Genomic DNA, 975,721 nt, shown 5'->3' with positions numbered 1-975,721 from the left:
TGACTGCGAACTGGGGGGCTGAAAACAACAGAAATGTGTGCTCTCCAAGTTCTGGAGTCCAGAAATCCAAAATCCAGCAAGGCCATGCCCCCTCCAGCAGCTCTGAGGCAATCTCTCCTGGCTGCTGGTGGCTGCTGGCAGTCTGTGGCAGCCTTTGTGTCTCTGATCTGCCTTTACATCCCCCACCTCTGTGTGTCTCCCCTCAGTTTATCTCTCATAAAGACACTTGTCATTGGATTCAGGGCTCACTTAGATCATCCAGAACGAACTCCTCAAAATCTTAATATTCTTGACTGAAACACACCTACAGAGGCCCTTTTACAAAATAAGATACCATGTATAGGTTCCAGGATTTGATATGGGCATATCTTTTTGGGGGGTGGAGAGGTTGGGGGGAGTGCTATTCAACCCACTACTTAGGACATTTGGACTTCAACTGTTTCTGATCCAGTGTAAGTTAGTAGACTGAATATGATTAAATCACATCTCATTTCAAATGTTCTTACGTTTTTGTCCACACCCTCTTTACTGATAATGACGGGTGATGCCTTCTTGAGACTGGGAAGCTCTCTGGTTCCCGAATCTAGTCTGAGATGCTTCTTTCTTAGCTGAACAGGGCTTGCTCAGAAGACAAAATGCCAGTGCGGGAGGATGGCAAGTACTGGTACCTTCGCCTTGCTTGAGGGTTGCTGATTTGTGAACCAGGTCAAACATGATCCCATCTCAGTTTTAATAGCAAATGTCACCAGAATGCCTGGCCCCTGCCTCAGGGGCTAATTCCAGATGTTACTCATTGGCTTTCAATCAAAGAAGTAAATAAACAGTCCCTGAGGATATAGTGAGTTGAGTCATACTGCAAGCCTACTGCAATTTTATTTACATTTTGTCTATACAATGAAAACCCTACAGGAGCCTCATTTCTGCCTGTGCACCCATCACTTTCTTCATTTCAGTCTCTTCCTATCACTCTACCACGATTTGGGGCTGTGGGTACAGAAGGCCAGCCCTGAAACTCTACTCCATGACAGCGCCAGGAGCCCATGCTTAGCGGGAAGGCATGATGACTCAACAAGGACAGTTTACGGCTCCTTTTAGAAGATGTAAGAACTAACAAAGCCTCCTGATACCGATATGGGAAAAACCAACTATTACTCCTTTTGCTAAAGTGGGTCTGGCCTGCACTGAGAAAATACAAAAGGCAATGAAGAACAGTGTGGAAGTCAGAACAATGTCCCTAGCAATCGCCTTCTTTTTCTTTCTGATTTCTTCTTGAGCAGAAATACCTACTGGGTTGTTTCTGTTTGGCTCGAGAGCTAGAGAGTTGCTAATTTTGGGGTAAACAATAAATAACCGGATGTATGTATGGGAGTCCATTTCCACTGTTGTGCTTCTCACACAAAAACAGCACAGGGGTCCCTCTCTCAATTGACAACATTCTCAAGGAAGATGTCTTCTATTTATCTTTGTCTGCTTCCTTTTCAAACTCTAGGCCCATCCCTTACCTTTATTGTTCCACCCACAATCAAAGTACAAAAGGTAGAGGAAAATGATATTCTATTTTTGGCAAGGAGCTTGAAGGAATCTTTTCCCGTGGTTATCATCATCACAGTTGACCCAAAGTTATAGAACAATACTTCTCAAGCCCCTTCAATTCTTTCAGATGGTGAGAAGAATTGAGTGTGTCTCATTGAGTAGAAACCTCTGCCATCAATCCAAACTTGAAACTAAGGTCTGGACCTACTTCTTCTACTGGTCTGCTTCTTTTGAGTATACCCGCCCAACATGCTGACAAAAGAAGGAAATGAACTTTTGTTGTATATTTATTTTAGGTACATTTGCAAATGTTATTAAATCCATACAAGATCCCTATATAATACGTATGGAAATTTAGGCTCAGAAAAGTTAGACAACTAGCTCAAGGTCACAAAGTTGGTAACAGTTGAGTTTGGGATCAACTCAAGTAAGATTCCCAAAACCTGCTGTCTTCGGAGAAGAATTGATAACCAACGATTCTCAGCAAATTTAATAAATACCTTTCCCAATTTCTCTCCTGAACTGTCTATTGAGCTAGCAAGTTGGTTGTTTGTACTGATTTTCAAAAGGAAAGCGGGAGAGATAGTTAAGGAAAGGCAAGGAATATCCAAACATTCTCAAGGTGAAAGCATCCCTTAAATCATGTAAATGAAGGCAACTAATGGCATTCCTGTAACTTAATAACAAATGGGAAGCTTATTACTAAAACTGCTTACTGTGACTGTGAGGCAAATGGGCTATCTAAAAGGTTAACGATTACCTATCCTAGAAATAAAATAACATAAAATAATTAACATGTAATTACTTAATTATAGCATTGAAAATGGGTGAATCCTACTGGGAACAACCAACAACAACAACCCTCAAGCACACACTTACACACTTGCCGTTCATTTCAGTTCTGAAAGCATCTTAAATCTCCTACTATGCATAGAACCAGAAGGCTATGAGCTTGGCAGCCAAAAGTAAGGCGGTCCCAGCTGGGAAAGTGGAATAACTGGACTGCAGAGGGAAGGGGGACAGGAAAAGCAGTGTTGGTATCAGCAAGAATATACACCCTACTCTAGGCACCTACGAGGCTTTTTTCTGAATCCATTATTAATTAATATCATTCTCCTCTTTCTTCTTCTCCTCTTCATCATGACAGATACTACTTATGGAATATCTATGTACCAGACATTATGCCAGGCATTTTCAAAGCATTGTTTCATAAAGCCTCACAAAAAAGCAACCAATTTTCCTTCTTTTCTTTCTCTCTTCCCTTTCCTAATATTTACTTAATAAGTATTTAGCAAATATGTACTCAACACCTATTGAGTGCCAAGTATCGTGTGTACTAGGTGCCGGTGCTACAATGCTGAACAAAAATAGCTGGACGTAACTAGTATCCTCTTTCTGTAGATGAGGAAACGGAACTTGGGAGAGTTTGTAACTTGCTTACGGTCACACACTATTACTGTCTGTGTACGAAAGCCAGGGGCTCTCTCCCCTAAGCCAAGCCATCTCTCAGAAGGCAGGACAAGAGACAACAGTAGATGCCCTATGGGTTAACTCTTGGTTTTCTTTACAGACTGAGCCCAATAAACACACCTACTCTCGCCAGATCAAATTCAGCTGAGAAAACTCAATCTAGGCCTCGAAGGTTCAATGTTTGTCAATTCAATGAGGATTTACTAAGTACCCTCTGTGTGTACATCCTGGGAGACGGGGCGGGCTGTCTGAGAACGATTATGGTTTCCTGTACTCTGTATTTCACCGAGCAAATGCCCCACTGTCCTCTCACTTTTCAACAACAGAGAGGCATTTTGGTCCCTCTCTGAGCATTCAGGCTCATCACCCTGGTGCACGTGTTCCTCTCCCATGTTCTTCTCAAGGAAGGATCTGGAATAATGCCCCCAGATTCCAAAGGAGTCCCATACTGCTGGTCACAGCCGCACTTCAGCAAACAGACTTCCCACCCAGCTCGCTCGGGCCTCATCACCACCTTCATGATTTTCTTTCCCATCCCTCCCCTTTTTCCTCCTTTCTGCTTTTTCTTCTCTCTACCTGAAGGCAGGCTCACAAAAACAAGTCTATGACCTTGAGAGACAGCCTAAAGCAGTGGTGCCCCAGCAGTACCACCAGAAGGGCTTGTTAAAACTCATTGCAAGGCCCCACCTCCAGTTTCTGATTCAGTACACCCAGAGTGGGACCTGACACGTTCCCAGACAACGCTGATATGGGACCTACACTTGAAAACCAAGGCCTAAAGGGATGCTTTTTGTTTGGTTTTTTTTTCCCTACAAGGGAAAAGAACGTGTTCTCCATGCAGCATACAGCTTGTTTTTCAGGCCTTACAAGTAACATATCTTAGTCTACAGGTAATGAACTGCAAGTTAATTCCAATCGGGCCACTCAAGCATCTCCAGTAGATTTTTAGAGTTATTTAACACTGAAGACGACTTCTTGCCGGGGCTAATTAAGTGATTACTTTAGATCGATCGCAGATGAACAAAGGAAAAGTAGGACAGCTACAGCTCACTACCAACTTAATAAAATGGTGCTAACTTCAGCCAAGAGAAGAAACATGGGTTTAAAATTGGGCTTAGCTGCCAAAGATCTGTATTTTTTTCTTCTTATTTTTTTTAAATATTGAGATATAATTGACATACAATATTATATTAGTTTTGGGTGTATGACATAATGATTCAATATTTGTATATATTGTGAAATATATTACAATAAGTCTAGTTAATATCCATCACCATACATAGTTACAAGATTTTTTTTCTTGTGATAAGAATTTTTAAGATTTACTGTTGTAGCAACTTTCCAATATGCAATACAGTGTCACTAACTATAGTCACCATGCTGTGCATTGTATTTCCATGACTTATTTATAACTGGAAGTTTGTACCTTTTGACCTCCTTCACCCATTTGTTCATCCCTACGCCCCCCACCTCCTGCAATGACCAATCTGTTCTCTATATCTATGAGCTTGGTTTTGTTTTGTTTTTAGATACCACATGTAAGTGAGATCGGATGGTACTTAAGACTTCACTGTTTCTATTTTGAGGGAAATGGAGCTTGCCCCTGCTATAGCTGCAAATCATTTAAAATGCATTCAAATTTAAGTAATGTACAAAAACCATATACCTATAGCTTTGGAAATTTGTATCAGCTTTCAGGGTCACATTTTCAGGAGAAGGGGATGGCAGGGAGCATGCACTGATTGTTGTCTGTCAGCCACGTACCAGTGACCTTTTGGTGAAGCTTGTACTCTCCTGATTTTACAAATAAGGAAAACGAGGCTCACAGAAGATGTCACCCAAGGTGGTGGTGATGATAATGAGGACACTAATAATAGCACCTAACATTTATGGAGCACCTACTGTGAGATTATGCCCTAGGCAGTTTTTCTCAGTACTGCAAGCTCAACCAATCTTCACAACAACTCTATGAGTAAGGTCTATTATTATCCCACTTTACAGATAGGAAAATTGCAGCATAAGGATGTACAACTTGCCTCTAGTTATCCAGTTAACAAGTGTCAGAGGTGGATTTGAACCCAGATGATGTAAATCCAGAATCTATGATGACACTTTCTTGGCTGAGATGCAAACTCAAGCTGACCAAACTCTGAAGCCCACGGCCCTGCCATCCCGACCTTTCTTTCTCCTGGGGAAACAGCCTGCTGGGGCTCTTTCACTCCTAACCAAAGACTTACAAGCTAAAATATCCCCACCATCATCTCTCTATCTCTCTGCAGAGTTTGGCTTTGTGTATTCATGAAGACTCTCAGAAACAAATATATCGAGCCATCTGGATTCATTAGAAGGTGGCTCCTCCCTAGAAGTAAGGGAAGACATGTCACTTGCCTGAGTACTTTCCTCAAACTTAGTTCTTCCCAGCCTTCAACACTTTCGCCATCTCTACATAATGCCTGTTATTTACTCGATATATATTTCATTTACCAAACTCTCATTTTATATTTATTCACGGAAATGTAAAACTACTATAGCAAATGGAAAAGCAGTATCCCTTGCCATCGGTGGAAGCCAACCATAAGGATGAACCCAAAGGTACTGAACTCTAGCTGCATCCTATTTACCGACTGCTGAAAGCCAGCCTTCTCACTTTATTATAAGGGGACATTAGTGTAGAGAGGTGTTAAAATACACTAGAACCAGACAGACGCTCCTGTTCCTTGAGGATTGAAAGAGAAGTGGAAAGGGAATAACTTGTCACCTTGTGATCTGTTGGTTTTTTGGATGTTTTGCCCACAGACCTCCGAAACTCCTCTCCTGCCCCCGCAGTGCTATGCCACCCGCCTGCGGGCAATGCAGACCCAGCTGTGTGGGGCCTGGACATACATGTCTTACAAGGCTCCCCTGCTGCTTTCCATGCATCAGGTAAATCTCGAAAAGGGGAAAACGATCTGAGGTTCCGGTGCCTCAGGCAAAAATCAAGAGGGAAAAATGATTACACTGCCCAAGAAGTAGAAAGAACTTCCAGCAGAAATAGGGATCATCCAGTTTTTCCTTTGAACAGCAATGCCTTTGATAGTACCTTCCTCTGTTCTCCTGTTACTCTGTTGCAAGAATGAATAAGTAGGAAGAAACAAACGGGCACTTTGGTGTTTTACCAGCATCTGTCATAGAAGAAAAGTGATGGCCCAACTTCAACGGGGGAATTCTCTGTATCTCCATCTCTATATCCGCCTAAAGAGAAAGGGAAGGGGAGGAAGGAAAGGGGAGAAAGAGAAGGAAGTCCAGCCAAGAGGGTTTGTAAAGTAACACTCAGTCCCAGCTCCAAGGATCCTAGGCATTCACAGTCTTCAGTAACCTGAGAAAGTCACTCTACCCGCCCCTCCCACTTTTCTAACCCACGCTTCTCTTCTCTGGCTTGGTAGAACCCTTTTGGGGATGTAAATATAGGGTAAGTGTTAAAAGCTTATTGCATAGCCATTTTAAATACGAAAGAAAGGCAAACTCAACAAAACTGTCTTTCCATAAAAATACATGGAGCACATGGACCCCCTTTTGACAAGGGTCTTTGTAGGGCTGGTGGCAGAGCACTTTGCATGGAGCAAAGACCATGCCGGGTGCTTTCCCTCCAACAACCAATTAGTCCTCATAACAACCCAGAAAGATGAATCCTATTATTCTTCTCTTTGGATAGAGAAGGAAATGGAAGCTGGAGAAGTTCAATAACCTGCCCGAGGTCACTGAGTTAGTACACGGCAGAACCAGGCTCACACCTACGTCTGTTATACACCAAAGATTTTGGTCTTAACTACCAAGCTCCATTGATTCATCGATGGAAATGAACTAAATATCCATGATCATGTCTACTAATTATATATAATTAATTGTATCTGATTAAGGCCGACAGAAATAAGGCTAATAGAAATCAAATGTTTCCCCAAGGCTCTACTGACCCACTGTTATTTTGCAAAACATGTAGGAGGCTGATATCTTCCTCATATTAAAATCTCATTTCTCCTCTCTGTGCACATCACAGATCAAATACTAATAAGAATCATCAAATCATAGTAGTTGAGGTTTATTGGCACTTATTAGGTGCCAGACATGCTAAATAACCCCGATGCATTCTCCCCTTAATCTGCACCCACCATCTTATGAGATAGGTGTTGCCTGTGAGAGAACTGGTGCTCAGAGAATGTTAACTAACTTGTTCAATGTCACTCAGCCTGTCAGGGGCAGAGCAGCGATGGTGAACCCAGCCATCTCTCTGTGGACGGGAGAGTCCATACTAGAATAGAGTAGAGTAGGAATGAAGGGACACACAAGTTAGGGATTCTGTGCTTTCCTTTTCCAAAACTGCAATGAAGGAGGTAAAAATCTCATGGAAACTTCTGGAGGATTTACTATCCACTAGGCCTTTTTCTAGGCAAGTCGTCCAGAGCCAAGGCTAGCTAGAGACGGGCTCTGCACAAGATTTCCATGCTTTCTGCACTGTTGCATGAAAAAGAGAATGCGTCTTCTTTGAGGGCCCCAGAGAGGCTGTCTGCCCACAGCTGAATTCACCTGTAAGTCAGAATGGTGTATGTATGTTACTCAGGAAGTGTGGAAAGTGGGAGGACCCAAAAGCTTTCCCGAGTTAGTGCTCCAGAAACTCCTTAAACCCTACATGTTTTATATTTCCTGGTCTAGTTTCAGGGTGCAAACTTGAATTCCCTTTTATTGTTTAATGTGCAGAATGAGAGGCTGCTATACCTAAGCCTGTTCCAAACTGGAATATGCATAAGATCCAGGGGGAACTTGCTAAAGAAATGCATAGTCCTGGGCCTTTCCCTGGGATCTCCTTTTGTTCGTCTGTGGTGCCGCCCAGGAAGCTGCATCATGGCAACTAGTCCCAGGAGACTGTTCTATAGGTGTTCAGAGAGCACAGGGGGAAAAAAACAAAAACAAAAACAAACTGCTTTAGACTTCTCTCCTTGGGGGTTATTACCCCAAACTCAGACATTTCCTTCTTCATCATGTCTTTGTTGACCACCCTTACCTGACTCTATACCTCAGTTCTGAGATTCTCCTGCCTCTGGGAACTTATACTTTTTAAACTCCATTTCACAAATAAGCAAGTGAGAGACAAGAACAGAAAGGGGTAGGGGACAGAGGAAAGACACAAAGACATACACACACACACACAGGAGAGGGAGGGAGGGAAAGACAAAGTTCTGTTGACATGGTTTGAGCTTCTGAGATACACCTATACCTGAAGCCACCAACCCACGCACTTTGTAGTTACATGAGCTAACGAGTGCTTTTCTGGGTTTACTAAGCAGGTGACAGGAGAACGGAATGAATCACTCTTTGTTTCCCCCTAGTAAAGGAAAACAGATAAATGTGCATAATACTATTGTTAAATAAAATGACCCAACCCCACTTATCCTGCCTGTATGAGGTAGAGCCAGTCTGGCCCTCTGCGTTCTCATCACCACCATTAATATTGTGTCAATCTAATTTTGTGGTTTAATTTCCCAGAGTTCTGTGCCCCAGGGAGCCATAAGTAAATAGTTGATAGTTGTGGTTCCTCTAGGATGATCATATCAGAAGTAAATTCTGTTTTATATATTAAAACAGAAATTGTGTTAACTCACCATCTTTATGTTTCCAATATCAGCTGCTGATTGACAGAAAAAGCACTGTTGAAGCAAATTCTAAAGTGTCTCACTGGTTTGAGTTTTCATGCCAGAGGCTATGGGGAAAAAAGGAAGCGAGTCAATGGAACCAGTTGCCTTGTTGTAGCTGTGTAGCTTTTTATGGCAGATTAGAACTGGGAATCCAGCAGGGGTCTCTTACAAATGTAAAACAGTGAGGGGCTCTTTGTGTGTCTTACTCTCTCCAAAAAGCTTTTTCAAAATGTCTTGCTTTCTTCCTTTGTGCTTTAGTATTGGATCCTATGTTCCCTGGGATCTCAGTGGCCTGAATTTCCATTATAAGCTTCTGGTTTTTGTTCTTGGATACCAAATTGGTTTTTTTTGGAGACAGAAATGGGATTGAAAGCTGGTCCATAGACCCAGAACTTTCCCTGCCTGGTTTAGGGCTGTTCACTCCTTTTTCATAGAGTCTGGAATAGGCTCAGCAGAGCATCAACCAAGCTTCCTGAGGCCACAATTCAACAGCTATCCCAGTGCCAAGCTCTGTGTTCAGTGCTTCACAGCCATCTTCTCCTCTGATTTTCACAACCAGCCTCTTAGGTTGTCCTTCAGCCCATTTATCAGATGAAGAAGACCAAGCTCTCAGAGGCTAATTTTTCCAATGTAACAGAGTGAGCAAGTGGCAGAGATTGGATGTGAGGCCAGCTCTATGGATCTCCAAAGCCTGAGAGCTTTGCCAACAAGCCCGGAGGAGCAAAAATGAGCCAGCATTTAAGAACAGAGGGTGGCAAACCATAGCCTGGAGGCTGAACCTGACCACACGTGTCATTCACAGATCACCATGGTCCATTCCTTCTGCAACAAAAGAAGTGAGTTGTGACAAAGAATGTATGGCCAACAGGGTTAATAGAGCCAAAAATGTGTCCTATGTGCCCTTAAAAGGAAAATTTTAGCAACCTTTGGTTTAGAACATTGAATTAGGGAATCAGTGTGACTTAAAAGTTATGTCCCCTTGCTAGCTGTGTGCCCTCAGTTTTTCTCATGGACATCTTGGGGATCCTAGGACCACTGGCCACAGTCTGGCTGGTGAAGATCAAGTGAAATAATTGTGTTTCAGCCATGCACCTGGCACAGTGGTCAGCACCTCAATGAAAACTAAGCTCCCGTTTGCCCCATGAAACTATAGAATATGCAATGCAGCAGGAGCCTGTACTAATTTCCACTGGCAGAAAAAGGGGCCTGACTGAAGCCTTGGTTAAGGAATTAGGTGAAGGACAACCTCAGCTATCAAACCGGCCCTTCTGGAAGGCTTGAGGCTCTGGAGCTAGGTCTCAGAGCCGTTTAATCCCTCCCCTGCCAGACCCTCCTGGGTGTCCAGTCTCTGGAGGTGGGTTCTGAAGAATACTTAAGAATCAAGTTGAATCTAAGTTGTTCGTTAAAAAAGACATTGGGGTTTTTGTTTGTTTATTTTTGTTCTTTTCCCCTTCTTTTAGCCCAATAAGAAAGGTGGCTATTGAAAAATTAAATGGGTCAACCAGGAATCTATTATTTCATTGATACGATAGGAATTCACATGAATAGCTTCTCTTAACACCAATGAAAGCAAAGCAAATAGATGGTTTTCCTTATTGCAAAGGTCAAAAGCAAGTTTTTTTTGTTTTTTTTTATCCTCTGTATTTTAAAGTTATCAGCGATGATTACAATTAGGTATGAACTGAGTGGAATATGCTGAATGCATTTTCATGCCAGCGTCCTTTTCTGCTTCTTCAAACATGAAGGCTGTCTCTAAAAATACCGCAGAGCTCCAGTTGAGCTCACTGGAGGCCACACAGGGGCTCTTTGTGATAATGCTAATAAGAAATCACAACGATACTTCTCTCTTAACACAGCCCAGGGTGGTATCCCACTGAAAATTATCTCACATGAATACTGTGTCAGCTCCATGCGACATCGGAGACAGCCCAGAGTTACAGGAAAGAAACTCACTATGTGAATGTGTTGTCCTCCCAACACCATCACCCTCAGTTTTCCACACCAACTTGTTCAAGCCAAGAGGAGAAATTGTGAGCTCAGTGATATATTGAATGCTTAACTCAACTTCATTAACTAGAGCTAAATGCTAACACACACTGTACCAGCTTCCAGCACAAATTAGCATCCATAATAAAGCATATAATTAGCCACATACCTTAATACGCTCCATGATGAATAAGCCCCTAAGAGCCCCAGGATTGCTCTTTGATTTTCCCACAAGCCTCTCGTCTATCAGCCAAATGAGTATCTGAATTGACAAGGTTCTGGACAAATTCATCCAAAGTCAATAATGGAAGGACAAGTTGCGTTATCTGTTTCCCTGCCCTCGGAAGGCCCACAGGCATTGAAGCACGAAGTCAGGGGCGAGGTGGAAACAAATGCAAAGTTTTCCTGGCTACCTGCCCTCAAGCCCTGGTTCGTGAGCACCAAGAGCCTTGGGTACAATCAATGTGGGCACTGGCATCTCCAGAAATGTCCATCTTCATCAGGACCCTGGCATCTGGCTGGCTGGACACTTACAAAGGACTGGCAAATCTGCCAACCCCACCAATCCTCACTGAGAGAGGTTAAAGGATCGCCCCTGAAGGGTAGCAGATGTGCCACCCCAAAACGTACCACACTGACATGTGAAATCAAGGTCCAGCAGACTCAGGAAAAGCTTCTCCCCTCTCCCGTTAACTGCCTAAAAGAACCCACAAATGGAGCCTGTGCCAGGAAGACAGCTCTTACCAGACAGAAACTTTTTGAACCAGAGACTTCCCTGAATGATAGGGTAACCTTTCTTTACCAAACATCTCTTTTCACCTTCCCGTGAACTGCTTTCTCCCCTTTGACGTCCCCAGACCCCGACCCCTTCTTTTAAGCTCCAGATGGTTATATAAGCTGCCTCAATTTTCTGGCTGCCTTTGAGTCTCCTATCTTTGTGGGGTTCCTGTAGGTACATTCATGATTAAATTTGGTTTTCTCCCGCTAAACTATCTTTTTATTACAGGGGGGTTTCCAGCCAAGAACCTAGAGGAGTAGAGGGAATATTATTTTTGCCCCATATACACAGTCCAAAGGTGTATACGGGGCAATGCTTGAATATGAGCCTAAAATGTCAAATGCAGTTTCTTTCAGATCAGCCCTCTCTGAGCACCTACTCTGTGCTATCATCCGCTGTGCTAACGTTTGGGCTCCCTCCCACACATGCCGGCAATGCATTTTCCGACTGTGAGTCTGTACCTTTGTCTCTCCACCTGTTTCTCTGTTCTTGCTCCTCACTCACCACCCTAGGCCAAACCACTGTCACCTCTGGCCTGATTTCAGTGACAGACTCCTAGCCCCTTCTCCCAGATTCCATGCTTGTTCTCTTATAATTTATCCTCCACATTTTAGCCAGATTCTCACTAAAATGAATTCATCAGCCAGAGCCCATCATTTCTCACTTAAAACCACTGAATGGTCATCTGCTGTACACAGAATAAAACCCAAATATAACTTTCTCTAGGGTCTCGCCCCTGCCATCCTCTCTAACCCGTGCTCTCTCTTTCCTCACCAACTTCCCCCTTTCCTAGATGGCTTTTCCTTTTTGTAATCTCAAATACACCAAGCTTTCTCCTTCCTCAGTGCCTTTTCATTTTCTACTTTCCTCTGCCTGGAATGTTCTTTTCTCGATCCTAGCCATAGGTGGTTTTCTCTCAAGGCTCTAGTCTCCGCTGAAACACTGCCTCCCTCCGAAGGCCCTCACTGTTCACAGTTTAACATGAGTTTCGTTGGTGCCATCCTCTTGTTTCTTCCCTCCCTCTTGTCACATTCAGAAAACATCATGTCTACGTGCACACACCTTCTGCCTCACTAGAACGCAAGCTTCGTGAGGGCAAAGAATTGACTGTTATTTATTCTATATCCATAGCACCTGGCAAAGGGGCACGTAGTAAACTATGAAGAAGAACATACTGATTGGATAAATAAGTGAGGAACTCCCAGTATGACACCAGTACAGCATCCCCTGTATTCTAATAGCAGTACAGTATCCTCCTTTATCCCACGGCTGCCGCCACACATTAACTGGGATACAGACTTCTTCTAAAGGACAGAGACACTGCATGACTGAACTAAACAAATGTCCTCAAAATAACAAGCATTCCCATGTCTTTTCTCCAGGACTGAAAAGCCACAGCAATGCATCCAGACTAAGTGGTGTATTTATAAAGTGGACAAGCTCCTGTGCTTGTCATGGGTGACATTGTAGCAACCACTCTTCATTTGCTAAGAAAGCCTCAAGGATCCCTAATACAATGGACAGACCAAGGGAAGAGGCTGACAACGGAATATGTGAGGGTATAAAAAGACCTGATCTTTATGGTAAAGGCAGTTCTAAAATCTTTTCATGGGCTTATCCAAAGGACAAACCATGTGTGAATATCCAATTCCATTTCAGAGAATGTCCCAAGAGGTCCCATTTGTGGACTCTTTGCTGAATGAAATCCTTTCTGGGCTAAAAGGAACTTGCAGAAAAGGCTCTTTTTAATTGTTCTGCTCTGGCTGCATAGCCTTTTCTTCAGCTAAGTGCACAGGCTTGGAAAGCTTATCCTTCCAGGCTCTGGGCCCAGGTAGCTGAAAATCCTTCACCCTATGACACAAAGCCAAACCCAGAGCTTCGCTTCTGGCCTTCCATTGGCGCCACATTCATCGATCGAGTGCATTTTGTCCAACTGAGAGGCCAACCCCAAGCTCCCTCCCTTACCCCTTTGCACCACTAGGGCCAGTTTGGTGGAAATCACTTTGAAGTCCCACCCCCACATCCCAGGTAGGAAGTCTTATTCAGTGTTTTCTCTGGCCACACCTCCCTACACTTTTGACAAGCTCTCAATGGGCAGAAATTTTACTGAAGACTCCTTAGAGGGGCCCTGGCTGACTCACAATCTGTGTGACAAGCTAGAAAAAGGAGAATTTTGGCAAAAATAGTTTATTGCTCTAATAGCAAGTGCAGTGACTCTGATAGGAGAGTTCTGTGGCTTCCAGAAGAGTTTCTACATGATACAGTTATTGAATCAGGTATGTGTATGTGTGATGTGGTGTGGGCTTTTAATAACTATTTGTTTTGAGCCTGCTTCCCTTTCCATTACAAATTAATACATAAAACAAGACTGTGAGCAGCAGGAGGGCTCCATCAACAATGAGGCATTGATTTCTCCGTGTAGGAATGTTCCCCAGACCAAGGCCAAGAAACTAACCTCTGCTTAACTGGAGATTTGAATAGAGCCTTCTGGACAGCCCTGAAGGCAAGAAAGTAAGATTTTTTTCTTTTTCCCAAAAAATTATTTAGCTACTGTGCAATAAAAAGTGTTTTAAAGCTCCCATACCTCCCCTTGTAGCGAACTTATTTTCCATGGGTAGTTGGTCTCATGTGTATATGATAAGTAGGTCTAAGGAAACTGCTGAATATATTAATTTAAAATAGTCTCTCTGCAGTGATGGCTGAGAAATTTCCACGGGGCTGTTGCACTAGAATGCTCTGCATAATTGAACACTGTGTCTGCAAATAAGACTAATAACCATAGCTGTTCAAATGATTACCATATCATAGATCTTAATAGTCTACCGGAAATGCTTCTGATGGTAATGCTCTTTCCATAATCAGCCAACCCTGCACCAACAGTTGTCCATGCAATTGAAATTTCCACCCACTTTTCTCTTGGCCATTTGCCTACTAACCTTCTGTTCTTGGCCAAATTTTTCTACCTACACAACAGGGAAATTGGACTAGATCTCTGAGGTTCTTGAAAGATCTGACATTCTTTCTGGTTTGGAAGAATGAAAATATCCTCATTTAGATACTCAATGTATATTGAAGGTGGGGTGATCTGCCATGATTACCTACCTTGTAGAAGGTGGGACTGAATTTTGATTGTCTCTAAATCCCTTAGTCCTAACCAGCGTGCTTCTTTGGACAAAGGAAAAGTAGAGAGTGGAGCCACTCACTGGGTGACCTGGGAGAGCCATCCAAAAGGTGTAAAGAAATACATGCATTTTCCACTGTTAACTGGGCAAGTACTATCCTATTCTTGGTAGAGCTGAATGTGAAGGTCAGGAAAGCAATGTCACAGGTTTGGCTCTTACATTAGTGATGGAATTCTCTGTATAGGTTACTTGTACAATCTTCTGACTACCCATCTGTTAAATAAAGATGGGTTTGCTGAAGCCCCAGAATTTGGGGAGACAGAGCCAATAGCTTGGTATAATTCCCTCACTAATACAACCAAACATGCCTGCATGTGAGCACAGGCATGTGGCTGATGGCAGCAGCTCAGTACAGTACATACAGGGAGAGACTTATAGTTAGTGAACTTAGTAAACAGATCTTCACGAAATGCCCAATGCGCACAAGTGAAATATTTCAACTGCTCACCATGGCTCTGAAGCAAGTCTCCAGTCACCAAAGCTATTATAACAGCCTCACGGTCCACACCTCTTCCTCATGGCCAGGGACCCTAGAGGAGGCCTGACTGAGAGCTCTGCAGGCAGAACACGCCGACTAGAAGGTGGGCGTGGGACTGCTCCCAGAGCACGGCCAGCACTCTGGCTTCCACCAGACCACAGCCTCTGCAGCTTTGCTCCTGCTGCCCTGGCTGCTTGGCAGGGGCAAAGCTGAGAGATGCCAGACCTCAAGCTCTGGTGTGTGGGCACAAATCACGGCTTCTCCACTTCCTTTGCGCTGGGGAGGCACTTGACCTGTCTGAGCCTCACTTTCTTCCTTTACTGAATGAGTATAAATAATGGCTTCAGCCTCAGTCAAAGGGCAGTTGTGAAGGTGAATGGAGATGAGGCAGAACGTAACGGTCTAATTCTGTCCTGGGCCAATAATACACGTTGTAGGAGTTTCCGATGGCTGCTGTAACAAATTGCCATGAATTCTGTGGCTTAAAACAACACGCATTTTACTGTCTTACAGTTCTAGGTGGTCAGAATGCTGAAATCCATTTCACTGGGCTAAAATCATGGTGTTGGCAGGCCAACATTCCTTCTGGAGGTTCCAGAGGGAAATCCTGTTTTTTCCTCCTAGAGTCCGCCTGTATTCCTGGCCTTGCGGCCCCTTCTTCTGTCTTCAGAGCACATCACTCTGACCTTTGCTTCTGCCCCCCCCCCCATCTCCTCCTTCTGCCTTTTTACTCTTCTGCCTCCCTTTTGTAATGACCTTGTGATCACATGGGGCCGACTTGAATAATCCCAGGTACTCTCCCCACTTAGAGATGCTCAATTCCAGCACAATCTGCCAAGTCTTTCTTGCCAGGTAAGGTAACTTATGCATGGGCTCCAGAGACTCGGGTGCAGACGTCTTTCAGGGGTATAATTCAGCTACCCACATGTATGCATGTAAGTGTGATTTTTACTCTAATAGTATTCCTTTCTCTTCTTTTTTCCTTCCATCAGGTAAAATGCACATAGACTAAAACGACAAATCTTAAATGTTCAGTTTATGAATGTTTAACTATGTGCACTCACTCCTGTAACCACGTCTTAAGTCAAGATGAGGGCATTTACAGTCCCCTCCCCGCCCCTGAGGCTCCCCGGTGCCCCTCCCAGTCAGGACCCACCCCACCCTGAGGCGATCACTTGTCTTATGTTTATCACCATTGGAACAGAATCATATTGTATGAATTTTTCTGGATCTGGCTTCTTTCACTCAGTGTAACATCTGGGAGATTCCATCAGGTTGTGACATGCTGCTGTTTGGTCTTTTGCAGGTCATATAATTGATATTTTGCCTATTCTTAACCTGTGCTCTCTACGCATCTGGTCTCAGACCATAAACATCCTACTAGTTTTTCAAGGAGCATGTCGAACATCACGTCTTTAAAGCATTCCCTGGTACCGTGTTTCCCCGAAAATAAGACTTAACTGGAAAATAAGCCCTAGCATGATTTTTCAGGATGACATTCCCCTGAACATAACCCCTAATGCATCTTTTGGAGCAAAAATTGATGTAAGTCCCGGTCTTATTTTTGGGGAAACATGGTTGCAATATGAACTCTCAGTCAGAAATAACATCACTGATCACCCCCTGCACCACTTGTATAAAACCTTGAGGACCCACTCACAGTTCACGTCTTATGAGCCATTCACTGTCCTCATGCACTAACTCACAGGCTCCTGTGAGCAAGAACACAATGCTTCATTCATTTCTGCATTAACGTCAACCCTAGTCCCATGCCTGGAGTGTAGCCACCCGAGCTCAGTGATATCTATTGCATTATCTCCATGATAACTATCATCCTCTGAGAAAACATAACTTGGTTGTTGCTTATTCCTTGAAACGTGCCTGTGCAAAGCATGCCTGTTTCCTGTGTGTATCATAAGACCCGCTAACGGGAGGTAGCTTAGAGAAATTCCAAACTGTTCATTTTCAACACTGATCAGGAAGACACGCTGGGGCATAAGGCTTTTTTCGGTAGGCAGGATTTTGAGCCCTTGATGTCTACGGGTTTTCTCCCAAAAATGCAGTAAGACAGTAAAATCACGACGCTGAGTCCATTTTTCAGGTTTGACTGCTAATAGCATTCAAGCCCCATCCTCCCCCTGTACAACTTGCCCCACACCTGGGCAAGTCCATGAGGAAGCTGGGGCACTTTCTCTCTAACCCTGGCAGGGAAGTCTGAGGCACTCAGACCTTGGCCATTTTGTGGAACCCTCACCCCACCCGAGCCTCTAAGCGCTATAAAAACTGGAAGCTACCTGATCCTCCCTCCGCCTTCTTCTTGCTCCGCTATGAACAGTACCTGAGACCTCCTCAGGGACTATGTTGGCTGCTTACTATGTGCTTAATAAACTTTATTTCACATCCACTGGTACCTGTGAGTCACCAGTCCCAACATCTATCAACTGCTGGACAAGCCTGCCCAGTATCCAGCAGGAGATGCTTGGCACCCAAATAAGACAGAAGACATAAATAAGAAAATACATTCTCTCAAGTAGAAATTAAAAAAACCCTCACCTGAGAGCAGACATTGGTTATGTTTGGTACACTGTATCCATTGCCCCCTTTTCTGCAAACACCATCTTGATTTTCCTTGAGAACCATTTAGCCATGTATTTGATGTAGAACTAACACCTCCTCCAGTTTCTAGGGCTCCAGGGTGACCTTGACCTTAGCCTGGCCAATCATTGCACTGTGTTTCCTGGCCAGACTTTTTGGTTCAAGGCTGGGCCCATGACTTACGCTGAGCCAGGGAAACTCAATCCTAGGACTTTGGCCTGGATTTCGGAGAGGAAACGCTCTCTTGGCATTGTTAAGCTTGCTAGCTGCAAGGCTACTTGTAAACCTAGAGTTGCCAGGACACAATGTACTGAGAGGTCCATCCCTGGAGGTCAAGGCAGCTGAAAACAAAGCACAGAGCTGGGGGAGAGAGAGAGACTGCTCATCCTTAGGACATTGTAGAATCCCTGGATCTAGCCAAGCTCCGAGGCAGATCCCCTCCAATACTTTGTAGTTGCATGAAACAATAAATTCCCATTTCAGTTTAAGGCTCTTTTAGTTGGGCTTCTACAATTTGTTCTGCAAAGACACTTTCAAAAGATACAATCACTATGCTTTCTGCTCTTAGCTTTTTGTTTCTGTGCACACATTGAGGCCAAATATGCAGTGGATACTACACAACCTTGGTTCCCACATAAACACAGAGAACTTTTCTAAAAGTAAAAGCAGCCAAACTGTTAGAAATGGCATGAAAAATCTTGGCTTGAATTACCAGTCTACCAAGACCAGAAAACCCCTACATAAACAATACCAGGTCTACAATTTGCCGGAAATATCAGCTGAGTCAGTCTGCTGAAACTTCAACTTATTAGAACATCACATTCTGTGTACCAAGAGTCCTATGTCAGCAGAAGCATGTGCTGTATTGGGGGCAGTAAAGATGAACTACAGAATGAACATGATTCCCCAGTTTCTTCTCAGTGAAATTTAATTCTACGGTAATTTCCATTCCAGTTAGTAGAGTAAGCTAAGCGGGTGCAAAAGTTCTATTCAGCACAACAGTTAACATTAACTGAACATTGTGGTAGGCAGCATAATTCCCTCCCCACAACATGTCCACATACTAAAGCCAAGGCCTGTGAATAAATGTGTTATGGTACATGGCAAGGAAGAATTACATTTGCAAATGTCAACTGAGGCTGTGAATCAGGTGACCTTAAGATAGGGACAGGGGGCATAATGTAATCCAAAGTTCCTTAAAAGTGAAAGAGGGAGACAGGAGAGAGAACACTGATAGATGAATTTGACCCACTATTGCTGGCGTTGAAGGTGGAACAAGGGGCCACAAGCCAAGGAATGCAAGCAGACTGTGGAAGTGGAAAAAGCAAGGAAAGAATTTCTCCCCTAGAGATGCTGCATTTGTTTGCGAAGGCTGCCATAATAAAAGCCCACAGGCTGGGTGGCGTACACAACAGATGTTTATTCGCTCACAGTTCTAAAGGCTAGAAGTCCAGTATCAAGGCACCAGCAGGTTTGGTTTCTCCTGAGGCCTCTCTCCTCGGCTTGCAGCTAGTAACTTCTTGTTGTGTCCTCACATGGTCGTCCTTCTGTGCGCTTGCATTCCTGATGTCTCTCTGTCCAAATTTCCTCTTCTTACAAGGACACCAGTCAGACTGAATCAGGATCTACCCAAATGGCCTTCTTTTAACTTAATCATCTCTTTAATTCAGCCCATAAGAGCTTCCAAAAGGGAAGAAGACAGTCTTCCTGACACCTTGATTCTAGCTAGCCCCATGAGACCTACAGAACTTCGAAGCTACAGAACTGTAAGAGAGTAAATGCGTGTTGTCTTCAACCTCCAAGTTTGAGGCAATTCAGTCCTAGGAAACGAATGCAAGCATTTCCTAGGTGCCAGGCACTGTGCTTAGCGCGATGTCTTTATTAATTTCATTTCATCTTCACTTCAGCCTTATAAAAAACATGCTCATGAGCTCTACTTTACATATGAGGAAGTGGAGGCACGGGGACGCTAGCCATCTGTCCACAGCCATATCGCTAAAAGTAGTGATGCCAGAATGTGAACTCAACTGTGATTGGCTCTCGTGCCGTGCTGCTCCACCACCACTCACCCCACCTTAAAACATTGAGGACCTGGAAAATTTACTTTGCAAGCAGGATAAATAAAGAGTAGTACAGAGAGTCACCAAATGAGCAGGAACCCCTCATCCCAGTCTCTCATTTTGAAAATGGAGAAAACAAAGTCCAGAGAGACGAAATGGACCCCAATACCCAGAGGGAGTTCTCTGCGGCCAAAGCAGAGTCTAGGCCTCTTGGATCCCAGCACACCAGCCACTCTTTCTCCTCTAACAACGGGAATAGTTGCCTCATGTTCCCATGAAATCTCACTGAATTATCTTATGCAAGAGGACGCTGAGACCCAAAGTCACAAAGTTAGGAAGCGGCAAAGCTTGGTCTCAACCCCATGGCCAGTGCCAAGCCCTTCTCTTCACCGTACCTCTGACAGAAATATCCCATTGTGAGAACACATTTTTAAACCTCTTGATATTCCTTGGTAGGGACTTGGGGGCCAGGCTATAGCCTCTCAGCTCTTTTAAAATCAGACTTAAGGCAACTTCAGAAACAGTAAGAGCCTTTGACATCTTGATCAGAATCCAAAACTTTAGCCAGGAGTCTGGACAAAAAAGAGTGCAAAGCGGCTTAATTTCTATTAACTTAGCCATTTAAGTCAATAGTAGCAGACAGACCAGTGAGCAACAGGTTGTGACTCTGCCACAGGAATGTCAGACCAAGATTTTCTAGGTCACATCACAAAGGTTCATGCGGTTCATGGTTTCTTTGAAATATCCCAGGAGCCAGCTCTTATTTCCCTCCTCAAACATCTTTCATTTCCATTTGTGCAAAGGACTGGCCGCACGGCTGATAAAACTGGGACTGGATAATTTCCTTACACAACTGGGTGTTGAAAAGCTGTAAATACTCCTAGCCAATCACAGAATTTTATTAATATGATCTCCACCAATCATCATCATTCCATCCTGGTCAAAATGGAGAAGAACTGCTGTCACTTGCACATTTGCCACTCCAGGAAATAGTCATGATTTCAAGCTGGTAAGCCTAAGAGGCCCATGGGCCTTTCTCATCACTGAATTTCAGCACCACTGCCTCCCTTTATGATCTGGGGAATCTCTAGAGGGGAATTTGCAGGGGATGGCAGTGGGCTAACAGTGAATATTTTTGTGTTATATGTCGGTTGCTCAAACACTAAGAGTGAATATCCCAGAAAGGTCAACTAACTTTATACACACATAGCAAAGTTCTCGTATGAATCGTTCTGGCTGAAATTTAAAGGATATTATTTTGAGACTTTAAACATCAATGTAAATGGTGAAAACTGCCATGTTTGATTTGCTTTATGTTAACATCCTTGAGTTTCCACTGCCCACTTAAAGTGACTAAACTAGCAAATGAGAACATCCACAATGTTGCATGAAACCAAATTTCATTAACTCTAAATGAGACCACACTCTCGGCAAGGTGATGGAGTTTTGCATTTACTTAAATTTTTAAGTGGGATTTTAGTTGCAACAGATTGAAGAATACAGAAGGCATCGGACTGTGGTGATTATTAGTGATGGAACGGTAGTCAAATACAACAAGGAAACTAATTTTAAATTAAAAAGGATAATGGACACGACAGTGTTTGGAACATTAATGTGATAATTTATTGCCTTTTTAAAGGGCTCTTACTTTTTTTTCTTCTTCTCTGGAATATGCTTCATTTGGTTTTAATGTTCCCTCACTGGGGCAAAAGGGGAAGGGGAGATTAGGAAAGGAAAAGAGCCAAGGGTAATTAAACAGTCTACTTAAAATGTTGCAATCACAAGCATCGATCTATAAGGAGTCCTAGCATCACAGTCACGTCCCATGGGCTCAACGCTACTCTAGATCTGCTCATGACACTCATGTGAAGCTGAAGGCAGCTCACTGTAATTTATTGTGCTGTTGAACACTGTCAAGGGATTCTTTACCTGGTCCAACTCTCGTTGCTTACACACACACACACACACACACACACACACACACACTTCATAAAAGTTTTCGACATGAGTCCCAAAGCCCTCATTTGTGAAAAATTCCTTTTGGTTTAATTACACTTTTCATTAGGCTATAAAGGCACACATATGTCATCGTCTGTCATAGTTTTGGTCGGTCAAATAATAGAATAATCAGTCATCTCATTCTTAAGAGAATGGTGTGATCAAAGGTATTATAGAAGCAATTGGATTGATTCTCAGAAAGTGGCGGAACAATTACAATGATTGTCAATTGTTAACTGCTTCTGCTAAGTATGTAATGACCCTAAGGTTTACCTAACAATGCAGAAATTAAAATCATCTCTTACTTGAGTCCCCTCTACTAAACAGGATGGGACCTGTAGAAGACTAGCTTGGGCTTCAATTGCTTTCTTCAGATACAGCAAAATAAAATTAAGTCCAAACCTGGAAAATACGGGCTTAATTAAAGAAATCCAGCAGCTCATATATTATATACCAGCTACCCGACTATAACAATACACTAGATGTAGGTATTAAAATTACAGTTGATTCCAAAGGTCAGGGCACTTCTGTTTAGTTTCAAAGAAGAGAAGAAAACAGGGAATTTGTTATTTATATTTTCATTGTGCTTCCACAGCTGGAATGATTTCAGCCTGACGTTGTGAGAACTTGTAATTCCTAGTGAATTGAAGGGATTTCCTTTGGCACCTCCTCTGGGGAAAGGGCCCAGTCTATGCGTCAGGGGCCACAGACAGGGGGGCCAAGTCATCAGGCGTCTCTATGCGGTGTATCACCCCCTTTTGTTCTCCTAGCTTCTTAAAAAAGACATCAAGATGACTGCCTGTATTTTAGCAAACCCTCAAAAATATTCCTCAGGACACAACTCCTAACTTTCCTCTTGGATTGTTAGGACTTCTGGGAGGGAGATTATGTTTTATTTATTTCTGCATCCCCAGTATTCGGTATGATGTCTGTCAAGTAATAGGTGAATAAATGAATGGATGAAGGAAAGATATCCGATCTCCACAGCTCTTTATTCTCAACTTAATCTCTTCTTTTGTACCTCCTTACTCTTCTGTTTTGCAGTATTTGCTAGAATCTCTGAAGAATTCTTGAAATTTGATTTTCAGGTACATACGGCGCTTACCCTGATAGCTGCTTTGTCCCTCCTAGGTTTTCTCGATGGCCTGTCATTTGATGAAACACATCCATGGCGACTATTGTTCTTGGATATTGACCAGGTTTTCTCTTACAGATATGTCATATTCAACAGTTTGTAAAGAATTTTCTGGAACACTCATTCCCTCCTCCTTCCTGTGAGGCAGTACAGAAAATGACCATTCCCATTTCACAGACCAGAAAATTGAGACTCAGGAGAGGGCGGGCCTTCTGGTTATAAATAGGGGAGGTTTCCTCTCTATCCCATCCTGCCCTATTGATCATGTTTTATAAGGTGTTTTTCACTCAACAACCGAAGAGATTGAGGTTAGATAAAAATTAACAACAGCAAGATGTAAGTCTTGCTGGGCTTGTGGGTGTGATTGTGGAATATTCAGGAATTGCGTAGATCTTCCTTTTGAACAAAGCTCTTGACAGACTATTTGGAACGTGCATGTCAGGCCCATGGACCTTCTCTACGTTCTGTGGGGATGACAACACTGAATAGGGTTCCTCGTGTCCCTGCTGACCTAATCTGGAGAGTATGGGAGTGGCTCCAGAGACTCAGAAGGAAGGCTGCTTGCTGCCCTTTCAGTGGGCACCATTGCCTTTTCTGATCAGCCTCTTTGGTGACAGTACTTAGATTCCCTGTGGAATTCCCTGTGGAATCAATTCACTTTCCACTGGGCTTGGGGCCACGTTGAGTCAATGAGTCTCTCTCGGGAAAATGTGGATCACGTGCCGTGTGGGGCAAATACATCGTAATGGTGTCCCTTCAGCTAACTCAGTCTCCTGACTGTTCAGCTGGTCCCTTCTGAGGCCTGGTTGTTCATCCTAAGTTCTGTGAGCTGCCCTTCTCTTCCAGTCGATGCTTCTCTTTTGCATAGTAGGTCAGCCAGACTTTGGCTCTGCTGTTTACAACCAAATTCAAACACTTAACTGATACTGAAACGATACAAAGGAAGAGACTTCCTATGAGTTTAATGGGCCCGGTACCTGTCACCTGAGGATGGACATGTCCAGGGTCTATGTGTACTCCATGTCCGCTCACGCTTCTGCTATGACCTCACTGCTGGGAAACAGTCCTTGTCACTTCCCATTGTGGTATCCTGGGAGCAAGGTGCTGCTGTCAGAGACTGGACCAGAAAATGGACAAGGGAGAATCCTTTCATGTCATCAGTTAAGTCTGAGGAGAGAGAGCACCCTGATAGGCCAGCAAGAGGCTCAGGCCTTGGGTCTGGTTTGTGTCTATTTTTCAGAACTAAAAGTTAATGGCGAGAGGTGACATTATTTCCTGTCAAGCATGCAGGCACTGAACTACGAAAGGAATCTCTGAAGTCATAGGATAGGGGCAAAGGTTCTGTCACTGACAAGTGACAGAACACATGAGGTGGGGCCAGTCCTGGGGTCAAGGGGGTGTTTTTTATTTGAGATGTGGTGGGGGCAACTCTGCTCAATTCTCCCCCAAACTCTGCTAAACATCTTTCAAGGATGAGAGAAGAAACCGCTGGGGGAAGGAAGGGGGACTTGACCTTGAATCTCTTTCTGGACTGGGTGGACTCGAGAGTATTGGCTTTCTCTGTCCTCAGGGATTTAGATAATGAGGGAGGAATAAAACCCTTAACTTTGTTACTTCATCCTCTAGAAATTCACTCTCCCCTCCAGGCAAATCCCATCAGATAAAATGACAACAGCAACAACTTCCATTAATTAGACACTTAACATATTCCAGAGACTGTGCTAAATGCTTTATATTCATGGTTTCATTTAATTTTCACACCAACCCATGGAGTTGGTGTAGGGTTTCTGCTGGGTTTCAGATCCATCTAAAGAGACACCACACACACACACACACACACACACACACACCCTGAGCACAGGGGGAGCTGGACTCCTCACGGGACATGTAGCTGCTAATAACACAGTTGAGGCAAGATGGAGACTTGCTGTGTCCCAGAAGCTCGTTCTTTGCGATGCTACAGCCCTTTTAACTTGGTACATGTCTGTCACATTTCAGAAAGCATATAACAATCTCTGCACTTTGTTTGCAGACAGAAATGTGTATAAACATCGGGCTCCACTGGCTCTTGAACCAAAGTCAGTCTCAGTGCAGCCTCGCCCTCATCCTGAGTGGTATCTCTGCTTCAAGCTTTCTTCAAAATGCTGAAAAGCTCACTGCCCCACCATAGCTGCACACTGTTACTTACATCTCAATGTGATGGAGCCAGGAAGCAGCAGAGCCAGAATTAAAACCTCTATCAGAGATCTGCCAAGCCATTGCCGAGAGCCTTCTGGAGAGTGACCCTGTCATGGTGGTACTCAAGTGACCAGACCCTGAAAGCCTGGCTGCCTTTGCTGCTGTGACACAGTCGGAGCTCAATGGCCCTCTCAGGTATAGTTAGCTACAGAGTCCCTGGCTGAGGTCCCTCTTGGCATGTGACCAGGCCTCTTCTTCAAAGCAGGAAGAAAGGAGTTATCCTGGGGAGACATTCCCATAAGACGCCCGGGAGCTACTCACCCAGGGTTTGGACTAGATTCTTACAGGCTCTCCCATACTGCCTCTCCCTCTCCCTGATTCCCTGCTCTCTGGGGCTAGGACAGAAATCAAACCTCTATAGGTTCTTAAGGGCAGTGTTCACATCTTATCTACCTTTTCCATTTCTGTTCTTTAGGCTGCTGACGGTCTCCCCGCCACCCCCACCCCCGGCTCCTCCTGCATCAGGGTTTTCAAAGCACTATCCAGGTCACTCTCCCTCCAAGATGCAGATCTGGGGTGCAGCGCAGATGTTTCAAAAATATCTGTGTTACTTACTATCTGCCCCTAGGCCATTCCAGCAACGAACATTCCTATGAGACAGCCTGCCAGGTGGTTTTAGGAATATGACCTAATTTGATTTTCAGTATCTTACTCTAAAATAGCCATTATTGTCATCTTTATTTTCTGGGTAGGGAAGAAACAATAGAAAGAAACTGGTTGCTGTTTTCTTTTTATTATGAGACCCCATGCTATTGAGAGGTTATGGTCTAAAGTTAGAGAAAAATTGTACATGGGCAAAATACTATTAAAAATCCCTTAAATACCTATGAAGTAGAAAATGTATATTTTATATCATTGACAATAGACAGCAAACCCTATACTAACTACAGCTTGAGGACCACCAACCAGAGTAAAGATAGGAACAAAATCAAGTCTACAAGCAGATGCGGGAGTTTTCAAAGGATTCCACCATTAAGATAACTATCAATTCTCCAGAGGTGGATGAAGGATGAACAGAAACTTCTGGCGTTCCTGCTTGCTGCCATTTGCTGCATCCTGTTTTCATATTAATCCTCAATGATTAGGATGCATGTTAGAGATCTGCTTATTACAAGGAGTAACTTAGATAGTGGACACGTATCTAATAACGGGAGTCTAAGGTGCGTGGTGTTCTAAGACCGTTCGCAAGGGAAATGTCGGATGCCATGTCTTTAATACACAATTGAAGCTCAGAGGGGACGGGACCTGCCAAGGCCCTGTAGGGGTCAGATAGAGCACTTTTCCTTCAACCTCCAGGCTGGGTCTCCTGCTGTAGTATATCCATCCCATTATACAAATCATCGAGTCGACATGGTTCAGACTGTAACAGAATGGGACGGTACAGAAGTGACTGGGGACATCACTGAACCACATTTTTTCACAGGAATGCTTTGCTCCATGAGTATGCTCCTGGGGACTATTTCAATGACACTTTTCTCTTGTGTTAGGGAGTCGGAGAACCATCCCCATGCCTGTCTTGTGTTTGTGGCATATTTGTCTTCTGTGACGCACCAGCGACTACAACTTTAAACTATAAGAGGGACTCTTCAATCAAATGTTAAGGTTCATGGGAACCACAGGTATGATAACTGGGCCCTTTGTCAAGTGCTTTATGTACATGATCATGTTTAATCCTTACTAATGAAATCTGAATCTTTTCCAGCCCATTTTAGAGCGGTAGAAACGGAAATGTCAACTGACATGCTCAAGGTCACTCAGCTAGAACACAGCAGAGCCTGGATTCAAGTCCAGATTTGTCTTGCTCCAGCTAAACGTGTCTAGTACATGAAATACTCATTGTCTGGCCCGTGCTCTCGGTGTGAAGAGATTACACCACAGGATGAGCAGGACAGAATGGAGAGTCACGTTCCAGTCCTTGAGGGCAGTCACGGTGAGTATTCTTTCCACCTCAGCATGCTCCATGCACAGGGACTGGGGCAAAACAGTGGTCGAATGTGTTGCCTTCATGTAAATGCAGCTTCGAACTTGGCCATGGCCACAGCCCCACAGCCCCCATCGCTTAGGGCCCCGCTTCCTTTGTCTCAGCCCTCTGTTGCTAGGCCACAGTTCATTTTTGATTGCTTATTTAGTCTACAGTATGCCAACATGTCAGATGGGATCCAGAGAAGTGACAGTGTACCGCCATGCACTAAAGTGAATATTTCTGGCCAACTCAAATTATTTATGGTCGAACAGTTAACCAGTCACTCAAGTTGAGGATTTTGGTGCCGTAGGGCTGTTTTATTACCCTCAACATAAAGATGCCTGTACATAAACACCATTTACTGTGACAGTTTGCTAGCAGGCTCGTTAAAACCATGTTGTGTCAGGCTGGGATTGTTACAACTGAAGCAGAAGGTGCCTTACTGTAAAGTGTTCACCTCTATAGGAGCACACCTAGCTCACAGAAATTACTCACATAGTTTGGTTCACACATTCACCCAACGTTTATTTACTGAGTGTCTACTATGTGCCAGGCTCTTCTTTATGCATTGGGGACACAAAAGAAAAACAAGAGTCCCTATTATTAGGAGGCTTACAGTCTGATTGGGGGAGACAGACGATTAGACAGATGTCAGTGCTTTGAAGAAAAATAAAGCAGAGCAAGGAGGACTGAGATGGATGGGCGGTGGTGCTGTGGTCTAGGACAGCTGCTCATGTCGGGTAACGTGAGCAGATGTAACAAAGAGAGTGACTGGGAGTAGAGAATGCCAGGAAGAACCAACAGTAAGAGCAAAGGCGCTGGGGTGAAAGCATACTCAGTGTGTTTAAGGAACAGCAAGGAGGCCAGTGAGGCTGAAGTGGATGAGTACAAAGGGAGAAAGGTGGGCGGTGAGGGGAGAGAGCTCGCAGGAAGATTGGGGGGTGGCAGCTGATTGTACAGGGCACTGCAGCCATGGGAAGAAGGTCTTTGGATATTTATTCAATGAATGAATGAATGAACAGGTGAATTAGCGAATGAAAAGTGCTAGTCCTGTGCTATGTGTTAGGACTGATCGAAGCATCTGCTTGTGGCTCCAGGACAAATCAGGGCGGCTCTCATTTACCGAAACCCTATGATGTGCCAATCTCTCTGCTAGCATTTGACAGACAGGATCTAATTTAATCCTCCTGACGATTCCAGCCAGGACATATGACCCTCTTCTACAGAGGAGGAAATAGAAGCACAGAGTGTTTAAGCAACCTGCACACAGTCAGAGTGGTAAGAGGTGAAACCAGGCTATAGACCAGCCTCTCTCTGAATGCAAGGCCAGTGCTGCAAACCATTTCAGCTACTGAGGCCCTGACCAGGATGATCTGACGACCTAAGGAAGAATTTCTAGCAGAGTAGAGCTAGTGGAACATGGAATAGGCCATCTGGAGAAGGGAGGAGCTCCCCAGGACGGAAAGCATCTCAGTAGATATTGGGTACGGAAGCAGGGCTTTCACCATCACATCAGATGTAGGGTGGGGTGATCTCTTAGCCCCCCACTAAATCTGAAAGTTCTTTAGAGCCTTGATTTCTTCATTTGGGCTTTTCTTTCTGATGGCCAGGAAAGAAATACCAGGGAAACTGTAATATTTTCCATTTTTAAATGTTTTTAAAGAGACTCACAAGGAAATACTGGCCATTAAAAGTGTCTGCAGCTTATAAACGATCATTGTGAAACGTATAAATTAGAGTTACTATTTACATAGCCACTATTTGGAGTAATCTTTTTTCCCTTAAATTACAAAAATACATACTCACCAAATGAATTCAAAGAGTATAGAAATATATACCAAAAAAATGAATATTCTTTCTCTTCCTCCCACCACTAGGTAGGCTTTCTTCCATTCTTTTCTCCATGCACACATAAACAGATGCAAATGTGTATGCATGGCCTGGCCTACTACTAACAATATGTAGCCATATATCCCACTTGAGCAGGAATAAGAGTTAAATCCGTTCTAACTATTGGACTTTCTAACATACCAGTGGTGAAGGCCAAGACTCTGAAAGTTGTTTTTTGTTGTTGTTGTTAACTTAACAATATTAACATGGATACCTTTCCACATCAATTATATGTGTTTCTAACACATTCTTCTAAATAGTTGCTTAATATCCCAAGGTCTAGATATATAATGACTTATTTAACTGCTCATCAAGTGATGGACATTCCTTTTTATTGTATTATCAACAATGTTACAATAAAAATTTTTGTGAAGTACACTTATATTCTTATGCTTGGAATAGATTTATAAGAATAGACTTGCTAGATGAACAGCATGCCCATTTTAATTTTTGTAGATCCTATGAGATTATTCTCCAAGCATGTGTTGACATGTCACAATCCAGTCAGCAGAGCTTGATTTTGCCCTTTCCCCACATCATCAAAAACAGTTGTTTTTGGTTTTGTTTTTTTTAATTTTTGTCAAAGTGATGGGCAAGAAGTGGTGTTTCTTTCTCCTTTTTTTGTGTTCCCCTCACTACAAATTAAACATCTTTTTAAATGTTTATTGGTCATTTACATTTCACCTCCTAAAAACTGCATATCTGTATCATTTTACAATTTTTCTCGAGGCTTATCCTTTTTCTTATAGGTTAGAACGTTTTTTGATGAGCAGTCATATTATACCATTTTATATCTCCTGGCAGTCTCTTCTGGTATACTGTTCATCTTTTTATATTGGTTATGGTCTCTTTTGCTATAAAAATATTTTTAATTTACACAGAAATTGGTTATTTTTTGCTTGATGGCTTTGAGCTCTATGCCTCACTTAAGAAGGCACATCTTATCCCAAGATTATATAAACATTACTCTAATATTTTTGCTAATATCCTTAAACTTTTAAATATTAAGGTGAAATACTCGTAACATAAAATTAACCATAGTACATTTTGGTGGCATTCAGGCCATTCACAATAGTGCACAACCATCACTTCTGTCTAGCTCCAAAACACTTTCATCATTCCAAAGGAGACCCCATGCGCATGGGCGGTCACTCTCCATTCCCTCCTTAACCCCGCCCCCAGCAACCAGTGATCTGCTTTCTGTCTCTATGGATTTGCCTATTCTGGATATTCCATGTAAAAGGACTCAGACGATATGTGTGACTTTGGGGTCTGGTTTCTTTTATTAGCATAATGTTTTCAAGATTTGTTTAAGTTGTAGCATGTATTAATTCCTTTCCGTGGCTCATTAATATTCCATTGTATCAATAATATCCTTAAACTTTTATTTTGCTTTGTTTTACCACTGGAATCTATTTTTGTATATGGTGTGAGGTAGGGGTCTAACTTTATAAGACCATAGATACTAAAAGGTCATTTTATTTTTGTTGGAGACACCAATATCCATGAGGAAATAAAAATGGATTACAATTCTCCAAATGCATTTATGTTTCATTACCCACATTAAACAGAGACCTAAGTACTTTCAACACATTCTGCAGTGACACCTGCCAGAGATGAAGCAAAACAACAAATTACCTATCTTTACCTTAGCGGTCTAAACAATCACTCTGATTCATGGGCCTTCTAATGGGTCCCTTCTGACTTGGACATCAGCAGATTTATGGAGTGACATTTATTTAATTAATGTCTAAGCATTGTATGGCTCATCTTAAAAGACACTTAAAAGGTACAGCACTCTATTTCAAACCCATGTGAGCTGGGAGTTCAAAAATAGCATTGGTATTCTGGTTAATTTATTTTCTAAATGTTCATTCTGGAGTAGTGGAAACTTTTGACCTTGATGCTGATTATGATTAGCATAGCAATCACTCTTCTATAATTAAAAGGCAGACGAGAATTTCTTTGGTGCTTGTTTATTAATTCCCTTGTGATTTTTTTTCCAGCAATGAGGGAAAAATGTTTTGTGTTAGTCACAAGGGGATATGGGTGTAGTTCACACAAAAATAGAGGCCCTGACGTCCCTTAGAGAATAGCCACTGCCTCCTGGGTGGCCCTGAAAGCAGTCTGTGGCCCCTCTGCTCTCCCCTTTCTCCCTTCCCTTGGCCTAACAATAATATACAGCCACACAGCCCATAGCAGTTACATTCATTTTAGCTGCTGATCTTTTGACGGCTCAGAAAAGGAAGTCAAGATTCTTTTGCAGGAGAGACAATGGTCAGAAACCATGGGATGACCTTTCCCAAATCTCACTTTGTGTAAGTCTGACTTCACAGGCCCCTGGGCCCCTGTTCTGCCTCTCCACTCGGAGCTCAAGGTACAGCTGGAAATAATGTTTTGGGTCTCAATTTTAATACAACTCTTATTTATGGATTACTTGATATATTCAGGCACCGTGCTAAGTGCTTCTCATGCTTCCTATCATTTAATCATCTCGATAGTGTGAAGCAGGTATGATTAGCATTCTCATTTTTCAGATGAGGAAAATGTGGCCTCGAGCAATAAATAACTTGCCCAAGGTCATCCAGAGAGTAAGTGTGAGAAGTGGGATTGGGGCACAGCTCTACCTGACTTCAAGGTCCCTAATCTGAACCTGTTCTGTCTCCCCAAGTCTTCCCCTCACCACTTGCCACTTCTAGAACTAAAGCTTCATCTGAAGATGTGCCCATTCTGATGATGATGCAATGACGACAATAATGGTGAAAGCAAACACATGTGCCAGGCTCTCATCTACACATTTTTTCATATCTGTAATCCACCAGTAATCCTATGAAGTGGATCTATTATGATTCCCATTTATAATATGAGAAACTGAGGCACAGAGGAATCTCACAGCAGAGAAGCAGCAGAGACAACATTGGAGATGGAACAGTGTGTGATCTTTGCTGTCATAGTCGAGATACAGGAAGGCATCTTGGAAGCACTGATGCTGCTGTGCAGCTCTGCAGGGGCTCCACGGTCCAATTACCGAACTGGGTTTGTAGTTCACTCCCAGGCAAGATGCAGGAATTCCTCTTTCCTGACATCCTTCGCTGCTACTTCTCTGCAATTTTTCATCTACCACTTCTGTCAAGATCCTATTTAAAGCTTCCCACTCCGGGATAATTTTTTCTAATAATGCTCTCAATGTTGGGGGCTCATTTTGGTGGTCCCCTCAATACTCAGTGTTCTCTCTGGGCTTTTGAGTCCTGCCCTGCTCCCGCAAAGCCCTGCCAGCTCCCTGCTGCCTAATATGGAATCTCCAGCTCTAACCTGAATAAGCTCCCTGTGGGTTATTGTCCAAATCTCTCTGACACCATTTCCCATTAACCTGGCTACCTTGACTTGGGTAATTAATGAACTTTTAAGAAGAGATGTCAGAAATAATGTCTTCAGTGTAGGATGTTGAATTTTATGATAATCTTTTTGATACAGTCCCAAGATGACCTCAAATAGCAACTGAAAAAATGTGCACACTTGTGTCTTGCTATAAAATGGCTACATATCTAATAATAGTAATAATGATAAAATTATAAAACAATATTTATTGAGACCTTTTTAATATGACTGACACTATTGTAAGAGCCTGCAGTGTATTAACTCTTTAATTCTTGGGAAGACAGTGCTAGTCTTTTCCTCACTCATAAGTTATCTGGCTGTAAGAGGCCGAGCCAGGAGTCAATCTCTGCCAGCTGGTTGCACAAACCATACCCTTATACTGTGTGGGCTATTTCAACCAAGGACTTCCAGAGACAGCATCGACTGCTATAATAATGAAAATCCTCTAACTCACAACTGCTACCATCTATTTATTTGTGTCCTCCTGGTGACGGGCTTTTGCACATACCATCTCAGTTAGTCCTTACAACCATGATCTGAGGAAACTATTATCCCACTTGAAAGATGTGGAAACTGAAGCTTAGAGCCATGACAACATTTCCAAGGTCAAATAGATGGTGAGTAGCAGGGTCGGCACTTGAACCCGAGTCCTATTTGACTCCAGATCTAGTTTTTTAAGGAGACATTATCCTGTGCTCTTTCACAGTATAGTGTAGGAAGAAGAGATGGTTAATTTTTTAATTAAAAAATGAGTAGCTTATTAAGAATCTAGATTGATGACTTTCCCTTCTATTTTGTGAATGTTGATGTAACTTCACAGAAAAGTTAATGAATAACCATAGCATTGACCTTGAGGGCCTATTCAGCTTTTCATTCCTATGCAATAACTTTATTAATAATAAATCTAAAAATCTTATAGTTATTCCGTTTTGCCGTCTTACTTTTCAACATATTTTTTGTCCTTGGACCACTCTTCTTTCTAAGTCTCAGCATCGAATCTATTCCAGCTTCAATTGTCTTACTCACATTGATTATTCCTGATCTCTAGACCAATCCAGATCTCTCTCCCATGCTCCAGACCTCATTTTTACCTGTCCCCCTGCGCACTGCTGATGTCCCACAACAGAGATCCATCATGTCTAAACCCTGACAAATGAGGACTTTCTCCTGATCTCCCAATTTCTGATTGTGAGACACCTATCCTTGGTCACTCAGGCCTGAAACTCTGGTACTTCTGTCTCCTCCAAATCTCACTCCATTCTTTTATTCACTTATTTACTATTTGTGAAGGAGGTAGAGCACAAGTAATATCCATCCATTCTTTCATCCACTCAGCAAGTATCACACATCTACTACCAATCCGTGGATCCAAAGCCAGACCAGACAAAAGCCAACAATTAGAGGGCTTTTCGTATTAATGTATAATAGAAGGTAGACAAGGAGAACTGCACAAATGAGGTAGGTATGTGTGGGTTTTCATAAGAGGGAGAGATTGCTCTTAGCTGAAGAGCAGTTACAGACCATAGTTACATCACATACACCCCTTGCCCACCCACAATCATCACCAGATCCCAAGCACAGAGATGTAAAGCAAACTTCAGTGCTGCACTCTAAAATCAAGGCTATAAGTCAATGACTTACAAAATTCTGCCCCATCTACCCCAAGCCCATCTCAGATTGAAATTCCAGTCTATATTCAGCAGGAAGCTTTCAGAGAGTTTTAATCCGAGAAGAGCATCATCATCTAATTTAGGGATTTTAAACATTTGCTCTGGATACTGTGCAGATAATGGATTGTAGGGGAGTAAGAGTGAAAGCCGGAAGGCTAGTGAGGGGCCTACTGGGATAGTCCAGGTAAGAGACTACCATTTTTTTCCATGATCTAGACTAGGGGTTGGCAAACTGTGGCCCATGAATCAAACTTGGCCCATTGGCTGCGTGTTTTTGTAAACAAAGTTTTATTGGAACACAACCATCCTTGTTTGTTTACATATCGTCTATGATTACTTTCAAGCTACAAAAGCAGAGTTGAGTATTTGCAACAGAAACCATCTGGCTTGCAAAGCCTAAAATATTTCCCATTTTACCCTCTGCAGAAAAGTTGGCCGACCCCCTACCCTGGATACACTGCCTTCTTTCAAATCTTACAACATGCAAAGTGTTTTCCCACCTCAGGGAACAGCACATGCTGTTCCATCTGCCTGGAACACTCTTGCCTTATTTTTGGCCTTGCATCTTTGTTAGGTTTTAGGGCTCAGATTAAATGACAAAGAAGTCTTTGGAACTGAAAAGAGTTCCTTCTATTCTATCCCTCTAGCCTATTTGAATCTTGCATGGCACTTCTGTAATTGGCCATAGCTTTTAGTTGTTACATATGTATTTGTTTAGTGTCTGTCTCTCCCATTAAATTCATATGGGTGGATACCAAGCCTGTTTTATTGTATTATGCACCTAATAACTAGCACTGTCTTTGTAAAGATAGGGTGCTAAATAAATGTTCTCTTCCAAGAATGGATAATTAATGAAATGACATGATTGTAGGAAGATGTTTAATGGATTCCATATTTAAAAATAAACATTAAAACTAAAAAAAAAGAAAAAAAATGCCCATGAATAAAATAAGAATAGTTGACCACTCCCTATATACCAATAAGAAAAAGATAGAAATCCAAATGAAAAATAAGCAAAATATTTGAATAAGTAAGGTCCATAAAAGAGGATGTTCAAAAGGCCAAAATATGCAAATTGTTTCAACTTCATTACTCATCATGAAAATGTAAATTAAAAACAAATGCAAAATGCAAATTAAAAGCATGCACATCCACTACAATGGCTAGAATTACAGAGGCTGAAACACCAAATATTAGCAAACATATGGAAAAAAGAAAACTGTCTTACACAGCTCATGGGGATGGAAACTGGTACAATCGCTTTGGAAAACTTTTGGCAGTGCCTACTGAAGCTGTACTGGCGCATTCTCTGTGACCAAAAGAACTGCATATATGTGCTCACACAAAGACCAATATAAAATGTTAACAGCAGCACCTTTTGGAATAGTTCCAGACTGGAAACCACTATGAGTAGAATGGATAGATTGTGATACATTTGTACACACATGAACACACACACATACACATACACACACACACACACACACACACACACACACACACAATGGAATACTATGCAGCAATAGAAATGCACCATCTGTAGCTCTACACAGCAAAATGGATACATCTTTCAAATGCAATGTTGAAAGAAAGACATCAGACACAAAATGAGTTCATTTAGAAGGATTAAAGAAATAAATGAGGCGGCAGGCCCTGTGGCTCAGGTGGTTGGAGCTCCATGCTCCTAACACCAAAGGCTGCCGGCTGCCGGTTCGATTCCCACATGGGCCAGATGGCTCAGTTGGTTGGAGCACGGGCTCTCAACCACAAGGTTGCCAGTTTGACTCCTGCAAGCTAAGGTGGGCTGCGCCCCCTGCAACTAACAACGGGCAATTAGACCTAGAGCTGAGCTGTGCCCTCCACAACTAAGATTGAAAGGACAACAAATTGACTTGGAAAAAGTCCTGGAAGTATACACTGTTCCCCAATAAAGTCCTGTTCACCTTCCCCAAAATAAAATAAAAAATAACAATAATAAAAAACAAATAAATGAAACATTTGTGCTGTTAGAAGTCAGGTGGAGGTTATCTTGGAGAGTTTGTAACTGAAAAGGGGCCACAAGGTGTGCTTCTGGAGAACTGTTAACATTCTCTTTCTTGACCTGGGTGCTGGCTTATACAGATGTGTTTAGTTGTGAAAACACATCAAACATGTAGTTTGATTATGTGCACTTTTCTGTATGTTATACTACAATAGAAAATTAAAAAGGAAACTAAAATGGTTGGTTACTTTTGCAGTCACTAGTGTGTTTGGGGCATAAGAAAGATAAAATATGCTTCCTGGAATATATACCTTTGGAAGAAGGGTATCCTTAAAAAATCTATAAGCCTGCTGGTCATCATAAAAAAAGACAGACCTTCATTGATCTGCACAATTGTATTATAAATGAACAAGCATATTTTGTATCAGGAGCCATTAGTGGTTTACAGAACACATTAAGAGCAATATCCTTGAGTATGAAGTGAAATAAAAATAAAATAGCAATGATACCATTTTATACTTTTTAAAAAATACTTGGAAGCAGTTCCATTTCCACTTCCATACAAGAGCCTCAGTACAAGCTTCTCTGAGCAGGACAGTTTATCCTCATAGGATAGGTGAGGAAACTGAGGCCCAAAGAACACTGAGTCACCAGAAAGGGGCTCCTAACCCTCATTCAGGTGGTCTTTCAATGTTTCAATATTCTAGGACTTCCTAATTTGAAGGTCCTCTTTCAGAGATGAAAGTATTCTGAAAACTCTGAGCAGGATAATACGTGAAATTTCATGTACATTAAGAATATAGGTAATGATCAAAACCCACTGTGAATTCAGAAACATTTGAAAGTGAATTTATATTTTACTGACCATAGCTATACATGTTGAATAAGTGGTCATGCAAACAAGTCATGATATGCTCGTATGTATTAATTCTGAAGATGATGTTGAATGTCTATATGGATTCAGGATAGACAAATATAATCTACTGTTCAAATAGTCATCATTTGATCAGGCATCGAAGAGCACAGTTTGGGAAACTTGGCAGAGCCTGTGGTTTCTAGTCTTTCTTCAGCTTTCCTGCGGAGGTTCTCAGAGGTTAGGTGTCATGCTCCAGCATTCCATGGAGAGTGCCAGCTCACTACTCATTAGCTATCCATCCTGGGGCCACAGAGAGCTGGGACTTCTGTCTACCTTCTGCTCAAGCCCCTTTTGCAAATAGCAGCATGTGTCAATTGGAGAAACCCCCTCCCTACTATCAGTTCCCATCATATCTTGGGGCTGACTTCCCCCCACCCAGGTCCTGCCAGCCGGAGTGTCCCCTTCCCTGGGCACAGGGACAGCTGCAGGGCTGGATATAAGAACCAGACTAGGCAAAATAATAGTCAGTCTTGGGAATTCGGGTAAAATAATTGGGACATAGGAGCTGTCTTTCAGCTGGGGTTGCTAAGCAGCTAAGACATAGCCCGGAGCTGCAGTGGCCACTCCACACTGCATGGGAACAATCTGCTGGGAACGAAGCTCACAGAGAAAATGACCCACAAGTGGAGGCTGTTTGACAAGTCTCTCTCTGCATCTGATTTCTGTGCTGGCAGCTAACACTACCCTTGGACTTCGAGTTACATGAGTTAATAAATTCTCTTTTTTTGCTTAAGCAAGGTGTATTTGTGCTTCTGGATTTGCAACAAAAGTGTATTAGTCTCGACTAATACACTTAGTAGGTAACTTAACCTCTATATGCTTCAGTTTCCTCACCTAGAAAACGGCAGTAATTGTATTACTCAGAGAGTGATTATAAGGATGGGATGAAGTGATGAGTGCAAAAGTACCTGGTGAATTATAAACTGGTAAAAAAAAAAAAAAAAAAAAAAAAAAAGCTTCTAAATGATTGTTGTTGCCCTTAATTATGAACTCACAAAAGAGGACATTAGAGAGGAACAACAGCTACAGAAGAAAAACCTCTTCTTTCTTGTGGCATAAGGAGATTCTGGCTAAGCCAACAAGGGGGCTGAACATATGACTCTTCATGTAATTCCTTTTCTAATTCAGATCTGAAATCCTAAAAGTTCAGTGGATCATGTGAAGGAAAGATTATATTAAGCTCCAGGCTACAAAGTGAGTCACTGATGTAAGAAGCAGTAGGTGGCTCTTGAAAGGGCTTTCCTCATCCCACCTGCATGTTGAAGATACTGAAATCTAGATTTTGGCAACTGTGAAGGAATTACTACAGAATGAGGGTTTATTTAGACCACAAGAAGCAGCATGGCACTTATCAGACAAGAAATGCATATGCTAAAACTTGTGATCAAATGACCATAACATAAGGCCTTCTTTTAAACTTGGATTAGTCTAAAAAAACTAGAGGAATGAAACCATCACGCCCAGCTCCTACGTCTCGCTTCTCAGGAATCTGCTGCGTATAACTCCCACCCCAAGTGAAGTCCACAGGAGGGGATTGTTTCCACATTTCCTGGGGAAAAGCCTGATCACCCTGTGGAGGTGGCTATTACATAGGGAATTCTAAAGGCACCGCTGGACTCCAGACTCAGTATAACAAAGACAGTTTCCAGTGGACCCGCTCAGGGAGACCTGGTGCCAAATGTGGCCAAAGTGAGCACGCGCTTTTTCTTTTTAAAATGGAAATAGTCTCTGTTGTTCTGATTCTAAAAATAGTATGTGCTTGTTAAAAGGAAAGTACACATTAGGTTGGTGCACAATTAATTGTGGTTTTTGCAATTTTTAACCTTTTAAACCGCAATTACTTTTGCACCAACCTAATACGTCTCAAAAAGTATAGAGAAGAAAAAAGGTACTCGTATATCTATATATTTATATCAAAATCTATATCTACGGATAGTGAGTTCTATTTTTTTTTCAGTGAAATGCTATTACATTCAAATACAGTTTTGCAACCTGCTTTGGTCATCTAGCAATATAACATGTACATTTTTTTCTCAATGTCAGTAAACAACCAACATTTTAGTTTTTGATATACCTTAATTTATGATAGTCCATATTAATAAATACTTAGGAGTTTCCTCTCCAATTTTTAAATTTTTAAACAATGGGGCCCAGTCTGTTTATATGGTTAAGATAAAGGATTTATTTAAGAGACATTCCCAGAAGTGTCATCACCATGTCAGAGCGTATTTAAGACATTGGCTAAATTACCCTCACTCGGGTGCTGGCAGTTTTATTCCCATTGACGTTATAGGGGAGGACATGTTTTCCTATATCCTGAACGATACTGTCATTCTTTTTAATATTTTTTGCACCCCCTTGACCTTGAGCACTATCACAGGAGTGACCAGATTGGAAAGGAAATCACGGGAAGTAGAAAAGTTGGGGTAGGAAGAACCAGAAGAGAGGGGACACAGTGTACATAGTGGAGGATGAAAGAGTCCAGCCCACGTGGACTTCTCTGTCTTGCAGTCTCGATGTGACTGAACCCTCTACTACATATACACAGATTACCAATGAAACAGATAGTCAAAACCATGAAGATGATCCAAAGTTTTTAATTTATCTAATACTAATATTCTGATGAATCCTGAGGCCCTTCAAAGATGTCTCAAAGAAATGGTCCTCTTGCAAATGAATGGACAGGAGACATTTTAATTTGGTCCAGTTCCTATGGGAAGCTTCCCCAGACTGTCACTGTTGGCCACTGTAAACTCGAGCGTACTTGCCTTCCAGAAGAATGGGAAATCAATAAGGGCAAGGACTCTACGAACTGAGTTTGACACATGTTGCCACGGAGGATCTTGAACCGACTCTCTTAAGCAACAACCCCAACAACCATGGTGTCCATTAGCCTCATTTGGTACGGCCTGCCCTCGGGCAGTTGCTAAGTATCAGGAAGGCCCAAGGTTTCAGAACACTTGCCTTTCTGGAAGCACACCCGTGCTGGATTAGCCTTGGCACTTGCTTTCTCCTCTGCCAATTCCTACTTGTCCTTCAGTGTCTGACATAAATGCAGCCTCTTCCGTGAAGCCTTTCTCAATCTCCCCTAGTATAATCTCCACAGTACTACAACTTCCTTTTAGGATCCAGTACCTACCTTGAGCTCAATCACTGTGTTGCACTCGGCTCACTGTATTGCTGCTATGAGTGTGTGCATCAGTCTTCCCACTGGTCTGAGAGGGAGGGCAATATCTACGCCCTACTTATTTCTATATCCCTCCCACCGGGCTTCATGCCAGCCACAGATGAACTGCAAAGTAAGGGTGTATAAAACTGAACAGAAAGACGATAGCTATTAATAAATGTTGAGTAAATATTCACTGAATATTTCTTTACCTCTATTTTATTTCTTTCCATAGAACATTCAAAGCATAACAAATAAGTAAATGCCAAACAAACCCATAAGTTCTCATTATTGTCCCCATTTTATGATAGAGAAATAATGGATGAAAAAAATAGGTATCAGTTAGAGTATGCCACTTTCCCAAGGTCACACCAGTAAGGAACAAATATTTGTACTTGGGTCTGCCGGAGTCCAAAAGACTGTGCTTTTAACCGTGACATTATCCACTCTGTGAGGAGACCAAAGCTTTAAGACACGATGCAATATAGGGATGCTGTATTATAGAAATGTACACTTGAAACCTATATAAGTTTACTAACCAATGTCACCCCAATAAATTTAATAAAAATTAATTTTAAAAATCTGGAATCTATTCCGAAAGGCACTTCAAACTGAGTATGGTAGAAAAAGCTCACAGCAAACGCATCCATTTTTATAAGCTTCCCACTGTAAATGGATTCTCTTTGATGGCTTATAGAAAAGAAAGAAAGAGAGAGAGAGAGAGAGGGCGAGGAAAGCAATCAGAGAAATTTTAAATGAGATGAACCATCCATCCCAATACGCCATATCTCTTTACACTCTAAGGAGGTCTTGCTGGAGAGGGGTCGGAATAATAGTTTTAAACGGATGACAAATATGCCATGCTTTGAACGGGGGAAAAAAAGCATCACAAAACCCTTTGTTCACCAAGTCAGCACACATGAAATTAAAATTAATCAGACTTGGAAACGATAAAGTTAGGATTATACAAATGCTAACTAAATTAATAATGACAGTGTTCTAGGCTAAAGTCAAACAGAAGCTGGCCCTGCTCCCTGGCAGAAGGTAAGGCCAACTTGAGCAGACTGACATTTCGGATGGGGACAGAGCCTGTGGGTAACATGTGCTAAGACTGCCAAGTAGGCACAGATTGCTGTGGTACCCTTGCTGTGGAGGAAGGGCAACCACATCTGCCCTCATCCAAAAGTCGGTGTTCTCACAGCCCCCTGCCATGTCTACAGAGACTTTCTGGGCCATAATCCCATGTATTGCCCAGTGTCAGACCTGAATTGATGTCCTCCTTTTTGTTATACTTCCTGTCCTTCCTATCTCACCTCCCAGGGCTTCATTTGTTCCTGTGGACCATAGTTCTATCATTCATTTATTACATAAGTGATGGATCGCCAATGATGGGTCAAACTCTGTTGTAGGTACTGGGGATACATCTGTTTTGTTAAAAGTCCTGGTCGTCATCTGGGGTACATTCAAGTGGATGAGAAAAAGAAGGAACAAAGAAAGAAATGTAGACTACAAAGTCAGGTAGAGTTGAATGACATGAAGAAAAATCGAGTCAGGGAGCATAAAAGTGTGAGAGCTACTAGTTTATATAAGGAAGTCAAGAAAGACTTCTGTGATGAGATTACATGAGCAGGAACCAGAATGAAGTGTGGAAATGAGCCATGAAAATGTCTGGGGAAAGTGTGTCCCAGGTAGAGGCCAGAATACATGTAAAAACCCTGAGGCAGAAAGAGTTGTGTATGGTCAAGAAACAAAATGGAAGCTGGTGGTCTGGAGCTGAGGGTAAAAAAGGGGTTCAGAGAGTTAGCTAGTGGGCAGATGGAGTCATTGTGGGGATGGACGCAAGAGATTAAACAGGAAATACAGAGGGAACCAAAAAACTGTGTACACATTTTAAGAAAGGAAAAAACTGTATTAAAATTATAATATATATACCAATAACAAAAGATGCTTACAAGCCATGTGTATACATTTTTTTGCCACTCCCGGTACAGGTGAGAACTGATGTTGGCTCTGACTAGATGGTGGGGTAGAGGGGGTAGAGGTACTGAGTGCTCAGATTTGAAGTATCATTTTTAAATAGAACCCACAGGATTTGCTGATCCATTGGATGTAGGGAGTAAGAGAAAGAGAGGTGTGTAAGATAATCCAAAAACAGTCTGAGTTGCCGTGAGATTTCTCCATGCTAAGGAAGAGTTCCATCCAGGATTTTTATGCTACTATTGGTCTTTGGAGAATCCAAAGAGGTCCGTTCTAAGGGCCCAAGGAAGAGCGGCCCATTTATTCATCCGCCCATTTATTTACTCTGCCATTTCCTTCTTGCTTCATACAAGAGCCTATGGTAGGGATTAGAAAGATAAATAAGATAAGTTTTAGTAACCAGTATTTTAACAAATATCAACATAAAGCTGTCGATAAAGAAAAATGACATCTAGGGGAACAGACACTGAAAGGGATTAAGTCTCTGAGAAGTACTTCAGAGACCAGGAATGCTGGTTCCTAAGGATTCATCTTAACATCTACTAAAGTCATTGGACAGAGTTTCCCTTGGCAATATTGACCTTGGGTCCAATAATTCTTTGTTGCATGGTGATGTCCTGTGTATTGTTGAATGCTTAACAGCATCCCTGACTGCAGCACCCACTAGCTGCCAGTAGAAATACCTGACCCCACCCTCAGTTGTGACAACTAAAATAGTCTTCTGATCTTGCCAAAATATCTCCTGGGAGAAAATTGTCCTCATTGAGAACTGCTGCTTTATGGACTGTGGAATTGCTCAGCGTATCAAAATCCAATGTACTAGGGTCAATATACCTGAGTCTCATGTAGTAGCTTTACATGTGGGCAGAGTTTCTCTTTTGCGCAATCAAGGCCCCTGTCAATGTCCCCTTCTGCAGGGGTATTTCACAGGCCCATCCAGCTGGAAGAGAATGCTCCCTCTTCTGAATCCCGAAGCATTCAGCATTTTCTACCCCATGTTGCTTTCAATACATCTGTATCTGCTCAGCTGCTGCTTATTAGCTAAGTGCCCACAAACCACTAGATGCTTTCCTAATTATCATCCTTGGTTAATGCCTATTTCGTCATTTGGATCTCAGCTCAGCTATATTCCTTGGGGAAGCTTCCTGTGACCTCTAGGATTGGGCTAAATGCCTCCTTGAAGCTCCAATCCTATCTTGTTCCCCTTTTCTCTTAACACCTTCTTCATTTGCAATTTTATCTCTATTTGAAGAATCATGTGATTGTCAGTTTCCTACACAGGAATGCAACTTCCATGAAAGTGGAACTGCGGCTATTTTTGCACAATATTAAATCCCAGCCATTAGTACAGTGCTTGAGATATAATAGACTCAAATCTTGTTGAATGAATAGGTGATTAGATTAATTAGGAGAATGTTTGTGAGGTACCCCGCAAAATGTCACCATAAACACTCAATAAATGGTGGTTGTAATATTATTTTACTATCATTATTATTTTTAGTGGAGACAGGGAGACACATGCTCAGGGATTATAAATTCATGTGCACTGATTAATTTCCTTCCTTGTCTCTTTATCCTTTTTCCTTTTTACATTTTTTTTTTTTTTGTCTACAATAGCCTCAAGGTAAACAAAACAAGCTCTCTGTATTCAAATTTTGTAAGATAGTAAATCTAAAAGTCTCATAGAAACTCAAGGAGCTATTAAATACAATGAGACACTTGTGTATTTCTCCAGGTGCAACTGAGATATCTCCAGCTACACCAGGGTTAAGTTCCAAAGGCAGCTCTACATACTAGGACATTTGGACCCCCAAACCAGCCTTCCTCTCTCAGTCTCTCATCAGGCTTTTCCCCATGGGGCTCTTTGTGGGCTGAGTGAAGAAGGCCAAGATGGATGTTGCAGACCTGAGAAGGACAGGGAGGGCACCCTATCAGAGGCTAGGTTCCTTTTCAGGGACAGTCACATGTCATGGGCAATTGGATTGGGTGCTCAGAACTAGAAGTACAATTAAATCAACTGAGGACACAGAACCCAACTGAGTTTTCTCTTGGCTCCAAGAAAAGCTTCATCATCCCAGGAGGAGTGACCCAGAACCCCCACTTTATCTTTAGTCTTCTTGGATCATCCCCTTTTCTCTGGGACACTTGCTATCTGAGACGAGCAAATATGTATTTAGTTTCATTTCCCAGCACTTGGGATGGTTAACGTTGCTTAAATTTTATTAGCTGGCATGGGAAGCACATTTCACATGGGCAGGAACAAGCAGTGGAGTCGGTCCAACCCTGATTCAGAGTATGGACGATCATGGCACGACACCTCCTTGCTCACGATAAGGTCCACTGGATGGATACAGATGGGGGAGCAGCTGCCATATGAAACCCAAGCCCCCAAACCACTTTAGAATGCATAAAACTCTGGTGCATCCAGAAAGTCTTCCCTTCCTCCCCATCTGGAAACACCTAGAAACACCTGTAAACTTCAGAAGGTCTATCATGACCAGGAAGTAAGAGTAAACAGTCTCCTGCTCTGTACCTGTATTCAGTGTAAGCAATAAAGACAGATAAGCCTTCCCCAAACACAAATAATTCACAGGGAGAAGGTTCCCACTGACTTGACAACTTGATCTGAAGCAAAGACTAATTGTCTTCAATCTACTGTTTGAGCCTCAGGGTCACCTCCTTCCACACTTTCACGCTGGAGCTGAATGTTGTGCTGGATGTAAAGTTTGAGCTGTCCTGACCCCTGATGCTCCTCTTTGTAATGTGAAGGGGGCCTCAAAGGCCAGTTTGAAAACCATTGCACTATTCAAGAATCTACATGTCTATACAACCAAAGACCTTGAGAAAGAGGTTTGTTCTCACTGGAGCATGTGAGCCCTCAGGCCCTGTCCTCATAGAGTTCTACTGGGCCACTGATGGGCTCAGGGCAGGTGCCCCTGGACAGGACACCCGCTGAAAGTAGGTTAGGGGCTGAAGTCCCACCCTTCCTCTGTACCCCAAACGATGCATCTTGGCACAGGGCTTCCTGTACCTAGAGGCAGGAACACATTTTCCAAACTTGTACAAAGGCACACAGAAATAGCCCCAGTTCCTACATTGAGCTTTTTTGGCTATATTCTGGAAGACACCCCTTGCTTAAGAATGAGAAAGCTCAAACACAGCAAAAAGAAGTGATGGTGGGAGAAACACACAGGCAAAGCATTAAATGGAGGGCTGAAGTCAGATTTGGAACAAAGATTGTTTCAAATCTTAGAAACCTTCTCAATGGAAATGTGAGCTGTGCTCATTGTTGATTTCTAAACAAATATTTGATAGGCCTATTTTGTGCAGTAGCTAGGTTTATATAAGTGCATGGAGAAATGAATTGATCTGAGTTAAAAGATAGGTTCATTTGAGGAGACTGGCCTGGCATGAGATGCAATTTCTTTCTCTGATGCCTGTCACCTCCCCGCTCACCATGAGGGCCTGTGAGGACCTGACTAAAGGAGGATGTGTTATCACTGGACAAACTCTGTCCACCCAGCTGACCTCACCATCTCCCCAACCTTGCTCTCCCCAATGCTGTTCAAACTCCAACACTGCTTAGTGAAATTAACAGGCAGAGGAGCAAAACTGACTCACAGTATTTATTTTAATTATTCTTTAATTATGCTCCAGGTCATTAATGCAGCAAGAACTCTTACAAGGCCTGCCTGGCTACCAAGGGGAAGATTAGAGGGGAAATGACAGTTCTCTCCGGATTCTGCTTGCTCCTGCATTCCAGGTTTGCAGTTTCCTCATCAATCTAGTTGGGCATCAAAAGACTGGAGAATATCCTTCCCTCAAAGCCCATTGGAGTGGAGGCAGCTGTCATCATTGGACAGGAGGGACAGTTTTTAACAATTGACAGGTTGGTTCATCCTGTGCATGGGCTTGTTCTGTGCCAGAGAAGGTAAGCCATCAGGAACGTCCCATGAAGGAATGAGGGGATGGGGATGCAAAAACAGTATACTTATACTGATAGTCAGAAACATCAATAATAATGCATATGTTGAAGCCTATTTTTGAATACTATTTTGACACCAGCATAATATATGTCAATATATGCAGTATCTTTTAGTATTAAAGAATCAAAAGTTTGGTAGAATCATTGCAAACTAATCTTGTTCTAAAAAAGAACCAAAAAAGAAATATATAAAATACAAAGGTTAAAGATTTCTATATGGGAAAATATATCAACAAAAAGAAAGAAAACAGACTAGTAAAAATTTGGCAAGGACAGCATTAATATTCAAATATGTATAGTGCTTGAGTGCATCAATGAGGAATGGACATATAACTTCTTAGAAACATGAGAATATGAGCAGACATCTCCCCCACCCACCCCAAAAAAAAATCCAACAAATTTTTGAAGAGATCCCAATCTCTCCAGGAGTTGGGAGATATAAATTAAAACAATAAGATTAACAAATTTTTTTAAAAGATCGATACTAGCATGTTGGTTATCATCTGGAGAAATAGGCCTTTTTAACATACTGTTGGTGAGAGTATACATGGGTGAAGCTTTCATAGAAGGTAATTTAGCAATAATCAAAATTAAAAATGGACAGACCTTTATATTCAGCAATCCCATTTTTTGGACTATCTATAGAAATTCTTACATGTGTGCATGAAAATGTGATCCCAGAGGTATACACAGCAACGTCGTAACAGTGAAAAATTGAAGCAAGCTAAATACTCATCGTTTAGGAGAATATTTAAATAAATTAGGGTACATTATTTCTATGGAAACTGTTCAAAAGAATGAGCATCCTGAACCTACGTCATCCCCTGAACTGAGTTTTTGTGTTTTGTTTAACTGTTCCTTTACTCATATCAGGAGCTAAAGCTCCACATATTTTGTTACACACACATTCAGATGCCCACACCCACCAACATGATTCACTGGGAATCGCAGAGTCACAAAATGTTAGAAACCCCAGAGACCTTGGAGGTGATCTCCTTTAATTCTCTTGTTTTAGAGTGAAGGCACCTGTGATGGTCAATCTTGTGTGCTAATTCGACGAGGCTATGGATGCCCAGATATCTGGCTAAACACTCTTTCTGGGTGTGCTGCAAAGACCCTGAGTTTTCCCCACCTCTCTCAGCCTTTGTTCTTAAAAATGCTCTTGCACCATCAGCAAGGGGTTTATTGGCAGTGCTCTATAATTGCCAAACCTGGATTAACATATACTAAGTTATATACTAAGTTAAATAAAATATATTAAAATAAATGTTCCCTGTTTCCTTTTACTTGTTCTAATTTGGCTAGTAGAATATTTAGTTTGATATGTGACTTGCATCATTGTTGGACAGCATTGGTCTAAATAGTTTTATAACCTTCAATTGTTTTCAAGTCATTTTTCTTAAGGGGAAATCTATCTATTCTCAGAACCTAACTATAACTTTGCAGTTTTCAGTAAAAGTTGGGCTTTTATAGGCACTATTTAATTTAACATTTGATCAATTGTTTATTTAATATATTCAGGATGCAGTGCCCTGTGGATTGACTCTTGACCCGAAGGAGTTCACAGTAAAGAAGATGGATTAGGATGTCATGCATATGATTAACTAAAAATGCCAGCCTTTTCCACTATCCCCAAATCTCAAAAGAAACACAATAATTCAAATGTCTAAAAACCTCTTCTAGGTAGAAAGATACCCCAACTTCAGGTTGAGACTACAAGTGTCTATGTGTGATCTAAAACATACCCAGGATTACTGTGGAATTTATAGCCCCTCAAATAAAAATCATAATGAAGTCATAAAACATTATTTTAAAATTATATTTTCATGACTTTTTTTTTGGTAAGAGATGAAGAAATCCCCTTTTACTGATATGTGAGTTATATGGGGCTAAAGGCAGGTTGGCCCAATAATCTCTCACTTCACCAAGTCCATACCAAAGATTGTGTGTAATTACATAGAATTCAAGCATGCATTCATGAAGGCCTAGAGACGTTAATCTGACTTGCTATAGGCTGACAAGTTTTGAAAAGTGTGGTACCCAATTTCTGCCCCTTTCTAGCTAAAGGCTGAAGTAGGATAATATTACACACACACACACACACACACACACACACACACACACACACTCCCCAGCTTGGGTCCCTGGAAGCCAGGTTTATTCTATGACCGCTCTGCTGGACCCCAGTTGATTGACATGAGCTGAACCAATCAGATGATCTCTTGTAAAATATTTAGCATTGGATCGATCGATCATAACCTCAACCTGACCTCTTTGCAGGGGGGAGGGGAAGCGAACTCAAGATTGGAGGGAGAGCAAAGGAAGCCACAGGGAATAAACAGAGATGAGAGTGCATATGGTCTTACAGAAAGAGAGGTCAGCCTTGACTTCAGAGGCCTTCTCAGACCTTAAATCTAATCCTGAGTGATACCTAACTGACCTCTGAGTCCTTAGGTTCCCACAGAGATATCCTGTTTTCTTAGGTTAAGTTGCACTTTTTGTCTACATTATTCTGAAGTGCTTTCAAACTACAGTCTTAACCAAGGTAGGCAGGATATGGAATGAGCACTGGATTTTGTACATACGTGCGTAGAATATGAGGAAGCTATTCACGATGCTCAGGCCGATTCTCAGAGTGACGGACATGTAGGTGGATGTTCCAACATCAGCTGTCTATCCTCCCAGCAGACGGTGACTTCCAAAAGCAGAAGGGCTCAGATGACGGGACATGAGCCATACATCACTCACAATGGATGTCTTGTACAACTTGGCACTGATAAGTTACACTGTCCTTGATTCACTCTGTAATCCTTTGTCAGAAAGCACAGCCCTCAAGGGCATGTGAGAAGGTGCATCCTAGCCAAGGAGGCCCTGAGCACAGGAGCTGATTAACATGCTTAAATTCCCACAGTCTTTCCTTTGTGCCTATCCTCTACACCTTACCTGGAAGTTATTTACAGAGTGGCTACAGAGTTGGGAAACCTTTGTTTTTACATGTTAAAGGGCTTTGATGGCCTGATGTATTCTTACTTGTTTCCAAGTTTATGGAACCCTGTGTGTGTGTCTTTCTTCCTCACCAGATTGTGAGCTTCTCAACGGAAGATTGCACGTTTTACTCATTTTCTGTCTTCCCCCCACGTACTCCAAAACTACTCCAACACCTGTTAGCTACTCAATAAATGTTCATTGCTTGTTGCACTGAAAAATAATTCCCCCAAAGACAGATTATTCTATGCTCATCCTTCTAAAAACTAGCCTTTCTCCTACACTTGCCAGAGTCTATTTTTCAGCTCTTTAGAGAAGAACTCTGTTTTGCAAACTTTTTGGCAAACTGTTTCTGTAAAGGGCCAGAAAGTACATATTTTCTTGCTTCACTGGTCTCTGTCACAACTACTTAACTGTGGCAGAGTATGAAAGCAGCCACAGACAATACTTAAATAAGTGGGCATGGCTGTTTTCTGATAGAAGTTTATTTTCAGAAACGAGAGGGAGACTGGATTTGGCCAATTGGATGGAACTTGCCAACTTCTCTTTAAGAAATAGAACAATTACATTTAAAAAAATTTATCTTTCTTCCTTTCCAGAGCCAGTCATTAAAGATAATCATTGCAAACAGTTTCATATATATGTGTGTATATATATACATACATACATATATATATATATATATATATATATATATATATATATATATGTATGTATATATATACACACACACACATACATATATGGAAATACACATACATACACATATACAAGTGCCTGCGTATATATTCATATGCCCATTTTAGTCACCATGGTATACTCTATACAATAGCGTATATCTTAAATTACTCACTTAATAATAATATGCCCTGGAGAGCTTTCCATATTGTGATATAAAAAGCTACCTCACTCTTTTATATGTATACATGAACTTTCACTGGATGGATATATTATACTTTATTTAATCAGCTCCCTATTAATAGATGTTTAAGTTCTTTACAGACGTTTTTCAATATAAATAGCACTGCAATGGACACACTTGAGTACATGTACAAATACATTAGAGAAATTTCTGGAATGGGAACTTTGAAGTAAATGGTACGTGTGTTTTAAATTTTGACATATACTCCCAAATTGCCCACCTGAGAGGGCTTACAATTTATATTCTCACCAATAGTGTATGTAAGAATAAAGGAACTTTATTTAAGGTGTAATGTATCTGTGTCAGATAAAGAGGTAGTTTTATATAGAGTATAAATAACGTATAGAAAAATCAATGCAAGGCTACATTAAATAAAAAAGCAGCTGAATTTAGTGTAACTGTTTCAGTCATTTCTTAAATTTTAAAACAAGGGATTTAAAATTATACAGTAAATACCATTAAAAATAAATACCTTTTTATTTCAGGGAAGATGTAAAATTGTTAAGAACGAAGAGAAGAAAAAGTTAGCAAAATTCAGAAAAAGCACCTGCAGTGAAAGAAGGTCAGAGAAAAAGGAAAGACACACAGAAAGATGACACACAATGAGACGGGCACAGAGAGAAAGAGAATGTCAGAGACCCAGCGAAAATGGAGGAGATGGGGCTTTCCTACCAGCACACTCCCATTTTGTGCCCGTTTTTGATAATGCATTGGTGCTATTTTGTATCCTTGGGTGTGGTGGATTGCGTTATTGGTGCTAATTCTTTGGCTTTCCATCATCCATATGTTTGCCACAATCTCATCATGGTCAGAGTGTACCTTCCCGTCCCTTGACTTTGGGTATGGCCTGGTTTAGCTAATGGCATATTTGCAGATGCGCCAGTGGGCCCATCTGAGCCTGGCTTTAAGAAATCATGCATGTTTCTGCTGGCTGTCTTGTGCCTCTGCCATTGCATTGAGAAAAACATGTCCCAACTAGCCTGCTGGCCCACAGAGGATGGGAGGCTTGTACAGCAGACCTAGACCCTGAGACCTACAGCGCCAAGCAGAGCCACACCATCTGAGCCCAGCCTCAGTCAGCCAACCCTAGCTGACCAGCAGGTGTGTGAGCTAGTCCAGCCAAGACCGGCACAGCTGCCCTGGCAGAGCCCCATCTCCGCCAGCCAACTCTCACTCAACCTGCAGACTGCATGAATAATGATAAACGATCGTTATTTTAAGCCTGAGTTTTCAGGTGGTTCGTTGCATAAAAATAGCTTAATAATTAACACACTGGGGAATCAAAGAGGACCGATCTGGCTGAAGTCCTCAAGGTCCTCCCTTTATGCAACAACTATTTATTAAGTACCCACCATGTACCAGGCACTAAGCAAGGTTCTGAGGATACAGGAAACAGTGAAGAACAAGACAGACCTGGGCCCTGCTCTTAAGGATCTTTATCTAGTCAAGGGAAGACAAGGAGTCAAGAGATACACAATGAAAATAACCAACAAATGCTAAAAAATCATGATATGATATATAAAAATGGCTGACTGGCTGCTTCACTTGGATAGTGAAAGTCTCTTTCAGGTGACATTTCAGTCCTGTATTGGTAGACAAGGAGAAGCCAGTTTTAAGTGCCAGGATAAGAATGCTCCAGGCAGAGGGAACAGCTGGTGCAAAAGTCCTGAGTAGGAAAGAACTTAGTGCCTCAGGAAACAGAGAGGAGGCCTGTGTGGCTGAAGACATCCTGCTCCTTTCAGATAGTTAATGTCTCTCTGAAATTGGAAAAATGCACCCACCTAAGTTGGCAAGAGGCCCGTGTCAATGGTAATTTCACTGTTCCAAAGACCTAATTATTTTCAATAAACTTGGCTTGGGCTTCAAATAAAAATGAAAACCCAACCTCACTCCGTGCTCATTTAAAATAGACGTCTGCCGCTGACTCCAATCTTCCCTAATAAACAAGCACAAATGAAGTAAAGTGACGGACAGTGAGCTAATGGCCCAGGGGGATACAGGCCAGGGCTCCATCACCAGGTTCAGTGCTGAGGGAAGTAACACGGTAACAACACCTTTTCGGGTTTGTCAGCTCCATAGTTTTGATCTTTTAAAATGACTTTTAATTTGATGGAAAAGTTGAGTCTAAATGAAGTACAGCTTCTGAGGCGTACCAGGTCTAAGTGGTTCTAAGAGGAAACAATATTCCAGGTTGCACTGGAGTTGAAGGGCTGTAATGAATGTGGCTGCCTTTACAAGACAGCATGGTTTTCCCCCCGGAATTAGCTTCCTATTTAGATATTGGAAAAGGGGACAGCTCATCTGGTGGCACTGCACTTACTCTGCTACTTTGTTTGGATTGTTTCACACTGTGAGCTTCAGATTTACTTATGGAATGAAGAGTAATAACAGCCACAGGTTGCGATGAGGGTGAAATAAAATAATATGGTTCTAAATCTTGTATAAACCATGATGGACCATGTAATTGTGAGGTATCCGGATTATTAAAGAGGTCACTCTCCTGAAAGGCAAGATTGCTCTCTATCCCCACCAAGCAGAAAACCTGCAGTATAGTATTTTAATACATAAACATAACACTTTGAAATCCACATGCCATGTGCTATTATTGTCCAAGTAATAATCAACACACCATTTTATAACTACTAGTAAATCCTCCAGTGACTCCAATGGGAACTTTATCAACTTGTGCTTCTCATGGTTTTTCTGCAGGCCTGAATGGAAACATAGCAAAGGGGTTTCTTCCCTAAATATCCCTGTATAGAAATCCTGATTACATTGCATTGTATATCAATGTTGAGAAATCTAAAATAAGTACAGTACAGCATTTATCTTTGGACTATATTTATATTTTGTATATGTGATGGTCTGCCCTATGAACCCAAAATAAATATTTGAGAAATCTCCTCCATGTCTCAAAATCTCTTAATTGAATTTTTCCCTGCTAGTCGAATGCTTCAGTATTAAACTTTTAACACCTGAATTATAATTAGCAACACACACATGCACGCACACGCACACACGCACACGCACGCACGCACACACACACTCACGCATGCACGCACGCACACACATGCACACACACACACACACACACATACTGCCCTCCTTACAAGCAGAGGCAATTCACTTGCATAAATGCCTATGTTTAGTCCCAGAAGCACCGACACACCATCCTGGCTGCTGCTGGTATTTGGAAGTTGTGAGCTCCTGCTGCTGGTGACACCAAATCACATCCCCTAGCCTTTGGCGTCAGCATTTATCAAACTACAATGAACCATATCCATTTCCTTTACTAGCTTCCTCTAAGAAACTAATACCACTGTTGCCGACCAAGTTAAAGAGGCATGACATAAATGTCAAAACCCCATTCTGAACGATTTTTTCCTCGTAGAAATATGTTTTCCTATGCTTGGCATAGTATAGCTAACCATCTGGCTAAATGTGTGTCTCAGCACACCTAGGGTGAGAAGAGAGAACTGGATCCAATATTTAGATTCATCAGTAAATAAATGTAAGACCGATGGTGTTTCACATTATGTCAGGATTTTCTACTTCACCAGAAGATCCGTCATAGCATTCCTGTAGTGAGCTTTCCTGGACCATTTGAAATATGATCCAATTTATGAAAAATCAATTGACAGGTAACTTTTTGGGAATGTATTTATTGCATATGAGATTGGGCCTCAGAAATGGTGCCTCCTGAATTTTTTCAAACGAGTTTTGTCTGTTTGGAGTGTGTCACTGAAGGAGTTTGAGGATGTTGTATTGTACACTCAGTAAATATGTGATAAATACATGTTGAATGAATGAAGAAAACAAGTGGATGGTTAGATGCACAGGTGAGTAACTCTTGCTGATTCTTCTGCCCAGAGTGATCTCCATATTCCTTTCCTTTCTAGTGAATCTATTCTTTCTCTGAGATCTGAAATTAATAGTTCCCTATCCCAATGCCTTCTAGGAATCCTCTTCCCATCCTCCAGGATCTCCCTTCTACTGGGTTTCCACCTCTGTGCATCAGGAGAACAATTACAGGGTGGATGGGAGCTGTAACAGGAGTAATAAAACGGGGAGGAAGAGAAGCAGATAGACGTATGAGCATTTACTATTTATAGACACTGCGCTACTTCCTTCATGCTCATTTTATTGAATCCTTACAAGGGCAGTTATTATCACTTTATGGATGATGAGCCTGAGGCATTGACAGGCTATTTAAATTACTTGGAATCACCCAGCTAGGAAGTGGTGGGAGGTGAGATTTGAACCCTAGGCCTAACCTCGGTATGGAGCTAAATGCAAAACCATCATCGTGCTGCCACATCAGACTTCATTAGGTTTGCCAGCGTCCCCATCTTCCCTACTGCCATCTTGAGGGCGGCAGTATCCCTGTAGTTCTAACGCGTGGCTGGTACTGGGTACTCAGTGCGTGTTTATTAAGTGAGTAAAAGAAAGTGGCATGTTTCCTGAGTGAGAATGGGCTTACACTGATCTCAGCTGGGTCTTCATGGACAATTTTGGAGGTGGCCAATGGAAACTAGGTTAAGCTCTGACCTAACTAGACCTGCCAATCCCAATATAGGGATGGAAATCAGACCAGGATCATTTTAGTGTGAAATCTGACTAGTTCCGGGAACAAGAGGCCCTTCCTCCCTGGGCATTTCACAATTTCTTGGCAATACGTCCAGTTGCCTGATGTATTTAGTCGGATGTTTATGTAACAGAGTTTACTCTAGTAGAGAAAGAGTGAGTGTGCCCTTTCCGTGGCAAGCAGGTGAGTTTATTGAGACTGACACCTGTCAGAAGTGATCTTAGTGGCTCTTTCATCTGGTGGCACCTTGCGAAGCCTTATTTACTCAAGATGAACCCTGGCTTTCAGCTGCTGTCGAAGCACATCCTCCAATTAATTCTCAATGAACACTGAGGACAGCACATCCTCACGCACACTCCTGTCATCCTTCTCTACTTGTCCTCGTCAAAGCCAGCTCAAGACTGCCACCACCATCTAGTCATTGCTTTCATCAGTCCATACACTCCCGCAGATCTTCCTCTCTCCTAATAGTCAAGACATGTATACACACTGGTCAGGCCACACTGTATATAAGAGTGACCCCAATAAGTAACAACAGTGTGCATTTGTATTGTGCCTTATGACTTAGCAAATGTCTATTTGGTTAATTGCACTTTCCTCATATGACTATAACCACATTTTCTCTTGGAGAAAAACTCTGAAGTCAACCTAATCTTCCAGATTTAGAGGGTGAGACGCATGCTGGGTGTCATCAAAATCTTTCACTTTATTTGTAACAGAAGCTACTTAGCGACAACTAAGTACCTGTTATTGGGCTATAGAGATGCCAGAGCCAGTATCCCTGCTCCCAGGGTCTGCTGCTTCATAGGAGAATCACAAAAATAAACAACTGCAAGTGCTGAAGAAAGTGATGTTTAGAGAGGATAATACCTAAAGCTGTGGTAAGTGGGATTTGAACACTTCACTGCTAGGGCTGACCAAGAGCTGGAGAGTCATGCAGGTGTTTTCCAGATGAGCATACCAGGAAGGGGTTCTTCCTCAGCACAGCAAAGACATAGAATGCCTACCATATTCCAGGCACAGGGAATACAACAGAAGTCCCTGTCTTTCAGGAGCTTATAGTCTAGTGGATAGAACGACGAGCAAACAGGCCACTACACTTCTATCCAGTAGGAGCTGCAAAAAGCTGTGATCCTTTGAGACTTGTGCCATTGAATTATAACACCCTCCTACAGTACCCCCACCTTGCCACTGTTACTCATTTGTCTTCTGGTCATTCCTGCTCGTCCATCAGAGATTTGGGTATCGGACTCACAAACTTCCACTCCGTCCTAACACCTGCCTCTGATGTGGCGACTCGTCCACACCCCCACCTCTCAGGTTCTAACATTCTCATCTCCTTCTATTTTCCATTTGTCTGTCACCTACTTACAGGTCATACCTTGGACCCTGTGAGCAAAAAAGTATATATTCTGCTTCTCAACAGCTCCAGAGCAAATTGCTGCCATTTCCTGCCAAACTACTTAATATAGTAGGTACACAGTAGAAATCCATCCATTCTTAGTAGGCATTTATTGAGCACTACAAAATGTCTGGCATAGTGGTAGACCAGATGGGCAGAGCTGCTGGCGCTCCAATCTTACAGCCTGCATGTGACCAAACGTTCAGATGTCCATTATCTGGAGGTCATCTCTGAAAACACTCATTCATAAGAAAAATTCTTGTTTGTGAGTTAAATACACTTGCTTTCTGCCCAGTTTCTCCAGGTTCCAGAGAGAGAGGACTATCATAGTCCATCCTATTATGATTCTGCATTTGTTTGATTCCTTTCCCCTGGGATGAACTAGCTGAGAAATATCTTTGCAGATACCATCTACTTTAGCGGGCCTTTCTTTCTCCGCTTACGTAAGTTTTCTATACTTGATACTTTGCACAAAACTCCTCAAAGTCCCATTAGAATTAAAGGGCTTATCCCACCTCCGGGGGATGGGGGGAGCATTCAAATAATAAAGAAAGCCAAATATATTTCTAAAGTTAAGCCAGGAAAACCCAGCAGCTTCGAAAGCATAAGCGCATGGTCTTTACAGTGACTGGGTAATATTGGGGCACGAAATCATTATTCCGAAGAGGAAAAATAGTTCACGTTATGTAGTTCTTTAGAAGAGGATCACTGATTTAAAAATTGGCCTGAGTGTGTGTATGAACCCCTGTTGTCAGGATAGTACAGCAGACACTCTGGTCTGTTAAAGATTTCAATGAGGCTACACCTCACCCCTATTCAAAGCCCACAGCACTTCCCCTGCCTTCAGGATTAAGTCCCAGCTCTTGAACAGGGTCACGTAGTCCCTACGTGATCCAGCCGTCTCCAGCCTCCCTCTGGTTCACTACACATCGGCCACAAAGGTAGTCTCCTGGTGTCTCTCACAGGGCCAAGTAGCTCATGTTTGTGTTTGGTGCCTTTGAATTTGCTCTCCCCCTGCTCAGAACCCTCTTTTCTGACATCCTTCTATTCCTGGCTCCTTTCTGCCATGTAGCTCCCATCACCCGATGTAGTTGCTCTTAGCCTCAGTAATTCCCCATTGTGTTGTCCAGTTTCTTTAATTGCTTGGCACATACCACAACTGAAATTATCTTTTGGTTTATTTACTTCAGTTAATTCATTATCTCCCTCCCCCCTTAAAGTGTAAGCTCCCCTTGAGAGCAGAGATCTGGCTTGTCTTGCTCATCACTGAGGAATCAGAGCCTAGAATAGTCCCTGTGACATAACATAGCTCACACTTCACACATATTTCTGTGATAAGTGAGTTTGGAAAAGCTGAGTAATTTCTCCATCAAAATGCCTTCCTATGCCACAGCATTTAATCCATACATAAATGCAGCTTATGGAGCAATTAATCATGAACTTTGCTTATCATGCACCACCAATGGCAGGCCAATATGGAACACTCAGAACACTAATGAACATTAGTCTTCCAAGGCACCATCCAGACACTCTTTTGGCCCAGGTGATTCTGAGGTGCAATTAGTCAGCGAGAATACCACCAGCTACTCTGCAGTCTCTAATCCTGGACAAGTGCAGTGCTGGCGCGGTTCCTGGGAGGTCAGAGACTGGTGGTGCCCCTCCTCTCTGGGCTGCGCAGAGATCATTAGAAAATTGGGTAAATTAGGCTGTTCTTGTGGAAAACAGAGACGGTGGTAAAGAACAGTAGAAAATAGTTCCACTGATAATAGGCTGAACTGTTGATGTTGGCAGAAGGAGAACAACGCCTTTTCATAGTGGCCCACAGTTTGAAATACCCAGTCTGTAGCCAAATGTTCAGGCAGATCATAATTAAACGTACTTAGCTGTGGAACAATAGAGGGAAAAGAGTCATATGAAGACATACCATGTTTCTCCGAAAATAAGACCTAGCCGGACAATCAGTTCTAATGCATCTTTTGGAGCAAAAATTAATATAAGACCCAGTCTTATTTTACTATAAGACCAGGTATAATATAATATAATATAATGTAATATAATATAATATAATATAATATAATATAATATAATATAATATAATATAATACAAATACAACATAATAAATATAATAATATAATATAATATAATACCGGGTCTTATATTAATTTTTGCTCCAAAAGACACATTAGAGCTGATTGTCTGGCTAGGTCTTATTTTCGGGGAAACACGATGTGGTATGTGTGGAAGTCAATGGTGCCCTGAGGGTACCACGCACATGTACCTGTGTGGCTGGGTTTTCCTCTGTGTGCCCCATGTGCCTGCAGACACCCCCGCCTGCCTCTCTAAGGTACTGTGCACCTTCTACCTCTTTTTCAATAGCAATGTAAACATACCTTAAGGGATCACAAAGCTTGGATTAGCATCAGCCAAGCTATCCTGAGCACGTATACACGTAACTGGCTCTGTTGATTACATTTCCACTTAGAACCTGACACATTAAACGAGACCAGGACTCAGAAGGGTAACGTAGTTTTTTGTCCCTAGGAGTTGGTTATAGTGTCTGAAAAATAATATCTGAATCAAAAAATAATAATTTCTGGCATTTATGGAGGACTTACCATGCATCAGGCGTTTTGGGTACATGATCTTGTTTTAGTTTCACGATGACCCCGGAAAGTGTCTGATCAAGGAAGACACAGTCACGGCATGGGTTTTACCCCAAATCACACAGCTAGTGAGGCTGGAGCTGACTGTAGCATAGGCTCTTAGTTACTTCCTCCCACTCCCTCCTCAAATCCTAGACACCCCTTTGTCACCTGCAGGTTAACAAGTACCTGTGTATCCTACTGTATCACCAGTGCCTGGTTCTTCACGCCAAAGCAACACCATTGTTAATACCTGTCTTTTCCAAAAATCCAAATGGATTCAAGCTTAGTCCCGTGATAATGTAATTTTTATTCTTAGACAGGAAGGTGGGAGTCCAGTTCAAGGGAATTGTGCATTTCTCCATTCATTTACTCACTGACGCACCCATTCCACAAATGTGTGTAATGTACTAAAAGCTGAAATGTAATAGTAAGAAGCAACTTTACGTTCTAACATCTAATATGTGCTAATCCATTGATAAATTAAAATATTAAACTGTGATAAGTGGGATAAAGGGAAATGCATGGTACATAGGGGTTCCTGAATATTGTCCAGGGGACTTATGGAAAAGCTCCCTGAGAGTGACATGGAAGCTGAGAGCTGAAGGCAAAGGTAGAGCTGAGAGTTAGGGAACAGGTGCTGCTGGCAGAGGGAACAGTCAAGAAAAGTTCACCAGTCAGGAGAAAGTACAACCCGTTCCAAGACTAAAGGAAGGCAGGAGTGGTCAGAGCGCAGGGGGAGAGGTCAAGAAAAGTAGATTTTGCCCATGGTCACACAACCAGTCAATGGCGGATCCAAACTCAGACACCCTGGCTCTGTATCTTCACTACTAATTATTTGGCTACACTGCCATGACATAAGGAAATCAAGGCACAGAGAAGTTAAGTAACTTGCCCAAAGTCACACTGCAACACAATAGTAGAGCCAGTCAAACTTAGGCACTCCATCTCTGGAGCATGGACCACCACCCATGGTCCTGTGCTGCCTGTGGCTAATTCTAGATGTGAGCTCTAAGGACCTGTGCTCTTCACAGTGCAGGGGATGTACCAACTTTGTTAAGCAAACACGGCCTTCACCAGGGCTGGGAAGACACCCTATTGACAAGGCCTGGAGAAAGATTGACTTCAGAGGTCTTTAAATGTCCCACCCACCCTCTGACCCCAACACACAGCGATGCTGGAGGAAGATCAGGCCCGAGTAGAAGGACTGCTTCTTTCCCTGGGCCTCAGCATGTTTCCCCTGGTGCATGGAATGGTTTTTATTATCCCAGTTTTTCTGGTAGGAAGAGCAGCATTGCAAACGTCTTTCAATCAGAAACCCACAGAACAGAAAGATTTTCCCAGAGACAATAAAAACAATATGACTCAGCTTGAGATTTTTGTCCCCCCAGAGTATACATTTTTGCGATGTCTGTTTTTCCTCTGTGGTCTGCCAACATTGCTTGTGTAACAAGGGAACCGGGTCCCGACTTACAGCCCCGACCCCTGAGATGGCAGTGATTTCTGCCAACCACCTTCTCAGAGATATTCTATTAGTCTCGGTTGTTCATGGGCTAGGGGAGACCTCCCTTCATGGTTATCTGGCAAGGTAGAGAGGTGAAAAAAAACCACAGTGGATCATGCTGCTCCTGCTGCTGCCTGGCACTCAGAGCGCACCATACAACCTGGCATCACATTTGGGCAAAGAGACTGGCATCCCATCAACCAAGGGACTGGGAGCCAATGCTTCATTACCATCTCATCTCCTCTCTCTCTCTCTCTCTCTCTCTCTCTCTCTCTCTCTCTCTCTCTCTCTCTCTCTCTCTCTCTCTGTGCCCCTCCCTCTCTCCCGCTATCAGTAGACCACCAAATGGGCTCTCAGGCTAATGCTTAAATTTCTTCTTTTGTTTCTGCAGATACCAAATACATTTTTCTCCTGCAAGTGGCCTCTAGCCCTTTCTGGCAGGAAGCTTTTTCAGCTACAGACACCTCAGAACACCAGTCCGGGATCCCATGCTACGCGGAGCCTCCTTTTTAGCACTTAGTGCAGAAAGCTTTGATTTTGCCTCTAGGATTTTGGCTGTCCAGCTGCCCTTGGTGTGGTGCAGGAAGCTCCATGGTGAGATGTTTGTCTTTTCCTTTGCATCACCAGACCCTGCCTGTCTAAAACGGTGCCTAGTCACAGCCTTTCTCCCCGCTACATGTTAGAGCAGGAGATCGTGCCCTTCCTCTCACACGAGCTGTTACTGGGGAGCCCGAAGACTCAGCTTCACGCTTCTCCTGCTCACAGGACTGATCATGCACAGAAGTGTTTTGCTCTCCACTTTGCCAGGAAGACTGCCCCCTCTCAAGGCTGATAGAGTTGAATTGTTTTTTTAATTCCTTACTTGTTTTTCTCCTCGTCCTTGTCCTCGTCCTCATCCTCGTCCTCCTCCTCCTCTTCGTCCTCGTCCTCGTCCTCTTCCTCATCCTCTTCCTCTTCCTCCTCCCAGGTTTGGCTATTTCCTCTCTAGATACAAAAGGGTTGAGTGGGGATGAGGGAGGCAGGCAGGGACAGAGCCCCTCCTGCCCTTGTCCCCCTTCCCTCCCAGCCATCTGAGCCCCTGCTGTGCTCCCTCAGAAATGTCCCAGAGAAGGTGAGCCCATTGCATCTGACCAGAGTAAATGGGGGCGAACTCCTCCTTTATGGTTGACTCATAGATTATCAAAGTCATAGGAGATGCTCCCTTCGGATTGTGAAGTACGTATTCAATTAAACATCAAGCTCTGCCCAAATGCAGTCCATCTTTTGGGTCAGAATAAAGCGCCCACCCCTGCAGTCCAGTTATTTGGATTTCATCCTTGTCAAAATAACTTAGGTCATTTCACCCCCTCTCTTTGGTGCTGAACCCAGGGTGTTGAGCAGAGCTCAGAAGACATTTTATGGGTCTGTGGTGCTGTTTGCTGTTGTGCTTGATCAGAACTTCAGGCTGATACTTAGTGTATCAAAATAATTCGAGTGCGTCTTGCTCCTGAGTGCAGAAGTGTGTCCCACCAAGTCATACGCTTCTTGTTCAGGGAAATTTCTTGTCATTTAATCATAAGAGACAGACATTACATTGGAGCGTACAGGTAAACCATTATGAGGCTGATTTTGGCAGTTGAACTGTAGAATTACACTCATAATTTTAAGTCACACTCATATATATATATATATATATATATATATATATATATGTATACATATATATATATATATACATATATATCTTTGTAAGTTAATTATTTTTTTCATTTACAGTTGACATTAAATATTACATTAGTTTCAGGTGTATAGCATAGTGGTTAGACATTTATATAATTTATGAAGTGATCCCCCTGATAAGTCTAGTATCCACCTGACTTATAACTTTTAATTCAAAATGAGGCTAAGTAAAGTGAAAAGACAACCCAAAGAATGGGAGAAAATATTTGCAAGTCATATGTCTGCTAAGAGTTTAAAAATCACAATATATAAAGAACTCCTACAACTCAACAACAAAAAAGACAACCCAACTTAAAAATGGGCAGAAAAGACTTGAATAGACATTTCTCCAAAGAGGACATACAAATGGCCAAAAAACACATGAAAAGATGCTCAACATTAGGGAAATGCAAATCAAAACCATAGTGAGATATTTCATAGCCACTAGGACGGCAAAAAATTAAAAACAGACGATAAGTAGCTTTGACTAGCATGTGGGGAAATTGAAACCCCTCACCCCTACAGTGTAGATTGCTGGTGAGAACATGAAATGGTACAGCCACTATAGTAAACCGGCAATTTCTCAAAAAGCTGAACATAGAATAACCATGTGATCCAGGAATTTACCCTTAGGATGTATCCAAAATAACTGAAAGGAGGGATTCAAACAGATACTTGTATGCTGCCAGTGTTCATTGCGGCATTATTCACAATAGCCAAAGGGTACACACAAGAGTGCCCGTTAACAGACAACTAGATGAACAAAATGTGGTCTATTCATAAAATGCAATATCATTCAGCATAGAAAGCAATGAAGTTCTGCAACATGCTACAACATGGATGAAACTTGAAAACATTATGCAAAATAAAGTAAGCCAAATTTATGGGGTAAGTACAGTAAGGGGCAAATACAAAGGGAGGAATAGTATATGATTCCATTTAGATGAAATATGTAGAATAGGTAAATTCACAAAGACAGAAAGTAGAACAGGGGTTACCAGGGAATAAGGAGAGGGGAAATTGTAGAGTTATTGCCTAACAGATATAGAGTTTGTTTTTTGGGGTGATGAAAAAATTTCAGAAACAGATAGTGGTGAAAATTGTACAACACTGTGAATGTACTTAATGTTCCTAAATTATATACTTAAAAATGCCTAAAATGACAAATTTTATGTTACGTATATTTTCTCACCATAAACAAATCATGAGGAAAAAACATAAGAACACAACAAAGCTAAATAAACGTTTTTACAATCAAATTTCTTCTGCAGTTCTCTCAGCTCCCTCTCAGAGTCAGAACTAGGAACCAGATCTTCTGACTTTCGGTGCAGGGCTTAACCCATTACAACACTGAGACTGATTTCTCAGTGTCTCTAAATTACATATTCACTGATTCATTCAAATCATCTTTCTATCCTTTAGATAGTGATAGCATGCCTGTAAAGTGCTTGGTGATCAAAACCTGGTGGTGAGGGGCTGATGGAAGAAACAGATTTCAGTATGTGGACTGTGTCAGGGTGCAGCTTGGAGGCCTTTTATGTGGGTCCCCGTTAATCCTCCCATCCGTGTTCTGAGTCAGCATCATCCTTATTCTGTGGCTGAGGACATGAGGCCGAGGAAGCTCAGGTGAACTTGCCAGTAGCAAGTAGCAAGGTTGGGGTTGGAACCTAGACCTACCAGATTCAAAGTTCTCCATGCTTCATGCCGTTTATTTTCATGCACATTCATTCATTCGTTTTCTCTCTCTCTCTCTGTCTCTCTTTCGCCCCTTCTCTCACTCCCACCCACCCTCACTTTCACTGTCTCCAAATTTCCACTGGATTCTTGGCTCTCCCCATTGTTCTCAGGAACCAGGGGTAGCTTTTGAAAGCGAAGCAAAGCCCCTTAACAGTGGCTCTAAATTCAGGGTGCTTCAAGGTTGCTCACGTCCCAGGCGGAAGCAAGGATCAGATTTTGCAGTAAGTGCTCTACAGCTGGAAGAAGGGCTACCCCAGGGGTCTGTCTGCAAGTATGGCAGCTTGATGGTGCCAGGCGCAGCAAATAAAAACACAGCTGTTACAGGTGAGGCAAGCCAGCAGGCCCCCAAGGCCAGGATACAGGCAAACAGCAAGTGTGCCCTCTGCTTTCCACAGGTCGCCAGGCGGGGACAAGGGTGGATTCTGCCAAAGGTTGAGCTCCATACGTTTTGTTAGTAGCGCATTCCTGAGTCTCTGCAAGCTCTTTCCGGGCTGGAAAATGATCAAGGGGCCACAAGAGGGGCCCTCGAGGCTGGGCCCAGCCAATCATACTTTGCTACAATGAGCAGGTAGAGCAAGGACAGCAGGGAGCAGACAGGATAAAGCAAAGTGGAGGCAATTCAGACTCCTGCCATGGGCTGGGGCGAGCCTTCCCTTGGCTTCTGCCCAGCTGCGCTGCCCCGGGTTCCATTTCTCTGCTGCTGCTTTGGAGACTGAGTTGCAGCATTCCTGTTTTCCCCTGCAATCATACAACGCTTGCTCCTGCATTCATAAGAGCTTTATGATCTCTGCATTGTGGGAACCGGTGCCATTCTGAGTCAGCAAAGGCGGCTGGGCAACTCAGGAAATGAGTAGTTCTTTCCCCCTCCATGTACCAGTGGATTTTCAGGGCATTACAAAACAGTCCGCTCTGCCTTCATTTACTCCATCACGTGAGGTCTTAACGTGCCTCACAGACTACTGCTCATTAATAGTGCTAGGAGCATTTACAGAGTATTTAAAATTGGCCAGCTCTCCCTTTCTCTCTGCTCATCCCCCGTGGTGCAGTCCAGTTTCTGGGATGGAGCTCGATCAATAAACACACTCTTTCTGTCTGTTGAGACTTTCTGTCTTCCAATTAGAAGAGAGGCGCAAAACATGCTGCTTTATTATATGGAGACAGCAGTCAATTTTGGCTCGATGCTGAGTGGGAAATGCTGATTTTTCAGATGTTTGTATAACAGAAACAACAAAGCATCCACTTGGAAAGCAACGGGATTTTTCTCAGCCAAACTACACACAAATGGGCTCTTTCAGCAGCCCAAGGAAGGAGGAAAAGAGCAAGAATGTGCGCCCCAGAGGATGACAGCGGCCACTGTCCAGGCTTGGTGTGATGATCCAAAGTGAAGTGGCAGCACAGAAACCTGGGAGAGGGCCTCCAAGTCTCTGGGTTACTAAAACCCTGCTTGGCCCAGGCACGTTACCGAGTCCCCATGTGGTCTGGAGCTTTGCCTGCGGGAGGTAAAGTGCCCAGATGCATGCACCACCATCTGGACTGCTACCCTGCAGCCTTTCCACTGAAAACTGAAAATGTAAGTCCTCTTGAGTCTTCACATTTTTAAACACCATGCACAAGACTTCTCGTGTCCCAGAAGACATTGCTTTGGACTCTTGGGACAAAAAACTTTCAACTAAAAGCGTGTAGGAAGGTTAGGGAATGCCTCATACTTGTGCTGTACTACTAACATTAATGCACTGAGAGCGAGAATTGGGAAGAGAGAGGGGAGGATGAAAGGGAGAAAAGAGAAAGAAGGAAGGCAATAAAGAATGGCAAGGATAGAAAGAGGGAAGGAAAAAGCACACTGGCCTGAGAGGAAACAGGTTTTACTTACAGTTTGCCAATTATTAACTCAATGACACGAGGGCAAGACTTACTCTCTCCTTGTTTGGGTGGGAAACAATTTAAAACTAAAACCGGATGAGTTTTTATCACAGATGTGTGATATGAAGGTCACATTGGAAGATGAGTATAAAGGCACTTAACCACCAACATAACCCAAATAAAACTGGGCCACGGTGAGGCCAGTCTCAGGACAAAGTTATTAAACACACCACACACACACACACATACTCACACACCACACACATACACACAAATAATCTTGAAAAGCGATGTGTATTTGTATTGAATGACACTTAAAGAGATGGCAAGGAGGATTTATACCACACAATATGGCAAAATCCTCATAAAGAGCTCCTTGGACGTCTCTCTCTTCCCAACATCCGTTTCTCCACTGTACCTACTCAATTATCTCTCCTGTCTTCAAACAGTTCACCCCAAACTGGCTACATCTGCCACTTTCCCCTTCTCCCTCACCCCTTGCTTCAGTTTTCTAGGTAATTTTCACCGCAACAGATTGCGCCGTATGTTCACTTGTATACGGAAACCTGCTTCTCTTCCTTTTAGCTTCTCCAGCTCAGCCTCGCTAACCATTACCCTGATGTGAGCAGCAAAGACCCAATATCTCAGTGGTGTCAACATGGTATTCTTAAAAGCCGGAAGCACGAAAAAATTGTAGTCACATACTTCTTGTTGTTGCTCCGTTATACTTTTAATACAAGATTGTTCTCCACCAAAATCTGATGACATATGTCACAATAGCATGAAGTCAGTGACATTGCGATCTGAGTCGGCTTGATCACTGGTTGAGAATCTATCTCTGTAAGACTGGTGTTACAGTCTTAGAGGTACAGACCTCTCGCTATGCCATTGAAAACCTAAATTAAAGGTGTTAACATAGCCCCTCAAAAATAGATACTCCTTTAGGGTTCCCAGGAAACTTGGCCTTACATGTTGCTATGGGCCCACAATCCCATTCATAACACACAGCAGGTAAGGAAATGAGGCCCAAGAAGGGTAGTGAATTTACCCATATCCTTAGCAAGTGGCAAAGCTGAGAGTTAAATCTACAGGTCAGATTGCAAAGCCTTTGAAACCTCACTGGTGTTTAAATTATAGCCTCTATGTCTTGTCTCTGTCTCTCTGTCTGTCCCCCTTCCAGAGAGTCCTGCATCTAGCTCCATATCCACTTCAAGGTGACCCTTACATACAGATGGATTTGGTTTACGGCATATAATTGGATGAGTGCCCTAGCCACAGTTTACCTCCTTGTGACTCACCAAAGCCCCTGAAATTGCCATAACTTGTGTCTTTCCTTTGGATGAGTCAGAGCCACAAAATACACAGAACTCTGGCCCCAGCTTCTCACATGGGTCTCTCCAACTGATGGTAGCAGCTTTCCTGACAACCAGGACGCACCAGAATACATCTCATCAAAGGACTCTAGGGAGACAATACAAACTGTATGAGATGGCAGGTGTGAGGAAAGTTATCAGCCTGGAACTAAGATACCTACTCACCAGTGAAAACACATCTAAGTTACCTGTCAAGAACTTATTTTGATACAGTTGATGGCTCCCTCTTTAGAAAAAGTTTTCTTCTCTTGGCTTCCGAGACATCATACTCTCCTTGTTTCCCTCTCACTATGTTGGCCATTCTGCCTCAGTTTCCCTCACCGGCATCTCCTCATCATCCTAACCTCTCTGTGTTAGTACTTCAAGGTCCTGCTTTGGGCTCCCTATACCTCTTTAGCTACACATTCTCCGCATGCAATCACCAAGTCCCATAGTTTAGATACTGAAGTGTCAGTGGATCCCAAATCTAGATCTCCCATCCAGATTTATCCCCAATCCCAGATTTAGAATTCCATAGACGTCTCACAATTAATATGGTGAAGGGACGGCCTCTTGATTTCCTTTCCAACTTGCTCTGTCTCCATCTCAGCAAAAAGCATCATTATCTTTCCAATGGTTCAAGCCAAATCGTCTCTCATTTTCCCTCACCACCATGTCTAATCCAGAAACAATTCCCATTGATTTTATTCCATGACCTATTCCAAATCCATTACTTTTTTCTATCTTCTCAACCACTACTTTAGTCCAAGACAGAAACACCTTCTACCTAGCCCCTGAAATAGCATCCTAACTAGCCCCCCTGCTAGAACTCTTGCCCCCTCAGTCTAATCTCCATACAGCAGCCAGAGCGATCTTTTAAAAATGTAATATGGGCACACCAACCTCTTCTGTAAAATCTGCAATGGAGCTCATTTGCACTTAAAATAAAATTTAAACTCCTTGCCCTGGCTTTTTGAAACTTCATATAATTGGTTTACTTCCTGCACCTCCAGATTTACCTCCTGTATGTGTCCCCCTTTCACATTACAGTTCGTTCTATCTCTTGGAAAAGCCTGGCTGTTCCTGCCTCAGGGCCTTTGCACTGTCTGGTCCCTCCGGTAAAGGGTTTTCTCCCAGATCTTCCTAGGAAGGATCCTTTTTGTCATTCATATATCAGCTTATGTGTTTCCTCTTCTGAGAAGATTTCCTGACCACTCAATGTATAGTAGCCATGTGTATTAGTTCCCTGGTGCTGATGGAACAGATTGCCACAAAGGGGGTGGCTTAAAACAACAGAAATGTATTCTCTCAAAGTTCTGAAGGCCAGAACTCAAATATCAAGCTATCAGCAGGGCGGTGTTTTCTATAAGGATTTTAGGGAAGAATCCTTGTCTCAGCGTCAGGCGGGTCCAGGTGTCCTTGGTTCCTGGAGGCATCATTCTCTGCCTCTGTGGTCCCACCGTATCCTCTTCTTCTGAATCAACATTCCCTCTGCTTTTCTGCTATAAGGATACACGTGACTGCATTTAGAGATCACCTGATCATCCTAGATAAGCTCCTTCTCTCAAGATTCTTAACTTAATTGCATCTTCTGTCATATAAAGTAATATTCACAGGTTCCAGGAATTAGAACTCAGACTTATAGTTTTGGAGCCTACCATTCAGCTATACCAGGCAAGACACATTGCCTGATTTTAACTCTCTGTTTCACACTTACTGTTACTGTCCTCGTTTACTTCTATATCATTTCTCTGGTAGTTTAATTCCTGTCTCTTGGCCAGAACATAAGCACCACGAGACGAGGGACTAGCCTGCCTTTAACCCCTGATGTTGAAAACAGTGCGGAGCACAGAGTGGGCACCCAAACATATTTTTAAATGACTGCATTGAGGATTAAACTAAGTCAATAGTTTTCAGACTTATTCATTTTACTTATGTGCTTCAGAAAATCCTTCGTTGAAATGTAGAAACCAAACAGGTAGACTGAGATGAGTTGGAAGCTGAGCTCTTGTGTTTGAAGGAGGGGTGGGAAGCTAGGAGCTTGGGGCCTAAGCTCTCAGTTCCTTCTGACTGACAATGCACACTGAAGACTGGAGGACTTGTCTGAAAAAACACTTTAATATCTTGGTTCAAATTAGTAGTGCAGAGAACTAGAGCATAGAGGAACTTGCAGGAAATGGGCCACTGAGCAGACACGTTTTGATAGGTGAGCTGGTGCAGGTAATAGAGACATGTGGTGGGGGTGCCAGGTCCAATGCGGGGAGCACGTGGTCACTGCAGGGGTGCTATACAGGTTAGAAGACTAAACAGTTAACTTTTACTCTCAATTCAGCCATGGACACTCAATATTACACAGTCTATCTTGACCAAAATATATCCTTGTGCTCTGAGAAGAGTGAGGCTGAGCGTAGGGTTTTCTGTGACCCTCAATGGGAAATGGGAAAGGTTGGAGATGGTAGGGTTTAAAACACAGGCCCTGCTGTCAGATGGCCCAGGGACCAATCCGGGATCAGAGGGTTTCTTGGCCATATGATCTCAGGTGCGCTGCTTAACATCTCCAAACCTTACTTTGCCCATCTGTAAATGGGGCTAACAATAGTGCCCACCTCACACATATAGAGCATTGTGAGATCATTCACATTAAGCATTAGTGCACCATCGGTACCGAGGCATAGTTCGCAATAAGTTGCAATAATTACCACTTATTAAGTAGTATTACTTGAGTATTTGGGTTTTTTAGATGTGAAGTTCAGGCTGCTCTTGGGCAGTTTGTTTTGGTTTCCTGACCCTCTAACCAAATGACATTTGAATCAGGCCAGGGAGGGATCCTCTCATTCGTTCACTTACTCCATCAGGAAATATTTTTCATAACCATACAGAAACTGTTCTAAGTGCAAAGGATGAAGGAGTACATAAGACAACCTTCCTTTTCTGACAGAGCTTGCCTTTTGGTGGTGGAGGCAGATACTGAACAAGTAAGCTCTTGGGGAAACCCTAGAATCGTCCATTCCCTTGCTGTGTTTATTCTTTATCTTTGGTTCATTTTCCTGGTATAATGTTTACCTTAGGAGCTTCACTTGAGCTCTGCTCTGCTGTCTCTGAGCCGACACCACAGAGGTGCCCTCCTGCCCTGCCCCCTCCCCCTAGAAGCCTGCAGCTACTTCCTAAGGGGATCTCAGGGGCCCATTCCCATGCAGTCTTGGATGATAAAGGTGGTGATGGTACTGTTCGAAGAAACCTCCATTTGTAGAGTCCCTGCTAAGTGGTAGGCACCATATAGGCTATTTTATATAGATCGCCTTGTTTAAATCTTCCCATGAACGTATGAGCTAAGTTTTGCTATGATTCCCATTTTAGAGATGAATAAAATGAAAATCAGAGAGGTTAAGAAACATGAGCCAACATGTTGCTTCTGAGAGGCCCAGCTGGCATTTGATTTGATTCCAGAGCTCTGAGCTTCAATCCCATGCTCTGTCCCCTGATCCATAGACTCGCATGAGGACACAATGGGTCCATGCGACACTTCTGGCTGAGGTTGCCAGGGGAGCTGTGGTGTGTGAGCAGCCAGGCTGGTCGGCCCACAGCTGGCTGGTGCCCACATGACAGGACTCATGCCCCAGACCTGGTGCTGCTCTGCCCAGGCTGACTGCTGGCTTTGCTTGCATGAGACCTGCCTGTGTGTCCTTGGGATTCTCTGTGAGAATGAGAATGTGCCACTTGCCATCCAGGCTGTATAGCTGAGAGAGAGAGAGAGGAAACGGTCCCACGACTGACTGGTTGGGAGACCTTGGACAAGTCATTTAGTTTCTCTGAGCCTCACATTCCTTAGCCGTAAAAGGGAACTAAAAAGAAAACCTACCTCACGGGTAGTTGGCAGGATTCACGGAGATAACGCAGGAGAGGACTTAGCACACTGACTAACATGTAAAGAGGAACGGAACGCTAGGGAGGACGGGGCTGAAAAATGGAGTTTAAATCCAAGCTGACTATCACCTATCCTTGGTGAAGCTCCTTCTCTCTGTGTCTCAGTGTGTCCATTGGCTAAATGTGTGAACTTCTGAAAAGTACTGATCTCTCAAGTCCTTTAGAAATGTCTGGGTCTCTGTGGAACAAAAAGACCCCTTTAAACAAGCAGAGATGGGTCCCTCTGTGCCATTGCTAAGTGAGTGCCTCAAACGATAAGTCTGGGATGGTTTCTGAATGAAAAACACCTCCAGGAAATTCAGCCTTTCTTTTGAAAACTTAATAATATCTGTGTGTGTGTGTGTGTGTGTGTGTGTGTGTGTGTGTGTGTGCATGCATGTATGTGTGTGTGTGTGTGTGTGTGTGTGTGTGTATGTATGTGTGAGACACCGTTTGTTTTTCTGTTCAACCTTGGACGGAAACTTGGGTCGCTTCTACATTTTAACTACTGTGAATTTTTTTTGGCTACCTTTCCTTTCCTTTTATTGTATAAAATATGAGTCTAGTCCCATTATATTTTATGTGTGTGGGTCTCTGTAAGTGGTGAGGTGTTCCTAGGTGTTTCAGTCCTGTGGGGTGCTAGTGGGCAGCCCCGTGGGGTTGGAAAGCTTGTAGCCTCGCTCAGGCACGAGGTCAGCTCTCAGGAATCCATCAGGGAGGAGGCTGGCCTTCTTTTGTTTCCTTATATACTAGGTGCCCTTCTGCCTGCCCCAGAAACCTCTGTTTCAGACTCTTTTCCCTTTTCTCTTCATTGAATTAGCCCCTTCTTACCTTCGCATCGCTGGGCAATTGCACACGCCCCAGAAGATGTCCCTGGCCTCCTTGACTGGGTCAGTGCCCCCCACCCATGATACATGATCCTAATACAGTGAACTTGTCTTCCTAACAGTTCACAGTCCCCCAGACCTAGCAGCATTTGGCCCATAGCAGGTAGCACTCAGAAGATATTTTTATAACGAATGAATGTTATGAATGAATGAGAACTCAGGAAAATTAAAGATGATCCTAATTCTCCAAGTGGGGTCCTGGCGTTGGCCCAGGCAGCCAGCGCAGGTCCTCGTCTCTCCCCCGCACTCCTCAGTCTCTATGCCACACCTCACCTTCTGCACTCCCGTCCTGGCATCCTCTCAGGCCCTCAATCTTCCAAGCAGGGCCTGCAGCGAAAGCAGGAGGGAAGAAACTACAAGCCTAGCTGGGGTTTAAAGACACGCTCACCTGAAATTGCACAATTCATCCCGCGGGCTCAGCGGGAATGCGGCATTTGGAAAAATTATACCTCTGAGCTGCCAGGATATTTTCAAACAGCCAAAAACAGAAGTTGGCCCAATTGGGACACATCCAGAGAGCAGCAAATATGCACAGTGAGCTCGCAGGCAAAGCACTTTCATTTCCCAGGGGACTGTCTGCCTACCTGGGGGCCCTTTCTTCTCCTTGGTTCTAGGGTAATTCTTATTTCCAAAACCAGTACTGGGGATGGGAGAGAGGAGAGGAGCTGCACATGTAAATGGCTGCCAGAGCTTTGGGCTTATCATAATAGTGCAACTGTGCCTAGCCGGTCTGAGGAGGTAAAGGTGAGAAGAGCATGAGCTCTGGGATTTGCATTCCAGGGTTCAAATCCTGGCTGTGACACTGTAGTATAACCTTGGGCAAACTTCCTCCCCAATCTGTGCGTCCGTTTCCTCATCTGTGAAGAGGAGATGACAGTATAATACCCTTCTTTACAGGATTAGTTTCAAGATTTAATAAGATAATGCATGTAAGCACTTAGATGAATGCCTCACATGTAGTAAGTGCTCAACAAATACAAGCGTCTCTTATCATTTAGGATACAATTGACAGAACATTTGACTAGGGATGTGGTTCGTGGATGTTTCAATTTCATAGTCTCATAAAATTAAAACATTTCTTCTCCCTTATTTTCCATTTTTATTTTGCATATAGGTATTAAAATGATCAACTATATCATCTTATTCTATAAAATAAAGCAAATTTTAAAGCCTGAAATGAAGAACAGACATAAACTTTGAAATAATAAATATTCAGCTTTATAAAAACGAAAAACAAACTAAATATATTGCTGTTCATTGAAGCCATACGGACTTATGAGCTAGATGAATTAGGCTGTCTGGAAGGGTCCACCTCCTGGGTGTTCCCTCCTTCGTATTCCCTTCTCCCATAGCCCCCCAACCGTCCCAGCACAGGTTACCTTGTAATGTTACTGCCTCTTTACTTCCCTGTCTCACTCCCCCACCTCCCACCAGCAGCCCAACTCCTAACCTCCCAGAGGGCGGGGACTCTGGCTATCATAGTTCTATCTTGCACATGATAGGTGCTCAAAGTATTTGTGGAAAGAAAGCATAACGCTTCGTCCTCATAGCCAGCTGGAAACCAGTACATAACATGCTGCTCACAGATAGCGTCTCATACCTTCCCAGGTGCTATTGCCCTCCTCCTTAAGCTCTGCCCCAGGTGATTCCTCAATTCATTCTGGTTTCACTTATCACCTCCACAGGGAGGCATCTCCTGAGCATCCTAGTATGGAAACCACATCCTCCTGCCACCCTTGGTCAGTTTCTCTCCTTACCCCACACTTGACCCCACACTCGTCACCCATTACAGTCATTCTCTGTGTTTACTTGCTCACTTGTGTATTTTCAGTCCCCTCCACTGAGACGAAAGCTTCATGAGGGCAGAGACTCTGACTAACTTTTTCTCTGGTATTAGGTCGGTGCAAAAGTAATTGCAGTTTAAAAGGTTAAAAATAATTGCAAAAAACACAATTTCTTTTGCAACAACCTAAGACATTCCTAGCCCCTGACAGTCATGCAGACAAGGGTAGATGGCTAAGCAGGCTACACGGAACTGGGGATGGAGCAGGATTCAGTGGGAAGAAATGATGGAGAGGGCAGCTGCAGCAGGTGTGTGGATCCCCAGTGGCCCTGGCATTCTGGAGCAGCACATGAGCAACAGGCATGTGAGAGGTCAGATTCTAGGAGAAGGACCATGACCTTCCTGCTGTGTGGTCTCTTAGGCCGCAGTTAGGGAAGCACCCGCCCCTCTCCTAGCAGGACCTGCAGCCAGGATACAGTAGCACTGTAGCATGGCAGAATCTCAGGTCAGGTCTATCCTAGCAGCTCACTGTTCATGGCTGTGGACCCGTGATATGGAGGCAGAACTCCAAGTTCTACCGTTGTAGCTCTGGAATGGGAAAAGCTTGAGACAGAATTTGGTGCTTTAGAGCTCTTAGTTGAAGAAGTGCCTTTTAGCTGGCAAAATGAGGTGGCGGTGAGGGTTGGAGTCTGAGACTTGGGATGCAGCCGAATTAGTTCCTAACGGGCTTGGAAGTGGCTAGCTTCCACAGAGTACTGAAGGAGTCTTCGGAGAGGCCACCTGTGAGGACTGGCCCTTGACAAGCTAACGCTTACCTGTCACTGGCACATAACGAGTACTCAATCAATATGTGTTAAAGGAATGAATGAATGAATGAATGAATGAGTAGCTTTTGCCCTTTAACTGTGAGACTGAATACTCATTAGAAAAAAAATCATTGACTTGCCCTAAGTGAGCACGAGCTAACGAGAAATCCTGTTCTGTCTCTTCTTTCTCTGCGCACACCACACTTGCTCTTGCCACCTGTCTCCTTCTATTCCTCTTCTTTCCTGTCCCAGTAGGAAAGTCACTCAGCCAACGTCTCACAACCATGGCAACTTCCTGAATATTGATCACTACTCGGCTCTTGTTATTGGTGCTCTGTTCAATGGCCAAAGCTGTTTAAGGGCCATTAACTAACACAATTGCCCAGATTCATAGGACAGAAAGAACAGAAATGCTTGCGCGCTTCTGCCCCTGGGCCACCACCACCACTGTGAAGATTCTCAGAACCTGCAAGATAGAGGTGCCCTGTTCAAATAGCAGGAAAGTCAGGAGCAGACTCAGGTCTCTACCTCCGAATCCCTAAGAAAATTAGAGCCTCTTGAAGTAGTTGCACATTAACAATGCACAGCTGTATTTTGTTTAATGTGCCTAGTCTTGGTCTCCAGTTACTATTTTTTTTTTTTTCCCCAGAGACTCCGTTGCCCCCTCTAGTGGGACCATGTACATTCCAATTTACCGCAGCCTACTCCACTCCCCATCTCCTCTCACAATGGCCTGCTTTACTCCTTCATATCACTTGCATCTGAGCTTTTAACCTTGACCTTGAAAATTCAATCAGCACAAGACTGGTCCCTGTGAGGTGCTTCCCAGTTACAGAGCTGGCCTCCTTCAAAACTCTGGAGAAACGGGCCATTGCCTGGTGCTTAAGGCAATCGATCTAGTAATCCCCAGGCCTGAGCCCCTTCTTCACGCCTTCCTAGTCATGCTGGCTTTTAAACTAATTGTTCCCGTGTAATAACCTTATTTTCTCCAGCAGATTCTAGCGTGCTGGGATGGACTTTCACCTCCTTGCATTTTGCACATCACCTGACTTAATAAGGATCACACTTCTGCACCTTCAGAACCCACTGGAGAGCTTGCTGAAAGACAGTGTCACGTGACGCTCAGAGGGGTGGAGGCAAGCGTTTTAGGACCCTGAAATGGGGTTTCTAAAACTGGATCTCCATCTGAAAAACAAACAACCAGGAGAACCCTGCAAACTCAGCCAAAGCCAAGCACGAGGTCATTCGGGAGCACTTGGCTCTCTGCACCAGAGAACACAGAAATGGGGTGGGTAGGTGGCTAACGGGGAATCAAACTATATGCAGCTTAAACATTTGAACGCAAGTTTTATATCTGGTTTTCAGCCCCCGTCACCCTGCTCCGCACGAGAACTGTAAGAAGTAAGACATACAGAGCAGGGTTTCTCAGCCTTGGCCCTGGGGACAGTGGGGATGGTAATTACTGGTTGTGGGGGGCAGGCTGTTCAGCATCATCCCTCACCTTGAGCCACTAGATGCAAGCAGCAGTCCCCCACCCCAAGTTGTGACAATTAAAAGTGTTTCCAGACATGGCTGCATGTCCCAGGCAGGCAGAATTGCCCCTGGTTAAGAACCACTGGTCTCTAGTGGAATGCAGGGAGTCAAATCCCAGCTCTCACACGTACTAGCTGTGAGGACTTGTGCATGTTCTGTAGCTCTCAGACATCAGTTTTCTCATCTGCGAAACAATGTCATAGGACCATGTTTCCCCGAAAATAAGACCTAGCCAGACAATCAGCTCTAATGCAGCTTTTGGAGCAAAAATTAATATAAGACTCGGTCTTATTTTACTATAAGACCTGGTCTTTACTATAAGACCTTATTAATTTTGGCTCCAAAAGCTGCATTAGAGCTGATTGTCCGGCTAGGTCTTATTTTTGGGGAAACACATGGTAATAATAATAATACTGCTATTACCTCCCAAGGCCATTCGGAGGATTAGATGAAGTAATGCATGCTCTCAGAACAGTGCCTGGCACAGAATAAGAGCTAAGCGGTGTCTGCTCTGAGTATTACCTGCTCAGACCCCTTTCCTATCATTGTCACCAAGTTTGATGCAGACCCATCACTCAAACTGCAAACCTTGTGGGGCTAGTTTGCCAAATTTTACAAATCTTGACATTTAAACCCCTTAGTCCTTTCTTTTTATTATCTGAGAGATAGGAAAGTGAAAGGCATAGGAAATTATTTCCCCTCAAGTTCAAAAGAAACAGTGAGAAAGAAAGTAGAGAAGAGTGTGAATTGAATCCCCAGAGTCCATATGTGAGAGGTTCTTTTATGCCTAAGGATTTTATATTCAGTTTCTCCTGGAAAGGTGGACAGATCAGCTCTCACAGCACAAGCTGAAGCCCCACTGGCTCCTTCCACTCCCCACCCCCTGTGGTCTCTCTCTCTCTCTCTCTCTCTCTCTCTCTCTCCCTTCCCTGTCTGACTTTCTGTTTCTCTGTCTTTCTGTCTCTGCCTCTGTGTGTGTTACTTACACACACACACACACACACACACACACACACACACACACACACATATACACTCAGGAGAAGCAGAAAAAGAAGATTTAGACATTTATTTGGCTAGTCAAATCTGCCGTTGATCTAAGAAGTCAAAGACTTTTGTTGGCTTTAGAAACCCATGTGGGAAAAGGCATCCTAACTCATTTATTTGTTCTTCATGAATTATTTTTCTTCTGTTTTTAGGCAGTCAGGGACAGCCAGCATGCGGCACTGCTTTATGGGGCAGCTTTGTATCTAGGCTACTTTCATGGTGTCAACACCTTCTCTCATTTCTCAACCTAGAAGGAGCAACTTCTGTGCTCCTATGAGGAGCCCAAATTCCAGGCCATTCCACAAACCCCGTGGGGGGAGGAGCATGCTGGGCTTAGTGCACTGTGACATCCACTGCAGCTCAGTGCAGGGATCAGGGGTGAGAAATGAAATTGCAAAAGCTCCTCTGGCAGCATTTCCATCAGAGTCAGTTAGGGAAGGCCTAAGGGATCTCAAGGGAGACTGGGAAAATCCACACAATGCCTGGGCATGTTTTCTACATGGGCAGAATAAAAAGAAAAAGAAAAAAAGGTTTAAGAAAGATAATGACCCAAGAAATGGTATCAGCACAATAAACAAGAGATTGCCAAGCAGCAATTGCAGGTTGGAGGTTAGGCAAATTCTTATACATAACAAACAAGCAATTTAAATGACTCCTGGACAATCTCCCAGGCATCATTTGAAGCACCACCTTGAATTTATTTTGCAGCAGTTGCCATGCCAACAGGAAGCCTGTATTCCAAAGAGTAAATGGACACTCCCCGCCCAAGCTGCCTTGCACCTGATGCTTCAACTACACTGGGTTTCTCACTGCTCCCCAGGCTTGCCATGACCGCTCCCGTCCCCACGACACCCTCAAAAGCTGTCTCTGACGTGAAGTCTTCCATACACTGAATCCCTCCCTTTCCTATGCACTCAGAACACTATTCGCACTCTTGCATGCTGTATGCTGACTCTGGGGCTAGACCATGAGCCCCTTATCCAAGCATGACAGGGAGTGCCCTGAGCCTAACCCAGTGCTGGCAACAGAGCAGGTGGTGTGAAAAGCTGGATTGGTGAATACCAAGAAGATTCCTCAGAAACCATGTCTTACAGCACAGTGTGGCTTTCAGGTTGTGTGTGTGTGTGTGTGACCGAAGAAAATGTCTCACAAGAGTGGATGACTAATAAATAGTCTCCTGGTTGAAGGCTTCAGGACTCTATTCCAGCATGGCCCAAGACAACTCTCCAAACAAGACAGCAAGGACTTATTGATGGAGCCACACCAAATTCACACAAGACGAGTTGAAAATCCTTAACAAAGCATGTAATCAAAAACTTTACCCAGGTTATGTTACCAAACAAAAGCTTGCTTTAGAAATCAACACTGAAGAGTCTAGAATCCAGATTTGGATAGAATCGAAGAGCTAGGCACCGAGTTCAGAAAAGGTCAGAACCTGAGGAGGACTTAGAAGCAAGCCAAGACCAAGATCTCCCTGAAGAGATGATTCATGGTAGAGAAGATAAATGGTGTCGTACCAGCTACACTTCCTCCCAGTTACACACCGTCATCACAGCATTTACGAACAATGCTTATCCTGGGATTTATTCCAGAGAGCAACTTGGGCAGAATAAAACAGCGCTACCAAGGGAGCCTGGCTCCACAGTTCAGCAGACGTCAAGGAAAATGAAAATAAATGTATTCATGTCATTTAAAAAGGAAATTGGGGTTCCAGAGTCAAGAGTCCAAATTTGGTTTCAAAATTGAAGATCTACCATGTTTCCCCGAAAATAAGACCTAGCCAGACCATCATGTCTAATGTGCCTTCTGGAGCAAAAATTAATATATGACCTGGTCTTATTTTACTATAAGATCTGGTGCTATTTTAATATAAGACTGGGTCTTACATAAGACCGTGTGTAATATAATATAATATAATATAATATAATATAATATAATATAATATAATATAATATAATGTAATATAATATAATACTGGGTCTTATATTAATTTTTGCTTCAAACGACGCAGTAGAGCTGATAGTCAGGCTAGGTCTTATTTTCTGGGAAACACGGTAGATTCCATGTGCAGAGGACAAGAGAACGTGAAAAGCCCTTAGAACAGAAACAAGACCAGGAATGAGATCTCTGAGACGAGGGAGATCAAGGTACAGAAACTACACCAAATGGCATCAATCTCACTAGCAACTGTCTTATTTGTCTGAAGCCAGAACAGGATGGACCAAGAGAGAAATTCAGTGTATTTGATTTCATCAGCCCGGGCTCCAAACCTTCCTCATCCAGGGAACATACCCTTCTAACATATCTTCTGCTTCTCGAGAAGATGAGCCTTCTGGAGACGGTAAACAGAACTCCAGGAGGCAGACAGACACAAGGCCTCACACAGCCCTACCTACGGAGCCTGGCTCCACAGTTCATCAGATGTCAAGGAAAATGAAAATAAACTTATTCATGTCATTTAAAAAAAAAGAGTCAACGCCTAATAAACATTTGTTGATTGATGAACAAATGAATGAATGTCAGAGAAATTGGGTTTCATGATTAATTTTCCCTTTCCTCACCTCCAACATTTACTTGTTGAAGACTAGGCATCATTTCCCAACAGAATTAATCACACCAATCATAGTCCCCAAGGACTGAGTGTCAGCTACTTGCCAGGTCCTATTTTAAGCTCTCCACCGGCATTCTTCCCCATTGCCACAATACCCTGTAAGGTTGTTTCCATTTGCGGTGGAGGAAACTGAGGCTCAGAAAAGGAAAGTAAGTCCCATCTTCTACCGCTAACCTCCATTAAGATAGGAAGCGGCAGAGGTGGGCTTTGGATCCAGGTCTGTGGGGCCCAGGTCCTGTCCCCAGCCCCAGCACAGAGGCTAAGCGCCCAGGCTCAAAACCTAGCCTCTCCCTAAAAAAGCGAACAAATAGCTTAAGTTCTCTCAGCCTCTGGCTCCTTGATAATCACCCCGCTCCTCATCGTGCTGATGGGATAGGAAGCACTCACTCTGTGGCTGCCACAGAGAAGACTTGGTGATAGCAAAACAGTGGCGACTGGTGATATTACGAGCACTTGCACAAAGCAGCATGCCTTTTACAATTTTGGACATACAGGCCGTAGACCACTCAAGGAGAAGGATCAGTTCTATATTTATAGGATTCCACACACAGGGCCCACCAATGTGGACATTTAGACAGTGGGTTCTCCTGTCTGCAAATGCCCCTCCCTCTCTTTTTCTCTTGAGAAAAAAAGAATAAATGCCATCATATGTGGACATGCTTCAACATTTATATAAATATCAATATAGATACTTATTTATACTTGGTTTATTTATACTGTTCTTAATGTTTTAGAGTCTTTATTTTTAATCATTGGGGAACAGAAGGATCTCTTTTCTATCTTTAGCAGACCTCGTTTCTGTCTTGCTTCATCGGAGCTTCTGTTTACATCACAGATGCTTATCAACATTATTTCTGACTTCTCTCCCAATTAGTGGCCTAGTTTGAAAGCAGAAGGCAAGAAAAATATCTTGGTAAGTGGAGCTAGGGAGAAAGAGGAAACAGGAAAGAATGAGAATCCTCAGACCACCAACCCATTCCTGTAGACTGTGCGTGAGGTATTTGTACACTTGGGCTCAACTTGAAAAGTTGGAGAGAGAGGACTTTTAGAACCATCCAGTGCTGAAAGTTCTATCCAGTGTATCTCAGATTCCCAGCCTCCAATTGTCAAATGCTCTCGTACTGATCCACTCGGGAAAGGAGAGTGCTCAGCAGCTCTTGAAATTCTCATTTTGGACACACCTCAGGTGGAGCAGCTGAGAGCACGCCATTCTGATTGCAGCCTCTTCTTAGAGGCCCTGAAACTAAAGATAATTGTACCACCACAAAGACCCCCTGGCTGGAGGTACCTACTGCCTGATTTCTTCAGCATCATCCAACTGCCTTAAAAAGCTCTGGGAGGTAGGAGAAGCAAGTGAATTCTTCAAGGGAGATTTAGGAGACGAGTACAAGAGACTTCAGAAGAAGTAAGCATCTTGTCCCTGGAGCAAATGAACCCAAACGGGAATTAGCTGTGAAGAGGAAATGGCTTGTTTTGGGAAGTGAATCGTCAGATTGTAAAATCCGGAGGAGCCGGTGAGGAACCTCAGACACTTGAGCACATAAGTGCTGGTGACCAGAATGAGCACCTGGGCGTCAGAGGCCACTTCTCATGTGGACTTTCTGGGACTCAGCACAGCACGAGGGACACAGGAGGTGATCTGTAACTATTGCCAAAAATATTATATTCTTTTTGAAGTAGAAGCTTTTGTCTTCATGTAAATGTGTGGAGGCGACATAGTAGAGAAGGCATCAGAATCAAGAGGTTGGAAAGAATCAGAAAGGTCTGCATTCAGTCCTCTCCCTCACTAGTTACTAATTATACCACCTTAGGCGAATAAGGCCACTTTGGTCTTCCCGTGTATAAAATGCGGATACCACTAGGACCTACCTTGCAGAGGTGAGTGAGGATTGAAATGTGAATGAATCACACTGCACAGTGCCTGGTACATAACAGGGTTCAAAATATGCTAGCTGTTGCTGGTGACACAAGAACAAAAAACTTAGATGTAGCAATTGCTATGGTTTGCCTGGAAAAAAAAAACATGTCAGTGTTAGGTAGAGGAAGTGTCCCATTTCCCATTTTCACTGGAGACCAAGGCATGTGTCTTTCAAAAACACAGGTGTAGGGTGGATATAATAATAAACAGGTGTTACATAATAATAAACATGTGTTATTCTATCAGAGAAGATTATGGTCAGCTACCTGCTGGTAAATATCCTTCAGCTGATTCTCCAAAACTATGCATATATAAAAATACAAATTTATTATAAATTTTATAGGCACAAAGAATATGTAGCAGACAATTTACAAATAATAATAAAACAGACAATATTCTTTATGTTAGATTCCAACTGATTGTCAGAGAAGGCTGCTTTGATTTTTGCTGCCGTCTTGTATATATAGCTATTCAACCTTGATTTAACGTATACTTCTAGTATAACAGCTACTGATGTAACTCACTTATAAGTGTAATCTGCATTATTAACATTTTTCCATCAGCTTCTTAGATCCAGACAATCAACATGACAACAAATCCAGCCCCAGTTTGTAGCCTTAGCTACTTTTCTTGTGCATATCCAACTGCATATCCATGGCCAGTCTCTAGCTACTAATAGGATTCTGGTGAATGTAGAGTTGAGTTGTGCAGTGGCATACTGTTATATAGTATTTTACTAACCGTATACCGTAGATTTAAATCACCTCCAAGGCAGAGATAATGTTAAATACAGTAAAAATAATTAGGAAGTGAAATGTATTAAATCTTTAGAGTCTTTGCTTTCAATGCAATTTATTTAATTGTAGGTTTTTATTTAATTTTAAATGATGGTGTATTTAACACCTGGCTCTTAAAATTCCTGGGAAGTTAAGAGTTGGCTCTCCCAGCACGAGCTGATTACTGGACACTACCCAGAGAGAGCATCTGTCTGCCCCACAGACCTTCTGCTTCTATACCGGAAGGAGCTTTGAAATTGGTTGTATCCTCTTTCAAAATCTCACCTCACACATTTGATTCCTTCCATCCTCTGTCCTCTCATTGTTTAATGAAGTTCCCCAGCCCCCATCTCTGTCCTCTCTCTTGACTCCTGTTGTGACCTCCCTAGTCCATGCCTTTGCCACTTCACATTGGGACCAGTGCAGAACCCTCCAGTTTCCTGCCTCTGCATCATTCTAGATGCTCTTCCCAGATGCAATTTTCCCACAGGCCCCCTTAGGCCAGTTTCCTGCTCCAAAACCTTCAATGGTCCTTTCAAGCTTGCAGGGGAGAGTTCAAACCCTTTAGGAGTTCTGGAGATGGCTGGAGAACATAGTGAATGCACTTAACGTCATAGAACTATACACTTAAAAAATAGCTAAAATGGTAAATTTTATGTTACATATGGTTTGCCACAATACGGGGGGAAGAAAAGTCCTCAGAAAAACAACCAAGGCCCCAAACAATCTCCTTTGTCTAGAGCTTAGTAAACGTATCCTTCATTTCTATGATTGCGGCTACCAGCTTAGGCTCACTAATCCCATGTGTGGCACCGTGGTGAGCAGCCTACACGAATCCTCAGCATAACCCTATAAAGTGAGCACTGTTATTGCCACCATTTTGCAGTTGAGAAAACTGAAGGTTAAACACCTTGAAGAAAATCCCCTCCCAGACTGTTGGTTTAATGCTCCTGTCACTAGCCATGCAAATGTAACAGCTCCAACATCACCATTTCTCTGGGGTATCTTTCCATGTAAGGGCTAAGACCAGGGTGACATAAGTGAGGCACTCCCCTTGGGCCTACAATTTCAGGGGATGAGGAAGATAAATATTTTAAGACAATATTTTAAAAAATCGAAATTAATGCAAAAATCCCATGATGATCAAAGTATCAACATTTTAAATATGGAGAGTATTTGACTTAGACACTTAGGCAATTCTTTCTTAGTCACCTCACGCCAATCCTGGCCTTGATTGCCATCAAACCATATTTACTGAAGCAGGTGATGGCCCAGGGCTCACAGTTTGCCAATTTGATTGTTTTAAACACTGAATTAAAATACCATTTATCTTAGTTACTGAGAGTCTGGGAGTCACCACTAAACTGTGTACCTGAGGCAAGACCTCACTTGCTTTGCTTAGTCCTGGCCCTGTGGTCTTGTCAGTTGAATGAAAAGCCCTATCTTTCCTCCCCTACTCCTACCCCCTCCCACCCTCTGTTCTCTTCAGTACTAGTTGTTGACCTTCCTGCTGATTCTACCACAGGAAACTGTGGTTATTTCAGGCCATAGATATTTTTTAGAAGAAAGAAGAAAAGTCTGTAAGAACTACTGCAATGCCTGGGTATCACCATGTCAATAAGAAAAGGAGTTAGCCTTTTTAGCCAAAGTTTTCATGAGAATGTTATAACGTATGTACCACTTGGACATTCTTTGAAAACATTAGCCTAGCAGTGGGGTTTATTTATTGCCAAAAACACAAACACTGGCTTGACATGCGAGGCAAATAACAAAATGCCTTCATTTAATCTTTTAGATTTTGAGATAATCTGGAGCTGGTTTGGAGAAAGGAATGTTTTCTAGTTTATTCTTTAGGTAAGGAGGCATCCTCATGAGAAATCGCTCTTTGTATTTTTAAATGACTAAATACCCAGGCTTTTACACACACACACACACACACACACACACACACGAATTCAAGACAACTAATTAAATAAAATGGATGGCATAACTCTGTTGCAGCTTAACCAAAAGGTCCAGTGTTGTAATAAAGCATTGAATTCGTTCTGGGCTCGATGCTTTGAGTGGGCACTTTTCATGAGTTCAAGCCAGGCAGGCCTGAGCTGTGTCTCAGGAAAACATGCTGGGGCATCCAGAGCACCAAACGGACAGAGGGGGACATTACTGTTAAACACTCAAAGCACAGGAAGACAAAACATAAAAAGAACAAAACAAATAAGTATGTACGTATTAGAATTTGCAAGCAAGACATAATCTCCAGGTGTTCAGAAACAAAGAGGGCTACAAAATCTGAATAAACCCGATCCACGGTGACTTTTTAGACAATATGAGGTTGGCAGCTGGGCTGGATCCCACAACAAAAATGCCGGAGCCTTTAAACATTTTTCTTTCTATGAGAGGAGGACTAGAAAAATTCCTTTGTTTCCCTAGAGTTGCAGCGTATAAAACTGCAATCTGCCTGGAGTTACAGGTGAGAGAAATAGTTATACACACAGACATCAAAACCCATAGCCTACATCGCATGATGATCAGGTAGAAGATCACACTGACATGTGGCAAGGAAACCCCCAGTTGAGAAATGAACACAAAAACAAGTATAGGAGAATCGAATGTTGAATTGTTCCATGGGGACATTTCTAGAATTCAGGACATAAAGGACTTTCAAAGAAGTCCCTACTCCATCTCATCCCCAACAGCAGTAAGTCCAATGATTGAAAAAATAATAAGATGACCTGCACAGGAAAACTATGTACCATTAGTGAGAATCAGTTGATACAGCAAATAGGAGAATTAGCATCTTAGGATCTGAAGATAGTAATTGATAGAAACTTTAAAATGAATGAGTTCAAAATCATCAAAAATAGAGAAGACATAGAAAATCTAGTGAAAGAACATTATCTTTAAAAGATCATGAAGATTTTCAAGAGAACTAAATAAAATATTGGCAACAGAACATATAGTCATACATTTAAGACCTCACTCAGCCAGTTGAACAACATATTAGAGACACATGAAAAAGGAATTGGTGGACGAGTTGAGGAAACCACTCAGAATACAGCGCAGATAAAGAGATAGCATATCTTGAATTTACTAATTTATTTCTGCTCATTTTTATTTCTACTGTCTCACTTTGTTGTCTTCCCTCCTAAGCAATATTCCCCCTCCACACAATAATTTTCATTATATCGTAAGAATAATACGTATTAAAACTAGTATCTTATTAGAATAACTACAATTTATTGAGTACTTCCTTTGTGTCTGGCACAATGCTAAATGGTTTCTATGCCTTCCTTATACTATCTAGTCTTCCTAACAGTCATGTGAGGAGAGTCCCATTACTGTCTCCAATCAACAGAAAACTCATGTTTAGAAAAAACACTTTCCTAGCTTCTGACTCCCAGACCAGAGCTCTTAAACAATACTACACTGCTGATAGCAACCATCGGTCCAGTGTTGTGCTTCCTTTTTTCCAACAAAAGCATTATATCAAATGTACATGTTGTGGACTGCATGTTTGTGTTCCCCTACAATTCCTATGTTGAAACCCTAAGCCCCAGTGAGATGGTATTTGGACATGGGGCCTGTGGGAGGTAATTAAATCAAAAGGGTGGGGCTCTCATGTTGAGGTTAGTGCCCTTCTAAAAAGAGACAGGAGAGAGCTCGCTTCCCCCATCTCTGCTCTCAACCATGTGAGGGCACAGCAAGAAGACGACCACCTACAAACTAGGCAGAGGGCTCTCACCATGAACCTAGTCAGTCAGCACCTTGATCTTGGACTCCCAAGACTCCAGAACTATGTGTGTGTGTGTGTGTGAGAGAGAGAGAGAGAGAGAGAGAGAGAGAGAGAGAGAGAGAGAGAGAGAGAGCATAAAGCAGCTAGAAAAAAACAGGGACAGATTCCAAATTGAAGTTTCATAGACGCTCCAGAAGAATGTAGGGGAGGGCAATTTTCAAAGAGATATGGCTAAGAATTTTCTAGAATTGAGAGACACTAATATTCAATTTGAGAATGTACTTCAAGTCCAAGCTGGACTTAAAAAAAAAATTGGTTGAGCAGATTGTTTTTTCAATTATTAGGAGAAAACCTTCTTTGCAGTTGAGTCCCTAAAACTCAAGCCGAAGCCAGTATCTGTAGCAGCAGCAGCAGCCGTGTTTCTTCAGGACATTATGATAAACCAGCAGGTCAGGGCCCTAAAGGAAACAGGCTCAGTTGCAGTCAACCTATTTTGGAATGGGCTCCGAGGTTAAGTCCATATAAATCATCGGTAGTATTAAAACCACACTCAAAGAGAAATATTAATGTGGACACTAAATTGCTTTTCAAATGCTGTCCAAGATAGCACCTTTGTAAAACGCAAAGCTAGTTTGAACTGCCTATAATGTTATATAATCATTGGTTTCGCAACTGGTACTTATGAATATGCCCAGCGTGCGCTAAGCACTATATAAGCATTTTCTTATTTAACCCTCCCAATAACTTTTTTAATATGTGTATGCGTGTGCATATGTAAACATAAATTTAATATAAATATACATAATAGATATATAATATTATATATATATATATATATATATATACACATACATATATATATAGATATATATAATATTTAAATGTGGAGTTTAAATACTATAGGTGAGTAAACTGAGACTTAGAGGATTATCCTGTCCAGGGTCTCAGCGAACACTAGAGTTGGGACTCATCTCAGATGCGCTTGATGCCAGCTGCTTTATGAGTGTAACTATTATTCAATGTGCAAAAACACAGAGGAAGTAGATTATGACTACTAAACTACTAAACAAGACTGTCCTTTAGGAACATGTAAACTGGAAGAACTTTCGTGGGTTAAGTGTGAAGTAGTGCTGCCCTAAATCCAACAGGTCACCTGGAGAAGGTCAATCTTCCTGATGGCCAGTGACACCTGCACCTGGGTGGTCAGGATGGAACTCTGAGGGGCGGGGCTGGAGTTTTAATGGACAGAACTAAGCAGTTACACAGCCATGCCTGGGGTACTGATGCCTGGAAAATACATTAGCAATCTTATCCTGGGGGTTCATAAATATTGTTCGGTGGGGAAATGTAAAGACAGCCTGTTTATTTTGAGTATGGAGTATGTTAGATTCATGTTTTTAAATGTCAGGCATATGCACATAAGATGCGTCTGTTTTCCAGCAATATGCTTTTCCATAGAACAATGAATTAAAAATAAGTTGCTAATGGAAACACAAGTGAATGAATCAGAAAGAGTCACAGGGAAATACCAACAGTGTCTCTAGCTGAGCACATCTCTCATGGTTTTTCCAGAAGATTCCGTCAGCTTAATGCAAGCCCAAGGCGGCTTCTCGGCACAGGCAGCAGTAGACACTGTTTTTTCAATATGCTCTCCCCAAATGTACAATAAGCAAGATTTTGAAGTCGGTGCTTTTAGCAAGCCTTCTATTTTTCACTGCAAAGAAATCCAATTTATTCTTTGTTCAAAGTAAAAGTGGGATCACAGCCATCTCTGCAGGAACTGATGAAAACATTGGCAAAACTTTCAGATAAAAGAAATCAAATTGTTTACCACCTCATAAGAAAAAAGTATATAAACATATATTCCGTTTTATTTTCTCTCACAACCATTTTGAAAGCAGGGAGAAGATTGGGGAAGGGGTGGCTCTGACATTCTTCTAGTGGAAAAACCTTTTTAAAAAGCAATTCAGCATTTTAATCATTACACCAGGTCATCTGAAAAAAATATTTAACTTTCACTTTGATTTTCATTTCTTTCCTTGCTCCGTGATGGTTTTTCCTGTGCTGACAGAAACAGATTTCTGGCCCTCCAAAGAAACCTCACACACACAAGGCCAGCTTCCTGCTTGCTCTTGCATGGGGTGACATAATCAATTTTTATTTTTTTAAAGTTCTTTCTCTTTGTCTGAGGTACCCATATGCTTGGGTGAAGATTATAGGTTAAACTCCACTGAAAGTAATTGAATTAGTTTGCCCTTGCATTTCTGGTCAATACCCCTGTCTGTGGAATCAGGCTTTCTACCGAAAATTCTGCTTTCCTAATACTACTTCCAGACTCAGCTGTGTGCTCGAATGTACAAGCAATAAATTGCTGGGTTGGCGGTAAATGGGAGCAGAGAAAAATTTAAATGTTACTCGTTCATTTTTCAACTTTAATTTCTGAATAAATGTCAAGGCCAACCCCAGTTACATGATCCAATTTCTCTCAGTTCGGCGTGATCTCTGGGAAGGTTTTTGTACACAGTGCTTGGAACTTTTTATTGCCGGTGTCTGCTTGTAATAAAAAATCATAAGCTAGTGAGTGTGGCAGAAAGGAGATGGAAAATTTCCTTCAGTGCCCAGAGCTATTTTAGTTCTGCTGTTCTTCTCTAAAGGTATTTATTCGACCAGACAGGGACAGACATGAAGAAAGTGGAGTTCAGACCATGAGGACAACCAGCCTAAATTCACATGAAAGCCACCAAGATTTGACTGGTCACATGGCACATGTAACTTAATTCCCAATCACATACACATGGCAGACATTATTAATCAACCACTCCACTATTCTCCAGTAAGTACAGATGGGGCCTCATGATCCTTCTCTGTTGAGCTCTCCTGGCAATTCCTACCAATAGGATTTACCACTTTCCAGATGATCCTGATTTAATCACCTTTTCCTAGAATCTTCAGGTAGATGACCTGTTCACCTTACATGGGGACAAAACATAGTAGTAAACACTTAGAACAGCAAGATAGAAGGACCAGGTCCATGTCTCCACTCTGCCACTAGCAAGTCCTTTGCCCTTGGCCAGAGCATTTGCCCTCTTTAAACTTCAGTTTTCCTAATCTAGAATGAGTAGTTTGGGTTTGATCAGATGTCAATCATGGCTCAAGCACCTCTGGGAGGGGCATGATAATTTCAAGAGGGCCTTGAATTCATGACACTTTAAGCCGTGTTTAAATGTTAAATGAATAAAATAACTAATTTTACAAAATAAACATGTTGTTGCAATGAATTAAGTACAAATTTACCTAAAATAACTGTTGAATTTATAGCAGTTTTGTCACTATGTATTTCCTTAATCAATAGATACACAAAATAAAATGGTTATTTCCACATCTGTTAATAGAATAACATAAAAAATGAAGTCTATCTTACAGGATTTTGGGGAAGATCAAGTGCTCGTACAGGGCCTGCCTGGCTCACAGAAATGCTCTGTAAGGCACAGAGGAGAAGATGGGCTTTCCGGGATACAGGATGAGGATGATGTTACTCAACCTGGGCATGCACTCAGCCTTCCCCCTGGATGACAACGCTAAGTGTGAGCCAAGAAGTAGAAGAGTCTGGTTTCTTTAGACACTTTCTTAAGTTTAAGTGCTCAGATAGTTCTGGGACATAGTTAGAAGGTTGGTTATATAAGTGCTGGAGGGCAATGGTATTACACAAATCCCACTCTTTTCCTAACGGAATTTTAAGAATTATAACTGTCTGTCCTGTAAGTAGGTCACATGATTTTCAATACGTTTCCATATTCTTGGATAGTTAAATTGAAAGTTTAGTCTATAGAGACTGTGTGTTTGGCATCTTTCTACCAGCCTTTCTCCCACTGAAAGGAAGCAGACAGCATTATTAACATCAATCAGGGATCCATAATTTACTGTTATAGAGGGGTTCCACATTTTTAAAGGTCAGGAACCAACGAGAAAATGATGTGGAATTTTCCTTCTAGTTCTACGACATGATACGTTTTAGAGTTAAATGCAGCCATGATATAAAAGGCACTTTCAAGAGATAGGTCCAGGAACAGAAATGCGTCAGTGCTAAATGAGATGGTCACATTCACCACTGTTATCACCCAACCTTCCATGATCAGGAAAAACGTGTGGCTATGCAGAGCAATACAGAGTTAGAGTGGAGAGAGATATCTGTCTCATTCCCAATATTGCTGATGATGCCAACGTCTACCAGTGTCTCGGTCCAGAAACCTAGGAATGAGCTTTGATTCCTCAGTTTCCCTAAACCATTTCTCAAACCCATCACCTCCCTTCACGTCCATCCTCATATCCAAGACTACAACATCACCACTCGCCTTTCATTTGTTACCATCGTAGCCTCCTCATTGGTTCCCCCACTCTCCCTCTCCCGCCCTCCCACGTCTCTCTCCACTTTGCAGTCAGATTAAACTTTTACATTATACATACTTAGTTGACGTCATTCTCCTGCTTGAAATTCTCCTAAAAGTTCCTATGTACTTCAGTGTATAGAGCCCTGTATGTGTTGATTCCAGCCCTATATCACCAACCTGATCTTAACCCTCTCTCCTCTTCACTCACCATGTCCAGCCACACTGGCCTTCACTTAGTTCTTCAAATGCATCAAGCTCTTTCTCCAACCTTGGGGTTTCTTTGGGGTACTCCCTCTGGCTGGAAAAATCTTTCCCTTCTACTTTTCTTCTAACTAAAGCCTGCACCCCATCTCTCAATAAGACCTGCCCTGATCTCTCTGTCTAAAGCAGCTCAGTATCTATCTCACCATTTTGTGTGCTCCTTGAAAACACTGATTATTATTTGTAACCATTCACTTATTTGCTTCTTACTTTTTTGTTTTGTTTCTACCCATTAGATGATGAACTCCTTGAGATCAGGGGCCTTGCCAGCATATTTTGTTGTTGTTTGTTTGCTCTTTATTGAGGTATCTCCAGAGTCTACAGCAGGACCCAGTACTCTGAAAGCCCACAATAAATGTTTGTTGAATAGACAGAGGCGATTACCATAATGATTATTTCTAGTGATAACTTTCACTTGTTGTGTTGTATACAAATACACTTCAATGTGGATTATCAAATGGCTGTGGAATCTTCCCCACTTAAGGGCCTCTAGTGTTGTTCAATATGGTAGCGACTTGTGACACAAATCTTCTATATTATAGGGCATTTCCACCACCACAGAAAGTTCCATTAGACAGTGCCACTCTAGGCATTGGGTTGACTTGGGTCAACCTCTTCTAAAGGAACTAACATGATGAACGGACTCCAGGTGCTTCCTACGTCTAAGAAGAACGAGTAATCACCTGAGGTCTTACATGGTTATTCTCTAATATGAAACTATTTCATTTATAATCCTCAGTCAGCTTGGTTTACTAGGTATGAAAAATGTGATTGACAATTGAGAGCGAGCCTCTCACTGAGAAGTATGAAAATCAGGAGGAACTCCTGCAACTCTATTCAAAAGGTTTCTTTTCACTCCAGCTACAAAAGCCCTGTGGAAGATGCTAGTCTTTTATTACCAGACTATTGTTTAATATTTATCCAGCACCACAAACCATGCTGAGAACATGAGTTGGAGCTCACGCTGGTCTGTCTGCCTTTTGGGACTTACCATTTAATTAGACAGATGGGGAAAAAATATCCAGGTGTGGTTTCCCAGTCACATTTATGAATAATCAGCTGGATTGTTGCTTCTGGGAGGATGTCACACTGACAGGAGGACGCAGCATGTGGCGTCTCTTCTTGTGCTGTGCAATGAGTCCCTGCCACCTCTGCCCCGAGCTGCTACCAGGACTCCAGTGCTGCTTGTAATACAACTGCCTCTGGCTTGCACTCAATTTGGGCTTTCGACTCTTGCGGAAACTTTCTTGTCTTGGGACTGTGCCACTCCTGATTCAGTTTTTCTTTCTTCTTGGTGCTATTAATGCCTCCCCTGCCCACCCTGGGAGAACTGGTCTGATCCAGATTGAGTTAGCTCATCCTCCCTTGAGCTAGGGCATCTGTCTCAATGCATAAAGTGACACACGTCTACATACCAGCTGGGCAACCTGGAAAACTGGTCACATCTTTCCCATGGGGATATGTGATGCTGCTGTAGCCAAGAGGAACAGAGTCCATGGTTCATTCTGCCAAGCCCCCTGCCCCACTTTATCATCCTTCCGGGAGGCTTCAAACCTTCTGCCCCTACCTTGTCTTTGCAAAGGTCTTGCAGTAGTATCTAGCAAGTCATATTATACTTAATTTTTTGCATTTTAATAGCTTTGTTGAGATATGATTTACATACCATAACATTCATCCATGTTAAGTGCACAATTTAACAAGGTTTTATTAAATTCACAGAGTTGTGCAGCCATCACCACAATCTGATTTTAGAATATTTCTCCCCCAGATTGAAACCTCAATACCCATTAGCGGTCACTCCTCATTCCCACCCCCACCCTGAGGCAATCACTACTCTACTTTCTGTTGCTCTGGATTTGCCTATTCTGGACATTCTATATACCTGGGATCATACAATATATGTTCTTTTGTGTCTGGCTTCTTTCACGTAGCATGCTTCTGAAATTTATCCACGTTGTAGCAGGTATGCCTACTGTGTTCCCCTTTGACAAGAGACACTCTTCCATTATATGGGTGCACCATATTTTGTACATCTATTCATACTCACAATTTTATACCAAAATATAAATAACATCAGGGCCTTCATTAAAAAACATATTGCCTTTTTATCTATTTTTATAAAACTCAGAAAATGATTTCCTTTATAATTATTTTCCTCAAGTTTCTACACCCTACAAGATAAGCCCTTCCCTTAATATATGCACATAGTTGTACATGTTTCAGAATCACTTAAGAGTAGACATATCCATAATTCTCCAGAGTTTGCCAGTAGATGGAAATGATTTTCTTGGGAAAGGTTATCAGGCCAATTGCTGACAGGAATGATCACTGCTGATAAAACTAAGTATAGCTGGACCCTCAACAGCACAGGTTTAAACTGCACAGGTCCACTTAGATGCTGATTTTTTTCAATAAATACTATAAACGTATTTTCTGTTCCTTATGAATTTCTTAACTTTTTTTTCCCTGTGGCTTACTTTACTTTAAGAATATAATATATATATACTACATACAACATACAAAATTTGTGTTCCTCAACTATTTCTGCTATCAGTAAGGCTTCCAGTCAACAGTAGGCTATTCATAATTAAGATTAGGGCAAGTCAAAAGTTATATGCAAATTTTCAATGGTGCAGGGTGGGGAGGGCTTTGGCCCCTAACCCCCATGTTTTTCAAGGGTCAATTGTACTGTCAATCTCAATAAATGACTCATTGTTGCTGAAGGCAACGGCAAAATTAGTAACAATAACGTATTTAGATTTACAGTGAGGTATAAATATGGCACTGTCTCTGTATGCAGCCACATACAATATTCATGATAGTATGGGTTATTTATATTGAATAGGCTGTGTGTTCCCCACGTCTTCTGTTTCCAGCAGCAGCAGATGGATGCTGCTTGGTGCCCATGTCTGGTGCCCACAGCGCCAGCACTCACGACTCTCACTTCATGGGGATCATGTTCTGAAGCACATGCTGGATGCTTGGATACCTGCAGAGACTCGTTTCTACAGGTATCTGCTATACAGGTTTCTACAGGTGGCTGCTGACTCTCAGATGGCCTCCACATGGCGGTCTTCGTTCTCCTCTGCTCTTCTGCTGCCCCACCCAGCTGTTGGCATCCTTCTTCCTCTTCAATTCCCATTTCCCATAGTTGGAGGTATCCATTTTGTCTCCTCAGTCTCATTGATTTACTGTACTTTCCTTTCTATATTCCCAGTTTGGCTGAAAAACACATACCCACACTCAGCTCTTCTTGGTGGCCCAGAATCTCTTACTTTCTCTCTTCCTTTTGTGTAACTGATTAACTTGCAAATAGTTGGGAGATACGTAATGCCATTTGCTTCTAACACACTGCTCTAGAGAATTTTACACAGTGCAGACTTACGCAGTTGTGACGTCATTTTAAATGCCATAAGATACAATCTATAACTGTAGGTTCTCATCCTATTTCAGCTCATCAGTGGATAATGATCCCAACTTCTAGCTGGTTTTCACTACTAGTAACACAGATTGAAAGATAGAATTAACTGAATGGCAACTCTGCCAGATGTTTTACCAAGTGCTTTATACACACCTTCTCTTAACCTTACAAAGATGGCATTGTTCTCCACACATTACAGATGTGGAAACTGAGGCTCAGAGGCTGAGCAACTACTTCAAGTACACAGACTTAGTAAACAGTGGAGCTGGGCTTTGAGTCCAGGTTTACTCTGATTCCAAAGGCCATGCTCTTCCCACAGCTGCCTCCTAGTTTTCAGGTCCCTTGACATTCAGTTATGTCATGTATTTAGAATTAGAGTTCAACATATTTTGCTAACAGCCAAGAGAGTCACCTGGGTTCAGCCATATTGGCTGCGTGAACTGGGCAAGTCACTCAAATTTCAATGTGCATCTTAGTGTTGTAAAAATGGTCATGGAATGGAAAACACAAGAGGCTCAAAAGGAAAACACCCCACTGTTTATGTAATCTCAGAACCAGCTCAAAATGGTCCTAACCTGTTTAACAAGTTATTAAGTAGCCTTTCAGAGATAACAGACCAAAAACACAAGTCATGCAGCTGAGTATGCACAGAGGAGAGAACTTTGACCTCTAGCTGTGTCTGGAACCAAAGTCCTGCCCCCACAATGCAACTGAAGGACGAGGACATAACTGGAAGTTGAACACTGGAACCCTTTCAGAAGCAGAAGGTCCACTGTCCAGGAAGACCCTGTGTTGATGCCCCTCACTAGAAACGGCCAAGCTCCAAAGTCTTCCAATTAAAACTCGCCCTGCCAGCACTTCCACATACCCATTCTTCCGATACCCTTAAAAACCTGCCTGGAGCCCTGGATCAGGGAGTTGGGCTTTTAATCATTAACTTCCCGTTATCCTGGATGGTGCCATTCATGATAAAATAGCCAATCTTTCTCCACTGCAATCCTCAGTGTTTAGTGTTTGGCTCTGCTAGCACTGGATGGATAAACTTTCTGTTCTGTAATATTTTCAGAGGTCAGTGTTCTGTTTCTGCAGCTGTTCCTAGATGAGGAGAACATTTCCTTCACTGTCCACCAGCATGGTATTCATTGCCCTGTAACGTTCGTGAGCAGAAGGAGCCAAAGCGCCGCCCTCCTCTCAGCTGTCCCTAGGGTCTGAGCTTCTCCCAAAGATCCACACGGGATTCTAAACCTTGGTGATGAAGGAATTCTATTTCCTTTGCCTCCCTTGGGTGCTCCATGAAGCCACCCATGTTCTTTGTGTCTGCTGCATATTAGAACAGCCAGGCACACAGCCTGCTGACCAGTGGTGTGCTAATGAACTCTTTTATGTCCTGGTGAGTCTGAGAGGTGCAGCTGCTCTTAAAACAGTCTCCAGAATTTACTGTCTTTTGTCCCTTTTGCGTTAGACATCCTTGGGGTCAGGCCCTCTAATGACCGTCACACTGAGTTGGCTCACCCAGGGTTACCTGACTCCTAAAGACACACTTGATATGACATGATGTCACCACTGATATTTAATATTCATCAAGGGCACTTGGCACGCTTGGCACCACTCAGACAGTCAACGTCCCCCGCCTTTCCTCCTTCCTTTCTTGCCACAAAGAATATGACCCTGTGGGACTTAACTTACTCAGAGATTCTGTCCTTGCTGATTTCCTTAACCTTGGAGCTATGTCCCCTGCAGGTGTCCAGGGACTATCTGGGTGGCATCAGGCTTCTGACACTATCGTGATCATGAATATGACCTCAAGCACAGACCTCCCGCCACCCTCAATTGGCCTGAACAGGCACCAACCAGCCTTGTGGGAATGTCACAGACCCTGGTTTTCTTTTCCTGCTTCTGCCCGTGGCATTTGCAGTCTAAGCTCAGGAGTCCAGCTTCCTGCCATTTGTGAGAAGTCACACATCCAGCGCCAGCCTCTATACCCAGTTGCCTTCACACTCTCAGGTTCTTTCAAGTATTTTTTTCTTTAAAGCTCCAGGCGTGTGTCACCAGGGTATCTTTTAAAAGTTTGTTTGGCCAACTGGCTTGACACTCCACCAAAGTGACCTTCTGCCTCTAACTCCTAAGGTGGACTCTGCTGCAATCACCTTCTCGGCTGCTCAGCTGCCTCCCTGCTTACAGCAGTTTCTTGCTTCTAACAGCTTGTTTAAGATCCCTGGAACAAGCTGTCAGCCTCCAAGGAGGGATGGTGCTAGGAACAGTGTGGGGAGCTAAAAATAAACACCTTCTGCAGATAGGGACAGACACGCTGCACAAAGAGACTACCTGGCACCCTCCAGACCCAACTGCGTCAGAGGCCGAGTTGCTTCCCGTTCGGAGACAGTATGATGTGTGCATAGGGGGCTCTGCATTGCACAGTTGCTAGAACCATTTTTCAATTGCCCATCAGCGGGGTAGTGACAGGCAGAAATCTATTGTTTGTAGAATGGGTACATGCTGTCCAAATGGGCTCCTTCCAATTTAGCCACCACCAAGGACAAGACATCCTATTCTTAAAATAAGGACTAGAGTGTGAGTTAAAAAAAATTTATGAGGGTTCTGAATTTTTATTTTAAGTATTTATTTTTGCCTATGCAAAAGCTAAGAGGCTTTGGATTCGGCAACTGCAGTTGCCTGGGAATACTAATAGAGCTATTAGGTAAATAGAATGGTCTTTATATTATCTCTAGGACAAAGTTTATCAAAATAGCAGTTGTAATAATAACAGCACATATAATAAGCACTCTCTGTTGCATACCACTATTCATTCATTATTGCAGCAAGGGCAAGCCTACTGACCTCCATCTTTGGGGTACAGACTGGATCCTAAGACTCTTTTACTCGTATCTCTTAGTTCCGTTTCTCACAAGAGTCCCACAAAGTCGTTTTTACAGTGAAGAAAGTATATGTTTGAGTTATTAAGTGACTTGTCCCAGCCCGGTAGCAGAGTGGTGCAGCCTGTACAAAAAAGACTATTTACAGAAGGTCAGCTTTGTGCCGAGGGTCGTGCTAAGGGCCGTCGTGTGTATGGAAAGACAGAGCAAGGAGCCGCTGTAGACCTGAGCTCTGCCATCTTTGGAGCATTCTCACTGCTGCTTTCTCTGTCAGCCAGTGCTGGCTGTGGGCAGGGGGACGGGTGACCACCCATGCCTGGGCAGTGGAGGGGCAGAGGTCCGAGTCAGAGTAGGTACTGAATAAGGTCTCTGTGGCTTGATCGAGCCACACACTCTGCTATTTTCCTATGAAAGTCACCGCATACAGAACTGTGACAGGGAACCAGGTTAGAATCTTGACCCCAACAACGGCTCATAAATAGATTTTGCTGTCATTACAAAAAGTCACTTTGCAGGAGAGAAGATTCTGAGTGATGTAGTGCTAACCAGTAGCAGGGAAGATGGTGACTAGCATCCCACCTGCGAGAAAAACGGGCTGGCTTTTCCTCCTGTGCCTGATTTTAAACCTTCACTGCAATTTCCACCATGAAAATGGATTAACTCTGAGGTGCCTTCAGTTCTGATTAAACATTTTCTTTCCGTGGTGGTGTCAAGATTGTAAAATACCTAATACAGCAGTTAATTTAATGCCATGAACTGCTTTAACCTTTATAATTATTTGTGTTTTCAGAGGCAGACCCCCTCCCAGCTCTCACTTACAGGTTAGTGAGGCTCAGAGCAGGGTAGCAGATGGACTGACCAGCAAATAAAACTGGGCAAGACTGAAGAGGTCAGAGACCAGAGTAATCTCTAGAGTACGGTGAAGTACAACCTGCCTGAAGTACTCTTGTTTTAATGACTGATTGCAGCTACTAAACGCTTCTGCCTGGTGTCAGCTCATGCTGAAAAAGAACAAAAGATTTCTAAAATCTGAAAGGTACCTATAGCAGAGGTCTCATCAGAGCTTGAAAAATAAAAAGGTGAATTTCCCCTTTCCCGACATTGCGTTTCCTACTTTGTCCATGTTGTTTTCATATGCAAACAACATCTGTGACTAAAGCTACCTACCAGGTACTGTGCCAAAGGACTTGCTAGAGGTCATCTCCCTGAGACCTCACAAGTCTCTGAATGAAGCTGGCACTAGCATACCCATTGTACAGAAGAGGAACTGAGGCTCAAAAGGGCTTAAAGAGACTTGTCTATAGTCATAGTGTGAAGTGGACTCTAAACTGAAGATCTTCTGACTCCATAGCTTGTGTTCTTAACCAAAACTTCGGGGGTGGAATGAACGAGTTTACTTACTACCAAAGGCTCCATCAAGAGTCTCTGAAATAAACCTTTGCTAGTATCTGACCTATAAGCATTTGCTAGTATCTGACCTCATGCAACAACACACCTGGAGGGATTCCTGCCTGCAGTAATGAGCCAGGATATCTGTCTACCCTTCCTTATCATCTCCCATTAACTACAAGAGCAGAGCCTTAAAATAACACCAGACCCTCTGCGGCCATTATCGGCAAAGAGGAAAAGCTCCCTCTGGAGTGGTAGATTAAGGCCACCAAGGTGCTTCCCAAACAGGTCCGTTGTGTCATTTTCTCCACTAGAGAGCTTTGATTAGATGCCGATAGCATGGTCAGGGAGGGGTTGGGTGGGGTCCCTGGAGAATTAAGTAGAAAAAGAACAAGCAAGGAGTCAACCTTAGAAAGACCACATCGAGCCTGGTTAATGAATAGTAATCAGGATGGCAACGACCACAGTCAAAATTTCTCCAGTACTTATGAAACGCCAAGCACCTCCGTGCATGCTTTATGTATATTATCTCATTTCATCCTCTGCAAAGGATATGATTAGGCACTGATAGTAGTATTCCCATTTTATAGACAAGGAAACTGAAGTTAGGTGCCAAAAATCAGCCAAGTGGCAGCAGAGAACAGTCAGTGGCTGTGCTGGTAGAAGTTTGACTGGCTGGCTGGGGAGAAGGGGTAGAGAAGGAGCAGCAGTAGCAGCCCTGCTTCATAAAACTTGCCAATTCCTGAAGTATAAATACTCCCATTATGGCCAATTGCAAGCTGCAGCTCAGCACTGTCAGGGCAAAGCCAACCCCAAGGATGGTTGGAGCAGGTAGAGGGCAGGCATCACTGGGCCGCAGGGATTCCTGGAACAGATTTTCTGTGAAGTATAAATGGATCAATTCTCTTTATCCTGCTGGTTTCATAAAGGGTTCAGCACTAATGAGGTGGTGAGAGAGACCCCACCGGTCAGATGCCACCCCTCCAAACAAAAGGCTTTGAACCTGATCCCATATTGCTTGTGGCCTATTTTGGAACACCCAGGTTCTGCAAAAACAAAACAAAACAAAAAAAACAACAGACCAAATGAATTCTGCCAAGGCTTGTTGCTTTAAGAATTTTGCAAATCACTGGTCGAAGTTTCTTTCCTCTATTCTATCCTGCTTTTACAATCGCTGGATAAAAAAAGTCTGTCCATTTTATGCATGCCTCAGGTAAATGTATCAGTAAGTAGTCTAACTGGATATAGTGAGATGATACTACTAACATTTTTTTCCCAATGTGGCAGGTTACACAAGCTTTTTTTTTTCTTTCTTTTTTTCAGTATTATTTGAGGAGGAAATACGCCTCAGAAATGACATTTTCTAACTTGGTCTGTACTTAACCTTTTTTTTTTTCTTTTTTTCCCTTTGAGGCCATCTTGCCCCGGCTGACTGGAGGGAACAGGAGAGCTAGCGTCACAGAATGGCATATTAGCAGTTATGACACTTTTGTTCATCCCTCTCATAGGTAGCTGAGAACCGGATGCTAATTAATAAAAAATACCTTTAAATAAAATTTAATCCGGGAAGGCAGTCGGGTCCAGAGGTGAATTCACAGACTTTGGTGTCAGCTGACCTAGGTTTGAGTCCTCGCTCTGGTACTTGGCATCCATGTAACCTCAGACCAGCTCCTCAATTTCTCTTGATCTGTAAACGGGGGATAAAAATAACACCCAGAGCACTGGGTTATTGTGAGTATTAAATGATTGATTATAATTGAGTTTAATATTGTGTCTCCTGTCATGTAATACTATTAATTACTATTAAAATTAGTAAGCAAGACATATTTACTTTTTAACTGTTAAGATAATACTTGGTGGGCACAACTATTTGTGAACCCCAATAACTCCCAGATCTTCCATGACTTGGGTATCGCTGAGGGAAAGTGGGTATCACCACCACACCCCGGTCTTAAACAACCTCCCATACACTACACTTTTAGCCAAGGGACATTTATATTTGAGTTTCAACTAGTATTTGGTTGGCTGGTGTTTTTAGAGAGCATCTTTAAAATTGTAAATAGAACCCACCCTTCTCCATGACAAGAAAATGCATATTTTAAAGGTCCTGTCTGAAATAATAAATCAGAAGATCAAACTTATTTCTTATTAGATGTGAGTATCTTCAGGTAGTGGTTGAAATGAAGAATTTGCATTTAAATGGAAAGATTAATGACTAATACAGTAAGCTCATATTTAATCACCATTTCCTTTGCACAAATAATTCATATTTTTATACAGATCATTCACCTTAAGTCAGCAATCGAAAATGATAGGTGTAGTATTTTATAAAACAATTTCTGTGCCACCAATCATGCATCTCAGTTATAAATACTTCTGAGGCTTCTGGTTTCACACTGTTACTTGCAAATGATCTAAATGTTGGTACAGTAATTTGGGTGTAAATATATTTGAGAATGTGTGACTCTCACCTTACAGAAATATCTTAAGCAGAAAGGAAAAAAAATGCTTGGAGATGACTTACTCTGCATGGTCTGTTCGTTTGCTCTTTCCCCTTAAATCTGGGCTAAGCATGATTTGCTCCCTCAACACAAATTGTAGACAATTGTTACGAAAATAATCTTACTCCCCTCTTCTGGAATGTCTAGTAGTGAAAACACAAAAGGGATATGTTTTCCTCCAAACTAAGATATGAAAGAACGTTCTGAAAAGCTGAATGTTCCTCCTTTAGCCCCAGAGCCCCGTCAAGAACCATCTTGGTTATTCTAAGATGTTCTCCTTCATAATTAAACACCATCACTGCCACCACCATTTATTGCATGTCCAGGGCACATCATATGAATAACACGGAGGAAGTTTAATGGATCTGGAACCTCTTTCCTAACACCTAACCAGAAGAATAGCAAAATTGGACAACCTTTGTCCTGGGAAAGGAACCCGATGGAGGGAGGAGAAACTACCTGAGGCATTGAACCATATTTGTTCTCTGTCTGTGGCTTTAGACTCAATGTTGAGCAAATGTTAAAATGTGACCTATATTAGTGAGAGAATTGGAATGAAATGACCAATTTGCATTAAGTAATTCTTCTCAGTGGGGACTAGCCAATAAGATTGTCAGCAAAGCAGACACTGCCAGACAATTTAAAGTTACTAGTTGGTATGTCATCCTCTGGGCCCTTATCATTTATGGAGTGTTTCCAATTATGCCCTTCTCTCCCTCCCTCCCACTTCATGCTTGTTTTTCCTTCCTTCCTACCACCTGTCCCCTCTGAAAGCAGCAAGAACAAATCACACTTAGTAAACAGGACAATGATAACTTAATGGAAACATGAAAGAATAAAGTTATTAAATCTCTTTTGCCCATTCTTTGCTCTTAATATCTCAATGTAATTCTGGAGTTTGGTGTGGTGTTTAAAAACATCTCCCCTACAAATTGGCACCGTTGTTCTATATCAATCTCTTTCAATTGCTTACCAGTAAAATTAGCACCATTTCCTTTGCCATTACAAAGACAGGGTGAAATACAAGGGAAAATATAAGCACTTTACTCAGAAAAGCATGCCAGAGCCATCCTACTGGGTGTGGGATTTTTTCAGTTTCCAGGATCCCTGATTTGTACCAATAACGAATGTACCAGCAAAGGTGGATGGATTTTGTGGGTGGTGGTGAAGGGGTGGGTGTTCCCTCTGCCAGGAGTTTGAGCCCCATCCCTGAACAGAAGACCTTGCTTATGTTAGAGAAGTCTAGTTAAAAAACCTCTAACTCATACCAGGTCATCTCTGAAGGGGAAATCTAGCCACATGATACTCATTGTGTCAGAGCTGACTTACATGAAAGGAAGCTGGTACCCAGTTAAGGTTAATTGAAAATACATAGAATGACTCTCATTGCTGAAAGATGTGACTTGACTTTGTGGGAGAGAAAGAACGTGTAGGAAACGGTACCTAATGGGTACCTTGCAGGCTCAGCCAGTGGCTGTATTCTCTACGGTAATGATCCCTGGTGTGTGATAAGAAGAGATGTGGTCCAGTGGCTAATGAAACCAGAACATAAACTTTAATTTATGGCCCCTCTGTTGCATTCAGATTGTTATCCAAAAGACCGTTTAATTAGAGTGTTCTCATGTGGGGATTTGTTTGCCTTTTCAGTAATACACGGATAATAGGAAAAAGGCAAACACTAATCATCTTCCCCAAATTCAGCTCAGGCTTTCACCCAAGTTCATTTCATCTTCATCGGCATTGCCATTTTCTATCTCAATTTCAAAGAGCAATTGGAAAACAGATATTTAATCAGAAAAGTTTGGGATTCAGTTCTTGGACACCCCATCTGTCTTTGGAGGCTTCGAGACAGGCAATATTGCTGTTGATTATAAAAACAACAAAATCTGTGTCCTTGAGAAATGCTGCAGCCCAATGTAAAAATCATGGGCTTTAGAGGTGGCCAGATCTGGTTCAAATCCAAGCTTCACCACTTATTTGATGTTAGATCTTGAATAATTTGCCTAACGCTCCAGAGGCTCAGTTTTCTCATCTGCAAAATGGAGGTAACTCTCTTAACTTGCATGAGGACCAATGCATATTTGTGGTCCTGCACTGGTCCTGCTCTATGCACTGGTCCTAATACAAATGAAAAAAAAAAAAAAAAACTAATTGGAATTAACCTAGGCAAAAGGGGGCTTTCTTACAAGAATTAAATTGAAGTACCCTAGAAATAGGGTATCTGTGCACTTTGTTGTTTAAACCCGTGAAAGGGAGAACTGTTATAATTGAACTGGATAAACTAGATTGTCTTGTCAGCTTTCATGGACACCAAGACCAGGAATGCAACCAGGCCTCAGGAAAGGCTGGCACTGGGCACAGGATGCTGCCAGGAACTCACACAGTGCTTTCTCCCCCCCCCCCCCCCATTTCTTGTCTCAGTTTCTCTCTGTGAATCTGCATCATTCCTCCCTCTCCCCATAGGCTGTCTCGTTTTGCTCTGGGCTACACGGCAGAAGACAGTTTCACCGGAGTTCCTGAGGATAGCTGCTACATGTGTATCCACATGTAGACAGTCTCCCTGGTTTCTTTTGATCTCAGTTCCAAACTTAGAAGGAAGGGGTTCTGATCGGTCCAGGTTAGGTCAGCTGGTACCCAAGCTTGGTCTAAGCTGATGCCGTTGGGGCATAGGGTCACATTGTATAGGATGCTGCTAGGGAAGGAGATCCATTGCCTTTAGTAGTGAGGTCGGTTAAAGGAGGACCGGTGACCTGGGAAGGTGCCCAAAAGTATTCACTAGCAGAGTAAGAAAATACATCAGGAGCTAATACAGTGGCAGGCAGGGAGTAGGCATTGAGTAAAAGATAAATAGAATGTCCCAGAAAATTCGAGTATTTTAGGATATGGATTAAAATTGGCCTTCCAGTTTTTATCCATATGAACCACTTGTATTATGAATGAGATAACACAGTTGGCAATTTTAATGCCAAAATGTTCTCCTCTGAGGTGCTGACACTCATAAAGAAAGTATTCAGTAGCCAAACAGGAAGAGTTACAGTGTGGACTTCTGCAATGCTCTCCAGCCCGGGCACAGCAGGGGCTGCTCGGCCAGTCCTGGACAGTGGACCATGGCTTCGCGTCACTGCCCTGGGTGAGAGTGGGGGCTTTGTGGCCTGCTCTGGGAACACATTGCACTTATCCTGGGAGACATCTTATTTCCAACACAAGATGCCTCAGCTTTGGCTAGATGCTTTTGGATTAGGGGCCCCCAGATGTGATGGGAAAACCAGAAACCCAGAAGCAAAACTACATTGCTTCCTAGTTGCAGATTTGATTGCCAGGCCTGGCATAAGGCTTCTGCTCTTTAATGAGTTGGTTTAAAATGTATGACAAACAGTCATTTCCGGATGGAGGGAGCTAATTGTCTGTCTGACCACTAAGGCATCCTAAGTGAGGTTGTATTCTCACAAACCTGAAGGTTCTTCCATACACTGTATGTTCTCCAGAACCACCAGACTGCTTCTCTGAAATCATATTAGTTGCTCTGGGCTGGACACTAGCAGTCTTCCTGGGCCTATTCCTTTGATGAATCATGGAATAGGCCCACTTGTTGAGAAGTTGGGTCATTGCTTTCCAACCAAAGCAATGACCCAACATCTCAACAAGTGTTTCTCAAATGTTCCACTGAATGTCCACTTTGTGATGACTTCTCCCTTCTCCATTTTAATTCTCTTCCTCCTTCAGGCTCTTTCTAACTTCTGCCCTATTTTCCCACAAATATTCATTTTTCATAAGCAAGGGGCATGGAGAACATCCTTTTCTTTTTTTCTTTTTTTGCCTGGTTTTCCCTAACATGTAGCAATATGCTTACAAGTCTACATAGCAGAATGTTACATTAAAAGTTTTGATTGAGACACCACCATATGAGAAAAGGGCAGGTCCCAAAGAGGTGATATAGGCAAAATATCTAAAAGATACTTGTACACTAGCTTCCTGACTTTTGATTCCCTTACCTCTGATGAGACTATAAAAGGCCTGGATAGTCAGGCAATACAGAGAGGGTGTTTTGTGAGAGACCCATCGGTGTGCTTTGCATCCCCACCCCACTCCACCCTCTGAGGCTCAAGCCTAGAAGAAGGGATTCAATGGGGAGCCCAATGCGTACCCTTCACAGCTAAGGGCCCAGGACACTGGTATGTGACTCCTGCCTGAGAAATTGAGTAGGTGGGAGTTAAGCAGAGATGGCTGCAATGGGATTGGCCTCCATTCCCAGAATACATCAAGGCAGGAGAAGCATGTCAGAGAAGGTAAGAAATGAAAATCCTTCTGTCTCCTTGCCCAGACTGCCTTGAATGGAGTAGTAAGTTGTCCACACAAGACTGAAACATTTCAATTAAATAAATCAGGTAATTTGTGCAATTTTAAAGTGACCCCAGAGCTTAGAATGATCAGAAAGTTTTGAGTGGCTGAGCTTTCAGTTAGGAACACTGGGAGAACTTCTTCCCCTGAATGAATTTTAGGTGGACTGTGCACGACAAAAATAAAGTTGTTCCATTGATTACGTCCCAGGACTCCTGCTTGTTCAACTTTCTGATTGCCTCTCTCCAGATATTGTCATGGAAAGGAAAATTTACAGAAGCATCCATAGGTCAAAGAGAATGCTACTGATTCTTCTGGTGAGCTGAGGTAGTAATACCAAAATGAAGATACTTCTTATGTTTAATTTCTTGGGGTTTCTTGACTCACAGGGTTAAAAAAAAAAAAAAGAAAAAGAAAAAAAAGTTCCTGAAACAGGCAAACACTTGTGAAATCAAGTTAGTCTGACTGACCAGTGGTTGTGAACTCAAATCAACAACTTAGATCTTTGGAAAATTCAAATCAAAATGTGACTTTCCCTGGTTCAAATGCTTCTGCCACTCTCCAATTCTTTCAGGTTGAAAGCCCTTTAGCAGTCTCTCTACTGCATCTGTCTCTTGTAGCACTGAGGCCCCACTTCCTAACCTTGGGTCTTTGTACAGGCGCCACCATCATCCTTGAACATCATCCATCCACCTACCTTTTACCCAACTCAATCCATCTCAGCTTTCAGGCCTCAGAATAGAAGCTGCTGCTTCTAGGAAGCCCTTCTGGACATTCTATGCCTCTGATGGGGCATCTTCCAATGTGCTCAGACAGCCCACTGTGGCTGTCACACTCTATAGTTGTCACACTCTATAGTGGGGCTGCTTGTTTCCCTCTTTATCTCTTTCAAAGACTATCAACCCAACAAAGGCAGAGACCTATCCCAGCTCTTACTCCAGGGCTTACATACATGTCCTAGAATGACTGTCAAGACCAGAAATGGCTGAGTTCAGAGTATTGGTATGTCAAGAAAGTGGTTAAGAAATTTTGGAAGGACATTTTCAAAAGGTGACAGGAGGTCAGAAGTTCAAATGGGTGAAGGCACAGGTAAAGTAGCCAGGGGTTACCAATCCAGGTGAGGCTATGGTGTGAAAGCCCAGGTGTGAAATGAAGGGCAGTATTAAGAGTGGCCAGCTTTACCACCACAAAGGAGTCCTGCTGGAAATTTCTGCTTTTAAATCCACATTTGTCATCATAGCTCTGAGCTGTCTTGCTTTGTGTTGGTGTGTCATTCTGTCTGTCCATCTTTCTCCCTAGATGCACGGTTTCTCATCTTTGCTTCTCTCCTGAAAATTTGCTGTTCTCTCCTCCCGCTCTGTAGTCTGACCCCCTCTTCCTCTGTCTAAATGGCACAAAGATACTCTACTCTCTCCAAGTTCTGTGGCACATGCCAGCCACATGCAAAGACTGAGGAGCAGATTCTAAATTTCAATTCCAAATTCACAGAAGAAAGAAGCTGATTGGCTCTACTTGGAACAGATGCTCAAACATGGCTGTAGGCGATGCCTCAACGAGTGTCCAAGAAGGGAAAGGGGCAGTAATCATGACCAAGGCAGATCCTCTAAGATGTATGCTATAGTTAGGTATCTCCTAAAAGCATATTGAATGGAATAAAAATCAGTGAATTGGGATATATAATTTATATTTAATCGTAAATTGTACTTTCTTCTTGATGGCATCTAAATTTAAGAAATGGAATGATTATAACAGCATTTTCATAAATTAAGTAGTATTAGGCTTAACCTGAGTCACGGCTGGGTGCCCAGCACAGCAGGGATTTAATAAAGACTTGTTAACTATCTAGAATTCTGTTGAATTTAATTTAGCTTGATTTAGCATTTCCTTTATGAAAAGTACTTGACAACAAATTGCATTTCCGGATATTTGCAGTCTTCCTGGTAACATGAAATGCTATTTCTCTATTTGATAAATTAGGAGATAATGTTGCCCAGAGAGACTCTTTTATTTGGGGGAGGGATGAATTGGTCCCAATAATGGTTAAGGACACCACATTAGGTCCAGATTTTAGTTCCTCCATCTTGATCTTGATCAAGATACATAATCTCTTTGAGCTTTACTTTCCTATCTCTTAAACTGATATAATAGAATTGACCATACCTAAGTTTTATGAGGATTAATTGAGAACTTGGGACATAGAAAGTGCTTAATGTGTTAGCTTTTAGTAATTGTAATGTTATTGTTGTACAAAATTTTACAGTGTATTAGGAAACATCCCCTTTACTAAAGAGGAGTTCCAGGAATGTCATGACAGAAATAGCTAAGGAGCTCATGATGCTCTTTGCCTGATTGCTCCATGTAAGTGGGACTCTCTGGTCTTAGGTTCAAGTCCATGTGCTTTTTCCCTGAGCCACAGAGTTCACCCATTTTCTTGGGTTTACCCTGTTGGATACTCCTCTTTAAGGGACAGGCCAAGCTCTAGAATACTGACTTGAAGGGCTAGAGGAGTCATTATCTGAGGTAATCACCTTCCTGTTCTTACCAGAAGAGCCGTAATGCTAAGGTCAGTTATGGAAAAGCCACACAAGTTGTCAAGGTAAAGTATGGGAATATTGTGTGAGCACTTGGAACAGGTCCAAAACAAGGCTGAGCAAGGAGGGAGAGCCCAGTGTCTAGAATGTCACTGGGGTGCCCACAGAATGGTGTGTACATGCCTCCCTTCAGGGAGTAGCCAGAGGTGAGGACCAAGGAGCTGGGCAGGGGAGGTGGGCTGGGGATGAGGCCATTATGCAAATGTGCCATTGGTCTCAACGGTGACCAGGAAGCCATACACATGTTAAGTATTATAATAATCATATGTTAATTATTATAATAGTGCTTGTGTGTTGATTGGCTCTCTTACCACCAATTGGAAGAACCCAAAGCTTCGTCCTACTCATGTGGCTCATGGTACAATCTTCAGAGCAAATAAGTTAAAGCGGACCACAGTTAGGTACATCCATGTTGGGTAAAATCTTCGCCTTTGTCATTAACCATGGGTGCAGAGCCATGTTTAATTCATCTGAATTCCATTTATTCATTCATCTATCACTTCATTTATTTCACCAACATTGTTGAGCAGACCCCAAGACCCAAATCATTATGGCCTTAAAGTCTGAGGGAGAAATAGCCGAGTGCATTGTGTATACACATAGTGGATGTTTTATGCAGCCTTAACTTGCCTCTCACTAATTTGGGAAGTGAAAAGAGTAAAAAATACAGGAAAAAGTGCAAAAAATACAGGAAACTTGGTAGATACAACCACATCTCTTTTATCTATGCTGCCAGTGCTAAAAACTCTTGGGTGAGGTACAGAAGGTCAACATATGGCCAAAGCATCAACTGGAGAAGCAAGTTCAGCTTGAATTCAGTGTTAGGATTCTAGGTCAGTCTTCAGGGAGGAAGCCTGAGTCCACACGTCAGTGGAAACACACAGGGGTTGACGTGTACACCCTTCAACTTCAGGCCTGATGGCTCCTATTGTTGAGACTGGCAACATGGAAGGAAGGGCAATGGTGTACCTTCAGCCTGGAGATTATACAAAAGCAGCCTATGGTTACAGTCCCAAGTCGGAGGGAAACAAATATGTTCTACAAGGGCCTGGTGTTCATAGGAAATGGCCGTCTTGGGACACACTTCCCAAGCTGAGGTTCTCAAATCTGGCAGAGTTTACATAGCTAAATCCTGGATGAGAATTCATGGTCATAGGCATGCTTTATTGTGCAAAACCATCTTCTAGGGGATTAACAGCACTGGACAGTGGCCTTGTGATTTCCTGTCCTAGAATAAGTGATAATTGAAGCAAAACACTGCTGTTCTAAAAGTTCTCTATTCATTCATCCAACCTCAGCGACCTACCATACATGGGACCGCTAAGAAGCGATGAATTACAACAATGCAATGTAATGCCCCTCTTAAACCGAAGAGAAACTGGTCAGCAAGAATATAGCACAGGAGATCCATTCAGTGTACCATGTTCCAAAGTATAAAGCTGTATAGTCTGGGTACTATGTGGAGTGAGGAGTTTTCCCTGACAGATTTTTATTGAGAGAATGGATAAACAAAGATGCCTTTAAAATTAGGCAATGGAAAAACGATATTATGAGGAATCAACCAGTACTTTATCATTCTTCTCTATTCTGGGAGAAAGCCTCACAATTTTAGACCATGCTATTAGAAGGAATTCCCAGGTACTACTCATTTCTTATTTAGCACCATTGCCAATAAAATCCTATATGTTGCTAATCACCAAAACACACAGAAGCTTCCATATTTGCCTCTCTGGGCACAGTACATAGCACCTGATCTGCAAGCACTCCATGAAGCATACCACATCCCTCCCCTCCATCCAGACCTCAAAGAGACTTGTTCAATATTCCAAATCCTCAGGAAAGATTAAAGAGGAATAAAATGTAGAATAAACAAATAAATCAGCCCCAGTTTGCTGCATAGAAAGAATGAGGACTTAGTAGTTTGCACATTGGTGTTGCTTTTCACCTGGTGAAAGGATACGTCATTCTCTGTTAATTAATTATGGACCATTTAAAACACACTGTCAATAAAATAAAGAGATGTATACTAGCGGGAAAGGAAATGAGATGAAAAAATATGCCTGTCCCATTATTCATTTGTATTGATCTACATGTACAACCTTATGTATCACAATTTGACAAAAGGTTAAATATTAACAGAAGAATCATTAATCTAACAACACAAATTAACACAACAATAGCTCTCCTGGTTGGCTTTACAGATACCACGGGGGCTCTAGATGGACTGAGAGACCCTTCAAAATAGTGTTCAGTACCACTTTACAGGTCAGGCAACGAACTGGACTGGATCAGAAGATAAGCAGTAAGAGGCTGTTAGTTGCAAAAGCCTTATTATAAAGATGGAGGCCTCTCACTCTGAAGTATCCAGAGGATTCTTACACATGAAAACATATGAAACATCTAGCATGGGGCTTGGCATGAATAAATTTTTAAAAATATTTTAGGTGCTATAGTGTTTTGGGGAGGGAAGAAACATGTCAATGAATTTTTAGCAGTTCCTCCAGTTTTATTTCAGTACATTTCTCTTCTGTAGAATTCATTTTATTCTTATGAAAGCATTTTATTACGTGTGTCCTTCTAACCATCCTTCCTGCCATCCTTTAATCCATCAATCCATCCATGCTCCCAGCCACGCATTCATCTATGCACCCAACCATGTGTATCTGTGCTCTCATCCATACACCCATCTATATACCCATCCATGCAGCTATCCACACACCCAAATTTGCATCTGTCCACATCTGTTCATGCTCCCACCCATACATCAGCTTATGCACCCACTTATCTGCTTATCTATCCATTTGGCTTTGGGGAGACTAATTTTTAAGTGGAAGATGTGTTGGATTTTGGACCAATGTGGAGGCTAAAGACTGAGAATGTTAAGTGACTCACCCAAGTCATTCAACCAATGTTTGGTCTAAACTTAAAGTAAATATCTGATTAGATCTTTCAGGAGTTCCTGTTTGTTTGTTTGTTTTAACTTATTGCTGGTAAATAAATGAACCAGTAAGATTATGAATATTGACTGAAGATCACAAGATTTTGATAAAATACTAAGCAAATTGTTAAGTTCTCTCTAAGAACTTAAAAAGAAATGAAAATCAGAATTTCAAATAAAATGTGATAAGTGAGACCTGACCACTATAAAAAATATAGTCTGGGAGTTTATAGTAGAAGAGAATATGATAATTTTTCATAAAAATCTTTCATTGCGATAACTAAACTCACTTGTCTGAAGAGAAGAGAGATGATACTTCCCTTTTACTAAGTCATGCAAACCAGCCCTAATCAATCCCAAAGACACTTCACTGTGAAATGTATTACCTTTTTCATTGATCCAATGGATCTTATTTTATATGGTCCTTAACATTATTGCGCATATCAACCAAAATTGGATAATCTACACATAAAAACACAAATACACACACCAACATTCAGAAGAGGAGATTAGATTAGCTACAGAGTCAATGGGTAATCAAATTGAAACTTCTAACTTGATTTGGCTGTGTATTTTTGTAGTACTCTTCTCAAAATATCTAAGTTGTTTGTAGCTATTTTTATTCACCAGTACCAACCCTTGTGAAGTTAGTAGGCTGCCATTCATCACTTAAAATCCCCTTCCTCCACAAAATTTTCTAAGGGGTAGAGGACGTTTTTCTCTGGCTTCATCTTTCCTGCATCTGAAACAAATGTACCCATGGCTAACTTATTTTCTCTGTACCCTTAAACATGCACTGGCCTTCAGTGTGAAAATGTGAAAAGCTGCTTAGTGGCCCTTCACATTCTGGACAGGTGTCGATGTCATTTATACCAATGCTCTAGAACCCGGAAGCCTCCAGGACAGGAACTAAATCAACAACATGTAGATGATGGGGCAACATGGAATTCTGGTAAATCTGTAATGTAGCAAACGTTATCATCTTTATTTTTAAATCGAAAATAAAGACACTAAGGTTGTGTGCGCAACGAATGCCCAAGGAGCCACAAACCACTACAAAGGAGATTTTGTAATTCTTTGAAGGATTTCAGAGGAGAAAACCAGTCCAATTTTCAAGCCCTGTATATTGGAGGGGAAATTTCTGTCAGAATCTAGGTGTTCTAATAGGTACTTTTCAATTTCTAATCTATAGAGGCCCATTTTTGCTTGCCTTTTTACTCTATGCAGCCCTAGCCAACTTCAAAGATTGATGAAATCTGAAAGTGGTATTAGATTTAACACCAGTTCAAGATGGGCTTTAAGCTGAGTGAGAATGAGTTGGACAGAAAAGGAAATAGAAAGGAAGGGAAAGGCTCTGCTGATGAAACTCTTGGCCTTACAGCAAATTGAAATATTATTATTGTAATCTCCTCCAGAAATTTCTATGGAGGTCCATGAAGCTCTAAGATCATGCTGCTTCCCATGGTGGCATCTTAATCAAGATATTATGGGGTGAAATGCATTATAAATTTACGTGCCAACCAAACAGAAGGAGAAATTCCCTAAAATCAGTGCCATTGAAGAGACTGCTCCCTGTTTACCATGCCTGAAATATGTGGGCTGTGCTAAGCAGAGAACTCACTAACATTGGGTCAGCATGTCAGCAGTTATTTTCTTCAAAAGGCTTAGCTCCATAGTACAGGGAACCATTTATAGAATCCTGATAACAGTTTAATGATTTCTCACTTTGACTTCAGGGTGTCATCAACATCTTCTCATTCTGATTCTATCAGGAACCGAGATTCTAAGTAAGTAGCTAAACTACATTCTCCATAAAATGAGAGATGCTAAATTAGACTGAAAGTGATAAAATGTTTGGAAGCAGTGGTTGACAATCCTCAAAGCAGAGTAAGAGTTAAAAACTATGACATCTCTAGTGAGACAAAACTTAATGTTCGGTGTAAATTCTCTCTGATATGCTGATGATTTAATGCCAATACCACTTGGTTAATACCAAAGTAGTAATCCCACACCATTGTTTTTTGCTTTATGCCTGGACAGCAACAAAAGACTTATTAACACAATAGCCTTTATAAGTTCCTAAATTATAGCACTAAGGATACAATGTAGGCTTCTTAATAGACATTTCAAATAAATGTTTTACATGATGTAGTCAAAAATTATGGGCTGTGGGGTTCATAGTTCTGGGTTAACACATAGACTCAGCTATATATTAGTAAAGCATTTTGTGCAATTTATTTATTTAACCTGTCAGTGCCTCTATTTCCTCAACTCTAAAATGGGGATAATACTCACTATTTTAGAGTCATTGTGAAGATTAGAGATAATACATATAAGGTTGTTATTACAGCACATGATGGTCTTTTCTTAAACAATAGCTATTTCTATCATTGTCATGAGTTGGATCCTCAAATTTTTCCTGAATTTTCTTATCATGAAACCAAGGTTTTAAATAATTTCAGAAGTTTTAAAGCAATTCTTATTTTTTTCCTACTATTTTTCCAATATACAAGCAGGATGGAAAAGGTCTCTTAGTTGAGATGTTCACCTCCTCCTTCCCCATGCATTTCTTTCCCTTAGTATGTATTTGTGCCATTTGACCAACGGAGTTTCCCACTGTCTGGGTTTTGTTGGTTTCACACTGACAGGAAATTCAACATGTTCCTCTCTCCTGGGTATTTCCACAAGTCGACAGCCAAACCCAGAGGTATGGTCAAATCATCTTTGATCCCTTACCAAGACTAACCGTAATAGTATGTTGTTTCACCTGGAGACACATCATATTCTACTTTTGCTCTTTTTGTGATATTAGTATTCATTGATGCTCAAAGCCTAAACATCTCATGAATTTAAAATGATATTTTTAATTCAAATTTGGGACTACAGGAATTTTACTTCATTCTTCCAGATTATATCTGTATACACACATGAGTTTCAGAATAAGAATACTAATACCAATTATTATTCCTGAAAATAATTAAAACATTTCTTTTACATATGTCCTCCAATTTCCCCCATCTTTTGATTGCACTATGTCTGCATTACTAGATCATATATTATAATTTTCCTGTTTTCAGTCATAGATATCTAAGTTATAATACATTTAATGTCTACTGCCAGTTTTATATTGATACCTCTAGTCATTTAGGTCATCTGAAGCTGATTCTCTAGCAAATTCCTTAAAAAAAAAAAAAAAAAAGCCTATGGCATGATATTTCCTGCATGTTTACGTTATAATTGTCTGTGCTCTTTATACTGGAAGATCCATTTTGGTAAACATAAACTCTTTCCTCACGTCTTTTTTCTTCCATTTTCTTCTGGATTAAACTGTTGCTGTCAAAAAGCCTGATGAAATCTAATATTCTTTCCCTTTCCCTTGTAAATCATATGTTCCTTTTGCCTAGATGCCCAAAGTTTTTTTTGTTTTGTTTTGTTTTTTTTAATTTCAAACATTCTACTGGAATATAGTTTGCTGCTGGTTGATATTGAAAAGTGTGCTTTTTACATATGTACTTTCAATTTCTTTTAACTCTGGAAATTTTTTCTTAATTATACTTTTAGTATTTGTTTTGTTCCCTGGCTTCCATTTGCTTTTTTCAGGAACTCCTATTATTCGCATATTGGATCGTCTTTGCCTATCATCAATATTTGTCAATTTCATGCAAATCCTTTTTATTTCTTCATTTCTTTTTTAGTTTTAAAATTATCTTAAGGCATTATTTATTATGTTTATTTACTCTGTTGTTTTCCCTAGTTTGGCCACTATTTCTACCATATTTTTCTTTTATTTCTAATTCTTCCTTGAGCTCTGTCATCTAATTTGCATTTCTATGATTTTTACTACTGTTGTTTTTTTCATGTCTTGTATAATTTTCTTAATGTCTTTTAGATTGTTTTGATATGGAATGTCATAATTTTGATCTGTTTTTGAGCATCTATTTCTGGCAATATACCCTATAAGGGCATATTCTACTACTTATTCTCTTTTTTACTTATAACACCTTTCATAAGATTTAACCTGGATACTTTTATTTTGCTAATTTCTCTGTAAAATTAGTTTCCTTGTACTTTTAGAAGAAAGCTTGATTTAGGGAAGGCTTTGTTGTTGTTTATTAACTTCACATTTATACTGTGAAGCTCAACTGCACTACCTCTTAATATGGTATTAAGTATTTTCAGCTACTATTGAATATAGCATTAAAATATGGTGGCCTGATTTTTTTGAGATTTCCTGTCTTTGTTCCTCACTCACATTTTTATCTGGGCCTTCTCCTTCTTTTGTATCTATGGACTCTGTCCTGTTCAATTTTGATTCCACTCCAAGAAGTTTCTCCTTGGTACAGAGCCCTGACCTATAAGGACTCTGGGGATCCATTCTGAGAGTTCATATATAAAAGACTGCTACGCAACTGCCTCATACATGGCAGGTACTCCCTTGTTAGGGGATGTAGCTAAACCACTCCCAGTTTTAGCTGCCACTTTACAATTGACCTGTCATGCATTCCAACTAGTATATGTTGGCTCTTTAGGGGGTCTTTTTCTTTTGTTCTCATGTTTGTCAGATCCCCCATTGCTTTCATCTTTTTCCCACACAGATGCTGACACCTGCTTGTCTTCTGAGTATTGTGGTATACCTTGTCACCTCCTTCTTTCAAATATTTTTTTGATTTGCTAACTAGTTTCTCTGATTTTATGTGAAGATTTGGAAAGATCCACACATTTGGCTGCTAATGTCCATCTTCCAAAAATCTACTGATTCAAGTTTTAATAAGCAGAAATTATTATTTCATTTACCATAAATTATGTTTTTGAAAGGAAGAAAGAAAATCTGAAAGAGTGAATTTGGATTTTTTCTGCATACTTTACATTTATTTTTCAGGAAGACAATGCCAGTCTCTGTTTTAATGTTATCAAAACTATATTGGCAACCACAGGTGTGGAATCAATAAAAAAAGTAAGGAAATATTTTTCATTATGCAGTGATATTTGCAATTGATCCCCTAGGCCTCAGTGTTGTCTCTATTCTATTTTTCCACCTTAAGCCTCAGTGGATGGAATGTTCTAATGCACTTAGAATATTGAGCCTGATCCCTGATGATCTGATTCTAAATGGACCATAGCCAGGGAATTACCAACCCAGGGCATATCCTGTTGGCAGTGTTTGTGTTCTGGGCACTCTGCTCATGTTTTCAACTAGAAGCAGAGGCTTTCTGAAATACAGATCTTTCTGTAATTCTGCATTAACTTACAAAGCACAGGTAGGGTGAATTAAGTTATCAGAGAAAAAGATTAACTTAGGAGAAAAATTCTATACAGATATTTCCGTTCATTCCATTGGAGGGCAACATCAGGCAAGCATGTCAAGGGCAGTCCTGAGATAAAAGCATCTTACTTATTTGAAAGCAACAGTTTTTAAATATAAGCTATTATTCTCAGTGCTCCCAAATGAAACATTTACGGTATCCAGAGTAATTAGTATCAACTAATGAAGATACTGTCACTTTTCAACAGCTCTATATGGCCAAATAACATGAGTCCATTCTAGCATATCTTTGAAGCTGGACATCAGCTTCCAGGATTCAACATCTTCTCCGTTTCATCTGAGATTCTCCATGCCAGACCACTGTGAAGGTGAAGGTACGTGGTCTGTCTCATTTGCATGTGCGTGACTACAAGTCCTGCCTGACTATCTAGCCATGATTTGAATGTTGTCCAACAAGGAGCTGATATATATGTATACATACATATATACATACATCATATAATTATATATATAATTATACATTCATTTAATTTTAATTTTAATTATTTTAATAATTATTCTTCAATTACAGTTGATATATAATATCATATTAGTTTCAGGTGTACCACATAGTAATTAGACATTTATATAATTTATGAAGTGATCACCCTGATAAATCTAGTACCCATCAGACACCATACAGTTATTACAATATTATTGACCAGATTCCTTATGCTGTACTTTACATCCCTATAAAATGTGAAGGGATAAAAAAGTACAAATCGATAGTTACAAAATTGTCAAGGAACTGAGTTTGACAAAACCAAATTCTGCCTCATTTCTTTAAAGAATAAATTCTATCATGATAATAACTAAATCCTAATACTTTGGGATGATAATAATTTCCATTGTAATGGTTGGGTACTTAAGCCTCCTTGGATAGAAAGCAAAGATATATATATATATATATATATATATATATATATATATATATATATACACACACACACACACACACACACACACACACACATACATATATAATATATGTATATAGAAAGAGACAGACATCTAGATGTAAACATCTATACCTAAATCTTTACTTACAGCAAACTATTTCTCATAGCTTACAGTGTGTCATTTACTGAGAATCAGTCATCATCTGAAGTTGTACCAAAAGTTTTCAAAGAGAAAATAATTCTAAAATCATCTCTCTTGAGACCACCTCCTATGAGAAACCTTTTAACATAAAGCACTTAGAAGGACCTGGAGGAAGAAACTCGTCTCTTTCCCACCACCTTGCTTTGGTTAGAGCACAATAGATTGGAACGTATTGGAATGAAAGTGACCAAACCATACCAAATATGAGATGATAAAATCTATCCAAACAGGTTTCTGTCTTCATGTTATCCTCTAGATGATTCTACTTGAGCTCATTGAGACATTTAAACAAGACCCTGAAAACTACCATATTTCAACTTCCGCAAAAGTCACTAAACCTACCTTCATCTCCCCCTCAACATCTGCTTTGCTGCCATTTCCACTTCTTTCCCCCCGACAAGTAAATGAGGCATGCCAAGGAACCGTGATGGAGAGGTCACTTAATTTTCGTTTGTAAAGCCAGGTCTCCTGTGCTCTCCATAATTACCAATCAATTTTACATAAATAGCAAAATTAAGCCCCATTATTCTCATTTACCACAAAATTAGAGGAATTAATTAAACATGGAAAAAGTGCCGATGCCTGCCAAATCACTATTTCCAGTAGATAGAAATGAAATCAGGAATTATGTGCAGGCAGGAGGAAAAACCTTCGTGGCATCCAGAAACACTGTGAAGTGATACACTTGAAAGAATTCTGTAAGTAGTACGAGCCTGGAAGCACCAATGTGCTCCTGAGATCCCCCCTGGAATTAGGACAAGGAAAACACGCTCTCCTTTACAGAGGTGGAATCTGGCATCTCATAATGCCAGGTGTGGCTTCTTTTTTGGTTGTTATTTTGGGAAGCTGTGGTCTGTGTTTGGTTTGAGTTTGAACAAACACAAAAAAGAAGGCAAATTTAAGATGTGCTTTCAAATCTGGATTTGTCTCAGGAATTCCACTCACGTGACTGTTGTTAATAATCTCAGCTAAACTCCGGAAACCACACAACTGGAGCATCAATACTTCTACGTGAAAGGTCAAGTCGTGTTGAAGATCAAATTCTTGGAATAAATGAGAAACAGAAAGGAGTAGGGGGTAAGGGTAGTATTAGGACTTTCACAATTTTTGACACTGGTCTCAACAACGTACAGGTGTTAGAAAGCTTAGAAATTGTGAGGCTGAGAATGTTGGAGTAGTTTCATAAAGTGGAAAAGAAAGATCCAAAAATTCAAGTGTTCTTTAAGGGTTGTCTAAGAGTCCCTTGCAGTTGCCTCCATTATGAAACGATGAAACATAGACTATTCCTTAAATAAACCCACCAAAACGATACCCCTTTCCACTGTTGGGCTATAGTAAAAAGATCTTCATGTCTTCCTTAATGAGATTTTTATTGCTTGTGTAAATTTGTCTTGTGATGAGTTTTTGTCTTGGGAGCCCTGAATTATGCTACCTTGAGTTGTTTCTGGTAAGCATGCAAGCATCCACCCAGTTTTTGCTGTGAAAATGGCTCCTTCTGGCAAAGAGAAAGCAATTGGAGCTCAGTTTAATGAGCTGCCTTCTGTAAATACGCCATCATTTTTCGAGTTCCTTGCTGGAGTTATACTTACAAAGGGAACAGATAGCAATAATTATTTGGCGTTGCAGTCAGTCAGTAGTTAGTATTAGTTAATGCCTGAGCATAATTAAGACGAAATTAAGACAAGTGTAGATTACGGGCAAAAACCAGAAGATAAATGAGGGTCTATCAGAACAGAAATTTTACCCGTTTTTTTAGGCATGGAATGGGAACTCAACTGCACAAAAAAGCAACAAGTTTCTCATCTGAGACGTATTTAGCAAGGAGCACATGCAATCTACATCATGCACTTCTGAATAATCACACGATAGGTTTTCTGTTAGAGATGTTCACTCCCCAGCCTACTTTTCTTGGCGACTCAACATGTATTTGAGCCACTCATGTTTCCTTGGACTCAGTGGAACCCAGGAAAGGCAAACTCAGTTTCATATTAGCTAGAGCCAACAAAATGCAGGAAGAGAGGCTGCTGGTCCCCAAATACTCAATGTATTCCTAGATCAAATATAAAATGAATGAATTAGGTGTTCTGCTGGCTTCTATTAGATTTTTAAGAGTTGACTAGTTTTTAAAACTTCATCCTTAAGATTTGCAACGCCATCACTAGTAGAGGTAATTATGAACTCAGACAGGTTGCATGATGTCTTCTGGTGGGTACGCTAGACATGGTGGTAGGTCATGTGGTGCAGCCTTCCCCAGAGCCCAGAAGCTGGAAGATGGCACCTCCTCCCTCTCACCAATTCTGCAGTTTAGTGGAGGGGAGCAAAATCCTAAAGAAGGTTAAGGACACAGGCTTTGGGGTCAGACACCTCTGGATAGTTGTTCGGGTCCCAGTATGTGCTGTGACATCCTCCCTGTGTTCTCATCTGAAACGCGGGGCTAATACTAGAACTAGATGGTTGCAAGGACTGGATGAGATCGGTCACACAAAGCTCTCAGCACTGGGCCAAATTCTAAAAGGGGGGTCACTTTGTTGGGATGACTGCAACTTCTGGTGTTATCTCTACTCTCCCACAATCTCCCGGGAGCTGTTTAAAAGCACTGTTCAAATACACAGAGCAAGTTTTTGTGTTCTGTCTGGAGGCAAAGTAAAGTTTGGGCTGGGAAAAACCTGAGGAGATTAACTAGAAAGTGCTGGGTTTCTCCCAAACTGGCATAATGGGCTGATTTTGAGATTGTACAGTCAGAGGAATGACGGACAATACCCTTGTGCCTTTTGTGTGTATTTTATTTGTATTTACTTGGGTACTCATTGTTTTACTTGTGAGGCATGGCAAAATTCTACCTCAAAGCAGAATCACAATTCCTGAGATAAATGGAAAGGCTTCAGGCATGAGCCAGGTGGCCAAATGGCAGAATAGGACAGGTTTTGGGAAGAGAGGCTCTTTTAACCATTGCATGGGGCCCGCCACACCGTGGCAACCCTGAGAGCCTTAGGAGGCCATCAGCCCTGCTGGGCTTCTCTAATGGTAGACCCTGATGGCTGGACATTGCCACCCAGAGGTTTGGCACTAATCGATATGGAGAGCTGGAATTGGGGAGGCAGACAGGGCACAGCAGCTCAGCAATCTGTCTAGGGGCAGATTTGGGGGGAATATCTGGGTGGGATAATTTCTTATTATGGGGGCACAGATGATCACAGAATTTGATCAATTACACTTTGATGTGATAACCATAGAGTCAGGAGATCCATGAATGCTAGGATGGAATTCACATGCTTTGTACTAAGGTTAGCATTCATAAAAGCATGTACAACTCTCCAGGTGAGGTAAAAGGAAAGAAGCAGTTGTGCTGTGCGTCCTTGCTCTCTTTCTCCTCTACTTTCAGTCCCAATTCCAACCATCCGGCCTTCCTCTCCTCTGAAAGTTGTCCAGGAAGGACACGCTAAGCCCTTCCATCGTGATCCTGCTGAGGACGCCGGGCTTATCGTCCAGCCCCAGAGAGTGGCCTCATGGGGCACTGGGGCTCCTGGTCTGGGGGACAAGAGGCAAACAGGCAACTCAGTTTCTGCAGGTTCTTGGTCTGGGTGGTGTATCTTTGTTTGTTTTACATCTCAGAGGTGAATCTTATCTCTCGTTACCCTCTTAGACAGTATCTTGAAATAATTTCACACTTACTGAAAAATGCAACAAAAAATATGGAGAACTCATATGATCTTCACCCAATTCACCAATTTTTAACATGTATTTCTTGTACGTACATATTAGTGCAGGTTGAATACTCATGCCCCTGAACCCCTTAATACTGCAGCGTGTAGTCCTCAGACTGCTAGGCCCATGAAATAGTCTGGCAAAGAGATGCCTTGGCCTACAAAATGTGGAAAGCCCTCCAAGTTATGGCCCGTTTTAGAATTAAAAGAGGGAAAGGGAGAGGGAGAAGGGAGAGGGGAAAGAGGAGAGGGAGGGGGAGAGGGGACAGGGGAGACATGGAGGGGGAGGGGAGAGGGAGAGAGAACATGCACAAGTGTACAGAAGTGTGCATGTGACATCCAATGACATTACATGAATTAACTCGGGAGAATGTTCCTCTTGCAACACTAAAAAGCAGGCCTCCTGCATTTCCTGCCTCTTCAGGCATCTCTTTGCTCCAGGATATGCTCTGCTGCTTCCCACTTGGAGGGCAACCCTGAAACAGGACATCTTCCTCGGTTTCTGGGTATGGGAATTTTTACTCTAGCAGATGGGAGGAAGGAAGTGGTTAACCTGCACCTTAGGAATCGGGTGGAGCCACTGATGAAGGTTGACTGAGGGCAAAAGGGATGCCAGCAACAGCCTCATTTGCAGAGCACCAGGATTTCTAAGCATGAATTAGGCACTGTTCATTGAATTATTAAGAGACAGCTGTCTTCTCCAGATAGAAATTTTCACTAGGCCCCAAAATAAGCCCTTCTGACAAAAATCCATCCTATATACCAATGAGAAGCTTTCAAAATCCACATGCTAATGAAACAACATTCAGTGGCACATGAGCTGAAATGCACACCTACCCAGTCTCTTCTCATCCAAATGCAGTGCCTAAATGTGTGTCTGGAAATGAAGTTACAAGTGATGAAGGAACGTGGAGCAGAAAAAAAGGGGAGAAAAGGAGAGAAGGGAGAGAAAACAAGAGTCCAAGTTAAGGCAGCAGAACGTTGTTCTCTCAGCCCAGGGCTGACTGAAACCAGAGAGCTCTTTGCTTTGGACACTGAGAAGAGAGACACTCAAGACAGACAGAAAATAACTGTGCCGAGGCGAACATCTTACTTGGCCATTTGCTTTGCCAAACAGTCAAATACTTTTAATTCAGAAGTACGGGGTTATCCTGGAATGTTGAGTGTCTCCCTAACATCAATCTGGACTAATCAACTGGGACTGTATTTTTGGATTATTAGCTGCACATTTGTAAGCGCAGAAGCAAAACACACCTCGAAAAATTCGACAGAAGCAGAGAACAGAGCATTGAAGAAATTTTACTCTTACAAGAGAAATCTCAGGCTAATGAAGAAGCTACTGTGAAACCAAGAAAAAAAAAACAACAACAAAAAAAAAACAGGCAAATTCCCTTAGCAATTAAGATCTGAGGGCAGCAGCTGATGTAGAAGTGCCTGTTCTGGAGTTAAATGTCACTTGCTAGCTGTGTGGCTTTAGAAGCATTACTAAACCTCTCTGGGCCTCATGTGTCTCATCAGTGAAGTGGTAATTAAGAAGAGTTCCTATCTGGTAATGTTGTCTTTGGGTTTTCAAGATTCCCTAAGAGTAAGCCATGGTGCAAGTAAGGACTGAATAACTGATAGCTGTTATTATTATTATTACTATATAATCTGCCCTGTATTACATTGTCCTCTATCAACTAACCCAAACATGGGGAATTGCTGCCTAAGCAAAGGGGCCAGTTGCCATGTTTCTTTGTGAGAGGCTGAGCTTTGCTGCGAGTTAACTCTTGTCTGGCGATTCTGGTTACTTCTGAAACAATGAGCACAAATCTATTGACATATTATCAAGATCTGACAGTACAATCACCATGTGATTCCTGCCTCATGGTGGTCTTTTATGGATTAAACTAGATAATGCATGTAAAATGCTTATTCTAGTGGCATTTAGTAAATAGTAGCCATTATATCTGTTATTCTCATTATAAATATCATTACAGCTATAATATTGCCATATAATCTAGGGTGGAATGATTCCATTTAAAATCTTATAATCGAATGCAGAAGAAGGAAGGACTCAGACGCCTCCTTCCTATTTTACAAACGGGGGTTAAAATCTACTTTGATCTTTTTCTTTTTCTCTTTTTTGTTTTTTTGTTTTTTGTTTTTTGGTGAGACAATCAATGTAAAAGTGTTTTCTAAACTCTAACGTATATTTCATCTTGTAAATTCTAATATATGTTTTATCTTGTGTCTGTAATTTTTTTTTCAAAAGTAATTAAAGTTATTCCAACCCGCGGCTTCCAATGTATTTTGCCTGCTACATTTTATATTCAGAATGTTACTGGTATTTATTATGCCCAGTCCTCCGCAGTGAAAACTGCCTGTTGAGAATCTCTGACTGGATCACAGGCGAAACTGCGCCATCTGCTGGCTGCTTTTGAGAACTACGTGGGGGAAGCTACCCACAGCCAGGGAACTGCTCCCGGTGGAAAAGCTGCAGTGGGGCTCAGCGCCATCTGCCCAATGCTTTGAGGTCCAAGGGGCATGTAGGGTTCAGTCATCACTGAGTGTCTCTGAACGTTCACAATTTGAATCTCACTGCTGTACTGCTGGCCACGTGGCATCCGGTCCTGGCCGGTCTCTCAGGACAACACCTGCCTTTGCAATTCCCAAAGCAGATGACGATTCAGCAGGGAGGAGGCCTGATGTACTACTCATGCTGCTCCTTGGCATTCTGTCCTATTCCTGGCCTGGTGGTTCCTCAGAGCCTGTTGCTTCCTGGCCTTGGCTTGGGCTCAAGCCACCACAGGCCCTATTCTTCTCTGATGTTTTCTTTCCTCTCCCAAGGGCCTTGGCCACGTGTCAGGCAACATGGCCATCAGGAAGAAAGGCATCATGGCCAGTGCTCTGCCCCACCGAGCTGGGTGGAGACAGATGCCGACCATCCCAAGGGTCACTGCTCTCCTCCACAGGGAGCAGCTCGTGCCAATTCCCCGTTTAAACAAACCCCTGCAATTACACAGATAGCCTCGCACACAGCAAAAGGCTCCCAGCACCAGGCAAGAGGACTCTTTGGGAGGCTGTTCCTGAGCCAAATGCACAAATACATGAATGATAAAGAAACTGACCTGTATTTAGCACCTACTGTATGCCAGGAACTGTCATAAGTGCTTGCACGTATTATTGTATTTAGTCCTCACAACTCTATGAAGAAGATATTACTACTATCCTTATTTTACAGGTGAGAAAACAGGAACAGAAAGGTCAAGCAACTTGCACAAGGACCCACAGCTAGTTAATGGTGGAGCTGGGATTCAAACCCAGGCTGCCTGGCTCCAGAAGTCATACTTCTAATCTCTAAGTTTGGTTTAAATATTTAACCTTGAAAGACCAAATGATGTAATCACATGGAGAGGTCATAGACATGATGGAGTCTGAGGTCACATGTGGAGGAGACCCAGATAACTGTCTCCCTGTACTGATAACAGGGACTCAACTTGAGAGGTCATAGATCAGTGATGGCTGGAAGTAAAAGAAGAGGGATTCTGGAGAATGGGAAGAGTGCAGAGCCCAGGGAGAATGAGAGACCACTAGATGCAGTAAAGGACAGGAAAAAGAAAATAATAGGAAAACAGAGATGAGGGGACAAAAGACAAAGTTCTTCACATGCAAAAATCTTAAAACTGAATAAGCTTGGTGCAACCATGGCCCGCAGTGGACAGAGGGAGCTGAGCATGTTACTGCTGAGGTAAAGCATGCAGGTTTAACTGCCAGCCCAGTCGGTGGCGAACCACTGCCGACATGGTGTGGTAATGCACCATCCTGCACGCCCTTGGGTCTTGTGCCAGCTCACCGACATCCGTCCCTGTCACTCGCTGACTTACAGGGTCTGCTGGAGGCTGGGCTCCAGGGATACTGGGGTGACGAGCACTACATGTACCCCAGTGGAGTTTGCATTTAGTGGGAGATAGAGACAGAATGCAAACAGGTATACATTAAATAAGATAGTTACAAAAAGGAAAACGTGCTCCAAAGGAAATAAGCAGGGTCCTGTGCTGAGGGACACTGAAGAAGACAAAGACCTGTTGGCCCCAGGGAAGGAGATCAGGGGGCATTTGGCCAGGCCCTTCATTTCAAAGGGCCTCACGTGTCCACCACTGATGGCACCTCTGGGTGGGGATCCCCAGGAAGGCACAGAGCGAAACTCACAGGACTGAGTGGTGATCTCATCTTACAATTCTAATCGAGTGCCCACGCCAGGACCCACCACCAAACCACAGGACTCATTATGCTATGTTCTTTTCACTAACTAGATTCTCCATCATCTTTTGAGTAAGTGAATTTCAGTTTCGTTGTATTTTACATTGTTATGTGTAAATAATACAATTGAAAATATTTTAAATGTCCTGAAATCTGGGCACTTGATTCAGTGTTTCCTTTGGGGGTGGGTGTTAGCTGGGAGCCTCAAAAACAAGCATGCCCAGCTCGTCCTACTGAACAAAGGCCCCTGGGGTGGGGGCAGGACTCAGAGGCTGAGACTTCAGGCAAAGGAAGGAGGAGACTGCCAGCTGTATAATAAAGCTGTTGCCCATTTGGAGGACAAAGGCATCTCTCCAGGACTTACGTTAAAAAGTAAATGTAAATGCCATTACAAAATAAAAGATCCTGGTAATTCCCCGTAGGTATCGAGTTCAGCCCACAAAAAAATAGATTCTAATTTAGCCAAAAGTGGGGAGAACAAAGACCTCCTATATGGCTTCATGCTCCTCTTAAGCTTGGTTCCTTGAGGCTCCCCAGGAGAAATTTTGAAATGAATCACTGAATTATGAAAAGCTTGGTCAACTAGCAGATTGTGCGTCTCAGATTCGCCCTGCGCCTGAAAATAGGCATTAAATGGCAACAACCTGGCGAAAAATACAAGTCGAGGCAGAATTTCAAATGACAAGTAGCGCGACACGCCTTGTGGTGAGAGATTCCTGGTGGCTGACCAAGGGCTGAGCCCTGTGTCTATTGGCGGCTTCTGCCCTCAGCGATTTCCTCAGGAGTTTCCATGGACAGCATGAGACAATAAAGACTCCCGCTGAGACTGGGGCTGAGTGTGTTAAATGTGTTAGTGGGTCCATTACAGCTGGACCTTGAGGGCAAGGAACCCAGGATTGACTCAGGATAGGTGGTTCTGTTTGGACCAAAGCAAAAACCAGCGTATTTGGGGGGGGGGGGGGGAACTCGTCTGCCACTAGAGGAAGGTGTCTATGTGTTGAGAAAATAAAATTACAGCAAATATGCCCTTTGTTTACCACCCCTTCCTCACACAAAGCAGGAGTTGAACTTTCAGCAACCCACTGTTCAATTTCTCAAGTTAACAAGTGTTTTTCTGGTTAAAACCTTCCTCACATTCTATCTCTTCCCCCTAGGAAGCTTCCCAAAGGAAGCTCTGTATCAATCTCCTTCCCAGGCTCCGAGGCCATTGTCTAAAACATCACCAGGCCTCACTAAGTAGTTATTCAATGACTGAATTATCAGATTATCGAAATCTGTGTCTAGTAGAATTCTCTCTGGCAGGTATTGAAAGATTGGTTTCGCTTAGTTCAGCCAACAGTCATTGGGAATCAACCATTATTTGAATAATACATTTATTTCACCACCATATATCCATTGGAGACTTTCTAGGTGTCAGGCACTTTATAAGGTTTTCCAGATATAATAGTGACTAAAACAGGCAAGATTCTGGCTCTCAGGGAACTGACAGGGGGCAAGGCCAAGGGCCAAGGAACTTTCCACAAAGAGCCAGAGAGTAAACCTCTGAGGCGTGGTAGGCCACATGTGGTCGCTGTAGCATATTTTTCTTTGCCTATTTTTACCAATCCTTAAAACTGTAAAAATTATTCTTATTTGAAGTGTCTTTCAAAATAGGCCAGGGGCCACATTTAGCCCATTGGCCACAGTTCGTTAACCCCTGTGTAAGACATGAAACAAATAAGAACCTTGATAATATCCTGTTTCCCCGAAAATAAGACCTAGCCAGCCAATCAGCTCTAATGCATCTTTTGGAGCAAAAATTAATATAAGACCCGGTATTACACTATATTATATTAGACCTGGTCTTATATTTTAGTAAAATAAGACTGGGTCTTATATTAATTTTTGCTCCAAAAGACGCATTAGAGCTCATTGTCTGGCTAGGTTTTATTTTCAGGGAAACACAGTAAGTACAAATGTGAGAAGCAGAGGAGAGGGAAAGAGACAAACTGCTTTGGGGGAGATTTTGGAGGGATAAAGGAAGGCCTCTTGGAGGAAGAAATATGTAAGGCATAGTTTGGTGAGGAAGGCAGGCAAAACCCAGGCAGAGGCTGGGGGAGCATGGGGTGGGGTGGGACAGGGAGAACCTTCAGCAAGGGGGACCACAGGTAAAAGCTTCAGGCAGCAGAGCTGGACGGGACCCTGACCACACAGGCCCTCGTCTGCCTCAGGGAGCCCGGATTTTACCTTAGGCCCCGTGAGAGCCTTTCAGGGGCGCCAGGTTCTGATCAAATTGGAAGAACCCTTCTGGCTGCTGTTCAGATTCTCCTCAGGGATCTGAGAGGTACAGGTGGGAAGGCCAGTCAGCTGGAGCCTCATGCTACGGTGGAAGTCGTCTCTCCTCTGCCCCCGGAAGTGTGTTGAAGTCCTAAGCCCCAGTCCGCTAGAATGCAGCCTTATTTGAAAATAGTGTCATGTGTGGAGGTGGAGGTGTGAGTGTGAGCATGAGTGTAGGCTGAGGATAGACTAAGGTTTCGGTTTGGGGCATGAGGTTGACAAAGAAGGCAGGGAGGGTATGAGACAGTGGGGCATTTGCCTTGCTGCAAAGGCTCTGCATGAGTTCTAACCAACAGAGAGCCAAGGGATATGGCCAAGGAATGTAGTGATAACTGGGGGAGGCAGAGCCCTGGCTGAAAAGCAGAGTTTCCTAAAGCAGTGCCTTGTCAGCAGGAGCTCTGGTTTGGTCTGTGTAGTGGGGCGCGGGGGGTGGGGGGGGTCTTTCAAAGCAGTGTGTTAGCTTCGGGCACCTTCTTTAGTTTCTTTAGAACATGGAAGAAATAAAAAGGTTGAATGTTATTGTAATTGAATTTGTTTTCAATTTATTTTCAGCTGTCTAGGGAAAAACCTTTCACAATCACATCATTTGATTCCTTTTTACTTCGTGTCCATTATCCTCATAATGAGCTTTTAACGCATTAATGCAGCCCATCTTGCTGAACGGTGATTCACATTGGGCAAATCAATAAATAGCAAAAGCATAAAAATATGCCAAACTGAGACACTGAACCAGAATATAAATGGAAAACTTGGGTTCCCAGTTCCTTAAAAGTGGACTATATTCCTATACTCTTCCCCACAGTATCAGGGTGAGGATCACAAAAATTGCTATTTTCCAAATTTCAATTCTCAAGTACTCATGGAACCAAGAGTGGTAAACTTTGGAACCAACAGGAAGTTTCTCCACCTGCCATTGTCATTTAATCTCAGGCTCTCCCTCTGCATTCCTTTTTAGCAACATGCTGTGTTTGAAACTGTAGCATTTCCTAAATGTATTAACGAAGAAAAGGGACAAATCAAAATGTAAGCTTCCGGGAAATGTTTTTTAAGCTTCTAAGGAGGCTAAGAAGAGTGAGGACTTTTGCCATCCACACCAACAGTTCCTGCGGCTAACATCTGAATAGATGGCATCCATGGTCCATTTTGTAGTGCCTCCTTGGGCTTAGAGTAAATAAAACAGCTTTTCAATTTGTAACATAGGAGCTCCTTCTGAGGGCTTAGCATGCTTCTTGATTCCAAAAAGGAGGATTTTCTCTGGCATTTACCCCACAATGGTGGCAGAGAGAGGAACATGCCTTGGGATCCAATTAATGAAGATTTAATTAACCCGGTGCTTTTCCCTCACCCACCTCTGCCAGGATCTGAACCTAAACCAATTGAGAAGTTCTTAATAATCCAGTGTGGGAGCTCTCCAACTATGTTCCAAGGAACACTGGTTCTCTGAAATGTAAATAAACACTGCAAGAAAAACACATTCTTTGGTTAAGGAACTCTGGATATCCCTGAGTACTCACTTACTCTCTTTGATACTCCAAAGTGCAGTAGCCGTATAGACTCTGAGAAGTCCTGCAGCATACTTCTCGTATGTAACTTGGCGTTCCCCATACTTGTTTGACCAAGAAAACTTTAAAATTGTTTTAGAAATATTTTAATTAAAACACCAATTCACACTGGAGCACAAGGAAAATACTTACAACCTGAACTGGTTTTTCATATTTTTACAAATGTTTTCACATTCCATGAAACACCTACCACCCTCCTAAGCAAACTGAGTCACCATTGCCTCTTTCTCTCTCCCCCATGGAGCATGAAGTTCTTTAGGGCAAACTTTGGGCATTATTCATCCATGGTGTAGGCATTCAGTAATTGGGTGTGAAAGAAAGGAAAACGCTTTAGGACTCATTTCATTGCAAATGACACACACCTAGATCAAAATAGCTTAAGAAAATGAGTATTTATTGAAAAGACACTGAAGGAAACTTACAGCTCTGGACACGCTAAATAGCCAGGTCTCAAAAAGGCAAGAATCAGGGAAATGACAATGACGGGGGCAGGGGTGGCAAAGGTATTTCAGGGTCTCAAATATCCTCTGAACCCTGGCCCCCTCCTTTTCTTGCTGTTTCTTCCTTCTTTTCCTTTCTGCTTGTTGCTTTTTTTCTCCAATATGGCCGATCCTCACAGCTTTACAACTAGAAAAGAAAGGTGACCACCCCCTTAGAAAAATCCCAAGGAAGAATTCTGGTTGACTTGACTCCTGGTCTGAGTCTACTGTGATATTGGTTTTACTGGGTCTTCTGCCCACTCCTGAGTCTGGGTCCTGTGATTAGCAGCGCTTATTAGAAACACATAGTTGATTCCAATGCTTGAAATGGCTCCCTGAAGAGAAATAGGAGCTGGATTCCAAAGAAGGGGAAGGTGTGTGGGGCGGACATGCCATACATGTCCACTGTAGGTGGACAGGAAGGATACCTGGTTCTGGGGAAAGAACCATATCCACCCCTTCCCTCACCTTCTTTGAAATTAGCCAAACTGCAGATAAGTTGTGGACAAATCTTTCTGGTTAGCTGAGGTGCTGCCCTTGTATTCTGTATGTAACCTGGGTCTGCTTCTCCAAGGAAGAAAGCACATGGGGCTAATTGCTTTAGGTGATTCTGTACTTAATCTGCTCATTATGCTACTTACGTCTTTTTATAAATGGAAATACATTGTGTTATCACAGAAGAAATGAGTTGTCTTGTTTCCTGAGAAATTATCTTATGCCTGGACTAAGGGGTTTTATGTTTGTCGACCTCCCCTTTGTGATACCCCATTCTAAATGATGTATTGATCACATTTTGATTATGCAAATCAATTGAAGATGTTTTAAAGTTTAGATTAAATAAATTAGATCTTTGGATAACTTCATATTTATTGGGGTTTACTATGTTGACTTTTAATAAATCACAAATAAGTGTCATGAAGATATTTTCATAGTTGTGCTCCTCATAAAGTCTTTTTGTATCTATCCATATATCTCCCTACACAGTTCCATCCATCCATCCATCTGTCTATCTGTCAATCAATTTGTCTGTTGTCTACCTACTTACCTACCTACTTACCTACCTACTGACAAAGTCTTTATGTCTGGTGTCTGTGCCTAAGTGATTCCTATAATCAGTACACGTGATGACTCAGAGTTAGGAGACGGAAACTGCCTCTTATGGTTCTCCTACTTGAGGAAAGTAGGTGGATCCCGGTTCAGGGTTCCCAAGCTACCTTACATTCTGGACACTACAAGTGGGGACACTCTCAGGGCAGGAATAGACCCACAAACCAAAAACACATCGATGTGCCCTGTGAACGATTCCATTAGAATCACCTATATAAAGACCATAACCCAATATGAGTTTCTCTGCCCAGTAAATCGACCACAACCACCGAGAAGCACTCATCAACCCCAAGGGGTGCAGGAAGCTTCAGCACCCCAGTTTTCCTCACCAACTCCACTGATCCTTATCTGTTAACATCTCTTCCAAGTCAGTTTCCTGAATCGGGTTGTGTTTGCAACACAGAACAAAGAGGGAAAGGTTGCATCCCCTGGTGAACTGTCTCTTGTGGAAGTATATTTTAAAATAAAACAAGTTCTCATACACAAAACTCTCCATTGAATCCACCTGGACCCACAGAACCAAGCATGTTCTTATTCATCCCGTCTCTTCCCCATCCTGCACTCCTAGCCAAAATCTCCCAGCATGCATGGTTACTTTTTAGTTTGTTTTTAAATATTTATGTCTTGAAAATTTTGTGATTTTTTTTTTTTTTTGCACACTCAAAACAGACAGAGCTATGACCCATATTTTACAATATATGTAGCTTATTCCGGATATTTTTGAAAGTTCTAGTTCTTCACAGTTTTATCTTTCCCCCAGATGAAATATAAATACTTGGTACCCAAAAGGGCCTATTTTCAAGATAAGGTCTTTTAGTCTAGGATGTGGGAATTATTTTCCTTTGCTTTCAGGATGAAAAACCAATATGCAGTAACTAATGTTCAAATGGTATTTACTATGTGCCAGATACTGCTTTGCAAAGTGTTAAGGACCTGACAGTGAATATAGTCTACTGAGGAAAAGTCACATGTCAGATGACTAAAATGTAGTGTCATGAAAAGCAGTGACCAGGGAGGTACAGGGTGCTGTGAACCACAGGACTCACGCTCAACTCAAGCTTCAGTGATCAGGGAAGGCTTCTCAGAGGAGGTGACTCCAAGGTAAGTTTCAAAGAGTAAATAGGAATTAGTCAAGTAAATGGGGACAGGGTGTCCCAGAAAGGAGAGGTATGAGGATGAGTGGTGGCTGGGTGGTGCAGGTGGGAGGTCGGGCTTCCAAGCAGAAAGATGGTCTTGTAAATTTAAATAAATAAATTAATTAATTAATTAAAAAATAAAAAGTGAGAGAGAAATAAATTGGACAAGAGTGAAGGGGGGGGGGTCCTAGTAGGAACACAGTGAGAGATAAATGGGACAATTTCTAAAAGGATTTTGTAGGAAATATTAAATCTTCTCTTGCAACAACCTTTTAACAATCTTTCCAGTGGGATTTGCTCCCTCTGGCTGCTTGTGGAGAATGGATTGGAGGAGCATGGCCAAGAGCAGGGCAAAGGAGCCAGCTTGGCAGCTGGGCACAATGAGCAGCCTGTACAAGGGCCAAGGTATTGGGGATGGGGGGGGTGTTAGGCTTAGGAAACGGAAATTCAGTACTTGTGACTGGTTGGGAGACGGAGGAGGAAGGGGAGGCAAGGATGACCCCAGGTTCACAGAGGTGGTGACACACATAGAGAAGGCGACCTGGAGAAACACCATACACCTGGGAGACGTGAGCCACACATGTATATGAGGTATGTAGCCCAAACACCATCTTGAGCCAGGCAGGATGGGCTAGATCATGCTGTGGTGACAACCTGAACACCCCCAAAAACCAAGGTGGCTCACCTTGCCTGTGTCACCAGATGGCTATGGCTTTGCCCCACATCGTCTTCGCTTTGAGATCCAGGATGACATGGAAGCCTTTGCCTGGAATGTTGCCTAACTCACAGCAGAGAAAAAGACATGGCGAACCTTGAGCTGGCTCTTAAGTGACACATTTCACTTTTACTCACATTGCATTAGCCAAACTAGTCACATGGATTACTAGAGTGCAATAGGGTACAGATGTGTAAGTCACTCGCTGGGATGGTCACTGGGAGAGACGATGGGACAGTTACACAAAACCATGACACCTAGGAGAAGTGGCTAGAGACCCACTCCCAACACCAAAAACAAGACAAAACAAAATAAAAACTGCTTTCTCTCATTCCAAGTTGGTGAAGCTTTTTAGGGGCCACTATTGGGGATGCTTGCTTCAGAAGGGCAAATGAAAGGGTGAAAACAACATAAAACACCCAGGTCTGGCCTACACCTTGTAGCCTGTGCAAGTCCATTGCCTTAAAAGTTCCTTCCAGGTCGAGGGTACAATGTTTCTGACCCCTACTCTACCCTTCTGAGCTGAGCATCTGATTCTCAGGGTTTTTACCTTTGCAGCTTCAAAGACAAGGACCTCTCTCATTGCAGGAGTCAAGATTCAAAAAGAGGCCCCAGACCTCTGTGATCCTGGAGATGCACGTCCCTAGTTTATCACTGCCCTGAGAAGCTCTGCCTTCTCTGCCTGGTCCTGCCTGCTGCATCACATAAGGAACCAATCCATTATGCTTGACCTACTTTGTAACCCTTCCTGTGGGAAGGACCTATGGTGCCTTGGCTATGTGCATAGGTACCTTGTTACTATATGCATTCACGAGGTGGCCAGAGGATGGGTACATGATTCTCCCCCTCCAATCCCAGGTCGTCATCTTGGCTTATTTAAGAGCCATGGCTGCCATCATTCCCCCTTATGCTTTAATTTCTGTCCCTTGATGCTCACCTAGTGAGCAATGACACATTCCAATTTCCAGGTGCCTAAGGCTGCAAATCCTTTCAAGATATAATCAGCTGAATGTAAGGATTTTTGTATCTGAGGCTGAGGCCAACATGACTACACACCTGTTACCAAAACTATATATTTAAAAACGAACATTTTACACACACACACACACACACACACACACACACACACACTCATTATCCTCATCCTCTTCCTCTTGATGCAGAAAAAAATGAGATGAAAAATTCAAGGAGGCACTGAATAGAAAGACAATAGCAGAGCAAATGAAGATGGCAGAGAGGAGATGAGACTTCCCCCTAAGAATTACACTAAGTTAGTCTTATTACTTAAAGCCCATGCTACAGAATGCAATTCAGTTTACTGGTTAATCTGTTTAATTAAGGCGATGGCATTATACTAGACTCCCTGTGCCTGGATTTATGGTCCAAATAAATGTAGAAGTACTTTCAACAGCAGCCACTCAAGGTGTAGTACAAAACTTCCCTCTGATGGAAGGTACTGTGCACTGTTTCACTCCCAAGCATTGGGATGAGGCTGCAGAACTCAGACTCTAAGATGGTCCCACTCACCCCTGCGTACTGGTGTTCCTGTACTTGTGTGATCCCCTTCCCACTGAGTCCTGGACAGGACTTGTTTCTAATCAATAGAACAGAGCAAAGGCAATGGGATGTCACTTCCATAATCATCACTTAAGATTGTAACTACTGTATTCCTAGTAGACTCTCTTGTTGCTTTCATTGATAAAGTAAGCTGCCAACTGTGAGCTGCCCTATGGAGACAGCCACATGTCAGAGGACAGCCTCTGACTGAAAGTCAGCAAGGAACTGAGGCCAACCGTCAAACAGTGAGTGTGAATTCTGCCAATAACCTGAATGAGCTTGAAAGTGGATCCTTCCCCAGTTGACTTTTCAGATGAGACTCAAGCCCTGGCCGACACCTTGATTGTAGCCTGAGAGAGACCCTGAAGCCCCAGCTAAGCTATGCCAGATTTCTGACCTGTAGAACTGTGAGGTATGTGTGTTGTTGTAAGTTTGTGGTAATTTGTTATGCAGCAGTAGGAAACTAATACAGATCCTACAGTGGGTTTGCAAAACCTGAAAGTGTGCTGGTAAAAGGCTTTTCATGTACAATGAAGTACAATTTTTTTGCATTTATCTAGTAGCTGCATTCCTGGAAAAAGTGTATTTTAAAACCTTGGGGGAAATATTTTATACTTTATAAGTAAATTAAAATTCAAGGCTTGGGCAAATATGAATGGTGTTTGCACATGCATGAAATTCTGAGGGCTACCTGAAAGTCTTACAGGAACTGAGAATTTTTAGTGCATGAGACTGTCCAGGGCATTCAGGAAATTTAGCATGCCTAATCCTCACCTACTACCTGCAAGTCACTATACCCTCCATCACTGCAACAACCAATAACAGCCACACAGGTTTCCAACATGGCCTCTTGGGAGCAATACAACTTCTCTGAGGAATCCTAAATGAACACATCATTCTGGGAGAGAACAAAGTCATCCTTTCTGAAAGGGTCCAAGTACAGGTAACTGGAATGCACAGGCAGGAGGCAGCTCAGGTAAGGACATGTGAGCAAGGATCGCAAACATGCAGTTGCCTTCCCAGAGTTCTGATCCCCAGTGCCACAGACTCTGGAGTCAGACAGACCTGTGCATGACCCTGTCCTTGTATCTTGTGCATGGTGGGGAAATGTGCAAGAGCTACGTAAGCCTCACCAAGCTTTAGATTCTTCATCTGTAGGACAAGGGTTTCCACACTTACCTGACAGGGTTGTTGGAGGTAGGTGTGCTACAGACCGAGCACAGTGATGTGCAGGAAGTACGGGCTTCAATCCATCACCCTGTCTTTATTTCTGTGGTTCAAGGTCCTGTCTGAGGAGCCCAGAAAATCCATGCTCTTTCCAAACATGCCCACATGACTCCTGGTCTCAGTACTTGTCCATATGGAAAAGACAAACCAAACTTGACTTGAACTCTTAACTTTTCTGTGTCATTACAAGGTTCAAATGGTCCCATATCCAACATTTGGTCCTTCTATGATGCTCACAGAGCTGCCATCTCCTTTCTCTTTTCCTCTAGGGAGGCAGGCTAATGGTTAGAACACAAGCAATAAAGTCTGACTCTTAGGTTGAAATCCAGCTCAGTCACCTAATACCTCTTACATGAGCAAATCTCTTAACTTCTCTGATCTTCACTTTCCTCTTCTGAAAAATGGGGATGATAATAGCATTTATCTCATAGGACTATTTCGAGAATAAAAATGATATTCCATGAAAATGCTTAGTACGGTATCTCAATATCTGGTTCATAGTAAGAACGCAATAAGCAACGGCTGATACTCCTGTTACTATTGTTACTTCCTCTATACTGCCACTACTCTGAGCTCATCGTACTACTATTCACATCCCATAGTGGAGAGGCTATAGGGCATGGTGATGAAAAGTGTCAGCTCTGGAGTCAGTTCCTGGTTTTGCCACTTATTAGCTGTGTGCTCTTGGGGCAAATGTAACTGCCTAGTGTGAATTTCCTCTCCTACCCCTCTACCTTACCCCTCAAATCTGGCATGTTCTGGACATTCCAATCATTGGGAAATGTCACTTTGAAAGATACCAAGTAACTGCTTTCACTAGTTGTTAAAATGATTAAGTCTTTATAACTAAGATAATTGTGGGCAAACTAAATATTTGGATACTAATCATAAAAATGCACAGTAGCTCTGGCACGCAGTGGCGTGTAAGAATGTGAGGAGAGAGAGACCTCCTTCATGGGAAAGTGGATTGGATCTCAGGGTACCTAGACACTGTTACCAGTGGGAAGGCTTGATTTTTGTCCTTGCCTGGTCTCATGGACCTTGCACAAGTCCAAGAAGATACTGTTTTAATCTGGATTATTTTCTTAGCCACACTCCTTATTTGACTTTTGGTAAAGCAGGATTCAAGAGATCCTTTCTGTGGGGAGTAAATGCACTAACGATTAAGTTTGGGTAGAAATTGCTATTTTTTTCATAACATTTGCTGAAAATTAACATGGTTTTCCATTTGCAGCATACAGTTTCCTCACGATCTGGTTTCCTAGGGAAAATAGCTAATATTTTTCAGCAGCTATTGAAAGGAAGAACCAGACTGGTATAAAATGTGCGTGTTTCTGCATTCCTGTTTCCCTTTGCACAAAAAAGCACAGCATCAATTGGATGAAATAATAGCTATTCAGTTGGTCATTCCCTTATGACTACAAGCTGTTTGGAACTCAGTCACACTTATGAAAGCCGATATTGACTATGTGTAGAAATATCTGGAATGAGATGCTTCGCCACTGACTTCTTTTATGCATAATTACTGCAAAGTCTGTCTGCCCAGGCCTAGTCAATGGCCAGTCGATATTCCCATTATAAGCTGGAGCAGGGTGAATGGCTAGGACAGAAACACAGAGCAGACATATACTCAATGGGGCTCATGAGCCCAGACATCAGAGTTGGCCAGAGAGAGTCTCAGGAACCTCTGAGCTCAGGTGGCTGGGCAGGTACAATGTAATGGTTTTCTGCAGTCTGTGTCCCATGGGGCTGGACATTAAGTCTCTTCACAATGATACAACGTACGTGACACCCTCTGTAAAGTGTGAACTTCTATACAGAAGTGAATTGTTCTTATCTGAAAAGATGTGATGCCAAGCTTACTGCCATTACTTTTGCATTGGGGCGGCACTGCCTACCTAGTCATAGGAGGACACATTTTAAATGGCTGTGGATAATGTGGTTACACTCAGTCAATAAACAATTCAATTTAGAAAGTGTGTACAAGGAGTGCTCACTGCAAAAAAAGGTCTTCCAACTTTGGTCTTTGTGCTGAAACCGGGCTGTGTCATGAGAGGTGCTGATGATGGCGCATAGTCATGAGATGGCTTGGAATGTTAGAGAATGACGTGGCTTTCCATGCGTGGCTGGTACAGGATTTGCTTGCATTGCAACCCAATTTGGCGATGTCCATTTTGTCAGCATGAGACCATTCTGAGCTTTCATTTTGAATTTCCCCACAAACCCGATAAGCCAGCCAATGTTAGGTGTTGTGAACTTGGCACAAGATACTGAGGGGAATATTCTTTTAAATCACCGGTTTTAAAGACTCATCCATTGCAAGTAACTAAAGGATGCCAGAGTTTTGGGGTTTATGGGTATCCCTATTCCCAGTGTGCCACAGAGAATCCTTTTCGACCCCATTACTCTTGGTCATGATGACTATCATTACCGGAATCTAATTTAGGTAATTTTCCTGCCACTCTATTGTACTAGCACAGAATGAGGATTAATTCACTGCTAATTTAGTGGGCTAACCCTTCATGACAAACAAGCCTTATTTGAAATAGCTTATACTGAAAGCTCAGCAAACTTTGATCCAAAATAAAGCCACCATTCCACGCATGTCTACGCCCATGCATGCAGGCGTGTACACACACACGTTTTGGAAATACACTACATGGATATTTGCTTTAAATACATTAGTATATAACTTAAATGGCACCATAATAGTGCAGTTTATCTAAGATGCCAACAGATTTGGAAATGAACAGCTGGCTGGACAGATCCTCAGAAAAAGCCCACAGAGCTTCTCAGGTTCAGGGAGACTAGGAGGAGCGCCGAGTGAAAATGTATTTCTCTAACGATGGAGCCAGTGGAGTGTTCTATGAAACACATCCTCTTGTTTAATCCTCATGATGGCCTCTAAAGGTGGTCTCTATCAATCCTCTTCATTGCTGAGGAATCTAGGTTCATCCATCCATCCATCCATCCGTCCATCCAAGAAGTATCTGAGTGCCTCCTGTAGGAAAGCCCTCTCCTAGGGGATCAGGACATAGCAGTGGCGAAACTGACAAAGCTCCTGCCCTCATAGGAGTTTACAATCTAGAGATTAAATGACTTGCCAAAAGTTACACACTAGAGAAGCAACATGGCCAGAATTCTGAGTCATGACTGCTGGGTTCCTGAGCCTTGTTCTTAACCAATGCATCACGCTGCCTTCTCTGACAGGAAATGCTTTAGGAGGAGCTAAAAATTCTTGCCTAGCATTTAATGTTTGCTTTCTCCTAAAGAGACCCTAGGTTTTCCCATGCCATGCTTAGCTCCTCTATTCAATCAGGCCATACTATATGTTCTCTCTCTCTCTCTCTCTCTCTCTCTCTCTCTCTCTCTCTCTCTCTCTCTCTCTCTCTCTCTCTCTCTCTCTCTCTCTCTCTCTCTCTCTCTCTCTCTCTCTCTCCCCCCCCATCACTAAAGCCCTACAGCCATAAACATATGGGGGTGGGGGGAAGGCAGCCAGTAATTCTTGATGCCAGACTATTGCAGACACTGCTGCTTTCCTATTCATTATCTATTATCTTTCTTTCCTTATTAGCAGAACCACAACTTTGCTTTGGCAGCAAATGTTCCTAACTAAAAAAGACCGTGTCCCAGGCTCCTATGTACCATTGACACTCATGTGACTGAGTTCTAGCCAATGAGGTACATGAGGAAGTCCACTGGATAGAGCTTCTAGAAAAGCTTTGTTTTCCTGATTTGAAAAAAGGCCAGGGCGGGGTGGGGGGGGAAGATTCAGCTGGCCCTCATCTTCTGCCATTTGCCTTTTCTCTTCTTTCTGTGGGCGCATGGGCATGACTCCTGAAGGGGCAGGGAAGCTTGCAACTGTGAAGATTAGAGTCACGTGCTAAGGGTGGCAGAACAGGAAGTTGGGAAGAGTGTTTGAGGATTTACTTCACTGGCCGTACAAGCCCTGCAATGTCCCTCTTTGCAGATGAGAAAACTACAACACAATTTGGTTAAGTCATTGAAGTTGGGCGCTTGTACATGCAACTGACTACAATGCCATCATTACACAAACACAAAACATACTACTATAAATTCAAAGTTGAGTAATCACCACCTGTACACCACCTCCACATTTCCTGAGTACTTCATACTGTTTAAGGCACTATAGTAAGTTTTATTCTATTGCATCACTTATTCCTCATAGGAAACCTATGAGGGATGTAAAATTGCCTCGTTTTATAGATGAGGAGACTGCGGCTCAGTGTGACTAGGAAATCTTTCCAAGGTCACTCAGCTAGAATACACTGGAGCTCATATTCAAACCTGGCTCCAAAGCCTAACCCTTTAGCACCTGATTTGCTCATGTGTCGAGCTTTATGAAACCACATAAAGTAACCATTGCTGGTATTTGAAAAATACTACTGTCTTGATGTTTAGTACGATAATGATCCCAAGAGCAAAAATTAAGATGAATCTGTATCTTTAGTATTTTCAGAGTCACTGTTTCAATAAAACATTCTTCCTGACATTCTTCAAGCTTCATACTTTTCAATTCCTTTCTTTTCTGCTTGTAATCTCAAACAGTATGATAAAGTGTGAAAAACACACCTCCAAGCTCCGTGCATCTCCAGAATAAAAATAAAGGCTATTTGCCTATCATCCTTGTATCTAACATTTACAGTGGGGCCTAGTCGTGCAGCTCTCTCTCCTCTGAACTTATTTTGATCATATCAGGATGGCGACTGGAGATGGGAAACATCATAAAGGATCAGGTCTTTAGAAGCATGAAGTTCAGGGAAGGACATCAGTGTAGTTGTCAGGTGAGAAAGACTCAGAGTGGATGCCACCCAGCTGATTCTTCCTGCCGCCGCCCATCTTCCTCTCTGCCCAGACGTCCTTCTTCAGAGAAGCAAACATGGACCCCACACCCACTATGCTCAGAGTCAAGCTTCAGAGCGTAATTCTCTGTTACCATTTGGGAAGAATGTTTTTTCTTTGAAGCCATTTGATATTTAATCAGAGAGGATTTGATTATTTGTTCACCTTGTTCATGATTAAATCCATATTTTACACACACTTTCTTAGCTATGTCCCGCTTAGCCTTTACTCTGTGCACGTCATGCCTGGTTCAGCTTTCAGGCCTTGTATGAGTATCTGGATTACCTGTCTGGCACAAAGGCCCTGTTTTCTTTGTTTTGTTCACTAGGAGATGTGAGGCCTGGTTTAAATATTTAACTGTCCAAAGCATGGGAAGGATTGTGGTACTCACTCCTCCACCCCCCCTCCTCCTCACATGTAGTTCTACATAAAATCAATATCAAAGTATAAAGTAAGCATAAGTCCAAATCTGATTTTTCTAATTGTGATTACTTTCATTCTATTATTTCAAATATCACAGTTAAATGTGTGTGTGTGTGTGTGTGTGTGTGTGTGTGTGTGTGTGTGTGTGTACCGGGGGAACCAAAAAGATGTATACAAATAGACACTTTGGTCAACATTGCTTAAGCAGCAGTTCGCCATAATCAGAAGTGTCCGGATGCTGATGGTAACCACTTTGAGCACCTCTTGTAATTGCACAAGTCAAACATGACTTGTATTCATCTTTTGTTATCGGTATGCGTGGATTATTAAATTTTAATAGTTTTTCCTTTCTTAAAATATGTATACATTTTTTTGGCAAATATATATATACACACACATACATACACACATATATACACACATACATAATGTGTTTCCCTGAAAATAAGACTGAGCTGGACAATCAACTCTAATGTGTCTATTGGAGCAAAAATTAATATAAGACCCGGTATTATATTATATTATATTATATTATATTATATTATATTATATTATATTAGACCAGGTCTTATATTATAGTGAAATAAGACTGGGTCTTATATAAATTTTTGCTCCAAAAGATGCATTAGAGCTGATTGTCTGGCTAGGTCTTACTTTCAGGGAAACGGTACACACATACATGTGCATATTATGCGTATGTCTGTCTGTTTATCTACCTACCTACCTATCTACTTTCTTTGGGCACACCAAGTCCATATTCAACCTGTCAATCTGCCAGGTGCTCAAACCCAGCCCTGGGTGCTCAAATTCTTCCATTGGGACATATGTACTTCGTACATGAGGGAAAAGCTTGATTTTCAAGTTTTTGGGTCCCAAACAGAACAATACAAAAACTAGAATGAAAGAAATAGTCCCATATTTAATAATATGAAGGGAATAGGAATTGGCTGCCTGAAATATTGTTCAACCCAATCAAAAAACACCATTACTATTGGTCTGTATATGACAGCAGTATTTCACTTTTGATATACATGTTGGCTTCTTTTAAAAGCCTGTCTATATTTTCTATCCATATTATTAGACACTGGGTCTAAATAATCTTTCCCAATCCATACTCATTAGGTACTTAAACACATGAGTGTTAATTGATTGATGATGTGCATAAAGAATCAATGCTCATGTTTTCAACCTTTGATTTCAAATATTAAGACCAAACTTGAACAATTTAAATGATATGTCACCCATAATCAAGATAAATAATAGTTTCTAACTAGACTATTTTGTTGTTCTTGTAAATTATAAAATTATAGAAAAGTATAAAGAAAGGAGTGGCATTCATCCATGCTTCTATGACTCAATATTTATCATTTTAAACTTGATACACCTGCTCTTTTGTATATATAGTGTTAAAACAATTATAGAGATACACAGACCAATGGAATAGAATTGAGAACCCAGAAATAAACCCACATAACTATGAACAGATAATTTTTGACAAAGAAGCCAAAAACATACAATGGAGAAAAGACAGCCTCTTCAATAAATGGTGCTGGGAGAACTGGAAAGCCACATGCAAAAGAATGAAACTGGACTGCTATCTGTCACCATGTACCAAAATTAATTCAAAATGGATCAAAGACCTAAACATAAGACCTGAAACAATAAACTGCATAGAACAAAACATAGGTACTAAGCTTATGGACATTGCGTTCAAAGAACATTTTATGAATTTGACTCCAAAGGCAAGGGAAGTAAAAGCTGAAATAAATGAATGGAAAAACAAATGAAAAAAAGAGATATAAACATGTTCCCTATTAAAAGAAATATTAGAACATAACAGATAACGCTAATGGCTCTTTTTCTACCATCCCCAGTCCTATCTCTACCCATTCATTTTCAATTTCTTTTTCTCTCTCTCTTCAAAATTACCACCTATAATCATTTTTGTATGTAGTCATACAGTCCTTTAAAAAAATCCTTTTACAGCTATGTCCATAGACAATATAGAGTATTAATTTTTGTGTTTTTCAAGTTCAGATCTTACTCAGGCAGAGAATTCGTCTCCAAAGAGCTCTTCAGAGAAGCCATGTGATCATCTCAATAGATGCAGGAAAAGCATCTAATACAATTTAATACCTTTTAATTAAATAAAGAATACTTTTAGCAAATGAGAAAGAAAAATGATTTTTAACCTAAAAAAGATAAATCAACAAAATCCTAGAGTGAAAAGTATATTTAATGGTAAAACATTACAATATCTTTCAAAGCAAAGAACAAGCAGCTATCGCCACTCCTGTTCATAGATTCAGGCCAGTGATTCAAGAGAATCTACAAACACAGTTAGACTTTATGAAACAGTTTAGCAAGTTTTCTGGATATAAGTTGTGTATATAAGAATTATGTATGTTCTTTTACACAAGCAGCAATTAATTTAAAATGCTATTTTTTAAAATGTTGTTTTTAATGACAATCTAAGCTATACCATATCAAGAAAAAAACCAAAAACAAACAAACAAAAAACCAAAAGTGTGTAATAAATTTATGAGGGAAGTTATAAAACATATATAAAAACAAAAGAATATGTTAAAGATGACGTAAATAACTGGAGCCATATACTATGTTAATGAATGGGAAGGTACCATTATAAAAGTGATAATTTTGCTCATATTAATCTATATATTCAGCGAAACATGAATTGGTATCTTAACAGATTTTTTTGTGGAACTTGAAAAAATTGTGTTAAAATTCACACAAAGCATTGAAAAATCTGAAATACTGTAGCCAAATTTGAGATAAAAGAAGGTAAAGAGACTAGTGTTGCCAGATATCAGGTCTTACTTTAAAGCTATTTTACTGAAGACAGTGTGGGGTTGTTCATGGATATAAACTAGACCCACAACACAGAGCAGACATTCCAGAAATAGATTCACACATACATGGAAACTTTATACATGACAAAGGGAGAAATTAGAAAAGAAAAAAAAAAGTACAGTATTTAAAAAAGGCCTGGAACAACTGGTTATCTTTATGGAAGAAAATTTTGAGATACCTATATAAACAGAATAAGCCCTGGAGCAGCAAATATGAAAAATGAAACTAGATTTTTTACAAGAGAATCCAGAGGACCATGCCTCAGGATAGGAAAGGGGTCCCTTGGACAAAACACAATGCTAACCTTAAAGGGGAAGACACATAAGTATGTATATTAGATTTTAAATCTCTACCACAAAGCGGAAAATTAGCCACAGACTATTAGGAACATTAGTAACATATATAACTGATGAAGGTTAGTATCCAGAATAAAGAATCCCTAAAAATAAATTAGAAATGGACAGCCAATAGGAAAAATATGGACAAAACAAAGAGAAAACAATTCATAGGAAATAAAATGGCCTGGATGAAAAAAAATGCTCCAAGACTGGCCACAAGTGCCATTGCATTAAAACCACAATGCAATAGCCCTTGTTGTAGTCTGCTTTCAGATCTATTTTCGTCACTTCCTCTGCTCTTTGTATGGTGAGTAACTTCCAGCTTCCAGGTAAGTTTAGCCAGTGGGCGGCACTGGGGCAAGACTGAAGAACAGGAGGAGGGACACCTAGGCCTTTCTGACCTTTTCTCTTCCCATCCTGTGTGATCTCTGGCAGGCGCCATGAGCTTCTGGAGGTTCTGGGGCTCCAGCTCTCACCCCCATTTTGGTTTCGGACAGTTGGCCCCAGCTTCTGGTTTCTGATCATACTACCTTCTCCATTTGTCTTTCCAAACAGATGGTTGACAGTGGCCTGCTAGTATTGTGGATTTTGCATAACCAACAGACTTAGCTTCTCAGCTGTTCTATTATCTGTCCAATCAACTATTTGCATTAAATTTCCCCTGTTGAAACATAGAGTGATCCTGGATGGGCTTGGACTGAAACACTATTTCACACACATTACGCTGACACAAATTTAAAGGTCTGACATTACTATGTGCTGACAAAGTTATAGAGCAATGTGAACTTCCATACACAGCTGGTGGGGCCACTTTAAAAAGCAGGTGGCAATATTTAGTAAAATTGGAGACGGGTGTTGCCTGTGACTTAGAAATTGCACATCTAAGCAACAGATCCAACCAATACTTCACAAGAAGTAATGTTCATTATAGCATTATTTATAATAGGAGAAAGTTTTAAAACAATATAAATATCTATTAACAGAAGAAATTGTCACTAAAATATAGTATAGTAATAGAATGAAATACTATTGAGTTTAGAAATATCAACTATAGCTGCCTGTATCAACATGTATAAATCTCAAAAGCATAATGCTGAGTGAAAAAGAATGCAGAATGATATATATCTATAAGACAATGTCATGTATACACAGTTATAAAAATGTTAATGCTGTATATTCTTTAAGGATAGATAGATAGAAATACAGTAAAATTACTAAAAATATACATACACAGGAGTGAAAAACACCAAATTCAGGGTAACTATTTGCTCTGGGGGAAAGAAGGTGAATGGAATTAGAGAGTGGTATACATGGAAATTCTACATAGTTATGTTTTTGTTTTTGTTTTCCTTTAAAATATCATGCAATTTGGTAAAAGTCATATCTGATAAAGCTGGGTGGAAGGCACATCAGTGTTTGTTCTGTAACTTTCCATATTATGTTGTATTATCAAAGTATTTCTTTTAATTTTTAAAACAACTTATCTTTCTAAAAATAAGCAGCCATTATTAATGTAGAAGAACCCATAATGGGAACATATCACGACTGCCAAATTTATGTGTAGAAACTGTTGGGAACTGACAAAAGATTCTCTATGAAACCTACCTAATTTCCTCCAAGAGGAAAGACATATTTCACACATACTCACCCCCATCCATCTTCAAAACAGCACACCTTTTCCATGTTCCTCATGTCATCATCAACCATGTCAGCTTGCTGAGACCTGCTCCTGAATGAATGCTGCTTCACACCACTCCCAGCCATGTTCCAAAACACTGTCTATCACTGTTGGCCTTCCTATGTCCACCATAGTAAATCCATCTGTGTGGCGTGCAGTCTGTCTGTCTCAGGTGAAATTTCCATCCATCAGCTGAGTTTCTTATTTGGTCTTGCGAGCTAGCCTGACTGCTTGGCTTAATGTCATTTGTTTGCCCTCCTATATTGGTTCTTGGGTTCTGTATATGGGCCAGGGTTCAGTTTGTTTCCACAGTTCTCATCACTCCAGTACAATGTGTGTCTAGCTGACTAGTCTTGGAACAGATGCAGCTGTACAGGACATCTTTACACCTTCAGGTATCCCAGGCCCTTCCTTACCTCCGAGCACTTGCACATGCTCTCTCTTGGTGTATACCACTCTTGCCCCAAACCCTTACTTTTCCTGCTGATTTCTTATTCCCCCAACCCCAGCTTAATCCCTTCCTCCTGGAAACCTACCCAGATCCTGGAGACTGACACCCCACTACTTGCCCTGCTGTTATATTCAGCACATAAAATCATAATCATTCTCACCCACCAAATTGAATCTTCATTCAGCCAGGGAAAGTGGCTGTATTATTCATCACACACTAACTGTCAAGCACAAAGCCTGGCATATAGTAGATAGTCGATAAATATTTTATGTATAAATGAAGGAAAATAAAGTCAGACTAATGGTCTACTCAGTAAATCATTCCTTTTCTGGTGAGGGGTACCATCATTATCCATGAAGTCAAAAGTCTCCCAAACAGCTTCAAGTTGCTTGGTAACTCACTGTAGATCAATCTTCCAAGTATTTATTTAATATTCTGCAGGACTTTCTTAAAAAAAAAAAAAAAAAGACCATTTCTGGGATAGCAAATTCTATAATATTACATCATACTATGTAAAGTTGGAGTTCTTTCGTTTTTAACATTTTTCTTTCAAGTCTAACATCTTTAAATTGGAAGTATTTGCCATGATAATGCTTTACCTCCTTTCTGCCAGTTAAAAGTAATACAGAAAGGTTTTGTTTCGTTTTTGTTTTATTTTTTCCACAGCATATGAAGGAAGATATAATGGAGACTAAGGAAAAAATACACAACTGAAGTAATAGCACTTAAGGAAAGCGAAACAGACACAAGTGGTTAACACACCCAAACTCTGGCATTTGTGTATCAGTGAAGATCATGGATTCCTGCCCTGTTCTATTAGCCACTTAGGAATTCTGTCTTTGTTAAATCTAAAACATGACAATATGAGGACAGAAAATGAAATTCTTATTAAAACAGCTTGTTTGATAGTTCTTCTCATGCAAGTTTAAACTATTTCTTTAGCTTGTTTGTGTAGCAGCAGCTGGAAGCAATACTTCTTTCAAATTATCACAAGATTTAATGGTATAATGTGATCAAAGGGAAGCAGAACTAGTTACAGCAAGAGAAAAGCAACAAAGAGTATAAAACAGTAGTAATCCATTATTATAGTTACACCAGTTTTAACTTTATGAATATTTTATAGACTACATAGGTATTTGCATGTTAAGTATGTGTATATAGATATATTTCATTTTTATATATTTAATTTTATATACATTATTGTACATTAAATACATTAATTTTATATACATTATTGTGCATTAAATATATGTAAAATAAATTTATATACATTATTGTACATTAAATATTGAATAAATATATTTCAAAGGTGAGTGTATTTTGCAATTACTCTTTGCTAGGATAGAAGCTAGTTTTTCCCTGGGAAATGTTTCTGGACATTTTTGTAATACATTTATTTTTAAATATTTTTAAGAAAATTAAAAAACAAAACAAACAAACAAACAAAACAAAAGCAAAACAAAAAAACACTTCCGCTTAGCTGAGGATAGAAAATCTCCAAGGGTTCCTTGTTTAAATTCTGTAAAATGCTAAAAATTTAGAAAGTAAACCAAATAGCCTTTTTCCTAAACAAGCATTAGGAGACTCTTCGACAATGCCCTTCAGAGCCATCAACTAATATGTTTCAGCACACTTACTCCTGATTTAAGCACTGTTAATCCTTTACATCTTTCTTCCAAAGGGCTTCATATTATACTCTTAAGCAGGGCTTATTACTATGAATTTCAAGTAGATAAATTACTATTTGTATATTTAAAATATGTCCTGTAACTGCTGCTGCTGGTTCAGGTGGCTGATGGCACAATGTGTGCTCCACATTGGGATACTGAGTCAGGCAGGCAAGTTAGACTTGAAGGCAAGTATGTATCTCCAGGGTCAATTTTTTTCAATGTACTAAACTCAAATGTACTAAACTCAAAAAAAACCAAAACCAATGTACTAAACTCTAAACAAAACAAAACAAAACAAAAACCCACAAATATATTATTCAGAGTATGACTATACTTAGATGCAGATATAACTTCGGGTGGTGACAGCTACTATAATTTGTAGACCTACTGCTTAAAAACTGTAAACCACACCCCTTGTTTCCCCAACCCTGCCCCCACTCACCTTCCCAAAGATCACTCCCTTCCCTTTCATCACAAAAAACAAGCCAACATGTTTCCCTTTCACACTGGTGTTTAAACTGATGAAGTAATAACCTGTTTCTGGGATTGTCTTACCCATAATCCATTAAAGGAAACTTATTTTATTTTATTTTCTTAGACCTAATGTCTCTTAAGGTCTCAGAACTATTTTGAAAGTGCATGGCTTTTTAAAAGTAAGAAGTATGAAACTAATTTTTTTAAAAAAGAAAAAGAAACACAACAATTCACAAAAAATGAAATTAAAAAAAGATACAGACATGGAAAATAAATAAATAAACAAACAAACAAATAAATCAATGTCAGAAATAGAACAATTAAGTGTATACAAGGTTGGGATCACAAGTTATAAATCAGACAGCTCTTTGATTCAAACCCTTGTTGCATGTTTCCTAGCTTTGAGCTGCTCAGCAAGTTACATAACCTCTTTGTGCCTCAGCTTCCACATGAATAGGATGGTAATAATAACAGTACTTTTAGCTTAGGACTCTTTGGATAATTCAGCAACAACAACAAAATCTGTATAGGCTTTTAGCACAGTGCCTGGCACAACATAAGATCTCAATAAATGAGATCTTATCTTGACTGAGCACACTGAGGTAATACAATTTGACACAGAAACAAAACAAAGCAAAACACCAAATACCACCTTCTATTCATATAGTAGGTTCTAGTTAACAGCATTGCGCTAACCTGACCACATTTTGAGCCCTCTGAGGTTTTGCAGGAAAAATGAAGTCAGAATATTTCATCAGTCAGATTTTTAATTGCAAGGAAAAAACAAAAACTAGACTCTGGTTGACAGAAGCGGAATAGTGCTTATTCTCAGTATGTTGGGAAACGCAGAATCCTGGGGAAGGCCTTAAGTACTAGGCTCAGAACACAGAAAAGTCGGGGGGCAGGATCCAGACCCACATTACACCTGAAGAGCCCCTGGCAAGAGCTCAGTGACTTTAATCTCTGGACTGTGCCCCTGTGTCGCGCCACTGCTCCTGGGTTCTAGGCGACAGCCCTGCTGCCCCTGGAAATTGGCTGTTACTGACGCCTCTGCACTGCCAGCAGGAATGCTTCTGTGTTCACCATTTTGTATGGCTTCTGTAAATCTCCATCACAGGTCCTACTCTTCTTCTGGGAGAGTAAACAACCAAAAGATGTATGATCAGAAAATACACAAAAGTTACCACACAACCCAAACTTTAACAACTCATGTAACCCACAGTTGTTGGCCAGTTGCTCTTAGAAGAAGTGTGGCATTCCCCAGTTACTTGAGGGCATACCAAAGTACCTCTCACCCAAAAAGAAGTAGGAAAAAGTTTAAACTTTTAAGATAAGTTAACTTATTGTTGTTTTATTTTGTTTTGAGAGAGGGACATTCAAAAAAAGTAGTTTCATAGAAAACCCCAATAAGCCCAGGAAAAGACCTTGGGGTCTAAAAAATATTTCTTTTTTCTGTCTTTTATTGCAACCCTTTATGAGACCATATTTAACTATGCATCCAAAAATATTCTTCTGGTGCAGTAAATTTTTTCTTCACTTGTCTGTTTAGAGAGTGATAGGTGTCACCTAGTTGCTATGCTGAGTTCCACAATTCCAACAACTATCACTGGCTTTCTTTATTGAAAATAATCAATGGCTTTGACAGATAGAAAGGGGAGGATATAGTGACATATATTGACGCACCTTGACAGCATGTTCCATAGGGGCTGTCCCTGTCAGTTTTTGCTTTTTGATTTTATTTTTTTTTCCTAACCAGAACCCAAGGGAAAGTCTTTAACACTGAAACTCCCCAAACATAAAGGGCAATGGATACCTAGAACTTGTCTGTTTTTCATCCACTGATGAATTTTATATTTTAGCTCTTCATTGTAACCTGGTATAGTTGCAATAGGAGTTATAACATTTGGAAAAATTCACTTGGACTTAGGCGCATGCTTCCTTGGGAATAAGAAAATGCTTGCATGACAACTATGTACCAGCCACACTTTCTTCTTGGTTCTTTTCTATGATTCCAAGTAATTTTAAAACTGTATTAACAGATATTATGAAATATTAAAATTCTCTGGCCATAGCAGTTAAAGGACAAAGGCCATTTTCATCCTAATTTATTACAGATATCCAGAATTTCCATCATTATGGCTGCCTGTAATCAGTACAAACATCCTTTATAAGAGCCTGCTGTTATATAAAAGACTTTTCTTTATGTTGAGAAAGACGAGAGTTACATTGACAATTTGTCCACACTTAAGCTGCCCTCTCTCCTCACAGCAGAAAATAATCTGTTGTGCTAAATAATTGGAAATACCATTTTGTTAATAGGTAATTAAAATGTGTAGCTAATGGGCCTTCTGAGACTTTAAGCTAAAGCTACAGGCTGTCATTTAAATGACTCTCTCAGCTCAGGCAACTGCCAATCCAGGGGAAAGATCCCAAATCTGGATCCATGGGCAGGCAGAACTCCAAATTGGGTTAGTTTGGATCCTAGACAAGAGACAGCAGCCCTGAAGCCATCGGAAGGACCCCTGCTTCTCTGACTTGTTGCCGTAGATGCAAGTCAATACAAAGTACAAAATGCAAGACAAAGAAAGTGGATTGACTTCCTAAGACCATAGTCATTGCTTCTAACCTTTGCGAGGGAGTTAGTGACCAGCCAGGTTGACTTAGTACCTCAGCTTCCTTCCTTAGCACCTCCTGATAACTTGCCTGACATCTCAAAGAGTTTCTTAAAATATTCTTAAACCTTTGGCATTCCTTCCTGCCCTGGGCCTCATGAATAAAACATTTATCCAGTCAGCAGCTTTGGCAGAAAGGAAAAGCCAAGTCCCATCCATCAACGTCCAGAGCTGAATTACTCTGTGATTGCAGATCCTTTAATAACTCTACTTCTTTATGATGATGTTGGTAAATAGTCAAACATTGCCAGAGCCTGATTTTATGGTAAGAGTTCCTTTTCTAGTGTGGTGCCATACCACCACCATGTGAAAATGATGAGTGGCCGAGTGGCCACGGTGATCCCAAGTGTTTTGTATTTCTCCATTTGCAATCTGTATTGGTTTCCTAGGGCTGTCATAACCAAGCATTATAAACTGAGTGGCTTAAACAACAGGAATATATTGTCTCACAATTCTAGAAGGTGAAAATCTAAGATCAAGGCATCAACAGGATGGTTCCTTTTGAGTGCTGAGGGCTGTCTCTTGCTCAGCTTCTGGCGGTTTGCGGACAATCATTGGCATTCCATGGCCTATAGACGCATCACCCAAATCTCTGCCTTTGTTTTTCACAAGGTGTTGTTCCTGTGTGCATGCTTGTGTTTAAATATCTCCTTCTTATAAGGTCATCAGTCATGCTGGATTAGGGACCTACCCACTCTAGTATAACCTTCGCTTAACTAATTACATCTATAATGACCTGATTTCCAAATAAGTTCACATTCTAAGGTCCTGGGGACTACGGCTTCAACATGTGAATTTTGGGAGGATGCAACTCAACCTATAACAGTCTTTCCCACCTTTTTCAAAGTGCATTGCTTCTTCCTGACGGTTGCATGAAGAACCTACAATAAAAGACTAGTAGGGATTTGTTTTCCTTAAATAAGCCAGAAAATGTCTGGACTTCAGATGTAATCTGATTCACTTACCATAAAAATCAATTTAATGTTACGCTGTTTTGTAAGGCTGATGAACAAAGCAATTTTGGTAGGAAGTACAAAGTCCTTGATATTGACATTTTATGAGTAGTTTATTCTAAATCACTATCAATTGAGAGTAGAGACAAAGGAAGTCAAATAAAAAGTTTACCATGTACCATTTCAAAATTCCCTGTTTGAACACACATAAACTATAATTTCTTCTCAGATTTCTATGGGAGAATTATTTAAAACCAAAAGTTACTAGGATTGGGGTTGAAGTGATGAAACAGGAAGCGCTAACACTTTTAAGGAAAAGTCATAGGACTCATAAAAGTTTTCTTCATCCTAGTTGGTTTTACTAGCTACTAAAAACAGATATGTCAGTTTTTTTTTGTGTGTGTGGTTTTTTTTGTGTGTGTTTTTTTTATGGACCAGGTCCCCTGCAAATACTCAGGTACACATGAAAAGGGACTATATCCTTAATGAACACAGAGAATCCATCTCTCTTCTAAAGAATAAAGTTAATTCATATTGAGGACAATTTCACTCATCCCATTTTAATTTTATGTTACCTCTGAAAATAAATTTCCTAGTCTATCTAGAATAAAAACACACTTCTAGATGTGTCCATGACATTACTCTGATCATACATGTGGATTTTGCCACATATCCACAAAGAAAATATATGTGGTAAATATATCACTATGAATTTGAGATGCATTATCCTGAATTTCTATGTATAAATGCAGACAATATAATTCAGTCCAATAAAAAAATGAACCACATTGAAGGAAAAAATTATTAGTGTCATATAGACAAAACAACTGACCTCAGAGTTCACCTCTCTTGGGGATATGTTGCCTCAGTTTATATGTAGTCAGGAGTCACCTCATTATTCACCCCTGTCCCCCCCCACACACACACACACACTCAGACACACACGCAGAGCCACAGGCTTTTCCTATAAAGAATAACCAAATCAAAGCAAACTGTTTTGACTAGACTTCCTTTCCATTATTTCTCCTCATTCAGACAAACCACTAAAAAAATAAAACCCTTCCACAATGGAATTCCTTTCTATACCTGTCTGTCCTGGATCCTATTAATGAACCATCTTAAGAATTTGTATGATTATGAATTCTGCCCTGAAGAGACATTAGTTTGTAGACAGCACTAGAGCCTCTTCAGAGTAACGGACGTTCTCATCTCACCCACAGTGCTGTCAGTGGGTAAGCATTGAGAGAAAACTGTTTTGTGACTGAATTTGCTATATTCTTTCAAAAAGAAAAGACCCATCTCCTTAAATAACATTTGTTTTTGGTTCTACAAAACACCATTTCGAGTATATTTGATTACCTCTCTCCCACTGAAAATCATATTTTATAGAGAAAGTAGTGTAAACCTAAATACAAATGATGTGTTTGGCTACAGAGACATATAATGGAGAAAGGAGTACAATCCATCTATTACTTGCAAAGATACTCTTTGCTTCTCTGCCTGCATACTTTGTAGTTAAATTCAAATTATGCATCTGGGAAGCCAAAAAGACAATGACTATGAATAATCTTTGCAGAATGCTCAGGGACTATTTTCTTGTTCACTTGGGGTTTCATTTCCAGGTAACTTTTCTGATAATGGGGAAGTTTCTCAGAAGGATCTTCCAGTTTGCACTGTCTTCAACACTGTGACATTTTCATGCACCTGTTTTACTGCATGATTAATTTATCATCCCACAATTTCCTCAGGAAGCAATAGTGGCAGCCCCAGTGCTCAGAGTGTTCTACTGAAAATATAAAGGTTTAATTGCTTAAAACACATGTTCCAAGGATTGATTTTATTGTTGGTTTATGGGAGATAAGCAGTAGGGATGTTGCTGAGTCTTGTTACTAGGCCAACTGCGTATTGTTTCCCCTTCTCCAAGAGCTGGACCAGGGCTTCCGGAGCTCACAGAGGGCTGGCTGTAAATACAGGTCATTAGGCAGTCCGTGTGAGCTGTGGGCCTCTTGCATGTGCCAGAGGGGAAGGAGCTCTCCACAGCAAGTTCTTGTGGATTCTCAGAGGAGGCGTATCAGGAAGTGGGAACCCCTCCCAGGTTCAAAGGCCTCAAAGCCCTGAATATAGAAGTTGTATTCCACTAAGCTGGGCCCTCAAAGCTCTGCTCAGAGAACAGGAAATTCCTCTGAAACGGACACCTACCTTCCTAAAGAGGCTTCAATAAGGTCTGAATTGGGAAGAAATTTTGCAGATGAAGATAGTAATAAACATGAGCACATGGCAGCCTCCACAGCTCGCTGTTAACCATAATCAGAGCATGTCAGGTCCCCGAAACATAAGTATCTTTGATAAAAGCTACTGTGCTCTTTTCGCTCCTCCCCAGCCTCAGCCTGAGACCAGAGGGAATAGGCCTACTGTCACAGATGAGAAAATGTTGTAACATGAATTGGAAGAGAGCCCAGATGCAAAGAAAGCAGAGCGTCCTGGTGAAGGTGCCTGGTGGTGACCGGGTGAAGGGATGCCACCTCCCAGTCAGCATCGCGCCACTCAAAGTCCTGCACGTGAGGAGAGGCCGCAGAAAGGCCTCGTTCTTTCCCACCTCGCTGGTTTTGCTCATGCTGACTCTAGTGCCAAAACACAATCTTTTTCTGGCTTTCACAGGCCTGGCTCTTCTCATGCATTAGATTTCAGCTCAAATGTCAGCTCCTTAAAAGGGCCTTTCCTCCCCATCCTATCAAAGTGATTTATTTCTACTACTGCCTAACCCAGCAACCCTGTTCTCATCCTTCATTGACGTCATCACATCCTGTTCTTGTGTTATTTATAATCTGCTTCTACACTGGGCCAGATGCCCCTGAGGGCAAGGGCTATGTCTTTATTTCACTGGGACAATGTCTAGCACATACTGGAATCCCAAGAAAGGTTGGCTGAATGAGTGTGTTCTAGAGCAGCAATGTCCACCGGAACTTTCTGGGATGATGAAAATGATCTATATTATGCTCTGTCCAATATGGTAGCCACTGGCCACGTAACAGGATGAAGCACTCAAAACATAGTGGGTATGAATGAGGAACTAAATTTTAAATTTCATTTGATGTAATTTTAGTTAAGTTTCCATGTAAATAGCCACGGACAGCTATTGACTGCCATACTGGAGAGAGCAGGTTTAGGACAATCCCCTCCATCCTCTATAAGGCACACAACTATTCCCAAAGAGCTAATCTGACTCAAAGAGGAGGAGCTACCATTGTACTTATTTTCTCAACTGAAGAACTAAAAGGGGCGGGGGAGGATAGGGAAAGACAAGTTGTAGAATAAAAATGATTTTTTCCCCCATATTCTCAAGTTTCCCAGATAGAGTGTCCCAAGCGATGAGTGAGTTTCAAGGAGAACCATAGGCCCAGGAGAGGTTTGGATTCTCACCATGTCCAAGCATGAAAAGGGGTTGGAGTGAGGGTCCCAAAGGTCCCACCTGTGAGCATTGCTTTTACCCAGTTACCAACAAGAACAGCCAACTGGCTGTCCCCAAGGCCCATTCTCAAAACAATACCATGGGACTGCCAAGGAAGAAAAAATAGAACAGGATGTAACTGTCAAATAAGAAACCAAGCGTGTTCGTCATAAACATGGTCTGAATTCAGTTGCACTTGAGATTGCCCTTCTCTCTCTCAAGAAACACAGACCCCACCACTCCCTCTCACTTCTGTCGCAGAGAATCACACTCTTCTCTTTCCTTTAGGCTCCTATTTTGCAAATGGATCCAGATAAGTTTGTTCTTCTAATTTGAAAGTGGAGGTTCCAGCAAATAATTTCCACAAGAATTAACAATCCCTCTTTTCTTTATCCCTGTCTCCCCCCCTCCTCATTCTCCTTTTCTCCCTCTGCTTCTTTCCTTCACACTTCTTTCTCTGATATAGTGAATCACAGTCAGAATTTCCTCTTTTTGATCTGGTTAGAAAAATACTCCCATCACCTTAATATTGACAGCAGCTGCAGCTGGACCACCCCAGGCCAGAAATTCTTTGTATGAAACAAACAAACAAAAATTCTGCCTCTCTGCATTTCCTCACTGAAGCCTGTTGTCTTCCTTTCAACTGAAAATCTAACCTACAGGCATTTACATCATGAGATTTGTTTTCATAAGTTATAGCAAAAGGCAAAAATGAGCACACTTCTCTGGCTACAGGGCAGATTTCCCAGTGCCTAATTTGTTAAGGATGACATTTCTGTTAATGCCCTTGTATTAAAACTGCATGCCCATATTTTAATTTCACCAGAATATCACATTGTGGCACTTAATAAGAGAAAGCTATCAAGAACTATTACCGAAAAGACATTATGGAACTTTATATGACTAAGTTGTATTTTGACTTTCTATTAGTGTTTCAAAATAGTTTCATTAAGTTTATGTCAAAGAAAGACAGGAAGGGAGGAAGGGAGGGAAGAAAGGAAGAAGGAGGAAGATACGGACTCTTAGAGTAGCTACTCCTGAAAAGGAGAGAATAACACTATTTTGTTCTCCATTTTGTAATTTAACATCCATTCCATTATGCTCTGTATGCCGCACCATTTTTCTTTAAATGTGTTTGATATGGAATCTATTGTTCTATTGGGTCAGAGATTATTATGTACCAACCAACTCAGGAATCTGCTGTGCCTGAGAAGCATGTTTGAGAAAATAATTGAGGCTCTCTTTCTGCTAAATGACGTATTTTCCCAAAGCACAAAGTAAGGTTTAATCCAATCTCTTTGGTAGCCATGATGGGATGCTAGAGCATTTGTGACACCACATCCAGAAAAATACTAATTTCAAATGTAACAAGACAGTTGTAAAAATCGTACATAGAAATTACTTGCCTGTTTTTATGGTTAATCATAAACAGAATAAAAAGATAAAGTGTCAGCTCTTACGTCATATACTAGACACCTATTTATAGAAAACAGTAAGCATAAGAAACACACATCTTCATACTCTGATTTCAGAGAAGACAATGGACGCATCCTAAGGAACGGAACAATCAACTGCTTCCTTTTTACATGGTAAGGGCCGTCTCCAACACCATGGACCACCTTCTCTTAGACTTGGTTGGAATTTTACAACAGGTATTTACAAATCCTTCAGAAGCTGTTTGGTTAAAAAGAGGAGAGCAGTTCTTTGCATAGCAGAAGGTGGTTGGTTCTCTCTCTCTCTCTCTCTCTCTCTCTCTCTCTCTCTTTCTCTCTCTCTGTCTCTCTGTCTCTCTGTCTCTCTGTCTCTCTCTTCCCAATTCTCTGACTCAGCAAAAATTACTATCAACTATACATCCAGTTGAGGGAGAGTAACTCTCCTGTTGCCACAGTAACACATCAATTGTCAGGCGTGTGTGTCTCTTACACTCAGTACCTAATTTGTTCCTCCTGGCTTTCAGATTTTGATACTTTTTAATCCTTAATTCAATTATTTGATGGGACCAGCACATTTTACTTTTGTACTAAGTAGCTATTGAAAACACAATCATCCAGAGAGCAGATCACAGAGGTAAAAATGGTTGTGCTGTCACGATGACCAGAAATGACAAAGCAAAAGTAAAGTGGGAAGAACAGTCTCTACTTGCTGCTCCTCAGATATTGGGGAAAATCAAAAACAGTTTTGGCCATCTGTCACATAGCACAGAGTGAAAATTACAGAGCTGTTTGTTTCAACATTTGAGGAACATTCTGCCACCATGATTAGATCACAATAATATTACCTAGTCACTAAAGGATTGGATCAATGCTCTTTAATATTTTACTTTTCAGAGACTCTCTGTCTTAACTTATTTTTCAGTGGGAATGTCTGCTAAGCCATTTGCTTAGAGATAAATATTATTTCACACAGGCACAGCACTTAGGATGGGAGTCACAGAGAAGCTGGTGACTCAGCTAATTTCAGAGAGTTACTACTAGTAAAAGAAAACGAGGGAAACATAAAGGATTACTGTTCAGAACAAAATGTTACTCTGGAGCAAAAATTCTCAAAGTGTGGTCCACATAACCCTTAATTTGAGGGAGAGAAGGTGGGAAGTGGGGAACAAACACCCTTTGAGGAAAGTCAATAGGTCAAAACTGTTGTCATGGTAAACCTAAGACATTATTGATTTTTTCACTCCTTTAACCTTAACACTGATGGTGCAAAAAAAATCCTGGTAAAACTCCTAAGTGACTTAGCACAAATCAAGGCAATCAATCTCAGTCTGTCTCTCTCTCTCTCTCTCTCTCTCTCTCTCTCTCTCTCTCTCTCTCTCTCTCAGAGTGAAGGGGAGAGAGAGACAGAGAGAGAGACAGAGAGAGAGACAGAAAGACAGAGCCAGAGAGAGAGCCAGAGAGAAGGAGGAAGAGGAGGAGGAGGAAGTTACATTTTAAAATGTCCTTGATATAATGGAACTGAAAAAAATAACTCTATTAAATCTTGGTTTTCGAGTATACATTTTTAAATATTCTGTTTGACAAATGGAAAAGTTGCATAAAATGCTTTTGCTGTCATTGAAGTAGAATGGTTGTCTCAAAGAAAAAACACTTGTGTGGTTGAGTGGAGAGCTGAAATAACCACTTTTTTAATGGCCCACGATCCTTACTTGAAAGAGCAATGGATAAACAATGGTATTGACACTTGAGTATTTGGCAGACAATTTTTTCCTGAATTAAAGAAAGGAAAACTGTCATTTCAAGGAGATAACTTACAATATTGGTTGCCAATGATAAAATATGAGCTTTCAAGCAAAATTTAAGTTTTTGGAAAAATTATGTCTGTGAGCTTTAAAGTTTCCCAATACATAAAGATTTTTTCTGATAAGATGGATGGTGATAATAATGAATGTAATTTTTTATATTGTACATTGAAATGTGTCAACATTTGGAAGATCTACACCAATATTGTCCAAATAATCAATGCATGATGTCACAAAATCTTTCATGGCTAAAAGACCAATTCAAAGTTTAAAAAAAAGACCAATAATTTTAATGTAATGGAATATAAAACAGTAGCTCATATTGAGGTTTCAGGTTTCCTACCACAACTAGATACAGGAAAACTACCACTTGTCAAATTTGGATGTATTATCAAAGAATATCTCCAAATATCTAAAAGAGGACATTAAAATATTCATCGCTTTTACAACTACACATCTATGTGAGACCAATTTTTCTTTACCCCTCAACCAAAACAAACATATCAAAACAAATTGAATGCAGAAGCAGATAAGAGACTCCATCTGTCGTCTATTAATCCATACATTAAAAACGTTGGTAACACTATTAAACAATGCCACTCTTCTCACTAATTTCTTTCTGTTTTGGAAAACATAGCTTTTTTTATAAAGATATTTTAGTTATTACTTAATGGGTTTATTATTGTTATTTTAACAATAAGTAAATACATAGTTATTTTTTTACTTCTATTTTGCATATAGTAAATACATAAACAAAGCCTTTGGAGTCCTCAATAACGTATGTGTAAGGGACCTAAGATCACAGTTTGAGAACCATTATTTCATAAAGGGCCATATGAGGAACTGTCCAAGGTACTGAGACCACAAATAAAGTCCCTAGAGCATACAGAAGGGTAGGTTCTTACAGATACATTTCACCATCTAGAAGACAATTAAACAACTGCTTTATAACGAGGCTCTAACTTCTTATCCTCAAACTGTCAACAACAAAATACCAGAGCAAGGAAAAGACCACCCAAGCTTAGCCTCAGGACATAGTTCTATCATATTTTCTTGTGTAAAACATATTCCTCTGTCTTTTTCCATCTTACAAAATATTTGTCTTCCATGTCTTTCCATAAATAAGCAACACGTCATTCCCACTAACACAGACAAGATGTTTGGGGATCACCAGAGTCTATTGCACCAAATATTTATAAAACCAGAAGGCAAGACAAGAGGTGACATGTTTCACCTTTTAACAAACACCATTCTCAATATCTACAATAAAAGATAACAGTAACATTCTGCTGCTGGTATGTCTTATGCTATTTAAATCAAAATTACAAGTCCGAGCTTCACTAATGCACGACTAATAGTAATCATAAATATGATACTGTGGTTCCAACAGAGATTGGCATCTTGGACCAATGTAACTATTCCAGACCAGCAGGTTAAAACCCAGATCACATTAATATAAGTTTTGAGAAACAACACATCTTGCAACACTTAGTACAATGCAGTAATTAAACCTTCAAAAGCATAACATATTACCCCACATGCAGAATATTTATCAACTTGGGAATGAGTGAAACCAAGTAAGTCAAATAAGAACTCTGCTCCCCATGTATTTGGATTTTTTTTTTTTTTTTAGAATAAGTCAAATAATAACCACCCTTTTAACATGGACTATTTTTCGGTCTACATCATCCAGTTTTAGAAGGGCTAGGTTCTTGATTCCTCCCTCATTAAATGTAAAGAAATGTCACTTATTTACCTGCATCCAACACCATCAAAGTAGCTTGACAACTGGATCTGCCATTTCATCTTCCCATCAGAGGACTAGGAAATATAATTTAAAAATTGTCAATACCCAGCCTGGAAAACGGCCACAATTCCCCATATACTTTGCTCCTTCCCTTCTGAAATGAATGGCAACTTCAGAAAAGGTAAATGTGGAGGATGAGACCACGTGACATTTTCAAGAAATTGCCCTCTGAAGCTCCTCTTTCCAGGTAGGAAAAAAGCTTTGCTTTGCCTTTTATTGCTCAGGTTCATTTTTTCTTTCTCAAGCTACAAAACAGCAATATTGACTATATAATGTCAGTGTTAGGGTACTTTCTTTTTAGAATACAAATCAATGTTATGGAACAAAATTAAGGCTTTCACATTTCTAAGTCTACTGAGGCTAAAAATAACAGCAACAATCAAAATCTCTAAAGAATCTTCATTGTAAATCTTCCATAAAATTGTTTAATGTTTGGTTTTACTATCACTCAACTCCAAAAATTAGCAAAGTGACCTGAAAAAAACTTATAAGAATAAACACTATAAATAATACTAAGTGTTTAAATGAAATATGGCAGTCTCCCCCTCATTCACAGGGGGCATGTTCCAAGACCCCTAGTGAATGCCTGAAACCACAAATAGTAGTACCAAACCCTATATATACTATATTTTTACACATACACACTTAAGATAAAGTTTAATTGATAAACTAGACACAGTAAGAGACTAACAATAACTGATAATAAAATAGAACAATGATAACAATATACTTTCATAAAAGTTATGTGAATTTGGTCTCTCGCTCTTTCTCTCTCTCTCTCCCCCTCCCTCCTTCCCGCTCTCTTAGCAAACTAGAACAAATTTATTTTTCCCTCTTCACAAATTCATAAGAAGATTTGTCCTTACAACAGATCTGAGCAACTTCAGCATACGTTTTTTCCTCCTTCCTTATTAAGTCAAGAACTTTCACCTTTTCACTTAAAGGAAGCACTTTACAGCTTCTCTTTGGCATGTCCAAATCACCAGCATCACTACTCTTGCTCTTTGGAGCCATTATTCAGTAAAATAAGCACTGTCATATTGTAACAGTTGATCTGATAACCAAGATAGCTACTAAGTGAAGAAAGGGCTGGTAGCATATAGAGCATGGATACGCTGGAAAAAAGATGAGTCATGTCCTGAGTGGGATGGAACAGGTTGGCAAGAGATTTCATCATGCTACTCAGAACAGCACACAATTTTAAAATTACGTATTGTTTATTTCTGGAATTTTCCATTTAATATTTTTGGACCAAGGTTGACCATGGTTAACTGAAATCCCAGAAAGGGAAACCACAGATAAGGGGGCGGGGGGAGACTGTACGTCCAAACTTTACTGTATATCCACACGTTACTTCATGGATTGGTGATCTTCATGGCATGGGGCTGTGAAATGTTCCCTTGGCAGATTTCGTCAGCCCAGCTGGCATCTTCAGCCAACCTGCCATTGTTATTCAACAGAAGCATTATCATGTTTCCCAAGTACAAAACGTTTCCTTGAAACCAGAGAAATGAGATGCTGATAGCATCATCTCATGAATCTCCTCTGCTAAGTTATTAAGGAATAAAATACAGCTTGGAGGGTAATACTGAGAATCCGGTTTTGAATTTCCTCGGATGTTCTATGACCAAGCTTTTGTTTGTCACAACTATCACTTTCATTGATTTGACCTCTTTCTTTTGTTAGGAAAAGCATGTCGAAAAGTATGTCACATGTTAGGTATCACATCAGAACCTGTTTTTGCACACTGCATTTACACTGGTTTATCACAAGACAAAAATTCTAAGACCAATTCTTTAAATAAAACAGAGGCCTTCATCCTCATTTTTATAGCCAAAATAATAATAATTAAAAAGAAACAGGGTACAGAGGGCTCCCTTGTAATTTTGTGATTCATGTTGTAGATACAAGTTTTATGACTTTGTCTGATAATACTTGTTTCAGATTTAATATATAATAAATATAATAAAACAAACTGGCTCTTAAACAGTCCACCTCAGCAAGGCTACCCTTAATTGTTTTCTATTACTATCAATTCATTAAGTGGCCAACAATTATATTCTGTTTAATAATTAAATGAACATGACCAGAACATGTTATCAATTGTTAGCCTCTCTTTACTAAAGAATTAAGTTTTTCCAAAGCTTTGGTGCTAAGCAACTATGAAGAATTTCAGACACATTGTTTTTTCTTATCGAGCAACTAGACAATTGGCTCCTTACAGATTTCAGTAAAAACAAAAACTAAAAACAAATTATGCTTAATTTCTGTTTCTTAATATTTCCCCTTAATTTCATTCTCCGTCACATTGCCTTCAGTCTTGTAAAATTATTATTCACAGAAAACAAAATCCCTCTTGGACTCTGCTTTTCTGCCTTCTTACTTCAGGATTTAAAATATGCTAGGAACTTTATTATTAGGGAAGAAAATACAATTATGCCTCTCAACTTGCAGGAAGGATAGTTGTGTGCTTGCCACAGGGAGATTTCATCATACCCAGAACGTGCACCAAACGCCTTTTTAATAAAGCCAGAGAATCCGTTTCAGGAAGAGACGGATCGCCCTGAAGGAGAAGATAGTCCATTGTTCTAGTGCAGCTGGTTGCAATAGTGGGTAACAAAGGCTAACAGTCACACATATTCTTTACAGGGGGATTACTTATTCTTATATCTACAATCTTTTTTATTATTGTGGTAAAATACATATAATGTGACATTGACCATTTTAAGGTGAACAATTGGGTGACATTCAGTACACTGGCTCAGTACAACGAGAGCAATAGTACAGTGCTGGCAACCATCACCACCATCTATCTCCACAAGTTTTTCAGCATCCCCAAAGAAAACCATTTACCCATCGTACCTACACTATTTTAAGCCAGGGATTATACTAGATGCTTGGTTTGGGATCAAAATTTCTTTAATTCTTTTCTTCGCATCTCCAACAGATGATCATAGTTAAGAGAATGAGCTCTGAAATCTGATGGCCTGTATTTATGTTCTGCTCCTGGTGCCATCTTGGATAAATACTCATCCTCTCTGTGTCATTGTCTTCACCTATGAAATGGGAACAATCATAAAGCCTCTTACAGGGTTCTAAGGAATAAACTAGAGCATATAGAACCCATTCAGCTCAGGGTCTGGCAAACATTAAAAGCTTAATATATGCTTCATATATTTATTACTTTATTTTTTATCACACCTTCTGTATACCAGGCACTATTTTAAATACTGTGTAAATATGAGCTACTTTAAAATTCTTATGAAGCTCAAGAGGTAGTCACTGTAACCTACTTCATTGTACAGATGAGAAAACTCAAACACAGAGAGGTTAAGTCACTTGCCCAAGGTCATGCAGCTCATAAGTGGAGGAGCCGGGACTCCAACCTCCAGAGACCATGCTCCTCACTCCTATGCCACTCTGCCTCTGCATTATGACTTCCAGGTATCATATTCACCCCAAAATGCATATGGTAAGTCTTTCCTTACCATTCTTTTTCTACTTGCTGAAGCAATTTAATATTTTCAAAACTAGACACCATCCATAGTCCTGCCTTTCTCATACAGCATCTTGAAGTGTTTCTGTGCACTCTCACCATTTCTTTTTTCATTAAATGTGTGGTTTTACACAGTAGTCATCAGACTAGACATGCAATCTGCTTACTGCTTTGCCCCAGCATGTATAGCATAATCACACAAGAAAAAATGTGTTCCCCCAAGTGTATGTGATCTTAATACTTGAATTACTACTCAGCTTTTTGTACTATACCCCCTAAATCCTGAGCAACGGGCTCTGTGTGGCTGGCTAGCTCACATCATACCAAGAATTTACATTTAATTCTAGATATGATAGAGTGGTTAGCACGCAGAAGAAAAACTGGCGCCCTACCAGGTACACCAAAGTGATTGGTCTTTAGCTCACCCTGAGGCTAAGGGCACAGGGTAGGTAACAGCCCCAGTCATAGAGTAGAAAAGAGAGATTATAGAAAACCACCACATCAGCTTCAAAATTCCAAATTTTACAGACAGAGCATAAGGGAAACCAATATTAGCTAAGCTCACGTGCATGCCAGTGTGTGGATGAGATGGCAGTCTAACAAACACCACTTCCAGTTACGTAAATTATTAGCAGAGATCTGCATATTTCAACAAAGCAAACCTCCTAAAAATCCAGGGCAAGGTGCTTCATTATGTGGTTTTAAAAAAGTACAAATTCTGATAAAATAAATTTCCCTTGAGGCACAATTGTTTCTCTTGGTAACTTCAAAGGGCTTCAAATTACTTGGAGGTGTGTCAAATTCAATTTCTTTCCTTTTTTCTCTTTTCCTTTAATTACAAAAGTAATATGTGCTTATTGTAAGGAGTTCAAACAATACAGAAGTATATAAAGTAAAATAAAGCTCCCCTCTTACCATCACCATCTTCCAATCCTAGTCCCCAGAGGCAACCTGCCAACATTTTAGAATAAAATATTCAGACTCTATCTTTTCACAGATGCAAGTATTTTTGCACATATACATATATGTATGGATATGCAAATGCATGGGTCTACATACACAAATATACAAAAATCTAACTTTTGCTTTTAATAACCATAGGACAAAAGCACAAAAAAGGCAAGCTAGATTGTAGCAGAAGTTGAAAAACCTATTGGTCTCCTATGAAGAGCTGCTGACACCTAGAAAATAACATTAAATTGAAAAGAATTGCAGAGAAAAGGTGAAAATGAACAGATCTTTTAGCTAAGAACACAAAACAGCATTCAATAAATAATGTTATATATGTCTAAATCCAAACTGTGGCCAGTTTAGTTTGATTGGTTACATAACCACTGCATTGCATCGCAGTTATGTCAATAGTAGCACCAGCTTGGAAGATTTTCCTTAGGTGATGGATGCTATGAATAGAAACATTTGACTGATATATACTCATTGCTATTATCCACATTCTTGCTTCTTGTTTTGACATTCTCCCCAACAGTTTTGCTCATGCATTACCCTCTTGCTCAAAATAGCTTTCCCCTCCCCCTACATCTCCCTCTACCTACATAAAACTTATTTGTGCTTCAAGCAATAGATCATTTCCTATCATCCCCTGGAAAGACTTTACCACTCTGACCCCAAGTGATCCCATTGCCGTCTGAACCCTACCTACACGGTGAGGTTTGCTGCTTTGTGATTAACCGACACAGCATAGAGACTAGGGCCCTGGGTGGAAGCAATGCCGGACGGCCAGGAGGAAGGTGGAGGAGCTGACTACAAGAATGCCACCAGCCCCTCACTCCCTACACTACAGTGCAGAAGCAGCTGATTACTATCTCCTTTCTAGCCACTTACTCCCTTACAGAAGTGGAAACCACTGTTCCGCATGCGCAGTTGATCAAGGTTTGACAGCTGTATGACCTTTCTGGGGTGGAGATAATGAGCAGTCCTCCATCTTGCCCCCAAGCGCAGGCTCAAACATAGTTCCCAGGCTCCATAGCCATTAAAGGAAGTCCACTTTTTACCAAAACCCCACCATTTTGCGCAAGTCAGTTTTGTCCTGTTTATAAAAGCAGCCAAGCAGAATAGTTCCTGAGTCAGTTTGAAGGACCTTCCTCTCCTCTGTGCTGCCTCCCTTGTGCTCAATCATAAGCCTAATAAAATTTGTCTGGAGATTTTTCTGGGGTTTCTCAATTTCTATCTTGTGAAACCCAAGAATCCTAACACTGGTAACACATCCAGTCATTTTATGTGTTAGCTTGACTTTGTCCCTAACTAGCCTGTGTGCTTCCGAGTAAGTGTATCGTAGGTACTTTCAGGTTACCTGGAATGATACACTTAGTACACATTAAAAGAATATTTGATGAGAAATGTATTTCAGTTGCTGCAGACTATTGCCAGATATTGACCAGTGTACATGATTTAAACCTCAAATAAGAAATCAAAGACAATTCCCCCAAAGCTTATACATTCTGGATTCTAGGATCAAGAAAATTAGCATGCTAACCAGGGTTTCTTAACTGGGATCCCCTCAACGAGCTTCAGTAGGCCATTAAACCCTCTGAAATTATGAGCAACATTGGTTGTATATGTGTGGGCAGAGAGAAAGTCCACGGCTTTCATCAGATGCTCCACAGACCCTGCACCCCAAAAGGGTTAAGAAGCATTACTTAGGTCATATGGCAGACACATAAAGCAAAGCGTTTGGGGAGGGGGGCGGCATTCTATGGCAGTGCAGGGCTTGGGTAACACAACGGCTTTGCCTCTTTCCATAGATGGAGGAGAATGTGGAAGCATTTGTGTTCACCCCTCCATGTCAAACAGCTGTTCAAATGCTTGACATTAATAAACTATCTAAATTTTGATATTTTTCAATGGGTTGAAAAATATCCATTCATGATCACAAACTCCCTTTATGGCAGGAGACTGCAGCAGGGAGGGTTGTAATGAGAAAAATGCCTCAGGCCAGAGAGGGTTTACATAAAAATGAGGTTTGCACTTTAATATGATCTCAAACCTCACTTCACTGTTCCAGATTCAGTTAAACACACACACACACACACACACACACACACACACACACACACAACTGCAAATTCCTCTTTCTGTTGATATGTGCTTATGCATAACCTGAATGAATGATTCTTATAATAAAACATGTCTCTGAAAAGTCATGTATAACCCTTCAAGTTATTAGAGCATATCAGTAAGAATGATTCTAGAGTATAATACCCAAGCAAGCCAGAGAGAAGTCCAGTGAGTGGAGCTCATTATATCTGAAACTTGTCATGCAATATAAAAAACCATGTCAATGGCTCTGACTTAAATTTGAACTGGTTTTCCACTGAGTAGTGTGTTAACTATTTGGCAGAATTACTGATGATGCCCTAGATAATTAAACATCCATTTTGGGATGAGACTGAACCCAGCAGTATTTAGACGTATTTGATTTCAAATGATGAAAGCAATTACCCCTTTATAAGACTAGAAGGAAAGTCTTATTTCCTGGGAATCAGGATATCTGGGTTTTAGTTCTGAGCATGCCATATAAGTATGTGACTTTGGGCAAATCAGTTGATCAAATTTTCCTTATTTGTAAAATGAGGGTGTTGGACTCTATGCCCCTCAACTCCCTTCCAGTTCTAGCATTCCAAATCTTAAGTATCACTTCAAAGACGGTATAAATATTAAGAGGTTTTTGATTGGAAGAAAAAATAAGGAAAAATATTTATCTCACATTAGGAAAGTAATTCTTGATACCAGTCAAGATGGCAGAGTAGGTAAACGCTGTGCTTGCCTCCTCTCATGACCACATGAAAATTACAACTAAACTACAGAACAACCATCATTGAGAATTGCCTAAAGTCAAGGTGAACAGAAGTCCTACAACTAAGGATAGAAGATGCTACATCAAGACTGGTAGGAGGAGCGGAGCCACAGAACAGGCTGCTCCCACACGCAAGTGTGGTGGTTAAAAATCAGGAGGGCTATCTCAGTGGCACCTCGCAGGCACCTCCAAGCCCAGCAGGGGTAACGGCCATCTGCAGATTGCTTTATGGCTCACTCCAGGTAGCCCCACGCATGGAAAACGCTGCAGCTGAACGTGACCTAAAGCAGGGCCCCTCCCTCCCAGGAGGCCCTAGCACCAGCACACCTGGTGGCTGGCTTTAGACTGAGCTGGAGTACCACCCAGCTGCCTCTGTAGATGATACACCCAAAGGGCAGACTGAGCAGGCACCAGAGTCTTGCTAAAGCAAATCCTGCTCCATAGGGTCAGCCCCTGCACAGCAGCTCCTCCACTGTAGTCACGGGCAGTCCTCACAACCAATCAACCTGAGGGTCAATCCTTCCAATTGATGTGCAAACAGCAACCAAGGCACAGCTACAGCAGGAGGGCACACACAACCTACACCAGGGACACACCTGACTCTGGTGACCACGGAGACTGCATCACTGTGCCCCACAGGACCTCTACTATATAAGGCCACTCTCCTTAGACTGGGAGACATAGCAGCTCTATGTAATACATAGAAACAAACACAAGGAGGCAGCCAAAATGAGGAGACAAAGAAACGTGTCCTAAATAAAATAATAGAAGAAAGCTCCAGAAAAAGAACGAAACAAAATGGAGACAAGCAATCTACCAGATGCAGAGTTGAAAATACTGGTGTAAATCATGCTCCATGATCTCAGTGAGAACTTCAACAAAGAGACAGGAAACATAAAAATTGAGATAGAAAACATAAAAAAGAGCCAGTCAGAAATGAAAAATACAATAACTGTCATAATATATTAGAGGGAATCAACAGTAGATGAGATGAAGCAGAAGATCGAATCAGCGATTTAGAAGATAAGGTAGCAGAAACCACCCAATCAGAACAGCAAAAATAATCCAAACAAATGAATTTAAGGGGCCTCTGGGACATGAAGCATACCAACATTTGCCTCACAGGGGCACCAGAAGGAGAAGAGAGAGAGAGAGAGAGCAAGGAATTGAAAACCTATTTGAAGAAATAATGATGGAAAACTTCCTTAACCTAGTGAAGGAAATTGATATGCAAACCCAGGAAACAGAGAGAGTCCTAAACAGTATGAAACCAAAGAGGCCCACACCAAGACACATCATAATTTAAATGCCAAAGGTTAAAACAAAGAAAGAATCTTAAAAGCAGCAAGAGAAAAGCAGTTAGTTACCGACAAGGGAACTCCCATAAGATTGTCAGCTGATTTCTCAACAGAAACTTTATAGACCAGAAGACATTGGTACAAAATATTCAAAGTGATGAAATGCAAGCACCTACACCCAAGATTACTCTACCCAGCAAAGCTATTATTTAGAATCGAAAGACAGATAAAGAACTTCCCAGACAAGAAAAAGCTAAAAAAGTTCATCACCACCAAACCAGTATTACAAGGAATCTTAGAAGGGCTTCTTTAAGACAATAATAATAATAATAATATAATAAAAAATATGAATAATAAACTGGTAATTACTATACATCTGTCAACAATTACTTTAAATGTAAATGTATTAAATGCTCTAATCAAAAGACATGGAGTGGCTGAATGGATAAGAAAAGAAGACCCTTACAAATGCTGCCTACAAGAGACTCACTTTAGATCGAAAGACACACACAGACTGAAAGTAAAGGGATAGAAAAAGATATTTCATGATAATGGAAATAAAAACAAACAAATGGCGTAGCAATACTTATAACAGACAAAAAGACTTTTTAAAAAAGTCTATAACAAGAGACAAAGAAGGACCCAGTAATCTCACTTCTGGGTATTTACCTAAAGAAACCCAAAACACTACTTTGAGGAGACATGTGCATCCCTATGTTTATTGCAACATTATTTGCAATGGACAAGATATGAAGGCAGCCTGGTATCCATCAATGCATAAATGGATAAAGAGGCAATATATATACACGATGGAATATTACTCAGCCATAAAAAAGAATGAAATCTTGCCACCTGCAACAACATGGATGGACCTAAAGAGTATTATGCTGAATAAAGTAAGTAAGACGGAAAAAGACAAATGCCATATGATTTCACTTATATGTGGGATCTGAAGAACAAAGTAAATAAACAAACAAAACAAAAACAGACTCATAGATACAGAGAATATTTTGATAGTTGCCAGATAGGATGGGGGTTGCGGGGTGGGTGAATAAAGGGAAGAAATTAAGAAGTACAAATTGGTAGTTACAAAATAGTCATGGGGATGTAAAATAGCACATACGGAATATAGTCAATAGTCCTGTAATAACTATGTATGGTGTCAGATAGGTACCAGATTTATCGGGGATCAACCCTTAAGTTATACAAATGTCTAATCATGATTTTGTACACCTGAAACTAATATAATATTGTGTGTATACTGTAATTGAAAAGTAATAAAATTATTTTTTAAAAGAAGTTAATTCTTGGAAACTGAAGTTGGATTACGAATCCGTAAAAGGTGTTCTATTGTTTTATTAGATATATATGCATAAATATGCTGTGTTAGATAATTTACTACTAACATTCACACTTCAGGTTTCCTGATCCAGCCTGTCTCTGGAGGTGAATGCTATTGAAAGAAACACCTAAGTACTGTGGAGTCAACATCTAAAAGATGTTCCCTTCTGGATAGTCATATATCTAGTTTTCTAAAGTTCAGTTTACCCAGGACCAATAATCTCTTTAAAGAGGTTTTTTTTTTTTCCATTGAACAACTCTTATTGCTTATCTCTCACATGACAATATAGGGCCATGTACTGGGAAATAGGGAGTTCCCAGTGAATTTGGTCTTAAAGATTGGGAATTCTTTTTAATGTGTGTAGCTCTGTCATTTGTTACCAACGTCTAAGGAGAGAAGAATAATTTATCTCCTTTAGTGACATTATTTCAAGGAGAAGCAAAAGACATGTACATATGCTTCTGACTTGAGAAAACTTTCTTCTAGAGCTGAGGAAAAAAGACATGGAATAGGCTCAGGGAATGTCCCATCCTCCTTAGATGGAAAAATTAGAACAATGTCACTTGGGGAATTGTTTCTTTCCAAACATATAGGACTCACTAGTGTTAGTCACCAGGAAATGAAAATAGTTGAGAACATGGACCAAAGGCTTTTTTTGTACTCAACAACTCAATTATGAAGTCAGCAAATTCACTCCTGGATCAAATTAGTGATATAGATGAGCTTCTTTACTTTGACAAATATACCAATAACCACTTTCCTGCCTAAAAACCTCAATGGTGCCAGGTTATCTTCCTGTATTTTTATTTATTTATTTTTTTGTACAATGAATTGTCCAAGAATCATAAATTTCCCTCAAAATATATTTAGTCAAGTCCTCATGACATGCAGCTGGATTTTCTATCTGGACAATGCATATTTCAAGCAGAGGAAAAAAAATATGTCAAGTCAAAACAATTAAATGGTTGATAATCCAAATATCTCCACATTAACTTCTACTTACGGTGCCTCTACATCTTTTACTCAATGAAGTTGTGAGGACCTGCTGTGTGTTATTACTGAGTGATGAAGATACAAGGCAGGTAAAACACCACATCTAATATCAAAACAATAGAAAATAAGCCATTTAAGAGAAGAAAGTAATGACTCTTTAATTTCTTTGGTGAGAACTATGACTCACAAAGTCTGAGTGGAGATTGCTCAGGTTCAATGCCTGCTTACGATACTTGTAATTTACCTAGCCTATCTGAGCATTAGAGTCTATAAGATCAGAATAACAATATCTACCTCATAGGTTGGTTGTGAAGATAAGCTGTGTTAGTTATATAAAGCACCTGTATATAAGCACCTGTCTTCTAGGGCTGCCATAATAAAATACCACAGGCTGTGGGGCTTAAACTACAAAAATGTATTTTCTCACAGTTCTGGAGGCTGGAAGTCCAAAATCAAGAAACCGGCAGGACTGGTGTCTGATTAGGCCTCTCTTCTCACTCTGTCCTTAGCAGATTTCTGGTGTCTCTTCCTTTGCTTGTAAGTACACCTGGATTAGGGCCCCACCCTTGTGACCTCACATAACTTTAATTTCTTCATTAAAGTCCTTATCTTCAGATATAATCAAGTTAGGGGTTAAGACTTCTACTTAGGAATTTTAGGGACACACAGTTCAGTACATGAAAGACCCTTAACACAGTTCCTGGCACATTAGTTACCATTTACTGAAAGCTCACTAAAATTGTCACTGTTGTGTTAATAGTAGGGGTCATGAGTGTTTTCCTCATAACTCAAGATGTGTTAGGAAGATTACTTTATTATAAAATTGGAAAAGAAAATGACTATAAAATCTTTCTCAAAAGACCCCTGCCACCTTCTAAAGGAGACTGTTTTCCTTATGCTGAAATTCAGTATCCGTGGACGAGGGTCCCTACTGACACATATGGCCCCCCTACGATGCTGATCACGAGTTATGGTACCCTTTAGGATCACACTTTCAGTTCCACAGAGGCTAACCCCAAGTCCATCATCCTCAAATAACTTCATCATAGGCCTAAGCAATGCATTGTCACCCACTGTAAATACCAACGTTGCTATTCTGCTCCAGAAAGCAGGGCCAAATTTGTATACAGGAGTCATTACAGTATTTCTCTTTGCTTTAATGAACAGGCTTCAAAAACAATACACTTTCCAAATTGAACCTCCACAATATCCACTGGAACAAGGAGAAAAACTATCACTTTAGGAAGTTGTGACCATTTGGTAGAACCTTTGTACATCGGCCTCCAGTGTAATGTTTTTTTGCATAAATCTCAGAAAGATGAGCTGGTAAGGATGGAAGTTATTTTGTCATTATTGGTGATGCAAAAAAGAAAAAAAAATTCTACCTGTTCTAAAGAGCTAATTTGCAATGCAAATGCTACATAAAAATCAATATTTTATATGCTACCTTGCCTTCTCAAAAACAAATGCCTGCGGAGAATTTGGGGAAATTTTATTTACAGATATGACCATGAAGTGAGAGACCCTTAATACTAATGCTGGTTTTTCTGGCACCAGATGGGTAAACCTCGGGTATAAGGAATACCCAAGGGATGAACATATACATGTCAAAAATGAGGGTACTTGACATCCAATGAACTTTCTACTCAAATTGGGCAAGCATTTATAGGTGCTTGAGCCATTGTAATGACAGATACTTGCCAAGGTAAAATATATTTCAGTAAGAAGTACCTTTATTTTGGCTCAAGATTAAAAAAAAGTAGTGGGTAATATTCCATCCTTACAAATCACGCACACCCACAAAATCCCCTTTCTTCACTTTTATTGGCCTGCCTAATCCAGTATACCATTATCTCTTACCTTAGCCACTGCCCAAAATGCTTTCTTACTGGTTTGCTGGTTTACATTCTCTCTTCTTCCAATCTATATTCCTTCCCTTCTTCCAATCTAATGTTTCCTAATTTTTAAAAGCTGTCATAAAAAATACCTAACATAATTTATCATTTTAACCATTTTATGTGTACAATTCAATGTCATTAAGTACATTCACAATGTTATACAACATCACTATTTTCCATTTCCAGAACTTTTCATCATCCCAAACTGAAACTCTGTACCCATTAAACAATAACTTCCTCCAACATTTATTTTACTTTCTATCTCTATGAATTTTCCCCTTTTAGGTATTTCACGTAAGTGGAATCATACAATACTTGTCCTTTTTTGGCTGGCTTATTTGACCTAGCATAATGTTTTCAAGGTTTATCCATGTTGTACCGTGTATCAGAATTCCGTTCCTTTTTAAGGCTGAATAATATGCTATCGTATATACCTCATTTTGTTTATTTGTCTACTGATAGTCATTTGGGTAACCATATTTTGGCTATTGTGAATAATCCTACTATGAACACTGATGTACAAGTTTCTGCTTCAGTTTCTGTCTTCAATTATTTTGGATATATACCCAAAAGTAGTTACTGGATCACATGGTAGGCTTATGTTCAACTTTTTGAGGGACCACCATATTGTTTTCCACAGAAGCTGCACCATTTTACATTCCTACCAGCAATGCACAAGAGTTCCAATTTCTCCACATCTTATTATATATATTTTTTAATAATAGCCATCCTGATGGATGTGAAGTGGTATCTCAATTGTGGTTTTGACTTACAGTTCCCTGATTAATAGTAATGTTGGACATCTTTTCATGTGCTTGTTGGCTATTAATATATTTTATTTGAAGAAATGATTATTAAAGTACTTTGCCTATTTTTAAATGGAGTTTGGGTTTTTTTTGTTGAGTTGTAGGAGTTTTAAAATATAATTTGGATATTAATCTATTATGAGATATATAACGTACAAATATTTTCCCCATTCTGAAGCTTGTATTTTCACTCTCTTGATAGTGTCCTTTGGTGTAAAACAGTTTTTAATTTTGATGAAGTCTAATTTATCTATTTTCTTTTTGTTGCTTGTGTCATATCCAAGAAGTCATTGCCAAGTCCAAAGTCATGAAAATTTTCCTCTATTTTCTTCTAAGAGTTTTATAGTTTTAAATCTCACATTTTGGTCCTTTATCCATTTTGAGTTACTTTTTATGGCACAAGGTACGGGTCCAACTTCATTCTTTTGTATGTGGATATCCAGTTTTCCCAGAACCATTAGTTGAAATGACAGTCCTTTCCCCATTGAATGGTCTTGACATCCTTGTCAAAAATCACTTGATCATATAGGCTAGGGTTTACTTCTGGAATCTCTATTCTATTCCATTGGTCTTTATGTCTGCCCTTATGTCATTAACACACTGTTTCTGATTAGTATAATGCCATAGTCATTTTTCAAATCAGGAAGTGTGAGTCCTCCAACTTTATTCTTCTTCAACATTGTTTTGGCTATCCAGGATCTCTTGAGATTTCATATGAAATTTGTTTTTTTCTATTTCTGCAAAAAATGTCATAGGGATAGTCATAAACATTACATTGCATCTATAGATTGCTTTGGGTAATATTATCATTTCAATACTATTAAGCCTTCTAATCCATAAACACAAGATATCTTTCATTTATTTATATCTTTTTAAATCTCTTCAAAGCAATATTTTCTAGTTTTCAGTCCAATCCAATCTTGACAGAGTAGCTAGAAAGAGCTTTTATGATCATCAATGACATCATATGACTTCTCTGCCTAAAGCACAGCACTGGTCTACCAATGTCCCTGTAAACATACCAACACTCACAAGGTCCAGCACAGCCCCGACCCTGCCTCCACCTCCAACAGTATCTCACATGACAACCATCCCTGAACTCCTCATTGTCCAGTGAGTATGCTCCACTTTCAATGAGCATGTAGCTATAGCTATAAATAGTGAGGTATGACTCTAGACTCTATATGAGTGAAAGTGGCTCCCAGGTTTTTAAAATTTTCCAAGCTTTCCCTCACCTCAGGGATTTTACATACGCTGTTTCTTCTGCCTGGTATTCTTCTTCCCTGCTTTTCTCTCAGTTTTTCAAGTTTCATCTAAACATAACCTCCTGAAAGAGGCCACCCCTAAAAGTCGTTGGTATTTAGGTCCACCCATCCTCTCACTATCACTGCTCTCTCTCTGCGTCCCTCACAGCATTTAGCTCACTGCACAGTTTTGTCTTTGACTGTTCTTCTTCTGTTTGTAGCCCAGCTCCCTCAAGGTCAAGGGTCTTAGCTCTCTAGTTTGCCCTGTATCCCTATGCCTGATACATTGTTGACCTGCTGCGAAGAATTATTGAATAAAACCAAGCAATACCGTCATAGCACACAGGTATAAAAGTCTTGCCAGGCAGGTCAGCAGGAAACAGTTCTACTCTACAGAAGGTGGCTGATGAGTTCTGACAGGCCAAACCCAGCTAAACACACCCACTCTGGCTTATAAATTCAGCGATCTGGAAAGCAGAGCTTACCAGAAGAAGGAACACTTTGAATGTGTTGGTTTGCAAACCGGCCCCCATTCATGGAGGGCAAGAAGATACTGAAGAAAGATGAAGACCACTCCAGATTGGTAGGTGGCAGGTTTAAATAAGGGAACTTACATACGAGGCTTGTCCTGGGCACCCACAAGACGAGTAGATCTCTGTACCCACCTACCAGAATCTTAAAGGTCTTAACTTGGTTCAGTCACATATACTGTCCAGATGGTGTCAACCACCTCTGACTATCTCAAGGCTGCATCTTTGAAACAGCTCCTAGTGGGGAATGGTGGGTGGGATGTATACTCCAAAGACAGGAGAGGGAGTAAGGAGCTTCCAGTTTCTCAAGCCCAGCTCGCAGTCAACAGGTGGTCACATCCTCTCAATGACCTCATCCAACAGGATGGTACATTATTGAAAATACTTTTTAAAAGATCCCTCAGTCTAGAGTCATACCTCACTATTTACAGCTATAGGACATTGTGCTTAATAATAACAGTGAAGAATAAAGAATGATTCCATGGCCACAGAATTCAAACAAAGTACTTCCAAAAGCTCTAGTAATGCTTCCACCAACACTCACAGCTGGTGATGATTCATACCATACTAGATCCTCTTAAGACAATTTACTAAAGCTACTGCCATCAGAACCCCCACTGGAAGTGACATGAGTCACAGATGTGAAGGGACTGGGAAGTAAGTACACAGTATAACTGTTTCCTGGACAAAAGGGAGTGAAAGCGGCTCCCAGGTAGGAGCTATTCCATGCTGAAGCATTTGTACAGCTAAAGCAGGAAGTTGTTGCTAAAACCCCTAGTGAGTTTTCTAAGGAACTGGTTCAAACCAGAAGCACCACCAGGAAACAGGAGAACGTGAGGTCACCAACACTGACTTCGGAATCAGGCTGGTTTCATACCTGGCTCTGCAAACCACAAGGACCACAAGTAACTTAACCACTTGGTTAAGTTACTTAACTTCTCTGACCCAAAGTGTTCTTTTCTGTAAAATGAAGTCCACAATGTCACCCACAATATATATTGGATAAGAACATGGGTTCTAGAAACAAACTGTTTGAGGTCAAATATTGACTTTGATTCTCACTAGCCACATGCTGTTGGGAAAATTAAGCAAGACTCTCTCTCTGGGCCTTGATTTCCTCATTGATAAAATGGCAACAACAATAGTACGCTACCAAGAGCATTCAAATGAGATACAATTCTGAAAAACTTCTAACTCTATACACAGAATATAAGAAATGCCCAGAAAATGCCAGCAACTGCATTTCTTATTTTCCAGGACATTCTATAAACTTAGAGAGATTCCTTGACACATTGACTAAAACAAATTTTCACATGTACCTACCAAGTAATTTTCTGATAGTAATGCCAAAGGGTGAAATGAAATGAAATATTCTATATACGCTAAGATCTCTGGGACAAATGCATTCAGAATCCCTTATCAACAGAGTTATATAGCAACTCGTTGTACCTTGTGCCATATGAAAGGTGAGAAGTAGTTAACACAAGAACTGAAATCCTATTTAATGAAGAGTGGGATTGGAAAGGTGAGAAGACAATCAGAGATGGATAATCAACTCTTATCAGTGACACACAAGATTTTCCATTCAATTTCAGGAGTTCACAGACTTCAAAGAACCCCTTGCCCTTGAGTATTAGAGCTCTGTTTAAATCAGACGCCTGGGGGTCCTGACCCCCAATATCAACTGTTCCAGGTAGCCTTCTGAGCACATTTCTCAGCTGCTACAATGGTAGAATCTCTACAATCCATACAAATCTCAAGTGTTTCTGTGAAGGTTCTTCCACGCTTAATGAGGCCACCAGGTCTGGAGCCTTGTTCTCTATGCTGATGACAATCTGCTTACCTATAACCAAACTGGGAATTTAGTCCATCAACACGAATTAACTGGGTGCCTGCTCTGTGCAGGGCATCGTGCTATGGGCTGGGGATCAATCAATAAATAGGACAGGTGTGACATTGGTCCTCAATGAGTTCACAGTCCAGAAGGTGAAACTGCCAAGTAATTTGGGAGTGTAGGGGCAGGATGAGATGCCGCGGGAACAGACATGGGTGTGGAGCAGCATTGGAGACTCAGGGAAGCTTTCCAAACAAGTAGTGAAGCAGGGAGCTAAAGAGGAACAGGAAGTGACCAGCAAAGGAATGTGAAAGGTAGGGATGGAGGGGAGAAAACTATTCCAGGGAGAGGAAAGCGCATTTTGTACATCCAACGGCAAGAGGAAGTTTGATGCCTTCAGGGTCTTGGAAATCTCAGTGGGGCTAAACCTTAGAGTAACATGAGAAGTGGCATGAGGGAGCCTTGTAGAGGACCTTGGAGGTGACGTGAGAGAGTTCTGACTGTATCATGTAGAAAGCAAAGAAAGGTAAGGAATTTTAAGTTCAGAAGTCACACAGGTCCCGCATTCCACCAACTCTGAGTGCCCACTACATTCTGGTGACAGGATGTGCTTCACCAGCACCCATTAGACACACACACTTTGGCGTCTCCTTCTCAAGTGTGTGCCCGGGGCTAGGGTCGTCTGATGAGTAAGATCCTGCTTCTGCCCTCATGAGGCTCCCTGCTGAACTAAGATGTCCCTGTCACAATGTCGGGATCATAGACATGCATGGGAACCTTTTTTGAGGGCAGTTGTTGCTGAGAACACCCTCCTGGGACAGGCAGTGGGTTGAATGGAGCTGAGAGGGGAGACAGCTCAACAGGACACTGGACTGGCAGAGGAAGAAAGTGCCACAAGAGACACTCACTGGGTGTCCTGCAAGGCAGGGAGCAACAATGTGTGATTTTCTAAATAAATAAGAAAAGGCCAGTTCATACCAGGTCCCCTGTAGCCTTATTACTAGAACATAGAGTCTTTCCAAAACACTCTGAAAAGATAATTAACCTAATGCAGTGTGTTACAAAGTCATTTTAAATCTCCATTTGGTGACTGAAATCATCTATCCAGCAGCATGTGTGTGTTGGTGATAACTCAGTTTATCAAGGGCCAGAGGAGTCTGATCTCAAGGCGAGTGCCTCCTACGGAACCTGGGGGCTGGCAGTTATCTCCTACCAGCCTTGCCACCTGTAATGTGTTTGTTTGTGACGTGGCTGGGTTTTAACAATAATACCAACATGTCTGTAGGGCCTCCCATGCCTGAGCTCCAATTTGAGGATTTACACCTCACATGACAAAGTTTAAAGGTGGAGTGGTGTCATCCTAACCATAACTGCCAATAAGATATAATTTGATCCAAATGTTTTTTAGCTTCTTTATTTAAGTTGAACCCCCCAAAAAGTTCATGTAGTCTTTTTACTTGTATTTCAGATATTTCAAAACGAATCCCATATTAAGAAACAAGCCATTGGGGGCCATCTGGATGCACACATTTTAATTACCTGAGTCCCTTAATTAATTCTGACAGAGGATTTCACAACAAAGCTCCCAAGCCAGCCTTGTTTTCCCCAGAAAAGCACTGTGTGCATAATCCCTATTCACACGCCCCTCTGCTGAGGATGGAGGGTTAAAAACCAGCCTCTTTCACTACCTTGATAACTGACAACGAGAACCAATAAGCGCGTCCCAGTTACATCAGGAGGTTACACTCAAACTGTCCCCACTCCTATGAATGTGGTCCCAGAATTCACCACCATTTATTAGCTTTATTTGTGATAAAATCTGGAGGCAAAAATAGAAGCTGAATACGTATAGAGCCACCGACTGGATTCATGACAAAAGAAATGGATCCCCAAGGAAATAATAAAAGGAGCCCAAAGAGGAACTAAGGCAATTGTTTGCCCCCCACCCCCACCCCACATTCAGACTCAGTTCCCCCAGAGTAGAGTCTTTCTTGTCTTTACGGCTGGGGCTGGCCTGCTGTGGGTGGGTCGCCAGCAAGTGCTGCTACATCTACATATTCTTCTGTTTCCAGCATCTCAGCAGGTACTATTTTCCCATGTCCCATCATTCAATTGCAAGAAGCAGAAAATCCTTATTCATTCTCTCATAGTCTCTCTAGATAAACAAACAAACAAACAAACAAATAAACGAACCCACTTGCTCTATAAAAGCTTTTTACATCCTTATAACAAGTGCATTGGCTTTTTGCAGTTGGGTCTAGCAGCTTCCATCGTCCTTTCCACTCACTCAGATGTGTGTCAGCCTCCTGCTCTGATAGTGCTGAATGGTCCCGCTTTTCAAAAGCAGACAATTCTGACAGTCACAGCAAAGCTGGGACTAGAAAAGCAATTCCTGTTTGTGAGTATCTCTTTTCATCCCAGACCTTGAATTATTTATGTTCTGACTTTCCAATATGCAACTTGAATCTCTTATTCTTTGCACAAGTAATGGCGATATAAGCTTTGCTGTTTGTTTGCGAACCTCACTTGTAACCACCTCCACAGACACCCCATCTCTAAGTCCGGGCTCCAGCATTTTCCAAATTTTAAAATGTACGCGAGTTACATGAGGATCTTGTTTGATTCAGAGGGACTGGGGCAGGGCCTGAGATTCTGCACTTCTAACAAGCTCCCAGGTGTCACAGAGGCTGGTCTATAGTCCACACTTGGAGTAGTAGGGGGCTGGTTCACAGTAGGGCACTTGAGTATTGCTCAAGTGAACAGAACATCTTGTTTCCTTTTTTCCCCTGTGGGTTTCTTGTATTCTAATTTACAATCTCTCCTTAGTACCACACTCTGATTTTGCTGGTGTTCCTCAGTACCCGTAAAAACCAACACCGCAGCCCAAATTAGTTCCACATGAGAACACAGCCATAAAAGTAGACTCACTTTGTTCTGTCCCCATTTGTCATTTCAATCACTGAAGACACACAAATTAAAAAGAGAGGAGAGGGAAACAATAAAGTACCTAATGTTCCATGTTCCCCTGTTTATCTGAAGGTGTTGATTACCTAGAGGTAATTTTTTTCTTGTAAAGTAATTTATTTTAAATAAAAAAAAAAGGTCAGACAGCTATTTCATTTATCACTATTACAAAGGAGTCTAACCCAGTGATGGAGAAAGGGAAGGAGAAATTAATTACAAGTCAGAAGCTGCAATAACACTCCCAGTAATTGTGACAAAAATTTTAAATTAACATTTCTGTCACTGAGAGAAGTTTGATTAATTTTACAATTGGAGATGCTATCGCCAGAATCTTGGGGGGACTGGAGGACACAGCAGTTTGTAGTTTCAGAAGTAGAAGCCTTCTTTAAGACGCAGAATGTATCTGCAAGACACCTTCGCACTTTATTAACAGCTCAATCAGTGCCATACTGGAAATAATTAGCCAAGAAACCATGGGGTAAATAGATCTTGACTGGCAAACCCTGTGAAAAGAAACACACGCAAAGAGCAGCTCAGTGGCAATAACAAAGCAAACCTTGTTTTCTGTGTTACAAAGTATCCTGCGAAGATCCACTGTTGTCACTGCAATTGTACCTTCCGGAAATAAAACAACAGGACAGGCAGCAATTAGATTTTTCCACTAGAATTTCCTTAAAGATTTTATATTGGGGAAGAATAGAGGAGGAACCAAGGCCTAAACAACAGAAATTAAAAGACAGGCAAATGTGCATTAATAACATGTTTAAAACTAGTTGAAAATGTTCTTCTGGGGATGAATTTATCAATGATCTATGTAGTACACAGAATTTAACACTTAGTTTAGGGCTTATTATGTTCCAGGCACATAGATTCTAAAAGCTTTAGCTGCACCAATCCCTTCAATCCTCAAAATGAGCCTTTAAAGTAGACACTATAACAGCCTCATTTATGGATGGCCTGGTTTTGAGGCACAAAGGAGTTAAAAATCACACACCTAGAAAGTGGTGAACGGATATTCATTCCCATGTAACCTTGGCTCCAGGCCTGCCATCAGAACCAGGGGTCACCAAACCACGTCCCATAGGCCAAACACCGCTTGTCATATATTTTTGTAAAGTTCTACAGGAAAACAGCGATGCTCATGGGTTTACATATTACCTTTTATTATTTTTCACTCTGAGAACCGATGTGGGGAGCTGCAATAGACTCAGGGCTCATGAAGCCAGAAATGTTTACTATCTGCCTTGTACAGAAGAAGTTCACGGGCTCTTTCTCTTAACCATGGTGCTTCACTGTCTCTTAGAAGATTTCGATATTACATCTAGAAAAGAGCAGTGATAGATACTGTGGGTCACAGAAAGAACAAGTGACAGGGCAAATGTGAAACTAATGAAATGGGATGGAACTTACTTGCAAAACATGTATGCTAACTTCTTCATTCATTAAAGACCCTCAACAGCATTACACAATATTACATTTGATTTTGATGTAAAACTTATCATCAACGTGTGCAGGAAAACACGAGAGAAATACAGTTTCTACATACTTGATCCCTATAGTCAAGGAGATGGTAGTTTGTACCACAGAACACTGAGCTGTTGTTGGGGAAGCAAATCTGGGAGAACAGTGCTTGTTTCTCTCCACTGAAAATAAATGGAACTCCAAGGCAAATTACAGTTTGAGATTACTGCTCAAACTGATATTTTTCAGGTCGTTAGAGACAGTTCGTGAACATGTAGGTACTTTGGCAAATCCCATAGGATGAAAAAAGAAATACAAGCAGTTTTAGCTTGGAAAAGTATAACTTCCCCACCCAAGAGCCTGAGCTATTTCTCTGTATAGGTTGAGAAAAAAAATCACACAATTAGAGGGAAGGAGAAGGGTAGAAGTAACGACAGGAGGCATGGGGGAGGGGAAGAGCCACGGTTAACAGTGACCGGGGTCTGGTGTCAGTCAGGAGGCACTAACTGGCACTCCATGGAGGTTTGTGGTCTGAAGTGGAAGCCTGTGTAAGGAGGGAAACCTGAGAACAAGTTAGCTGGAAAGGTAAGCTGAAACATCCAAGGAACATTTACAGCAATAGTTCATCTGAATAATCAAAGGGGAAAACTCACATATTGAAAAGCAGAAAGAAAAGTAGAAATGAAGGATAATTTCCAAATTAAAAAGAGAAAGCCAGGGAATGTAAAATGCTAGGTATTAAAATAAATTTAAAATTTACAGTAACTGAAACGAGTGCATTGACCTAAGAGTAGGTGGGTGGAAAAGAATAGAAAGTGATTTAAATTTTAAAATCTGTACATAGTCAATACAGACCAAAGAGGGCATTTAAATCAGTGGAGGAGCTATTTCATAAATGGTACTTAGATCCCTCCCCCCCAAAATAATAAATACCTATGTCCCTTAAACATCAAAATATAATAAATTCCAGGTAAGTTAAATAAGTTTAAAAAATTGACTCATGGGGCCAGCCCAGTGGCTCAGGCGGTTAGAGCTCCATGCTCCTAGCTCCGAAGGCTGCCGGTTCGATTCCCACATGGGCCAGTGGGATCTCAACCACAAGGTTGCCAGTTCAATTCCTCGACTCCCACAAGGGATGGTGGGCAGTGCCCCCTGCAACTAGGATTGAGCACGGCACCTTGAGCTGAGCTGCCGCTGAGCTCCCGGATGGCTCAGTTGGTTGGAGCGCATCCTCTCAACCACAAGGTTGCCGGTTTGACTCCTGCAAGGGATGGTGGGCTGTGCCCCCTGCGGCTGGCAGCAGCGACTGGACCTGGAGCTGGGCTGCGCCCTCCACGACTAAGACTGAAAGGACAACAACTTGAAGCTGAACAAAACCCTTCACAACTAAGATTGAAAGGACAACAACTTGACTTGGAAGAAAGTCCTGAAGTGCACACTGTTCCCCAATAAAGTCCTATTCCCCTTCCCCAATAAAATCTAAAAAAAAAAAAAAAAAAAATGGCTCATATAAGAACTAAAGGGGAGTGTAGTTTGCATTTACTCATTTTCAGTATAAAGTAATCAGACAGCAAAAGGAAAAGATTGTGAAAAGATTTTAGAAACATTTGCCTCATAAAAATAAAGTAAAAATTTTATCGTTAAAATATGAACGTCAGACAAAAGCCTGTGAACAATTATGCTAATAAAGAGTTTACAAGATAATAAAAAGATGCTTTAATGACAGCGGACAATACATAAACCAACAGTATTAATAAACATAAAATGAAAAAATAATAATAAAGGGAAACACAAAAATCCGGTCAACCTATGAGGAAAACACTTCAACATTCATAGTTATCAAAACAATGAAAACTTTTGTAACAAGTAGATACCCGTTTTAATCTATCAAATTAACCAAGGTTATGAACCACCACCGCTTGCAGTGTGCTCGTGAATTTAATCCAGGTCTTCCCCAGGTTGCAGATGACGCAAGCTCATAAAATTTTAAAATAGCCTGATTAACCAGTAATTTCACTTTGAAGTATTTATGCTAAGGGGGAAAAATATCACAGATGTGCAGAAAAGTTGAATGCAAGTATAGTCCTGATAGAATAGTACACAAAAGTTAGAAGAGGAAAAATACTCCAAACATCTAACACTAGAGAGTGATTAAATAGGGTTTGGCACATAAATCCTAAAGAGTAATGTGCAGTTCTAAAACTCCTATTTTAAAAGAAGATTTAAAGGCAGGGGAAATATCCCTAATATAGTGTTGAGTGAAAAGTAATAACAGCATGTTACCTGCAATATGATCCCTGCTTCAGGAAAAAAAAGAGAGAGAGAAAAGTGTATATAACATATTCGCAATAGAAAAATGAAAGGAGGAATGCGGTTTTTCTTCTTTGTGCTTGCCTGTATTTTCTAAGCTTTTTTTTTCAGAAAGCCTGAAATAATTTGGTAATCAGTACTAATAAATGTATTAAACGTTAACTTTGAAAGAGAATATGACAAGGCAAAATTGATCAACTCTCCCAGAGTCTCAGTGGAGGCAGTGGGAGGGTCCTTCCTTGGTGGCTGGAGAGAGAATCAACCCCACAGTAAACGACCAGTTATTCACTTGTGTCATAGGTTAGCACGATTAGTTAGGACCACTGCCTGACTTTCCTGTAATGCCATGCGCTGCCTGGAAGAGGTGGGAAGGCAGCAAGATGCCAGCCTGATAAAATCCAGGGCTTCAGAGGGCCTGCGATGGACACCAACCACCACACGAAGGGAACCATCACTGGAAATTGTCAGCTGCCTCAAATGACCTCCTGGGAGCGACTGGTCCATCTGCTCCAGGGCCCAGAATCAGTGCTGTATGTGAATCCCTGTCTGTGACTAGGAAAACGCCAACTGACATTGTGAGACAGCATTTCCGTAACAAGCACATACAGTGATTTCTCCTTCAAACCATCAAAGGTAAAGACTCCATTAAAAGTGGTGTCACCGAATCTGATTCTCTCTCGCCTTTTTAAAAGCAGCGAGAAATGTTGAAAGGCAATGTGATGGAAAGCTTTCAGTTTGGTTCCGTATACACTTCGTTTCTCTGGTAGGAAGTGAGTTCCACCTTTGAGGGAGTAGACTTCATGCAGAGAAGAGCTCAACTGATTCTCCACCACTACTCTGCTTAGTCAAAGCACCTCTTTCTGCTTTGACAGGAGAAAGAGGAATGCTAGCAGGAGACTTGGGCTCATCTGCAGAATTATGCTAACAGAGCCCATCCCTGCACAATGCTGATACTTAGCATAGTGCCTGAAATATAGAAGAAACTCCATAAATATGCTTGAATGAATAATTCCATGAAATCTTTACTTTCTGGAAGGCAACCGGGATTATGCTTTCTTAAATTCCATTTCTATATATTTAACTGGCCAACAGATGGGCATCTTGAATTTTACTCTTTTTGAACATTCTAGAATCATTCTGTGTTGTTTGGCCTTGGCTTTGCAGACAGGAAATACTATGCAATATGAATCTTCAGCAGACAATAAGTTGAGGTTCCCTGCTAGATTTTGCATGTTCACTGGAAGGGTATGTCATACTCACCCAGGCCATCCTGCCTAACTGCACAAATGAGGACAGAGTCAGAGAGCGCGTATGAATTACTGGCTGACTGGAAATTGGGTTCCAAGTTCCCTTCCTCCTCAGTCAAGGCTCTATCAGATCAACCTTTCACTGAGCTAGTCCCCAACAGGCAAAGCAGGGGGGAGGAGAACACACTTATACTTGTGTTTAGAACCATGATGTTGTAACATTTTTCCCTGTCTCAGTCATGGCCTCCTCCTGGGTCATGGCCATATATTTTCAAATAATCTGTTTAAATAATTAATGCAAGTCACTCAAATGGGGAAAACTGATTAGATAATGTAGTAGTTTTGAATGACCTGTTTGTGAGTGAGAACATAATCACCTCTCTGTGTTTAGAATCGACATTTCTAGGCCCCACTCCCTGCCCCTAATGATCCTGATTCAGTAAAACTGGGATGGGCCTCATGAATCTGCACTTTTAACTAGCTCATACATGGCTGAGGAAGATGATCTGAGAAATATGTTACCTGACCATGAGCTCCAGGGAGGTGGTGGCATCTATTTTATCTATTTATCTACTTCATTTAACCCAATGCTTCCTATACAGAATTTGCTCCATAAATATTTGTTGAATTGAATTCATTTTTGCTAGAATGTTATGTGTCCCTTTAAAAGACATAAAGACAACTCACTCATTGGGAAGGAATTGGGGATAAATATTTGAAATCAATGTTATTGGTTTATAATAACAGTTAAATGGTCTGCTTTACTGATTTCTCTCTATGATTGTGCCACCTACCACTGTCACATACTATAGCTCAACAAAATATAGAAAAGGCAAGGAGGCTGAAGTTCAGAGAGTCAGCTGTTTCCCCAGGTCACACATCAGAATGTACAACCTGTGCTTGTTATACTTGGGAATAAGTATGGTTGGGAAGACCATATGACAAACATTGGGCAGAGTAAGTCACAACCATGGTGTTGCATCCAGTTTTAGCACTACCTATACGCTGTGTGATCCTGAGTGAGTGATAACTTCTATAAGCCTCAATTTCCTCATCTGTGAAATGAGGAGTAGTTGCTCCATTTTCTACTCTGAAGTTAGGGAAGATAGGATTATACAGAGCAAGGTAAATGTGACAATTGTGTGTTTTGTAAATCTCAAGAATTATATATCTAAGTCATCACTGCGCGTACTAGTAGTCTTTTAGTACTGGTTTTCAAATACTTACATTTTTCCAGCAATAACTTTTGGAGTTTCAAACTCAACTTTTGAAAACATGCATCTTTATGAACCTATATAGGCCACTTAATTGATTGAAACTATCATTTCCCAGGCCCCTCCCCACCAAAAACGAGGAGGAGGAAAAGAAAAAGAAAATATCAGCTCTCCTAGAAATGTATTGTCTAAAACTATCAGGAGGGATTTGGGTCCAAAATGGTGGATTAGGTAAATGCTATGCCTACTGCCTCCCAGGATCACATCAAAATTACAAATAAATTATTAGAACAATCAACCACAAGAATCATCAAAAGACTAGCTGAACAAAATCCCTGTAACTAAGGATATAAAGAAGAGTCCACATCGAGACTTGTAGGAGAGGCAGAGATGCAAAACAGGCTGACCCCAAACCCACAGAGAACGGTTGAACACCAGGGGAGTCATTTCAGTGGCAGAGGTCTACCCTGAAGAGGGACGGGTCCTAGCTCCACACCAGGCCCCTCAGCCTAGGGGTCCTAAGTCAGGAAGAGGATTTCCCACAATATCTGGGAGTGAGAAATCAGCAAAGACTCTGCCTGCCTGTCCCAGTAAGATGGAAGGTGTCTAGAAACCCAGACACCCACTTAGAGAGAATGCACACAGACTCACTTGCTTGCAAATATTCACCTGGTCTCCGGTGGAGGGGCAGCAACTCAAGAGGCACCAAAGACATAAGGGGAAAGACTTCAGTTGTGTGGGTGCAGGGTGAGGGCTAGAGGGAGAGCAGCCAATATCCCTGTATGGAGCCTGCCTCACATGTAGCCTACAGGAGGGAGCCATCTTTTCTATGTTGAATTCTCCCCCAAAGGCCCAAATCTGAATCCGCATTTGTCTGGTAAAATCCGTGCATGCATACAACCTTGGTGAGCCCTGGGTCCCTGCCCCGCACAGCTAGTGCTGTATTGCTGGGAGAACTCTCATCTGAGTGATTGGCCCCACCCCACAAGCTGTGGAAGCCTTTCACAATAGCAGACAGCCCAAGGCAGCCCAAAGAACTTTTGATGGTGGGCAGTGAGTCACAACCTGTGCCACAGCCTCTCTTGGACAACTCTCAGGGAACTGAGGGACTGAGATGAGTGGAGGCTGGCCACAGTGTTCTATAGGTATTTCTGTGAAATGGTCATGGGCCCAGCACCAGTACCACGATCTAAAACTGCATTAACTTTGTAAAAACACCCAATTGCCCACACCCGATAGCTAAATGGAACCCCATCCCAACCAATTAGTGCTGGGTCCCCAGAGGCACTCTCAATACCAGGTTAACCAACCTTGCCCATGCACCTAAAGAGGCTCTTTTAGCAGCTGAGCCTTACAGGCAGCCAGCAGGTAGCAACAGGCTTAGGGGCCCTGGGCCTTTGGCTAAGCTGCCCCAGGCCCAATACTGGTGACCACCTGACTTGCTTCACAGCGAGGCTGACCGGACATGCCTCCAGATCCAGTGCAGGCAGCAACCAACCACTTATAGTTTTGTGGTTCCCACCAGGTAGCCTTGGCCTGGTCACAGGCAAAGCTGAAATTGCCCTCCATGGGAACACCTCCCAAGAGACACCAGAGACAACACACTCAGAGGCCAGCTTCAGACCACACCAGAACACTACCTGGTTAGCCCCACAAATGGAACACCCAGAGGCGGGGGGGTTCTCAGGCACAAGAGCCTGTGAAGATAAAGCCTCCTCTGTGGTGTCAGTTCCCACATAGTAGCTCATACACTGTGGGTGTAGCTAAACCTCACAGTCAATCAGCGTAGGAGTCAATCCCACCCACTGATGTACCACAAGCAATCAAAGACAAAACTACAACAGGAGAATAATCACAATACACTCAAGGTACACTCTTGGAACACATACATAGGAGATCAGAAAGATTGCACCATTGGACCACACAGGACATCTACTACATAAAGCCACCCAGCAAAGACTGAGAGACATAGGAGATCCACCTAATAACTAGAAGCAAACACAGAGAGGCAGCTGGAATGAGGGAACAAAGACACATGTCCCAAATAAAAGAACAGGAGAAACCTCCAGAAACCTCCAACAGAACTAAATGAAATGGAGGCAAACAACCTACCAGAGACAGGGTTTAAAACACTGGTTATAGGAATGCTTAAGGATCGTAGTGAGAATTTCAATAAAAAAGAAAATATGCATAAAACAGAACATAGAAAACATAAAAAAGAACTAGTCAGAAATAAAGAATAACTGAAACACACTAGAAGGAATCCACAGCAGATTAGATGAAGCAGAGGATCAAAACAACAATTTACAAGACAAGGTAGAAGAAAACACAATCAGAACAACAACAATAAAATAATTTTTAAAAATTAAGGGACTTGTGGGACAACATCAAGCATAACAATATCACCATTACAAGAGTACCAGGAAAAGAGATAGAACAAGGGATCAAGAACTTATGTGAAGACATAATGACTGAAAATTCCCCAAATATGGCAAAGGAAATAGACATACAAGCCCAGGGAGTGCAGAGAGTCCCAAACAAGATGAACCCAAAAAGACCCACCTCGAGACACATCATAATTAGCAGGACAAAGGTTAAAGACAAAGACAGAATCCTAAGAGCAGCAAGAGAAAGACAACTAGTTACTTACAAGGGAGCTCCCATAAGACGATAAGGGAATTTCTCAACAGAAACTTTGCATGCCAGAGGAGATATTCAAAGTAATGAGAAACAAGGGCCTACAACCAGGACTACTCTACCCAACAAGGCTATCATATAAACTTGAAGGAGAGATAAAGAGTGTCCCAGACAGGAAAAAGCTAAAGGAATTATTACCACCAAGCCAGTATTACAAGCAATGTTAAAAAGACTTCTTTAAGCAGAAGAAAACAAACAAATGAAGATCAACAATATGAATAATAAAATGGCAATAAATATGTAGCAATCAATAATCACTTTAAATGTAAATGGATTAAGTGCTCCAATGAAAAAACATAGCGTAGCTGAATGGATAGGAAAACAAGACTCATGCATATGCTGTCTACAAGAGATCCACCTCAGATCAAAAGACACATGCAGACTGAAAGTAAAGCAAGAGAAAAAGATATTTCATGCAAATGGAAATGAGAAAAAAAAGCTGGAGTAGCAATACTTATATAAGAAAAAGTAGACTTTAAAATGAAGACTATACTAAAAGACAAGGAAGGACATTATATAATAATAAAGGGATCACTCCAACAAGAAGACATCACCTTAGTAAACATGTATGCACCCAACATAGCTGCAAGTAAATACATAAAACAAATAAATATTGACAGACATACAGGAAGAGATCAAGAGTAACACAATCATAGTAGGGGACTTTCACACCCCACTGACACCAACAGGCAGATCTTCCACACAGAAAATGAACACAGAAACACTGGCCTTAAATGAGACACTAGGCCAGATGGCTTTAATTTATATTCTTAGAGAATTTTATCCCAAAGCATCAGAATATACATTTTTTTCAAGATTACATGGAGCATTTTCTAAGATAGACCACATGTTAGACCACAAAACAAGTCTCAATAAATTTAAGAAGATTGCAGTCATATCAAGCGCCTTCTCTATGAAAATGGAAGCAAGAATTTACACTCTGATGAAGACAGTCTATTCAATAAATAAAAGTATAAACGGAAAAATGGATTAAAGACTTAAATGTAAGACCTGAAACTATAAGACTGTTAGAAGAAAATATAGGAAATAAACTTTCAGACATTACCCTTAGTAATATTTTGACTATCTCCTCGGGCAAGGGAAACAAAAGAAAAAATAAACAAATGGACTATTTCAAACTAAAAAAGTTTTTCACAGTAAAGGAAACCATCAACAAAACAAAAAGACATCTGCTGAATGGGACAACATATTTGCCAATGATACATCTGATAAGGAGTTAATATCCAAAAGGTATAAAAAAAAAAAACTCATACACTTCAACATCAAAAAACAATCTAATTTAAAAATGTGCAGAGAACCTGAACAGACATTTCTCCAAAGAGCTGATACAGACAGACGACAGACATATGAAAAGATGTTCAATGTCACTAATCATCAGAGAAATGCAAATTAAAACCACAATGAGATATCACCTCACATCTGTTAGAGTGGCTATCATCAATAAATCAACAAACAAGTATTGATGAGGATGTGGAGAAAAGGGAACCCTCGTGCACTGTTGGTGGGATTGCAAATTGGTGCAGCCACTATGGAAATCAGTATAGAGGTTCCTCGAAAAATTTTTTAAAAACTACCTTATGACCCAACAATTCTACTCCTGGGTATTTATCCAAAGAAATTCAAAACACAAATTCAAAAAAAAAAAAAGCACTCCTATGTTACTGTAGCACTATTCACAATAGTCAAAATATGGAAACAACTGAAATGCCCATCAATAGATGATTGTATAAAGAAATTGTGGTACACTTATGCAATGGAATATTACCCTACCATAGAAAAGAACAAAATTTTAACCATTTGCGACAACATGGATGGACCTAGAGGTTATTAAACTAAATGAAATAAGTCAAACTGAGAAAGAAAAATACCATATGATCTCACTTATATGTGGAATCTATAAAACAGAATAAATGAACAAACAAAACAGAAATAGACTCATAGGTACGGAGAACAAACTGATGGCTGCCAGATGGCAGGAGGGTTAGATGAGAAAGGTAAAGAGATTAGGAAGTACAAATTCGTAGTCACAATATAGTCACTGGGGTGTGAAACACAATATGGAGAATACAATAAATAATGTAAAAACTATGTATGGTGTCAGATGAGCACTAGACTTATTGGGGGATCACTTCGTAAATTATATAAATGCCTAATCACTGTGCTGTACATCTGAAACTAATATAAAATAATATTGAATGTCAACTATAATTAATATATATGTATATATATACACTACCATTGACTATATTCCCTATGCTGTACTTTATATCCTGTGACCATATATATATGGTGACCGTCTATATAATATATATATATATATATATATATATATATATATATATATATGAATATATATATATATATATATATATATATATATATATATATATATGGTCATGGGATATAAAGTACAGCATAGGGCATGTAGTCGATGGTAGTGTAATAGCTCTGTATGATGTCAGATGGGTAGTAGACCTGTTGGGGTTATCACTTTGTAAGGGGTGTAAATGTCTGCTCATTATGTTGTTTTGTACACCTGAAACTAATAAAAAAAATTACATTAAAATATCACCACTAGTAACTGTCAACAAAATCTTGAAGTTTTCCAAAATAAAAAAATAAAAAATAAATCATGAAATAAGGTTAGTTTGTCTCCTGAAACTTTGTCTTCTTAATGAATATATTTCCATCTCCTTTATTATCATACAAGTCTGAAAGTAGTTTACATTCTTAATTTTAAAAAAATTCACCCACTTTCCAGATGCAGAATAAAAAACACATGATTATCTGTAGCAGAACTCAGAGTACATAATTACATCCTTCCTGTTTTATTATATTTGTCATGTCTTTTCCCCATCTTTGACTTCCAATGGTTTGAGAAGCATGTGAATACGTTCTAATGAATATATTAAATCTAATTATGTTAATTAGGCAATGTTGCATCTACTTAGTCCTTGAAATAACAAACGCCACATGCCCTATCTTAGAAACTAGCTATTTCTATTTCATTCCACTAGTGGTTCTACTGGTTTAGTTTTCTCTTTGAGAGAATATTGGTTTCCAATTTGCCTATGGCTCTCACCCCTCCAATATCATTTTCCCTTAAATTCTCCATGTGTTGCCAGGTCTTTAACTGGACAGAGGTGGAATGGGCGCTATGTTAGTCTAGGTCTTCAGTGGGAACTGGGACTGTACAGAGGGCCACCAGGTTACGCTGCCATCTGACTGCAGTGAACGAGACATGGAGAGAAGGTTGGGTGGAAGCAATCTAGATCGCTCTTCAGTCAAAAAAGTCACAGGGGAGTCTTAGAACCCAAATTGGTTAACGAATGTCTTGTCTTCCAGGAATGGGTCTGCCTTAGTATCTCCCACACTTTTGTTTTAGCCAGAAGCAGCCCATAGGAGTATCATCTTGGTGCAAGCCTAGGATGGATTTCAAATGGCAGTATATGGGACCCTAAGTCAGTTATAGTCTTTGTAGTAGGACCTCTGCAGGAAAATTCTTATGCCCACCACAGTATGTCCTGTGAATTAGACATCTGATTGGAAACTTTTGAAGGTCATTTCTCAGGTACCACATTTAATTGGCCGCATGAAGGAGGAGAGTAGGAAAAAAGGGGGACAAAATGCAGTGTTTGGAAAGGGGCTCAAAAATAACATTGCCTAGGAAATCTTGGGAGTAGAATTTGTTAGCAAACCAAAAAATGTGTGGGATTTTTAAAAACAGCTTTCAGTGTGAAGCCACCAGAGCTGATGAGATTCAACCTGAGAGGCAGCAGCAAGACCTTCCAAGTTAAAACAGTAAATAATTTGATTGAGATAAAGATTAATAGCTGAAATCATGTGAGTCAGTCAGAAGCACCAGAGAGCATCAATCTCCAAAGATTAATAATGGTAAAAGACAACACTGTGATAATCAGTTTCATAGTGATGGATCATGGGAGAGCTTAATGAGTGAATTTCAGGAGGTGAATTCCAATGGAGTACACTAGACTTGGGGAGCGTGCACATCGCATGGCTAACCCTGCAAATGGGCTGTCTGCCTAGAGGACACACAGGCGGGAGTACCATTTTCCTGTCTGCGTGCTAAATGCTGAAATATCACGCAAATTGGTGTCAGGAGGGTGAATGGAATCTGCTGCACCAGAACGTGACTGGAGCAGAGAAATCACGCTCACCACTCTAATTTAGAAGGCAGGAGAGCTGAGCTAACAGAATGTAATCGTGTCTTAATACGCTCAAGGAGACCGAGAATCATTAGTCATTGTCTGAGGGGCACACAAACTGATGTCATTGATGGGACTGTGTCATATTTCAGAGTCTAGGGGGCCATTGTCCTCAATCATGTTTTTGCCAGGCCATACAGACATGAATCCGGTTCTTCTAACACGTTCTGGGTGCCCACCAGCTAGCAGGCCTGGGAAATGGAATGACAAATGAGCCATGGTCCTGGACCTGAGGACTTACAGTTTAAAAAGGAGGAAGCTGTGAGCATAAATTATAATTGCATAGACTTTGTCCGGGAAACAGCTGGGAAGGATAGCATGTGTTTGGGAAGTATGGACTTTCGAGACAAATTGGCCCATATTCTAGCCCTCGCTCTACCACATGTGGCTCTGGGGCTGTACCAAGTATATTTGAGCATCAGTTTCCTCATTTGCCGAATACCGTTAAGTCACAGTTTTCATCTCAGGAAGTTGTTGCAAAGTTTAAATGAGATGAGGCAAGTACATTCTTCACACAATGCCTGGCACACGGTAATGTTCTAGAAATTGTAGTAATGATTTTGTCCCATCAATTAATCACTACCTCAATGATATTGCTATTGTTACACACAAGACTGAAAGGCAATAGAACGGAAGGAGAAATGAACTGTTCTTTTAAAGAAAGATGGAGCGAGGATGGGGACTGAGATTAGAGGAAAGCTTCAGAGAGGAAGAGAGAGATTTGAGATGGGGCTGAATAAAAACAAAGAGTTTTCCAGATTCAGAAGGGAGAAAAGTTTTTAAGGACAGAGGAAATCTAAGGCTCCAAAGCAAAGAGCATAAACATCCTTGATGGTTTGAAAAACAGCGAGAATGTCACTGTGGCCAGGGTACTTTGCGGTCCATGGGCCGAGGTAGGAAAAGCTGATTGGGACAGCAGAGTGAACAGTTCTAAACACCAAGCAAAAGCATCCAGAAGAAGCCAAATTTATAGTTTATGGAATTAAAAAAAAAAAAAAAAAGAAAGGAAGAAAGGAAGGAAAAAAGGAAGTACTTAACATTTCTAAAGCATAGCGATATTTTCAAAGGAAAGAATAAGCAAAATGTATAGATGACCAATTGCAATTACATAATTTGTTATATTTTGATATGCTCTTTTTCAAATCAGGTCCTCCAAACAAAACTATCTATATTCAGTAAAAGCGTAATTAAAACAGTGGCTTTGAATATTAATATTGGTCCCGAACACCAAGTAATAATGGATAATTCTGTCTGCGCGTCTGTAAGATCAATACTGTCACTACGGGCCTAAGCGCGCTGGCCACACCCACTCCGTAAACATGCGGACCGTGATGACCACCACCTAGTAAGCGCTTCTTACGCACCGAGGGCCTTGTGGCTAGTGAGGTCTATTATTTATCCTCACGTTTTGATGAGAAATAGGGTTTCTGAGAAATGAAGTAGCCTGTCCAAGGTCAAGCAGCTAGTAAATGGGGCACCTGGGATGTGAAACTGAGGCCGTCAGAATGCATTACGCTCCCCCATGTGGACGTATCTCCCCCCTTCCTTTCCTCCAAAACAAACAGCAGTGACAATCCCTTCTTCATGGAGCAAGTGAGAATTTAGACCCCACTGGTTCCCATTCTATTCACATTGGGCACATTACATTATAAATTACTGTAATTCTGATGAAACATCCAACTCCCCATAAGCTGAGAAGCTTCACTGCAGTCCTCAGGTCCCTGCAGAAGGGACCCTCAGAAGAAAGTCCAGAGGCCCTGATGCCATTTGCTTTTTAATTAGTCCAAGGTGTTAACTTTCAGCTGGAGGAAAGTTAAGTTTTCCTTTTGTTAATCTAATGGACACTGGCAATGTTCCTGCTATTCCAGCAAAAGTTTGGAATGACTGTCAAGCTCCCCAGTGCTGCAATAAATACAGTGGCAAATAAAACAGCTTCCCTGGAAGGCACACAAATTTAAATAATTTCTGCAGATGGTCTCTGCTTCTCTCAGTGAAGAGAGAAAAAGGCTAGTTCCAACCTAATCAGGCCACACTAACATCCAGAGAAATCCATTCTTTTGATCCTTTCATGTCTCTCCTCTGAAAACGAGAAGGAAAAATTAGCATCACTTTCTTCCAGCAGCACAGAAGCACTGCAGGTCTGGAGTCTGAGAAAGTTGCAGCGTGTTTTCCTCTCTCTGGGCAGCTATTATGCTCCCAGGCCTTCTTTTCCTTTTCCCCATCACATAACTACTTCACAGGCTGGGACTCTCTTAAACTAGAACAAAGACTGTTATTATATGGAAAAGGAATTAAAGCTACAGGCCACCTACTTCTTCTGAACAAAACTCAGAATATGTCAAATCACTTAAGAAGGCTGGAACACAGATGCTTGTTGTATGCAGCCAGGATGTTCAAAGCCCAGTGGTCATAGGCCAACATGAAGTTCTTATGACAAAGTCTTTTGTTCCAAAACCATTAATGAAGGTTTGAGACATGCCACAGAGGGCCACCAGACATTGGTCAAAAGCCAAAACAGGAACCTGAACTTTGTAATTTAGGAAGGCTAGTGAGATCGCAGCAACCACCAGAGGCACCTAAAATTTGGCCTAGTGTCCAGACTCCGTGGGGATTGTTCACCTGACACTGCCATCCATCTTTTAAAAACACTTTATCTTCTTCTATTTTATCCACCACTGGAATTTCACATGCCAACTCAAATTGATTGGTGGTGGCTGCCTGGACCACTAAAAGATGTGAGACTCAGTGATATCAGTGATGACTGTTTAGCATCAGACAGGTGGGGGCACCTGGACCAGGTCTCTGTTAGCCATGCACCACGTGATCATTTCCAGGCTGGCCAGCGATAATACGGCCTCGATTCTGAAAGGAATCTTAACTCCTATAATATCACCTGTCCAATGAACCTACCCCTACATCATTTTGAACAAAGGACTGTCAGTCATACTTGAAAAAAATTTTAAAACTTGTATTTTCCTCCAAAGCAACTCGTACCAAAAGAGGTTGTTCCTTAACAGTAAATTTTGCCCTTTAGAAAATCTTTCTGTCAGGAAGGAAGGGACTTGAAAATCTGCAGCTTTGGCTCAACATCTCGAAATGAAACACAAGTTCAACTCTATATGGAAAAATCGGAGGAAAGACTCATGCAGGCTTTAAGGGGTTACGCCCATGTACAGAGAAAATGTCTTCCCTAAAGCGGGTTAGAAACAGACACAATGAATTCAGGCCATCCACTTCCTAATGGCTTGCATTATTAAAAACATCACTTATGCTTTTTTGCATGACAAAGAACATGAGTAGTAATTTTTAGAATGACTTCGCCTTTGATACACAAAGGAAATGCAGTGTGAAAGTTTTAAAAATACTATCTTTGGGGCAAAGCTGGAGATTCGCAACACACTGGGAAATGAGCTATTCAACTGAGGAAGAAGTCTGCAGTACCTTTTTATTATTATTTTTTTTAATTTGGAACCCTGGCACAAAGCTGGTAGAATGTTTAAACAGTCAGACGTCCATTGGAATATTTGGTCTATGGAACAAAATGTGAAACTCCTGATTAGGAAAAAAGTGAGTGAGTGTGTGTGTGAGTGAGTGTGTGTGTGTGTGTGTGTGTGTGTGTGTCTGTGTATGATTTCTTAAAACCTGCCCCAACTATAATAGTATTTCCATCTACCAAATATATTTGGAAGACATTCCTTTCTGTTGTTGTTGTTGTTAGTTCATGTCTTTTATCAACCCATATACAATTACTGGTCGTCTAGTTTGTTGAAGCAATAGGTCGGACGACATTGGCCACAATAAAGTCTGTCAACGTGGCTGCCCACAAAACCTGCAGCACCACAGTTACATGAAGGGCACTCCCGACAAAGGTGACTGATTTTGCCATTCTCATCCATCTGATAGGCAGTATTTCAGGACAGCCAGCTTAACCTTCTTTCTCTTGTGCTTTTTCTTCTTGGGAGTGGGGTAAGACTTGTTCCTTTTCTTAGCACCACCACAAAGTCTCAACACAAGATGAAGAGTGGACTCCTTTGGAATGTTGTAGTCAGACAGTGCGTCCAGCTTCCACTTGCTTGCCAGCAAAGCTCAGTCTTTGCTAAGCAGGAGCAATTCCTTCCTTATCCTGGATCTTTGTCTTTATATTTTCTATTGTATCTGAGGGCTCAACCTCGAGGGTGATAGTTTTCCCAGTAAGGGTTTTCACAAAAATCTGCATCTTTGTGGTGGTTTCCCCACACATGGCGGATCGGAAAAGATCAAGAGATTCTTTTTGTTGTTGTTGTTGTTTTAAAGATTTTATTGGGGAAGGGGAACAGGACTTTATTGGGGAACAGTGTGTATTTCCAGGCCTTTTTTCCAAGTCAAGTTGTTGTCCTTTCAATCTTAGTTGTGGAGGGTGCCGTTCAGCTTCAAGTGTTGTCCTTTCAGTCTTAGTTGTGGAGGGCGCAGCTCAGCTCCAGGTCTAGTTGCCGTTTCTAGTTGCAGGGGGCACAGCCCACCATCCCTTGGAGGCAACCTTTTGGTTGAGAGGACGCACTCCAACCAACTGAGCCATCCGGGAGCTCAGCGGCAGCTCAGCTCAAGGTGCCATGTTCAATCTTAGTTGCAGGGGGCGCTGCCCACCATCCCTTGCAGGACTCGAGGAATTGAACTGGCAACCTTGTGGTTGAGAGCCCATTGGCCCATGTGGGAATCGAACCGGCAGCCTTCGGAGTTAGGAGCATGGAGCTCTAACCACCTGAGCCACCGGGCTGGCCCCAAGAGATTTTTTTTAAAAAACCCAGAAGTGTGCAGTTCAATCCAATTAATGGACAATTAACACATGAACTTTTATGACAAGCTTGAGTTTTAGCACATCTTCTCTTGAATTGTCTGCCAAGTGACAATTGGCATTTATTTATTCAACAAATATTTACTGGGCATCTACTATGTAACTGATATTGCATTTAAGGGTATAGCAATAAATAAAACAGACAAGTCTCATCAAACCTTGTGGAATTTACATTCTAGAGTGGGAGGCAGATGCTGAATAATAAACATAATAAATAAGAATATGCTGTACGTTAGAAGATAAGTATTGTTCAAAAAACATAAATCAGGGTGGGAGGAATCAGAGGTACCAAAGGTGGGGTGCACAATCTAAAATGGGGTGGTCAGGATAGGCCTCCTTGAGAAGGGAACATTTAATTCAGGACTTGAAGAAAGTAAGGGCATTAGCCATACATGCAGCACAGCCACTGCCAAGACCCTCATCACGACAAGGAAGGTGGTTTGTGGAAAAGATTTGGGGTTGGGGAGATCAGGATTTTTGCTTTGGATCTGCTGGGGTTCAAGATCTACTGAACTAGAGATGACATAAAACTTGGATATACAAGTCTGGAGTTCAGGAATGAGAATTGGGTTTGAAACATAAATATGCACATTCTTGGCACAGAGATGGCACTTAGCACCACGAGGCTATGCAAGAGCTGTAAGGAAGTGAGTATAAATAAAGAAGAAAGCAGGTGAAGGCCTGCTCCCTGGCACTTGCCAACATTTCCAAACTTGGGGGTAAAAGTAAGAATAGCAAAGGAGATGGAGGACATAGGAAACTAACCGAAACCTAGTGCTATCTTGGAAGCCAAATGCAGACATTGCAGCAGGGAAGAAGCCATCATCAGCTGAGCCGGTGCTGCTACTAATGAGCCAAGAAAGAGGAATGTGGAGAATCCCCGGTGCATGGAGGGTGGCTCCCCAACGTAATGACCTAGCTGGCACTTGCCTCACAGACTCACAGATCCTTTGGTTTTATATATGTTACTAATCTGACTATAGTTCACAACCCCATCTCCCCAGGGCCGGGTCACACCCTGGTAGCTCATCTGCAGACCTGGCTTATAGATGTGTGTTGTTGTTGTTGTTTTGTTTTTGCTTGGCCAGAACAGTGTTTTATAAATTTCAAGTAACATTAAAGTTGTGAAATTTCATGTTTAAAAAAATACAGATTTCCATGTTCTCCTAAGAACCTTAGAGTTCTCATTGGTCTACCCCATATTCCCGTCACGTTGCAGTGACCAACCAGAGCTGCGGGATGGGAGTTTCCAGGTCACCAGAGCACCCAACAATTTGTCAGGGGTTTCAGATGAACTCCCACCCAGCCAGCCTCTCCTACTTACCTAACCTGGCCGGTTACACAACCATTGCAGTTTTCAATCTCTCTTTCAGGAAGTTTTTGAAATGAAACCAGATCTCAAAGGTTCTGAAGGTAGTATACAGATGTGCCTCTGTAGACGAAGTGTGTAATTTTTGGATAGTTTTGTATATAAATCTCAGTTTGGACAATGTCCATCACGTTCTGACAGATTTCTTCTAGAACAGCAGGGAACACCAGTTCCAGGAGATGTTAAGAAGTGTTATATAGCAAAAAGATGTCATGTTTAAATAAACCTTGGAAACACGATGGGAGAGTTACTTTTCCTTTTTTTTTCTTTACTATGGGACATCTTAAAGGTTTAAAATGCTCATGTATACTAGGATTCTTCAAGCGTTGTGTCCTACAGTGTTTCCCAAATCTGTCTGGCCATGGAATGCTTTTCTGATGGGTGAGACATCTTGAGAAACGAGAGACCCAGAGGACACTCCAGGGAACAGCCACTCCAGACTGGGACATCTGTGTGGCTGGGACCATGTCTTATTTCCAGAAGTCAACAACTAAATGCAAAAATGTTCAATAATTTGCTGAATAAATTACAAATTGAAGAGGCTGGACATGTCTCCCAAGCAAAGCTAACAGGATCCCAAATTTAACTCCATACACAAGGACCTTCACAGACCCAGTCTCCCAGGAGCACTGCCTCTGAGCTTCCTCTCAGCTGCATGAGTCAGATGCCCAACCACAGGCAGCAGGGACCCGCCTGTCAAACTGGTGTCATTCACAACCATGGGAGGGGGGCCGTTTTCAAGTCCTCCATGCAGCTGAGCCCATCAGGTGCAGAGCCCACGACCCTTCCTTCAACACACAGTGCTGTTTTTCTTATTTCTCCCTCTTTGGCTGGAGGACCACAGCATCACTTCCACTCAAACTGGTGTTGCATTACTTTGGGAGACAGTCTCTGGCGGTAGACGACAGGACTCAGCAGATGTTTGGTATTCTGGCTGTAGCATGTTTGACTCCATTTGTGGAGGCATGAGTCTAAATTAAACCTGCTGTGAGGAAGAACTGCGTGGGGGGCTGGGCTAAGCTGGGCCCCAAACATCTGTATCTCTATCTGTCTTATTGCTCTGGCTTCTATTTAAAAAGCTGTCATTTACTCAGCACACAACACTTGCTATGTGCCAGGCATTTATTTTGCACAATGACCACATAAAGCTGATATTAACCCCATTTTACAGGTGTAAAAACCAAGGCTCAGAAAAATTATACCCGTCTTGCCCAGTGTCACAGTTAGTCAGTAATAGGGCTCGGATTTTTACCTCAGGTCTTAACTGATTCAAACCACTCTCACTGTTTAACCAGTAATTCTCAAACACACTAGAAGAAGCTTAGCAAAATCACATGGGTGATTGATGAAAACAACTTGTCTAGAGTCTTACAGGGGATTCTCATACACAACTCCCCACCTTGCCCCAGACGTGGGGCATACAGGAGAGCATGTATATTTAACAAAATGTTTTGATATAATTTCATACAAACTGGCTTTGTGTCTTCTTTGTATTGTTTTTTTCTTCTGATATTCAAGGTTTTTTGTGTTGTTTTTTTTTACTATTCTGCATTGAAAATACATTGCCTCTATAAATTTGAATGAACCAAAAAAAAAAAAAAAGTCCCACATTCTTGAACCACAAAGTTGAATTCACACATGCTTTATCCTCGAGAACAAATTCTACTTTTCATGAAGTCTCTGCCAAGCTGCAGCCTTCTTGGAGAGCCACTAGTCATTATGTGAAACTCAGGGACACAAGCAACTTCCTGTTGCCACATGAACCACTGATCCTGGAAATGTGACAGCAGAGTCAACACATTTGGGGCAAGGGAGAAGGTGCAACAGTGAATGCACCATAAACACCCAGTTTTCAGATCCTTCAGCAGCCAGTTCTCACGCTTGTGCCAGTCCCCTTGTGCCAGTCCCCTTCCACACACACAAACAGCCATGGCTAGGCAAACGTCCCATCTCCGCATGGAACCTGCCCCCTATTGCAGCAGAGGCGTCACACAGATGAGAGCCAGGCCCCTCCTCAGCTGTCCACCTCAGAAGGGCCACTCCTGGACACTTGTGCCTTGAAGCTACTCTGCTTGCACCCGATGTCTCCTCAGTCCCTTGTGTCCTATGACAAATAGTTCTGAGGGTTTGTTGCCCTCACACTCCTAACCCCAGAGCATCGCTTACATGCATCTCTTCTGAGCCCTGCTCAGCCAGCTAAAAAGGCCCCGTTACGTAGACGTGCTCTTCTCATCACACGCAATGCTGCACTTCAAATCACTGTCACAGGCACTGGGGTTTGGTGTGCAGGCGGGAGGGTGAAACGCATGTTGTCATCAGCTACCCTGGGTGACCAAGAGCAAACACTTACGCCATGTTCCACCGGAATTCAGAAAGCAATTTCAGGTTACGGCACGGCAAATGCCCTGCACGGCTAATCAGCTCAAGCGAGGGAGATAAGGCCACGACTCTGGCCTCACCAGCACTCTCCCCAGACTGTTTATACTTTTACAGAGATCAGAAACCATACAGAGAATGAAGGTGAACACCATGGAATGACCCTATACTTTCACTTCTTTCCTGAAGGTCAAGGCTTTATAATGAGGCTGACAAAGGAGCAATTCAGTGGGCGAGGAACACACATGAAAAGAAGCTCTACTGCATCAAAAGGGAAAAAATAGGTCATTGACCATTTTAATGGGATCATTTCAGTCCACTGGCCTCTGGTGCTGAAACCATATTAGAAATGGAAAAGTGAGTGGGTTCTTTCATATTCACTAATAATGTCCCAAAAGCAGTAAGACTGAATTTAGTCTAAAATTACACCCTTCTGCAGAAGACAGGAGCGGCCTATGAACACAATGCGTCTTAGGACAGGTGTCCTCAAACAACAGCCTGAGACATTCTTTGTATGCAGTTGGTTTCTTTGGCAAATGGACACCTGGAACAGGATCGAGGGGCCAGGGGAATGATAAAGAGACTCGGGGAAGCCAACACAAAGACATACTATCAGGTTGACCCCCACTGTGGGCTCTGTGATACTTGATCTCCTAGGAACTCCAGAAAAGCCTTCTGAGCTGTGCCTTAGAGATATCTGCCTGGGAGATGAGAAGATGAAGCATTTGCCCCCTGGCTTTCAACCCCCATTGGCCAAGGTTTTCCCTAAGAGGCACTAACTCGTAGGCTTCCAGGGAGCGCCTGAACACCTGACAAGCAGCTCCAACAGTTACCCTATGTCATGGTGTCAGAGAAGCCCCAGAACAAACACAGGAGGTGTGCGAAGCACATCCAAGCCACACGCTGTCTCATTGCACCTGTGCAAAGCTGCCTGAAGCCTGTGTGAGATGGTTGTTGCAGCCACAGCAGAATCAGAAGGCAAGAGAATTTTTTTTCATTTACCTGATTATTATTATTATTATTATTATTATTATTATTATCAGTTTCAGGTGTACAAAACAATGTAATAGTTAGACATTTACACCCCTCACAAAGTGATAACTCCCCTCCCCCAATCTACTACCCCTCTGACATCGTATATAGCTGTTACAGTTCCACTGACTCTATTACTTATGCTGTACTCCACATCCTGTGACTATATATATTAAATTATAGTTGATATTCATTATTATTCAGCTTCAGCTTCAGGTGTACACTGCAGAAGTCAGGAGGATTTGAAGCCACGTCCACCACAGAACTCTGAGGCCCACAGCCTTGCTAAGCACGGCTGGAGGAACTAAGCTGCACTGTGGGAAGATGCCCTAAGTTTCGCACATGAAGCAACATGCCCCTAACCCCAGTTTCTGAAGGAAAATTGTTCAGAATTGAGTGTTTGCTCAATTCTCTGAGAATCTTAACTGCAGAATTCGTTTTGATGAAGCAACAGGTGTTTCCTTACCCCTTTACGTTAACCAAAAAGGATTCTCAATTTCCAATATCTATCATTGGATCCTGTCTCAAAAGAATCAATATCATGGTTCAGATGTTGATTTTGGACAGAAAAGGCAAGTAAAGTTCTGCCAACATGGAAATGTTTGCTCTGTCCACTTCCTCAGAATAGCCTCCGATTTACCTCCTTTTCCATATTTCTATCCCCTACCACACAGAGAAATATTTATAATTCAAAATTCAGAAGTTTCCTTTTGTATCTTGTATACTGGCAAAAGGCAACTCCAGAATACCTGTACAACGAATGGTTGTTAACCCATCTCAGGTTATACTGTAAAGTCCTGGGCTAAAGAGACCACTTGTTCATGAGCTTGGCATTTCTTTATTCAACTCACAAAGTGACAGTCTCGTGGAGATCTGTAAAAAATACTTACTGAATAAACCAGGTTATTTTGCAATAAGAGGAGAAAAAGATGAAACCCTAGTGATGTGGCTTAGGACAAGAAATTCTATAGTGGCTGCAAGCTTGTGGGGGGAAAAAATAAGGAAGCCTACCGTTACATTTTGTGGCTTCTCTAGTTTTCTCAAATGGTCAGCGGCTCAGTCTCCCTCCTGGCAACCTAAACCTGGTCTGTCCAGCCCTTGGTTCTCAGTGGCCAGAAAGTCCTACCATCAATACATGTCCCCCAGCAAATGCAGTAGTGCCCCCTTGCTTTTTCATCTGGGGATTTAAATTGTTCCATGAGATGTCCAGACGCTCAATTTGGGTTAAGGGTTTGATTTAAATGTGCTGTCAGTTTTGATTTTTCATATTACCTGCTCATGCTGGCAGAGAGGGCCCAGTAAACTAGCAATAAGTTTTCAGCCTAAGGAGGTCAAAACAAACCCTGTGAAACCCGGGGCTCTTCCAGCCAAGTCCAGCAAGCTGAAAGAACAGAGCTGCGCAAGGAATGCGATGACTGGGCAGAGCTGTCCTCTCCGGAGTTCAGCCACAGGGTTCTCCTCTCATTAACGTCTCCCCTTGGAGAGAAGAGCCTTGTAAATCGTCTGCCTAGAGATGCAATAGCTGCTAATGAGGTGGATTCCTCCTTGATGGCTTGACCACAAAGAAAACAAGAACGAATTCAAAGAGAAGACTTGCAGTTCTCCTTTCAGAAACAGTCTGATAAAGCGGTTGGAGGTTCTAAGAGTGTCTGGCATGCAGAGGCTCTCTGTAAATGCTTACAGGGGAATAAACAATGGCATTCACCGCAGTGTCTGAGTTTGTTCAGCCAGTGCACAATTCTCACTGTCCGTGACATAGCTTGGGTCTTTGGTTTTCTACTCAAAGACACACAATTGCCCTCAGCTCCACTTCAACAAGTGTGGCAGGTGGGACAACAGTCTCCAGAAACAATCTAAGTGGGGACCACTGTTAACAGTGATTGTTCCAAACAAGCAGCTTGATAGATTATTTATTTATTTATTTATTTATTTATTATTTTATTTTATTTTTTCTCATTCAACACTCATGCATTTGGGCTAGCCAGATCACAGCAGTCAGGACGGGCCAAGTTATGCTACAGTAATAATAAAACCTCAAATCTCAGTGACTGATAACCACAAAGGTCTATACCTCACTCATACTACATGGTCTCTATGGCTTTTTGGGAGGTTCTCTTTATTGTAGTTACTCAGGGTCCCTGGCTGATTGTAGGTCTGTCTCAACTGTGTTTCCATGTTCCCTGTAGCTGAGGAAAAAGGAACACTTCAGGGTCTTGCTCTGACAATTAAATATTTCTGCCTAGAAGGGACACATGCCACTTTATCTCATATTTTATCATCCAAAACAAGTCAGAGACGTCATCTAACTGCAAGGTAGCAGGAAGCATAGCCAGCATGTGCGAGAAGGAGGTAGTGAAATGGAATACTTGGAAACAGGCCCAATTAGTGACTAGCACGTGGCTTTGTTTTGGCTTCATGAGGCAGATCCTGACTTGTGGCTTTGTCTCTAACTTTGGTTGGTGTTTAAAGTCCTATTTAAAACCACTGAGAAGAACTTTCCATAGAGGAAAGCCAATGTGCTATGTCAAAGTATGGCTTAAGGCATGACCCAGTCACCCAGTTTTCAATGGTCAGGAAGTTCTTAAAACGCTATCATAACTACTGCCCCCATTCAATTAGAAACGAGTCCCCTTACCCATCACATAGAGAAGCAGAACTCTAGGCATAACCACATTTGCCTTGGTACAGCAATAATTCTGACACAAAGTTTAGTGTTCATTGACAAAATGGGAGCTGTCCCAGCAGGGAGTTGGGAGACTGAGGAGAAAGGTCTCTGTGGCACCTTTAAGTAGAGAAGGTAAGAGAAAGAACAGCCAGATAAGCAAATACCTTGACAAGGCTTATGCCCCCGCCTGCCTAGCAACACCAACTCCACCTGACCAAGATGGTCCCAGGGAAAGAATGCGTCTCCTACGGCCAAGCAGAGGTATAGCCCCTTCCAACTTTCCATGGGTGTTACAGAACCTCAGAAGGGGCTGCCAGGACTCAAGCATAGAAATGACACACTAAGGTAAAAGGAGCCCATGTTCATGCCTGAAGACATGGTCAGTGAGTTTGGGAGACTGATGCCGCCCAGGAAATGAGACAGAGGGAGAGGGAGAGAGGGAGAGAGAGAGAGAAAGACAGAAAGACAGCGAGAGAGAGAGAGACAGAGAGAGAGACAGAGAGAGGGACGGAGAGTGTATGTGTAAAAATGTGTATATATTATATTAAAGATGTTATCTATTGCATATAGTATATAATATACTATATTAAACATATAATGTGCTTAAGAGGTCTGGTTTAATATTTCTGCTCTCCCCCTGGAGTAGAAGTCATCAAATTACAGCCCCAGGACAAATCGGGCTATTTTTGTATGGTCTGTGAGCTAAGAGTAGAGTTTACATTTTTTTCAATCGTTGAAAAAAATTGTGGACACTTATCTTTTGTGATATAAATATCCATATGATAATCTCGGTCTTGCCTTTTGGCCTGCAAAGTCTAAAATTCTCAACTGGCTCTTCACCACAAAGGTTTGCTTCCCCCGCCTTAGAGTACTAAGAAAGCACACGGCCTCGGGCACTCTCCCAAGAGCAAATTTATTAAGGGAATTCACTAAGGATGCCATGGATTATATTGCTGCATGAGGCCACATTCTGTCAGTCAGGAAAATTTCATTCAGGTAGACTATGATTGTGAATAAAAGAAGAAAATGGAAAAATGAAGCACAGATCAAGAGAAAGACAGTGGTATAGAGGGAATCACATCAAACTGAATTTCACAAACCAGCAAGTACGCTCACTTCTTAGTTTTCTTTGTAACAGCTTTGTGCCTGAGCCTCTGAGCCTTGGTTTGTCTGTGAAATGGGGGTAATTAATATTACCTGATCTTCCCAGTCATCTGTGCTGGTGTATATATCAACTAGAACCACAGGGCAAAACCCCCTTTGAACACCGAAGAGAGCTGAAATAAATGAAGCAGGTATTCCAGTGGATGATGGTGGGACCATCTCCACACAATAGAGATGGTACCATTGCCTCAGCCACATGCTGGATTCAGCAAAGTCTCAACTAGAAATTGGTGTCACTTTCTATTTAAATGTGAGGGAAAACAGGTAATTAATCAAGGCTTGGCATGGATCCAGCCACAGCTTCCTAAGACAACCGGGCATCTCTGACGCTAACAATTTCATTTTTAATTAGGCATCAAACCATAAATAGCAACAGAGAGGGCATGGTCCCTCCTGGAGTGAAAGATACTGCAGAGAGAACAGGTCCAATAGGAACTTTGTTTTACTAGGTTCTCACTCCTTCCACATCCATGCAACCATCCATCCATGGATTAAGCATTTTCTGTATCCAATGCCCTCTCAGTGACAGAAAAAATAAGGTCCCTGCTTTCATGGAGCTTACATTCTGATAGGAGGAGACAAATGGTAAATAAATTAGCAAATAAATAATTTTTGATGGTGACGTATGCTACATAAAGGAAGCAAACACAGGTTGAGGGAGTAGTTGAATGAGGTCAGCTTTAACAAGGTGACCTACCACTGGAGTGACCTGAAAGCTGAGCAGGAGCCAGATATGTGATCAGCTGCAGGGAACGCGTTCCAGGCAGAAAGGACAGCAACGCAAGGGCCCAAAGTTTCAAGGGGTATAAAGGTTAGAATGAGGAGAGAGAAGGAGTAAGAAGCAGGAGAAAAAGACTAAAGAAGTAGACAGGGTATCAGATTATGCATAGCTGAGGTCTTGACATGAAGTTTGGCTTCATTTTGATTGATTATAAGAGATAAGATTAAATATTTACGATTGAGCATCTGTGGTCTGATTCCTGATCCTGGAGGCTGGCTAAGGCAGAACCATCACCCAGAGGGACCAGAAGTCAGAGGGGCTAGCAAGGCTACAGCTGAGGGAAGAGTGTGACTGACCAAACTGGGGGAGCTGAACTTGTGATCAAGCATGAAAGGTAAGTGTGGGATCAAGAGTAAGGGAAGACCCAGAGTTGTAGCTGAGAAGACACACATAGGGCAGAAGGTAAGAACAGATGGCACGAGGTCAGAGGTGCCACAGCTTTTATCTTTGACTCTCTGGGTTTCCTGAGGCTCCCTCTTTTGATCCTGGCTTGATGATCGCTGTATGGTTGGCTATGATTAAGGCATGAGGTGTCCATTTTGAATCTAGAAATATGCCGGATACCATAAGAGTCAATTGGAGGCCAAGTCATTATCTGTATTCTCAACTGGTTCAAAATCTGGTTAAAAACAAGACACAACCTAAAGGACAATACAAACACTGAACTATGTGACATAATACGTTTCTGTACATGCTATATAGGTGGTCAGAGGAGAGTAACCTCCTTTGAAACAGAGCACTCAGCGCAGAGAGAAAAGAAGGTAGCACTTCAGATGGGCTCTGAAGGTAGTGACACATTTGAAATGGCAAGCAAAGGGCAGCGAATAGGCAAATGAGAAACAGGATGACCACTAGGAATGTTCCAGATGAATGAAGAAACAAAACCGACAACAAATTATTGTTGTCAGTAATTAGAAGAAAATATATTTTAGAATAACATTTCAACAACAGACTTAACTCCCTCCACCTACCAGATCAATATCACCTCTCCTTTCTGAAAACAGGGAGTTCAGAGAGACTCTTTCAAGAGATAAGAGGGGAAATTGGCTGTTCTGAAAATGGGGCACTTTCTTTGAAACTTCTTTCAAAGGGTTAAGCAGCATGATCATGAAAAGTATCATCATCATTCTTATTTACTTCAAATATTAGGCTCTCGTAACCAAACCTTCATTTTCTATAATCTAATTGTTATTTGGTATCATGAAGACATTGAAATTAATTTACACCTTCAGCTCTGGATACACTGAGTGCCACCTGCTGCTCTCCCTCTGTGCTGGTTTATCCTATGATACTATTTATCGAGACTCTGTGGTGGAGGTGGCCAGAATAGTGATGCTAGTGTTACCTGCCTCCCTCCATCTGACAGCTGGGGTGTTGTCTGACAACACAAACGGAAAGAAGAAAGGTTGCATATCAAAATATTTTGAAGGCATTGCTGTTAAACATACAGACACACAACAGGGATAATTACTGAAGTTGCATTAGATTGTCCAAAATGAAATCTTTCTCACCTGGGGACAGTTCACAAATTTCAGGAAAATAATTTGGGTTTTGACTCTGAAATGCATCTCTTTTCTTACTGTGCTATCACATACACACAAGTGCGCACACACAGTAAACAAAGTAATTGTTATTTTGCCAACAAAATCATTCTGGTGTGAGGTTTTTTGCTTTTTGTTTTTTACTTTTTACAGGCAGAATGAGTTGATACAGGCTTCCAATAAATCATACTCCCACTGACTCTGACTAATAAAGAATAAAATCAGCCCAAAAGGCAACATGGAAAACTCTAGCTGGTTAAGAGGGGACCCAATGCAACTAACTTTGATGGATACCAAGACACAATGAGCACTCAGAGTTTGACTCCACGGATTAGAAGCTCTTTCCTCACTGAGTATTGGTCCTCCATGTGCCCGCCCTTGGGCTCTAAGAATCTCAATATGTAAACATCTTAGAATTTCCCCTTTTGTCTGAGAATTTGTACTATCAAAACATCGCACTCCACAGCAGTGTCACATATTGTGATGAAAGAGCACTCTGTAAGGTAAAGGCCGTTTGCTAAGATGAATTCACTCCCTACGTTGTCACTTGTCACAGTTTCAGAGGTTGAGATGGTGAGAGGGTACCATGATGGAGTTTTCAGCAGTGCCCTCAGCCTCCCAGCCAATCTCTTCTACAGAGCCTTCCTTTCCATTGTCAGCCCCCAGCTGCCTGGATAAGGAGTGGATATCCCATTAGATATGGTTCTCACAGAGGTTGTTCCTGACCTTTCATTTATGTACCAGGGCTCCAGGGGATGTACTGCACGAATTAGATTCTTTTTCTCTCAGGTAAGTTCCCAGGTGAGAGCTTTAAGGGAAGAGTTGGGGTGCAGTGAGTGGGAGCACACACTAAAGTCCTAAGGGCCTAAAGACTGAAAGGAAATGGTTGAGAGTGAGTAGAGGTCGGATGTACAGAAACAATCAGAGAGACAGAGATGGGGGTCCAGTCGGTTTTTGGAGCCGCTTTGGCACTGCACGTTGCAGAAGTCTGCTTGTGTAATGTTTCTTTGGGTTCTTGGGGGGAATCGCTATATTCTTACAAAAGAAAGAGGGCCTTTAAATTTGAGTGAGTTGAGCAGGTCTCTGTTCCTTTCAACTGAAGAGCCCTTACTCAGAAGATGACCAATAGGCTACCTTGTCAGAGTCACCTGGCTGGTTGTTAAACATAACTCAACACTGGTCTGCTTCCCTAACCTCCTGAAGCAGAAGACGCTAGGGATGGAGACCAGGAATCTACATGTTTAACAAACGCCACACACCCCCATTAGAATCTGAGAGCTCTTTCCTTAAAGAAACATCTTCAAAGGCATTTTGCCTGTGAAAGCTTTGGAAAATATAAAAACAAAAAGTCAGCTGAAATCCTATTCAGTTTTCAGAACATCTCATGGTCGCATTATCTTTAAGTCTTTAAAAAAGAGTGCATTGATGAGGGGTGGGTAAGTTAGCCTACAAGCAGCAAACGCGTATGATAATCACCCCTTATTACTGCAGTGCGTTCCGACTGTTTTCCTTCAGTGAGCACGTGCCGGTTAAAATCCTCACCGTATGCACGAGACACTGCATGTCACATGCAGCTTCCATTCCCACTTCTTTCCATATACTATTGTGTGTCATAAAGAAGCTGTCGTGTTATAATTGTGATGATTTCAATGTCAACTGAGTGAGAAAGCCAATGTCAAACTATTTCAAGAATCACAGAATTACAGAGCTTAGTCTTTCAACAAATATCCACAAAGTACTAACTTTGTGCCCTGCACTCTGCTAGGCACAAGAGCTAGAGAAATAACTAAGATGCCAAGCCTTGACTCAAGGGGATTACAGTTGAGACACAGACCTGTAATGTATTAGGTGATTTATTAAGACTGCCAGGAAGAGCTATGAGCACGATAACAGACACGTGACACATGTACAATGGGGACATGGAGACAGGTCAACTCTATGACAGAAGAGGGACAAGAGGCCGTCCTTCAAACACAGGCTAATATAACAGCCTACATCTGGCAGGGTCCGTTTGCTTATTTCTGGAATTGAGAATTAGGAAGCTTGTTGGCCTACAGATAAACTATGTCTCCTAAACTAGCTTTTATCAGTAATAAAATAGCATAGTCTCCATTTGCCATCTCATGTATCTTATTTCTCAGGTTGGTCAAAACTCTACAGGATGTTACTACATATTGGATTCCCTCAGAGATTCCAGTGCAGAGAAGTTAGTTAATAATAAATAAATAAATAAATAAATACATAAATAAAGAAAGAAAAATAATTCCTAAAACTTTCCTATATTTTATTCAGGAAATGTTTTAGTGTTTACTATACTGAAGACCAGGCTATGCCCAAAGATGTACAGACCTTGCCATTTAGAATTTTGCAAAAGAGGAAAATACAGACATGGACAATGAGGGATGGCGTAAGTGTCACATGTAAAACATAAGAGAGTGCCATGGAAGTATCGAGAACAATTAATTGTGTCTCATAGATGAGGCAGATTATCTGAGGACAAGATACATGATCTGGACTTGAAACATGAATTAGAATTTGAGACTCTAAAGACTTAAATGAGAAAAAAAAGTAAACAATTCTCACAAGGGCTATATACTGTATGAATTAGCTTTTGCTATGTAACAAACTACTCCAAAACATAGTACTGTGTTTCCTCAAAAATAAGACCTACCCTGAAAATAAGCCCCGGTTAAGATAATCAGCCAGATGGACACATTTAATTACTCATGATGCTATTCCAGAAGAAGATGACATGACTGTATTTGAATAAATGTAGATTGTTGTACATGAAAAAATAAAACATCCCCTAAAAATACACTCTAATGCGTCTTTTGGAGCAAAAATTAATATAAGACCCAGTCCTATTTTCGGGGTAACACGTTAGCTTAAAACAATGTTTACTATTTCCCGTAATTCTGTATGTTAGTTTGGCAGTTCTTGTGGTCTAAGTTGGGTTGGCTGGGGCAAGGTGGCCTAAAAAGACTTCACTCTCATGACTGGGCCTTAGCTGGGATGGCTGAGACAGCCAGGGACTCTGTCCTTGCAGCCTCTCAAACTCCAGGAGGATAGCCCTGGCTTGCTCCTATGAGGGCAGAAGGGTTCCCATCAGCAATAGAAAGCAAGGTCCAATAAGCACAATTTCAAGCTCTTATATCACACTGGCTAATACTACCTTGGCCAAATCAAGTCACAGACCAGATCCTACGGGTAGAGAAATCAGTTCCCTCTCTTGATAAGAAGAGCAGCAAAGTCACATTGCAGAGTGTTTATGCATACTTGAAAGGGAGAAACAATCATAGACATCTTTTAAAATAATCTGCTACGCATATTAAATGTACACAAAACCATATTCCTGGTTAATCCAATTATTTTTCAGTTGGGGTAGGAGCAAGTTGGGAGAAAGAATATGAAAAAATATATATTTCTGAGTGGAGTCTAGCACATTCATCACCACCTTCACCACCATTACCATCACATATTTAAAAACCAAAAAAAAAAAAAAAAACCGGAAAGAAAGAAAACAGAAAAAACTACACGAGGTCAACCTGAAGCTCAAACTTTGCTTTAAACAGTGTCATTAAAGTCACTTTTGGATATGGAAGTAGAAGAATGGTAGGAGCAGATGAAAGACTACTAATTTAAATCCTATTTAATATGGAAAAAAAGCCCACACTGAAGAAATTCTGCAACTGAGTTAGTGAAAGGTTCTTGACTGGCTGGTTCAACAGCCAGTAAGTGCTCAGCTGGCATTTGTTGTCGGTTTTGTTTCTGCACTGAAAAGGCCCCAGGATCATGAAGCCATGCTGAGCATCCGCTTATCCTTGGTCCTCCACGGCTAAGGCTGAACTTTGGTCGGAATGTTAGCAAACCGAGCCTTGTCACAAACTTTTATCAGGCACTAAAAGTCAATATCTGGAGTCCTCTTCCCACCCAGAAGGTGAATTGACATTGAATTGAATGTTTCTTGTGCTGTTACAAAATACGCCCTTAAAAAACAATGAGCAAATGGAAAATAGAGTGTCTTTTATTGATTGTGATGTTTCCACTTAACTCTATGCCGGCAGGGGAGCTTCTCCGCTGGCACATGCGCACGGAGCAAAGGCAGAGCCTCGGTCGATAATTCCGAGGAAATGGACGGACTCGTCTGCCTAATGGATCTCTCCAATTTCCTCCACTGGGATCCAATTCGGGATTAGTCACTCAACAGATTTTTTAACAGTTCCTTTAGACTTCTTTTCCTTTCAAAGCAATTTGGTAAAATTCAACTGAGTGTCTGGGCTTACTATCATGACTGAGAACTTTTGTAAGACACTGATGTGTTCTTTTGCTTTTCTTTTGAGCCAGTGGTAGTCTTTGATTATTGTATTGGTTTATTTTCTCAGTATGTCACTAACAAAGTACACACTCCTGCACTACACCTCCCCTGCCCAGACACACTTTATAGGGGGAAAAAATACTGTACCCATGAAGTATGCTCTCAAAAAATGTTTCGGTAGTTCCTCAAATGCTCCCACCCCCCACAGCCCTTCAATACCATTTTTAATCAACTTTATATTTGGGAATAAATTTAGATTTAGGGAAACATTTTAAAAGAGTACAGACAGTGCCTATATACCCCTCACTTGAGTTTCCTGTGATGTTTCCACATTACTGTGGTACATTTGTTGAAACTAGGTAACCAACACTGATGCATTACTGTTAACTAAAATATAGCCTGGATTCAGATTTCACCAGAATTTTCATTTGTGTCCTTTCTCTCCCAAGATTCAATCCAGGGAACCACACTGTATTTATTTTCCTCTGGTCTGTGACAGTTTGTCAGTCTTTGTTTCTCAGAACAACCTTCACATTTTTGAGGTGTATCGTTCAGGTATTTTGTAGAACATCTCTCCATTCAAGTTTGTAGGATGGTTTTCTAATGATTACCTTAGGGTCATGGGTTTGGGGGGAAAAAGGCTACAAAAGAAGTGTGCCTTTCTCATCACATCATATCAACAGTATATGCTGGCAGTGTTTGCCAAGTTTTTCCCCTATAAACCTTACCAAAAAAAAAAAAAAAAAAAAAAAAAGAAAAAAAAGGAGCTAAGCCTAAAATCTAGTATCATAGTAAGGTGATATTTCTAAACATTGTGTTGCTCAAGATACTAAAATTTAAAGTGTCACTATTGTTAGTCTCCTTAATAATAGGCTGGGAGAAGCTGAGTGGGAAGTTGGAAAGTGTTAGAGTGAGAAAGAAGGACAGAGAAGAAAGATGTAAGCTCATTTCAAATTCAGCTTTTATTTCCAAACTCTGTACTAAAAAAGTTCTTCCAAATAAGATACACTAATCTGTGTTGGCCAACTGGTTGGTGTCAACCTTACAGGATTCAGCCGTAGAACCCTCTGTTAGTTATAAGCAAGGCAAGATGAGCCACACTTCCAAACTCTTTAGATATTTCAAATTGAAATTAACAATCACCAGCTTAAAATCTATTTTACGTTTGAGAAAAATTGAGACTATTGGTCTGTGTAACTACTTCAACAACAGCTTGAGGGGAGAAAGCAAAAAGAGCAGTTTAGTATTAAAAATCGCATTGCTGTAGCGCCTCATACGGATGTGTAATGTGCCTTAGCTGTTCCTCATGGTAGCGAATCTGCCCTGTGCTAGAGAACCTTGATACTCTAATCAGCCACACTGACATACCTGGGAGAGATTGAGGGGCTCAGGTACCACTTCAGACCTAGTGAATCAGAAGCTGCGTTTAAACTATTAATAGATCCCCAGGTGATTCCTAGGCACATTACGGTTTGAGAAGTGCTGTGTTAGAGAAAACTACCCATGAAACCTGTGTGACAGATCAACATGGAGCTAATGAAAAAATATTAATACGTGTATGGGCTTTTGTCCCTCTACCTTGAAGCCAATGATAATATTCAAGTTTTCAAAGCACAGTTTGTAAAGGAATTGATGGCATTAGTCTGTGAATTATGCTATTTGATTTATCTTGCAACGGCAAAATTATGTTTTTGAACAGATATGCTAATTAGTTATATCTCAAGGTGGCCAGTGCATACAGACATACACTTTTACATAATCTTTCTTTGAAAAAAAAAATGAGTAGAAAAATAAAGATTCAAATAGGACCCAAAAAACATTAGTCATAAAAACATAATGGAACTACATTAAAAACTGTTCATCAAAAGATACTATTAAGAAAGGAAAAAAGGAAATATATAGAGTACTTGTTGTGATATGATATTTGTAATTCATATAACTTGCAAAGTATTTGGAAGATATAAAGACCTATAAATCAATAAGAAAAAGTGGAGAACCCATTGTTTAAAATGGGCAAAAGATATAACTTCACAAATGAAGATATCTAAATGGTGCTACACAAATTATGGGTGTTTAATCTCATCAGAAATAAGGAAACAAATTAAAGCCACAATGCCAAGCCACTATTACTCAACCACTAGAATGACTAAACAAAAACAGAAACAAAAGCACAACACAATAGCTGATTATTACCAAAAGTTGGCAAGGCTGTGGAGCAGTAGCAACTGTGTGGTAATATAAATTGGTACAATTTTTAAAATAAAATTGAAGACCTATAAAAAAGCAGATTTTAAAAAAGTAAAGCCACATATGAGGTATGATCAAAAAATGTGGTAAATGCTGTTGTCGAGTGCCATCCAATGGAAAGTCAGGGATCTTCAAAATGGGAAGCGGCACATCAAACCTTAGTAACAGTGTGTGACAAGTTTCAACTTGTTTGGTGCAGTCAGTCGGGTGTCAGCTATGGTTGAGAGAAGGTGTGTTTTAAAGTGTGCTCCATTCTCCATCATGACAACACTCCGTGTTACACATCACTTCTGGTACAGCAATTTCTGTCAAATAAAAACATTACATTGTGTCCTCATCCACCTTATTCACCGGAATTGGCACTGTGGGACTTCTGGCTCTGCTCCGAAATCAAAATGACCACTAAAGGTAAACATTTTGGATGGATTCGGGATTGAGGCAGCCACAACAGTGCAACTAAAGACAATTACGTAAGAGGACTTCCAGAACTGCTTCAGAAAGTGGCAAAAACGATGGGATCACTGTGCTTGAAGCGAGGGGGAGTATTTTGAGGGGGATTCATGGCAATGCATCTTTTACTGTCATAATTTTTATAATTTAAATATTCACCATAGTTATTAATCATACCTCGTATATTGAATTTCATCTTATAACTGAGATAGGAGAGGTCTCTGGTCCCTAGTGGTTTTGTCTGTGACAAATTCTGTCCTCGCTGTGCTCTGCTACTTGTTCTCCCAGCACGTCTTTCAGACAACAGACTTTTTAAATCATTACATGAATTTTAAATGTGCCTCATTATATCCAGACCCCACCCCCGCATGAGCTTCTGAACCTTGGCTTTTCATCGTCCTGACACCCCTCCCTTCCTCCCTCAGCTGAAGAAATGCCTCCTAACAGTTGGCCCTCAGAATGTGCAGGTCAATTATGATTTGGGAGAAGAATCTAGTCCCTGGGTTGAGATGCAATATTTATCAAAGAGAAATGACACAAGTCACCCTAGAGACAACTTTTCTTAATAGGTGATTCTGTGGCACCAGAAAAGCCAACTCAACTCAAATATCCTGCCAACATCCTGCATTTTGACAGCTACAGTTCTTCCTTTTTCAATTTCAATTCTTATTGATTTTCAAGATTCTCATTTCAGAGATGTATGCCATCATTGTACTACAGTGTTTAGCAATTTATCTGTGCCTGCTTTTATATGCTAGATTGATTCTTTCCTACTGATGCTGCATTCGGGTGGGCATCGGGTTGCTACTCAGGTGCCATCTCTGCTCACAAGGTATTAAACTGAGCCCTTTCACTCTCTCGCCGGAGGAAAAATACTCAACTGAGCTGACCGCCCAGGGAGGTTCACATTTTGGTAATGAAGCAGTAGGAGCTGGCAATGAACTACTTCTGAGAAGAAAGGCATAGATTAAGGGGAAGTTGAATGTGAAGTGGGCAAGGAGAACAAAGGCACTGCTCTGTATTTCTAGTCAAAAGATCTGGACTTTTCTGTGGGAAGTAAGCAAGAGGACCAAATTCAATGACTAAATACTTGCTTGGTTCTGGTTATAAGAAATGGTGAGCATTTTTTAATATGTGGAAATAAATAGCTCCACACTTTTAGGAAGTGTGGAGAAGGCAAATTAAACGAACCTGGATGAGAATGTTTCTCATTGGACAGTTTTTCCAAGAAAGAAATTCTAGGGTAAACAGTGGGGTTTACTTGAATTAAAGCATTCATGGTGAATGTACTGTAAGAAAAAATGCTTCAAAATTTAAAGATGAGAAACATAACCAAAACATTTAGGGATTACAATAATTACATTTTTTCCTCTTTAGACCATTTTCAACTATTTCATCTGTACTGACAATGATAATTGTGTTTCCTTTCTGTTATTGGTGGTGTTTCTTCAGGTCAATATTTTTCCTCACACCTTCGGATTCCACTGGAAACTGTTCCCAAATTCTATAGAGCGTTGAAGGGGTGTCAGTCACAGGCCTTCCCTCTCACCACCTAACTCAGTCCCTTTGGACAAATATTGCATGGGGCATATTTATGCCAATACATATATATATATGTGTGTGTGTGTGTGTGTGTATATATATATATATATATATATATATATATATATATATATATATATATATGTATATATATGAGAAAGTCCTATTTAACTGGGCATGTTTGAAATATACTAAAAAATCATTTATCTGAAGTTAAAATTTAACTGGGCACGTTTGAACATACTTATACCAAAATGATTCATTACCTGTCTGAGTTTCCAATTTAACCAGCATCCTGTATGTAATCTGGCATCTTTACATTGGACCCATCCCTGCTCACTTGCAGGTGCCTTATTTTCCTCAAGAAGTCTACCTGCTGGGCTCTCATTCCTCAAGGCATCAATTATCAAATATCATCTTAGTGTCAACCAGCTGGAAGTTTGGGATAAGCCAAGTTGTTCTTAACTGGATTTTGGGTAGAGTCCTTATTCTGCCTTATCTTTGCTACATCTGGTGAGCAACCCTAACTGATATGAGAGAATCACCCCTGAGAATAGTTATGACCAAGAGAAAAGACACACACTAACTGAGGAAAGGTGCAGTCTACTACTGCATTATTGACAGAATGGCTAAGGCATCCTATCTTAGGATATTTCTACCGCAACATGAAGGCAGTGTTTTGTTTTAAGCAAGGGTCACCTTCCACAACCCAAAATAGGCTGGTTAAATGGACTACAGAACCACACAGGGCAGAGTAAATGGGAAACAACAGTGCAAAGTCACCTTAGCTCCTGGGTGACCACTTTGCTCAGAAGTGATCCGTTTCCAGTGCTGTTCAGTTTGGGTGGGATTGTGTAGGTTTGTGTGTGTACATACCCATGCAAATGTGTTGTTGGGGCAGGGAGTGTCCTAGAACTCCCAACTTCCTCTCTACTCTTCTAATAAAAGTCCTTTAAAGGCCTGGAAATTACACTATAAGTCAGGTTTTTCTTCCTCTTCCCTCAGCATCTTTTATTCAGAAGCATTTTATAATCCACACATGCACATCAAGAGGACATCCTTGGGCCAGCTCTCTACGCTCCTCAGTTTGGTGAAACTGGCTCTGCGGTATGCATTTTCTTGACCTGCTGCACCACCTGTGTAACTTCACACAAGGAGAGTGACATTTAGATTCACTTCTCAGAAGATCTTAACAATGTATGTGGGGGGGGGGGTGTCTGCTGATGGGCTGACATATGAAGTTTCCAGATATTCTTCATGCAACACTGAGCTATGTGCTGCATAAATGACCCATTTTACAAATAAATTTTTAGGACCTTGCTCTCTGTGCCAAGTTAGAAAGGGAAAGAGTTTACCTTTTCCAGCACATAGTAAGGTACACAGTAGTGGGGGAAGGAGAAAAGGAACAGAGTTGGAAATAGTCACACAAGTGAAAAATCCACAAGTGATATATCGTGAGCTTGTTGAATTGAGATGTCCTTGAAATGTGGAGTTATAGAGCTTGAATAATCCTCAAATATGCATCAAAAACAGTTAACCGAAAAATCTGAACTAGGACTTTTTGAGGCCTGGAGGATTTGATTCTTTTGAGTACTTTTGATTGTCATGCAAACGAATGGCAACATACAGTACTTAAAACATGTTACAGTTGTAAATGTTTTCTTATCCTTTATTTCCTCTGATTTTTGAAAGGTAAATTGTGAAATATGATTAATCTCATGTTTAAATGAGGAGACATGTTTAAAAATGATGGGGCAAAACTGCCATTGCCACAGAGCAAATAGATACGAATCCCAGATTTTCTGGCCTGAAACCTTTTCCGACACGTTACTATAGATGCTGAGTCTGTCCCATGCACTATTCTAGACACTTGGGGAACAGGATAGACACTCTCCTGCCTCAAAGAGCTTAGCATTATACTTCTCCACACACGTTAACAAATTTAATTCAGCACTGTGAGGTATACAAACTACTTCACATACCTTCAAAATGTAGTAACAGGAAACATGAAAACATATTCAATATAGTCAACACAGACGGAATCTTGAGTTCTCAGTGGTCAATTTAAAAAGAGAGACAGAGAGAAGGAAGAAAGGAAATTAGTGGAATAAGGAGCGAGCCAGTGAGAGAACATCCTGATGGGATGGGGTGGGATTCAGCAGAATACAGGAAGAGACAATATTTAATACTCAGACATACTCACAAGATGGGGACAACTGCCCATCTTCTTGCCTTTATAGTTTCCACCACCCAAAGGTTTCTCTAGGAATATTTAGTTCTCCCTTCATGGTATTCATGCTGCTGGATATTCCCACCCAGAAATCTTAAATTCTCCTATCAGTTCCTTTACCTCTAATTATTCTTTTCTTATAACTTACATTTCTTTCTACTTACAGCAAACAAATCAGTCCTCCTAAAACTGAAAAGACTTGGAGGCTACATTTCTGATTTATCTTACTATCTCTTAACCCACATCGAATAGTTTCCAGCATCTATTAGGTCCTAAATAAATCTTCAATGAATTGAGATTAAATTGAGGTTTCTCATTCCTAATTTATCACCTTGGGTAAATAAATCAGACCCCTACTTAAACAAGATTTATTTTTATAGCCGTCATACGAAAAACTCTTCTAATGTGAATTCTAATACATTGACTAGGTACTTTGTGTCTTCATCAAGGAAGATTACTCCAGTAGATGCTGGGGAGAGATGATGAAATGGAAAACACAGAAAATGCCCTCTAAAAACATCTTATGTCCCTCCCACAGGTGTTTCCTATGTTAATTCAGAACTCACTGGTCAATCCTATCTGAGTTGCCCAGAACAAAGTTGCCCATTGAACCATCAGAATTGGCTGCATCTTCTCACCAGCCAGTGAGCTTTACTGAAGGGTGAGGAGGAGGAAGGCATCAGCCAAGTTCATGTGTGTTACCTGGATTTCATCCAGCTGTATGCTAATGGGGAGACTATATACCAAATGCTATCATCTGAATATTTGTGTTTCCCCAAAATTCATGTGTTGAAAACCATAGAGTGTACAATACAAAGAATGAACCATAATTTAAACTATGTACTTTAGTTAATAATAATGTATCAATATTGACTCATGAATTATAACAAATGTAGCTCACTAATGCGAGACATTAATAGCAAGGGGGCTTGGGGATAGAAGGGGCTGTGACCAGATATATGCGAACTCTTTACACTTTCTCCTCCATTTTTCTATTCATCTAAAAGTAAAATAGCCTATTAATTATTTTAAAGCAGCCTTACAAGAAAAATATTTGCTTTACTAGAATGAAAATCTTAAGAAATCAAAATGAATATCAAGGTTGCAAACCTGTTTTTGAAGGGAAACACTAGGCAGGGGAGTGGCCTGCAGTGCGCTTGCTGTCTTAGTCAGGATAGATGGTGGGAATACTGACCAGCAGAAAGGCAAAATGTGCAACAGATAAAACAAAGGGAAATACTCGCAAGCAGCCCTGGCTCATTGCTCAGCAACCAGAGAGAGCTGAGATGGGGATGCAATTCGAGCAGAGAAATAACACAGAGAAGAACATGATAAGAGGTCATGATAAGAGCAGAAGAATTACAGGTGCAAGGAAAGTATGCATTAAAAGGTGGGGAATGTAAAACACTCAGAGAAATGTTTGGAACCACTGTATTTTCTTTATCGCTTCAAACAGAGTGTCACCGCAGCTTTGGAGCACTGTGCAGTCAAAGGCGTTTGTTGAAGTTTTCCTAATATTTCAAGTGTGTAGGGAAGGGGAGTACAGCAGACGATAACCTGACTTTTCAAAACTTTCTAGTGCTTTCTCTCTCCTGGTGATTTTCTCTCACCGACTCTCAGTTTTGCCTACAATAGGAAGATTTTTCACATTCAAGTGGTTTCCAGACACACTCTGCTATGGATCAGAGATAAGGGCAGTGAGGTGAACTAAATTCTGGCTTGGTTCCTTCTCTAACTTACTTCTATCCTGTGCAAGGAAGCCAGTGAGTGTTGGGGAGAAAACGAGTAAATGACATTGGCTCCTCTCTTGCCACCCTCCACATTACCTCAGATGCCCACAAGTCTTCCTGAAATAAATAAATGTATATATATTTGGTCTTTGTCCCTGGTTCCTGGCACAGAGCTCCTAAAACCCTTGGAACCTTGAAGGATAAAAATGTCTTTTGTATGCTGATGACATGACTGGTAGTTGGGGGTCCCTGGAGAGCTTCAGGATGGGGGTGTTCACCAAAGGCCAGGCATAATTAGGGGGTTGGAACTGCCAGCCCCAATACCTGACCTCTGAGAAGGGGAGAGGGCGGGAGATGCAGTTCAATCACCAGTAGCCAATGATTTAACCGATTGTGCCTACGTAATGAAACCTCCATTAAAATCTCCCACATGACAGGGTTTGGAGAACTTCAGAGGTAGTGAACACATCGAAATGCTAGGAGGGTGTGACGTCCAGACAGGTCAAAGAAGCTCCACGTCGCTTTCTCCATACTTTGTCCTGTGTACCTCTTTCATCTGGCTGTTTCTGAGTTGTGTCTTTTATAATAAATAGATACTAGAAAGTAGAGTGCTTCCCTGAGTTTTGTAACTTGTTCTACCGAATTATGAAATCTGAGAAGGGGGTTTGTAGGAACCTCTGAATTTATAGCCAGTTGTCAGAACTCTCAGTGACAACCTGGTGCTTTCCACTGGCATTTGAAGTCGAGGCAGGGCGGTGGAGACAGGAGCAGTCTTCTGGGACTGAGCCTTGACATTGTGGGATCTGGGCCTAACTCTAGGCAGATAGTGTCAGAATTGAAACGAATTCTAGAACACACAGCTGATGCTTGAGAGTTCACTGCTGGTGTCAGAAAACACCACAGAATGACTTTTGCTGAGGCTGAAAAATGCTCTCTCTCTCTCAACCAGACAAAGCTGATGGTAGAGTGTTGGCAAAAAGGTATAAGTATCTATAGCCCATCTGAGGGTATGACTCATTGTTTCTTACTCAATGGACGGAGAAAGATCTGGGCACCCAAGATGGAGAACGAATGCAGTCAAGTGAGGAAAACTGATAAAAATTTCTCTTACAATCCCCACATCAGTTCAGGTAATTTAAACTCTTCTTGGGCAAGAACAAAACACAAATATACACAAAAAAATCTGCTGGCAAGATTGAAGTCTACTGTATTTACTGCTCCTGAAGAACAATGAGTTTCTATTGGAGATTTCTGGACACTCAGCAGTCTTCTTCAAGCTGGGGTTGCCACTCACTACAAGGGTCACGGAATGAATTTAGTGGGTCATGGCCTAGCATTCTGTTAGTTTTTAGAAGAGTTTAATTTGGGATTTGCCCCCAAATTCACCTCAAATATTACTAAAATAACCGATATTAACTTTGTGTTTTTTTTTTAATTTATTGGGGTGACAATTGTTAGTAAAATTACATAGATTTCAGGTGTACAATTCTGTATTACATCATCTATAAATCCCATTGTGTGTTCACCACCCAGAGTCAGTTCTCCTTCCATCACCACATATTTGATCCCCCTTACCCTCATCTCCCACCCCCCACCCCCTTACCCTCTGGCAACCACTAAACTATTGTTTGTGTCTATGAGTTTCTGTTTCTCATTTGTTTGTCTTGTTCTTTTGTTGTTTTTGTTTTATATACCACATATCAGTGAAATCACATGGTTCTCTCCTTTTTCTGTGTGACTTATTTCGCTCAGCATTACACTCTCAAGATCCATCCATGTTGTCACAAATGTCCCTATATCATCTTTTCTTACTGCCGAATAGTATTCCATTGTGTATATATATCACAACTTCTTTATCCATTCATCTATCGAAGGATACTGTGGTTGTTTCCATGTCTTGGCCACCGTAAACAAAGCTGCAATGAACATTGGATCACACATGTCTTTATGTATAAATGTTTTCAGATTTTTTGGGTAGATACCCAGGAGAGGGATTGCTGGGTCATATGGTAATTCTATTCGTAATTTTTTGAGGAACCTCCACACTGCCTTCCATAACGGCTGCACCAGTCTGCCTTCCCACCAACAGTGTAAGAGGGTTCCTTTTTCTCCACAGCCTCTCCAACAATTGTTACTATTTGTCTTATTGACGATACCCATTCTGACTGGGGTGAGGTGATATCGCATTGTGGTTTTTATTTGCATTTCCCTGATGATTAGTGATGTTGAGCATTTTTTCATATGTCTATTTGCCATTTGTATGTCCTCTTTGGAGAAATGTCTCTGCAGGTCCTCTGCGCATTTTTCAATTGGGTTGTTTGTTTTTTTGTTGTTGAGTTTCATGAGTTCCTTGTACGTTTTGGATATTAGCCCTTTATTGGAGGCACTGTTTGCAAAAATCGTCTCCCATTCAGTTGGTTTTCTCTTTATTTTGTCGATGGTTTCTTTTGCTGTGCAGAAGCTTTTAAGTTTCATATAGTCCCATTCGTTTATTTTAGCTTTTACTTCCATTGCCTTTGGAGTCAAATTAATAAAATGCTCTTTGAACCCAAGGTCCATAAGTTTAGTACCTATGTTTTCTTCTATGCAGTTTATTGTGTCAGGTCTTAGGCTTAAGTCTTTGATCCATTTTGAGTTAATTTTGGTACATGGTGACAGATAGCAGTCCAGTTTCATTCTTTTGCATGTGGCTATCCAATTCTCCCAGCACCATTTATTGAAGAGGCTGTCTTTCCTCCATTGTATGTTTTTAGCTTCTTTGTCAAAAATTGTCTGTCCATATTTATGTGGTTTTATTTCTGGGTTCTCAATTCTATTCCATTGGTCTATGTGTCTGTTTTTCTGCCAATACCATGCTGTTTTGATTATTGTAGCCCTGTAGTCAGTAACCACAAGATGGCCATAGGGTTCTGAAAATTAATTTGGGGAATGTAATCAATAATGTTGTAAAGATTTTGTAGGGTATCCGATGGACACTTGTCTTGTTAGGGTGACCACCTCAGGGAAGTTGTAGATGCCTGATCACTGCACTGTACACCTGAAGCTGAAGCTGAATATTAATGAATGTCAACTACAAGTTTATATATATATATATATATAACTATATATATATTTACAAGAAGCTGAGTACAGCATTAAGAATAGAGACAGTGGAAATGTAATGGCTGTGTGCGATGTCCGACGGGTGGTGGATGGGGGGCGGGGGGTTGTCACTGTGTGAGGGATGTTAATAATAAATGTCTAACTATTACTTAGTTTTGTGCACCTGAAACTAATTTAAAAAAGAAAAAAAGACACAAAGAGATGGAAAAACAATCTGTGTTCATGGATTGGAAGAATCAACGTAGTTAAAATGACCATATTACCCAAAGCAATATACAGATTTAATGCAATTCCCATCAAAATCCCAATGGCTTTTTTTTAAAAAAAAAAACATCAGATTTGTACAAAACCACAAAAGACCCCGTATTCCTAACAATTGTAATCCTAACAAATGTAACCTAAGAAAATGTAATCCTAAGAAAAAAGAAAAGTGCTGGAGGTATCACACTCCCTGACTTTAGCTTGTGCTACAGGGCAACAATAATTAAAACAGCATGGTGTTGGCAGAAGAACAGACATACAGACCAATGAAATAGAATTGAGAACCCAGAAATAAACCCACATAAGTATGGACAATTTTTGACGAAGAAGCCAAATACATAATGGAGAAAAGATGGCTTCTTCAATAAATGGTGCTGGGAGAATTGGAAAGACACATGCAAAAGAATGAAACTAAACTGCTCTCTGTCACTGTGTACCAAAATTAACTCAAAATGTATCAAAGACCTAAACATAAGACCTGAAACAATAAACTGCATAGGAGAAAACATAGGCACTAAACTTATGGACCTTGGGTCCAAAGAGGATTTTATGAATTTAACTTCAAAGGCAAGGAAAGTAAAAGCTAAAATAAATGAATGAGTCTACATCAAACTAAAAACCTTCTGCACAGCAAAAGAAACCATTGACAAAATGAAGAGGCAACCAACCGAATGGGAGATGTTCGCAAACAATGCCTCTGATAAGGGGCTTATATCCAAAATATATAAGGACTTATACAACTCAGCAACAAATAAACAAACAATCAAATTTAAAAATGGGCAGAAGACATGAAGAGACATTTCTCCAAAGAGGACATACAGGTGGCCAATAGACATATGAAAAAATGCTCAACATTACCAATTATCAGAGAAAGGCAAATAAAAACCACAATAAGATATCACCTCACACCAGTTATAACAGAATGGCTATCATCAACAAGACAAATAATAACAAGTGTTGGAGAGGCTGTGGAGAAACAGGAACCCTCATACACTGTTGGTGGGAATGTAGACTGGTGCAGCTGCTGTGCAAGACAGTGTGGAGGTTCCTCAAAAAATTAAGAATAGAATTACCATATGACCCAGCAATCCCTCTCCTGGATATCTACCAAAAAAATCTGAAAATATTTATCCATAAAGATATATGTGCTCCGAAGTTCACTGCAGCTTTATTCATGGTGGCCAAGACATGGAACCAAAGTGTCCTTCGATAGATGATTGGATAAAGAAGATGTGGTATATATACACAATGGAATACTATTCTACCATAAGAAAAGATGAAATAATATCATTTGCGACAACATGAATGGATCTTGAGATTATTATGCTAAGCAAAATAAGTCAGACAGAAAAAGTAGAAAACCATATGATTTCACTGATATGTGGGATATAAAACTGAAAATAACAAAGGAACAAGAGAAACAAATGAAAAAACAAAAACTCATAGACACAGACAATAGTTTAGTGGTTACCAGAAGGTAAGGGGGGAGAGGAGTGGTAGATGAGGGTAAAAGGGATCAAATACATGGTGATGGAAGGAGAACTGACTCTGCTTGGTGAACAAACAATGATTGATATATATGATGTATTACAGAATTGTACACCTGAAACCTATGTAACTTTACTAACAATTGTCATCCCAATAAACTTTAATTTTAAAAAAAGAAAATAACAGAAAAATTGCAATACTCAATATATTTATACCGATAATAAAAGATGAATACAAGTCGCCTTTGACTTCTGCAATTGCAAGAGGTACTCAAAGTGGTTACCATCAGCATAATTTTAATACAGTCTTTTCCTTTCTTAAAATGTGTATACATTTGTTTTGGCACCCTCTGCATTTAAAGTTAGTTTAGGGGTAGTTTCCCATACTATTAGGCAGAGAAAATAGAAATGTTTCTACCTGTACGATCGTTTTTTGTTTTGATTTTTAATATTTGATTTGCTTACCATTCAATTAATGCAGTTTTGTATATGACCATCATTCATTTCCAATTTTAATGCAAGGTATTGTTGTCCTTCCCATAGCGGTATTTTTACATCATTGGCTAGTGGTGGCCCTCAATGAGTGCATGATAACTCAAAGAAGAATTCTACTTTCCAACCATAAAAGACCAGGAAAATAAATAGAGCTATGTCCACAAAATACATTGTCATAGAGACATTGATTTTTTAATACTTTGAATAATATTTATGCAATCTTGCCATAGAAAGTGGGAAGAGTCACACTTCCCAATTTCAAATCTTCTTATAAATAAAATAGTGTGGTTCTGGCATAATGAAAGCCATCTAGATCAGTGAAATAGAGTTCAGTGTCCTGAGATAAGCCCATACATCTATGGTCAATTGATTTCAGCAAGAGTCCCAACACCATCCAATGGGGAAAGAATAATTTCTTTAGCAAAGGGCACTAGGACAACTAGATAAACACAGGCAAATTCCTACCTCACATCATATAGAAAAAATTAGCTCAGAATAAAGATCTAAATGTAAGAGCTAAAACTATAAAACTCCCAGGAGAAAACATGGGGTTAAACCTTGAAATCCAAAGTCTAATAATAGAGTTGGAAATGTACCCTTAGATATGACGCCAAAAGTAGAAGCAACAAATGAAGAAAGAGATAATTTAGAATTCATAAAAATCTAAAACTTTTGGCCTTCAAAGGTCATTACCAAGAAAGTTAAAAAGACAATCTACAGAATGGGAGAAAGTATTTGCAAATGATATATTTGATAAAGGTCTAATACCCAGAATACATAAAGAACTCCTAAATCTTAAAAACTAAATACAAAATAAAAGTGGCAAAGGACTTGAATAGACATTTCTGCAAAGAAGAGACACAAATAGCCAACAAGCACATGAAAAGACACTCAACATCATTAATTAATAAGTAAATGTAATTCAAAACCACAATGAGTTACTACTTCATACATGTTGGGATGGTTATAATTTTAAGAAAAGAAAAAGAAATATTGGTAAGAATATGGCCAATTAGAACCCTTGGATATTGCCGGTGAGAATGTAAAATGGTACTACTTTTGTGAAAAATAGCTTAACTGTTCCTCAGAAGGTTAAACATAGAATTACCACATGTCCTAGCAATTCAACTTCTAGGCCTATCCCCAAAATAATTGAAAAAGGGTATTCAAACAAAATTTTATACACTATTGTTCATATCAGCATTATTCCCAATGCCCAAAAGGTGGAAACAATCCAAATGTCCATCAACTGATAAATGGACAAAGAAAATGTATTATACCCATACAACAGAATAGTTTTTCAGCCATAAAAAGGAATGAAGTACTGATACATGCTATAACATGGGTGAACCTTGAAAACGTAATGCAAAATAAGAGAAGCCAGACACAGAAGGCCACGTATTGTACAATTCCATTCACATGAAGGACCCAGAAGAGGTAAATTTATACAAACAAAAAACAGACTGCTGGTTTCCAGGGACTGAGGAAATTGGAGGTTTGGGGAGCGCCTGCTCAATGGGTAAGGGGCTTCCTTTTGAGTAATGAACATGTTCGGGAACTAGAGATGATGATTGTACAACATCATGAATGTACTAAATGCCACTGAATTATGCACTTTAAAATGGTGACTTGTATGACATGTGAATTTTAGCTCAATAAAATAATGCTTACAGAAATACCCAGTAATACAATGTCATGTTCACGATTCACTGTTAAGAACAGCAAGACACCGAATAACCTATAGTATAAGATTTAAATTATGTATAAATAGGTACGCCTAGAACAAAAAACCAGAGGAAATAATACAAAATGCTAATCGTGGCTATCTTTAGGTTATAAAATAGATTTATTTTTCATATACTACTCTATTTTTGAAGTTTACCTCAACACACATTATTCTTAAAATCAGAAATAGAAAAAAATATTTTGTGTGTGTTTTTTTTAATTAAGTAGGGGAAAACCTAAAGCTCCTTCCACTCCATTCCAGACCTGTAAAGAAAGCTCTGTGAAGAGAAAGGGGAGAAGAGGAAGTAATAACTTAGGAGTTTCTCTCTAAAAAAAAAAAGAGAGTAGGGTCAGGTGGGGGGCACCTAGGTGACACCAGATTCAGCTGCAAAAAGTGGGGCTGGAGGGCTTTTGCAGAATCTCTAGGAAGACCCCCTGCCTACCACTGTGACTCTGACCTCTCTCCTTTGCAAAGCCAGCTCCATGGTAAAGCAGTAAGAGTTTGGAGGAGGGGGAAATTCAGGGGACTAGTCCTGGGTTATTCGGGAAAACAATGGATTTGGACACTGTCTGCACATAGTGGATGATAAGGGAACTGCATTTTAGCAGTTGGCGGCTCAGAGTGGGAGTGCATATGGCAGAGACATGTCAAGATTCTTAGGCTTCACTACAGACTCCCAGCCTTCCTTGCAGTTAGATTGATTCCCTGCGTCTGGTTCTGGCTAATAGAGTATGAGTGGAAGTGACCTGTGACACTTCTAGACTGAAACATTTGCTGTGGAGAGCTTAGAGTTCGCACATCTTAGATGGCATAGCTATTAGATGGAGCAGGGCCATATGGGCTTCATTGTGTTAAACTCCTGAGATTTTGTTACTGATTTTCCTTAAACAGAAATTGAAAGCCAAAAGCAGGGTGCTTCAAACAAAAACGATAAAATATACGTGAGGGTAGATGCTGGGCAGCAGGCAGCAAGGAACTGGATATGAGAGACTAGGGAGACAGTGGTCCATATATGCAGGGGCAACACCTTTAGTATGCCTGTGCTGGCGTAGCAGGCAGACCAGCCACCTACCATATTGAAAACAATGATTCGTGTGTGTCGGCTGCAATGGTTGCACACGGCAAGGTGTTGCTAGAAAGATGAGCTAGGGAAGAACTGGACAGTTTACAAAAATAAACAAATGCAAAGAAATACGCAGTCTCTCCAAATTCAGGGCCTTGCCTCTCAGATGCTCGATTAAAACTCTCAATTGCATAAAATGACTCAGAGCAAAGACTAAATTAATGGTGTGGCAGAATGAACAAGTCTAGAGATCTAATGTACAGGCGATGACTATAGTTAATAAAACTGTATTGAACACTGGAACTATAATGAGAGTAGACTTTAGGAGCTCTCATTCCAAAAAAAAAAAAAAAAAAGGTAACTATGTGAAATGACATGTTAATTAGCTTGGCTGTAGTAATCATTTATATATATACATATACACATACATATACATATATATACACACACACCCACACATACAAATATATATAAAATCATCATATACACCTTAAATATATATAATTTTATTTTTATATATATACATATATATACATATATATGTATATATATATATATATACATAAAAGCTTAAATATGCTAAGCTAATAGGTAGAAAATAGATCTCCATTTCTAAACTGTATTGGCTAATTGCATTTCTTTTCCTGAAAAGTCTCCTCATATACTGTTTTATTGAGTTATTCATTTTTGTCTTCCTGGTTTATGAAAGCTATACATTAAAAACCTGAGACCATTTTCTGGGGGAGGGGGAAGGTGGGGGTGATATGAAGTGACGTTACTACGTTTTGTTCCCCATAGCTTCCATGTTAATTTGGAAAGAAGAAAAAAAAGGATGAGAAGGCAAACACAAAGTAGATTTGAGAACTGTGTCTCAAAAGAAAAAAAAAAAAAAATTGAGTATGGTTCCTGACCCATGAAACATACTGGAAGCAATTATCAGAAGCCTCGTTAATTCTTAAGGGAAATGCACTGATTGCCACGAGAAACTAGATGCTGGAGTACAAAACCTCTGAGACCTAAGCTGGCTCTCAGATCTGCCCTCCCATAAACAGAAAGCAGACTGAGAAGGTGTGCAGCTCTTGAGGAGGGCACGTTCACCCCATGCCTACTTCAGTCATGGCCAAAGAAGGTAAAGAAAGAAGGAGGAATCCCCCAAGCCAGGGCCCACTGGAGAAGAGTGGACAAAGGAACCCCAGAGAACCTAATCACAGAACTGCCACCCAGGAGGATAGGACGCCTGCCAACGTCGGGAGGATTTCAGAGGACTGGGGACCAGTGGTGCGAGGTGACTCCGTTCTTTCCCTTTCCAAATAACAGGACGTTGTTTGGAATCCCAATAAGCGTGACTGCTGTGATTATCCTGTCTGCCATGGATACGGATGAGCAGGCCAAGGCAAAGAATTTGTTCTTTTCGTTTTTAGGTCTCCACACCGAGATGAACCACATCCAGGCCTCAGAGGTATTTATGGGGCATTGTCTAGAGATGCTGGACTTTGAGGTGGATACTTGCCAGACATCTATACATCCCTCTGCATTCCCTCACCTCCCCAGACGCTGAGGTTGGAGTCATGTGGCTAGTTTGACCAATGGGCTATGAACTAATGTGTCTTCTCCATCTCTCCCTACCCCTGCTGTGAAGACCATTTAGGTCACATAGCACTGATGGCATAGCTGTAAGAGCCACAACCTACAGATGATCTTATGTGAACAGAGATGATCTTCGGTTAATAAGTTGTGGGGGATTTGTCTCTTATAGCAGGTCGCAGTAACTACCCTGACCATACAATCGATTTATTTATGATAAAGGTGCTTTAGTCAGTGTTAATGCAGGACATGATCTGACCAGCGAAAAGCTAACTTCAGGGCCCGATGTAGTGATGTCAGCACAAGGACAGATTATGGAATTCAGTCTGAGGCTTGGAGCATCACCTAAGAGGTCTGGCTGATCCTCTAATCATTGGGCATCTTTGGGCGAGCCACTTGGCCATTCTAAGCTGCCTGAGGAAACATCTTTGGTTTGGTATCTCTCTGCACAGCCCTGTGCTGGTTGCAATTGAGGAAACTATGACCTCCCAATACAGTGCACCACTTGTCTGCAATTGCTGTCCTGTGTCACCGTATATGGGGTACTTTCATTCATACAATGTTTCATGCGAATTTTTTTTTTTTTTTTTTTTTGCAATCAATATTTATAAAGAACTTTACTTGCTCTTTTTTTAAAAAAATAAAGTTTATTGGGGTGACAATTGTTAGTAAAGTTACATAGGTTTCAGTTACTCTGCCATTAGAAAAGATGAAATAATGCCATTTACAACAACATGGGTGGATCTTCAGATTATTATGCTAAGCGAAATAAGTCAGGCAGATAAAGTAGAGAACTTTACTTGCTCTAAATGAATAGCCATCCTTCGGAATCCCAGTGGTGCTCTAAGAGTTGCGAAGGGACCTTGATTCTTTGCTAAAGAACCCAGAGGGCTCATTAGCTGGCTCCTTCTGAGTGTGTACAGATAGGCCCCTCTGTTGCTATTAGCACGTTGACTACACCTGTAGTTACCAGGTGACAGGCTGAAATTACATAGACAGTTTACACAGTGGTTTACTTTCATACCCCCCACACTGTACTCAATTTCCGAGTGTAAGCCACTCTTCCAGGGAGTATATAATTTTGATACTCTTTAATTTCAGTCCTCTCTTGTTTGACAGAGTGATTTCTCACACTTTTTAGATGGTGCCATGCATCTCTTGGTTGGGTTTCTTCTCCCTGCTGTTACAGTTTGTTCCTGCCTGAAATATTTAGAGAAACAGTTCTCCAGAAGCAGTTAATTTAACTGGGATTATGCACGTGTACGCATACACTCTCAGTTTGTTTCTTTTTCTGAGACACCAAGGAACTGTTTCTATATTTTTATTTCCCAATTTGGTAAATATTTATATTGTGTCCTCACAAAGCAAACTTCCACATAAGTAGATATGAAACTTACAACATCTAGATTTTTCTTAGAGACAAATCTAATGCTAGAATTGACCAATAGCAATTGAAATAGTCTACTATCAAGAAGAGGGTGGCATAGTTTCTAATCTACCATCGAGTCCTTTTATAAATAATTCTTAAAGATCCATAAAATCCAACTTAGTGATGCAGCAAATCTCCCAGTCCTCAGGTCTGTGACTAGGTCTTAGCCCTGCTGCTGGAGAGCCATCAGTATCATAATAGGAGGTAGAATCCCAGAAATGGGGTGTTGAATGAATGATACACACACGTGAGCATGCACGAGCGCATACACACACACAAACACACACACACACACACATTTATCTTTTTAGGGGATCTATTCAAATCAGAGACAAAACCAAAAGGACAACCCATTGAAAACTCTTTTCTGATCTAGAAGTCTCATTCTCACTAGCAACACATATGCCGAGTCTCACAGCACATTTCTCTTTTGCCCCTTTGTTTGAAAAGGGGGTACTGGGTGGAAAGGAAACATTCTCAGGAATCTCTATAAATAGGGAGCCGACTGGACAAGTGGCTTCATTTTCCTGTCTCATTCTCTCTAATGCTATCTCCATGTGAATGTGTCTTTGGGAATGCCAATAGAGAAATTTGTCTTTCTGGAAAATCAACTTCAACTTGTTTTCGTTCTAAAAAGAACTGTTTCCCTTTCCCTGATGTCTTACCCAGCAATCATGTTTGGTTGGTCGTAAAATGCATACAGCATGCCTGGGGACAAGACGTGTGTGTTGGGGGTGGGGTGAGAGTGGTGATCCTTGTTTGTGTAAGTCAAATACATGTGTGGATCCATGTGACTCAGCCCTGGCCTCCCAAATGAAAACATGTGTCAAGCTCACCCACGCACAAATCAAGGCTTTGGAGTTGAGTATAACTCTGGCAGAGACCATATAGAAATGACAGTGGAAGAGAACTCCAGTCAGTTGATTGTGAAGACAGAACTTCATCATGTGAGCAGGCCACATTTTGCAGATTTGGGAACAAAATTACTAGCAACCAAGGTGTCTCTTAGGTTAGCTCAGTCAATTCAGTGAGGATGTGAGGTCCTGCCACGAATGCTTACCTGGCAAGCCATCTGATGCAGTAGCAGCCTTGAGAATCGGACAGGCTTCCTGCCCCTGCTCTGTCCGTCATTAGCTGTTTAACGGTGGGGCAGGGGACTGCCCCTTCGGAACCTTAGTTTCCTCATCTCTAACAGGCTTAAAACACTGTGACTTAAGGAGCTTGTAAGGATCTGAGGCATTAGTATAGGGAAGCATCTGCCTCAAAGGAGGAACTCAGCAATGACGGCTGCTGTGATTCTGAAGAGCAGACACTCTGACCCAGAGCACGTGGCTGGTCCAGTTCCAACAGGCACCGTCACCCACAACGCACAGCACCCTTTCTCCTCTGAGAAGGGAGTTTACTACAGATTTCCAGGGCAGGCAAGCCCTGGTGTTTGAATTTTGAGCAAGTTCAGTCCGTGTCTTCTGCATCTAAAGGAGGAGAACCACTGGTTTAGGAAACGGAGACTAAGCTTGGACCATTTCTGGTGCCGAAAATATGTGAAGCTATGCATTCTTTTCTAACGGCTTGTAGAGAGTATATGTGACACACACACAAAAATTTACAGATTCAGCACATTTGTTTGTCTTCTCGAAGGTTTTCATTGAAAATATCCTAAGTTTTAAAAATCCATAATTTAGAACTTCCTATAGAAATACTTTTCAAAAAGAGGGTGAGATATCCAGGAACATTTCCAAAATTCTTCAGGTACCCAAATACAGTACAAAACACAGATTAACTTGCATCATCATGGGCTAAAAGCACTTTTCTTTTTCGACATGATGGTAAATAATGAAAACTGAACATGGTATTCAAGGCAAAATAATACTAAAGTAAATATCAGTGCATCCAGATTAAGAACTGAGGACTTCCTGAGACCTCTAGTTCATTACTCAAGTCATACATTTGGCATTTTAGTTACAACTGTGAAGGCACAGCTCACGCATCTGAACTCAACAAACAGTAGGTGCTTCCACACGCATCTGCCCACTTGGCTTCCGGAAACTGTTTACTACTTTGAACAGTGTTTAGTTGTGTTGGTGAATTTAAAGATCCCTTTTAAAAAGAAAAACTTTCTCATGGATAAGTCAACCTCAGCCAATGTCAGCTTACTCATTTTGCAGATACTTAACGACCACAGCTCTGATATAATTATAAAACACACTAAGAAGAAACAAAACTGAAAAACCAACATAATTAAAATTAACATTAAATTAATGAAGTAAGATGCTTTGTTAAATGAAATTGCCACCTGCAACGTGAACATGAAGTGTTCTCTTGTGTGTTCTTGTGAATTTGGTGGGTTTATACCAACTTTTTGGTTACAAAATTCTATGGAATCATTTGCCTTCACTAAGCCCAAACATACAGTTTACATAAGGTCCATTTCTGTTCCTTTTTCTATTGATACTCATTGTCCACTACTCCTTCTGCGGCACGAGGAGACTCTGGAGAAGGCGTAGACAAGAGAGACCCCAAGACCTAAATTTCCAAACGCCCTGTGACTTCCGCATGAGGAAGGTCAGGCCCTGTAAGGGCAGGATCCTAGCCACTGTTTCATGGACTGAATAAACATTCATGAAGCTTTTTACGTAGATGCCAACAGAGGAGACACAGGAGTTTTACAATTCAGGCTTCTGAGGCAAAAAGAACAGCGTCCCCGCCTACTAGGATGAGAACGCTTCCCGAGGCAGGGGGAGTCTGGTCAGGGTACCAGGCGAGCATCCAGCAAGCTCAGATATGAGGCAACTAGGTCTGCAGTGCCCAACACACTGGCTATTGAGCGCTTGAAAATGGAGCTGGTGTAAACTGAGAAGAACTATAAATGCAAGGCATGCACTGGAATTCAGAAGCTTTAAACAAAAAAATGTAAAAGTCTCCGTAACAATTTTTACATTGATTACATAGTAAAATATACTTATTTAAGCCTACATGTTTAAAATGCCATCAAAATGAACTGTACCTGTTTCTGTGACGTGGCAATGAGAACACTTGGTTATACACGTGGCGTGCATTCCATTTCTGCTGGGCAGCGCTGCTTTAGGTGCTACTTGATGGCTCTCACTCCAAACCATTAGTGAGCCCAGCTGGCTCCACTTCCACATTCTTACCCCACACACTCCTCTCCACCTTAGTCCAAGCCACCATTGCTCACACCTGAACTAAATGCAAGACCCTTCTAAGCGGCCCTGAAAGTCTATTTCTGTGCAGCTGTCACTATGATCGTCTCAAACCCTTCACACCAAGTGTGTCTCTTACTCAAAGTTCTGCAGAGGCTTCTGACTGCTGTTAGAATAAAAGCTAAACTTGCTGCCATGGCAACAAGATCCCACAAGATGTGCCCCTCCCTACCTACCTCTCCCTCTTTATCTTCTGTCGAAATCTTCTCTTCAAGGATCCAGACAAATCGGCCTTCTCTAGGTTCTACCTCAGAGCCTTTGCGCTAGTGGTTCCCTTTACCTGAAAATCTCTTCTCCCTGAGAGTCACATATGTGGCCTCTTCTTATCATGAAGATCACGGATTAAATGATACCTCGTCAGAGAAGCTGCCTTCTACCTCCCAGTCAAAAGCAGGCAAATTTAGTTATATCCTTGGGAGTTTGCTTTGTCGCACATATCAGTTTTTGAAATTATTTTACTCATGTATTTACTTGTTTACCATCTTTCTCCCTACTCTAGAATGTGAGCTCCATCAGACCAGCAGCCCTGAGTAAATAGTTTATTAATATTTTACTGGTTTACTGGTATTCTTAGTATCTAATATATGGTAAGCTATATATATGTATGTTACACACACACACACACACACACACACACACACACACACATTCAATGAATAAAGTTGTCTTGGGCAGAATTAAGGCTGCTTCATTCTGTGCATTGGAGGAGGGTTGGAAAAGTACCTCAAACGCACAGTGAAGAGTCCCTGCTTATCAAATCCAAGGGAGGATCATAACTCAGGCTGGATTTTTTTGTTTGGACCTAACAGAAGGCTCTCCCCCAGGATGTAATAGCAGTCATGGGACATGGTATATCTTATCAATACCTTAACGGCATGCTCTTGAACTTTTCTAAAAACCATACCTAACTTCCTTCACACCTATTCTTAGGTAGACCCAGTTTAGTTTGAACCTGGAATAAAAGGGTGATTAAGAATTTAAAATGTACAGTTTCAAATGTCTTGTATCTTACAATCATGAAGTCGATAAATGTTACATGCTGGAGGGGGGTGTCGCTGAAACTGGACACTTATATATGTCTTCTTGCACCCTTAATTTTACTTTAAAAATTTGTGGGGTAAGGGGCAACAATGTAAACAATTTTAATATCAATATTTGAACAATCATGGATACAGACTGGAATAACATGAGAGATGTTTATAGCTAAACATTGACCCTTTCAAACAATTTTGCACTTGGCAGGCTGCTCTGGCTACTCTCCCAGACCCAGATCCTCAGCAGGAATTTTTACCCTCTTCAGCATGAAGGGACGGGAGGGGAAGATTTTAGGATAGTTAAGGCCATGATTCTACCCAAAGCATGGCTGCCGGTCTCTCACCAGCGACCTATACAGTCTTCCAATATGGGGATGAGGTTGAAAAGTCGGACAAATTTAGAAAGCAATGTGGTTCATTACCAAGAGGGCAAATTAATTCTATATTCAGGGCAGTAGCGAAAAATACATATTTTTATTTGCTACTCTAAAACAATTTCAGATTTAGGTCACTAAAATACAAAGGTACTATATCTACATCTATTCCACTCCAGATAAAAACCAGAAACATAAAGCACAAAATATTTAAAACAACTAGTTAGATTATCAAACAGCAGATTGAGTCCTCAAAATATAAGTACTGTGGTTTTGGTCTCTAGTTAAAGAAGCCGCATGGAACCCTTTGGGCCCCAGGGCAAACGCATCACTTGAGGTCACGAGCCGAGATATGTTAGATGAGAACTATCACAGAAGGACACTTTGGTCTGAGAAGGGTCTAGATGAGACCAGATCCCACCTCCTGACTCCTACTTGCACCCTGTGGAATGACTCTGAGATGGGCGCTCCTAACACGCACACGTGCATACATTGCACAGCCTCCCTTGTGCAGCGATGACCACACGCTGAGAGCTCATTACCCTCTAGGTGCTAAGAGCCATGCATGTATCTTCTCCCAGGGTCCCTCGCCAATCCGAGAAATAGGTGCTATTCTTTCTCCCACTCTGTGATCAAAAACACTGAGCCTTAGTAATGCTGTCTATAGTAATACACACTATGCTTTCTCTTTCCAGAGAGAGCCGCACTTAAAGGAATGAGAAGGCAGTGTCCTCTCTTCCTTCTCCCTCTTAATCCACAACCTTCTGGGCTTACGTAGCAGGTCCAGAAAGCCCAGCAATTCCATCCACTTCAACATTAAGGACATTTTCCTGTGTGCAATGTGCTTTCTCTGGGCTCAAACACAGAAGTTTGCAAGAGCAATCCTTTTTGTCCTCACACAAAGGAGACGGGTAAGACTCATTGCTGTGGCGAGATTTTGGTTCGGGGGTTGTCAAGTGCAGTTGCATATAAATAACATCACTTGAGCCAGGATGTGGCTTGGTGACATAGCTAATTCTGACTGTAATTGCTTTGCCAGAACAGCTTTCAATACTGTTTCATGTTATTTCACAAACCCTTGAACTGCACAGGGTTTCTTCACACCACCAGAGGTAATGAGTGACTTTTGAGAACACTTACAAAGTCGGTTGGCAAAAGTCAAAGAATCCAGTAGAAGGTAAGCTCTCCAGAGGCCCTTTTCTTGTTCTGCATCTGCTGTGCCTTGGAGGGAGGCCATCCAGTGGCGTGGCTGCAAGCTCACAAATAAACCGACTCCTCACTCTGTATGTGGGTATGCATCAATTTTATCAGGGGATGAAAACAAAAATGAAAATGCTTCAGGTTTCACGGCAGTAGAAAGACACAGGGCTGAATTTCCTGCCTTCACCACATGTGGGGCCCTGTTCAAATTACGGCAAACAAACTTAAATCACGTATATTACATGTGGATTACCAGTTCAGATAGAATTCATTTACTGAACAAATATTTATTACTAGGCACCAGGAAAGAGAGGTGAACACCACAGGTTACGGTCCCTTCCTCGGGGAATTTACAGTCTGGTGTGTGTGTGTGTGGGGGGTTAACAGACAAGGGAATGGACAAACATGGATGGTGCTGCGATACACAAGATTGGTGGGAGGAGATGCAGAGACCCATCTTGTACTCTAACATGCCAGCTTTGCTCAATGATCATGTCTCTCTCTACTGTCTCAAACTACTCTTCAGGATATACCAGTGAGCTTGAGTTATCTTTATTTTTTCATTATTTGTTTAAGTTAAATTTTATTGGGCTGACAATTATTAGTAAAGTTACATAGATTTCAGGTGTACAATTATGTATTACATCATCTATAAATCACATTCTGTGTTCATCACCCAGAGTCAGTTCTCCATCCATCACCTCACATTTGATCCCGTTTACCCTCATCTACCACACCCCTTCCCCCGACCCTCTGATAACCACTAAACTATGGTCTGTGTCTATGAGTTTTTGTTTCCCATTTGTTTGTCTTGTACTTTTGTTGTTTTTGGTTCACACACCACATATCAGTGAAATCATATGGTTCTCTGCTTTTTCTGTCTGACTTATTTTGCTTAGCATTATAATCTCAAGAGCCATCCATGTGGTTACAAATGGTCCTTTTTCATCTTTTCTTCAAATAGTATTCCATTGGGTATATATACCACAACTTCTTTATCCATTCATTTATGGAAGGACATTTTGGTTGTTTCCATATTCTTGGCCACCGTAAATAAAGCTGCAATGAACATTGGAGCACACGTGTCTTTATGGATAAATGTTTTCAGATTTTTTGGGTAGATACCCAGGAGAGGGATTGCTGGGTCATATGGTAATTCTATTCGTAATTTTTTGAGGAACCTCCACACTGCCTTCCATAGCGGCTGTACCAGTCTGCATTCCCACCAACAGTGTATGAGGGTTCCCTTTTCTCCACAGTCTCTCCAACACTTGTTACTATTTGTCTTGTCGATGATAGCCATTCTAACTGGGGTGAGGTGATATCTCATTGTGGTTTTGATTTGCATTTCTCTGATGATTAGTGATGTTGAGCATTTTTTTCATGTCTATTTGCCATTTGTATGTCCTCTTTGGAGAAATGTCTCTTCAGGTCCTCTGCCCATTTTTCAATTGTGTTTTTTTGTTGTTGTTGAGTTGCATAAGTTCCCTGTATATTTTGAATATTAGCCCTTTATCAAAGGCACTGTTTGCAAAAATCTTTTCCCATTCAGTTGGTTGCCTCTTTATTTTGTCGATGGTTTCTTTTACTGTGCAGAAGCTTTTAAGTTTGATATAGTCCCATTCATTTATTTTAGCTTTTACTTCCCTTGCCTTTGGAGTCAAATTCATAAAATGCTCTTGGAATCTGAGGTCCATAAGCTTAGTACCTATGTTTTCTTCTATGCAGTTTATTGTTTCAGGTCTTACGCCTAAGTCTTTGAGCCATTTTGAATTAATTTTGGTACATGGTGACAGATAGCAGTCCAGTTTCATTCTTTTGCACGTGGCTTTCCAATTCTGCCAGCACCATTTATTGAAGAGGCTGTCTTTTCTCCATTGTATGTTTTTTGCTTCTTTGTCAAAAATTATCTGTCCATATTTATGTGGTTTTATTTCTGGGTTCTCAATTCTATTCCATTGGTCTATGTGTCTGTTTTTCTGCCAATACCATGATGTTTTGATTACTGTTGCCCTGTAGTACAAGCTAAAGTCAGGGAGTGTGATACCTCCAGTATTGTTCTTTTTTCTTAAGATTACTTTGGCTATTCAGGGTCTTTTGTGATTCCAGACAAATCTGATAATTTTTTGTTCTATTTCTTTTAAAAAATGCCATTGGGATTTTGATGGGGATTGCATTAAATCTGTATATTGCTTTGGGTAATATGACCATTTTAACTATGTTGATTCTTCCAATCCATGAGCACGGAATGTCTTTCCATTTCTTTGTGTCTCCTTCAATTTCTTTTAAAAATTTCTTATAGTTTTCAGCATGTAGGTCTTTCACATCCTTGGTTAATTTTATTCCTAGGTATTTTATTCTTTTTGCTGAAATTGCAAAAGGAACTGTTTTTATTTCTTTTTCTGAGATTTCATTGTTAGTATATAGGAAAGCAATGGACTTTTGTACATTGATTTTGTAGCCGGCAACTTTACTATATTCAGTGATTGTTTCTAATAGCTTTTTGGTGGAGTCTTTAGGGTTTTCTATATATAGCATTATGTCATCTGCAAAGAGTGATAATTTAACTTCTTCATTCCCAATTTGGATGCCTTTTATTTCTTTCTCTTGCCTGATTGCTCTGGCAAGGACTTCCAACACTATGTTGAAAAGCATAGGTGATAGGGGACAGCCCTGTCATGTTCCTGAATGTAGAGCAAAGGGCTTCAGTTTTTCACAGTTATTATGAGATTAGCTGAGGGTTTGTCATATATGGCCTTTATTATGTTAAGGTGTTTTCTTTCTATACCTGTTTTATTAAGTGTTTTAATCATAAATGGATGTTGTATCTTGTCAAATGCTTTTTCTGCATCAAGTGATATTAGAACATCAATCCCCGTACTGAAGAAGCAGTGAATAGAGACTTCTGGGTTATAAGTTATGAGATAGTCACAATGTCAGATCAGCCTAACCAGACACCTTGAACACTATGTGTTGAGAGGCAGTGGGAGACAGTAGAAAGAGCGCAAGCTTGGGTGTCCGGGAGACCTGGATGCTTCACTACTCACCATCTTGTCCTCTGGACAAGACTCTTAAGCTCCGTGGGCCTCCGATTCCTCACATGTTAAATGGGAAAGTTGTAACAATTTCAGAGGGTTTTTGTCAGACTGAGCTAATGAAACATAAAGGATCTACCCATTGCTGGTCACACAAAGCAGATATCAAGAGATAGCTGTGATTCTTATTGAGGAAAATCAGTCTCTCACTCTCACAGGTGGACAGCAGGAAAGATACCCACACACTCCCATGGAGGCAGCCTCCTGGAAGCCTGGATAGAGATTCTCCTGTCCTTCTCCTCCTCCCCTAGAAATGGAGGTTGATTTATTCACCCAAGGTGAAAGACCCAAGGCAATCCCAGGAAACTAACACTTTTCGGTCCTCCAGTCCCTTTAACCTAATAGAGAAGGTAGAGTTACTTATACGATCTTCTCCAAGTTGTAAGTTACATTCCTTTGATCCAGAGTAAAAGATGAGTCCTTATTCTAGTATGTCAGTGGTACAATTTCTTAGGGCAGGAATAACAGCCTATTTTTAAAATATAGATTGCATGCATCATCATCCTCAAGTTGGGATTATGGTAACTTGTGCCCAAAACGGACTATGGCAATATTTGTCGAAAACCTATGTAATCCTGTGTTCGTAGCTCAGTTGTAAAATGCACCAAAAAAAAAAAAAGAGTTTCATATGGAAAACCTTAATGAACTGCATGTATGAATTTTCCGAGTTGACTTGTCCACTGCCTATGGCAGTTCCATTTGCTCTGAACACCTCCATCTCCTTCCACAGCTCCTGCTCTGGTGTGTTTATGGAGTTTTCCCTCTGAGCTTGTGTATAACCACAGCATCTGTACCCAGATGGTCTCAACCAAATATGAATTTTGCCTTGTCCTAGAAAGCCAACGTCCAGACTTTCACTAGCTAATGATCGCTCCCCTCCAACCACCACCCCTGATGTATGCTGAGCCCACATTTGGTGCCAGGCACTATTATGGGCTTTTGTATGTAGTAGTATCCTGACCCCTTGCAATAACCATTTGAGGAGGGTATACAATGGAAGTCATTTCCCAGGAAAGGGTGGCCTCAAAACACAGGGCAGTTTCATCCCAAATGGTAAACCAGTGACTACTACACATTGTTTGTGTGCGTGTGTGTGTGTGTGTGTGTGTGTGTAAATAAATTGCTGATGGAGACTCTAAAGTTCATGGCTTCCCTAAAAGGGTTCAATCTCAAAGGGTTTCCGCAGACCTTATGCTCTCTGGGAACAGGGATCACCTTGTTTTACATATCACTATATGTCCAATAGCAAGCATGTGTCTGAAGGTTTGTAGGTTGTAATCACTAATTTGTTAAATTAATGAGTAGAGGCTTCTGTGTAGTACAAGAGAGAAAGCATGATCATAAAACAAGCTAGAATATGATAGACTCTGAGGAAGAAGGGCCAATTGGTGACAAATGATGACAGATGACAGCCTTGCACATGTGCCTCAGTTCAGCCAGAAGCCTGGGGAAGGTCAGCTCTCTGCATCCAACAAGAGACTTGGAGGGAATGATGCACAGCATTTGGGGGAAGTCAAGACAGTATGGAGAGCCACCTGGCACTCGGAGGACAGGTGAGTGCATCAGTGAGGGCTTGCATCGGAACTGGGAGAAGCCAGCATCGGAAATGGGACCAACGTTAATGTGAAAACAGTGCAGGTGCTCTTTCTAAGCAGAAGAAATTACTTAAGTACAGCCTGAAGGGAGAGAATCAAGGGGCAAGAACAAGAAACAGGATGAAGCTTGTTGGTCACAAAGGGTGAGGAAGGAAACAGGATGGGAAGGTGAATGAGACTCCAGTCGAGCTTGAATCCTACACGAGGAATGTGGGGGTTTATTCCACAGAAAGGCATTCCCTAGGGTGGGGAACATGTGTCACTGATGTCCACATGCAATGCTGGGTGGGACAGAGGCAGTACATCAGTCCCCCTCCAATCTTTGATGAAGCCCAGGAGAAAGTCTCAGTTGATGTAGATCAATCTAGAACATCTAGTCCATGATAACTGTCTTTGTCAGGGTCTCCCAAGGATGGGTATAGGGAACCACAGAGTGAGTACAGTAACCCAGGGCTAGTAAGGCCCAGCGTCACCATCTCTAGGTCTACAGGGACAAGATGAGAGAGCGCTTTACCATAATCCAGAAGGGGAACCCCATGTAGAACAAGCCACCTTAAAGCCAGCAGTGGTCTTTGGTCAGGGTAGGTGTCAGGCTACAGTGACCCTGCAAGGGAAGCTGTAGGGAGCACAGCCTTAGATCTATATAGCGTCCCTCCCTCTGATCCCCTGCTGAGTTCCCATAGTCTGAGCCCCACTGCAAACCAGAAGGAAAGGAGCACACGGATTAGCCCATAGGGCTCAGTCTCCTAGAGCAGAGAGCAAAGAGAAGGGAGGAAAATGGACCTGGGGACCTGGAGGGACAAATGGAAGATGACTGAATAAATCACACACCTTTGTAAACACAGACTCAGGCTTATAGCCTCAGGGAGTACTATCTAGCTAGAAGATACTATTTTGTTTTGTCTTGCTTTCATTGTATTTATTGTTAGCTTCTATTTATGATAGATGATACTGGTATTCCATTTAGTTAGAGATAAAGTTGCCTTTTAGAATACATTTAAGTAAAAAAAAAGTGAGTCTATTTAAAGATAAATATAAAGTAAACAACAGCACAAATGAAAGGGGAAAATAGCAAAGATAATGGAGGCGGTATTGAAATGACTGATGTCTGGGAAGCATCTCATAGAAAACAGGGAGCTATTGACAGTTTTTGAGCAGGAGAGAGATAGAATCAAGGCTCTGCTTTGGGAAGCTTAATGTGGCTGCAGCCACACAACCGAAGGCAGGGAGACGGGAGCCCTGTGGGCTGTGACAATGGGGCTGCAGAGGCCGGAAGGAGAGGAAGGGCTGGAAGAGAGGAGTAGAATCAACAATAGTTAGTAACTGTTTGTATGGATGGCAAGCAAAATAGGGACCAACAGATAATAGCTGCTACCAAAATTGCTTTTAAAAAACACCTATTATCAAGAATATTAGAACTGATGTGGGAAAATAATGTGCCAGCAATCAAGGTGTGCTAACAGGTAGAGTTTTTATGTAACTCATCTCCTGTGAGGCCGTCTGCTATGAAAGGAAAACACGAACGTTTATCTAATGTGTGCCTACACCCGATGTTTCTCCAGAACAGCTGGGTTTGTTTTTCAGATTTGTAGCAGAAAAATTGGAAAGGTCAACCAGGCTTGGCGTCTCGCACCAGGAGGGCAATTTTCCTGCCTTGGATCAGCATCATGGAGGAGGTGATTTTATGGTGCATAGCTGCTTTGACGTTTATTTAGAGCTGTGAAGTAAACCAGGAGATGTATTTCCTGAAAAGACTATCTAGTTAGAAAATGAAGTCAAATAGACACAATCATCCAAGCATCACATAAAAATAACTTGAAACTAGACATTAAGAATAATAACAGCTCATCAAGGGTTGAAACAAAGCTTTGGCCTGGTGAGGATTTTGAGACTAGTGGCTCACCTTATGCTGGATTTAAAAAAAGAAGAAAAAAATCACACACACACAATGTGTTTCTAGACCATGCTTCACTTGTATGAAAATTACTTTCAATTAAATTCTCAATTTCTGGTTCCCTAAGAGTTTTAACTATGTTTTCAAATGAGCCAGTGATTCCCAGGCCTTAAAAGAAAAGACCTATCAGACTATCAAGTCCATCCCAAAAGATATCCAGGGGAGTGTTTCCCGCAGTTCACTTTCCATTGCTTTGTTCAGCTCTGGCTTTAAGTGACTCCAGCAACGGGACACTTCATCAGTCTAAGAGGCCTGTGGGAGTCCTTTCTCAGTCTGAGAGTCTTCATTTTAAAAAGAACATTCTGATATTAAGGCATTATACCACTTGCCTTTCCCAGTGGAACGCCACTTCTTGTCTGCCATGCTGCCTTTCAGCCCCTCCAGATGCCAGGAAGTGGCAATATCTTTCCTCACGGATTATTCTTTCCTTCCCCTTCATCATTTCTTTCTTCTTCTTTTTTTTTTTTTTTTTATCTGAAAATTTCTATGCTTTTATCTACTTCTCTGGTCCCTATCACCATAGTAACTGAAGGCTTTGACAAGGCTGTCATTTTGACCGAGGCTCTCAAGGGCTAGTTACTTACCCTTGTGGCCTTTGACTCTAGTCCAGCATAATACTTTCTAGAATCCTGAGCACTTCAGACCTGAGGGAACTCTCTTGGTGACCAAATAATGGCCTGGTGGCCAGGACCTACCACAGAACTGCACATGACCAAACGTTGTGGTCAGTGTGGTAGAGGTCCCTACCTGTCCAGGATAAGAGGATAACAAATAGTTGACTGTGTATTTCTGTGCATTGAGAAGCACTGGAAAGAACATGGAATCAGGACTCATCCAGTGTCTGCAGTTTACCAACTCTGAGCCTCTGCATCTCAATTTCCACGTTTGCTGAAAGAAGGGGTTACAACGCAAGACATCGAAGGACAATTAGAACCCCATTCCAAGTTGAAGAAGTGACAGCAACATCCCCCACCTAGGATGGCCAGATTTAGCAAATAAAAACATAGGCTGCCCAGTTAAAATTTATTTGCTGTCGGAAATTCATATTTAATATAAGTATGTCTCATGCAATATTTGGAACACACTTATACTAAAAGATTATTCATCGTTTATCTGAGATTCAAATTTAGCTGAACATTCTTTTTTTGTTATTTTTACTAAAATATAGCTAACATACTATATTATATTAGTTTCAGGTATACACCATAGTCATTCAATATTTATATACTTAAAGAAGCGATCACCATAAGTCTAGCAACCATCTGACACTGTACACATGCTATCACAATATTATTGACTATATTACTGATTTTTAAAAATTTTATATTAGTTTCAGGTGTACAGCACAGTGGTTAGGCATTTATATAATCTATGAAGTGATCCCCGATATTTCTCCAAAGAGGACATATGCATGGCCAATAGACATATGAAAAGATGCTCAATGTCACTAATCGTCAGAGAAATTCATATTAAAACCACAATAAGATACTATCTCACATTGGTTAAGATGGCCATCATCAATAAATCAGCGAACAACAAGTGTTGGTGAGAACATGGAGAAAAGGGAACCCTTGTGCACTATTGGTGGGATTGCAAATTGGTGCAGCCACTATGGAAAACAGTATGGAGGTTCCTCAAAAAATTAAACATAGAACTACCTTATGCCCCAGCAATTCCACTCCTGGGAATTTATCCAAAGAAATCCAAAATACTAATTCAAAAAAATATATGTACCTTTATGTTTACTGCAGTACTATTGACAATAGCCAAGATATGGAAACAACCGAAATACCCATCAACAGATAATTGGATAAAGAAACTGTGGTACATTTATACAATGGAGCATTTCTCTTCCATAAAAAAGAATGAAATCTTACCATTTGTAACAACATGGATGGACCTAGAGGATATTATGCTAAGTGAAATAAGTCAGACTGAGAAAGACAATTATCGTATGATCTCACTTATATGTGGAATCTAAAGAGCAGAATAAATGAGCAACAAAACAGAAATAGACTCATAGATGTGGAGAAAAAGGCTGAAGGTTGCTAAATGGGAGGGGGTTAGGGGATGGGGGAGAAAGTGAAGGGATTAGGAAGTACAAATTTGCAGTCACAAAATAGTCACGAGGATGTGAAATACAGTATGGGTAATATAATCAATAATGTCGTATAGGCTATGTAGGGTGTCAGATGGATGTTCCATTTTTTAATCTGGCAATCCTCCCTTTACCTCCACGTTATCATCTTGGTTGATGGTTGGTGTGTAAGTGGGCCAAATAAAAAGTTCTGGTCCTCATTACCTCTCATCCCAATGCCTTGATAGAGCTCCCAAGGCTCAGCTGAAGCTCTAGTCTCAGATATTTGCAAACATGTGCACGCTTACTTGATTCTCAAAATTCTAGAACAATCCAAATATGATCAAATGAATGAAAACACTGTAAGTGTAAAGTACTGCATATGTGCATTATTAACATTAAGCATGAAAGCCTGCATCAAAATGTGAGGACAAAGGTGGTAGTAAATCTGCAGTTCCTGTACCACAGTCCAGCCTTCCTCTCAGGGTTCCAACACCCTCCACAGTGGGGTAGCACCATCTCAGCTCTAACAACAATAAAACAATTCATTTACTAATTGAAAATTTCTCATGTGCCAGGCACTGTGCAAGGGACTTTACGTTCATTTAATCTTCAAAACAGCCCTGTAAAAATGGAACTATGTGACTTCCATTTTATAGATGAAAAGACAGGCCAAAGAAGCAGTGTCTCCTTTGAGTTCACACAGCTCAGCCATGAGAATGGAAGGGCCACCAAAGGATTTTCAGATTATGACAAACTGATTTTAAAATTTCTATCTGAAAGCAAAGGTCCAAATATACCAATAAAGTCCTGAGAAGAAGCAAACCAAGCATCTTGCCCATTAGGTAATAGGCTTATTTTAAAGCAATTGCATACATAAAGTCACGTGTGCACCAATGTTCATTGCAGCTTTGTTACGGTGGCCAAGACTTGGAAACAACCAAAATGTCCTTCAATAGATGAATGGATAAAGAAGTTGTAGTATATATACACAATGGAATACTATTCGGCGGTAAGAAAAGATGATATAGGAACATTTGTGACAACATAGATGGATCTTGAGAGTATGATGCTAAGTGAAATAAGTCAGACAGAAAAAGCAGAGAACCATGTGATTTCACTGATATGTGGTATATAAACCAAAAACAACAAAAGAACAAGACAAATGAGAAACAAAAACTCATAGACACAGATAATAGTTTAGTGGTTACCAGAGGGTAAGGGGGGTGGGGGGTGGGAGATGAGGGTAAGGGGGATCAAATATATGGTGATGGAAGGAGAACTGACTCTGGGTGGTGAACACACAATGGGATTTATAGATGATGTAATACAGAATTGTATACCTGAAATCTCTGTAATTTTACTAACAATTATCACCCCAATAAATTAAAAAAAAAAAAGCTATTGCAATTAAGAAAGTGTAGTATATAAAGAGAGGTAGACGAATACACAAATGAAAGAGAAGAGCCCCAAAGCGTACCCATGCCTGTAATGGAACCTGACTGGTGCCCTGACAGGAACCTGATCAGGCTGATACGCAGAGCAGTGGGACAAAAGGGGCTAATCAACAAAGAGTTAAATGCAGCAGTACACAGATGATGTATTACAGAATTGTACACTTGAAACCTATATAATTTTATTAACCATTGTCACCCCCAATAAACTTAATCAAAAACAAATACAGACTTGATGATATGGAAAAGTGAAATTGAATCTCTACCTCAAAAATCAAGTCCATACGCATAAAGACCTTACATGTGAAGAATTAAGCTTTAAATTTTCTAGATTAAAAATATAATAATAGTAATGGATAGTTTTATTACCTCAGCATAGAGACAGATTTCTTAAGCAAAATGCAAAAAATCAATAAGAAAGGCTGATCAAATGTGACTACGTTATTAAAGTGAAGAACTTCTTTTCATAAAATGAAACCACCCAAAGAGTGAAAACACAGATCTAGGTTGGAAGAAAATGTAGTGACGAGGGATCAGCCTGTGGAAATTCTCTCTACAGTAGCCATGAGACAGACACATGTGGCTATTGAACAACTGAAATGTACCTAGCACAAACTGAGATTTGCCAGAAGTATAAAATATACAGCAGCCTCAAGTCTTCATTGATTATTTTTAATTTTATTTATTTTAATTTAATTATAGTTGGTATACAATTTCACATTTTTATATTGATATTTTGCATATATTTAAATTAATAATATCAACTAAGTTAAATGAAGTAAATTGTTAAAACCAATTTTACCAGTTTCTTTTCACTTTTTTTAAATGTGGATACTAGAAAAATTTTAATTGCATACATGGCTTGCATTATGTCTATTGGGCAGCATTGTTCTAAAATATATAAAGAGCTGCTATGTGTTAATAACAACAAAACTCAATAGAAAAAGGTCATGAAGAGGGCTTTTTTTTTTTTTTTGTAGAAGAAGAAACAAATAGCCCACATGAGATAATGTTCAACCTTACAAAGAATCCAAACTAATTACCAACTAAAACTGAAATATCCTTTATACCATCAGATTAGCAAAACATAAGAACTCTAACAACATCTGTGTCAGCAAGTGTATGAAGCAATGGGATCTTTGATTCATTGCTCTTGGAAGGAAAAGTTGGTACAACCACCTTAGAAAGCAATTTGGCAATAGGTAGTAAAACAGAAAGTGCACATACCCTGTGAAATGGCAAACTCACTCATTAAAACACGCCTGAGAGAACTCTTACATGTGTGTGACATGAGATATTCATAGCAATGTTTATAGTAGCAGCATCTGTGATATGAAAAACTGGAAATGGCCCAAGTTTCCAACTCGAGAGTGGTAAAATCAGTTGTGGTTTATTTATCTGATGAAAAGCTATACAGAATGTTAAAACAGAGTGAACTAAAGCTACATACAGCTACACAGTTTCAGAGATAAATATAGAGATATGTATCTCTTAAAAATGAAGTGATCACAGAAAATTCAAAGGGCGCCCTCTCTGTAAGGGAGGAGGCATGGCTGGGGAAAGAGTCCTTAGGAACAGAAGGCGTCAGCCATGTTCTGTTTCTTAAAATGGACAATGGAACCACAGGTGCTTATTTTCCTCTAACTTAAAGTGTAAATATACATCATATACTTGATTTCGAAGAGTGTCATTTCACAATTTAAAGAGTTTTTAAAAGGGATACAAAAAGCATTACTCTGTGTGTACGAGTGATATTGCATTCAGTCAAAAACACTGCCGGCCATTTGCTTTTGCATAACGACATCTGTCAAATGGGACAATGTTCTGTTGGTCTTTACTCTACAACTCGGCTCCTACGTATCTCCTCATATCCTGTCCTGCGTAATCTCCAGATTACATACGACACAAATAACACCCCTGGAAAACAATAAAATAGGATTGCTGGTCTTCTGCTTTGATTCATCTCAGTCAGTTTCTCTGTGAATAGCACAGACCGAAAAAGCAGGGCCTGCCCCCAGTGCTACTGACCCTAGAACCCAGGGGGAGCACGTGGCATTGAGGAGTCCAGCACCTCTAACTCACCCACACTCTCCGCACCCTCAGTCCTTTCCTGCTTTGATCTGCCCATTTGAGTTGTCACAGTGAATGCAACGTGATTGGAGATGCTAATGAGAACTTTTGGCCTCCTGTCAATATTCTTAGAGATGTATAAGAAAATAAAGAGAGGCAGACTTATTGAGATGTGTTTAGAGTGGCCAGGTTTCACAGACAGTTCTGTAGCTCTCAACCCACACCGAGGCAAGGGCATCAAACAAGCAAATTGAGTCAACCTGAAAATTGGACCTCCATCCTGGTGCCAAACACAATTATAAGAACTTTTTAAAAAATAGGTCAAGCCACCCTAGCACATATTTTCCTTCAAACTATCGAAGTTATCCCCCTACCCTTAGAAATGCCCAATTAAATCCTCAATGGAAATGTCCAGAGTATCAGGTATAGCTCATTCTCCTTAGATTAGAACAAACATAAGCTTGTGTTAGTTGTGTGTGTGTGTGTGTGTGTGTGTGTGTGTGTGTGTGTGTGTGTGTGTTTAATTCTGGCACCTGTAGTCATACTAAGCCGTCTTCACTTTGAAAACATCCTCCTCTTCCCTCCACCTGAGGGGAACTGAGGCCTTCCCTGAACTAAAGTACTCTTACCAGGGAGTGTTTAACGGTGCCTGCTAACTTCATCGATTCTAGGCAGCCTTCTCCGTGGTTTCCAGGACCCTGATCTTCTGTCTCCTCTAGGTGAGCCCCAACTCCAGGACAGGAGGAATCAATACACAACCCGTTATTCTCATGGAGGAGTGGAACAATTACTAAAATCTATTTGCTAGTAAATGTGCCTTGTCTTGTAAATCACTGGGTCGTTAACCTTAACAATGGCAGGGTGCCTCTCTATCCAATTCAATTAAAGTAGAGAGGAAGGCTATGCTTAAGAATACATTTCAGGCAGAGGAACATGCTATTATGGTATTAGAAGCTCATAAATTAAACAAATAAATTACATTTATTTCCCTTCTTGGAAAAAGAATACTGCACAACAAACAGCACTCTGTTATAACATTTTCCTGCCTAATATTTCCCTACCTAACCCTGGAAACAGGAAGAAAACAGCATGTTGTGAGGAAAGCTTTCCTTGATTCACTCTCAAAATATGTATGAAAGAGAAGGCTCCCTCCCAGACTACAGAGAATCAGTGTCAGGACTCAGTTTTCTACTTGCTGTTGGCATCACATTTTTCAGTTGCAGTCATACCAGACTAGGAACAGGTAGTTTTGCCCTTTGGTACAATTCAGGCATCTCTATCTCAAAATTCCCTAACAGAATGCACCATCCACTTCATCCTTCACCAAGCCCTGAAATTCTGTAGCAATACCAGATGGAGTGCGGGCAGGGTAATCTCACCGTCTCAAGATCCATAGCCTTAATCACATCTACAAAATCCTTTTTCCATGTAAGGTAACACATTCCTAAATTCTAGGGATTAGAGCATGGACATCGTGGTGGGGGTTACATCACTGGGCCTATGACCTTGGCCCCTGTCATGCCGGGACTCAGCTCCTGCTCCCCACACAAGAACACAGGACATGGTGAGGCCAAAAAGGAACACCCACGGAGCCACAGATAGGGGAGTCATGCCACTATATTCTCGCTGGCGGCTGGGTTGGAGACACAGGAAACAGGAGCCGCACTATCCGTAACCCACCATCCACTTCTCTCTGCCAACCAATCCCACTTGCTAGCTGCAACCCGCCGTGCTAACTGCAATCCACGCTTGCCAGCCACCATCTTCTTGCTAGCCCCCGTCCGCTGCTAGTGTAGCCACAGCAATTATATTAGTGGCCAATGGCTCACTGGTTACAGCTGATGGCCAACTAGCCACAGTTGATGGCCATCTAATCACAGTTGATGGCCATTTACTACCTGAGCCAGCACCTTTCCATGTGAGGGCGAGAGCCTGGAAACTGCACTCCTAGCTCTGTCCCCACAGCTCCCACACTCAATGGGCCAATGCTAAGAATGCAAAAGAGATGAAACCTGATGTCGTGGAGGGAGGCCTGCGGAGTCTCTGCTCCCGCTCCCCACACAAGAACGCAGGACATGGTGAGGCTAAAAAGGAACACCCATGGAGCCATAGGTAGGGGAGTCATACCACTATATTCTCTCTGGCGGCACTATACTCTCACTGGAGGCTGGATCCGCACTGTCCGCAAACCACCATCCGCGCTTGCCAGCCCAGCCGCCATCTTCTTGCTAGCCCCCATTCTCTTCCTTCTCTTTGCTAGCATAGCCACAGCAGTTATATTAGTGGCCAATGGCTCACTGGTTACAGCTGACGGCCAACTAGCCACAGCTGATGGCCATGCAATCACAGTTGGCCATTTACTACCTGAGCCAGCACCTGTCTATGTGAGGCTGAGAGCCTGGAAACTTCTTTCTGGGGCTCTGCCCCCACACCTGACCACCTCTTCCTTTTCTCTTCCCACCTCCTTCCCAACACTTCCCTTCTCTACTTTGAAAGCAGAGCTTGAGTACTCACCACATTCCCAATCTTGAAAGGATGCCTGGTTGCTGAACTCTTCCTCATGTGGGCCGAGAAGACCAGTCTGCGTCTACTGGGCTTTCTATGTGTGAAACGTTTTTTCAGCATCTACATAGTGATTCCCAAACATTAGTTTCTATAACAACCACCTGGGGGCTCACGTTCCCATTCAGAACCTGGTTCTGATGTGCTGCTGTTGGAAACTGAGATCACCTGGCATTTGGTGAACTGGCAGCTGGGTGGTTTGGGAAGCTGTGCTGGTTGTCCTGCACCGAGTGGGCGGGGAGCAATTGAGGTACAAAGGGCCCCTGAGACTCCAGCCCAGGCAGATGCCCCACGGTCAGAAGCACCCCAGGCCCTTTTTTCTTCTGCTGCCTTTTTTGTGGGCACAAGAGACTCATTACTTCACAGCAGCCATACTGTTTTTTGGCTCCACCAGGACCCCCAGGAGAGCCTGAAGGCAGAGAACACACTCAAGATTCTTTGATGCTATTAAGTCCTGAAAGCACTCTCCTCGGAGTCAGCAGACAGGTGTGGAATCTTGGGCAATTTCCTAGTTTAGGGTCCACTTTCTTCATCTATCAGATGGGGGTAATAACAGTAATTACCTCAGAAGGCAGCTATAAGGATTCTTGGAGCTGCTGCCTCCAAAGCACAGAGCACAAAGCTTAAGTCCTGAATAAAGGTGAGCTGTTTCCTTAGCACTGACATTGTTATCACCCACCTGCTCTGAGACGTGGCAAGTAACTCGGCCTCTCTAATACTGGTTCACCCCTCCCAGTGAAGAAAAACAAGCCTTTACTCATTTCAGATGGTAAAACGGGAATTTCACCAAGGCATTTATTTGTCCTAGTGGTTTGCTTCATTGTCAAAACCAGGGGAAACACAGCAGGAGAAGTTACAGAATTAGGGAAAATTACATACGTACTATGTTTATGGTATTGTTTTTTTGTATTTTGGTATTTTTTGTTTGTTTTTTGTTTTCTTTTTAGACCAAAGGTCAACAAATTTTCTATAAAGGGCCAGATAGTATTTTTCAGTTTTGCAGAATATGGTCTTTCTTTTAGACCAACATCTGGAAAGTTCAGGTTTAATTCTAGTAACAGAAGTTCTATTCTGCCCCTTATTTCATGGTCTTTTACCAAATATTTGAGAATTCACTGTCTTTAAAAACATATTCAATAAATGTTTATATCCACGGACAGCTTGGGAATTTTTCATTGAAATTCATGTTAATGTTTGGGACACATTCTGAAACCCTCAAAAGAAGTTAGTACTAAAGGACCAGGTGTTTTGTTAAATAATTATTTTTTTCTGAAAGATTTTGAAAGCTCTAGAGCTGGGTGATTTTATACAAGTTACTACCCTTCTTTGACCTTCAGTTACCCACTTGGTTAAATTCAAGGCTCTAGTGCTATCTATTTCATGAGGATTAAAAGCCGTGAGTATATAAAGTAAGTAGCATAAAGCTCTTAGCCCAATGCCCGGTGCATGGAAAACTCTGAGTCATCACCAGCATCCTCGCCTGTCACCATTAGAAAGTAAGAGCGTTTCTTACTTATAGTAAATAAGTCAACGTCTATTGAGAGAATCCTGTCTGAGGAGCCTGCGCAGGTTTACTCTGAGTGGGAGAGTAGATTTGGGGTGGATGGGGTGGGGTGGAAGCATTCTGAAAAATAGTCTCAATGTTAAAAGTGATTCAGCAAACCCGTTTCATGGCTTACAAACTGGAGGCCAGTGGGTATGCCAGTTAGGGTAGGTTAAATTAACATAGTATCTTTTTTATTTTTTATTTTTTATCTGAAAGTATTTGAGCCACAACCTCTCCGATAACCACAGCTCACTGCTGTCTTAACAGAAAGTAGCTACACATTGTGGCTCTGAAGGTGTTATGATTGTGGCTCTGAAGGCACCTGACCTCTGGTTTAAACAGGAGATGCCAGGTTTTACGACTGCAACTTGGGCTTCTCATGTCATGATCTCATTGCCATCAATATATCTGGAGGAAGAGTCCTTATCTTTTCAGAAACATATGGCCAGTTCCCAGAACTAATGTCATCCAACTCTGCCAACAAATGATGTAATGAGACAAGTTAACTGCAAAATGAGATGTTTCCTTCCTTGCTTGCTTGTCGCTGCCAGACCGCACATATATAAGCTGTTTGATACTCTCTCTCTCTCTCTCTCTCTCTCTCTCTCTCTCTCTCTCACACACACACACACACCACACACACACACCACACATACATACACCACACACACATACACCACACACACACACACCACACACACACACCACACACACATACCACACACACACACACACACACACACACACACACACACACGAGTTTGTTCCTTTAGAAGTATTCATTTGGAGGATCACTAACTGTCGTGTGGGAGACCCTGCTCGCTGCGCCATTTGTCATGCGGGAGACCCTGCTCGCTGTGCCATTTGTCATGCAGGGAGGCCTGCGGGGTCTCTGCTCCCGCTCCCCACACAAGAACGCAGGACATGGTGAGGCCAAAAAGGAACACCCACGGAGCCATAGGTAGGGGGTCATACCACTATATTCTCTCTGGCGGCACTATACTCTCACTGGAGGCTGGATTCACACTGTCCACAAACCGCCATCCATGCTTGCCAGCCCAGCCGCCATCTTCTTGCTAGCCCCCATTCTCTCTCTCTTCTCCCTTTCTCTGCTAGTGTAGCCACAGCAGTTATATTAGTGGCCAATGGCTCACTGGTTACAGCTGACGGCCAACTAGCCACAGCTGATGGCCATGCAATCACAGTTGATGGCCATTTACTACCTGAGCCAACGCCTGTCTATGTGAGGCCGAGAGCCTGGAAACTGCTTTTTGGGGTTCTGTCCCCACACTAACATTCACAATTGAGGACCCAGGGGGCTTTGAGGACATAGTCACAGGAGATTTTTGGAGGAAACACTGTTCACTGTGGGGTAACCTGACTTTGGGAATGGCTCAGGTGAGGCATGAGGTTTTCTCTGCCATGATCAGGGTCAGACAAAAAGGCAAATGGCAGACGTCAGGCTGGCTAGGGCCCTAGATGGATTCCCCCACTATGTGAATTTCTGTGCATTGCTCCTAAGACTGCACTGAGGCTGAGCAAATGGTGCAGCCCTTCTGGGCCCACCATCACAGCAAGCGGGACGAGGTCCTGGCTGACACTTGTTCAGAATCTTCTTATAGCCACACTTGGCCCTGGACCTCAGCTGGTGAGGGCTCGATGGGCACCAGTGTCCTGGAGGTTACAGAGCAGGCATTTAATGAATTCAGTCCACACAAACAGCAGAGTCAAGACAATAGTAACATTGGGAATAATATTCTTAATATGAGCAAGGAGTAATAAGCAATATTTTTAGAATGTAAATCAGTTTATATCACTTTCCTGCTCTGAAACCTCCAATGTTTTCCCATTTGCCTGAAGTAAAACCAAACTCTCTGCGAAGCCTGAAAGACACTGCAGGATCTGTGGCCCTTCCTTGGCCCTTCCCCTCTCTAGTCTCACCCTTTTTTTTCCCCTTACCACAGCCTTATTGAGACATAATTCATATTCCATCCAATTCATCCATTTAAAGCACACAACTCAATGGTTTTTAATATGTTCACAAAGTTATGCAACCATCATCACAATCAATTGTATAACATCTCTGTTGTGCTGAAAATAACCCTGCATCTATCCAGTCACTCATCTTTTCTCCCAATCTCACACCCCTGATAACCATTGACCTTCTTTCTGTCTTTACAGATTTGGCTATTGTGGGTATTTCATATAAATGAACCATACATGTTCTTGGGTGACTGCTTACTTTTGTTCAGCGTAATGTTTTCACGGTTCACCAATGTTGCAGTATGTATCAATACATCATTCTTTTTCATGGGTGAATAATATTCCATTGTAGGGATATACCACATTTAATTTATCCATTTATCAGGTGATGACATTTGGGTTCTTTCTACTTCTTGGTATTATGAATAATACTGCTGTGAACATTTGTGAATTAGTTTTTGTGTGGATATTCTCTTGGATTTGTACCTAAGAGTGACTTTGCTGGGTTATATGGTAATTCAGTATTTAACCTTTTCATCAATTTGGGGACATTTTCAGTCATTATTTCTTCATACATTCTTCCTGCCTCCTTTTCTCTCCGGGACTTCCAATATGCTTATGCATCAATAATTTATGTTTCATCAACATGAAAAGCTTTGTCCTCAAGAAATTGATAAGAACTGTCTCCCACGGTGGCTGCATCATTGTACAGTCCCACCAGCAGTATGCGAGGGTTCTGATTTCTCCACATCCATATACCTTATCATCTGTCTTTGGTTAGAGCCATCCTGGAGCTCTCTTGGGGCTGCCTCCCTCTTGGACAAAATCTCTGGGTCCCTTCCCCAGAGCTGGTGTCATGGACAGTGGTGTGCTTCTCTCGGAGTCACACTCCTGCTCTGGGAGCAGGGTGCTGGGTTAGGGTGGGTCCTCTGATCTTCCCAGCTTGCCTCGCCTCTGAGCAAACTGGGTGCAGGCAATCGGGCCCCCACATCCTCAGCCTGCCATACCTGGGTAGTGCCTCTGCCCTCTGAGTGGGGGCTGGGTGGAGGAAGGGAGCTTCAACATCATGGCAACACTCACCTGAAGTTTAGCCTCTGTAACATTGAGGTGTGACGGAGGGGAAGGGGAGAATGAGTCCTGACTCAAGAGGCATAAACTCTCACTGTTCTTACCAAGATTTAATAGATTTTCTTAAATAAGTATTTCTTTACTTGCTGTGTGCCCTTAGGAAAATTTTCAGAAAGTTTAAATGGTTGGGTTTTGTTTTTTTTAAAGTAACGTCCACCAGTTAGAGTTGTTTTGCTGGGGAGAAGGCCTCACATTACCATTCTGGAAGTCGTCTCCCCCTTCCCACCTTCATCCTGGGCCTCTCCGCTCCACCTCCACTGTGCTCCTGGATGAGGAACTTCTATGTCACGCTTGTCTCTGCCGCAGGATCTTTGCACTTACTGTTCCCTCAGCCTGGAAAGCTCTTCCTGGAAGTAGACGCTGTTGGATCCCTCCCTAAGTGTTGTTTTCACCTTGATCCCTGCCGGCGGAGTCCCTTCTCTGCATGACTCGGGAAACCCTCGGTGTCTAGAGCAAGTTAGAAAGCTAGAGCCTTTGGGCCAAATTTGGCACACTGCCTGTTTTTGTACAGCCCACAAGCTTAAATAACCGAAAAAGAAAAACAAAAAGAATAATCCTTGTTACACATGAAAACTACATGAACTGCACATTTTAGTGACTAAATAAAGTTTTACTGGAACACAGTTATATGCCCATTCATTTATATTTTGTCTATGGTGCTTTTACACTGCAACAGCAAAACTGAGTGGTGGCACAGTACAAACGACAGTGACAAAGTCAGAATGTGAAAGCATTTCAAAGCCAAATGTGTCACCTCTTTTGTGAAGTCATTTTTAAAGATGAACTGTGCAAAATCTCATTACAGATCAGCATTAACAGTTGAACAATCTATTCTGATGATAGAGAACACTGCTGATGACCCTCAATTAAGCAAAATGTTATCCCCCCAAAAGATCCATTCTTCTCATTAGTCAACCTGTATTTAAAACATTATATTTAATTATTATTCTATTTTGAATTTCATCAATCCATAAAAATTTTATGGAAATTAATTTTCTCTCCTGTAATATAAGTACCTACATAATATCCTTCGTTTTGCCTCTTGACCCACAAGTTTAAAATATTTCCTAACTCTTTATAGAAAAAGTTCACCAGTCACAGTGAGTCTGTTCCCTTGCTGGAGAATAATTTTAAGTGTGAGCGTTAGGCCTGGTTCTGATCAACGAATGCAAGAGGAAAAGTGCTGTCTTCTTCCTTTGCACGTTGTTTCAGATGTGATGCTTGGAACTGGCAGCCATCAGGGGAGCTAGGCTAGTCTGAGGACCAACCTGACACCCTGCGGTGGAAGAACCTGGGTCCTTGTGCTGTGGGGAAGCCCTGAGTTTGCCAACCTTCCTACCTCAGGACTTCTTTTTATGTGAGACAATAAATATTTGTATTATATCAACTATTCGAACCGATCTTCTACTTGTTGTCTGAAACATTCTAACTGATATCACCTCAAAGCATCGCATAGCTCCTTCTCATCGCAGAGGGGTACAGGGACGCGTGTCTCCTCCTCAGACGGGCCTTTCCCGGCCACCCTAAGAAAACAGCCTTCAGTGTCTCTCTCCTCCATTAGTCACTCTTCCTGGCATGTGTCACTGTCTGTAATTATCTTCCTAGGCATTCTCCCCTCACTCCAGTACAAGTTCCCTGAGGTCAAGGGCACTGTGTTATCCACCACAGTTGCTCCAGGGCTTAGAACAGAGTCTGACACCAAGAGGGTGCTCAATAAAGGTTTGTGGAGTGAATTTTTAAAAATGCTAATAACATTTTAACAGCATTATTAATATTACTAAATTTATGAAAATTGTTAGGAAATATTAATATTTACTACTAATACATTTCATAAAGTTTATTATTTAAGCTAATATTTTACAAGTGTTTAGTGTGTGCCATACTCCATGCCTGAGCTTATCATAAATCCATCAATTCTTGGAACAATGTTCTGGGGTCCATGTTCTTGTCCTCACATTACAGAAGACTGCCAATGTCCATTTTCTTCATTACAATCTATATTACTAACACAAACTAGGGCAATAAATTAATAACTTTTTAAAAACAAATGTAAACTGGACTCATGGTTGTGGCCCCAGGACCTTGCTAATGGGAAATTGCACTGAGCCACGGTGGTTTTCTCCCACTCCTCATCCTCACCTCCCTGCAGAAGGCAATTCCAGCTGACGTGGGAAGCACGCTAGCCAGGGGCTGTTTCAGACACATCGTACCAGGGCCCGTAATGGTGGTCATTGTGTCTGACTGGAGGCCTGCCCTTTCCTCCCGGAGGAAACTGTGGTGAAATACATTACTTGCCCAGGTCCTCTCGGGGTCCTGGAGTTATGCAGACCGGGAGCAGCAAACCTGTTATCTTTCGCTAACTTCTCTAAGAGCAGGCCAATTACCATCTCCCCTGTCTCGGCTTCTGGGGGGCTGGTTGACTCTATTCTTTTTTTCCCCAAAAAAGCTACCTCTTGGTTTCTGGATGTTTTCTGCTTTAAATCTAATAATTTTCTATGACAATCTCCCCATGACAAATTCCTGAGGAATGTCCCAAAACGGGCATGTCTGTAAGAATGAATGTGTATCCCACTAAGACAACAGTCCCTGTAATTCTAATAACTATTTTCATAGCAAAAGTATACATTTCTATCTCTTTATAGTATATCCAAAGGGTACATTTGGGATGATCTAAGCTAAAACAAATGCTCTGTGGGCTCTGTGGCACCGCCAAAGTTCACTTTTGAGGTTCCTGGAACACTTCAAGGAGATGGGACAGGGACTCATACTTCAGTCCAGTGCTGTCCAATAGAACTTTCTGCGATGATGGAAATGTTCCCTATTTGCACTGAACAATACAGCAGCCACCAGCCTCATACAGCTCTGAGCCATTGAAAAGTAACTAGTGCGGCTAGAGAAGAACAATTTGAATTTAATTTCCGGTAGCCACACGTGGCTGTCTAGTGGACAGCTCAGGTCTAGAGCACCTGAGGATGCTGATTTCCCAGAGTCGTTTCAGTCACAGCTGCCTTCCAGGGCGTGAAGCAGTGGTGACATACCATTTCCTCTGCAACATCAGGACACCACCCAGTAGTTATTAATGATGAGAACAACATCAGAGTGTTCATGGAGCTTTCACACAACTATACCTTCATCTTCACAAAAATCCCGTGAGTCAGGTCCCAGGCCCATTTAAAGAGGAGAAGGAGCAGGGTAACTGCCTGACCAGTCATAGAGATTTTTTTGGCTCAAAGTCCTGTGTCTGTACTGCTATGCTCACTGCTTGGTGGTTTTCCAATTGCTCTACAAGCAAGATTGTCCCGGGTAAAGATCAGACAGCTGCAGACTAATCAGAAAGCAGAAAAGTGAGACCCTGATCAGCGGAGAGGCTTCCGCTAGTGAAGAAGAGAGGGAGGGTGAGAAGGAAGGGCAGATACCATGTGCCCAGGACTCACACATCCCGAAGACCACAACTCCAGCACCACTGGCTGGGCACTGGCCTCAGGGCTCTAAATTCATCCCATCTGACCCTCACGATAAGCCTCTGAGAGAGAGAGAACAGTACTATCATCCTATTTTCTGGGTGAGAAGAGGGTGGCTCTGCGGGTTTGCATAACTTGCTAAGATCTGTTCAACTTATGCAATTGGCAGGAATGAGATTCCAGCTCATCTGCTTCCAGCACTCCAGACAGCCCCTACCCAAGTGAGTGGCCAAAGTCAGATAAAACCTGGGGCACAAACATAAAAGCAGCTAGACTGGGGTCTTCATCAGGAAGACTAGAGAAAGGCTATACCGTCGGTAACGCCCCTGTAATTCTCTCACACTCCCTGCACTTGTCAGCTGAAGCCCCAGTTTCCAGGACTCACAGAAATTAATTCTTAGTAACATCCTGGAACAAGTGGCTCCAGGACTGTGGTAGCATTGGAGAGAGACCAGCACTGCCTCAACGTGACTGAGGGCTCGGGTCTACCATACTGGAAGCAGCATGGCAAAGAGAGATGAGGCTGGTGCCTTCCTCATCAACGACCTGGAATCAGAGCCCCCAGAGCAGGAGGGTGACACACCTGGCCCACGTACTCCCCACCCTGACCCCATGGCACTGGATCTAAACCAGAGCTCATCGTCCTGTCCCACCTGACAGTGCTGTTGGGACCAAGACTTAAGAACAGGAAAAGGGAGAGAACAAGGGGGAGATGTGAGGAGCCAGATGAGGAACTAAGAATCAGAAGAGGCAGCTGCCACTACAGCGGCTCCCCTAGGACCATGTGGCCCTCACTAGCAATACTGAAACGCGCTGCAGAAACCCACGTACAGCACTCAGTTGGCCTCCACACCTCGTGCCCCATCCCTACAACATGCACACCTCTACCTCCAGCTCCCGCTACTCAGATTAAGTTCTTTGTATCCTTCAAGTCTCACCTTAAATGCTGCTGCTTCTAAGAAGCCTTCCCTACTCCTCATTCTATGTCCCGCCTTTTCCTCCCTTGCCTATTTCCTTCCTATCCATTTATCTATCTGTTCCCTCCTGTAGATGCTAAGCTCATAGAGGGCAGGGGGTGGAACCCAATGAGCAGTCCAGTGTCACATAGTAATAATGTAAATGACAATGACACTGGTAAGATTTGCCATTCACTAAGCAATTAGTATGGGTCAAATATCATTGTAAGCATCTTACATGTATTAATTAAGTTCACTTTTACAATAACCCTGTGAGATAGGTACTGTCATGCAGGGTGTCATGCGGGGTCTCTGGTCCCGCTCCCCACATAGGAACGCAGGCCATGGTGAGGCCAAAAAGGAACACCCACGGAGCCATAGACAGGGGAGTCATACCACTATAGTCTCGCTGGAGACTGGGTTGGAGACACAGGAAGCAGGAGCCACACTACCTGCAACCTGTCGTCCACTTCTCTCTGCCAACCAACCTCACTTGCTAGCTGCAATCCGCCTCTCTGCAGTCCATAATCCACACTCCACCACGCCACTACTACACCACCACGTTGCTAGCGTAGCCACAGCAGTTATATCAGTGGCTAATGGCAAACCGGTAACAGCCGATGGCCAACTAGTCACAGCTAATGGCCATCCAATCACAGTTGATGGCTATTTACTACCTGAGCCAGCACCTTTCCACGTGAAGCAGAGAGCCTGGAAACTGCCCTCTGGGACTCTGTCCCCACAGTCCCCACACCTGATTTTCCTGCATTATCCAGTAGGGCCCAGGGTGATTACTGCATTCTTAAACATGGAAGAGGGAGGCAGGAGAGTCAGTCAGAGGAAGATATCACCACGGGAGAAAAGCACAGAGAGATATAACCTTTCCGACTCTAAAGATGGAGGAAGGAGTCACAAGCCAAGGAATGCAGGTGGCCTCTGGAAGGTGGAAAGGATAAGGAAACAGAGTCTCCCCTAGAGCTTCTAGAAAGGAATGTAGCCCTGCCAGCATTTGGACTTTAGCCCAGTCCAGTGAGACCCATGTTGTACTGGAAGACTGTAAGAAAATAAATTTAGGTTCTTTTAAACCACTAAGTTTGTGGTCATTGGAAACTAACATCCATGCGGTGAGGCAAGGATCCAAGAGTCCTGCCTGGGGAGGTCTATAATCTGCGGAGCTCACTCTTTCCTGGCTGAGTTATGACCAGAGAGACCCCGGTGATCTCAAGCACCTTCCTGCCACTTGAGGACATATCTCATAGCTCAATTGTAAAACACAAAGGTACAAAGTACATTTCCTGACACAGGTTGAGCCCTCTAAATTGTAGCAACAATTTAACACAAAAACAAAATAATAAAGTCACTGCTTCTGATTCAAATAGCTGGAGTTCTTGAGACCTAAAGTACCCAGAAAAAATAGTTTCTCTTCCTCTTTCACTTTGCCTAATTGATAGCTTTAGGAAAACCCCACAGGTTATACCTAATGGAGAATTCCTTTTGTGTCATGTGTCCTCGCTGTGGAGCCGGTGAGATTGGGTGTGGAGAGGCAAAGACTTACAGACAGAGGAGGCTACAGTTCACAGATGACACTCGGCTGATGGCCACTGGCCTGCTGCTCACAGAAAACAGTCTGTTTACAGACAATATAGACTTAATGGAGGAGAGAGTTTGCTGCTCTCTGACCTTAGCTGTGTGTTTTTCTCCATCTCCTGTCAAGTTTAGCACTAAGAACAAACAATTGCTGATGAGCTGGAGCATAAGAACGCAAAGGGCAGACAGCGATGAGCAAACTCAGAGGTGAGGCTGAATGAGTCCTAGGAAACGTGCCTCTCTTCTAACCACCCAGGGGTGACAGGCCTGTTTCCAGAGAGTTTTAAAGGCACACGCAAGGACTGAGGTGTGGGGCCAGGTAAGTCCGCACGTGAGTCGTGAGATCCTGCACAGGTTGTTCAACCTCCAGGAGCCTGTCTCATCGGTTCAGTGGGTGTGGTTATACCTGACCCACTGCGTGCTGACGGGTGCTCTGGGAAGGCGTCTTTGCAGCAAAGAACAGGGGCCCACTCCAGCTGGCTCAGGCCAAGGGAGGATGATGGGATTGATGTGAAGAACCTCACAACACCCAGGAGCACGAGCTCTGATGTGTCTGGATTGCAGACTCTGGTTCATTCCAGAACCATTTACCTGGAGACCATGAAGCTTTTCACTTTTTTGTTTGTTTTTGGCCTAATCTTTCTTTCTTCCTTTCTTCCTTCCTTCCCTCCCTCCCTCCCTCCCTCCCTGCCTCTCTCTCTCTCTCTCTCTCTCTCTCTCTCTCTCTCTCTCTCTCTCTCTCTCTCTCGTCTTTTTGATTGAGCTATAACTCACATACAATAAAGAACCTAAATCATAAGTGTACGGCTCAGTGAATTTTTACACACTCCAATGTAACTACCACTCACATCAAGGTAGAGATCAGGGGTCAGCAAACTCAGGCCTGCGGGCCAAATCCCCTCTGCCACTGTTCTTGTAAAAAGAGTTTTATCAGAACACCGTTTGCCTCGTGTCTATAGCTATTTAAGTAGTTGCCACAGCGGCCCTGGGGCTTCAAAGTCTAAATTCTTTACTAGCTGGTCTTTAAAAAAAAATAGGCCAACGCCTGAAATAGAGTTTGCCCAGCACCTCCTCTGCCCCTGCCCAGTTGATAGCCCTCCACGATAACCACAGTTTTGACCTATGTTACTGTAAGTAGTTTGGCCTGTTCTGAACTTCCTATGAGTAGAATGTTATGGTTTTTATTCACTCAACATTATGTGGAGAGTCATCCATGTGGTATGGCACTTTCCCTCCTGAGCAGGACCATTGACTCAGTCACACTCCCGGCATCCTTCACGTTGTCCCACACAAGAGGCCGGTTGCTCTCACGAACAGCGGGTGCCAATAGGGCACCCAGGGGCACTCTGGACCCTCTCTCTAGAATGGAGCTTCCTCTTTCTCTCTTTCTATCTCTCTCTCTCTTTCTCTCTCTCTCTCTTTCTCTCTCTCTCTCTCTCTCTCTCTCACCCAAACTCATACCATGTTTCCCCAAAAATAAGAGCTAGCCGGACAATTAGCTTTAACGCGTCTTTTGGAGCAAAAATTAATATAAGACCCAGTATTATATTATATTGTATTGTATTATATTATATTATATTATATTATATTATATTATATTATATTATATTATACCGGGTCTTATATTATTGTAAAATAAGACCGGGTCTTATATTAATTTTTGCTCCAAAAGACACATTAGAGCTGAGTGCCTGGCTTGGTCTTATTTTCAGCGAAACACGGCATACCTATTACTGAACCATAACTACCACTACAGATCTGATCAGAGCTAGAGACCCTCTTCTCAGATAAATGCACAGTTAGTGAAATGCTCAGCTCACTATTAAAACTTGTGGTTAGTTTTTCACTCTTTTCTACCTGTGTCAGTCAGAGAGGTGTCAGAAACCAACCTTAGATTCATGAAGCTCTGCCTTTCTTAGAAAAAGAAGAGTGGGAGAGAGAAGACTCTGTTATCACTTAGCTTCACCAAAAAGGGTAGATGCAGGACATGTACCACTATGGTGGGGAAAAAGGGGATAGAACAGGATGCCTTGTATTTTGAGGGCCTGATCCAGGGTTATGTGTCCCCTGGAAAACATGAGGACAGGGCGCTGACACAGCCCTCTAGTGGCCTCAGAACTCTGAGAGCGTGAGCCTGGCTCTAAGACACTGCTCAGGTCCCCCCTCTGGGCACTACACAGGTGTGATCATGGTGCGACAGTGATGGCATCTGCTGCTGGTGGGGACCGAGCTTCAGCTAAGGCTGCATGGCAGCAGGGAGCGTCACAGCCGCGGACTGAGCAGTTCCCAGAGTCTTGGCTTGGGTGTGGGAACTGGGCAGAATCCCTTAGGACTGGGGAACCTTGGGGCTCTTGGATTACTCGGGGTGAGGGAACCAGAAGAGGGTGATACTGAAACATCAGTTAATGAGGTGAGTAACACAGCAATTAATCAGTAAATAGATGAGCTCTCACTTGCACCTCAAATTAGTGAAGCATTTCATACTCAGAACTTTACACATAATCTAAATGGGTTCATGGACCCCAGGCTAAGAGACTCACTTCAATATTCTGTCCTTCCTGCTTCAGTTCCCACTGAAAACAGGCAGAGCTTTGCTGTGCTTTTCTCGAGAGATTGTAATTGGCCAAGTCAATATTTTTAATTAGGCCACACAAATCCCAGTCTGACCATTGCATGAATTAGTTTTCCTTTGGTCAGCCTCACAGCCCTGGTTTGATCAACCACGGCAGGTAGACGGAAAGGGTGAAGCAGGGTCCTGGGACCTCCAACATGGCCCCGTGGGCAGTGGGCTGATAGTGGACAGGTCTCCTTAGAAGGAGGTGTGAGCAGGGCATCTCACGTGCTGTTCTGGAGGCTTGGAGATGACTGATAGAAACGGCTTTGTAAATGCAATGCTGGAACCAAGTAGACAGTCAATAGATGGTAGCTACGATGATGATGAATTATCATTCCTCGGGGTGTGAGTCATCTGCTAGAGAATCACTTCCTTCTGGAGGACGTTGCGCTGCTGTTTCTCTCCGTGATGCTGATGGCACTGGCAAGTGTTAAGAGCAGATAGTAAATGTACACAGGTTGAGAGGCTTATAGAAGAAGGGCATTTGATGAGGACACCCATTTAAAGAAATTAGAGGAAAAAAATTAAAAGTGTCATTCAAGTTATTAAAATACAGGTAGGTTTGAGGGTTTTGAAAAGTTAGTTGCTTTAATAAATATTTAAATAAAGACTAAATAAAGATATTCCACAGCAATCTGAATAGGAATATTGGCTGAATGATTATAGAAGTTGTTCCTTTCATCTCATAGATTTATGTAATCAGACTAACGTTGCAGTTTGCTCTTGCATGGTGGCAACATGACAGAAGTGCAGAATTTTTACTCCACTGCTGGCTAATTAGGATGACATGTGAGTCTATTTCTTAACAATGTTCTTTAGAATTTTGTACTCAAATCTTCCCCCTTCTTCGTTCAAAACCTGATGTCTAAGTAGTTATAAAAAGATCTCCTAGGTCAGAACTCAAATGTGATTTGGTCTCTTTTCACCCCAAATTAGTTTTGGCATCAGTAACCATTTAAAGCGAGTTTGCAAAAGAAGATACAACCTGGATTCTGGAGTAGGGGACGTGGAGGTCTGCTTCATTGAAGACTCAACTAAATTGATTCCATAGTAAGAGAGAAGTCCGGGAATGATGGGATTTTATTTTTATCCTCTTGCTTTGGGGAGTTTCTTTTAGAGAAATACAATTTTCTTCCAAAGGTGGCAAGATGTCGTAAAGGAAGTCCAATGATCATCTATACTTTAGCCCATCGCACATGTTGTTTACATGATCTCAGTCCTGGTTTCCTCATCTGTGACGTGAAGGGCCTAAAAGGATCCATCCATCCATCCATCCACTGGCTCACTTATCCTGCTAGCATTTCCTGAGTGCCTGGAACATTCAGGCCAGGCATCCATGAATAAAAGATGACGTTTGGTTTCAAAGAACTCACTAGCATAGAGGTTAAGAACCCAGATTCTGGCATTAGATGACCTAAGTCCCAGCTCCCCCTTCTTATGATCTGTGGACACCTAGAAAAATTTATCTCTCTAAATTGTTTCTTTATATTTAAAATGATATTAATATAGTATCATAAGACAGCTATAAAGGTTAAATAAGATAATAACTTACAAAATACATTGCCTAGTAGAGCAATCCATATTAGCTGCTAAATGATCATTGGTAAATGTGTTTAAATTGCTCTAATATAGCTATGGAAGAAATGCTTGAGGAACACTAAGAAGGGAGCCATTCATTCTTTCTGGAATGGACACAGATGGGCACGCAGAACTTCAGAGGAGATGATACTGATTGGATTTTGGATGAGTAGGAGTTTACAACACAGAGAGGGAGACAGAATGGTGAGGACAAAGGGTGTCAAATGTGAAAATCAACAGAGAATGAATAGTAATATTTTAAGGCTAAACCACTGGTACATGCAAGAAATGGCAGAGGTGAGTCTAGAAAGGAATCCTGGGACTACTTTATAAGCAGCATATTAATTAGAAGGCTTTTAGTTGCTAATTACAGAAAACCCAACTTGAACTGGCCTCAAAATAAAAATGGTTTATGGGGTTTTTTTTTGGCATAGGTTAAGTCAATGGCTTTTAAAAACATAATAGTTTATGGGTTTTTTGGCATAGGTAACTCGATGGCTTTTGAAAACATACCTGGATGGTCAGGTTTAACATTGGTTTGATCCCATGACTCAATCATAGAGCTGGTTTCTTTACATTTCTACTCTTTTCTCTTTGGTAGTATCTTCTTCATCCTAATATTGGATGCCCCTCATCGTCACACAGCGGCTGCCAACTACCAAGGTTACATGCTTCCCAGCAACATCCAGGGAAGAAATAAAGCTTATTCCTGAGACTATTCAACAAGAGTCCTGGGCTTCATGATGACCAACTCACCCCTGAACCAATCTCTGTGGCTAGAGAAAGACATGGGATGACTGAATTAGGTCTGGGACATCTCAACCAATCACTATGACAATAGGCATGGGTTATCCTTTTGGCTTAGACCATCATGGCCACCTTTGAAACTGGACGGCCAGTCTTCATAAACCATGGGGCTGCTATACGAAGGGAGAGGAATGGGATGGATGCAGAAAAGCTGACCACGTGGTTCGCGCCAGTTCATGCTTTAGAATTTGGAGTTTATATTGTGGACAGCAGGAAGTCACTTATAGGCAAAGAGCCACATTTAGAAATAACTCTGGAGGCAGTTTGGGGACAAATTGGGACAAGGAGACCAGTTCACACCTAGTTCAACTGTTAGGTTCCCGGGAGAGGAAACAACCTCACCATCCTGTGCAAACAGATATTCTGGCATTCTGCCTCTCAGAAATCTCACTTCTCAGATTGAACTTCAACTCCGAGTGTTGGACAGCTCATAGCTCCTAAGCTGCCTATTCTAATGGGACAATAGCTGATCTGAAATTCAATGTGTTCTAAATCACCTCAAAATCTCTGCATTCTGAGCTTCACCCTCCAAACCACTTCTAGAACATGTGAGAGTCAGATGAGAGAATCTGTCTGAGGCAGCATCGGGGAGGATATGGAAGCCAGGGCTCTAGAACCAAACAGGCTCCCCTGACATGACCTAGCCTTGTGAGCCTGCCCACTCCTCTGTAAAGCAAACAAGGGATAGTCCTAACCCATAGGTTGTTCATTCACACATGTAGCACATATTTATGAGCACCTACCAGGTACCAGGCTCAGGAGAGCAGCAACTGAGCGAATGTGTGTCATGTGCTTAGCAGAGGCCCTCTCAGATCTGGGAAGAGAAAAAAAGGGCACAGCCTCTGAGGACACCAGGCGAATGGGAACCTCTGGTGACCGGGAAGACATACGGTAAACCCCTGTCATGTTAACAGCAGCGAAGACTCTGGGATGGTCCAAACCCTCTGAAGCTACAGCCACAAGGCACAGTGGTCACAGATAGAGGTCACTGGCATTTATTCTCTCCCTTGTTAAAAAGGAAAAGACTCAGGATGCCTCATTGTTCCCCTAATCCTGGAGTGACCTGGGAAGATACCCACCATCATGTCCTTTAAATAGTGTTGCAACAATACTCAAAGAATGAGCTTTCTCACTTAAGAAAATCAAAACAACTTGGATGACTTGGATTTTTTTATCTTTTCAACTCAGGGCTGAAATGATGTATTCAGGGTAACATGTTTCCAGAGAATTCAGACAAACTCACATTTTAAAACTAGACTAATTTCCTACTGTGCTGTGATCACAGCAGTGCTTCTCTGATTGTGTTTCAAATGACGGCCTCACCACCACCCCCAGAGCCCTTATGGGAAAGCCTCAGAGAGGCTTCCTCCTGGAGAATGTACCTCTGTTCAACAAGGAGCGGCTCACATACATTTTTTCTTCCAAACACTAGCACTAGGGAGAAGATGGCTTAAATTGCTATGATTTGTGATCACAAAATGAATATGTATTTTCATTGCAGTATTCATTATACAGAGTACAAAAAGTTTTGCTTAAAGCAATCCCTATATCACTTGATATGAATGTTATATTGTACTTTGCAATGCACAACTTCTTGAAGAAGAAATATTTTACAAAGAGATTAATAATGGAAACTTTTAATGTATGCTTCTAGTGCTCTTTGATGGAGCCAGTCAATTTCCATCTTTCTCCCTGGAGTCATTTTGACACTGGGCTGACATAGTGATGACAGTGCTCAATGCTTCACAAAAGAAGATTCTGGTGCTCTGTTTTACATATATATATATATATATATATATATATATATATATAAATAACACTCACACTCACACACACACACACGCACACATTGGTTGAAGTATGGAAACTAAAATTGAATGAGAGAACTCATGGAAAGTAGCAACAAGCTAAAGGCAACACGTTTATTCCAGGGTAATGGGAGGAAAATGTGAATAAAATGATTAAGTAAATTAGATGTTCCCCAAGTAGGTGCAAATTAGGAAACACAAGGAATGAATTTTGTTCCCCACCAAAAATGTGTGATAGACATTAGGGAGACCACCTCAGGGATGATGTAGATGCCTGATCACTGCACTGTACACCTGAAGCTGAAGCTGAACGATAATGAATGTCAACTACAAGTTTGTATGTATATGTATGTATATATGTGTATATGTATGTATATATGTGTATATGTATGTACTTACAAGAAGCGGAGGACAGCATTAGGAATAGAGACAGTGGAAATGTAATGGCTGTGTGCGATGTCAGAGGGGTAGTGGATGGGGGAGGGGAGTTCACACAATGTGAGGGATATAAAAGATAAATGTCTAAGTATTACTTTGTCTTGTGCACCTGAAACTAATAAAAAAAGTGTGTGATAGAATATCTAGAACTTTCCAACCACAGTTTTGTCCTGCCTCAACTTCCTCATCTTGCTGAAACTCCCCTGACCGTAGCCCCGGCTCAGATAAGCAGCACCAGATCCTGGGCACCCTGGGTAGAGCAGAGGTGACCACTGCCCTAAGGCTGGCCCATTTGTAAAAAAAAAAAAAAAAAAAAGTATTTGTGTTTTGCTCTATTTCCACTGTGCCAGTGGGGAATTCAGAATAAACCGGCTGCACAAGAGATGCTTGGGCCTCATCGTCATTAGGAGAAGAAAAAGAAGGTCTGTCTTCTTAGGAAAGAGGACATAGTCTGGATTTAGTTCCCTGAGCCTGTTTGCTCAACAGTTTTTGCATTCAAATCTAATTTATCACTAATACTTTTCCTTATTCTGATAGAGATGGAGGGGAGAAAGAGAGAGATAATGGGAGAGAGACAGGCATAGAGACACAGAGAGAGAAAAGAATAAAATGAAAGAAAGGGAGATTGGCAAATAACAGAGGAAGAAACAAAGACAGGAGGAAAAAAAGGAGGCAGGCAAGCAGCTGTTCCTCTGTCACTCTGAAGTATACACTGAACCCTTGATGTTCTCTAATAATTGAAACGACACAGCAGCCATGTACATGAGGCCATTCTATATGCCAAGTGCAACATATTGCTTAAACTCCAAATAACAGATGCTAGTATTAACCTGTCCTCTGTTTTAGAGATGAGAAAACTCAGACCCATACAAGTTGAATAGTTTGCCCCAGCCACCCTTTTTTTAATTTATTGGGGTGACAATTGTTAGTAAAATTACATAGATTTCAGGTGTACAATTCTGTATGACATCATCTATAAATCCCATTGTGTGTTCACCACCCAGAGTCAGTTCTCCTTCCATCACCATATATTTGATCCCCCTTACCCTCATCTCCCACCTCCCACCCCCCTTACCCTCTGGTAACCACTAAACTAACACCAGTCACCCTCTTAATAAGTCCTAGAGCCAGATATGGAGGGGGGATTTGAAGCCAATCCGCATAACTGATCGCCCACCCTCTTAGCTACTACACAATAAAGCTTTTACTGCAAACAAAGCAAAGTGTTGTTTGCAGTGAATACATTTGAACACCCACTCTGGACAGACGGGCATGTGAAGAATACAGAAAAAGTCCCGCTCTCAGGAATTGGCCCACAGGGTATCCACAGGCAAAATGAATGACCAGGAGGAAAGTTGGGGACAACACCCCAGGCCCAGCTGATGGGAGTTCCTTGGGACTGGGGACTGCATCTTTTCTTCATTACGCTGCTGGTACCTGGCGCAGAGCCTGGCTCAATATACGAGTACATCTACTCAGTGAACAGCATGAACTTGTGCCAAATGGATGGATTAGATCCTTCTTGCCAGAGAGTCGTCTAAAAGTCCCTGCAAGAGGTGAGAACAGCTGAGCCAAGGTTTTTGTGTGTTTGAGGAACAGAAAAATATCAGATAGGTCCATCCAGATTAGACCATAGCTTTCTGTATCCTTCAGGACACAGTTGCAAGCCCTGACTGTGCTGTCTGTCACCAGACGCCCTTTCCTTCCGCTCTAAAGTCCAGATGACAGCAATGCTTCCATTACCAGTGAATTGCAAATCTTCTGATGACTAAGGAACTCCTGATGGATTTTTAAATTGTTAGGGGCAAAACTTGTTCATAGGGTGATAACAAAGAAGGGAGGGTATTTTTCAACCCTGATTCTTTGGTCAAATGGAGAAAATAACAGAATGAGAAAACTGACTCTGGAGTGATTTTAAAACAAATATTCTTTTCTTTCAGCTTCTAAAGCTCAGACTCATCTTTCACTTACTCTACTTCTTTGCCTTCTCTATGCAATCAGCCACCCAGTCTTACGTGTTTGCAAAATACTTCTTGCAGCCACACTTTCCTTCTGTGTCCACTGCCCTGCACTGAAATAAAGCCACAGCCCGAAATCTAGAGTGCGGTTGAATGTTTGCTCAAAAGCTTCTTTACAAATCACTAGTGCGGGTCCCTTGTTAGAGAAACAGGAAAGTGAGGCCCCGGGGGTGGAGCACTTCGCCGAGGTGATAGGTTAAGGCAGAGCTGGGGATACTACCGAGCATTTCAACTCCCAGTTCTTTTCTAATGGATCGGCCAAGGCTCTTGGCTGTAAGCAATAGAAACTGAAGGATGATCTTCACAGAGAGGAGATTCAGTGGAAGTCCATCAGAATTGCAGGAGGCAGGAGCCAAAGGTGACCTGACCGCCGAGGCCACAGTCATGCTGCCACAGTCTGATCGGACCACGCTGCCCCTGCACTGCTGCTCTTGCCGCCCTGCAACAGTGATGCTCAGACGTTCACTGTCCCCTCCCTGGCACCGAATGCCTGAGTCCAGGAGCAGTGCCTGATTCCCACTGTAGGGGGAAGTAGACACTGGAGAGACCACAGGACCAGAGATCCAATGGAGAGGTGACCGCCCCCCACCCCTGCTTAGGGATTTGGGGAAGAAGAGGGAGGCTATGGGACGGGAATGGATACACGGATGCTGGTAGCCAGAATACCAGGAAGTGTTTTAAACATTGAACAGTGCCTGACTGGGGGCCTTCCCAAATAAACCTTCTGCCTCTCTGTCTTTCAAATGCACCTTGAGCCTATCTACTAAACTACTTCATACAACTTACAACGTGCAGCTCCAAAATCTCCAGTGGTGTAAAGGGAAAGCTCCACTGACCACCATTCAAAGCCTGCTTCATATCTCCCCACTCTATCTTCATTCCCAGCAGTTGTCCTGATGCCATATTCTCTACTTCAGTTAGGCGGGTCTAATGGTTGGCTCCGCTTTTTACCTTCACCTGTGTTCTTTTCCTTACCTCGAGTGCCTCCCTCAACTCCCAGCATCATCCAAATCCTATCTGTGATTCAAGGGATAGTTCAAATACTACTTTTCTTAACAAGACCTTCCCAAACAGCCTAACCGATGTCTCCTCTGAACGCTTACCTTTACCTCTCATTAGACAATATATACTCTCTCAAACTTGGTGCCTGACCCAGAGAAGGCACCTAACACATATCTGTTGAATGGATGAATTGTATCTTTACTCTGCCTTCGAAGCCTAGCTCAACTGTCATTACCTCTAAAAGGCTGTGTCTGGTCCCCAGGCACAATCAGTCCCTTGTTCTGTGAGTTCCCGTAGCATCCTGTCTATAGCTGTAGTATTATACTTAGCGCCATGTCTGCTAAGCATTTGCTTGTCAGCCTGTTCCTCCATCAAACCATAGGCTTCCCATGAATGGGAATCACATCTTATTCTTTTTTGTACATATTGTATCTGGCACATACGACACCTGCACTGTCCAATACGGTAGCCACTAGGTACATGTGGCCATTTACATTTAAATTGTCATTAATTAAAATTCAACGAAATAAAAGATTCAGTTCCTCAGTTGCACTAGCCACATTTTAAGTTCTCAATAGCCACATGGGCTAGAGGCTACAGCATTAGACAATGCAGACATAGAACCTCTCCATCAGCAGAGAACATTCTAAGGGACAACAGTGTACCAGGCATTCACTCCATAATAAAAATATCCACCTTTTGAAGAGTTCATTATGCGTCACACATTGTGCTGTCTGATGTACATTATCTCATTTAATTCTGAGAGCTACACTCTGAGGTCAGTAATAGAATAATCCTCATTCTACAAATGAGAAAACCGAGGCATGGAAAGATTAAGCAATTTGGCCAAAGTCATACAAGTAGTAGGTGTCAGGGCCAGATTTTACTATTCTCATAAGCAAGTCTACACTCACAGCCACTGTGCTATATCTCTTCTGTATAGTGTAAATAAAATAGACTCACAAGTGCAAATTCAAATCCTAATGCCTCCACATGCTAGCAGTGAGACCTCAAAAAAGTTAATCATTTTCTCCCTAAAATGAAGATAATCATAATTATTTCCTAAGATCATTGTGAAGACTGAATGGGTAATGTAAACAGTGGGAGCCATACACTGCCCAGCATATAGTAGGTAGCCAATGAATATTAGCCATGTTCTTATTCAATGTTTTACCCTCTAAGGTATCAAGAACTTCTTAGTTGAGTAGTAAGTATGCAGTAAGCTTTTGTAAGTATTATTTTAAATGACTGATTCTTATTCTCAGATATTACCCTTTGCTCTTTCAGTATTTTTCTTAAGTGGGAGAAAATCAAAGTTTTAATACACATATCTGGGAAATTCACATAAGCATGAAAATTCCCCACAGTATTTTTTCAATGTGAGTCTTACAAATCCCTTGACTGACTGCCCACTTAATTTGTGCCTTGCTGTTAACCTAACAGGACGACGGGGGTGGAGGATGGAAACAAATTTTGCCTGGCACAGGTAGGAAACAAGCGCCCTACAGAAAAGAAGGAACCACCTCAAATCAATGTGAGCAGAAGAGCGTGGTAGAGTTTTAACAGGAGAATTTCAAACATCAACCCTGTAGGCATACAGGGCTACCTTTCCCCATTAATAACTTAGTCCCCTGGACAGCTTGAAAGAAGGCATACCTGATTCATACTGACTTGACGAGAGCTTACAGTGAATAATAAATGCCACAGTTCAGTTGGGCCGTTACCATACCAACTGGAAGGTCAGATGAACAAACATCTGAGAATGAATCAAATTACACAAAATCAAGAAGGAATGCATCTGCCACAAGGTGAGCAGATGATAAGAGGAAGGGATGGTTGACTTTCCAAAGACAAAACATTTGGGGGAAAAAATGATCTATCTAGGCTCTTTGCATTGCTTTTTCCCAAGGTGCTATGATTATTCACAACTCTGGGCCCTTGTTCTTAAATGTTCCAAGGAAAGTTCTGAATTGGGAAAGTTTCAGCCGCAAGTAACAGAAAATCTACCTCAAACTGGTTTGAATAACATCAAACTTGACCAACATTACTGGAAGTCCAGATGTCGGCTAGAACTTTGGGTTAATTTGATCTTGTGGCTCCATTTTCCTAGGATTCTATCAGAGCCTGTGGTGTGTGTGTGTGTGTGTGTGTGTGTGTGTGTGTGTGTGTGTGTGTTGGCTTTATTTGCAGGCCCAAAGGGAGTAGGGCTGTCATTCTTTCAAGTGTCATATTCATTCACAGCCCTGTGGTAGATTAGATTATTTATCAGAAATATTCACACCCACCCCCATTACTCCCAGGAAGGAGCAGACTTCCTCCTGATCCACTGATGTTGGTCTTGGCTATGTGATCGACTATGATGGCTCAGTGGGCAGAATTGATACTTAGTACAAGCTTAGCCATGTGAATATCTTTGGCCAGTGACATGTTGGTAGAAGTGATGGAGCCTAGGCTTGAGATAGACTTGTACATTTCCACTGACGCTCTTATACCTCTGCTGTTGTGTTGAGAAGAACATGCATAAGCTAGCACTGGTTCTAGGAAGGAAGGAAGGAAGGAAGGAAGGAAGGAAGGAAGGAAGGAAGGAAGGAAGGAAGGAAGGAAGGAAGGAAGGAAGGAAGGAAGGAAGGGAAGGAAGGACTCTGGTGTAGAACACAAGCTAGTTCAGCTGATCCCCAGACTCATTAATGAGCCGAGCCAAGATCAAGAGAAATGAACTGTCCCAACTAGTGTGGCCTAGATCAACCAAATAAATGCTTAGTGCTCTATGGTGCTGAGATTTTGTGGGATTTTGCTACGCAGAAATTTTGTGTCAATAGCTAACTGACACAACATCATCCAAATCACAAGAAATAATCTCTCCTGAAATTTTTCACATAAGCGCAAGGCAAAATTGTCTGATAAGCTCCCAAGAAAAGCTCTCCTTGCATCTCATTAACCCAAATTGAGTCATATGACCAATTACTGGCAAGGGGGATAGGTTTACCCTTAGACAAATAAGGTCCTTTCATGGAGGCCAGCCTGCCCTAGAACATGGACCACTTGGTGAAGGGATACATATAGGAATAAAATCAGGAATCTGTTTAAAGGAGGAAATGAATGGTAAGATGGCAACTCCATCCCTGTAATTCATCCTGACTCATCTATGAAAACTGCCAGAGCCCTCTCACCTTCTTTATTTGCTTCTTCCTGTAGATTCCTAATTGGACTGCTCTCATGGTTAAGAAACAATATTCGCACATTACTTCTCAAGTAGCATCCAGAGTTTTGCTTTCAACCAATGAGCTTTGATTTCAACCCAAATATAGCAAAATGGTTGAAATCTTGGACTGCATAGTCACATCTGGGTCTAAATCTTGGCTTCACCTTTACAAACTCTGTGACCTAAGGAAAGTGATTTCCTTTCCCTTTGCCACAGTTTCCTCGCATGTAAAATGGGCAATAATAATATTGACTTTACAGATTGTTCAGTGAATGCATCAGTTAGTAAATATTAGTGAGGTTTTTTTGTTTGTTTTGTTTTGTTTTTCCCTATTGAAAGAAGTGGAAAGATTTTTCCACAGAAGAACATTCAGTACTCATTCAGACTTTGGAGTGTATTAAAATTGTGCAGTCAGTTGTTAATGAAATACCATTTAGAAGTCAAGAAAGCATGTGTCCTCTCAAGAAAGCAAAATAGAGAGTTCCATAGCGAGTCAACAGGGACAGAACACATAAGCTGTGAGCTTATCAAGTATTCCGGTACAGCTGTTAGTTCTGTATTTGGTTAGGTCCCTTTCGTGGTTGCTAATGAAAATCTACTTTATCCAGGTTAGGCAAAAAGAGAACTTCTACCACATAGGACATAGACTGTTTCATGAAACTCCAGGGCAGGAATGCAGGGACTCACCCACTGCCTAGAGAGTCATCGCAATGCTTGCTTTTTACCTCCTGAATCTCTCAGACAGCATCTGCTTCATTCTACTTCTTCTCTGAAGGCCATCTTTATCTACTCTTTATCTTCATGTCATAATTTGGTGTCACCCTTTTGTCCAGGTCATATTTCTGTTCACATTCAGAGAGTAACCTCTTATCTCTAAGTTTCATCTCCAAACTCTTGGAAAAATATTCTGGTCTTGTTTGGACCAGAAGTCTGTCCATCCATGAGGCTAATGCTAACGTAGATGCCAGACCCTCTTCTGAAGATAGGGTGCCTTACCTGAGAAAGGGAGACTGTATGCTGGGTACACACTTCATCAAGATCCCAATAATTCATTTGTCCTGTTTAAGAATGGTAATTGCTGCCCAAGCTATAAACCACCCCTGGCCCCTATAATTCTTATGCAGAAGGTCTAGAGAGAGACGTGTGCTTTAATATGTTTAGAAAGGTCTCCAGATGATTCTAACAATTAAAAAATTTAAAGGACCTTTTTTGGGGGACACTCACAATATGGTGAACAAAAAAAGGAGCTCAAGACTTACGAAAAGAGATTAACTCTAGACTTTTCATCCGAGATAAAGTAAGATCAAGCATCTTTAAGTGTACGGAAGACTCATCCACACATAACCCTGTTAGACTCATCCACAGAAAACAGCTGTTTTTTGTCTCCACAAAGAACAGTACAATAGCACGATGTTATACATAAGGAAACATTTCTTAATAGGAGAAGAATTACAACAAAAAATAGAAGAACTCTGTATCTCTGGGGCATCTCAGTGTACCTGAGGGGCATAAGTTTGCCGGCTGACGAGTTAGATGCTATTCAGTAGAGTCTGGGATCCCAGGGCCAGGATCAGAATCCACAGGCTCAGAAATGGAAAACCAGCTCTTTCAGGCGGGGCTCATGTTACCCAGAGAAAGAAGAGTGAGGGACATGCTCCCGCTAATCTTCTCTGACCCATGTACTGGAGTCAATCAAACTGCACTTTCAACTCCTTTAAAGGATGGGAGGCATGTCTATGTGGAGGCATTCAGTGGGCAAAGAAGGTGGCACTGGCCCCCTCTCCTCTCAGCTCCCAGTCTTGGCCCAGAACAGGATGATTTATGGTCCAGGGCCCCTCCTCCAGGCAGATGGGACCTGGTGAGCAGTGTAATGTTAGTAGTTACCGTAGGGACGTGGCTTGGCCCTTACTAGGTCTTCAGGTGCTTGCATGAAAAGCAGAAGCCAAGGGTGGAGTCTGGTCTCCATAGGTCATCCAATCAAGCAGGCTGTGTCCAGAGTCACATATGCTGACTCCGACTTCACTGCTTCTTCATTATCGGAAGCCCATCTGTGCTATGGTTTGCAATCCTAATGCCCAATGTGATGATACTAGGAGGAGGGGTCTTTGGAAGGTAAATAGGTCATGAAGGCAGATCTCTCAGAAATAAGATTAATGCCCTTATAAAAGAGGCCCAAGAAAGTTGGCTGTTCCTTCTACCATGTGAGGACACAGCAAGACGTCAGCAGTCTGTGACCCAGAAGAGGGTTCTCATGAGTTCCTGACCGTTCTGGCACCCTGATGTCAGACTTCCAGCACCCAGAACCGTAAGAAATGTTTTCTGCTTAAAGCTATCCGGTGTGTGGCACTGTGTTCTAGGAGCCGAACGGAACTAAGACAATCAGCCTCTTAGTTATTACATCAGATGGGATGGGGCTTGTTGCCAGGGCCTGTTTCTTATAGGCTTGATGCTGACCTGTCAGCCTTCTTTCTTACTTTTCCAGCTTCTCCAGGCTGGCAGCTGGTGAGTGCACTGAGCCACCTTAGTTTCCAGCCATCCTACTGCCCACCCCTCACCCCACTTCTTCTGGTGGCTGGACAGTGCTAGATACTGGGACTTAGGTCTGTGAAAGGAAAGGGAACTAGAAGTTCCACTTAGACCTCAAGTCTTCACCGGAGCTCAAGGGTCAAATAGCTGTAAACACAGCGATAGCATCAGGCACGTTCGTGTTCCTTGGGTACATAACAGTCTCCAGAACCTCTGAGGGAGGGCAGTGAGAAGGTGATTGGCAAGACAGGTCTCCAGCATCCTGGATCCCAGGGGACTATCCCTTTCAAACCCCAGCAGATTCAGAGTTACTTGGGGACAAATGCATGGGTCTTAACTACTTTCTTTTCACAGTGTAAATAGACACTTGGCATTGGTTTTCTGATTTCTCACGGGAAAACAGAACTTCAAAGAACGTGAGCAAATGAACCTGATATTTTGGAGCTGGAGCCTGTGCATCCTCCTGTCTAATCACCATGGACTGTTGTCTGAACGTCATGAAGGAGCACCATGGGCAAAAGGGAAAGTAATGGTTTCCTCAGGTGCCCGCCCAGGTGGCAAGAAGGCCCTAGACCACTGAGGCTTCAACAGGCTCTATGACACTGTGGGCCACACATCGTCCTGCTCACCACATGTCCCTCCAGTGATGCCCCCAGGCCCAAGACAGGAGGCTCCCTAAGGGGAACCCAGAACTCTAATGCCTTGGACTGTTTCTCAGAAACACTTTCCAAGTCCCGAAAAGTTTGGGAAGTGTTCTGTGCCATGTTCTCCCTCCGCCCTCGGATATTTACAAATCAGTTTAGCAAATTTAAGCCACTGAGATTTCCTACAATAAGATAACCCTTTGGCTTTGCTCAGCTCAGAGAACCTGAAATTCATCTTCCCACAGAGCGCTTCTCATTTGTTTTTAACATCCTTCCTATCAGGATTCTGTGAAGCAGGCATCCTGCCAAACGCACCTTAGAAACACTGGCTCACACCAACGTCCAGTTCTAATGGGAAGAATCCACCTTGCAGGGATCTCCTGTGCCCCTCCCCACTCTCATCGGACATCTGTGGGCTTCACTGTAATACTGGGAATATGAGTTTTTTTACTGTTGTATAAAGTGCTCTTTACTACCAGTTTGTCATGTCAAATTGACCTCATTATTAGGGGTGTTTGATGGTTCTTCAGGCAGTCTAGAGCTGGCTCAGCTCTGAAGTTAGGGCATTTAAACCAGGCCCCAAGAAAATTTTCATAAAGACATACAAATCTAGAAAGTTAAGGCAACACACTTTTGAAATCCATTTGGAACTACTTGCTGCCTTATTTCACTTAGTTAAAATACCATGTCTAAAGAAAATATACGTAATTTTCATTATCAGTATAAAAAAAAAGACAGTAATTGTAATTTCCATGAGTGGAATAATCTGTTATAGAAGAAATGTTAATATTTTTAAAGTCTAAATCCTTTACCAGGTGTGGCATATCCTATTAATATAACCTATCTCTTGGGTTTTATGATTTCCTTTAGATTCTACCATGTTTATAACTCTTTTCATACTGTAGATACCCCTATTTTGAATGTGTCTCCTGGAATTGAAATTTGGAGCCATTTATTGAGGAGGCAGAGAAGGGTGAGAGGTAATCACCTCTGACTAGTGATGGATAGGGCAATCCTCCAACCTATCACAGTCTCCCTAAAAATGGAGAGTGGCAAGGGTGACTGTTCTCAGCTTCCGCTCAGCACAGCTATTACAGCTATGCAGGCACTATATCAGAAGCCAATGCATGATCCGAGGTATACGTCACGTTTGGTCCTTTATAGTGTGAGCACTATGAAGCAGATAAAGAAGTGACCACAAATCACACACAAGGTTGGCAAAATCGGCCGATGACGATGAGGTGGTGAGAGATGGGGGGCAACGATGTCTGAAAATGGGGGGTTGGTAAGTGGAGACAGGGACTGGACATCGGTATTTAGAGCACAGTTTGCCCCGTGGTATAACTCTGATAAAGAGTTTCAGAATTGACCATTTATTGTTCCTGTCAGCTTTTTTAGGGCTGCTGAAAGGAAGCCTGCGGATCCTGACAAGATCAAAATGACCCTTGAAACCATTTGATAATGGGCTGAACTCACAGTGCGCTGTCCTGTCTACACGGGTGCTTTCTGTTGGAATGTAGGGCGCTTTCTGTCGGAATGTAAGCAGCAGGAAAAGAAAGTGGCTCTGCGCAAAACACACCTGACAACGGAAGTGCCCTGTCTCCTAAGTTTGAATTTCCTTATGGAGAAGTTCTCCTCGTCCCACACAGCATTGCAAGGAACACTGCTTGCTTTATCTTAGCCCCCACCCCCAAGAAACACCGTAAGCCTTTTTTGTCAGCGTGGAACATTTTGCCAGAATAATAGAATGGAGGATAGAGTGCTGTACTGGGTTTCCTCAGAGGCTGATGGAGTGAGCACACATCAGAGGTTGTCTGCAGACTTCCCATGGATTTTGCAAACGAATTGGGCTGGGAGGGGTGCAGAGGACTCCTACAGACACAACAGAGGGAGGGGAAAGCTGCTCTTCCCCTATGGGATCTGGGTAAAGCTGAATCACCTTGAGGCCCAGCCCAGTCTGGAGTTTTAGTCAAAGGACCCATAATTTAATACTGCCCTCCCCTGCCCCAGTAGTTGAAAGCTGTTTAACTCTCAAGAAAACACTAAAACGAGATTACATTCATTTTTTAACAGCAAAACTTTCACAAATCTTTCCCTAAGGCAGGACCAGTTACATAATTTGCAGAGCCCAGTACAAAATGAAAAGGTGGGGTCCCTTGTTCAAAAATTGAGAATTTCCAGAGAACAACAATGCATTAGACAGTGGGGGCTAAAAATATAATACTTTTTTCTCACCTTCTTATTTTTTCTAACTGGGCTTATAATCAAATTAACAAAGATTAACAGGAGAAAGTCAAATTTTTAATACACTTACATGGAGAATTCACATAGGCATAAAAATTTCAACGACACTGAGGCAACACAGGGTATGTAAGACATTTTTGGACAAAGGAGAAAGCTGGTGAAGGGGTATTAGAGTTCAGAAGTGAGAATAGGTGACTTACAAGTAGTTGAGGGAGAGGAGAGCACACATGGTAAGAACACTGTTTGTTGCTGGGCAACTCGGAAACAATGGGACCCAGGGTTATCTAGGCAACAGGTGCCTGCCTGATGTCCTCTTATTTACCACGCTTAATTCAAATTAGGCTGAGGCAGCATTCTAAGATTTCCTTCCTGAAGCAGGTTTCTGTCTGAATCGCTTGTGCAGGTAAGAGGGGAAAGGCCAAGAGTTCTTTCTGAGGCTTGTTTCTTAATAAACAGGTTAAAACCAATCTCTAAAAAAAGCTTCAGGGTGGCATAAGTTTGGTTCCCTTTAAAACCTGGGGCCCTTTGGGGCTGCACAGGTTGCAGGCCCAAAACGCTGGGATTACCCTAAGGGCTTTTCTTTTATTCTCTCTCTCTCTCTCTCTCTCTCTCTCTCTCTCTCTCACACACACACACACACAAAAAAAAAAAAAAAAAAAAAAAAAAAAAAAAAACGGCTATCCCCAAGTCTTTGTCATCTCCCTCTCCAAGGCCTCCTCAAAGTTCTTTCCAAAACCAGCTCTGTAGAACAACCTGGGTCTCTCTGTCTCGGTAACTTATCATGTAGCTTCACTTACTCCCCAGCTTCCTTCATTTTCCCCTTTGCCAGGCCAAGATTCAGAGCTGCAAAGGAGGCTGTTATTGAAGATACCCAGATACAGTCTTCCTGACCAGAAGAGGCATGGGAGGGGGGAGATTTGAAACATTTAACTGTTAGCATTTTTATTAGTGTTGTATGTACTAGTATTTATTAATTATTGATACATATTTCTTGTTAATAGGTGATGGAGACTGTCATCCATAAAATGCAACTGTCTCTGACCTCTAAGAATTTCTCTTCTAAAATAACCAATGATGATGATGATGATGATGGAAAACAACCTTTTATTCACTTTAGCTCCTTCCGTCCTCATAGCAGGTGAGGTACATATTGTTACTATTATATCCATGTGAAGATGAGAAGCTGGAGCTGAAACAGGCCAACTTTCCCTTGTTAACAACCTGCGACCCCCCCTTGCCCCCCACCAACACCAAGTGACTCTCTTGCTTGGGTTCTTAACACGGTCAAGCTCAGCTACGGCAAATGAATGAAAACAATTAGCTTTCCTCTCTACAGTGCCTCTCTTCTCAGCCTACAGTTAAGTCCTTAATATTTACTGAATAACTGTGTTGTTACTACGTAAAGGAGGCAGATAAAGATGAAAAAGTGGAAGATGGAAAAGAATTGGTTGGCCAGCTGGTCAGAAAGAGTCTGTGCAGGATTGCCAACACTGCCTTAGTCCTACTGTTTATGAAAACTTAAGTAGCAATTGCTGAATATCCACTTAGCTTTGGGCAACAGAGACCTGGTCCAGTAGATTTTTGTATTCCCTGCAGGCCTAGCGTGGCACCAAGTAGTGGCTCAACAAATGTTCTTTTAATTGAATTAATTTGAATGGAATTAAATCAGAACACTTTTGCAAGAATTTGGCTTTAAGCTGAGAGAGCTCTAAATGGAAATTAAACAGAGTCAATTGCTCTTTAAAAGTGCACAAAATAACTGTGGACAAAGCCCAAACAACCAGACACATGAGCCTCAGGAAAGCGGCCCCGCGGAGGTTCTGAGCCTCCATATACCCAGGCTGCCGCGTGCTCATTTTCCAACTGTGATGAAGGAATTAAATGAAGTCTTCAAATGCTGCCACACTTCCATGAATGGGTATTAAATAAAGTTCCTTTAAGCTACTGGAATTGCTGCATGGGGATTCTGCCTCATTTTTATGGATGCTTTATCATAATTTCTAGAATTATAGAAGGCATCCCATAACTCCATAGAACACAAGGAAACAATATATGGAGTTTTTCCTCCCTCTCAGCTCAGAGGGAAGAAACTCTAAATCAGAACAGATGAATTTAAATACATTTGCTGACATAAAATTCTGAGTTGGGCTTAGGAAAGAAGCTCACCATTCTGGCCAGTCTCAACTCCTGACGGAAAACAGGGAGGCTGGGATAGATGTCCCACACATGGACGCCAAGATGTCCCTCACAGCCATGCTGCCTCACCTCTTGCTCTGAATAACACAAAGAGACGGGAAGGCAATGTTACTCTCGACACCTGGTAGTACGAGCCATCCCCTCTCCCCTTTTCCTCCTTTGCCCCCCTTCATATCCTGCCCTCTGATGCCCCGCCCGTTGTTCCCAGCAGGAATTTGCACAGCAAGATCCAATCCAGGTTCTAACACGACCTTGTGAGACAGGAGCATCACTCATTTTGATCGCTTCTACCCTCCATGTACAAACACGCTTTCAGATACAGAAGGCAAAGCACAGCCCAGTGAAGTGGCTCCTGTGGTCTCATACCCAGGCAATAGCAAAACTGGGGTTCTCACCCCAAATATTTTTCTCTATTTCAGTAAGATGTTTTGTGTTTTTTTCCCAATCTAACCCTCAGATTCAAGTCCCCAAATCCCACAGAAGCAAACTTAGTAAAGATACTAGAAATCTGCATCATCGTCTCTCTTAGTTATTGAGAGTTTACTATGTGTGAGGAGAAATAATATGCTCAAGGTCACACAGGTAGCACAAGGTCACATGGGTAGCATGTGGTAGAGAAGGGACTCAAGTCCGGGTCTGTCTGACCCCAAGGCTATGAGTGTAACCACTCAGGTATATCGGCCTCTATAGAGACATTAACCTCTCCCAAGATAGCTACTGAGTGATAGGATAGGAAACGCTGATCTTGGAGGAGAGAGAGTAGGACAATCATTTACAAAGAAAAAAAAAAAAAATGATCAGCTAGTTGGTCCACCCTGTGGGCTCTGCTCCGCCCCCAACTTCCATGAGGGGGAGGTTCAGAAACCTGCCGGCTTCTCTCCTTCCTTCAACCAGGCCAACACGCATACACACATATACACATGTGTATATACACACACAACACACATGCACACTCCAGAACCCCAAAGAGTGTTTCAGAACTTTTTTTTTTTTACAAGAGAACAAATCCACTTTATTTACTTTTCAGTAAGTTTAAATCCTTGAGGAGTAGAGCATTACACAGATTCTGTGTCCTGTGGCCTTAGCAGGAAGGTGGCTTTGGAATTTGGCACAAGCCATGCCACTGTTTCCATGAGCACGAGTTCCCTTTCCCCAGATGACTCTGGTTTTGTTCGGTTTGCCACCAGGAGTCACTGTGTTGTTCCTGGCCTTGTCCACATAAGCACATCTCCTGCCCAGACAGAATTCAGTTTCATCTCGAGCATAAACACCTACAGTTTTAAGAGCTGTGTGCTCTGTCTGGTTCCGGAGAGCCCGCTGACAGCCAGCACAGTGGCCTTGGACCACAGCCTTCAGACATATTTGTCATTTTAGAAGCCCTGTTCCCAGCAGGCCTCCACAGGCCCCAAAATGGCAGAAAAAGCTATAACTTCTTTATTTCAATCTCTACTAATTCCAAAGGATGGTAGGCTTTGAAAGTAGTGCCCAGCCTCTGAATTGTCCCCTTGCATTTTGTAGATGGCTCTTAGCCTCACTAAAGGTTTTTAGAGTATCCCCACGGGACCAACACTTTAGCTACAGACCCTCTCCTTCACATTTTATTCCACCTCACAACCTTCCTCTTTCTTTCCAACTCCTTCTTTTTCTCTACCCTAATACCACTCCTCTTTGTGAGTTGGCAGCCATTCTTTTTTCGACCAGTTCTGCTCCGAAGAAGAGAGGAGCTTTAAATCATGAGGATGAAAACAGGGCCAGTGAGTGGAGAAGACACCATTATAGTGGCTGGATTCTAGGTAGATTGCTTTAAGGAAATAATTTGATATCTTGTCCTAGAAAGGCTAACTTCGTAGTAGGCTACCTTGTATACCTCATTATCTCCATCCTTTCTTGGCGTGATGCTACAAACATACCCTTCCATTGCTTTATCCATGAAGTGCCGGCTCCAGGAGGAAAGAAAAAAATAATCCCATCCAGACACACTATTCAGTATGTTAAATTATATGAAATAAACATTTATTATTTTGTGACAACCCAACACCACTTCTTCTTCTGCTGGTAACAATACCCCAATTTTCTTTTATAGCTTAGGAAAGACATCAAGGGCTCCTGGTATCGCTTGAGCCATGCTATTCCTGAAGCCATATCTACCCAGGGAATATTCAGTTGTAAGAGCAATAAAATCCTCTGGCTTTACCTGCCTTGAGTTGGGAAAAAGAGTCACCAAGTTTCCTTATTCTTCTTTGACATTCTAATACTGGCCAGATCTTTCTGGTCAAGACTCTGTGGATGTTTGTAAGTCTTTTACTGTGGCATAATAGCCTTGGGCAGCAAACCAAGGTTGGCTTTTCTAGTGACTGTTAATGTGAGCCCAACGCTACCTGATCAGGTGAGAAGGATTCTTGAGCCAGCACAAGGGCTCTGCTCCTAATACAGCGCTTTTTCTGCGGTAAATGATGAGCACCCACAGAGTGGCTACTGGCCACCTGGGCTAAGAGCATGTTCTTATTGAGCCCGAGATGGGATCCCCTACCCTGCATGCAGCTGCAAAAGGGTGAGACTGGGAAAGAAGGAACAAAATGAAGATGGCAGTGCTGGCTTCAGAACACTCTGAGAATACACCCGATTGTTGTGGGCAACAGAGGGGTGCCTGGAGCACTTGTCACAACCAAACCCTCTATTTTAAAGTGAAAGGCCACTGTGCTTGTCCATTCTTTCTCTTCCTCCCATGCCCTTTCTTGGTCAAGCCTCTCCACTCTGAAAAGGCCAGGTCTAAGGGGATGGTTCCCAGGATAAACAGCCAAGTATCTGGGTGTTTTGTTGTTGTTGTTTGTTTGTTTGTTTGTTGCCACCATCCATTCTTTCTCTCCCTTTACCTCAAGGCCTGGTTACCAGGAGTAACCAATGCAAATGCAAACAGCTGAAGCAAGCCCCCTGGGGCCTATTGCTCAGTGAGCTCCGAAGAGTCAAACTGAGCTTGGAGACATGATTCAACTTATTTGGCTGATAATTAAGTGCTCCTGAAGTCTTCCTGAAGGAAACACAACAGTGTCCCAAAGAAAAATCAGTGGAAGGAAAGACATCTTTATAAGACCCTCTGGATGGATTTTTCTTTTAGAGAGGGAGACTAGAAAATCTGTTCCTTTATTTCTTCAAACGGCATGCTTTGTATGCTCAACCTGGTGACCAGAAGAGATTAGTGTCATTAATTGGGGAAAGGAAATGGAAGTGAGGGGGGAAATTTTCTTTTAAATAGCAATGGGAGCCTTCAAAAAATATAGCTAGCTAGATAGCTAGCTAGCTAGATATAGATAGATATATAGATATTAATTTAGGCTTAAGAGAAGTACAGCTGGCATGAGACCAGATTATAATAAATAAACAGGGGCAGCAGGGGCGGGGAGAGATTATAATATGCTCATATAAGTATTCAAGATTACATCTACTGTCATCCTACCCCTTTGCTTGGTCAGCCACTTCCCCTCCTTCAGTTGTCAGATAATTATCTTCCCCAAGAGAGGCCTTCCCTGGCCTTCCAGATCACTTTCATACCCCCCCCCCCAAAGTTATCTTCTTTAGTTCCTGTCACATTACAATTTCACATGTATTTCTATCATTTTTTGACTAATGTAATTTTTTTGACTAATGTCTCTGTTTCCCTCTATTTCTATTTGCTGTTGAGATCCCTGTACCTAGTACAATGGCTGACACATAGCAGATATTCAACAAATGTTTGTTTGTTCAATGAGTGAATGAATAACTGAAAATGAATAGATGGATTACATTGATCTTCATTCCTGAGCACTTGCTGTCCAGTAATGGTAATATGACCTTAAGGAAAAGATCAGTCAGCTAGGAGACTTACTTATATATCGTCACCTGATCCCACGGTGATCTGGGCAAATCTCAGGTTGTCCTAGGTGGTCACATGATGCTAAAAAGTTCTGTCCTCAATTTGAGCATCAACAACTGCAGATCCAGCTATTAAAATAGAGCTAAATAAATCAAATATGTGTAAATTCATGATACAATAATTCTTTAAAAAGAAAAAAAAAACTCTAATAGGTTATCACTGGAGTGTACTGGTGAACTAATTATTTTGAAAACTGGCAAATAAAGGGCAAGATTCAAATGTCTATTTTGCCTTTCTTTTTTGATCTGTACCACTGATTAACCATTGATGAGGGGAAGTTTTATTTTATAGAATTATTCCAGAAAATACATATTATAATATCTAAGTACCACCATTTTGAAACTCTTGATTAATTACTTGGCTATGACAGATTTTTTTCCAAAAAAGCCATAACACTATTTAGGTCCCAGAACCATGGCATCAGGTGGAGTCCATTTCCACTCTCCTTGAAATTGGAGGACAGTTTTGTCTGCCTCAGAGAATGGAAATGAGTTTATCATTTTTTTTCCCTAGTATCTCCTGCCTGAACTCAAGGAAATCTAAAATTCCCAAATGGGAACAGGGCACAGAGAGAGCTCCAGAGGAAGCTCTCTAGCTTGGGCATTAGGAGTGGGCAAGTCAGAAAGAGTGGGAGAAATCCCCCAGTTTTCTTTCTCTTATTTCCTCTCTAATTTCTCCATTCTCTTGTACACAGGCTATGGTGATCTACAAGCACTTAAAACTCTGAGAAAGATTCTTCTCTTATGCAAGGAGTTGTGGTTTCCAAGACTATGGGGACAAATGCTGGTTACTATTTGTTTGTTTGTTTTTGTTTTTGTATGCTCTGCTGCATGGCCCTGGAGAAGGGTGCATTCACAGGAAACGTACAGCAGAGTGGGACAAGTAAAGCCCCAGTTTTCTGAAAGGAAGATGGAAAGGGATCCACAGGGAACCAAAAAGTACTGAGGAGATCATGGAGAAAAGGAGCTTGGGAAAATAAACTCATAAAGTTGTTTATGAATCCTTGTCTAACCCTAAGAGACTCATCATAGATCTGACCCTAAACAACATACCATAGAAAACCACCCAGGTCCCAACTTGCCTTTAAAAATGGATTTGGAATATTTGGTCACGGAATGTAAAATACAGCACAGGAAGTATAGTCCATGGTATGGTAATAGCTATGTATGGTGTCAGATGGGGGGTAGACTTATTGGGGTTTAACTTTGTGAGGTGTGTAATGTCTAATATTTATCTTATTGTGTACACCTGAACCTAATGATAAGTAAACAAATAAATAGTTACCACTAACAGTATTGTATTAAAACAGAAAAAAAAAAAAGGACTTGGCATTGAAGCCACAACCTCCAGAAGGCTGGTTGGAACTTGTGAACTGAGCCTAACCAATTTAAATGCCCGCTAGAATAAGCCTATCAATATTCTCATAGGATTTAAACAAGATTCAGAGTCTCATAATATTATATTCAAAATGTCCAGGAAATAAATAATATGACTCAGCACATGAAGAACCAGAAAAATCTCAACTCAACAAAACAGAGAGTCCAAAAATAGACCACACAAGTATGGCCAGCTAATTTTTGACAAAGATGCCAGACCATTCAATGGAAAAAGTGTTTTTGTTTTTGTGTGTTTTTTTCAAAAAATGGTGTTGGAACAACTGGACATCCATATGCCAGATAGATGATGGATAGATAGATAGATAGATAGATAGATAGATAGATAAATAGATATAGATTGATAGACAGATAGATAATATGAGTAAACAGATAACTCCCCATCTAAATCAAACACATTATGCAAAACTTAACTATAATGGATCATAGCTCTAAATATAAAGAATAAAATTTTTAGGAGAAAACATTCACGATCTGAATTTAGGCAAAGAGTTCTTAGACATTACAACAACAAAAAACAATATTAAAAAACTCATAAAACTCAACAGGGAGAGAATAGCCCATTTAAGAATAAACAAAAGACTTGAACAGATACTTTATCAAAGAGGATATAAAGAGGACAGATACATAAAAAGGTGCTCAATATCATTAGCCATTAGGGAAATGCAAATTAAAACTAAAATGAGCTATCACTACATATTTAGCAGAATGACTAAAATAACAATTCTGATAATTCCAAATGTTGGTAATCGTGTGAAGCAACTGAAACTCTCACACATTGCTGGTGGAAATGCAAAATGATACAGCCACTCTAAAAAATAATTTGACGATTTTTAATAAAATTATATACTCAATCGCCATGTGACCCATGAATCGCACTCCTACATATTTACCACAGAGGAATGAAAATTTATGTTTACTCAACCACTTGTATATAAATGTGTATAGTGGCTCTATTCATAATTGTCAAAAGCTAGAAACAACTCAAATGTCCTTCATCGGTAAATATATAAACAAACTACAGTACATCCACACAACGGAATACTAGTCAGCAATAAAAAGGAATGAACTATTGATACTTTGGATGAAGCTCAAAAACATTGCACTGAATGAAAGAATTTATCTTAAAAGATTACATATTGTATAACTCGGTTTATGTAGCATTCTCAAAAAGACAAGCATTCTCACCAGTACACTCCAGTGATAACCTATTAGAGTTTTTCTTTCTTTTTAAAGAATTATTATATCATGAATTTACACATATTTGATCTATTGAGCTCTATTTTAGTAGCTGGATCTGCAGTTGTTGATGCTCAAATTGAGGACAGAACTTTTTAGCATCATGTGATCACGTAGGACAAACTGAGATTTTCCCAGATCACCGTGGGATCAGGTGACGATATATAAGTAAGTCTCCTGGTGTTGGAAAAAAGATCAGAAGTTGAAATGAGTTAGGGATGGGAGGAGATATGAGTATAAAGGGATAGCAAGAGGAATATTTGGGGGTGGGTGATGGAATAGTGTAATATTTTGTTTATCGTTGTGGTTACAAGAACCTATACATATGCTACAATTCATAGACCATTTGAAACAAAAACTCATAGGCACAGACAATAGTTTAGTGGTTACCAGAGGGTAAAGGGAGCTAGGGGTGGTAAATGAGGATAAAGGGGATCAAATATATGGTGATGGAAGGAGAACTGACTCTGGGTGGTGAACACACAATGGGATTTATAGATGATGTAATACAGAATTGTACACCTGAAATCTATGTAACTTTACTAACAATTGTGACCCCAATAAACTTTAATTTAAAAAAAATGTTTGGCTAAGTGTATGATACAGAGAAGGTCCCCAAAAATTCAGTTAACGATAGCTAATAATATTAATAATTATAGATAATTATAAATAATTCTTGACCCCGTATCATTCAAGATCCCACTCATGTTCCACTATCTTAATGGAAACGCATACCCCACCAGGTGCCTATGACCACTTCCTGAATTCCTACAGGATATAGTATCTAAACCACATGATGCAGTTCTTGATCACGTACTACAATGAATTATTCTCTAGGTAACGTTACATGTGCAATTCCTGTCACCTCCTCTAGGAAGTCCTCCATGATATCTCTTCAGTCTCATCCAGGATTAACCAAGTATGCTCTGTGCTTCCCTGGTATCCTGTGTCTTTCTCTCTACTGTAGCAAATAGTACTGAATTATACATTTTAATTTTCTTGTGAATACCTTCCTTTCTATATTGTATCTTCTTGAGGGCAAAAACTGTATCTTACTCATCTCTCAGTCCCCAGGACTGGCACAGAACGGGTACTAGTGAACTAAACTGACCCATATTCATAAATTCCTAGGAATGGAAAATTGAGCATCCACAGGAAGAAGGCAGCATGTGTGCTATGTGAGCAAGCAACACCATCCTGACACAAAGGAGAAATGGACAAGGGAACTGAGGGTTCAAAGCCAGGGGAACAGAAGACCAAGAGGGTACAACATGCAAAAGTTCAGAGTTGTTCCAAGTAAGGCCAAGTATTATATCACTACGCGCTCTTCAAATTGGAGGATGCAAAACAAGAGTACCCAATACATCTTTCTGAAGCAAGACATTTATTGAAAGGTTTGGAAAACCAAGTACTTTAAGAAGAACCATCCCTTCCCACAGAGCAGGAGAGGGAAGAAGGGCACCAGGAAAAAGTCCAGTCTCTGAAGTTGCACCCAGCTGGGAGCCAAAGAGCTGGATCTGCAACAAGGGTGGTCCCTCCTATTTCCCAGGGAGCTCCAGGCCGTCCTCCAAGGAGGTCCTTCTGAAGGCCCCGGCGATGCTGGATACCATGGCTGTGACTCCCAGGCAGATGGCATCATGGTACTGTTCACATCTCCATTGTCCGTTGGACCAAGTCCTCTCGCCACAGCTCCTGAGACACACCATGCGTATTTCTTGTACTGCTGGCCTCTGGCCGATCTCCCCCACCACGTGGTCGGGCTCCCTGAACCTCAGCTTCATCCAGTTCACCCTTTAAAATGCAGGGAGCACGGCTGGACCTCCCTGGAGTCTTGTTCTAGCTCTGCCTTTGCCGTCCAGATTCTAAAAGGGCTTTACCTGACTTGACTGCGTTTGCAGTACCCCTTCTTGGGCGAAGACAGAAGAGTTTTCTTAAAAAGTTCAAGCACCTCCTAGCCACCCGCCACGGGCCCCGCTTGATGTCATCAGGGTTTCCACTCTTGCTGGTGATGCTGTGGCTGGAGAGAGAGTCCCCAGGGTGATATTGGGAGGCTGGGCTAAGGATGGTGGTGCTGGAACCTGGACTGAGCTCTGGAGTAGCGGTCCTGGACCCTGCTCTGTGCTCAGGAGCGGTGTTCCTGGAGCCGGGTCTGTGTTCGGGAGCAGTGTTCCTGGAGCCGGGTCTGTGCTCAGGAATGGTGTTCCCAGAGCCCAGTCTGTGATCGGGAGCGGTGTTCCTGGGGTTGGATCTGTGCTCTGGAGTAGAGGGTTCAGCAGTGGTGGTCTGAGGCTCCAGCTGCGTTCAGGAGGTGAGGTCCTGAAGCCCCAGCTGTCCTCTGAAGTGATGGTCCTGGAGCTCCAGCTGTGCTTGGGAATGGAGGGCTCAGGAGTGGCGGTCCTGGAGACCCAGCTGGCCTCTAGTGCTTTCTCACTCCTGGTCATTTTCTCTCACCGACTCTCAATTTTGCCTACAATAGAAAGATTTTTCACATTCAAATGGTTTCCAGACACACTCTGCTTTGGATCAGAGATAAAGGCAGTGAGATAAACTAAATTCTGGCTTGGTTCCTTCTCTAACTTAACTTCTATCCTGTGCAAGGAAGCCGGTGAGTGTTGGGGAGAAAATGAGTAAATGACATTGGCTCCTCTCTTGCCACCCTCCACATTAGCTCAGATGCCCACAAGTCTTCCTGAAATAAATAAATTTGTAATATGTATATATTTGGTCTTTGTCCCTGGTTCCTGGCACAGAGCTCCTAAAACCCTTGGAACCTTGAGGGATAAAAATGTCTTTTGTATGCTGATGACATGACTGGTAGTTGGGGGTCCCTGGAGAGCTTCAGGATGGGGGTGTTCACCAAAGGCCAGGCATAATTAGGGGGTTGGAACTGCCAGCCCCAATACCTGACCTCTGAGAAGGGGAGAGGGCGGGAGATGCAGTTCAATCACCAGTAGCCAAAGATTTAACCGATTGTGCCTATGTAATGAAACCTCCATTAAAATCTCCCACATGACCGGGTTTGGAGAACTTCAGAGGTAGTGAACACATCGAAATGCTAGGAGGGTGTGACGTCCAGACAGGTCAAAGAAGCTCCACGTCGCTTTCTCCATACTTTGTCCTGTGTACCTCTTTCATCTGGCTGTTTCTGAGTTGTATCTTTTATAATAAATAGATACTAGCAAGTAGAGCGCTTCCCTGAGTTTCGTAAGTTGTTCTACTGAATTATGAAGTCTGAGAAGGGGGTTTGTAGGAACCTCTGAATTTATAGCCAGTTGATCAGAACTCTCAGTGACAACCTGGTGCTTTCCACTGGCATCTGAAGTTGAGGCAGGGCGGTGGGGACAGGAGCAGTCTTCTGGGACTGAGCCCTGACCTTGTGGGATCTGGGGCTAACTCTAGGCAGATAGTGTCAGAATTGAAACGAATTCTAGAACACACAGCTGATGTTTGAGAGTTCACTGCTGGTGTCAGAAAACACCACAGAATGACTTCTGCTGAGGCTGAAAAACGCTCTCCCTCTCTCAACCAGACAAAGCTGATGGTAGAGTGTTGGCAAAAAGGTATAAGTATCTATAGCCCATCTGAGGATATGACTCATTGCTTCTTACTCAATGGACAGAGAAAGATCTGGGCACCCAAGATGGAGAAGGAATGGAGTTAAGTGAGGAAAACTGATAATTTATCTTGCAATCCCCGCATCAGTTCAGGTAACTTAAACTCTTCTTGGGCAAGAACAAAACACAAATATACTCAAAAAAATCTGCTGGCAAGATTGAAGTCTACTGTATTTACTGCTCCTGAAGAACAATGAGTTTCTATTGGAGATTTCTGGACACTCAGCAGTCTTCTTCAAGCTGGGGTTGCCACTCACTACAAGGGTCATGGAATGAATTTGGTGTGTCACAGCCTAGCATTCTGTTAGTTTTTAGAAGAGTTTAATTTGGGATTTGCCCCCACATTCACCTCAAATATTACTAAAATAACCGACATTAACTTTTGTTGTCATAAATAATAAGGATATTTGTTGTCATAAATAATTTCACAATTTAATTTCACAATAATATTTGTTGTCATAAATAATTTTACAAAACTGTATATCATGGTGGAACAAAGATTGAAGAACAGTGCTCTGAATGGAATGTGAGGTAGTTTAAAGTCACCAGAAATGGATTAGGAGAACTCATTTGGACTTTGAGCTTCTAGAACGAGCAAATTATTGGAAGGCAATTATATGAAACTAATGGTAAAGAAAGACTAACTTTGGGCAAGTTTTTTTATGTAGATTCCCCTGGTGCTATCTCTGGTTGAAAAGATTTTAGAATTCTCTCCAGTGATCAACTTCTCTCCTTTCTGACAGAGAGGGTAGGGAATACACCTGTACAAATGTATATGCTGCTTTTAGACAAATGGGGGAGGGCAGAAAGCTTTTCCTGTATCTGATGCTTCTCAATTGCCCTCAGCTCAAAATAATTCTTATGCCAAAATGCTATCTTTTAATAGGGCATATTCTGCTACCCTTCAACTGGAATGTCTATGAGGAATGGCCTTGTGGAATATATTTTTAAATGTTTTTTTGGTCACATTATACTCATACTGAAAAGCTAGATACTAAAATTAATGGACTTGTTTATTGTCAGAAAGCTTCTAAAGCTCTCAGATAGTTTTAAGCACAGAACTGGGAGGTTAAAAACTTCTCCGGGGTCAAGGCTGAAGTGGTTTTCTTAATAGTATATCCTAGGCCCTCACCACTGGCTGGACTATATCACATTGGTAAAGGAACACAAGTGGTGGGACAGAATAGAAATTGGGGAACTTTCTGGAAAAAAATTATTAACACTTATTAAGCACTTATGTGCCAGCTACTGTTCATAGACTTTACATGTATTTTACGATCTAATCATTACAAGTCTAAGGAAATTATTCTTCTGCATTGACAGGTGAATGCCAATTTCCCATTCTAACCTCAATTTTTAGGACCTACCACAAGATAAAGCATTCTCACTCTTGTTAAAAGACAACTCTAGAGTTCACATAGGTGTAAACAAACTACAATACTAGAATTTGCTCTGTCAGTAAAATAAAATGTCACAGTTTATTTCCCCTATCTTTATCAGATAGACAATAGGCCTTAGGTATGAAAGGCAACAGACATCTTAGGGAAGGGCTGAAGTCAGGGATCCTTCTTGAAAGTGATTTATTATGTGACTTATGCAAAATATAGAAAATGTGTCCAACTGGATATATGCTGTAGAAAGGGTGCCCCCAAAAAAGTACACACATTATAAGAATGGAAAAAAACTGTATTAAAATAGTAATACATAGATTACGTCACAGAACTGGTGGCATGAGGTGAGCCTCTTAAAATCTCTCCTGGAATTTACAACAAATTGAACAACGATAATTCCATAAAAGACTTCCTGCACAGCAGACAGGCAAAACTAAGAGACACGCGACTGAAATCATCTAAAGATGGGCAAATTGGGAGAGCAGGTGAGGAAGGAAGGGGTAGTGTGGCGATATGGCCCATGCAGGCGCAGGACGCAGACCGAGCTCTGAGCTCCAAGCTCCCTGCATTCCGGAACTACCACAGCTGATGGAGAGGGAAGAACTCGGACTGTTAGTGCTCCACTTGTGGCCCACAGTCCCGCCTGAGGGGTCAGCATATAATACGGCTGAACCCAACGCTCACAGCAGAGACTTCAGAGCAAAGACTGAGGGAAAAAGAGTGAAAACAGAGGTTTAAGCCCTCACTGCCAAGCAGAGGTTGGAAGGCTTAGGCACGGAGCCTAGCTGACCCCTTCCTACCCTTCTAGATCTTGCCTAGCCCCCACCTTCCCAGTGCTAGAAGCAGAAAGGTAGCAGTGTCAGATAATAAAAAAAAAAAAAAAAAAGAATATTTATAGTTTTGAGAACTGTGGTCCACAGACATGGACTCACAGTCTAACTAGTTCCGGTGAAGGGCAGGGAGCCTTGGGTGCAGGATTAGCTGTGCTGGTGGTCGCCATCATTGTTCAGCGCCACCTCTCACAACCATCTGCCTCTGCACGCACCAATCTGGGTGGATCCCTGCAGGGGTAAACAGAGCTGCTGAAAGCCACTGAAACACACAGGTGCTGAATCTGGAGCAGAAAGAGCTTTGGAACTGCAGAAGCTCTCCACATCCCACCCCCGGAGTCGGTGCCCAGTGACCCAAGCTACTTGCTCACAGAGGAGAAACCCACCTTCCAGGGAACCACCCCTTTGTGTGAGAAGACAGAACAGTACAGAGAAAATATAACACTACAGCATGAGAATAAAAGACTGTGGCATGAGAGAAAATAAATGTTCCACCAACACATACTGGAAAGCAAACGAAAAACCTCTTCCTATCAACTTGTTGCAGAATCCACTCCTGTACATGCCTAGGATGAGAAATAATAAATCATTAATTGCCATGAATAACCAAGGTAACAAGGCAGCTCAGAAAGAAAATGAAAAGTCTCCAGAAAATTAATGTAAAGAAATGGAAATATGTGACCTAAATGACAGAGAATTCAAGATTGCAGTTCTGTAAAATCTCTGATGCAAGAAAAGATAGACAGGCAGCTTAATGAACTCACAAACACAAGCAAAGAACAAAATGAACATTTTACCAAGAGAATGAAATTTTAAAATAGAATTTTTAAATAGAATTTAAATAGAATTTCTGGAGATTAAGAACTCAATAAAAGAAATGAAGAATGAAACAGCCAGCTTAGGTAGTAGAGTTGACCAGATGGAAGAAAGAATCAGTGAAGACAGAGATCTGGAAATGACACAGATGGAAGAGGAGAAAGACTTGAGATTAAAAGAAAAGACAGAACTCTACAAGAACTTTCAAGAACTTTCTGACTCCATCAGAAAGAGCAATATAAGGATAATGGGTATACCAGAAAGGGAAGAAAGGGAAAAGGGAACAGAGAGTATATTCAAACAAATAGTCAACGAGAACTTCCCAAACTTGTGGAAAGAACTGAATCCTCGAATCCTAGAGGCAAATAGAACACACCTAATTACCTCAACCCCAACAGGCCTTCTCCAAGGCACATTGTATTGAAGCTGTCAAAAATTAATGAGAAAGCAAGAATCCTCAAGTCAGCCAGAGAAAAGAAGATTGTAACCTACAAAGGAAAGCCCATTAGATTATCATCAGATTTTTCAGCAGCAAGGAGTGAGAAATATTTGAAATCAAATATTGAAACTATTGAAAGAGAGAAATTATGAGCCAAGAATAATATATCCAGCAAAGATATCCTTTAGATATGAAGAAGGAATAAAGACCTTTCCAAACATACAGAAGCTGAGGGAAATTTACAACACACGACCTGCACTACAAGACATATTGAAGGAGGCTATTCAACCAGCATAAATAGGGATAACTTGTGACAACCAAACCATAAAAGGGGGAGAGTAAAGGCCTGAACCAGAATATGGGAATGGAGAAAGTAAGCGTGCTGAAGAAAAAGGAATACTCTAAATAAGAAACTTTCTTCCATATAAACTTAATGGTAACCACTCAAAAAAAAAAAAAAATCAAGAACTGAAATACGTAATGTAATAAAAGAAGAAACAGAGGGAAACATCATAGAATACCACCAAACAGAAATAATAGACAACAACAAAAAGACAAAGAAACAATGGAGACACAGTCTTACCTGAAAACCAAAAGTAGAATGACAGGAAATCCTCACATATCAATAATTACTCTAAATGTAAGTGGATTGAACTCACCAATAAAAAGGCACAGAGTAGCAGATTGGATCAAAAAAATGAAACCCAACCATATGCTGTCTCCAAGAGACACATCTCAGCTACAAGGACAAGCATAGACTCAAAGTGAAAGGGTGGAAATTGACACTCCAAGCAAATGGTACCCAGAGAAAATCAGGTGTAGCCATAATGATATCAGATGAAACAGAGTTCAGGGTGAAAAACATAACAAAAGACAAAGATGGACATTTCATAATGGTAAAGGGGACTATACAACAAGAATACATAACAGTCATTAATATTTATGCCCCCAATCAAGGAGTACCGAAATATACAAAGCAACTACTAACAGAACTAAAGGGAGAAATTGACCAAAACACAATTATACTAGGGGACCTAAATACATCATTGACAGCTATGGATAGATCATCAAAACAGAAAATACATAACGAAATAGCAGCCCTAAATGACACATTAGATGAAATGGACATAATTGACATTTACAGAGCACTTCATCCTAAAACATCACACTATGCATTTTTTTTTTTCTAGTGTACATGGAACATTCTCAAGGATAGACCATATATTGGACATAAAACTAACCTCAGCAAATTTAAGAAGATTGAAATCATACCAAGCATATTCTCTGATCACAAGGCTTGAAATTGGATATCAACTGCAAAAAGAAAGCAGGAAAAACCGCAAATACGTGGAGATTAAACAACATACTTTTAAAGAACGACTTGGTCAAAGAAGATATTAGAGGAGAGATCAAAAGATACTTACAAACAAATGAGAATGAAAATATATCCTACCAAAATTTTTGGGATGCAGCGAAAGCAGTTTTAAGACGGAAATTTATATTATTATAGGACTATCTCAAGAAACAAGAAAAATCCCAAATAAATAACCTCACGTTACACCTTAAAGAACTAGAAAAAGAAGAACAAATGAAACACCAGGTCACAGAAGAAGGAAATAACAAAAGTCAGAGCAGAACTAAATGAAATAGAGAACAAAAAGACAATATAAAAAATTAATGTGACAAAGAGCTGGTTCTTTGAAAAGATTAACAAAATTGACAAACCCTTGGTTAGACTCACTAAGATACAAAGAGAGAAGACACTGATTAACAAAATCAGAAATGAAAGAGGGGAAGTTATCACGGACACCACAGAAATACAAAGGATCATCCAAGAATACTATGAAGGACTATATGCCACCAAATTCAATACCCTAGAAGAAATGGACAAGATCTTAGAAACATATAGCCTTCCTAGGCTGAATCAAAAAGAACTGGAAAATCTAAACAGACCGATCACCAGTACGAAATTGAATCAGTCATCCAAAACCTTCCCAAAAGCAAATATCCGGGACCAGATGGCTTCACTAGTGAATTCTACTAAACCTTCAAAGAGGATCTAATACCAATCCTGCTCAAACTCTTCCAAAAACTTGAAGAAGAGACAATACTCCATAATTCATTTTAGGAGGCCAACATTACCCTGATACCAACACCTGGCAAGGACAGCACAAAAAAAGAAAACTACGGACCAATATCTCTGATGAATACAGATGCAAAAATCCTAACTAAAATTCTAGCAAATACAATGCAGCAATGCATTAAAAAGATTATTCATCAAGACCAAGTGGGGTTCATCCCAGGGGCACAAGGATGGTTCAATATACGCAAATCCATCAATGTGATACACCACAGAAACAAAATAAAGGACAGAAATCATATTATATCAATTGATGCAGAAAAAGCATTTGACAAGATACACATCCATTTATGATTAAAACACTTAATAAAACAGGTATAGAAAGAAAATACCTTAACATAATAAAGGCCATATTTGACAAACCCTCAGCTAATCTCATAATTAACAATGAAAAACTGAAGCCTTTTGCTCTACATTCAGGAACACGGCAGGGCTGTCCCCTATCACCTATGCTTTTCAACATAGTGTTAGAAGTCATTGCCAGAGCAATCTGGCAAGAGAAAAAATAAAAGGCATCCAAATTGGGAATGAAGAAGTTAAATTGTCACTCTTTGCGGATGACATGATGCTATATACAGAAAACCCTAAAGACTCCACGAAAAAGCTATTAGGAACAATCAACGAATACAGTAAAGTTGCTGGCTACAAAATCAACCTACAACAGTCCATTGGATTCCTATATAATAACAATGAAATCTCAGAAAAAGAAATTAAAAAAAAAATTCCTTTTGCAATTGCAGCAAAAAGAATAAAATACCTAGGAATAAACTGAACCAAGGATGTGAAATTACAATTACTGTCATTTTTTTTTTATACTGACAATGAAAATTACATACACTTTCTTTAGAAATGGTATTTTAATTAAGTGAAATAGGGTAGCAAGTAGTTCCAAATGGATTTCAAAAGGGTGTTGCCTTAACTTTCTAGATTTGTATGTCTTTATGAAAATTTTCTTGGGGCCTGGTTTAAATGCCCTAACTTTAGAGCTGAGCCAGCTCTAGACTGCCTGAAGAACCATCAAACACCCCTAATAATGAGGTCAATTTGACATGACAAACTGGTAGTAAAAAGCACTTTATACAACAGTAAAAAAACCTGTACTCCCAGTATTACAGTGAAGCCCACAGATGTCCGATGAGAGTGGGGAGGGGCACAGGAGATCCCTGCAAGGTGGATTCTTCCCGTTTGAACTGGACGTTGGTGTGAGCCAGTGTTTCTAAGCTGCGTTTGGCAGGATGCCTGCTTCACAGAATCCTGATAGGAAGGATGTTAAAAATAAATTAGAAGCGGACTATGGGAAGATGAATTTCAGATTCTCTGAGCTGAGCAAAGCCAAAGGGTTATCTTATTGTAGGAATTCTCAGTGATTTAAATTTGCTAAACTGATTTGTAAATATCTGAGGGAGGAGGGAGAACATGGCACAGAACACTTCCCAAACTTTTCGGGACTTGGAAAGTGTTTCTGAGAAACAGTCCAAGGCATTAGAGTTCTGGGTTCCCCTTAGGGAGCCTCCTGTCTTGGTCCTGGGGGCATCACTGGAGGGGACGTGTGGTGAGCAGGACAATGTGTGGCCCACAGTGTCATAGAGCCTGTTGAAGCCTCAGTGGTCTAGGGCCCTCTGGCCACCTGGGCTGGCACCTGACGACACCATTACTTTCCCCTTTGCCCATGGTGCTCCTTCATGACGTTCAGACAACAGTCCATGGTGATTACACAGGAGGACGCACAGGCTCCAGCTCCAAAATATCTGGTTCATTTGCTTACATTCTTTGAAGTTCTGTTTTCCCATGAAAATCAGAAAACCAATGCCAAGTGTCTATTTACACTGTGAAAAGAAAGTAGTTAAGACCCATGCATTTGTCCCCAAGTAACTCTGAATCTGCTGGGGTTTGAAAGGGATAGTCCCCTGGGATCCAGGATGCTGGAGACCTGTCTTGCCAATCACCTTCTCACTGCCCTCCCTCAGAGGTTCTGGAGACTGTTATGTACCCAAGGAACACGAACATGCTTGATGCTATCGCTGTGTTTACAGCTATTTGACCCTTGAGCTCCGGTGAAGACTTGAGGTCTAAGTGGAACTTCTAGTTCCCTTTCCTTTCACAGACCTAAGTCCCAGGATCTAGCACTGTCCAGCCACCAGAAGAAGTGGGGTGAGGGGTGGGCAGTAGGATGGCTGGAAACTAAGGTGGCTCAGTGCACTCACCAGCTGCCAGCCTGGAGAAGCTGGAAAAGTAAGAAAGAAGGCTGACAGGTCAGCATCAAGCCTATAAGTTTGATTGACCCCAGTACATGGGTCAGAGAAGATTAGCGGGAGCATGTCCCTCACTCTTCTTTCTCTGGGTAACATGAGCCCCACCTGAAAGAGCTGGTTTTCCATTTCTGAGCCTGTGGATTCTGATCCTGGCCCTGGGATCCCAGACTCTACTGAATAGCATCTAACTCGTCAGCCGGCACACTTATGCACCTCAGGTACATTGAGATGCCCCAGAGATACAGAGTTCTTCTATTTTTTGTTGTAATTCTTCTCCTATTAAGAAATATTTCCTTATATATAACCTCGTGCTTTTGTACTGTTCTTTGTGGAGACAAAAAACAGCTGTTTTCTGTGGATGAGTCTAACAGGGTTATGTGTGGATGAGTCTTCTGTACACTTAAAGATTCTTGATCTTACTTTATCTAGGCTGAAAAGTCCAGTCTTAATCTCTTTTCGTAAGTCTTGCGCTCCTTTTTTTGTTCACCATATTGTGAGTGTCCCTCAAAAAAGGTTCTTTAAATTTGTTAATCATTAGAATCATCTGGAGACCTTTCTAAACATATTAAAGCACATACCTCTCTCTAGAACTTCTGCATAAGAATTATAGGGGCAGGGGTGGTTTATAGGTTGGGCAGCAATTACCATTCTTAAACAGCACAAATAAATTATTGGGATCTTGATGAAGTGTGTACCCAGCGTACAGTCTCCCTTTCTCAGGGATTGGCACCCAATCTTCAGAGGAGGGTCTGGCATCTACGTTAGCATTAGCCTCATGGATGGACAGACTTCTGGTCCAAACAAGACCAGAGTACTTTTCCCACAGTTTGGAGATGAAACTTAGAGATAAGAGGTTGCTCTCTGAATGTGAACAAAAATATGACCCGGACAAAAGGGTGACACCAAATTATGACATGAAGATAAAGAGTAGATAAAGATGGCCTTCAGAGAAGAAGTAGAATGAAGCAGATGCTGTCTGAGAGATTCAGGAGGTAAAAAGCAAGCATTGCGATGACTCTCTAGGCAGTGGGTGAGTCCCTGCATTCCTGCCCTGGAGTTTCATGAAACAGTCTATGTCCTATGTGGTAGAAGTTCTCTTTTTGCCTAACCTGGCTAAAGTAGATTTTCATTAGTAACCACGATAGGGACCTACCAAATACAGAACTAACAGCTGTACCGGAATACTTGATAAGCTCACAGCTTATGTGTTCTGTCCCTCTTGACTCGCTATGGAACTCTCTATTTTGCTTTCTTGAGAGGACACATGCTTTCTTGACTTCTAAATGGTATTTCATTAACAACAACTGACTACACAATTTTAATACAGACCAAACTCTGAATGAGTACTGAATGGTCTTCCATGGAAAAATCTTTCCAATTCTTTCAATAGGGAAAAACAAAATAAACAAAAACACCTCACTAATATATACTAACTAATGCATTCACTGAACATCCTGTTAAATCAATACTATTATTGGCCCATTTTACATGTGAGGAAACTGTGGCAAAGGGAAAGGAAATCACTTTCCTTAGGTCACAGAGTTTGTCAAGGTGAAGCTAAGATTTAGACCCAGATGTGACTATGCAGTCCAAGATTTCAACCATTTTGCTATATTTGGGTTGAAACCAAAGCTCATTGGTTGAAAGCAAATGTCTGAATGCCACTTGAGAAGTAATGTGCGAACATTGTTTCTTAACCATGAGAGCAGTCGTTAGGAATCTACAGGAAGAAGCAACTAAGGAAGGTGAGAGGGCTCTGGCAGTTTTCATAGATGAGTCAGGGTGAATTACAGGGATGGAGTTGCCATCTTACCATTTATTCCCTCCTTTAAACAGACTCCTGATTTTATTCCTATATGCATCCCTTCCCCAAGTGGTCCATGTTCTAGGGCAGGCTGGCCTCCATAAAAGGACCTTATGTGTCCAATGCTAAAGGGGCTTTACCTGACTTTGTCTGCAGTACCCCTTTGGCGGAAGACAGACCGGTTTTCTAATAAAGTTCAAGCACCTCCTAGCCACCCGCCATGGGCCCCGCTTGATGTCATCAGGGTTTCCACTCTTGCTGGTGATGCTGTGGCTGGAGAGAGAGTCCCCAGGGTGACATCGGAGGCTGGGCTAAGGATGGTGGTGCTGGAACCTGGACTGAGCTCCAGAGTAGCAGTCCTGGACCATGGTCTGTGCTCGGGAGCGGTGTTCCTGGAGCCGGGTCTGTGCTCGGGAGCGGTGTTCCTGGAGCTGGGTCTCTGCTTGGGAGTGGTGTTCCTGGAGCCTGGTCTGTGCTCAGGAGCGGTGTTCCTGGAGCCTGGTCTGTGCACGGGAGTGGAGGGTTCAGCAGTGATGGTCCTGGAACCCCAGCTGTTCTTCAGAGTGGAAGTCCTGGAGCCCCAGCAGTGCTTGGGAATGGTAGTCCTGGAGCCTCGGCTGGCCTCTGAAGTGGCGGTCTTCGATCCCGTGCTGGATGAGGTGGTGGTGGTCCTGGACTTAGAAACGGTGGTGCTGTACTCCAGGATGGCTCTAAGACCGGCACACTCTTGGGCCTTCTCCCCTGGCTCATGGTCCATAGGCTGCTGCTCAGCCTGCTGGAAAGCAGACCACTCTGATTGAACCGTCTGGGCTGGGGAGGGACTGTGGCTCTGGAACTGAGGAGGATGGAAGGGCTTTACATTGATGGTTTGATACTTGTGTTTTGGTTTGTGGATGTGTAACATGCGGTATGTGGCCATGATGTTGTTGTTATAAGTTTTGTGTGATAATGTGTCCTGGATATCTTCCCTGTGAATGCCCAGATTCACCATCTTTTTTATTATCCAAGCGTCTATGGTATCACTGGGTGGCTGGATGTAAGGTTTCAGTTCTTGTTGGCCCATGTTTAGTCACGGATCTGGCATGATGGTCTTCAGATTTTCTCTCTGCTCAGGGATGATGGTTGGCAGTTTTTTGATTAAACTTTACACCTCAGTGGATAAGATGGTATGACATACCGCCCTCTGACTATCTTCTTCTCCATCCTTCCCCAGTTCTTTGCCTTGAAAGGCAGGGTGTTCGTGAGCATCTCAAACAGCATCACGCCCAGACTCCAGATGTCCACGGCACAACCGTCATATGTTTCACACAGGAACACTTCCGGGGCTATGTAAGGCAGAGTGCCACAAAAACATGCTGAGTTGATGGACGTTGGAGGATGTGCCAACGCCAAAGTCTGTAAGTTTAGAATTCATGTGAGCGTCTAACAGCACGTTTTCTGGCGTCAGGTCCCTGTGAGCAACGCCCTTCTCGTGGCAGTAGTGCACTGCTGACACCAGCTGCCGGAAGATGCCGCGGGCCTTGTTCTCCGACCTGCAGCCGTGGTCATAAAGGTAGTCTAGCATGTTCCCTCCGGTCACCAGCTCCATGACTAGGAAGAGGTATCCCGGCGAGGTGATCACATGGAATAGCTGGACGATGTTAGGATGGTGCAAGTCTGCCATGCAGCAGACTTCGTGCAGGAGAGACAGGTGCGTTCTGTCGGAGGCCCATTGGTCCATGACTTTCACAGCCACCATCGTCTTCGTGAGAATGTGCTTGCCCAACACGACCTTGCCATAGGAGCCCTCTCCGATGATTCCCTGGAGCTCGTAATGGGCACTGACGGGCTCCTGGTCAACACGGATGTCTGTAAAGTCACATGACATGGTGACTGGGCAACTACGCTCACTGATGATATTAACTATGCTCTCCAACTGTGCTAATACGCAATAATAAGTATACTGACTATGCTGACTAAATCTAGTAACTGTATCGACAATATTACTGTGCTAATAAACAATACCACACTAAAAGGTCCAAGTCCAACAGGTCACCACAAATCAGCTTCCTGGGCTATAACAGCCAGGGCCTGATATAGCAGCTTTGGGCAATTCCCTCACACTAGTGCTTTATGAGGTCAGAGCCAAAAACTGACCATATGTGGCTAAGGATAAACTACAGTGGTTTTCTCAGTTTGGGCTTTCAAGACCCCTTTACTCTGAAAAAAAGGGGGGTCCCAAAGAAATATTTGTTTATGTGGCATATTAAAGACTGATATTTACTTTATTAGAATTTAAAGTCTGTAGGATGCTTAAAAAAAAAAAAATACGAGTATTAGAATGTTTTTCCAGGGGTGGATAGTGCTGCATTTTGAAAGCCCCTAAGATGATTTGTTTCCACTCCCTCCACCAAGAAATGGTGCTGCCCCTTGAGAAGCATTACTTGGATGTATAATAAAGTAACTTATTATGTAAAATGCTCATTGAAAAGGTATCTACAAGCAATTGTTCTGTATAACCACCTGTGCTTATTAATACCTAGCTTAGCTGAGTAGTTCCCTGAGAAAATACTTTCATGTGTGTATTCAGTTTCCATACCTTCAGTTTTTTTGTTTGTTGGTCGGTTTTGTTTTTAAATAAATGGAACCTTGTTAAAAGTGAAAAGTAAATATTTAAATAAATAAATTTCTAGGATGTGGATACTGCTTTTTCGTTGTCCTTTGGCCACTCTCCAGTAAGGCTGAGCTTTCTGTTTAATGATGCCTCTTCCACTAGCCATCCTGCTCATGGGATAACCAGCAGAACAACAAGTCGGGTGGGAGGTTAATAAGAGGGACAGGAAACAAGTGTCCATATCCAAATAAGTTTAGGGAATTCTTAATAGAGTAATAGGTATTGCAGGACTTTCCAGATCTTTCATATGGTAATATGAATTATGACTCTAAAAGAAGGGAGGTATAATGACAACTCAGTGTCCTTACTATTGTGGGGGGTCTTGTTTCCATGTTATATTATTTTAGCAACATTGAAGAGACCAACATGGCCATGGCCCACCAGTGAAATAACTCAGACCTACTGGGTTATCAAAGGTCTCTGTCTGACCTTTAAAATCATATGGCTGTAATTTGCATGTTCCTCTGAACTAGAGTTGTGATGTATGTAAATGTCATGGTTCACATATATATTCTACTTCTTGTTTGTTTCCTACAGAGTTCTTACTGCTCCTTCCTTCCTTCCTTCCTTCCTTCCTTTTTTCCTCCTCTTCCTCCCTCCTTCCGTCCTTTCTTTTTTCTTTCCTTCCTCTCTTCCTTTCAGCCTTCACCTTCTCCCCCTTCTGCCTCCCTCCCTCTCTCTAGCGCTCTCCCTCCCTGCCTCCATATTTCTTTTTGTTAATTCATTTATTGTGGTTCTCCCCCAACATACATACCATGAGAGAAGGAAGTTTATCTGTCTTTTTCACCATCAAAAGTCCAGGGCCTAGAACATCACCTAGTGTAGAATTTAAACCCTTGAAAGATATTTAGCAATGAAAGAAATATCCCTTTTTGATCATGCAAAATTTAAATAAATGCGGATCAGACGTCAGTCCCAAGTGATCTGTTTGCTGAGCTGACCCATTACTTGACTTTTTAAAGAAAATCACCTTGTTGTTTAGGGACACAGAATACCGGTGGAGTAAATCTCCTATTGAAACACCGAATAATTCCTAGACAGATTATATTTGCGGAAATAGGGAAATCCCTGAGGCCATGCATGAGGATAAAGCACAAGCTCCGTGAAGTCAGGGCCTTGGTAGATGCGCCAGCTGCTCATCTTGTACAGAGAAAGAGGTACCTTTGAATGGAGATGTAAAGCCATGATTGATGGGCCCATGAGCATCATGGGGAATTTCTATTTTGCTTGAATTCCTTTTTCCAGTTTCCAATTGCATTTTGGGCTTTCTGTAAGATTCCCGACAAAAAATCCCTATTTCTCTTGTTGGTAAGTCATTTGAGTATTTATATTTGTCATTATCACTGAGGACCAAAGACCTAGTCAATCAGTGGATGAAAACACAGTATGTGATCGTGTTCATATTCCATCATGCTGCAATAAAATAGATAAGGTTTCAGGGTCCGATCCCCCTGCCCTTTCAAAAGATTTCTCCTAACCTGCGGCTGTAATTGACAGCATCTATTCTAGCATCTCAGGAGACTGGCCAAAGTAATTTCTTTTTCTGTCTCTTATTACAATGGCTTGAGTGGTCAGATACCGAAACATATATGACTTAGATGAGAGGAAATGGCAGCATTTTACTACAATGCCAGAGAAGCAATTATTGCATGCAAGGACGTTTACTAAAAAATGCCTGTCTTAGAATGCACCTCGGCAGGAAAAATGATGTAAGACCTTCTGCCAGAGTCCACTTCTTTTTAAATATTACCAAAGCAGAGAAAGTTACTGGAGCTCACCAAGGAAGTGTATTTCTAAACAGTATTTCTAGGAAAGTTTTTCATTCACCTAATAATACATGTATTTTCACTTCTTGGCCTCTTAAGTTTTCTCAACTTTCCTGAATTCTTTAACTGGTACTGTGTGGTGCAATTTCTATTCTCAGCACTTAACTCATGACAAATGCAGGGGTGTTACCTGGAGAAGGCCAGCTGTGGCCATCAAGGTCAGTCCCTATCGGTCAGAAAATGGGGATGTTTGTTACTTTGATTTAAAGTTTCATATACAGAAGGAAATTTTATTTCCTTATTTCTCAGTTATTTGGAGATGGGAAAGAATCCTACATACTAAAATTTGGTACATTCAAAATCCATGTGTTCTAAACTATGCTCCAGTTTTTATTTAAAAGATTGCAAAAGAAAAAGTAATGTAGCCATTTTAAGTTGAGGACTAACAGGACTGGAAAAACTCTGGAACCCAGGTAATATGCATCGCTGATCAGAAGCATGATGTCTAGTGGTGATGATTTTCCTGAGAGACGTCAGAACAAACGTGGCACTTCCTATACTCCCCCAATGGCTTAATGGTTACATTGACGGTGCCTGCAGGTGTTTCTGAATTTTGTCTGTCTGAGTAAATGAATGAGGGAATGAATGAGCGATGCAGCAAGATAGAAAATGAGGTGCCTTTAAGCTTGAAGGTGTCTATTTCTGTAGCGAGTACCTATCAACAATGAGGCATCATGTAATTGGAGAAAATGCCACTAAGTTATATATTTGTTGAGAGGATTTTTCTCTACATCAAAAGGGTGAGTTCAATGAAATAAAGACCTATCTGTTTTGCTCACCGTAGTTTTCTAAAAGCTCCAACATGATAGTTTTGAATCCATGCTTGGTTTTCCATTATAAAGTTATTCATTATTCCATAGTACCCCCCAATCCTCTTCTTCTGCACATGAACTGGTACCCATTGCAAACTCAGTCTGCTCCCAGCTACTTTGCTGGAATCATCAGCCTCCCTTGAAGGAAAGTGATCTGCCACGTCCAGAGTCAGCAGGGGTCTCTCAGGAATGAATGGCCGTCTCAAATCTTATGGGCTTTTTTGGTAAAGAGGGTTAGAGAAGATTGTATAGACTTCTAAGATAAAATTTGGCAATCAATATTTTTGCTGACCTTACACGTCAATCCCAACTTGTGGTCTCTCAGATTCTATTTTTTTCAATTCCTCAGAGAAAGCAGATTGGGCAGCAAATGTGTCCACCAGAAACTGATAAACACTGAGAACCTAAACGAAAGACAACCATGCACATGAGATAGGAGGCATTGTGCCTCTGCTCCAAGAGCTTCTGTCCGCTTGAGGAGACAGATTATCATTCAGACAACAAGAAAAAACGTGAAAATAATAACAGGGCAATCTATACACCAAAATGCAGTATTGTCTTGAAATATTCTTATTATGATAAAACTAATACATGGGCGGCCAGATGCCTCAGTTGGTTAGAGAGTGAGCTCTCTACAAACAAGGTTGCTGGTTCGATTCCCACATGGGCCAGTGTGAGCTGTTCCCTCTGAAGACCACGAGCTGCCACTGAGCTTTCGGAGGGGTGGCCAGATGGTTCAGCTGGTTAGAGCTGAGCTCTCAACAAGGTTGCTGGTTCAAACCATGGGATGGTGTACTGCGCCCCATGCAACTAAAGATTGAAAACAGCGACTGGACTTAGAGCTGAGATGCACACTTGTCATGCGGGGCAGCCTGCGGGGTCTCAGCTCCCGCTCCCCATATAAGAATGCAGGACATGGTGAGGCCAAAAAGGAACACCCACGGAGCCATAGGTAGGGAAGTCAGACCACTGTAGTCTCACTGGAGGCTGGATTCACACGACATGTCACCTGCTGTCCGCTTTTCTGCCAACCGACCAACTACTTGCTAACTGAAATCCGTGCTTGCCAGGCACCATCTTCTTGCTAGCCCCCGTTTTCTGCTAGCGTAGCCACAGCAGTTATATTATTGGCCCATCCAATCACAGTTGATGGCCATTTACTACCCAAGTGAGCACCTTTCCACGTGAGGCCGAGAGCCTGGAAACTGAGCTCCTGGCTCTGTCCCCACACTCCACCCCTACAGGGTCTCGCCTCACAATCTACGCAACAAGCGTCTTCCGCGAGGGGCCCTGTGCAAGGAGCCTGGAGGTGAATGCAATATCCTGGACACAGTCAGGATCTCTGGGCACAGCCAGGGTTTATCAGGGCACCACCAGTACTTCTGGGCACACCCAGACTTCCTGGGCTTCTTAGGGTACCACCAGTCTCCCCGGGCACAGCCAGGGCCTCTCAGGGCACTGCCACTCTCTCTGGTTACAGCCAGACTTACTGGACTCAGACAGGGCTCTCAGGGCACCACCACTCTCTCTGGGCAAAGCCCGACTTCCTGGACACAGCCAGGGCCTCTCAGAGTACCGCCAGTCTTTCTGGGCACCGCCAGACTTCCTCACATATACTCCACGGTGGCTGGTCGAGACACAAAAGCAAACATCCACCAGTTCCACTACATGGTGGTACCTTCCCAAGCAAACAGTCAAGCAGTCCATTAAATTAGGGATAGAAGGCAATTCCCCATAGTCCATAGTCATTCAACAGAACTCTGTGTTAGCCTCACAATGTGTGCCCTCTCTGCAGGGCGAGGGCTCCAAGTCCTCCCCAACCTGGGGGTGAGGACCTCAGCAAGTACTTCCCAGCCCACAGGGCCGCAACAACCTTCGCTTTCTCCGGCCTATGCTGGTTGGGGAACCGTCCACATCTTCCCACCCCTCCATGGGGGTCCAGCTCTCCGGCAGCTGCTCCTCCTGGTCTTCCTGAGACTGAGTCACAAACTGCTCCACCACACTTCAGGGAGCTTTGGCTGGCACCGTACCCTGCTCGCTGCGCCATTTGTCATGCAGGGCGGCCTGCGGGGTCTCAGCTCCCGCTCCCCACATAAGAACGCAGGAAATGGTGAGGCCAAAAAAGAACACCCACGCAGCCATAGGTAGGGGAGTCATACCACTATAGTCTCGCTGGCGGCTGGGTTGGAGACACAGGAAGCAGGAGCCACACTGTCCTTTTGCACACTTATGTACTTTTTTTATGTACTTTTGCACACTTATGTAGTATTTAGAAGATGAAAATAAACTATTTAAAAAACCTAATACAGAATGGCAGCAGCGAGGTGGACTTCTTGAGTTCCCCTCCAGAGCTTACCACAAACTGAATGTCTACAACCCATCAAAGGACTCTCTGCTCATCACACAGAACAGCTGAGAGACTCATACGAGGATTACTTGAAGGTGGGCAAACTGGCGAGCAGGGGAAGAGAGAAGGGAGCGGAGTGGAGACACAGGAGAGCCCAGGACGGAACAGAGACCACAAGAGCCAGGAGATGGGCTCTTTCCCTGCATCCTACAGCTGATCTCTCCCACTGAGAGCAGCATATTCAGCATTTGAGGCAGTAACCTCAGCTGAGAACTCCAGCTGGGCCCTAGGTTGGACAAACGACACAAACGCCATACCCGGGCCCCTCCCCCCCACTCTCCCAATCCTACCCCCGCCCTTCCAGAGACTTAAGCTGGCCCCTGAACTGAGGAGTAGTGTCAGATTTCAGAGGAGCCACAGTGCTCTGGATCTGGGAAGACTCAGCGGCAGCTCTGACCCAGGAAAGAGGCTGGGAAGAGTGTGGCACTGCTGGGCTAGGAGAGAGAAGACCTCTCCATCTCCAGCCCCCACCCTTTCGGGCCTGTCTAGGGCAGGGAAATTATAACTTCAGAGACACTCCCAGGGATCAGCAGTAGGCAGCAGACGCAGCTCTGGGCTTTCAGCAGCTCACAACTTTAGAGAGATGTGCCTCTCTCTCCTCAATGCTCACAAAATAAATGTCAGTCCACTTATACTTGCTCTTCAGTGATACCATCCTCATCATAATGAGAACATGATGATGGGAAGTCTTCAAACCACAGGGAAGTGCTCTGTTTGAGTTTAGCAAAATGTCTCAGCACATTATCATTTCTCCACTGGCTAAGACAAATTCTGCCCACACTGTAATAGGATAGCAGTTGGAAGCAGAGGTTTATGCAAATGGCTGATAATATACTATGGTTCTTCTAGAGCAAGCGACCTTGCACTTTAACGATAGGAGAGAAAGATACCACTGCCATTCAGAACTCTTTTGAAGAAACAATGTTTGGAAACTTTAAATGACAAGTACAACTGTGGTAGTTTTAATACGTGTTCCCAAATTGTTTGATGCTCCTCCCTTCAAGAGGTGGGGTGTAATTCTCCTCCCCTTGAATGCGGCTGGGCTTAGTGACTCACTGCTCACAAATAGAATAAAGAGGAAGTTGCGTGACTTTGGAGATTAATTCATAAAAGCCACTGTTCTGTCTTTCACCGCTCTCTTACTCTCCCTGTCTCTTGGATCACTGGCTCTGGGGAAAGCCAGCTGCCATGTCCTAAGGACATTCTGGAAAGGCTCACATAGAAAGGAACTCAGGCCTCCTGCTAAGAGCCAAGTGAGGGAGCCAACTTGAAAGTGAATCTTTCAGTCATGGTCAAGCCTTCAGGTAGATCAGTGTAAGCCTACTCACCTCCTCAACACAACTTCATGAGAGCCCTGAGCCACACTACTTAGCTAAACCACTCCTGAATTTCTGACCTTCAGAAACTGAGAGATAATAAAGATTGGTTGTTTTCATCAACTAAGTTTGGGGGTAACTCACTATGCAACAACTTTGCTAATGTTAAACTGTTCTTTGATTTAGAAAGAAGAGAAAGGGAAAGGGAAGCAGGAATTGAGACCAGGATTCAGTTCTACAGTTTAACCAAGGCAAACAACGCTCAATGTTATCTGGACTTCTTTCCCTGGAGATCAAGTAATTGTACAAAGACACAGGGTATTTCTTAGAAATGATTTTTCAAATTAATCCATCTTCCTAAGTAGATGTCCTCGAGCTGATATCCTACCTGGCAGTTGAGGAAGCTACACAGAATATCACACCTACTTCCCACCAGGAATTTCCAAACTGCTACTCTATTTAAAAGTCATTTAAATAGGATATGTTGTATAAGTTGTCCCTGAATAGAGGCTAGGGAAGGGATGTGCATACAGCAGGCACTCAATAAATGTGTTTTGGTGTTAGCAATGGGCTGTTGTGTTTATTCTTTTCATTAGCAGACACTCATACCCAAGTCAAAAAGACCAAACCAAAATAAAACGTAGAAAAAGGTTAAAATCATGCCCCTATTTCCTTGCAATCATACATGGGGACTTTCTTTTCAAACACAAACCTGGAGTTTGGCATATTCCATGAGACAGTGGCACGAGAAGTTACTCTAAGAGAAAAGCAAGTGTTTGATGATTGTGTATTCTAACACTGAAGACGGAAAATCTGCCCAGCAACTCATAAATCCGTGAACACTTGACAGAAAAATATGCTTTGGCAGCATTGCTTACTGCATTCTTTAAAAGGAAAATTGAAAACATAGGATCACAAGGGTCAGATGGTTATTACTGGAAGCTGGCTGTTACAAAACGTAATACGTACCATTTCCCCATCTAAATTGCATTGCTTTGTCCAAGTCACCTGATGGCGCTTGGCATAAGGTGTTTTCTGATGTAGAGAACCACCGAGGTTTCCAAAAGTGCATCCATTTCAAAGTGGGGGCCTGAAAAACACCAACAACGATAGAAAAACGGTATTTTTTGTAACCTCAGCACCACAGAAAATAGTTTGACAAGAAATAGTTTACAATAAAAGAAGCTTTATTATTAAACACATATAGTACTATTCAGCAAAATCTGCTGTTGAGGGTAACTTCCGAAAGTAGGTCTTTTAGCGTCTCACTCTATATTAGGATTTTAAGAAACTGAACACTTTATCCATCAAGGTATCTTCACAACATTTTTTTTTGTGTGTGAATGGGTCTATATGCCAATAAGGGGAATTTTTCTTAAGTACCAAATAATAGCAACGATCAAGGACGTAGAGAGAGGAAAGGAGGTCAAATAACAATTAAATTGAACCACAACTTCACATGAACCGGCACATGTGGTTTAGCAAGATTTCTAAGGTCAGCTAATTACAAAATTCTGTAGATGTAATAATTGGCCTATATAATAAGCTTTTAACAGAATGTCACCTGGACGCCCCAACTCTAAAAACCTCTAATGTCATGTTTTCGCTTTAAAACAGAAACTGAGTCTAGACTCTAGAATATGGTGGTATTAATTTGAAAACCTGGAAGGAGGAAAACTATCAGTGTCTCTTGAGTGACTCAAAACAACATTCCTCATAAACGTCTGTAGAAAATCAAGAAGGAGCATTGTCCATGAGAAGGAGGCAGGGGGCTCCCCCCGAGTATGAAGCAGGCTCTTGGTGTTGCTTAGCTGAAACCGCCATTTGCCATTGATGCGCTTTCGTCCCTTCCTCTGTGAGAGTAAGAGCAAGAGGACATAGGCTGAGAGGTTTGGAGGGTGGGGGGTGGGGGGCGGAGGGGGAACATCCTAGCTACATTAATGGTATCCACAGATTTAAAGGGAGCAGGAAAGATGCATGTGGAGCCAAGAAAAGCAAGTGTTTAGCAATCCATTTGATTTCTAAGAGACGACTGGAATTTCATTGCTCTGAAGAGAGAGGGAGAAAAGTTGATACCCATTTGGAAGAAAATGAAAGTTTCCATTAATTCACCTGTTAAATGCTGGTATTTGCTTTCTTCTCAAAGCAAAACTAGTCTACTTATCCCCCCCACAACCCCCCCGGCCCCAGTGGGTAATCCCTCCCTCACTTCTCAGTGCTATATATGCCTATTATTATACCTCTTCCTACATTGAAATTGAGGATCAGCTTCTTCTCTCCTGACGACAGCATGTGCTAAGATCACACCTCTGCTGGGTCCACGTAGCACTCTTGTGCTTTATCTTCACAGAATGCGGCACCAAGTTTATGGTTAATAAACACTTGCAAGAGTGAAGGCACTAGATCCGTAGGAAACAATCACAATAAAATAATTAAGTGCCATTGGGAATAAGAGCATGAGCTTATTTCTTCTATGTAAAATTCCCAGGAGTCACTCAGACAGACACACTTGAATTCTTCCTGAACTGGAGGGCTCACTACCCCTGGAGGTAGTATAGTCCACCCTTACTAGCTTTAATTCTTACAAAACACATAATTATATTAAGCTGGAATTTTTTTCCCTGGAATTTCTTCCCATCAGGTTCCGTTTTGAGCCCTGGGGCTCTAGAACAAATTGTATCTTATCTATATCAGATATGTGGCAATTGGAAGGCTCCTGTCTTGTCCCCCAGGAGTGGCCCTTTCCCAGATGGCAATTCCAGATCCCTAGTGGTTCTTCTGTTGATGTATCCAGCAATATTCCTTATAGTGTGGTCCAAAACCATTATCATCATCTGAGGAGCACATTAATCATGCAAATTTCATGGGCCCCTCATTCAAATCTATTGAATCAGATTCTGTGGGATGGGGCCCTAGAATATGCCCAGATCTAGCTGCTGCTCAGATGATTCTTAAGCATACCACAGAACTTTCACTGGACTCATCACTCACCTCTGGATGGGCCTCTTTGAACAGTGACTCAGCATATTTTCCGATAGCTCAGGTGTAACCTAGGTATTGTCTTATAAACACTCTGTAGACAGTTCAAATGACAGGATGAAAGAAACACCGCTAAACTTTGGAAAAGTCCTATACAGTTAGAGCTGTAATGAACTCAGATGGCATCCGTCCAGTACACGAGGTAGTGTGATGGCAGAAGGCCTTGCTGTCCAGTGTGTGTCCCACTGAGCTAGATGACGTTATGAGCCGTCCACTTAGTCTTCCTGACCTGCAAGCCCCCTGTGTGCTCACATCACATAGATGAGAAGACTGAAGCTCTAAGGGGCTGAGAACTTGATTAGTTCAGGAGCAGAGAGCTGGGAAATCAGAACCCAGATCCCTCTGACTCCAACGTCTATACTTTCTCCCCCACTGACCCTCCATTCCCCACCTAAAAGTACCAAAAGAAATATTTACGATTTGTTTAATATGATTGTTGATATGGTTCCTTAAAGACCCTGCTAAATGTTTGAGCGGAGGACATTCAAGGAAGATTTATGTTATGTTACACTTTTGTTTCTGGCTCATTCACCAGATTTCTGAGTGACAGACATATTTAAGATGCAATTGAATGACTTCTGCAGCGTGATTGGCAATTACCGGCCATTCCCTAGCTCAGGACTCTTACTCATCCAGGTGAATGGGTGGTGATAAAGTGACACTTAAAATGGAGATGGAGAGCTCAGTGTGAACATAACCCCCAGTGCCACACAGGACTGGAAACTTTCCCCTCTGACACCAGTCTGTCTACAATGTTACTTTTAATCCCCTTATATGGCAGCAGGAAAGAAACACCTAATGGAAGTAACTTTAGGTAGCAGTTGGCAAGAGAGAAAACTTCTGTGTTAAAGCAGAGAGAGTATGAGGCCCCGAAACAAGACTGTTTCACTGGTTTATCTCCCAATACCCCGGGCCAATATTTCAAGCAAGCAGAGGCAGCAATGTCATCACCTATGTAGGCTATTCATCCAAACTCCCACCCCATGACATCCACACAAACAGCTCATATCTTTATTTAGAAACTTCCATTCCACTGGTAGGAGAAAGTTCCTAATCAAGACAGCCAGTGGCTCAGTCAAGATGAAGCTGTCAAAGGGAAGAGAAATCACACAGTTAAGAGTGACACAGGGCCCAGTTCCTCAGGTTCTCACTCCTGTAGTGGGCACGAGGGGTTCTCCGCCTACCCCCAGTACATCTGCCTCATCAAATCTATGAAGCAGAGCAATCTCAGCTCAGCCTGGGGCTCGTGAACACCACATAAAGGTGATGGGGGACTCAAGAACCTACCAGCATTTTCTGGCGATGTTAATGATGTGAACTTTGCTTCCATCCAAAATGTCTTTTCCTGTTCTCCTGGGAATAGCAAGGTTACCAGAAGAGTGCTAGGTGTGACCACAACAAAGACAGCCGAAAACAAGTAATACCTAGTGCTCCATGTATTAACAGTAACAGCCATGCTACCCTATCGTAAATGGCCTTTGCTAGTCTCCATTCTGGCCGGGCCAAATTGGAACGGCGAAGGAGTTGCAATGAAGAATCGGTGCAGCTATTTCTGGGGACAAAAGCAGGCCAACTGCAGCAGAGAGCGTGTTAAGACAAATGGTCCACTCTGGAATGGCGTACCGTAATGTCACTACAATTAGATGGATTAGAGGTTACAGTTCGCCATAGATAGCCATAGGATGTCCACTGATAACCACACATTTTGTTCTACTGACAGATAACAGCAGCCCACAAATGAGATAAGCTTCCCCTGTGTACACACGTTACATGAAATCAATACTTAATTACAGCAGAGCCTGCATGTGTTATTGGTGGCCGGTTCTGGTGAGGAGGCAGGTACAAAGTTGCTCTGCTAGACAGCGAGTTAAGTTGAAAGACGCTGAGGCAAGATGGCAAGATAGCACCCACCCTACTGGCCATGCCTGAGGTCTTGATTTCAATGAAGCACTGTTTGGACACTAGGCTTGGGCTGGAGAACAGAAATAAGACACATAAAATTATGCCATTAGGGGAAGAGCAGGGGCTGCCTGTGATGGCAGCTGCTAGGCTGTTATTACAGATCACACTCCTTTGTGACATGCAAGGCCAATGACAGAGTCCCGGGGAGAAGAGGACAGTGCCTCTAGGGAGAAGCTGTGTGGCTGAAGGGAGAGAACAGAGAATCAAGTGACCTGAGATGGATCCTGGCTCTCCTGCCCCTAGCTACCTACAAAGTACCCTGCAGTAGCCATAAAAAGGGAAAATGTTTATTCTGTCTAAGCTAGAGGGCTACTGTGAGGATTGAGTGGAATCAGACAGGCAGAAAGTCCTTTGTAGATTCTGAGCCTCCAGACCACTGTAAGAGATTATTTTTATTTTAGGAAGTGGTAAGACCTAGGGGTGCAACATCATTAATAATCAAGAAGTAATAGCTTCACTGATTGAGTTCCCAGTACAATGTTAGGCAGGGTCACACTGAAACCTACACACACAACCAAAGAATTGAGATGAACGAACTCGGAGGAGACACTGCAACGTGAACCAAAGATATAGGCAGGGGCATCTACAGAATTGTTCCATAATTCCTCTACGCCATGCTCACGAAATTGCACACTAGAGAGCACTCCAGTTGAGAGCTGTATGTTCATCCAAGAATTCTCCTATTGTCCGTCCTTTTTTTAAAAAAAGACTTAGTTGATTTTTGTATAGCCACCTCGTTTTGTAATGTATCACCTTCCTATACCTCATTCAAACATTTAAATAAAGATTTTGCTTATTTAAAACAAAAACAAACAAACAAACAAAACCCCTCTTTATTCATTTCACAGAAGTTGGCTCATGTGAAAGCAAGACACCGTCATCGGACGTAAGCGCCCAGGTTTACTAAAACCAAACTTTCCGTAGGTACGTCGAGAGAAATGGACACTAAATATTCTAGCTTTCTGGGGCTCCTCTTTGTGCATTTGATGAATAGGATACATTTGACAGAGGACATGTTACTGATTTAAACCAAATGCTGCACTGGGGCATTCTAGAAGGTACAGGCATTAGAGAACTGTACCGAGTTACAGAGCCATCACACTGCACGCAGATTTGAATTACATGAATTTAATATAATGTGACATAAAATATGCTGAACCTCTCTTTATGTGCAAAATTTGAAACAATGCAACTCCAACCCCCCAAATTAAAAGTTTCTAGACAATCACGTAATTCAATCTCAGAGCTGAAGGAGGCAAGTGAACTGTAAATTGAGTTTATTCTAGGGCTGCACGGGAATACTCATTTTAGCGGGTAAACAAACCGCCCTCCTATCTATTACTGAAATTAGTCTCAAAGTAGTTGAATTTTGAATTATGTAAAAACTCCAGGAATATATTGCTCAAATAAAGTAAGCCCTCCTTGTATGTTTTTAATTTATCATTTAAGAACCCACAACCCAGATAGATGCCTGAAGCCTACGGACTGCTGGGAACCAGCAACACGGAACAGATTGTTCTAGAAAGAAGAAAGTGAGGACTGCTTTATAAGGTATGGCCTAAGTCTAGTGGATACCAAACTTCATCTAAAATTAAATTTCATGACAGTCTATATAATTTGTCAAGGACATACATTCATGAAGCAACATGATCTTAGTACAGTAGTCCTCTCTTTTCTGCAGGGGTGACATTCCAAGACCCTCAATGGATGCCTGAAACTGTGGAGTGTAAGGAACTCTATATATCCTATATTTTTTCCTATACATACATACCTATGATCAAGCTTAATTTATAAATTAGAAACAGTAAGAGGTAAACAACATAACTAATAATAAAATACAATTATAATAATATACTGTAATAAAAGTTACATAAATGTTCTCTCTCTCTCTTTCTCTCTCTCTCACTCTCTCGCTCTCTGTCTCAGTATTTTATTGTATTGGATTCACCTTTTCACTTAAAGGAAGCACTTTATGGCTTCTCTTTGGCATATCTGAATTGCCGGCATCACTACTCTTGCACTTTGGGGCCATTACTAACTAAATTAAGGTTTACTTGAATGCAAGAACTGCAATATTACAGCAGCTGATCTGATAACTACTTAGTGACTAACAGGCAGGTATAATATACGTTGTGGATACGCTGGACAAATGGATGATTCATATCCTGGACAGGATGGAGAGGGAAGGTGCAAGATTTTATCACACTACTCAAAATGGTGCATAATTTAAAATTTATGAATTATTTATTTCTGCAATTTTCCATTTAATATTTTCAGACCATGGTTGACCTTGGGTAAATGAAGCCACTGAAAATGAAACCTAATAATACTGTATATCGGGTATATGCAGGACCTCAAACATGCTACCAGGCCTCTGTGTCTCTCTTTGGGCTCTGACAGTCACTAAGAGAGGATTCTCAAACTCACAGGAACATGCAGAAACTACTTTCCAGTTTTAGAAGCTGTTTCCACGTACACTCACGTACACTTTTCTTGGTGTCCATAATAACATTGTAAGATAGGCAAGATGAGGAAACTAGGTCACAAAGAGGATAAGAGAGCTGCAAAAAGTCACCAAACTAAGCAGCACGGAGCTCAGGTCTTCACACCACTCCAGGAGCTCAGTGTTCTTCTTTGAAAATAGTCTAAGAAGAAACAGTCACTGAGGGTTAGGAACATCTCTCTAAGGAGTGACATACTCACCCTCACACCCTAGACGGCGTGCTTGCTATGTGTCGCTACCCAGTGTCCACCCTTTTAGAGACCCACCCTCCCCCACTGGATACAATTTAGAGGGACAGTTGATGAAGTGCCCTACTCTCTCCTTCCAAGGGTGAGCATGTGGCAAACAGGCCAATAGGATGCTTGCTCTCTTCTTGGAATCTCCATTTCAAGGAAGAGAAGAGCAGAACGAAAATGGTTGGGGTCATTCACTCTGATGCTATAAGATAAATCTCGCTAACTAGAGCTTTGTGGTTCATGTCCATCTCTAAGCCTGTTTCTTCAGCCTCCCACTGATTCTATAAGCAACCCCACACCTTCCACCAAAGTTCTGCTCACTTAAGTTAACCAAAGTCCATTTGTTAGTTGCAATCCAAGAAACCTAGCTTGGAACCCAACTAAATCTATATTTTTATGTGTACATCGAGTATGAATGAGAGATGAGCATTCCAGTGTGTGTGTGTGTGTGTGTGTGTGTGTGTGTGTGTGTGTGTGTACGTTCTTACTCTCAAAATTTCAGACTACATATCCAAAAGAAAATGCTTTGCCATTTTTATTCCTAGTACACGATATCTTGTACAATTATTGAAAATAATGTTAACTTTTATATGAGCTATATGGGGGTTTAAGATTGCTCTAGTGAAATGAACAAAAAGTTTGGCTTAATCTGATGTCCATTTACTGTTTGATGTGTTGTTTTATTATTCTGCTTCTTCTCTGAAAGTTTCACACCCTCCCCTACACCCAAAATCAAAGTAATTATGCTTGTGTGATAACTGGATTTTATGATTTTTGGGAGATGGTATACTATCCCACACTACCATCAGACTTCTGGTAACACACCAGGTCTGCCCTTTTTGTGTGTGTTGAGCAACAGCAACAATAAAAATGGATAAAAATGTTTCCTTTGGCTTTGCAAAGGTTGAAGCAGTTACCTAGAAGCTCTTTCCCAAAAATTCCCAAGATTTCTGTCAAACTAAAATGGACTTCCTCATATCCCCCACTCTATCGCTTACTCTCTTGATGGTATGCTTCCCCCCATGATCCTAGTGATTCCAAAGCAATTACATTTCCAATAAAAGAAATGCAATAAGCAAAGTAAATTCATAAAGCAGGGCTCTGAATGCATTTCTGCCATCTTTGGTTTCATGTCTGACCCTAGAATACAGACCCTGAACAGCAGGGAGATTGTTTGTCATCTTCATTATGATGACAGCAACAAATGCTGCAAAATGCCCTGCCACAGCTCAAGATGCCTGCTGAATTCTTTGAAATGTTCAAAAAAATATTATATTGAGTATCAGCATATGCACAGCAGGCCATCAACGTATGCACAACTTTGCATAGCACATTGACCTCAAGTTTATGACCATGAGCCTAAAGGGCTTAGGCTAGAAATGGGCAGAAGTATTTAGCTTCCATGGAGGTGGTCTATTGATAAGCTGCTTCTCCAACTTTATTATTAAGGTTTTACCTGAACTTTTGAATGAATTCATGTGTTTTTGTTGACATTGAACATTTCTGAAAATGTAACAAATGAATTTAGCTTAGAGAAGGGAGGAAGGGAGGAAAGGAGAAAGGAAGAGAGGGAAGGAAAGAGGGAAGGAGGGAGGGAGAGAGGAAAGGAAGGGGAGAAATATCTTCTCTTTCAACTTATGATATATAAGCTCGTCAGTTATCCACATACCTATGGTCCCTGGAAAAACACCAATCCCAAACAGACTTCCTCATTGCTCAGCCCCTGCCATATTCTCTTCCCTGTTTTACATCAGCCATTTTTTTTCCTTTTAAGAAAACGCAAGCTCATGTTAATATTATTCACAAAGAGCATCATTAGGAAAGCAAATATCAGGCATTACACAGGGCAGACTTTATCACACAGCCCAGTGGAGATGGATGTTAAGCTTGGGTTTGGGGAATTATCTATGCTGTTTTTGCCTCTCATTAATGCAGACAATAAAAAATTAACTATATCCAGAAAATGCACTTTTGTAAAAAAGGCATGCAGACTTAATTTTTAACTATGAATGTTACTATAAAGGAATTACAATTGTGTCTAATGTGAAAGGCTTGAATTTTTCCCGTCTAGTTTATTCATTATTTAGGTAAAAATAATGATAATCAGGTATTATAGGCCAGATTATACAAAGGAATGGTATAAATGTAAATTTTTAAAAATTATCATATACTCCAGCTTTTTATTCTACCAAATATAGGAAAAATGTAGGTCATAAATATTGATGAGGCTTTATCACCATTTAAATTTGCCAACTAACTATAGACTATTATTTTGAAAATACAGTTCCACATTCATGCTCTCTGGATACTGCCAGCACGTCCACCAACAGGGTGTATCTTTACTGTTTGCAAATGCCATGCGCCCCCTAGTCCAAGCAGAAGGATCTCTGCAGGTGCCACCCTCCGGGAAGCCTCCCCACCCTCCCTTGCCCTGGGCTGGGTCACCCTCATGTGTCTCCCGGAGTGAGGTGTCCTACCTCCCCAAAAAACATATCATATGATAGACAACGTCTGTTTCTTACGGACTGTGAATTTAGACTGCAACGGCCATGTCGCCTCCCTGCTGTAATGTATCCTATATAATATATAAAATAGAGCTTAGTATATCAGTGCGCTCTTGTCTGGTGTTTGCTCATCCCCAATCCAGTGAAGACTTATTCCTCACAGCTCTTCTCATTACCTGCAATAACAACCTGTCACTCACCCTTCCACCTCCAGTTTATTCTCCATACCATAGCAAGAACATTTATCAAAGTATGTGGATAGCAGGGGAGCCCACTCTCTGCAAAACCCTGTGAAGGCTTCACATCACACTTGGGAAAGTCCTTACGAACCCTGTGAGGCCGTGCACGAGCACTCCGGTCTCACGCTCGGGCCTCACTTCCCACCACTCCTGCTGCCTCCAAACACCGGCCTTGCTATTCCCAGCGCATGTGCAACATGTTGCCACCTCAGGATTCCCTCTGCTTACCACACTCCTTCTCCAGGTTTTGCTACAGTCTCTGCTCAAATGCCTTTTCTTCAGAAAGGCTTTGCCTCATTACCTCATCAAAAATAGTCTCTGCCACACTCTATCTGCTTGCTGGCTGCACTTTTCTTCAGATGACTTACATTATGTGTTTATTTGCTCATTGTCTATCTCAACTCTTAGAGTGTACATTCCATTAGTAAAAGCACTTTATCTCATTCACCTCTCTACCCTGGGGTCTAGAACAGCTCCCGGTACATAGCAGATACTCACTCATTTATGTAGAATGGATGAATGAATAATACACTTCCTGCGTGCCAAAATGCCTGATCTAGTTACCCTCTGGGTTTCCTGGGACCGGGTTCTCCTGCATCAATCCAGCTAAATTCTGAGATACACAACTGATTGTCTATCCACTATGGCAGCCATGGGCCACATGTGGCTCCTGAGCACTTGAAATGTGGCCAGTCCTAACTGAGATGTGCTGAAAGTGTAAAATGCACATCAGATTTTTAAAACTTAGTGTGAAGAATGTAAAATACCTCACTGAGGTTTTTTTAATTGATTGCATGTTAAAATGATAATATTTTGGATATATTAGGCTAAATAACAATTATTAGTTTCACCTATTTCATTTTACTTTTTTTTTTTGAAGTGTAGGTACTAGAAAATTTACAATGACATATGTGGTTCACGTTTACAGCTTGCCTTATCTTTCTGTTGGAGAGTGCAGCTCTAGACCAAGACGACCCTTCTCCAATTAGGAGGTACAGGGTTAAAGTATAGTGGGCATAGGCTTTGCATCAGACAGATAGGTTGAAATTCTGGCATTCCTGGTACAACAGGATGCTTAAATTCTCGGAGGCTCAGCTGCTCATCTGTTCAGTGTGTGTAGTGGAAGTTACTCTGAAGGGTAGTTATGAGAAGTAACAAAAGAAGTAATACTGCCTCACGAAAGGGCCTTATGTATCCAAGGCATTCAGAACACACTGCTCCTCCCCTATCTCCCAAGAACTAGAGTCCTGCTACTCAGACATCATACCTTTACGTCTATACCCTAGGCTCTACCCCTTACCTGTGTTCTGTGCTATGGAGAGGATGAGGCATTTATGTGGTCATTTCACAAACAAGTTGGAGTACCTACTCTGTGTGAGACATTGTGCTGGGGCTAGAAGCAGGGGAAACGGTTTTAAAACCAAACCCATGACAAGTAAGGAAGAGGGTCTCTGCAATGTCCTGGTTCGTGGTGAGATGGCAGAGCTGACCGTGTGCGTGTGCAGTATCCCCCCCTACTCCAAGCACTGGAGGCACTTCTGTGGATTCCCTGGACCCCCCCCCCTTCAGTCATCGCCCATCAACAGGCATGGCCTACTCCTCCTGGACTGTGGCATGGCTCCTAAGGCTATACCTCAGAAATTTCTGGAGAGCTGAAGAGACAAACTAACAAACAAAAGCCAGGGTTTCCTGGACTCCCACCTGGAGGTGTTGGGGCAAAACCCAGGAATCTGCATTTTTAACACTCCACAGGAGATCCTGATGTATACAGAATTGGAATGAAGAATTCCAGGAAGGGTGCTCACAAATCATGCATTAGCATTTGCATGACCGCCCACAAAACAAGCTCCCTTGGGCAAACCACAGAGCCTTCCTGAACTTCAGATTCCTCATGTATAAACTGACACCTATAACCAGGGCAGCTGCCAGGATTGAGCGGCATAATGCATGGGAAGCCCAAATGGACCTCATGAGTGATAGCCATTTCAGTATTGTTAACAAGCCAAAGAGGGAACGATGTACAAAAGGAAAAAGATCTACCATCATTGCGTCTTTTCTCTGGCATTATTTGCTTTCCTCCAAATTCCAAGCCATTCACTTTTTGTTAGTTATTCTAAAGCATTTAGGACAGGTGTTCTAAGTAAGTTTCATATTGGTGAAGTACAGCAAGTACCAATAAAATCCAACTGAAATGTCAATATTTTAGTTAAGACTAATAAAGACATATCTCCTGCGGACAATGGTTCTCTCTTTTTCATGCTACGCAGATTTGCGCTTGGCAGTTGGAATGTGACTCCCACCACTTCCCAACAGAGCACCCATGCACCTTCCAAACAAACCGGGTGAGCTGGAACTGAATAGCTCAGCCACACCGCAAGAGAAAAGGACTGAAAAGTTGGTCAGAAGCTATTCCAGAATGGTTAATTTAGAATTTTATTTATGAAGTACAGAGCCTGAAGTTTTTTAAACTTCCCTGTAGATTTCAGACAGGAGTTTCAGCATGTCTGGTGCTTTGCTTCATCTTGAGAGTAAGCCGAGGCCCAGCTTCTCTCTCAGCTCCTGGTCTTGGGGCTTGGCCAGAAAACCATTAAGCTTAAGAAAGAAAAGGGGGGAAATTGCAGAATGTCTCTAAGATTCATGCAGAGGCCCTTCTCAGCTCTCAGAAATGTCAGAAGAATTCCCTGGAGATTCAGGTGGTGTCTCCATCCAATTATTCTTTTATGATTTTAAATCACAGAGAAATTTCTTAACTATGTTATGTAGCAGTTTCTTGAAATGTCTTCTTTCCCTGTCTCCCCATGAATTTCTTCCACACAGTGCAGGTGCCAAAAAATAAATAAATAAATAAAATCAAGTGCTTTGTTTCTTTCCTAAGTTAATTGTCTAGATAATTATTGGGTAACGGCTTGGCCTGGTAAAGGAAAATAAACAAACATGAAACCATGTCGTTTTATCCTGAAAAATACACAGGTAACAAGTCACAACTGCATTGTTTTCCCTGGGATGCTAACACAGATGTAACAAATATGACATGAGGAACAAATCAATATTACAATAACTAAAGCAGCCAATCAAAGAATTCTTCCAGACCACAAATATTCTACATTCTGATGATGACAAGCGCCTGTCAGAAGACTTTAATGCCAATCAAACCTCTCTGTATAGCAGAATGAGGCAACTTGCCAGCAGACACACCATCTCACTGGTGAAAACGGCCCAGGCTTTAAATAACTGGGGGAAATCACAGCCTCCTCAATGTTCGCTTAAGCCTGAAGCTTGCTTTCCCCATCCAGATTTCCAAGGTTTAATGCCCTTAGGTGATTAGCTTTCATTCGCATTCTTGCCATTTCATGAAGCCCTTTGTCTTACTGTTTTATTTTCTTCTATGGCCTTGGAGTGGGATAGAGGGTAGGAGATTTTCTAGAACTTCAATCTTTTGATTTAATTTATGTCTTTTGGTGGAAAGAGTCCATTTTGGCAACAGGTCCAAAGGACTAAGGTAATTCCCAGTCCAGATCAGAAAAGCCCAGCTAGATTTCATTTCATGATAGCTCAGTCCCTACAGGCTCATTCCTTTGGCCACTCAAGGGCAATTGTAATGGATTTTTTAAATGTTGGGCCTCTTCTTAGTGCTCTGACTTTTGCTTCAAGTTTAAGCAGCTGACACTGATTCAATAAAAAAAAAAAGTGTTTAATATTTAAAAGAGTCAATACTTAAGAGGTATTTCATAGGTCTTCAAGGAGAGAGTGGTATAAATATGATCAACCAGTTGGACATACTTAGTGTATTTCCATGTAACTTCTTTAGCACATAGAATTTAATAACATATCAGTGTTGGAAATCACATTGAAGAGAAATCTGTACTTACTCTAATGTTCTTTTTTCATATATATAATTTCATTTGGATTAAGATATTGATGTGAAATTTAAGAGAAAATATGATCCTTTTTTCGAATAATTTTTTTTAATAGGTTGAGGAGTAAATACAAGGAAGAAGAGATTTGACGACTCTGTTCTGCCTTCATGAGCCACTCCCTCTCTAATTGGGTAAAAGAAGCAAATGGACTCAGTATTAAATCAAGTATGCAAAAAATGCAGCAAAGGGCTGTGTCCACGCTTACCTGTCTGATCACACATGGTAAGAGAGAGTTAAATGCAGTGTTCCCTAATCAGAAGGCACTGGTCCCAAATGGCTTCATGCTAGGCCTGAGACAAGACACCGCAAAAGGAGATTAACACCGGGATGGTTGGACAGAGACAATCTCGAAGCCCCTAGGCTAAAGGGGGGAAGCAATTCAAATGAAGATGAAATAAACTGATAATAAGAGAAAATACTGGAATGGAACCAAGGGCATTAAAATGTCTATGAAGTTCTTTTCCTTTCACTGTTGCTTTGATCAATTATCTAATTTCTTCCAACCTTCTTACAGAAGTTAATTATCAGTGCTCTCACTTATGTTTTGACAAATAATTTAGCCAAGAAAATACAAAAATTCTGGTAGCTCAGACATCAGTTCCTGAGGAGAGAGCGTGAGCCAACTTGTCAACTGCCGTAACCTATTCATAACCTTCTAGAGAGGTACGTGATCAAAGCTTACTGAGCACCTACACCATGCCAAGACATTTAGACATGGTTTCATTTAACTCTCAAAACTATCCTGTGATACAGGTTGTCATCTCCATGTTGCAAATTAACTGGAGCTGAAGGAGGTTGGGTAATTTGTTCAAAAACATGCCACTGTGTAGTAAACAGCAGAAATGGGATTTAAGCCAGGTCTTTCTCAACTCCAAACCTGTGTTTTTACAACACCCAACTGCAGACATAAGTCCCTAGAATTCTAAAAGAGCCCTGAAAAAAAATACATCCTATGGAGTTGACCATATACAACGATATACATTTACAGTAATTCTATAGGACTCTATATTAGAAATTTTTCTCATGTTCCCATGTTTTCAGAAATCTACTCCTTGTACTCTAGACCAAAAAGGACTCCTACATTCAAGGAAGAAGTCTTTATTTTAAGTCAGCAGAAGCAAGAAGGTGCTCATAGTTTCTTAAATTGACTCAGTTTCTGATAATTTTCTTTTTTCTCTTATTTTTCTTTTTTTAACTATAGGGACAAAAAGAGCTCTACCAAAACCTGAGTTCAAACCATCTCTTCTCTTTGCTTCTTGTTGATTACAATTTTTTTTAAATGAATCCATCCCTTCACTGTAGGAATATTTGCAAAACTGACTCTAACATTCAATGGCCATGTGAACACTGTTTAAGGAAGATTCATACTCTGTCTTTCTTTATTTGTCCATTGAGATCCATCAAATCAATATACTGACCTTCATTACAGATCAACACACTGGAAAATTTTCATTGCCATAAAGATTCCTGGTTAAGGCCGGCCCGGTGGCTCAGGCGGTTGGAGTTCCGTGCTCCTAACTCCGAAGGCTGCCGGTTTGATTCCCACATGGGCCAATGGGCTCTCAATCACAAGGTTGCCGGTTCAACTCCTCGACTCCCACAGGGGATGGTGGGCTCCACCCCCTGCAGCTAGGATTGAACACGGCACCTTGAGCTGACCTGCCACTGAGCTCCCAGATGGCTCAGTTGGTTGGAGTGCATCCTTTCAACCACAAGGTTGCTGGTTCGACTCCTGAAAGAGATGGTGGGCTGTGCCCCCCTGCAACTAACAATGGCCACTGGACTTGGAGCTGAGCTGCGCCCTCCACAACTAAGATTGAAAGGACAACAACTTGACTTGGAAAAAGCCCTGGAAATACACACTGTTCCCCAATAGAGTTCTGTTCCCCTTCCCCAATAAAATCTTAAAAAAAAAAAAAAAAAAAAAGATTCCTGGTTAATAGACCATAGTGCTACCTGAAAATTCACTATTGCAAGCAAAGTACAAGGCAAAATTTTTAATTTGTCAGGTAATTTCTAGGGTCCTCCTTGCTTGGCACTCATCACATAAATCATATAATCAAATCAGCATTGCATTTGTATTGTACTATACTGGACAGCATGCTATTAAATTGCAATAAAATGCTATTTAACACTCAAGCAATGTCATAGAAGAATACTTAATAACATCTAAAAAGATTCACTTTATGTTGATAAAGGAAAAGAAAACAAGTCTCAAGAGGGTTTTGAAGACTATAAATCTCATTGAAAAGGATCTGGAAGGATATGCACTAAGCTTTTACTAGTGATTAGTGGGTTCTTTTTACTGTAGTTTTTTTTAATGTAAAGAACAACTAAGACTCTCAAAGTGAGAAATAATAAAATTTATTTATGAATTTCAATCATTATCCAAAACTCACATATTAATATGTAAAATATATATTAATATGTGAGTTTATTACATATGTTTTATACACACACACACACACACAAACACACACACGCATATATAAAATTTTGTCCTCAGCACCAGGAAAAATACCCTCTTCTTTGGCTGTGAAGTAGGCAAAATGGGTGTTAGTAACTCATTGTATGTGTGGAGAAATGGAGATTAGGTCATTCACAACTAGCTCCCAAATGGAAGAGGCCAAGTGAAAGTTAGGCCTGGTGACTCCAATTGGTGTTATTTCTGTAACTTCTCCATATGTTGATGTGATTACAATTTTAGGAGGGTCAGTTTTCATTGCAAATATATGCGTCCCATTTCTTATAACTTTCTACCAATATGGAAACATTAGATGTGACATGACATAAAGCTTTCACCTTTCTAGCAATTCTGATACAGCGGTCATGGAAGACATCACTAATCAATCACAGCAATCTGTCTTACTGACACAAGACATAATTTTAGAATCCTTCTCAACCTACTTAACCAGAGAGCCACTTGTTGACTGGGATTGGCACACGAGAGAAGAACTTAGCCATATGCACCGGGAGGACCGTGAGGGCACGCATGACAGGAATTTGCCATCTGGTGTATCAAACGGTATACCATCAACAATTATAAATACAGGTAGCAGCTCAACTACTGCCTTCCAATTCATGCATCTAGTTGCCTCATGTGTGTTAGTCACTGTGAGGAAAAGAGAGGGGTGAGCAGAGCATAAATCTTAGCTTCAGGGGGCCTACATTCTATTAGGAAAGAAGACTGTAAGATTCTAAAAGTCTGTGCTGCAGAGGGCAGAATTCTAAACATCAGACATCAGTGCCCTGCTCAGAGAAAGCTAAGGGAAAAACTGCCTCCATCTCAGGGGTATTCAAATAAAGCATTTGAGCTGTGTGCCAAGGCGAGGTGTTTGGGCTTTATTTCATGGGCAATGGGGAGTCAATCGCTTTGAGGACATGGGCACCATGATGAAAGCTGTGCAAAGGAACACATGTGGCAGCATCACATAGTCACCCGAGTGGAAACAGGCCCTGGACTCAAAGGACATTGCCAAAGGAGAACTGCAACTCCCAACCTCAGTTTGAAGATGCTGGTGCCTCTTTCAGACAGCACAGCTGCGGGAGAAATAAATACCTCTGACCAGCGCTTCTCTTTCCTGTATTCAAACTCTGTGTTGACCTGACCTGAAGGGATCTGGCTGCCACTTAAGGGAAGATAAAATATGGCCAGCTCCATAATGGAAACCAGGGGCACAAGCACAGCTTGCTTCCTCAGCTGCAGGACAAATACATCAAAGATTCTCTCTGCTTCACTGGAGCTGGAGCCCAATTCATCTGCCAGCTAGCGCGGGGCTTCACCATGCTTACAGAACAGGAAAAGGAGGAGGAAGAGAAGGAGGAGGAGGAGGGAAGTCGGGGCAAGGTGTGAGAGTTCTCCACTCCGGAGTCTGGGGACAGACTCCAGAGAACTGCAACTAGCAAGTACTGACCACTTTCTGTGAATTAGCACTTCATAGGCGCTGTCTCATTTAGTCCTCCAGACAACATTGTAGAGAGCATACTATTACCCTTACTTTACAGAATAAGAAACCCCAATCAGGATCAGTGCAACTGACCAGAACCAGCTGAGAATTGCCCTGTGAGCAGAGAAAAGCAGTCGCTTGCTCAATAACCTACATCCAAGTGGCGATGGGTGAGGTGGGTCTTATCTCAGGTCTGCTTGGCTCTTCAGGTCATATCTTCCCACTGCCCCACTCAGCCTATCAACGCCAAACATGTGTACTGGCTGAGGTCCAGGTTATGATCAGGAGGGGGGGGCAGTCATTCCTGCTTAACTTGTTTTCACTCATTCCCTTAGCTCTCTTCTCAGCATTGATGTGGATTGTTTGGCCTTTTGAACAGTGGGTTTATTTCCAAAGTTTCCCAGCGCAGCATCAAAATGACTTGTCAAGTTCCACTCTGGTGTCAGCTGCTTTCCACACTATAGCAGCCCTGCTCCTCCCTGGAAGGTCTTTTCCAGCTGCTGATGCTTCTCTTTCTCGTCTGCATTTCTGACATGAGTGTGACAGCTGTGTGCACCACTCTATTTCTTTGCTGTGTTTTACTTTCCACTTCACCAAACTAGGTTTCATGAATCCATTTCTTGGTGTGCAGTAGAGCCCTCCATGGAGGCCCTGGCAGCACAGGCTTATTGCCAGTATTTATTGCTTGTCTCCTCCGTTCTGTATACAGTAAGAGATACACTACCATTGCAAAATTACTAATGCTGCACCTCAGGAGCCTGAGGAAGGCAGAGGACAACAGGCAGGAAAATGGTAACACAAGCTAGGGAAATACATAAGTCAGGGAATGGGCTGACTGCAGACCCAGAAGCCCAGATGACAGGCATCGACCATCCCATACAGATGGGGATTGTCTCTTTGTTGTTACTGTGGTTAATTCAACCCCGTCCTAGTAGCCTCTAACCTTCATGATCGAAGTGTTCCCTGCCTGCCAACACTTGTATTTGCTCGAGCTAGGAAGATAATTCCCTGTAAGGTCTGCAATGGGAAAATTTTAGGAAAGGCTATCAGATCAAATAAAAGGGCATTTCCTACTTAATCACAGAATGCCTTGTTAGTGCCACGGATGCTCAATCCCGTAACAGCCACAGAGACCTAAGTCTTTTTGTTTCTCTCCAAAATGGTATCATCTTCACTGATTTCTTTACTGATTTATTAAAGTAATTCACACCCATTGTAAAAGTTTCAGAATTATATACATCCTCTCCACTCCGTCGAATAGCTTCAGTTACCACTGGGATAAATACCCATAGTGATATGTTATGAATATAAAGTGTATTTATTTAATGCCAAAAACTGTAATTTGCTTTCTTATGTTTGACTCTATATCAAGGTTATATCTCCACGTCAAATGGTGGTCCTTCAGTTAAAGATAAGTAAAGACATTTTGATTCCACTTTTCTCTCTCTAAACCCATGAAAAACAACTTTAAAAAATGAAAATGGAAGCAAAGTATATCTCCATAGTAATGATAGAGGTAAAATCACAAAAGTCCAAACCACAGGCCATGAACCACAAACCACAAACTCTGCGATATGCTTTGAAACCTGGCCCAAAATGTGAAAGGTCACTGAGAGCTACACAAAACCTCCAGAGAAATTATAGATCAGCAGGGTAGAGAATTCTCTCAATATGCTACTGTCCCAGGTCTGAAAGGTCGAAATAAGAATTCACTGATAGAAACAGTGAATGTCTATGGACATAGGCAGGCCAAAGAAGTGGGGACTATCCCTGGCAGTCCTGTTCTTGTCCACGCGGCAGGAGAGCAGCAGGCAGAGCTCAAGAAAGTCCATGTCATTGCTATTGTTCACAACCCAGGCTTACAAACAAGGGGTTCTGATGACGTGCAATGCCCACTTTGTATCCACTATCCTAGTGCAATTATACAGGGCACCTCCTTTCACTATAGAGTGAATGACCACGTGAACAATAAGTTCTATGGTCTCTCTACTTATTGCTAAGAGAGACTGCTGGAGATGACATGGGGGAAACAGAGGGAAAACAACATTAGCCACTGGATTACAAAAAGAATTTTGTATTCTGGGCCAGAGAAATACTGAAAATAGTGAAACCCAAAAGGAGCCATCACCACAGGGCAGAGGAAACAGTGGTGAAACTTGAATGAAAATGGGTGCGAGTTACCATCCCCATTCATCACCATACATTCTCATTTATAAGCAAATGCTTGGTTTTAGTTGAATTACTCATTTACTCAATTACTTAGTTAAATTATTTGATGATTAGTAATAACTAGAAAGGACTCAACGTGAAACAGGTATATAAATAATTGGCAGGAAGGTGTGCAGAGGATGAAGGAAGTATCATAAGCAAAAAAATGCACACTAAGAAATATATATTAAGAGGAATTCTCTTTATTGGAATTAAGAGAAATATATATTAAAGAAATTTCCAACAATATGATGTCTGGAATGAAAATAACTCAAGAAGAAAGTAAAGATATTTCAATTATCTGTATAACAAAGTACCTCAAAACTTAGTGGCTTAACGTTTATTTTCTCACAAATCTGTAATTTGGGCAGGGCTTCGGGAAGACATCTCATCTGTATCCCACATAACATTAGCAGGGGTGGCTCAGCTAATACTGGTAAATCTGCTGACAAGACAAATCACTCAGATGGTTGGCCACTGAGAGCCCAGCTGGGGTTGTTTCCTGGGTTCTTTACTTCTATTCCATGTGGTCTCTTTCTCTGGCTAGTTTGAGCTTACTCACAGCATGGCAGTCTTAAGGCAGTTGAATTTCTTGTGCAGTAACTTACTTCTAAGAATACACGAGTGGAAGCTGCCAGAACTGACACAGTATCACTTCCGGCACATTTTACTGGTTAAAAGTGGGTGACACAGCCAGCCCAAACTCATGGAGATGGAACTACACTAGGGCACAAATATTGGAAGACATGGTTCATTAAAAGACACTAAATTAATAGTCTATCAGCGTGAACCCCCGACTCCTAGTAATTCATTGCATTCCCCTAACCACCCAACTCATGCCAAATACACCCCAAAGACTCACCAGAATCTTATTTATTTATATCACCATTTAAATCAGTTCCAGATGCGGATGAGGCACCTGAAGTGCACCTGTGTTAAGTAGAGACAAGTTTCTAACTCCCCACACATACATCCAATATATAATGGTGAGGCGGGGTCGTAAACACTACAACAGACACTCTGACTCAAAAAGGGGACAATGAGAAGCACATAACAGGCAGTGATTCACCGCAAGTCTGAAATCCAGCTGGACACATATCACAAGTTCCTTGATCAGGACCCAGTTCTGCCACAAAAAAATGATCCATGCTGAGTAGCTTTCTGAACCTGCTTTCTGTTCAAAGTAAGTTAGCGGCCTACAGGCCTCTTTTTATTCTCAACCCTTTCTGTTACCTTTTGGTCTGACATAATTCCTATGAAAACTTTGTGGACTTCCTAGCCATCAAATTATAATTCACTCCATTAGACAAGAGCAACACTCACCAAATCTCTCTCTACGATTGTGAGTCAGAGTGCTATAAGACAAAACTCTTTTTAGAAATCCTATTGTCTAGGTGAGAAGGTCTACAAGTCATGCTCTTGGAAATACTGTCTCTTTTTTTTCTAGAAGAGAAAGGGTCAACAAGGAACTACCTATTATCTTTCTAATGTCTTAACAAAGGATCTTATAAATTCTTGACCATAAAGTCACCTTTCATAAGCAGTATTCTGTATTTTACATTTGTCCTGAGGCCATTTTTTATTTTGAGAAATTTTTCCTGGCTCAGAATATTAGAATGAAAAATAGTTCTATTTTATGACCCAGCAAATTCTGGGTTGAAAATACTTCCTGTAATTCTGTTATAAAGTGAAATAGTTCTTTCTTTAGTGCTCTCTCTAACTGTACTTTATCATTTATAGATAAAAGAACCAGTTGGCACTTTTAATACTCTATCTGAAATACCCTTAACCAAATACATAAGTATTAATTAGGTACATTTTCTATTTTTCAATTTATTATAAGCAATAGTCTAATCAGTTGTCTTCCTAATGGAAAATGTGGGCCCCCTTTATGAAGCTTCCCATAGCAGTCTCCTTTCTTTTTTGAAGCCTCCACTTACAGTCTCCCAAGACCGTCTGGCCTGTCCACTGCCAGGTTCCAAGAAGAAGTCTTTCAAAAGAAATTCCAAGAAAACAAGCCCCAATGGCAAGAATATTTTCTTGAAATAAAGGTTTAAATCTATAGTCAAAAGAACATACTACAACTCAGAAAAACGTGGTACAAAAGAAAATATAGCAAGAGATATCCTGATAAAGCTAACAACCTTCAAAGATATACAGAGATGATTCTATGGACAGATAGGCCAAAAAGCAGTTTATGTACAAAGGGGAAATGTTACAGTTGCTCTAGATTTCTCTACAGTAACTTTAGATGATGAAAAGCAATTGAACAATGTGTGGAAAGTTTATAGCCAGCCACATTGACTAGAAGTACAAGGCTAAAGATAGAAAGAAACTTATAAGCCTTAAGGACTCAGAGAATACTCCCTCACGAGTTTTTATTGGGGAAAAATAGATTGATGATATATCCAGCCAAATAAATGGTAACTTAAAATGAAGAACTCAAAAAATAGACACATGATAAAAAAAAAAAGTGAGAATTAAGTCCAATTCAGCATGGAATTAAGACACATCAACAGCATGAACTGTGATTACAGAGCAGAAAGCAAATGTTATACACTTTCAATAATGAATAAATAAAGATAATTAGTGAAGGAGCAAGTTGGAAGGAAGTAAAGCTACTCCCAACTTCCTTATCTTTCAAAGTAGAGATTCTATTAATGCTAAGTTTGATATATGTAATTAAGAACTAATTACTTCACCGTCTTAAGGTTTTCCATGTTTTTAAATCTTAAAGTTTAATTTAAAAGTTGAAGCTCTTCTTACCTGAGGTTACACAACATCTTTATTGATTTTTCATCTGTTAAATTCAACTTTATATATTATGGTCGAGTGGGATTTATTCCAGGGATGCAAGGATAATTCAACATCCACAAATCAGTAAATGTGATACAACATATACACCAACAAAATGAAAGATAAAAATCATATCATCTTAATAGATACAGAAAAAGCATTCGACAATATTAAGCATCCACTTATGATAAAAACTCTCAACAAAGTGGGTATAGAAGATATGAACCTCAACACAATAAAGGCCATATATGACATGCCCACAGCTTTCATCCTCAGTAGTGAAAAGCTGAAAGTTTTTCCTCTAAGATCAGAAAAAAAGATAAGTATTCCCACTCTCACCATTTTTATTCAACATACAGAGGGTGCCAAAAAAATGTATACACACTTTAAGATAAAATCTCTTAAAATGCGTGTATTGGCACCCTGGTAGTATTGGAAGTTCTAGCTAGAACAATTGAGCAAGAAATAGACATAAAAGACATCCAAATTGGAAAGGAAAAAGTAAAACTGTCACTATTTACACATGACATGATATTATATATAGAAAACCCTAATAACTCCACCAAAAAACTGTTAGAACTAATAAACAAACTCAGTAAAATTGCAGAATACAAAATCATTATACAAAAATCTGTTGCATTTCTATTCTAGTAACAAAATATCAGAAAGAGAAATTAAGAAAGCAATCCCATTTACAATTGCATCCAGAAGAATAAAATACCTAAGAATAAAATTAACAAAGGAGATGAAATATCTGTGCACTGAAAAGTCAATGATATTAAAGAAATTAAAGAAGACACAAATAAATCGAAAGATATTTCATGCTTATGTATTTAAATAGTTAATATTATTTAAATGTACCTACAACCCAAAGCAATCTACAGATTAAATGCAATCCCTATCAAAATTCCAATGGCATTTTTCACAGAAATAAGACAATCCTAATATTTGTATGGAATTACAAAAGACCCTGAATAGCCAGCATAAACGTGAGGAATCAAAGTAGGAGCATCACTACTGATCGTAAAAAAATTAAAAGGATAAAGGAACTCATGCAACTCAACGACAAAAAAACAAACAACCCAATTGAAAAATGGGCAGAGGACTTGAAGAGACATTTCTCCAAAGAGGACTTACAAGTGACAAATAGACATATGAAAAAATGCTCAACATCACTAATCATCAGAGAAATGCAAATAAAAACCACAATGAGAGATCACCTCACCCCAGTTAGAATGGCTATCATCAACAAGACAAATAGTAACAAGTGTTGGAGAGGCTGTGGAGAAAAAGGAACTCTCATCCACTGTTGGTGGGAATGCAGACTGGTGCAGCCACTATGGAAGGCAGTGTGGAGGTCCCTCAAAATATTATAAATAGAATTACTGTATGACCCAGCAATCCCACTCCTGGGTATCTACCCAATAAATCTGAAAACATTTCTACATAAAGACACGTGTGCTCCAATGTTCATTGCCAAGACATGGTGGCCAAGACATGGAAACAACCAAAATGTCCTTCAATAGATGAATGGATAAAGAAGTTGTGGCATATATACACAATGGAATACTATTATTTGGCGGTTAGAAAAGATGAAATAGAACCATTTGTGACAACATGAATGGATCTTGAGATTATAATGCTAAGCGAAATAAGTCAGACAGAAAAAGCAGAGAACCATATGATTTCACCGATATGTGGTATATAAACCAAAAACAACAAAAGAACAAGACAAACAAATGAGAAACAAAAATTCATAGACACAGACAATAGTTTAGTGGTTACCAGAGGGTAAGGGGGGAGGACGGTGGTAGATGAGGGTAAAGGGAATCAAATATATGGTGATGGAAGGAGAACTGATTCTGGATGGTGAACACACAATGTGATATATAGATGATGTATTACAGAATTGTACACCTAAAACCTATGCAACTTTACTAACAATTATCATCCCAATAAACTTTAATTTAAAAAAAAGAAAATAACAAAAAAATTGCAATACTCAATATATTTATACCGATAATAAAAGATGAATATAATAGTCAACCCTCTGTTACTATTTAATAATATTTTATAAAATAAATACAAACTTTATTTATTAAAATACCTTGTATCAATTACTGGTGTGGCTTTTATTTCCTAACTGATACAGCAAGGTTGCTGAATACAAAGGCAATACACAAAATATCAATTACATTTCTAAATACTAGCAATGAACAATGGGGAATTGGAATTTTAAAAATGATACAATTTATAATAAAAATTTTAAATCATAAAGCACTTAAGGATAAAATTAACAAAATATGTGCAAGACATATAAACTGAAAACTATAAAACATCGCTTAGAAAAATTAAAGAAGGCTTACTTAAATGGAGAGACACACAATGTTTATAGATTAGAAACTCAGTGGTGTTGAGATCTGAATTCTCCCCAAATTGAGCTATATATTAATATAATCAAAATTAAGATCTGAGCATATTCTTGAAGAAACTGACAATCTGATTCTAAAATATATATGAAAATACAAAATACCTAGGGTAGTCAAAACAATTTTGAAAAAAGGGAACAAAGTTGGAGGACTAAAACTGTTTTCTTTCAATTCTTATAATAAAACTTGTTACCAAGAGAGTCTAGTATTGGCATAAAGATAGATGTATAAGTACGTGGAACAGAACGGAGGACCCAGAAATACACCCACGTATTTATGGTCAATTTGTTTTCAACAAAAGTGCAGAGGTAATTTAATGATAAAATAATAGACTTTTCAACAAATGGTGATGGAATAATTAGGTATTAGTATGGGAAAAATAAAACTTTGTAATTAACGCACAGCACACACAAGAATTATTCAAATGGAATCATAGACTTAATCATAAAAAGAAAAATGGTAATATTTACAAAGGAAAACATAGGAGGAAATCTTCATACACGTGGGGCATGAAAGATTTTCTTTTAAAGGACACAAAAGACAATGAAACAAAAAAACTGGTAAATTTAACTTTATCAAAATTAAAAACTTTTGGTCTTCTAAAGTCAAGATATAAAAAATGAGATAGTAAGCCACAGACTGACAGAAAATATTTGCAATACATATACATATGAATATACATTTGAGAAGGGACTACTATTCTGACTCTATGAAATACTTTCCTTTACTACTCAGTCATAAAAAGATACATGATCAATTTAAAAAACATGAATAAAATTTTTGAATCGATAGTTCAAGGAAGAAGGTATGTGGATGACCAATAAGAAAATGAAAAGATGCTCAGTATCTTCACACATATAGAGATAGAAGAAAACATGTGAAGACATACTAAGACAAAATAGGATCATATTTTACATGTTAATTTTAATTTTTTGTGTAATAATCACAGGGAAGCACAGAGAAGTTCATGATATATGTATATATGTACAGATTATATATCTATACATATCTGCGCGTGTGTATACATATGTTATACAATATATCTATTTAGCAATAAAATGAACTCGTGTGTAACCACTGCCCTATGGCCAGAACCCTAAGGCCCAGCTACCTCCTTGTATCTGGGGCCATCACAGTCTTCTCATTTCCTCTCAGGTTACCTACTATGCTGATTTTCAGGGTGCTTATTTCCTTGATTTAGTTTATGATTTAATCTTCTATGGAAGCAAACCTAAACAATATCATTTAATTTTGCCTGCTTTTTGGTCCCTACATAAATGGAATCATATTGTATGTATTCTTGGTTTTCTTGCTTCGTTTTCTTAACATTATATTTGTTAAGATTAATCCAAACTGTGTCCCATAGCTATAATTTGTTCATTTTCTTTCAGTATAATATCCTATTGTATAAGTACATCATAACTTATTTCATGATCCTACTGTTGACTGGTATTTGTCAACAATACTGTTACCAGTTTCTAGCTGTTACAGATATATATATATATATATATATATATATATATATATATATATATATATATATATATTCTGCTATAGATATGCATGAATTTCTTTAGGGAATATCCCTAGGAATGGAATTCCTGAATCATAGAGTTAACTTTAACTCTAACTCTTTAATCATATCTTTCATTTTATTACATAATGCCAAACTGTATTTCTGACGTGGTTGTGCTAATTTTCACTCCCAGTGTCAGTGTATAAGCTTTCTAGTTGCTCCACATCCTCTAACACTTTACATTATTGGACTTTTTCATTTTGGTCAATCTGATTGGTATAGAGACGGTGGTTTAATTTTTCATTTCCTTGATTGCTAATTAGGTTAGGCACCTTTTTGTATGTTTAGTAGCCAGGTGGATAGTCCCTTCTTGGAAGTCTGTTCGTAGCACCCCTATTTGTATTAGGATGCCTGTCTTTTTCTTGTTGGTTATTTCTGAGCGGTAGGAAACTGATGGATTTGTTTTTACTTTCCATTTTGCTATTTTCTAAACTGCTTCAACAATAAAAGAATAAAAATCTAAAAATGATAAAAACACACACAAGCTTGCCTTAGCCCTGTGTGGTATTTCATTGTATAGTTGCACCTTAAACTATTTAACCACTCTCCTAACAATGAAAATGAAGGCTATTTCCAGTTTAAAGGTACTATAAACAACTGTGCCATGAACAGGCTGGCACAAACACAGGCGCGAGAGGAGATGGGATGCTGGGTGTTGAATGGCAGGAGGCATGACACTGACGAGCACTCACGCTTCCCTGAGAGTCATGTCTGCCTGCTGGTGTTCAGAGAGGTGAGAAAACAAGGTAAGAAAGGGACAAGACACAAAGAAGAAAAATGGAAGATGATCAAAGATTGAAAGGGTGTTTATTTCTGTTTCCAATTATTTATTACAGAAATTATCAAAATAGAAAAATTGAAAGAAGAGTGTAAGGAATACACATATAGCAATCGCTACGATCAAAAATGTTAACTTTTTGCAATGTTTGCTTCTTCCTTGCTTTTTTATCAGAATCATCTTAAATCAAGTGGCAGACATCCTGACACTTTACCTTCAATGCTTCCACCTGTATCCACTACGAGTAAGGCCTTTCTCCACAGATCCTCATACACTGCAATACAGCGTTACCTCAAAGAAATTCAACCATAAGTGCCTAGCGATATCTATTACCCAGACCACAGCTTTTGAGCAAAGCAATGTACATACTTCTTCATGAATCAGGTGGGGGTGGGGAGGCCGTGGAGAAGGCTGAAAGAGGACCTGTCATTGTCCTCTCACCTCTCCCCACCCCTCACCACAATCTGAGGGCACAGGATGTCAACAGCTATTAATCCGAGTTTTCAGTCCTAGTTTTTTAAACTTTTTTTTTTTCTGAGAAGGAAAGAAATATATATTCATTATAGAAAATGTAGGCAATAAAGAGAAACAAAAAGCAACAGGGGGAAAAACTATCCACAAACCCATCCCTTTTTCTTTTTAAGAATCTCACCGCGGCTAATGCAAGCAAACAAGTGAAAGTTCATGGAACAAATGCTGTCCTCCGACTAAAGCCTATTCATGTTGGTTCTTCCCCTTGCCTGCTCTGGCAGGTGGACACGTTGGGCATGTTTGGATCCCACCCTGGACTTTGCCACATTTCGGCACAACAGTGTGTAGCTTGGAAATCTGCCTTCCTGCAAGAAGAGATTTGGGATGATGGCTCCGTGTCCAGGTGCCAAAGTCAGGCCTTACTATACACACTTCGCCACGCTGCTGACTTTGACAAATTGTTTCCTCCCCCAAATGGAAGTTCCAGGTGAAATGAGTTGACAGCTTTTCCCCACTGGAATAATCAGAGAGCTTTCAGACCTTTCCAGGAAGGAGGGAAACCATTTCCTGGTAGGAAGACGGTGTTATAGACTGCAGTTAGAGCTTGAAACATAAATAACTTGCAAATAACTCAGAGTCGGGCAGCTGGCATGTGCCAGGAGACGCTCGGCAGATGGTGTCCAAGGGCTCAGCATCCGTTTTCTTTCTGGCACTGGGAAGTACGTGGCAGCTAGTGAGACAACTGCCAGGGCTTCAAAGGGTAACTCTTGGCTTTCCACGGGGAGAGGAAGTACCACTTCTCCTCGCCACCTCTCCATCACTGCGAGTGAGGGTTCTTACCCCTCCAACTCCTAACCTTTTCCCTCCCCACCCTGCCATCTAACTGCCACCTGTCCTTCCCTCACTACCAATTCTGGGAAACTGGTCTTAGACTAGAGAGACAGAAGAGAAATCACCCCTTGTAAGCTCTCCTCCAGGTCTACATCCTTTCTATTCCCAAGACTGCTTTCAACCTTTTCTTTAAGGTAAAACTCAAAACACAGCAGGGTGAAAATGCATATCTCTGAAGGACAGTCGCCGTCCTTGCCCTGGACCCTCGGGGGGGGGGGGGGGGGGCTGTGGTTCCATCTTCCATAGGTGAGTGTCCCACTGCTGTTTTCATTACTGCAGCTGGTTTCCGGGATGCTCGCTGCTGCACCCTGCACACAGCTGGTGTCTCCCAGGACACTGGTGCCAGCCTCAGTGTGACGCCTGCAGTTTGGATTTTAGCATGGAGACCCTAATCCCAATAATGACAGTGCCAATCACAAGGATGGAAGCAGCTCTAAGTACATCCGTCTTTAAAGCACTCAGTGTCACTCTGGTTCTGGACTCAGACAATGAGTGCAAATGGGGACAAAGACAGTGTAAGGGGGGGGGGGTGTTATTTTTAGCTGACAATACAACTCATTTGTACAAAATCTATGTATAATTGTAAATCATTTTGACAAAAATAAATCTGACTTTCCCATCCCTCCCCCCACCTCTAGCAGGTAGGGGGAGAGGGGGAATGGAAAGGGAAAATTAAATACGTGATCTTGCTTAAAACTTAGTTTAATCTAAAAATTAAACAAGCCCTTTGGTTCAGTCTCTTCATAAAATGCTCAGCTCTGAGGCTCCTCTCCCCATCTCTCTCCCTAAGCAGGTATCCCAGTAACGTGGTGAGAAGGTTTGTTTGGAGTCTTACATGGTATCAGGCAGGGTGGGAACCTCAGGGTTTGGGGTTCTGGTATTCTCAGGTCTCTGGGGACAAGCTCCTGTGTCCTGGTCACCGTGACCATGCTGGCACTCCGTGGGGCTTGGGCCAAGCCCACTGCTGTCCCCCAGCTATCTCAGCCTCTCGTCACTCCTGCTGGCTTCAGGTCCAAATCTCTGCGCTGTCTTTGTGAAACATGATGAAAAGCCCACGTCAAGGCTGTGGTACAAGGCTGAAACTCAGGGTCCACCCAGCCCAGCTGTGTGCAGCCAGGAAAGCCAAAGCCCAGAAGCTCCTCCTCCCAACCACCTGCACAACTCACCCAAGTGAACTGCAGGGCAGTCCGAGATGAGTTCCCTGTCCAAATCCCGCAACGGCGTGGGCAATAATCCCGTCTCTCAATTAAACCCTCTCTTACATGACATAACTGCCCCCTTCCCGCCAGAAGCCAAGAGTGGGGACATCCAGATGGCATCCTCTCCTCTTGCTCTTCCTCTCTGCTCACTCCTTCCTCGTCCTACCTTCTGCCAGGCCAGAAAAGGGGTGGGCTGTTGGCCTTTTATGTCTCCTGCGTCCTGTGCAGAAGGGATGTCTGCTCCATAGCATGTGACAATACTGTAAACAGGATCCTCCATCCCTCCCCCTCCCCCATTACTCCAGAAAAGGCAACACAATTGTTAAATATTATCGCAAAGGAATTATCCAACTTGCCAGTTGTCTTGCTGTCTAAGCTGCTTTGGCATCTCTGAAGCTAACAATTATCTCCTTTGTCTTGGAATTCCTTAACAAATCCTAATTTGCCCCATTCCCAGAGGCCACCCCAGGCAGATGCCTAACTAAGTAAAGATCAAATTCACAGAAAGACCAAAGGAAAAAAGTACATTCATCGTTTCAAATAAGTAACCCGTTCACACCAAGCAACTCTTTCACTGGGTTACACTGACGTTTAAATAAGATATTGCATGTAAATTGCTTAGAAAAAATACCTGGCCAATAAGTATGCAATCAAAGGTAGCTATTAATTATTATTTATCATCTGTGTATCACCCAACCCACTGAAACACATGAGGCAGTTAGAGCATGTGGTACTGTCTCCATTTTACAAATTGTTTAACGATGAGGCTCAAAAGTACTGCTATTTCCTCTAGGACATATGAAGAGCAAGTAGAGGGGCCAAATTAGGATTTAGAGTTTGTGACCCCTTCACCTTTACTCAGAGTCTTAATCTTCCTTTCTTAGTCAAGTCCCACCCCTTATACAGTCTTCTGAGACTCTTAGGTCAAAGGTCAGGAAAAATTGTTTCCCCTTACGGGCTAGGTAGTAAATATCTTAGGTGTTGCAGGCCCAGCAATCTCTGTCACGACGACTCAACTCTGCTGTTGTAGCACAAAAGCAGCCACAGACAATTCGTGAACCAATGGCTGTGACTGTGTTCCACACTTTATTTACAAAAATAGGCAGTGGGCTGTGTTTCACCTTTGGACTGCAGTTTTCTGACCTCTACTTCACATCACTGCCAAGAGCCTGGACATAGTGAGGAATCCAAAATGAGATGGGATAAATAAATGACTAAAACGGTGATCAGTCAGCTAATCCACCATTAAATTGCATGTATCTTTGTATTACTCAGTATCATTCCATATGACTCTTCTTTTTCTGTGTACTAAATAATATTGAGTATGAGTCTTGTGACTTTGCAGTCAGATGGGCCTGGAATTGAGACCTAACTTTCCCATTTGAGCAAGTTAACCATGAACTTCTGTTACCTCCTTTGCAAAAGGGGGACGGCAACGCTAACTTGTAGTGCTTGGAGGTTCAGAAACGATATAGATACAGCGCCGAATGCACGGTCGTCATTATTGTAAGCGAGCTCTAGACAGAGGCCAGACTATAGTCCCTGTGGATGGGGACTTCTTTTTCAGTATCTTATCAAAACCTTCTTGTTTGTAATCTTCCTCGTTGTTTTATAAGTGGATGGGAATTGGGAATGGTGGTGATTCGGGCCTGCCATGCGGGGAATGGAGGCTGCGGACTGGGAGACACGCCACATGCTAAGTTGCCTTAGCTGCTGCCTCCTCCCCTTAGCTGAGGTTTTGTGAAGGGCCAGGGAAAGGTTTCAACTCTTGGCCTGAGCTCATCACTCATAGCAGCTGTTCAATAAGCTATCGATAGTAACAAGTTCAAGACCCATGTTTGAAACGTACTCTTGAAGATTTCAACACCATACTGTCTAAGTTAAACTCTCCAACTGATATACATAGGGAAGCATTATGGTTTCTTCATGGTGAACTCAAACCTGAAGGGCCAACATGACCAGTCAAAGGAGGACGAAGTCCCTGCTCTAATCAAAAGACCTGGAAGATCCTGGGAGTCAGAAGACACGAGTAAGCGTGCGAGCACTGCCTCTCCGACCTTGGGCAAGAGTGGCCCATCCCCTTCTCTGGGCCTCAATATTTCCCAAAACTCAGTCATTTATATCCCATCTTTATGGTATTTATAACGTCTATGCATCCCCATACTATTATTTTTTCTCTATTTCAACTAAATCAACTAATTTATTTTATTTAGCATTGTCCTATACAATAATACCTATTACATAATAGCACTGGTACACTAATTATATTTGTCCTGTTATACATCATAAAAAATACACACATACCTATTGAAATATAAAGTATAACTATTATAACTCTTTAAAGGTTTGTATTAACTTGTCAATAAAGAAGAATAAATGGAAAATCCCAGAAGGGAAACCACACTACCCACCAGGGAGGACTAGGAAGCCAGTCCTGATCCTCCCGCCCAGTTTTCTCACTGTGAAGACTGTACTAAGTCCCAGGAGAGGTCAGCGGCCTCCCTCAAAAGAAGCCAACTCAATTAGAGGCTGTTGATTCTGGTCCTCTCACCTTAACCTTGAGCTTTTTGTGGTCCCTTAAATCGGGTCTTGTTCTTTGGCACTCACACACACTCACTGATAAGTTATCTGGCAAGTCATGGGACTCCAGGCAACTTCAAGGCATTATTAAAGCAATATTTTTTTGATAATATTACCAAGCCTAATGCTATGTTGAATCTGCAGTTATGGAGTTCATTCTAAAGCACTTGATTGTGCCCAGAAGAGAAATAGTCTTACAAGTAATTTTCTAAAGCATGCTTGAAAAAAGGATAGTGCATGGCTCAGTAAATACAACAGCCTGGGCAGTTATGAGCTATCAAACTAAGCTGAATTGACTTACTGATATAATCTGCAATGAATGAGCTCTATCTATGAGAACCTCTCTGAAAGGCTTCGAGCCTATGGTTTTATGAACATCTTGTGCTTGTCAATATATAGAGAAATTGATGCTGTCTGTTATCTGAGGGGCGACTACAAGAACCACGTGGCTTTCAGTTTAATTTGTTCATGCTTAACTATTTAGTACCATTAAAATTCCTTAACTTTTGGGGCGGCCCAGTGGCTCAGGTGGTTAGAGCTCCATGCTCCTAACTCCGAAGGCTGCCTGTTCAATTCCCACATGGGCCAGTGGGCTCTCAACCACAAGGTTGCCAGTTCAATTCCTTGAGTCCCACAAGGCATGGTGGGCAGCGCCCCCTGCAACTAAGATTGAACATGGCACCTTGAGCTGAGCTGCCGCTGAGCTCCCGGATGGCTCAGTTGGTTGGAGCGCGTCCTCTCAACCACAAAGGTTTCCGGTTCGACTCCTGCAAGGGATGGTGGGCTGTGCCCCCTGCAGCTAGCAACGGCAACTGGACCTGGAGCTGAGCTGTGCCCTCCACAACTAAGACTGAAAGGACAACTTGACTTGGAAAAAAGTCCTGGAAGTACACACTATTCCCCAATAAAAATCCTGTTCCCCTTCCCCCCCCAAAAAAAAAATCTTTAAAAACAAAATCCCTTAACTTTTAATATCACTATTTGTTTACAGAGTGGTTAGCAGTTCTCTTTATTGAAGATATAACTGATAGTAGATTAGGGGAGAAGAGTTGTATTTTGCAGAAATCCCTTCATGTTCTTTTACTACTTTACGATCAAATGCCATCCATTATGTAATATAAAAGTCTTGAACTATTCTACACTTCAAAATGTGTCCCAAACTCCAAAGGTGACTAAGCTGGATCACTGAGTGTTTTCCTAAGCAGGCCAACTCCCTACAGCCACATACCTTACAGAGAAAGCTGAAATTCTTCGTAAAAGATGTTGGGGTCATGTGTCAATCATTTAGCCACCAACTTACAAGGGATGATAAATACAGTGAATGTTTAAATTTTAAAAATGTATTACAGTAAAAGACACATTGCTATTAATCCCCCTTGAAATACTCCCCCTCACCTCAAACACATTTATCTCATTGTTCTTGCCACTTTCTGAAGCAGTTCTGGAAGGCCTCCTTCATGTGGGTCTTTAGTTGCACTATTGTGGCTGCCTCGATGTCCTGCATCGATTAAAAACTTTTACCTTTTATGGTCATTTGGACTTTGGGCAAGAGCCAGAAGTTGCACAGTGCCTGATGTGGTGACTAAGGTGGATAAGGACACACTGTAATGTTTTTATTTGACAGAAATTGCCGTACCAGAAGCAATGTGTGACATGGAGCATTGTCATAATGGAGGATGAAACCGTTTGCCCATTTCTCTGGGTAGCACACTTTAAAACACACCTTCTCTCAACCATAGCTCACACCCGACTGAACCAAACAAGTTGAAACTTAGTATCAACTGTTACTAAGGTTTGACACATCACTTCCCATATCAAAGATCCCTGCCTTTCCATTGGATGGCACTTGGCAGGAGCATTCACCATATTTTTTATCATATTTTGTATTTGAGTTGGGTTCTTCATCATCTACGCCAATACATAAATCATCAACTGAGTGCTGGAAAGTTAAATGGAAAAAAAAATGTATTCACATTATTTAATTCTATCCTCACAGCAGTGCTATGAGGAAGGTCCTGATATCATCCTCCTCTAATAGATGAGGAGACTGAGGTTCATGGAAGTTGAATAATATTTCCTGCAGTTACACACTGCTGTGAGCGAGGATTTGGTCCAAGGTTATCTGACTCTATAGACAAAAGGTATTAACTGGGCTAAACCACACTGACTCAGATACTCATTCAGCATTTCCTGAGTCACATGGGGTTTCCTCAGAAGCTGTCCTCATGCAGTTTCATCTACCAACAAGAGTGACTCCAAACTGGGACTATCTCCTGGGTAGGGAACATAGGAACTTTGTAAGATACGCTGAACATGAAGAGTTTAAGGAAATCAGTTTCTAGGTCCTCAACTCATTACCAAGATTGATCTAAAGTAGACTCCTGAGGCGAGGGTTCTCCTTTCCCAACCTCTCCTTTTACAGTCTAGACAGAGATCTCCAAACCTTTCCAAGGAAAAGCTTCTTTTCACCTCCCTAAGTGAGACTGTTCTTGAGAAAAGGAGAGGCCCTGCCCCTTCTGACCCCCAAACTCCTTGCTGAAGGACCTGGTCTGTAAGGAGAAGACATGGAGTGGCAACCAGCTTCATCTCGAGGGAACTGAACTACCTGTGTTTGTGAGAGGTGAAACCGTGCCAGAATACTCTACGATGGGATTCACGTCACTACTTTTATGTTTAGCATGTCAATGCTATCTCATTTGAGTGTAGGTCACAAAAACAGATGCATCTGTTGTGCCAATTTTTTTTTTTTTTGTCCAAAGTGGTCATTTCTTGGGATTTCATGACCACGTGTACATTATATTCTTCATAAATTTGTTTTTGTGGATCAGAAATACCTGCAACAGTGCTATTCTCTTTTAAAATCAGCCTTATTATTTTGGTTTTCCAGGATTAAAATGCCAATAGGCCATACAAAGCTAATTTAAATAGTTTATTTTCATTCTCCAGGTAGCTAATTGATTTTCTATCACTTTCTCCAATTAAGAACTTGAACCTCTTATCTTAGAATCATTATTCAAATCATAGCATTTATTAAAACGGTTATTATTTTTTTTGCCTTTTGTCTTTTGCCTATCTTAAGTAATGATGGAAATAAACTTAAAGAATAGTATTCACTTTTTCCAGCTTGGGTATTTTTTGCACTTTCAACGATTTCCTAATACAGAAAAGAAAACTAAGGTATATTAAGACCAGCCCTTACATTCATTTAGGAAACACTGATACATTTAGCCAAAGCCAAGTAATTATTGCCCAGGTTAATACCACTAACTTCCAACAGAATGAAGCAATCAGTCACGGCAAATTAAAATTGCAGATCACCAAGTGCAGTGATCCAGTTGATTAACAGCCACTACTAATTTGCAGTTAAGTCTAAAATTTTGCCTATGCAAAAGACTGAGAAGGCAGCGGCAGGCTGCTGAAGCATTTCATCTGGTCAAGGTGAACTCTTTGTGGGTTCGAGGAGCTGGCCACTTTTGAGTTCTCGTGTGAAATGTGTACTGGTGTGAGAGCAGGACAGCTTGCTAGGGAACTCTAGAGAGTACTGTCTGTCTTACAGGCATCCCTTTGCAAGCTGGAAGCATGCACCACCAGAGAGGGTCCTGGACAAGAGCAGCAGAAATCATTCTCTCCCATGGGGAGGGTTGAGGTCTCCAAGGGCTGGGTTTGGTTTGTTCAGGGCTGTTCTTTGAGTTGTTTTATTGGCTGTCTTAAAAACGGGGATAGAGTCTGTTCAGATCCTCTTCCCATCTTTTAATTAGATTGTTTGTTCTTCTGTTGTTGAATTGTATGAGTTCTTTATGTATTTTGGATATTAGCCCCTTCTCGGAGGTGTTTACAAATATCTTCTCCCATTCAATTGGTTGTCTCTTTGTTTTGTTGATAGTTTCTTTTGCTGTGAAGAAGCTTTTCAGCTTGATATAGTCCCATTCATTTATTTTTGCTTTTACTTCCCTTGCCTTTGAGGTCAAATTCATAAAATCCTCTCTGAACCCAAGGTCCGTAAGTTTAGTACCTATGCTTTCTTCTACACAATTTATTGTTTCAGGTCTTATGTTCAGGTCTTCGATCCATTTTGAGTTAATTTTGGTATATGGTGACAAATAGCAGTCCAGTTTCATTCTTTTTCACATGGCTTTCCAATTTTCCCAGCACCATTTATTGAAGAGGCTTTCTTTTCTCCATTGTATGTTTTTGACTCCTTTCTCAAAAGATGAAATACTGCCATTTGCGACAACATGGATAGATCTTGAGATTATCATGCTAAGTGAAATAAGTCAGATAGAAAAAGTCGAGAACCATATAATTTCACTCTTATGTGGGATATAAAACTGAAAGCAACAAATGAATAAGACAAACAAAGAAACAAAAACTCACAGACACAGACAACAGTTTAGTGGTTACCAGAAGTAAGGGGGTACAAGGTCAAAGAGGGAAAGGGGGGTCAAATATATGGTGATGGAAGGAGAACTGACTCTGGGTGGTGAACACACAGTGCAATATACAGATGATTTGTTATAGAAATGTACAGTGGAAACCTATATAATTGTACTAATCAATGTCACCCTAAAAAACTTAATAAAAATTTTAAAACTAAACACAAAATGGGATTCTGGAACAGAAAAAAGACATTCGTGGGAAAACTAATGATATCCTCATAAATACTGTGGCTTAATTAATAGGAAAACAATCGTAGAAAAGGACTGAAGAACCAGGATGTTGGGCTGGAGATGCCTTTCCCTTTCACTAGTCTCAGTCTGTTGGGAGGCAGTAGGAATGAAACAGGCTGAGTTCCACTTACTAGCAATGTGACCTAGCAGAACTTACTCTCTCTGAGCCTCAGTTTGCTCATGTGGGAAAATATGATAATACCATCCATCCCTCCATCCCTTAAGGTTGCTGTGAAGAGTAAGTGGAATAATACACAGAAAGTGCTTAGCACAGTGCCTGGCATGATGTAAGGATTTAGAAATGGAGCAGCTATTATGTTATGTTATTTCCCACATATGCCTACTGGCCACCATCCTCACCCAGAATGGTGCATTCCAGTGCTTTATCCTGAACCTCTTCAGAAACCAGAGACACACATATTTCCCATCTGGCCCAGAAAGCTCGGACAGGCCTGCCAATCTCCTTATTGCACACATTTACTTTTTTCCCTACCATCCTTTGTTATTCCTGTTCATGAAGCCAACAAAGTGCTTATTTGTACATTCCCCAAAGCATTGTTGAGCACCAGAATGGGCCAAGCATTGGGATAAGCCCAGTGGTGAGCAAAATGGACAGGGTCTCTATGCTTTCGGAAATTACAGTCTAGCAAAAGACACAGAACAGATGATAACAATAACGACCAAGTCAGGAAATACCAGCTGCCGTGGGAACACACAGTAGGGTCACCTATCCCAGTCTTGGGTGGGATGGCTGGGGAGTCCAGGGAGTTTAGCTTAGCTTTCCTCCATAGCAAAGTCTTGCACCCCCAATACCAGGCGGCCCTCTCTAAAGTACAAGTTTACCCAAAGGAACTGGGTAAGCAAGCGGGAGATGTGCCAGTATAAGCAAATTTCTTGTGTAGCTGGCAGTATCCACTTGGATGCAAAGCATCGGGTACTAATATGATTATGTCTGAAGCGTCAACAGTTATTTCTTAGGTAGGGACAAATACATTTTCAACTTTACAGTTCAAACATGAGTCCTCGTAGGAATGTTCTGGGTGATTTTCTGATTTCTAATATATAATGTTAATATATTTAGACTTTTATTCCAGTATTTCCATAAATAATGGGAGAAGGACTTTTTTCCCCAAATAGATAGTTAATATTCCCACATCACTTGCTGAACAATCAGCCCATCTCTTCCACATTCATTTTAAATGCCAACTTTCTCATGCACAAAATGTCTATGCATTTGTGGGTCTATCTCCATTTGTCAATGCCATATTTTTCTAATTGCTATAGCTCTATAATGTGTTTGGATATTTGCTAGGAAAAGTCCCCTCTTTGTTCTTTAAATGTTTCTCAAATGTTCCTTGTAATCCATATTGAATGTCTTTACAAAGAAGCTGAGTCTCAAAGTCTATGGTTTTACACATTTCTTAATGTCAAACTGTAATTTATAGATTATAAATTGCTTTTCATTATCTATTATTTCCACCACAATTTGGTGCTTTTCATCTAAGATGCTATTTGTTTATATAATAAAAATGGGGTGGTGAAAATACTATGGGTATAGTAATCAGAGGATGTAGACTTGAGACCAGCGGTATGACCTGGGGGACATCATTTTCTAAGCCTCAGTTTCTACATTTATAAAATGGAGATAATAACATGTCTCATAAGGTAAGGTTTGGATTATACACAAGAAGGCAAAAGAGATTTTAGCAAACTTCCTGGCACATACAGAGATACCGGCAGCTATGGATATGAAAAATATGCTCCGATTTTTAAAATGCAGTGTAGTATTCAGTACCATTATTAGAGAAATTGGCTTGAATATTTCATAATTGAATAAAAGCTTGTCCTGGAACTTGAAGTCTTTATATCCTTTGGTTTTCAGGCAATGGAAATTTTGATTGGCCTCATCTTATTTGTGTGGCTTCTAATTTGAAGATGGTTGAGTAGAAGACCACATGTCCAAATCTTTGGTTTTTAGCTACAAGCCTCAAAGGAAACCCCCAAATTCCAAACAGTGTATCTGCCAAACTCAAATGGGCTTTGGTTCTACCTGGGGTTGACATGAGAGATTAAGACAACACATAATGCAACAAGTGAGCAGGATAAACCAAGGGGGATAGAATCTGCATCGCAGGGAAATTACCCTATTAAATTATTATCAGGAAATCAATCATCTTGTTCTGTAAACAGCTCCATGTACAGTAATGTGGTTGTCACTTCGTATTTGCTACCGCTCAACCAGAAGAAAAGAAAAATGCAAAAGTGTGAAAATAAGTCCATAAATATCTCCAAAGAGACTACTGCAAATTTAATTAACTGAGCAATTGAGTCTGACTTCTTTAAATGTATATCTGAAATATGAGAGATTCCTCCAAAGCTTTATTCTTGTTAGAATGAGGCAGGGCTGAGTGGGGAAAGAAAAAACAATATAAAATGAAAAGCGCCGCTAAATTTCAGCTCAGTAATGTTTCATCATTAAGAAGGGATTAAAAGGATGAATCATTATGTCCCCTATAATCCAATAGAGCACACTAGAAAACTTCACCCCAGTGGGTCTAGTTTTTCCAAGAAATAGGACAGTTCTCAGTAAACAATTCCACTCCATTAAACAAACTTTATGGTCCCTACTAAGTGTGATTCACTAAGCACCGTGGAAATAATATGGTGCCCAAGACACAGCCCCCACCCTGCAAAGGCCCAAAGTCTAGAGGAAGACACAAATGTGCAGCTGTATGTGGATCACGAGGTCCACAGGGCCCAGTCCCCCTGGAGGAGGTGCAGGTTCCATGGAGAGACGAGAACAGAAGACCGAGAGAAGATCTTCAATCATCAGCCATATCAGAGAGGTGGGGCCTTCTTGTCACCTCTTGCTCCATGCGGATGCAAGTTGGGCCACCCCCACCCACTGACAGCACGAGGACGGAGGCCCGTCTTCTCTTCTCCAGGCAGCAGGTTACGCATGTGAACTTGAGTTGTCTCTGTAGGTCCAGGTCCTCCCCCCACCCTGCCTCCCTGCCTTCTTCCTTTTTGCCTCCTTCCTCTCCTTTTCCCTTCCCTTTCTGCCTTCTTTTCTTCCTTTTCCCATTCTCCCTTTTTGTTCTCTTGCTTTGATGCCCACATATTCTCTCCATCTCTATCTCTGTCTCTGTCTCCAACACACCCAAGCAATACAGCACACCGTAAGAACCATTCTCGGTCTCCACGTTGGGGTGGGGGATGCGAGGCCCACCCTGGGCTTCTGCCTACACTGTCTTTTCAGTCGGCTGCAGCTGTCACCACAGTCTTCTACTGGGGTGGAAGGGATTTCAAGGAACTAGCACAGAACGGTAAAATGGATGAAGTCTTTTGTTTCCCAGGTGGCTAGCAAGTTGTGTTTGTGTGTTCCATCAGGGCTGTGGAACTCAGGGAGGTGGGGGAGCCCTAGACCCCTGACTGGAGAATCTCATACAGGCCAACCCAACGTGACAGCATGCCTTAGAGGAGCTGAGATTTGAGCTGGGCATTGAACGCAGCACAAACACTTTTCTACCTGGGGAAGTGCAGACCTGAAGTTAACCTGGGAAAGGCCCAGGTTACTGCATCTCTGCCCTCCTGGAGCAGCCAGACTTTTAAATCTAAGGCATCTTTAATTAATGCTTGTGCTGCTTGAAATCACCCTGTAAGTTCCTCATCTCTGAGTCCTGTTCTTATGTCAGGTTAGTGGACTCTGAAACTCTGCCAGGAACATATTTACTCCCAGAGGATTTGGGTCAATATTGCCATTGTGATACTTGAAATTATGACAAAATCTGGATAATTCACGAAGAGGTACCCATCACCTGGGTCCATGAGTTCTCAGGACACTTCTAAATTGAATATTTTGAGCATCTGCTTTAAGCATCTCAGCAATAGTCTGTGTCGTCAGTCTCAGGTCTCTAGGAAATGGTAAATTTCTTTGGGGCTTCTGATCATAGATTGGGAGAGTTGGCAAGAGACAGCACCGTCAGCTTATTGACAGCATTTGGCGACTAAGGGTGTGATCATGATGAGGAGCAAGCATTTGTAGGTCTATAATCACGTTCTGGGTACTGGCGTTCTATGTCTCATCCTTACAAGATCCCTGTGTGTCAGGCACTGTTCGTACTCTCCCTTTATAGGCCAGGAAACAGGAGACAGAATGGGGAAGTTGAATCACTCAGTCAATGAGCATAAGGCAGATGTTAAGGCCAATAGGACAGAAATCTCTGGTGTGTTTTTTCCCCTGTTATATTCCTAGCCTCTGCATAGTCCTGGCACATAGTAAATGCTCAGTAAATACTTTATGGATGAATGAAGTGGCAGGACTGTGATAGAAACCCAACTGTCTGGCTCCAAAGGCTATGCTGTTGGGTGAAAGGGATCAGAATACGCCACTCCAAAATATGCCTTGGCATGACGATTGTTTTGGACAGAAGGTAATTGAGAAAGAGCAGATGCAGAAAGCTTCCCCTTTCTATCTAAAAGCAGAGCATAAATTTCTCTTTGTGAAGCTGTGTCCCCTCCCCTCCATACCAGGAGGAGGAGACAACTCAGTACTGGAGATGACATCCATTTGAATCTGCATAAACAAATCTTACTGAATTATTATCTTCCATTTTTTCCCTCCCATATATTTACTTTTCCACAATTCATTGCCCATCGAAGCTCAAACTCTTTTCCTTTGTCTTGTGACTTCTCCACAAATTTATGACTCTTTGTTAAAACGGTATATAAGCTTTCAGGCTATCTGCTTCCTTGGGTTTTCACTTCCTTTTTTTTTTGTGAGACACCCGTATACACACATACAAATTAAAATATTAACGTCAAGTAAAATTTGTATGCATTTTATCCTGTTAATCTACTTCTGTCTCTTTAATGTACATAGACCCAGGTACTGAACCTAAGATGGTAGAGGAAACACTCTTTCCCTCACCGTAGGATACCATGCCATTTCTTTCTACTCTATTATCCCCTGTGTTTCCCCCGCCTTCTCCCTAGACCCAGTGGTTCTCAAACTTTAGCCTATATCAGAATCACCTGGGGTGCTTCTTACAGCACAGACCACTGGGCCCAATCCCAGTTTCTGATCAGTAGGCCTGGGGGAAGGTCTGAAAATGTCTATTTCTAACAAGCTGCCCAGCACTGTAGGAGCTGCTGGTCTGGGACCTCTGTCCTAGGTTATAAAATCCCTTATAAGCCCCACATTTTTACACAAATATCCTTTCCCTTTTGCACCACAACAAGGAAAGCTCATTCTATTCACAGTCAAGAGAATGAAAGAATAACTGAAAATTGCCCCATCACCATTTCAGCAGAAGCAAACCCCAGCAGCTGCGGGAGTTATTGCTGTGGTCATAGAGAGAGAAGACCCGTAAGTTACAATTAGAACACCCGGATTCAAGTCCTAGCTCCTCGTTGCCCTAGCAATAGGGACCTGGACAAGTCAGTTGACCTTTCTTCTCTTCATTCTCTAAAAGGGGCATGTGGATAACCCCTGTTTTTTCTACACCCCAGGGCTCTTGAGGGAATGGAGGGATAAAACAAGGATAGCACTCTGGAAACTGTAAAGGACTGGAGAACTGGTACCTGGTATTCAGTCAGCTCATGAAGTCATAATGTTGGTCTTGCAACCAGAATTAACTCCGGTGGGTGATGGGTGAGTTCAGAAAGAAGTGCGGGCTCTCTTTATATGCTGTACAGCTGAAACAAAATGAAACAGCAAGATGTTTCAAAGCAGAACATGAAAATTAAAGCTATATACTTCCAGATGAAATATACTTCATTATCACAGGCTAAACATAAAATAAATAGGGCAGAAATACAGCTATCTGTTCCTATAAAGAACAGGAAGGAAATTTGGGGAACAATTCCTGAATAACTTTAAATGCCTCTTCTATCTTTTTACTGCAGAGCCAAGAAGGGCAGAAAATGATGACAAACTAATTATGATGATGGATGGCGAGCCAGTCCCTTGTGTTAGCTACACTGTGGGAGCAAAGAGCAACTCTACAGCTTGCAGACTTCAATGGGCAAGACACTCTAGATGATAATGGGCAATACAGATTAACAACATTATGTTAAACAGGATAATTATTCTTTTTCATTTCCTAGTACTTTCCCAGGAACCTGGTCCTGCCTCCCATTTTTCTGTTTCTTATTTCCAAGGCACTATCTGTGTGTATGAGGCAGGCTTCACTTCTGCTAATTAAAGGTGATGTGCTGGCTTTTCCTGCAGTTTCCAACAGCAGGGGTCCAGGGACCAGAGATTGATGAAACCACTATGAGGGAACCACCATTTCCAAAAGCAGGGTGAGGGGATGGGAAGACTAGGGATACAAAGCAAACAAACTCTGCAAAAACAAATTCTGCTTTTCTTTTCTTTCTTTTTATTTAAGTGCTTTTCTGAGAATTTTAACAATGCATTCAGTGATCTGGTGTAAGGGTGATAGCTTAGAATTAAGAGATTTTTTTTTTTATGTCAATCAGAGGTAAATTCCAGACAGCATCACATAATTACGCAGCCTTTCCCTTCCCTTCCCTTCCCTTCCTTTCCCTTCCCTTCCCTTCCCTTCCCTTCCCTTCCCTTCCTTTCCCTTCCCCTTCCTTCCTTCCTTCCTTCCTTCCTTCCTTCCTTCCTTCCTTCCTTCCTTCCTTCCACCTGTTACTGATAACCGTATCATAATCACCTGCCATGTGCTACGCGCTGAGGCAGACCTCGAGACACAATAGTGAACAATACAGACATGAGCCCTACTATTCTAAAAGGGGAGATAAAACAAAAATAGGCAAATATGCAGAATGAGTGCAACTAGTAAAAAGGGTCATGAGGTAAGAAACAAGGAGCTGAGATGGAGATTGACAGGGAAGGATATTTACATAGAGCATTTGGGGAAGACATCTCTGAAGAGGTTGAGGATTAACTGAGACTCAAAAGACTAAAACAAAGCATTCAAAGGAGGGGAGGAGAATGATCCAGGCAAGACAGCAGCATTTGCAAGACAGAATGGCATGCACATGGCATGCTTGAGGACCTGAAGAAGGTAGGTCAGTGTGGCTGGGGCCAAGTGAGCAGCAGGAAGAGGGGAAGATAAGTCTGAGAGATACACAGGGACCAGTTTTGGCAACACCTTGTGGACCATCCCACGTGTAGGTGTGGAAACTGTATTGATAACAATTTCTAATATTTCTATCTCACTTTATACTATACAATGTACTGTAAGACAGTGCTTTGAAAACTTTAGCATGCATACAAATTACCTGAGCATCTTGTTAAAAGGAAGCTTCTGATTCAGCAGGCCCAGGGTAGGGCCTGGGGTTTTGCATTTCTAAGAAGCTCCTGAGTGATGCTGAGGCTCCCCATCTGCAGATTACACTTTGAATAGCAGGGCTGTAATATACCTTATTTCACTTAATCCTACACCCTTCAGGAAAGTTTAATCATCTTTATTACACGATGAAAAGTCTAAGACTTAGAAAAGTGTTAAATTATATCTTGTCTAAACAAAAAACAGTCACTAGGACCTGGGCTATATGAGGTCCGACAATCATGTTCGCAAACTCATCCTAGAAAAAGTGCTACATACCTCATTTCTGAGTATCACTACGGTCACCTTCGAAGTCCTCCCTCCCCTTGGGAGCTATGCGAGAATACCAGCACCTATTCCAACCTGCAAAGCAATTTGGGAACTCTTTTTCTGGAATGGCCATCAGAGGTGTTGTCATATTACACTTGATGTCCTGAATGTTATCAAAATGTCTTCCTTTTAATATTTCCTTTATCTTTGGGTAAAGAAAGAAGTCATTGGGGGCCAGATCAGGTGAGTAGGGAGGGTGTTCCAATACAGTTATTTGTTTACTGGCTAAAAACTCCCTCACAGAGGGCGTTTCAGTTAACATTTTCAGTTAACATTTTCAGTTAACATTTTCAGTTAACATTTTCAGTTAACGTTTTCCTAACTGTTTCTCTATCAATGTTTATTTGGTCTGCTGTGCTTCTCACAGGCAGCCGAGGATTTTGACACACTATTCAAAGAATTTTTGCAATGTTTTCATCAGTTCTGCTCGTTACTGGCCACCCTGACCTCTCTTCATCAGTGACGTGTTCTCTCCCCTCAGAAAGATGTTCAATCCATTTGCACACTGCCGTTTTCTTCATGGCATTATCCTCATAAACTTGGACTAACATGGCCCTGATTTCACTCCCACTCTTGCCAACTTTAACAAGAAATTTCATGTTTGTTCGTTGCTCTAATTCAAGCTCAGACATTCTCGTGACAGTACACGAAAACATGCGACAACAATAATGAACGCCACTCAGCAAGACACCGCAACACGTCGACAAAAACACAGCTATGAGACACTGATATACCAAGGTTATGAAACTTTCTCGAGCTGTTTGTGCAGTGCTGCCAATGTGAGCGCACATGGCAAGTTTGCGAATGTAATTATCAGACCTCAGTTCACCAATACAGGTTACAATTAGAAAATCTGTGAGGCTCTGCAGATTTTAACCCTTATTTAATCAATTTGTTATTTAAATAAGTAAAAGAAAACATTAAACCAGAAGTGATCCATATATTTGCATGAGGATCAATTCAGAGAAAAAAAAAGTTTGAGACTAACTATATTTAACAGGTATCTTTGTGTGTGTGTAATTTTATTCATTTTTAATTGAGGTATAATTTATATACATTAAAGTGCACAGATCTGAAGTGTTCACTTTTATTCATTTTTAATTGAGGTTTAATTTGTACACATTAAAATACATGGATCTAAAGTGTAACCAAAACCCAAGACAAGATATAGAACATTTGCATTATCCCAGAAAGTTCCATCATGCCTCTTTTCAGTTAGTTACTTGATTTTTATCAGCAGTGATAAATTTCATCTGTTCTTGAACTTCATATAATTTAAATCATATAATATGTACTTCTTTGTGCTGGATTCTTTCACTCAGCATAACATTTTGAGGTTCATAACCAGTATTTTTTATCAAGAAATATCCTAACTCTCACTGTATAATATTTACAATTTTTCTTCACCGTTATTTTATGATTCTCCCATAATTAGAAGTTTCTCATTTGGGACTAAAATTATAGACATCACATACCTAGCAACCACTGAGGATTTGATTATCATAACAAAGTTGGGCCAAACTTTATTGTCAAGTAAAAAACACTTTTGAAGCTGGTTTATTTTGTCTTTTGCTGACTGACTTTCTCAGTTACTTAACTGCACATTGTGGATTTTCTCATAGTGCCTCTTAACACTGGACATTCCAAAAGCAAGAATTTTTCCGAAGCAAAAATTAAAAGCAACAGCAGTAAAATTTTTAAGACAACAAAGTACTATTCAGATTGCATTCAAGCATGCACTTTTCCTCAGCATACTCTTTTTATTCTTGGTAGTAGCCCTAGCAAAACTAGAAATTGTATTGTGAAACACACACACACACACACACACACACACACACACACACACACACTGAGTGATTAGTATATGCAGAGAGTCCACAGAGACACCTACATTTGGTCCCTTTAATTCATCTGAAACAACCCCCGACTTCTGTCTTGTTGACCACCGTCATCCATATCAGAGCCCATCACTTTGCTGACAGCATTTGGGAGAATTTTTTGTTTGGGCAGGAGTTTGTTTTCATTTCAGTTTTTTTTTTGTTTTGTTTTGTTTTATGTTTTTTGTTTGTTTTGTTTTTTGTCTCTGAGAGGATGTTGTAAAATCATATTTCTCTATTTACCATGTAAGCTTATGGATAAACTGCTATGGGAACTAGTTCTGTAACACTGATGAATTTTAGGGAGTAGCAAATTTTAAATTGTCTATTTGTAATTAGAAAGCGCGCACTCAGAGACACATAATATCATGTCCAAGAGGATAAACATTCTGTCCTATTTGTCTTTGTATTTTCAACAACTAGCCCAGGGCTGGACATTGAACAACACTCAATAAATATCTGTGGAATCAATGGCATGTTAAAAAATTAAAATAAAGTAAAATAGCACTGATGTTTAAAAGTGTGGTAAAGCAGACACTTCTTTCACTGACAAAGTACAGAATAATTACCCGTATGGAAGAAGCAGGAAGACAAAAAAAATATACTTAGGAAAAAATTTTTATATCAAGAAATTTTCTTTTAATTGATCCTAATGCTTTGTAAGACAAAAAAAAAAAAAACAGCTATAATTTTTATACTCCCCCCCGCCAGTTTCAAATTTAAGTATTCAAGGCACATGATTTTACTGTAGATGATTACTGAGTGACAATCACATATAGATATATTCAATATCATTTAGTCGAAAATGGCTCCCATTGTATTCACTAATATATTAAAATCACACTTGAGTATTAGATTTTTAATCAAGAAATGATCACCCTTCTCATGAATACTGATTTGGATGGCAGAAATTATCAAACATATGAAGAAATACTATTTTGAATGGAAATTGCATTTCTCATTAAAGAATTGATTTTTTTTTTTTTTTATTTTTGTCTGCCATGTTTATTAACTTTGCTTGATGTGGCCCTCTGTTTTCTTAGAGAGCCATTGATCCAACCGACAAGGGAATGGTGGAGAAGGGAGAGGAGAAACACATGCTTCCTTTCTGTTACTCCAGCACGGCAAGCGGCCATCTCCTGCTTCTAAGCCCTTGCATTCACTTTTCCCTCTCCCTGAAATGCCCTGTCCCCAGCAATTCGTGAGATCAGCTCATTCTCATCCTTGGGGTTTTTGCTCTAATGGTCTCTTCAGAGAGGCCCTCAGTGACCACTCAGCTCATAGCAGCTGACCTAGTGACCTTCCACCTTCAGCTGTGCAGGTGTCTATTTCTGCTGGCTTGTTAACTGTCTATTTTCCTCATTAGAATGGAAGCTCTGTGAGGTTAGGGATTATATCTGTCTTGTTCTCCCAATGCATCCCCAGCTCCCAGCCCAGTTTCAGTCACATGGAGAGCACTCAATAAATATTTGGAGGGGGAACAGATAAATATACGAATCCACCATTCCTATTTACAGAGTACTTTTAACTGCACACAACTTGAAGAATCAGCATAAGGCGATTTCTAAACCCAGCCTCCCAAAGCTTAATGAATGCAGGAGGCAATTAGCTGCAACCTTTCAGGTTCATTGGCTGCTTCTTTGCATTCCCGTAGTGACAGGACAATTATACAGTAGAGAGCTGCTCAGATGACATGAGTTTTGGTCACATAGAAACTTGGGAATCAAGTGCTGCTTCTCTGCCATTTCTAGGAGAGTTTACATAAGGGATTGTGCCATAATTCATAGCAACTGCTGAACGTCTATAGTCAACTTTGTGGACACCTCAGAGGTTGGCAAACCAGGAGCTGTGCTGAAAAGAGATTAAAGTTAGATGGCTGTGACATCAGTCTTTTATTCAAAGTGCCTAGAGCACCTAAATGCATTCATAATAATAATTTTTTTAGTTACATTAATTATCAGTGTAATTCATGCTCATTATATATAACTGAAAAACAAAAACCCAAAGCATTAAGATATCCACAGAAGATCATTATAACATGTTTCAGTAGTGTAACATGGCTTGGCAATGAGACGACGTAGATTCAAATACCATCTGGCCACTTATTGATGCTGTGAATACATAAGATTGCAAATGGCCACAAATTCTTCCTATCTCTGTATGCATGCCCTCTTGCAGTATGACCATGCCACTCTTCCAATCAAGAGGTGGAATCTATTTCTCCACCCCAATTGGGATTTAGCCTGATATGGATTATTTCAACCAACAGGACGTTAGCAGACATGACACAAGAAGGGACTTGGAAAGTGCTTAGGTTTTCGGGTTTCGCCTCTCCTGCAGCTGGGAACTCCACCACCACCACGTGAACAAGCCTGGATTAGCCTCATGGAGGATGAGTGACCACGTGGAGAGAGGCCCAGCTGTCCCATTATCCCAGGGAAGGTCCAGACATGAAAGTGAGGCCATCCTTGGCCATCTGGTCCTCACCATATAGTCCCAGCCAGAGAATTGCAGCCAAGCCACAGAATTATAGCAAACAATAATATATATATATATATATATATATATATATATATATATATATATATATATATATTTAATTCTATACATATTTGTTAGCAGAAGCTGACTGATACAGTGATTCTGGGCAAAATGCTTAAGCTCTTTAAGTCTCAGTTTCCTAATCTGCAGAATAAAGATGATACTACCACCTTTCCCATAGGCTTTGCTTCAAGTACTAAAGGAGATAATGCGTGGAAGGATTTAGCATCATACTGGCACACGTAGACACTAAATACATTTTTATGGATTACGTCCAGGCTTCTTAGAAAATGAAGAGTGCATTCTTTATTATCTGCTTTGCTTTGTTGACATAATATTTTAATATCTAACATATAACTGAAACATAAAACCATTTCCTCATTGTTTATTATTTAAGTTGTTTACAACTTTTTAATTTTCAACATCACAGGTTCTCACAGAAGGACTCCTTCTTCCATAATGAAATGGAAGATGGTTTTTCCAGAGGATGCAAGAACTTCCATGAAACTGCTTCAAGGAGAAATAAGGAAGAGTCTACCCATGGAGCAAACAGAAAAGATTCTGATTTATCCAACATAACAGCTTATGTTAAGCAGTCAGGCTGAGGAAGGCAGAGGACCTCCAGGCCTAAAAGTGATGGTCTGGGAAGATCTGTGCTCCATGTGACACAGCAAAAAGGCCCCTGTTGCTCCACATCACATGTATTTGTTCTGAGACTAAGAAGCTTCTGCTAGTGATTGGCTCATAGCAACCTTAGGGTAAAGAGGCTGTTTCCCAAATTACTAGAGACAGCTCTATGGACTGTCAAAAAGCTCCTCCCTGGAATGAGGTCTGTATCATGCCCCAAACAGACCCTATACCTGTGCCATCTGTCAGAATGTTTACAGATCCCTGTTGGTCTGTGGATCAGACGCTGAAAGTCTGGAGCTAAAGGTCACAGCCACAGCATGCCAGGCACACTTACTTCCTGTGGTGATTCTAGTAACCCACATTTTCAGGGGTCCTGATGGAAGACTAGCTCCTCTGGTGCAGGTTGCAGTCTCAGAGAATCCCAGAAATTGCACTTCAGCTTCGAAGCCTCATAAAAGTGCTGCCTGAGGTTTTACTCAGCAGGAAACAATCAGCTATTGTCCAGAAAAAAAGAAAAGGTGAGGATCCCCGTAAAGAAGAGAAAACCATGAGCTTCATGACAAAGACCAAAATAGCTGGAAATTATTTCTGGTGTGTGTGTGTCTATCCGTAGGATTAAAGCTAATAGGAATGATGATACAAAAACAGACATTCCACGCACGCATGAATTGGTAAGCTGGTTGTTAGCATGGTCTTCGCTAAATCATTTTAGCTGCTACTTCTTAGTAACTTGTTATGCATTCCAGCATGCTATCTGCTTTGACCTACTTTTCTTACTTTGTAAGAAGAGAAAATCGCTGCAGGAACTAGACTCAATCAATATCCAAGTTCCAACCAATTATCAAGTCGGCCGAACCACAGTTTCTGCCTCCAATTTCTGCCACAAACTTTCAAGAAAAATATAGCCTCTTATTCTTTGGATTTATATCTTGTTGTCATTTTATATAATTTGTGGAATTCTGTTGGTAAGTCCAATACAATGGAAACAGACTACAATGGATTTACTCAGCAATTGCTATTTTTAATTCTCTGTAGAGAGGATCTTCTCCAAAAATACTGGCATGCTTGCCTTGGGTCTCAAATTCAATGCCCCAACTTTTATTGTCAATCATATTGCACTTACATGGTCACGTACTAGGGCAACAGACACGCATGATAAATATCTGCCTTGATATTGTTATTTTTTGGAAAAATATTCCCTGCCTCTTTTCAAAACTATCTGAAGCAGCCTACCAGAAGGGATGTGTAAGATCATGAAACTAAAAAAAGCAATGGAAAGCAACCAAAAATCTCACCGAGAGAGTGGGAATATAAATATTACACCTACATCAGCTAATAGAGGGGGAAGTGTTAATGTTATCTTTGAAAGAATAGGAGACACATGAGCTGTTGAAATGGTCAAAAGGTTTGGATGCAGACAGACAAGGTTTGGATCCCCGAAATTTCACTTAATGGGAGAATTCAGACAAGTTACCAACCCTTTCCGAATTCCAGGTTTTTCTGCCTCCAGGTTTATAATAGGCATATCATAGATTGTTGTCAGGAGTAAATATAACACAAATGTAATAAAAAATAAATACATGGGTGATAACTATGTGCCAGGCACTCTTGTAAGCACTTTCCTTGTATTATTACTTCATTGACTTCTGATAAGGATTCTGTGACCCTAGACTACTAGTCCAGCTTTAGCAATTGGAAAACTGAGGCGCACAAAGGGGAATGAGATGCCCAGGCTCACAGCCCAGTAGAGGTGAAACCAGTATGTGAAGCTGGAAGTCAGGCTCCAGAGTCCATACTCTTAACCACTCTGCTACCGTGTTTCCCCGAAAATAAGACCTAGCAGGACTTATTTTCAGCTCTAATGTGTCTTTTGGAGCAAAATTAATATAAGACACAGTCTTATTTTACTATAATATAAGACTTGGTATAATATAATATAATATAATATAATATAATATAATATAATATAATATAATACTGAGTCTTATATTAATTTTTGCTCCAAAAGACTCATTAAAGCTGATCGTCTGGCTAGGTCTTATTTTCGGGGAAACATGGTATACTGTCTCATTAACTCAAATGAGATAGTGTCAAGATAAAAAGTGAATGGATGATATCTCATACTCTTATCAGCTTCCCAGCAGCCAAAGCAAAGAGAGGACTATTTTATATATAATATAGCCATTGTACTATAAGTATATATGATGAAATAAACTACCTTTAGGAAATGCCCTACTTCCTATACTAGGATTAAATTACTATTCCCTGAGATGCTTGCTTGCCAAAAAAGTCCTGGCCCCCAGCCCTGATTTATTAAAGCTGTACCTTTGGGCAGGAGGTGGGGAGATAATGCCACTGGTGATCTAAACCAGCAAGTTCCACAGGAGATTCTTGGGGATGCTGAAGACTCATCCACCCAGCTCTTCCCTTTTCTAGCACTTGATTGTGTAGGTGAGCTGGAATCCAGGTGGGCTCATCCACAGCCATATCTTCATTTACTGAAAAATATCTTCCTCAACTTCTTCACTGCACAATACTCCCCACAAGATACCCCTTATCTACAGCTGCTTGTCAAACCATGTTTCAACAAAATTCTACTATTGTTGAAGTTATATCAGGGCCTAAGATTAGGGAATTGGTAGAGAAGGGAATTTGACAGTTTCTGCCATGTGTTAAACAAGAAATCTCACCAGCAAGAGGATAATTCAGCTCAGAACCACCCGAAGTCATCAAGAGCTGGAGCTGTGGGAGTGGTACCGAGACAGCTGTAACACCAAGATGATGGATTTAAGCATCATTTATTCTAGATCAGAGGTCTGTATTATGCACTTGAGGGTATTCTAAAGCACTGAAGGTAAGAGCAATTAATGTGCCCACTCTTTCCAAATTTACAAAATCTTGGATTTCAGCATATTTGTGTCCAAAAGATGACTGCTAGAAGAAACTGAGTCAGCTCTTTCTCTTAGGAAATTATTCAAGGGGAACAGGGACATCTGTACTTTATGTTCCTCTAGACAATGTGATCACCAGTAACACTGTGAAGCAGTGTACCTTATAAATATTTCCAGATCAAAGAAGGAAGTGACATTTCTTCTAATCCCTCCCAGACCCACCTGAACACACACACACACACACACACTGATTATTGTGGTCAATTTAAACTTTAAAATATTAAGAAAGCACAAGGGACTTAAAATTTTTGAATTTATAGCAATAAAAAAAAGTTATTTAAAAAATCACCAATCAGTTTAAGTCACCAATTAAGATCAGCTTTGCACCTTAAATGTGAGTTTAGCCCAACCTAATACAGTGGTTAGCCCATTAGGCACCTAGAAAGTCTTTGTTGAATAAACGAATGAATGAGTGGATACCACTTATTTGTTAGGCAAAAACTTAATATACAAATAAAAAACAAAATTGAGAAATTTATATAATCTCTAGGACGAGGTTGCTGGTTCTTAGTGTGGTAGGAAAAATAATTTGGTTTAGATGTTTTCCCCTAATTATAACGGGCATAGAGTTACATTTCAGATATAATTATGTAGACTTTAAAGCTTTAAATATATGTAGAAAAGAAAAGACCTTCACCATGAAACATCACTGGAAGATTTAAAATTCAAAATACATTAGCAACTTGGCAAAAAAAAAAGAAAAAGAAAAATCCCCTAACACTAGATTCTCAAAACCATTTCCTTTAAATGTTAAGATGGAACTATTTTTTTGTTTTTTCAGTAGTGTGATTTGATCCTGTGACTGTTCTGTCCTTCTGATATCTGTCTTTTTCTCTCCATTCCACCCCCATTGTGTGACGTTTAAAGAGAATTAGAATAAGAGTTTACATCAAAACTGTGTGTGACACGACCATAAGGGAAATTTCTATGCACCACCCATCCAAGTTGTCTTTCATACTCTCTTTACACTTAGTGACATTCATTCATTCAAAAAATCTTCTTTATACATAGTGGGTATCTCAACAGACATTTACTGAGCACCCGCCAAGTGAAAGGCACTCTGCTACATACTAAAGATGGAACAGAAAACTCTTCCCCACTAGACTATAGAGATCGTGGTGTAATTAGGCAGATCAACTTTAAATCAATGTTGATCACACAAATAATTAGTTCATTGAGATTGTGCTTAGGACCATGAAGTCAAGTGTAGATTGGCTTCTTTAAATAATAATGTTACTTGATGAAGGAGTATGAACTTGATCCCACCTAGAGTTATGGACAACCACCAAAGGGTTTCATCTGTAAGTGACATGATCAGATCCACTTTCGTAAAAGGTCACTCTGACCACACCGAGGAGGACAGATTTAGATGAGGCAAAGACAAATGCTGAGTGACCAGTGTGGAGTCCATTGCATTATTATCATCCAACGAATGCCACATTCCAGGTGACAGATGACTGTGGTATGATCTGGAGTGACAGTACTGGAGATGGTGTGAGTTAACAGTTATGATGATAACAATAACCAAGGCTGCTATGTGCTGTGCCATCCTCTGTGCCTAACCATCCATAACGACTGGCTCATTTAATCGTCAGTCCTATAAGTGAGGTACTATTACCATCCCAATTTTATTATCAAGGAACATGAAGTACAAATAGGTTCAGTAAGCTGTCCATGGTCACACATCTCGCACCTAGCAGTGATATGAACTCAGCGAGTCAGTCTGCAGCGCTCAAGCTCTTAACCATTCTATGAGCTTGCTGAATTTGATCTTCTCCTGGATGCCCAGACAGCTGGTCTTCCAAGGCACTGGCAATTTATTCATTCCTTGCCCAGTCCTTCCACTGCAATTCAACAGATTAAATATTTTGTCGTGGGTCAATTCAAAAGAACACCTTCAGTGTGAATTCTCTATGCCTTGTTCTTTATTTCCTATGCTCCTCTTAGTCTCAAAAATGAATGTGTATTGAAATTGCATGCATGGACCTGTTCTGAAAATTGGCCTTGGAACTTCATATGAAATTCTTTCCTGCACAAACCATGGGTCATAGAGCTCAGTTGTGAATTCTGATGCCTCCATTTGAAAAGATGTGTTAATGTTGAGAATAAGTATGATTCATCAATCTTGGGCAGTGGATGTGGGCCAAAGAAAATTGTTAATTTACAGGGTCACTTCACTATAGGAGCCAGAGCAGAAACGTCAATTTAAAAACTGTGACCCTATTACTGAAGTCACTGTTTTAGGCTGTGTCCTATTAGAATGGGCTTGATGGGCCCGGAGCTGGGCTGACTGTGAGTCAGCTCTGACCTCTGCAGACACAGGGGGCAAGGAGACTCACAGAACCTGCCAGTTACCTGCAATGCTCCTGATGGGGTTAGGAGGCAAGTGTCACAGGAATCTGCTCGTCAGGAGAGAAGGGAAGGGAAGGGAGAAGAAACTCGAGGTATCAAGCAGTAAGGCTATCCAGCTTCCTGTCACTGAGAATCATGTACTAAAGGAGGGTCCTTGGCAGGAAGATGGTTCAGACCTGGACAGGAACTAAGTCTTGAAGAAAAGAGTGTTCACGATGGGACAGAGACACGAGAAGACCCTGCTGTAGCAGCTGCAGTAAAGACTGAAGCTTGGTTACATTGAACACGGTAGTTTGTTCATGTAGTTCGAACTCACATGTACCAGAAACCATCTAAAGGTTTTGAGACTGAGAAATGATCCAAGACGTCATTTCTGCCTGGGAGAAATTCCCCAGGCTAAGCGTGAGAGAGCGCTCCTGTTTGCGAATTGAGGCACATGCCAGTAAAATAGGCTTGATTCAGCACCGCCTCCTGCCCATCTTAGGGTCAGGATAACTCTCACTCGGTGCCTACGTGGCCCTTGTTTAGAGAGTAAAGGAAAGCATGTGCTAGGTTGCAAACACTCCCAGTTCTTTTGGACAATGCCTGTTACTATGAAATGAAGTCAGCCAGGATCCCAAAGCCAATCTCGCTATAGATGGACCTCTTTGTCCCCGGAGGGACCATGATGATTCCTGGCTTCCTGTTTTTGGTCACTGAGATGACCCTGCCTCGGACTTAACTCCTCTGAACCTGTCTCCACTTCTGGTTCCTGCTTCTCTGAGAGTCCCAGCCTTGACAGTGGGGCCGGTTTAAGCTTCTCCTCTGACATGGTTTTTCTTCTGATATCCTGGCTCCTAAAGTCAACAGGTTTCACCCACTCTTCCACCTTCTCTGCCACCTGACTCTGGAACTAACTACTGGGCCTTTTCTCAGCAACCCTCACCTGTTCCCCACCCCGCTGTCTGCTGCCCCCACCTGCTTCTCTGAGGCCTCACAACTGACCTACCGAAATCACCTACAGAGCTAAAATCCCTCAGTGTTCCAGAGCCAGGCACCAAGTGAGTCTTTGGGAAAGTTTCTTGAGGTCCAGAGAGCAGACTTCTTAAGTCATTAGAACTGGAAAGGACCAAATGGCCCAACAGTCTAAAGCCCAAGACTGGGAGAGAACGTGAGGCAGAAGTAGTATAGAACTCAGCTCCCCAGACCTCTCCCTACCTGCCATGTTGCTTCTGTAAATGAAACTACTCGGTAGGAGTTCCGACAATTCCAATAATGAACCTCTCACTCAGGGTCCATCTTACACTTCCTGCTCTCATTTTCGCCCCTCTCCCACTAAGCCTGTTTTCAACCTGAAAGCCAGAATGATCTTAAAAGACCAATCAGATTACAAGTCAATCACCTGCTCAAAACTCACAATGTGTTTCCATAACACTTAGAATACAATCAGAGTCATTGCCAGGGTTTGCGGGGGGCGAAGGGGGCCTGCCCCCCTGATCTTCTGACAGTATGTCTGTCCTGCCATTACCCCGTTTTCACGGTGCGGCAGCCACAGTAGCTTTTTCTATAGTCCTCAAACACACCCAGCTGATCCCCACCTCTGGACTGGGAACACACCCCCAGATGGGGGGTTTGCTCACCATTCAGCTTAACTGCCATCTCCTCGGAGAAGTTTCCCTCTGCAGCCTCCTCTCTACCCCACCTCTCCATTCCCCATTACTAGCTTCATTTTTCCACAGAAAACTGCACTAGCTGAGATGTTTTTCTGTATCTTTTTTGTTTGTCTTCCCCCCCGCCCCAAATATGCCCCAGGACGGCAGGAATCAGGTCTTGTTCAGCACTGTATCCCAGCAGCTGAACAGCGCCTAGCGTGGTAGGTGCTTAACTATTTGTTGAATAAATGAAAGAATCACAAAATGACCACAGACTCTTTCTCTGGAGTGAAGGTTTCAGTTTACAAGTTCTGGAACTAGATCATATAAAGAACAAAAACAAGGAGAAATAAAGAAGCAATTTGTCCATGTAGCTGTTTTAATAAGAACTAAAATATGTAGCTACTAAACCCCATCTTATGCATGATATTTTAACTCCATACTCTATAAAAAGAAAATTATTGCTGCCAAAATTACAGAAATGTGGTTTTGATTTATAATAATGTAGAAACAGTCCTAATAAGTTGTTAGATCTTGTTTATTTCTGAGACTTCACTGAGTTTTCCTTTCATGAAATTATTATTTAAAGTTCTAGTTAGTGAAGTAATGTCAATAATTTAAATGAATTTCTTTACATGCAATTACCTTGGATTGGAAGACAATAAAACAGTTGGAATCACTTTTAACAAACTGCACATTCTTTCCCCTTCATGTAGTCTACTGTTAATATTAGAGAAAGTTACTGCTGCAGCTTCATATTTAAAGTGGAAGTATTTGGTTTAGAGGGAATTATAGACCAAAAAGAATCCACATACTCATATTCACCTTAAAGAAATAAAAATACCAAGAGATCAAAAATTTCCTAATACATGGTATTCAATCACGCTCTATGTATTTGGATTTTGTTTTAAAGAAATTATGTTGGGGAGAAACCATCCCATAGAGAATAGCTGAACTTTAAGAAGGTAAATATATTAATGCATAATGCATTTTTAAATTCATGAATAGCTAATCAGTTTCTTAACCTGTAGAAGTATTGGGCGTTTTCCCTAGGAGAGAAGGGGTTTACCTAGTGTCATGGAATGTAAAGACAGTTACAGGAAAGCATTAGTGATTAAAGATGAAAAAGGTAGATTTCTGCCTCTCAAAAACTATTCACACCTGAAATTTTTATTTTTAACTACTGGATGATTTATTCAAACTGGAAGATAATATTAAAATGTTATAAACAACAGTTGAGAAGTTGATGTATCATTAGGCTGCAAACCATGTTCTAGAAACAGCAAAAACGAATAAGGACAAAGTCAATGAGCAATGAGCAAATGCAAAGAAAAAGACTTGAAAAACTGATTTATCTTCCATGAAAATGTAGAGCAGATTAGACATAATTTATTTACTTTGAGGATAATGACATTGATCCTTTGGAATTCAGAATCAAAATATAGTAAAGCAAACCATGAATATAAAACAGGAAACCAAAATAGATTTTTTTTTAATAAGGCTTTTGTTTGGATACCCAGTACGTGATAGCTTTTAGTGGACACAGATTTCTCCTGTTAATAGTCACTCATGCCACTAAATTACCAGGGACACATGTGACTCTGCCCACCTTCAAAAGTGAAAGCTGTGGAGAACAGGGTAATATAACAGAATAATGAAAGCTGCACAGATAACAGGGTGATGTAACAGGATAATGAATGCTATTTGGATACATTCAATCTGGAGCCAAAATTAGCCTAAAAGCTGAATCAACCTGTTCACATCTTTTTGCATATATTATGGTAACTCAAGGGAAAAAGTATACATGTATCTCTCAACACAAAATCATGTAGGGGCATGTAGACATCAGCCAAATGTAAATAAACCCATGCCTAAATCTATTTGGATTAATAATGGGACCTAAAATTGCCTAACCTTCCCACAACCCTACGAGGTAGACATTGATATTACCCCCATTTTGCAGATCAGGAAAACAAGACACCGAGAGTTGAGGAACTTCCCCCCAAAACAGACAGCTTATACCTGGCAAAACCATATGTGAAGCCAGGGACTCTTCCAACTCCATACTTCATACTCTTAACCATGACACAATTATACCATCCATATGAAGATTCTTGTATTTGTCTAACGTTACTGTTTTTACATGAATCGAGATAGATTTCTGAGGAAAAAGCCATGCAGCCCTGATGCATGGGCACGAGCATGGGGATCGGAGCAGCTTTGCTCAGACGGAAGCTGTGTACGCCCACATACCACTTCTGACCAAAGCACTTAGCAGGCCTTCCCCAGCCAGAGCACTGCCCTCAAATAACTCAGTAGTAATTCAAGTATTTTTATCACATTTCTGATTTTCAAATTATAGATTTTTGTGGTCATAAAGCTGCTTATTCTCACTCATATGCACTGAATTTTCACCTGAGACTTACAGACTCGGGTGTATATCTGGTTTGATATAGCTTTTATGCACACGATTACAAATCTTAATGATTCAGTTATTATTTCACGAATAGAGCCAATATTTCTCTATTAAAAGTAACCTGAAAGGCATAGTGTGCCCCAGTGGCATCACAAACAAAATGGTCAATTCCCAATATGTCCAAAGAATCTAGACACCCTTTTGTGTCTATTGTAAGGATACTTCAGCTATATGTAGTGAAAATGTTTGAAATGTCCTTCTGCTGCATTTGACCAATACAACTCAATACCTTTCAACAATGCAAATTAAGCAGGTCTCTGAAACTAATGTAGATATCGATTACAATGGGATTGCCTAATGTGTAGTAGTCAGTATACATTTAAAAATATTATCTCCATTATTCTTGGTGGGGGGAGGAGAACAAAAACAGCCTTTTCAAGCCCATGCACAAAAGAGGAGAGCCTCTGCTTGAGGTCTTTCTTTAAAAGCCTTCGGTTTTATAGCTCTGGCAGCATAGATTTCTCCTCGGCTCTTATGCTTAGGCGTTTATGTAATTCTGGGAGGACAGAGCACGTATTAGCCATAGCTACTGACTTTGATAAATCACCTGGGCTCTATGGAATGCAAAAGGATATTGTAAGGAGAAATGCAATACCGTCTGTGATAATACTTTGAGGTCTCCTGAGAAAGGCACATATTTAAATAGGGCAGAAGCCTAGGAGTGAGAATATAAGGATGGCCAGGGTCTAGTTTTAGCTCCACCAAGTGGCAGACAACGGTAGATGGTGGCCTATCTGCCTCATCCTTCTGAAAACTGTCCCCATGCAGACCAATATATGCCACTGATCATTTGGTCTGTAGATGGTCATTCTGGCAAATCTGCTCTAAAGGGATCCACCATACCAGGCTTGTTTGTTTTACCATTAACACTAAATCACACCATGAACATAACATTTTCCATCCGGCCATGCTACCGAGATGAATTTACATGTACCAGTTTGTACTTACAGTAGCATGTAGCCAACTCCATTTTCTTGTGTTCATGAACCCTTCTATACTTAATGACAGTGGAGAAAGAATGTTGTACTAAGGGTCAAAACATCAATTCAAGTCCTAACTTGTCCAGTAATTAACTGTCTGATCTTGAACCTGTCCTCTCTAAGGCTAAGAACCCCTGCTTCATCTGCCTTTCTCGGGGATAGAATGATCTAATGAACTAATAATTGTTAAAAGTGTTTTAAAAAGATAAAGCGGAATTTTTCAGTATTAATGCTGCTATTGAAAAAATACTGATTAAATATAAAAAAGCAATCTAAAATACATCCCATATATAGTTTTACACATTAATTAATGTTCATGCACACATGTAGCTGAAATATAAATGTATAATGTAATTCCTCGATGGGTACACATATGTCATGAACATGTTCTGAGCTTCAGGGCTCATACATTCTGTGCATGTATAACCATACCCAGCCTAGATTATTACGGAAAATTTTATTTTCAGAGTGATTAACAGTTCTTTTTCTCCCTCACACAGATTTTTAGCTGAGCTACAGATAATCTTCTTAGGGAAAAAAAGAAGAAATTTCCTAAAAACACTATTCGTTATGTTCAAAAATAGCCACAGTCCACTTTAGAACTGAGTTAATGATAGGTTTTCCTGAACAGAATTCCCTCTTTAGTAATTTAGTAGCAAAATGTTTACTCCTGGAAAATGCCTGTTTCCCGGGGATTATTAATCATACTTTATTGGGAAGTAATCACTTATATAGTTTGTTTTCCCACCCCTTTTATAAAATTTAAATGCTGAGCTATTCATTTTTGCTATGAAAATCTACCCAGTAATTACCATATTTACTTTTCATTTATGGGGGAATAATCTGTTTTAATTAAGCCTAACTGAAGAACTTTTATCAGATGTAATTATCCCTTTCGATAAATATGTCTCCACTAATTACATATAACCATGGGATTTATAGCTCTTAAGTCATTTAGTAGGAAACATAATAAATCTTTAGTAATACACGCTAAATTACTATAAATTAACTCAGATCATTAACATAATAAACAAATTAGGATAATTTTGCTTAATTAGCTTGGGTGGTTAATTCAAAATCCCATGTAAGCTTCATGGTAATCTTGATTTTCACCATTATTTCTGGAATGAAAAATTTTGAATTAAATCTATTTTAATATTTAAATATAAAGCAGATCCTTTCTCTTAAGTCTTAATCCTTTGATAATTGATTATTTTCCAAGGAGAAAATATAATTGACTGTCCTTTAGTTTTTGAACATTATAAAAATTTGGATAAAACTTTACAATCTAAATGTATTTCAAGTAAAAATATTTTCTATTTCCTCCTTAAGAAAACTGATTTTCATTTTCCGTATAAATGTATTCCAATAAAAATAAATCTACATGTGTTTGTGTGTACTATATATAAATGTATAATAATACATTTTAGATGCTTCTCTAGGAAGCTTGAGCCTCAATTTAGGTTAAAGAAGGAAAAGTATGTGATAACAGGAAGGGAATATAAAACTAGGAAGCACTTAAAGACATTTAGAACAAATAAAAGGAAATACGTCTTTCACAATGAATGGAAACTTTATGGAAATGCATTATCCAAGGGGTGGTGCAGACCAAAAATGTACTTACCTTGCAAGATAGCCCAGCTAAATTCAGAGATGCTGGCATTCATAGATGTCTGTCCAGCTCAGGAAAAGTTATTAGAGAGACAATATGCCATGTTCTTTCACATTCCTGCCAAGCATTCCCTCTGTTTTTTGCACTTGTTTTCAGCCAGTCAACTCCTAGGACAGACACTACAAGATTCAGCTCAGGTAATGTTGGACAACTTCTCTAGGTAATGTTGGAGAATCATCCACTAAGTGGCTTTCAACAGTGCTCCCCCATTTGTGTCTGCATTTTCTCCTGCACTAGGTGACAAACCTCAGACACAAGTGGCCCTTCCAGACCCAATATCCTGCACCACAATGATAAGAGAGGTGAGTAGGTATTGCCTTGGTTCAGGATGAACTTGCAATGATGCAACCTGCCTGCTCTTGTCTCCCTTGCTCGCACTCTCGTCTTTGATATAGAGAACTGCCCGGGTGTCCTCCTCTGACTTACAGCCCTCCTCACCCTCCTCAAGATTGACGTCTGCAAGACACACCATATCTTGATGCTGCCTATGTTGGTGCCTAGGCATTTAGGTGTGCTTTATGTGCCCAAAAATCTATTTCATTCCTTTATTCAGTCATTCATTTAGGAAACATACAAATGGCAGGCACTGCTTCCTACCTCTTTCCCCTTACATGACATTATAGATTCTCAATGATCATTTAATCTTCTCTCGCCCAACACTCAGCTTGATGTTGGGGTGAATAATATGCAGAATTAGTTCTTACCCTTAGTGGGCTTAGCATCAGCTATACTGTTCCATCCTCTTCATTTCTGGCCTACTTGAAATCTCACTTACTCAAAAAAGCGTTCCTGGGCTCCCCAGAAGAAGAAGCGGCCTTTGAATTTTAGCCCATCTATCCACCCCATTTTATATACTCGTATGCAAATTCTTTTCATCTTCATAGGTACTACTGTTACTTTACAGATAAAAAATTTACATGAATCCTATGACCAAATACTATTGCTATTTTATAGATGAAGAAATAAAGAGAGAGAACTAACTTGCAAATATCACATAGTTATTAACTGGCAAAATTGTGGTTCCAAACTGTGCTCTTAGTCACTGTATGCGTTCCCTATACACATTCTCAATCCTACTAGTCATAGCAGAGTGGGCCAGAAACCAGGACTATCTCTGATTTTGAAAGCTTACCAGGCGCAGCCAGTTGGCTCAGTTGGATAGAGCGCAGTGCTCAAAACACCAAGGTCACCGGTTTAATTCCCACATGGGCCAGTGAGCTGCACCCTCCACAACTGGATGGAAAACAAAGACTTGACTTGGAGCTGATGGGTCCTAGAAAAACACACTGTTCCCCAATATTCCCCAATAAAAATTAAAAAAAAAACTTACCAGAATTTCCAAGTATTATCATATTGTACATTTGAGTAAAGAAAAGACAGCTGGACCCTCCCCTCACAACATTGAAAAATCAATTCAAGATGAATCACAGACATAGACATAAAAGTAAAAACTAGAGTTATTAGAAGAATTAGGAGACTATTTCTGTGATGCTGAGGTGAGCAACATTTCTTAGAGGAGAAACAGAAAGCATAAATCATAAAATAAAAACTTGATTGTCTTGGATTTCTTTCAAATTAAAAGCTTCTGCTTATCAAAAACACAGTAAGGAAACGAATAACCAAACTAAGAAAAATATATTCACAATGCATATATTTGACAAAGGACTTGTATCCAGAATATATAAATAACTCCCCCAACTCAATAATAAAAAGTCAAGCAACCCAATAAAAAAATCAAGGAAAAATATTTGAACAGTCACTTTATAAAAGAAGATATACAAACAGTCAATAGGCAGATGAAAATATACTTAACATTATTGGTCATCAGTGTAACACAAATTAAAACCATGAAATACCAAAATCTGTCCACTATAAATTAAAAAACTGATAATATCAAATATTAGAGAGGATATGGAGCAACAGGAATTCTCACACATTGCTGGTGAAAGTGTAAACTGTTACAATTTGGGAAAACTGGCAATTTCTTAAAAAATTAAACATATAAAACCCTATAACCAAGCAATTCAATTTTTAGTTTTTTTTATCCAAGAGAAATCAAAATAATTGTCCATAAAAAGCTGTATACACAAATGTTTATAGCAGCTTTATTCATAATAGCCCAAAGCTGGACAGACGCCAGATGTCCATTATCAGGATATTGGGTACATAATTGTGATGTAATCATATAATCAAATGTTAATAAGCAATAAAAAAGAATAATCTACAGACCCATGTAATTACATGGATCAATCTCAAAAAACATTATGCTGAGTGAAAGAAACCAACCAAACAAACAAAAGGACATTCTGAGTGATTCCATTTATATGAAATTCTAAAATAGGCAAAACTAACTTTCCACGATAAAAATCGGATTAGTGGTTGCTTGTGCTGAGGGAGAGAAGGAAGGAATGATGGGGAAGGGTCATAAGGGAACTTTCCAGGGCGGGGTAAATGTTTTATGCCTTGGTAAACATTCATTAAAATTGATTGAATGGTATACTTAAGACCTGAGGATTTCATTGTATATAAATTACACCACAATTTTTTTAAACAGGAAAAAAATAACAGCTAGAAAAGATCCATGATGATTTTAATAACCAGATACAGCTTTCACCCAGATAACGTTAATTTTAAAAATGAGTGTGAGGTGGTGAAAGAACAAAAATAAATAACCGTTAGCCTATGAGGAAAGAATGCAAGTGTTATTCTAAATATAGAGGCAATTGTGATTTTTATTTTAACCTTGATGCTATAATAACATTTTATGATAAAATATTGTTAATTGCTTGGCCTCAGGCCAAGGGCACAGATTTCACCGTGTCAGAGAAAAGAGATGGATCAGATACCACTCCTGCCTTTCCTGAGGTGATAGATACTCCCAAAGACCCTGAATGGAGCCATTGATTTATTGCCAAAGTTCACAGAAAATGAAGTCATGGAGGCAGCTCCGATCTTACACACAGTAGAAGTTTACAAGGTCTGACTTGAAAGGACCCACATTCCTCATCAGCCTGCCTCCGGACCTTGTGTTCCCACATGACGTGCGTCGTGCAGGAAGGCTCACTTGTGATGCATGTAGTGGAATGCATCCGTCACCCTAACTCATGCTCGAGATAGTCACCGCCCAGCTCTAAGTGGAGACATCAATCTACTCCCTCCTTTGTTCTAGCTTCCACAACTCCAGTTTTACTAAACCAAATACTATTTTCCCCAGCCTTCCTTATACTCTGGGAATTTATGGGGAAACTTTTTCTTTACTAATGAAAAGGAAATAGATGCTGCTGGTACCACCCTTCTCCCCACTTCACTTTCCATTCTGAATGTGGATGGGGTGTTTGGAGCTGCAGCAGCTATGTTACAACCATGAAGCAACAACCAATAAGCTAAGGATGAAGTGGAGTCTAGAAGGAAGCAAGGCTTCTGATAGCATGATTAAGCACCAACTCTACACTGCATACTCCAGAGTTCTTGTTCCGATGGCTGGGGATGCTAGCTGGAAAAGTTCAAGGGCATAGCATCCTCCTAGGGAGGACCTAAACACATAGAAAAGTTTGCCCTAAAAGAATGTAGGAAAGTACGAAAAGGAAGTGGATAGCTCCAAAGATTAACTTTGTCCTGAACAGGCCCTACATGTAACACCAGGTTCAAAGGATTAGATGAAATCAAAGAGGAATGCTAAAATGTCTTGTTGCCTGGAATTTAAGAAAATATTGTATTTGTTTTCTAACTCGGTCAATAACTGGTTTTTCACCTTTGAAGAATGTGTATATGTGTGTGTTGAGAGAGAAAGAGAGAGAGAGAGACAGACAGACAGACAGACAGACAGACAGAGAGACCAAGGCATTCAGTACTCTGCTTCTTTTCTAAGTTTCTGAGCTCCCTTTTCCACATTACACTTTGCTGCATTCCATCCAATGGGCATCCATTTCTCATCGTTCCATTCTTGGCAGTGACAATGTAGACAATGCGTTATATCAAAGATGTTCTTGTTAGGGCGGCCAGACGGCTCAGTTGGTTAGAGCGCAAGCTCTCAACAACACAGTTGCCGGTTCAATTCCCGCATGGGATGGTGGGCTGCGCCCCCTGCAACTCAAGACTGAAAACGGCGCCTGGGCTGCACCCTCCCCAACTAGATTGAAGGACAACAACTTGGAGCTGATGGGCCCTGGAAATACACTGTTCCCCAATATTCCCCAATAAATTTTTTTTAAAAAGATGTTCTTAATAATTAATAACTTCCATAATAGGGAGTGACACATTATATTATACCCAAGCTCAAGATAGCTGGGCCTCCCATCCACTCTTGTTCAAACCCTATGTGATAAGCACGGCAGAGTGAGCTTGATGTGGGACACAACTAGAGGGGTGGGGTGCAGAAACAATTATTTTACTGAGAAACTGAAGAAAGCTGTTTCTGAAAACCATCCTGACTCCAGGACTGCATGAGATCCCCAAATAAGGGAAAGTATGATATTTTAGAAAATGAAGGTGTTTACAATTACCTCTGAAATATTGACCTAATTTATTGCATAGAGAGCAGCCTCAGAAGACAGAGTGTTCTATAGCTGTTGTCCCCATTCACCTGTCATGAGGGAGACGATGGTATAGAAGGTACTTTTAAGAATGGAGCAGGAACAGGAAGCCCAGCTCTGTCCATTCTTGAACTCTCCACTTGTCTACACCAGCTGTTAAACGGTGGTAGCTTTCATTAGAATGCGTGGCACCATCTCCGCACTTTCTCCTGCCCCCAGATCTTCTAAACTGAAGTATCTTTGAGTGGCAGATATTGCTAATTGCCTATCCAATGTCAAGTGCCCTTTCTCTCTTCCTAACGTAACCCCAATTTGGGGGAGGGCATCAATGTGCCTAGTATTCTCTTTTCCAGGTTCCCTTGTAGCTAAGGGTTGCCATGTGACACCATTCTGGACAATGAAAATAAGTGTAAGTCTCTGATGAGACTTCCTAAGAAAACTTTTGCTTTCTTAATTTAAAAAAAGATAAACGTTTCTGGCACCACGCTTCCCACTTCTTCCTGACTTACAGACTTAAATGTGGACACCGAAGTCTAGAGCTGCAGCCACAATCTTGTAGCCACAGGCAATGACCTAAATGCTAAGAATAGCACAATAGAGAGCTACTAAGAGCCTGGGCTTTGATGACACAATTGAGCACAATCCCTCTACACCTGCTTTTATGTGAAGAAAATCAGCCCTTATTTGTTTAAGCCACTTTACCTTGGTTATTTTCTTACCTGAAACTACATATATTTTATAGGTGGGTCTGAGAACCTGTACTTTCAAAAACTGAACAGGTGATTAGATGTCTAATAAGCACTTTGAATTTAACATGTTCTAACCAGAATACTTGATCCCCACCTGCTATCCTCTCCTCTACTAACCCCTCCCCACCCCACCCCACCCCAAAAAAACCTGCTCTGTTCCCAGCCTTTTTCCATCTCAGTAACAGGCACTATGCAAATTTATCCTGTCTTTGACTGCTCTCACTCCACGTAAACTTCATGAGCAAGAGTTATTAACTCTACATCTAAAGCATGTCCTAAATCCACCGACTTCTCTCTCTCCATTCCCACCACTACTTCAGTCTGTCACCATAGCCTCTTAACTCGTTCTTCCCCAACAACCAAACCATCTTTAAAAATACATGTCAGATCATGCTATTCTCTGATTAAAACCCACTAAGAGCTTCCCACTGCACTTTGACTAAATCCTTACCTGGCTCGGAAGGCCCCACATCACCTGCCCTGCTACGTCTGGGATCTCAGCTTACAACACTACCCCTCACTCGCTGGGCTTCAGTGTCTCTGGCTCTTCCCTACAACCTGCTCGCTCCTTTCCCTGACATCTCTATCTAAAGCAGTCCCTACTCACTCTCTGTGATGTTACTCTGTTTTTTGCTTCATAGAACTTTTCATAATCTGATATTTTATTGCTTATTTATATGTTAATTGACTTGTTTTCTAATTCCTCCCATTATGATGCAGGCTCCTATAGTACAAGAATTTTGTCTGTCTTCTTTGGTGAATCTCCAGCACTTAGATTGATGCTTAATACATAACAAGCTCTTATCTAATGCATGAGCAAATTTATTCATTGTATGATTTCACATCCACATGGTGGAATCACTTAGATAAAATATCCACTTTATTTATTTAATTTCTTCCTCTACGTTGAATGTTTTTATCACAAGAAATGTAGTCCTCATAGAATCAATGAGAAATGTTGATTTCGGTCATGGGAAACGTTCATGATTTCATGGACTTCCAATAATGTGGTCCTGACACAGCTGGTAGTTTGTTGCTCACTCTTTTCGAGAACTAGAAAGGACATTTTACCTTGGATTCCATTGTGTTCAGCAAAATAATAATAATAATAATAATTTATTTTTTCTCCATTGACTGCATTGTGAATTTTCCTCTCTGTTACTTGCTAGGAAAGCACCTAGATCTAGTTAATTTCATAAAACAGTCAGAAGTAAAAATTCCCGAACTTACAGAGTGATGACTTCCCAGGACTCATTCTGAAGTCACTCCATTTGACAATAGCTATAAAAACAAAAATCTAACATAGACGGGTTTGGGGATAAGTAGAGTCATTTTGTTTGAAAGATAAATTATACCAATAATGTACATTATCACATGGTGAAGAGTCACCAACCTCTTTAGTTCAACTTTGTTCCCAAATGACTCATCTTAATCACTGCCTTCTTCTTTTTCTTATCGCATTTCTCCTAATCATATTAATGGTCACATAATAATATTAGACAATGTTCACTAAGCTTAACTCTAAAAATAATGGCTGTTTTAAATCAGAGTTAATTAGTATGTCAAAGAAGTTCAGGTAATTATGGGGCCATATGATTTTATTTAAAGGCATTGGGGGGAAAGTTACTTTACCAAATGCTACATTCATGATTCTATAAAGTATTTTTAATATTTTTCCTAATATTGTCATCGAGAACTGAAAAGTGTGATTCTTCAGGGATCATTTGTCATTGCTAACTACAGGTGAGAGCGCCCTAATCCTGCAATCACTGTGGAAAATAGATTTAACATTAATTTATGAATCTCAGCATCATTTCTCTTTCAGGCTTAATAGTGAATCATGGTTTATACTATTTATATTTCATCAGACATAAGGAAGGTTGTAAGGAGCAAAAGATCAGGGTAACATAATTCTCTTCTCCTGCACCCTTGTCAGCTGCTCCTGGAGAATGCTTAGTGGTTTGAGGGGAGTTAGAAGGCACACCGTCCTTGGATGTGTGGGGAAAACATTCTGGGACTTCGAGGAGAAGGAACAAGTGTATGGAGGGATGTCTCTGAGAACTGCATACGTATGGAATAAGCATCATAAATAAAAGACCTGCTATCCTGAGTATCATGACCTGTCCTCTGAGGGTACCCATGACCTCTCCCTCAATCCTTCACAAAATAATCAGAATTTCAGTGCAACTGAAAAGAGAAAAAAATAGTTTGACTTTGTTTCACTGGTTCCTGAAATACATTATTGCCACTGAAATACATTCTTGCCCAAGAAATAAAGCCTGTCACCTTAAAATCAACACTAGCAAAGAAGACAATGGTGAAAACAAGGAGAACTGGGTGACAAAAGTAAAGACGGTCTCTCGGGACATGACTAGATTCTCAAATACATACTGAGCTTTGAGTCATTGGGCTAAGCTGTTAATAGGGCAGCAAGGAGATCATGAGCAGTCAGACCCAGGTTAGGCCTGGTGAGGGCAGTGCTGAGGTTGCTGATGGGGGAGCAGGGAGACGTCCAGCAGCCTCCACAACATACTGGGAAATCCCTGATGGAGCCAGACCTCAAGTTCAGAGACACCAACTAGAATATTGCCTATTTTCAACTGTATTGAGTTCCCAATGGGATAAAATTATAAACACTTTCATCTATTAATATTTATTGAGTACCTATTAAATCCAAGGCACTATGGACTGAATAAAGATGCCTGGGCTCCTATAATCCCCTGTCTGTCCTCTGTAACATGCCACACTGATCATAGTTGACTAACCATCCATCTTCCACCCCAGACTGTCATGCCAAGAACTGGATCACGTTTATCCTGACCCCACTACTTTCTCCAGTGCCTAGCACGTAGTAGGTACTCAGAAAATGTGTTTGAATGAGTGACTAGAAGCTCATAAAATAGTTTTAGAAAAAGATATAAATACTTGAAAAGTTAAATAACAAAAGAAAAGGTATCACAAGACAGGACATGATGAGTTGCTGAATGAAAAGACAAGTCCAGTACTGGAGGGAGCATTGCAGGCTGGAGTGAGGACTCCTTCATGTTGTCACAGGAACCCTGACACTGAGTGTGTTCCATGCTTTTCCAGCACAGAGACAGACATACCCATCTAATGAGGGAGAAACAGTAGGAGAAAGAAGGGGCCATTGGGAGGGGGGACGAGGTGAGGAGGTGCCCTATGACTAGAGTCTCAATTGCCCCTGTTTTTCTACTTGCTCATATTTTAGGTATTTCATGTGTAAATTACATCAGTGTAGCCAATAAGACCCTGGGCTACAATCATTTTGAGAAAGGGTTGAGGTCTGATATTCATTTGTCATTAATCAATGTAATTAATAATTAACAAGTGCTTACCTTCATGCTCCCATTTAATCTGCAGGATGATCTATGGGGTATCATATCCCAATTTTATGGATGAGAATAACAAGCCTAAGAGACGTCATGTGAAGTAGACCAAACCACAACCCAGAACAATCAACTTCCAAAGCATAGCCTCCCTATTTAACCCCAAGTAATGGCATAGTTAGATGTCATTCCTGTTAAACCCAGCAAGTTAACTGAATAGCTCTTAAACGGTAAGCTGAAATCAAGCTACATTTATTCAAGACATGAGGAAACCTTTAGGACTATGGACTACTGAGAAGCCTAGAAAACAACAAACTATCCTAAAAATACCAAAAGCTGGTATAGCAATAACTCCAAATACAGAAAGTGGTGAAGGGTCTAAGAGGGTTCCTGAAGCAGCAAGTATGGGAAAGATGGGGTCTACTCCATAATGTGATGTCAATCTTGCCAACAAGACCCCTACTAAAATTATCTCCCCTACCACCTCTATCTGCTAATCCTCATTTAGAGATCTACTACTTGGCCTAAGAAATGCTATCTTACTCTTATCAATTTCCATCAATTTGCTTCAACTCAGCTTCAAAAATATGTATCAGTTACCTATTGGGAGGGAACTAGGGTGCAAACCTGAACACAGCCAGGTCCCTGGTCTCAAGCAGCGGATCAGAAACAACTCAATATATCTGAGCTTACGCTTACTGGGGTCACCACAGTGTTACAGGCACACGTGGAAGGGAGTGATCAATTTTGCCTCTGCAGCCCTGTTTCCTGTTGCATCCCTCTGCCCATACCTGACTCCCGACCAATGTCATGAACAGCCCCTCTGTTTCTACTGTTCTCCCTCACTGTAGTTGGCATAATGGCTTCCCAAATATGTTCATGCCCTAATCCCTGGAAGCTGTGAATATGAGGTCTGACAATTAAGTTCAAGAATTTGTTGCAATGATGTTGCTAACCTTTTATTGATATCAGAGGGATTATTCACTATGAATTTGTACCAACTGGACAAACAGTTAACCAAGTTTACTATTTGGAAGTGCAGAAAAGGCTGTGTGAAAAAGTTAGACAACCTGAACTTTTCACCAGCAATTCATGGCTCTGGCATCACGACAATGCACCACCTCCCACGGCACTGCCTGTGAGGGAGTTTTTAGCCAGTAAACAGGTAACTGTATTGGAACACCCTCCCTACTCACCTGATCTAGCCCCCAATTACTTCTTTTTTTTTTTCCTAAAGATAATATTGGGGAAGAGGAACAGGACTTTATTGGGGAACAGTGTGTACTTCCAGGACTTTTTCTAAGTCAAGTTGTTGTTCTTTCAATCTTAGTTGTGGAGGGTGCAGCTCAGCTCCAGTTCCTGTTGCCATCGTTAGTTGCAGGGGGCGCAGCCCACCATCCCTTGCGGGGAGTCAAACAGGCAAACTTGTGGATAAGAGCCCACTGGACCATGTGGGAATTGAACTGGCAGCCTTCAGCATTAGGAGCACGGAGCTCTAACTGCCTGAGCCACCGGGCCGGCGACCCCAATGACTTCTTTCTTTACCTGAAGATAAAGGAAATATTGAAAGGAAGACATTTTGATGACATTCAGGACATCAAGGGTAATATGATGACAGCTCTGAGGGCCATTCCAGAAAGAGTTCCAAAATTGCTTTGAAGGGTGGACTCCGTGTTGATGTCAGTGCATAATTTCCCAAGGGGAGTACTACGAAGGTGACCGTTGTCATATTCAGCAATGAGGTATGTAGCACATTTTCTAAGAGGAGTTTGAAAACTTAATTGTCTGACCTCATATGTTATGTTACATGGCAAAAGGGACTCTGCAAATGTAATTAAGGTTACAGACCTGAAAATTGGGAGATTATCTTGAATTATCTGAATGGGCTTAATCTAATCACACAAACCATTTAAAACAGAACTTTCTTTGGTTGAGTCAGAGATGCATTAGAAAGAGAAGGCAGAGATTCAAGATGGAGAGGACAAAAGTGTTCGTCTACCTCTTCAGCTGTATTCATTCTTTAGGTCTTTCTCCAGTGCCATGCCATCTGTAAAGCTTTCCCAACCCCCAGAGAAAACAAAGCTCTCCTCCCTCTGGATTCTTTGTCCCAGCTTCTCTGGACTTTCATGAAGGCAATCATCTGCTTCCTTTGCACTGTTACTAGCTATGTGCATGACTGCCCCACTAGGTGATACGTTGCCTATTTTGTTCAGTTTTGTGTCCCCCACATACCCAGTTACATTGGCATATACAGAATAGTCCAAAAGCCATTCAGTGCACCCACACTTAGCATCTCTGGGTGTATGGAACTAGTAGGCATTCACATGTCTCTCTGGCTGACACACAGGGTAGTTGAATGTCAGTCTAAGACAATTCATGGTGAGAAGGGCAGTGTTATACAAGCGGAACAGCTCATTAGTGGTCAGTTGACACCATTATATTAACCTATATTGACTGCTTTTTAAATGCAAATTGAATACTTTAGTGAAAACTAAACTGAAATATTACATTGGAATTAGTCTTGATAAAAGAACATCACAGATTGATGCTGGAACCATCACCTGCACAGCTATCAATTACTAGCGCCTCAAAAGCCAACTTGACTATTGTCCCTCAGTTAAAGACAATTTAGTGTCTCAGCAAAACCATTAATTCATTAAGGGACAGTGAGCAACTCTATAAATAAAAGAGCTAAGGAGTAAAATGTGGTGGTACTCATTCTTTAGAATAAACTAATATATTAATTGTGCTTTCTTAGAATTATCACCTAATTTACTTAATAGCTAACTAGCAGAGAGGTCAGAACTATCAGGGATGTGGAAAGACAATAAATTCTCTTTTAGAATGTATGAGAATGCTATATAATTCTAGTGATCTTATGGGGAAGTTTGTGGATACAGATATCAGACATCACACATTTGGCTAAAGTCACTTTGCACTAGCATTCACCATGTATTACAATTATTAAACAGCATAGCCTATCTAAGCTCCAAGCACATTGAGAAATCTCATGTGATCCCACAGTCTTTGACTCCAAGGAGAAATCAAAGCTCTCAGTGGACATATAACCATGAAATATGTACACGTGTGTGCACTATTATTATTAATGTAATTGCTTCAAGTGATGCACTCTCTCTAAGTAAAAAAAAAAAGAACTATAGGGAAGTCCTGATTTATCTCATCACTGCAAGTTGTCCTCCAAACTTGAGTAGAGTGAAATATTTATCTGTTTGTTAAAAAGGAAGTGCTAATTGGCCAATCTAGTTAAACTCCCTGGAGGAAGAACTGGATGAATGGAAGGTTGTTAAGAGGTGTAAACAGATCAAAAACAGTAAACCAAACTGTAAATCAAAACCCAAATAACTGTTAGAGAGAGAAGAGAGTGTAATTTATGGAGCAGAGAATCCCATAACCTACATGTATGCTAACACTGACAGTGATGAGGATATTAGGAAAATCATCTAATCCATAATTGGCCAAGGGTCTAATTGCACTAAGGTTCAGTAATTACACTGGAGGCTCTATGCAATAGAGCTTCATCAAGCATTAGTCTCTAGGGTTTAACTCCTTCATTCAACCAACCAGAAATATTTGAGTGTCTACACTAGCAACGCACTGGGCCAAATAGTGTGTGAAGATGAAAGAATGAATCAGAAGTAAATCCTGACCTCAAGGGGTCTGAGCAGAAAATATAACAGGAGTAAAGAGAGCAGTTTTCAAACTTTTAGCAAAAGTATCTCACATAGAACTCCACCAGGTAAAACAAACAAAAATGTAGCTCTTCTTTAAAATAACTTTTTTTGAAGTATTTGTCATGCCGGACGTCATGCGGGGTCTCTGGTCCCGCTCCCCACATAAGAACTCAGGATATGGTGAGGCCAAAAAGGAACACCAGTCTCCCCGGGCACAGCCAGAGCCTCTCAGGGCACTGCCACTTTCTCTGGGCACAGCCAAACTTCCTGGGCTTCTTAGGGTACCACCAGTCTCCCCAGGCACAGCCAGGGCTCTCAGGGCACTGCCACTCTCTCTGGGCCTCTCAGGGTACTGTGCTGGAACAACAGCAACTCACAGTTTAAGGTGCTTACATATTCTCGATGGCAGCCGGTCAAGACACAAAAGCAAACATCCGCCAGTTCCACTACATGGTGGTACGTTCCCAAGCAAACAGTCAAGCGGTCCATTAAATTAGGGATGGAGCCCATTCCCCATAGTCCCCAGTCATTCGCCAGGGCTGTGCATTAGCCTCACAATGTGTGCCCTCTCCGCAGGGCGAGGGCTCCAAGTCCTCCCCAACCTGGGGGTGTGGGCCTCAGCAAGCACTTCCCAGCCCACAGGACTGCAATGACCTTCGCTTTCTCTGGCCTATGCTGGTTGGGGAATGTGGGGGCAGAGCCCCAGAAAGTAGTTTCCAGGCTCTCGGCCTCACATAGACAGGTGCTGCCTCAGGTAGTAAATGGCCATCAACTGTGATTGCATGGCCATCAGCTGTGGCTAGTTGGCCGTCAGCTGTAACCAGTGAGCCATTGGCCACTAATATAACTGCTGTGGCTATGCTAGCAGAGAATGGGGGCTAGCAAGAAGATGGTGGCTGAGCCTGCAAGCAGAACAATGAGGGTTGAGAATTGTGTGGCTCTTGTTTCCTGTTTCTCCAACCCAGCCACCAACGAGAATATAGTCGTGTGACTCCCCTATCTATGGCTCCGTGAGTGTTCCTTTTTGGCCTCACCATGTCCTGCGTTCTCTTGTGGGGAGCGGGAGGAGAGACCCCGCAGGCTGCCCCGCCTGACACCCTGCACGACAAATGGCGCAGCGAGCAGGGTCTCCTGCATGACAAATGGCGCACCGAGCAGGGTATGGTGCCAGCCAAAGCTCCCAGAAGGATGGTGGAGCAGTTTGTGTGTATGAACACTCAGTCTCAGGAAGACGAGGTGGAGCAGCTGCCGGAGAACTGGACCCCCATGGAGGGGTGGGAGGACGTGGACGGTTCTCCCACCAGCACAGGAAAAGCCATGCAGCTACTGGAGAGATGGAGCCCCGTGGAGAGGTGGAAAGATGTGGACGGTTCCCCAACGAGCACAGGCCGGAGAAAGCAAAGGTCGTTGCGGCCCTGTGGGCCGGGAAGTTCCTGCTCAGGCAGCCTGTATGCGGGACTTGTCCCAGGAGGAAAGGCTTGCTGAGTCCTCCATGGGAGATGAGGGTGAGGTCAAGGTCGTCCTTCACCCCAGGACAGCCCTGGCGAATGACTATGGACTATGGGGAATTGCCTTCCATCCCTAATTTAATGGACAGCTTGACTGTTTGGGAACATACCACCATGTAGTGGAACTGGGGGATATTTGCTTTTGTGTCTTGACTGGCCGCCATTGAGAATATGTAAGCACCTTGATTGTGAGCCAGTTGTTCCAGCAGGGTACCCTGAGAGGCCCAGAGAGAGTGGCAGTGCCCTGAGAGCCCTGGCTGAGTCCAGGAAGTGTGGCTGAGCCCTGAGATGCCCTGGCTGTGCCCAGGAAGTTGGGCTGTTCCCGGAGAGAGTGGCTGTGGGGGCAGAGCCCCAGAAAGTAGTTTCCAGGCTCTCGGCCTCACATAGACAGGTGCTGGCTCAGGTAGTAAATGGCCAACTGTGATTGCATGGCCATCAGCTGTGGCTAGTTGGCCGTCAGCTGTAACCAGTGAGCCATTGGCCACTAATATAACTGCTGTGGCTACGCTAGAAGAGAGAAGAGAGAAAAAATGGGGGCTAGCAAGAAGATGGTGGCTGGGCTGGCAAGCGTGGATGGCGGTTTGCGGACAGTGTGGATCTAGCCTCCAGTGAGAGTATAGTGCCGCCAGAGAGAATATAGTGGTATGACTCCCCTACCTATGGCTCCGTGGGTGTTCCTTTTTGGCCTCACCATATCCTGCGTTCTTGTATGGGGAGCGGGAGCAGAGACCCCGCAGGCCTCCCTGCATGACAAATGGCGCAGCGAGCAGGGTCTCCCGCATGACAGTGGCAGTGCCCTGAGATGCCCTGGCTGTGCCCAGGAAGTCGGGTTGTTCCCAGAGAGAGTGGCAGTGCCCTGAGAGCCCTGGCTGTGTCCGGAGAAACTAGTGGTGCCCTAAGAAGTCCAGGAAGTCTGGCCGTGCCCAGAAGTACTGGTGGTGCCCTGAGAAACCCTGGCTGTGCCCAGAGATCCTGGCTGTGTCCAGGATATTGCATTCACCTCCAGGCTCCTCACACAGGGCCCCTCGTGGAAGATGCTTGTCACGTAGATTGTGAGGCAAAAGCCTGTAGGGGTGGAGTGTGGGGGCAGAGCCCCAGAAAGTAGTTTCCAGGCTCTCGGCCTCACATAGACAGGTGCTGCCTCAGGTAGTAAATGGCCATCAACTGTGATTGCATGGCCATAGCTGTGGCTAGTTGGCCGTCAGCTGTAACCAGTGAGCTATTGGCCACTAATATAACTGCTGTGGCTAGGCTAGCAGAGAAAAATGGGGGCTAGCAAGAAGATGGTGGCTGAGCCTGCAAGCAGAACAATGAGGGTTGAGAATTGTGTGGCTCTTGTTTCCTGTTTCTCCAACCCAGCCACCAGCGAGAATATAGTCGTGTGACTCCCCTATCTATGGCTCCGTGAGTGTTCCTTTTTGGCCTCACCATGTCCTGCGTTCTCTTGTGGGGAGCGGGAGGAGAGACCCCGCAGGCTGCCCCACCTGACACCCTGCATGACAGGGAACAATCCACGTCTTCCCACCCCTCCACAGGGGTCCAGCTCTCTGGCAGCTGCTGCTCCTCCTGGTCTTCCTGAGACTGAGTGTTCATACGCACAAACTGCTCCACCACCCTTCGGGGAGCTTTGGCTGGCACCGTACCCTGCTCGCTGCGCCATGTGTCATGCAGAGTGGAATGCAGGGTCTCTGGTCCCACTCCCCACATAAGAATGCAGGACATGGTGAGGCCAAAAAGGAACACCCACAGAGCCATAGATAGGGGAGTCATCCCACTATATTCTCGCTGGCGGCATCCGCCTTCCTGCAATCCGCAATCTGCAGTCCACAATCTGCCACCTGCTAGCTCAGCCACCATCTTCTTGTTAGCTCCCCATTTTTCTGCTAGCATAGCCACGATAGTTATATTAGTGTCCAATGGCTCACTGGTTACAGCTGACGGCCAACTAGCCACAGCTGATGGCCATCCAATCACAGTTGATGGCCATTTACTCCCTGAGCCAGCACCTTTCCACGTGAGGCCGAGGGCCTGGAAACTGGACTCCTGCCTCTGTCCCCACAGTAGCTCTTCTGGTTGAAGTGGAAGGCCAAAGTTGTGGATTCAGCTGATTTAGCATCTTCTGCCCCAGCACTGTGAAACCCTGAAATCATGACCAGGGGCCCCTTGAGCTCTACATATCATCATCTGATACAGGCAATCCAGGTAGAGATTGACATGTTCCATAAAGGAACAAAGAAGTTTCTATGAAAAGTCAAAAAAAGTTGAGAGTATACTCATCTGAGTGCTTGGAATAGCACTATCCAATAGGACTTTCTGAAATGGTGAAAATGTTCTAGCTCTGTGCTGTTCAATAGAGTAGCTACTAGCAAGGTGTAGCTACCAAACACTTCAAATGTGATCAGTATGACTAAGATAATTTTTTTTAATTAAAGTTTATTGGAGTGACAATTGTTGGTAAAGTTACATAGATTTCAGGTGTACAGTTCTGTAATACATTATCTATATCTCACCTTGTGTGTTCACCACCCAGAGTCAGTTGTCCTTCCATCACCATATATTAGACTAAGATAAAAATTTGTAATGTTATTTAATTTTAATTAAATAGTCACATATGTTTAGTGGCTACCAAGCTGGACAACACAGGCTTACAGAAAGTCTTTATAGAGAAAGTAGCAGGGGCGTAGGCAATGGGCAGAGTGCAAACATTCAGAGGTGGACAAGAAAAGGGCACTCCAAGTAGAGGGAACTGAATAAAGAAGACTGGGACATCTTCTAAAAGAAATACTACTTTTTAAAAGAATTCATGTAATATGAGTTAGAGAGTTTATCTTTGGGGTCTTTAGTTCCTCTATGCAACAATATGGAATTGCCATGAATTTGGCTAACACACAAAGGATACTACTTTTAAAATAACTACTCAGTCATGGTGTTACTGATTTGCCTCAAATAGAGTGAAAACAAAGAGCAAGAATGAATAGCCCAGGAATGAGAGGCTTCATGCCTGAAGTAGGGAATATTAGATACTTTCCTTCTGATCTACAACTACTCCATAAAGCCATGGGTTCACAACCTTTTACTGTCATACACATACAGGATGACCTGGAACAAACCCTATAAACTTGTATTTTGAGTCATTTTTATACATGAACATGGAATCAACCATATTTTTCAGTCAAATCATTTTTACCTACAACGATCAATATCTTACATGATTGAAGGGAAGCCAATCTGATTCAGGTGAGGTTTACTTGTGAAAACTGACTATTTTTGCCCAGTATGTCAATATAGCATCAATTGTATAAAATTAAGATGACTGAGAGTTCCTTGACAATCAAGAAGAATGAACCATAAGTGACGTGGAGTGCCAAAAACGTATGGGAGGAAACTGCAGAAAGTTTGACTAGTTGTTCCTTTGCCTCGCAATCACCTTTCCCTGAAAATCTTTAATCCACACAAGCCCGACTCTCAGGTTGATCAAGCTCAACTCTCAAGGAAGAAAGGGAACAAGAAAGTATTCGTGAATCAGCAAACTTCCATTGTATCAAATTGTCTAGGTCTCAATGATCATAGAAATAAACATTTATTTAGAGTTACTCTACAGCAGTCTTGAAATTAAGCTCTTTGTAAGTCATTTTGTTCCATTCTCACAACTCTATGAGGCATGGACAACGACGATTCCCATTTAACAAGCAAAGGAACTGAGGCATAGGGAGGAGAAGCTGGAACTCTGGTCGGTCTGACTCCGAACTGTCTACTTTCCATTATGTAGTTCTGTGTACCAGTCACCTAATTATTTTTTGCTTGATGGTGAAACCACTTTCAGTCTCTGCTTTCAGTAGAGGAGGCAAAATACAGCATTTATGGAGTATTTATTGCATATCTTATGCTGTTTTACTTTTATTCATTCATTCATTCAACAAATATCTATTGGGTGACTACTCTGCCCCAGCACTAGTCAGTGATTATCAAGGTAAAAGCCCCGGACCCACACAATGGGATTTATAGATGATGTAATACAGAATTGTACACCTGAAATCTATGTAATTTTACTAACAATTGTCACCTAAATAAATTTAATAAAAAATAAAAAAAATAAAAAAAGCCCCAGACCCATTAGAGTATATTCTAGAGGACAGAGACAAATAAAATAAACCATTAAATAAGCACACAAAGAAATACCTTAGGATAGTATAAGATTATGTGCTGTAGTGAAAAAAAAAAAGTTAAAAATAGTAAAAAAAATATATAGTAAATGTTTTTAAAATATTTAAATACACTAAAAATTTAATAGTAAAAATATTTTAAAAGATGGAGGCTGATAGACAGTGACTGACAAGAATCTACTTTAGATCAGGAGCTCAAAGGCATCCTTGAGGTCACAAATATGTTGAGCTTTGCTTTTTGATTCTAAAATCCGAAGGATGAGAGAAAATATTCAGCAGCATGTTCAAAAGCCCTGAGACGACCAGTGTGACGGGGTGTGGAAGAGAAAGAGCATGAGATATATTCAGACTGATAGCAGGAGCCATGCAGGGAGTTTGTTTGGATTCTAGTCTATGTATATAAGGAAGCCATGGGAAGGTTTTTAAGCACTAGAGTCATATAATATGATTTACATTTTTTTCCTTTTTTCTTTTTATTTTTTAAATTAAAGTTTATTGGGGTGACAATTGTTAGTAAAGTTACATAGATTTCAGGTGTACAGTTCTGTAATACATTATCTATATCTCACATTGTGTGTTCACCACCCAGAGTCAGTTCTCCTTCCATCACCACATATTAGACCCCATTTACCCTCTTTTAGAGCCCCCTCTTACCATATGGTAACCCCTAAACTATTGTCTATGTCTACGAGTTTTTGTTCCTTCATTTGTTTGTCTTATTCTTTTGCTGCTTCAGGTTTATATACCACGTATCAGTGAAATCATATGGTTCTCCACTTTTTCTGTCTGACTTATTTCGCTCAGCAAATAATCTCAAGACCTATCCATGTTGTCACAAATGGTCCTATTTCATCTTTTCTTATGCCAGAATAGTATTCCATTGTGTATATATACCACAACTTCTTTATCCATTCATCTATCGAAGGACATTTTGGTTGTTTCCATGTCTTGGCCACCGTAAATAAAGCTGCAATGAGCATTGGAGCACACATGTCTTTATGGATAAATGTTTTCAGATTTATTGGGATAGATACCCAGGAGAGGGATTGCTGGGTCATATGGTAATTCTATCCTTTTTTTGAGGAACCTCCACACTGCCTTCCATAGCAGCTGCACCAATCTGCATTCCCACCAACAGTGGATGAGGGTTCCTTTTTCTCCACAGCCTCTCCAAATTTGTCACTATTTGTCTAAGAAAAAAGAACAATGCTGGAGATATCACCCTCCCTGACTTTAGCTTGTACTACAGGACAACAATAATCAAAACAGCATGGTATTGGCAGAAAAACAGACACACAGACCAATAGAATACAAGTGATTTACATTTTTGAAAGGCCACTTTGGCTGCAATGTAAGGAACACTGCAGGAGTCATGTGTAAAAATGCAGAGGCTGCTGCAGTTGCCCAGTTAAGGACCATGTTGTTGGAAAGCATAAATGGAGACTAGTGGACAGATTCATAAAGTACTTTGGAGGCAGATCTGAGAGACTGAATTGGAGGATGGGGAGGAAAATAGGGAAAAGAGAGAAATCAAGGATAATATGTAGGTTATACACTTGAACAACTGATGGGTGTGGGCTACTCTTTGTCGAAATGAAGAAGGCTGGAAGAGAAGGTTTACTAGTTTGGTAAGAACGAGGAGGAATGAAGAATTTGCGAGAAAAACAAGACTACTAAGTTTTGGCTTGAACAACTAGCTCATTATTTTATTAAATCTTCAGAGCAATCCTATAAAGTTATTCCTGTTTTTCACATAAAGAAATTGAAATTCAGGCAAGTCAAAAAACGTGCCCAAGGATACTCGGCAAGGAAGGGCCAGGACTGGGATTTGAGCCAAGGTGTCTGATTCTAGGGTCCACACATGCAATTACTACAGACGACTACCTCCCAGTACAGAAAGACTCAGATTTTGGTACTGGTTTTGTCTCAATGAACTTCTCTTTCTGAATTTATAAAACTAGACAAATAATACTCGTTGCATTAGAGTTGTAAGACTCAATGTGATTAAATGGGAGTTCTCGCTGAACTGTAGAATTGTTTATAAGAATAAAAGATTGCATTTCCAGCTACTGAATCCTGGCATGTATTCTGGTTCTGTTAACTATGAGTACTCTGGTTTTGCTGATGCCCACACCCTAGTCTGGTACATTTCTGCTGCATTATTTAGTTTCCAGTCAAAGAGCATTCCACTCCTAGGAGCCCTGAAGGGGACTCTGGAGATTCTACCCCAAGTCTGGGACAGTACCCTACTCTCAAATACCACTAGAGAACTTTGGGATTCTCCCTGCCTCTAGTCTGCCTTTTCTGATTTACCTTCAAGAAACGATGTGTTGGAGCCTGCCCGGTGGCTCAGGCGGTTAGAGCTCCATGCTCCTAACTCCGAAGGCTGCTGGTTCGATTCCCACATGGGCCAGTGGGCTCTCAACCACAAGGTTGCCAGTTTAACTCCTCGAGTCCCGCAAGGGATGGTAGGTTCCGCCCCCTGCAACTAAGGTTCAACACGGCACCTTGAGCTGAGCTGCCTCCCAGATGGCTCAGTTGGTTGGAGCTCAGGCTCTCAACCACAAGGTTGCCAGTTCAATTCCTCAACTCCCACAAGGGATGGTGGGCAGCGCCCCCTGCAACTAAAATTGAACACAGCACCTTGAGCTGAGCTGCCGCTGAGCTCCCAGATGGCTCAGTTGGTTGGAGCGCATCCTCTCAACCACAAGGTTGCCGGTTCGACTCCCGCAAGGGATGGTTGGCTGTGCCCCCTGCAACTAGCAACAGCAACTGGACCTGGAGCTGAGCTGTGCCCTCCACAAACTAAGACTGAAAGAACAACAACTTGAAGCTGAACAGCACCCTCCACAACTGAGATTGAAAGGACAACAACTTGACTTGGAAAAAAGGCCTGGAAGTACATACTGTTCCCCAATAAAGTCCTCTTCCCTTTCCCCCCACCCCCACCCCCCCAAAAAAAAAGACTTCCAAAAAAAAAAAAAAAAAGAAATGATGTGTTGTGCTGAGCCTGGAGGTGAAAATTCTACACAATGGGGATGCTGTCATGTACACAGTTTAGCGACTTGTGTCCTCTACAGGAGGCTTTCTCATGACACTTTATAAACTGTGAAAGACGCTCTAAGCCTGCAGCTGAGAGAGTCCTTGACAACTGCCCAGCCACTGTCCCTTTGAGCTGGAAAGTGAGAGGAAGGGAAGGAGAAAGAGAAAGGGAAAGAGAAGGCTACCATCTGTGAGCTCCTATTGAGTCTTAGCCCCATGGCGGGTATTTTTATTCATATTATCGCCATTAACCCTTATAACAATCTTAGATGGCAGCAGTTAGTATTCTCATTTAACAAACAGAGGTCCCAAAGCTCAGAGTGTTCATTTAACGTGCCAAAATTCACACATCAGATTAGAAGCAGTCAAAATTTTGCCCTACATATATTTGACTCTAAAATACAATTTTTTTTCTCCCAGTAGGCATTAGTGCCAAAGTAGCAGACAGAAGGACAAAAGTGTCTTCTTAGAGTGTGCTCAGAATCCTATTGAAAATACGAAGTCAAAAATCCACGGTGACTGAAAATTAATTTGATTTTTCAGCTCAGGCATGTCAGAAAAAAAATCTAGGTTTGGTTATTGTTACACATGTAGAATGTAAGTATCAAACTATAATGAAAAACATCGGCCATATTTAACCAGCCAGATTTTTATTTCCCAAGGCCATGATAAGGAAGATGACTGAAATTTAGTTTGCATAATTGTGAAGAAACCATGTTAGCAAAAGGAGAAGGAGGGCAGCTTATTCCATTGCTAAGAGAATCAATTCTTCCACCCAAATGAGAACGCTGGGTGAGAAAAGGGGATTTACATGGCTACCTTTCACCAGGATGATTTGATTTATGTAAGTAAATTTATACCTTTCCAGCTCTAAATCCAGACTGGTGCTGTTAAGCTGATGCATATCAGAGCAGACCGACTCACTTTCTCATTCCAAGTGGATAATTTAAATGCTTACATTAAAGTTTCTATGTTAACTTTTAGGGTTTTAAAAATGAAGTAAGTTTCTGTTCTCCATCAGACTCAGGAGCAATGGGAATTAATGTGATATTGTCTTTAATGAAATGTAGTGAGGATGTGTGATTCATGTTGGTTCCCAACCCTTTCCTTCTTTTTAAGACACCATAAAATGAAAAATACAACAGCTGTTTCATATTAAAGAGAAATGCAAATGTGCATTAGTGCAGCTCAGGAAATATTTTATATGTTCGGAGAATTTTTTATTTATATGAATGGACTCAATCTACATTTTTCCTATTTAACAAAATGGCACTAATTTCAATGGCTTTGCCAGCTATTTAAGCCAAATGCACAAAAAGAAATGGTCTAGAATCTAAGTCAAAGGTACATTTCTTTTCTCTAAAAGTATAAACAAACAAAAAAAATTCCGATGCTGTTTGCCCACCAAAGATCTTCTTATCACATTCTTCTTACACCTTGGTTACTAGATTAACTACTTTCAGTTGCATATCAAACAATCTCATCAGAAGTCAATTGTTTCAGTTGAGCTTTGTCATAGAGCAAACTGTGTTCAAACCCAGGTGCTCCCTGTGCTGGTAAATGGTGTTTGCAAAGGCCTCCTGGGGAGCAGTAATGCTTCCTCATTACTATACTCCTTCTACCGCCTACTTTGAATGCAGATAGAAATTATTTAAAACAGGAGAGCATTCCCGTGCTAATTAACGGCAGGCTGACTAACCAGCTCTCATTGACACCGAAAGCTTCAGTCTGCACAATTCTCCAACCAGTACAATAGTTCATGTCCAAGATTTTGCTGGACAATCTTAATCAGTCGTTGTGTGTATCACGGAAACCCAACAGCTGTGCACTTGGATGCCCTTATTATGATTAGCAGCAAATTGGTCGTTGAGCAGGGAATTTTTCATCAGGAGAGACTACATGACTTCATAAACTTGGGAATAGCGGGTTCTATTTATTTTTTTTCTGACTATAACTTACAACTTAGGAAATGAGCATATTTAGAGTAAAATTCACACTTTAATGAAAAGGGATATGTCTTAAGTTTCTTTTTAACACGTTGTCCATATTCCTTTCTTCTCTTCCAGGGAATAAGAGAATTGTCATCATTTAGAATTTTTCCCGATGAATGAAAGAGGAGGTCTCCATGACTTTTGCTTTTGGCATTGAAAGTATCAAAAGTTACCTCCTGGTGGCCATGGAATCAACAATTCTCTGGGATCTTGGGGGAATAACTCAAATAATTGCCCCTAAAAGGAAATCTTCCGATCCCTATAGTGGAAGATGCACATTTTGGGGACTAAGGAAACGTCAAATAACCTGCTGGACACCTGATAATTCACAAGAGCACGTTTCAAACTATCTATGGTCAGTGGATATTCATTTTAAACTCGGGCACAGCCCAGATGGTCCTGTCCTCCATATGTTAGAACAGAGCTGCCACAGTTTTAGCCTCTCAAATTTAGCCTTTTAAATTTTCCTGTTACCTTTAATTTAATGTGCAACCAAGATCTTATCTTAAAAAAAAAAAATACTCCTAACGGGAGAATTCACTGCTTTTTCTTCTATAAGGGCAACTTCTCTAGAGGAGGCAGCAGTTTTGTCATAATTAGTCCTTTAACTCTCTGATCATTACCAAGAGTTCATTCTCCTCGTTGTTCGCGGTCTTGTGATATGTAGATCCATTTCTTTGTAACTCCACAGTAGTGCTGCCAAATGGGATGACAGCCCTGTAGATATTAAAGATGGTCTGGAGATGTGCAGTTAATGACAAGAGAGTGGCCGAGTGCACAAACCTTCCCCTCTTGCGTGGCCCATGGAGGTGAAATCCACAGTTGTGACAGCAACTCAATTCTCTGATGTCTATGGCCTTCGGGGTGTCCCTGGGCAAAACTGTGAAGGATGTAAAATAAGACCACAGCCTTCTCCTATTGTCCCTGTGTGACTCTATCTTTCTTCATCTCCCATCTTACCCCAACACTACAGCACTCTAAAGAAACTAAGGTGGGCTGGGTAGTGCTAAGAGAAGACCCTGCAAGGAGGGTATAGTGGATACTGGTGTCCACCCAGAGCTGCTGTCCAGGGCCAATACCCCATCCCTCATCTGCTGGGAATGAAGCTACTGAAGGCTCCCAGCAGCATCCCTCAGCCTCGGGGAAATACCTTCCCCAAGTTTATGCCCACTCCCAGGGAGCATACTGGCTAATGCTGGAAAGCAAAGATCCTGCATCTTGGCCTCAGTTGGGAAAACTCTGAAGGGCAATCCCAGCTCTGCAGGCCCTACAGGGTTGGCCAAGGCCTCAGCTGCAAACAAACCGCGTATCAGCTTTCTGTCCAATCCTGCCTTCCTTGCCTCCTTATGGGTGTATCTCCCGAGAGTACCCCCAAATCCTAAGTAAAATGAAATGAGGTTTAAGAGACAGGCAGGATCCAGTGTTTTAGGACAAATGCAAGAACAAAGGGAGCACAGTTTTTAACATCAGAATCTGCCATATATGCTGAAATAAGCTGGTGCTCCGGGGCGTCTTCGAGCTGCTCAGAGCACTCATTAAAGCTCACTCTAACAAACGTTCATGCTGAGGCTCCTACAGCCCAACCACACTGGTCATGATGATTTCTACCGTCCGCACCACAGAAAGGGATCCTGCAAACATGCTACCCCCCACCAGCCGCGTCTTCAGAGTTCCCTTTAAAATCCCAAGGCTGAGTAGCCCATCTGCCCTTAAGTCTACATCCCAACCCTCTGCCTCTCTCATCTCTGTTTTCCAGATAGTTCAAGCCATGAGTCAAGTCCTCTGGACAGCTGTCATTCCCCGGAGCACTCTGGAAGCTCAGTCCACTGCCAAGAACTTATCTTAGGTTCTCAACTTGCTTAATGTACATGAAGATGGAGGGTTTTTCCTTACAAGTTTGCTTTAAATATGGATATGTTTTTCTCCCAGGGACTTGTTTCCTGCCCCTTACCAGGGAGGAGAGCCAATAGTCTCCTGCCTCCTTCCCAGACCAAAAACAACCTTTACATCTCCTCCTGAGTTATAATGGCTAATAGAGATTGGGTACCTACTATGAGTCAGGCACTGTTCTGAGTGCTTTACGTGGCTTATCTTGTGTAATATTTATAATGAACTAGTGAAACATTATCATTATCCCCACTGTACAGATAAGGGAACGGAGCCTCAGAAGGGAGGGAAATTGGGTGAGATAAATGGTAAAACGGGCCTTGTCAGAACCGAGGTACTGATGAAATACCATGTAACAGCCCCATGAAAACAGTACTAATTATCACAATTAAATATTGATGACCGCAACAATTACCTGAGCTCCACTATGATCATATGCCAATGATTAGGCATAAGATATAGTTTATATGGATTAGCAAAGCAAATGAATTTGGGAATACTGTAGAATGTAACTACAATTTATATAGCTGATAAAGTGAAAAAAATCATCAGAACTTACACATGTAGCTGCAAGTTACTTAGAAACATGACAAAAATCCTTGTCTAAAATAAATGTAAAAATGGATGAATAAGTTACTTATCTCACATTTTACTAATAATTTATTATGAGATGTACTTCCAAGCACTTAACATATTACCAGGAAATTTATATACTGATTATTAAAAAGAACTTAGCCATTTGAGCTAATACTGTTATATATTAAAACCAAATTTACTAAGCCATTAATTTCAGATACCTTTTTAAAAAGTACATTTATGTGTATTATCTTATTTAATTATACATTATTTAAAATGGCTTCAAGAGGGGCGGCTGGATGACTCAGTTGGTTAGAGCATGAGCTCTTAACAACAGGGTTGCCAGTTCAATTTCCACATGGGCCAGTGGGCTGCGCCCTCCACCAGATTGAAGACAAAGAGCTGCCACTAAGTTGCTGGCGGCGTGGCCAGATGGCTCAGTTGGTTAGAGCGCGAGCCCTTAACAACAAGGTTGCTGGTTCGATTCCCGCATGGGATGGTGGGCTGCGCCCTCTGCAACTAAAGATTGAAAATGGCGACTGGACTTGGAGCTGAGCTGCGCCCTCCACAACTAAATTGAAGGACAATGACTTGGAGCTGATGGGCCCTGGAGAAACACACTGTTCCCCAATATTCCCCAAATAAATTTTTAAAAAGTAATTTTAATGAATTAATTAATTTTAAAAATGGCTTCAAGATCTTAGCTTTATATTTTGAAATTTAGATTTTCTAGAGAAATATGGAAATTAAAAAAAAAAAAAGAAAGAACCAAGGGAAGCTGACAAAGTGGAAACACCTTTTGTGCCCTAGAAACCAGGAACCACATAGTATTGACTTATTGGAAGAATTTAGGCTTTACTGTATGTCTATTTTTGTCATGAAAAAATATCATCCTGCAGGAAATAATGTGTTTTCTAAGTACTGTATAGATTCTCTTATATCAGAAGCTCAGGTAACAGGATGTTAGTCATTCCTGAAGGAACAAGGACCACTTAACACTAAAGGCTCACAACATTATAACATAGTAATTGGGCTAAGTTCAGTAAATATCAATTAGCCTTATTATTTTTCCTATTATTATCACTGGTCATTAGAGTAATGGGGAAATGAGATCCATTATGATTCAGCAGGGAGGGAACCCGAGAAAGAAGTACTGGGACCTCACTGCCCTGCCACCCTCAGATCTCCTGTTGGTGCCTCCCCTTGGCTGAATCCAACCAGAAGCCATTGTTGTACACACGGATCAGCCTCCACAGACCCACAGACAAGTGGAGAAGAACAGACAGTGAATCCACAGGGGCAAACAGAAGATATCTAACACATACACAGACAAACCATCTGATTTCTATTAGGCCAGACCCCAAAGTTCTCAAGCTACTTCATTTATCTGGACAAAAAATTCATTTTGAGGGCTTACTATGTGCCAGGTACAGTTGTATGTGCCGGAGACACTGCAGTGAATGAGATTGACAGGTCCCCACCATGGCTGCTTTATGACTTTCATGGGCTCCTTCCTTCATAAAAAATATTAAAAGATACATTTTGTGACTGTGTTTAAAGATAAATTTAATCCAAGCTGGATTCTTTATTATATATTCATTATTATTATTATTATTATTATTATTATTATATCCATTTTTTTTCTTTTACTTTTTAGAGACACTAAAATATTTTCATAGGTCTCTGAAAGTATCATGTGCCTACTGTGCCCTATGGCTAAATTGGCCAGCCTGGGTCTGCTATCATGGAACTGACATTCTAGTGGATGATACAATAACAAAAAAGCTGCAAATAAATCGAGGTGCAAATATCAGAAAAGTGCAATGAGGACAACTGAACAGGATATTTTACAAAGTAATCAGAAAGTGGGGCTGTATAGATGGAGTTTCCAGAGCAGGCTCCCCGAGGGGATCACACTTGAGATAAGAACCTCGATGACTAGAAGGACTCACATGTGAAGCATTTCATAATAAAAAAACTGAGCCCATAGATATAGATAACAGATTGGTGGTTTCCTGAATTGGGGTTGAGGTGGGTAAAATGGGTGAGGGGATCAAAAGGTACAAATTTCTAGTTATAAAATGAATAAGTCATGGAAATGTAAAATACAACATGTTTAGAGCTAGCATTCACATAGTGCTTACTATGTGTGTGTCAGGCACTCATTAAATCTTCAGGATGATTCTATAAGATAGATACTATTGTTATCTCCATGTTAGACATGAGGAAAGTGAAGATTAAAGTACGTTAAGGAAGTTGACAAAAGTCACATAACTGGTGCCCTGTGGAGCCAAGATTGAAACTCAGATAAAGTCCATGTGTTACCACAGCCCGTTTTATACTGTCACCTCCTTAGCTTTGATCATGCATCTGAATTACTGACCCAAATATGAAATGACTTAATCTCTATTTGGATGGCCCAAAGGAATCTAAAATTCAAATTACTTAAAACTGAGCTTATCTTATCTTACAAATGGTCTTCTTCCTTGTAAGCCTCAATAAATGGTGTTACATCCATCCAATTGTGCAAGCTAGAAAGCTTGATGTCATTCTTGACTTAATGCCAGCAACTGCCATCCCCAGCCAGCATTTAATCATTGATAATGCCCTGTCTCTTTTACCTCTTTTGAATTTATTCAGCTCTCTATTCCTACTCTTCCAACTTCATTCTAGCTCTCACTCTTCATTACCTGATTTTACTGCAATACCCACCATATAGTCTCTGCCAAGAATGGGGATCCATATTTGTCCTGAAAAAGACTCTGAGGTAATGACCAGAAGCAATAGAATTAATGTTGTGGTTGATGGGTAATGTTTTTCATGGGAACACTGGGCAAGTGGTGGCACTAGTGCCAGGACTTGCCAGCCTTTCCTTAGCATTCTAACACAATACCCAATACATGTAGGGCACATAATAAATAATGTTAGCAAAAACCCTCAACAAAATATTGGCGTACAGAATTCAGCAATACTTTAAAAGGATCATACAGCATGATCAAGTGGGATTTATTCCAGGGATGCAAGGATGGTTCAACATCCACAAATCAATCAATGTCAATCAATGTAATACCACATTAACATAATTAAGGATAAAAATCATATGATCAGGAAAAAGCATTTGATAAAATTTAACACCCATTTATGATAAAAACTCTCAACAAAGGGTATAGAAGGAACATATCTCAACATAATAAAGGCCATATATGACAAGCCTACAGAAAACATCATACTAAATGGTGAAATGCAGAAGGCCTTTCCTCTAAGATTAGAAACAAGAAACTTTTATTCAACATACAATTAGAAGTCCCAGACAGAGCAATAAAGCAAGAGAAATAAATAAAAGGCATCCAAATTGGAAAGGAAGAAGTAAAACTCTCACTAAATATTTACAGATGACATGATATTATATAGAGAAAGCCCTAAAGATTCCACCAAAAAAAACTGCTAAAACTAATAAATGAATTCAGTAAAGTTGCAGGATACAAAATCAATATACAAGAATCTGTTGCATTTCTATACATTAATAAAAAACTTTCAGAAAGAGAAATTAAGAACACAGTCCTATCTACAAGTGCATCAAAAATAATAAGATACCTAGGAACAAATTTAACTAAGAAGGGAAATGCAAGTAAAACCACAATGAGATATCATCTCATACCTGTTAGAATGGCTATTATCAAAAAGACGAGAAATAAGTGTTGGAGAGAATGTGGAGAAAAGAGAACCCTTGTGCACTGTTGGTAGGAATGTCAATTGGTTATAGCCACTATGGCTATATGGAGGTTTCTCAAAAAATTCAAAATAAAATTACCATATAATTCAGCAATTCCACTTCTGGTTATTTATCCAAAGAAAACAAAAACATTAATTCAAATATATATAGATATAGATATAGATATAGATATAGATATATAGATATATAGATATATAGATATATAGATATATAGATATAGATATAGATATAGATATAGATATAGATATAGATATAGATATAGATATAGATATATACCATGTTTCCCCAAAAATAAGACCTAGCCAGACTATCAGCTCTAATGCGTCTTTTGGAGCAAAAATTAATATAAGACCCTGTATCATTTTACTATAATATAAGACCGGGTCATATATATATATATATATAAAATTTACAATAGCCAGATATAGAAACAACATAAATAAATGTCTACTAATTGATGAATATATAAAGAAAATGTGTTAAATGTGACATATATGTGTGTGTGTGTATATATATATATATATATATATATATATATATACATACATATATATATATAAAGCATACACATTTTAAGAAATGTTATCTATGCTCAAGCAGTAGTTCGCCATAATCATAAGTGTCTGGACGCAGATGGTAACCACTTTGAGCACCTCTTGTAATTGCAGAAGTCAAACATGACTTGTATTCATCTTTTGTTATCGGTATATATTGAGTATTACAATTTTAATACAGTTTTTTCCTTTCTTAAAATGTGTATACATTTTTTGTCACCCTCTGTGTGTGTGTGTGTGTGTGTGTGTGTGTGTGTGTGTAATGGAATATTACCCAGAAATAAAAGAATGAAACCTCGTCATTTGCAACAACATGGATGAAGCTTGAGGGCATTATGCTAAGTGAAATAAGTCAGACAGAATAAATGATAAATAGTATATGGTCTCACTCATATGTGAAGTATATAATAATAATTAAAAAAAACTTAGCTCATAGATATGGATAACAGATTGGTGGTTTCCTGAATTGGGGGTAAGGTGGGTAAAATGGGTGAAGGAGGTCAAAAGGTACAAATTTCCAGTTATAAAATGAATAAGTCATGGAAATATAAAGTACAATATGGTGATTATAGTTAATACTGTAGTGTATATTCAAAAGTAGCCAGGAGAGTGGATCTTGAAATTTCTCATCACAGGGGGAAAAAAGTATAACTATATATGGTGACGGATATGGACTGGATTTACTGTAGTGATCATTTTGCAATATACACAAGTATGGAATCATTACATTGTACACCTCAAACTAATGTAATGCTATGTCGATTATACTTCCATTAAAAATAAATCAATGATGTTAAATGAATGAAAACCAAATATGAATGTTTTATGTATCTGAGACACTAAGCATAATGTTCTGGACCACCTATTGTTTGTATATTGGGTGTGATCTTTGTTGTATTGATGGCAATAGATCATTTCATTTTTACCCATCTGATTTAATTTAACACTGTTTGAAGCTGCTTCTTGTTTCTTGCCATGGTCTGTTAATGCATGCCAAGTTTCTCAAGTTTCTTTCTCACCCCACCTATCACCTCTCCTTCACAAAACACCCCTTGCCTTATCCCAGGTTTGGGGAGCCTGATAATTTTAAATGTTCATAATTTACCCAGGGGAAATTTTAGGTATCCATTTTATTACACACCCTCAATAATAAAGCTGTTCTACTTATAACGTGAACACATAACACACAGGGAGAAGCAGTGAGATGTGGAAATTCCAGTGTTTCTGTCCTTTAGGAGTTTAGATATGACTGTTATTCTACAAACCTTCACCTTGATTTTGGAGACTAATGTCTTTTTTGGCACCATATTCTATCCACTAACTTCTTGAATTATGTTTTACCTTTTCAATAGGGTTTCCTTCTTCTCAGTCTATCAGTCCACTCCCTAAACATGTCAGATAGATCCCCTGCATATAATGAATATTTTATATTTGGCTGATTGATTTACTTTTATTTCTCAAGCAAAGCAAGCTTTTTATATATTAAATTGTTAGGTAGATATAAATGATGAATATTTTATATTTGGCTGATAGATTTACTTTTACTTCTCAAGCAAAGCAAGCTTTTTATATATTAAATTGTTAGTTAAATATAAAAGGGGTTTCATTTTTATTCTATATCCTTGTTCTTAATACTCACAATTAACAAGCACAGTCACTAATTCTCATTTAATTTATAAAAGTTACAATGGTTTGTTGGGCTGCCTCCCTCAAGATTCAAGGAGCTACTAATAATAACACAGAGCTACTGAACCATAGCATCTATTGGTCTGCACAACTAAAGACATTTTAACATTTGCAGGATTCCAGTCTGATGCAATTCATTCTGATCAGATGTCCACAGTCCAGAGTTATTATTAGCTGGAGAGAATCAGAAAGTGCTGGCCATTCTGCAGGTGAATTGTTATAAATGCACTTTGTTGTTGCCAAATAAGTAGGAGTTAACATTCAAGTTTATATAAAAGACTGTGACTGGATAAGAAAAAGTGTTTCAGGAATTAGTCAATTTTTTGCTATTCTGGCTTTTCTTTTGCAGTGGAAACCCAACTTGCTTATATAATTCATATATGTCAAAGAGCATATGTGTCCTCAAGTTGTAACTAATTCAGTTGGCAGAAAGGAAGCTCTTCGGATATGAGAGGAAAGAGAACACATAAGAAAAGTTAACTGTGTCTAAATCTCTCTCTAACCAGAACATTAGCACCATGATTAGCGTCAGAAATGAGGGGTTAGGGTCCTAGATTTCAGACAGGTTCTCCTCTGCGAAGGCGTATCGGGTGTCTCTTGTCCTTGGGGCAGGAGTACCCAAGAGACACCAGGGAGTCTGGGTTCAAAGAGCAACTGCTGAAAGTCAGGCAAAAGCCACACAGTGTCAGACAGGTAAGGGACAAGCAAGGAAACCACTGGATATTATCAGTCCAATGGAGATGATATAATCATTTTTAGAAATTCCCATAGTTTTTTTTGCCAGTTACAAGGTAGGAGGGAAAGAGTCAGGGACACACAAGTCACAAAATGCCACGAGGAATTACCGAACCTATTCTAAGCAAGGAAACTTAGTAGTTGAAGTGGCACATACAGAGCTAATGACAGTGCCATCTTGCTCTCAAGAAGCATACAGACTGGTAGGGAGAGACTGGTGAACAGAAAACAGTTACAGAAGGGCCACAGGGGGCAGAAGGAAGCGTGGGGCATAACGAGGAGCCCAGCATGACAGCATTAGAGTCACACCACCCCAGATTCAGTTGTGAGTCTGGCGCTAACTCTCCATGTGACCACAGGCCAAAAAACAAACAAAAACAAAACAACCTGGGATTAATCTCATGAGGTTGTCATGAGAATTAAATGAGAGATGGAGGAAACACGTATCTTTATTTTTTAAGATTGGATATATCTATCATGGCTTGGGGAGTAGCATCCATTGGGAGGTAGCAGTAGTAGGTGCAGCAACTACAGTATGATGAATATGATTTGCAATGAAACAGAAATACCAGCGAAGCACCACTGACAGCGTACAGGCAGGAGAAACCTATTTACACTAGGAAATCTGTAATGATATTTCACAATATCCAGTCTTCCCTATCTCAGTAAATGTGAATTCCATCTGCACGGACCAGAAACCTTGGTGTTATCTTTGGCTCCTCTTCCGCTCACACCTCATGCCCAAACCATCAGCAAATGCTGTTGCTCTGTCTTCAAATATATTCAGAATTCATCCACTGCTCACTACCTCCCCTTCCCCCATTTCCTTCAAACACTATCATCTCTCATCCAGATTCTGCAGTGGGCTCCAAACTGGTCTCCCTGCTTCTGCCCTTTCCTCCGATGATCAGTTTTCAATGCAGCAGTGACAAGGGTCCTTTTAAAATTACGTCACATTTCCCAAGTTCAAATTCCTCCAAAGGTGTCTCTGTGTTACAGAGTGAAGCTCTGGATCCTTAAGATGACGGCCAGGTCCTCAGGATTTGGTCCCCTACTCTGTGTCCGTCACCTTCCCTAGCACTCTCCCCCTTTCTAAATCTGCTCCTGCCACACTGACCTTGATCTCCTCCACACGCCAGCATGCTCCTGCCGCGGCCCTTTGTTCTTGTGAGTTTGGTCCCTCCAAGGAGCCGATGCCAAGATGGGATCACATGAGCAAGAAGTGTATTGAGGGAAAACGTGGGTGAAGGACAGAGGCAATGGAGGAGGAAAAGATGCCAAGGGCCTCTGACGCCAGGCCGGCCTGACACCTGAGGGAGAGGGGAAGGAAAGGACCACTCAGGACGGCCTCAGCCTGCAGCGCAGTTCTAAGGAAGCTTCTGGCAGGCCAATGGGGTGTCCTTGAACCACAGATGCCTGTCAGTGGTGTCCCCATCTCATGGAATACTCCTGAATTAGCACCCCACTCTGCTCACCACTGACTGGGAGAGGCTCAGGGGAAGCGTGACCTCCGTGTGAACACGGCAGTGGATCCAGAGGGTGGCAGCTGGACGGTAGTTCATTACGTTCCGCTAGCAGGAGACGTAGGCCCACCACACTGTTCCCTCTGCCTGGAATGCAGCAGCTTCCACACATAGCAGCATGGCTAGCCTCCTCACTTGCTGTAAGTCTCTGTTCAAATGTCACCTTAGCAGTGAAGCCCACCGACTACCCAAATAAAACAGTAGCCCCACCTTGGCACTCCCTCCCTACCCTACCCTGGGTTATTTTTCTACATAGCATTTCTCTCCATCTGACATATTACATAATAACTTGTTTGTTAGTTCTCCTACCACTAGAATGTAAGCTTCATGAGGACAGAGACTTGTCTGTTTTGTTTACCACCATATTCCGAATTTTTAGAATAAAACAAACAATACATGACACTTGGAACGTGATCAATATATACATTGTAAATAAGTGAATTTTAAAAGATACAGGTTAATTTCATCATTGTGCTTGCATTTAAATTCTTTGATGATTTTAGAACCTGATCTCCCCATATAACCTTGTTTAATTTCCCAACAATAATAACAAGTAAATCTATTAATATGTATTCACATTACAGTGGCTTAATATTAAAACGTAATGAAATAAACCATGTAGCCAAGCAGAACCCTTTAGAGTTCTCCATTCATCTCCATTCACTGTCTGAGATTTGCAAATTACTGCAAGGACCCAGACATCTCCATATAGAATCTTATTTTACTCCTTTCTTTGTATATTTTAGTGCTTCCCAAAGTTTAGTGTCAAAAAACTTTTTAGGATTGTATACATAAGCCATATGTCTTGTACATTGGGAAATGTAATGACTTTCAAAAGGTAATTTTTGACATCTTCCATGCTATCTGTAGTGTAGGTTCCCCAAAAGCTGACCCTGAGATAAGAATTCGTGTGAAAATGATTTACTAGAATGTATTCCCTAGGAAAAAATGAGTAGGGTCAGGGGGAAGTAGGACTGTGAAGAGAAGGCGGCCAAGCCAAGATGGGCTACCGAGCAAACTCCCACAGAAGGTAACTTGGGCCTAATCCTGCAGGGGCGTCTGGAGAGAGTGGAGGCTGGTTCTCAGAGTTGTGCTCAGACCACCCAGCCATCTGTGAGGGGCTGTGCCCCATGGATGTAAATTCCCAGGCCCTTTAGCCCTTGGTGCTCACCAGCAAAGTAGGCAGAGGCAGGCTGTGGGCAGTGTTCCAAAAAAGGGATGCTGCTGCTGGATATTGGACATAAAAACACAGGGGGAGCCAGAGCTCAGGAAGATGGTGAAGGGACAGGAGATGATATAATAAAGGGATCATGGGCCTGGGGGCCGGGGGGGGGTTGGGGGTGAGGGACACTGACGATGCCTGTGGCACATGTCTCACTGAGCACAGTTCCAGAAGAGGAAGAAAAAGGGTATGTTTATAGTGAAACTAGTCAGCATTAAACTTGGAATACATTTTTCAGCTTTCTGATTTCCCTTGTTATCCATGAGCATTTATTTACACGTGCAATGGAATTTCTTTCAATCACCTGGTATAATGATGCAAATATTATACTTGCTCTTGAGACCACAGCATCCATTGCCTTTTTGAGTAGAGTGGTGTTGAAAGACCATGTTACACTAATGTGGTGTATGCTTCCTTTCCCTCACTCAGTTGTTGGTATTAAATGCCATGTCTTCCCATCATTGTGTGTAACTTCAAGATCTCAGCTGACCACCTGAGACTATGAAAACTTTTGAACCACTACTCGACTCTGAGCCAAATGGCAGGGTCAAACCTTCATGCCAGGTCAGATCAAATTTTGGTGCCATTCTCTGCATTTTGAATTCTGTTCACAACAGCTACTTTATGGCAGATGAAAGGATAAAGCTATAGTGAAATTGTAGCCCATGAAACAAACAATGCCACAAAGAGCTGAAAGAACAGTGTCCAGCAGGTTACCTCAGGCATGGTAATTTCTGAAAGCTTCACTATTCATTTTTGGAAGTGAGCTAATGAGATTCTCTTGAAATTTCCTTTTTGCAATAAAAGTCCATTATTCAACAATTCTGTGGGTCATGCTGCAATTCACTGCTCAATAATTCTGCAGGAGATTACCCCATAATAGCCTCTGTTTGGGGGCACTCCTATCCTGTGGTCTTCTCGAGACCTGCAATAATTTTGCTTCTGTTTATACTAACAGAACATCACAGGGAGATGAAAACTAACAGTTGTTAAATGCTAAGCACCATGCTAAGTGGATACGAGCAGCTCATTTAATCTCCACAATATTATATTAGATATGGTTTTACTAGATGATGAGCCTGAGGTTCAAGAAATGAAATGACTTGCAGGGTCACCTAAGCTAGTAAATACAGAGTGAAGATTCAAACCCAGGGAGGTCTGATTCTCTCTACTCTGCTGATGAAATGGGTAGAATTTCTAGAGCAGGAATTATTTCCAGGAAGAAACACTGCATTCCAATCAAGAAATATTCCTGTCTTAGTTTGGGCAGCTATAACAAAGTACCATAGACTGGGTGGCTTATAAACAACAAAAGTCTATTTCCCACAGTTGTGGAGGCTGGAAGTCTGAGATCAGAAAGCCAGCATGGTTAGGTGAGAGACCTCTTCTGAGTTGCAGAGTTCTGCAAATGTCCTCACATGGAAGGAGGGGTGAGGGAGCTTTCTGGGTCTCTTTCATAAGGGAATTAATCCCATTCATGAAGGTTCCACCCACCTCATGACCTAGTCACCTCCCAAAGGCCCTACCTCCCAACACCATCAAACTGGGGGTTAGTATGTCAATATATGGATTTGGGAGGACACAAACATTCATTCTGTAACATTCCCTTTTCCCAGGAAAGAGAATTGATGACATGTGCCTGGCTGGATTTCAGAATTGCTATGGATGACTGAGTGCCACGTGGCCTCCATTCCCCTCCTTTTGAAATGGAAGTGTCCACTGTGGCTATCCCATGCCTTTCTCACCATCGTATGCTGAGTGTGGGTAGGTATCATTTGTTTCTATAGTTTGCAGTTCTTCAGATCAAGAAGAATCTGTCCTCAAGGAGCTGAGCTCAATAATTCATAACCAAGGAGACACATCCACACCCAGATCGGGTTTCAATGGAAAGATTCTTGACAGCCAATGTTATAATGTGAGGTAATTTGGGAGGGGGAGTCTTTGGGGAAAAAGTTAAGTATGTTTTTCATGTGAGAGGTATGTAAATAGCTTGTGGCCAGAGGGTGGATTGCGGTAGATAAAGATTGCCATAATTTTTTTTGCTAATACACCATTGAGTAGTAATTCCTTATCCAACTTGAATCTGAACTGGCTTTAGTGGCTTTCTCAAACAATTAAACGCAACTGAAGTGACATTCTGGATCTTCCAAGACTAGTTCATAAGAAGACCTGCAGCTTCTACCTCTTAGAATGTTTACTCTGCCGTCAACATTGATTTGAAGTCAGCCGCCAAATAAGAAATTTGACTACTCTGAGACTGCCTTGTTGCTTAAGCTTGAATATGGAAAAGGATTGAGGTGGGCTCGGGGATGGGGGAGGAAGGAAGGTGTGTGTGTGGGGGGAGAGAGAGAGAGAGAGAGAGAGAGAGAGAGAGAGAGAGAGAGAGAGAGAGAGAGAGAGAGAGAGAGAGCTGGCTGACCCCCAGCTATTTTATCCAGTCCAGCCCAGACACCAGATATGTGACTGAAGAAGCCGTCTTGAACATTCCAGCTCCATTAGACACAACATGTAGAAGAAGTAAGAACACAGCCTGTAGCTAAAAACAAGCCCTGGGCATATGAGCCCAGTTGAGGTGCCTCTGTCATTTCCGGTCGTTTAACTACCCCAGCTGAGACCCATGTGTCAAGATGCAAAGATAAGCCCCCATCACTATGCCCAGCACAAATTCATGATCAACAAAATCTTGAACATAATAAAATGATTATTGTTTCCTGCCATTAAGTTTTTAGATGGTTTGCCTGAGAGCAATGGGAACGGGAACAATACTGTGGTAAGGACTCCCCAGGAAAGTGATTGAGTTGCCGGTCAGTAACTAGTTGCTTGCAATGGTCATTTTATTAAAATCAGTAGTATGTTCAATAAATTTATTATTAATCTTATCATCAAGGTAACGTAGGTTTATTAGAAGATATATAAAAATATAAAGAAGAAAATTAAAATCATCATAATCCCACCACCCAGAGGTACATCTACATTTTCAAGTGTGTATGTGTGTATATTAGAATGATGCTGTATATAACAATTATCTATTGCAGCATAAAAGTGTACCCAAATTAAAGGCTTGCAATAACAACAATTTTATTACTGTTCAGTAGTCTGTGGGTCAGTTGGGTGACTGCAGGCAGTTGGTGGGTCCACTGGAGCTGGAAGTCCCAGGTGGCCTCACTCACATGATGGGCTATGGGCAAGCTGGTTGCTTTATGGTGCCAAAGCTGGACTATCTCAGCTCCATGTGGTCTCTCATCCTCAAGGAGGCTAGCCTAGGCTTTTTCACATAAAGGTCTCAGCACAGCAAAGTGCGAGATTAAGATCTCCTGAAACCTAGACTCAAACTCCTACAACATAATTTCAGTCCCGTTCTACTAGTCAAAGAAAGCCACCAGGCCAGTCATATCCCAGTGGGTAGAGAGTGACTCCAGCTCTTGACAGGAGTCACAAATTCATATTGCAAAGGTGAGTTACAAGGGGGACAGGAATCTGTGGCTAGTATTAGGTTGGTGCAAAAGTAACTGTGGTTTTTGCAATTATTTTTAACCTTTAAAACTGCAATTACTTTTGCACCAATCTAGTATTATGTTGTTATTATCACTGTTATCTACACACTGTACTTGAACTTTTCTACCCAAATTTTTATAAACTGTTATGCTTGGACAATATAATCAAAACAGTTTGGGTAAGTAAATTCTGTCCATCACCCTCTAAGAAAGACAGTTATTATGTCACAGGTAGATGAGTGAGTTTTTGCCTCAGTATTGGGAACAGGCTTCTTTTCTCTAAGCAGAAAATTTCTTGCAGCTCCCAGGGCCAGGTTTCTGAGTGAATAGATCAATTAATTCAATTTCCATTTTTCCTGTCCCAAACTGATCGGTTATTTAACCGCCCTGAGTTGACACTGCCTAAGCATTCCCCGGAGGCACCTGGTCACCACCTCTATGGCTTTCCCGTCCTTGAGCTAGATGAGTGATGTAAGGAGAGTGACAGGGTCAGTGGGCCTCAAGATGCTCTTTTTTCCATATTCTGATTGAGAGCTGATCTCAAAGGCTGTAAGTACCCTAAGCTGCAGTACAAAGGTCACCGAGATTTATTCCTGAAACAAAAGGTTATCTCTGTCCTGCTTTGGGCAAAAAACATCCCATGAGTTGAGATTATACACCCTGAATAAATTAAATCCCAGGGAAACATAAAAGTTAAGTGAAAAAGTCAAATAAGTGGGTGATCCAAGTAAGCGAACCAGTTTGAGAAACGCCTGAGAGGTGAGGGTGAGAACTGTCTCCCTGTACTCTGCCATCATGTGGACTTCTCCTATCCACGGACATAGCTATTAATCAAATAGGTTATTTTTAGAATATCCTAGAAATGAAAGTGCCCTTCTGGGTTGCTACTGGACTCTCTTAGGTCAACAATACATGACAAGCTTATTACGAAGTCTGTTAAGGGAAAAAAAAAAAAATCTCCCATGTTTTTTTATGTCTGGAAGCACAGAAACTTCAACCTGGCTAAGGTCCATACTCCATCACGAGTCTTTCAGCAAACTTCTTGATCAAATAGTTTATTCTGACAGTTTGCATTGTGCCCATTTTGATGTGACGCGATCTGATAGCCTTGGTATTTAATGGCAACCAGAGAAAGAGGCAGTTCAGAAAAGTGATTACAAGTATGGGCCCTGGCAGGGACTGATCTGCTTTCAAGTTCAGACTCAGCCCCTTACCACTAGTTGTGTGGGCTTGAGTAACATAATTCACCTATTAAGCTTTGGTTCCCCCACCTGTGACAAGGCGGTACGTTGTTTAGAGAATTGCTAGGATGACGCAAGTAAAGCATTTGGCACAGTGTCCGGCACACGGTGAGTGCTGGATAAAAGTTAGCAGTGGTTGTTGTTAAAGTAAGCCCAGGGTGGTGCCGTGGGCCTCTTTGTCACAGGGATGTCAATGGGACAGGTAACAACTGTGGCAGAGGCTTTCTGTGCTGTCACAAGAGGAGTGCACTGTACCTCATTAAGCACAAATAGGACATGACATGATACACAGTGGAACTGGATTCATGCAACAGCTAGGTACACTATAATGAGTTTAACTAAATTTGTGAAATGCCAAGCCTTTGTAACTATAAAAATTTTATCCTTCTCTCTGGATGCATATAATAAAACTTGAAAATAGAGAAATTGGACAAACCCCAATGCCACTTATTAAAATTCAGAAAAACAAACCAAATCTAGGTATTAAAGCTCTGAGGAATCTAGTTAATATCAGAAGTTATGTTTCCTGATTTCTCAAAATAGTCACTTTCCTTTAGAGGCAAAAGAACGCTGTGCTTGCTAACACTTAACAAACAGAGTCTTCAACACAAACTTCGACAGGTCAAGTTTCCTCCCCCTCCCAAATCAAACACAAAGGAAAGATAAATGTCACCAACTGCAGGGTGATTAATAACTCGTGTTTACCTAGATCCAAAGTAATGTGGAGAAAAGTAAACATGTGGTTTTATGTAATTGGCGGGGCTGTTATTTAGTTAGAATTCTAACTATTCTTTCCTCAGTTCATCCATAACACCTTATGAATATGTTCAGTTCTAATCTGGGAGACATATTTCTCAGGGACTGTTCTCCTATGTTGCTCCTTGATTTTAAAATGATATTATCTTCTAGGTCCTTACACCCATTGGGAGTCCCAACTCATCCTGTTATCATGACTGATGCGTTTGGAGATTTGAACTGGTGTATGATATCATGGTCCAGGTTGGCTAAATGGTATAAATACTCAAGCTAAAGGAGAAAAAGGAGGCTAAAAGCATGGCTACAGCATAATGAGATTCCTAGCTTGGACGAAAACCCTATAGTACAAAGCGTACAGAGGAGATGTCCCATGGTTAGGGAGAAGCCCGGTGTAGACAAATTGCACAGAAGAAAATTAAGGCACTGAGGTGATCTACTCTTTTCTGAAGGCATTCATGAATAAGGGGGTTTGGAGGAATTCTCCATGAGGCTGCAGTGGAGGCCACCTAAATTGCCTTCTCCCTAAGCATTTAGTGGCTTTCTTTCTAGAGTACACATCTCTAATTTTATAAAATAAATCAGTGGAGAAACGGGATTTATTTCACACAATGTTCTTTACTAGCAGCTCCCTGGCACATATCTATTCCATAAAAGTAAAAGATAGCCACCCACCATCTGTTCTAAACTTCAAGATGGATGTGGGTCAAACTCCATGAGTTACAATATGGTCCAAAGGTTTAACACTCCTAGAAAACAATCTAGAGCCTTAATGATGACAAATACTTCATCTCGTTTCTCATAAATGCTGAAGCTGGAAATGCTGTCAGCCAGCGTGGCAATCCCTAGATGGGGTGCAGAAGCAAGACTCATGGTACATGCTTCTAGCAAACACTTCATCAACGATGTCCAGCCTACTCAGCAAGCCATTTCTTTGTTCACTGATCTGTATCCTATTTGCCACATAGACCCAGAAAAACAAACATTGTCAATGACGTGACTGCAAATGTTTCTGTCACATAGACCCATTGCAAACAATCTCCCATTTGGATTTATTTTGGGCAGGCAGGGGTTGGCCCCAGAAGCCTGGGAGGATTTCTCTTACTGTCCACATCTCAGAGGGTGCCTCTTATGGAAAACACATGAGATTTCCGCAGCCTAGGATCCTCGTGAGAACCAATGTCATACCTAAAATATTCATGGTTCCATTTACCAAAGGTAATAAAGCAGTGCTTCAACTAATTACATTTTTCCCCAGTACACAATCAAAAACATGGGGTCCCAGGGATATGGTAAGAATGCTTCACCCATTTGCAATGCTATTAATCTTCAGAGTTCTACTGAGATATATCTTTTAATAAAAACATATGAAACCATGAAAAAATTTTTCCAGCTCATTTTATGGACTGATCTGATCCTACTACTCATAAATTATGAATGCTTACATCCTGTGGCATTTCAGTTCTGTTCACTTTATAATTTAGTCTGACATTTGGATAGCCCTGGCCCTTCTGCACTAAAGTACCTTTGAATCACTTAATTATAACCATTATATCTTGAGGTAAAATGTGTACCTGTAATGACTTGCCATTATTAAGTGGCCAATCTAAGACAGTGAAAGTAAGTTTTTAATTCAAAGAAAGAAGAATCACCCTACTTAAAAAGGACCATCTAAAGTTAAAGTACTTTGGGTGGCAAATTACAGAAACCTATTCAGACTGGTTTAAGCAAAATAACGGGAACTGGGAGCAGTAAACGGTGTGTCCCTGAACCCAGAAACACAGTCCAACCAGGCGTAAGGAACTAGAATCCATAATTTGCAAACCAGTGGGAACCAGACTAATCAACCTCCTCATCTCTCTCTCTTTCTCTCTTTCCCTCCCTTCGATCATGTGGTTTCTTGTCTCTGCATCCTACTGTGCCTCTGCTTTATTTATCTTTCTCCTTGCCAATCACAATTTTCAGTTTCCCACTTACAGTTCCATAGCTTCAGGACTTCTCAGCTCCAGAAAGACAACCAGTTCAGATTCGATGAGAAAACCTAGTCGAGCCAGCTTAGTTCAGGGGTTCACTCCTTCCCAAATCACTGTGGCTGCTTCCTCAATGAAACACACAAATCTTGCACCAGGTTAATCATTAACCCTTTAGACTTAAAGAAAAATGTCTGTGTTTAAGGCTAAAGCATGAGGCACACACACCTGATGAATGGAGTGCCAGACTCTTGAGGCTGGAAAGGATATTACAAATCACCCTATGGATATTCCCACAGATGCAGAAACCCTCTGACAGCTCAGCTTTCCTGATGGAAAGCCACCCACGTGTTCTTGGCCGTAGTACTTCCTATGACTGAGTACCCACTTTTTAGCAGAGGCTCATTCTACTAGTGGGCACACTTTATCTTTACACAGGTCTGGCTTATCTTGAACAGAAACTTCCTCCCACCAGTGTCCATCCATATGCTCAGGTCTGCTCTCCAGAGTTCACAGCAAGGCTCAATTCTAGTTTTCATATGGCAAAAATTTCAAGATGGCTGTCCCATGCTACCTCCTCTTCTCAAACTCGACATTTTTTCATTCCCCCAAGTATCCTTTTAGACGACATGATCCTGACAGCACTTCTCTGCATGCTGTCTGGTTTGCCAAGGCTCCTTAATGAATGGACATAATCATATAAAATTTGTGGAGTATCCAAGAGGATGTTGGCTAAGACTCTTAACTAATTCTCACCTAGATGCAGTATTTCTATGGAAATGGCCAAAAGTTGTGTTAGCTTTTTTAACAACGCACTATGGTATAGTAATGTTCAAGAGCCCAGATTTGCTGGGTTTATATGCGGTCTCCTCCGTTTACCAGGCGTTAGGCAAATGATTTCCTTGTGACTCGGTTTCTTTACCTGCAAAGGGAGACTACACAGTGCCTACTCCAAATAGCTGTTGAGAATTATATGACAATGTATATAAAGGGCTGAAAATAGCACCTGGCGCACAGTGAGGGCTCAGTCAGTGTGAGGCATCAGTTTGCGGTGAACTAAATACCACTGACCTTTATGTGACTTTCTAAAGTGGTTAAATTTCATCTTAAATGACTTGATCTCTTAGTTCAGTCTACAGATACCAATTTTGTGTCCTGATTACCTCACAAATTGTCCTTCTTAGGCTTGTGTTATCCACAAGGTTAATTGATTTTAATATTTATATAACACAAATTTGATAATTACAGTCTACACATCTTCAAGATAATGAAAATGTTGAGTAAGATAGAACCAAGGAGAGAATTTGAGGCATACACAGAGTGTCTTTAAATTACAAAACATTTTCCTGTCATCTCATTTGAGTTCCATATCATTAGCCCTATTTTTCAGATGAGGATAGTAAGACTCAAGACTGTGAAGTTGCTTATTTGAGGACATAAAAGTAATGTAATGAAACCAAAATCAAAACCTAAGACTCCTTGTCGTCTTACTGTTCTTCATGTACAGTTGAGCAAACAGCTAAAATACCATATTACATTTATTTCCTCATTTAAACAAATCTTCTCCATAAAGAATAAAGGATACTGAGTAAGAATGTCAACTTGGGTATGAGACGGAGTGCAGTTTCACTGCTGAATCACCGAGATGACTTTGAACATGTTACTCAATTTCTCTAAGCCTCACTTTTCTCATCTGTAAAATGGGTACAATAATAGTACAAAAACCTGTTGCATAGGTTTGCTATGAGGATGAAATAAAGTAAGGTGCATGGAGTGCTCATCACAGTACCTTCGCATCACTATATGGTAACTACGATGATTCCCACTCTTAATATTATCCATGAAAGTTTGTCAAACAGGTAACTAAAGGCAAGAAGTATTAGTTTTTTTAGCATTATGCTGATTAAAGTACTTGCTTTACATAAGAAAAAACAAACACACTTTGAAAGTCAACACTTAACCCTTAGAGAGATCCAGGTCTTTGGATGACAATACTGTGATTTCCAAAATTACATCACTGCATTCTCCCAAAGTTAAAGTGTAGTGTCCAGTTTTAGGGATAGAAGTCTGCTTGCAATTTGTTAATTAGATTTCTTCTTCTCACCATTTCTACAATCAAGATTTCAAAACTAATAAGGTCTAGTCACCACAATTATTATCATTACTCTTCTAGGCTTACGGGTGCCGCTGCAGTACAGTATCAAATAATAGTGTGATGGCTAGATCACCTCATAGTTCTGGACAAAAGGCTGTTCCTTGACCGAAGCTATACTCTAACTTTAGTTGCCCCATACATGTGGTCACCGGCCACTATGTAAGAACAACTAGTAAAACAATGCATGGATTCTGGCAGTTAGCAGTCCCATGACTGGAAACACACCCCAAAGTCATGTTTTACCAATGGTGTGTCTCGGGCACCACCTGGACACCCCAAAACTGCAAATGACAAAGAACCCACTGCTCCTGTGTTTCTGTGTTTCAAGCAATGGAAAAACTTCATAAACTGTGAGTGATATACTGTGAGAATCAAGGAGTTCATGTTTATCTCCCCAATATTCATTGTGTAGATCATTTGTGAGAAAAGATTAAGCCCAGAGCCACATCTTATGGAGACAATCAGGAAAAACTAAAATAATCACTACTTTTAATTGCCTATGTGCTTTTCTTTCTGCCTTATGTCTGAAAAGTGAATTATCACTTGACAGAAATAAAATTGTAATAGCACAAATATAAATTTACTGTGAGCTTCCAACACAGTTTTAATATTTATTTTGTGGAGATAAACAGCAGCAGCACATCTGAATAGAAAATGCACTATACACCAAGCCAAGGACTCACAAACTTATTGTAAAGACCTTTATTCAGTGTGGCAGAGGAGGGGGCAGTGTAAGCAAACCAGCACGGAGGGCTTTCCTTGCAGGAGTGGGAAGGAGGTCCTTGAGAATGCCGTTTTTCTGCTTCCATGTACAACCCGTGTCCTTGGGCTCCTTGGAGAAAGGAAGCTGATTCTAGGAGAGTCAGCTCTGATTGGGCGCTGGGCACAGAGGAATAACATGAAGGAGGGGACATTTTGTAATTCAAGAGTTTTTCAGGTGGCTGCTCTCTGTAGGCAAAATTGAAAACCAGCCTGTCACCGAGGAGATGGAGACGTGGGAGGCCCTGGGCATGCAGACCATCAATATCTAAGGGAGACATCAGGTGGGTGTGGCAAAGGGTCAGTACCAGCAGAAGGAAGTTATACCAATGCCCTCATGTCATAGACAGGATAAAAATTAACTACAGCAAATGAAAAGGCACAATGAGAGAAATAGCATCCCAGCCCTGGCTGTCCCGAATGAGTTCCTTGGACTTCCTCAGCTCCCACCAGAGCCCCTACCGACAACCAGGGCTCCACCTCTGCAAGCAAGTCTCCGTAAGAATTGAAATTGCCATTCTGTAGCTCAGCTTCCTGCCCGTTTCCTTCCTAGGAAATAACCTGCGATTCTGTATGCACCTTCCTTCATTTCTCTTTTCTCATTTCTCCTACTACGCTTCCTAAAATGCCTGTTTTTTCCACTATTATATCCTTTGAGTCTACAAGCATGCCTGGCACCCAGCAAGTAAGTGTCCACTAAGTATTTGTCAAAGGAATTAGCAAATTCTCTATCTATGGTACCTACAAAGTAACACCTTGAGCCAATGTTGACATTTTTGCTTCATTTTGTGTCACGTCTGATCAGTCACCAGCTGCTTCCAGGAGAAGGTGAATCTAGCCTCAAGGAAAGCATGCTGCTTGGCTCTGCAGCCAGGAATGGGACAGCAGGTCCCCATGGCCTTCATCTCCCACCCCTGCTGGAGCCCCTACAGTGAGTGCAACTATGGTCACACACTGAATCAGAATGGGGGGAGGGGCAGGGATTTTTAATTGCAGGTATGATTTTGTGTGATTCTACATGCAGCCAGGGTTGAGAACCACTGAGCTACCAGCTTCTTGGGAACGGGATTACCCAATCCCAGGAGCAGATCCTGTTTGAGGCAGGAAGACGGATGACTAAAAGGGGAGGGAGCCTCTAGAGCAGATCCTGCCCAGAGACCCAGACCAGTCCAGCTGGCCACAAAAGGGGCTGTCTGTGTCCTCAGCAGTGATAGCGTCTGCTGCTCTGCCTCTGTGTGCAGCCATGTGCTCTCTGTTCTCCACAACAATCACTACTTTGTAATTGCAATGCTGTAGATTTCTCTTGCTAACTGGAAATACGAAAAGAGCACTGATTCAGAAACCCTTGACTTGGGGTAAACCAGATGTAAATCTCAAGAAGAATTCATCTCGTGTGTGCAATGAAAATTTTTGTACAAACCCACAAAGTGTCCACGAAAAGTAAATAATGAGTGTCTAATTTCCCTCTGTATAATTTGGCTAATTATACAACTCTCAGATTATACCACTGTTTGGGTAAACATAACATCTTATTTGCCATGAATTCCCTTAGTTTAGTTAACAAGTTACTTTTCTAATTCTTCAGGTATCATTAAAGCCATTCTAATTTAAGAGTAAGCAGATGTGTATCATAACAGAGCTCCAAATTTAGCCCCAGATACCTAATAAATGTATAAAAGGGAAAAAAATTGTCTATTCCTAATATGCTATTTAATTACAAGGTTTGAGAAAGAAATAATACATGCTAATGATGAAATTAAAGGCTTTAAGATCTAATTTGATTACATTCTGTGAACATTGGTTATAACTTGGCTTGAAGCTAAATTTATCAAGATGACTTTCCCATTCACATGGGGCTAAAAGCAATTTTCAAGCAAGAGGCTAGAGTCATGGTGGATTGTTAGTGTTGGATAACTTGTATCAAATAGCATCTCCTGCTCTGGATCTATTAGCTGGTAACAAGCACATACCAAGCGAAGATGGTGCCCATAAATAGTGCCATTAGCTGCTTGTATAGAAGACAAAGGTGTCTAATGGACCAATATCAAACACTTTTCCACAGCAGCAAGGCTTATTTTACAATGGGTTATTATGCTAATAGATTGTAAAATAGTATACAAGAACGCAGCTCTAATGTATTTACCCCTGTAGACAAGGAGGGGGAAAATGCTTTGCAAGCAATTATCGTGAATTATTACACTATCTAAAAAACAATTACTGTAGACTCATGTGTTTCAGTTTTCCAAGTTTATTACCATTAGCATGCACACAGAGAAAATAACTGAGCGAGCCACTCAAATCTGCACTTACAAACATAACACCCTGAGTAAGGGGGTGTGACTGTATCCTTCCCTTCTGCCCCCAAGTGTTCCCCCTCTCCAGAAAAGACTTTTCTTCTTGAATGCACCAAGTACTTTTAAGCAAGGAGTTGAATAGTGTCTTTAATTTAGAATGCAATTAGGTGAACCACGTTTCCTTTTTTTACCTCCAATTATCCACAGGAACCTGCACACAGCTACTGCAACCTCCTCTTCTCAGTCCCAGCCGTAGTTTTTGACTATCAGATAAGAGTGATGTAACTCAGCCAGAGAAGCTGAGTCTAAGAGACATCCCCAGAGGAATCTGGCTAAGCTGAAGCTCTTCTTTCCTCTCCTGCCCTGCTAACAACATCTGTTAAACCGGTTCCCTAGGGCCTCTTGCATCTTCACCGAAAACTTTCCACAGACTTGGAGTTCACCAGAGCTGGTCCAGCCAATCCTCTTCCCTGGCGGTGCTCAAAAATGTGTGCTCGATGAAAGGAAATTGGCTCTGTGAACAGGGTCTTTTCAAAAGACAGATCTGACCATGTCCCCCTCTCCAATCCCCTTTAAACCTCTTATTATGGTCTACAAACCCTGCATGTTCAGATCTCTGCTCACCTCTAGCCTTTTCTGACAGCAAGACCCTTGATCTCTTGTACCACAGGGCCTTTGCACATGCTCTTTCTGCTGCTCATAAAGCTTTTCACTCATCCCCTGCATCTAGTTAACATCTAACTTAAGATTTCAACTCAAGTTGCCCTTCCTCTAACCCCCTAATTAGCTAGGTTCCTTGCTCCACTTTCCCTGCTTTGCCCATGTTGCTCTCTCAGGATACCATCCATGTTCCTCTCCCCTAAACCCCTTGTCAATTTGCAAATTTGACTCTTATTTGTGGGATTATTTGTTTAACATTGATTTTCCACACCAGACTCCAAGCACCATCGAGGCAGTAATCCATCTGCTTTACTGGCCATTGTATCCCCACTAGTAGAGTGCCCAGCACATAGTTGGTGCTCAGTCAATATTTCTGAATGAATAAATATACAAGCAAAGTCAGAAAGATAAAAATAAACATCCATGTGCAGGAACCAGAATGCGTAACATGAAGTGTAAGTACTGGGGCCTGGTGAGAGGTAGAACGGTATGGCTAGCATACAATCAATTATAGTAGTCGTTGACAAACAAGATAAATTATAACCATTTAGAAGGAAAAAGCAACAGAGATGAGAGAGTATGGATGATTTTGAAGGCAGAGAGCCTAGAAACTAGGTGAAAAATGAGTTTTAAATTGTGTCTGTATGTGTTGGGGGTGGGTCCAATAAACAGTGTCCAATAGAGTGTAAACCAAGAAGAATAGCTCAGGAAAGAGCATAGAATTTATCTAAGGGGAGAGAGAGACAGACTGACTACAGTTTTCATGGAATAAAGGGGTAGGTGCCAGACTGCAAGAACTGAAGAGGAAATAGAGGTAGGGAGATGAAAACATTTGGGTACGGATAGAGAGACAGAAATCAACCAGTAATTACCAGCTGCGTAGTGTTAAGTGAAGAAGCGATTCAAGATAGAAGAGATGGATCTGTGTTAAAGCAGAGGGGAGTCCATGGGGACAGTAAGGAGTAAAGACTGGAAAGAGGCTATGTGGCCAGGCAGCAGACAGGGACCAAGGTCCCTCAGGAAACCACAGGATGCAGAATGCTGATCAAAAGATCAGCTGTGGAAAGAGGCAGACTGCCCCCCAGAAGCATAGGAAGGAGAGGGAAGAGGAAGGCAGGAACAAAGAGGTGGCGAGAGACACAGAGCATCCAGTGGGGCAGGCCATGGTAGAGCCCGTGTCTGTTCCGGGAAGTAAGAAGCCAGGGCTTCAGCTGTTAACTGAGTGCAAGGAAAGGAGGGGTGCGTCCCAAGAAAGGAAGCTTGCGCTAGATGCCTGTCATGCTTTGTTCTGCAAAAGGAAGAGGGGAAAGCAACCTCTCCCACCCATGTTATGAAGGCGAAGGCCTATTCTAGGCCACACCAGAGGAAAAGAAAAGCTTTTCGAAGTTGTGTGTTGGAAGCGCCAGGTGTCACAAAAGTGCTGAGTTCCCCTGGAAGGTCACTCTCGGCCATCTGTTAGTGGCAGGGCTGAGCATCACTAACGTGGCCAGCAACCCAGCTACCTGAGGAGACCCAGCACAGCTCCACCGCGGCTTCCAGCGCGGTGGCCAGGACATGTCAGCTCGGTAACCTGACTCTAATCAGATGATGGATGGCCAGCCTGGGAAGGAGAACCACGGTCCCTCAGCCCCGGACGGCCCGGCCATCTGAACGACACTTGGCACTGAGTGAGGCCAGCACAGTTCTCCTCAGGTGGAACTGCCATCATCATGAAACATGAGGAAAGCAGGGCATGCGTGCTGGAGCCACACGCAAGTCGGCAGCTCAGAAAAGGAGAGTTTGGGGGAAGAAGAATTACTACTGACAGCCCGAGAGTTGTTTCTTTTTTTTTCCTCAAACATACTTTTAATGGATGAGCCCATTACATCCTTTCAAAGACATTTTTAAAACTTAATAAATGAGTGCTTACTATGGAGCACAATACAATCCCTTACAAGTTAAGCTGTTCTCATGAATCACTTGTAATTGCTGGGCATTTTCAAACCCAGGGGATGTGTAACTATATTATTGAATCTCTGTGATTTTATGAAGTCAAGACAAGGAAACAAATCATGGTAACTGAATTAATCTCTTCACCAGAGCTCATAATAATCAGCAGAAAACTTAAAAATCCCATAAACCAAAAAAAAAAAAAAATCACTATTAAATCATTAGGCCTTTTTTAACTACTACTTGGTTTGTTTACTTCCAAAAAGGAAGGGTAAAGGGGGAGAAAATGGGAAGATGAGGGAGAAAAGGGGAGAAGGGGTGAGAGAGAGACAGGGGAAAGAATGGCCAGAGGGAGACAGAAAGGGGAGAAGGGAAGAAAGGAGGAGAAAATAAAAAGGAAGAGAGGGACAAAGAGGAGGAAAGAAAAGAAGGAAGGCAGGGAAGCAAGGAGGCAGGAAGGCAAGAAATTAAATTAGTTCCCTATTGCTGCTGTAACCAATGACCACAAATTTAGCGGTTTCAAACAACACAAATGTATTCTCTTACAGATCTGGAGGTCGGAAGCCTAAATCAAAGTGTTGGCAAGACTGTGCCCCTTCTGGAGGGCTCTGGGGAGACTCTGTGTCCTTGTCTTTTCTGGCTTCTAGCAGCCACCTGCGCTCCTTGGCTCATGGCCCTTTCCTCCAACTTCGGAGAGCCGCACTCCAACCTCTGCTTCCTTTGTCCCAGCCCTGCTTCTGCCTTTGACCTTCCTGCTTCCTTCTGATGAGAAGCTTTGTGATGACACCGGGCCCACCCATGTGATCCAAAATCATCTCCACGTCTCCTGATGATTAACTTCATCACATCCGTAAACTCTCCATTGCCATGTGCGATAATATACTCACAGGTGTCAGGAGTTCAGACGTGGACATCACTGGGCACCATTATTCAGCCTGCCGCAGTCATTTGAAAAACAAAAAGGAATTGCCAACTAATGTGAAAGGTATGCCAACCTCCACTCCATTTTGATGACAGAATGACCTGCAAGTTATGCTGTAAGGGCGGCTTTTTAAAATTGTCCTCTCTAAAAACAGGCACAATGTCCTCTGTTGCCTTTAAATCATTTTTTTTTTTTTTTTTTTTGAAACACAGTCACACCTATAATCTGATTTTCCCCTACAAAGATATCTTGTCAGATAAGAAAAGCAGTGTATCCCTAGTTGCAAACAAGAAGACTGAAGGAGAAGGGCTGGCTGACTGCTGGCTGTGCTGCCCCCAATCACCGAGGGAGCCACCAGCAGCTAAATAGGACCAGCTTGCCTGCAGACAATTATATACTTGTCTCTCCCCTTCATGACACTTATCAGCAGAAATTTCCTTATCGTTTTGTAAGGAAAAAGAAAAGAACCAATCAAAGGCTGCTAGATTTTTCAAACCATTTCAAAAAGAGAGCATATAGTTTACCCTCCCCCAGCCTTCCTGCCAAATCCCTGTCACCTGGGTATGGTCACCCTCCATGGATATTTCCAGGAACAAGGAGCTCACCACTGTGCACATTAACCCACTCAGGGGCATTACTCTCCAGGGTCTATTTCCAAAAAGAGCCCCAGCACATCCTGCGGCCTGCACCAAGGTTGTCTCTTAACACAGAAGTAAAGACTGGAGCAGAATGGCATACAAGTGCCAGGTCGATCAGGGTCGAAGGTCATTCTGCAGGACATGTCTCCACAAACGGTCCATTGTCAACATACTGGCCAGGGAGTCTGAACCCCAGAGTCCTTTTCCTTTTTTATTTTTCTGCCACTGACTCATTGACTGGTGTTGGTTTAACCACCCCCCTTTTATATGGAGCTGGTCCAAGGCCAATCGTGGCAGGAAGCTTTTGTGTGATGGTCAAGAGCACAGAGCATGGAGCCAGATTATCTACTAGTTCCTTGAGGTTGAGCAAATTCCTTAATCTCTCTGAGCCTCAGCTTCCACAGCTATAAAAGTGGGAGAGTAAACCTCACCACCATCACAGAGTCACTAAGAGAGTAAAGGAGATGGCGCACGCGAAGTGCTCAGAGCACTGTCTGCAACAGGAGCTCTTACCCCAGGGACCCTCGCTCTCATCCTGTGCTTGGCCTCCAGCTTTTCCTCCTCCCACTCCCTTTGACATTTTGCCTGGGTATATCCTCCCTCAGCAAAATCCCTTTGTTCCAGATGCAACCTCTCAAAACACACACACACACACACACACACACACACGAGTCTTCCTTCTCTTAGGCAAAGACAAGGCCCATGGGCAAAGAACTATATGCAAGGTGAAATGTTATAAGTTTCTAAGACAGGTTTGCATAGATAATGTGCTATGAACTTTCAAAGGCCAGAGAGGACAGCATAACTGGGAGTGGGGAAGAGGCAGTCATAAAAGTCACATCCATTTTTCTTGACCCAAAGATGCAGATTGATGGGAAGAGTACTGTAAGCATGGAGAGGCTTATGAGGAATGGATGCTGACCCAATTCAGGCGTTCACTTTGCAGACCCAGAAAACTGATTTAATGAAAAACCTGAGAGTAGAGCTGACACTCAGGATAGACTCACATTAAACACATTCAGGAGCCTGATGTATAGCACCAGATGGTCCGCATATTGCTTCCTATGAGCAGAACTTGGATTAATCACATGAGTCTGGTCATTAGATATATTCCCTATGAGTAAATCATAATAAAAAAAGTTAATGATTGAACGTGAAAGCAGACCAAGGAGAGTTATCTAACGTGATTGACTTCTGACATGAAGCTAATGTTTCTGACGCACTTATATTTCCTCTGGTAAGTACAGAGGACCAAGATTCCCTCTCTCCTTTTTCTTTTTTCATAGCTACTAACCTACCTGTTTCTGCTTGACTTGTCTTTGTATTTTCCTAAGTCAATCATTTTAATTACGTCACAGCCATCTCACTGATCTGGGAACCAGCCTATCTCTTTGAAATTATTTGTATATCTCCACTCAGACTTCTAACTCTCAGGGAAATGGAGAGCAGTTCAATGTGGTTCTGGGAGATGGGGTTCTGACGTCTGATGATGCCAGTCCCCAAGAAAGGAGTTGGACATCACACAGTGGGTCATAAATGGGCAGACTTGTAATATCATGACAATGGCTCTGACAGGCCACTCTGCTAACCCTCCTGGTTATCCGCCTGATCTTTTGTTTTTTTTCCCCCGCAAGGGAATGTCCAGGGCCCAAACCTTTCCCAGATGCTGGTGGCTGAGAGAAGTATTTTGGGGGCAAATGTGACTTTAAATGCTCCTGAATCAAAGGAGCATTTTTTGACCCATAGGACTGACGTTATACTGTATTTTGGTTCACTCTGTATAAAACTCAGAAGAGAAGAGCTGGGCTCTTGGGAAAGGAGGCGGGGATGAGAGAACATAGATGGAGGATGGAAGAAGGAATAATTAAAATGGCAAAAGTTCCTGTTCCTGTGTCACCTTGTCAAACTCCCCCTTCTCATCCTCCTAAACGCAGTTCAGACGTGACACCCTCTGAGAGCCTTCCTGATCCCTCAGAGTTAAGCCTCCGTCCTCAGTGCCAGGGGTCGGCATACATTTTCCAGAAAGGGCTGGATAGTATATATCTTAGGATCTGTGGGCCATATGGTCTCTATCACAACAACAACCGATTCTGCTAGAACACTTGTTGCGGAAGCGTGAATTTCTTCCAATGCGATTAATATATTAAGGAACAATATGAGCCTAACATGAATTCAAGTTTTGTTTATGTGCAATTTCCACTGTGAGAAACACTAGGTGGAGGCAGAAAACTGCATCCAACTGAAACAAACACATAGGAACACACACAATGCACACACGTATACACCTCAGACAGCTACTGACCAAGTTCTGAGTGTTATCTCCAGTGCCATTTTTCCCATTCGCCCTGTGAATTTTGTTGCAGTCTTGCATAGCGTGGTGAGTTTTAGGAACACATGCCATGGTAAAGCGGAAGTGACTGTACTCAGCTCTGCCATCTTAGGGCCACAGTGGCAGCCATAAACAAGGCATACATGAATGAGCACAGCTGTATTCCAACAGACTTCATTTACAAAAACAGGCAGCGGCCGGAGTAACCCATGATCCTTCCTTACCGGGCTATATGCTATCTTTCTACTCCTCAGTTGCTGTGCTTGGCCTGGATAGTGATTTGTTTATGTCCCTCTCCCCAACGAGGGCATAAACTCCGTGGAGCCTGGGTTCTTTTATTCACCTCTTCCCTAGCACCCAGCACTGTGCCTGGCAAGAGGTCTGCTGAGTAATTGATCTCAGAGGAGACGTAATCTCCTTTCCCAGCATGTATTCCAACCCCAAAGAGTAAGAGCTGCCCTCCTCACCTCCCACCCCAGCATGAGGCTTTGGTATTCAGAGTCAGATGTAATATTTATAGAACCCTGTCTACTCAGCATACAGGAGTTAAGAACATGATTTTATGTAATTTTATGCCATTCCTCAAGAGAAATCGAAAGATATATTATCTCCACTTCATGGGTGAGGGAATGAAGTCTCTGAGTGGTTAAATACCTGCCTGAAGTCACACAAGAGAGTGAGGTGTGCTCCCAGGACCGCGTGGGTTCAGGGAAGGGAACACGGCACCTTGTCTGGGGACGCCCTCGTGCTGAACCCTTTTCCGTCCACATCACAGCAAATGTGTCATGGAGCTGACTTGTTAGGTTTGCCCAACAAAAAGAAATGCAAAAGGAGGAAACCTTCCTACAGAAATCGTTTTTTAAAATCTATTGATGATGTTATAGTGACCTAAATAAGGAAGCTTTAGAAAAAAATTGATGAGGTTTCTGGCACCTAGAAAAAAATAAGGAGAAGCCAGTATTCAGTCCACAATAGCTTAATTTTCAGAAAGCTCTAGGAGTTCTTTGGTTCTTACTCAGTTGGTTTGTTTTTATAGAATCACATTGGTTTTCACTTGGCCGAAGCAATTCCTATACTCTGCTTACAGAATGGGAAAGGGTTTCATTTTCACCTGATTTGCTTTAACATACTATATTTATAGCCAGAAAGCATTTGTTCAGCCCACTCTCCCTTTGCATAAGAAATACAAGCATCTATGAATAGCAGCTCCCTGAACTGGCCAAATTATCATCTGGTGTCTGCAAATATGAGTCAAAGGGATCTCTGGAAAAAAACCGAATGTTCAAAACCCACCTGGCCCCCATGGCTGCCACGGAGCCTGTTCCCAAGCCCATGATCCAACCAACTCCCAAAGGTCTGAGATGTCGGTGAGGTGGCCCAGGGCTTTTCCTTGTAGACCATCCGGCCATGCTGGGCTCTTAGCAGAGCGTGTCACCAACAGCCCAAGGGAAGGGAAGGCTTTCTGCTCCTTCAGATGGTTCTGCCCTGGCTAGATGCCTAGAGTACAGTGTGCACACAATCCATTTAATGAAACAGATGGAAATTGACTTATAGCAAATAAATCATATGGTACTTCTTTTAGTGATGTCTTCCTGTTGACTAAGTGTGGCCTTATACCTCCTTGATTAGGCACTCAGATGCTTTGTTGATATTTGACTCATGTGAGAAGTTTCTTATTTAAAAATTCTCTGAAGCTCCCCACATAGATACTGTGAGGACTTTTGTGAATTGATTACCATAGCCGCATTTGTCCTGCAGACACACACGCCAACACAGCCACAGATACACAACTATGCCACCAAAATCACCAGCACCTCCAAACATATCAAATCCCACCCTACGCAAGGGCTCGTGAAGAGCAGGTAATGACTTGGACAGTGTAGTTTAAGAATCTCTTTTGCCATTCTCCAAGTAGATGTCCTATCTAAAAGCCAGAAGAGACTTACCAAAGAGGCAATAATCTTTGGAATCCGGCAGATCAGGGTTAGAATACCAGCTTCACCAATTATTGGTTGTGTCCATGGACAACACAGCTCTGAGTCTCAAATCCAAATCTGTAAGGTTAGAATCTTAACGCGACCTCATGCAGTTTTTGTGAGGAAAGCCCCCATACCACAGTGCACTGAGCGGTGTGTGGGTGTGCGCGCATGCATGCAAGCATGCAGCTTTCATTTTGGTTTCTTTTGGGGGCTTATGGTGTTGGTATTAATAAATGCTGTTTCTCTTCCCAGGTGACTTGAAAATTTAAGGGCTGTCCACATTCTAGATAGCTTCTGGACTGAAAATACAGAGCCAAGTGAACTGCAGTGTTGAATAGTCAGACCTATTTATTGAGAGGAGAAGATAATAGGTGGGTTTATCTATGCAATTAATAGTATTTGAAAAATAAAATACCAAATCTAAGAAAACCGACAGATTGAGCACCCATGTTATGCCAGGCACTTAATATAAATTATTTTGTTTAATCCTCAAACCAATGAGGAAACTAAGGCTCAACGAGATGAAGCATTTTGGCTCAGACCACCTGGCTCTTGAGTGGCAGCCCTGTGATTCCAACAAAGCAGGTGGGTCTGGCTATAATGACTGGGCTTAGGTTTTCCTGAATCCCTCTTGCTTCCTCAAAGCCAATTATTGAAAAGGTAGGCAGTTACACAAGAATAGTGCACATGAATAGAGACAAACAACACAGGACTGGAATTCGGAGGAACCCTTCCCTCATCAGAAGCAGGGCATAATGAATCAAGCACCAGCACTGGTTAAAAATATTCACGGAGCAGACACCCCCTGAACAGCCACAACTGAAGTCCAGAGAAGCCCTCTCAAGATTAAACAACGCTGATGTGCATAGAACAGGGAATTCCATTGCTTTTCTGAGATCAGAGTATGAAAAGGAGCCAAAAGGCGGAGGCTTGGATGTGCGCCAAGGCCATTCCATACTAGACATAAAAGACAAATAGAATAGCCAAATCCTTACACTTCAAGACTTTAAACAAAGAGTGGAACTTCACTGACTGAGGTCAACTCTTCTGATGAACCTAAGAAGACTCAACCTTGATTAACTTTCTTCTTCGTCATCAAAAGGGGGCAGATGAAGATAAGGGAATAGATTGACTACATATTGCTGTGAAAGGAGTCATCTGCCAGTGGAAAGGGGGCAGCTTTCTTCCCTGAGGGGGTCATGCCATAGCTAGAAGCTTCTGCCATCCCATAATTCTTAATAAAAAGCTTTATCTCTCTGCAATGACTTTTAAACTCCCATGATTTTCTCTAACGACATGGAGGGACAGCAAAATAACATCATCACTCTTTTCTATTTTTTGAGCTAAATTGCTTCTTTTCTTGATTAGTGGTTAATTGCCTATTGTTTCATCTCCGCCTAGGGAGGGAAACTGCAGTGGAGAGCCCTCTGACTGCACATTAGAATCATCCAGGGAGCTTTTAAAAAAAGATTCCTGGCCCTGGAGCAGACCAAATAACTCAGAATCCCCGGGCGGGGTGAGCCCGGGAAACTGCATTTTAAATAAGCTCCCCAGGTGAATGTATTATGTAGGAGGACAAAGAACATTGAATAAATGCCAAGTACCTAGGCTTCCTCAGAAGAAATGGATCCGTGGTTTGCGATTTGAATTCTGGCTTCACAACTCACTAACTGTGGGACAACAGGCAAAACACAGACCTAAGAGTCAGCCTCCTCTCCAATAAAATAAAGATATTCAGGCTGCAAGGGTCAAATGATAAAAGTATTCAGAAGGCTTTTACAAGCTACGGAAGCACTAAAAGTAGAAAGTATTTCCATTACAATTGTCATATACATTAGAGTGTGTTTACAGATAAATACAATCTATAACACATTTAATTCTTATAAGGCTTTTTTTATTTTGAGACTTTGAGTAAGGTCATCTTAGGCTAGCCAATATGGATGAATTGATACAAATAATCTGGGTCTCCTTAAACTTGTAGTCATAAGAAAATGCGAAGGATCTTTTTCTAAAAGAAGGAAAGGGACGTTCCCTGAAGCTGGCGAGTTACTACTTTATGCTCAGGAGCTTATCATCCTACTGCATAGAACAGTTCCCCAGTTTGCGCTCCAGTAACTGAGGCACCCTGTAACCCATACTTAAATGCAGGCGAGGAAGTGAGGATACTTAAGTATTCCTAAACAGTGACTCATTGATCACTGAGTTGGAAGAGAAAGCAGATGCTTTATCTAAATTACCTCTGATCAACTGATTTGAGAGGTGCTAAAGATTAAGGGAGAGTCAGAGATTTGCATGAAATTAGCAAAACAAAACAAGCTATATTCCGGAATGATCAGCCAAAAACTCCTAAGGGAAAAAAATCACAGATAGCTTCAGGCCATGATGCATGTCCTATTAGGAGAAATATTGAAAAAGCAACCCTGAACAACATTGGATTATGGTTTGGAATAAGAAAAGGGATGAGAGGCTTGTTTCCTGTCCAACTCAAATGCACCAGTAGAATCTGGACAGTAACTACCCACATTTGGGTGGCTGTAAAGTTTATAAAGTGAGGGAACCAGAGGTCCAGAGACGATATCACAAGCTTATAGGTGCCAGATGAACTCCAGGGCTGCCAACTTGCCTACTCTAGTTGTAGTGTCATTCCACAGAATGGAAGAGAATGTGGGGAAGGGATGTATATTCAAGTGGCCATCTTTCCCTGGTAAATTAATAGAGAATTGATTCAGTAAATTGTCACACATCTCTAAAATAGAAGACTGAGGAGCCATTATGAAAATGGTATAGAAGAATGTTCTGGATAAGGCAAATGTTACAATATATTAGGTTTTAAAAAGCAAGCTGTATTTTATATGATGCCGTTTTATAAAAAATGAAGTATGCATGTAATATGAAACATATTGAAGTCATTTATTCATACCATGAATACGTACTGGGTGTTTGCCACAATTCTAGACACTGGGGAAATAATGGTGGAAAAAGAAAGATCCTGCTTCATGGAACTTAGAGTCTAGGGACAGGACACAGGAAATAAACAATAAGCATGTAAATATAAAATATGTCACATGATATGCATGCTTCAGAGAAAACTAAAGCAGAGTAGGGGGAGTAGGGACTACGAGAGGACCCCCCCCCCCCATATAAGGAAGGCCTCACTGCTAACAGACAACTGAAGGAGTCCGGGGGAGCCACACTGATGAGTAGGGGATGGCAAGCGAACAGCAGATGTCAAAGGCTCTGATGGGCAGGAGACTGCTTGGTATATTCAAGGGATAACAGACTGGCAGAACAGAGCGTGCACGAGGAAGTGTGGTCCCAGTGACGCTGCCAGTGGCCAGATCATGCCAGACCATGTGGCATATATATGCCACATATAATCATTTAGGATTCTCCTGGAGTGAGAAGGGCAGCCATGACATGATCACACAGGGCAGATGTGTGACATGATCTATTTTAAGATGAAAAGAGTCACTCTGGCTGCCGTGTTAAGAATGTGCTGGAAAGGGGTAAAAGCAGGAGAACAGTCAGGAGGTTAATGCAAAGATGCTGGTCAGCGATGATGGTACTTGGACTAAGATTGTGGTGGTACAGGGGCTGAGGAGGGTCAGACTCCGGAAGTATCTTGCAGGTGGGGCAGACATGGTCTGCTAAAGGATGTGGAGTGTGACAGACAGAAGTCAAGGAAGACTCCAAGGTCTGGGGTATCGCATGCTCCTGATAAGGCAGGTAGGAAGAAGATTCAGATCACTGGATGTGAGGACCGCGGTGGCGTGGTGGAGAAGAAACCCTGACTGAAGAGGACTGAAGAGAGGATGGCAGGAGAGGAAATGCAGACGGTGTGTGTAGACAACTCTTGAGGGATTTTTCTAGGTAAAAATGGGGCTCTATGAGATGTGGGCGTGAGCAAGTGATTTAAATCAAAACGTTAACACTGACTGGTTTTAGCTAGCAGGAGTTTAAGTAAATTAACTCTCCACTAACCCCAGTGTGTGTATTATTGATGTTTTCTAGGTTTTCTGAATGATCCCATATTTATAAGCAGAAAAATAAAGTATTTTTAAAGAATATACTAGGTTCTGAAAAATATGATTTCCTGACTTAGCAGATAAGATAGATCAAAAAGAAACCTAGCTCAGAACCAAAAACAGAGAGAGAGGAGAAAGGAGGAGGAAGCATAGCCCTTCTGTGAATCATATCTATGCTAACATTTCTGTATTTAAAAATACATACTAGAACATAACACTGTGTGTATGTGTGTGTGTGTGTGTGTGTGTGTGTGTGCCCGCGCACGCACGTGCAAAGCATTAAAACATAAACTGGAGGGATTCACCTCAAATCCACAATTGTGGCTATTTTTTGGATGATCGGTAAAGAGTATCAAAGCAAAAAGGAACTTCAATTTTATTTCTATTTATTTTTGGTTAAAAATCAAAGACTTGAAACAAATATGAAAAAGAAATTTGTTTCAAATATGAAAAGAGAAAGTAATGATTTCTGGTGGTAAATACAATGCTTGTCATGCCATTATTTTTTGTGCTTTAAAAATATCTCAACAAATACACACCAAAGAATTATCCCTACTCCTCCCCACCACACCCTCATCCCATTCCATCTCTTTCCAACCTCCCTTGCTTTCTGGCAGAATTTACTTATAAAACGAATCATATGATGGTATCAAAGCGACTCATTAAATTAAGAGTAAAAAACAGATTTTTAGCTTTATTCACTTGTCATTCATTCACTAAATATTAATTGTGTACACACAAACAAGGTCTTTCTGTTGTAATTACATCGTGTAATGATATGGTGAAACAACTTCTAAACAACAAATGCTACATTCTATCAAGAGGCTTAAAGTTGAGGACATAAAAAGGAAGAAAACAAGAGTGAGTAAGCCCACTAGAAGGGGAATTCAGGCAATTCTTCATAGCATATAGGATGTTGATGAGATTACAACTTTTGATAAATCTTAAATAGGTAATAATCTAAAGTATGTATTAGCTGCTAAATCCAAATACAAAGGGAAAAAGAACTGTGTATATCTTGCTGATTGTTTTTTTCAAGATTTCTTTTTTCCAATACAGAAATAACTGTTTTGTTTCACAAAGAGAACATAAAATTATTTCTAGTGTGAATGACAGCAACAGCCTTTATGGCTAATCAAACAAAAAGGAAAAAATCATTAGTGGAAATGTACAAATATTAAATTTGTCTTTCTTTTTAATAAAAATTAGAAGCCCATGAATTTCAGCAGGACTAGAATGAGGGTGTGCATATCCCATTGTCCCCAGAATTTCTTTTTTTTTTAGTTTTTAAACTTATTTTTAAAAAATTTTCAGTTACAGTTGACATTCAATATTATTTTACATAAGTTTCAGATGCACAGCATAGTGGTTAGACATTTATATAATTTGTGCAGTCATTCCGCCAGATTAGTCTAGTACCCAACTGGCACTATTCACAGCTGTTGCAACATTATTGACTGTATTCCCTATGCTGTACTTTACATCCTGTGACTATTTTGTAACTACCAATTTGTATTTCTTTTTCCCTTCACTTTTTTCACCCAGTACCCCAACAACCCTCCCATCTGGCAACAATCAATTTGTTCTCTGTATCTATGAATCTTCATCTGTTTTGTTTGTTCATTTACTTTGTTCTTTAGATTCCACATATCAGTGAGATTGTATAGTATTTGTCTATCTCAGTCTGACTTATTTCACTTGAAATAATGTGCCCTAGGTCCATCCATGTTATCGCAAATTGTAAGATTTCATTCTTTTTTATGACCGAGTATTATTCCATTGTGTGTACGTACCACCTCTTCTTTATCCAATCATTTATTGATGGACACTTAGGTTGCTTCCATATCTTGGCTGTTGTGGTACAGTGAATATAGGGGGTGCATATATATTTTCAAATTAGTGTTTTGGATTTTTTTAATAAATACCCAAAAGTGGAATTGCTGGGTCATAAGGTAGCTCTATTTTTAATTTTTGAGGCCCCTTCAAACTGCTTTTCCGTAATAGCTGCACCCATTTACAGTCCCACCAATAATACACACAGTTCCCTTATCTCCACATCCTTGCAAACAAGTTTTTTGATTTATTGATAGCCATTCTGACAGGTGTGAGGTAATATCTCATTGTGGTTTTAAGTTGCATTTCCCTGATGATTACTGATGTTGAGCATATTTTCATGTGTCTATTGGCCATCTGTATGTCTTCTTTGGAGAAATGTCTATTTAGGTCCTCTGCCCATTTTTTAATTGGAGTGTTTGTTTTTTGGTGTTGGGTGAATGAGTACTTTAAAATTTTGAATATTAACCCCTTATCAGATGTATCATTGGCAAATACCTTCTCCCATTCTGTACGTTGTCTTTTTGTTTTGTTGATGGTTTCCTTTGCTGTGCAAAAATTTTTTGTTTGACAGAGTGCCATTTGTTTATTTTAACTTTGTTTCCATTGCCTGAGGAGATAGATCAGAAAAAAATATTACTAAGAACAGTGTCAGAGAGTTTGCTGTCCATGTTTTCTCCTAGGGGTTTCATGGTTTCAGATCTCATATTTGTCTTTAATCCATTTTGAGTTTATTCTTGTATATGGGGTAGGAAGGTGGTCCAGTTTCATTTTTTTGCATTTACCGGTCCAGTTTGCCCAATAACATTTATTGATTGAATAGGTTGTCTTTACCCCACTATATATCCGTGCCTCCTTTGTCATAGGTTAATTGACCATATAGGTCTGGGATTCTTTCTGGGCTCTCTATTCTGTTCCACTGATCTATGTGTCTTTTCTTTTGCCAGTACCATGCTGTTTTCACTACTATGGCCTTGTAATATAGGTTGATATCAAGCAGCATGATACCTCTAATTTTGTTCTTCTTTCTCAAGATTGCTGTGGCTACTCAGGGTCTTTTGTGGTCCCACATGAATTTTAGGATTATTTGTTCTAGTTCTATGCAAATGCCGTTAGTATTTGGATAGGGATTGCATTGAATCCATAGATTGCTTTGGGTAGTATGGACATTTTAATGATGTTAATTCTTCCTATCCATGAGCATGGTATATTCTTCCAATTATTTGTATCTTCTTTAATTTCTTTCTTCAGTGTCTTATAGTTTTCTACCCTCTGATAGCCTGTAATGATATAAACGTTCCTCTTAAAACTGCTTTTGCTGCATCCCAAAAATTTTGGTAGGATGTATTTTCATTTTCCTTTGTTTCCATGTATCTTTTGATCTCTCCTTTTATTTCTTCTTTAGCCCAGTCGTTCTTTAAAAGTATGTTGTTTAATCTTCACATGTTTGTGGTTTTTCCTGCTTTCTTTTTACAGTTGATATCCAATTTCAAAGCCTTGTGATCAGAGAATATGCTTGGTATGATTTCAGTCTTCTTAAATTTGCTGAGGCTGATTTTATGTCCCAATATATGGTCTATCCTTTTGAGAATGTTCCATGTACACTAGAAAAAATGTATAGTCTGATGTTTTGATAAAGTGCTCTAAAAATGTCAATTATGTCCATTTCATCTAATGGGTCGTTTAGGGCTGCTATTTCTTTATTTATTTTCTGTTTGAATGATCTATCCATAGCTGTCAATGATGTATTTAGGTCCCCTAGTATACTTGTGTTTTGGTCAATTTCTCCCTTTAGTTCTGTTAGTAGTTGCTTGGTATATTTCTGTGCTCCCTGATTGGGGGCATAACTATTGATGCTTGTTATGTCTTCTTGTTGTATAGTCCCCTTTGCCAATATGAAATGTCCATCTTTGTCTCTTGTTACCTTTTTCACCCTGAAGTCTGTTTCATCTGATATCAGTATGGTTACTCCTGATTTTCTCTGGCTACCATTTGCTTGAAGTATCAATTTCCACCCTTTCACATTGAATCTATGCTTGTCCTTGTAGCTGAGATGTGTGAGATGGTTGGATTTAGTTTTTTTATCCAATCTGCCTCTCTGTGCCCTTTTAATTGGTGAGTTCGGTCCATTTACATTTAGGGTAATTATTGATATGTGAGGATTTCCTATCATTCTATTTTCAGTAAGACTGTGTCTCCATTGTTTCTTTGCCTTTTTGTTGTCTACTATTTCTGAGTGGTGTTATTCTGTGATTTTTCCCTCTGTTTCTTCTTTTATTACAGTATATATTTCAGTTCTGGATTTTTTTTTTTTTTTGAGTGATTACCATTAAATTAATGTAAAAGAAAGTTTGATATTTAGAATATTCCATTTTCTTCAGCATGCTAACTTTCTCCATTCCCATATTCCAGTTCAGGCCTTTACTCTCCCCCTTTTTGAGTTGTGGTTGCCACAAATTGTCCCTGTTGATGGTGGTCGAATAGCCTCCTTTAGTATTTCTTGTAGTGCAGGTCATGTATTAGAAAATTCCCTCAGTTTCTGTAAGTCTGGAAAGGTCTTTAATCCTCCTTCACATCTAAAGGATATCTTTGCTAGATATATTATTCTTGACTCATAATTTCTCTCTTTCAATAGTTTGAATATTTGGTTCCACTCCCTCCTGGCTTGTAGAATTTCTGCTAAAAAATCTGATGATATTCTAATGGGCTTTCCTTTGTAGGTTACTGTCTTCTTTTCCCTGGCTGCCTTGAGGATTCTTTCTTTGTTGTTGATTTTTCACAGCTTCAATACAATGTGTATTTAGGTCCCCTACTATAAATGTGTTTTGGTCAATTTCTCCCTTTAGTTCTGCTGGTAGTTGCTTGGTATATTTCTGTGCTCCCTGATTGGGGGCATAAATATTGATGATTCTTATGTCTTCTTGTTGTTATAGTCCCCTTTACCATTATGAAATGTCCATCTTTGTTGGAATTAGTTTTTGGAGAAGGCCTGTTAGGGTTGAGATAATTAGGTGTTACATTTGCTTCTTGGATTCAAGGATCCAGTTCTTTCCACAAGTTTGGGAAGTTCTCATTGACTATTCAATTGAATATACTCTCCGTTCCCTTTCCTCTTTCTTCTTTCTGGTATGACTATTATTCTTATATTGCTCTTTCTGATGGAGTCAGAAAGTTCTTGTAGAGTTCTTTCATTTCTCTTAAGTCTCAAGTCTCTTTCTTCTTCCATCCATGTCATTTCCAGGTTTCTATCTTCGATGTCACTGATTCTTTCCTCCATCTGGTCAACTCTACTACCTAAGCTGGCTATTTCATTCTTAATTTCTTCTATCGAGTTATTAATCTCCAAAAATTGTTTGGTTCTTTTTTAAAATTTCAATCTCTTTGTTAAAATGTTCCTGTTGTTCTTTGATTGTGTTTCTGAGTTCATTAAACTGCCTGTCTGTGTTTTCTTGCATCCCACTGAGTTTTTTCAGAACTGCAATCTTGAATTCTCTGTCATTTAAGTCACATATTTCCATATCTTGAAGTTCGTTTTCTGGAGACTTTTCATTTTCTTTCTGAGCTGTCTTGTTTCCTTGGTTATTCATGGCAATTAATGATTTATTATTTCTCTTCCTAGACATCTACAGAAGTGGGTTCCGCAACAGGTACATAGGAAGGCGGGCTTCTTCTCTGTTCACAGTTCACCTGGGTCATAGGGTGCTACATCCGTGTGGGGATTCAGAGATCTTATGAAATTCCAAAGCTCATCCTGCACCAGATTCAGAGCTCGTGTGTTTCAGCAGTTCTGTTTACTCCTTCAGGGATCTGCCCAGATAGGTGGGGACAGGGGCAGGGTGGGTTGTGAGAGGTGGCCCAGAGCAATGGTGGTGACCACCACCACAGACAGTCCTACTTCCACAGCTCCCTCCCCTTTGCTGGAACTAGTTGGGCTGTGAATCTGTGTCTGCGGACCACAGGTCTCAGAACTGCAAATATTCTGTTCTTTTGATCTGACACTGCTACTGTCCTGCTTCTAGCACTGGGCAGGTGGGGGTGGGGTGAGCTCTGGGAGGGTAGCGAGGGAGAGGCTAGTCTCAGTGCCTAAGGCTTCCGTTCTCTGCTCAACAGTGAGGGCTTAAACCACTGTTTTCAGCCTTCTTCCCTCAGTCTTTGCTCCGAGGTCTCTGCTGTGAGCATTGGGCTCAGCCATGTTATATGCTGTCCCCTCAGCCCTATGGGCCATAAATGGAGCCCTAGCAGTGCGAGTTCTTCCCTGTCCCACATCTGCGGTAGTTCTGGGATGCAGCAAGCTTGGAGCATTGAGCTAGGTCTGCATCCTCCGCCCAAGCGGCTCGGTCTCCGTACTTCTCCCTTCCCTCCTCTCCCGCTCACGCAATTTGCGCACCTTTAGGTTATTTCTGTAGTGTGCCTCTTAATCTTGCCTGTCTGCTGCACAGGAAGTCCTTTGTGGAGTTATAGTTTTTCAATTTGTTTTAAATTCAAGGGGAGATTTCAAGAGGCTCACCTCACACCGCCATTTTTATAACGTCAGATCCTATGACTCATTTTTGCTGTTCTGATTGGGTGTTTTATGTTACCTTGTCTTCTAAATCGCTGATTTGATCCTCTGTTTCATCTAGTCTGATGGTGATTCCTTCTAATGCATTCTTCATTTCAGTTATTGTATATTTCATTTCTGACTGGTTCTTTTTTTATGGTTTCTATGTCCTTTTTTATGCTTACTATCTCTTTTTTAAAGTTCTCACTAAGTTCCTTGAGCATCCTTATAATCATTATTTTGAACTTTGTACTATTAGGTGTCTTGCCTCCATTTCATTTAGTTCTTTTTTTGGAGTTTTCTCCTGTTCTTTCATTTGGGACATGTTTTCTTTGTCTCCCCATTTTGGCTGCCTCTCCATGTTTGTTTCTATGCATTAGATAGATCCGCTACATCTCCCAGTCTTCGCCAGGTGGCCTTACATAGCAGGTGCCCTGTGAGTCTCAGTGGCACAGTCTCTCTGGTCACCTGAGCTGGGTGCTCCAGGAGTGTCCCTTGTGTGGGTTGTGTGTGCTGTCCTATTACAGTTGAACCTTGATTGCTGTTGACATGTCAGCGGGTAGGATTGACCCTCAGGCTGATTGGCTGTGGGGTTTGGCCACGTCCACAGCTTAAGGGCTGCTTTGCGGGGGGCTTACCCTACGGAGCGGGATTTTCCCCAGGGGCTCTTGTGCCTTCTGAGACTGTCCTTTGGGTGTGCCACTTGTGAGGCTAATCGGGTAGTGCTCTGCTGTTGTCTGAAGCCAACCTCCAGGTATGTTGGTTCTGCGCCCACTTGGGAGCAGTTCCGATGCAGGCCCAGGTCAGCCACTGCCTGTGACTGTCTGGGGACTACCTGGTAGGAGCTGCAAAGCAGTTACTAGTTGGTCGTTCCCTGTGCTGGACCTGGAGGTGCATGAAAGAGGCCATGCTGAGAACCGAGGATGGCTGCCACCAGTACCAGGCCTGGGGTAGCTCCATAAATGTCCAGGACCCAAAGGCCTGCTACCACCTGCTGGCTCCCTTCCCCCAGGTGTTTGCCAATTCCTTCCTGTCCCTGAGGAACAAAGCACGTGGCCGTTGGTATGCCTTGCCTTATCTCTGAAAGCATGATATAAAAAGTCTAGATTACTGGTTCATTATAAAAAGGACATTCAGGAACAGACAGATAATAGGTATGTGTAAGGCCAGATAAGTGGAAAGGGCAAAGAACTTCTACATCCTCCCCAGGCACAGCGCTCTCCCGGAACTTCCTCACATCCACCAACCAGAAAGCTCCCCATCACCCCAGAATTTCTAATCACCTTCACTGACCCCACTGCAGCCAAGAATTTCCCAGAAGTAAACATAGTTGTGACTGATGTTTTCAGAACAGCATGGAGCTCAGCAAATAAGAGAATTTCAGTCCAGAAGAAGCTTCTGAAATCACATCCTTTAATCTTTGCTAACTAAGAGCGGAGAAAACCAAGGAAAGAATAGATTTGTAAAGGTCACACTACAAAGAGAGCTACTGCCTGGACTGGGAGATTATATACCTTCTCCAGATGATGCATACATTAAATTTTACCTTCCCAAGGGTGATTAAATAACCCAATATCCCAACTCTTTAGCATAATTTAAACTATGTTTCTCATATACATATTATAGCCTCTCATTCACTCATCACCCTACCCATCACTCTCACTTTGTCTCCCTGTTGCTCTCTCATTTCTAAACAATCGTTGTTTTCCATCAAGTATAGAGTTACAGGGTAAGGAAAGAGCAGTACTGTAATGTAGTCCCTGAAGGAACTTTAGTGTATTTCACAAAAATGAAAAAGTTAAAACCTAAGTGATATAAGATTAACCTGAGAAAATATTCTCAACGAAAAATGCTTCCTACATTGTCTGATATTTCCTCCATCAAAGTCAGCGTTAAGGCAGAGTTGCTCAAATAAATTCTCTGTAAGAAATTATAATTGGTTTTTCAATTCAAAAATAATCTTCTTTTTTAAAAAGCATATTCTGGATCTCCTGGATAACCATTATCTAGTCAAGTACTCTATGCAAATTCAAAGTCAGTATTTTTATTGGGACCCACTAGTAATACTTTCATTGTCTTGGGCAAATGGGAGAAGAACAGAAGCGAAATTAGCAATTATTCAAGACAGGTAAAAGCCAAATTATATCAGAGAATCCTCTATGAACAAAGTTTGAAAGGGAAAAAAGAATTAAGCATCACACAATACATAGTAAAGGCATGTTAAACTCAGAAGAAATTGAACACCAATGGTCAACACCTTATTCAAATTTTCTCAGCAATTCCATTTTCAGTGAAACCACATCATCTGTCACATGAAATTAGTATACTTAATTCAAATTTTATTCACTTTATGGATTGTTTTTATTTAATTCATAAATTTGTTTTAGTTTTATCTTTGTATAAGAGCTACAAACATGAGGCATTTATAAACAATTTAATGTTTATACATATTTATGTAAAAACTTAATAAACATAAGTCAACACAAAGGGAGTCTATAAAATTTTAATTTTTTTGAAAAGGGGTCTATATATTGCTCAGTTTTAAGAAACACTGAGTTAAAGAATTATCTACTGAATATTATCTACTGACTATTACTTGTAGTAGGGTGAATAATAGCCATCCAAAACTGTCACCATCTCAGTTCCTGGAACCAGTGAGTATGTGACCTACAGCAAAAAGGACTCTGCAGGTGTGATTAAGTAAAGAATGTTATCCTGGATTATCTAGTAGCTGGGCCTTACATTATCCTTCAATTCCTTATAAGAGGAGACAGAAGATCAGAGTGAGCAATTGGAGATGTGAGGACAGAAGTGAGAGACTGGAGTAACACAGGACGGGGTCACAAGCCAAGGAATGTAGGCAGCTTCTAGAAGCTAAAATGGGAAGGAAATAGATTCTCTCCTGAAACCCCAGCAGGAGCACAGTCCTTCCAACACCTTGATTTAGGATTTCTGACCTCCAGAACTCTGGGAATAAATCTGTATTGTTTTGAACCATTAAATTTGTGGTAATTTGCCCCAGCAGAAATAGGAAACTAATACACTACTTAATCCATTTGAATAGAATCTTTATTTTTTAACCTTAGTCCTTCTTATTTCACTTAATTGCTAAATAAATACAAAAATCAGTGCATGCCACTGTGTTTTCCAAGAAACAGATCCCCTGGTCTTTGTGATCACCAACTAGGCTCTCAGACGAAGAGCAAAGTCAGATTTCAATGGCAGAAAAAGGAGGTAAAAGTGTAAATACAGGTAAGGCCAGGAAGGGTACCCCACTGGAAGGCTCTGCTGGGGATGGAATAGTGCACAACTACTGGGTTTCTCATTAGCGAGTGGGGATTGGCAAGGAAAAAAAGAAAGCTGGGAGCCATAGAACAGTGATCCAGAGGAGAACAGGGCTGGACAGCCAGAACAGTCCCGGAGACTCTGACTGCATGGCCACTTCTGCAGTTTGGTTTAGGCCTGACCCTTGCCTCTGAATCTTTAAATCTGTGCCAAACTGTTTTGCCAGCATTTATGTTTCCAGGAAAACTGAGGCTCCCCAAAGATCGGCTATAGGAAAGAAAGCAGATTCTGAAAGCCCTTGAGTCAAGACAAATCGGAGTTCACCCATACTGAAGCTGATCCAGGCCACAAGGCAAGGCCAAGGGCACAGAGATCAACACAGGAAGCCCTTCTCTTCCTGGTCCCGACTGACAGACTGGGGGAGGAAATCAGGTCAAGAGCCAAGCCGCCTGGAATAATTATGCAGAAAGCAGTAGAAACTGAATATCCAACACCACTATTTTGTTATTTGATCCCCTAAGGAATTAGGAGAAGTGATTATTCCTTAAGGGTCTCGAATGATACAAGCAAAAACCAAACAAGGTGTCACAGTGGCTGACAGGGAGGACAGCAGCAACAGAGGAAAGTATAATTTCTTAAGTATAAACCAAAAGGGGTCTAGTAAGAGGTAATGTGGTATCTTACTGTCCTTGAATTCTCTTATCCAGACTCTCGTCATTTTCTCTGCTTCCCGGGCTCCTCCCTTCTTGAGGCCCCCTATTCTGGGAGGCAGGATTAAGCTGTTTTCAATGATCAGTCCTCTACTTCTCTTAGGTTTAATCTCTTCCCGAGCACAACTGGGCCAGGGTACACCAGTTCACTGTGCAGGGAAGTACATCACAGCTACTGGTTTGAGTGAAAATAGAGTTAATTATGTTCCATGGTATCACTCAATACTGTCTCATTGCACCTCACATTGTTATTTGGAAAAGAACACATTACAGGGCCCCGAAGTACCATTTTATTATGACTGTCACTTAATAATCCAAGAATAAGTTATTACCTAAAAAGATAAAGATTCCAGTTTGGTTCTAGAGCTTAAAGTCATTTCATATCAGGAGCCTATTTTAAGTAATGAAAAATCTAGTGATACTATAACTCTCCTCTCACAACATATACTATTTAGACTATAAATGTTGCACAGGGAATACTGAATCTATTCTAAAGATGCCTCCACCCCTTAAAATACGATCTGATTCTTTAAAAAAGTATTTAAATGGGTTGATGATTCCTATCACCTTTACCACAATTCATTTCCCCATTTCAAAAGCAAATTCCTTACATTTCACTTACCTCTGAATCCATGATAAATTTAAATTCAACCAGAATAAGTTTTATATCATAATATATAAGGGGAAAAAAACTTGTGAAGAAGATTCTAACAAAATCTGTAAAATATTTAGGAAAAAATATTTTCCTATAGCGTGTGGGCATTCATTTGGATGATACTAAATACAAAATATGTCTCATCTCTTGAAATAAATCCAGTCTCATAAAACCACAGGACATTGGAATTGGAAGAAACCTTGACTTATGTACTTCAATCACGTAGACATGAGTAAGGCTCCTTCACAATAATTCCAACTAATGATTGCCCAGACCTTCCCTGGACACCTCCACAGAAATGGAACGCACTCTAATGGTTGGTAGCCTATTTTTCCTCATTCTGAGACAATAGTTCCCCTTGGTGTTCCTTCCTTTCACCCGGTCACACCTCTGCCCTCTGTAGCATGTACACCGCATTCCCCAAGTCAGGAACCCCCAGAGCTCTCTCTTTTGACCCCTGCACACACAGTCTAGTTTTGAATCTCTTACCATCTGTGTCCCAGCACTCCAGGTCACTACATTCGTTACTGTTTCTCTTGTCACCTGGTATTCCAGCTGGGGTTTGGCCTTCTACTCAGAGGACTTGGTTGAGCATCAGAATTTCTGTTAAAAAAAAAAGATACAATTACATTCACTAGATATGTTCTGTAATTCAGACTTGCCGTTGAGAATGGTCAGCCCTCCAATAAGCCCAAAATTTGAGATTTTCTTTTTCTCTACTGTTCTTCAAGAATCCAAATTGTCTTTTAAAGTCATTCTGAGTTGTAAAAGTCAAAACTAAACTGAAGTTGCCTAAGAATTGCCCCCAGGAATACAGAAAGAAAAAGCCAAACGTGATCAGGTGCATTGCTGCTCTATGTAAAAATAACAAAAAACAAACTGAAAAAAGATATTGGAAAAACAAACTGTAAAAGTCGCTTTACTTGATAAGTTCTTTTTACAAACTTCCCCATTTGAACAAATTGAAAGTAGTCATCCTTGTGACTACAGAAAAGATTATTTTATTATTCGGTGCTTTAAATTTAGTAGTAAATGATTTACTAGGCCAGGTTTCAAAATGTTGTTGCTCTTTAAGCTCAGGACTTACTAGGGAAAGCAGTGCATTTTGAAAATGGAATGGAAGGAGAGAGGGGGCAGGGGCCCCACCATACCAGGGAGGGACAGAGCAAGCCTGCCACCTTTAGGGTGGACACAGCTCTGTCCATTATGGGACAAGCTCATTATAGGAACCAGGGACAGCAGTTTGGCAGGTGTCAGGGCTCCCGAGGGAGCAGTTCACCACCACTATAACACCATATTTTTGTAATGAAACAAAGACGATTACCCCCCTTAGAAGCTGGGTGTTTTGGGTTCACACCTTCTCATCTGGGCCTTCTTTGGTTGACTATCAACGAGGACTGATTGGAGAAAAAACTCACAGATATTTCAATTACTGTTAATGTTGCCTAAGTGTTTTCACGGTCACAGTCTAGGGCTTCAACTTTTTAATAAGTTTCCGGTAATTATTACAAGTTTTTGGTTCAATTCCAGCTGAGGATTTAATGGGACTCATTCTGACAAGATATAGGATATGGTCCCAATAGATGTTCATTTGGAAATGGGCCACTTGCAATTCCGAGTGTGCAGAACTGTGCAAGATTAAAAGCACTGGCAGTATCATTTCCACCTTGTGTCCCAGGCTCTGTGGATTTGTAGCTCATCCAGGCTGTCCATCTGGGGAGCAAACAGCATGTACTCCTTGATGAGAAACTCTGGCCAACCGACCAGCTGTGAAAAAATAGATTACTCTTGTCATTTTTTCCTCCTAGGCAATTTGCTGGGAGTAAAAATATAATTTCTTAGAAGGTGTGTAGTTAAAAGCAAATCCAAGGGATGCATCTGATTTATATTTAAAACTTCACTACATTTTTATTTGTTAAATTTAATTTTCAATGATATCCTGGCTGTTAAAATATTTCCTAATTCACAGAAGGTGGAAAGGCTGGTGTCTGTTATTTGTGTACTAAAACAGCAAAGGACGGGGGGTGAGGAGGAACAAGAGCATAGGAGAAGGACTCAGCTGGCAGGCTGAGCTGAGTACAGAGACGTGCAGTGTTGCTCTTCCTACAGGTAAAGGACATATTATCATGGAATTAAATAACTGTTGGGAAAATAAATCTTTCTTATCACCCCCAGGAAGCTAAAATGTAAATGCATCTTTTTAAGCCTCTGACATCTAACTCCATCCTTGTGAGAATTCAGAAGATCATACCAGATAGATAGTCGGGGAATTCTGGATCAACTGAGCCAAAGAGCTGATAGAGGAGTTGTTAATAACAGTCTGAATTGTGACGTAATATGTAACATCTAGAATTGTGATACCATGCTACGTGTTTTCATCCAGTCAAAGGGAATGGAAGGATATGTGCCAAGTAAAATTAAACTGTTCAGTTTCTACCCAGTGGAGAGTTAATGATATAATTTGAAATTAAAGAATTTGCAATGATTTGTCTGCACAGTGAGTTACAAAATATGTAGACATAAATGAGTGTCTCACGGTTACTTGCTATTTTGAATTTAAGCATCACAGTGCTGTGCCTCACAAAACCTATTCTCTTTACCCAGAAATTTAAAAAAAAAGAAAAAAAGACTATTAATAACTCCAAATAGATGTTAGCATTTGAGTGGAAGTTATAAGTACAAAATGAAAGTTCTTAAATATGTATGTGTGTATGATATATTAAAGTTACATATTATCATATTTATTTTGATATTGGCTATAGTTCACTGTATAATAGCATATATGTACACACACACACACACACACACACACACACACAAAACAAAGGACTTGTGTCCAGATATTTTTTCATACAACTTAGTAAAGGAATGCTTCCTACAATTAAATAAAGCAAGGATTCTTACAATTCAATAAAAGGAAGCCAAACAAACCAAAAAAATAAAGATTAGAACAGAACATCCACAAAAGAAGATATAATAATAGGTAATAAGTGCATAAGAAGGAGCTTAACGTCACGAGTTACCAGGACAACGCAAATTAAAACTATAATGAGATACCACTTCACATTCATTAGATTGACTAAAATTTAAAAGCCTGACAGTATTAAGTGCTGATGAGGCTATGAAGCAACAACAACTCTCCAACATTGCCGGTGGGAATGCAAAATGGTTCAATCTCTTTGGAAAATAGTTTGGTACTTTCTTATAAAGTTTAACATTCCCTTACTATATGACCCTGACATTCTACTCCTAGATACTCATCCAAGAAAAATAAAAACACAAATCTTTATGTCCACATAAAGATTTGTATATGGATCTTCATGACCGCTTTATTCATAATAGTCAAAAACTAGAAACAACCCAAATGTCTATGGCCAGGTGAATGGCTAATTAAATTGAGGTATACTCATACAACAGAATATTATTCATCCATAAAAAAAGGAATAACTACTGATATACATAGCATGGGTGAATCTCAAAAACATTATGTTGGTGGTTGCCAGCATTCCTTGGTTTGTAGCTACATCACTCTAATCTCTGCCTCTGTGTTCATATTGCCTTCTTCTCTTCTTTCTTCTTTGTAATTTCCCTCTGCCTCTTTCTTATAAGGACACTTGTCATTGCATTTAGGGTCCGCCTGGATAATCCTGGATAATCTCTCCATCTCAGCATTTCTAATTTGTTAATATCTGCACACTCTTTTTCCAAATAAAGGTTCCAGGAATCAGGACTTGATACCTTTGGGGACCCTTATTCAGCCTACTACAAACACTATGATAGAATAAATTAGGACAATTTTTATGGGGGATGATTTGTTAAACTGTATTTAACTCCTTAATACCATTACTAGAAATTTATTCTAATAAAACAATTCATTCAATTAATAGCTAATGTATACTATCATGTGAACATGGATTTTTACTTAAAATAATTATTTATAATAATGAAAAATCAGAAACAGCCTAAACACCTAACAATAAGAGATTGGGTTTAATTACGCATTCATACAATGAAAAATGAAGCAACCATAAAATAATAAGTGTATATTTATAGACATGGAAAGACATATATGATATTTTAAGTAAACAAAATAAGGTTACCAAACAGTGAGATCCCATTGAATGTTTGTTTATTTGTGCCCTTATGTGTTTATTTGTGTCCTTATGTGTTTATTTGTGTCCTTATGTGTTTGCCCATGCCAAAGCACATTGTAGTCAAGCTTTAGAAAGCTAAAATTAAAACGTTCTCTTATAGGCAATAAAAGAAAAAGGCACACATACCATGTTTCCCTGTAAATAAGACTGGATCTTATATTAATTTTTGCTCCAAAAGATGTGTTTATGTATATGTATTAATGTATGTATATATATATATATATATATATATATATATATATATATATATATATATATATATATATATGTATGTATATATATTCTGAAGCATAAACAAAGAATGGAAGTATGAATATCAAAATATCAACAGTGGTCATCTAAAGGTGATAAGATTAAAGTTTATTTTTTCTAAAGTGAACTGTATTGCCATAATACTTCTTTCAAAGTCAAGAAAAAAGACTTTTGCTTCTAGGAATGAAAGACTTCTGCTTCTGAACAACTCCTCTGAAGGGAAAACCATAAAACCAGGATATAATACAAAAAGCGCCAACCTGAAGGCCATGGCAAGTGAAGATAAAAGACTGAATGTGGTGGGAGTTCACCCTCAGAGGAGGGGAGCTTCACAGAGTAAGATCCTGTCTGCACAGTCTTTCGCTCAGAGCTAAGTGTAGTTGCCACATAGCATGCAAAGTGGTAGGGGTGTATTGGAAAAATTGCAATATTTCTGGCTTGAGTAACCAGAAAAATAAAGCTGGGGAAACCATGACTCTAGAAAGTAGTGGGGGAAACCCTCAAAGGGAAAGAGCCAGAGAAAGAATCCCCACATTTCTAACTGATCCCTGAAACACACATTCATGGAACAGACTCAAAGCAGCTCAGCTAGTGACAAAACATCCGAACTAAAGTCAGAGCTGCAATCACAAGAAACAGGATTTGCAAGCCTGGTCAACATAATTGCCTATTAAAACAAAAGAAGCAACATTCATGTAAGTAAAATACCAGGACACCAAATCTCCGCAGCTTAATATTCACAATGTCTATGATACAGTCCAAAATTCCCCAACACATGAAGAACCAAGAAAAGCAACCAACCGTTCACCCAAGATGAACCAGGTTTTAGAACAAGTAGACAAGGATTTTAAAATGGTTGCTATAACTAGTCTAAATGAAGTGAAATAAACAGTGCTCACAAAGGAAGAAAAGAAAGAAAATCCCAACAGAGAAATAGAAAAATAAAAAGAACCAAGTAGAAAATTGAGAGCTGAAAAATACAGTTCTTGAAGTTAAATACTCACTCAATTACCAATCAAATGGAGCTGATAGAAAGAGTACGAAAACTTGAAAACAAATCATTAGAAATTGTCCAATGGGAAGAATAGAGAGAAAATAAAAGTTTGAAAACAATGAACAGTTCCTCAGGGACTTCTTAAATAAGACCCAACAGGCCTAGATGTGTATGACTGAAATCTCAGAAGGAGAGGACAGAGAAAATAAAGCAGAAAAAATATTTGAAGAAATAATGGCTTAAAACATCTCAACTTTTATCACTGACATAATTTATAGACACAGTATGCTAAATACAATTCTGAATACCAAGCAGAATGAAAACAAAGAGACCCATGCCAAAGCACATTGTAGTCAAGCTTTAGAAAGCTAAAGTTAAAAAGTTCTCTTATAGGCAATAAAAGAAAAAGGCACACATACCGTGTTTCCCCGTAAATAAGACTGGGTCTTATATAAAGTTTTGCTCCAAAAGATGCTTTAGGGTTTATGTTCAGGGGATGTCATCCTGAAAAATCATGCTAGGGCTTATTTTCTGGTTGAGTCTTATTTTCAGGAAAACACAGTATATAGAGACAGGAACAATAAATTATATGACATAGCCAACTTCTCATCAAAAACTATATAAAGCCCCCAAAAAGTGGAATAATAATTTTGAAGCACTGAAAAATAAAAACCTGTTAAGCCAGAATTCTATACCCCGTAAAAATGTTCAAAAATCAAGATGAAAGAAAGATGATTTCATATAAAAGAAAAGAAGAAACTCTATGATCAGAAGATTTCCACTATTATAATGCTCACCATAGTTGTTGAGGCTGAAGAACAATCAAACTACATGAAAACTCCTATGATCAGAAAAGAAAAAGAATCAGAAGTAGTTAATATCCAAGGGTACGGAAAATATTTTTTTTCTTTTTGCTTTTCTCCTGGTCTTCTTTTATAAAACATATAAATGTTTAAAACAAAAATTAAAGCATGGTTTTGTGGAGTTTGTCACATAGGTAAACCTCATTCATAAAATATATGTTTAAAAACATGAGGCAAAATGATGGGGATAGAGAGTTGCAAGATTTCTATATTTTACATGAAGCTGCATAATGTGAACTTCTTGGTAGAATGGAAAAATTAATGGATTTTTAGTGTAATTCCAAAGCAGCCACTGAAATAATGTAAAGGAAAATAGTTAAAAAGTTGAGAAACATATGATCTCACTGATATGTGGGATATAAAACTGTAAACAACAAAGGAACAAGACAAACAAATAAAGAAACAAAAACTCATAGACACAGACAACAGTTCAGTGGTTATCAGAGGGTAAGGAGGGAGGTGGGTGGTAGATGAGGGTAAAGGGGATCAAATATATGGTGATGGAAGGAGAACTGACTCTGGGTGGTGAACACACAATGTGATATATAGATGATGTAATACAGAATTGTATACCTGAAACCTATGTAACTTTACTAACCATTGTCACCCCAGTAAACTTCAATTTAATAAAGTCAATAGGAAAATTAAAATAGAATTCTTTAAAATATTCAAAATAAAGGACAGAAAGAAAGTAGTTACAAAAAATAGAGTGAACAAGTTAAAAACAAATCATGAAATGGTAGCTCTAACCTCAACCACATCAGTAATTACACTAGACATTATTTGACTAAATACACCAATTTAACGAGAAAGAGTGCTAGAATGATCTAAAAAGAAAACAAAAGACCATGTCTATAGAAAATGGACTTTAAATATAAAAACACACATCTGTTGGTTCACACTTGAATTCATTCCTCAAATGTCTTTGAAATTCAAAAGATTTTTCTTTGTTCTGGTAAATTTCTAAATCATTTACATATCTCAAATATCATTTCTAAAATACTCATCAAGCATCAATTGTGTGCAAGTTTTCATGCTAACACTGTAAGGCTAGAAAGATAACTAAGATAACCATCTCATATCCTTTGAGCAATGAAGTAGGAAACAAACAAGAACAAGTACAGCTCCTCTTTGCGTGCTCTCTAAGAAGGATAAGATAAGTGTACACAAATTATAAAAAATACTTATTATAGATGAGGCACCATTAGGTGTAATACCCAGGATTTTCAACTGGTGGTGAAGACGCATGTGTTTTTTTAACCCAAATATATCCCACTTAAGAGTCTGATATGCCCATTCCATCCCCACCTCCCACCAAAAGATTGGAAGACATGCTGCCATAGCAGTGTACTGTCTTTGATGAGAGAATTTCATATCCCTCATATTTGTTAGAGGTATAAAAAAAAAAAAAAGGTAAAACCTTCAGCTGTATATAATTATTTTCTAGTTAAATCCACGTATATTAATGATATATTGGAGTTTCATATGAAGTACCATGTATTATAGTAATACAGAAAAGAGTGTGATATATTTAATGCAGATTTCATCATTTTGAATTTCTATTCCTTTGACTCAAATTCCATGGTTATATTTCCAACAGAGCACAAACACCAACCACTGACCCATTAACACATACAGAAATCTTAAGAATATCCAAACTATGTATAGAGATCCACGTGTCAAATAACCTAAATAGAGCATGAGGGGTTACTCCTATAGAGCAAAACATGTAACCTAGGTCATAGTTAATTGGGTGACCCCAGGAGACCTGTGGGACTGTAACACATGTATAACTGGCTGAGTCCTCAATTGCCAAATGTTGTAAAAGTCATCTTCCAGGTTGGATGAGTTGTTATTATAAGCTATTATGGTATTTAAATAAAGCACAAATTACTAACTTAGAATCAAATTTTCATGGGGAAGAAAAACACTCACAGATTACTAATTCTCACAATTATCCACAAGTGGAGACTAAAATGAGACAAATGCCTCACTTGCCTCACCCTAGTCCCAGATAACAAAAGCTTAGTTAGTGGATCCACACAGGTGAAAATCAAACTTACACCATCCACCTCACGGCAACCATCCAGTAACAGGTTACTGCCCTTGTCTAGCTACAGAGACTCAAACTTCTTGCACTTGCCCTAAAAAATTAAAACAGCAGAAACCAAAACAGATGTAAAACTGTTAAAGAGACTCTGGTTGGTCATTAACAGATTCAAATATTTTCAGTTACTTGAGTTGTGCTTACAGGATGGGAGGTAATAAGTTGATTGGTTTAATTTAGTCCAAGAGTTGGCCAATCCTCAAAAAGAAAAGAAAATAGTGATAGCTTTTTAACTTAGTTATAGTCAGACAGGTGTTAGCCTTTTAGCTATGGTTACAGAACACTGAATAGAGATGTAGTCTGCTATGAAAATGGTAATTTCAGGTATCAAATCATTATTCACACATGGCAAAGCATCCCATAGGAATTGGACATTGGGGAGTTTAAGATGATTTTTAAATGTTAAATCCACAAATCGTATGACCATTTACACTTTAAAACTTTTGCCTTAAATGTTAAAATCTGGTATTTGTAACAAGATGATATTGGGAAGCTTCCTATTAAATTGCTTTGACAATTTTTGTACAGGACAAGTTATTTTTTCTTCTTCTTTTCTAATTATAAATGTAACATATTCTCATTATAGAAAAAGCGACACTACAGAAGTGTCAAAAAGCAGGAAGAAATCTCCCATAATCCTACAACCCAAAGGCAACTACATTGTTCATTTAGATATATTTTCCTAATCTTTTCCTTTACATTTTAAACACAGGTAAGATTACAGTGGGCAATTCATACATTACCCATGTGGCTTGATACTGCCTTTTTCTTTGTAGTTACTTATTTAAGAGGCAATCCCTATTTGTTTGATAGTCAACGAGAACTTCCCAAACTTGTGAAAAGAACTGGATCCTCGAATCCAAGAAGCAAATAGAATACCTAATTACCTCAACCCCAACAGGCCTTCTCCAAGGCACATTGTACTGAAGCTGTCAAAAATTAACGACAAAGAAACAATCCTCAAGGAAGCCAGGGAAAAGAAGACAGTAACCTACAAAGGAAAGCCCATTAGATTATCATCAGATTTTTCAGCAGAAACTCTACAAGCCAGGAGGGAATGGAATCAAATATTTAAACTATTGAAAGAGAGAAATTATGAGCCAAGAATAATATATCCAGCAAAGATATCCTTTAAATATGAAGGAGGAATAAAGACCTTTCCAGACATACAGAACCTAAGGGAATTTTCTAACACACGACCTGCACTACAAGAAATACTGAAGGAGGCTATTCAACCAGAATAAATAGGGATAATTTGTGACAACCAAAACATAAAAATGGGAGAGTAAAGGCCTGAACTGGAATATGGGAATGGAGAAAGTAAGCATGCTGAAGAAAATGAAATACTCTAAATATCAAAGTTTCTCTGCATAAATTTAATGGTAACCATTCAAACAAAAATCCAGAACAGAAATATATAACATAATAAAAAAGAAACAGAGGGGAAAATCACAGAATACCACCACACAGAAATAACAGACAACAACAAAAAGGCAAAGAAACAATGGAGACACAGTCTTATCTGAAAACCAAAGATAGAATGACAGAAAATCTTCACATATCAATAATCACCCTAAATGTAAATGTACTGAACTCACCAAGAAAAAGGCTCAGAGTAGCAGATTGGATCAAAAAGTTAAACCCAACCATATGCTGTCTCCAAGAGACACAGCTCAGCTACAAGGACAAACATAGATTCTAAGTGAAAGGGTGGAAACTGATACTCCAAGCAAATGGTATCCAGAGAAAATCAGGTGTAACCATCCTGATATCAGATGAAACAGATTTCAGGATAAAAAAGGTAGGTAACAAGAGATAAAAATGAACATTTCATAATAATAAAGGGGACTGTACAACAAGAAGACATAACAGTCATCAATATTTATGGCCTCAATCAGGAAGCACCGAAATATACCAAGCAACTACTAACAGAACTAAAGGGAGAAATTGACCAAAACACAATTATACTAGGGGACCTAAACACACCATTGATAGCTATGCATAGATCATTCAAACAGAAAATAAATAAAGAAATAGCAGCCCTAAATGACACATTAGATGAAATGGACATAATTGACATTTATAGAGCATTTTATCCTAGAACATCAGACTATACATTTTTTTCTAGTGTACATGGAACATTCTCAAGGATAGACCATATATTGGGACATAAAATCAGCCTCAGCAAATTTAAGAAGACTGAAATCATACCAAGCATATTCTCTGATCACAAGGCTTTGAAATTGGATATCAACTGCAAAAAGAAAGGAGGAAAAACCACAAATATGTGGAGATTAACAACATAGTTTTAAAGAACAACTGGATCAAAGAAGAAATAAGAGGAGAGATCAAAAGATATATAGAAACAAAGGAAAATGAAAATACATCCTACCAAAATTTTGGGGATGCAGCAAAAGAAGTTTTAAGAGGGAAATTTATATTACTGGCCTATCTCAAGAAACAAGAAAAATCTCAGATAAATAACCTTATGTTATACCTGAAAGAACTAGAACAAAAAGAACAAATGAAACTCAAGGTCAGCTGAACAAAGGAAATAATAAAAATCAGAGCAGAAGTAAATGAAATAGAGAACAAAAAGACAATAGAAAAAAATTAATGTGACAAAGAGCTGGTTCTTTGAAAAGATTAACAAAATTGACAAGCCTTGGCTAGACTCACTAAGATAAAAAGAGAAAAGACACGAATAAACAAAATCAGAAATGAAAGAGGGAAAGTTATCACGGACACCACAGAAATACAAAGGACTATGAAGGACTATATGCCACCAAATTCAATAACCTAGAAGAAAAGGACAAATTCTTAGAAACATATAGCTTTCCTAGGCTGAATCATGAAGAATTGGAAAATCTAAACAGACTGATCACCAGTAACGAAATTTAATCAGTCATCAGAAATCTTCCCAAAAGCAAAAGTGTGGAACCAGATGGCTTCATTAGTGAATTCTACCAAACCTTCAAAGAGGATCTAATACCAATCCTGCTCAAACTCTTCCAAAAAATTGAAGAAGAGACAATACTCCCTAACTCATTTTATGAGGCCAACATTACCCAGACACCAAAATCTGGTAAGGATAACACACACAAAAAAGAAAACTACAGACGAAAAATCCTAAACAAATGCAAAAATCCTAAAGATGCAAAAGTCCTAAACAAAATTCTAGCAAATCGAATGCAACAATGCATTAAAAACATTATTCATCACAACCAAGTGGGGTTCATCCCAACGGCACAAGGATGGTTCAACACATGCAAATCTATCAATGTGACGCGTCATGTGAACAAAATACAGGACAAAAATCATATGATTATATCAATTGATGCAGAAAAAGCATTTGACAAGATACAACTTAATAAAATAGGTATAGAAGGAAAATACCTTAACATAATAAAGGCCATATATGACAAACCCTCAGCTAATATCATAACTAACAGTGAAAAACTGAAGCCCTTTGCTCTACGTTCAGGAACACGGCAGGGCTGTCCCCTATCACCTCTGCTTTTCAACATAGGGTTGGAAGTCCTCGCCAGAGCAATCAGCCAAGAGAAAGAAATAAAAGGCATCCAAATTGGGAATGAAACAGTTAAATTGTCACTCTTTGCAGCAGACATGATGCTATATATAGAAAACCCTAAAGACTCCACCAAAAAAGCTACTAGAAACAATAAAGGAATACAGTAAAGTTGCTGGCTACATAATCAACGTACAAAAGACCATTGCACTTCTATATACTAACCATGACATTTCAGAAAAAGAAATCAGAAAAACCAATTCCTTTGCAATTGCAACAAAAAGAATAAAATACCTAGGAATAAACTTAACCAAGGATGTGAAAGACCTATATGCTGAAAACTATTAAGACATTTTTAAGGAAATTGAAGAAGACACAAAGAAATGGAAAGACATTCCGTGCTCATGGATTGGAAGAATCAACATAGTTAAAATGGCCATATTACCCAAAGAAATATACAGATTTAATGCAATCCTCATCAAAATTCCAATGGCATTTTTTAAAGACATAGAACAAAAAAATCATCCGATTTGTATGGAACCACAAAAGACCCCAAATAGCCAAATGAATCCTAAGAAAAAAGACCATGCTGCAAGTATCACACTCCCTGACTTTGGCTTGTACTACAGGGCTACAATAATCAAAACAGCATTGTATTGGCAGAAAAATAGACACACAGACCAATGGAATAGAATTGAGAACCCAGAAATAAACCCACATAAATATGGACAGATAATTTTTGACAAAGAAGCAAAAAACATACAATGGAGAAAAGGCAGCCTCTTCAATAAATGACGCTGGCAGAATTGGAAAGCCACATGCAAAAGAATGAAACTGGACTGCTACCTGTCACCATGTACCAAAGTTAATTCAAAATGGATCAAAGACCTAAGCATAAACCCTAAAACAATAAACTGCATAGAAGAAAACATACGTACTAAACTTATGGATCTTGGGTTCAAAGAGCATTTTATGAATTTGACTCCAAAGGCAATGGAAGTAAAAGCTAAAATAAACGAATGGGACTATATGAAACTTAAAAGCTTCTGCACAGCAAAAGAAACCATCAACAAAATAAAGAGGCAACCAACTGAATGGGTGAATATTTTTGCAAACAGTGCCTCTGATAAGGGGCTAATATCCAAAATATACAAGGAACTCATACAACTCAACAAAAAAAAAAAAAACAACCCAATTGAAAAATGGGCAGAGGACCTAAAGAGACATTTCTCCAAAGAGGACGTACAAATAGCAAATAGGCATATGAAAAAATGCTCAACATCACTAATCATCAGAGAAATGCAAATAAAAACCACAATAAGATACCACCTCACCCCAGTCAGAATGGCTATCATCAACAAGACAAATAGTAACAAGTGTTGGAGAGGCTGTGGAGAAAAAGGAACCCTCATACACTGTTGGTGAGAATGCAGATTGGTGTAGCCGCTATGGAAGGTAGTGTGGAGGTTCCTCAAAAAATTACGAATAGATTTACCATATGACCCAGCAATCCCTCTCCTGGGTATCTACCCAAAAAATCTGAAAACATTTTTCCATAAAGACATGTGTGCTCCAACGTTCATTGCAGCTTTATTTACGGTGGCCAAGACATGGAAACAACCAAAATGTCCTTCGATGGATGAATGGATAAAAAAGTTGTGCTATATATACATAATGGAATACTATTCGGTGGTAAGAAAAGATGAAATAGGACCATTTGTGACAACGTGGATGGATCTTGAGATTGTAATGCTAAGTGAAATAAGTCAGACAGAAAAAGTCGAGAACCGTATGACTTCACTGATATGTGATATATAAAACTGAAAACAACAAAAGAACAAGACAAACAAATGAAGGAACAAAAATTCATAGACATAGACAATAGTTTAGGGGTTACCAAAGGGTAGTGCAGAAGGGGTGCTCTAGAAGAGGGTAAACGGGGTGTAAAATGTGGTGATGGAAAGAGAACTGACTCTGGGTGATGAACACACAATGTGAGATATAGATGATGTAATACAGAATTGTACACCTGAAATCTATGTAACTTTACTAACAATTGTCACCCCAATAAACTTTAATTTTAAAAAAAAGAAATAAACCCTTAAAAAGAAAAAAGAGGCAATCCCTTAATATATTCAGATATTACTAGTTAAAAAGCATGATACTTGGAAACTCATGTGTACTTGGAAAAATTCTTGGAAGAACTATGAGATAGTACTGTTAACAAAGGACTAGAAATATACTGCCAGCAGTCTACTATGCCAATTCCACACTTGAGAAATCTGACATCAGACATGTATTTCCTTATCTATGCAACTATGATCAAAAATTTATATCCAAAGAAGTTTCAGGAAAAAAAAATTCATGTAGGTCCTGCTATTTTCTGGCACGGTCTCATTAAAGTGATTCATTAACAATAAACTCTCAGAATAAAGAATTTTTTGTTATTATTCTGCTCTTTATTTATGTATTTTAAGAGCTGGTTAGGAAGGATAACACATACATATGTTTCCCTATAAAAAAATCTAATACCTCAATAGTACCAATTTGGGGGACATACATGTCATCTAGAGGATGACTATGTCTTCTTCCTCAGAGCCAGGGTGTAATTAACCCCCACATGAATAACCTTAGCCCAGCAAAGCAGGAAAGAGAGTTGGGAACAGCCTACTGAACCCCAGATGTTAAGGCTGGGAACATTCCAGAGTTCTGCACCTGGAGGCATCTAGTGCCAAACCTATCCCATCTGCAACAAAGGTGATACATTCCTCCCTCAGAAGAGAGTAAAACAGAAAAGGGAAAACAAGATTGCCTAGTCAGGTTTTTAGCATAGGAGTACCACTCTCCTCTGTGAGTCTTCTGTTCACTCACTGGTACCAAGCAAGTACTGGAAAGAACCTAGAAAGTCAAGAATTGAAAATAGAATGCTAATAAAATTCAAAAGAAAAAGCAAATTACAATGATGGATACATTAAGTTGGTTGCAAAAACGTGTGTTTTTTTCCCCTCCCCACCCCCACCCCTCCTGACCCCAAGCAATAAATAAGATACCACAGTGCACCCTTCTGGTCAAAATACAAAACACTTTCAGGTCCAAGTCACTGGTCTCTAGTTCCTCAGGTATAATCTCAAACAGAGTAACCTGGTTTCCTCATCTGGTGAGAGGGTTCAGAGCAATGATCTCACTTGCAGACTTTTTCTAAGTGACAACCGCAAGAGATTTTCAAACATGAAACTAATTTCTGTAAGGAAGTTTTGTCGCTCTGAAGGAGGTAAACATGGTGGCAAAGAAAATTGTAAAGACCTTTGTGCTGCATTTACTTAATATTTAGATAGGTATCTGGTGCTTCATTCCATTGACTTTCTTGGAGCTTTCCTGTGGGGCCTCGAATGTAATAAATACTTACTAAATGTTTGTTGAATAAATTAACCAAGCAAATTTCTGAAACTCTGGCCTTCAGCAAAATCCAAAAACCAACTGTATTTTCTCATAAGTGCAATAGCTCTGGAAGTTTCAACAAAAGAAGCCCGAAGTATGGAAAAGCAAGTATGAAAATGCTTAGCCCTTCTTGTCACAAATTTGTACAAATGCATTAACATCAGCATAGTTTATGAGCAATGGAATCTGATTTATGTAGAACCAGTTGTTATCCTTATTACACTTCAAGTGAAGGCCATCATAAATTACTATTAGAAAACTCTGCCCACTTGCTTTGATGGAGCATTGAGTGAAGGGTAGTTCATAAACAGCTTTGTATAAGAAAGGCTGTTTCTAGCCCACCTGCCTACTTTTGCAATCTACAGGTAATGGAAGGCACCAAGGGAAATCACTGAGCATCTCCTAAGAAAAAAAGGAAAGTGTTTCAGAAAGTCTTTTCGGAAATAACTATAGGATGCTGCAACCTAGTTTCAAAAAGTTGAAGGGCAATTAGGACGTGGGTTTCTGAAGAATAACTGACAGTGAAAAAACCCACTTCCTCCTAAACCCAAATGAAAACATACCACATAGTAAGTAAATCTTCCTTCCCCTTAGATATGCTCACATTAAAACTTGGTGTGTTCAAAGCATATCTTCACATATTATCCTCTTTCCTCTTTTTGGCTATATATTTGAAAGTATCAAAAGGCTCAAAATAATATTATGTAAAGTCAGCAATGTTTACAAAGCATTTATTATCAAAATTAACCACATTTCGTCTCTCTATAAAAGTATCCATGGTTATCTTACTACTCTTAGCCACCTTGCAGCACTGTATCTCTTTGAGAACTGTTTTCTGCCTTGACCACAATTTCTTAGAATTAAGAAGGCTAAAAATTAATATCTCAGTAAAAGGGAACTCTTTCTTTAGCACTGGGGTGACATTACATGTATTTCTAAATACATATTTGCCACAAGCTTTATCTCAATATATAGTTCATTACATGGTCTGCTCAGACAATGATTCATCAGACAGACAACACCCTAAAAGCATGACAGTATGACTCAGTGTCAGCAAAAATAAATTTTACACATTGACTAAAGTTTGGGGACGTTCTTGTAAGGGGCCTGCTACATACTACTTCCCAGGCATAGCAATTAAAAATCACGGTATTGACCACATTGAGAAAGAAAGAATTATTACACATTCTAGAATTAAAATTCTAGAGGAATTATGAATGCTGATTTCCAGAAACAGGTGTTAAATCAGAAACTCTTCCCTAAAATCGCCACAGCTACAGGAAATGAGTGAAAGCAGGAAATAAGGTCTCTCCTAAAGTACACACACACACACACACACACACACACACACCATCCAGTTCAGGGAGAGCACACACACACACACACATTTTCTAAGACACATTTGGGATTCCATTTTTAGCAATAAATCACATTGCCTATAAAGATTTCTCCCAACAACTTTAAGCCAAGCAGGTATCAGACACTATATATAATGCTAGCATAAAAGTGTATCATAGTACAATGGTAAGATGCAAAGTTTACAGACAAAAGATCCAGATTTGATAGGGATATCGGCAGGATGTAATCAGAGAAGAGGGAAGAACAGAGACTTCCTGAAGAAATGAAAGTCCCTGCTCACTGGCTTGTCAGGGCAGTAGAAGAAACACATTTAAAACTGAAAAATGTAGCCAAAGAGAGCAGCCAAGGGTTAATGTTTCTTGAAATAGAGATGAAACTGAGAACCATGAAAAGCAAAGAAGGTTTCCAGAGCAGAAAACCTACATCCCCAAATCTCGAGAATGCAGGCAGGGAAAACACTCATATATTATAAAACACCTTGACTATCGCAGAAACACCTGGATCCATGGGCAATAAAGCCCAAATGGTATCCTTATTAAATGAAAGCTGAGAGCATCAAGAACTAGCAGGCCAGCATTATGGAGTCAGAAGGTTGTGATCAGAAATAATACAAAATGAGGTCCCTGGAGAGCATCCATGAGGAGTAGCCAGGGGCAGGCCGGGGAGAGTTGTCTGCAGGAGGTCGGGCTCAGTAAAATTCCTACTGCCTGACTGTAGTCTATACCTGTCCTAATTTAGTTTTCTACAGCTACTGTAACAAATTACCACAAGCTTAGGGAATTAAAACAGCACAAATTTTATACCCTGCAATTCCGACTGACATGGTCTCAATAGACTAAAATCAAGGTGTCCACAGGGCTGCATTCCTTTCTGGACATTCTGGGGAAGAATCCTTTTCCGACATGTAGAGGCTGCCTGCACACTTTGGCCCCTGGCCCCCTTCCTTCATCTTCAAAGCCAGCAATGTCGCCTCTCTCTGATCATTCTTCTGTAGTCACATCTCCCTCTGACCACAGCCATACAAGGTGTCTTTTAGGGATTCATGTGATTAGTTTGGGCCCAACCAAATACACCTGGGCATACCCTCCGCGGTTACGGTCCTTAACACCAATCTCATCTGCAAAGACCCTTCACCATGTAAGGTGACACGCAGCTTCCAGAGATTAGGACATGGACATTTCGGGGGCCATTATCTGGCCAATCAGGATCCTGACTATCACCTGCCCCCTCACGTATCTCTAGCATAACTCACGTAATGCATCCTTCTCTCTATTCCCTGGATAACCAGTCCTCTGCTCAAAAGCCTCAGTGGCAAAAACCTCTCACTGAACACCAAAGTGCTTACCGTGGTATTCCTGTCAAAAAACTGGGAACACTCATTTACCAGCTGAGTAAAGGAGTAAAAGCGGTGTGTAAGGGAGACCCGAGAAAGATGAGGGCAAGACAGAGGCAACAGGCTGACAAAGGCGAGTCAGTGAGCATGACGTGAAGCAGAGTTCACTGTGGCACCAAGGCCCCCTGTGGCTTCAGAGCCAGAGCTGTGATGTGGGGAAACTGTCATCTCTTTGAGCTCCAGTGATCTGATCTATTAAAATGGGGACACTAATAATACCTTCTTCACTGGATTGTGCGAGTTCATGGCACCAACGGAATTAAATACACAGCAAGCACTTACCACGTACTGGGCACTCAGTAAATGGTACTTCCCTCTTCTTTCCCAATACAAGAAAACATACAGCAACCAAATTATAGTGAATGATTCGTGAGAACCAGCAGAGAGATGCAGAGGTATTAAACATTACATTTAGATCAGGATAACTGCTCTTTCCACATAAATAGAAAGTATCATACTGCTTCTCTTTATAATGTGTGACCATATTTCTATAGAGAACTAATAAAAAAATGTCATTGGTAATAAATATTGAATTGAAAAATTACAATCTAGAGAAAGAGTACCTCAATGGGAGTGATAAGTACAAAATGAAAGTTCTTAAATATGTGTGTGTTCATAACATCATCACAAAAAATCAAATGTATTCATAACAATTCAGCATTAGAAAATTCATTAACCATTCTCTCATTTAAAAATAGTCATTGTCTTTTATAAACCAGGTGTAGTTCTAAACACTTGAAATGCATTTCATACTCTTGAAACCTACATTCTAGAAGGGGTGAGACACTTAATTATAATAAGTGAACTATTCTCTTCCTCAAGATTTTTTTTCATGGGCCCTTAATAAATAAACCTAATGCAGACCTAGATTATATTTTAAATCCATAATATTTTTCAGAGTAAAGCAGGAAGAAGCCTTAGGAAATATTAGACAAAAATAAAACCTATAAATAAGGCAAGAAGCCTTAATAATCAATTAATTACACTTAAGAATATGTACGAGGTATGATCAAAAGGTACACTGAATGCTTAAATAAAAATATATATTTTACAGTAAAAGACACATTGCCACTAATCCCCCTCAACCCCCCCCCCTCCCGCTTCGAACACACTTATCCCATCGTTCTTACCACTTTCTGAAGCGGTTCTGGAAGTCCTCTTTCATGAGTGTCTTTGGCTGCTCTGTTGTGGCTGCCTCAAAGTTCTGAATTGATTGAAAACGTTTACCTTTCATGGTCATTTGACTTTGGGGAAGAGCCAGAAGTCACACAGTGCCAGAACTGGTGAAAAAGGTGGATAAGGGCACACCATGATGTTTTTATTTGGCCGAAATTGCTGTATCAGAAGCAATGTGTGACACGGTGCCTTTCCATTGTGATCACAAGATACAGTGAATGCTGCTGCTGAGTGCCATCCAATGGAAGGGCAGGAACCTTCAATATGGGAAGTGGTACATCGAACCTTAGTAACAGTGTGTGACAAGGTTCAACTTGTTCGGTGCAGTCTGTCGGGTGTGAGCTACGGCTGAGAGAAGGTGTGTTTTAAAGTGTGCTGTAAAACATCCTCCATCATGACAACACTCCATGTCACACATAGCATCTGGTATACAATAATTTCTGTCAAATAAAAATATTACCAGTGTGTCCTCATCCACCTTATTCACTGGATCTGGCACCATGAGACTTCTGGCTCTTCCCCCAAATCAAAATGACTCAAGACATTGAGGCAGCCATGACAGTGCAACTAAAGACACTCACAAAAGAGGACTTCCAGAACTGCTTTACAAAGTGGCAAGAATAACGAGATAAGTGTGTTCGGAGCGAGGGGGAGTATTTTGAGGGGGATTAATGGCAATGTGTTTTTTTACTGTAATAATTTTTTTTTACTTAAACATTCACCATGTTGTTTGATCACACCTCGTATATACAAAGAAGTGTATTTATTTTTATACTGCCACATCATTTTTAAAATGTTTAGAAATAGCTAATGTAAGCCCATGTATGCATCAATATTGAACAAAAGAAAGAAAAGGCAAAAGAGAGGGGCGTAGAAAGGAGAGAGAAGGCAGGAGGCAGGCAGGCAGGCAGGCAGGAAGGAAGGAAGGAAGGAAGGAAGGAAGGAAGGAAGGAAGGAAGGAAGGAAGGAAGGAAAAGATAGGAGGGAGGAAGGAAGGAAAGAAGACTAAATAAAAACAGCAGTAGAAAAACAAGATGAATCCTGGAACACATTTCTTTCTCAGAAAGGTGCTGGAATTTTGGCTCTGAGTTACTTAGCAGTCAAAACAAAGAAGGAACATGATTGCTAATAATAATCACAGAGTTCTAAAACTAAAAATAAACATGTGCCTGAAGAGAAGGGTACCTTTACATGCTCCAAGACCTAAGAGGACTCTTCCCTCACAGATTCTCACAATACTGTAATACTACATCTTCATAGCATCCTGTAGTCAACTGTTAGATGCTTCACAACTGGCTTGGGGAAAAGGGTACTGATTTGAGCTACTATGGTTTAAATACTCCAACCATGGCCAATTTCAAGCTACCAAAATAATATAATCTCTAACGTTGGAGTTGAGAAGAAATATGCAATAACACATCTTATACAGTAGTTCCTCCATACAGATATAATAGATATAAATAACCTCGGGAGCATAGATAATTATAAAATGTCAAATAATTACAAAGTAATGAGTTTTAAATATTTATTACCTGTCTTTCAAATAAAATTTATTTTATGGTAACTTTTTGTAATTTAATTGTTAATGATGGCTGAACAATCCTAGACTACGTAATGAATTTCCCATGGTTGTTCCTTTAACATTCCTCAACACTGGTGTATAATCCAACACCAAAGAGCAATTCAGTGAGAGTGGTTTGATGAAAGGCCAGATCAACATTCTGGAATTATCCAAGTAGAAAATGGTAAAAGTTTAGATGCAATGATTTAATGCTGGTGTCTTTAGCACACTGGATGGCTGCAGTTGAGTGGCCGAGAAAGGAGTAGAGTTCCAGCAGTGCGGGTGGAACAAACTTCCCCCTACCCTCAAGGTTCTTTGGCTGGTGTAATAACCAAATAGATATGAGACAGATTAGCAAGAGAAAACAACTGAATTTAATACATACATAGGGGAACCCACATATATGAGAGAGTCAGAGACCCCACATGCAGGAGAGGTTAAAAGGCAGAAAGAGGGATTGACGTATACTTGTATAAGATTTCCTGAGCTAGGATGAGGTAATACACTTCGGGGGCTTCAAAGGTCATTGCAGGATAATAAGAAAAACAGACCTGTAGTAAATACAAGTTTGCTCTGCCCTATAGATACTGTGTTTTCCCGAAAATAAGACCTAGCCAAATAATCAGCTCTAATGTGTCTTTTGGAGCAAAAATTAATATAAGACCCAGTCTTATTTTACTATAATATAAGACTGAATCTTATATGATATAATTAATATAATATAATACCTGGTCTTATATTAATTTTTGTTCCAAAAGACGCATTAGAGCTGATTGTCTGGCTAGGTCTTATTTTCGGGGCAACACGGTAGGTCAAAAGAAGTTACCTCTGATAATCTCTTATGGGCAAGGCCTCTAACTCAAATTCTCCCAGGTAGTTATGGGGAAGAGGGAGTATAGAAGCTTCTCTTGGACCCGAGGCCAATGCTGCCTTTAGCTCAAACCAATCCACATACTACAGAGACACATCTTGAGGTGACTTGTTCTGGACCCCCACATTTGGAGCCAGCACTCCAAGACTGATACCTCAGAGTGATCAGAGGTATCAGACTGATACCTGATATCACAACTGTGTTTCACAGTGAATGCTTTCTTCTTCTCGTGTCTGAAAAGAAAGACTGGAAGCTACTGATCTTGACAAATGGATGGAGCAAAGGTCCTTTACACATTCTTAAGTGTAAATACAATTAAGAAGTTGAGCTTGGTAAGAACAAGACAAAGGGAGATTTGACAGTATGTCCTCTGAGAAGCCAGGGAGATATATCACTTAGTCAACTGGATGCAAGAGGGGAGAGTTGGCGTCTTCTTACAAAAGTCCAGAACCCTCCCAGACACTCTCCTGACCGGAAGACCACCTCACCCATGCAGTGCGGCCACTGAGCCAACGTATTTAATCACTGCAGCACCCTGTTGTGGACATAGCTATAACCTAAATGTGTCTCTTAAGACAAACATTAAGATGTTCAAATGAATCATACATTTAAAGAAAACTGTATCAAGATAATTTAATGCTGCTACCATAGCTTCATTGATTTAATATGTTTCTTTTCTTTTAAAAAGACATTCACAGCAATTAACCCTAGTGGATTTTGACATTTGCTCTCCCTTAGAGTACTATCAATGTTAATTAGATTCTGGAAATGAAGTAACAATATCTTACCAACAGGAAGACATTTTGAGGATGGAAAAGTCCACATCAGACATGACCAAATTTAAGAAACACTAAAAGCCAAATTTATAAATCAGATAAATTAACAGATAAATAATTTACATCCAGACTTATTCCTGACTAACAAAGTATTCACTGCAGGGATCCTTTAAATAGCAGGTTTCTCTAGTGCATTTGACATATTAACTAATTTACAAAAACTCAATTTTTAGGACATATTTATGGTGTTAATCTGAGCACAATGCAATCAACAAAGCTTAACTCTTCTACATATAAATTTAGTCATTGGAGGCAAGTTACTTCATTTATCTAATATGTGGTTTCCCCAGCTCTACCTGCCCAGACTATCATTCAGAATTGTTGTAAAGGCTAAGTGTCCTACTCTTAAAAGTGTTTCGTAAACTTTAAAGTCCTTTTCAAATGCTGGTTGTCATGTATGAAGGAAGAAGGGGCTCATACTCACGTACTGCCTCACGTATACAATGTTCATTTGCATACATCACTTGATTTTCTCATCAGCACGTTATTTCAGCCTCATCATTACTAAATGAGGACGCTGTGTCTCAGACAGAACCCTGCTCCAGGCCACACAGCTAATCAGTGGCAATGCCAGAATACTAAGCCTAGTCTATCTGACTCCAAACACCACTGTTCATTCCACTACATGACACAAGTTCAAGTACGTGTTCTGTCACCTACTAATAGTGTGACTTAAGCAAGTTAATGAACCTCTCTGAAATGCAGCTTCCTTGTCTCAAAATCAGATGATAATGTCTTACCTCAGAGGGGTGCTGTGAGAGCTAAATGAGCTGATAAACATGAAGACTGCGCACTGTGCCTGACCGATAAAGTTCCCAACATGTGGGGATGATGTACTAGGAATTTTCAAGCCCAAACAAAAGCTAGGGCGCCTCTCATCACAAACAGGATTGAAATATCTATAGGTGGAAAACAATGCTCCTTCTAAGCAGAATGTGCAATATCAGAAGCATATTATTCCCAATATGACTGTAGTGTTTCTATTGTGCATAACAGGTAAAAGCCAGTAGTCAGGAAACCTGGATTCTAATCTCAGTCAGGTCATTAACTAGCAATCTACCTTAAAGCTAAATTTCTACATGCTTTAGTTTTCTTTACTATCAAAGAGAGACAGACATAGGAGAAAATAGCTGAAGAGAAAACAGCATATAAATCCAACTTGCACTGATTTTTTTTTCCCTTCCCAAAAATGGCAAACTTGTTTATCTGAAATTACTCTTACTGCCATAAACCACTATAAAAGATGGATAAAATAAAACCAAACAAACAAACACCAACTTGAAGGCACTGGACAGCTACCAAGACTGAGGATTTTGAAGGGCCGAGATCATAAAGAGAAAAAACCCAGAGAGGTATACTGGCATTTGGCCCCAGTTTTCCCTTTGAGGTATTTGCAAATGCTCAAGGAACAGCTTACCGATAAAAACTAAACAGAAAAATAGTGTCTGAAAGGCTGTAGAGCTGAACAGAGTTTACTACAGTCTCACAAGGCCTGGGGAAAACTTGGGATTCAGAGTCTACCCAGAAGGAGGGGCCCAGGTAAACACTCTGGGTTTTGCATTGGTACCCCTAAAGTGCTATAATTTAAGAGTAAATAGAAGAGCTTCACAGAAACTTAAGCCCAGCTTTGAATCCGTTTAGCCAATGAATGGATTAAACTGCTATGCTCCTACATGCTGAAAACAAATGTAAGTCCTTGCTGAAGTAAAATATGATCCAGAGACTCAAATTATCTCTATAATTTTTATACACAATGACCAGCATTCAACTATAAGTAACAAAGCATGACAAAAATAAATTACTAAAAATAAAAATAAACGACAATAGAAATAAACCCATAGGTGATACAGATAATAGAATTCTCACATTTTAAAAGCAACCGATGGGGGTGTTGGATTAAAGCAACTAAGTATTATGTTTAAAATAGCAAATGACAAAATGGAGAATTTTAGCAAAACCCTGAAAACCACTAAGAATGAGTCAAATGAAATTATAAAGGAAAAAAAAAATCCAGTAACTGAAATTAAGGAATAAATGAATAGAATAAACAGCAAACTAAATCCAGCTAAAAAGAGAATCAATCAACCAGAAGATAAATCAGAAGAAAATACCCAACTGAAGAAGACAGAAAGGAGCAAAAACAGTACATAAAAAGATAATGTCTGAGAATTATTTTTCAAAAACTAGAAGATATTAAGCACTCAAAATGTGCTACAAATAGCAAGCAAGATAAACACAAAGAAAATCATACTCAGACACAATGTGTTAAAATTGATAAAAACTAATGACAAAGAAAAACTTCAAAACAACTAGAGGAAAAAGTCACATTACTTCTGGAGGCTCAACAGTAAGAATAACAGTTTATTAATAATAGAAATGAAATATAATGCGATTATATCTTCAAAATGTCAAGGGAAAAAAGGTTACTAAACTTACAACTCTAATCCTAGTCAAAGTGTCTTTCAAAAATAAAGTTGAAATTAAGTCGGAAATTTGCAGACAAAAGCTCAGAGTACTAGTCAGCAGCACGACTGCACTGAAGGGTGTTCTATAGCAGAAGGAAAATGATCACATTTAGAAGCAAGAAGGTAGAAGAAGAAATAAAGAGAAAAAGAGTAGTATGCAGATAAATCTCAATGAATAGCATCTATAAAATGATAATAAAAATACCTATAAGGCTCAAAACATGTCCAGAATTAATATATTAGTAAGAATCAAATACATTAGCAAGAATACTAAAAAAGTCAGGAGGGATAAATGAAATTAACATATTCTAAAGTTACTGCATTGTTCAGGAGGTTGTGAATATACTATATTGTATTAAATTTAATAAGTAAAAGATGCATGTTTCAATTTCTAGTGTAACTACTACAAAAATTGTAAGAGAAAGTTAATAGTGGAGAAAGAAAGTACACATAAAAATCATACAAAAGAAGGCCAGAAAGGAAAAAAAAGAGAAAATGAGTGGAACAAAGTGAAAACAAATAGTGACATGGTAAATTTAAATTAAAATAGAAGAGATCCGAGATGGCGAAATAAACACTGCACGCTTTCTTCCATGAAGACATTAAATTTACAACTAAATTATAGAACAATCAACCTGAAGAACAAGCTGAAGTCTGGCTGAACAGAAGTTTTATAACTAAGGCTATAAAGAAGAAGCCATGTGGAGACTGGTAGGAGGGGCGGAGATGTGAAATGGGCTGGCTCCAAACGTCTGTGTGGCAGCTGAAAATCAAGAGGGGTATCTCGGCCGCAGAGGGCTCCCCGCTGCGAAGCAAGGGGTCCCAGCCCCACACCAGACTCCCCAGCCTGGAGTACTGGTGCCAAGAAGAGGAGCCCCCACAACATCTGGCTATAAAAAACAGTGGGGATAACCATCCAGTGGAACAGAAGGCTGTGGGAAACCCAGATGTTCTCTTAAATGGTCCACACACAGACTTTCTCACTCCCAGGCATTCGCCTTGGCCTCCAGCAGAGGGAGGGTGACTCTGGGGATGTCAAAGGCATATGGGGGGGGGCAGGCTGAGGCATGTGGCTTCGAGGCAAGGGCTATAGGACAGTAGCAACTTTCCCTGTGTGGGGTCCTGCTCCCAGGCAGCTGGCAGGCAGGTGCCATCTTTTCTGTGTTGAGCCCTCTCTCACAGTCCAAATCTGAATCTGAATCTGGTCTGGTGAGCTCTGTTGGAACCCTACCTCATCAAACTCCCCCAAGTCCAATGGCACTTCCTCTGTGAGCAGCCAGCAGTGCCCACATTGCACTCTTTCTTGGAAAACTGTCAGAGTCCACAGGCCCCAGGTGGACGGTGACTGGCCTCTCTGTCCTCTGAGACTTTTGCCAAGTAGCTCCAGGCTCAGCACTGGCACCAAATCAGAATTTACATTAACCTGCTGACCACAAATCTTACCACTCTAGTGACTCCCTCTGACCCTTCCTCACTCAACTTGTGTAGCACACAAGGCTCTATCAGCAGCTGAACCTTAAGGAAGCTGGCAGGTGGCAGCAGGCCAGGGGCTGTCCTGTCTTTTGTGGAGCTACCCCAGGGGCAGTACTGATGGCAGACGTCCTTGGTTCACAACGGTCTCTACCACACATCTCTTGGTTTAGCACAGGCAAGGAACAACTGTGGATCACTATGTAACTCCTTTCAGGTAGCCCCTGGCCAGTCACAGGCAGTGGGTGATGTGGGTCTGTACCGGAGACCTTCCCAAGATGCCACAGAACCAACATACTTAGAGGTGTCTTCAGACCAGAGCAGAACACCACTTAATTAGTCCCACAAGTGGCACACACAAAGGGCAGTCTCAACAGGCATCAGAGACCCGAGAGGCAAATCCCACTTAGTGGGGTAAACCCCCCACACAAAAGCCCGTAAGCTGTGGATGCAGCTAAACCCCACAGCCAATCAGCCTGAGGACCAATTCCACCCACTGACATGCCAATAGCAATCAAGGCTCAACTACAATAGGAGAGAAGGAGGGCACACACAACCCACACAAGGGACACTCTTGGAGCACCTGGAGAAGGTGACCAGGGAGATTGTGCCAGGGCCCCACAGGGAACTTACTACATAAGGCCACCCAGCCAAGACTGGGAGATGTAGCAGATCTACCAACTACATAGAAACAAACAGAGACAGGCAGCCAAAATGGAGAGACAAAGAAGCATGTGCCAAATGAAAGAACGGGAGAAAATGCCAGAAAACAAACTAAACGAAATGAAGGCAACCAACCTGCCAGAGGGAGTCACTAGAGTGGTAAGAGTTCAAAACAATGGTTATAAGTATGCTCAAAGAACTTAGTGAGAACTTCAACAGAGAGGTAGCAAACATAAAAAAGGACACAGAAACCATAAAAAAAGAATCAGTCAAAAGTGAAGAATACAATAACTGAAATGAAGAATGCACTGGGAGAAATCACCAGCAGAACAGATGAAGCAGAGGATCAGATAAGTGATTTAAAAATAACTGTAGCAGAAAACACCCAATCAGAACAGCAAAAAAGAGAAAAGAAGTTTTAAAAATCAGGATAGTTTAAGAGACCTCTGGGACAACATTAAGCATAACAACATTCACATCACAGGGCACAGGGGCACCACAAGGAGAAGAGAGAAAGCAAGGGATTAAGACCCTATTTGAAGAAATAATGACTGAAAACTTACCTACCCTGGCAAAGGAAATAGACATACAAGTCCAGTAAGCTCGGAGAGTCCCAAACAAGATGAATCAAAACAGGCCCACACCAAGACACATATCATAATTAAAATGGCACAGGTTAAAGACAAAGAAAGAATCCTAAAAGCATCAAGAGGAAGGCAACTACTAGTAATTTATAAGGGAGCTCCCATAAGATTGTCAGCTGATTTGTTAACAAACTTTGCAAGCCAGAAAAGACTGGCACAAAATATTCAATGTGATGAAAAGCAAGGCTCTACAAGCAAGATTATTCTACCCAGCAAGGATATCATTTAAAATTGAAGGACAGAAAAAAAGCTTCCCAGACAAGAAAAAACTACAGGAGTTCATCACCACCACACCAGTATCAGAAGGAATGCTAGAGGGACTTCTTTAAGATGGGGGAGAGAGAAGATCAAAATTATGAATAATAAAATAGCAATAGCTACATATCTATCAACAATTACTTTCAATGTAAGTGAATTAAATGTTCCAATCAAAAGACATAGGATTGCTGAATGGATAAGGAAACAAAACTCTTACAAGAGATTCACTTCAGATTGAAAGACCCATACAGAAAGAAAGTAAATGAAAAAAATGGAAAAAGTTATTTCATGAAAATGGAAACAAAAAATACAACTGGAATTCTCATATACTATGATAGGCATACTGTATGACCCAGCAATCCCTCTCCCAAATACATCTTCACTGGAAATATGTTCATGTGTCACCAGCACAGACAGATATGTACAAGAATATTCATAGCAGCCTTATTTGAAATAGCAAAAAAAAACTACTAAACTGGCATCAATGTCCATCCACATAAGAATGTGGTTTACTGATATCAACAAATACTTTAGAGCTATTAAAATAGACAGGGTACTATCGCATGCAATAACATGAATTTCACAAAAAATAATGTGGAGGTAAAAAGCCAGACACAAAGAAGATATATGGTATTATAATTCAATTCATATAAAGTGCAAAAACACATAAAATAAAGAAGTTAGAAGTTAGGAGAGTCATCATCTTTTGTGTGTGTATGTGGTAAAACATACATAATACAAAATGTACCACTTAAAAATTTTTTCAGTGTACAGTTTATGGCATTAAGTACATTTATTTTATTGTGCAACCATTACCGCTACCCATCTCCAGAACTCTTTGCATCATTTCAAACTGAAATTCTGTACCTATTAAACAATAACACTCCATTCTCCCCTCCCTCCCCCAACCCCTGATAACTTCTATTCTACTTTCTGTCTTTATGAATTTGACTATAATAGGTACCTCATATAAATGGAATCGCACAATATTTGTCCTTTTGTGTCTGGTTTATTTCACTAAACATAATGTCTTCAAGGTTCCTCCATGTTATAGCATGTATCAGAATTTCCTTCCTTTTTAGAACTAATTAATATGTATGTACCATATTTTGTTTATCCATTCATCTGTCAATGGGCATTTTTATTTCTACCTTTGGCTATTGTCAATAACACTGCTATAAATACGGGTGTACAAGTTATCTGTTGGAGTCTCTACTTTTCATTCTTTTAGTATATACCCAAAGTGGAATTGCTAGATCCTATGATAATTCAATGTTTATATTTTTTAGGAGAACTATCTCACTGTTTTCCATAGTGGTTGCACTATTTTACATTCCCATCAGCAATGCACAAGTGTTCCAATTTCTTCACATCTTCCCCAACACTTGTTATTTTCTGGGGCTTGGGGTTTGGTTTGTTTTGTTTTGTTTTGATAACAGACATCCTAATGGGTGTGAAGTGGTATTTCACTGTGGTTTTGACTTGCGTGACCAGTGATGTTGAGTATCTTTTCATTTACTTATTCACCATTTATATATCTTCCTTAGAGAAAGGTCTATTCAAGCCCTTTGCCCATTTTTTAACCAAGTTTTCTGTGTTTTTGTTGCAGTTCTTTGTATATTCTGAATATTAATCCCTTATCAGGTATATGATTTGCAAATATATTCTCCCATTCTGTGGGCCTCTTCTTCATTCTCTTGATAGTGTCCTTTGATGAACAAAAGGTTTAAATTTTGAGGAAGTCCAATTTATTTAGTTTCCTTTTGTTGCTGTGAAGAGTCATCATCTTTGATGATGAGAGAAGAGTTAAAGGATGATCAAGAGCATGAGAGGAGCTTCTGAGGTGCTGCTAATGTTCTACACAGTCACAATTGGTGCCTTTTTCTGGTTATACCTTTTGTGAGTTTGTATGACTAGAAGTAATATGTGCGAAGATATTCCCTAAAGCATTATTTATAATAGGAAATAATTAGAAACAATTGCCTGCCAATAGATTAAAATATGGTCTATCCATACTACTCGTATAGAATAGTATATATATATATATATATATATATATATATATATATATATATATATATTATAATTTAAATCTATATTAATATGAAAAGATAAAAGAAATAGTTACATTATAAGTGCAGTGTAGAAAACCAATGTGTATGCCATAATATCATATTCTAAAGTGAGAAAAAATTCAGGAAAGATAGATATCAGTATCTTAGTGGGGCTATCTCCAGGTGGTGAAATTACAGCTAATATTTTTCCTTAATTTGCCTATTTATAATTCTAAATTTTCTACAGTGAAATTCATTATTTGGTATTAAACACACTCAAAAAGTGGCTTTTCTTATGAAAGTGAAAAGTGTCATTTTGGATCAGATTTATCACAATTTAATTATTAGTTTATGAGATGGCATTTTGTAGTTTTCATTAAGTGGATATGTTTACACATGCTCAAGAACACATATACAAATGTGATGAAATGACAGTCTTCATAGCAAGCCAACACGGTCCAATTTTACATTAAAATTTCAATTCAACTTTGCAAATAAGTTCTCACTATCTACAAGTCCACACCAGTATATCTCTACCACATTAACAGAATTGAAAAAAAAAAACAAAAAAAAAACCCTCAGTTTGATCTATCTAGTGAACACCAAATGGGAAGGGAATATTTCATTTATGTTATTCATTTTTGTACTTTGCTGGTTTGTTTTGATTTGTTTTGTTTGTTATATGGATGGTTTATTTGATTTATGATTTATGTAATGTATGATTTATTTGATTTATGATATAATATAGTATTATTTGATTTATGATTTATATTTGTATGACTGGAAAAGAGAAGACCAAAGAATAACCAAGTTAGTGGCTTTGGTCTGGTTTAATGATCAATTCAGATCATTGCAATGCTGAGTCAATTGATTTTGCAGAAATTTACCGTCAAGTAGGACCAACAATCAACTCTGCCTTGTCCAATTTGAACCTATCACCCAGTCACAGCTTCTGGCAAGAAGAGCTCACTTCTTCAGCTTCTCCACAGTCTTGCTTTTGTACACTTTCCTTTATTTATTCAAACTCTTTGGTAAGCTTTCTGCCACAAAGGAGAAAGATCAAGACTAGAAGGAAAGAATTACAATCTTTTTAGTTTCAATTACAAGAGCTACACAACACAAGGAGAGATCAAAGGAGGCCTTTAACATAGCCATTGATTCTCTCTCACAGTGGGGAATGGCTACCATTGCTGAATCATTACAATAGACAGTTTCTACTCTAGTTAGTTTCTGCCAGAAGCAAAATCCACATTCAGCAGTTTAACAAAAAAGTTCATGTAGTCTTTACCAAAATGTCAACAAGGCATTTATGTCCCTGGGCCATATAACTACTGGATTTCATGGTGGGGGGGGGGAATGTTTGCAGAAAGGCCCAAGAACTCTTACTTACTAGAAGTGCAGAGCTGCAATTCTGTTGATCTGAAATTGCGAGATCAGTGTCTTCAGAGAAGAAACTCATACTCTACAATGGGTGGAATGACAGAAAGCTCCTTCGAGACTTACGACACTGTGGCTCACACCTAGCTGTCTCCTGCATACCTTTATAACAAGGACTTTCAAATATAATAAATGGCAACATTTGTCACTGAAGTAACTCCCACCTCAATTGCATTCTGGAATTTATCATTTCTCAGTGTGTAGGTCTTGTGAGTGTTATATTCTTCTATCAAAAATATGACTTATCAACTAATAATTCTATACCATTCATCACTGAACTTGTCTGCATCACCATCCAAATGGACAAGCCCATTTGTAACCACATATTTTGAAAATGAATCATTTTTGTAAGTCCAATTGATCTCAACATTTAATTTTTTAATTAATCAAATTTTTCAAAATTTAGTAAATTATATTCAAACAATAAAATTAAATTTTAAAATAAATATTAAAATAATCAGTATGGATTTTATACAAAGGAAAAACCCAAAAATTGAACTGAAGACTGCCTTTGTGACATACAAATGTATGACAATTAAGTTCACGAACTTGTTGCAATGATGTTGTTGCCCTTTTTTGATATCAGAGGGATTATTCATTATGAATTTGTACCAACTGGACAAACAGTTAACCAAGTTCACTATTTGGAAGTGCTGAAAAGGATTCATAAAAATGTTAGACAACCTGAACTTTTCACCAAGTCATGGCTCTTGCATCACGACAATGCACCAGCTCACGCTGCACTGTCTGTGAGCAAGTTTTTGGCCAGTAAACAAATAACTGTATTGGAACACCCTCCCTACTCATCTGATCTGGCCTCTAATGACTGTTTTCTTTACTCAAAGATAAAGGAAATATTGAAAGGAAGACATTTTGATGACATTCAGGACGTCAAGGGTAATACCGTGTTTCCCCGAAATAAGACCTAGCAGGACCATCAGCTCTAATGTGTCTTTTGGAACAAAAATTAATATAAGACCCGATATTATATTATGTTATATTATATTATATTATACCCAGTCTTATATTAAAATAAGACCCGGTCTTTATATTAATTATATTATATTATATTATATTATATTATATTATATTATATTATATTATATTATATGACCCGGTCTTATACTATATTAAAATAAGGCCGGGTCTTATATTAATTTTTGCTCCAAAAGACGTATTAGAGCTGATGGTCCGGCTAGGTCTTATTTTTGGGGAAACACAGTAGGATGACAGCTTTGATGGCCATTCCAGATAGAGTTCCAAAATTGTTTTGAAGAGTGGAGTAGGGGCTGGCATCTCTGCATAGCTTCCCAAGGGGGGTACTTCAAAGGTGATTGTAGTGATATTCAGCAGTGAGGTATGTAGCACTTTTTCTAGGATGAGTTCTCAAAATTAATTGTCAGCTTAAAGCTTATAAAGCATGCTTTATCAGTGCCTTCGTACCAGGTTCCCAGTAGCAACACAATGTGTCACTTTGGTCAGAGACCAGCAAAGGGCATTTCAAGAAAGCTCCTAATAAAAGGGCTTTGGGGACCACTATAAACAATTCCTATGCCCATAGAAATGCATGTTGCAAATTAACATATTAAAGACTCTCTAAACCCAGTAATAAAGAGCTTTCAAACCGTAGCTTAACCCAATGTTCCCATCTACTAAAAACCCACATTTGAAAGACATCAGCTAAGCATAAAGGAAGATACTGTCCAATAGAAATATAATGTAAGTTATACATGTAATTTTACATTTTCTTATAGCCACATACATACATATTAAAAGAAATACTTGAAATTCATTTTATTAATATATTTCATTTAACTCAGTAATATCCAAAATATTTTTCAACAAATAATCAATATAAAATTATTAAAGATATTTTTTTGGTAAAAAAGTATATTTGAAATTCAGTGTGTATGTTACACTTACAGAACATCTCAATTCTGACTAACCATGTTTCTGGTACTCAATAGCTACATGTGACTAGTGGGTACCTTATTGGACAGTGTACATATATGTAGAATATTAATGATGATATGAATTTAAATGTTTAAAATACTATGATGTTTAACAAGTTGATTATAATGACAGCTAATCAACAAATGATGTACAAGATGATTACATATTAACAATGATTATTTAGACAACAGTACTAGGTTGAACTGTAAGTCTTTTTTCTAAATGAAACCAGAATTATCTAGCTATCTTATGTCCAGTGCCTTTTTTGAAGATAGGAATTTTTATGTATTTTGTCAGTTGCTATATCCACAGCACCTAGAACAGTGCCAGTGTAGATGGCCAATAAATATTTGTAAAATGAATGCCATTATCACTTAGGAGAAGGTCATGTTTATATCAAATGGTCAATAAATGTTTTTAGCTTGGCTTATTCAATTCAAGAAACTGAATACCGTGTTTCCCCGAAAATAAGACCTAACCAGAAAATAAGCCCTAGCATGATTTTTCAATATGTCATCTCCTGAACATAAGCCCTAATGCGTCTTTTGGAGCAAAATTAATATAAGACCTGGTCTTGTTTTTGGGGACACACAGTATGTACTATTCTAAATAGCACTGACATGCACTATCTACTAAGAGTTGTGTAGTTAAAGAATTGAATAAGCCCTCAAAGAAGGAGCTGACAGCAGGGTTTAGCCATTCATTTCTGTCCAGATAGTAAATGTTTTGTTTTGTGGGCCATGTGCTTTCTCTTGTTACTACTGAACTTTGCCATTGGATCACAAAAGCAACTATAAACAATGTATAAACAAATAGACATGACTGTGTTCAGTAAAACTTTATTTACAAAACAGATCGCAGGCCATATTTGGCCTAAGAGCTATAATTTCTAAACTTTTGGCTTATACAGTACAGTAAGCAACTCAGATACATAAAGCCTATTATAACCCCTTTTACAATAATGACAGGAAAGATGAAACACGTAAATAAAGAACAAACTTAAAAGAACTGGGCAGAAACTATATGAAGAAAAATTTTTAATTCTACTACAAAATATATGTGCCCCATACCCCCTCCAAAAGCTAATTTCCTGAAATTATAAAGAATTCTGAAAAATAAGTTAATACTAATAATCCAGTAGAAAATGAACAAAGCATACAAATAGACAAGCCAAGGAATACAGATGTCTTTTAAAGACAGAAAAGATGATCAACTTTTTTCATAAGAGGAGAGATGTAATTTAAAACTGTACTGATTCTATTCGCAAGAATATGGAGAACAATGAGTATGAATTGGTACGACCCCTTAGGAGAGAAATTTAGAATATCTCTCAGTATTACAACTGCATATCTCCTTGGCTCAGCAATTCCATCTCTAGGAATTTTTCCCCTGAAGATAAATCCACACTTGCTCATGTCTGAAATAACATAACACACAATGTTATCCACTATAGCATTCTTGTAATAGTAAAAGATAAAAAGAGTAAAATATGGGTCCATCATTTGGGGATAGGTTAAAGAAATTGTGACACAGCCCAAAAAAGGAATATTATGCATCCCTAAAAAAGAAATGAGGACATATTTGAGTTATGAATATGACACGTTCTCTAAAATAATTGATAGAAGATAAAAGTACAGAACTGTATATATAGTATGCTAAATTTGTGTAAAAAGAGGGGAGACAGTAATGATAGCTATCTAGATAGATAGATAGATAGATAGATAGATAGATAGATAGATAGATAGATAGATGACAGGTAGGCAGATGGATGTGTATTAACATATATAACACATATACAGAGGGTGCCAAAAAATGTATATACATTTTAAAAAAGGAAAAAACTATATTAAAATTATAATACTCAGTTATAACAATAAAATAAAGATGAATACAAGTTATGTGTATACATTTTTTTGGCACCCCCAGTATGTGTGTGTTCTTGTGTATATGAACATATCTCTGGAAGGATACAAAGAAATTAATAACATTGGTGTTTATGGCCTGGGGAAGTGGGTGATTGGTGGATAATATAACAGTAGTGGAAGAAAGGCTTTTCTCTTTGTATCTTACCTTTTGAATTCTGAACCTATTATGAATTATATTAAAATAAATAAAAATGAAACAATGTGGAATGAAATAAATGTTAAATAAAAATATGAGTAGCATGATACAGAAACGTAATAAAATGAAGGTTAACTGGGTGAGATGAAGTGTCCTGGGATCAGCACACACCTTTCGCTTGTAATGGCAGTTAGATATGCTTCATGGGGTCACAGAATCACAAAGGAAGATGTCAAGGGAATCAGCAGCTAGCCTCCATCCCTGGTCTGCCTGGCAAGTGGGCCTAAAATGCCTGAAATAATTGGCAGCTATACCACAAATTGGCAGCTATAAAACCATCCTATGAATTTCTCCATCTCATCATCAAGGAAATAATGGACAATTTGATCAAATGCTTTGCTGAAATAATCACCATATCTGACATTTATATTTTGGAAAGCATTTGCAGCAAAAAAAGTATTTAAGCAACACCCATTCGCTCACTGGGCACTTAATTATTGAGTGATTACTGCTAAGGCACTTTTTAAGAATACAGTGAAGGTCAAAACACATGTGATTCTCAACCACATAGAATATGCACTCTAGTGGGAAAGGGGCCAGAAAATAAACAAAGTAATTGCAATATAATTCTATATATCAATAAATGTGTTAAATAAAAGCAGTAAGGTAACTTTTTATGACTGTTACCTGGGTAGCTGCTTTAGGCCAGGTGCTTAGGAATTGCCTTTCTGAAAAGATGACCATCTGTTTGGAGCCCCAAATGATGAGACTCTACACTATCTATGGAACTTCCTTAATCAACTCGTCTAAGGAATAATCCAAAGAAAAAACAATACAATAACTAAGTTGGCTCTACTTGAAAAATTTAAGATGAGTCATCACTTTTTCCCCTCAATTATTCACAAATAGTCATTTTGAATTACTTCAGATCCACGCCAAGCTTATTAGCTAACTATTTATTTTTTTAATCCTCTCCGTTTGAAAATTGGGATGCTAACCCCTCTCTGGGATCCTGGAAACTCTCCCACACCCCATGATTTCTCAGAGATTACCAACTGCAACTATGGTTCTTTGATCAGCATCATGAAATGGGAGCTGCCTATGACCTCTGATCTAAGCCCTTATCAAGGCACAAGCGCTCTTCTACAAATCTCTTGGACTTTAATTCTGTTTTACTGAGTTTTAATCTATCTTTTGCTTGAAGATTATTCTCCATAAAAAAAGGAAGAAGAAGAAGAAGAGGGGGAGGGGGAGGGGGAGGGGAGGGGAGGGGAGGGGAGGGGAGGGGAGGGGAGGGGGAGGGGGAGGGGGAGAGGGAGAGGGAGAAATAAAAGCAAACTCAAAGGTGGGAGGCACTGCCTTTTCTCTCCCTTATTTGTTAAACAGTACACTATCTGCCCCAAGCAAGTCTGGCCCTTCTTTGTGTTGCAAATGAAGCTTGAAAAATCCTTTTGGCTATTCTGAACAAACACATTTATGTCTTGTAAGAGTTGATTTTCTAAGACAAGCTCTCATTTGTTCTTTTCTACGAGTTTTCTTTATTTATATTTTATATTTTGAGGCAAGTTTGCTATCTCTTCCATTCTAATAATTTGTATAAACAGATCATTCATTGCCAGATCCCTATTTATTGTGAACACACACACACACACACACACACACACACACACACACCCCACAACCAATTTCAAAACAATAAAATCCATCAAAGAGAAATGCCAATATGGCTGTAGTTTTATTTAATCCAGTGGCCTTGTATGACTTTTCTTTAATTACAACAAAATGCCTGGTGGGTACAATATGCCTCCAGAAATATTTTTATTCTCTTTTTGAGCATGAGTTTTGTTGGTCGAAATAAAGCACTATGATCTTTCTGTTTCTCTCTGGAGCTTTCTTTCTTTCTGGTTTGATATTTTACTAAGATAAAAGGTGAACAGATTTTCCTTCATTTCTTCTTCTCACAGAGGGTCACAAACCGTTCCCATAAGAATAATGCATTTGGCGTGGCCTGTGGCCTCTGCACCCCTTCTTGCCGGCTCTGTCTGGGTCATTGCAAATGACTGCCTACGTACAGAAAAGGCATTTAAAAACTCACAGGAACGTACGCTTTTTGAAATCTAGCTAAAATTAACTGAAGGGACCATCTGAACAGACCATCAGAAAAGATAAAGCTGGCTTTTCCTCATAATCTCTCAGTTGGAAGGAAGAACCTCAGCAGAAAGAACAATAGGCCTACCCATTCCCTCAGAGCATTTATCTCCTAAAGTCAGCTGTGGATGTAGACCAAAGACTTATCTTCCCATTCTGCCTGTCAGCCAGGTTGTCAGTCATCAAACCTCATTCTCTCTTCCTTTTTCTTCTCCTCTCCTCTCCTCTCCTCTCCTCTCCTCTCCTCTCCTCTCCTCTCCTCTCCTCTCCTCTCCTCTCCTCTCTCCCCTCCCCTCCCCTCCCCTCTCCCCTCCCCTCTCCTCTGCCCTCCCCTCCCCTCCCCTCCCCTCTCCTCTCCCTCCCCTCCCCTCCCCTCTCCTCTCCCCTCCCCTCCCTTCCCCTCCCCTCTCCTCCCTTCCCTTCCCTTCCCTTTCTTCCTCTCCCCTCCTCTCCTTTCCCCTCCCCTCGCCTATTACAAGTAATTTTCATGGATCTAAAGTATTAAGAGAAAAGAAAAATCTGTAAGCACTTTGATTCACCATATCAGAATCTGGCAGATGAAACTGCACAAAATTTTACTTACAAATGAACAAAAATTTAATGCAAACTTCAAATCAGAATAGCTAATGCTATTTATTAACATCCCTTCTCTGGTGGAAATATCAAAGAGAGATGTTCTCTAGTAAAATAAATAGACCTTTTAACTTGATTTCTTTGGGAAACAAATTTCTCTTTTTAAGTTTACCTTTCATCAAGATTGTTTCTTCTTTTTTGCACGCTTCCTTCCTTCCTTCCTTTTCTATTTTTCATCTGGTTTTCCTTGTTGGGGACTCCCTAGCCTACACAGGTCAGGTACCACACAAAAGCCAACGCCGCCCAGTTAATCCCATCTGAGGCCCTGACATCTCTCATTTCCTAATAAGCCATATTTATCTTTCCAAATCCAGAATTCAATTCCACTAAAACACCCTTGTGTATTTTGGGGAAAAGAATATAAATGTCAAAGTTAAGGTCCCCAAGGAAAAATAAAAATTCCCAAATAAAAAATGATCAAAAGTTTAGAGGAAGAAATAAATGACTGGGGTGAGAAAATATATTGCAAAGGAACCTAATTTAGACAATACTCAGAAGAGTACAGTCTAACCAAGCTTCTCATTTAAAATAAAACAATGTACTTTGTTAAGGGGTACAGAATTAGCCTTCAAATTATATTACAACGTATTTAAATACTCTTACAAGAACACAAATATAGGCTTTTATTTCCAGTTTAATGAAAAAGTCATTAAAATTATACTTTATTTTCAAAATTATCACAGCTACAGGACAATTTAGGGACCATGTTATATTTCAGCTAGAATATCTTTCTCTTATGATACAATATCTTATGGATTGGGTCCTATTTATTCCTCTTATTTATCCCTGTACCTGGCACAGATTCTGGTAAAAGAGTAGAAAAATAGTAAATATTTAATTGTGTTGAAGTTGTAATACTTCTACTTAAAGACTCCTGCCTCTGAATATAATCTGGCAGCTGGGTATTTCCAAATCTTTTAACCTTGAGGATAGAAATAGGGGTGTGGAGCAGGGGGTAACCCTGTTCTTCAACCTTAAACATAGGTGGTTCAAGACCCTCATCCCACTCTGATCTTCAGAGCTCTGGTCCTTGGGGCTGGGGTATGCTGTCCTCCTATGGCTGCTTTGACTCCATATTATCCCATGTTGAAACACAGCCAGTTTTCTTGGATTTCCCCAAAATACTACTTACAATAGATATGTGTATAGAATGCTTATTGTTCAAAAGCAACAATGGAGTAGTGCTTTAGAGGGAGATTTCTTGCAGCACATCACAGCAAACAAATTAAAACTCAAGTCTAAACATATTCCAAGCCTTTCTACATCTGAACTACTTCCACTGGCCATCACTTCTCTTCAGATACCACTTTCTACACTCCCCCCTTTCGTCTTCTCTTTCCTAACTCCTCAATTGTTCCCCTGGCTGTACCCACTACCACCACCACCTTCCAGGAAACTTGAAATTCTTATACATTTTCTAATGCAGAACAAGTCACCTCTTTCTAATTAAGACCTGCAATGTTCAGTACGGTAGCCACTCACCACATCTGCCTAAGGACCACTTAAAATGTGGCGAGTTCAAATTGAGATGCACTCTAAGTATCAAACACACACCAGACTTTGAAGACTAAGTGTTTTTCTAAATAATTTAGTAAGTAATAAAATATCTCAATAATTTTATATTGATTATATATTGAAATGATAACATAAATATATTGGCTTAAATAAAAAAATATTCTTAAAACTTATCTGCTTTTTTTCCTTTTTTTTTTTTTTTTACTTTCTTTGACTACTAGAAAATAGTAAGTTACATATGTGGCTTCAGTGAGTTCTACTGGACAGTTGCTGATCTAGACCCTCAGGTCTCAGTCTTTCACAGCCACGTAGGCCTATTAAAGTGGTTTGTTAAACAAAAAGACATTTTTAACCCCAGAGATGAACTATGCAACTCCAAGAGAAGGAAGAAGGTTATGTATGGCCGTGTTTTCTTTAAATATCAATTATCTCCTTTCTCCACGAGCCTTCATGAAAACGTGTGTAGGTCCGTGCTGCAGAGAATTCAGCCAAGGCAACATTTTATATGTTATACTGATTTCTCATCAGCTGGGACCTTAGGATTAGTTGCAGATGAGACAATTAATGTTCTAGAAAGAGAACAACACGTGATTTATTCTTCAACATAATTAAACAATCTTACTCTTTCATCACCCCTCCCAAGTACCCTAATTTTCAAACAGTGGTATAGTGGATTCTGATGTTAAGTGCTAATTTCCACTTTTAGAAATTGTTGACAATACTCAACTAACTGTGATTAAGAGAACTGACTCTGTTTGGGCTCAAGCATGGCTTCTTTGGTGTAGATCGGCATCTTGTGCTATGAGGAAAAGCATATGCTTCACTGTCAGGCAGACTTTATTCTAATCCCAGGTCTCTGAGTGGGCTGATTCATCCACCAAAGCACAAGTTCAGTGCCTCGAGCTCACAATAGTTTGAGGGGTCCATAAAAATGTTTTAATTTTAATTTATTTTAAAGTCGGGGAAAATGTATATAATAATAATGAACGTAGCCCAGACTATTCCCATCTTTATACCAATGCATTCATCAAATAAAATTTTAAATACGTTTTTTATGGAGGAAAGACGCCCACAAAAGCACTAATGCCCAGGCTCCATGAAAGTCATAACGCAGCCCTACAGCAGAATGGTCACAGACGAGTGTTTTTAATCTCTCTGAGTGCTGGTTTCATTATCTGTAAAATGAAGAGAATAATGGTACTTCTATCATTGAAGAAGGATACATATATTCTCCAAGACCTGGTCCTTTTTGCTTCTCGGCACTTGGAAAGATTGTGCTTCTCTACCTTCTTGTAGTTATTCATGATCATGTGACTTGTTCTGGCCAATAAAATGTGAGCAGCTTTGACATGTGCCACTTCCAGAAGGAAGCACTGAATTCCTGGTGTTTGAACCTTCACCTCTCTCTCTTCGAAAGTTTTGGTGGTTGTAGTAGGAAGCATTGATATGGAAACGTAATACTATTGACACAGGCTGAAATTCTGAGCTGAAACAGGACAGCTGCCATGAAGAGCTATCCTGGCCCTACAGCAGACTTTATGCAAGCAAGAAATAAGTATTTGATATGCTAAACCACTGGAATTGGGGATTAATTATTACTGCAGTATAATTTAGATGAGCCTAGTTGATACAATAGGGCTATAATGATGATTAAATAAGATTATATATATTAAAAGCACTTACATTATCATCATCAATTGGTGCCTAATAATGTGGTACAAAATAATAATTACTTTGCTCATCAGTAGAGTTCAATAAATGATTGCTTTCATTATGGTTACTGTTTTTGCTTAAGTCTTGCTGCCCCTCCTCCCTTGTCACAGGCTGCTCTTGACCCACTCTTATTTCCATTGTAATGGAATTTATTGCTATTGCAGAAATGTCTCAATTTCTGAGGTACAAACTATGTGTCAATTGATGTATTTAAGTAAATATGGCTTTGTTCCAATGTAGTCTGCCAAATAGCCATTGTAGTCATCACTCTCTATTTATGAGCCAGGACAGGCAGGTTCTCTCTCTCTCTCTCTCTCTCTCTCTCTCTCTCTCTCTCTCTCTCTTCCTCTCTCTCTCTCCCTCCTTCCTTCCTTCCCTCCCTCCCTCCCTCCTGGCTTTACGTTTGTCCTTTGCCATCCCATCTGTCTCTGGGTGTTGCACTTTGCTCCTTGCCTTGTGATAATGGGTGTTTCCTCCCTTACTTCGTCACAAAGAGTAGCTGTCAAGTACAATCTAAGTTGAAAAGCGTCCTTCATTAGGCACAAAAGAAGAATTCCATGACACTTCTTATAGGAAACCAGGACTTTTAATTTAACTGTTTTATACCCACTGTCATATGGGGTATGGATGCTCACTATGGGAGGTGGTGATGATGTCAGAAAAGGGGAAGACAATCAAAGGAACTGAAAGTGGGAAAGGCAAATTACATTCTGAATATTTACCAGCCCCTTTGATAGCCATTGCATATACATTATTTCTGAATAAAGGACTTTGAGGGGATACTAGACAGTTCCCTAGAACAGTTGATTAGGTTTCTAAGTATCATATAATTAAAGCAAAGAAATGGGTAAGAGCCATTTGTCCGTCTTGTCAAAAGTTATGTGTTCCACATAAGGATGTGGAGAAATGGAAACCCTTGTGTACTGCTGATGGGGACGTAACATAATGCAGCCACTGTGGAAAACAGTATGGTAGTTCCTCCCCCAAATTAAGCATTTAATCACCATATGATCCAGCATTTCTACTCTTGGGTATATACTAAAAGAATTGAAAGCAGGAACTCGAACAGATATTTGTACACTATTGTTTATAGCAGCATTATTCACAATAGCCAAAAGGTAGAAACAACTCAAATGCCCATTGACAGATGTATGGATAAACAAAATATGGTACATACATATTATTCAGCCCTAAAAAGGAAGGAAATTCTGGTACATGCTACAAAACGCATGAACCTTGAAAACATCCTAAGTGCAATAATAAGCCTGTCACAAAAGACAAATATTGTGTGATTTTAGTTGTATGAGGTATCGAGAGCAGTATTATTCACAGAGACGCTGGTGGTTGTCAGGGGCCAGTGGGAGGAGGGAATGGGGAGTTGTTTCATGGGTATAGAGTTTCAGTTTTGCAAAAAGAAAAAAGTTCTAAGGAAAGGATGATGGTGATGATGTGAATATACTTAAATGCCACTGAACTGTACACTTAAAAATGGTTAAAATAGTAAATTTTATGATATGTATATTTTACCACAAGTTTAGAAAAGAAAAGAAAATTTCCACATGCTGCAGAAAACACACGCTGAAGTCAGTAAGAAGGGCGTGCCTGCCTGCCTTCTGTACTCCTTCCTCTGATGTAAGGGGAACGGCGGTCACAAGGAAAGCATGAAGGTGTGGATGATACCAGTTAAAGCAGAGCAGCCAGGCAATTCAACTGCAAGTATTTTGACATTTAATTTAGCCGTAATTTCCCAAGCAGTTGATGCTTTTCTTCCTTTAGGGAGAACAGACGGGTTCCATTGCTTTGACTGTTCTGTCCAGTAGAGTCTGTGAGTTCTTTCCAGCTTCACTTCAGAAGGGAGATACAGATGGCAGCATTTCTTTTTTCCTTGTCTTCATTATCTTGCCAATAGATGCAGCTTCCTTTCCAAAGCATCCCTGTTGTACATGTGATGCTTTTCCCGCTCCCCTCTCCTTTTATTAATTTTTCTGTTTCAGACATATGGAGAGACATGTGTCAATATAGGCACAGTTTCCTGTGCCACTGCCAAAGTTAAAGGCAACTCTGAAATTTAGGGAATTGATCTTAGACCTGTAAAACCGATTAAGAAGCCAGAAGGAAGTCTGACATACTAAATAAGAAACCATATGTGACAAAACTGTAGTCTGCTAAAACCAGGAAATAACTCAGGCCATGTTGGCAAAGGCACCACATGTTAGTCTGTGTCACCCAGCATTAAAAATATCACATGGCTGTTCACTGCAGCACTGGCTGTATGGGGGGAGGAAGGGTGGTGACAAAAAAAAAAAAAAAAAAAGTGTCCATCAACGACAGACCCATGAAATATATTATAGAACACCCAAAACACGCTCCTGACAGAGTGCCCTTGTGTGAGTCTGGAAAAGTTCGCCCTCTGGTGGAGGACCAACTGCAAAAAGGCAAACTTCCTCCACTTCCTGGGGTAAAACAATTAGACTAAGGGTGTCACTTCCCCGCCCCCGCCCTCGCCCCCCCACCACCCACCACCCAGTTCTCATAGCCCCAGTGGTGCACAGGGGTATTTCAGCACCCAGGGCACAAATTTGCTGACAACTGCAATGCATGGAGCCTTTAATTAAAAATAAAATCTGAGATACATTGTTAAGTAAAAATGAAAGGCTTAAAGAGTGTCTTTTTATACATAAATAAATGCATGGTGTATTTCTACTAAAAATATCTAAGAAACTAGGTATCTTAAGAGTAGAAACTCTGAGGTTTGGAATTTCAGGTGACAGATGAGTGAGCCGTTCCACATGGAGTGGAATGCCCGTGTGCTGGCTGGGGCAGTTATCAGTCATGCTTTTTCTTCCTCATCCTCCTGCTGCTCATCCTCCTCTTTTTGCTTTATGGTTACATAAAAGTGCATGTTTTGAATTTGAGTGCATGATATCTCCATTAGTGTAATTTTTCCCAGTTTCTGGGATAGGACTCAAACCAGGAGAAATGTTTGAAACCCTCAAGAAGTAATCTGGACATTTCTTGCTAAAGGGCAACTGAAAAGAAGTTTTCACTTTAACAAGAACTGAGGGCTTGTTCTGGTTCACAGTCTTCAGGATTATCTACAAATAGTTGACTTAATTACTTATCTTTGGCTTAAAATCCACATCTTCCTCTGGAAGAGGGAGTGGGAACGGTGGGGCAAATTAGGTCAATCTGGGGTTCCCCATTTAAGTCTGCTCCTTACAGTGTGTGTGTGTGTGTGTGTGTGTGTGTGTGTGTGTGTGTGTGTATCTCCTGTTGGTTGGTTACTCTGGAGAACCCTGACTAATACTAATTCTAAACAAGACTATCTGGTAGACTAGTCTTCTTTCATCAATCCAGAGTTTTCCTTATAATTCATGTTGTTTATTTTTCCAAACAAATTCACAATCAGCTTGTCCAGGTAAAATTTAAAATTGGAATTTATTATTGCAATGCTATTAAATGTATAACTCTATAACATATTTTACATTTATAAGTTGTACATTTAATTTAGGGAGAAGTGAAATCTTTATGATACTATTGAGTCTTCCTGTAATTAAAGCATATTTTGAATCAGTAATCAACAAGCTCCCACTAAACAGAAGTCCTGGGCCAGATGGCTTCACAAGTGTATTTTACCAAACATTCAAAAAAGAATTAACATCTATTCTTCTGGAAGTATTCCAAAAAGTCCGAAAGAAGGGAATTCTCCCAAGCTCATTTTATGAGCCCACCATTACCCTGATTTCAAAAGACATTACACAAAAAAAGGAAAACTATAGGCCAATATCCCTAATGAACACAAATGTAAACATCCTCAATAAAATATTAGCAAACTGATCTCAGCAACACATGAAAAAGATCATACACCACGATCAAGTGGGATTCATTCCAGACATGCAAGTTTGGTTCAACATCTGAAAATCAATTAATGTGATATACCACATAAACAAAAATGAAAAATAAAAATGATAAATATATAAATATATATATTTAATATATATTTTAATAAATATATAGATATATATATATTTACTATGTTTCCTCAGGTAAGGTCAACGAAAGCAAAAATAAACAAATGGGACTATATCAAACTACAAAGCTTTCGCACAGCAGAGGAAACAATCAACAAAATGAAAAGAGAACCTAATGAATGAGAAAAGATATTTGCAAATGATATATCTGAGAAGGGATTGATATCCAAAATATAATAAGAACACTTTTAACACAACTTCAAAGAAACAAAAAATCCAATTAAAAAATAGGCATTTCTGAATAGACATTTCTCCAAAGAAGACATACGAATGACACAGACATATGAATATATGCTCAACATCACTAATCACCAGGGCAATGCAAATCAAAACCACAAGGAGATATCACCTGACACCTGCCAAGCTATTATCCAAAAGTCAACAAGTAACAAGTGTTGGAGAAGATGTACAGAAAAGGGAACCTTCATTCATTGTTGATGGATTGAAAATTGATGTGGCCATAATGAAAAACAGTATGGAGTTTCCTCAAAGAATTAAAAAATGGAACTACCACATAACCCAGCAATTCCACTCCTGAGTGTTTATCAAAAGAAAACCAAAATACTAATTTGAAGAGATATATGCACCCCTATGTTCATTGCAGCATTATTTATAATAGCCAAGATAGCCAAGATATAGGAGCAACCTGGGTGTCCACTGATAGACAAATGGATAAAGAGGAGGTGGTAGATATATACAACGCAATGTTACTCAGTCATAAAAAAGAAAGAAATCTTGCCATTTGTGGCAACCTGGATGGACTTGGAGGATATTATGATAAGTGAAATAAGTCAGAAAGAGAAAGACAAATACCATATGATTTCACTTACATGTGGAATCGAAAAAACAAAACAAAAACAGACTCACAGATACAAAGAACAAACTGATGTTGCCAGATGGGGAGGAGAGTGGGAAAATGGATGAAAAAGCTAAAGCGAAATAAGAGGTACAAACTTCCAGTTATAAAATAAATCAATCACAGGGATGTAATAATGTACAGCATAGGGAAAATAATCAATAATACCATAATAACTTTGTATAGTGACAACTGGTTACTAGACTTATAGTGGGGACCACATTGTAAAGTATATAAATGTCTCATTTACTACATTGTATACCTGAAACTAATATAATGTTGTATGTCAACTATACTTTAATAAAAAATAAAAAACAAAAGAATCCAACATCATTTTTCTCATGTGGATACTCAATTGTCATAGCACCCTTTAGTGATAAGATTTTCCTTTCCTTAGTGTTCTGCAGTACATCTTTGTCACATATCAAATGATAATTTATATGAATTCCTTATTCAATTCCATGGTTGATTTGTCTTTTCTACATTGGCTTAATTACTCTAGTTCTTTAATAATTTTTAGGATCTCCTAGAGCAAATTTGCCACCTTATTTTTCTTCAATAGAGTTTTGGTTATTCATGACCTATTCTTAATACATAAATATTAGAATCAACTTATTAAATTCTTCAAAAATATTTTGATATTTTGATTTGAATTGCATCAAATTGATACATTTGGAGATAACTAACCTTTTAAAAAATATTTAAATCCTTAGTTTATAAACATTATATATGCCATTCTTTAAATCTTTTTAAATGTCTCTTAATAAAGTTTTATACTTCTCCACGTAGAGGACCTGTATACACTTTCTTATGCTCATTTCTAGGTGTTGTTATCAACATTATCTTTTTTTATCATATCGTATGCATTGCCTATTTTAGAGGAAATGGTTAATAAGCCTAATTAGCAGATGCGCATTTTTTTAGTTGTGATAAAATACACATAACAAAATTTACCACCGTATCTGTTTTTAAGTATACAGTGCAGTAGTGTTAGGTATACTCACATTGTCGTGTAACCAATCTCCAGGACTTTTTCATCTTGCAAAACTGAATTTCTATACCCATTAAACAGTCACTTCCCATTTTGCATTCACCCAGCTTCTGGCAACCACAATTCTACTTTCTTGTAAACAATAGCTTTTCTCTAATTTAATTTTTTAACCCTGTTACTAATAGTATTGTTTGAGTCTCTCATGTCTTGCTGACTTGCTGTGTACTTATTCTCTCAATTGTTGACATAGATAAATTCAAACTCTGACTGTTAGCTGTGGATTTGTCTATTTCTCCTTGTAGCCCTATCAGTTTTTACTTCATATATTTTAAAGTGCTGTCAGTAGGTCTATAAATGTTTACAATTATTATGTCCTCTTGATAACTTGACCCTTTTACTGTTATGATATGATTCTCTTTAGCGTTGGTAACATTTTTGCTATGAAATATACTTTGATATTAATATATCAGCCCAGTTTTCTTTTCATTAGTGACAGCATGCTGTCTTTTTTCATCTGTTTTTTTTCCACCGATTTATGTTTTTTATATTTACAGCATTATTTCTGAGAAAAACTCTCAACAAACTAGACACATAAGGGAACTTTCTCAATCTAATAAAGGGTGTATATGAAAAATCTACAGCTATCCTCATACTTAATGATGAGAGACTGAATGCTTTCACCCTAAAATCAGGAGCAAGGCCAGGATGTTCACTTTAATGCTTATATTCAACATCACTCTGGAAATTCAGGTCAGTAAAGTCGAACAATAAAAAGAAATAAAAGGCATTCAATATCGGAAAGGAGAAAGTAAAACTGTCTTTATTCACACATGGCATGATCTATGTAGAGAATTTTATGAAATGTACAAAACACTACAGGAACAAATAAGTGAATTTAGCAAGCTTACAGGATACAAGAGCAATATATAAAAATTAATTACATTCTTATATACTAACAACAGACAGTCAGAAACTGAAATGTTAAAGAGATCACTTATAATATTATCAAAAATATCAGTTGTAAATCTAATAAAAGCTATGTAAGACTCATACACTGAAAAATAAAAAATACTGTTGAAACTAAAGAATGCCAAATAAATGAAAAGATATTCTATGTTCATTAGTCAGAAGACTCACTATTGGTAAGATGTTAATTCTCTCCAAATGGTCTATAGTTTCAATGAAATCCAATCAAAATCCTAGCAGTTATTTTTTGTAGAAATTGAAAAACATATTCTAAAATGTATATAGAAATACAAAGGTTCTTGAATAACCTAAACAGCATTGAAAAAGAAGAGCAAAATAAAAGAATTACCATTACCTGATTTCAAGACTTATTGTAAAGCTTGTGATCAAGACAGTATAGTATTGACAGATAGATCAATGGAATAGAATAGAAATTCCAAAATAGGGTCACAAATCTACAAACAACTGATTTACAACAAAGGTGCATAGAAAATTCAGTGCATAAAAAATAATTTTTCCACACATGGTGCTATAATTGTACAGTATGGGAAGAAAGAGGGACAAGAAGAACGTTGATCCATACCTTGCACTGTATATAAAAATTAACTCAAAATGGATCATAGACCTAAATGTGATACAGAAAACTAAACAACTTCTAGAAGAAAACAGGAGTAAATTTTGATGATCTGGAATTAGCAGAGTTTTTAGACCTGACATCAAAAGCATGATCAATAAAAGAAAATTTGATAAATTGAACCTCATAAAAATGAAAAACTTCTCTTCAAAACACACTGTTAAGAGAATGGAAGACAAGACTCAGAGAGAGAATAAATTTTTGCACATCATATGTCTGATAAAGGATTTGTACACAGAGTACATAAATACTCTTAAAACTAAACTAGAAAATAGGTAATCAAACTTTTAAATTGGCAAGGTATTTGAATAGACATTTCATCAAGATATACAAATGAAGAGGACATTACAGATGGCCAACAAACATATGAAAAGATGCTCAACATCACTAATCACCACAGAAATACAAATTAAAGCCACAATGAGATATCACCTCACACCTATCAGGGTGGCTATCATCAATAAATCAAAACAAAAGCGTTGGCGAGGATGTGGAGAAAAGGGAACCCTCACGCACTGTTCGTGGGATTGCAGATTGGTGCAGCCACTATGGAAAAGCAGTATAGAGGTTCCTCAAAAAATTAAAAACTGAACTACCTTATGACCCAGCAATTCCACATCTGGATATTTATCTGAAGAAATCTAAAACACTAATTTAAAATGATATATACACTCCTATGTTCACTGCAGCATTATTTACAACAGCCAAGATATAGAAGCAACCTAGGCGTCCATCGATAGACGAATGAATACAGAAGAGGTGGTACATATCTACAATGGAATATTACTCAGCCATAAATAAGAATAAAATCTTACCATTTGTGATAATATGGATGGACATATGCTGTAAACATATGTTTTTATAACACTATATATATAAAATTTATCAAATTGCCTCATTTTAAATATGTGAAGTTTATTGTATGTCAATTATTCTTCAGACAATAACAACTAGCATTTTTTTTCCTGACGTCTTTGAATTGGTAAGTTCGCAGTGGTCTAGTCGGTCTAGGATGGACTCAGAGGAGACAGTTCAGATCAATTCCATGTGCGCTCTCATTCTCCAGCAGTCTAGCCCAAGTTCATTCTCATGGTAGTCACAAAGGTTTGAGAGGAAGAGTGAAAGAATGTGATGACTCTTAAGGTCTAGGCTTGGAATCACCCTGTTACATTAGCCAAGATAAATTAAAAGGCCATCACAGACTCAAGGGATGAAAAATAGACACTGACTTAAGGGGAAGAATTTCAAAGTCATGTTTCAAAGGGTGTAAATACAAAAAAGGGTTGTAAAATCATGGCCATTTTTTGCAATTAAGCTACCAAACCTACGAAATAGCAGGCACTGCTATTTACTATGCAATACAAATATTACTTCATTTGATCCTCATTACAACTCAAATCAAGTACATAGAATCCTAATTTTGAAGGTGAAGAAACTGAGGCCTAGAGAAAAAGTTAAGTAATGTGACCAAGTCTCACAGCCAATCAATTACAGAGGTGGGATTCACGCTTTACTCCGACTGACTCCAGAGCATTGGCCCTTAGTAGCTGTGTTTCATCACTTCTCTTTACTGCTGAAACATTCATTCCAAAAGCCATAACCAATCTTCCGAGGAGTCTGGGCCTCCATCTCAATACCACTTCAGAAAAGGCACAGAAATCACTTCAGAGATGGCATAGATAAGACGGAGGAGGGGAGGCTTTCTTTATTCTTAATTTCTATGAATCAAGTTTTACCCTGTGTATTAAATTTCTGTTTAAGGATGAAATCTCTGAAGCAGTCTGAATTTCAATCCCAATCAAAATATACTTTGTTGTGTATCTAAAGATTGCATACTAAACCCCAAAAGTTGTTTCATGATGCATGAGAAAGATTGTCCGATTTGAAAATGTATTCAGACTATTCCATCTGATGAAGGACAATCATTAACATTATCTGATTGTACCTGTTTGTATGGGCAATTTCCAGATTGTTAATGGATTGTGTTCCTAAAGTTCACGTGTAAGTCAGCGATTTAGAAATCAAATTGCATTTTTTTCATAGAAATAATACAACAAATGTTTTTAGGGTAGCTATCAAAACCCATTTAACACTTAATGGCTGAAATATAGTACAAAGCATAAAAGAGTGTTTCTATGCAGTCTTTTAAAAATAAAATGTCTGAATAAAATATCTGACAAGTTCCAATTCAGTGTTCCATGAGTAGAATTCTCTTTCTATTTGCCTTTTGAAAATGGAAGAGCAATATAAAGATTTATTTCCCAACAGACATGAATTATGTCACTTGCTTTTTAGAAGGCAGAATCAACTATAGTCATGTTTGGTTTTAAATAACAATTATTTTCATCTCACTACATATATAAAGGATATTCTTACAATCTGTGTATTAAAAAAAAATCACAGGAATATTTCCAAATACAAAATATAGTTCAGATTTCTACACTAAAATTGAAAATAAAAATTACTTCCAAATTTAAGTTCTCTGCTCAAAATCCTCTAATGGCATCTCATCTCACTCATAATAGAAGTCATAAGCATTAAATGACCTAAAAGGCCCCACATACTCTGCCCCCATCACCTCTGTAGCTTTGTTACCTTTATCTTCTCCCTCCTCTCTCAGTCTGTTCCAAGTGACCTGACAACCTTACTTTTCCCCAAATAGGATAAGCACATTCCTGCCTCAGGGCCTTTGTTGTTACTGTTCCCTCTAATTGGAACACTCTTTCCCCAGACAGCTACATGGCTCCCTCAACCCCTTCAAGTCTTGCCCAAATGTCATTTTTCAGCTGGGGCTTTCACCAACCATCCCACGTACTACAGCAACCACCAACCCTCCTTCTCCCCTGACTCCTTACTCTCATCATTCTTCTTTATTTTTCTCCATATAACTTTTAGTTTTAAATATACTATGCAATTCTCTTAATTTTTGTCATCTCACTATCACCACCACTAACATGTCAACTCCATAACAGTGGTGATTTTATATCTTTTGGTCCTTTCTGCAGAACCCAACACTTCCATGTTCCAGAACTCTGTGTAAACAAACTTTCTAACTTATTTCACCATTTGTTTATTTATACACATATTTCTTTCATATGTATATCTTTTATTTGACTTTCTCCTTTAAGTCTTCTGCATAAAAAGAATAGATCATCTTCTCTTTGGCAAAAGACTTCTCTGTAAATAACTAATGAGCCATCAGCACTGCAGACAGAAAATTCTTTGTTGCAATGGTTGGTACAACAAACAGCCTTTCAAATAATTCTTGGTTTTCAAATCGTTCTTTAAAATTCTTTAAACATACTTTAAAATGTTTCCTATATTCCTATGGCGTGGCATTAATTTTGTTGAAGCTATTCTCTGATCAATACTCATTTGGGTCATACAGTCGTGTAATGTTTTAGCAACCCATAGAATTATACAAATTGCCAATAAAGTATCCAATCACAAAGCATGTATTGTATTATTTAAACCTAAAATTACATCTACTATGAAAAAGATGTAGTTCAATAATTTGTGCCTTTCAATTTCATTGAATTAAAATTGTACTACTTCCTTAAATCTGCCTTTTATCAATCAATCTAATAAAAACTAACCCCCATCATTGTTATGAATAAATCTATATCATCGCTTCCAAGTACCTTCTAATATAGCAACTCTGTCATTTGTTGGTGTGATTTCTGTAATTCAGTTCTGCTCATATGTTACTATCTTAATACTCATTCACTCCAATTTTCAATTCATTGGATCTGGTTGGGCAAACACTGTCGCCTCAATCAACTACTAATGGTGCCAAATTAAGAAACGGTTTTGCACAGCTTATAAAATCAGATGTGGGATATGAATTCAAATTTCTTTATAACTTAGCTTGAGAGCTGAAGAAAATATATTGTGTTATACCTATTTTCTCACACCAATCATTTATATTTTATGCATTTGGTATTTAACATCGGTCCTTCCCATTCCTTTCAAGTATATATCACTCAGATTACAACCACAAATTGAACATATTCTGAAGAATTTTCTTTTGCAGGGTTCTGATGAATTCTGAAAACTAGAATACAGATGTCATTTAAAAATCTTTACAAGTTTAATAAATTTGTATTGTAACTGACAGTCGTTGATGATTATTTAGGGCACATATTAAAAACATTGCAATGGTACTTTAGTAGCAATATCAAGTCTATGGAAATAGAAACTGTTGAATGTCTGTCATGTACTCAGCATCATATATAATAAAATATGAATAAGACATAGACCCTGCCTCAAGGAAATTATAAGCTATACATGTATACAAAAAAGTATCCTACAAGACAAAATATGGTAAGTACCATTAAAATAACATTTTGTTGATTTTAATAAATATTGAACAAACGATGAATAAATGAATGGATATTATAAGCTTTTCTATGAGCATCACAACTTCCTTCCAAGAGATTCAAATCTTCTTTAAAATGTTCCCCCAAATATAATCAACAATGTTGTAAAGATTATGTAAGGTGCCAGATGGACACTGGACTTATCAAGGGGATCACTTCATAGACTGTGTAGATGCATAACCAATGTGCTGTACAACTGAAGCTGAAATAGAATAATACTGTATGTCAACTATAATTAATAGATACATAGGTAGTCATGGGAGGAGGAGTACAGCATAAGGAAGATAGTCAAGAGTATTAAAACAGTTATATAAGATGTCAGAGGGGTAGTAGCTTGGGGGAGGGGGTTATCACTTTGTGAGGGTTGTAAATGTCTATTATGTTGCTTTGTACACCTGAAACTAATAAAAAAACAATGTTCCCCCATTTAGTTTTTTTGAAAATCTGAAACACATGTTCAACTATATGAAAGTAATTTACTCATCCTTATCAACAGCTAAGAAATATTTTCATTTCATGATCTCAAAATATGTAGGTCGTCTCTCCAATTTCTTGCAATTATTTTCATTGTTATCCTCTGGTAATTTTAAGAACTTACACAGTAGCATAAATTATATATATTATTATTCCTCATTCCTCTCCATAAGAAAAGTTACTCTTTTCCTTTTCTGTCTAAAACACGTTTTAGTTATTAAATAAAAGAGTCATATAATAAAGAGATTATGAATATGTTTGGTAAATATTTCAACATGGTTTACTGTCATCATCATAATTTCAAAAAGTATTACTTTAATCTCTATATAAAAACATAAAAGATTGAGGCAAAACTTCAAGAATTTTAACTCAGATAAACTGATAAAAAATGACAAATTCCAGAAAAACGTAATCAATAAAAATATCTAGGGCATAGCACGTAACTATTTTTAAATTAATCTTTTTTTAATTCTTTTTATTTTTTTGTTTTATATATTTTTAGTATTTCTATTTTTCACTTACAGTTGACATTCAATATTATTTTATATTAGTTTCAGATGAACAGCATAGTGGTTAGACATTTATATAATTTACAAAGTGATTCTCCTAATTAGTCTAGTACTCTACTGACACAATACATAGTTATTACAATATTATTGGCTACATTCCCTATATTTTACTTTACATCCCTGTGACTATTTTTGTAACTACCAATTTGTACTTCTTAATCTCTATGCCATTTTCATCCAGGCATCTAAGCTTTCTCCCATCTGGCAACCATCAGTTTGTTCTCTGTATCTATGAGTCTGTTCCTGTTTCGATTGTTCATTTATTTTGTTCTTTAGATTCCACATATAAATGAGGTCATATGGTATTTGTCTTTCTCTACGGACTTATTTCAGTTAGTATAATACCCTCTAGATCCATCCATGTTGTCTCAAATGGGTAAGAGTTCATTCCTTTTTACGGCCAATTTTTTATATATATATATACATATACATATATATATATATATATATATATATATATATATATATATATGTATGTGTGTATGTATATATATATATATATCACCTCTTCTTTATAGAATCATTTACTGATGGGTACTTAAGTTATTTCCATATCTTGGCTATTGTAAATAAGGGTGCAGTGAACACAGCGGTGCATGTATCTTTTCGAATTAGTGTTTTGAATTTCTTTGAATAAATACCCAGAAGTGGAATTGCTGGTTCATAAGGTAGTTCTATTTTTAAGTTTTTGGGGATCATTCAAACTGCTTTTCCATAGTGACTGCACCAATTTGCAGTCCCACCAATAGTGCATGAGGGTTCCCTTTTCTCCACATCCTTGCCAATATTTGTTGTTTGTTGATTTGTTGATGATACTGATTCTGACTGGTATGAAGCAGTATCTCATTATGATTTTAGTTTTTATTTCCCTGGTGATTAGAGTTTTTGAGCATCTTTTCATGTCTATTGGTCATCTGTATGTCCTCTTTGGAGAAATGTCTATACAAGTCCTCTGTCCATTTTTTAATTGGATTGTTTTTTTGGTCTTGAGTTGTATGAGTTCTTTATAAATTTTGGATATTAACCCCTTATCAACTGTATCATTGATGAATAGCTTCTACCATTCACTAAGTTGTCTTTTCATTTTGTTGATGGTTTCCTTTGCTGTGCAAAAATTGTTAGTTTGATGTAGTCCCATCTGTTTATTATTTCTTTCATGTCCCTTGACCGAGGAAATATATCAGAAAATAAAACTACTAAGAGCAATGTTAGAGAGTTTACTGACTATATTTCTTCTAGGAATTTTATGGTTTGGGGTCTTACATTTAAGTCTTTAATCCATTTTGAGTCAATTCTTGTATAATGATGTAAGAAGATGGTCTGGTGGGTTTTTTTTGTTTGTTTGTTTTTGTTTGTTTGTTTGTTTGTTTTTTGCATGTATTTGTCCAGTTTTTCCAACACCATTTATTGAATAGACTGTCTTTACCCCCATCGTATAGTCTTGCCTGCTTTGTCATAGATTAATTGACTATATAGGCATGGGTTTATTTCTGGGCTCTCTATTCTGCACTCCACTCATCTATGTGTCTGTTTTTATGCCAGTACCATGCTCTTTGGAGTACTATAGCCTTGTAGTATAGTTCAATATCAGGCAGTGTGATACCTCTAACTTTGTTCTTCTTTTTCAAGACCCCATGGATATTCGGGGTCTCTCATGGTTCCATATAAATTTTAGGATTTGTTCTAGTTCTATGAAAAATGCCACTGGTATTTTGATAAGGATTGCACTGAACCTATAGATCGCTTTGGTTAGTATGGACAGTTTAATGTTAATTCTTCCTATCTATGACCCTGGCATAACCTTTCATTTATTTGTATTTTCTTCAGTTTCTGTCTTCAAAATTTGTAGTTTTCTGAATACAGGTCATTTACCTCCTTGGTTAAATTTACTACTAGATATTTTATTCTTTTGATGCAATTGTAAATGAGATTCTTTTCTTAATTTCTCTTTCTGATAGTAAATTATTGGTGTAAAAAATTCACCTATTTCTGAATATTAACTTTGTATCCTGCTACTTCAATAAATTTATTTATCAGTTCTAATATGTTTTTGTGGAGTCTTTAGTGTTCTCTATATTTAATATTATGCCATCTTAAATAATGACAGTTTTACTTCTTCCTTTCCAATTTCAATGCCTTCTATCTTTTTTTTTTTCCTTGTCTGATTGCTGTGGTTAGACTTTCCAGTACCAGGTTGAATAAAAGTGGTGAAAGTGGACATCCCTGTCTCGTTCCTGATCTTAAGGAAAATGTTTTTAGCTTTTCCCCTTTGAGTATGATGTTAGCTGGGGGTTTGTCATACACTGCCTTTATTATGTTGACATATGTTCCTTCTGTTCCCCCTAACTGAGAGTTTTTATCATAAATGGCTGCTGGTTTTTGTGAAATGTTTTGCTAAATCTATTGATTTGATCATATGATTTTTAACTTCCATTTTGTTTATGCAGTGTATCATGTTAATTGATTTGCAGATACTGAATCAACTTTGCATCCCACGAATAAATCCCACTTGATCATGGAGTCTGATCATTAATTACAATGTATTGCTGAATTTGGTCTGCTAATATTTTGTTGATGATTTTTGCATCTATATTCATCTATGCTTTCTATTAATAAAGACTTCAAATTATCTTAGTGCAGAATTATAAATCAGTTAGAAATACTTGGAAAATACTCATCTAGATATTTCTCAATTTATAGATTATTGTAAAGTGTCATAAAATGTATTTGACATCTACCTTACAAAAAAAATCACATTTCTATGGACTTCCAAGTGTCTCCTGAAGATTTTCTGATTGTTTGAAAGTCCCTGTGTCTACCAGAATGTAATATATGACTAGTTATAAATTAAACCATGTGTTCAGAGAATCTGCACAAATTAGGGATTTTGCAGATAATCACTTGATTTCAAACACCACCATGGCTGTTAATGCTGTGATGGATAGAGTGGTGAATTTTGAGAAAAGTCAAAATCATGGCATTTGATTGGTCAACATCAGGATTTTATCATTGTTGATCTACCCTGCAGTGTTCAAAATTAAAGGTAACATTTCATTTAAACCAAAAATTAGAGATCAAACATATGTGTCTTCAAATACTTGAAGAGCTGTCATGGAGAATATGAGTTAGTCTCAACTTGTGGTTTCACAAAGCTACACTTGGACTTGAAGAATCAGACAGGCAGATTTCAGCTCAAAATAAGCAAAGGCTTGAATTAGAACCAACTGGAAATGGAGTATCTATTCCCGGTTTCTTGATGTGTCTTCCCATTTAGTGGGATGTTATAAAAAAAATTTGAACTCAAATTTTAGAAATAAGTTACCTGCCACCACTTTCTCTCTCTCTCTTTCTGGGTCCCTCTAACTCATGAAACCCTGGACTATGGTGAGCTCTACTCACCACTCACACAAACTTTTATTTTATATTTGCTCAATATGAATTGATATATTTACTTTCATGCCACCACAGTGTATAAAGCAGCCTCTTGGTAACAACTAATTTACAACCAATTTCCCTTTGTAAATAAATACCCTGTGCTATCTTTGATGAACTGGAACCTGTTGGCAGTAGTTACAGAGGCCCGTGTGGGGCATACATGAGATAAAAGGTCAAAGGCAGATTAAGAAACATAGAGATATAAAATTATTCTGATTGCAGATTCTAAGAATTTTTCCTTTTTCTTACTTCTCTTCATAAATGTATAAAGCAATCTTGACAGCATCAATATTCTCTCCCCCATCAATGTTCAAGGTGATGTGTTGTTGAGGTCACTGATGGCCAAAGAAAGACATTTTTGTGCAGTTGAGTGGCAGGATATTTTGATGCTGCTGTTCCAATGGTGCCACATTGTTTGATGTGAGTCAGAATGTAAAAGCGTTATTTAAAAATACCAATAACGTTTTGCAATAATATCCCTATCCATTATCTTGAGAAAAGTTCACTTCACCCTTCACCCTACTTTGCCCGTAATCACCACTCCATCCCTCATCCATCCCTAGTATCCAGCACCTCACTCAGAGACGAAGTAAAACATGGAGTCAGTTTCAGGCGTGAATGAAAAACAGGGATTGAATAAAGCTCAAGGACAGACTCAGGGACAGAGTGGGTGGGATAAGGAATAAAGGAAGAATGGAGGGAAAACGTCTAATGTATATATTACTTTATAATTTGTAAAATCTTAATGCAAGTTTAAAGGTCCCTTTTTCAACCTATGTCTCAATCCACCACCAACCCACCCACTCAGGAAAGCAGGGAAGCGTCCATAGGGAGAGGCGTTTGCTGATGCCTCTGTGAACTCTGTGGCCCCTCCCATAATGTGCACCACTAGGGGTGTGGCTGAGACCTGACATACCATTACTGGACCCATTGGGAGTGGTATAAACTAAAGGATAAGCAGCTCATCCATTCCCCTCCCTGAAAATGAATAACACTGTGCTGTTGGATAGATTTGCTGCGGAATTTGCCAATACTCAAGAGTTGCAGGCTTTGGGGAACATTAAAGCCCCATTGTTATATATTTGATTTCATAAAATCTCCTTTACTCCTCTTAAAAGAACTCTGTTCTGTACACATTAAAAAGGAATAAAAATTAAACGGATTTGAGAGTCTTGAGAATTTTGCAACATGCTTTGCGATATGCAGAGAGATTACAAATTACTAGCTTGGGAATTCAGTTAGTGACAGTAGATGAATCTGTAAGAACACAAGTATCATTCTTTGTCTTATTCACTGCCTTATTAATATAGGCTAGAAGGGAGAGGAATAAGCTGAGCAGGAAATATGAAGGAATGAGAGAACTAATAAAACAAATCCAATTGTGGTAGAGTTAACCCACCTCTAAAGCAGACAATGAACAGTGTCCAAAAAAGTCTGGTCAATTTGAACAACTTCCTGCAGACGTCACCTGCTGAGGAGATCTAACTTTGTGGGAGAGCTTTGATGCCAGGATTGACAAGCGCATGATACACATATTTCAACTGGTTTCCATGAGTTTCATAATTATAAAGAATTCACATCTTAAAATCAAAACAGTAGATTGAATTTGTGGAAATACAGCTAACCTGACATAATATTCATTATTTTTTCAGATCCTAATAATTGTTAATAAAATGTGAATATATTTTAGTTACATATTCTTAAAGTTTATTGTTAGAATAATTAAATACATAATTCTTCTTAGATACAATATCTGAGTCCAATAATCAAACTTTTGAATTGTCCACACACACTCATGGGTTTTTAAAGGTTTAAACAAAGTCAAAAGTTTGTCCCTAGGAATTGTAAATGTTCCTGTACAATTCTGAATAACACTGAGACAGCCAAAAATATGAGAAACTATGTCTTCTGAATATGAAAGTATATTTGTATTCAGGTAAATGTAATATGCAATGGCCTAAGTTTATTTTTTTCAGGGCTCACATATTTATTATGATAAAGTACATTTTATAATGTATAATAGTATGCATTATATGATATATATGTATCTGTGTAATATAATATACATTATATTATATGTAATCTATTATATAATAGTTAAAATCACATTATAAAACAAATTTACTGTATTATATGCTCTTCTACACAATTATGGCTTATGATCAATTATATGTGTTCTTCTATTTCTTTAGTCCTATGGAGTTTTTCTCTTCTTGTTCCCAGTCATTCTTCTTTCTTCACAGATGTTTTTTTTCAGTGTGATGGGTTTTCATTTTTGAGTCTTGATCTATGTGATCTCTCCTTTAATGTTTCATTAGCCTTTTTAAAAAACATGTTCTCAGAAGTTCTCAGGGCTAAGCATCATTCAGTTCTTAAAACTTTTAAATCATTGATTACATAACTAAATACTGAAAATACCTAAAATTTTTTTAGGGTTGAGGCATAGAATATTCCTCCTAACTTCATCAGAACTGGCTCAGAATTTTTTTGGTAAAAAATTTTCATAAACACACTTAATTCTTATAAACATACTTAAACATTGTCTTAACTTCAAAATATATGATATCTATTAAATTTTGAACTTATTACTCAGAAATGTACAATTCTTAAAGCAGTCACTACCTACTTCTCACCCTTTGATGTCAACATTTGTAACTTCTTAAATATGGCTTTTATAAATTATTGAAGACCCATTCTAATAACACAACCTTATAGAAACCACAGTTACAAAGCAAAAACCAGCACAGTTAAATCTTGGAGAAACAGGCTTAAGGTTTTTGTTGTTGCTGTTTGTCTTTTGTTTTAATTAAAAGATAATATCTACTACCAGGAAAGGGGTCTGCCGAAAAGAGTATCAGAGTCCCCGTGGGGAACCAGAGAACTAAGCAGGGCAACGAAGGAAAGTACCAAGTTGTATGACCTTGTCCAACCCTTCACGCTCCCCCTTAGGCACGATGATAAATAATTATTTGGCAACACAACTAAATTCAGACACCACTGACCAGAGGTTGAGGCATAGAATATTCCTCCTAACTTCATCAGAACTGGCTCAGAATCTGAGCCTCCAGGAAGAAGGTATCAGAGAATATAGTAGATAAGGACTGGGGAAAGTACACTTTGGTAGAAAGCAAAGTAATCATGCCTAGAGAAAGATTTGATGATAATCAATGCTAAAAATTCACCTCTCAGAAATGAAGTACTGACCACAAACCATTTAGATCCTTGCAAAATGCAATTGTAAGACTTGCCTGACCCTACCCTCATTTCTTCCTCTGCACCCCCTTTATCATCTTCCTTGCCACAGACTTCTATAAAAAAGGTTCAGGCTTTGGGCTGAAATGTTGCCTTAGGACTTTTAATCTTAATGTTTTATGAGTATAGTGAATCCCACTGGTCTGCAATAAGATTTGTTTTCTACATTAGCTCATTTCATGGGTGTGTTCGTTTTATAAAATTATAAATCAAACCCATTGAAATATTAATGATGTAAAACTCTATGTGTATTCATGATGGTTTTATATATATATATATATATATATATATATATATATATATATATATATATTACTGTCAGATCCCAATTCCAATTATGTGTACTTACTGAAAATATATTCGCAAATGAGTGAAACTCAAGATCATAAGTTCTATTAATTTTATTGCTTCCAAGATGAGTCAGAATTTTTAAAGAAACTGCCTCCTTTGCTTAGACCCTTAGCTCTGGAAGTTGTTTTAAATTAGTGAAATTGCTTGTCCTGAAATGTTTAAGTTGATATAGAATTTTCCTTCTACTTCTGAGGATTCTTTCCAATGATTAAAGAGGTTTTATATTTGAATATTAAATAAAAATTTCCCCTCAAAAACTTTTAATATTTTAATAGAATATGCATGCTTTGCCTAACATTAGTCAGTTCAAAATGGTGTATAAACTATTATAGGTTGAATTTCATTAGTGTTCTGATTTCTCTATGAATTGCTATGTTATTTCTCCACTACTCAAATCTAAAATACTGTGTGACAATAAATATTGAAGAAGATGAATTCCATAGCACTATTGGTTAATACAATTCACCATAACTAAGAAAAATGTTACAATAAATGTGTATTAAGATCCATTTTACCAAATCCCAGAATATTAAACATTCACAAATGCCTTAAAATTTAAATAAAATATTCTTATAGAATACAAACTTGTAAAATTTGTCATCCAAAGAAATAGTGCAAGCAAATATGTTGGTTTAGACACACTAAGAGAAATTTCATAATAACCAATACTTAATTTTCTACTCACAGTGAAAGTCACATAAATGTGACTCCATAAATATGTATCTATTTTGATGTTAAGAGAAGTGTGCTATGGCTTGGAATGACATTTTGCTGGTCTCCTTTTACTCATATAATAACTTACTCATTACATAAATATATATATATATATATATATATATATATATATATATATATATATATATATATCTGCATTATATATATATATATTTCTGCATTATATATATATATATGTATGTGTGTTTATGTGTGTGTATATATATATATATATATATATATATATATATATTCAGTAATAATTCCAGAATTGTTCAGAATAATATATATTAAGTAATAATTTTTGTATGGATTGATGTTGAAATGATAATATTTTGGATATATTGACTTAAATAAAATATATGTTATTTCACATGTTTCTTTTGACTTTTTATTATGGATACTAGAAAATTTTAATGGCTCTCATTACATTTTTATTGGATAGTGCTGATCTAAGGAAAACTGACAATAAAAAGGTAAATGAAAAATATAAAATTTATTTTCTGTAATAAAAATATTCTGAATCTGATAATCAGAAAGCCATGAGAGAGACATTTCTGGTCAAGTGGTGGAGTAGGTAAATGCTGTGCTCACCTTCTGTCACTACAACATCAAAATTACAACTAAACTACAGAACAACCATCATTGAGAACCATATGAAGTCTAGCTGAACCAAAGCCCTATAACTAAGGACACATAGAAAAAGCCACCTCAAGATTTGTAGGATGGGCAGAGACACAGAATAGGCTGGTCCCACACCTGCATGTGACCATTAAAAACAGAAAGAGTATCTCGGCTGTAGAAGTCCCCCCTAGAAGAGCAAGGGGTCCCAGCCCAACACCAGGGTCCTTAGCCCAGGGTTCCAGTGCCAAGGAAAGAAGTACTTATAACTTCTGGCTGTGAAAAGCAGTGGAGATTGTGGCTGAGTGAGACAAGGGCAGCTGCACTCCCAGGCGCTCCACTTAAAGGGCCTGTGCAGAAACTTAGTTGCTATGAGCTGCAGCACTGGGGCAGCAGTTCAAAAGGCGCCAAGAACGTACAGGGAAAAACTGAATTTTCTGGCTGCAGGGTGAGGGCTGGAGGCACAGCTTCCTCCCAGAAGGAGGAGCTAGTGGAAGCCATTATTTCTTTCTTGAGCCCTCCCTCTATCCCGCGTGCAGATGCAGGTGGCCACCATATCTGAGACTCCATCAAACTGGCTATCACTTTTCATCTACCCCACCCTGGTGATTACCTCAGACCCCACCATACCCAAATTTTGGGCACACCCAAGCTACTTCCAGTGGCTTTTCCATACAATGGCATGTCTTAGCTCATGCTATGGAATTTCCTAAAATCTCTTAAAGGTTTAAAAAACCCAAACAAGCAGCATTTGACAACTTTGGCAAGTCCATTACCTCTGACTAAGCAGCCCCAAGTGAACTCACAATGGCTGGCCTTGGTTCACAGCTTGGTTTCTTGAGGCACCCCCAAGCCCAGAATGGGTGGCAGGATATGCATATTGCTTTGTGGCTCATGCTAGCTGGCCCAGGACAGGACACAGACTGTGGCTGAACGTGGACTGTGCAGGTCCCCTCCTAAGAGGCCCCAGAGCTGGCATGCCTGTTGGCCAGATTTGGGCCAAGAAGGAGCATCACCCAGCCACCTCCAAGGACCACACCCGAAGGGCAGATGGGGCATGACTAGAGCCCTGCTAAAGTAAACCGTGCTCTGTAGGGTCAGCCTCTGCACAACAGCTCTCCACTGTAGTCACAGTCAATCCTCACAACCAATCAGCCTGAGGGTCAGTCCCTCCCAATGTTGTACAAACACCAACCAGGCTCAAATACAACAGGAGGGCACACACAACCCACACAAAAGACACACCTGGAGCACCCAGCACTGGTGACCAGGGAGATTGCACCACTGGGCCCCACAGAACACCTACTACATAAGGCTGCACTACTAAGACTGGGAGGCATAGCAGCCCTGCCTAATAAATAGAAACAAATCCAGGAAGGCAGCCAAAATGGGGAGACAAAGAAACATGTCCCAAATCATAAACAAAATAAAGCTCCAGGAAAAGAACAAAATGGGGATAAGAAATCCACCAGACACAGAATTCTAAACATTGGTTATAAGGATGCTCAATGACCTCAGGGAGAACTTCAACAAACAGATAGGAAACATAACATGGAGATAGAAACATAAAAGAGAACCAGTCAGAAATAAAGACTACAATAACTGAAATGAAGAATACATTAGAGAGAATCAACAGTAGATCAGATGAAGCAGAGGACTGAATCAGCAATTTAGAAGATAAGGTAGCAGAAAACACCCAATCAAAACAGTAAAAGAAAAAAGAATTTTTTTAAAAAATGAGGATAGTTTAAGAGGCCTCTGGGACAACATTAAGCATAACAACATTCACATTATAGGGGTACCAGATGGAGAAGAAAGAGAGAAAGGAATTAAAAACCTATTTGAAACAATAATTATGGAAAACTGCCATAATCTGACAAAATAGATATACAAGTTCAGGAAACACAGAGAGTTGCAAACAAGATGAACCCAAAGAGACTCACACCAAGACCCATCAAAATTAAAATGCCAAAGTTTAAAGACAAAGAGAGAATCTTAACAGCAGCAAGAGGAAAGCAGTTAGTTACCTACAAGGGAGCTCCCATAAGACTGTCAGCTGATTTCTCCACAGAAACTTTGCAGGCCAGAAGAGACTGGCAGAAAATTTTCAAAGTGGTGAAAAGCAAGGATCCACAACCAACATTCCTCTACCCAAAAAAGCTATCATTTAGAATCAAAGGACAGTTAAAGAGCTTCTCAGACAAGAAAAAGATAAAGGAGTTCATCACTACCAAACTAATATTATAAGAAATGTTAAAGGGACTTTTTTAAGAAGAAGGAATAAAAAATATGAATAATAAAATGTCAGTAACTACATGTCTATCAACAATTACTGTAAATGTTAATGGATTAAATGCTCCAATCAAAAGATAGGGTGGCTTGTTACCAGAGGGTAAGGGGGGAGCGGGGTGGTAGATGAAGGTAAAGGGGATAAGGTAAAGGTAAATAAGATATGAAGGTAAAGGTAAATATATAGTGATGGAAAGAGAATTGACTCTAGGTGGTGAACACACAATATAATATATAGACGATGTATTGCAGAATTGTACACCTGAAATCTATGTAACTTTGCTAACAATTGTCATCCCAATAAACTTTAATTAAGAAAAAACAGATAGGGTGGCTGAGTGGATAAGAAAATAAGACCCTTACACATGCTGCCTACAATAAATACACACACAATCTGAAAATAAAGAGATGGGAAAAAGATACTTCATGAAAATGGAAACAAAAAAAGCTGAGGTAGCAATACTTATACCAGACAAAATAGCTTAAAAAAAAAAAAGTCTATAACAAGTGATCTTCCTTCTGGGTATTTAGCAACAGAAACCCAAAATGCTACTTTGGGTGGATGTGTGTATCCACATGTTCATTGCAGATTGTTTACAATGGCAATGTAATATGGAGGCAAACTAGGTGTCCATGGATAGAAAAATGGATAAAGAGGAGCTGGTACATATATACAATGGAATATTGTTCGGCCATGGAAGGCAATGGGTTCTTGCCATCTGCAGCGGCATGGATGGACCTGGAGGGTACTGTGCTGAGTGCAGTGTAAGACAGAGAAAGACAGATTCAATGTGACTTTGCTTATATGTGGAATCTAAAGAACAAAAAAGTCAAACAAGTAAAATAGAAACAAACTCATTCATAGATACAGATAACATTTTGATGGTTGCCAGATGGGCGGGAATTTGGGGGGTGAGTGAAAAAGGGAAAGGGATTAAGAAGTACAAATTGGTTATTAAGTAGCCATGGGGATGTAGGGTATAGCATAAGGAATATATTCAATAATATTGTAATAACTATGTATGGTGTCAGATGGGTAGATTTATTGGAGTGATAGAAGGAGGGAGTTGGGGTGCAGAGGGAAAAGGTGAAGGGATTAAGAAGTACAAATTGGTAGTTAAAAAATAGTCTTGAGGATGTAAAGTAAAGCACAGAGAATATAGTCAGTGAAATGGTAATAACTATGTATAGTTCCCAGTGGGTACTTGACTTGTCAGAGGGATCACTTCTTAAATTATATAAATGTCTAACCACTATGCTACACACCTTAAATTAATAAAAAAAAATATATTGAATGTCAACTGTAATTGAAAAATGTTGAAAGGGGCAAAAAGGTGAAGGGGAATAAGAGGTTCAAATTTCCAGGTACAAAACAAATAAGTCATGGGGATGTACTGTACAGCACGGAATATACTTAATAATATTCTGATAGCATGGTTCGGTGTCAGATGGTTGCTGGATTTGTCATAGTGATCAATTCTTTAGGTATATAAATGTTGAATAACTATGGTGTACACCTGATACTAATATAATATTGTATATAAGCTATATTTTCATAAAAATCTTTAAAAATAAGTCATGATAGAATATCTAGTAGGTTGAATAAAGGCCATCCAAAGATATTAAGTCCTAATGGCTCAGAATTTGTAAATGTTATCTTATTTGGGAAAAGGCTCCTTATAGATGTGATTAAATAAAGGATATTGAGTGGAGGAGATTACCCTGGATTATATCAGTGGGTCTTAAATGTCATCATAAGTATCTTTATAAGAGAATGACAAAGGAGAAAACAATGATCAAAGAGAAGAGGCAGTGTGACTATGAAGGCAGAGAAAGGAGTGATGTGGCCACGAGTCAAAGAATGCAGACAGCAACCAGAAGCTTGAAGAGGCAAAGAGTGAATTCTTCCCTAGAGTCTCCAGAAGGAGTATGGTCCTGCCAACCCTTTGATTTTGGACTTATGGACTCTAGAACTGTGAGAGAATAAATTTATGTTGTTTTAAGCCTCCCAATTTGTGGTAATTTGTTGTAACAGCCACAGGAAACTAACACAGAGCATAATCATGACAAGAGGTGGTTTGGAATGGAATTTAAAATAATCAGAAGAGAAAGTTCCTTGAATGGAATGATCAGGGGAACATCTATCATCTGAGAAAGCTACATTTAAGTGATATTTAAAGAACAAGAAAGTGCTGACTATTCGAAGAGACTGAAGAAAGCATTCTAGTCACAGGGAATAAGATAGGGGCAAACTCTGAGATGGGAAAAAGCTTCATCTCTTCTAGGAACAGGAAAGAGGCCAAAGTTTCTGAAACATGCTGAGCAAAGGGGAGCATGACTCAAGAAGAAAATGGAGAGATAAGCAGAAGAGGCCATGATGACTATAGATTTTGTTTTAATTATAACAAACTATATAAATCAGGAAGTATTGTGGTTAGATTTATGTTTATAAAGAGCATTCTGTGCCTTATTTATAGAAACAATATTGGAACAGAACAAGTTTAGAACAGGAGAATTAATTAGGAGGCTGTTGTCATAGACCAGGCAATAGATATTGATAATCTGGGCCAAGATGGTGGTAATAGAGATGGTGAGAAGCAGAGAAATTTGAGATATATTTTGAAGACTGAATGTGGGGAATTTGCATGAATTGGGAGAGTACACAGAATAAAACGTAACACCTAGGTTTCTGACTTAAACAACTAAATAGATTATTGAGATGGGGAAGACACAGAGAGGAGTAATTTCACAAAAATTTATGAGTTCAGTTGCAATCATGTTAATTTTAAGTGCCTGTGAAATACAAAGTATATTCCAAGCAAAAAAAAAAGAAAAAAAGAAATTTATATCTATTTTGAAGTCCAAAATGAACATTAGGTTCAAGGTATAGATTTAGAAGTCATTAGTAGGTAGTAGAGTGTAAATCATGGGTATGGATAAGATGATCTAAAGAAAGACAGTAAAGAGATAAGAGAGCATGGCCTTGGACTGAGCACTGAGGACTCTAAAATTTAGAAATTAGGTAAAAGAGGAAATGCCAAGGAAGTAGACTGAGCAGAAAAGGCCATGCAGAAGAAGAAAGACCAAAAATGCAATGTCACAGAAGCCAAAAGAAAAGACTACTTTGAGGAGAATTTATCATTCCCTATTATCAATTATGAGAGGCTGAATAAAAATAATAAGAGGAAAATGGCCACTGGATTTGACACAAAGGAGATCAATGGAAATTTTATGAAGATCAGTTTTCATGAAATGGTCGTAACAGAAGTCAGACTGGTATGAGTTGAAGAGTGAAGGGATTGATTTTGGTGTATGGTCTGAGATAAAGACCCAGTTTTATTGTTTTCAATATTGTTAACCAATTGACCTTAAACATAGGTAAAACTGAGGAATACATTTTATGGTGATGCATACTTATGGGGAAAATTATTTTAAATGTAAGGGAAGTATAAATGCAAAGTGTGGGCAGGTAGTTACCTCTTGGGTAGGAAGCCAAGGGATGGGCTTGAGGAGCAGCACTCAAGCACCTTCAGTAAAATTGGTGATGTTCTGTTCATTAGGTTGGCCACAGCTTCATAAGCGTTTATTTAATAATTACATTCATAATCTACACTACAATCATATATATATATATATATATATATATATATATATATATATATATGGATAGAGAGAGACAGAGAGAGAGACAGAGAGGAACCCTCATCCCTCACACACTGCTGGTGGGAGTATAAACTGGCACAGCCACTATAGAAAACAGTATGGAGGTTCCTCAAAAAATTAATTACCATATGACCCAGCAATCCCTCTTCTGTGTATCTACCCCCAAAATCTGAAAAATTTGTCCATAAAGATAAATGTATCCTTATGTTCATTGCAGCATTATTCATGGTGGCCAAAATATAGAAACAACCGAAGTGATTGGATAAAGGTGTGGTACATATATACAATGGACTATTACTCAGCCATAAGGAAAGATGTAATACTGCCATTTGCGACAACATGGGTGGGTCTTGAGATTATCATGCTAAGCGAAGTAAGTCAGACAAGTAGTCGAGAACCATATGATTTCACTCATATGTAGGATATAAAAGTGAAAGCAACAAACAAACAAGACAAAAAAATCTTAGACACAAACAACAGTTTAGTGGTTACCAGAGGGCAAGTGGGGAGAGGGGTGGTAGAAAAGTATAAAGGGGGTCAAATATATGATGATGAAGGAGAACTGATTCTGGGTGGTGAACACACAATGCAACATATAGATGATATATTATAGAAATGTACCCTTGAAACCTATATAATTTTACTAACCAATGGCACCCTGATAAACGTAATAACTTTTTTTTGAAAAATGAGCATTACAATTTAGACAAGACTGTTTGTAAAAAGAAAATTAATACAGAAAAGTATCTATACTGAAACAAAACAGTCATTTAGCCATACTTCTTAGAGTTATCACTAGTTACCCTAGGAAGGAAGAAGTTATTAACAATATCAGAACCCACTGATATACTTAATTGTACATACAGTATATGTCAGAGTGTGGATCTAAATATGTTCCACAAACAGCAGTTATTGTTAAAGAAAATTGTCTGAATTACATGGACCCTGATTCTCTCTCTCTGGGTATGTGATATATTACATACTATACATACGTGGCCAAACACATGGTGGGTGGACTAAATCATAAGAGCATAAACAACCATGTCCAAAAATAGCGAAAGCCTTGTGACATAAGTGATAACATAACAAAAAAAATGTGTGAGATATCAGTAAAATATGAAAAAAAACTACATCACAATCCCTCAGATGTTAAAGGATATACACATTTACCTAAGTCATATTTTAACTTTTTTTGTCAAGGTTATATCTCTCAACTCTGAATTACATAAATTAGTACCATCCCTTCGAATCTCTGTAACACTATTTTTCAATGGTTAAGAGTCATTCAGAGAATAGGGAACAAAGATGCCATTGATGAAGAACTTTGGATTTAAAAGCCCACAGGGATGCACAAAGATGACACAGAGACACATTTAATGGGAGAGTGTAAAAGAGTAGTGGTCACTTGCCCCAGAAATGCTCCACAAAACAAATCCATTTTGAAAGACAAGGAAGAGGCTTTGATGCAAACTAGTAGCAGGCATGGATAAGAGAAAAAGAAAATACATTTAGAAAAGATATGAGAAGATAAAAAGCAGGAAGTCAACCTTCCCAAGACACAAGTATGAATCAGAGTGAGCTGCTTTTCTCCAAACTAACTTGAACTTAATGTCTTGTTCTGAACACCAGCACTGGAAATTTCAGAAGAGCTCATCGATTTTTAGTACTTGTGCTTGAGGCCAGAAATGGAACAAGAGCAAAAGTAGGGCAGGTTACATTTCTTATATACGTTTCCACCAACTAAAAAACGAACCCAAAGTGAAGGACTACTTTTCTGATCCCTGAATTACCTGCCCCGTTGGGACTGTCACCCCCTATTTACATTTCTCAAGATATTTACATACCCCCCCTAGTGTGGTGGTAAATGTACACACGATTCAAGAAGAACCTGCTCTAAAATTTGAAACTGCATTGCTGTGAAGGAAAGTCTGAGCCACTAAAGTTCATGTAAGTTTTAAAAAGGTTTTAAATGTTATCAAAATAATCATGCACATGATAACTTAAACTAGGACAAAATGTAGCTGGGAATTAGTTGTTTAAGAGCTATAGAATTCTGTCCTGAGGTTTCAACACAGAAGTCCTAAATTGCTGATGCTATACAAGTACCAAAAATTATCACTAGCTCCAACAATGTGTGAACTTGAGACATATTTTAATTACCTTGAACCTCAGTTTCTTCACATGTAAGACGGAAAGAATACTTATTGCATGATTATTGTAAGCATATACATTAATAATATGCCATGTTTACGTGTCTCATAAGCATATATATTATAATTGTCCCATTCATAAAATACTTCATAGTAGCAAGAAAGGGAGAATATATAGTTGTATTTACATAAAGAAACCCTGGAAAGATAATTATGTAGTAAATAAGTACAGGTACTTGAGCTGGGGAGAAAAGGGGAAACTAGGATAGGTGGAAGAAGGTAGAAGACTTTCTACTATACTTCTTTATATTGTTTTGATTGATTCTAAAACAAAAATTAAACCAGCTTCACAATAAATCCGTAAGTTTCTCCTCCAAACTCTGTTCACCAGTGCTAAATATTTTGCATGATACTCAGTCATGTCTCATGTTTTTTATAACAAATCACTTTTATAGGTTCAGTTCCATATCCATGCCTTCATTTTCTGTGACCTTCTATAATTGCCAGATAGCACCAAGAAACAAAATATAGTTCTGCCTGTTCGCCTAAGACTTCAACTTCCTGAGAAAAGCCTACTACTCTGTGTTCTTGTGTCATAATCAGTCATTAGCAAATCATAGATTAGATGATTTTAGATATCAACATAATTTGTTACTGTTTCAGTTTCTTCCTTTTTTTTTTTTTTTTTTAATTTGTTCTGAGGAACAATGTATTTGGCAAACTGGATGTCTTTGGGAATACCAAATAACCTAGCCCAGATGTCTTCAGCCAAAATAAATAACCATTGACTACAGCATTTAATATTAATTTCAATCCTACTAATGCCAATTATTCTACTTTCTTGCTGAGAAACTCTAGTGTTGAAAATTTTAAAAATCTAGAGTAGAAAACGAGATAATAATTCTTTCATGCATTATAGTAGGAAGGCTGTAATCTTTTTCACACATTATTTGTTTCTCCTGGGGGAGGGTAGAGGATGGAATATAGGTGAGTGTGTTTTTAGTTTGCATTGACTCTTGGTGTTAAAACTTCTCTCTGTACAAGGAATCTAGAGAGATAATTACTATTTAATTGTGAGAAGTTCGTTATATTCAAAATTTGACACATTACAAGGTGTGCTGACAATGTTTGTGTAGATCCCAAATCTTTCTGCTTTCTTTTCTCTCTTAGGTGAAAAGTTTCTTTAAAAAGATTTGTGAATCTGACTGAAATACGTAACTCTGATTATTTTTTTCAGCTTAGATAATTCAGGAAACAAAAATGTAAGCTATTCATAACTGAAATAAAGGTATACTATAAGTGGAGATCCAGGAAAAGCATTAATCTAGTTAAAACACATCTTTTATTAGTGGAGGAGCAAGAATTTAAAAAAATAACTTAAAGTTATGTTTTCAATATTTCTGCCTTCATTTACTGAAATGCTGGTACCAAAATTTGATGATCTTAATACACCAGTTTAGAAGGAAATAGAAAGATCGAACAATTTCTGGGATTTTTCTATTGGACCTTTAATTCTAGGCACACTGTTTCCTGCTTATAGCAAGACAAAATGCAGCTTGGCTGACATGACAGACCTAAGCTCTAACGAGTTAATCCTGAAATTCAGGCCTTTCATTTCCCGTTGAAATTGATTAAAATAAAAAGTATATTAGCACAGAAACTATTTTCACTTCTATAAGCATATCAGTCTTCCCCTTTAGGGAAAAGCAACCTCTTTCTTCCAGGACACTTGTAAAATTTCCCTTAGGATACAAAAACAGAATCCCAACTGACCTTTCAATTGGAATGTTGAACAAGAATTCATTAACCTTGAGTATGTGGTACCTTAAAAGAGGCACCATCCAAATGCAGTTCCTCACTTTTCACTTGTAGCAAATGGCTTCCAAATGTACAGTTCTCATGCATATTTTTGTCTTTGGTGAGAGTCTCTTGTATATTCATCGTATCCCCATGCCCGCTATCTTGTTCCCACTTCAAAGCATTACAGTTTTTCCTAATGTTTGGAGCACTCTTTCCTGGATCGGCACATGCCAGCCACTGCCTCATTCAGATTTCAATCAAAGAGAGGCCTTCGTTTCATGCCACCTTACCTTACATTACCTTCATATGTCAGTTACAGTAGGTAAAACTCTTACTGATATACTTAGTTATACTTTGATTTCTGTTTCTTCCCAACTAGAATCTTAGTTGATCAAGGCCAGGACATCTGTCTTGTTTACCTCTAGTGCCTGTTCTTAAAATAGCACCTGGTCCATTATTCACAGACAAATGATTTTAAACTCCTTGACAACAGAAATATAATCTTCTGTGCTCAGAAATGCTATGGATATAGTAGGTAACCAAAAGTTATTTATTCTCAAAGGATTCTACTATTACCCTCAAATATGAACAAATGAAACTAACCACTCAAATCCAGTTTAAAACTAAGACAAATACTTAGAAAACACTATGTCCTTAGGTCCAGATTCAAGTGTCTAAGAAACTGAGAGACTCAAAAAAAATTTGAAACTATGTGACTCTATTTTGCTAACTGAATATCATAAAATCTGAATTTAAGTCCATAATAAACTTGAACCATATGGTGCAGTTGAACCATAAGTCATATTATCAAAGTTTGAATCCATACTTGAATAAGGTCATGTAGAGAGGGATATTTTAACTCTTTCAGAGTATTATGATGATATAATATAGTTTAATAATGTAACTATTAACTTATTATTAAAGTTAACAGAAATAATTAAGGTATCTTTAAGAAGATACCTTGTACCAAAAGTGTATTCAAAATAGGAAAAACTAGTTCATTGTCAAGAAAAGAAGAAAATAACAGATATATAAGAACCTGACTAAAAAGGTTCAATGAACTTTAGTTATATTAGTTACATAGTTGTATTAGGTATTAAGTATGATAGGTCTAAAATAGCTATATCGTAGGTAAACAACAGTTGAAAATCAATAAAGACATGTTGTTAAACTTTCCGCATACTGAAGATTTCCTAAATGCCAAACACTTTGAAGGCAATGGGTACATTGTCTCATTTAGTGCTCCCAACAAATCTATGAACATTATCTCTATTTTACAATTGAAGAAACAGACTGAGACAAATTAATCAGTCTCTCCAAGGTCAAAGAGTTAGCCAATACCAAAGCAAGGATTCAAACCTGAATCTCTCAATCACCACAGTCCATGCCATTTCTATTTTACTACCCTACACTATGTAAGCGTGTGCTTTTTTAATTAATTACCAACATCTTTGCTAAAAGTTCCTACTTTCTTTACTGGCTGAAGCTCCATGGTTGGATGCTTAAAACTTAGCATTATAATTAATCCTTTTTGTATTACCATTAGCAAATAAAATAGGAAAAGGGAAGTGCCTCTTGAGATATATCAGGACAATAGCCAAGCCATTTCTCAGACCAATAGTTATGTTCCCAAGAGGCCAAGGGCAAGCTTTGTTTTGATCTTTAAAAGTTTATTTTTCTGCTATTAATTTGCAGGATGCATGGAAAGCAAGTTTACAGGCTAAGTTAAATTGTGAAAAGCAAGATACAATGAAAAATAATGTACTTGGATTCAGATGAATCATTCAGGCTTTGGGACCAATGTACATCAAATTGAGCTCAGTCCGGAGAAAATGCAGATAAAATGAGTTTAGTAGCAAATAACAGGATGTTGAAATACGTTTTAAAAGGAACAATGCTTCAGTTTAATACTTAAGAAACTGTTTTAAGAATTAAGGCAGAAAAATTCTCATAGAAGACTAGTAAATTCTTATTAGTCTATGCAACAGGCATAGCAAAACAAACTGATATGGTAGATAAGGCAATGGCTATGGTGCTAGAGGCTTATAGATTAAATTTTAAAAATGATATTGACAATTTTTGGATATGGTTAAGGGAATGCCAGATGTCATTCAGTAGGCGTTTGCCTACCTTCCCTTAAATATGTTCAACATTATCAGAAGATAAGGCTGAATCTTGACTCTACCTTTATTAGTGTCATAATGGAAGGAAGGCATCGACTTCTCTAAGCTTCCTGTTCAACTAAAATTGAGCTAATAATAACCATGTCCCAGAGTTTTTAAGAATAAATAAGATTGTGTATGTGAGAAGAATTTATAATCTATAAAAAGTTATAAAAATAAAAATTAATAATATTAATATTAGGTTGGTGCAAAAGTAATTGCAGTTTAAAAGGTTAAAAATAATTGCAAAAACCACAATTACTTTTGCACCAACCTAATAGAAGTTCAACTAAAATTAAAAGGTAATCTTGTACAGGAAGTGTTATGATCTCATTTACATAAATTTAAATGCATTAAAAATTAGAAAGCTAGTATTAGTACTGTAACTAGTCTTACAGTAGTACTGTAATTAGTACTGTAACTAGACTTACAAAAATGTCTTAATATTAAGTAAAAAAGCAAATAGCATGCAGTTTGATTCTATTTCATAAACAAATGATGCATCTATGTTTATACGCTTGAATATATGTGTATAAAGCAGGAGAAAGTTGTGGAATTGGTCATTTCAGGCTATCAGGGAGTGAGAAGGGGAGATATTTAACCTTCACATAATGCACATACACATATGCACACATAACTGTATCATTTGCATTCTTAACCACAAGTCATACTATATTTGTAATTAAGAAACAAATGGAATTTAAAAAAATAATGTTAACAATACAAAGCCTTGAAAACAATAACAAAAAAAAATGTCACCAAGGTGTGTAGCAGCATCCAAACTTATAGAATCACATAACTTATTAGCTGATTATCCAGCATATTTCAACTTGCCGGGGACTGTCAATCTAAACCATCAAAGTGATGCACTCACATTCCACTGAAGCCATCCCCACAATGTCATAATAAAGAATACAACAAAGAAGACCCAATATGTCAGAGGAGATAAACACTGTGCCCTTCTTTGAACACATTAAAATTACAATTAAATTACAGAACAATCAACCTGGAGAACCATCTGAAATCTACCTGAACAGAATTCTTGTAACTAAAAATATAAACAAGAAGCCACACCAAGACTGGTAGGTGGACAGAGATGCAGAACAAGTCCCAAACCTGTGTGTGGCGGATGAGAATCAGGAGGGATATCTCCACTTTGAAGGTCCCCCCCCCCAAGAGTGAGAAACCCCATCCTGGAGTACCGATGTCAAGAAGAGGAACCCCCACAACATCAGGCTGAAAAACAATGAGTGTTCTGACCATCCAGGTGGGACGGAAGGCTGCAGGAAACCCAAGCGTCCTCCTAAACGGCCAGTACACAGACTCTGGTTCACAGACACTCACCCTGGGCTCCAGCAGAGGGATGGTGACTCAGGAGTGTTGGAGGCATATGGAAGGCAGACTGAGGTGCCTGGCTTCAGGGCAAGGGATGGAGGATGGATGCCATTTGCCCTGTGAGGGGTCCTACTACTGTGAGGCCTGCAGGTGGGCGCCATCTTTTCTGTATCAACCCTGCCCCCACAGGGCTAAATCTGAATCTGATTGACCTGGTGACCTCCACTGTGACCCTGCCCCAATGCCAGAGGCACTTTCTCTGCAAGCAGCCAGCCCCACCAGGATTGCATTCTTTCTTGGAAAATCATCAGAGTCTGTAGGCCCCAGGTGGACAGCGACTAGCCTCAGTGTGGCTCTGAGACTTTTGCTGAGCAGCTGCAGGCTCAGCACTGGCACCAAACCAGAATTTACATTAACCTGGTGACCACAACTCTTACCATTTTAGTGACTCCCTCAGACCTGCCTCAGCCAACGTGCACACCACACAAGGTTCTATCAATGGCTGAACTTTAACAGAGCTGGCAGGTGGCAGCAGGCCACACAGTCTTCTGGCTTTTTGTGGAGCTACCACATGCATAGTACTACGGGCAGATGTCCTTGGTTCACAGCAGGGCTACTTCTTTACCCCTCCAGGTTTACCAAAGGCAGAAAACAACTGCAAGTCATTTTGTAGTTCCTACCAGGTAGCTCATGGCCAGTCACAGGCAGTGGGTGATGTGGGCCTGCACCAGAGCCCCTCCCAAGAGACCCCAGAACCAACATACTTGGAGGTTGGCTTCAGACCACAGAGATCACCACCCAATTAGCCCCACAAGTGGCACACACAAAGGACAGTCCAAACAGGCACAAGAGCCCACTTGGGCAAATCCCACACAGTGGGGTAAGCCCCTCGCACAGAAGCCCATAAGCTATGGGTGTGGCCAAAGCCCACTGACAATCAACTTGAGAGTCAATCCCACCACTGACATGCCAATAGTAATAAGGCTCAACTATAACAGGAGGGTACACACAACCCACATAAGAGACACTCCTGGAGCACCTGGAGCAGGTGACCAGGGAGACTGTGCCAGGGCCCCACAGGGCACATACTACATAAGCCCATATGGCCAAGACTGGGAGACATAGCAGATCTAACTAATACACAGAAACAAACACAAAGAGGCAGCCAAAATGAGGAAACAAAGAAATACGTCCCCAATAAAACAACAGGAGAAAACTCCAGAAAAAGAACTGAAGAATATGGAGGCAGGTAACCTACCAGATACAGAGTTCAAATCAATGGTTACAAGGATACTCAAGGAACCTAGTGAGAATTTCAACAAAGAGATAGCAAGCACAGAAAAGGACATGGAAACCATAAAAATGAACCAGTCAAAAGTGAAGAATACAATAACTGAAATGAAGAATGTACTAGAGTCACCAGTGGACTAGATGACCAGAGGATCAAATCAGCGATTTAGAACACAAGGTAGCAGAAAACACCCTAGTGGAACAGAAAAAAAAAAAAAGAAAGAAAGAAAGAAAAAAAAAAATCCCCCCAAAATGAGGATAGTTTGAGAGACCTCTGGGATAACATCAAGCATAACAACATTCGTACCATAAGGGTACCAGAAGGAGAAAAGAGAAAGAAAGGGATTGAGAATGTATTTGAAGAAATAATGACTGAAAACTTTCCTAACCTGGCGAAGGAAATAGGCATCCAAGTCCAGGAAGTGCAGAGAGTCCCAAATAAGATGAATCCAAACAGGCCCACACCAAGACACATTATAATTAAAATGGCACAGGTTAAAGACAAAGGGAGAGTCCTAAAAGCAGCAAGAGAAAAGCAACTAGTTACTTATGAGGCAGCCCCCATAAGTCTACCAGCTGATTTCTCAACAGAAACTCTGCAGGCCAGAAGGGATTGGCACAAAATTTTTAATGTGATGAAAAGCAAGGATCTACAACAAAAACTATTCTACCCAGCAAGGCTATCTTTTAAAATTGAAGGACAGATAAAGAGCTTCTCAGACAAGAAAAAGCTAAAGGAATTCATCACCACCAAACCAATATTATAAAGAATCTTAGATGGACCTTTTTAAGACAGAAAAAAAAAGACCACAATTATGAACAATAAAATGGCAATAGCTACATATCTATCAACAATTACTTTCAATGTAAACGTATTAAAGGCTCCAATCAAAAGCTATTGGAAGGCTGAATAGAGAAGAAACAAAACTCTTACATATGCTTCCTACAAGAGATTCACTTCAGATTGAAAGATACACACAGACTGCAAGCAAAGGGATGGAAAAAGTTGTTTCATGAAAATGGAAACCAAACAAAAAAAAAAAGACTGGGGTGAAAATATTTATACCAGACAAAACAGACTTTAAAGCAAAGGCTGTAATAAGAGACAATGAAGAACACAACACAATAATACCACTGCGGGGTATTTATCTGAAGGAACCCAAAATGCTACTTTGCGGAGACATGTGCATTCACATGTTTTTTGCAGCATTGTTTACAATCGCCAAGAAGTGGAGGCAGCCTGGGTGTCCAACGATGGAAGAATGGGTAAAGGGTGGGTGGTACACATATACAATGGAATATGGCTCAGCCATGGAAGGGAATAGTTTCTTGCCATTTGCAGTGGCATGGATGGACCTGGAGGGTATTGTGCTGAGTGGAGTGTCAGACAGAGAAAGACAGATGCAATGTGATTTTGCTTATATGTGAAATCTAAATAACATAATAAACAAACAAAATAGAAACAAAACCACAGGTACAGAAAACATTTTGATGGTTGCCAGATGGGTTGGAGGTGTGGCTGAAAAAAGTTACAAACTGATTGTTACACAGTAATCATGGGGATGTAGTGTATAGCATAGAAAATATAGTCAATAATATTGTAATAACTACGTATGATGTCAGATCGGTACTACATTTGTTGGGGTGATAGATGGGAGGGGTTTGGGGGACAGGGTGAAAAAGGTGAAGGGATTAAGAAGTACAAATTGGTAGTTATAAAATAGTCATGGGGATGTAAAGCAAAGCATAGGGAATATGGTCAACGATATGGTAATAACTATGTATAGTGCCAGGTGGGTACTAGACTAGTCAGGGGAATCACTGCATAAATTATATAAATGTCTAACCACTATGCTGTACACCTGAAAGGAAAAAAAAAAAAAAAAAAAAAAAAGAGTACACTGAGGGATCTGAACGTCAGCTAAGGATCCAGGAGCCCTGGGGCATGTGAAACTCTGGTGGAGTCATTCAGAGAGGGACAGGTTGTTAAGGACCTCGATATATAACATGAAACGCTTTAAATGTGGGAGCGTTTAGGCCACCCAAGAGCTGGATCTACCTAAGTGGCACAGAGGAGCCATTATATTATACTGATGTGCTTAGTTTCACACCACTTCAGGTGTATTTTCTACCTACTGTGAGTAAGGGGAAATTAGTGGCTATGTTTTCCATTTCTTTTTAATTCCCTTGGAAAAGGCTCTGAAAGTATAGAAACTCTTGTATGTTGACTAGACATACAAAATAAGTACATATGCTGAAGGGCTCCAAGTCGGAGAAATAATAATGAGAATCATGAAACGACCTTTCTCCTTGACAACCTGCACAGGCTGGAAGTACCTTTCAGACACACCCATGCAGGAGCTTCAAACTCTGTGAAGACTCCAGCTGGGGCAACCACAACACCAGCTCTTTGGGGTTCTAAGGGAAAAAAATCAGAACTCATGGCTCGAGAGTGAAAACATTAAGATCACTTAGAAGGGTTAGTCGATGTTTTAACATCCTTTGGCTCATTGGTTAAGAACAACAGAAACAACGCGGCAGCATTTATGCTCTCACCTTATTCCTGCTTATTCTAGTTAAGAAGTGAGGACGCTGTAAGCCATGCTGCCCCTCGACGGGCGGTTTGACTCTGTCCCTTACTCCGGTCTTGTGTAACTGGAAAGTATAGATGGCAAGGGTCACTTAATTTCCTTTCTAATCTTACTGGTTTCAAGATTAGAAAATGGCCCATTTGTTCTGATATGTTTGAGAATACAAAAATAAAGTTACTTTGGGCCAAAGTTAGCTGTTACAAAATAAACGGTAAGTACCTATGAAGAGAACCCCAATTCGGGAACAAAAAACATTATAAATGATTCATTTCCCTCTGTGTTCCTGTCTGTCCCCTTTCTGTCCCCCAGACTCTCCACACCCTGGGGTGAACCATTCTGATTTGCATCCAGAGTGATGGCTTCTTCTGGAAGAATAATGACCCAAGTACTGCACGGGCAGCAAGGTGCCTTTTTTTGTTCCCTGGACCCTCCAGGAGAAGCCAAGAGAAGCCCCCTGAGAGGGCAGATGCTCAACTTACAACACGAGCACATCCGACAAACCCATCGCAAGCTAAAAACACCCTACGTGAGAAATGCATCTCAGACCCCTAACCTAGTGAGCATCATAGCTTAGCCTAGCCCGGCCTCAGACGTGCTCAGAACACCTCACACTAGCAAAATTGGGCAGTCATCCCTCTGCCTCTGCCTAGCATCATAAGACAGTATCATATGCATATCACTAGCTTGGGAAAAGATCAAAACTTTTAAATTTTGAATTACAGTTTCTATTGAATGCATATTGTTTTCAGAGCATCATACAGTCAAAAACTTATAAGTTCAACCATCATAAGTCGGGAACCGTCCATACTGCTGCAAAACGCACAAATTGAAATATATAGGCCTGCGAAGGAAACCAATTATACTGAAATATGGTTATCAAGTAGTTTTTAATTTTGTTCAAAAAAAAAAAAAGAAGTGAACTTTAAAGATACATGTTGTACTCAGCTTTTCTTCTGTAATCCTTTGTTTTTCCATTTTCCTGAAAGTCTGGTTCTGTGGAGAGAAATTACGATGTTTGCCAGAGCAGATACTTATGTAACAAATCAAAGTAGTTAGAGAGGTTTAGGAAGTAGGGTAAAAATATTTGTGTGCAAGGCAGTATTTACGATCTTTGGTGATTTCTCCAAACTGTTTTCCCCCAGTGCTTGGAGTGGCCTAGCAGGTTTTACTCCTGCTCAGGCAGGGAGACCTTCCACAGAAGGAACGTTTACTTAGCTTCTGTAAGGAATAAAATGTTGTCACATCATTAAAAATGTCTTTATTCCCTCCAGACACACTTTTCTGAACTTAGGGACCTCTTAATTCTTACAGAGGAATTCTAAATTCTTTACATTAGCATCAATTTGTGGATAGAACCTAGCTAGGCCCTTTGTTTATCCAGCTGTCACTGTCACATCTTCAAATCAGCATTCCAGACCATAGAGGTACAGTTTTGAAAGAGGCCAAAGGCTTTGAAACTGATATTCTTCTCCCTAAATTGAGAGATGAGCTGGAACAGAGAGGAGTGCTCTTCTAATCTATTTGAGCCGAAGACAGAGAAGGGAGTGAGTGTTAAGCAAATGAGGGCTGGTGCTTGTGAGGAAGACGGCTCCAGCTGTGCCATGGCATAGGCTCAACATGGAAAGCTCTGGCCTCGCCACAGGAACACATGAACTCAGCAATGGTTCTTTGAACATGAAATGTTGTCTGTGGGCTGCACAGAATATATTGGAGTCTGTTCTAGCAATATTTGTTGGACCTAGAAGGCCTGCGGACCTCAGGATGAAGAAGGCTCAGCTTGGGGACACTTGAACAAACACATTTGAAGCCAGTCTTTCCTCCACCTACAGTGCACAAGATCAGCACCTGTAGTTCACAGGATTGTACTGAGAAAAGCTAAGTTACATGAGAGGAAAAGTTTGAAGGAGAGAAGATCTCCAAAGGTGGGCAAAGAAGAGAAAATAAATTAAGGCAGTAGAGCAGTTGCCAATTCAATAATTTGAACAAATCTAACTATATTTCTCCGCAGCACCCAGTACTGGAAATGCTGGCTCCCCAACGTCTTCTGCTTTTTGTTTCTGATGAGATATGAAGAAAGTCTATCCTCTGATACACTTAGGGGCAGGAAAAAGAAATTGTAACAGTAACAAAGTTGGGAGCAAACAAAAATTTTAATAAAATTGAAACATGAACAGATACCTATTTAAAGTGTGGCCACCCTTTTATGGATTTGTTTTATAAAAATATGGTAAGAACATTAGATTTAAAGAAACGTTCTGAATCTCAAAGAATGGGCTTTTATAGAAAATCCAAAGGAGCTTTAGAAAACCTTAAGATTTGTCAAAAGATGATGAAATGCAACTAGATGAGTTTGGAGAGGTGACAAGTTCAAATGTCGAAGCAGTAACAAGCTTGAAAGAATGCCAGGAGATTAAACAGATACTATGGCACTTTGTGTGTGTGTTGGGGGCTGGGGGGGGAGGGAAAATACAATGTTTCTTGGTACCTAATATGTAGCATCTTTTTATATAGTTTATAAAAGAAAACAGTTCTTCAGTTCCTGGAATAAAAGCTGGCTGTCTTTGAAAAGCAACAATTATACCTAGTATAATTAAGATAATTACAAGAGAAATGGGTACAAATTCTCAGCCATGGTATAACTTTAAAATGCCATTTTCAGGAAAAATCTTGAAAATTAGGCATTCATGAAAAACATATTTAGATAATTTAGACAAGCAACTTTATTTTACAAAAATTAGTTTTAATGCAGCAATATGTAAAGGTTTAAACAGTGTCACCTATACATTTTTCGATGACGGATAAAATTTGAAAGAATTAAAACTCGAAAGCAGCTCAGTATCTGGTTTATCTTTTATATGAGGACAAGCCATTCTGAACCCCACCGCACACCTGCAGTGAGAGGGCTCCTGGGGAGCTGGGCAGAAGTGTGACAGCTGACGTCATAGGTACTTTTGCAGTCAAGTTAACAAGGCTGTACCACTGCAACTACAATTTAAACAAGACGTACAGACTAACAAACATCAGCTTCTAAGAATAAATAAGTTTTCTTGCCATCTATTGAGTAAAACTCTGTGTCATTGTTGAACTAATAATTTATTTTACACTCATTATAACAAAACTTGAAAAAAACAAGTGCATAAGCCATTTTTGTGGATTGTACAGATAGATGATTTGATTGTCCTTGCCCCATTAAATTTTTTTTGCTGGGTTGGAACTGATTACCTTGTGTGAACCTAGAAAGCATTTTTAGTAGTTACATGTTTCTGGTGAAGTCAGTGGCTAGAATAAATTGACTGCAAAGAATTCTGGCTGATTGTACGTGACAGATCCAGGTTCACTGTCCCCTGCATCCTCTCTTTCCTTCTCAGCCTCCCCCTTGCTTTTTTACTGTTGTTGTTCTTACTTGGTGGTGGTGTTGTTTTACGTAGTTACATCCCAGTTGTGCTATGAGGGTTGTACTATTAACACCAGAGGGGCTGGTTTTATGTACTAGATTTCACTCCAAAGAATCTGAAAAGTTTCAGCCAAATCCCGCGGAGGGCTGTGAGGTGCTTCCAACTCTGATTCCTCTTCGCCTTCCAGAACAGACCCAGGATCAGTGGTTTCTCCAACTTAGACCATATGGGGAGGGTGAGGAGGAAAAAGGAAGAGAGGAAGGGAGGATGACGAGAAGGGACCTGAAACTAACTCAGTCTAAAAGAGCACAGTGAGAACAGTTTTAAAAAACATGTTTGCATCACACTCTGAGAATGTTTGCAGTCAGCCACTAATAGACTGCATTTTTTTCTAGCAATGGACTGTACAAGCATGCCTCTTCAGACATTACAGAGTGTAATACAGGGTTATATAGAGAATGTGAAATAAACTGTTAAGTGTTCAGAAAATAAAATCTCCTCTTTTACATATGGCAGTATTTTTGCTTCATTGTAATGTGAATATTTTAGGATTATTTAAATTATCAGTAACAGCAAGAGGGCTTCAAACCCTTCTCACCTCTAAAGAAGACTGGGTCTCCAAGTATCCATTTATTAAGAACAAGCTTAAATGGATAAGCTAAAATGACAGAAGTTGTAATCAAAGTTAGAAAGCCAAATGAAGTCAGTTAAAAGATACTGATTTTCATTTTTCCTGTGTACTGTAAGAGATATTGTGTATAGAGACTCTTTATGAAGCATTTATGTGACTTGAGATTGCTCTTATGAAGACAGCGCTATGACTGTATTGTGTATTATGCTGTGTTAGCTGCTCCTGCAGCATGATTCATGAAGTCAGGAGAGAGTGGGTTCCTTTGAATGCTAATTATCTGTAACTATTTCAATCACATGGAAAGAACAAGGAAAATGACACAGTTATTATCTTATTATTTGATCCTCAAACAAGCAGAGGTATTTCGTACCCTATTTGGCCAGGCCAGGCATGGGAGGAGCTTAAGACGGGACATCACAGTCTCTCATCCCTGCCCTGGCACGGTCGTCTCAAGTGATGCCAAGATGAAAGAAATGTCCTGAGCCACAGGACATTGCAGCTCGGCTGGACAGGCTGCTCCTGCAGGCTGCAGAAATGGCACTTGACACTGCTTCTACCAGAGATACGGCATCACAGAGACCTTCTGGGTATCTCTTCCTTTGGGTTTTAGGCAAAGTGCCACTTTCTCAGAAAGGCTCCCCTGATCTGGGTAAGGCTTCCAAACATTTCTCTCTTCCTCATTATTGCCTCTTACTGCACCCTATTTTTATCATACTTAAAACATAACGTAATTAGCCATTTGTTTTTCAGTTTACATAGCACCAAGCACAGTAGCTATCGTTGAAAGAGGGAATGTCACTCTCATCAGGTGTGAGGTTCTCAGTGCGGGAGGGGGGGTTCAAAGAGCCCCCACGCCCCACACCTTCCCACCTCTCAGCCTCACCAGGAGAAAGTCACCCAAAGCTGCCATCTGGGATAACCCCAGTGCTGAGGAGAAAGTTTCCAAAAATCCTAAATGTCATCATGCTGCCTGGAACTTAGGAACTAGATCTTTCAACAGGCAGCTCTACTGGGCAAAGTAGAGAACAGACAGCTCACACCAGAGAAAAAAATACTAAATAAATATGGAAATAAATATATGCAACATCAAGAAACATTAAATAAATACTAATAAAAGCATACCTGATTCTCTATTTCCAACCTACACACACAAAGAAGGCTTTTTTAAAAAATATCACAACTAATGCTAATGAATTTGAGTTTGAGGCGAAACAGGTACACTCACCCATCGAAAACTGTCCCTATCCTTCTGGAAGAGACATGGAAGGAGAGTAATGAGGATGTTAATACCTTTTGAGTCACTCCTTTCATTTATATCCGAGAGACAATGCAAAAGAAATTTAAAAGTTAATATGCAAAAAAATTGCTTCAATATTATGTATCATTGCAAATGTTGAGGAAACATCTAAATGATCAATACTTAGAGAATGCTTACAGTAGAAAAAGGGATAGAAAGCAGACATCAAAGATTCTGCAAATGAAATGAACACTAGGGATAGGAACCTGTTTATTACGAGCAGAATACAAAATAATATGTGTATCATACATGTACTCATTCAAGAGCAACTTATTAAACATCTAATATATACCAGACATTATTCTAAGAGCTGAGAATGTAGCCACAAACAAAACAAACTCCCCTCAGTGAGCTTTCATTCTAATTGGTAGAGACAGACAACAAATCACTAAGAATTAAAATTGATGACGGATTTCCATCTATGACAATACCTCATTACAGTCCACCTTCAAATATTTACCTGTAAGCAAATAAAGTAAAATAAATTTTGTTCCTAAAATAGAATCTTTTAAAATTGTAATGTTTGTTTTCCAAATGAAGCGTGTCTAGGTTACTGATGAAATAAGTGCTAAGTATGTCTCTTGCAGGAAGGTACAAACTCAAGGAAATTCTATTTCTCAAGAAAAGATGACAAGGATTAAATGAATTCTAGAAGCAAAAACACTTGACTTTATCTATGGGATTTAATCTACCTCGTCCTTTTATATCCTAATTATAATTTTACCTGCTTTAAATAAAACTACATATTTTTACAGAGCTGAAATCACCAGAAACTATATATATATATAAAGTAGGTCAATCATTTTATTTATTTGGCATATTTGTCTGCGTTAGGTCTGTCTCCCCAACTAGAAGGTAAGCCCCATGGCGGCCAAGGCCTGGAATGTCCCATTTGCCACCATATCCCCAGCATCTGGTACAGTGGCTGGTAAAAACCATAACATCATTCTGGACTCTCTTTCTCTTATATCCCACATCTGACCTGAAAAAATGCCTCCAGAATTCAGCCACTTCACACTACATCTTTATTGGGAGTCAATTCTCCATGGGTCTTTTACATTTCTGCTCATCTTATAAGGGAAAACACAATAGCTTTTGTTATGGACTATTTTTCCAAGGAGGTTTGCTTAGCAAACCACTTTGGAAGATAGTGTCCTCCTCTGAAACAGAGGGCAAGTTTGTTTGCATCCAATATAATAAAAATAGAGTTGCTCTGCAAAAGAGAGCAAAGGCTAGGCAAGTTTGCTTATAGTCCATTATAAAACATAGGGGTTTCCTAAGTTTGGGATCTCTCAGCTGTGACACAAACCCACTGTATGCAGTGTCCCCTTGGGCCACACTGCATCCCTCCCATGGGACTTAGGAAGGGTGGGGTGGGGCGGTGAATCAAATAAGAAGCTCATGCTGACTGCTGTGTCATGAGAAATAAAGTCCTTTGTCTCTGATCCATAAGTCTCCTATTTTCTGCCAACATGCAAGAAACAAGCTAACTTGATAACTTACAAGTAAGTAGCAGGACAAAATCTCAGGCCCACACAGTTCTTGACAATCCTCCACTCCTGTCCTGGCACAACTGACCATCATCTCTCCTGGCAGTAGCCTCCTAACAGGTCTCCTGCCTCCACCTTGGATCCCCTACAGGCTTTTCTGCAATTAGCAGCCAGAATGATCCGTTGAAAACTATGTCAGAGGGAGCAACTCCTCTGCTTAGAACGCTTCAGTGGTTTCCTGTCGGGACAATGCCCTACAAAGCTTAGTCTCTGGCTCCCTGCTGTCTTTCTTTATCTCATTTTGTTCCAGTCTCCCAAGTGTTCCATGCACTTTAGACACGCTGGGTTTCTTGCTGCTCTGCGAGGCATGCTTTCCTCTCAAGGCCTTTTTATTTACTATTTCCTCTGCCTGAAATGCCCTCCCCCCCTGCCCCCCCGCCCCACCCACCCACCCCCCCCTGCCCCCCCGCCCCACCCACCCACCCCCCCCCGCCCCACCAACCCCCCCCCACCCCCCCCCCCACCCCCCCGCCCCAGCATTGGGTCATTCCCTCAACTCCTTCAGGCCTCTACTCAGACATTGCTTTCTCATCCTATTCAAAATTGCAATCCCCCTTCTCAACTCTGCATCCTTAGCCCCGTTCTCTGATTATTTTTCTCTAAAGCACTTTTCAGCTTCTAATACATCATTTGCCATTTATTTTTGTTTGACTCCTCACACAAGAATGTAAGATCCATGAGGGGAAAATCTTTGTTTTGCTCATTTCAGCATCCCTAATCTAGAACAATTCTTGGTACTTAGAATGCTTAATAATTCTTAATAAATTCTTAAATCAATGCTTAATAAATTATTGTTAAATGACTAAGAATGGACTTCTAATCAGACCACGCTCAACTGTCATTTGGACACGTTGCATAGCCTCTCTCAGAATTAGTTTCCTGTCTGAAAAAGGAAAATCATCTTCATATGATTGTTGACTGGATTGGACAAGGTACACATGAAAAGCACTTACTAGGCATTTAATTAATGACATTTTCCTTAATAAGATCACAACGAAATTTATATTAATTCTATACATTTCAGTTTTACCAGGGAAAACTTGATATATATCGCTAAGCATATCTTTTCATCTTTATCCCCTCAGCACGGCACAGTTTCCAGCAAACACTAGTGCTTGTTTGCTTTCTCTCATAAAAATAATACATTTTTAAAAATTGGAAAATATAGAGAAGAAACAAATCACCTATAGTCCTAACATAGTCATGACTGTCATTACTATTTTATTGAATTTTCTTCTGGAATTTTTTCCCATGACATTTCTAATTGAAATTATGATGTACATACATTTTTATATGACTTTTTCACTTATTTTTTGATATAAACATTTTGCCATATATCTTTTGTCTTTCCAACCATTAGTTTTTGATAGTTGCATCGTTTTGTCAAATACATGTATTTTAGTTTACGTGGGCATTTTTTCATTATTGAATATTTAGATAACTTCCAACTATCTATTTCAATAAATGTAAAAGGATTAAAAAGGAAAAGAATCTACTTTCTCTGTCTCCAAAACTAAAACATGTCAGACCCTTCTTGGGAGAAGGAACTGAATTCCTCTACTCTGCATTTAAAAGCGAACGCTTCTGAATAATTCATGGGCACACAGAGATGGAAAAGACATGCATCATCCAGCTGATTATTAACATAATACAGCCAAATGAAACATTATCCTACAAATGTCACTTAATTGCAGCTGTGGAAATGAGACTTTGAACATTGTAGAAAGAAGTCATATTTGAGATGTAAATAAATACATTTCAAAATTATTTTAAGGTATTGCCTAGTACAAATTCTTCTCTGTAAATGTGGTTATTGGGATTTTTTTCACAAAAGTGGAAAATCAGTCCTTGCAATTTACCAAGTTAGTGAACAATCTAAAAAGTAATATAGTAAACTTCTAAAATATCTGTTTAAAACAGGTAATAAAATCACCTAGATTTCTGCATATAAATGTTAGCTTTTTTTTAACTTTTTTGTTAGGTCACATGAAAAATAACACAAATGGTAAAATGAAAACTATGTGCTGATTACTTCAATCAATGATAATGTTTTATTATATCATTGCTAAAATAAAAGTATACTTATACCGAAAATGGAAACTATAGAGATATGAAAAAATAAGTGTAGAAACATTTATTTTACACGGGACCAGGCAAAGTAAAAAGAAAATGGAAGGATGGAGTACTGCTAACAGACTCTTTAAAGGTTATTGAATATTGGAGTTCAAATGGCTTTTTTCCTTCACTCCCCTCTCCCTTAGCTCTGGTGTTTCAATCTATGAGTATGTGAGCTGCATTCCAGGCCTAATTGTGTCCTGGTTGTTTTGTTGCACGCTGACTTTCCTTCTGCAAGTTTTCTGTATTCAAACCATTTCCAAAATTCAGTGTATTCTTATTCTTGGTTTTATCCCCCTTATTTTGATTAAAGCACAGCTTCCAGTGCTTCCTAAGAAGGTGAATGTTTCTGAGTACTCGCATATCTGAAAAGTATCTTTATTCTACCATTTATCTTACCTGATTCATCTCTTGACAGATTAAAAGGCCGGACACATACTCTTAAAATTTTGAGGGCATTGCTCCTATAATTGGGATTGGAGAAACGAATGCTATTTTGACTTAAAGTTGGAGGTAAAGCGCCTGAGGGACTCTATCTGGCTGTCAGAGTTCTGAGCTGACAGTGGGGCGGGGAGACAGTGCTGAGAGTGCCATTGCTCGGTAACCTGACTCACTGTTTATCCCTGTTTTTAGTCCTTGCCTTGGTGCTCACCTCACTCTGCCTAACGTCCCTGAATTCAAGCATCCTCCAGTTCAAATCCTCTAGAGCATAAACCTGTTGCTCCTGAAAGGCAGGAAACCAGGGTCCAACCACATACGTTCCCACTCTTGTTACCCCTCTGTGTCTTCCGCCCCCACCTCCTGCGGTACTTGGTGTTTCTAAGCGCTGAGCCTCCAGAGCGCGTCCAGGGTTATTCAGCACACTTTTAGTCCTCCTTCCTCACCTGGCTCATGTCGTCCCCAAATCTCTCTCCATTCCTACCTCCTCTCTGCGCTCTCCGTCCTAGTGAAATAAAAACTTTGTGTTTTTTTCCTTTATTGTCTTTTTCTTAAAAGTTTTGAAGGAAAAGAGCATCTTTACTTTTCAAATGATGGCACATGTGCTTCCTTTCTGCAGCCAGACTGCTCTGGTCCACTCTTCTATGCTTCCCTCTAAGTTCTCAGAGTGCTGGGAACAGATCTCTAGTACCTACTTTCTATTCTTTGTGCATTTCTTCTCAAATACGACACCTATACTCTATAGCATACATCTGAGCACTTGATCACGTTTTATCTTGGTTTGCCTTTATTTCATGCATCAGTAGGCATCTCATTGTGGGACAAGGTAACCTTTCATAAACAGCCCCACAATGCCTAAAATAGGTGCTCTCAGACTTAGTGTGCCCAAGGAGCACTTAGAGAACTTGCTAAAAATGAAGACTGTACAACTTCACCCCAGAGAAACTGAATATGACTGTGGTACCGTCCTGGGAGCTAGATACCTAACACGCACACCCGCGTGATTCTGACACAGGCAGTTTTGGACCATACTGTGAGATATGTAGTCTAAGGACACGCCTAAACACTGTTCAATAACAAATGAGCTGATTACATTGGTTGATTTGTTGTTCTTTCCCGTTTTATCTTTGAAAGGCTGGGATTCTTGTTTACCTTAATATGTCATCATGAATCTGACATTCATGAATTGATCTCTTTTCCTTAGACTTACTATACTTTTTTTCCTTTAATATCTCAGTATCACAAGTTGTCAGCCATATAAGGTATATGTTATTTTGTTGCCTTGAATTATTTCTTACAAGATTCACAGATATTCTAGTTATAAAATTCCCATGTTTGGCAAATATTTTGGTCAGCTCAGGTTGCCTAATAAAACATCATAAACCAGGTGTGTTAAACAACAGAAATTTATCTTCTCACAGTTATGGAGGCTGAAAATTTGAGATCAGGGTACAAAATATGGTTGGGTTCTGATGAGGACCCTTTTCCAAGCTTGCAGACTGCCTGGCTTGCTGCCTTGTCACTGTGTGTTTACATGACCTTTCCTCAGTGTGTGCATGTGGAGAGAGATACAGAGAGATGAAGGGTTGGGGAGGAGAGGTCACTTTCTCTTTTTATAAAGGCACCAGTCCTATCAGGTTAGGACGCCACCCTCATGACCTCACTTAACCCTAATTACCACCTAAAAGCCCTACCTCCAACCAAATACAGTCACATTGGCCATTAGGGCTTCAACATACAGATGGGGGTATGGGGGAGGAAGAGAGCAGGAATCAGTTCGAGCCACAGCAACAAACTAACGCACAAAATACAGGTACGGCTAGAACTACACGTACACACGTGCACCCAGGTCTTGGTGCAGTACCTTGAATGTGACAGGTGTTCAATAAGCATTTATTTGATGAGTGAAATAGCCAACATCTAGAAAACAAGGCTATAAAATAGCTAAGAAAAGAATAGAATATCTGCTGTGCTCTGCTTTATATAAAGTCAATGTATGAAAATGTGGAAATATGCATACTGATATATTTGATATGCAAAAGAATTCCCTAAGACTTCTCTGGGAGCATAGGAAGCATTTAACAATTCCATTTATACCTGTTTTCTTTTTGAAAAACCTTTCTTAAGCAAATTGAGGTTACACGTTTAAATGGATAATAAATTCAGATGAAGTTAATAAAATGAGCAAGTAATCATACCAACAATTTGGGGTGATTTATCTTCAAAGATTTCATGAAGACATAATTTTCAATAGTCTGAAGAAATGGGAGGGGCAGATTCAAGCTACTAGAAACTAAGTAAGTCCACTACATTTCACTGGTCAAAGTCAAGTCCCATGACCACTTCTGACTTTAAGAGTAGAGGGAGTATAATTCTCCCTTACATAAGGAGGAGTGAACGGGTCAGTGAATAGTAGCACAGTCTGCCACAGTGCCTGTGAGAGCTTTTTGAATGCAAAATCAACTGTATTCTCCAAGGTATTTGTTGAAACATTGTATTTTTACTTATTTGAGGATTAACGACAATTCCTGACCACTGCATAGAAAATGAAAGCAAGAAATGACTTAAGAGTTCTACAGCAGCTGGTAGATATACAGCGATTTCTTTCCCACACCTCTCTTTGACGTCTGAGTGGATGTGAAGAGACAATTTCAGTCTTTGAGGCATCAGAACTGATTGAAAGTGAAATAATTATAGTCTCTTGCTTTGCCTGAAAAAGCCAGAACCTGAAAAGTGCCCCCAAGGGAAGAGTAGCATTTAAGCACAACATACTCTAGAAAAGAGAAATGCTGGCTCTTAAAAATCTGCTGAAAGCTTCCCTCAACACATTTCTCATCTTTGCCTACTCAGAGAGCTGAGCGGTGAGCTCAATGAACAGAGACAAAAATCTAATCCAGCTGTCTAGCATGCCACTCACAAGAAAGGGATACCGTGCTCCTCAGGACTCACGAAGCAGGGAAACTTTCTTCTCTTGGAAGGAATGGTGAAGTAGGAAAATGAACATTCCCTTCACCATGAGCCTCCAAGTTGGGAACTATAACTTTTAAGACCACTGTAACAGTCAGAAATTCATTGTAGTTGCCTCATAAACAATCACCAAGTACACCAACTAACAATCAAAGATTCATGGCTTCATACCATATTCCGAGCAGATACTGAAATGGTGCCTGAGCAACATAATTTCTAAACAAAAAGCTTCAAGTTATTGGGGGTAGGGTGACTCATAGGATAAAAGGAAAGAAAAGTGTCCTAAACATGCTGTTTTGTGACTCTTACAAAGTCTGAAGCTGTTTTATTTAGCTTGATTGAAGGAAGGCCTTTGTCTTTTTCCATTTAGTAAAAATATTTCCTATGTTTTGTATTTGCCATGCAAAGCCTCCTTTTACCAGATTAAACAATCTTTTCCCTTCTGAATTTCATGAGGATTTCACTCATGTTTTCTCCTACTACTCATACGATTTCTTTGTTTTAACATTTACTATTTGAAATCTGTAATCTATTTGAAATTTATCCTAATATTCAGTATGAGGACTATCTTCAATTTTACATTTTTCCACATGGCTACTCAGTTTATCTTCATATCACCTATTAAAAGTCCATCATTTCCCAATGATTGGGATGGTTCCTTTAGAGTGTACATGATAACATATAATGTTGCCATAGCAAGTTACATCCACTTATGCGTTTTCCACTCTGTTCTGTTTGTCTGTCTATTCAGGCACAATGATCACACTGTTATAATTATATTTTAATATGTAGTAGGTCTACCTCATACCCATTGCTCTCTTTTCTGATGACTCCTTATACTTGGTTATTTATTTATTTAAATGACCTTTATAATGAACTTTTCTATCTCTAGGAAAGAAAATTTGATAGTAGTTTTATTGGGATTGTGTTAAATTTATAAATTAACTTAGGGAAAATTGATGTCTTTATGTTTCCTTTTTCAATCCAAGTATATGGGTACATTTTTCCATGTGTTCAAGTTATTTTTTGTGTCTTTTGGGACTGTTTTATAATTTTCTTCATTATATGTTTTGGGTATTTCTTCTTAATTTTGTGCCTAGTTGTTTAATTTTGGCTATAATAAACAGGGTCCTCTCTTCCATTACATCTTCTAAACAGTTTATTCTTCTAAACAGGAAAGTCTCAATAAATTTAAAAAGATTGAAATCATATCAAGCATCTAATCTGACTGCAATGGTATGAAACAAGAAAGCAATAACAAGAAAAAAAATGAAAAACATAGGAACACATGGAAGCTAAATAACATTCTGCTACACAATAAATGCGTTAAAAATGAGATCAAGAAAGAAATGATCAAGGAAGAAATGAAAAGAGACAAGTGAAAATGAAAACACACAAAATCTATGGGACAGAGCAAAAGCAGTCCTAAGAGAGAAACTCATAACAATACACGCTTACCTAAACAAACAAGAAAAATCTCAAATAAACAATCTAACCTTACACTAGAGAAAGGAACTAGAGAAAGAATAGCAATTAAAGCCCAGATTGTAGAACGAGGGAAATAATAAAGATCAGAGTGGAAATAAAGGAAATAGAGTCTAAAAAGGTAATACAAAAGATTAATGAAACCAAAAGCTGGTTCTTTGAAAATATAAAAACAATTAATAAACCGTTAGCCAGACTCATCAAGAAAAAAAGAGAGAGGACCCAAATAAATAACATCAGAAATGAAAGAGGAGAAGTGACAACTGACACCACAGAAATAGAAAGAATTATAAGAAAATATTACAAACAATTTTATGCCAATACATTGGACAATCTGGAAAAAATGGACAAATTACTGGAGACATACAAACTTCCAAGACTGAATCAAGAAACAGAAAATATGAATGGACTGATTACTACAAACAAAATTGAATCAGTAATCAAAAAACTCCCAACAAACAGAAGTCCTGAACCAGATGGCTTCACAGGTAAATTTTACCAAATATTCAAAAAAGAATTAACACCTGTCCTTCTCAAACTATTCCAAAAAATTCAAGAGGAGAAAAAGCTCCTAACCTCATTCTACAAATCCACCATTACCCTGATTCCAAAACCACACAAAAACATATATGTATGCGTGTGTGTGTGTGTGTGTGTGTGTGTGTATGTATTTGCCAATAACCCTGATAAACATAGATGCAAAAATACTCAACAAAATAATAGTAGACCGAATTCAGCAATACGTTAAAAAGATCACACAACATGATCAAGTGGCATTTATTCCGGGGATGCAAATTTGGTTCAATCTTCACAAATCAATTAAATGGATACACCAAATAAACAAAATAAAAAATAATATGATCATACCAATAGATGCAGAAAGGCTGTTTGACAAAACCCAGCATCCATTTATGATAAAAACTCTTAGCAAAGTAGGAATAGAGGGAACATACCTAAACATAATAAAGGCCATATATAACTAATCTATAGCTAACATCATATTCAATAGGGAAAAGCTAAAAGCATTCCCCTCATGATCAGGAACAAGACAAAGATACCCACTCTCACCACTTTTATTCAACATAGTACCGAAAGTTCTAGCCACAACAATCAGACAAGAAAAGAGATAAAAATCATCCAAATTGAAAATGAAGAAGTAAAATTGTCATTATGTGCAGATCACATGATACCATATATAGAAAACCCCAACGATCCACTAAAAAATGATTAGAACTGATAAATGAATTTAGTAAAGAAGCAGGATACAAAATTAATATTCGAAAACCAGTCGCATTTTTATATACCAATAATGAACTATCAGGAAGATAATTTTTTTTAAAAATCCCATTTACAATTGCATCAAAAACAACAACAACAACAACAACAAACACCTAGGAATAAATTTAACCAAGAAGGTAAAGGACCTGTACTCAGAAAATTTTAAGACATTGAAGAAGATACAAATAAATGGAAGCATATACCATGCTCATGGATAGAAATTAACATTGTTAAAATGTCCATGCTAACCAAAGCAACCTATAGATCCAATGTAATCCCTATCAAAATACCAACGGCATTTTTCACAGAAACAGAACAAATAATCCTAAATATTTTATGGAACCACAAAAGACCCTAAATAACCACAGCAATCTTGAGAAAGAAGAGCAAAGTTGGATGCATCACGCTACCTGATACATAACTGTATGCCACAAAGCCATTGTAATTAAAACAGCATAGTATTGGCATTAAAACAGACACATAGATCAATGGAACAGAATAGAGAGCCCAAAAATAAACCCACACCTATATAGTCAATTAACCTATGATAAAAAGGATGCACGTATACACAGTGGGGTGATGACAACCTATTTAATAAACGGTGCTGGGAAAACTGAAACAACACATGGAAAAAACTGAAAACAGACCACCTTCCCCCTCCATGTACAAGAACAAACTCAAAATGGATTAAAGACATTAATGGAAGACCCAAAACCGTAAAACTCCTAGAAGAAATCATGGGCAGTAAAGTCTCTGACACTGCTCTTAGTAATATTTTTTCTGATATATCTCCTCAAGCAATGGAAACAAAAGAAAAAATAAGCATATGGGAACTAAAAATTTTTGCACAGCAAAGGAAACCATCAACAAAATGAAAAGACAACCTACAGAATGGGAGAAGATATTCACCAATAATACATCTGATAAGGGATTAATAGCCAAAATTTTAAAGAACTCACGTAACTCAATACCAAAAAACAAACAGTCCAATTAAAAAATGGGCAGAGGACCTGAATAAATATTTCTCCAAAGATGACATACACATGGCCAATATATATATGAAAAGATGTTCAACACCACTAATCATCATAGAAACGCAAAATAAAAAACCACAATGAGATATCACCTTACACCTGTCAGAATGGTTATCATCAATAAATCAAAAAACAAGTGTTGGTGACAATATGGAGAAAAGGAAACCCTCGTGCACTGTTGGAGGGCTTGAAAATTTGTGCAGCCACAATGGTAAATAGTTTGGAGGTTCCTCAAAAAATCAACAAGAGAACTACTTTATGACCCAGTAATTCTACTTCTGGGTGTTTATCTGAAGAAAGCTAAAACACTAATTTGAAAAGATATATGCATTCCTATGTTCATTGCAGCACTATTTACAATACCCAAGATATGGAAGCATCCTAAGTGCCCATCAATGAACATTTTGGATACAGAAGAAGTGGTACATGTACATAGTGGAATATTAATCAACCATAAAAAATGAAATCTTACCTTTTGCTACAACATGAATGGACCTAGAGGATATTATGCTAAGTAAAATAAGTCAGACTGAGAAAGACAAATATCATATGACCTCACTTATATGTGGAATCTAAAGAACAAAATAAATGAAAAAACAAAACAGAAACAGACTCACAGATACAGAGAACAAGCTGATGGTTACCAGATTGGGGTTGGGGAAGGGGGTTGGAAAGCTGGGTGAAAAAGTGAAGGGATTAAGAACTATAATTTGGCAGTTATAAAATAATCACAGGAATATAAAGTACAACATAGGGAACATAGCCAATCATACTGTAATAACTATGTATAGTGCTAGGTGGACACCAGACTAATCAGGGGGATCACTTCCTAAATTACGTCCAATTATTATACTGCACACCTGAAACTAATATAAAATAATATTGATTGTCAACTGTATTTGAAAAAATTTAGAAAGCATAAAATATTTAGGGGTCAAATTAACAAACTATGTGTAAGACTTGCACTTTGAAAACCACAAACATTGTTGCAGGAAATTATAGAAAAGCTGAGTCAATGGAGAGATAGTCTATGTTAATGGATTGGGAGACTCAATATTATTAGGTGTCAATTCTACAAATTGAACCCAATCACAGTCAAAATCCTAGCAGAGTTTTAAAAGAAATTAATGAACTAATTTAAAAATGCATATGGACAATAACAGAAAGTTAACTGGAAAATCCCAAAATATATGGAGATTAAATAACACAACTCTAAATAAACACATGGGTCAATGAAGAAGCCTCAAGAAAATTTAAAAATATTTTGATCTAAATAAAAATACAGCTCATCAAAATTTGTGGAATGCAGCCAAAGCAGTGCTTAGAGAGAACTTCCTTTGCATTCACTGCATATATTAGAAAAAATCTAAAATTAATAATCTAAGCTTCCACATTAGGAAACTAGAAAAAGAAGAGCAAATTAAATCCAAAGTAAGCAGAAGAAAAGAAATAATAAGAATTAGAAGATATCTATGAAATTGAAAACAGGAAAGCAAGAAAGAAAAATCAATAAAACCAAAAGCTGGTTCTTTGAAAAATTGATGAAATTGATAAACTTCTAGACAGACTAAAAAAAAAAAAGAGGACAGAAATTGCTAATGTCAGAAATGAAAGAGGAGACGTCACTATAGACCTTATGTACATTAAAAGGATAATAAAGGTATACTATGAACAAGTGTATGCCCACAAATTTAATCATACACGAAATGGACCAATATCTTGAAAGGTACAATTTGCCAAAACTCACAAGAATGGACAATCTTAACACACTTATATCTATTAAATATACTGAATCAATCATTAATAACCTTCCAAAACATAAGGCACCAGGCCCAGATGGGTTCACTGGTGATATCTACCAAACATTTAAGGAAGAAATTATACTAATTCTCTACAATCTTTCACAGAGGATAGAAACAGAGAGGATGTGGTGCAAAAAGAACTTTCATTTATTGCTGGTGAGAATGAGAAATGGTACAGCCATGTTGGAAGACAGTTTGGTGATTTCTCACAAAATTAACTATACTCTTGCCATATGATACAGAATTCACACTCTTTGATATTTACTCACAGGAACTGAAAACATATGTCCACACAAAAGCCTGCACATGGGTGTCTATAGCAGCTTTATTCAAAATTGTCAAAAGTTAAAAGCAACCAAGATGGCCTTCAGTAGGTAAATGGATAAATAAACTATGGTACATCCAGAAAATGAAATATTATTCAGTGCTAAAAAGAAATGAGCTATGAAGCCATGAAAAGATGTGGAGGAACCTTAAATGTATATTACTAAGTGAAAGAAGCCAATCTGAAAAAGGCATGTACTGTATGATTCCAATCTGAAAAGGCTACACATTGTAAAACTATATGTATGACATGACATTCTGGGAAAGGCTAAACTATGGCTGGCAGGAGTTTGGAGGTGCGGGGAGAGACAAACAAGCCGAGCACAGAGGACATTTAGGGCTGTGAAAATACTCTGTATGATACTATAATTATGGATACATGTCATTATGCATTTGCCGAAACCCATTGGAAGTACAACACCAAGAGTAAACTCAAAGTAAACTATGGACTTTGGGTGATTATGATGTGTCAGATAAGTTCACCAATTGTAACATATGTACCACTCTGATGGGGGTGTTTATAATGAAGGAGGCTGTGCCTATGTGAGAACAGGGAGCACATAGGAAATTTCTGTACTTTCTACTCAATATTACTGTGAACCTAAAACTACTCTAAAAAATTGTCTTAAAATTTTTATATGGAAATCCCAAGGATCTCAAATAATAAAAACTATTTTAAAAAATCAAAGTTTGAGGATTTATACTCTCTGATTTCAAGACATTATAAAGCTACAGTAATCAAGACAGTGTAAAAATGACACAAATATAGACATATAGATCAATGTAACAAATCTGATCAAAAGGTTTTTGACAAAGGTGCCAAGACAATTCAATGGTGAAATTATAATTCTTTCAATAAATGGGTCTAGAACTGGATATCTGTATAGTAAAAAACAAATGAATACTCAAAATGATCATAAACCCAAAATTAAAAGTTTCAACTATAAAACTGAAAATAAGAAGAAAACTTTATATTCTTTGGGTCAGAAGATATTTTATAAATTAAACACAAAATCCCTAACTATAAAAGAAAAAAATAACAGATTGGACTTCACAAAAGTAAAAACTTCCTGTCTCCAAAACACGGAATTAAAAAAGTGAAACCGCTAGCCACAGACTTGAGGAAAATATTCAAAATCAGAAAATACCCAAATAAATATATCTGACAAAGATCTTGTATCAATAATATATAAGGAACACTTACAACACAATAAGACTAGCAACCATTAAAAAAAAAAGTTGATTTTACTAAAGAATTCAGTGAGACCTATACTCTATATCCCTTATGGATTGGTACCAAAATTGATCCTATGACCAACTATCAGTTTAGCAGGACTTCTTACTGCTTAATACTTTCTAGAAGGCAGATTACCCATTTTAGGGAGTATTGCTAAATTTGTTTCAATTCAACCTCTCACACACAGTGTAGATCTAATTAAAAAACAGAGAGCAGGGACTCCATCAAATTTACAGGACAATAAAGTTCTTACAGATTATAAAAACTGTTTTGAGTTTGCTTCACTAATAATGATTGCAACTAAATGGCTATATATAGAGGGTGCCAAAAATGTATACACATTTTAAGAAAGGAAAAAAATACTGTACTACAATTGTAATATTCAATATACACCGATAACAAAAGATGAACACAAGTCATGTATATACATTTTTGGCAAACTGATGCAAGGGTAATTCTGCATGGTCTCATATTTTCTAAACAATAAAAGCACTGAATGTTCCATCAGCCCCATCCAATTGATAAATTCTGTCCAATCTCTGCTAAGATTACTGCAAACTTTGTAACATCCCTTCACTACCTCCTTTGATTCTGCATGATGTAGGATCTCCTTTGATACAGCAAATAATAAACCTAACTATTGATTTCAGCTGTTCCTAATGGTCTCTGGCTGATATAAAAAAGAGAATTGGAAGATAAGAAGCATAGTGTGTGGTACTAGATCCTCATACTGCATATTTGGAAGTAAATAAACAATACATAAAATTTATAAATCAAAGGCAACATTAAAAACAGGTTTACACATATGGAGGTTAAGTATCAAGAGAATCAGTTATGGAAACAAAGTGGTAGCCTCATGAGTTGAGTTAGAAGACTGGGATGTTTGTTTGTTTGTTTGTTTGTTTAAAATTTTGCAGAGCTATTTGAATCTTTAAGCTACATACATATCTGACTTTGATAATAATGAAATTAAACTGAAAATAACAAATTAGGCAAATATTTCAGGAGAGAATAAGAAGACAAAGCCATATTCTATTCCTTGCTTATCTGAATTTGTAAACTAATATTCCTATCCACTTTTCATTTATTCACGCAACAAATATTTCTTTATAGAACACCACTACGTACCAGACAGAATTGTAGGTGCTGGAGATACACTTGAGAAAAAGAGACAAAAAAAAGAGAGAGAAAAAAAAAATCAATCCCTGCCCTAAAGGAGTTCAGATAGATAAGGATTCTGGAAGCCACCTACCTCCCCAAAAGGTAAAATACTAGTTCACAAAGCTGGCAAATGGTTCAGCCAGGATTTGAAATATGATATTCTGACTCCAGAACCTATTGACTTTAATTTTAATTATGGACAGATTGGGACCGGGTCAGGAAATGTCTGAAATGAATCTGGAGCCTCTTGTAGTGGCAGAAAGTAAGAAAGTGCTCCAAAAAGAGGACTCTAATGATGGGTATATATTAAAGGGACATAGGAGCCAACTGAAAGAGCTCACAATGGCCAAAACTAACAATTTGAGCAATAAAATGAATAAAGTAGTGTTGGATTACAGCCCAAAAGTATGAACTAAATGTCCATGAGTCCAAACTGACAAATAAATGATAGATGATAGATGGATACATAGATAGATACAGAGACAGATAGATGAGAACAAATCTCCTATGTGGCAGAAATCCAAATAATTTATAGCTACTCCATACACAAGGCAGGGGAGCATGACTCCCAATTCCTTAAATATGGGCTATCAATAGTGACTTTTTTCCAAAGAGTGCAGCATGGAAAAGGGGGATGAAAAGAGTAACTTTACAATGGAGAAACCTGACACACACTATCTCAGCTAGGTGATCAAGGTCAACATCAACAGGGATAAGTCATGTCGATAATATTTGCCTTTGATATGATATGATGAAAATGGCACTTTACTTCTGTGGTCTTCTTACCCAAAACTCCTAACCCCAGGCTACTCAGGAGGAAAAACATTAAAATATCCCAACTGAAGGACATTCAACAAAATATATGATCAGTATTCCTCAAAACTGCCAAGGTCATGAAAAACAAGAAAAGTCTGAACTGAGAAGTTGCCACAGCCAAGAGGAGCCTAAGGAGACATGACAACTTAATGCAACGTGATATCCTGGATGAGATTCTGGAACAGAGAAAGGACATTAGGTGAAAACTAAGGAAATCTGAATAAAGTATGAGCTTTCATTAATAATATATCCTTTGGTTCATTAATTGTAAAAAGACACACCATGCTAATGGAAGATGTTAATAACAGAAAACTGGGTACAGGGTACATGGGAATTCTCTGTTATATCTTTGCCATGTTTCTGGTAACCTGAAACTGTTTGCAAAAGTAGGTTTATTTATTTTGAATGAAATAAATATATTTATTTATAAATGAAAAATATAATTATATATTAGTTTAAATATACAATATATAAATTGACTTATTTATAAATGAAAAATATATGGGCAAATAGGCAATTAGGGGCTTTTTATTCTTCAAAAATAACAACATAGACCCCAGTTAGCTAAATCTCCTTATCATGTGCTTTATGACACAGGTTGTTTGAAAGCCAAGGTTATGAATTTCAAATTGAATACTCTGAAAAATGTGCTAAAAGGACTTAAATATCAAATATCAAAAGTAGTTTTGTCTAGGGTGAGATCACAGGTGACCTTTCTGTTGCTTTCTGTGTTTCCAAGGTATCTGCAACTTGGAAAATACAAAGTATATGTATTACACATATATTTTCAAAAAGGAAACAATAACAACAAAAGAAATAAATATGCTTTTGGTAAACTTGCAAGCAATTAATTTAAATAAGTTCATGTGCTAAAGAAGGCACCTCAGAGGAAGAGAAAGGAAGACCATTTATTCTACAAATACTAGATGCCAGTCACTGCTCTGGGAACTTAACACATTATTTCATTCAAATGTGTAAAATAAGGATGTCCTTGAATTGAATCACATTTGGAAAGTAATTTTATGTTTATGAAGCCACTGTAAGTTAAAACAAAAATGCTAAAGCATGGTTTTTAGAATTCCGATCAGGTATTTTTTGTTCTTACGCTAAGAGAACAATTAGTTACCCACCACCTAACATGTCATCTATATTTTTTTCTTGTCACACATTTTTATTTGATCCACATCTGAAGAGAAGCCAATACACCATGTCTTGCCTGTATATGAATCTCTTAAACTAATTTTATGCTTCATTGTGAAATAATTGATTTGTGATTCACAGGACATTAATTAACTCAGATAAGCCTTTAATAGTAAGTAAATAATGAAGTTTAGAAAATGACAGCATGTAATGTGTCTAAAGGAAATATTTTCCACAGTTTGTTTTAGTTTGTGTGCATTTTATATTACGTAAAATAAAACGGGACAAAAAATTCTAATCACATTGATCACAGATGTTAAGATTACAAATTTCATATATATGTATATATATTTACACAGGGCCCATTTTCTGTGAAAGTGTATCTCAAAATCAAAACTACAATCAATAATCAACATCATTGTTCTTGCAAATCATTGCAGAAAATAGTTGTTTAGTAAATTTGTGTATTTATGGATTGTTTTCTCTAAAGATTTTCAACCAACATATAAAAACTGTTTTTCCCCCAGACACCTTTTCTTGGAGGTGATTGCTAAGTTGCAGAGAGTGACAACATTGTAATTACTGAATGCTGGCTCAGCATTTTGTCAAACATAGTCTGATTTAATCCCTACAATAACCTCCCATATTTGTACTATTATCCCCAATATACAAAATCTTGTCTAAAGTCACACAGCAGCAGTAGGTAGAAGAGCTGTGTTTCAAACCCGGTTATGTCTGACTCCAAAGTCCAAATTCTTAACGAAGTCCCAATTCGTAACCACCTTGCTGTTCTGCTCTTTAGTACCAGTACCTGTCTTTCACACAGCTTCTGAGGCTCCCCCCTCTACTCAGCTACCCTGGTCAGTTGAACTTACCCTAGTTCAACTGTGCCCCTATATCCAAACCACTCTCATCTCTTACCTAGAATGCTGCAGTAGCCTCCTATCTATGGATCTTCAAATCTTCTTATTCTTTGTCTGTCCCTTCCCTCCATCACCATCCCCAGCTGCGATCCATTCTCCACACTGTAACTGCAATGACTTTTCTCAAACCATGTGCCTACAAGCCATTATCTGCTACATGACTCTCAACCTTCCTGCACAAGGCTAGCCTTCACCCTCTGGGCTCATGCCACACTAGTCTTTTTCACATATGAACATGTACCATACTCCCCCCTACCACAGGGTCATGGTATATACTGTTCCCTCTTCCTGGATCACTCTTTGCCTAGTTAACTCCTACTCATCCTTCACATAACAACTCATAATCATATCATTAGGAAGCCTTCCTTGACCTCCATTCCAAGACATAACTTCCTATTATGAGAACTCTGGCAACATACATCTCTGTTCCATTACATGCTGCCATTACAATGCTGTGTGTGTGTGTGTGTGTGTGTGTGTGTGTGTGTGTGTGTGTGTACTTAATTAATGTCTGATCTAAGCCTCTATGCCCTATTGTGAACCACATTGTAAACTCAGTGAGGGCAAGGACTGTTTGCTTTTGCTCACCATGTTATGGTTTTATACACAGTAAGCTTTCAATAAATTCCTATAGATGAGTAGACTGTTCCCACTTCTACCACCATCATCATCTAAAGACTACTATTGTTCTCCTATAGGAAGAATGTTCTCTGCCCCTTCACAAGGTCAATGGTGGAGGTAAATATAGGGCACAGGGATACATAAATATCATGGTGGTACTGACTGCAGAATAAACCTACTGTGATCCATGGACAAGAATTTAAACAGCTACTTTAAGTTCTAGATTTTGGTTTCAAATATATATATATATTTGAAACCAAAATCTAGAACTTAAAGTAGCTGTTTAAATATATATATATATATATCTCCTTCAAGTATCCCTGAATTACTAATTTCTATATATGTCTATTCAGTATCTCTACTTGAATTTCTTTTTTTTTAATTTATTTTTAAAATTTATTGGGGTGACAATTGTTAGTAAAATTACATAGATTTCAGGTGTACAATTCTGTATTACATCATCTATAAATCCCATTGTGTGTTCACCACCCAGAGTCAGTTCTCCTTCCATCACCATATATTTGATCCCCCTTACCCTCATCTCCCACCCGTCACCCCCCTTACCCTCTGGTAACCACTAAACTATTGTCTGTGTCTATAAGTTTGTGTTTCTCATTTGTTTGTCTTGTTCTTTTGTTGTTTTTGGTTTATATACCACATATCAGTGAAATTTCATGGTTCTCTGCTTTTTCTGTCTACTTGAATTTCTAATAGGCATTTCAAATTTAACATGTCCCAACCTGAACTATTTTTATTTCTCCTTTTAATTCATTCCTCCCTAGTTTTTCCCATCTCAATAAATGACATCACCATGCATCTAGTTGCTCAGGCCAAAAACCCAGGAATCATGCCTGATTCTCATCTTTCTCACATACCCTACATTTAATTCAAATGCGTCCTTTGTTCAAAACACTCCAATGGTTCCCTATCATACACAGAATAAAATCTAACATCTTTATTTGACCTTAAGACTCTTTAAAATGTGGCCCTTCATCACCGTTTTGAGCTCATTTCCTCCATTGTAACCTCCCTCACCGGAGTTCAGCATCATTGGCTTCCTCATTGTTCCTTAAAAATGTACATGACCACCTCAGACTCTTTGTACTTGCTTCCCTGTGCATGAAGGGACTGTTCACACATTCCCTTTTGGAGAGTCTTTCCTAATCTACACAGCCCCCGATGCTGCTGTATAGCCATTTATCTCTTTCCCTTTTCTAAATAACGGATCTTGAGATTATCATGTTAAGTGAAATAAGTCAGGCAGAAAAAGTTGAGAACCATATTATAATCACTCATATGTGGAATGCGGAATATAAAACTAAAGCAACAAACAAGACAGACAAACAAAAACATGGACACAGACAACAGTTTAGTAATTACCAGAGGGTAAGAGAGGAAATGGGCTGGTAGAAGAGTTTCTTATCACTACTAATGTTAAATTATGCATTTAGTTATATGTCTATTCATTTATGCATCCACCACTTTATTTTAAACCTCTCAAGGTTATCCTGTTAAGCATCTAGGAGCTTAATAATTTTCCTATGAATGAATAAACATGATTGCCAATGTCCAACTATTTTGAATTATCTAACAGTTTGAAATTTTCATGTCAACTACATTTTAAATAGAAAGTAAATTAACTGTTTAATAACTAATGTAAAAAGGATAGCAAAGCAAAATGTAATCTTTTAATGATAAGCTAAGAATGATTAGAAATCTGTGCAAACCAATTGTAAAATATATATATAAAATAAAAGCTTTATTGTTGGGTTTCTTAATTAGCTTAGGAAAATTCAGGGTCAGACAAGTTATTTCCTTTATTGTTTTCCTTTAGCCTTCCTCTGCAAAGTCTGTCATCAACCTCTACTCATGACAGTATTATGGCAATAATATTGTGTCTCAATGCAAAGATCATATAATTTATAAGGAAAACAACAATGATGTTCAAAGCACTAAAATTGTTACATGACTCGCTGTGATTACTCAGTAAGTAAAGTTTAAGAAATATGAATTGAAGTTCATAGTCGATTTTTTTCTTTGTGTTATCCTACCATTAGCACCAAAGAATCACAAATTTCCAATTCAAGCAAAAAACAAAACAAAACAAAAAACCAAAGAAAGAAATGACAAGCTAATTAACACTGTATTTCTCTTTTTTTTTTTGTAATTTTTATTAAATTTATTGGGATGACATTGGCTAGTAAAATTATATAGGTTTAAAGAGTACTATTCATATATTGCATTGTGTGTTCACCACCTAAAGTCAATTCTCCTTCTATAACCATATATTTAACCCCCTTTACCCTCTTTTACCTCCCCTCCTTCCCTTTTACCCTCTGGTAACCACTAAACTGTTGTTTGTGTCTATGATTTGTTTGTTTGTTTGTCTTGTTTGTTTGTTGCTTTCAGCTTTATATCCCACATATAAGAGAGGTCATATGATTCTCGAGTTTTTCTATGACTTATTTCGATTAGCATGATAATCTCAAGATACATGAATGTTGTCGCAAATGGCAGTATTTTATATTATGGCCAAATAATATTTCATTGCATATATGTACCACATCTTCTTTATCTAATCATCTACCGAAGGACACTTTGGTTGTTTCTATGTTTCGGCCACTGTGAATAATGCTGCAATGAATACAGGTATATATATATATATATATATATATATATATATATATATATATATATATATATATATATATATATATATATATATATATATGTTTATGGATAAATGTTTTCAGATTTGTTGGGTAGACACCCAGAAGAGGGATAACTGGGTCATATGGTAATTCTATTCTTAATTTTTTGAGGAACCTCCATACTGTTTTCCATACTGGCTGTACCAATTTAATTCCAACAAACAGGTATGAGGATTCCTTTTTTTCCATAACCACTCCACACTTCCTATTACTTCTCTTGTTGATAATAGCCATTCTAATAGGTGTAAGGTGGTATCTCATTGTAGTTTTGATTTGCATTTCTCTAATAGCTAGTGAAATAGAGCATTTTCTCATATATCTGTTGGCCGTTTGTATGTCTTCTTGGGAGAACTTTCTGTTCAGGTCCTCTGCCCATTTTTTAATTGGACTGTTTTATTGTTGTTGAGTTTTTTTTATATATTTTGGATATTAGCCCCTAATCTGAGGTATTCTTTGCAAATATCTCCTCACATTTGGTTGGTTGCTTCTTTGTTTTGTTGATGGTTTCTTTTGCTGTGCAGAATCATTTTAGTTTAATATAGTCCCATTCATTATTTTTTATTTATTTCCCTTGACTTTGAGGTAAAATTCATAAAATCCTCTCTAAACCCAATGTCCGTAAGTTTAGTACCTATGCTTTCTTCTATGCAATTTATTGTGATTTCAGGTATTATATTTAGGTCTTTGATCTACTTTGAGTTAATTTTATTATATGGTGACAGACATAAATCTAGTTTCATTCTTTTGCACGTGGCTTTCCAATTTTCCCAGCACCATTTATTGAACAGGCTTTCTTTTCTCCATTGTATGTTTTTGGCTCCTTTATCAAAAATTAATTGCCATGTACATGTGGGTTTATTTTGGGGTTCTCATTTCTATTCAATTTGTCTGTGTGCTTGTTTATCTGCCAATATAATGCTGTTTTGATTATTGTCGCGTTGTAGTATAAATTGACGTCAGGGAGTGTGACATCTCTAGCCTTGTTCTTTTTCCTCAGGATTGCTTTGGCTATTTAGGGTCTTTTGTAATTCTATATAAATCTGATGATTTTTTTGTTCTGTTTCTTTAAAAAATGCCGTGGAATTTTGATGGGAGTTGCATTAAATCTGTATATTGGTTTTGGTAATATGACCATTTTAACTATGTTGATTCTTTCAATCCATAAACATGAAACATGTTTCCATTTCTTTGTGTCTTCTTCAATTTCTTTTAATAATGTCATAGTTTTCAGTGTACTTGGAGGTCCTTCACATCCTTTGTTAAGTTTATTCCTAAGTATTTTATTCTTTTTGCAATTGTAAAAGGAATTGTTTTCTTCATTTCTTTTTCTGAAATTTCATTGTTAGTATATAGGAACGTAATGGATTTTGTATCCTGCAACTTTACTATATTTTTCATTACTTCGAGTAGTTTTTTAGTGGAGTCTTTAGGGTTTTCTTTCTAAAGAATCATGTCATCTGCCAAAAGTCACAATCTGACTTTTTCATTCTCAATTTGGATGCCTTTTATTTCTTTCTCTTGCCTGATTACTCTGGCGAGGACTTCCAACACTATGTTGCATGGCAGTGTTGAGGGGAAGCATCCATGTCTTGTTCCTGATCATAGAGGAAAAACTTTCAGTTTTTCATCGTTAAGTATGATATTAGCTGAGGGTTTGTTGTATATGGCCTTTATTATGTTGAAGTACTTTTCCTTCTATATCCATTTGATTAAGTGTGTTAATCATAAAAGGATGTTGTATCTTGTCAAATGCTTTTTCTGAGTCTATTCATATGATCGTTTTATTTTTATCCTTTATTTTGTTTATGCAGTGTATCATGTAGTGTATAATTTGTGTATATTGGACCACCCTTGAGTCACTGGAATGAATGACACTTGATTGTGATGTATCATCTTTTTAACGTATTGTTGTATTCAATTTACTAGTATTATGTTTAGGATTTTTGCATCTGCATTCATCAGAGAGATTGGTCTGTAGTTTTCATTTTTTGTGTTACCCTTACCAGGTTTCGGTATCAGGGTAATGTTGGCCTCATCAAATGAGTTAGGAAGTATTGCCTCTTCTTCAAATTTTTGGAAGAGTTTGAGGACAGGTATTAAATCATCTTTGAATGTTTGGCAGAATTCACTAGTGAAACCTTCTGGTTCTGGATTTTTGCTTTTGGGGAAGTTTTGGATGATTGTTTCAATTTCCTTACTGTTGATTGGTCTATTTAGATTTTCCAGTTCTAAATGATTCAGTCTAGGAAGGTTATATATATCTAAAAACTTGTCCATTTCTTCTAGGTTTTTTAATTTTGTGGCATATAGTCTTTCATAGTATTAACGTATGATTCTTTGTATTTCTGTGGTATCCATCATAACTTCTTTCATTTCTGATTTTGTTTATTTGTGTCTTTTCTCTTTTTTTTTTCCTTAGTGAGTCTACCCAAAGGTTTGTCAATGTTATTAACCTTTTCTAAGAACCAGATCTTTGTTGCATTAATTTTTCCTATTGTCTTTTTGTTCTCTATTTCATTTAACTCTCCTCTAATTTTTATTATTTCCTTCCTTCTGCTGACTTTGGGTTTCATTTGTTCTTCTTTTTCTAGTTCTTTAAGATGTAGTGTTGTTTATCTGGGATTGTTCTTGTTTCTTAACATGTTGCATATGGCGGGGTTTAAATCCCTCACACCCCTCTGTTCCGGCAGGTTTTTAAAAGAAACTACTTTAAAATGCACTCTTCTCTTTAAAGCATAAATGCTTCTATGTCATTTATTATTTTTCTATGGATTTTTTAGGATTTACTCACCTATGATGTTAGTAATCCCTCCTGGTGTGATACTGTAGAAAGCAGCTTCCTTTGTGCAGTGGGACACAGCAAAAATTGCATATGTACCGAGTTTCACTTCTCACTTTTTTTGATGCGCACACTTTACACACCCGTGTGTGATATTTTTTCTTTCCTCTTCCCACTATGGGCTCCAGATGATACGTGGCCAAATCTCCCGAGAGCCTGGCCGGATTGTCTTCCTTGGGGGCCCGCTGCGCAGGCACTTTCACAGCTGGTTCCCTATCGCCACTCGTCTCACCTCCCTGTCTTGGCCTCTCACTGCTCTCTGCCCAATCTTTTGAAATTCTCGTTATCCGTCCTTAATGCATGGCTCAGAAAAAACGAAGATTCTCATGATCCGTATGCAACGTGTTAACATAGGCCTGTAATGATATAAATTTTCCTCTTAATACTGCTTTTGCAGTATCCCAAAAATTTTGATATGTTGTATTTTCATTCTCATTTATTTCTAGGTATCTTTTGATCTCTGTGACGATTTCTCCTTTGATTCAGTCATTCTTTAGTAGTATGTTGCTTAAGCTCTGCATACTTGTGGTTTTTCTCCCTATCTTTTTGTAGTTGATCTCCAATATCAAAGCATTGTGGTCAGAGAATATATTTGGTATGATTTCAATCTTCTTAAATCTGTTGAGGCCAGTTTTGTGTCCCAACATGTGTCCCAACATATCGTCATCTTGCTCATAGTTTTGTATCCTTTTGTCTTTTTGTTTCAGGTAAAATAAGCCCCTTCAGTATTTCCCACAATGCAGGCCTTGTGATGGAAAATTCCCTCAGCTTCTGTATATCTGGAAAGGTCTTTATAACTCCTTCATATCCAAAGGATAACTTCGCTGGATATATTATTCTTGGCTGGCAATTTATCTCTTTCAATAGCTTGAATATTTGATTTTGCTACCTCCTAGCTTGTAGAGTTTCTGATGAAAAATCAATCTAATATGCTTTCTTTTGTAGGTTACTGTCTTCTTTTCCCTGACTGCCTTGAGAATTCTTTGCCATTACTTTTTGACAGTTTCAATATAATGTGCCTTAGAGAAGGCCTTTTAGGATTGAGAAAACTAGGTGTTCTGTTTGCTTCTTGGACTTGAGGATCTAGTTCTTTCCATAGGTTTGGGAAGTTCTCATCTACTACTTGCTTGAATAGGCCCTCTGTGCCTTTCTCCCTGTCTTCTTCTAGTATATCCATTATTCTTGTGTTGCTCTTTCTGATGGAGTCAGATAGTTTTCGTATAGTTTTTTCATTTCTTTAAACTCTCAAGTCTCTCTCTTCTTCCATCTGCAGCATTTCCAAATTTCTACCTTCAATATCACTAATTCTTTCCTCCATTTGGTCCACTCTATTTCCTAAGCTCATTTCATTCTTCATCTCTTTTATTGAGTTCTTCAGCTCCAGAATTTCTATTTGTTTTTGTTTTTTCTTTATTTTATTTCGATCTCTTTGGTAAAGTATTCATTTTGTTTGTTGATTTTATTTCTGAGTTCATTATGAGCTTTTTTGCATCTTCTTGAGTTTTTACAGAACTGCAATCTTGAATTCTCTGTCATTTAAGTCACATATTTCCACGTCTTTAAGTTTATTTTCTGGAAATTTTCATTTTCTTTCTGAGATGCCTTGTTTCCCTGGCTATTCATGATAATTAATGAATTATTTCTCTTCCTTGGCATCAACGGGTATGAGTTCTGCATCAAGCTGAAATGAAAAGGTCTTTCTTTTATTTTCAAATAGATAGCACTGGACCATTGTATTTTGTCTTGTCCTTTTCTGGCTTCTCACAGTGTAACATTCCCTGTGGAGGTGGGCACTTCCTCTGTGACCAGGTCACCTGAGTCTCAGGGCACCACTCCCGTGGGAGGATGTGGCAGGCAATGGGGCTCTGAGCCCCTGAAATCCCACTCTTACCCCTGCAGCCAGATGCAGAACTGTGTGCCTGAGCACTCCTGAAATCAGCCACAAAAGGAGTGGGTGGGGTGGGCTTGGAGAGGCCGCTGTTGTGTTTGTGGCTTTGCTCTTCTCCAAATAATGACGACTGCCACACCAAAGCTGCCCACCTCTATATCTCCATTGTGATTAGCTGCAGTGTGTGTCTGCCACTCAGGAACTGTCTCTAGAGTTCTAAGGGCTGTAGATATTCTGCTCTTTACCCCGATATTCACTGCAAATGTATCTTCTGAGGCCCATTGCTAGCTGTGGGTGAATGGGAGAGGCGGCCAGGCTCTGTGGCTTTGTTTTCTGCCTGGCAGTGAGGGCTGCTAGACCAAAGCTGTTGGACTTCCCATATTGGGTCTTTGCCTCAATGGCTAGGTTCAGCTGTGTTATATGCTGATTACTCAGACAGGAATGCTCAGGGCCACAGTGAGTGTACTTTGCAGCCTGAATCCTCCCCTCTGCCAGGACTGCAGTGAGCTCCAGGTGCATCCACACACCCATCTCTGCTCTTCTCTCTTCCTTCCTCCCCTGTTTGCCCTGATTCATCCACCTTCAGATATTTTGATGTGCAAATCTTTCAGACATATTTGTGTGTTGCACAGAAAATCCTTTGTTGAATTATAGCTGTTCAACTTGAAACTTCAAAGGGAGAGATCAAGGGGTACCCCTCAAGTCACCAGGTTTCAGATGTCACCTCTCAGTATTTTCTATTTTAGATGATGGGTACTTCACTCTAAAATTTTCAGCATGCTAGAGGAGAACTAAGACAACTCTTAAAAGAACCCACGTCCACTTATTCAAGTATGGACGCCATCCAATCAATCCCCAAGTCCAATCAGTTTTATCTATTAAATATGTCTCAAAGTCATGAGTTTAGGGTTTTAAGTAGCCACTGCCTTAATCTTCCCACTTGGATTACAAAACAGCATCCTTTTTTACACATTTTTTTTTTCATTTTTTTAATTACAGTTGACATGCAATACTATATTAATTTCAGGTATACAACATAATGATTACATAAATATAAATAATATAAATATAAATATATATGAGAGGTGCCAAAGAAATGTATACACATGACTTACATTCATCTTTTGTTATCAGTATATATTGAATATTACAACTTTAATACAGATTTTTCCTTTCTTAAAATATGTATACATTTTCTTTGGCACTCTCTGTATATAGGAAGTGATCACGCTTCAATAAATCTAGTACCCATTTGACACTATAAATAGTTATTACAATATTGTTATAGTCTTTGTTTTAAAATCATTTTGTCAGCCAGCCCAGTGGCTCAGGCGGTTGGAGCGCTGAGCTCCTAACGCGAGGTCACTGGTTCAATTCCCACATGGGCGAGTGGGCTGTGTCCTCTACAGCTAAGATTGTGAACAACGGCTCTCCCTGGAGCTGGGCTGTCAGGCTTAGCGTGTGCTTCCATGAGCGGCTGGCAGCCAGTGTGAGTGGCTGTGTGTCGCCATGTAGTGCCGTAAGTGGCCAGCAGCCATGGAGAGCTGCCGTGAGCTGCTGAGCAGCTGTGAGCAGCCAACCAATGACAGATTCCCTCAGCCAGGGGGAGTGCAAGGCTCATAATACCAGCATGGGTCAGGAAGCTGTGTCCTACACAACTAGACTGAGAAACAATGGCTTAAACGGAGTTGGGGAGGGGGAGAGGCGGCGGAAAAAGGGGGGAAAATCATTTTGTCTAGTATAAGTATTGCTACTCCAGCTTTTTTGTTTTGTTTTGTTCCCATTTTCACATAATATTGTCTTCCATCCCTTTATTTTCAGTCTGTGTGTGTGTCTTTTAATCTGAAGTGTGTCTCTTGAAGGTAGCATATATAAGGGTCTTGTTTTCTTATCCATTCAGCCACCCTATGTCTTTTGATTGGAGCATTTAATTAATTTACGTTTACAGTAATTGTTGATAGATACGCAGGTATTGCCATTTTATTATTCATATTTTTTATCTTTACCTTCTTATCCTTAAAGAAGTCCCTTTAACATTTCTTATAATACTAGTTTGGTGGTGATAAACTCCTTTAGCTTTTTCTTATCTGGGAAGCTCTTTATCCGTTCTTTGATTCTAAATGAAGCTTTGCTGAGTATAGTAATGTTGGTTGTAGGTTCTTTTTCTCATTACTTTAAATATCTTGTGCCAATCCCTTCTGGCCCGAAAATGCTCTGTTGAGAAATCAGCTGACAGTCTTATGGGAGTTCTCTTGTAGGTAGATAACTGCTTTTCTCTTGCTGATTTCAAGATTCTGTCTTTGTCTTTAATCTCTGGCATTTTAATTATGATGTATCTTGGTGTAGGCCTCTCTGGGTTCATCTTGTTTGGAATCCCTATGCTTCCTTGGCTTGTATGTCTATTTCCTTCTCCAGGTTAGGAAAGTGTTCCATCATTATTTCTTTAAATAGGTTTTTAATTCCTTGCTCCCTCTCTTCTATTCTGGTATCCCTATGATGCAAATGTTGATATGCTTGATGTTGTCTCAGAGGCCTCTTAAAGTATCCTCATTTTTTTTTTAATTCTTTTTTTCTTTCTGCTGCTCTGATTGGGTGTTATCTGCTACTTTATCTTCCAAATTGCTGATTCAATCCTCTGCTTTTTCTAGTCTACTGCTCTTTCCCTCAAATGTATTCTTCATTTCAGTTATTACAGTCTTCATTTCTGACTGGTTCTTTTTTATGTTTTCTATCTCCATTGTTATGTTTCCTGTATCTTTGTTGAAGTTCTCCCTGAGATCATTGAGCATCCTTATAACCACTGTTTTGAACTTTGCATCTAGTAAATTGCTTGTCTACATTTTATTAAATTCTTTTCCTGGAGCTTTGTTCCGATATTTCACTTGCAACACATTTCTTTGTCTCATTTTGGCTTTATCCCTATGTTTGTTTCTAAGCATTAGGTAGAACTGCTATGTCTTGGGGTCTTGGTAGAGTGACTTTACATAGTACATGCACTATGAGGCCAAGTGGCACAGTCTCCCTGATCACTTGATCTGGATGCTCCAGGTGTGTTCCTTGTGTCTGTTTTGTGTGCCCTCCTGTTGTAGTTGAGCCTTGATTGGCATTGGCCCATCAATGGTAAGGATTGATCCTCCAGATAACTGGTTGTAAGGACTGGCAATGACTACAGTGGAGGAGCTGTTGTGCTGGGGCTGACACTACAGAGCAGGGTTTACTTTATCAGGGCTCTGGGGCCTGTCTAGTCTGCCCTTTGGGTTTGTTGTTTGTGGAGGTGGCTGAGTGGTGCTCTGGTGTGGTCTGAAGCTGGCCTACAGGTGAGTTAATTCTGGGGCCTCCTGGGGGGGGGGGTTATTCCAAGGTTAGCCTCTGCATGTGCCATGCTGGGGACACTTGGTATAAACTACAAAGTGATCTGCAGATGGTTCCCGCTTGTGCTGGGCTTGCAGATGCCTGGAAGAGGTATCAACTGAGGCTGGCTGCTGCTAGTGCCAGGCTTGGGACTCCTTAGCAAGAGGTATGAGGCACACCAAGGCTAGATACTGTTTGTTTGTGGTTAAGAGATTTTAGGAAAGTTCACAGCATGAACTAAAATAGAACGTTTATACGGAAAAGACATTGGAATCAGCTTGGCCCATAAATTGGATGGAGCGGGGTCTCAGGGAACCACCAGGGTGGGGTAAACAGTATTAGCAAGGTTGATGGAGAATCAGTTATGGCACCCACCTGTGTCTGTGTGCTGGGAAGGGGGAGAGCTCAACAAAAGAACAATGGCTTATGCTAGCACTTCTGTCTGGAAGAAAGCTGCCCCTCCAGCCCTCACTCTGAAGCCAGACAACTCAGTCTCTCTTTGTATGTCCCTGGTTCCTTCCAAACTGCTGCCACAGTGCTGGAGCTCAAAGTAATGAGTCTGTCAGCAAGTAAGTCTGTCTGTGGGCCCTTTAAGAGGAGCACCTGGGATTCCAGCTGCCTTCAATCTCACTCAGCCATACCCTCTGCTTGTTTTCACAGCCAGAAGTTATGGGGACTTCTCTTCCTGGCACTGGAATCCTGGGTTGGGGAGCCTGTTGTGGGGCTTGAATCCTAGTTCCTTAGGGGTAAACTCTGCAGCTGAGATATTTCTCCTGATTTTTAGCTGCCACACATGGATGTGGGACCAGCCCATTCCACATTTCTGCCCCTCCTACCAGTTTCGATATGACTTCTCCTGCATATCTTTCATTATAGGGCTTCCGTTCAGCTAGATTTCAGGCAATTCTCAATGACAGTTGTTCTGTAGTTTAGTTGCAATTTTGATGTGGTCACTGGAGGAGGAAAGCACAGCATTTACCTTCTGCCATCTTGCCAAGTATCTTCTTAAATGTTCTCCCCACATTGACTCTTTTTCCTTCAGATACATTCTCCAGTCTACAGCAGAATGATATTCTAATATGCCATTCCAATAATGTCCCTCTATTAATTAAAGATATATAGTGGCTTACCTTTGCTCATAAAATTCTGGTCCCTAATGTTACCTAATGGCCACCTGTGTTTTGGCCTCTGCCTAGCTTCCCAACTTCATCTTGAACCACTCTTGCTTTTGCTCTTTCCACTTCAACCCCACAAAACTCTTGTTAGTTTCTTGAATGTGCCAAAGCCCTTTTTGCCTCAGAGCCCCTTCTTAAGCATCATTCTGATTTCAGATCAAAGGTCACTTACTTGAGGGTGGTCTCCCAGTCCCTCTAGTCTAAGAGAGGTTCTCCTGTTACAAATTTTCATAGCTCTCTGCACTTTTCCATCCTAGCACATGTCATAATTACATATTTAATTTACTTATTTGTTTAATGTTTCTCTTCTACAATACCCTGTAAGCACCCTGAAAGCAGGAAACATAGTAGTGGTCCTCCGTATTATATCTCAACACTTAACTTAAAACCTTGTACATAGTAGAAATTCAATAACTATTTACTGCATGATAACAGTGTCAACATAAGAAACATCCCAATCTATACAGAAATTTTACAAAAATTTATTTGAACCAAATAGAGAATACACCTGGAGAAAGATCTCAACAGACTGAAATAAATCCTTTGGAGAATAACAGTTTGGAGTTTCTTTTATGCATTTGAGAATTAGGAGGGATTACATGAAGGTGGGAGAACACAAGATAAGGATCAGACTACAGGATACTAAGGAACATGTGCTCTCTCGAGTATGTTCACAGTATTAGAAGGGGGAAGGTCTGAAAGGGGGCATTTGAAAGGTGTGTTAACCTAGAGGCACAGAAACAAAGGCATTCTTAAGGCAAAGATAATCATTTTACTGAAGAAGTTATATGCCTGGGATGTGACTACCCACCATGACTGCCCAGTTAAGGAATTTATGATCAGATCACACTTTCCATAGAATTCCTTTTCATCTACAATTCCCACTTTTGGTCATAAATCAATCTGAAGGAAGAATTGATGACCAATCTTTTGGTTGGATGGTGTGGTATCACAGTGCAAGGAAGGGTAATTCCTGGGAGATCTCTATATTGAGGTAGTCTTGTTGACCATGGGAATGGGGCAATACTGTTACCATAGGATATGAGTTGAGGCTGAATTTTCCCAAAAGGAAAGGGCAGGCAAATGGCAGTCAGTCAGGTCTTATGGCCTTCATTGTGAAAAAAATACTCTAGATCATTTCTATATTGTGAACTATTATGATCCAAATTTTGCCTACTATCTCATTTTTTTGTATTAGGCATCTAGTATAACATTCACTTACACAATAAAAAGGTAATTAAAAGTTATCTTATATATCTTCTTTAGTTTGGCAATATGCAACATGTCCCCTTTCAATAATGTCAGCTCCTAAATTCCTTCATCTAACTTAAGTCTAGCTTAAATACACCATGGTGCATGAAGGAATATAAAAACCAATATGCCAGGGAGCCAGGATGAACGAAGCAGCCATCTTGGGTTTTCCATTGCCTGACTATTTGTTTAATTTACAACCATTGTTTACCTATACAATATACCCTAGAAGTTTTTCATCACTTATTTTACAATGTTTCCCAGGCGATTTAACATTTAAAAAAACAAATCATTTGAGCTGTTCCAGGGGCCCTTCTGGAACAGTGCAAAGTTATTCCTACGTATGTTGGTATTTTAACCTTTAAAAACTCATTTTCTAATGAAAACTAAGAAGTAAGCATTAGCATTCTGTAGCTTGACAGATATATAAAGACATTTTCTAACCTCTAGAAACACATTCCACAGATACCAAAATCAGTTATTAACATAGACTTATTTTTATAAAACCTAAGCAAGATAAAGACATATCTGTTTTACTTAAACCAACAAGCTTAAGCTAGCTTTTATCTAAAAGGATTAATCTTAGATCACATGAACTTGAAAAGCGTTTGAGTTAGTTTCTACATTTCTGAGAATTTTAGAATACCCATTCCTTACAAGCACTTGACTTTAAATTAATTTTAATAATATGATCTGGAGGTAGAAAATTATCTCTTTACAACATACATATATAAAACACATAGACAGACACAAAGAGAGATCTAAAAGAACAGTTGGATCCAAATTTTGTTTTATAGGCACTTACAATTTGTATCTGTCCTTGACAAGTCAGGTTCCAAATGACCTTCTGTCTTTTAAAATAAGGAGAGCCATATTTAATACCGCAAAGAATTGGGTTGACACCTAAACAATATCATAAGTTGATCCATTTATCTAAATCCTCTTTTTGAAGCTTCAAGAGACCAATTAAATATGCTTTCCATTCTTTCCGCCTAATTTTATAGCCGGGTTTTTCTAACTGTGCATGTAAAAATGAGAAGTATCAAAGGATGCGCATCTCAGCCATCTTCCTACATGAGTATCAATGGGAGGCTGACTGTCGTGGGCCTTGTCGGCTGGGAGGCACAATTTCCCATTTTAATGTTGATTTCTGTAAAGTCTGAACAAACTTCCAGGGAAAACCAGCCTTTACATGCACATGTTCAGACGAACCAAATGTGGTGAATAGCCCTATAGGGCTGTTTCATGCCCTAGAGGAAATTTTTCCTCAGGATCTCCACAAAGATTCTTAGTCACCTAAGAATACCAGAGCAAGGGCCAGCGAGAGCTTACCAGGCACCCTGAAACTGTGCTGCTTTGCAAGGCACAGGCCCCTCTCCCTTTCAGGGTGAACCCATTCCAAGGCACCCTGCCCTTCTCCCCAGGGATACCATGGGCTTCTCTGGGATCAGCTGCATATCACACTGCACTGGACACCTTGCTACCCTTATCTCCTCCACTCCAAATTCAGGATCTGTAACAACTACTGTCACCCTATTGGCTATTTGGGTTGGGGAAGAAAGTGTTCTTTCTCTTTGGGAACTAGAGAGAGTTCGGTCTCTCATTTAACCAGCAAAGATTTTGTTCAGACTCTCAGTAAGCAGTCCAATTAAAAAGCCAAAATTAAAAGCAGCGATCCATTTTACTTTCCTTTCCCTGAGTCATCTCAACACTTACCCACCTGCAGGATTTTCTAAAAACAGCTCAGATAAAGTCATGGCCTGCTAATTAAAGCAAGGAAGCCTGGAATTCCAAGAGAAAACTCACCCAAGTTCACCTGATGCAAAGTGGGGAGTTGGTGGGACACAATGGGCCCTTGCTTGTAGCAGGTCCAGTCCGCAGGGGTCCTGGGTGGGCTTCTTCGGAATCCTGCCGCACGACACCAAGGAAATGTCAATGTAAGAAATGGCCCAACCGGTACAGAATATTTACAAAAATTTATCTGAGCCAAATAGAGGATTCACCTGGATGCAAGATCTCAAGAGACTGAGATAAATGCTTCAGAATAATAGCTTGGAACTTTCTTTTATGCAGTTCAGATTGTGTAGAGCATCCCCTGCAAAGTATATTTTGTGAGAGCAAGAGTGACTCCATTTTTGAATGAGCAAGAGTTACTCCATTTTTGTGTGGGACTGTGCTAAGGAACACCCAAAGAAGTAAACAAGAACCAGATGGCCATGGAGTGGCTGCATGGACTGGTAGGACAGGGCATACCCTCATTTGCCCCAGCCTGCAGAACTAAGAACACAGCACTTTGGAACAGCAGGGAGCCGGTCTTGCTTGAGAGGTGACCATGCTGCCCCTCTGCTCTGAGAACCACTTCTCCCACTCGGCCTGAACCTCTGCCAGACTGACCACCCAGACCAGCCACCCTCCTCGCTCCATCAGGACCTCGAATTGACTCTCGGACTCGTTCGTTACCCCTCATTAGAGAGATTATATTCTTAGTGTTATTGCTGTGTGTATTGGATAGTTGTAACCTACGTTACTGTGTGAAGAGCGCATTGAAAGGCACCTGAATCTGTAAACTGCCTAAATTCTGCTCAGGCCATAGACTACTGCGGATACCTTGGTCGGTGCCCAGTAGCCCCCAGGAGTCCAAGAGCCTCTCAGTAGATGAAAGGCCACTGACTTGCAGAAAGAGACTGCAGCATGGGCTGTGAGCCTAGCAGTTCCTCGCGACAGATTAAGGAGGGATTACATGAAAGTAGGAGAAAGCAAGGTGGGAATCGGATAGTGAAGGTAATGTGCTCTCTTGAGTATGGTCACATTTTAGAAGGAAGGGTCTGAAAGGGGGCATTTCAAAGGTGTGTTAACCTAGAGACACAGAAACAATGGACAGGGTTTGCTTAAGGCAAAGATAAGCCTTTTACTAAAGAAGTTATAGGCCTGGGGCGGGACTACCCACCATGACTGCCCAGTTAGGAATTTATGATTAGATCACCCTGAGAGGTTACTTTTCATAGGACCCCCTTTTCATTCACAACAGCATGAGATGAGAAAAAACAGTCAAATGTTGGCATAGGGAATTTGGACAATATTTAAGAGCATTTTTTGAAGCATCAATGAACATTGGAATGGGGTCCTAAAACAAAGTTGTGGAATCATCTCCTGTGGAGACTCTTAAAAACAGAGTCTGTACATATACACATACACACATACATATATATATACATACATATATACATATATATATATATATATATATATATATATATATATCCAGAGAGAGGTCTACACTGCCCAATATGGTCACCATTAGGCACATGTGGCTATTGCATTCTTGGAATGTGACCAGTCCTAGTTGAGATGTCTCATAATATTAAATGCACAATAGATTTCAAAATACTGAAAGAAAAGTAAAATATCTCATTAATAATTTTATATTGATTACATGTTGAAATAATATTTTGGTTATATTGTTAAATAAAATATATTGCTAAACTTAATTTTATCTCTTTTGACATTTTTAAGATGTGACTACTAGGAAATTTAAAATACTATGTAGTTACATTACATTTCTATTAGACCATGATGGTCTACAGTATTTCAGGATACTACTACCCAAAGCATGATCTAGTGGGAAAAGCTGTTGACACAGATTTGAACGCTGTAAGAAGTCAGGAAGGATGTGCTGTTAGTAATGTGATTCTTTCTTCCAATACCCCCACCCCGTAGCTGTGCCTGTGCTACTTCACCGCACATCCAAATAGCTGTTCAATATATTGCCCACTTACTGAAACAATCTCTACAAACTGAATTTCAAAGCCCCTCCTCATACTGTTATTTAGTCAGTATTCCAAAGACTGACAAAAAGTTTGCAAAGTTCAGCTTTCTTACTTTACTAAATTCTAAATGGTCAGTTTGTTCATAGACTGCTTGGGACAGTTTGGCATGATGAATCATTTGTACTCTAACTAGGAACCAAACAGTAGCTCTGTTTGGAGCTGTAATCACAGGATTATACGGATTCTCTTCACACCTCTGAAAGCTTCACCCCTCCTCAGAGTTTTCCTTGTATTCCTACGGCAATTTGCCAATGTTGTTTTTACATGTTGTCTTCCTCTTAAGATCCTGAAGCAAATGAATGTATGGATTTAAGTTGGTATCCTTAGCATCTAACTTAGCACGATGCCTGCCACAAAGCAGGCACTCAAATCTTCTCTAGAATTTGTAGAATAAACGAATTTTTTCCTGACTCTGATCATGCCTTGACTCTAACCTCAACACTTACTATAGATTCAATTTATAGGTTTGTAGTTAATGAACCATTGTCCAGGGATTGTTTTAGGACCATTTCGTGCGTATGTGTTTGGAATGGCTAAATCAAAGCTAGAGTCTTCAACCTCCTATAATGCCTAGGGCTATGCTTTAAGCATTTCACAGGTTCAATGTATACTAACTGAAAAATTGTAATCTTTAGACCAAACACTATTCCCATGTACGGGTGAAGGTCCTGACCCATGATTGTTCTTAGCATACCCCACTTACTGCACAACACTAAGCTTATGTATAAAATTATTATTCATACAATTTAGCAAGTGTATCTCTAAAATGTAAGCTACAGTTTAAGATAAGCTGACACCACTGAAATATGAAGGCCAAGTGAGTCCTTCCAAACATAAACTCTAAAGGACATAAAGATATTGAAAAACTACACCAAGAGTATGTACTGCAAAATTTGTCTGAGGCAATTAGGTCGAGGTGAGTAAAGCAACAAAGTAGTGGCATGTACATGATGGACTAACATGTACAAACATCATGTTTGACCAGCTGAAATCAAGCCTTGCTTCTGCATAAGGACACGAGACGTGCAGTGGTATGCCTGCTGGCTGCCAGAAATCAACACAGGAAGACAGATAACCTTGGGTTGGCAGCCCGAGAGAGTTGCTTTGTTTCAGCAAAAGCATCAGGCAGCCTAACTAGGTAAGGACAATGCAGCAAATTTATAAATTTTGCTAATCAGAGGGCAATCCAAGTGTATTCTTGGGCTGAGGTCAACATCTGAATGAAATCTGACCGTTAACCACTGAGGTATAAGTAAATTAGAAATTCAGTTTGGGGAATTTCTGGATGATTCTCATAAAGGAGTCACAATCTCAAGACAGAAAAGATTTTGCATCACAGCGGGTCTTTCTTCCACACAGTAGGCCAGGCAGCAACCACAAGACAGTTTTCTAATTACAAAAGGGGTGCATGTGTATGTGTGTGTGTTCCTCCAAATATTGTAAACCTAAAAAACCAACATTTATATATATATAAATGATATAAATAAATGGCTGGCCTGGCTTATGTCCAGGCATTATTTGTATCCTTGGCGGCTATCGACTATCTTAGCAAAGCTCTAGAGAAAATGTGTATGAAGAAATTGCAATCCCATTTCAGTAATTGATAGATTGTGGGTCATAGGCATTGTGGCAGTCACAACCTCTAGCCATTTCATTTTTCCATAAATAAAGGAATACTCCATTGATGCAGATTCAACTAGGGGCATAAACATTATCTGTGCCAACACATCCTTTTCTTGCTAAGAACTGCAATTTGTCATTTCCCAGACAATCAATGTTGCAAAGAGGTCCCACACAAACTCATATAAGCCTATCTATTTAACCCATTGTGTGGCTGAGATGCTACAGAAGGAGAAAATGAGAGATAACAAGAGAAGGGACAGGAAGGAAAAATGGGATTCTACAGAGCAGCGGTCATACATAGGAAAATTCCAAGGGGAATTATAAATTAATTTGAGCTATATTATGAGTTAATTATGATACTGGATTATCTGAGAACCCAACTACCATTTGTAATAATGTTTCTATGGGGAATGTATCTGAAATAATTTTCTGAAATAAAATCTGTTTTATATCACTTTTTGCCTAGAAAAAGATTAAAATGAAGAGCAATAAAAGGGTAGTTATGGCTAGTAAAAACGTAAAAGGAATTCAATCATCCTCCCCTACTTTTTGGAGATACAGGCAAGTAAACGAAGCATTTGGTGTACTAAATGCTTTAACAAAATGTGCAATGACATGGAGAACACATGAGGGGCATCTAACTCAACTTGATGAGGGTAGAGAGGTGAGGAAGGTGTGAAGGAATGATTTGAGAGAACTGAAAGAAGGTAAAGTGCAGACAAAAATATTCTAGGCAAAAAAATAAAAAAACAAAATAATACTTCTGGAGGCATAAGAAATAATAGAGTCAAGGAAGACTCCCCAGATTCTGGTTTTAGCTCCAGGAACATAGTAGTACCATCCATCAAGAAACAAAACAAAGAAGAGGTCTATCTTGAGGAGGACAATGTGAATTTCATTGTGGATTTGTGAGTCAGAGGTACTTAAGGAACATACAAGAGTTGGTATCTATGAGTCCTGTAGATATCTGGAGCTGAGGCTCACGAGACTTCTGGGCTAGAGACACAGATTTTTAAGTCACAGAGACAGTAATTGTAGGTTTTGGAGAAAACAAGTCCCTCCCCCCAGGAGTGTAATAATGTGGTTCCTAGACAAGAACCTCCAAAGAATGGGTAACAAAGGAAGAATGACCAGAATGGTTGGAGGAAAAACAAAAGATGCCACTAAAGCAAAATAAAAGCATTTCAAGAAGGAAAGTGCGATCAACAAGGATGATCAAGTAAGATGAGGACTGATAAGTATCCACTGGATTTAGTCATAGGGGGCCACCGGAAGCTTTGGTGAGAGCAATACAGTGGAGGAGTACAGCAGGACAGAAACTGAATTGTGGTAGACTAAGAAGTAAAGGCAGGTAGATAGACAATTCTCAAAAAGTGTATCTGCCAAGATGTACTGGGAGTAACATGTACTGGATGTAACATGTTCTTGATGGAAAGCTTTTGCTTCATTTTGCTTTATTTACATTTTTAAATAAAGGAGCTAGCAAGAGAAGGGAAGAATTTGAAGATACAAGAGAGAAGAGGATAATTAAGAAACTGAGGGAGTTATAAAGGATAGAAAGAATGGGATCCAGAGCCTTGGGTAAGAAGACTACATCCGTCATTAGAGGACAAAATACAAGAAAAAAACAGAGGAAGACTAGGATATGTGAGCTAAGTTTGTTGGGTGGAGTTGAGGGTGTTCTTTCTGATAATTTCTAATTGTCTCTGTGAGCAACAAATGAGCTCATTAGATGAGGAGAGGTGTGAGTGAGGTGTAGAGTGGCTGCTTTGAGGAGACTGGAGAGTGGGAAACAGCTAAAAACTTGCCAAAAACACTGCCAAGAGCCTAGTAAGATTGTGTGGTTTTCAACAGCAGCTGGTTCAAGTGTTGGCTTTGCTTATGAGCTCTAACTGCTAAGATTTGTGGACTGGGAGAAAATAGAGAAGTGAACAAACAATGTTCCTATGAGATGGAAGAATAATTGTTGAGGGAAGAGACTGAGAGATCTGAAATAATTAGACACTTAAATTTAAGATTACAAAAGTAGAGCAATTCCAGGTGATGGTAAGATTCAGAGCTTGGTCACTGGAGTAAGAGGCTGAAGTTGTTGGAGATAAGTATCATGGGAATTGATAAGATCACAGAAGTGAGATACTACTCCTGTTGGATAAGGTATAAAAGTCACTCAGAACACCGGTAAAAATTACAGCAAAAAAACCAATAAACAGATTGTCTTTAATTAACGTATGGAAAAGCTGTGATAAATGCCAAAATTGAAGTGTTTAAAAAAAAAAGAAGAAGAAAAGAAAAGAGAGAAGGAAGATGTCATGAAGACATAAAACCAACCTGAAGAATTTCCAATGGCCAAAGCTTTTTGAGCAACAAAACAAAAATAGTACTGGATTATAGCACAAAAAGTAAAATAAATATCCACAAGTTTATACTGATATAAATAAGTGATTAAATAAATAAGTAGGAAAGAAGGGACAAATATTCCATATAGAATAATTTTAAATAATAAATGTAGAAGGAATGAGGAAAATAGAAAATCACCACAGCAATCATCATGGATAAATGCTAAAAGTTGGCATCACAACATTAAAAAGAAACAGAATATTTACATAGCCTCAGACTATCTTCCCCAACATATTTATTTATTACTGCAGTGATTTTAATGTATGTCCAAAAATTTTTCAATATTTCTCCAGGAGGCAGAGCTTAACTCTCCTCCCCTTAAGTGTAGACTAGACTTAGTGACTCACTTCTACCCAGAAAAAATATGAAAAGAGGAAAAAATAGTAAGTTTACAGTAGAGAAATGCATCCAACACCACCTTAACCAAGTGATCAAGGTGCAGATCACAGGCACAAAGCAATGATGACATCATGCTAATATGATGTGTTGGGAAGGGTACTTCACTTCTGTGATCATGTCTTCCTCAAATCCATAACCCCAGTCTAACCATGAGAAACATCAGCCAAACCCAAATTGAGGGATGTTCTACAAAACATCTGACCGGTAATCTTTGAAAGTGTCAAAGTCATGAGGAACAAGAAAGGCTATGAAATAAGGAAAGGCAGACTGAAGCAGACTAAGGGGAGATGACACCTAATTGCAATGTGGATTGGATCTTGGGGAAAATAGACATTAGTGGAAAAACTGGTGAAGGAAGTCCAAACAAAAATCTGTTGTTTAATTCATTGCATTGTACCAAGGCTAATTTCTTAGTTTTGATAAATGTACCAAGGTTAGATAAGAGATTAACATCAGGGGAAATTCGCTGAAGGGTATATGAGAACTCGGTATACTTCGTCACAACTGTTTTATAAATACAAATTATTTCAAAATAAAAAAATTAAGAGAAAAGCTTTAATGGATGAGTAGTTAGGGCACCAGAACATTATCATGAAAAGACTAAGGGTGTAATGACTGTCAAAGCTGGCGAGCATGAGGTTCAACGGAATAGGACGTTTTACAGGATGGTGAAGAAGGAGTCACCTGGAAAAGCATTATGGAGTAAGGTGTGAGGTACCAGGCTATTAACTCTGTGTTACAGCCTAACATTTATTGGACTTGATGCTGTTACTATGTCTGGAGGTCAAATAAGGATTAAAAAGTGTTCACTGCATTTGGTAATTATCTGATCCAAGTATTATGTGGATGACTGGTCCTGATTAGAAGGGCCATCATCCTTGAAATTTATCAGTATCAGTCAGCTCCATTCCATTATCCATAGCAGATCTATGCTATTTCCTGCTTCAAAGTTTGCAGCCCCCATGTACAAAGTTTTATAAGTGATCTAAGGAAAGCTACAAAGTTTTATAAGTGATCTAAGGAAAGCTACAAGTCCTAAGCTGTTTTGCATAGTGGAAATGACCGACATGTTTGGAACCTAGTGAATGGTCAAGTTTTCTACTCTTTCCAGCTTTTCTCACCTTTGATTGCCTCCTACCAAGGAGTAAGATTTCAACAAAGTGCTGTAAATATTAGGTCACACCAGCAAAAATTTAACAAGGAAAGGAATTTAAAAAAAAAATTGAGTTGAGTGTCTATAAAGTATTTAAACTAGTAACAGATAGCTTTGCATAAATTACCTCAACAGGATCATTTTGAAAATATGAATAAAAACATGTAAAATTAGAGACAGTAAATACTATTCACTTTGCTAATTTAAAAAATAATAATGTATACTACTCTAAGATTTAGGAAAACCAAGGGTTGAAAGAATGGGAAGGAAAATTTTTTAAGGTACTGACTAACAGGTAGACACAATAGCTTTAGACATCTTTTAATTCAACCCATGCTGTATTTATCATGAGTAAGAGCTGGCTCACAACCATGGCAGAATCACAACAGCAAACAGAGAGCCATGTGACAAAGGAGAATTTGTGGCAAAGGCTCAGCGTAGACAATGTTCATCACAACCAACAAAACAACTCAACTCTGGAATAATATTCATCACAAAGTTCCAAAAAGAGAAAAACAAGAACTGCTAACTTTTCACTTGATGGATCAGTCTGACAAATACAACTAGAATTAAAATGTATGATGATCAATAAGTGAAAGACAAATATTAGATTAGCTAGACAGACAGATAGGTATAAAATGATAATAAATGTATTCTAGAAACCAAATCTGAAACTTCAGTTTATAATATCCATTAGGTTAATAAAAAATGAAAAGGCTTTTTCTAAGACTAACAATATTTGAGTGCTTAAATAAACAATAGAAAAACAACCGCAATAAACCAACATTACAGATTTTTTCTTGACTTTTGAGAAGCTTAAAGCGCTTTAAACCTAATGTCAGTTCCACTCTCAGAGAATTAAGTCAGAATCAGCATCATTAATAAATAAATCTGTTCAAAAGCACATGGCAAAAATGACTGACCCAAATCAGATCCTAGTAGAGTGAGTATTGTATGCAACACAGAAGAGTTACAGTGAAAACCTGGAAAGGCATAATTTTTTTTTTAGTAGCAAAAGATCATAAGCCAGAAACAAAAGAAAATTGTTAAGACAGAGATCCAAATCTCAAAATAGAAGATTTAGTGCCACCATTACAATCCCCCTGTCTTAACAAAAATGAAAAATTTGAACAGAAGGGGGACTTGTAAGCTTTAATTTAGATGGTCCTTGACTAATAACAGAAATTTTGATAACTATCACATTCATGTTTTCCTAGTAATTGTCTCTAAAATAATAAATGCAGTATTCTCACATAATTCAAATTTTAAGACAAATTTAACACATAGTATGGGCCATATAATTCATTGGGATAGAGGTCATATAATACCTACATTTCAAATTATTCTAGTTAAATCAATAAACATGTTCAGATAATTTTATTCACTTTTGACACTGACACAACCAGGATTTTTTTTTTAATCTTTTTTATTGAAACACACATATAGAGAAGTGTACATATCTTTTTTGTTTGTTTTTAATAGACTTTATTTTTAGAATAGTTTTATGTTCACAGTAATATTGAGCAGAAGGTACAAAGATTTCCCACAACCTCCCTTCGCCCACATATGCACAACCTTGCTCCCCGCACAGTACCATCCTCAACATGACTGCTATGTTTGTTAAAACTGGTGAACCTACATTGACACATCATTATCACCCAAAGTACATAGTTTTCATTAAGGTTCACTCTTGGTGTTGTACATTCCATGGATTTGGACAAATGTATAATAACATGTATCCATCATTATAGTAACATACAGAGTATTTTCACTGCCCTAAAAGTCCTCTGTGCTCCACCTATTCATGTCTCCCTCTCCCCATCCCCAGGCAACCACTGATATTTTTTTTTCTGTTCCATACTTTTTGCCTTTTCCAGAACATCACATAGTTGGAATCAAGCAATATGGAGCCTTTTCAGATTGGCTACTTTGACCTAGTAATATGCATTTAAGCTTTCTCCATGCCTTTTCATGGCTTCATGTAGCACATTTCTTTTGAACACTGAATTTTATATTCCATTGTCTAGATGTACCACATTTTATTTATCCATCCACCTACTGAAGAATATCTTAGTTGCTTTCAAGTTTTGACAATTATGAATAAAGCTGATATAAGCATCCATGTGCAAGTTTTTGTGTGAACATAAGTTTTCAGTTCTTTGTGAGTCCTGGATCACAAAAGTGTATTTCGTTTTGTAAGAGATCGCCAAACTGTGTTCCAAAGTAGTTGTACCATTTTGCATTCCCACCAATAATGAACGAGAGTTCTTGTTGTTCCACATCCTTTCCAGCATTTGGTGTCGAAAGCATTTTAATTTTGGTCATTTTGATAGGTGTGTAGTGGTATCTCATTGTTTTAATTTACACTTTCCTGATGATCTATGATATGGAACATGTTTTTATATGCTTATTTATCATCAGTATATCTTCTTTGGTGAGTTGTTAAAGTCTTTGACCCATTTGTTAATTAGATTGCTTGTTTTCTTGTTGAGTTTTAAAAATTACTTTTATATTTTAGATAATAGTCCTTTATCATAAGTGTCTTTTGCAAATATATTCTTCCAGTCTGTGTCTTATCATCTCATTCACTTGACAATGTCTTTTGCAGAGCAGAATTTTTTAATTGTAATGAATTCCAGTTTATGAACTCTAAAATGTCACAGCCAAATCCAAGGTCATCCAGAACTTCTCCTACGTCATCTTCTAGTTTTATAGTTCTGCATTTTACATTTAGGCCTATGATCAATTTTGGGAGAATTTTTCTGAAGGATGTAAGATCTGTGTCTAGATTCACTGTTTTGTATATGGATGTCCAGTTGTTTGGCACCATTTGTTGAAAAGACTATCTTTACTCTAGTATTGTATTGCCTTTGCTCCTTTCTTTAAGATCAGTTGACTGCTTTTATGTGGTCACATATCTTGAATATAAAGGATGGCAAATTTCATACATTGAATATACTCAAATAACCATGTTTTAAATATTATGGGTACATCCAACTAAAGACAAACTCTTCAGTTTTCCATATACATGTTCAAATATCAAAAATATTTGCTGGCATTTTTATCCCTCATAAATATGTAACCATTTTTATCTCTTCTAAATTTTCTCTTTCACCTATCAATTTTAAGAAGTTGGACCCAATTATAAGAAAATAAAATTGTCTGGTAACCTGCAAATTTGACACTTAGTATATTCCTTATCCTAGTTCATTAAGTACCCCACCCTATTCCAGATTGAGATTTGCTCATTTCAATGAGCTGAGATAACTTTATTCCAGGTCTCCTGCCTTTTCTACAAATCTCAGGCACTAATGATAATTCTGACTGTGTGGACTCTGAGTTTTGTTTGTAAGAACGAACTACAAAGGAATGATGATCTTGTGGCTTTAATTCACATTCCTTGTAGCTGCAAGGGACACAGAGGTTGGCTAAACTTGGGACCAGGATAAAGTGGAATGAGGATTAGCTCAAGAGTAGTCACTGAAATTTTCCAAGTCTTCTCAAAGAAGTGGAGTCCTGAGCTGTAGGGGAACCAAACTATCTGAACCAAACTATCTAACATGATTAATACATAAAGCACTAACTCCTATGATTTCAAAAAGGGTACCCATGGAAGTCAGAGCTGCGATCTTGAAAGGATTTGGTTGCTCATTTTGAAAAGCTCTGAAATGCTTCCATTGTGTGCATAAAGAGAAATAAACAGAGAACTCATGCAGAGGTAAAGACTCAGAAAAGTCATACAACAGAACACATTCAATAACACTGCTTATATGAAAATAAACCTGCTGGCTAATGCTGCCTGAGCTGGGTATGGAGGCCTAATGAGTTTGGGCAGCCACCCAAAAGAACCCATTCTGAGAACTTAACAATTGCTAGAAAGGCAAACATTCAGCAGGGGTTTTCTTCAAAGGGTAAATAGAAAACAGTAGGGCTAGGGACTAACATAGTTGTGAAAAATGCTAGCTTTTTCTTAGTGCCTATTCAGAAAACAGGCAGGTTTTCAACAATCCACGCTAAATGTGCAATGTTAAAAATTAATGAGTAATCACAATAACATGCATGTAATCACACAGTGATAGCTCATAATAAATAGCAATGGGTTAAATTTCCTTCACTGTTTACGGAATTCTCTCTGAAATTCCTTATTAGATCAACAGTGGCATTACTCTTGTATCATATATGTTGAAGGAATACATGCATACATGCATGAATGAAGTGAGTTAACTAGTGATTGAACTTTGGAAGTTTTCATGCAGGGTTAATTTTCTATTACGAACTTGTGTATGCAAGAGTTGGAGTGTTTGCTCATTCTTGCAAAACAGATTTTGCTTTGTAAGCTGATTTCAGATTGCATTACCAGTATGGCTATAAGGCCTACATCAGAATCACCCTATCCTACACAAGCTCTTTGGATGAGTTAGAAAAGGTGCCCGTTAAGGATGGATGTAGCTCCTTGGGAATGTGACTTGGTGAAAAGATAGAGCTCTGGTATAAAGATAAAAGATGCCCCATTCTCTGAAAGACTTGGGGAGGTGGCGAGAGATTGGGCTGGATTTCCACCCCCATTACCTCATCTTTTTTGAAAGCATAAGTAGTATAACCTTCGCTCAGCCTATAAGACCACAGAATAATGATAAAGAAAAGAGCAAAAATAAGAACTTTCTTGATATTTTGTTTTGTGGGTCATTTGCCACAGGTCAGATTCTATTAATAAATGATATAATCAATAGATGTAAAAACCACCTAATTGAATGTATTTAAATGTTAAAAATTCAAATTTCCCTCAAGTTGTTTTTCAATCTTTCTTATCAATATGATTTTTCCTGAAGGCAAGGTGAAATAAAATCATTAAAAGGGTCATAACCATACTATATGTGGTCACACAGACTTTTTAGTCTTATCTTATGGAAAATTTTAAATTAATATGTTATTGCTACCCCAGTTATTTTTTTATTTCTCCTTTTGTATCAGTAAAGGTTATTTTTATTTCTTTCCCCTATGACTTCTCAATGGCTGTTGTGATCAACTAAAATCCCCCATTCTAATTCTAAGAGATGGGATATACTCAGAGCAGGGAAAATGGAGAAATAGTGATGGAGAATGGTAATAGAATCTATTTTATCCTGACGCAATAACAAAATGAATTCAATCTGCACAAAAGGATTCTGATTTGCAGCCAAAGGACTAGAAAGGTTCTTCTGTTTACTTTTCATTAGCAAAGTATACATGCCACATTCTTTCCTGGCTATCTTACAGCCATAAAATGAACTTGATCCTCCCAGCTGTTAAGCTCTGCTATCTGAGGCTTGATCTGCATGTTGAAATAGAAAGAAGTGGACTGTAAGCCAGCAGATCCAGTTTCAAATTTCAGCTTTTTGACAGCTGCCCTTATTCTTGGCAAATCACAAAGTCTCTCTGTTTCCTTAGCTGTAAGATGGGGGTTGGGCTAATGAGGTGATTATACTGACAATAGTGGCTACCATTTATTGACAGCCTACTATGTACCTAGCACTAGGGTGAACACTTGCAGTAACACTATATCATCTGACTCTTACCAGTCCATTTAACAAGTGAGTGAGTTTTACAGGAGAGAAGCTGAAACTTGGGGGGGTCAAATAACCTACCAGAGTCTTAGAGCTGTAGGTATCAGAGCCAGGATGGAACCAGTGGTCTCACTTAAAGTCCATCTGGAATTGCTTCTTGCATATTTACAGGCTACCTAAAAAGTAATCTACAATGTGAATTGCAGTCAAGAGCTATCTGCAGGTTTTCTTTTTTTACACATACCTAAGTGTTTTAACTCCAGAAGCATACACTGAGTTTTCCAAAATGTTAGTGAAAAAGAAACATGACTGCTCTCTTAGTGAGCATGCTAAGGGTGGCTCTCTGTAGACTTGGGGAATATAAGTTATCACCGCCAAATCCACTGCTATGTCATATTATTAGGTATTTATATGTCTATACTATAGATTCAGATTTCATTTTACACAACTGTTTTTCTTAAGACTTGATATGATGCAAAGAAAATATCACAAGCTGTAAAGCCAATTCCAAAAGAAGAACTCTAGAAACATTTTGAAAAATGGTTCCATCATGAAACAACTCAGTAGTTTCTGAAGTGGCTGCTCTAGCTGGGAGAAGGTCTTTAAGTGACAAAGAAGTCATTGATGATGAGGCTGAAGAAAAGGAAGATAAACAGAAAGAGAAAGAAAAAGAGCCCAATGATAAACCTGAGGTAAGAGATGTTGGTTATGATGAAGAAGAAGAAAAAGAAAACGATGGTGACAAGGAAAAGAAGATAAGGAGAAGTATGTTGACCAAGAAGAACTGAACAAGACAAAGCTTATCTGGAGAAGAAATCCTGATGATATTACTAATTAAGAACATAGGGAATTCTACAAGAGCTTGATTAATGACTGGAAGGTCACTTGCCAGTGATGCATTTTTCAGTTGAAGATACAACTGAAATTCAGAGCCCTCCTTTTTGTCCCAAAACATGCTCCCTTTGACCTACTTGAAAACAGAAAGGAAAAGACCAACATTCACAGAGTTTTCATCATGGATAACTGTGAGGAGCCAATCCCTGAATATGTGAATTTCATTACAGGTGTGGTGGACTCTGAGAATTTTCCTCTAAATATTTCCTGGCAGATGTTGCAACAAAGCAAAATTTTGAAAGTTATCAGAAGAATTTGCTTAAAATATTCTTAGCCCTCTTCACTGAACTGGCAAAAGATAAAGAGAACTACTCAAAATTTTATGAGCAGTTCTCTAAAAACACTAAGCTCGGAATACATGAAGATTCTCAAAAGTGGAAGAAGCTTTCAGAGCTGTTAAGGTACTACACATTTGCCTCTAGTGATGAGATGGCTTCTCTCACGCACTGTTGCACAAGAATGAAGGATAACCAGAAACATCGATTACAGGTGAGTCCAAGGGCCAGGTAGCTAACTTTGCCTTTGTGACACGTTTTTGCAAGCACGGCCTATAAGTAATCGATATGATTGAGCTTATTGATGAGCACTGTATCCAACAGCCGAAGGAATTGGAGGGAAAGACTTTAGTGTCAGTCACCAAAGAGGGCTTGGAACTTCCAGAAGACGAAGAAGAGAAAAAGAATCAGGAAGATAAAACAACAAAGTTTGAAAACCTCTGCAAAATCATGAAAGACATCTTCGAGAAAAAAGTAGAAAAGGTAGTCATATCAAACCGATTAGTGACATCCCCATGCTGCATTGTCACAAGCACATATGGCTGGACAGCAAACATGGAAAGCATCATGAAGGCTCAACCCTAAAAGACAAATCAACAATGGGCTACATGGCAGCAAAGAAACACTGGAGATAAACCCTGACCATTCCATCATCGAGACCTTAAGACAAAAGGCAGAGGCTGACAAGTCTGTGAAAGATCTGGTCATCCTGCTCTAAGATACTGCACTCCTGTCTTCCAGCTTCAGTTTGAAAGATCCCCCGACATATGTTAACAGGATTTACAGGATGATTAAACTTGGTCTTGCTATTGATGAAGGTGACCCCACTGCTGATGACAGTAATGCTGCTGTAACTGAAAAGGTGCCACTCCTTGAAGGGGACGATGACGTGTCAGGCTTGGAAGAAGTAGACTAAGCTCTGCCTAAAGAATGGCTGGTACATGTGAATATTTTACCTTCATTTCCTCTGATAATATATTTTCAAGAATTTTTAAAAATTTTATTAACACTTTAAAAATCTGCATGGCATAACAATAACTACTTAAAGGAAACATAAGATTTCTTTCTACTTTTAAGTGTATAATACTGTGATACCTCAGACACTAAATCAGAGCTAGTTTTTCCTTTCTACTTTCATGTTGGGTTATTTTAACAGATCAAGGTTCTGTTTGTTGTAAGATGTATGTAACGTAATGTTAACTTTGTGGTCTAAAGTATTTAGCTATCAAGCAGATTCCTTAATAGACCAAATCTTTTGTCACTGAAGGGTTCTGAGATATACTATGATGTTTAAAAGAAAACTATTGGTTAAAACAACTTTAATCTCCTACGATTTTTTCAAACCTTCCATCCCCTATAGTTATTAACTGCATGTACTGGCCTCTAGAAATTAGTACATTAAGCTGAGCCACTTGACAGGAGTAACTATCCATAGAGCTTCTTTTCCAAAGAAAAGTACTGTTTAGAGGAACAAAATTATAAGCCTACTTAGTCATGTTGTAAAGCTGTTTGAAAATAACTAGAGAAAGTTTTGTGAATGGAAATATAGTGCTCAAGTCACATTCTGCTTTAAAAGGTTGTGACAAATACAGATAAATTTTTAAAAGGCAATTGTATTTCTGTATACTTGCAATGAACTATCTGAAAATGAAATTAAGAAAAATATTCACTTACAAAAAGCATCAAAAGAAAATATTTAGGAATAAATTTAACAAAAAAGTGCAAAATTTATACACTAAAAACTACAAAACATTATTGAAAGAAATTAAAGACCTAAATAAATGGAAGACATCCCATGTTGTAAGACTTAATATTATTGGAAGACTTAATATTATAAAGATGGCAATACTCACTAAATTGATGGACAAATTCAAGGTAATTCCTCATAAAATCTTAGGTGTCATTTTTGCAGAAATTGACAAGTTGATCTCATAATTCATATGCAAATGCAGGGAACCAGAATAGCCAAAACAATTTTGAAAAAAAGAATGAAGTAGGAGGACTCACACTGCCCAATTTCAAAAGTTACTACAAAGCCACAGTAATGAAGATAGTGTGGTATTGACATTGGATGGACTTACAGATTAATGGAATAGACTTGAGAGTCCAGAAATAAACCCATGTTAAACTGATTTTGACAAGAGTGCCAAGACCATTGAATGGGGAAATAGTAGTCTTTTCAACAAATGGTGCTGTGATTACTGGATATACACATGCAAAAGAATGCAGTTGAACACCTTCCTCATACCATATGCAAATATTAACTCACAATGGATCAAAGACCTAAATGTAAGAGTTAAACAATAAAACTCTTAGAAGAAAACATAGGTTTAAATCTTCATAATCTTAGATTAGGCAATGGTTTCCTAGATATGACACCACAAGCACAAGCCACAATAATAAATAAATAAATAAATAAATAAATAAATAAATAAATAAAAATAAATCATCAAAATGATGAACGCTTGTTATTCAAAGGACTCTGTCAAGAAAGGAAATAATCCACAGAATCAGAGAAAATATTTGCAAATTTTGTCTGATAACTTACATTTAGAACATATAAAGAACTCCAATTTTTTAAATGGACAAAGGTTCTGAATTGACATTTCTCCTAAGAAGATATATAAATGCACAATAAACACATGAAAAGATGTTCAACATCATTAGCCATCAGACATGCAAATTAAAGCCACAATAAGATAGCATGTCCCACTAGAATGGCTATAATGAAAAAGACCGGTAGTGGGTTTCTCCAACAAGGATATGGAGAAGATAGAACCCATACAGATAGTAGGAATATAAAATGGTGTAGCTGCTTTGGAAAACAACTTGGTAGTTCCTCAAAAGATTAGCTGTAGAATTACCCTATGACCAATAATTCTACTCCTAGAAATACATTGAAAAGAAATGTATGCATCTACACAATAACTTGTACATGAATGCTCATAGCAGCATTATTCAGAAGAGCCAAAAAGTAGAGGCAACTCAAATATCTAACAACTTGTAAACAGATACATAACACGTGACTCATCTACACAATGGAGTTGTATTCAGCAGTAAAAATGAATGAAATACTGATACACGCTACAATCCGGATGAACCTTAAAGACATGCTAAGTGAAAGAACCAGTCACAAAAGTTACATATTGTATAATTCAATTCCATTTATATAAAAGATCCAGTAGAGGCAAATCTATGGAGATAGATAGTTGATTAGTGGTTACTTAGGACTGAGAGTGTCGGGGGAAATTGAGGATGACTGCTAAAGGGTACAGAGTTTCCTTTTGGAGTGATGAAAATGTTCTAAAATTGATTATGGTGAAGATTGCACAATTTTCTGAATATATCAAAGTCTATTGAATTGTACACTTTAGATGGTTGAATTGTATGGTATGTGAATTATAATTCAAGATTGTTGTAACCAAAAAAATGCACAGGGGACAAAAAGAGACAAGGGGTAGAGAGGAAGTTGGAGATGTAGGCACATGTGAGAGCTTAGAGTTCTTTGTTAGTTATTGTGTAGAACTAGGATTTTACTAAGAGCAGAGAGAAGCTACAGGAGGAGTTTAAGGAGAGGAATGATATATATACATACATGCATATGTTCATATACATATACATGTATGTATATGTATATAATTGACAGTTTTAAAAGCTCATTCTGGCTGTTGTCTAGAGAATGGATTGGAAAGGGCACAAGTGGAAGCAGGGAGAGCTGTATAAGGATATGGCAGAAGCCCCAGTAAGACCTGACAGTTGTTTGAATTAGGATATGTTACAAGAGAAAGAGAAACAGATGGATTTGAGAGATATTTTAGAGATAGAACACTTATAATATATACATATAGATAAATATATACATATAAAATTATATATGAAAATAATTTAAATAAAACTAAAAAGTTAAAAGCCAGTATTTGTTGAAACATTTGTTTTTGTTGTAAAATACAATGTTTCATATTTAAGTAGGAATCTGTAATGGGCTAGGTAATTTTCTAGAACATTCAATTCATTTAAGTCTATTTTTTTAATACAGGTATTTTCTACAATGACAAACTATATTACTAAAATTTTATCCAGTTTTAAAATTTTGAGATAAAATTAAAGTCACACAAATATAAAAGTATTTTTTAAACTATGAGTCCTAATTTGGTAACCCTTAACTGTACATCATAGTTGCCCACAGAATTTAAAGACCTGAGGGATCCTAAAAGTCACTTATTTAGTCCAATGACCTGCCATCCAACGATTAAATTTTTTTCTACAACATACCTGACAAGCAATCAGCCAGATCTGATATCCTATCAATGCTTAATATTTATTAATCAAGAGATATCGGAAATTTGACATCTCTGAAGACTTGCTTTGGACATTAACAGTTTTAGACAATGTTTTAAAACATAAGCATTCTGGAGCTACATCTATAGGAAAATACTATTATGAAATTAATATTTAAATAAATTAGTTATTTTTACAAATAATTTTGTCAAATGTGTTTCTTAATTCCTTTTTATCTTTACATGTAAAGAAAGTAAATTAACTCAATACAGTCAGGAATCGGTTTCTTCTCTATTAGATAAACTGACCACTCATGAAAAGTTTATATATGGCTATTAGCAAAAACAACACTGAATTTAGACCAAAATGAACGAATCAGATATCTAGCAACCACAGCAACAGTAGATTTATCTGGCAATGTTGAAGAATGAATTACACCATGCAAATGAATTTTACAAATAACCTTCTGTTACAATCAATTCATAGATACTTAAAACAGTTCTCATTAAAATCTAAATCTATCCAAGGTGTTACAGACTTCACTATCATAGCAAATAGATGAATATAACTTAAAAGTTGTTGATGAATCAGGATCATTACTGTAAAATTCCATTAAATGATACTAGTAAATAAATTAGCTTACACACCATTTCTTTCCATAGACAACAGGGTTGATGGACTTCATTGCCACATTGGATACCCTACAGAGGTGTTCTCATTTCCTTTTATAAAGCTTCAAGGAAAAACTTTTTGTGTCCCAATTATTTCAAAACTCTTCATCCTGATTTACTCCTTGGTATACTCTCCTAGGGTTCACTACAAAAATATCCTATGTATGAAAAGGGCCCCTCCCTTGTACTGGGGGTTCTCCTCTGAATCAGTCAGGGCTTTTAGTTGTAAGCAAGGGTAACTAACTTTGGCCAATGAATCAAAAGCAGCAGCTCCTGAAAGGGATCTTGGGAGGCTCACAGAAGAGGTAGGAGGACTAGGTTTAGGACTAAGATTCCAGGATAAAGGACTAAACTGACAAGATGAAAAATTACCACCACTGCTGCTGTCCTACTTCTGTCATTCACATACTCCAAATATTCCCACACTTCCCTGCCTTTTAAACTTTGATGTCACAGCATCAAACATATAGTAAATATTCAATACATGTTTATTCATTCAACAAATATGTATTGAACACTTAGTATGTTTCTTGAATTGAATGAAAAATCCTCTAGTATCCTTATGTACATGAAGAGTTTCTACTTTTTTTATCAACATATACTACGTTTAAGCAACAAGTTCTGCACGAACACAAATGGTGTAGGATTCTCATGTTCCTTATAAACTAAAGAAGTGAATTGAATCTGACAAGTAACTCAGCCTGAAATCAATGTACAGCTGAACTGCACGCATTAGCTATAGCTTAAAATTAATTGCCTAAGGGAGTAGGAAAAAAAATCTACAATGCAGATTACTATAAGACCTACTTTAATGAAATAACCATCGTAAGTACACCTGGTATGCATGAGTAGATGCACTCAGATTGAAAGAGGCTGGTGCGTAGCTACATTTTATGCTTGCTTGCTTAATGCTAAACTCAGTTAACTGTTCTGGACAAAAACGAATGTACAAGTTTTGATAGAGACTCATCCGTTTCTTTTCACCTTGAACTTGAGCTGTTTACATCAAAGCTGCATTATTTTGCAAATAATGGAGTCTTAAGATCTTTATACATATAAATCATTCAGATGCAAGTTAGAAACCCTAAATGGACTCAGACAGGAGCCACTCGGAGGCCTGTACAGAGAATGGGTATTTTTAGGTGAGAACCCCTGGGAACAAGCCTTCCAATCAAATTAGCTGCTTCTATGGCAGAAAAAAAGGCAAGTCATTATCCTGTGACCATCAGTGTCCTTGTCCTCTGGCTAGAGGTCTCTGATCAACAATTCCTGATCTCGCTGTACAACACAGCGAGACACATTTTTCCATCAGCCTCAGGCTCTAACATGGCTTGGCACACCATTGCCTGGTTTATCACACTCTCAAGTTCAACAGTGAAACAAAACTATAGGTTGAACCACATGAAATGAATGTTTTTGTAGATCTAAAGCGGCCAGTTGTCAGTAATTTCATATGGTTCAATCTAATATTTATACTTCAGATCCATTTGATTTAATGTATTTCATAAAATGCTAATCATTGTGCCTGACACTGGGTCATAGACTTGTACTTTTAATAATATGAAAAACCAGGCCCAGGAAAGTTAAAGTGCTATGTGTTTAGGTTAAAACTAAGATTAGAACACAAGTCTTCTGATGGTCAATTCCATGGGCTTTTCATGATACTAGGATGCTTCATGGTAGAACGCTTAATGCTTTGTTTGGCCATTATATTTTAAAATTTTTGAATGATCAGCCAACACAATATTTAAAATGTCAGATTTCACATCAAAATCCGGATTGTCAGCTTCTCTTTCAAAAGAGGAAAATTTGTCTTGGGTCCAGGCCAAGATTAGGGTGAGGCAAATGAGGCACTGTGAGGACACAAAATTTCAAGATGTGTCAAAAAATTCAGTAATCAAGATAAATAATCTTTTAATGCAATCTTTAAAGAATCAAAATTAATGCAAAAAAAATCCACAATGAGAAATATATCAAAATGTTAAATACAGATAGGCTGTTGTTCATTTCTTTTATAGTCCTCTATTATTGTGCAAGTGGAATAGTCTTTTCCAACTAGCCCTCTGTAGTGGGGTCACTTGCCCATCAAGTCTTCCCACTGGCCAGATTTACGAGAGTTGACAATTACATGAAAACTGTGCAACACAAGGCTTTGTATATAATCATATTTTTGATTATAGAGCTTTTGATACATTTTTCCATTCAAAATATGGGCAGATATTTTGGTAAGTGTATATAGGGATATACAATTTTCCTTTTGCCTCAGGCTCCAATATGGCTTTGCATGGTGGTGCCTACAACAAGCAGCTGAAGCCAAGGAGCAAGTCTTTGGCCAGAGAGGAACTTTCCAGGCAGCAGAGTCTCCGTTCAACCCTCTTCACTCACTTGGCCTCCTTTGTTTTTCCTCTGCTATCTTTGAAATGTTGGCAAGCCACAGAATTCAGAGCTGAGCCCTTTTCGCTTCCCTAGGTAATCTCATCCACAGATTGAAATTATGGATTTAAATGTCATCTATGTGCCAGTAACCCTCAGATATATGTGTCTAATCACGTGAACTTTCCTCTGAACTCCAGATTTAAATATACAACTGCCTACTTGATATTCTAGTCAGATGATGAATAGGATCATAAATTTGACCTATTCAAAACAGAAAGGACTTTTGATTTTTTCTTTCCAAACTTGTTTCTCTTCCAGTCTTCTCCACCTCAGTAAATGATACTACCATTCCCACTTCTCGAGATCAACATCTAAAAGTCCTCTTTGACTTACCTTATCTCTCCATCCCCAAATCTCAAATCTACTCACTTCCCATCTCTATTGCTACTATCATAGTCCAAGATATCAGCATCTCTCTCCCTGACTGTTGCAAAGGCTTTTCAACTGGTCTTTTTATTTTAACTTTGCACTGCATATCCCTCCACATTCCATTTTTCATTTCACAGCCAAAGTGATCGATTTAAAATATAAATCAGTTTATGTTGCCACTCTGCTTAAAAACCTTACAATGGGGCCGGCCCGGTGGCTCAGGTGGTTAGAGCTCCATGCTCCTAACTCCGAAGGCTGGCGATTCGATTCCCACATGGGCCAGTGGGCTCTCAACCACAAGGTTGCCAGTTCGATTCCTCGAGTCCCGCAAGGGATTGTGGGCAGTGCCCCCTGCAACTAAGATTGAACATGGCACCTTGAGCTGAGCTGCCGCTGAGCTCCCGAATGGCTCAGTTGGTTGGAGCGCATCCTCTCAACCACAAGGTTGCCGGTTCGACTCCCGCAAGGAGTGTTGAGGGCTGTGCCCCCTGCAACTAGCAATGGCAACTGGACCTAGAGCTGAGCTGCGCCCTCCACAACTAAGACTGAAAGGACAACAAGTTGACTTGGAAAAAAAGTCCTGGAAGTACATACTGTTCCCCCAATAAAGTCCTGTTCCCCTTCCCCAATAAAATCTAAAAAAAAAAAACACAAAAAAAAACTTACAATGTCTTTCTGTTACAAGTAGACTAAAATCCATATTATTCTTATGACCTACAAAACATGTAATATGCATCATCACATTCCAACCATACCGGCCTCTATATTCTCAGAAACTCTCCAGGCACAATCCCTCTTAGAGGTCTTTTCTTTTATATTCTCTTGTCCTGAAATGCTCTTTCCTTAGATCTTCACATGGCTGGCTTCTTCTCATCATTCAGATCTTAGCTCACCTATCACCGCTCCAGAGAGGCTTCTCTGACCAGCCTGTCTATAATAGGTCCGTTGGCCACTCTTTCTCATATCACCTCCTATCTTGTGAAATTGCCCTGTTTGTTTCCCTGTTTACTTTATTTCCTCATGTGGAGTTCACTGATATATTCTCAGCATGTAGCTTAGTGCTGGGTAAGACATGCTCAATAAATACTTGCTGAAGAATGCCTGGGCCCATGAATGAGTAAATGAGACCAACCATATTTCAAGCAGAACTTGATAGGAGTATTAGCTATTATAAACTAATGAACCATCCAAATTCATTTTCTCTCCAGAAACACGCTTGTTTTTTGTTTTGTTTTCTGTGAATGTCTTTGAGTTTACTTGTATGTGCCCTCATGCATATGTCCCTGTTTTTCTCCTTCTACCATTTTTGTTTTCAATTTTTAAAAATTAAGGTATAATCGACAGATAACATTATATTAGTTTCAGGTGTACAAAATAATGATCCAATATTTGTATACATTAAGAAATGATCACCACAGTAAGTCTAGTTAACATCCAGCAGCTTTACATAATCACAAAAAAAATTTGTTGGTTATTTATGATGAGAACTTGCAAGATCTACTCTTTTAGCAACTTTCAAATATGAAGTATACTGTTATTAACTGTAGTCACTACAGTGTTTTGTTTAAAAATGTTTATATGCATAAGCTTACTTGAGAGCAAAATATTTCAATTCTGAGAACACACAAATCTGTACTGTGAAACAATATCTGGGTCCTGGAAAATGACCTTAGAGAAAATTTAAAGTCAACAACAACCGCATGAAACTATGGGCATTATAAAGGAATCCACAAAATGAAGACCTAAAGAGACTTCGAAAATGGTAGCAGCTGGTGAAATTTTGGAAGATAAAAAGATTCCCTTGTACATTTTTTTCCTGTGACTTTCATTTTTAAAATATCTTTAGACAGCATCAGTCTTTGTGTACATTTATGGTTCCTAAATGACAGAGGCTATCTGGTCACCATGAAATCTAGCCATCAAAGATGGAAATAAAGCATCAAAAGAAAAATTATCCTTAGGTCTTTAGCCAGTTTGATCTCATCTCATTGTTGTGATCCTTCTAAATTGGCAGCAAAGTCCAAGATACAAAATTTTAATTGTTGTCCTCATCTCCTGTGTTTTGGCACATCACCATGTATGTTTTTTAAAAACAGCCTTATTGGTATGTATAAAATGTCATAAAATTTACCCATTTCAAGTGTACAATTTAAAATTTTTTTAGTAAGTTTACCAAATGGTGCAAACATCATCATAAATCAGGTTTAGAATACTTTGATCCCCCAATAAGATCCTTCCTACCCATTTACAGTTAATCCAGACACTGGCAATCACTAATGTATTTTCTATCTCTATAAATTCTCCTTTTCTGGACATATTACATAAATGAAATCATACAGTATGTGTTCACAAACATGTAACGTGCTTTTTCCACTTTGCATTACATTTTTGAGGTTTATCCACAATACAGGACGTGTAAGTATGTAGTACATTATTTTTATTGCTAAACAATATTCAATTATGTGGTTATGTCATATTTTGTCTATTTATTAACTAATTGATGAACATTTGGGTTGTTTCCAATTCTTGCCTATTATAAATAATGCTGCTATGAACATTCACATATAGGTTTTTGTGTGGATTTATGTTTTCATTTTTCTTGGGTAGATACCTATGTAGGAGTGGATCTGATGGTTTATGTGGTAGTTGTATGTACAATTAAAACAATTTTTTCAAAATGTTTTTGAAAAAGGCTATAGCATTTTATGTTCTCACCGAAACATGAGTGTCTCCATTTCTCTATATCCTCACAAACATTTGTTATTGTCTTATTTATTATAGGCATTCTAGTGGGTGTGAAATGGTGTCTCATTGGTTTTAATTTGCATTTCGTTAATCACTAATGCTACTGATCATCTACATGTGCTCAATAACCAACCATTCTTGTATATTCTTCGGTAAAATGTCAGTTCGTATCTTTAGTTCATTCTTGATTGGTTTATTTGTTATTACTATTGAATTTTAAGGGTTCTTAGTAAATTCTGGATGAAACATCTTTATCAGATACATGTTTTCTCCCAGACTATTGCTTATCTTTTCTTTTTTTTAATGGTAACTTTTTAAGTGCAAAAGTTTTGAATTTTGATGAAGTTCAATTTATCAATTTTTTCCTCTTATGGGCTATGCTTTTGGTATAGCTAAGAAATAGCTAAGAAATCTTTGCCTAACCCCAGGTCTCAAAGATCTTCTATATTTTTTCTAAAAGTTTTATTGTTTTAGCTTACATTTAAAACTATGATTTTTATGTATGGCATGAAGTAATGAAGTTCATCTTTTTGCATGTGGGTATCTAATTGTCCCAATGTCATTTGTTGAAAAGATTATACTTTCCCCAGTGAATTTCCTTAGCATGTGTGTCAAAAATCAATTGACTACAATAAAAATTTATTTCTGGACTTCCAATTGTGTTCTATTCATTGATATTTCTATCCTTACGTCATTACCATACTGTCTTGATAACTGTATATTTATAATAAGTTTGAAATTGAGAAGTGAAAGTCCTCCAACTTGTCTTTCTTTTTCAAAATTGTTTTGGCTATTTTAGGTGTTATGTATTTCCATACAAATTTTCGGATCTGCTTGTCAATTTATGCAAAAAAGCCACCCAGAATTTTGATAGGGATTGCATTGAATCTATAGCTCAATTAGAGGAGAATTTCCATCTTAACAATATTGAATCTTCCAATGTACAAACATGGAACACTTAGATCTTCTTTAATTGCTCTCAATGAAGTTTTAAATTTTCAGTGTAAAAGTCTTGTACTTCTTTTGTTAAATTTATTCCAAAAGTATTTTATCCTTTTTGATACTATTTTGAATAGAAAAAAATATTTTCTATTTCCTGAGTTATCATTGCACACAATTGAGTTTTTTTCAGCTTGTACTCATATCTCTGCATTTTTTTGTTTTATGGGTAATTCATATTCCATAAAAATCTTTTAAAAATGCATAATCCAGTATATTCACAGAGTTGTGCATCCATCACCACTATCTAATTATAGAATATTTTCATTTCCCCCAGGAGAAACAATGGGCCCATCAGCAGTCATTCCTCATTTCTTCTTATCCCCTGCCCCAGGCAATCACTAATCTAATTTTTGTCTCTATAGATTTGTCTACCCTACAAGTCATATAAGATGTGGCCTTTTGTGTTTGTTTTTTTTCACATAGCATAATGTTTTCCAGGCTCATCCATGTTGTATAATGTATCAATACTTGATTCCTTTTTATGGCTAAATAAAATTCCATTATATTGATATATCATGTATATCCACCAAAAGTTGTTGGACATTTGCTTTGTTTCCACTTTTTGGTTATATGAATGATGTTGCTATGAACATTCATGTACAAGCTTTTGTGCAGACATATGCTTTCATTTATCTTGGGAATATGCCTAGGAGTGGAAAAGCTCTATATTTAATCTCTAGAGGAACTGCCAAGTATTTTTCTAATTTGCTGCACCATTTTACATTCTCATCAGCCATGTATGAGGGTTCCAATCTTTCCATATCTTCACCAATATTTGTCTTTTTTATTATAGCCATTTTAGTAGATATGAAGTGGTATATCACTATAGGTTTGATTTTTTCAGTGATGTTGAACATCTTTTAATGTGTGTATTGACTGTATATCTTATTTGGAGAAATACCTATTCAGATTCTTTGTACACTTTCAAGTTGGGTTGTCTTTTTATTGTTGATTTGTAATAGTATTTTATATATTCTTCATACAACTTCTTTATCAGATAAGTGATTTACAAACATTTTCTCCCATTATTTTGATTGTCTTTTGATTTTTCTCAATTATCTCCTTTGAAGTGCAATTTTTTTTTTTTTACTTTGATGGTCTAATTATTTTTTTTTTCTTTTGTGGCTGAGCTTTTGGAGATTTAGCTAACTAACCATTGTTTAATCCAAGGTCATGATGATTATCTCATGTAGTTTCTTCTAAAAATTTTGTAGTTTTAGCTATTACATTTAGGTCTTTGATCCACTGTGAGTTAATTTTTGAATACAGTGTGAGATAGGGGTGCAATTTCATTCTTTTGCATGTGGATATCCAGTAGTCCCAGCACTGTTTGTTCAAAAGATTATTCTTCCCTACTGAGTGATCTTTGCACTATCATAATCAATATCATGAGTCTTAAATAATAAAACACCAAGATAGGATGTTATAATGGTAATTCTATTTCCATTTGTTTCTGATAGTTAAAAGTCTTTAAATAATCTTTCCATATTTAGAAAAATATTTGAAAAGTCAGAGGCAGTTTCCACTTTAGACTATCTTAATACTCACCTTGATGCAGTTGTAGACTAACCTAAAGAAACTTCGTCAGGGTTCTATTCATATTACAGAAGAATTTGGTATTATATTTTTATAAATTATGATGTTTCCTTTTGCATGTAAGAGAAATCTAACTTACGCTGGCTTAAATAAAAATTAAATTCATTATTTCATATAAGAGGAAGTCCAGAGATAGGGCAGGCCCTGATATAGTTGATTCAGTGGCACACTGAGGAAGGTAGGCAACACCCAGGAAAGGCATATTCTCCAGTGCCCTCTTCAGATGTTTCCAGGAAGGATGACGAAAAAGAAGGTGAGCAAAGTACCCTGGAAAAAATACATACTGAGGAGCTACTCCCAGAAAGCAGAAATAGTGACTAATCAAGGTGTATCCGTCACCCTGAGGGCAAGAGGCCCTCGTGAATTCTGTAGGATATCAGAATATAATGACATAGCTAATGACTGCTCTGTCTCCTATTATTCCCCTTTCAGGAATGGGAGTACTTAGTGCAGTTTATTGCAGTTACACATCCCTGTTCCATTTTTGTATATTGGGTGTTTGGAGAACAGATAATTTACCTTTTGTAGTTCAAAGACCTTAGAGTAAGAGGAGTCACATCATGTATTACTTGAACTTTGAACCCAATACTGTGATTAGATGGCACTACTGAGTTGTCTACCTTGGGTATGGAATGAGTATAATTTGCATGTAGAAGGTAAGGAAGTGAATATTTGTGACCAACAGGGTAAATTGTATTTCAAGATACTTGGTGCTTCTTCCTGAGCAAAGATTATACATACCTGTCCACTGACGTCAGGCTCTGCAATATGGTTTCCTTTGGTCAATAAAATATGAGAAGCCAGATATACCACTTCCAAGTAGAAGCTTTAAGAACCATTGCATGATTCTACTACATTCTTCATTTCCCTTTACCATGAGACTGGCAGTGTTCCAGGTCGGGCTGCTCCACCAGCCTGGGTTCCAGAATGAAGACGACATTAGACGGAGCAACAGTTGACCAATGTAAGAAATGTTACAAGACCAGGAAATAAACCTTTGTTGTTTTAAGCTTCTGAGGTTTGGCGATTGTTTTGTTATGGCAGCATAAATAGCCACAGCTGACAAAAACGATTACTATTTTACAAGTATTTCTGAACTTCTGATAATTTAAATATATCTAAAGAGGCCATAATATACAAAGGAACACGTTTCCTTAATTAGATTTAATTCTGAAGTCTAAAAAATTAGGAAAAGGCTGCTTTTAAGATAAGGCCTGGCACAACTCTTATTTGCCAATCTAAATCTACATACATTAGAATCATCTTTCCTACTTAAATATCTGTAAGGCTTTAACATCTGAATAAATGATACTATTATTCCAATATTGAACTAGAGATCTTGCAGTTCCCAATACACACATTTAAAATTTACATTATAATACACAAGCCCTGTATACAATACTTATTCATATTTGCGTAAGTATTATCAAATTAAAATAATTTGTTATAAATAAAAAGATGAAATGCATCCTTAGGGTTTCTTATATAGAAATGGTTTTTAATATCATATACTGAACATTTTTTTAATGCACAAAAAATCTTCTAAATTAAAGCCATTCAGTTCTCAGCGTGATGCAACTAAATTCAACTATTTGAGGCAAATAAGAAGACAAGTTACCGATAACAATCTACATTTTGGTTGAATATGGCAACAAAAGGAAGCAGTTTGTTAGAGCAGTAATAGCATATTTACTGGTATATTCCAACCTGAAGTAAAAATTAAAATGTGCAAATTTTGTGTTTTATTAGATTAACACTATTTATGACAATAACTAGATATTCTCACAGATTTAAAAGTTTACCTAAGATTATATGTTATAATTTTAAATAAAATCATAATTCCAAAACTGGTTCTACAGTATTGTTTACTGGCAAACTAAAGAATAATCTCCTAAACAATAAGCAGAAAACAAAGCTGCAGAAGTCCCTTTGCAGATTTACATTTTAATGTTCACATTTTAGCCTAAAGGAATTAGAAAGCATATTATTATGAAAAATACAAGGAATGGAAAAAGCCTGAACAAGCCAACCAAAGAGATAAACAAATAGGGCAAAGAAATAGGGAGAGAAAACTTAAAAGCTAAAACAATTCAATAAGTACTAAGTAACTTAATTCTAATCCCATATCAGAAGAGTAGCAGATTCCCTAAGCAATATTACAGAGATTAAATTTTTGTTCTGTGAGTTCTATTTTCAATAGAATCGCTTTATTATCTAAATATAGCTATAATTAATTTTAATGTAACTACGTGTATTATTCACGATTATCTATTGAAAGATTATCTTAAGCAACCTGTCAGGCCAATAGAGAAAGAGTATGACTAGGAAGGCACCAAAGTTCACAGAGGACCTTACCAATGTTTGTGCATTTCCAACCATGGGCCCAAGGAAATACTACACAACATCACTCACTTAAACTTCCTGGGATGTTAATTATAAAATATTTTTAAGTAATCCTGCTTTATAATTTTAAATATATAAAATAAAGCCAATTGGAGGAGAGGCCCAAGATGAACGATTAAATTAAAGCTATGCCTACTGCCTCCCAGAGTCACACCAAAATTTCAAATAAGTTATAGAACAATTAACCTCAAGAATCATCTGAAGACTAGCTGAACAGAACCCATAAACTAAGGGTGTAAACAAGAGGCCACATCCAGACTGGTAGGAGGGGTGGAGACATGAAATGGGATGACCCAAACCCACACATAGTAGTTGAACATCAGGAGGGAAACCTCAGTGGCAGAGGTTGCCCTGAAAAGGGAGGGGTCCCAGTTCCACGCTAAGCTCCCCAGCCCAGGGTCCTATGCCTAAAAGAGGAGTTCCCACATATCTGGCAGTGAAAATCAGTGAGGATTCTGTCTTCCCTTCCTGATGGGGTGGAAGGCGGCTGGAAACCCAGACGACCTCTTATAGAGCCAGCACACGGACTCGCTTGCAGGCATTCATCTGGTTGTAGGAGGAAAGGCGGCAGCTCGAGAGGCCCAGGGACATGCAGAGAAGAACTAAGCTGTGTGGCTTTGGCACGGGAGCTGGAAGGACAGGAGCCATTGTTGTCCCTGTATGGAACATGACACGCATGTGTCCTATAGGAGCGTGCCATATTTTCAGTGTAAAGCCCTCCTCCAAAGGGCCAAGTCTGGGACCACATTGGTCTGGTGCAATCTGTGCATGTGCGCTGTCTTAGTGATGCCTGGGTCCCAACCACTCCCACCCACTGGGTGCTACACTGCCCAGGAAATTTTTGATTGCTGGGCTTCTGGCCCTGCCCCACAGCCTATGGATGCCTGTTTTAGCGGGCTGATGGCCAGTAACAACATGGGAAATATCTGTTGCTAAGTGGTAACCCAAGACCTGTATTTCTTGGGCAGCTCTTGAGCCTGCAGGCCTGAGACAGTGCAGACTGGCTCTCAGGGCACTGGGCAAAGTGGTCATAAACAGGGAACTGACATAAGAACTGAATCTGCATTAACTTTGTAAAAACCACAGGCAACATCTTCGGGACTCCCTGGGACTTCACCTGCCCAGCTAGTACTGCATTGCCAACTCTCAACACCAGGTCAACCAGCCCAGCCTATGTACCTAACAAGACTCTTTCAATGGCTGAGCACTAGGAGAATCTGGTGGGTGACATTAGGTCTAAGGGGCCGTGAGCAATTTGCTAAGTTGCCTCAGGCCCACTACTGGTGGCAGCCAGTCTTGGTTCACAGTAAGGCTACCCACACATGCCTCCAGGTCCAGCTCAGGCAGCAGCCAACCACATATACCTCTGTGGCTTCTACCAGGTAGCTGTGGGCCGATATCAAGCAGGGCTGAAATTGCCTTGCATGGGAGCCTCTCCAAAGAGACATCAGAAACAACACACCTAGAAACCAGCTTCAGACCACAACAGAGCACTACCTGGTGAGCCCCACAAGTGGCACACCCAAGCGTGGGTCTCAACAGGGACAAGAGCCCACAGGGGCAAATTCTCCTCAGAGGGGGTCAGCCCCCACACAGCAGCTCATATGCTGTGGGTATAGCCAATCCTCACGTCAGTCAATTCCACCCATTGACACGTCAAAAGCAATCAAGGTTCAGCTACAACAGGAGAACACACTCAAGGGACACACCTGGAATATGCATACAGGAGATCAGGGAGAATGCGCCATTGGACTACACAGGACACATATATTACAATTCCACACAGCAAAGACTGAGAGACAAAGATCTAACTAATACATAGAAGCAAACATAGAGCAGCAGCAAAAGGAATCTCCAGAAATAGAACTAAATGAAATGGAGGCAATCAACCTACCAGAGACATCATTTAAAACAGTGGTTATACAACTGCTTAAGGAACTTAGTGAGAATTTCAACAGAGATAGCAAGCATAAAGAAGGACATAGAAACCACACACAAAAAGTCAGAAATAAAGAATATAATAACTGAAATGAAGAATACACTAGAAAGAATAAACAGCAGATTAGATGAAGCAGAGGGTGGATTCAGAAACTTAGAAGATAAAGTAGCAAAAAAGATCCAATTGGAACACCACCACCAACAACAACAAAAAGGAATAAAAACAATGAAGATAGTTTAAGGGACCTGTGGGACAACATAAAGCATAACAACATTCACATCATAGGGGTACCAGAAGGAATACAGAGGGAGCAAGTGATTGAGAACCTATTTGAAGAAATAATGACTGAAACGTCCCTAACCTGGTGAAGGAGATAGACATACAAGCCCGGAAATCACATAGAGTCTGAAACAAGATAAACCCAAATGGCCCACACCAAGACATATCACAGTTAAAATGCCAAAGATTAAAGACAAAGAGAGAATCCTAAAAGCAGTAAGAGAAAGACAACTAGTTACTTGCAAGGGAGATCCCATAAGACTATCAGCTCATTTCTCAACAGAAACTTCTCAGGCCAGAAGGGAGTGGCAGGAAATATTCAAACTGATGAAAAAGAAGGGCCTACAACCAAGAATACTCTACCAAGCAAGGCAATCACTTAAAACTGAAAGAGAGATTAAGATCTCCCCAGACAAGAAAAAGCTAAAGGAATTCATTACCACCAAGCCAGTATTACAATAAATGTTAAAAGACCTTCTTTAAGCAGAAGGAGAAATCAAACAAACAAATGAAGAGCAAAAATATGAATAATAAAATGGCAATAACTATGTACCTATCAATAATCATTTTAAGCGTAAAGGGATTAATAGCTCCAATCAAAAGACATAGGGTAGTTGAGTGAATAAGAAAACAAGACCCATGCATACACTATCTACAAGAGACCCACCTCAGATCAAAAGACACACACAGACTGAAAGTAAAGGGATGGAAAAAGATATTTCACTCAAATGGAAACAAGAAAAAGGGTGGGTAGCAATACTTATATCAAACAAAATAGACTTTAAAATGAAGACTGTCAGAGACAAAGAAGGACATTACATAGAAATAAAGGGATCAATCCAACAAGAGGTCATAACCCTAGTAATCATCTATGCTCCCAATATAAGAACAACTAAACATATAAAACAAATATTGACCAACGTAAAGGCAGAGATCAACAGTAACACAATCATAGTAGGGGACTTTAACAATCCACTGGCACCAATGGACAGATCTTCCAAACAGAAAATCAACAGGGAAACAGCAGCCTTAAACAACACCCTAGACCAGAGGGATTTAATTGATATTTTTAGAGCATTTCACCCCAAAGCAGCAGAACATACATTCTTTTCCAGTGCACATGGAACATTTTCCAAGATAGACCACGTTAAGCCACAAAACAAATCTCAATAAATTTAAGAATGCAATCATATCAAGTGACTTTTCTGACCATAGCTGTATGTATGAAACTAGAAATCAATACAAGAAAAAAAACTGAAAAACACAAAAGCACATGGATACTAAATAACATGCTACTAAATAATGAATGGGTCAACAATGAGATCAAGGAAGAAATCGAAAGATACCTTGAGACAAATGAAAATGAAAACACAACAACCCCAAATCTGTGGGACACAGCAAAAGCAGTCCTAAGAGGAAAATTCATAGCAATGCAGACCTACTAAAGGAAACAAGAAAAATCTCAAAACAACCGTCTATCTTTATACCTAAGAGAACTGGAAAAAGAACAACAAACAAAGCCCAAAGTGAATACAAGGAAGGAAATAATAAACATCAGAGCAGAAATAAACAAAATAGAGTGTAAAAAAAAAAAAATAAAACACAAAAGATCAATGAAACCAACATCTGTTTTGGCGTTTTTGTTGTTGTTTTTTTAAGATAAACAAAATTGACAAACCTTTAACCAGATTCATCAATTGAAGAAGAGACAGGACCCAAATAAATAAAATCAGAAATGAAATAGAAGAAATGAAAACCAATACCACAGAAATACAAAAAAAAAATTTAAGAAAATGCTGGAGAAATGGACAAATTCCTAGGAGCATGCAATCTCCCAAGGCTGAATCAAAAAGAAACAGAAAATCTGAACAGACCAATTACTACCAATGAAATTGAATCAGTAATCAACAAGCTCCCATCAAACAAAAGTTTTGGACCCAATGGCTTGACAGGTGAATTTTACCAAACATTCAGAAAAGAATTAACACCTATTCTCAAAATATTCCAAAAAATCCAAGAGGATGGAAGGCTCCCAAGCTCATTTTACGAGGCCACCATTACTCTGATTCCAAAACCAGACAAAGATACTACCAAAAAAATTTAAAAAGAAACTATAGGCCAATACTCTTGATGAACAGAGATGCAAAAATCCTCAACAAAATATTAGCAAACCATATTCAGCAACACATTAAAAAGATCATACACCACAACCAAGTGGGATTCATTCCTGGTATGCAAGGTTGGTTCAATATCCACAAGTCAATCAACATAATACACCACATAAACAAAATAAAATTAAAAATCATAGTGGTATATCAATAGCTGTAGAAAAAGCCATTGACAAAATTGAGCATCCACTTATGATAAAAACTCTCTGCAAAGTGGGAATAGGGGGAACATATATCAACTTAATAAACCCCATATGTGACAAACCCACAAGTAATAGCATACACAATCGGGAAAAGCTAAAAGCATTCTCCTTAAAATCAGGAACAAGACAATCATGCCCACTATTACAACTTTTATTCAACGTAGTTCTGGAAGTCCTAGCCACAGCAATCAGACAAAAAGGAACAAAAAAGGAAAGAAAAGAAAAGAAAAGAAAAAGAAATAAAGGTCATCCAAATGGGGAAGGAAGACATAAAACTGTCATTATTTGTAGATGACATGATACTGTATATAGACAATCCCAAAGATTCCACCAAAAAATTATTAAAACTGATAAATTTAGTAAAGTAGCAGGATACAAAATTAATATTCAGAAAACAGTTGCATTTTATACACCAATAAGGAACAATCAGAAATAGAAATTAAGAAAAAAATCCCATATACAATTGCATCAAAAAATAAAATACTTAAATTTCATTTAACCAAGGGAGTAAAAGACCTGTACTCAGAAAATTATACAACATTGAGGAGAGAAATTAAAGAAGATACAAGTAAAGGGAAACATATACCATGCTCATGGATAGAAATAATTAATATAATTAAAATGTCCATACTACCCAAATTAATCTATAGATTTAATGCAATCCCTATCAAAATACCAATGGCATTTTTCATAGAACTGGAACAAATAATCCTAAAATTTATATGGAACCATAAAAGACTCCGAACTGCCACAGCAATCCTGAGAAAGAAGAACTAAGCTGAAGGTTTCATGCTACCTGATATGAAATTATACTACAAGCCTATAGTAATCAAAACACCATGGCATTGGCATAAAAACAGACACATATATCAATGAAACAGATTAGAGGGCCCAGAAATAAATCCATCCCTATATGGTCATTTAGTCTATGAGAAAGGAAGCAAGAATTTACACTTGGATAAAGACAGTATATTCAATAAATGGTGCTGGGAAAATTGGACAGACACATGCGAAAGAACGAAACTGGCCCACCTTCTTATGCCATATTCAAGAATAAATTCAAAATGGATGAAAGAAAAGACTTAAATGTAAGACTCGAAGCCATAAAACTCCTAGAAGAAAATATAGGAAATAAACTCTCAGACATTACCCTTAGTAATATTTTTACCGGTATATCTCCCCAGGCAAGGGAAACAAAAGAAAAACTAAACAAATGGGACTACATCAAACTAAAAACTTTTTTTCACAGCAAAGGAAACCATCAACAAAACAATAAGACATCATACTGACAGGGAGAAGATATTTACCAATGATACATCTGATAAGAGGTTAATATCCAAAATTTATAAATAACTCATACAACTCAACACCAAAAAAACAAACAACCCAATTAAAAAATGGGCAGAGGACCTGAATAGATATTTCTCCAAAGAGGACATTCACATGGCCAATAGACATATAAAAAGATGCTCAGTATCACTAAAGAAATTCAAATAAAAACCACCATGAGATATCACCACACTGTTGTCAGAATGGTTATCTTTAATAAATCAACAAACAACAAGTGTTGGCGAAGGTGTATAGAAAAGAGAACCCTTGTGAATTATTGGTGGTACTGCAAATTGGTGCAGCCACTCCCTCAAAAAATTAAAAATTGAATAACAATTCTACTCCTGAATATTTATCCAAAGAAACCTAAAAAAATAATTCAGAAAACATATACACCCTTACGTTTATGGCAGCGCTATTTACAATAGCCGAAATATGGAAACAACCCAAATGCCTATTAATATGCATACACAACAGGATCAAGAAATGGTGGTATATTTATACAATGGATTATTACTTTGCCTTATAAAAGCATGAATTCTTACCAATTTCATAAATATGGATAGACCTAGAGGATATAATGCTAAGTGAAATAACTCAGGCTGAGAATGACAAAAACCATATGAACTCAGTTATATGTAGAATCTAAGGAACAGAATAAATGAACAAACAAAACAGAAATGTACTCATAGATACAGAGAACAAACTGATGGTTGCTAGAGGGGAGACGAGTTACAGTGATGGGTGAGAAAGGTGAAGGGAGTACAAAGTACAGATTGGTAGTCATAAAACAATCACAGAGATGTAAAATACAGTATGGGGAATATAGTCAATATGTTGTAGAAAACTAGGGTGTCAGATAGGGGATCACCATAAAATATACAAATGCCTAACCACTGTGCTGTACACCTGAAACTAATATAAAATAATATTGAATGTCAACTATAACTAATATATAACTAAACAATTAATTTGGTCATGAGGAAACAATTAGACAAATCCATATTGAGGTATATTCTACAGAACAACTGGCCTGAACTCTCCAAAATGTCAATGTCTTAAAAAAAAAAAAAAAAACCAAACAATTGTTTTAGATTAAAAGAAACTAAAATAACATTACAACAAAATTTAAAGCATGATCCTTAATTGATGCTGTATGGAAAAATAATTAGGAGAACTGGAGAATTCTGAATACACACTGTATATCAGAATATATTATTGTTCAATAAATTTCTTGAGTGTGATAATGATATTGAGGTATGGTATGCATGTAGTATTATGGTATATAACGGTATGCAGATTATCCTTTTCTTTGGAGATATACATACGCTTTTCAGCAGTAAAGTGTCATGATGCCTTTACCATAACTTTAAATAGTTCAGCTAAAATACACACACACACACACACACACACACACACACACACTTACTGCATACCAATGTTCCTCAAGCTGTTTCTAAGGAGCCTTTGTTAGATATTTTCTGCCTAACTAGCTCCCCGACAGCCATAAAATTTTAATTGTGGTAAAAAACACATAACATAAAATTTGCCATCTTAAACATTAAGTGTATGGTTCAGTATTGTTAAGATATTCACATTGTTGTGCAATCAATCTCCAGAAGAACATATCCATCTTGTAAAGCAAACCCTATACTTATTAAACAATAACTTTCCATTTCTCCTTCCTCTACCCATTCCCTGGCAACTACCATTCTACTTTTGAATCTATGATTTGACTGCTCTGTATACCTCATATAAGTGGAATCATATAGTATTTATTTTTTTCTGATTGGCTCACCAAGGTTCATCCATTTTGTAGCATGTGTCCGAATTTCCTTCCTTTTTAGGGCTGAATTGTATCCCATTGTCTGTACATGCCACACTTGTTTATCCATTCATCCATTCAATGACACTTAGGTTGCTTCCACCTTTTGACTATTCTGAATAATGCTGCTAAGTTAAAAAATGCTGCTGAGACCCTGCTTTCAATTTTTTGGGATATATACCCAGAAGTAGAATGACTGGATTATATGCTAATTCTATTTTAATTTTTTGAACAACTGTTCCAGTGTTTCCCATAACTGCTGCACCATTTTATATTGCCACCAACAATGCACAGAGTTTCCGATTTCTCCAGATCCTTGTTATTTGCCATGTTTTTTGTTATTGTTATGTTTTTTGTAGTAGCCATCTTAATGGGTGTGAGGTGATATTCACTGAGATTTTGATTTGCATGTCCCTAGTGATTAGTCATGTTGAACAAGTTTTCCTGTGCTTATTGGCCATTTGTATACCTTCTTTGGTGAAATGTCTATTCAAATCCTTTGGCCATTTTTTAAACAGGTTATTTGTTTTTGCTGCTGAGTTATAGAAGTTGTTTGTATATTCTGAATATATATGTTATCAGATATATGATTTGCAAGACTGTGTCCTCAGTGCACAGTTTTAAATTTTGATCTAGTCTAATTTGTCTTCTTTTTTTTTTTTAACTTTTGTTACCTGTGCTTTTAATGTATAAACTAGGAAATAACCGTCAAATCCAATGTCATGAAGATTTTCCCCTATGTTTTCTTCTAAAAGTTTTATAGTCTTAAGTTCTGTGCTTAGGTCTTTGATCCGCTTTTAGTTATTTTTTTCTTATATAGTAAACAGGGTCCAACTTCATTCTTTTGTATGTAGATATTTAGTTTTCTATAGGCTTCTTATCACGAATCAACACTAAACGGCTTTAGGTTAGGGACGGTTATGTCAGAAAAGGTTGTTAGATATAACTAGTATTAAAATTGGTACCATGTTTCCCCAAAAATAAGACCTAGTCGGACAATCAGCTCTAATGCATCTTTTGGAGCAAAAATTAACATAAGACCGGGTCTTATAGTAAAATAAGACCCGGTATTATATTATGTGTTATGTTATGTTATGTTATGTTATGTTATGTTATGTTATGTTATGTTATGTTATGTTATGTTATACCTGTCTTATATTATAGCAAAATAAGACTGGGTCTTATATTAATTTTTGCTCCAAAAGATGCATTAGAGCTGATTATCTGGCTAGGTCTTATTTTTGGGGAAACAGCATTAAATATCAACTCACTTCATTTAATCTTTTCAAAGAGGCATTCTACAAATATGTTCATGTTTCTAAACCTAAGTGCTTGCTATATAAAACTTTATTTAGGAAAGTATTCATACCTAAATATTCAACTACTAAAAGAGTTTTGTTTTTTTCCTGAGAATATCTTCAAGTAATAGCTGGATTGGATATTTCGAGTTTATTGCATAAATTTTGAAGTATTTGGTCATCTAAAGATACAGGCAAGAAAAAATCCATGTAGAATCTCACAGACCAGAGGAAAAAAACAGACTATTTGAGAAGAAAATCTATAAACAGTAAAACCCTCAAAAGCTTTCCTCATACCACACCTTCTTAGAAAAAAATGGCATCACTGCTCTCAAATCAAAAGTCAAATGGATGATTCAGATATCATTAATTTTTCTCAACTAGCTTAAAGCTATAAAATAAGTACAGTTTTTAAATTATTCTATCAACTTGGCATTCTTGCCATTTATGAAGTTATTCCATAATGTGAAAAAACAATAAAATCATTGTCCAACTATTAAACATTTCTAGATTACTGTGTAGCAAAGCAAATTCTGATCATCTAACCAATATCTTTTTGTCTTCCCATTATGCTAAATAATCTGATTATAAACTGCAACCAAAATATAAACAAGTATATTGTGACATATACTGTACATTCTTTTTCTTGTTAAATTGATAATCATATCATCTAACTTGAATGACTACATTGGCATATAAAGGCTCCACCACCTTTTAAAAGTATTTTTAGTCTATTCTATTTTAAATACGATCCAATATCCTTTAATAATATTAATACACCACCAAATTACTTTCTTTGTAGAACAAAGACAAGCACTTTAAAGCTTGTAAAGTGACTAATTCTTAATGTTGTCAAATTAAGTTAAGCAATTTAATTCAATTACTGAATGTACTGACTTCTTTAAAAACTGTACCAGTTAGAGAAACTATTTCACTGCCTTTTATAATGTACATAAATAACTTGGCTTAAGCAAAGTTGTTTGGGCAGGCTGGCTCTTTTTTGTGGGGTGGGGTCTGAATTCTGGTAGCCATTCTTGAAGTCATAGCCAAATCCAAGTTTCTGGTCATAGCTTGCATTCATCCAAATCAAACAAAAGCATTTGACATTATGAAATTGGATCTCTTTCTACCTCTGGTTCTAAGTTCATATTAAAGTGGTGCACATTCTTATTTTGCTTTGTAGCCACCACTGCCAGTGTTAAGAGTAGTTTTCACCATAGACAAAACAACTTTGATCTGAGCTGGGCAGCCTTTAGAATTGTCCATTGCCTGGAAAGCCCTAAACCATATTGGCTAAACAACTATAAGTCTCCTGAACTTGTTCGGAGTTAAGAGGGTTAGGAAGTGACCCAACACTTGAACAGTTGGGTCTTAGATAATTACTTTCTCTCAAGGAAATGAGGTGTTAAAAGTAAATGACACTGGTTCTTTCCAACCTTAAATTGAATAAACAGGTGATGAAAAACAAAAAAACACCTGAGTAATACACTGTGATACTTACTGATACACTGTGATTAATCATTTCAACTCTGTAACTAGTTTTTTTTTTAATCAACAAATTGAAGTTATTAATTCACCCTTTTACCTTAATGTGTTTTCAATTGCTTTCTTCTTGCTTTCTCAACACCAAAGCCTATGGCTGTCTTTTAAGAATATATTCATCCTTCACCTCCTTCCTCACTTATTCACTTATTCATTCAGTTACTATTTTATACCAGGTACAAGGTTGAACTAGTTACTACAGTAAATACAAAACAGACATGGTCCTGCTCTCTTAAAATTTACAGTGTAATAGAGATAGACAATATTACAAACACATAAAAAATTTCAATTTTTATTTCAATAATGCTAAGTACTAAGATGCTGTGGGAACGTCTAAGTAGGGGGATCTGATCAAGTCAGGGAGATAAGAGAAGGCATCTGTGAGAAAGTCACCCTTGATCTAAACTCTGTATTTACAGGACAAGGAAGCCTTAACCAAAGAAAAAAAGGAGCAAAAGTAATCCATGCGGGAGAACAACACAAAGGCCCTACAGTGAAAGTGAACATGTTGAACATGAAGAACTGAAAGAAAACTCGATGTGACTGAAATGAAGGGGGCTACATGATGTACATTGAAACTGGAGAGGAAGACAGGATCTATAGTCACAAGGGTGGGTCAGAATCAAGGGACTAATATGACTGGATTTGTGTTCTATGAAGATGACACTGTCTGCAATGTGGAGATAGATTTGAAAGGGGGCCAAAGTGGTGTGTAAATCAGGAGGCTAGTAGAGTAGCTTAGGGAAGAGAAATCATAGGTAAATCAGAGCACATACAGGTATACCTAGTTTTATTGCACTTCACAGATATTGCACTTTTTTATAAATTGAAGGCAAGACCCTCCACAAGCAAATATCATTTTACTGTGGTGGTCTGGAACCCAAAACCACAATATCTGAGGTACACCCATATAGACTACAGTGGAGGAAAGGTAAATCGATTTAGAGGTATCTAGATAAAATGAATAGGTTTAGGTGATGAAATGGGCATGGGGAATGTTTTAGTGATCTGTTGTGTAAAAAAGTACCTTAAAACTTAGCAGTTTACAATAAATATAATTTCTGTAGATCGGGAATCAGGGCCCGATTTAGCTGGGTGTCACTGACACAGGCTCAGTCATAGGCTGCAATCCAGGTGTTGACCAGGGATGTAGTCACTTCATGGCTGACCAAGGAAGGATTCTCTTCCACGTTCACTCACGTGGCTGCTGACAGGCCTCCAGTCCTCATTAACTGTTGGTCAGAGACATTAGTTCCTTGCCCTGTAAACCTCTCCAAGGGGCTACTCACAACACAGCAACTTGCTTCGTCTAAAGTGAGGACAGAGAAGGGAAGGCGCGAACCAGAGCAAGGGAGTGAAAGAAAGCAAAGAAGAAAAAATCACAGTCTTTTTGTAACCTAATCTTGGAAATGACATCTCAGTACTTTTGCCATTTTGTATTCATTAGAAGGGAGTCACTAGGTCCAGTCCACATACAAAGGGAGATTACACAGAGGGCATGCATACCAGCAGGTGGAGATCACTGCTGGCCATTTTAGAAGCTGCCCACCACAGGGAGTGAGAAAGAGGAGGCACTGTGGTATTAGTGAGATTGAGAAGGATGGAAAAGGCCCAGGTTTAGAGAAGTTTTGTTTTGGATGCTGAGTTTAAAAGGGCAAGGTGCCTTTAATTCAAACAAAAAATATGTATTTATAAAACGCGTACTATGTGCCAGGCACTACTCTAGGAGATTAAGTACAATGAACATAGAAAAAGTCCTTACCTTCATGGAATTTACCTTCTAATAGCTAAAGACAGATGATAAACAAACAAAAAAATAAGTAAATAAATTCAGATAATGATAAGGGGTAGAAAGAAAATAACAGGACAAAGTTGTAGGTTTCTCTTCAGAAATGGTGTCAAAACACCCCTTTCAGAGACCAAGTAGATTGTTAAAAGCCTAAAGATGTCTCCGAGATCCTCCTGCCTCTCATTGTACTGTTTACCACCTTATAGCATTTATCAAAAACTGCAAGTGAGCCTTTGTGTTAGGCCAAAAAAATGTCGTGCCCCACCCCCAAAGGATATCTGTATCTACCCCTGGAATGTGCGAATATTACCCTGTTTGAAAAACAGTGTCTTTGCAGATATATCTAAGTTAAGGATCTTGCAATATCGATTACCTTGAATTATCCACGTGGACCCTAAATGCCATCACAATTGTCCTTAAAAAGGATACACAGACTAGAAGACACAAACAGAGAAGAGGCAGCGTGACCAAGTCATGGAGAGATGTAGCCACAAGTCAAGAAGGCTGACAGCCACCAGAAACTGGAAGACGCAAAGGGCAAATTCACCTCTAAAGCCTTCAAAAGGAATGCTGCCCTGCTGACATCTTGATTTTGGACTTCTGATCTCAACTGTGAATGAACTTGCTGTTTTAAGCCTCCCAGTTTGTGGTAATGTTACAACAGCCACAGGAAACTAATATACCCTTCCGATGTTATTCCCTATCATTGGATTCACGGTATTTATCACAAGTTGCAATTATTTATTTATTGTTTCTCACCCCATTAATGGAAGCACCAAGAAGATGGGGGCCTCCCCTCTGAACCTAGCTGTTAGCATAGTGTCTAGAATATATTGCAATCCTAGAAATTACCTGTGAAATGAATGGATAAATGTCCCCGAATAGATAACAAATCTTGTAAGACAGAGACCATGTCTATTGACCATAATTCCCAAAGACCCCCACCACAAAGCCTTAACAAAAACTGTTGAACTAGGCTTGAATTATAGAAATAAGGAAGTCTGGATTCTAGATATTATACTGCAATTTACATTTATGTGATATCCCCACCTCTATTTTGTACACATCTAGTATTAGACTTAGTGTGTTTGAGTTTGTTTCTTATCTGCTCTTCTTAGCCCTGATAAGGAGCAAGTACAGATAGCATTCATTTTTCTCACCCTGTACAGGATCCACAGTGCTTAGCATATTGTAGGGACAACAAATATTCGAGACTTTGTGGTGAATTATAGTGGTAACAGGCTCAGCCATAACCAAAAGTCAACATTGCATCCTTGAGTAAAACCTAATTAACCCTGAACCTGAACATTCTCAACTAACCCTTACCTCACGTGGTTGTGAACCTGTGAACCACTTAGCCTATCGTGGCTGCATGAGTGGTACCTGATTAACCCTGTGCCTCTGACCTAACTCGACCTGAGTCCATCTGACAAGAGCTCCAAACCAGCTCCATCACGTATTGGCCATGTGATCTTAGGCAAACTTCTTTACCTCTCTGAGCCACAATTCCTCAGTCAAAAACTGACAATACCTACCGTATAAGAGTAGTTCTGCATTGAAACTAAATGAAATAACCAAATAGTTAAACTTAGAGAGCCTGTCTCAATAATGTATGTAATTATTTTGAGCAAAAACACTTGGCTTTTTAACATGTGCAGTGATCTTGAATAAATACTCCACCTCCCTGGGCAATGAAAGGGGCTAGCGGTCCCTATTACTGTTCCAATGAGCCCAAGTTTGGGAACCTTTCAACCAAAGGCCACATGATTCCATGACTTTTTCCTTCAGTAACCTACCAGTTTTCAGTGTTTACAACGAAGAGAGACCAAGCCGACGTGACACGTTTTCTAGAAGAGTCCAGCACCGTGGTAGCTTTTAAACACGGCTAAATTTAAGCTTTATCGCAGACACAGGTCACGACCTAAGGAGAGCGCGCGTCACACATTGCGCTGTCCAAGGTCTCTCAGCGATTCCGTCGGTTGCTTGGGTAACGTGACGTCACCGCGTAGCCTCACGTGCACGTTGGCGAGAAGTCCGTGAGGCGCAACACGCAGAGCCAATGGGCGCGGCCGGAATGTTGGCGCCGCTCAGCCCCGCCCTTTTCCGATCGGATTTGGGGGCGGTGCAAGGAAGGGCGGGAACGCGCCCGCCTTTCTTGGGCAATCGGGCGGTTGTCGGTAGCTCTGTGGGTGGGTGTACGGTCACGTAGGTTACGCACACAATCACTCCCGAGGGTTTGCCCGGAGCCTGTCCAGGCAGCTACGCGCTCCCACACCCCGGCACCGTGAAGGCAGGGGTCGCGATGGAGCTGAACAGGGGCTGAGCAGAGCCTGACCCAGTCGGAGCCAAGCACCAAACCCTTCCCCGCCCGCCGATTTCCATCCGTCAGGGTCTGGCTACTCGCTGGAAGCCCTGAACGCCGTGCTCCTAAGCCCCGGGCCCCCTGCGGGAATGTTCAAAAATGAGTACCAGGTAACCTAAAACGGCTCTCCAGCCTGTCTATAGCTTTCTCCTCTTAGATGACGTAGCTCGTGTTCGGGGTGAGGACAAAGCTTCCCCCATTCCCCCATAATACGGTCTTTTCTTCGGGGCAAGAAGGAATTAATGGATGAGTGGTTTTGACCCAAAAAGAAAAAAAAAAGAAGGAAGCAACTAACGTCTGGGCATATGATTTGACTTCGTTCAGTCTCCAGCTCAGTGCTTCTCAAGGTGTATGATGAATTGCCTGAGATTCTGATTAAAATGAAGATCTTAAACCCCAACCAGACTTCTGAATCAGAATCTTCAGGGCAGGGCCCATAAATCTTGTTTTAACAAGCGCCTTGGGTACCCAACTATTGATGCACACCTGTGTGTCAGAAGCTATTTAGAAGAGAGTGAATACGTGAATTCATGAGTGGGTTAAACAAAGAAAGAAAATAAGCACTTTGACTATATGCCATTTTCTTTTCCCCAAAACTGGGGGTTGGTGATTCTCAAACACTGGAGTATATTAGGATCACTTGGAGTGCTTGTAAAAAAATGCAGATTTCCTGATCCTCACTCCAGATCTAGTGAATCAGAATCTATGTAGATGGAGCTAGTTAATTTACCTTTATAACAACTTCCCATAGTTCTTACTGATGCAGGTGGTCCAAAGGTCACACTGGGGAAACTGATTGTGGGTATCCTTCCTTCACCTTGAGTATCCTAGAGTGTCTCCATGCATGACCTGCTTTCCTCACTTCCCCCGGGGCATCTCCCTTCCTGCTTTTCCTGTGCCCTAATCTCCTGCCCTCCCCTCCCTACCTCTACCTGAGTTTACGGTCTGGTTGCCATCCTAGTCCTGCTGTTAGGATGAACAACTTTGTCCCTGTGCCAGAACACTCTTCCACTGGTCTCCAACTCTTCATTGCTTCTACCTTTTCACCAAACACTACCTGCCTTCTTATGAGTGTTCCGACAGTATTCTGTAGTTCTTCTATTTGCATTGTTAGAACAATTTCAGAGAATTTCTCTTAATATAGGTAAAATATATTGTTGTAGAAAAGCATACACCTACTGTGGGCAACTTGACAAACAGGAGACAGCAGAAAGAAATGGAGAGGGGCAGTTTTCTATCTCACCGGGTATAAGGATATTTCTTTAAAAAAAAAAAGCTGCCTTAAATTTAAAATTCATAGTGAAATATGACCTGATCTCAGAAGCTATAGTAATTCTATCCCACACACAGTTTGCACATAATAATGCATAAGGAAGTAGAAATTAAATGTCTTCAAGTCATTACATGTTAAAACTCTGAAGCAAAAATATCTTTATATTGAGAAAAATAAGCTGGAAATTCTTTACAAAAATCAGACAAATTTGCTCATGCAATACTTATAATTCAAACAGGCCATTAAAGAAAACCATATTTAGTTTTTATTTCAGATTCTTAATTTCTTGCGTAAACTCTTCCTCAGAGATAATCATCTTGTTTAATTCCCTTATAATTAAAGCTTGTGGACATTCACTAATGTGTTTAGTGTTTTTATATAATCGTGTTCTTCCATGTTCTTCTCAGGTTTATGATAGGAAACATGTAGCTTCTCTAGAGATATGATTCTCTATTTTTCTTGTACAGATTTTACAGATTTCTAAATTAATTTGTATTAAATACATAAAAAGATCTTATAGGAATGCTCAAAATAAGAATCATTATCTCCTCCCTCCCAAACTTTTTATTGACTAGTATTAAGCTATTTGCCCTTTTTTTGAATAATCATTGCTGGCACTATTGAGCTGTCACTATATGTGAGATATTATGCTTGATGGTTTATGTTTATTATCCTGTTTAATCCAACAACCCATTTTACAGATGAAGAATCAAGAGGTTAAGTTAACTCCAAAGTCAGATAGTTAATAAATGGCAAAGCTGGCATTAGAGTTCAGGTTAGTATGACTAAAAAGCGTGCAGCCAGAGATAATTATCAGAATTTATTAGTCTGGATTGAATAGAATGTTTTGTAAGCATGATCTATATGTCAAATAAATGAACTTCACACTGAGAGAATGCAGGGTTTATATGGCACAATTTGTTTAATGTTTTCCATGCTTTAAAAAAAATTCCTTTAATCAGTAATTCAAGGTGACCCAGATCAAAACTACTGTGGCTCAGATATAATCAAGGTATAACACAGGAATAATAACAGGGATAGTGTTTCCTCCCAGATCTATTTAACTGACAGATGCCTGAAACGGTGGTTATAGATTATGTGGGGGGTGGTTATTTTCTTCTTAGCATTGTCTTTCACTTTAATTTAAATATTTCATTTTTGTTTTTTAGGGAGGTGCATTTGTTGAAATCTTTAGTGCTCAAGGAAAAAATCCTGGAGCAAAATGGAAGATTCTTGGCAGTCCATCTGTGATTTGGAAAGTAAGTGTTAGAAATTAGAGCCACCTAAGTTCTGGAAAGAAATGAGAGTGACGATTATAACAAAACGGACTTGGTCAGATTTCTGTTCATTCACCCCAAAATCCTTTCATGAAATTGTTGGCTGCAGTCTACCCAGACCCCGTTCCTCAATTGTTTAAGACTTTGGCGCGCGGCTCATAGCCCTTCTCTGTACTACCAAGTCCTACTATTGTTTTATAGTTTTAGGTGACTTAAGTATCTATGAAGAAAATCTCTCCAAACTCTTAGCTTCTCAATTTCTTGATTTCTTCATCTCTGATGACCTCTTCTACTATACTTTACCACCCATTCCCACTGTCACACCCTGTACTTTATCACCACAAACTGCAGGACCTCTAAAATTACTAATTGAGACATTGAGATATCCCTCTCTGACCCCAATCTTCAATTCTTAACTGCTTACCCAGTTACTCACACTACATTTGTTCTTCAACCTAATTGAGACCCTTACTCCGTTGGCCATTCTATTTTCCACTGTGTTTAGTTCATTTATGTGTGTATTGTCTCTGTCTTCACTACCTCTTCTATCCAGCACGGAATCCATAGTGCATAACTTCAGTCACTTCTTGGTCAAGATCTAGAATGCACTTGTTCCTTGTCCTTTCATCATGACTGCCTAGCAAATGCCAGCCCTTTCTGAATCCCCACTTATCTATCTATCTATCATGTGCTTGCACCTGGGCTTCTCAGTATCTTTGAAGAAAATATCTATAGCTTCTCAGATTGATAATACTGTATATTCAACTGGAATAAGCCCAGAAAGTTCTCCTGCTGTGTTCTTTTTGTTTGTTTCAGGGCTACCTTTTTTTTTTTTTTTTAGTTTCAGGTGTATGTATCTAACATAATTTTAGACATTTACATACCTCACAAAGTGATAGCCCCCCAAAGTCTACTACCCCTCTGACATTGCACATAGCTATTATGATACCATTGACTGTATTCCCTATGCTGTACTTTACATCTCGTGAATATATATATGTGTGTGTGTGTATATACATATACATATATATTTACATATATACTCATATATATATGTATATATGTATATATATGTACTATATTCCCTATGCTGTGCTTTACATCTTGTGACTATATATATGTGTGTGTGTGTGTGTGTGTGTGTGTGTGTATATATATGTTTAGTTATAGTTGACATTCAGTATTATTTTATATTAGTTTCAGGTGTACAGCATAGTGGTTAGGCATTTATATAATCTATGAAGTGATCCTCCCGATAAGTCAAATATTCATTTGACACCCTACATAGTCTTTACAACATTATTGACTATATTGCCTACGTTGTATTTCACATCCTCATAACTACTCGTATTTTTGTGATTACCAATTTGCACTTCCTAATCCCTTTCCTTCACCTTTCTCCCCCATCCCCCTAACCCTCTCCCATCTAGCAACCATCAGTTTGTTCTCTGTATTGATGACTCTGTTTTGTTTGTTCATTTATTCTGTTCTTTAGATTCTACACATAAGTGAGATCATATGGTATTTGTCTTTCTCAGTCTGACTTATTTCACTTAGCATAATATCTTCTAGGTCCATCCATGTTGTCACAAATGGTAGACCTCATTCTTTTTTATGGCAGGTTAATACTCCATTGTGTAAATGTACCATAGTTTCTTTATCTAATCATCTATTACTCAACATTTGGATTTCCTTATAGTGACTATTGTGAATAGTGCTGCACTAAACATAGGGGTGTATATATTTTTTCGAATTAGTGTTTAGGATTTCTTTGGATAAATTCCCAGGAGTTGGAATTGCTGTGTCATAAGGTAGTTCTATTTTCAATTTTTTGAAGAACATACTGTTTTCCATAGTGGCTGCACCAATTTGCAGTGCCACCAACAGTGTACAAGGGTTCCCTTTTCTCTACATTCTCACCAGCACTTGTAGTTTATTGATTTAATGAAGATAACCATTCTGACAGGATGGAGGTGGTATCTCATTGTGGTTTTTATTTGTATTTCTCTGATGATTAGTGATACTGAGCATCTTTTTGTATGTGTATTGGCCATGTGTACGTCCTCTTTGGGGAAATGTCTATTCAAGTCTTCTGCCCATCTTTTAATTGGATTATTTGTTTTTTGGGTGTTAAGTTGTATACTTTTTTTATAAATTTTGGATATGAACCCCTTATCAGATGTATCATTGGCAAATATCTTCTCCCATTCAGTAGAATGTCTTTTTGTTTTGTTGATGATTTCCTTGACTGTGAAAAACCTTTTTAGTTTGTGTTAGTTCCATTTGTTTATACTTTGTTTTGTTTCATTTTCCCGAGGAGATATATTACCGTGTTTCCCCAAAAATAAGACCTAACCGGAAAATAAGCCCTGATAAAAATAAGACCTAACCGGAAAATAGCATGATTTTTCAGGATGACATCCCCTGAACATAAGCCCTAATGCGTCTTTTGCAGCAACAATTAATATAAGACCCGGTCTTATTTTTGTGGAAACACAGTAGAAAAAATATTCCTAAAGGTACTGTCTGAGTTTTACTTCCTATATTTTCTTCTAGGGGTTTTATGGTTTTGGTCTTACATTTAATTCTTTAATCCATTTTGAGTTTATTCTTATATATGGTGTAAGAAGCTGGGCCAGTTTCATTTTTTTGCATGTATCTGTCCAGTTGTCCCAGCACCACTTATTAAATAGACTGTCTTTACCACCAAATAAAGCCTTGCTTCCTTTGTCATAGATTAAATGACCATATAGGGATGGGTTTATTTCTGGGCTTTATTCTGTTCACTTGATCTATGTGTCTGTTTTTATGTCACTACCATGCTGTTTTTATTGCTATAGCCTTGTTGTATAATTTGATATTGGGTAGCATGATACCTCTATCTTAGTTCTTCTTCTCAGGATTACCATGGCAATTCGGTGTCTTTTATGGTTCCATATAAATTTTAGGATTATTTGTTCTAGTTCTGTGAAAAACGCCATTGGTATTTTGATAGGTATTGTGTTGAGTCTATACATTGCTTTGGGTAGTATGGACATTTTAACTATTAATATGTTAATTATTCCTATCCATGAGCATGGTATATATTTCCATTTACTTGCATCTTTTTTCAATTTCTCTCTTCAATGTCTTATAATTTCCTGTGTACAGGTCTTTTACTTCCTTGGTTAAATTTACTCCTAAGTATTTTATTTTATTTTTAGATGCAATTGTAAATGGGATTGTTTTCTTAATATCTCTTTCTGGTAGTTTTTTATTGGTATATAAGTATGCAACCAATTTCTGAATATTAATTTTGTATTTTGCTACATTATTGTATTCATTTATCAGTTCTAATAGTTTTTTTTGGTATAATCTTTGGGGTTCTTTACATAAGTATCATGTCACTTCAAATAATGACAATTTTACTTCTTTCCTATTTGGATGCCTTTTACATCTTTTTTCTTTTTTTTTATGTGATTGCTGTTGCTAGAACTTCCAGAATTATGTTGAATAAAAGTGGTGAAAATGGGCATCCTTGTCTTATTCCTGATCTTAAGGGGAATGCTTGTAGGTTTTCCCCATTGTGTATGATGTTAGCTGTGTGTTTGTTATAGCTGACCTTTATTATGGTGAGTTATGTTCCCTCTATTCCCACTTTGTTGACAGTTTTTGTTATAAATGAATGCTGGATATTGTTGAATGCTTTCTCTGCAGCTATTGATATGACCATATGATTTTTGTTTTTCATTTTGTTTATGTGGTGTATCATGTTAATTGATTTGCAAATATTGAACCAACCTTACATACCAGGAAAGGATCCCACATGATCCTGGTGTATGATCTTTTTAATATATTGCTGAATTCAGTTTGCTAATATTTTGTGGATTTTTGCATTTATGTTTATTAGGGATATCGGCCTATCATTTTCTTTTTTAGTAATGTCTTTGTCTGGTTTTGGAATCAGGGTAACGGTAGCTTCATAAAATGAGCTTGGGAGCCTTCGTCCTCTCAGATTTTTTGGAATACTTTGAGGGGAATAGGTGTTAATTCTTTTTTGAATGTTTGGTAAAATTCACCTGTGAAGCCATCTGGTCCAGGTCTCTGTTTGTTGGGAGCTTGTTGATTACTGATTCAATTTCACTGGTAGTAATCAGTCTGTTCATATTTTCTGTTTCTTTTTGATTCAGCCTTGGAATATTGTATGCTTCTAGGAATCTATCCATTTCTTCCGGATTGTCCAATTTGTTGACGTATAGTTGCTCATGGTATTTTCTTAATTTTTTTTGTATTTTTTTTGTGTCGCTTGTCACTTCTCCTCTTTCATTTCTATTTTTATTTATTTGGGCCCTCTCACTTCTTTTCTTGATGACACTGGTTAAAGGTTTGTCAGTTTTGTTTATGTTTTCGAAAAACCAACTTTTGGTTTCATTGATCTTTTGTATTGTTTTTTAGATCTCTATTTCATTTGTTCCTGCTCTGATTTTTATTATTTCCTTCTTTGTGGCTCTGTTTACTGTTCTTTTCCAGATATCTTAGGTGTAAAGATAGACTGTTGATTTGAGATATTTCTTACTTGTTTATGTAGGCCTGCATTGCTATGAATTTCCCTCTTAGGACTGCTTTTGCTGTGTCCCATAGATTTTTGGGTCATTGTGTTTTCATTTTCATTTGTCTCAAGGAATCTTTCAATTTCTTCCTTGATCTCATTGTTGATCCAATCATTATTTAGTATCATGTTATTTATTCTCCATGTCTTTGTGTGTTTTGGGGTTTTTCTTATAATTGATTTCTAGTTTCATACCATTGTAGTCAGAGAAGATGCTTGATATGATTTCAGTCTTCTTAAATCATGGAGACTTGTTTAACGGCCTAACATGTGGTCTAACTTGGAAAATGTTTCATGTGCACTGGAAAAGAATGTATATTCTGTTACTTTGGGGTGAAATGCTCTAAAAATATCAATTAAATCCATCGGGTCTGGTCTGTCATTTAAGACTGCTGTTTCCGTGTTGATTTTCTGTCTGGAAGATCTGTCCAGTGGTGTCAGTGTGGTGTTCAAGTCCCCTACCATGATTGTGTTACTGTGATCTCTGCTTTAATGTTGGTCAATATTTGTTTTATATATTTAGGTGCTGCTATGTTGGGTGCATAGGTGTTTACTAGGGTTATGACCTTTTGTTTGATCATCCCTTTATTTGTATGTAATGTTCTTCTTTGTCTCTTATTATAATCCTCATTTTAAAGTCCATTTTGACCCATATATGTATTGCTACGCAGGCTGTTTTCTTATTTCCATTTGTGAAATATCTTTTTCCATCCCTTTACTTTCAGTCTGTGTGTGTCTTTTGATCTGAGGTGGATGTCTTGTAGACAGTGTATGCATGGGTCTTGTTTTCTTATCCACTCAGCTACCCTATGTCTTTTGATTGGAGCTCTTAATCCATTTACATTTAAAAATGATTATTGAAAATCTTCTCCCATTCAGTTGGTTGCCACTTTATTTTGTCGATGGTTTCTTTTGCTGTGCAGAAGCTTTTAAGTTTCATATAGTCCCATTCATTTATTTTAACTTTTACTTCCCTTGCCTTTAGAGTCAAATTCATAAAACACTCTTTGAACCCAAAGTCTATAAGTTTAGTACCTGTTTTCTTCTATGCAGTTTATTGTTTCGGGTTTTATGCTTAAGTCTTTGATCCATTTTGAATTAAATTTTGGTACATGGTGACCAATAGCAGTCCAGTTTCATTCCTTTGCACGTGGCTTTCCAATTCTCCCAGCACCATTTAGTGAAGAGGCTGTCTTTTCTCCATTGTATGTTTTTTGCTTTGTCAAAAATTATCTGTCCATATTTATGTGGTTTTATTTCTGAGTTTTCAATTCTATTCCATTGGTCTACGTGTCTGTTTTTCTGCCAATACCATGCTTTTGATTATTGTAGCCCTGTAGTACAAGGTAAAGTCAGGGAGTGTGATACCTCCAGTATTGCTCTTTTTTCTTAAGATTGCTTTGGCTATTTGGGGTCTTTTGTGGTTCCAAACAAATCTGATGATTTTTTGTTCGATTTCTTTAAAAAATTCCATTGGGATTTTGATGGGGATTGCATTAAATCTCTATATTGCTTTGGGTAATATGGCCATTTTAACTATGTTGATTATTCCAATCCATGAGCACGGAATATCTTTCCATTTCTTTGTGTCTTCTTCAATTTCTTTTAAAAATGTATTGTAGTTTTCAGTATATAGGTCTTTCACATCCTTGGTTAAGTTTATTCCGAGGTATTTTGTTGCAATTGGAAAAGAAAGTGTTTTTTTCATTTCTTTTTCTGAGATTTCATTGTTAGTATATAGGAATGCAATGGACTTTTGTACGTTGATTTTCTAACCGGCAACTTTACTGTATTCCTTTATTGTTTCTAATAGCTTTTTGGTGGAGTCTTTAGGGTTTTCTATATATAGCATCATGTCATCTGCAAAGAGTGACAATTTAACTTCTTCATTCCCAATTTGGATGCCTTTCATTTCTTTCTCTTGCCTCATTGCTCTGGCAAGAACTTCCAACACTATGTTGAAAAGCAGAGGTGACAGGTGACAGCCCTGTCGTGTTCCTGAATGTAAAGCAAAGGGCTTCAGTTTTTCACCATTAATTATGAGGTTAGCTGAGGGTTTGTCATATATGACCTTTATTATGTTAAGGATTTTCCTTCTATAACTATTTTATTAAGTGTTTTAATAATAAATGGATGTTGTATCTTATCAAATGCTTTTTCTGCATCAATTGATATAATCATATGATTTTTGTCCATTATTTTGTTTATGTGCTGTATCACATTGATGGATTTGCGTATGTTGAACCATCCTTGTGCCCCGGGGATGAACCCCACTTGGTCATGATGAATAATCTTTTTAATGCATTGTTGTATTCAATTTGCTAGAATTTTGTTTAGGATTTTTGCATCTGTATTCATCAGAGATATTGGTCTGTAGTTTTCTTTTTTTGTGTTGTCCTTACCAGGTTTTGGTATCAGAGTAATGTTGACCTCATAAAATGAGTTAGGGAATACTGTCTCTTCTTCAAATTTTTGGAAGAGTTTGAGCAGGATTGGTATTAGATCCTCTTTAAAGGTTTGGTAGAATTCACTAGTGAAGCCATCTGGTCCCGGACTTTTGCTTTTGGGAGGATTTTGCAAACAGTGCCTCTGATAAGGGGCTAATATCCAAAATATACAAGGAACTCATGCAACTCAACAACAAAAAAAAACAACCCAATTGAAAAATGGGCAGATGACCTGAAGAGACATTCCTCCAAAGAGGACATACAAATGGCAAATAGACATGAAAAAATGCTCAACATCACTAGTCATCAGAGAAATGCAAATAAAAACCACAATGAGATATCACCTCACCCCAGTTAGAATGGCTATCATCAACAAGACAAATAGTAACAAGTGTTGGAGAGGCTGTGGAGAAAAAGGAACCCTCATACACTGTTGGAGGGAATGCAGACTGGTGCAGCTGCTATGGAAGGCAGTGTGGAGGTTTACCATATGACCTGGCAATCCCTCTCCTGGGTATCTACCCAAAAAATCTGAAAAGATTTATACATAAAAATACATGTGTTCCAATGTTCATTGCAGCTTTATTTACAGTGGCCAAGATGTGGAAACAACCAAAATGTCCTTCAGTAGATGAATGGATAAAGAAGTTGTATATATACACAATGGAATACTATTCAGCGGTAAGAAAAGATGATATAGGACCATTTGTGACAACATGGTTGGATCTTGAGATTATAATGCTAAGCGAAATAAGTCAGAGAGAAAAAGTAGAGAACCATATGATTTCACTGATGTGTGGTATATAAACCAAAAACAACAAAAGAGCAAGACAAACAAATGAGAAATACAAACTCATAGACACAGACAATAGTTTATGGTTACCAGAGGGTAAGGGTGGAGGGGGGTGGTAGATGAGGGTAAAAAGGATCAAATATATGGTGATGGAAGGAGAACTGACTCTGGGTGGTGAACACACAATGGGATTTATAGATGATGTAATACAGAATTGTACACTTGAAATCTGTGTAACTTTACTAACAATTGTCACCCCAATAAACTTTAATTTAAAAAAATGATTATTGATGGGTACACAGTTATTGCCATTTTATTATTCATATTTTTTATTTTTGTTAGTTTGCTTCATTTCTCCTTTCTTCTTGTTGAAAAAGTCTTTAACATTTCTTGTAATACTGTCTTGGTGGTAATGAATTCCTTTAACTTTTTCTTATCTGGGAATTTCTTCAATTTTAAGTGATAGCCTTGCTTGGTAGAGTATTCTTGGTTGTAGGCCCTTCCTTCTCATCACTTTGAATATTTCCTGCCACTGCCTTCTGGCCTGCAAAGTTTCTGTTGAGAAATCAGCTGATGGTCTTACGGGAGCTCCCTTGTGAGAAACTAGTTGTATTTCTCTTCCTGCTTTTAGGATTCTCTCTATGTCTTTAACCTTTTCCATTTTAATAATGATGTGTCTTGGTGTAAACCTGTTTAGGTTCATCTTGTTTGGGACTCTGCGATTCCTGGGCTTGTATGTCATTTTTCTTCACTGGATTAGGGAAGTTTTCAGTCATTATTTTTCAACTAGTTTTTTGATCCCTGGCTTCTCCCCTTCACTTTCTGATATTCCTATCATGCAAATATTGTTGTGCTTGATGTTGTCCCACAGGTCCCTTAAACTATCTTCATTGTATTTTTTTTTCTTTTTGTTGTTCTGATTTGGTCTTTTCTGCTACCTTGTCTTCTAAATTGCTGATTCGATCCTCTGCTTCATCTAATCTGCTATTGATTCTTTCTAGTATATTTTTAATTTCAGTTATTGTGTTCTTTATTTCTGATTGGTTCTTGTTTCTATGTCTTTCTTTATGCTTCCTATGTCTTTGTTGAAATTCTCACTAAGTTCCTTAAACATTATTATAGCCAGAGTTTTAAGCTCTGTCTGTGGTAGGTTGGTTGCTTCCATTTTATATAGTTATATAGCTGGAGTTTTCTCCTGTTCTTTTTTTTAGGACATGTTTCTTTGTTTCCTTATTCTGGCTGCTTCTCTGTGTTTGCTTCTGTGTGTTAGGTAGATCTTCTATGTATCTCAGTCTTTGCTGGGTGGCCCTATATAATATGTGTCCTGTGTGGTCCAGTGGCACAGTCTCCTTGATCTCCTGTTCGTGTATTCCAGGAGTATCCCTTGAGTGTGCTGTGTGTGTTCTGTTGTAATTGAGCCTTGTTTGCTTTGGGCACATCAGTGGGTGGGATTGACTCCCAGGCTGATTGACAGTGAGACTATGCCCAAGTGTAGGAGCTGCTGGGTGGGGTCTGACTCCCTCAGAGGAGGATTCATCCCTGCGGGCTCTTGTCTCTGTTGAGACCCCCCTTTGAGTGTGCTTCTTGTGGGGCTAACCAGGTAATGCTCTGGTGTGGTCTTAAGCTGGCCTCTGCGTGTGTTGTTTCTGGTGTCTCTTGGGATGTGCTCCCATACAGACCAATTTCAGCCTTGTGGGTTACCGGCCTGCAGCTCTCTGGTAGAAGCCACAAAGCTATGTGGTTGGCTGCTGCCTGTGCTGGACCTGAGGTTGTGTTTGGGTGGCCTCACACATACACCAAGCCTGGCTGCCACCAGTGGTGAGCCTGAGGCAGTTTAGCAAAAGACCCAGTGTGCCCTAGGCCTATTGCCACCCGCTGACTATTTGTAAATCTTAGCCTTTGAAAGAACCTCCTTAGCTGCTTGGGCTAGGCTGGTTGTCCTGGTGGTATTCAGCGTGCCCTCAATGATACAGCCCTAGCTGCATGGGGTGGGGTCCCAGAGAGTCCTGAGGCGTGGCTGTTAGTTTTAACAAAGTTAATGCACATTCAGTTCTTATGCAGCCTGGACTGCGACTTCTTCACACAGCACCTAGAGAACATTGCAGCCAGCCACTGCCCACCTCAGATTCATGAATTTCCAAGAGCTGCCCAAGAATGGCTGAGGCACAGGTTTTGGTTCACCACCTAAAGCTCCCTGGGCTTTCCTGGGCCATCTGCCACTGCAGAAGGCTTCCCCTAAGCTTGTGGGGCAGGGCTGGCCACCCAGGAGCCAAGAGTTACCCTGGCACTGAAGCTCTAGGTAGTCGGGGTAGGGTTTTGGGAGCTAAGGGTTGTGATCGGTGGTTTCTACAAAGGCAATGCAGTGTGAGCTCCCGCACCAGTGCTGGGCCGGTGACCACCCCACAAAAATGCCCTGAGAACACAGCCAGCCACCGCCTACCCAGGCCCGCAGCTTCCCGAGAGTTGCCCAAGAGACGCTGCAGTGCTGGTCTTGAGTCACCGTCCACCAGCAGACGTTTCCCAAGCAGCCGTGGGCCATCCAATGCTACAAAAAGGCTTCTGCAGCCTGTGGGGGTGGGGCCTGCAGACCACCAGTCAAGAGTGCCCTGGACAGTGTAACACCACCCGTAGGGGGTGGGGGTAGACCCAGCCCGTCACCAAGGTGGTGCACAGGCGCCGGAATCCACCTGACCAATGTGGTCCTAGATTTGACACTTTGAGGGAGGGTTCCACCATGAAAAGATGGCACTCTCCTATAGGACACACCTGTGTCAACCTCCCCATAGGGACAACAATGGCTCCTATCCCTCCAGCTCTCACCCCTGAAGCCACACAACTCAGTCTTTCCCCACACGTCCCTGGGCCTAAGGAGCTGCTACCCCTCCACCAGAGACGAGGTGAGTGTCTGCAAGCAAGTGAGTCTGTGTGTGGACTCCACAAGAGGTCATCTGGGTTTCCAGCTCCCTTCCATCTCACCAGGATGGGCAGACAGAGTCCTTGCTGATTTTCACTGTCAGATGTGTAGGAGCTCTTCTTCCTGGCACAGATCCCCTGGGCTCGGGCGCTCTGCATGGGATTGGGACACCTCTATCCCTCCTGGTGTTCAACTAATATCTGTGGGTTTAGGGTCAGCGCATTTCGCGTCTCACCCCCTTTCCACTGGTCTCAATGTGGCCTCTTTACATCCTTGTTATAGGGGTGCTGTTCGGCTAGTCTTCAGATGATTCTTGAGGTTGATCTATAATTTATTTGTAATTTTTGTGTGATCCTGGGATACAGTAGGCATAACATTTACCTAATCTGCCGTCTTGAACCTTTCCCCCACCTCCTGTTATGTTCTTAGTCTCTAAAATAATTGTTTCTCCATTATCTTCAGGTTTTCAACCACCAACTCCTTACCTACAGCCCAACCCACACCCAGACAGGCTCTCTTCACTCACTCACTAGAAGACCTCATGCCCCATTTCATGGGACAAACCAATGCCATCAGGTAGAAACTACTTCAGCTTGCTGCCACCAGAACTAAAAACCTATATCCATCCCTATCTTTTTCTGTTTCTCTTCTCTCCAGTACAATCAAGAGAAAAAATGGCTTTCTAGGTATCTTGTTCTATGGATAATTTTTTTAAACTACTAATTGAGTGCTTTCTGTTTGCGAAGCACAGCATTAAGTACATTACATATGTTATATAATCTACACACTAGCTTTGTGAGATAAGTACTTTTATGCCTATTTTATAAATGATAAAACTGAGGCATGAAGAGTGTAAGCAACTTGCTCAAAATTGTACAGCTCTTACTATGAATAAGAGCTGGGTGGGTATATAGCAGGGAGATTAGGACAGGCTTCCCAGAGGAAATGACATTTGATTTCCAAGAGCTAACGAGGCACTGGGTGGGGCTGTTGGAGAGAAGTAGTTTCAGGCAAAGGGAAAAGCATGTACAAAGTCCTGCGTCAGGAGAGAGCTTAGAATTTTTAAGAAACTGCAAAAAGGTTACTAAGGCTGGGATTCAGAGAGAAGAGTGAGTGCAAGATAGGAGATGAAACTTGGTAAACTGGGTAGAGACCAGGCTACCAGGGGCTTACAGACCTTGTTGAAGATTTTGGTAAGCTGTTGGAAGGTTTTAACCTGTATGCGGATGGAATAAATAATAAGCTTGGTGTGTATATGTCCATTTCAAATACATAAGAGATGCTATTGTGATGGATATAATACAAATTCAAATATTACTTACTTCTTACTAATCACTAGTTACAATGCATTTCTTAACATACATAAAAATGAAGCATAGAAGGATGTGTGAAATGTTTTGATGTGAAAAGAGGGCTTTTATGCTCAAAGATTGTGAATTTGCTCCAAGATAAAGAAATAAGCATTTACATTATCACTGACTCATGGAAATTGGACTCTGACCTGTAAGAGCGTTTTCATATCCAGGTTTGTTTTGTTTTGTATTGTTTCTGTTTCGCCTACCTTAGTTTTTTAGGTCACCGTAATTGTAGCACTGTAATTTGTACTGAGTTTAATTATATGGTGTAAAACTTCAAGTTAGAGTACTAGTGAAAAAAAGGCAATGATTAATTCTGTATTAAATGGTGTAGAACTTCAAGTTAGAGCACTAGTGAAAAAAAGGCAATGATTAATTCTGTATGAGCCATGGCCAGAAACCAAGGAACTTCCAGACTGGATATAACATAGGTTAGAGATTTATTGTATTGTAAGGGGGAGTGATGTTCAGCCTGTACTATTAGACAGAAATACACAGATTAAAGGAGAGGAAGGGAAAAGATACTGGAAACTCTAAGTTGGGAACTGGGGAATCCCTAAACTGGGAAAACTTCTCATCATTTTGAGGAAGAGTGTCTTGATGTAGCAGAGGGTTTGCCAAGTGGCCTAGTGTGGCTCTCTATTCCAGTTCCCAGCAAGTCTCAGGCTAAGAGCAGCGTCAAGTCATTTGAATCTGGGACTTTTTTCCTGTATGTTTGAAGGTCCAATTTTATAATAGAAGCCAAATAAAATATGCTTTAATTACCACTGTTTTCATTTTTGTTCTATAGGAGTTTGATAAAGAAGTTAAAAGTTTTGTGTTTGTCCTGGAAGGCAGCAGCCAAACAAACAAAATTCAGTTACCAAAGGAGAATAAGCAAATCCGTAAGTAAGATTTTTAGTATTGAACTTAACATTTGATGCTTAAATTGGGAACCACACAAAGATTAGCATGGCCTCTGCGCAAGGATGACAGGCAAATTCATGAAGCGTTCCATTAAAAAAAAAGTATACTTTGAAGTCTCATACGTAGGCATTAATTTGACTTTTATTGGCATCTGTTGACATGAAGTGATAGGTGTTTTTTTGTTTGTTTGTTTGTTTTAATTTAGAAAGTAGCCTTATGCCGGGCTTAAAAAAAAAAAAAATTCTACCTCACTGTTTACTAGAAATATAGATAGCAATACTTTTAAGATTTAAAAATTATCTAATAACCATTAATTATAATTGTAATGGTATGTGTTGACTGCTTACTATGTGCTTATGACTTTCTAAGCATTTCACATTTATTAACTCTTTTAATCCTCACAATAGCTCTTTTCTGGATGAGCACACTGAGGTTGGTTCCTCGTCAAATAATCAGGTAGTTAAGGCTAAGCTTTGAAATAAACTCAGGAGTTCCTAAATGATAGGAAATTAATTTGCAAAAAAAAAAAAATTATATAAACTACTATAGGAGGCATTATTTAGTGACACATCAACTTAGATACCTTTAGAAATACTAATATCTAATAAGTATAGGTATTTATATGTGTTTCAACAAAAGCCCAAAGAGTAGATTCCAATTCTTACTTACTTTCGAAATTAGGATCAGCATTTTAAAGTAGAAGCAATCCTTAGAGATCACCTTTTAGCATCAGAAGTCCAGTTATTGGCAGAACTGGGGTTAAAGTTCAAGGCTCTCTCACCAAATTAGGCTTTGAGCAAACTTGATGTGATTTAAGAAGTATAATTCTTCAGAATAATTAGTCAGATGTTCATCCACTTTGTCCTATGGTTTAACTGTAGTTTTTAGGTAATGTAGCAAATACAAGTAGCCAGTATTTTTTACATTCATCACTTATTCCTTCCTTCATTCAGTAACAACATTTATTGATTACCTACTGTATACCAGTACTATAAAAATACCTGTTCTTGGTACCTGATTTTCTCATTTTAAATCAGTTTTCTAAACTTTCATAGGCTCTGTGCTTTATCTACGATTTCAAACTACTACATGCATATTTTGGATTTCTGAGATGTAAACCAAGCCATAAAAATTGTTGATGGAAGATGATTCATTTTAAAGTAAAATACTAAAGTAAACTAAACAGAACCTAAAAAGAAGGAATAATCATTGTTATTTATTTTTAATTTACTACAATTTAAAAATCATGATTTCTTCATAGTTCCTGTTTTTGTTTTTAATAGCAGAGTTTTTTCATTCCCTCAAAAATTTATATGTATAAATAAGGTGAACTAAGATGAGCCAGGGAAATGTGTCTGAAACTGTAGGTTATTCTTCTTCAGGAGACATGGTCCATCTTCTTTAAGGATATTGACTTTGTGAAATAGATACATTTGATTTGCAGGAACATGACTTTAGTCTAAGCCTGTGTTCTTTTGTTTTTTTCTTATTGTTGGCCTGTACTTCCATGTAATGCCCTCAGCATCTATGTACAGATCATGTTATTGACAAAATCAAATCACTTCTAGTAAACTTTCTCAAGTTGGCTCTGAAAAATACCGTGTTTCCCCAAAAATAAGACCTAGCTGGACGATCAGCTCTAATGTATCTTTTGGAGCAAAAATTAATATAAGACCTGGTCTTATATTATATTACATTACATTACATTACATTATACCTGGTATATTATGTTATATTATATTATGTTATGTTATATTATATTATATTATATTATATTATATTATATTATACTGGGTCTTATAGTAAAATAAGACCGGGTCTTATATTAATTTTTGCTCCAAAAGATGCATTAGAGCTGATTGTCTGACTAGATCTTATTTTCAGGGAAACAGGGTATTTGTCCTGTATTAAAGTCTCAGTGACTAAAGAGAAACTCTCCTTTCCTACTTCTACTTAAGATTTTTCTATAAATAAAAAACGTTATGGGTTATAATTGCTTTTTAAACCCAAAGATGATAGTTTTAATTGGAAGAAACAGATGAATCTTTTAATGTATTTCTTGTACAATGCCCTGTAATTAAAAGTTAATCTGGCTCTTTTGTAGCATGTGCAGCACTGTCACAAATGACACAGTTTATATAGTCTGTCCTGTACTAATGCCTTTAAGATTAATTATTTGTAATTTTTGATAACAAAACTTTATAGTTATTTTTGCTCATATAAAATAACCTTAGTGAAGTTGTTATGGTTAAATTCAAACTAAATGGCATGACTTGAATAGAGAATTGGCTTTCAATTAACATTTCTAAATTTAGTTCAGTGATCATTATGTATTTACTTGACTTTAGGTACCTCATATATGTTTCCAACCATATTAGGTACTTATGAAGAAAGTTTAATAATGAAATAAGTACATTTATCTTTTCATTTTAAATAGTAATATTTCTGAATAACATTTGAGCATCTCTAAATATGTCAAAGTTTTGTTTTCGTTTTTTGTTTTTTACTAAGAATCTTATCAAATAAAGGAAAGTGATATTGATTATCAGATTGTGCACTTCTCCAGTGCAGGAATCTTGCATCATCTATTTTGTACCCCTAACTTTGTGTATTGTGTATAGTTGGTGTTTAAATTTGCCACATTAAGAAACTATAACAATGTAGGTTAAAATTTGCAATTGTAACCAGCTGGCCTTGATAATGAGACTTGAGTAAATCGTTAGCCAAATAAAGAAATCAATCCATGCTGCTCTTCACCCTGGAACATGCTACATAGAGAGTTGCCCATATGAGAAGCAGCTCTGTCGCACATAAACATCTATCATTTGGATGGTCTGCTCTGGGACTTTCTGTTCAAGGGTCATCTTTGAAACCTTTCCCCCCCACATCTGTCTGTGGCATCTGAATCTAATGATATGTCTCTCCAGATCAGCACCCCTGGAGCTTTGTATTGCTCTAAGTTTCAGCAGCTGTAAGAGGATGAGGTCATCTTTATGAATTTTCCCACCAGGGCTCATCCTGCCCCATTTGGTATTCTTTTTAAAATAAATCTCATTATGATTTCCTCCTTTTAAAGCCCTTCGATGGCTTTGACCTTACCACTCTACTGTTAGTGCCCTGTCAACGTCACGAGTGATCTTGCATTCCTGAATCCCATGGCTGGTTCTCATCCCTCCTCTTACTTAACGTACCAGCAGCGTTTGACAAGGTTCACTCCCTCCTCCTTGTTATATTTTCTTTACTCATCTCCCAAGGTGCCCAAACTCCTAATTTTCATTCTACTTCACGGGTCTTCCTTCTTAGTTTCCTTTCATGGTTCTTCCCCAACTTAGCTCTTGACCTTCTATCTACATTTACTCCCTTGGTTATCCTCTCTAGTCGCCTGGTTTTAAATACCATCTCTGTCTCACTCCAGCTTACATTTCCAGCTCAGACTTCTCTCCCAAATTCCAGACTTCTATTTTCAGTTGCTATTTAACATTTCTACTTGGACAGCTTTCCCCTAGAAACTTCCCCTCCTTTCCTGCAGACAGCCCCATCTCGGTTGTTAGCAACTTGTGTTCTCAATTATTCACACCAAAGACTCTTAAATCAGCCTGATTTTTCTTCTCTTTATTCAGTCCATCAGGAAGATCTTGTTGGTTCTGTGTTTAAATTAGATTCAGAGTCTGACTACTACTTGCCACCTCCAATGCTACCACTCTGGTCCAAGCCACCAGCATCTCATGCTTGGAATACTGCAGTAGTCTTCTAATTGGCCTCCCTATTTCTGACTTGCCTCCCGTTGTGTATGTAGAGGCTAGAGTGATACCTTTAAACATAAGGCACTCCTTTGCTGAAAATGCCCCATCTGTTTCAAAGTAAAAACCAAACATCTCTAGGACCCTGCAGTATCTGGTACCATCTTAACTCTATGACTTTATCTCCTATTACGCTTTCCCTTGTTCACTCTGCTGTAGTCGTACAGGTCTCTTTGCGTTTTCCTGGTACCCTATGGTCTTAGCATCTGTGCACAAGCTATGCCTAGAGCTTTCTTTTCCAAAATAGCTGCGTGGCTCACACTCTCCCCTTTTTCAGGCCATTACTAAAATGCCATCTCCTCAATGAGGGCCCATCCTGACCTGTGCTTTAGGCCCTTTCCACAGTTTTGATCCCTTTTGCCATGCTCTACTTTTCCCAATAGTACTTATCACTATTTACTATGCCATTTATTTATTATGTTTTGTTTTGTTTTGTTTTTCTCACCATCAGCAGAAAGCTAAGTCCCACCAGCACAGAAATTTAGTCTATTTTGTTCACCTATAACAGTGCCTAGCACATAGTGGACATCCAGTAAATCTATGTTGAATCAATTGATGAATATGAGTGGCTTCCCATTGATTTTAGGCTTACTCATATTCTTCACATGGCCTTCAGTGATTGAGTTCCTAGCTATTTGCCAGCCTTGCTTCCTGCTGCTTTTCCCCTTCTGTCCCTCCTACCTGCCCTTTAGGCCTTTACATTCACCTAACCTACTATGGCCTTTTTCATCACGTGATAGAGTATTCCCTCTCCCTATATAATGTAGACATGAAGAGTCAGTTTAAATTTACTAGGCCACTGGAAAAAACATTACTGTAGAGTTTACTTAGCTCTTCTGACACACAGGATCAGTATGCCAAATGTTATTACAGTACTTTTTTCTTTATCAGGTCATCACCATATGTATTGCCATACTTCTTTTAATCTTAGAAGTGAAGCCTTTTGGAAACTAGGGCTTCTATATTGAGAGAGTTGAATTATAAAGGTTTCATTTTCTGAGGGCAAGTGTCTTTCATATCTGAAAATGTTCATACAAAAATAGCCTGTATGTGGAGCTCTTTGTGTTTGAAGAGAACAGTGCTGATTCGGTGAGATTTGTGACATAAACCAGGGTTCTTTTGTAAAGACTGATTTCATTTATCCTGGTGCTCTCTCGGCTCTGTTTACAAAGGCCATTGTGTGATGGAAAAATACTATAGGGCCAATCAATGGAAGGTGGAAGAGAGAGATTAATGGTGGTTTATTTAGGTTGGCCTCATTTTGATGTCTGTCTTTGGTTTTGTAGTCCAGGATTCTGGTTGCCTTACTGGCTTTCCCCATAAATGTGGTAGAATCTTATTCCTAGAGAATTTTCTAAGGTCAGAGCCTGTTATTCCCTATTTTCATTGCATTGCTTAGTCTACAGATGGCTCTCTGGAACAGTTTATAATAATCTTAGTGTTTTAAGCAAAAGTTACCTTTGTATGCTTGATTTTAGAATCTTAAGCATATTAGATCAAATATGTTTATTTTTTAGAAACTAAATTTCAGGTAAAATATAGAAAACGGTTTAAGTTGTTCAGGAATGTTGTAAAATAAGTTTACCAAAGAAATTCTGAATCAGAATGTCTTCATATAGACTATTCAAACATGTATTGTTATTTGACAATACTTAAATTTGTTAAGCCTACTAAGTCAGATGAAAAGAAAATAGCATGCATTTTAAACCAGCTGTCTTTATTTATCCATGTGTTGGCCTGTAGTAGGAGAGGTTCACAGATAAATCAAGAAATCTCCATTTCCTACCCAAAGTCCCACATCAGGAAAAAAGTTTCTAAAAGGCATGTTTTGGGGGGAAGTGGTGCTAAAACATCCATTAATAACATCATAATTGACAAATCAAGAAAAGTCCAAAACCTAAGAGAAAAGGAATTAAGTGAATGAGTCTGATATAAAAGCAATTGACTTTTGAAGCAGTTGTAAACTTCACCTATCAAAGGTGCCATAGGGATTGGTTTTTCTGCAACTATTTTTAATCCAGATGAAGCTAGTGATGGAGAATAAAAGTTATCAGTTGTTAATTTGTGAGCATTAACTTAATTAAAAGTGTGTTAAATTAACAAAAAGTATTATAAATGTAAATATGTTCCTTCATCCGTCTCAGTATAGACACCATATTTAAAACCATATAAACTAGATATGGCTCATCAAACCTTCAGTTATAGTTGTAGTAATTAGAATTGTCTTTCTTGATCTATTGTTTTTTAGTTAGGTTTTTTAGTATAGTTAAAACTGTCAGTAAATAAAAAGAATTGCCACATGCTGTGGTGGCTGCCTTGATGGGAATCTGTAGTTCAATTTTATATCTCTATTAATGCAGTTCTATGTGTACTTTCTCTCACAACCTAATAAAAATAGTAAATAAAAAATTACTTTTTAAAATTTCATAAAAATTCCACCAAGACCACAGATGGGACTTTAAAAGGCAGCGTTTGTTGTTAGAATTTGATTTGCTTTTCATAAATTTTTTGCTTTCATAATGAGGTTGTAACTCATGGGTAGTGTTATTGCAGCTGTATATGTTAATTGAAATACTAAGAACTTGAACTTGTTGATGGTGTGTGATTGTGTTTGTTTATATGCACATATAAATGGTTTGGACGTATGAATGTATGTTTTCCCCCTCTCATTCTAGTTGGACTGATCCAGAGGTTTCTTGTACTTCAAATTTACATACCCCTGGGACAAGACTTCTCCACCGAATTGCTGTAAGATATATAGAACTTCTTTCAATGTTTTATGTGTATTAGACATTTGATCAATTGGAGCAATATGAATAGTCATTAATTACAAGTGGCAGTTTTTGCATTAAAGAGCAGTGACTTATTAAGTCGACACGAAGTAATTAAATTAATTTAATCGTATTTCTTAGATATCACTGTAGTCTGGCAGTCCTCCCCTACGGGGAGGAAGCAAACTTCATCTGTTTAAGAAAATATCAAAGGATTGTGAATTTGGCAATAAACAGCCTATAACTTGAAGAAATAAATAATCCAAAAGTTTGAGATTTGGGTTCAAATAGGGGTGATGTTACGTTTTGTACTGTCTACTATTCAAAGCTATATTTGATTTAAAAATGATTGAAATACCCCATTGTAATGTTGTTTATTTTAGAAATATTCATCCTTTTTGTTTATACATAGATGGCTCTGAATAGATTTGTTTTAAATGGCCTTGCTGTGAACAGATTGTTTAGCAAAAATGAGAATGTACAACTTTTACTCAATTGTACTATCTGTTGTCTGAGATGATTCTGAGAATGAACACATTTGATCTGTATACTCACGTAGAATTGAATAATTAAGATTTAATTAATACATTTGTATACTTTCATTACATTACATTTAAGGTATGCTATTTTCTAATTTTTCTTTGTAATTAATAGCTGTCCAAGGTCTAAGCTTAAGCTGTTATTTTCCCTGCTGGAATAAATGGCTTTTCCTGTTAATGAAGGTAATTTTGAACTAGTTACACTGGTACAAACTAAGAGAAAAAAGTGTTGCTGGAGACTAGGGGATGCCTCCACCCTGGGAAGGCCCAGAGAAGGGGCTTGGAGCAGTGGGTTCTTGGCGGAGTGCAGGAAAGAATTCAGGCAGCAGCCCACATAAAAGTAAAGCAAGGATCAGTTTATTCAAGCAGAGGAGAAGGAAGAAGCAGGCTACTCCATAGACAGAGCTACACCACTTCTGTCGCGTTTAACCTATTATCGGTGTTTCTTTAATTAGGGGCTGTACATTGAAATTTGTAGGGGGAATATTCAGGGTTTTCTGGGAAAGGGCGGAGATTTCCCAGAAGGGCTCTGTTGGGGACATTTCGTGTCCTTTTATGATTTATCCATTTCCGACAATGGTGGCTCACGCTTATGCATTGTAAGGAGCATATAATGAGTCTTAAGATCACTGCCAGGTGAAAACCATGGCCATGTTGGTTCTAGCTGATCGCAGCTGGTCTTAGCTGCTTCCCAGACCACCAACCATCCATCCCATCTTGGCACCTGGACTTGAAATTTGGTGATAAATTTCAGAAGGGCAGAGATTTCTTGTCCCACAGCCAGCCCTGACTCCACAGCCTGCTTTTCATCTACCTCAAAAGGAAGAATTTCTTTCATAAAATGAGAATAACTTAAATTGAATTCATTTCTCTTTGTTTATGTGAAGTAGTATATTAACAATTTGTGCATATGTTGGTAAAATATGATTTTCACTAATCATATACAATCTTGTTTTCTTGAGTGATAAAGGATAGATGAAACAATTTATACCTTTGTTTTGTTCAACTTTAAATCTCAGTGTGAACTACCAATATTTTCTACTATTGTCTGCCTTGGTCACCAAGATTATTTAAATTAGTTCTTACAGTAACAGAGCCAAAATATTGTTTGATGCTCTTGTGTATCTTTTTCTGGTTCTACAGAAAGAGCATGTTCAAGACTCTAAAGATATTCTAAATGTACAGAGAGTACCACCATATAAAGTTGTATTTTCAATGTAGGGGAAATGGTTTTCTACCAAATGGAAGAAGGCAAATTGTATTTTATTTTTAAGCTTGTTAAGTTTCTTAACAGAGAAATCCACTTCAGTCCTTCTTATTCTCCTGATCTCTACCACTTACATTTTGAGATTCTTCAGTGAAGGGCATGCTAGTGGGTGGTCTTTTGATCAAAGCTGTGTGAGACACTGGCAGAAGCTTTTGCTGATGAACACTCTTTTTTCTATGCAAAATTAAGCTTTATTTGTGCCCCAGACCCTTGAATTTATCACCCAAGCCTAAGCAATGTACTGTTTTAACTAATTTAGTAATAATTAAAGCTTTAATTACTGAGAAATTGATAGGTATCTTAGATTTAACTTAGTCTAGCAAGAGAGCAGCTGTTATAAGCAAGCCTGACTCCTCCTTTGTTACCCTCTTGTTAATGCTGTTGCCCTATTTAAGGATGGAATAATATTTTCAGGGGTGATGGGATTACTCATTAGATTTTGAATTCAGTTGACTATAATCATAGATTCTCTTGTTCTCGTATACACATGGACAAATATTTGGATTTTCCAAATACACATGGACAAATATTCGAATTTTCCAAATGGCTTTAGTTTCATAGTTTTAACAAGATAAATATCTTACAGATAAAAGGTCAAAATTATTAAATAACATAGGGAAGACATTCTCTGTCTTGATGTGGTGAATTTATCAGATTATAATAAACTATATTAACTCTGCATTGGAATGGGTTGCTAATAGATAAAATATTTTCTGTTTTAAAAGTAATGACAGACACCATGTTTTTATAAAGAAGAAAGTAGAATAATGAGTATAAATTGTCTTTCTAACTATAGCTCTTTTTTTTCTTAAATGAAAAGGCTTTCTTTTACCACCCTTAGTGTTTTACTGTGTATCTAACAGCATGTCCCCAGGCTATTTAAAATAACACTTTTCTCTCATAAGCTTGAAAAGTCGCATTTATAAAGATACCTGTCTTCTAAAATTTTCCATTGTCAGAGTGGATGGAAGAGGCATTTTGTTTTACTAAGATACATTCACACATCAAGAGGTTTTCCTAAGTGGAGTATTGCCAGGTGGTTTATAAATTTAACAATAATTTCTTTAACATCTTCCTGTGTCTGTTACGTCCATTGGATAATTATACTGCTCAGGGGGAGGTCATGCATACGTGGGTTAGTAGATGCCTTGCAACCAGCAACAGTTCTGATTGAGGAATCATTCATTCAGTCATAAACAAATCATTGAATTCCTGTATTGTCAGGCCGTGGGTTGGGCATGGAGGAGTCACTCTACCTTGAATACACTTGTCCCTATCCTCTCTACTCTCCTAGTCCCAAACTACCATCACATTTACCTTGATGTACTGTTAGAGCATCCCAGTGGATTTCCCAGATTCTCTCTTATCTTTTTCCAATCTGGAGTCCAATCACATTGCAGCTAGAGTAATCATTCTAAAAACTCAACTGTAATTCCCATTGTACTGAAGATAAACTCTCAAATCCTTGATATTCTATGTGCTCTGGTCTCTCAAATCTCCCATCTTTTCTCATATCACTTGTCCTGTGCTCACCATTCGTCAACCGCACTGGCTTTCCCTTCCTCATACACCAGGAAAGGTCTCTTCTTCAGGTCCTGCGCACAGGTGGTTTATACCCCCATTTCTTTGCCTTGCTAATAGCTGCTCAGCCTTCTCATCACAGCTCCGTGTCCCTTCTTCAGAGAGGCCTTCTTTGATTTCCCTCAACTAAATGAGTTTCATCTCTTATGCTCTTTTCTAACACCCTGCTCTTTTCCTTCATTACAACTATACCAGCTTATAATTACATATTTACTTGATTATCTGTATTTTAGGGGTAGACTTTGAGTTCCACGAGGATAATTCCCTGTGTGTCTACCCAACATGGTAGCCCAGCACCTAAAATGCCTGGCACAAAAGTGCTGATATCTGGATGAGCGGGCAGGAGTAAACTAATGGACTGAAATGAATAAACAGAACCCAGCCTCTTTCTTCATCTAGTTTACTCTGAGAGTGAAAGATCAGGCAATTTAGAAACAACTTGATAAATGGTTTGATGACATCAGAGAAAGATCTGTGGGGAACATGTCAAGTGTTAGGTAGAAGTAATTGCATAGGCTTGGAACTGGACAGATACAGTGTCAAACCCTGCTTTACCTCTGTGGGACTTTGGACTCACCTCACCTGTGGGATGAGAGCAATAATACCTACCTCGCAGGTGTGCCATAAGAATTCAATTAGAAAATTAACATAAAGTATAATGACTAACATGTATTAAGCACTTACTGTATATACTGGACATTACTCTAAGTACTTTAATTGTTTTAGCTCAATCCTCAAAACAATCCTGTGTGGAAATCATAATTATTGCCTCTGTTTTACCATTGAGGGAACTGAAGTCCAGACAGGTTAAGGAATTTGACAGAGATTATAGACCTACTAACTCTCAGAGCCGGGATTCAAACTTGTGGTGCTCTGCCCCACCGTGCCATGCTGCCGCACTTTTAAATATTGTTAGTTTTCTATGTATACATAGATACATATGTGGTAAGGATATTTTATTTGAATTTTGGTCAAGGTGAAAGTGCCAAGCCTTCTACGTCTTTTTTATGGGCTTCTCATGATATAGTGTTATCATCAGAGTTCTTTCATTCTGAGGTGTTCCTGTTTCTGTATTTATCCTTTTGAGAGATAAATGTCTGAAAGTTAAAAGAAGATTTTTACCCCAGTGTTTTTTATTTGTTTCAGTATTTTGCATCTCAAATGTGACAATACTTATATTACACATTTAAATAAAAAAGAGAGAGCTAAGAAATAACTTTACTTCTTAATTGATTATTTTGGTCCATACCTAGGCCTTTTTTTTCTTTAACATCTAAATATTATATTATTCAAAATCCTCTACCTGTGGGTAAGATGCCTTCAGAGCTTCGTAACCTGACCAGCAATTATCCAAACACATGACATTTTGCATGTAGAACAAAAGGAGCATTTAGTATATCTAGCAATACAGTAATGGAATTCTCCCATGTTTCTGTCTTTCAATGTCAATCCGCACACACACAGAAAGTCCCCTCCCTTGCCTTTTACAAATAAACCCTACATTTTGACTTGCTTATTTCTTAGCATTAGTTGCAATTTTCATTTCCAAAGTATTTTAGTGTACCTGTGTTTCACTGTTTGACCTAAAGTTAAATGATTTGATAAATAGATTTCAAAGAATCCTTTCCGTTTGTGGTCTCTTCTGTACCGCGTCATCATGGCAGTGGGAAGCCAACAGCTCCCCTGTGTGGGTTGTTAGGTGTTTCAGAGCCTGGGGGCAGACATCTGGTGCACGAGAGGAACACCACGAACCAGAGCTCTTGGAAAAAAACCAGCTGCATCTCGAAATAGAAATCCATTGCGCTATATCTGATGCTGCCAATCACACTAGATGACTTTGGACTATTAGTTTTTGACAGGAATTGTATTCATTTTACTGAATGTTGTTAATCTGTATTAATTCCTTCATTCTGATTTTGTCCTTATCTGGATGAATTCTAAGAGACATTTTGTAGTGTTAATGCCTATAGAGAATTGACATTTTTCTCGTTTTCACTCAGCTCAACCAGAGCTTTTTCAATATATGGGAAGAAAACACTGTGAAAGCCCGTGGTGGGCATCATGTGCTATTTGGAGAGGGCATGCTTAGGCTGTGGTGCCTGTGGAATTTTATTACCAGAAAGTTTCACATGTTGAGCCCTTAGCTGTTTGGAGTACTACTTACATTTTAAATTTTGTAAGGTAAATTCTTAAAAAAAAGAGAGACCCCTAAAAGGGATACTAGTCCTTACAAATTTTAACTGATCCTTTGTGATCTTTTCATTGCAGTATTCTGAATTTGGAGTATATCTGAGTAGAGTTTAATGGTTTTAACCTAGAATTCAATCTTATAGGATTTATGATGCTCATTCTACACTTTTTGCTCTCATTCATCCTGTTGCTCTGTCCCCTAGTTACATGCCTTTAGGGGGCCAGACACTTAAATTCTGTCTCAGTTGCTTCTTCAGTAAATGGTAATGGTAATGTGACCTTTTCTCTTTTAATTGCCAGAGTTAATTGGTAATATTGTTTTTTTTTCTTTTCTAAGAAATTTTAGGAGCTTTAGGTCTATGTGGATATCAGAGCTTTTTTTTTTTCTATTTCTGTAAAATGGAAAATTGAAACATACCCATCCTACAAAGTTTTAGCACCAAAGTAATTTAATGAAAGTCATTCTTACATCACCTTGTCTGTATTATTACTGCTGAGCTAGACAAAGAGGTCAGAAGAGAAATTTAATAGAAGTTTCAGGTTCTTCTACCCTATTGAATTTTGCTCCTACCATCCCTTCTTCACTGATGTTGGAGACAGTAAACTCCTTTGAAACTTTAAATCAAGGAAAATGAATATGGCCTCACAGCTGCAGACCTGTTCTTTTCACATGTCATCGGTTTCTTTCAGCCACTTTAAAGCTACTAGAGTTGAGAGAATACCTAAATTTGATATCGTTAGGTCAGAATGACATTGGTGAGAGCTTTTGAGATTGTGTCCATTTAACCAAGCACAACTCTTCCTGTGGAAAATTTACTTTATCTCTTTAGTCATTTTGATGCCTTCCTTTGAAGAAAATAGTGATTGCTATATAGCTCTTAAGCTATTTGTAAAAAAGATGCTATCTAAGTGCAAATATATAAAATTACTATATTATCCAATGAAATCATTTATGTCACTGAGTGAATACATCTCCAAAGTATATATTTACAACTGAGTGAAAGTGGCCGATTGCTACTCTTTTTTAAACTAGAAGTATTGTGTCGTAAACTGGTAACAACATTGCAAGTGTCATTACCATTTTGAGTGCATCTCATGGCTAATTCCAACTTCTATTTTTTCTTTTTAAAATCATCAGTGTTTAAATCTCATTATTTTAATTATATCCAATTAAATGTGCTTGCATAATCAGTATATTTTGTTACATGCATTAGTAAAAAGCACTTTAAAATGCTTTGCATACTGACTTTCATAATATATTAAATTTGCATGCCTTAAAATAGGTTTTATGTGGAAGTTTTAGGTAACGTGTGGTATGTATATAAATCTGATGCCATATTCTTTGTCTATTGAGTAAATGTTCTTTGAGAAATCATTCTTTCTGGTTCTTAGTTCGGCTTATTTTACTTTTCCAAATTATTTTTAAAATACTCTTTAGACAACCTAGATACTTGTTGAAAGCTAGAATTAAATATAATAGTAGCAAAAGAAAAATTGCATGTATGGAAATATTTGGAAATGTTCTTACTCTGTAAAATTATAATGAAAGGCCATACATTTGTTAAGCGCTGTTCAGTTAAATGAGTGCCTATCCATTATCAGGGCACAAGTCGGGGTCCTGTAATGTGTTGGGTTACAGGCCTGGGAGTCATGGCTTTGTCATGTATTAGCTTGATGACCCTGGGCAAGTTGCTGAACCCTCACTGTATCACAACCTCATCTGTGCAATGGGGATGATATATATATACCTGTTTATTGAGTAATTATGAGGATTAAGTTATATATTTCCAGTACGGTAAATATTTATAATTTTACATCTCTAAATATAGATAAGAGTGCAGGGAGATTTAATTTTTAAATTGTTCTGCTGAAACATTTTGAAATAAGTTGAGCTTTTCTCTTTTCCCTGTGAAATTTTTATGACACACATCCCTGAAGAGAGGTGGAAAGCAGCTTGTCCTTGGGAGCCTGTTTGACTATTGACTCTTCCAGGTTCTCTATCTGGAAAGACGTGATCAACATAAACATGAAGGGAGAAGTGACTCCCATGGTTTGGGTATGGATGCTAGTGATTTATTTAAAATACAACTGTAGGAACTATTGGCATCCGAGTCTCAGTATGAAGGTACTTACAGGTGACCAGGCCAAGTGTAAAGAAACAACACTTGGGAAAAGTAGACAAAGCAGGTAGACTTCCAGTGATTCAGAGCATAAGAAACAGGCATTTGCTGTTCCCCCTGCCCACATTCTCCTTCACTAGCAGGGATGATTGAAGATGACTCGGAGCAAATCACAGATCTTCCAAATGCTCTTCCTTACTTGCTGTGGCAGAGTTGGGAGGATCTGTTTCATTGATACCAGTAATACATAACTCACTTTTTATTATCCGGAGAAATTTTTCAGCTGGTTTGGTTCTTCCCTCTCACTGTATTTTATTTTTATTCTGGCAGTTAATTATTTTAATTCAAAATAAAAATAATGTAAACATCTAAAAATAGAATATAATATGTATGTTATGGGACCTATTTAGTCCCTATTATAAAATTTGTAATAATTTAGGACATTTTCATTAATGGAGTATTATACAACTGTTTAATATGGAGCGAACATTCCTCGTTAGCAATTAAAATATATCCTGGAATTTTATGCAGTAATTTGACTTTGATTATGTTGGCCGGTAAGAAATACAGGGAGAAGCCCCCTATGGGGAGGGCTGGTATCGCTAGCATTTCTGATTTTTGTAATTTTTTTCCACAAATTGTAGAATTTCTTATCTGGTTTACAAATATTTTAGAATCTTTATTTGGACTCACAGAAATGACTGGTGGAGTAAAATATACGTAGTAAATCAAAAATATATCTTATAGTAGCACTTATACGTAAGTCAGTTATGACATTTATTACATAAAAGTCTTTTTTTCTATTTATTTATTTATTTATTTATTTATTTTGACAGTCAGTATTATTTTATATTAATTTCAGGTGTACAGCATAGTGGTTAAACATTTATGTAATTTAAGAAGTGGTCCCTCTGACTACTTGCCAATAACTATACATAGTTATTACCATATTATAGACTATATTCTCTATGTTTTATGTTACATTCCCATGATTATTTTGTAACTACCACTTTGACTTCTTAATCCTTTCACCTTTTTCACTCTGCCCTCTAACCGCCCCATCTATCAACCTGATAAATCTAGTAACCATCTAACACCATACATAATTATTACAATATTGTTAACTATATTCCTTATGCTATACCCTACATCCCCATGACTACTGTATAGCAACCAATTTGTACTTCTTAATCCCTTCCCGTCTTTCGTTCACCCCCCAAACTCCCCTCCCATCTGGCAACCATCAAAATGTTCTCTATATCTATGAGTTTGTTTCTGGCTTGTTTCTTAATTTTGTTCTTTAGATTCCACATATAAGTGACATCACATTGCATCTGTCTTTCTCTGTCTGACACTCCACTCAGCACAGTACTCTCTAGGTCCATCCATGCCACCACAGATGGTGAGAACCCATTCCCTTCAGTGGCCAAGCAATATTCCATTGTATATACAGAGGGTGCCCAAAAAATGTATGCACATTTTAAAAAAGGAAAAAACTGTATTCAAATTGTAATACTCAATATATACCGATAACAAAAGATGAATACAAGTCAATGTATACATTTCTTTGGCACCCGTGGTATGTGCCACCTCCTCTTTATCCATGCATCTATCAACAGACACCCAGGCTGCCTCCACATCTTGGCTATTGTAGACAATGCTGCAATGAACATATGGATGCACATGTCCCCTCACAGTAGCATTTTGGGTTTCTTCAGATAAATACCAGGAATTTCCTGGTTCCTTCTTTGTCTCTTGTTACAGCCTTTGTTTTAAAGTCTATTTTTTCTGGTATAAGTGTTGCTACCTCAGCCTTTTCTTATTTGTTTGTTTGTTTCCATTTTCATGAAATATCTTATTACCATCCTTTTTTTTCAGTCTGTGTGTGCCTTTTGATCTGAAGTGAGTCTCTTTTAGGCAGCATATGTAAGGGTCTTCTTTTCTTATCCATTCAGCCACCCTATATTTTGATTGGAGCATTTAATTCATTTACATTTAAAATAATTTTGATAGATAGTACCCTTTTACGATTCTTTTTTTTTTTTTTTTTTCATCTTAAAGTAGTCCCTCTAAGATTCCTTGTAATACTGATTTGGTGCTGATGAACCCCTTTAGCCTGTTCTTGTTTGAGAAGGTATTTATCTCTCCTTCAATTCTAAATGATAGTTTTGGTGGATAGAATAATGTTGGTCATGGGTCCTTGCTTTTGATCACTTTGAGTATTTCCTGCCAATCCCTTCTAGCTTGCAGTTTCTGTTGAGAAATCACTGACAGCCTTATGGGAACTCCCTTGTAGGTAACTAACTGCTTTTCTCTTGCTGCTTTTAAGATTCTCTGTTTGTCTTTAACTTTTGGTATTTTAATTATGATGTGTCTTGGTATGGGCCTGTTTGAGTTTATCTTGTTTTGGCCTCTGCACTTCCTCGGCTTGATATCTATTTCCTTTGCCAGGTTAGGGAAGTTTTCCATCATTGTTTCTTCAAATAGGATTTCAATTCTTTGCTCTTTTTCTTCTTCTTCTGGTACTACTATGATGCTAATGTTGGAATGTTTGATGATGTCCCAGAGGCTGCTTAAACTATCCTTATTTTTTAAATTCTTTTTAATATTTGCTGTTCTGATTGGGTGTTTTCTGTTGCCTTATCATCCAAGTTGCTGATTCAGTTCTCTGCTTCATCTAATCTACTGTTGATTCCCTCTAATGTATTCTTCATTTCAGTTATTATAGTGTTTATTTTTGATTGGTTCTTTTTTATGTTTTCTATCTCCATTTTTAGGTTTCCTTTCTCTTGGTTGAAGTTATCCCATGACCATTGAGCACTGTATAACCAGTGTTTGGAACTCCACGTCCAATAGATTGCATGTCTCCATTTTGTTTAGTTCTGTTTCTGGAGCTTTGTTCTGTTCTTTTATTTGGGACATGTTTCTTTGTCTCCCCATTTTGGCCACTTCCCTGTGTTTGTTCCTATGTATTAGGTAAGGCTGCTATGCCTCCCAGTTTTAGCATAGTGGTCTTATGTAATAGGTATACCATTGGTGACCCAGTGGTATAGTTTCCCTGGTCACCAAAGCTGGGTGCTCCAGGTGTGTCCCTTGAATGGGTTGTGTGCTCTCCTGTTGTAGTGGAGCCTGGTTGGTGTTTGCACATCAGTGGTAGGGATTGACCCTCAGGCTAATGGGTTGTGAGGACTAGTTGGGACTACAGTGGAGGAGCTGTGGTGCAAGAGCTGACCTTACAGAGCACGGTTCACTTTAGTGGGGTTCTGGTGCCTGCCCCGTCTGCCCTTTGAGTGTGTCATTCTTATAGACGGCCATTGGATGCTCTGGCTTGATCCAAAGCTGGCTACCAGACATGCCATTCCTGGGGCCTCCTGGGAAGGGACCCGCTGCAAGGGCCACTTGGTATGAGCCACAAAACAATCTGCAGATGGTCGCCACCTGCACTAAACTTGGATGTACCGCAAGAGGCCAATCTGCAGACTGAGGGCAGCTGTCGCTAGTGCCAGGGTTAGGGCTACTCAACCAAAGGTATGGGACATGCCAAAGCCAAATGCTGCTTGTTTGGGTTTTGTGAACCTTTGAGAGATTTTAGGAAATTCCACAGCATGAGCTAAAACAGATCGTTTGTACAGAAAAACCACTGGAAGCAGTTGGTGTGCCCGACAGTTGGGTGGAGCATGGTCTCAGGGAATCACTGGGGCAGGGCGGATGAAAAGTGATAGCGAGTTTGAAGGAGACTCACATATGGTATGAGCCTGCCTCTGCATGAAGAGAGGGGGAGGGCTCAACAATGAAACAGTGGCTTCTGCCAGCTCCTCCTCCAGGAGAAAGCCGCCCCTCTAGCCCTCCCCTTGAAGCTAAACAATTCAGTTCCTCCCTATATGTCTCTAGCACCTTCAAGCTGCTCTCCCAATGCTGGAGCTCCAAGCAAGTGAGGCTGTCAGTGAGTAAGTCTATGTGTGGGCCCTTTAATGATTGCCTGTGACTGCAGCTGCTCTCCAGCTCACTCAGCCACAATCTCTGCTGGTTTTCGCAACCAGAAATTATAGGGACGTCCCTCACCGGCACTGGAACCTTGGGCTGGGGAGCCTGCCTGGTGTGGGGCTGGGAACCCTTGCTCCTCAGGGAAAACCTCCACAGCCAAGATATCCCTCCCAATTTTTAATGGTCACTCGCGGGTGTGGGACCAGCCCATTCTGTGTCTCTGCTCCTTCTATCAGTCTTGAGGTGGCTTCTTCTGTATGTCTTTAGCTGTAGGGCTGTGGTTCAGCTAGACTTTAGGTGATTCTCAATGATAGTTGTTCTGTAGTTATAATCGATGTGGTCCTGAGAGGAGGTGAGCATAGCATTTACCTACTCTGCCATCTTAACTGGAAATCAGTGGTCTTATTATTTATCTCCACAACCAACTCTTTACTTTGACTAGACCATGAGATCTTCAGGGGCCAATGCATTTGGAACCCAATGAGGCTATCATTGGCTTTTGAATTTCTAACCTCCATTTGTAAAGGCCATTGCCTAGTGTTCTAGTAGACAGCGGCAGAGTTAATTGGACTTTATGTTGTTTACAGAGACTGAACATAGTAGATGGCACATAGCACATGATCAGTAAATGTTCATTTTCTTCTTTCAGCAATTTCTAATTCCTTTAAGTCGGTTTCAGTTTGTGGTGTGGTGTATTTCTTTTGCTGGAAGAAGTGAAGATGTGGTTGGCTTAAAATTGGTAACATGGCAATATTCACATTTAGAATTTCCATTCATAGAAATGAAGTTTCTATAATGCTAGCTAGAAAGAACACTTAAAATTCTCTAATCCATTGGTTTTTATACAGTCCTGAGTCACTTCTGTTACTTCAGACAGAACAGTCTGTCCTCCCTTTTTTCATTCTTGTATGCATCTGGGGATGAAAATGTTCATATATTTTATATGAACCGAGGATGCCATTGTTCCCACAAAAGGTTGAAATTAACTGGCATGGTTCAACCCTCTCTTTAACACTGGGTAGTAATACGTAGTCAAAGGAAGCTGACATTGCAGATTTGAACTACATTTAAGTTCTCTGTTGCCGGGAATTCTAACATCTGCTTTTACTTTTGAAATGATCCAGTATCTGAATTTCAAGTTTTACGTTGTGTTCTTAGGTAGCCTAGGTCCGTGGGAACAACTATCAGATTTGCTGCAGCCCAAGCTGCTTCATCCAAATGCGCCCCCCAAAGTTGGTGGTTACTGGGCACTGTAGACTTTTCTGGGCGTGATCTCCGGTACCTCTCCCGCCATAGCTCTCATTCTACAGCTCCCCCTTGCCATAGACACCTGGTTGCTGAACATCCTACAGGCTTTTATGCCTCTGGCTTACATTTGTATCCAACTTAATTCCATCTCTTCACCTTTTGGAACCTAATCATTCTTTGAGGTCAAACTCACATGCGTATCCTCATGAATCCTCCCTATGTCCTCCTGTTGCAGTAAGACTCTCCCTCCTCAGTGTTCCTGTACTTGCGTACATGATGACTTTGAGGGTAAGGATTTCTTCTTCATCATTATGATCCCCATAGCACTTAGAGTGCTGTGTGCATGGTGAGTCCTCTAATGCTTGTTATGTTGTATTATACTGAAATATGGTGATATACTGTCAGAGTGGTTCTTTGATTTAAAAAAGATAGGACAGGAAACAAGAATGACTAAGAAGCAGGTGAACAGAATTAAGAAAATATCCAGCTTTCCTTTTCTCAACGCTTAGTTCCTGGAAAACTAATGACTGAGCCTTAATTTAACATTTTATTTGCCCTGTATCTACTGGCAGGATGGTAACTGTTTCAAAGAATGAGGAAATACAGGAGAACTTAGCTAAGGAGAAATAAATTCTCTTTAATTTTGTCAAAATGGTTATATGGGAAGGAGTATATGCAAGTAAATGTTTTCAAGACTGGAATAAATCTAATGAACACCACACATGGCTCTTAAGTGAAAACTGGTTATAAGCCCACAACAGACCTCCCAGAGAACTTTAATTAAAACCAAGTAGTCTGAAGAAAAAAAAAAACAAGTAGTCTGCCTTTTTTATTGGAACACATTAGTGATCTTACATTTTATATCTATTTCACACATTTAAAGTTATTACAATAAACTATTTGAAACAATGACAGTGATCTGAAATTCTCAGTGTAGCGGGAGGTTGGTTGCATTTGTTAGCAGTAAATAGGAACAGCTATTCTGTTTCATATACATAGGTTTAACCATCCTCTTTTTTTGAGGTTAATTGCCATTGATTTATAACTTGGAAAAAATATATTTTCGCATTATTTAAAACCACATAGGATTATTAGTATACCTTAAACATAGAGATTTGTAATAAATGTACAAATTCACTATATTTTAAAAATTCATGTCTTAGCATAAACTTTTTTTAAAAAGTTTTAGCAGCTCAATTCCCTATTATTGTAGGGAATTTACACATCTTACCCAACTCTTTATTTTTTTATAGACAAAAACCCCGATACCCAGAAAAAGGGATGTGACATTCCTCAGGAAGTTTCTTGCAGGCAAACCCAAGACTACAATCCAGGACTTCTGACTCTGTAGCGTCTTGCTATTTTTGCTGCCTTTTAGTGCTTGACTTGGAAAAAGATGAAGATGTAGCATGATTTTGTAATCCTGGTTTCTGACACTTTTTAAAATTGAAGTTATTTCTGTAAATGCTTTGGACTCTCAGTTGCAGAAACTTAATTCTGTTACCGTAATCCAGATTGCTATTCCCCACCTCTAACAATTACCAGAAATAAATTAAGTTCTTTGTTTAGGTCAAGATTAGTGATGTAAAACAGAACAAAACAGCTACTTCTTTTTTTTCAATTATAATTGACATTCAGTAATATTTTATATTAGTTTCATGTGTACAGCATAGTGATTAGACATTTGTATAATTTATGAAGTGATCCCCCCGATAAGTCTAGTACCCACCTGGCACTATACATAGTTATTACCATATTATTGACTATATTCCTTATGCTGTATTTTACATCCCCATGACTATTTTGTAACTACTGATTTGTACTTTTTAATCTCTTCACCTTTTTCACCCAGCCCTCCAAACTCTGTCCCTTCTGGCAACCATCAGTTTTTTGTTTTTTTTTAATTTTCTTCCTTGTATTCCACATAATAAGTGAGATCATATGGTATCTGTCTCTGCCTGACTTGTTTCACTTAGCATAATACTCGCTAGGTCCATCCATGTTGTCACAAATGGTAAGATTTCATTCTTTACATGGCTGAGTAATATTTCATTGTATATATGTACCACTTCTTTATCCAATCGCCTATTGATGGGCATTTTGGTTGCTTCTGTATCTTGGCTATTGTAAGAGCACTGCAGTGAACATAGGGGTGCAGACATCTTTTCTTTTTGTTGTTGTTGTTGATTGATTGATTGATTTTTAACTTACTGGGGGGACAATTGTTAGTAAAATGACATAGATTTCAGGTGTACAATTCTGTATTACATTATCTATAAATCCCATTGTGTGCTCACCACCCAGAGTCAGTTCTCCTTCCATTACCATATATTTGATCCCCCTTATCCTCATCACCCACCCCCCGCCCCCCTTATCCTCTGGTAACCACTAAACTATTGTCTGTGTCTATGAGTTTTCGTTTCTCATTTGTTTGTCATGTTCTTTTGTTGTTTTTGGTTTATATACCACATATCAGTGAAATCATATGGTTCTCTGCTTTTTCTGTCTGACTTATTTCCCTTAGCATTATACTCTTAAGATCCATCCATGTTGTCACAAATGTTCCTATATCATCTTTTCTTACTGCCAAATAGTATTCCATTGTGTATATATGCCACAACTTCTTTATCCATTCATCTATCGAAGGACATTTTGGTTATTTCCATGCTTTGGCCACCGTAAATAAAGCTGCAATGAACGTTGGAGCACATGTGTCTTTATGGATAAATGTTTTCAGATTTTTTTGGGTAGATACCCAGGAGAGGGATTGCTGGGTCATATGGTAATTCTATTCGTAATTTTTTGAGGAACCTCCACACTGCCTTCCATAACGGCTGCACCAGTCTGCATTCCCACCAACAGTGTATGAGGGTTCCTTTTTCTCCACAGCCTCTCCAACACTTGTTACTATTTGTCTTATTGATAGTAGCCATTCAGAACTGGGGTGAGGTGATATCTCATTGTGGTTTTTATTTGCATTTCTCTGATGATTAGTGATATGGAGCATTTTTTCATATGTCTATTTGCCATTTCTATGACCTCTTTGGAGAAATGTCTCTTCAGGTCATCTGCCCATTTTTCAATTGGGTTGTTTGTTTTTTTGTTGTTGAGTTGCATCTATTTGCCATAATTTTTCAGCAGATAGCTCTGTCCTTTCTGACACATTATCTCACAGTTTGTATAATTTATTCAGAGAGTTCTTCGACTACTAATACATTCCAATGGGACATAATCCCTTTAGGTGCTATGGAATCTACCACCATAAAGTATTCACAAGAAATCACTTTTAAAAATCTTGTTTGGGGCTATGCTGATGGCAAATTTCTCTATAGTTTTGCCTGGTCTTCTCTTTGTCTCAGAGTATACAATGCCGGATATTGGCATCTCTTCATATTGGGACACTTGGCAATTCTGAGTGAAAAGATGGTTGGAAGGTAGCAAGAGAAAGAAAGGTATCAGAAGTCTTCCTGCCCTCCCCCACACCGTCAGGCAAAGATACTTCACATCCCCAGGAGGTATTCCTGGGGATACCTGGCATGAATTTTAGCAAACATGTACATGGCGTTTACCCGTTGTTTGCTTATGTGTCTAGATGCTATGATGATCGCAGCGCCATCCATGTGTGTCCGTTCCCTTGTCTGTTAAACCCCCACACACACCAGATTGTAAATTCCGCGAGGCAGGGACCATCACCTGTGGTGTTCACCTATCTTTCCTGGTGCCTAGTAATAAATATTTGTTCAGTAAGTGAATTCCAACTGAACTGGTAATCCATATGTAACATACATGATTTAAGTCTGTTTGCCATAATTTGAACAGGGCCCCACATCTGGTGAAGGCAGGAAATTCAGCCCTGTGTCTTTCTACTGCCGTGAAACCTGAGGCATTTTCATTTTTGTTTTCATCCCCTGATAAAATTGATACACACATACCGAGTGAGGAGTCGGTTTATTTGTGAGCTTGCAGCCACCCCACTGGATGGCCTCCCTCCACACACCAAGGCACAGCAGATGCAGAACAAGAAAAGGGCCTCTGGAGAGTTTACATTCTGCTGGATTCTTTGACTTTTGCCAACCGACTTTGTAAGTGTTCTCAAAAGTTACTCATTACCTCTACTGGTGTGAAGAAACCCTGTGCAGTTCAAGGGTTTGTGAAATAACGTGAAACAGTATTGAAAGCTGTTCTGGCAAAGCAATTACAGTCAGAATTAGCTATGTCACCAAGCCACATCCTGGCTCAAGTGATGTTATTTATATCCAACTGCACTTGACAACCCCCGAACCAAAATCTCGCCTCAGCAATGAGTCTTACCCGTCTCCTTTGTGTGAGGACAAAAAGGATTGCTCTTGCAAACTTCTGTGTTTGAGCCCAGAGAAAGCACATTGCACACAGGAAAATGTCCTTAATGTTGAAGTGGATGGAATTGCTGGGCTTTCTGGACCTGCTACGTAAGCCCAGAAGGTTGTGGATTAAGAGGGAGAAGGAAGAGAGGACACTGCCTTCTCATTCCTTTAAGTGTGGCTCTCTCTGGAAAGAGAAAGCATAGTGTGTATTACTATAGACAGCATTACTAAGGCTCAGTGTTTTTGATCACAGAGTGGGAGAAAGAATAGCACCTATTTCTCGGATTGGCGAGGGACCCTGGGAGAAGATACACGCAGGGCTCTTAGCACCTAGAGGGTAATGAGCTCTCAGCGTGTGGTCATCGCTGCACAAGGGAGGCTGTGCAATGTATGCACGTGTGCGTGTTAGGAGCGCCCATCTCAGAGTCATTCCACAGGGTGCAAGTAGGAGTCAGGAGGTGGGATCTGGTCACATCTAGACCCTTCTCAGACCAAAGTGTCCTTCTGTGATAGTTCTCATCTAACATATCTCGGCTCGTGACCTCAAGTGATGCGTTTGCCCTGGGGCCCAAAGGGTTCCATGCGGCTTCTTTAACTAGAGACCAAAACTACAGTACTTATATTTTGAGGACTCAATCTGCTGTTTGATAATCTAACTAGTTGTTTTAAATATTTTGTGCTTTATGTTTCTGGTTTTTATCTGGAGTGGAATAGATGTAGATATAGTACCTTTGTATTTTAGTGACCTAAATCTGAAGTTGTTTTAGAGTAGCAAATAAAAATATGTATTTTTCGCTACTGCCCTGAATATAGAATTAATTTGCCCTCTTGGTAATGAACCACATTGCTTTCTAAATTTGTCAGACTTTTCAACCTCATCCCCGTATTGGAAGACTGTATAGGTCGCTGGTGAGAGACCGGCAGCCATGCTTTGGGTAGAATCATGGCCTTAACTATCCTAAAATCTTCCCCTCCCGTCCCTTCATGCTGAAGAGGGTAAAAATTCCTGCTGAGGATCTGGGTCTGGGAGAGTAGCCAGAGCAGCCTGCCAAGTGCAAAATTGTTTGAAAGGGTCAATGTTTAGCTATAAACATCTCTCATGTTATTCCAGTCTGTATCCATGATTGTTCAAATATTGATATTAAAATTGTTTACATTGTTGCCCCTTACCCCACAAATTTTTAAAGTAAAATTAAGGGTGCAAGAAGACATATATAAGTGTCCAGTTTCAGCGACACCCCCCTCCAGCATCTAACATTTATCGACTTCATGATTGTAAGATACAAGACATTTGAAACTGTACATTTTAAATTCTTAATCACACTTTTATTCCAGGTTCAAACTAAACTGGGTCTACCTAAGAATAGGTGTGAAGGAAGTTAGGTATGGTTTTTAGAAAAGTTCAGGAGCATGCCGTTAAGGTATTGATAAGATATACCATGTCCCATGACTGCTATTACATCCTGGGGGAGAGCCTTCTGTTAGGTTCAAACAAAAAAAATCCAGCCTGAGTTATGATCCTCCCTTGGATTTGATAAGCAGGGACTCTTCACTGTGCGTTTGAGGTACTTTTCCAACCCTCCTCCAATGCACAGAATGAAGCAGCCTTAATTCTGCCCAAGACAACTTTATTCATTGAGTATGTGTGTGTAGGTGTGTGTGTGTGTAACATACATATATATAGCTTACCATATATTAGATACTAAGAATACCAGTAAACCAGTAAAATATTAATAAACTATTTACTCAGGGCTGCTGGTCTGATGGAGCTCACATTCTAGAGTAGGGAGAAAGATGGTAAACAAGTAAATACATGAGTAAAATAATTTCAAAAACTGATATGTGCGACAAAGCAAACTCCCAAGGATATAACTAAATTTGCCTGCTTTTGACTGGGAGGTAGAAGGCAGCTTCTCTGACGAGGTATCATTTAATCCGTGATCTTCATGATAAGAAGAGGCCACATATGTGACTCTCAGGGAGAAGAGATTTTCAGGTAAAGGGAACCACTAGCGCAAAGGCTCTGAGGTAGAACCTAGAGAAGGCCGATTTGTCTGGATCCTTGAAGAGAAGATTTCGACAGAAGGTAAAGAGGGAGAGGTAGGTAGGGAGGGGCACATCTTGTGGGATCTTGTTGCCATGGCAGCAAGTTTAGCTTTTATTCTAACAGCAGTCAGAAGCCTCTGCAGAACTTTGAGTAAGAGACACACTTGGTGTGAAGGGTTTGAGACGATCATAGTGACAGCTGCACAGAAATAGACTTTCAGGGCCGCTTAGAAGGGTCTTGCATTTAGTTCAGGTGTGAGCAATGGTGGCTTGGACTAAGGTGGAGAGGAGTGTGTGGGGTAAGATGTGGAAGTGGAGCCAGCTGGGCTCACTGATGGCTTGGAGTGAGAGCCATCAAGTAGCACCTAAAGCAGCCCTGCCCAGCAGAAATGGAATGCACACCACGTTCATAACCAAGTGTTCTCATTGCCACGTCACAGAAACAGGTACAGTTCATTTTGATGGCATTTTAAACATGTAGGCTTAAATAAGTATATTTTACTATGTAATCAATGTAAAAATTGTTACGGAGACTTTTACATTTTTTTGTTTAAAGCTTCTGAATTCCAGTGCATGCCTTGCATTTATAGTTCTTCTCAGTTTACACCAGCTCCATTTTCAAGCGCTCAATAGCCAGTGTGTTGGGCACTGCAGACCTAGTTGCCTCATATCTGAGCTTGCTGGATGCTCGCCTGGTACCCTGACCAGACTCCCCCTGCCTCGGGAAGCGTTCTCATCCTAGTAGGCGGGGACGCTGTTCTTTTTGCCTCAGAAGCCTGAATTGTAAAACTCCTGTGTCTCCTCTGTTGGCATCTATGTAAAAAGCTTCATGAATGTTTATTCAGTCCATGAAACAATGGCTAGGATCCTGCCCTTACAGGGCCTGACCTTCCTCATGCGGAAGTCACAGGGCGTTTGGAAATTTAGGTCTTGGGGTCTCTCTTGTCTACGCCTTCTCCAGAGTCTCCTCGTGCCGCAGAAGGAGTAGTGGACAATGAGTATCAATAGAAAAAGGAACAGAAATGGACCTTATGTAAACTGTATGTTTGGGCTTAGTGAAGGCAAATGATTCCATAGAATTTTGTAACCAAAAAGTTGGTATAAACCCACCAAATTCACAAGAACACACAAGAGAACACTTCATGTTCACGTTGCAGGTGGCAATTTCATTTAACAAAGCATCTTACTTCATTAATTTAATGTTAATTTTAATTATGTTGGTTTTTCAGTTTTGTTTCTTCTTAGTGTGTTTTATAGTTATATCAGAGCTATGGTCGTTATTATACTTTTAGACTGTATCTAAGTATCTGCAAAATGAGTAAGCTGACATTGGCTGATGTTCACTTTTCCATGAGAAAGTTTTTCTTTTTAAAAGGGGTCTTTAAATTCACCAACACAACTAAACACTGTTCAAAGTAGTAAACAGTTTCCAGAAGCCGAGTGGGCAGATGCGTGTGGAAGCACCTACTGTTTGTTGAGTTCAGATGCATGAGCTGTGCCTTCACAGTTGTCACTAAAATGCCAAGTGTATGACTTGAGTAATGAACTAGAGATCTCAGGAAGTCCTCAGTTCTTAATCTGGATGCACTGATATTTACTTTAGTATTATTTTGCCTTGGATACCATGTTCAGTTTTCATTATTTACCATCATGTCGAAAAAGAAAAGTGCTTTTAGCCCATGATGATGCAAGTTAATCTGTGTTTTGTACTGTATTTGGGTACCTGAAGAATTTTGGAAATGTTCCTGGATATCTCACCCTCTTTTTGAAAAGTATTTCTATAGGAAGTTCTAAATTATGGATTTTTAAAACTTAAGATATTTTCAATGAAAAACTTCCAGAAGACAAACAAATGTGCTAAATCTGTAAATTTTTGTGTGTGTGTCACATATGCTCTCCACAAGCCATCAGAAAAGCATGCATGGCTTCACGTATTTTCGGCACCAAAAATGGTCCAAGCTTAGTCTCCGTTTCCTAAACCAGTGGTTCTCCTCCTTTAGATGCAGAAGACACGGACTGAACTTGCTCAAAATTCAAACACCAGGGCTTGCCTGCCCTGGAAATCTGTAGTTAACTCCCTTCTCAGAGGAGAAAGGTGCTGTGCGTTGTGGGTGACGGTGCCTGTTGGAACTGGACCAGCCACGTGCTCTGGGTCAGAGTGTCTGCTCTTCAGAATCACAGCAGCCGTCATTGCTGAGTTCCTCCTTTGAGGCAGATGCTTCCCTATACTAATGCACAGATCCTTACAAGCTCCTTAAGTCACAGTGTTTTAAGCCTGTTAGAGATGAGGAAACTAACGTTCCGAAGGGGCAGTCCCCTTCCCCACCGTTAAACAGCTAATGATGGACAGAGCAGGGGCAGGAAGCCTGTCCGATTCTCAAGGCTGCTACTGCATCAGATGGCTTGCCAGGTAAGCATTCGTGGCAGGACCTTACGTCCTCGCTGAATCGACTGAGCTAACCTAAGAGACACCTTGGTTGCTAGTAATTTTGTTCCCAAATCTGCAGAATGTGGCCTGGTCACATGATGAAGTTCTGCCTTCACAATCAACTGACTGGAGTTCTCTTCCACTGTCATCCAGTGTCATTTCCATATGGTCTCTGCCAGAGTCATACTCAACTCCAAAGCCTCGATTTGTGCGTGGGTGAGCTTGACACATGTTTTCATTTGAGAGGCCAGCTGCCTCCCTGTGCTTGGGTTATTGTGCGGTCGGTAGAGTGGCGCTGCCAGCTTTAGCTTTGGTCATTCACACTTAGAGCTGATGTTGGTCTAGGCAGTTGTGCTGTATAGACTCTGACAGATTGAAATCACAGATTCAAGAGGCAGAGACTCCCCAGCTCCAGGATGAAGGGCAGCCCTCGACGGTTAGGATGGTCCTCCCAGCAGTGGCGGACTATGTGAGCTAAATAGATGGATACGATGTTATTGCTTCTGAGGTTCCTTCTATTATGAGAGACCCAGAAGAAACCCTAACTAGACATCGTTGTGGTGCAGCTAGTAATCATTTTATCCCATCTGTTGGCAACCAGATTGGATAATGGCTAAACGCGTCTGTGTGCCTCTGCAGGTCTCCTGACTGCCAGTGAGGGATCTGCACGTAAGATCAAAATCCACTGTGGATACAGCCTTGAAGGTCTAGAGGCTAATTTACAAAATAAAAACACTCATCTGAAATTACAACAGTGACATGGAGAGGTCTTTGAATTATCTCCTATTGCCTGAAAGACTGGCCGTCTCAGATAGATGTTTCTCCCGCAGCGGAGCTCTTCTCATGGAATTATATGATTGTTTTGATATTCTCGTCAATGGTTTGCCTCTGAAAGGTGAGTTAGGGTAGAAAGACAGCATGAATTACATAGGCATGGAGGGAGGAATACAGATGTGCAAATGCAGCTTGGAAACCTACAGAAAAAAGTAAGAATGGATGAACAGCTATGGGGGTGACAAAAATGTGTCAACCCAGGGTTTTGTTTTTTGTTTTTTTACCATTCCCCAGCTCCTTAAAGAAACATTTGTTTACGCTTGCTCACTTTTCCTTCTCCTCAACCTTTAAGGAGAGTTTCTTCTTTGTCAGTCCAATTTGTAAGCTTTTGTGATGCAGACTTGGGGACTGTGTGTGTGTGAGTGTGTGTAATACACAAGCATGTGTATATGTATAGAGATATGTACACTTATATGTACACATGCCTAACATGTATGTAAGTGCTATGTCTGTGCATGTATACACACACCTATATGTGTGTTTCTGTGTAGATATATTTATGTCTTTTTCTCAGTAGCCTAGAGATTAAAGAGAACTTCTGGTGAAAACTTGAAAGCAATGGATTTGGAGAGATTCTGGAGTAGTTGTGTGGTTTATGAAGTGGAGCTAAAAGGAAAGAGAATTTTAAGTATCATTCTGGGTCATAAATGAGGGTTCCATTAATGTTATTTGAGAACTTCAAGACTGAAACTTTTCCGGTGCTTCGCCTGATGGGCCTGTGTCTCTTTGATGTGACCCAGTACCAGGGCTGAATCACAGGGGTCCACACATGTATTTAACTTACACAAGCATGGATCACCACTCTCACCCCACCCCAACACACACGTCTTGTCCCCAGGCATGCTGTATGCATTTTACTACCAACCAAACATGATTGCTGGGCAAGACATCAGGGAAAGGGAAACAGTTCTTTTTAGAACGAAAACAAGTTGAAGTTGATTTTCCAGAAAGACAAATTTCTCTATTGGCATTCCCAAAGACACATTCACATGGAGATAGCATTAGAGAGAAAGAAACAGGAAAATGGAGCCACTTGTCCAATCGGCTCCCTATTTATAGAGATTCCTGAGAATGTTTCCTTTCCACCCAGTACCCCCTTTTCAAACAGAGGGGCAAAAGAGAAATGTGCTGTGAGACTCAGCATATGGGTTGCTAGTGAGAATGAGACTTCTAGATCAGAAAAGAATTTTCAATGCGTTGTCCTTTCGGTTTTGTCTCTGATTTGAATGGCTCCCATAAAAAGAGAAATATGTGTGTGTGTGGGGGGGGGGGTTGTGTGTGTGTATACGCTCGTGCATGCTCACGTGTGTGTATCATTCATTCAATACCCCATTTCTGGGATTCTACCTCCTACGATGATGCTGATGGCTCTCCAGCAGCTGGGCTAAGACCTGGTCACAGACCTGAGGACTGGGAGATTTGCTGCATCACTAAGTTGGATTTTATGGATCTTTAAGAATTATTTATAAAAGGACTCGATGGTAGATTAGAAACTGTGTCATCCTCTTGTTGATAGTAGACTATTTCAATTTGCTATTGGTCAGCTCTAGCATTAGATTTGCCTCTAAGAAAAATCTAGATGTTGTAAGTTTCATATCTACTTATGTGGAAGTTTGCTTTGTGAGGACACAATATAAATATTTACCAAATTGGGAAATAAAAATATTGAAACAGTTCCTTGGTGTCTCAGAAAAAGAAAAAAACTGAGTGTGTATGCGTACACGTGCATAATCCCAGTTAAATTAACTGCTTCTGGAGGACTGTTTCTCTAAATATTTCAGGCAGGAACAAACTGTAACAGCAGGGAGAAGAAACCCAATCAAGGGATGCATGGCACCATCTAAAAAGCGTGAGAAATCACTCTGTCAAACAAGAGAGGATTGAAATTAAAGAGTATCAAAATTATATACTCCCTGGAAGAGTGGTTTACACTCGGAAATTGAGTGCAGTGTGGGGGGTATGAAAGTAAACCGCTGTGTAAACTGTCTATGTAATTTCAGCCTGTCACCAGGTAACTACAGGTGTAGTCAACGTGCTAATAGCAACAGAGGGGCCTATCTGTACACACTCAGAAGGAGCCAGCTAACGAGCCCTCTGGGTTCTTTAGCAAAGAATCAAGGTCCCTTCGCAACTCTTAGAGCACCACTAGGATTCCGAAGGATGGCTATTCATTTAGAGCAAGTAAAGTTCTCTACTTTATCTGTCTGACTTATTTCGCTTAGCATAATAATCTCAAGATCCGTCCATGTTGTTTCAAATGGCATTATTTCATTTTTTCTAATGGCAGAGTAGTATACCTGAAACCTACGTAACTTTACTAACAATTGTCACCCCAATAAACTTTAATTTTTTGAAAAAAAGAGCAAGTAAAGTTCTTTATAAATATTGATTACCAAAAAAAAAGAATTCGCATGAAACATTGTATGAATGAAAGTACCCCATATACGGTGACACAGGACAGCAATTGCAGACAAGTGGTGCACTGTATTGGGAGGTCATAGTTTCCTCAATTGCAACCAGCACAGGGCTGTGCAGAGAGATACCAAACCAAAGATGTTTCCTCAGGCAGCTTAGAATGGCCAAGTGGCTCGCCCAAAGATGCCCAATGATTAGAGGATCAGCCAGACCTCTTAGGTGATGCTCCAAGCCTCAGAGTGAATTCCATAATCTGTCCTTGTGCTGACATCACTACATCGGGCCCTGAAGTTAGCTTTTCGCTGGTCAGATCATGTCCTGCATTAACACTGACTAAAGCACCTTTATCATAAATAAATCGATTGTATGGTCAGGGTAGTTACTGCTACCTGCTATAAGAGACAAATCCCCCACAACTTATTAACCGAAGATCATCTCTGTTCACATAAGATCATCTGTAGGTTGTGGCTCTTACAGCTATGCCATCAGTGCTATGTGACCTGAAAGGTCTCCACAGCAGGGGTAGGGAGAGATGGAGAAGACACATTAGTTCATAGCCCATTGGTCAAACTAGCCACATGACTCCAACCTCAGCGTCTGGGGAGGTGAGGGAATGCAGAGGGATGTATAGATGTCTGGCAAGTATCCACCTCAAAGTCCAGCATCTCTAGACAATGCCCCATAAATACCTCTGAGGCCTGGATGTGGTTCATCTCGGTGTGGAGACCTGAAAACGAAAAGAACAAATTCTTTGCCTTGGCCTGCTCATCCGTATCCATGGCAGACAGGATAATCACAGCAGTCACGCTTATTGGGATTCCAAACAACGTCCTGTTATTTGGAAAGGGAAAGAACGGAGTCACCTCGCATCCACTGGTCCCCAGTCCTCTGAAATCCTCCCGACGTTGGCAGGCGTCCTATCCTCCTGGGTGGCAGTTCTGTGATTAGGTTCTCTGGGGTTCCTTTGTCCACTCTTCTCCAGTGGGCCCTGGCTTGGGGGATTCCTCCTTTCTTTACCTTCTTTGGCCATGACTGAAGTAGGCATGGGGTGAACGTGCCCTCCTCAAGAGCTGCACACCTTCTCAGTCTGCTTTCTGTTTATGGGAGGGCAGATCTGAGAGCCAGTTTAGGTCTCAGAGGTTTTGTACTCCAGCATCTAGTTTCTCGTGGCAATCAGTGCATTTCCCTTAAGAATTAACGAGGCTTCTGATAATTGCTTCCAGTATGTTTCATGGGTCAGGAACCATACTCAATTTTTTTTTTTTTCTTTTGAGACACAGTTCTCAAATCTACTTTGTGTTTGCCTTCTCATCCTTTTTTTTCTTCTTTCCAAATTAACATGGAAGCTATGGGGAACAAAACGTAGTAAAGTCACATCATACCACCCCACACCTTCCCCCTCCCCCAGAAAATGGTCTCAGGTTTTTAATGTATAGCTTTCATAAACCAGGAAGACAAAAATGAATAACTCAATAAAACAGTATATGAGGAGACTTTTCAGGAAAAGAAATGCAATTAGCCAATACAGTTTAGAAATTGAGATCTATTTTCTACCTATTAGCTTAGCATATTTAAGCTTTTATGTATATATATATATACATATATATATATGTATATATATGTATATATATGTATATATATAAAAATAAAATTATATATATTTAAGGTGTATATGATGATTTTATATATATTTGTATGTGTGGGTGTGTGTGTATATATATGTATATGTATGTGTATATGTATATATATAATGATTACTACAGCCAATCTAATTAACATATCATTTCAGATAGTTACCTTTTTTTTTTTTTTTTTGGAATGAGAGCTGCTAAAGTCTACTCTCAGTATAGTTCCAGTATTCAATACAGTTTTATTAACTATAGTCATCGCCTGTACATTAGATCTCTAGACTTATTCATCCTGCCACACCATTAATTTAGTCTTTGCTCTGAGTCATTTTATGCAATTGAGAGTTTTAATCGAGCATCTGAGAGGCAAGGCCCTGAATTTGGAGAGACTGCATATTTCTTTGTATTTGTTTATGTTTGTAAACTGTCCAGTTCTTCCCTAGCTCATCTTTCTAGCAACACCTTGCCGTGTGCAACCATTGCAGCCGACACACACGAATCATTGTTTTCAATATGGTAGGTGGCTGGTCTGCCTGCTACGCCAGCACAGGCATACTAAAGGTGTTGCCCCTGCATATATGGACCACTGTCTCCCTAGTCTCTCATATCCAGTTCCTTGCTGCCTGCTGCCCAGCATCTACCCTAACGTATATTTTATCGTTTTTGTTTGAAGCACCCTGCTTTTGGCTTTCAATTTCTGTTTAAGGAAAATCAGTAACAAAATCTCAGGAGTTTAACACGATGAAGCCCATATGGCCCTGCTCCATCTAATAGCTATGCCATCTAAAATGTGTGAACTCTAAGCTCTCCACAGCAAATGTTTCAGTCTAGAAGTGTCACAGGTCACTTCCACTCATACTCTATTAGCCAGAACCAGACGCAGGGAATCAATCTAACTAACTGCAAGGAAGGCTGGGAGTCTGTAGTGAAGCCTAAGAATCTTGACATGTCTCTGCCATATGCATTCCCACTCTGAGCCGCCAACTGCTAAAATGCAGTTCCCTTATCATCCACTATGTGCAGACAGTGTCCAAATCCATTGTTTTCCCGAATAACCCAGGACTAGTCCCCTGAATTTCCCCCTCCTCCAAGCTCTTACTGCTTTACCATGGAGCTGGCTTTGCAAAGGAGAGAGGTCAGAGTCACAGTGGTAGGCAGGGGGTCTTCCTTGAGGTTCTGCAAAAGCCCTGCAGCCCCACTTTTTGCAGCTGAATCTGGTGTCACCTAGGTGGCCCCCACCTGACCCTACTCTCTTTTTTTTTTAGAGAGAAACTCCTAAGTTATTACTTCCTCTTCTCCCCTTTCTCTTCACAGAGCTTTCTTTACAGGTCTGGAATGGAGTGGAAGGAGCTTTAGGTTTTCCCCTACTTAATTAAAAAAAACACACACAAAATATTTTTTTTTCTATTTCTGATTTTAAGAATAATGTGTGTTGAGGTAAACTTCAAAAATAGAGTAGTATATGAAAAATAAATCTATTTTATAACCTAAAGATAGCCATGATTAGCATTTTGTATTATTTCCTCTGGTTTTTTTGTTCTAGGCGTACCTATTTATACATAATTTAAATCTTATACTATAGGTTATTCGGCGTCTTGCTGTTCTTAACAGTGAATCGTGAACATGACATTGTATTACTGGGTATTTCTGTAAGCATTATTTTATTGAGCTAAAATTCACATGTCATACAAGTCACCATTTTAAAGTGCATGATTCAGTGGCATTTAGTACATTCACGATGTTGTACAATCATCATCTCTAGTTCCCAAACATGTTCATTACTCAAAAGGAAACCCCTTACCCATTGAGCAGGCGCTCCCCAAACCTCTAATTTCCTCAGCCCCTGGAAACCAGCAGTCTGTTTTTTGTTTGTATAAATTTACCTCTTCTGGATCCTTCATGTGAATGGAATTGTACAATATGTGGCCTTTGTGTCTGGCTTCTCTTATTTTGCATTATATTTTCAAGGTTCACCCATGTTATAGCATGTATCAGTACTTCATTCCTTTTTATGGCTGAAAAACTATTCTGTTGTATGGATATAATACATTTTGTTTGTCCATTTATCAGTTGATGGACATTTGGATTGTTTCCACCTTTTGGGCATTGGGAATAATGCTGATATGAACAATAGTGTATAAAATTTTGTTTGAATACCCTTTTTCAATTATTTTGGGGGTAGGCCTAGAAGTAGAATTGCTAGGACATATGATAATTCTATGTTTAACCTTCTGAGGAACAGTTAAGCTATTTTTCACAAAAGTAGTACCATTTTACATTCTCACCGGCAATATCCAAGGGTTCTAATTGGCCATATTCTTACCAATATTTCTTTTTCTTTTCTTAAAATTATAACCATCCCGACATGTATGAAGTAGTAACTCATTGTGGTTTTGAATTACATTTACTTATTAATTAATGATGTTGAGTGTCTTTTCATGTGCTTATTGGCTATTTGTGTCTCTTTGCAGAAATGTCTATTCAAGTCTTTTGCCACTTTTATTTTTTATTTATTTTTTAAGATTTAGGAGTTCTTTATGTATTCTGGATATTAGACCTTTATCAGATATATATATCATTTGCAAATACTTTCTCCCATTCTGTAGATTGTCTTTTAACTTTCTTGGTAATGACCTTTGAAGGCCAAAAGTTTTAGATTTTTATGAGTTCCAAATTATCTCTTTTTTCATTTGTTGTTTGTACTTTTAGCGTCATATCTAAGGGTACATTTCCAACTCTATTATTAGACTTTGGTTATCAAGCTTTAACCCCATGTTTTCTCCTGGGAGCTTTATAGTTTTAGCTCTTACATTTAGATCTTTATTCTGAGCTAATTTTTTCTGTATGATGTGAGGTAGGAATTTGCATGTGTTTATCTAGTTGTCCTAGTGCCCTTCGCTAAAGAAATTATTCTTTCCCCATTGGATGGTGTTGGCACTCTTGCTGAAATCAATTGACCATAGATGTATGGGCTTATTTCAGGACACTGAACTCTATTCCACTGATCTAGATCGCTTTCATTATGCCAGAACCACACTGTTTTATTTATAGGAAGATTTGAAATTGGGAAGTGTGACTCTTCCCACTTTCTATGGCAAGATTGCATAAATATTATACAAAGTATTAAAAAATCAATGTCTCTATGACAATGTATTTTGTGGACATAGTTCCATTTAGTTTCCTGCTCTTTTATGGTTGGAAAGTAGAATTCTTCTTTGAGTTATCATGCACTCATTGAGGGCCACCACTAGCCAATGTTTTAAAAATACAGCTATGGGAAGGACAACAATACCTTGCACTAAAATTGGAAATGAATGATGGTCATATACAAAACTGCATTAATTGAATGGTAAGCAAATCAAATATTAAAAAACAAAACAAACGATCGTACAGGTAGAAACATTTCTATTTTCTCTGCCTAATAGTATGGGAAACTACCCCTAAACTAACTTTAAATGCAGAGGGTGCCAAAACAAATTATAATTGTGGAGGACGCAGCTCAGCTCTAAGTCCGGTCACTGTTTTCAGTTTTTAGTTGCATGGGGCGCAATCCACGATCCCGTGGTTTGAACCAGCAACCTTGTTGTTGAGAGCTCAGCTCTAACCAGCTGAACCATCGGCCACCCCTGCGAAAGCTCAGTGGCAGCTCGTGGTCTTCAGAGGGAGCAGCTCACTGGCCCATGTGGGAATCGAACCAGCAACCTTGTTGTAGAGAGCTCACTCTCTAACCAACTGAGGCATCTGACTGCCCATGTATTAGTTTTATCATAATAAGAATATTTCAAGACAACACTGCATTTTGGTATATAGATTGCCCTGTGATTATTTTCACTTTTTTTCCTGTGTGTCTGAATGATAATCTGTCTCCTCAAGCGGACAGAAGCTCTTGAAGTAGTGGCACAATGCCTCCTATCTCATGTGCATGGTTGCCTTTCGTTTAGGTTCTCAGTGTTTATCAGTTTCTGGTGGACACATTTGCTGCCCAATCTGCTTTCTCTGAGCAGTTGGAAAAAATAGAATCTGAGAGACCAAAAGTTAGGATTGACGTGTAAGGTCAGCAGAAATATTGATTGCCAATTTTTATCTTAGAAGTCTATACAATCTTCTCTAACCCTCTTTACCAAAAAAGGCCATAAGATTTGAGACGGCCATTCATTTCTGAGAGACCCCTGCTGACTCTGGACGTGGCAGATCACTTTCCTTCAAGGGAGGCTGATGATTCCATAAGTACCTGGGAGGAGACTGAGTTTGCAATGGGTACCAGTTCATTTTCAGAAGTAGAGGATTGGGGGGTACTATGGAATAATGAATAACTTTATAATGGAATACTACGGAGCAAAACCAAGTATGGATTCAAAAAATATCATGTTGGAGCTTTTAGAAAACTACGGTGAGCAAAACAGATAGGTCTTTATTTCATTGAACTCACCCTTTTGATGTAGAGAAAAATCCTCTCAACAAATATATAACTTAGTGGCATGTTCTCCAATTCCATGATGCCTCATTGTTGACAGGTACTGGCTACAGAAATAGACGCCTTCAAGCTTAAAGGCACCTCATTTCCTATCTTGCTGCATCGCTCATTCATTCCCTCATTCATTTACTCAGACAGACAAAATTCAGAAACATCTGCAGGCATCTTCAATATAACCATTAAGGCATTGGGGGAATATAGGAAGTGCCACGTTTGTTCTGACGTCTCTCAGGAAAATCATCACCACTAGACATCAGGCTTCTGCTCAGTGATGCATATTACCTGGGTTCCAGAGTTTTACCAGTCCTGTTAGTCCTCAACTTAAAATGGCTACATTACTTTTTCTTTTGCAATCTTTTAAATAAAAACTGGAGCATAGTTTAGAACACATGGATTTTGAATGTACCAAATTTTAGTATGTAGGATTCTTTCCCATCTCCAAATAACTGAGAAATAAGGAAATAAGATTTCTTTCTGTATATGAAACTTTAAATCAAAGTAACAAACATCCCCATTTTCTGACCGATGGGGACTGACCTTGATGGCCACAGCTGGCCTTCTCCAGGTAACACCCCTGCATTTGTCATGAGTTAAGTGCTGAGAATAGAAATTGCACCACACAGTACCAGTTAAAGAATTCAGGAAAGTTGAGAAAACTTAAGAGGCCCAGAAGTGAAAATACATGTATTATTAGGTGAATGAAAAACTTTCCTAGAAATACTGTTTAGAAATACACTTCCTTGGTGAGCTCCAGTGACTTTCTCTGCTTTGGTAATATTTAAAAAGCAGTGGACTCTGGCAGAAGGTCTTACATCATTTTTCCTGCCGAGGTGCATTCTAAGACAGGCATTTTTTTAGTAAATGTCCTTGCATGCAATAATTGCTTCTCTGGCATTGTAGTATAATGCTGCCATTTCCTCTCATCTAAGTCATATATGTTTCAGTATCTGACCACTCAAGCCATTGTAATAAGAGACAGAAAAATAAATTACTTTGGCCAGTTTCCTGAGATGCTAGAATAGATGCTGTCAATTACAGCCGCAGGTTAGGAGAAATCTTTTGAAAGGGCAGGGGGATCGGACCCTGAAACCTTATCTGTTTTATTGCAGCATGATGGAATATGAACACGATCACATACTGTGTTTTCATCCACTGATTGACTAGGTCGTTGGTCCTCAGTGATAATGACAAATACAAATAGTCAATGACTTACCAACAAGAGAAATAGGGATTTTTTGTCGGGAATCTTACAGAAAGCCCAAAATGCAATTTGAAACTGGAAAAAGAAATTCAAGCAAAATAGAAATTCCCCATGATGCTCATGGGCCCATCAATCATGGCTTTACATCTCCATTCAAAGGTACCTCTTTCTCTGTACAAGATGAGCAGCTGGCGCATCTACCAAGGCCCTGACTTCACGGAGCTTGTGCTTTATCCTTATGCATGGCCTCAGGGATTTCCCTATTTTCGCAAATATAAGTTGTCTAGGAATTATTTGGTGTTTCAATAGGAGATTTACTCCACCGGTATTCTGTGTCCCTAAACAACAAGGTGATTTTCTTTAAAAAGTCAAGTAATGGGTCAGCTCAGCAAACAGATCACTTGGGACTGACGTCTGATCCGCATTTATTTAAATTTTGCATGATCAACGAGGGACATTTCTTTCATTGCTGAATATCTTTCAAGGGCTTAAATTCTATACTAGGTGATGTTCTAGGCCCTGGACTTTTGATGGTGAAAAAGACAGATAAACTTCCTTCTCTCATGGTATGTATGTTGGGGGAGAACCACAATAAACGAATTAACAAAAAGAAACATGGAGGCAGGGAGGGAGAGCGCTAGAGAGAGGGAGGGAGGCAGAAGGGGGAGAAGGTGAAGGCTGAGAAGGAAGAGAGGAAGGAAAGAAAAAAAGAAAGGACGGAAGGAGGGAGGAAGAGGAGGAAAGAAGGAAGGAAGGAAGGAAGGAGCAGTAAGAACTCTGAAGGAAACAAACAAGAAGTAGAATATATATGTGAACCATGACATTTACATACATCACAACTCTAGTTCAGAGGAACATGCAAATTACAGCCATATGATTTTAAAGGTCAGACAGAGACCTTTGATAACCCAGTAGGTCTGAGTTATTTCACTGGTGGGCCGTGGCCATGTTGGTCTCTTCAGTGTTGCTAAAATAATATAACATGGAAACAAGACCCCCCACAATAGTGAGGACACTGAGTTGTCATTATACCTCCCTTCTTTTAGAGTCATAATTCATATTACCATATGAGAGATTCTGGAAAGTCCTGCAATACCTATTACTCTATTAAGAATTCCCTAAACTTATTTGGATATGGACACTTGTTTCCTGTCCCTCTTATTAACCTCCCACCCGACTTGTTGTTCTGCTGGTTATCCCATGAGCAGGATGGCTAGTGGAAGAGGCATCATTAAACAGAAAGTTCAGCCTCCAGGAACACCGCTCCCAAGCAGAGACAGGGCTCCAGGAACACCGCTCCCGATCACAGACCCGGCTCCAGGAACACCCCTCCCGAGCAGAGACCGGGCTCCAGGAACACCGCTCCCGAGCACAGACCCGGCTCCAGGTACACCCCTCCCGAGCAGAGACCGGGCTCCAGGAACACCGCTCCCGAGCACAGACTCGGCTCCAGGAACACCGCTCCCGAGCACAGACCGGGCTCCAGGAACACCGCTCCCGATCACAGACTCGGCTCCAGGAACACCGCTCCCGAGCACAGACCCGGCTCCAGGTACACCCCTCCCGAGCAGAGACTGGGCTCCAGGAACACCACTCCCGAGCACAGACCAGGCTCCAGGAACACCTCTCCCGAGCACAGACTCGGCTCCAGGAACACCACTCCCGAGCAGAGACCCGGCTCCAGGAACACCACTCCCGAGCACAGACCGGGCTCCAGGAACACCGCTCCTGAGCACAGAACAGGGTCCAGGACCGCTACTCCGGAGTTCATCCAGGTTCCAGAACCACCATCCTTAGCCCAGCCTCCCAATGTCAACCTGGGACTCTCTCTCCAGCCACAGCATCACCAGCAACAGTGGAAACCATGATGACATCAAGCGGGCCCCGTGGCGGGTGGCTAGGAGGTGCTTGAACTTGATTAGAAAACCGGTCTGTCTTCCGCCAAAGGGGTACTGCAGACAAAGTCAGGTAAAGCCCCTTTAGCATTGGACACATAAGGTCCTTTCATGGAGGCCAGCCTCCCCTACAACATGGACCACTTGGGGAAGCGATGCATATAGGAATAAAATCAGGAATCTGTTTAAAGGAGGAAATGAATGGTAAGATGGCAACTCCATCCCTGTAATTCATCCTGACTCATCTATGAAAACTGCCAGAGCCCTCTCACCTTCCTTAGTTGCTTCTTCCTGTAGATTCCTAACTGGACTGCTCTCATGGTTAAGAAACAATATTCACACATTACTTCTCAAGTAGGATCCAGAGTTTTGCTTTGATTTCAATCCAAATATAGCAAAATGGTTGAAATCTTGGACTGCATAGTCACATCTGGGTCTAAATCTTGGCTTCACCTTGACAAACTCTGTGACCTAAGGAAAGCGATTTCCTTTCCCTTTGCCACAGTTTCCTCACATGTAAAATGGGCCAATAATAGTATTGATTTAACAGGTTGTTCAGTGAATGCATTAGTTAGTAAATATTAGTGAGGTGTTTTTGTTTATTTTGTTTTGTTTTTCCCTATTGAAAGAATTGGAAAGATTTTTCCATAGAAGACCATTCAGTACTCATTCAGACTTTGGAGTGTATTAAAATTGTGCAGTCAGTTGTTGTGAATGAAATACCATTTAGAAGTCAAGAAAGCATGTGTCCTCTCAAGAAAGCAAAATAGAGAGTTCCATAGCGAGTCAACAGGGACAGAACACATAAGCTGTAAGCTTATCAAGTATTCCGGTACAGCTGTTAGTTCTGTATTTGGTTAGGTCCCTATCGTGGTTGCTGATGAAAATCTACTTTAGCCAGGTTAGGCAAAAAGAGAACTTCTACCACATAGGACATAGACTGTTTCATGAAACCCAGGGCAGGAATGCAGGGACTCACCCACTGCCTAGAGAGTCATTGGAATGCTTGCTTTTTATCTCTTGAATCTCTCAGAGAGCATCTGCTTCATTCTACTTCTTCTCTGAAGGCCATATTTATCTACTCTTTATCTTCATGTCATAATTTGGTGTCACCCTTTTGTCCGGGTCATATTTCTGTTCACATTCAGAGAGTAACCCCTTATCTCTAAGTTTCATCTCCAAACTGTGGGAAAAGTACTCTGGTCTTGTTTGGACCAGAAGTCTGTCCATCCATGAGGCTAATGCTAACTTAGATGCCAGAGACCCTCCTCTGAAGATTGGGTGCCATTCCCTGAGAAAGGGAGACTGTACGCTGGGTACACACTTCATCAAGATCCCAATAATTCATTTGTCCTGTTTAAGAATGGTAATTGCTGCCCAACCTATAAACCACCCCTGCCCCTATAATTCTTATGCAGAAGGTCTAGAGAGAGACGTGTGCTTTAATATGTTTAGAAAGGTCTCCAGATGATTCTAATGATTAGCAAATTTAAAGAACCTTTTTTGGGAGACACTCACAATATGGTGAAAAACAAAGGAAAACACGATTTACGAAAAGAGATTAAGACTGGACTTTTCAGCCTAGATAAAGTAAGATCAAGCATCTTTAAGTTTACAGAAGACTCATCCACACATAACCCTGTTAGACTCATCCACAGAAAACAGCTGTTTTTTGTCTCCACAAAGAACAGTACAAAAGCACGAGGTTATATATGAGGAAACATTTCTTAATAGGAGAAGAATTACAACAAAAATAGAAGAACTCTGTATCTCTAGGACATCTCAATGTACCTGAGGTGCATAAGTGTGCCGGCTGACCAGTTAGATGCTATTCAGTAGAGTCTGGGATCCCAGGGCCAGGATCAGAATCCACAGGCTCAGAAATGGAAAACCAGCTCTTTCAGGCGGGGCTCATGTTACCCAGAGAAAGAAGAGTGAGGGACATGCTCCCGCTAATCTTCTCTGACCCATGTACTGGGGTCAATCAAACTGCACTTTCAACTCCTTTAAAGGATGGGAGGCATGTCTGCGTGGAGGCATTCAGTGGGCAAAGAAGGTGGCACTGGCCCCCTCTCCTCTCAGCTCCCAGTTTTGGCCCAGAACAGGATGATTTTATGGTCCAGGGCCCCTCCTCCAGGCAGATGGGACCTGGTGAGCAGTGTAATGTTCGTAGTTACCGTAGGGACGTGGCTTGGCCCTTACTAGGTCTTCAGGTGCTTGCATGAAAAGGGAAGCCAAGGGTGGAGTCTGGTCTCCATAGGTCATCCAATCAAGCAGGCTGTGTCCAGAGTCACATATGCTGACTCCTGCTTCTCTGCTTCTTCATTATCGGAAGCCCGTCTGTGCTATGGTCTGAATATTTGTATCCTCCCCATTCAGATGTTGCAATGCTAATGCCCAATGTGATGATATTAGGAGGAGGGGCCTTTGGAAGGTGATGAGGTCATGAAGGCAGATCTCTCAGAAATAAGATTAATGCCCTTATAAAAGAGGCCCAAGAAAGTTGGCTGTTCCTTCTACCATGTGAGGACACAGCAAGACGTCAGCAGTCTGTGACCCAGAAGAGGGTTCTCATGAGTTCCTGACCGTTCTGGCACCCTGATGTCAGACTTCCAGCACCCAGAACCGTAAGAAATGTTTGCTGTTTAAAGCTATCCGGTGTGTGGCACTGTGTTCTAGGAGCCGAAAGGAACTAAGACAATCAGCCTCTCAATTATTACATCAGATGGGATGGGGCTTGTTGCCAGGGCCTGTTTCTTATAGGCTTGATGCTGACCTGTCAGCCTTCTTTCTTACTTTTCCAGCTTCTCCAGGCTGGCAGCTGTGAGTGCACTGAGCCACCTTAGTTTCCAGCCATCCTAGTGCCCACCCCTCACCCCACTTCTTCTGGTGGCTGGACAGTGCTAGATACTGGGACTTAAGTCTGTGAAAGGAAAGGGAACTAGAAGTTCCACTTAGACCTCAAGTCTTCACCGGAGCTCAAGGGTCAAATAGCTGTAAACACAGCGATAGCATCAGGCACGTTTGTGTTCCTTGAGTACATAACAGTCTCCAGAACCTCTGAGGGAGGGCAGTGAGAAGGTGATTGGCAAGACAGGTCTCCAGCATCCTGGATCCCAGGGGACTATCCCTTTCAAACCCCAGCAGATTCAGAGTTACTTGGGGACAAATTCATGGGTCTTAACTACTTTCTTTTCACAGTGTAAATAGACACTTGGCATTGGTTTTCTGATTTTCATGGGAAAACAGAACTTCAAAGAACATGAGCAAATGAACCAGATATTTTGGAGCTGGAGCCTGTGCATCCTCCTGTCTAATCACCATGGATTGTTGTCTGAACGTCATGAAGGAGCACCATGGGCAAAGGGGAAAGTAATGGTTTCCTCAGGTGCCGGCCCAGGTGGCAAGAAGGCCCTAGACCACTGAGGCTTCAACAGGCTCTATGACACTGTGGGCCACACATCGTCCTGCTCACCACACGTCCCCTCCAGTGATGCCCCCAGGACCAAGACAGGAGGCTCCCTAAGGGGAACCCAGAACTCTAATGCCTTGGACTGTTTCTCAGAAACACTTTCCAAGTCCCGAAAAGTTTGGGAAGTGTTCTGTGCCATGTTCTCCCTCCGCCCTCGGATATTTACAAATCAGTTTAGCAAATTTAAACCACTGAGATTTCCTACAATAAGATAACCCTTTGGCTTTGTTCAGCTCAGAGAACCTGAAACTCATCTTCCCACAAAGCGCTTCTCATTTATTTTTAACATCCTTCCTATCAGGATTCTGTGAAGCAGGCATCCTGCCAAACGCAGCTTAGAAACACTGGCTCACACCAACGTCCAGTTCAAATGGGAAGAATCCACCTTGCAGGGATCTCCTGTGCCCCTCCCCACTCCCATCGGACATCTGTGGGCTTCACGGTAATACTGGGAGTACAGGTTTTTTTACTGTTGTATAAAGTGCTCTTTACTACCAGTTTGTCATGTCAAATTGACCTCATTATTAGGGGTGTTTGATGGTTCTTCAGGCAGTCTAGAGCTGGCTCAGCTCTGAAATTAGGGCATTTAAACCAGGCCCCAAGAAAATTTTCATAAAGACATACAAATCTAGAAAGTTAAGGCAACACCCTTTTGAAATCCATTTGAAACTACTTGCTGCCTTATTTCACTTAGTTAAAATACCATGTCTAAAGAAAGTGTATGTAATTTCACATCCTTGATTAAGTTTATTCCTAGGTATTTTATTCTTTTTGCTGCAATTGCAAAAGGAATTTTTTTTTTAATTTCTTTTTCTGAGATTTCATTGTTAGTATATAGGAATGCAATGGACTTTTGTACGTTGATTTTGTAGCCGGCAACTTTACTGTATTCGTTGATTGTTTCTAATAGCTTTTTCGTGGAGCCTTTTGGGTTTTCTGTATATAGCATCATGTCATCCGCAAAGAGTGACAATTTAACTTCTTCATTCCCAATTTGGATGCCTTTTATTTTTTCTCTTGCCAGATTGCTCTGGCGAGGACTTCTAACACTATGTTGAAAAGCAGAGGTGACAGGGGACAGCCCTGTCGTGTTCCTGAATGTAAAGCAAAGGGCTTCAGTTTTTCACTGTTAATTATGAGGTTAGCTGAGTATTTGTCACATATGACCTTTATTATGTTAAGGTATTTTCCTTCTATACCTATTTTATTAAGTGCTTTAATTACAAATGGATGTTGTATCTTGTCAAATGCTTTTTCGGCATCAATTGATATAATCATATGATTTTTGTCCTTTATTTTGTTTGTGTGATGTATCACATTGATGGATTTGCGTATGTTGAACCATACTTGTGCCCCGGGGATGAACCCCACTTGGTCATGATGAATAATCTTTTTAATGCATTGTTGTATTCGATTTGCTAGAATTTTGTTTAGGATTTTTGCATCTGTATTCATCAGAGATATTGGTCTGCAGTTTTCTTTTTTTGTGTTGTCCTTGCCAGGTTTTGGTATCAGGGTAATGTTTGCCTCATAAAATGAGTTAGGGAGTACTGTCTCTTCTTCAATTTTTTGGAAGAGTTTGAGCAGGATTGGTATTAGATCCTCTTTGAAGGTTTGGTAGAATTCACTAGTGAAGCCATCTGTTCCCGGATATTTGCTTTTGGGAAGGTTTTGGATGACTGATTCAATTTCGTTACTGGTGATCAGTCTGTTTAGATTTTCCAGTTCTTCATGGTTCAGCCTAGGAAGGCTATATGTTTCCAAGAACTTGTCCATTTCTTCTAGGTTATTGAATTTGGTCGCATATAGTCCTTCATAGTATTCTTGGATGATCCTTTGTATTTCTGTGGTGTCCGTGATAACTTCCTGTCTTTCATTTCTGATTTTATTTATTCATGTCTTCTCTCTTTTTATCTTAGTGAGTCTAGCCAAGGGTTTGTCAATTTTGTTAATCTTTTCAAAGAACCAGCTCTTTGTCACATTAATTTTTTTCTATTGTCTTTCTGTTCTCTATTTCATTTAGTTCTGCTCTAATTTTTGTTATTTCCTTTCTTCTGCTGACCTTGGGTTTCATTTGTTCTTCTTTTTCTAGTTCTTTAATGTGTAACATGAGGTTATTTATATGGGACTTTTCTTGTTTCTTGAGATAGGCCTGTAATGATATCAATTTCCCACTTAAAATTGCTTTCGCTGCATCCCAAAAATTTTGGTAGGATGTATTTTCATTGTCATTTGTTTCTATGTATCTTTTGATCTCTCCTCTAATTTCTTCTTTGACCTGGTCTCGCTTTAAAAGTATGTTGTTTAATCTCCATGTATTTGTGTTTTCTCCTGCTTTCTTTTATCAGTTGATATCCGGTTTCAAAGCCTTGTGATCAGAGAATATGCTTGTTATGATTTCAATCCTCTTAAATTTGCTAATGCTGATTTTATGTCCCAATATATGGTCTATTCTTGAGAATGTACCATGTATACTAGAAAAAAATGTATAGTCTGATGTTTTAGGATGAAGTGCTCTATATATGTCAATTATGCCCATTTCATCTAATGTGTCATTTATGGCTGCTAGTTCGTTATTTATTTTCTGTTTGGATGATCTATCCATAGCTGTCAATGATGTATTTAAGTCCCCTAGTATAATTGTGTTTTGGTCAATTTCTCCCTTTAGTTCTGTTAGTAGTTGCTTGGTATATTTCGGTGCTCCCTGATTGGGGGCATAAATATTGATGACTGTTATGTCTTCTTGTTGTATAGTCCCCTTTACCATTATGAAATGTCCATCTTTGTCTCTTGTTATCTTTTTCACCCTGAAGTCTGTTTCATCTGATATCAGTATGGCTACACCTGATTTTCTCTGGGTACCATTTGCTTGGAGTGTCAATTTCCACCCTTTCACTTTGAGTCTTATGCTTGTCCTTGTAGCTGAGATGTGTCTGTTGGAGACAGCATATGGTTGTGTTTAATTTTTTGATCCAATCTGCTACTCTGTGCCTTTTTATTGGTGAGTTCAGTCCATTTACATTTAGGGTGATTATTGATATGTGAGGATTTCCTGTCATTCTAGCTTTAGTTTTCTGGTAAGGCTGTCTCCTTTGTTTCTTTTCCTTTTTGTTGTTGTCTATTGTTTCTGTGTTTTGGTATTCTATGATGTTTCCCTCTGTTTCTTCTTTTATTACAGTATATATTTCAGTTCTCGATTTTTTTTTAGTTGTTACCCTTAAGTTTATGTAAAAGAAAGTTTGATATTTAGAGTATTCCATTTTCTTAAGCACGCTTACTTTCTCCATTCCCATATTCCAGTTCAGGCCTTTACTCCCCCCTTTTTATGTTTTGGTTGCCACAAATTGTCCCTGTTGATGGTGGTCAAATAGCCTCCTTTAGTATTTCTTGTAGTGCAGGTCATGTATTAGAAAATTCCCTCAGTTTCTGTAAGTCTGGAAAGGTCTTTAATCCTCCTTCACGTCTAAAGGATATCTTTGCTAGGTATATTATTCTTGGCTCATAATTTCTCTCTTTCAATAGTTTGAATATATAGTTCCATTCCCTCCTGGCTTGTAGAATTTCTGCTAAAAAATCTAGTGATATTCTAATGGGCTTTCCTTTGTAGGTTACTGTTTTCTTTTCCCTGGGTGCCTTGAGGATTATTTCTTTGTTGTTGATTTTTGACAGCCCCAATACAATGTGTATTTAGGTCCCCTACTATAGTTGTGTTTTGGTCAGTTTCTCCCTTTAGTTCTGCTGGTAGCTGCTTGGTATATTTCTGTGCTCCCTGATTGGGGGCATAAATATTGATGATTCTTATGTCTTCTTGTTGTATCGTCCCCTTTACCATTATGAAATGTCCATCTTTATTGGAATTAGTTTTTGGAGAAGGCCTGTTAGGGTTGAGATAATTAGGTGTTACATTTGCTTCTTGGATTTAAGGATCCAGTTCTTTCCACAAGTTTGGGAAGTTCTCATTGACTATTCAATTGAATATACTCTCCGTTCCCTTTCCTCTTTCTTCTTTCTGGTATGACTATTATTCTTATATTGCTCTTTCTGATGGAGTCAGAAAGTTCTTGTAGAGTTCTTTCATTTCTCTTAAGTCTCAAGTCTCTTTCTTCTTCCATCCATGTCATTTCCAGGTTTCTATCTTCGATGTCACTGATTCTTTCCTCCATCTGGTCAACTCTACTACCTAAGCTGGCTATTTCATTCTTAATTTCTTCTATTGATTTCTTAATCTCCAGAAATTCTATTTGGTTCTTTTTAAAAATTTCAATCTCTTTCGTAAAATGCTCATGTTGTTCTTTGATAGTGTGTCTGAGTTCATTAAACTGCCTTTCTGTGTTTTCTTGCATCTCCTTGAGTTTTTTCAGAACTGGAATCCTGAATTCTCTGTCATTTAAGTCACATATTTCCATATCTTTAAATTCCTTTTCTAGAGACTTTTCACTTTCTTTCTGAGCTGTCTCGTTGCCTTGGTTATTCATGGCAATTACTGATGTATTATTTCTCTTCCTAGACATCTACAGGAGTGGCTTTTGCAACAGGTTGATGGGAAGAGGTCTTTCTTTTGTTTTCTAGTACTTTTTGGTAGAATGTTTTGTTTTCTCTCTGCCTGCAGCCTTTTTTTCTCTCTCACACGGTAGTGCTATGTTTTCTCCGCACTATTCTAGCTTCTCACACAAGGGGGATTCCCTGGGAGACGGGCTTCTCCTCTATTAATAGTTCGCCTGGGTCATAGGGCATAGTGTCCTTGTGGGTATGTGGAGATATTTTGAAGTTCCAAAGCTCTTCCTGCACCAAATTCAGAGCCCTTATGTTTCAGCAGTTCTGTTTACTCCTGCAGGGATCCGCCCAGATAGGTGGGGCCAGGGGCAGGGTGGGTTGTGAGAGGTGGCCCAGAGCAATGGCGGCAACCACCACCACAGCCAGTCCTGCTTCCACAGCTCCCTCTCCTTTGCCAGAACTAGATGGGCTTCGAATCTGTTTCTGCGGTCCATAGTTCTCAGAATAGCAAATTTTCTGTTCTTTTGATCTGACACTGCTACTGTTCCGCTCCTAGGACCGGGCAGGTGGGGGCAGAGTGATCTCTGGGAGAGTAGGGAGAGGGCAGCTAGTCTCAGTATCTAAGGCTTCGTTTTCTTCTCGGCAGTGAGGGCTTAAACCACCATTTTCAGCCTTCTTCCCTCAGTCTTTTCTCCGAGGTCTCTGCCCTGAGCATTGGGTTCAGCCGTGTTATATGCTGTCCCCTCAGCCCTATGGGCCATAAACAGAGCCCTAGCAGTCTCAGTTCTTCCCTCTCCCACAGCTGTGGTAGTTCCGGGATGCAGCAAGCTCGGAGCACTGAGCTAGATCTGTGCCTTTCACGCACAGCTCGGTCTGCACACTTCTCCTCTGCCTCCTCCCCCACTTGCACGATTTGCCCACCTTTAGGTGAATTCGGTAGATGGCCTCTTCGTCTTGCCTGTCTGCTGTGCAGGGAGTCCTTTGTGGTGTTATAGTTGTTCAATTAGTTGTAAATTCCAGGGGATATTTACAGAGGGTCACCTCCCACTGCCATTTTGATCCAGGCATCTTTTCAAATTAGTGTTTTGGAATTCTTCAGATAAATACTCATAAGTGGAATTGCTAGGTGATAAGGTAGTTCTGTTTTTAATTTTTTGAGTAACGTCGATACTGTTTTCAAAGTGGCTGCACCAATTTGCAATCCTACCAACAATGCATGAGGGTTCCCTTTTCTCCACATCCCTGCCAACTCTTGTTGTTTGTTGATTCTGACAGGAGTGAGATGGTATCTCGTTGTTGTTTTAATTTGCATTTCTCTAATGATTAGTGATATTGAGCATCTTTTCATGTCTATTGGCCATGTGTATATCCTCTTTGGAGAAATATCTATTCAGGTCCTCTGACCATTTTTCAATTGGATTGTCTTTTTGTTGTAGAGTTGTATGCGTTTTTTATAAATTTTGGATATTAACCCAAATTATATCATTGTATCAGATGTATCATTGGCAAATATCCTCTCCCATTCAGTAGGATGTCTTTTTGTTTTGTTGATGGTTTCCTTTGCTGTGCAAAAACTTTGTAGTTTTATATAGTCCCATTTATTTATTTTTTCTTTTGTTTTCCTTGCCTGAGGCAATGTAACACCTATTTCTTTTAAGGATCTTTTGGTTGACAGTGACTGAAATATGTTTAAATTACATCAAGTAAAAAGATAAGTATTGGGAGGACATGAAGAGATCTTTTAGAACCCAACTGCAGAAGCTGATATAGGACTCTTGAGAGATGAAAGCTGTCAGCAGCTTCTCTTTCTGGCAGCTACTCTTTTATCTCTCATCCTGTTTGTAAGTTTGCTTCATCCTTCTGTTTTCATCCTACAGATTTGCTTTCTCTGATTGCTTGTCACTGTGCATGTGGGCAAATATGGCTGCCAGTACATCCCTCTGCGACCCTATAACTCCAGTACCCCTCACTGTATGACCAGTTTCATTCTGTGTTCATTCAAGTTATTCATTCTTCCAGTTCAGATATTTGAAAAAGTAATCAGGATTGGTCCTTGACTTAGCATCAGCCTTAAGCCAACTGTGCTGTCTTTGGTTTTGGCCTCAGAGGTTGTAAGCTGGAATAGATTCCCTGTTAAAAGCGCATGGGCAGGGCAGGCAAATGGACTGATACCACTTACTATTCTTTGAGTATGGATGCTTGTTACCTGCCAATAACTTGTACAGGTAGTCCTGAACCCCTCGATTGGCACTTGGGCAAATAGTAGCCAAAATTGTTTATTATAGTCAGAGCTACTTTGGTGCCATTCTTGTTCACATACTTCATTTACCTGAAATCCTAAGGTTATCTCAATGGTACTATATAAACTTTATTAGTTAATCAGGGTAGGCTCTGCTTTGTGCATTCTCTCAAAGACTAAGCTACAGTTCTTTAGTGCTTTTCCAGCTAAGTACCAGTAATACCTGATTAGAACAGTTAGGTTTATTGAACATCTACAATATGTTAGGCTCGTTCTATACTCTTATTTGCCACGTTTGCTAAAGTGGCTTACAACAATTTCTTTTGTTGCTGTCTCACATTACCTGAAAGCTGCAGGTGAACTATAGCTTTGCTTTAGCAATAGGTTGAATATTTGTTGATTCTGTGTCATCTCGTTCCATGGATTAAACAAATGTCCCCTATCTAGGACATTCTGTTCATGAGACAAGGGCAGAAAGAGCAAGAAAGAATCTGAGCAGAACCACACAATTGAATTTAAAGGTTCTTCTTGGATATGTGTGGTATCTCATATGTCATTCTACTTACATCCATTGGCCAACGCAAGTTATACAGCCAAGCCTATAGTCAGCAGGGCTCTGTCCCCTACAGTTATTTAGGGACCTGGGCTCCTTCTGTCATTTATCTAAGCCTTGGAATCCTCTCCTGGATCCTCTGTATCTGGTCAGCAGACACAGAAAGGGAGAGCCTGGAGAATCACACGGAGGATATAGCCAGAATTCATATACCACCCATAACAGCATTGGAGGCTGGGAAACCTAGTTTGGCTATGTGTCCAGAAGAAAAGGAAATGACACAGTTTGCCCAAGACATACCATCTTCTACTAGAATAATCAACTAAGCTTCTAATAAATAAATTAAAAGAAAACTTTATGATTTGCTGTCAGCTTTTTTTGCCCTTATGAAACTTAAGTGATACACAGTATAAAACAGTGATATCTCATGCTTTGAGAAAAGCTGTAGGGACATACAATCTAAAATTAATTTTAAAGTATTTTTAACTTTTTATTTTGATGTTGATGTCATTTCAAACTGAAAGAAAATTTGCAAAAATAGTACAAAGAACTATCATAAACCTTTTACCCACATTTACCAGTTAACATTTTGCCACTTTTGCTTTTACATTTTTCTCTATTTACATACCTATGTGTGTGTGTGCATATACATCTTTCCCCTAAACTATAAGAGTAAGTTGCAGACCTCTTTACTAAATACGTGTGTGTATCCACTGAGAACAAAGATACTCCCTTACTGTGGCTATCCACAGTGCAATTTTCTAAATTAGGACATTCAGCATTGATACAATATTATTATCTGTGGTATAGCCCTACTGTCCTTTACAGCAATTATGTTTTCGGTCAGGGATTATACATTGCATTTAATTTTCACGTGTCTTTAGTCTCCATTAATTTGAAATTGTTTATCAGCCTTTCTGTCTTTCACATCAATGACATTTCTGAAAAATACAGGCTAGTTATTTTGGAGAATGCCCCTTAATTGAGTTCATCTGATGTTTTCCTTATTAGATTCAGGTTATACATTTTTGGCAGAAATGGTACTAAAGAGATGTGTCCTTCTCAGTGCATTTTATCAGAAGGCATATGATACCAGTGTGTTCCATTACAGGTTATGTTAACTTTGATCTCTTGGTAAAATGATACCTGCCAGATTTCCTCACATGGTAAAGTTACTATTTTTCTCTTTAAAATTAATGTCATTTGCGGGGACATACTTTGACAGTGAAAATATTTTGGTCTTCATCAAGCTTGTATTTACTAGCTTAACATGATGATTCTTTCCTAAACCAATTTTTACTATAATGGTTGCAAAACAAAGTAATTTTTAAGTTATTTACTAATTACACTGTCATGCGAGGAGTCAGGCGGGGTCTCTGCTCCCACTCCCCACATAAGAACGCAGGACATGGTGAGGCCAAAAAGGAACACCCACGGAGCCATAAGTAGGGGAGTCATATCACTATATTCTCACTGGCGGCATCCGCCTCTCTGCAATCCGCTCTTGTTAGCTCAGCCACCATCTTTTTGCTAGCCCCCATTTTTTCTGCTAGCGTAGCCACAGCAGTTATATTAGTGGCCAATGGCTCACTGGTTATAGCTGATGCCCAACTAGCCACAGCTGATGGCCATCCAATCACAGTTGATGGCCATTTACTACCTGAGCCAGCACCTGTCTATGTGAGGCCGAGAGCCTAGAAAATACTTTCTGGGGCTCTGCCCCCACATACACATACAAGAAACAAGTGTGATAGACATTTGTTGGTTCTCTGCCTCCCTTATTGTGTGACATTTTCCTCTTCCTAAAATTATCTGAGTTTTGTTTGGGTATCTCCTTCTGCCTAATGGCCATCTGTGTACTTCTAAAATAGATCACAGCATAGCCCCTGGCGTGGGCTTTGATTGATAGGTCACTTAGCTCATTCCATTCATTTATCCACATTTACTCTTTTAGGAGTGGGCATCTGAGCTACGCTGGCCCAATCAGAGTGGATTTTAGGGCTCTTATTTGGGGTGCTGCACTAGTGGCACTGTTTCCCTCTGGCTCTCCTCCTGTGACCATGAGAATAAGGCTGACCCAGGTGGCAGAAGGGAAGAAATAGAAATAAATTGGGTCATTGATGACTGTTTTGAGTTGTTAAGTCAGTCAACCTCGAAGCTTGTCCTACTTCTGTGGTTTCCAATTATGTGTGCTAATAAATTCCATTTATTAAGTGAGCTAGCTAGCTTGAGTTGGGCTTTCTGTTAACTTTGGACATAGAGAATTCTAACTGATACTCCTGGGAACAAATAAATAGTAATAGCTGTTTTACCTGATATTTTTTAAAATGGTAAGAATGATGTATGTATAAAACTTTTCAACACTCAATAGAAAGAAATGGGTATAAGGGATTTTCATTTTTTATTTTTTTATCTTTATTTATTGGTGTGATATTGGTTAGTAAAATTACATAGGTTTCAAGTGTACAATTCTATAATACATCATCTATATATCACATTGTGTGTTCACCACCCAGTCAGTTCTCCTTCTGTCACCATATATTTGACCCCCTTTTCCCTCTTCTACCACCTCTCCTTCCCCTCTGTAGCCACTAAACTATTGTCTGTGCCTATGAGTTTTTGTTTGTTTGTCTTGTTTGTTTGTTGCTTTCAGTTTTATATGCCACATATGAGTGAAATTATACGGTTCTCGATTTTTTCTGTCTGACATATTTCACTTAGCATAATAATCTCAGGATCCATCTAAGTTGTCGCAAATGGCAGTAATTCATCTTTCCTTGTGGCCCAGTAATATTCAATTGTATTTTTGTTTGTTTTCCCACCAGCTTGGTGACAGCATGCTGGCCTAGGCTCTACTCAGGAAGGTTAAAGAATTGACGATGCATAGCCCATGTATCAAAAGGCAGATGAGTTCATTTTCAGTAGTAAAGTTGTTATGGTTGTGGAGAGGGGCTATTTATTTGGACTCAGTTAATCAAACCAATTTGAGTGAATTACAACACAGTAGAAGCATCAAATGCAAGTATGCTGGGGTGTCACATGAAGCCCAAGGACAGTAACCCAGCTGAGAGTGGAAGCCAGCACTAGAAAAACCTTAAGCACATATTCTTTTATCTTTTTCTGTGTTTCGCCTTCATTTCCAGTTTTACTAGGTAATTTCAAAGAACCTAGAAAGAAAATATGATTGACTTTGTTTGGGTCAAGCATTCATTCCTGTTCACTTCAGTTGTACTCATTGGTATAAAAATCATTTCAGAAGACCTAACCCTGAGGGTCTGGAGAAGATTTTAGGGGGTGATTCAGAAAGAGATACCAGAGTTGGCTACTAGAGAAACATTTATGGATGCCACAGCCGGCTGAGGGCATAATTGTAAGCAGGAAGAATTGGTCTGTGATGCCTTTCTTCCCTCCCAGGACTCCTGCCTCTCATCATTAGTTTGTATTTCTCTCATTTGAATTCTTGCTAAGATGCTCAAGAATAAGATTTTAGAGTTTGGGTTGTAATCATTTCCAGGAAGTTTTTGTTTTGTTTTGTTTTGTTTTTTACTAAGGCAGTGTTTTACATCAGCAGCATCAATAACCTGGAAATTTGTTAGAACTACAAATTCTCAGGCCCCACTCCTGAAGTACTGAAAGAGAAAGGGCCCAGCAATTCGTGTTTTAACAAGTCCTCCAGGTGTTGCTGACACACTGGAAGTTTGAAAACCACTGCCATGGGGGAATTCGTGAAAACCCACAAGATGGTCAGAATCCGAGATCTTCTTGCCATCTTCTGTTCCCAGCGGGACACGCTGGTGTCCACTGCTTGAATATTGAGACATGGCCAAGTTGTCTCACCCACTGCTTCAGAAGAGAACCCTAATCTCTGGTCTCTAACGAGTAAAAGAGACTTCCACAACCGAAAGGCGGCTGTCCCCAGCTCTAGAGCCTCCATCTCTTCAGTTTAGACCCAAGAGACCTCCCTGTGTCCAGCTTTGCTTGGACATTTTTCTGCCTATGTGCAGAAGTCAGAATACCTCCTTGCTGTCTCTACCTCCCTAATCTTTCTGCGTCTCCTTTCCTTCTCTTTCTCGTCCCTTTTTCTCTCCTTTCCCTCCACCTTATTTCTTCTCTCTTTTCCTCTTCTTCCTCATCCTTCCTCCTCGTTCCCTTCTTTTTCTTCTCTTTGCTTTCTCTTTCCTCTTTTCTTTATTTTCACTCTTTGCCGTCTACTTCTTTTTTTCTTTTTCTTTCTCATTTTCTTTTTTCTTCTTTCTTCTCTTTCTCTCATTTCTTGTAATTTCCCACCAGTTTCTCCCCTTCCTCCTCTCACTTCTACTCCTAAAAGGGGTAAGAAGAGAAGGTGAATGCCTGAGGGCCATAGGAGGTGGTAATGCCATCTCATGTGCCTGGTTGCTACCCACAGACATCTTACATACCCAAGGTACCTTCCGGATTATTCGGGGTCTGAGCCTGCCCACTCTTGGCACCTGTTCAGCAAGACCTCAGCCTTCAGCTCTTCAACTCTCAGTCCCCACAGCCTCCTGTCCGACCCCCACCCTGCCCCTCAGAATGATCTCACACTGCAGTGTGCTGGTAAATGTTTCCCAATTAGTTCTGGGGTGGAGGGTAGGGTATTGAGGAGCCCTGATGTTTAGCGTTTGCTCATTTCTGTGGTGTGAATAGTCCCACTATGGCCGCTTTTAAGCTACCAGCCTGACGTCACTGAGTGAGGCGCTGAGAAGAGCTGCTCACAGTGGACTCTCACAGACCAGTCAAACCTGTTCTAGCACACACCGTGCAGGGCCTGTTAGCCATGGTCCATCTGCACCTTACTCATTCATGCAGATGTATTGGGGTTAAACTAATGAATGAATTACTGTAATTTGAAACCTAAGATATTTGTTCCTTCCTTAACTGACTCATTTTTTAGGACAGCCATTGGAATCACTAAAAATAGCAGTATATAATTACCACAATGCCACCTTTTAGTTTGATTAAATAAAATTCAGCTGCAAATACTGCCCAGAAAAGAAGAAAATGCAGCCCTTTCAATGATTTGTGAACCCTTTTACTTGTGAGTCTGAGTTCAATCAAAATATCACTATAAATTGACAACACTTTTGGATTATAGATATAATAAAGTTTCAGTTAATATTCAGTTTAAATGTAGAATATCATCCAGTCACCCTATCTTTTTTATTTGCATCCTACAGCATCTCTGTTGGATTTTTATTATTTTTAAGTAGCTTCACATTATGTTTTATGATACATTTCTTCCTACAACAGCTTTGCATACAGATGGAAATGTTGGGAATCTAGTTTAAGGCTGATCTTATTTTTTTTTTATTCTGTTATGTGATTGATCTGGTCAGTGAACAAGAAATTCTTCGAGGCCATCCATCACTCCAGGCAGCAGCTGAGCTAAACCTTCTAACTCACTGCTTCCAGTCATTCATGCAAGATTCGGGTTATAAATATTGAATGTGCAAACAACTGTTTAAATTAGCTGTCCTATCTATTTTATGCAATTTCAGTAGAAAAGCAAGCTGATATATTGTTTAGTGGCAAGAAGTAGAAGACAGTGAATTTAGTATTATCCTTTCATACGTCACTGAATTCATCCTGTTGGCAAATATTTAAAATAGATCAAACTAATTCTTGTTCCCTTAAGTTAAATTAGAAGTAAGGCAACCGAGCATGTAATTTATGTAAGATTTTTGGTTTTTATATTCAAACAGTAGCAAGACTGCTCGTAATTGTAAATGTAGCCATCTGTCATAAATATAGTAGCCAATTGTTAAATGCTTACTTAGTCCTGTGAATTTTGTTACCTCTTTGCAAATTGCTTAATATTTGGAAAATATTTGGGCAAGAAGGAAAGTAGCAACTGGTTTATCCTACCACTCCTGGTAAGCATCTAGAATATTGAACACGTGCAGGTGTTTGTTCTTCTGCTACTTGGAGTCGTGACAAGTGTGCATACTTTCCCTGGTGTTGATATACGCAGCAGATTAAATGCCAACGATTTGTAGTGACGCTTAGGAGGCATTTGTTAGGAATAAATTTAGGTAAAGTTCCAAAATTGCTATCTGTGTTTTAAGTTTATTCTTCAGAATATATTATGCTGGAAACATTCCTTCAAGTAGAAGACATGTATCTAAGCCTTCATGAATAGCATACATGAACAGCTTACCAACGAGAAAACTGCCCCTCGTACAGGCATGCAAGGTGTTTAGGAGTGTGTCTCTCTTAGTACTTGGAGTGGAACTTAACAGAAAAGTTGGACAACATTTTATGTCACTTTCTGTACCAAACACTGCTGATGGCTTACCCATATCCATTTTTCTCTTCTTACTTTAGCAGAATTTTGGTCATGATAGCAATGAGCCCAGCTGAATAGATGTACCTTCCTAGACTCCCTTACACCTGGAGAGGGCCACCTGTCCTAGTTCTGGCCAATGAAACATAAGTGGAATTGTCTTGGTAGTACTCCCAGGAAAGCTACTTAAGTTCAAAAGGCTCCCAGGAATGCTACTTAAGTTGAAAACTGGGGACAATGTCGTAGGGCTAACTGGTCTTTTAGCTCTATGTCTTTTGTCACTTTGTTCTTTCCTTGTTTTCTGCCTAAAATATGCATACAATGCATGATGGTATAGCAGCCTGCTTGAGAGTATGAATGCCAAAAGAAATGAAGATGGCACAGTAGAAAAATGGGGGGGGGGAAATCTGGGTCCCTGATGGCATTATTAAGCCACTAACCTGTCCTGAACTGCCAATTCTTAAACTTGAATGAGTAAATAAACCTCATTCTTGTTTAAGCCACTGTTTTTCAGGGATACCTGTAGCCTAACACATTCCTAACTGATACACTTATCTTTCTGAATGATCTAAGTCTTTATGAAACTATGCATTGCATTTTTTAAAACATAGCCTATTTTGGAATTACAAAGATTAGCTTTTACATGTGTCCTTATGTGGAAATAAATTGAACCAGCATTGCCATATTGATAAACCTCATTATTGATAAATGTAAGAATGATATTGATGAATTATTTTAGTAACAAAGATCACAATTGCAGGGTAAAGCTCAGGGAATTTTCTTAACCTCATCTACTGAATCTCATTTTCCTTTGTCTTTCATCAATTTCTATCATTTTTTCCTTTTCCTTCAGGTGCTCACAGTCTGTTGGAAGCTAATTTATAAACAGTTATAATGTAGTGTTGTAAGTCCTAGAAATATGTATCACAAATGTAAACCTAATTTTATTATTTCCCTGCTTAAAAGCTTTCCATGATTTTTGATGCGGAATTAAAGGCTTTTTTCATTTGGGCTCCAATTGCCTTATCCAGTCGCATCTCCATGCTGCCTCCCTTCCTTTCTCCCAACATATTCCCTCAGCCCTGTGCCGTCTAAAACCACTGGACTATTGGTAGGATCCTAAAACTATAACATACTTTTATTCTTTCATATCCTTCCTTATGCTTTCTATTCTGTGCCCTTTCTCTCTTTTCCATCTTTGAAATCCACTCATTCTAAAAAACTGAGTTCAAATGTCTTTCTCTCTAAAGCTTTCTTTCCCTGACTCTTCCAACACCATCTTCTGTTCTTTCCATTAACAGTCTTTGTATACTTCCATGATAGCACTTATTAGGTTGTTTTATAGTCTGGTTAGTTTCCAGGTTTGTCTTTCTCAGGAGTTCCATGAAGAAATGAGCTATGTTTTGTTTTGCAACTCGAGTAAGTCAGTATCCAAAATGGGTGAATACTCAAACTTTTTATATGCTTTTATAACAAGAAAATAAAAAATTTAAACTTTCTGCACCTCTCATTGATTATAAGGAGTATTTGCCTGTTTACTAATTATCCCTGTGAAGGAAATGCTGCTAATGATTAAAGAACATTCATCAATTACATAACAAATAATTGTCCATCTGGGGCATCTCTGCATCTGGTCTTATTGACCCACGAGTGACTTTCTCGCTGCTTTGTGTGTCTTTAATTTTTGGATTACGTATCACACATTGCATCTAAAGAACGGTAAACCTGAAGTAAGTACCATTTACCTCCCCAGAAGAGTGTGCCCCTTCTTCTAAGCCCATGGAACCATGGAAGCAGGAAAGTCAGTCTGTGGCTGAGCTGGGCTGGGGTTTTGTTGTAGCTTCAGGATGAGTCAGTGTTATCTTTTGAGGCAGTCAGATCTTTTCCTTCAGCAAGGCTTGAGCTCTGACCGCCAGCAAGATTGAGCAGGTTTATAGACGTGGCTTTCCAAACTGAGAGATCTCTCTCTTCTTTATAGATTAGATGCCGTGTCTTTGGGTCACCAGACAGTTCTCTTTGCTTTCAGTCCTGGCTCTGGCTTGTTGTGCCTTGGGAGGTCTGTTTTTCCCTTGCTGCCTGACCCAAGTCTCCTGAGGAAGACTGCCTTACGCTCTGTGAAGGCCTGAAATTCCTTGGAAAGATCTCTCAGCTCTGCTGGTCACCGCAGCCTCCAGAAGCTGAAATCTGAGCCCCTTAGATGAATTTCTCTCCACTTTCCAGTTCCACCCACTACATTCAGTATGCTACCCCCAGCACTTGGTGAAGACCCATGGGGCAGAGATGACAGACAGGTGGAGGCTTGCTTGTGGTGGGGATCCTCAGGATTCTGACTCCTCACCCTGCCTGCATGCAGTTGTTAAAGCTGGACTGCTTTCTCCCTACTTACCCCCATCCATGGCCCATTCTTCCTCCTCCTTCTGCCCTGCTAGAAATAACAGCCATGGTTCTCTCCTTTCCTATGAAAGTTTCATTCACTTCTACAGTTTAGTTCATTTAGGTCTTTTTGCATCCTAAGTTCTCTGATAGGCTTTTTAAAAACTATTATTTTGTAGTTCATCAGACTTGTTTTGGTTGTTTAGGTGAGAGTAACAGTCTTTTGCCACTTGATATATCTTAACCTCCCTCTCCCCATCTCCCCTTTCATCCATCATCCATCCATCCATCCATTCGTGTGTGTGCGTGTGTGTGTGTGTGTGTAAGATGTAGGATATTAATACTTTTTATTGATGAATAAATACTTTTTATTGATGAATCATCATAAATACTTTTTATTGATGAATAACACTGTGTCTTGGGTATCATTTCCCTTTCTGTACACCCTCAAATTATCAAAAGGTATTTTCTTGTTATTGTATCTGTCACATGCAGAAGAAAAGTTTGAGCTTTCCTAAGAAAATAAGAGATTCTTTTCACTGAAAACCAAATTTTTTTTACCTATATCAGTGCGTCTAAGATATTTTGCAAATGAATAGTTACTGGTTCATACTGTCTTTTAGTCTTCGTCAAATCTAGAAATGAGAATAATAAATGCTTAAATTTGATTAGTTCACAAATAATGTAGTCTCTATCGACCACAAAGAAGATTAAGAATCAGATGATGAAATCATTTATTTACATTAATATATTTAAATATGAGGTAATGATAGTTCTATGACAGTTACTGCCTAGCTAGAAATAGAGTGGTAGGATATTAAACATGATGTTATCAGTATTATTTCATGTCAGTTGAGTTTACCTACAGTGGCTAAAGTGATATAAAATGACTGAATACAAACATGAAGTTTAATTCTAACACAAATTACATGAGGGCAAAATTAAAAAATTATATGAGAGCAAAATTCATACATGATACATTTTAAATTTGTTACAGCCTCCAATAGAGTGATATTTACCACAGAACACTGTGTGGTGTAAAATGACTGTGTATTAGTCAGCTTTTGTTTGCATAATAAACCATTCCAAGATGCTGTGGATTAAAAGTATTATGTATTATTTTTCATGCATCTGCGGGGTGGGCTGAGGTTCGCTGATCTTGGCTGGGCTTGCTGGAAGCCGAACAGGGCAGCTGGCCTGCACACATCCCCTTGGTGCTGCAACAGAAGTACCCTATCCTCTGCCTGCAGGAGGCAGAAACAGTAGTGGCGTTGGCCAGGTACCATAGGATGCACACACTCGAGCAGAACACAGAAGAGCACACAGAGTCAGAAACAGGGAAAGATAATCCCCACACAAGGGGACAAGTCCAGCACAGGCTGTGAGGACTCTTGTTATTTCTTGGTAAGAAAGTGTTCCAGGCCCGAGGCCCATTCTTCCGGCAGCCAAGAAGGAGTCGAAAGACGACACATGTGAGTCTGCCTTTCCCGACAGTATGTTTCACAAAGAGAAGAGCATCAGTTAATCCAGTGGGTTTGTTAAGAGAGCTCCTTCTGTTTTAGTTTAAGCGTAAGCAGTTTTGAAAAGAGCCCTTTGTAATTGGGGGCAATGAAAGTGAAATTAGAAAGCCTTCGTGGTATGTACTATGTTTTGTTTTAATTACAGGCTCCTCTGCTTTCTTCCTGCAAGTTAGTTTCATACCTTTCTTGGAATGCTGTACAGTGGTGAAATTGGGATTGACCAATTTTATCATTATCACGCATGGCCTATCAGATACATTGATTACTCCGTTTTCGTATCATATCTGGAAAATAGAACAAATGTTTTCAGACTTTCGTCCAAATAAATTGAGTTTTAATCTGTCTGTGTCTAGACTTAGTACCATCTCCAGCACTGTGTCTCTGATATTCTTAACTTGGATCTTTTATGGGATACCTATGAATTGCTTTGGCATGTGTATGACTGTTGGTTTAGAAGGTAAAGACTAGTCCTATCAGTGTTCCCCACTGATACAAGCAGCCACGAGCTTGCTATTCAGAAAGACATATAATTTCCCAAGTATTAACTCTTTGTCTCAATCTCTTACATAGATTAGGTTACATCACACCTGTAAACATCGACAAGTTTCTAGCTGACACATCCGTGCAGCAAATCTTCATTGCCTTCTCTCCTGCTCAGAACTGCAGAACTGGGACACCTGCTTGCCCATGTCTACCCATTCTCTCTGTTGTCTTAAAGAGAGAGGGGAGGAGAAAAAAAAACTAGGTTGCTATAATTTATAAAACGAATATCTACCTTCAGATGACTAAGAAGCTTATCTACAGTGTTCCATAATTCTTAAAGCCTTCCTTCTGTGCTGCATTTTTTGTGGGAATAATCAGTGCGTTTTCTGCCCCCTCCAAACTCTGGTAACTCGCGAAATGCTTATAAAATAGGTCTTTTGATTCCATCATATAACCGCAGGAAAGAACATAGGATTTTCAGTCAGCAATCCTGGGTGTCGTATAGCTTTTTCAGTAACCAAGACCTTGGGTGAGTGATTTCATTTTCTGGGAGCCCCAGTTTCTTTCTTTGTTAAAGGAGAAAATGCCTACTTAATGTGAGGATTAACTTTGATAATAAAAAGATGTTTTTTAAGCTGTATGAATGTTCTTATTATGAGAAGGTCATGAATACTCTGTCATGTAAACTTTAAGTAACAGCCCCTTGAGAAAGGGAGAAAGTTGAAGAAAAATAGAACCGATCCCAGTTGATAAGCCCAGGAACATTGAGCTGGCGCCCCTCACTACACCTCATCACACCGTGTCAGATATGTAGTTGGGAGTAGGAACAGCAGAATGTAAAATTCACTAGTTCTCTCGATGGTGTTAATCTGTAAGTGACTTGCATTGCTTTCTTCCTTACAGTGATATCCAGATGCACATTAGTATTTATTATAATCCAAATTGTATATCATCAATGATAGTTCTTAATATATAAGTTACTAATTATATGCTTTTTAGAATTTAGAATGACAACTTCATTAACAGTAAACCATACCTACTACGTGATAGTTGCTCAGTAAACTTTCTTGCATAAATGAATGATCTCACATTTGAAAATACTTCCAATCAGCTTTTCTTGCTTAAAGCCATCTTGGTTCTGCTGAATGTAAAGTACGTTGTTAAGAAACATAAATTTTTCCCGGTGACTTTTGTATGGAAATCAGAGATGTGACCCCTGGAGTGGGAAGCGAAGTTCGTGGGAGAGGCACTCATGTTAGCATGTTCTCAGCCACCCAAGAATAGGAGGTATTTATTAGTTCCCTTCTGTAGATGAAGAAACTGAGGTTCTAAGAATCTTTCCTGGGGCTTTTCAGTGGGTTCACAGAGCTGGGACTCCAACTCATTCCTGTCAGGTTCTGACAATCCAGGCGCTTTTAACTTTATATTCTCCCTCTTAGGCAAATAGTTAAGATGGTAGCCAATCACATGATATTTTAGTACACTGTGGGTATTTTAAGTGCCAAAAGTTACAGTCATTTTTTTAGTAGTTAACTTTTTCTATTTAGAATGTTCTCAGCTTTGGAATCCTTTCTTTACCACAAGTCACCTTACTGTCTTTCCCCTCAAGCCACACTAATTGGCAGAGGGCTGGGGAGACCTGACTCCTGTGAGAAGAGACAGACAGTAATGTGAGGGGCTTCCCTTCCTCCTGGAGGCCACCCCGCATCTGACGTAGGTTAGGTCTCTGCTTTTAAGAGATTAGAAGACTTTTGTCCTTCAAAGGGCAAAGCCCTAAAGCATCAGGGTCACTACCCCTTTTTCTCTTGTGGAGTGCTGGCCTATATGTCATATAGAGACAGTATACTGCACCCTGTGTTTTTACAATGGTATCAAACAATCTTCGAGTATAAAGTGTCGAGATTAAGTACATAAATTATGACTTACAGTGCTGTGTTAATTATTTTAACAGTGATTTAAATCTGGGTCTCCTCTTTCTTTTCTTCTGTTTCCACTCAGCAAACTTCAGCCCTTTGAATTTACTCCTTTTTCCAATTCTTGTTTCTTTGATTACAATAAGCGTCCTAGTTTTAGTAACACTTAATGTTGTTTTAAAGCCTCTTAGAATTAAGGCAATAGGTGAATTCTTACTTTTCGTCCTTTAATTTAAATCCAGTTTTCTCTCATCAACTATTTTCCCTCATCAACTTCACATCACCCCATTTAACTCTTGTCAGTGGATGATGTCTTTTTATGGCTGAGTTTCTAGTCAATGCCCTCAGTTTTAGTTCAAAATGATGCTATTTTGCATACGATACATTTCCTCTAAGCTCCAGCTTAGATGGTGTCTCTTGAACTCTGCCTCAGGAACTCCCCAAACTGGCCTTCCTTTTTGGAGGGACACAGCACTCTGCCCTCCTTCCCGGAACAGAACCTCCAACATTGTTCTTCACATCCCGCATACCCTCCGGTTTGCCACCTGCTCTCCACCTCCATTTCTATCCGTCTAAATTCCTCAACACCTCAGATCTTCCTGGGTTCTCCTTGAGTCCCCACTGTCTCATGAACCGACAGGCCTGATACATTTCCAGTGTCCGCTGATGTCTAGCTGGAGGACCTCCATCGGTGTCCCCAAATCTAGCAGGCGTCACAGTCCCTCCCGGTCCACCGTGGTAAGGATTTCTTTCCAGATCTTACCAGGTCTCCTCTACTGAAAAATTGAACACAAGCATTGGTTTCCTCACCATTATCACAGCTCAGTTTCACTGATTCCAGACAAATTAGACTGCTGCAAATGTTGACTGGCATTTTGAAGCTGAAATGTCTCTTCTTCACCCCCGTAGCTCTACCCCAAGCTTTATGCACACCCCATTCCTGGCCATTGCAGGAAACTCACAGAAATGGAGAATAGTGCAGCAGTAAGTAGTATATGGTACAAAAGGGCAAAGAAGGAAAATGCAGATATGGAATTTCTATATTAAAGTACAGAGTTGAAACTGGATTTCAACTACCAAATACCATTAGATACAATCCCTGGAGCCCAATAAGACCTATTAAACCTTTTCAGATTTAGCTTTAGTGACTAACAGCATGGTCCTTGTCTGGGAACAGTCCAATAAGAAAAACCAGAGAGGCCCAGGGGTTCGTTTAAATGTGTCGGTCTGGGTACTCTCTTGTTACTGTTACCCTAGGCTTCATAGTTTAGAATGTCTTTGTCTGTCTCTCCCTTTCCATTTAACAAGCCTGGGTGGGTATACGCTCATACATTCAGGTAGTCACGAAACGTCTTCTGTCTTGTCCCTTCTGTTGACACTGCCAAGTCCACCACCCTGTTCTAGGTCTCTGTCTCTAGCCTGGAGCAGCCTCCGACTCAAACTCTGGTTCACGTTTTTCAAGACTATTTGGATGCCTGCTGCCGTATTTCTCCAAAATTAAGACCTAGCCAGACAATCAGCTCTAATGCGTCTTTTGGAGCAAAAATTTATATAAGACCCGATCTTATTTTACTATAATATAAGACCAGGTCATATAATATAATATAATATAATATAATATAATATAATATAATATAATATAATATAATATAATAATCTAGTCTAGTCTAGTCTAGTCTAACATAATATAATATAATATAATATAATATAATATAATATAATATAATATAATATGGGGTCATATATTAATTTTTGCTCCAAAAGACACATTAGAGGTGATTGTCAGGCTAGGTCTTATTTTTGGGGAAGCAGAGTAGTCTTACGGCTTTTTCCCAGACCCCCTAAACTTCAGTGACTTTTAATTTTCCACCACGGGAAGCATAAGTTCCACGAACCTTGTTCAAACCTCCCATAATCTGTGCTCACACTAGCATCCACTCTTACTACACATACAGATCTTGCTTCTCTCTGTCAGACACACACTGGGACTTCTGCTTTCTTCTCTGCCTCTTGCTGTCATTGAGCCTCCCTCTTGGGTGTGTCTGCTAATAACCTTCCCTGGTGTCGGAGTCCTCATCAGAGATGGTGGTGGTAATGAGCGCTAACAGAAGCCATGCGCAGTGGTTTGGAGTCAGGCTGCCCACCCACTGTGTGACTTTGACAAATTATTTAACCACTTTGTGTCTTAATTTTCTCAGCTGAAAATGAAGATATTAAGACCAAATGATTCCCAAATCTCTGTGGCTTATGACAACAAGCATTTATGTCTTACTCTTAGTACATGTAAACTACTGGTAGGCTGCAGCTCTACCTGTCTTTTTCATCCAGGATGACATGGCATTATCAGGGTCAGCACTGTGATGGGACCTCTTGCTGCCTCTTAGAAACTCTGCTGGGACAAGTCACATCTGCTCAGTTCCAATGGCAAAGCCTGTCACATGGCTGGTCATTGGGGTCAGGATGTATTTCTCCTCCGACAAGGAAAGGAGCGGGGACATATGTCCATAATGATGTAGCCCACCATGCTGCCTCATAGGGTTATTGCGAAGTACGAGTGAGTTAACAGGTGTGCGAGCTTAGTATGGTGCCTGGCACACAGTAAGGACTCAGTAAGTGTCAGCTGTTATTTTTATCATTAAGTCTTGTGCCAAGTTTCTGTGCTCAGTACTTTACATGTATCTTAAGATTGATATTATTATGCCCATTTTACAAATGAGTAAACTGAGGCTTACAGAGGATAGGTAAATTGTCCACAGTTACACTGTTTGCAAGGGATGAAATGGGCATTTAAACCAGACTGTAGAATCTTTGCTACTAACCTGTTCTATTCCAGTAAGCATATCGGGAAGAGTCCACCTAAACTTTATGAGCCTATTTCGCTGCTGCCACTGCAGTCTACCACCCCTGCAGACGCTGCCATGACCCTGAAGGACTTGCTCTCAGGCAGCTGCCCACCCAAAGAAACAGCTGCCAAAGTCCCAAGGCTTTGGTTATAATGACCATCAAGTTTGGGTTAGTGTCACTGGTTACTTTATTCAGATAACATTAAAAAAAAAATCTATGGAAGGCCAACTGAGTAGTTGGTACATGGACTCTGAAGCCCTCAATCTCTCATGTTTGGAGAACTGAATTTGCTTCCTGTGGGATTCTTCTTGTCTGATTCCTGTCTGGGGCCCCATATGCTCTCCCCAAGGCAGATGTCAGACCCCACAGGAAGTCCAGTAGACATTGTTAGAGAAAGTTACCTATTTGTCCCTCTTCCTATATCTCATTAATGAGCAAATGGTAGAATAAGGCATGTGGGCACTTGCAATCCTGTGAGGCTAGACCTGTCCTCATTCAAAGCTTAGGATTTGGAGTATAGCCTTAAAAGAATTGGCCCTCACATTCACTCTCCCAAGCCCAAGGCAGGGCAGCCCTTCCACCTTGTAATTGGTTCACTTATTAGTCGTATTTCTTCCGTGATGATATGAGCTTCATGAGGGTAGAGACCATGTTTCATGACCCTTCTGCATTTCCCCACAATGCCTACAGCTTAGAGACATCATTAGAGGCTGCCTGGGTGAACCTGCAACGATGAATTAGGTACAGCCCCTGTCTTTGGGCAGCACACAGTGTAGAAGCATTGTCTCTCAGTTGTAAAATGGAGACACTTATGTCTGCATCACTGAACCGAGGATTGAAATTTAGGGAGAGGATGGGATAGTGAAGCAGTAAGAGCATGCTCTAGAGCCCGATTGCCTAGTTTATATCCCGCCTCGCTACTTACTGTCTGAAAACTTTGAGCTTCAATTTTCTCTTCTGTAGGGTGGAGTAATAGTACTTATTTCACAGGGTTATTGTGAGGATTAAATGTTTGTGCAAGTATTGGGCATATAATAAGAATTCAATGAATGTTAGCTCTTACAAATAACAAATAACACATGAAACACCTAGAGTTGCCTAGAACAATGCTACTCAGTGGCCATCTGCCGTGAGATAAGGGACTTGTGCCGATGTAAATCAATAATCTCGCTTCTTTGAAAAACTCTTGTTAGGAAAACAATGTATACTTGGTAATAAAGGTGATTTACATTTTGCTCTAGTGGCCTATCTTCTTTGTAGACAGTAACAAACAGTTCACAGACCACACCTTTTGTTTCCGTGACCTAGGACATAGTAGGTAGTCAGTAAATTTGTTTGGGTATATACTCTAGCCTGAAAAAAACCCTATTTACGGTGTCTTATTATGGTTATATAAATAAATTTCCTACTTAATGAATTTTGTGGATTTGAAGTTCCCTGTGTATCACACATTACAAATCTGTAGTATACTTATTTGCAGTCTTTCTGTATCTTCAGAATTACAAATAGGGTATAAAGCACAGCCTTTTTTTGGGTAAAAGCTGTCATTGCTTTTCCAGTAGTGCGTAGATAAAAGCAGCCATATGGGTCGTCATGTGAAGTCTAAATGGGTTTTATCATATAGCAAGAAGACATACAGGTGATACCCTCCTTTCCTTTTGTCATCATGTTAGCATTTGTTTACAGTCAAATATAAGAAAAACTCAGCATAGTTTTTACAGGTAAGGTTTATTTATGTAAATAAGTTTGGAAACTATGCCTATTGTTTACCAAAAAATTCAAGTATGGCGCCGTTACCTAGAAAGGAATTAATATGTCAATACTTTTTTTAGCTTCTTCGTTTATACCAAGGCAATTTAACATAAAATTCATAATTGTGTTAGTCTGGGTTCTCCAAAGAAACAACCAATAATATATTTTGTAATATAATATTTTATATTATATATTACATATAATTATAATTATTTCTGTATGTATACGCACGTGTGTGTGTGTGTGTGTGTGTGTGTGTGTGTGTGTATAGAGAGGGAGATATGGACTGATTGATTCTAAGGAATAGCTCACACAGTTATGGAGGTTGAGAAGTCCCACCATCTGCAGTCAGCAAGCTGGACCCATGAGAGCCCGTGGTATATTAACACATAGGTCCAGTCTGAGTCCAAAGGCCTGAGAACCAGGAGATGGTGTAAGTTCCAGTCCCAGTCTGAGTCCAAAGGCAGGAGACCAATGTCCCAGCTCTAACACAGTCAGGCAGAGAGTTTGCATTCTCCCTTCCTGTGCCTTGGTTCTGTTCAAGCCTCCCACAGATTGAAGGAGGCCCATCCACACTGGGGAGGGTAATCTGCTGTACTCAAAGTGTGGCTCACTGACACACCCAGAATAATGTGTAACTAAACATCTGCGCACCCCTTGGCCCAGTCAAGTTGACACATAAAATTAACCATCACAGTGTTATTAAACACAGCACCCCCTACGTAAAGATGAACTTCTTTGATTCCTGTGTACTCCTGAGAATTTTTTTTTTCCCTACTCAAAGTTAATTACTTAGCCTAGTTTTGGATTTTAATTCCTTATTTTTGAATAAAATTTGTTTTGCTCTTCTTAATTTCTGCAAGTAGTATATTTATTTTTATGAGAGGTTATTAACCATCATTTCTGCTGCCTTATAATTGAAAACTTAAAGACATATACCTGTGGTTGTTCTGGAACTTTTTCAGTTGCTGGAGAATCCTGTTTCTGAGCTAAAAAATAGATTTGATAGATTATAGAGGAAACCTTTAGAGTGATGGGGCATGGGAAGGCAGGCAGGCTGCTTTGTGCAACTGCATTTCCTAATCTCCTCCTCCAAAGGGCACGGCAGGGATATGCTGCAGAGGTGGTAACCCTCTGTCAGTCCAGAAAACAGGGATGTAGGTAGTGCAGCCTGAAGGTGCTCAGGGCATGGACGAAAAACGTTTCAAAAACAGAAAAGGACCGTTTGAAAATGCAAAAGAAAATGGATATCCTAGGAACGAATTCGGTTAATTTTCACTGATAGCTCTCCTGTAACTATAACGAATGGTACCATAGCTCCACCTACTGAATAAAGAGGCAAAGAGGCAAAACAGTGTCGGTTACAAAGAACCTTCTTCCCCCACCCCAGGATTCTTTTGTTTTGTTTTGTTTTAACCTTTAGGTTCTTCACCCAAGCAAAGTCATTGAAATGGTTCTTACTTTTTGCTTCCAATCATCCTTCCTCTCCTCTTCCTACTAATTTCATGTTTGAAAGATTTATGGGTATCATTTCAAAATCTGACATTTCGAAGAAAACATAATAGGAAATTATAATTTTTTGATTTGGTTGACATGTCTGGAAATGCATACACATAAAGTACAATTTAGATATATATCGTACTTGAATAAAATATGTGTGAGAAAGACTGGAGAAGAGGGGAGGAAGGCAGTATTATTATCTGATGAGGAAAAGAACAGGAGTTTTAAAGACCTGAATTCTCTGACACTAATTTGCTTGGTGCCTTGGGCAAGTTACTTAACTTCCTTTGTGTGCCGCAGTTTTTCCATTAAAAAAAAAAAATTAGGATAATGGCATATGCCTTTTCTCTGCCTCATAGAATTCTTATCAGAATGATAGAAGATCAAGTAATGCCCCACTTATCCAGCCATCACACGTCAGCCTCCACCTTCTGTAATGAATCTCAGAAGCAGGCAGAAAAAGGCCTATGAACCACAAGAGCACTGCATGTTTTAAGAAAAGGCAAAACCCATTGACTTGGAATTGTGTCTAAAGTAGGCTCAGTGATTTAAAGCGAGTGTAAATGTGTGCATGCGCTTGTGTGTGTGCACGTGTGTTTCTTCCTGTAGTTCTTCCCTCTCTGTAGTTACCTAGGAAAACAGATTTTTGAAATGGAAAGATAGAAAAGATGATGGAGGAGAGTGCACGTGTCTCCTTAGAAATTCACCATGATAGTAACTGGAGATGAGATCCCAGAAGTCCAGCATTCTCAGGCCAGAATTGGGAGTAAACAGCTGTCTGTATTTACAGGACTTTACAAAAGGTTTCCGAATCATGTGTAGAATGCTCTTTTACAAAGAAGTTTGTGTTGTATTTTACGAAGACTTCCATTTTTAAAAAATGTCTTTAAAGGGATCTGTATCATTTGTCTTGAAATCTATCTATCTATCTATCTATCTATCTATCTATCTATCTATCTATCTATCTAGACTACCTCATTTTTTTCTTCCATGATGGTAGGCACATTTGATACCACTTTGATATATTTTGATTTCCTCAATCAAATGGAAAATTACTCCCCCAAATTTTCTTCCTTGTGGTTTCTGATCTGATTTAAATCACTTTCTTTCTTTTTAAATCATTTTCTAATCATCTTAAAGTCAAAACAAGAAGTTAGATCATGGAAACTTATTTTGAGGGGTAGGGGATATATGTCTTACAAAATAAAAATGTAAATTAAATGTCTTTTGTTGTATTTGGCCTCTTGTAAGAAGGCTTTTTTTTTTTTTAGATAGAACTGAAAATTCAACATTCCGGATGGATGTTTATGTAGGCATTTTCTTACATACCTTAAATGATCAGGCATTATATTTTCATGCAGTAAAGGCAACAAATTATATATTTCATATTGAAATCCTTTTACATAACATCTTCATTAAAAGGTGTACTAAATTTATAAATGTAAACTTGAACAAATCCAAAAATTCTTTCTATATTTGTTTTCTGATGGAGGCAGGCAAAAAGTGATAGATACACCCCTAGTTTTCTTTCCCATCTGAAATGGGAAAATCTTCTGAGAATTCAAATGAGGTTGGTATAAATCAGTGCTTCTCAAATTATTTGAAGTACCAGATAGTTTTTTTCTTTTTCTTTTATTTTAATTTCCTGTCTGTCTTAGACCAGTCTGTCCCACTATCCATCCCATTGGCCGTACATGGTACCACTTCATAGCTAGGATGACATGCTACTCATGTACTTTTGACATCCCCTAAACTGGTCTATCTCCTGCCCAAAAAAAATGAGTCCAGTGATCACATACTTGGATGTCACAGCAATGTCAAATGCTATGTAAATTTCTAAATTCTTAGTCTCAATTTTGGTACTTACCTGACTATGGACTGGTAGCAATCTGCTTTCAGTCAAGCACCTTGGAATAGCGCTGGGTAGATTAGTGATTAACCGTACATAGCCAGGAACCAGACTTCCTGGGTTCAAATGCTGGCTTTGCCATTTGCTGGCAGTGAGATCCCAGGGACAGTCAATATGAATGAATGATTCTAACGTCAAAGAATATTGAATATTCAATGACTATTTATTGAACATGCCTTTTTATATTCAGCCTTCAGAGGGCATCATTAGGTTCCTAGGAGGTAAGCACTTGGTCACTGAGCTTCTATTGGAGGTCACAGCTGAAGAAATCTGGCTGGAGGTGGGTGTATCTTAGTCACAAAGATGTTACTGTCAGTTCCTTAGCTTGAACTATTTCACTCGGCCCCCAAAGCATTTCAGTCTGCATGCTTGGTGCTGCATAGATTAACGTAAATGCTAGCTCTCTGAGTTACCCATAATGAACTGTCATTAATATTATACTTCTGCATTAGTGGTATGCCCTTGTCAGTGATGAGTTCTCTACTTTAGTGACTATTGATATTTCTTCTGGGAGAACTGATGAGTATTTGTTTCTTAAGGAAATGACTACAAATTGTTGAAGAGGCGTGGGGCACAACTTTATACAGTGTAGACCAAAAGTATAGAAAATATTATAAATGCCTTCCTATGGAAAGAAACTTGTTCATTTAGCCATTCGTTTATGATTGTGTACCTAGAAAACATTTTTTAGTGTTTTTGTTCATTTATTCATTTGATAAATATTTGTTAGCGTCCATTATATGTCAAGTATGGTTCCAGGTACTGAGAGTATTTTTAATGATCGAGGCAGAAAAAAATCCCTGTCCTCCTGAAGTTAACATTTGTAGAGAAAAAACAAGCACATTAAAAAAAAAAAAAAAAAAGATAAGTTAAGTGTTATGGAGTAAATATGCAGAATAACAAGGTCCACTTTAGGAAAAGTGGTCAGGATACACACCTCTACAGAACTAACATTTGAACTGAAACCCGAAAGACAAGAAGAAGGTGCAAGCCCAGTGAAGAGCTTGGACGGAACATTTCAGCAAGTGGGAAAGCTAATGTTAGCTCTGTGTGGTACCTCAGACCAGGCATTTGAAAAAACTCATCAGTAGTGGGAAATGCTGTCTTTTCTCCAGCTGTTTATAACCCGTAATAGAAGAAGAATACAGAAATGACTGCCAAAAAGAAGCCATTTCTACTTTAATTTACAATCTACCTCTTTGGAGCTGTTCATTTCTGCATCAACTACCACATCCTCCCAGGACTTCTCTGAGAGCTGATCAGGGCTGCAGTTCAGCGTTCCCAGTGCATTGTCAGAGCACAGAATGCATTCCGTGTATTCCTGACTTTATTACATGCTATCTATCAGTACACTGCAGGCACATCTCAGGCATTTAATTCCATTGAGAGTTTTTCTTGATACAAATTACTTTCATTTACTGTAAGTTTTAATATATTATCCACAGGATTAGTAGTTTTGAAACTCTTGACTAACACCTTTCTCAGAGGTCATAATTCTTTCCACTTCTGCCATATCTCATGCCTTGTACTTTATTAATTGTGAATCGATAAATTGCTCATTTTTAATTCTTTCCCCTAAGAAGCCATATATGTAAGTATTCATTTTTTAAATTCTTTTCTTGGTTTACAAATCCTACAGTTATTTGAAATTTTCATAGTTACTATGGATATGCATTTACGTCCAGTATTGAAAAACAATCATCTTGTGAGGTGTAAACTAAGTTTTGGTTATTTTATTGAAAGTCGGATGCAAATCAAACATTTCTTTTTTTTATCTGTAAGTTAATTTTTATAGATTTGTTATGGAACAGAGATTTATACTACAAAGTCTTATCTTCCTTGAGTAGAATGAGAAATGTCTAGAAAAGTTTATTAATGAATCTTGAAAATTTTGGTCATGAACTACTTAGAGTATCCTCTTTGCATACTTCAGTGATACTGAATACCTCGCAAAGACAGGATGTGAGTAATGCTTTATCTAATGAAACTCTAGGAAGAATTTAAAATGTCATCATCATTAGCACAAATTCTAAAAACGGCATATTCCTCCTCAGTACTTTGGCTTCCTTGCTTCTTAAATTCTATATATTTCCTTCCTTTACATAAAATGTGCTACTATTAGTATTGCAGATCTAGAGCCAATTATGGTAGAATGACCTGGATTCTTTGTGTGTTATATATCATAAACTAGATTTTTTAACTAGTTTCAATTTTAGTAACAGTAAATCTATAAAATAAAACAAATAATGTAAATTTCCATTTTTGATTAATTGTAAGTGATGAAAGACTCTAATAGTCACTGGTCTTTTATCTATGATTTTCCTTTACTTATGCAGTTTATCACTAATTTTACATTGAGTCTTGCTAGAATTTAATATACTAATTTCATCTTCTGTTGTCTAAGTTGAAAAAATAGTTTTTAAAAAAGTACAGAATGTAAATATTTTAGGAATAAATTTTACTACAACTCATAGGATAAGATATAATAACACTTGGAACCGTGGGTATTGATGTTCTCTTGGCAAACTGTTTTTTTTCTTCAGGCTTCCATTTGTAAAATAATAATAATAAATATCTTACTAAATGAGAAGTATTTTTTAAATCACAAGTGGTGATTTACAAAAAGACTAAAAGTGGAAAGAAATTTAGAAGTAAAAATAGCTCAATATTGTACATTTATATTTTTTCTTTGTAGAACCAACTGACAGTACAGAAATATAATAGTGAATAATTGAATGCAGTGGTTCTCTAGTATTTATAATAATCATCTGTCAAACTTTTAGTGTGTGGGGTGGGGGGGGCTGAAGTATGTGATGCTATCAGATTCTTCGACACCGGCTGGGTGCTCAACAGCAGGATTCAGCTCTGACACTAACTCCTGGAGTTAGGTTAAGGGCTCAGTCCTACGAGAAAGACTGTCTCCACTTCAGATGCCAAGTGCGTTAGTTGTGCCCGGCAACCCATAATTCTCACCAACCAGATTGTTGCTTTAGTTGATCCTCTAAAGCTTCTATTTCAATTATTCTCTTTTTACCTTTTTCTACTTTTGTGAGTTCATTATTTTTCTAACTTTTTGAATTGAATATTTAACTGAAGAAGCTTAACCTTTTTAAATAAGCAATGTAAGGCTATACATTTATATGCATATCAGGTCTTTATATGTAGTACTTGATATTTAACCGTGGCTAGTTTGGAAGTTGTATATTCCATTTCTATTCTTTTAGTGGTTACATTTAAATTTAAAACATTCCTATTTGCCTTAACAATGTTGAAAATAAATAGCTCATCCCCTTACAAAATAAACACCTTAGAAAGCTTTAACTCCAGTTGTACCCCCACCTCATTGTTTCTTCCTTTATTTCTCCATTTTTGGCAATTTCCTCAGATCATTAAATCTTTAGATGTTCCTTACATGGTATTTTGCCTGTCCTTTAAAAAAAAAAAAAAAGAAAAAAACTTTAATTTCTGGAATCCTATTTGGTTCTCTTTGAAGTCAGTGTATGGTGTTCTATTATTTCATTATGGCTTTAAGCATACTTATTTTATAGTGTTTTCAGATTGCTCTATTATCTCAAGTTCTAAAGAAGCTAATCTTCCTATTATATATCTGCTGACTCTCCCTCATGGTGTATAATTTCCTCATGTTAGTAACTTTAGAATGTGTGTTTATCTTCATCAGAGCGTATTTTCAGGGGGAGTACCTATGGCAGAATTGTTGAAGCTTTGCATTTTCTTCTACTGGTTACCTCAAAACTTTTACTGATATAGATAGAACCTGTTTTTAAATGCCTTTCTTAGCTTGGGATTTCCTCACAATAAGGGTATTTTAAAAGGCAGACTAAATTCACATACATGGCTTGAGTTTAGGGTTTTGATTTCTTCCAGCAGACTTTCTTCAAGCCAGAACTTAGCCAGAAACAAGCTTTCTTGCTGCCTGGATCGGTGAACCTCTCTTAGAACCCCTCTCACAGAGGGGGCAGTCTTTTCAGGGTCTGGCTTTGTGTAGGAGTCTCAATTCAGCTCATCTTATGTAAACCCATGGCCACATCTGCTTTCCACACGTAGATGTTACAGTCCTGGGGCTCCTGTCCATAATTTTACACGTTTGGATCTGCTCCTTCTATATATTTAGGCCATATTGCCCCCCCCCCCCCAACACACACACACACTTTGACATCAACTCATAGCTCATCAGCCCTGGATTTTATTTCCTTTTCATTGGTCAACATGCTCTTTTATCTTTTAAACTTTGTTTTTCTTATTTTTTTCCAGACTGTCTATGTGTTTGTAGAGAATATTCATTAGCTCAAATCCACCCTTACTTTCTAATAAAGGAAAAATAGTGGTTAAACAAAATATAGAAATGTAATAGTGGCTGATGGCTGATAGGCTGAATCAGGGATAAGAATCAACTAATGGGGGAAAGCTGCCAGGGCATTCTCTCATTTAATATCTATTCAGTTTGTACTCTATAAGATTCCAGACACGGTTCTAGACCCTGGAGATACAAAGATGAATAAGATACAATTTCTTTCCTAAGGAGTTGTAGTCTATTGAAGAGAATGATACAGGACAAATAAAATCCAATGTGAGAAATGCTAATATAAGTGTATGTGCATTGCTATGGAGCCTTTAAGTAAAATGCAGTTCTTATGTTTGCCTTTTAGAGATGAGTTGATCAAGTTGATGATGTTTCTAAAAATTCTTAAGAACAAATAAGAACTTATAAAAGGTGAGGACGGCATTTTAGGACAAGAGCAAAACATTTGTAAAAGCCATACCACTGCGGTGTATTGATTTGGCTGGAGAATTAGCAGTGAGTGAACAAGTGGTGGCAGATGAATCTGGAGAAGTAGACAGAGATATTTGGACTTTGTTCTGCCGGCAAAGGATTCATTGTTTTTGTAATTAGGGAGTTGCATTGGTGGTTCTCTCTCTAAAGATGTGTTAAGTTGCTGAGAGAAAAACCAGAAGCAGTGAGTCACCTTAGGAGGCCGCTGCAGTCAGGCCAGTGATGATGGATTTTTAAAAGCAGGAGTAGAGGTAAAAAGGAAGAAGTAAATTTCAGAGATGAGGCTCTAAGAGAAAATTCTGGAGTTAGTATAAATGGAGAACAGGAAGGGTGATAAAGAAACCAAAATGTATTGAGCGGTGACATTGCACCAGGTTTTTACCAAGTTCCCTTAACTCTCACAACTCCAGAAGATAAGTGATAATTTATAGGTGAGAAAACAGGCTCAGAGAAGCTCACAAATAGCCCAGCATCACACCTGTGGAGCTGTAACCCAGGCTGTCTGGCTCCCATGCAGGTTTTCTACACTCCTTTTGTTGCCTCTCTGTAGGGGACTTTTTTTTAATTTCTGATTTTTTTTTTTTTTTACATGCAAGTTTGCCTCATATTGTAGGTTTATAAAGTGAAATGATGAGCAATTCAAGAGTCTCTAAATAACTATAATTTGAAGCTTCAAATTACTTCTCAACTGTAAGCTAATTAAATCTTGCAAGGCCAGCCCCTGTAAAGTTGAAAACGATTTGGCATCTCTTTCTATGTCATTAAGCCCCATCTGTCTTTGCAGTGTGACAATTCTGCTCTCCGCATTTTCTTTTGGTCAACATGTGGTTTGTGGGATTGTGGGGCAAAGGGTAATAATTATTAGTTTCTGATACACTGGTGAAATGTATCAGAAACTAATTCAGAAGCTGTACTCTCATCACTAAGCTAGTTCACAGTTCAAAAAACAGTGATCACTCGGAGATGTCTGACAAAAACGGTGTCATCCATAAATTGAAGAAATAGGAATCCAATGACAATTATTGCTGGTTTATTGCAGAAGTTCCTTTGGTCTTTCCAAAAGAAAGGTTTTATATAAGTAAGTAGAGAAGATCTGATTATAATAAGCAGGATGGAATACTGCCACTAACTTTTCCTGCCAACTGGATTCTTCCTTTCCTCCCTAACCAAATTCATAAGCATTCTTTCCCTTTTCCCCTGAAACACCAATGATGGGAACTAAAGGAACACTGAGAGGCTGAGAGGCAGACGTGAGGTTCAGAAGTAGCTGGGGCCCACCCCTGATATCATGCCTTACCCAGAGGCTAAGTTAGAATTTATGGCTCAAAGATGAAGAGAGTATGTATCATAGTGGTTTAGAGGACAGATGCTGGAGCCAGACTGTCTGAATTTGAATCCTAGTTCTGATCCTCACCAGCCATATAATCCTAGGCAAGTTACTGTTACTATGCCTCAGTTTCTTCATCTGTGAAGTGGGAATAATAAAAAGACACATCTCGGGATACGTGAAGATGAAACAATGTATGTAAAGAGCTTAGCAAAATGTGTGGCACAGAGTAAGCCTTATATAAATGTTTATTGTTGTTACTGTTATTCTCAATATTTCTAAGCAAGGACTTCTATTTCAGTGTGTTATGGTGATTTTTAAACTTAGATAATAAAATATATGATATCTTATTTCCAGTAAGCAAATTTTTGAGTAGAATAAGAATAGACAGTCTCTTATATGCTTTCCCATTATGGGGTTTTGCTCTGATTTTGTTGTGTAAATCTTTCAACTAGAAAAGATTTAGAACTGAACCATAAGTTCTAAAACTGCTATCTAAATTGAATGTATTTTTTTTGCTTTTAAAAAAATGTATTTTCTTTGTTAAATTGTAAACAATTTAGTGCACCCACATTCCTTATGGTTTAAGTAGTCTATAAAAAATTTAAATGCAAGAAAGGTGGGATTAACCAGATTTATGATTGGCAAAGGGAAGTTGCGAGCAGCTTCCATGTAGCAGGTGTAGCTATTTTAATGGCTGTACCAGGCTGGTCCATAAACCCACCCAGGTGCTGCGCCATTCCACAGATGGCCACTTACAATTAAATGTCACCAAAATGATTCTAGTGAAGAATTCTTTAAAACAAACTATAATGATTTATCATGTCTGAAATATCATCATTATCCTAATGGCCCATGGCCAGAACTGTTTTCTTCAAATGCTTTCTACCTCCCTCAGGCTCCCCTTTTTCTGTTTGAAACTTCTCCTTTCATCTCCATATTCTTAATACCACTAATCAGGTTGAAGTTTTATTCATATTTTCTGGCTTCCACTAGATTTCCTTGCCTAGATTTGAGAGACATCCTATCTTTTAATTTCATCCATTGTGAGTTGATTTTAATAACTTTCAAGGTAACCTTATCTTCAAGTTCCAAGGGCTGCTTGGTTATGGAAGGAGGGTAACTTGGCAGAGGGAGTGACATGTACTTACAAAGGCTCAGTGGTGAGAGGCCTATGGCACTGAATTTAAGAAGGGATCTTTACATTTAGCAGGTCCTTGTACAAGGCACAGCATGTTGTACAATGTACCACACGCTTTCAGCTATGGTGATGGTAGCAGGGTAAATATATCACAAAGGTACACACTTCCTCGCCGATGTTCACGGCAGACAATGTTAATCAGCCATGGCAGCCCTGCCGTCCATCTTACCAGAGCACTCCAGACAGTCTCGACCAGTCACTTGAAGTTGGAACTTAAGATGAAACCTGTTGTTTGCCATCCAGGATGTGATTTTTGCGAAGGACAAGTTTTGTTTTGTTTGTTTTTCCAAATGGATTTTTCTTATATTGATTCTCCATAAAAAAAAAAAAAAAAAAAAAAGGAAAGAAAACTGAGGATAAAACATTAAATCTCAACTTGTGCAGGCATTTTCTTTTTAGGGAGAAAATACAGTATGGTTCAGAGTATCAGACATCTCAAGCAAGCCTTTGGCAAGTGCCAGATTCAGTCAGTTCATACTTGAATTTTTTTGACAAGTGCCTGGAGTGCTGAAATTTGGTGTTGTTGCTTCAGGTGGGATCAATATAGTGTAGATGCCAGCCTGGAAGCAGAGGTGACATTCTGCTATAGAAGTTCAGAACCTGGATTTCCTTCTTGGCAGACTGAGTGCCACTCTCATTTTGTGCAATGGCGGGTGAACGGGGATGGCTCATTTCTCAGCACTTTTGATTATGTCCAAGCACTTGGATAAATACTTTGTTGTAACCTCAAGCCCTGGGATGTGAAGGAGCTTTTATCAGTAATAACAGCTAACACATAAAGCACCTAAGTGCCTTATTTAGACTATGCTAAGCACTTCACATGCATTACCACTTTTAACCCTGTAGCAATTCCACAGGGCAGAGCCTACTTTTGTGCCTGCGTTGGGAAGAGGGAGCCTAAGTTGCCCCGAGTACTACAGCTGATAAGTGGGAGAGTCATGATGTGTGTCCAGTGGTCTGACGGCAGAGCCTGTTCTTTTACCTTCTACAGTGCCTCTCCACTTGAATTGTAGGTTTTGTGATTCTCCTTCTGTGACAGATCATGTCATCCAGTCCTGCATCTGGCTCAAGCAAGCCCTTTGGTCATGTCTTCTTGGGTAGTAACTTCTAGACTGTTACCCCTGAGGGTAAGGTTTTTGATGAATCATAGCCTCACCACCACCACCGAGATAATAAAGAACCCCCGTTAAGGTCAGGCTTGAAGAATATACGAAGAATAGTCCAGAACCTGGGATAAGAGTGGCTCTGTCTGAGTTTAGCCAAGAAGAGACAGGGATTCAAGAAAACTAAAAGCCAGAGGGGTGCTTTCCCAGTGAAGTCAGCCGTGTTCTCGAAATGTGGTCTTTGGACCACCTGCATTAGAAGTGCTAGAAGTCCCAAGTCCAGAAATATCTCCTGCATACTGCTTTCTTTTATTTAACAAAGTAAGACGTTCCTTGACTCTTACACATCAGTTGAGATTTGCAGCCTTAACAGAACAGGAACAGGGAAAAGTCGTTTGTTTCTGAAGCTTAGAAAGAAGATAGTAAGTGTGAAAGGAAAGGGACAGGAAGATACTGGGATGTAGGGAGCAGGTGAGTGTTAGGGTGCCTCGTGCTTTCGTTGTTGTTGTTTTAGTCTCTCCCTACTCCTCCGCAGGACAAAAAGCTGTGCAGGCATCTCCAGACCCTTTCCTCCCAGACTCCACTAATTCTAGGAAGGGCCCCCCCCCCATGCCTTTCCCCACTCAGTTCCTGAGAGGGGCTGACATTTCCCCAGGCAAAATTGGTTTTGATGACAGGTCACTCTCCTCTCCTTGCATCCACCTTTTCACACTCCTTTCAGGTCCTTATGCAGATTTCTAGCTGGCCTTGGCGCTGTGGTTGAGTGGGGAGAGACAAAAGCAGGAGCATGAGGCAGCTTCTCCTCATCAAGTGGAGCGAGTTTCATATTGTCTCTGCCGGTTTTCCAGTCTGCTGCCATCTTTCCTCCCACTTCCCGTTTTTTGTCTTTACCACTCCAAATTTCAGACAAGAAGCTATAAAATTTTAATCAAGGACTACACTATGTACAGAATTTTTATATCCCCAAAGTCTTGCCACATGACACGTAAGCCCTGCGTAGGTGTGTATTTTCAGGAACCACCCTTTGTGACACACACGGTACCCACAAGGCCAGTATGCTGGCTATGGCACAATGCAGTTTCCTGGCTGCAGTTACGGCTTACCCCGGTGTTCACTGGGATGGCTGGTATCTTCTTTCAGAAATTATTCTGTATTATAATGATTGCTGTTGCTTCTGAAAAACATTTGCTTCAACTGTTTTACCTCCTTCAATTCTGATTCTCAGACTTCCTACCTCCACATGGGAATTTCAAACTGACAAAGGCTACTGTTTAGGTATTTTGGCCCAATTTAAGTTCAAACGAAGGGCAACAAGGGTTTGGTTGGCGATAGGAGCAAATGATAGTAAAGAGGCTAGCCTCCTGTTTTTATAAGAACCTTGCAAGTCAGGCATTAGCCCCATTTCATAGATGAAGGAACTAATGTGCTGACAACTACTTGCTCCAGTTGCACAAACAGTAGGTGGTAAAACCAGGATGTAAAGATAAGTCAGCCTGCATCTGTGGCCTGTGTTCTGCAGTTGCTCTCCCGAGATGCCACGTGACAGCAGTAATGGTCCTAACAACATGGACAGCTGTCCTCTGCTGCTGCTGCGGCTCTTCTTGCTCCTTCGTGAGGATGACGGTGCCATCAGACCTGCCGGCAGCAACCCAGGGTCTTGGCAACATTCTTCTCATCCACTTTTTAGCCCTTCATCGTTCATTGATCCAATGCTGTTCCTTTGTCTACTTTGACTTCACTTGTACCTCCTTCCAGAGTTAGGGTATTTCCTGGCTTTCCCTCTCCTACCAACACTCAGAATTACTTTTAATCCCTGTTAACTGCTTACGTGTTGAGGTGCACATTGTTGAATGAATCTTAAGTGGAGATTGCCCATTGTGAATGCAGCTCCTTTAAAAATAGTGTGGTGTACAAGTGAAGCCAAAGGTTGCTTTTGACAGACTGTTTCTGCAAAAGCAAGTAGTCCCTTGTCATGCTCTGAAATCTAGGATCAGCTGACGCTCCTTTTTCAGAGGAGGTAAGAGAAGCACTTGGATTTTTAAATACACAATCATGTGGAAGTGTTGTCACCACTGTAGGTTGTGCTCTGTGATTGCCATCTTAGCACATATTAAAAAATGTTATCTACAGTCAGATGTCCCCTACATTCAATGCTACTTCCCGTTCCTTTGTTCCCTTTTTCTTCAATTAAAAAAGAAAAAAAAGATGTTGAAATGACTAATATTCTAGTACCAAAAGCATCACAGACCAAAACAGGTGATTTTCTGCTATTGCTATAGAAACAGCAGTAAGAGAAATGAGCATAAGCTTTGCTTTTAAATGAGTCAATTCTCTTTTAGACCATTGGTGCAATAATAGACATTCTCCTTTTAAGTAAACAAGGAATGGAGCATCTATCAATGTAGACTTTTACTTTACATAAAGACTTTTACATAATTTTTTTTTTTTTTTTTTTTAGCTAAAACCATGCCATATAGAAAAATAAAGATCAGGTTTTCTTAAATGCTGCCTCAGTTTAGAATTCATGCAGATGTTTCTGTAAATACATTGTCTCTAGACACAGTCTTATGATTTGCTATATAATTTGGCCAACATTCATTCAGTTAATATTTACTGAGCCCTACTATGTGGCAGGCATCTCCTAGACAGATTGCCACTGCCCTCATATTCTGGAGGAGAAGACAGAAAAGAGCAAGTAAATAAAACGCTGGAAATGTTTGGTAAGTCCTCTGAAGGAAATCAGCAAAGGATTAACCAGGGAGCTACCTGCTCCTAGACAGGGGGATAAGGATGTTTAAATTAAGGCTGAAGGAGATGCATAGCTAGCCATGTGAAGAGTGAAAGGAAGGGGGTACCCACAAAATGAAAAAACCTGTGCAAATTCCTGTTACAAAGGCACACCAAGTGTGAAACTGGAGAGCACTAAGGAAGAGCGACAGTGGCATGAATGAGATCGGCAGGTATGCTGATGTGTCTCCCTTCCGCCACTCCCTAGCCACGCACTGCCTTCGTTCATGTGTCCTGCGTCCTGGGAGGTAGGTTTCCACTGTGCTCCCACATCACACTGTGTTAATCACCCAGAGTCCTTTGACCTACAGGCTTCCCAGCCAATGGGAAGTACCGGCAGGAGATCAGCGGACAGGAAGACAGGGTCAGGCTGTTTCTTCCCTTTCTTCCTGCTGATATCCCCTCCTAGAAGATCCAGTCGCTCTGGCTTCAGTCCTCCCCTTGCCCCTGTAGACCTAAGAATGGTGATGGCTGCCCACGGTTTGGTTTGGTTTGGAGTCTAACCATCCCTTGTTTATTTCCTCAACCCCCACACCTCCATAAAGTGTTATTTCATGACAACTTTTTCATTTGAACCATGTGGAATGAGTTCTGTTTCCTTTGAGTTCTCTGACTATAGAGAATGAGGCCTGGTGAGTGAGTCAGGTAATTTATAGACCTTGTAAGCTAGGAATTTAGGTTCTCTTCTCAGAGCAGCATGAAGCCACTGTAAAAGGATCCCCATTTAAGATGGTCACTTTGGCTATTCTTGAAGGTATTGACTGGTTAAAGAAGGGATGAGAATGGAAGCAGTGAGACCAGCTGGAAGGCTGTGCAGGCAGGGAAAGGTGGTGCTTGGGCCATAGGAGATGGAGAAATAAATGAGTGGATTCAACATAGTACTGCAGAGAGGAAATAGGAATCAAGAGTGACGCAGGTTTCTGGTTTGAGTCACCAGGGAATGGTAAGGACGGGGAATTAGGGCTCTTGATGGCTTTCATTCAAAATGTCTGTAAGATATCCAGGCAGATTCAGTAAGTAGTTTGGAGTTCAAGGAATTGAGTCAGGGCTAGAGATGTAATAAATCAAATTGTCAGCCTGGAGATAACATTTAAAATCATAGGTGATAGTGCACATAGTCCCCAAGGAAAAGAATGTTTAAAAAAAAAAAATAGAGACCTGGGATCTTCCAGATTTAAAAGACTTTTGGAGCTGTTTGAATGCACATTTTAATTCCTCCAAAAATATTGCTTTAATAATATATAAATCCAGCTTTAGGAAAAGAAAAATGAGAATAATGAATGCTTCAGAAATCAAATGTGAAAATGCTAGGTATTCTATTTCTCCCCATAAAATAAGATTGATATCGAATTAAACATATTTTTTAAAAGGACAATAGTTCTGTGCCTTCTAGAAATACTGCCTTACTTCTGCTTTGACCATTGGCACAAATATACCGTGTTTCCCCGAAAATAAGACCTAGCCGGACAGTCAGCTCTAATGTATCTTTTGGAGCAAAAATTAATATAAGACCCGGTCTTATATAAGACCTGGTATAATATAATATAATATAATATAATGTAATATAATATAATGTAATGTAATGTAGTACCAAGTCTTACATAATATAATATAATGTAATGTAATGTAATGTAATGTAATATAATGTAATACAATATAATGCTGGGTATAATATAATATAATACCGTGTCTTATATTAATTTTTGCTCCAAAAGACGCGTTAGAGCTGATTGTCTGGCCAGGTCTTATTTTTGGGGAAACATGGTAGTTCATGTGACCACTTTAGCTTATGCTGGAAATTTGTGAATTGACTATAGAACTGAATGAGTTAATTTGCTTCCTCATTTCAAGCCCTTGTTTGTAACCACCAGGATTATGCTCAGGTGGTGAATTCTGAATATCGTCTACCTTAATTGGGAAATGTGTTTACATTGATAAGCTTGCAGCCTAATTCAATTGAAGGAAAGCTTTCTAATTTCACCTTTCATTTACTAGAATTAAAAAGATAAAAGAATGTATAAAAATGATACCAATGTGTTACTAGTAGTGCAATCCACCTTAACCAAATCTGTTAGCACTTTACTTCAAAACCACCATCAGGACTTGCACTGAGACATTTACTGGTGTTTTTCTTTAGTTCCTCTATAAATGATCATCCTCTGACCCCAGAGACTTATAGATTTTATCATATGGACGTCCAGCTTGTATGTTACAACACTGAACTGTCATCTATAGCATCCATTAGAATGTTATTGACAAAATGTCCACTAATATTGAACTAAGCACTCAATAAACCACTATAAGTAAATTGTTGTGCTCTTTCCTCACAGGATACTCTATTGATTCTCCACGTGAGTAGAGGCAGAATGGCCCTAGCTACAGTTGCCTTGTGGTACCTGTAAAATGTGGCATAATGTCTTTTGGGATGCCCCAGAAAGTAAAGAACTTTTTACACATTCTTTTTTGTGTATTGTTGTTTGTGTAGAATATTTTATTGTAAATAGTTAACCACTAATCACTGCTTTGTACTTATGGGCTAAAACACTTCCATTTATAGATTATATTACATAATGAAAGTAGCCCATGCTCATAATAAGAAAATTTGGAATAAGTCTCCAAAGGTAACTGCTTTTAACAGTTTCATGAGTCCCTTCAGAGATCGTGTGTGTGTGTGTGTGTGTGTGTGTGTGTCTGAGAGAGAGAGAGAGAGAGAGAGAGAGAGAGAGAGAGAGAGAGAGAGAGAGAGAGATTACAGTCCTTTTTTCCACAAATAGAATCATACTATTTATAGTCTTTGGAAATTTGTTTGGTGTGGTGACAGTGAGGCTTTTCTACTTTATCTGTCTTGGATATCTTTCCATATTACTACATATTAATCTTCCTTATTCTTTTTAATAGATGTCATATGTATCATTGCATACATATAGCATGGTATATTTATTAGGTTGGTGCAAAACTAATTGCAGTTTTTGCAATTATTTTTAACCTTTTAAACCGCAATTACTTTTGCACCAACTTAATATCTCTAGGTAGACCTTTATGATGAACCTCTAAATTTTCCCTCTGTTTGTTTCTTGGTTTCTCTCTTAATGGTTTAGTGAACTTTCATGTTGTAAATTTATCTTTACGTACTTGTGAAATCTCCTGCATTTGAAGATATGTGAGATTTTCGTGTAAAAAAATAAAATAAGAGAACGTATATACTAGCTAAAGGGTCAAAATCTTCTACAGCTATAGTGATATGTTCAGAAGAGGAGAGGTGAGGAGGGAGAGAAATCTAAAGAGTGCATGTTGCAGGTGTTCAAGGACATTTGATAGATGTCCCCCCTGTTGGAATATTGTCAAATTTTCACTGCTGGGCAACTTACAGCAAAAAATTGAAAAAGTTTTCAAGACTAAATAATTGGAAATCTCCACTTATCAGAGTTTATGTAGTATTTTATATTGATAATTGAGCATCTTAACTGATTTGTGATTTGTGAAAAATGTACTTTTAGTGGCAAGTGTCTTCTTTATTGTGGTCTTCAGAAAATGACCATTTATGATGGTACTATTCAGTTGAACAGAATAGTCAATTAACTGGAATAAGCAATGCTCTAACCCTACTATAAACAAAAGGTTACAGTGCTTGCTGTTATATTTCCTAAAATGCAGGTGAGTTCGTTGGCAATTTATAGCAAAATGTATTTTGGGTGGGATAAGAAGAGTGGGTGATGTGGTTACATTAAAGATGGTTATTTTTTTAAGTAGGCAGCTTACGAGTATACCCAAACTGTAACTGTAACGAAGGCGAGTGTTGCTTAAAAACAGATGATCTTGTAGAAAGGGAAAGAGAAAACCCAATAAATGAGAGCTGACAAATCAATTAAAAGCATACATCTGGAGGAATAATATCCTGTATTTATAAAGTACTTCACAATTTCTGAAGTGTTTTCATGATCATTTTCTCAGCACAATGAACGAATGGATGTTATTATCCCCAATTTATAGGTGTAGGAATTGAGACTCCAAGAGGTTGGCTCTAGTTCCTGTAATCCTCTGTCTTTACTAATAAAGATGTAAATATTACTGTAGTATGTCCTAGGACTGCCATGACAAATGACCACAAACTAGATGGCTTAGAACAGCAAAAATGTATCATCTCACAGTTCTGGAAGCTAAAAATCCCAAATCAGGGTGTCAGGAGGATGATTCCTTTAGAAAGCACTGAACAAAATCTGTACCATGCCTCTCTTTCCTAGCTTCTGGAAGTTACCAGCAATCTTTGGCATTTTTTGGCTTGTATATGCATCACCCAATTTCTGCCTCTATTGTCACACTGTTCTCTCCTTATCTGTGTCCAAATTTCCCTCTTCTTATAAGGACACCAGTCATTGAGTTATAGCCCACTCTAATCCAGCATGACTTCATCTTAATTTGATTATATCAGCAAAGACCCTATTTCCAAATAAAGTCCATTCACAGGTATCAGGGATTAAGACTTGAATATATCTTTCTGGGACACACAGGTCAACCTGTAGTGATAACTGTGGGTCATTGAATGGATGTTTTCCAGGAGCACAAGAGCATCACCAAGAAACTATGTGTTTCATACTAATGGAATAGAAATACTGGTTTTTATTTTTTTCTGTACTTTTCTCCTAAATTTCCATTTACCTAAAGTTCCATCATCAATAAGTGATTGAACTTTTAAAAGCATTTTTTTAGTGTGATGTAATTCACATACCATAAAATTCTTCTTTCTAAAGTGTATGATTCAGTGGTTTTTAGTATATTTCACAGAGTTGTGCAACCATCACCACAATGTAATTTTAGAATGTTTCATCACCCCTAAAAGTACCTGTACCCATTACCATGTTTCCCCGAAAATAAGACCTAGCCAGACAATCAGCTCTAATGAGTCTTTTGGAGCAAAAATTAATATAAGACCTGGTCTTATTTTAATATAATACAAGACCAGGTATAATATATAATATAATATAATATAATATAATATAATATAATATAATATAATATAATATAATATAATATAATATAATTAATATAATTAATATAATTAATATAATTAATATAATATAATATAATATAATATAATATAATATAATACTGGGTCTTTCATTAGTTTTTGCTCCAAAGACTCATTAGGGCCGATTGTCTGGCTAGGTCTTACTTTCGGGGAAACAAAGAAGTAGTAACTCTCTACTCCCTGCTACCCCCAGCCATTTCTTTCCATTTCTATGGATTTGCCTGTTTTGAACATTTTATATAAATGGAACTATGCAATATGCAGTCTGTGTTTAACTTCTTTCACTATTCATTTCATTTATCAGTGATTTGTTCTTATTATGCCTGAATACTAATCCATTGTATGGCTCTACCATATTTTGTTTATTCACTTATCAGTTGATGGACATTTAAGTTGTTTTCACTTTTTGGCTATTACTAATAATGCTGCTATAAACATTCATGTGCAAGTTTTGTGTGGACATATGTTTTCAATTCTCTGACATATATACCTAGGAGTGGAGTTGCTGGGTCGTATAGAACTCTACATTTAACTTTTGAGGGACTGCCAAACTGTTTTCAAAGTGGCTGTACCACTTTATATTCCCACCAGCAATATATGACGGTTTCAGTGTCTTCATATCCTTAGCAAAACATGTTGTTATTAGTCTTTTTGATTATACCCATTCTGGAGCTAGTGGGTATGAAATGGTATCTCATGGTTTTGATTTGCATTTCCCTGTTGGCTAATAATGTTGAGCATCTTTCATCTGCTTATTGTCTGTTTCTGTATGTTCTTTAGAGAAATGTCTATTCAAATTCTTTGCCCATTTTTAATTAGATTATTTGACTATTTATTGTTGAGTTGTATGTGTTCTTCATACATTTTAGACATTAGACCCCTATCAGATATGTAATTTGTAAAAATTGTCTTCCATCCTATGGGTTGTCTTCTTACTTTCTGGATAGTGTGTCCTCTGAAGGACAAAAGTTTTTAATTTTATAAGATCCAGTTTATCTATTTTTCTATTGTTGCTAAGAAACCATTACCTAACCCAAAGGCATGAAGATTTTTCACCTATGATTTTTCTAGGAGATTTATAGTTTTAGCTCTTACATTTAAATATTAGATCCATATTGAGTTAATGATAAAAAATAAATAAAACTAAAAAATCTCTCCATACCTAGGATAGGAAGGGAATTTCTTCAACCTGACAAAGGGCATCTATGAACAACATATAGCTTGTCATACTTAATGGTATGATAAGACCATGAAAGACTGAATGTTTTCCCCTTAGGGTCAGAAACAAGACAAGGCTGTCTTTTTTCACCATTTCTATTAAGTATTGTATTGAAGATTCTAGTAAATGCAATAAGGTAGGAAGAGGAAATAAATAATATAAGACATCCATATAGGAAAGGAAAAAGCAAAACCGTCTTTATTCTCAAACAGCATGAATGAATGTAGGAGAATAATAAATGAGTTCAGCAAGGTTGAAGAATATGAAAATCGATATGCAAAAATCAATTGCATCGCTATATACTAGCAAAGAGCAATCTGAAAATGAAATTAAGAAAACAGTTCTATTCACAATAAAATCAAAACGAATAAAATGCTTAGTAATAATTTTAACAAAGTTAGTGTAAGATTTGTATGCTGAACATTAAAAAAAAATACTGCTGAGAGAAATTAAAGATCTAAATAAATGGATAGCCATTCCTTGGGAAGATTCAATATTCTTAAGATAACAGTTCTCCCCAAATTGATGTGAAAATTCACCAGCGGCTGGCTGTTTTTTTGTTTTGGTTTGGTTTTTATAGAAATTGATGAACTAATTCTAAAATTTGTATGGAAATTTAGAGGTATAGTAAAACAGTTTTGTAAAAGAAGAACAAAGGTAGAGGATTTACACTTACTGATTTCAAAATTTACTATAAAGCTGCAATAATCAACGCAGTATGGTACTGGCATAAAGAAAATAGATCAATGGAGCAGCATGCAGAATTGAGAAATAAAACTTACCTTTATGGTCAGTTGAGTTTTTACAAAAGTGCTAAGGCAATTCAATGGATAAAAAAATAGCCTTTTCAACGAACGGTGCTGGGACATTTGGAAAAATCATGCAAAAACATGCAAAAAAGTTGATTTATACCTTACCTCATACCATATACAAAAATTACCTCAAAATGAAATATAGGCCTAAATATGAGTTAAAATTATAAAAATTCTAGAAGGAAAGCTTCATGACCCAGGGTTAGGCAAAGCATTTGTAGATACAATATCAAAACACAATCAGTAAAACAAAAAATGATAAATTTGACTTCATAAAAATTTAAAAGTTTTTGCATTTCAAAGGACACCATTAAGTAAATGAAGATGAACCACAGACTGGTGAAAATATTTGCAAATCATAAATATGGTAAAGTTCTTGTATCCAGAATATGAAAAGAACTCTTCCTGTGCATTAATAGGAAAATATGTCACCCAATTCGACATTTGGTACAGATTTGAACAGGCTTATTAGAAAAGAAGATGGATGAATGTCTAAATGATTCCTCTCAGTATCATTTGCTATTTGGGAAATGCAAACTAAGGCCACATGAGACACCACCTCATACCCACCACAATGGCTGTCTTCCTGGGCACATCAGGGGTATGAAACCATTACATCCACACACAAAGCTGAACATGAATGTTCTTAGCACCATTTTTAGATTGACCAAACCTGGAGACAGTCTGCAGCTCCATCAATTCAACTGGTGAGTGGACAAACAAAAGGTGGCATGTATCCACGTATTGGAATCCTAGTCTGCGATAAAAAGTAATGACAAATGCTACAATATGGATGAATCCCAAAAACATTATGCTAAGCAGAAGAAGTCAGATGCAAAGATTTTACATTTTTTATTTCATTTATATGAAAAGGCAAATGTTTAGAAACCAAAACCAGATTAGTGATAGCCTGGGGCTAGGTGAGAGTGGGGGTTCACTGCAAACAGGAATGAAGACTCTTTGGGGGATGATGGGAACATTCGACAACTGAAGTCTGATGATGGCTGCATAATTCCTTAGACATACTAAAAATGTACACTAAAAATGATGAATTTTATTGCATATAAGTTATACCTCAATATAACTGTTTTTTAAAAAGGAATCAAATGATATTCAGAGAAAGATTCTAAGAAGACCAGTTATTAATTAAAAATCATATATGTGAAATATGCATTGTAATGAATGGTAACTATTAAAAAAACAAGAGCTACTTGTGTTTTAATAAGTATATGAAAGTGTCTTACGTTCAGAATTACTGCTCTTTTCTAGTAAGGATAAAAGAATCCTCAATGAATTTAAACTTCAGCAGAAGGAGTCCAGGGAAAACTAATGGAATAAAATTCCCTTTGGTGATTGTGAAGCATAGGAATGATTCTACATACAGAAGAAAAGTGAATAGGTAATCTGAATAGATGAGTTTATCTATACTCTTGGATGGTTGCTACCATTTACTCAAATACTCACTGAGGCTGCTATCGTAGGAAAAAAGTGTCAATCAAAGATGAAGATATAAAAGTGAATTGAAAATTGAATTGAAAAGTAATTTTACTTTCAAATGGTTTGCAAATGTAGATTTTAAGATTGGAATGAATGTCGTTAATGACCATGGCTGTGAAAGTTATACACCTGCTGATCACTAGAATATTATAATAAATGAGGTTGATTTTCCTGTTGACTACTCCATTTTTTCTCAACATGGTCTCATTACTTTTTCTATCACATCGCTGACCCTTAGCTATAAGTGCTCATTTACAGATATATATTAACTCATATATGTTGTGTGTGTTTTCAAAAAGTGTATCTAAGTGAAAGAGGCACGATGGCGGTGTTGCTTGGCTTTTTCTGCTTTGTTAGGTCAGAGGAGGTTTTAGATGGTGGAAATCAAGCCTGTGTTACAAGTGAAGAGCTGTTTTACAAGCAGGCTTCCTTACATCAACTAAATTGTCCCCAAAAAAGCACATAAGCGTAATGAAGCTTTTAAGTGTCACACATATGCGTTTATATTCTCTCTCTCATGAATGACTAATTTTAATTTTTTTTTAAGTAGCAATTCAGCTTGCTTTCAGAATCATTTAAGCTTAGCAATGATTTTGTTTTCCCTCCAAAACCAACTCTTCTTGATTATGAGGTAGGGAAGGTTTGCATATTTATTTTTGCAAAGACAGTAGAATAAATCCTCATCACCATCTGAATGGTTTAGTCCTAATACCTCTGTCCTAAGCTGGGCACATGATCATTTAGAAATTCATCCAGTGATCAGAGCCATGGTGGTTAGTTTTAACTGAGAACAATTTTGCACAAACCAAAACTTGACCTCCGTGAGGGCAAAGTCATGACAGACACCCATTGTGTGGTTCTTTTGGAACCTGACAGCTCAGGGGCCCACGTCTCTTAATAAATATTTGTTGGATTACATTAAAAGACCCTCTATAGAAAGGAACAAATCTTTTTTTTTCTTTTTAATTTTCATACAGTCCTCAGGATTATTCTGTCTGGGATCCTCTTCCTCCAGATAGGTATATGGTTTCAATCTTTGCTTCGTTCAACTATGTTCAAATGGCACCTTCTTCGGGAGGCCTTTGCTAACTACCTTTTCTAAAATAGCACTCCCACTTTATCTCTTTCTTTCACCTTGCTGTACTTTATTTTTCTTCATAGTCATTATTGAGGGCTGACATATTACATGTGTACTTATTTGTCTATTACTATTTCCCCCCATTAAAATACATGCTTCAGGAATAAGAAGTACAAATTGGTAGTTACAAAAGAGTCACAGGGATGTAAAGTACAGTATGGGGAAGCTAGTCAATAATATTGTAAAAATTATGTGGTGTCAGATGGGTACTAGACTTATTGGAAAGGAATCACTTAATAAATTATATAAATGTCTAACCACTACACTGTACACCTGAAACTAATATAAAATAATATTGAATGTCAACTATAATTTTAAAAAGTAGCCACAGGGATATATAGTACAGCATAGGGAATATAGTCAGTAATATTCTAATAATTATGTACAGTGTCAGATGGGTAATAGACTTATTGAGGTTATCACTTTGTGAGTTATATAAATGTATAATCACTATGTTCTGTAAACCTGAAACTAATAAAAAGAAATTCACTGATTAAAAAAAAAAAAAGCATGCTTCATGAGAGTGGGGACCTTGTTTTATTTCCTGTGATATCCCAGTATCTGCTTTTATGCTTGACGCCAAGTAGGTGCTCAATAAATAGATGACCAAATATATGATTCCAGTAGGACTTCAACAAAGGCAGTTCAGCAAATGCTTCCAAATTAACTGCAAAGCTCTGAACCTAACTCTGTAAGAGTGCTGTGATAATCAGGATGTGGTGTCAGCTCCCAGGGAGCTTACAGGCTAGTAGAAGAGACAGACTGTAGACACCAGCCTACGATGACACCCGTATGTGTTTACCAAGACTCACTGCAGCAGGGTGAAAAATGCCATGGCCCACAACACCATCCATTCCCACTTTCCAGTTTGGAGGTTGCGACATTGATAGAGGATTATATAGTCATGTATGGGCCACTCAAATTTTAGTTACAGGAAATTAAAGGCCTAAAGCACACGAGGTTCACTAAACAACCTACAGCCACCCAAGTTGATGATGGGTAGTACTTAGGTAGAACTTTCTGTGTGCCAGACACTGTTCTGAACATTTTTCACATATACACTTATTTTTTACTCACAACAATCCTAGAGTACTATTATTTTCTACATTTTACTGAGGAAAATCTAAGACACCAAAGGTTAAATAACTTTCCTAGTGTCACACAGCTAAGAAATGATGAAGCCAGAATTTGGACCCGGAAAATCTGGCTTCAAAATTATTGCTCTTAACCATTATGGCATATTTCCATACTTGTTAATAATGTCATAATAACAATTTACCACGCAAAAAAAAATAATAATACTTGAAAATTACAATCAACTCAAGATGACAACAGTGGTGATGAATTTGTAATATATTTTCCTTCCCCCAAATTGCAGAAATTTCTCCTCTCTTCTACTTGTACTTAGGCATACTCGAAACTTTACAAATTGCCAAGCCTCTCAGGGCAGTCAGACTTTTTTGAGAAATTTAGAATGAGAGATTTTTAAAGTCTAAAATGGACTTTAGTGTACCAAATTCTAGTAACTCTTTTAAACTTATTTAGAATGTTACTAGCAAGTGGTGAAACTGAAATATATGGGATCGCATGTTATTCACCCATGAAAACAAAGGAAAAGATTTGTATATTTGCACCAGATTATGGGCCATAAAGTGGACTATAGTTACTGACCTAGAACACCAAGGGGGAATGAAAAAAATCTGTAATAGAGGTAAAAAAAATATGCTGTGGTAAGTCCAAAAAGGATGTGATTATTTTTAATTTGTAAATCTGAGGTGTTTTCAGGAAGAAGGAGGCATTTCAACCCAAACTGTGATGGATGAATATAATTTCAGTAGGCATAATGAGAGAAGGGGCTTTCCAAGGGAAATACATAAGCAAAGGCATGAAAGTACAAAAGGAGGGAGTATGCTTACACAGCAGCAAGCATGCTGGTATTGTCACTGTGGCAGCCCACTCCCGTGTCCTATGTCACGTCCTGTGTGTCCACCTCTGGTATCAGCTGCTGATGTAGTGGGCAGTTTGGTGCAAACTCGCTTGTATAGCATCTCATATCAAGGGCCACCCAGGGCTTTCTTTGATACTGTGGGAGCCTGCTCCGCCCGCAGACAAGCACAGCCTGGAAATACCCCCAGGCCCCAGAGGCAACCCTTAACCAGAGGGCATTGAGAGTCAGTGCATATACGCTCCCACTCTCACTCTTCAGGAGGACAATTCTGAGAGACGTTCTGTACATGTCTCTGGACATCCTGGTGCAATGGAGGCCTAGAGCAGCACTGTTGACATGTTTATCGTGGCTTTTCCTCTTTTGTTGTTTTCCTCTCCCTGCTCCCTCATTCCTGCTTCATGGAATCCCATCTCCCAGATTTAACAGATGACTTCTGCAAGCAATACAGGCATACCTCATTTTATTGTGCTTCGCAGATAGTGCATTTTTTTACCAGTTGAAGGCAAGACCCTCTACCAGCAAAAAGATTACGACTCACTGAAAACTCAGATGATAGTTAGCATTTTTTAACAGTAAAGTATTTTTTAATTAAGATACATACTTTTTTTAGACATATTGCTATTGCACACAATAGACAACAGTATACTGTAAACATGCTTTCTGTATCATTTGGAAACCAAAAAATTTGTGTGACTCTCTTTATTGCAGTATTCGCTTTATTACAGTGGTCTAGAACTGAACCCACAATATCTCCGAGGTATGCCTGTACCTGAGAGAGCAATACTTGAGAGAGTATCACTCACCCTAAGGGAGCTGTTACATTTATAGCTTATGTGACATTTTCAAGGAAGCTATGCCTCGTGAGTGCATGGATTCCAGGTTTGTGAACCATAAGCAATCTTAAATCAGGTACATCCTGCATTTTTTTGAGGATTTCCCCCTAATAAATACTGTTTATGTATTTGCCTAAGGTCAGTCATGTTTATAAGAATCTTTGGCTAGTTGTAATACCTTTCTTTTCTGGAATGCCCTTTTGTAAAGGGGCGGCAGAATGGATTGCAGGCCTGCTACTCACACGTTCCTTCCTAGTAAGCATGGAACATTTCAGAAACACTAAGCCAGACAAGTACCATCCTCTGGAATTGTCAGATGGACTTGTAAATAATTTACCTCTATTCCTGTCTATCTCCTTAGATAGATTCCTGGCTCTGCCGCATACTAGCTTTGAGACCTTGAACAAATGGCTTAATGTCTCTGAGCTTCTCATTACATTGGCAAGATGTGAATATTAATTCCTATTTGAAAAAGTTGTTGGGAATAATAAATGAGATAACATTAGTGAAATGATGTGCAGATTCTAGCACGTGGCAGGCATTTAGATGTTGCTCTTCCATTCCCCATCCTTTTCTGTTTATAATTATAGCCTTGATATCTCCCCTATTGATAATTTCTTGGTATCTCAAGATAAGACTACCAAAATCCAAGCCAGCTTTATTCTGTAATTCCACTCTTTCTGATGTTCTCTCCTGGCGTCTCTGAAACCCCCTGGTTTAGTCTTGAACTTTTTATTATATGAGGTCTGACACGAGCAGAGGTTGGATAGAGGAATGTGGTTAAAGGTGCTATTGGAGTAGTGGCTAAGGGTCAGATTTTGGAGGTCCTTGAATAACAAGATAAGGAAATTGGTCTTCATTCTTTAAACTCTAGGAAGAATTTAGAGAAAAAGAAGAATTTAGAGCCAAAGAAGAATTTAGAGCCAAGCAGTGACAAGTCTTTCTAGCTTTGAGACCAACCTTTCATGAGGCTTTACGTGGGATCATGGTGGTGAGGTACATGTTTGTGACCTATGAGAAGATTGGATCCAGAATGGATTCCTGAGTGGAGCAGGAAACAGTTCTGAAAGAGTGATAAAGGGGGAGAAGTGAAAGGGTATGTGGTTTCCATCATGTAAACAAGTATTGAAAGTATTTGGCTGTGGTTCTTCTGTGAGGATAGAAGCTAGAGCACTCTTAACACTGCTAGCAGTACCTGACAAGTGGTCATTCAGCATGAACGAAGCACAGAGCTTCAGCCTGGTTTGTACTGGAGATAGAGGTGTGTCACAGAAATTATGGTGGATTTTAAGGAGACAAGTTTTAACACTGGTCTCTGCTACTTATGAGCTACATATCCACAGACTAGCAGGTTCCTTAGTTTCTAGAGTCTAGTTTCCTTATCTACAAAATAGAGAATGAACATACTACCTTCAGGGAAAGATTATTGTGAGACTTAATAAGATAATGTCTTTAAAATGTGCTAAAACAGCTTAAGAATGGTTATTTTATTGAAGTATGATTTCCACATCTTAGCTACTTCCATATCTCTAGTAGTTTGTATTGTACTACTAAGGCATTGACTGAAAGTTAGTTGAATGAATTCATAAACCAAGAGGAAAATTTAAAAAGAAGATCTAGAAGTTAAGCAGTTCCTAGTGATGATGAGCTTGAAAAAAAAAGAATAGAGAAATTCTACCAAGACAAAAGTTGTTCCTTTGAAAAAGTAAACTTGAGGGCAGCTGGTTAGCTCAGTTGGTTAGAGCGTGGTGCTCTTACAAGGTCGCCGATTTGATCCCCACATGGGCCACTGTGAGCTGCGCCCTTCACAACTAAATTGAAACAACTACTTGACTTAGAGCTGATGGGTCCTGGGAAAACACACTTAAAATAAATTTTAAAAGTTTTTTTTTTAAAGGTAAACTTTATAAACCATAGCAGGATTGATTAATTAAAAAGAGAAGTCATAAATTACCAATGTCAAGAATGAGAGGGAATACCACTACAGATCCTACTAATGATAAAAAGATAGTGAAGGGAATAATATGAACAACTTTATGGCAATAAACTCAACAACTTTAAAGGAAAATCACAATTTACCAAAACTGAAACAAGAAAAATTAGAAATTTGAATAGCCCTATAATCTATTAAAGAAATTGTGTAACCAATTTGGTTAGCCAGAATGTATGACCAAAATCTTCCCACAAAGAAAACTTCAGAGTTAGTTGAATTCCATTAACATTTAAAGAATAACTAGCACCATTGTAAACAAGTTTTCAGACAATAGAGGAGGAAGAAACATTTCCTGTGTCACTTTATGGGACTAGAATAACTCTATTATCAAAATCTGACATAGATATTACCAGACAATTACAGACCAGTGTCCATCATGAACATAGGTGTAAAAAAAAATCCTCAACAAAATACTAGCACAATTGAAATTTTTATCAAGAAAGAATGTTGGTTTTACAATTGAAATCAATACAATTTAACATATGGACAGAATAAAGGAGAAAATCAATAGGATCATCTCAATCAGTACAGAAAAATCATTTGACAAAATTGCACACTCTTTCATGACTAAAAGAAGTTCTCAAAAAACTAGAAATAGAAGAGAACATCCTTAATTTGATAAAGGAAACCTTCAACTGATATCTTATTTAATAGAAACATAGTGAGCACTTTCCTCCTTTGATCAGGAACAATGCAAGGTTTTGTACTCTCATCACTTCTATTCAGTATATGCTGGAGGTCATAGCCAGTGCAATAATGCAAAAAGAAAAAAAAAGGAAGAAAGAAAAGGTATGAAGATCGAAAACAGCAGAAATAAAAGTATTTACTGAAGACATGATTATTTATACAGAAAATCTTCAGGAACCTACAAAACAACTACTTGTACTCATTAGCAAATTACCATGTTTCCCCAAAAATAAGCCAGACAATCAGCTCTAATGCTTTTTTTGGAGCAAAAATTAATATAAGGCCGGGTCTTATATTATGTAAGACCCGATCTTATAGTAAAATAAGGCCGGATCTTATATTAATTTTTGCTACAAAGGACGCATTAAATCTGATTATCTGGCTAGGTCTTATTTTCGGGGAAACACGGTAAACAAGGTTACAGGAAACAAGGTCTATATACAAAAATCAATGGTGTTTCAATGTACAATTAGCATTTGGCTGATAATTGATATTTTAAAATTCATTTTCATCATGTCAGAAAACAAAATACTTAGGAATAAATTTAACAAAAGATGTGTAAGACTTCTAAATTGAAAACTATAAAACATTGTGAAACAAATTAAACCAGGACTAAATAAATGGAGAGTTGTGTCATGTAAGTTGATTGGGAGACTCAATATTGTTCTTCCCAAATTGGCCTATAGATTCAACACAATCCAAGTTAAACTCATTTTAATAGAAACGTTTTAATAGAAAACGATCAGTGGATCCTAAAATACATACGGAAAAGGAAGGGCCAAACAAAACCAAATTGAAGAGTTTTTTAACTAGTTTCAAGATTTAACTATAGATCTACAATAACCAAGGCAGTGTGACATTTGTATAAAAGTGAACAAATGGATAAATGAAAAAAATGGATCAATGGAGTCCAGAAATAGATCCACGCATATGTATAGTCAATTGATTTTCGGCAAAGTAACAAGACATTTCCATGAGGAAAGGAGAGTCTTTAACAAATGATGTTGAGAAGAATGGATAAACATATAGAAAGAAATAAACCCACACCCACGACTACCTCACACAATACACAGAAATTAATTAGGGATGGATGAGAGACTAAATGTAAAAACTAAGACTATAAAGATCTAGAGACACGTAGGAAAGTATTTTTGCAACTTTTGGCTAGGCAAGGGTTTTTTTAGGTCATAGAAAGCATTACTATAAATACTGATAAACTGGACTGAATGAAAATTAAAAACTGCTAATCAAAAATCAGCCTTAAGCAATAAGCTAATCGAAATAAAGCATATATGAGTTTCTGTGTACTGTTTTTGATACTTTTCCTAAGTTCAAAATTGTTTCCACATAGAAGTTTTAAAAAGATGATAGGTGAGAAAATAGTCACAATACGTATGTCTGACAAAGGACATGTATCCAAAATAAAGAACTCTTACAATTATAAGAAAACAACCCAATAAAAACTGAGTAAAAGACGTAACAGACACTTCACAAGATACACCAATAAATACACATGTAAAAGTGTTCAATGTCATTATTCATAAAAGAAATACTAATAAAATCACAATAATATCCATTTTATATCCACTAGAATTGGCTAACAATAAAGTCTGACAGCACATAAAGTTGGTAAGGGTGTGGAACCGCTGCAAGCACTTTGGAGGACTGTTTCTACAAGGTTATACATATATCTCCCCAGTGACCCAGTTATCCCATTTCTAATTGTCAAGAGAATGAAAATACATGTCCACAGGAAGACTATAAGCAGTTTCATACAGGTTTCATAAGAAACCAGTATTGGAAACAAATGTGCATCAACAGGAAAATGGTTACATGTATAGCCATACAAGACTCAGCAATCAAAAAAAAAAAGAATGGTACATGCTGCAGCATGGATGAATCTCAAAACAGCATGTTAAGTGAAGGAAGCCAGTCACAATTTATAGTCTATACTATTCCATCTATAAGAAGTTCTAGAACAAACAAAAGTTCTCCATGATGATAGAAATCAGGAGTGAGGATTAACTAGAAGGGGCCAGGAGGCAACTTTCTAGGGTGATGGAAATGTTCTGTATTTGGATTGGAGTGGTGACCGTATGCATGTATACATGTATGGAAACACATGAGATTGTACACTGAGATCTGTACGTTTCAGTTATACATATTTTACCCCAATAAAGAAATAAAAGAGAACATAACTATGTATTTTTATGATACCCATTCATCCTGCAGGGTACAATGTTGACTCTCTAATAGCTTCCTATTGTGAAAAATAAATGTATAAACCCCTTACCTTGGCATAAAGACCCAGCATGATTTGGTTCTTGCCCACCCTTTCTACTTCATGCCCCTCCCTTATCTACTAGGTCCTACTCCTGCTGGCTTTACTGTGTAGAAATAGGTAATTTCTTGATATTTTCTAGCTTAGTCTCTTACTTGTTTTCTTCATTGCATTTACGATACTTGCATTTATTTTGTCTCAATACTTTTTTCAGCTGCCTTTTTCACTAGAATAGAAGTTCCAGGAGGATAGGGACCTTTCCTTTCTTACTACTGTGTTCCCATTGTATTCCCTGGATATTGCCTGACTCGGGAAGTATTTGCTGAACATGTGAATGGATGAAGGAATGAGTGAACAAATGTTCCTGTTGTTGCATATGTTGATAAGGTAGTAGTATGCTCATATGTTCCACTGTTTGGAGTTTGATCCTTACCTAATTCAAATAAAAATGACATAGTCTTATCCCTATAAGTAAAGCAAACCTTTAATAAAACCTTTAATAAGTGAGTTTTTGGTTGATACAACCAAACTTTTTGATTGATGTAAGAGAACCTTTTTTTCCCTTTCCTTTCCAGAATCTCTTTATATTCTTTCCTTCTGTTTCTTCTTCAGAGCTCCTTTCAGAAGAGACCTAATAACCTTGCTTTCCAAATATATTTGATCCTGTATCCCATTGGCAAAACATTTGAGCACACTAAACACATAGGTACATTGATTTATTTCAAAAATATATAAATATTACTGTACTACTGTATAATGAAATGCGCACAGTAATAACATTTTGAAGGGGTGATGAAAGATAGTTTTAATATTTTGCTCCTGCACTTCAGTGGATGGTTGTGTGGCACCGCCCTTCCCATGTGCTCATCCCACTTTGAAGACACTGCCTTGGGGCAAATATTACATTTGCTTATACATATAAGTGTAAAACTTCAGTAGTGTTAACACTTGCATTTTAAACCTTACTTCTAACTATGGGTTGAAAGACTTTATTGCTTTTTCAATGAATTTATGGCCTCATTTAGTGCAAGTAGGGTAGAATTTTTAGCTCTATGGGCATACTCTGAAATTACTGTACTTATTCTGAACATTGTTCAATGATAATTTTCTACAGAAAATATGTAGAGTATTTTAGAGGAAGGAAATAATGAGATTAAAAAAGTGGGAAGGGGGAGCAAGAAAGAGCTATGTTAATTTAAAAAAAATAGTTAATTACACTATAAATATTGGTAGCAGTGTATTTGAATGAAATGTCTCCTGGGGGAATTGCTAATTATAGAACACTAACAGTTAGTACATGTAGAAAAGGTTTCTAAAAATAGGGGGAAAATCGCTTTCTCCAGTAAAAAGATAGTCTTTCAGGAAACATCAATTCTGCAATACAGCAGCCTAAGACAGGTTTGGAGAGTTTAAGCCTGCTGTGTTACCTCTGAGACCTAACGGAAGCAGAACATAAAAATGAGCCTCTATCAATTTGAAGTAAACCTAAGCTTTGTGATCATGGCTGTGGTCTAAATCTATTAAAGATGTTCAACTTCAGTATCCTTGGTATCACAGCGGATTGACCTGAATAGTGAGCAATAAACTTGTGTATTATAATTCTGGTTCGAAGACATGTGCTTACGAAGTGAAACCGATAGTCAGTATTTTGTGTCTGTCTCTAAGCAGACTAAGATCCTATAGAAAATGACAGGTGCATTTTTAGGGAAAGAAACCCATAATGTTTTCCTATTTAGTAGGTGACAGTATGCTCCAAGATAACACAAGCTTAAAGGGCTGGAACAAGCATGGTTATTAAGGACTAGCAGTTTCTCAGTTCATACAAATTGAATTTTTTTCATAGGCTGGAAGATTGTGGAAATCTAATATAAAGTACTGAAATAAATTAGCATATTAAGTGAATTTATGCATTCAAACTTGTGAACACTTTGAATTTAAGGAAGAAGTTTGATTATTTCTTCAAAGAAAACAGTCAGTTCTTAAATTCTGTGTTTGATCTCCCTGTTGGAAAAGGCCCATATGATAAATTATATTTTTTTGATGATTATCCAAAGATGTGGTTATTATATTGATGGAAATCTTTCTCTCTTCTTTCCTTTTTCTTTTTTCAGAATAACTGATTTAGGGAATATCAAAAGAAGATTGTACTTATCAACGGTCCATAAAGAACTGTCCTCAACCCCTCTTCATGCAAAAATCCCACTCTTCATGATCAAGCGCAAAATTGTAAGTGTCACATGAATGCTGCTTAAAATATTAAGTTCACTTTAACAAATATTAATTATGGGCCTATTCTGAGCATAAGGCACTTTGTTAACTATGCTGGTATAAAAAAATGTATAAAATTCATGCTCTTCCTTTCCTGCCCATGAAAATGCTTAAAATCTTACTAAGTAGGAGAATATAATTATTTGAATATTAAGAATGCCACCAAAATTACAATGAAAAGTACAGTGGAGAGGGAAGGTGCTATTGGTGCTGTGAAAGGGAAAGAAGTCCATCTGACTTCAGGATAAGAAGAGGCTTCATGAAAGAGATTGCACTTAGCATGGACGTTGAAAGACTGTCAGGTTTCACCAGGTAGAAATGAGAAGCCAAGCATTCCAAGCAGAAGGAACAGCCTGGAGCCTGGAAAATGGGTACATATTTGGAGAACAAGGAATGACTGATTATTGTTGCCAGATTTTTAAAAAATAGCCTTAAGCAAAATCACTCCTGCAATATAACAGCCTGGTATAAATTGGGAGATTTTATGCCTTTGTATAACCTCTGAAACCTAAAGCAACAGATTACAGGCCAAGAAACTTGGGCCTGATGTAACTGAGTCTTTCTCAGATTTCAGTCATTTCAACACATCTGTCCTGACTACCATGTTTGTGTACTACCTGTTCTAATATATACTTAATATTTTCCTTTAAATTGATTCACTTTGAGGAGGCTTACGTTATTTTAAAAGAAAACTGTAACCACTTACCCAAATGCATGAATACCAATGTAAAGACTCAAGGCTTATGAAAAATCAGGTAAGTATAACACCAGCAAAGGAAACTAATACAGTTCTAGTAACTTATCCTAAAGCCCACAGCTAATGTACTCAGTAGAAAGAGGTTGAAAGATTTTCCTCTAAGAACATGAACAAAACAAGGGTACCCACTATCACCATTCATATTCAACGTAGTACTGGAAGTCTTTATCAGACTAATCCGGCAAGAAAAGGGAAGAAGAAAAATTGTCTCTATTCGCAGATGACATGATTTTAAATGTAGAAAATCCTAAAAACTCCACACACACACACACACACAAAAAAAAAAAAAACTGTTAGATCTAATCACAAATGCAGTGAAGTTGCAGGATACGAAATTCATATGGAAAAATTAATAGCATTTCTATACTGTAACGAGAATTATCTGAAAAAAAAAAAAGAAATCAGCTCCATTTACAATGGCATCAAAGTATAAAAATACTTAGGAATAAACTAAACCAAGAAAGTGAAAGAGCTCTACTCTAAAAACAACAAGACAATGATGAAAGAAATCCAACAAGACACAAATAAATAAAAAGGTATCTTGTGTTCATGGACTGGAAGAATTAATATTCTTAAAATGTCCATTCTACCAAAAGCCATCTGTAGATCTGATGCAAACTCTAATGAGATTCCAGCAGCATTTTTTAAATATTTTTTTATTTTTTTACACTTTATTTATTTTGACATTCAATATTGTATTAATTTCATGTGTACAGCATAGTGGTTAGACATTTATATAATTTAAGAAGTGATTCCCCTGACTAGTCTAGTACCCAGGTAGCATTCTACATAGTTATTACCATGTTATTGACTGTATTCTCTATGCTTTACTTTACATCCCCAAAAAGCATTAACCTTAATAAAAAAAACTGACAGAGTGGGCTTCACCAAAATTTAAAACTGCCCATCAAAAAGAATTTTTAAGAAAGTGAATAAGCAAGCCACAGACTGAGAGAAAATATTTTAATATATATATCTGACAAAGGTCTTTTGTCCAGAATATATCCTATGACTATATAATAAAAAGAGAGATATTTTTTTTAAAAAAAGGCAAAAACAATTGAATAAGCACTTCACAAAGATTATACAATTGCTCAAATAAGCCTGTGAAAAAGAGCTCTATACCATAAGTCAGGGAAATTCATATGAAAAACAATTACCACTATTTGCCCACTGGATTGGCTGAAATAAAAGAGACAAGAAATACTGCATGTTGGCCTGATATAAAGCAATTATCATATATTTTCTATGGAAATGGAAAAATCGTATAACCACTTTGGAAATACCTTTGGACGTTTCTGATAAATATTTACCCATTGATTCGGCAGTTCCACTTGTTGGTATATATCCAAGGAAATGAAAGTACATGGACACAAGAAGACTTGTTTGGGAATTTCACAACAGTTTATTCATAAAAGCCAAAATCTTGAAATAACCCAAATGTCCAAGAACAAAAGAATGAACAGTCAAACTGTGATGTATTCACAGAGTGAATACTGCTCAGCAAAACAAGAATGAACTACCAATACGTGCAACAACAGTGATGAACCTCAAATCGCATGTTGAATGAAAGAAACTATTTACTGTGATTCCATTAATATAAAGTAATAGAACAGACAAAACTAATTATGGTGAAAGAAATTAGTGGTTACCCTTGACAGGGGTGAGTACTGAGATTGATTGGGAAGCTGCACAAAAGATCTCTCTGGGATGATTGATATGTCCTGTGTCTTACTGGAGTGTGGTGTGCTGTTGTCAGAAATGGTCAAAACTCATCAAGTTGTCCCCTTAAAGTCTGTGCCTTTCATGGTATGGAAGTCAAAATGATTATATAATTAACTTAAATTGAGCACTTATCATATGCTAGGCACTATTATTAGTGCTTACGTATATTTAAACATTAATCCTAACAATTGTATTAGAGATGTAGTGTTATCACCATTTTACAAATGAGGAAAGAAAGGCACAGAGAAGTGAAGTAACTGTGAAGATTACGTAACTAATCAGTGGTGGATCTGGAATCCAAACCCAGACAGTTGGGCTCCGAGCCCAAACTCTTGCATCCCTAGGAGGAAAATATTTGCAAAGAGTTGCCCGTTAGGGTTTAAGTGGAGGGAATTGCCAGACAGGTTAAAGAATAGAATATTTTGATTAAATAAAGTATTTTTAATTCGAAATTTTAAAAGATAAGTGTTTCAGGGTAATGAAGTTAAATCTCAGGATGTGGCCATGTGAGTGGATTAGAGTGAAGAAGAGAGGAAGGCTTTTGAAGGAAGGAGGTTAAGGGGCTGTTAAGAGGTGGGGGGTGGGGGGTGGGAGATGAGGGTAAGGGGGATCGAATATATGGTGATGGAAGGAGAACTGACTCTGGGTGATGAACACACAATGGGATTTATAGATGATGTAATACAGAATTGTACACCTGAAATCTATGTAATTTTACTAACAATTGTCACCTCAATAAATTTAATAAAAAAATAAAATAAAATAAGAGTGTTGAACAGTATGTTAGCAGGGAAGATGAACCTGGTCCCAGCATTTTTCAGCAATGCATACGTAGGCTGCTGAGGGTGTGTCTGAAGGGGTAGAAGGACTGACAGGTAGTTATTGGAAGACTGATGAAGCTAAAAGGGAAGAAGAGCCTGCCAGTGCAATGCCTTCAAAGAGGGGCATGCCTTCTCCCAATGCCACTCGGCCTCAGGGCCTCAAAACAGGGGGCTGTAGAAGCACATGTGAATGCTATAAGTGAACTTCAACTCCAGAGGAAATACTATTTCAGAGAAAATTCAGGTTTCAGTTAAGGTAAGGTGTGTAGGACCCTTAGAAAAATATAAAGGTTATACGTACTTGTTAGTAGTAAGGATTTCCTAGGACACAGCAAAAGGGTGAGTTGAGGATTAGCAAGAGAAAGATGAAGCTGCTGTGTCAGGAAGAGATAGCTTTCTCAAAGCAGGTGGGAACTGGGAGGTAGGGATCGATGGCTGAACAGGTATAATGAGCATACTTCTACAAGGAATGTGCCATTCCTTGGTTCAGCAAAGAGCTGCAGCTCTGGAAGCCCCAAACTACCCTCCTTAACTCCCCTCTCTCCATATAAGGACTTGTCGTGATTTGCTTTTCCTGGGGAAATTGTGTTTTATACAGTAGAAATTAGTAATTGCTTCTCCTAACCATGTGGATATAAAATTACTATTTCAATCTCTGTTTACACCATTTAATAAATAAATACAATATGATATAATAGAGATGTAATTTTAATGTCTTTTGAGAAATTAAAACTAACATGAAAAATTATTTTAAAAGGCACAATAAATGTCTTAAAACTTCGTTCTTTTTGTCATTTTAGGAGCACGAAAACAGGATGAGGTCCTAAAATTCTAGGAAGAGATGTAGTTTAGGATTGCTACCATGTTTCCCCGAAAATAAGACCTAACCAGACAATCAGCTCTAATGCGTCTGTTGGAGCAAAAAAAGTTAAGATCGGGTCTTATATTATGTTATATAAGACCCAGTCTTATAGTAAAATAAGACTGGGTCTTATATTAATTTTTGCTCCAACAGACGCATTAGAGCTGATTGTCCGGCTAGGTCTTATTTTCGGGGAAACACTGTAAGTTATGAAATCGTGGTTTCTTGTTTGTTGTTTCCTTTTAGAAAGGCAATGATGGCTGGATTTGTGCACTGTTATGACTCGGGCCCTTTCCACTCTGGCAAAAGGAATCCAGTTATCTTCAGAGCTTTCGTATAGTAATGGCATGGGAGATCAAAACAGTGCTAGGACAACCAAAAACTTCTTATTGCATGCATTTGAGTGTGTGTGTGTGTGTGTGTGTGTGTGTGTGTGTGTGTGTGTGTGTTCACAGAATATACCATCCTGTCATCGGTATAATAAAGCCACATTGCCAAAACATGAGTCAGTGAAAACTAGAAATTCATGCTTTGAATCATTCTTTTACCCTTCGCCAGTCAATTTTTATCTTGCAAAATTCCATGCTGGAACTAAGTAACATAACCTCTCTTACTAATCCAAGCACAAACAAAACAGAACTGCCTTTTCTCTCTCTTAGATTGCAGTCTTTCTGGTGCAAACTTCTTAAGGACCCATGACTATATTTTAGACCAAGACCTCTTTCCTGCAGGACTACAGTTACACATAGGAACTTAGGAATAAAATTATTAGAGATCAAGAAAAGTGTAAAAAAAAAAAGAGGGGATCTTAAGAGTGGATGATATCACCAAGAATAGTGAAAATAATACAAAGATCAACTGTAATTCATATAATCCACCTGTTGATAGTAGAAAGTTTATACTCTTTCCAAAACTTCAGAAAATATATCCCAGCATTTATATTCATATGAATAATGAGTTATTTGTTGAAGCTTATGAAAATTAGAACCTTTATGAATATCAGAGCTAAAACAAAAAATAATTTCTATTTCCTCTAGCCAAGGGAGATTTGTAAAAGTTTTTTCCATCTTTTTCAGGAACTACTCCGATGTGTACTTCTAAGAAATGGATTCACTAAATGTTATCAGTTCCCATACATGTATAGGGTTTGTTGAGTGATTATAAAATGAAAGATTGAAAGTGTGTCTGTAGGCATGTATGTACATGCATGTCTTCATATATTAACACACACGCGCACATACTATTATGTGATGAGTATTTGCCATGAAGCATGAGTCCAGGCAGAGGGGAAAAAAAGCACACTGTGATGGATAAGAAAGGTGTGTAGTAGGTAAGAGCCTGGTTTCCTGGGACTCAGAGGTTTTGAAGGAGGTGGACACCAATTTCCAAGCAAAGCTGATCGGGTCTGATGGGGTGGTCAGGTGCAGCCAGCTAGAGAGTTCATCTCAGCAAGGAATAAACGGGCAGGGCCCTGAGAAGAAATGCACAGCATGTTCACATACCTCCCTGGGCCTGAAAACGCATTCACTGTTCAGAACCAAACTCAAATGTCACCTACAAGCCTTTCCTGGATGGTGGAAAACTTAGATTCAAAGGAAATAAAGTAGACAATTAAAACAGCAATTAACTCTAGAAATATAAAGAAGTTGCATAAGGACGGAAACGTAATCATAGAGCATCAATCGGTTGGCTCAATTGTGTATAATATTTACATAATCACAATAAGGAAAACACAGAATACGAATTTTGAGGAAAAAAGAAAGAATGAGGTGTAATTAGCTCGGGAGGATGAAGGGGGCGAAGTAGTATGCATAAGTGAGCTAAGTCTTATCGACCATAACAGGAAGTCAGTAGGTACTATCTAGAATTGATGAATCCAGAGGTATTGTTTACAAATACAGAGAGAAGAAACAGTTAAGAGATGACAGTATGATTACAGGAATGGAGAGACGACAAGGACTTCATTTCATATTAAATTTTTGGCATTATTTAGCTTTATATGCATATAATATCATGATATAATTTTTTAATTTCTTTTATTGGGATGACAATGGTTAGTAAAATTACATAGGTTTCAAGTGTACAATTCTGTAATACATCATCTATAAATCACATATGTGTGTTCACCACCCAGAGTCAGTTCTTCTTCCATCATCATATATTTGACCCCCTTTGCTCTCTTCTACCATACCCCTCCCTCCTTACCCTCTGGTAACCACTAAACTGTTGTCTGTGTCTACGAGTTTTTATTTCTTTGTTTGTCTTGTTCCTTTGTTGCTTTCAGTTTTGTATCCCACATGAATAAAGTCATATGGTTCTCGACATTTTCTGTCTGACTTACTTCACTTAGCATAATAATCTCAAGATCCATCCATGTTGTCGCAAATGGCAGTATTTCATCTTTCATATGCTCGAGTAGTATTCCATTATGTATATATAACACATCTTCCTTATCCAATCATCTATCGAAGGACATTTTGGTTGTTTCCATATCTTGACCACCATAAATAATGCTGCAGTGAACATCGGTGTACATATATCTTTATGGATAAATGTTTTCAGATTTTTTGGGTAGACACCCAGGAGAGGGATTGCTGGGTCATATAGTAATTCTATTCTTAATTTTTGAGGAATCTCCATACTGTTTTCCATAGTGGCTGTACCAATTTACATTCCCACCAACAGTGTATCTGGGTTCCTTTTTCTCCACAACCTCTCCAAGACTTATTATTTGTTTTGTTAATGATAGCCATGATATAATTTTTAAAATGTGTTTTCAAAGAAGGCTTTCCCAAACCTCCCCAACCTCCTACCTTCAGCCCTCTCTGTACTAACTGTATGTAATAAATGCCAAATTTCTGCCTCCCAGACTGGAAGGACTCATATTCATTGCTGTATTCCTGGAGTCAAGCCCAATGTCTAACACTTGATAAGTGCTTAGCATCTGTGTGAAAGAATGGATGAATGCAATTACTGGGACAGACTAGCTGAATGATTAGAATTGGGGCATAATGTTAATTAAGTCTTTTAGGAATAGCAACCACATTGATAATAATAAAAATATTGCTAACATGATAATAATGTTAATAGTTATTATTGAATAGCTGGAAACCCCAACACCTCCATCCCTATAACCTGGATTGTACCACGCCATGAAGTTTCAACTTACTGCATGCTTACTGGATTTGTCCCACACATTCCACTTCCTGTGATAGTCTTCTAATCAGACCCTTCTCCCTTTATGCTTAAATGATTGACAGAGACTAACTAGTCTGTCTGTGCCTCAGTCTGTCTCCCTCTACTTCAGCCTTCCCCCACAGACCCTCTCCACCACCCTAAAACATTCCTGCATCAGGGTTAGTCCAGACTTCCCAATACTCTACTTCTGTCACATTCTCCTTCAGGAACCACAGTGACACTTTACCCTTGGGTTCAAGGTTCTCTTCCTGGTCTTCCCTCTCCTCCAGAACCTGGCCTCACTGGCCAACCCCACATTACTTCCCACACGTCCCAGCGCTCACCATCCCACTACTGTGTTTCCCCGAAAATAAGACCTAGCCATACCATCAGTTCTGATGAGTCTTTTGGGGCAAAAATTAAGACCTGGTCTTATTTTAATATAGTATAGTATAGTATAATATAATACCAGGTATAATATAATATATAATATAATATAATACCAGGTATAATATAATATAATATATAATATAATATAATACTGGGTCTTACATTAATTTTTGCTCCAAAAGATACATTAGAGCCGATGGTCTGGCTAGGTCTTATTTTCGGGAAAACACGGTAGTCAAGCCAGTTTCAATATTATATCACACTCGGTCCTACTTCCTACCTGTTATTACTCCAGACTCCTTTTCCCTGAAAAGACCAGAGCATCTCTGTGGCCTGGGAATACAATTTTACTGTTGAGATATCTACAGAGAAAATAGTCTTCACATATTTAATCAATAAGTTACTGCAATATCTTTTACTTTTCTACTATAGAAACAACCTCAGCTTTTCCTCCATGTTCAAATTATCATTCCTAAATAGAACTTGCCTTAAAAATAACATTTTATTTATCGATAAATATAGCTTTCAATTTTGATAGATTAATAAAATGGACCTTATATAAACCATGCTTCTAAACAAATAATGGAAGAGCCTGATATTTTAAAAGAAGCACAAATAATTTTAAGTACTAATTTTAATTTCAAAATTTATTTTTTCTACTTTTTTTCCCAGTCTTTAATATGTCTTAATTTCTTACTAAATGATTATTTTCTCCTTTTCTTTAATTCAGACCATTTGGAGAATTCATTTGATGAAGGATTGAGGGGTCTAATTGTTTAATGGGCAGAAATTAGTCCCTGCAAGAGTACTTTAACAACTGGCAAATACCAGGCATAATTACAAATTCTTTAGCAGAATCTATTTCTGTAAAATAGGTTAATTGGTTATAACTAGACAGCACTGGCCACAATTTAAACCCAGCTTCTAATTTCATCCATGCTTTTTTTTTTTTTTTTAACAAATGTGAGTGGCTAATTATGATCAAATTAGTCCCCTTGAAGGAACAATTGGCTACTTATCCCTGATTGTCAAGATTTAAGTGGTCTAATGCACCTGCAATTAGCTTCCCACTAGCATACAGATCTAGAGTTCTTCCCCAAAGTTGTCAAAGCCTTGACTCATGATAGAAACTCTGTAGTCAGATGACTAATGTATAGTTTAGATTACGATGATTCCTTTGGAAGAATCAAGGCAATTCTTAAGAAAATTGAAGCCAAAACAGAGACAGATTTGCCTAAAGGGGGAAATTGGTATGGGGAAAATTGATCCAGATAATTGCCTCAAATCTGGACTTTCCACATACAGATGACTTGCTCATTTGTGTGATTATAGAAAGTACTTCTTCTTTCCTTTTCTTTATTTTAGTGGTGCAATCTGTGCATTGACTTGGTGGCATTTACCAGTGAAATATTCAAGGGAGCAGTTTTCCAGTCATTGGATGGAATTATTGTCTCAGCTAACTGTAAGCTAAGGAAGATCTTCACTTTAAAATCGAAGCCTCAAGACACCGCTGATAAAGATGGTATGTTCACATTGCTACCAAGAGTTTTAAATTCTCCAATATGTTTTGAAAATTAGACATGCCTTTGGAGAGTATGAGTACATGGTAGTGATTTTTTTAATTCATTTTGTTTTATTTTATTTTATTGTGGAAAGGATACTTAACATGAGATCTATCCTCTTAATAAAATTTTAAATATACAATATATAATTGTTGACTATACATACAATGACCTCTAGAGCTTATTCATCTTTACTGAAACTTTGTGCCCATTGATGAGTAACTCTTTATTGCCCCCTCCCCCCAACCCTTGGTAACTCTTTGATTCCATGAATTTGACTGTTTTAGATTCCTCATATAAGTAGAATCATACAGTATTTTTCTGTATAATTGGCTTACTTCATTTAGCATAAGTCCTCATGGTTCATCCATGTTGTAGCATATGTCATTCTTTACTCTGGTTCCCATGTTTATTTTCACTGTAGCTGAATGTCACAAGGAGACATATATATATATATATATTAGTTTTGCGGTTACATTTCTTTTTTGTTTATGGCAGCACTTACCATCTGAATTAGGTGTTTTTGTTATAAGCAACAGAATCCTCTCTAGGTAATTAAAAAAAAAAAAATTTATTTAAGGAAATTAGCCAGTTCATAGAATCTCAAGGAGATCCAAAAAGTCAGGCTTGGAAGTTACAGCCAAGCCAAACCCAGACCCTGCCACAAAACTGCTCCAAGTAATACGCCGGTAGCTATTGCCGCTGGGCAAAGATTTCATAAGTCACGCCATAATGCTGGGCTCTAGCTTCCAGAAGTTCCATTACTAATGCTCCTGAAATTCGGATATATTCTTCCCTGCCGCCCTTGCCAGAAGTGGATTTCTCCTTCTTCATGTTTCTCCCTACTGAACAAAGACTGACATGGCTGATTTGTAGAGCCTAGGTCACATGCTGGAAAGAAGGCTGGCAAAGCAAAGGTCTAGTTCCTGACTTGAGAGAGAGGACTCATTGTGTAGCCAAGTCACTACGTTAGGAAGGGTTTTCAAAAGGTGTCAGACTCCAAAATGCACTATAGTTGTCCACTATGCTGTCTTAATACTCTGTGTACATTTCATGAAGTCATTTGGGAGAAATTATGTTAATATGTTAATTTTATAATGGTCATTTTCAAATAGAGTGTTGAGTTATTCCTATTATTTCTAGGGAGACTGGAAACACATACGTTAATTATTCTTTAGATGATTAATAAATATGCTCTACAGATAACTGAGCCATATAGAATTCATAAAGCAACACAAATTCTCCTGCTAAGATAGTCTTACACAACTGAAAGTATTGGGAGAATACTGATGCTTTCTTTTGATTTTCATCTGGGATTACTTTTAACAAAATCAATTCTTCTAGAAGCCCAGGAAAAAGGGCTGCACGTAAGATGGCAGAGGTGATTTCTTAGAAGTTTGTATGTAAACTTTAGACTTGTGCTTCATCTCGGTGAGTGTCTGAGAAATCCTTGGTGGTTCACTCTGTGGAACAGGACCTGTGCCTATGAATTTTATTTGATAATAAAACACAGCATATTAACAGCTCCCCAGTGATCATCCAGGAAGTACAGCCACTCATATCTATGTACCATTTAAAGCAGGGGTGTCCAAACTGCGGCCCCAAGGCCAACTGCGGCCAGCAATCCATTTTTAATTGGCCCGCAGCAAATTCCAAAAATATATTTAGTTTACTTAAATAAACCAGGTGAGTCAATATGTACTTCACCTCGAGTGAGTGGCCCGGCTGTTTGTGTATTTTACCACATATGGCCCTTGGTGAAAAACGTTGAAAAAAGTTTGGACACCCCTGATTTAAAGGCTATACAAGAAAGTGAAAGATTTCATTTAAAACAAAAAATTGCACCCAGCTAATAAGAAGCCTCAATATATAGAAAAACACATGTGCATTCTACATCAGATCATAGGACGTGATTAATTTTAAATAAATGTCAGGAAAAAAGTGAATAAAAAATGGGCAGATTAAATACATGGTTTTATCTCTGGTCCTTCCTCAAGCCCCACTAAAATTATAATATAGGAATAAAAAAAGGTATAAACCTACCAGGATGAAGAGGAGACAACAATAGACAAAAGATGTTGTAAATCTCGTAAGCGTGAGGAGTGACAATTGACTTAGAAGAGCAAAGGAAGCTGAAACTTCCGGGTTTACAGAGAGGTTTACCAATGAGATTCATAATGTAGAACCTTAGAGGGGCTCAACAATTGGCAGTCATGGGTTGTGCCAAAGACAAGGTAAAAAGGTGTGGCTAAAAACAGGGATATTGGTTAAAATTCTGCATAGGTTACTATAGGACCCCAGGGCCATCCTCCAACTCCATATAACTAAACAACAGGAGATATATTCTCTGGAGAAACTGAGCCAGTGAGCTTCTGAACTCAGATACATCAGGTGCATGGTAGATAGACACCAAAACTAGTGGGAAGAACGAAATAGATAAGATAGGGAATAGATATATGTTTTTCTTGGAGTTAAGAAAAGTTACTACATCTATAAAATAATTTGTTCCTGCTTTACTTCAATAAATATTTTATTGCTATTCATTTTATTATATTATGGCTTTTTGCATACATATAAAGACATTCAAAACTCATAAGTGTTCAGCTTGAGGAATTACCACAAAGTAATTACATTTCTGTAACCACCACCCAGATCAAGAAATAGTAATAGAAATACAAGCATCCTAGAAGCCCTGATTATATTCTCTCCCAGTCATGGCTCTCTTCTTTCTTCTGAGAAGTAACTCTATCCTTACTTCTAACACCACAGATTAATTTCAGCTATTTTTTAACTTTATATAAATGGAACCGTATAGTACATATTCTTTCATATATACATTTTTTCCACAAAACATTGTTTGTGAGATTCATCTATATTGTTGTAGATTTTCAGTATTTTATGGTATACTATTGTTAGAATATACTATATTTATTCACTTTAAGCTATTTTGAATAGTTCTGCTAGAGTCATTCTACATTTCTCTTAGCGAATCTATGTAGGTGTTTCTTTGGATATTTACCAATCTGCTGAATGAATACATACTTCAGCATTCTTAATTTCAGTTATTATGTTTTTTGATTCTAAATTTTATTAGATTCTTTTTATAGTTTCCATTTCTTAGCTGAAATTCTGTCTTGTTATCAAATTTCTCAAATATATTAAAGTTATTTTTAAAGCCCATTGCTCATAATTCCAATATCTGGCTTTCCTGTGGATCTGTTTCTGTTGCCTGTTTTTCTCTTGGTCTGTCTCCTGGTGTGCATGGTAAGTTTTGAGTGAATGCTGAACTCAATTTTCATTGGAAATCAGAAACTATAGACATATTTTGAGATTCTGCATTGTATTGTCCTCCTCTAGCAATACAGAACCAAAAATATAAAATAAAAAAGCAGCCTAAAAGACTGAAAATAGGATGGAAATTGTTGAAAATATTAGAAGTTAGTCTAAGAGGTCCACCACCAGAATAATAGGATTCCAAGATGAAAGACTAGAGGAAACAGAACAAATGAAATATAAGATTTCCCAAAATTGAAGGCCAGGTATTTTCAGATTGACATATCTCATAAAAAAAAAAAAAAGACTCACAATTGTGTAATTTTGGAACAGAAGGGAAAAAGAGACGATCCTTTAAGCTTCCAGAATTTATTTTTTGAATATGTTACATGCAAAGGATTAGGAGTAAGAATGATGTCTGACTTCAGACAGCAACATTAGATGGTAGAAGACCTTAAAATTATACCTTCAAAAGTCTAAGAAAAAATTAGTTTCAACTTAGAATTCTACACCTGTCCAGTCTATCAATTAAATGAGTGCAGAATAAAGATATTTGCAGACATGCAAGGTCTCAAATTTTTCTTTATTTACATCCTTTCTCAGAAAAGATCTAGAAGATATTTTCCATAAAAATAAAGGTGTAAATCAAGGCATATATGGGAAAAAGGCATATATGGGATCCAAGAAACATAGAATTTCATCCAGGAGAAAAGCAAAGGGAATTTCCAGAATTATGGTTAAAGGAACTCAAAGGATGACACTTGTGCAACAAACACATCTAGAGAACAGTTGGTTCAGATTTTAGCAGAGAAATTGAGGCTTTCAGGAGGAAAGTCTCCAGGAAAAGAATGAGTCTGATGTGTTTGAACATGGAAAATAAAATCAGTTGTCATTTTACAGTACTAATGGGGAGTTTGGGAAGGACTAATATTAAGAATATAGAAAACCAACAACAAAACAAAGCTGTGATCAACTCCAAGGAAAACAAAAGGTTGTGCAAGAAAAAAAATGTAATCATAGTATATCATGTGGCTCAGATGTGCACTTTTTTTAATAGACTTTATTTTTTAGAGAAGTTCTAGATTCACAGCAAAATTGAGTAGTTCCCCACACATGCATTTTCCCCAACCATGACCACCCTTACCAGACTGGTACATTTGTTACAATTGATGAATGTACATTGACATATTATCATCCAAAGTCCACGGTTTACATTAGGGGTCACTCTAAGTGTTGTACATTCTGTGGGTTTGACAAATAATTGGCATGTATCCACCATTATAGCATCATACAGAATAGTTTCACTGCCCTAAACGTCTTCTGTTTTCCTCCTATTTATCCCTTCTTTCCTCTTAATCCCTGGCAACCATGATTTTTTTTTTTACTGTCTGCATAGTTTTGCCTTATTCAGAATGTCACATAGTTGGAATCATGTGGCATGTTGCCTTAAGGTTGCCTTTGTTCACCTAGTAATATGCCTTTAAGATTTCTGAATGTCTTTTTATGGCTTTATAGCTCATTTTACTTTAGCACTGAATAATATTTCATTGTCTGGATGACTGCAGTTTATTTATCCATTCAGCTACTGAAGCACATATTGGTTGCTTCCAAGTTTTGGCAATTATGAATGAAGCTGCTATAAACATCCAGGTACAGATTTTTGTGTGGACATAAAATTTCACCTCCTTTGGGTAAATTATCAGTGAGTGTGATTGCTGTATCACATGGTAAGTGTATGTTTAGTTCTGTAAGAAACCGCCAAACTGTCTCCCAAAATGGCTGTAACATTTTGCATTCCTGCCAGCAATTAATGAGGGTTCCTGTTGTTCCACATCCTTGCCTGTATTTGGTGTTGTCAGAGTTTTGGGTCTTTGCCATTCTAATAAGTGTATAGTGGCACAACATTTTTACAGAATCTTAATAATGTAAAACACTGACTAATAATTTATCCCCCAATTATGAAAATCATATTTGGAGGATGTGGGGATGGAAGAGAGGCGGGGTGGCTGTTTAACAGTGTTGAATCCTCTTTTTTCCAAAATAGGAAGTCAGAGATATTACCTATAACTATTAAGTGCAGAAATGTCAGTATAAGGCTACTATTTATAAATATAGATGTAAATACTAGAAGATTTAGAAGATACAGTTGAAAGGCTTGAAAATAGTTGTCTCTGCATTGTGGGACTGGGGGATGAGTAAAGTGGAAAGATCAGCAGTTAGGGAACACTGGTGTGATTTTTTTCTCATAATTTTATAGTACTATTTGGCTTTTTGAACAATATATATGTGTTTTGTTTTATAATTAATTTTTTAAAGTGAATGGATAATCCGTAAAAGATTCCGAGAACAAGCATTGGTATGATTTCTTTCAGGTGTTCAGAGGGCCTGAAAGAAGCCTTATGAATGTGGCCTGTTTGATTACCTAAAACGTTCTGAATAGATTTGGGGGAGCATATTATGGTTCAGGCTACTGTGGAGTAGAACCCCCATTCCCCACGTAGCTGCCAGAACTTAACCTCGTCCCAGTACTCACCCTATCTCTATGCTTCACTTTCCTCGTCAGTAAAATGAGAATAATAGCTGTTCCTTGGTTAGATAAATGCTATTAGATTTGCTGTGATCATGTACCAACTTTGTATTTTTGTGAGTGTTCTGGACATCTCTGAGCTTGATTTCCCCAAAGTTACTATAAAGTTGTTGTAAAGATCCAATCAAATACAAAAATGTATATGAAAAGACAAACTATCACGCAATATGTAGGTGCTAAACAATTACCTGCCTTCTATGCGAGTCCATCAGGCGCTGGGATGCGTACAGCCTCTGCTTCAAGGAGCTCAGGGTCTCACAGGGACACTGACGTGTACGTGTAGCTCAGAGTACCTGGTGCAGACTTTCTAAAGGCTTGGGCAAGCAGTGAGAGGAGACTGAGCACTTACCCTTACTTGAGATAGCCACTTGGTGAGGCACTTGGAGTTTTTAGACCTGTTAAGAAAAACTTGAGGACTAACATAATAAGGTTGCCATTTGAATTTGCCAAATCGGAGAATTAAAACAGACAAAGAAACAAGAAAAACTACAATTATTCTCATTGTTTTATAAAATGAAAGGACATTTAAACACACACAAACACACACACAGGGAAGGTCATAATTTCAGAATAAAGGCTGACACTTTCACCCCAAGCCAATGAAAATGACTTCATGGATCCGTATCTGTCCACATAGCAGTGTTTGATCCATACTAACCTAGAGACATAAACTTTCAAAGCTGCATCCTGAAGGAAAAATCGTTTCCCAAGTTATGAAAATGAACAATGAAAAGACACAGCATTTCAGTCAGAGGAAAGAGATAAGTTGTATATGAGGTCTGACAATTAGGTTTACGAACTCATCCTAGAAAAAGTGCATCATACCTCATTGCTGAATATCACTATGGTCACCTTCGAAGTACTCCACTTGGGAAGCTATGCACCGACACCAATGCCTAGTCCACCCTTTAAAGCAATTCTGGAACTCTTTCTCTGGAATGGCCATCAGCTGTGGTCATATTACTCTTGGTGTCTTGAATGTCATCAAAATGTCTTCCTTTCAATATTTCCTTTATCTTCTGGTAAAGAAAGAAGTCACTGGGGGCCAGATCAAGTGAGTAGGGAGAGTGTACCAATACAGTTATTTGTTTACTGGCTAAAAACTCCCTCACAGACAGTGCTGTGTGAGCTGGTGTATTGTCGTGATGCAAGAGCCATGAATTGTTGATGAAAAGTTCAGATTGTTTTCATCTAACTCTTTCATACAGCCTTTTCAGCACTTCCAAATAGTAAACTTGGTTAACTATTTGTCTAGTTGGTACAAAGTCACAATGAGTAATCCTTCTGATACCAAAAAAGGTTAGCAACATCATTTTGACTCTTGATTTGGATTGATGGAACCATTTTGATCATGGAGAATGGACTGACTTCCATTGTGCACTTTGACGCTTTGTTTCAATGTCCTATTGGTACACCTATGTTTCATCACCGGTAATAACACGGCCCTAACATCATCTTGCCTCTCCAAAAGGTCTTGGCAAACTTCAGCTCTCCTTTGTATTTGTTCTTCGGTGAGTTCCTTTGGGACCATTTTTGCACACCCTTATCTCATGCCAAGATTTTCAGTTAAAATTTTCCTTTTTCTCTATTGACGTTTACTTGGTCTGCTATGCTTCTCATAGTCAGCCAAGGATTTTGATGTAAAATTTGACGAATTTTTGCAATGTTTTCATCAGTTCTGCTTGTTACTGGCCACCCTGACCTCTCTTCATCAGTGACGTATTCTCTCCCCTCAGAAAAACGTTTAATCCATTTGTATACTGCCTTTTTCTTCATGGCATTATCCCCATAAACTTAGACTAACATGACCCTGATTTCACTTCCACTCTTGCCAAGTTTAACATGAAATTTAATGTTTGTTCATTGCTCTAATTCAAGCTCAGACCTTCTCACAACAGCACACAAAAACACGCAACAATAGTGAACACCACTCAGTAAGACACTGCCACATGTTGACAAGAACACAGCTGTGAGACACTGCTATACCAAGGTTATGAAACCTTGCCGAGCTCTTTGTACAGTGCTGCCAGTGTAAGCACACGTTGCAAGTTCGCGAACGTAATTGTCAGTCCTTGTAAAGGCATCACGTCATGAATGGATCTGATGTGTCAAAGGAGCAGGTAGTTCACTATGGCACATGGCAAGGGTGGGAGGTATGATGTAGCATAATATTGCATTACTAGGCCACATACGTGGAGTGACATAAAGAGATAGAGCAAAGTTCCTGTCCCCACAGTTCACTGTGTAATTATAGACACAGAAAGTTAACACTACAAAAGTTCATTCAGAAGACAATTGGATAAAAGAGGGCAAAGGATAACAGTGTGGAATACATGAGTGTCCCTGGTCAAGGAGGTTGGTAGCAGAAGTGATAGCAGTGATGATGATGATGATGGTGATGATGATAATAGTAGCAGTGGCTGCTGTAAACACTTAATATGAGTCAACTTAGTTTAATGCTTATGACAACACTATGAGGTGGATGTTACCCTTATCCTCATTTTACAGCTAGGGAAACTGAGGCACTGAGAAGTCAGATAATGTGCCCAATGTCACACAACAGTTCAGTGGTAGAAGCAGGATTTGAACCCTGGCAGTAGGACTCAACTATATGCTCCTAGTTACTACGGTGTACTGCCCCTCATGGGAGGAGAGAAGAGGGGAAATTGAAAAAGGAAAGATACAAGAAACATCATGGGATAAGAATGCCAGGCTTTGCTGACTGGCTGTGTGGAGGGTGTCTGTCTTACAGTAAGTAACGGACATCCCTTTTCATTCTTACTGAAGGAAGGGTCATTTTCTTCTGCAGAGACAGTCAGTCATAGTGGTGAGACTTTTATCACAGGAAACTTTTTTTTACCTGTTTCTGACATTCCATGCTAGGATTCAGTTTTAAAATACTGTATTAAATGCTTGCTTGAGCTCAGTACTGAGCTCAGGACACTTGGCTTAGTTAAACTGCTACCACTTTACTCTAGAACCTCCTCACCTCACCCAAGTTAGAAAATGTTGCCTAATCCCTTGCTGTTCTCTGTTTATACAGTGGGTATAATAGAACATGAGTTAATGGAACCTTAAAATAGCAATTAACGAGTTTTTCACTTTCCCAGAGGAACGGCTTATGCTGGACAAGTAGTAAAGCATGCTGATTTAATTTAGTTTATAACTTTTATGGTTCCTGAGGAGACATGGAGTGGTATTTTTAGGTATTTGCATGACTTAATTATTGATTAACTTATATCATTCTGCATTTTTGCAAAAACAGAATGTCTGTGTAGATAGATAAGAGAAAGACTGAGGCGAGGAAAGAGAAGAAAGTAAAGAGCAAGTGATTATCCACTAAGCATGGATGTACGCTAGGCCAGTGACGGTTTTACAGGACTCCTGACTCCCCAGTTCAGTATTCTTTCTAAATAATCAGTACCCGGGGAATGTGTGTTCTGTGTTTAGAAATGCAAAAGGAAAACACAATACGATTTCAGAAGGCGAGCCCATTGAGAGCATATGTTGGGTTTCCACATTTTTATCTCTTCCACACAACCTGACACTGGTAACCTGTCATAAATGTTTCATTAATGAATGAAGTAAAGATTGGCTAATAGTTTGTTCAATTTTTCATTCATTCACTGTCTCTATTCATAAACCTTTATTGAGTGTCAAGTAGGGTTTAGAAAATTATCCCTTCAAAGGCCACAGGAAAAACTAGAAATACTGATGTCTTACCTTGATAGGCTCCAGGAGCAGGTCATCTAATCCAATGTCTTAATTATACCAGTGAGGAAAGGCAGGCCCATCACTATGACCTATCTTGTGCTGAGTTCATAGAGGTAGAACTCAAGGCCGAGTGTCCGACTAGTTCTTCCCCAACAGTGCACAAGTTTGCGTTTCTCAATACCTGGGATGGTTTAGTGTTTTTAATAGTTAACATTGCTGAGTGTTTTCCTACCCGTCTCTTTATCTTCAGGTCAGGTGAGTGCACATCACCCAAACCTCATAGCTTCAAGCTGCATTCCCTCTCCTTCCAGCACGGGAGTTGAACTCAAAATGCCCTTGCCTAGCAAACCACCGCAGAGCAAGAAAGGGGATAAGATCTCAGCGTAGCAGAGCTCCCCAGCAGTCAATAGATCCCACAGATAAGGACCATGAATATCTGTAAATCAAGACTCAGAATTATTCCATTGAAAATATCAATTTTACAATAACAGAACTTCATATCTCAAAAATAAGGATAACAGTTCTATGTACAGTAGCATCCAAAATAATTAAATAGCCAAGGAGGTAAAAGACTTCACTGAAAACTATAAAATATTGCTAAAAGAAATTAATGATACCCCAAATAAATGGAAAGACATTTTGAGTTCACGGATTACAAGACTTGATTTTGTTAAGATGTCAGTCAGTATTACTCAAAGAGTTCTAGAGTTCAATACAATCTCTCAAACTTTCGATGGTCTTTTTTGCAGAAATGTAAAAGCCGATCCTTAAATTCCTATGGAATTTGGGGATTATGGGGACCCAAATAGCCAAAAATCATCTTGAAAAAGAAGAACAAAGTTGGAGGATTCACACCTCCCAATTTCTTTTTTTTTTTAATTTATTGGGGTGACAATTGTTAGTGAAATTACATAGATTTCAGGTGTACAATTCTGTATTACATCATCTATAAGTCCCATTGTGTGTTCACCACCCACAGTCAGTTCTCCTTCCATCACCATATATTTGATCCCCCTTACCCTCATCTCCCACCCCCCACCCCCTTACGCTCTGGTAACCACTGAACTATTGTCTGTGTCTATGAGTTTTTGTTTCTCATTTATTTGTCTTGTTCTTTTGCTGTTTTTGGTTTATATACCACATATCAGTGAAATCATATGGTTCTCTGCTTTTTCTGTCTGACTTATTTCGCTTAACATCATACTCTCAAGATCCATCCATGTTGTCACAAATGTTCCTATATCATCTTTTCTTACCGCCAAAGAGTATTCCATTGTGTATATATACCACAACTTCTTTATCCATTCATCTATCGAAGGACATTTTGGTTGTTTCCATGTCTTGGCCACCGTAAACAAAGCTAAGCTACAGTGAACATTGGAGCACACGTGTCTTTATGTATAAATGTTTCAGATTTTTTGGGTAGATACCCAGGAGAGGGATTGCTGGGTCATATGGTAATTCTATTCATAATTTTTTGTAGAACCTCCACACTGCCTTCCATAACGGCTGCACCAGTCTGCATTCCCACCAACAGTAGATGAGGGTTCCTTTTTCTCCACAGCCTCTCCAACACCTGTTACTATTTGTCTTGTTGATGACAGCCATTCTGACTGGGGTGAGGTGATATCTCATTGTGGTTTTAGTTTGCATTTCTCTGATGATTAGTGATGTTGAGCATTTTTTCATATATCTATTTGCCATTTGTATGTCCTCTTTGGAGAAATGTCTCTTCAGGTCGTCTGCCCATTTTTCAATTGGGTTGTTTGTTTTTTTTGTTGTTGAGTTTCATGAGTTCCTTGTATATTTTGGATATTAGCCCCTTATCGGAGGCACTGTTTGCAAAAATCTTCTCCCATTCAGTTGGTTGCCTCTTTATTTTGTCGATGGTTTCTTTTGATGTGCAGAAGCTTTTACGTTTCATACAGTCCCATTCGTTTATTTTAGCTTTGACTTCCCTTGCCTTTGGAGTCAAATTCATAAAATGCTCTTTGAACCCAAGGTCCATAAGTTTAGTACCTATGTTTTCTTCTATGCAGTTTATTGTGTCAGGTCTTATGCTTAAGTCTTTGATCCATTTTGAATTAATTTTGGTACATGGTGACAGATAGCAGTCCAGTTTCATTCTTTTGCATGTGGCTTTCCAATTCTGCCAGCACCATTTATTGAAGAGGCTGCCTTTTCTCCATTGTATGTTTTTTGCTTCTTTGTCAAAAATTATCTGTCCATATTTATATGGTTTTATTTCTGGGTTCTCAATTCTATTCCATTGTGTCTATGTGTCTGTTTTTCTGCCAATACCATGATGTTTTGATTACTGTTGCCCTGTAGTACAAGCTAAAGTCAGGGAGTGTGATACGTCCAGTATTGTTCTTTTTTCTTAAGATTGCTTTGGCTATTCAGGGTCTTTTTTGGTTCCAAACAAATCTGATGATTTCTTTGTTCTATTTCTTTAAAAAATGCCATTGGGATCTTGATGGGGATTGCATTAAACCTGTATATTGCTTTGGGTAATATGGCCATTTTAACTATGTTGATTCTTCCAATCCATGAGCACGGAATGTGTTTCCATTTCTTTGTGTCTTCTTCAATTTCTTTCAAAAATGTCTTATCGTTTTCAGCATACAGGTCCTTCACATCCTTGGTTAAGTTTATTCCTAGGTGTCTTGTTCTTTTTGCTGCAATTGCAAAAGGAATTGTTTTTTGTATTTCTTTTTCTGAGATTTCATTGTTAGTATATAGGAAAGCAATGGACTTTTGTACGTTGCTTTTGTAGCGAGCAACTTTACTGTATTCGTTGATTGTTTCTAATAGCTTTTTGGTGGAGTCTTTAGGGTTTTCTATATACAGCATCATGTCATCTGCAAAGAGTGATAATTTAACTTCTTCATTCCCAATTTGAATGCCTTTTATTTCTTTCTATGCCTGATTGCTCTGGCAAGGACTTCCAACACGATGTTGAAAAGCAGAGGTGATAGGGGACAGCCCCGTTGTGTTCCTGAACGTAGAGCAAAGGACTTAGGTTTTTCACCATTAATTATGAGAGTAGCTGAGAGCTTGTCAATATGGCCTTATTATGTTAAGGTATTTTCTTTCTATGCCTATTTTATTAAGTGTTTTAATCATAAATGGATGTTGTATCTTGTCAAATGCTTTTGCTGCATCAATGGATATAATCATATGATTTTTGTCCTTTATTGATTATGTGATGTATCACATTGATGGATTTGCAGATGTTGAAACATCGTTGTGCCCCAGGGATGAACCCCACTTGGTCGTGATGAATAATCTTTTTAATGCATTGTTGTATTCGATTTGCTAGAATTTTGTTTAGGATTTTTGCATCTGTATTCATCAGAGATATTGGTCTATAGTTTTCTTTTTTTGTGTTGTCCTTACCAGGTTTTGGTATCAGGGTAATGTTGGCCTCATAAAATGAGTTAGGGAATACTGTCTCTTCTTCAATTTTTTGGAAGAGTTTGAGCAGGATTGGTATTAGATCCTCTTTGAAGGTTTGGTAGAATTCACTAGTGAAGCCATCTGGTCCCGGACTTTTGCTTTTGGGAAGGTTTTGGATGACTGATTCAATTTTGTTACTGGTGATCAGTCTGTTTAGATTTTCCAGTTCTTCATGGTTCAACCTTGGCAGACTATATGTTTCCAAGAACTTGTCCATTTCTTCTAGGTTATTGAATTTGGTGGCATATAGTCCTTCATAGTATTCTTGGATGATCCTTTTTATTTCTGTGGTGTCTGTGATAACTTCACCTTTTTCATTTCTGATTTTGTTAATTAGTGTCTTCTCTCTTTTTATCTTAGTGAGTCTAGCCAAGGGTTTGTCAATTTTGTTAATCTTTTCAAAGAACCAGCTCTTTGTCACATTAATTTTTTCTATTGTCTTTTCGTTCTCTATTTCATTTAGTTCTGCTCTGATTTTTGTTATTTCCTTTCTTCTGCTGACCTTGGGTTTCACTTGATCTTCTTTTACTAGTTCTTTAAGGTGTAACATGAGGTTATTTATTTGGGAGTTTTCTTGTTTCTTGAGATAGGCCTGTAATGATATAAATGTCCCTCTTAAAACTGCTTTCGCTGCATCCCAAAAATTTTGGTAGACTATATTTTCATTGTCATTTGTTTCTATGTAAATTTTGATCTCTCCTCTAATTTCTTCTTTGACCCAGTCGTTCTTTAAAAGTATGTTGTTTAATCTCCATGTATTTGTCTTTTTTCCTGCTTTCTTTTTGCAGTTGATATCCGGTTTCAAAGCCTTGTGATCAGAGAATATGCTTGTTATGATTTCAATCCTCTTAAATTTGCTGAGGCTGATTTTATGTCCCAATATATGGTCTATTGTTGAGAATGTTCCATGTACACTAGAAAAGAATGTATAGTCTGATGTTTTAGGATGAAGTGCTCTATAAATGTCAATTATGTCCATTTCATCTAATGTGTCATTTAGGGCTGCTATTTCATTATTTATTTTCTGTTTGGATGACCTATCCATAGCTGTCAATGATGTATTTAGGTCCCCTAGTATAATTGTGTTTTGGTCAATTTCTCCCTTTAGTTCTGTTAGTAGTTGCTTGGTATATTTCGGTGCTCCCTGATTGGGGGCATAAACATTAATGACTGTTATGTCTTCTTGTTGTATAGTCCCCTTTACCATTATGAAATGTCCATCTTTGTCTCTTGTTATCTTTTTCACCTTGAAGTCTGTTTCATCTGATATCATTATGGCGACACCTGATTTTCTCTCGGTACCATTTGCTTAGTGTCAATTTCTACCCTTTCACTTTGAGTCTATGCTTGTCCTTGTAACTGAGATGTGTCTCTTGGAGACAGCATATAGTTGGGTTTAGTTTTTTGATCCAATCTGCTACTCTGTGCCTTTTTATTGGTGAGTTCAGTCCATTTACATTTACGGTGATTATTGATATGTGAGGATTTCCTGTCATTCTAGCTTTAGTTTTCTGGTAAAGCTGTGTCTCTATTGTTTCTTTTCCTTTTTGTTGTTATATATTCTTTCTGTGTGGTGGTATTCTATGATGTTTCCCTCTGTTTCTTCTTTTACTACAGTGTATATTTCAGTTCTGGATTTTGTTTGAGTGGTTACCCTTAAGTTTATGTAAAAGAAATTTTGATATTTAGAGTATTCCGTTTTCTTCAGCACGCTTACTTTCTCCATTCCCATATTCCAGTTCAGGCCTTTACTCTCCCCTTTTTTATGTTTTGGTTGCCACAAATTGTCCCTGTTGATGGTGGTCGAATAGCCTCCTTTAGTATTTCTTGTAGTGCAGGTCGTGCATTAGAAAATTCCCTCAGCTTCTGTATGTCTGGAAAGGTCTTTATTCCTCCTTCATATCTAAAGGATATCTTTGCTGGATATATTATTCTTGGCTCATAATTTCTCTCTTTCAATTGTTTGAATATTTGGTTCCATTCCCTCCTGGCTTGCAGAGTTTCTGCTGAAAAATCTGATGATAATCTAATGGGCTTTCCTTTGTAGGTTACCGTCTTCTTTTCCCTGGATGCTTTGAGGATTCTTTCTTTGTCGTTGATTTTAGACAGCTTCAGTACAATGTGCCTTGGAGAAGGCCAGTTGGGATTGAGGTAATTAGGTGTTCTATTTGCTTCTTGGATTCAAGGATCCAGTTCTGTCCACAAGTTTGGGAAGTTCTCATCAACAATTTGTTTGAATATATTCTCTGTTCCCTTCTCTCTTTCTTCTCCTTCTGGTATGCCCATTATTCTTATATTGCTCTTTCTGATGGAGTCAGAAAGTTCTTGTAGAGTTCTTTTATTTCTTTTAAGTCTCAAGTCTTTTTCTTCTTCCATCTGTGTAATTTCCAGGTTTCTATCTTCAATGTCACTGATTCTTTCGTCCATCTGGTCAACTCTACTACCTAAGCTGGTTATTTCATTTTTAATTTCTTCTATTGAGTTCTTAATCTCCAGAAATTCTATTTGGTTCTTTTTTAAAATTTAAATCTCTTTCGTAAAATGCTCATGTTGTTCTTTGATTGTGTTTCTGAGTTCATTAAACTGCCTTTCTGTGTTTTCTTGCATCTCATTGAGTTTTTGCAGAACTGCAATCTTGAATTCTCTGTCATTTAAGTCACATATTTCCATATCTTTAAGTTCCTTTTCTGGAGACTTTTCACTTTCTTTCTGAGCTGTTTTGTTGCCTTGGTTATTCATGGCAATTACTGATTTATTATTTCTCTTCCTAGACAGCTACAGGAGTTGCTTCTGCAACAGGTTGATAGGAAGAGGTCTTTCTTTTGTTTTCCAGTACTTGTTGGTAGAATGTTTTATTTTCTCTCCAACTGCAGCCTTTTTTTCTCTCTCACACGGTAGTGCTATGTTTTCTCTGCACTATTCCAGCTTCTCCCACAATGGGGGGGTGGGGGGATTCCCTGGGAGACGGGTTTCTCCTCTGTTAATAGTTTGCCTGGGTCACAAGATGCAGTGTCTGTGTGGGTATGTGGAGAGCTTTTGAAGTTCCAAAGCTCTTCCTGCACCAGATTCAGAGCCCATATGTTTCAGCAGTTCTGTTTACTCCTGCAGGGATCCACGGAGATAGGTGGGGCCAGGGGTGGGGTGAGTTGTGAGAGGCGGCCCAGAGCAATGGTGGTGACCCCCACCACAGCTGGTCCTGCTTCCACAGCTCCCTCCCCTTTGCCGGAATTAGTTGGGCTGCGAATCTGGACCTTAGATTTGGCAATGGATTCCTAAATGTGATACCAAAAGCACAGCAACAAAATTTTTAAAAATAGATAAATTGGACATCAAAACAAACTTTTGTGTGTCAAAGAGCATTATCAAATTGAAAAGACAGCCTACAGAAAGGGAGAAAATATTTGCAAATCATATATCTGATAGGATATATATTCTGTTTCTATATATAGGAAGTATGTGTGGGGGGTGAGGGTGTATATTCTGATATCTGGTATCTGGAATATGTAAAGGGCTCTAACAACTCAGCAAAAAGACACAACACAATTAAAAAATGGTCAAAGGACTTGAATAAACATTTCTCCAAAGAAGATATACAGATGACTGACAAACACATGAAAAGATGCTTAACATCATTAGTCTTTAGAGAAATGCAAATTAAAACTGCAATGAGATACCACTTTATACTCACTAGGGTGGCTGTAATGTTTTTTTAATGGAAAATATGTGTTGGCAAGGGTGGGGAGAAATTGGAACCCTCGTACATTGCTAATTGGAACACAAAATGGTTCACTGGCTGTGGAAAACAGTTTGGTAGTTCCTAGAAAGCTTAAACATGGAATCACCATACGACCCTATAGTTCCAATCCTAAGTATATACTCAAAAGAATGCAAAACAGATATATGTGCATGTATGTTCATAACAGCATTGTTCACAATAGCCAAACTGTGGAAACAGCCCAAATGTTCATCAAGAGATGATGAACGGAACAAATGTAGTTTGTACTATACACGCAGACGCAAGCCACTTATTGTATGATTGTTTTTATATGAAATATCAGAATAGATAAATCCATAGATATAGAATGCAGATTTGTGGTTGCCAGGGACTGTGGGCTGGAGGGAATGGGAGAAACTGGTTAACGGGTAAGGGATTTTACTTGGGATGGAAATGTTTTGGAGCTATATAGAGGTAGTGGTTTCATACCATTGTAGATTTGCTAAATATCACTGAATCATTCACTTTAAAATGCTTCATTTAACATCCATGTGACTTTCTCCTCAATTATTTAAAAAAAAAATAAATAAAGGTATGATTCATTCAGTTTAGCCAAGTTTTTTGTATAATCCAGGTTTATTTATCCCTTGAAACATAAAAACCTTTTATTATGAAAAACACATACTAAGATGTGGCAGTTTTGTCACCACTGTAATGAAATAATTTATGTAAGTATTTGTTACTAATAAAAAACATTTATGTAGTACTTGCTATGTACCAGGCACTACTCTCAGCCCCTTATATATACATTAACCCATTTAATCATCACAACAGCCCTGTAAGGTGTTATTTTTATATCCATGTTTCACAGTTAAGGAGAGCAGGACACGACAAGGTAAACTTCTATGCCAAGGTGACACAGCTAATAAGTGGTGGAGCCAGAATGAACCCAGGATGCCTTGTTCCAGGTCCTGTACTTTTACCCCCTGTAGTACACTGCTTCTTAATATCTTTGTGCATTGTACAGTAAACTCCATAATGGCAGGAATTTGAATCCATTCCCGACCCAGAGAAAATCTGATAGTTATATGGTGAATGAACGAATGAATGAACAAAAAATAAGCAGACTTTGTGTCAATATTGTTATAGACTAGATGTTTGTGTCCCCATAAAATCCGTATGTTGATACCCAAAGTGATGGTATGTGGAGGTGTGGCCTTTAGAAGGTGATTAGGTGATTAGGGTGGAGCCCTCATGAGTAGGATTAGTGCCCTTATAAAAAGAGGACCCAGAGAGTTCCCTCACCCCTTCTGCCATGTGAGGGCATAGCAATCAAGACAGCCATCTCTGAACCAGGAATAGGGCCCTCACCAGACACAAAATCTGCTGGCACCTTGATCTTGGACTTCTCAGCCACCAGAACTGTGAGAAATATGTTTCTTTTACAGGTTGTTTATAGGCCATGCAGTCTATGGTATTCTGTTATAACAAACAAACTAAAACAAACATTTTGGCAATTAGGGACTTCCATGCATTCTGTTTATCTGTCACTGGTGTTTCAGAAGGTGAGGTTTTATATAAATAAGGCACTGTGCTAGGCTCTGCAGGCTATTTGCATATAAACAAGATGAATATAAATGAGTCTGGGACCAGTGAACTATTATGAAATTAGTCCTTATTTAAACTATATGAATTGAGAGAAGCCATACCGAAACAGATCTATAAATCTCACTATTTTACAAGGTACTCCCACCCATAAAATGGGGATGATGATTTTTTAATGTATAAAGTGCTTTATGTATGTATTAAAATTGATGACAGTTTTTAAAGCTAGTTAAGATCCTCGTCAAAGGTATTAAACACTTACAGAATGGTTCGTTTTACAACAGTTTTATGGTCAGAGAAAGGTGAACAGGGTTACAGAGTCACTCAAACATTTTAATAATGTACCAACACATACAGGGAGCAAAGACATTAAAAAAAACCCACCATCTGGTTGTGTTTGGATGCTACATGAGCAAATCTGTCACTTTGTCATAGCCTTCTCCTTCAATTCCATTTTGCAATTCTGAGCTGACCATTCTGGCCAACATTCTGTTCTTTCAGATTTGTTAGCAAAAGCAGTTGAAATTCAACTATGTCATTTTTCAGACATTAATTAAGCAGTCTGCATGTTTCCATACACATTCTATTCCAGAAGATAGAACTTGTCTGAAACAACAATGCAGACAGACCCTGGTCCCTAAGTATCTGATTGCCAGCTGGGTTTGGGAAGAAAGATATGATATCCAACTAAATTGTGCATGGAGTTCTTTCCAGGATATAGCTGAATAAAGAACAACCAAAGAAGAACAGTGGAAGACTTGGCAGATGCATTTAGTCTAGGTCAGCTGTTATTAAAGGGCATTTGTTGAGCATCCCCTTTAAACCAGATGTTATACTAAATGTATCATTGGGATTCTCCCACCATTCTCTTCCACGGCAGCAGCCCCTTGGCAGAATTGTCTTTCTTTCAGTTCCTAGAATGCACCAGAGTCATTCTGCCTTCAGGGTCTTCAAATGCTCCGTTCCCTTCACCTGAATGATCACTCCCACCCCATTTTACCTGACCACTTTCTACTTATCCTTCGTGACTCAGTTTAAATGTCTCTTTATCCGAGAAGACTTTCTCTGACATCCTATGCTGGTAGATTCCCCCATTACCTCTTTTATAAGACCTTGGATTTTTCATTCAGAGCACTTAACAAAATTATAATTAAACAGTTATTTGTGGGGGCGGCCAGTTAGCTCAGTTGGTTAGAGTTTGGTGCTCTTAACAACAAGGTGACCAGTTCCATCCCCACATGGGCCACTGTAAGCTGCGCCCTCCACAACTAGATTGAAACAATTACTTGACTTGGAGTTGATGGGTCCTGGAAAAACACACTTAAAATAAATAAAAGTTTTGTTTTGTTTTTTTCACTTGTTTGCAATTTTATTTATTTTATATTTTCTGCTAAGTGTAAGTTTCAAGAAGGCCAGGAAAGAGTCACTCTGAGTCACCACTGGATTTCCAGCCACTAGATAAGTGCGTGGCACATAGTAGAGGCTCCATAAGTATTTGCTGAACGGTAAAATAAGTGAATGAATGCATGAACATGTACTCACAGTTTAGCACTATTTAATTTTTGTTGTAGGATCTATGCTAGTTTCAGAATTTGTATCTTTAAATTAAGCTATAAATGCTGAAAATAAAATAAAATAAAATTACCTAGTCATTGGACATCGGAGGGGTAGTTAGTGATGATGTGGGTGGTGGGGAGATGAGTTAACTTCCAACACAGCAGCCCATTGCTGGGTCCTGAAGCTCGTTCATAGTTTGGTTTCACAAATATGAGACTAAAGCCGCTTTCCATATATTCCTCCATGGCGTCTCAGAGAAAATTTGTGAGTCAGTAGTTGCGAAATCAAATGGTATCAATGATTAATCTTTATTTTAAAATAAACCAGTAGTTTTTTATTTCTCCTTTTATTGAAGGTTTTATACTGCCCACAGTTTCCCTCAAATAATAATCCAATAAGTAGTGAAACAGTTCTGGATGCAAAGGGAGAGTAGATTCATAGAAAGGGAAGTTAATGCAGAGGGGATTTGAGCCTTTTAATGTGAAATCTGATTTGCATGTCAACCATGTTCCTATAAGATTCAGATTGGAGTTTTATAATAGTCTCTGCCTTGCTCTGTCTTCCATAAAAGTGTATAGATTTTTGGTTACCAGGTTTGCTGTCTGTCCCTTGTTTGTTGGAAACTCAAGTTTTGTCTTGGGCACATTTCAAACTTTGTATGACATTGTACTCTGTGCCGTCCACACAAGCCCTCTAAGCTCAAGTTTCCATGATTTTTCTTTATAGAATTCAGAATACAACATTTTTATTTCAGGGTCTTATTAGCCTACAGAATTATCTTCCTCTTTTAATATAAAATCTTAGGTTGTCAATATTGGCATTGACTAGGAAGTTACCTTTTTCTACCACAGAGGGGTTTGAATATGTCAAATATATATCTGGAATTAGTTTACTTATTTTTTTTCTACATGTTTTTTATTTTAAGGGTTCAGTTATTCAGTTACTTTATATTGATTTTTCTAAATGTCAGTGACAAGAAGAAATGGACAGATAAAGAACACCTGAAGACTAAGATTAGTAAATCTAGTGGGTTTTTAATGACTGGAGCATTAGGACACTTAGAAAGCATTATATGGCTGATGAGTGTTTAAGTTTTTCATTAAACGATTCATTTTCCTTTTCAAGATTAGGACATTAGGATTTAATTAGGAAACTGCCATGACTTGGGTGCACATAAACCTAACATCATTTGCCTTAATAAATGTGGTAAGAGTTTATGCTTACATAGAATGCTTTTTGAGGAATGATTGGTTGAATTTTCCTTACTACTCACATTCACATATACACAAACAAATTTTTCCCACTAGATTCTAACATTTTCATAAAGAATAAAATAAAACCTATGCTTAAGCTAACCATCAAAAGTTATTTTACTTTGGTATATTTCCTTCTGGTCTTTTTGCCATTCATACATTTTATTTATTGATTTTCTACAGTTGAGATAGAGTTTCATATATATTATTTTCATTTAACTTTTTAGCTTGAGTCTTTCCCATGTCATTAAACCATCTTCATAAATACAATTTCTTGTGACTCTTTACTGCAAATTCAGGCTATTTATTTTTCAGAAATTATAAGCACCTATTTACATAGATCTTCTTTAGAGTTTCTAATTTTTTTTACTTTAGGATAAATCCATAAAGTGAAATTACTGAGTAAAATGACATGTACATTTTTAAGGCTTTTGATACATATAGTAAAATTGCTTTTTGGAATGATAATATCAATCTAATTCCTACTTGCTATGTATGACAAAGCTTAATATCTTTGCTGTAAAAGAGGTTATACAAATAAATGAGAAAAAAATGTTCTAATAGTAAAATGCGTTAAGAAGATGAACAGAAAATTTACTAAAATGAAAATGTAAACATCCGTATAAATATATATGAACAATATCAAATCTCATTAGAAATACAGATTATAATAATAAAAACAATATTTTAATGATAATAACTTTTTTCCTTGAAATTATTCAAAGGTAAGATGTTAACATTAGGGGAAGCTGGATAAAGGGTATATAGGAACTCTGTACAATTTTTGTAACTTCTATAGATCTAAAGTTATTTCAAAATAAAAAGTTAAAATGTACTCATATAATGGCCATAGTTGCTTATTCAATAATGTCATTGTATTTATTGATCTTGTATAAATGAACCAGTGTATTCCCAGAAATTTTCACTGGAGGATGCCTACCTAGTTCTCTCAAGTTACATGGTAGTATTGAAAAGAAAATATAAAATATTTCCAATGAATACTCTTATTTATTGCACAAGTCTCTGAACCTGCTCCATATGTTATATACCTACTTCATCTCATTTAATCCTTTCTACAATCCTTGACAGTAAACAGTGAAATTATCATGCTCATTTTACAGATGAGAAAACCAAAGCTGTAATTACAGTTGAGTAATTCATCCAAAGTCATATTCTAAAATGATTTACTTTAATTGGTTTCATTTATAAGATATGTCCATTTGGCAGAAATGGCTTACATTTTAGGAATGAATGTGTTTGTCTTTATTTCTAGCTGGATATGGTATTCCCTTTCCAGCAGATGAACCTACAGATATTATTCCACGAAGCTGCCAACTAACAACAGATGTTCCACAAGTCACACAGCTGCTAAACATGACTAAATTCCGCCAAACTGAAATAAAATTTGGAGGTCATCCTCTAAATTCAACAGACTCAGGTATGCGTTCAGACACCTAATTCATAAGTACATTTATTTGTAAGACAAACAAAAGGGGGTGAAAAAAGCCTTGCAATTATGCTTTATAGCTCAAAGTTAAATATTAAGTCACTTTAACATTGACTCATGTCAGTGATAAATAATTATTTTTAATTTCTCTTTAGCAACTAAAATATTTTCTGGATTTTTTACACAATATATCAAAACATCCTTAATTATTCCTCTCCTTTTCCTATATGCTTCCAAGTCCTGCCAATTATACCTCCTAAACATCTCTCAGATCTGTCTCCTCTTCTACCTTATTGTTACTTCCATTATTCAGGTCCCCACTGTCACTAACCCCAGCCTCCCAGCTAATCTCCACATTGCTGTCAAAATTGTCTTTCTGATAATAGAAATAGGTGTGATCATGTCACTCTTTAATTAGACTTTTAATGCCTTTCCCATTATCTTAGAAGACAACATGAATAACCCTTGGGAACTCACACAAAGCCATCTACTCCCAAACCTACTCCACAGTTTCTTCTGCAGACACCTTTCTGTCATTCCCCTTATGTGATTTTCTGACCACTCTGCAGGCTTTCACATGTTCATATTTTGGGATTGCTATTTTGTTGCCTTTCTGCCTGGATAAGCACCCCATTCAACTTTCTAGATCCAGTTGAAATGCTACCTTTTTTATGCAGCCTCCCCTAATTCTAATAAGCATTGTTCTCTTCCCATGACTTTTTCCTTTTTCTTTTTTATCTTTTTTTTTTGCCATACTTTTTAAATTGTCTACATTCCCCCAATAAAGTGTGACTTCCTCCAAAAAGGGCACTCACTGTACTTTCTTCTTCTCTTTCCATAGCTTCTGACACAGTACTGGCCATATACCAGGCCAAGGGCTGCAAATTTAAATTACTACAGAGGCCAGTCAGATAAATAAATAAATAAAGTGGGCTGGATGCCTGGATATTTGACATGTAGAAACATTTTCTACTTCACCAATGAGTTTTATTAGGAGTAGAGGAGGGCAATTAGGGAAGAGGAGTGAGATAGTGCTTCAAAGAAATTGTTCTCTACTATTAAAATAGTAACAGTAAATAGCAGCTAACACTCAGCCCTTGTGAGGGAGTTGTAGGGAGTGGTGAGGACTGCAGCAAACTACAAGCTCATTCTCAGTCTACAAGGAGTAACTGCAATACACTTCCAGCCAAGAGTTGCCTTGCAAGAATACAGGCCCAGTCTCACCAGATCTTCCCTTTTTTTTCTTTTTCAAGACAGGGTATCCTAGTGTTTATGATAATTCTCCCAATTTTAAAATATCATCTAAAGTCTAAATTTTTTAAAAAACATTCTACAAGCCTAACGAAACATGCAGGGTTGCCCCTTTTCTGTTTTGTACTAGATACTCATAGCTATTGACCAAATGAATGAATAGTACTTACAAATCAAGAAGCCTGATATTATTGAGATGAGTGGTTCCCAACCTCCTGTATATTAGGATCACCTGGGACACTTTAAAAATAACTGGTGTAATTTTCTTTCTTAATGTCTATGCTTCATCCCCAGAGATTCTGATTTAATTGTCCTGGGATGGGTTTTTTTTTTTAACTCCCCCAGCGATTCTAATGTGCAGCCAGAGTTGAAAACCACTGGATCACTTATCCCCACAAAGGTCATATGGTTTAGATGACACTCATAAACACGGAAATAATTCAGAGGAAGGTTAAATGATGGTCATAACAGGACACTTATGTAGGAAGTAGATCTTGAAAGTATTCAATATACTTGTATAAGTGTTTATAACAGATAAATGTAAGATTTATGGACGTGTAATATGGTGCAGAAGACTGAGCAAACATAAGGAGACAGCCAAATACATGGATGAGTTTCCTGAGGGATTAATAAGAGGAATTGCCTGAGTAGGGAGGATGGCTGAATACAGGAAGAGTGTGCCTCATGTTTCTAAAATAGAGAAATGATAACTTCCTTTTTAGGAAGTTGAATTTGATATCAGGATTCAAGATTAATTTTTAAGTCAAGTGAGACCAGAGATTAAGGATTACAACTAAGATGTTTTTGCAGCAATGTAGGCATAAAATGACAAGAGGCTGTGAAAGTGGAAAGTGATGACCCTGAGAGAAACTACAGGGGAGAAACTGGCAGGACTTGGTGATTTTCATATAACAGATGAGGAAGAAAGAGTGGTCAAAGTTTCAGAGAGGTCAAAGTGGAAACAGGAGAAAGGAGATAACCATGATGAAATGAATGGGTTACAAAAATGGACTCAGTTTCTCTCTCTCTCTCTCTCTCTCTCTCTCTCTCTCTCTCTCTCTCTCTCTATATATATATATATATATATATATATATATATATATATATATCCTATATTTATTTATTCTAGTGAATTTTCTATATATGAATCCTCATCAGCATTACATGTCATAAATTGTATATTCCTACAGAGAATTGGGACTTTTTCAGTATAAACCTTGGCAAAGGACTGTGAGTAAATAGGCATTACAGTTTTAAGCCCTCTATTATGAAATTTCCAACCTTACAGAACAGTAGAGAGAATACATAATGAACCCCCACGTCTCCATCACCTGCTTCTACAATTGTCAGCTTTAGGCAGGACTTTTTTATAGCAATGACAGCACAAGTAATGAGAATTTGTATGTTTATTATATATTCTATCTTTAGACAGAGAAGGGAGAGAGAAAGAGAGAACATATACAATCCATGTTCATTAAAGGACCTTTAGAAAGTAAATAAAAGGATGAAAAAGATCTCACTACCCAGACAGCCACTGTAAATACCTTGGGTCACAATTCAATCTTAATGGAATATTCCCCACAGAATGAAATAAGAGCGTTTTCAATAGCCAAACACTGTCTGCACCTAATAGGCTGTGTGTGATAGCTTTCAGTAACAGAAATGACTAAGCTGTAAAGCCTATCAGATAACTCTGCAACTAACTGCTCTATTTTTCTTCTCCGTAGCTTAAAGTTTTAAGAATTCTTTATGCCTTTAAATGAAAATGTAAGTCCATATCCAGATTTTTTAAGTGTCTTTTTTTATTTTATTTAAAATTCAAGGACACTTATAATGCCCGATAGATATTAAAGAGGAGTTTGAATAAATATTAATTGCATCATTAATTCAATATTATAATTAAACAGGAACTTTTTCATAGGCCATATTTGATCTCGACTTGTAGAATAGAATATTAGTTTATATTTTGAAAATTCCATCAATGGGCTCTCAATGCATGATAATAGTTAACTTGAGTCGTATATACAGAAAATTAATAATCGCCAACTAATAGCATATTTCTTCTGTCCTTTGAAATCCCAATTATATTTATATTCATTTATAACCATAGGGTTTATTATTGTTCCTCTTAAGTAAATCTCATTGCACACATATGGCAGCTAAGATTACATGAACATACGTTGAACTTTGTATAATTTTATACAAAATTATTGTATAAAATAATAAGTAATTTTCGATAAATAATTTTCAAATGCTAATTTTGACATTTGTGGGCTTTGAAACTTACTATAAATGAATATGATAATAATTGTTTTCTGTGTAAGATATTTTACTTGAAAGGTATAGCTAATGGGTAGTGCCCAAGGACAGACTTTTTAATCATGGAAAAGCCAGGAGATACTTCTTCATTTGAACTCTGTGTGTTTGTGTCTTTCTAAAGAAAATAAATGGACTCCCCATGATGAGATTTGAATTGCATAAACAATGACTGTGTGCTCTTGTAATTGACTGTACAGTACTCATGTAAACTGTGATATTTTATTATACATGCACCTACTCAGAGATCCCAGTAAAGCCACTACAGGAAGAAGCACCTGTTTCCTATGGATACTTTCTAGCATGTTCACTCAAGCAAAACAGGAAACATGGAAACTTCTGCTTTAAAGTACATTTTGTTGAATGTCATGTAACTTGATCAAGAGGATTTAATGAAATTAATAAAATAATTGTGTTTCCATAAAGCCAAAGTTGCCACACATTCACACTCTTCACTTTGTCAATTCCTGGTGCACAGTAGCTATTGACAGTCTGCAGAGGACTGAGATCTGGTGATCTTATTTTCATTAATGGGACCCCAGTTTAAGTGAACCAGAGATTCAGGTCTGGTTATTGAAGTTGCTCATTCAGCTAATGACAAGATGTAATGGCCTGCTAAGTACAAATCAACACTAGTAATTTACTTAAAAATTAGGGGGCAGTTTTCTCAAGTGCCCTTCTCTCCACAGCAATATTGAATTTTTACTCTTTATTAAATAAGAAGAAACTGGAATCCCTATCTCCTAGCACAATTGATAACAGGTAAATTAATGCATCCAGCAAAAACATGAAACATCATCTAACTATAGTTGGCATTGGTGAGATCCTGATTAGAATTTCTTCTTTGGGTTCCACATTCTGAAAGCAAAATTCAAATCAAGCAAAAAAATCTGCAAAGAACAACCTAAAAGAAAAAGGAGTTTGATTCTGACTTCAGAAAAAAACAAGACACTCTTTAATTTGTTCTTTTCTAAACTCAGACATTTGGTAAACCTTGTATTAGGATTGTTGGTTAAAGAGATGCCACAATTTGTAGTTCCAATGTCTGGTAAGAATTCAGAGTAAACTCTACCATTCTTACTTTTGAATTATATATCCTCTTTCCCTGTGTTTAGTATAAATAAGGCATCACTAGTCACATTCCTTCATTAAACATCTTCTTTTAATGTGAAAGGAATTTAGTATGAATATTGATCCAGTATCTGTGAAATCTGTTGTAGCACAAATCATTTATAGAGTGAATTTTGCCAAATATTGAAAAAACTTTGATATATAAAACACAATGTTAAATATGAAAAATAACATTTAACCAGTTTTATAATTGTGCTACTTTTACACGATTCACTGATTCCAATCTTTACATTTCTCTTTTAGATGCCTATTACAGCTTTGCTTCTAATAACAAAAACCTAGAGATATAACAGGGAATTGATTAAATATCTGCACAATAGGATACTATGTATGCAGGTATACAGATAACCTGATCTGCTTGTTATAGTCTGGAAAATTCTCTAAGCCGTGTCAGAAATAATCTATTAAATATGCTGTTTCCATATGAGCCCATTGATGTAAATATTAATATAAAAGATAGTTGCCTAGGGATGCTGGTACTTGCATACATTTTTTTAAGGAAACACAAGAAACTTAATAATTACCTTTAGGAACAGAAACTAGCAGAGGCAGGGGAAGGGATGTAAGACTTTTATTTCTCATATAATATCTTTCGCTGTTAGAGAATTTTAATTTTCTAAATATATTCATGATTTATTATGTCAGCAGATGTATTATGTTAGGGCAATTATGAGACGTTTCTATTTCTTCTGTATACTTTTCTGTCTTTTGCAAACCCAAAGAATTGCTATAAAATTTAAAATATATGTCTCTATTTAGTGTCAATATTTTATTTAAAATATATCATGGGAAGGAAATCCAGAATTATTGACCCGATAAAATGTTTAAGTGTATAGTTAAATATAAAGTTATTTATGGTATAATAGGGAAATATATATGATAATCTATACTATATCAGTATGAACTATGCTGACATGCATTTTCATTAGTGTTGAACATGATGCTATCATTATTGATGACCTCCAATAAACCCCAAGACACTCTGTAACATCACCCTGTTTTTACTTTTATCATAGCACTTATCATTACCTGACATTTTCTTGTTTATTTATTTGCTTATTGCTGTTTCCCACACTGGAATTTGAGCTTCAAAACTACCCGGGTCCTATTTTGTATTGTATCCATAGCACCTAATTCAATGCTTAACACCTGTCAGGAGCTCAGTAAATATTTGTTGATTAAATGATCGAATGAATGAATAAAATACTAGCCAAATAATTTGAGCAGGTAAATATATTAAGCAATAAATCATCATGATCATCATCATCTTCTTCATCATCATAGCTAATGTTTTCTGAGTTTTTACTGTGTTTCAAGCACTAAACCCTTTACATAGTATATTAGTCAGAAATAATAAATAAATATATATATAAAGGGCCAAAAAAATATATACACATTTTAAGAAAAGAAAAACTATATGAAAATTGTGATAATATGTACCGATAACAAAAGATGAGTACAAGTCATGACTGACTTCTGCAATTACAAGAGGTGCTCAAAGTGGTTTCCATCAGCGTAATTTTAATAGTTTTTTTCCTTTCTTAAAATGTGTACTTTTTTTTTTGACACCTCTGTGTGTGTGTGTGTGTGTGTGTTTCTTTCTGTTTCTCTGGAATATACATATGGCAGAGACAGACTTACTATAAGGAATTGGCTCTCACAATTATGGAGACTGAGAAGTCTCAGGATCTGCAGTCAGCAAGCTGGAGACTTCGGAGAGTCAGTGGTGGTGTTCCTGCCGAGCCTGAAGGTCTGAAAACCAGGAGAGCTGATGGTGAAAGTTCCAGTTTGAGGGTGGGAGAAGACCAATGTCCCAGCTCAAGGAGTCAGGCAGAGATCACATTCTCCCTTCCTCCATCTTTGTGTTCTGTTCAGGCCCTCAGTGGATTGGATGCCCACCCACATTGGGGAGGGCCATCTGCTTTATTCAGTCTACTGATTCAAATGTTAAATTCATCCAGAAGCACTCACAGTCACACTCAGAATAATGTTTAATTGGGCACCCTGTGGCCCAGTCACGTTGACACATACAATGAACCAATGAACCATTAACAGTATATCCTATTAATCCTTTCACACACATTTTTATGTAGAAACCATCATAATCTCCATTTTGTAGATGAAGGAACTGAGGCTCACAGAAATAAAGTAATTAGTGAGTGGTAGAGCTAGGATGACCAGGCAGTCTGATTTCAGAGAGCCATTCTTAACTACTGACCCCCATTATGCAATTTCTCACTACTAGTTTTAAGGATTATCTTCTGAGAAGCCTTCTTGTGTTAAAGGAAGCATCTATTTTCAAACCCAAATGATGGAGATTATCTGCCAAAGCCTATATTATACATAAGCTGTATTCTTTATTTAAAATGGAAAGATTTCTGGAAATGATAAAATTGTTTACCTAAAAATTTTTCTTTAGTCATTAAGAATAAAAAGCAGAAACTAGTCTAATTATAACTTTTAAATAAATTAAGACTGTGAAAAATAGTACCATCTTGTACTTTATTATTTTATCTTGTTAACGTGTCCTAACTTTGCACAGATGATGTTTTCACATTGTCTAAGGTTCTACTCAAGGTCAGAGGAGAAAGAGATATTCTGTTACTTTTTAATATTATTTTGCCTTTCAAAAATGTCTTAAACTTTTATTAATCAGATAAAGCTAAATACTGCTTTTAAATTTTTGCAAAGACTGATTTTAATCACTTAGGACCTTTCCTGCTTTAGTAATTTCCCTACTCACTTGTGCGTCCAGGGTTTACAGACCGACAGTCCTCCAACTGATCTAAAAACAAGTTCTTAACTAAAATACTTTGCATAGGACAAGCACTCTCAAATTAGCCACAGCTTCCCCCACATTCTACATGTGCCTCCTTGTCACATGGCTGTTACCTGCTTGGCATTGAAACCACATTAGTTTGTCCCTCCCCTAACGCAGCAACTCTTTCCTCTAAAAAAGTACATTACAATATTATGTTCTATACTTGACTCTTCATAAACCCCATTAGTCTTCATCACATACATTAATTATCATATTTATGAAGTTCTGGTATTAAGCTATATAATCATTAAGCTACTTTTCAGATGGCAAATCAAAAATTTTTAGTTAGATGGCTTCACAAAACTGCACCAAAAATAAATAGTGGATATGGGAAGAATCATCTGCAGTGCCCTCCTGGGCCACCAAGGGCAGCCTCATATGTGGTGAAAAGAAGGCAGAAAGAAACCTGGGACACTTGGATTCTGAGCCCCTGCTCTGTGTGAACAGATCTCAAAATATTGTGAGCCTCAGTTTCTTCAGCTGTGGAAATGGGTTAATATCACACAAAGTGGTTGGAAATTGCAGAGATCTTGTACGGATCATCATATCCACCTTTCTTTTTATCTCTGCTCCCATAGACTACATACCAGCCAGCCGTCTGTTAAACACACTTGGAACGCTTTAAACTTTTCCTTCATAACTCTTATCACAGTTGTAATCATGTAGTTGTTTATGAATTACTTGCTTTAATATCTGTCTCTGGTGAGACTGCGAGCTCTTTGAAGGAGGTGATGTATCCACCTTACGCCCTGTCTTACTTCCTAGAGCCGTGGCTGCCCAGAGTAGGTGCCCGTCATTACTCAAAAAATGGGGGAATGAAGGAATAAATGATTGTGAATGGACTTTGCCAATTATTAAATGCTATTCAAAGATGGAAGATACTAATAACATTTACTAAGCACAGTACTGAGCATGTTGTATGCATGTTTCATATAATCTAACAAAAACCCATGATTTAAGTACTATCATTCCAATATTATAAATGAAGAAGGTAAGATTTAGAAAGGTTAAGTACCTTGTCTAAAACAATATTGCTCTACTAGATCAGCCTGTCTTTTGTATTTTTGACATTCTTTATAACATGCACATATAATTAAAAAAAAATTAATTCAAAGACAAGATTCTGGTAGCAAGTTTAATTCTGATTTGATTATTAGATAATAGTCGTAAGTCTTGAGCGTGACCCCTCAATGATTAGAGTTGAAAATTCAGCAGGTTTTTCTGGTTAAGCGTTGAAAAACCTGCAAACTGTAAATGGCTATAATAATTAAGACAGAATATCTTGAGACAAAAATGAATGTTTATTTTTCTAAAAGGCAATTAGAGAGTAGACCCTCAGGTTTTATAATCTAACTACAAAGGCATGTACCCCTCAGTAAAATAGCAAAATAATTAATGGTAACATCTCTGACTTACACCAAGTTCATTTTCTGCAAACTCAAGAAAATGAAATGCCTAGAGCATGACTTTAATCTAATCTTGATTTTAACCTTATATTATGCATATTGATATCAGCTTTAAAAGAGCTCCTTTTATAATTCAAAAGGCATGCATTTCTGCTTGTAGTTTTATTAAGATTTTCTCATTATAGAAACTTTGTCTCTTCTACTTTTTATTTTAGAAACCAAAAGTCAAAATTACTTTTCCTTGTAGTTTTTAATTAGGACCTATTATAACAGATATATAGCATGATGCATATTTATAGAGATAATTATGACAATTGATATGATTATAAATAGAGAATAAAGTGAAATAGGCTTTAAGAATGTGTGTTAATAGTACTAATACGTTTAAAAACATCTGTTCATTAAAGAGATACTAAATAGTAGAGTATTGGTATACTTTGTGGGGAAAAAGTGCATTAACATTTTAAAAAATAGATTTAATTTTAAATACACAGTGGGAGATTACTCTAAAGAAATCCTATAGTAGTTCCTCTTATAAAATACAGAATAACATCTAATTTTCTGTGATTTAGGAGACTATATCATATCAGGTTTAGGCATGTTTCTAAGAATCACTGGATATCCACTATAGAAAGCAGTTCCTCTAAGAAATTCAAGGTATTTAAGAATTTTAATTTTTAAACAACTATGAACTAGATGATGTGTTCGTTTTGTTGGAATTATAACTAGAACTGTGTCAGTATGACTTTTTATTGAGGTATACTTTACATATAACATTATATATTAGTTTCAAGTATACAATATAATGATTCAATATTTGTATATATTGTGAATGATCACCACAATAAGTCTAGTTAACATAGTTCCAAAAACATTTTTTCCTGTGATGATGACTTTTAAGGTCTACTCTCTTAGCAACTTTCAAATACGCAATAATTAACTATAGTCGCCATGCTAGAGTATTAACTATAGTCTCCATGCTGTATATTACATCCCATGACTTATTTATTTTATAACTTTAAGTTTGTGCCGTTTTCAGGATGGTTTTTTAAATACTCCTTCACTCCCCCCCCCCCCCAAATCCTCCCTTTAATCTTGGATACTGTCCGCAATTTTGTGAGATTTATCCATTGTCTACCATGTGCTCTGCTGGGCCCAACAGATGGGAGTACATACAGTAGCAAATAAATGGTCTTTCCACTCCAAAGAACTTAAATTAATTGAGGGGAACCTGCATATAGATAAAGAATACGAAAAAAAATCAAGGAAAATTGCCACTGTAAGATGTTTGAACAGAAAGCTATCCCTATAGCCTCAGTGTCCTGGTACTGGAAATTCCCATTTAGGCCTATTCCATATTCCACACAGTCCTTCAGGGGCCTCCGTTGGCTGTTTCTTTCTGGGGAAATCCACATTTGAGAACAAAATCAGTAGTCCAGGATTTGTTCTATTGGTCACAAAAGGTACAAATGATGAGCCTATAATAATGTTTTCCATTTGGCCTGAAATTTGAGTGTCATTTCAATTATTGATCCTGAGAGACTAACAGTGTTTTGTTGACTCCTAATGGATATTTATGAATGACTGGGAAAAAAAATACAGATGTGTACATAAACAAGTCTATTTGTTAACGCTATGAAATTTCACCTGTAACCTGAATGAGCATCTGAGTGGTACCATAGCATTGCTGCTGTTGAGAGCCACACTATTTATGTAAATATCTATGCCTTGGTCATTGTTGACCCTCCTCTCTCATCCCCCACATCCTGGCAATTGTCCAGTCTTGTTCAGTCTTCCTCCTCAAGTTACACATAAAACTCTCAGGTGGATTTTTCTTAAAATGAAATTTTAATCATAGTTAGAAATATTTAGTCATTTAATCCAACTTCCCTTCTGGCCCATTACATTTAATGATTCATTCATGATGCTCAACAAGGATTTATTATGTGCCTATTCTATGTCAGGCATGGGGCTCGGTACTGGCAATTCAGGGGTGACAAAGCAGCCTACTGGGTTTGTATCTATTGAAGCACATATTGTCAAAGAAACCCATAAACACAAGTAAAATTGCAGTTCTGTCAAGTCCTGTGAGGGAAAGGCTATGGCAGTACCTATAGTGGCGGAATTTGCCCTAGTCAGAAAAGTCCAGAAAGCCTTATCTGAGGACGTGATACATGAGCTGAACCATAGAAGCCGAGGGGAAAAGGAAGAGTCTTTTAGCTGTGGGGACCAGCATGCACGAATGCTCTGCTAGGCAGGAATCACTGCAGAGGCCAGTCTGTGGAGAGAGCAGAAAATGGGAGGTGTAAGGTATGAACGCAAAGACAGAACATGCAGGGTTTTGCAGGCGATTTTAAGGGCTTTCTTCTTAATCCTCAGAGCAACAGCGAAGTCATTGAAAAGATTCAAGTGAGGAAAGTGAATGACCCAATCAGATTTATGTTTGTGTGAGGCCACTCTGGCTGCATTTTGGAGAAGGCACAGGATGGTGGACAGAGTAGACACAGTAGAAAACTTGAGACCCTTTGAAGTCATCCAGGGGAAGGACGACGGTCACTTGGATTGCAGTGCTGGTGGAGGAGGTGGGAGTGGACATGGATTGGATATGGAGAGGATGGAGGGAGGGATCAAGAATGACACCTAGACTCTGGCTTTTCAAACTGGGTTAGACCAAGTTTTTAGTTTGCAGCGTCTTTGAGCCATCAAAGAGGCCCTTGTCAAGAAGGCTACTGGATACAAGGAGCGGAGCTCAGAAAACATCACCACACTAGAGGTAGAAATTAGAGAGTCACCTGATATCTGAATCCGCCTTACAATATGCAGAATCGCTTTCCAGACTTCTGCCTGAACACTGTCAAAGTGACAGAAAATACACCACCTCACACCAGATAGGCTTTAATTAAATAAAAATGTTTCTTATGTTGGACTAAAAGCTTTTGGAAGTAAATTCTACTTATTAGTTCTGATTCTGCCCTTTGGACAAATGGAATCTGTCTTCTACCTAATAGAGCTTCAGGAATTTGGAGAAAACTGGAATGGTATATCTCCTTACCACTTCACATCTTCTGTCCAGCAAAACATCTTTCAGATCAATTCAGCAATCTAGCCCTTGCCCATCTCTTCAGCTTCATCTGTCACAAACACAAAAACAGACCCCAAAATACCCATATACCCACACATACTACTTCCACTCAGGTCTAAATATTTGGAGTTTCCTAAACATGATATGTGTTTACCAACTTTCATGCCTTTTCTCATGCTGTTGCATAGGAGTGGATTTTAATTCTACCCCTTGTAAAATGGCAGCTGTAGGCCGAGACCAACGAGATCAGCTAGCTAACTATAGGAATTTTTTCAGAGGAATGGATCAGATAGGAAGTGACCAGTCACTCATGTATGTCCAGGGCTGTAGGACAAATGTGGAATCATTCAGTGCCAACATAATATTCAAGTTGGTCCTGCCTTGCCAGTGGGGCACAAGCAGAAGGTTTTCTAGGTTGTGGGTAGTGTTTGGAGTGAAGAGCCATCACCCTCACCTGCTTTATTGGTCAGAAAGCAATCCCACAGTCCTGGTCTACTCAGGAGTTCCTTCCATATTCAGAGACCCAGAATCCTTTCATCTGGTGGCTCCTCTGGAGGCCTTGAAGTCCTTCACTGACTCTTCTGCATCTTGTCAAGAGAGGAGGGAAGAGAGAGCAGAGGGGATTATGCAGGAGGTTTTAGGAGCCAGGAAGTGGTTTACACTTCTCACACACCACTTCTCACATTCCATCAGCAGATCTCAGTCAAATGGCCCGTGTAACTGCAGGGAAGGCTCAGAAATGAAATTGAGCTCTGTGCCGAGAAGGAGAAGATAGCAGGGTTTGGTGAGCACACCAGCCTCATACCCGTTTACTCTCTTTCTCCCCCAAACCTTCAGTGATTCCCTGTTGCCTACCAAGTTTAGAATAGACTCTTAGCATTTTAAGGCTCCTTTCAATGTGATCCTAGTCTATCCTTCCCACTAAACTGGTGATTTCATTATTCCCCAAGCATATCGTACCCTCTCATTCTTCCACGCCTTCTTTCAGGCACTTTCTTCTGTCTAGGGCACCCTACATCTCTTGAAATCTTATCAGTCATCCCAGGTCCGTTCAAGAGGTCACATCTTCATTTCCACTGGTCTGCCTTATGTTAGTTACCTGTTTACTTGTAATGTCACCTCCCTTCAGACTCCCAGAGGGCAAGTAATATGTTTTATCTATTTTATGTCACTGACAACATCTAGGAAATGCCTGAGAAAACGCTCAAGCATATATTGGTTCAATTGAGTTGAATAATTTTATTTAAATTATTTCCTTAAAGAAAAAATAAGATGTTCTTTTAGTAATTTTTCCTTTTTTTGAGGAAAAACATTTGTGGTCATGATTCTCAAATGATAGTGAGCTTATTAAATGATCATGGTGGAACTTGTTAAAATTATAGATTTTTGCCTCCCTCCAACCGCCAGCCCAAGACTGTAATTCTACAGATGTGATATTGGGCCCCAGTCTCTGCATTTTTAATAAGTGCCCAGGGGGAGGGGAGATTCAGATCACGTGACACCCAGACTGTACTTCCATAAATATTGCAATGTGATGTTTTCATTACGCCCATTAATGAACTTTTATTACCTTCCTTTAACAAAACAGATCAGCTCATTAACAGAGGAACAGGTAATGTGCGGAACAATAAAAATCAGGATGTTTGTCATATCGCCTTTGGATCCAAAGTTCTTGGACCACCTCCACTCTCTGGCAGAAGAAATAACAGGATAACCAGTGAGGTAGGAACAAGGTTTGAAGAGCTTATCTACACATGAGTGGCATGGGAAGGGAATGGTTTTTTCCCAGTGCAGGGGGATAAAAGAGCGAGAGAGACTATAAGCCAAAAGCAGAAGCGTGAATAAATTTTGAACAGAAATTCTGGATTTTAAAAGACCTCAAAATTGTTTCCTTTTTGTCATGTCAACACAGTTAACATTTTTTAGTATTCTTTTCATTAAAAGTTATGTTCACAAAATTTTAAAGTAAATACATATATATGAGCACATTTTGTGGTCTCTTCAAAGAGTTGGATCATCACCAGACACCTTACAATGAACAGATTCTCAGATGTTATATTTTTATTTTTAATTTCCTTTGAATTTCTGACATACACAGTGATTTTCAATTCAGCTCCTACCTACTAAAGATGGACCATAGCAAAAAAACAAATTTTTATTTATGTGTCTGCGAGACATTCTTCCATTTCATCTCACATTATTTTTCTCCTTTCTAATTTTCTACTATAATTTTCCTCTCCATCAACTTTTTAACCTTGTTTCCTCTCATTTTTCCCTTCAGTCTTTATTTGTCCAAATATTATTTTTCTGTGTAAAATCAACAGGAAATAAATGCAATTCCTGTGTTTTAATGTACAGATTCATTCCTTTCCCTTATAGACAATGAGATCCATTGGGTCCAAAAATAACCAAGCATGCCAGCCATCCACAGTAGAGAAGGGTGTTAACAGTGCAGAAATGTCAACCTTGCTGACATCTGAGTCTGAGGAACAAGGAGATAAAGAAAATACTCGCCAAATAAAGCAGACTGTACCTATTCCTGGTAAGAAAGAATCATGCATAAAGATTGATGGCTAGTGAAAATAGTGAGCATGTTCTTGTTAAGATAAATCTGAAGTTATATTCGTCACTAGATCTTAAATCCAAAGAATTATCACTTAAAAATGAAAAGTGTGGTAGATAATGAAATATGTTTAGAATGCTGGTATACACACATTATCTTCTGAAACCTTTCATCCTATTCATTGCATTATTTCAAATTCTTACAGTACCCTGTGTTTCTACTTTGTGATGACTGGTGAGGAAATAATATCACATCCTCTTATCACTATATTTTAGAAACTGCATTTTAAGTTTTCTTAATTTTATCTTTCAATTAATCTTTCCCATTTGTAAAGTACTCTTTATTTTCTCCCACTGACGCTAAAACAACCTTATTGGTGATGAAAAGACTGTCTCATTGTATAAGTTGGGAGTTCAAGGCTAACAGAGGTAAAGTGATTTGCAACCTGTAATCATTGGAAAGAACTGAGACCAGAGAACGCAGGGCTTACCAAACAAACACTTTTAGTTTTCCACTCCTACCCGTCTGACTTTTGTGAGAGTTGAAATGCGGTGCATTTGGGTTCATGTTTTTTAATTTAGGAATGAGCACTATTACAAACTGCATATCCCATGGAGTATAAAACTGAGATAAGGAATGAGTAACACAGATACTCAGTGTTGGCCTTAACACTGTCTATGAGACCTACCCCTATCTGTGAGACCTTGATCAAGTTTCTTAAGCCCTGTAAGACTGTTTCTTAAGCCCTGTAAGACTAATAGTAGTGATAAATAACAACTGCTTCAAATAGTCATTGTGATGAGTCAGTGAGAAAAAAATCAGTCAAGCACATCATACTGTGCCAAGAAATTAGGCATTCAGTAAATATTAAGTACTGCTATGAATATTATTATTACAGTATTAAATTATACTTAAGAATTCTTCTTTGGGTATAGTATGAGTTTTCCAGGGTTCTTTTGGAAACTACCATCTAAATTCTTGTTGCATTATACTTAACTTCACTTCCTCTTTTAAAGGAAGAAATGAATTCTTGGTATTGGCTGTCAATTTCATTTTTTGTATTGTTAATATAGCATGTTGCATGATTAATATTAATCAAATTACTTGTAGCTCTCTATAAGGTTATAGTACGTGAATGAAATGCATTAGTAATTTCGAAAGCCTGATATAATCCTAATATTGGAAGAGGAGTAAACACCTATTTTCTGTGAAGGAATAAGTTTTTGATAACAGCTTTACATAATGTCAAAATGATACATGAATGTTCTCATTATAGCTATAATTGTATTTACTGAGTTATTTCAAACCATATAGTACTTTCTGTTCTGGCTTTTTGTTCTTTGATACGAAAATGTACCAGCCAATCTGCATATTATGCAGCCACATCCCCCTCAAGAAACATCAGCAGATAAGAAGAATAACAGGAGAAGATTACGGTTAAAAAGCACCAGCAGAGAAAAGACAGAGACACCCAGCGGTATGGCACTGATTCAATACTATCTTATATCTGTATATTATTCAGAGCAATGGAATCTCTCTCTGCAGGTTGTAAATTTCAAAGGATTATGAACCAATTCATTTAAAATATAAATGTCTGTTCTACAGGGATTATGGAAATCAAATTTTCTGCAAAAGAACTGCTTTAGAGCCCTAACAGAGATATGCTGGATTAAATAGACAGTACTGCAGAAATAAAGGACTCCCGACTTCTACTCTCAAAGGCCAAATAAGCTTATTGTTTTTTTTAAATGGCCCAAATTTGATAGAGCAAATTCCTGCCTGCAGACTTTACTAAAATTGAACATAACTCATAATTTTTCATGTTTCATTTATATTTCTTCTTTTTAAATTGGGCCCCTTTTCAGATTGTTTTTGTATTTTCTGTCTCTCCCTTTGGACTCCTTGCCATCGGATATAGTATAGGTTAAAATTTCAACTCTTTGCAACCAGTAAAGCATGAGACAAATATAGGTGGCTGCTAAGGTATTCTTTTAAGTAATGGATTAGAGACATGTTTGTGTAGATTTGTACATACAAGCATTAGTCTATCCCAAAGGAAGACCAAAATATACCATGTACACATCTGTTAGCATAATTTCTCAAAAATGTAGGCTTCTTGGGTAGGCCAAAATTCAGCTTGCTGTGTTTCATGTTATTTTTATAAAATAGTGGATAGAAAAATTAATTCTGCTATAATGCCTGTGCTCATTTTCTTAGGGTGCTGATGGAAAAAGCTTGGTTTAAAAGAGTCGAGTTCAGTAAGAATTGTAATTTAAAGAAAACACACTCCATTTTATGGGGAACAAAAGAACAAAATATAAGACCCTTTGAAAATGATATGGGTTTTGGAATTCCTTTTATCACATATTGTAAAACTTAAATCTAAAATGTCCCCATGCAAATATCCAGGAATTTTAAGATGAACATCTGCAAAAATGCAGCTGAGTTCCTAAAGCAGTCTACTGAAAAAAAAAAAAACTGTATATAATTTATAGTGTCACTTCTGACTTGCTTTAGAATCATATAGAAAATATACCAAATTAATACCATTCTTCAAAGATTAATTTTTATAAACAGAAATAGATTCAGAGATACAGAAAAAAAAATTGATGGCTTCTAGATGGGAGGGGGTTAGAGGATGGGGGAGAAGCTGAAGGGATTAGGAAGTACAAATTGGTAGTCACCAAATAGTCACGGGGATGTGAAATACAGTATGGGGAACATAATCAGTAATGTTGTAAAGATCATGTAGGGTGCCAGATGGGCACTGGACTTATCAGGGGGATCACTTCGTAGACTGTGTAGATGCCTGACCACTGCACTGTACACCTGAAGCTGATGTAGAACAATATTGAATGTCAACTATAATTAAATATATATACCAGGGGTACCAAAACAATGTATACAAGTGGACACTTAGGTCAACATTGCTCTAGCAGTAGTTCGCCCTAGTCAGAAGTGTCTGGACGCTGATGGTAACCACTTTGAGCACCTCTTGTAATTGCAGAAGTCAAAGGTGACTTGTATTCATCTTTCGTTATCGGTATATATTGAGTATTACCATTTAAATAGTTTTTTCCTTTCTTAAAATGTGTATACATTTGTTGGCATCGTGTGTGTGTGTGTGTGTGTGTGTGTGTGTGTGTGTGTGTGTGGTCACAATATAAAGTACAGCATAGGGAATAGAGTCAGTGGTATAGTAACAGCTATATACGATGGCAGAGGGGTAGTAGACTGGGAAGGGGGTTATCACTTTGTGATAACATAATGTCTAATCATTGTATTGTTTTAGACACCTGAAACTAATAATAAAAAAAGGTAAAGAAATTAATTTTTATAAATATCAAAAAAGTAATATAGTGGAAAATATTTATTCTAATAAAGGCAGTTCTTCAGGAAATAACAGGAATGAAGATAAAGTAACAAATGCTGTCACCACTGGGTCCCAGCAAAGAGCAGAGACATTGAACCCCAGCAGTCCAGCACCCCTTTCTGATCAAGCAGGTTTGCATCTTTATTACGCCATAATTGTTCATTACTAATAAGGTATAAATATGTTAATTACTTCAAACCCACTCATTTTGAAAAGTCGTGATGCAGTCATTTGCTAAAATCTATCGTTTTTTTGTAAATCTCCTTTTAACCTCAATTTTATGTCATACTTGCGTTGATGAAAAAGAATTTTTATTTTCACATTTTAATGCACCAATTGTCCTGTTCAGAATGAAAATTTTAAACTTTGAAGTTTTCATGTGACATTGTCACCCGTCCCCAAAGATTATCTCTTGTTGCATTTCTCCAGTCCTCTTTATAATGGAGATGATTGGATTGTAGTGCATTGAGCCCAGAAACATATCTTGCCTTGCAGGTGTGTAGTACTTTTACAAAGGCAAATTGTTTTAGAGCAAGGAAAAAAGGAAAATAAATTAAAATTGTTTGTAGTTTGTCAGTCTTATTTATGCAATGTTGAAACCTTCATTAAAATGTTAGGCACAATTAGTGTCTCTAGCATAAATCTGACTGTGTAGGAAAACTAATTAGATGTTTAGGTGATCATTCTTGCATTTATCTTGTTTGCTGCAATATTGTGATTACACAGTAATTTACATATTTTCCTAAGAAAACACACCAAATTATTCATTACAATTGATATGGAAATTTTTGAGGTAAAACTACAAATTCCTAAAAAGCATGTGGTAGTGAGATAATTAGTTCGTTTGGTATAAAAACACTCCTTTTACTTTGCCTTTTTGACAGTTAATAATATGTTTGACAAAAGGTCATACATGTTGTTTAATTGCATAATGAAGATACCAGTATCTTTTCTCCAATTTTTTTTTACACATCCATGAACATAACACAACATAATGCTTTTGTAATCTTTTTCAACCTCTATTAAAGCACCTACTTTGTTTACAAAGCACCTGCTATGTGCTTAGCACCATGCAAAAGGGTTTGCTCTCCAAAAGAGGACGGCCCAGTGAATCTATAAATTTCACCTGCCCCAGCTACACTGACTCAGGACCCTCCACGAGGGAAGGTGGTCAGGTGAAGTAGATTCAGCCTGCCATTGACTATTTACCTACAGACTCTGTCCCTGAAATTATGAAAGCCTTGTCCCTAACAGATTTTCTTGAAGAAATGTACATTTTTGCCCTTTTTATAGGTAAGTTATGTTACATAATGATACTCTTAGGTTAAGAAACAGATGAATACAATTGTGATGAATACAATTTTATTTATGCCATCAATGTTATTTTTATCAAAGGTCTTTTTGTTTGCTTGATGCTTATGCTTTTGTAGTATATGTTGTAGAGTCAAGTTAGCAAATCTTGGATATCTCTTGGATACTTTTCTTGTGATGATAAATATGACAGGATTCAAGACTCAGAGGTAAAATAACCAGGTCCACGTTGTGGTTCTGCAGAACAGATTCTTGTAAGATTTTCACCATTGACATAATGCAGCAAAAACTAAGTTTCAAGAAAAATAGACTCCGTTGAGAAAATACTCGACTTCTTTCCGCTGTCATTCTGAAGAAGAAATTACATGTTTTAAACAGTATTCATTATATAGATTTGTCATTTCTAGTTAGCCTGGATTGTAAAGTTATAAACTCTATCTCAATGTTGAGTAGAAGATTCTAATTTTTTTTAAGTTTTTATAAAAATGTATCTCAGTGGTAGTATACAGTAATTTTAAAGAAAACAAATAATGCTGTGCAAAAATATTTTCATATCAAAGCATTCTCTCCTAAAATTAAACATAAAGGTCTTTTTCACCAGCAGAATTTACCAGTCACATTAACAAATATTTCTCTGGATATACTATTACTTGAAAAGTCTACTCAGTTTAGTCTGTGAATTGTCCTGTTTTTATCAGAATGGACAGAAAAGGCTGTCAACCTTTTCATGGTTTCCTCTCCTCCGTGATTTATAATCTGAACAATGCCCAGATACTTTGTTTAAAGAAGTGTATTAAGTACTCTCTCCTCCTGCAGTTAAAGGAAGATGCTTGTAAGTCAGACCCTTTAAATTTGGAAGATTACCCCCCTCTGAAATGTCAAATTAATGAGGCTGTGCCATAAAGAACTTGCTGCAAGACAGGTGATAATTATTACTGACTTACAAATTTCCGGGCCAGTGTTTCAGCTCAGATGGTTAGGAAATTCACATGAGTTGTCCATAGCTACAATATAGGTCGTATAGGCACCGATCTATGGGTTAAATGTTTGGCAGGTGACAAGGTGGTGGATAAATTGTTCCTTGACTTTGGCATTATTTAGTAAATCTCTGTTTCAACAACAAGAAATTTTAATCTACCTGTCTAAACTAACACTTATGGAACACTACTCTAATTTTTGTCATCTTTCCCAAATGTCAGATGAATGGATATTTCCCGAAAATCACGAGCACATTCCCCATTTGGCATCCAGCGGACAGTCTTTACTTCTGGATGACTCCTGCCACACTTCACAGCTGTGGCTAGAAGCCAGCAATGAACATGACCAACAGGCAGAGGAAACCCAGCTTGTCCCGAAGGACATTTTCACTTTTTCATCAAGACCACGATCAGCGCCTCATGGGAAGATTCAGAATATGTCCCCAGAGGGGTGCCCGTTTGTTTTGGATCTAAAAGAGGATACCAGTGTGACCCAGTTGGAGGATGATTGTTACGACGGTGACAGCAGCGAAGAGGTACACTGCTTGATGGGTGAAATAGTTTTAAAGCACAGTTGTTCCATTAGCTCCAGTAAGTACCAAAACTAGTTGAAAGGAGGAAATCAACTGCTATTTATAAAAATGCAGCAGATTGCAATGTCAGTCAACAGTTGCCTGGGGTTGTTATGGTAACTCCAAATTGCTATCTTTTTTTATTAACAGTCAGCCCATTTCATTTTTAATTATAGAAATCGGTTTTGGGTTTGTTTTTATCTTTTCATGTTAATCTTTGTTTCATAGAATGAGAAATAACATGCAGTTTAGTTTTGTGATAGCAAAAACCAGTAAAACATTGAGAACACATTGTTCTGGATCTCTGGGGAAATGGGGTTGCAGTTGCTAAGCATTCTGAATTGACGGTTTTCTGGCTTCCTTACTCCCCTGTCATCTTTTCACCTTAGACCTATTAGGACTCATTATTTTCCATATGGTCCCAGAATTTCAAGCGTTGTGACAATTAAAGGTTGGATAATGAATCATGGATTAGTTCCGGGACTTGCCTTATAGGAGGTTTTTTGTTTATAATTATAATAGAATAAGATATATTTATATCTTACAAATTCATAGTTTTTAAAAAATAAACTGGAATATAGTTGCAAAACATTTATTTAGTACTTCATACATTATAACTCTTCCCCATATAAAATGAATGTATTTGTGAAATTCCTTTAGCTTTATTCTTTAATGATAGGTAGGCATTAATACTTTCTAGAAAAAAAAGTAACTATTTTAAAAGCAGATTTAAATTATGGTTTAACAAAATTATACAAATCATTTCAGTGTAGAAATCATACAAATAATTAGAAAAATTTGTTGTGTATGCTTACAAAACTTTGTTCTAATAGTAATAACTGATGAAGAATCACCCCTTTGGACAGTGGGATGTAGATCTAATTCATATCTCCTACCTTCGAGCCAGTTGAGAATATGGTCAGATTGTTCAGGCCATGATTATGGCCTCTTGCAACTTTTAATGAGTTTCTGTAGCAAAATAATTGGGGAGATCCTTTTTTCATAATATCCTTGCTTCTGAGTGTGATGAAAATATGAGTTCTACCAAACATAAACCTACTACAGACCCCTCTGTGCATAAATAGTACATTTGATACCAGCATTTTAAATGTTGCTGTGGACATCTTTGTTCCTTTCACCAAGAATAACCATAAGCTATAAAACTATAAAATGGATGTTTGTATCTAGTATTGTTCCCATCCCAGCTGTCAGTTCTTCCACAGTATTAATTGGCTAATCTGACAAATTCACTCATACCATTTCGTTAGTGGAATAGTCCCATTCTCTTGCCATGTACACAGTACCATCTTTCTTACCTAACCCGGAAGAATTACTGTGATGGTAGAAATTTCACGGCTAGTGGGAAATGGTAGTTCTCTGAAAAACTTTCAGGGAAGTATTATGGGGAAACTGCCCTTAAATAACACCATGTGAGGAACTTACCACTTCCATCTATACAAAGAATAAACCTTGAGAAGACGCACTAGAGCTTCATGGGAAAAATGAAGAATACTAGTTCTGAATATTTTAATTTGTTATTATTTTATGAGCTTTATTTTACTTCTAGCTACTCTATCTCTGGTATCCTTCAATGTTTATTATGCAGCCATGTACTTAATACCAACTACATAAAATTAAAAATAAATTTATCACACGTTCCCCAAGCTCTGACTGGCGTAGCTATCTGGTGACCCCTGTGCCACGACCATCAGAACGATCAGTAGCATATGGCTAGAGTCTGTAGTGGGACCATCTCATCCCTAACACCTGCCCTAGCCTACTTTTAGCTGGAGCCTGCTAAGAGGGGCAGCCAGAGAAAGAGGCAGAAGCTTCACCATGTTATGCAAGCTCTGGGGTTTGCAGTTAGAGACAAAAGCAAGATACAAACTAAAACGCAAAAATACGACCAACAAAAATGCAGGGCTATGTAAACAAGTTCTAGAATTTATAACAATCGTTTCTTTATCAAATTGGTTTGTTTGCGGGGGATTGTAAATTCTCTTCCTGTAGGATTACTTCTCCCATTTATTAATTATACCGGGGGTGCCAAAAAAATGTATACACGTGGCTTGTATTCATCTTTTGTTATCGGTATGTATAATTACAATTTTAATATAGCTTTTTCCTTCCTTAAAAGGTGTATGCATTTTTTTTGGCACCCTCTGTGTAAGTCAGTGGGAAATTGGATTACACATTTAGCATGCTTATTTACATATTATATTGTCTTTGATGAAAAATCAGTTTAGTTGTTTAAGGCATCCTTACTATTAGTTGCATTATTTTAGAGTGTTATATCCCTAGAGTAACATACAATGTTTAAGGAAAACATAATGTCATGTTATAGATAATGATGGACGAATGAGTAATAATTACATGACTTATTAAGCTTGAAGTTTAAAACTTGTAGTTAAAAGACTTGATTTGATTTTAGACCATTGAGTATTTTTAAAGGGAAATTAGATGTATTCAGTAGCATATAAACTAGGAAAAATTAAATCATGTTATTATGATAAAGGAAAAGCACATTTGGTAATAAAGGCTAATTAAAATAAACTTTAAGTGATATATTGTCTTTGTAATTTAAATTGCTAATAATTAATTCACATCTGAGATCTTCATTAGTGTGAGAGCCTCAAAAGTATAAATTTTTTTTGTATATGCTCTTGTCTTAGTCTTTGCTTTACTATATATTTTATTCCTTAGACAGTCATATATACTAATAGTCCTGATAATTAATTTTGAAGTTGTACATTTTATTTGAAAAGCACAGTATGGAACTATATTTTGTGGAGAGCTATAAAATCAAGACTGCCATGTAAAATGAATTATCTTAGGAAAGCTATTAACACAGCACGTTTCATACTATTGCAGCATCTGAAAGAAGGAAAGTATGTTACTGTTATTTCTGTTTTGTATCTTATGCCATTATTCTCAATGTGGCTTCTAGTATATACATCTGGTTTGCAACTTGAAATAGTTAGCTTTATATTAATATTTTCTTATTCCCCTAATTTAATTTTTCATTTAGCAATACTGTCATTTTTTTCCTCAAACTCTGGTTGTGGATCATATATTAAAGCAGATTTTTTGCAAAGACAGGTAGTCTGTCTTATGTAACAGTCCAAATTGGAACATTTGAACCAAAAATATCCATATTTGGATATGAATTATGTGGACTGACTGACTATAATATTCAAGTTAGCTAGGAAGCTTCCAGATCCTCTCTCCATCTAACTCTGTGGAAGCCTAAAGGATAAATTACAAACAACAGATTAAGAGGATCATTTTAGCCCTTCCTCTCAGCTTTCCCAGTATTGTTGCTCTCAAGGTGTTTTTTAGCACATTTTATGTGTTGGAAAAAATACAGAAGGACTTTATTTTTAATACATCACCTTGCACTTTTATCCCTATGTATTATGAATTACAACATGACACACTATCTAAACCTACCAGGCACATTTAATGTTATTCTGTGTAATTCTTTTAGGCTGTTCACATCTACATGTTTTTATTGTTATCTTCTAATGCTTTGTTCTTTTCTGAAAAAGTCTCAGGTCCCTTGGTTCCTGTGACTTGGCTCTTCATTATTATAGGCAGGTAAAGACGATTATAAAACTCTTGTCTGCTTAGAATAACATTCTACAACTTTTGCTAAAAGATAAACATCTTGCAGATAATATTTGATGTGGATAGGAGTGTTCACAAGAAATCTTTAAAGTGTCATCAGTTAAAAGAGCATGAAGTCTAACTTATAGAAATATATGTTTTTGTCTTGAACCATTAAAGTAGTCTCATCATTTTCCCCAAATAGTTATATGATGTTTGCCCGTCCCGTATAATCCCTGTAACTTCCTCTATGATTTGTCTGTGAAGCATCATTGGCTATAGGTAAAGATGTTTACAAAAGTAATTTGCCCAACCCCTTTTAATACCAAGCATGCTGCAGGTTAGTGACCTGTTAGAAAGTCATATCTTCCTTTCATCTTATTTGCTTATAAACTAGTAAAATGCATACTAAGACACCCCTATCAATTATCTTTGCCACCCGGAGAAAACTGTATTGCTTTAATAGTTTCCTATAAAATTCACGAGGTAGAAGTAGAAATACATCTTGGGGATTGTTGTTAGTGAAGCCATTTAAGATACATTTGAATGGTCAATCTAGTTATCATCAAAGAAGAAATGATTTTTTCATTCTCTTATGACTGTAGCTATATTTCTGCAAATAATTGTGCTCTTTGGTTGACATTGGAAATACATACCTGTATCATCTCTGTTGTCTGCTAGTCCAACTAAAAGGTACTGTCAGCTCACATATTTAGTTACCAAAACATTGGACAAAAGTGAAAACCCCTGCTGACTGGATCACAATTACAAATTCAACACTGCCATCAAAGTGTGTTTGGAGTATTGCAGATGTCTTTTGTTATAGAACTTTTAAGAATGTTATGTAAGACATTATTCACAGTGAGCTGAATTTAAAAATCAATTGAAGTATAAATAACTATGATCATCCACTGCTACAAAGGCTAAAACAGGATTCTATCCTGACTCACTCAACATGGAAGTTGTGATACAAAGAGCCTGGGTCCCATCTGCTCCAAGTAGATGGCCCTCAAGAGTCATTAAAATTATCTTTTTTTAAATTACAGCTCAGCAAGAGCAATCCATTTTGTGCATCCAGAACTTATTGTCCAAATGCCAATCTGCATGTCCTTTTAAGAGACTAGTTGAGTAGACGAGGTGCTGGTTCCTTGGGGAAATTATCCCCACCTTCAGTATACATACGCTGTGCTGCAGTTAATCAGACGACTATTGATGGTCCTGGCACTGGGGTTCGATGGAATATTTAACAAACAAATGTTTCTCAGCCCAAAAGACACTCAGTTCAAGAGATTTGGTACTTTTAACAAAACATATTAAGTTAAAGCAAAAGTATTTTGTATTTGTTCTTCTGAGAAACAGATTAACAGATGATTGGAATGCAAAAGTAGCTTGACCATTTCTTTACTCCTCTGAAAAATTATATGCAATTGTGTACCAGGTTTTCAGTAGCTAAGCCATAAACCAAAGGGAAAAGAGTGGTTGTTTTTCCAATCAGACCATAGTAAGCTAACTTCTTATGCATATGACAAATGTATGTTATATAGAAAAAAATTAATCCCGAAACATGTTGAGCCCAAATGAATTACATATGAGAGATCAATCAACACCGTCCATACCTGTATCATCTATTTTAGGAAGGCAAAAGCATTACTAAAGAAAGGAATAGGGTTTTGCCAGTGTACACTCCTAGGAAATACTATACTATTTTTTATTCTACATTTATTTCCTCTCTACAGGAGAGAGCTGACCCAACTCAAATCAAAATATTAGTCTCATATATCATCTTGCCTTTCTCATTTATCCTAATTCTCCTTTCAGAATCTGGGATAAACCAGATTTAGTGGTTCTGGGGCAGCCAAAATAAGCAAGACTTTTATACCTTCTCCAGATTCTTTAGTTATTTGTGTTTTCCATATATTTAAAATAGCATGGAAGCATATTACCGTGGAAATGCAATGCAATGCAACCCAGAGAGTACTCACCAGGGAACACAGCTAAATCTGTCCACTTCTTGGCCCACCTCCACGTCTTGACCTATCACATTAGGAAAAATGTGTGATGAATGTTCATATACATACTCATGAATATTTCTGTGTAAATAATCACTGCTCATGTCAAGCAAAAAAATATATATTTTACCCCTGAGTGAACCACTGGAAGGAAGAAAAGGCTGTACTCTGACCCAACAACACAGGTGGAAAAAATAGACTTCCTATCAAATGAGTTGATTTTTAAAGTATTTTTTAAATGATGTAGCAAACATCTGGTTTTCCATGCATTCCTCTTATAATAGTACATCTGAAACTTTTAAAATGGCATTTACTACCTTCTACCTTATGAAATGATTACCTTTGTAGTAATGTATCTCTCCGCTAGTATTAGACTTTATACCTCTTGAGGGCAGTGTCCACATTCTTCTTACCTGTGTATCTTACATAGTGCCTAGGAAATGCCTTACACGTAACAGGAAATTGATAGCTATTTATTGAACTAATGTTTATTGCAAAAGCTCTTAATTTATGCCTATGTCATATACAAAATGGAATCCCAGAGTGATCCAGAGATTTGGGCCTAAAGAGTCATAAATTATACCTTTTCCACTTAACTGGTCTTCTTTTAGGACCAATCTGTTTTAAATCCACAGTATATGTCTTTATTTTTTTATTGTGAAAATATGATGGAAATGAGAACATAGAGGGTCTTTTGGTCACAGAAATCCCACTGCCAATTGTGTATAACAATTATAGGAAATTAAACCTGAATTAAAAATAAAAAGTTGGAGAAGATAGTCCACTAACAGCCAGACTCAATTTAAAAAAATATATATATATCTATCCACTTCTACCAGTAGCTTCTCAGAACTAAGGCTTGAGGGGGGATGTTTATATTCTCTGTTTACCTTCTCTAAACAAGACAAAACTTTTATTCTTGTTTTGTCTCTATGCAATAAAAATTGCAAACATCACCATTCCGTTCCCTAGTAATTTAGGACAACAGGCATTTTTCAGGTCTCTGGAACTCTTTCCAGTTTTCTGCCTGAAGGCAGGGTTCTTCAACCACATGAGTATTTTCAGGGTTCCAAGAACGACAGTGAAGGACAAGCTCATCCAGTAAGTGGTGTACAGCAGAGAGGGTTGCCCAGCGCCTGCAGTACTGTTGCAAGGGCGGAAATATTCTGAGCAGTCTTTAGACATAAAGTAAGGGCCCAGGGATTGACACCCCTCACCATTTTTACCCTATCTGAGATTCTGAAAAAATAGTTTCACCATCATTTATTAAGAAATATATGTATCAGGAGATCAGGCCAACAACATAGACAAAGAAAATTAGGCCCAGAATGAGTGCCAAGAAGAAACGTTCATAAAAGATCGTGAGATACTCTGCAGTTTTCATTCTTTATTACAGATAGGCAAGTTATGTCTTAAGAGAGGTTATAAGACCTGAGGGTACCTTTCTTGAGAGCCCTGTTGTCTACTAATCCCACCTACTTCCTACAAGTAGGGAAAGTTATAACATGACGGGGTCAGGGAAGAGCTTCATGACAGGATCATGACAGTTCCCTGTAAGAGCTTTCCAGAGTCACTAAGTGCAGCAGGCTCTGCCTTCTACAGAGCTCTCAAGTCAGCCCGCCTACCCATCATCACCACCACAGCCACCTCAGCATTTCTAATCAGAACAGTTTAAGCGTCTCGTAACTGACCTCCCTTTGTACTGTCTCCACAAACACTCTAGACACCCCACAAACAATATTCACACAAACCCATGCCTCCTGTTTTATACCATTGTGGCATTCCCCTGCGTCCTATCGTTCTATGATTCCTCATTGCCCTTTGGGAAAAAGCCCCTGCATGGCCAGGATTCAGTTTGATCTGCCATTACATTCCCAGCATCTGCAGTTCCTGGAGCAATACTTAGCCCATGGTGAGGAAGACAGAGAGACATACAGATGGATAGATTCCTTCCAGTTAAAGGTTTGAGAAGATGTGGTACATATATGCAATGGACTATTACTCAGCCATAAAAAAGAATGAAATCTTAACATTTGTGACAACATGATGGACCTAAAGGATATTATGCTAAGTGAAGTAAGTCAGACTGAGAAAAACAAATACCATATGCTCTCACTTAACATCTTAAAAACAAAATACATGAACAAACAAAACAGAAACAAATTCATAGATACAGAGAATATTTTGACAGTTGCCAGGTGGTGGGGGCAGGGGGCCTGGGTGAAAAAGATCAAAAGATTAAGAAGTACAAGTTGGTAGTTACAAAATAGTCACTGCCGTGTAAAGTACAGTATAGGAGATATAGTCAATAATATTGTAAAAACTATGATGTTGGGAGGCAGTTCTAGGCTTATGGAGGGATCACTTTGTAAGGTATATAAATGTCTAGCCACTATGCTGTACACCTGAAACTAATATAATATTAAATGTCAACTGTAATTGAAAAATGAAAAAAAAATTTTTTTAAAGAAAGACTGAAGGGAAGGAGGGAGAAGAGAGTGATATCCTAAAATCAGGATAAGTATCACAATTATTTTGTCCTTTGTAGCAATATTGGACAATAATGTACTTTTGTTGTCATCTTAATGTGAGATATACGTATAAAATGGAGAACAATTTTTGATATGCTGAAAAACTCATGATTTTTGTTTATTTCAAGCCTTTTTAAATTATATTTGTTTATTATAAATAGATTTCATTCAAAAAAAGAAGGTTTGATAAATTCCTCTCATCCTCTGCCCAACCTTGAGTAGGCTCTCTTCTTACCTTCCCATATACTTCATCTCTACCAAAAGGGAAATTTCACCTTAGGTAGTGATCTGTGTGGTTAGTGTGTATGATGGCCAAACATTCAGGAAGAAACTGAACAGTTTAATCAGTCAGTCAAATATTTTGTTTAAAAACGCCAAACTTTGGAAATAACTGGATGTTTGATTGTGTGTGGCTATAAATAGAAGGGTAGGGGAATAGCTACTGAAACTGAATGTAAAATATACATTATCAGACATCAAATAATGTCTTTAAAATCTACTGTCTTTTTATTGATATTTTTGTTCTTAGTTTATCATTTTAACATCCATTTATTTATTATGTACTTAACTAGATAAGACAAATTGGAAAAATCTACCATAGCAAGTACAAGCAACGATCATATTAGTTTTTTCTTTAAATTTATTATTTTATAGCAGAAAAATCTACCAACTGAAATAGCACTATATTTCTTGTTACCATTATTTACTTTCATGGCCATTGATTTTATGTTTGTAATTCCTCCTTTCTCAAATTTTAAAAATTTAAACTCTTGCTTTCCTAGGGGCAATTCCAGAACTATACACTTGTAAAATTCTAGCTGCCACATTCAGCTTTCCAAATAATTATATTTAATGAGGTTTATATCTTGTGGGAAAAACACTTTTTATAATTGAAATTTTCGTGTAAGAAGAATATTTCATCAAACAAGTTTTATCATCCAGCACTCTTGAACAACAAAACTGCCCTACAATAATATTCAAAAATACTTTGACAGGCCCACTTATTTTTAGAGTAGCATTTCCCTATAAGCTAAAAACCATAAGTTCTAGTTCTTTCTTTTCCCATGGAGTTAGCTTATCAGGAAGTAAAAGTATACAATTCTCAGATGTTTTACGTAACTTCCGATGCATACTCTTCTTTTAGATATTCTTTGAATGAATACATTTGAGTGACTATTTCTTAAATGTTCTCTTGTTACTCAGTGGTAAAAACTACACCTTTCCATACCAGCGGTACTAGATGTAGCAGGGCACTTAGCACCTGATTTATATCTCTTTACACTGCTGTGTTTAGTTACTTATATTTCTATTGCAGAATAAACCAAAATATATGTATATATGGATATATTTTGGTTTCTTCATAGAATATATGAACTTATTAAGAATAAGCCAAAATATATGTATATATGTATGTATTTTGGTTTATTCGTAGAATATATGAACTTATTAAGAAACTGTATTCAATCACTTACCACATGTTTTGGCTCAAAATGATTTTCCCTTTGTTCCCTGTGTAGGGTAACCACAGTGTCCAGGGTTCTCCTGGTCAAACAACTAGTCCTTCTGAGCTAACTCAGTTAACATTAGAGAGCACGCTGGGGAAGGCTGCAAGGCGGACAAGCGAAGAATATCTAGAAAGTGCCTACACAGAAGCAGATGCATCAGAAAGCCAGAATTCCTTGGCGAAGCAGATAGATAAAAACAACTTTCAAACAAGTTTGGTGCCAACACCATGCCTTTCTCCCCCTGGAAGGAGGAGTGAGTCCTCTCAGCAAACTCCAGATCCCATTATCAAAGCAAAGGACCTACCAGCCCATCAAGTGCCATCTTCAATAGTCCAAAGCTCCCTAAAGGAAATCTCAGGGGAAACGTTGAAACTGATGCCGGCAGTGTCTGTAAGTGGTTTCCCTCTGGTTTACATATGTGGGCAATAGACCCTGCTGTGTGCTGTTCTGTCCCGCTTTGCACACATTTCCAGCAGCATCTATTTTTCATCATTTGGGTAATCAGTAATGTATTTTCTTCCCTATTCAGATGTGTTTTCACTCAGTAGCAGCAGCTGTTAAAGAGTATTGCACATCCCATCGATAATAGAAGGCCTCATGTTTTTAACGAGAAAGATAATTATCATAATAGTTATTTTTTATTTCCCAGTTACTTCTCATTATTTTAGTTATCACTGCCTGCAAATTATAAATGAAGATCTTATTTTTGAGCCAAAGGCTTGCCAGTAAAATTGACAGATTTTCAATAACAATGTACATTAAGAGCCATAAAAACATCATTATTCTATTCACTTTCTGGTCTCTTTGCAGCAGTTCCCCCAAATAATAAATGATATGAGTGAAGGTTAACAGTAAAGCAGTGTCATTGAATAAATCCCTAGGCTGGTTTGGTGGCTATATTCATGTCCATCAGATTGATTTTTTTCTTCCTGTGTAAGTACTTTTCTTCCTTCAATTCCCCCATAGCTGCACTTAGAAACCAGAGGCTATGCAGAACAAATGGCACTTATATTCCATTTTTTAAAAACATTAAAGATTTTCTGTATTTGTCATGTCCTAAGTATTCTATATGTGTTACAGTGGAAAACTTTGGTACAATTGTGTTCTAAACAATTTAGAGTGGATTAATTGTTACCTACCACAGGTAATAGACATATATATCATCATCAACAAAATGGAAATAGCTAATATTTCTTAAACATTTACTATGTGCCAGACATTATGCCAAGACTTTTTCCATGAAGTATTTCATGTAATCCTCATAGTGACCTTGAGAGGTAGAGACTAGCATCATCCCCATTTTTCAGATGAGGAAACTAAAGTTCAGAACAGTTATGTAGTTTATTCAAGGAGAACAGTTGGGGAGTTACAAATTAAACCTAGATTTTCTGAGTCTAGAACTACTGGCTGTGTCTACCGTGCTATTTTGCACAAGTATGTGCTGAGTCATAAAAATGATGGCCTTTTCAAGAAACATCTAAAGATAAAACGGAAATCGCTTTTTATTTCTCATGCATGTGTACATGTGTGCGCACACGCACATAAGAAAATAGTAAATCAACCTAGCAAAAATGGATTTGTTTTATGGTCATTTAGGATGAAAGTGGTCAATAGTATTTTTGCATGTTTTTGATTTTTGAAACTATTTCTAAAACAAATGTTCTTGTTCTACCCAACTGTAACTTTTTCTTTGGTTGTGCTAATACTTGGAATACAGCTGAAAAGTAACATTACAGATTTAGTCTACAACGCTGCTTCACTTGACTGCAGCCACACTAGACTGCCAAAAACAGAACCAAAGCAAGTCTGCGGAAGCACTCCGCTCCATTTTCCCCCTAATTTCTTTGCCACCACCTTCCACTAGGCAGAATCTGTCATCCTGTATATCCAAAAGATTGTTTCTTTTCAATCATTTTATCTTTCTGTAGAAATAAAACCAATCAGCTTGGGAACTTCAGGTACAATTGGATTTTAAGTACGTGGCAGCTCAGCAAAGTACACTGCCTAAAAAAAATAGTGCACTCTGATAATACTGGGGAGTACTGAAAGGAGCAAAGGGATCAAAGTTTGGGGAGAGAGCAGGGACTTTCCCTGACCCACGCTCTTCATTTAAGAGGCTTTTAGAGTAAGACAGTTTCCAAAAACCATCTGAATTGTTTCAGAAGACCCTTCTTACAGCTGCTCACTGCAGACAACACAGCGCAAACCTGACACCTGTCTGCTCCACACTGGAGCCCTCTGAGATATTACTATTCCATTTTATAGCTAAGGAGACTGACAGAGCAAGCGCGTCCGAGGGTTTCACCCCTTTGGGAGAGGAGCTTTATTTTGATGAGGGGATAAAGGCCCATTTGTGCAGAGAGGTTTGACCTCAGTGTCAAAAATCAAACTAATAAAACTTGATCTCAGCCCACGTGATCGCTACAATCTACAGCTCACGTTCGTGGATGTGATCATCTCAGTTTAATAGGATATAAAATTGTTCAAGGCACAGGCAGTCTGCCCCATTTCAAAGTGAATTTACTGTACAAGTGGAGTGTTCTTCCAGAGACACCATTTGAAAACAAATTCATGGTCATAGTGAAAAGATTCTAATAATCAACATTCTCTCCACTTGATGTTTGCAGGTAAGAATCTGTGGAAAAAAGCTTCCTCAAAACAATGTTGTGTGCTTACTAACTCCACGAAGTAATGTTCCCTCAGATCCCAGGAGCCCATAGGGGTGGCTTTTTTGTAATGACTTTACTAAGATTTAATTCTCATAATATAGAATTTAGCTCTTTTTTTTACTAACCAAGTTGTGCAACCATTACTACTACCCAATTTTATATAATTTTCATCACCCCAAAAGAAACTCCACAACCATTAACAGTCACTCCCCATTCTGCCTCTCCACCGAGATTTCTGGCAACCACCAATCTGCTTTTTGTACCTATGGATTTGCCTATTCTGGATATTTTATATAAATGGAATCGTACAATATATGGCCTTTGTGTCTGACTTCATTTAGCATAATGTTTTCAAGGTTCATCCATATATAGCAATTCATTCCTTTTTAGACCTGAATAATCATTAATTATATGGATATGCTGTATTTGCTTATTGATTTATCAGTTGATAGACATTTGGTTGTTTCCACTTTGGGGCTATTTTGAATGATGCTTCTATGAACATGTGCAAGATTTTGTGTAGACATATGTTTTCAATTCTCTTGAGTATATATGTAGGAGTAGAATTGCTGTTTCATATGGAAGTTTATGTCTAACTTTTGAGAAGCTACCAAACTGTTTTCCAAAGTGCCTGTGCCATTTTACATTCCCACCAGTAATGTGTGTGTGTGTTTGGGGGTAGTGGGGAGACATGGCCCAATTTCTCCATATCCTAAGGCAATACGTCTTATTGTCTGTCTTTTTTATTTAAGCAATCCTCTTGTGTGAGAAATGGTATCTCATTGTGGTTTGAGTTTGCATTTCTGTAACAACTAAAGCATCTTTTCATGTGCCTATTAGCCTTTTGTATATATCCTTTGGAGAAATGCCTATTCAACTCCTTTACCTACTTTTTTTGTTGTTAAGATATTTATACTTTTAAATTGGATGATTTGTTTTATTGTTCAGTTGTAAGAGTTTGGACGCAAGTTCCTTGTCAGGTATATGATATACAAAACTTTTCTCCCATGCTGTAAGTTGTCATTTTTTGATGGTATCCTTTGAAGCACAAACGTTTTGAATTTTTTTTTAAGTTTTTTAATTTTAATGAATTTCAATGTATCTATCTTTTTCTTCTGTTGCTGTGTTTTTGGTATTATATCTAAGAAACCATTGCCTAATCCAAGGTCACATTTATTCCTATTTTCCTCTAAGAGTTTTATAAATTTAGCTCTCAAATTCAATGCTTTGATCCATTTTGAGTTCATTTTTTTTTATATATGTTGGAAAGTTCAGCTACATTGTTTTGCATGTGGGTATCCAGTTGTGCCAGTACTACCTGTTGAAAGACTGTTTTTTCTCTGTTGAATTGTCTTGTTACCCTTTTTTGAAAAATCAGTTCACTGTACTAGTCAGAGTTTATGTTTGACCTCTTGATTCTATTCTATTTATATGTCTGTTCTTATGCAGTACCACACTATCTTCATTATTATAGTTTGTAGTAGGCTTTGAAATCAGGAAGTTTGAGTTTTCCAACTTTATTCTTCCTTGTCTTGATTGTTTTTCCTGTGCTGGGTCCCTTGCATTTGCATATGAATGTGAGGGTCAGCTTGTCAATTTCTGCAAAAAGCAGCTGTTATTTTGATAGGGATTGTGTTGAATCTATAGATCAATTTGGGAAATATTACCATCTTAACAATAGTATGTTTTAATTCATGGGATGTCTCTTCTATTGTGTTTTTAATGTCCTTCAGCAATGCTTTGTACTTTTCTGTGTACAAGTCTTGCGCTTCTTTTGTTAAATTTATTCTTGAGTATTTTATTCTTTTGATGCTATTGTGAATGCAGTTGTTTTTAATTTCATTTTTGACTTGTTCATTGCTAGTGTGTAGAAATACAATTGATTTTTATATTGATTTTGTATCTTGAAACCTTGCCGAACATTTATTAGTTCTAACAGTGTTTTTGTGAATTCCTTAAGATTTTCTATATACAAGATCATGTCATTGCAAATAGAGATAGTTCTAATTCCTTTCCAATCTAGATCTTATCTTTCTTTTTCTTACCTAATTGCCTCCATCAATGGATTTAATTTAAATGGAAAACTTTTCTATCTTTCAAGATATTTAAGATTTAATACTTTGGCTAGTGAGGCCCCAGTACTGGCTTCTAATACAGACATGGTAAGCTCAGTCAGTCCTAGAAGGAGTCTGTTGTATGACTCATAGGAAACGTACTGATGCAAGAAGAAAATTTTGAGGTTTATCCTTGGACTAGAAGTCCATCTACTAGTAATGTGATGCAGGTGGCTGGCTAGCATGGTAGTCCTTATATGTAGAGCACTGACACATACGTGGCGATTTCTGCCACCTAAGCTGGGTCTCTAAAATAAAGGACCTCCAGCAGATGGGGTACAGCTATTCTGGTTCTACATCTGGATAAGTAAGAGCATCTCTCTTCTGTTAACATCTATCAGGCCAGACTTTCTCCCAGGGGCTAGAGATACACTGACCAAGACAGATAAGCTTATTCTGAATAAGACAGAATAAGACAGGGGCTTATTCTGTTGGGAAATACAGACAATAACAAACAAGTACATAAATTTATTGTAAACTCTGATAAAGGTGTGGGAACTGAAAATCAGGGTGATATAATAGAGTAGCAGGTTGGGCAGAATGGTGGGTACTTTAGGTATTACCTGACTGAGTAGGTGACATTTGAGTTGAGATCTAAAGTTTAGGAAGAAGCCAGCCATGCAGAGAACCTGGGTATAGTGTTTTAGGCATCAGGAACAGTGGGTAGAAAGCTCCTGAAATGGGCATTTTTGTAGCTGGGACATATGGGCAGGACGGAAGTAGAAGAGGATGAGGTCAGAGAGGTAAACAGAGCCCAGATCACATAACGTCAGGAAGGCCGTGGTCAGAAGGGTGGCCTTGATTCCAAGTCTTTGAAAGGCTTTCATTTCCATTCAGAAAGTTTCCTCTAGCTGTGTCAGGAATGAATAGAAACAGGGAGAGGAGATGAGCTATTACTCCCATAGTTCAGAGCGGAGATGAAGAGAAGTGGCAGATCGCTGGCAGATTCGGGAGGCAGGACTGACAGGGTATAGGGAAGAGGAAACAGGAGGAATCGAGGATGACTCTTAGGTTTGGAACCTGAACAACGAGGCCATGGTCATGTCATTTACTGGGCTGCAGATCACTGAGGGCAGATCTGAGCCATCCACTTAGCCATCAAGGTACTGCAGTCAGGAATGGTGCGTGGACATACCCCGAAAATCTGAGCTCTTGCAAAGTGTCAGCGTGAAGCAACCTTATGACAAGGGAAAATAAATGGCTTACAAAAACAAGTACAGGACAACTGTCTTTCTTATCCCCCAATATGGAAGGATACTAGTAATTCTTAAGGAATGCTTACTGAAACTGATTTGCTAACTGCTTGGTAAATTTCTTCCTTGCAAGGTTTCACTCATATTTCAATAGAATTCTCAATTATGAAGTTCAAATATTTTTAATTAAGAAGGAATACAGCCCTCTGGGTAATATTGCAACCATGTAGATAGCTGGTAATTAAAATTTTCCACATGTATAACTGCCTGGAAACAATTTTGAATGAATCATTTTAAACCTACAAATGTCATTATGTGCATCTTTAAAAAAACAAACAAAAAAGACGTATCTAACAGGCTTTGTGATCCCAGAAAAAGTTTGAGCTTATTGAAGAATGGTTATTTTCATAAAAAAGACAAAATATGCTACCAATTATAAATTCAGGTATTCTCTTTAGGAAAAAAAAAATGTGACTTTTTGTAGCAAAAAAAAATTGTAAAATGAGTCACATATAATTTTTTAGTTTAATTTCACATTTCCATTTTGGAAAATCAAAACTGAGTTATGGAAAGACACTTTTAAAGATATTTTAGGTATAATATGAGAATTTTCTTTTCCTTTTATTGTCAAACAGTTTCCTTTGGATAATGAAAAAGGATTAGTTTTATTGCCTCCCTGACAAACTTGAGCACAGTGTTGGAGTAGAGCATATCTGTCATCATATTTTTTTAAGAAATAAGAGTCAATCTATATAATTTGTGCTTTACAAAGTTAGAGAAAGGTGAATTTGAAATTATTTTAGAATTTTAAAAGCATCAGCCCATTATATAAAGTTCTGCATTTTCTAGGGTATATAATACTCTTTGTTCCAGGGGAAGCCATCTGTTTTTCTTTGAATTTGCCACTCAAATATGTCTTTGCAGCTGTCTTTCTAACAATACTCTATTGTTTGAAGAATTCGCAAATGTCTGTCTGACCCCTGACTGGCTTCAGCTACAACAATACTGCATTGTTGCAAAACACCTGTTTGGGGTCAGGTTGCCCTGTGTGTTACACATAGACTCATCTCCCTGCTCTCACTGTGCAGGTGTTCTCAGGTGGAACCATAGGTGCCCACAGGCCTGGTGCTGCCCTGGGCCACCTAATATACAGCCTTCCCTTTTGTCACCCTCAGGGCCTTCCCCAAACAGGGCCCTATGTCAAGTGTGTCTACGTTTTCATTCTTCCAAACCAAGAAGTCAAGAGCAGTGGACTCCCATGGTTCTGATTTGAGCACCAGCTCAAATCAGACAGACCTGGATTTGAGTCCTGGCTTTGCTGCTTCTTACTTATGTGACCTTGAACAAATTTCTTAACCTCTTCGAGCCTCGGTTACCTTATCTATATAAACTTAGAGGAAATAATAATACTTATTCCACAGGGTTGTTGTAAGTACTAAATGAGATAGTACATATGGAACACTTAGCCCATAATTTGGCAGGGTATTTTCTTCTACCTATTGCTGAGTAGTTAGTAATGTAACCAGTATACCTAGCATTCTGAAACAAATGAAACCTTTTCAAATTCAGTAAAATCCAGAAACTAGTTATAGGTACTGTTCAATAAGTACTAGCTGTATGTGCTTCTCGTCCTCTGTTAATAGTTGAATCAAGTGCTAACATAAGAGTGAATTAATGGCTCACTTCTGCCAGGTACACGTTGGTATTTTCTCAGGGATACTTTGAAGAGAGAAAAACATCTAGAAGCAAGACATGGTATCTCTCCATTCATTCCCCATAGACCACCCTCTCTGTGCCTACCATGTTCCCAGAGCTAAACTGTAGGTGTGTAGCTTCCTGGTTGATGGAGTGAATTGAACTTGGGCAGGACTAGTAGCATTTCATAAACCATAATGTTAGCGATGGTAAAAATGCTTCATTTATTAAATTGGACACTCCTACCAATTAATAGCCTTTGGAAAAGAGTCTGATATTTGAAGTTTTCTTGAAACTACACTCCCTCCTGTCTCTGAAAAAACAAGGTCATTAACTCAGTTCTATCTTTCAATGAACTGCTGGGCATATTGCTGAAGCTACAGAACTTGGTGATTGAATAACATTTGTGCTACAATTAAAAGTATTTGCATTAAGCATAGAAATTTTCGAGGTGGAATTTACTCCAAGCCCTCTACCTTCTTTCTGAATATTTTTTAGTCCAAACTCCTGCTGATGCTACAGAGTGGTTTGTTCTTTTCACTTTCTTTATACCTAGTACCTAATTTAGTTGTTGACCAAGGCAAAATGATCTAGAGTATATATAGAGTATGTTAAACTAATTTAAAATGGAATTATGATCCAAAATGTTGGTGATGATGTGGAATTGCAGACGTCATCAGGACATTTTGGTACCTCCATGTCTGAGCAGCTTGGTATGCAAATAATGTGTCACTTATTCTAATGAAGAGGAGCAATTTCAAGTTCTCAAAAGTTTTGGAAATTGTACATAGAAAGACAAGAATTAAGAGACTATCAGAAGTATGACTCAATGAAAATGCAGCGGTCATTTAGCCACCACACGCTAGCTTTTTTTTTCACTGTCAGTGCTCCAATATTCTAATGTGAAGGTTAGCATCCTACTAGTCAAATGTTTACCGGAGAAGTACACCTTCTTAAATGCCTTGGTTTTCTTTATTTTAAATAGGAGTAAGTCATACCTGCCATTTCCTACTTTATGTAAAAGGCATTAGGCTGACGGTATTTCCTAAACACATTGAGATCGAGGTCTTTAAGAACCTTTTTTGTGCCTTTAAGGATTGGGGGCACTTGCCATGTGCCAGGCCCTCTACCATGCCCCTCACTTTATCTCCAGTCTCCATCTCCACCCCTCCCAAGAGGCCTTACTCATTCCTGTTTGACAGATGAGGAAGCAGAGAGGCTTTCATTTATGCACGTCCAATAAGTGACAGAGCGTGTCAAACCCAGGAGTTTGGGCCAGAAAAGCCAATGTACCTTCCACCACGCTGGAATCCCCCACCCCGCCCCATTAAAAGCCGCTGACAGAAGTCTGTGATCATGTGGCAGCTAGGCTTCCATTGTCACTTTGAGCTTTGCAGTATTTTAGTGTGCAGAAACACACACAGATGTTGGTCTGTCTGTCATCACTCTATTACAACCAATCTGTTTACATTCTTAAATAATTAAAACTTACTGGAAGTTATCTTCCTCCCACTCCAGAAGCATCAGTTGGCTTACCTCTGCTATGTTCATTTCTATGGCCAGTGTCAGTAATTGTTTTCCTGCTGGTTCTTTAACTAATAATTTACACCATTTATTGACTGCTACTGTGCTTGTTTCTATGTACAAGGCTATAATCGCCTTGTACAGGGTAAATCCTTGAATATAAATATAATATAAAACCTGTTCAATTCGGTTTTACTAGATTCCTTCCAGTCATTAGTTTATTGTTAAACTCAGGATGTACCTTGAACTCAGAATATAGGTGCTAGAACATTACAAATTGTTTATCAACTCATTTTTAGATTAATAAAAACAGTTCAGCTCTATTTGTCAGAGAATTCTTTCTGAAAATTAGCATGTTGACTACCAAGGAAAAATGTATGTTTATTTCTTTTAGGTCATAGCTTAAAAGGGTATTCTATACAAATACAGCACATCAATATTAAGATCTTTTTAAAAAATCCTTTCTTGCCCTTCCCCCCCCCAAAAAAAGAAAGAGAAAGCCACATATGAGATAAAAAGTTCTCTCTTTGCAAGGAGTTTTGCCACTATTGGGTTTAATTACTCAAGAATTCTTTTCTTTTTAATTTATTTTTTAAATTTATTGGGGTGACAATTGTTAGTAAAATTACATAGATTTCAGGTGTACAATTCTGTATTACATCATCTATAAATCCCATTGTGTGTTTACCACCCAGAGTCAGTTCTCCTTCCATCACCATATATTTGATCCCCATTACCCTCTTCTCCCACCCCCCACCCCCCTTACCCAAGAATTCTCTACCTGAGATATTCTGAAGGGATTAGTATGCATAGATAATGAAGTATGGATTGAGTTGGGTTGCAAATTGTCAGACGTTTTAGAGGCAGCACTGGGACTGGTTAAGCCTAGGTCCACGTGAAAGCCCTTGACATAAAACACAATCTAGATTCTGACCAGTTGCTTCTTTCTAACAGCCTGACTCCTGATTTATGCTGTGTAAATTGCATCCCTTAAATTTAGCAAAGCTTTTCAAGTTGTACTGTGGCTTGGTCTTTAAGTTTTGATTTACCTCTTTGCATGGTGAAACGCACGCTGAAAGCTACCATATATTGTGAATGAGTTACGTGCTCAAGTATGTGTCACTTACAGCTCACATTTGTGGTTTATGTCTTCTTTTGATTCTTATTGCTAGTGGGCTTGCATCGCCAATGAATCAGGGCAAACGGTGTGGGATGTGTAGCTCAGGACTTTGAAACAAGTCTTCAAGGAGTGCTAGTTAGTGAAGAGATGTCCTGGAACATTAATTTACCATCAGCTATTATTTCACATGTCAGTGTAGAAATTAAACATTCTGCAAATAGCAATAGAGAGGAGATTAATCATCAAATTAAATGCCAATTAAAATTTAAAGTTAGCTTTAGAAAATGGACTTCTACTTTTCTTGCTGTCATGTTGGGTTTCAAAACAATTTCCAAAACTTTCTAATTACAGCTTCAAAACTCTTAATAATACATACAAATTTAAACTGCCAGTGAGACTCACTATCCAGCCACATTTACAAAATGCTTTTTCTTTTCCCAATTAAGATCATCCAGAGTCAAGTGCCAGTGATTAACAACGAATCACTTCCTGGGAACAGTTTTTTGAGCCTTAGACTTTTTTGCGCGGTTGGTCACAGAGAAGTACGCGTATCGTAAACATATACTTTGATGAACTTTCACAACCTGAACAAACCCATGTGACCATAACCAGGGATCAAGAAAGAGAACAATACCAGCACCTCAGAAGCCCAGTCGTGCTCCCTCCCTGTCACCACACCTTCCTGTCACTGTCCCGTCACGACCTACCCCCAACCCCCAAGCCTAGTTTTACCAGTGTATACTCTCTTTTGTCTGGTTTCTCTCACTTAGTATTTTGTTTCTAAGATGCAGTATATCACTCATCTCATTGCTATATACTGTCCTACTGTGTCACTGTCACACCATTTATTTATCCATTCTACCATTGCTGGGCATTTGTGTAGTTTCCATTTGGGAACTATTAAGAATATGTCTTTTGGCGGAATCTTAGCCTTTTCATAAGACTTGGGCAGGGGTGTAGAAGCTATTTGGTCTTAAAAGTTTTCGATTAAATTCTAGGTATTTCCATCCTTGTTACTTTGGAGCAAGATTACTGGTTTCATTTCTAACACAGTATGTGTAAGTATATTTCTAGTTTGTTTCATGCTCCCTCTTGCCCCTTTAAGCTTTTTAATAACAAGCTCCATACTTCTGGCTTGCCCAGTGTTTTCCTGCCTGATGCTTAGAATATGCTTTCATGTCACCCTTCCTATCCTTCAAGGCCCAGTGGAGAGACCATGTCCTCCATGAATCCTTGACTGATGCTACAAGGAGCGACCTTTCTCGTTTCTGAATGCCAGACTGTTTGGCGTGTCTCCCTTTTCTCACATTACCTTTTATATTATATTCTGTTAATAACAGCCTACATCCCCCTTGAGTCTTGCTGTAATTTAAAAGACTACAAAGAGTCAAGGACTGTTTGGTAGACCTTTTATTAAGAATTTCTGCAACATGATGTCCCCTGTGCCGTGGATGTCAGGCACTGTCACAGTGCAAACTGGATTCAGAAAGAGAGTCTCGGAGATCGTACTGGCTTCAGAATGAGAATAACAACCCAATTTTCTTCCAATTCAATTACACTCCCATCCATATAGAATAGAATGAGGTTCTTGGTCTGGTCTTGTTAACCCATGGCCACGTCTCATTTTGGCTCTGCACCACCCTTGTAAACTAAGCTTTGTGTTATCCACGGTTCAGTAGAACTGGTCCTTACCTGAGGCTCACAAAATTCTACAAGCAGATGTTTGATCTGTTTAGCTGATCTGTCTTAAAATCTTGAGAAGAGAGATTAGGTGAAGGGCATCAAGTTGAAAGGTTATTTTTGTTTATTGTGTTTTATTATTTTGCTGGAGTTAACAGTTTTCCTCTTAATCATTATGAAAGTTCTGTTTGTTGTTAACACTATACCTCAGTAAATGCCACCTTATTTTATACTCATTTCTTGGTAACTCTTAATTGCCCTACCAGATTGTAAGGCCTGAAAGCAGGGGCCACATATTACTTGTCTTTGTCCCTTCACTGTCTTAGGCTCCTAATAATGTCTGAAGAAAGGTCAATGAAAACGAAAGGCTAGACTGGCGTCATGAGGGAAGGACTTGCCTGGGAATCTGAGCACAGCTGATAATATAGACTTGAGCCCATTACCTTGTTCTTAAAACAAATCCGACTGATAATGTCTCCCTCTTTCCTACAAGGATATTTTGAGATGAGATTGGCTTATACATAGCATTTTGAGCTCTTCAGAGATAGAATTACAGAAGGCACTTTGCCTCTCGGCATTGCATAATTTAGTTAGATGACATCTTGTGCTGGAGTCCACCTTAATGTGAGGACTTTATTGCAAGCCTTCTTTTAAAAAAATGAATGAATGATTAGCTTTTCTGGGGATTTAGAAATGGTTTAAGAGATTGCAAATCAAGAATGTATTAGTAGACTAAGTTAATTACCTGTCTCTGCCACCAGTCCTTATATTCATGACCCTGGAGAAAGTCGCTTTTTTCTCTCTGCTCATTTATGGCTGCTCCTTCCAGGGTGTTGTCAGAATACATTATTACTGTTGGATGAAATAAAATCGTGGAAATACAGAGTTCTAAGCAAACTTAGCATCAACAGTTCCTTGCACATGGTAGCGTCTCAGTAAGTATTTGTGGAATAAATTAATGAATCAATCTATCCTTTTCCACCACTGCAGGTTACTGCAGTATCCCAGCCAGCTATTATTTCCCCCGCCTCTGCTTCAACCCTGACAGTGGTGGAGAGAATTCACTCCCGCTGAAGGCTACTCATTCCATTTGTCAACAAATTTAATTACTGTCTAATGCCACCTTAGACTTCTATGAGGCTTTTCCTAATTCTACTGAGCAGTTAGTCACTGCTGTCCTGCGTTCCTCAAGCATCTTAGCCTTATCTCTGTTGTGGTATTGATTTACAATACCTATACCCCCATTTACAATACCTGTTATGCATCTCTTTCCAGACTGTGAGCTCCATGAGGACAGAGGTGTGTCTTATTTTCTGTATACTCTCAGCTCCTAGCATAGTACAGAATGGATGAAAGACCGGATGGAGGGGGACGGAGAAAATGACAGCAAAGAGTGCTGTTAACAGGGAGCATATGTATTGATCACCAACTCAGTAGTCTCCTGCATGGACTGTACTCACCCTAGATGTGTACCAAAAACAATCCATTGGGCTTCAGGAAGAAAATAATTAAACTATTTCCTTTTTTTTTTTAAGCTCAACTATTTTAATTCCTATTTTTTAATGTATATTTTATAACATACATGCTATCTTAATATAGTTTATAGTTGTACATGTGTTTGATTTATAAATAACCATATATTGGAAGGTACATAATCAAATGTTTTCTGATAAAGGTGTGAATCGTAAGTTTGGAGACCCTTAGTTTGTCAAGTACCATGATAAGCATTTGATATATATTATTTCATTCAGTCCACCGAAAGTCCCATGAGGCATTTACTATGGTTCCATTTGACAGATAAAGAAGCTGAGGCACAGAGAGGTAATTTACCCAATCACATAGCGCTGGTAAATGGTGAAACTAAGGCAAAGACTCATATCGTCTGGCTAATCACTGCCCCATTCTCTCTTGTTTTTCTATTGTAGCACTTGGGGTTGTACCTCAGGCACAGTACAGACCTGTGGGCTAAATAAATAAATTGAATGGATGGATGGATTAATCATACTACATACTAAGGCTTTCTTAAGAAAAATTGCAAAAATGAAAATAAAATTTCCTTTTTTATGTAAAAGCATCTATTGGCAATGACAAGCCAAATAATATACCTATATGACACATTAGAATGTTTAGTTCTATTTCTTAACAGAAAAACTGAAGTGGAGGAAGGACAGGGAGTCATTTGATCACTGTTGAGCCCGATGTCAAGTGTTCTCACATCTCACAACGTCAGGTGTTCTCATTTTCACATCTGATTACCGAACTACTTTTTTTATTGAGATATAACTTATATACCATAAAATTCACCCTTTTAAAGTGTACAGTTCAGAAGATTTTAGTATGTTTACAAAATGCTGTAACAATCACCACAACCTAATTTCAGAACATTTGCATCACTCCAAAAAGAGACCCCATACTCGTTAACAGTCATCCCCCTTCCCTCTCCCCCAGCCCCTAGCAGCTACAAATCTGCTTTCTGTCTCTATGTACTTGCATATTCTGGAGATTTCATATAAATGCAATCATGCAATCTGTCTCTGGCTTCGTTCACTTAGTATAATGTTTTCAAGGTTTTTCCAATTTGTAACATGTATCAGTACTTCATTACTTTTTATAGCTAAATTATATTCCATTGTGTGGATAAACAAAAATCCATTCATCAGTTGATGAATATTTGGTGGTTTCTACTTTTTGCCTATGATGAATAATGCTGCTATGAACATTCGTGTATGAGTGTTTGCATGAACCTATGTTTTCGGTTCTCCTGGATATCTACCTAGGAGTGAATTGATAGGCCACATCGCCCATATTTAACATTGTGAGGAACCACCAAACTGGTTTTCAAAGTGGCCGCACCATTTTACATTCCCACCAGCAATGAGAATTGCAGTTTCTCCACATCCTTACCAACACTTATTACTGTCTATCTTTTGTATTATAACAGTCCCAGTGGGTGTGAATGGTATCTCATTGTGGTGTTTCTCTAATGACTATGATATTGAGCATCTCTTCTTGTGTTTGTTCCTCCCCAGTTATTTCTTTTGAATTTAAATTATTTCTGTTTCCCTTTTTTTATTTTTAGTGTTTTTTATTGGAATATAAATTTTGTTCTTCTTCTTGTGATATCTGTTTTGTCCCAAGAACTCTCAAAGCACCATGGCCTCTCAGGGGGCTAAGTTGCTAGAGACATGAACTCTAAGAATTTAAGTGAGTCCCCAACGGCAACTTTCCAGAAAATCTCCACATCACATTATTAGATCACCAGCTTTCATAACCCCCAAATGATGATGATGATGATGATGCTCTATTAAAAAGCTTTTAATGTCATAGAAACCCCAAGAATTTTTTTCACAATTATATTCTCTTAACTTTAAATTGCTATGAGACAGAAAAGAAGGCAGTAGCTGTCTCAAAGGGTCCTCTGAGAAAGTAAATGTAGAAGTTAAAATGTCCAAAAAATTCTCGTGTGTCATGGAAAAAAAACTCTTTGAGCACAACCAGTGTTTCCAGATGTACAAGAAAAATTCAAGATTGTTTTTAAGTTAGATGCCAGTCCTGGATGTAAATCACACTGCTCATATATGATGTTAATGCTTTAGTGATGTCGAAATTAATGTTTGTTATCAAATTTGGTTTAAGCCAGAGAAAAAGAGAAGGTTTTGAAAATTCCATATGTCAATTTCTTCCCTGTATGGTGAAAGAATATTTATTAGCCTCTAAAGATTTGTAGTACTATTCTTGAAAAAAAAGTGTGCCTGACAGATCACATATGTAGTAAAGTCCCTATCAGTAAAAGTGTTTATTGTAGCTGCGAGGTCTTTCTGGCTTTCAGACCTTACCTGTTCCCATCTTAAGTTCATATTTGATTTGGTGGCTTTTAACAGCACTAGTCATTCTCAGTCTTACTGTAAGTTGAATGTATTTGTTCATAATGTTGACAATGATGAAATTTATCAATTGTCTTGTAAACCAGACATTTTTATGGGAAGGGATTTCTCTTTTTGAAAAAACTCCTTTGAATTTTTATTTATTTAGTCAATCCTCAAAAAGAGTTGAGCACCAGACATGGGGAGTACAGTAGGAGTAAGACAATCATGATGCTTTCCTTTGGGGAGCCCATAAGACTACCTGTGAAAAGCAATTACATAACTGCAGTTGTGATAGATGCTAAAAAATGAACACTAGGATTCTATGAGAGCACATAATGTGGAGGCGCTGACCCCATTTGTGCTTGTCAGAAAAGGCTTCCCCCAGGAAGGGACATATAATCTGGGACCTAGAAAACTGCTAGGAGTTAGCCAGCACATGGGTGCAGGGGACGGGCACATGCCCAGGCCCTAACTAAGGCAGACATAAGTTTGATGCTTTGGAGGCTCCTAATGAAGGACCATCTGGCTGGCATGTCAATAGCAAAAAGACAAGGTGAAGCAGGTGGGGTAGGCACCGTATACACGTAGGCACCTGTATACATATACACTGTATACCGTATACAGGCATGTAAAGGACCCGACCTCTGTCAGTGAGGAGCCATTGAAGGGGTGAGGCTGTGGAGTAGCATTTTTTGGTAGCCTGTAAAATTAACAAAGGCCAAGTGACCCTTTGCTCTGTCACTTTTTTCTCTCTTGGCCAGGAATATGACTGGAGAAACTACCAACCGAGCCAAATGAGTGAATCTGAGCTGCAAATGCTGGCAAGTCTACGGCGGCAACAGAATGAGGAACTAGAGGACACTGGGGCTTCCCATGGCCTAAGTGCATCCCAGGTTGACAACTGTAATGTCAGCATAAGTACCAGCAGCGATGACACAACCACCTGGAACTCCTGCCTGCCACCTGTGAGTCCAGGGCTTTGCATCCTTGTTTATTGCCTTCACTAGGAGCGAGCTTCTTCCTACCAGAGCCCAGCCGCCCAGTCAGGTCTCCTTCCTTGTCTCTCTTCTACCAGCCCCCACCGGTGGTGAACACACAACGCTATGTAAAGCTGATGTAGTATAGACATGTACACTTGAAACCTGTGTGATTCTACTAAGCAATGTCACCCCAATAAGTTTAGTAAATGTAAAAAAAGAAATAGGAAAATAAAACAAAAAATCAGCCTTGCCTGGGCCAAAATGAAAACACTCCTGTAAGAAATATTCAGAACCCACTCTGAATTAGGTGAGGGGCCATTGTCTTTTCTTAAATTGTCTTATTTACCATCAGATAATGTATGTTAATTGTGTCATGATATATAAAACCATACATTGAAAAGAAAAGGAATAATTTTCCTCTGGGTATCCTCTTGCATCCCCAACTTCTAAGATAAGCCCTAGGGGTTCAATATGTGTTCAATAAATATTTGTTCAATGAATGAACAAAGAGGAAGAGACTGTGGATGCACCAAGTATTGCTTGGATCTGAGGGCAGAAAAGCACCTTCTGTAGAAGCCACCAGATGTTTGCTGACTCCTCCCTGTGCCTAAGGGCCGTGACAGGCACTATGGATGCTTCGTGGCTTATCTGCTTACTCAGCTAAAGCACTTTTCACTACAGCCCATCATCCTCACTAGGGACCAGCAGAGGAGTTGGAGCAGGTCAATCTCCCTGTTTTTCAGGTGGAGAAACTACATCCTGGGCACCAGCTTCCACACCTGGTCAGAACAGGCCCCCAGAACAGAGCCCAGCATTTTGACTCATTCCATTCTCCACAACACTATCCTCAAGGATCTTCTGGCTTAATTGGGAAGACAAAACAGAAACAGTGACAAAACAGCCCTATACAGCACAAGAAGCATCGTTAGGCAGAATAATAAAATCATTATTAAATAATTGTAATTATTAAGCACCTAGAGACATTTTAAGACCAGCATGGGCCCAAGGAACATTTACTTATAAGGCCACATTCAATATCAGATCAAATATTAAAATACCCTGCTATCCAACAGTAAATATAACTTTTTTACTATGCAATTTTTGAAAGAAAATGTAAAATTGTGTAACTTTGATTCATATTTATATAAAATATATAAAGATTAAGTTCAAGTGTAGTTCACAGTGAATCACTTACGTATTTAGTATTTAATTACATATGCATTAGTTTTGCAATGTTCATTTTGAATTTTAAAGCCATTTTTTTCCCAGGTCCCCAACATCTTTGTAGATCTTAGAAATCTCAGAGGCCCTGGCACTAGGCCTATGTGTTCCCTAATTTACTCCTTACTTACTGCTACCCTATGTGGTAAGTAATATTGAGTTCCCATTTCCCGATGAGAAAAACGAGGCCCTTGAGTGAGGTGATTCAGAGCTAGCATGGCATGACTCCCGAGTCCAAGCTCCTAACCACCATGAGATGGTGACTTCTTGATATGTTACTGCATTGTCACATGAGGCCTACCAATATCTAGCAGAAGGTGACATTTCTGCTCTGGAGAGAACTTATAGGTCTTTATGGAGGAAGAATTCAAATTGGCTCTGAGATATGGAAGGGAATGATGTTAATTTTTCATTAGTATTTTTTATCCCCACCTTGCCCACCCTCCCAGTTTCTCTTGCCTGAGTTGTGCTCTCATTAAATTGAATGACTAACCAAGCATAATGCCTCAAGCAGCCTTGGTACCAAAGAGCATCTACCCACCCAGCAAAAATACCCCCATGTGCTGGTTACTCAGAGTATCCTTACAGCCAGAGCTAAGAACAGAAGAGTAAGTGACAAGATTTTTGCCAATGGAATTTACAATGAAATTGAAGCATTGCCTTTCTTATAAAGTATTCCTCAGCAGTCATTTAAACCAAAAGAAAGAAAGAGAACAGTGGCCTCCTGAACGAGCTCATTCTGTCATGAAGTAGCTCAGAGACCAACCTTACAAAGGGCAAGCTGAGGAATGATTATTTATGGACTGAAAAGGCTGAACTCTTGGTTGCCCTGGATACAGTGTTCTCATCACTGTCCTGTTCTGCCAAGGACTCGTGTGCTCATGCATGACAACTACTCCACTCTAACAGTATACAGCCAAAAATAACATCACTGGTAATGAACTTAATAACCCCTCTATTTGACCAAATGAGAAATTGAAAATAGTCTATTTTTTAGACAGGAAATAATTGAAGAGCCTACATTTGGTATTCATAAGATACGGTTATTATTGCATCAAATTCAGTTTATTTCAATATTGGAAACTATCACCAAATGGAAAATTGCATTCCTTAGTGAACTTTTGCCTTGTTCCTCATTTAGAGTTTAGACAGAGTGGTTTACAAGAACCATTGTGGTCTTTCTGAGAGCTCACACCTTTCTCTTTAGAAGTTGTACAGGGACCATGAGAAAGAAGTGATGAAAGGACTCATAACTTTATTACAGTAATGTCCTGCTTTTCTTGTATTTCACTGCTGGTGCCACCATCCATGCTGGCACTCAAACCAGAAATTTGGGAAACATCTGTGCTTCTCCAGCTCTTTCATTTCCCTTACTAATTGGTCTCCAAATCCTAAGGATCCCCTCTACTTTTTCCCTCTTGTCCCTCCCTCCCTAACATAATAGCCTTGACACTTCCTATTTCATCCAAATTCCGTCAACAGTCTCCTAACACCTCTGTACCTCCCGTCCAAGCCCATCGCCTGATGGTTGGGAGCATCTGCTCTGAAGTCCGATTGCCAAGATTCAAACCCAAGCTGTGGCCTTGTAAAGCACTTGGCACTGTATCTGAGCCATAATAAGCATTTAATAAATTAAGGTTAGTTGTCATTTTTATTATCATTATGAGTCACACTAGTCATCTTCCTAAAGCCCAGATCTGATCTCGTCTCTTTCCTGCATAAAGCCCTTTCATAACTCCTCATTGCCTTTTTAGTTTGGCATCCAGGGCCCCTCATGATCTGAGACCTGCCCCCCTCTCCAATCTCATCTCTTACTGCTCCCCACCTTTTACTCGTACTTTAGTCCCACTTGTCATTTCTTAATGCAGTCTGCACCTATCTGTGTACCTTATCCCTCAGGGCATAGCTCCAGAGCTTTCTGTAGCCCTTCTCCAGGCCTCGCTGTCAGACATACCTTCCTTTCTGCCACTAGAGCCAGGAAAATCTCCACGATGACTCTAACCACAACCTAGCTTGACTCACATTAATTCATTTCACATATATATATATATTTTTTTTAGTGGTACAACATGCTGTGAACTATGCTGGGGTGCTGGGGATACAAATAAGACTTTACCCAGCCTTGAGATTTCACCAAATTGTAAGGAAGCAGAGAGTAAACGGTTCACTTACTCTCAGAGAGTAAGTCAGAATAGTGAGTGATAATACTCATAGAATAAAGAGTGCTGGGAACATGTGAAAGGGAGCAATTAATTCTACCTGCTGGTTTCAGATGTTTCACAGAGAAAGCTACAGTTAAGCCAGAATTCAAGAATGAATACAAGTTCACCAAGTAGAAAGAGCGAGAAAGGGATTCCAACTTCTGAGAAGGAACAGAATTAAATCTATGGAGATGAGGGTAGGCTCTCCTTTAACAAGATAACCTGTTTCTCCATGGCCTTGAGCATGACTTGAAATGAGTTTTTGTTTGTCTCAGCATCACGGCCCACCCGACACACACACAGCACTAACGGCTCCCTACTCTTGCTACACTGTGCAGCTTGCCCCTCACTGCCAGGTCTTTCATCCAAATCATGCCAGTTATGCCATTGCTCACACTCTTTCCTCTGCCTGCAGACCCTCCATTCCTCTTCTCCACCTAGAATACTCTGTTTTCCAAGGCCCAACTCAAGTGTCACTGCTTCATGAAAACTTCCTGACCCTCAACCACTCTACACACAATTCTTTCTTTCTTCTCTGGGCTTCCGTGATCTTCGGGCTCAATGATAGCACTTACCGCATCAGGTAACCATTGTACTAATATCCCACAGGCCTGCTTGTGAGCTCCTTGAAGGTGGGACCATGCCGAGAGCAGAGCCTGGTCACACTCAGTCACCACTGGTTGTTAGTGGTTGTTTGAATGAAATGATCAATAATATTAAAAGATTCCTTTTTTACTCTAAAATAAGGTTTTCATCAAAATTCCAAAATAAATGAGCTTTTTTTTTTTTTTTTTTGGCTTATATACATCCTGAATGTTGCAGGTAATATCTTACATTTAAGACCGGATAAATGGATATTAATTATATACACAAAGAAAAAAATCTCCCTCTGGGCAGGGTTTAATGACCAATGGTTCAAAAAGGAGATTTAGGCAGGTCACGTTCAGTTTAACATCTCCACCTAAGGACGTCACACACATTGCAGTCGTGAAACCAGAAAGCCCACGCAGAGTAAAATGAAGAGTTTAGCAAACTCTAGTGTATTTATTACCAGCTTTAATTCCTCAGCTTCCCTCAGCATCTGTACAGTTCAGGGTAATATGTATTGTTTAAAAGGTGTTTAGATGTAATAAATTAGTCAGTTAAAGTGTAATTAAATGTAACCATATTTCTCATAGTAAATTGGCTTTTGTAGGCATCTCATGCTCAATAAATCAAGCCCACTGAGAAATCTACTGGCCTTTGACAGACAAATTTTTCAAAGTTTCTAACTGAGAACCAAATTCAATTAAAACAATACTTTACAACTTCTGTGGAAACCAGGCTACAAGTAACAATTTTGGAGGGTTTCTGTTAGGAGTAGCCCTCATGAGATTTACTCAAAAACTAGGCTCTAGACAGCCGGAGGAAGGGAGTTAGGAATTGGTTCTAATGGATTTTTAAGTGAATTTTATTTTGGTGAGGGATTTTGATTAACAATAGCATAAAACCATGTCTTGGGGGGGGGGGGGTGTTTTCTATTTAAGGAAAAGGAATAGCTATCAATGGAAACAGCTTCATGTGATGACGAAAAGAATATACTCATAGACTCTATGTCAGCCAACTTGGGCTCATATCCCAGCTCTGCCATTTACTGGCACAATCACCTATAAAATGGGAATATTGAAGGGCCGTACTTGTATTGGTTTGGTGAGAATTGAATGAGAGCATGAAATACATGAAATACAACCTAACTAACACAGTAAGCTCAGGCTAACTGTAATCTGCGGCTCCCCAAAGGTGTTTTCCTCAAAGGGCCACTCGAATGATCAGAAAAGATTTCTAGGGCATTTCCCCTTTTTAGGACCACTGAGGCTATAAGAGTGAGCAGAAGTTCTCTTGTTCTTGTTTTGATGTAAGCTTAACCATTAGAATCCAGACTGACCCCCTCAGAGCTTTATAAACAAACTCTTTCGTTATTTCTCTGTCCCACCTCTAACCCAGACTCAAGAAAAGCGTGCCTTACATGCATGCTATCCTGTAAGCAGATGCCCCAAAGCCATCATTCCGTCAAGATTTTCCATAACCTAGTATCAACCACATTAGTCTCCTCAGCTTGTTTAAAAAAAAAAAAATGCACATCACGTGCATCCATCACTGGCACATTGCAGAGCCTAATATTTAGAGAAAAAAAAGAGGCGAAATGCACGTAATAAAATTTCAAGCATGTGGTGAGATTCTCAGACAAGTTATTTGTGGTCTTGATTAACCATGCAACATTATTACCATTTTCATAGGTTTTACTTAACAACATGAAAATATTGTCTACCTTTTAACGTGGCAATATTACCTTACTTCCTGTTCTTTTATTTAGCCTTTACTTCTCTCCCTTACCCCAAAATTTCTAGCGGCTTGATCATGGAAAAGCAGAGCTTCTTTTGTGCTCGGTGGTAATTAATGTTATGTGAGTGGGGTTTTCCCGACACTAGTGCATGGCAACAGCGCCACCAAAAGGACAAAGTCCCGAGTGTCTAGGATCTGTCCTGTTTCTTTGCTCATCAGCATATCAGCGTTTTACACGATTGCTGGCTGATGTGTATCCAATATAGAATATATTGGCATTTCAGGCTCTTTATAGTGCATAGGTCTTAATTTTTTCTGATCTACGGATTCATTAACTTCTCAGCTGCCTTTAGGTATAATGAGTTTTCTTTTAATCCTGCTGAACTAAGAAGGTAAGTAGTTGATTGTGCTAAACTGCAGATAAATCAGATGAGCAGATGTCTTATACCACTATAGAAATGATATACGAAAACTGATATTAGAGTCAGTGTAATATCTGAGCTGTCAGAGGAAATGAAATGTGCAAGTTGTTCTCTGTTTAGTGACTATGAAAGTGACCCCATGAAATAAACTTTTCTCATTCTCAGAGTATTGTCTGTTATATCCTATGTTGGTCCCAAATTTAGCAACATAGAAAAACTTACTTTATTTCATTTTAAATATATAGTAACATGTCATCAGAATAAAATCAAATGAATTTAATTTTTGGTAAGGAGGTAGTCTTCTATATTTCCAATAAATGTATTTCAGGACCACTGTTTTATTCCTGACATAAGCTGAAGTTACTTTGTCATACTTGTTATTCAGAAACTTAGGTATTCACCACTCTTGGTGAGCCCCCAACCTTGATGAATCATTACAGCCTAGTGATTAAGAGGGTGAACTGTAGAATCAGGCTGCCTGGGTTCAAATTGTGGCTGCACTCTTTCCTAATTGGTATGACCTTGGGTTAAACCCAGTGTCTGAATTTCCTCTTCTGTTAAATGAAGTTGTTAATCCTATCTATTTCATAGGATTACTGTGAGGATCAAACAAGGTAATATCTACCAAGGGTTTAACACAAAGTACGTGCTCAATAAATATCAGTTACTGCTACTATTATTATTATTTATTGTCATAGTCATGTGTAAGTATCTGTAGCTATGTCTTTGCTGCTGCTTCTTACGGTATTCTCTAAATATAGCTGAATTCCAAAATTGAAAAATCAATGTTATTTTTTAACTGGTGCTTTCACAGGATGTTACCTACTGAGTAGTAGTAGAAGTAGGTTTACTGCTGCATGTGTATGGAAGCATATCTATTTCCATTTGTGGATGGGGACATCTGGCTTCAGACAGCCTATCGTATTCTCCCCACCATGTTCAGAGAGCTTTTAGAAACCATTAGGCACATTCTCATTCATTCTGATTTGGGCCTAGGAAAACAAACAGACCTCGTCCAAGTGAAAGCTCTGCCCTTTCAAAGCATCAAAGCAAAATTAAGGGCACTGAAATATCCTAAAAGAGCTCTTTAGATGCATCATTCCCATACTCCCTTCCTGTCCCTGAGTTTGATTATGACGTTAGGAGACATGTACAGAGAAAGGGAAGTGGGGCCAGCCAATTTTGTATGGCTCCGACTCCAAAGCAAGACTTGCAGCCTTCCCCAGCTGAGTCATTAGCAGCTAGGGTTTATAAGTCAGTTTGTAGCAGTTATATGTGTAAGTCAGAATGCTCTGCCATAAGATACTATTATTAAATTTAAGTTACTTATTGAATAAAATATTTTGGAGTAACAACTTGGTCATTAGTTTTCAATAGTACAAATTAAGTTAAGGAATCAGGTATTCAGACTAAGTTACATTGCCTACAATTATTTTACCTAAATATTTTTATTTACCTTTCTATCTATTCATGTCTGCAATCCTTACTACAAAAAGTTTCCACTGATTGTTTTTTTCCTAACACGTGAAAGTCATTATAAATGTGAATGTTTTATTAATTGTGTTCCTTTTTACTCCTTGTATCCTTGAGTCTATTTTATAGAAACATGAGCAAACATGGAAAGGGTGAGTCTATGTAGTCTAACTGATAGCTGAGTCACAAACCAGATAGGATTCTGTAACCATTTCTCTTCTCCAGAGGTTGGAGTAAGACAATTTGTAATAAGGCGGTTGGGGACAGGTGTAAATAGAATTAACGGTGTAAATTTAAGAGAATTGAAATTTGGCTGAATATCAGGACTGCGATGCCTCTGAAAGTAAATAAGATTTTTTTTTCTTTTTCCTTTTTTCTTTTTTTTTTTTTTTTGTCCACTTACTAAAGGCCCTGAGTACAGCTGAAATACTGGACAAATCCCAATGAATATATTATCGAAAGTATTTCTGCGTCAGTGTGAGTTGGTCTACAGAACCTGTTAGACACTTAGCTTGCCTTTTTTGCTGTGAAATAATACAGCCTAAATCATAAAACTAAATTTTACTTGCAAATTGCTACAAGTCTTATTTCTCTGGTGAGATCAAATATGTCTTCTGACATGTTTTTCCTTCCACCATTCTCCCAGCTGTTGTTTCTTATTACGGAAATGGTGATGCATTGATATCGGTTCAATTACCAAAGTATCTGGGTACATTTATATTCATGGTGCATCATGGATCGTCAGGCTAAGTGACTGTGATTATCAGACAGCGTGTTTGATTTAAATTAAAGGAATACTTCCAAGAGATTATTTATAGAGGAAGACAGTTTACTCTAAAGAATTCCCATCACCCATGTCATTAATATTTTAGGACCCATTAAAATAAGGAATGTGTGCTCTCTATGCACAGGCACCAAGGGCTACACTGTTTTTCAAGGTCGAGGTCAGCACTGTGGGGTCACGTGATGGGTGAGAAACCCTTAATGCCAGACCCATTAGGTAAGGAACCAATTGAAGCCCTTTAAATGCAATTCAAAAAATATACCAAATTCCAACTTGCAATAAAATGAGAACGTTAAAAATGATTTCATATTACAATTACATGGTTGTTAACCACATAGGAAAAATACTTTGAGCTGATGTTCCAAAAGAGAATTTGTGTCAGATATAATGGAATTTTCTCCTTTTGTAGAACGACTGTAAAACATCAAGTTCCAATGGAAGCAAGTTAAGGCTTACATGGGATGTAGTTGTTTAGCTATGTTTTGAAATAGTAACTTAAATGTTTCTTGTGGAGAGAAAAATTAAGATTTCACATTTTTGTTAGGTATTTCCATCACTTTTTTCAGTTCATGGATTAATGCTTGAGGTTTTAGTATACACTTGGGGGAAATGACCACCTTGACCTAAGATTTACATGTGTAAGTAATTCCATTAATGAAAACAGAAGTTATCCTTGCAAACTTAAATATATATTCTGTATCTCCTGGTCTCCGGGTAATTGCTGATTATGCAACTAGCTATGCAACATTAGTTCCGTGATATATCCTGTTTTGTTTTGCTGTATCTGGAAATATCAACCAATGTTAACAGCATAAAAATTCCACAAGGAGGAAGAGTCCACACATGAACTTTGATTAACCATGGATGCTATCAAGTCCAATGACTGGCCATTAAAATAACAAGCGTTTTCTCATATACACCACTTTGTTATACGCTGCATCTCCCCAACAGCTTTCAACTCTTCTATAAAATAAACCAGCCCTTTCTTGCAGATTGTTTCTCAGGAAAAAAAATACAGTAAGGAGAGTGCATGTGTAAGTATATGTAAAGAGCATTATGCTGATTAGTACCTCACAAATGTTTTGTCTTTTACAGCCTGTCAACCAGGGTCGTCACTATCAGAAAGAAATGAATCCACCTTCTCCTTCTAACCCCCGGTAAGAATTATTAATAATCTAAATTATTTTTTTAAAGATTAGTTAGAAGATTATGCATTTCTCTTAGTTTCATGGAATTGTTTTCCAAAACTTCCAAAGAGCTTGCCAAAGATTTTTCTTTTTCTTTTTTGAAGGCTTAGTTTAGTCTACTTTTCTTATTCAGGCAATGGTGTAGTGGTTAACAGTCTACCTAGGTGTAAAGAGCACCTCCACCTTTTACCAGATGTGGGACTTTGAGCAACTCGTTTAACTCAATTTAATTCAGGCATAATTATTTCCTCATAGTATTTTGGGAACGAGCAAATGAACCTATGCATGAAAAATTGTTAGCACAGTTCCTGGCACATAACAAGCTCTCTTGAAATATTAATTCATTTATTATTATTCTATTTGCATAGATATTTCATTTTAATCGGCATTTGATGTTTAGTATATTTGAGGCATAAATCTTTTTAATATAACTTGGTTTCTTTAAAATTTTCAAGATAGCTTATACAAGTTTAAATGGCCATTGTCCTTTTTATAATTTCAAAAGTTCATAATCTAAAAATTATTTCATTATTTCATAAATGTCATTGACAATATGAGTGGTTTGTCAATATAGAAAAACCTCATTATCTTGGGCTCATTAGGGACAAGGAAATCTGAATTTCAGTTTCGAAATCAATACAGTATCTACCTAGTATCATGGCTTTCTAATACATCCCAAAATAAGCTAGTTGATCAGTATAAATCAGTATTACTTTATTACTATTTATTATGTGCTAGAAATTTATTAAAAATCGGTTTATCTTGAGCTCCATGCACAGGGTCTTACTTATTGGAATGCATCTCATTGTCAAGCTCTTTCGCCTGCACTGTGACTTGTCCCACGGAATAGACCCAAACGCCAGCAAGAGCATCATAGCTCGGGATCCAGAGAGAGTGTGATATCTGTTACACAGTGTCTGAATTAAGACTCATTGATTGCACATAACAAAAATAATTTATGAGAGAGAGAGAGACAGAGAGAGACAGAGAGAGAGAGACAAGCAAAGATTTGTTAAATAAGAATGTAGGGCTATATCCTGGAACCCAGGGGCAGCCAGTCCTCAGGAGGAGCCTGAAACTAGGAACTGGAAATAATCCTCACTCCATCTTTGCTTGCTCCCTCCTGTCTGATCCATTCTTCTCTCTGAGCACCAGCTTTTTCTGCTTCCCAGTCACATATGGCTGTCTGACAGCTCGTAAGTTTACATATTACAGTTCAAAATACATGCCGAGGCTGGCAGGCTGTGTCTGAATCCCAGTTCCTACTTTCCAGGAAAGAGAATGTGATTGGCCTAGCTTGGGCCAAGTGTCCACTTCTGGTCCAATCAGCAATGAACAGCAAATCAAATCCATGTAAAACTAACATGGCTGCCAGGACACCAACTACATGGTTTACAGGACTTTTAATGGGGCCCATAATATTCATGATGTAGAGAGTAAATGTTCTTTATTAGTAATCTCTTCTAAGTATTCCTGGTCTATGCACTTGATCTGGTCATTCTTTCATGTTATTTAGTAGGGGGAATTGTCACTATCATAAGTAAATACCATAATAGGCTCAAATTTCAGATTGTAATTTCAGTACATGTAAAAAGGTATGTTAACATTCTTAAAATCAGTTCTCTCTCAATATGTGAATATGTCTCATGCAATCATTGAACTCATCTAGATTTTACTAACAAAATCTTTTTATCTATATATGAGTAAACTTTCAAGGTAACTTGAAATCCAACTTTGGTTGAAATTATAACAAAGTCAGAATTTGAAGTCTGAACAAGTGAAAGTTATAGTAAGACGTGTCAAAAAGTGGAACCTTTTGTTTGAATAAAAGGAGAAGGGGAACCTAATTCTCCTCCTAATTCTGCTACTAACCTGGTAAATGATCTCAGACAAACCTCTCCACCTGCCCAGACTTCATCATATGAACACCCTCATGTATAAAAGGATTTGAGTTACATGCTCTCTGAAGTAATTCCCAGTTTTAGACTCTGTGACTTTGATGAGACTCATTATAGACTTTACAGATGGAAACCAGCTCCACTATTGAAGGAAACACTGCCCTATATAGAAAACATACTTATACTATTGGATGGATTCATGAATTAATTAATTAATATTTAGAAGTGGTAGTATGTGACTTTAAATATCTCCTTTAAAATTTAATTATCCAAGATAGACTATAAGAAAATTCACTAACTAAATAGAATATTTTATTTAACCAATTAAATGTCCATTCATTTAGGAAAAATTAATTTACATTTTACATAATAAAAGGCCAAATTCTAAAGCAAAAAAATAAAATGCCATTAATCCTATTAGCCAGCAGGTTATCCACCAGTTTTCTAGAACACTGTTATATCGCTGTTTAGGACACCTGCAGATTACATGGCTTGGCTCTTGGCTCATAAATTTAGCAGCTTGGAGAATTGGCAGAAAGGCATTATTGGGCCATAAATAGAGAAAATGATAAAATTATGAGGTCAGCATAGATCATCATATAAAAATGTGATAAATTGAATCATGTAATATACATAATTTAACTTAAAATTGAAAGATATGATTCTTCTTAAGATTTTTATTATATTTCCTACAAATAGTATCCCATGTTTCAGACTCTAAAATAAAAAAGTTAAAAGATACTGATGATGAATATGAAAAAATATATATGAGGACTGAAAAGATAAGTCTGTAAGTCTACCCTCATGGATAAGCAAGCATCTAACCTGAATCCTGTATTAACGTTCAGCGTACAGAGGCTCTGAACAGTAAATGAGAAGCAGGTAGGCTCTTGATTCCATGAATTAAGTGTTGTGATTAGAGTGATCACAGTGATGCAAACATGATAGTGCGGTGATCTGGGCACATGCAGGTCACTGGGAGGAGAGCTCGGTGGTGCCCTTGGAGAGGTGAAATGGCCACATGAGTTTTGGTGAAATAGCTACAATATCCAAAGACCTAAGAACCTAAGATTTTTATATTGTTTAACTTTTACCTACACACATACATATCTAGAGTCAACTTTCGATTAGCTTTGCTAATGTAACCACAACCAGTATCTCCAAAGTTCCTTCATTTACATTTTATTCTGGAAAATTTTTTTATTTCTGCAACATGCCCTAGTTTTTTGTATTTATGATTGAAGTTGCAGATAGTATGCAGTCTATAAGGCAGGCAGATTTGGGTTTTGAAGAGTCCACTCTAAGATGAAAATCACTAGAACACTGCATCTATTTATACAGTGTTTTCCTCGGAGTGAAAGGATTCACTTACACTCATAACCAGTCTTTCTTTTCAAATGATTTACTTGCTATAGGGCAATGCTTGACATTGGATAGAGGTGAGATACAATGGTAATCACTTCCTGAGATGTTTACAATCTGGGAATTGAAATACACATGCTTTACTTCGTCATATTCCCTTGCATGTCTAGATTTACAACAAAGCCATTTCCCTTTGCATTGTTAGGCATGGGTGTGGTGTTTCCCATTGTTTTTTCTTAACCTTCTGACTGACACTTAGGCAGCATCTCATGCTGGGGCCCTTACCGCCAGTGTCCACACACATTGCCTCTTGGGGCGCTGACAGCCTCTATGACAGGGTGCAGACATGGCTAATATAATCTAATACAGTTTAGAGGAGTGTTGGGTAAGAGGAAACAATTTCACAGTCCATTCATGTTGAGAAGTGTTTCCTAACGTGAAAACTTACATGCTGCCAAACAGAGCAAAATGGATGCTGTTTGCAGCCTTCGGTCATTTATTTTTAAATGCCATCTATTGGTTTGTGGAGTTTAGAGCTGTCCCTTAGGCACATCTATAGATGTGTTTATGTAGATTCTTCGGAACAGCTCAAGATATTTTTGCTCAAGAATGGGTTTTGTAAAATAAGCTGTGATTACATTCTAGTTGTCTGTTCGTATGGATGGAGTATATAACCAGTCTTTCTTTTCAAATGATTTACTTGCTATTTTTACAACTCATTGGAAAATGAGGGGGAAGAGGAAAGGTTGTCTAAAGCTCTATAAGGTTCTAAATATTTAGGGAAATAAACAGTATAGAAAATAATTCTAGAATGCCCAGTAATGAAAGGCATGGTTTTCTAAAATGTTTGTTTTATGATTTATCGCTTATCTGTATTTTTTTAAAATGTCAGTGCAGATTGTGTTAGGGCTTGAATCTTTTGCAGCTTTGCCACATGTTTTTCTGATATAAACATACTTATAACTATAATTATCTGATAAAGCCCTGAAGACGTTGACAAATGATTAATAACCACTGACCCTGGTTCATGCTGGCTCAGCTGGCCTGACTGAGGCAAGCTGGCCTGTCATCGTAACCTACAAGCACTAGTCTGGACTGATCACAGCGGCTTCATTTTTCTTTTCACTCCAACTGTCGGGAATCAGCCTAATGGGCTTCTCTATGGGTTACGTTTTTGTCTGACCAACACAAAAGAGAAAAATGTATAAATAAATGAAATTAAACACAGAAATTGCCTGTTATGTTCCTCTTCAGATGATTACGTTTTTTGGATCATTTTAAAAGAAGTAAGCTGAATTTTTAACAAATATTCCTCCTTCAGACCAAAGTACAACAGAGAATTTCCTGATTAACTGGTATATATATATATATATATATATATATATATATATATATATAGAGAGAGAGAGAGAGAGAGAGAGAGAGAGAGAGAGAGAGAGAGAGCCTCTGTTGCTGGTGCCCTCTTAAATTCAAGTGACTCCGTGCCCCTCCTGTTCCCAGAGAGGTGTGCAGTCCACTGACCTACCTTTACAATAGACTTTAAAAACACCTGGTCTGAAGAGACTCAGCTGGGCCCCTTTCCTCCACAGTCTACAGCAAAGGTCAGGCTCAGAATGGCTTCTCTAGGTTCTCTAGCACCTCCCCAGAGAAAACCTGAGCTAAAGGTACCCCTGATAGCAAACCAAATCCCTCAAGAATCATCCTGCTTCTCACCTCTGACCACTCTGAACTTAGGACGATGCCCTGTACAACTTGGGGGAGCACCATTCCCATTGGGTTCCAAAGAACCCAACAATTCACCAACAGAGTGGGGCAGCTGACTATCCCGGCCCCCATCAGTTCTCTCGCCTCCTCTGCTCTTGGCACTTGGCCTGCCCGGCCCACGCTTAGTCCTGATTCTGATCAATTTTTCTACCAGAGCCTGTTAGATTGCATACCTGCTCCAATCACCCTGTCCCAAGCCCTAACTAGCCATCACCGCAGAGGACTGGGTGCCATCCTGCCTGCCTGACCACGGGTTTATTTTTCTTTGCTCTCTCCACTTGTTCACTGTGGCCCTCTCTGCCTGAGCATCAGCTGACCCCACTCTCCAGTTTCTCAGTTGAGATGTTTACCTGCTTTCTGACCAGGTCTCTCTGGGACTGAGCACTTCAACCTGAGTCCCCTTACTTTTCTATTTGTGCTCCATGAGAGAGTATTAAGCCATTAGAGCTGGAGAAATACTCATCAATATTTTAGCTATTGTCATGTTTTCCAGAATTACAAAAACTTATGCAACCTATTTCCATGAGTTTCAGAACAACAGATTGCATCTTCTTCCTCCACCTCCCCAAAGCTCCTGTATCTGAAATGATGGATCCCTGAAGAATCTTAGCATTTTTAACTAGCAGAATGTGTGGCTCCCGCAATTACCCAGGCCTCCCAGTCACTGTTATCCATCCAGATGATGAACTCAGATTACCTTTGGCGCAGAGTCCAGGGTAAAGAAGGTAATTACCGAAGCAATTATTTACCATTCTAACATTTTACAGTTTCTGCTTTTAATTAAAAGATCCAGCTTCCCCTTCTAGAGTAATGAGCGCCTTTAAAAAGTCAAAGTACTAATTCCAGTTTATATAACATTCACCTCTATTCTATCTGAGGGGTGGGCGGGGAGGGAATGCAGGCTGAGGTCCAGGATAATGACGTGAACCTAAAAAATGGAAGACCATAATTATGGTTAAATGGCCACAGCCAGTCTCATCCGTAGAAGCACTGCCTCATCCTTCATTTTGTAACCTTGCACAGAATAACTTCCCTTGTTGTTTAAACAAGGAACCACAACAGCAGCAAAGGATTGAAAGTGTATTGCAGTTCATACCCTCAGCAACGTTCTGTGAGTATTTTTGAAGCACCTACTATGTGCGGGGCATGGCTTTAACGTGCCATTAGTGAGCTTTCAGACTCCCAGCACGGGCCAGTCCTCATTGCATGTCATCAAAGCAGTGTGTGAATGTTTTAGGAAAGGTGCCGAGGGGCTGGTACCAAGCCTGGCACGGAAAAATCACAGCCTTTCCAACCTGTGCCCCCTCCCAGGCTCTGCTTTTGTTGGCAGTTGGTTGTACTTCCCGGTAATTCTTTCGTTTCTCTTGTAAATGGAAAACATTACATTTTGAAATTGGTTAAAGTTAAAACACATAATTTTTCACTCAAGCAATGTTATGTTTACCAGAGTTTACAGCTTCATATTTTGCTGTTCATTACCACATAAAAACCCACTCAGTATAATAAATACCATGCATGTCAAAGGTCCAGCCCCTTTAAAATGACTTAAAAGAGAAAAGGCAAACAACTTATAACTGATTTGATTGAATTAACACTAATATTATTGTTCTATTGACTCTTTCTTGTCCATTGATTTTCTTAAAAAAGCCTTTAACTCCATGCTATTGATTAAGACAAATCAGATGCAATTTGGTGCTCAGGGTAACAAAATGCCGTTTGGTGTTGGGTGTATGCACGGAAAAAATATATCCATATGTGCTGAAACGAGACTGGTTAGAAGGCAGCTTCTCGTATTTTGCTGTAAACAACTTCTTTGCTTTTGACCTTGAGGTTAACAGTCATGACCTTTGTTTTATGATGTGAACACGTGGATCAGTAACAAGTGCAGCCAAATGCTGATTTGTAGATGGTTATTTAAGATGGGAGAAATCTCACTAGAATTTGACATATTCTCTTATTTTTCAGTTCTTTATTCTCCACACTTGATCTCAGCCAAAAGGCCGAGAAGCGATCTTCATTCTCTATATACAGAAATTAAAGGCTAATAAGCAACAGAATCAAAGCAAGAAAGGAGGGGAGAGTAAAATATCTTCTGCTGAATTAACAGCAAACAATTTTTAAACAGCAAAACCATTTGTATTATCAAAATTGCAAAGAACTAGAAACTGAGATCAGTCGACATTGTGATAAAAATGAAGTTCTTAGCTTAAATAAAATCACAGTGGGGCTTTCAATCAAGTAGTAGTGTTTATGCTCTGTCTTTTTAGGAAATTCATTCCTAAACTACTGGATGAATATATTTTTCTTTTCGTTTTCTTTTTTTTTTTTTTTTTTTTTAATGGTATCTTTTTCTTTCCACCTAGAGGTTGGAAGTGGAAGGTGACAATCTATTCACTGCCCAGTAGCATTGGAAGAAAATTCTGTTATGGTCAGTGTTTTGACATAGGGAAGGAAGGGTGCAGTTACTTTGCATTTTATTATTTTCCCTCTTCTGACCGCTTTAACGACACCTTTAGTGAAACCTGAAATTGCTTTCATTTTGGAAATACTATTAACTCATGTTAAGAGTCCAGAAAAGCTTTAGTTTCTCCTGCTGGAATAATGGAAAAAATGGGAAACAAACAAGAACAACTACCCTTGTGATATTCTCTAAATTTACTTGTGATTTTCTAAATTTCAGTGCTAGCAAAAAAGAAAGATGCAGCAAGGCATATAGTAAATGAAGATATTATGTATTAGAGAAGGAATGAATCTGTCACTTTGACGAATTGTGAGGCGAAGAGCAGATTAACAGATTACTCATAGTCAGAAGGCAGCTCAGTGTGAAAAATGTGCAGGAAATGATAAGTGTGGGTTTGTGCTGATTTAATGATATTTTTAAACTACAATAACACTCTGGTGGTATAATATAATAAAGCACTTTGCTTGCATTTTTAAATCATCAACATATTTCCAGTTTGACCTTAAAAACATTTTGGACCATTCTCTATTAAAATATGTAGCTTTCAAAATAGAAAAAAAAGTACCATTTAAAATATCACAGCAATGACCTTACAGGAAATATCATTGGCTTTTAAAATCAGTTTTTTCTTAAACTAGCATTTGAATACAAATTTTAATTATGTTTTAAGCACACAAACACCTCATTTATTTATTTTTTTCTGGGCGTTTAAATCACTTAGAACAAGAAATTGTTATCTTCTCACAACCATTTCCAGTGAAACATTTACTGGATATTACTAATTTGTCTTCGTATTTGCATTGCAGTTTTTCAGTTTTGTAGTTGAGATCACGGAGTACTTATGAATAAAATAACTATATTTTCCCATAGATAGTGGATAAAAGTAGTTCAAATTTGAATTGAGTACTCTGGGTCATAACAAGAAATAAGGTGAATTACTTGTTGGATTTTATATTATTATAAATATTATCAGAAAGCAAAACTTTTAAAGAGGTTTACATTTTTATATAAATAAAATTGGGATTTGAATAACACACTTTTAGTTAATTTGACAATGATGGACTGGCATTGCCAAGAATTTTCAGAATCAAATTTCTATAATGTATTTAAATGGTTTTTTTTCTATAACTTAATATTCAAAACCTGATATATGGCTTGAGTGGTTTCATATTATCTTCTCTTAGCTCACCAATGATGGTTTTACATAATTAGGTACAATGAAACTTGTAAAGGAGTAAAATATTACATTTTCTATCTAAACACTTATATGTAACCCAAGTGCAAGTATGTATATAATATGTCATGCCCAGGGCTTGAGTCCCAGACATAATTATCATTCAAATTGTGTTTTACATACTCAGTGAAGACTTTTATCAGAATTTAGCATGTTTTGTACATTTCTCCTAATATTTTTTTAAGATTTTTATTAAAATATAGCTAACAGACAATATTATATTAGTTTCAGGTGTACACAATAATTATTCAACATTTATACACCTAAAGAAGTGATCACCATAAGTCTAGCAACCATCTGACACCGTACCACACTATCACAATATTATTGACTATATTCCCTAGGCTGTACCCATGACTTATTTCTTTTATACCTGGAAATTTGAACCCCTTATTCCCATTCTCCTTTCCCCCCCTTTTTTAATTTTTCAATTACAATTCAAATTCAATATTATTTTATATTAATTTCAGATGTACAGCATAGTGGCTAGACATTTATATAATTTCAGAAGTGATCCCACTGACTAGTCTAGTATCCACCAGTCACTATACATTGTTATTACCATATCATTGACTATATTCCCTATGCTTTACTTTACATCCCCATGACTACTGTGTAACTATCAATTTGTACTTATTAATGCCTTCACCTTTTTCACCCAGTCCCCTACCCCTTCTCCCACATATCACCCCAATAAATCTACTAACCATCTGACACTATACATAGATATTACAATTATTATTGACTTTGTTCCTTATTCTATACCCTACATCCCCATGACTACTGTGTAACTACCAATTTGTCCTTCTTAATCCCTTTCCCTTTTTCACCCATTCCCAACCCCCCTCCTGTCTGGCGACGATCAAAATGTTCTCTGTATCTATGACTTTGTTTTTTCTGTTTTGTTTGTTTGTTTATTTTGTTATTTAGATTCCACATACAAGGGAAATCACATTGCATCTGTCTTTCGATGTCTGACATACTTCATTCAATACAATACCCTTTAGGTCCATCCATGCCCCCGTAGATGGTGAGAACCCATTCCCTTTCATGGCCAAGCAATATTCCATTGTACTCCATTGTATATATGTACCAGCTCCTCTTTATCCATTCATCATCCATCGATAGACACCTAGGCTGCCTCCACATATTGGCCATTGTAAACAATGCTGTAATGAACATGTGGATGCTCACGTCCCCTCAACATAGCGTTTGGGTTAATTTGGATACATACCAGGAAATAGGATCGCTGAGTCCTTCTTTGTCTCTTATTATAGCCTTTGTTTTATCATCCATTTTGTCTTGTATAAATATTGCTACCACTGCTTTTTTATTTTGTTTCCACTTTCATGAAATATCTTTTTCCTGTGCCTTTACTTTCAGTCTGTGTGTCTTTCAACCTAAAGTGAGTCTCTTTTAGGCATGTGTAAGGGGTTTCTTTTTTTTCTTTTTTTTCTTTTTTTCGTGTTTTTTTTTATTAGTTTCAGGTGCACAAGACAAAATAATACTTAGACGTTTATCATTTATATCCCTCACACTGTGTGAACCCCCTCCCCCCATCCACTATCCCTCTGACATCGCACAGAGCCATTACATTTCCACTGTCTCTATTCCTAATGCTGTACTCCGCTTCTTGTAAGTATATACATACATATATATATATATATATACATATACATATATAGATAGATAGATAGATAGATAGATATAGATATATACATATATAGATATATAATTATAGTTGGCATTCATTATTGTTCAGCTTCGGGTGTACAGTGCAGAGATCAGGCATCTACATCATCCCTGAGGTGGTCTCCCAAATGGGACCCGTGTCCATCAGATACCCTACAAAATCTTTACATTATTGATTACATTCCCCAAATTAATTTTCAAAACCCCGTGGCCATCTTGTGGTTACCAACTGTTTTCTAATCCCCTCACCTTCCCCCTTATCCCCACCCCACCCCCGCCCATCTAGCAACCCTCAGTTTTTCCTCTGTCTCCAAAACTGTTTCTGATTAGTTCATTCACTTATTCTTTTCTTTAGATTCCACATATAAGTGAGATCATGTGGTATTTGTCTTTCTCTGTCTGACTTATTTCACTTAACATAATGTTCTCTAGGTCCATCCATGTTGTTGCAAATGGTAAGATTTCTTTCTTCTTTATGGCTGCGTAATACTCCATTGTATAAATGTACCACAGTTTCTTAATCCAGTCATCTACCGATGGGCATTTTGGTTGTTTCCATGTCTTGGCTATTGTGTATAGTGCTGCAATAAACATAGGAGTGCATAAAGATTTTTGAATTGGAGTTTTGGATTTCTCCAGATAGATACCTAGGAGAGGAATTGCTGGATCATAAGGTAGTTCCATTTTCAGATTTTTGAGATACCTCCATACTGTTTTCCATAGTGGCTGCACCAATCTGCAATCCCACCAACAGTGCACAAGCATTCCCTTTTCTCCACATCCACACCAACGGCACTTGTTGTTTGTTGATTTATTGATGATAGCCACTTTGACTGAGGTGAGGTGGTATCTCATTGTGGTTTTTATTTGCATTTCTCTGATGGATAGTGAGGTTGAGCATTTCTTCATATGTCTGTTTGCCATCTGTATGTCCTTTTCAGAAAAATGTCTCTTCATGTCCTCTGCCCATTTTTTAATTGGGTTGTTTTTTTGGAGTTGAGTGAGTTTTTAATAAATTTGTGATACTAACCCCTTATCAGATATATCATTGGCAAATATATTTTCCCATTCAGTAGGATCCCTTTTTGTTTTATTGATGGTTTCCTTTGCTGTGAAAAAACTTTTTAGTTTGATGTAATCCCACATGTTTATTTTTTCTCTTACTTCCCTCGCACTAGGGGATATATCAGTAAAAAGCTTACTCTGGTTAATGTCTGTGAAGTTTCTTCCTATATTTTCTTCTAGGAATTTTATAGTTTCAGATCTTACATTTAAGTCTTTAAGCCATTTTGAATTTATTTTTGTATATGGTGTAAGGAGGTGGTCCAGCTTCATTTTTTTGCATGTGTCCGTCCAGGTTTCCCACCACCATTTATTGAATAGACTGTCTTTACCCCACCGTACATTCTTGCTTCCATTGTCGTAGATTAAGTGGCCATATAGGCATGGATTTATTTCTGGACTCTCTATTCTGTTGCATTGATCTATGTGTCTGTTTTTATGCCAGTACCATGCTGTTTTGATTACTATAGCCTTGTAGTATAATTTGATGTCAGGAATTGTTATACCTCCCACTTTGTTCTTATTTCTCAAGATTGCTGAGGCTATCCAGGGTCTTTTATGGTCCCATATAAATTTTAGGATTATATGTTCTATTTCTGTGAAAAACATCGTTGGTAGTTTGATAGGAATTGCATTGAATATGTATATTGCCTTAGGCAGTATGGACATTTTAACTATATTAATTCTTCCTATCCATGAACATGGTATGTGTTTCCATCTGTTTGTATCTTCTTTCATTTCTTTCTTCAGTATCTTATCATTTTCTGAGCACAGACTTTTACTTCTTTGGTTAAATTTATTCACAGGTATTTTATAGTCTTTGGAGCAATTGTAAATGGGATTGCTTTTTAAATTTCTCCTTCTGATGTTTTATTATTAGTATATACAAATTCAACTGATTTCTGAATATTAATTTTGTATCCGGCTACTTTACTAAATTCATCTATCAGCTCTAACAGTTTCTTGGTGGAGTCTTTAGGGTTCTTTATATATAGTATTATATCATCTGCATATAATGACAATTTTACTTCCTCCTTACCGATTTGGATGCCTTTTATTTCTTTTTCTTGTCTGATTGCTGTGGCTAGAACTTTCAACACTATGTTAAATAGAAGTGGAGAAAGTGGGCAACCTTGCCTTGTTCCTGATCTTAAGGGGAATGGTTTTAGCTTTTCCCCATTGAGTATGATGTTAGCTGTGGGTTTATCATATATGGCCTTTATTATGTTGAGATATGATCCCACTATTCCCACTTTATTAAGGGTTTAATCATAAATGGCTGCTGGATTTTATCAAATGCATTTTCTGCATCTATTGATATGATCATGTGATTTTTATTTTTCATTTTGTTAATGTGGTGTATCACATTAATTGATTTGCAGATGTTGAACCACCCTTGCATACCAGGGATGAATCCCACTTGATCATGATCTTTTTAATGTATTGCTGAATTCTGTTCGCTAATATTTTGTTGAGGATTTTTGCATCTATGTTCATTAGCGATATCAGCCTGTAGTTTTCTTTTTTTGTGGTCTCTTTGTCTGATTTTGGGATCATGGTGATAGTGGCTTTGTAAAAAATGTTTGGGAGCCTTCCCTCCTCCTGGATTTTTTGGAAGAGCTTGAGGAGAATAGGTGATAATTCTTTTTTGAACGTTTTGTAAAATTCACCTGTAAAGCCATCTGGTCCAGGGCTTTTGTTTGTTGGGAGATTGTTGATTACTGATTCAATTTCCCTGGTGGTAATCAGTCTATTCAGGTTTTCTGTTTCTTCTTGAGTTAGCCTTGGAAGATTGTACACCTCTAGAAAATTGTCCATTTCTTCCAGATTGTCAAATTTGTTGGCATATAGTTGCTGATAGTAATTTCTTAAAATTTTTTGTATTTCTGCGGTGTCTGTTGTCACTTCTCTTTCATTTCTAATTTTATTAATTTGGGTCCTCTCTCTCTTTTTTTTTAATGAGTCTGGCTAAAGGTTTGTCAATTTTGTTTATCTTCTCTAAGAACCAACTCTTGGATTCATTGATCTTTTGTATTGTTTTTCTGGTTTCTATTTCATTTATTTCCGCTCTGATCTTTATTATCTCCTTCCTTGTACTCCCTTTGGGCTTATTTTGGTGTTCTTTTTCCAGATCCCTTAAGTGTAAAGATAAACTGTTGATTAGTGATGTTTCTTGTCTCTTTAGGTAGGCCTGCAATGCTATGAATTTCCCTCTTAGGACTGTTTTTGCGGCATCCCATAGATTTTGGGTCGTCGTGTTTTCATTTTCATTTGTCTCGAGATATCTTTTGATTTCTTCCTTGATCTCCTGCTTGACCCATTCATTATTTAGTAACATGTTATTCAGCCTCCATGAATTTGTGTGTCTTCCAGTTTTTTTCCTGTAGTTCATTTCTAATTTCATAGCACTGTGGTCAGAGAAAACAATTGGTATGATTTCAATTTTCTTAAATTTATCAAGACTTGTTTTGTGGCCTAACATATGGTCTATCTTGGAAAATGTTCCATATGCCCTTGAGAAGAACGTGTATTCTGCAGCATTGGGGTGAAATGCTCTGAAAATATCGATTAAATCAAAGTGGTCCAATGTATCATTTAAGGCTATTGTTTCCATATTGATTTTCTGTCTGGAACACCTGTCCCTTGTAGTCAGAGGTGTGTTGAAGTCCCCTACTATGATAGTGTTACTGTTAATCTCTGTCTTTATGTCAATCAATATCTGCTTTATATATTTAGGTGCTCCTATGTTGGGTGCATCAATGTTTACTAGGGTTATGTCCTCTTGTCGGATCGATCCCTTTATTATTATATAGTGTCCATCTTTGTCTTTTAATATGTTCTTCATTTTAAAGTCTATTTTGTCAGATATAAGTATTGCAACTCCAGCTTTTTTCTCATTTCCATTTGCATGAAATATCTTACTCCAACCCTTCACTTTCAGCCTGTGTGTGTCTTTTGATCTGAGGTGAGCCTCTTGTATACAGCATATACAAGGGTCTTGCTTTCTTATCCACTCAGCCACCCTATGTCTCTTGATTGGAGCATTTAATCCGTTTACATTTAAAGTGATTATTGATAGGTACATAGTTATTGCCATTTTAAAATTTGTATTTAGATTGTTTTCATTTTTCTTCTATTTACAGAAGTCCTTTTAGTATTGCTTGCAATGCTGGCTTGATGGTAATAAATTCCTTTAGCCTATTCTTTTCTGGGAAGCACTTTATCTCTCCATCAACTTTAAATGATAGCCTTGCTGGATAAAGCAATCTAGGTAGTAGACCTTTGTTTTCCATCACTTTGAGTATCTCCTGCCACTCCCTCCTGGCCTGCAATGTTTCTGTAGAAAAGTCATTTGATAGTCTTATGGGAGTTCCCTTGTATGTAACCCTCTGTCTTTCTCTTGCTGCTTTTAGAATTCTCTCGTTGTCTTTAACCTTTGCCATTTTAACTATAATGTGTCTTGGTGAGGACCTGTTTGGGTTTATTCTGGTTGGAACTCTCTGCACTTCCTGGGCTTGTATGTTGGTTTCCTTCATCAGGTTAGGGAAGTTTTTGGACATTATTACTTCAAATATGTTCTCGATCCCTTGCTTCCTCTCTTCACCTTCTGGTTTGCTATGATGTGCATGTTGTTGCGCTTGATGTTGTCCCAGAGGTCTCTTAAACCATCTTCATTGTTTTTTATTCTTTTTTCTTTCTGTTGTTCTGTTTGGGTGATCTCTGCTAACTTGTCTTCTAAGTCGCTGATTCGATCCTCTGCTTCATCTAACCTGCTGTTAATTCCTTCAAGTGAGTTCTTTATTTCGGTAATTGTGTTCTTTAGTTCTAACTGGTTGTTCATTATGATTTCTACATCCTTCTTTATGTCGTCACTAAGCTCCTTAAACATTCTTATCAGTGTTCTGAACTCTGTCTCTGGTAGGTTGGTTACCTCTGTTTCATTTGGTTCCATTTCTGGAGGTTTCTTCTGTTCTTTTATTTGGGACATGTTTCTTTGTTTCCCCATTCTGGCTGACTCTGTGTGTTTGCTTTGACATATTAGGTAGATGCCCTGGAGTTCTTAGTTCTTGCTGGGTTATCTTATGTAGTATGTGTCCTTTATATTTGACTTGCACTACTTCGTTCTTCTCCCCTGCGTATGCTCCAAAAATGACTCTTGTGTTGTGTATATTGTCCTGTTAAAGAAGATCTTTAATTGCTTTTCGCTTTTTAGTAGGTGGGGTTAACTCCTAGGCTGACTAGTTGTGAGACTTGGCTCTGCCCACCGCAGGGTGTTCTGCTGCATGAGGGTTGACCGCTTAAATGTGGTTTGGCCTCTATGGGCTCTCGTGCCTGTAGAGAATTACCTCTGGTGTGTCACTTGTAGGTCAAACCCAGTAGTACTCTGGTTTGGTCTGGAGTTGGCCTCTGGGTATGTTGAACCTTGTGCCTCTTAAGCTGGGCCCTGGTAGGGCAATTTCAGAACAAAGCAAATCACCAAGTTCAACAACAACAAAGAAAAAATCAAATACATTCACATGTAAAAACAACCGACAACCCCCCACTCAACACAGGCAAAGATATCAAAGATATAAAGACAAAACAAAACAGAACAAAACAAAAAGCAGCGCCAGTCTTGGCTTAAGCCCACCAAGTAATCTCCAGGTTGTCCTTTGCTGTACCAAAGAGTCCCCTGCATATTGTGTAGGCAGAGCCGGTCACCTGGTGCCCAGAGTGACATTGGGACTGCAGATTTAGATGCGTGGGGCTGAGGGGTCTGGATGGTAGTTTTTACAAAGTCAGTACAGTTTCTGCCCTTGCCTGCACATATGCGCACTGAGGGTAGCGCCGCCAGCCCTGTGTCCAGTTCTCCTGAGTCTTAGGGCACTTCTTCCGTGTGTGTGTGTGTGTGTGTGTGTGTGTGTGTGTGAGTATGTGGCGGGCGGGAGATTTCTGAGCTGCTGAAAGCCAGGAGCTGTGTCTGCTGCTTACTGCTGATCCCTGGGAGTGCCTCTGCAGTTGTAATTGCCCCACCCTAGGCAGGCCAGAAAGGGTGGGGGCTGGGGATGGAGGGGTCTTCTCTCTCCCAGCCCAGCCGTGTCACACTCTTCCCGCAGGCCAGAAAAGGTGGTGGCCAGGGGCGGAGGAGTCTCTTCTCTCCCAGCCCAGCAAAAATCACACTCTTCCCAGCCTCTCCCCTGGGTCAGAGCTGCCCGCCAGTCTTCCCAGAGCCTGAGCACTAAGGTTCCTCTGTAATCTGACACTACTCCTCAGTTCAGGGGCCAGTTTAAGTCTCTGGAAGGGCGGGGGTAGGATTAGAAGAGCAGCGGGGAGGGGCCCAGGTATGGGGTTTGTGTCCTTTGTCCAGCCTAGGGCCCAAATGGAGGTATCAGCTGAGGTTATTGCCTCAAATGCTGCATATGCTGCCCCCTCGGGATCAGCTGTGGGACGCAGGGTAAGAGCCCACCTCCTGGCTTTTGTGTTCTCTGTTCCATCCTGGGATCCCCTGTGTCTCTGCAGCTGCGGATGCCAGCCGCATTTCCACCATCACAGATGCGGACCGCTTCCCCACAGCCACAGATGCGGGCCGCGTCTCCACTCCGCTCCCTTCCCTCTTCCCCTGCTCGCCCAATTTACCCACCTGCAAGTAATCCTTGCATGAGTCTCTTAGCTATTCTGCGTGATGAGCAGAGAGTCTTTTGATGGGTTAAAAATGTCCCGTTTGTGATAAGATCCGGAGAATTCAAAAAGTGCGCCCCGCTGCCACCATTCCTATGACGTCCTACTTCATGTGTAAGGGTTTTGTTTTCTTATCCATTCAGCCTTCTCATGTCTTTTGATTGGAGCATTTAATCCATTTACACTTAAAGTAAGTATTGATAGGTATGTAGCTATTGCCATTTTATTATTCATAATTTTTATCTTTATTTTCCATCTTAAAGAAGTCCCTCTAACATTCCTTGTAATACTGGTTTGGTGGCAATGAACTCCTTTAGCTTTTTCTTCTCTGGGAAGTTCTTTATCCTTTGATTCTAAATGATAACTTTGCTGGTAGAGTAATCTTGATTATAAGTCCTTGATTTTCATTGCTTTGAATATTTCCTGCCAATCCCTTCTAGCCTGCAAAGTTTCTATTGAGAAATCAGCTGACAGTCTTATGGGAGTTCCCTTTTAGGTAACTAATTGTTTTTCTCTTGTTGCTTTTAAGATTATCTCTGATTTTAACCTTTGGCATTTTAATTATGATGTGTCTTGGTGTGGGCCTCTTTGGGTTCATCTTGTTTAGGACTCTGCACTTCCTGGGCTTGTATATCTATTTCCTTCACTGGGTTAGGGGAGTTTTTAGTCATTATTTCTTCAAATAGGTTTTCAATTACTTGTTCTCTTCTCCTTCTGATACCCCAATGATGTGAATGTTGGTATGATTGATGTTGTCCCAAGAGCCCCTTAAACTCTTCATTTTTTTGGGGGGAGGGGATTCTTTTTACTTTATAGTTGTTTTCTGTTATCTTATCTCCTAAATCGTTGATTCAATCCTCTGCTTCATCTAATCTACTGTTGATTTCCTCTAATGTATTCTTTATTTCAGTTATTGAATTTTTCATTTCTGACTGATTCTTTTTCCTGTTTTCTATCTCCATTTTTATGTTTCCTATCTCTTTGTTGAAGTTCTCCCTGAGATCATTGAGCATCATTATAACCAGTGTTTGGAACTCTGTGTCTGGTAGATTGCTTGTCTCCATTTTGTTTAGTTTTTTTTCTAGAGCTTTTTCTGTTCTTTTATATGGGACATGTTTCTTTGTCTCCCCGTTTTGGCTGCTTCCCTGTTTTTTTTTCTATGTATTAGGTAGGGCTGCTATGCCTCCCAGTCATAGTAGAATGGCCTTATGTAGTAGGTGTCCTGTGGGTTCCAGTGGTGTAGTCTCCCTGATCACCAGAGCTGGGTGCTCCAGGTGTGTCTCTTGTTTGGGTTTTGTGTGCCCTGCCGTTGTGGTTGAGACTTGATTGCTGTTTGTACATCAGTGGGAGGGATTGACCCTCAGGCTGATTGGTTGTGAAGGACTGACTGTGACACAGGGGAGAAGCTGTTGTACAGGGGCTGACCCTACAGAGAAGGGTTTGCTCTAGTGGGGCTCTGCTGCCTGCGCAGTCTTCCCTTTGGATGTGTCATCCTTGGAGGGGGGCAGGGGATGCTCCAGCCCAATCCCAAGCTGGCCACTGGGCCTGCCAGCCCTGGGGCCTCCTGGGAGGGGATTCGCTGCAGGCCAAGTTCAGCCACAGTTGGTGCCCTGCCCAGGACCATCTGGCATGAGCTACAAAGCAAGCAAGAGATGGCCGCCTCTCGTGCTGTGCTTGGAGGTGCCTTGAGAGGCCAATTCACAAACTAGGGCCAGCTGTGGCTAGTGCTGGGTTTAGGGCTGCTCAGCCAGAAGTACGAGACACACTGAAGCTAGATGCTGCTTGTTTGGGTTTTGTGAACCTTTTAGAGATTTTAGGAAGTTTGCAACAGGAGCCAAGGCAGGCCAATTATACAGAAAAGCCACTAGAAGTGGGTGGGGCAGACAAAAAGTGTTAGCCAGTTTGATGGAAACTCAGATATAGAGTCTGCCTGTGTTTCCACGCAAGGAAGAGGGAGGGCTCAACGAAGCAACAATGGCTTCTGCGAGCTCCTCCACCTGGGAGAAAGCTGCCCCTCTAGTCCTCATCCTCAAGCCAGACAATTCAGTTCCTCCCAGTGTGTCCCTGGCACCTTTCAAGCTGATGCCCTAGCACTGGAGCCCAGAACAAATGAGTCCATCAATAAGTAAATCCATGTGTGATCCCTTTAAGAGAACCTTGCATTGCAGCCACCGTCGTTTCACTCAGCCACAATCTCCACTGGTTTGCACAGCCAGACGTTACCGGGACTTCTCTTCCCAGCACTGGAACCCTAGGCTGGGGAGCCTGGTGTGGGACTGGGAACCCTCGCTCCTCAGCAGGGACCTCGACAGCTGTGATATCCCTCCCAAATTTTAATGGACACATGTGGGTTTGGGACTAGCCCATTTTGTGTCTCTGCCCTCCTACCAGTCTCTAGGTAGCTTGATCTGTATGTCTGTAGTTGTAAGGCTTTGGTTCAGCTAGACTTCAGGCGATTCTCAATGATGGTTGTTCTGGAGTTTAGTTGTAATTTTGATGTGATCATTAGAGGAGGTGAATATATCGTTTACTTACTCCACCATCTTGACCAGAAATGAAAATTCCCTCTTCTAATATATTAATATTCTCAACTTGGGGTAAGTAAACAAGCTAATGTAAACAAGTCTATTCTTCTTGGTAGAAATCCCAAAATGTTTGCAGCAAAAGTTGTTTATATGTTTTCTGGCTTCCTTACATATATATTGTCTGCAGTGGTTACTAACACGATTTGCCAAATATTCTAAGCTCCCCCAATTCCAAGCACACTGTGGTATTGCCCTTCTAAGTCCACTTGATTTGAGTGGAGCCAATTAGCCCAACCTCCTAGCTTCTGCAGCTGGGACCTGAAAATTAAACTGACAAGAGGCAGATAAACAAGAGAAAAGCATACAAATTTTGTTTATGTGTGCAGTGTACATATACATGGGAGAAACTCAGTGATGAGTAACTCAAAGGACTGGTTAGAACTTCGAGCTTATATAGCATCTTAACACAGAACAATAAATGTGTAAAGAAGTGACAAGACAAAGGAAAAGGGTTTTAGGCTTTAGTGGTGGCACACTGTGGGAAGATAAACAGATGGGGGAAACTAATGGAGGATAAGAGTTGTTTCAGTAAGGTTTGTTCTGTAGATTCCTCTTGGTGCTGTCTCTAGGCTGATTTGGTTGTACCCTGTACCAGGAATTTTCTTCATGGGAAATTTTATGTCCTGCTTTTAGGTAGAAAAGGGGAAGTCAGAGCCCTTCCTGCATCTGCTGTTTCTGAAGTGTCTTCAGCTAAAAATAATCAGTATTTCAAAGCAACATTATTTTGGGATAGCATGTTTAGAACCCTTACATGATTAATTTTTTTTAATTTTCAAGCAGTCCAATTCTATCATACTTTTGATGCATGATAATTAAATCGTAGCTTATGGTTTATGGGATGCTATGACTCACACTCATGTACAGCTATGCCCCATCCTTTGTCCACTGCAGACATTGCTAGTGGATCACAGTCTTCTTGCCCTTTGAGCCCGACTGTAAACTTAAAATCAATAAGGTACTCCAAGCAATACTACCAATTGGAATAAGCATGTGATTTATAATCTATTTGAAATAGCACTTGCATTATTTATTCAGTCAGCTAGGTTACCAAATGGACTGTATTCCTAGCCTTACATGACACTCCCTAACCCTGAAATTATCACCTTGCTAATGTCTCCTACTCTAAAAGTCATCCCCCTCGTCTCTAAAACCTTCCTTGACTAAAGTGAGATTAGGACTGCTCATTCTCCACAATCCTGAGTCAGTTCTCCACATCAACCATAATTAAAATCCTACCATATTAAATGACAGGCACACATATTTTTAAATTAATTACTGTAAGTTTGCCTCTGGCGATGGCAGACTTAGTTGTTTCACACTGAACTTCCCTCTGAAAACAACCAGAAAAGCTAGACAAAATATGAGAATCATCTGATTGAAGCCATTGGAGATCTTCCAAGGCAGTGAGAATTTTAGAGCCTTGCTCCAGAAGGGAAGGGAAGCCAGGAGAGGCAGCCTGAACATTGTGCCACTTTCCTCACGAAAAATTCCACTTCAGAAAGCAGCAGCTGAGAGGAGGCTAAACATATCCTTCAACAGCTTTATGTATTTGGAGGACAAATATTGGCGTTCAGGGCCTATGAAGAGATGGGGCCATAGTAAGTTCCAGAGTGCTGCATGTGGAGTAAAAGCATTAACCAGAAATACACCAGGTCTCTGGAGGATTCCAGACACGTTTATTTTGAGTCATCCTAATAACTGATGGTCCTCTGACCCCACCCTAATTGCCTGCCATAGCAGAGGAATCACATCTAGAGGAAGAAAGCATCAGCTCCAGCTACTGTCCAATTGAAATAGAATGTGGGCCACCTATGTAATGTAAAATTTTCTAGTAATCACATTAAAATTTTTAAAACAGGTATAATTATTTTTAATAATATATTTTATTTAACCCAGTATATCCAAAGTATTATCCTTTCAACATGTAATTTTGAGGAGGAAAACATTTTCTCTTCCAACTTAGGTTTGAATGATGGGTGTGGGTGGTTGTAAATTAACTGACAACACATTAACAGGAGAAAAAGGTTATTACACATACATATGGAAGCATTCTGTAAGGAGTGGCCCTCTGAATAGCCAAGGGTAAGGGTTTATACATCAGTTTGATAAGGGGGGCGGATGGGGCTCCAGGGGGAAAGGATTGAAGGTTCTGATAAGGCTTGTTTACACAGTTTCTTGGGTTGTCCCATAGCTAACAGTCAGTTGCCTCTCTGCCTGGAGACTTTCCCAGAGTGGGGGGTTCGAAGCAGCTGACTCTTGAAAAACTCTGTTTTAAGTCAGATAAGGGAATTTCAGGTAAGATTTCTTTCTGCATCTGCTATTTGTCTCAATGTTTTCAGTTTAAAGTAATCTTTATGCCATTGTGGTTGTTTTGTTGGTCTCTTCATAAACAGTATAAAATATTGCATTAATGAGATATTTTACATTCTTTTTTTAAGTCCTTGAAATCCGGTGTGTGTTTTATATTCTTAGCCAATCTCCATTCAGACTAGCTCCATTTCAAGGGCTCAGAAGCTACTTGTGGCTTCTGACTACCATGTGGAGCGACCCAATTTCTAGAAGGCAACTTCGAAGAATAGCTTCATGGCCTTGAGGTAGGAAAAGATTTCTTAAACAGGTCTCATTTCATAAAGGAAAATATTGATCAATTAGACTATATTAAAATTAGGAATTTATTAAAGGACACTACTAAGAAAGTAAAAAGGCATGCCATGGAGTGGAAGAAGAAATGTACTGTGATTCTACTACACCCCATTACAAGGGCTAAAATATAAAATGTCAGTAAGTTTGTTGAGGCTATGGAGGAACTAGAACTCTCTCACACTTCTGGTGAGAGTATAAATTAAAACAAGTACTTTGGAAAACTGTTTTGACCCCATGTACATAAGCTGAACATACCATATCCTTTCATCCAATAGTTACTTTCCTAGATATATGGCCAGTGGAATGTATATATACATATATATATATATATATATATATATATATATATCCAAAAACATATAAATTGTGGGGACTCTCTCAGACCCCCAAAATTGATATAAAGATGACTTTACAGTGAAAATATTTGAGCTACAAAAGATGCAGACAGAAATCTTATCTGAATTTCCCTTATCTGACTAAAGCAGGGTTTCCCGAAAATACAGCTTCCATTCAGCCACCATGAAGACCGACTGCCCATTCCCATTAGCATCAAATAAGCAATAGAACCTTCCATACTTTCTCTCTGAAAACCTAAACCCACCCCCTTTGTTAAGTTGGTATATAAACTTTTATCTCTGGCTATTCAGTGAATTACTTATTACCTAGCGACTCCCATGCTCATGTGTAAATAAACTCTGTCTTTTCTCCTGTTAATCTGGCTATTGTGAGTTAATTTGCAGGCCCCTAACCACTGGACTCAAATAGAAAAGGAAAAAGTTTTTCCTCCCAACATAAACACATCCATGAGAGCCCAAATTGGAAACAGCCCAGTCTACTTCAACAGTACAAGGCATAAGTAAATTGTGATTCGCACAATGGAATACTATTTATACTCAAAAACATGGATGAATTTTACAAATGTAATATTCAGGAAAGGAAACTAGACAACTGAGAAATACATATTGTATTCTATTCATACAAAGTTCAAAAGCATGCCAACTAATTGGTAGTGTTAGAAGTCACCATCTAGAATTCTATACCTGAAATTTATATGTTATTAACTGCTGTTACTTCCAATAAATTTCATTTTTAAAAAAGTCACCATCCAAGCTACTTTTGGGGAGCAGGGAGTGTAATGATTACAAGGAATATCTAGCGAAGCTTCTATTTTTGGCCCATGTGGTAGTTATGGTCACTTTGGGATCATTCATTGAGCTATGCATTTATTATTTGTGCATTTTTCTACATGTACGCTACACTTTAATAAAATAATTTTTCTATAAGAACCATTAGCATAATTCTTAGCTTTGGTACTTCAATGTTTCTGTATCTTTCTGCCTTTCTTACAATGTAGCATGTAAGCTTTCTATGTAGAACAAGGTCCATATTTAGGTTGGATAGCAGCTGCAGTAACACCATGAATAATTACGACGATGATGTAGCGTCGCAATGTGAAAGAATTATTGCCCTCCCGGGCAAGCACGATTCACTCATTAGAATGGTCCATGCAACAAAAGAAATCTGATTATTTCCCCCCAGTGTTTTAAAAATAGCATTTTACCATCATATCGGTTCAAAAGTCCATATATCACCCACATCAGCATTCTATCATAATATTTTTCATTAACCTAAATGTTACAATTAACACACCCTGCAACTGCTAGAAAATAAATCTAGTCAACTAAAGATCCTGTCAACTTTCTCCGGTTTTTTATTTTCTTGTGCAACCAGCCAACACTGGGGGGAAATTAAATTGTCATTCACCTCCTAGAGCCTTCTTTTTAGCATATCATTGTTTTATTTGACTACTGAACATAAAGCAATAACCAAACTTTGAAAAGAAAATGGAAATCAGTACATAAATATGGCATCTGATAATCTGACACACTAAATTATGAAAATGATACCCTGTAGTTATTCTTTACAAAAGCCCAAAGAGCTAAATTAGAACATTAATCTAAAGCCCACCTACTCTTTCTACACCATTAAGTCTCATCATTCCGCAGAAAGGTTGAGGTGGTTTTATTTTGTATTCTAATTTTAAGGCAATTATTCTCTAGTTAAAGTTTAAAAAGGCTGCAAAGTTTTCTGTTCTTGATTTGCTAAGGATTTAGCTACAAAGCATTTAACACATAGTTGTCTTATTTGTAAAAGGTGTTATATAAAGTTTCTTGAGAGTGAATCTTTTTCTGTAATTTTAAATAATAATAACTACTAACATTATTTCTATTACTACATCGATCACTTATTGATTCCATCTCTGTAGCAGCCACGGAGTGGTGCAAGTTTCCATTTGTTATATTACTTTATTTAATCCCTCCACAACCCAGTGTGGTAAATTTTGTTATTCTTGGATTCCAGGTGAAGAAACAGAGGCACAGAGTTTAACCCAAAGGTTTCAAGGCTTAAAAGAAATTTAAGCTCAAATCAAAAACTGTGCCACTTGAATTATATGCTGTGTTGGTACCCCAATGTCTAATGTCCAGCTCCACATTGAATTATCGAGGTGTTTTCTATTGCGGTGGTGATAGTCTTTGCTGATGCAGCAATCCCACCATAGCCACTTATGCACCCAGATATGTAACGTAGGGATATGTCGTGTTTGTTTTGTGACCAACCAGGCCTTGCTGGGTGTTATGGCATCGATCCTAGAAGTTGAGGTGGTCTATCTAAAGTCATGGACTTTTTCTCTTTGATTCCCCATTGCCACCTATTATTCTTTGTATAGTGTTCTACACATCTAGGAGCTCAGAAATGTCTGTGAACTCTCAGCAGTAATATTTCCCTGGTAAACATGGTTGTAATGTGTATTTCATTTGTTCGTCTGAGAGGCCCGTTATATTGGAAACATCTATCTCTCAGAGATGGCCTCCATCAGCGATTCTGTGATCCCCATTTTTCCTGTGCATTTAGAATCAGTCCATATGCAATAGATAGGAGTTTCCATGAGAACCTATCACCTTTACTCTGTGCTAGAGCTGTTATTACGAAATGCTCATTAAATCTTTTGTTTTTAAATTTCTATAGCACTTTTTGCTATCTGAAATAATATTCTGTCGTAGGGGAAGAAAATCTTTTTCTTTCTACCCTTCTAGGTTTTCCTGCAAATTAGATGGACAAAAAATTAACAAGATGAAAACTAACAGAAACGTATGAACACCTGTAATGCGCATAAGCACAGAGGTGATGAGTAACTCAAGAGAGTAGTTAGAACTTGGGTTTATAGGCATCTTAACAAAAGAACAGTAAATTTTATAGCCAAGTGAGAAGACAGAGGAAACGGATTTTGAGCTTCTTGAGGAGGCAAATTGTGGAAGGATAAGTAAGGGGGAAATTAATGGAAGATAAAAGCTAGTTTGTAGGTTTGCTCTGTAGATTCCCCTGGTGCCATCTCTGATAGAGTCTCGAGTTGTCTCCAATGATTAAGAATCATCCCACCCTTCCTGGTAGAGAGGGGAGGGCTGACAGATTTTCTTTTGTCTCCTTGTTTTTTTCATAGGCTTCAGCTCAAAATAATCCTTATGTCAAGGTGGCATATTTTGGGGTGTCATATTCTGAACCCCTTCACTTCTTTGTACATTTATTTATTTATTTATTTATTTATTTATTTATTTATTTTTTTTTATTGTCTGTCTCCAGCTCTAGATTGTAAGCTCCATCTACTGTCACCATTCTATTGTCAATACTGAGAACAAAAGTATACAGTGGCATAGAGCAGGCATTCAGATATTTCTTGAATGTTCCTCAAAGATGTGAAGATGAAACCTGTTATTTGGGGGGACAGTTGTTTCCTCTGCATTTTCTGTGATGCTGTATTTATTTGAAATGTAAATCCTCATTCTATGTGCTTTTTTTTTTTTTTCTGGGTAAAACAATAATTTTTAAGTCTTCCATTAAAATGTACAGGTTTTAAAGGACCTCTTGAAAACTATCACAGCTTCATACAATTTTTCGCAACCTTTCTTTTTGTACTGGGGAAATATACTCGATAGATGTCACTTATATGTGCAGACTTTGTGGACATGAATTGGGACCTTCCTTTATAACCAGCAAAAGTCTAAGAGTGGACTCGGGCCTAGCTGGGGTCTTATGCCTGCTCCCATATTGGGAGTGAAGGAAGGCTTAGCCCTCAAACCACATGAAGTGAGTTGCCCATAGGAAAAAAGAACTAGTTTCTCAGAAGAGGGAAAGGAAAAGTGGCCAATCAAAATCATAGCTTCCACAATATTTTACTAGTGGTTAAGCTTTAACTTTTCAGTGGTTCACTTCATAAGTATTTATTGAATGACTCCAATAGGCCATATATACTCTTTCCTTTCCCCTTCATTTCAAGAAAACATATCGGAATGGGAATGGTATTAAGATAACCCTGAACTCTATTTAGTTTATTTTCTGGGTAAATTATTTACATATTTCCATATTGAAACTATTCTGGTAACATTACATGCAACAAATGTAATAATCTAATTGCACCACACTGGTTAGCAAGTATTTATTTGTGCCCTTACTAAATTCCAAGCAGAAAAAGAAAGACAATTTTTACCCAGCGAAAGATTTGAGAATTGCTGTTTTAACAGATAAAACTCCAGATTGTATTGTAAAGATCAACTACACAAAATATAATCATCACTTTATGGTTGTAACTGATTTTTAAGAGCAAGAAACAAACCATGAATAAACCAATCTTGCATTAGACATCTTGACATTTAAATTGACTTCATGCGAATAAAATAAGCAAAATCGAATTTCGATTTACTCACCAGACACTATATAGATGCATTTCACATTCACATCTTAAAAATGTAATAAGAAAAATTTCATCTCTTTATGTCTGGGATGTCTGTTCCTGTTAAATTCCATAACCAACTTGGAGGACACTAAACTGAGAGAAATCTCACATCACTTTTTTCTCTTAATATTATTATGGTGTGATCTTTCCAGGTGGTTGGTTTTTTTTGTGTGGCTTCATTGAGGCATTCTGAAGTTGCTACCCATTTCTGGTACTGAGATAAACTTATGCTTCTGATATGGAAATATCAAAGGGAAGAATTGAAATGTTCATGCCCGTGGTCCTCATCATGAGAGCGTTTTCACTTTATCCCGACCCGACATTGAATATTTAGGGAAAATGTTCAATTTGTAGCTTTAGCTAATAGCACTACAATGTCACACTTCTCTGTTTAACATTCAGCTTTGTTAATCAAGAAAACCAGCTGGCTCTCGCATGTTGATTAAATTGATTACAGCTGTAGGCCTCGATAGCATTTTTTTCAAGTGTCTCTAATTAATCTGACAATGCTTGATTAGTTTTTTCTGTTTTGAGGAGATAAACTGACTTCCTTGAGAATTTTCACCCCAAAATGATTCCCCTCCAGTGAAAGGTAAAGGATAAGTGAGTCACTGCTTAGTTTTCCATGATGCTGAGACCTTTTATCTTCCAGCAACTAAAAAAGAAAAAGAAAAAATATATTTTGAAAAGCAGATTAAAACATACCATTAAACTTCTTTTCACATATTCTCATGAATACATCTCCTAGAATGAAAAGTCTCTATGTTCCCCTTGAGCTTTTAGCCTGGCCCCCACTCTGTTATAGAGCATCTTCCAACTTTCCCATTGTAATCATTCTTTGTCAAGTTATATCACTGAATTGTCAGACCTGGCCTTGCAGATTTCAGCCCAGGAACCATTTTGCTTTAATAATCAGGCTCATGAATGATGTGTTAAAAACAAATAATAAGCCACCATCTATTTTTTAAGGCATTATCTGTAGCATTAGATAAAGCAGCTGTTGTTTATGCAAATGAAAACTTGACAATTTCCAGGAACATTACCAACATTTGTTTATAAAGACCCAACCATTCTGCTTTCATCATTGAAGTTGATATTTCCAATGGGGAAAAGGCTGCTAGGATCAGCGCAGAAGGTACACATCGGCGGGACGAAGGCTCCCTTTTTTCCTCTCTCCTTCTCCATTGGTTGAAAGTCTCCATCGGGACTGCTCTTTCCTGTCAATGCTTTTCACCTAAAACTCTTTTTTAAAAGATATTTTGAAGCTGTGTTTCAGAGGAATTTTCTTTCTTATAGATGCCATCAAATGGGAAGGTCCTAAAGAGAGAGGATCTGCCTTTGAAGAAGAAAGTAGTAAAAAAAAAAAAAAAAAAAAATTCAACAAGAGTGGAAAATTGGACGTGAAAAAGGTCTTACTCTTCCCATCCCTTACCCCACATTTCTACTCCCAGGTGTGATGAGGGTTTATAGTTTTCTGCGGCATCCTTCAGAAACTTTCTATTCATATTCAAGAAAATATGTTTTATTTACATATGTTTTCAATGTAAATGGGATGAGACTCTATACTGTTCTACAACTTGCGTTTTAGATTTTCATTGAATTTTGGACATCTTTCTGCATTTTCACTTATAGAGAGACACATTCTTCATTAATTGCTGGATATTATTTCATTATTTGGATGTACTGTAATTTATTCAGCCAGTTATCTGCTGCTGGACATTTAGGTGGTTTCCAGCTCTTCGTTACCGTAAACAGTGCTGTAATAAACATCCTCACGCCCATATCTTTGTGACCTGGGCAAGTGTATGTTTACAATAAACTTCTAACAGTGAAATTACTTGGTCGAAAGGTAATTTTGATACATACTACCAAATGCTTCACCAATTTACATTCCTACCAGCTCACACTGAATTTCATGAAACTAGAACTTTTGCCAAGCTGCTATGTATCAATAGTATCTTATTTTAATTTGCATTTCTATAATTATAAACATGATCAAACCTCTTTCCATAGTGAGGGTGGAGAGGCATTTATGTCTTTTCTTCTGACCTGCCTGTTCATGTCTTTGCCTACTTGTCTATGACCATGTCTCGTATCCTTATATATCTAACATTGGGTACATGAGTACCCTCAATAACTATTTGAATTTGACTTAAATAGTACATGAGATATACAGAAAGAATCCAAAATATTTCTTATCAGAGTGTAAGGTCCTTGAGGCAAACTAGAGACCTTCACTTTCACGGGACGATAAAAACAAGATATCTTCTCAGGAGATTTCTGTACATTACAACCTTATTTTGATACAATGGGAAGTGAATTTTGTCAAGGGGAGAATTCTGTGTTCTTCATATGTATTTTCATACACATATGTACCAAATTTCCAAACTAACACATTATTTTTTGCCTAGCTTACACAAAACAAACTCTAACTGATCACTCTAGCCCTTCTCTCTTCCCTACCACTCCATTCTCCACACAGCTGCCACTGTGATCTTTCTGAAACGCAAATCCAAGATTCTTCTGACTTAAAATCTTTCAATAGATTCCCCATGGCCTTCGGAATAAAGTAGGAATGCCTTCACTTGCCAGCTAAGACCCCTGCCTTCTTCAGCAATTGACCACAGTCTCACCATCCAACACATATGTATGCCAGTGCCCATGATTTCATTACGCTAGGGGTACCCCCAAGCCCTGCCCACCTTTCTGCTGTAGTGCTTGCTGTTCCTTTTTAATACCCTTCCATTTTTTTCTCTCTGTTGCTGCGTCATTCTTATCCTTCAGAAACAACCCTTTCATCACTTTTGCTAGAAAGTTCAGAAAGCCTTATCTGAACCCTTCTAACTCTAAGAGGTTCCCTGGGCTTATCTTTATCTAACAACACTTACTTCACTTTCTTATAAGTGTTGGTCTAACAATCTGTCTCTATGAGACTGAGTTCCTCAAGAGCAGAATCATGTCTTACTCCTCAGTACCCAGTGTAAAGTGCTGTGACACTGCAGAGGCTCAATAAATACCTATTCAGTATAAAATTATAAAGCAGCTATGCTGATAACACTATAGAGAAGGAAAGGAAGGGATCAGCCTTTTTCCACATTGTCTCGAGTAGATGGGATATTTCTGTTCTCATGTTGTAGTTGAATTTGATGGCTGATGCCTGGGTTTGTGCCTCCAGAGTTGAGTTATCTGCCATATTTAATGAGTCAGTATCTGTAAAATGGTACCAAGGTGTTACGTCATTAATATATTATTAACTTGAGGGAGAATACTGCCAAACAGGAAAGATGTTCAGTTCTGCAGAGAACATATAAAATATATTTAATAGAGTAAGAGAAGTTCATCATTTTTGTGGTTTCTTGGAGCATTGAGCACTTGGAGGGAGCTGGGTCCTCTCTTTTTATGGATTTTCTGACAAAGACATGGGCAGAAGAGGTTATTTTGTAGAGGCCAGAAGAAGAAAGAGTATGGTTTCCCTTTTGTTATGAGTGTTTGTTACATGTCTTCACATATACATGTATTGAGGTGAGGTAAAAATACAGTACTTTTTTATGCAATATGTTTCCCAACTTTTGCCGTGGGAGAGATGTGATCCTATTCCAGATGTCACCATAAAGCAAACATCCTCGGAAACACTTTTAAGTGGGGAGGAGAAGAAATGTCTGGGAAGAATAATTCTCATATCATTCTCAACTAGCTGCCTTTTCCAGCTCCTGCTATTCCTCCCACTCTTCTTACAGTGTTTCTTCTGACCTCCTGTCCTGACCAGGTCTTTCTCAGAGAACTCATCCATTTCCCAGTCTTTTCACTCTCACCTATAGGTCTTTCTTTTATAGCCCTGGCCTTCCTATAGGTATTCATTCATTCAGCAAACATTTATTGAGCATCTAATATGTGTCAAGCCTGAGGTGAAGAAGACATGATTGTCTGCCTTATGGAGCTTAGTTAGAGTCTGGTCACAGCTTTTCCTCCTGGTTCATAGATGGCCATATTCATACTATAACCTTGCATGGTGGAAGGAGCTCTTGGAAGTCTCTTTCATAAGGGCACAAATCCCATATATGAAGGCTTGACCCTCATGACCTAAGCACCTCCCAAAGATCCCACCTCCAAACACCATCACAGTGGGGGTTAGGTTTCAACATACGAATTTGGGGAGGATACAAACATTTAATCTGTAGCACTAGGCCACTATGAGGAAAGGGTCTAAGGATGTGACTGTGGCTCTTGCTTGAAGCTGGGGGTATTGTGGTGGTGACAGTAAGGAAAAGGCACAAAAATATTCTGTAGGAATAGTGAATACCAGGCCATGCAAAGCTTTATGCCATCGTAATGATTTTGGATTTTGCCCTAAGAGCAAATTTTGAAAAGCTCACTCTGGATTGGATTAGAGGGAGTCCAGATTTGCTGGGGGAAGAACAAGGGAAAGATTTTAGAAGCATAGACTAGGATGGTGAAAATGTGTATGCAGATATGTCAACATATTGAGGAGCTAAGGCTAGGACCTAGTAATGTAGCCTTAAGTATTTCCAGCATACCTTCATTTGGATAAACTACCAAGACTTCATATTCCTTATGTGCTAAATCAAACTCTTATGTCACCCCAAACTGGTTTCCTCTCCCCAGTATCCTAGTTCATTCAGTGGTACCAACACTGTTGCATTCCCAGAATCTAGACTTTAAGTTTCCTCGTTCTCTCTTCAGACTCGCTTCCTCAATGTGACAGGAAATACGGTAACCACTGGCATCTGAGTTTCACTTCTTTTGACTTCCACCTTGATTGGACCGTCTCTTATTTTCAGATCCAGTTTCAGAAGTTCTAGGGAAGCGCAGTGATTGGCCCAGATTAGGTCAGATGTCCACATCTGGACCAATCAACTGAAGCTGTGAGCTCATGTAGAAACATGGCTACTCCCAGAAATCTATATGGTTAGAGGCGGCTGTTCCAAGAAGGGGGAGGAAGGAGTTCTGGACAGATAGGCCCTTATGCTATGTCTTGAAGAGAGATTAGAATTGTTTCTTGGAAGTGCCAAGAGGTAAAGTTAGGACAAGCAGATGGAGATGAAAAGAAAACATTTTTCTCAACATGAGGAATAACTTTTTTAACCGTCAAAGCTATTTGAAGATGAAATGTGGTCTTTGAAAGTAGTAGGTACACAGTTGCTGATGGTAATCAAGTGTAAATTAGATAACCACTTGGTGCGAATGTTGTAGAAAGCAACCCCCAACACTTAGATGGGGGTTGTTCTTCCAACACGGAGAATCTGGTTAGAGACCTCCTGTGGAAAACAAACCAAAATTAAATAGTAGCATCTTAATACTTACTCCCGTCATCTTAAAAGATATGCAAAAGAGTTCCCAACTTTAGCCTGTGTTTCTAACTTTTACTTTGAGCTTCTTCAAGTACGAGATGAATCCTATAAAGAAAAGCTACCAAGAGTTCTTTTTGTATGTTTAAGTTTCAAAAAAAATAAACATTTTCTTCATTTTTTTTTATACTAGTAAACATATTCCTGAATAAGCATTCTGCTTTCTGAGGCAGAAAATTAAATTTTTCTGTCTTGGCTATAAAGAAACAAGGTGTGTGTCCCCAGACTGACCCCAAATGTGTGTGTACCAAGCACTGGATGAGGAAACAATGCTCCTGGCAGGTAGAGAAAGTACAAGGTGGAGAGAAAATACAGAGTGGTTCACAACAGCTGTGTTACTTATTGTTATGGAAACTTTCAACACCAAGTGGCACTCAATATTCTAGACTGACAAAGAGGCTCTTTCAATAGTCATGCATTTGATAAATATTGAGGAAGTGCCTCCTCTGTGCCAGGCACTCTGCTACGTGCTAATTAGAGTCAAATAGGGGAGACTGTATTCATCAAATGATCAAACAAATGAGGATGTAATTATGAGCTGAGACAAGAGTCCTTCATGAGATCACAGTTGCTCTACTGGAAGGAGTAACAAAAGAACTCAGCTAGATTGGCAAGGGAGCATCAGGGAAGACTTCCCAAGAGACTGATACGTGAGCCAAAATCTGAAGGTTGGGTACGATTTCACCAGGCCAAGGAAGGGGAGGAACAGACAAGGGGCACAGCCTAGGCACTGCCCCATGATGGTAGGGAGCTTGGCATATTCCAGGAATCTCAATTCCAGTGTGGCTGGCGCAGACCAGTGTGGCTGGCGCCCAGTGAGTTAGAGGGAGAATAATGCAAGATGTGGTTGATAAAAGACACATAGACTAGCCTATACAAAGCCTCAAAGACCAGAATAAAGATTATGGTTTTTCTCCCAAGTACAAAATCTTCCCAATGACAATGAAGGGTTTAAACAAAAAATTGACATAATCAGGTTAGAATTTTGGCTATAGTGTGGAGAACAGAGAAGTGAAGCCAAAATGAATGACTATGAAGGGATCAATTAAGAGCTTTTGCTACAAATAATGTGAGGCAAGATATTTGCTTGGACTTTGGTAGTAGTAGAGATGGTAAAAAAGTTGGACTCAAAAGACATTTAGGAGGAAAGTTGACAGGAGTTTTCCTAAGAGTCTTGAGAATGTTCCACTTCACAGTTCGTTCCTGTAAGATAAAGGTCATTCAACTGCAGCCTGTGGGCCAAACCCTACCCATGGCAGGATTTTTTTTTTTTTTTTTTTTTGTAAGATTTTATTAGAACAATGCCATGCCCATTTATTTACTTATTGCTTATGTCTGCTTTCACATTACAACAGCAGAGCTGAATAGTTGTAACAGAGACCTCCTGGCTGGTAAAGCCTCACTTATTTACTCTCGGGCCTTTTAGAGAAAAACTTTACCAACCATGGATTTTATACTACTAGATACATTACCTCCATGATATTAATTTGGGCTTCCAGGAGTCCATGAATGGCCTTAGGATGATCTCTGACCTCCTGAAATTGGAAGTCAAATTTGGTACTTACGTACATTTTCCTGGGGAAACAGTTTTCACCAGCTTTTAAAAAGAGTCTGTGAATTCCCCCCAAAGTGAGATATTTCCCAGTCCACTCCCCAGTCTGTTCCCTGGCCACAGATTTTTTTAAACCCAAACTTCTTTCAGTGAATAAAAAAATATACAAATATATGGTGATGGAAGAAGAACTGACTCTGGGTGGTGAACACACAATGGGATTTATAGATGATGTAATACAGAATTGTACACCTGAAATCTATGTAATTTTACTAACAATTGTCACCCCAATAAATTTAAAAAATAAATTTAAAAAATATATATATATGTATACGCTGGTACCAAATGATAAATATCATTGTCTTGGCTAGAAATTGCTAAATTCCTAACATAAGATCTCCTGTATAAGTGTTTCAGTGGGCTCCTCTGACCCAGAACTTCATGATAGCAGGTAGCTCAGTGTTGTAAATGAGAGTTATATAATAAGTATGGCTATGGTTTAGATTTATCAAAGAATTACTCCCCCAAATAAATATGTAAATGTATACAAGATTGTAGATAGTTTTCATTCCAAGGGGATTCCCTTAAGGGAACAAATGGATGGTCTTATCAGCCCACAGGAGCCTTTGGGCACAGCCCATGTTCTGGTGTCATTTTCTGTTGGCTAACGTACTTCCTCCGTCTGACTCGGCGCTCTTTGCTTCCCCAGGGCCATGGCACACAGGAGTTCAGTAAATGGTTACTGTATATATAGAGAGATGATTAAACTGTTGGTTGCATGTATTTGTATATATGTGTATATGTGTGTACACATACATAATATATTTATAGGAAACACATGAATGAAATAAATGTATATAAAATTGTCTTGTAAACAAAATCTTGTTTTAAATGAAGGAACTGAAACCATAGTTCATCTCAACTGAAGACATTATCCCCAGTTATAAAAATATCTGACTCAGTCAATGCTCTTTTTTGGCCAGGATTTTAATATTAGATAAACTTGGCCATTGTGAAAATTCACAAGATGGTATTTATTTTTCATCTACGTAATATTTTTATGTATGATATTTAATATAAATCCATGATTTTAACTCTTGAATAAAACACATCTTCTGGTGATACTACTCAGCAGTAGGTATGCCTAGAAGTTCTTACTCTCCAGTTTTACAAGGAGATGCAGGGCTGGGAGGCCTGCCTGTGTCCACAAGAGGAAGGAGAAGCACCTGAGCATGCAGAGAACAGGCTTGACTGAAAAGGATACTTATCCACAAAGGAGGTAGAGGATTTCGTAACAGGTAGATAGAGTCTCTCCTTGGGAGAAAGGATTATAGCCAGAGCCGAGGAAAGCAACCAAACAGGATCAAGGACAAAAGACGAGGCAAGTATAGAAATGGTGGAACAGAGAGCAAGAACAAAATCGATAAGAACGGAGAAAAAAACCTAAAATGGAATACAAACAGAAGCTGGTGACTCTGTATTTCCAATGAATAGTACAGATGCTCCTTGACTTACAATGGGGTTATGTCCCAGTGTCATCAATATCGTAAGTCAAAAATGCGTGTCATACACCTACCCTACTGAATATCATCACTTAGCCTAGCCTACCTTAAAGGTGCTCAGAACACTTCCATTAGCCTACAGTTGGTGAAATCACCTAACACAGTGAATACACTGTAGAGTATCAGTTGTTTACCCTTGTGATCACATGGCTCACTGGGAGTTGTGGCTCCCTGCTGTCCAGCATCACAGGGTGGTATTGCACCGCATATCGTTAGCCGGGAAAAGATCAAAATTCAAAGGACGGTTTCCACTGAATGCTTATCACTTTTGCACCATCACGAAATCAAAAAATTGTTAAGTCGGACCATCATAAATTGGGGACCTTCTATATAACCACACTGAAGAGGGGAGGGGAGATTAACCCACGTACATTTTGAACATAATATTTTGACTAAAGAATAAAAGGAATTATCTGATAAGGGGTTAATATCACAAATTTATAAAAAAACTCACTCAACTCAACTCCAAAAAAACAAACAACCCAATTAAAAAATGGGCAGAGGACATGAAGAGACACTTTTCTAAAAAGGACACACAGATGGCAAACAGACATATGAAGAAATGCTCAACCTCACTAACCATCAGAGAAATGCAAATAAAAACCACAATGAGATACCACCTCACCCCAGTCAGGATGGCTATCATCAATAAATCAACAAACAACAAGTGCTGGCGTGGATGTGGAGAAAAGGGAACGCTGGTGCACTGTTGGTGGGAATGCAGATTGGTGCAGCCACTATGGAAAACAGTTTGGAGGTATCTCAAAAATCTGAAAATGGAACTACCTTATGATCCAGCAATCCCACTCCTAGGTATCTATCCGGAGAAATCCAAAACTCCAATTCAAAAATCTTTATGCACTCCTATGTTTATTGCAGCACTATACACAATAGCCAAGACCTGGAAACAACCGAAATGCCCATCAGTAGATGACTGGATTAAGAAACTGTGGTATATTTATACAATGGAGTATTATGCAGCCATAAAGAAGAAAGAAATCTTACCATTTGCAACAACATGGATGGACCTAGAGAATATTATGTTAAGTGAAATAAGTCAGAAAGAGAAAGACAAATACCATATGATCTCACTTATATGCGGAATCTAAAGAAAAGAATAAGTGAATGAACTAATCAGAGACAGTTTTGGAAACATGGAGGAAAAACAGAGGGTTGCTAGAAGGGCGGGGGGGTGGGGATAAGGGGAAGGTGAGAGGTTTTGAAAAATAGTCGGTAACCACAAGATGGTCATGGGGGTTTGAAAATTAATTTGGGGAACGTACAGAGGGATAGTGGATGGGGGGAGGGGGGTTCACACAGTGTGAGGGATATAAATGATAAACGTCTAAGTTTTGCTTTGTCTTGTGCACCTGAAATTAATTAAAAAACAAATAAATAAATTTGGGGGAAAAAAAAGAATGAAAGGAATTATAAACAGAGAACCCTAGAGAGTAGGTTAGGGATTGTCTATTGGTTGTTTTGTTTTGTTTGCTGAGCAATTCTGAAACTACTTTTGGCGTGTTCTGTAGTTCAGAAAATAAGTAAATATATTGAGGATAATAGGAGCCAGCTTTCTCACTGTCAGAAGGGAGTTACAAATATGCAAAGAGCAAAGATGAGAACAAATATGTGGTATTGTATTAATATTGGAGAAATCAGTATGAACCCATGATTACAGATCAGGGATCATCAAACTTTTTCTGTAAAGGGCCAGATAAATACTTAACTCTGTCATTGGAGCACAAAAGCAGCCATAGATAGATGATACATAAGCAAGTGAACATGTCTGTATTCCAATAAAAGTTTATTTATGGACATTGAGATTTGAATTTTATGTAATTATCATATGTCATCAAACAGTATTTTAAATATTTTAAACCATTTAAAAATGTAAAAAGCATTCTTGGTTTGCAGGCTGTATGAAACAGGTGGTAGGCCCAATTCACCCACATGCTCCATCGTTTTGCCAACCCCTGTTTAGATAGAGAAATGATAGATGATTAGATAGATAGATAGATAGATAGATAGATAGATAGATAGATAGATAGATAGATAGATAGATAGCAAATGTGATAAAGTGTTTAAATTGGGGACTTTGGGTGAAGGATATATAGGAGTTTTTGTGTTCTTCTTGCAACTTTTTGATAAATCTAAAATTATTTTTTAAAAATCAGAAAAAGAAGATCCCTATATTTTCCATAGCTACTGCTGAGGAGGAAAATCATTAATCAAATCATCGGCCTGATAAGTAAATGTCTTGCCTTTTGTAACAGTCGCACAACAACCCCCACCTACATTTTTCTGATGTCCATGGACCATGAGGAGGTGCTTCTACTGCCATTGTGTAGAGTTTCTAATTTGTCTCTGGGGCTGTCATCATATGCTAACATTATTTTTCTCCTGTTCATCCTTGCCCTCCATTATTCTTACTGAGTAATGAGGTCACTGGGCTGGTAATTTGTATGTGACCTTGTAATTTTGTATAATGTAGGAATTTTTGTCTACCATAATTAAGTGGACTGCATAAAAGGCACTTATCAGAAAATGCCCCATTAGCTTGGAAGTCTGTGACAAATCCTTTTTGATGTCCTTAATGTGTTTTTATGAAATTCAATTGCACAGCACACACACCTTGCTTATTTCCCTAGCCATAATCTAGTGATAGGTGAGGTAAGTAGTTGACTGAAAGTATCTTAAAATATTACAAATAGGAAATGGTAATTTTTACATTAAGATACTTTTTATACAAGAAGAGTGAATGACTTCCAAGGAAAACCTCTACTGTATAGACTTATAAGCCTTCTATCATCTTTCACTGGTTTAATTTTAACAGAATCCAACTCCGACTGTGGTTTATCATTGTATGTAAAGCCACAGGATGATTTTCACTGATAATGAAGATGATGGTGGTCATAGCTGAAATTTATTGAGTACAATTTGGTACCCAAATCCATGCCAAATGGTTTTCATCCATTTTTTCATTTAATCCTAACAACAAAACTCTATATATTACCCCTTTACCCTCATTCTGGGTGGTGAACATACAATGTGATTTATAGATGATGTAATACAGAATTGTATACCCGAAATCTATGTAACTTTACTAACAATTGTCACCCCAATAAATTTTAACTTAAAAGAAACACTAAGGTACTATTATTACCTCCTTTTTATAGCTGAGACTTATGATATTAAGTGAGTTGGTCAAGTTCTTATGTTAGGAAACATGGAGCTGGGATTGGCCTGAAGAGCCAGGGCTCTTAGTTGGGACTATCTCCCACTGTAATAATAGATAAAGATAGTAGGACATACAGAAATTTAGAAAGAAATTGTTTAGTCATGAGGACATGCTCCTGTTGAGAGAGTAAGGTAAACTATAGGGTTCTATATCAACGCAAGAAATAGAACTCATGTTGGAAAACCCTTCCTATTCCCTTGCTTGCTCCCTTCCCCTGAAGAAATGCAGTAGCAAGTTTAGCGATGATGAGAAGGACTTGAAATGGAAGGCACAGTGACTCATGCCTTCTGGATGTCACCCACTTGCATCACACCTACCCAGGTATCTACTAGAGAGAAAAGGGGACTGGAAAATAATGGAGGAGGAAGGAAAATAAGATTGGGAAATGAGATTGGAAGACGGAGGGAGGGACAGGTAATGTAGGAAGTGCTTTCTGGAATGGTTTTGTCCCTGTTTGTAACGGGAGAACTGAAGGAACGTGTCACTCAAGGGCCCAGCTCCCTTCACCCTCCCTGACACACCCTTCTTTTGCCCTCTATTGCTCTGAAACCCTGAATTAGTGCCTACTGACTCCCACCATTGCAGTTGGCCCTTGAGAGCGCCAAGACTAACTTCTGGTTTGAATCACCATGTGGAATGTTGTCATTCGTGACATATGACATGTGACTTCATCAGGCTTTCTTACCCAAAGGTCATAAGGAGCTTTGTCTCTGCTGCATTTCTTCTGAGTTATCAAAATAATTTTCTTACGTGAGAGGAACTGTGCTACAGTTTAATAACAACAATAATAAACTTTATCTTTATTTGGTTGATGTATTTATTGAACAACTACAATCCCCAACTTATGATTGTTCAATTTATGATTTCTCAACTTTACAGTGATTTGAAAGCAATATGCATATTAAATTACATGAGATATTCAACACTTTATTATAAAATAGGCTTTGTGTTAAATGATTTGCCCAACTGTAGGCTAATGTAAGTGTCTGAGCATGTTTAAGTTAGGCTAGGCTAAGCTATGATGTTTGGTAGGTTAGGGGTATGAAATGCATTTTCAACTTAGCAGTGTTTTCAGTTTATGATGGCTTTATCGGGATGTAACCCCACAGTAAGCCGAGCTGCTCTGTAGTTAGTTAAGTGATTGACTCTATATTAACTGATGTATAAAACTGAATATGAATTTTTGGAAATCTTATCTTTCTGAAATATGAAGGAGGAAAAATGTTTATTTGTGGAAACCCCAGGGAATTAATAATCCAGGGGGAAAGTCAAGTCTGTATATGGATTTACAGACATGTTTTTTCATTTACTTTCTTCTTTTCTTTTTTAGAGACTGGTTAAATATGCTCAGCCCACCCATTGTTCCTCCCAGTCAACAGCCAGCCGAGCAGCACCAGGATTCTTCTGGAAGTTTGAGTGCTCAAGGTGGGAATCTGAAACATGCTAATGCATAGAAAAATAATTAATGATAGAGGAAATCAGTCCCTTTGAGATGCTACTGTTTTTATTAAATGCTGATCACTTAGGTTCACACACCCAAAATGATACAGTAAACTTGTGTCTCATTTTACAGGATGATAGGTTATTTGCAACTAAAGAGAATATAAGAGAAATTGTCCTTGTTCTTTTAAAGGTTAGGCCCAGGGCAAAGTATTGTGTAAGGAGTAAGAGCATGGCTTTGGTGTCAGGTTGACCTTCATCTGAATTCCAGCTGCACCAATTCCTGCTGTGTGACCTTTATGGATTTTGGTTACCACATTTGTAAAATACTGCCCCCCTGAAGGTTTTTCATAAACATTCGATGAGGTATACTATATACAAAGCACTCCGAATGGTGTCTACCAAATGCTAGCGGTTGGTATTATTGTAAAGCAGACCCAATATTTCAACATCACTGAGATACGTATGTTTGTTAATACAGAGATATGGGTGCTTAGGGGTATTATTTGGGGTTTGTTTGTTTGTTTGTTTGTTTTCAGCTATAGTTGACATAAAGCAAAGGCCCGCATAGAGCTATGATAAGTGGTGTTAGTAATGGAAAAATTGGAAGGAAGCAGGAATGACAATTTGCCTGGAGTTCCCTTTGTTGGCGAGAGCCATTAGTTTGAACCGTTAGTTTCTGGTTGTGACTAGGGAACATGATTCTCAGGAGGATAGAGGAGGAACAGAAAGAATCTTTGGTGGAAACAGGGCTTGAGATGGGAGGGGTGGGGGATCTGAAGTGCGTATGGAGTGACAAATCACCTCAGAATGAGACTCCCTGAGACAGTTTTCTGAGTTGGATTTAAAAGATGGAAGCTCTGTATCTGAGATTTTTTTTTTAAACACTGAAACCAATATAAATTGCTCCAACAAAGGTGCCAGTTTTTTGGGTGTTGTTTTTTTTTTTTTCCCCCTAACTGCCCCAGGGAGAAAGTGGAGCATCCCATTTTTCTTCAGGTACGGAGAATTCAGAGTGAAAGCTCATACATCTGAGTCGTGCATTTTGGCTGCCCAAGGGCTAGAGATGTCTGTGTGATTTACTGTCTGAAATAGATTATGCCCCTCAAATTGGGAATCTTTTTAGAGGTGTACATTTATAATTACTTATGACAGAAAAATAGAATCTTGGCTGTCAGGAGGAGACCTTGCTGTGAAGGAACAAATAATATGTTATGTTAAGCGTCCTAAATAAGACACAGGAAACGGAGAGTGTGGTCCTTGAGCAAAGGCACACAAGATATATATATATATTAGTGATAAGTGACTGAAAGGATGTCTTAAAGTCGCCATTGCAAAGGGCTGCTTTGACAGCAAGAGCTCAATTATGTTGAAAGTAAACAGAACATCCATCGAAGGCAAATTAACAAATTAGATTCAAAGAATGATAAAAATGTTCTGGCTAATGTTAACCAGTTCTGGCGTCCCTTCTGCACCAGATTTTTCTGTATCACCCTAGATTTTTATCAGTGGTCCTTTTCCACTTTTCTAATCTGGTTGGGTGGTTTGTAGCTAATTAATATTATCAAAAACTAGTGTTTCCTATCTAGTTAATCTTTACATGTCATTGGCTTAGTTTTAGACAGTAAAGCATACAGTTCATACTTATGAATATACTAAGATAGTATTTTCATCTGTTCCTACAAAGTGTTTGTTAAAGAAAAATAATGGGTTCAATTATCCAGTTTATATCATTAGAAGGAGAAGGGAGGCACAATTGTAGGCAGTCTAGTACTTTCCGTGGGTTTCTGTTGCATAATATGATTAAATTAGCATTTAGTGTATGCCAGACACTACATTAAGTTGTTACATTTAGCCCTCACAGCACCACCATGAGGAAGGTACTATTTTGGTGTGTGTGGTTGTTTTTCACAGCTAAGGAAACTGAGGCACAGTTCTTGAATAACCTGCCCCAGATCACACAGTAGTCATAAGCAGAGCTGGGATTTAAATCCAAGTAGCCTGGCCCCAGAGCCAACCACTATTTTTATACTTTTCTGGTTTTGAGCCAAGTAGAGAGTTTACCTACTCAAGAAAAATAATAATAATTTATATAAAACCAGGAATGGAAAGTTTATTCTTCTATTGAGAAATCCTAATCAATAGGAAAAACAAATTAAAACATCTCAAGAGCTAACTAGTTAAGTTCTTTAAGGAAAAAAAAAAAAGTCAGACCCCTGGTAACCTGTTTCAGCCCTGGACCTGCCTCCCCCTCCCACCCAGGCTTGTCAGGAATGACAAGCAGCTGTACTGCCTCCATGGGAGGGGCTGAGGGGTGCAGTGACTGTCGGCCAGATCAAGGGCAAGGCCTTGGGAGTGAGGAGCTGAATGAAGGACAAGAACACTGGGCTGCAGAACTGCCAGGACTGGGTATTTGCTTGTAGCCTATCTTCCTAAGGGCCTTTCTAGACCCTCTGATCTAAGTAGGTCAATCTCTCACTTCACCTTGTACATTTTCTTCACAGCCTTTTCACAGTTTGTAATTGTGATTGGTTTACTTGTTTATTGTCTTTTGTCCTAAATAACCTATGAATTTTTACGAGCAGAGACTTTGTCAGTCTGCTCACTCCTGGATCCCTAGTACCCTATGCAATTTCTGGTGTATATTAGATACTCTAAATTCTCACTAGAAGAACGACAGGAAGGAGAAAGGGAGGAAAGGAGGGAGAGAAATATTCTTCAACCGGTCATTTCTTCAAACAATCTTGAAAAAGTAAGGTAATGCATTGAATTCTTACTTTCAGTTTTCTACCTAATTCCAATTTTTTTTAGTATATTAGGTATATTTCAAAAATTCAACAATGAGAGTATTAAACTTAGACCCATACATTTTAGAATTAAACTGTTATAGTTCACATTATGCAGTAGTTCTTAAACTTTATTTATAAGCAGTGAGCACTTTTCTTTCAAATGAAATTTCATATGGAATCCCAGTAGATAAAAGAGAGAAAAGCAGAACTGTGAGGGTCTCAGAACTCTGCCCTGGGATTTTGATGAACCAGTTAAAAACACTGATGTAGTCCAACCTGCTCCATTTGACCTTGCCCAAGGTCAAATGTCAGAGCCCAATCTAGGATTAGCGCCCAGTCTTCCTCCACACCAGTGCTTTCCTGCAGAACTATTGCGCTGGGATGTGAAGGTGGCTTTGAAGGCTGGTTCAGGGGGAAAGGGGTCTCCCACCTTCAGACCTCTAGGATGAAAACAATCATAGCTAACGTTTATTTCATGTGCTTGTGACCTAGGCCTACATGTGCACGTTAATTCTCCTAAGAGCCTACTAGGTGTAGGTACTATTATTATCTCGTTTTACACATGGACACAGGGACTTAGAGCAGGGAAGTGATGTGCTGAACCACAGCCCCTCCATGGGGAGGCCGAGGTGCCCCCGTGCTGCTGGAGACATAACTGCATTTTAATAGCAGGGAAAGTTGGCCTGACCAGTGCATAATTCTAGAAAACTTGCCCCAGGCCACACAAAAGTACGTGCACCTATCATCATACCTGCCCTTGAGTTGCCACTTTATTCAGTACAAGTTTGTGTCACTGCCACAGTTTCTGCTCAGCCAGCATGTCTCACATGTATGAATGCCACCTCAAAGGGAACAGCCTGGCTTCCAACAGAGCCAACCGCCAGCAGGAGCAGGACTGTGCTCTGTGCCGTTCAAGAGGATGGAGAAATGGCCAGCTCTGCCCAGCTCCTCCCGGGCCATAGTACACTTGCTGAATATCAATTACCATGGGCACGGGCGCCCTGAACACTTACTAAAATGTTTTCCTGGCGCTCGTGTGTAATGTAAAAACGGGAACTTAAGATTTCAGAACTTACTTCAAGAAAACTGACCTTTTGAAAATGAACCACACTTTGCTTGAAAAATAGTTGTCAATTTGTTTTTGACATTTGTTCCTTTACAGATGTGACCCTTCAATTATTCATGCTTACCAGCTCCAAAATGGAATAATAATGACCTCTCCCTTTAGGCTCAAAACCTCTCTCACAGTTTACGTAGCTCTTGACTAAGAAAGGCATTGACTAACAAGGGTTTTTGGGGTTGCCAAAAGAGTCTCATAAAAATAACCTGTTTATAACTTTTGTATGGCAAAGCCACATAGGCCATTCTTTTATGAACAATTGATTAATAGCACACGAGACATAAACAGCAACAGATGCTTATATTATAGATGTGATATCCAAATTACTAATAAAGAATTTACAGAAATGGCATGGCTCCTCAGAGCTAACCAGAGAAGGGGGATCTGGCCATCTGTGTGGCTCCAGCTGAAGAAAACTGTCACAGTCCTATTTCCTGTCACCAATTATTTGACATTTACCTCGTACTCTAAAGCAGCCTTCTAAAATGTGTTTGATTAGTTACCTCACCAGACATTATCCTTCATCAAACAACTGTGGTACCCCTAGTGCTTGACGTGACACCCAGGACATAGTAAACGCTCCATAAATATTTGATGAGTGAATGAGTCAACCTTCTGCCAATGGGAAAAAGAAGGATGATTTGGTCTACCTTTTGGATGTTCCCTGTATCTTGAAGATTTATTTAAGATACAAAGGATACCTTCCCCCAAAAAAGCAATATTGGTGATTAAAAGTAATAGTAGAAGTGAGCATTAATAAAGCACCTACTGTGTGCCCAACACTGTGTCGAGTTTTCTGTGCGTTACCTCACAATGACTTGTCCCAGCACTCCCAGGCATGGGGCTATGTTGTGTCCCCACTGTACAGGTGAGGTTAAGGTCACAGCCCGGGTCACAGACCCACTGAATGTGGAGCAGAACGCTGACCCAGGCCTGTCGGATGAGACAGTCTGCAACAGGACCACAGAATTCCCATTTAGGTCAATAAGAACTGTATGACTGAAATCTCCATTGCGATTCTTTTTAATTTAGGAAGTTCTCTTTATTAAAGCTTTCTGGATTAAAAAAATTACTCTCTTTTGTATTCTTCTTAGACCCACAGAGCCCCCACCTCAACTCACAGCTTATAAAAAGATTATTATTCATGATATTCTTGAATCCAGAGTCCCGCCCCTTCCTCTGCCTTTTGTTCTCTGATGAACCTTGGGGCCGGGAATATATTTTCTCTTATGCAGCTATCAGGGTCCTTCGGGTGTCCTCTCTGCATAGAAGTGATTGGGGGAGGGAGGGCTGGGAATCAGTGCTCTCAGGAGTATAAAGAGATGCCTTCTTTTCTGGAGTACTGGGAGCGAACCCTGCAGTAGAGAAGTAAACACATTGGTGGCTTCTGAGGCTCTCTCCCTTATTCCAGAGCCACACCCCCACCTATTTATTCCCCAGATGCACCCAGAAGGGGTCCTGGCCCAGGATGTGGTCCAGCTTCCCTTGCTAGAACTGGGATGCATTTTCCCCTCGCTGCAGTATGGCCACCTTGCCTGAAACCAGACACTATGGGCTCTGTAGGCTTCAGAGTTTTATAGTCCAGCTAGGGACCTTCCTTCATGTGTAACAAAATGCATTCAGAGTTGAAAGCCACATATATGTTTTGGGGGTTTTCCCAGCTTTATTGAGATATAATTGACATAATACATTGTATAAGTTTAAGGTGTACAGCATGATGATTTGATATACAAGCACGCATTTGAATCACTGCACATTTATTAAGTAGAGACTGCCTAAAAATAATGAAATTGCAGTAACTCCTATTTAATCATCTAAACCCTTCAACCTGTTACTTTAAATGGCAATTTCCAAGTAAAACACAATCACAGGTTTTTACAAAAGGGGTGATGTACTTGTTTCTGAAATAAAACCTGAAGTATAATCATGGCATGTTATTTGCCTTCCAAAACACAATATAGCTTTCTAAAAGAAGAAAGTATCTTTTCATCCTTTTTATTCCATTGTTGGTCATTTATCTTGCTCCCATTTGAGTGCACATATTTGCTGAAAACCAAAATTCAGCAGTTCACAGTGGACTTTCTCAGGTTTTAGTGCAAGTTAATTTTGCCCTCCTGTGAGATATGTTGGTGGAAGAGTTTGAAAGCGCCTGGTACTCAGCAGAATCTTATCTAAAATGTCATCTTTATTGATCCTAAGGCTGACTGTTCCCAGTGGTGATGCCTCACCATTGAATTGTTTAAACAATAGTGTATTTGTATGCACATAAAAATACAGTCAATCAGTTTTCAAGATCTATAAAAGGGAAAATACATTAACTTTTTAAAAAAAAAATTCTAGATGGCAGCATCAGAAAATCGAAAATCAAGTACAGTGTCTTGATTCAGGATTTAAAATCTGATAAACTGGTGCCACATCATTTATTCTCCAGCTTGAAAACTTAGCTTATGCATGTAGGTTTTCTATTATCTGCAGTTAAAATGCATTAAATATAGATAATTAAGCGTTTATATTAATTGACTTTCAAAAGGTGAACTGGAGGGATTATTTGCCTGAGCTGCTCTAACCAAGGGGAGGGCAGCTAATATTGCTGCTTTTGGTCTGTCCATTGGTTTTTCTCCTGTTATTGCTGCTAACCAATTCCAAAGTGGACAAAGCTGAAAGTTTGTAAATAGATTATTATCTGAAAGGCCATTTTATTTTACTAGAAATAGCTTTGTTATATAAGAAGAATAAAAATGTAATTTGCTCTTAGTTTGGTAGCAGAGACTGATTTTATTTATTAATTTGTCCTTTTAGAGTTTCTGTAGCCAGTCTAGATAGAGCAATTTCACATTTGGGAGAAAAAAACAAACTCTGCACTATCCAAGAATATAAGTGAAAATTATCCCACACCCAATAATTACCTTTCAAAACATTTCCCATTGCTTGACATCATAGTGGTAATTGCTTAATGATATTATCATTTCATTACATAGGGCTTACAAGTGCAAAATGATGTAAGCTGGAGGCTTTGAAAATTAAGTTAGAATGAAAACAAAACCTTTTATCCACTTTTAAAGCACATTTCAATGTAAAATTATACATAATGCCACCCAATTTTTGTACAAATGTTGTTGGTAGAGTTTTAAAATTCATCCATTTAAAGCTTTAGTACTAAAAACCACAAAACCTGCCTTAATCCCATGGTTGTAATGCAAGAGACCCCAGTTCTGTAGTGATCTATGTGGGAAAGAATGCATTTCTATGGCAATTATTGCTTCGGTCCATATGTATTATGTAGCAGAACCTCTACTGAGGAATTGGAGCAACCCCATCCCTTTGCAGTTGGGTGATAAAGACCCATGGTTCATTACAACGGTTATTTTCGTCTTGAAAGATTCCTGACTGGCTGTAAAAAGTATTGAATTTTCTAATTAAATCACATCAGCTTGAAACTTTGTCTTTCTTGGAAAGTCAGGCACAAAATGCACTAAACAATTAAATAGCATGTAACTCTTCTGTGCCAGAGGTCAGAATTTTCCCCCGTGTGTTGGAGTAAAAACAAGACATCACATGCCCAATAACTGAGATTGTTTGATCATAATCATTTACCTCAGTGCTGTGTGGTTTTAACATGACAGCTGATGGAAAAATTAGTTTTACTTTTTGAAAAATACTTGATTTTTGGTATAAGAATTGTTTTTATTGAAAGATGAATTCATCATAATGTCCCATATAAAACTAGTTGGGAGCTTTGTGTTTCATTCAAATCCACTATATTTTTTCTTTTGATAAAAAAATCAAACAGATATAGTTTGGGGGTAGAGAATAAGGTAGAAATGAACATACCCCACTCATGTCTAACTCAGATATCTTATGTTTTCCATGATGATGATTATAACAACATTTATTGAGTACTCACTGTTTGTGTGCTGTTATCTTATTTAGTTCTCATAGGTACTATAACGGGTACTATCCTTACTGTACATCTGAGGAAACTGAGGCTCAGACTGGTGAATTTTCCCAATGTCCCACAGCTGTGAAGTGGTAGAAATGGGATCTGTCTCTATGAAGCCTTTTCTTCATATTTTATGTTTTATCAATGTTCCTGTTCTGAGTTACAAAACTGTCATAGCTTATAGTTCATGATTTATTATTGTTGTTATCCTTAATAGTAAGAGTAATGATCATTTATTGCACTATGCTATGCATATTATCCAGTGTCCATTTTAGTCTTTCACAAAACCCTATGGAATGAACATTGTTGCTCCCATTTTATAAATGAGCAAGTGAAGGCTCAGTGAGGTGAAGTAACCTGTAACCAGCCTAAGGTCACCCGGGGAGGAAACAGCAGAGCTCCCATCCATCCCCAGGTTGTTGGATTCTAGAGCTCAGGGCTATTCTTAGCCATGCTGCTGTTGCAACTCCCACTTTAACTCCTATAATAGCTGCTTTTGTTTCGTGTGTGCATGTCACATCCACAACTAGACTGTCACATCCACAGCTAGACTGCTCAGTCACGTAGCAGGCATACAGTAACTATTTACCGATAAACTGATTTTGCTCTGTTCTCTGAAGTAGCCCAAATATGAAAGGGATGATAGATCGAATATCTGAAAGTAAAGGATGTGTACATTCTCCTTTGATGTGCAGAAGTGACCTAAAAGGGGTCATCTTCAATATAAAACAACCACTTGAAAAGCATTCCCAGCCTCTCCTACTTAGAGGAAGGAGGTGGAGGCCGAGCCCTGGGGACCACTCTTAAGATAACAATAGAAAGGAAAAGAAAGGCCACCTGCCTTCTCTGAGCTCCTGTTCTTAGTAAGAAGCTGTGCACAGAGCTCAGGTCAGCTGCCACTGTTAATGTGGCCGTTAGCTAAGTCCTGTCATACTTCAAGGACATAAGCCACTGCAGCCAAGCATCCCAGAGACTCATCAAGGCACCACAGGGACAACTGGATCTGGTCCCCTGTCCTGTACAGCGTTCATCTACAAAAGCTCACACAAATGGTCGTCCTAGTTCCAGCTTCCCCCTCCCTCGAGGCCACGTTCCATTTCCTGGTCAGCTCCAAAGCTTAGAAAATTCTTCCTTGTGTCCAGCCAAAATCTATCTCCTTGAAACTACCCATTGATCCTATTGCTTGCTCCTGTAACCCCGCAGAATCTTCATTTCTCTCTCATTTGCCCCCCTTTTATGGACTTGAAGCCAGAAAGTCTGCTGTCACTGCCATCAAGCTTGCTCTTTTCTGGATTTAATAAGCCCAGTCCCTTCTGGCTTATTGAGCTATTTGCCTCTGCTCTCCCACATGCACTCTCATCTTTGTCAGTGATTTTTAAAATATGACAAATCAAATTTCTTTTGTTTCCAAACCTGATTTTTTTACATGTGGGACACTGTTACAATTTCTTATTCTTTTTCATGTTTAAATTCCCGTAATATAATAGCTCACAATTGAATGCGTTACACCACTTCTTAGTAAAAACATCAAGCTGATATGTTCAAAAGAGCACTGAACTGAGAGTCTGAAAACCCAAGATCATCCCTGACTCTGCCTCTGACTCACCAAGTGACTTCAGCTGAGCTATTTAGCTTTGCAGACGCTGATTCCTCATCTGTAAATTGGGCCAATAATTCCTGCCAATTTCACAGGATCATGAGGGTCAAATGAAAGAGAGACTGCTGTCTAAGCCGGTGAGGGCTCTACCAGGATATTAGGAAGCAAGGCAGACATAATCATTCCTCTGTTAAATTCCATTTTTTAAGAATTGCTAGAACTACATGCAACTCAAGAGAGTCAGCTGATTTCCTGTTTTGCCGATGTCACTGCACACTCCTTGAGAACAGTGCCTGTTTCTTAATATCATCATATCCTCAACATCTAGCTCAGTGCTTGGCACCGGGAAGGATCGAGCTAAATGTTTTTGGATGATCAGAAGATGGGCAGAAGAATGGCTGAAGAAACAGACCCTGGTAAAGTTTGGGACCCCATCTTGGCTCCTTTCCTTGGATGTAGCTCCAGTTTGTCACTGTCCTGACAGTATCCATGCACCAGTTTGATCTGATTTTGTTTGGTAAGATGTAATCCCACCATTACCACTGACTGCCTTCACTCTGGGCAGTGACACTTAAGATCACGGGCTTTGTTTCACAATCATTTATTCACCTTTCAAAAAACATTCAGTATTTATTGAGCCTCTATGATGTACCAGCGCTGTCCCTTGCCCACCACCTTCCAAAACTGACCCTGGTGAGCTCGTGACCCACAAGTTTGGTTTCTGTGGTCCTTAGTCACCTGTGCTAAGGCAGAGAGAGGAGGTTGTCTTAATCACCCCCTCCTCCCTGAGCCTGCTCTGATTTTCTCCAGCTCAGGGAGGTCTTGCCCTCCCAGCCTCAGCCTCAGAACTCCCATTATTGGATTTTCAGAAGTACTCAGAAGGCACTCATTTGCTACGATGGCATCCAGTACCCAAGCTTAGCACAATACTGGGCACACATAAGGTACGCAGGAAACAGCTTAGTAAAACAGTTTTCTTTCAATCCGTGCCATTTGTTGGAAACCAGCCAAACCTTGCTAAATAACTTAGGCTGTAGGAGTTCTCTTCATCCAAACCACGCAAATGACTGTCACAACAACAACAAAAAAACACCTCAAGCCATGTTCATATTCCCAGCAAACTTGACCGACCTTCCTACCACTGATTAAATTACAGATCACCTGACATTGTGTTTTCCATCTGTGTTGTATGCTTTATGTGTCTCATATGTCTAAACAACATTTTATTTTAATTCATGTTTATTCAGTAGTCTTCATAGGATGTAGGAATGGGAACTGAGTTCTTTATTATGTCATCCAGTTTGCCGTGTTTTGCATTTGTACAGCTCTGGCCCATGAAGAAGTCTAGCACCGTGATCACAAAGTTTTGAATCTTGCTCCGGTTTCCCCAATCCTAATCCCCATAACCCGTTAGTCCTTTGGCCCTCTCGCTTCTGCTTTCCCCTCCCTGCCAGTTCTCCACACTTGGCTTTCCTTATCCTTTATAGTGAAGCTGCCCTTGTGATCACTGTTTCTTTTCTGTCTTGCACTACATGGTCTCATCGTGGCGGCAAGGCTCCCCGTCTTTCCAGCATTGCCATTCCACCCACATAACAAAAGTCTCCCAGGAGGGATGGTGACTCCTGTGCACTGCCCTTCTGATGTTGCCATTTAGCAATTCCCGGCCAGGCCAGCAGCTAACTGTCTATGGTTCCCCTTCCCACAGGTGAAGAAGACCTGAGTATAGAAGAGGACGAAGAAGTGCTGACTCTGCTGTATGACCCATGTCTGAACTGTTACTTTGATCCCCAGACTGGGAAATACTACGAGTTGGTGTAATCTCTCCTTCCAGGGCAAAGAATGGCCACCCCTAGGCAGAGCCGGACAGAAGTTCTGACTCTGTTGACACCACAATGTGTGTGTCAGGCTGGTCCACAGAATCAAAAGTAACTGAGATTAGTTTTGTAAATAATGTTCACTGTTAAGAATACCAACATTCCTTTTGTAGATGCATGTGACTTTTTGGAACTGTGAAGGAATTAATACAGAGACAAGATTTTAGGACTTTGAAGTGGTTCGTATTTGTTGGTTCTCATCCTACATATAATTTTGTTTATTTTATATAATTTTATGTAAACAAATTAAGAGTTATTAATTCAAAATTTTGCAGTATTAATCTGTAAATGATGGCTTGGTATACAGAAAATGTATTCTTGTTTAAAAGATATCTGGGTACCTTTTATTTTACTATCTATTTGTATCAAAAATAAAGTATGATGATCAAAAAATATCTCTTATTTTTTTAAAGATTTTTAAAACTATAGCTCACATGCAATATTATATTAGTTTCAGAGGTACACCATAGTTATTCAGTATTTATAAACCTAAAGAAGTGGTCACCATGATAAGTCCAGCAACCATCTGACACCGTACCACGCTATCACAATATTATTGACTATATTCCCTAGGCTGTACATTACATCCCCATAACACATTTGTTTTATACCTGGTAATTTGAACCTCTTATTCCCATTCGCCTTCTCCCCCCTTTTTTAATTTTTCAATTACAGTTGACATTTAATATTATTTTATATTAATTTCAGGTGTACAACATAGTGATTAGACATTTATATGATTTAAGAAGTGATCCCCCTGACTAGTCTAGTACCCACCTGGCACTATACATAGTTATTACCATATCGTTGACTATATTACCTATACTTTACGTCCCCATGACTATTTTGTTACTATTAGTTTATACTTCTTAATCCCTTCACCTTTTTCACCCTGCCACACAACCTCCTCCTATCTATCATACCAACAAATCTAGTACCCATCTGACACCATACATATTTATTACCATATTATTGACACTATTCCTTATGCTATACCTTACATCCCCATAACTACTTTGTAACAACCAATTTGTACTTCTTAATCTCTTCCCCTTTTTTCACCCACACCTCCAAGCCCCCTCCCATCTGGCAAGCATCAAAATGTTTTCTGTATCTATGAGTTTGTTTCTGGGGGATTTTTTTTGTTTGTTTATTTTGTTCTTTAGATTCCACATATAAGCAAAATAACATTGCATCTGTCTTTCTCTGTCTGATATACTCCACTCAGGAAAATACTCTCTAGGTCCATTTATGCCGCTGCATATGGCAAGAACCCATCCCCTTCCCTGGCCAAGCAACATTTTATTGCATATATGTACCACCTACTCTTTACCCATTCTTCCATTGATAGACACCCAGGCTGCCATCACATCTTGGCCATTGAAAACAATATGCAATGAACATATGGATACACAGGTCCCCTCGAAGTAGTGTTTTGGGTTTCTTGAGATAAATACCCAGAAGTGTGATTACTGGGTCCTTCTTTGTCTCTTCCTTTAGCCTTTGTTTTAAAGTCTATGTTGTCTGGTATCAGTATTGCTAACCCAGATTTTTTTGTTTTTTGTTTCTTTGTTTCCATTTTCATGAAATAACTTTTTCCATCCCATTACTTTCAGTCTGTGTGTGTCTTTCAATTTGAAGTGAGAGCCTTATAGGAAGCATATGTAAGGGTTTTGTTTCTTCTCCATTCAGCTCTCCAATGTCTTTTGATTGGAGCATTTAATCCATTTACATTGAAAGTAATTGTTGATAGATATGTAGCTATTGTCATTTTATTATTCATAACTTTGATTTTTTTTTTCTGTCTTAAAAAATTCCCTCTAAGAGTCCTCGTAATACTGGTCTGGTGGCAATGAACTTCTTTAGCTTTTTCTTGTCTGGGAAGCTCTTTATCTGTCCTCTTTATCTGTCCTTCGATTTTAAATGATACCCTTGCCAGGTAGACTATCCTTGGTAGTAGGTCCTTACTTTTCATCACATTGAATATTTTGTGCCAATCCCTTCTGGCCTGCAAAGTTTCTGTTGAGAAATCAGCTGACAGTCTTCTGGGAGTTCCCTTATAAGTTACTAGTTGCTTTTCTCTTGCTGCTTTTAGGATTCTTTCTTTGTCTTTAACCTTTGCTATTTTAATTATAATGTGTCTTGGTGTGGGCCTGTTTAGGTTCATCTTGTTTGGGATTCTCTGCACTTCCTGGACTTGTATGTCTATTTTCTTCACCAGGTTAGGAGAGTTTTCAGTCATTATTTCTTCAAATAGGTTCTCAATCCCTTGCTGTCTCTCTTCTCCTGGTACCCTTATGATGTGAATGTTGTTATGCTTGATGTTGTCCCAGAGGTCTCTTAAACTCTCCTTATTCTTTTGGACTTTTTTTCCTTTCTGCTGCTTTGTCTTGCAAATCGCTGATTTGATCCTCTGTTTCATCTAGTGTGCTGGTGATTCCTTCTAGTGCATTCTTCATTTCAATTATTGTATTCTTCACTTCTCACTGGTTCTTTTTTATGGTTTCTATTTACTTTTTTTATGCTTGCTATCTCTTTGTTGAAGTTTTCACTAAGTTCCTTGAGCATCCTCATAACCATTAATTTGAATTCTATCTCTGGTATGTTTCTTGCTTCCATTTTGTTTAGTTCTTTTCCTGGAGTTTTCTGCTGTTCTTTTATTTGGGACGTATTTCTTTGTTTCCTCATTTTGGCTGCCTCTCTGTGTTTAGATCTATGTATTATGTGCATCTGCAACATCTTCCAGTCTCGGCTGGGTGGCCTTATGTAGTAGGTGCCCTGGGTGGCCCTGGCACAGTCTCTCCGGTCACCTAAGCTGGGTGCTTTTCCCTTGTGTGGGTTGTATATGTCCTCCTGTTATATATGAGCCTTGATTGCTATTGGCATGTCAGAGAGTGGGATTGAACCTCAGGCTGACTGGCTGTGGGGTTTGGCCATATACAGCTTACAAGCAGCTTACGAGCTGCTGTGCAGGGGGCTGACCCCACTGAGTGGGATTCACCCCAGCAGGCTCTGGTGCCTGTTGAGACCACCCTTTGTATGTGCTGCTTTTGGGGATAATTTGGTGGTGCTCTGCTGTGGGCTGAAGTCAACCTCCAAGTATGTTGGCTCTGGGGCCTCTTGGGAGGGGCTCTGGTACAGGCTATGTCACCCCCTACCTGTGACCAGCCAGGGACTACCTGGGAGGAGCTACAAAGCTTTCTGTGGTTGTTTGCTGCCTGTGCTAAAATTGGAGGTATGTGGGAGAAGCCACACTGCAAACTAAGCACGTCTGCCACATCTGCCACCAGTACCAGGCCTGGGGTAGCTCTGCAAAAAGCCAGGACCCCCTGAGCCCTGCTGCCACCTGCCAGCTCCCTTAAGGTTCAGCCACTGATAAAGCCTCATGCCTTATGCGAGTTGTGTGAGGCAGGGTCTCGGGGAATCACTAGAGTAGGAAGAGTCGTAGTCACCAGGTTAATGTAGACTCTGGTTTAGTTTCCATGCTGAGCCTAGAGCTACTCAGCATAAGCCTCAGTTGCCAGTTACCATCCACCTGGGGCCCACAGAATCCAATTGTTTTCTAAGAAACAGTGCAATTTGGGCAGGGCTGGCTCCTCGCCAGAAAGAGCCTCAGGTGTTGGGTGAGTTAGGTGGGACAGGGTCTCAGTGAGTCACCAAGGTGGAACAACAAGGTTCACCAGACCAATCAGATTCAGATTTGGCCTGTGAGGGCGGGCTCAACACAGGAAAGATGGCACCTGCCTGCCAGCTGCACAGAAGGATAACCTCGCACAGGGAAAATGCTGACTGTCCTCCAGTCCTCCCCCTGAAGCCACACACCTCAGGCTGCCTCCCCATAAGGCTCCGGTGCCTCCCAAGTCACCATCTCTCCGCCAGAGCCCAAGGTGAGTGCTTGTGAGTGAGTGAGGCTGTGCGCGGGCTGTTTAAGAGGACATCTGGGTTTCCCACAGGCTTCCGTCCCACCCAGATGGTCAGAATCCCCACTGTTTTACACAGCTGGATGTTGTGGGGGCTCCTCTTTCTGGCACCAGTACTCAGGCTGGGGTCCCTCACTTTTCCTGGGGGAAACTCTGCAGTGGAGATAATCCTCCTGATTCTCAACCTCCACCCAGAATGTGGTGGTTCATGTCTCCACCCCGCTACCAGTCTTGACATGGCTTCTTCTTTAATCCTTAGTTACAAAACTTCTGTTCAGCCAGACTTCAGATGGTTCTCCAGGTTGATTGTTCCAGAATTTAGTTGTAATTTTAATGTGTTCATGGAAGGAAGCAGGTCCAATGTTTATCTACTCCACCATCTTGGATCTCCCAGAAGAATACTTTTTAAACTGCTTGTTTTTAGTAACCCCATTTTCTTTACCAGAATATTTCTAGATGATATTTACCTTTCCTTAGACTCTTAGAAAAGGAAATGTTACAACCTGGTCAGACTTTATAATCGCGTTTTATTGGCACTGGCCCCACTACTTCCATTTCATTATGGCTAATCCAGAGTTTGCCAAAGATCACAACATTGTTAATCACTTAAGCTGCTTAGCGCTGTGCTTTGCTTTTTTTTTTTACCTGTTATCTCTGAATTTTAATAATATGATCCAAATCTATTTCCATGTATCCTGATTTAAGAAGAAGTCACCCATTTGAACACCCCATACACCTCACTACAGCTGTATGTTGGGCCTAGAGAAATTGGGAGGTTTCCTTTGGTCTTCAAGGTTATGTCACTGTAATTCTGCTTGCTGCATCAGAAGGAAGAAATCGTGTGTGTCCTGAATTTGAGTAGATGCCCTTGAATTGTGTGCCAAGCATTTTGATAGTGAACTCAAGGAAGTACTTATATTAGCTGGCATGTTTTGTTATTTAATAATGATTTCTAATAAAGAAGAGTAACATTGGAAATGAAAAATTATTGGTGTATAGTTGGATTTAATGGCAGTACTATAATTTCATTTAATGTTGCTTGATAGAGGAAATAAGAGCTCTCTTTTGCAGGAGTAGATTTGGGCTCCTGTTCAAAGGATCATACATTATTTAGAACGATGTTTGTGTATGATAAGCTTTTAATCCCATTGTTCATAAAGTATACCTTTGTTATGAATTTCTCTCCAAGATCTTCATACTTACAAAATGCAAGTAAATATCTGAGGGTTCAGAAAGCATTCAGAATGATAAACTAGTTGCGTTATCTTGATTATGCCCTTGAAGATTGGAGTAGGGCACAGAAAGCCTTGTTCCTGCTTTAGTCAGTCTCAGGACCATCCACATAAATAGGGGAGTCAATTAAAAGTCTGTACCAGTTAAGACATGTAGTTACAAATATTCAAAACATCATAAGCTAAAAAATAAGTGTGGAGACAGAACCAGGAGTGCAGTTTCCAGGCTCTCAGCCTCACGTGGAAAGGTGCTGGCTCAGGTAGTAAATGGCCATCAACTGTGATTGGATGGCCATCAGCTGTGGCTAGTTGGCCGTCAGTTGTAACCAGTGAGCCATTGGCCACTAATATAACTGCTGTGGCTACGCTAGCAGCAAATGGGGGCTAGCAAGAAGATGGTGGCTGAGTTAGCAAGCACGGATTGCAGTTAGCACGATGGGTTGTGGACAGTGTGGCTCCTGCTTCCTGTGTCTCCAACCCAGCCTCCAGCGAGAATATAGTGGTATGACTCCCCTATCTATGGCTCCGTGGGTGTTCCTTTTTGGCCTCACCATGTACTGTATTCTTATGTGGGGAGCGGGAGCTGAGACCCCGCAAACCGCCCTGCATGACACATGGCACAGCGAGCACAGTCTCCCGCACGACAATAAGGACTTAAGAGTGCCTCATGAACCCCAAAGCAGAAGGCTACAAAGCCTCCAAATGGACTTGAGCTAGGACAATGTGGGGACAGAGCCAGGAGTACAGTTTCCAGGCTCTCAGCCTCACATGGAAAGGTGCTGGCTCGGGTAGTAAATGGCCATCAACTGTGATTGGATGGCCATCAGCTGTGGCTAGTTGGCCGCCAGCTGTAACCACTGAGACATTGGCCACTAATATAACTGCCGTGGCTACACTAGCAGAAAAATGGGGGCTAGCAAGAAGATGGTGGCTGAGCGAGCAGGAGTGGATTGCAGTTAGCACGGCGGAGTGCAGGTTGCGGATTGCAGAGAAGTGGACAGCAGGTTGCAGATAGTGTGGCTCCTGCTTCCTGTGTCTCCAACCCAGCCTCCAGCAAGAATATAGTGGTATGACTCCCCCATCTATGGCTCCATGGGTGTTCCTTTTTGGCCTCAACATATCCTGCGTTCTTATATGGGGAGCAGGAGCTGAGACCCCGCAGGCCGCCCCACACAACAAATGGCGCAGCGAGCAGGGTCTCCCGCATGACAGACAAGAAAACTATAGAAAACTGTTAGGATTCTTGAATTGCAAGCAACAGACACCCTTGACCCCAGAATTCAAAGACTTGTTGAACAATCAGACCCTAGGAGGCACGGGGATCAGAGTAGCTCCAGGGATTCTGTAGCAGAAACTAACAGTTTCTCCTGGTGATAGTCACCAAAATGACAGTGCCACCTTTTTCTGCCTTGAGTCTCTGCTCAAGGAGCAAGAGGCTAGTAGGTTTGATCTCTCTGTTATTCCCAGCACATATGGAATGGGAGTGAGATAGTCTCTGAAGGAGAAGAGGACCCTGTTAAGACAGAGAGGGATGGCAAGCAGGCAAAAACGACAGATGTCTACCCTGGGAATGCAGAAAAGCACTGTTACCTCTAATTCGTTTTGCACATCTCTTTTCTCTTTTTCTCTTCTCTTTCTCTCTCCCTGTAACTTTCTCAGCAATTCAGTCCAAGTGCCAGAACACAGCCATTCCCCATGCATTCAACCATATAGAAATATTACCTCTCAATTTCAATTCGAAAATTCAAAATTCCAATTGGCCTAATTGGTCCAATGGCCACCAGAACCAATTATTGTGGATGGGGTAAGAGGGGAAGACAGTCAAAGAATTTCTTGTAAACCAAGCAGACACTCCAAAAGTTATCTATTGCAAGGTCTTATTATCCACTTTTTATATTTTATTTGTCTTTTTTAAAGGAATAGCTTCATTTCTGTTGGTGATTACTACAGAAGAATTGAAAAAGAGAAACTGGTGTGCTTCACACTGCCAATTTCAAACCAAAATGGTACAGCAACTTCACTTGAAAATTTATTGACTGGGCTATTAATGCTTCACTGCTTACCAAATTTCACTGCTTGTTAGAATCTCCTGGAAAGTTTATAATAATACTGATGCCCAGCTTCCACCCCCAAAGAGTGATTTGATTGGTCTCAGGTGCAACCTGGGCATCAGAAAATTTTAAAACCTCCCCTAGAAAATCTAATGTACAGTCCTGATTGAAAACCACTGATATAGATTAAATCCAACATGATGAGAGAGCCAAAGTTTTGCCTAATGGCACAGGTACCAGTGGGCAGGAGTCTATATTATTATTTATTAGTTTCCATTTTCAAGACTTTGACTTCTGCTTTTCTAATAAATGTGTACTGAACATTATATCTGAAACTGACTATTATAAATGGAACCTGAAAAACTAGTTTGATTCAATATGGAAATACATCTTAAGATAATTTGGTACCAATTTTGGGACTGATTCAGTTTCTTATTTCATATAATTCAGGATGCAACCTGAAAGTGATTTAGATGTTCAACCTCTAAATTGTTATTTAAATACAGAGCCCAGGTAATGGAAATTATGAAAAACACTGCCAGCTGATACATGGCATCAGATGAATTTAGGTTCCCTGGTAATTGTAAGTTCACTCCAATTAACTTAATTTTATTTTCTATTAAAGGGGAATACTGACATATGCAAAGTACATAGACACTTTTACAAAGTAACATGCCCTATTGTATTTCTCCATATTTTTAGATTTAGCTTCATTTATATAGTCATTTCAACCACATCTTGATTTTTCTGAAGTACAAACTATGTTTAATAACCAAGAATAGTGTAGTCACAGATTGTACAACCTAAAGGACAATTAATTTAAAGAACTAATTTTAAAGTCGCCTTTTGGCTTTAATTAAAGATCTAGCTGCTGAAAGTTTCTGGACTGTGGGGACAGAGCCAGGAGTACAGTTTCCAGGCTCTCGGCCTCACGTGGAAAGGTGCTGGCTCGGGTAGTAGATGGCCATCAGCTGTGGCTGTTTGGCTGTCAGCTGTGACCAGTGAGCCATTGGCCACTCATATAACTGCCATGGCTAGCAGCGGATGGTGGCTGAGCTAGCAAGCGCAGATTGCAGCTCGCCGGGTGGATTGCAGCTAGCAAGTGGGATTGGTTGGTTGGCAGAGAAGCAGATGGCGGGTTGCGGATCATGTGGCTCCTGCTTCCTGTGTCTCCAACCCAGCCGCCAGTGGGACTATAGTGGTGTGACTCCCCTACCTATGGCTCCATGGGTGTTCCTTTTTGGCCTCACCATATCCTGCGTTCTTGTGCGGGGAGCAGGAGTTAAGATCCCGCATGACACTCTGCATGACATGGACTGTTCTTTTTAAAAAAAGAAAAAATGTTTAATGATAGCAAGTATAGTACTAAAACTAGGCTTATTCCAGGTTGCATCCTGTGACTGAATTTTCCATCAAAATGGCCAGAATAGTGAGGATTAAGAATCACCTATCCACATGTGGTTGTATTATAGGATTTCTATTTTCAACATCATTTATTTTGCATTCCAGAAAAGTCGGTCATAAAGAGAACTCTTGTCAAGCAAATCCTATTTTCTTTTTCTTCCATTATGATAGTTGAGATAGAACCATCTAATTGGGCCTAGAAAGACAGTCAAGATTATTTCTCTAAACGCTGAGTTTACAATTGAGAAGATTGAGATTCAGGTTGGGAAGTTAATTGTCCAAGGCACTCAGTTACAGAGGGGAGAAGGAATCTGTGATGCCTCGTGTCGATTCAAGATGACATCACAGACGCTGTGCAGGAGGCAGCAGAGGACACAGCATCCTGCTGGAGTTGGGTTCTCTGGCACTCAGCGTTTCCTCTCTTTTACTCTGTGCAGATTCTTTCTTCCCTCCATTGTCAGCCTTTCACATCAAGGATCAGCATTTCTCAAAGTGTGTTCCAAGAAACAAATTCCATTCAAGGTTAATCAATTTAATGGGAGTGGGCAAGAAGCCCATGGTCAAACGATGTTGGAAAATACTAGAGAAGCAGAAATAGTCATTTGTCTTTTCTGGAGAAGTTCTCAGTGGCTTTAACAGACTAACATGCATAGGAAATGTCCAAGGAGAAGTGAAGTATGCAGCACTTTTCAGATTTCTTTGTCCTCACAACCCTTTTTCAGTAGAGTATTGTGGGGACAGAGCCAGGAGTGCAGTTTCCAGGTTCTCGCCCTCATGGGTAAAGGTGCTCACTCGGGTAGTAAATGGCCATCAACTGTGATTGGATGGCCATCAGCTGTGGCTAGTTGGCCGTCAGCTGTAACCAGTGAGCCATTGGCCACTAATATATCTGCTGTGGCTATGTGAGCACAAAATGGGGGCTAGCAAGAAGATGGTGGCTGAGCTAGCAAGAGCAGATTGCAGCTAGCAAGTGAGGTTGGTTGGCAGAGAGAAGTGGACGGCAGGTTGCTGATAGTGTGGCTCCTGCTTTCTGTGTCCCCAACCCAGCCGCCAGCGAGAATATAGTGTTATGACTCCCCTACCTATGGCTCTGTGGGTGTTCCTTTTTGCCTTCACCATGTCCTGCGTTCTTATGTGGGGAGCGGGAGCAGAGACCCCGCATGACACCCTGCATGACAAGCATCCTAAAGGGGTTATCCACCCACAGAACCTCCTTTGAGAAATACTGCAGTAGATCACTGCTCCACTGCCTGGGAGCCCTGACTCCACCAGAACTCCCAGAAATGTGTCTCCCCAATTGGTTGGTTGGTTGGTTGGTTGGTTTGGAGGGGGTGTGGGTATGTGTGTGTGTGTATGTGCTAGTTGGTGGTGGTGGCTGTTTGGTGGTGGTGGTAGGTTTTCTGCTTTTTGTTTTTGTTTTGTCCACATATTTCACAGCCCCCTTCAGATTCACTTTTATCTAAAACAAGGTTTGCTGAAGCTGAACATTTCTTAAGTCAAAGGCTTTGTTCACCTAGGATGAAGAATTTTCTTTCTCATATTTTAAATTATACAAGCTTATAACTGTAGGTAATACAGTTAACTTACGGCAAAAGATAAATCTAAGTTAAAGTTCATTTGTCATGAATATTGGAGCTTTACATCTTAACTAATATTTTGCTTTGGATTTGGGTCATTTAAATATAATTTAAAATCACATTAAGTCAAAATAATTTGACTTATAAGAATTAAATAACCAATAAACATGGGCCACAGATAACACTAATTTTTACTGCTGACATATTCTTCTGTAGTTAATCACCTGTAATCCTGTGAAACATTACAGAAGTGAAGTGTGGGAAATAGTATTGATTGGTTTTCATCAGCTCAACTTATCATTGTCAGTGTTTATGCTGAAACTGGCAAGATTTAAGCATATAAACTTGCTCCTAATAATAATAAGTATCTCCAATATTTTAACCTGTGGATCAGGGGAAATTACAGTAGTCCCTCCCTTATCCGACGGAGATATGTTCTAAGATCCAAGTGGATGCCTGAAACTGCAGATAGTACCAAACCCTCTATATACTATGTTTTTTTTCTATCCATACATACCTATGATAAAGTTCAATTTATAAATTAGGCACGATAAGAGATTAACAATAACTAATAATAAAATAGAACAATTATAACAATATACTGTAATAACAGTTATGTGAATGTGGCATTAAGTAAAATAAGAGTTACTTGAACTACAATACGTGACAGTCGGTCTGATAACTGAGATGACCACTAAATGACTAACGGGTGGGTAACATATACAGCGTGGATACTCTGGACAAAGGATGGTTCACCTCTCGGCTGGACAGAGCAGCGCAGCGTGAGATTGTATCACACTATTCAGAATGCCTTGCAATTTAAAATGTATCAATTGTTTGTTTATGGAATTTTCTATTTGACATTTTTGGACTGTGGTTGACAATGGGTAACTGAAAGTGTGAAAGGAAAGTGAAACTGCGGATCAAGGGGGATTACTGTATTTCTAATTTGCTATGAAGGATACTTCCAAAAGCATGGGGCAGAGAAGGTTTGTCCCTGGGACCTAAATAATTGAGATAAGCACAATCATCTAGGAATATTTGGCTGAAGAAGTCCAGGAGGGGAAATTACTCTTTATTTCTGACATATAATTTCTATTAACTACAGTTTCAGTAATCTACAAATAAATCATGAGATGGGATTAAAACCATCTCCAATTTTGCTTTATGGCTTCCTAAACTCAAGATTATCCTCATTAAAGAAAATCAATCAAAATTTCACCCTGCGTTTTTCCTGCTATGTGCAAAAGAGATTCAGACATTTCAAACCCTGAAAATTTACAAACCTTTTGGCCAACTCAATTGAAGAGAGCTGCCCATTTCCTTTAAAATCTTTTGACTTGTCAAAGAAATTGATAGCATCCTATTATGGAGTAATTCTAACAAGCAGAATATCTTTTGTTCCCCTAACACTTGTCTTTGACTTGATATTTAAATATTTCTAAAATGCATCTAGCTATTTAGATCTAGACAATATACTTATATTTCAATTCACTTATTTCAAAGATTTGAAGCCTCTTAGGTCAGGTACTTCACCAGTCACTTACCAAGTGACTGGTGTAGGTGATGGGAACCACTGTCTTAAGCTATAAGCTATTGAAATTAGTGTGTGCATATGTCTGAGTACGTATTCTGTACCTAGAATTCATCAGTTCGCAAAACCATTCTTGAGTTACTATCATTAAGTTAAATACGGTTAGGAAGTTGGAGTCATCCCATTTATAGTAGCTCTTAGTGAGTCAGATCTACTTTTATTCCACATAAAAATGCCATTTTTTTCCAATTTGAGTAAAGGTGTAGAGCAGTGGCTTTCAATCTTCCTGTATCTATGGCATACTTCTAACTATGAGGCTACAGGAGACACACTGAGAATTAAAAACCTTGCTTGCGTCACTCCCTTCAGTGTCCTAAACCTCTGGTAAAAGTCTTTTTTGTACACAGCTTTGAATGGGAAGTGCTGTGGGTCTGTGAAGGAGTTAAGATAATTGCTGTACAATGGGGTAACACCAGGCAGAAAAGAGAGGGAAAGAGTAGAAAGGGAATGAAAGAATGGAGGTGAAAAAACCAATAAGGCAATAACCAAGTCAGAGGGGAATTGGAGGACCATAGGCCTCTAACCAAGGATCTTTGCAGAACGCAGATGGGGTGACAACCATTTGTGGGATGAGACTTTGCTTGTTTTCTAAAATCTTGACAATCTGGAGAACTTGGAGACATCCAAGATACAGATAAACGAACTACCCATAGTGGGCACTCGGGAAATATTCCTTGTTGTGGTTGTGACATATGCCTGGGCCTGGTGGACCTCTGGTTTTCAGACTTGGACTTCTGGTGATACGAATGGCTATGGCATTGTTTCTATACACATGAATGGTACCCATGTACTTTTATGTACGTGAGTTAGAATGTCATTTTTCTATAAGACTAAGCTGGAGAAAAAATGTTTTATCAGTACTCCGAAAGAAAAGGATCATCGGCTGCATGCAATAAGCCATAAAGAACACTAACAATTTCCTAAAAATTAAGGGAAAGATGGCCAATACTGTTTCCAGATTTAACACCAGGGGCCATGTGGTTGGAAAATGGACACTCCAGAAATTCTTTAAAGCTGTATTTATTCAATATTTGTAACAACCTTGGTCTGACCCACATGGTTGAAATAATTGACTCCACTATAAATTTTCTATAGTAAATACTAAATACCTGAGTAAATACCTGAGTAAATATCAAATCAACAGCAACTTTTCAAAACAAGGATTTCAGAAATGATCAATTCCAAGCCAAGCATCTTACATATCTTAAGGAAGGTTTCTACTTTTATTCTTCATGGTGTGGGGTAGGATTACTATAAGCAGTCTTTCTAGCTCATCTCATTTTATCTTTTAATATACTTGTCATTTTGGGGCATATGAAGAGTATTTGATATTATTAAATTATATGTTTAAACAGAGTCTGTAATCCATCCAGATTTTACATAATTTCAGTCTGGCTCTATTCTCTCTAGGCTAAATTAATGGGACTTTTCTAATTATTGGATAAGATTATGTTAAAAGGTCATAGAAATAATCAATTCTAACTTTGCCTTTGTTTGCTCGTAAGATCAGCCATTCTCTACAAATGTTTCTCCCCAGATTTCTATCTAGAAGTTAATCACAAGTTATAGATATGAACAAACCACCAAAGAAATACCAATGTCTTCCAAATCCACGGTTTTCTATCCCTTTCAGTGGTGTTTGCTGCCTTCCACAGCTGAGATGAGGCGTGAAATTCACAGCCTCCCTCAGTAGCTGTTTTCGCCACAGCTTTTATGCCATGTTGGGTGTTATAAACCTATTAGGGTGAGAAGCAGTTTTTCTTCTTACTTTATTTACTCTCCAGTTAATTCCAACACCACCAGGTTTTGTTTCCATGTCCAATACCAAGCTGTAAAAAAAATCTACACAGCCTCTAAAACAGTGTATACAATAAATTGCTCGTAATGCTTTCTGAAAGTTATCATTTCATCCACCTGAAGTGATAAAGGGCATGTAAAGTATCTCTTGATTAATCCTAGAACACCTGAAGTTCTGTTGTCACTCTGCCACATGGTCACGCTCCATAAACAACATCTGCATCTTTATCATAACAATCGCTGCTTCAGGTTTCTATGCAAGACTCAGTGCTTTTTAAAATGCATTCCTATGGCATTTCTACTCACCTGAATTTTACAGATACTATCAGATTACATACCAAAGCAAAAAGTATCCATTTTATTCATTTCACCCAAAGATTCATTAGGGTAGTCTTTGGACTATGACTCTGCTCAATGCTTTACTCTGGGTGAAAAGACTCTTGACAATTGTCCTTATCATCATGGTCACAGAAACCATTTATTGAGTTCTCACGATGTTGCTCCTTGCACTAAACTGTATGTATACATTTTCTCACTTAATTCTCACAACAACTCTTTGAAATAGTCGTTAGCCCACTTTATAAATTAGGAAACGGGCACAGGCAGGTTCAGGAACTCTCCTGAGTGATATAACGCAGGGGTCTTTCAGGCCTGGCTGACATCAAAACACTACTGACCAGCAATTGTTCTTATGATGGCTGAAATCCACATTGTTTATTAATAGAGGAAAGTGTTCATCCTGACACCAGGCTTCCTGCTTAGGTGTTATCTCCATAGTTGTGGCTTAAAAAATATTTTTCCTGTTTATCTGGTGCACCTTAAACTAAAAGAAAAAAAAAGTCTAAAAAAAAATGTTTTGAAGTCCATGAGACATTTCCTACGTATACCTAAATACATTTTAAAGTTATTGATATGTTTGCATATTAGGAACTTCCCTTCCTATTCTCCACACATTTTGTAAAGGGAAAATGTTACACATGGTATGCAGGTACCATTTTAAAAATCTATTTCTTCTCCACAAGGCATCCTCATACTCTTCCCATTCCCCTGGTGTTTCTATAGTAACCTGGCATCCTCAACTAACACCTTTTTGTTGGCACTAAAAGATCACTGATAATAAGTCCTCCACTTATTCTAAAATGCACCCTTCAATCAACACAACAGATACGTAAGTTTAACAGGACCTGAAGTGTTTCTTATCTTGAATTAAACTCACATGTTCAGAGAAGTGAAAATATCAAGAAATACGGTGTTGTATTTAGCTTTCCGCTTCACAACTAATCAAATTAACCAAGCTGGGTTCTGGGCTCATGGGAGTCAACCTATGCCCCTTCACACCTGTTCCCTTTTCCTACTGCTTTCATGGTGAAGACTATAACTGACGGAAATACAGTCAAATTCAAGAAAGGACAGTGCAAAAACTTAACTTTTCTAAAGTCAATGTTTTGGGTTTTTTGTCCTGAAAAGTCTTTAGCTCTTCCATCTCCAGAACGAATAGGAAGGTTTTTTTGTCATATCAATAATAAAATAAACTCTATATTCAGACGCTGGCAGAGCAAAAGCAGAAGAGCCAGTGGAGCTGGGCCTCGGGATGACAAAGGCATTCTCATTACCTCCAAGTGGGTTGAGATACATGCTCACAGAGACACTCCACAGCCTCCAGTAAAGAACATGGTCATCCTCCATCTTGAAAATGAATTCACATTACTGAACCGCCTCACTTGCAGTGTGTGATGAAATACTTTTCAAAAAATAAATTCTGTGATTATTTTCTGAAAAACCCAATTATATTGCATTTGTCATTTGGGAAGACTGAAAGGGTTAATTTGTCAAATAAATACATTCAAAATTCACCAAACCAGCTCCAGTCACAGTCTTTATTTAGCCATAGTCTCCCCCATCTCAACTGATGGCACGCAAATCCATCCTTCCAGTTGCTGAGACCAGAAAACCTGGAAGCGACATTGATTGTCCCCTTTCTCTCACACCCCACTTTCAGAGTGTCAGGAAATCCTACAGGCTTTACCCTCAGTTATCCACAGTCTCACTACTCATCATGCTTACCATTGTCACCACTGTCCCCTCTCACTCATTGTCTCATTACAATAGCCTACTAGCTGCCCGGCCTGCTTCAACCATTGCCCCAATGCCCCACCACCAATCTATTTTCAACACGGCAGCCAGTGTTAACCCCTTAAAATATAACAGATCAATTCACTTATCTGCTCAAAAGCCTCAACTTCCAATAATGGTTGAATAACTTGGTATAAACCAAGCCTCTCATTGGGAACAACTGAAAAGCCTACCAAAAAAAGAAATCTGTCTTAGCTGCTCTAACAGAATGCCATTGACTTGGTGGCTTAAACAACAAACACTTATTTCTCACAGTTTGGGGGCTGGGGATTTGAAGATTAAGGTACCAACAGATTCAGTCTCTGGTAAGGACCCTCTTCCTGGCTTGCAAACAACCACCTTCTTTCTGTGTCCTCACATGGCAGAGAAACAGATAGAGACAGAGACAGAGAGATACAGAGAAAGAGTGCTAGTGTTCTAGTCTCTTCGTCCCCTTATAAGGGCACCAACCGCATAATGGGGACACTCCCATGACCTCATCTAAACCCAGTTCCCTCCCAAATGCCCCACTTCCAATACTATCATATTGGGGAATAGGGCTTCAACATATGGATTTTGAGGGAACACATTCAGCCACAGCAATAAACAAAATCTGATTGAAGGCATCAGAGAGTTACCATGACAGTCAGAACTCAAGGGGACAAGAAGATAGAACAATGGGAAAAACAGGCTATTCCAACATTCAGTATCACTGTTTCCCTTGCTGACAGTGTGAGAAGATGAGCGGAGGTTTCTGAATCTTATCTTCTGGGGACACAAAAGTTCAGAGCCTACCAAGAAGGAAGGGCTCTGTTGATCACCACCAGCTTATAGGAGACTCCTAAAGAACAGTGCTCTGATACAGAGATTTAACTGGTTATAACATTCAGGTAGCACAAAAAAATTCACCTTCCAACCTCTGATTAGATAAGGTGATCTACCCCTACCTTAACTGCCCACAGCAAGCAAATATAAATCCTTTTTGTAAGAAAATAATGTCATCTAGATTCTCAAATTAGCCTTCACAATTTTTCCAAAATTTAATCCCAAAAATCTATGCATACAAGGAGACAAGCCAAAAGCACTGACAACCAAGAAGTGAAAAAAAAAAAAAAAAGGAACAGATATAAGGAAGATCTGTATGAAGGACGTACAGATATTGGAATTATCAGACTTGGACTCTAAAATAACTGTGTCTAAAACATTAGATGACAAATAAAGAATTTAATTAGAGAAATGGAAACTGTAAAAAAAAATTAACAAATTAGAAAGGAAACACAATAGAATTAACAAAAATAATAGTTCATTGTAAAAAACTAGTAAAATGAGTGACACTAATAAAATCATTATAAGATTGTTAACAACAAAAATGAAAGTAGAGAGGGAAAAAGTTACCAATATCAAGAACGAGAAAGGGTATTGCTACATAGAGATCCTACGCACATATTAAAAATAAAAAGATATTATGTATGACTTTATGAGAATATATTTGAAAATGCGGATAAATAGAAAAGCTCCTAGAAAAATACACTTTACCAAAAGTAATATAAGAATTAGTAAAAAGTTTTAAAATTCTACATAGCTATTTAAAAATCAAATCAGTAATCTAAAATCTTCTCATAAAGAAAACTTCAAACCCAATTGGTTTCAATAGTGACTTCTTCCAAATATTTAAAAGAAAGCCATACTATTAATCTTACACATACTCTTCTAGGAAATAAAAAGCAACACTACCTAACTTGCATTATGAGGCCAGCATAAGCTTGATACCAAAACTTCACAAGAACATTACAATACAAATTACCAGCTGTTCTTCCTCATGAATATACACGCAGATATCCTAAACAAAATATTACAAAACCAATTCAGTGATATACAAACAGGAATAAACGCAATATCATGATAAAGTCAGGTTTATTTCAGGAATGCAAATTTGGTTTAACATTCAAAAATCAATCAATTTAATTCATGATATTAACAGAAAAAAAAAGAGAGCAATCATAAGACCACTTAGATCCAAAACAAAGCATTTGATAAAATTCAATATTTGTTTATGATAAAATCTCTTAGAAACTAGGAACAGACGAGAACTTCCTTAATCTGATAAATGGTATTAAAAAAAAAAAAAAAACTGCACAAAACCTCTCACTTAATGTTGAAATATTGAAAGATATCCCCCTGAGACTAAGAATGTCATAAAAATGCCCACTATTGCCACTTCCATTCAGCATTGTACTAGTAGTCTGAACCAGTGCAATAAGGCAAGGAAAAGAAATAAAAGCTATATGAGTTGGAAAGGAAGACACAACACAGTCATTTGCAGGTGACATTATTATAAATAGAAAACCCAAGAGAATCTACAGATAAATTACTAAAATTAACAAATTTATCAACAGCGTCTTAAAACAGCTTATTTTATCTACAGGTAAATTATTTTAAATTATAAGGATTAATTACTATTGTTGGATACAAAGTCAATATATAAAAATCAATTGTTATTCTATAGAGGGTGCCAAAAAAATGTATACACATTTTAAGAAAGGAAAAAACTGTATTAAAATTGTAATGCTCAATATATACCAATAACAAAAGATGACTACAAGTCACATTTGACTTCTGCAATTATAAGAGGTGCTCAAAGTGGTTACCATCAGCATAATTTTAATACAGTTTTTTTTTCTTTCTTAAAATGTGTGTACATCTTTTTTGGCACCCTCTATATATACCAGACACAAAAAAATGAAAAATGAAACATAAAGTATACTACTATTTATAGAACACCAAAAAACATCAAATTTATTTATTTGAACATTATTTTATTTGAACATTTCTTCCTAGGTAGGAATAAATCTAATAAAACTTATGCTAGTTATCTATACAGAAAATGATAAACATTTATTGATACCAATCAAAAGATTATTAGTTATCAATTGATGCATAACAAATTGCCCTAAAACTTAGTAGTTTAAAACAAGATTAAACATTATCTCTTACACTTTCTATAGGTAGAGAATTAAGAAGTGGCTTAGCAGTTCTGGGCTGGAGTCACTCATGAGGTTGCAACTAAGACTTCGTCCCAGGTTGCAGCCATCTGAAGGCTTTACTCAAGCTACGAGATGGACCTCTCTATTCGACGGTTTGAGTGACCTTAAAACATAGTTGTCTTTCTCCAGAGAAGTGATTCAAGAAGCCAAAGTAGATGTCATTGTTCTTTTTATGACCTAGCCTCAGAAATCACACATCATTATCTCTGCCACCCTCTATTGGTCTACGGACCACCTCTGAGTCGATGTGGGTGGAGCTACACTAGAATGCAAATTTCAGGAGGCAGGGTTTGTTGAGAGTCATCTTAGAGGCTGGCTACAAAAAAAGACCTAAATAATTGAAAGCACGTTTCATGTTCGTGGATGGGAAGATTCAATATTAGAAAGATGTCAGTTCTTTCCAATATAATGATGCGTAGAGCCAATACGTTTATCAAAGTTCTGGCATGTGATTTCCTCCACCATCGGAAGCCTAAAATCAATGGAACGCTGCTATTCATTCATTCATTCATTCATTTTTCTAAGTTACTGATTTATTTCTGTGTTAATTCAGCAATAATCAAAATTCTGTACCTTCCTTTCATTTCATCCCAAAGTCATATCTGATTTCCTCATTAACCCAAATAATACCTGGGGGGACACTTTTATGCACATCCATGTGATGAAGTTTTTATAATCCACCTACAAGGTTTGAATAACACACACACACAAAAGCCAAATTATTTAGTCCTTGGCATAAATCCCACGGAACAACTAATTTTTAAGAATCTTTCCTTCTTGCCAGTTTTTTCTCTATCATGAGGGCTTGAACCTCTACAATAGGGCAGCCAAAGGTATTTCCCAGTGCAGACTCTACAAGACAGATTCATAAGCATGCACTTTGGACTTATCCTACTCACCAGAATAACAAAAGCCACCAATTTTACAGTTTAATCTCACTAACTACTTTCTGGTTAGGCTGGTACATGCCCATCAAAATGCAATAACTTGTTGTGGTCACTAGCTGTGTTCACAAATACTATGGCTCTCTCTGTACTCTGACTGTATTCAGAAGCCTGTACTCTCCTGCCCATTTAAAGAGAAATGTGGCTACATGACTTGCTTAAGCCAACAAAATGTGAACAGAAATGATGTGTCACTTCCAGTTGGGAAATTAAGAGCTGGCACCCTTTGCCACTCTCTTGGCCACTGCAATGTTCAAGGTGCTGGCTTCTCCATTGGCCTGGGTCCTGAAACGAGGAGGACAAAATGGCCCTGGGAAAGAGACTAAGACCATGCCTTTCCTGTGGAGCCGAATAGATTCCAGAGGGAGAGAGCCATGTCTTGAAAAGAACCGTGAGTGTAACTATGGGCAGATGAAGTTGATGAGAATCAGATAGATAAGAAGCCAGTTAAGTTTTTGAGAAGGTTGTACAGCCAGAGAAACCAAGAGTCTGGACTACAAAATGTTTATGATTAAAAACATTTCAAAATTTAAAGCCACGCCTGGACTTCCAACCTTGCTTAGGCAAGAAGTAGGCTGAGAAAGATCTTCATCCCCCAAGGAGGACATGTTCTCAAATGATTACTTCAGATGTGGCCAAGGAAACTAAAGATTAAGGAAAACCTCTCAGAGGATGGAGCCAACTGGACTGGGGAACAGCAGAATCCAGATCTAAGCAAGGAATGTTTCCCACGCCCAGAGCAAGGGCCCCTTAATATCTGCCAGCAAGATTCGGAATTGCCATAGACTAGAGGTTGCTCCATCTTTGTTGCAGTTATTCTGTCCCTCTTCCACCATTATATTTTAGGTGTTGCATCAAACTTGTCTTTTTAATTCATTGATATCTGGATTAACAGAAGCCATATCCTGACCTGATGTAGAGACCACTGTCCCTTATCCTGACATCCTGCTTTTTGAGCTGGACACCATGATAGAATGGGACTTGGGCAATGTCTCCCTGAGGGAGAGGATGAGTATATTTTGCCTGCAGGAGGGAGTGTGAACCAAACATTTGGTGATTAGAAGGGTAGACTGTGGTTGTCACTAAATGCTACTCACCAGTCTTTCCAGCTCTTTGCCTCCCAGAACATGGTAGGTTTGCACTTCCTGTCCCATGACTAGATAGATAGAGTCAAGTCATCTCTTCTGACCAGTGAGTTGTGAGTAGAAATGATGTGTTGCTTTCCTGATGAGCATGTTTCTCACTTTCCAGTGAGAACCTTTCCAGAGTTCTGTTTTTCTTCTAGCACAGAGACCTGAATCATTCTGTCAGCCTGGGTCCTTGAGAGACTCTGATAAGCAGAGCGCCACTGCCTACCCATGAGAACATGCAGTGTGGGCAGCAAACAAACCTTCGTTGCTTTGAGCTTGGAGTTGAGACTTGTGTGTTTCTGCACTATAATGTGGTTCTCACTGATACACTATTGGAGCCAAGAATCTCATCTCTGGAGGAATTCCAATTATTTACCCTACACAGTTATTTCTTGGAAGATGTCATCTGCCTGACTCAGTGAATCCTGGGACTGAAATGGTGTTGAAATCATCAGATCACATCCCAAAGCCTAGTCAGTGGCACCCTCCTTAACTCAAAAACGGCTAAGGAACTTTCATTGATCTGCCCTCCTGATGCATAAAAGAAGTTGAAGACATTTTAGAAAGAAAAGTTTCTCTTTGTGATAAAAATATAGATAACTTTATTTTAATCTTAAACTGATGAGTCTTTAAAACAATTATTTGGACTAAGACGCTGGTACTTATCAAGCTTAATTGCCATAATTGTCATTAATAATAACATACCGTGTTTCCCTGAAAATAAGACCTAGCCAGACAATCAGCTCTAGTACGTCTTTTGGAGCAAAAATTAATATACAACCCGGTACTATTATATTATATTATAGTATATTATAGTATATTATAGTATATTATAGTATATTATAGTATATTATATTATATTTATTATATTATATTGTAAAGACCAGGTCTTCTGTTATAGTAAAATAAGACCAGGTCTTATATTAATTTTTGCTCCAAAAGACGCACTAGAGCTGATTGTCTGGCTAGGTTTTATTTTCGGGGAAACACGGTAATTCAAATGTTTAATTGTTGGATAGCTTCCTCCAGAATGATAATAATATCCCCTTTGCTCCTCCCACGCCCCATCAAAATGTGGCCTCGCTCTTCCTGGGACTCCCCCAATAGTGCTCGTAGGCTGTGCAAATCTGCTCAGTTAGCTGCTTGCTGGTGCGAAGCCCTAGGTCCCAGTCATGGCTGCTCCCAAGCTTTAGTTACCTGGCACCACCTCCTCTCACTGCCATCCCCCAAAGAGGTAACTCACTGCCTTCGGGCCAACAGGTGAGGTGTTGTGGGAGCTCCCAGCCCTGAGGAGTGGAGAGCTCAGCAGAGGGAAGAAGAGCTGCCTGACCCCCACAGACCAACCCGACATCCCCCAACCTCTCCACAACAAGGAGCCCCTCCTTTCAGAGGGATTAAACTGTAGCATCCTGCACTGAAGACTTCGTAACTCCGTTTCTTCTCCAAGCCCAGTGAATGTTTGCCTTGTATCAGTGTTACACACACCAGACCAACAAAAATGTGTGCTTAAGGGACTCGTCTCTCCCATTAGGAGTCACTAGCATATTTTTAATTGCAGTTGTCCTTCCTCAGAAAAAAAAGGTTTTTATTAAACTCAACTCCACTCAGCCACCTTAATCATAGTGAAAGCCAACAGTCATTGAGTGCTACTATGGCCAAGCATTACTTCATTATTACCTCTATTATTAAATCCTCATGCTAGCCCTAAGTGGATGGTACCACTTACAACCTACTTGGCAAATGCAAAAACTGAAGACCAGAGAGAGAATGGGATCTACCCAAAGTCACCCAGCTCATGAGAGGCCGAGACCCGGCCTGTCACCACAGCCTGCTCCTAACCATGGCTCACACTGTCTCAGATCAACTAGTAATAGAAGCAACAAAACCGTATAATAAATTGTTACTTATAGACGCTCTCCCCCTTAGTTGCCAATAAAGGTGCAAGAATGCTCCCTAAATTCAATGTCAGACGTTTCCAAGAAAGAAAGAAAATGTTACCGCAAAGAGATAACATAAATAGCTGCTAATGTGGTCTTGCACATTATAACTGCTGTTACACTAGTAAATTTGTTGCAAATGGAAATGCTGTTTACATTACATGAGTTAAGTTTTTCCATTAAAAAGTATAATATTGGATGATTGTGCATTTTGTTTGTGTGAAGGGGGGGTAGCCTTTACCCCTCTGAAACTGCTAGTGTCGTACAAAGTGCTGCATATTTATTAGCCCATCTGCCACAACAGCATTAAAGGGGAAATCTTATTATAAGCAATTTATTCACAGTTACAGTTTTACCACCTGATGTGCAAAATAACAACACTCGGTAAGCAGTTATTATTGTGCTGAGTAATTTTGATTTTCAATTTAATTCATAACATGCTGTAAAGACCACAAAAGTGAATATTTGTTTAGTATTAGGTTTTGTTTCCAGATTTTGGTTGAAAAAAATAATCACTAGTATTTGAGGTGATAAAGGTGAGTCACTCACCAACATGTTTGTCCCTCCGGGTTTGCAACTGTTTGAGGTTTTAAAAACCCGATTATATGGTCATTGACATGGCAGCTGCACGTTACCAAAATTGGCAAGGTAAAGATTTGAAAGGTGAGTTTGAAACAGACCGCCCAGGTATTTCCAGGGCAGCTGGGAGGCAGCTGCTGTATTTTGCTAACGTTGAATCCAATTGTTGCGGTACAAGCTGAGACTGTTTATCTCTCTTGGCAAAATACCAGCAATGTGTATCAGCTGGGGGAATCTTTCAAAAACAACTGATCCGAAAATAACAATTAAATAAGGACTCGGGCAGACAATCACAGCCAGTGTGTGACTTTCACACCTGGAGAAAGGTAAAAAAGAACTCAGAGAGAGTGGCCTGTCTACTCAACATGCTCTCCTGTGTGGGTGCTGCTTGAAAGAGGAGAGGAAGACTTCTAAGCTGAAGATGGTATGTCTCTCAGGTCGTCTGCCCCATCACGAAGCAGATGCCCTGTACACAGAACCTGTGTTCCTGTCTGACCTTAGGAGTCCAGGTGATTGTAGCTGCTACCCTGCTGCCCTCGGCAAAGTTGCCTATCATAGCTCCTTTGACACATGTTCTGGTTACATACTGCTGCGTGACAAATGCTCCCAAACCTACGTGGTGTAAAACCACAACCGAGGTACTATGCACACAGATTCTATGGGTCAGAAATTCAGAGAGGGGTCAGCTAGATAGCTGAACTCAGCTTCACAACATCTAGGACCTCAGCTGGAAAGGCTCACACATGGATGGAGGTGACCAGACATCTGGCAACTGGACTCATCTGGAGGCTTCCTGCACACGTGTGGTACCTGGACTGGATGACTGAAGTGCTGAGCTTTAACTAGGACTATTGACTGGAGCAGCTACATGTGACCTCTCCACATGGCTCTGGCCTTCCCAAGAGAGAACATTCAGAAAGTAAATGTGCCACAAGAACCAGGTGCAAGCTGCATGGTGTTTTCTGAACTAGTCTCACAAGTCACCCAGCTTCTCTCCCACTGCTTTCCATTAGTTGCAGCTCTGGCCAGCCCAGGTTCAAGGTCACACTTGCTGCGGCAAGGTCACGAGGGATGAGAGCATGAGGGATGGGAGCTACTGTTGCAGAGATCTTAGAAAAATACAGTCACCCACAAGATGACGAGAGCACGGCAATCTCCACTCAGGATTCCCGCCCTGGTTCTCTGAAAGGAAAGTGTTGAGAAAGGAATAGAGGTCCCAGGAGAGAACTGTGGAAAAATTCCTTCATTTGATCAACAAACTAACTACTGTGCATCGTGGCCATCAAAGTCCTGTGTGATAGAGACCTCCTCCCTCCAGATCACATGACTCCTGTCTCTCCCACCGCAGTGACCTGCTTGAAGTTTCTCATACTTGTTCCTGGGCTCCTCTGCCCAGGGGCTTTGCCCTGCCTTCCCCCTTCCCTCTTCAGCTTATTAATGCCCACACATCCTTCAGATCTCAGCTTAAATATCACTTCTTTGTGAGAAACTTTCCTGAGCTCCCTGATTAGGTTGAAATCCCAGAAGAGACACTCATAGCACCAAGTGCCTTATAATGCTTGTAATTTCTTTTTAATGTTTAATGTCTATCTTCTCATCTTGACTGTAAATAAGGTCAGTAATTCTGTTTTTGATGACCACTATAACTCCCCCATCCCCACAGACACTATTACAGAATCCCTGGCCCAGAGAAGGTGTTTCGTAAAACTTGTTGGAATAGATATGTACAGTTACTGAGCATTTCATATCCACCAGACACTGTGTAGGGTGGGAGTGCAATCCCACTTCTGCCATCTTGGAATTCATCTCTAGCAGGGGAGACAGATGATAAACATCAACTTAGGGGATGCATGTATTAAAAGAAGAAGGGCTCTGCGAGGTGAAAAATAGGGGGGCTAACCTAGGCTTGGAATCTGGGAAAGCTTGCTTGAGGGCTTGAGATTTCCACCAAGCCCTTCTCCCTACCACACACCTCCTGATTTCTCCATCCCAGACAAGCAGTGGACACACAGGTCTCAATTTCTTCCTTTCTATTAGGAGGAAATAATTACTCCTTTGTCACTTACAGTGTGTTGCAAGATAAATCAGTATAAGCCCAGGAAAAAGAAGTCTAAATGTATCTCTCGGCGTGAATGGACCGTTTAATACTATCGTGTGCACTAATTAAGTTGTATCTAACATGGAGAGCACTTTGCTGCCATTAAACTTAATGACCCTTTGCTTAAAGAGGAAAGACACATTTGCAGTGACATTACAGCTGAGCCGTGATGCCTAGCTGGAGGAATGCCTTCCAGTACACTGTTTCCAAATGCCTCAAAGCACCAGCTTTGAAATAACAATAATGTGCAAGTGGCAGCACGAGCAACTCAGTTGTTCACAGTAATATTTCTTCTGCCTCTCAACACAGCAGAGCTCAAAGTCAGAGCAGTTGATGAGATCAGGAGTTATCCTACTGGCCCTTGGAGCCCAGAAAGTATTAGGTGTCCAAGGAAGTCTTCAAACTCACTATCTTGTATCAAGAGCTCATATCAAGGCCATCATTTGCATGCATGAGCTCAATTCATCTTAACAACAATGCTCTAAGGTATTTTTATCACCATTTAATAGATGAGGAAACTGAGGTTCAGAGAGTTTAAACAGCTGTATTCATTCCTCCATTCATTTCAACAAATAGGTTTCAAATATTTGCTTTGTACCCCGCTCTGGGGACAGAGCCAGGAGTGCAGTTTCCAGGCTCTCTGCCTCACGTGGAAAGGTGCTGGCTCAGGTAGTAAATGGCCATCAATTGTGATTGCATGGCCATCAGCTGTGGCTAGTTGGCCGTCAGCTGTAACCAGTGAGTCATCGGCCACTAATGTAACTGCCATGGCTATGCTAGCAGTGGACAGTGGCTGAGCTAGCAAGCACGGATTGCAGTTAGCAAGTGGGGTTGGTTGGTTGGTGGATGGCAGGTGACAGATTGTGTGGATGCTGCTTCCTGTGTCTCCAATCCAGCCACCAGCAAGAATATAGTGGTATGACTCCCCTATCTATGGCTCCGTGGGTGTTCCTTTTTGGCCTCCCCATATCCTGCTTTCTTGTGTGGGGAGCGGGACTAGAGACCCCATATGACATCCTGCATGACACATGGCACAGCGAGCAGGGTACGGTGCCGGCCAAAGCTCTCCGAAGGGCGGTGGAACAGTTTGTGCATATGAAATTCAGTCTCAGGAAGACCAGGAGGAGCGGCTGCTGGAGAGCTGGACCCCCATGGAGGGGTGGGAAGACGTGGATGGTTCCCCAACCAGCATAGGCCGGAGAAAGTAAAGATCGTTGCGGCTTTATGGGGTGGGAAGTGCTTGCTGAGGCAGCCCGGATGCGGGACTTGTAGTCCCAAGAGGAAACACTTGCTGACTCCTCTGTGGCAGATGCAGGTGAGGTCAAGGTCGTCCCTCACCCCCAGGTTGGGGAGGACTTGGAGCCCTCGCCCTGCGGAAAGGGCACACGTTGTAGAGCCAGCACAAGGCACTGGCAAATGACTGTGGACTATAGGGAATTCCTCCCATCCCTGATTTGATGGGCAATTTGACTGTTTGCTTGGGAATGTACCACCATGTAATGGAATCGGTGGATGTTTTTTTCCTGTGTTTCCCCCGGCTGCCAGCGAGACTGGTGCAGGAAAACCCCTTGTTGGGGTGCAGGTGGATGTTTACTTTCTGTGTCTCAACTGGCCACTTTGGAAAATATGTAAGCACCTTGGCTATGAGCCACTGTTTTTCCAGCATGGTACCCTAAGAACCCTGGCTGTGCCCAGAGAGTGGTGGTACCCTAAGAAGCCCAGGAAGTCTGTCTGTGCCCAGAAGGACTGGTGGTGCCCTGAGAGGCCCTGGCTGTGCCCAGAGAACCTGGCTGTGTCCAGGATATTGCATTCAGCTCCAGGCTCCTCTCATAGGGTCCCTTGAGGAAGACGCTTGTCGCGTAGATTGTGAGGCGAGACCCTGGAGGGGTAGAGTGCGGGGACAGAGCCAGGAGTGCAGTTTCCAGGCTCTCAGCCTCATGTGGAAAGGTGCTGGCTAAGGTAGTAAATGGCCATCAACTGTGATCGGATGGCCCTCAGCTGTGGCTATTTGGCCGTCAGTGGTAACCAGTGAGCCATTGGCCACTAATATAACTGCCGTGGCTACGCTAGCAGCGGATGGTGGCTGAGCTAGGAAGTGCAGATTGCAGTTAGCAAGTGGGGTTGGTTGGCAGAGAAGCGGACAGCAGATTGAGGATCGTGTGGATGCTGCTGCTTCCTGTGTCTCCAACCCAGCTGCCAGCGAGAATATAGTGATATAAACCCCCACCTATGGCTCCGTGGGTGTCCCTTTTTGGCCTCACCATATCCTGCGTTCTTGTGTGGGAAGCGGAACTAGAGACAGACTCCGCATGACATCCTGCATGACACCGGCCCTGTTCTGAGCATTCGGAATTCAACAGGGAATATGACAGGCAAGGCTCCTGTTCTCCTAGCACTTGTATTCCCATGGGGAATCCAGGTAAACACAGGGACAACAGCAGAGGGGGAAATGTGCTGGGAGAAAAACAGAAAATCAGTTATAGAGGAACCCACAGCAGAGGAGGCCTCTGCTCATGAAGACGTGGTCGGGAAAACCCCTTTAAGGAGACATTTAACCAGAGATTTGAACGCTGAGGAGGGGGTGGCTCTGAGAAGAGGTTTCCAGATAGAAGAAACAGCTGGTGCAAAGGCCTGGAGTCAGGACTGCCCTTGGCATGCTCAAGGGCAGGGGGAAGGCCCGAGTGGCTTGCACGTAGTGACGGAGTCGGGGAGTGCCAGGTGGTCTCGCCACTGGGATGTGGACTCCAGAGCCCATGGTCCTAACCACTGCACTTCACAGCCTCATACCCAGAAGAAATGACACAGGAGAGCCTGTTGTTTGAAGAGAAAGAAGCCAAGCAACGAGTTCCAGCTCTTCAGGAGAGACACAAGCTTCCCAACTTGGAAAGTAATGGAAGAAAGAGAGTTGGGTGGAAAGCAGCTTCTTCAGCCCAGCCCCAACCAGATGAGATTCTGTTTTATCAGGCAGAGCTATTTCACAAATTTCACAGCTTAAAAATCTGCACAGAACACAGAATCTGCAGGATGAACTATTTGCTAACATGACTTGTTGTACATTTCATTCATTCACTCATTTAAATAATATTATAAAGCATCTATTATGTGCCAGGTAGACGCTGAAGCTGGTGTACAAGATAGATCCTGCCTGCACCCGTATGGAGTTGACAGCAGAGTAAGCCCTAGATTTACCAGAACTACTCACCGGGAACATACTTTTATCTCCCTGACTCGGGATAAAGGGGCAGATGGCAAAATAAGCTTGCATCAAGAAAAGAGCCAAAAAAAAACACTTTCTGGAGAAGGTCTGGGAGCAGCTGCCTTTAGCCCAGTTTCCAACTTTATCTCTCCACCTGCAAAGTAATGTCTTTTAATTCCCATCCCCACGTCCTCCCGCAAATGCACACGTGAAAACACACACACACACACACACACACACACACACACACACACACACACACATCTAAATCCTGCTCCCAAGATCCTGGCTTTCAATATCATCATCCTACTGAGAATGCTGAAACTGATCAAAGCCTGCTAGCTTGGCTGTGCAGGTAGAAGGAACCAATATTTCTATCTAACACGCTCTTGCTCAACATACAAAGAGCAGGCCAGTGAAATAGACCAGAGTAGTCCCACATTGCCAGGAGAGAGACAACTGGGGATGAGGCAGAAAAAAAGTGGAGTGCCCACACCTTCAGGTCCAGGTGACTGAGGGGAGACAAAGGGAAACACACAAAGAGGCTGGGTTGGGGCTTCCCCCTCTGCACCAAGGCCCCCAGAATGAGGACAGGTCTTAGGTGGGTGATGGTGCCCCTGGGGCAGGGGCCTTGCCCTCTTAATATTCGCACTCTGGGGCCGGCCTGGTGGCTCAGGCGGTTAGAGCTCCGTGCTCCTAACTCCGAAGGCTGCCAGTTCGATTCCCACATGGGCCAGTGGGCTCTCAATCACAAGGTTGCCAGTTCAATCCCTCGAGTCCCACAAGGGATGGTGGGCTCTGCCCCCTGCAACTAAGATTGAACACGGCACCTTGAGCTGAGCTGCTGCTGAGCTCCCAGATGGCTCAGTTGGTTGCAGCGTGTCCTCTCAACCACAAGGTTGCCGGTTCAACTCCCGCAAGGGATGGTGGGCTCTGCCCCCTGCAACTAACAACGGCAACTGGATCTGGAGCTGAGCTGCGCCCTCCACAACTAAGACTGAAAGAACAACAACTTGAAGCTGAACGGCACCCTCCACAACTAAGATTGAAAGGACAACAACTTGACTTGGAGAAAAGTCCTGGAAGTGCTCACTGTTCCCCAATAAAGTCCTGTTCCCCTTCCCCAATAAAATCTTAAAAAAAAAAAAAAAAAATAGATTATTCACTATATACCCTTTTTAAATAAATAAATAAATAAATAAATAAATAAATAAATAAATAAATAAATAAAAAATATTCGCACTCTGGGTGAGATTAGCTCTCAGGCTGATCTGACCTCATCCCAAGGTGCTGGATGCACCGTAGTGGATGCAGGGTACAGACTGGAAGTTGGAGTGTCAGGAGTCTATCTTCCCAAGCCTCACCATTTCAGGGTCACATGGCGGGCCCCTGCTCTTTCCACATGTTCCTAGGTAGGAGCCAATTAGGGATCCTGTCAGAGGCAGGTGAACTTTGAACAAACTGAATACTTAAACTGAAAAGAGACCATTGAAACTCTAAGAGCCTGAGATATTATTAATTGGCTCCTTTAAGTTTTGTGCTTCCCCAGCTGGAGGAGGTTATGGGGAAAATCAGGGTGATAGGAAATAAAGAAACTGCATTTCCTTCACCATCTGGGTGCAGCATTCGTGAACTTCGTAACCCCACTATGTTTTCTATCATGCCTCTGCAAGAGAACACCACTCCATGGCTGTTCGTTCAATATAGTTGAACGAGCGCATATGAATAAATAAATGAATGAGTGAGGCCAGCCTTGGGCTCCTCCATAGCTAATCCCAATAAGAATGTACAAATGAGAACCTTATAAGAGAGAAGAGGACGTATTAAGAAGTCAGACACCAGTCAGAGCCAACATTGGTTGATCTACCCAATACCACCCTCCCCTTTGTCTTGCACAACCCAGGTTTGGGCAGCAATGTACCCAGTCAGAATACTCCCTCCTCGGATTCCCATGTAGCTGGAGATGACCCAGTCACCAGTTCTGGGTAATGAGGTACCAACTGAAGTAAACAGAGCAGGGCTTCCAGGAAAATTATTGTTTTTCTGATAGCAATGGACAGAGTCAGCTGGCATATACCTGTTTTTCTTTCTCCTTTCTAACTGAAATGCAAAGGTGATGGCTGAAGGTACCGCAGCCATTGCGCCCATTAGGGTGAAAATCACACACTAAGGATATCTGAGCAAGAAGCCAGAAGTCTGAGCCCCTTATTCTTCCTTGAGCAGCTGCACCAGCCTGAACTACAACTTCCAGAACACATTCCACATGAAAAAAACAAGTCTCTTTTTCTGGATCTACAGATGCCAGAGCATCCTTGGAAAGCATTCAGAGTTTCGCAAACTTGAGAGGGAAAAGGTTATATGAGGTGTGATCAAAACGTACGGTGAATGTTTAAATTTTTTTTAAAAATTATTAAGTAAAAGACACATTGCCATTCATCCCCCTCAAAATATTCCCCCTTGCTTTGAACACACTTATCCCATCGTTCTTGCCACTTTCTGAAGCAGTTCTGGAAGTCCTCTTTCATGAGTGTCTTTAGTTGGGTTGTCGTGGCTGCCACGATGTCCTGAATCAATTCAAAACATTTACCTTTTATGGTCATTTTCACTTTGGGGAAGAGCCAGAAGTCGCACGGTGCCAGATCCAGTGAATAAGGTGGATGAGGACACGCCATGACATTTCTATTTGACAGAAATTGCCATACCAGAAGCAATGTGTGACACAGTGTTGTCATGATGAAGGATGAAATCATTTGCCCACTTCTCTGGCTGTTTTCTACACACATTATTTCTTAAATGCTCTAATAAGCCCTTATAATATTCAGAGTTCACCATAATGTTCTTGGGTACAAACTCAGCTCACACAATTCCATCAAGGTAAAAAAAAAAAAAAAACAATTAACATCACCTTGATGTTACAAGCATTGGCATTCACCATAATTTTTTATCCCACCTCGTATTTTCATTTTCACAAATCTCTAACTCAGATTTAGTTCCATTATGAATGTGGGCCATAGACAGGAGTTGTATCAGCAATGCCTGTGACCTTGTCGATAGAAATCACAGGTGTTTTCATTTAAAATTACAGTGGTTGCCTTTATCTTGATTTATCACTTATATTGTATGAAATTCTAGTGGTTTGTTATTAGACTTACTGCTTGACCTAGCTATTAAATGCATTAATTAAAAAAACATATATATGACTATATCCCAATTGGATCTTAAAAAAATATTTTGATAACTATTTCAGTATAATTGGTTTCTTTCATGGTCTTACTATTTTATTTTTTATTTTATTTTATTTTATTCATGTAAAGACATTCTTCCACAGATTCCCCTGACTGCCAAAGGAGATCATGGCTCAAATAAAGTTTCAGAACCTTGATTTAATTTTGTTAAGCTCTGTGACCAGGTCTCTTTCATGCAGCACACAGAATTCCTAACTGGTCCTCCTGTTTTCCCAGCTAATGCGAGGGCAACTCTGAGGGATGGTCATTTCTGCAACCAAGAGTAGAAACACTGATGAATAGAGAACAAACTTTGCAGCTCATTTCCCTTTGACCTTGATTTTTCCCCCTAACCTTGAGTCTCCTCTTAAAATGCAGATGCCCTGGAATATACTAAAGGAAGGTACACAGTGTTTCTGCCTCTTTCATTTGTCTTCTCCCTCGGGCTGGGCCTTCCTACCACTCATAGGACAAAATTCAGCTGATAAGGTGGAAAATGGCTTCCTTCTTGTCAGTGCATGGGCCCCCAGGGCCTGAAAGGTTTACAAATTAATGGAGGCTTTACCTACCTGTGCTAGCCTCCTCAGGCAGTTCCTCCCGCCTCCTTTGCAAGTCTTACTGGGAGTTTCCATGCTTTATGGTGGCTGACGTTATGTCTTTCTGCTGGCGTGATTTGTACTCCAATGGTTATCCAGCCTGGCATGCCCAACCCCTGGATGACCTGCCTTTTATCACAGTCGCCAGTTTGCCCAAAGCCATTTGTCCAGATTGCAGCCTCTGAGGTCCTTGTGACATGACTCTCACAGACCGAATAGGGAGCCAACAAAATAATATGTCACATCTACAGAATGAGCAAAGGTCACTCTCTTTCAGTGGCTACAGAACATCTGCCCCGGACAGAAGAATTGATGACCACTTCATCATTCGTAATGATGAAATCCAACCAACTTCCTTTTCTATGGCATTTAGCCATAGAAAAGAGCCAAAGCCTAAGAAGGAAAAGCGAGATGGTCTCAGACACCCATGGAGACCTACTCCTGGGTGGCATTGGACCCCTGTGGGGTTAAGATCATCTGCTACCCCCAGCCTGGGATCCCAGGACATATGCTGCTTTCATTCTCAGAGGCTTCCTGGACTTTGGTGTGATATTTTCCACCTGGAGTTAGACTGTGAACATATTGATTATGTATCGCTGTGTAACAAATTACCTCAAAACTTAGTATCTTAAAACAATAAACATTTCTGTGGTCAGGAATCCAGGCACAGTTTAGCTAAAGGCCTCTGCCTCGAGGTCTCTCACAAGACTGTAATTGAGGTTCAGCTGGAACTACAGTCTCGTCTTGAGTCTCATCCTAAGGCTGGACTGAGGATCTGCTCCCAAGCTCACTCACGTGATTGTTGGCAAAATTTGGTTTCTCATGGGCCATTGGACGGCTATTGGCTGTGCTTCACTGGCTATTGGCTGTTTTCTGACCACAAGGGTCTCTCCGTAGGGCAGCTCACGGCACGGCAGCCAGCTTCCATTAGAGAGAGCAACTGGAGAGCAATAGAGTGTGAGTAAGTTGGTAGCCAGTCCTTTTATAACATAATCTCCAAAGTGATCCCTTCATGCTTGTTGCATTCTGTGCATCAGAAGCAAGCCATTGAGAACATATGATTTCACTGATATGTGGTATATGAGCCAAAAACAACAAAAGAACAAGACAAACAAATGAGAAACAAAAGCTCATAGACACAGGCAATAGTTTAGTGGTTACCAGAGGGTAAGGGGGTGGGAGATGAGGGTAAAGGGGATCAAATATATGGTGATGGAAGGAGAACTGACTCTGGGTGGTGAACACACAATGGGATTTATAGATGATGTAATACAGAATTGTACACCTGAAATCTATGTAACTTTACTAACAATTGTCACCCCAGTAAACTTTAATTTAAAAAAGAAGAAGAAGAAGAAGAAGAAGAAGAAGAAGAAGAAGAAGAAGAAGAAGAAGAAGAAGAAGAAGAAGAAGAAGAAGAAGAAGAAGAATGCCATTGAGTCCAGATCACACTCAAGGGGAGGGGATTTCACAAGAGCATGACTTCCGGGAATCAAGAATCACTGAGAGCCATCCAAGAAACTGAATACAACAATGGGGAGTTTTGTAAAATTCTGTTCATATTTTATGCATTTCATGAAATGCAGAAATGCGTTGTATTTCTGAACCCAATTTATTGTGCTTCCATCTCCAAATTGCAAGTATATTGTTGCCCAACATAAGAGGTTCTTAAGCTGAGATCCGTGGGCATTGGAGAAAGGTTCTAGAAATCTCCTGAAGTTGTGAGCCAACTGTTGGATTCCTATGGGAAAAGGATCTGTAGTTCTCATTAGATTCCCAAATGGGATCAAGAATCCAAAAAGATAGAGAGCCACTCCCCACAATGTTTGTGAGACATCCGTGTTCCCCAAATGCTATCAGACTCTATCAGAGAGCTGACAGAAAAATGGCGAGCTGCATGGCAGGTCAGAGCTGGCAGAACTCCTCAGAGGCACCCTCATCCAACAGGTAGAGAAAAGGAGCCATGGGGAGGGGAGAGGAAACGAGTGAAGATACAGGGGCAGGTTCACAGGTGTCCTAACAGGCTTGAATGCAGGGCTTGTTCTATTTGGTCATGTTACTTTTATTGCTATAAGATCCCATGGAAAAGAGGTACCATGTGTTTAGATGGCTGTCTGGCATACCTGGATCTTTGCCAGTAAACCAGTATAAATGTTGCTTCAACACAATGTCCGGGTGTGTAAAACCCATTCTCAGCTCTTTGCTTACACATTCACTTCTTTTTTTCCTTCAACTTGTTTGAAAAACCTTGCTTTATACTTTGAACAGCCATTCATTTTCCATAGGACAGGAAATTAAGAAGACACTTAGAAACGTATACTGTTTACTGTAGGGAGGGAAAGGGCTAGAGATATTGGCTGGCACCCTTGATGAAGACATTTTTGCAAAGGCAGCCTGTCTAATCAAACCAAGTGCATGAATGAAATGCCCAGTCAAAAGTGTGCCTGGTTTTGACTACCTCTCTGCACACTTAAGATATGTGACCGTGGGTGAGTAACTTAACCTCTCTGGGCCTCAATTTCTCTGTATGCAAAATGAGAAACACAATAGAACCCACTTCACAGGGTAGTGGGGCATATTAGGTCAGATAGTGGGTATAAAGCACTGAGCCCAGCATCTGGCCCGAGTACGTCCTGGAAAAGCAGGGACTTGTGATGTCCTTGACCTTTTCTAAATTTCTAAAGGCTCAGAATTGTGAGCAAGATCACAGTAGTTGATGAGGAGTAGAGAACACTTTTTTTCACACTGGGGTCTGAACTTTTAAACACTGAGGTACACAAGAATATTGGTGGAAAGCCCTAGAGCCCAGGGACCCTGGTTTGAGCTTCTTCTCCACTGAGTTACGACTTTCAGCAACTCACTCTTCTCTCAAGGCTTCCCAGGAGCAGGGTAGCCTGCTCAGAGAAGCTCAGGGCCACACGCTGGCTGCCCTCCCTGCAAAGCCCCCTCCACACCCACCTGGAGCAGACACTGCTGGTCAGTCGTGACCTGGACAAGTTCCAGGGGCAGCACCTGCAATCCATTCTCCTCCTCTTCATGGGCTACTTTGCAAAAGAAAGTCGCTCAAACAAATCCCCTCATGAACATGCTAATGACCGGCCTTCTGGAAAACACAGGTGATATTTACTGGGAAAGAGTCCTTCCCCATGAAGTACCCTCAACAGGGTAATACCTGAGGTATCCAGATTACTTATGGCAAACAAATCTGGAATCCATGGATTTATGGGGCATGCTCCCTGGAAGACATTGTGTAACCTTTGTACCGTGAAATATTTCATGATCAGAATAGTTCTCTTATTTGTAAGTATTGCTCACACTGGCATTGCTTAGAGAATCCATTTGTTAAATCTGGAGGAAGGAGCATTCTAATGCAGCAAGAGAGGGCCTGGGGACCACACGGGTGAGTCCTGGCCTCTCTCTCCACGCTTCACCTGTGCACGGCAGTAGCGTGTGCCTGAAAATTGTCAGTAAAGTAAGATACTAGATAAGGTCTCTGATTCTTGCAAGTCTGGTTCGGCATTCCAGCCTTTTGTGTTATTTCAGCACCCTAGGGCTAAAGAAAAGTTTGAGCGATTGAGACTGAGAATATGGATGGTGACCTTTTCTGGGTCAGGGACCTCCAAGTGTCTCTGTTGTCACGCACTGCGTATGACCATGGGAGGTGCTCGGTGAACATTCACTGATTGAGTGGTGGTTGTTTCGTCCTAGGAATTGACTTCTAGGTCTCTGACTGTTGAACAGAAGCATTCGGGAATTCTATCTCAGATAGGAAAGCAGGAGGAGGTATCAGATAAAAGGGAGAAGTCATGCAGAAAGCTGGGTATTTCCTCAAACCCTTTTTGAACACTTGAAGCCACCAATCAGAAACTGCTGCTGATCTGAGACACAGATCGGGCCGGTGTTGTACACTCTTAGGACACAGTACCCTCAGCTGAACCGAGTATTTCCTGCCACGGCGATAAATAGTCCATGAATTAAAAACTGACTTACATTGGTGACTGAAACCATGACAATCTACCTGGTCAAACTTGAGAATTTGGTGAAAATGGCCAATTTTTGATGCATGTGAGCCCCACAAATGTTTCACAAAGCTCACCGAATTTCTCCTACTAAGGAAAGATACCTAACACCATTCCTTTTCCCCAGTGCAAACTCATGCAAACTCATAATTAACATGGGATATATATATATATTTGTTTTAAAAACAAAAAACAAAAACAAACAAACAAACAACAACAACAAAATAAATAAATATATATATATATATATATATATATATATATATATATATATATATATTTGTTTTTTTTAAAGAGTCAGAAATCGTAAAGAAAACACAGCAGGCTTTGTCAGTCAGCCCATTTGTCTGAAATTTATACATCTTTAATGCAGAAGAATAAAACACTGAACATGTGGCAAAGAAAGAGAAGGCTCAGAAAAAATGAAATTTAACGTTTATTGGAAAATAATTTTCCACAGCACTATAATAATCCATTAATCCCAGAATAAACCTGAAAATAATGGCTATTATCATTATGCATCAATGTCTCACATTTCCAAGACAAATAAAACCATCATTAAAAACACTGGTGTCTCAGAAGCTCTTTAATGCTCATTTTTGTTTAAATAAAATCCATTACCTAGAGAAAGAAATGCTCGGTGCTAACTCTAAGACGATGCTTCAGTCCAGGGCCTGGGTGGTGCCACACACCTATTTTAATGAAACAAAAGCCCTGAAATTGAATGACTGCCTGGCAATTTTGTGCAGAGTAGGGCATAGGGAAAGGACCTTGCCAGATCATATCTGTGTGTTTTATGTGGCATCTCATAGTATACGTTTAAATCTCACAGATTTTATGCTGGGGCACCAGAGGCCCCGGGCTGTGAGCACTGAGGTGTTACAGGACGGAGATACAGTGAAATAAAGTGCTATCTCTTCAGTCTCGGCCATAATTCCCTCAGCCTATGAAACGATGCTAGAAAAAGAGGCTGTGTGTGTGCATGTATGTGCGTGCGCACGCAAGCACTCACAGAAAACAGAGACAGATGGAGAGAAAGAGAGATAGACAGAAAGAGAGAGTAAATATTTCTTGGAAATAAGGGGTAAAAGGAAGACCTGTTTTTATGTTAGTTAATTATCTAGATCTGTGTTTCTTAATCTTGGCACTATTGACATTTTGGGCCAGATAATTCTCTTTGGGGGGTGGCTGTGGGGCTGTGACGCCCATTGTAGGACATTTAACCACATTCTGACCTCTACCCACCAAATGCCAGTCATACCACCTACTTCCCAGTTGTGATAACCAAAAATGTCTCCAGACTTTGCCAAATGTCACCCGAGGATAAAATTGCCCCTATTAAGAACCACTGATCTGGAGCCAAGATTGTGCCTTTGGAGGTTGGTTATCAATGAGATCAAGACACCAGGAGGAGATAGGACACAATGTCTCAGGTGTTCTGTGCAGCTGGCTGGGTGTTCAATGTTGACCCAGGAAGGAGGCTTCTCATGGCGGGAAATCTGACCTGAAGCTGCAGAAAACAAAATTTAGCTTCCAGAATCTTTCCACCTAAGATGTCATCAATATTAACTGCAAATGTATTCCCAGATGTTCCTCACCTTCTTCCCACAAAAGATGGTTCAGGCTTGCCCAATGTATTAGTCAGGGTTCTCCAGAGAAGTAGACCAATAGGATGTGTGTATACAGAGAGGGAGAGATTTATTATAAGCAATTGGATTGTGCAAGTATAGAGGCTTTGTAAGTCCAAAATACTCAGGGTAGACTGGCAAGCTTGAGACATAGCAAAAAATTTCAGTTCAAGTCCAAAGGCAGGCTGCTGTCAGAATTCCTTTCTTCTTTTATCATTTTCAACTGATTAGGTGGGGCCCACCCACATCATAGAGAGCAATCTGCTTTACTCAAAGGCCACAGATTTAAATGTTAACCTCCTCCAAAAATACCTTCATAGAAACATCCAGAATAATATTTGAGCAAATATCTCATTGTCATGGCCCAGCCAAGTTGACATATTAACCTTTGCAGCACACTTCTTGAATCCACCTTCCAAGGAGGGCCTGGCCCAGGCAGATGGGTTCTTTGGGTTTAGGGATGGGAAAATTAAGAGGGAAAGAGGATGAAGCAGGGTAACGCGAGGCAGGCCAGGGCAAAATCTGAAGGAAGCTTTTGGGTTTGTGTGTGATGGTTATGGGTATAGGGAACATCTCTGGCATGAGAGGGAGTGGATGGCAGAGGTTTATGAAGCAAGATTTCAAGAATATCAATGACGACTCTTTGTCATTATTATAAAAGTGCTCACAATAATACAAATAAAGGAACTTATTTGTAAAAGCACTTTTGATGGTATCAACTGTGATGTTTTCATTGCCACACCTTTTGGGGACTGACCCAATGGGTCATGGCTTTCTAGGTATTGCACATATGAGGGAGCCATCACTGTGCCATTAGGTCCCTCGGGTGAGGTATGGCTACTGCTGTGATGAGCAGACTCCAGGGTATTTATTTGGCCTTTCACAACAATAGAAGGGTCCCACATTTTCTCCAACAGGCATTTCCTCCCTGCCTGAATACCTCCAGAGTAATTCCCTGACACCTTCTCAGAGGAAGTTCTCACATGGCCCATGCTGGATGGGCAAGGTGACCAAATAGCAACACAACCTTACCTCCAGTGTCAGCCCATTGGAACAGGGGTGGACACTGGTGGATCACACTTGTTCAGGAGGCGCCAATCAAGTTCTCTCTCCTCAGAACCTGCAATCAGCTCCATTGGAACGGTGAACAGATGGCCTTATAAAGCTAGGACTGGCGTGGTGTGGGCAGACCACACAAGTTGGCAGAGAGAGGAGAATGAAACAGATGCACAGGGAGAAGTTGGGAGTATGCAGCTCCTCAGTGTCTAGATTGTCTGAGAGCTGAAGCACACGGATGATAGAGCATTAGAATGAAGTTCCTGCACATTCTCTAACACTCTGATATATCCCGATATTCTCCCAATAAGTTTCCTTTTCCCCTTTGGTTTGTAGGAATGAGTTTCCCTATCTGACAGCCCAATGATACTTGGCAAAGGCTGATCTATCTCTCTGGCACAGACGCTGAGTCAACAAGCCCTGTAGAAGTTTCGATTGATTGTCACCTTCCTCCAGTCCACCTGGAGTTGACATGCACATCTAGTAAACTTCAAAGGAACAAGATCCAATCCACAGCCCCAGGGAGAAAATCAGGATTGGGCTAAACCATGCCCCTGACCAGTGATTGGTTGACGTATGACCATGTGACATCATTCTAACCAATGTGACATTAGGAGGAACTGCTAAGGAGAGGCGGGCTATGGGGAGCAGATTCTGTAAAAGATTTTACTTGATGGTAAAAAGAAACTCATGGAAGAAACAGTCTCTTTTTCTACCAAAACACACACTTCTGGGTGTGGCAATTGATACTGCTGCTACCTCATCTTATGAACCAGCTGAGGACTAAGTAATGCAATGAGGGTGGCAGAGCAGGAAAGAGAGAAGAACCAGGGTCTTTAAAGATGTCTTTGAGAGGTTCCTCAAAGAATTACGAATAGAATTGCCGTATGACCCAGCAATCCCTCTCCTGGGTATCTACCCAAAAAATCTGAAAACATTTATACATAAAGACATGTGTGATCCAATGTTCATTGCAGCTTTGTTTACGGTGGCCAAGACATGGAAACAACCAAAATGTCCTTCGATAGATGAATGGATAAAGAAGTTGTGGTACATATACACAATGGAATACTATTCGGCAGTGAGAAAAGATGATATAGGAACATTTGTGACAACATGGATGGATCTTGAGAGAATAATGCTGAGCGAAACAAGTCAGACAGAAAAAGCAGAGAACCATGTGATTTCACTGATATGTGGTATATAAACCAAAAACAACAAAAGAACAAGACAAACAAATGAGAAACAGAAACTCATAGACACGGACAATAGTTTAGTGGTTGCCAGAGGGCAAGGGGGGTGGGGGGGGGAGGTGAGGGTAAGGGGGATCGAATATATGGTGATGGAAGAACTGACTCTGGTTGATGAACACACAATGGGATTTATAGATGATGTAATACAGAATTGTACACCTGAAATCTATGTAATTTTACTAACAATTGTCACCCCAATAAATTTAATTAAAAAAAAAAAAAAAAAAAAAAAGATGTCTTTGAGTTCCTGAGAACCACCCATCTTGAACTTCTTGCTATTTGAGAGACTAAATTCCTTATTTTTAAGCTAGGTGAGCCTACATTTTTTTGTTACTAATCGCTAATGTCATTTTGTCTGCAACAATGCAGAAAATATAGTTCTACAACCTACAAAAGTAGATAATCTATGAGCAATCTGATGATAAGCAGGATAATGGTGGTGGTGGAGACAGGGATGATGGTGACAGTGATGCTGCTGCTGGTGATGACGAGGGGGGCACTGCTGGTGACGATGGTGATCACGGTGTTGGCGATGCTGTTGATGACTGTGGCCGTAGCGATGACAATGACAGTGGTGATCGTGATGATAAAGCTGGTGAAGACGATCGGAAGAGCGACAGTCAGGTCAGCAGCTACCACGTGGTGACTGTTCCCTTTGTACCGGGTTAACTTCTGACCAGGTCTCTCAATTTCTTGTGTTGCTATAAAAAGGAAATAAGATAATCAATGCAAAAGCCTCTTAAAAAGATTAAACCAATCATTTCATTGATAATCCATTTATTAAACAGTTACTTAGCCCTACACTGTTCTAAGTGCCTTAAGCAGATATTTTCTCATGACAATTTAATAGTCAGATTCCATCTTTTATATTTGCCTGCTGAAAGCTTTCCAGCCCCCACCATTCCCATTTTCCTTTGCCCCACACCTGGTCAAGCTAATAAGAGCCCAGGCACTTCTTCCTGGTTGGGAAATTCCAACCAGACAAACTCTGCCCATGTGTGGAAACTCTCACCCCAGCCCTACCCCGAACCACAATAAAAGCCAGAGGCACCGCCCCTTCAGACCATTTTGAGACCAGCTTGGGTGCCTGCCCTGCCCTCCCAAAGAAAGTCTCATGATGCAATATATATTTTCATACCCTTTTAGTGTGTCTGTGACATCATCAGTCTCAACATCTGAAGCAATTTTTAGATGTAGAAGGTTGGTCCTGCCTTCTGTACTGGGCAACCACAAGTAAACCCCGTGAGACAGAGAATCTGATTATTCCCATTTCGTTGATGAAGAAACAGAGGATCAGAGAGGTAAACTTACTTGTCTCCCATCACATAGTTACTATATAACAAATATAGTTTCTGTCTGACTTCAGGAACTGAGCTTCTGATCAACCAGGCTATCTTTTCTCCACTTCTAGGGGGTGTTTTAAAAGATGGAACAGGATACTCGCTGTGGAAGATCCTTAAAAGCAGAAAGCATTTGTTCGTTTACTCACTCTTTCAATCATTCTACAAGTAATTAATTGCGCCCCTGCTACATACCAAGCTGGGACTAGGTTGTGGAGACAGACATTTGGACAATTAGAGGTCCTTTGAGCCAACTAGAACAAAATGCTCTTCTGGATGAAGTTATAGGATCCTGGGGCAAGGTAGAGGTCAACCAGCTGAATCCCCTATGAAAGATGCTCAGAAAGAATTTGGCCAAAGTGGGCAAAAATATTAAAACGAAAGATAAGTAAAGGAACACAAAAAGGTAACCACAAACCCAGCAGGCATGAGGCTCCTGCTAGAGCAGGATACAAAACCTGGATCAGGGAGGAAATTCATTTTAATGAATCATTACCTAAAATTGCTGATAAGAAAGTCACAATAAGCCATAGCACCATGACTTGGGTTGGGAGACTGCCTCATTACTCTAATTAATGAAATGAAGAATTAATTTATAAATCAAATACTCATATTAAAAATTCAGAGGGCAGCAATCAATATTTTTCTGCTCGTGCTACATTCATCTAATTTTCTGTAATAAATGGCATTAGGAGATGATTATTGGTAAATTAATAGAATATTCAATTGAAGCACTTCTTGAGAGTATTTGCCAGTTTGGAGGGCTCATTTATGGATAATAAAAGGCTTGGGTGGATTCTAAGGACTGTGAACTAATTTACTACTCATTGAGCAATAAAGAGCTTCCAGTTGAACAACATGGTGACAAATCAATGAGAACCATTTCGAGAATTAGTAAATATGTAGAAATATTTGCCTTTTTTTTTTTTTTTTTTTTTTTTATGAAATGGGTCAAGTCTTGCTTCTTCCCAGCCCTGGAGCCTGGGGCCAGTATTGACCTTAGCCAAGCCACATGGATGCTATGTCCCAGGATTTTGAATCTCAAGGCTGTGAAGCAAGTGCAAAAGGAGCAGTTGAAGGCACATTATCACAGCGGCCACAGTGGCATGCTGACCACGTGGCCCCCCTTGCCTGACCCTACAGAAAGCCCAGAGTTAGTACCCATTTCCTAAGCTTGATTGTCAAGCCACCTATCAATTCTGAGAACTCTGATGTCCTTCTAATAAACTCCTTTAGGCTGAAGATGGCCAGAGTTCATTTCTTGCTGGCAGCCAAGAGTTTTGACTGAGACATAAATAACCTAAGGAAAGAGGTAAATTGTGCATTAATAAGTTCCCCATTCCGGTTAGGCTCTCTGTGTAAGGTAAGTGGAGCTTGCCTTTAGAAATATGGGAGAAGGCAGCAGGAAACTATTTAGCTTTGATAAATGTAGGGAGTGTGGTTTGGAGGGCACCTGTCTCCAACTGAAATGGGAACAGAAAGAATTATGACCAGAGAGAGAGGAGGGAGAGGGGAGGCGATCCATTTAAGCAGAGCACATGAAATGAAGTCATTATCCAACAAACAAACAAAGGGCAGAAGTGCTGTTCAAGCTGATGTGATTCCTCGAGGCCCCTACTTACTAGAATGATTAGGATGAATGGCAAATATGCAGGTCTGGTCATGAATCAAGGCAGTATTTCTTCCTGAGCTTGTCTGTCTGGTTCCTGACTGTGTTCCTGGGATATGCTTCTCTATCAGTGCTCCCTCTGCAAAGGTCCTAAGCAAACTGATAGCACATAGTAGGTACTCAATAGGTATGTGTTGAAAGAATAGCCAAAATGTGACCCAGGATTATGCCCCTTTTGTGGAAAGGAAGAGTGGTACAGCCTCTAGAACATCGTCATGCACTTAACCATTTAAGATTTCTTACCATCCATCTAAGGATGTTCATTCAATATTTCTTTCTTTTATTGGTTTTTACAGCCAAACTTTAAGATGGCCCCCAATGATTCTTTCATGCTGGAATTCATGCCATGTGTAGTCATCTCCCACAATGAATAATGCTCAATAAGGCGGATGTGCGTAACCAATAAGATATTGCAGTAATGATGGCGTGTGATGTCCAAAACTATATCATAAAAGACATTGCAGCTTCTACTTTGCTCTCTCATGGATCACGTGTTCTGGAAGAAACCAGCTGCCATGTTGTGAAAACACTCAAGCAGCCTTATAAGAGGCCCTCCTGGTGAGGAACTGAGGTTTCTTACCAACAGCCAGCATAAACGGGCCAGCCATATGAGTGAGCCATCCTGGAAACAGATCCTCCCGTCCCAAACAAAGAAGATGACAGCTCCATGAGGGACCGTGACCCAGCACCACGTAAGTCACTCCTGAATTCCTTACTAACAGTCACTGTGAGGTAGTCAATGTTGTGCTGTTTACACTGCTAAGTTTGCGGGTATTGTGCTATTCAGTGAGAGCTAACTATCGCACTAGACATGTTATAACCCATGAAAAGTGTACAAAAAGGTAGAGATTTGGGGTGACTTGTTCAGTCTGCTCAGTGTCTCCTCCATCCCCAAGTGTCAGGCCACACAAGTAGTCTTAGGCTTTACCACCTGGCCTTAGGCTTTACCATCAGAAACTAGCCCTCCTCGATCTGCTTCCTCATGTCCCTCCGCTTTCCCAAAGGCCCATCTCCTCATGTTCAGCTTCCAGGGTGGATTGTTGGCCATTCTCTACTCCAACCCATTCCACTGTCAAAAGAGGAATGGCGCCTCCAACCCTAAAAATGGAGAAGGGGAGAAAGAATTCTCTCCAAAGTCTCTGCTCAAAGTGGAGAATCAAAAAAATAAAACATATACCTTTTCATACAACGCTTATTAACTTTCTTACCAGCTTATCTCCTGTAAGTCATTATACTCGCTACACAACAAAAGGCTGAGAGGATTCAGTGCCTGATGCCATAAGCCCCTTTCCAAAGTGAAAATGATTCTACACTCCTTGCTTTTCTCTTCTCTGATGAATGCTTTAACTCAGTGTTTCTCAAGCACATGGATCTCTAGTCTCTTGGGATATCCAGAGGCAGGGGACAAATCTATGGACAAAAAACTAGGGAATTGCTGTATTCTGTTGCCTCCTCTCAGATCCACAACGTATGTCTGCATTCTAAAAAACCTGAACCTAGTTAACCCAAGATTTCCCAAATTTGCCCGGCCACAGAATACTTAATCTTGCCTAACATGAATTCCTGCTGAATTAGTATTCAACTGAATCCCTTGGGAAACACTGTTTTAGCTTAAATGTTGGTTTACTCTCTTTTTCAGTTGAGATTTTGTGTCAAAGGTAAAGAAGGGAGCATCAAATAGGGAGTATCACTGCCAGGTAGACAGAGCTCAGGTGTGAAGTGAGAAGACCCAGGGTGTCTTGGAGTTCTGCTTATTTGCTTTTTATGTTGAAAAAAATCTGATACGCATAAGAAATTGCAAAAACAGTACAGAGTTCCCATGCACACTTCAGATGGCTTAATGATAACATTTAATATAACCACATGAAAAAATTGACATTGGTACAGCACTAATAACTAAACGATTATTCGGATTCCACCAGTTTTCACATGTAATTTGTTTTGGTGCACGAGATCTGACAATTAAGTTTGCGAATTTGTTGCAAACTTTTTTCATACCAGAGGAATTATTTATTATGAATTTGTACCAACTGGACAAACAATTAACCAAGTTTACTATTTGGAAGTGCTATAAAGGCAGAGTGAAAAAGTTAGACGACCTGAACTTTTCACCAACAATTCATTTCTCTGGCATCACGACAACGCACCAGCTCACAGGGCACTGTCTGTGAGGGAGTTTTTAGCCAGTAAACAAATAACTGTATTGGAACATCTGCCCCACTCACCTGATCTGGCTGCCAATAACTTCTTTCTTTACCCGAAGATAAAGGAAATATTGAAAGGAAGACATTTTGATGACATTCAGGACATCAAGGGTAATATGATGACAGCTCTGACGGCCATTCCAGAAAAGGAGTTCCAAAAGTGCTTTGAAGGGTGGACTAGGCGCTGGCATCAGTGCATAGCTTCCCAAGGGGAGTACTTTGAAGGTGACCATAGTGATATTCAGCAATAAGGTGTGTAGCACTTTTTCTAGGATGAGTTCGCAAACTTAATTGTCCAACCACGTAAAGATTTATGACAATTTATCACATGAAAAGATTTATGCAGCCACCACCCTAATCAGGATACACAGCTTTTCCATCACCACAAAGAAACTCCATTATGCTCCTACTTCATAGTCACACCCTCCACAGCTCCTAGCCCCTGGCAACCTTCACTATAATTTTGTCATTTTGAGAGTGTTATATAAATGTAAATATGTGGAACCATCGATATTGGCTGTTTTTTTCACTTAGCATAATATCCTTGAGATTCAACCAGGTTGTTGGGTACATCAACTGTTCATTTCTTTTTATTTCTAAATAGTATTTTGTTGTATGGATTTAACAGCATTTGTTTAATCATTCACCTGTTGAAAGATATTTGGGTGTCTTCCAATTTGGGGCTACTACACATAAAGCTGTTATAAACATTTATGTACAAGTTTTTGTGTGAATATAGTGTTTCCATTTCCCTGGGATAAACATCCAGGAGTGCAATTGCTGGGCTGCATGTCAGATATATGCCAAACTGTTTTCCAGAGTGGTTGTACCATTTTTCATTTCAGCTAGGAAAGTATATGTGATTCACTTTCTCTGCCTCCCTGTCCGCACTTGGTATTGTCAGTATTTTTTATTTTAGCCATTATAACATGTGTGTCATGGCTTCTCATCATGATTTGAATTTACATTTGACTAATGGCTAATATGTTGAGCATATATTCATGTGCTTATTTGCTATCTGTATCGCCATTTGGTGGAATGTTTATTCAGGTTTTTTGTTCATTTCCATGGGGATCATTTCCTTACTTTTTTCTTACTATTGAGTTTAGAGAATTCTGTATATATTTCTGATACAAGTCCTTTGTCACATATGTAACTTGCAAATATTTTTTCCCATTTTTTAGTTTGTCTTTTCATCATTTACCAGGGACTTTCACAGAGCAACGCTTTTAATTTTGATGAAGTCCAATTTTTCAAATTCCTTCTTTTTATAGATTGTGCTTTTGGTATCTAAGACCAGTTTTCTTTAGCGTAGGTCACAATGATTTTCTTCTCTATTGTCTTCTAAAAGTTTTATAGTTTCACATTTTACATTTAGATGTATGATCCATTTTGAGTTAATCTTTGTACAAGGTGTGAGGTTTGTGCTTTTTGTTTCTTGTTTTTGTTTTTTGCCTAAGGATGTCCAATTATACCATTTATTGAAAAGACTATCCTTTTGCCATTTTGCAAGTTTGTCAGAAATCAGTTTGTCATCCTTGTGTGGGTCTATTTCTGGACTCTATTATGTTTCACTACTCTTTCCCTCCTCCAACATCACACTGCCTTGATGACTGTATTTGTGTAGACAATCTTAACAACCACAGTCCGGTTTGAATCCCAACTCCCTCACTTAGTATGATGGTAGGCAGAATGATACCGTCCAAAAGATGTCCCCTTCCCGATCACCGTAAACTGTGAATACATTACCTTGTATGGCAAATGGGACTTTGAAAACGTGATTAAGGTAAAGGACTTTGAGATGGAAGATTATACTGGATTATCTGGGTGGGCCCAAATCTAATCAACATGAATCCTTAAAAACAGGAAAACTTTCCCAGCTGTGGTCACAGAAAGAAAGAGCTGAGGACCAGCAAAAGGGCCACAGAAATGCCACATTTCCGGTTTTGAAGATGGAGGAAAAGGACCACAAACCAAGGAATGCAACTGGCATCTAGAAGTTGTAAAAGCAAGGAAATAGATTTTCCCCTAGAGCCTCCAGGAAGGAATGCAGCCAACACCTTGGTTTTAGAGCTGTGTTGTATTTCCGACCTACATATCTGTAAAATAATAAATTCATGTTCTTCAAAGTCCCCACGCTTGTAGTGATTTGTTGTAATGGAAATGAGGGACCTAATCCACTTACTAAATGTGGAACCTCAGCCACATCACAGATGCCTCTTCATCTCCGTTTCTTCACCCTGCAAGTGAATGGAGTTAATGGTGTTCCAAATTTAGCACTGTTGTGAGAATTAGAAATGTAATGTATGAAGTGTCATAATGTACAAAGCACATTGCAGGCACTAAGTGGATGACAGATCTCTTCCCCTATTTCAGAAAAAAAAACACGAAACCATACAAAGGAAGAGATTGTTCTAAGAATAAGACCTAAATTAAAATGGAAAAGGATATTTTAGCTTAAGTGTCCATCCTACATTTCCTGAGCAGCAGTGTCCTCATGCATCAAATGAGGATAATAATACAGTGAAAACTCTGGTCACTGACCCATACTGACCCAGCCTACCCAATTAACTCACACCCTCAGGCACCCAGCGAGGACTGCCCATCCTATTCCAAACATTTTTAGCAGCTCTCATGGTGCTGTCTGCTCCTTCCAGCCAATTCCTCACTTGAACTGATGTTTTGATTAACCTCTCTATTATACAATGAGAGAGCCTCTACTCAGTATGCAACACCCAAGGACATCATAAAACCCTATTCAGCGATCATTAATTGAATTTACTGTCCCGAGTCACCCAGGACAGGTATTCCAGATTCCTTGTTGTCAGAAGACTTGTAGCTCCTCCACTCACTGGAGCTTCCAGACAGATGGAAGACAGTGTTCAGTCATCTCCAGGGCTTAACTGAGCACCATAGCTTGAGAGCAATAAGTGTGGTTTCTCTCCATAGCAGACCAGAGGCAGATGCTCCTTCATTGAGACATGAAATGTCCTTCCTAACTGTCCTTCCTCCCTGGGCCCTTTCTTCTTCTTCCTCTTTCCCACTGGCTGTGAACTTGGCCTTGACAAATGGGTTAGGTCTTGCAAGAGAGTCAATTTACTTAAGTGAGTACATGCCAACAGTGCTTTGAAAGAAATGACTACCACCCCCCAAAGCAAAGGATCATATTTAATAATGCATCAACCCATGGGCATATTTACATGTCAGAATGTTGTTACCCATTGTGCCTGTTAAAATTCTCACCTTCACCAGTTTTTGTTTCAAGAATGTGTATGTAATAACCACCCAGATGTGGGGACACAGTTTAGACCCCAATATGTTTACAGTGTTTGTTTCTGGAGAGCAGGGACACGTGCCTTTTAATTCTTCTCTGTGTGTTTACATTCCAATTTTCTGCAATGAGTAATATAAAGAGATAACAATTCCTTTTCTTTAAAACGACTTCTGGTTTAAAGGAAATTCTCCCCAGGAGTCGATTTGTAAAGTGTAAACCATATTGGGCCTGTAAAAGGCCCCCTGATTTGGGCTGTATTTTTGGTAAGATGGAAGCCTAATTTGCAGTAATCACTGCATGGAGGGCTGACCAAGTGCTGTCTCCGCCCTGACTTTGACCTCTCTCTGTGATGAAAAACACGTAGGGACATACCAGAATGTGAGCCCTCAAATGGACTGTCCAAATTCCCACCCACAGTTTTCTAGCTGTGGAACTTGGGCTATGGCACTTCATCTCTCTGTGTCTCAATTTCCTTTTTAATTAAAAAAAAAAAGAATTTAATACGACACTGCCTCATGTATACACATTTACATGAGCGTGTAATCTGCTTAACACAATGCCTAGCATATAATAAGTGCTCAATAAAATGGGGCTCTTTTTCTTTTTTGCCTGCAATTTCCTGTAAATGTGTTCATCTCCATTAACTCTGACACTGTGTCCTGAGAAACACAGATATAAACAGAAGATAACAAACCTGTGTTTACCTCTTCTGTATATTCTATGGTGCCAAGAGTCCCTTGTGCCCCATAGATCCTAACTGGGTGGGGGTTCATGTAGGGAGGTCTCTGTGCAGGTATAATCAAGAGTGAGTCTCAAAACTCACATTCCTCAAGGAAACAGTGAAAAGATGGAAAAGAGAATTATTGTTAACATGTGTAAACCAAATGTGGTTGCCAGCCTCTGAGGTGGCCCCAATGATTTTTACCTCTTGGTACTCATGCCCATGTGTAGTACCCTCACATACTGAATAGGGCTGAGCTGTGTCACCATTAGGGCATTGCAAAAATGATGGACTATGACCTCTGAAGCTGACTCCTAAGACATGTAGCTTTAAATTGTCCACTCTTGGATCACTCTCTCTGGAGAAGCCAGTTGCCATGTCATGGGGAATCTCAAGCAACCCTATAGAGAGACTGGGAAGGTAAAGAACTGAGGCCTCCAACCAACAACCAGACCAAATTGGCCAGGCTTGTGAGTGAGCTATCTTGGAATAGAATCATTCAACCCTAATCAAATCTTCAAACATTTTGACTGACCTTATTATCCATTCAGGCTGCTATAACAAACATGCTGTAAACTGTGTGGCTTATAAAGAAGAGAAATGTATTTCTCACAGTTTTGGAGGCTGGGAAGTCCAAGGTCAATGTGCTGGAAGACTCAGTTTCTGTCGAAAGCCCACTACCTGGTTCTCAGACAGCCATCTTGTCTCTGTGTCCTCACATGGCAGAGAAGTGAGAGAGCTCTCTGGGGCTTCTCTAATGAGGGCATGAATCCCCTTCACGAGGGCTCCACATTCACGACCTAATCACCTCCCCAAGGCCCCACTGCCAAGTACACTGGGGATTAGCATTTAACATATGAATTTGGCGGGGGGGAGGGTAATTGCAATCATTCCGTCTATAGTAAACCTCTTTTGAGACCCTATGGTTCTGAGCCAGAATTGTACAACTAAGCTGCTCCTGAATTCCTGACCCATGGAAACTGTGGGAGATAATCAATATTTATTGTCTTTTTAAGCTGCTAAGTTTTGGGGTAATTAATTGCATAGCAATAGATAACCAATACACCAAAGCTGAGTTACCAAAGGACCCATTAATAAAGTTGTTAAAGGCGGAGGACCAGTGAGCACAAAAACACAACATACCCTCTGACTCTCACCATATGCCAACCTCCTTATTACAGAAAGTGGCTAAGCAGATTGCATAAAATGCCAATATTGAATCGGAAGTTCGAGTATTATGTAGCTACTTGGGTACCTACATTTTATGCTCCCCTCACTAGGGATCTGATTTGGGTCAGATCCCAAAATGTACAATGACATGAGTTTTCAGTTAGGCACCTTGGGCCCAATGTGGGGTCCCTGAAATGGTGAAGGACAGAGGGAGGGAAAAAGGGAAGTGACAGGACCAGCCAAGTGCTCTCCTCGAGCTGGGGAAAACATGACTGGAAATTCTCCTACTGCTTTCAGGCAGAACACCTGGCCCTTAAGGCCTCCCATTTCTCAGAAAGAGCCCAGCCTATAAAAAAAAAGCCACACGATATCCTCCCCTTCTCCAAACATTCTGGTTCCCTCCTGCCCACTTCTGCCTCAGTTCCAAGAACAAATGTGCAAGCTGACAGCCAGGTGGAAAGCTAAGCCCTTGTGAAATCCTAGATAACCCCTAATTCTCATAAATGTGGCTTGTGTGTGAAGAAAATACACCCAAGCAATAAAACATGTGCTTGGTATAAGGAAATTAAGACAGAAATGTATTTGGTAATGATTGCTCTATAACCTGAAGCCATCCAGCTTTATGAATAAGTATCCTCTCAAACATTTGGTTTTTTTGTTTTTATTTTTTAAATTGAGGTAACAGTGATTTATAACATTATATAGGTTTCAGATGTGCAACATTGTAATTTGACATCTGTGTATATTACTTCGTGCTCACCACCAAAATCGATCATACAAATGATCCCCTTTCCCCTTTACCTGCTTCACCCTCCCTCCACCTCCCTTCCCCTCTGGTAACTGCAGATCTGTTGTCTGCCTCTACAACTTTCTTTTGTTGTTTTTGTTTGCTCATTTATTTTGTTTTTCTATTCCACTTACAAGTGAAATCGTACAGTATTTGTCTTTTCCTGTCTGGCTTATTTCACTTAGCGTAATACCCTTTAGGTCTATCCATGTTGTCACAAGTGGCAGAATTTCACCTTTTTTATGGCTGGCGCACGTGTGTGTGTATCACATCTTCTTTATCTACTTATCCATCAGTAGATATAGATATTTAGGTTGTTTCCATATCTTAGCTATTGTAAATAATGGCTGCAATGAACATAGGGGTGCATATATCTTTTCAAATGAGTGTTTTTGTGTTTTTTGGATAAATACCCAGAAGTGGAATACCTGGATTATATGGTAGTTGTATTCTTAATTTTTTCAGGACTCTCCATACTATTTTCCATAATGGCTACACAGTTTACATTCCCCCAGTCATACACAAGGGTTCCCTTTTCTCTGCATCTTCTCCAGTGCTTGTTGTTTCTTGTCTTGTTGATGATAGCCATTCTATCAGGTGTGAGGTGTTACCACATTGTGGTTTTGATTTGCATTTCCCTGATGATTAGTGATGTTGGCCATCTTTTCATTTGCCTGTTGGCCATCTATATGTCTTCTTTGGAAAAATGTCTATTCAGATCTTCTGCCCATCTTTTTATCAGATTGTTTGGCTTTTTGTTGTTGAGTTGTATGAGTTCTTTATATATTTTGGGTATTAACCCCTTATCAAATGCATGATTTGCAAATACCTTTTCCCATTCAGTAGGTTGCCTTTTCATTTTGTTGATGGCTTCCTTAGTTGTGCAGAAGTTTGTAGTTTGGTATAGTCCCGTTTATTTATTTTTGCTTTTTTCCCTCTTGCCATTGGAGCCAAATCCACAAAAACACCACTAAGACTGATGTCCAGAAGATCTGTGCCTATATTGTCTCCTGTGTATTTTGTGATTTCAGGTCTTACGTTCAAGTCTATAATTCATTTAAGTTAATTTTTGTGTGTGATGTAAGATAATGACCTAGTTTTATTCTTTTGCATGTGACTATCCAGTTTTCCCAACACTATTTATTGAAGTCAAATATTTGCTTTTAATGTTTACTCTTTGTGGGTGTGGGCAGAGACCGAAGGAGCAGAACAGGAAGCAAGAGAACTCACTTCCAAACATTGCATAAGGGATGGGATTTCCACCAAGCACAAGCTGGATAGGAGATGGGGATAAACTGCACCACTGACTAGGGGACCTGGGAGAGGCAAAGTCTATACATCATCACACATTGTATTTCATCCCATTGGGGAACATGAAGTGATAATTCCCCAGTGCATTGATGAGTGTTGACTTCATTCCTTGAGAGGGATTTCAAGCATCATGGTACACTGGTACCTATCCTCATGGAGGATGCCAGGAAGCCTCGTGGGGAGGAAAGGACCCAGGACTAGGCGAGTATGACTTTGGGCAAGTCCTTTAACTTCTCCATACTTTTATCTGTAAAATGGGAATAATGATTCTAATGAGTTCCTATTATTGAGCATCAACCGTGCACCAGGCAGTAGGCGAAATGTAATTTATCTGGTCCCCAAAATCCTATGATTTGCTGAGAAAGTTAAACAACTTCTAGTCAGTAATCAAGCTGACTAGATATATGCTGCTAACCACTGGACTGCACTACCTCCTACTTCACAGAGGTTAAGTCGAGCAATGCAAGTTAAAGTAATATGTCAACCACAAAGTGATAATCAGATATCAAGCTGGTTGTTACTTTTAACTATTAATAGCTAAGAAAATTATACAAGCTAGGGTCATAACTTCTCAAAACTGACAGTCCAAAGCAGACCAGTACTAGATACACTTTTGTAATATACACACAAGTCAGGAAAAAGTAAACCAAAAAATTGACCGATGAGTGAAAGCTAAAGAGAAATAAAAGGAGCTAATGTTAAGTAAAAAGAGACAACTGGCACGCACATTCAGTTAGGTCTTGTTTACCCATCTGTTGAAATTTCAGCCACTTTTGCTGCTCCCTAAGAGATCAAGACTCACAAGTGAGTGTTGGCAAGTTGCGTACAGCTAAGCCTTCCGGCCGGGACAAAACCTCAATCAATATTTTCTTGCCTCTTTGCCCAGTTTTCTCTGAACACTTCTCATCAAACGACAGGGGCTTAGTTAAACTAACAAAGTATTATCCTTCAACAGAGAGTCTAAACGGGACCCGAGTCAAGGAATTTACTTAGTTCGCTTTAAGGATTTAGGTCAAGGTTGGTCTCTGCAATGAATTTCAAGCATTGTTCCAGCGGCAGAGTGAGTACAGGAGAAGCGGCCAAGACTGAAGACCAAGCTGGCACAAAGACCAGAAAAAAAGCCAGAGTAATGGCTTTACCACATGAGATTCTCTTCTGGGAAAATGGTGACACGGATCTTCCCAAAGGGAGGACTTGGCTTTCCGAACCTGCCCAGAGCCCAGACTCTTCTTCCTAAGACAGTGGGGACGTGTACTGCCTTCTCCCAGAAATGCTGCCCCTGGGTGCAAGGGATGGAAATGCACTGCCTGGCCCACTCAGTGGGGTCAAGAATTTCAGCAAAACAGAAATCTGAAATATTAGAATCTTGGAATTATAGCCTGTTAGCATCACTGAATTCCTCCAAGGCATGGAATCTTTCTTACTCATGTTTGCGCCTCAGAGGCTGGCACAGCATCTAACACAGTATAGGTACTGAAATATTTCTGTAATTCTAATATATTCAGGGGCTTCCCTGGCCCAGTCTCTACAAACTCAGGTTCAAATAAGAAAGGACCAGCCTCTAAGAGAAAATTTTTAGAGAATTCCTCTTTTTATTTGTGTTTCTTAGGAAACCTGAAAGGGGAGCCAGTTAATGACTGCTAAGTACTCTTGCCTCTTTGCACAGTTTCCTCACACGCAGAAGCTGCCTCTACAGCCACCATCACCCCAACTGCCTCCACGCCTGGCCACTCTCTCTCTTTCACCCTCATCCCCAGCCCTTTATACCATATTTAAACTTAGCCTTTCCAGCTAAGTCCTTATCTCTTTCTTCTCTGGCCATCTTCCTCTCTACCTTTTCTTGAGATTACACATGACAAAACCTCTGAGAACCAGGATGGGGACCACAGAACCCATCCTGGATGAAAATGGGAAGATGTCAAATGTAAAGGAGGCAAATCAGGGTAGTCAAAACAACATTTAGCAGGAAAGGCAAAGCAGGAAACACTCCTCTGCACCATAATTTGATGAAAGACCATCCCGGGTAGGTTGATAAACAGGCAGATAAACAGAATGTCAGAGTTGACAAGGACCCAGAGATTACCTCATTCTCTCTCAATCACCCATCAGCATTAGAAATGTTCTTGGTAATATCCAGAGTTCATCCAGCTTCCGTAGGAATGCCCCTGGGTATTGGGAACACGTAGTGGAGGCACATTGCCTCCTCAGCCCTAAATTATGAAGGCCCATGGGAGGTCCAAGGCAATGCTAAACACACAAACTGCTCCAAATGGACAGGACCTGCCCCAGCTACCTCTCCCCTACAGAAAATTCCTGAAGAAATGGCTACGGAAGACCATGAAGCAAATGAGATCAAAGAAGGCATAGCAGGAGAAGGTGGGTACAGTAATGCCTGTGCCTGAGCCCAGAGCCTTGGGCAATTCCACAGCCTGTTTGGGCAACAGATCGTCCAGGACTCTGGACCAAGCATGACCTACAGTCCTGAGACAGTGGCCATCACTTCCTTCACCACCTTGCTCCCACAATTAAAGAACGGCAAAGGTATTTTGAAATGCTCATACTCTCTATTTCCCTTCTTCCCCAGGACCTTGGCTGTGTGTACCAAAGCCGCTTGCAGGGTGGGCTTTGGACTTGCCCCTGGAGACTATGTTTAAGTAAGTGCACCAAGGCCACCATATTGTCCCCCTGCCCTACAAGGAAAGAATCTGGCATCACCTCCCAGCTCTGTAAGCACCCTCTGGTTGCACAAGCAAAGGTTAATTTTCCATGTTTACGTGTGCACACCAAGATAAGAAAATTACAGACAAGAAAATCCACCTTCTCAGGAGCCCTGGGGGCTACATCAGTCTGGCTTTCGGAGGCAGCCACTGGCATATGTTGGGATGAGGAGTGAATGGTACATTTAACTGTTTTCAGTAACTGTAAGTGTGCTCCTTCTTATTGGGTAGCCATCCAATAGTACCAGTTGCTGTCGTGGAGATGCTTCCAAAATGGCTGGCTGGGCTGCATGGATTGGGACCGGCTGAGACATAATGTAATTGCACTCAAGATACGGGTGGAGTTTTGTTCAAAAGGAAACACTGGGAATATTTGATCAGGATGTCTTTAGGAAGGGCAAAGGATGTAAATGAAAAAATAGAACTTTTCTCTTTGGGGCAAAGGTCAGAGGAATCGAATATGGATTTTTATATGAGAATGAGAACTGAGGATTACATTGCCAACCATATTAAGGTGCCAATCCAAGATGGCCTCTCCCACTCACTAGCAAATAAGATGATGTGAGCACCTGCTATGTGCTGGTCTCGGTGCTACATGCTGTGGGTCATGAATGACCCAAAGATGAGTCAGGCATATACAAGAAGCTGTCTAGTGCAGTCTCCCATCAGAGAGAGCCCAGTTACATTCCAGCTCTTCCATTCTCTGGCTGTGTCTTTTTGTATGTTTCCAAACCTCTCTGTGCCTCAGTTTCCTCGTCATAGAAATACTGCCTGTCTCATAGGTTGTGGGGATTCAGTGAGATAGTACCTTGTAAGGGGCATAGGGCAGCATATTGTCAGTGCTTAAAAATTAGATGTGTCTAATTTTAGTAAGTTAATTTTTAATAAGGTTCAAGGTAGAAAAGACAGTATGCATGTGAGAGGAGCAGGGACGCTTCTTGGTCAGGAGACACAGGCAAAATTTATAACACCTGTTCCACTCTCAGGTGCTGATGGGGAAGGTATCCTCGTCTTGAATTTTCACATTCATTTTAATCAAAAAGCTTAAAGGAAGGATGAAAAAAATGTCTGCTGATAAAAATTTAACAGAGGTGGAGGTCATTTTAAGAGGCAAAAATAATAGTTAATAATAATCAATTATTAACTCTTATAAGTCATGGAATCTAAGACACACCAATATTTCATGTACCATCAAGAAAGAACAAAAGCCACGAACTGAACAAGACAGTGTTTTCTTAACAGCAGTTGTAAGATGCATCGATTTCAGATATGTTAAAAGATGAAAACAAATGTGCATCTGAGAACCAGTGAAGAGTGGGATTTGCTATACTCTACAATAACGATGGTGCATTTTAAAAGCACTTTTTCACTGAATCCCCACATGGAATAGTTATAATGGAATTAAATAGTTATAATGGAATCTATTTGATAGATGAGGAAACTGAGGCACAGAACAGTGAAGTAACTTGCCTAGGTTCCTATAACCAGTAAATACTGGAGCTGACTAGCTGATTCAGAGCTGCCTGACAAAGTCCAAGGGTGTGTGCACCGAGCTATACACGAAAAACCTAAACCCCAGCACAGCTGGGTGAGAGGGACAGGGAGAAGTGCTATGGACTAGGTCAGATCCTAGACAGCCCTGAATGCCAGGGTAAGGACTGGCCATCCACTCCAGTATCATTGTGAGTTGGAGTCTTAGTATAGCAGGCACTGTGCTGAGCATGGGCGGGGAGGGGCAGGCGAGGGCAGCACTGAGTAAGAGACAGACTGAGTCCCTGCCTTCACAGAGCTCATGGCCAAGCAAGGGATTGGCAGCTGGCCAGGCTACTCAGGGGTATGCATGCCAGGGTGAGGGTGTGCGTAGGTCGCACATAGGAGGAAATTTGACCCAGTGCTGGGGAATTCAGGAGGGCTTCCCAGAGGAAGTGACTTTTCATGACAACCTGAAGAATGGGTCAGAAGAGAAGGGTGTGGCACCAAGTAGTGCTGCTCTCCAAGCAGCTCGTGTGCTCCCCTGCATTACCCAGCCTCCCTTGCAGTTAGGTTGGGGCTATGTAACCAATTCAGACTAATACAGAAAGTGACCTGTGACACTTCCAGGCTGAGTTGAGAGCCAGGTGCCTCTTTTAACTTCTTTTCTTTTGTACTGGTGACCTTGGAGGCCACTTCAGATGGAGAAAAGCCACCCAACCCATTCTGCACCTTGAAGGAGTGAGACATAAACTTTAATGTGTTAAGTGTCTGAAATCTAGGGGTTTCTTTATTATCACCACATAACCTAACTGATCCTGACTAATCCAACAGGAAAGAGTATTCCATGCAGAGAAAGCAGAATGTGCAAAGGCAAGAGAACCTGCGAACCTGAAGAAATTGAATACTTCCTGTGGCTGTAGCAAGAGCAGCAGTGGTTGGTGGCATGAGATGAAGCTGGAGAGATAGGGGTGCCTCCCAGGGCTCTGCAGGCCGTGTGGGAAGTTTGGGCAGCTGTGTCTCAGAGAATAGATTAAAGCTGGAGATAGATCAGATGACAGATGCTGGAGACAGATATGAGAATACCACGACATGGAATCCACGTGGGTGACAAATGAGATTGCTGGGTCAAAGCTGTCTCCAAGGTCTTGAGCTTGAGACACGGGAGTAAGGGTGGTGTGCTCCACACGAACAGGAAAACGAGAAACTGATTTATGAGGGATGCTGATGGGTCTAACTTGGAACACGTTGAGGCTAAGGTTCTAGAAGAGCAGCAAGCAAGGGAATTCATGAAACAAGACTTGATTTAAGAGCTGTCCTCGGCTTATTCCGGGGCTGTAATTCCTTCCACTTCTCTTCATTCACAACAGGTTCAGTTAGACGTACTCTCTAGATTAAGGCTTCTTAAGACAGTCTGGGTTTTCCTAAATGCTTTTAAAGACCAATTAATGGCACTAATTTATCTATCAGCTTTTTCTAGAATGAGCTTCTAAGACATAATTAGACAATGTGTTTTTCTTAGGCGCTGCCATCTCAGGTGGCTGTGGGAGAATACACATGAACAGAGGTATAGAGGTGATGGGCAAGGGAAGGAGCTCTGGCAGACCTTAAAGCCACCACCCGGGGAAGCGCTCCCAATAGAGGAAAGCGCTGAGACCTGCGGGTGACTTGCTGTGCTGGGCTGGCTCCTACGGGCTCCAAGGTCTGATTAGTAACTATTCAGGATTCTTGTAAGCTGGCCATGGGGAGAGTATTTACAGCATAGAAATCAGCAAATGCTACAAATCAGGACTTTTTCTGGAAGGAAGGGGAAGGTGATTTAAGAGCAAACCTCTGGTTTATAGCAACGGAAGGTAGCAGGCAAGTGGGGATTGGAAAGCCATGTCAGTATCTGGCTCTACCCAGTTCTCATGCGAAGTCCAAGAGTCATTTGTGATAGCTGCCTTCCCCTCATCCTCCAGCTCCAACCCAGCAAATTCTCTCAATTCTGTGTCCCAAATACATCTTCATTATCTGGCCGCTGCTCCCTCATCTATAATAGCATCTCCTTCCTTCTCACTCTCTACACTCCAACCACACCCAGAACTTTTCCAGTCTGGGACTTTGCATACTCTGATCCATCCTCCTAGAATGTTCTTTCCCCAGTCAAGATTGGCTGAGGTTTTCTCATCTTTCAGGTCTCAACTTAAATGTCATTTCTTTTAAAAACATCTCCAGACTGTACCATCTAAAGCAGCACTCCCTATATTATTTTTTCATTTTCTACTTTGTCTCCTTCAAAGCACTGTCCACACTTTATTTTGTTGTATAATTCTTATGTGTGCTTCTTACGGGATTGGGAACTCCATAATGTTGTCTCTTTCTATTACCCATGCCTCCCACGGAACTTGGTACACAGTTGGGAGTCAATAAGTATTTGCTGTAGAAACATTGGATGAAGTGGAACCACCACCATCCCCCAATTTTGGGAGTGTTATCAGAACCCCTCTTTTCAAGGTCTGGGCCTCCTTAAGGTTACAGGTTGTTACTATATAAAATTCAAACCAATTGAGCTCACAGAATGGATGATTTCACTGATGCCATGAGGCCTCTCCAGTGCCCCCCCACCCCCCCAGAAGTAAGGTGACAAACATTTCCTGCTTTTCTGATACTGGAGTGCATTTCAAAGAAGATCTATCCAAACTACTGAGCCCATTTCTTCCACTGCATTATTTCACAACCTGCTCTCATCACCATGATAACTCCAGTAAAATCAAGGGGGAAAGTTTGTCTGTCATTGTGACCATCACACGCCTAAGCCTGAGGTATTTGTGTTTGATGATCTCTTCTTTTCCCTGAAGCCTCGTGATGTCATAGAACACTCAGGACCACCTCATAAGTACAAAAGGATTTAGGTTTATCAGATATCTTGGCACCAAAGAAACCACTTGGCTCCTCCCATGTGTCCAACACCATATTAGATAAATACCAAAATTATGTAGATCAACCACTTCAATGATGAAAAGGCAAAATGTTCTATGGCAAGAGAATGCACAAATCACTGTGACTCTTCTCAAGAGCTAAAGCCCTACCTCATGATGGGGCTGGGGGCAGGGATACAATGCAGTGTGGCAGACACATCCTAATGACTTCTGCCTCCTGGTGTTCACATCCTATACAATCCCCTCCCTGAGTGTGGACAGAAACTGACTTGCTTCTAGCCAAAAGAATAAGGCAAAGAGATTTGGCTGATTTAAGGTCCCAAATCAGCTTATTTTGAGTTAATCCAAAGAGCGATTATGCTCAGTGGGTCTGACTTAATCGGGTGCATGCCCTTAAAATAGGGACTGTGCCCTCCTTGAGGTGAGAGAGATTCTCCTTGCTGGCTTGATGAAGTACGAAGCTGTGGTGAGGAACCCTATTTGGGGTGGAGGGCAGTCTCTAGGACCTGAGCGTGGCCCTCAGCCCACAGCCAGCAAATACCTGGGGCCCTCAATCACACAACCACAAGAGAATCTGTAAAAACCTCAGTCACAATACAACACGAATAAGCACCGAAATGGATTCTTCCCAGCTGAGCCTCCAGATGAGAATGCAGCCCAAGTCACACCTTGATTGCAGCCTTGTGAGATACTGAATAGAAGACCCAATTAAAATGTCCAGACACCTAACACAGAAAAACTTGGTGATGGTAACTATGTGTTGTTCATTGAGTGTGTGATAATTTATTATAAAGCAATAGACAACTAACGCAGGCAGTAAGATGAGCTAATCCCAGGAAATAGTAACCAGAGATTCATCAACACTCACCCTCTGTAGTGCACGACTTGTGGCGGTTGTGGGTCATTTCTGCTCCCAGACAAAGCATTTCAGGTACTCCCTAGGGTGTAAACTTGGTCATTCATCAATTTGCTGAGCACCTACTATGTGCCAGGATCTGGGGGGAGACTGATGATTCAAAGATGAGTATAATATTGTCCTCCTTTCAAGGAGCTTACAGACTAGGAGGACAGACAATGCAAGTCACCCTCCATTAGCATATATTTGCAGAGGACTGACAGTGTGGCTGTCACTCTGCTAAGTAAGCACTGTGGCCAGAGAAGGATAAAGATGTGCGCAGCTTAAGGTGTCAGTCAGTATAGGGAAAGCTAGCGCCAGCTCACCCTGGCTCACAAAAGCCAATTGTTAACTTTTCAGTAATCTTATGATCCAGTTGTTAAACACAGCCATTATCAAAGGTCAAATTAATTAAATTTAGAAATTAAATAAATTATGTTAAAAACAAAGGTAATACATACTCAAAACTCATCAGGTCCGAATTATTTGCTACATTATATTACTATCTCTGCTCTTGAAGTTATATACATATATTGTATATGTATGGTGGAAATTTTATATGCTGGTGTGCCACTGTGCACGTCTTCCCAACTCCATATTTAATGATATCACAATGGTAACTTGAAATCAGCCATAGTATACAAATTGACACTGCAGGAATTGGCAAACACTACAAATCTGAGCTTGATTTATTGTTTTGTTGCTTGTCTAGACTTAAGAAGCTTTTGGAGAAATGTTAATAATGCAGTAAACATAAAAGTGTTTCATGTCTGTAGCCATCCCATTTGAACTGAACAAAAAACTGAGGAAATATTCTTCCAGTATTCAAAAAAAAAAGCTGTTATCTGATTCAGCGAAGAAGTCACGCATGTCACTGACAATCAAGTGAAGTTTTGATGTCTTCAATGTTTCACTTTCATCTTACTCATTAACATAAATGAAAATAACCAACATCCAAGACAGAAACACACTTGCTCATTCAATGACCTGAACGACTTCTTCGCTGAATTGGAAAGTAATCAAGTGTGTATTCATAGTCTAATTTTGTCAAATCATGTTTGAATTGCAACCGTAAATTGCCGAATACAATAAGTTGGCAAAAATGAGAGAAAGCATTCTGTGAGAGTCAATGACTCTGGAATTTACAATAGAGAGCCTTATATAGTTCATTATTATTTAAATAATAAATGTGTGTTTCATACGCATCCTTTATACCAGTAAAATATGATAAACTTATGTATGTATAGATGTACATATCTTTTTCTCTGGAGAGATGGTTGTGAACATTTTTCAGCACCCACTGGTGGAAACGGACACAGATGACTGTCAGTGAGTTCAGAGCAATCGTCAAAGTGGGTATGAAGTTGTGAGGCAGGAGAGGGGAGTGATTTCTCTTGCTAATTGAAAGGGTTTGAGGGGGTGTTTTCTGACCCAGGTCACGGCTCTCAACTAGGCTGGGGAGGGTTCTACAGAACTAGGCTTCTACAGGCTGAGGTAAGACACCAATTTGCCACATCAGCCTCTCCCCAGTCTGGACGCAGGCTGCCCAGCACTGGGCCTTCCAGTTACATAAGGAAAAAGGCATTTGGAAAGCAGTGTCAGTCAAGGAGTTCCCTTTGCTGCTCCCTGTCTGAGTCCTGGTTCCAGCTCTCTCCACCGCCTGGGGGATGGGCCCACACCCCCTGAGGCAGCAAAACCTCCGCATTCATCAGGACCTCTTGCAAAGGAGAAGGGTAGTGGAGTTAAGGGGTTCACACAAAAAGACATCAGTTGATAGGGAGGAAGTATTCTGCTCTGAGCCAAGCTCCATGCTGTGAGTTTTATCCACACATCTCATTGAATCCTCATGAAGACACAGTGAGCGCCTCTCTCTTACCAACCTCAGTTTGCTGGGGAGGAGACTGGGGCTCAGAGAGAGGAAGTGACTTGCCCAAGCACGTTCGTATTTGTGGTCAGTGCGGGAGCCAGGATTTGATTCCAGGCAAATGGACACTGTGCGTGCTAAAATGATGTGTGAGGCTGGATCTTTCCCAGACATCTTAGTGAAAACAGAATGTGCACGTGACAGGAAATCATGGAGAACATAAGGCTCTGTCCACACCCAGTAATATAACCATAATGATCATGATGTTGGAGCATCTGTAAGAATCAAGAAGAAAATTCTTCCATTTCATTTGATTTTCAGATGTCTTTGCTGTTAGATTGTTTCCTCCAACTAATAGGAAACAAATTTTTCATTCTTTTCACAAATTTTTATTGAGTTCATACTATATTCTAGGGATGGGAATTACAGCTCACAAGAGACAGGAAGAAACAAATATCAAAGCCGCTCTGATGGCATCCACCCCAGGCTGTGTCAGGAGGCAGATCTAATTTTGCTTTTCAGTGTATGCAGGGGTCCCAGCCTGGTGTCTAGCCCAGAAAAGGTATTCATTAAACATTTGTTGATGAACAGCTGAATGGATGAATGGCACAAGGGTTGGTCATACCTGAGTACCTCCTTTCCTTTCTTGCTCCAAAGGTGCCTGGAGACAACCAGAATGAAGAAACTTCCAAAGGTGCTCGGTGTCTGCCTTCCCTGGGCTGCCCCTGGGAGAAGAGCCCCCAGTCCACATCCTGACTGGCCCACCCACTGAGAGCCCAGCCCCTGGGAGGGAGACTCTGAGTCACCCACATTATGCCATAGCTCTCTGGACCTCTGCTTCCCCCTCAGTCACTGGAGAAGCCAGACCTCAAGCAGGAGGACAGATTCAAGCCAGCGTGGCTGCCTGAAAGCTGGGAGGGGTGAGCCCTCCCCTCTATAATGAAAGGACAATAGCTGTGAGCCCCAATTAAAAAGCTACAAGGTGGCCATAAAGGCCAGCTTCTTCCTCGTCAGACCATTAGACTCCCCACCCTGCCTGAGCCCTTCCGACAGCCTAGAAAAGCAGGGTGGCCTCTAGTTCACATTCCAAGGGTTTATCTGCCTTGTTAAACCTGTGCCACACCTAAGAAGGACTCCATGGTCCTGGGGAGCATGGCACTCAACTGAAAGGAAGGGCCAGCGGAAAGGTGGAGTGTTGAGAATGAACTTTATTGCAACAAATATCAAGTGTAGAAAATGTAGGAGGGACAGAAGACTTGTGTCAAGAAGAAAATTAAAATTGCTGTAATCCCACTTCCAAGAGACAGCTCTGTTGGTACTGGCTACAGTTCTTAGTCTTCCATCTATATGTGTCTGTTTCTTTACATTGTTTTAATTGGGATCCTTCACAGAATACTATTTAGAAATCTGTGACTATGTGGAAAGAGAAGGAGATACCAGATTCTGTTTCCATAACATCGCGAAGCCCCTCCCCACCCCCAATTTCTGGCAACCAGGAAGGATAAAGGGAGCTCCAGAATTACAGTTGGTACTGAAGTTGAATTATGGTTGACACTGAAGTTCTCACCACCCTGACAAGTGGAGGTTTGGAGTGAGATTTAACTTGATTTAGAAAAATAAATATGACATATCTTATACCCATGCTGTGGAGTAAAATTCATACCAGCTGAATGGATGGGTGGATTGACAGATGGCTGCTTGGATAGCAGGCAAAAGATAGAGAGAGGAAGAGACAGGGGAAAAGAACAAGACAGACACATATATATCATTGTATGTGCATAGAAAATTCTAGAAGGATACTTAGAAATTGTGAAAAGTGGTTCTATTGTGGAGAGTGGGCAAAAGGGGACCTTTAAATGGTTGTTTCGTATGGCTCTGCCATGAACAAGCATTACTTTGATAATTCTTAAAACATTTGAAGTGATTTCCCCACTTTAAATATGATAAATGTTAGTTTCTATAGCAAGGGGGATTTAAGGCTACAGATGGAATTAAAGTTGCTAATCAGCTGACCTCAAAATAGGGAGATTATCCTGAATTATGGGGGCGGAGGGTGGTGTGTGATGTAATCACAAAGGTCCTTAAAAGTAGAAGAGGGAAACAGAAGAATCAGAGAAAGGTATGTGAGATGGAAGAAGGGTCATAATGTTGCAATACTGCTGGCTTCGAAGATGGAAGAAGGGGCCACCAGCCTCTAGAAACTGGAAAGGGGAAGGAAACAGATTCTCCCCTGGAGTCTCCAGTAGGTGATGCAGCTATGCAACACCTTGATTTTAGCTCATTGAGATCCATGTCAGACTTCTGACCTGATTCAAACCCCCTATCCTGGCCCCACACAAACAACAGATTCACACTGTAAACAGCTTGGCCGGGCTGCTGGTGACCAGGCCTCCGAGCCCGAGAGCTTCTGCATGGCTGCCCACTCCAGTCCTGGCATCAATGGAAAGACTTCCATTGCTATTCAAAGGAACAGCAATAACCCTAACAGAAATGAATGGAGGAATGAATTATTAATGCTTGTGAAAGAAATTTCTAACTGTATTTGTATTGTATCCTTGGCTGTGTCTTCCGTGCCAAGGCACTGATTTTATTACATAGCAGACCCAGGCACAAGGCACACGTGGCCACATTGGATGTGGTCGGTTAACGAGGGTGTGAAGAACTGAACATTGTGGGTAGTTTATTGACAGTGCCACTCTGTGTAGTAACGCTTTGTGCCTTGCTGCCATGGTTTCAGCTCACACCTGGCTTATTTTGTCATCAGGGTCCATGGTTGCTGTGAAAACTGCTGCTGATTTGATGCTGAAGGTTGACAAAGAAATCCCTGCCTAGGTCCTGCTCCATGTTCTTCTCAAAGATTAGAGCTAGAAAAATCGGTGTGGTGGACATTTATTTTATTAGTTAACCAACTCTTCTGTCTTTGGGAACCCAGAAGGTCAAATACAGCCTATGCAAACACACACATCTGTGAACCTCTGCATACACACGTACCAACATGCTTATCATTACCCAAGCAGGACACACTCACACGCTTACAGGTACCCACACTAGATACACACACCTGCACACCCACAGTAACGCTGTTCTGCCATTGTGTCTCAGATGTGCCAGGGATGGGTTCTGTCCCTCTGGGCTTTTCCCTCTGAGTAAAGCATTCTAATTCAGAAACGGCCCCAGCTCTGGGGAAATCATCTTTAGTTTGTCTACTGGCCAGGATCAAGCTCAATTTTTTAAAAGCACCTTTTTTCAGGAAATGTTGGAGGGGACTGAATGTTCTGAAGCCCCAGGGAAGGTGCTGCTGTAATATTCTGGAGCTCTCCTTGCTGACTCTGCAGTGTGTGTGTCTGTGTGTGTGTGTGTGTGTGTGTGTCCCCTCCACTTCCTGCTTACTAGCTGGGTCACCATAGGCAAATGACTTAACCTCTCTGTGCCTCAGTTTCCTCATTTGTACATAATAATACTACTTCCCTTGGAGGGTTGCTACTAGGATGAATTCAGATAACACATGGGTCTCATTTAACAGAGCACCAGGCACATAGTAAATGCTCCATGAATGCTGCCGCTGCTATTATCACTAGTCCCATACTCATCTAATCTCCCAACCGTTTAGGAACACACACACACAAACACACACACACACACACACACACACACCTTGAAGACGTGGTGCTTGAATAGGTTGTGCTCAAAATCTGCCCTTCCATTTGCACAGCTCTTTTCCCCATGGTTTTGAAAGCACCTTGACATCCATGTTCTTCTTTTTGCCTCAAAACCTTGTGGAGTAGAAAGACTGGAATTATTGGTACCATTTTCTTTTTTAAGGCAGGAAATAAAGGTGCACAAAGGTCTCAAGATGGGCCTGCAAAAAGTAATTGCAGTGTTTTTATAAACACACACACACCCATGTACACATACATGCACATGCCCAGCAGCTGAGGAGGGTAAATGAAGACGGTGCTTTTGTAACATGCGATCATGTGAAGTTTTAAAAAAAATCACATCTACCAGTTTTCAACAACGTGGGAAATGCCTCAGCTATGATGACAAGCGAACAGAGAAGGGTACAAACCAGATATACAGGAAGAGTTCCATTATATAAACAGGGGAGGAAATATGCCAAAATATTAACATTGTTCCAAAGAGAGATTATACTTGTCTGATTTCTTTTCCTTTACACTGTTTGGTACTTTCCAAAATGTCTACAATAGGATTGTATTCTTTTTATAATTAAGTAAGAGAAATAAGCTCCTGAGTTACAATCACTCCCCTGAGTGCTCACAGCTGCCTGGCAGCAGACCCAGTGCCCTGAGTCTGTCAGTAACGGAAAGGGTGGTCACAATTCCCACTGGCTCCTGGCCTCTGGGTCAGCCTTTGGCACCAACACTCCCCAGGGAAATGAACCAACTGTCAAACACCAATAATTGCACTTTCAAGACTTCCTGCCAAACCAGACTTGACACTGACCCGCACTCTTTCAGTGTTGTCATTCGAGAGAGAAGAGAAGGCGTCCTGGCTCCTTTCACTAGGAAAGTCACAATTTCAGTCAGAGTTTATTAAGCATCTACTACGGACCCATGTTGTCCTCCTGCATGGCAGGCTGGCAGGGGCAGGGGACAGCGCCTGGCATGCACAGGAAGCAGCACCCATGCCGAGACCCAGCTGGTTCCTCTGAGTGAGCACTGGGAGAATGTGCCCTCGGAGGCCTGCTCAGGTTGCGCTTCCGTGAGGGCTTTGCCAAGGGAAGGAAACTATGGGATGATTTCACGATGATAATTAGCTTGTCAAGACGTGAAACCCCCAGGGAGACTGCCCTGGGCCTTCCCTTCCTCCTAGGGTTCCTGTAAAGAGACCCAGAGTGGGGAGCAAAGGTCCAGGGTCACACTGCTCAGAGTAGAGTGGGGGTCACAGTTCCTGGTTCTCAGACCGGTGCTGTCTGTATTGACTAATGCAGAAATGAGCCAGCAGTCATTCATTCATTCATTCGTTCATTCATTCAGCAAACCACAATTAAGCACCTGCTGAGTACCAGGCACTGTTCTAGGGAGCAGCACCAGCAAGTCCCTGCCTCATGTGATTCACTTTCCAGTCGAGCAAGACAGGTGACAAGAGAACAAAAATTCAGGAGATATCATTTAAGTTGTTGTAAGTGCTATAAAGAAAATAAAACAGAATTGCACCTGTAATTAACAAAATAACGGCCCTCAAAGATGCCCAGGTCCTAAAACCTGAAGCTCGTGTAATATTAGTTATATGGCAAAAGGAAATTAAAGTTGCAGATGGAATTACAGTTGCTGATCAGCTGACCTTAAGATAGGGAGAGGAAGGGATGGCCGGTTAGCTCAGTTGGTTAGAGCGTAGTGCTGATAACACCAAGGGTAACGGTTCGATCCCCACATGGGCCCTGTGAGCTGTGCCCTCCTTAAAAAGAAAAAAGAAAAAAGATAGGGAGAGGGTCCTGGAGCATCTGGGGTGCCCAGTGTATTCATAGGGTCCTTAAGAGTGAAAGAGGGAAGCAGAAGAGAGAGTTAGAAGAGGTGACAGTGGAAGAAGGTCATAGAGATGCAACACTGCTGGCTTTGAAAATGGAGGAAGGGGCCACACGTGTGCCAAGGAATGTGGGTAGCCTCCAGAACCTGAAAAAGGCAAGGAAACATGGTCATACTGGGTCTCAGCTCCCGCTCCCCACATAAGAACACAGGATATGGTGAGGCCAAAAGGGAACACCCACGGAGCCATACATAGGGGCTTCATACCACTATAGTCTCGCTGGCGGCTGGGTTGGAGACACAGGAAGCAGGAGCCACACATGCTCAATCCGCCGTCTGCTTCTCTACCATCCAATCAACCAACCTTGCTAGCTGCAATCTGTGCTTGCCATCTTAGCCACAGCAGTTATATTAGTGGCTAATGGCTAACTGGTAGTAGATGGCCATCTACTACCCGAGCCAGCACCCTTCTACGTGAAGTCGAGAGCCTGGAAACTGCTCTCTGGGACTCTGTCCCGACAAACATATTCTCCCTTGGAGCCCCCAAGAGGAGCACAGTTCTCCTGACGCCTGGCTTTTGGCCCTGTGAGACTTGTGTCAGAATTCTGACCTACAGAACTGTAAGGTAATACATTTGTGTTGTTTAAAGTCACTCAGGTTTTTACAGTACAAACAGGAAACCAGTAGAGCACCTCAAAGTTCCCTCCTCAGAGAAGCTTCCCTGACCACCTGCTGAATGAAGAAAGCTTTCCTGCTAGTTGCTGTCTATAGGTTCCTTCACAGAACTTATCAGGATTTTAATTCAATGACTTGCTCGTTTACTTTGGGAAGCTGTGGAGGAGGGGCTGAGGAGGTAACACTGGAGGTCAGATCTGAATGACAAGAAGCCACCAGCCAGGAGCAGAACTTTAGAGGCAGGGCAGAGGAGAAGAGAGGAGGTGGGAGCAGATACAAGGCCAGGCTCAGAACCTGTCAGGATGCGGGAAAGCATGGCCTGCCCTGGGATGTGCTCCCAAGGTGTCCACTTCCCCTCCCCAGGGACCAGGTAGGCAGCCAGAACACAGACCTGCAGGCCACCTCCGTCCCCAGGAGCCTCGTCCTCGCACCAGTTCCTGGGAACTTGGCTCTATTTTCTGAGCAGCTATTTGACCTTATGTCCTTGAATATTCCTTTCAAGGAGGCCGCATATCCCTTCTGGAAGCAGTTAGGGTAGAAATCACCAAGTACAGAAACACGACCTGCCGGCAAACGAGAGAAAAAGGCCCCAGGTGCCCCTGGGGAACTCGGTGCCTCCTGGGAAAGAACTCATCCTAAGATGAAAAGGTCTCAGGAATGAGAATCATGACAAGCGACACACTTGTGGGGTTGGATGGGGATTGGGAGACACTGCGCCCCTCTGAATGCACCTGGAGGCCCAAGGAGAAAGAAAGGCAGGAAACACTGCATGCACCGTTACACTGAAATTCTACCACATATTGGCCCGTCCCTCTTCTCCTCCCTCTCTCTCCAGCTATAGCTTCTAACTCCATGTGCCCCAAACCAAATCCAGAATCTTGTCCCCAGATGGCCTCCTCCTCCTATTTCCCTTGCTTCTGATGAAGGGAGCAAAGGACGGGGTCAAAGGCGCCTGGAGATAGTTACCCAGGCTCACTATCTCCAGGCGCCTTTGACCCCGTCCTTTGCTGCCCCACCCCCACCCATAGTCTGTCTGGGTTTCTGTGTCGGCCCCTCCCCCCACCCCCGGGTCATCTTCTCCCTAGTTCCTCCCTGGCCCAGCACCTGGCCCAGCACCTCAGAGCAGGTAACAGCACCTTCACTAACTCATTCTACAGGCCCCACTTCACCCCCCAGGGCCAGGGAAGGTTGTCAGCATGAGGTTGGTTTGTTTTAGGGGCATGCTGTTTTGTTGTGTTCTGTTTTGTGTTTTCAGGCAGCCACTATGGTATATCATTCCTGACTAAGTTGCTCAAATTGCCACCCCAAACGTCTTCTACCAAGACAAGGAGAACTCTGTGGGGAGGAGGCACTCACAGCCTGGGTCCCAGCCAGGGCTCAGGTGGCTGCTCAGCCAGGGAAGATTTCAGGCTCATTTCCTGTCAGGGAGTCTTTAGATTCACTTCCTCCTTCCTGGTGAGATTACCAGGGCAGGGAGTTTACTTACGGCAGACCTCTCCAAAGGAAGGTACTTTGTCCCGCTCTCTGGGCCTCCTGCATCTAGAGGCCTCGCTTGGGAGGCCCCAGTCTCTTGGGCACCGGGAGGCTGGGCTCCCTGAACAGGCTGGTCCGGGACTGTGGTCGGCTGGCTCAGGGATCCAAGGCACCAGCTGCGTAGACCCTCTCGCGTTCTCCACTGAAGCAGGGAAATAGGAGCTTGAGCCCTCAGGTACGTTTCTGCCAGAATGCAAAGGGCAATACCTCTGTGTCCACGTTACTGAGAGAAAGGAAAATGGAGGTGAGGAAGGTGGAAACTAAAGAGTGAAAGAGCCTGAGAGAGAAAGGCGAAAGGAGAGGAAGAAGGAAACCACGTAATCAAAGAGATTTCTGAGGTCAGACTGAGGAAGGCAGGTAGCTTTTATCTGAGAGGCCAAGTCTTACCAATTAATGGTGGAATGTGATGAGGATTCTGAGGCTGAGTTCAGGCTCAGTGCAAAGATATGCTCATATAGTAGCACATTTAATCTTCATGTCACATCCGTGAGGAAGGCACCATTACTACCCCCATTTTGCAGATGGGAAACCAAGGCACTGACAGATTAAACAACTTGTCCGGGCAGTGTGGCTGCAATATTTATACTCCCCACCACTATGCAGCACTGCCTCTGTGACACAGCTGATTCTAAGTCCATAGCTGAAGAGAGCTGGTACAGGAGTAACTTTGCAGATGATTCCTTCAATGAACATTAATTGCACAGATAGTCATTTCAAATAGTTTTGACATGTGCCTCATAGGAGATAACCCAGGAGTCAGGACAGACTTCTCTGAGACTAAGTTTGCCAAGGAAGGTTGGCAGGGGTAGGAGGGCAGAGGTAAGCATTTGACACACAGCAGAATTTAAGAGAAGGGGGTGAGGGAGGAGGGGAGGAGGAGGGCCAGTTCTACATGGAGAGGTCAGGACCTGGTGGTAGGAGGTGAGGCCAGCGAGGTGGTCACTCCCAGGCCAAGCACAAGTGTGGGAAGAAGTTTGGTTTTGTCCAGTGTTTGCTTCAGTCTGTCCATCTGCCTGTCTGCTCTAGTGCATCTGCCCTCCCCCCATACTGGCTGGCAGCTGCCCACCTCAAGCCATGCCAGGCCGGCCAATATTAAAGGGGCTGGTCTCATCCTGGCCTGGCTTCTGGTGGGCAGCAGCCAGCCTCTGTGAGGAGTGGTAGCCCCAGCCCAGCCTAGAGGCCCACAGGGCAGGCCCCCTGGAGAAGGGCAGAAGCTTCCTGTGACCAGCACAGGGACGCTCTGAGAAGCAGGAGTGGGTATGTCTAGGTGTGCCCCCAAGGATGTGGCTGGGGAGATAACATACAGAATTCCTGAGGGGAGCCCCACCTTTGGAGTTTGGATCCCAGCTCTGCCTTTTTTCCAGTTGTGTTATCTTGGGCAAATTGTCTGAGCCTCCCTTATTTAAAAAAAATGGAGACATTAGTCATTTCCTTGGGGTTTGACTGATGTGCATTTTGAAAACGACGATGTGAAGCACCTATCAGGAGGCCTGGCACCTAGTAGGTGCAGAATACCGGGTGGGGCTGTGGTCAACGCTGAGCACCACTGTGAGCCAGGCATGGTGCATGGTGCTAAGCTTTTAGAAGTGATTAGACGCCCTCTCAGGAGCTCCCAGTCTATCACATGAAATAGTAGATAGATGACAGAGAGTAAAGGGACTGGGGCGGGAGGCACTGTGAGAGAGACGGGAACAAGCTCTGTGATCAGTATCATAATAACAGGTGACTCGTATGGAGGATTGACTGTGTGTCTAGCATGGTGTCAAGTGCTTTACATGAATTATCTCACTTCAGTATAACAAATTTACATGGTAGGTCATATACCCTGTTTCACAGATGAGGAGCTGAGGCCTAAGGAAGTGCCCAAGGTGGTAGCACCATGAATGCTAAAAAGAAGATTTGCACCCAGGTAGTCCAGCTGCAGGGTCCATGCATTGAGGAGATTTCTGCACAGGCCACAGCAGGGAGACCTCACAAAGGAGACAACATTCCACAAAGTATAGGGTTCCCTGGGAGAGAAGAGGTGAGGGCAGCCCTGGTGGAGAAAACTCCATGAGCAGAGCAGAGGCTTGGAGGTGGGAGGTGTGAGGTGGGAGTCAACCAGCCAGGTGGGAGAGAAGCTGGGACCCAGGTACAGTGCCACAGACTTGGACATTTCTGCAGACACGGTCAGTTCTATGTTAGAGGAATATTCTTCTGGTGAAAATGTCAAGAATGATGTGGCTTCTGGTAGGGAAGCCATGAGGAGACGGTTGCTAAAAATGCTGAGAAAAAGTTTATGGTCTGCCTGAATTTTCAGGCCCCCGCAAGGCCAGAGGTGTCCAAACCTCAAGACAGAAGGGGGAGGGTGGGAATTTAATTTGAACCTTTCTTGCAGTTGTAGCTATTGTTTAAAATGAGAAAATCCTTGTTGATGAGGTAGTAGTCTTCTTCTGGATGCAAGCGACAAAAACCAACTCAAACCAGCCCCCAAAATAAAAGACCTATATTGGGTCACATAGTGGAAAAGTCCAGAGATAATTCTTACTTCAGGCAAGGCTGGATATAGGGGCTAAAATGACATCCCCCTCTATTTCTTGGATCCTTTCCTCTAGTGTTTTATTCTCACACAGATTCTACTCCTGTGGTGGCAAACATACCCATCAGCATCTTCTTCCTGAGTCATCTTGACTCAGCAGCCCCAACTGAACCCCTGGCAAGTCCATCAAAACCCTGGGAAGGCTCTGATCTCCTCAGCCTGGGTCACCTGCCCATCTCTGATTCCATCTCTGTGACCAAGCGATGGAGCTAGGCCTGGGCCATGTGGCCACCCCTGGAGCCAGAAATGGGGCCAGCCCTACCCAACTGCAAAACAGTAGTGGGAGTAGGGGGAGGTCCCAAAGAAAATCAGGGCAGTCACCAGAAGAAGGGAGAATGGATACTTGCCAGATCACCAAAATAACAGATGTCCACCACACCCTACCGTCAACCATCCCTACTTCATTTAATTAGTTACTAAAGCAGTGAATGGCAATATTGCATAAATCATTCTACTTCTGTGAGCTACTTTCTACTTGGGCAAGTCACTTAATCTTTCTAAGTCCCAATCTCATGGGTAAAATGCAGTTAATAAAAGAATCTGCCTCATAAGATTTTGGGGGAATATTAAATGGAAGGACACAGGGCTCAAGATGAGCAGAGTAACAATAATAATATTGAAAAATAATAACATGAGAATCACTATTATGATTATTAGTAAGATTCTTTCTCCTTCAGAAATCTCTGGATCCCACACCTCTCTAGGTAAGACTTATTTGCCAAGGCCTGTCCAAGCCCCCCTTGACTTCATTGTGGAGGCTGCCATCTTGGCTAATCAAAGAGGCCAAGACCCAGATGCCTCTGATGGAAAGGAATAGAATTACCCACTGGGTCTCAGGTGAGTTTCCCCATACTTGACCCGCTGAAGTGATTCAGACAGGCCGACAGCAGGCCAGCCAGGGCTCGGGGATGAACCCAGATGCTCCAGCAGCCCCTCCCTGATCCAATTTGTCCTCTTTGGTGACTCATAGCCAGGCTCTCAGCAAAGAGGCACAAACTGGCTTCTCCGGCTCCTGTACCCAAAGAGGCCAGAAGCCTCAGATTATCCCATTCCCCAGGACACTGGAGGGGAAGGGGCTGCATGTTTGGCCAGACAGCCTCCTCTTTCCTCCTGCTGCTCTGTCAGGGCCTGGAGGAACTCATTCCCCATTCTGAGCACACTTTTGTCTCATCCTTGGGAGGAGGGTGCAGGGCACAGGGCATATGGCCAAGGGAGGGAGCAAGGGGCTGCGTTGATTAACAACCGTCAGGGGCACATGTCATACCGCATGCTCTGGGTGCATCCTCACATTTAATCTTCACTAAATTAGGGATTGTGATGGCCATGTACAGACAAGGAAACTGAGGCTGAGAGAGGATTGTGTCCACAGTCCCATGGCAGAAGGCAGACGGGGCCCCAAAGCCTCCACTCTTAACCGCCATGTATACAGACTCGCAGTTCCCTGGCCAGATGAGGCCTCTGCAAACTTGAAGGTGCAAATCTAACTAGAGCTGCTGTTTCCTGGGGGCTGCCTGAGTGCCCGGCACTGCACAAGAACCTTCAGGTGATAACCCAGTCAGGTGAACTGGGAGGGAAGTACCCCTGAAAACCCACTGAGGACAAAGGGTGGGCAGCTGAGCCATGCGAAGCAAGCAGGGGGCTGGCAAGGAGGGAGGGGGCACAGAATTTTAGGAATTCTCTCTAATCCCACAGAAGCCTTCCTTCTCCACCTTGGCTGACCCAACCCAGGCAGGCGGAAGCCCAACACAGGGAACACTAGGGCTCATATTCACCTTAGGCTAAGAGGGGCCACACCTAGAGTTGGGGTCCACAAACTACGACCCACAGCCAAATCCAACCCACCACCTGTTTTTACAAATAAAATTTTATTAGAACACAGCCACATTCATTCATTTACACACTGTCACGGCTGATTTCCTGCTGCAATGGCAGAGCTGAATAGTCGTGACTGAGAACATACTGCCCACAAAGTCCAAAATATTTCCTCTCTGGTCCCTTACAGAACATTTCTGAGCCCTGGTCTAGAGGAGTAAAACAAAGTGGTTAAAAATGTGGGCTCCTGGGTTCATCTCTGCCTGGGTTCCTCGGAGATCCTTTCTTCCTCTGACTCCTACCAGCTGTGAGCCCTGACCGCTCTGTGCCTCAGTTTCCCCAAATTCCTCATTGAACTGCTGCAGGATTAAGTTAGTTAAGATAAGGAAGAGTCTCAGAGCACTGGCTGTTGTCTTATTCCGGGAAACATCCTAGGAACTTAGGGAGACGAGCTCTGAGCATCCTGGGCCTCCTCAAATCTTCTTGCATCTCCTGCTATGCAGCCCTACATGGCCCAATAATTCTCCATTGGTTAGAGCTGGAGAAAACCATTAAAACCAATAAATAAAATTAAAACAGGGCATAGAGGAAATAATGGGCTTATTTCCTTCCGAAATAAATGTCACTGGGACAAATTCTTGGAGCCACCAGCCTTATTGTTTATAGATTTATTCGCTATTTATCTCCCTCTGTATTGGTGACATGATCAATAATTGCCTATAAATACCGGGAGTTTATAAGGACAGTTTAAAGAATGAAAGGCAGCTTCTGGTTACTTTGACTACCGCACACAGGCCTGGGCCACGACAGTCAGTGTTCAGGGTGGCCTTGGGGGATGATTGAAAATCAGGGCAAGGTACAAACAGGCCGGGCAGGGTTAACGCATCCCCAGGTTCCAAGCCAGACTCTTAGCAATGCCCTGACTCTCGGGTGTGTGCGCATGTGTGTGTGTGTGTGTGTGTGTGTGTGTATGCATACATCTGTCACTGACAGTCTTTTAGCATCTCTGCTTCTTCATTGTTCTGTTCATGTCTCTCTACCTCAGTCTTAGCTCTTTCTTCCTGAGTCTCTCCCTCAGACCCCGTTGTTCCCTCTATAGTTTCCATCTTATACTCCGACACACGCAGAATCCGTACCTTGTAATGACTACCTGCCCACATATGGCAGAACAGAAAGAAGCTCATGGAAGAGTAGCTAGTGTCCCCCTGCCTTTGGTGACAACATTTAGCCCACAGAATTTCCAGAGATGTTGAGGAAAATGACCTGAGCTTGAATTTCCAGGGGAGGCTAATTAGATTCTAAAGTCTGAGCAGATCCTCTGGACAGAGTTCAGCTTTGGAGAAAACTGTTGAGATGGGGTAAAAAGGAAGTAGCCACTTAAACAGAGGGAGGAGCTCCTGTTAGGTGTTTTGTTTCCTTCCCTTATTTTCTCTCCCAAGCAGAAAGTCACTCACTTCCCGCTAAGAAGTGAGTGACTGCACACCTACTATGTGCCTTGGTGCTAGCAGCAGGGACAGGGATGAAGAAGGCACTCAAGAGCCATTGCCTGGAGGGGAATCCAGCCCAAAACTCAATGATGGCTGTGAAACAGGACAGCAAGGTGCCTTAGTGGGAGTCTCAGAGAGGCTGGGAAAGCCCAGGAGCCAGGGATGAGGGAAGGCTTCTTGGAGGAAATGCTACCTCTTCCAAGCTACCTCTTCCAGTTTCATCACTGGTTCTGTGTAAGTCTTCCTGTGCCCTTCATTGCCCTCAGAACAAAACCCTAGGCCACTATCCCAGTCCTTAAAATGCTAATGATTCTGTTCCCTTCCCTTCTTCACTTAGGTCTCTACCATTAGAATATCATGTTCTGCCTCTCCTCTGAGCCTCCGCACATGCTTTTCCTTCTGCCTGGAATACCTTCCAGGAAAACTCCATCTGCCAAATGTCACTTCCTCCAGGAAGTCTTCTCCTGGGCTGGGAGCTCCCCTGAAGGAAGATCTCCCTACCAGAGCACCTAGCCCACTGCACTGTAGCCATCCACGAGCTTGTCCCTACCCCCTTACACTGTGTGTTTCTAGAAATGGGGAACCTTGTTGATTCTCTTCTCTGTTCCTACCCTCAGCATAGTGATTTCTCAGAGATGATTCTCAGGAAATATTGTAGGATAAGTAATTAAGTAGAATTTTTGAAAAAGATGTCACAGAGGTCTCCTAACCAGGTGGGCTCAAAGGGGTCCCCTGCTCAGCTCATGATTGTGTGACGTCTCAGGCTTGTCTGTGGCAAGAGGGAAGTGTCAGCCACCTCCACTGTGTTTCCTCTGGTTCCTGAAGGCTGATGCTGTGGCGAGGACCCAGTTCCAACTCCACGTGGCCCCACTCCAGGGATGACAAACCTTGCATGGGAAAGAATCTGCATCCTCCTCTGCTTTAGCCAGAAGGGCTATGCTTACTTTAGTAGGTCTGCCATGGGGCGGGCACAGATGCTATAACACAGATGCTATTTTCCATCCTTGCCCCAAACGTTCAATTGCTCAGTGAAGGAAATTTCAAGCCCTCAGTGGCATGTAATCATTGTCCCTCAAGCCAGGACACTTTATTGGTGTAGAATTGTCCTTTGAGCTCCAATTAAAATGCCTGCTTTTTCAAGAGTCAAGCCCTGTTCTTAGACACACAGAGGCCCCTCACGCCCATGCCCTTCATTGTTGGGAAGCGGTGAGAGAGGGTCCATACCAGGCCTGCCGGCCGCTGTGCCCACTGTTTTCACCCTCTGCTCTCTGCTGTCAGTGGCATGAACCCCAGCTCTGCCACCACCACTGTGAGACCCTGGGCGTGCTACCTCCCCTCTTCCGGCCTCAGCCTCCTCCCCTAAGAAGTGAAGACGGTAGTGGATTCATCTCACCAGGATTTGGTGAGATGTATGTGTAAGATTCTTAGCCTGATCTGAGGAGCAAGCAGTCCACAAATGGTAGCTACTTTTATTATTTTGTTTATAATGTATTATTTTTATTATCAGCTAAAGCAATCTTGCTCAAGGCCTCACCAAGAAAACAGTCTGGTCCCTCTCTCCTGACAGAGGTGCTGGGAGGGGTTCCCAGGGCCTGGCGTTCAGACAAGAAGAAAAGTCAGAAAAACATGTTCCTGGGAGGACATAGAGGCAGACGAGGGCTCACTCTCATGGGGGCAGCATGGCATAGGTTGTCCCCCAACCTGAGGTAACGCAAAGGTGAGGGGGCTTCTTGGACAGGCTTAGGAGGAGAGGTAGAGACCCCTGCCCAGGCCAGGCTAGTTCTTCGGGGAGCCCTTGGTCAGAAGTGGGGAGAAGGGTGGTGCTGTGGGAAGACAGGGAGCCCAGGACTGGGAAGGCCGAGGGGAGGAAAGGACAGATTGGTTTTATGCTGTTTTGAGTTGGTTTCTTCAGAGGTAGGCCCTAAGGAAAAGCTACAAGGGAAAGATAAGATACAGAGGACTCCGGGAAACAGGAAGAAGCTGACGTCCCAGCTCCTATAGGGCCATAAAGAAATGTCACAAAAAAGCAGGCAAATACTGTGACGGCATTTTGGTTCTGCAGAAAGAACAAACATCCATGTAGGAACCCTGCCATGGAGGTGCTCTAGCAGGAAACAGCAGGGTGAGTGGGGCCTGACAACAGGGAGGAGATGGGACGATGCCATCGGGCCAGCAAGCCCCTTCTAGACAGGTGGCCTCCCTGCCCAACCCCCATTTCAGGACTGGTAAATAATGTCACCCTCATTTGGCAAAAGAGGTAGGCCAGGCCCAGACAGGTGTGTCCCAAAACACACAACTATTAAGTGGCAAAGCCAAGTCTGTCTGATCCCAAAGTCCATCCTCTTTCCCAACATCACAGACCTGTTACTGCCTGATTCTTTCAGGAGCAAAACCACACGTAGTGCCTCCATGCTCAGCCCTGGCATTTGCACCTTCTGGTGGGACTTGTCTGCAACAGGAGCTGATATGTTGTAATGGCTGAGAAAGGGACTCCAGTAGCCCAGACTTACAGATGTCTAGCTTAGCATCATCAGGAGAAAAGAGCCTCTCTCTCCCCAGTTTCCATAGATCCATCCCAGGAAAAACTCTGATTGGCCTTGTCTGGGTCACATGCCCCTTTCTGAAACAATCATAAAGAAAACACAATGCTCTGATTGGCCAGCCCCTTTGGACAGGGTGGGGTACCTATTTAGGACCACAGGTCAGTGTTTAATCATGATTTAGAGGGCCAGGGAAGGTTTCCCAGAGGAAATGACTTCAGGTATGGAATCTATAATTACCTGTGCAGCCGTAGGTAAGTCACTTGCCCTCTCTGAAATTCAGCTTTCTTCTGTAGCTGGTGGTTTAATCACCCTAACTTTCCAGGACTATGCAAGACTCCAATTCTCCAGATACTCAAGTACTTGACTTGTGCTAGACCTGCAGGAAATAAGGCCTCCCTGCCATGGGGGGAAAAGAAGGGCTTATGCACTTGGCCAGATCTGCTTGGCCAGAAAGCAGAAGGGGTTAAGAGGGAGGAGGAGGACAGAGGGAGAGACTCAAGGACAGACAATGGGCTCTCCAGTCAGGGAGGACTGGGGCAATTCTCAGCAGTGTGTGCCTCCCCACTCCCTACCCCCAGCCCCCATCCCCTACTTTCCGTCCTCCACCCTCCCACCCCATCTACTGTGATCAACACTACACTGGCACCACCATATGTGTGCCTGGACCCATCAAGTCACCATGCAGGGCAGTAAGACATCTCTCCCTCTGCCCTTGCCCCTGAACTTCCTAACCTGAGTAACAGGTTGTGATAATCTCAGTAGGAACAAGGAGGAACGAACGTGTTCTGGGTTTGGGTGACTGCAGACAGGATTCTGGCCACACCCTGCCTGCATACCTGTTTCACATGCCTCTTTCCCTCTCTCCTCACCCCAATAGGCCAGCCCTGGGCTCCAACTCCACAGCACACAGGGGCTGGCAGGCAGAGCTGGTTCTGGACTCAAACGAGCAGAGAGCCCTGCAGGTGCCGAGTGGGTAGTTGAGGACTCAGCCAGGGGGGACATCAGGCTGGGAGAGCCCTCGCCACCCCTGTCCCTCCCCTGAGGGAGTCCCTGCTTGGCATGGGCATGGCAGCAAGAGGCTAGCCCCCTGCTCAGGTACGTGCCCCTATCCTCTGCCTCAGCCCCATCTCTCTTCTGTCTCTCTAAATGTCTCTCTCTCTCTCTCTCTCTCTCTCTCTCTCTCTCTCTCTCTCTCTCTCTCTGAATCTGGGTGGACACAGGTCGTATTTTCTGTCTGTTCTCATCCTGGTCCCTATCTCTCTCACTGCTGTCTTGTTCTTTCTCGTCTTTCTGCCTCTCTCTATCTCTGCCGCCTCCCTCTCCTCTTCGTCTTTATCTTCATCGCTCTAGCCTGTCTCTGTTCACACTCTCTCTCTGAATACCCATGTCTGTCCATTCATCTGTCCATCCCCTCCTGTCTGACTCTGACCCTGTCCTTCCATCCTGCCCAGCCCCCAGTTCTCCAAGATCCTCCACACACAGGGGACCCCCAAGTGTGTCCTTCAAGCCTCCCTCATCCAGGGCCGTGAGCTCCTGAACTGTAGGTCACATCCTGAGAACATTCAAGAGCATAATATACATTTGTATATGGAAACAAAAAAAAGTTGGTCATCTGAATTTCAGAAGGTTCTACAAAATTTCTGTGGGGGGCAGGGTCCCTGAGATAGTTGCGACAGTCTAGCTTTCTCACCCGGAAGACCCTAGGGGGGTAGGACCAGAGTGGGTGGGAGGACTTTTATAATTCTCAAGAGGAGACGTGGATTTGTATGTGCTGTTGCTGTTGTTTCAATATGAAGGACTGGCCCAGCCCGGCCGCCTCAGTACCCGGTCTGGATCCTTGACAGTTGGGCTTTAGACACCATGTCTGTTGAGATAGATTCTAAGGATAAAGAAGATTCTGAGGTAGGGAGGGGAGAGGAAGAGTGGTGGGAGCAAGTCATTGCTGCGGGGAGTCTCAGCCTGGCACAGTTACCACTAGCCATTTCCAGAGACCTGCTGGGTGTTTTCAAAGCTGCCCAATCACTGGAAACTGCCAGTCCCTGTGGCTGGCACAGGGGAGAGGTGGGCCCAAGATGACCCTACCCCTGCCCAGGACTCAAAAAATGAGGAAATTTCCATTTCAACTTTCCTTCTAAGACAAAAAACCCTGGCAGTGGGACCCTGTGAGAATTGGGCAGCTGGAGACCTGCCTCCAAATTCTGACTCTGACCCTTGCAAGGTGAATAAGCCTGGGCTTAATCGTGGTGAGTCTTAGCTTACTCACCCCAAAATGGGGGTTTATGAGGATTAGAGGAGATACTGCTTACATAGCGTCCCATGCAAAACCACCTGTGACATGTGACTCCTGTTTATAGTTCATTTTGCTACATCAGCAAAGATCTCGAGTTTCTTCCCCCTGATGGTTTCCCAGGAGCAATGTCTCTCAACTGGCTGGGGGGACAGAAGGATGGATGGATGGATGGATGGATGGATGGATGGATGGATGGATGGATGGATGGATGGATGGATGGATGGATACGTGGGTGGGTGGGTGGATGGATGGATGGATGGATGGATGGATGGATGGATGGATGGATGGGTGAGTGAATAAATCAATTCTCCAAGAGACGGTGGCTGGCAGGCTGCACCTTCCTCTGCTTTCTAATCTCCACACTCGAGAAAGACATTTTGGATATAAAATTTGAGGGGCAAAAACGAAGGACAGGTAGAGACAGGGAGGAAAGGAAGGAAACTGCTCCCCCGTTTCATATGGCAGGTGGTGAGGAACCAAACTGAAAAAGCGGTGATCTCCTCAGGTGGAGGTACCTGTCCCTACTCTTCAGCCTTGTGCATTTTCAGACTCCAGATTCCGGTTTCCAATGCAATTGTTTTCTCTCCACAGGCTAACGCTGACCCCAAGCCACTCCTCACCTGAGCAGGATGAGAGTCACAGGTAGGGCCAGGCTTGGAGGATGCTAAGGCTCGTGGTTGAGGTCCAAAATTGGTTTTGGAATCATTTCTCTGTCAACAGTATCTGCACATCTTGCACTCAGAGGTCATCTGGCTGCAACTGTTCTCAAATGGCCAGGCCAGAATTCCAGGAGGAAATCAACCCAGGGAGAGAGAACGTAGAAGAATGGAAGAGACAATTTCCTGCCTCTAAGCTGAAGGGCTAGAGAAACTCTGGCACAGGGAGCCCCCCTGGCTGGGATCCTGGGCATTCCTTATCTTGGAAACCCCTGACTCTAGTTGGAAATTAGGGACAAATACTTGCTTCAAGAGGGGTCTTCTGGAATCCTCACATCACAGGACTGGGCACGAGAAGCCTTTGCTTTCTAGTCTGCATCTTCATGCTGTACAGATAGAGAAGCTGAGGCACCAAATAGGAAATGAACACAATGCGTTTACATTCCCAAACAGTGTGAGGAGTGAGGATCACAAGCTTTAGAGTCAGCTCACCGCTCTGAGTTCAAATCCCACCTTTATCACTTGAGCCTAAGTTTCCTTATCTGTAACGTGGACACTCAATGGGATCCACACAGAGGGTTCCTGTGAGGATGAATTGAGATACTGCATGTAAAAGCTGTTGGCACAGTGCCTGGCACAAAAATGAGTGTTGTATAAGGTGAGCTGATGTCCAGCGGGAAATCTGGGTGCCTACAGCCCCAGAAGATGACAGACCCCCTAGAAGATGTGCCCCCCATAGACCTGAGCCACCCCCCACAGGATCCAGGGGTCCTCCTCCCACACCCCAAGTAGCTTGACACCAGCACAAGGCCACAGAGCTGAATTCAAGGCTGAAGAGAAGGGTGATGCCAAGAGGAAGGGCAGGTGAGGAGGGAGGGCATGTGGCCTGGCAGTGGCTTGGATTCGGAAGGCGGCAGGAGCTCCCGGAGTCCCTGAGCTGGGAAGTCTACTGCAGCCCGCTTCTCACCCTGTGGCAAAGTGAGGAAAGGGAGTGGAACAGAGAGCTCTGGGGGGTCCATGCCATGTGTGGGCTTGCTCCCCAGTGCTGGCAGGCAGGTCAGGGAGCAATCTGTCTGTGAGGCAGGGGAGACCTCAGCAAAGCTGCTGTGTGTTCCTGTGGACAGCATTGTGTGGTGATTGTGATGGCTTTCAAGGGGAGTTGGTGGAAAATGTGAGGAGCCAACCCCACCCCACCCCCCAAGCCATTGGTTCAGTGGCAAAGGTGTTACCATGTCCACTATGAGACCGAGGGACTCCAACTCAGAGAGGCCAAGCTCCTGCCCAAGGTCACACAGCAGTGGATGGCTGCCCTGAGCACACAGCCTTCCTGACTCCTGTGGCAGGGCTCACCTCCCCGGGCTGTCTGCAGCAGAGCCTGCCTCCTGCTTTCCCACTGCAGTGCTCAGGTCCCGTCTCAGGGTGCTGGATACAGTGCAGATTCCCAGACCTCACCCCTAGAGATTCTCTCTCTGGAGGGAACTACCTTTCTCTCCCAGTGGTCCCACCTTGGGGAATGCTGCCATGTAACTTTGCAGCATGACCTCACCACTTGATCGTCGCATGAATTCACACTGGTCTCACCTTGTGGGCCTGTGGACTGGTCCACAGCATGGGTGTGGTGTGGACCCACAGCATGGGGTCTCCCGATGTGGTCTCACTGTGGGGACGTGGTAAGGACTCGCGTGGTCTCACTACGTAGCCTTGCAACGTGGTCTCATGGCAGCATCTCCTTGCTCTGCAGATCTGCTTCGCATCCTGGCCCTCATCTTTGTCCTGATCACCTCATGGATCTTTATTTACGGCTATTTCAGCTTCAGCAAGAGAACCATCGGTCTGCCCCCCTGGCTGGGTGAGTGCAGCTCCCTGCTGGGGCAGGGCCGGGAACGAGGGAGGGCTAAGGGCCAAGGCTCTATTCCTCCCTCCATCCCTGGGTGACCCAGGAGACATGGCAGGATGTGGGTCCACTTTTGGGACCCCAGCCATTGTGGGGTGGGAGGTGAGAGAGGAAACCCTCAATCCCTCAAAAGCCTGGAGCCCATGGGGAACACAGATGTGTTCCCAGGCTCTGGCAAAAGCATGTGCATCAAGGGCCACTTTGGAAAGATGACCCAAGAAAGAAGGGAAGAAAGAAGGGAGAACAGAGGGGGAGAAAAAAGAAGGGTGGTGGGGGAGGGAGACAGGGAAGGAAGGAAGGAAGGAAGGAAGGAAGGAAGGAAGGAAGGAAGGAAGGAAGGAAGGAAGGAAGGAAGGAAGGAAGGAAGGAAGGAAGGAAGAAAACTGCGTTGAGTGGCTTCCACCTGCACTTGCCGTTCCCTCTGCTTGGGACGCACTTCATGCCGATTTCCTCAGCTCCTTCTCAGCCTTCAAGGCTGAGCTCAGATGGTACCTTCTCAGAGAGGCCTTCCCTGACCACCCCAGCCACAGCCACGCCCCACTCCTATTTCAGCCTCTCTCATGTCAGCCTATTGTCTTCAGAGCATCATCGTCATACATCATTATGCCATTTATTTATTTGTTTACCTGGCTGTTGTCTATCTCCACCCTCTGGAATGTAAGATTCCCAAAGGCAAAGATTTTATTTTGTGTACATCCACTCCCTAGCACCTGGTGCAGAGCAGATGCTCGGGAAACACTGATAAATGAAACAAAATTGGATGGGTGAGTGGGTGATCAGCTGGATGGTGGATGGATGGACGATGGATGGGTGATGGATTCTAGCTGCTTTCCATGCGTAGTCTCCGCTAAGCTGCACAAATGCCCCCTGGGGTCATCCATGGTGTGGTTGTGGAGTGGACTCATGCATGAATTCATGTTGTAATTTTATGTGTGGTCTGGGAAAAGAAAAGCTCAGGGAGATTAAGAAACTTGCCCAAATGATTCTTGTAGATGTCAGAACAGGAATGGGAACCCAAGTCTCCCAGTTTTAAATCCTTTCAAAGGAAGAAGAGAAAGAGAGGGGATTTATGTACCTCTGGACTTGTCTCCTTGAAGACCAAGAACCACAGTGAAACATAATGACCGGCAGTGGCCCGAGCCAGCTCATAGCTTCACAGCAGCAGGAAACTAGTCACCCCGTCTTTAACACATACTCTCCACCGTGGAGGGTCATAGGTCCCTTACCCACTTCTTATCGAGAATGGCCCACACCAAGGTCAGGATGGTTTACACAGAGGTGTGGTGGTCACCATGTCCCCAGGCCCAGGGCCCTGCTTCTGCAGACTAAAGGCTGACTTGCTGTGCTGATGGTCTTGGACGAGACGGGCCCAGGTCAACGTAGGAGGCTCAGGCCAGGAGAGCAGCTCAGGGGGTCCTCTAGAGGAGAGAGCCCCAGCCCCAGGTGGGCGAGGGGACAGTGTTTGAAAGGAGACCCCAGAAATTGTTTCCCTCTCAAATCTCAACTACCTCCAAGCAATGGTCATCAAGCCACTACTGTGTGTTAGGTCTCAGGGACCCTGAAATGGGGAACATGTGGCCCCAGTTCATTGTCTGAGTCAGGAAGACAAACAGACTGAATTACAGAGTCTATGAAAATGAGAGTACATGAGCGTGATTCCGAGTCTAGAGAAATGCTTCCTGTGGCAAAAAAGGTACCCAGTGGGAAAAGTGACCATCAAAACCCAGTAGTAACATTCATTTACTTCAGAGGTTCCTAACCTGGTTGCACACACCCCCACCTTATATTTGGTGCATTAATATAGAAGCACATCTATTACTATAACACAAATTTATTTTTAATGTTTTTATTGTATATTGATATATAGTTGGTTTCATTTCTAATCCAACCTATTTTATTTTACAATTTAATAACTTGTAGTCTGGTATAGCAGGATGTGCTATTTCAAGAGAAGTGGGAATAAATTTATTCTCAGGGGAGTTCATAGGCTTTTCCAAACCACCATCAGGGTCCATAGCACACACATCAGGAGATTAAGAACTCCTGATTTACCGGGCAAATTAGGCAGGGTTCTTTCTGACAGGAGTGATAAACCCAATTCTCACTGGTTTAAACAAAATGGAATAGCTCATGTCATGTAATTGGGAAGTCCATGGATACAGGCTTCAGATGTGGCTGGATGTAGGTGCCCCCACAAAGCCTCAGAGTCTCTATGGCACCGGGCTCTACTTGTTGGTACCTAACCTCATTCTGTGGGCAGCTTTCTCTCTAAGGCAGGTGTGATGGAGACCTTCTCTCCAGATGCTCATCTTCCAGCTTAGCTGAAAGAGGCACTTCTGTATATCAACCTAGGGAAGGGCTCTGTCCCCAGAGGAATGGGACATTCTGAGTGGCCCAGCCTGGGTCCCATCCTACTTCAAGGGCCTTGGAGGCAGGGAGTAGCGACACTCCAGGATGAACAGCCCCTTGAGGTCCAAATGGAAAGCGTGTCAGTGTGGGGATCCTCCCCAAAAAGAATGTTCTCTCCCCCAGAATTTCTGTGGCCACTGGGGGCCCTGTCCTCTAGGACTTACTGGGTATGGTGGGACACCTGATATAGAAATGCAGGAACAACCAGGACACAGTGTGAATGTCAGAAAGGGACCAAAAGTCCAAAGGCCCAGTGCAGTAGGTACTGGGGGGGTCAGGAAAGGGACACTCTGACGTGGCTGAACAACAACAGCTGTATACTCCAGCCCTTCCCTAGGCCAGGGCAACAGACGCTGGGCTGGGCCCCTACAGCCTGACCTCACTGGATCTTCTCCACAGCCTGCAAGGGTGGGCGTGATGACCTCCTCTGTGAGGCAAGAACTCACACCCAGTCACACAGCCAGGAGTCAGGGCTCAAACTCCAGTGGTTCTCACAATGGAGTCCTGCTTCTTTATAACTATTAGAGTCATGTCTGTGTGTGTGTATGAGTGTGCATGTGTGTGTCTGTGTGTGTCTACGTGTATGTGCATGTGTCTGTGCTTGTATGCATGTGTACATGGGCTTGTGTGTGTGTGTGTGTGTGTGTGTGTGTGTGTGTGTAAGTGAAGGGGTGGCAGCAGCACATGAGGGAGGGCTCCCAGATGAGATGGGACTTTAAAATCATTTCAACATCCGCCATGGGAAGGGGACTCTGCTTGGCCAGGCCAACACCACTCCAAATTCCCTTCTTCCAATTCCCCTGTCCCCAGCCCCGAACCTCCATCCTACAGGCGAAAGCCCAAAGCACTTTCTCTCTAACCAGATTCTGTCTTCTCTCCAGCAGGTTCAGACTCCAAGAAGATCCGTGAGTATCTCCCCAGTCACCCCTTTGCCTTGGGGTGAGATGACCCAGGGTTTCTACTCCCAGGCTTGCAGGTCCCAGAAAAATCTCTGATTCCAGAGTCTGTCCAGCTCTCTCCTCCCGTGATCCAATGGTACTTTCTGAAGCCCCCAAGCCATGTGGCAGGGGTAGCCCCTTCTCAGCCATTCAGACTGATGGGAACAGCTCAGTTGTCCCCTTTCCCCAGTCCCTGTACTCTGCAGTCTGGACTGTGTCCCACTCCTGCCTTCCTTCTCTGAGTCCCCTCACCCAGCTGGGAGCCCTGAGGATGGGTGCTATGCTTATTATCACCATTGCAATGACCCTGAACTTGGCTCATGGTCCCTGCTCCAAAGTACCAGCATGCCAGGTACTTGAGGGACCCCCAGAGGCAAACAGGAGGTGGTGTCGTTGTCTGTTGGGGTAGAAGTGCTAATTGTGCCAAGAGAGGTGGGGCCAAGTGTTCTGGGCTCCAGGAGGGCCACCCCCTTCCAATGGGATGGGGTCAGGGAGGGCATCAGGGAGGAGGTGGCTCTTCAGCTGTGCCTTGTGGAGGACAGAATGGCCCATGCAAAGGCCTAGAGGCAGGAATGCTGGGACTCCAGTGGAGACCTTGGCTGCAGAGTCAGTGATGTGAGGAGCAGAGAGGGGAGGGAGCGCTGGGAGGGCAAGAATGCTGCAGGCCTCATAGTGGACAATGCAGATGTCTGAACAGCAATGATCCCAGCTCTCCAGGTGTGGACAAGGTGGAAGGGGGAGATAGTTATGACAATGATAATAGTAACAATGATTGAGTGCCTACTGTGTGCCAGACACTGTATTCAGAACTCTACAGGCATCTCATGCAAGTCTCACCACAACCTTATGTGGGTGCTAGAATTATCCCCATTTTATAGATGAGGAAATTGAGGCTCAGAGAGGTGAACTCTCTGGGTCAAGGCAATATAGCTGTAAGTGGTGGAGTAGGAGTCAACCTCCCAGTCTAATCCAGAGCCTACCCTCTCAACACCTCCTTGCAAGAGGCCACACCTCCGGGCCCCGCCCTCCCACACAGACTGGTGGTGACTGAAGAGGGATCGAGCTCCAGGAATGGGATTTTACCTGACTGCGAGGATATGGACGGCCCAGTGCACCGTGGGGTCACAGACAGCAAAGACTGTGAAAATCAACACAAATGATTCACCCCACACCCCAACCCCATCTCCCTGAAGCCTCCTGAGTCATACTGTGAAGTCGACACAGAGTCACAACATCTCGGTGCTGAACAAACACTCACACATCACCTGCCGGGGGGATGGCAAATGCTCGCACACATTCCCACCTGCCTCCTCCACGGTAGACACCCCCAGTTGACCCCAGCACGCTTTCCGCCAAGCCCACAGGGAGCCTCAAGAGTTTTATTATTAAGCCGCTGACAATAGAGCCATTGACACTGAAGACGAAACCTCTTTGACAGCCCTGATCTAAGCCAACTTCCTCATGTTACAGTGGGCAAAGGTGAAGGGAGAGATTTCCGGCAAGTCACACAGCAGGTCTGAAATGCGGCCCAACATCCTGACTGCGCCCTCCTCCAGGGCGGTTTCACTCCCTGAGCAGCAGTACTAGAGGCTCCCACAGGGGTTGAGCAGCTGGTGAGGGCGGCCCCCAAGCCCAAACCCAGAGAGCAAATCCCCTGCCTCCCAGGGGCTGACACCCCCCTGGGCACCATCCCTGTCATGCGGGGTGTCAGGCGGGACATCATGCGGGGTCTCTGGTCCCGCTCCCCACATAAGAACGCAGGACATGGTGAGGCCAAAAAGCAACACCCATGGAGCCAAGGATAGGGGAGTCATACCACTATATTCTCACTGGCGGCTGGGTTGGAGACACAGGAAGCAGGAGCCACACAATTTGCAAGCTGCCATCCGCTTTCTGCCAACCAACCAACCCCACTTGCTAGCTGCAATCCACGCTTGCTAGCTCAGCCACCATCTTTTTTCTAGCCCCCATTTTCTGCTAGCGTAGCCACAGCAGTTATATTAGTGGCCAATGGCTCACTGGTTACAGCTGAAAGCCAACTAGCCACAGCTGATGGCCATCCAATCACAGTTGATGGCCATTTACTACCTGAGCCAGCACCTTTCCACGTGAGGCCGAGAGCCTGGAAACTGCACTCCTGGTTCTGTCTCCACAGTCCCCTTCGTCCCTCAGCTGGACCGTGAAAACTGGATGGTCAGAAAATCAATTCTGGAAAAGCCTGCTTAAGCCTGCCTGTTGACATTGGGCTTATCAGACTTAGCTGCAGTTGATTAGGCTCTAGGCAAACTCAACGGTGGTCCCCAAGGCCTGACACAACCCCTCCATCATAGGTGACAACCTCTGGTCTCAAGAGTGAACTGGCCTCTCCCTGAAGGGCCAGGTAGCCAGAAGTGGGGCTCCAAGGCTCATAGGAGAGCAAGACCCTTCCCCAGCCTCGTCCTCTGCCAGGCCCGCTGGCCAGGGCTGGGCCCCATTGTGCAGGGTCCTGTCCAGAGGGTGGGAAAGGGGAGTCAGGTCCCCGTCTCCAGCCCTCCCTCCTGAGCCACAGGTCTGAACAGCCCCTCAGGGTGTTTCTCCTCCGTCTCTCACTCTCTGGTGATTATGTCCTGGCTGAGCTCTGGTTACACCCATGAGGTGGGTGTGCTGAAAGTCAGGGGCGCAGAGCCTTGGACAGGAATTCCGCTCAGATCACCAGGGCTGCCCACTCAGCTGAGGGTGCCCTGGCGTGGGCTACACTCACTCCTAGGAAGGGGCACCTTTACCTACTCAGAGGTGTCGTGGGCTTGCCAAGCCTTGCACCAGTGGGTTCTGTTCCCTGCTAAGGGGGTGCTTTTTCCTGATTCACATCGAGGCTCCCTATAGGCTGGCAAGAGCACTGGACATGCTAACCGTCTGTCCCAGCCTCTGGCTCAGCCCCGCCCAGTGCTGTTTGCTCATTCAATGAATATTTATTGTTGCCTCCTGTGTGCCAGGCACAGGAGATATTGAAACGGTTTAACAAGATAATAAATATAAAGCACTTGCTAGAGTGCCTAGCACACAGCAAGCCCTCAGCATGTGCCAGCTTCTCTGAGGAAGCCTGTGGGTTTGCTCCAAGCACACACTGGCACAGCTCAGCCAGACACCTGGCACGGGGGCTGGAAGAGAGAGGGGCTACCTAACCACCGCCTTCCCTTTGCAGGTGAACTTTCTCTAATTCCCTGTTTACCAATCCTGCCCAGTAGTACCTTCCCCACTGTCAGGTGGTATTAAAAACACGTATTAACATAAATTAGAACCTGCTGGACTGAGAGCACAGCTGACACTCAGAGGCCGTGTTTGGGGGTCCCATCTATATGTCCCACCTTTCACGGGCCTCCTGGGCTGGCCATGTGGAGAGAACACAGGTCTTAACAGCAGTCGCAATAATCAGAGGTGCTCCATAGTGAGTCCTTGGGTTCCAAGACCTCGCTAAGCACCCAGTGGGAGGGCCTGCACAACCTACCTATTCCCGGTTGTATCCCAGGGTCCAGCCCACAGTAGTTGCTCAGTAAATGAGTGATGATTGGAGGAGGATAAGAAGAAGAATAGTCAATATTAACCTGAGCTCATTCTTCCTCACAAGAACCCAGTGGGGGAGGCACCATAGTTCTGCCATTTCACAGGTAAGGAAGTTGAAGTGCAAAGAGGTTGAAGACTTGCCCAAGGGAATCCACCGGTGAAAGACACTCCTACCCCCCATGCTAGGGCCCCAGGAGTTGTCAACAGGGGCCTCTGGGAGCTCAAAAGGCTGCTGTGGCCCCAGGGAAAGGTTCTCAAGAGAATCTCTTCATCACATTCTGCTGTTACTAACCACCACTCATTACTCCACATGCATTTACCAGGGGGCCTGCATTGAGTCGTCCTGTGATGGGGCTGTGATGGGAGGGCCCCAAAATGAATTCTGGGGTGGTCGATACACAGCTGCTGCCACCACACCGGGCCTGTTCCCTCCCCAGGGGTCGTGAAGAACAAGTGTGGCCTCAGAAAGCCCTGCGCAGACAACTTCTTCGCGTTTAAAATCTGCAGCGGGGCCGCCAACGTCGTGGGCCCCTCCATATGCTTCGAAGACCACATGTAAGTAAAAGAGGAACTTCGGTGGTTCATTTCTTGTATTTCATTCATTCATTAGCTAATTCAGAGGCGGGGGTGGGGCAGTCCCTGAGACCAAGCCACACCTTCCACAGGCTTCCTTTTACTCTGGGTCACAAATAACAATAATCCTAACAGCTTCCATGTCTGCCAGCACCTTGCTAAGTGCTTACAAAATCATCTCATTCAATCCCCCAACACGCCCAGACGTGAAACTATAACCTCACGTCTAGCTGGTGGTAGAGGCAAGATTTGAACTCAGGTCTGTCTGACAGCCAAGCTGCTGGGCTTCCTATGAAGGGAGATGCCTATGGGGAGGGTTCAAGATCAAGATCCATTCATCAAAGCCTGGAGGCAGCAGGTGCCAGACTTCCACCCGGGTGCAAGAGCAAAGCCAGGTGGTTAAGGCCCTGGGATAGCAAACTTAACCCTACAGAAGAAGACAGAGATGGGTGTTTTGGTCAGGATTCTGAACCTAACTCCAACTTGCTTAGGCCAAGCAAGGAACTTGTGGTTCATGTGCCCAAAAGGCCAGGCAATGGGCTTCAGGACCAGCCAGATCCAAGGGTTCAAACCATGTCATCAGCCTCCCTCTCACACCATCTTCAGGTCTGCTTTCCCTGTCATTAGATTCTATTTTCTCAATTTAAAATAAGCTTCATCATGTGGTAAAGGAGCTTGGCTACCAGCTGGGTTGAGATAATAGCCCTATCTAGCACCCCACAGGGAGGAGAGCTTTCCCCTCTGAATTATCCCTATGAGTCCCAAGACTGGGTCTCATTGGCTGGCCTGGGTCACATGACCGTGCCTGGCCCAATCCCTGTGGCCAGAGGCACAGGAAGCTCTGCTTGTCCAAGCCTGGGAGAGAGGTCAGTCCTGGGTACCACCTGGCCTGAGACGGAGAAGGACAGTTTGTCCAAGGGATAGCAGAAGACAGGAGTGTGGGTGCTGGGCAGTGAGGGACACAGCTGGGCTCCACGTGGGATCCCAGACACTACAGGACAGCAGCGATATTCTGGGTTTTGCCTTCCTCAGAGCCTGGGGGAGGTGGGCTGGCCCCCCTCCAACACCTCAGAGCCCCAAGCAGGGACCTTCCCTCGTCCCTGAGCAGACTGTTCTGGTCCAAACATGCCATGAAAGACTCCTCGGAGAAGCCAGCCCACCGCTCCTTTCCAGGAGAAAACAGGTGGCCCACATTATTCTGTGTGCTTCCTGATGTTTCTGCATCACATCACGTAGACCCTCTCGGAGTTCCAGAGTCGCAAAAGCGTAGTGTTCCTGCCACGCTTGGGACTGACTGTTGGATTTGGTTTTTCATTTCTTCTTCAGGATCATGAGTCCTGTGAAAAACAATGTGGGCAGAGGCCTGAATATCGCCCTGGTGAACGGTGAGTTGCCCCCCAGACAGCCCCACCGTGCTCTTAGCACTGGGGAGGGCAGTGGTACATTCATTCAACCAACATTAGCTCAGCTCCTACCACGTGCCTGCATCACGTGCTGTCAGTGGAGGAGGCCTGGCTGGTCCTGTGGGAGCAGAAGGTCTGAAAGCCTTAGTCCTACTGAAGTCCTGGCCAGGCCTCTGTCACACGTGCCTGTCCCAGAGGGACACACTTTTCCTATGAAACATGACCCCATCCTCAAGGCTACCTGGAGGCTTAAATCAATATATATGAAGCCATAAGGGACAACCAACAGCGTGAGATCACAAGCTGAGGATACACCTTCATTCATTCATCCAACAAAGCTCAACAGCAGACAGTGTGGACCAAGCCATGTCCAGAGCACTGGGGGGTCCAGCTGGAAGCTAGAAGGACAGGCCCTGACTTCACAACCCCTGTGGGTCCATGAAGTTACAAACAATCGCAATGTGCTGAGCATAGAGACAGGAGAAGGAAGCAGAGCTCTGGGAGCTGGGACGCAGAGCTGGGGGCAGGGCGAGTCTGGGAGGCTCCAGAGGGAGGCGGTGCTCAGCTGAGTCCTGTAGGGTGGTAGGGGGTAGCCGGAAGAAGAGTGGGGGGGCTCCTTCCAGGCAGGGTCAACACTGTACAGGGAGCAGGGAAGGGAGGAGGGACGAGAGGGACTTGGGGGTCCACACAGGATGATTCTGGCTGCAGCATGGAAGGGAGCAGGCAGTGGTGAGAGGTGAGGCTGGGGAGGCCGGCAGGGCCAGAGGGCGAGGGGCTAAACATCTTGCTAAGAAGTGTGGACGTGAAGCAGAGGGCAGTGGGAGCCTCGGAAAGGGTTTGAGTAAGACATGAGGGCCCAGCCCCAGATTCCTAAAACTTCCTTCTGGTCTGGAGTAGGGAGGTTGGAGGCAGGGAGACCCCAGAGGAGGCCCGATTCTCACTAACCCTGCATCTCCAGCAGGCGATAAACGGAGGCCAATAGCAGGCCAAGCCTGAAACACGGACACATTTCAGGAGGGGGTGGGTTATAGGGATCCAGGAAGGACCAGGTGGTCTGGCCCCAGCCGAGACCCTCCTCTCTGCCTTTGGCTCTTAGATGAGGGACAAAGGCCATTTCCCTGGATCTAAGAGCCACTTCCTGGGACAAAAGTCAGGGCAGATGAGAAAATGGCACAGTGGACGCTCAGGAGGGAAAAGTTTACGCTTGTGTGTAGCATGATCGTATAACCAAGGACGTGACAGGGTAGGATTCGAACGCTGACCCTTTGCCCCTAGAGGAGCATTTTCCCCTCTGTCAAGAAATCTTGCTGGGTCAGGGGATAGGTCAAGGCCTGGAGCAAAGATGGAACCTTGCCCAAAGTGGGGTCAGAGGGCAGTCCTGGCCAATTTCCTGGGAGCCTAGGAAGGGTGGGGGCTGGGAGGGATAGGAGGCCAAGCAGGGTGGGCCTCCTTCAAAGTCATGAGGAGAGGAAGCCCTGACTCACTCTGGCCCCTTCCTGCAGAGGGTATGCAGGCAGCTCAGACTGGTCTCAGAACACTTCAGGCATGCAGGAAACACTTCAGCTGCAGCTGACCTGGCTGAAACCTGCAGGTTTTCTCTTCCCCCAAGTGGGCCACTGCCAGAGACGACCTCTTGAATGGTTTCTGATGAGACCAGCTCAGCCTGGGGGCTCCTTCCTCATCCCTCACAAAGCCCAAAGATAAAAACAACCATTAATAATACTGAAAGCTAACATTTGTTGAGCATTTACTATGTGCTACCTAGTTCCTTTAACCTCATCACAATGCTAGAATGTATCCCTATGTTCCAGGTAAGCAATGGAAGCTCAGAGAGGTTAGGGACTTCCCAAAGTTACACAGGCAATAGAAGCATCTAGATTTTAACCCAAATCGGGCTGGTTCCATTTCTTACTAACTCCACTGAACTACCTCCCTAGACTAGAAATGCCTCTAAGTATGTATATACAGCTCCTACTGCGGCCAGCTCTGGGGAAGCCAAGGAACCACTTTCAGGGTCATCTGTATAATGAGCCAGAACAACAGGATTGTTAGATTGGTGGTTCTTAACCTTCTAGGGGGCAGAGATTACTCTGAGCAACTGTTCAAACTACCTTTCCTCCCCCTAATTCCAGAAAAATCCACAAATGCACAGAATCACAGTTTCACAGGTTCATGCATCCCCTTCCAAACGCCGAGGGGCTTGGACATTAGTGACCCCGAGAATCTGGAAGGGGGCTGCAATGTGAGCTCCCCTGCACCCAGCAGAAGAGCCACCGCGACCCAGGCCCCTGTCCCCACCCTCTTCAGGAATGCACAAACTGCGTAGAGGGAGGGGAAGGGTGGTAAAACGTAGAGCTGTTATCCCCTTTGCAACACCCCCATCTAGTGGCGGAGAGTGAGAACTGCAATTTTTCTCCGGAACATCCGCTTCCCTGGAGGACTGGGACCCTTTGCAAAACCCACAAAAGCAATTGAGATTACTGGACTCAGGACACTAAGAACAGTTCGGCCCAATAAAAAACGCTTTCCCTTCAAGAGTTGGAGGACTCAAATTGCAGATTTCCTGAATAGATAGGAATAATAATGACAATTGTAGTTATTTTCATTACTGTTTTGCAGCTAAATTTTATCTTGTATGCTATTTTAAATACATCTTATTTAGTTCCCACAGCCCATTGCACAGATGCAAAAATTTATGTCAAAGTGCTAAGTCGTGTGTTAGGGAGTGGAAAGGCATAACACTGGTTATGTTCTTGTACCTTTCAGATCAGCCCAACAGTTACTGAGCACATACTTAGTCCTGTATGCTTTCTACAGGACCTGATTTTATTCCATTATTACTCTATTTTTAGACCTTAGACTAAAGACTAGTAATTTTCCACAAGATGACAAGCAGAATGACACATTACAGGAAATAATAGTTCTGCCTCTCTCATCCCTCTCTCATAGGAACCACGGGAATGGTGCTGAAACAGGACTATTTCGACATGTACGCTGGAGGTAGGTACCTCTGTTGGCACTGAGCATGGGTAGGCTGAGCTCCTTCCTGTGGCAAGGGAGCTATCAGGGTGCCGGGGTGCTTGGTTCTTGTTTCCACAAATGACAACTGGACAGAGGCATGGTGGGGGTTCACATTATCCTGCTGCATTTGAAATGCCTTTCAGCTGTCTTTTGGGGCTGTCCCAGACACAGACCCTAAGACAAGTATGCAAGGGCATTGTTTTATTTGGGAGGAGGTGATCTCAGGAAATGTCAGTGGGGAGGTGAGGCAGGGAAAGGACAGCAGCTGGTACGGCGTGTTATCGAGCCATTGAACACTACAGGCAACTGGGACTCAGGAGCCAATGTCAAACACATGCCTCAGAGATACCCCAGAGGAGCAAGGGAGCTGGAGGGAGCAATCAGGTTCCCACCCCTGATTGCTTGGCACGTCCCACACTCTGGCCAGCCCCAGGTGCGAAACAGAATATGGAGGCCAAAGACCTTCAGGCAAAGAGATGCTGGTGCTGGCAGTTGGAGGCCAGCATGTGTGCAGCTGAAGAGCTAAGGACGAGGGTATGTGGCCCAGTTTGCTCTGCTAGGTAAAAGGTATTTTATTTTATTTTAAGGCCACAGGCATATTTAGTGGGCCCAGAAAGGACAGCTCTGAGGCACTAAGCTCTCGGTATCTTTCTGCAGCTGTCTTTCTTGTCTGCACAGACATGCTTTCTGAACGTCTCTGTGCACAAGGCCACCTCTTAGAAAGTCACAGTACTCCTTGCCCTGAGCAAAGCCCAGCAACAGGGCACTGACCTACTTGGGTTGGAGGCCAGGACATCAAAGTTCCCACCGGCAGCTTCCTCATTATAGTGTACTAACTATATGCCCAGGTCTCCTGGCAAAGCTGCGGGTAGGGGCAGGCCTCTCATCCAACACTCCAGACATTTTTCAAACTGTGATAGAATTAGCCCCGAGCCCAGTATGCCACCTGCTGCCCAGCTGGCAACCCTGCCTCAACAAGGACTGAACAGGCCTCAACAAGGAATGAAAAGCAACAGGGTGGCCCTTTGCAGCAGGGCTGAGGTCTGGGCCCTACAAGGACTGGTTTCCATGGAGACACGTGAACTCAGCTCAGCCCACTTCTCGGAGCCCAGCTCAATTCCATTTCCCTCCCATGTCCACGGGATCTTACCATAGGGCCAGCTCTGGGCTCAAGCATCACAGGTTGCCGAGCATGTGACCACTCACCCCAGCTCCTCGCACAGTGGAAGGGTCAGGCTGCTGCCAATCAACTGGCTCCCTTCTCCCCTCAGTCCCCCATCTTTGCCTCCACCTCTAGGGAAAATCTACCTTACCACATCCACCTAAACACGTGAGTCCAAGATGGGAGAAAGCCACCAGGTAGCAGAGAGCAGAAAGCCTCTGGGCTTTGCAGACAGAGGAGGGGCTGAAATGTGGGAAGTGCTTCCCAGAAGTCACAACTGGGGCATGTTTGGAAGGTGATCTGCAGCACCGCCCTTACCGATGGGCAGCTGGAGTGGGCAACCCAGGGCTTCAGAGGGTCCCACAATGGCCATCCTCCAGCTGCCTCCCACCTCACTGGTGGGGTCTGCCGACCAGGGGATATGCCAACCTGGAGCCTGCCTCAGGGCCCATGAAGGCCTCTTCAGGTGTGCCCCCCAAGCTGCAGACACACCCCGAGGACCGAGGGGTAGCCAGGGGTGGCTGTTACTGCAGGGGAGGGTGGCGTGGATGGAGTTTACACAGGCCGACTGGAGTATCCCTTTGTGGGCATGCAGTGCTCCTGGTGCAGGAGATGGGTGAGAAGAGAGGGGGCAGGCCGTGGGCCGAGGGCCAGAGGCCTTCATTTATTCTCTGTCCAGGCCCCTGAAGATGTTCTGTGTGGCCTGGTGCCAGGGTTATGGAAAAGGCCCAGTCTCTGGAGTCAGAGACTTCAGGCTGCATGACCCGAGGCAGGTGACACCTCTTGAACCTCAGTTTCAACATCTGTAAAATAGATATAACCATAGTGTACACTTCAGATTGCTGTGAGGCTTAAATAGTAACTTGCAATGATCAGTGGAAAGGGCCCGCCTGGCTGGTGGAGTGGCCCAGGGACGCTCATTTAGTCTTCTCCCTTCCTTTGCGTCCTCCCTCACTCTGTCTACATGATTCAGAAGCAAGGAGGTCATCTGTCCGAATGAAAAGGGGGAAAAATAATTAAAAAGATGAAACTGTTTTATAATGCTTTATTATAAACTTGGATGTAATCATGGCTGATGGGGAACCAGAAACAGAAGCATTTTGAGAACATGTTGCCCGCTTCCCACCAGGGACAAAAGAAGATAGACAATGACTTTTTAAAGTGCAATGATAATTCACAGAAGGCACACTGTCCTCTCCGATCATCCACTGTCCATCCCAGAGAAGAGCCGGATCTTGATATCTGCTAATAAATTAATGGTACTTTCAGACCTCATTCTTTTATCTCAAGAGTTCAAGGGCCATTTCACTAACGGAGCAGCTGTGGTTCTTGACCGGAAGCCTCTATATGACTGAACTGGTTGGCAGCCAGCCCTGCTTAAGGGACTTAATTCTTCTCCTAGGTCCAAAGCATCCCCACAGAATACTAACAATCAGGGCCACTTCCTGGGTAAGTGGCCTGTGGGCAGGGCAGTCACACAGGCCCCACACTTAGAGGAAATTCATGTTTGGCTTGAAGTTCTGCTGTCACAGTCTTGAAATTCTTAGTAATTTTTTGACAAATAGCCCCATATTCTCATTTTGCACTGGACCCCAAAAATTATGTAGCCAATCATGCTAATAATTGTAATTCCATTATAGTGTACTGACTGACTATATGACCAGAGGCATCATCACATTTGATCTTTACAAAACTGCTGTGAGCAGGGCTATGAATCTTCCTCATTTGGCAGATATAGCCCCTGCTCTACCCACTAGGCCAGTCTTGTTCATACGTCAACCTTCAAAAGCCCCCTGCACAGTTACACCATATCCAGAGAACCATCAGCATTTTCAGTATTTTCTTTTAAGTTGGCTCACTTATTTAAGCAAATAAATATATCTTAACAGAATTTATATCATTGCCTTAAGTAGAAAGTAATTATTGCTTTTTTAATCATAAAAATAAGCACAACAGAAACAAATCAGTGTCCTAGACGTGCGCAGGGAATGATTCCCCACCCCACGTCCCACCCCTCCCCACCAGGTGCACATCTAGGCCTGCTTTTCGTCAAATGCAGAGATTTTGCAAGTGCAGGGAGGTGTTAAAGATGCAAATAGAGCTTGTTCTTTGATGTAAGCTAGAGAGTTGTCGGAGTCTGGTGTTCTCTCCCAGTGACCCCAGTTGCCTGCAGTCCAGTGGGTGTGCCCTCCAAAGAAATCCAGGCAAAAAGATGTATGTACCCCTATGTTCACTGAAGGGTCATCTACAATAACCAAGATACGGAAGTAATCTATGTTCTCAACACTGGATGAATGGATAAAGAAGATATGGTGTGTATATATATATACACACACACACACACACACACACACACACACACACACACACGCACACACGTATAATGAAATATTACTCAGCCACAAAAAAGAATGAGCTATTGCCATCTGCAACAACATGGATGGACCTACAGGGTATTATGCTAAATGGAATAAATACAGTATGATTTCACTGATATATGGAATATAGAAAACAAAATAAATAAAACAAAACAGAAACAGACTCCCAGGCATAGAGAACAAACTGATGACTTCCAGAGGAGAGGGGAGTAGGGGTGAAGAAGGTAGAGGGGATGAGACGTACAAATGTTTAGTTACAAAATAAATAAGTCATAGGTATGGAATACACAGCCCAGGGAATATAGTCAGTAATATCATAATCACTTTGTATGGTGACACATGATTACTGTCATGGTATAAGGTATATAAATGTCAAATGACTGTTGTACACATGAAACTAATATAATATTATATGTTAACTATATTATATGTTAAATAAGTCAGCAGAGACAAGCTGGGCTCTTAACCGGTGTAGAAGGGGGTGGAGGGAGCTGTGCAAAGAGCCCAGAGTTCCTGAGAGGTGACGGCTCCATGCCCTGAGTGGAAGCCGCCAACAGCCCTTAGGCCAGTAGTTCTCACCACAGGCTACCTGTCAGAATGGCCTGGGGAACTTTCAGGTAACAGAGCCGGCCCCAGACCACCTAAATAAGGATACCCTGGCTCCGTAGGTTGGGGAGCCCCACCCCAGGGTGCCGCCTCCTGCTGGCCCCTCAGCTTCTGATGGAGCCTGGTGTGAGCCTGTCCAGGCCACTCCTGGGTCATTAAGGCGGTAAGAAAGAATGAGAATGACCAGCAGTCTTTCTCCTAAATGACCAGCACCTTGTTTTCCTTCCTCCCCTAGATGTTGAGCTCCTGGTGAAATTCCTTAAAGGAATTCCAGACGGCATACTGGTGCTCGTGGCCTCCTATGATGACCCAGGGACCAAGTAAGTGGGAACCTCTACCTGCCCAGCTGGGAACAGAAGCAAACCAAATGCTTCCAAACCCCGCATGCCCTTTCCCGCTCTCCCCCCCAGTTTCATCTTCTGGCAACTTCTCCGGAGGAAATAACCAGCCAAGCGCACAAAGTGGTGTTCTGGGAGGTTTATCACAGCCTTGGTTATAACAGTGAAAAACTGGACACACTCTCCCTGTCCAGTATAGCTGACCAGTTACAGAACTTATGACAGATGGTGATAGATGATATATTCTTAAACATACCTAAAAGAGGATACACTGAACCAGAAATGATGATTTGGAAAATACTTAAAGACATGGAAGAATGCTCTTTCTTTAGTATTAAGTGAAAAAAAAAAAAAAAAAAAAGCAGGTTACGAAAGAGCTGGTATGATCCCACAGTACATGGGGCAAAAAGACATGAAGGAAATATTTTAAATTTTTACAATGATTCTGTCAAGGGGGATGAGGCTGTAAGTAATTTTTAGTTAATTGTGATGTTCCATGTTTTCCCACTGAACAAGTATTACATTTGTAAACAGAGGCCAAGACGTTCTAACACCTCTCCAGCTCCCTCTGAGTGGTCTTTGGACAGGAGTCCTGGCCCCTCTGCCCTGTTCTTCCTGAGGTGACCTTGGCGGCTTCTGCACATGGCGAGGGGGGCTGAGAGCTTGGGAAGCTCCCCCTGCTTCCATCCCGCTGCCTGACCGCCTTCTCTGGTCCTCTGCAGAATGAATGATGAAATCAGAGCGCTCTTCTCCGCGTTGGGCAGCTCCAACGCAAACCAACTGGGCTTCCGGGACAGCTGGGTCTTCTTAGGGGCCAAAGACATCAAGAATAAGAGCCCTTTTGAGCAGGTGGGTTCCTGATGGCCTCCCCATCCCAGTGTGGGGGGAGGGGCAGTGCCAGGGCTGGATGGACAAGGGCTGCGGTGGCACAGGAAGGACACACAAGACAGTGTGGGAGGGCCGCCTGGCTGTCATCCACCCAGAGATCAGAAGGGCCTGACTGGCTAATCCCCCGCAGGAAGCAGCCTTGACCATTTTGCAAGGACATATACAAAGGGGGCCAAAATATAGATACAGATTTTAAGAAGGAAAAAACTGTATTTAAATTGTAATACTCGATATATACCAATAACAAAAGATGAATACAAGTCACGTTTGACTTCTGCAATTACAAGAGGTGCTCAAAGTGGTTACCATCAGCGTAATTTTAATATAGGTTTTTCCTTCCTTAAAATGTGTATACATTTTTTTGGCACCCTCTGTATAAATGTGTAGATATATAGATAAGTTCCAAAAAGAAGGAAAAGGAGAAAAGAAGGGTGAAAGGAAAGTGAGGCCTGGAAGAAAGAGAAATGGTGTAGAGATGAAGCCTGTGCAGTAGGGGGAAGGGTCCCCAGAGTAGGGGACGGGGTCGCTGGCTTCCGGTCCCAGCTGCCACGTTAGCCACGCCCCTCCTCCCCCATGCCTCACTCTCCCCACCTGTAAAGGGCAGGGTGTGGACCAGAGGAGCCCAAGGCCCCTTCTAAGTTCACTGTGGAGAGGGTGAACTGACACCAAGAAGGGGACACAGGAGAGCCCACCTGAGTGTGTCAAAGGAGTCAAGAGGGGTCCACAATATGGGGCTCCACAGTCACTACTGGGGTGACCCAAGCAGAGGGAATCAAGGAGGCACCCAGAGGTGGACTTTGTGGAGAGCTCACAGGAGGAAGCGGGAGTTGGCAGAGGATTGGGGCCCCCCAGAAAGTGTTGCATCTTCTTCATGAGCAGTGTTCATCTGTGCCTCCCAGCTCAGAGCAATTCTGAATCCTGGGAGAAATGGCCAGGCCTTCCCCGGCATGGTGGTGAGAATGTTCGGCTCTGCCCAGACCCAGGATGGGGAGCTGAGGGTCAATGATTTGGACATGTAGGAGCACTGAGGAGTGTGGACTCTGTCCTGAGGCAGTGGGGAGCTATGGGAGGCTTAAGAGGGAGAGTGACAAGAGTGAATTGATAATATGAAAGCCTAGCATTCAGCAAGCACTTGCTCTGTGCAGGCATGGCAGAGCAAGTTCCCTGCAGGGTCTTCTTAATTAACAGCCACCATGAAGTGGGGACAATAATCATGCCATCTCACAAAGGAGGATCGGGGCCTTGGAGAGGTATTAACCAGCTTGCTCGGGTCTCAGAACTACTCCGTGATGTGGATGGGTTTCTTTCTCATCCAGGTCTGCTGCCTCCACAAAGATTGCCTGTCCTGATTACTTTTAGGACACCCTGCCTGGCTGAGCAGGGAGAGCACTGTGGCAGGGGAACAGTCAGAAGGCAGGGAGGAGGCGATGCACAAATCGGATGAGCAACACAGCAGCCGGGAGGGGCAGGGGCTTGGAGGCAGAGGGACAGAGTCAAGAGGCCGTGTGCTGAGCTCTAGGATGGGGACCACGCTGGGGCTGCAAGGTCTTTCGCCTTATCTGGAAAACGTGGGCCTAGTTTGTAGGTATGTGGTTTCAAAAGAATGTATTCAGGTAATTGGAAGTGACTTTTAAAAAATGAGGAATAGTACAAAGGAGCTTGTGCTAGAGGAGAAAAAGAGAGGACCCTCTGGGTGAACAACACAGGAGGCGTGGGCCACAGTCTCTAGAATGTCCCCGTGGGGCTGCTGGGACAGGACTCTCTAGGAAGGGGCTTGAGGTTGTACTGGCAGGGCAGCCGCTCTTGTTACTTAAAGCATAGCTTCCAGACCCACCAAAACTAGGCCAAGACAGCAAAGAGAAAGCACGTAAGTAGAGGAAAGTCCGCACCATCCTTCATCTGAAATTTATGATCAGGTGATGGACCCATTACCCAAAAATGAATGGAAGACCATGACGGGATTGAAACCTTCGTGTCTTTTGTTGCCAGACATGGGAAACTGGGTTTTGGAGAAGCTGCATCTAGAATTTATTCTTTTTTCCTAAGAGTTAGCCATAATTATTCCAATGGTAAATTTTGCCATTTACATTTTTTCTTCCAGAAACTAAGCCTGAGCATTTAAAACACAATCTTAACTGATTTTGTTCTCTTTATATATTTGTTATTAATATTAATTAATATTGCATAGTGGCACTACTACTTACCAACTGGGTGGCCATAAGCAATTACTTTGGCCCACTATGCCTCAGTTTCCCCATCTGTATAATGGGATAATAATAGTATGCGCTTCTTAGGGCTATTGTGAGGATTAAATACATAAGGCATCTTGTGCCTGGCATAGAGCAAGCATTCAAGAATTGCTGGCATGCTTCTTTTTATTGTTGTTATTATTCTTTGGGATGTCCTAGAGAGGCTGACAGATAATTTGGGAGAGAGGCTAAAGCACTCCAGCCCCGCCCCCACACTTGGTGTCCCCCTGCCCCTGCCATGACAGGTAGTGACTAGGCTCTGTTCCCATCTCTGAAACCTTGGGCTAGTTGCATCCCCTCTGAGCCTCTATTTCCCCATCTGTGAAATGGGCTGGTACTATCCAACACTACCCGTCTCATGGGGCAGTGGTGAGGATGAATTGAGTGAAAGCATTTAGGTTTTAAAAAGCACAGTGCAAATGCAGGTGTGAGTCCTAAACAGCCTCCCCCATTGTCAGTGTTTCTCCTCTTTTTAGTTCTTAAAGAACAACCCAGACACGAATAAATACGAAGGCTGGCCGGAGATGCTAGAGCTGGAGGGCTGTGTGCCCCGGAAGATTTTGTAGGGTGCCTGTGGCTCTTCCTGGGTTGCTGTGAGCTGGACTGCCAGAAGCTGAAGGACCGTGGAGGAAGAGACGGGAGCAGGAGCCACAGCATGGAAAGTGCTGAAGGTCCTCATAGAGACCGGAAACAAAACCCTCCCATGGACTAAGGCATCCTACCTGGAAGTGGCCAGCCTTAGAGGGTCCTTCTGGAGCGGGTGGTCGATAGAGAGAGCAGGTGTGTTTTCCCTCAGGAAATGCTGACTCACCCCTGAGAGAAGATGGACTGCTCCCACCTGGGTACAATTAAATTTTATTTTTGTTGATTTTGAATGAACTTTCTGACCACTCAGTGTGCAGCCTTTCTCCCTGGGATCAAAATGGTCTAGATTGGGATTGCTTGGGCTGCAAGTTTGGACAGGTTTGTGACAGCTTCGGGCACCTGGCTAAGCAGCAGGAAGAGAGGTTGGTTTCACAGGGATTTCCTTCAGGCCTGAAAGAGTCCATGGTTCCGAGCGTAAGGAGTGAGATACACAGAAACAGAGCCGGAGGACTAGACACGGAGCTTTGTCTTCACCACCGTTTGGATGAGAGCTGGGGAGGAGGAGGAAGTGGGGAGATGTGACAGAGGCTGGAGAGAATAATCAGACCCTAAAGCAGGCTTCAGGGGAAGCAGCCTAGCTGTCTTCATGTGGGTTCCCCAGGCGCAACCCCCAGGATTTATTTGGGAAATGATTCAAGAAAACACCAATAGGGGGGTGGGGAAGTAAGACAAGAAAGAAAAGGAGCCAGTAAAGGGTGTGTTGTCGACTCAACTACTGCTGTGCTACGTGGAGCTGCCCCATGGGGACCTGTTGGAATCGGTATAGAACACACACCCCAGAGAACTCTTAGTCAGGGGTGAGAGAGCTGGGATCCCTGTGTACCAACGCCCATCTGTCATTGTTCGAGGGCTGCTAGTGTTGGGGCCCATGTGGATTCCAGGGTGCTTTTCCTCTGTCCTATGCAGGTAAGAGCGGCCATCTTGTCTTCTCAGAGAGTCCTCAGCCAAGAGATGTCCACTCCAGCCACTTGAGCCCACTGAGATGGTGGCGCCAAGAAAGACGGTGTTAAGGCCCTTTCATAGGGTCTCTGAGAAGGGCCCTCCAGCCCTCGACCAAACCCTGGAAGCAGAAAGCGCTGGTCCTCAGGCTCCTGGAGTGTGTACCGGGGAGACTGCAAGGCTCATAGAAAAGCTGCCCACACCCCAAGTGCACACGCCCTGAGCAGTGGAGCAGCAGAAGCCCAAGCCCTGTGCATGCCACTGGAGTGGAGCTCACAGTTCCCAAGCCCTGGTGACAGGTAGGGCTTTAAATGTGCCAAGGAGGTCTGGGGTCGACAAGGACGGAGTGGAAACCTTTGACGGGGCCATGGTGAGCTAGGACAAGGGCTGCAGTTGCAGAGGGGTCAAGATCAATGTTCAGAGCCTCGTGGGTCAGCTGTGAGCAGGACTGGCTGAGGAAGGAGCCCAG

General features: G+C 39.9%; 3 protein-coding genes, 2 non-coding genes and 3 pseudogenes across 10 annotated transcripts; 5 read left to right on the top strand and 3 right to left on the bottom strand.

Moving 5' to 3' along the window:
* Positions 1-196,899: 196,899 nt before the first annotated feature.
* Positions 196,900-197,369, bottom strand: LOC109445758 (ubiquitin-ribosomal protein eS31 fusion protein pseudogene; annotated as a pseudogene).
* An 88,610-nt stretch (positions 197,370-285,979) lies between these two features.
* LOC141567342 (large ribosomal subunit protein eL33 pseudogene) lies at positions 285,980-286,877 on the bottom strand (annotated as a pseudogene).
* A 5,978-nt stretch (positions 286,878-292,855) lies between these two features.
* Positions 292,856-611,059, bottom strand: LOC109443577 (uncharacterized). 2 transcript variants are annotated; one of them, XR_012489505.2, is made up of 6 exons: positions 610,893-611,059; positions 566,920-567,021; positions 448,074-448,187; positions 357,316-357,429; positions 314,760-314,880; positions 292,856-293,957 (listed from the first exon to the last, which is right to left on the bottom strand). XR_012489505.2 is itself a non-coding variant. In XM_088798895.1 (6 exons), the coding sequence occupies exon 6, from the start codon at positions 305,837-305,839 to the stop codon at positions 304,973-304,975; it is 867 nt and encodes a 288-aa protein (XP_088655021.1). In that variant the 5' UTR covers positions 305,840-306,624; positions 314,760-314,880; positions 357,316-357,429; positions 448,074-448,187; positions 566,920-567,021; positions 610,893-611,059; the 3' UTR covers positions 304,923-304,972. The 2 variants fall into 2 exon arrangements, 1 of the variants encoding a protein (XP_088655021.1); XM_088798895.1 differs by lacking the exon at positions 292,856-293,957 and adding an exon at positions 304,923-306,624.
* Positions 306,422-582,140, top strand: LOC109443573 (heat shock protein HSP 90-alpha pseudogene; annotated as a pseudogene).
* On the top strand, positions 315,460-315,681 carry LOC148758250 (small nucleolar RNA U3). Its single transcript, XR_016021455.1, has one exon. It is a non-coding gene; the product is annotated as a small nucleolar RNA U3 (small nucleolar RNA).
* A 213-nt stretch (positions 611,060-611,272) lies between the features above and the next one.
* CFAP20DC (CFAP20 domain containing) lies at positions 611,273-870,868 on the top strand. Of its 3 annotated transcripts, XM_019724118.3 has the most exons (17): positions 611,273-611,568; positions 613,901-613,990; positions 626,896-626,989; positions 633,487-633,559; positions 729,884-729,998; positions 739,138-739,294; positions 761,771-761,935; positions 775,540-775,673; positions 776,331-776,493; positions 777,875-777,991; positions 779,899-780,018; positions 782,398-782,711; positions 792,411-792,788; positions 809,021-809,224; positions 818,758-818,819; positions 859,046-859,140; positions 870,307-870,868. In XM_019724118.3, the coding sequence occupies exons 1-17, from the start codon at positions 611,548-611,550 to the stop codon at positions 870,417-870,419; spliced, it is 2,415 nt and encodes an 804-aa protein (XP_019579677.3). In that variant the 5' UTR covers positions 611,273-611,547; the 3' UTR covers positions 870,420-870,868. The 3 variants fall into 3 exon arrangements, with proteins under 3 accessions (XP_019579677.3, XP_074169296.2, XP_019579678.3); XM_074313195.2 differs by lacking the exon at positions 779,899-780,018 and having other exon boundaries at positions 870,307-870,842; XM_019724119.3 differs by lacking the exon at positions 792,411-792,788 and having other exon boundaries at positions 870,307-870,842.
* Positions 627,005-627,108, top strand: LOC141567417 (U6 spliceosomal RNA). Its single transcript, XR_012490000.2, has one exon. It is a non-coding gene; the product is annotated as a U6 spliceosomal RNA (small nuclear RNA).
* Positions 870,869-940,770: 69,902 nt separating the features above from the next.
* On the top strand, positions 940,771-974,543 carry FAM3D (FAM3 metabolism regulating signaling molecule D). 3 transcript variants are annotated; one of them, XM_019724121.3, is made up of 10 exons: positions 940,771-941,078; positions 952,205-952,255; positions 954,011-954,118; positions 957,454-957,477; positions 961,488-961,605; positions 962,950-963,008; positions 965,976-966,026; positions 970,429-970,513; positions 971,254-971,380; positions 974,145-974,543. In XM_019724121.3, exons 2-10 carry the CDS (start codon positions 952,243-952,245, stop codon positions 974,232-974,234), a joined length of 675 nt encoding a protein of 224 aa, XP_019579680.3. In that variant the 5' UTR covers positions 940,771-941,078; positions 952,205-952,242; the 3' UTR covers positions 974,235-974,543. The 3 variants fall into 3 exon arrangements, with proteins under 3 accessions (XP_019579680.3, XP_088654650.1, XP_088654649.1); XM_088798524.1 differs by having other exon boundaries at positions 940,807-941,078; positions 957,457-957,477; positions 974,145-974,525; XM_088798523.1 differs by lacking the exon at positions 940,771-941,078 and adding an exon at positions 950,143-950,418 and having other exon boundaries at positions 974,145-974,525.
* Positions 974,544-975,721: the final 1,178 nt, after the last annotated feature.

The sequence above is a fragment of the Rhinolophus sinicus genome, chromosome 5, assembly GCF_057876585.1.
Source record: "Rhinolophus sinicus isolate RSI-liver-muscle chromosome 5, RSI-T2T, whole genome shotgun sequence".
Classification (NCBI taxonomy): domain Eukaryota; kingdom Metazoa; phylum Chordata; class Mammalia; order Chiroptera; family Rhinolophidae; genus Rhinolophus; species Rhinolophus sinicus.
This window is presented reverse-complemented; position numbering and strand designations above follow the sequence as displayed.

Coding starts and splice junctions, on each gene's coding strand:
- LOC109443577 (XM_088798895.1), bottom strand. CDS start 305,839: ATGGGCCAACAAGAACTGAAACCTTACATCCAGCCACCCAGTGATACC.
- CFAP20DC (XM_019724118.3), top strand. CDS start 611,548: ATGTTCAAAAATGAGTACCAG. Junction 739,295..761,770: donor AGACACCGCTGATAAAGATG/GTATGTTCACAT, acceptor CTTTATTTCTAG/CTGGATATGGTATTCCCTTT. Junction 761,936..775,539: donor TCTAAATTCAACAGACTCAG/GTATGCGTTCAG, acceptor TTAACAAAACAG/ATCAGCTCATTAACAGAGGA.
- FAM3D (XM_019724121.3), top strand. Junction 970,514..971,253: donor TATGATGACCCAGGGACCAA/GTAAGTGGGAAC, acceptor GGTCCTCTGCAG/AATGAATGATGAAATCAGAG. Junction 971,381..974,144: donor ATAAGAGCCCTTTTGAGCAG/GTGGGTTCCTGA, acceptor TCCTCTTTTTAG/TTCTTAAAGAACAACCCAGA.